Source organism: Canis lupus, chromosome 29 (assembly GCF_048164855.1).
Source record: "Canis lupus baileyi chromosome 29, mCanLup2.hap1, whole genome shotgun sequence".
In the NCBI taxonomy this organism is placed as follows: Eukaryota; Metazoa; Chordata; class Mammalia; order Carnivora; family Canidae; genus Canis; species Canis lupus.
The window spans coordinates 32,222,714-33,304,487 of NC_132866.1; the positions used below are offsets into that span (position 1 = coordinate 32,222,714).

Here is a 1,081,774-nt window from a genome sequence, read left to right on the forward strand (position 1 = left end):
TCCGCAGGGCACCCATATTGATCTGCTGTACAAAATAGGGCTCCCTGATCCCATTCTTAGGTTTCTAGCGAACAACACAAGCTCTTAAAGACGCTCACCCCCTCCATGGTTTAGGAATTTCCTTGAAGACCCTAAAATAATCCAATTAAGGGCATTTCAGATCCATTCAACCCATGTTCACCAAGTACTTGCCATGTGCTAGACTCCATGTTTGCAACGAGGGGAGGAAAACTGGTAAACATTGTCTTTGACTGCAGGGAACTCAGAATGAAATGTCAAGCATGTTGCCAGGTGACATATATCTAGAAGGCTGACTATCCCAATTCTCTGGAGAGACTTCAAGGGTCTTTTCTAGTCTGAGGGGCTAACAAGGGCAGAAAAGCTTCCTGGCACAGATGAAAACAGTAAAGGATTGGTTAACTCACTGATAGAAGGTTCCATACCAGGAAACATTCCTGAAGGCTTTCAAAAGAATTCTGAATCACATGGGTTCCATAATACATTGTTTGGATACTATGATGCCGTTTACATTAAAAAAAAAAAAAGATACATGGTATTCCTGGCTAAGAGTGATCACCTTAAAATAGTGAAATTCCTGATGGTTTTTGCTTTCTTCATTATGATTGGCTTTGCATATTAGATTTGAAAATAATTCTCTCGGGAGAAACATGCGGCTGTTTACTGCGAGACTGTTCTCAGGACCTCCACCTTCGCCCTCAGCCCTCAGCATTGCTCTACCAACACATCAACCAGGGGAAGCTATGGAGACACATCAAGCACAAGGACGAGAATAAGGACTAGTTCCTTGGAGACCCCTACCCACGCTGAAAGGACCAGATTCACGCACCAGAACCAGGTGCCTCAGCTTGGAGATGATGCTCAGGTTGCTCTTCATCAGTCACCTTTAGCTGTTGGCAGGAAATGGCTTCACCTGACAGACTCTAACTTCTGCCACATTTGAAGTATGTTGGAGTCATCAGCAAATAAATGTAAATTATCCTGAAAAAAATTTTTTTTCTCAGAACCCTACCTACAAAGGCTATACGTACTGTGAGATTCCAACTCTGGGGCGCTCAGAAAAGGCAGGACTATGCGGGAAAGATCAGTGGTTGCCAGGGCGTTGGGTGGAGGGAGGGAGGAGTGAGGAATGAGTAGGTGGAGCACAAGATTTTTAGGGCAGCGAAACTACTCTGCATGATATAGTAATGATGGATACATGTCATTATACGTTTGTTAAAACCTATAAAACGTACAACACAAAGAATGCCCCCTTATGTGAACTATGGACCTTAGTTTTTTTTTTTTTTTTTTTAAGATTTTTATTTACTTATTCATGAGAGACACACAGAAAGAGAAGCAGAGAGAGAAACAGGCTCCATGCACCGGGAGCCCGACGTGGGATTCGATCCCGGGTCTCCAGGATCGCGCCCTGGGCCAAAGGCAGGCGCTAAACCGCTGCGCCACCCAGGGATCCCCTGGACCTTACTTAGTTAATAGTAACGTACCAATATCAGTTCCACGGTAGCCAAGACACCACCTCAGACGAGGTGTTCCTAATGGGGCGCCTGTGTACGTGTTGGGAGAGGGCTGAGAATGTGTAGAGCTCCCTATACTTCCTGCTCAGTTTTTGTAAGCCTAAACTGGTCTACAAAATAAAGTCTGTTAACTCAAAAAGTAATAACCTATTCTACACATGCAGAAAAATACAGAGACTATAACGAGCACACATTTATTCACCACATAGATTTAATGTCTTAAGATTTTGACATGTTTTCTTTAGATCATTTTTCAAAGAAATTACAAATTATAGAACCAATCAAAGCCTCTTTACATCTGTCCCTAATTTCAACCTCTAACCTCCCTCTCCAAAGAAAATTCCTTCTATTTTATTTTCCTGGACCTTTTACATGTTTGTCAACATTAACAATATATAACATAAATGATATACGGTTATATTTGTGAATATTACCTTTTTATTAATCTTATATCAAGAATAATTTGTTTATATGGGCACCTGGGTGGCTTGGTCGGTTAAGCATCTGCCTTCAGCTCAGGTCATGATACCAGGGTCTTGGGACTGAGCTCCACATCTGGCTCCCTACTCAGTGGGGCATCCACTTCTCCCCTTCCCTCCGTCTGCCACTCCCCCCTGCTTATGCTTGCACTCTCTCTCTCTCTCTCTGTCAAATAAATAAAGTCTTTTAAAAATGAAAATAAAGGGGATCCTTGGGTGGCTCAGTGGTTTAGTGCCTGCCTTCGGCCCAGGGTGTGATCCTGGAGACCCGGGATCGAATCCCACATCAGGGTCCCTGCATGGAGTCTGTTTCTCCCTCTGCCTGTGTCTCTGCCTCTCTTTCTCTCTGTGTCTCTCATGAATAAATAAATAAAATCTTTAAAAAAAAGAAAAAATCTAAAAAAAGAACTATTTGTATATATGTGAAGTTCTAGGTTATCCATTTTAACTGCTGTATAGTATTCCATCATGTGAATGAATATGTCACAATAAGAGGTTTTAAAATAATGCTTGGGAATATATCTTAATAATAAAGGAAAGCACTCACGATATTAAGTGAGAAAAACAAGACAAAACATATTATTTACAGTCTAATACAAAACACATACATTCAAAATACAATGCTGCAATGACAAATATAAAAGTTAAACAGTGCTGTTTTTGGATTGTGGATTATGGATAATTTTTCATTTTCCTAACCTTATACAGTGAATAAGCATTGATTTTATATTTTTTTTTAAAAAAAGAAATAAGGCTAAAAACATGCTGCATTACTGAAACAGGAACATGAGCTGCATGTCCTCTGGAATCATTACCCCCTCCCACCTCTGGAGGCAGAGCCCCTGGTAATCTGTAAACCGCCCTGCCCTGTTTTCATCCATTCATCTCACAGGGCAGCAGCTGGCCCAGCAGCCCCCATCCCAATAGCCCTATCTCCCTGGACTCTGTAGCACATTTGGTTGTTTTTTGGTGTCTGATATCCGCATCGCAATTAGAGGATTGGCTATAATTATGCCTGCAGCGATATTATAGGATTGGATATAAATATACTTGCTACATCTGAAGAGATTTTATTTCTGCTCCCAGTTTACCATCTGGCTGCAGCACACCCTTTCCTAGCCGGGAGGGGGAGGAGCACTATTCAAGCCAGAGGTGAAACGGGAGTCTGATTTGAGGATTTAAATAATCAACTTCTGAAAACTCATCTCAAGGTACGTGGTGGGGCCGTAGTGTCAGGAATGACAGGAGGGAGGTGGCAGGTTTATACCAGGTCTATCCTGTTCTTTCTCTGCTCAGAGCCTGGAATGTAGTTCAGGTAGGGGGGTTCAGACCTTCCTAAGTCATGGTGATCCCTGCAGGTTTGTGGCCTTGCTCCTCACAGAGGCAGCCCTGTGTCCAGCTGGCCTTCACTACCCTCTGCAGCTCAAATCCCACATTTCTATTTGCCTACTGGATTGTTTCATCTTCCTGTCCTACTGTATCACCAAACTAAATTCAGATTTTTTTAAAAATGATTTTATTTATACATTCATGAGAGACAGGTGGGGCACCCAGGTGCCCCTAAATTCAGAATTTACTTCTCAGATGCCCAAGTTAGGTCTTCTGATTTCTCTGTTTCTCTTACCGGCACCATGATGATCCTCATCATCTAGGGGATCATCTTTGGTTGCTCTCTGTGTAGCAGACAGTCACTTGTATCCCAGCAGGTGACAAGTCTTGCCATATCTTCCTTTATGAGTTTGGTGACTAGATCTAGTACAGTATCTGGCTCTCAGTGATTAATAAATACTTGTTGATGAATGAATGAGTCAATGAATGAAGTGTCTCTTTCTTTCCATTCCCATGGTCACCTCCCTAGTTCTAGTTCTTATTACTTCAGAGCTGGACTATTGCAGTCACTTCCCATCTGTTGTTCTGTCTCTGGCCTTTCTTGGCACTAATTCATCTCACTGCTGCCACCAGATAGGTGGCACCATGCCACCTGTCTCACCACTCCCTTATTTAAAAATTTTTGGTGACTCCTCACTGGCTGTTAGATAAAATTGAAAATCACGGGGATGCCTGGGTGGCTCAGTGGTTAAGCATCTGCCTTCGGGTCAGGCTGTGATCCTGGAGTCCTGGGATCGAGTCCCACATTGGGCTCCCTGCATGGAGCCTGTTTCTCCCTCAGCCTATGTCTCTGCCTCTCTCTCTCTCTCTCTCTCTCTCTCTCTCTCTATCTGTCTGTCTTTCATGAATAAATAAATAAAATCTTTAAAATATTTGGAAATCATGAGCTTGGCTTTCAAGGCCACTGTGCTCTAGCCTTATGCCTAAAACTCCCATTCCTAGACCTCAGTTCTGTTCTCACACATCTCATACTCGACCATCTCTGGGATGATTCTCAGGCCCCTCTCTTGGTCCAGACTGAGATTCTCAATGTTACCTGTTCTCCAGAGGAGATAATATCTAAGCTAAGATCAGAAGCATGAGGAGGAGGAAGTAGAACTATCATTCTATTACTTAGCAAATACTGAATTTCCACTCTGCTGGGCACTGGAGCTGGCATATGTTGCTCCAGCCCTTGTTCTCAAGGAGAGAGTTAAACTACTTCAGATTATACACAGGTTCTCTGGAACCCTAGAATGGCCTCCCTGTGAGATTCCTTGGTCAGACTGAGTTTGGGGTGTTAACCTGTGCCCTTGGTTTTTTGGCCACCTTTGAGTTTTACCTGCTGACCCTGCAGGAGAAATGGGCCATTGTTTAGCTCTAATGGTTTCCTTGGAGTGAGCTGACTGGTGAGGCCTGTTGGACTCTCCTTGTCTGGAACCCTGTTCCTGCAGGACACCCCTGGTCTGGGATCAGACTTCATGTGACCTATATCCTTCCCCACTTCCCTGACCTCAACCATTCCAGCCAGTCCTTCCAAGGACTAAATGGGCTTCCAAAAAAACAGGGCAGCACTGGGGGCCTGGCCTTCCCAAGCAACTGTGGAGAAGGCCTTCTTAGAATAAGCAATTCCAACATATCACAATTTTTTTTAAGTAGGTTATATAGAACAGATATGTGTTACCTGTTTTTATTTTATTTTTTTTTTTAAAGAATTCTATGTGGAGAGAAATCTGGCAAGATATACATAAAATTTAATAGAAATTATTTATATTTTTAATTTTTGCTCATCAATAGTTTCTAAATTTTTCACAATGATCATATCTCACCAGTAGAATATTTAAGGGAAAATAAACTTGGTGGCACAAAGAATGATGGAATATTAAAAACATCACTCTATATTTTATGTTTTATAAATGTGAATTACTAACACAATACTTTTGTGATTTGCTCTCTTGGGAAGTTCATAATTATGTTCCCTGCTAATTACATCACCTGTTAGAAGGGGTGGTTTAGAAACACAGGTTAGTGTTTGCTTACAAAACTAAAAGTCCTCATTTCTCACATGTTGGCTGCCCAGACCTCTCTGTCATAGCCACCAGATCTTGGCATTTATCAAGCCCTGGGTACATGAAACCCTGGGTGAGGGAGTTCTCCTGGCCTGGCCTACAGAAGCTTAGACAAGAATTGCCACAGAAGCATCAAAACAATAGAATGTGATGTCGTGGGCATCCCAGGGGGGAAATGACAGTAGGTTGAAATGCATTTTTGCATCATTGATTTTTCCCTGCTGATTGAGCCCTGTTTATCTCATTTGGCAGATCAGCCTCAAAGTGCATGAACTATTTGTGCCTCATTAGTTTCCAATAGATTGATTTTGCTAGGATTGCGAATTGGCCATCTTGAATTGCAGGCTGCAGAAGCCAGCTCTGGCTCAGCCTCGGGGGCAGCACACCCAACACAGCAGCTGCTGTAGGCTCCCCCACCAGAGAAAGAGGCTGGAGAGCTGGTGTGAGGCTACAAAGCGAGCGGCCTCTTCAATTTTTCTCTGCAACCAGACAGGATAAAATATGGAGCTATAAGAAAGCAAACAAGAGTCTTGTCTGCTCTTTTTTCTTTTCCGCTCGTGTATCCTCCTTGACATTTCACTCCTCAAATGCTTCTCTCTCTCTCTGTCACCTCTGCACCCCCTTCAAAGGTAAGAAGAATAAAAGTAACATTTTAAAAAGAAAAACACAAAATAAATTTGAAGACTAGTTTATAAACCAATGAACACTGAGCTACTTATGATGACCAGAGAGAGAAGGAGAATATAAAATACAAAATATAGAATATATTAAACTGAACATACGACATGACACTGCTTCTTTAAAAAGCATACAGAGGAAAAAAGAAAAAGTTTAAAAGGAAAAAAGCCAAGTGGGAACAGTGGTAGCTTCAGGCTGTAGGGATATGGATGATTTTCATTTTTTTTTTCTTTTAAGCTTTTCTGTATTTTCAACATTGTCCGAAATGATTAGTAGTATCTTTACCCTCAGGAAAATCTTATAGAAATACGTAAAGCAGTAATACACACACAACTAAGTAACGTGGTCCATGCTTTTCACTCAGCAAGGTGTATTGGCCTCTGCCAGTTAAAATAGCAAAAACTTAATACAAGTTACTCCAGCAGTTCCTCAAAAAGTTCCCATATGGCCCAGCAATTCCACTTCTAGGTATATGCCTGAGAGAACTGAAAACATATGCCCACACAAAAATCTTCATTACGACATTATTCATAATAAACAAAAAGTGGAAACAACCTAAATGTCTCTCCACTGACGAAGGGGTAAACAAATTATGATAATACACGCAGTGGAATGTTATTCAGTTGTAAAAAGCAACAAAGTGCTGATACCGGCTATAGTAAGGATGAACCGTGAAAATATGATAACTAGGGGCCCCTGGGTGGCTCAGTGGTTGATCGTCTGCCTTCGGCTCAGGGCGTGATCCCAGGGTCCTGGAATTGAGTTCTGTATCAGGCTCCCTGTGGGGAGCCTCCTTCTCCCTCTGCCTATATTTCTGCCTCTCTCTGTGTCTCTCATGAATAAATAAACAAAATCTTAAAAAAAAACAAAAACAAAAACATGATGCTAAGTGAAAGGAGCCAGACACAAAAGGCCATATATTCTATGATTCCATGTGTATGAGATGTCTGCGACAGGCAAATCTATAGAGATAGAAAGCAGATTAGTGGTTGCCAGGGACTGAGGGGAGAGGGAAATGGGGATGGCCTGGGCAGTAGGGGGATGATTGCTGGTAGGTATAGGGTTTCTCCTTGTGGTGATAAAAATGTTCTGGGATTTGATTATGGTAATGGTTGTATAACCTTATGAATATGCTAAAAAAAAACCACCACTGGATCATATACTTTATTTTTTTATTTTTAAAGATTTTATTTATTTACTCATGAGAGGCAAAGAGAGAGAGAGGCAGAGACACAGGCAGAGGGAGAAGCAGGCTCCATGCAGGAAGCCCGACATGGGACTTTGATCCCGGGTCTCCAGGATCACGCCCTGGACTGAAGGTGGCACCAAACCGCTGAGCCACTTGGGCTGCCCTGGATCATATACTTTAAAAAGATAAATGCTCTGCTACATGGAGTCCATCTCAATTTTTAAAAAATTTTCTAGAATACTGTCTTGTAAATTTTTTTTAATTTAAAAATTTTCTAGAACACTGTCTAGTAATTGCCTGTGTATTTATTGGTCTCTCCCAGTAGCTTGTAGCATCTTGAGGATTATTCTCTGGTTTTTCAGCACTGAGTAGAGGGACTGGAACACAGTAGGCACATGATATTGGTTAACTGAATTATTTGAGAGTCCTCTTCCCACAATGCCAGGGCTACCTGATGGCTCAGCTCCCCACTCTCAAGGAATCACCTGGGGGTTAGAAGCTCTCATCCAAATATAGAATACTCTGGAACCAAAGAGTGGAGCAGCTTATCCCAGCAGTCTGAATACCAACTGGTGGTATCACATTGTTTAACTCCATTGAGCCTTGTCTTAGGGTCACTGAGTTCAATAATGGGGCTGGCACTGACCTCCCAGGGGTCCTTACTATCTTCTTATTGGAGGGTTCACCAGGAATAATAACTTCCTTCTTTGAAGGTGGCAGCTTGGGTTGTAACAGATTTTGGGAACCTCATTTTAGCATGCTTTCTGGTTCTGCTCTACTTCTAATCAGGGTCAAATGAAGGAGTCCTTGGTTCTTTCCGCCTAAGGGAGGAGATCGTTTTATCTGTCCACTTCTCTCTTGTATAAAGTACAGTTACCTTCAATCCCTTGGCTGTAGAACACAATTCTTTCAGATTATCTCCTTCTTACAGGGCCAGATAAGCAGGTAGGCCACATAAGCACCGCTGAGATAGCCAGTTTGAAGAGGGCTCCAGATATCCCTGGAAATAGATGACTTTCTGAGACTTCTTGTCACAAAGAGCTGTTGTATGCCTGGGTGAATCGCTTGGTTCTGCCTGATGGAGAAACAGATGGTAAGATCCCTAAGGGAATGGCACGATGACTAGAGGTGGTCACTAAACTGCTATTCACAAAAGTGGGTTGAGGTGACCCAGGTTTAGGAGACAGGGCAAACAAGTTTGGGGACAGAAGAGATTTGCTGAGGTCATGGAGAAGGGGCTGTTACCTGGTGGGCACACCCGCCATCTTTCCTCCTGCCCTTTCCCCACACAGCACTTGGCATCTCCCCTTGATAAATGCTGACAAAGAGTTATTAACCTTCCCAGGGCATCTATGTGACTCAATTTGGCCCTATGTAATGAGTTCCTTCAGTGAACTCTTCCAATCACCTCTGACAAGCTTCCAACAGCTTCCAGAATGTCAGTTATTCCCTTAACACCATTGTTGTTGATTTTTTAACCTTGTTAAGGTTATAGCAGTTTAGTGAGGCTAGTTGCCCTGTTTCTGAAATTGTGTATTTTTTTTTTTTTTTGGCCTCAGGACATTCAATGATCTCTCTTCGTCTTACTTGCCATCGCTCTTACTTTCTCTTGCTCTCCTTGAACCACCCTCTTTTTCCTCCTCCCTCCTTGTTCCTCCTTCTTGGCTTCCTCTGTTTCTCCAGCTTCAGTCAGAATGCCTGTCTCAGAGTTGGCAGCTGGATCCACCAACCTTAAAAGTGCTTTCCTCAAGGAAATACTTCATTGCCTAAATTACTTCAGAGTAGTAGAACTTCTAAAGTAAACCCAGCATATTCTAATCAATGAATCCCTTGCCCAGTCAGATGGCCCCTCTTCTTCTCCTCCAAAACTCCTGACCTAGTCAGGCCCTCCCATTAATTCAGTGACAGTGGACAGACATGTGTTTCTGTACTTCTGATTTCTCTCAAAGGTCCACCCAGGTCAATTGTTTGACATTTTAAATGTCTTATTTTGACTAATTGCAGAAAAAAATTCTCAAAACCAAACCATATGTACTTGGTCAAATACAATTGCATTGAATTAGAATTCTATTCTATTCCGTACACTTTTTTTTTTTTTTTTAAGGAGAAGCAGGCTCCATGCAGGGAGCCTGATGTGGGACTTGATCCTGGGACTCCAGGATCATGCCCTGGGCTGAAGGCAGACGCTAAACCGCTGAGCCACCCAGGTGTCCCCGTACACATGTTTTCATCCAAGAAACAACACAAGATATGCTGGAGCAAGTATTTTTATCTTCTATATTTTTTAAAGATTTATTTATTTATGGAGGGAGAGGGGCAGAGGGAATCTTCAAGTAGACTACCTGCTGAGTGTGGAGCTCCATCTCACAACCTGAGCTGAAACCAAGAGTTGCATGGATGTTCAACCTAATGAGCCACCCAGGTGCCCCAGAGCAAGTGTTTTTAGATTGATAAATGGAAGTCTGTCACTAGACTCTTGGGGTTACTGGTTCATGCTCATCTCAGTGCTGCTTTCTAAGTCATCACCATGGCTCCTCTCATTTCTGGTCCCATAGACTTCTGACCAACCTCCACCCATTTCATCAAACTTCCCTAAGGCAGTATCTGCCAGTCCTGACCTCCAAAGAATGTGGAATTCTTGGGTATGGCCTTCCCCTATCTTCAAGTCAGTTCTGTGCCCTTAGGCATGAGAGTGAAAACTCACTTTTTCTCAGTAATTAACCAGCAAGAAATAAGAGAATCTTTCTTTCTTTCTTTCTTTCTTTCTTTCTTTCTTTCTTTCTTTCTTTCTTTCTTTCTTTCTTTCTTTCTTTCTTCTTTCTTTCTTTCTTTCTCTCTTTCTTTCTTTCTCTTTCTTTCTTTTTTCTTTTCTTTTCTTTCTCAAATATTTTATTTATTTATTCATGAGAGACACACAGAGAGAGGCAGAAACACAGGCAGAAGGAGAAGCAGGCTCCCTCCCTCCTGATGTGGGACTCGATCCCAGGACCCCAGTATCACGACCTGAGCCAAAGGCAGACGCTCAACCACTGAGCCACACAGGTATCCCAAGAATCTGTTCTTTAAGAAAGTTTTGCTCTTTCCACTACTTGCTTCGCTTTCTTCAAGATGTTACAAAAGAAACTAGGTACAAATGGTCACCAGAGCTTTAGTGATATATCAGCTAAACTCTTTGATACATAATTCCCTTTCTCTTAGCCTATTTTCTTCTCCCCCATCCTGGCTTTCTCCAGCTGATATTTCTGAAAGTGATTATGGTTCAGCTTTTGGGTAACTGGGGAAACAAGTTAACAAAGCCAACACATTTTAGGAAAGCATCTCTCATGACTTGGCCTCCTAGTAATATTAGTAATAATATCCACTTACCGAGTGCTTATGCGTCAGGCAGTGTATAAGCACTTTATATGCATGCTTTCATCTACAGCTCACAAGTAAACCTTGGAGGGTTGTGTATTCCTCACGTTGCAGACGAGGGACCCAAGAGCTTACATGAGATTCCATATTAGGTGTTGGAACCAGGATTCCGTCCACAGGCTTAACCACCATGCTCACTGCCATCTCTAGATCGTCTTGTTTACTTCCCTCTCCTGCAGTCTGTGTGACCCTAAAGATGGAGGAAAGGCTGACAACTCTGGCATTTCCTCTGCAAAATTCTCTCTCTTCCCCTAATTCCTCACAGTTACGGCCTGCTTGGGGGATGCTTCCTACAGCATGTTTATGATGCCAGTTTGTGTGCTCAACTCTCCTGCCTGATACTGTTATTTCTCTCCAGCAGCGGAAGGACTGCTGGGAATAATCTGATGCACATGAAGAGAAAACGAGGAGTTACTAATAAGATTAAATTAAGTTTAAACACATTTTTAACAGTATGTAAAGCACAGTGCTAAGCACTGTTGGAGATGAGCAGACACAAGCCAGGACCTCATGGAATTTACAATCTGGTAGGTAGAGAGGATGAAGAATAGGACTATACACATATGTACGTGAGTTCATGCCAAATATGGTAAATTCCATGAGGAAGGAATAAGTGAAGGACTGTAGGACTGGAAGGCAAGAATGCTCACTTTCCCTGGGAACCAGGAATGAGCATGTGATATTAAGATATGGGATGAGATGGGGTGCCTGGGTGGTCCAGCGGTTGAGCATCTGCCTTTGCTTCAGGGTGTGATCCTGGAGTCCTGGGATCAAGTCCCACATCGGGTTCCCTGTGGGGAGCCTGCTTCTCCCTCTGCCTGTGTCTCTGCCTCTCTCTCTCTCTGTGTCTCTCATGAATGAATAAACAAAATCTTTAAAAAAAGAGAGAGAGAGATGGGACGAGAATGGAAAGCCCTGAGCTCCAGGCTTGGTTACTGATACACTGAGAACGGCTTGGTGTTTCTCCTTCCCAGGACAGGCCCCAGAATTTACAAGACACAGTACAAAATAAAAATGTGAGGCCCCTCACTTGACATGAGGCATTTCAAGATGGTTATAAACCAAGAGCGGGACCCTTCTCAGCACAGGGCGGACACCCACGGAGCTGGCCTTCCCTGCCGCTGCTTCCTCAGGGGTTACCTTTGGGAGGTAGGGAGTTGGGTCTCACCAGCCCAGCAGCACAGGGCCCGAGACTCAGATGAGTCAGTGAATGACTGGAGACAAGAATTAATTGACACAATTATGCCTGCTGATTTCTTGGGTGACTTTCAGTGTTAAGATGTTATTAGACCGTGACTCTGAATACTTTTTTGGAGGAGACATTTGAAATGAGCCTTGAAAGATAGTAGGATTTTTCTTTCTCTCTGTTTTCTGTTCTTCTCTTCCTCCTGTCCTTCCAGTATTTTTCCATTTATCTGAAAACATACAGGCTGGAACCAGCAGAGTTTGATATCTGAGGGATGACTCAAAGACTTAGACTTCACTTAAGATTCCTCAAGGCACTTTCCCACTTATAGCGATGGCCTTGTCTATATAGAGAATTTCCAGAGGTACAGTCCAGTTTTGCATTTTATAATTATTTTGTTTTATTTTAATTAAACAATTTGATAGATGTTTATGATGAAAAAACAGAGATGAGCAAAAAATAATTACTTGCAATCCCATAGAACTCTAATGGGATTGCAGTACTAAACTAGCTTTCAATCTACTTTCCTGTCCAATAAGGTATTTGGTACACCTTTACGGGTCAGGGTCATTTTTCATGGCTGTGTGGTAATCTGTCATATGGTTGTACTGAATACATATTCATATGCAACTAAAACTGGACATTTGAATTGCTTTGATTTTTTTTTTTCTATTCTGAATGGCGTTGCCCTGAATTTGTGAGCTAGGCAACTTATTTAGTTTCTCTACCTATTATTTTCCTCTTCCGTGGATAACCTCAGGATAACAATTGGACTCCATCCCCAGGGTTGCTGTGTGGTGTGAACTAATGCATGTAAAGCTCTCAGTGCAAGTATAGAATAGTGCCTAGCAGACTAGATGTGCTTGATTAAAAGTCATGTTATTACTTTACAGGCCCAGAAGGAACTGCCTTGTCTGGATGGTGGAGTAAGCCAATCGTGGAGCCTGGGAAGCCTGATTCCTGATCTAGTCTTCTTTGCAAAGCAGCAGGACAAGGTGAAAGTGGAAGGAGACATGGGCTGGGAGCTCCCTAGACTGAGTGGTTTCCTGGTGGCGTCTTGTCTCCTCAGCTGTACAATAAGCTCCCAGGTGGCTATGAGTGTTCTAACTTTTTTTTCTTTACACAGAAGAGGACAGCCGATGCTCAGCAAAAACTTGTCACCGTTCCTTGACATCTAAGAACCTTAGCAGATGTGTTTCCTATCAGCCCATGCAGTCATTAAGGCCTGTCTTTACCTCCCCACATACAGCTTGTTAACTGGGAATGTGCTTTGGCTGAAGATTCTTGTCAATGGCAGCTGACAAAAGTCAGTTTTGTTCAGCCCAAGGGATGACTGCTCTATCTTGGGGGATGTCTCAGGGATGCTAGAAGCTAGGCGTGGCTGCTTGCGGCCCTGAGACCTTGGGCAAGCAACTTCCCCTCTCTGATTCCTTTTCTGTAACACTGAGCGGGTATCGGAGGAGGTCAGGGTGTCCAGCAGTTAGCTCTGAATTCAACCTAACAAAGGACGCTTCTCTTCCTTGCATATTACCTTCTCTTATTCTATTCACTCAGTTTCACACTGTAGTGATTTTATTTTTTCACTTGCCTGTCTCCCTTACTAAAATGGAAGCCTCATGAAGGGAAACTTCACTGATTTTTGCTGTAACCCCAGGGCCTATCACATGCCTGTCATGGAGTCCCTAAACGTGTGTTGCCTGAATGAAATCTCCGCGCCTGGGTTCAAATCCCAATTGCGTTGCTTTCTCTGTAATCTTGAGCAAGCCATATAAACCTCAACGGTTTTTCCACTTGAAAATGGGGGTGTGTGTGTCTGGGTGTCTCAGTGGTTGAGCATCTGCCTTTGGCTCGAGTGGTTATCCCGGAGCCCCGGGATCGAGTCCCGCAACAGGCTCCCTGCACGGGGCCTGCGTCTCCCTCTGCCTATGTCTCTGCCTGTCTCTCTGTGTCTCTCATGAATAAATACGTAAGAAATCTTAAAAAAAAAAAAAAGAAAAGAAAATAGATTAGTGACAGTGCCTTTGTGATGAAGCTCTGATGACCAAATGAGAAAACATCCAGGAAGCATCAAGGACACTGGTACAGAGTATAATTATGACAGTAGCAAACATCTACGGCCAGGCACTATCTAAATGCTTGACGCAGGTTAAGCGTGTTCATCCTCACTGCATCCTACTGTTAGACCATTTTACAGATGAGCAAACTGGGCACAGGGGTTCAGTAGCACATGCGCTCAAGACAGGTTGGCTTTTGTCTTTATGCCCCGGGTTCCCTCCCAGCTGTCCGCGGCGGAGCCCTCGGAGGGGCAGAGGGCTCGCGGGGCCAGCCTCGGGGCTCGCCGACCGCCGGCCAGGACAGGAAGAGTCACCGAGCATCCGCGGGCCCGCGCCCTCCGCTCACGACGCCGCGGGGCCGGGCGGCCGGGCGCTTCCCCGCCTCCCACTGGCGCACACGCCCCTTCCTGTCACGGCCGGCCCGGCCCCGCCCCCGGCCCCGCCCCCGGCCCCGCCCCCGGCCCGGCCCCGCCCCCCGCCCGGGCGCCGCCGGAGTGGAGGGTTCCAGACGCATGCTAATGAGGGGGCGGCCGCCGCAGCCCATTGGCCGGCCGCGGAGTGTCGGTGAAGTCAGCGCCGAGTCCCAGAAAAACAGCGCGGGGCCAGCTGCGGCGTGTAGTGCGAGTGGGGCAGGACGCGCGCCGCCCGCCCGCCCGGAGACCCGCAAGGTAAGCCCGCGCCAGCCGCCCGCTCGCCCGCCCGCGCTCGCCCGATCGGCGGCCACGGCGCGGGGGGCGTGCGGCGGCCCGGCCCCCGCGGGCGGCGCCTTTGTTCCGCGCTCGGAGCTCGGAGCTCGGAGCTCGGAGGAGGCGCGTTTAAAGGGCCAGCTGTTGGAAGGACTTGGGGGACGCCCTCCCCCAGAGCATCCTCCGCGGTCACGGGGAGAGCCGTGGTTCCCCCTCGGCCGGACCTTCCTTCCTACGCGGTGGACCCCCTGTCTCTCCAGGAAAGTTCCCCAGGGTGCGGGGGGGGGGTCCCCGGGATTCAGGTTTTGTTTTATTTTCGGTGGGTGGGGGTTCGTACGATCATGGCCACTGCTAGGAGACAACGTCCGCCTGCTTCAGGCTGGCTGCAGTATGGGTGGGTGGAGGAGACATCCAAGCCCGGGTAGGTCTGCGCTGTAAAGTGAAACTACCGAGGAGGGGCTCCTCTGCAGCAGCCAGAGGAAGAAGCCGGGAGCGAGCGGCAGGATGGAGGCGTCCAGGTGTGTTCATTCATCGGCATCCCCCGGACCGGAGGGCGGCAGGAGGTGCGCCAGGACGATCCGTCTGGCCTACGACCCGCCTGAAGGAGCGGGGGTGTGTGGGTCCGGGGACTCGGTGCCATCCGCCCGAGCCGCTTCGTCCCCCGGAGTGACGGGCATCTTGCTAGGCAGCTCGCCACCGACAGGGACGGAAAAGCAACTCCTTTCCCCGAATTCCCGGGCCATCCCTGGCGCCCACCTGGCTGCTTTCCGATGTGGCTTCCTTGATGAGCGGTAGCGCCATTCAAGATTGGGGGATGAGGCTTGAAGTCATTGTGTACCTTCCATGGGGGAATGTACTGTCGAATCCTGCATCTCCCCTGTATCCGCTGCTGTAAGATGGCTTTGAAATTCACCAGCGCATGCTTCCTTTGGGCAGACAGAATTTATTACGCTATTACATTGCTACATAAAAGCAGAAGGGATCCCACTGAGTGTGGCTTCTTTTATCCAGACCTTGGGTTTGCCCAGCATGTTCTGGTTGAACCTTTGGATTTTTGTTTTAAAATGAGCGCTGGGATGCTCCTGTTGTCACAGGGCCGACCTGCTGAAATTGCCAGAATTGATTTCACTGCCAATAGGAGGGAGGTTCATTTAGAGATATCATGGAACCTATCTGGCAGTCAGGCCTCTGACATCACCCCCCCCCCCCAAACCTTCGCATCCTTTTTCCTCTCATAAGTGAAGGCCAGGGATGGCTTGTCTGTCTCCACTCTCCTTGGTTTTCAAGTTCCTCTATTTAGATTCAGTTTATTTATTTATTTATTTTGATTGGAAAGGCAGCTTGGTGGTGATTGAAGAGAAGGGGATGGTTTAAAAGTGGGGTGGGCAGCAGATGGGGACAGCAGCCTCAATGACAAAAAGCACATGCTGGACATTTGGAGACTCCAGATCTACAGCCCTTAGAGACACAGGTGAGATAGATGGCTGTCTACCCACTGAGAGGTGTGTGTGTGTGTGTGTGTGTGTGTGTGTGAGCGAGCGAGCTTGAGGGAGGGGTGGAGGAAGAGGATGCTGCCAGCAATTTTCTGCCCCACCCTCTTGATGCTGCCTTAAATAGCTCCTTGCCAGCCAGGCTCTGCTGTCTCAGGCTCTTGGCCTGAGGGGATGGCAGAGAAGGGTGGGTCTGTTGGCACTTTTGCTCTGGGCACTTTAGAGTGGACGGTTAGCAAAGGGGGTAGTTCTGGGGTCGTGGAGAGCTCATTTCTCAGCTGGAGGGCCCAGAGTTGAGTTGTCTCTGGTGACTTCCCCTCATGGAGTATACAACTGAAAAGAAATGCTTTCTACCCTATAGGGCAAAGATATGGAGGGTATTGTCATTTTCCCTTCGACCCTACCCCCTGTTGGCCCTGTCTTTTACCTGTTCTCTTTCATGGTAGTTGGAGAGTTTCTGTGAACTTTTTTTAAGGGATTGGGAATAATGGGGGAGGGGGGAGGTAGTGAGGTTGGAGTTCTGGGAAGGGATGAGCAGATGCTTCTTACTGGCAGAACAAAGAACTGTTCAGCCTCCTTAAAATAGGGTTCCATATAGATAGTGGAGTCTGGGGTTTTCTTTGCAGAGCATGAATAGGCAGGGTTCAGGAAAGAAGGCTTTTATTAGGCCACATTGGTCTGGTCATCCAAACTTAGCTCTGGACCCTTCTCTGGACATGGAAATAGATTTGCTGTATAGGGCACTCACTAGTCATTTGGGATTTAATCTGTCTGTAAAAGGAAATGGATGGTCCCAAAAAACTTTGGTGGAGGAGCTCTGGACCAAAGATAGGACAGCTGGCTTTGAGCCAGGGCCACCAACCTGCTTTGGGATAGTGGCTTCTACTCTCTGGTCTGTGTGCTTGTTGGAAAAAAGGTGGAAGGCTCTGGAGGGTTCCTGACAGCGTTACTGTTCTTGGATTCACAAGTCCAGTTTGTAAGAGCATTTTAAGATTGTTTTGTTTGTTAAACGATGTTAAATTCGTAGTACTGCTCAATGGCATGAAAGAAGTATTCCAGGACTCGGGCTTCTGGTGGCTTCAGACGTACCTTTTCTTTGATTAGTATGATTTATGAGGATTTACTGTACGTCCATAATTCAGAGCCAGAATGGCCTGGAGTGGGAGGCACAGACCTTCTGAGGTGCGGTGGGCTGGGGAGACTTGAATTGGCAGGATGCTAAGGAAAAGGAGCCTCTAGAATCCATTCTGTCTTCCTGTGTATGTTTAACTCCCTTCTTTATTTATGATTATACAGGTGAATGTTCAGGGATTTAGAGTATGAGCCTTGGAAGAAAACCCTGATTGCCAGGTTTCACATTCCCCTCCCCCCCACTGAGGAATTTGAGGGATTGGGGAAGTTTGGTGATTTGTCCAAAGTCACACAGGTAGCAAGATGCACAGCTGGGGCAGGAGGCCAGGCGGGGAGTTTCTAGGTCCTGTGTTCTAGATGTAGTTCTTATTCCCTCCTCCTCTGATGAGATTCTAAAATGGGATAGAGAAAGTGAGGAGGAAATGGGGCTGAGGAAGGGAGAGATTGGAGGCAGGTCAGGTGGAGAAGGGGAAAACACAGCCTCCAAACTTGGAGGAGGGAGGGATGGAGCTGAAATGGGGCTCTGCCAGCGGTGAAATCAGGTTTCGCCAGCTCTTGGAGTGAAGGAAGAGAGGAGAGGCTTGACTTAGAGGATGGAGTGGGTGGACCGAGAGGCCTGTCGGGGCTGGGGCTGATGTGGGGTCTCCTTAAGACCTCTCCCGTTGACCCTCCAACCGCTGAGTGTGGGAGAGGCTGCTTTGTTTTAGGGTCAGCTGAGCTGAGGCCTTTGGAGCCACTGGGGTACATGGAACCTGAACATGCGGGAAGTCAGGTGTGCTGCTGGTGATGCAGGAGAATGCTGAGGTGAGACCCAGTTATGCTGAAGTCCCAGGTTTTTTTTTGTTTTGTTTTGTTTTGTTTTGTTTTGTTTTGTAAATGCAACATGAAAGAAAGTTCTCTGTGGTATTTATTTTCAACTCAAGCAGTGTTTTCTCCTCTGTCATCGGTATTTTGCATGTTTTATGGGACCCTGCTTCCCATCCTCTCTTCAAAGGGCAGGCTTGGAGGTAGCTGATTCAGGAGGTGGCTGATTCACTGAGCTGTAGCTCACCTGCGGGGAGCTTCAGGCCTGGGACAGAGCTAAAGCCTGGGAATGTTTCAATGAGCAATTAAGGAGCTGTGAACAGTGGTTAACCTGATCAGTAACCATTCAAAGGCAAGGATGAAAGGTGCTAATACTTTGAAGTCTATAGCCCAAGCCAACAGCTGGCCTGTATGATGTAGTTTCCTTTGGCTGGATGTTTTTTTCATGCCTCGGAAGTGTCTGTGGATTCCTTGAGTTGTTCCCTCTTTTTGTACATGGAGAGGCATGCGTGTCTGTGTATCTCCCGTCTTCCCATTCTTGCTTTCCCATGGCTTCCTCCTCTCTACATTTCTTTCTCTCTCCTGCTCTTCTCTTTCTTCTTACCTTCCTCCCCACCTTCTTTCTTTACTTTCAATAATAGAGCTTTGTAATGTATTTTTTTGTAATGTATTTTAATGTATTTACTGTTATTAAAATTTAATCTTCTCTGTTCTTAATTTACAGTCAGTTGAGTTCACTCTCTTTCGATGTGTGGTTATGTGTTTCACACACAAAACAAACAACCCTAACCCAATTAAATTGCTTTTTACTTCTTTATGTGTGGCCCTCCATTGATTCTGCTCCCCACCCCCCCCGGCCCCTTTTCTTCTGGGGTTGGTAATAGCTCTTTATAGAAAAAGAAATTTCCAAAAAAAAAAAAAAAAAAGAAAAAGAAAAAGAAATTTCCCAGCTCACTGTCATGTGGATATTATTGTTTTTATAACAAAAACAGTTACAACAATAGAAAAAGTTTCCACCCCTGTATTGTGGACACAAGGGACACCCTCTCCCAAGAGATGTGCCCTATTTCTTGACTTCCTTCCATGGAAAGAGTGTCTGCGATGTATTCTCCAATAGAAGGCTGTACTGTAAAAGTTCGCGGTGCTGATGGTGAAGCTGGGGCTCTTGTCTGCATTCTCGTAATGCTTAGAGTCCAAGAGGGGGGTTGGCTTAGGACCAAGAGGGTACATTTAAGAATTCATTGTGATGGTTTTTCTTTGTTTTCCTAAACTGGGCTAACCCAACTGTCAGTGTAAAGATCCAGATCGCTTTGGAAAAGAATGAGGTGTTTCTCAACTTTCTGATTCATTTCGGTTGGGACCCAGGTTAGGCACAAGGAGGGTAGGTATCCACCCACAGGTTGCAGGTGTGAAGTCCCAGGTGCTTTGATGGATGCATGCATGTTGTAGTGCTTTAAAATTTTCTTCTGACTCAGATTAATTACAGAGAAGATTGAGTCTTGGTGCTCAGTAGTCAGCAGGTAGTTTAGCATCTACAGCTGGCCTTGCAAGCAAGTAGTCACCTTGAAATCTCTAGTTAATATGTTAAAAATTCACATGAGTTTTGTATTCTACTCTATAATATGTCAGTGCTGGGTTTAGTATAAAGGTATTTGAAATGCTTTACTGTTGGGGTGCCTGGGTGGCTCTTTCAGTTAAGCATTGACTTCGGCTCAGGCTGTGATCTTGAGGTCCTGGGATGGAGCCCCATTCCAGCCACCCACTTAGTGGGGAGTCTGCTTCTCCCTCTCCTTCTGCCCCTCTCCTTGCTAGTGCTCTCTCTCTCTCTCAAATGAATAAATCTTTTTTTTTTTAAAGATTTTATTTATTTATTCATGACAGACACACAGAGAGGGAGAGAGAGAGGCAGAGACACAGGCAGAGGGAGAAGCAGGCTCCATGCAGGGAGCCCGATGTGGGACTCGATCCCAGGTCTCCAGGATCCGGCCTTAGGCGGTGCTAAACCACTGAGCCACCCGGGCTGCCCTCAAATGAATAAATCTTAAAAAAAATATGTGCGTTACTATTGAGTACAAGTGATGATCCAGGAAAATGTTGTGTTTATATTGGGCTTTCAGTTGTCCATGTCCACTTTAATTATGCACAGCAGGTCCCAAACCCCAGCTGGAGAAGCCAGCAGTGGGGCAGGCATCAGACCTGGTGGTGTGGAGAGCTGCCCACTGCCGCCAGCTCTTCCAGAACCACTGAATATCCCAGTCGCTAAGACCTCATCCACGTCCCTAAAGACTAGGTTCTCCCTCCCACCAGGGCTTGTTCCCTCACCACCAGGCCTTTTTCTGCTTTGCTTGGGTGACTCCTCCTTCTCCTTTCAGACCCTCCTCACATATGAAAGAGGTGCTTTTCTTTCTATGTTCACCAGTAGCTGGTTCCCTGTCTCTCTTTTCTACCAGATTGTGAGACCTGGCAAGATAGAATCTGTGTTTTATGTCTTTTTAAATTCAATTTTAATTTACATCAAAGTCTTTATTTATATATATATGTCTATATATGCGTGTGGATATATACTCTTAAAAGTGTATTTATATATATATACACACACACACATAAGTATATATATGCGTGTGTCTATACTTTTAAAAGTCAAGTAACACTGCAAGGCTTATAAAGAAACGCTGTGTCACCCCTTCTCATTCCAGGGATTACTCCCCAGAGTCAGTCACTGAATGAGATTTTCTATTGCTGCAGTAACAAATTACCACCAGCATAGTGGCTTGAAGCAAAATACATTCATATTTTGGTTATGTAGGTTAGAAGTCAGAAAAGGTTCTCACTGGACTAAAATGAAGGTGGTAGCAGGGCTGTATTCCCTTCTCGGAAGAGTCTTTTTCCATGTTTGCATCTTCTAGCTTCTAGAGACTGCTTGCATTCCCTGGCTCCTGGCCCCCTTCCTCTGCCATCAGAGCTGCCAAAGGCTTGTTGAATTCCATCCCATTGCATCACTCTGACTTCTCACATAGTCTCTCATCTTCCTCTGCCTCACTTCTTTCTCCCTCTTCTGCTCTTATTTTATTATTTTTTAAAGATTTTATTTATTTATTCATGAGAGACCCAGAGAGAGAGAGGCAGAGACACAGGCAGAAGGAGAAGCAGGCTCCAGGCAGGGAGCCCGATGCGGGACTGGATCCCTGGCCTCCAGGATCATGTCCTGGGCCGAAGGCAAGCACTCAACTGCTGAGCCACCCAGGCGTCCCTTAAATATATATTTTTAAAGTTATCTCTACACTCAACATGGGGCTTGAACTTAGAACCCTAAGATGAGCATTACATGCTCTACCAACTGAGCCAGCCAGGCTCCCCCAGTTTATAATTTTAAAGTCATTTATTTCTTGTTTTTCATTTTATTTTTGTTTTACTTTTTGAGAGACCTCTTCAGCTTCATTCTTAGCCCTTTTGAATTTTCAAATTTATGTTTTCATGGTTTTGCATGAAACATGCTTACATGTTTACTTTCTAGAACTCCCTAGTTTGAAGCTCACTTTTTTTTTTTTTTTAATAGTATCTTGTTCTTGTTTCATGGGTGCAGTAAGTTCACTTAGGTTAGGTTTTTGTTTTTGTTTTTGGTGTTTTTCTGCTGTTTTCTGCTTTGTCTTTCTTTCCTCCCAGCCCCTTTTTTGGCTTGTTTCGGTTATTGAATTTCCCATTGGAGGTGTTCTTCCACTGATTCTTGACTGTCCATTTATATTTTAAGAGTGCCGATTGGTCATTTGTGTGACAAAGAAGAGGGCTTGATTTCATTGTAGGGGTCCAGGAGAGAGCCTACTTTATGTTTTATTTTTTAAAAGATTTTATTTATTTATTTATAGAGACACAGAGAGAGAATGAGAGGCAGAGACACAGGCAGAAGGAGAAGCAGGCTCTATGCAGAAAGCCTGACGTGGGACTCCATCCAGGGTCTCCAGAATCACACCCTGGGCTGCAGGCGGCGCTAAACTGCTGCACCACGGGGGCTGCCCGAGAGCCTACTTTAAACATCAGTGCCTATACATCTTTTCTCTGGGGTGTTGGGTTTTCATGGAGAAAAATGTGGCCTGGGGGTATAATAGCTCTATGCCTTGCATTCTGGGAGCCTTGATGGGGAAAGAGGCTGGGTACCCCATTTGGTATGCAGATTTTCACTGGGCTCTTTCCTGAGGTTGCCCCCTGCTCTCCCTTCTTATCTCTGCTGTGTCCCTCCCTCCACTGTGTCTGAATCAAGAGTCGCCCCGGTAGTTTGCCTAAACAGTGCATCTCTGCCTTCTTTTCCCTGGGCTGCAGTGGCTCATTCAACAAACTTTTAGCAGACTCTCTTTTTAGCCCCTGTCCCGTTGCCTCTTAGCCCTTGGTGCCTCCAATTCCTGAGGCTTCTTCTGTGTCTGTGGCTTAAGCCCCCACTTGTTTAGTGTTTTCCTTCCCTGCTTGCACTTAGCAGAGCAGAAACCTGAATCAGCTACTGCAGGGCAGTCAGCGGTCTGTCTTCCAGAGTTTTGTTGCTAGATCCCATCTGCCCTTGTCTTCTTTCCATCAAAAAATCAAAGCTTTCTCCTGTCCTTTCAGTGGGGTTCTAGGAGAGAGTAAGGATAAATACGGGTGTTTAAGCTTCTGATTTGACCAGAAGTTTCATCTCTTTATCCAAACCCTTTGTTACCTGATAGATGTAGTGTATATTTTGGAGAAACACATGTTCACATGTTTCTAAGATGGCATTCATACAGTTAGTCATGAGATTTCAAGAGAGTCCCAAGCATACAGTCTTACAAAAATAAATCCATTGTTTATTCTGAGATAGACGTAGTAACAGGCAGCGGAACCTGCCCTGCTGCCTGTGTGGTGTAGGATAACCACAGTGAGGCAGCGTTGTAGGCTGTTGGGCTGGAGAGTGACAAAGCTCAGGTGCTATCTCCAGCCCCATCACTCATGACCTGGGTCACCTTGAAAAGTCACTTAACCTATCTAGATCTCGGTTTCCCCAGCCTTAAAATGAGCTCTTGGTCAAGATTTGATTCAGTTCACTGCCATAAATACCTGTGGTGTCAAGGCCTGGTGCTAGGATTCTTCTGGGTGTCTCTTCTAAGGGAGTGAGGTCAGTTAGGGCATTTGTCACACTGAATGACTGTGGCTTGTCTGTCTTTCTCCTGATTGTAGTTCTGTGCCTTGCACAGTCAGTACTCTGCAGATTTGACCTCTCCAGACGGCAGGCTCCATATGAGGGCCACATTGCTGTCATCTTTGTATCTTTGCGTCTGACATAGCCCTTGGTACATAGGAGGTATATGGTTAATGGTAGGCTTTTCCACAAGGAAATATGAAAACGGGAGTTGCTCTGCCAGATTCCCCAGACCCTGCTGGAGAACAGAGGCCTTGCTCCTTGGGAGTCCAGCTTGCATACTCCTTGGCTCACTTACAGAGCTGGGGGCTCACATCTCAAATGACTTGATGGTAAAGTCAGCAGAGATGGTGGTTCTGTACCACAGCCCTGACATTAGAGGATTGTCTCCCCTAAACAGGTCACAGTCATGTATTTGTTTAACTAGCCTCATACTGTTACAAGTTAAGATCAGATTCATCTTAACTAAGAAAGTGAATTGTAGATATAATCCTGTGTTTATAGTGTTTACAAATGTTTAAGTGCCTTTTCATAATTTATTTTGGTTTTCCTAAACCTGTGAGCTAATGTGCCAAAACTAGTAAGTAGTAACTTCAGGGAGATAAATTTGGCTTCATAGAAGCACTTTTCATCGTGAGAGCCATTCCCTGCTGTACTGCATTTGGGAGGCCCCAAGCTCCTAGTCAAGCTGAGGTTAGATGTCCATTGGCCAGCGAGCCTGGGAAATCAATCCCGGAGTGGGAGATGCCGTCTCATTAGAGCATCTGAAAAGTCCTTTGCTTTTGATTTGTTCAACAAATAATTACTGAGCACCAACCATACACCAGGGTCTGTGCTGGGCTCTGGGAATATAGCAGTGAGCAAAGAGACTTGGCACTTGCTATCCTAGAATTTATACACTAGAGCTGAGCTTTCTAGTGTGGTAGACACTAGCCATATTCATTTTAAATTAGTTGAAGTGAAATACAGTTTGTCTTTTTAAAATATTTTATTTATTTATTTGAGAGAGACAGCAAGTGAGAACATGAGCAGGGGGAGAGGCAGATGGAAAAGAAGAGGCAAGAGTCCCCTGCTGAGGGGGCTCCATCCAGGGACCCTGGGATCTTGACCTGAGCCAAACGCAGATGCTTAACCGATTGAGCCACCCAGGTGACCTGAAATACAGTTTAAAATTCGGTCTCTTGGTCACACCATCCACATTTCCAGTGCTCATAGACACAAGTTCCTGTCATCTCAGGAAGTTCTCTTAGGCAGCCTGCGCTGGACTAGGGAGCTAAGCTTCTGTGTTCCTAGACCGGGCATCTGGGATTAGCCTTGTTTCACAGTGGAGGCAGCTGGTGCAGAGAAAAGCCATTTGTTTAAGGTCATGTCACTGGATGGTCCCGAGCTGGAACAGATCTCTTCTCATGGAGCTTGGCTCTTCTTGCTTGGAAGTGAGGCGGGGAGCAGAGTGACCGAGAATATGGTCTCTGCTCAGGCTGCTTGGGTCCAAATCCTGCACCTGCTGCTTCCTAGAGCAGGTTATACTCCACTGTGCCTCACAGGCTTCACCTGTCAACTGGAGGAAATAATGGTACCTACCGCACAGGATTATGGGTGGTCCGACCCAGATCCTGGGTACTTTGGTGGTTGGATCCTAGGCTTTTCTTTGAGGTTTCTGTTGCTCGATGATTTGCTCAGCCTTGCAAGCAGGTCCACCTGGTGGGGCGTGATGCACTCGAGGTGCCCTGTTTTGAGGAGGAAGAGAGCTCTGCTGTTAGCCCCTGGGCCAGGAGGGTGCCTTATTTGATAGGTGAATCCCTGCTTGCACATGGAACTTTAATTGAAGAAGTGCTTTAATAGCGATGGGTGCATTTCATCTTTTGAACAAGTGTTGCTCAATGTGTAGACATGGCCCCCACCCTCCTGGACTTTTTTCCTCCTTAACACTGAGAGTGCAGGGCTCTTGTCTTCCCCTTCAGGCATTTGGCAGTTTGTCGCAGGTTTTGAAGTAGGAAGGTTCTGGTTTGACAACGTGTGTGTGTGTGTGTGTGTGTGTGTGTGTGTGTGTGTTTGTGGGTGTAGGGGGGGCAGTGGCGGCCTTGGAGATGCATGTAACTGATACGGCATCTTGCTTCAGCCAAGTGAGGCACACAGGGCAGGTTCTGGAGTAGGGCCAGGGACAGACCTGAATCAGGTGTCTGCTGATGGTGGCCAGGGGGCTGAACTGGTGGAGGCCACTCCTGGCGACCTGGATTCCCATCATGCCATAACCATGCAGCCTGAGGACCCACGATCCGGAGGATTGAGCACTTGCGCGTTAACCTCTAACTGGCTTTGCCAATCTCGTTCTCGTTTGGGTCGTCACTTTCCAGCATTCATGGATGATGTGCTAGCTCGGAGCAGCTGCAACAGGCATGGGTGCTTAGAAGATCCCGGAATTGCCCACGTGTCTGTGCACAAACTCATTACTCATTTATATAATGCCTTGTGCATTGATTATTAACATTAGCCTGTAGGCCAACCTTTGAGTTGGCTTCCCAGTAGGGTCACTAGGACATATCTTTTGAAATCCAAATAGTTTCTCTTGTTGCCTGAAATTTCTGCGGAACCTGGCAGCCTATGAGCAGTTTCTTAGTGTGACATGTAAATGGGTAATTCATTCGCAGATTTCGCTTCTCCATTTAGTTTGTCTTTCTTGGGGGCAGATCCAGGCCTGGGTGACTGTTTCCTGTGAGCACAGAATGATGGTCAGGGGTTTTAGCTATTTATGTGAACTTGAGGGGGACAGGGTAAACATTTTCATGTTATGTCGATGTTCAGGAGTCTTTCCCAGGCTGCTGTAACATATACACTATTGGCTGTTCTGTGCCTGCGCCTCTTTTTATAGGCTGTACACATAGAAAGCTGGCCATAGGAGAGGATACCGCAGCTGGTGCGGGAGGTGAGGAGGGATGGGGGGTGGGGAGGTGAGACAGGCCCGAACTGGAGTTGGGAGATCTGTCACTGCCCCAGGGGCCTAGGCAGTGGGCTTGAGAGCAGGCCAGGGATCTGGATAGAGAAGCCAAGGCAAAGTGGGAACTGGGCCGCTCTAAGCAGGACACAATGAATAGAGTCTCCAAAGAAAGAAAAACCCCACCAGGGACAGAAAATAGAGTAGCTAGAGAAAGCTGGACTCCGGAGGCCTGAGGGCCGAAGCAGGGTTGGGTGCCGGCTGCTGACAGTCAGGTTGCCAGCCCCGTGAGCCTGGGCCAAGACAGTCTCAGGCCTTCTAGGACAGTTGTGTATTTGCTTTGTGGGGCCTTTATGTTGGGCATGGTGCATTAGTGAGCCAGGACTGGCAGGTGTGAGGGGGCGAGGTCCCCCAGGAACTGGGAAATGTTAGTCATGCCTGAGCACGGATAGAAGATACGGCTTCTCTTCAAAACAGCTGCCGCAGGGGGAGGCCTTGCAGCCCGCCAGCCTACGTTACAATCTACAGTCTTGGTTTTGTCTTGAATTATTAAGGTTGTGGGCTATTTCAGCACTCACCTGAAGCATCGTTATGAATAATTTTCCCTTCCTGGAGTCGAAGGAGCTCTGGTATAGAAGAGGTTTTGTGACCATGGTTCTGGATTCCCCAGGCTGCTCCCTCAAGGAACATACACCTGGCAACCAGGAAATCCAGAGGTTACCCTGGAGGGCAGGGTATGCGCCTCCTTGGGCCAGCTTGTAGGGTATTTTTGTGGGTGATCCTTTCGATTGTAGCAAGGAAGAAACAGTGCTGTTAGGAGATGTAAAATATTTAATACTCTCTTTAAAAAATTAAACTGCCCAGGAGCCTTTGATTGGTGGTGCCCATAGCAACATGCATGTTTTTTTTACCTAAGAAGGAGAGCCTTCTTAGGGCTTTTCAGCTTCTTAGGAGGGGTGTGGGACCTCACTCCTGGCAAGACCACCTGGGAGGCCTACAGCCCACTGCCTGCTTGGTCCAGAGGCCCAGCAGTATTAGGACTGAGCAACTCCTTTAGAAGTTGGAAGCTAGAGTCTGTTTTGGTAAGTAGTGGAGGAGTAAAGGGGAGGAGAACTTGCTATCCTTTTGGGGCTTGTTCATTCATTTTGTTTTATTGGCTTGTTAGTTCCTGGCATTCATGCTTCTCCACTCAGCTCCGGACTTTGGCCTGTATGGTTTCCTTAGTCTGGAGCATTCTTTCCTCTCTTTGCCTAGTTAGCTCTGCTCATCCTTCAGATGTCATCTGCAACACCATATCCCTGGGGAACCCTTCTCTGATCCTCTGGCCAGGTTAAAACCTCCTGTTTGAGGCTCTCATGATTCAGTGGTTCTGGACAGATCATTTTTCATAGCATCTGTCTCGACTGCTTTGTTACACTTGTTTGGGAAATCATTGTTTGTCTGCATCCCCCTCCACCAGTCTGTAGGATCCACGATGACAGTGGCCACATTCTGTCCCAGTGCCCAGCATGTGCCTGGCCCACAGAAAGGGTTGACTATCTGTGAGCAAATTAATTCATTTACTAAGTTTTGGCTTCTGTAGCAGCAGATTCTGGGAATATAAAGAGAACAAAACACCCCTGCTGTCCTCACGTTGTTCCTAATCTGGAGCAGTGGGTGAGCTCTCAAGAGATCGATTGAGTGGCAGGAAGAAAACATCAGTTAAAGTTCTATTTATTCTTTAATTCAAACATAAGTAGAATGTATCTTTCCTATTTATAGTAGCACAGATTTTATAATTAACTTAAAAGTAAATATGCTCAAAGCTATTTTATTAACAGGAAGGTATGATCGAAAAGTTTGGTGACCAGTGGTATGACGGGAGAGGTAGGCACATAAAAAGGTTTTTGGGCCCAGGTGTGATAAACACTAAGTCATTAGGGCAAATACCAGGGCCACCATGGAGGTGGGAGGGGGCTGGAAGAGGACCAGAGGAGAGTGTTCCTGATAAAACACAGGGGTGCCAGCATGAACAAAGGCAGGTGGCATGAGAAGGCTTTGTATTGAGAGGTCAATACTTTAACAGGGCTGGGAGTCTAAGGCCGTGGTGGTGGTGGTGGTGGTGGGGCGCTGCTAGATGCCCCTACTGGTTTGTGGAGGGATTGAGATTTGGGAATACCAAGATCGCTGAGACAGGGCCCCTGCTGGCAGGGTGGATGGCGGGGTGGATGTAGTCTAGTTGGGGAGAGAATTGGCACACACACCCTAAGGGGAAGACAGTGAGTGAGTGCCTGGATTCCGAAGAAGGTGGATATTTGGGTTGGAAGGTGGATCAGACTGGGCATGCTTTCAAAACTGTCCTTGCCCAACCACGCAGCCTTCTCTTTCGCAGAAAGGGAAGGGGGCAGGCTGGCCACTGATTTCAGGCCTCTTTCGAAGCCCATCTCTGGGTTAGCTCTCCACGAAACTCTCCATCTGTGCCTACCTGGTGAGATTTTTACCTTAATGTGACTTAGACACCTCCAGGGTTATTTTCTGGGTTACAAAATTGTATATGAACAGAAAAATGGCATATGGTATATAGAAATATGTGTATTTGATGTGTTCACTTACCTGTGTAATCATACTCCTTTCTCTCTCTTTCTTTCTTTCTTTCTTTCTTTCTTTCTTTCTTTCTTTCTTTCTTTCTTTCTTTCTTTCTTCTTTCTTTTCCTTAAGTCTCAAGGCTTGAAGTAATTATGTAATTAGAATCCACATAGAGTGTGGTTAGATAAGGTGTAATTAAAGAGGAAAGCCTAATTTTGGAAGAATGATAAGAGGTCATTTGATTCAGTCTGGGCCCAGATCCAATCGTGGAAGAACAGTAAGAGGTCGTTTGGATGTACGGAGCTTGGGGCCACCCAAGAACCCAGACTGGCTTGGGAATTGAGCAGATCCTGTTTCTTTCAGTTCATTGTGAAAGCTACTCATTGAGCATCTTCTTGGTATAGGGTATTGTAGGAGGCCCAGCCAGGGGTGAGGAAAGGAAAGTCTGGATCCAGGGAGGACGTGGGAGTAATGGGAAGATTGTCTGGGGAACAACCAGGAGGTCCTAAGGTAGAGAGATGAAGATTCCTCTGTGGGGGTGAGGGAGATGGTGGGGAGGTTGGGAAAGGATTCACAGAGCAGGTGGCATTTAAGATTTCTTGAAGGGTAGGAGGGTTTCAGGAGCAAGGACAAAGACAAAGAGTATTTGTGAAATGAATGCCAGGCTGAGGTTGGAGGTGGAAGGAAAATGACCAAGTTGCTGGGTGGCCATTTACAGTTTGGTGATGAGGTAAAGTTCATTCAGCTCAGGCAGGATGGGGACAGCATGAGACCTAGAGGATACCAGGCCTTTAACTACATAGTGGTGACTAAGTGCAGAGGAGTTAGAGATTGCTGTGGGCTATGGAGGTCAGGGGAGGTGTCCTCATGGAGGGGCCAACAGGATAGGAGGAAGAGGGGAACAGAGGACTTGGCAAAAGAGGGGAGTGACATGGGCAAAGGTCTAGGGAGGGAGCCAGGAGATCATCCAGGAGAGAGGCGAGGGGGCACATAGGGGAACAGGGCAAAACCAGGTGGGCTGGAGTAGGTGAACTAGATTCCCAAGCCATGGTGGGTTGTTGGACAGGAGAGTAGCATGGCAGCGGTATATTGAGGGAAGAGGAATCTGGCCCTGCTGTGTAGAATAGGCTTCTGGGAGTTCAGCCTAGGTTCTTTGTCATGAGGTGATGGGAACCAGGCAATGGGCTTGGGAGGGTGGGGCTGGCTGTCTGCAGGCCCTGATTACAGAGCGCTACTGGTCTTGGTAATAAGATGAGAGAAATAGGGCAGGGGAAGAAGCAGAGGTGACCATGGAGTTATTAAGTCCTAGACTTGGGGCAAAAGAAAGGGTCTGGACTGGAGATTTGCAAGGCCCTCCCTTTGGGGGTGGGAGGAGAAACCACATAATCTTCCTTGCCTTCCTGGAGTGAGTAGGCAGTGAGCAGTGGGAGGGACTCTGGGTGACCGAGTTGTAGGGGGAGAGGATGCTGTCCCGACTCATCCTGTCCATCTCAGGGTGGTTATGAGACTCTGGCGTAATGAGTATGTAAACTCCAGGCCTACACAGATGTTGTGGTCAGTGTTCCATTTTGGGGGTAGAGCAGGGGAGGGGTTAATCTTTCTGAATTCACTGAAAGGAAATTCTCAGGGCAGGGAACTTCTTCCCCTCCTCTCCTTCCCTCCCCAACCCAGTCTATGGGAAACTTATGGCCTTGGACCTTTAGAGACAGAGTCCATGCAGAGAAGGCTTCCTGGCAGAGGAGGACTTGGGCAGAGCCCTGGTAATGGAGAGAAGGAAAGACTTTCCAGAGGAGGAGGAGGATGGCATGGAGTTATTATACAATTTCGAATAGAGTCCAGAAAGGAAAAGATGGGTGTGTATACCAGCTCCGTACCAGGTGCTTGCATGATGTTTGTCTCATAATCTTTACACCATTTCTGCCTCTATTATTATCCCATTTTACAGATATGGCGACAGTATTAATTTGCTCAAGGTCTCAGTGGTCTGGCTGGATTTCATTTTGTTCAGACCTGACTCCAGTGGCAACAAATACCCACTAATATATTCTGTAAATACTATATTCTGCTGTCTCTTGGGACGTAGGGCAAAAGATACTGATTTGTCTTTGTGACCCTTCTGCCCACTTCACGCACTTACTTGAAATGTGGAGACAGCTGGTGTCCACACACAACACTCTGACACAGATGGCATCTTGGAGAATGGGAATGGGGGCTACTTAGAGCTCCTCATTGCACAGATTAGGAAACAGACCCAGCAAGGAGAAGGCGTATGCCAGAATCTGGGCAGAGTGGGGTAAGAACTAGAAGAGTCTGGAGGCTTCGAGACTTGTGGCTCTTTTAAGGCCTCCCTGTGGAAAAGTTTGTTTTTAGACAACAATGGAAACCTTTGTCTGGTGAGTTGGTCTGGGCAGGGTTGGATCTGAAAGGTTCTCTGTGTGTGTGTGTGTGTTCTTTCCTTCATTTTAACCTCAGATGCCTTTGAACCAGCAGGAAGGATTCCTTAAGACCAAAGGTTAAGAGCAAAGGCATTTAACAGGTGGAAAGGGCAGAGGAAGAAGGGGGAAGATCAGAAGCCCCAGAAATAGAAGACTACACTCTAGGTTTGACTAAAAGGAATTTCCCAAGCCCATACATAATCACTAACATTTACTGAATGTTAAATTCACTTTCCGTGCCGGGCAATCTTTACATTTCATGTTAGGTAACTGCCAGGGCCTCCCTATGAGGTAGCTGTTTTATTGCTCCCATTTTAAAGATGAAGGAACTGAGGCTCAGCGTGGCTAAGTGACCTACCTAAAGTAGCAGAGGTAATAAGACACAGAAAGGCAGGGCTCCAACCCAGGCCCACCCAATCCAAAGGGCAGTGTTATCCCCATGGGCCATTGGGCAACGTCTGGAGAGACCGTTTCTGTTGTCACAGTGTATAGGAATGCTACTGGCCTCTGGCGGGTGGGGGCCAGCGTGCTCCTGAACTTCTTACAATGCACAGGGCAGCCCACAACAAAAAAGTATCACATGCCACATGTCAGCGTGTTGAGATTGAGGAACTTTGCCCTTTGGGGACCTGGTTATGTTTTTACCTCAGAGCACAGGGCTAGTGGAAGGCCATTCGGAGAGTCCATCCAAAGAACTCAGGTTGGTCTCTTACCTTCAGGGACTTACGTTGTTGTACCTTAGTGGATGTTTGTAGTTTGGGCCCCCACCTACTGAGCCCTGAGAGGCTGGAATGGTGGTGATGGTGGATGGAGGCCAGGAAGAAAAGTTCCAGCGTGGCGTGGCAGGCCAGGGTGGCCCAGGGCTACAGATGAGCCACAGCAGGTGACAGGCAGGTGGGGCCCAGGCCCTGGCTGCTGAGAACCAATTTGGCTGTTTCTTTGCATGTAACGGAAATAACCAAGGTCCAGGGAATTGTGTCATTCAAAATGCCTTTATTAAATTATTACTAGGACTACTCAGCATCGGAACGGTCTGAGAAAGGGGTATCCATGTTGCACGTGTAAACTTGGGTACTACTGTGCTGCTTGCCAGACTCCTTTGTTACTGGTTACTGTATAATCTGGTCTGCCCGGTGCCACACAGGGCAGCGCAACAAACAAACTTGGAGAAGCCCCAGGACCCTTGGCCTTCACCTGAGCTTCTCCGAGCAGCTTCAGCTGAGCATTGCTGAATCCCAGTAGGCTGGCCAGAACGGCCCTGGCTCCTGAGGGGGCACTGCTTGGGCAGTCCTGTGGAAAGCCTGCTTGCTTCACCCCCAACTGCTCTTCCTTCAGGCTTCTCTGTCAGGTCAGACATGGAAAAGCTGTGTCTGTGTCCTGGGCTTAGATGGTATATACATCACCAGGTAAGATTCTCGCCTCCTGTTGTGACCCTGGTTCCTAACAGGCCCTCCCTGGCCAAGCTACCTCCCACAGTGCCTTTCTTCCTGCTGGCCTCGCTGACAGAAGCGGTCCCCCTACCACTTTCCAGCCCTGGGCCCCACCCCAAAGCTCTCTGGCCACTCCTGCTAGCAGGATCCCCTCCCTCCTCCAGATACCCTCTGCTCCAATGAGTCCTTTAGTCTTTTTCCAGTTGTTAAATTCTAGGTTTCATGTGTCATCTTTCCAGTGGTTCAGTCACTAGCTGTGTGACCTTGATGAGTCAGACAAGACATTCTCTGGTCCTGGTAGAGAAGGCTTGAGCCCAAGAAGGCGCAGTAGTGTTTGAAAGGAGACCTTTGGAGAAGCAGCATAGGACTGAACCAGGTCAGGTGACTTCAGTTTGCTTCCAGCATCAGTGTTGAATGAGAATCACAGCTGTAGGACCTGGGGTGTTTCTCTAAGGTTGTTGGCAGTTCAGGTTCCCCTTTGATCCCATGCAGATTCATGGAGGACTCAGAACTGCTTATTAAGAAACTATCTTCAGACCAACTAAGCAAGCTTCTTTAATATTAATTCTTTACTCAGCAAATGTTTGTTGAGTGTCAGCTATAATCAAGGGTCTGTGGTAGGTTCAGTAGGGCTGTAAGATGGGGCCTCTTGGGCTTTGTCCTCAAGGAGCTCACAGCCTTGTAGGGGCCAGGTATGTCTATATCATGACAGAGTAGACTTGCCAGCATATCACCCCCTGTCCATCCTTAGTACCAGTTATCACAATTGTACACACCCTCACTTTCCCCTGCCCACGAATTAAAGTTCTTTGGAGATTGAATATCTTCAGTCTTGTTCACTATGTACCTAACACAGAGTGAGCAGTCAGATTTCTGTTGAATGAGTACAGTAAAAAATGGTGCCATTGACTTGGGTTTTGAAGGAAGGGTGGGAGTTAGATCCACATAGATGGGGGAGGGGGTTATGGAACTGATGGGGGATAGATATCTGTGGGTTGGTGGCAGGAGAAGGAAATGTATAAGCAAATCACAGATGTAGCAAGGCCCAAGGCATGCTGGGTAACTTGCCAGTCCATTGTGACTGGACCCTGTGATATGATCAGTATCAAAAAGGCTAGAAAGGTAATTCAAGAGAGTCCTGAATTCAAGCTGTGTTAAAAAAAGGATTGGATTTATCTATCCTACAGTAGGATGACCTCATATTCCAGTTTCCCAGCGTGGCTTTGTCGGTTGTCCCCATGTCATTAGTAATAATGCCCCCTTTTGCTCGTAGGTGTCCCTGTTTGGATGATAAATTGTATGGCCCTGCAATCCTAAAAGCTATGTGGAGCCCCTGAAGGGTTCACAATGGGATGTGGTCCCGCTGGTGTGGGGAAGGTCAGTGCTTGGTGGCGCCTGGAGGCAGGAGACAAGACATTCTCTGGTCCTGGTAGAGAAGGCTTGAGCCCAAGAAGGCGCAGTAGTGTTTGAAAGGAGAGGGTTACAAAAGGACTAAGGCCAAAGTGATACCACCCATGGTCTCTAAGATGGCCCCAGAGTGGCTCTTCTGACGATAGATGCATTCTGAAGTTCAGACCTGCTGGATAAGTGGTATTCTAACTTGAAGTTATGACTGATAAGAAAAACATCTACATTGTGCCTGTTTCCTGAGCAATTAAGAGTCAGAGAAGCTTCTCCCCAGCCTCTCAAACGTTCTGGTGAAAACACACTGGTATTCACTTTCCTAAACCCCAGCATTGTTCCTTGGAATTTAAAATAGGTTATGAATGTGCTTGATGTCAGGAAAGATAAATCTGTGAGGAGGACTGTAGTCAATACATTTCCTTTTTAAGTAGAAACAATATAAAGAGCTTCATTCAGTCCCGAATCAATCTCACTTTGTTGCCATGATTGTGTAAAACCTGAACTGCTTTATGTCCGTCTCATGCTGTTTATATTCCCCTGATGTTCCCCATCTCAACTGGCCCTGCACGGAGTCAAAGCCTTTTTAGGCCATGCACAGCTCACTTCTCACAGGGCTGTTTTATTGCATGCTGCAAAAGGGCTATGCTCTGGGCAGTGAGTTCATTTTGTATCTAGGGGTGCTCTTCAGGGCGGCTATTCCGTTTTGCCCCCAAATGAGCTTCCTCTGTCTCAGAGTCGGAAGGCCAAATTCCTTGGTTCTTTAAATTCCCATTAAAAAGATGATTACATTTTAAGATTTTGTTTTATTTTTGAGTAAGTCCTACCCCCAGTGTGGGGCTTGAACTCACAACCCCGAGATCAAGAGTTGCACACTGCACTGACTGAGCCATGCCAGACACACCAAAAGATGGTTACATTTTAAAGTAGTTGATACATAACATGGTTCAGAAGTCAAAATACTAAATGTATGCATTGAGAATTTTCTTTGTTTTTAAGAGTTGAGAGAGAGCATGCATGTGCGAGGGAGTGGGGGGCAGAGGGAGAAGGAGAAGCAGACTCCCTGTTGAGCAAGGAGCCCGATGTGGGGACTTAATCCCAGGACCCCAGGGTCAAGACCTGAGCTGAAGGCAGATGTTTAACCGCCTGAGCCATCCAGGCTCCCCTGCATTGAGAATTTTTATTCTTACTCCTGTGATGTTCCACATCATTCCCTCCTCCAACTTGGCCCCTGGTAGGTGGGCTGAATGTAATATTCCAGTTTACTTATGACAGCCCTAGTTTGTGTTCTCTCCATCCCAGTGAATGATCAGTAACACCTGTTTTCACCCTAAAAAATGTCCCCGTTTAGGGGCACCTGGTGGCTCAGTGGTTGAGTGTCTGCGTTTGGCTCAGGTCGTGATCCCAGGGTCCAAGTCCCGCACCAGGCTCCCCATAGGGAGCCTGCTTCTTCCTCTGTCTGTGTCTCTTCCTTTCTCTCTGTGCCTCTCATGAAAAAAGTCCCAGTTTAGGTATTAAATGATATATTCCTCTACAGACAGGTAATTATTTTTATTAGTTTCTTAGATTTCCTTCCAGTATTTCTATATGCAGATATATATGTCAGGGGTGTGTGTGTGACTTACATTGCCTTTGTCACTGATTATCCTTGGAAAACTACCTATCAGTAGAATTGGGGTGTCCCCATTCTGCTGAAGTATCTTTGTGTTTGTAGAGACTAGTTAGGCAGTTAACTTCCCCTTATCAGTTTAATTGCTATGTAGGAGTTGCTTCTGTTTACTGAGAGAGAAACAAAAGACTGTGGGAAATGAAGCCAGCTTCCTTCCCTTAGGAAAGCCAGTTTAGGAGTAAACTCATCCAGGAAGATTTAAGGCACCAGCTTTCTGCCTAAGATGGTACCGGGCACTTTGAATGAGGTGGATCCTGCCTTTATCTCCACTTCTCTAAATGTTTCAAGATCCAACTCAGATACCTCAGCCCTACAGAAAGCCTTCCTCGAATTCTGGTCAGAATTCTTTGGCATCCCCATCCATCCACTCATCCGTCCACTCATCTGTCCATCATCTATCCATTCATCCATTTCAGTAACCAGCCTTCACTGAGTGCATCCTTGTGCCAGGATCCTTGCTAGAGAGGAACAGATGAGGGGCCCCTTGCTGTAGCAGACAGAGGCAGGTGTGTGAGCAGGCAGTTAGTTACAAGGCAGTGCTCAAGCTGTTGAGGAAGCACAGAGTGAAGGGTGCCCAAATCCTATTGAACTTGGGGAGGAACAGGGAGGTTTTCTGAAGACATTTCCCGTAATGGGACTTGCTTTTTACGTTCTTCTCTATTTACCTTATCTTCACTATTACACTGAGGTCCTTCATATCATCCTCAGCTCTGGCCCCTTCCCCTGTCACTGCACACCTGGTGTAGTCATTTGCATTTAATAGTCATTTAAATATTTATTGAGTAAAAAAGTCCAAATTAAGGAGACCTCGCCTCAAAAATCTTAATATCAAAAGAGCAGGTGAGATGTCCTCTGTTGCTGTTGTCCTTCATGGTTTATGTAGGTAACTGGTATCCTGCCAAAGCCCCTCTAACTTAATGCCTGCCCCCTCTTTGATCTCCTTCCCTCCATGCTAAGCGTCCACCCTCTGTCTGTTACCTTCGCGGCGGTAAGGAACCCGACTCTGACTAATGCTGACAAGAAAGAGCTGTGTGAATGGGAGCCCCAAGTCCCACCCTCCCTTTGGTCTTGGTTTTGCCCTTGGAATGAGGGGGGTAGGGCATGACCCCCAAGGACACTGAATGACACCTCTGACATTTCAAACACAATGATTTCAGGAATCCGCTGTGGCTCAGCCAGCTCCTTCTTTTATTCTAATAAATGCAGCTTCCCCTGCAGTTTCCTGGTGCCACAGGGGGTGATCAGTCCAGGATAAGAAATAGCCAGGCCAGGAAAATGACCTTTTAATAAAGTTGAAAGGGCCACTGGGAGAGAGCAGGGATGGCCAGACGTGTGGCCGCCAGCCACCGTGCTGTGTGCTGTGGTCTGCACTGAAAGAGTCCCAGGTAGTGACTCCGGCAGCTGCAGCTGCTGAGGAGGGAACAGTCAGGTTGTCACGGAAGAGCGTTTGGCTCTTAGGTTAGCAGATGTTTTTCTAAAAATGTGCAGAGCAGCCTTTTGCTGGAAGAGGTGAGATTTGTTTGACAACTTACACTCTTCCTTCTCTGTTGCCCTCATGTGCTCTTCCTGCAGTATCTTTACATAGGAAATAGGATGGTGGGATGGTGTTTCTCAGGTAAGTCCGCTTTGGACTGATGCTTAGTGTTGACTGCATGCCTGGCACTGCACTGGGCGTCTTCACATTCTGCTCCAGCAGTGGTTCTTAGACTTTGGGGAGCATCTGAATTCATCTGGGGTACTTGCTGAAAATGCATAGCACTCCCTGGTGAGGCGCAAGGACTTGAATTTTTAACATGTTCTCTAGGTCATGCAAGTTATCTCCGGAGGTTGTCAGCTGCGAATAACAAACTCCAGCTCAGACTGGCTAATAGCAAAACTCGTTTCTCAAATGGGAGGGGCACGTTGTATAACTCCAAGACCCACCAGTCCTGTGGGCTGTGGATTGCTCCCCCTGGAGTTGGCAGGAGGACGCTTCTGAATCTAGAGGTAGGTGGGCTTGTTTCAGTGGCTCAGTGACGTCAGCAAGGCCCCAGGTTCTTCCCATCTCTCCCATCTTTGGCGTTGGCTTCACCTGCAGAGAATAAGACGGCTGTAGCATTTCCAAACATCTTAGTTAGACAATCACAGCCAGAGGAAGAAGAGGGTTCTAGATGGACTTCTGGCTCTCTCCAGAGCCAGGAAGCTTCCCGAGGCCCCTCCAGCACTCTCCCATGATGCCCCCTTGGCTGGAGCTTTGTTTCACATCCACCCCTGAGTTCATCACTGTTGACCGGAAGGTGCTTACGCTTCTGGAGCCATCTGGAGGAGAGGCAGGTATCCGAACAAAATGGAGGCTCTGTGAGGAAGGACGGAGCAGGGGCTGGAGGTTGGGAAGGCAATTACCAGGGCCCAGCATGCAGGTGGCCCGAGGGACACCGCCTCCATCATCCTGAGCAGCCAGGCTGTGGGTAAGGTTATCTCTGTTGTGCAGATGAGGAAATGAGACTCCCTGAGCTGCAGTGCCTTGCAGATAACATGGCCATAGCATGTGGGGCTTGGCCGGGAGGGAGCTTGAGGTGTTTGTGAGTCCTTCTGAGCCCGAGGAGAGTAATCATACTTTTGTTTTTTGTTTTCTGATGCGTCAGAGCAGCCTCCTTCATTTCTGATTTCTCTTCGGTGAGTGCCATTATTCATGGCAGGGGGCCTTCCTCTCTTTTTCCTATGGGAAGATTTCTCAAGGTGTGAGGAAAAATCTATACTGTGCTTCCTTCACCTCCACTTTGGTTGTACCTGAAAGCAGTTGAGATCACGATTATCGACTCCCAATTTTGGGGGGAAAGGGGTGGCTTCCACATCAGCCCCTGTGCTAGATGTAGTGCTTTCATCATCTTAAGTCCTGGCAACAACCTATGAGGTTTTATTCTCCTCCATATTTTATGGATGGGGAAACTGAGGCTCAGGAAGGTGAGGCCGATTGTGGTGGGTTGCACAGTTCAGGGGCAGTGGAGTCAAGCCTGCCGGCTCCAACTCCATGCCTTTTCCCTGTTCCACACTGGGGCTTATCAGCGGCTGCCAGCCTTGTTTATGCCCCTGGAGGAAGGTTCTCAGGGAAAGGGGTTTTAGTGTCAAAAGAGTTCCTAGGGGCTGAATGTTTCCTATGGGAATAATTCTCAGGGCACCAGGAAAAAAATATCCTGAGCATAGTATACACAAGAAAGAAACAGGAAATCTGGTTTGCTATAAAGCAGCTAAAACGTGACTAGGAAAACCCTCAAAAAAGCCTAAAGTCCTGTTGGATGTGAAAATGGATGGCCTCGATTGAGAGGGTTGGAAACCCCCATGGGTTTGGGAAACTGATGAATGTGGACCATGTGGGAGCCAGAAGGAGTGCTGGGTGGAGAGTGAACACCTCGCTTTTTCCCCGGTTCAGCTTTCCACTGGGTGATCTCGGGCAAGTCACTGAGCCTTTCAGAGCAGCGTCCCGGCTGGCAGCCAGGCGGGCAGGGGGGCCAGAGACGTAAAGGGTGGAGCGGGCCTGGCCAGCCATGCAGGCTTTGCAGGGGTGAAGGAGTGTCAGGTGTATGCCACAGAGCTGACACCCCAGAGTGTTAGACTTAATGCAGCTCTCCCTGGTTGTGAGCTATTAGTTGCCGAGTGCGGGCATGACAGGGGCTGCTGAGTCTGGCTTCGGCTTCATCTCAAGGAGAAATCAGCCTTGCCTGGTGGGGGGAAGCCCCTTTTCAGCTCTGGACACTTGGAGTCCCGGCCTACGCCTTGGGGAGTATTGTCCACAGATGCCCAGGGGGAGATAACGATAGTACAAAGTGGGCCGAGATAAGTGCCCCATGCTCAGTACAGAAGGTACAGGCCATGACTGCTGTGGGAGGACCCTGGGGACTCAGGAAGTGCTGGACAAGCTGGAGGACGGAGCTAGCAAGGTATGTTGAGGATGGATCATGGGTGTGTGTGTGAGAGAGAGAGAGACAGGTGAGGCCGTTTCCAAGGGCAGCCAACATACCTCTCTGATTGTGGTGGTGCTCCAGACATAGTGACCTGACTTTTCAAATATGAGTGTAGGAAATAATAGGGAATCCCCGCACCCCCATGAAGCATATTTGCAGCTTCATAGGATTTTGAGTCTGCAGTAAGAGATTTAGCGTTAGTTTCTCCCTCCCAGCCTTCCTATCCTTCCCATTTATATGTGACAACTTCTGCATAGCAAGCTGAGCTTGGTGCTGAGGTTTCAAAGACCAAAATCATAGCCCTTGAGGAGGAGTCTTGTAGATAAATGGGATCGTTCCAAAACTGTGTGATAAGTGTTAACAGGTATGTACAGGGTCCTCTGGGAGAAGTAGGAGGGAACACCTGGTTGGGTCAGGTGAGGGAGGGCAGTTATTTCTCAGAGGAGGTGACACCTGAGCTGGGGCTTGAAGGCTGGGAGGGAAATGTGCCAGGTGGACCAGGCTTTTGGAAGGGAATCTAGGCAGAGGGTAGTAATAGCTTTCACCTGACAATAAAAGCAATTCCTGAAAGCCTGCTGTGTGACAGTGGTGAGGCAGAGTTGATGGGACTCTGTCCTGGCCCTGCAGGTGCTCACAGTCAGGGGTGAATTAGAAATGACAGTGCAGGTGACAGTGTGATTGGCATATGGACAGAGTCTGTGGAAACTGGGGCCCTGCTTAAGTCAGTTGTGATATTTGCTTATCGGCCTTTTTCCTAGGAGGCCCCTTTGCCGGTCTTTCATTGGTGAGAGGCTCTGTTGAGGGAGCTAGTTTGCTGAATGCTGCCCTAGGGTGGACTGTGTAATAATCCAATAATTTGAATTATTCTGTGAGACATGTATTCGTACAGTTTTTTTTTCCTTGTGGAGTCTGCGCTGGGCTTAGGAATTTGGACTTAGGCAAAACCCTTCACCGGTCTGGGCTTTTATTTTTTCCCACTTACGAAAGAAAGGCTGTTGGATCAGGTCAGTGTTTCTCAAACAGCAAGCCAGGGACCAGCTACTTTAGGATGGCAGAGGTGCTTGTGGAAATGCAGAGTCCTCTTGGAGTGGCACCTCCTCTCTGTTCATAACGCCATCCCTCCCTGTAAGGCCTGGGATGTTGCATTTGACAGACACTCCAGGTGATTCCTAGACATCTTAGAGTTCCGGGACACCTATACCACATGATTGCAACCTCTGATCCTTTCAGCCCTGATCTCCTCAGTCACATATATGTCCACAGGAACTGGGAAGACAAAATGTTAGCTTCCTTAATGTTTTATCCATACAGTAGATGCCTTCACCAAGCTGCTTCATAGTTGAGGTGTCCTGGCTGGACCTAATCCACAGGATGGTTTTGATCTTGCTGAAGAAGGAAAAGCCTTGCTAACCCACACCCGAATGTGACTGTCAGAATCTGTCCATGAATCATTACGATCACCAACACATCTTGGCTTTTCATCTTGGCTCTGAATGTTTGACCCACTTCCCTCTTCGGGGCCCTTCCCCCTCGGCCACCTGCATCCTTACAGGGTCACCTCTGCTTTGATTCCCTTCCGATCATTGCGAGGTTATTAAGGGAAGTTCACAATATTTTAATAACTGCCATGTATGAACTTATTTTTTGATATTGTACCTGAACACACAGTCTGTAACATTCAGAGTAAATAAGGGCTATATAGGGGCGCCTGGGTGGCTCAGCGGTTGGGCATCTGCCCAGAGTGTGATCCTGCAGACTCGGGATCGAGTCCCGCATCTGGCTTCCTGCATGGAGCCTGCTTCTCCCTCTGCCTCTGCCTATTCTCTGCCTCTCTCTGTGTGTGTCTCATGAATAAATAAATAAAATCTTTAAAAAAAAAATAAGGGCTGTACATAGCTGCCTGGGAATCTTCACCATATTCTTATCCAACCCTCCCATCCACCACGAAAGTCTAATAGCCCCTGAGATGCCACTGTGCTGGTCACTTTGAGAAGCTATTGCCTAAGACCATTCTCAGTCTGAGCCCCTTGTTGTATTCAGGTGTGAATGAAGTAGCCTTCGGTGAAGGCTGGACAAGGCACATTGCTGTAGTTTGGCCCATTGTAATGATGAAACCTAGGCACCTGGTATTCCAGACCTTAAAAATTGAGAACTTTCCTCTGGATCTTGGTTCAATTCTGGTTCTACTATTCTGTGTTATGGTTTTCCGTGTCAAAATCAATCCATAAACACAATTCTATACTAGTAAATTCTGACGAACGTTTCAGCATTACCCAGGTGGGAGAAATCCAAAGCTGGTTTTAAACAATGTAAGTGGTAGATGTAGGAATGCGTGCAAGCAGACAGGGCTGGCATGACGCTTCTCTGCCTTCCCTGGGGGGCTTGCCCAGTTCTCTGCCCATGGTGTATGCCTGGTGTGTGGCTGCTGGGAGGATGGATTTTTAAAGAATGATAGACTGGTGATTAAACTGGTGAAAGTATGGAATTCAGAGGGTGGACAGTATGATTTTGAATTTGCCCTTGGTTCTTAAGTTTAATTTTCATGGAAATATCATTAGATGCAACATTAGTTGCACTGCTGAATGGCAGCAAAGAGAAAAGGTAGACGTGGTGTGCATGTTAAGTACTTTGGTACATCTGTTAGTTGTTTATTATTTGCCAGTCATTAGATAATCCTCAGAGACTGACAAACCCCCTCATTTTGTGTCCTGGGAAACTGAGGCATGGGAACGAAGTAATTTGTGTAAATGTCCATAGTGAAAGAATTGGCAGACCAGTTGACTAATAATCAAGGAGATTTAGGGTACCATTCTACTAGAATACACAGGAATTAAAGTTTAGCTTTGCAAAAACTGTTAGGGGTGCAGGAGGTCACCTTAGAGTCTATTGTTGCTTTGTGGCATTTCTGTCACTTAGCTGTTTAGCTTTTGCTGGTGTGTCTCCAAGTACAAGGAGCTCACTCACTATTCACAGAGACAGTTCCTTATATTTTTTAATGCTTCTAATTATTAGAATTGTTTAATACGAGCTATCATCAACTTGTCTATTAATTTTCTCCTTTAGGACACATTTCTCACTATATTTGCACACCACGATTCATTCATTCAGGCATATGCCTTGAGCACAAGGTAGGTTTTATTTATTTATTTATTTATTAAAGATTTTTTTTATTTACTCATGAGAGGCACAGAGAGAGGCAGGGACACAGGCAGAGAGAGAAGCAGGCTCCATGCAGGGAGCCCGATGTGGGACTCGATCCGGGGATTCCAGGATCATGCCTTGAGCCAAAGGCAGATGCCCAACCGCTGAGCCACCAAGGTATCCCAAGGTAGGTTTTAGATTCAAAAGAAATAAGAGTAAATAAGATAGAGTTCTTGCCTCCTGGAGCTTGGAGTCTCCTGTTAGTATAGTGGAAGGAGTATTGAACTAAATGTCAGAAAATGAAGAAATTTACTTTAAAAGGAAGAAAGAAAAAAGCAAAGGTTTTTGTACTTGCAACCTGTGTGAACTTGGCTAAGACACTTGAGTACCACTTCATCTTACAGAGGACGTTATCCCCTCGGACCTTCTAAAGCCGTAAAAGTTCATTAGGTTGATGTATCTTACAGAGTATTAATTGATGATTATTACTAGGAGCAGTGGTAGCTGTTGCTTCTAGAGCAGTAGTTCTCAAAGCTGGGGTTGGGCAGATACCCAGGCCAGCAGCATCACCATCACCTGGGAGCCAGCTAGAAATGCAAATTCTGTAGTACCACCCCAGACTTGCTGGCCTAGAAACTCAGGGGGTGGGGTGGGTGCTGTAAATTGTTTTATCAAGGGCTCCAGGGTATTCTGATGCCTGCGTAGTTGGAGAATCATTAGACTGAACTGCGCCTTGGATTCATCGGGGAGCTTGATTTTTCAGCCTCTGGCTGCTGTGCCCTGAGGAGTTAGGTCAGAATCCGAAGGTAGAGCCATGTAGAAACTGCCTGGGAACTTCTCCTGCGCAGCCAGGCCTGGAGGAACCAGTGGTTATAGGGTAAGGAGCGCAGGTGGTGGAGTTACTTTGCTTTGAGTCCTGGTTCTGTGCATTATCAGCTCTGTGGCTTTTAGCAAGGAGACTCTGGGCTCAGTTTCCTTATCTGTATTACAAGGATAAAAATGCCCATCCCTTAGGGTTGTCTTAACAGTCAAGTGGGATGATGTCTGTGAGTCTCCGAGGATGTGTCTGGCATACTGGTAAGTGAACCAAGGACTGAAGTTACTGGTGGTAGCGTGGATCTTTGAAGTTGATGTTGCTTGTCTTTTCTCCCAGCCCTCTTTTCTCCACACTAAGCCTCTGTTCTTCCTTCTGGGGCATAGTTTCCTACTCCCTTCTTTTGGGAAACTCCATTTTGTCCATGACTGTCTTTAAAGGGCAGTGCCCCATTTGACAGTATGCATCACAATTACAGATGTCTCTGCTTTTTATAGTTTCTGTGCTCAGACTAGCAGAGGTGAGAAATGATGATGTATGTTGATTTCTTACACACTGGGGTAGCCAAAGACTGGCATAACCTAAACGTCAGTCCAGAATTTCCATGCAGTTGAATCCTGTGCAGCCCCAGGAAGAATGAACCTGCTCTTCTGACACAGGCAGGGAACTCTGTAGGATCGATTTTTTTTTTTTTTTTTAGGTGAAAGAAGCAGAACGGCATATATAGTATGCTACCATTTGTGCATTGAAAGGGGAGGACGATATATATTTATGTGCTTGTATATGCATGTAGTACCCATGGAAGGGGACAGAAAAAATCTGTAACATTGTCTCTGAGGAGGAGACTGGGTGGCTGCAGGATTGGGCAGATTGGGGACTTTTCACTGTAACTGTTGGGTGCCTTTTAAATTATGTGATTGTAACCCATTGAAAAGATCATTTGAAAAAAGTGTGGCGTCCTGAGCTGAGTCCTCCACTTGTGGCTGGACCGCTGCAGGGTACAGTAGGAATATAACTACTTTCTTGTGAATTGGAAGTGTCCTACTTTTGATGCCATTTAAGATTGCATTACTCTTGGTACTGTGGGCTTTGATGGACCTTGTTTAGCAACAGCACCTAGCTATGTTTTGTGTGAGTGGCTGCCAGGTCAGGTCCCTCAGACTGGAGGAAGTTTGGAACAGCCCCCAGTCTGTATTTTTGCACAACTGGCTTTGTATCTGGCCCAGGATGCTAGGCTGTTGGGATCGTTGAATCTAGATTTGGTTGCCTGTAGCATTAGCTCTTCTTCTCAGCTTTGTGCCATCTGGGGGTTTGATGAGCCTGCCTTCTGTGTCCATCTTTAGTCAAGTCATCATCAAGAAGACATTGGACAGGGTGTGGCTGAGAATTGAATACCATGTCATGCTGTCAGTGACCTTTCTCTAGCTTGTCATCAAGCCATTAAAGATGGCAGTGTTTACTCACTAAGTATTTAATGTGTGCCTGTATGTGCCAGGCACTATGCTGGTGCTGAGGGCATACAGAGGCTTGAGAGCACCTTCTTGCCTGAGAAGAGATCATCATTTGGTACAGATGCTAGATAACTTGTTTCTAAAGGGCCAGATAGTAAATATTTTTGGCTTTGTGGGTCATACAGTCTTTGTCATAAACTCTTAAGTGCCTTTGTGGCACTAACATAGCAACAGACAACAGGGGAACAAATAACATGGTTGTTCTAGTAAAATGTTAAGTGGCTGGCTGGATTTGGCCTGTGGGCTTGGTGTACTGACCCCTGGTCTAATAGGAAGGCAGACTACTATCAGCTTAGTTAAGTTTAATAAGTGCTATGAGAGGGGTATGGGTGTGTAAAAGAAGGACAGTGTGACCCAAACAAAGCAGGAGGGAGTGATGTATATTTTGTGGAGGTAGTTGCTCAGTAGGCTACATAGTCCTCCACTAACACAAGCTGCTTGACTCTATTTCCCTAACTTTGGTGAATCATGCAAGTTGAAGATGCTTTGCTGACATCATGATACATTTTATCTCACATTTTATCTGGCCTACCAATTTGGTTATCACAACAAGAAAACATTGATTGCTTTTTGGCACAACTCGATCATCTAGTACCCGTGTTCATATTCTTTTCTAACTGTCCTCATATCATTTTTTATATAATTTTGCCAGGAGTCATTATTGGTTTGTAGTCATCAGGGCTTATTTATTTGTAGGTGTCAAGATCACCTACTTTGCTACTTTGAAACAGGGACATTTGCCCATGTCACCTGCCATCAGACCCTTTTCTCCTTTGTGTGATTTTGAAGTTGACCAGTTGCAGTTCTAAGAAACTTTTATAGTCAAATATGTGTGAAAGAAATTATAGATTGTGTAAAGAAAATTTGGAACCACATCAAAAATGGAAGGAATGCTAAAATAAATCAGTTCTGGTGCACCACTCCAACTTGGCCCCTGGTAACATTTTGGTTCATTTCTGCCAACTATTTGAGAAATAATCAAAGCTTACAATCAGACTGCTTTGGAAGTGCTTTGGTTTGTAGGTCAGGGAGCCTGATGTATAAGCTTATTACTAAAATTTTAGAGGAGCATGGTTCAAGTGTGTTCAGAGGGTAGAAGCAAAGAGGAGCAAAGGGTCAGTTTCACCTGGGTAGGGAGATGGCTTAGAAAGGCTCCACTGAACAGGTGACTCTCAATAATCAAGCAAAAGCAGTAGTTGGAGGAACAGGAAACTGAAGTATATAAGCTACAGTCACAACCATGTGCTAAATGTATATATATATATATATTAAAAAAAAAAAACTCGCAAGGAAATGTCCCAAAATAATACTGTGGTAGGAATGTTGGCGAATGTGGTTTTATTTTCTCTGGTGTTCCAAATGGCAGTATATTGCCTCTTTGTTAGTTTTTTTCCTAATACTGCACACATGTGCCCCAGTCTTCAGTGAGTCAGGGTTGCAGAGCGTGGCTGCAGGCCTGCTGCAGGGGCAGGAGCTCGAGCCAGGCCGGCAGGGTTCGTGCAGCCCTGTCACTTTCATCTGCGGTACCTGAGGGTGAAGCTGAGAAGCTGATAATGCTCCAGTAGTCCAGATCCCTAGGAGTAGTCCAGTATTAGCTTTGACATTTGAAAGTTCTAAGCAATTCTTGGATGTCACTTGAGTAAAATGGCACAGGTTGCCTCTTTGCAACCCAGTCTGATTAGGTCAGACCTTGCTTTTCCATGCTGGAGTCATTTACATACCAAGAGTTACTTTCAAAATGTTCAAGTGCAAAAGCTTGAGATAATGGTTTGAGAGGTAAGTGACATTACTGGGGACATAAGATGTTTACATTCTCATTTCTCCCTCCATCCCCCCCACCCTTAAAAATCATGAAAACAACCAGGCATTTACTGCCACCATGCCTCATGATACTTCTGGCACCTAGATTTCTGGTCATCAACATTCATTTCCACCAGCCATGTCCATACACAGAAAAAAGACACCCAGAACTTGGGAAGGCTTTGCCACATGTGCTGCAGACCTTGAGTCCTGTCTCATCCCTCGCCTCCACTGGGGAGAAGAGAGTTGTTGGGTCGCCCTGGGGCCAGATTTGGCTTTGCCTTTTCCTTGCTGTGTGACTGTAGGCAAGGTGTTTGTGCTCGGTTTTCTCTCTCCATTAAATTGGGATGGTAAAAATTGACCTCACAGTTGTTGCAAGGATTGGACCAAGTAATGTACGTAAGCACTGGCCTAATGCCCAACCTATGAGCAGGTGCTCAATACATCATGGCAGCTGTTATTCATTATTACTATTTGATTGTTAATGCCAGCCTTGTAAATCGGCTCATGTGTGTCCTGGGGGCGGTTGTGCAGAAAGAGCTCTGGCCCTGCATTCATTATCAGTACTTTGCACTGATGATTCCGAATACTGACATGAAGTTGGTTGGGTGTGGGGTACTGATGGGAGTTGTCCACCTACGTAAAATAACATTTGGCGGAATTTAACTTGGAGAGATCATGTTTCATGAAAGACTTCCTACAAGACCCTTGAAGGCTGGATGTCAAAATGTAAGGTGCCATGTACAGTTGCATTATGTTGATGATCAAGTGGGGAAAAAAACGTAAATGTTAAGGCTTCAGGGCAGCCCTGGTGGCTCAGCAGTTTAGCGCCGCCTTCAGTCCAGGGCGTGATCCTGGAGACCCGGGATCGAGTTCCGTGTCGGGCTCCCTGCATGGAGCCTGCTTCTCCCTCTGCCTGTGTCTCTGCCTCTCTGTGTGTGTGTATGAATACACACACAGAATAAATAAATGAATAATAATAAATTATTATGAAAAAATAAAATCTTTTAAAATAATGAATAAATAAAATCTTAAAAATTTTTTTTTAATGTTAAGGCTTCAGATATGTGTTGATTGACTATAAAAACAAAAGGGAAATAATCAACAGGGGAAAAGAGAGAAAAGGTGGCCCTTCTGGGTTGGGTCTTGGGACCATGTGAAAGCTCCTCACCCTTCTTGTCCTTCTCTAACCTGTAGAGGGAGCTGGCTCTGAGCAACTGTCAGCCTCTTAAGATGAAAAAGCCCTCTTGGGGGCACCTGGGTGGCTGGCTCAGTTGGTTGAGCATCTGCCTTTGTTTTGCTCCTGTTGTGATCCCAGTGATCCTGGGGTCCTGGGATCGAGTCCTATATGGGGCTCCCCACACAGAGCCTCCTTCTCTCTCTGCCTCTCTCTCTCTCTCTCTGTGTGTCTCTCATGAATAAATAAATAAAATCAGAAAAAAAAAAAAAAAAAGAAGAAACCCCCTCTGAATTAGGGCTGACCTGTTCCTCCATTACATGGAGCACTGAGCTCTTGCTGTGTGCCGTGCACCTGGTGCTGTTAGCTATCAGCTGTAACTGGAGGCATGGTGTGACCTTCAGTCCTCTTCTTCCATTCTTACCCTTGGCACGGCTGTTTGGGGACTGGGAAGACAAGGAGTCAGGCAAAAATGGGACCTTAGCCCTGAGAGTTGGCATGCAATAGTGTTCATTAAACACTTCTGTCTTGGCATCTGGCACGGGTCTCATTTGTGGTAATGATGTTCGATTCAGGGCCCGATAGAACTAGAACCATCCTTTGGGTCTTTTTAATAGCTGAACAGGCAAGGAGATGTTATTCAGAGGACTCAGGTCAGTGTATCAAAACTACTTTAAATATCTTTGTGGAAATAACCGTGTTAACTCAGTTTCTAGAACGTGTAAATCTGTCGTTCTGAGTTTAGCTGTTCACATCCCTGTTTCCTGCTCTGTGGGACCAGATCTGTGGACTTGACAGCTGAGGTCTGTTCTCGATCTTCCTGCAAGTCCCTGCCAACCCCCCAGCATTTATGCCCAATCCTGGCAGTTTGCTCTTTCAAGTGTGCATGCGGTAACACTTGATGTTCATAAACCTTCACATTTTTACTTTTTAAATGTGTATTTTGTTATGTAAAGGGGTTGCCTGCGTATGTTTAGGCATTTATTTTTTTTTATTTTTTTTTATTTTTATTTTTTTTTTGTTTAGGCATTTAGAACTTATTTTAGGAGCTAGAAAATGTCTTCAAATTCTGTGTCTGATATCTGGGTGATGGGTCCACCCCAGCATTTGTCTGTTTGCTTTTCTTCTTTTGCAGGAGATTGGGTGCTCATGTAGTACAGTAGGGTTATCAGTTTGTTATGTCTGTGATGGTTGATGTTTAGGGGGGAATCGCAGACCTCCCTCCTCAGCAGCCTGGGTAAGTAGGGCCGAGGCAGCGACCAGGCTACCCAGACAGCGTTGGGGGCTGATGTGATCCTGGGCTTCCTCCAACCCCATTCTGTTTTTCCTGCTCTTGTCATGTGATTTTCCTTGTTTCTCTGGACTCCTGTGCCACTGAAGTATTTTGTATATGTTGCTAGATTCAGCACATTGAGGCTTGTGAAGAAGGGGGATGTTCTATCCCCACTCTGCTTTCTGCTGTTCATCCTAGTTCAGGCATTGTTTATTTACTTTAAAATATGTTTATTTGTTTAGCAATCTCTATACTGAATGTGGGACTCCAGCTTATGATGCCGAGGTCAAGAGTGGCATGCTCTTCCGACTGGGCCAGCTAGGTGCCCCACTCGGGCTTTATTTTGATGAACATTTTACAAAATGGCTTTGGTAATTTCCCCATGCCTTACTGTGCTTGTAGAAGTCTGTATGGATTTTGCAAAAGATGTGATGGCTCAGGGGTCAGCAACCTTCCCAAAAATGGATGTCAACTATTTGTGACTCCTATTTTGGTGCTAGGAGTGGCAGTGCTCACCCCTGGCAGGGACTGGAAGGAGGTGGTGACTTTCACAGGGGATGGTGGCCAGCACCAGGTTCTTTGGATCTTGCTGTGCCCGTTGCTGACTCTGCTTTTCAGCCCTTGGGTTTTGGCTTCTGAAGTGTCGTTTGTATTGGCCATCAGGTCTGTGCTGTTCCACAGCCTTTTCATCCTAGGAATTACACAACTTGAGCATTTTTGACCTTGTAAGGCTTGGTAGAGAGACTGTAAATCCCAGATCACTCTGTACAGCAATGCAGGGGCTGACACCAGGGAGAGATCATTGCTTGAATGGATGGCTTTGGCCTCTAAAGGCTGATCCTTCAGTTTGCCTTGGCTTATATGTTGAACACGTCCTAGAGCTGAGCTGGTACTCTATAGGTTGCTGGTGGGCATGAGCCCGAGGGAATTTAGGGATAGACACTTGCTTCTTTGACAGCAAAGGATATTTTTTCATTTTCTTGCTGTGGAAGGGAGGTTTGTGTTTAATGAAACATATGGTTTCTTTTATTGCTTATCCTTGGTTCAATCCAAGCCAGCTTTAGGGGGCCTTGTAGAAAAGTCAGTGACCTCTGTCCTTCCTTCCCAACCAGAAAGCGTAAGCTCTTTTGCTCTAGTCAACCTCCACTTTGGGGGGAGGGCTGAGCAGCCACATGGTGGGGTCCTTGGTGAGAGCCTAGCAGATATGATCAGTTTGATGGGCAGGTGTTTGGATGTGGCCAACAGCATTGGCTCTCTTCTTGTAATGCTCATTGGTCCTCTCTTCTATGTTACTGGGGAGGAAGCTTCTCTGGAATCCAGGGAGGTAAAATGACTTACTCTGGGTCTCATGATAGCAGAAGAACCCAGACTAGAATTGTCTGCTTTCTGCAGTGTGTTTATGCCATTACGTTGGCTCACCAAGGCCTGTATGTCCTTCACAGTCTGGAGAAACTTGCACCACATCAGCATGGGGATAGGTAGCTGAATATGACTAAGAGTAAACACTTTGCAATCTAATTTGGGTTCCAATTCTGGCTTTGCTGATTATTAACTATATGAGTGTGAGTATACTCCTAACCTCCTTGATTCCATTTCCTCATCTCTAGAATGGCAGCCATATCCCTGTCTCAGTTAGGTTTTGTGGATCACCCTGGACCGTTCCCTGGCGCATATAGACAATTATTACGTTGCAGCTAGCAGTAGCAATTTCCATGCCTTGGTTCCGAGTTCAGGCTGGGATGAGTGTGAAGTCTTCCCTCCACTTTAACGGATATTGAGGTAGGGAGAACTGGACTGGACTCCAAACCTGCCTGGACCCCTGCACCATCTTTGTGAGGGACTTGCCCTGGGAGCAGAGGAGGCTCTGGAGGATGTGTGCCCATTGGAAGAAGACGCTTGTGGGTTTCACAATCCTCCTTTACTGGCTGAGGGATATGGCAGAGGCAGATTGATTTTATTGGGGCAGAAAGAAAAGAGTTGCATGCTTCTCCAGGTAGGCCTGCATCTCAGACCACTGGCTTCTGAGTTATCTGCACATGTGAACAGCCAGCTGCACATGACCTCCTGTTCCCTGTACCCATCCCTGCCCAGCTGCCCTGGTATGATTCATTCTCTGAATGTTTGAGTACCTGCTGTGTTCAGGCGCAGGGCAAGACACACTGGTGAGCATAAGCAGACCTAGGCCTTGATTCCATGGGGCTTATGAGGTTGTGGGGAAGATAGATGTTAAGCGAATAATAAAGTTATTATAATTGTAAGGTTGTAAAGAAGTACTTTGGGGGCCTTTGGAGCATACACTATAGAAATTTGACCCAGTCTGAGAGGCCAAGGAAGATTCCCAAAGAAGTCACCATGGAACTAAGAGCTGGAAGATCAGAGGGGAGAGTAGTGGGTGACCAGCCACCTTCCTTCCTTTCCCTTTGTCTTTTAGGGAGGCTATCAGTCCTCCTCCAGTCAATCCTTTTATAATTTCAAATGTTTGCTGTTTTTTTTTTTTTTTTAATTGCATAGTTTTTAGGGCAAAAATATAGTATGGGTGCTACTTTAAGAGTTCAGCAAATGGCGGGATCCCTGGGTGGCGCAGCGGTTTGGTGCCTGCCTTTGGCCCAGGGCGCGATCCTGGAGACCCGGGATCGAATCCCATGTCGGGCTCCCGGTGCATGGAGCCTACTTCTCCCTCTGCCTGTGTCCCTGCCTCTCTCTCTCTCTCTCTGTGTGTGTGACTATCATAAATAAATAAAAATTAAAAAAAATTTTTTAAAAAGTTCAGCAAATGGTTATAGTTTATATTTTTACATGTCTATTATGTGGCAAGCACTGTACATACAATGTCATTTAATTTTTCTCAATAACCCTGCAAGGTGAGGATTCTGATTTCTAAATGAAGAAACTGAGGCTCAGAAAGGTGAAGGGACTTGAGCTTTGTCTTCTGTTGGTTAATGATGGGAAAATTGGGATCCCGTTTAGGCCACTGCCAAACCTACCTGTGCCTTCTGCCTCTCCCTCTTGCAGATAGAATTTTGTGGCTTGACCTGGAGATCCAACCACTATCTCCATATTGTGTCCATGGGGAAAATGCACTCAGTGCCAGCCCTCCAACTTATAAATGAACTTTTGGAGCATGGCCCATTTGTCCATTGAGGATTGTGTCTGTGTCAGGTCAGCACTGAGACTAAGTGGACGTGTCTCACAGTGGCTTTATTTTATTTTATTTATTTATTTTTTTTCACAGTGGCTTTAAAATCACTTTTTCAGTTCAAATCCAGCATTAATGGAGAATGGTCTTAGAAATGGTCACTTGAGATGAGTGACAGTGGGTCAAATAGAAGAAATGCCAATTTCATTCCCGCTGCCTGCAGTCTCCCTGTAGAACATGGGGAAAGAACTTGGTGTGGGCTGGTGATTTTTAATTACTTAGAGTTAGGTCTCCATCATTCTTCTGTGGCTTGTCAGTGAGTGGGCTCTGGGGGAGGGTAATGTGTGTCAGTCACTTCATCTCTCTGAGCCTCCATCTCTTTACCTATTAAATGAGATGGTAATGCTGCTTTATCTCTTCAGCATTGCTGTGAGATTCAAATGAATTATAGGACCTTAGGACTAGAAGAGGATATCTATAAGATAATGTTTAAACAAGCATGTTTTGTAGGCCTATGTGAATGGATGCCACTCTTGTTGATTTACCATTATGGTTCATATTATTAATAGCATAGCATGTTGCTTCTCAAACTTCAGCTGTATCAGAATCACCCAGAGGGCTCATTAAGCCACACATTGCTGGGCAGGTCCTCCAGAATTTCTGATCTATCAGCTCTAGAGTGGGGCCAGAGGATTTCTATTCTTTTTTTTTTTTTTTTTTTTAATTTCTTTATTAGAGAGCATGTGTGAGAATGAGTGTGAGCAGGGGGAGGGGCAGAGGGAGAGGGAGAGAATCTTCAAGCAGACTCCCTGCTGAACACGGAGCCTGACACTGGGCTTGATCTCACGACCCAGAGATCATGAACTGAGTTGAAACCAAGGGTCGGATGCTTAACTGACTATGCCACCCAGGTACCCCAGGATTTGTATTTCTAACATGTTCCCCTGTGATCTGATGCTGTTGGGCTGGTGTGGCCACACTTTGAGAACCACTGAAACACGCCAATTAGATCTGGAGCCCCTTGGTCCTGCCACTTCCCAGGCCTAGAGAGTGATTGGTGAAACCCATTGACTGTTGGAGGTGTGGTGGTATGTGTGGTGGTCCGTGCAGGCCCAGGTTGTAGCCACATGGAGCTGCATGGCATTGGTGACCCTAGCTCAGTGGCTGTGATGTCTAGAGTTAGGTGGGAATAGCTCAGTGTTTCTTTGAATCCCTGAGGACTTAGGATGGCTTTTGGTAGTTCCCACTACTCAGGGGCAGAAGGTATCTCTTGCAGGTTGCTTTGGGCCAAATTGGACAGTCCATCTGCCTTGGTGAACTCTTTCATTCTTTAGACTGGCCCAGATCCACCCTGGGATCCACCCATCCAGATCCACACTGGGCCAGTCTAAAGCTGAGAAAGCCCTCTTTGGTTCCAGTATACTGAAGCCCTCTTTGGTTCCACTAAAGGAATTACCTTTCTTATGATCTTCCATAGGTTGTAGTGGAGGGAGAGCATCCCTGCTAGGTGGGCTAAGTGGCTCATCTTCATATTCTCTTTCTTACCCTAAGAAACTTCCCACTAATTCCTCAACCACTTTCCTCCCTCTTTCCATGACATGTGTGGTTTCTACTTAAATCTCTTTCCTAATTGAGATACCCAGCCTTTCTCATAATTACCCCCATTTCAGAAGAAGACAGGCTAGCAGCAATTCTCACACTTTTGGGATCATAATGAGTGGCTTGCTTAAAAAATAGATTCCCTGGCTATACCATGAAAGACTGATTTCTTAGGTCTGGAGAGATTTTTAGGGATCTGAGACCTAGACTTAGGGAGACAATTAAAGATAAATTTATTTGGGGCACCTGGGTGGCTCATTCGGTTAGGTGTCGGCCTTCAGCTCAGGTTATGATCCCAGGGTCCTAGGATTTAGCCCCACATTGGGCTCCCTGCTCAGCAGAGTCTACCTCTCTCCCTTTCCATTTGCCCCTCCCCCTTCTCTCTCTCTCTCTCAAGATAATAAGCAAAATATTTTTTAAAAAATTAATTAATTTATTTACTCATGATAGAGAGGCAGAGACACAGGAGGAGGGAGAAAGAGAGAGAGAGAGAGGCAGAGAACACAGGAGGAGAGAGAAGCAGGCTCCTATGCCAGGAGCCTGACGCGGGACTCGATCCCAGGACTCCAGGATTGCACCCTGGGCCAAAGGCAGGCGCTAAACCGCTGAACCACCCAGGGATCCCCAATAAACAAATTTTTTTTTTAAAGATTTTATTTATTTATTCATGAGAGACACACACACACACAGAGAGAGAGGGACAGAGACACAGGCAGAGGTTCTGAGAAGCAGTCCATGCAGGAGCCCTCTGTGGGACTCAATCCCAGGTCTCCAGGATCACGCCCTGGGCCAAAGGCAGATGCTCAACCACTGAGCCACCTGGGTGTCCCCCACAATAAACAAAATCTTAAAAAAAAAAAAAAAGTTGACTTGCTTTTCAGTCTGACAACATGTGGTGGGCACTCTTACTCCAATCACCTAAGAGCCGCCGCTTGTATGTCCGTCCTCCTTTGAGGCTATATTCCATCCCTGAGAGAGATAGCTGTGGAACTGGGAGGGGAGAAGGTTTGCTTAATGTTGGGTTTCTTGGACCTGGCCATTGGTTCTCTGGGGAGAAGAAAGCCTCGGGTTTCTGTCTTGGCCTCTGAAGAGAGCTTTTTCCCTTCCATCATTCTACTTACACAAACTATGCCTACCCCAAGGCCCGGTGCAAAGTCTGGGTGACCTTTGTAGCTAACATTGATCCATCTCTTAAATTCTTGTGACTGGTAATGGGTTTTTAACTTCGTTTGTTTTGGTTTATATTGCTGTCTCACTAGCTCTCACTAGGCTGTTTTTATCTCTGAATTTCTATTATAAGTGTCAGGAAAGTTATAATGTCTACATGGCACTGGGCATATAAATCTCTAATCAGTGGTGGGATAGGTGGGTTTACTCTGACATTTCTGGGTTGGGATGGCCACTACTTGATGCCTGTCCAGATCTCACAATCATGGCAATGAGGGCCTAGAACTGGCTTGATTTCCAGTGTCTTAGATGGAAAGTCTTTTGTGTGCATGTATGTGTGTGTTCTTTTTAGTACAGGCCCTTTTGAGATTTACTGTCAAATAGTACTTCCAAGGAGGGAGCTCCAGGCAAGTCTGGGCCCTAAATGAAGCTTGAGGTTTTAACCACAAATAGACCAGCATCAGGAAGGGAGCTGGTCAGATAACTGTTTCACTGCATCAGTGGTTGGCAGAGGCTGCTGGCTACGACGGAGTTAGCTGGGCATCATCTATGGCAGTGGATTACTCATGAGGCTAGTTGAGTGTGTGTGTAGGAGAAAGAGAAAGAAAAGGTCCTTACTTCAAACAGCATTCTTCCTGTGTCTCCCAAGGATGTATTTTGTCCCTTCAAATGCTTCTTTTTTTCATTTTTTCTACATAATAGTCAGTGTTCGAGATTGTGGGGAAAATTTCAGGCAACAACCCAAAAACTCAATTTTCAAAAGTGCCTGGGCAAACCCTCAGCATTTTGCAAAGGGCTCTTTCTAGCCTAGATCCTCTGTGTGGTGGCATGCCAGGTCCCTCCGGCAAGATTGTCAGTTGCTTTGCCCATTTCTTTGCTGCTGGTCTAAAGTAACTTCTCAGTTCATTCTAGTTCTTTTTAATTTTCATGGCTTCTTGCATTTGGGTAACTAAATTTAAAGTGAGAGCATGGAATCCACAGACCCCAAGACTGTCAGAGTAGCAAGAGTTCTTCCCAGATGGTCCTGGCCGGCCTATAGAGATCCTGCAGCTGCTTGGGGCCACTGCCCTAAGCCCAGGAGTCCTGCGTCTGAATGGAATACTCTTCTCCTGCCCATGCTGCCATCGCAGAGATCCTGGTTCCTTCTACCCCGCCGCTTGGTCCAACTCAGGTGTGGCCAGTGGAGAACAAAGGGCTTCCAGGGCCAAGGGCCAATGGAACCACTTCTGTTCAAGGAGACTAATGAGGAAAGGGGTGGTGTTCAGATCGCATTTTAAAATGAGTTGGGAATAACACTGGCTGTAAAAACATGATCAGAAATCTGCAAAATCAACACTCTTTCTTCCTGGTAAACATGAAAGCCTGGCAGCTGCACCTCCCTCACACGTGTTTGGCCAAACTGTTGTTCAGGACATCATGCCTCCTGCAGTGGCGTCTGGGAGCTGACTGAAGCCAGGCTTGGCATTCCAGCTCTTTGCTGGGTGGGACAGGGCATTTCAATGCTCTCAAAAGCTGTACCAGTTCAGGTGGTTGTTGAACTTAACCTGGAGCACATATGCGCCCATCCGGGGTTACATGGACACTTGGAGATGGCTCCATGTCCTTGGTCGGCTTTGTCAAGTCAAGACCCAGTGCAGGTGGAAGAACGGACCTCACTTCTAGTCAGAGGTGATTTGTGAGTGATTTCTTTTCCGTCAGAATCCTCACCCTCCTAGTCACCCCTAACCTCTGTTAGACAAGAGAATTTTGTTTATTTCAGAGAATCAGCCCACACACAGGTTTGAAGCAAATCCAAAAGGAACATTTGCCACTGTATAAAAACGCGTCTCATCTTGCTGCTCTTTGATGAGAACTGGTCCATCCTTCTATTCACCCCTCCTTATTCCTTCCCCTAATCTTGCCTAAATCTTACGTAGAAACCTTACTGGTTTATTTCCCGTACCTGAAGCTAGTGCTTGACTTTCTTAAGGAAAGCAGAACCGCTTTGAGCTCTCATTTTTCTTTTTTTCCTGTAAGTTTTTATTTATCTTTGTGAGGAGATGGCTTGGGGACAGTTACGGAGGAGAACGCAGCAGTAAAGGACCAGTATTAATTCCAGGAGTACAAGCCTGTCAAACAGATCATATTCATTTTTAGGCTCTGGGATGTGCAGGAGATAACAGCACCATGTGTGTTGAAGCAGCTAATGGGAAGAAGCTCGTTAGTAGCCTATGGCTAAAATGGGAAATGAGGGCTGGGTGATAAAGCTGCAGGTAGATTCACTGCTGGCCAGATTACCACAACAGATTCGCGTTCTCTGTGGGAGACTGATTGTTGCAGACCTAGGATTGTGCCTGGGTCTGTCCTGGTTAGTGTTTTTCTCAGACACTTGGAGCTGTTGAGGGCAGCCATATGAAATGCACAGACCTCTTAGGGCTGGGAGAGAGTGCTTACATTTCAAAGAGTAACCAAATCCAAAAAGCTCTTTTAAGATATGTCCAGCATCTGGATTATAAAAAAATCTCACATGTGTAGGATGGGGGTGACCTGATTTTAAAAGAAGCTCTTGTGGGGAAAAAAGACTCATTTTGGAAGATCAGAAAAAGAGGCAGGTCCCTCTTAGAAGGATGGAGAGAGGAGTAGGTGGTTCTTTAGCTGGATGCCCTGACAGTTTTAGGTTTCCTTCTGGAGCTACTACTCCTACCCTCCGAGGTAAAGCTGGGCTGGGTACATGCCCCTTCTGCCTGCAGGCAACCCAGGTACAACGTGAGTTGGCTTTGACATTGGTCTTCCTCCCTGGCCTCTCAGAAACCACCACCTTGCCTACACAGAGCCTTTTACATGTTTGCACTGGCTTTTCCATGCAGGGGTCTGAGCTCTTATTTCTGAAGGTTTCCTCATCAGGCCCTAGGCTCTGGGGCTAACAGCTGCCTTTGTTTAAAAAAAAAAATACACACAAAAAAAACTGCAGCAGCATCTATAGAAAATGGATAAAGGGAATGCTTTGTATTTGTTTTAAACTTAAAGACAATCTGTTCTTCCAGTGCAAAAAACAATTAGAATATGTGTTCAGTTCCATAGTGCACCAGGTTAAGTAAGGGTGGAGGAGGAAGGTGCAGGTGTGTGAGAGGGGAATAAAACAGGAAGTGGGGGAGAATGTGGGGAAGACAGCTAGTGACAGGTAGGCTGGGAGAGAGAGAGAGAGGCAGAGAGACTTGCACAGAAGGAAACAAGACACAAAGAGTCAGAAAACAACACAATTTGAGATGAAAGCAATTTGCCTCTCCCTCCCTCCCCCCACATTGCTGCAATTTTATGTCTAGGAATTCTGAGGAAATCCCAACCACTGTCACAAAAGCATTTGTTTTTTCTTTGTTAATGTACCATGTAGTTAATAGGACAACTTGATCTGCCTGTCTTACAGAAAGAAATCTTTATTGATGGCTTAAGAAGCTAAGGCCCAATTTAATACTTTGGAAAATATTCTTTCTCCCTCAAAATAAAAGCCTTATCATTGGATGAATCCAGAGTTAATGAAATTTCTGTTTTTATTGATATATGTATATACATATGCACATATGTAAAAAGAAACTACTTCTAAACCATCTAGTGATTCTCTCTGGATGATGATAAGTATTTTTTTCTCCCTTTTTTGGAAGGGTATTATTTTCTAACTTTTTTTTTTCATTGAACAGTATTACTTTAATCAGGAAAAAAGTTATTAAAACATACTCTGGAAAATGAGAAATAATATCATTTAAAGTATTTTTCTCCCTCCCCAACCCTAAAATATATTTTTTAAAGATTTTATTTATTTATTTATTTATTTATTTATTTATTTGAGAGAGAGAGAGAGAGAACAAGCACAAGTGGGTGGAAGGATAGAGGAAGAGGCAGACTCCTTCCTCAGTAAACAGGGGGCCGATGGGGGGTTCGATCCCAGGACCCTGAGATCATGACCTAAGCTGAAGGCAGTTGCTTAACTGAGCCACCCAGGTGCCCCTAATGTATTATTTTTTTTTTATAAAAACATAAGTTGGGAAATAGATGCATCCAAGGTACCCTAACCTTCCCCCCCTTTTCTTTATTTTAAAATTTATAGTTCTTATCAAAGTTACACATGTGTATAGTTTCAAGAACCAAATAGTTCCACTGGATGCAGTTTCCTGTCCCCTCACCTCTACCCCAGTTCTCCAGTAGCACTCACTTAAAAATCTTAATGGATTCTTCTAGTATTTACTTCCACATTTTTCAGTAACTTGCATGTTTTGCTGCTTTGGGGCATTATCTATTAACTCCTCACCACAGAAGATGAGCATTTAGCTCTCTCCTCCCTCCTGTGCACTACTGCCTTTTGACTCTGAAGGGAGAAAAATCCTGTCCTCTCTAAAAGTCCTGAGTATCATGCCTTATCCCAGAGGGACAGTTTCCTTATGTGGAGTGACATGCACATTTTTTGGCTTTTCATGATCTTGCCAATGAGACTTTTAAAGTAAGTCCAAAATTCTAAGCTCTGGGTTTGAATTGAGCCATGTGTTGTTTCTAGCTCCATGGACCAACCAAAACCAAGAGTCTTTTGGAATCTGATTGAATTAGGGCATCTCTGGGATGTTGTTTTTTTGGACCAAATATTAACTTATTCTGTTATCCTTTGCTTTTCCATAAAAATAGAGTGTAGAGAAAAATCCAATATCCTAGTTAATGGTGGACCATTGTTGGCTAGACTTGGGGATCTTGGACACTCCCAAGGAGATAGCTTCTGTCTACATTTGGTGTCTGTCTACATTTGGTGATTACCAAGGTTTGTGAGATGGTGATAGGGTGTCTGGGAACCCTGAGGAATTTATATGAAGTCTTAAAAGTGCCACCTTTTTCAGAAAAGCTGCTACAGTCCAGGCTCTGGGTAGAGCATGTAGACTCTACTCTGAGTCTCTAAAGTTTCACTTTGTTCCCAGAGCCACTGACGGATAACTCTGAATTCTTTATCCAAACCTAGAGGGCATTCCTCTGGCCTTACTTGTTTTCTCTAGGCTGGTGAGAGACTTCTACCTCCTGTCATTCGTCTCTGTTTATGGCCCTTCTAAGTTCTGGAGAAGACTTCGCTAGGCTTACAGAAGTTGATCTTTTTCTTTTTTTAAAAGATTTTATTTATTCATGAGAGACACGGAGAGAGAGAGAGAGAGAGAGAGAGAGAGAGAGAGAGAGAGAGGCAGAGACACAGGCAGGGGGAGAAGCAGGCTCTATGCAGGGAGCCCGAAGCAGTACTCCATCCCGGGTCTCCAGGATCAGGCCCTGGGCAGGCGCTAAACTGCTGAGCCACTCGGGCTGCCCTGATCTTTTTCATTCATAAAGAATGAGGAGGGCAACAGGGCAGGACTTCCACTGTAAGAAATGAAGACTTTGAGTCTTAAAGTTGTGAGGAACCTTGGAAACAACAAGGTTTGTTCAGCTCTGTGTGCATACTTCCAGCAGTAAGGGGGCTACTCTTTCAAGAGGCTACCTCTTGCTTGCTTGCTTGCTTGCTTGCTTTCTCTTTCTTGCTTTCTTTTTTTCTTGCCTTTTTTTTTTTTTCCTTTTTAAAGATTTAGTTTATTTATTCATGAGAGACACAGAGATAGAGATACAGACAGGGGCAGAGGGAGAAGCAGACTCCCTGCTGGGAACCTGTTGTGGGACTTGATCCCAGGACCCTGGGATCACTCCCTGAGCTAAAGGCAGATGCTCAATCACTGAGCCACCCAGGTGTCCCAAGAGGCCACCTCTTTCAATGTGGGGTGCCTCTCTCATTGGGAAGTTCTTTCCTACCGGACTGATGACCTTGTTTGGGACTCCCACTAAATAGGTGAGGGCAACCTTGAAGGTACAGTTTGTTGAAAATAGTCAACAAATTATTCCTCCTATAACTCTAACATAAGCAGTATTAAAAAGGGTTTTAAGAGGCAGCTGTAAAAGATGCTGGTAAAAATTAATGTTTTCTAAGCACTGAGTTATTTTGCCAGAGAGGTTCAGTTTTGTTTTTCATTATGATTTTGATTTGAGTCCGATAGAATGGTATCAGTGGCATGAAGAATAATTACAGTATCTTTTGAAATTCTATCCTGGAACCCCATCAGGAACCGACCCAGATTCATGCCAAGGAACACTTCATAGGTTTAAGGTTTTTAAAAATGTGTTTTTAAAAATGCTTGTTTGAAATGCTAGACTTTCTGATACTTAAAGAACATTGTTTTAGAGGGTGTAGTTCTTTTTTGATCCTTTGACTTTAAATTTCTTAGTTCAGGGGTGGTGATAGTGAATAATCCTGTATTGTGAGTTTAAGAGGCCTCTCAGAAGTGAGACCTGTGTGTGTGTGTGTGTGTGTGTGTGTGTGTGTGTATGTGTATTTGTGCATGCTCGCCCACACGCATGACTATCTCCCTTTATCAACCAGGTCTAAATTTTCCTTGATTCCTACTGCTTTTACTAATTTTTCAGGGATTTTTGCCATCTTAGGAAAAGTGTGTATATTCTTCTACCTTTTTATTTTCTCAAGATTTTGTTTGTTTGTTTATTTGAGAGGGAGAAGCAAAATCCCTGCGGAGCAGGGAGCCTGACATGGGGCTTGATCCCAGGACCCTGGGATCTTGACCTGAACTGAAGGCAGATACTTAACCTACTGAGTCACCTAGGCACCCCATGTATAATTATTCTTTAAATAAAAATGACTTGCCAGAGGGATGCTTGGGTGGCTCAGTGGTTGAGTGTCTGTCTGCCTTTGGTTCAGGTTGTGATCCCTGGGTTCTGGGATCGAGTCCCACATTGGCCTCCCCACGAGGAGCCTGCTTCTCCCTCTGCCTATGTCTCTGCCTCTCGCTCTGTGTTTCTCCTGAATAAATAAATAATAAAAAAAAAATAGCTTGCCATAGAGACACTGGCAGCAATAAATTAACATGTTAACTTTGGTAGTTGGATCATTGTGTTTCCTTTGAGACTTCCTTTGTTTGCACAGCTTTCTATGATGAACGTATATTAATCTATATTAGAGAAAATTATTCGGGGTGGGAGGGAAAGCATGGTTGCTTTCAAAACTATTCCTAATCTGCCAATGAGGTACTAAGGTGGAGAATACAGGAGGGATAACAGATTGGAACCCAGGCACGTTGGGAGCCAGCGCTGCCATGGGAACTGTTGGCCTTTTTACCATAAAAGATGCCTCTCCTTTATTTTTATTCTTATTTGTCTTCTAAATGTCCCTGCTTTGAAAGATTTCATCTAACCCAACATTGTGTTTATTAACTAGTAATTCCCCCATGGTGGATCCCTCAAGGATAGACTAATTGCCTATAAGAGTTGCCTGGATTGCTTTATGGAGTTGATGCTATTCCAGTTGGGGATGAAGATATGATGTTTGGTGCTCCTATTAGGCACTCATCTATGTTCTCCACATTTTTTGCTGCCTTTGTGGGATTTTCCGAGCCAGGGACCCAAGATTCGGGTTTTGCAGTTAGAGCTCATATGTGTTCGGGCCCAGGACCCTGTATTCCCTCTAGTACTGGTATCTCTTCCATAAACCTGCCTTGATTTTGTTTCTAATGCAACAACATCGAAACAGCCCCAAACCAATACTGCAGTAAGGCTTTGTGACTGTGCTAAGCTTTGTCTGCCTCATCATTATCATACGATGCTAACAGTTGGCATTCAGTTGAGTGAGCACATACTGAGTACCAGATCCTGTGTTCAATGTCTACACGGATCTCATTTGATCTTCACAACTCCTCTGTGAAGCAAAGACTGCTCATTAGCCCCCATTTTATTTTTTTATTTTTATTTAAAACAATTTTTAAAAGATTTTATTTATTCATGATAGACATAGAAAGAGAGAGGCGGAGAAGCAGGCTCCATGCAGGGAGCCTGATGTGGGACTTGATCCCGGGTCTCCAGGATCAGGCCCTGGGCCAAAGGCAGGTGCTAAACTGCTGAGCCACCCAGGGATCCCTAGCCCCCGTTTTATTGATGGAGAAACAGGCTCTGAGAGGTTGAGTAACTTGTCCAAGGTCATGAAGCCAAAGAGCTGCAAAGCTAGAATTGAAATAGCTTCTTATCTCTCACACCTTCCATACCCTTCTCTTTAATCCCTTTCCTCTTTGATCAGCTCTTTCTAGATCAGGACCTCAGCTTCAGATTTTATTCACATCCCAACACATCACCTGCTCGTGGGTCTGGAGTCTGTGGGCTCTGTGTTTATGGGTTCTCAGCAGGAGGCATGTGGAAGGCGGACAGACCCCGACAGTGGGGTTGTGGGGCTGTGGCTGCTGCCTCTGAACCCTGACCAGCCAGGCCGGAGGGGGCTTATCCCCAAGTGTGTGAAATTGGAGTTGGGATTTAGTCTCTCCTTCTAATCTCCCACTTTTAGAATGGAGGCATTGCCCAGCCTCAGGAATGATGACTTTGTACCTTCAGTGCTGTTCATCGAAGTTCTTGCTTTTTTCTTCCCTCCAGGAGTACGGGGCATAGAAAGCCTCCAATCCCTTTCTTCTGGAAAGGTGAGGAAGCTAGGGGAGATAACATCTCTGCTCAGAGGATCATATAAGTTCCATTTCAAGGAGAAAATGTGAAACAGAGATTTTTTTTTTGTTGTGTCCCAGACCCCTTTGAGAATCTAATGAAAACTTTGGACTCCTCCCTAGAAAAACTAGAGTAATAATAACTAATGTTGTGTTATAAGCACTTAAGCACGTATTATTACCTCTTTTAATCTTCCTCTTAACCCAATGAGGTATGGATACTCTTGTTTTCCCTATTCTACAGTCAAGGAAACTGAGGCATTGGGATGTTAAATGGCTTGCCTGTGGACACATTTAGAAAGTGGTAGGGACTTGTCATAGGATATCAGTTGGACTCCAGGAGCTAGAGTGCCTCAGTTCTAGGGTACAAACCACCTCCTGCTTTGCTTACAGATGGAAGTGTGTATGTATAATAAGATAGCAGGTAGATACCTCCCCTCCCCCCCACAGTTGGTGATCAACCTGCTCAGTCAAGGTGGTGGAGGAAGGAAAGGCTGCTCTTGGCTCCCCTTCCAGAATCTTCCCCCATCCTCTTGGACCAGTTAGGTGCATCTGCGTGGGATTTTTAAGTGTCCCAGCTCTGTGGGGATCCCACACAGTTATCTAATTGGCATTTCATGGTGGGTGGGGAGTCAGACAATCTGGGCTTCTCTCCTGGTTTTGCCCCTCCAAGCTGTGTGGCTTCTGGAGTCACTCAGATGCTTCTGAGCCTGTCTGCTCACCTGCAAACCACAGAAGATGAACTCTGGCCTTCACTAGGATAAGGAAGGTCTTACCACCATGGGAAGAAGGCACTGCCCTTAAACAAATGGCCTGTGCCAAGTACAGTGTGCACATCGTTTTGTTAAGATTAGTGAGTCCAGAGACTGATCTGTGGTTGCTAACCATGTTTGACAATTGCAGCTTTAGAAGCTACAGCGAGTATTTTCCAAACCATGACAATGAGTGATCCTAACAAGATTTTGGAATAGTTTGTATTCTGTACTCTTCTTCGAGGCTGCCTTTCTATTCTCCACCAGTTTGTTCATGACCCCCACAGCAGGTTTCCCTAAAATCATAGATACTTGGAATGGGAGTGCTGGAAAGGAACTCCGATCACCTATGGCCAGTCTTCTTATTTTGCAGGAGTGGAAATAGGCTCACAGAGGTATAGGAACTTGCCCCAGGCCACACAGCTAATCCATGGCAGAGCCAGAACTTAGGTTAGCAATCTTTCAGTTATGTCATATGGCTGTCCCTGTGTCAAGCAGATACAACTCTTCATCAGTTTTTCCCTTATCCCTTCTACTTGCTTCCTTGAAAGTAGAAGCTGGGTCATTCTCATCATAGTTTTTCCCTCTTTCTTCTCACCGCCTCAGTGAGTGGCGAATGAAGGAACCAAGCCATCTGTGTAAGCAGAGCCTTCTCAGGAGACCTTTATGGTGCTAGGCCCACAAGTTCCACACATTCATATCCCTGTAACTTTTCCATGCACCTGGATGAATTTCTGCTGTTGACAGAGATCTGGGAGATACTCTACTCCATATGCTACATTATCCCCATTAATGTGATCGTGAATTTACCCAGCTGATGTGTTAGTGGAAGCTTTGGGAAGCCAAGCTTGGTTTATTAATGGCTGTGCTGGTACGCTGTATGCAACAGAGGTCTAATCTGAATATAAAGAGCATCTTTTCTGAAGCTGGACCAGCCGATCTGCATGGTTGACAGCACTACTGAGCATTAGCTTAGCTTGCACTGCCCCTTGCCACAGGTCACTGAATGTCCGTGGGCTTTCTCTTCTCTTTGCTAAACAGGTCACCCATTTACCCTACCTTCTTTGGAGAATTTTATCTTGGTTACCTCAGTTCTTGGGCCTTTTTCATCTAGAATCGGGGCAAGAAATAGAAGCAGAGGTGGAGGACCAGGTGCTGGGGGTGAGGTGTGTGTGTGTTTACGTGTGTAAGTGTAAGAAGGAGCTGTATTCATATCTGAGAAGGCCCAATGCTTGTGTCACAGAAGGCATGCAGGGTAAAGGAAAGGAGAGGGCGGGAGAGGTGTTTTATGGGGCTGAGGGTTGGGAAGAGTGGGGAGCAGAGGAGTCAACTCGGAAGAATAATTGCTGTCTGTGTAGAGGAGGAGAAAGAGAAAGAAAGAGAAAGAAAGGAGGAGAAAGTGATCTTTAAAAGATCACTCTCAGTGCATGAAGACTTTCATTCTCTCCCATTGAAGTTCAATAAAAGATGCAGTAACATTTTGAATTGTTACTGTGTTTAGACTGGGTTGTTCGCTTTCATGGCCACCAAGTGGACACCGGGCTACGTGGAGAGCAGGCTGTATTAATGTTCCTCTGGTGTTTTCTGTCTGGGAGATGGAGGCTGATTGTGGGGCACAAGCTTGTGAGAAGCAGACTCTAGAGCAGGCCGATCTGGGGGGAATGCCCTGTCGTGGGGTTGGGTGTGCTAGAGGCCGTGTGCAGATTATATTCCTGTCCTCTGAACAAACTCTAGATCATTTTCCTGCACTATAAATAAATATGTCAGAGTTCTCAGATTCAGTGGTTAATTGCTTTTGTACCATATTTGAAAAAAAAAAAATACAAGTCAGTTCAGACTGTGGAGAAAGAGTGCAGCAATTCATTCGGATTGTATTTTTTCCAGAGAGATCTGCCCTAAGAAAAACGACAATGTTGAGTTTCTTGGCTCTGTTTTACTGACAGAACTCTTATTGGGGAAGAATATTTAAATTTTTGTTCTTTGAGAAATTGCTCTCTTGTGCTGAGTTGAGAGGGAGATGGCTTAGCAAACAGGGTTTTTAAACCAAGGGAAGAAACAGTGACAAGTTCAGATAAAAGTTCTTTTTTCTGCCAGTGTGCCTCTAGGGGCCCAACTGATGTGTGAGCTCTGCTGTCCTGCCTTCACATTCAGTAAGACCCTTCTTCCAGCACCTGGAGGTCCTGGAGGAAACAGGCTGTTGGAACGTGCAGGTCTGTGTGTGAAGTCCTGGCCCCTTCCTGACCTCCAAGGAGAGCTGAGGAACGCTTCTAGAGAAGATCCCAAAGCATTGACCTGAATTCAGAGAGTTGAGGCAAGCATTGGTGTTTTTGGGTAGTAGGCAAGGGCAGAAAGAGGACCTGCCCTCGTTCCTCTCATGTGGCTTGGGGGGGGCGGGATGCTAAGTAGAACATTTTTTGTTGTTTCAGCTCAACTGCCAAGCTATTGGGGACCTTGAAATTATATTTTTTGATCCTCTTAAGGGGCTTTATGTGAGGGCAGGAAGTGTCAACTGCCTTCTGGTGTTTGAAACAATGTTCAGGGCACACGGTCATTTCCTACCTAGCCTTAAAAGATGTCAGGAAAGCAGCACTCTGCAGGGGAAAGGCCCAGCTCAGTTCCTGGCCTCTCCATGGGCCACACCTGCCTTGTTCAGGCTGGCCCAAATCACCGAGTTCAGGACTCTGATGTTGGTCACATGGATTTCTCAGAGGGACTCCTAGACCATGGGCATCAGAATACTCCATGGTTCTTGTAAGTAATGCATATACTAAGTAGACAGAGTTGGAGTCTCTGGGGGCCGGGGCTTCCTGGTGATTCTTTATACCCACTGAATGGAGAACCACTCTGCCATCTGTAGCCATTGTGTAGAATTGGACATTGTGGTTAGTAAATTTGATGCCAGGAGATCCTGGGTGCAGATTTTAGGGCCTTAAGGAAGCCGGAGAAGGAAGGGAAGTGTGCAGGAGTATCAGCTGTTGGAAGATGCAATGCCATTTTTATTTATACTCAACCCAGTGTGCTGGATGTTATGATGCTGTGTACAGGGGAGGAAACAGTATCAGTTTAGTAACTTGCTTAGGATTGTGCCCTTGAGTTGGTAGGTGGAGACCAGGCTTGTCCCAAAGTCCTCATTTTTTTCCATTATGGCTGTGATCCCCATGTTGGAATGTTGAGTGTGTTCTCGAATGTAGCTGTGAAATAGAAGTACAGTATGAGCCATATATGTTAAGATTTTCTAGTAGCCACATTGGAAATGTAAAAAGAAATAAGTAAACTTAATTTTAACTACGTATTTTCTTTAACCTAGTACATCCGAAATATTTCAGTATTTAAATATAAAAATGTCAACAAACTATTTTACTTTCTTTATTTCCATATCAAGTCTTAAATCCAGTGTGTATATTACCTTCACAGAACATCTCAAGCCACACTAGCCACATTTCAAGGGCTCAGTGGCAATGTGTGTCGAGTCTTTACCTTATGTAACAGCACAGCTCTAGCACCTCTGGACTGGAGAGGTGCTTCCTACCCTGCTGTCTCAGGTAGCAAGGGGTTTCTAAATTAATGGTTTACAAAGGCCGCAGGAGGACCCAATGCTGGGCAGTCTGCATGAGTGTCACCGGAGGAAGGGGATATTACAAGTCCTCCGTTTAGGGTCCCAGGTGATTCTTCTGTGTAACCTGATTGGAAACAGCCACACTAAATGCATTCCCTGGGCAATTTACCTGGGTTCTGTGGCTTTGCCCCGCCCCCTTTTCAGGGACACTTGCATTCCGAGCACGTTCTCTGCGGGTGGGGTGGTGGTGTGATGGGAAAGGTGGGGGAATGTGTGCCCTGAAGGCTCTTTTCCTCCCCTACCAAATAGAACTGCAGTTTCAATAGAAAAAAGGACTGCTTATTTATCTGGATGTGATCATGCATAAGGGGTGGGACCTTCCCTTTTGGTGGTGAGAGCAGGATCCTGTGTTCTGGGGAAAGGTAAGATGAAAAGAATAAAAATATTTAGGGGAGAAGGGGATACTGTGTATACTTAAACTGTGTTCTTTTCCAGTGGTTTGGTTTTTAAATATTTGCTGACTTAGTGGAAGAAGTCTGGTCCCAAAGAGTTACGGTCCTGGGGTCCAAACCTCAAATTCCTCCGAGGTCCAGCAGGTAACGAGTGATGAAGGGCAAGAGATTTCAACTCCTGTTTTAGGAATGTTCTTCACTTTCACAAAGATATTGTGGTCTCCCCTTTTTTCTGGAAATCCAAGACCCTCTTGGTCTGTCCTTACTGTTAATAGAGAAATATTTCTCTAAGGGAACAAGCAGTGCAAGCATCATGATACATGGCAGTGACACACACTTGGTGTTTAGGGAGACTGATCTAAGAGCCTCTAAGCTACTACCCAGCCTCATCTAGCTGTTGTCCTTGACACCTAGCGTTATCAGATCTTGTTATTTTAAGGAGAAGCCACACATCTAGAATATTTAAAAGGTAAAATCTTGGTCCTTCTTCTTTTTTTTTTTTAATTAGAAATACAGATGAATCTTGAGCAATAGAAATTTGCATGGATTTCCCTAAGCCAGATACATTTACAGTACTGTAAATGTATTTTTAATTTTTTTTGTATTTTTAATTTTTAATTCCTTAATTATTTTCTTAACATTTCCTTTTCTCTAGCTTTGTTGTAAGAATACAGTATATAATATATATAAATGTAAAATATGTGTTAATTGGTTATGTGATCAATAAGGTTTCTGGTTGGGCAGCCCGGGTGGCTCAGCAGTTTGGTGCTGCCTTCAGCCCAGGGTGTGATCTTGGAGACCGGGGATCGAGTCCCACATTGGGCTCCCTGCATGGAGCCTGCTTCTCCCTCTGCCTGTGTCTCTGCCTCTCTCTCAACCTCTCTCTCTCTCTCTCTGTCTCTCATGAATAAAGAAATAAAATCTTAAAAAAAAAAAATAAGGTTTTTGTTCAACAAGAGGCTATTGGTAGTTAAGTTTTGAGAGTCAAAGTTATACATGGATTTTTGAGTGAGGAGGTGGGTGCCCCTAACCCCTGTGTTATTCAAGGGTCAACTGTAGTTATAGGTTCACAGGAAGTTGTAAAAAACAAAATAAGTCCAGGGGTTCTTGTATGTCCTTCCCCCAGCTACCGCCAATGGGAAGACCTTACATAATTAAAGCACAGCATCAGAACCAGGAAATGGTTATGGTTGCAGTCTACAGGGCTTACGTGGGTTTCACTAGTTGAGTTTATATATGCACTCATTTGTGTGTGTGCGCATGCATGTGTATGTTCTACGTTAATTTTATCAAGTGCAGATTTGTGTCCCCTCCTCTACAGACAAAGTCTTTGGCTTTTCAGTTCTGCAGATATATCAAAAAGTCTGTTTAGGTCTAAAGCACATGCCCTAGGCCTGGTGGAGCCTGCTGAGCCTTCTGTTTTCAACCTCCGTTCTAGTCCCTCCCTCTCTCTCTCTCTTTTTTTTATTCACATAAAATTCATGTAACAGAATTCACTACTTTAATCCTTTTAAATTATCTAATTCAGTGTTTTTCAGTATGTTCATAATGTTGTACAACTGTTATTACTGCCTAATCCAGAACAACTTCATCACCCCCAAAAGAAATCTATGCCCATGAGTGTTTGCTCCTTCTCTCCCTCCCCTTATTCCCTGGCAACTGCGTATCTACTTTCTGCCTCTATGAATTTGTCTCTTCTGGACATTTCATACAAATGGAACCATAGTACTCTATGTACTGGTCTTCTGTGTCTGACTAGCCCTTTCATTTTGTAGAGAATGAGACTTGAAGCCAAAGAAGGAAAGTGGTGTGCCCACTAATATACTGCTAGTAAGTGGCCAAGGCTGGACTTGAACCAAGAAACAGTACTCTTGGTACCATACCTTTCTGCCTCTCACCATTCAGGTGTTTGTTTTGATATGATAAAACTACATTAATAAACATGCTAACAACAGAATGTCTTCTATTGTGCTGAGTGTTAAGGTTCTTTAGGGAGTCACTGTAGAAATGAAAACTGTCAAAGAGAAAATAAGATAATACAATTCAGTATGCTTTTACTGGGTACCTACTGTGTACCAGGTTCAGGGCCAAGAGGGGTGAGTTAGATTGGACCCTAACCAACAAAGAATAGTCAGTTGAGGGAAACAAAAGAAAGAATTTCAGGATATTAAGGTAAATATTATGACTGTGGAGTAGAGGGGAAGAGCACCAGGCCCAAAGTGGGGGGGCTTTGAGAGATGCAGGAAGCTAACAAATACTGAGGCAGCAGGAGAGGCCTGAGGAAAAATTTCAACTATAGGAATGGTAGGTGCACACACCTGAGCAGTAAGCTGATTAGTGGTGATGGGGATGGAAATGGGTAACTGGGGCATTGGAGGTATAGCTGGAAGAGTGGGCTTGGTTCAGAGTTCTGCAGGTCAGCTATCCCTGTGGATGCCTGAATTTTTCAAGCTCAGGATGGCTGGATGGAAGCAGAGTATGAGAAACCAAACTTGGGAGTTGAGTCTTTGGAGGAATACCCAAGTCTGAGCAGTTGGGGTAGGGGAATATATAGTGGTAGAGCTTCACAGGCAGAGAGAATAGCAAATGCAAAGACCCTAGAGGGAAGGAGCTTCTGGCCATCTGCAGGTGAGCACTCAGGGCTTTGTCAAGATTTTCTCAGGGGCCTCCAAATCAGAACAGGTATTTTGTGGAGGTATCCTGTCTTTGGGAGTGGAGGGGGAGGTGAGAGGGAATCTTTGTGAGGAAGAAAACCATATCCCAGTAGAAGAAAGTATGTAGTCATGCATACCTAAATGATTCACTTAAAGTAGGCGTGCTTTTTTTTTTTTTTTAAAGGGGAGCTAAAAATTATTTTGCTATTTTCCAACTAATTTTATTTTATTTTATGAGCTTTGTGTCGTTCACAGAACTTGGAAACCTTCATTCTGCTTCCTACTGAATCTGAAGTAGGTAGGAGGGCTTTAAAAAGTTCCTCCAAACTCACTTTCCTCTGCCAATGGGTGGAAAGGGAGGACGGCTGGGCAAGGGGACCAGAGGCAAGACCTGTTTGAGCTACCTTGGCATTGAGCATCTGGGCATGGTCCCAGTGGGATTTGTTCTGGGAAATAGCAAAGGCTTTCCTGGCCAAAACAGTTCACTTTGCATATATTAGAAAATCATCTTAAATAAAATGATAAACACTGCACAAAAGAAATAAAGATAATTATTTTGATTTGTTTCCTTCCCAAGTTGGTCAGCCTCAGGGCCAGTTGGGGATTTTCTTTAGTTCTAGACTAGGTTTCTGAACAGAGTTCTTCTGAGTCCACTAAATTAGTGAGCTAGTTAGCGGGTGCCTAGATTTCAGAGGCAAGAGGCAGAGGCAGGTTTGAGTAGTGGGGGGGTGGGTTGGCTTGATCATCCTTCAGCTGGGAGATATGAAATTTGAGGTGTATCTTGAAGGAACCTGGAGGATTTGAAGGCATTATATTCACATACAGTAATTAGCTGGGCAAACAAGCAAAAGACTCCTTAAAAGCAACAAAGTGGTAAGCATGAGTCAGTGCTTTGTGCTATGAAGGAGAGGTACATGGTGCTCTGAGGACCTATAACCTGAGAGGCTTCCATTGGACCAGACCTGTTCAGATGGTCTAGATTGGTAGTAATGAAGGTGGCTAATGTGACTTTCACAACATCTAGCATTGTTCTATATTCTTGGGGTAGGATAGAGAGGAGTATGTAAATGAGAGATAATGATTCAAGGTGTTTGGCTGGGCCTGGGGCAACTCTTGTGATTTCTTTTGGAGGGATAAGTCAAAGAGATGTCTTGTTTTAGGCAAGGAGAATGTTACTGCAGGAAACAATGGATCTCCTAAAAATTGATGACAGCCAGTAGGGGCAGATTAGTATCTTGAGTTTTTCCTAGACTTCCTGTCTCACCTATGTTCTCCCAAATTTGCATTATGGCTCAAGTGGAGGACCCTTAGGTTGAAGGGGATGTGTAAGTGTCCTTGTTCTGGTGAAGGATACTATGGATTGCTGCTGGGCCTTGGGATCAGGAAGGCTGACATTGGTCATCATATCACATGCCCTCCCCAGTGCCCATCACCCATACTCCCACCTACCTACTCTCTGCATGATGTGATGAACACTGAGTGTTGTGCACAACTGATGAATTGTTCAGCTCTACATCTGAAGCTAGTGATGTACTATATGTTGGCTAATTGAATTTTAATTATAAAATGAAAAAAAGGAAGGTTAATGTTGGTCATCCGTGGGTTTCTCTGGTGCTAGGCTGTCTGGAGGTCACCTGGTAACATCTGGTGATATCAGGAAAGAGCTTCTGTAGGTTGGCTGGAACCAGCTTAATACTGTCTGTCATCTTTGTGGCACACAGCATTTACTTTGCCCTTCTTGGCTTGAGATTGCTCAGGCCATCAGTTAACCACAAAATGGAAATCTAGAAAGAGAAGTGTTTAGCTGGCATGGGAGGTTTCTAGGCATTACATTGATCTTCAGCATCTTGCTCTTTGGTGAGCAGTAAGGACTTGTGGCAGAGTACTTTGTGCCTTAGAGCTGTTCCTCGAAGGCCGTCTTGATGACTGGATGCTCCCAGACCCTTTGCCCTACAGGGTGAGCCTGCATAAGTGTGAGGACTCCAATCTGTGGAGACTGGACAACTCCAGTAGTTTATCTGGAGGTGCTTGCATTGGGTCATGGTATAGAGCGACTGAGGCACAGGGAGCCCCCTTCACTGATTGCTGGCATTCTATGTTTATGTATTTAGAATGAAAGGAGTTAAGTGATGGCTCTCATAATTGATGTAGGGAGTGGGTAAACACACTAAGAATAAGAATATATAGTTCCCCCAAAAGCTTGGATCCTTGCATCCTGCCTGGAGGATTCTGAATTAATGAGCTTGAGGAGATTGTTCTGGGGCTCCTGAAGCACCTGAGTGAAAGTTTTTCTTTTTTTCCAAATGGGTAGGAGTCTGGGCATCAGAATCACCTGAACAATGCTTGGGTCTCCAAATCAGAGATTCTGACTTAATGAGTCTGTGGTCCAGAATTTTTTTTTTTTCTTGGTGATTCTAATTTTTAGCCATATTTGGGGTCTGCCCACCAGTTACAGATCCAGAGAAGCTCTTCTTCAGGTGAGGTGAATTTTGCCTCCTTGCTTGCTCAGTTTGGCTTGAACCCTGAGCAGCCCTAACCATGGCCACATCTTTACTCCTCTTTATGTCCCTTTCAAAATGTGTCTTTTGGGGGTGCTACCCCCTGGCTTTGCTTCAGCCTAGATTGGGACTGCTGTCTCATCCCTATCCCTTCCATGAAGAATGGAAGAACTCCACCTGGGAATTTTGATGGGCAGGTATTTGGAACCTTTTCTTAAAAAAAACTTCCTGCTGGAGGCTTGACTGTGTAGTATATTCTGGCAAGAGAAATCCAGGCCCTGAGGTAGATACAGGATGGTCTTGTGACTGGCACAGGACAAAAAAGCAAGCTATCAGCTGTCTTCTCGGAGACATCATGGAAGTGCTAAAAATACTAGAAAGGTCAGTATTTCTATGGCCATGTTTCTTGGGCCCTGCAGGCTCTGGAACAGCATTGGTTGCCCTGAGGGAGTCATAGGTGGGCATTGCCAAAAAGCAGGGCTGATTTGGTGGCATTCTTAATATGGGCACTTGAACAGATAAAGGTCCAAGAGTGTACATGACATCTCAGCAGATACTGGGTCAGGTGGCAGGGGCTTTTTTTTTTTTTTTTTTTTTTAAGATTTGTTTGTTTTAGAGCACAAGCTGGGGGCAGGAAAGGGGAGAGAGAGAACCTCAGGGAGACTTCCCATTGAGGGCAGAGCCTGACGTGGGGCTTGATTGCATGGCCCTGAGATCATGACCTGAGCCAAAACCAAGAGTTGGGCCCTCAACTGACTTAACCACACCCAGGTGTCTCCAGGTGGCAGGGGCTTTTACAACTGATGAGGTAACACGAAATCTGGATGAGACCGAATTGGAGGGGCTCTTCACTCCTTGCCTTTGCCCATGTTGCCCCGTGGCCTGTAATTCCCACCTTCTCTGTTGTCACCTGCCTGCTCCACTCTCGTCTCTGCTTTAGGATTTCCTCAGCGTCTGTCCGTGCTGGGCGGTGTCTGTTTACCTCAGCTGCTCCGGGAGCCCCAGCTCAGTGCTCCTATCTTTAGGTTTACCCATGTGTTAGAGCTCTTTGTGAGTGTCCCATCTGTGTTTTACCTTGACAGCAGCTTCAGGGCTAGGACTGGGTCTGGTTCATTGTTGTGATTCCATCACCTTGTACATGCCTGGTGTGTAATAGGGTTCAGTAAATATCTGTTGAGTGATCCGTGAATCAATACATTCTTTGAGGGGATGATATAAATATCTCCTACCAAGATCTTATACTTGAACATTATTATAGCCTAGTACCTCTATAAACTTATTTGTAGCCTTGTATTCAAAATGGATTTTTTTTAAGATTTTATTTTATTTATTCATAGAGACAGAGAGAGAGAGGCAGAGACACAGGCAGAGGGAGAAGCAGGCACCACACAGAGCGCCTGATGTGGGACTCGATCCCGGGTCTCCAGGATCACGCCCTGGGCTGCAGGCGGCGCTAAACCGCTGCGTCACCGGGGCTGCCCCAAAATGGATGTTAAGGGACATTTTTCTAGCATAAAGAGTATTTCAGATAGCTTGGGACATTGGGCACTTTTGAAGTAGAAGATGCATGCTATTTATGAGAAATTAATTAATTCTTAAAGGAGCAGTTTTCTTGAAGTGAACCCTTAGGGAACTTGATGGAATTGACCTTCATTTGTCAAAGAATAGAAGAGGGTGGCAAGCCTTTCAGTGGAGTGGGTTGGATACTTCAACGTAGCTCCTTGAATTTAGTATTAACTTTGAAAGACCCATACATACATGCATGTGTATATGAAATTATTTTTGTTTTTTGTTTTATTTTTAATTATTTATGAGAGACAGGCAGAGACACAGGCAGAGGGAGAAGCAGGCTCCTTGGGGGGAGCCCAATGCAGGACTCGATCCCAGGACCCTGGGATCATGTCCTGAGCCAAAGGCAGGTACTCAACCACTGAACCACCCAGGTGCCCCAAAATATTTTTTGTTTTATAATATAAGACTACTGTATGGTGGGGCATAGAGGAAGAGTCCTGGATTGGCAATCAAAAGACCTAGGTTCTAGAATTAGCTATACTTTTAACTGTGGGAATAGGCAAGTCAGTTTCCTGCTTACGCTTTTATAATATGGAAGTGTTGTCTTATTCAGGGATTGCGCATGTCTTCCAGAGTGGGAGTACTGACTTAAGTTGTCATTGGTGCTGTACCATTTCTTTTTTCCCTCTTGCAACTCTGCCCCTTTTTCTTTTAGGTTTCCACTTTTGTTGGGTAGAGGGAAATATTTCTGTATCATACACATACAAAAGACCAAAAAGCCCAGTAATATAAAGGCAATGATAACTATAGCTCTCTATATGGTGAGACATTAGGGAGTGGTAGGGACTGTGGCATTTTGGTGTAACCAAGCCTGCCTGTGAAAGGCAGCTGCTACTTAGCATAGCTGATCATTTTTAGACTGTATGAGGGCCATGTTGACTGATTTTTTTTGTTTTGTTTTTAACAGAACTTAGAAGTCTGGGTTTTTATGTGACCTGTCTGATTTTTAAGTTTTGGCTCAAATTTTCTAAATTTTCTATCCTTAAATCAATGTAATACTGTTACAGGCTAGATGTAACCCACTGGACTTTCAGTTTGTGATCCCTGTTTAGATGATCTCTAGAGCTTCTTTTTGCCCAAGGTCCATTGATTCCAATGACGGCCATTTCAACTGGTGAACTAAGGATTCTTGTTCTATTTGGGGAAGTCAGGGTGAGAAGGGAATGGGGCTAGAAGAGGAGGATGGGGGCTGAAGCCGAAACAGGATGCCTGCCAACTGGTTTTTTGGCTGGCCTCCTTGGGGAGAGGCCATAGGGTGCCTGATTCACACCAGATATTTTTTATGTGTGTCATTGCAGGAGCTGGCATTTGTTGGAGGAGTCTTTGAAACCTTCTCTCTGCCCAGAGCTCAGGACCAATGCATCCCACCACCTTAAACTGGTAAATACATGTTTTGTTTTGTTTCTTTTTCTCTTCTCTTCTCTTCTCTTCTCTTCTCTTCTCTCTTCTCTTCTCTCCTCTTCTTTCTCTTCTCTTCTCTTCTCTTCTCTTCTCTTCTCTTCTCTTCTCTTCTCTTCTCTTCTCTTCTCTTCTCTTCTCTTCTCTTCTCTTCTCTTCTCTTCTCGAGAGGGACAGCACGTGCACAAGCAGGAAAGGATCAAAGGGAGAGGGAGAATTCACTGAGTGTGTAACCTGACATGGGACTCGATCTCATGACCCTGAGATCATGACCTGAGCAGAAATCAAGAGTTCGATGTTTAACTGATGGAGCCACCCAGGCCACCAGCCACCCAGCCCCCGTTTTGTTTCTTTTGCTGTAACAAAAGGAAATATTTCTGGTGGACTGTAGAATGTGATTTTCAGGAAAACACACTGTCCTTACTGTTACAGAAGGAAGAACACTGGGCTGGGCCTAAGGCATATCTGGGTTCTGGTACCTACTTGGTTCTATCACTTCTCCTGTGGGATCTCAGGTGAATTGTTTGACCTCTCTGGGCCCCAGGCAGAGCAGTGAATCCTGCCCTGCTAAGAGAGGTTATGTATCTGAGAATGCTTCAAACAGAATAAAGTGCTGGACAAATGTAATCCTATTTAGCTTTGAGATGTAGAGCTGGGCACTTCTAAGCTAACAAATTAAAATGTGAACACATACATTGGAAACATGAATTTTAAATACCTGTTTTCTGAGTCTTCCAGAGTGGTCCTTTAAGACATTTACATTTTCCTTTTCTCCCCCTTCCCAGCACTGCTGTAACTGCCGTTGTCTTGAAAGATTGAATTAACTACATTTCACAATTACCTTCATTTTTATGTGAGATCAGATAATTTCAGTAACAGATGTTCTTCTTTTTTCCAAAAGAAACTTAATTACTCATCACAGCAGGTAAGCATCTTGCTTCTGTGGCAGTTGAAAGAGGCAAAGTTACGTCCTTTACAGTAATGTGCATCAGTGCTGAGCTGAGGATGCTCCAAGACACCCTGGCTAGTTGTTGAAGGTCTTGAGTGAGCTATTTGAGGGGAAGGACCACATGAGCCAAAGAAGCAGTAGGACCTGTGTGTCTTGATTCTCATCACTCTTTGTTGAGAAAAGCTGGTTTATTTGCTGACTGTTGGCTGGTCAGCTGCCACCCTGTGGACCAATGTGCTCATATGACCCAGTGAGACAAGTCCCAGTGGCATGGTGATGTGGGGAGCTTGCTGAGTGCTGGTGTTGGTACAGGAAGGACAGGCAGTTAGGATAGGCAGGCCCAGGGTTAAAGATCCAGCTCAGGCATGGGAGACTAACCAGATTGGTGTGTCTAAAACGACACAATGGACATTCTGGATCGCACAACCAGAGTCCCATCTGGTGGGCAAGAAGAGCTCCATGGTGGGGGTCCTCAGAGAAGCAAAAGGTCTCAGGTGTACAGGATACTACCCATTCAGCAAATATGCATTAATGCCTACTCTGTGCAAAGGCATTGCTCTGGGAACCGCAGATTCAGGGGTCTCTAGGCAGACTGTGCATATCTCTGGAGCTTAAATTCAAATAGGGTGGCAAATAAGAATGTGAGCTCCATGAGGGCAGGAATCTTTGCTTATCTTGTTCACTGGATATCCCCAGCCCTTAGAAGAGCACCTCTAGTGCAAACATGGTGGGTGCTCACTAAAAATTATTTTATGAACAAAGTAAATCACTAAATAATAATTTCAGGTAGTAATAAGTGCCATGTGGTGGGTGGAGAATGACAAAATGAAAGGCTAGAGGGACTGTTTTTGAAAGAGTGACCTGAGAAGACTTCTGTGCATGGGGGAGAGAGAGGAAGAAATTATGTGCAGAGATCTGAATGAAGTGAAGAAATCTGGGGGGAAGTGTGTAGGCAGAGGGAACAGCGAGCGAAAAGAGAAGCCTTTGACGTAAGCTGAGCTTGGTGTGATAGAGGAACAGGAGGGCAGCCAGTTTGGCTGGCCTTGAGCTGGGCGGTAGGTATGGGGAGAGTGATACGAAATGAGATCAGTGGCAGGTGGGAGCCAGATCTTGTTGGCCATGATAAGGAGAGTGTGATTGGATACCAGTGGAGAGTTTGAGCAGAACGGTGATCATCTTTGTGCTTTACAATTATTTCTCTGGGTCCTGAGTGGAGAACAGACTTTAGAGGCAAGAACAGAATCAGTATAAACTGAAGGGGTCCAGGCAGGAGATATGGGCGTGACCTGGATTAGTGTGGGGATCATAGAATGATGTGAACGGGTCAGGCTCAGGATATATTTTGAAGGTTGTCCCTGCTGGATTGGGTCTGGGGTGTGAGCAGAAAGAGTCAAGGGTGAGCCCAGTGTTTTAGGCTGGGTGAATGGTGTTGCTGTTTACTGAGATGGGTGACATCTGGGGCTGGAGATAGTACCTTTGAGAGTCATCAGCCTGTGGATGGTATTTAAAAGCTATGAGACTGAGATTACTTAGGTAGAGAAAGGAGGGCTGTGTCGGATTTGGACAGAAAACGAGGCAAAGGGTGGGTTTTTTTCCATATAAAATCCCTTAGAAGTGAGTGAAGACACATGCTAATGAATATGGTATGACTTCATGGAATATGAATATGAATTACTCAAATGAGATAATGATATAAAAGTAGTAAAGCCTCACCTTATATAAAAAAAAAAAACTTGAAATACCCGAATCAAGAGAATTAGTTTTAGTTACATAATTTTAAATCAGGTCAGCTGAGTGAATTATAAACTGCATTTATGCAATTGGCACATGGCTTGCCTTTGGCTGGCAAGCAGAAGGTTCCAGCATCTTTTGCCATTAATAGCCTGTAAACTACACTGTTCTTTATCTGTACTGGAATTTCTGCAAGCCATTTTGATGACTAAGTTTAATTCACTGTTAATACATTTTGGATTTTTCATCCTATAACCATACCATCCAAAAGTTTGTGGTTTTATTTTGGAGGGGCGATGTGGGGGGGTAGAGAGAGAGAGGGCGAGAGGGAGAGGGAGAGAGGGAAGCAGGGGGAGAGAGAAAGAGAGAGAGAGAGAGAGAGAAAATATCTTAAAAGCAAGTTCCACGCCCAGCACAGAGCCTGATGAGGGGCTTGATCTCACAACCCTGAGATCATGACCTGAGCCAAAACCAAGAGTCAGATGCTTAACTGACTGAGCCACCCAGATGCCCTAAAAGTTCATTAGATGAAGGCTCACTAAAGTGAAAAAGCATGAAGGTCATTTCTTGTGCAATCAAAGTTAGATGTGCTAACATTGTGTGAAAAGGCCAAATGCCTTTTTTTGGTTTGTAGAACCACCATGTAGAAAATATTTAGAATATCTCTGAAATATCAAGGGTAAATGTTATAAGATAAAAAAAAGCAGCAAAAATATACCATGATGAAAAAAAATATATATATATACACCATGATGGTTGTAGGATAGAGAGGTGTTTCAGGTAGTACCCATATCCCTCAACTGTTGTTGACTGATGGGAGGTAATCGGTTCTGAATCACATACATTTTTATCTATTTGTGGGCTTTGGTCACAAAATGCAGCTGCTTCATATTGTATTTGTCCTCTAAGAGAAATCACCCCATTGAGCTTCCTGTACATTCTCTTTGGGTTCTTTAGTTTTTCCATTTTTACGCCACCTGGTGAGTTTCTTTAGTCTTGTAATCTCCAGGCCCCATAGACCTTTTTAACCTTCTCGAAGTCACCAAAGTTGGCTGGCCACCTCCCTGTCAGCCTGGACTTCATCTCTGGCCTCCCTGGTAAACCTCCCAGCTAAGCCCTCCCCAGAGGCTTTTCAGGGTCTTTTAGGAATCCGTTCTTTCTGGACACTGTCATTTTTCCTCCAGACCTAGTCTTTTCATGCCTTTTGTGGACAAAAGAATAAGAAACCCATGCAGCTGTTGAGGGCAGTGTGATAAGCAACTAGGTTCTAGGATGTGCTGTTTCAAATTGCTTGGGCAGTGGGTAGCCCTAACTTGTATCTTTATTTATTTTATTTTAATTTAATTTTTTAAAAAGTTATTTATTTATTCATGAGAGACATAGAGAGGCAGAGACATAGGCAGACTGAGAAACGGGTTCCTTGTGGGGAGCCCAATGTGGACTCGATTCCCAGACCTGGGATCACAACCTGAGCCTAAGGCAGGTGCTCAACCGCTGAGCCACCCAGGCGTCCCAACCTGCATCTTTATGTATTTCAAAGCCCTCATACTTCACTGAAAATATTCTCAATGGGACTTCTGGAGCATTTAATAAGCATTGATTATGTAGCATTCTCTACTCATAACCAATGGTTTATGGGAAAATGAAGGTTTCAGTGGAATGGTATTCATGATGAATTGACACCAACCCAGGGTTTGTCTTTTCTCATAGAGTGGAACTTAAATATGATTAAAAAGAATGAAATTTACTGACAGTCATGGGAAGAGGATTTCTCCTTGCCTGATTCCTTCTTAGTAAGTGCTTTTAGAAATTAAAAAAAAAAAAAAAAAAAAAAAAAAGCAAGCACCTTATCATATTGCCTGGAGACTGAGTAGTCAGGCATTAGAAAATGGTGGTGTTCTCAAGTTGCAAAGCAGAATGGTGCTTCAGTGCTTGTATGGTAGACCATCTCAGGAGGACATGTGGGAGAGAAATAGCCTTGTGGGGAGGGCAGTGGTGTAAGAAGGATGCTTGCCTTTCACTCTATACCCTTTTATACTTTAAAAAAAAAAAAAGAAAAGAAAAGATCCAAAGTGGAGTCACTTGTGCTAAGGCCCATGTCAGCAAACCAAGACTTAATACCTAGCCTAATTATGTAATCTTTAAGAGTCAATCTGGAATTACCTGGTCAGCACTAGTGAGGGAGGTAATCTGCGGGATAGACCCCTCTACCTCCCCCCACCCTCCCGAGGAAGGCAACCTTGCCTGGAACAGTCCACTCTTTACTAGGATAACTTCATTGCCCCACCTCCTTCTGCCTATAAAAATCTTTCATTTTGTCTAGTTCCTCAGAGCTCTTTTCTGCTACATGGGGCACTGCCCAATCTGTGAATCATTGGATAAAACCAGTAAGATCTTTGAACGTTCTCTGTTTTATATTTTAGCAACTTATGATTTTTTTTTTGTATCCTGTTTATGTATTAGCTTTAAAAAGCATGGAAAGGATCCCTTTGAGCTTTTTTTTTTTTTCCTTTGAGCTTTTAATACATGATCTAGAAAGCTTAAAGTTCCTTCATTACTCAGTTTTCTAAGTACTTGTTCAACGTGTATTTTGATTGAAGACTCTGCCTGTTGAGTGTCCATTGCCTTTATTCATTCTGAGGTTCCATGTTCATCAATAGGTTGGGACTGGGCTTCTTGAACTTGAATTTCAAATTTTGCATATATTTTGCATAAAATCAGTCCAGTTGCTTTCTTCCCTCCTTCCTTCCCTTCTTTGTAGAAAGGATTTAAGGCTGTTTCTGACTAATATTTTATTCAGCAGCTTTAGACAAATGTGAATTTGAAATGCAGTGGACTTGCCATGAATAATTTGTGAGCTACAAATTATTGCTGCTTCACCCAGACATCTCTCTGCCGCCCTTTAGAGCAAAGTATTGTTGCACTATGGAATAAGACACAGGATTTGGAATCCAGTAATTGATAGTTTCTAACCCCAGAGCTCAGTCCAATTTAAAAGCAACCTAAACTCATATTCCTTAAGAATCTCAGCTACTAAAGGGATATGCTTGACATGGAGTTTGCATGAGTTGTCACCTTTCTTTAAGTGAAGGAATTCAGGATTGTAATACCAATGTTGCCGGTCCCTATGCCTCTGTTGATTTGTGTGAGCTCTTGGGGGGCAGCTTCTGCAGAGGTCACTGTCTAAAAGTATCTCTCTGGGCTTGCTGTATTGGTTTGTGTTACCAGACTTTCATATGGCCACGTTTAGGCCAAAGTTATCATGTCCTGCAAAGAATGCTATCCATTTCTGTCAGCAGCAACATTTTTGAGGTATTGGTATTTCTCCAGGAGATTTACACATTTGATTCTGTACTTTTCAAACAGGAAGTTTTATCACATTTGTCTGCCACATGTGAAAACAAGATATTTTCTCCTTTTCTAGCCAGTGATTACAAATAAAGAGTGAGTAACCTCTTTTGCCTTTCTTTTTCCTCCCTGTCTTGGGGAAGTAAACATTAGATCGTACTTGTGGCCGTCACTAAAACGGAGAGCCCATCATCATCTCCTGTGATTACTGAACATCATGGGAAGAAATGATTCTCATCCCTCCACTGAGTAATTTGGACAAGGCACCATCTGATACCTACCTCTCCGTGTGGTGCCCTCATCCTGCAGTCTCCTGATCAACGAGGAGGTGACTCACTCTGTTTTCCTCCCTCAGAGAGATCTTCTCTGGTTTGCTGATTATGGCAGTGATTAAATAAAAGATGGTTCCTGCAGAGGTACACTTAAAAAAAAAATGACTACATTATTTGTGCTCGAACTTGCACAATTGAACTTTCACTATTATAATCAGGTATTAGTTCTTAGACATTTTTGGAAGAGAGATCAAGAAACCCCTCTAAGGTACATATGCACATACCTAATTGGCATATGTCATATGTTCACATTTTTAGGAGGTGACACCCAGTTGTCCTGCCTTCTTACTTAGTCATACAAACCATTAGCATATCCTTATAAAAGTGGTTCTGAGTGGCAGGTTACCTGCTCTGCATGACATTTCTTTTTTTTTTTTTTTAAGATTTTATTCATTTATTCATAAGAGACACACACACAGAGAGAGAGGCAGGGACAGAGGCAGAGACATAGGCAGAAGGAGAAGCAAGCTCCCTGCAGAGAGCCTGATGTGGGACTTGATCCCAGGACCCCGGGATCACGACCTGAGTCAAAGACAGATGCTCAACCACTAAGCCATCCAGGTGCCCCTCTGCAAGACATTTCTATTAGAGAAAGATTAAGATGATAGCTCTGTTCAAACCAGTCTAACTTCATTGAAATTTGCAACTGCCAGATTTGTCCCAATGTGGACTCAAAAGCTGGAAATACTCTTGTATTATTTTAATAAAAAAAGGTAAGTGGCACCTTTATCTTTTTTACTTTCTGACAACTAATTTCATGTTTTTCTCAAGTTCATTTATTCCTTCTTTCTGCCTCCCTCTTCAAGAGAAGAGTTATTATGGAGGAATATAGATTTAAAAAAAAGTGTAGAGATCAACCTTCGTTTTCCAACAAAGTTTGGGTTTCTAGATGTTGCATTTGTTTCCTGAGTTAATTACATTTATGGCATCATATCTGTTGTGGTAGGTTGCAAATTAGCTGCCCACAAAACACCAGTTTTAAGTTTTTGAAGTAAGTGGCCAGAATTTTAAAAGTCAGGAGATTTCACATAATTTGATTTCTAAATCCTCTTGACAATTAGACTATGTTGTAATATCGAGCTGTATTCTTGCATGGGAGCACCATGGGTAGAGTGAGAACCAGGGACTGTCCTCTCCTTGGAGGAGTGCAGGGGGCGGGGGGCATTCAGGTCCTAGTTTGCCGTAGTCTTCACACCACCCACTTGTTACCTGGTTGGCCCTCTCAGACTTTTGGTTTTGTAACCCATGATTAAGAATATCAGTTTAAAGCCCTATCTTGAAAAATCAGAGGATCTTGAGATTCAGCGAAACATCATTTTGGTATCTTCCTTTCTGAATAATGGAAGCATAAATTTAAAATGATAGGGAGAAAAATATTTGGGGCAGTGGAGTAGTGAAACCAATATTTTTTCCTTAAAGAGATTTGTGTGTTTTTAAATGGGAGGAAGGAAAGAAAGCAATAATGTAATTTTTAGAGCATCCTTTACAAATACCAAGTCATTATATTAGTTTTGAAGCGTATCATGTACTCTGCATAATATGGTTTGCCTGTAAAATTACCATGTTGGGAACATTTGTACAAATCTAATTATGTTTTCTCTTAAATATTTGCCTTTTTCTTCTTTCAAATAGAACTGAATTAGTGACCTTGAAGGAGCTGAACATTTTTTAATTTTTTTTTTCCCTTTTCCCCTTTATATAATAAGAACAAAACCTAAAACTGGAAGACAGAAGTCACCATTTTCATAGAATACAGTTGTTAGTTTTTGAGCCCTGGTACCTTCCAAAGTAACTAGTAGGTTACAGGAAAGGAACTTCACACAAACATGATGAAGCAACAAGCCAACCTAAAACTTTAATAACCATGTGATTTTAATCTGAACCATTCTCATTTTATGAGCTTTGTGACAGGCAGTTTGTTTCTTCTAATAATGCCTTTTTTCCTCTTAAAATTATTCTTGTAACCTTCTGAAAACAAAATGCTATCCAGGATACAGTGTCTCTGTGTTTCAGCTTTCTGGTTTTAGAGTGTGAGCCCATCACTCCATCACAGAGGAGCCTGGTGTCCTCACCCTGGCCCCCTGCCGCTTACCTTAGAACCACCTCCCCTCCCTGGGCTTCATTTGTTTCTTGTATTAAATGAGATCGTATTTGGGTTTCTCTCAAAGGCTGTCTAGAATTCTCTTGCTCTGTCACATGTAGCACACTCTCAGTTCTGGGCATGAGTTTTGGGAAACTCTGGTGTACTGGCCACGTAATAGGTTCTGTGGGGCTTAGAAGAGCGGAGTCTCAGTGGAGAAGTGTTCCTCGTGTCATCATGAATTCCTCGTGGTTGCCTCTAATATCCATGGGAGAGCTAAGGGTAATGAAATCTGTACTCCGTAAGCTTGTGGCACGACCCCGCACTCACCACACTTGGAGAGAACTTGGTAGCTCTGCTTTGTGGATGGGGCAGAAATGAACTAAGAAGGAGGATTTTTGGGCAGCCCTGGTGGCTCAGTGGTTTAGCGCCGCCTTCAACCCAGGGCGTGATCCTGGAGACCCGGGATTGAGTCCCGCGTCGGGCTCCCTGCATGGAGCCTGCTTCTCCTTCTGCCTGTGTCTCTGCCTCTCTCTCAACCTCTCTCTCTCTCTCTGTCTCTCATGAACAAATAAAATCTTAAAAAAAAAAAAAAAAAGGATTTTTATCTTCTTGCCATTCTGTAGGATGTTTCTGATCATTGGTGCTCCCAGGTGTGTAAGTGGATCCATGTTCACTGGTTGGACTGTCACAACACTTGAATTGGACAGCCCTGGGTCATACTTTTCCTTTATGTCCTTGTGGCAGGTACATACCTCTTGGCCCCTGTGTGGCAAAACTCTTGACCAGAACAAAAAATAAATGCCCAGCAGAGAGGCTTTAACAGAATAAACGATACATGTTTTAGAACATGATCAACACAGGATGGTGCCACAGAGGCTGCTGTGTTTTTTGTTAGGCCTGTGTTCACAGTTGGCTGAGAGTGTGGTCTGCTTCTTTTTATTGGCTGACCACTTATAATGACACAAAGAGCATGGAAATATAAATATATATACATATATACACGTACAACATATGTGATATATATTAAACGTGTATGTATTTTATATTAAATATATTGGTGTATTTTAGGAAATTTCAGAAATAAATGGCACTTCAATGATTCTGTGCTGCTTAGGGGGGTGCTAAATGGGCTGTGTCTGTAGGGGCCCAGCAGGGACCAGAGTCTAGGCTTGCAAGGGCCTTGGGATTGTTTTAAAAGGCTCTTGGCAGATCCTAGGCTACATTCTTGGTTCACATGCCTGAAGGTACTGTGGATTTTGCACTCTTGAGATTGTCTCTTCAACATCAGATTTCTTTCTTCCTCTTTCTTTCTTTTCTTTTCTTTTCTTTTCTTTTCTTTTCTTTTCTTTTCTTTTCTTTTCTTTTCTTTTTTCTTTTCTTTTCTTTCTTTTCTTCTTTCATGAGAGATACACAGAGAGAGGCAGAGACATAAGCAGAGGGAGAAGCAGGCTCCCTGAAGGGAACCCAATGTGAGACTCGATCCTGGGCCTCCAGGATCACGCCTGAGCCAAAGGCAGACACTCAACCACCGAGCCACTCACATGTCCCAGACTCACTGATTTCTTTATTGGTTTATTCAGACAACAGCTCTGGAGTAGCTGATACTTATGTAATGTTGTTTGGCATATGGAGTGTATCTATGTACCTTATCCCACTTAGATGTGTTCATTTCAGAGTCCAATCAGATGCATGGGCAATAGCCTGCATTGGTTGATGACTGTGGTTTTTGTTTCTTAATAGAGTCTTTTTACTTTCTTTTGTTCTTGTGAGCAGATATACCCACAGCTTGGCCTGGGCTATTTAGAAAGGACATTGGGACAGGTGGACAGAAGGGTTGCTACATGAGCTGGGTTTGGACAGTCATGCCCAGGAACGGACGAGGTAGGAGTCTTCTGCTGAGCATGAGTGGGGTGGGTGGGATGCGCTTGTGGCTCTGAGGAAGATGGAAACTATTTGGAACAGCTGCCATGGGCTGGGCATTAGGGGCTGAGTGAGAGCTGGGAGCAAGGCCTGAGATGAGAGCGCCTGGGAGAAAGCCGTGGTGGATAGCAGGTGTGGCCTGGCTGTGTGACTCAGGGATAAAGGGAGAGGCTTGAGGTGGGGAGGGATTGGACTGTTGCTTGATGGTTGACCGGATATAGGCATACCCCAACCCTGAGACTGTGGCCATACTGGGAGCTGTAGAGGTAGAGAGCAGAGAAGTTGTGAGGGGACCTGGAGGTGCTGGGCAGTAGCTCTTCTTAGCATGGCATGTAAGGCCCTTTACCTCTACATTCCTCCCACTGTGCATGCCCTGTTGGGCCACTCCTGTGTGCTTTTATATATATTATACTCCCCGGCCAAATTCTTCCCTCCTCCAAGCACTGGCCCAGTCATCATTGCTAGGAAGCTGTTCCAGCTTGCACTCTGCTCCAGTCTCTGCTGGGTCAACTGACCCTTCGCCCTGTCCACATGTCTCTTCCATGGTGCTGTAGAGAGTTGTTTACAGGCTGCTGGGATCTGTGGATCGATTGGTTTCTTGAGTACAGGACTGTCCTAGTACCTAGACATACAAAATGCATTCCAAAAATGTTTGCTGAATGGAGGAACAACTGCTATGTTGCAAGATTAGTTTATAACCGAATATAGACCTGGAGGAAAACTATAAGATCAGCTTGTCCAACTTATTCTTATGGTTCATGGAGAACTGAAACCCAAAGAGGTTGAGTGCCTGAGCTGATGTCATCACTGCTTGCTCAAGGCAGAGCTAGGTAGGACTCAGACTCACCTCCTCTGACTCCAAATGCCGTCCGTGTTCTTTGCACTGCACCATGGCATTTTCCAAATGTGTCTGTGCATGACCTCTAAGCGCGTGAAGATGGCAGGCCTCTGCCGAGCGCGTGCTTACAGCCTCATGTCACTGTTCGTAGGGGTGTGTTATCTCATTTTTCTCCTAGGGAGGAAAACCGTGTCCTGACAACCCAAGGAACTTTTCCTCTGCATTGTGCCAGGTTTACAACAGCCCTTACCTCACTGCTTCCCCTTCCCTTTCCGGGTTTGTCCTGGTTTATCTTTGGCGAGGGCAAGCATCAGCAACTGTTTCTAAGTAAATAGAGGAATTGCAGATTCAGGGTTTGTGGTTTCCAGCTTTTGGTGCTTTCGCCTGTCCCCTCCTGGCTGCTGTCTTTGCTGCTTCTGTCTCCCAAGTTGCCCTGATTTAGCACATATCGAAGACTGGTAGGGCACAGTGGGAGTCTCCTCCTTGGAGCAGGCAGAACGGACAGAGCTCTGAAAAAGGAAAGCCTTCAGAGAATGAGAGTGGGCCTAGGTCTGAACCATTCTGTATCAGAAACCTAAGGTATCTGTTGGTTTCCAGACCCATCCTTGGAGAGTGGGATAAGTTTGGGGGTACCTAGAAATGTTTGTTGTATATTTTCCATCTCCAGAACTTATCTTTGAGCTTTTGGATCATATTTAATGTTTAGAATGTCCTGTCAAGGGTTAAAGTCTCAGTGTGACAGAGGGTGGGGTGTGGCTAGTTCTCTTACTGCCTATTCATGGATGACGCAGTTTTGTGAGGTTGGTTCCAGTTCACTGCAGATCATCTCAACTCCCTGCCCATCACCCTTGGTCTGAAGTACCTCAGGGTCAGTTGCAGGACTAGTAAGTCCACTCAGTCAGTGCTGGGGGTGGGGGTGACTGTTTTGAACCTTTGGGCTCCTCTGTAAATTGACCAAACAATATATGGCAACAATTGCCACTTTTGGGGAAAAATGCTTTGGAGACCAGGGTCTTCAGATTTTTAATTTTTTATATTTATTTAGGGAGCTCTGCAGTGTTGTTCTCCCTTAGCACTTCCATATTCCTCTTTTCTTTTTTTTCTTTTCTTCTCTCTTCTTTCTTCCTTCTTTCTTCCTTCTTCTCTTCTTCTCTTCTTCTCTTCTTCTCTTCTTCTCTTCTTCTCTTCTTCTCTTCTTCTCTTCTTTCTTCTTTCTTCTTTCTTCTTCCACTGCCCCCTTTAGCTCAGAAATCCTGTGGCTTGGAAACAAGTCCAGTGTCTTTGGTTTTATAGGGCTTCTGAAGCCACTGTGGACCTTCTTGGCTCCCAGCCACTAGGGGGCCTGTTTCTGATTCTCCCTGGGCTGGTCTTGAGTTCCAGGTATTTGAGCTGGAAGTACATGAGCCAAGGATTTGAATTGCATCAGGAAGTATTTTGATTTGCTGTATTTTCTGCTTGGCATCTACTCATTTCCTTCAGGGACATCCCCTTCCTTGGGAAAAATAACTCCAAAGATGCTTGTTTGACCAATGAGCTAATAAGAAGGCACTTCCCTTTAGGGAATCTTGGTTTGTCAGTCACAGGTCACTGGGTGAGAAGGGCACCAAATGTAGAATGCTCCTGACATCTGCTCCTCCTTGACCCACCCTGCCAGCAGTGGTTCATGTGCTGGCCAGTAAGTTTGAGAATGGCATTCCTGGGGCAGAACCAGCTTTGACTATAGCAGACCAGAAAGTATTTCTAAGGTGTCAGTCGTCACACTGCTGGTATCTCCTCAAGGTACCCTAAGTAGTGGCTTCTCTGAACCCCAACCCTGAGCTCTCATCCAGGTGTGTGTAATCTTTCTCTGTAGTTATGAATGAGAGCATTAGAAGGGGCTCTGCTGGGGTCCCAGAACTGTGTTGGGATCTCATCTGGAAGCTCTCTGAGGATCATCACAAGGACCCTCCTACGGTTAAACTTGACTGCTCTTCCCAAGAACCACTTCAGGCTCTAGGTTTGTGTGAAGCATGTGGTCAGCCGAAGTACTACCTTCTAGTCCTCCTCCCCAGTTTTCCCCCAGGAATAGGTAGGCTTCACAGGTATTCATCATAAATCTCATCTTGTTAGATTCGATTCATCTCACAACCTACAAGGAACTCTTCATAGCCAGCCTTTGTCCTGTAACAAGGTGACGAGCCCTCCCTCGTATATATTGCCTCTAGATACAAGTTGTTGACTCAAATGTACAAGACAAGACTGAGTCTGCATGTCTACAGACTGGTGGCTCATTCATCTCTATACTGATCTGCCTCATTACTCGTATTCACATTTGTAAAATATCCTTGAACTGTTAAAGCCTGGTTCAAGGAAAGTTATGCTCATCTGAACTATCAGCCTTATAAATCTAACAAACAAGGGAATTGGTCAATCTGATATTTACAGTGAACCTCTGTCTGTTTTTGGTGATTGTCACTCTTACGTGGGTATTCACCTGTTTAATACTCCAGGCTAGAATTTTGCTGGTCACTAATGCCAAGCCTCTTGGCATATACTTCTAGAAATATATATGTTCTTCCTTTTGTTAATTATTTAGTTCCCGATCTTTGAACACCATTCCTTTCTTTGACGCTTCTGAAGGACTCCTGACAGTGATTCATCTATGACATGTGTCCATACTTTGGCTGTCTGTGGATGTGATTCATCTGAGCCTAGAAACCTGACTTGACTTAAAGTGGTTCTGGCTTTCTCAGCTCCACACCTGTCTTCCGCTTTAGGGATTTCTTACCAGAGTATGAAGAACATTCCCTCAGCACAGGCGAGGAGCTGCCTTTCTTCCCTGCTCTCTGTAACATTACACTGGGCTGCTCCAAGCAGGCCTATACTTCTTTGCTTTCCTTGTCACTCCGATCGTAGCTTTGCAAACAAACCAACAAACAGAAATCTACCCCGATGGTTATTCACATTTCTCACATGTTTTAACTCATCCTGGACGTTAGCCTTTTGGACCTTCTTCTGACTGATAAATGCTACTGTCATTTGTTCAGCCTCAACTCTGTTCTCCTGTGGCCCAGACATGCAAATAGAGCATTCCATGCTAGGAGTGCTTTGCAGCCGTTTAAAGGACTTTCCAGGGCCGTCTGGCTGTGGTTCTCCCCGGCTTCTTCGGACTGGGAGAGTTTTTCTCCAAGTTCAGATAGCCTCTGCCTCTCTGTTTGCCTTCCCAAAACTTCTCACGTGACGTCGTGTTCTCTCTAATTTTAAATAGTGACTGGCTCCCTGGGCTGCCTGGTACATAACCACACAAGGCTGAGTTAGTCACTCAGGACCGGTGTCAGCCATGTTGACCGCCCAGAACTTGTATTCCCACCCTGACTCCCCAAGAGACCAGCCCTTCCAGAACTCCCACCCAGGGCAGGACTGGGCTGGGTCCACTGATGCGTCTGCCAGAGTTGAATTCTCAAGGAGCATGTGGGCCTCTCCCTGAGCTGAGGCAAAAGACCAAGGCTGCCCCAGCCCCTGGGTCAGAGAGCCAAAGGAAGGGAATAGTCCAGGGGTGGGCCAGCGGAGCAAACGGGCTGGCTGAGCTGTAGGAGGGACATCTGAGGGAAGCTGGAAAGTTTGCTTGATAACTATAACTATATAACTATATAACTATAACTCTGAGGACTCTAATCCAGGCGGGCAGGGGACAACAACAGGGCGTTCCACTTTTTTGTAAGAGGAACTCAGAATTGGGAGCATGCCCTCTGAGTTGCCATCCTATTTTGGGATGAGTAAGTCAAGGAGCAGCTCTATCCTGGAGCCTGGAAGTGCTTCACATTTCCTCGTTTTAGACTTGCCATTCCTATAGAGAAAAGCATCTTAACTTCATTACAGATTCTGGATCAGTAAGACTCAGGCTGGGTGGAAATTTATTTCTTTACTGTCTATGGACAAGGATTTACTGAGAAAAATCTCAGTTAAGGAATGTTGGTTTAGGGAGAGCTTTTTAGAGGACCCACTTTAGGAATGTGCATTTGCATACAAACAATGAAAGTGCTAATTAAAATGATTCTCACATAGTCATTTTTGCAGTGCAGGGACTGCTGCTTGGCAACACTTGTATAGTGGAAATGAGTGTACTTGGAAATAAAGTATTGCTCCTTTCATCCATCTAACCAACTAAGACATATTGAGCATCTTCTGTTTGCAGGGAACTGGGCTAGAACCAGGGGGTTGGGCATGGAAAGGTCAAGAGTACAAAACCTGATGTTTGTCCTCTAGGGTGACTGACCGACCAAGGGGTTTCCTGGGACATGAGACTATTAGCAAAGTCCAGGGAGAACTGGGGTGATCAGTGACACTACCTCAGAAGTTGAAAGATTAGTAGGAATTAACAAAGTACCTAAAATGTTCTATGTGTTGCTAGAGACCACACCTGTTCACACTGTTTTAAAAATTGTCTGTTTTCTGCCATTAGGGTTTTTCTCCGTCCAAATTGAGTATTCAGCTTCCCTTTTGAAACTACATACTAACGTTGAAAGTATTTCTGTCATCATCATCCTCCTTATTGGCATCAGCTATCACAGGGCACCTGCTGTGTGCAGGGCTCTGGGCTTTGCTGTGTAAGGTGGGGCTGCTTTAGCATTGAGGTGCTGTGAAAGCCAGCTCCTGAGGGGACACCACTACCAACTCCTTGCCTTTTTAAAAAAAAGTCTTAGGGCACAGAAGGTGCAGAGTAAATATTTATGGATCAAAGCTTATTAGCTTTGCGGTTAAGCGTGCAGAGTCTAGAGTCACATTGACTCAGTTTCAAATTCTGTCTGCCATGTACTCGCTTTATGATTTTGGCTTGCTTGCAACTTCACCTCTGAGCCTCACGGTTCTCATTTGTGGAATCGGAATTAATACAAGGGGTTTATTATAATATGTCATCATCATCATAACAAATACGATAGGCTGTGTAGTATAGCGTATGATAGAACATACTCTGGACTCAGACTGCCGAAGTTCAGATCCCACTCCATAATTATGTGACCACAGCAAGTTACTGAGCCTCTCTGGGCTTTAGTTTTCTTATCTATGCAATGGAGATAATCCTAGTACCTATATCGGTGGATTGTTAAAAGTTAAGACTTGCACGTGAGTCCGTGAATCTTCTAAGAGGGTAAGTTAGTATGACAGCATTCCAGGCAGCTCCTGCCTGCAGTTTTGGCAAAGTAAAGCCATTGTTTGGGTCTCAGCGTTCAGTGAAAATTCCGATGTAATCTCAGGCCTTATTTTTAACCCTGCCCGCCCTCATTTCCCCTATTCTGATACATGATCATGTATGTCTAAATGCTGTATCTACATGTGTATCTTAGAAAATGTACAGCTCATACACCACCTTGTGCCTGGCATGTCGTGTTACATAAACATTTGCTAAATTTTTTAAACTATTTTTATTTTTTTAGATTTTATTTCTTTATTTATGAGAGACAGAGGCAGAGACATAGGCAGAGGGAGAAGTAGGCTCCCTGCAGGGAGCCCCATGCAGGACTTGGTCCCAAGACCCCAGGACCACGCCCTGAACCAAAGGCAGATGCTCAACCATTGAGCCACCCTGGTGTCCCACGTTTGCTGAATTTTATAAACTATAAAACTTACTTTATTTTGGTTATTCTAGAATTGCTGTGAGTTTAGACAGCGCTGATGTTACTCCCTTGTTGTCTATTTGCTGTTACATTTGAGGGGCAGAAATGAGAATCTGGTGGGTTAAATGGTTTGCTGAAGGGAACCTGCCTAGTAAATGTTGAAAGTGAAAGTGGGCCTAAAATCCATGGTGTTTGCGATAAAAAGATACCAGTATACCCATGCACGTCAATCAAGAGCATATGGGTGTGCACAAAAACATTAAACGTGTGATATAGTAAACCTAATGATAAGTGGATAGTGTATTGACTTCTGTACCCACTGCTTTTGCTCAAATGTGCCACAATCCCCTGGCATTCTGCTGACTGATGCCTTCTGTGAATTACAGCATTGGGCTTGTACCCTCCGGTCGGGTTTCTGAAGATTACTAAGGTTGCCAGTTTAAACCTCATCCAGGGGCATCTGGGTGGCTCAGTGGTTGAGCGTCTGCCTTTGGCTCAGGTAGTGATCCCGGGGTCCTGGGATCGAGTCTCTCATCGGGCTCCCTGCAGGGAGCCTGCTTCTCCCTCTGTGTATGTGTCTGCCTCTCTCTGTGTGTCTCTCATGAATAAATAAAATCTTAAAAAAATAAAAATAAAAAATAAACCTCTTCCAGATTCTAACTGCCTACTCTGGTTGGACTCCCTTTGGAGACCAAAAGATCTTACTGTATTTAGGTACCTTATATCAGAGCCCCTTTGAGGAGTTGTTTCATTGAGGGGGAAGCCCAGGCTAAATAGGAACACCCTCCTCCCCCTGCCTTTGTATTTGATAGTGACATTCTTCACTTCTTATAAGAAACTGGATTATGAAAGGGATGTATCAAGGAATGGGAACATAGGCTTAAAACATTTGCATTTGCCAGTCTCTCCTCACTTAAGCAGATATCCTTAGGTTAAAATATGTTCACGTGTGTTCATGAACACGGACACTTAAAAAAAAAAGTGCTGCAGTGTCGGGTTAAAATATAAATATTCTATATGAGCAGTGAAAGGTGGTTTAGTACTTAAGTCCTATTTTTGAGCTCTGGAATTCAATTCCTTCCTGTTACCAGCTGAACCTGGGGCTGATGTATTAGATGAAAATATAGTCCTATCTTCAAACGTGGACAACAGGACATTCTGTCCTCCAAATTTCAGCTTTTGAATCGGGTGTTGCAGGAAACTTGGCACCCTCTCTTTCTTTTCAAAATAATAAACAGAGATGATGTGGCCTCAGGTTTCATCTGATGGGGCTTAGATGCTCTTGCCTCATAAAGGCTGATTCATAGACAAATGGGAACTAATTATAGTAACTTAAAAATAATGTCCCCATTTAAATTTGGCAAGACAAGATGCCTTGCATGTTTTGTAGGACATGAGAGACTCCGTTTCTTTAGTGGCATGGAGGTGACATACCCATTGCTATTTTAACCACACAGTGGTTGTGCTGGGTCACTACCTGTCTTCTTTATTTTTTTAGGGAGTTTTCATGCTCTCTCATGTACACCCCATGCACAAACATTGAAATACCTCTTACTACCATCTACACAGGAAATTCTTTCGTGCTGTTTATCCATTGCATTTTTTAAGAAGCAAGTGTCTGAATTGAAGAAAGTGGGATGGCATTTTTTTTTAAAGATTTTATTTATTTATGAGAGAGAGAGTACCAGCAAGGGGGGGAGGCAGAGGGAGAGGGGGAAGCAGGCTCTCCACTGGGAGCCTGACTTGAGCTTGATCCCAGAATCCTGGAATCATGACCTGAGCCGAAGGCAGACACCCAACTATCTGAGCCACCCAGGAACCCCTAGATGGCATTTTTTTTTCAAGATTTATTTATTTATGATAGACATAGAGAGAGAGAGGCAGAGACACAGGAGGAGGGAGAAGCAGGCTCCATGCCGGGAGCCCAACACGGGACTTGATCCCGGGACTCCAGGATCACGCCCTGGGCCAAAGGCAGGCACTAAACCGCTGAGCCACCCAGGGATCCCTGGATGGCATTTTTAATTTATTTTTTAGCTCTAACTATTTCAGAATTTCTATTATGAAAAATTATTTGGTGAAATGAATAGAGAATTGTCACAGGGTGTTCTGGTCACTTCTCACCCTCCAACTCAGAATTAGGTTGGAAGACCTTCTACAGCGATTTTCTTCAAATACTTTGTGTCTTTGAATTTGCTTTAAATAAGTAGGTAATACATGACCATGTTCAGAATTCAAAAATCAGAAAAATATTTGTGACAAAAAGTAAATCTTTCCCCTCTCTCTGTCTCTGTCTCGATTCCTGTATCCAGCCCTCTCTTCAGAAGCAATGCTGAGCACAGGTTTCTTATAAACTATGCTGGAGATTTTTCTCAGCCTCTGTAAATCTGTATGTCTATTTTCTTCATACAGATGACTTTATACTATTCATAGTGTTTTGAACTTTTCTATTTTACCATAATCTTAGAAATAATTCCATCTCTGGGCAGCCCCGGTGGCTCAGCGGTTTAGCACCGCCTTCAGCCCAGGGTGTGATCCTGGAGACCCAGGATCGGGTCCCACATTGGGCTTCCTGCGTGGAGCCTGCTTCTCCCTCTGCCTCTGTCTGTCCCCCCCGCCCCTCTGTTTCTCTCATGAATAAATAAATAAAATCTTAAAAAAAAAAAAAAAGAATTCCATCTCACATTTTGAGCTACCTCATGGTCTTTACCAATTTTGTTTATGGTGAGTAGATGTGTCAGAGCACATAAACAGTAGTCTGTGAGTAGTATTTAGTCTGTTTTCCTCTTTTGCTACTAAAATCATGGAATACTGACAATCTCATACATCTGCCATAGGATAGGCACTGCCTCTCAGTGGTTATTGAGGTGGGCTTTAGAGCCCAAGGGCCTGGGGTTAAGTCTTAGTTTCTCCATTTACTGTTGAACTCTATGGTCTTGGCCAGTTACTTCTTTCTGGGCCTCAGTTTCATCATTTCTAAGATAGATTTGTCTTTGTGGCAGGCTGTGATAATTAAAAAAACCTTAGTCTTACAGACAAGCTAATAGACAAGCTGATAGAAAGCTTATAGACAGTGCCAGGCATGCCAACAGATGTCTAGTGATATTATTTTACATGATGTGGAAACATCTGAATTGGAAGATGTACTTATCTCTGTATGTTTCTGAACCACTAGTAATACACAGTTTTTGATTGTGTGGGTTCTGTCTCCTAAATTTACTAAAAGGCCATGGTGTTCCTCCCCTTCCCCATTTCTTTGTGTACATCCTGGAGGAGAAAAGGAAAGATTGTATTTCTGGACTCTCTACTCATGTGTCCAGACCCCTTCAAAGGCATAAAATATATTGCCCATGGTGATAAAATTTCACCCATCCATAACTAGCTTAGAATTTTATGATACCAAAATATCATTTAAGCAAATACCTTGTGTGTGTGTATGTGTAGGACTCATTTATTTAATGATTTCACCATATTTGAAATTATAAATCTTTGGCAAAGACTGGAGAGTATACTGACCCTGGTTTAGTTAACGTCAGTGGAAGGTACAAGGTCTTATGTCACCTGTAAATCTTACGTCATAGAAGACCACCACTTCTGGATGCAGACAAACCAAAGCTAAAGTCCCCATGTTGGTGTCTGCCAGCTGTTTGATCTTCTCCTTGCAAGGCATTGTAAATGAAGACATCCATCCATCTCATAGGACTTTGAGGATGATAGGAGGGGTAGGTAAAGGACCCAATGGTGTATGGCACAGAGCAGGTGCTCACGAATCATCAGTACTTTCCCCTTACTGTCCTGCATCCCACTGCCTCCTGCCATCAGCACAGTGCCTTGGCAGTAGCCTCTTCCACCTAAACCCAGTGTTCTTCATCTCCACTCTCCTCCTGACTTGCTCTATGATGAACCAGTGTGCTTTCTTTGCTTCAGCTGGAAGGGCAGTTGATATCTCAGTGATTCTCAGTAGCATTTTACCTTATGTTAACTAGTTTTCAGTGAACACCAGCAAGTGAGTGAGTGAGAGTCAGGCTTGTCATTTACTGAGGTCATTACTGTTTGTTTGAAAGCAGTAGCTAGCAACAACATTGTGGGATTGCAATTAGGGGCCATGGTGAGTTATATGCTAGCTCCTGAAGTGATCATAGAGAATGGTATTTTCATTCTTGGCTATTTCTTTTGAGAAACGTTGCTATAGTCAACTTATAAAAATTGTTTACCTGGATCACTTTTTTGGGGGTGGGGGTACGTATCGGGGAGATGTCTTGAAAATGCTTCACTTCATCAAAGCTCCATTAGAAGGCACTTGCAGGAGGACTGTTTTAACTGTTTTATACCCACTTCCCAAGAAAAGCATGAGCCAGCTGGTTTATAGACTTAGTGACTAGCTTTGGTTGGCCCTTGGTTTAATGTTTTAGAGGTGGGCTGCTGGGGACCCAAGCAGGGGTAGTGAAGCTACCACTGGAAAGGGAGCAGAAGACCTTTGCTAGATCCTCCAAATCACTTCTTGGGAGGGGAGCTGCTTTCTTTTGCATGGAGTGTTTTGTCTAAATTTTTGAAATAGCAGTCACACCCATATTCAAATGTGAGAACCAGGGTGCTCTCCAAAGACATGCACAGCCAGGTCCCTTCCATTCTGCAAACAAATATTTGGATAATAGGAACCATTGTTGCCACTGGGAATGCTCTTCCCAATTATCTTTTTTTTTTTTTTTTTAAACCTACTCAGGCTTTCCTATCCTTTCACATCTAGGTAATTCCCACTGTCCAGTTTTTTAGTTTTTTGACTCTGGGCTGTTTGGCTATTTGTTAGTTGAACTGGTAGTTTATTAACCTTGTCGCTAGGCTCTTTCCTGTGTCGATGCCTTGGCTTCCCCGCCAGGTCTTCCCTCCTCAGGCAGCTCCTGTGCCACTGTAGATGGTGGGCAGAGCAGGGGTTCTCAAAACGGGCTTCCCTCCTATAACTGCAACCCCCACACACTCTTCGAAACACACACCAGACCCACCAAATGAGACAGTCCGTGGGCAGGGCTCAGCAGTCTGCCACTTAACAATCACTCCTGGCTATCCACTGGGATGAAGTTAGAGACCCTCTGGTACCGTGAGAAGGACTGGGGTTTGGGGGTCGGAGATGCCACCTCTTCTATTTACTAGCTGACCTTAGGGAAGGGAGATTTTCTGTTTCTCTTCTCCTGTTCCAGGGGTAGTTTGTAGAAATTTGTTCTGCAGGATGTTAATGGGTGCCCCGGAGGGAGGAGGGGTAAGCAAATAGTTCCATGGGCAAATATATTAACAGAATGCTGCTTTAGCCCATTTCAACAGGATTCCTCATGGCCAGACTTCTCAGATACCTAAATATTTCACTGAAGGTCACTGAGAGTCGCCATGGAAAGATGTTGTGAATGTGTCAGATTCTAGAACATCTTTTCTGCTGTATGTTAGCTTTTCTGGCAACAGGGTTTTGTGGAGCATGTTTTGGGAGTTGCTGGCCTACGTGATGTGGAAGGGTCCTATTAGCCTTGTGATTTTACAACCCTGTTAACAAATGTGAAACTCTGAAACTTCAAACATAGGGTAAATCAGACATGATGCCAGAATTTATAATTTGGGTAAACCAGACTTACACAACAACTTGAGCATTGGAACAAAATGGAAGTAGCTAAACATTGAAGAATAAAAGGTTATATATTTTTAAAGCAGTGAGTTTTTCTTAGATAGAAAACCATAAATACTAGGGGAGAAGAGGGGAAGACAAGGAAAATGTCACTTACTGAGCATATTTGGAGTCCTGGCAGGAATCCTATGGCACATTCAAATCAGGTAATTTAAGGAGATTTAAATAAAGCAACTATTTATAAAAGATGTAGGCAGAGTTTGGTTAAAGCAACAATGGTTGACGCAGGACTTATCCCTCTGTATATGCAAGGTTTTTCACCTATCCAGTCCTCATAATCACCCCAAAGTTAGGTTTTATTATTTCATGCTTTGTAGAAGAGGAAAGTGAAGTTCAAAGAGGCAGAGGAAGTCACCCTTGGATGTTAGCTGAGGAATGGAGGCACAGTTCTAACTGCTCTGTCAGATTCCCCACACTTTCCCCACACTTTTCTTTAGTGGAATATCCTCTTTCCCTCTATCTTTCTCTGTGTGATGAGGCTGAAAACACTGCTCTCCAGAAGCTCGTGTCCTGAACCAGATGTGTTGCTCTGAGCAATCCAAGACAGGAGAAGATAGTACATTAGACAAATACGTAAATTAACAGAAGTGTGCAGCCTCTGTAAATGAGGGAGAAAGAAAGGCGGTCAGCATGTAGTTCCCGTGTCCAGGTGGGTTGGGGCTGTGAAAATCTGTCATCCATCCTTTTTTAGGGGGCTCGGTCCCACTCTAGAAAATATTTTTGGAAGGATATAGGAGCCATTTGAAGGGCATGAATGAGGCAGCTTAGCTTGTTGGGGCTGGGACAAGGTAGAGGGAAACTTTTGAGACATATGGCACAACTTGGGAAGGCTTTGTTATGGGAGTAGCATGAGAGTGCTCTATTCCTAGGCGCCTCCACCAGATGGAAATGGTGCTGGTGGTAGGAGATGGGCAAGCATATGGGAGATGGAAGAGGTCATGGTGGGACCCTCAGGTGCTTCTGAGTCCACTTTTTATATTAGGGTCCCACTGGTCCAGTGAAGTCTCCTTTTTTTTTTATTTTTTTATTTATTCATTTATTCATGAAAGACAGAGAGGCAGAGGGAGAAGCAGGCTCCATGCAGGGAGCCCGATGTGGGACTCAATCCTGGGACTCCAGGATCATGCCCTGGGCCAAAGGCAGGTGCTAAACCGCTGAGCCACCCAGGGATCCCCCAGTGAAGTCTCCTTTAGCCCAAGACCCTTGTTAGAAAATGGTAAGGGTTGAATTTTGTAAGACCTGATTTTACCTTCTTCAGGAAGTTTCAGATATGAATGCTTCATTCCTCTTAGACCCTAAGAAAGAACATTTTAAAGTCCTGTTTTTGAGGAGGTTACTTTCCCCATGTCATTTTGAATTTGGGTTGGCTTTTACTGCTCAATTAGAAGGTATCTTATGGTCAAGCCCTCTTTATTCCAGAAAACAAAAACACCTCTCAAATACTGTGCACAAGCCCTGCCTTTGAAAACATCTGGTAAAAATAACAAGTCACTTGGAAAACTGTGATTCTCAGAGGCGACCCCTGCCTCTTTATTAGCAGGGAGTCAGTGGAGTAAACCTTTATTTCCTGTTGCTTCCACACAGCGGTCCTTCACGGAAATATTTTGCATGTTTCCTTAGGCAGCAGGGAACCTTGCAGGGCAAACAGAGTCTGGAGGCCCCAGATAGGAACAGAGATGCCGTCTTGGCCCAGCCATGCCTCGGAGGGGCCAGGAGAGCCTGCCTGGGCTTTGGAGCTTTGAAGCCGTGCCAGGCCTCTGCCCCAAACTGCTCAAAACTTCAGCTCCCCCCCCAGGCACCAGCAAGGCCTGACCTGCCACACCTCCAGCTCTTTTTACAAGAGAGGTGTTTTAAAATAGTCTTAAATGTCAGATGTATTTTTTTCCCCACAACATTCCTCAGACATCTCATAAATTATTCTGCAGTGAAACTTTAATGGGGACACTTAGAAAATGAGTTCTGTCAATGGAGGTTTTGGTAACTTAGTTGTTAACCCTAACCCCTCCTGCTTTCTCTACCCCAGAACTCATTGAAGATGATCATGAAGTAGAGACAATTTTCCTGAAACTGTGCTTGAGGCTGTCTTTGAGGTCTTATGTTCCCTCATGACATTGTATGTTAATTTGAGTCATGTGATAACCCAATATTTGACTCTTTTTGACCACTCTAAGGGCATTTGTTATGGTTCAACCTGATAATAGTAAAGAAAGTTGAGGAGTTTGGTCTTGGTGTTTTCTGGCTTCACATTAATATCATGAAAAAAAGGGGGGTTTGTCTTTTAAGAAGTCTGTTACCGACCTTCTTAGGAAAATAGGTGATTAAAGATTCTGGTTGTAGAATTTGCGTTGCTGCTCAATCTGTGTCTGCTGTCACATTGGCTCCACACTGGGGGCTTTTACAAATATGTAAAAGCCACCCAGGGATCCCCCATTGAAGTCTCCTTTAGCCCAAGACCCTTGTTAGAAAATGGTAAGGGTTGAATTTTGTAAGACCTGATTTTACCTTCTTTAGGAAGTTTCAGATATGAATGCTTCATTCCTCTTAGACCCTAAGAAAGAACATTTTAAAGTCCTGTTTTTGAGGAGGTTACTTTTTTTTTTAGTCTGTTTTGTTTAATGGTTATATTTACATAATGCTTACTGACTTTATTTGGTTACTAGTTTCTGGAAAACTGGAATTTGGTGGAGAATTTAAATTATTTATTGGTGCAAAGAGAAAATTTGAATTTGGAGCTGGCCTAATAGTTTTTAGTATGTGATACAATGCAGAATCATGGCCATTGATGCCCAGAGTCATGTTCTCTAGACACCTTTTGGTTCAGAGAAAGGTAAACTGCATTACGGATGCTAGGATATGTCATTTCATGTTATTTCTCATTTTTCAAAAATTGGACATTGTACTTAACCAGTGTCTTAGTCTTTTCAGGCCACTATAACAAAATACCACAGACTGGGTGGATTCAATACCATAGAAATCTATTTCTCACAGTATGGGGACATTCTAGGTCAAGGCACCCGCACGATTGTGTTCTGGTGAGGATCCTCTCTCATGCTGCAGACTTTTTGTCATTGCCTCACATGATAGGGAAGAGGGATCACTCTGGGGCCTCTTTTAGAAGGACACTAACCCCATTTATCAGGGCTGCACCATCATGAGCTAATCACCTCTCAAAGACCTCACCTTCTAGTATGATCACCTTGGATATTAGGTTTTCAACATATGAATTGGTTGGAGGGGCAAGCCTTTAGACTACGGCAACAACTTTATCTTCTAGAACATTCCATTCTTTATTTGTATATGGAAAGTTAGTATCTAGAAGAATTTTTCATAGGGTATATTTCTTCGCATCATGTGCCTTTTTATATAAAATCAAAATATACATTGCCTCTTTACTTAAATTCAAGGCACTGTATAAAAATTCAGAAAGACTAATTGTAGTAAAGAATTTTGTTCCTCTCGAAATATGATGTTAGCATGACATTCTCTGTACCATTTGGCCAACAGAAAAATGAGGCAACATCCTTTGGGGGAGGAAAGAGTGCTGAATTGGGAGTTAAAAGCCTTTGTTTTATTCCTGTCCAGGTCACAAGCTCACTCCAACCATGTGGGCAGGCCTCTCCTTTCTCACCTGGATTGCTTTCTCATCTTTACAGTGAATGTGTCAAGCTGGATTATTTCTAAGGTCTTTCATAACAAAATAAACCCAACATGATTCTTTTTTTAAGATATATTTATTCATGAGAGACACAGAGAGAGAAACAGAGACATAGGTAGAGGGAGAAGCAGGCTCCCACAGGGAGGACTTGATCCCAGATCCTAGGGTCCTACTCTAGGATCAGCCGAAGGCAGATGCTCAACCACTGAGCCACCCAGGTGTTCCCCAACACTGATTTTTATTGAATACTTCCCACTTTGTAAGTTACAAAGATAGTTCCAAATAAGTATGAGAGTCTTGTACTTCTGTGAGTTTTTAAAGGTTCCTCAGAGCTAGATAAACAGAAACAAAACCCCAGAACATTTATTGACCATCCCATAAAAGCAGACCACTGCAAAGAATAGAGTGAACATGTAGAATACTTCACCACCCTTCAGAGAACAATCCTTGTTTTTACAGAAGAGTGAACAATATGAGAGTCGACACATAAGTGGGGAAAAAAGTGGATGAGGCAGTGAGTGCCCTGAATCAAAGCTGTCATTAGTCAAGCACTGCACTGTGCCCAGCTTTGTGCCAGGTGCTTCCAAGTGTTTTACCAGTGTTACCCCAAGCCAAACCTCCGCATGAGAGGAATGCTGTGATTACTCAATTTACAGATGTAGAAACCGAGGTAACTTGCCTAAGTTCACAGTTAGTAACTGATGTGGGGGTATCATTGATACTGAACTACATTCTTAATCACCAGATCTCTGAGGGAAGGTGAGGGCATGGGGGGAGGGAAACAGCAGGCCTCTCTCACTGAAGGAAAGCATGGACTTGCCAAGGGTTAGTGATGGAAGAAGAGGACACTCATGACCATGAACCACCAACACAGACCCATTTTCTTTGGTACTCTCACCTAGGTCACCTTCCCTGCCTTGCTGGGTCACTGGGGAATACTGCCTCCCTGGTAAGGCTGTAGCCCACGTTTGGCCAAAACCACCCCTTTTAGCCTCCCCCCAGCACTCCTGCCAGAGCTAAAAAGAGCTGTGTGTGTTTACTGGAACTTGGGATATCTTTGCCACTTGAGTTGACAAGAGTCAAATCAAGGAAGTAAACAGCTGAACGTAAACAACTACATGGTATTGGAGAGTGACTCCGACAGCATAACTATAAAAAGTTTTTAAAGATTGTTTTCAAATTTTCCAAAACTCCATTTTACTTCAAACTAACATTTCCCTTTTAACATCTCCATTTGTAGAACCCCAAAATTCTACTTTTGGAATCTGCTGTGAAAGGCTAGTCCTTAACTAGTTCTCAGTTCATTCCATGGACCAGAGGGGTCACTTGTATCTGCTTGCAGGCGTTGGTCCAAGCTTCTGTTCTGTGTCACTCTCTCAGCAGCCAGCCACAGACTCTGTCTAGGATCACATGGCCTTCACAAAACAAAAAAACACCATCTCGCTTTCCAATACCCTCCACGGCGTGGATTGTAGGCCCCCCGAGGGCAATGGTGGCATTCATCTCTGTAGCCGGCGCTGAGCGATGTGTATGGCACTAAGCTGACACTTCATAAAGGCCGGGTATGTCTGTGGAATGATGGGTACAAAATGAGTGGGGGAAGTGGGAAGAAGAGAAATGCGATGCGATCCTAGTATGAGGTGGCCTTTAAGAGCCTGGGATTTAATGTCCCATCAGGTTTCATGTCACAGTTCCACAGCATACTGGTCATGTGACCCTGGAAGACATTGAACCATTGCCTCCTTCCTTTTTTTTTTTTTTTTTTTTCTAAAGGATTTATTTATTTATTTGAGAGGAGAGCAAGTGTGAGCACACATGGAGGGGAGAGAGAAACTCAAGCAGACTCTGTGCGGAGTGCAGAGGCCAATGCGAGCTCGATATCACAACCCTGAGATCATGACCTGAGCTGAAACCAAGAGTCAGACCCTCAACCAGTTGAGCCATCTACGTGCCCCAGTTGCCTCCTTTTTACACTGGTAGCAGCAATACATACATCATAAAGGTTATTAGTGTTAAATGAAATATCATATGTAACATGCTAAGCATAGTGCCTATGCTTAAAAGGGGAGCTCTTGATTGATGGTAGAAATAATTATATTTTATTTATTGCTAGGGGGACAAATCAGATTTGGCTACCTTTCAAAAGAAACAGGGAGCAGACCTGAGTATATGGCTCTCCAGCAACCCAAGTTAAAAAAAGTTTACATGTTGCAGAGTGGTGTAATTCTGAACACCTGGCAGGGGAGGAGTGGTATTTGTCAAAGTTTTGTCCTATAGATGAAGAGGTAGTGTTAGGGTGGTGGCAGTATGGATCTTTTTCTTTAATTTTCAAATGTTTAATTCTCTGCTTATATTTCTTTTATACTGTAAAAAAAATTAAAAACCCATTAGATCTAAAAAGAACTACTACTCTGAGATGAAAAAATTCTTCTAAAAAAGAGTTTAATGCTTAACCACTTTTTGAATTTTTTCAGTTTTAACTGCTTTTCTAGAAACAGTTTAGAAGATAGCAATCAAATCTAGAATAGAAATCTATCTAGAAATTTTTTTCAGTTTTAATGGCTTTCCTGTTGCTGAATAGTTAATAGAACTGTCTAGTGGAAACACACTGAGAAGTTAGGAGTTTGACTTGGGTAAAACATTTCCTTTATAATAATATGCTAAAGTATTAATGGACTTTTAGAAATCACAATCTATTTTTATTTTTAAAAAAGATTTTATGTTTTTATTCAAGAGAGACACAGAAAGAGGCAGAGACATAGGTAGAGGGAGAAACAGGCTCCCCTCAGGGAGCCCAATGTGGGACTTGATCCCAGGACTCTGGGATCATAAGCTGAGCCAAAGGCAGACACTCAACCACTGAGCCACCCAGGGGTCCCTCAAAGTCTGTTTAATTAAAAAAAAAAAAATTGCTCTTTAGATGGCATCAACAGATGTATCAAAGTATATCTTTTTTTTTTATTTTTTTTATTTTAGAGGATAGTCGTTTTATGGCTTATGGCATGAAACAGTCCTAAATTTGGGTTACATTTGATTTCTTGGCTTTCTCAATTATCCAGTTTAGGAATATTTAAGCTAATAGATGAGTGTACTCATAGTAAGTCTCTCATTTGGAAACCCTGTGCCAGACAGTGTGCAGATGGGGCAGCAATCATGCCTGGCAGGCCCTGAAAGTGGGATTGCATTTGCACATTGTCTTATGCGCTGCGAACATTTTGCAGGGAAAAAAGGAAAAACTGTCGCCTTGCTTAAATGAAATTCTGACACAATCGATGCAAATTATAAATTATATTTAATTTGATGCAACAAATTCATAGTCATTTCCAGCTTTGTGTCAAGTATGGTGGTGGAGCTGTTGGGCGTTTAATACTTGGTGCTACAGTAACTTGGTCATATTGACTGGTGTTTCTCAAAGTATGGCCTTAAACCCTATTTGCCAGAAATGCAGATTCTAGGGCCCCCCTGGAACTTCTCTATCCACATGTCTGGGGGCAGAACCTATAATCCACATTTTAAACAAGTGCTTCCTCCACATGATCAGTGTGCAGCAGTTTTTGCAGTCCTCTAATACAGAGGGAACATTTTTGCAAAGGTTATTTTGGTTGTAATTTGAATTGAGAATATTTTTAAATCCAGAGAATTCAAATTTATAATGAAAATTGAAGTACAAGTTAGAAATTTAGCTTAAGGGCATATTGTACAAATAATTTTTAAAATGTTCTTTTGCGAATTCGCTGATTTGTCAGAGTTGACTAGGAATAGCATCGCAAGTAGTACTTTAAGAAAACTTTTTCCGTATCCAAAAGAAAACTTACATTTGGGGAAATCAATGATGGTTAAGTCATTTTTTAACTTAACAGATATGATTTATTTGGTGGCAAAAGTAAAGACAATAGCCAGTTTTCTACAAAAAGACAATGATGGTTTCAATAGGCTCTTCCAACCACATAGCATTTTTGGCTTTTAAAGCAATGAAAGTAAAGTAATGAAAGTATCCATATTATGGATACAGCTTATAAGGAAAAACTAATCAGCACATGAGAGAAAAAAATCACGTTATTTTAAAATTTCTTTGACTTAAAAAATGACTTCATATAACATCCATATTTAAATATAATTTCTTACTGTCATTTGTTTAGATTTCAGTGATAGAAGAAATGAATAAGAGTTAAACAAAGGCTTTTTACTTTAGTGAAGAATTTTATATGTATTTATATAACTTTGATAATAATTCTTGTAAAGAATTGGTATTTTTTGTTGAAATATTGTTTGAGTTGGTCTGCTATTCATCGCTGTTTTACTGGTCTTTGGGGACTCCCTGCCCTTCCGCCTGTATCTTCCTCCATCTGTTCTCCCTCCCCGATTACAATGGACCCAGCACATTCTAAGAGAAGCCACACTTTATTTCCAGTAGGAGCAGAGCGGCACTCTAATGATGATTTCCCTATCTTTCATACGGTTGCCTGAAATCTGCTATCTAGCACTGTGATCTGTGAGCTCCCACGACCCAGGCAGTCCGTTTTCTTTGCTAGGAATTTCCAGAGCCATGGCTGGGTCACCCTTTGCCTTTTCTGGCAGCTGGTTTCACTCTGAATTTAATGAGGGAGCCAAGCCGAATGGCTAGAGGAGGGTTTCCCTGTCTGGCCCCTCATTGGAAGGACTCGGCCACTTGTCCATGTTCAATGAGTAAATGCCCACTGCTGTGCAATTCCAAGAATGGACCCTGCCAGCTGGTTTTTGTCTGGTCAGTGTCTGGGGCACCTTCCTGAGCCTGCCTGCTCCTCCCTCCTTTCTCTTTCGACTTTGGTGTAACTAGCAGTGAAGCAGGAGCAATGAGTATTTTAAATCACACCTATATGTAAATTTTGGCATCACTGGGATGTTCTGTCCTCATTCACTGGTTGGACATGACAATCTAGCAAAACCTGTTGGCAACCTTCGTGTAGTACTCCTGGGTTTCATACTCTCCAAGCCCTCACTGCACCTGATTCTCATATTTAGGTTTGCCAGTTCTTTTTTAGAGCTGTGATATTAGCAGGTGGGAATTTGAAATGCTTCATCACCATGCTGAGAGTTCAAGTATTTTTCATGTCTGTTTTTAAGAATTTTAAGCTCTTATTTTAGTTTCTTCCCCTTATAATTGAGTGTATTTACTTAGGTTTTACATTTTTACATAAGAAAAAACTTATTTTTGTGCTTTTATTATTAAACAGGAAGAAAGTCTATAATTATGTGCTTCTTAAACTGGATTTCCTCCAGAAGTGTAATATATTCAGAACTCCACAAATACTGTAGCTCTCTGGAAGAAGATTGGGAACCAACCCAAGAGTTCTAAAGTTACATTTTTATGACAGATTTTTGTTGCATACTTAAAGAGCAGGGGAGATTTTGTATGGGACATTTATCTTTCCTCCATCTCTGCAGTCTTCTTAAAATGCCCTCTGTTAGAATCTGGTGGTTTGACTTCCAAATACGTATGTAACAACATACTATAAGTTAAAATAGAAGAACCACTATTCATTCCTCACATTTAGTGAACTTTTATTGAATGAATTAATGGGTTCAGCCAGCACCAAAGGGCATTTGATTGTGTACTTGCCTTAAATTAATGATTTATTTTTTAAAAAGGAGAAATCCATGTATTCCCCAACTTTGTACTTGTTATATAAGATTTTAGATTTTCGTTTTAAAGACATTTGGACTTACTATAAATGTTATGAAACCTTAAAGTTTAATTTTCTAGTGCCTTTTTTTTCCTTTGAGGAAAGAGAATGCCATGATGAAAGTTTTAAAGATTTTATTTTTTTATTTATTCATGAGAGACATAAGCAGAGGGAGAAGCAGGCTCCCTGTGGGGAGCCCGATGTGGGACTCGATCCCAGGATCCCAGGATCATAACCTGAGCCAAAGGCAGACCCTCAACCACTGAGCCACCCAGGTGCCCCAATTTTTTTTTAAGATTTTATTATTATTTTTTATTTATTCAGATGAAGGTTTTAAAAGCCATTTAGAATACTTTAATGCCCTCATGACTTACAAACTCCTGTGATCACAGATGCTTGTCTTCAGGGAGCTTAGCTTCCAGAAAGCACAGCAGGACCACAAGCATAGGAGTTGTAACATCTATCGCTGACTTGCTTGGCTTTCCCCCACTCCTCATCTGGTTGGAAGAGCTTGTCAGGGTAGGGGTTCTATCTGTTTCAGAGAGGAGGTGTGTCCGGATTTGCTTTCTCATCTCAATGGATTGGTCAGTACTTCAAGTTCACAACATTTGGTAATTGTGCTCCTTTCCAACCCTGACATATTCTGATGTTCTGGGAGTCCTTTGGCCACATGAAACCTTCTTAGAGACAGACCACATTGCATTTTTTTCCTTTTTCTTTTTTTAATTGAACTCAATTATCTACCTTGTAGATAGCCAAGGGCACTGCTGTTCTATAATCTGCAAAGTTCTGTACAAATGTTGGGTGCTGGGTGGAACTGTCATAAGTTTTGTGTTTTTTGTCCAAGACCAAAAACCTTCATTCTTGGCAGTACCCCTGCCTCCTTCTAGCAGAATCCCAGTAAACTGTTGTTGTGGTAAAGCAATGACTAACTAGAGCCTTTTATTAACCAGCATTTCCACCCACATCCTACTCTCGTTTTTGGAGTTAGAATGAGACAAATGAGAAATAAACCAATTAATGTCAACACAGGATCGTTTGAGTTCTTACCATGTGCAAGTACTGTGCTACATGGATGATGCTTGGCCCCATCAAGCAGAGAAGTTAGTGCTATTTTAATCCGTGTTTTACGTGGAAGGGAAATGGAGGTTCATAGTGGTAGGATCACTCGCTGCCTAAACACCTAGAAGTATTTGCTGAAAGAGTTCAGTGTGAGGCATTTAACATTCTCTTAATCAGGATCTCAGAGTCATCACTTCCTCCTCCCCCCAAATCCCATATTAACTGTAGTTGGAGACATAGTTCTCTTCTTCCAGCATGTTTTGTCATATTTGTATGAGTAGTGAATTGTGAATACAAGGTCATTTTTGTTGAGAACTGTTCTCTTTAACATGAGTTTGAAAATGGTAACTGACTCTGTCATCTTTTATTCTGTTTTAGGTGTTGTTAATTGTAGTGTGTCTGGTTAGTGAGCTTCTATGAGTTATAAAGGATTTTGGACACCTTTTATTTTCTGATAATTTTATGTCAGCCACCAAGGCAGTTGGGCAAAAATAAAGGTTGGCTGTGGGCAAAAGTGGCAGAATGAGATTTAAGGAGTAAGCTCAGAAAAGCAAATTCTCTGTGAGCAGCAGTTTTTGCTGCAAATAAGACAAGACAAATGTAGAAATTCTCAGCTGTGGTTTCTGTAATCAATGCCTGTGTGGAGCTTTTCACAGCCAAAAAATGGGCAAAACAAGTTTGCTGGAAGCTGCTTTCCTGGGCAGAGAGGGTATACATGTGGTTGATGGAAATTGGAGGAGGAGATATGATAAAAAAAAATTGTAGAGGTCAATGCCCCTCCTTTGGCCTGGCCTCACCTCACACACTCCCTGCACCAGTGCCCCTACCTCTGTAGTTCATCCTACATGCCTCCCTCAAATTGATCTTGAATTAGGAGAGGTCTACAGAATTCGTCTTGGGTTCTGTGGCCTGATAGAAGCAAGCACAGATGCTGTTGCCTGGCATCTGAGGCCAATTGGTGGCCCATGCGCCCCATCTACCCAATGTGATTTCCACACACTCTTCAGTAAAAATCCTTTCTATCAGCTGGACTGGACATGGGTCTATTCTGAATACATTCCATGCTGTGGACCAAACTCCATCTATGTGGAACCTGCCTTGGAAAGCCCAGCTCAGGCACTTTTGTGAGAGCGGCTTGTGCCTCCCAAAGGACACAGAAGATGATAAATTTTATATGGGGGTCGAGTGATAGCCTGGAACGTCCATGAGAATGAACTGATCTGTGAAAGAAAAGGCCAGTCCCATGGTCTGTCTTTCCCCCTCCCTGTTGTTGAATATCTGCTCAGAGAAGCCAGCTCAGGAGGAAGTGGTTTTAAGCATCCCTATTAGATGCTGCTGCTGACGATCACGCTGCAAGCAGCTAACTTTTATTGAGCACTTTCTAGTCCTGTGATGGGCCCTCGACATGCTCGCTTTCATGGTTAATGCTCACCATAACCCTCTGAGACCAATGGCTGCTGTCATTCCCATTTTTAGTTGAGGAAACAGGTTTGCGAGTCTACCTGGAAAACCTCACATCAAGCCTCTAGTAAGTGGCAAGAGCAACAACTGAAATCCAACTGATTTTAAGAGATCTCTACACATGTTTTAAGGTGTGGGTGGAGGGCATGGGGTTTTGGTGGGTGTCACTGGTTCCTAAAGGCTGCTAGAAAACGTTCTGGTTATCACATTCAGTGTGGCCTCCCCTAATAAACACTTTCTAGAGAGAAGTTGATATGAGAACTGCAGGGTGTTCTGCACATTCAGAAAGGGGTGCTTTGGTCAGCACGTCCTGGTCTTTCCCAGTAAGTCCCGGAGCATCCTCTTAGCTTGTATATTTGTACAGCAGATGCCAATCCATAGGTCTTCTTCCATGCTGTCTTCAGCCATTCATCAAGGTTTCCAGGTGCTCAGTCTTCTCTCTCCAAGTAGAATGTAAAGTCTCTGAGGGCAGGAACTGTCTCTTGTTCTGGTTGATTAATTTGATTATTGCCACAGCTGGTTACAAATGTGCGTGAGATGATCATCTCTCTTTTTTGGTCATATGTTCTCTGAACAGCCTTCAGGTAGGAGTATCTTTCTTCAGGCAGGGACCATGTTCTGCCTCTCTGAGGCCACTTTGTGGAATGGAAATGGGATGGAAAGAGCACATACTTGGGAGCCAGCCAGCGCCAGAATCTGTATTCCATTTTCTTTCATTGCTTCTACAAGACTCTTTCACTTTCATTGAGGCTGAGTTTTTCTATTTGCCAAGTGGGTATGGAAACTTTACAAGGCACTCTCAAAATGAGAGATGACACATGTACAGTGGTTGGTTCATCTGTCTGCTCTGAAAGCATGAGCAAAGCATCTCGCCCAGAATGCATGCACAATAGATGGATCTGGGTAAGAATGGCTGGGTTCCTTGAGACCTGACCTTGAAGAGAGAGCAACCATGCAGTATCTTTAAAAACCACAAAGCCTTTATTGAGAGTGTCCTTCATTGCCTGACTTTGCAGAGGGAGGCAGAGCCAGGGATGAATTTCTTGGTTTTTAGATGCGACTTCAGTTTGTAAAGCTTAATGTTTTGTACAGGTAAGCATTGTCAAAGCAGTAGACAAAGGGTAGCAGGATTAGACCAGCACCTTCTTTGCTAGAACAGTTTGTCTTTTATAACACAACTTATAATGTTTCGTATATATTTTTAAATATAATCGTAGAAACCCCTTATGAAATTAGGCATTATCAATTTCCTTTTATAGGTGAGTAAAATGAGACTGAGACACTAAGGGATTTCCCAATTTGCACAGCCCTGGCAAGGTTTGGATTCAAACCCCATTCTTATCCTTGATTTTTGTTGTTTTCTTGCAACCACTAAACACATGTAGCAATTGTTAGCATGGTAAATTTTCTCTGTACATTTATTTTTAATCCATATGTGTCTTTGTAGTCAAAGTGGGTTTCTTAGAGACAACATACAGTTGGCTCTTGCTTTTTTTTTTTTCTTTTTTATCCATTCTGACAATCTGTCTTTTAATTGGTACATTTAGACCATTTACATTCAAAGTGATGATTGGTATAGTTGGATATACATAGAGCAACTGAAGTCAGAAATGTGCACGTGTATATGCATATATATACAATTTCTATTTAAATGAAAATACATAATAGATGCCAACCTATTTCTAAGTAGTCTAGTGTGAGAGTTGTCATATTTGAAAAAATACTTTTATTGAATGTTGGCGATGTTTAAGCATTTCCTTAAAATGCTACTATATTTTAGTGGTTATAGCTTAGTTTGAAGAAAACCCATTTTGGAAATTTGTACTGTATTCTCAAATGCTTAGATGCATTTGAGAGCTTTTATACTGATATATTGAAAATTTGCCTAAAATTAGTACAAAATAAAATGGTGAGAATAGAGAAAGGTAGCTTAAAAAATAATTACTGACTCTTCAATGATTAATGGAAGTCAGAGCCTCCCATTCATTACTAGTTGGGACCAACGATCTGATGAAGTCCTCAGCTTCCAAGACCTGAGTTAAAGCATCATTCATTCTGGGCCTGTCCATATGTGTTCCACCTCAGTTATTAAACAGATGCCACTAAGAAGAGATTTTCTCAGAAAAGATACTGTTTTCTGTGTTTCTTCTTGGCTCTTTGCTAAATTAATGTTACTTTCAGTAAAATTTCAAAACTCCTTAAGGAAAACAAGCAATTCCTGAATAAGCCAGTATTATGAATTGAAGTATTTAACTTATGTATTTGCAAAAGACCCAGAGTCTTTTTACTGAATAGAACTTCTGTTCCTTCATTCCTGAGCATGGTATGGGCCTATACCGCAGATGTCCATGTGATATATGATGTGGTACATAGTCTTAGGAGTTTTGTGGTTCAAAAGCCAAGTTGAGTGGGAACTATGGACTGTCTATAAGAGTGGACACCTCTCCTGCAATATCAAACCCACCCTTCTTTTCTACTCTCAGCTTCTAACAGACCTCTTTTCAGCCTTTTAGAATTTTTTTTTTTTTTTCAGCCACACACATTAACTTCTTAGTCTCCTTTTCCTGCATTGCAAACTCTGGTCTATCCTTGACTCTTCTGAAAATTTAGAATGCCCATGGCTGTGCTTTCCCTACAGGTAGGCATCGCTTAGTGATCTGTAGAAGAAAGGCATTGTCTGTATCCTGGACTTTGAGGTTATGAGTTTGCAATTAAAACTAGCTAAGATGTTTTCCTTTTATCTCGAGAATTTGGGAAATCTGCTCTTGTTTGAATTATCTAGATTGTCTCAGTGGAGAGTTCCAAATGTGCGGGATGCTGCAATTAGACATCTTTGTTTTGGTTCTGTAGACACAGCCATATTTGGGAAACACAAATGGGCCAGTTTTTGTATTTAAGACTTGTCTTGGTTAACAATGCATGTTTAAGAAACTTCGTGTGCCCAGAGTTGTACATATAAAGAGTTTGAGAAGGAGCTCAGGGCTCTGGAATGCCATGGAGTTGGGTTAGGGGCAGGGAATTGGCAGCAAGCAGGCCAAGGGAGCAATGGGGTACTGTGTGTGTTGTCACCTGGCAGCTCCTGCTGACTATTTTAAGATGAAACGTTTTGGTGCAATTGCTTCTTAGGAAATCTGGCTGAACATTCTAATCATTTTATTGCCCCACCTTGTCCTCATAAGGAACTACATGGGAGTAGTTTGGCTTCATTAAACAAAAGCTATCACTGGCGATTAATGATGGAATCCCACATTTGGGGCATTTGCTGGTAGTCCTGTAGAAGATTGCATCATGTGGGGCTGCATTCTAATGGACAAGATTGTTAGTGGCGTGTTTTTTTAGTTTGTCACCTAAATTTTCTCTTGATTGTTCTATCACATAATTGCATTTAAAATGCTAGTATGAGCTTAATAAAATTACTTTTCATTTAAAAAGTAATGTATTGGGATCCCTGGGTGGCGCAGCGGTTTGGCGCCTGCCTTTGGCCCAGGGCGCGATCCTGGAGACCCAGGATCGAGTCCCACGTCGGGCTCCCGGTGCGTGGAGCCTGCTTCTCCCTCTGCCTGTGTCTCTGCCTCTCTCTCTCTCTCACTGTGTACCTATCATAAAAAAAATAAATAAATAAAAATAAATAAAAAGTAATGTATTATAAACAATCTGGGGAATAGAAATAAAATTTAAAAGTTGTCTGTAATTCCACGCCACCAAATCATTATTAGAATTTGGTCATATTTTCGAGGAATTTTTTTTTTAATTTTTTTATTTATTTATAATAGTCACAGAGAGAGAGAGAGAGAGAGAGAGAGAGGCAGAGACACAGGCAGAGGGAGAAGCAGGCTTCATGCTCCGGGAGCCTGACGTGGGATTCGATCCCGGGTCTCCAGGATCGCGCCCTGGGCCAAAGGCAGGCGCCAAACCGCTGCGCCACCCAGGGATCCCTATTTTCTTTCAAATACATGTCTATGTCTTTTTGTTTGTTTTGAAGATTTATTTCAGAGAAAGTGCGCATGAGCCTAGGGGTAGGGGCAGAGGGTAAGGAAGAGAGAAACTAAGCAGACTCTGCGCTGAGCTTGGAGCCCAATGTGGGGCTTGATCTTACAACCTGAGATCACAACCTGAGCTGAAACCGAGTCAGATGCTTAACCGACTATGCCACCCAGGTGCCCCTGCATAGGTTTTATTTTTTATGTAACTATAATCACAAATGTCACACAGACCTATACCCTACTTTCCTCACCTGCCCTTACAAGAGGTGTCTTCCCATATTGTGTGGTCTACATGACCATTATTTTTATAACAGTTCAGTAGTCCACCCAGGGGTGTGTGTGGCGATATAATTGATCCCCTGTCACTGAACACCAGAGAATGTCCAGGTTTTCACTATTATTAGTAAAGCCATGGGAAACATCTCTCTGTAGCTTCATTGTTATTTGGGGTCCTTTCTTTGGGCTAGATTCCCTTGAAAGCACAAAGGGGTTGAGGTGTATAGCTCTTAATGTGTTGTTCTCAAAACAGGGATGACAATTTACAGTGTTAGTGGCCATGCAGGTAAATGCTAATGCCTTTGCTTTTGTCCACAGTGTTAGTATTTTTAAATATGTGGACTAATTTAAGAAGTGGAAAAAAATAGTTATTATTTGCATTAAAAAAACAAATCAGGTTAAGTGAACATTTTTCTGGTGGGTTTGTTTGAATTTTTTTCTGGGAATTATTTCTTCATGCCTTTAAAAATTTTTTTCTTGGCAATAAATATGAGCATACTGTAAGATAAGGATACTAATCTTCTCTATAATGTATACTGCAAACCATGTATTTTAATACATAGATAATGTAACGTATGATTACAAGTTACCCAAATTCTATTGTTTGAAGCTCAAATAATATTGCATTTATAAGCCTTGAAACTATTTGAGGGCTGTATTTTGCTTATAGGCAATTTTGTTGGCAGAATCAACTTTGTATGTTTATTTAAAGGCTCCATTTAAGTGTAAAAGATAGAACATGCAGCTAGGTAATTAGCTTTCCAGCTCTAGATCTGACCCGTCTCTGGGAAGGGTCTGGGATGAGAGTGTGATGATTTTAGTGGGAACTTGGGCATCAGATTTCTAAATTCTGAGATTGGAAATTAGTCTTACTGAAATGAGTTCCTTAGTAGCATGACTTCTAGTGGGGATTAAAAACAAAACTAAACCTCCCCAAAACCCTTTCCTTTTTGTTCGGCCAGTGCATTGGCCACCTAGGGTTGGCATTAAAGGTTGGGGAGGTGAGGGACTGGGTATTAGTGGGACAAAACCGCGAGATGAAAGATTGGAGAGGGGAACCCTTGGTCAAGGTGCAGCAGGGATGGCAGATCTGGCACTGTGGAGTTCAGGGCTCACTGAGTACATGGGGGAGACCAGCTGGAAGACTCAACTCACCGGGACCTTATCCTACACGGCCTTATGGTGTGCTCAGGAATCTGGACCTAAGTTTTCAGACCAGTATTTCCCAAAGTGCAATACCTGAAGTTAGCTGAGCAGTATGTCACTGAACATTTGAAAATGTTAGCATTCATTCCTTGATTCTCTGTCCCCTTGCAGAATGTATTTCTTCTCTCTGTGGTCTTGAACCTCTTAGTTCAGATTGCTGGCAGAAGGGCTACCTTCATGTTATATATTTCAGTGGGCCGTGCCTGTCACCCTCCAGCTCTGCAGTGACCTCAGAGACCGCAGCTGTGTGATTCATGCTGGTCTCCTCTGGGCAAAGCACCATCCTGGGTACATAGCAGGAGCGAGAGAAATACCATTTGAACCGTATCACCAGGCCTGTCCGTGCCTTAGCTACCATTATTCTTTTCTAGGAGTTTTTGTGCCCTTTTTTCGTTTTGCCCTGTACTGCCCAGCCAGCCCCTCTGAGCTCATAGGGGCTCTCTGGATTGTTGTTTTCCCTGTGAAAATTTGAAAATTAGCCCTAGGAAATCTTCCATGGCTAAAGTCACAATGTGGCGCTCCTGGGCGGTAGAGGGTGGTTCTGAGGCTCCTCAGGCCACTGTAATGGTCTAGGAATGAGGTGCTAGAATACATTGTGTGTGGGATTGGAAAGGCCGAGGTGGCTGAGGCACATGACTCATGAAGAAGGAAGAATTGACTAGACCAGGCAGCTTGTCAGGTGTGGGGTGAGAGGGGAGTGACAAGGGAAAGAGGAGAAAGCAGTGCATTCTGACGTGTGTGGGGGCAGTGATTCACTCCACGGTTAATTGGGTGCTTGCCAGGCACCATAGCAGACGTTGGGACACAGTGATGAGCAAGACCCTGCCTTGCTGGAAGGTGCTCACTGTTTGTGGGGCTCAGTGCATGAGGCCTGATTGGAGGGGCAGAGAGATTGGAAGGCAAGATGGGGGCAAGTTGGGTAACCATCTCTTGTAGCTGATTATCAGGACTTGGTGTTCAATGAACAATGGGGTGATGTTGAAAGGATCTAAAAAGGGAAATGGCCCTGGCCAGTCTGTGCATTAGCTGTGGAGGACTGATTCTCATCTGGAATTCTGTATCCATTGCCAAGAGGACAAAGGCTGTAGGTGGCCTGAGGAGGAAGAAGAGAGATAGGGGGTTTAGTAGAAGGAATAAAAAGCAAGATAAAGAGAAACTTTTTCTGAATCTCGGTTTTTGCACCTCAGTAAGGGTGTGGATTAGATTTCTGGTTTTTGAGCCTTTTTCTTTTTTTTTTTTTTTTATAGCCACAGGGCCCAATCATCCAAGGAAAACTCAGGAAATATAGGTGAATGAAATCAACAAAAGCACAGCTGCCTTGGTTGAAGTGAAAGGTGGGGAATGGGTGAGTGGGTTACCAGCAGTGTGGTACAAGGGGACTCATGGAACCTCCTTCCAAAACAGGCAGAAAACCAGAGAAATGGGTTGGGTGAACTGCATGGGTCCTTCTGGCTCTCGTATTCCAGAAAAAAATTCCCCAAGGAAATGAGCAGGAAGATAGGAATGAAGACCCAGTGTGCAGTCTTGTAGGTCTTTAAACTCCTAGAAGAACTGTGGAAGCCCTGATCCAGAAAGAAGATCCTCACGGCCTGATGTAAACCAGTCCACAGTGACACTTAGAAACAGGACCAAAAAGTATTTGTGGGAGGAAGAAGGAGTTAAGTGTTTTAAATTCATTGGAAAAGGTCAGTGAGGCCCTGACCAGTGCAGAAGCCAGTGTTGGGCTTGGCCGTGGGTGCACTGGAAATCTTTCTGAAGGCCATTTCAGATAATTGGTTAGAGCGGAAACCAGTTGGAGACACTCCAGGAGGAAATGAGAGGATGTGGGGGATGGCCTTTCTGATATGTTTTTCTATGGCTCCCTATCCAGAAGCATTGGTCTCTTCACAAAAACCTGGTTTTTGTGAAAACCACAACATTTTGAGCTCCCAGCTATGCCATGGGGTTCCATACCTAAGTTAATGTCAGGGCTGAGTATGTATTCTGTCGTCTTCTTGAAAAAAGGCAATGTCGCGACTCGATGTTTATCCTTTCTGGCTTTCTGAAGAACCTTCTGCACCCTCCTCAACAATGTAGAGAGTGCATTGGGAGGGAAATGACCATTAATAGAGATTGAGAAGAGGATGAGCTGTTGAGAAGTTGAAGAATTTTGACTTTGCTGTGTGGGTCAGCAAAGTGTAAAAAGCAATAAGGCCAAGCATTTATTCTGGGACTTTGTGAGCTATTACTGTTCTTTTCAAGCCATTGGAAGGAAGTAGCTACAGGTCTATATCAAATCAAGTCCCAGATTGGATTTCAAAGCCAGAGTATAACCAGAGTTTGGTTGGAATGGGGAGCTGGCTTGTTTTTAGGCAGCTACATTGGATTTAAGGAGGGTCCTGGTTATCTTGAAGTGAAGACTCCAAAATTTGTTCTAAAGGCTAAATAGAGACAGGACAGAGTTCATGACTGAGCACCCATTGAGTGCTTGGCCCTGAGGATGACACAGTTTCTCTCCTATGGAAACTTAAAAGTGTGTGTGTGTTGTGTATGTGTACATGTACACATGTCCTTAGTACGTATGTGGGAGAAGCAGTGGAAGCCAAACACAAAGGGCCCAGGAGAAGCTGGAGCACCTTTTGTGAGAGGTCTGTCCAAGATTCCTTCTTTTCCAAGAATATTTGCTGGACCTTGAATTCATTTTTACAGACAAACTCAATTCTTCCTTGGTCGTATATCCTTGAACCATCCATATAAGGAAGGATCTTCTTTCCTTCCCCAATAAACAGCCCATATTTAGTTATTGGATCCTATTTGAGCTGGAAGCATGAGTATAACTTTTGCTTTTTAGTAATTATTCACTTTGTGTCATCAAGACTTATCTCAGAATTATAGGGTCATGGAATTAGGGAGGGACCATGCAGAACCATTAATTATCCAGATGCATTCTTAACAAGCCTGGCTACTTCACATTTTGTTCTTCTGGTGGAATGTCTATGTTGATGCTGTGGCCCTTTACCCAAGTACGGTAGGTCCTGACTGCCCAAGCTTGATCCTTGCTGGCGCACCCCAGCTGTGACACTGGAGGCTCCTGCCATTTCCTGGGGGATAGCTGTCCATGTTTAACTGTGTGGTTTTGCCACGAGATGGCACTGTTCATCTCTTTGGCTTTTACCCAAAGTTGCCTGCCTCCTTTGGAGGCGATTTGTGGGAGAAATTCCAAAGACATGCCATCATATTCACAACCAAATCAAACCCTTTACAGCTTAGTTTTTAAGTAAATATTAAGTGTCAGGGGGTTTTATGTAAAATAAACTATCACATTCTACATATGATTTTAATAGCTTGCATTATCTCTGAATAAACTACGGAGACTAGATTAGGATGTTCAAGGCTTACGTCCTGCTGGTCAGACTCCATTTGTGCAGCTTCCTGAAACCATCCTCGCAATGCTGACTCTGAGCTCTCCAGGTTGAGAGACAAAACCCTTAGCTGAGTCACTTGGGATTCAGATCTGGTTGGCCTCACTTCAGGGGAGAGGAATGAAGATTCTCCTCTCAGAAAGAAACCTTTGGGACTCTTTCCTCCCCCTTATCTTGTGTCAGTCAAGATTCTTGGGTTGCAAATGACCAGAAACTACCTCTAGTTAACTCAAACCAAAAAGGGATATATTGGTAAGATCTTGGGTAGTTCAGAATTTGTGAGAGGCTGGAGAACTGCACTCAGAACAGAGGCAGGAATTCAGGAGGGTGAGTTAGATGCAGTGAGAGCTGAAATCAGGCCCTGCAATAATCTAGATAGGAGGTCATGGCCATAGCCACCACTGGTGAGGACTGGACACTGAGCACCCTCCTTGGCACAGCTGCCACTGCCACCCTTGCTGCAGATTTTATTTTAAACTGCCCCCTCCTTTGTGTCACCTGCTACAGATTTAGTCACCAAATGAGAGCATGCAACAGAACCTACTACCCAAAAAGTCTGTATCCAGAGCTCGTGCTCCCCTATGCATGGTCATTGTCACCTATCACTGTCATTCTAGTTCTGAAGGTATTAAAATGGTATCCTACCACCCTGGCTCCATTCTCCTTCTGTCTTATGATCTAGCCACTAACTAGTTAACACCTGGCATCGGGGTGAGGGGGCCTCCCAGAGAATGCTACAACTGGCAAGTTGCTGGGCACTTGCGGCAAAGTAATGGTACTTTGGTTATTTTCCCTGACCTGGATGTACATTAGATCAGTTTGTAAGCAAGAGTGGGGTTGACACTTAGAAATCACTAGTGTTTATTTGAAAAATATTGCATGTGCAAAGGGCTACCCACATATGACAGTGATACTGTGTGTGAGTTGAGGCATCTTTTTCGTCTGGTTCATGGGACATTTCCATTCATCTCTTTCCTAGCCTGAGAGGCATTTGTGCTATATACTTATTTTTAAAATTAAGATGAATTAAACTGTTCAGAGGGAATTGGTAAATGAATTATGGAAGGTTCATACAATAAAATATTATATAGCCATTAGAAGAATGGATATGATAGTAAAAATCCAGAAAAATGTTCTTGAAATCTTTGATTTAAAAATTAAAACACAAAGCTGTCTAGACATTACATTTATGACTGTGTAAATCCTCCACAGATAGAGGTCAGAAAGGACTGTAAAGAAAGAAAATACACATTCTGTTAAAATAGCTTCATGCTTAAGTCACTTCTTTAATCGCTTTAGAAGGTAAAGAAAACCTGGGATGCCTGGGTGGCTCAGCGGTTGAGCGTCTGCCTTTGGCTCAGGGTGTGATCCTGGAGTCCCAGGATCGAGTCCCGTTTTGGGCTCCCTGCATGGAGCCTGCTTTTCCCTCTGCCTGTGTCTCTGCCTCTCTCTTTGTGTCTCTCATGAATAAATAAATAAAATCTTAAAAGGAAAAAAAAAAGGTGAAGAAAACCTTAATGAAATTATTAAAATTATTTTAGAAATGAAAACATTTGGATGCTATCTTGATAGCCCTTTGGCCTTTCCTGGAAGCCAAAAACCTGGGTGCCCTGAAACCAGGATTGGAAGCCACTAGGGCATACAGAACACAGCGAGTTGTGTTCCTTAACGAAAAGAACAAATGTTTGCACAGGTTGGAGGCTATGGAAGGTCATGGATAGTCTCAGGTGTGTTTGGCGGAGACAAGCTACTGCTGATTTGGGCAGCAGAGGACTTGGAATGATTTCCTTTTTGCCCTTAGCATTCTACTCTGTTCCAAGGACAGTAAGCAAGGCAGCCATCCAGAAAGGAAGCCGGTGCCTGGCTTCAGTGTATTAAAAAGGAAACTCCTCACACAGACCCTCAGACCATACCTTGGCTGCCTTATTGCAGAATTCATGAACTACAGAGTTGATTTCCTCTCCCTCATTGATTCTCACATTTTAAAGTGCAGAGAGACCAGCTGGAGATCTTGTTAAAATGCAGATTCTGATTCAGTTGGTGCAGGGTCGAGTCTTGAGTTTCTGCATTCTTAATAAGCACCCAGCTGATGCCAGTGCGGCTGTTCTGTGGACCACACTTCAAATAGCAAGGTTCTGCGTATCCCAAAGTCTTGCTTTTCACATTGTCCTTCCAGTATGTTCCCCTAGGCCTTTTTATCCAAAATATGTGCAAGACCAATGCTTTGAAAATTACAGAATCTTGTGGAGAGAAATGAAAGACCTGCATAAAGGGACAGAGGGTCTACTCTCATGAATTAGAAAATTCAATGTTGGTAAATGTTAATTCCCCTCCAGATTGACACATAGATTCAACACGATCCCAATCAAAAGCCCAGCACGATTTTTGTTTTGTTTTTGGTAGAAGTTGGTAAGACTCTAAACTTTGTGAGAATGCAAAGGATCTAGAAGAGCCAAAAATGATTTTGAAAAAGATTGAAGTTGGAAGAGTCACACTACTGGATTTCAAGCTTAATGCTAAAGCTAAAGTAGTCAAGACAATGAGTTATGGGCTCAAGTCAGATCAGTGGAACAGAGTAAAGTCCAGAAATAGACCCACACACATACGGCCAGTTGCTGAATGGTGATATGCTAAGTGAGAGAAGCCAGTTGCAAGAGGTTCCATACACTCTGCTGCCATGTGTATAACGTTCTAGGAAAAGGGTTAGACTAAGGTGATAGAAAGTAGATCAGTAGTTACTTCAGACTTGGGATGCGACCATACTAAATGAGGGGGGTAATTATCTTTGTGGATAGATAGAATACATTCCTACCTCAGGCCAGTAGAGTATAGAACCTAACAGTGTGGCCTTGGAGGCAGTCTGTCTGGGTTCCAGTATCCCTCCCTGTACCTCAGTCTCCTTATCCATGTAAACTAATACAATGTCCGTGCTTACTCTGTAGGGTCACTGGGAGAATCAAATGAATATATTTAAAGCATTTAGAACATTTCCATATGCACAATAATATGTGTCTGTGTGTAACTTACTATCTTTTGATAATCATTTTGTGTTGTGATTTTACTTTTTCCTAAAATTTGGTTCTTTCTTTCCTTTACCTTCTCCTTGACCCATGTGCGTTCATGGAGCTTGAGGTTTTTAGTAGAATCTCAGAAGTAGATTTTAGTAGATTTTAGTAGAATCTTAGTAACCAAGGAGGAGACCTTGCTTAGTATCTCACTCAACCAAGTACGGGTGACAAAACCGAGGCCACAGAGGTTGAGTGCAGTACCCAAGGTCAACATCATGTTGTAGGTAGCCAACCAAGGACTAGAAGCCTGGCCAGGTGACTCCTGGTTCTATTCTGTTTTTATCAAGAGTTATATCCATGGGAATTTACTGTGACCCTGCATTCATCAGCTCTCTTGTGTTGTTGTTTGTTTTCCTGCAGAGCAGTTTGGAGCCCCAGTTGTAGAAGACTTGTCCTGTCACCACCATGAGCTCTGGTAAGTCGTTTTAAACCCTGTCTTTCGCTTCTGGACAAATCTGCACAACTGAGTAGTTTATCCAGGTTTCCCACTTATTCTTAAGGCCCCAACTGCATTTCATTTTTTATTTTTTGAAACCTGGGCAAGTGCCAGAGCTTCATCATAAGTTATCTTTGCTACCATCACCTTCATCATCAATGATTTAATGAGTGCCTACTATGTGCTAAGCAGCAGGCTCTACATTTCATGTGCATCATGTCCTAATTGTTTTTAATATCTCCCTTTCTCTAATTTTAGACAACTTTATTGAGATATACTTGGCTTACAGTGAACTGCAGAGATTTTCAGTGTACAGTTTGATAAATGTTGACCTGGGGGGCATTGTTTAATCTGGGTGATGGCAGCAAAAGTAAACAAATTGATAATTGCCCTGGGGTCCCAGCTAATAGAACACTTCCTGCATTGAAATTGGTGCAAAGAGAAGAAGAGCAGTTTGCTCACATTTTTGGTGTAGGCCTATGGTAGTGGAAATCAAGACCTAAAGAAATGACCGGTTTTGTGTGTTTTTAGTCTAGAGCTGGGGTAGAAAGCACATGGCTGGGAAAGTCAGAGAAGGAACAGGTCCCTGCTCATTGAGCAGCTGTCAGCTTTCCAGCCCAGAATTCAAGACAGAGAAGTTTCCATCTGGAGATTAAGGCCCACCTTGGCTCTGAGTGTGCCCAGGGGCCTCCTGAGGCCCACAGGCTGTGGGGGTGTTGGGCAGATGACCAAGTAGCAGCTCATTCAAGAATGGATCTCCTAATTCTGCATTATCTCTGGAGTGTGATCAGAGATCTCTGCAGATTAAAAACAAGCTTTTCCATTTATTTTTTTTTAAAGACTTTTACTTATTTATTAATGAGAGACACACACACACATAAAGAAAGGTGCAGAGACACAGGCAGAGGGAGAAGCAGGCTCCGTGCAAGGATCCCGATGTGGGACTCGATCCCGGGTCTCCAGGATCAGGCCCTGGGCTGAAGGCAGCGCTAAACCGCTGAGCCACCCAGGCTGCCCAGCCTTTCCGTTTATTGACATAGTGCCCTTTTAGCTGAATCCTAAATTGTGCCAGACACTGTATGCTTAGGACCAAGGAGGACTCCAGGTGGAACAGTGCAGGGCTTGGTTCAACTGGGCTTCCTTTCAGACCAACTGTGTGGCCTCTGGGCGGTGGGGAACACTTCTCTGCATTCTCCTCTGTGAAACAGACATCATGAAAGCACTGGCTTGTTAGGACTTTGTAAGGATTAAGTGACACAGTCCTTCTGAAGTACTAAGCCCACAGCATGGCCAGTGTTCCATTCTAGGCTATTAGCTCAGATTTCCTTCTTGCAAGGAGGGGGACGTGGCTTGTTCTGATTCCTTGAGCACTTTTGCTGCAGATGAAGAGGCTATATACCTTCTTTTTCCCTTCAAGCCAACTTGGGTACTGCCAGGAGCTCCTGCTTTGTAACTCATTATTTCTTTTTATTTGCTTGTTTTTTTTTTTTTTTTTGTTTTGTGGTCATTTAAAACAATCCAGGATGCTTTTCTTTTGTTTTTGTTTTTTTTTGAGATTTTATTTATTTATTCATGAGAGATACACAGAGGCAGAGACACAGGCAGAGGAAGAAGCAGGCTCCCTGTGGGGACCCCGATGTGGGATTCAATCCCAGGACCCCAGGATCTTGCCCCGAGACAAAGGCAGATGCTCAACCACTGAGCCACCCAGGTGCCCCCTCCAGGACGCCTTTTTTTTTTTTTTAAAGCTTCTGCTTCACAGCTTAAAATTTCTGGATCTTTTGTCAGAATTTGCCTAAGCTGGCATTGCCAATCCTGGCATGCTTAAGGGCAGAAGGAAGAAGAAGGGAAAGGCCCGGCAGAAGGGTGAGGGTGTGGACAGGCCTGTGGGACTTCTCCCAGGTTCACTCTCAGGCGTGGTGCTAGGAGGCATTTCATAGAAAGAGTCCAAAAAATCAAGACCCTTTGACCTGATAATCCTATTCTTGGGAATTTCTGTCTTAATTTGGAGTAAACAAACATCACCCACATGAAGGTGGGGAATGAGTCAGTTCATTATGTGTATTTACTTGATGGAATGTTATACCACCATTAAAAGTGATCATTAGAAAGAAAGCAGCTATATAGAAAACATTTGTGTTTTAAACTTTGGTGCAAAGAGAAGCATGAAAATGATGCATTCTTTTTATTTCACGTTTGGACTGGGCTGCCAGTCAGCAGGGGAAGTGCTTTGCTTGTGTTCTCTCATTCATTCTAGCAAACCCGCAAAGGCCAGCATGGTGTGTGCCCCTCCCACTCTGTAGATGGGGAATCTGAGGCCTGAGAGGTTGAGGATTTGTCTGGGCTAAGCAGCCAGTGTGTGGTGGCGCTGAGGCAAATCCAGGCTGTGGAGATCAACACGCTGTGCCACAGAGGTTTGAATTGGAGGTGCTGGAATTATTTGGCAAATTTTCTTCAAGTTTCTCTGTTTCATGAGAAAGAAGAAAGGAAAGGAAATGCTTGGGGCCAGGTTGTGTAGCAGCTTAGAGCCGACCCCAGTGCTAGCACGAGGGGCCCTGAAGCGAGGCTTAGAGCCCCAGAGAGGAGATAGTGAAGAGGAACTAGGGCAGGTGCAGGGAGAAGAGAGAGTTACGGAAAGAACAGATGGGATGATGGAACCTGTGATATTTCTTTCACTTGGATTTCTGGCCTTCTTGCCAACACTCTCCTTCCATCCACCCCTAAAATGTAGGTGCAAGGGAGATTTTGGCATCTGGGAGAATTAACCTTCATCTGGAGGTGGAAGGGAGCAGCGAGTAACACAGAACCTGTGGGGCCAGTGTTCGGAGGTCCAGGCTGCTGGTGGGGAGGGTCAGTGGCCCTGTTTGTGTCTGGATCCAGGAGCATCCGGGCTGGCCCATCAGTATGAGCTGTGTCAGGGAGGGTGACCTAGTCTCAGCCAAGAGGAGCGCCTGGGATTTGAGGAAATAGTATATAAGCTATTTCATATAGAATATATTTAGTTTGTGTTTATAGAATATATAGGAGCCGTGTTTTTATTTTAAAATTTTTAAAAATGTTTCTTCCTACTGGGGGCAAGATGCCCTGTGGGACGGAGCAGACCAGAATTCAGACCATAACTTAGGGATCTTGGACAAGCCTGGCATCCTCTCTGAACTTCAAATTTCTTATCTGTGAAAGAGGAGTTCCTAACTCCCAGCTCCAGGAGACCGGGTCTAAAGGATAAAAATAAGATGCTAATTATGGAATGTTAGCATGGATCCTCCGATCCAGGCAAATAGATGTTTAAGAAACCATAGCTGTTATGATTATATTTTTGGTTTGGTTGGTTCTTGGTTGTCGGTGGGGGCGGTTACTCTAAGCACACGGGTCACATGGCTCAGGGCAGCAGGTCCTGTCTGCCTACCCACTTGTCTTCCTGGGCCTGCCTGCATGGGTTCTGGGATGTGGAATGAGGTGGGACTTAGATGCTCTCTGAGCCTTTAGCTGAGCAGAACTCAGAAAGGTCTCAACTGACCTAGAGGAGGTGACATTCAAGGTAAGCAAGCCACGAGGAGAATCTCTCCAAGGTAAGGAAAGGGGAGGGAGGTGTTCCTGGCATGGGCCTTGCAGGGAACCAAACCTAAAGGTCTGGAAGTATCTGACAAGCTCAGGGCTTGGGAGGAGATGGGCATGACAGGCAGGGGAGGAGGGAAACATGGCAGGAAAATGCTAGGACCAATGGGTAGAAGAGCCCAGGATCCAGCATGAATCGCCAGGCTTTGTCCCCGGGAGAGCACCTGGCCACTGGGTCTTGTTTGTTTGCTTGCTCTTAATTATCAAGAAGATCCGGGACGCCTGGGTGGCTCAGTGGTTGAGCATCTGCCTTTGGCTCAGGTTGTGATCCTGGGGTCCTGGGATCAAGTCCCACATTGGGTTCCCCATAAGGAGGCTGCTTCTCCCTCTGCCTATGTCTCTGCCTCTCTGTGTCTCTCATGAAAAAATAAATAAAATCTTAAAAAAAAAATCTATCAAGAAGATCAGTTAAGTTAAATATAACCAGGTAAGCCAAGATAAAAGTCCTTCTACTTAATAAAAAATTTGTATTCCAAACAATCATTTGACCATTTTGGGGAACTCAGAATACATTTTTTCTTCATAGAAATAATATACGTGACTGAATTCCCAACAAAAGACCAATATTTTTATTTTCAAAACAGAAGTAAAATACCATCTACTTAAAGTAGAGTTGTTTTTAGAAGATCCTATTGCAGTGTCTTGTTTCACTTTCATCTGTCCTGCACCCTGTGGCTTTTTAACCCAGGGAGGGCCATGGTTAGATCAGGATCTAGAAACTGCTGTTTGGATGCAGACTGACAGTGTAGGAGAAACGAAGGGACAGAACGGAGTGGGGGGAGTGGTCAGGAAGCTATGTCATCTCTGGGACAGTGACATAAGAGCCTCAATGGGGGACAATGGACAGTGGGTGGGGGAAGAGAAGCCATGTCCAGAGATGTTCCAGGGGGCAGATAGTATGCCTCTGATGTGGGACAGGGGGTAAGACGGGGGAAAGGGGGATGTGCGTGGGATGAAGGGAGGTGTCAAAGATCCCGAGGTCTCTGTCGTCTAACAGCTCTCACTCTGGATGCCCCAGGATGCAGTTGAGTTGGCCTCTGAATGAGTAGATAAGCCTTTGTCATTCAGGAAGTACCACTTTGGGGGAATTAAGCAGATTTTTAAAAAAAATGTCAGAAATGAAGCCACAGCAAGGAGGCAGGAGAACTTAGGTCACCTATCGCATACCTTCCATCGCCAGACAGCTTTTGCATTCTCTCCTGGTTCAAGCCACAGAACATTCTCAGAATTTTCCTGTGGCACCTAAAGGGGCCCTCCTCAGGCATGAGAAAGCCAGCATGTCCCCAACATGTCCTCCCAGCAGGACTCAATAAATGTCGGGGAGTCATAATTATAAGCCTTATTCTCCTTGTGTGTCTTTCAGAATGTGATGTTGGTGCTTCTAAAGCTGTGGTCAACGGGTTGGCACCAGGCAGCAATGGGCAGGACAAAGGTAAGCTCTTGAAGGGAAGCCTGGCTGGTATTCAAAAGCAGTTCTAGATGGGACAGAGTATGTGGGGCCTGGCCGCTGACCTGGGACGAGCAGTCACTGGTCGCATTGGTCTGTGAACTGGAGACCTGTTTCTGATGCCGACTTTGAGACTGGGCACATGTTCTTGCATCTCACAGGTCCAAGGCCACTCTTTCCCGCTGTGGGGTCACATGTTGAAAACTGTCCCTCGCTCACAGGATATGAATAACAACAGGTCAAGTACACAGATGAGGCCTTTGCCAGGTGCGAGTGGCATTTATCAACCTGGAGTCTCCTTTCCCGGCATTTTACCTTCACTGGCAGTAAATAGTGACACGTTCACAGTCCTGACCCTGAGGCAAGAACCTCTGATTGCTGAAATAACTTATTTCCATGGCATTTGTTTCATGTGCATCCTCAATGTTTAGTTTTTAAAAGTTTTAGGACAAAAAAAAGATTTCACTGGGAAGTGAATGGTGGGTCAGATGACCTTTGAGGTCCTGTTTGCCCTGTGGTTTCTCATCCTCAGTGTCTCAGCATGGCTGCCCAAGTAGCCAGGCTTCAGGGCCCCTATGTCACTTCGGCAATGTGCCATGGGTGGAATGATGAGTCCTGGTTCTGCTCTCACAGACAGACATCTGGGGAGGTCCATTGTCTTTATGGGCATGAGTTCCCTTATCTAGAAAATCAAGGAATTAGATGTTCTGCAGTGCTTATTCCTGCTTCAAATTCTGGGTTTTAGTGATTCCATCCATGCTCATCTCACTAAATTTTATGGTATCAAAGAGAGGGAGTAAAAGTCCTGTCATTGGGCACGCAAGTCAAAATGCACCATCTCTCAAAGAATAACTTCAGAAAGTGACATGTGTGGCCTTTGTAATTTCCATCTGGTTCAGCCAGGTATTCCTCTTGAGACGAGGTAAAGCATAAAGTTGGGAAGAGCAGCCAGGAAGGGAAGGCATAGAACACATGAGGAGCTGGGGAATGGGGGACCCAGTGAGTTTGGGGGTCGGTTCCTCTGTGGCAGGAGGTATCTCCTGCTGCTTCTCTGTGCTTCTTGCCACCTTGCTCCCTCCCCAGCTACCCTTCTCCACTCATGGTGTGGGACCATGTTCTCAGGGCCTGGGACAATTTTACTCTTGGGAGTTTTGAAGGGCCATGTCTATTGAGAGGCCCCAGGGGCATGTTTAAGTATCTAGGGAGCGTGGGGAGGGCTTAGGGCTCTGATGCTTTTAAAACCTGTGAGGCCATTAACCCCATCCCTGTGAATTCATCCATAGAGGACACTTCAGGGCTGTGGGAGAAGGTGGCAAGTGGGGGTGGATTCCACTCTCAACTTGGGAAGACTCAACCCTCCTTTGGAAAGGAGGCAGCAGATGTAACCCTGAAGGTCATCATGGTGGCCTAGGGATGTCACTGAGCCAGGTGCCCAGACAGCTGAGCTCCAGCCTCTTCACCTAGGAGCTGGATGACTCTGAGTAGCTCTGAGCCTCTTGCTTCTTCCTCTGAAAATGGTGACATGAATCTCCCACCAGCCAGTCTCCCAGGTGGTCATAAGGAGCAGGCAATGGAATTGTGCAAGCATGTTTGTATCTCGATACATGCAGCCTTGTCATTGTCTACTTAGTCGTCAATGGCTTTATGCTATGTGACTGCCTTTTGAAGTGGCAGCATGATGGACTGGAAGGTGAACTCTCCATGGCTGACGGGCCTGCCTCCCACCTGTCCCCTTGACAGCTCACTGGCATGATTCTGATGTACTAGTGACAGTCTTGCTTCCCAAACAGCCCTTAGGCCCCAGTTATTGCATAGATGTGGGGCCATGAGACCTCTGAGTTTTGCCGTTGGGGTGACCCTGGTGCCATGGCACATGACCTCCCATCTCTATTTGCTGCCATTAGAGAAAGAGTGAGGGGAGGCTTCCCCACAGGCTATGAGAAGGAGAGTTTGGGATGTGCCCACCATGGAGGCTCCAGGGTCTGGGAAGGTGGGGGGCCCAGGGAGGCCTGCAGATGGAGAAGTAGGGGCACCCTATGAGGAGAGCAGCCGTGACCACGTCCCAGGAAGTTATGCTAGTTCTCTGACAGCCGGGCGTCAGGAATCCTGGGCTGTGTATTTGGGTGCAGCCCTGAGTCTTGAGTATGCACTGGATACCTGGCAACCTCTCGTCCTGGAAAGGCTGGGTTTAGGCAAGACCATCTGCTGCCCAACAGATGGAGGTTCTGATTTGCTCGGGGACAGAGGACCATCGTTGTCAGAACAGACACAGGAAGGACCCCAGAAGTTGTGATGGTGGGGAGGCAGCTGTGATGTCTGAGAGAACCGGGCAGTGCACCAGCTTGTTCTCTTCTGTCCCCCATTCCTCGCGGTCCTCTCCCCCGGCACAGACACCCCAGCATCCTCCCAGGAGCCCCTTGGACCCTGGGTGCTCTCCCCTTCCTCTATGTGCCAGGCCATCTGTGTGTCTGGAAATCTCCTCGTCCAGAGCTTTGGCACATTCCTGGTGTGTGTGACAGGAGACACAGATAAACGCTGACCCTGCGTATGGTGTCGGGGCTGGGGGTTTTGCCATCTTGGCATAGAACTCAGCAGGGAGAAAGCAGGCTATTTTAAATGACCACATCTACTGCTCTTCGTATTGTTCTTTTCGTGTGGGCGACTTCCTCCTATTGTCCCTGCCCAGTTCCTCAACTGCTCGAGTGTTTCCCAAATGTTCTGTCTGGATGCACCATTTATCCTTTTGTGTTTTCAGCAACTGCCGACCCTTTACGTGCACGCTCTGTTTCTGCTGTTAAAATAATTCCCGTGAAGACAGTGAAAAGCTCTTCAGGCCTGGTACTCCCTCCAGGTATCTCTCCTTGGGTTGGTTTCTCTTTTTCCTTTTTTTTTTTTTTAATTATTAGCAGATCATGCATGGTTTTCCTTTCTTCTAACAAAGACGTGGAGGTTTGATCCTTGCATGTTTAGGAGCTATTCCCTCTCACATCCTTAGCTGGTTTCCTTTCTTCCTGTGCATGTGTGCGTGTGTGTGTGTGTTCTGTGAGCCAGCAAGTCTGGGGAAGAACTGACAGATGCCTTGCCCCTCCTGTCTTTAGGAGAAGGGTCAGTCCAGAGGCTAAACACGGATGCTGCTGTGGGTCTCTGGTATGTCGGGTATGTGATACACAGAGGTGCGTGAGGTACATGGCTCTCCCTGGCAGCTTCCAGCTCCCAATACTTTATTTAAAACTTCAGAGTTAAAAACAAACAAGCAAACAAACAAACTTCAGACTTCCCTGAGAATAAATGTGTCTACACTGGGAACCGCTGAGTTGGGCTGAACTTGAGGCAGCTGCCTCAGATGCCGGTGGCTCACTGGGCCAATTCCCTCCCCAACCCCTGACTTCACCTGCGGTCACTTCCTGGCCCTCCTCTCCAAGGAGGGGGTTCCGTTCCATTGTCAGCTCTGGTGTACAGCTTCCTTCAGTGCGAAACGGCCTAAGTGAGGCCCAGGTAGCGCTTTATTCCCAGTGGTGCTTTCATGAGTTGGGCAACTCTGGCCAAGCATCCAGGAATCTAGGATGGGCTAGATTTGTCATTTGGCTGCTCGTCCTTTTTGAAGAGACCATGTATCAGTTTGCCCAGTACTTTTGTGACCTCAGTCACTTATCCTCTTGATAGGTTTGGACAAGTCACATGGTCACCAAGGGCACTGCCTGCCCTGCCATACATTGTGTTTTTGTGCTTCGCTTTCAGTGGGAAGAGGTGCTGATGGGGCAGATCTGTTCTCTTCTGTAACACCAGTGGTCATTCCGTCTGAATCAGAGAGGCTGCTGGCCTGGAAAAGGAGGAGAGGAGGCTGTGTTTCTCTCTGCCCTGGCACAGGGATGGGGAGGAGTTGACGTCTGAGCCTGCATCCTGCCCGTTGCCCGCCTTAAGCCTTACCCCCAAAATCCCAGCCTTGACAACTTTAGGTCAGAGATCCAGGCTGTGCTGTGAGCAATTTGAAAAAAAAAATGAGCTGTGGGATTCAGTTCAGCTGAGCTGTATAGAAGGAAACACAGGCCTTTTAGAACCGTGTGGTTCTACATTAGTTTCTTGACTCCTCATCACTGGTTTTCCTAGAGGAGGAGCATCCGGATCTTCTGAAGCCTATTTTGAAATCCTTCTCAGTGGAAATCTGAAAGATGACCTGAGTTTGCTATAAGCCATTGTGAAGTGTGGGAGAGGTCGGCCCAGGGAAGGCTCAGCTGGGGGCCTAAGGAACGCTGTTCACTGAAGGGTTTGGTATTTCTTGTCATTTTCTTTGGTGTGAATTTTCTTCATTAAGTTTGGAATGTGAGGCTCTCACCCATGATCTTTCTCCACAGGCAGCATATCCTGTCATCATTTTAAGGGTCTTGACTTACTGGTAGAAGCTCTTCTTTTCCTTTTTCCACTGGAGAACTGCAGGGAGCAGTGATTTTTTTCTTTTTCTTTTCCATAGAACAACTTGATTCCCAATGTTGCCAACTTGCTCTTTCATAAGAAGGATGGAACGGAAGCTTGAGAAATCTCTCATAAACTCTTCCTTGAATTGTGCCTTACTAATTGGTCAGAAGTCTGCTCACCAACCTAAGTCTCATCTAATAAAAGGAATTAACCTGCTTTCATTTTGAAATGTTTTCAGCTGATAATTATAACTCATACAGAACTCATTGTTGCCTCCATTTTCCCTGAACCTCATGATATGTGGTAAAACCTCTGAAACCAGGATTTATCTCTCTTCCACCCACAAATTAATTCTCATTGACCACCACATTGACCATAAGACTTTGCGTGGCTGTCAGCAGGTTCATCTCATTCCCCGGCTATAATGAGTTGCTAGCTGACTATTGCTTTAATCTTTCAAGAGCCTTGGATTCAGGCTTCTTTTTTGCATCTTTCCTTTTCAGACATGGATCCTACAAAAATCTGCACTGGGAAGGGAGCAGTGACTCTTCGGGCCTCATCTTCCTACAGGGAAATCCCGAGCAGCGGCCCCACGAGCCCTCAGGAGACCCCACAGCATGAAAGCAAACCAGGTATGTGACCTCTCCCTGGGAGAGGTGTTCACAGTCCCACTGGGAGGGAGCGAGGCTCTCGTGCTTTTGCTCGGAAGGGTGTGAATTCACCAGCTGCCTCCCATTATCCCAGAGGTCTCTAGAACACCAGCGCCTTGTTGCATCTATGATGGGTGGTGATCGGTGCCCTGAATTAACAGGTACTCACTTGCTTCAGACAGAGGAATGGCAGTAGCCACCATTTTGTCAGCTTTTGACCAGAGAGAGGGGGAGAAACCTCGTTACAGAACTGGTGGCTCTGCAGACTGCATTCCCAGGGACCAGAGGTGTCTTAAGGACATGGGAGGGGAGTGGTGAGATGGGCTAGAGATTAGGTTTGTCCGAGGCCATCCCTGCTTTTGGGAACAGGGCTGGGGCGGTAGAGGGAGAGAAACCAAGGGAGGTTAAGAAGTGCAGGTGCCTGACTGACCTAGCTCCGGGGGAAGGGGTGGGCAGGGGTGGGGCAGGGCTCAGGCCTGGGGAGGAGACCTGGCAGCTGAAACAGCAGGACCAGAAGAGCAATTCCAAGGCCGCTGCACACCAGGATCTACGGGAGACAAGCCCATCTGTAGCCCACCTCCCATTGTGATCCATTGTTCAGGGTGTCTAGAGAGTGGTGTTGAGACCTGGGACTTTGGAACCCAGTAGATCTATGTTCACATCCTGCTTCTACCACCTATGGCCATGCTGTTGTGGACAGGACATTCCCTGACTCAGCCCTAGTGGTCTCCTCTATAGAACAGGCTTGATAATTGTACCTGCCTCATAGCATTACTTGAGCATGGAGTGTGTACAGATTTTGCACCTGCTAGTGGCACGGAATAAGCATTAGATTTGAGCTACTTTTAGGTTATGATTGTGGTTATTTTGACCTCTCTACAGAGTGTTCCAGAGCTCCCCCACATGTTCTGGGGGTTGAGAAACACTAAGGTGTGACAGGGGCAGCTAGCTTAGGGTGGGGCAGTCCCGCCCCCCTCCCCACTAGTTCTCACACCTGAGCCGCATCAGAATCACCTGGAGTAAAAGGCCAGGGTGCTGGACCCCAGGCCAGGGCTTTAGGATTAGCAGTTATTCCCATTTACAGGTCTGAGGTATAGGGTCTAAGGGTTTGCATTTTTGACAAGTTCCCAGTCATGCTGATGGCCCAAGGATCACATCTGAGAGCTCCTGCTATAGGGAAGGGGGATTTTCATATCTTTCTTGAAGGAAATGAAGGGAGAAAGGAATGAGGGGTGAAGACTACTCCTTGGGACTGGAGACAAAAGGCAGTGGGGCACACAAACTCTGGTGCAGTGGGGAGCAGTGTGTTGTGATGAGATGGAATTCTGGGGAGGGGGATGGCCAGCACCCAGCATCCTAGAAACTGACTTCCTGTCTCAGCCACCTATAAGTAGCACCAAAGCAGATGCCTAAGGACGAAGTCAGGCTAGGGTTTGCACGTCAGCCCCATTCTGATAATGTTGTGCCCTGTGGAGGGCTTCTTTTTTCCTGGTCTCAGGGAAGGCATAAGTGGCCTCTAGCACTACAGGTTGAAAGTAGCTTCTTGGCCGTATATCCCGCATCCCATGCCTGACTTTTGCCCCACTGCAGTTGGCCACTCTAGCCTTCTAGAAAGTAGGCCAAGGAGTGAAGGCAAAATTTCTTCCTAAGGCTAGCTTAATCCCGCCTCTCCTGGCCTAACTAGGAAGATCCAGCTCTCCCAACGATGTTTGGGGAAGAGAGAATCCTAAGGGATAATTTGAAGGAAAAGACCATGGCTACAGCCCATGGCTCAATAAAATGACCTTATCAAGTGCAGGTCCCTTCCTCTGGTGGTGAAAGGTAGCACCAGTGGAAGGAGAGAGTCCTTGAGCTCCCCCTCCTGGTTGTAGGGTAGCACTAACATAGAACACTGGAGAGTAGCCTTCACCCAGCAGTCTGTGGGCTTGGGCTTACAGTGCCATGCAATGATTTGAGCACTTTGGGAAGCTCCCTAGTCTCTGAATAATTGTCTATCTTACAAATTCTGACAGCTAATTTGGGTGGAAAAAAAAATCTTGTTTTAAAATGAATACACTGAAGAATTAGGGGATAGCTGTCAGTCATGCACACCTCTACAGTGAATCAATTTTCATAGATTATTTTCTTCCTGGTAAGTGGAGATCATTGATTCCAAGTCAACAGACATTCATCTCTGTGCCAGGCACTAAGTAGTCACTGGGAATTGTGGTGAGAAAGAGAGAGAAGGGAGGGAAAAGGAGAGTAATTCTGGGTGCATTAGATGAGGACAGAAGTCCGGTTGCTTGCAATGGAAGAGTCAGGTGTGGGCTACTAGCCTACTACTGAGCTTTCTTACTGTGGGGAAGCCACACCTTTGAAGCCCATGTAAAGCATGACGGATCTAGGAAAGATGGTTTCCAAGGCTTTCTAGTTCCAAAATGCTCTGTGACCTTGGAAGTGTGCAAATTAACCTGACACAAATGGAATCCCATTCACTGAGGACAAATTCGAGATTACATCCCAGGGCATTTTGGGTGGAAGGAGCAAGCTGGATTTGAGCAGAGAGGAGTTCCAAAGAGGCTGGAATGAGTCAACACTGGAGTGAGGTTGAAAAGGGATGTCACTCTAGAGATGGGACCTTCCAGCCGGAGATCTTGTCTTCCTACCATACTGCTCATTGACCAGCAGTCTGCTGGCACTTGACTGGCTGTGTCTGCGTGGCTCCCCAGTTCCCCTCTCATCCCTCTCTGCTCCTTGCACCTGGGCCTCTGGATGACAACTTGCTTTCCCCCACCAGTCTCCAGTACTGTCATAGAGCCTGGGAGTCCATGGACCTTGATAGGCCTTATGAAAACAGGTTCCTACAGTATTTGTAGGCAGCCATGTCCAGCCTGGACCAGGAGCCCAAATATAAGGCAGCAGGTGTCTCTTGCCAATGAACGATTGGGCATGCTTCCTACTCCCAGTGCCTTCCCAAATAGCTAATGTTACAGAGTGTCCAGCTCCCTTCCTTATCCCCAGGGCCAACCTCTGTCCCCTAGCTGCTCTGTCTGCCTCCTCTCTGCCTTGCTCCCTGGCTTCACCACCACCTTCTTTCTCTGCAGGTCCACAAGTGGCTGATCAGTTGCCCAGACTGGAAGTTCCAGTCTTGTACTACTGCCCAGCACCTGTGTCCTGGTTTCTTCCCTTACATGACCCCTTGACACCCACATTTCAGAAGTGTCTCCTATTCCCACTCCTTGCTCCAACTTCCTCATCCTATGAGACGTGGTCTAGTTCTGCAAGGACACAGCCCCCCTGTCATGGCTCAGCTCTGCCTCTTCTGTCCTTGTGATGTGGGCAACTCATTCAGCCTTGGCAAGCTTCAGTTTCCTCATCTATAAAATGGGAATGACCTTGGGATTCAGTGAGCTCTTTCATACCAAGATTTAGCGCTGAGCCCGGGCACACAGCAGGTGTTCTTTGATGGCAACCTTTCTAGTTATGCACAGCCGGAGGCCCTGAAAGCCTTCCAGTAATTTCAGTTAGAGGCCACAAGGGCAGTGGAAATGAGAAACTGGGGCCAGGGTGAAAGTACATTTGGACGAGTGAAGTGAAGTGGCAGTGCTCGGTGCAGTGTGTTTGAGGAGCACTGAAGGGCGGGACTCCCTGCTGAGAAGGCGTTGTTTCCCCTGGTTGACCAGGAGAATGGTATAGTGTTCCTGGAGACTATGGCTTTCTGGAGGGAGAGAAAGGAATCTTGAATTCCATTGTTGGACATACTGAGTTTTGAGGCAAGGGCAGGACTTCTAGGAGGAAGTTATTTGTTGTTGTTTTAAAGATTTTATTTATCTATTCATGAGATGCAGAGACAGAGGGAAAGGGAGAAACAGGCTCCCCTGTAGGGAGCCTGATGTGGAACTGGATCCCAGGATCCCGGGATCACGACCTGATCAACCACTGAGCCACCCAGGTGCCCCTAGGAGGAAGTTTCTAATAGGCATTTGGAAATTTGGAGTTCAGAATGTGGATTTAAGAATCATATGCATCCAGACGAACACTGGGAGGATGGAGGTGCTCTCTGAGGCGGAGCGAGATGGAGCCCTTGGAGTTGCCCAGTTTAAACCTACCCTCCAGACTCCTGCCTACAAGTGGTACCTTGACTCTGGATCCCCAACCATGGCTTCCTGGCCAGCCTTCTAATCTCTCAGTGTGGACCTTGATTGTTGGATCAGAAGCATCTAGAAAGAGCTTGAGTAATCTTAGTGCTGACTCCCTTCCTCTGGGAGAGGTGTTACCTTATCCCTGCTTCCTGATATCATTTGCCTACCAGGTCTAGGTAGAAGAGACAGGGAGCCTAATGAACTGGTTGGTGTGATACTAAGCTTCCTTTCTGGCCTAGCCTGAAGGTTATCAGTCCCTGTGTTCTGACCCACAAGCCAAAATTCAGTTCATCCCTTACATTTGGTTAATCATGTGTCAGTTTGCTCCAGTCCTTCTTGGTTCTTGACTACCATATTAGCTTTGGAACTAAACCCATTTCCCTTGGTTTGACTTACAGGTTTGTGCTCTAGAAATGGTAGTAGCAAAAAGATACTATGAGAAAATTGACATGGAAGCAGTTAAAGATACTCTCTGCCCCCTAATAACTCAGAGTCCTCTTTATGAATGTGCCTGTACAAGAATTTGGGCTGAACAAAGAAGTTGGAAGGAAAAGTCTCCACAAGAGAACATCCTTACTTCTTTTTTTTTTTTAAAGATTTATGTATTTATGAGGGAAGGAGGGACAGAGGGAAGAGAGACAGAGAATCTCAAGCAGACTCTCCACTGAGCGCAGAGCCCCATATGGGGCCTGTTCTCACAACCCTGAGATCATGACCTGAGCCAAAATCAAGAGTTGGATACCTAACCACCTGAGCCACTCAGGCGCCCTGAGAACACTCTCACCTCTGATACCAAATGCTAGTTGAAGGGATTCCTAAAACTACCCTCAGGTTTTATAATTTGCTAGGACTCAACTCATTGAAAGTTATTATACTCGTAGTTATGGTTTATTCCAGGGAGAAGATACAGATTAATATCTGCCAAGAGAAGAAGCCCAATGTGGAGTCTAGGGAAGAACCAACCATGAGGCCTTTCATTGACCTCTCCTAGGGAGTCAGGATGTATTACTTCCCAGCATCGAGATGTGACAGTGTATTTAGACTGTTGTCAACCAGGAAATTCTCCTGAGCTGTTGTGTCCAGAGTTTTTATCCACTGTTCATGTGGCTGATCTCACTCTCCAGTCTATTTAGGAGATTGAGCTCTTGATGGCTCAAAGCTTCCATGCTAAATCATGTTACTGATCTGGCACACAGACCTCTCCCCCATTGGGATGACATTCCAAGGGTTTAGAGATTAATTCCCAGAAGCCAGAAGGCAAAGGCCAGACCTCTTTATGGGTAAGGTTAAATTCTTTACCACACAACTAGAATAAAAAAATAAACACAAATGAGATTTGAAACACCATTAGGCCCACTTTTAATACCTCATCTAATTCTTAGATACTCCACTAAAACACATCAGATCTGACTCAGTAAAAATTGTCCTAAGATCCCAAGAAGAACTGATCAGCAAAACAACTTTAAAGCAGACCAAAAGGAAATTAGCACAGAATGAGAGAAAAGAAAATATCAGGAGGCTGTGGCCCCAGCCGTATAAAAAAAGAGATAGAGGGAAAGATAAGATAAAACAAATTATACTTGTCCTGGAAAGGCTCAGTCTCTTAAAGGGCTGCGAAACCTATCTAGAATCCAACTTTCCTAGGTTCTCCTCCCCCTTTAGGAGCTTTGAGGTAACACTTATAGAAAGAAGCATTTTGACAGTCTTTTCTTTTCTTTTTTTTTTTTTTTTATTTAAAAAAAAATTTTTTTTTTTTAATTTATTTATGATAGTCACAGAGAGAGAAAGAGACATAGGCAGAGGGAGAAGCAGGCTCCATGCACCGGGAGCCCGATGTGGGACTCGATCCCGGGTCTCCAGGATCGCGCCCTGGGCAAAAGGCAGGCGCCAAACCGCTGCGCCACCCAGGGATCCCTTGACAGTCTTTTCAACCAAAAGTTAATAATTGATGATTATGTATGTAAAATCTCACCTGCCACACTCAGGTACAAATGGCTGTGGGCTGCTGCCAACCTTGAAGTTACAGAAGACTAGGTAGCAGAGGATGATATATGTTGGAAATTTACTTTCCTTCAATAAGGAAGAGAGGAATGCCTAGAGAGGTCCTGGGAACTGCCTTTTCTGGGGCAGGATGAGGGGAATGGTTTTAATGACTTGGAATGAGAAGAAAAAGAGGGTTGATCCCTAAGGATATTATGTTCTCAAAGCTATCTATCACACAGCAGATGTCGGCAGCTCTTACTTATTTCTGTGTTTGGGGAAACTTTTTCCATATTCTTTGGAGTCCAATTTTACTAAGCACATACTTCATGCCAGATATTCTCATTTAGTCCTCATGACTCAAAATAGGTAGATAACCCCTCGTTTCACAGGCAAAGCTGTCATTTGCTGCAGGATGTGCAGTTAGCAAGGTCTCAAACAAGGCAGTATGATGCCAAAGTGGTAGTCCCTTTATGACTAGTGCTTTGGAGAGACAGACTCCGCTCAACTGTCCATGACACATCTGTTAGTCAGTGCCACCTGAGATAGAAGCAACCCAACCAAGAACCAGAGAGCATGGAAAATAATGTGTCCCCATATCCACGTTGAAAGCTCACATCTTTCACTGGATGGCCTCTCAGAACCTCTTGAGATTCAGGATGTGTGTGTAGATATAATACATTTGACAAAGGTGGATAAGAAATAACTTAGGAAGACAAAGCAGAAGTTGATGGATGTAGGGGGGTGGGGTGGGGAGTCATTGTCACATTGTGTCACCTAGTGGTTGATGGCCTGCCAAGTGTAAGGAGACCTCTGAGCCAGGGATCTGGTCATTTTTAGGGTCCTTCACATGCCTGATCTCTAGATCTTCAGCAACCATGTGAGGTGTCCATAGAGTAAAGATCATATTTTATAGGTGAGAAAAAGGAAGTTCGGAGTGATTAGCAGCCTGCCATCAGCCACAGAAGCCAGTACATTGTAGTAATATGTGTAAAACTCAAGTCCTATAAATTCTCCAGCTATGTGATTGGAAAGAGAAGACAAATACCTAAGGATTATGTATAAGGGGATGGCAGAAATGTAACCAGCAACCCGCTAAAGGAGTATACAACTGAAACATGCTGTAAAAACTCTGCTTTAGAGGAGAAAAGAAAGCAAAAATGGATATGGGATAGTTAAAAGCTAATAGAAAACAGGTTCCAGAAAAAAGGATGTTTTTTGAGTATCCTTTTATCATGGGTTTCAAAGTGTGAACTGTGGACCAGAAACCTTACCATCACCTGGGAATCGTGTTAGACTTGTCAAATCTCAGGCTTTACCTCCTCCCGTCAACGGAGTTAGAAAGGCTGGGGGTGGGGCCCAACAGTCTGTTCTAACAAGCACTCCAGTGATTCTAATTCAGCCAAACTACTGTACTTGGATGCAAATCATTTGAAACCTTTACCTCTGTGCCTTGCCTTCTGTTTTAGCACCTTCTGGCTCCTACCACCTCCCCAGAACATCCGCGGCTGATGGTGGGGTTGGTGGCTGATGGTAGTAAGCAGAGTGCTGCACTGGATTCTGGAAACCTAGGCTACTTTGTGTTTCCTGGCTGTGTGATTTGTGGCAAGTCACATGGCCTCTGTTTCCTCATTGTTGAAGTCGAGTGATCACCTACCTCGCAGACTTGTTGTATACACTAAATTAAATACTAAATGGGTACAAAAGTGACTAACAGTGTCTGGCACTTAGATTGGTGGTCAGTGATATTGGTAAACTCAACTGGACACCTGGAAAGCCCACCCCCTGGTCCTTGCAGGCCCCACATTGAGATGGGGCTGGGGCTATGAGAGCTGCTGTGTTAATCCCTCTTCGTCTCTATCCAGTAAGATCAGAGTAGGTAAGGCACAAAGAAGGAAGTTAAGGGATTGGCTAGTTCAGGAGTTGGCAAACTGGACTGAAGGCCACATCTGGCTCATGCCTATTTTTGTACAGCTCATGAACTAAGAATATTTTTAGGAAGAAATGGTTAAAAGGAAAATCACAAGAGGAATGGTATTATATGCATATGAAAATTATATGAAATTCAAATTTCAGAGTCCATAAATAAAAGTTCTTTGGAACACAGCCATACTCATTCATTTACATGTTATATGTGGCTTCTTTTGTGCTAGGACAGCAGGGTTGAATAGTTGTTGGGACTGAGACTGTATGGCCCACAGTGCCCAAAATACTTATTGTCTGGACCTTTATAGAAAAAGTATGCTGACCTCTGGGCTAGGTGAAAGAGCATAGAGACGAGGTGATGCGGAAGATGATAAATAGCAAACATTTACTGAGCTCTGGCAGGCACTGTGCTAAGCATTTCTCATGCATTATGTCATTTAATCCTTATAGCAACACTTAGGAACATCATTATCCCCACTTTTCAGATGGGAAAACAGGCTTAGAACTTGTATGGGTCACAGAGCCCATTGGTGGTAGATCCAGGATTTGAGCTGAGGTCAAGCTGGTAACCGCTGTGCCCTGCTGGCTCTTGGTGCTAGGTGGGTCATGTTAGGAGAAGTTCTGGGCCTCTGAGATGGGCATGGCTGGGAAGGCAGGACGGTAGCCAGCTAAAGGGAGACAAGGGTGCCTTGTAGCATGATGAAAACTCAGGGTGATTAGATTTTGAATTGTTTATGTGGGTCATTTAATGGAAAGAAGAAAAGCAGGCAGGGAGAGAAAAGAAAAAAAGTCCTTATCACAGCAGATACCTCTGGGCTTAAATCATGCTCTCCCCCTAGCCCAGTGCCAGTCGCCACAGAAAAAGTGCTTATCAACTTCTCCTCTCCCGTGTCTGTTCATTAGCCCAGCCTGCTAATGAGGAGAGGTCATTCCAAAGCCCACATCAGGGTTGGAAAAGGGGAATGGGAGTTACTAGGAACCAGGAGGGGAGAGTTCTGTTGCCTTTTTGTCTGTAAAATAAGAATGTCAAGGAACAATTGTTTCTTCATTACTGTGAATGTGAGCCTTGTGTTTTCAAAGGTCAGCGCCTGTGAGCACATCATGGTTTAGAGTGGGTTCCTATGGTAATTAGGCCATCGTGACTGAGGGCATTTTGTGTCCGGTGACGGGTGCTGGATTTTCCTCTTTCTCTGTGGTACATGCTCGTTTGCTGCAAGTGTAACCATTTTTATTTGCCCCCCATTTCTTCTTGTTTTCATCCTTCTGCACCACACGTAGTTCTGGACTCAGAGACTCCCTCAACAGGTAGGGCTTCTCTTGCATTCTTTCTGCCTCTGCCTACCACCTGGGACTTAGATTAGAGGGGAACCAGGGAGTGTACCCTCTGAGTGAGGGGTTTCTCTCTTTCTTTTCCCCCCATCTCTCAGATGAGTGGAGGCTTTCTTCCAATGCCGATGCCAATGGAAACGCCCAGCCCTCCTCACTTGCTGCCAAAGGCTACAGAAGTGTGCATCCCAACCTTCCTTCCGACAAGTCCCAGGTAGGCATGTGCCCACGGGTGGGGTGGGGAATCTGTGAGTGGCACCTGTTCTTGAATCTACACTTGTGACTTCCTGCTTGCCCAGCTGAATAACAGACTAGATTCTGAGTCATGCTTTTGGACAGCTCTGGAAAAGCTCTCGAAGACCAGAGTGAGTGAAAAGTTGGGGGTCGAGAGTAGCAGAGGCATGGGATGAGGAGGGTCTATACCAGGGGATAGGAAATGTAAGCCCAGTGTTTTCTAGGGTTGAAACACATGTGGAAATGCTCTGAAAGAGTCCATTTAGCCCTGAGGAAGGGGGAAAAGGTCTGAGCCTACGTGTTAAAAATTCTGGATTATGATAGTCAAAAGAAGAATACATTCTTGTGTTTATTCTGTTAATTTGCTGTAAGGGTTCCAGCAACTCTAGCCATACAGATCATGATCAGGTAACTGTGGGCAGCCCTGAATCCAGCAGCCCAGAGCAGGCAGACGGAAGTCCGGCCGGCAGTGCAATACAGCCTCCACCACCCCGTGCTAGCCTGAGGAAGAAAACCCCTAAGCTTGTACAGCTTGCAGTAGGGATAATTTTGCTTCAGTCTATCCCCTAAGTTGTTTTCCTGATCTTTCTTCCTTTTCCTCCCTGTTGCTACTCTGCCATTTTGATGAACATAGTCCCTGTTTTAATTCAGGTGATACGTGAAGAGTGTTTTTTTACATAGGAGTCACATCTGTGGAACAGCAGTACTTTCTTTAAAAGCAAACTGTGCTGCTCAAAAAAGTGTGGGGAGACTATGTTCCTTGTGTGGCCCACTTCCCTGGGCCCGTCTTCTGTGAAGGTGCTCCCAGAACTCACAAAGAGTGTATGGATTCCGAAGGCCACTCTGGTTCCCACCCCACTTCTCCAGTGATCCTCTGGCTCCTGCTCCCGAGGGCAAAATTGCACAGAGTCAAAGATGATGTCTTCCTTCCTCTCCGCCGACCCTGTCTTTCCAGGCATACAGGTGTCTCTGAGCCGCTCCATTAAGCTTTCCCACCACTGCCATGCTCGTCTCCCCTAGGCACAGCCATGTGCGTGTGAGGCCAGAGCTGCAGGTGTGCTTGGCTTCCTGAAGCCCTCATTGGATGCAGTTGTCTAGTAAATGACTTGCCATAGTTGTTCCATTTCCAAGACCTTTCCTGGTGTGTAAGTGTGCTGCCAGGCTCCTATCTCTGCAGTCTCAGGAATGGGTACAGTTGGCTCTATATGAGTTAGGAAGTGGTGCTAATTAATTCAAGGCAAATTTGGAAGCCCATCCTCCTCCCCTATCAGTGACTTAGCCCAAAGGCTAATTCACTCATTCCTTTTGGCTTCTTAGAGAGCTCTTCTAAAAGAGAATTTTAAAAGCCTATTAAGTAAATAAAAATTCCTCTTAAATACATTTATTACTGCAGCTTTATTGAGCATTTGTGTGTTCAGACCATGATGTGAAATATTGCCGTCAAGGAGTTTATAAGGGTGAGCCTTATCATGAGGGTGAACATCCTGTAATATTGCCTACAAATCGTGTATTTTATCTTCTTTTTTTTAAGATTTATTTATTTTAGAATAAGAGGGGGAGGGTCAAAGGAGAGGGGGAGAGAGAGAATCCCAAGTAGACTCCTCACTGAGCCGGGAGCCCCATACAGGGCCGTGTCTCATGACCCTAAGATCACAACCTGAGCTAAAATCAAGAATCAAATGCTTAACCGACTATGCCACCCAAACCCCTACAAATAGCATATTTTCTTGTCTGTCACTATCCAGGATTTTTTTTTTTTACTGGGGTGTCTTAAAGGGAACCTGGCAAATTGCTGATACAGAGGTTTTATTCTGTATATTCAGTATAAAATTGACCACCATAAATAAATAAATAAACAAACAAACCACCCACCCACCCAACTTACAAGAACTTTAGATCATACATTATTTCTTGGATTTGTTTTCTGAAAGCAAAAATGGCTTCTTGTCCATATAGCCATCGCCAAAGCTGTTAAGTATACACTGGCTCAGACAAAACCAGTTGGGTTAGGCTAGTGACTGCCCTGGCTCAGTTTCAGATGAAGACAGCTCTTAGAGCTGGCCTGGCATCTCCTTATAAGGAATGAGTTGGGGTCCAGGACACCCAGGGGCCAGAGGGGAATCCTGTCTCCTGGAGCTAGCTCCCTTTTGCTATCTTTCCTCCTGCTCGTATGGAACTGCTGCCCTGCTCTCCTCATCTCCAAGAACAGGGAACCAGGGCTTCCCTCTCTCTGACAGCATCATGGTGATCTCCAGTGGAGGCAGAGATTGGTAGTTTCTGGAACTATATAAACGAGGAACATATCCAGTTCTTCAAGCAGCCCCATTTCTTCCCCTCCCCCACCTTCTACAAAGATAAATGGAATTTCATCAGTTGCCAGCTGATGGCAGGAATGGAAACAGTGTATGTAGTTCCTGCAACGTTTACAATAAATCAGAAAGTTCCTTCCCTGTAAGATGACAGTGTCTGTCCCCCTCCTTCTTTAAGACAGGAAGGCCTTTGGCTCTGAGTACATTGTCAACACTCTGGGGAAGCATTCTCTCTACAGGGCCAAAGCCCTGGGAGGGCTTGTGCCTGATGTAATGCAACCCTGGCACCTTATATGGCCGTAACCAAATTAAGTTAAAAACTCATTGAAACCGATTCCTATCTTTGGACAAGAAGGAATCACATGTGGGACACTGGAGCTCAAAATAGAGTAAATCTGAGCCAAAGTCAAAGTTATCTTTTGCTTACCTCCCTGACAACCATCACTCAACTTAGCCTATAGTCCCTTTGTTGCATGCTAGTTTGAGTGTTTATTATTTATAGAGAGTATTGTTCAGTCTGAAACTGCCGCAATCTCCAGTGCATTTCACCGAAACTAAGTCAGTCCCAACTGGAGGGTTTTAGCCCTACTAACTACTGATATGGGGCCACTTGTTTTTGTATTTTTGGCTGGTACGCATGGCCTCATTCCACTGGCACCATCATGGGCACCCTGTGGAAGGGATAGGCATCGAGTTAACCTAGCCTATCCAGCTCATTTCTTCTTGATCCAGGTTATTTGTAGCTAGAGAACAGAATTTGTTATGGGATAGGTTGCTCCCTGGTTCTGGGGTTGATATTCTAATCCAGACTCAAAAAGCTTGATTTCTTGCCTATTTACCCTTCGCCTTTCTACCTGCACTCCACAAAAAATAAAAAACAAACTTCAGATAGACCCCTACCCCTGTACTCTCCCAGTTTGGGGATATAACCCATATACCAGGTAGTGACCAAACTCTTAATAAACCTCATCTATGCAATTTAGAGGACATTCTGGTTTTCCTCTGGTACCTGGCTCAGTTTCAGATGAAGATAGCTCTTAGAGCCCCACAGGCCTGGCATCTTCTTATAAGAAATGAGTTGGGGTCCAGGAGACCCAGGGGCTAGAGGGGAATCCTGTCTCCTGGTGCTCCCTTTTGCTGTCTTTAAAGATAGGATAGGTACCTTTAAAAATAGGAACCAGTGAGGAAAAATCTAGGTGTCTTAGCTTGGGCTGCTATGACAAAATACCATAAATAGGTGTCTTAAACAACAGACATTTCTTTTTTTTCTTAAGATTTTATTTATTTGATGGAGCACACAAGCAGGGAAAACAGCAGGGAGAGGGAGAAGCAGATTCCCCAATGAGCAGAGACCCCGATGTGGGGCTTGATCCCAAGACCCCAGGATCACAACCTGAGCAAAGGCAGATGCTTAACCAACTGAGCCACCCTGGCACTCTCAGACATTTATTCTCACAGTTCTGGGGTCTGGGAAGTCCAAAGTCAAGGTGCCAATTGATATGGTTCCTAGTTAGGGCTCTCTTCCTGGCATATACTTTTTCACTGTGTCCTCACCTGATGGAAAGAATGAGCTCTCTTCTTCTTACAAGGACATTAATCCCATAATGGGACTTCACCTTCATAACCCCATCTCACCCTAATTATCCATCTCACCCTAATTATCTCCTATAGGCTCCATCTCAAAATACCATTACTTGGGGCTAGGGGTTCAATATATGAACTTTTGCGGGGACATGCACATTTAATCCATAACACTAGGAAATAAGCTGTTCTCATTATGGTCCAATTTCCAGTTGAGCCACCAGTTGACAATTCTCATTGAAATGAGCATTGTTCAGGAGATTTACCCCGTTTCCTGTACCCCACTGAGACCCAAGGAGGAGCTAGGAGCTGTGTTGAGGGAGAAGGAATAAGATGTGACCTACAGCTTCTTCTCAGTCTAGAACCGAGCTTTGGGCTGAAGCCAGGAGTGTGGGGCTGGTCACCCCACTGTGGGATTGTCTGTTTGGTGGTGCTCTGGATGGGAATGGGGCAAGCCCCACTGGACTTTGATGAACCAGGCACAGTCCAATTCGGTAGGCAAATCAAGTGCTTCGTTGTCTGGTCCCTTTGTTCTGTGTGCATCAAAATGGGAGACTACGTGCTTTTAATCTTATGCCTGTCTTCCTCCTAATAATTACTTCCATCAAATTGTTTCCTTTGAGAAAAGAGCACATGTGGATTCTAAATCCTTAGCATTCTCTTCTTGGTGAGCTTTAATTTGTTATGCTTATGGAATTGAGTGCTAAATCTCAGTGATTCAATTAAGACATCTGTCTCCTGTGAACACAAATAAGGATGCTTCTTCCAATTCTCTATTTCCTAAGGGAAGAGAATGAAAGACATTCAAGTGTTTCAGTGAACTTAAACTTTTAGTGCTAAGGGCATGGAGAAGGAAATCTTTGAGAAGAGTTTGAGAACACTGGGGGGCTCTTGGGGCCTCTTGCCCCAGCCTTGAGACCTTGGGCACCCATCAATCAGGAGGGCTGACGAAGGGTGCAGGTCAGCCAAGGATCGCCGTCAAACTGACTTAACACGTGGCCTCTCCTGGGCTGAGATGTGAGAGAGTCAGGCCTGCCTCTCCAGGTGAGTAGGACTCAGCCGTTGGCCTCATCCAGAGGAGAAATGTAGGGACCACAAGGAGTCTAAGCTCAGGGTTTGCTTAAAAACATATCAAGAATTATTTTTCTTCACATCATGTTATGCTGTTATTTCTAATGGTCATCCTTCTTTCCATTTCCTTCCTCTTTCTTTTTTCCCCATTTTGATACTATCTCTTGAAGATAATGCTAAAGGTTCTCTCCCCCCCTCGGCCTCCTCTCCCTAAAGAGGACCGCTTTGCATGGCAGTGCCCCACCACCCCCAGTCCCTCCAAGGACTCCCTCTACCTGAGCTCACCAAAGCCTTACGTCCCCCCCAGCACCCCCAGCCAGCAGAGACCCTCACGACCGCAGCCTGTCCCTGTCTCCCTGGCAGCCAGATCCACTCCCAAAGGTGTGCCGCACCCCAGGCCGTCGCTTCCAGGGTCCACGTTCTCCCGTGCTTCCTCCCAACCCTGGCACCACTGTGTGGCCACCAGGACAGTTGACAGTGAGAATGTGAGCTCTAACCCACGTCATGAGGCAGTTGGGAATAAAAAGGTCAGCAGCTTATATGTACCTTGTTTATCCAATAACATCTGCCGGGTGGCAGCGGAAAAGGCCTCTCAGGCCTCTCGTGTTGCACGTGACCCAGCCACGGGCACTCCCTCGGAAGCTGCAGGCACTCGAGCACCGGCTCCCGGCATTGTCCCCCGCACAGCCGGCACGGGAAAGCCACCCTCTGCTCCTCCTGACCCTCCCAAGCTATTCTCTGACATCCATAAAGATGCTGCTAACTGGGGTGCGAGTCCTTCCCTGTGTGCCCGGCCTCCGTTCCCAGCTGCGATGAGACCACCACCTGTGCTAGGGCCCCAGCTTTCCTCTGCTCCCGAAAACCGGAAGAGAAAAGAACCTTACCTTTTGCAGCCGTGTTATCCAGACAAGGCAAGGACTTAGGAATGTGTGTGTGTCTTCTACACCATCTCTCTTGAGATTTCATGCAAGCAGCTCGCTTGTTTTCTGGGCTGCCTCCCCTCCCTCTCCTTGTCAACATTGCTGCAGCTTGAGTCCCGAATTCTTCTCTCTAAACCCCTCGGCACAGTCCTCTCTGTCCCCTCCCTCTCTTTCCTGGTAGTATGTAAGTATGCTGGAGTGTGGGATCCATATACTAATAACTTGGTGAGATTCGGGGTGTCGGTGTTTTATCACAAGGTGCCAAAGAAATTGTATTTGCTCCCAAGCTTTCGGGCTCTGCAAGCAGTTTGGGGGTAAAACATAGCCTGCCTGCCTGTTCTGTTGTTCTTTTTCTCTCTCTCTAAAGTGTTAAAAGGAGTCAAAAATAGATGGATGGAAAGTAAACTTGGATGGGGTTCCCTCTGTGTCATGGAGTGTCAGGAGGCCAGCTGGCCAGCACCGGCTGTCTCATGTACTCTGAGGAGCGGGCACCGATTAAATAGTTCTCAGAGTACATCACTGCATGTCCAGTCTCTACTGTTTAAATATGGAATTCCTTCTTCCCTGCCATGCCCCTTTACATAACGAACCCCTTATTTCCTACAGGACGCCACTTTCTCCAGTTCAGCCCAGCCTGAGATAATAGTTGTCCCTCTCTACCTGGTTAATACTGACAGAGGGCAAGAAGGCACTGCCAGACCTCCAGCATCTCTGGGGCCTCTTGGCCCCCCAAGCCCGGCGACTGCCCCTGCCGCCCCACTTCTGACCTTCCCGACTCTAGATGATTTCATTCCCCCTCGTCTGCAGAGGCGATCCCACCACAGCCAGCCAGCCAGCGCTCCTGGCCCCCACTTCCCCGTTAGCCAGACACCACCATCCTTCTCACCACCTCCTCCGCTGGTGCCCCCGATACCGGAGGGCCTCCGCAGAGCCTCGGAGCCTGACCTCACGGGAGCTGTTTCAAGTACCGTAAGCTTGCCGGAACCCCCTCCTCACAGCTTTCCTGAATGTCTGCTCCTGGCAGTGAAAACCCCTTTGTCACTGAAGTACTAAGTCGTGAGGGAAGTGTCCACTGCCACTGTGCTCGTGTGGTGACTGGACCCCTGTTTGCTTTCCTCAGAGTGCATGCCTCCTGTGCGTGTGCGTGTCGTCTCCTTCAGCTGCTCACGAGCCCCTTGCGTGCCTCTGCCTGTCCTGTTTGGAATGCACATCTTCTGGAAGAACCCCGTTTTCCCTCTGAGAACCTCCGTGGCCTCTCCTTTGGCTCGTGATGCTCTTGAGAGGCCAAGCAAATGTGGCGTTGAGAGCCGAGGAAGGCTGAAGAGCTATGTAGGAAAGCCAATGGCAGCCTCTCCACCAGGGAGCAGTGAGCTTCTAGGGGAGGAAGATTCCCTCTTTTGTTGATTTAGCAAGTAAACTTTTATATATGCCAATGGCAGAGAATAGTTTAAAAAAAAAAAAAAGTTGAGTTTAATTGAGTAAATGGCTCTAAAAGCCTTGCACAAATGTTGGGACTGTTTTCTCCAAAGGCAAAAAAGTGCTGCGTCCCCCTGACTAGTGGCTCTCAGGGGCCTTTGCGGCAAAATGTTGCTTCAGGGGTCAAGTGAAGGTAAAGGGCCTTGATACGTCAGGTCCCATCCCTTGAGAGATGAGTCCCCATTGTAGGTGGGGAAAGTCCAAGTGCTTTACAGGAGAGGTTGAATCAGGGTCTTTATTTCTCCTCAGGAGCCCTGAGAATCAAGAGGATCTCAGAACCTCAGAGTGAATTGTAAAATGGGAATGTGTGGATCTACTCAGGGGCCTGTGGGGTGCAGTGGGACTGAGTCTGTTAGAGTTGCTAGGATGGTGCTTCCCACAGAAAGAGAGAATGCTCGATAACTGTTAGCTACATTGCTGAGGACTTGCCCTTGCAAATGGGGGCCAGAGTCCCTCAAAAATAAGTTATTGGCTAATTAACAATTAATGAGCTCCTACAATGTTCCAGGCATATTGCTAGATTCTGTAGGTACAGCTATGAACAAGGCACAGCCTTTGTTCTTGAAGGGTTTTTTTGGGTAGCATTTTGGCTCCGAAGCTTAGCATACATGGGATTATCTGAGAGTCAAGGAAGCTGGTTTACATCGTCAACTCCAGGTTATACTCCTAGAGTCCTAATTGAGTGGATATGCAGAGGGGCCTAGGGCTCTGATTTCATAACCCACATCCTGAGGATTCTGATGCTGAGGGTCCTTGGATCACATTTTGAGATATAGTGGGTCATGTAATTGGCTGATGCAGCTAAATGCTTAGTAACATCCCTTTGTGTAAAGGTGTATGTATGCCTACACCTATGCCAAACTGGCTCTCATGATTCATTGAGCTGAAGCCAGTCATGCAAAAAGCAGAGAAACTCCTTTTTGGCTTGTAGAAGAATTTGTAGCCAGATACCAGGCACACCAGAGCTGGGAATGGCTTCATTCTGGTCTGGGACCTCTTCTCAAATCTCTAGGTGCGACACAATGCAGTTAGGTCAGGACTCAGCCAAGCATGGTCCAGGGGCTTTGGATATCCTTCCAGCTTTGAGCTTTGCAGCTCAACCCTGTTGAAGGAAAATGCTAGATTGTTTCTAAGCACTCCCCTCACCCTAGCCCAGCTTGTAGGCATATTGAGAAGCTGCTCTTATTTCGGAGGGCACCCGAATAATCTGTAGATATTCTTCCCTTTGGCACAGGGTATTTCTCCAGAACAGTATATAAAGTGAGATGTTTTTAGTGCCATAGTATACGATTGTGAGTAGTTTTGTTGTATGCTGTATAATTTATCATCTGTATAGATCTAGATGTTCATACTGAGTTTTGTTTCAGGGGTGCCAGGACAGGTCAGTTAGGACAGTGTCCTCAGTTTCTCCAGCCTGACTGATCAGCCTGGTATAAACTTCCAGGGGGGACTTCAGCTGGTGACTTATTTGGTTTGGTCCCAAGTAACCGTAAGGTGAAAAAGGAAACTGTTTGGGATCCTTCACTCAATGAGACCTGTGAGGAAAAGCACGAGCCCCCGAGGGATGGTGGCCAAGCCACAAGTTGAGATTTGCTCCATCTGTAGCTATTTGAGAATAAGAGGGAAGAAGAAAATTCATGTGAATTGATCCAGATTCTTTTTGTCTGTAGCCATTTTTGTGATGTTCCAGAAATAAGACTTGGGCCACAGAATAAAATTTTGTAAAATACTTCATGTTCACATGATCTATCCAGACATCACAGTAGGCATTTATACCTTAGGGAGCCACATGCCTGATTTTTGTGTGTGTGTTTCTCAGGTGCATTATGGCAGTGTTTTCACGGGTGTATCATTTATCTTTATTAAATCACTTGGGAAGTAAATTAAGGCAAGTGTAATTTTTTTCTACTTTACAAATGAAAAAATGGAGATGAAGCACTTCTGAACAAGATCATATTATGCCTCTCAAGCCTTGGGGAAAGATTTTATTCACTAAATTGAGCTGTTGCTCATAACTAGCAGCTGCAACATTAGGGCACTTTCAGAATTGACTGAAGGCCCCTACTGTGCGTCAGGAGCTGTCCCTGGTTCTGATACGTTCTTTCTTTTATGGTCACATGTTTTCTTGCTGCAAAAGTTGTTCGGAAACACCTTTACAAATAGATGGCTCCAGTCATTCAAGTGATATTTATTTAACAAGCACCAACTGTCTGCAGAGTCTTATGCTAGGTGCAGGGGTCAAAAGGAGGAAGGGAGGCATGGCTTTCGTCTTCTCTGGAGCATACTAATTGCTTTGAGCCATACATTAATCTGGAGAGTAACAATCAAAGTCTTGCCTTTCAAACTCCTTAAGAATGACATTCTGGCTAGAGGTCCAGAATAGAAACTTTCTAAGAGTTACAAGTGTGATAGGTGAAACTGTGTATATATCCTTACTTACTACATATTGAGGTCTTGTTTTTCTGTCTTTAAAAAAGACTAGCATCATTCCCTTCATGCAGATTATAATGTTAATAGTAACAGTTCTATTGGTTTTTATAGCCGAGACCTTAGGTTTTTGAAGTCAGGATTTTCTTTTTTTTTTTTTTTTTTTAAGATTTTATTTTTTTATTCATGAGAGAGACAGAGAGGCAGAGACATAGGCAGAGGGAGAAACAGGCTCCTTGAGGGGAGCCCAATGTGGGACTTGATCCTGGGACTCTGGAACCACGCCCGAAGGCAGAGGCTCAACCATGAAGCCACCCAGGCATCCTGAAGTCAAGATTATTATAAGTCTTTACCATTTCAAAGATCTTTGTCATTCAATACTGGAGTGGGGGGGCGGGGGGACTCAGGATAGAACCGGGTAACACCCAAATCTCAGAATCAAGTGCTAGTAAGGTTGTTGAGTGATGCAAATAAATAAGAGTGGCTTTCTAGGAATACCAATATGTAACTTTTCCCTACTCACATCGATGGCTTCTTGTCCTCATGTTGTCTCATGTTTCTTTAGACAAGTATACTAAACTTTCCTGATTTTTCCCTTAAACCAGCTCTCATTCTCGGATCACGTTTGGAATTGCATGAGTCTTGCATGTTGTTCTATTTTGTTTTGAATTTCCTTTTTCAGTAACCGGATTGATCCACGGCTATTACCAGGCGAAAATAATGATGTTGCTGAGACTTCCAGTAACACTCACCTTCCCTCTCTACCCTTACTAACACCAACAAAGAGACTAAGCATTCCAGATTAAACTCCTAACTGGAATTAGTGACGTCTCATTGATTACATTTCTTTTTATAATTAAGGTCCTTGTAAAGCTATACATTTCTTCTTTTTTAAAAAGAACATTAGGTTTCACATACTTACAGTTGGTCACAGTGTTTGTTCACTTTTCAGGATTCAAGTCCTGTACTAAATGAAGTTTCTTCATCCCACGTTGGAACCGATTCCCAGATCGCTGCACCAGTTAGCAAGTCATCATCTGCCTACCCCTCTACGACAATTGTCAATCCTACTATTGTACTCTTGCAACACAATCGAGGTAAGGGAACTTCTCAGAGCGCCCCCCACTCACTGGCATCAACAAAGCTGTTCTGTGACTTCCAGGGGCAAGAATTCTCCCATTCCAGAGAAATTGTCACAAACCTCCTCCCTTCCTCGATACTGTCTGCCCCTGTTTACTCACTCCCATGACCCACAGAGTAGACCACAGCAGGGAGACCGGCCCCTGATATGAGATGATGTCAGATATCTGTGTAAGTAAGCTGGTGTAGCGCGTGTTCCGCACCTTGGGTGTTTACGGTTGTTTTCAGATGGTAGCACCAAAATAAGGAAAAGACAGAAGGGAAAAAGTCTGTGTACCTTAACTCCTCATCATGAGAATTTGAATCAGAGCTTTGCTGGGTAAATCTAGGTATAGCAATAATATCTCGTTTAATAAGTCATGTAGTTCTTTGACATCATGAATTTTCTAGAAAGCAAAATTTTGAGTACCCAATTTTTTTTTTAAAAAGCATAATGGGTGGAGACCTTTATAAAATATCAAACATGTTTTTGTGCCTCTAAAGCAGGCACTGGACTTTCTCTTAGTGACTCGCTGGCCTAGACTCTTGCCAGCATTTATCACACTGGGCTGTCATTCAGTGCACCCTTTTGGGACATGAGACTCACGTGGCTGTGTGTGTCCCGTATGCTGTGTGGCTGATAGAGCTCTGCTGAGGGTGTCCACATTTGTTTTCTATAGTTCTCTTACTGCTTCCGGCTGGTTCTTCCCTTCTCTGAAGGGGCATTTAGGTAAAGCGGAAGTGCTTTGAGGTAATAGTTGTCTATGTTGACCCTTCTGCTTTAAAATTTCAGAAGGTGATCTTAAGTCTCAGGTTTTTACTAGTTGGAATTCAGTAGAGAGAGAAACTTTTCCTTCACGAAAATCCTTTGCAGTGTAAAGTGTAAAATTGTCAAGCTGTTTCATAGAGCAGAAAGGGTTTTTTAGTCTGAGTTTCAAAAAAGCTAGGCACCAAACCTCTCCTTTTCTTGATGCGCCGTTTGCCTACTGCATAGCTCCCCCTGCCCCACCCCCACATTACTTGGATCAGAATGGAACTGGAGTCTATTTTTAATTGTTTTCCATATTAAATGGAGTTTTCTGTTTCCTGTTTCTAACTTGTAAAACAGATGAATGAAACATTTCCTCTCACTTAAAATCTTCCCACTTGAATCTTAGTTATTTTAGTAATTTTATTTTTTTTCCACTATGTATAGCCTCCATATTAACTGTCCTCCACGAATCTTGTTTTTTCAAAGATGATAAGGGTCCCAAGCCCCACACTAAACTATTTAAGACTCCATTCTCCTTTCAGCAGGGCCATACCCCTTACTGGCAAGAGCTTTCTCTGCCCAGTGTCCATAATGCAGGACAAAGTGAAATTTTGGTTCTCTATGAACTTCTTTATGACTTGTCTTTTAAAAAAAATCCAGAAACAATTTAGTTCAAAGAAGGAAAGGCAGTTTCTCTAAAAATGGGATTTATTCCCAAGGCAACTTGGTTTTTGGGAAATGCCAAGTGTAATGTCAGCTGCTTCCACCAGGTCCCTCTGGTGACACCTAGTGAGACATCTTTGGGCACAAAAATGCTTGTAGTTCTTTTTTGTTTCTTCCCTGGGCAAATGGATTCCTCTTACTTGCCTAAATGCCTTTGGTTCTTGCCTTTTTCTTTTGTGCAGTCCTGCCCTTTGGGTTTAAAGATCAGAATTGTGCTGCCTGAATCACACATCCTTCAGTAAAGGATACAAGTATATTAGTTTTTTGGAATCAAAAGTAGCTTTTCTTAAAGAGCAAACCATATGTTCCCTGTGGAGGTGGAGCAGGAAGAGAAGAGGAGAATGGAAGCGCCTTGCCACCTAGCCTTGGATTACTAGTTGTCACTGGGGTTTAGGTCATGTGTTTCTGGCCTTGCTTTGGAATTTACCCAACCTGACAGCAGTGCTCATAGAAAGTACCCGTAAAAACAATTTAACTATTGCAAAGTCTCCTGAGGGAATGATAACTTTACTCTACTTCTGGAAGTCTAGTTTAGTCATCCTAAAAAGGATTCCCTTTTTTTCTGGCCTAGATGGGCAGGGCACAGTGTGACAACAACCCTCTCTCTACAAGCTAGGTCCCCCAACTGTAGATAAATGAGGGGGTGCTATACATCTGCCCTGGCACTGATGAGTATGCACAACACAGCTCCTTGTCCCTCTTCTCATACCACGTATGTGAGGGCAGATGACTTACGATCAGTCTAGAAGGAGGATTTGAACCAGAAAACTCGGGACTGACGAGGTGCATGGGTCCCCTAGCTCAGAGCTTCTCAGTCTTTGGTGTATGTGGTCTTGGGAGTACATACTTGCAGATTTGGATTCAGGAGGTCTGAGGCAGGGCTGAGATTCTGCATTTTTTCAGCAATTTGCAGAACACATCAGTGCTTCTGGTCCATAGACCACACTGGAGAACAAGAGCTTAGTGGTTCCCAGACTCTGGATCTCACAGTCACATGAAACAGCCTGGAGCCTACCCTAGGGTTGCTAATTTCTAACTATAGTAAATCACACCTCTGAAAAACAACTACTGTTATCCATATCACATGTCATTCTCTGAAAGAAGGGCCATTTCCAATCTCAGAAGTAGGAACATAGTCTTTTAAGTTGAATAAATTTGCTTTTGCCTGGTGAGGAAGCCCTTGCATCTGGTTGGCAGACTGGACTCTGGAACCATAGATCCGTTGGGCATTTTGATCCGACAGATGAGGAAATTAAGGGAAGAGTTTACATGATTGGCCAACATGCTCTAGCAGGTTGCTGGCAGAGCTGAGCCAAGAGCTCAGCTGGGCTTATGTTATCCAGCTCGAGTGAACTTCGTCCACATCCAGAGGTGGACAGGCTGTTCTGGCTGGAAGCACCCCTGCTGCTCTGTTTACTTCTTGCCCACATGGATTCTGGAGGGAGGGTGGGGCCGCAGCCAAGGGGGATGATGACAGCACCCATGGGCTGGCAAGTGCTCTATTTTTATCTACGTAGCTGCTTTAAATTTAGCAGCTGTGGAAGGTAAAGGTCATTTTTGTGCTTATCCCAAAGCACGTACACACAGAACTTTCAAAAAGAGATAGTGGCCTCCGTCCGCGGGTGCCCAAGAGAGTGAGGAACTGATAGACCATCGTGTTGGGGAGCATGGTGGCCTGGAGATCAGGATTGGAAAGAATTCTGCACTAGGAGTTGGGGACCCAGGTTCTAGCTTCCCCCTCTGACGTTCAGTGTCATCATGGGTAGTTTGTGCTGCTTATCTGAGGTGTCTCAACCCACTAGATTTAAAGTGTTAACATGTGTGAAAGCTCTTAAAAACAATGTCTGCTGTTTGGTAAAGCTCTCAGGAGGTGGTAGCTGCCATGACAGTTATATTTCCTTCAAACTTAATGAGACTGGGGTCATTATAAGGTCCTGGTCCCTTAAAACGAGAGGAGATAGATAGATAGATAGATAAATAAATAAATAAATAAATAAATAAATAAATAAATAAACAAACAAACAAACAAACAAACAAACAAACCAACCAACCAACCAACCAACCAACCAAATAAACAAACAAACAAACCAACCAACCAACCAACCAGGGGAGTTGGGAGGGTCTCCTTCCATGATCAGATCACCTTGAAACCAGGTGTAAACAACAACCAAACAGTGACTGTTCCCTGAATCTTGGTACAGATGTAGGAGGGAGGCTTGGAGACACCACACCTGGGTAACGGAAGCCGCGTCAATGCCCCGATATCCAGCTGGGGGTGGTGGCTGCCACACAACATTTCAGCATCTAAGCCCAAGGGACAGTTAGGATGCCAGTTTGGGGTGCTAACAAGTTGTGGCAGGACTTCCTGGTCTTACCATGTCTGTGTGAATCTCACAATGTGTATCTTTTCTTTTATCACAGAACAGCAAAAACGACTCAGTAGCCTTTCAGGTAGGTGCCAAATATTTATTTATATGCTAACACCTTTGACGTGTGAGCCACAGTCTGAGGAGTTCCTCCAATGTGCTGGGGATTCTGTTGCTGGACCACAAGGACGGTGGAAGCATGATGGTCCTGCCTCCTTCCTGCAGTTTGAAGGGGTGCAGGAGGCACACCAGATCAGTAACCCCAACTAGCACACATGTCCTGGGCAGCTGTGATAAGTGCCTTGATGGGTAAGAACAGGACAATCTGAATAAAAAAGAACAAAAAGTTATACCTTAGGTGGAGCATTCGAGGCAGGCCTTACTAAAGAAGTCCCCTTTCTGTTGATTCCAATCCCTCTTCTAGGATTGAGTCAGTCAGGGTTAGGGAATGTAGGCAAGTTCTTTTCTTGTTGAGTGGCAAGCCCAGGTGCCAGTAAATGACCCTGCATGACAGACCCGGGTGAGAGCCTCTAGCTCAGCAGTGCCTGAAAGGAGGTGTGAGCAGGCATCAGAATCTCCTGGAAAGCTGGTCCAAAACCCAGATTCCACAGCTCCACATATTCAGATTTAACGTGTTGGTGAGAAAAATAATAATAATAATAATGTGTTGGTGAGAACTTACGTTTCTCCCCGGGTCCCCAGTGATGCTAATGCTGCCTGTGTACTGACCACCTTGAGGAGCGAGTCCCATCAAGAACTGGCAGTGGTGGGCATTGATCTGCTAGATAATCAGGTGTCAGGGTGCCCTCCCTAATAAAGTGTGGCTACACATGGCCAGAACTGTGGGGAAACCCAGGGATGGGAAGGTTTCACCGTGTCCTTACGGCTTTCTGTAGCCATTCTGCTTTGAGTCCTTCCCAATGGTTAGGGGCTGGCAGCCTTAGGCAGGCTGCTAATGATCTAAACCACAGGTCAGTTTTCTTATCTGCCAAATGGGAAACGCAGTAATGCCTCGGAGGTTCTGCTTATAAAGCAGCCTACACCGAGCATTGTCACTCACTAAGTGCTTGGTGGATGTGAGTTTCCATTATCAGCAGGCACCTCCATGGATTCATGCCTCATTTTATTGAGTGTCTACTCTGTATCAGGCCCTGAACCAGGCTCTGTATCCATATCCAGGAACTGTGCTGCCCTCCAGCAGCTCACAGTGTGGTATAATGGTTCATAACCATTTTTTGGTGATGGACTCATTTGGAGAATCTAATAAAGCCAGTAGATTCATTTATAGAAAAAGCCTCAAGGTCAAGTGTGCACCTGGTGGATTTACAGATACGTGTGAATCTGGAGCAAGAATCCCTTATCTGGTAGATACACAAGAGCCTGAGCTGCTTCACGATTTCTCTGTTACTTCATGTTTGCTGCCCTTGTGATTCATAGAGAGCCCTGTGGGGAGAACATGGGGTTCTCACACCCTCTCAGCTTTATCGGGACTTGGCCCCAGGGCCAGGAAGGCTGTGGTTGAACACAAGGTGCCCTTCACTGCCCCCTCCTGACTCTGCCACACCAAATCACTTCATTCCCTGGCCCCAGCCCGGGTTGCTGAGAACAGGGTGGCTCTGAAGCAAAGGTAGCTCCTGTGAACACCTTCCTGCCTTTGGGATTTGGAAAAGAGCCGTGGAACGGCTGAAACAGGTGCACAGACACAAGTTAGGAGGCACACAGTTGGGTCCTGGCTATCTCCTCTTATGACGTTGTTTATCCCCGGGTAAGTGACTTTACCTCTCTATGGCATAGTTTCCTCATGTGGGAAATGGGGATTGATAATCCTCATCCTTTCCTCAGAGCTGTGAGTATCGTGTGCGACAGGAAGCAGGGTATGCTTTGCACACTGGAAAGTGCTATGCAGTGTTAGGGCTTCTCCACCAGTCTGGCAGGCTCGGGCCACTTCCTTGGCTTCAGAATAAGCCTAATGTTTCTGTCTTCCTTGAGTTTTGGAACAGACCCATTAACGATATTTGATAGAGTGGGACGTAAAGTAAGTGCTCACTAGATGTTAGTTTTTGTTGAAAAAGAAGCAGCACTGTTCTGTTCAGAAGCTCTTGAAGGAGAGAGGGCTGGCTGGGCTCACTCCAGTCTGCTCCTGGCAGCAGTGGGGCTTTGCCCATCATACCTGTCATGATGGCACTTGATGGGCCAGCCACCTCCCTTGACACTCCCCCCCCCCCCGCCCCATCCCACCCCAATCTTAACAGGTTTTTATTGAGCCTTTATGGGGCTTTTTACTTTTCTTTTAAGATTGTATTTATTTATTCATGAGAAAAAGAGAGGCAGAGACATAGGCAGAAGTTGAAGTAGGCTCCCTGTGGGGAACCTGATGCGGGATTCAATCTAGGACCCAGGATCACAACCTGAGCCAAAGGCAGACACTCACCCACTGAGCTACCCAGGTGTCCTCTTTATGGGGCTTCTTGTTCAATGAGATTCATTCAGAATCGAGAGCCACATGGTGTTTGGCCACCTCAAGCTCATGGTTCCCTTGGGGAGATGGACAGAGAAACAAGTCAGGGCTGGGGCAGAGGGTCTAGCCTTCCTTAGGGAGGTGTCGGCATTTCTGTGGTCCTCAATCACCGAGCTTTGGGTGTGAAGGAAAGGAAGCTGCCCACAGGCACTGAGGCCCTGTGCCAGGTTGCCAACATTGTCACTTATGTAGTGGCCCTTTCCAGCACCTTCCTTGTAAAAGCTCAGTGTAAAACTGGAAGGAAATGCTCCAGGATGTCCTGTTGAGGTTTTGGTATTTGCCTCGTGAGCTATTTCTCACGAAATAGCTCACGAGGCCCTCATTGTCCTATACATGCCAAATGTAGTCCTGTCACCCTCATGGTATAAGACCTGTTGTGTGAGGTTTTCACTATATGTAAAACAAGAAACAACTTTCTTTCTTTGAGGCTGCAGTTCATCTCTCTGTACACTGAAATCCACTCAACCATGAGTCACATGATCACAGTCTTCCAAAGTAAAATAATTCAGGGCTAATTTTTGTAGAGCCGAAGAACTCTGATAGCTTTAGAACAAATCTATGAACTGTCAACTTGAGTTTTGTAGTTAAGTGATTGTTGTTGGAGCCACCTGCCCCAACAATTTAAAACATTTCTCTGGGTCTGGAAACCCTGAGAATGCCAAGTTTGTGATCTGTTACTTCTTAAGAGAGGATGCTGGAGTGAGGAGTGTCAGCGCCTCCAAGTACCAGGCGAGACAGCTTGAAATCAGCCTCCCCTGCTGCTTCCTGGTGACACTCAGGAAGACCTTCCCAGGCAGGAGGAGAATGCTCAGCAGAGCCATATTTAGGGTAGACTTCAGTAACTTGAAATCCCCTTGCACTTCCAGGCTTCCTGCCAAATCCTTGGCCTTCTGTGGGAATTGCCTAGGAACATGAGAACTCATCCCAAGAGTCCAGTCTGGTCTCAACATCCTTCAAAGCTCATGGCTATGATGCCAGGGATCCGGTTGTCTGAAGCATACCCTGAGCTAGGTCTTGCACAGAGGGTTTAGAAACCATTCTGCGGTCACAGAATGAGTACTTGTGTGGGAAGTCAGTTGGAAATCCAGGCAGGGTAATTCTACCAGCAGGGCCAGTGGTGAAGGTTGTCGTACCTGAGCATGTGGACGCACTGGTTCCCCACTTCCCCAGCCCCTCCTACACGCAGGGACATCTCTGACTTGGGCACAACCTCACATGTGCCCTCAGGCCCTTCCTTTTTTACCGGATTTTGGTCTCTACCCAGCACTCTGCACCCTTTCCTTTATCAAGGATGAGATGCTCTCCCTCAGTCAATGAACAGATCCCAACTGAGCACCACCTGATTGCCAGGGCGCCTCTTGGCCCTGTTCAGCCTCCCCACGGGAGCATCACCACCAGGACTTTGACTCCCCTGGCTTAGACCTTTTCGACCCCTAACCTCTCGACCTCTGTGGTTCCCACCTGCCATTGTCTGTGCTTGTGTGCTGACCCCCTCCCTAGATACCTCCCTACATCCTGCTCACATGTTCATCCCTTTCTCTGCGGTCTGGCATCCATCCCACTGCCCTCTGAACTTGAACTTGCTCCCCCCAGGGTGATCCCGTGACTCTTTTGCCTAATGGAATGGCCCTGTCTCTGCTTCAGTTTCCCTTCCTCCCCACTTTCCTCCCTCCCTCCCTCCCTCCCTCCCTTCCTTCCTTCCTTCCTTCCTTACATCCATCCATCCATCCATCCATCTATCCATCCATCCATGGGTGGAATCACTCACTTCTTGGAATCTTGTCCTCTCTGGCTTCAGTGAAGCCTCGCTATTCCTTTCTGGTTCATCCCCTCTCCCTCTGATAACTCCTGCATCCTTTGGGGGATCCCTTTTGCTCTCAAGCCTGTCACCGTAGCATCCCTCAGCATGTGACGTCAGCCCTTGATTCTGCTCACGTTTACTACTCCACGAACTCTTCCATCTATCTCCCTGACCTCTTCCATCACTTTTATGCTGATGGCTCAGGAATTGCACTCCTGCCTGGGCCCCTCACAAGGGCTCCGCTCCCCTATTTCTCCTAGGGCATTTTTACTTGGACGTCTCACTGAGTTACTGTGTTGGAATGGAAGCAGCCATCCCTCCCTGCCTTCCCAGCCTAGTCCCTTTACTAACTTTTGTTTGGATCAGGCCGGGCCTGAAGCCTTGGTGCCATCTTTGAGGGAGCTACGACAGGATATGGCTCAGAGAGAACCAGTGGAGTCAAGTGTCCCTAGTGCAAGGCCCAGCTTGAACACATGGCAGCCGTGTGACCTCAGGCAGGTCTTTACTGTTTTTAAAAATGGACAGGTAATGGTTTCTTCCTCATAGGATTATTGGGAGGAGAACTGAGATAATATATATGAAGAATTTAGCACAGTGCCTGGCACCTGGTAACCTCAGAATAGTTCAGAGGCTCCTTGCATTTGCTAATGCTCTTCCCTCTGCCAGGGGTACCCTTTACTTCCTGTTTGGCTCTGAAAGGTCAGCCCTGAACCTAAATTCCTCAGCTAAGTATGATGCGGACTCTACCCACCTCTGGTCATCTTGCATTCTCATAGCTACCTCTCTTGCCCTTTCTGTCCACTGGCCATTAGCTACTTGAAGGCTCGCACTCTGGGAGGTTTACCCTCATGGCCACAGGACATGTGCATGCATAGCCACAATGCCTTCCCATAGTAAGTGACAGGGTTTGGAATTACAGAGTATACAAAGTAGTTTTGTAATCTGTGGGCTACACCTGTTATGTTTATTAGCTCTCTGTAACCTCTAGTTCTGAATCAAATTTTATTTTATTTTATTTTATTCTATTTTATTTTATTTTATTTATTTTTATTTTTTTAAATTTTATTTTATTTATTTTTTATTTATTTATTTTATTTTTATTTCATTTCATTTCATTTTATTTTATTTTATAGATTTTATTTATTTATTCATGAGAATACACAGAGAGGAGAGAGAGAGAGGCAGAGACACAGGCAGAGGGAGAAGCAGGCTCCATGCAGGAAGCCTGACATGGGATTCGATCCTGGGTCTCCAGGATCAGGCCCTGGGCTGTAGGCGGCGCTAAACCACTGAGCTACTGGGGCTGCCCCTGAATCAAATTTTAATGTGCACTTAGCAGTTTAAAGGGTTAGATGATAAATATTTCAGTCTTCATGAGCCATAGTTTCATTTCTAGCTACTCAGCTCTGCCACTGTAACTTGAAAGCATACATAAATAGTACATAAACGAATGGATGTGGCTATGCCCCAATAAAACTTTACAAAAACAGGTGGCCAGGCCATAGTTTTCTGACCCATGCTCTAAGTGAAACTCATTCCAATTGGGAATTTGCAAACACACTTCCTCCAGCTGGATTGTTTGGGAGAATTTTGCTTCACAGCCACCAGAAGAACTTCAGCTAATGACTACTTCTCACTTCTAGATCCTGTGTCAGAAAGAAGAGTGGGAGAGCAGGACTTGGCACCAACCCAGGAGAAACCCACCTCCCCTGGAAGAGCTACTGAAAAAAAGGCAAAGGATGACAGCAGGCGGGTGGTTAAGAGCGCTCAGGACCTAAGCGATGTTTCCATGGATGAAGTGGGCATCCCACTCCGGGTATGAATACTGACCCATGAGTCCTACTTAGGCTTTTTCCTACGCCAGGGACATGTGTGTATCCAAGTACATGTGACCCCACTTGTGGCCCTCATGAGAAAATTCTCACCTCTGTCCACTCTCTAAACCCACTGAGGGCTGCAGAGCCTCCCCGAGCTGTGTGCCAGCATCCTGTCCCACCTTGGTCCTGGGCTCAGAGTGCAGCAGCTTTCTCCAAAGCATGTTAGGCACTAATGAGTCTCATGAGAAAAAGGTTTTGGGTTCAAGTGACACGAGGAAAAGCAGGGTGGAACACAGGTAGAGCAGTTTCTCTGCAGCAGCACTTCTGAGAAGCTTCAGGCTGGTGCATGTTCAAGGGGAGAATGTTGTGGGCAGTGTCTCCCAGTCTCTGGCTTTTGTCCTTGGAACATGCTCAGAAATTGCAGGTCCAGGAACCCTGGGGAGAATGTGGGGCTCAGGGTCTTTGTTTATGAGTTTATGAAGAAGTTCCCCCGAGTGGGAGATACCCCATCATTCAGGGTGAGCAACAGACTCTACAGAAGCCACAGAATGAATCCAGGCTGCCCCAGTTCTTACCCCCTGCACAGATGTGCCAGTGTTCGGCAGGCCCTATGGAATTCAAGGGAATTTGAAACTGGATTATGGTGAATCCCCTTTTATTCCATGGGCCCCTCAGAACACTAGCTACAATATGTTTCTCTCTGGTCTCCATGTAATGAATGGACTGTTTTTTGTGTCCCTTTGGAGGAGGAGTAGAAACAACAGTGGGCTAAGCCTTGAAAGAACTGTTGTTTGGTCCTAAGTAATACTAAGTATATAATAACAATAATAAGTAGAGAGGGAATTTTGATGGTAGAATGGTCATTGCCACTACCACTTGCTGACTGATGATCTTGTCATTGACTCTACAAGGTGGACACTGATGTAATTCCCATTTTAGAGATGAGGAAACAGGGACTCGGAGTGATTATGGTCCTTGTCCAGGATTGCACAACCTGTGAGTGATGGAGCAGTCTCTCTGACTCCCAAACTCGTACCCCTAACCATCATGCGAGGCGGCCTTCCCACTCACCTTCTTACCAGCTCTATGACTTTGGGCATCATTTTGACTTTGTACCTCATTTCCTCATCTGTAAAGTGGACGTGAAAATGCCTGATCTAACCACCGATCTGCACCTTTCCTTGTATTATTTTGGTCTTAAATCAACAACAGCCCAGCTTTGTGGTTAGGATGAAAACTCTCTGGCATTGGCATTGGCTGGCAGAGTGGGATACGTTTGAATGTATGTGTTCTAAATCTGGCCCTCTCCTAGGTAATATAGCTACACTTCTACAGAATAACCCGAAATGGGTAGGTGCATGCAAATATTCTTTGCCTCTTATGTTTCTAGGAGGCTTTACTTCCATTTAGTTGTCTCTCTAAAAAATGAGATTTTAGGGATGCCTGGGTGGTTCAGATAGTTAAGTATCTGCCTTTGGTCAGGTCATGATCTCTAGGTCCTGGGATTGAAGCCCATGTCAAGCTCCCAACTTAGCAGGGAGTGTCTCCCTCTGCCTTTGACTCTCCCCCTGCTTATGCTGTCCTGTTTCTCTCTCTCTTAAATGAAGAAATAAAAAATATTTTAAAAATGAAATTTTAAAAAATTGAACACATTTCAAGAGGATCTTTGTTTACTTTTTCAAAACCTTCATGCTTTTTGGCCAAATATTACTCTGCAGATTCAGATCTGAATCTCTCTGTTTAGCTTTTTTTTTTTTTTTTTAATGATTTTATTTATTTTAGAGAAAGAGAGAGTGCATGTACATGAGCAGAGGGAGGGGCAACGGGAAAGGAAGAAGGAGAGAAGCAGACTGCCCACTGAGTGTGGAGGTTACATGGGGCTCCATCTCACGATTCTGAGATCATGACCTGAGCTGAAATCAAGAGCCAGACACTTAATCAACTGAGCCACCCAGGCACCCATTGGTTTAACTATTCTTCCTCAAAAGTTTTGCATTTTTAATAAAGATTTAACTGTGGGATCACTAACATGTATAGAGTTATGTGAGTTTTGACCTCAGATGTCTCTTTCCAGTATGATTTTGTCATCATAGAAGTTCTGAAACGTGCTGACATTTCCATTGTATTTTACACTCTGCCTTTGTTTTTCTCTAGAATACCGAGAGATCAAAAGACTGGTACAAGACCATGTTTAAACAGATCCACAAACTAAACAGAGGTACTAATTTTGATTTCTAGAAGCTATGCTGTGTTCATATGTTGACTATCATAGTGAGGACTTAAACTTGGTTTGTTAGGATGTCGAGAGACTGGGCCTGACACTCAACTTATTGGGCACCAGCTTGCCTGAGCCCAGCCATACATCTGCAGAGCAGGGAGGAAACGCTTGTGCCCTGCCTTACATGGGGGATTTGAGGTCAGCTCTCCAGTCCTGCCTCCCAGACATTGTGGGAAGTGGCAGGTTGAGCCCAGCACTCTGCCTGTGCTCCAGCATCTGCCTGCCCGAGATGTGAGCAGCTCTGACTCCCATCTGCTTCCTGCTTTAGATGCAGCTCCCTGTGTCAGCCCATGACTGCCTTGTAGGCAGAGCAAGTCACTGAACTAGGAGTGAAGAAAACTGGCCTCACCTGGATTCAGTACCCCCAAGCACACCTGTGACCCTGGGCCAGTCATGTAGCTCCCTGCATTCAACCCCCCTCCCTTCCTCCAAGGGCTGTTGCAGGGTCCAAATGAGACCAAATTCTACCTTATAAAGTAGAATGTATGGTACACCTGTAAGGTGGTGGTAATATGAAAAATAATCTTCCCCACCTGGGAGCCAACACTTGGCAGGTAGCCCAGAGAGTCAGTCAAGAGCTGACACACCAAAGCCCGCACAAGCTTCAAGAGAAGCACTTCCAAATTGGGGGCAGGTGATCCAGCATGGTGGGAGAAGCCCAGGCCAGTGCTCGGGCAGCTCCTGACCCCACCAGCTCCCATCCGCCTGTGCTGCCAGTCAGCTGATAGGCAGGAATGCAGCTGCACCATGGGAAGGGCACCACTCTTCCCATGGGCAGAGCATCCTGTCGTTCCCTGTAACCAAATCCAGTCTGGCCGCCTGGCACAGATGACACATGGAGGCAAAGAAAAAGCATTCTGGTCAGTGTCGGCCTAAGCCGCAAAGAACTAGTCTCTCTGATTAGCTGCAGATACCAGCTAACATCACCGTTAATTAGCTCCTGCAATGTTCACAATGAACCTGGCCGTGCCTCTCTTCAAACTCTTTCAAAATACTGAGATGTTCGGTGTTTAGTGTCTCTAAACCAAGAGTAAATCCACTGTGGTTGGATGGATAAGCTCAGTCATGGTAGTGATGCCAAAAGCTGGGTCTCTGATTGGGTGACGTCAGTTCTATTGGTCACTTCCTTAAGCCCAAGTCCTTTTCCCCCAGCACTCTGTGACTCTGTCATCTTGAGACCTGGCTTTGGCAGCCCAAATGCCAAGCCACAGGTACATATGTGAACAGTATGTGATTCTGTCCCTGCAGGCAACATCATTTCTCTTCTGTTAAAGGGATTAACTCAACCTAAATTACATGTTCTAAACAAAACCAGCTGCCCTAATGGTAGATGGAGATATGTAAAAATTTAAGAATCTACTGTTTGTTTGGAAACTTGAAGCTTACTAGAGCCTGTATATATGTTATTCTTTGTCCAAGAGGAAAAATGATATTGTCTCTTTAGATGTGTCTCAGTAATTCAGGCAAAAGGACTGGATTTTGCAATCTGAATTCTTTCATATCGCTAGTGAAGCTTAGTATGTTCCAGAATTCAAGGAGCCTTAACTGTGTGTGAATCCCTATTCGTTCATTCTCTCCATTTGTATCTTCCTCTATTCTCTCTCCCAAACCTGCTCCTCTGCCTAGACACTCCTGAAGAAAACCCTTATTTCCCTACGTACCAATTCCCTGAACTTCCTGAAATCCAGCAAAATTCTGAAGGTACCACAACCTTAGACAGTGTATCTGTTGTCCTAGCCTTAAATTAATTCTTATAGTTCCATTATAGGAATAAGGTTTGGCTTTTAGATTTTAATAGTCCTTTTTGGTTGGTGGAAATTTTTTTTCACTCATTTGCATGATGTGCTGTATTAAAATAACTAAGACCTTTCTAATTCATTAATCTCATTTAAGTGTGATGCTGTGTGCTTTAATAACACTAAAATAGGTAATCGTTCAAAAGAATCAATTGCGGATTTGTCAGTTCCTCCACTTCATGGTGGGTAGTTTCAAAATCCACTGCTTTTCTCTGCTACAGAGGACAATCCTTACACTCCTACCTACCAGTTTCCAGCATCTACTCCTAGTCCTAAATCTGAAGGTAATTAAAGGAAAATCACGTGCCTCTCTTTGTATTGGTACTGTTACTTTCTTCTTCACCTTGGGGTTCTTTCTGATGACTAATGGGCTGTCTCCCAGTCATTTGCTTCTCCCAGCCTTGTGTTTTGTGGTGTAGTCTCACTCCTCGCTGACTGTATTACCTGAGTCTATCCAGATGAGTATTAGTACTGTTCTCTTGGAGTTTACATGATTAATGGGGTAACCAGTGTAGCTTATATGATTAATGGGGTAACCAGTGTAGCTTAGTTATAATGTTTTGAACATGTGGGGCTCTGGGAAAAGCTGCCAGTATTTGGGGTGGTCACATGGTGCTGATGGCTGGGCAGTGACTCAGGGAGGCAATCATGATGGCTGGTGCAGAGTGGGTAGGCATGCCTGCTGTCAACAATAGAATAATTACCCAGTTTCTATATGTGCAACAACCCGTCACTAGGCCCTCTTATCGTGGACCTTCAGGGCATATCTCCTTGGTAGGGAATTTCCAAAGAGGTATCCAGGTATGAATTTCATTCATGGCAGGAGATGATGTCTCTTAAAAATAAGGGTTTTTTGGCCAAGCTAGAAAATGTTTCATGGAAGAGCTGGCTAGGAATTTGAACCTGCTGGGAAAGATGGCCACACTTGTATCTAAGAGATACTCTTTTCTGAGGCAAAAAATCTGGGTATCAAAGAGGGTTCTAAAAGGTAAGTTAAAGGCACCATCCTGAGAATTACCCTAGTCCCAGGGATTATCTGATCTTTGGATGAGTGACCCGAAAAGAGGGAAGTAGAAGGGGTATGCAAGAGGAAATTTCATTAAATGCTCTCCTAGGATGAGATGTTGAGCACTCTGAACTTTACTTATTCGACTAGTACTGAACACTTGCAAGCCCCATGCATTGTTGTTGGAACTGAAAATAGTGCCATGAGTAAAGATATGTCCTCTGTTCTCTGCATATCTGGCAGGGAGTTGGACAAGGCCCTGCACTATGTCCAGTGTGGTGGCATTTGCAAGAGCATGTGTCCAGAAGGCCAGAGGAAAGCTGGTTGGTGCAAAAGAGATCCTCAGTATATACCTGGTGAATGTTGATGAGTGAGCCTTGGGACCATGGTACCACAGTTCTTTTTTAGGGATGAAGCCCTGTCTTGCCACCTCGGTATTTCTCTGCTCTAATTAGCTCAGCAAACCATTCTCCACAGTCCTTCTCATCACTGGTAAAGTCATGCATTCACTCTTTCACCAAATTCTTATTACCTCTCATATATGAAAGGATGCCTTGGGATGCATTAGAGATATGGTTTTAGTTAAAATACCAGATTCCATTTTGGTTCTCCCTTTGATGTGCTTGCTGGTCAGTGGTTTCCAACCATTTCATATCTGGTTTTGAATGAGAAGAAGTGTACCAAACAAACCCAGACTTCCAACTGGATGCTGATGATTTCATTGTAATCAGTGACCTCCTCTTCCAAAAAGAATGTGTTTAGCGTGCGATGACCTTGTCTTTTTATCCTGGGGTGCTGATTCTAGCCAGAAGCATTGCTTAAGGAACAACTGACTGAGCTGAATGGAGACTTTTGGGGGGGTAATTTTGACTAAATGTGATTTTTGACTGGTGCTTCATTTGCACTTGAGAATCCAGCAGCCCACTTCTAGAGTAGGACTCCCTTGTGGGGAAGATGACAAGTGCGTGGCAAGCCTGAAGGCAGAGTGTCCCACAGGCAGGGGAAGGCCACCTGGAGAAGTCCTGTGGAGAAATACAGTGACTCCGTCAAACTGGAAGAATGCCATAGGCCACCGTAGGTGGTGCCAGCAGCTTCCACAATCAGCCTGGCTATTGGTCTGAAGATGGTGTTTCATGGCTTCACACCCAGAGCTGCCATGCCACTAGCTGCTACACTTAGCAACCCTGGCTAACAATGACGTCTGCTTTTTGGTACACATCAAGTCAGGCACAAGAGGGAATTGGGGTTATTTTGCCTTGAGGCATAAACAGTAAGGGACGATACGATAACATTTCACCTATAATGTAAGAAGCAGATCTTCGTATTTTTTATTTTCAAAGACCAAAAAGGATGAAATTGTTATAAAAGATAAAAAGGAAAAAAGTTAGATTGAACATAAAAGATTAATAATAACCAAGATGATTAGGCTTTAACACAAGCATCGAAGAAGTTTTCTTCCCTGGAGATCTTTTAAAAATAGGGGAGATTTTATCTCACCCCTGCTCCTGCTGAAGATGACAGATCCAGACATAGGCCACATATGTATTCAGTTACATGAAGGCTTTTCACAAATGAGTGAAATGTTTGAGCTAGATCACTTTAAAGAATTGCTATTTTTCTTTTCTTTTTTTTCTTTTCTTTCTTTTTTTTTTTTTTTTTTTTTTTTTTTAAGTAATAAGAGATTCTCTGGTCCTTCTCAGCCCTGTGCTTCTGACAGGTGGCCCTGGGCTCTGCACACCGTTCTTAATGTGGGAAATATTTATGCCTATCAAAGAAAGGTGTTAAGGACAAATTAGCACCTAGCCGGGGTTCTACCCACACATTTTAATGAGCATTAAAAAGTAGACGGCTTTACTGAGAAATGTGAGCTGTCATTCCAGAGTCTTGTCTTCTGCCACAAGGCAACTCGTTGATGCTGGGTTTTTTGTTTTGCTTGAACTCAAAATTTAAAACTAGGATTATTTGCAGTAAACCTACCAAAACCTAGCATAAGGGCTGCCTCCTCTAAATTCTCGTTGTTCATACAGTATAAAAAAAGCTTTCTAAGTGTCTGAAAGCTGATCTTCCTAAATAGTAAAAGATTATAGGAAAGTATATTTATGCCGGCTTAGCAACCTTCCCCTTGCGCTCCCAACTATAATGAAAAAGCAAATTTGTCCAGACTTTCAGAAGATAAGTAGAATTTATCACATCTTAATCAGTGAAGTTTAAAATGTAGTTGAGAAGAAATCAGTAAACTCCCAACAGGGAGCAGTCCCAGCTAATCTCATGGTCTCACACCCATGAGACCCACCATGGGACAGGAGCAGATTGCTCTTTGTTTCATGAGGTAGTTGGGAGAAACTGGGGCTAGGGATTTGAGGAAGAGCAGAATGAATTCAGGAGACTGACTTCTTGAAATTTCATTGTGTACCCTGGTCACTTGAAAACTTATCAAAAATAACTTCCCAGAAATCCTTTGGGACTAACTTCCAAGTAGGGCTAAGCAAATGAGTTTTTTCTTTCTTTCCTAATCTTCCCTTGACCCACCCTCTCCTCCCCATCATTCCTTCCTCTGTGACCCAAAGCTGGTTGTCTGTGAATTCCATCCTGTTCTCTCTCTTCAAGGCAGAGAGATGTCCTTCTGTATCATCTGAGATGTCTGGTCAGAAGGATTGTGGGGGTGAAGAGTGTTGACAGCCACCCGAACCAGCCCCACCCACTGCCACACCCAGACGTGGAGGGGCTGCAGGGGTGGGTCTTCAGAGGCCCTGCCCATGATTTCCTCCTGGAGTGGGAGCAGGAGAGGGAGGATCGAGCTGTGGAGGAAAGGCCTTAGACAAGCTGCGGCTGCCTGTTCCCCTGCCTCCTGCTTTAAATAACAGCAGTGTGGTGGCTTGGACCTCAGCAGCCCACAGGCATAATAATATTAATAATAATAACAACAGCGTAACCACCACAGCGCCTTCCACGACTACTATTTATTTAGCCCTTACTGAATACAAGGCCTCACATGCCGAGTGCATCACAACTGTTACCTTGTTTCGTCCTCGCAGGGACCCCACGAGGTAAGTCCTCATTTCATCAGTAGAGGCTGTAAGGCTCTGGAAGGCTAAGTAATTTGTGCAAGATCACACAGTAAGTAGCAGAACCAGGTTTTAAACACAGATCTATAGGGACCCCAAACAGGACCACTTTCTTACTCTGTGCTGCTGCACTGCTAATTCCTTTACCTCTCCTTGCTGCACTCTGTATTCTTGATTAACTCCTCCAGCGAAGGGCTGTCTGACCCCTAACTCCAGCATCCAGCTTGCCCTGCTTCTAAATCAGTCGTGTTTCACTCAACTGAGCTGGGGTCTCCCACAGTGATGTCTAGGAGTGTGTAGTTAAGAAACGTCCCCAAGTGATCTAACACATGGCCAAGACTGAGAACTACTGGAATGAAGGAATACCACCCTTCCCCACACTCCAAGAAAGAGGGCATACTCGCCAGTGCAATCTGGGGGATTTGGATACAGAATTTGAGTGGAGACTACAGATTCAAAAGAGCTAGCCTTCCCACTCTGAACATGGCCAAATGATGTTGGCTCTCCTGATGTGCTTTGTGTCCACAAAATGGCAGAGCTTTTCAAATAACGCCTCCATATCAGCACAAAAACCGAGTATCTGGTGTGTTATTCCATGGTCCATGGCCTGTGAGAATACATTTGGCCTTGTCGGAGTGGAGGGCTGTCCTGTCAGCGAAGGTTGAAGTCCCAGAGACCAGCTTTTCCTCTTGCATTTGGATGCTGATGGCGACCACTGCCGCCTTCTGGTGAAGTGTCTCAAGGCATCCCCAGGTTGTGGTGACCTATCAAGCCATGGTGATCTGTCTCCTGGAGCTTTCTCCTCATTCCTAGATGAGGATGTACGGGGACAAGGAGTAAGGAGGCACGTCTATATTTGATTTTTCCCAGGCACATCTATATTTGAGGAAAGTAATCCTCTACTGGCCTTACAGGATTTCTAAGAATAGCCTTATTTCGCTTGAGTTCAAGCAAATAGTTCTATTGTGAAGATGCCTGGGCAGGATCTGTGCCTCCTGCCCATGGCTCCAGCTAGCACTGCCCAGGGGAGGCGGGGCCGGGGTGGTCACCTTTGCTCTCCTGGGGAGAGCAGAGCACCAGGGCTCCGCCTAGCAAGTGCCGAGTCCTGGCCAGTCTTGCAGGATAGTTGAGAGACAGTAGCAGCTACTCCCTCTCCACCTCCACGGGCCAGGAATGCCACTGGAGATGAGGACGGTGAGTCTCTTTCCAGCCCTCTGGTCCTCCCCAGGTCTTCCTCCTTTTACTTCTTTCCTTCTCCCATCATTCTCTTCTGCTTCAGAATCTTTTTTTTTTTTTTTCTAATTCCTTAAAATTTGCCTTTAACCAGAACATTAGGCAGCTTTGGGAATGCTTCCCCAGCTCCCTGGACTATTCCTTATTCCTGACCACCTTGCCACATTTCTCCTTTTGCTTATTCTTCCTCTCTGATCCCACCCAGACTTTGTCCTCACTTCTGCATACATCTTTTTCTTTGCATATTTTTGTGGGGTGAGTGTGTGTGTCTCTCTTGACCCCTTGATCCTTTCTCTTCCTAAGTGTATGAAGTAAAAGCAGGAGATGGAATTAATTTGAGCTATAGAAAGAGATTGTGTCAAAAATGAGCCCCTGACTTTAGAAAAGTAAGATTGTTATAAATTCTCAAAAAAGAAACCCCCCAAATCCGGAAAAAAAGTCTTTTTTTTTTAACGTTCATTTAAAGTCACTGTGATTAAAAAAGCAATTATGTACTTCCTGGCAGTTTTAGGAGTAGCTGATCCCCAAATTGAGCCTCCAAGGATAGATTGCCAAAACCTAGAGGGCAGTCATCAGTGTGTAAACATTGGAGCCCAGCAGGGGCCTTTGGGTTCCAGAAGTGGATTGTTCACCCTGAGTAAATCCCGCTGAGCATTAGAGCTTCCTGGAAGTTGTTGGCACCGGAAGTTCTGGTTGTTGCTGCCAAGGCTTAGTGTTTGCTGCTTGGGGATCCGAGGGGCATCGTCAACATGTAGTGCCACCACGAGCAGGAATCACAAGATCCCAGCTCAGCTGAGCCCCCTAAGGCACAGTTTTAAAGAACCCTTGGAAGAAACCATAAAGGCAGGATTTCAGACATAGACAATGTCTGTGTTCACAAACAACTTGAAAAACCTTTCATTTACTATGCCTTAACTGTACTTAAAAACATTCGCCTAACTCTGCAGAAATGCAGGAGAAATTATCTTTGTACCCAGTTTTCCCATTCATTGGTATTTTTAACATCCTATCTATCCATCTCCCCCAGTGTGGACTTAGCCTGCCAGGAGAAGGTAGCAAGAGAAGCAGCAAGTGGGTAGCAAGAGTGACTCAGTTTGGCCCATTGTCCCTGGAGACCAGCAGAAAAACCAAAAGTGGGTAACTCAGAAAACTTGCTTAAGCATAACCAGGGAGAGGATGATGCAGAAAAATAGAGCAAAGGCTTCAAGGGCTAGAAGTCAGTCTGGCCAACACCATAGTGTGTGACTTGAGTTTCAAAACAACACCCCCCCCCCACCTCTTCCACAATAAAAATTATAATGGAAGGGCCACAGCTTTTCCCAGGATTGGGTAGATGAGGCTAGGGGAGAAGTAGAACAAAGCACACATACCTGTCATAGGGCTTAGAGGCAGCACAGGGAAGTGTAGTTGGATAGAGCTTGAATTCATTCCATTTGTCTTTTTCTCACTGTGTGGCTAAGGGCACATTTTCTTAACTTCCCTGTGCCTCATTTCCTTGTCTGTGAGGTGAGAGATTTTATGTACTTCCAGGAGTGTTTGTGAGGGTTAAGTGAGAGATCATTAGGAAATTACCAGGTACTGTTCAGCACTTAATGGAAGCTGCTATTATATGTATTCATAAGCAGAGGTAAAATTTAAGTAAATTTTACATCCCCTGGAAGTTGCCCTAATTGCTTTGCTAGTGTTCTTTTGTATCCGTGAACTTCTGTTTGCCATCTTAAAAGTCAAACTGAAATCCAGATGTCAGACTCGGATCCCATGGACACAGAAATGAAGAGCTTGCTCACTCAGAAGTGCTCCTGCCCTGTGTTGGCCTTAGCTGGGTGGCATTTTTTTTCCACCCCCCACCAAATAAGTAGTAGTATTAAGAGTGTTCAGTCATTCGAATTCTCTTTGCCTTCACTCCTGTTTAATTTACTCCCCAAGCTGTGCTATTTTTTTTTCCATCTTGTAAGAAGTATTTACTTCCTTCCAACAAATCCTATAGAATTCTACATAAGGAAGCTCTAGGGAGAAAAACTTATAAAGAGCTTAAACTTTTTTAAAATCTAAATGCCATGTGTACCCCATGAAAACTTTGCTTCTTACCTCCAAGAACCAGGTAATAATTTTAAATTAACCCTGACCTTACTACCATCTATGGATAGGCTGTCATTCTGTGATTCAGAGAGATACAGGGTTTTGAGCTAAAATGCTAGGCTGGATTTTAAGCAGTACGTACACCCATTGGTTCGTAAGTAAGCTAATTTCTCATTTGGCAGCCACCGTTTTTCCAGTCAGATCTCTGTAGGCAGAGCTGATTTTTTGTTTTCTTTGACATCATGACGTTTTCAGTAGGATAATCAGAAGTTCTATTAAAAAATAGAGGGCACCAGTTTGGCTCAGTGGTTGAGCATCTGCCTTCAGCTCAGATCGTGATCCTGGGGTCCTGGGATCGAGTCCCATATCAAGCTCCCCATGAGAGGCTGCTTCTCCCTCTGCCTACGTCTCTGCCCCTCTCTCTCTCTCTCTCTCTCTCTCTCTCTCTCTCTCTCTCTCTCTCTTACTCTCTCTCTCTGTCTCATGAATAAATCAACAAAAACTTTTTTAAAAATAAAAAACAAAAACGAGCAAGACAAAATTCTTCAGAACAGTACTCCAGAAATACATTCCTGGATCTCATTTTACTTCTGCCCTATTCTCAATAGTTAATGTAAATCAGCTTGCACCCTGCATTTATAGCAGGGTAAGTCTTATCCAACTTTGGTATCAAGTTCTTATCCTTGAAGCAGAAGGATGGACAGAGGGAGGGAAAGATAACTTGGTACTATATACCTTTCCTTTAATTGGGCTGGGGAAGACCTGGGGCAGATAAAAATAAGGAGAGGAGAGGAGGGGGGAAGAAGGACTGCCAGAGAAGCCATCTTTGAATAATACTCAGAATAATAGCAGTGTTAATTTATACTTCACAAAACATCCCAGCCTTTCCTGCTCTGAAACTTAGAATGATTTGCAGAGAGATAGGACTTAAGACTTGGTCAGCATGTGACTTTGGATTCTTTGGCTTATGTTTGCAGGTGACTTCATGTTCTTCATTAAAGCTTTAAGGGAGGGAGTTTGGGTCTTCATTTCCTACTTAAGGATTCTGAATTCGGGTTGACAAGATACTAGAAAACGGGATAGGAAAAAATAATAAGAAATTAAAAAAAGAAAAAGAAAACGGAATAGGCTGATGGATGCAGCCTCACTCTTGTTTGAAAAGCGCTTGGGGAGAAGGGGTGATTATCAGGGGCTGTAGTGACTCAATATCCTACATCCTCAGGACAGTTCCAATTTAAAAATCCATTTCCGTAAACGTACATGCATTCTCACTTTGAGTTCAAGGCTGCCACTTCCCTGAGGGGCTCCGCTCCCGTCTCAATTCTGTAAGTGTCCATGTCCCGGAGTTCTCTGTATCAAGGGATGCTTGTCTCACCCTTGCAAGCAGTCCCCAAAACCGTGTGAGTTTGATTTGTTGCAGAGTCCCAGTGCAGACACTTAGCCTGAGCAGTACCTTTGCAGAGCAGACCTGCCAGGGTGTGCTGTGTTGCGAAGAAAGCAAGCTACTCCAGGAACTGGGTTGAGGTGGAATCAACACAAGTGATCAGGAGGGTCTTCTCAGCCCGTTTTCATAGCCGCAGCCCCTCTTTGGTAAATGGTGTTGTGTATGGGACTGCAGCACATAAGACAGGTCACAGCCAATGTGGGCAGCTGAAACCGCATCCCTGGGCCTCCCAGGCCTATCCAGTAGTGGGCCTGGCCGGCTCTGGAACTCAGCAGACTGGACCAGAGACTCAGCATGAGCTTTTGGGGGCCTGTCCCTGCTCCTGTTTCCGACCCTGCCTCTTTGTCCCTATGCTTCCTTGGTGTCAGGTGGCAGTCAGCCCCGTGTCATGAACGGACCTCCCAGAGTGCGGGTCGGCAGGCCCTGTTTGGGTGGGTGGGCTCTCGGGGGGCTAACGGTGGTGTAGCTTCTGGCCCTGGGCTCCCCCTCGGTCTTTCGGGTTCCCGGTGTGGCTGCGTGCCGGTGCAGGATGGTGCAAGCGGGGGACATGCCACTTGGTTCCCTTCCCTCAGCCGGATTCCTCCTGATTATGTTTTGTTCTGTTCACTAGATGATGATTCAGATCTGTACTCACCTCGGTACTCCTTTTCTGAAGACAGTAAGTGATGGAGAATTTTCTGCTTGTGGGGGAGAAAGAGGGGGTGGCAGGTGAGGGAAGACATCTTCCCATTTTTGCTTTTCTTCACTGTTGAAAGTCTTTTGTATCCACTTTTCTTCTCCAGCAAAATCTCCCCTTTCTGTGCCTCGCTCAAAAAGTGAGATGAGCTACATCGACAGTGAAAAGGTGGTTAAGAGATCGGCCACCCTTCCCCTCCCAGCCCGCTCTTCCTCACTAAAATCAAGCCCAGAAAGGTAAGTGCTCCTTCACCCACAATCAGCTTTGCCACCCCATCATAATCAAGCTACCAGTGAAGTACCCTCTCTCTGCTGGGTCAGGCAGCCTTAGAGGCAAGAGTCACACAGATCTGATTTTGAATCCCTGTGACTTATTCTGAGTCTCAGTATCCTCATCTGTTAAATGGGGATGTATATGGTATATGGCAAGGATAAAATGCCTAAAATGTTCCTAGTAGTGCCCGGCTCACAGTATGGGCTTAATTAACGTTGGCTATGATCATCATGACTTTTTACCCTTCTCACCAGAGAAATCTTAGCTATAAAATGTATCATGTGTTTTTATACTCTGTGCATACTGACAGGGCTCATACCAGAGAATATAATTTTAAAATGAAGCCATGCTTACTTTTTTTAAAGATTTTATTTATTTATGTTAAAGAGAGTGTGTGTGTGTGCACAAGTGAGCAGAGGAAGGACCAGAGGGAGAGGGAGAGAGAATCTCAAGCAGACTCTATGCTGAGCACAGAGCCTGATGCTTGAGCTCAAAAGCGATCTTGACATCATGACCTGAGCTGAAATCAAGAGTCGGTTGCTTAACTGACTGAGCTACCCAGGCACCCCAAAGCCATGCTTATTATTAATTATGCAACAAGAGTCATTGAAACATAAGGCTTGGAGTGGTTCTAATGATAGTGTTTGTCATCTCCTAATAGCTGTGCTGAATGACCCATTTTTCTTTATTGAGTTCTTTTGTGGCACCTTTTTATGCCATCTGGACTGATGTCCATGCATGTTCTGGCTCCCTCCTCACCACTTCCCAACAAGGCTCTGACCAAACTAATTTTTTTTTTTTCTAAATACACACTCAACTTCACATCTCCATATCTTTTCCATCTTGATAGACAAATGATAGGAATTTCATATATGCAAATGGCATCTGCCTAAAGGTTTTGATAGTCAATTTGAAAGGAAGGCTGGGTATACCCTTAGGTTCTTGTGGATACACACATAAGTGCATGCATCAGGCATCTTCTAGGTACATTCTGTATGCAGATTGAACCAGAAGCTGTGGGGGAATATAAGTATATATAAATCACTGACTCTGCCTTCAAGATGTTTATAGCTTTGCAGAGGGAAAGTAACTATACTCACAGTGCCAAATGCAATAATGTATGTGCATTAAAAATTAGTAAACAGCTTCCAAAGGTTCATGTATGCTCTGGAACCCACTGCTGGCTCAGGTTAAGTACCTGCACCCAAGGCTATGATTTGGGTGACTGCTGGGCCAGGGTGTAGAATAGGGAAGAACATGGTTATTAATAGCAAATCCCATTTATTCAGTGCTTACACCATGGGTCTGGTGCTCTGCTAAGTGATTTACGTGTACTGTCTCATTTAATCCCTACAATAGCTCCATTTTTCAGATGAGGAGACTAAAGTAGCCATGGGCAAGGTATGTGGCTCAGATCACCAGGCTAGCAAGTGGTGTAGCAGAGACTGGAGACTGGAACCACAGCAAACTGGCTTCAGGACCTCCATTCTCTCAGACTGCACTAGCAGGAGTAGGAGGTTCAGGCATGTTTGGGGATCGATAAGCTCCTGAGAGGAGGGCCAGCTTTGCTGCCACCGCTTCCCACCCTCCTCCTTGTGTTCTCTTGTCTGTGTGTCTGGTGCCCGGTTTTGAGCACGGGACACCTCCAGCCCTTTGTGAAACGAACACAGAGATGTAAGTGGTTATTTTGAGAAAGAAACCAGCACAACTAAATGCTTCGCACAGAGCCTGATTTTATGCTTCGGATATAAAAACTCCTTGATTAGACTGCAGTCAGCCAAAGTCAGACCATGTCGGATGCCAATTTTCATGAAAATAGCTCTAATAGGATTTTCCTTCTACAGAAACGACTGGGAGCCCCCAGATAAGAAAGTGGATACGAGAAAATACCGTGCAGAACCCAAAAGCATTTACGACTATCAGCCGGGCAAGTCTTCTGTTCTGACCAACGAAAAGATGGTAATGTGTATATTCAAGTTCTTTGTCTCCCCTGCCGTGTTCTCTAATCCAGATGCATTGTGCACTTGGATGACATTTTTCTCCCCTGAGATAGACTTGCTATGTTTAGAAGACAATGAAAAAATGAAGTATTTTTACCCTTTTCATTTCTGCAGGTGTCTATAAAATAAGTCCTGAGAGTCTGCTTTGAAAGAAGCCATATTGTGCTTTGTTGTTTTTTTGTGTGTGCATGATTTGAACTAATTTAAAATGTTCTACTAATGGAAGGATTGATTTTGCTGCTGTCTTTTTAAAAACATCTAACCATTAATTTATCAGGCTTATTACTAACTGGGCTAAAGTGAGGGGTTTTTTTTTGTGTGACTCTTATTTGAACGTGCATAAATTTTGTAGAAGTTACGAGCACATCATTAAAAGCTAAATAATGAATATGATGTTGTGACTTGGGAAGAAAAGACCTAGGCCGTTAGAATATGTCTTGTAGGTCTTCCTTTTCTGACAAGTGCAATATTGAAGATGAATTTCATATTCAGTCTGGTTTCTCATTCTCTACACACATTCACATTGCCAGGCAATTGGCAGTGGGGCAAATGGCCTATCTGGGCATAGAAGACCACCCTAGAAAAACGGCTTCTTCTGTGAAATGGGAAAGAATTTTTACAAACTGATTAGTTTCTTATCTGCCACTCACGCTTCCTTTTATTCACCCTTCATTAGGAAAGCTGGCTCAGAATTCTGATCATGGTTAAAGGGATTCTCCAAAGCTCTATAAATACTGCAGCCCTCCAGCCGTGCCAGCAGGATGGAATTATCATGCTGGAGATTGGTTTTTATTAAAATGCGGTTGCCACACTGAGAACAGATTAAGTAGGCCTCTGAAATGCAGGTTCAAATTATTTTCCCTCCACCTCTTCTGCTCTACATGGTTTAAGTGATAATTGATTTGACTTTTACTAAAATAAAAATGTGACATCTTTAAAAGCACAAAGGGATAAGTAATTTTAATTAGGAAGAAAGGTCAGCAGTTCACAGAAGTGCTTTAGAGTTGTCATTCTTTAGCATTTACTGTGCACCACAGTTATTTTAAGCAAAAAAAAGTTCAGAAAGGAGCAGAGAATTTTGCCTCTGGCTCTACCCTGCCCTAGGGGTTGTCTCCCTGTTAGATCATACACACAGGTGTGCCTAGAAAGATAGTCCTGTGTTTTAGGAACATTCCTGACACTTGAATAACAAGCCAGGCGTGCACCATCACATAGCCACACACTTAAATGATGTCGGAGACTCCAGAGCCCTTTGGATGCTTTTGTTTGGGTGATATTATTGTTCCTAGGTGGTCATTGCTCTAATGGAGGGCTTGCTACCTTTAATTTCTCCATTCCCCTCTCCTATCTTGGTTCCTTATAATTTGACCACTATTCAGCATTGAGAAAAAAACGAGTTTTGTTTTTCTCGTTGATACCACATTGGTTACAAACCCTGGAAAGTGAGAGTAGTGCCCCTGTGGGGAGCCTCTGGAGGGTTGTGGCGACCACGCTAGGGGACTACGAGGCACTATGCAGTGCTTCTAACACAGGAAGCTCCCCTGTGTTGTTCCAGCCCTGGGCCAGCCCAGTGACGAGATGGGAGGCTGGCGGGGGGGTGGGGGGGGGGGCACCAGGGCGGCCACTTAATTCCATGCCGTTGGCTCTTTAGTGCTGTTCTTCCCAAGAGAAGCCTTTCATTTTAGAGAGAAATTTCAACCAGCTCTGCATGTCATAGTCTCCTGTTCCCAGCAGTTGAATTAGTCCTTTATTCGCTTATTTTTTTCCTTGCTATTTTTGCCACGTGAACAGGAAAGTTGGAATGTGTCAGTGTGGCCTGCCTTTCTGCATCCAGTATCTGGTCTGCCAGAATTCGAGGACACCTCCCACCCCCACCCCAACCACCACATACACACACTTTTGTTTTGTCGTCAACTGTGGATAAGTGTGCTAACTAGTAACAGATACAGAATCTAAATTTGCTCTCAGAAACGCACAACTCCTTTTGAGGGGAAAACTGTTTTGTTTTTCCGATTTGAAGCACTCCTGTCCTGTTAGCCTACAAGTTAAATGATGATGTCACAGGCACATGTACCTGTTGTTTACAGGCAGGGTTGATGGTAGACAATAAAGGCCACCTAAGAGCTTGTCTTGTCCTTGGGACAAACCCAGACATCACAGCCAGAGGAAACATTGTGCTACCTTCAGGATCCCCCCCCAGTAGATTTACAGCCTTATGACCTCTTCAGCCACGTTGCAAACTCCTGTGACATTCTTCATAACTCCTGAGCTGCCTGTCATCGCAATTTGAGTCCATCGTCTTGTCCTCTGGCCTTGGGATTGGAGATCTAGTGGTCAGGCCCTGCTTTGTCCGAAATGGCCTCCTTTGGGCTTTATCTCTTTTACACTCCAAAGTTCCTTCTAGAACTTCAGCTCAATTCAACAGATATATATAGAATGACTTTTATGTGCCAAGCCCTGGGCTAGAGGTTGGAGATCCCTGCTGCACCCACAGGGTTATACTGGGAAGGAGAGACATTAAAATAGAACTTATGGACACGATACAGATTCAGATATATAAAACGAGCGGATTTACCCAACTTGGTTTTTCCCCAGTACATGGTCACTTGGAGTTCCTTCCTGGCTTTTCAAGTTTGTCGCTTACCCCTGTTTTAGCTTGGCATCCTCTGCAAACGCAGAGGGTCTACCTCCTTCTCAGGATGTTGAGAAGGGGATGTTATATACCGTAAAGAGCAGTGAGCTAGGAATTGGAAAATCTGAGTTCAAATTCTGCCTTCAGCTGTCTTGGGGCAAGTCCTTTAACTTTTCACAGTCTCAGGGTTTTCATCTGTAAAAAAGAAGTATTACTTAGTCTGCCACTGCTACTGAGTATTGAGCAGGATTGCATACTCATTGAAGTATCGAATGAGAGGACTAAGGTGTGGTAAAATGTATAAAATCTGTGAACATTATAATGGGCTGTGCAAAGGAACATACCACACTCAGATTGTTTAATTAAAAATTGAAGCTAGCCTCTGGCTCCCATCCAAGAAAAAAAAAAAAAAAAAACCGTCCTTGAGGAGAATCAGGCATTTTTCTGGCAGGACATCTGCCCTTTCCAAGGATTTTGCCAAGCTGGGGCAAACAGCCCACGGTAGCAGATAACTTAGCCTGGCATTGCGGAATCTGCTCTGCTTGACAGTACAGAGATCCTGCTCTGCGTGTAGAAGGAACGTTTCCTATTTGTCTGTTCTGTAATTGGATCTACAGCTGAGTTATAAATGACAAAATCAAATGCAGATGTTAGTGCTGTGTGGTATTACCTCTTTCACTTTCTCCCCAGGCAGCTGCTCTGGGCCCGAGCAGTTGACATACCTCTTGATTCAGTTCTCAGCACAGTGTTTAACCTCCACAGGGAAAACAATCCGCAAGCACCCTTCGGCAGTAAAATGGGCTAATTCTTTCAGGACACTCAGGCCATTTCCTGAAAGGGTTGGTACATTTTATCTAAAACAACAAAAACCTAACCTATTCACAGGGAGCAGTTTATAAAGCGTGTTTAAAAATAATAAACATGAGGTAGGTTTCATGAAGCTCCATCCTATAAGGATCTAGGATGTCCCAGTGTCTGAACTGTGCCTCCTGAAGAGCTGTGTCCTTATAGATATTGTACCTCATTTCACTGAATAAATAAAGAATCCATTTGGAATCCAATGTTTCACACTATTCCACACTATTTCACACCATTTCAGAACCCAGTGAAAAGGAGCACACCTTCTTCGAGATTTAAGCCCCTAGGTCCCTAAAGATAGTTAGAGGAGGTTTGAATCTGGATGCAAGAGGACAGACTCTGTTGCAGTAGACATTTCCCTCTGATTTCCAACTAACTTATGTTCAGTGAATTTCAGTTAAAGAAAGTTCTCTGTCATATCTTTGTCCTTTTAAAACAAAAGTAGAATTAATGGTAAAGACCCTTCTAAGGATTTTAGAAGAAGGGATTGGTGAAGGTCACAAAGAAAGCTTACAGCCTTTTCTACAAACTGCAAAAGGCCTGTTAACAGAACGTTGAGAGAAACATGTCCCTGAGGAGCTGCTCTGTGAAGCAGTGGCGTTGAAAGTGTGGCCAAGTGTGGCCAGGGGACTTGCAATTTCCTCCACGTGTTGTTGCCCTGGGGGAGTGAAGTTTCTTATGCATTGTTTCCAATCTAGGTGCAAAGTGTACATTCTGTATTTCATATGGTTGCCAGAAATTCACCATGTCTCTGTCCTTTAGTGACTGCCCAGGTATTTTGAAGTGGATATGCATATATGAATTTCGTGACGCCATGAGCCTCTAACGCTTTTTGTCTGATGTGAACTTGCATCTCCAGTTTATGAAAGGGAAACCTGATTTGCTTTCCAGGCATTCATTTCCAACTAATTATTTCCAGAAACACATGTTATTCCACAGAGCAAGGTATTAAGACTATAAATATCTGACTCAGTATGAAACCCCATGGAATCAAATTTTCAGCCTGTGTGAACTGCCTCCTCGAGTTCTATGAAGTTGAGATATCTGACTTATTTTTGTAACATAACCCAGAAGTTTTTTCCGCCCCCCCGTTCTGCTGTCTGTCTTGTTCAGCTTTTCCTTCACTTTATTTTTCCCAGTTCTTTCACATCTATTTGTGAAAACACGGAGTATATTCTGTCTATATTCCTCCCCTACGGATGCTCGTTTAAAATGTGTTTGCACTTGTGTCCTCTGTTTTGACTTACACCATCTTCCACTTTATTGTGTATGGGACATGATTTCTCACCTACTCATGTGCCATTAAAGATGCAGTATTAACAAATTGGCTTTGATAAAGTGTCGGTATTTGCATTTATTTTGAAAGCCTTAAGGCAGCTTTGTAAGTTAAGTACTAAAACTATACTAGCCAATAAAAATTATTTGCTCTACTCATCTGGCATAGATGGCTAAATGTTTGGTGTGCTCACCAGGTTATTTGCTCCTAACTAACAGTTCTTCGTAAAGAGGAAAAAGAGGGCTTTCTTTTCTCCAGATGCAGTTACTGAGGAATATGCCCATGTTCTGCTCTGTCCTGGAGGGCAGCAGTGCGGTGCAGAATTCTTCTTGTGTGGCCCATTAGCCTTCTGCCTTAGGGCTGAGAGTGATTCACTCACTGCTCCCTGCCTCCATTTTTCTGTTTTTATAAACTCATCCTCTCCCACCTGTTGTAGCTCCTTGTTTTTGCTGATGTCCGTAAAATGGATGATTGCTGCGATTGGATACAGTTGCTGTATATCCCTGGAAACCACTGCATCTCTACTGGCCTGTTCCTATGTAATCTCTGCATAATGTTATCCTTCTCTCTCTTCCATTTCCCTATCACCAACCCCTATAGAGTCGGGATATAAGCCCAGAAGAGATAGATTTAAAGAATGAACCTTGGTATAAATTCTTTTCGGAATTGGAGTTTGGGAAACCGGTAAGTTTAATAGCTTCAGTGGTTATAGACACCTTTTTAAATAATGCTGTTGATGCATTGCTGCTGCTAAAGAATCAGATCTATTTGTAAGGAATGCAGGAAGTGGGGAGCAGCCATTTCAGTGGGCAATAGTGGGATTGTCTCTTCTCACTACAACCTGTAAGCTTTTCCCTCACTTTGTTTCACCAAGAAATGAAAGTGAGCTCTGGGATTATTTCTTGTCAGAAAATCATGAGGAACATGACTAAATCATTGCTTGTCTTAGGACCTCCCATCACTAGCAACACATTTCACACACCTCGTAGATGGCATTATTTGCATTATTTGGGCCATTGGTTCAATTACTTACCCTAAGTCTTCATGGCAAGCTGAAGACAAGCTGGAAAATGCATTACATACTAAGAGGAGCAACATTGTTACTGCTTTACAAAGATTTAAGTACATTGCAAAGGAAGTGCCCAAAAGAACCACTGTGTGTAGATATGATCCAGGAATGCCTACCCATTATAGGGAATGATTTCTAGGAGTTAGGGTAACATTTTCTAAAACTTGAAATGGGACTTAGGCTGAATGCTGTATTTGCTAGAATTCCTGTTCTGCAGTTTCCCTGTGGTATTGCAGAGCTGGCCTTTGGCACTTAAGGAGGATTTTCTTCACCCTGCACCAGACGTTGTTATCAAACAGAAGGGAGAGTTCATTTTTCCACTGGAGAGAACTAGAAACTGACTCTAAACCTCCAGTGACTTTAACATCTTACTACAGCTGCAAAAAGAATTTACAGGTGGAGGAAGTAAATGTAAAAAATAGGATACTTTGTTAGATGTTTGCATAAAACTTTAACCATTGGAATCACTGCAGTTTGAAATGATAGTTTTATTTGCAGACAGGAGTTTATAGTTCAACAGAATGTTAAATTCGACGGTGTAAATTTTTCGTTAAGATGAAGACAAAGACAAATGAAGTGGGTGCTGTGGAATTGCTAGTTTGATTCAGCAGTGCTGAGCTTTGTTAGAAAGTTGAGGCAGCTTCTGAGTTAGGAGCGGCTGACTTGCAAGCATCCTGCTAGCGTCCTTGGTGTCCGGCCCCCACCCCACCCCACCCCACCCCACCCCCTCGCTGCAGGAAGGAGCTTTCCTCCTGCCTTGTGCTCTGCTGGACGCTGGCTCCTAGTGGCTGCGAAGCTGTCCTGATCAAACAGCACCACCTAGTGACCAGTGCAGAGGGAAGTGTCTAACCTGGAGTCTGCACCATTCTCTCCCCAAAGCTCTGGTGCATAGCTCATTTCTCCTTTCTCTCCCTTTTTCCTATTCACCATTCAGACATCAAAGAAGTCTACCTCGGGCAACCACCTCCACACTCAAATATTGAACAGTATCTTACCCCTTGTCTTTTTCTTAAAACTTGCTCAATTATCTCACACAGAAAGCTATTTTTGAATTGTGTTGTCCCTTCCCCCCTCTGCCAAACAAAGACCATGGCCAGAATATGTAATAATAATGCTATCCTTTCATCAGGGAAAGCAAAAACTATTAGCTTTAAATTATGTATAATAAAGAGTCTGTGACATTGATTTTGGAAAGCCCCCTCAGAATCTACACATTTCTAGCCATTTCTCATTTGCTGAATAACTTAGTTTTATATGAAATATTAACTTTTAAGGAAAGGTATGAAACAATCCTTATAATGTGATTAGTTTGTTTTACCTAATCTGTCATTGCAAATGATTCCATTTTTGTTAGCAAAGGGCAGTCTCTGAGTCCCGGCATACATTAAATCAACTCTATAAATAGCCTGGTAGATTAACACTGTTTCTGCCCGAAACCGTGGTCTGAGCACACACAGCCCATCTAAACAAATATTGAGAACATAGTCCATTTGTGTAGTGAGACCTTCCTAGAATTTGTAGCTCTACTCTGTTCTAGCTGCCTCTTAATTATTTAAATGATGCTTTTCTAAAATGCCATTTCTTCTGAAGCTATGATGTTCCTTGCAGAGACTTTAGAGTCCTTCTTAAATGGGACTTTTTGAGAGGGTCTTTTAAAGTAATAAAGGATAATATTGTTGAAGACTTGCCAAAATAACTCAATCAGTGCCCATATCCTGAAGAACAGTGCTGAGATGAACAGTTCCTTGTGGTCTGAAGCATCAAAGGGTGGGCTTATCATCCAGTTGAAACGACTTAATGCCTGGCTCTTACTCCCAGAGTTGAGGAAGAAGGTGTGGTAGGGAGAGATTTTTTCTTTACTTCTGTCCTACCTTCATCACTCTAGGCTGTAATAAAAGTAAGAGAGACAAAGTGGTGTAAACCATAGGAGTTGTTTTGGAAGGCTTTTTTCAGTCGTTTAGAAGCAGAATGAAATTAAAACTCCTACCGAATCACGTGGATCATCATTTCTACTTATTTTTTATTTCATACCAACTCAGGACCCACTTCCCCCAAGTGAAGCCTGCCAGAACTTAGACACTAAACATTTACCCTGAACTCCTTTCTTCCTCAACTCTTGCACTTAAAGCCCACCACCCAGAATGAGCTGAAATTTTAGCAAGATCCTGGCTATAGTCCCTTTTAGCTCTGATATGTTGCTATAGAATATCAAATAATTCAAGACTCTGAGGACCATTTTTGTAAGAATTTAAAACCAATTAGATTTGTAAGCACTGCCTTATTTATTTATTTATTTATTTATTTATTTATTTATTTATTTTGGTAGTAAAAGAAAGGAGTAGGTATCATCAGTAAACAGTCTGCTTCTCCAGGTGAACAGTCCAAGTGTACTAAGTGCTTAAAGATGAATGGTAATTGTTCATAGCACGCACTTTACAAAGTATACATCTGCAGAGATAGCATTACTGACCCGTCACTGTCAGTGATGAAAGTCTCTTGGATTCAGATTACTTTTCATTTGCAGATTCATTACTAAGAGTCTGAATGTTAGGTTTTTTTTTTTTTCCCTCCTTTAATTTCTGCAGAAATCCATGTGATTTCCAGAAGTAAGCTTAAGGCAAAATGTCACAATGTGAACCAGTGTAAATGCTTGCATAGAGTTAAAATGATATTTGCACAAAATGCCAGGAGCTACTAATGATCTCATTTTTTCAGGGATCATTATATAAGATGTATCAGGTCTAAATAGAACAAGAAGGTCTAGACGGTGGGGGAGAGGTTCCAGAATTACAAGTGACTTGTAATTTCCAGATGTCCTACCCTCTGAACCCTTCCCTTCTTAAGCTCACAGTTCTCCTGGCAGAGTTTTGTTTTAGGAATGCAGCTCTAATTTTAACTTACAGAGTTAAAGGAGAAAATGAACATAACCCTATAGTCTGCTGTTCAAATTCAAATTATAAATTGTTCTCTGAGGTAAATGGAAGCCATAGCTATACCACCAGCCATGTTATCAAAGTCTGGTTAAGCTGTAAAAGGAGACTGTAAGTGTTGTCTAGCAGAATTGTCTAGCTACACAGCACATTATTGAACACCTATTATGTACATGGGTTTTATTGCCACAAACCACAGAAAGCACATTTGTCTCAATTTATCCTCCCCTGGCCAAATCTCCAAAGTCACACATTTATTAAACATAATGAATTTTGCCATGGAGAAGACTGCTTCATAAACATAGGCTCTCAGTGTCAATCTCAGTTTGAAAACAAAGTGAGGATGTGTGTCAACTGTACTTCAATGTAAAAAAAGAAAAATAAGGAATTTTAAAGTTTTGGTTTTTGTTCAAATTGGTGGTAATGCTTTCTTTTTTTTTTTTTTCTATTTTCTTTATCTGTTTTTTATTTTTTTTTTTTTAAGTTTTCAATGTTTAGAATCCAATAATGACTTACTCTTGAGATGTAGACCTAGAAACTTCCCAGTTAATGTTTCCAGCTCCCAAGTTCTACAGAATCCCTCCCTGGGCAGCCTCCTCAGGAGGCAGAGTGCCCACTCCCTGTGCTTTTGAGTTCACTTTTCTGTGTTGATACAGTTCTAGCGTGCCCCTCTTTGTTTGAGCCAGTCTCCATGTTTGTCTTTATGTCTTTATGCTCATTTCTTCATTTCCTCCTCTGCTTCCCGTCAGCCTCCCAAAAAGATATGGGATTATACTCCTGGAGACTGCTCTATCCTTCCTAGAGAGGATAGAAAGGTAATTCTGCTGTGCCTCCTCCGTGGGCTGTGTGTGTGTTCTCTAGCCTGGTTAGTGTGAGTGTGTTGTGGGGTTTGTTTTTTTCTTTTCTTAAATCACTTTTTTTTTTAACTTGATAACTTTTTTTTTTTTTTTTTTGGCTTGGTGATAAACTATTTAACAAAGTCTCTACGACTTCTACTAATGTTGAGAGGTTTTTAAAGCAATGCCTTACTCTCCTGACCTATCCTATTTGTCACAGTCACTATACTCTGAAAAGAGAAAAAAAAAATAGGTCTTCTGCAAAAGGTAGGTTTTCGTGGTATTTGTAGTTCTCTCTAGCAAGTAGAATAGACTTTTGAAGCTCTGATAACTTCGGGATTTATATTTTCTCTGCCTAATGTTGCATTCTCTGTTTTCACGTCTTTACCTGATTTCTAGTGAGCTCTTGTGTTCAGTCATGCCATCTTTGCCTTATTAAAACATAGCACTAAACAAATTCATTTTTCACATTTAACCTGCCATTCTTTCTGCCTGTTCTCTAAAACGTTCTTTCCCATCTTTTCTTTCTTGAACCAGACTAATCTAAAAAAAGATCTCGACCTCTGCCCAGCAGAGTTAGAGGCACATTTAGAAAACACGGAGACACTTAATAAAGCACCCAGTGCAAACCTGTCCCAGGTATTTCCTAGTTTTTCTCACACTGTCCATTCCTCTTCCAGCTCGGTTTTGTTTTCTTCTCTGCTCTCTGGTTTCAATATAGTCGAGGCAATAAATGGTTATGCTGGTTCTTTATAAGCTGCATGGCTTTCTGACTCCTGTTTTTCGATTCCTTTCCCCCTAACCTAATTTTTGCTTGGATTTCTTTTGAGCTTGGGATCTTCCTTAAAGGGAGTTTTTCAAATATATGCAGGGTGGCTGGTGACTTAAACGATCCCACCCCCTTATCATTCTGTTTCTCTGCTCTCAGGAGGTGACCCTTTTAACTTCCCTTCCTTTGCCTCCATATTCTTTCTCCAAATTTTCAGGGAGCCATTTTTGGGGGCAATTTCCTTGTCTTTGCAGCCCTGGGAGATACCAACCTCAGAGATCATTTTCAAAAACATGGTGGCAGTGATTTGAGTGCCTCTTACATGCATGGTACTGGCAGAGTAGTTGTATTTGTCATTTGAAAGGTCAGAAAGTTCTCAGTGAAAAGATGCACTCCAGAGACCAGACAGCCTGACCACAAACAAGCATTTGAAACTCAACCTGTATTGACATTTTTAAAGGGGGCTATGTCAAAATGTGATTTATTAAAGGATGTGTCAGAGACTCAGTCCAAGGTAAACAGGTTTCCAAGGGGAAGAAAAATACCAAGTATTTGGAGAACCACCACCAGGGCTCCCTGACAAAACAAAAAAAGATTTTTACAAGGAAAGAATATCTTTACAGAAAATAAAAAAGGAAGGCAGACACTGCTAAAGAGGCTAGGAAGGTCCACAGACCAGCAGGAAAAGTGGAAAATGCTATGGGTTGTGTTATATTTAAGCAGAACTGAAACAAAGAGGGTCAGATCACCAAGCCTGAATGACTCGGGTTATGAAAAGTCTTGAATGCCAGACCCTCAAGCCAGGGAAGGAGAGAAGAACCCACGGGGTTATGCCAGCAGCTAAAGTGGGCTGAGATAAGGTCAGACGCTGAGGAACTGCAAGCAGATCAGGGAAGTTGGGGTTCGGAAATCCAAAGTCACGGAAGAATGAGAGCACCCAGGTCCCTCTTCAGAACTTGAGGGAGGCACAAAGGTGAGCCACAGTGTGTGCACAGTCAAGGCAGATAGATTGTGGAGCAGGGAAGATAGGGTGCTCAGTTTCAGCCAGGGTGGAGAATGGAACCAACTGTAGCCACTGTGGGATGGAAGGTCTGAGCTAGTTCAAGAGTGAGAACTAGGCAGGTAAGTCCTAAAGTGCTGCGGGATGGGAGGGGAGTGCTAAGATTACAGGTCATAAAAGGAATCAAGGGTCACTCTTCAGAGTAGTCTAAGAGCAGCTCTGTCACACATGCAAGGATGGAGGGCAGCTGGAGAATAACTGAGCATGTTGAGGCCTCTGTGAGGTTAGAGACAGCTTCTAGTGCCTGGACTCCTACCCGGGGCAAGGTGAGCACAGGGAAGGGTCCTCTTCACATTGGTTCAGTTACATGTTCCCCAGCAGTCCCTCATATGTATAGGACGTGCTGAGAGAGGCTCTGAATCAGCATGGAAACAACTCTGCCTTCAGGAACATGACAATGTAGGCACACGCAAATTAAAAATTCCCCGAGTACACAGCAGTGTCTGTGAAGAGCTGAAAGAATGGCATGGGCTCTAAGTGTCAGGAGGAACAGTGATCTTGTAGAAAAGTAAGGCAGACTTCTCAAAAAAGCCAGGACAGGATCCATACAGTGTAAGTAGGTACATGGTAGAAATGGGGAACATCCATGTGAGGCACAAAAAGAGCACAGAAGTGAACGTGTTTAGCATGTATTCAAGGAATAAAGTAGGGGTGCCTAGGTGGCTCAGTTGGTTAAGTGTCTGCCTTCATCTCAGGTAGTGATCTCAGGATCCTGGGATAGAGCCCCACATCGTGCTCTTTGCTCAGCAGGCAGTTTGCTTCTCCCTCTGTCCCCCCGCTCTCATGCTCTGCCTCTCTCAAATAAAATCTTTGAGGGGGAAATGGAATAAAGTAAAAGATTCAGCTGTAATAGAAAATTTGGGGTGGTAGTAGTGATAGGTGTGGCAAGAGGGTTGACCCTGGATTGTTCACAGCATCAGAAAATACAGTTCAGGAAATGATTTTGTCCACAGACCAGTGATGTAGTTCAGGAATTGTTTTAGAAAGGTCAGTGTCCTTACTCTAGAGAGGCCAAGTTAAAGGGAGAACCTCCAGTTGGAGGTGCAGAGAGCAAGGGGGCCACTGTGCTAGTCAGGCCATGGAGTGATATGAGCACATACTCCAGTGGCACCAGCATGAAGGGAGGGAAGGGGTAGGTGTGAGAGTGCTCACAGAGGACATTGCAGTGGGACATTTTAATTGGCATGAAGAACAAAGAATCCGGGGATGGAATGGGGATAGAGACAATGCTAAGGTTTTGGCCAGGAAGCTGGAAGGATGAAGACATCAGTATGTCACAAAAGAAAGATGAGGAGAAGAATCAGTGCAGAGGTAAGATGGAGTTATTTTTAGGTGATTTGTTTTTGAAGTGTTGATTGGGTGTCACCTAGGGGATATCCAGTAGACAGCTGGAAATAGAAGATTAGGTCTCCTGAGAGAATGGGGCCTACAAAGTCCATTGGAGTCACTTGAAGAGAAGTGATGGCTGAAGCCCCAGGAGCAGATGAAAGATTGAAGGACAGGAAGGACGAGAGCAACACCTACCCCCTGACATGGAACAGAAGGGGAGGATAGGAGGGTGAGCATCTCAGAGAAGTAGGAAGAAAAGTTGAGTGGTGAAACAAGAAAGTAAGACAACTACCTGGTGCTCCAGAGAGGTCCCTTGAAAGTAGACTCTGAGGAAAGGTTAGTGGATTTGATAACCAGGAGGTTTCTAAAAACCTTGGAGGCTCCTGGGTAAGTAGTTGCCAGGAGCTAGAGTGGGGAAGAACCCTGGGGATCCCCCAGGGGTACAGCACTGATTGAAAACATGTGATTGTGGAAGGAGGGAAGGAGGGACTTCCCAGAGGACTCTGCAGGGTCACACAGAAGTTTTTCTCAGATGGAGACCAAGGCATCATCCTCAAAGTGGATGAAGACCCAGAAGGGGAAGGGTGCCAAGGTGTGGGAGATGAGCAGAAGACACCAGTGTGGGCAAGAGGGCTGGAAGGATGGATATAGATATGGATGTACCTTCTCTGAAGAATAGTGGCAGGCGACTGGGGCTGCTGGAGGGCAGAGTCCTCATCCTAGGGCAGAGGTGCCCTCCAAAGTGAGAGGACCCCACAGGTTGAGGGTGGGTGTTCAGCAGGCACCGAGTGGGGGAGCTCCTGGTGAAGATGGCTTACCCTCCCATTCCTCTCTTCCCTCTTGGACAATCTACCTTTTCCTTCTGCTGTTTCTCTCCTTTCCCCCAATATCTCGTCTCCTCCAGATAGCATCTTTTCCTTGACGTGTTCAGTATTAGAGATAGGAGTGTCTTTAAAAGTTAACCTTTTCATGATTTATGCAACTACCACATTATTTTTTAAGAAATATATTGAGCCCTTTGCTCTTTTTTTTTTTTTTTTTTTTTTTTTTTTCTCCAAGACAGAAACCTTAACCTACTTGATTATGTTGCCTTTTCTCTGCATGTAACTCTTGGTTGGTTTCTTTCTTTTGCATAGTAGCCTGTAATTTTATAAAATGCTCCCCTACTCATAGGTTTTGTGCAACTGCATTTCTCCTCATTTCCACATTCTAAATCTACAGGAATGAACAAATGATCTAAATGCAGTGTGGTCTTTTCAGATGCATTTTTGTATTTTCTGTACCTAAGGTGTTGGGTGACCCTCTCTCTGGATATGGCATCTGGGGTGCATGAAGGAGTCTCTGGTGGGCTTGGCCAGGGGCTCGGAGGATTGGGGTTAAGCTGATGAAGATGATATTGTCCATGTCACTGATGCATGTTGGCCAGATGGTGGGCTATCCACTTCGTGGATCTATATTTATATGAAAGATAAGTCGAAGCCAGGGGACCATCTTCCACTGCACCCAGAGAGCGAGAGTGCCCGTTGGCCCAGAAATCCTCCAGCACCAAGACCTTTCCAGCCAAGGGCCCCATCCCCCAAAGGTCCTTGGCTGCATCAGGAAAGGAAAAGGGGCTGCTCTCTTTCCCCCTTGACTTGGAACATCTGACACAAAATAAATGATCTACATTTTTTGTTTGTTTGTTTGACATTTACAGAGTTCGGCAATCAGTCCCAGTCCGGAAATTTCTTCAGAGCTTCCTGGATAGTAAGTTGCCAGCACATATGTGGCTTAATGTATTAATGTCAGAAACGGGAAGAGGCTTATGTTTTGAATCCAAGAATGTTTTATTTGTATCAGTCTAGTAGCTTTGGTGATAAGTAGCAATTTAATCACAGCCTTGAAATTATTTTTCTTCTGTTTTCTCCTCCTCCTCCAAATTAATTTTGTGATGATTCCTATTGCCTTTGGTAAGCTTTTGCCTATGTTGGCATCTTTACCTTTAGAATGTGAGTTTGAATTTGGAATCAAAGCTCACATCATTTGCTGGTTCTTGGGTGGGATGTGTGACTTGAGGCTGCACTGGGTATAAAGGTGGGGGGATGGTGGGGTTGGGTCCTCAGGCGGCACCTGTCACAGGGAAAGATGGGCCCAGGAAGGGCCTAACTTGACTAATGCTGAAAGGTGTGGATTTATTTCCTCATACCAATCATAATTCTGCCTGGGTGATAACGTGCATACCCCCTCACTTCGTGGCATAGCCACCAGCCTCTTTTCCCCCTCTCCAAACCCCTGAGCCCTGTGCCAGATTACTTTTCTCAGTACTTTGCCATGTGGCCATCATCCCAGTTGAGAGGTCTCAGTGCTGTCCCCAACCCCTTCCCCATAGTACGTAGTAAGCACTAAGCTCCTATAAATAAGCCCTGAGCCTGTACCCAATTTAACGTAAGGCCTCTTATGGCACTTCTTCTGTCGCTGGATACCTGAATCGTACTCATGTATTTTTATGACTGCTGATAGACTCCCTGAAGGCAAGGGCTGCATCTCCACAGTACCTGGTACACCCAGTGGGTTTGGGAACTTGTTCTGATGGGAACAACTTCTCATCACCATCATATCTCTACCTCATTCTTTGAGGTATGATGAGGAGGAAAGGCACATCTGTTGCTTGTTGCTCCCCTGGGGTTGGTAAGCTCACAAGGAGCAAAATTCACCTCCTCAAATAGAAGCCTGGCTTGATCTGAATCAACCAGCTGGGATTAAGGTATTTCAGTGGAAAACTGGAAAAATCTTGTTTCTTTTAGCATAGTGACCAAATCTCTAACCAAATCCATTCTGTTCATTTTTCTTCTATAAATATGCGTTAATGATGATGATTAATTTGCCCCGGCATGGGAATTGAGAAGACATATTAGAACAGCAGCTAGAAGGGAAGTTACCTGCCTTAGGGTACAGTCCAATCTTGGAAAAATCTAGGCATAAAATCTTGTGCCTCCTGTGATACCGTGGGGTTGATCATCAGACCAGCAATGTGACAGACATTACAGCTCAGATACAGCATCTGAACACCCTTCCCGATCTCCCTCCACGCTGGGCTCTGAGGCTCGCTCTATTTAAGGAGCTAGTTGAAGGATGCCTTCTACAAGAATGACAGTCATGGGTCCTCTCGGTCCCCAGAGACGTGCTTTCAGAGGTGAAGTCCACCAGATGACCTTAGGCTACCTGCAGATAAAGCGCTTCTTCAAGGCCACGGCTCCCTGCAAACTCTCCTTGGTCTCTGAGGCTACCTGGTTGTCACTGGACAGTCCTGACTGCGCATTGACTGCTCCAGATCTCTCCCTGCCCCTACAATCCTGTTTTCAGGGTTGCCCAATGTTAACCTTTCTGCCTGGTATCCCCCCTCAAACTACTTTCCTTTCCCCATCTCCCCAGAGTGCACAGGACAGGAAAGGCCACTTCTGGTGGCTGGCTCAGTGAATCCCTTAGTCAGTTCCCTTAGTGAATTCTTACTAGATATAAGGCACTATGCTCAGTATTATCAGAGGAGCATAAGATACAGTCCCCTTAGTAGTTTTGGCAACAACACCCCCCCCCCAAAAAAAAATGTTGGTAAATGAGAAGGCAAAGTGGCAAATGAATGAAGGGGGCCAAGGATTAAAAGTATTCGGGGTTGGGCCCCCTGAGGTATAATCAATCAACATAATAAGTTAATAAATATAATAAATTATAATTAAATCATAAATGTATTCAGAAGAAAAAGCAGTGCCCACAGGCTGTCAAAGTTAGGAATGTAGGTCTTGAATGAAGTAATTCTAATGATTTATTGAACATTTACTATGTGCCAGGCCCTACAGTTAGCATTTTATGTACATTCCCCCATGTAATCCTTTCACCATTCCAGAATCGAGCATTATTTCAAACCCTACTTTATAGGTGAAGAAACAGGCACGTAACAGCGTGTGATGCCACAGCTGGTACCTGGCAGAGCTGTGGCTGGAGGTGGAACAATGATGTTCCAGGCCGAGGGATAGTGCTAGCAGTAAACTCTCCTCTGCACCATCCTGATTCAGAAGTGGGCAGTAAATTCACAGAAAGCATGCTGCAATTCACTGGTTTTGAATGATTAAAAAAAGAATATAAGTAACTATTTGTAATACTGTGTTAGTAGGATTGAGGGGGCCTAATGCAAACTGCTTCAAAGAGCAAATTGCTTTCAGACATTCTGAGTATTTGTGTACCTAAAGATACTGGCTGTGTTAATTCATCAAGCACTCTTATTTATGTCATTGAAACAGGTCTCCAAAGACCTCTGTGTTTCAGCCATAGCCTGGCTCTCATGAGCTACTTGGCAGGAATAGATGGGTTCTATCCTCCTGCTATTCTACCAGTTGAGGATTTTTCAGTAAGTCAGGTGGGGTTTTCCTCCAGTTTATTCAAATGAGTAAGGTTTTTCTGTATTTGGAATTGGTGGGGAGCCAGCCTCCATGCAGTGCCTGACACACAGGGAAGTGCAGAGCAAATGTTTGCTGAATAAACAAATGTGCTTGTGAGTCTTAATTCATGAACATCCAACTCGCTCAGCACCGAGGCCAGCAATTTGCGGACTGAATCCGGCCCCTCTCCCTGGATGGTTGGGAAGGATGTGTTGAAAGAAACATTGGCAAGACTTGACTTAACCCCAGGGATTGAAGGAGAAGACTCAGGACAGCCCAGGTTCAAAAACATTTATTTATAAAAAAAAAATAAAAAGTCACTGGAGAAGTTAAGTCCACTTTCATATCTTGGACAGACTTGCAGTTTAGAATTTTATTAATTAACACAATTACCTATCACAATGTTAAAAGAACATGGGTATAGAGAGGAAGAGATTTATAACTGCCAGTCCTTACTCTCAAAAAATATGTTTTTACACTTGCCATCAGAGTGTTCAATTTTGTATTTTATTTCCCTAGAGCTATCAGATCTTAAAGCAGTCCTGAAGATTATTCTTTTTTTTTTTTTTTTGTCTAACCAAAGAGCTTTCCTCTATTTGGCCAGCAAGTGGCACTAAAGAACAAGCTGCTTTTTTCCTCAAAAACAAAACAAAACAAAAAAACCTTCTTTCTCTTCACCTAATATCAAAACACAGATCATTACCTGAAGAACTAAATGAAACATTAGAGACTCCCCTGGGCCTTGAAAATGTAATTTTCATTTCTCAGAAATCTGCATGCAAGCATTTAATTTTATAGAATCATTTGTTCTACTAACATTTATTGAAAAGCAGTGCTGGGCACCAGGCATGCAAAGATTAATAAGATAAACCACTGTCCTCAAGGGGCTCAGAGTGTAACGGGGACACAGACTTGTAAATTGCAATTAGAATCCAGTGTGGTACATGCAGTGATGGGACCCAGGAGAGAAGGAATAACTATCACATAAATCTAAAAGATCATTTTTTTTTCATGCAGTATATAAAGGCTAAAGATGAAACTACCCTCCCCAGATTTCCTAGGCTCCCTCCCCCAAAGCCATAGTTAAAAGCAATTGTTGTTGTTTTCCCCCTTTCTGAAAACAACAAATGGTTTTGGACAGTGAATTCAGTGAAGCTAGAATTTTGTGTCTGTTTTGTTCCCTGTTGAAGCTCTGCCTAGGAGAGTAATTCACATCTAATAGGTGCTCAGTAAATATTTGAGTGAATAAACTGAGCAGTGGATTGACTTCACGAGATCTTTTCTAGAAATATCCCTAGCAGTGAGTTGACTCCAGATGACTGACTGGAGGGCTGAAGGTTCAGGAGTTGGGGGTATGCTTAATGGAGAAGCCTATGTGAGCAGTGGTGAGGTGGTGGCCAGGGAGGTCTGGGGAAGGCAAGGGATTGATGCCAGCTGTGTCAGGACTTGGTGACTACTTAGGCTTGGGGAGCAAGGAGAGGAAGAAAGGGGTTGCTCCCTGGCCTTTCTGGCTTGGCTAATGGGAGACAAGGATCTCATTTGGGGGGCGTGTGGGATTTAAGAAACCTGAGAAATACCCACATGAAGGTGTCTAGAAGGCAATTGAATGTATACGTCTGGAGCTCAAAAGAAAGGTCTATGTGATAATAGATTTGAAGGTGGATTTCTTGGACAGTCTTACCATACCTATTGGTTTTACAGATGCAAGAACTTGAGAAACAGATTGTTTCCAAGTGTTCAAATAGAGTGGGTTATCCTTAGTTCGTTGGAGTCAGACTGGAGTCCTCTAAAGCCCATCTGGTCACACGATTGCAAACAGTTGGCCCTAAGAGGATCACTCCATTCTCTCCCTTTATTCTTCCAGTGAGTGTGTTTTTTGTTGAATCCCCTTGAAACTCAGCCCCCTTTGCATCTTAGCCAGAGATGGAATTGATGAAGCTGTCTCCTTCTGGCCTGCTGTCTTTGAACTGGGAACTAGCTCAGCCCAGGCTGCTGAGAGCTGAGCTCCAGTGCTGAACTTGGCTTCTTCTGTTATGTGATTGGTAGCTGCCAATACTGATTAGGTCTTTCTCATCAACCCCATTGCTTTTCTCATCCTGTCTGATCTGTTTGAACACGGCAAAGACCCAACAGCTCTGTGACCTTCGGCCCTCTGGTCCTCAGTTTCTCCTTGCCACAGTGGGACAAATGAGATCTGTCTTTACACCATTAGGAGATCTGAAACCAAGGATACTTTTGAAAACATTGTTCCAGAGCCTGTAGATGTGTTTGTAACCAAGGAGGGCCTCAGTTGGGAAGTATTGCACATCTGGAAAAAGTGTGTTGGCTTTGGTATCAGAAAGAAAACAATTAGCTATAGCAAATCCATTCTGAGAGGTTTCCTGAGTGCTGGTCTGTCATTCTGGTGGGAAAGCAGGACAAAATGGTGATAATGGATGGAATAAAGCCAGAAACTAGAGTGGCTGCAGGTAGGGAGGGGATTTCTGATGAGTGGTGAAGTAGGGGAGATACCAAGTCAGGCAGCCTGGGTACACCCAAGAGTCATGACCAAATGAAGTTAGGCAGAGCTGGAGAAGGCTGCCATGGAAGTTATGACCAAGGCTGAGGCGCTTCAAAGGACAGCAGGATAGAAGCCTCTGGCGATCCCTCTCCAGAGCTGCGGGAGCTCTGGGGACCCCAAACCAAGGCCAGCAGGGCCTAAGAGACTGTCTCCTCACCAGAGCTATTGGCGGCATGGCTAAAGGATATCCGTACACAGATATTTTAGAAGTTGAGGTTGTATAAAAAGGAGTTAAACTGGGGTTAATTGAAGGACAGAATCAGAAAATGCAACCAAAGCAAGGATAGGCTTTAAAAGAGAAACTGTAATAAGGAACAGATTTATCTTTACTTACGAAATTCAAAGTTAGAGTCAGTTTAGATGAGCTTACATTGATTTAGGTTGGCATAAAGTGCCACATCCTTCCGAGTCACCTTTAACGGTCCTCCTGCCATCTAGCTGGTGTTGATGCTTTTATCAGTCAGAAGGCTGGAGGAGACATCTTCAAGCACCCCTATAGGTAGGAGTGGGAGAGCAAAAGCTGTGTGGGTGGCAGCCCTTGTCCCAAGGCCTGTGAGCCTGGCAAAGCCAAGCCTCCACCTCCAGGGGTGAGAGTGGGGACATTCAGTGAGAGGCTAGGACACCGGTAAGGCCAGCCAGCCTACACCTGGACCGTGCTCATTCCCTGTAGTCACTGTTCCCACCATTCTGATGGCTCCACAGTCACCCATGTCAGCAGCCAGGAGCTTAAGTGACTGTGATGAAATTCTCATAGAAAAATTTCTAGAAACATCTTAATCAGATCATGTGTGCCAATTTTACTTTCAGAAAATGTAACCTCATATTCATTGAACAGATATTTATTGCGTGTACTCATGGACCCTCTCGTGGGCCCCTGCAAATAAAAGCACGGCCTGGGGGAGACTTGCCCTATCATGCCCCTGACGGAGGTTTCTCCTCCCTGAGACACACCCTGGAGGCTACTCTGTTAACTTACTTCAGTCTGCATGCTTTTATGGTCTCGGCTTTGAGAGTTGATTTTCTTTTCCCTTAAATGTTCAGTAATGTTCTGTCTAGGCGGAGAAAAGGGAAAAAGCATTTGATCCCCTGACGTAAGCCAGAGAGAATGAAAAGAAGGGACTGGAGGGAACCCTGACCCCCGTCGGCAGGCTGCTGAGCATGGAAAGTCCTGAAAGCCAGTGTTGGGCACATGATAAGGGGCTAGGAAGTGGTGGCTACCTAGTGCCAGAAGCAGTGTATTGCTCAGGAAACTTACCTCCCCTGAGGTGGAGACATTACTTGTTGCACCAGAGTCACCCCTTTTTTTTATTTCTGACTTCTGGGCTCTGGGGCCTCTTGTCATGGCAGGGGACAATTGGCAGTGATGTGGAGCTCCAGCATCCTTAGGCCTTCTGTGGTGTGCAAGCCTGGGCTCCTGGAAGGCACCACCTCCTCATTCATAGGGAAATGTTCTATTTAAAACTGTTGTCGGGGCAGCTGTGCAGTGCCCTATGACTAGGCTCTGGTTCTAGCCCTGCCATTCCACGGACCTGCTTTGGCAAGTGCTTGGATCTCCTGGTGCCTCCTTTCCTCGTCCAGAAATGGGAAAAGAAGGATTGTTTGTGAGGATTAAAGAGAGAAGGATTGTCAAGCCTCCCACATAGGACATCTCACCAATTTGGATAGAGTCGTCATTGCCATTATCTGTGACCACAGGGACTGAGAGGTTGTGTGAAATTAAGAATAATTGCATCACTGATGGATGGGTAGAGGGAAAGAGATGGATGTGTGATACAGCAAATGCAGCCTAGTTCTGTGTAGAATCTAGGGGTCCAGGATATGTGAGGCTTCACTATTATAATTCCTTAAGCTTTTCTATACACTTGATAATGTTCATCATAAAATGCTGGGACAGAGAAATTCCATCAAGCTCTTTACATCTTCAGAGTTAAAAAAAAAAAAAAAATCAATATTGAGACCAGTCAGCTGAATTCCATAGGACTGAAAAGCAGCCAAGCAGAAGCCTGAGTACTTCTGTGGGAAGGGGGCCATTCACTCATCTGAGTGAGTGTGTATTCTGTGTGTCTCCATGTGTCCGTGGGCGAGGGCAAAGAAAACTAGGATCAGGAGAAGGGAGGGGCACAGTGAGTAAGCGCTCTTCATTTTTTCTGTGCCCTACCTCATTCCTAAAAGGATTTGTGGTAACTTGCAAAAATACCTAGAATTTCAACAAGGTAAAAATATATGAAAGATGTAAGTGAGCAATAGTTTATGCTCCTATTGTATGTCATAAGGCTCTGACTACAAATTTTGAAAGAAGCTGATAGAGAATGTGGCTGGGATGCTAACAGTGTATACAATCCCAGATTTCCCTTTCACTTGGTGGCTGACTTTCCTGGAGACCCAGAAAAATCATTAACGTCAGCCAAAGTGCTTGTGAAGAGTAATCCAGCAAGATAATCCAAGTGGTGAACTTGAAGTCACCAACTCTGGCTGGTGACACGTCAGAGGCTCCACTCATGTCCTGGGCTGCACCATCTTGTATGTAGCCACTGGGCCCCCAGCAGCCACCCCCGCCCCTCCTCCCCAGGTGAAGTTTCTCAGAGTTACTCTTTGGAAGCCCACATGCAGTCATCTCGATTAGCACTTTGCTGTTCTGGGCAGATTCCTGAGCATTGAGGGCCACCCTTGGCTAGACATCTTGTCTGAAGAATTCTATCTTAGGTAAGAATGCCCTTTAGAAAGAGCAGTGCTTGCCTAGGGTGCCAGAGAATGTGCTGCTTGTCCTCAGGTGGTAACATGCTTTTTAGAAAAATGTCAAAAATTCTAAGTCCCATTCTTTTTTTTTTTTTTTTTTTCCTCTCTTCTCTATTTTAAAATTACATTGTCTTTAGTCTATATTCTTCCAACTTCCATGCAGTGAAGAGGGAATCAGATGGGGCTCCTGGGGATCTTGCTAGTCTGGAGAACGAGAGGCAGATTTATAAAAGCGTCTTGGAAGGTGGAGACATCCCTCTCCAGGGCCTGAGTGGGCTCAAGCGACCCTCCAGCTCAGCCTCCATGAAAGGTAACTGGGTGAAGCCTGCGGGGCTCTGGCCCAGCCACATAGTGGTCCGGATGCCTCTTGCCCGTCAGTAGCGGGTGACTTCCAGCTACTGGGATATCCTTTGCCTTGTGTGGGTCCGTTTCCAGGCCTCTGAGCCCCTTCCCCCAGTGTTCACCGGCCATTTTTCTTTCTGGTAGTATTTTCCCTTCCTTTGAACCCCAACCTTGCTCTCCCTAAAGCATCTCTCTCTTTTTTGTTCTGATTCCCTTCTCTTAGAACTTAGCTGAGCCTTACTTAGCCTTTCATAACTCTAGCAGGGTGGCCATTTTTCGTTGCATCTTCGCACCTGCTTTGCAGCACAGATTATTTTGCTTCCGGACAGCGACTGGAAATTAAAACAACACACACATAAGAAAAAAAAAAAAAAACAAACAACCCTTATGATAAATAAGCATGTGACCTCTCCTTTTTTTTTTTTTTCTTTTTTTCTTTTTTTTTTTAAAGCAGCTTTCAGCTTTAACCTAATGGGTCTGTTTATTTTATTCTGCATGCTTTCCAGTGGATCGTAAAGGTGGGAATGCTCACATGATTTCTTCATCTTCAGTTCCTAGCCGAACAGTTAGCGCTAGCAGTGCATTAGGCCCCATGTGTAAGCACAAGAAACCCCTGTCCGCTGCCAAAGCCTGCATTTCGGAAATCCTTCCCTCCAAATTCAAACCCAGGCTCTCTGCTCCCAGCGCTCTTTTGCAGGAACAGAAGAGTATCTTATTGCCGGCAGAAAAGGCTCAAAGCTGTGAGAACCTTTGTGTTTCACTGTCTTTGAATGATTCCAAAAGAGGTCTCCCCCTCCGAGTTGGGGGGAGCATCGAGAACCTGCTCACGCGCTCGCGGAGGGATTGGGACAGCAAGTCGAGCAGCACCGTGAGCCTGCAGGAGTGCGGCACCAGCGCCAGGAGGCCCTGCCCTCTCTCCAGAAAGGCCGGGATGCAGTTCACCATGTTCTACCGGGACATGCACCAGATCAACCGTGCTGGCCTCTTCCTGGGCTCCATTTCCTCCTCCAGCGTGCGAGATCTTGCCTCCCACTTCGAAAGGAGCAGCCTGGCGTTGGCCAGGGGCGAACTGGGCCCCAGCCAGGAGGGCTCGGAGCACATCCCCAAGCACACTGTCTCCTCCCGCATCACCGCTTTCGAGCAGCTGATCCAGCGGTCCCGGTCCATGCCGTCCCTGGACCTGTCCGGGAGGCTGAGCAAGTCCCCCACGCCGGTGCTGTCCCGGAGTGGCCTGACCGCAGCCCGCTCGGCCGAGTCCCTCCTGGAGTCAACCAAGCTCCGGCCCCGGGAGATGGACGGTATGAACCCCGGGGGGCTCTATGCCTCCCGGACGTGTAGCAACGTGGCCGAACCCACCTTGGGCTTCAGGGGCCTCATGCCTTCTGAGCCCCTCTCTGCCTGCTCTGACGATCTCGACCACTGTTCAAACGTCTCCAGCGACAGCAGAGAGGGAAGCAGCAGCAGCGTCCACGGAGACTTTCCCAGGCACCGCCTCACCAAGTGCAAGGGCACCTGCCCGGCCTCGTACACCCGCTTCACCACCATCCGGAAGCACGAGCAGCAGCAGACGGCCAGACAGCCTGACTGGCGCCCAGATCCCAGGGGGGACAGGAGCACCCTCCTCAGGAACATCTACCTAATGAGCCCCCTCCCTTTCCGGTTGAAAAAGCCCCTGCAGTACCACCCCCGGCAGCCTCCCCCTGGTGACTTCTCAGCCCCCCCGGCAGGCCAGAAGCCAGACCTCCCCAGCCAGCCCCGTCAGGACGAGACCCCCTCTGGGGGGAAGCCCTCGGTTCCCAAACGCCTGTCTTCCCGACACACCATGGCGAGGCTGAGCCGGATCTCGGAGCCCCCTCAGGGGAGACCCGCAGTCCCAGAGGACTGCCTGAGGGCCTCTCATAATGGCAACTCCGTGCCGTACTCAGACCCTGGCCTGGACAGGAACAACAACCCACACAGTGAACTGGGAACGTCCCTCGGAGGTGGCATTTGTGTATTTGCCCAGTCTCACCTCCCCCGTCTCTCTACTCTGCTTGCTTTGTCCCTTCTTCCCCCTGTCCCCGTGGTGCTCATTTTCTGGTCTGTCCTTTGTTTTCTGTTTGTTTTGCTTGGCAATTAATCATGGCTCGTAGTGGCTGCACTTCTTTAAAAACAAAGCCCCCCATGTCATTCAGACTAACCACCAAACTCTGTTTCGAAAGAAAAATTGGCCGTTTAGCTCATCTGAGAAATTTGTCCATTTGAATTCTTGAACCCCATGGAATTCACACCAATCCTCAGTCACCCTGTGGTTTTTTGAGAGGCAGCCTCTTTCGGTGGCCCTGTGCGTGTGTGTGTGAGTGTATGGTGTGTCCCTGTAAGATCCTGCACGCCTCTTAGTAGGGACACTTTTCAAAGAAGGTCCTCTCTCTGCTCACTTTTTGCCTTCCAATTAGTTTTCTTTGTATTAAACTGGCTTTATAAGTAAATCCAAAAGCGGGGGGGGGGGGGGATTGGTTCTTCTTCAGAATTTGATTATTGGGCAATAATCCACGAACTGTAAAAACATGTCTAACAGATGCAGGGTGAAATCTCCCAATCTGTTTTCCCACTAAATCTTTGCATCTTTTAATTCTACTTTATTATTTTGAAGATTCAGAATCACCAAGACATTTTATACCTGCCGATTATTTGGAATCCACAGAAGAATTTATTCGGAGGCGTCATGATGATAAAGAGGTAAATGCCATCTTTAAAATCTTTAAGCTCTTAGAGAAAAATACGAGGAAACAAACATTCTAGACATCTGTCAGAGAGGTGACATGACCTAGCAACGGGAAGCAAAGCATTTTCACAAATGGCTTTTTATGTGGCATAAGCTCAGTTGTTCCACCAGTCCAAAAAGGAGGACTGATTTCCCCACAGGCAGTAGATTCTCAGTGCGAAGTCCCACTGGCCGGGTAGGGGCTGGGGGTGGAGGGAGGGTTCACCACTGCATTCAGTGCCATGTGAGGGGACTCTGAGTTGGCTCTACTCGCTCATCCCCTCCCCAACCCCGGCCTTATTATTCTCTAGGGAAACCCACCCGCATACTTCCCCAGTATTTCCCACTCTCCTGTTGGCACAAAGCACAGTTCCTATTGGGGAGGGTACAGCAGGAGAAAGGAAACTGAAAAATAATAACTAATGACCACTGCATGATACATTATAAAACAATTTGAAGAAGTTGCCTTTAACTCAGAAGAAGAGATACCCCCTTAGATGTTGGGAAACCCCCAAGAACTTGAGGACATGCACCTCTTCTAGCAGCTGCTGAAATGTCTACACTGCAGTGAAATCACTGACCAGGCTGGGGAAGGAGCACATTCTCTTGAGATTTCAGGAGAGACAGTTCTGCGGATCAGTTCCCTGGGCAAAATCACAAGCTTCTGCTGTAATAAAGTGGTGTTTTGAGGAATGCTTTCTGGATTTTGCATTTTAGGAGAAAGGGTCCTATAGATTAAACCAGTTCCAATGACCAGTTTTCCTGTATCAAGTTAGGAAGGTAGAAGAATTGCGTTGAACCTCCTGGAAGGAGGAGAGCGTGCCTGTGTGTACACAACTCTGTCCCTTGCCCTGTCAAGTCTGAAGCCCCCTTCCTATGTTCTGTTTTGTTGAGTGCTTTCAGGGTTGAGATGGATTTTCCTTAAGGAGTTAGCATAAAGGCTGACCCTGAGTGGGTCTGGATGATAGTCCTTGCTGCTGAGACAGAAAGACCATAGCTTTCCCCCTCTCCAGGCATAATACAGTCTTCATTAAGACTGTATCTGTCCAGGGAGAGAATAAGGAAGCAAGTGATGTGCAGACTTATTGGTAATAATGAGGCAACAAACTCCCAGTGAGTATCCATCAGGCCACAGACCGTTTCAGTTCTAGTCACTGTCACTGAGATACAAGGTTCCCACCAATGTAAGGTAAAAGAAGGTGACATTCCATGTCATTAGTATAAATAGGAGTATCCAGCATGGAAGCCTTTGTGATAGGATCATGCCTACCACACAGGAGGCAGGTTTTACTTAGTTGGTTTAACAATTACTATGTTACAAGGTGCTTTCAGAAGGTGGGAAGCCTGTTCCTTGAATAACACTGGCTCACAGATTCTTAAAAACATTGTGTCTTTATTCATGGTATTTAGCTTCCATGGTTAAACTGTGGGAACAATGGATTTGCTGAGGTCCAATTCAAGAACTGGGTTGGGATCTCCACTCCTGTTTGCTGTCCCTGATCTTCTGTATCCATGGCCCGAGCGCCAGGGGCATGGCTGCCTCAAACATCAGTCCATCCCCCTGCTACAGAAACAGCTCACACTTCCAGCTAACGGAGTGTCAGTCCTGACATTTTTCTTTGCAAATGCTTTGTTACTAATATTGACGGTGGTGGCATTTCAGAAAGTGAGTATGTGTCAGTCCTGGAAGGGACACTAGTAGTTCTCTGGCCAAGCCCCTTGTTTTAGCCAGGAAAGGACTCCAGTGGGGTAGTGACTTGCCCAAGGTCACGCAGCAAGTTAACTGACACCAGAGGCACAGTTAGAAACCAGGGCTCCAGATTCCTGGGCCAGTGCCCTTTTCATGGCACTGGGCTTTGCAAAGCACTTTCTCATGTCTTATTTAATCTTTACAACAACTTATCCGAGCACTGGACATCCCACAGCCATTTGAGAAGTTGGTTTTTGTCGGTTTTTTGGTTTTTTTTGTTTTTTTTTTTTTTTTTGTAAGATTTTATTTGTTTACTTGAAAGAGAGCAAACCAGAGAGAAAGCGCAAGCCGGTGCAGGCAGGGCAGAGGGAGAGGGAGAAGCAAAAACAGACTCAGCACTGATCAGGGAGCCTGACACGGGGGTCCATCCCAGGACCCTGAGATCGTGACCTGAGCGGAAGACAGAAGCTTAACCAACTGAGCCACCCAAGTGCTCCTGATTAAGTTGTTTCTTGAGTATTTGTAGCCCCTGGAGAAAAATGGAAAAAATCAGGCCCACTATCCTTTGAGGCTGGGTGTCACTTGAGGCATTTAACTGCCTGCTGGAAGAAGACTAATGCCTTACTGAAAATGCTAAGAATTACCAGTCCTAATTATTGCTTTTCTTCAAGGAATGTTAATCCCAGGAATGTATGATTGATATAGAATTAAAAAACACATTAAAATTCCGTTCCATAGGGTCACTTCAATAGGAAATGAGGACATTTGGTAAAATGCAACATTGTTTAATTATTGAGAAAGCCTTTAGAAATAGAAGTAGGTGACTATTTCCTTACTTTGGGAGAGCATATTTCTTCTAAACTGAGGTGTTATTATTCCGAGTTCATCTTTTATATTTATATTCTACATCACTCCTTTAAAGTCAGCCTCATTTCACCAAATGAAGAAAGAGTTACATAAAAAGTCCAGTAAGAAAGTAATTGATGTTGTCTCTCCGTCACATAGGCAGCCTTTGATGCGTGTACTAAGGCCTCCTAGACATTGTGCCCAGAGGAGGGGTTGGCCAGCCTCGGAGAAGGGTACCATAGTTTCTGAAATGGGCATCTCTACTCTCTGGAACATATTAGAGTAACAGACCTAGGAAGCACAAAAAAAATGACCTAGTTGCCATGGATCCTGCATAGTAAGAACCCGGATTTGGGTGGGAGGAATTGGCCAGCCCCGGCCCCACCATGGGAACACACTGGGAGCTCAACACTGCCTAAGCGAGGTGAGGTGGGCAATCCCAGCCTCCCACCTTCAGCCCAACATGTTTGTGGATGCCCTGGATATAGCCCCCCACCAGAGGGCCTGGACTTTGTGGCCATATATTGGGGGCTGGAGGCTTTGGCTGAGCCAGGGGATAGTTTTCCAGACGGTGTGACTGGAATTCATCCCTCCTCCGCGTCCCCCAGTGACATCCCCAAGTATCCCGTGCGCAGTGCTGTCTCCCTCCTCCGTAGAGCACGTGGGACGTGGCTACACAGGAGACGTGGTAGTGTGGCCAGAAAGCCCCTCCTCCACCTGACCCTTAGTGTTTCCTCCCTCTTCACCCAGCACCTTTTTCCTTAGTTGTTTTGTTGGCAGTTTTCCAGTACCCTGGACCAGATGATTCACTGCCCATTTTATGCAATTTCATGGCAGAAACTTTTAGCGGACCAGAGACGACTTAAGCGTGAGCAAGAAGAGGCCGATATTGCAGCTCGTCGCCACACGGGCGTCATTCCGACGCACCATCAGTTTATCACTAATGAGCGCTTTGGGGACCTCCTCAATATAGACGATACGGCCAAAAGGAAATCTGGGTCAGAGGTCTGTTTTGGTTGCCTCAATCTGCTGCTTGACCCAAAGCAATATCTGCCTCCCCTCAGCATTGCCTTCCGTAGGCCAAATTAGTTCTCCGAACGGCATCTGTCATCCTGGCTTCCCGTAGGCTTGCTTTGGCTCTTCTGTGGCTGGTCATGGACATGAGTCACATTATGTCCTGTGCTCTGTATGTTCAAGCATGCCTGGCTGTGGGACCGAATCTGCTGGCGCACTGCCCCCACCCCCCCATGCATGCTTTGAGAGCATCGGCTGCCTTCATGAATCCAGTCCTCTACATCCTGCATTTTATCATGACACCATGTTGCCTGTGCATTCTGCCTAGAAACCTTATACCTTAGTCCGTGTGTGTTAGTACCTATAGTGTGGGCAGTTACAAGATAATTCTTTGAAGAAACAGTTTTGTGAATCTCCTTATAAAAGTTAGCAAGCAGTGCGTTGTTTACGCCATTTACCCAGGTCCTGAAATGTCAGAGAATAATATTGCCACTCGGTATTGGATGAATTCATTGAATAAGGTGTTTAGTAGTGCTGAAGACTCACTGAAGAATTTTGAAACCCAAGGAGTCTTGCAGTTAGGATAAGTCCATGGAGGGTAAGAGAGCTCTTTGAGAGACATTTCATTTGTTCCCTTCATTTTGACATTTCTTAGCTGAGATGACAAAACTTAATATTATAAAAGACGCGAAGAAAGCACAAACCTTTGAAGTGATTTTATCCAGGCCTTGGCCTCCTGTCCCAACGGCCGTGTTGAAGTTCTTATGCCGGCCAAATGCTGCTGCTTGCGTCAGAGTATGTTTTGCCATGTGACCCCAACTGGTCCCCTAAGGGTTAGCTCCTTTTGGGGATGTGTGCATGTCTGGGGCTTGGGAGGTAAGGAACTAGGGGAGTGACACCAAAGCATATACAGCTTTATAATGTTTCAGTGTGATAGATTAGTATTCATGCTTCTGCCTTCTGAGTGACAGAGGCACTGGCTCTTCATCAAATGGTTTGGTTTTTATTTTGTTATTAAAGAAATGGAAGGTTTCTTTGACAAAGGAGAACCAGAATGAAAGAAAAGCAAGGAAGAAGGGGAAGGACACTAAGGTGATGGAGAAAAAAAAAATGTTATAAAGAAGAAGTTAGCAGGTGTTACTCAGATGCAAGGGAAAGACAGCCCTCAGCATCCCAGCTCCTCCAAACCACCCTATTCCAAAGCCTCTGGTGATAGATTATCCTTGTTCACACACCTGCCCGCTTGCAAGTGATAGAAAAGAAGAGAACATGCAGGGCACCATAGGGCTGCATAGTTACATGTATAGGTGACACGTGCACACAGAAATGCCACTGGGGTAGAACAGCCTTGGAGAAAAGCAGGCAAACTGCCTGACCCATCCCACCTCCTTTCCAGAGCTGTGATTCTCAAACCTGAGCACTCATCAGGATCTGCCAGGGACTTGTTAAAATACAGATTGCTGGGCCACATCCACAAATGTAATTCTGGGGTGGCACCCAAGGATTGCATTTCTAATTAGTTCCCAGGCGATGTTGATGATGCCAGTTTAGAGACCACACTTGGAGAATCACTGCCCTAGATGCTGAGTGACAGACATGGGAAAACAGGAACCACCAAGGCCCAGATGCACTTCACCCCTACTGAGTAGAATGTGGTGACCACTAATTCTGTGCAAGACCCTGTGCAGACATGGAAATTAGGGCCCAGCCTGTGCCCTTGGGAAGCTGGGAGACTAGTGGGGGAGGGCACCCTCATGATCTTTGTCTCTACTGGAGCCACGGGTGACATGGGCAGGGAAAGAGGGAGATGCTGCTTTGCACAGACAACGATGACTCATTGTCTGTCTCAACAGTGCCATGGAATCAGTGTTTCTTAGCTTTGAGTAACGTATGTTTCTGTTTAATGGAAAAAACAATTTTTTCACCAATCCACAGTATGGGCCTAAGCCAATTTACAAATTAAGTAGTTGATTTGTGTAAAACTTAACTAATTTAGCCAGTAGGTGATATCCTTTTGACTAAACTCAGTTGCCACTCAAAGTGGGAATATGGTGCTGTTTGGTATACATTTTGTAAAGTTCCCACAGCTCTACAGCTGGCTGTCCTTGGGTAACCACCACTTTTTAAAAATTTTTTTAAATTTTTATTTATCTTTTTTAAATATTTATTCATGAGAGGCAGAAAGAGAAGCAGGCTCCATGCAGGGAGCCTGATGTGGGACTCGATCTTGGGACTCCAGGATCAGGCCCTGGGCTGAAGGCAGAGCTCAACCACTGAGCCACCCAGGCGTCCCTTTTTTTTTAATTACTGTGAAATTTTTGTCCTCACAATGTTGGTTATCTGGCTTTCTCTTGTGAACTTGTCATTTATCACTAATTCCACATCCATTCTTTTTTTATTTACATTTATAGAGAGAGAGAGAGAGAGACAGATAGATGGAGACAAAACATTAACATGAAAATGTAAAAATAAATTCCTGTGGGGAATTCACCACCCTTAAGAAAATCCCTACAAGATCCCAGCTTGAGGAGCCTGCAAAAAGGGAACATATCACTGAGAGGTTTAGGACCTAAAACTAAGCTTGATGGAGCTTTTAAATACCACTCTTCTCTCACTGAGTCTCATTCCCACCCCCCCCCCCCTCCATTTTGTCCTCTAATGTTGAAGAGGAAGTGTGTGAAATTGGGGAGAAATCACTCAAAGACCTTAACCCACGTCAGGAATTGAAATTTGATCTGAGGGATACTTGAGAGCCTCTGCCAACTTCAAAGCAAGGAAGTGATGGACGGAAGTATTTGAGGAATGTTATTTGTGCTCCTGAGTAATAGTAGATGAAAGTGAAGAGAACATGAAGTCAAAGGAGGCTTTGTGTGTGTGGGAGCTCAAGTCAGACTTGAGTGTGCTTGTGGAGGGTTCTAGAGGAAGGGTTGGCATGACTTAGTGACAGACTTGAGTAGCTGGAGTCCGAGGAGGACTTCCAGGCCTGGAGTCCAGAAAGAGAGAGCTGCCCCAAAGGAAGGGAAGCTTTAGAGAAAGAGAAGGAAGTCAGGGCTCACTTTGGCTTTTGGGATATCTCATAGACCATGAGAAATTATATGGAGTCAAAGATGACGTGAGAGGTGAATCGGGGTTTCATCCACTTGCGGATCATAATTAAGTCAGTCGAACAGAAGATGTCCCCCCAAAGAGTAGGCATGTCTGAGAACTTTCTGGCTGACTGGTGTGTGTGTGTGTGTGTGTGTGTGTGTGTGTGTGTGTGTGTGTGTGTGCACATGCACACATTGTTTTTAATATCCATGATCAGCATTGGGGAGCCAGCCCTTCAGCTTTGGGACTTCTCAAAGCATCTCCTCCCTAAATCTGGCCCTCCTTAGGGATATTCTCATGCATGACATAGTTGATCAAACATTCATCTAATGTTCTGCTGAGATCAGATAAGTGGAATTTTGCCCAGATTTCTACACCAGAATGAACTAGTTAGAGTGAATTTTTCTGCTTTGCTTTCTAGAAGCTTATGAAAACGTGTCCTTTTCATTGTACATAAATTGTGGTTTTAAATTGTCACTGTTTCTTGTGTTTAGATGAGACCTGCTAGAGCCAAGTTTGACTTTAAAGCTCAGACCCTAAAGTAAGTACCACCAATTTTTGTTTTGTTTTTAACTGCCTCTTTGAAGCACAGCTCACTTGTGAAGAGATGGAGAAAAACAATGATTCAAAACAGTAATTTATAGAGTTTGCTACATGCCAAGCACCATTCAAGTTACTAACATATGGTAACCAATTCAGCTCTCACCAGAACCCTCTGGGGTTGGTGCTGTTATTATCTGCCTCACACTAATGGGGAAACCAAGAGGCTATGGGGTTAAGAAACTTGCCCAAGCTGGTCAGTGATAGAGGCAGGGGATTCAAACCTGGGTAGCCTGGTGCCAGAGTCTGGGCTCCTGCCACCTCCTATACAGGGACTCAGTTTGCTTGATGAAGTGGTGGCTTGATCTGACCCACTCTTTCTATGGAAGGAACTAGATCCAGGATCTAGGATGATAACTTTATCAGTTTTGCTACAACATCTTATGACATTCAAAATTCGTGGGAACCCACAGGAAACCAGTATGTTCCTCAAGAGGCTAGCTCTGTAAAACATTTCTCAAAAAGAGTCTTCCATCCTAGAAATGAATCTTCCATCCTAGGAACCACTGCACGCTATGTCTATACTTCCCCATGCCCCTTTCTCCCCAGAGAGACTTTGCTATTGGCATTGTAATGGCTCTAGAAGGCTTTCAATGAAGAAACTTGATTAGCTTGTTTAACCCAGTGTTATCTAAATTTAGATAACCAGGAAGCCTTTCTCTTCCATGGAATGAAATTTGGAAAAGCTACCAAAGACTGGGTTCTACAAGGAACCTGCTCACTTCCTATCTAATTATGGATTAAAGTGGACCATGAATTTCTGTTGGTAACAATAATCAGCCATCCCATTGCCCTGATGAGGAGAAGCCCTACCTCTCCATTCTTGATGATGAGAGGAGAAGCTCTCCATTCATTGGACACTGAGAAATGCCATGATGAGGCAACTCACCCATAATTCTGATCTCCTCTAACCAAAATGAGTGACCAGGCAACAATCTCCAGACTTGGCACAAATCTGGCATGTTGGATTTGTTTATAATCACTCCAGTCTCTTAGCTCATCAACTAACAAGAGGCTGCAGCCTAGTGTGCTGGAACGATGGGCTCTAGCATTAAGAAGTCCTGTGTTTGAGTTGTGACTGTGCCTACTATCTCTGTGACTACGAACAAGTCACCAACCTCCACCTCAAATTTCCTCATTTATAAAATGGACATAAAAATGCCACCTTGCAGGGCAGCTGAGGTAATATTTATAAAACATTTTGCATAATGTAGCAAAAGTCAGCATCTCCCCCTACCCCTTCTTTTTAACCAGAGAGAAGATAACAGAGTTACATAAATTAATTTTTAGCCTAATCAAGCAGTACCTTTTCCCTTTCCCCTTTTTTTCTTTGAATTAAGAAAGGTCCACAGAATCATTGAATGGTATTGTGATGATAATATATTTATGTAGGTTTCATTAAAAAGTCTTAGATCAATTTTCTTCTTAGAGCAACTTTGTCAGATATAACAGGGGAGAAGGCCGATTGAGAGGGAACTGTCACCATTTATCAACAGTGCTAATGATGGGTGCCTGGGTGGCTCAATCAGTTAAGAGTCCAACTCTTGATTTCAGCTCAGTCACGATCTCAGGGTCATGAGATCAAGCATGTCGGGCTCCGCACTGGATGTGGAGCCTGCTTAAGATTCTCTCTTTCCCTCTCCCTCTGCCCCTTCGTACCCAGTACATTCTCTCTGTCTCTAAAAAAATAAATAAAATAGTGCTAATGCTGGAGAGAAGAGTCCTTCCTCCTAACTCGGTGCTACTATTATCCCTTCCTCCCTCCCGGAAAAGTTAATAAAACTTTTTTTTTTTTAAGAGTAAATGACAGATCCATTGACTTGAGTCTTCTAAAAACCTTTAATCACTGGGTTCTACTTTTCTCTGTAGTGTGTTACTCAAAAAAGTGTTCTGTAGGAGCACTGGAGTCAACAAAGTTAAACAGGTTTCTTAACCTGCAGGACTTCTCTGAGCCTCTACCATGCTAATATACATGGTGACACTCCAGAAAAGATCTGAAGTATATCATATTGGTTCTCGAACCCTGTTACCACCAGACCTTAACATGTGGTTCTCTGGGAGATGGGTATGAGGTCCACAGTGCAGGAAGGATGGCAGCCCCAAGCACCCTATGGCACATCTCCTTTGGCCATGACTGCAGACCTCTCAGCACCCCCACAAGCTGTCCTCCTTGCTTACTTACCAGTGGGGCTGTGACACTCCCACCTGCCTCTACAACTGCAAGTCACTTAGTGTGGCAGAGTGGGGAGCGTACAGATCTGTAGCAGAGGTGGATATGCCGAGGGCCCTGCACATTCCATGTGCCCATGGTTGGGGGGTAAAGAGAGGAGGGAATTCAGAACACCCCCAAGGAGAACTATAGCAAAAAACTGGCCAGAGATATTCTTACAGAGACACATGCCCCAGATCCCCTTCATGGGCCTCCTCAGGATTAGAATCTTGGCTACCAGTGTGAGACCCACAAAGGCTGCCTTGTTCTTGCACTCAGAACAGTGCTGACTTTGTGTAAAGTCTTCCAGATGTGCCCCCATTGTTTAGCCAGCATCCCGCACATAACCGTGGGACTTCCTGGCACGCTGCAAAGTAGGCACATCCCCTCCAAATTGCAGTGGAGCTTTTCTTTCCATGCTGTTGGTTTGATGCAAATTGAAAAGATCTAGGTCAGTTTTTTTAAATAATTTTACTTATTTGAGAAAGAGAAAGAATGTGTGCACACACAAGCAAGGGGAAAGGCAGAGGGAGAGGGAGAAGTAGGCTCCCCGCTGAACAGGGAGCCCAAAGCTGGGCTCAGTCCCAGGACCCTAGGATCATGACCTGAGCCCAAGGCAGCCACTTAATCGACTGAACCACCCGGACGCCCCTAGGTCTTTTTTTTTTTTTAATTCAAAAAACTTTTCAAGGTGCAATTGTTATCTTCCTTTTAAGTTTCTATTTTGCTTATAATTTATCTTTTTAATCTTTCTTTTTAAAAAAAGGAGCCCTGGTTAGAGGTTAACAGCATTATTATTAAGGCAAACAAAGGGATGGAAGGAGATGGAAAAGCTGCAAAAATATGTGAAGAATATTTTAAGGAAAATCCATTTTTCTTTCCAAGGTTCCTCTCCCATGTTAAGGGGGATGTAATGAATTAACACTTACTGAGTACTAACCCTCTAATCACAGACACTGTGCTAGGTGTTTTTTTTGTTTGTTTATTTTGTTTTGTTTTGTTTTGTTTTGTTTGTACTGGGTGTTTTACTTGCAGTTTGTTGCTAGATTTTTTTCAACAACTTTGAGTTAGCTCTTATATTCAGATAAAGTATCTCAGAGAGATCAAGTATCTCACCCGATGTGTCAGAGCTAGTAAATGTTATACCTGGCCTTTAAGCCCAGATCTGCCTGATTTTAGAGCCTTTTGACTACATGATGTAGATAAATGGATGGATGCAGGGTGATGTGGAGGGTGGATGGCTGGCTGGCGGATGGAATAATATAAGGATGTCAGTATATCACAAGTAATTTGAGGGTAATATCAAAGAGGGCATAGAAGGAGGGTAGTGAGGCAGTGAAAGTATCCACAAGGAAACATTTGTCATCGTTCCCTGGACATCAGCTGAGTCTGCTGGGTGCATTGTTATGTGTTGCATTAACATTCTGAGCAGCAGACAGCATTCACAAAAAAATACATTGAGAAAACCCCAACAAACCCATAAGGCCTGTGAGCACTTTGGAGTGGGGTGTCCCTTTGAAAGTTAACATCCGTCCCACAGAAGACTGGAAAGATGCCAAAGGAGATGTAACTTCCTGAAGAGCGGACTCCACACTTCCAAACATGGAGCCCTCTCTTCTATCATTTGTCCCCTCTGACCTCACTCCGAGTCTCCTTTCGCTAAAAAATGGAGTGTCTTCATCTTACCCATTTTGAAAGCTCTGCTAAAATGCCTCCACCCTCTTGACAGGGAGCTTCCACTGCAGAAGGGGGACATCGTTTACATCTACAAGCAGATTGATCAGAACTGGTACGAAGGCGAGCACCACGGCCGGGTGGGCATCTTCCCGCGCACCTACATCGAGGTACTGTAGCTCCTCCTGTTCCCATGGGACAGCCCGCTCACGCCCGAAGCACCACTCATGTCCCAAGAGCCTGGGTCTCGTAGCCTCCCTTCCTCTCATCCCCTCACTTCCTTCTCTTTGCCTTTTCTGCCTCTCGCCCTTCCTCAGCTCCTTCCTCCTGCCGAGAAGGCTCAACCCAAGAAGTTGGCTCCAGTGCAGGTGTTGGATTATGGAGAAGCTGTTGCCAAGTTCAACTTTAATGGTGATACGCAAGTAGAAATGTCCTTCAGAAAGGTAAGCGCCCTCTCTTCCTGGCCCCTGGGGCTCCGTTGGATGGCCCTGTTGTTGTGGGGAAGTGGCGTTACCACGATGTACTAGTCTGGTGGCACTGTCGGAGGGCCTACGAGATGTGCCCCACTGAGGATTGCATTACAGGCAAGTGGAGAATCTTCCGAGGTGAGATATTTAAAAAATAAACCCTAGGCTTAGTCAGGGTTTAATAACATTAAGTTCACTGACTAGAGGCAGTATTTCTGGAGTCTGAGACCTCTTCAGCCAACATTTATTAAGCATCCAAAGATGTGATAAGTGTTCATGACTAGGTTTTATGACATATTAATATGGCCTACTGGAAAAGAGCAAGTCCTTTGATGACAGGAGAAGTTTGAAAAACTTTGAAGCCAAAAGTCACAGGTTATCAACCATGCAGCTTTTGGGGAGTTAAAGAATTTTTCCAAACCACTCTTTGCTCATATGTAAAAAGAAGACAAATGGCCTTCCCCTAGAGCTGTTTTAAGAGATTAAGTGAAACCACATCTGTGAACCCCACAGCATGGCGCATGGCATCCAGTCAGTACTCAGCGAACAGGCCTTGCCAGAGTTCTCATCGTTGCCCACAAGTAGCTCACCATGCTCGTTTTGCATATTAGTCAGGTGTGCAGGGATGCCATTCTTCCGTGGGACCAGACGCTCTCTTCTCGTGTCAAAACTCTCTGGCTTGCTAAAGTTATTAGTCACTAATTTTAGTGAGGATTAGGGAAATGAACACCTGCCTTAGAAAAAAGATGAACTACTTGATGGAAGAGAGAAGCCCTAGAAGTACCCTCAGTACCCACTACCAGGAGACCAGGAATTAAGTCATTAGATGTGTGTACAATAGAATAGCCTGCAGTGGGCCATGACGCTGTTGCTGCAATAGCATTAAAAATGTAGAATTCTATTTCTTGACAAAGAAGGAGGTTCACTCTACATTATAAAGTATGAAAAAGAAGGTTGGAAAGGGGGATGCAGTGCATACTCAGTTTTCATAAGAAAAAAAAATGTGCAAGTCTAATTCACTTGCCCAGAATTCAATCTAGGAAATACATACATCAAAATATTAACTGTGGTTACCCCGAGTGACAACCTTATGGGTAGTATTTGTTTTCTGCTTAATGTTTGTGTTTTAACATTTTTATAGCAGAAAAGATAAAGTTCTACAAAGGAAGAAAAAATGATAACCCTCAAAACCTTTGCTTTAGTGAAATTGGAAATCAGTTTTGTGATGGATGAGGCAAAAACCCTACCCTTGGCTGTTAGCTTGGAGGGGATGAATCTGACTTACTCCTGTGCTGCAATATTTAAAGACTAAGCTTGACTTCCCAGCTTCCAGGTAGCTCTCCTGCTGTTAGCATCTCCATCTCAGCAATACCAATCTTATCTGGGTCTAGCAAGGAAGGTTTTTCTGAACAAACGTGATAAATAATGAAGGATAGCATAGGGTGAGGTAAGGCCCTCAGACATGCCAAAGCATGAGGGATCAAGGACTCTTGTCTCCCATGTCTTGTAGGGTGAGAGGATCACACTGCTCCGACAAGTGGACGAGAACTGGTATGAAGGGAGGATCCCAGGGACATCCCGACAAGGCATCTTCCCTATCACCTATGTGGACGTAATCAAGCGGCCACTGGTGAAAAACCCCGTGGATTACATTGACTTGCCTCTCTCCTCCCCAAGTCGTAGTGCCACCGCGAGCCCACAGGTACCTAAGCTTCTCAACACCAGTTTTCATGCTCCTCACGACAAATCCACAGTGCTGATGGCACACAGCCCCTCTGGGTGCTTCTTTAGCACTGTGGTTAAGAACCATCTGCAGTAGTGCAGAATATACACACCAGGGTTTGTTTCCATGTGTACAAATGACATTTTTTGAGAACTTGGGAGGGAGAACTATTATCTTTGGGAAAAGAAAGAGCTTAAGGTGATTGTTCTGGGGATAAGATGATTAGGGCAAAAAAAAAAAAAAATGAGACTTTATCAGTTGGTCCAACACTCTGTGTGGGAGCATCCTACCTTGGGTGAAGCTGCTTGTCTGGGGACCACCAGGGTCCCAAACATACGATGACCCAGTGTGGTTCTCTTCATCATCTCATTAGTCAAGGCTGGCCTGCAGAAGGCAAAGATTGAGAGAATGTCATGTTCTCATCCTCACACTTATAGACCATATCTGGAGTATTCTTTGCAAGCAAGAACCAGACTATAAAGAAAGGTATAGCATCTCCATCTACACTGGGCCAAAAGGAAGTAGGCTTATAGGCATACTAAGATGTTCCTAAGATGTTTGCATCCCTAAACATTAATTATGAACAAACTTGTTTTAAAAAAATACAAATTTTTCCAAACCTATCCCCAAAGCCAAGAAAGAATTAGGATGTTGGGTTCAGAAGAGGTATGGTGGGGTGATTTCCTGTGAAGGACACTAAGCATACCACTCTGGTAAGTTGTAGGGAGAATGGCCAGAGGAGTGAGAATAGGACCTGGACCCAGGATGACACTTGGATGGTGTCTCTTTTCTGCCATCCTTTCATTATTTCCGCCCTCTTCCACCTGCGCATCACTGACCCCAGGGATGGTTCTTGGCAGAAAGCATTAGATGGGCTGGCTCAGGGCTTCCTGCACAGCGAGATCCGTCTTGTGAGATCTCATGGAGAGAGGGCGTGGGGTCGGTGCAGGTCATTCTGCTTTGTAGTAAGAAGAGGAACTCAGTGAGATTTTTTGCTTCACTGTAGCCAAGTACAACTCTAAAACAAGAGGACTCCACTGCTCGTACCCCTCCCTGGAAGGCTCTTTGCTGAGAACTCTAGAGAAAATAAAAGCCCAAAAAAGGGGCAGGGCAGTGGCAGGGCATCTTTTTCCCTTTGTGGTTGCTGGTCAGGGCTTCTTCGGTTGCAGAAGTGGTTGGGTGAGGTGGGGCGGAAATCTTTGAATGATCCCTCTGAAAGTGTGATTCTGCAAACCGGGCCAGTGCCATCTGTAACCTCCCTGATGCGCCCCTTTCTCCCATCTCCAGACCCCCTGCTTCACCCCTCCTTTACCACCTGCACACACCATGCACCCACACACATGCACCCACATCCCACTTTCTCTCCAATCTAACCAAACGATTTCATTTTGGGGGGCACCAGAGTGTCCTCGTCCTTTGCATTCCATTCCTCTTTTTGTACATCCCTTGTGATTATTTTCCTCTTTTCTTCTTTATGCTGACACTTGTACCTTTTGCTTCTTTCTTTGTTTTCCTCTCTCTCCTTTTCTTTTTAAGTTTGCCAGTCACAGCAAGCTCTTCATGCCAGCCCCCTCATCTCTACCCCATCCCCACCGAGCCCTGTCCCCCGAGATGCACGCTGTCACCTCTGAGTGGATCTCCCTGACTGTTGGGGTTCCAGGCAGGCGACCTCTGGCTCTGACGCCACCTCTGCCTCCACTACCGGAGACTTCTGTCTATGACACTGACCACCTCGCCTCGTGGGCGAGGCCTGGTTCCTCTCTCTCTCTCAGCCTTCCCCATTCAAGCTGGCCAGACCGTTCTGTCCCTCGCTCCATGGCTTCCCCACTGGCCCTGCCTCCCCCACACAAAGCCTCCTCCTTGGCGCCTGGTGCCCCGGCCTCCCTTCATGTCAACGGGGACAGTGGTGTCCACGTGCCACCCCCGGGTGTCCGCCAGGATAGCTTCTCGCAGCTGCTGCCGGGGAGCTCTGATAGGGTCATCTCGGAGCTCAGCAACGCCTTTAGCAGCCAGGGTAAGCGGCAGCCGAGGCGAGAAGAGCGCGGACAGTGTGACAGGAGAGCAGAGCGGGAGGCAGGTGAGAGATGGCCCGGAGCACCCAAGATTTCTAAGAAGAGCTGCTTGAGACCTTCAGACGTGGTCAGGTGCCTGAGCGCGGAACAGAGACTCCCAGATCTCCACACCCCCGAGGAGAGCCGGCCCAGCAAGCCCCTGGGTAGCCCTTTTCCGGGAAGGGAGGCTGAGCAGACAGAGCTGCATAGAGGTGGCGAGCAGGCTGAGAGGAGGGCCACTCGGAGTGCTGTGAGCCAGGTAGGCCTGCAGCATGACCACGTGTGCCTTGGCATCTCAGTTGGCAGGGTGGGCTGGACGTGTTGCCCGTGGCCCGTCTACCACGTCCCAGTGGATGCCGGTGAGAGCCCTTTGCTTGTCTTGGGGGCAGAAATATTACCCAGGAGGGAACGGAGGGGTCCTCGGCTGAGGTGTCAGTCTGGGGACAGTTGGAGACAAATGACAGTCTGCACTCTGGCCTCTGGAGGGGATTCTGGAGTTGCTCCCACTTTGGGTGCCTCCTGGCCTAGTGCAAAAGCCCCATGGGAAGGAAGGCCTTCCTCACGCCCACTCATGCCTTGGAGACTTTCATCCATTTGCTCTAACACAGCTGAGAACACCAGGCTTCAGTCTGGCTCCGTGTGGCTTGGTTTTGTGTGAGATGCACTTTGTTTCCGTAACCCATGGCGCTCTGCCAGTGTTCGGCTGTCAGGTCTTCGTCCTGTCTCGTGTTCGTGTGGGAGCACAGGGCTTTTGTTCACTGATGAACAAATGCATTTTGGTCCTAAGGAGGTGCATGCAGGCCCAGCGCTGGGGCCCTGGCAGGTATAGAGTCCTTGAATGGGCACACCAGGTTTTTGGGTAACTGTCCCATTTTCTCTCTAGGTCAGCTACCAAGATCTCAAGGACCCAAGTGGCCTTAGGGTGTTTTGAGGGCTAAAAAACTGGGGATGGAGATGAGGATGAACTTGGCAATTAGAGCATGATTCTAATTTTGGCTATGCTGTTTAATACCCCCAAAGTCAAAGACTTTGGGCAGCTTCTCCAAAGTAGCTGGGGTTGAGTGCCTGTTCACCTCTTACCATCTATACAGAGAGCTACTTCCCCTCTCTGAGCCTCATCTGTAAAACAGAGATGATAACCTGCCTCACAGTGTGGTTGAGAGGATTCCACGAAGTGATGTGTATGAATTGCCAAGGGCAGGCACTGGGAACAGAACGTGGTCAGCACTTTGGAAGCTCTCCATTTTGGGTGATCTAGAGCTGCTTCTGGCACTGAAAACATTCTAGAATGCCTTTAGTGTCAGATGGAATTTCTTGAAGAAGTCTCATTTGTCATTTACCGTGTACAATGCCCACAGTAGACTATGCTTGATCCTCAGACCCACAACCTTAGTTTTTCTCTAAAGTTTCATTTAGCCACTTGGCCGATATTTATTTGAGACCTGTAGACACCACTCTGTATCAGGGCAGGGTTACCAGGGTCAGTGCCTTCTCGCTGGAACACAGACACAGCAGCAGTATGACTGCAGTATCAGAGATTTGCTGAAGGCCACAGGGCCACAGAAGCTAGAGACACAGACGAGGTCAGACATCCAGCTCCAGCCTAATGGTTGGGAGCAGAAGGTTGCTCCCCACAGGAAGAGCAGTGTGGGATAGTGATAAGTAATCAGACTGTGAGCCATGGTTTTTTATGTGCAAAGTAGGAGTGGAGCGAAAGCGGTCTCTCCTTCATCGGGTGGTTGTAAGGATTAAATGAGGTAAGTGTGGTGCCTGGCATAGGAAGGCTCCATAAAATAGATGGTTTCCCAGCTCTGAGCGTGGGGCCGAGGGGCAATAGCAGAACCTGGGGAAGACCTTGCCTGTCCCAGAAGAAAAGAATGTGTCCAGTTAAGCAAAGAAGAGTTGGTTGTAGAGAGATGGTGAAGGGGCTAGTTGAAAAGAATTCAATGTCTCTGACATGGAAACAGTTCCGTAACCATTCTAAGTCAGCCCACAGTGCCTGGAGACCTCGTTATCATCAGCCATGAGTCATCAGCACAGCCTGATTCCAGGACCCAGCGTGTACAGGAAGTGCGCATAGGCCCGGAGCTCCGGGCGAGCTTAGAGGTATATACTTTCCACTTCCTAACAGAGGATGGAGGGGCAGTGGGGGGAGGTAGCCGGCAACATGGAAAGACAGGCCTGTTCAAAATTGGTTTTCCTTTCTTGGTGGGCCTCCAGAACTCAAGTGTACCACTTCCTGTCCCCTCCCTTCCTGCTGCTCTCCCAGCGCCAGCCCTTTCTCTGTGGGTGTGCCTAGCCCTGGCCCTGGTCTTGCTCCCTGGTGAGAGCTGGAAGGTTGTGTGGAAGGGACCCCTGCCCCATGTCTCCCGCCCAAGCCCTTTACTTTCCCCTCCTGTGACTGGGAATAGGAGCCAGCCACTCGCAAAAGGGGGACCTGCAGAAGCCCCCTGCCCCTTGAATGATGGAGCTAATAATGACGGGAAGGACTACAGGGACAGCTGTTCTTTGGTGGCCTGTCAGCTTGCCGTGGCCTCAGGCTGTATCACGTATTTGGGCAAATGCATTCCAAACCAGCGTGTCTGATCAGGAAGCTTGCCAGTCACCCTTCTCCTTGCTGTGGCGAACTGAACAGAAGTTCAATTTTAGCTGTTAGGAAGCTAGGTTGAACGACCAGTAGGTAGAGGGAATTTAGCTGAGTAAATGAAAAGACATTCTGAAATGCTATGATCATTCTTCCATGCTAATATATTGAGGGTGTCATGTGATCTGGCTATTTAGACAGCAAGCCAGTTGCACCTTCCAGAGCCTCCCTGCTGGTTTGCCTGGATCATTCCCACCTGTCCTTCACTTCTCCACTTAGGTGTTACTTCTTCCAGGAAGCCTCTCCTGCCAGCTTCCCCCTGCCCCTGCAGGACTGGATTAAGTACTCCAACTTTGTGCTTCCATGTCCCCTGCACCTGACTTGGGGGCAGGTGGGGGCACTTCTCAGCTCTATTGTCTTCTTACCTCTGCTTGTCTGTGTTGCCATTAGAGTGTTAGCATCCTAAGGTCAGGGACCATGACCCCTGATATATGGAAGGTACTCATAAATATTGTTGAGTGAAAAAAAATTAAAAAGTGACCCCAATTAAAGCTATGTATGCTCTCCATTGTGGGGTGAGGGGATATGATATATTCACAAATAATTATAATGCAGAGTCCAATAGTTCACTCTGGAAGTTCAAGATGAAGAGAAATAATAAGCGACATAGAAGATGGCAGTCTGGTAGACTTTGTAAGAAATGTAACATTTGACATGGGGCTTAAAGCACAGGGAGATTTCTAATCGAACAGCATGAGGGTATCATTTAAGGCAAACCAGTAACCCAGCCAAGACCCACAGGTGGGAATGCGAAAGGGAGTGTGGGGAATCATGAGCTTTGGGTGAGGCTTAGGGTGTCCACAGGTGGGTAGAAGGGGAGAATCTGGGAGCAGAGCTGGGAAGGGCTTCTTGGTACGGCACATAGACACTCACCAGCCCCTCCTAACACTGACCAGTCCCCTTCCTCACAGTCACATGCCCCTGGTGAATCACTTGTCAGACATCCCTGTTCAGTGCTAAGTCCCTGTGTAGCTGTTTCCTTCCCCCTTCATTACCTGTCCAGACCTCCAACTCTCTGCAGATGTATGAACACTTGTGAAAAGGTCTGGCTTTTCACTCCTTTGTAGACTCCCAAACTGAAATGACATTGGGTCAGTTGCCTGTGTTTCGGTGGGTGTTCTTCAGACAGTGGAAGGCGTGAATGATGTACAGGGGATGTTTAGAGGAACCACGATATAGTGGGGAGAGCACTGTGTTGGAAGTCAGGACCCCAGGCTCTGGCCCAGCTCTGCTGTTGGCCTGCCATGTGTCTTTGGATGAATCACTTCCCTTCTCTGGGAGCTTTCTCATCCATAAACAAAAGATGTAGACAAGGGAATTAAAGGTCTTTTTAGCATTGGTGTTCTATGATTAGCTAAAAATCCCATGTGAATAACAGAAAAAAAAAGGACAATTACAAAATTTTAAGTAAGGGGTTTACTGAAGACCTTTAGCTTTAGGACTTCACAACAGAAAAATGAAAAGTTTTCCCCTTGGTTTGGGGAGTGTAATAGGACAAAAACACACATACAAAATGCCCAAGAGTTCAGAATTATCAACAGAATCCTTGGATTTAAAAGAAAAAAAAAAAAGAATTCTTGGATTCTGTTGGGCATCATTTTGGCCAAGAAGATTTAGGGTGATCAAGACAGTGAAGGGGAAGATCATCTTACAAATCTCAGTCATTAGCATCATCATCAACTTACTGAGCTTTCCCAAGAGAGAGGCACTGTTTGCTGACTGGTATCCAGCCTTGGTTTTTAAGAGTTCCTAAAATTGGCATGGGAGATCTCATAGAATGTCTGAATTAAAAAAGCATCTTTGCAGATCATCTACTCCAGTGACTCATAGCCTTTTCTGGATCACAGAACCTTTGAGAATCTGAGGTCAGCTGAGGACTCTAGGCCAGTAGTCTGGGGACGACGAGGATAGCACACACCCAATTTTTCATCAAGTTTCAGGAGATCCACTCCTGAGTCCATCTGAGAGCTTCCCAGGAGTCTGTGCCCCCTACGTCAAGAGCCCCCAGCCTATTCTACTCTCATGATGAGATGAGAATAGTGACAAAACTTTTGTAGTATTTGTTTGGGTTCTAAAGGGAAGGAAGCACAATCAACAATAAAATCAGGGCAGCTCCGGTGGTGCAGCGGTTTGGTGCCGCCTGCAGCCTGGGGTGTGATCCTGGAGACCCGGGATCGAGTCCCACATCGGGCTCCCTGCATGGAGCCTGCTTCTCCCTCTGTCTGTCTCTGCCTCTCCTCTCTCTCTCTCTGCCTCTCCTCTCTCTCTCGCTCTCGCGCTCTCGCTCTCTCTCTCTGAATTTTTTAAAAAATCCTTATGAATGAATGAATAAATAAAATAAAATAAAATAAAATAAAATAAAATAAAATAAAATAAAATAAAATCAGTATTCAGGAAAGCCGTATATCCTCAAAGCATCTGAGAAGCACCAGAACAAACTACTGCATACCCGTAGAGAAAGATACTCAGAAAAAAAAAAAAAAAAAAAGATACTCAGGTGATGACAGAAACTGGCTTTGGGAGATTCAGAGGGAATATGCCTATGTGGAAGCTAGCTTTGTTCCCAAAAAAATCAGCACAAAGACAGAGGCCTGCTCTGGGCATGGAAATTAGAAATAGAAGGGAAAGCATGTGATGCAAGTTACAAGAACAAAAAGGAAATAAAAAGAGGTAAGATACCCAACTAAAAATGGGAAACATTTTCCTTTGACTCACTCAGAAGGGAAATCTCTAAATATGTACAGAGAGTGTTTAACAATTTACAGGATGGGGAGAGGGGTTGGCTACAGTTACAGAAATAACCAGCGGGTATTCTCTCAACACTTGAGGTACGGAAATAAGAGTTAAAGTTGGAAGTATCCACCCCTAAAAAGGTGTTAGGAGCAATGGTAGGTACCCAGAGCAACCTTGGTGCCAGCTACAAAGTACTTCCTGAGATGACCTCCTTCCTGATCAGTGACCCCTCTAGCTACTCTGATGTGTCCTTCAAGTACCACACAAGCACAGAGGAGAATCAGGGTATAGTGGGACACAGGACTTGGGGTCTGAGAGCCCAGGGTTCACATCCTGGCTCTTCAGTTCCCAACTCAGACATGTTGGGTCTTAGTTTTGTAAGGTGAGATAAATGTGGACCACCTTGTTGACTTACGAGGATGAAGTGAGAGAACATGGAGGCAAACACATCTAGCACAGAGCGTGTCACTGGGACTCAAAAAATACCTGTTGTGTGATATCCAGGTAATGGGGCAAAGCAGCGGAGGCAGTTTGCTTTATCCTCTTTACCCCATCCCACCTAAGAGGAGATGGGGATGGGGGGAGAGAAGAAAGTAGGAGAGAGAAGAATCCCTCCACTTTATGTGACACAAATCCAGAATCTAGAAAACTGTGAATTTGCCTTCTGTAGACGTAGTGCTTCTTCCTGTTCTCTCTCACCTTGAGTATGAAGGCATCCTTTTGGAAAGATTTCGGTTTCTTCATCTTTGGATATACGTTTGCCATTCCTTGTGTGGTTACTTTAGGGGAGGAAGCAGACCACATGCTACAGACCATGACAAGAAGGCTGAGCGTCTGAGTTTAGTGTTGCAATCAGATTCAAGTTACAACAAAGGCATGTGTTCTCTGTGGAGTGGTTGGCAAGGGGATTGTGTCTGGGCTAGGTGGGGAACACGTGAAGCAATTGGTTGTAATTTATTTTAGGGGTAATCTGGGATCTTAAGCTCAGGGAGAAGTTGGAGGGGTCCTGTTTTGAGGGTCCTATGGAAGTGTTCTAGAGCCGAAAGCCAGGAGCCCGAATCATTCAGGCCTCCAGCTCCTCTGGCCTAGTTTGCCTATGGTGTTCCAGGAGCTGCGACTCTGCCCCTCCCCCACCTCTGTCCACATCTGGAGGCTGCAGTCAGAGGCCCTCTTCCCAGTCCTCAGTGGGCCTCGAGTGAAGTGCCTCCATTCTTAAGCCAGGTCAGCCCCTCCCCCCACCTTGGTTCTCAATTCACAGGGACGCATGCACTCTGACCCATATGTTAGAACCTTGGAGCCAAAAAGGATATTTACATAACTCATGTCCAATCCTCTTATTTTACTAAGAATTTGAAATCCAGAGAAATTAAGCATTTTACTTGAAAGACAATGAATTAGTATCATAGCCTGGCCTGGACCTCAGATTTCCTTGCACCCAGTCTGATCTCCCCTGGGATGCCAGCGGAGGTCCCCAGAAAGAGGGGTGGGGTGGGCTCTGAGCAGATGACAAGATAGGGGTGTGCGGTGGGTTGAGGAATGCCATCTCTGAGCAACTTGGGGTGGGGGCATTAGGAGGGCAGAAGGGACCTGTGATGTTTCCCGGGGTGTGGGCCACACTGAGGTTGAGTTCCTTAATCTTGTTCACATCTCCAGGACTTCCTGCTGTTCTTTACACTGTGGATGGTTTATTTGGGGTTTCAAGGCTTTGGCACACGCCCAAAGCTGGGACAGAATGCGTACTAACTCCTTGGTAGCACCAGGTGTTTTGTGAATCCAGAGGGATGAATAGGGGGATCCCTGGGTGGCTCAACAGTTTGGCGCCTGCCTTCGGTCCGGGGCATGATTCTGGAGTCCGGGGATCGAGTCCCGTGTCGGACTCCCTGCATGGAGCCTGCTTCTACCTTTGCCTGTGTCACTGCCTCTCTCCCTCTCTCTCTCTCTCTCCCTCCCTCCCCCCCCTTTGTCTCTCATGAATAAATGAATAAAATCTTTAAAAAAAAAAAAAAAAGAAAGAAAGAAAAGAAAACAGGGATAAATAGTCCCAGGAAGGCCAGTGTGGAATTCTGGGGGGGGGTGTCTTCTGTGAACTGAACATAGAAGGGCAGCAGCCCAAGGATTCATGCAGGATTGCTTGCTGGGGGGTGGGGGGGGGGAATAAAACAAGCACTCCAGTCCAAGGGGTTGGTTTATGAGTGCATGTGCAAATATGGACTTAATGCAATTTCCGGATCAGCAGCTAAGCACCTAACCCCTGCTTACTGTTGGGCTGGGTGGGGGGCGGTGCATCGTGTGTGTGTGTGTGTGTGTGTGTGTGTGTGTGTGTGTGTGTGTGTGTTGGGCTGATGGCTAGTTTTCTAAACGTGGGGGAAAAAAACTGGGGTGTATTTCCAAAAGTCTAAAATATACTTGGTGTAAGATAATACTCTCTTTATTCTTAACCCTGGATGAAGTCATAGTTAGAATTTTGTCTACTATGAGGCTTAAGGAAGGGCAAGAGAGGGTTCAGAGCAGAGCAGCACTATCCAATAGGAATAGAACATGAGTCACGTATATAACTTAAACTTTTCTAGGGGCATCTGGGTGGCTCAGTGGGTTAAGCATCTGTCTTCAGCTCAGGTCATGGTCCCAGCATCCTGGGATCGAGCCCCATGTCAGGCTCTCTGCTCAGCATGGAGTCTGCTCCTCCCCCTCCCTCCTGCTCATGAACTTTCTCTCCCTCTCATTCTCTCTCTCTCTCTCAAATAGATAAAAATCTTTTTTAAAAATAAAAAGTAGGGATCCCTGGGTGGCGCAGCGGTTTAGCACCTGCCTTTGGCCCAGGGCGCGATCCTGGAGACCCGGGATCGAATCCCACGTCGGGCTCCCGGTGCATGGAGCCTGCTTCTCCCTCTGCCTGTGTCTCTGCCCCTCTCTCTCTCTCTCTCTCTCTCTCTCTCTCTCTCTCTCATAAATAAATAAAAAATTTATTTATTTTAATAAAAATTTTAAAAAATAAAATAAAAAGTAAATCTTAGGGAATGCATTTCAAACAAGGAGAAATTGACTCTTAGCTAATAGGATAAATGTTTATCTTGCCTTTGTCCTTCATTCCACAGACTGTGAGGAGTCAAACCATCCTTACCTCTCAGGGATGACTTAAATTTTACTAGATGTCAACTTTGTCTAGAAGGCTGTGATGATGATTATACTCTGATTGGATATGACCCCAGACCAAGGAAAGTATTAGCCGAGTCAGTATCCCTTCTAGTACAGTGAATCCTTGAGTTAAGGATTGGACCATATCCATTACCATACACTGTACCTTTTACATAAAGAAAAGGTATTCAGGAAGAAACGTGACAGCACCTGTTGTCTCAAATGGCAGAAAGTAGGTGTTGCTATGGTCATAGCTATCCCAACGGGACTGGAGAGGAAGGTGCTATATGTCCATTAGACACCGAGGACTCAGTACTCAGTGGCTTTGTCCCCTTGTGCAAATCTTCACACTTTCTTGAGCCCTAAAAGTCCTTTTCTACCCTCTCCAAGTCAAAGGATTAGTACAAAACAGATGAGGTAATGGACCTCTCTGTGCTTTTGAAAGCTGTTGTTATTTGTTTTTAAAATACTAGGTCCTTTTTACTATATCTGAGGTACCAAACCTCTCTTAAGCACCAGATATTTGCATGATGATCTAGTCACTCCTTTGAGATTAAGTTCATTAAAAGATGCTACAAGGCTTCAGTAAGCTATGGACAGAATGTGAAGAGGTTGTCTTGTCCACATCCTCTCTTTGATCTGCCTTTGACCTGTAGTCAGTAGACTACTAGCCAGAGTTTGGAAATATGTTGGTTATTATGAGAACTTTCATTTTCATGTGGTGTGACCCACACCGATCAGTCTTGGCACACTGTAGCCAAAGAATCTCAGTGAAAGATAATGAAGGTCCTCTACAGCCTTATTCCCCGAATTGGTGTGTGGACCTGCATCATGGACATTACCAATAGAAATGTAGAGTCTCGAGGGCATGTGATGTAATGAGCACTGGGTATTATATACAACTAGATGAATCTCTGAACTCTGCCTCTAAAATTAATAATATACTATATGCTAATTGAATTTAAATAAAATTTTAAAAGTAAAATGTAGGGTCTCAGGATGCATCCCATGTGTGTCAAGTCAGAGTCTGCATTTTAACAGGGTTTCTGAGTGATAACAGCATATACAAAAGGTTGAGAAGCAGTGCCCCACAGCATCCCATGGAGTGATAGCACAGCCTCAGTTTCACCAGCCACTGGGATAGGTAGCTCCCTCCCTCCCCAGGCAGCCTTTCTACTGGACAGCTCACGCTTTTAGAGTTTTCCCTCTTGTCAAAATCTGCCTATAGGTATCACCCAGAATATATTTCCTTCCTCTACTACATCAAAGCCCCATAGCCAGAACTTGGAAATGTCATTGCTTTCCTCTGTTACACAGAAGCCTTGATCCCGAGGCTGGATGGGTGGTGAGTGGGGCCACACAAGGTCACCTGGCAAAGGCCTGCAGATCCGGAGACATTGGAGAAAAACCAATGAAAAGGCTCCTTGCAGTTCCAAATCTTCCTTTACTCCTGTCAGACTCCCTGGTTTAAAGGATTGGAGTTTTGAAGAAGTTTAGAGAACTTGAAGAGGTTTCCCAAAAGGACAGGAGTATAGAAGTGATATCTGAGTTTGAAGTTGGTCCTGTAAGACATGCTAAAGGATGAGCCCCTTTACAGCAGAGACGACGGAGGGGATGGTGTGGTGGCATGCAAGAGGCAGCCCAGCAACTCGACCTCTTGCTAGCCGTGGGACATTAGGGCATGCACTAAGCCCCCTGAGCATCAGCTTCCTGGGTTTTAAAAGCAAATAGGGTGATAAACCCTATTCTGCCTATTTTCTGGGTTTCTGTGAGACTCATGGAAATACTATCAATGAGTACTCTTAATGATGTGGGAAATGGTCCAAGGATAAAAGAGAAGGTCCAGTGGAACAGTAGAAGAATCCAAAAAACAAATCTCCCACTGACTTGCTGTGTGACCTCAGGGGAGGCCCTGGGCCTCTCTGTGAATCAAGTGGGTCATGTATAAAAGATCTCTGAGTGCCCTTCTAGAAGGACCTGGAGTTACCATGATTTGTTGCTATTAGTACACATTACCTAGAGTGTTTCTCCAAGGAAGATGGCTCGTCAAATATTTATTTAGGGATATTTCTTAGAGCTTGGCATTGAATCCTTTCTCAGGGAAATGATTCCAAACACACTTCCTGACCTGTTGGGAGACCCAGTTTAAAAGTGGGTCTGCGGGATCCCTGGGTGGCGCAGCGGTTTAGCGCCTGCCTTTGGCCCAGGGCGCGATCCTGGAGATCCGGGATCAAATCCCACGTCAGGCTCCCGGTGCATGGAGCCTGCTTCTCCCTCTGCCTGTGTCTGCCTCTCTCTCTCTCTCTCTGTGACTATCATAAATAAATGGAAAAAAAAATAAAATAAAATAAAAGTGGGTCTGCTTGGCCATAATTGCACCTGTGTTTCCGTATCAGCCTATGGTACCTGAGCTGGTGAGTGAAGAGGGATGGTTTCATTTCTACGGCTGTGTCAGAACCCACAGTCCTATTTCTGGAAGCAAGCTCTGCCCTGTGAGATATCTGAACTCATACCTGGCTGGAGTGTGTCATGTGCAGATTTCTCCAGGGGAACAGTCTTGTTTGATACCTCAGATATTACCAAGGAGTTTTGCAGAAGCATTTCTGTTTGTTTTCATAAATACACAAATGTGGCATACCTGTTAGTGTTCTGAGGCTTCTTTGCCAAAGGAGGCTTCCAGTTAGTAAGATAACTGAAACCAGCTTTGGGTACAGCAGCCCTTCCAAAGTTGCTTACCAGGTGAGAGCAAAAGGACCAATGTCTGTGTTTCTGGAGGGTCATAACTGTTCCTTAAGGCAGCCCTTCTGTGTCTCTTTCCTGCCAATCTGGGGACCCTGTGTTCGTTTTCAACTCATGCACTCATATTCCTAACTTCCCATTTCATTGCCTGGATGCTTGCTTGTAATTCTGTGCATTGCGTTTTCTCCTGTGCACCCACCGTGTTGTCATGGAAACTCGATGGCCATAGGCCACGAGTATCTGGTGTCATTGAGTGTGATGGTGTGGTACGTGTATTTGCTCACACTTTTATTTTGAATCCATTCCAATGTGACATCTGCTAAAATGTCTCCCTTATAATTTGCTTGGTGATCACAGCCTTCTCATCATTCATTGAGAGCAGGACCTGATCTCACAGAATCTGAAAAGTGCTATGTGGTAAGATGCCTGTTGAATAAGACTGTAGCTTTTCTAAAGTGAATCCTTACTGACTTCTAGAGTCTCCATTGGAGTAATGCCTGGCTAACTCACAGAGGCATTATTTGCAAGAATTATATGACTATTGTCCTAGAGGGAAATGTTTGGCCACCCCCTTCCCTCTCAGAAAGCAGAGGAATTTTAGAGGCAATATTTGTACTCTGCCTACATTATGGGATTAAATTAATGGTTAGTGCATGACTGGGGATACCTACTTGCATTTCTATCCTGAAGTTATTCCATTTGTGGTAGTTACTCACTAATTACAGGCTTTTATGCTGCTGCCCTTTTTTTTTTTAATATTCATACTAAATTCCAAATTCTGTATCTTACCTGTTTTTTCCATGCTTACGCCTGGATCCCTCCTGCACTCCACTACTGGAATATCTATTTTTATAACCTGGATCTTCAACTCTGTTGTTTTCCTGGACTTATGTGCTTCGTCTGGAATGTTACATCTCTTCCTCTCTTTCTTTCTTTTTTTTTTTTGTTGTTTTTTGTTTTTGTCCCCACGTTGACTGTTTTATGGGGGTTTCTGGATATCTCGGGGCCACTCACAGGAAGCAGTTTGCAATGAGATCATAAACATTGCCGAAAAATCTGTTCATTACTGCAGCACTGTTTCTCATCCCCTTGACTTTCATCACAAAGTATCCCCTTCTGACAATAAATCATCTTTAATCATTTCTCAGCAACCTCAAGCCCAGCAGCGAAGAGTCACCCCAGACAGAAGTCAAACCTCACAAGATTTGTAAGTACACTTGGCGAGCTTCCCTTCTTACATTCTTAGTAGACTGTTGGTTTTAGAGAGTGGGTCATTGACCAAGTATGGGGGCGGCCATCTGGGGGGAATGAACAAGTCACCCCCAGCTTCTCTGAGGATTTCTAGTTGAGGCCATGTTTCCCATCAGCCAACATGAAAAGGTGGTGGGCAGGTGAATAAAGGAGATCACAGACTACTGAGAGTAGAGACCAGGAAAGAATGAACTGCCATCCAGGGGCAAATGAGGGCAGTGCTGACTGGCTTCAGTCCTAGTGTGGGAATATAGAGGAATGAGTCATTGGTTCTGCCTGGAAGAATAGAGTTGATCCACTCATTAAAAAACGACGACAAAAAAGCGACATTGGTTATCTCCTATATTTTAAGCATATAGAGGTAAATTCCATTCCCAGAAGAAGGGAGATTTGGAATGAGCATTGAAAGACAAGTTGAAGGGGCCCCTGACTGGCTCAGTCAGTAGAGCATACAACTCTTGATTTCACAGTCATGAGTTCAAGTCCCACATGGGTGTAGAGCTTAGTTAAGAAAGAAAGACAGAAAGACAAATTGGGTTTGAGAGCTAGAAAGGAAAGTAAAAGATCTTCCCAGCTGAGGAAACCACATATGCAAAGACCCAAGATAGACAGTGTGTTTGGTGAACTCGGAAAAGGTCCATGTGGGGAATGGACTCAATGGAACAGCACCCTGAGCAGCATGAGGCTCATCCAAAATTAGAGTTGATTGGGAGACCCAAGCAGCAAGGTTGTGGGATGTTGGCCCAGCAGTCTCAACTGTCTGGGAGTAAGGATAGAGAAGCAGGTATCAGGAGTTATTTCCCAGGGTTGAGGCTAGCAAGGCAGCCACAGTGAAAGTTAAGAGAAGGATAAGACATTCTAAGGAGTCCAAGTAGTTGTATGGAGACAGTAGGCAAATATGGAAATATCAAAAATATGTTTGCTTACCAACTGGTAATCTGTCTGCATCTCTTAATTCTTCATTGGAGACAGTTCCATCGACCAAATTATCAATAAATTTGGATAAATGTATAAAATTAAATGGTCCCTTTGTTTTAGCAGAGGAAAATGAACCTCTCATTCCTGGAGGCTGGCTCCTTTTACGTGTGTCTAGTCTCATTTGCCCACTCTCTGGAAATCACTGGCATCTACTGGAATTGGTACATGGTTGGCTCATTTGCCAAGTTTTGCCCTTTGTTGTGTTTTGAATAGTAAATACACAGAATTGTAAACTGGTCCACCATAGTTGCTCCTTAAGTATTTGTCAAAGGAATAAATGAAAGTTTTCCTTGGTGCCCAAGCACATATTGGATTTCACCACAAGTAGGCCAGGCTTCTCCAGTGGGCCGCTGTCAGGACAGACAGAGCAGCACAGATGCACTTGCCTTAGGCCAACTAACAAGTACATAAAAATCTGAATCGCAAACATCACTGGGACAGAAAGAAAGCAAAAAGCTTTCAAGAATTTCAGAAAAACGACATCATATTTAAAAACAATTAATGAGGAGCCCCTGCCTGGCTCAATCAGAAGAGCATGGGACTCTTGATCTGGGGGTTGTGAGTTTGAGCTTCACTTTGGTTGTAGAGATTATTTAAATTAATAAATAAATAAAATCTTAAAAAAAAATAGAAACCATTAACGTACTATGTATCAGCATACTAAGAAACTCAAGGTAAGCAATTGGAATGTACTTTTTACATCTTTTAAGTCAATACAGCAATTTTATATGTATACAGCAATTGCTTTATGCTCTCCAACTTATGTGACCAGAATATAGTGTTTATCTCTGGACCTAAGTAACTTCTGATTATCCTTGATAATCTCTATTCTCCTATGTTAAGAAAAAGTCTTGGTTAACTTTAAGGAGGAGACATCTAGACAAAATGCTTAGCTATGATAACCAAATGAAACTAAATAAAAGGACTGATCATAACCTTGCTTGTCAGAGGCTCCCCATCCGTCAGTCTTTATTTCCTTATTATATGCTGAGTGGATCTCCCCAAATGCTACAGTATTAAAGAAGTAACCAATAAAATAACTCTCATCCCACTGATGTGTACAAAAAAAGTGTTAATTTAGCTGAAATGGGCATTGAAAATTCATTATTTGATCCTATCAGTGTTTGACTCAATGTCTCTGATTTTTAGATTTAGCTACCAAGCATTATATAGCTATATACCACAGAATGATGATGAATTGGAACTCCGAGATGGAGATATTGTTGATGTCATGGAAAAATGTGATGACGGATGGTTTGTTGGTAAGTGATCTCCTCATGCTATTTTTTACTAGTTGTGTATTGAAGGAGTAACTAGGAATGATGAGCCACACAAAAGGCAATATTCTTTGCACAGAAAAAAGAGCATTCTCAGATCCTGTACTGCTGTCAGGAACACTGGGCCTCCCACTCTGTGCTTGTTCTGAAGACAATGTGGATGATGCTAATGATACTGGACCCAAAACCCAAATATGCCAACACAACTGCACAGAAGGGCAATTGTCAAATTCATTGAGTTCTGTTTGTATTTCTATTATGCATGTATCTGTTCTACATTAGAAAATTTAATTTCTTCAAAACTCTTATGAAACAACATGAGAAAATTTGAGCCATGATCTCAACTGTGAAACTCAAGTGTATGTATAGAGATTCTAAAGACCTCATTTACTGCAGGCTTCTAATAACTTTGATCAAAGCAACCTGCTTAATACAAAAGATTCACCATTATAGAACAGGAGAGGAGAGGTCAACATTTTTTGAGATTTTGTTACAAAGCAGAAACTTGCCCACCCCTACCCCCACCCCGCCCCGAGGGGTGGGCAGCCTCTCAGGCCTTCTTATCCTCTTCTTTTCCAGCCTCCCCCACTGCCAAACAAATGAACCCTCTGTGCCCAGCCCCTTCACAGTCATGAGACCAAGGAACCCAGCCCTGACACCCATCCTGTCCCCCTTCCAGATCTCCGCTCCACTCCCTCCCGGTCACACTAGGTGATCTCAGGGATCTGCTTAGCAGGCCCAGCCCTGAGAGCTGAGGCAGGCTCCTGAGAAGTCCACACTGGTAGGCTGAAGTCTTCAGTGACCTCCAGGTCCCCAGAATGGGAGAGATTGTGTACAAAAGCCCCAAGTGTTGCAAGGATTGGTATGTGAGATTCCCGAGTGCACAAGGCTCCAAATATGAGGTGCCTGGAAGAGAGTGTGTGTCCATGCAGTGGGCTGGCCCCCATGGCCCCAGACGTGTCTTGCATGCTGGTAGTCATCCCCAATTCCTGTCTCCCCTTACTCTGGCCCAGCCCCCAGCCCTATCCATCCTCACTGGACACCTACTCACAATTCCTGACAGGGGAAGGCAGCTGCAGGAATGTCCTAGGGGCTCAGTTAAAAGGAGAGTCTCAGACAGGTCTGGGAATCAGTCAGAAAGAAGCTCATGGAAGGTCTTGGGTCCCAGGCAGCCTGACAGCTGGTCTTGGGTATTGGGGGCAGGACAGAGAGATCACTCTACAACCACAGTTGTCCTTTAAAGGCTGCCATCTCCCACCCCTCGTCCCTGTGTGCTGTGAGCTCCCACAAGTTCCCTTCTGACCACTCAATACCCCTGCCCTCTAGCCAGTTTTTGGCTATCAACTGTCACAATATACATTGATAATAAACCCCCCCCCCCGCCAAAAAAAAAGCAGATACTTGTTTAATATACTTATTGAAGTTCTCAACAAACAGCCTATAAGACAAGAATTATCCTAAGTTCACAGACTCAAAACCGAAGCCCAAAGGTTACATAACTAGCCCAGGTCACCCAGGTAGCCAATAGCAGACCAATACTTGAACTCAAGTGTATCTGTCCCCAAGTCTCTATTCTTTCTCCTCAAGCATAAATACGCTATTGGGAGGCACTGACTGACTTTTTGCCTCTGTTCTCCTCTTCTGCAGATAGCTTTACCTTTATCTTCTTTCTAAGACTAGCTCTCTCCTGATGCCTCTAGAAAAATATTTGCTAAAGTGAAGTCCTATCAGGCCTGGGGTAGTAAGAATGGCAAGGCCACAGCATAAGTGGGAAACCAGAAGGATTTGCCTGGGCCTCACCAGCCTCTTAGAAAGCTGCCCCATCCTCCACAGGCTCCCAGAAGCCTGTGGCCCCTCACTACCTTGAACTGCTCCGATCAGAAGGAGGCCAGGTCTGGGGCACCTAGGTGGCTCAGGTGGCTCAGCAGTTGAGCGTTTGCCTTTAGCTCAGAGTCCCGGGATTGAGTCCCACATGGGGCTCCCATGGAGAGCCTGCGTCTCCCACTGCCTATATCTCTGCCTCTCTCTGTGTGTTTCTCATGAATAAGTAAAATCTTTAAAAAAAAAAAAAAAAAAAAGCCCGGTCTGAAAAGTCAGCAACACTCCAATGGAGTGCAGTCCAATGGAAACAGAATACAAGCCATGTGTGAAATTACAAATTTTCTGGCAGCCACATTGAAAGAAGTAAAATGAAAGCAGTGAAATTAATTTTAGCAATATATCTTATTAAAACCAATGCATTCAAATATTATCATTTGAACATGTAATCAGTATAAAAAATTGTTAGTACAGAAGGAAGAATGTAGAATATCTCACTAAGCCTTAGAAGTCTGGTGCATATTTTACAGTTACAGTGTAGCTGAGTTCAGACTAGCCCTGTTTCAAGTGCTCAGTAGCCTCCTGTGGCTATTGTGTTAGAGTACAGCTCTGGTATAGATTAGCTGTTAACCTCAGGGTGCCTGAGGCTCAGTCAGTTAATAAGCACCTACCTTCAGCTCAGGTCATGATCCCAGGTCCTGGGATCAAGTTCCACATCAGGCTCCCTGCTCAGTGGGGAGTCTGCTGCTTCCTCTCCCTCTGCCACTCCCCTTGCACACACATGCATGCTCTCTGTCTCTCTCAAATAAATAAATAGATTTTTTAAAGATTTTATTTATTCATGAGAGGGATCCCTGGGTGGCGCAGCGGTTTGGCGCCTGCCTTTGGCCCAGGGCGCGATCCTAGAGACCCGGGATCGAATCCCACGTCGGGCTCCCGGTGCATGGAGCCTGCTTCTCCCTCTGCCTGTGTCTCTGCCTCTCTCTCTCTCTGTGTGTGTGTGTGACTATCATAAATAAATAAAAATAAAAAATATAAAAAAAGATTTTATTTATTCATGAGAGACACAGAGAGGCAGAGACACAGGCGGAGGGAGAAGCAGGCTCCCTGAGGGGAGCCCAACATGGGCTCCAGCTTGATCCCAGGACCCCGGGATCATGACCTCAGCCTAAGGCAGACGCTCAACCACTGAGCCACCTAGGTGCCCTAAATAAAATTTCTAAAAAGTAAAAAAGATTAGCTGTTAAACTTTTTCAAAAGTAGTTATATTTTTTACAAGAACATGGGGTAGGGTGATGGCCACCAATTCTCTCCTGGAGGCATGCCTGGCAGCTAGGTAAAGGAAATATTCCTCAATCCCTCAAATGCTTCAAAACATAGCCTTGTGCTTAAAGTAAAATAAGAAACCCAATGGAGCTCATTTTTCTCGTCCATAAGGAAAGCTGCGAGTCTGCTGTAAGGAGCCCATCTCTAGCCCTCATCTCAGTTCTCTGCAGCCTCTTTGGCAGTTCTCCCTAGGGATTCAATAGTTCTTTTCAATGTCTTTAGCTTTGACGCTTTCTTTTAGCTTTGGGCAATGACTCCAATCTACTGGTAGTGACTGCTTGAAATGCTCTGTTCAGCAGGGTTTTGAAGCTGTACCCAAGCCAATTGGGAAAAGGATGCAGTCATCAAATTGTGATATCTGCCAGTGAGGGGAATAAGGATATGGCACATATCTGCCACCACCCCCATCCCCAGCTTTAGAGAGTCTGTTCCAAGGGAAGAAAGTAGGTCAGGGATTCGGCAATTGGGGATGTGGAGCAGCAAAGGAAGGGCTTTGTGCCCAGGTAGCTCAGTGCTCCTGGCTCAGCAGGAACCTTGACGAGGTTGGCAGCAAAGACAGGGAGTCGATCTGGGGCTTGGGCACAAGCTTCTGAGAGGAATTTCCTTTTCATGTGTGGTCATATCCAGTGGACTTTTAGAAATCCTACAGTTTGGAAATTCTAAATCGTTGGTATCTTGTGTTGAATGAATGTGCTCATTTTTCCAAAAAGGAGAAGTATCAGAAAGAGTAGTGGGCTGGGAGTCAGAAATCCTGGGTTCAGAGCCTGCTTCTGATGCTTGCTAAGCTGTGAGGCTTAAGCTCTCTGAGCTTTGCATTCCTCATCGGAAAAAGGGAGTATTGAGAATGCCTGCCTGGCTTATCACTCTTTTGCAGCCTAATTTTATCTCTATTTTGAGATAAGATAGAGAAAACCATACACTGTCCTTCATGCTGTAGGGTTGTTATCAAAAGGCTCTCTCCAGGGGCGCCTGGGTGGCTCAGTCAGTTGAGCATCCAAATCTTGACTTTGGCTTGGGTCATGGAGTCAGGATCATGAAATCGAGCCCCAAGTTGGGCTCTGCGCTCAATGGGGGAGTCTGCTTAGAATTCTCTCTCTCAGGGCACCTGGGTGACTCAGTGCTTAAGCATCTGCCTTTGGCTCAGGTCGTGGTCCTGGGATCAACTCCCACATCAGGCTCCCCCACAGGGAGCCTGCTTCTCCCTCTGCCTGTGTCTCTGCCTCTCTCTCTCTCTCTCTCTCTCTCTCTCTCTCTCGTAAATAAATAAAATCTTTTTTTAAAATAATTCTCTCTCCCTCCGCCCCTCCCCCTGCTCGCTCATGTGTGCACTCTCTTTCTCAAATAAATAATTTTTAAAAGGGGGGGGGGCTCTCTCTGAACTCACATGGATGCATCTGCTGATTTTGCTAATGTTTTGTTTTGTTTTTTTATAGGTACTTCAAGAAGAACAAGGCAATTTGGTACTTTTCCAGGCAACTATGTAAAGCCTTTGTATCTATAAGAAGATTGAAAACCAGAGATTATTTTTATTGGAGGATGAAGCATAATTCATGAACTGGTCTCTTTATTTAAATGTTGAGTCAGTAGGAAAACTAATGCAGTGGATAAAATGAGAAGCAAAAGAGAGGGACAGAGAAGTGTTGTGTCTGAAGCTGGAGCCTATCTACACTTCAGTGTATCAGGCAGGCCGAACTGAGGAAAAAGAAATGAGGCAAATCTGTATTTACTTAGCTGCTTCTGGGAGCCACTCCAAGCCTTCCCTGCCTCTCCCCGTCTTGGGTAATCTGACCTGTAACACAGTCCAGGATCAGTGAGGTCAGAGACACCTTTTGCTGCCCCAGCCTCGACCAGCTCTGGCTCAAAGCAGTCATTTAGCCTGAAGCAGCCCTCGGAGTGCCAGGCAGATAGATCCCCAGCCATTCTCCAAAGGCTCCACACCCCAGCTGCCCCGGAGCCCACCGATTTCCCAACATTGCTAGAGATCTGTGTGGGCTGCCGAGCCATCCCTGGACAGTGACGGAGGTCCCCAGGTGACCCGAGACCATGTGCCTTGCACCCGGGTACACGGGGAAATGGAAGCAGAACGTAGGTGCCCTGTACATTCAGCCTGCGTGCAGCATTGCCCTGATGCCCCAGGTGTTCAGACAGAAAAGCACATGAGGTTTGCCCATGGGAGTGGGGTGTATTTGTAAATTTGCATCGCCAAGTGACTAAGCGAAGACGTTCTGTAGCTGTCAAGGTCACTTGCAGTGTGATCCTTTCCTGTTATCACCGACTTTTAAAAGCGGTCACCTGTAGCACAGTTTGATTTATCAGAATGCCAATACTAACCTTTCTTTTCTGGATTGTTTTGGCCCGGGCAGTTTGAGGTTGATAGGCGTATTCTCACAAGAGAACCAAGGATGGCGTTCAGTGAATATTTAATATACACTGATGTATGCTGATGCCAGGGCCACTGACGAGCAGGACGTGGACTCACCGCGCCTTCATTTTTACTCCCCGCAGTAGTTCAGGGACAGCTCAGGGTCATGAATCCCATGCACCCTGGTGAGGCTCCTCATGGGAGCAGAAGGCACACACGCAGTGGCCCTGAGTGCGAGGCAGCATTTCTGCCACTCTTGGGACGTCTGTCCTTTGTGGGGCTACCTCTGAGGTGGGGGGGAACCTCCGTGTGACACCTGGAGTGCTTGGTCACAATTCCATCCAATTCAAGGATGTTTACCAGCCTCTCTGTTAGACCCCTTGAAGAAATAGAGAATGACCCACCCACCTGCCAGGAACTCCGAGGTGATTGGAGAGGCAGACATACAAAGATACTGGATTAAGAGAGACTGTGATACGTGCTAAGAAGGGTATGAGAGAGGAGGTGATTACCTTTCCCTGGAGAGACTCTAGAAAGCATTCTCGTATTTCTCCATTAGCTCACTCTTGAACAACTGGGCTGTGAGAAGAACCTTTATCTGAGGGTAGTTTATGGCTGGAAATTCTCGGAACTGTTTCCAGAGTCTTCAAACTCTCGTCCTCCCCACAAATACACATCCAAGGTCACAAATAGGAACAGCAGTTGTAGGTGGTAGGGTGTATACAGGAACCCTGGCCGTCTGCATATAGCTCATAATTGCCCCAGGACCATTGTCCCAAAGTCTGGAGTCTTTACAAGTAGGTGGAGAGTTTGTCTTCAGTGCCTCTGCCATCCATCTGCTACCCATCAGCTGTGCACCACCCCCACCCCACATCAGACAGCCTCATTCTCTCCCTGTCCTCCCTTCCAGTCCCAGTCTCAGGAAAGAAACTGCCACTGAGTCCTTGACACTGGGGTGGAAATGAGTGATAAGAGGAATGTGTTACTTCTTCCCAGAGACATTTGTTTTTTAACTAGGACAGAGCAGAGCCTTAACCTCAAAAAATGAGGCTGTGGAACTAACTGTGATAAGGGAGTGCAGGTGGCGGTGGAGGCGCTTCCTGGGTAGAAGGAGCCTTTTTGATAGTCTTTGACTAAGACTCATTGTTTTGGAAAGTCCACTTCACCATCCCAGGGCACTATTTGACTCTCCCTGAAGGAACATAGTGCAAGTGCATATGCACGTGCGTTTTGCACTACAGCATCTCACTCATTTTTGGAATGTAATTCCTATATTGGCTAACGTGTTTCCTGGTCTTTCTTAGATACAAACCATTAATAACGACTTTATCCTAATAGTTTTTTTGAGGGGTGCTTCTTAATTAGGTAATTTTGAACACCTCTTTAAATACAGCTAGAAAATAAAACCAATTTGTAAAGCCACATTTGCATATGATGCCAGCCTCATGCATTTGTAGATCTCCAGATACCCAGGTATGCCTCACCAATTTGCCCGTCTTTAACAAAATCATGTTAAAACTTGCATCAAACTTCAGCTTCCTATGTATGACAAAACAAGGAACAAAGGTTTCCAATTGCTCTTTTTGTCTTCAGACATTTAGTAATATAAAATACCTATTTTTATGCTGAAATATTTATACAAGTTTATTAATAGCAAGTGCAACTAACTGGCACCATGCCTTGCAACACATTTTGATATATTCGCCATGCTTCTGGGTAATAACAAGCCCCCAACTACTTATCTTTTGCAGTCTCTCTCGGATCAGTAAAAGAAAAAATCACATGCCTAAGAGGTAGGACTGTAAATATGTATATTTAACTTTGTATAGCCCATGTACCTACTTTGTATAGAAAAATAATTTTAAAAATTTGAACTGAAGGGGGGTAAAATAAGGAAGTCATGAAGTTTTTTGCATTTTTATTTAAATGAAGGAATTCCAAATAACTCACCTGCAGATTTTTAGCACAAAAATAGCCATTGTATTGTAAAGTGTTAAAATTTCAAATAATCATTCTGGGAGAGAAGGTAATTGTTATCTCAGTTATAGGGGGTTTTTTGTTTTTTATTTTTTTGGGGTTTTTTTTTTCAGTCCTATTTATCTACAGTAGGTATTAAGTTCTTTTGCTAGAATAGGTTACTACAAAGATGATTATATGCTGAAAGAAAAATAACATTATATATAAGCAGTTAAAGTGTTGCCATTTTACACACGGAGAGCATGTACTATGCCGACACAGATTGTTCTATTCATTTATTTTTCTTTATTGCCGTGGATTGATTTGATAAATGAAGGTGTTGAGTTACTACATTTGCTGTACATATTATTTAATAAACTTTATTCAGAATTGGGTGGCATATGTTTGTTCTTAACATTCTTGTTTCTTTCCTTCCTTCACCAAGTTTCTCAAGGGAGGCTTATATTCACTGCTTCAGTATCGCATCCTCTCCTTTTCCATTCTCAATCACATACCATCTGGCTTCCATCCTGCTCTTGGAAGACCCCGCTTCTTACCTTACTACTTTCTCAATAAGCTAACTCTGTGACCTTCTCTAAATTGACTGCTGTTGACCATCTCACCATTCTTTCTATTCTGATTACAAAAATAATGCATATGTCTTTAAAAGCAAAAGTGAAAAGATGTGTAATGGGTTTTGATTTGCTCCACAAGACATGGGCACAGGAGATGATATAGAATTTGGTTTAAAAAAAAAAAAAATTTGGTTTTTCTTTTTTTTTTTCTTTTTTTCTTTTTTTTTTTTTTTTTTTTTTTTTTTAGAGAGAGAGAGAGATTGAGAGGCAGAGACACAGGCAGAGGAAGAAGCAGGCTCCATGCTGGGAGCCTGATGCGGGACTCAATCCCCGGTCTCCAGGATCACACCCTGGGATGAAGGCAGGCGCTAAACCACTGGTTTTGCTAAATTGAGCTAAATTGGCTGTGAGCCTTCTCTTGCTGTGGTGGGTCAAAATGCAGTCTGTCCCCTCCCAAACCAAGTGTGTCAAGATGGTGGCATAGGCCTCCAGCCTCTCCTGGCATCCCAAGGCAAGGACCCCACCCATCTCAGTGTAGGGCAGGGCCTGCTGTGCATAAACCAAACCTCCACCTTCCCCTGGTTCTGTCCTCCATCTCTGTCAACTCAGAGCACTGCCACCTCTGGTGGTGACTCAGTGGCATCCCTTTTAGTAGGCTTAGGCCTCAAGTAGTAGAAGGGTTGTCTTCTCGGGGTCTGACAGCCCCAGGACTGAGCCTGGGAGCACAGGCACTACTTTCATGCTGTTCATCCCTTACAACAAATGCATCAGCTGTACTCTCAGAGTACATTTAGAATCCAATCATGACAAGTCATTTTCTTTCTGGATCCTTGCGCTCACTTTCTAACTCACCTTCCTGCTTCTCCCACCCACCACCCATCCCCTTGCTCCCTCTACTCTGGTCTTAACAGAGCAACCAGAGTGATCATTTGAAAGTGTATCCAAAATCCTCTAGTGGCTTCTCACATCACTAAGTAGTACCGTGTCCTCAGGTCCATTATTATGCTGTCCGACCCCTGTCCCTTACCTCTGGCTTCATTTCTCCTTGTTCCTTCCACCCACACAGTCCTTATGGCCTCAGAATCATCAAGCACATTTCAGGATCTTCTGTGTGTATCCAGAAGACCCTTTCTGCTGGAGCTGCATGGCTTTCTTCCTCCCTCCTTTTACATCTTTATGTTGCCTTCTCAACGAGGCTTTCTCTGACCACATTATATATAACAGAACCCTACTGTTCCATGCAGCATCCTCTCCCCCTTCTCTTCCTCTGGGCTTCATAACTCGTCAGCATCTGCTCTTTGTTTCACAATCCTATAGAACCCATGAGGATAATGATTCCATTTGGCTTTCATATACCCAGCACCAAGAGGCGTGCCTAACATAGATAGCACTCAGTCACTTGATTGAGTAAATGAGTAAATAAATGAATGAACCCCTGGGGCCGGAGATCTGAGAACTCACAATACTAATAGTGAAAGAAGGGATATGTTATTAGTCCTTTTCCTTACAGCAGCAGAAATAGAACAGCAATTAATCTCAAATTATTCTGGGCTCGTACAAATAGGTGAGAATTTTCTGTAATGACAGTCCCCTCCCCACATATTACTGTGGCTGACTACCCGCTATACCGTCCTCTGAGCTTACTTTGTACAGTAAGCACACACGTCTGTAAACAAATGCTTCACATAGTCTTACATTTTTTTCCCCTTAATAATAGAGCTTGGACATGATTCCATAATTTACTTAACCAATCCCCTATTGATGATGCAAATACTGCCAGCTTTTATTCCCCACAACAAACAATGCTGCATTGAATACAATCATTGGCTCAGAAAGCGATAACCTTTCAAATCTTGAGATACTGCCAAAATGCCTTCCAAAATAGATTGCACACCAATTTCTATTCCCGCCAGGCCCATGGGAGTGTCTGTTTCCACACCACCCAATTATCTGCTTCCGTGGAACGCATGGTTCGCCTGCCTTTTCACTGGCCAGCCCTCTCTCTAGATCTTCACTTGCATTTCCAGCCATCTGTTATTTTCTCCTAACACATCCTCCTTCAGGGAGATCCCTCACGATGTAATTTGGCAGAAAGAATCAGTTGTATGAAGGCTCCTGTCAATGATAAGTGGTAGAAACCTAACACTACTGGCCATTCTTGGGTGAAATCACCGGAAAGAAGGGAGTTGGAACCAGCCTTAGGCAGGAGTGAATCCAGATTCTCAAACTCTGGTATTTGTCTTATTCTTGGCACTGTTGGTCTTATTTGGCTACGTTTTCACCTACTGAGTGCAGCAATAGGAAACATGAGCTGTAGGCAGCTCTGGACTCATTCTTACAGATCTCTGACTCCTTTTTCCAGGCAAAAGGGCCTTCCTGTTGCGCTTCCCTGAAAACAATTCCAGACCCTGCCATGTCCAACTTGGATAGTTATCCTTCCTTTGATAATCACTTGCTAAAGCGGGTGCAGTGTGAATGTCAGCCTCACCAGCACCATGTGGACTGGGACAGAGTAGGAGGCCAGGGGAGGGGTGCTGCTCTAAGAAAAAAGAAGGCAGCTGGATCGATAACCCAGTGGTCCACACTGCAAGCTAGACTCTAACAAGCTTTGGTGACAAGCTTTGGAAAGTGGAATACTATAGCCTATCAATACAAATGTCAGTGAGCTCTATGTAGGCCACATACTGAGGCTCTGCTGGCCAAAGTCTTGAGAAGAACATGGCACAGGATGGCCACCCAGACAAGTGGTTTGATGTGATCATGAGGGCACAACACAACTGTATCACATGCTAAAAATATTAGCACTCTTCTGAAGGAAAAAGGATTAGCATCCCAAAAGTCATAAAGAATGTTCGTGTGAGTTGTACATAAGTATATTTGCTAAGTCTTTGCATGTAGAGATCAAACCTGTCTCAGGAACAGTTAGCTGAGGCCTTTAAGACAAATGAAAGAAGTTACTGCTTCTTACATCAAGTTACTGCTTGATACAAGTCATCTGTGGAATGGATTAGCCAGGCAGATGGTTCAGATTGAAAATATTCAAGAAAATTTAAGAGGAACCCAATAGATGGAAAAAGCCCTTGATGAGATATCTCATAACCGTGTAACACTGGTTTATGATGTCTGTCCTGGAGGACAACCACTCTGCTCCTCCAGCACTCTCACCCTGGTGTCATCAGAGGCAAAATACTGGGCAGATTAGGAGTCTGGCCCTCTGGCTTACTGGTTTTGAAGTGAGACTGACCAGGGCTCCTGGCTGGCTCAGTGGGTGGAACATGCGACTCCTGATCACATGAGTTCAAACCCTAAGTTGGGCGTAGAGATGACTTTTTTAAAAAATGAGACTGACAAACTTAGATGAATCTGCAAAAATGAGATAGAGCTGAGAATCATCTTTCAAAGAGTAGCAGAGGGATCCCTGGGTGGCGCAACGGTTTGGTGCCTGCCTTTGGCCCAGGGCGCCATCCTGGAGACCGGGGATCGAATCCCACGTCGGGCTCCCGGTGCATGGAGCCTGCTTCTCCCTCTGCCTGTGTCTCTGCCTCTCTCTCTCTCTGTGACTATCATAAATAAATAAAAAATTAAAAAAAAATAAAAAAAATAAAAATTAAAAAAATTAAAAATTAAAAAAAAAAACAAAAACAAAGAGTAGCAGAAAACAGGTAGATTGACATGAGCTTGTATCATCAAGGTCACCGAATCCCCAAGTATGGCCTGTGGACCTGTTGGAGTTCCCAGGCCCTTTCAGCAGCTTTAAAAGTCAAAACTGTCTTCACAATAATGTTAAGAGGCTGTGGTAACCAGCTTCCAAAAATGCCTTTGGCAAACCCCACCTCCCAGTATTCACACAATTCACATTGTCAGGGCTGATCGTGGAACCAGTAGAATGTGACAGAAGAAATGGTGTGTCACTCCTAAGACTAGATCATAAAAGCCATTGTGGCTGCTGTCTCTTGTTCATGGGGACAAGCGGACCACACTTTAGAAGTTCTAAAACCTAGTAATCTTACTGGATAAATGTGCTAATTCTTCCTGGAAGAAGAGGTATTAGAACAATGGGCTGAAAGTCAGAAGGCCTGGGTTCAAGTGCTGCCTCTGGTACTTAGGTTGTGAGACCTCAGAAACTCCACGTCAGCTCTCTGAGCTAGGGTGGAGGAGGAGATACCTGAACCAAGGTTGGTTCTGTTAAGAAGGAGGAAAACAATGTGATGTTTGAAAGGCAACCTGCAGTGCCCACCATGGAGCATTCCTGTCCCTCCAGTGTCTACCCCGTACCAGCATTTCTCATGCATTTTTTCATTAATTTCTCATGCTGACCCTACAAGGTAGGCATTCTGATCTCCAATAACAGGGGAGGCACCTGAGACGGAGGGGTTTGGCCCAAGGATACCCAGCAAGTAACTGGATCACACAGCACTGCCTCCAAGGGGCAGAGAGCAGAGAGGGATCTGCCAACCAGTACACCTCGGAACACCTAAACTTCACCTAGAGATTATAACGTCTCCAAGAATGATCTCATGGAATAATGACAATAGTGATCACCATTTGATGAACACTTACTGTGTGTTTAAACATTAAAAGTTCAAAAACAGGTTTGTTTCCTCAGTCTCCTGCCAGAGTCAAGATCGCAGCAAAGGCACAGAAGTCTTCAGGTATCCCTGCTGACTACATGTCATCATATCTCCTACCACTCACAAGCCTCTCAGAAGTGTGGTCCAGCCTCGTGGCCTGTACTTCCTCACCACACCAACCCTTTGTCACCTGCACAGTGGCTCCTGTATGTATCGTTTATAGATCTGCAAAGCTCAGAGGGGCCCCAGAACTTTGTACTCTCCCTATTATCTGCCAGTGAATGACTTCAAGCACAATAGCAGATGGCCCCCAAAAGTGACAGTTTATGGTAACAGATGTGTCTCATTATCTCACAGAAAAGAAGACAGGGGATCCCTGGGTGGCGCAGCGGTTTGGCGCCTGCCTTTGGCCCAGGGCGCGATCCTGGAGACCCGGGATCGAATCCCACGTCGGGCTCCCGGTGCATGGAGCCTGCTTCTCCCTCTGCCTGTGTCTCTGCCTCTCTCTCTCTCTCTGTGACTATCATAAATAAATAAAAATTAAAAAAAAAAAAAAGAAAAGAAGACAGGCTCTGGGTTAGTATATCTGACCCCCCCGGCCTTTCTCTCATGATTACAAGCTGGCCAGGTGGCAGCCCCAAGCATCACATCCCATACAACTGCATTTGAAGGCAGGAAACAGGAAGCAACACAGGACAGAGGTTTGGTCTGTTCACGCCTTCCTGGAGGAAGGAAAATCTTTTCCGAAAACCCCCAGTACATATTTTCCCACATCTCATTGGCTGGTGCTGATCCCATGGCTACTCCTACCTGTAAAGAAATTGCCAGAGGGCGATGGGCAAGGTGGAAGACAGTTGGGAATGACTTTGGGTAGCTAACCAGCAGTGAAGATCACAAGCAAGCCATTCCTGGCATTCACCTGGTCTTTGGCTTCCATCAGATCTTCCTGCCTTTCCCCTCACTGGTTCTTCAAATTCTTTCTCAGCTTTTCCTCCTCTACTCACTCCTTCAATATGGATGTTCCCCAAGCTTCTTCCCATAATCTGTTGCCTGGGCAATTTTATCTATTCTCCTAACTTTAACATTACCCCCTTTTTCTATGTTACTTTTTTCCTACTTTTTAAATTAAATAGTACAAAGTTATCAAAGCCAAACACTTACCATTACCACTGAGATATAACCTCCTGCGTTCTACACATATGTGTGTGTGTGTGTGTGTGTGTAACCTGCTCTTCTCACTTAACAAAAACACCTTTCTTGACAAGATATATTCACCCCTACACCTTAATTTAACTGGTACATGGTATTCCATGGTATAAATGTGCCATGATATACCTTGCAGTCCTCTATTATTGACACTTAGGATGTTTCCAATATTTTGCAATTATGGACAATTCTATGATGAACAACCCTTTACATACTCTTAGTACTTTGAATGCCTACTTTTTTTTTTCTAGGCAAATTCCTAGTAGTGGAATGGCTAGATCAAAGGGCACATCATGTTTAGGGCTTTCAACACATACACATTATCATATACAACTGTTGACAAGACCTGTCAGTTCTTCCTTGGCACTTCTCTTGGATTTGTCTTTACCTCTTAGTCATTAAGAATTCATCATCTTACACCCTCCCTCAACTGATACCACTTCCTGAAAACTTCTTGCTTTATACCCACAAAATGATCGTGGGTTTAGAAGTGCCCTCATCACCTTCAGCTTGGGAGTCCAATTGTAGATGAATGGCTTTAGTATTCTTGAAAATTTCCAAAGAATTAAAGTGGGGCTCCTTAACACAGAGCATTGGGATCAAGGCAAGCAGTCATAGTACAAGTGTTAGGACTTTGCTAGCCTACCAAAGCTCTTAGTCATTGAAATGACTTTAACAGCATTAATCCCATGGACGGTTCTCAATTCTCAACTCCTTGGACTTTCCCAACACACCAACACACCTGACTACTCCTTCTTCTTTGAAATACTCTCCCCTTGGCTCCCAGGACACCACGCTCTCTCTCTCTCAGTCTTGGTCCACCTCATAGCTGGATCCTTCCCCATCTGCATTGGCAGCTCCTCCTCATTACCCATTCCCCGGGCCAGCATTCACAGTTGGGGCTCCAATGCCCAATCCCCGGCCCTTGCTTCTTGCCCCCCTCCCCAATGCCTTGATCCACTCCTAGGTCTAAAATCCTCCCTGTGCCCATCTCTTGCCTGGGTCTCTCCCAGGCACCCCAGACTCCTACCTACAACTGCCTGTTCCACATCTCCATGGAAATCTCTACCAGGCAACTGATACTTAGATATGTCCAGAACCAAATTCCTCAGCACACCCTCAAAGCTGCTTCTCCCACAGGCTTCCCCATTTCAGTGAATGGCAATTCCATCCTTGTAGCTGCTGTTCAGGCCAGAACACATGAGCCATCCGTGACCCCCCCTCCTGTACTGCACTTCCCATCCATCAGCAAATGCTTTAAAATAGAGCCAGAATCCAAGCACCGCTCACAGACTCTGCTCCCACCCTGAGGCCCCGCCAATAAACACCTCTCGCCTAGATTATTGTAACAACCCACTTACTGGTCCCCTGCTGCTGCTCTTGCCTCCTCTTCCATTTGTTTCAGCACAGCAGGGTGAGGGAAATGAAAGGCAGATCATGTGAATCCACAGCACAAAGCTCTCAGACCTTCCTCTTGGCGGTTCTTAGACAGTTCTTAGCCCCACGCAGGAAGCGCACTGCCCAGCCAGGTGCCAGCATTCCTCTGACCTCACCTCTACACCTGCCTGCGCTCTGCTCCAGCCCCCTGCCACCTTGCCAGGCTGGTTCCCATTATCTTCGTGCTATTTCCTCCGCCTGGAATGCTCTTCCCCCACAGAGAGCTACATACTCACTCACCTGTTCAGGTCTTGACTCAGATCACTTTCCTGGAGAAATCCTCCCTCATCATTTTCATTATTAACATTTGCAATCCATACTTTTCTCCATAGAGTATAATACCTTTCCATAGAGTATAATACCATCTGTCATTCTATATGATTTCCTTTAAAAAAATTTATTTGGAGATCAGTTCAAGATCACAGAAAAGGGGACACCTGGGTGGTTCAGTGGTTGGGTGTCTGCCTTCGGCTCAGGGTGTGATCCTGGTCCATAGATCGAGTCCCAAGTCAGGCTCCCTGCATGGAGCCTGCTTCTCCCTCTTCCTATGTCTCTGTCTCTCTCTGTGTGTCTCTCATGAATAAATAAAATCTTTTAAAAAAGGATTACAGAAAAGTTCCAAGAATAAGGACAATACAAAGAATATCCATCTATCCTTTACCTGTCTCATTTGCACCCTCCCTCCCTTCACACAAACACACACACACACATAAGATGTACTCACACGCAACTTTTTCCTGAACTATTTGAGAATAAGTTACATACACATTGCCCTTTACCCCTAAATGCTTCAGTGTTCATTTCCTAAAGATAGGGATATTCTCTTACACAGCCATAATCTAGTTCTCTACCCATAAATTGAACACCGATACAATACTTTAATCTAACCTCCCACCTGTATCCATTTTTCCCCTCCAGTCCAGGTCAAGTGTCCTCCAAGATACATTGCATTTATATGGTCTGACTCTTTATTCTCCTTTAGTCTGGAATATTTCTAGAAACTTTGTCTTTATGACATTACCATTTTTGAAGAATATGGTTCCTCCCCCATCCCTTTAGATTTCAAAGGTGGTGGTATGATGTTTCCTTATGATTAGAGTTAGAGTATACATGGAATGTTACATGAATAATATCATGTCCTTCTCTGGATTCCATATTTGAGCCACACAATGTACTTTTGCCCCTTATCAGTGATGTTAATTTTGACCTTCTGGCAAGATGGTGTTAGATTTTGCCACCTGTTGTTATTTTTCCCTTTGCATCTAATAAGCAATCTGTTGGGGAGCTACTTTAAGATTATGCAGGGACACCTCAGTGGCACAGTCTATTAAGTGTTCAACTCTTGGTTTTAGGGTATGATCTCAGGGTTGTGGGATCGAGCCCCGTGTTGGGCTCCACGCTCAGTGCAGAGTCTGCTTGCAATTTTCTCTCTCTCTCCCTCTTTCTCTGCCCCTCCCTCCCATACTCTCTCTCTCTCTAAAATGAAGAAATAAATCTTAAAAAAAAAAGACTATGCAAATATCCTGCTTCTCATCACACTCTCATCCTCGATTTTGCCTTCAGCAATGATTTGTGCCCAAATTGATCTTTATTATGATAGCTTCACAATGATGATTCTCAAACTCTGTTACGCCCTCTACATTTACTGGTTGGAACTCAAAATTCTACTGTAAGTGAGAACCTTTCCTTCCCCTTCCTTCCTGCCTCCCTACCTGCCTTTTTCTGTCTGTCTAATCTCTCTAGCTATTTATCTACTGTATGGACTTTTAGATTCTTATTTTTCCCAATAGGCTAGAATGCCTTATTATTTAATAAATTGTCTCAGACTTGGCCAGGGAGAGCCCTTTCACAGGCTTCTGTGCGCCCTCCACGTTCTCACCCTTCCTTACAATATAACAATCTATCCCAGGTTAAACATGTAGCTCTCCTGCTGCAGCTCTAGAATTTCTTTGAGAAGTCCTGGATTCCTTTTATGGTATTTAGAAACCAAGATCAGGATGCCAGGTATGCTCATTGCTCTGGAGTATCTTTGTTTATAGGCCCTTTTGGCCGGAAAAAACATATGCATGTAAATACACATACATATACTTATTTAAATACATGTACACCTACATAAACATACGTACACAAAACATACCATATAGTTTACTTATTTTGTTTGTCCATTACACTAAAATGCAATAAGCTCCACAAGAGAGAAAGTCTGTGGCTGTTTAGTTTGCTGTTGATTTTCTAGCACATAGAACGGTGGTGGTGCGTAGCAAATGGGATAAATCGTTGTTAACTGAAAGAGAAGAGAGAAACAATAGGCTACATGACTTGTCAAATTGTCACAGCTGACAAATGGCAGAACTCTCTTTTCATGGTGCTTGGAGGACACAAAATAGAAGCTGAACATCTGACTAGGGGAGCAGTTATCTTCATTTTCTCACCTTAATTTTTTCTGTACTCTTCTACCTCCAGACTTCTGTCTGGAGATTTATAACTTCAGGTGGTCAACAGGTGGGAAGTGAAGGCAGAGGCTAGGTGGCTAGACTTGGGAGGAGAAGACCCCAGGCCCACATCACCCCATCACTGAGACCTCTCCTCAGCCTGGAATGTGGTCTAACACAGGGAGTAGGGTGACAGGTGGTGGCATTATCATCACTTGTTGGCCTCTTCCTCTGTTCTCACGTGGCACCATCCCTGATGCTGCCTAAGGAACGACTACGTGGAAGTAGAGAGCTAGAGGTTATAGAAAAGTAGATGGACCCAGAGCTGGTGGTGGGGACTCAGCAGGGAGGAAGCCACCCTGTAGGAGCCCTGGCGTCATGGAAACTGGCCCTGCCATTCCGTCTGTCCTCAAATACTATAAATAGTTGATTTCAGTATCAGCCACTGCCAGACCACGCCAGCAGCACAGGCCAGCCCTGAGAGGAAATGGATTTGGGGGAGGATATCACAGAGAGAGAGAGAGAGAATGGTTGGAATGAGATGAGGCTAAGGGAATGCCTTTGCCTGTCCCCATTACACAACACATCAGGTCACTGACATTCAGAGCCCTCCCCACAGAATTTTCCAGCCTGCCTGACATCCAATAACGTCACTCCAGCTGACTGTCTCCTGCCCCTCCTACTACCTTGTCCTGTTTCCGCCACTTGGTATGGACTCTCTACTTCCATATGTGTTCATACTTTTAAAGTTTATTGCAGGAGTACCTGAGTGGCTCAGCCGGTTAAGTGTCTGCCTTTGGCTTGGGTCATGATCCTGGAGTCCTGGGATGAACCCCCACATCAGGTTTCCTACTCACTGGGGAGTCTGCTTCTCTCTCTCTCTCTCTCTTTCTCTCTCTCTCTCTCTCAGTGCCCCTCCCCACTGCTCATTCTTTCCTTCTCTCTCTCTCAAATAATAAATAAAATCTTAAAAAAAAGAAAAGAAGAAAAAGCTTATTGCAATTTCCACTTCCTCCGTGGAGGAAGTCCAAAAAGCCATTCCTAAGGATCTAGTCTAGTTGATTTGCGGGCATTTGGGCTATGGGAGTCCTTGCTGGTAAAACAGGAAGATCTGGCCCTTCATGAATTCTGGGCCTGAGGCATCTTTCTGGGATCCTAGGAACCTCTGAATAGCCTCCTGCCCCTCCCTCTTCTAACACAAAGCCCTCAGACCCTATTGCTCCTCTCTACTTCTCCAGCCCAGACTCTGCCTTGTTACTTGGTTACTGAGTAATTTTAGGAAAGTCTCTTAACTTCTCTGGGCCTATTGTAGGCTGGGTTCACTGGTCCCAGAGACAGTGTGTAGCATGCAGGATATTTATTAAGAAGGGTCCTTATAGGGACACCTGGGTGGCTTAGCTGTTGAGCATCTGTCTTCAGCTCAGGGTGTGATCCCGGAGTCCCGAGATTGAATCCCACATTGGGCTCCTTGCACGAAGCCTGCTTTTTGATCTGCCTGTGTCTCTGCCTCTCTCTGTGTCTCTCATGAATAAATAAATAAAATCTTTTAAAAAAAAAGAAGAAGAAGCGTCCTTATATGTCTGTGGAAGAGAGTGGGGAGGAAACTGGATCGAGCAGACGGAGTATGAGCTGCCACCTAGACCTGACAGGCTCGACCTATTCCACAGGGAGCTCTGGGGCCAAATGATCCATCAGAGTTGTCCCATCTTGGGCCAAACGGTCACTTCATCAGCACCACCTAGATCAGTCACCAGACACAGGCTGCCTGGGGCTGGGCATGCCGTTGGGCAAGGCTGCTCTTGACAGTTGGAGGCAGTCCTTGACAGGGCTGGAGGCCTGAGGCCGCTCACCTCCCAGGAGCTGGAACAACAAGTCCTCCGATGAAGGGGGTCTGGGCAGTGGCCCAGTGCCTCTGCTTCCTCCCATAATAAGGGCATCAAGACACTTCTCTTGTCCTGATGAAATGAAAGGATGTATGTCAAGTTCTAGCGCACACTCTGACTCATAGTCACTGTTTAGTAACGAGGACAATGTTTATTGTCTGGGTATAGGGCTAGAGTCCGTTGGGTAACTCTGACCCCAAGCTACCTTTCCTCTTTGGCAAGGGGGAGGAGCAGAAAGGTGGCTCCAGGTGAGCTAAAGACTCAAATTCAGACAGGAAATTTGTCTAGATGAGGTTACATATAAAGCCACAGAAATACAGAACACAGCAATGAAATATGTTCATCACACATAAATGGGACCTATAAATTCAGGTCCCATTAGCAGATAAATTACATTATTAATCCATTAATTATCTTGTGAACAACACTATTACATGACATTGTCTTTTTGTTTTAACTTCTTCAATATAAGAATTTAATGTGAATCACCTATCTATGATCCAGTTTTGGAATTTCTTCTCTTTTTTAAGATTTTATTTACTTATTTGAGAGAGAGGGACAGAAATGGTGTGAGAGACAGGAGCTGGAAGGAGAAGGAGAAGCAGACTCCCTGCTGAACTGGGAGCCCAACGAGGGGCTCCATCCCAGGACCCTTGGATCCTGACCTGAGCAATGGCAGATGATGAAACCGACAGAGTCACCCAGGCGCCCCTGGAATTTCTTCTTTTACTATGCAGGGTTGCTCGAAAACTGGTAGTGGTCCAGGCATCTTCTCTGCCTTTGGCAACTTTTGTGCCACATGTCAAGGGAGCCAGGAGGCGGGTGGACAAAAGAGCTGCTCGTCTGCTCTGCGCAAGGCCAACCCCGACACCAGCCCATCTGTCTACACCCCCCAGGCCGCGGAGGCTGCCGCCGGGTGCTGCGGAGGTGTCCTTACGGCCCGAGGCGCCACGGAGCATGCTCAGAGCGGGCTGGAATCCCGGGGCGCCCAATCCCAAGCGGCCACTTCAGGGTTTCCCTCGGGGCTGCAGCAGGAAGTGGGAGAAGAGCGAGCGTTAGGAGCCGCTGGCCCAGCCGGGCGCCCTCCCCGCGGGTTCCCCGGGGTCCCGGAGCGCCCGGAGCGCGCATCCCAGGGAAAGGTCCCGCTGACCCTCGGAGCAGGGCTGGGGACTGAAGGAGACCGACTGCCGGGCTCGGACGGGGCAGGGAAAGCTGCCTTTGTCAAGCCCGTGAGCGGGGGTTTCGGATCTTTTGAAAGGACAGAGGAGCTAGTCGCGGGGATGTGGTTGACCAGGGAGCCCCAGGCAGCTGCCCCTGTCGGGGGACCCGGGAGCTGCTGCGTCCCCCTCGGCTGCCCCAGGCCGGGCCGGCCTCAGGTCCCCGCGCACGCTGCCCCTCCAGCCTGCAAGAACCGCTCGGCCCGGGGCGGGCCCGCGGCCACCCCAGGAACGGCAGCTCTGCATCCTCTGGCCAAGTACAGGACTTGTCCCGGAGGTTAAATAAAATCATCGTCTGTCAAGCCGAAGGGCACAGTCCTGGACTCCCAGTCCTTAAGACCTAGGGCTGTTGTTCCAGGAAGCAAAATCTCCGCAGAGCGGCTCTGGAGGGTCCTAGCAGGGGCACCCTGGATGGGGGGTGCTAGCTCTGCAGAAGGCAGCCGGGACCCCACGGCAGTGACCTTCCACCGGGTCCACATTGTAAAATTGAGAGCTGGGAAGGCCCACTGTCCCCCCGACTTCCTAGCCCACTTCTTCCTACCCTCCTTGCTTCCATTTCTCCTGAATTCTTCTGCAACCCTGCCGCCCCCCCCCCCCTCAGATATTTGATGGAGGCTCTTTAGGTCAACAAACGTTTATGGAATGCATAATAATAATAACAACCACCAGGCAACTGAATTTCAGAGATTGCTTAAGGCCATTCATTTAGTATTGGGCAGGAGTTAAGGGTCAGAGGGAACTAGAGGGTATAGATAAATAAGTAATAGTGTTGAAGTTAAGACAAGTTTGCTTGCATTTGGGGTCAGAGCTGTCAGTCTGTTAGGGGGTATTTTCTGAATACAAGCTGTGTGCCCAGCTCAGAGCTCCTTCTGGGGCACAGGAAGAAAGATCAAAAGAGCAGATGAAGTCCCTAGCCCCCACACAAAGATTAGATTAGCATTTAGTCTCCATCTAAGGACCTTGATTTTTATTTTGAAAACTTTACATCATCATTAGAGGAAATGATCTTTTAAACATTTCCCCAGTTCCACCCCCCAATACAAAGTTAGTTTTTGTACTTTCTCCTAATTTTTAACAACAGGTAGACATGGTTTTTATTTATTTTTATTTTTTAAAAAGATTTTATTTCTTTATTCATGAGAGACATAGAGAGAGAGGCAGAGACACAGGCAGAGGGAGAAGGAGGATCCCTGCGGGGAGTCTGATGCAGAACTCAATCCCAGGACCCCAGGATCACAACCCGAGCCAAAGGCAGATGCCCCCATGGATTTTATTTTTTAACATAAAATTTACAAATAATTTTGTTTATAAATCATAGTATTGGGTTTACAAGTAATTTTGTAAACTTTTTTTTTTTTTTTTTTTACCTATTTTGAAAGCACATTTCCTTGCCTGTGCATAGTCTTCACTGTTCTCATTTTCATGCTGTGTACTATTCTCTCATGGTAATACCATATTTAGCCACTTTCTGCTATTGCTTGATTCCAGTTTTTTGTCATTATAAATAATGTGGCTATAAATATCTTTGTACATATAGCTTTTTTTCTTCTTTTAAGTTATGTCCTGGGAATCAGTGCCCAGAAAGAGGATGAGTGGGTCAAAGGGTTGACGTTTATAGCTCTCACTATGGAAAGCCAGTCTGCAACTGAGAACATTTAACAGCTAAATGAAGCAACTTGACTCCCAAGTGCTCACAGAAGTACTAGTGCCCTATATTTGTAAAGAATATTATATAGAATAAGCACTTATTGGCACCTATGATGTATCAAGTTCGTGCTAGCATAATACCTGGGAATAAGAGGCAGCCCCCACCTTTGGGGAGCACAGAAGCTGTGGCTTTTCAACCTTCTTCTCCTCCTAGGATACAAAATATTCAAATTGGCTGCACATCTCAGGGCAGACTCAGAATTTAGGGATTCTCCAAAAGTCTGCACGGACTCAAAACACCAACATGTTTTCTAATCAATAGAATCCAATCAAAGAAGGTGTCTTTTTGGCTTTGACAAAGCAGGGGACTGGTTCCTGGCTGTACCTCCATTCCTTTTTCTCAGATTCAAGAAAGAATTCCAGGGTGCAAGGGAATGAGAGGGATGTGTAGATAACATAAATCCACTCTGATTTCTAAAAACAAGCAAACCACTCCCAGATATATGCATTTGTGCCATGACACAATTGGACAAGGGAGGTAATCCATTTATGTGTAAATCTGTGCACAGGACTCCTTGGCAGGTATGCCAGGATTACAGGGAGACACAAAATGCGTCGAGCGTGGGGTCTGTGCCAAGCATCGTGCTGGGGCCTGGGTGCCACTATGAATGAGTGCCAAGAAATCTATGAAGACCCTGGCCCCACAGAGGGCCAGTGATCATAAGGTTGGCCAGTGTATTGCATTCGTTAGATACTAGGTGTCAGGCACTATTCTAGACACTGGGATACAGCAGTGATCAAAACAGTTAAATACTGCTACCCTCACGGAAGTAATGCTTAGGGATGGGAATGGGACAAACAAGTAAAATATTAAATATGTCACGTGGTAATAAATACAGTGGAGAAAAATAATGTAGAGAAGGTGAGAGGGCAGTCTAGAGAGGTTTCAAATACAGTGCTCAGAAATGGCCTCACTGGTGTGATGACGTCTGAACAAAGAGAAAGCCATGGACGGCTGGGAGAAGAGCATTCCAGACAGAGGCCCTACTGGGAGGGCCACGGCCTGGAGGCAGGAGCCAGGCCAGTGTGGGGTGGGGGGCAGCAGGAGGATATGAGATCAGAGAGGGGGCTGGGCCATTCTGTGGGTGGCCCTATAAGCATTTTAAGGACTTCAGCTTTACTTGGAGTGGGGAGACCCAGGGGACAGCGGGGGGTCTGGTCTGGCTGGTCTGGTGTGGGGAATGCACTCAAGGGCCAGGATGGCAGGGAGCCCAGTTACAAGGCTGGTGGCAAGCTGGGAACTCAGGTTTTTGTCCTCAACCCAGGGGTCTTTCCATGCACTTAGCTTTTGGCCCACCCCAGACCCGAGGTCTGATTTGTTGGGAAGGTCAGAACCTACAGGGAACTCCAGCCCGGAGGGACAGTTTCTAGGAAAGTTTTGAAGTCCAGTTCCGACGGCGTGGGATGGTCTTATTAGCATTAGAAAAGTTCCAGGCTGAGGTTCTCCAGCACGCGGAGCCCCGGCAGTGGTAGGCCGCGGTACGGTTACATCCCGGACCAGCCGTGTGGCCCCGACCGACCAGTCTTCTAACTTGGCGGGCTCAGTTACTTCACCTGTAAAATGGGGCTAAACGCCCTGACTGCTACATCGCATCAAATGAGACCATTCCAAAGTACCTTTTAAACATCGTTGCCCCTTACAGGCAGCAAACGTGAAAATGCACTGGCCTCAGGGGGTCGCGCTGGCACGGCACTTCCCGGCTCCCTCCGGAGAGCGCCGAGCCGGGCCGGCGGGCTGTCCCCTAGCACCCGCGGCGGCGGCGGGGAGGGGAGGGGAGGGGAGGGGCGGCCGGGGGGGCGCCTGGGGCCGGGCCGCGGCGAACCCAGGACCCCCCACCCCACCCCGCCCCGCCCCGGGCGCGCCGGCTGCGGGAGGGCGGGAGGGCGGGCGGGGCGGCCGAGGCGGAGCCGCCCCCGCCCCCGCGCTCCCTCCTCCCGCCCGCCCAGGCTCCCCGGGCCCGCGCCGCGCGCTCCTGGTCCGACCGCTGCCGGGGAGCCCAGCGCAGCGCGTCCTGCCGCGTCGGTTCCCGCGGGTCGCCGCGCCATGGCCACCCAGCAGATCGTGCTCCAGGGCCCGGGGCCGTGGGGCTTCCGCCTCGTGGGGGGCAAAGACTTCGAACAACCCCTGGCCGTTTCCCGGGTAAGGGCGAGCGGGGCGCGCAGGGCGCGGGGCGCACCGGGCTGGGCGGCGGCGCGCGGGGGCGGCGGGGAGGCCGGGCGGAGGCGGCGGCGGCGCGCGTCCAGGTGCGCCTCGGCCCGAGCCCGCTCCCCGCTCCCCGCTCCCCGCTCCCCGCTCCCCGCCGCTGCGCTCGCTGGTTCGCCCCGGAAGCGCGGCCCGGGCTGTGGACGCGCCTCGTCAGCCGCGGGGCAGGAGGGTCCCCGCAGACCCCGCGCCCCCCTACCCGCCGCGCTTCTCCGCGAGTCGCCCGGTGGCGCGGGGCGGACTGGAAGCGGCTGGACAGCCCCGAAGCGGGTGGAGTGGGCGGGAAGGGGCCCGGGGCAGGTGGTGAATTCCCGAAACCACTGGTAAACGCTTAGCTCGCTCTGTGGCCAGATCTCACCTCCCTCATAGGTTTTGCAGAAAAGCCCAGATTTTTGAGACCAGCTCAGGTAAGCGCTCGGGCATTCCCCTCCTCCCGGGGAGGTGGCCGCGCCGCGTTCTGCCCGGCGTTCCCGGGTCGCAAGCGGAGAGCCGCCGTTCCCCGGAATACTGCGTGGGGAGGGGCTCCTACCCTGCCGCCCGAGGGGACCAGGGGACGGGTACCTGAAAACTTTTTTGGCCGGGCCCCCTTGCTTTGGGAGGGCCCAGGTTCCATCTGAGACCACCAGGCCCATTACCCCCCTCCATAAAGCAGAAACCCCAGGGAGACTCAGACTCAGGGTTTGGAGGCCCAGGCTTTGGTCACCTGGGCTGGACTAACTGTGCTGTCCAGGTGGGGTTGCCCTAATCACTGCCTGCGCCTACAAAGTGGCCAATAAATACTTTCCGACCTAAAGAAGAAGGACAGCAAAAAGCATTCTGTGGTGTTCACGCCCTGCCTAGAAGCCTCCTGTTCCATTCTTGGGGCCATCTGCTTGGTGAAGCTGACCCTAAACTTGCCTCCTCCGCTATCTGAACATCTCTTTATTCTTAGTAGGGAGGATGGAGTGGGAAGGGGAAGATCCATGTGGGGTTTTGTTTTGTTTTCTTTTTTGTTTTTTTACTTGAATCCCTGCCTCCAGTAGCTGAGGGAATATGGTGGGGGGTGCAGGAGGCAAAGACTTGGCTTCCCTGCCAGCCACAGTCCTGGCCACATTTCCTTCCAAGTGGGTCTAGCCCAGTAAGCAGGTCTTCTCTGACCATCCCATCCCCTAAGGGGCAGATGCCTGGGTTCTTAGGCCGTATTCCGCATCTCTTCCACCTGCTGTCCTGAGGAGACTTCTTTGATAATCCTTGCAGGTACATGCTGTCTGCTCAGCCACCAGGCGAATTATTCAAGCGTAGATACTGTGCCTTCCCCTTATCTAGACCCACCCCCTGCCCCCCAAGCCTGGCATAGAGCTGAACCTGGCAGTCCCCAGTAAACGCTGGCAGGCTTATTAATAAGTGTTGTCCAGGGAAGGCACATTTAAACTTGCTTACCTCATAGTCCATTTGTCCTTGCTCTTTGTGTCTATAATTAACCTGTCAGCCCTTTCCACTTCTGAATTTATATAGGACACGAAACCCTTTCTTAAGAGGAGGAGGATAGATTGCCAATCTGTTAAAAGGGCAGTTACCGCCTATCTTTTTAAGTGCTTTAAAAAGTCAGTGCGAGTGGCACTGTGCAATGGCGTGGAAAGCACAGCACTGAATTCATTGGTTTGTACCTTCATGTATTTCTTCATTTCTTTATGAGCACATGTTTAATGAGCATATACTGTGCAAAGCCAGGGGAGGGGTCCCCAGATATGAGAGGACACAGCTCCATTTTCAAGGTGTTCATGGGGAAGTGAGGGAAGCTAATCTTTATAATGCCCTTGGCAGTTGCTTTAATTAAAAAGTGAAAGTGACTCAGTGGAGGTGACACTCGTGCTCAAGGTAATTCACTTGTTTTTTCATCTCATTATTTCCACACGGAAGGAATGTGTGCCTCCTCACCTCTTGGGGACAGGAACGTTGTCATAGAGGGGCCTGTGGTGGTCGTCGGGATCTGATGGTGGTCTGCTTTCTGCTGCTTACTTGAGCCGTAGCTGGATGTGAGCATTCTACTAGCTGAGGCTTCCCCCCGCCCTAGGTCTCTGAAATGGGGATGACCCCAACCACTGGCTGTGAGTTAAACAAGATGAAAGTGCGTTGTTGTTGTTGTTGTTGTTGTTGTTGTTTGATGAAAGTGCTTTGGAAGCAACGGACAGGAGTGAGGAGGTGTGAGCAGTGACAAAGAGGTACACACACCTTTTGGTTGGTAGGTGTGCTACACTTATCATTGTGGGCAGATACACTTTGTTAGTATGGTATTATGTGTGTAGCCTGTGAGTCTCCACACCAAAGCAAATGCTAAAATTAGGGGAGGAAAGGAGTGCCTTTCATTTAGGTAACAATGTTTGCTTTCTCTTGCATGAATTATTCTGGTTCTGGCTCCAATCTTCTGTTAAACTGCTAAAGCTCCTGAATGTAACTGTAATCTTGTGTGTACTTGAGATTGTTTTCTTTTTCTTTTTTGAAATAAAAAAGTCATAAAATATAGCTGCATGGCAAACACTTGTAAATACCTGTATAATCTTCCACCCAGATCAAGAAATAGAACGTTGCCAGCACCCCAATAAGAAATAGAACAAGCACACCAGACATAATCCGATCCTGACTTACGGTAACCAACTTTCTTGTTTTTCTTTATAGTTTTACCACCTAAATATGCATCCTGAACACCATAGCTTAATTTTGACCTGTTTCTGAGCAGAATCCTATGGAGCATATGCTGTGTTTGTGAGAAGAGCTGCTTTCACTCATTGTTTTCATGTGTGCTATTGTGATAAGCTTAAAATTTCGATCCAGGTTTTCAACTTTAAATGGACATGAGCCAACTTTCTTCCTTTTCCCAGTTTTTCACTTGGGGCCCCTACCTTGGATTCCCTGATGATCGAGCCACACATTGTTTCTGTCCCCTGAGATTTTTTTTCTGTCGCTTCTTGCTCCAGATCTACAGTTGTCCATCTCCTTGAGGTTGTGTGTGGGTTTTTTTTTTTTTTTCCCCATATCAATTTCTTATTTCCTCTAGTTGCTTTCAAGGGAAGCCTTCAGAGAATCCACACCCAGGCCAAAATTGCTGCTCAGTTTATGTTGACTGTTTTTCTCTCTCGGCAACTGACAAAAGACAGGAAGGGGTGGGGCCAGAGATAAGGGGGTGCTCTTCGAGGGAGGAGCTGTCATTTGCCTCTTGAGTAAGCCTTTGCTAAGAGCAGTGTGGTTTTATGGGGGAATGCCTTACCCTTTGTTCTGGCATCCTAAGGGAAGCTCAATAATGGACACTTTGTAGCCAGAGGGTCTTTTCAGATTTTTAAGAGTGTTATTTTCATACTCAAGTAGACTTATGTCCTAAAGGTGGAAAGAGCGGGGCTTGTGTGTCAAATTGTGAAAGGCAAGACACGTCCATAAAGGCGGATTATGTATTAATAGCCCTTGCCCTGCACTTTTTCACCTGGGAAATATTAGCTGCTCCCGCTGATTGTGGTTGATCTATGAACAGAGGAGGAAGAGGGTCAATCAAAGGGAATAGCCCTTAAGTGCTTCCAAAGAATTTTTTTTTTTTTCAGTAATCTCTATGCCAAATGTAGTGGGTGCCCCTGGAATAGCACTTAAGTGAATACTTGAGCCTGCTGGCATGACATCCACCAAGCTGTGTTGGGACTTTGTGGACAAATACTCTCCTCTTACCCAACCTCCCAGATGTCAGGGTTTGTCTTTGAGGAGAGGGGAGAAAAATGGCTCTCCGGTATTATAGCAAGGCAGATGACCAAGAGGAGATTATCACCTAACTGCTGAGGTCACACTCTCCTCAGCTGATCAGGACTTGGGAGAGCACCGAACAGTTACTCTTGCGCACGGGGCAGGCTGGGACTGGCTTCCAAGTTGTGCTCATTGCCTACACCATCTCCTTACTCCTGGAGAGGAAAAGAGGGGAAGCTCGGTGCCCATAGGTTAGGAAATTTGCTTGAATTTACATAATTTTTCATTGACTGAACTACTTCCTTATAAAGGAAAGGGTAGAAATTGATTAAAAATGAGCAAAAGCAGCTATGTCAGAAAATTATTTTTTTTTAAAGATTTTTATTTATTTATTCATGAGACACACAGAGAGAGAGAGAGGCAGAGACACAGGCAGAGGGAGAAGCAGGCTCCACGCAGGGAGCCCGATGTGGGACTTGATCCTGGGACTCCAGGATCACACCCTGGGCCGAAGGCAGGCGCTAAACCGCTGAGCCACACAGGGATCCCCAGAAAATTAATTTTTAAAGGATGATTTGACTTCGGTGTGTCTCAGAGGAAAGCCTGGGGAAGCTGCCAGAACATCTGTAGGGTGCCTGGTAACGTGTCCAGGGCCAGGAGTCAAGCTGAGCTCCAGTCCAGTCCTAAGCACCACACCGGGTGACCCTGGGCAAGTCGCACACCTTCTTTAGGGGTCAGTTCTCTGTAAAGATAAAATAATAAACAAGCCCACTGGTTTTTACCCTTTGCATATGCGGGCTGATTCTTGTTAAAAAAATGTTCCAGCATATGGCATTGGTTGTGCCTTCAACTATTAAGAAGTTGATTAAGAAAACGTATTATGAATTCAGGAATGTTTTCAGATGGATTTACCTTACGTTACTCATCTGTGAATATCCGTGTTAAGATGACTCTTGTATTATGGGTGCCTGGGTGGCTCAGTCGGTTAAGTGTCTGCTTAGGCTCAGGTCATGATCCCAGGGTCCTGGGATTGAGTCCTGCATTGAGCTCCTTGCTCAGTGGGAGTCTGCTTCTGACACTCCCCCTCCTAGTGCTCACTCTCTCTGTCAAATAAGCAAAATCTTAAGAAAAAAAAAAAAAAAGATTCTCATGTTAATCACAAGAGTCTTGATTTATACTTGATTGTGTGAGAAATATTTTTTGACCAGCTTGTGATAATGACCATAGTTAAAATGGTCATAGTTAAAATATAGGACTTTTTATATGCCAGGCACTGTTCTGTGTGCTCAGTATATTCCCTTAGTGATCTTTACACATATCTTATGAAGCAGATATAATTATTAAGATACCCATTTTGCAGATGAGGAAACTGAAGGATGCAAGTGTTCAGTACTAGGCCTGCTTCATACAGTAGTAGGTGATGGAGCTGGAATTGGCTGACTGGTCTGGCTTCAAAACCCATGGCTTTAATCTCTATTTCATAATATTCTTTCTTTCTCTTTCTTTCTTTCTTTCTTTCTTTCTTTCTTTCTTTCTTTCTTTCTTTCTTTCTTTCTTTCTTTTCTTTCTTTTCTTTCTTTTCTTTCTTTCTTTTCTTTCTTTCTTTTCTTTCTTTTCTTTCTTTCTTTCTTCCTTTCTTCCTTTCTTCCTTTCTTCCTTTCTTTCCTTTCTTTCCTTTCTTTCTTTTCTTTCTTTCTCTTTCTTTCTTTATTAAGATTTTACTCATTTATTCATGAGAGACAGAGGCCGAGACACAGGGGGAGAAGCAGGTTCCTCACAGGGAGCCTGATGCGGGACTCGATCCCAGACTCCGGGATCATGCCCTGAGCCAAAGGCAGATGGTTAACCGCTGAGCCACCCAGGTTATCCCCGTAATAACCATTTTATTAGCGGCTAACATTTCTTGAATGCTCTCCCTGTGCTATGTGTGCACTCGCATTGTCTTCTGTGCTCCTCACAACCCATGACACAGATACACAGGGCAATCAGTAAATTGCCAAGCTGGGATTTGAAGTGAGACAGACTGGATCCCAGGCCAGCTTTAACCACTATATTCTGCCTCTTGACAACCCATAACTGTTGGTATTTCATTGGTGATATCTTGGCACACAGCTCTGCTCCAAGAAGTGCTAATGATGGTGCAGGTATAATATGAGAGGTAGAGAGGACTCTCTTGGGCTCCTCACCCCAGAGCCTGCTGTACCCATGAGGGTTAGCTGTGGTGGCCTTCCACCTGCTTTGTGGCCTCAGTCCTGGGGCTCCTGGAGCTCAGAGCATCTCAGAGAGTACCTCTGCTCCCCAATCCCCTGAAAAGCCAGAAGCCATTGCCTCACCTGCGAGAATTGACAGTCCAGCTGTGGGATTCCATGCCCACGTGGACAGTGGAGAACAGAAGTGCAGAGGATTGGAAGGATTAGAGAGAAGGCTGCCAGGGTGGGTAAGAGGGGATTTGGGGACAATTTTTGTGTCAAATGAAGATGACTAGGGATAGACAGATCCAGCCTGCCCAGCCAGTGGGCCTGGAAAGTTTCAGCCAAGCCAAAGTCAGAATGAAATATACCATGAACCCCTAAGGGAAAAGAAGGTAATTTCTGTATGGCACTTAGCACCCTGTGTGATTGTTGATATTGTTGTTAGCCTTATCGTGGGTGAGCTGGAACACTCCTCTGTACTGAGGCCTGCAGTGTACTTTCATGGGTGTTGTACACCGCCTTCTTGGTAAATGCGATAAACATTAAAAATGATTTCCTGAAGAACTCTAGTCTTGAAGGAGCCCGCGTACTTGACCATGGACTCAGGACCTAGTTCTTACAGATATAACTGCTCATATACCACATGAGATGATAAGGACATAGATATGACGTATAGAAGATAAAGATGTCTGAAAGGTAATCAGATGGATCAAATTCAGATGGTGCTACAATGATTTATATCCATTTCTTTTTTAAACAAATTATAAAAGATACTCATGCTCCTAAAGCTGAACATACCCATGCCCTAGGACCAACAATTCTGCTAAATACTCCATAGAAATGTGTCCACATGGGCACCAAAAGACATGGCAAGAATTTCCAAACCAGCACTATTCACAGTAGCCCCAAACTCAAATAATTTCAGTGTCTAACAACAGTAGAAGGGAAAAATAAATGGTAGTATAGTTATAGGGTATAAGACACCAACAGCAATTGCAGGAATTGCAACCATGCACAATGTCATGAATGAGACAGACACTGTGTTGAAAGAGGTCAAACATAAAAGGGTACATATTATGTGATTCCACTTGCATAAAATGAAACTGGCAAAATTAACCCATGTGTTAGAAGTCAGGGTCAGAGGTTAGTGAAGGGAAGAAAGCAGGAGGGGGCTTCGGAAGTTCAGTTTTTTTGCTTTTTTTTTTTTTTTTTCTTAAGATTTTATGTATTTATTCATGAGAGACACACAGAGGCAGAGACACAGGGAGAGGGAGAAGCAGGTTCCTGTGGGGAGCCTGATGCGGGACTTGATTCCAGGACCCTGAGGTCATGACCTGAGCTGAAGACAGACACCCAACTGACTGAACCACCCAGGCGCCCCTGTTTTGTACTTTCTGCCTTATTTTTACTGAAGCAAATCAAGAGTTAAAGATCTCTTGATGTCTTGGAGAAATGCAATCTCAGAATCAGCTTGCTCCGGGTTCAGATACTGTCTTGTCCATTTCTTAGCTCTGTGTTAGCACCCTCCCTTGTACGGTGGGGATAATAGTACTTGTTTTCAAAGGCTGTGGTGAGGACTAAGATGACGTATACGGAGAGCCTAGTGCTGTGGCTAACATCTAGAAGGCATCAGGATACAGTGGTATTATTAAAAAAAAACACCAGTGGCGATCTGTGCATTGAGTGCTTATTACATGCCAGACACTGTTCTAAATTCTTGACACCTATGATGTCACTTAATCCTCCCAACAACCTAATGGGGTTGATTCTAATTATGAATTTCATTTGATAAATGAAGAAACTGAAGTATAGAGTGCAACTTGCCCAAGGTTATGTGTTTGGTCAATGGTTGGGCTTTGGGTTATGGGTGCTAATTATTGGAGCAATTTAAAAACATGGGGTGGGGCACCTGGCTGACTTAGTTGGTAGAGCATGTGACTCGTGATCTCAGGGTTGTGAGTTTGAGTCCTATGTTGGGTATAGAGATTACTTAAAAATCTTAATAAATAAAAAACACATGGGTTCATAAGGGCTTGTTTTAGAGATTTGGTGATTTCTTGACAAATTAGGGTGTTCCATTTTTTTTAAAGTCATTTTTAATTATATTCCTACCTAAGAAATGATGTTTGATCTTTCAGACTAGGACAGCAGTCACTCTCAACTGCCACCATTCCTTAGTGTGAGTAGCTTCCTTTTACAGTGAGCTTCAGCAGGACTAAGGCACAGCTCATCTACAGGCACCTGATCCCTACTCTGTTACCCCTTTTTTTTTTGTTAATTAAATGGTTATAGAGTAACCAAGACTGTTTTGAAACATTCTTGGGGATTTTCAGGGGAACTTGTATAAACTTATACAGCTTCTGTGGCTATAATGTAGCTTCAAAGTCGGTGCCATAGCCTGGGCCCACAAACAAATTGAGCCAGAAGTCTGACTCAGGAGAGTTCAAATTCCATATCTAAATGGCATACTGCAGGGTTGGGTGCTGTGCTGTTGGCCAGCTCAGAATCTTTTAAATTTCTAAAAGAAATTTAGAAATTTATCTTCTACTTTGATACAGTCATTAAATCAATGGAGGTTGACCTTAAAGACACATGGCACTGAGATTGAATTTGAATTCCAATTTTCCTTATACCAGTCTTGTTTTATATAATGGTGAATTGTAGCAGTATTTATACTATTGCACCTAAGAGGAATTTAAGGTGATTTACAACACGTATTTACAATATTTCAACACAAAAACACACATAATAATATTTTTTAAAAGTTGGAACATAATAAAGGAAAGAAATGTGCCAGGACCTTTAAATCAGGTGGTTTCTGTAATTGCATGTTGAGCTGTTAGGTTCTAACCAAGGCAAAATAGCAACCATGTTGAGTGATTCAACATCTGGAATGAAATTGCTTTTTACACTTTGCAGTTTCTTTTTTTTTTTTTTTTAATTTTATTTATTTATTCATGAGAGACACAGAGAGAGAGGCAGAGACACAGGCAGAGGGAGAAGCAGGCCCCATGCAGGGACCCTGACGTGGGACTCGATCCAAGGTCTCTAGGATCACGCCCTGGACTGAAGGCAGAGCTAAACCACTGAGCCACTGGGGCTGCCCTACTTTGCAGTTTCTATATCACCTTCAAGGATATTGATCATATATATACACATGTGCATATATATATACACACACATGTATGTGTATGGGGCCATATACATACAACATATATATGTATATATAGGGGGCATATACACATAATATACATATATATTCATATATATATATGTCAGCCCCTATCATATTGTTCACACACACACACACACACACACATACACACACATATATATATATACTTTTTTTTTTTACTCTATTTTAGTAAGATACAGAAATACTATTCTAATGTTTCTTTCAAGGGCCTTCTACATCACTTAATAGGAGTGTAAGCCCTTGAGGTTGTTTCTGGAGGAGCTAAGATTTTAGAGTCTAAGTATTTTTATCTTACAACTTCATTCAGGGAGAGAGCTTCAGGGTAGTCACCATCCTTCTGAATGTTTCCAAACCTGGAGAGCTTCAGCATTTTCTGGGAAGCTTTACAAAATAGATAGGTTCCTGGCATCTGTGTAGAACCTCTTCAGCAGATTTGAGGTGGGATGGAGAGATCTATTTATATTTTTAAAAACTCCAGGGGATCTGATGACTGACCCGCTTGGGAACAGTTGCTTCATCCTTGCAAATATCAGAGTTCTCCTGAATTACTGGTGAGTTGGGTCCATTTCTAGCTTGAAGTGTAGAGGCCAATTCCAAGGGGGCAAGGTTAACAGTGTCCTGTGAACATTCAGGAAGTTGCCCTATATTCCTGTCCACGGGTAAAAACCTGAATAGAGATAATTTTTCCCTTAGGGAAAAAAGGCTCTGCACAAAACTGTTTAAACTATTTGACAAATAGTTGGCTAAAATCCCCTCTCTGTCAAAAGGGCCTATAATTCAGTTTATCATCCAGACTGGAAGATTGGTAAAAGTGAAATGGGGTGCCTTTCATAATGAAGCTGGGAAAATAGGTTAGTGTCCTGGGCATACCAGGATATCTCATGGTCCTAGTTATAAAACATTTCTCCATTTAATTTTGCTTTACATAATTTTAAAACTAAGCCAGTGGTCACAGGGACATTTGCATGAAGGGGTCAGAAAGCAATACAAATGAGTTTTGGCTGGAGGGTGAGGTCATAAGAAAATTAAATTAATAGCTGCAGGAGTGGTTAGTGGTTTCTGTAATTGCACACTACATCCAGCTGTGAATTTTCTGATGATCAATGCCAACTGGTACAACGTTCCCGTTCCCGTACTGTCAGGGGCAGTACAATGTGGTGGGGACTGTGCTAAATGAAGAGCCTATGCCTTACCTAAGAGGGCAGAGGCTCCTCAGCCTGTGCTGATTATTTGGGTGCAGAATTGCCTGATTTTTCACAAGAGGCTGAGAATGTAGGGGTTTCAGTGAAATTTACCAATATGTAAATATTGGCAAGTTTTCCATTGTTTGTCAAAGTACAATCTTGCAGAGTCCTTACAGCCTCATCCCTTCTCTCCCTTTACTTCCTGTGTTTTATCCACACGGGGCACACTATTCCCCACATCCTCTAGTGCCTTTACACGGTTTTAAGCAACACCTTCTCTTGGGAGTCTTCCCTGATTCTATCTTTAGGTTCCCACAGCCTCTTGCTTTTGCCATCACAGCACTTACCAGCCATGGTACATGCCTGTCTCCCCTAGGAGATTGTGCACACCTTGATGGTAGGCACCATCCTTTTCAGGCCTTTGTTTCAGTGCCTTGTGTGGTTCCCAGAATCTATAAACAGTAGCTTGTGTTTCTAGAGCTTGACATTGTACTCTGCCTGAATCATTTCATGTAATCCTCCTAACAGCCTTCCGATGCCAGGACTGTTATCACTCCTGTTTCCTAGATGAGAAGAGGTGAAACATCCTGCCCAGGGACACTTAGCTCACAACTGGCAGAGACAGGACTCGAACCCTGGCCGTCTGTCTCCAGAAGCCACATCTTTTTTAAAATAATTTTTTAAAATTTTTATTTATTCATAAGAGACACCGAGAGAGAGAGGCAGAGACACAGGCAGAGGGAGAAGCGGGCTCCATGCAGGGAGCCCGACCTGGGACTCAATCCCAGGACTCTAGGATCAAACCCCGGGCTGCAGGTGGCGCTAAACTGCTGAGCCGCCCGGGCTGCCCCAGAAGCCACATCTTAATCAACAAGCTACATTCTCTTTCAGAATGTACTTAAGGAATGGCTGGTAAATGAAAGAACAAGAAAGAGAAAATGAGGAAGAACAAGAAAGAACAGAGGAGGGATAAAATAGAAACCTGCCGTTATCACAGAGGAGCAAGAGTATCGGTTCACTTATGGCCAGAGGGTATGCAGTACATTCAGTTCTGCAGTACAGGGTGGTTGTCCAGGTTGGCCACTGAGCAAAGTGTCTGCCTTGGGGGCCTGGAAGGGCGAGAGAGACCTGAGTCAATTCTGCAGAAAATGGCAGGTTGTTCGTTAGTGGAAATTATCATGCCTAAACCCATTTTTTCTCACGCAGCAAGAGTTATGTTGTATGGTCTCTGGGGAATAGAGCCAAACGAGAGAGTTTTCAAGGATGTTCATTGATCTAATGGATCTATTTCTTTGGAGGGACATCCAGAACTGAAGCTGGCTCCATTATGAGCTGGTTCTAATGGCACTTGACGGTCGGGAGGACATTAAACCAGACAGTGTGGGATCCTGGGTTAAGTGGATGGAGCCCCCCAGCTGTGTAGCCTCATGCAGAGGGCTTTAACCTCTGCTGCTTCACTGCCTCATCTGTAATGATACAGGCCCTCGCCAGCACCGTGTGAGGAGTGGTAAGTGAAGCCTCGCCTTTAAATACTTAAACTGTGCCTGGCACGTAAGAAGCACTTTGTAACTGACAGCCGTGATTATGATTGATTATGATTATAACAGTTATATGTCATGAGGCTCAGAGCCCACTGTTCAGGATAGGGACTAACCAGTGTTGGAGAACCAGGGCTCTTCTCTTTCTTAGAGACCCTTCCAGGGTTGTGTTCTGATTTGGGTATTTTAGTAGGGTGGGGTTACTGGGCCCCGCCCTGTAGAGGCCAGTTGAGATGATTGTCCTGCTATGCGGAGACACCTAGCCAGCGGCAGGGGGTTGTGACGCCAGTTCCTCCAGTGGAAGGCCACAGCAGAGGAGACAGAGGTGTGGCTTTAAATTTGGATTTCTCTTTGGCTCTGTCAGTTAGATTGGGAGCATCTGCTTGGTAAACAGAAAGGGAAAGGGATTTGGAATGAGGGCATGTGGTTTCAAGTTCAGGCTCAAGTCTTTAGCTGTGAGCACTTGAACCAGTCACAGCTTCTCTGAATCTGTTTCCTTATCTGTGAAGTTATCTTATATGTTGGTGGTAAGGTCATCAAAATGAGATTGTATGGAAAAGAGCTTTAGGATTGTTTAAATTCATTTTTTCCCCCAATAGTAGATGGCTCAGAGAATGTGAACTTCATCTGTTTCTGTGTCATTCCATTTGAGTCCCAGCTGATGATATTGTCTTGTAACTTTCTGAGACTAACTTTGACTTCCCATCCTTTTGTCAAGAAAGAAAGAAAGGAAGGAAGGAAGGAAGGAAGGAAGGAAGAAAAAGAAAAGGAAGGAAGAAAGAAAAGAAAGAAAGAAAGAAAAAATCAGACCAAAAAATGGGATGGCCAGGCTTCGGTTACTCCAGCTTGGGACTCTTAAGGCTGGTTCTAGCTTGTCTAGGACATGTCAGGATGATGTACTTAACAGAATTGCGTCTCACACAAGACAGTTTGAATCAATGCTGGAAATTTCAGAGTTCTTAGCAGCTGAGCATATGAAAGGAAAAGAAACTTCTATTTTTATTTTTTCAAGCTTTTCCCTCCCCCACTACCCTTGTCTCATCATTTTAGTTTTGTGGGTGGTCACCTTCCAGGATAGTGATGTTGAGGGAAATGATTATTTGATTCCTTTTGAAATAGTCATTCCTGAAAGAGTATAATGAAGCAGCATGATAATATATTTAACAACACTAGATATTTTAGATTCAGTCATTCATTGGACAAATATTTATTGAGCATCTACTATCGATAACACAGTGCAAAGGGCAAAGTCCTGCCCTCCCACACCGTACTGTTTAGTAAATGGGCCCTGAGACATTAAATAAATAAACCCACAAAATAGATTTGTAAACATAATGTGACAAGTGTCATGAAGAAGAACAGTGTGTTAAAAGGAAGGCGAGGATCTACCTTGGATTGGAGGTCAGGAAAGGCCTGAGAATGGTCATTTACATGTGACCTGGAGGAAGAGTCAAGGTTAATGAGGCAGAAGTTATAGTAGGTGCTAAGACCCTGCAGTGGGAAAGAACTATGGAGGGCTATAGCTAGAGCTTTGTTAGAGGATGGGGAGGATGGTGGCATGAGGAAGGTGAGGAAGGAAGCATGGGCTTGTTAATGATTTTGGATTTTATCCTAAGGGGACTTTTTAATGCTATTAGATTTCATACTAATCGATTTCACACTATTAGATTTCATGATAGATGGATTCCATCAGGCTGCTGTCTCCGGAGACAGAATTTGCCAACAGAATTATTAAAGTCCCAGAGTAATGCTTCAAGGTCTTTTTAAAATTTTATTTATTTATATTTTATTTTATTATTATTTTTTTAAATAATTTTTTTAATTTTTATTTATTTATGATAGGCACACAGTGAGAGAGAGAGAGGCAGAGACATAGGCAGAGGGAGAAGCAGGCTCCATGCACCGGGAGCCCGACGTGGGATTTGATCCCGGGTCTCCAGGATCGCGCCCTGGGCCAAAGGCAGGCGCTAAACCGCTGCGCCACCCAGGGATCCCTATATTTTATTTTTTAAGTAAAGCTCTACGCCCAACATGGGGCTTGAACTCATGACCTTGAGATCAGGGCTTGCATGCTCTACCAACTGAGCCAGCCAGGTGCCCCATCTAGGACCATTTTTAAAACAAGAGGGTATATATGGTTCTTGATTTTTTTTTTGATTTTTTAAATTTATTTATGATAGTCACACAGAGAGAGAGAGAGAGAGAGAGAGAGAGAGGCAGAGACATAGGCAGAGGGAGAAGCAGGCTCCATGCACCGGGAGCCCGATGTGGGATTCGATCCTGGGTCTCCAGGATCGCGCCCTGGGCCAAAGGCAGGCGCCAAACCGCTGCGCCACCCAGGGATCCCTGGTTCTTGATTTTTAAAAAAGTGAAATAAACATGAAGTTGCACCAGATCAGTCTTCTCAGGAAGAGGGGCAGAAAATGAATTTGTTTTCAGGTTCATCCAGGGACCGACTCTGCCATATGGACTTGGGGAGAGCAGCCTGCCCTTGCCTAGATAGAAGAGCTTTTCCCCGTGGCTGGATGAGAAGAATGTCTGAACCTTGGATCAGGGGCTCTTGCTTTTTGTTTATATATTGTGTATTTTAAAGATTTTATTTTTTATTTTATTTTTAAGATTTTATTTATTTGAGGGAAAGAGAGCACAGGAGAGGGAAGGGGCAGAGGGGGAGGGAAAAGCAGACTCCCTGCTGAACATGGAGTCAGACACAAGGCTGGATCCCACGACCCTGGGATCATGACCTGAGCTGAAGGCAGACGCTTAACCAACTGAGCCACCCCAGCGCCTCTTTAAAGATTTCATTTTTAAGTAATCTCTACACCCAACGTGGGGCTTGAACTCACAGCCCTGAGATTAAGAGTCACATGTTCCACCAGCTGAGCCAGCCAGGCACCCCAAGGGCTTTTTGCAAAGACAGATCTCTGGTAAACAGATGATGGGAAAGCCAGAAAGGGAGGTTAGGAGGTCAAGATCTCTGCTCTGGCTTCCACATCCTGCTACATTCCAGAAGAATTTTGCCTGATAAAGTCATAGCATATGTGAACCGGAAGAGACCCCCAAGTATCAAGCCATCCACCCTTTACTTTATGGGGTCAAGGAGCTGGTGGTGGGGGAAGGGGGTATGGACCATGACAGCAGCATCACAGCAGCTGCCTCAGAAGGGGCCAGTCCCTGGAGATACCACAGCGCAAAGGGCAGACAAATTTTCAGATTCACAAGGGCTGATTAGAAACCATGGCTGCTGAAAACTGCATCAGATATGGAGGCCTAGGGTGTAAGACCTTGTGTTCTAGTTTGGTGCCTCAGGGGGCTTCTTACTCATGGTTCAGCCTTGTGGAGACACTCAGGTGTTCACAAGATCTTCTACAGTTGACTCCAGAGTGGAGGTGGGGGTGGGGTGGGGATAGGCATTGGGTGGGGATGTGGGGGTGTAGGGGCGGGGACTAGGACCCTGTGAGTGCTGGGGGTCTGTATGTGTGTGTTGCCACCATTCTGCACCTGGAGTTCTTGCAGTCCCATCAAGGAAGTTCTTTTTTTTTTTTTTTTTTAAGTTTTTTTTTTTTTTTAGATTTTATTTATTCATGAGAGACAGAGAGGCAGAGACATAGGCAGAGGAAGAAGCAGGCTCCCCATGAGGAGCCCTATGCAAGACTCGATCCCAGGATCATGCCCTGAGCTAAAGGCACAGATGCTCAACCCCTGAGCCACCCAGGCATCCCAAGGAAGGTCTTTTAATATCAAAGTCATGGACCAATACTGGGACAATAGTAGTATTTTTAGTATACCTTGGTTTAGAAAATACCTAGTCTCAAAATATTGCTCTGTGGTTAGTACTACTGCAGAATGAGTTTGTGCCTCATTCATTACAATATCCTCTGTAATTCACTTGAAAAATAGCTGCACATCTGTGTGTGAAGCATGATATTTATTCCATCCATGTGTCATGCTCAGCTGGCAGATGGATTTGATGGCTCACTGTAGTAATGGACTGGCTTTCCCCAAGCATTGGTAGCCCATAAATTTGGAATGGCTAGTTTGGAAGATTTGGCCTGCAGAAAACCAGCCACCTATAGGGGATGATCCTAGTCATAATCAACCTCTTGGGTGAGAGGAAATGGACCATATTACCACCTTTTAAAATATTCTTTATCGCTTTTTTTTTTTTAAGGAGGCTGCAGGCCCAGTGTGGAGGTCAACATGGGGCTTAAACTCATGACCCTGAGATCAAGAGTCAAAGGCTCAACTAACTGAGCCATCCAGGCATCCTTCTGTTCCTTTTTTTAATTACAAGAGTAATCCAAGATTATTGTAAAAAACAAAAACATTACAGAAATATATAACTGTGAACAGTTTGCAGTGTTCCAATTTTTTCTGTGCATAAATAATGTATTAAGATTTTTCTAGAAATAGGCTGTTGCTGTACATAATGTTCTCTATATGTATGTGTGTCTTTAATGTACTTGGTAACTTATTTTAAGGAAGCAGTGAAGTTCAGCCAGAAGAACTTTGGGTCTGGCTTCAGGGTTGGGTTCTGGCTCTGTAAATATACTAGTTGGATGGCTAGTAATACAGTGATGTACTAGTTGGATGATCCCAAGTACATCACAGATTTTTCTGAGCCTCAGTGTCCTAGTCTCTAATGTATGTGTCCTTTCTTAGAAGGTTGTCCTGAGGATCTGATGACAGGATATATAGACAGGGTATATGGGGCTCTGTGACCCATAATGATGTGGATGTAAAGGGTTGTTATTATTGAAAAGTATGATTTCAGCCCTCTTGTTTTTCAAATGCTCTGATCCACATGAGCGAATACTTCACCCAGTAGTGACTTCCTCAGTGGTTTCCTTGGTGGCAAAGAGGCACTAACCTGCTCTTTCGTTTTTTCTAGGTCACTCCCGGAAGCAAGGCTGCGGCAGCTAACTTATGTATCGGAGATGTAATCACAGCCATCGATGGGGAAAATACCAGTGGTATGACACACCTGGAAGCTCAGAACAAAATCAAGGGCTGCACGGACAACATGACCCTCACAGTCACCAGGTGAGGCCCATGGAAGTGCTCAGCCACCCGCTGGAGGCTGTGTATGGGCAAGGTTGCCACCCCCAGTCCAGTGCCATGTGTGCCTCGGACAGGCTGGCAGGTCTGTAGGAGTGGAATTTCCTCAGGTTGCTCATTTTCCTCTCACATTTTCCCAGTGCTGCTTCTAGTTGGACCAAGAGTGGGTGTCGTTCTCTAGGAGCTCTGCATTTTCACTTGCTTCAACACAACCAGCCAAAGCTTTGGGGAAGTAAAATCAGTTAAGTATTGTTAGGTGAGGGATGTGTGGGTGGCTCAGCAGTTGAGTGTCTGCCTTTGGCGAAGGACGTGATCCCGGGATCCTGGGATCGAGTCTTGCATCGGGCTCCTTGCTTCTCCTTCTGCCTATGTCTTTGCCTCTCTCTCTCTCTGTGTCTTTCATGAATAAATGAATAAAATCTTTTTTAAAAAGTATTAGCTTAAATAAATGAAAATTTCTTCCTGGAAACCATTGGGAATCTCCTGAGGGTGCTGCCTATGCCACCCCACACCAAGCAGGGGTACCATGCCAACAGGTTATAGTCGCAGAGAAAGATGTCAGCAACAGCTTACACAAAATGCTGCCTGTGAGCTTCTGTGTGCTACAGAGAGGGAGAGTTGGATGTTCTCAGGGGGTTGCCATGTGAGGAGAGGGCCCTGGGAATTGTGACGGGGTGAGGTCTTGGGAGGGGTCCTACACGGGCATGATTTCAGGAGAGCTTCGGTTTAACCCTTACTGGCTCCCTCTTTCCTGTTGAATCAAGTCCATACTCTTCATTCTGATCTTCTGTTAACCTGCTGTTTGGTTGTGGGTTTTTAAAAAAAGACTTTATTTATTTATTTAAGAGAAAGCCTGAGCAGGAGGAAGGGCAGAGAGAGAAGCAGATTCTCTGCTAAGGGGGAACCCAATGTGAGGTTTGATCCTAGGCCCCTGGGATCATGACCTGATGTGAAGGCAGATGCTCATCCAACTGAGCCATCTAAGAGTGCTGTTAACCTGCTGCTTAATGGCATTAACCTTAACTTCTACTGTTTGTTTTTTTTTTTAAAGATTTGTTTTTATTTATTTATGATAGACATAGAGAGAGAAAAAGAGGCAGAGACAGGCAGAGGGAAAAGCAGGCTCCATGCCGGGAACCCGATGCGGCACTCGATCCCGGGACCCCAGGATCGTGCCCTGGGCCAAAGGCAGGTGCGAAACTGCTGAGCCACCCAGGGATCCCTGCTTCTACTGTTCTTCATTGTGAACATTTGCTCAGGTTATCTATGAAATAGGTTTTATCGCTTTTTCTACCTTGTGCCACAGGACTGACAGGGAGACCAAATGTAGGGGAAGAGGTCAGGATATTTTGTATACTTCAGAGCCCTGGTCCCATAGAAGGTGCACCTTTTTTTTTTTTTTTTTTTTTAAATAAGTAGGCTCTACACCCAACATGGGACTTGAACTCATGACCCTGAGATCAAGAGTCACGTGCTCTACCTACTGAGCCAGCCAGTTGCCTTGCACCATTTTTTTCCTGTCCCCTCAAAAGCACATTTGTCCCTCATTCTCATCTCCCTTTCTACCTCAGTCCAAGTGCTTTCCAAGACATTCATTCATTCATTCTTTTTTTTTTCATTTGCCAGTGAATTCAACAGGTATATCTTGTATCGGTCCAGCACCGTGCTTGGCACTCTGACCATACAGGATAAATGTTCTTTTTCTCAGAGAGGAAAGAACTACACTATTGAAAGCCGGGACCAGACTAAGGTTGTTGCTGTGTGATCAGTACAAAAAAACCCTTTCCGGCTCAAGATGGGAGGCATTGCTTTTATTTGGGCCAGCGTGGTGACCTGTTATTCACAAATAAGTTGGTTATGTGGTATGGCTCAAGAACCCTGGGAGAGGTAGAGGAGAAGCTCGTTTCGTCCTGATAGAGGTGGGACGGCACGAGGCTGCCCAGGAGCAAGGCGGAGGGTAGTAAGAGCAGGTGAGCTGGGAGAGGTCCGGGCCACAGGGAAAGTCCTTGGGGGCTGGTGCGGGCCGCCGGGCAGCCGTCAGACGAGATGTCATCAGGTTGGTGCTTTGGAAAGACCTGCTGGGGGCGCGTGGAGGGGGGGCGGCCGAGTGCTGGTTTGGAGGCGGGGGTCAGGCAAGAGGGCACATTTTCTTGACTTCAGGATATGTTATTTAACATGGATGAAACAACCACGTTGTCAATCTGTCACAGATCTGAACAAAAAATCTGGTCTCCCCTGGTGACAGAGGAAGGGAAACGTCATCCGTACAAGATGAATTTGGCCTCGGAACCCCAAGTAAGTACTCGATCGCCCGCCCAGCCTGCCGTCTCCCCTTTGACACGGCTTAGCGCGCTCCCATGTCTCCTGTCCTGAAGGCCTGGGCGAGGCTGAGGCCCCGAGAGCCCCCCGCTGACGCCGCAGGGACCTGGCTCCGGTTCCCTCCCTTCTTCCCGTAAGGAGCGGGAGGATGGCGCTGGAAAGCCCCAGGGCAGTGACGCCTGAGTGTAGGAAGTGATACAGGAAGTGGGCCGAAGCCTTCCTGCGCCGAACAGGGTGGCAGGACAGCAGTGAAATAAAGGAGCTGGCTCGGCTCCCGGTGGGCTTCAGCGACCTGCCCATCATACCAGGGAGAAGACCAGGGTAGGTCCTGAGGCCTGCCTCTCCTCCCTGGGCCCCACTCTCTGGTTGTCCTGAGCCTTCCAGTGGACTCTCTCCTCTTTGTAGAAGCGAGACCCTAAAATCACAAAATAAAGTGGCAGTTCAGACTGACAATGCGGTAGGCAGTCAGTGTACGGCTTGTCAGCCAGATAGAATTTCTGAGCAAAGTAGACTATCTGAAGATCCCGTAAACAAATCTCAGTAGTTAGATCAAAAGTGATTTTCTTTCTTTCTTCCTTAATTGTATCTTCTACATTATCTACAACGAATGGGTATTCTTTTGAAATAAGGGGGAAAGAAACTTCAGAATGTTTAGAACATTTTTGCAAAATTCCTCATGTCTGACCTGTCTCCCTTTTACAAAGTGTGTCTTGGATACATGAATGAATTGTTAATGATAAGTCAATAAAGAGGAGAGCCTGGCTGACTCAGTCAGTGGAGCACTTGACTCTTGACCTCAGGGCTATGAGTTCAAGCCCCATGTTGGGTGTAGAGATTATTTAAAAACAGACAAACAAAAAGTTAAAGTTAAAGTTAATAAATTGATAAATTGGCTTTTAAAAACTACTCTTAGGGGCATGTGGGTGGCTCAGAGGTTGAGTGTCTGCCTTTGGCTCAGGTTGTGATCCCGGGGTCCTGGGATTGAGTCCTGCATCAGGCTCCTCTCTCTGTGTAATTACTCTATCTCATGAGTAAATACATAAAATCATAAAAAAACAAAAAACAGAAACTACTCTTAGGGTGGTTTGTGATTGTTGTTATACATTTAACCCCATTTGAAGATTTGAATTTTAACTTTTTTTTTCTAAATGTGGGATATGACTTTTTATGGTAAGTCAAGATAAAATAAAAAGATAACACATAGCTAGCTATCCTTTATACATGACGGAAACTTCTATGAAAATGAACTCATGGGCAGCCCGGGTGGCTCAGCGGTTTAGTGCCGCCTTCGGCCCAGGGCCTGATCCTGGAGACCCAGGATTGAGTCCCATGTCAGGCTCCCTGCATAGGGCCTGCTTCTCCCTCTGCCTGTCTCTCTGCCTTTCTTCTCTCTCTGTGTACCTCATGAATGAATAAATAAAATTTAAAAAAAAAATGAACTGATGGAAAAAAAGAAAACGAAATCATGGAGTGTATTGTGTGAATAAATTGAGTAGTTGTTTATAAGTCCAGTTTTCTCAAAGGTATCTGTTAAAATTTCTGAAATGTAGTTACACAACATTTTTTTCAGTAATACATAAAAGTCATACTCAGGAAATCCTAAGAGTTATATTAAGGACCATTTTGCATCTGGCATTTCAAAACTGGCATAAACATGTTTTTCCGTATAGCTCTGTAAGGAAAGCTGATAGAATGGCACTCAGCCTATAAACCAGCAGTTGTACAAACTAATTTTATTTTTTTATTATTTTTTGAAAGTTTATTTATTTTATAATAAGGTCTACACCCAACATGGGGCTCAAACTCACAACCCCGAGATCAAGAGTCACACACTTTTACAACTGAGCCAGCCAGGCACACCTCATGCAAACTGATTTTAAACATGTCACCATTAATTCCAATTTCCCAAGGAGTTCTTTCTTAGCTACTTCACTGAATTTACTGTAAATGTTAAGTTTTAATGTGTTATGTTCTCATACATTTTATAATACATAAGGAATGATTTTGTTTTAATTTGGTCTACCTAAAATCTTATCTTCGCTTAAATAAGGTAATACTTAATGTTTCAGTTAATACTTTTTATATGTCTTATGCTTGGGTTTTCATCATAAACATATAATCTGGTCCCTGTATTCATATTTTGAAAGGTATTTCCCTTCTTTAAAAAAAAAGAATTTAAAAAATTCTTTACAAATACTTTAGCATCTAACTTGAGTATATTTTTCTTTTGATTCCAGTAATTCTTCATTCCTATGAAAAACTTCCCACTCTCCTTTTTCCAAAACCTTCCACTTCCAGTCATTCTAAAATAAAGGAATGAGTAAGAGCAGAGTTCATCTATAATTAAAAGATCTGTTAGTTCATGTAATGCCAACCACCACCCCAGCTTATCTGAGGTCAGAGTAGTTACACACCTAGTTTATATTTCCTCATTATTGAGTTTCCTTGGAGACTGATAAATACAAAGCCCAAACAATTACATCATCCTTCCCAAAGGCAGGCCCTGAATTAACCGCCTGACTTCTGGACAGACCAGTATTCACATGGGGTTAGAGATATTCCTTTTATGTACAAAACAGATACATTCTCAGAAGATTCTCTATAAAGTGAAAACTCAGAATTTCCAACTGGGATAATTTTCTGTTGACGTCCGTTCTAATTGAAAAGGTGTTTCTAGGGAGGGAGAAGGGACCCAACACTGGTTGAATGTCTGCTACGTGCCAGTCACTGTGCTTGGTATGCTAGTATGTCACACCAAGTCCTTATGGACAAGGTTTTATTTACTTCATTGTAAAGATGAGAAATGGGTTCAGAGGGATCCCTGGGTGGCGCAGCGGTTTGGCGCCTGCCTTTGGCCCAGGGCGCGATCCTGGAGACCCGGGATCGAATCCCACATCAGGCTCCCGGTGCATGGAGCCTGCTTCTCCCTCTGCCTGTGTCTCTGCCTCTCTCTCTCTCTCTCTGTGACTATCATAAATAAATTTAAAAAATTAAAAAAAAAAAAAAAAAAAAAAGAAATGGGTTCAGAGAGCTAGAACTTGCCCAAAGCCAAACAGGAAGTGATGGGAAAATTGAGTGGAGACAGAAAAATAGGAATCTTCCTTGGAATCTTCCTTGGTGCTCAGCATCCTGCTCTGAGGAACTGCTGCAGAGAGAGAGAATAGAACTGCGACTATGGCTGTGTCTGTGTGTCTATCCCACGCTGCCCTGACGTGCATGCACCAAAGTCCCGAAGCCACCACCAATCTACAAATCCACCGCTGATCTACAAATCCCCTGCTGTTAATGACTATTCCTCAGGGGTTGTCATTCCGTAAAATTCACTTAACCATGCTTTGGTTACTGCTGAAGTTACTCTCCTAACTAATTAGACCTCCCCCTTTATGAAGGATCTGTGTGTACTTTGCTTTTGTCCAAGGTGGACAAAGTGAACTCAGCCTTCATTTCTACATTAAAACCTCACTGTTTCCAACTGGTTAAAAAGGAAGCCTATCTGACTAGTGAAAAAGAGATTGCAATCAAAATATTTTCTTGTGGTCTTTTATTTTAAATCAGTACATTGTGAAGTAGGCCATTACTTTTCATCATAGTGTTTTTAAGAAGGTACAAAAGACTTGAAGTTTTGGCAAAAAAGAGAGAGGGAAAAAAAAAGGAAGAGCAACAGAAGACCAGAACTCTTTGGGGGCCAGTTGTTATGGGCCTCGGTGTTAAGAAAGAGAACAGGGTTCAGGAAAGTTCTGTATCGGGGAACACAGAAAACATGGTGCATGTTGAGTTTAATAGCTGCACCGTCCGTGTAGTCGGGTTGGTCCAGAATATTTGTGCGGAAAAAGCATCTTTCCAGTTGGATTGTCAGAAAAGCCATGATTTTTAAGAACAGGAATGTTAGTTTAAAAAGTGTGTGTGTAAGTGTTTGCAAAGAAGCTCTGGGCTGTTGTAGTGGCAGGAATTACCCAGGGCTCCTGGCAGCCCGGGGAGGGGTGGAGGGCACCGGCTCACGTTCTGGGAGGGGCCGGGTGCAAGGAGCTCCTGGACGTGCCCCTCTAACCGGTAGCTCCAGCCTCTAGCTCCAGCCTCTGCCTGCCCAGCCGAGCCGTGGCCTTCTCCTGCAAGCAACCACAGACCCTGAGCTCCTTCTACCCCTTCCTGCCAGAGCACCAAGCCACCTCTGTCATCTCAGCAGCTGCTTTGCCCGGTGGCCTCACAGGCTTCTTATCTTGCTTGTCTGACCCACTGGATCCTAGCTAATTTGTTTCCACATTTTATCGTTTCCTGCTCCACACTGACCCAAGCGACTGCCTGTTCTTCTCCTCCTTGTACCGTAATCCCTCTGGAATGTGCCCTGAAAGGGTGTATCAGCTCCAGCTTGAATCATGACAGCCCAAGGCACCTGGGGGTGTCGTGCCCACGGGTGCCCAGCTGCAGATCAGGCCTGACTGGGCCCCAGGGAAAAAGGAGAAGCCGGAGCTGGTGTGCGACCCAGGGCCACTGTAGCTCATCAGAACACCTTTCTTTCTTTCTGCATTCAGCCTGCACTGTCCCTCGAGGGGTGTGCACCAAGCGCCTCCTTGATTTCTCTTCTGATCTCTGCCGACAGGAGGTCCTGCACATAGGAAGCGCCCACAACCGGAGTGCCATGCCCTTTACCGCCTCGCCGGCCTCCAGCTCTGCCCCCAGGGTCATCACAAACCAGTACAACAACCCAGCTGGCCTCTATTCCTCTGAAAACATATCCAACTTCAACAACGCCTTGGAGTCAAAGACAGCAGCCAGTGGGCAGGAGACAAATGGCAGAGCGTAAGTAGGCCCCTGAAATCCCCCACAGACCAGTCCTGGAAAAAGCTGTTCGCAGCAGGACCAGGTTTGTCCAGACAGATAAAGGGAGGTTGAGCCTTCCAGAGAGGAAAAAAAAAAAGTCTCCTTTAGTGCTGTTGTCTCTGCATTCATTTTCCTTATTTCTTTTATTTTTATTTTTTTTCATTTTCCTTATTTCTATAAAGGGGCAAATACCACTGCCTTGTAGGTCTGCTGTGAACGTAAGAAGTAATGTGTGAAAACACCTAGTACTGTGCCTGGCACGAACTAATCAGTTATTCACTGAGACCTGTGTTGTTCTTTTCTGGATTTCTCTGGTCATTACCATCTTCTCAGTGATCGTATTCCTTCTTTGACAGCCCTACTGATTTCTTGAAAATTCGTTAGTATTTATAGTTTGGGGCTTCTGCTTGTGTTCACCATCTGATCTGAGCAAGGGACAAGTACTTCATGATGCAGTTTTTGTGAACGAGTGTTTGCTTTCTTCTCCAGAGTGGCCCAGTGGAAACAATAGAAGAGAAGTTTGTGAGGATATAAATGTGTGTCAGTCGGAATGGGTTCTGATCTGGGGCAGAGGTGGGGTGGGGGGAGCTGCAGGTGGACAGGGTAGAGAGGTTTAAGGAAGTATCTTCCTCAGGGCTCGGGAGGCCTGTCCCCTCCTGTCACCAGCCATGTGGCCATAGTTGCCTCCGACTCTTTATCCGAAGTATCCTCTGGCTTCCCAGCAGAGAGGGCCCAGTGTCTGCTCCATCCCAGTCTCCACTCCATCCCAGTCTCTTTGGTTGGTTGTTTTTTGTTTGTTTGTTTGTTTTTATATTTTATTTATTCATGAGAGACACAGAGAGAGAGGCAAAGACATAGGTAGAGGTAGAAGCAGGCTCCCCGTGGGGAGCCGGATGCGGGACTCGGTCCTAGGTCCCCGGGATCACGCCCTGAGCCAAAGGGAGACGCTCAACCACTGAACCACCCAGGTGTCCTGGTTGGTTTGTTTTTTAAGTAGGCTCCACACCAAGCATGGAGCCCAGTGCGGGGCTTGAACCCACAACCCTGAGATCCAGACTTGAGCTGAGATGAAGAGTCAGGTACTTAACTGACTGAGCCACCCAGGCGCCCCTTCCCAGACTCTTTGAAAATGAACCCAGGAATACTGGGAATACCACAGCCCATAGCAAAAAATCTGGGCTTGAGGATGGAGAATAAATAGGAGGTGGGACCAGTTCTCTGTGAGTGAAAAGATGATGGACTAGGTCATGAGTTGCCCCCTCAGGTGCCCAAAGGTGAGAGGGAAGATAAGGACCTGAGGGCAGAGCTCAGAGTGCAGACAAGGGGGCACAGAGTGGCCTATAAGCAGCTGAACGTGCAACACGCCCAGAGTGGCTCCCGCAGCTCTGTTCAGTTAGTTTCTGCTGATTTAATTTCACTGAAACGGAAGCTAGAAAACCTTTTTTTTTTTTTTTTAATCTAAGACCTCCTAATTTTTAAATGTAGGTGACAGATTTGTTGGAAAATACCATGTGGTCCAAACCTTGTCTGATCTCTGTTCAAGGTTACTGACATTGTAGTAAGCGAGGCAGAATGGCTTACCTTGCTTTTGGGTGCTTCTTCCCCCAAATTCTGATTTCCGCAGGGCCTTAGTGGCTTAAGATGATGATACCCTTCGAGGTGACGTAGTACTTGAGAGAGAGCATCATGCTGCCCCCCACCCTGGGCTTTCCATGAACATGACCTGAAGGGAAGCTTTCTCTTAGGCAGCTCCGTTGGGGAGTCAAATGGCCAAAACTCCAAGGGCTATGATCCCTGTTCTTTGCTGCTTTGGGGCCAGGGGAAGCTGAGAACATGACCCTCTTTTACTGTCCCGCAGTGGAATGTTCCATGATCTGGGTTTAATAACCCAGGAAATGACACATCCTTAATTGAAAGAGCTGCTATGCATTGGGAGAAATATGAAGCTGGGGCGTACTTTAGTCTGGCTTTGGTGGCTATTCCTTTCTTAATGTCTTCTTTCTTCTCTCATGCTCCCCACCTGCTCCCCCCTTCCAATCTGAAACAATTAAGTCTGAAACTGTCTGAGCACTTGCAAGCCTTTCCTGTAGACCCTGTCCCCTCCTGTCATGGACTTTCTGGCTACAGCAGGCTCTGAGTCTTCTTGGTATCACGGCTTTCTTTCCAGATTTTCTCAGCACAGGGGGCCGAGCTTCTGCCTCATTCCAGACTCTGAGGATAAATCTAGAAACAGAATACCAGCAGCCCATGGCAGAGACAGAACCTGAAAGGGCCATGCTGCCCGTCGTGGGGCTCTGCTTACCAGCCCACTTTAGAGAGGCCACTGGTGTGTTCTCAGCAGAGAGAGACTCCTGCGCAGCCAGCAGCCCCTGGGTAGCTTGCTTGCTCAGTCAGCAGAAGTCCCAAGCGCTCACTCAACTCCCACTGTTTAGTCTGTAAAATTCACTGAGGTTCCAGAATTGGCTCACTTCATACTTTGCATCTGAGGTCATCACCGATTCCCTGGGGCTCACTCTGAGTTTCTTTGTCCCATACACTTCAAAGCAGCCTAGGGTGTGTGTGGCTCCCTGTCTCATTGGGCGTCCCCATGTGACAATACAGACAGCATTGCTGTTTCCAAATTAATTAAACTGGGATGGCAGGCAAGAGGGCACCATCTGTCGCCTGTCCTCCCAGCGCGCGGGCACGCTCGCGCGTGCGCGCGCACACACACACACACACACAGCTGAGTGGGAGGGCCTTGGGGGCAGTTCAGCTTAACAATCATCTATTGAGTACCTACTGTGTACCACGTGGCTGGAGGAAATATTGCTCTGGTCAGCCGAAAGCTTTTACCTGCCCTCTGACCTCTTTGAACTAACTGACTTTAAGGGCTCTAGTCATTTTCTGATAATTCAGGGCCTGGATTTCCTTGTAGATGTGATGCTGCTTTATACTATCCTAAAGGGACAGGCTTCGTAGACAGAGGGCAGGTGAATTCCGGGTAGGCCTCAGACCTGGAGCAGACCATGTAACTTCTCTGAGACTCAGCCTCCCCATCTCTGACATACACCTAATACTTTCTACCTCATCAGCAGGTCATTTAAGGAATGCAGTGAGGTGTGCAAAAAAAGCACCCAGCACAGCCCCTGGCCTCTGGCAGGTGCTCAGTGAATGCCGGTTATTACTGATTTCACTGCCTGTGAGGACTCCATACCCATCACTTCTGAGTACTGGGGGCTCTGGAAGGCTAGAAGCACGTAGATTAATGTTCTGGGGAAGATTTTGCTATGACTTATGGTAGACTGCCTTCTTTTCAGCATCGTAGCTTAAGTCCAGCTAACCAGCACAGTCTATCGCCTTCCTGATGGAGTGGTGGCCTCGCGTGGAAAGAGTGGGCTCCCTTCACCAACACAGTAGTCCAAGGATACCAGCTCTTCCGGCTTGTGTTCTCAGGCTGAACCCTCCCCCCTCCCCCATATACTCAGGAGGCATACTGCTAAGCAGGTGCAGTGGGAATAAAGGGATGCATTGTTCTCCATTCAAATGATACCAGAGAGATTATATTAACCCTGACTCATTCAGAGCTGGATCAGAAGAAAATCTCCATCATGATGGTGACTGTTTACCCCCTAGCTAAACTTGCTCACGGCCCCCAGAGAACTGGCTCTGGAGTCTGGGTGTTCCTCCCTCCTCTCCTGGTGCCCATAATCACTCCTCTGGTTTCTTATTACAGGTCCCTCATCTAGGCCTTTGAAGACTGAAATTTAGGGAGACTTCTAGCTAGGCTCCTTTCCCAAAAAGGATTAGCTAGGGTTTCTCAGTGCTGTGTGTTTTGGTGAACAATGGGGTAACCGTGTTGAGGCACCTCCAACATGAAGAGGTTTTCTGAGTCAGCCTGCATCCTTCATCCCCGCTGACCTAACAATCAAGGACCAAAATCTCTCCATTATTTCCAGTTAGCACTTAATGTCCCTCGTGTGGGGAAAAGATTTCTTAAGCTTAATCAAACTTTAAAAAGATTTTTATTTATTTATTTGACAGAGAGCAAGAGAGCATAAGCAGGGGGAGAAGCAGAAGGAGAAGCAGGCTCTTCACTGAGCAGGGAGCTCTCACATGGGGCTCCATCCCAGGACCCCCGGGATCATGACCTGAGCCGAAGGCAGACACTTAACTGACTGAGCCACCCAGACGCCCTAAACTTTTTATTTTAAAGTAATTGTAGATTTACGTGCAGCTGTAGGAAATAATAGAGGTCCCCCATGCCCTTTGCTCATGGTACCACCTTGAAAATTATAGCACAATATCAAAAGCAGAATACTGAGGTCAGTAAGGCCAAGACAGAGATTTCCTTCACCACAGGGGCCCTCATGTTGTCCTTTTATAGCCACACCCAACTCTCCCCATCCTCGCACCCACCTTAACCCCTGGCAGCCACTAATTTGCTCCTCATTTCTATAATTTTGTTATTTCAAGAATGTCCTATTAATGGAATCATACAAGAGTTGACCTTTTGGAATTGGCTTTTTTTTTACTCAGCATAATCCACTGGAAATTTGTTTGATTTATTCAGATTGTTTCATGTACCAATAGTTCCCTCTTTTTCCTGTTCTAAGGATATTTTTCATTGTGGTAAAAAATACTTAACATAAAATATGTGATCTTAACCATTTTTATTTATTTTTATTTTCTTAAAGATTTTATTTATTAGAGAGAGAGAGAGCTAGAGAGAAAGAGAGAACACAAATGGGGAGGGAGGGAGAGAGAGAAGCAGACTCCTGCTGAACAGGGAGCCCAATTCGGGATTCCATCCCAGGACCCTGGGATCATGACCTGAGCCGAAGGCAGACATTTAACCCCCTGAGCCACCCAGGTGCCCCATCTTAACCATTTTTAAGTGTACAGGACTGGTAACTATATGCACATCATTATGCAACAGATCTCTAGAACTTTTTCATCTTGCAAAACAGAAATTTTGTATCCACTGAACAGCTCCCCTTTGCCCTTCCCCTCTTTTTTTTTTTTTTCTTCTTAAGGGAGGGGGCAGAGGGAGAGGGAGAGAGAATCTTAAGGAGGCTCCTTACCCAGGGAGGAGCACAGTGTGGGCTCCATCTCACAACCCTGAGATCATGACCTGAGCTGAAATCAAGAGTCTGATGCTAACTGAGGCACCCAGGCACCCCTTCCACTCTGCTAGTAAGAGTGACCACTTTAGGTACCTCATATAGGTAGAATCATATGGTATTTGGTGTGTTGTGAAGGGTTTATTTCTCTTGGCATAATGTCATCGAGGTTCATCCACATTGCAGCATGTGACAAGATATTTTTTTTAAGGCTCAGCAATATTCCATCCTCTGTATGTACCACATTTTCTTTATCCTTTCATCTGTCAGTGGACATGTAGGCTGCTTCCACACCTCAGGTATTGTGACTAATACTGCGTTGAACATGAGTGTGCAAATATCTTTTTGAGATCCTGACTTAAATTATTCTGTGTAGATACCAAAAATGGGATTGCTGGATCACATAGTAACTTTATTTTTTATTTTTTGAAGAACCTTCATAGTGTTTTCTTTTTTTTTTTTTTTTTTTTTTTTTTCATAGTGTTTTCTATATATAGGGCAGCCCCCATGGCGCAGAGGTTTAGCGCCACCTGCAGCCTGGGGTGTGATCCTGGAGTCCCACGTCGGGCTCCCTGCATGGAGCCTGCTTCTCTATGTGTGTGTGTGTGTGTGTCTCTACGAATAAATAGATAAAATCTTAAAAAAAAAAAACCCAACATAGTGTTTTCTATAGCACTGTGCTATTTTACATTCCTACCAACAGTACACTGGGTTCCAATTTCTTCATCCTCACCAACATTTGTGGTTTATTGGTATTTTGTTTTGGTTTGGGGATTATTTATTTATTTGTCACAGGTGTTCTATATCCTTTCATATGGTTGCTGGCCAAATTGTGTCTTTTTGGAAAAATGTCTGTCCAAGTCCTTTGTCCATTTTTAAAATCAGGTTATTTGGATTTGGTTGTTTTTTTGTTTTTTTGTTTTTTTTTTTGTCCTGAAGTTGTAGGAATTCTTTATATACTCTGAATATTAACCCCTTATCAAATATATGTTTGTAAATATTTTTTCCTATTCCATAGATTGCCTCTTTACCCTGTTGTTTCTTTTGCTATGTAGAAGCTTTTTAGTTTGATATACTCCCATTTGTCTAATTTTGATTTTATTGCCTGTGCCTTTGGTATCATGTTCAAGAAATCATTACCAAGACTGATGTCACAAAGCTTTACCTCTGTTTTTTTCTAGCATTTTTATGGTTTCAGGTCTTATAGTAAGTCTTTAATCCATATTTTAATTGATTTTTGTATCCGATGAGATAAAGGTCCATTTTCATTATTTTATATACAGATACCCAGTTTTCTCAACACCATTTTGTGAAGAGACTATCCTTTCTGCATTGTGTATTTTTGGCATCCTTTTCAAAGGTCATTTGACTATATTTACCAGGTTTTTTTCTGGGCTCTGTATTTTCTTCCATGGTCTATATGCCTGTCTTTATGCAGGTACCACACCATTTTGGTTACTATAGCTTTGTAATATGTCTTGACATTAGAAAATATGATATCCCTAGTTTTGCTTTGCTTTCTCAAGATTGTTTTGGCTATTTGGGGTCCTTTAGAGATGTCATATGAATTTTAGGATGCTTTTTTCTATTTCTGCAAAAAGCACCATTGAGTTTTTGATAGGGATAGCATTGACTCTGGAGATGCTTTCAGTAATATATATATTTTAACATTATTATTTCTTCCAGTCTATAAACATGGATGTCTTTCCATTTATTTGTGTCTCTTTAATTTATTTCATTAGTGTTTTTTAGTTTTCATTGTACAGATTTTTCATCTCCTTGGTTAAGTTTATTCTCACAGATTTTACTCATTTGATGCTATTGTAAATGGGATTGTTAAAAAAAAAAGTAAATGGCATTGTTTTCATAATTTTCTTTGTGGATTGTTCATTGTCAATATATAGAAACACAATTGATTTTCATGTGTTGATATCAGAATTGATTCTGCAGCTTTGCTGAATCCCTTTATTCTAACAATTGTTTTGTTTGTGGATCTTTAGGATTTTCCACATATAAGATCATGCCATCTGTAAACAGAGATAAATTTACTTCTTCTTTTCCAATTTCGATGATTTTTATTCCGTTTCTTGCCTAATTGCATAGGCTAGGATTTCAATACTATGTTGAACAGAAGTAATGAGAGTGATCCTTGTCTTTTTCCTGAGCCTAGAGGGAAAGCTTTCAGATTTTCACTGTTAAGTATGATGTTAGCTGTGGTCTTGTCATGCATGACCTTTATTATGTTGAAATAATTTCCTTCTATTCCTGATTTGCTTAGGGTTTTTATCATGAGAGTGTGTTGAATTTTGTGGGATGTGTTTTCTTGATTAACTGAGATGATCTTGTGGTTTTTATCTTCCATTCTGCTAATGAAGTGTATTACATTAATTGATTTTTTTTTATGTTGAGTCATCTTTGCATTCTAGGAATAAATCCTACTTAGTCATGGTGTATAATCATTTTAATGTGATGTTGGATTCCATTTGCTGAGGATTTTTGCATCAATACTATTAGAGATACTGGTCTGTAGTTTTATATTCCTGTGGTATCTTTGCCTGGTTTTGTTATCAGGGTAATGTTGGCCTCTTAGAATGAGTTTGAAAGTATTCCCTCCTCTTCTGTTATTTTGAAGACTTTGAGAAGGATTGGTGTCAATTCCTTTTTAAAGATTTTTTGACGGGGGAGAGAGAGGGAGCATGAATGAGCATGGGGAAGGGAGAGGCAGAGGGAGAGGGAGGAGGAAGAGAGAGAATCCCAAGCAGATTCCCCACTGAATGGGGAGCCTGACACAGGGCTCAATCCCACAACCCTAAGATCATGACCTGAGCTGAAATGAAGAGTCAGACGCCCAACTGACTGAGCCACCCAGGTGCCCTGGTGTCAGTTCTTCTTTAATTGTTTGGTAGAATTCTCCAATAAAGCCATCTGGTCCTGGTGTTGTTGTTGTTGTTGTTGTTGTTGTTGTTGTTGGGAGACTTTTGATTACTGAGTCAATCTTGTTAATTATTATAGGTCTGTTCAGATTTTTTTCTTTCATAATTTGATTTTGGCAGGTTGTGTGTTTCTAGGGATTGATCTGTTTCTTCTAGATTATCCGATTTGTGTATATTGTTCATAATAATCTCTTTTGACTCTTTTTATTTCTGTCATCTCCACTATAATGTCTCTTCTTTCATTTCTGTTTTTTGTTATTTGGGTCTTCCCTCTTTTTCTTAGTCTAGCTAAGAGTTAATCAATTTTGTTGATCTTGAAAAAAAACTCTTAGTTTTGTTGATGGTTTCCTATTATTTTTCTCTTCACTATTTTATTTCTGCTCTGATCTTTTTTTTTTTTTTTAAGATTTTATTTATTTATTCATGAGAGACAGAGAGCGGCAGAGACAGAGGCAGAGGGAGAAGCAGGCCTCATGCAGGGAGCCTGAAGTGGGACTCAATCCCGGGACTCCAGGATCATGCCCTGGGCCAAAGGCAGGCGCTAAACTCCTGAGCCACCCAGGGATCCCCATTCTGCTCTGATCTTTATTACTTTCTTCCTTCTGCTAACTTTCGATGTAGTTCTTCTTTTTCTTTTCCCTTGAGGTATAAAATTTGCTTATTTGAGATCTCTCTTCTTTTTTAATTAGGTATTTATTGCTATAAAGTCCCCTCTTTGCTTTTGCCACATCCCGTAAGTCTTAGTATGTTGTTTTTTTCATTTTTATTGGTGTCAAAATATTTTGTAATTTCCCTTGTGATTCCTTCTTTGTCCCATTGTTTGTTCAGGAGTGCATTGTTTAATTTCTAATTTTTGTGAATTTTCCAGTTTTCTTTCTGCTGTTGATTTTTTGCTTCATTCCATTATGGCCAGAAAAGATACTTGGTGATTTTAGTCTTCATAAATTTAGGATTCTTTTGTGGCCTAACATGTAATCTGTCTTGGAGAATACTCCATATGCACTTGAGAAGAATGTATACTCTGCTGTTCTGAGGTATAGTGTTCTATATGTCCGTTAGATCCAATTGATCTGCAGTGTGGTTCAATACCTGTGTTTCCTTATTGATCTTCTGTCTAGCTGTTCTATCCCCATTTGTCTTTATTCCACGGTATGGATGTACCACAGTTTGTTTAACCATTCACCCACTGAAAGACATCTGGATTGTGTCTTGTTTTCAGCTTTTATAAATAAAGCTGCTATAAACATTTATGAATAGGTTTTTGTGCAACCATAAATTTTTATCTCTTTGGGATAAGTGCCCAGGAGTGCAATTGCTGGGTCATAAGATAGTTACATGTTCAATTTTGTAAAACTGCTAAACTGTTTTGCAGAGTGTACCATTTTACATTCCTACCACAGTGTCTGCATAATCAAGTTTTTCCATATCCTCTCTAACATTTGGTGTTGTCACTATTTTTTATTTTAACCATTCTTGTTATTATTATTTTTTTTTTTTTAATTTTTGTTTATTTATGATAGTCACACAGAGAGAGAGAGAGAGAGAGAGGCAGAGACACAGGCAGAGGGAGAAGCAGGCTCCATGCACCGGTAGCCCGATGTGGGATTCGATCCCGGGTCTCCAGGATCACGCCCTGGGCCAAAGGCAGGCGCCAAACCGCTGCGCCACCCAGGGATCCCCTATTTTAACCATTCTTGAATAGGAGTATAGTAATTATCTTATTTTGGTTTTCTTTTTCTTTTTTTTTTTTAATTTTTATTTATTTATGATAGTCACACAGAGAGAGAGAGAGGCAGAGACATAGGCAGAGGGAGAAGCAGGCTCCATGCACCGGGAGCCCGACGTGGGATTCGATCCCGGGTCTCCAGGATCGCGCCCTGGGCCAAAGGCAGGCGCCAAACCACTGCGCCACCCAGGGATCCCTTATTGTGGTTTTCATTTGCACTTCCCTAGTAGGTAAAGATGTCAAACATCTTCATGTGTTTATTTGTCATCGGCATATCTTCTAGTCCTTTTTTGAATATCTTGTTTCAGTTGTAGCTTCTCAGCCTCAGCTGCTTTTTCAGAAGCTGCCACTCTCTAGGGAAGAGAAACAGTAGGCCTGATGGGGCCAAAGAGCAAACGTCAGGGGGCGATGCAGTGTACCGATGCAGATGCAGATGGTAGGTTTGTGCCCAAGCACATGGTAATCTGTGGGCAACAGAGCTCTGTGCTGCCCAGCCCGCCAGGCCACCTCCCAGGTTTAAGGAGCAGGAGGCAGCGGCCCCAGCAGTCTTCCTCAGCAAGCCTAACTACTCTGTCTTTGGAGCTGAAGCCACTTTTACAAGTGCAAGTGAATTACGCCACTGACATTTACTCACTCGCTGCCCACCCACCCGCCCATTGTGTCATTTGTTCACGTTCCCTTTTAAAAAGAAAACAGGTATATGGATAATTATAGAGATAATTCTCCTCAGGTTACTTCTCCTTCTCTCTCTCTCTCTCTCTCTCTCTCTGTCTCTCTCTCTGTCTCTTTCCTGGTCAGCCTCCCTGGGAGACTTGGGGTACTCAGGTCCCAGCTGGAAGCAGAGTCAGCTGCATCAGTGAAAGCTCAAAGAGTGAAAATGCTATGCTGCTGCCAGGGAAGGTCAGATGGAAGTAGGGAGACTCATCAGCGGGTCACTCATGCTGGCTGCGGTGGGGGGAAGGGAAGCCAGCCACCAGCCCCATCCACTGCTGCTGGTTGGTCCCTGCCTTTGTCTCTCTCCCTCCTACCCACAGGGGCCTGTGGGAGCCCCCCCTCCCCCAGGCAGGTGATGGGCCACCTGGACGAGCGGTCTCCACCAAGGGCCATGGTCTTCCTCTTGGACCACCTGTTCAGCCCTGTTATTTGATTTGTATGTCTCTCTCTGTGGGTCCTGAGTTCTGAGCTTGCCCTATGTAAACATATTACATTCTTTTTGATAAATCATTTTTCCTATTACACTTAGAACTATTTTAAAATCAAGATCAGACCCTGGAATGTTCTTGGGAGAATTCTTCCCCTTCTTTGGTGTATGTTGTTATGTCTGGAAGCCACCAGGGGAACACTAAAAATGACAAAACTCAAACCACAAGGTCATCATGTACTCTTCCAACAAATAATCCTATAATATGTTTCTGTGATTAAAAAAAAAAAGGAAAACAATTTACTATTTATTTTGAAGTACTGATTATATTACTCTACCATTTGACAATTTATAAAGCACATTCAATATCCATTCCTTGGGCAACCTGGGTGGCTCAGTGGTGTGGCGCCACCTTCAGCCCAGGACCTGATCCTGGAGACCCAGGATCAAGTCCCACGTCAGGCTCCCTGCATGGAGCCTGCTTCTCCCTCTGCCTGTGTCTCTGCCTCCCTCTCTCTCTCTTTCTCTCTCTCTCGTGAATAAATAAAAAAAAATCTTTTAAAAAAATAGTATCATTAACAAAACAAAGAATAAAAAGGACAAACCAAAAAACTCATAACTTAGAAGGAACTGATGGTTACCAGAGGGGAGGAGGTGGGGGAGTGAGAGGATGGGGGAAACAAGTGATGGGGATTAAGGGGACACTTAAATATACTGGGATTAAAAAAAATCAATATCTTCTTTAAAAACAAAACAAAAATAAAAATAATATCCTGAATATGTTAAAAAGTAATTCCAGAACAAAACATGCCTAAGAAATGGAGGAAAAAGAAAATCATTCTCATTTTTCACATATGGTGAGAACAATGGAAGAAAGGATTCTAGTGATAAGGGTTCAAAAATATAATGGATGTGATTGAGTCACCAGGAAAAAAGGAGAGGGGGTCGCTGAAAGTTACCACATTCTTCTGAACTCAGTCTTCACCATTTTTAAAAAAGATTTTATTTATTCATGAGAGACACAAAGAGAGAGGCAGAGGGGGAAGCAGGCTCCTCAAGGGATGCCTGACATGAGACTTGATCCCGGGACCTCAGGGATCACAACCGGAGCTAAAGGCAGATGCTCAACCACTGAGCCACCCAGGCATCCCCAGTCTTCACCATTTAATAAGATACAAGCTTTTAATCAAACAAAACTCCTTCAAAAGACAGACAGCTCCAGGATGCCTGGGTGACTCAGACTCCTGGCTCTGGGACAGGATCCACACAACAACCCTGGGATGAAAATCCATTCCGTCGAAACAATGAGGTGGCCAGAATGGAGATGGGAGGGGCTCTTTAATTTTTCTAAAACTTGAGCCAGCACCTGTGCAGCAACTCGATGATGTGTCTATAAATCCCAACTAAGACAAGCAGGCCGTCCAGACTTCCACCCTCACCAGGCTGTGACCAGGATCATGAGGACCTGCCAGGGTGGCATCGGAAAAGGCCCAAGTTTCAGCCCTATGCAGCCGAGACGGAAAAATCCTGGTGGCCTGGGCAGCCCTGGTGGCTCAGCGGTTTAGCGTTGCCTTTAGCCCTGGATCTGATCCTGGGGACCTGAGATCGAGCCCCATGTTGGGCTCCCTGCATGGAGCCTGCTTTTTTTTTTTTTTTTTTTAAAGCTTTTTAAAAAGATTTTATTTATTTATTCATGAGAGACACAGAGAGAGAGAGAGAGGCAGAGACACAAGCAGAGGGAGAAGCAGGCTCCATGCAGGGACCCCGACGCGGGACTCGATCCCGGGTCTCCAGGATCACAACCTGGGCTGAAGGCGGCGCTAAACTGCTGAGCCACCCGGGCTGCCCATGGAGCCTGCTCCTCCCTCTGCCTGTGTCTCTGCCTCTCCCTCTCTCTTTGTGTCTCTCATGAATAAATAAATAAAATCTTGAAAAAGAAAAAGCCTGGTAGGAAGAGAGGACCCGGCCCACCACTGAGCAGTAACAAGGCTACCACTCAGCCCCAGCGACGGCGGTGGGGGCCACGTGGGCAGCCAGACCTCTCCCCCGTCCAGCGCTGAGGAGTAGCCTCGAGTAACCTCATGTGTCTCAGAGGCAGAGTGGGGACACTGGACTCTACTCGAGTCCACCTCAGACCGCTCGTCCGGGTGGCCCATCACCTGCCTGGGGGAGGGGGGGCTCCCACAGGCCCCTGTGGGTAGGAGGGAGAGAGACAAAGGCAGGGACCAACCAGCAGCAGTGGACGGGGCTGGTGGCTGGCTTCCCTTCCCCCCACCGCAGCCAGCATGAGTGACCCGCTGATGAGTCTCCCTACTTCCATCTGACCTTCCCTGGCAGCAGCATAGCATTTTCACTCTTTGAGCTTTCACTGATGCAGCTGACTCTGCTTCCAGCTGGGACCTGAGTACCCCAAGTCTCCCAGGGAGGCTGACCGGGAAAGAGACAGAGAGAGAGACAGAGAGAGAGAGAGAGAGAGAGAGAGAGAAGGAGAAGTAACCTGAGGAGAATTATCTCTATAATTATCCATATACCTGTTTTCTTTTTAAAAGGGAACGTGAACAAATGACACAATGGGCGGGTGGGTGGGCAGCGAGTGAGTAAATGTCAGTGGCGTAATTCACTTGCACTTGTAAAAGTGGCTTCAGCTCCAAAGACAGAGTAGTTAGGCTTGCTGAGGAAGACTGCTGTGGCCGCTGCCTCCTGCTCCTTAAACCTGGGAGGTGGCCTGGCGGGCTGGGCAGCACAGAGCTCTGTTGCCCACAGATTACCATGTGCTTGGGCACAAACCTACCATCTGCATCTGCATCGGTACACTGCATCGCCCCCTGACGTTTGCTCTTTGGCCCCATCAGGCCTACTGTTTCTCTTCCCTAGAGAGTGGCAGCTTCTGAAAAAGCAGCTGAGGCTGAGAAGCAGGAGGGATCTGGGCCCAGGAGGCCGGGCTGCCAATCCCCACCACCCTACCCTCCAGCCCCGGCATACCCCTAGGAGGTCCTGCTGCCCTATAGGCTCCCCTGTGATGCCATAGGAGTAGGGATAGGGTGGAGCAAATTGATATATTTGGCCTTTTCCCTTCACTCCCCTCGTACCTGCTAAGCCCTGGCCCTGTGCCAGGCACTGATCCAGGAATGGGACTGTGCTGGTGAACAAGACCAAGACCTGTCCTCATGGGGCTCACTGTGTGAAGGGAGAAAGGCAGTGAAGAAACCGTCAGATGCATGTAGAGTCAGTGGGACAGGGGTGAGAGACAACAGGGGAAGGTGCCATAGAGTGAGGGCAGGGGTGGGATGGGAAGGGGGGGCCTCTCTGAGGAGGGACATCTGAACAGAGATGGGGAGGGGAATGCGGCTGCCCTGGGGCAATCTGGAAAGAGAGCCCTCCAAGCACAAGGAGCAGTAAGTGCAGAGGCTCTGAGGCTGCCTGTGTTCTGGAAACAGCACAGAGGTTGATGTGACTAGAGCCAAGCAAGCAAGGGCTGGCAGGCCATGTGTTTGGAGAGGGAAGCAGAGCCACATTCTTCAGGGCCTTTCTACATTCTGTAATGAGTATTTACTCCAAAGGAGATGAAATTGATTAAACTTGCATTTTGTTATTAAAACTGTAAGTATTTGATTCTAAGTCAGATGAGAACCCTTGGAAGCCCATCACGACACTGTGCAATTCTTGTGTTTAATAGATCACTGTTTGGAAATAAGACTGTCTCGACGCTAAGAATGGCAGCTCAGGGACAGGTGACAAAGGTGGTCCGTTGTGTTGGTCAGCAGTAGCAGCTTGGCCACGTGGTGGAGGTGGTGGTGCTGAGCCCCGGGGGGTTCAGGACACACTGTGCAAGTAGTTGACTGGAGTCTCCTTCCCTTTTACCCCTTCTGAGAGCACGCAGCAGAGGCCCGTGGCCTGGAAAATGGGCTCTGGGGGCAAGTGGCCCTCGCTCGGCCTGCCTTGTCCTGGCCTGGGGTCTTGAGCTCAGGCCTCGGCCCCTCCCTTCCATCGGACAGCACTTACTGCTTCCGGGCACTTGTGTTTTTCATCCTTGCCGCCACCCTGGGAGCTGCTCTCTGAGTTGTCGGTGAGGTGCCCAGAGAGTTTCTGTGAGAGTTTGTGGAGATAGAAACCCACTGGTATCACGTCGAAACACGTTGATATCATCAGGAAGAAAGAACACTGATTTCTGCTCCGTGAGAAGAATGCGTGCGGCCCATACCGAGGGGACCCAGCCGAACTTTTAGTGGTCAGGTTGTGGCTAACATTTTTCCTCTTCTAAATCTTCTTTTGACGTAATGTTGTTTATGTAATTAAGAAAGAAGCACAGCATTCCCATTCCATGGGATTAGGCCAAAAAGTAATCAAATTACTGAAACTATTTGGGGAAAATGGCCTCTTACTACATTGAAGCAACAGCCAGCCCAGACTACGGACACCTCATAATAGTGGCAGGCGGTCTGTGGCTACGTTCAGAGAGGGCTTTGTCCAATGGGATCATTTCTAGCCCCCCCTTTGATTCAGGGGTGTCTTCATGGAAGGGGGTGAAATTTTTCTAACTTCTGACATGTCCTAATGAATTTCCAAACATTCTTTACAGCTTAGACCATTCTCAGCCTCCAAGTGGACTTGTCATCGACAAAGAATCTGAAGTTTACAAGATGCTTCAAGAGAAACAGGAGTTAAATGAGCCCCCCAAGCAATCCACTTCATTCCTGGTATTGCAGGAAATCTTAGAGTCTGAGGAGAAAGGTAATCAGCCCTGCATGCATGCATGAGGTCAGAGACTTGGGCAAGACCCAGGTCAGGGTCATTCGTAGCTGAAACAAAGGTGAATACAGTCCTGAGTGGGTGGAAGAAGCATGTTGGAAAGCATGGCTTTTAAAATGCTAAAGGCTCTGAGAGAGAGAGAGAGAGAGAGAGAGAGCATGAGCTTCCAAATACACCTGGCCAGCTGTTTCCTATTACATGAGTTTAGGAGGCTGACATCAGGGTGAGCTTGCCTATGGTGGGATTCTGTTTGTCTGTCTGTTGTCCATTGGTTTGATTTGAGCCCATACCCCATGATTCTGTGGTGGCTGATGTGTGTGACTGGGCGAAGGCCGTGGCCGTGGCAAGCAGAACGAAAAGGAATCAGCAACACAGTGAAGCTGCTGGGTGGTGCATTTGTTCTTGCTCTTGGGTAGATGGACTGATGAGAGCCAGAGAACCCCCATTTTGGCCACATCCTCCTTGTGTGACCTTTCTGGGCCTGTTTTCTCTTTGGTCAGTCAGGGGCAGAAGTACTGTCCTCTAAAGTTGGCATGAGGATCCAGGTCCTGCACAGCACCAACACCTGCCAGCGTGACCAGCACGCAGGAGGTGCTTCATGCCTCTGATTTTGTTTTCAGACCTTGTCAAGAGGCACTAGGCCAGCCTCAGCTTGTCCCAAGTGTGCACTCTGATGTACGGCTCTGCATGGCCCACAGCACCACCCTCCCCCCCGTGTCTCTGGCCTTCCCTGAGGCTCAGGTGCTTCCCCAGAGGCCTCCCTTCCCTGTTCTCTCCCCCTTTCCCAAGGCGTGCAGTGAAACCTGCTTCACCCCGCCCCAAGGAAAGGAGCAACTTGCTTGCTCTGAGCCGCCAGTGGGAGCCACAGCCCAGCACCCCCTGCCAGAGGAACCTCCTTCTCCCTGACCCCCAGCTCCAGGTTTGGCTTCCTGGGAGTTCTTCATGAGCTGAGAGTTCCCTACTGAACAAACCCAGACCCAGGCTTCCTCCCCACTTGGGTGGGTGTACCTTAGAAAAATTGGCAATTTATAAGCACAGGAAGTTACAGGAAAAGTTCTCTTTTTATGCTGAACGGATATTGTTTTACCAGCAATTTCCCCCCTTTGCTTGTTGTACCTGTGCATTTTGGAAGGAATGAGTCATAGTCTGTATTAAGTTCCAGTATTAGGGCTGTCAAGTGATTTCGGGACCAACCCTGGAGGATGACAGTTTTATCAAACATGAGAAACCACAACTTATTCTACTCTGATTCAGTGGGTGCAAAACCCTTCAATTAAGGGAGGAAAAGTCAGTCCATTCTAGCCCAAACTCAGACATAGACAGTGCAGAACACATCTAGTCAAATGCCCTCATATCGTAGAGAAGGACCTAAAGCCCAGACTCACCAAGCTGCCCTGATATGGCAGTTCCATGCTCATCAAGATCTGAACTCATTCCATCTTGTTCTCCATCTACCAAACCCATGGCTTCCATTCTCAAAATTATCTCACGGCCCTGGTTGGCAGCTGGTGCTCCAGCCATCATGACCACATCCAGGCACTGGGAAGGAAGAAGCTAAGCAGGGATTCCTCCTTTCAGACACGCCAGCTGCTTCTTTCCCAGAAGTCCCACACTAGCATTCCATTTCACATGACCAGAATTTGGTCACATGGCCACATCTAGTTGCAGGAGAGTCTGGGAATTATAGTTCTTTCCTCCTTGGGATGGATATCTTCTTGTTCCAAAGAAAATAAAAATTTTGCTAAAAAGAAAGGAGATAATGGATTTTATAGTCTCTTCCATATCTCTTAATATGTAGTTGCAGTAAAGTTTTACTGAATAGAACAGTATAAGTTCCAGTCCATACATCCATCACATACATGCAGAAGGCTCTCGGGGGAAGGAGCGCAAATGCCTATTTTTATTTGAGATGAAATGGTCGAAGTTCAGAGCAGTGTCTGGTCCGTAACAAAGCACTCAGTGAGGGCTACCGTATTTCAGGAAGGCCTCAGGTTCATGAAGCAGCAGTGCTCCAGCAGCACCGGCATCTGGTCTCTGCCTGTGACGTAGAGACCCCAAGCAGGCTGCCCATCTCTCTTAGCCCTAATTTCTGCACATGTCCCAGGAGGGAGGTTAATAAATGGCTACTTTACAGACAGTTTAGAGTGTTAAGGGAAATGGTGCATGGAAAGCGCCAGGCCCACTGTCAGTGAGGCCCACATGGGAGGCTTGGCTGCAGCAGGGTTTGCCAACAAACCTCCGAAAACGTGGGTCTTCTTATTTTGGGTGAAATTCAGCCTCTGGACTAGGTGAAAGGGCCCAAGGTTTCTCAAACTTTATCTTGCTCTGGATGAAATGCCAAATTTGCAGGGAACAAGGATACTTTTTTTTTCTTTAAATTGTGGTGACCTATAGCTAACATAAGATTGACTGTCTTGAACATATTTAAGTGTAAGTTTGGTGGCAGTAGTTACATCCATACCATTGTGCAGTCATGAGCACTGCCCACCCACAGAACTCTGTCTTGCAGAACTGAAGTTCTGTACCCATTGAACACTAGCTCCTCAGAGCCCCTACCCCCAGCCTGTGGAAACAACTATTCTACTTTGTTTCCATGAATTTGACTACTTCAGGCACTTCCTGGGAGTAGAATCTTATGGCATTTGCCTTTGATGACTGGCTTGTTTCACTAAGCATCATGTCCTGGAGGCTCATCCATGTGGTAACAGGTGTCAGCATTTCCTTCCTTTTGAAGGCTGAATATTCTACAATGTGCCTATAGCACATCTTGTTTATCATCCGTTCGTCCATTTAAGGGGACTTTTAACAAGAGGAAACTTAGAAGGAGGCATCAAGGACTGAGAAAACACAGTGGGCACCAGGGGCTCTGAGATGACATGCTCAGGAAGTATCAAGGTATCCAGGGCTGCAGGAGAATCCTCACATCCTGGAGTCCCATCCTGGAAGACCACCAGCTGCTTAAGGACCATGAATTGGGTTCTTTGATAATGTGGACCAACGGAAGGTGGTTGAGCAGTGAAGTGGATAGAGAAAAAGTGGATTAAAAAGGGGCTTTACTGAAGGCATTTTCACTTTTTTTTCCCAGAAAGCTTTGACGTGCAAATTTCCACAGAAAAAAGAGAAATTTGGAAATTTTTGTAGCTTCCCGGAGTCTAAAGGGGGCTAATATTTTTACTGTAAGCTTGTTCAGAAGGACAAAATGAAATTTCTTTGGGTTTGCAGTATTGTCTATAAGTGAGAAAAGAAAATGGAGCCAGCAGGTGGAGCTGCGGGGCTGAACACACTGCTGCTGGTTGGCTATGTCCTGCACACAGCTGCCTCTTCTCAAGCTGTGCCCAGTTTGTTTGTTTTTCTTTCTTTGTTAAAAAAACATATCTACACCTATCCTGGGGCTTAAACTCATGACCTGAGATCAAGAGTCTATGCTCTACTGACTGAGCCAACCAGGTGGCCCCCCACCACCACCACGCTCTGGCTCCGTTTTTTTTTGTGTGTGTGTCATTTTTAATTTTTTTTTCAAATATTTATTTATTTATTCAGAGAGAGAGAGGCAGAGACACAGGCAGAGGGAGAAACAGGCTCCTTGCAGGAAGCCCGACGTGGGACTCGATCCCAGGTCTCCAGGATCACACCCCGGGCTGCAGGTGGCATGGCGCTAAACCGCTGCGCCACCGGGGCTGCCCTCTGGCTCCGGTTTCGTCCAGTTACTTCTCTTTATTTGAAAAAGAGATATGGATTCTCCTACCAAGTTGGGCTCTCATATTCTTCCTTCCTTCTCTCCTGCCCTCTTGCAAATGCAACGCTTTTCTGGTAAATTTTCTGCTGATCAAATGAATTATGTGAAAAACAGCCCCATCATCTGAGACCACAACCTCACTGAGCTGGTTCCCTGGGCAGTCAGTTTCCCTTCCAAGCCATCTGGGTATGCAGAGATGCCACAGAGATGCTGCATTTCCTTCTTTCCCAGGGTAGGCAGCCCGGGTGGCTCCAGCAGCAGGAGCCCGCACATGAGGATGAGACTGTTTGGGATGCCTGAGTCATGATGTTGGCCACCCAGGCCTTTCTGAGATCCCTGTAGGGAGCCAGGATTAGGGTGACAAAGAGGGAGGCATTTGCCTTGGGTATAGAATTTAAGGAGTCACCAAAAACCTCAATAATCAAGACAAAAATGATACTTCAATGCAGTATTTTTTAAAATTACAACACAAAAAAGTCTGTAACAAAGTTGGGACTGTGGCCAAGGAAGGGAGGAAGGTTTGGGAAGGCAAAAACGTACTTGGACTTGGGGATTACCAAAGCACCAAAGGCACCTGACGGGGGGAGGCGGGATGGGGACTGGGCCCCAAGCCTAAGCCTAACTGTAGAGCTTCTGGCTGAAAACAATGGAAACTCTGGAGCCTCCTGACATCTGCCCATTCTCCTGTGTCTCCAGATGGACATCTGTGTCGATCAGTTTCTTGGCGCAGGATGCATCCCTGCATTAATGGGGGAACCCTGAGAGACCATGCCATCAACATCCATGATAGGACATTTAAAATGGGCTGCTTTTAAATATTCCCTCTTACCAGTCTCCATAAGGCATCAAAATATCCCCAGCCAGCTGTCAGCTTGCATTAGCCAGCAGTGGGCTGCAGGATGCATTTCTTGTTCATGTTCTATGGGGGCTGCCAATCGGGCTATGGATCGGCCCAGTTTGGCAAGGCTGGGCGTAGCTCCATGAGTCTTCCCATTCCAGGAGCCCAGCAGAGGGAGGTGTCACTCTTGGGGCCTTGCTGTTTTTAGGCAGAGGTTGGAAGCTACATGGGGACAGGACCAAACAAGGTTTCTCAGCTTGGTGCTATAGGCATTTGGGGCCACATAAGTCCTTGTTGTGGGGCTGTTCTGTGCATTTTAGGACATTGAGCAGCACCCCTGGCCTCCACCCAGTGGCCAGAAGCACTGCTCTCTAGTTGTGACAACCAAAACTTCCCTGAGGGGCAAAATCACCCCCAGTAGAGAATCACCGATCCTACTGGGATGTGTGGCAAGGGTAGGGACGGTATACGTAATTGTGGACAAAATATACAATTTACCATCTTAACTAATTATAAATGCCCCTTATTTGAATTCATATCAATTTTAGGTCAACATATGGGGACTTATTTTCTAAAAGAACAAGAGAACCAGACCCCTCATTTGTCAGCCCCAGGATTGCCCAGCCTGGCTGCAGCTACAGGATGACTTTCTTCACCCCCTCACCTTATACAGAAGACCATTTTCTTGCTCTTGTCCAGTGGTTCTCAATGTGTTTCCTGGGCCAGTAGCATCAGTGGCACCTGAGAACTTGTTAGAAATGCAAATTCATGGACCCTACCTCAGGCCCACTGAATTAGAAACTGGTGGGGAGGCCCAGCAAGCTGCAGGGCCTTGAGTCAGCCTTCCACATCATTCTGATGCACAGAATGAATTTTAGAACTGCTGCTTCAGTTTGAAGAAGTGGGTTTTAACCAGGGACATAGAGCAGGGTCTCCTGAGGCCCTGTACCTGGAGATGTGCCTTCTGCAGCGTTGGGGAAGAGCCTGGTCTCTGAATTTTAGGAAATCTTTCCTGGTGCCTGGCATGCTCACAGATGCCTGTTCAGAACCACTGGTGTAGAGACTTCTCTGGCTTCTGGGGCCACAGTATGTTGGACTAAGGTAGGGACCCTCAAGTATCTGTCACGGCATTTTACTGTTCATTTAGCCTCTATTATTCACTCATCAGTCTCATGCTAGGCTCTGTGCAGTATTATGAAGTATATAAAACAGGGTTCTGGTGTCCCGGGAATTAGCAGTCCAGTCACAGAGACGTGTAAATAGCTGACAACAGTACTGCTAACCAGCTGAATAAATACAATAATTTTAATAGCCTGCTGTTGTTAATAGCTACCATGATATAGGGCTCTGAAGACGTGCTGGACTGGGCTTTGGTTCAGCACCCAGCGACTAGGAGCTTATTTTATGCATACAAGGCTGATGGCAGGAAGGTTGCTTTCTCTACTGTGGAGCAGGGGAGTTTTATCTGGCTGCTTGTAGATGCTCAACTGTAATGATTTTGTACTTCTTGTGATATGGTTTCTTTCAGCATCTAAATACACTGTCATTTTTTTTTAATACATTGTCTTTTGATCATCAGAGAATTTATTTATTTATTCCAACTGTATAAGTCATTTTTAAGCTCCCAAATCTGTATGTGCGTGCATCTAATTAGAATGAAATGTAATTTGTGTTTTGAGGGCTGACTTTTTGCCAGGTACTGTGGGAGGGCTTTCTGTGTATTTTTTAATCTTTTTGTGCCACTGTGAAGGGAAAAATAATCTCCTCTATATAAAAGGAATCTGGGGACCAGAGAGGTTATGTAACTTTTTCAGGATCACGCAGCAGAGTCAGGTCTGTTGGATTCCAGGAACTTGCTGGAATATAGTATAAGTGACTCTGAAAAAGCTAAATGAAATTTGTGCAATCCCACCCTTCCTGGCCAACCCAAGTGTTTTCCTTGTTATAGGGGATCCCAACAAGCCATCAGGTTTCAGAAGTGTTAAGGCTCCGGTCACCAAAGTGGCTGCGTCTATTGGAAACGCCCAGAAGTTGCCCATGTGTGACAAATGTGGCACCGGCATTGTGTGAGTATCAGCCTCGCCCAGGCATTGGAGGCCCTGCAGGCTTGGTAAACCATGCTGATGTGGAAAGTGCCAGATGCTGTACATTTTGGGTGTGATGGGGAAGAGTTCCTGCCTGGAAAATGGAGCAGGGAGGCCACGTAGGCCCTCTGTCCAGAGCCAGGTGTGAAGGTTTTCCTTGGCCCTGGAACCTTAAGGGTTGAATGATGTGACGCCAGAATAAGGGCTGCTCCGTGGAAGCAGGAGGGCTTCGGGAGCAATGTCTGTGGAGCCCAGGAGTGAGCAGCTGCTTTGTGACTGGAGGCCGGGTCTGAGGCCCTGATCCACTTGTGGATGGGCCTCTTGGAAGGACCCCCACCCCGTGCCCCCAAGGCCATGATGCTTCTCGCAGGTGCTTGTCACTAACGGAGCCCTTTCCTGCCTCCCCCCTCCCCCCTGCAGCGGCGTGTTCGTGAAGCTCCGGGACCGCCACCGTCACCCTGAGTGTTATGTGTGCACTGACTGTGGCACAAATCTGAAACAGAAGGGCCACTTCTTCGTAGAGGATCAGATCTATTGTGAAAAGCACGCCCGGGAGCGGGTCACACCCCCTGAAGGCTACGACGTGGTCACAGTGTTCCCCAAGTGAACCGGCAGGCCCACACCTGTTGCAACTCGATCTCTAAATGCTCTGGCCCTCTCCTCTCTTGAAAGTTCTTGCTGACTCTGGTTTTATCCCTGCTCATTAAACACCACGTCTCCCTGCCTCTGCTAACTGACTCACTGGCTGTGTGACGCCTGCTTTTACAATTAACAGAGGATTGTTTTGTTCAGTGGCCCCCTTGCCAGCATCCCTGGGTCTTCTCTTTACCTCAGTTCATTTCTGCTGCAGATGGACATCAGCCACATTTGAACCAAACCGAACTGAATATGTTTGACATTGATTCGTTTTTACTCAATAAATTTATAGACTCCAAGGCGGTGTGGTGTCTCTGTCATTTCCCCATGCGTCCTCTTTCCTGTCTCAAGCCAGGTGAGATTCCCGAGGCCTCCCCTCTTGTTTTGGGTTCTGCGCTTCTCTGAGCCTCACAGGCCTTCTCCAGGTGTGAAAAGATTGTCATCTGAATGAGCCATATTCTCACCTTTCTTAGAAGCTTGCTCCAGATGATCTTTCTCTGGTGCTAACATAAGATCAACCTCATTATGTTTTAATGAAACAATGTCTTTTCTATCTGGTTGTTCTGGGACGGGAGTTTTACCAGCTGGCCTTAGAATGTTCCCTAATGAGGGGCACCTGGGTGGCTCAGCGGTTGAGCGTCTGCCTTGGGCTCAGGGTGTGATCCCTGGGTTCTGGGATCGAGTCCCACATCGGGCTGTCTGCCAGGAGCCTGCTTCTCCCTCTGCCTATGTCTCTCTCTGTGTTTCTCATGAGTGAATGAATAAAATATGTAAAAAAATATATATTCCCTAATGAGTCCCTCTCCAGGCTGGTTGCTGCCACCGTAGCCCCTCTCCTTTGTGAAGGGAAGCAAACTGAGGATGGATATCACCTACATGATACCAGACACCTCTTGGTAGTCCCTTGTGGCATTTTAATGGCAAATAGACAAGTTCAGCAGTCACAGCTTAAGGAGGACATGGGACCAGTGGTTAGGGACCTGCAAGGATGAGGCTCTGGGTCATACTGTCAAGTAAGCCTCAGACACACAGGCACGGGGTGAGGGTGAAGGGAATTTAGAATGTGTGATGGAAACTGGAGTTAACGAGCCTGAGTTATCAACTGTCTTAAGGGGCAGAGGCTGTATCTCAGTGACCTTCCTTTTCTAAGCTTCCCACAGGAGAAGCTGGCCCACCAGAACGTAGGCGGGGCTGCCTTCAGAAGTTGCATGACACTGAAAGTTGACACCTGCTGCATCACTCAGATACCATCTCAGAACCCAAGGACTCTGTTCTTGAGCTGCCAGGAGAGTTGCTGGCAGAGGGCACGTCCATCAGCCTTCTTCCAGAGTGTCTGAGCTGAAGAGGCTGTGCATATCGCCTTTCTCAGGTGGTCCAGTGCTTGGGGAAGCAGGCATATCTGGGCCTGGCCCCCTGCCCCAGCCCTGGAGAGCTTTGAAAGGGTCAGCTGAGGCCTTCATGCAGGCTGTATTGCTCATAGCCAACTTCTCCCCCTGCCCAATTCTACTTCCCTCCCTCCCCCACCCCCACCACCCCAGGTCGTGGTCCCAAGGGCACCCCTCCTAAACTTTCCTCACACTAACCACCAGGTCACAGTTTGCTTCCTAGGAAAATCAACTTGTGACAACCATGACAGAAACTTTGAATTTTTTTTTTCTTTGATGGGATTTATTTGGAGGTTTTTTTTTTCACAAGGACATACTTTAAACTGACCCATTCAAATGGCTGGTTTTATTCCATGTCAAAAACTCACCATCATGGGCAAGAGGGAAACAAACTAGGCCCAGACTACTGCCTTGGTCCAGGTGGGGAATGGAAAGACTGGCACAGGGTAGTGGAGGCGGGAGTGGGGAGAAATCACTGGATCTGAGGCAGATTTTTAACACAGAGCAGGCTGGCTCGGGCTGCCCTCCTCCTGTCTCCTTCCTCAGCCAGACAACAGAGAGCGTCTCCCTCTGCAGTGGGCCCCTAGAGCAGGAGACCTGTCAACTCTGCTAGCCCCACTCCTCTATGCCAGGAGTGCACAATGGCAGGAGGAAGTGTAGCAGGTGCAGCCTGGTGTCCCCCATCCCTCAGGCATGAGCTGAGTTCGCTCCCTCAGCTGCCCCATCATCCACCTCCGGGAGCGCTGCTCTAGAGGAAAGAGTAGCATCTAGAAATTACATCAGGTATGATGGTCCCTTATACTGATGGTACTTTACAAAATGCACTTATATTTGTTGTGTTGCTGTGAGAACATGATAAACCCTACTAACAGGCGATTTCATGGGTGGGGAACCAGGGACTCTGTGCAAATGAGAATTAGAATGTATTGAGTCATGAATGAGCATGTGCTGGAAGTTACAGCAAACGCTGAGGTTTCTGCTCTGGAAGAATGCCTGTGGCCAAGGACTGGGAGCTTCAGGGGATTTGTTGCGGTGGTTAGGTTGTGGCCCACTACCCTCCTCCCTCTAAATATTCTCTTGGTGCCATGTCATTGAATCAATTGGAAAAGAATTAGAGCTTTTCTAGCCAATGGGATTAAGCCGACAAGGAATTGAATTGCTGAAACAATTTGGCAGAAGACACCGCATTGAAGCAACAGCCAGTTCTGGTGATAAAAATACTTCAAAACCTTGGCAAAAACATCTGTTGAATTAAGAGAAAGTTTATTCCATTGTGGCTACATGTATATATCCTGAGATTTGTGTTTAATGTTTTCTGAAGGGAGATGCATGGTGAATTGTTTCTAACTTCTGACACATCATGAATTTCCATACACTCTTCACAGATGAAAGCATTACACTCTTGGCAACCTTGGTGTAGGCCAAGAATCTGAGGTTTGTGAGATGCTACAAGAGAAACAGGAGCTTAAAAAGTAGTCCACCGGGGGGAGGGGCAAGATGGCGGAAGAGTAGGGTCCCCAAATCACCTGTCTCCACCAAACTACCTAGAAAACCTTCAAATTATCCTGAAAATCTATGAATTCGGCCTGAGAATTAGAGACCAGCTGGAATGCTATAGTGAGAAGAGTTTGCGCTTCTATCAAGGTAGGAAGACGGGGAAAAAGAAAATAAAGAAACAAAGGCCTCCAAGGGGGAGGGGCCCGCGAGGAGCCGGGCTGAGGCCGGGGCGAGTGTCCCCAGGACAGGAGAGCCCCGTCCCGGAGACGCAGGAGCTGCACCGACCTTCCCGGGGGAAAGGGGCTCGCGGGGAGTTGGAGCAGGACCCAGGAGGGCGGGGATGCCCTCGGGCTCCCCGGGACAGTAACAGCAACTGCGCGCCCAGGAGAGTGCGCCGAGCTCCCTAAGGGCTGCAGCGCGCACGGCTGGACCCGGCGGGACCCGGAGCAGCTGAAGGGGCTCGGGGGCGGCTCCGCGGAGGGGGCTGCGCGGCCCCGGGAGCAGCTCGGAGGGGCTCGGGCAGAGGAAGAGGCTCCGTGCGGAGGGGGCTGCGCGGTTCCAGGAGCAGCTCGGGGGGCTCGGGCGGTGGCTCCGCGGAGGGGGCTGCGCGGCCCGGGAGCGCGAATCCAACAGCGCAGGCTCCGGAGCACAGGGCGCCGGGACACAGCCCAGGATCTGGCCTCCCCCGGGACAGGCAGAGGCCGGGAGGGCCCAGGACAGCAAGGACGCTCCTGCCCCAGCTGAGCAGATCAGCGGCCCCGCCCCGGGGCCTCCAGGCCCTGCAGACGGAGTTCCTGCCGGAGCTGAATCCAGGTTCCCAGAGCTGCCCCGCCACTGGGGCTGTTCCTCCTGCGGCCTCACGGGGCAAACAACCCCCACTGAGCCCTGCACCAGGCAGGGGCACAGCAGCTCCCCCAACTGCTAACACCTGAAAATCAGCACAACAGGCCCCTCCCCCAGAACACCAGCTAGACTGACTGACAACTTCCAGGAGAAGCCAAGGGACTTAAAGAACACAGAATCAGAAGATACTCCCCGGTGGTTCTTTTTTTGTTTGTTTGTTTTTGTTTTTGTTTTTGTTTTGTTTTGCTTTTTGATTTGTTTCCTTCCCCCACCCCCTTTTTTTCTCCTTTCTTTTTCTTTCTCTCTTTTTTTTTTTTTCGTTTTTTTTTCTTCTTTTTCTTCCCTTTTTTTTTTCTCTTTCTCTTTTCTTTCCTTCTTTCTCTCCTCTCTTTTTCTCTTTTTCCCAATACAACTTGCTTTGGCCACTCTGCACTGAGCAAAATGACTAGAAGGAAAACCTCACCTCAAAAGAAAGAATCAGAAACAGTCCTCTCTCCTACAGAGTTACAAAATCTGGATTACAATTCAATGTCAGAAAGCCAATTCAGAAGCACTATTATACAGCTACTGGTGGCTCTAGAAAAAAGTATAAAGGACTCAAGAGACTTCATGACTGCAGAATTTAGAGCTAATCAGGCAGAAATTAAAAATCAATTGAATGAGATGCAATCCAAACTAGAAGTCCTAACGACGAGGGTTAACGAGGTGGAAGAACGAGTGAGTGACCTAGAAGACAAGTTGATAGCAAAGAGGGAAACTGAGGAAAAAAGAGACAAACAATTAAAAGACCATGAAGATAGATTAAGGGAAATAAACGACAGCCTGAGGAAGAAAAACCTACGTTTAATTGGGGTTCCCGAGGGCGCCGAAAGGGACAGAGGGCCAGAATATGTATTTGAACAAATTCTAGCTGAAAACTTTCCTAATCTGGGAAGGGAAACAGGCATTCAGATCCAGGAAATAGAGAGATCCCCCCCTAAAATCAATAAAAACCGTTCAACACCTCGACATTTAATTGTGAAGCTTGCAAATTCCAAAGATAAGGAGAAGATCCTTAAAGCCGCAAGAGACAAGAAATCCCTGACTTTTATGGGGAGGAGTATTAGGGTAACAGCAGACCTCTCCACAGAGACCTGGCAGGCCAGAAAGGGCTGGCAGGATATATTCAGGGTCCTAAATGAAAAGAACATGCAACCAAGAATACTTTATCCAGCAAGGCTCTCATTCAAAATGGAAGGAGAGATAAAGAGCTTCCAAGACAGGCAGCAACTAAAAGAATATGTGACCTCCAAACCAGCTCTGCAAGAAATTTTAAGGGGGCCTCTTAAAATTCCCCTTTAAGAAGAAGTTCAGTGGAACAGTCCACAAAAACAAAGACTGAATAGATATCATGATGACACTAAACTCATATCTCTCAATAGCAACTCTGAATGTGAACGGGCTTAATGACCCCATCAAAAGGCGCAGGGTTTCAGACTGGATAAAAAAGCAGGACCCAGGGATCCCTGGGTGGCGCAGCGGTTTGGCGCCTGCCTTTGGCCCGGGGCATGATCCTGGAGACCCGGGATCGAATCCCACGTCGGGCTCCCGGTGCATGGAGCCTGCTTCTCCCTCTGCCTGTGTCTCTGCCTCTCTCTCTCTCTGTGACTATCATAAATAAATAAAAGTTAAAAAAAAAAAAAAAAGCAGGACCCATCTATTTGCTGTCTACAAGAGACTCATTTTAGACAGAAGGACACCTACAGCCTGAAAATAAAAGGTTGGAGAACCATTTACCATTCGAATGGTCCTCAAAAGAAAGCAGGGGTAGCCATCCTTATATCAGATAAACTAAAATTTACCCCAAAGACTGTAGTGAGAGATGAAGAGGGACACTATATCATACTTAAAGGATCTATTCAACAAGAGGACTTAACAATCCTCAATATATATGCTCCGAATGTGGGAGCTGCCAAATATATAAATCAATTATTAACCAAAGTGAAGAAATACTTAGATAATAATACACTTATACTTGGTGACTTCAATCTAGCTCTTTCTATACTCGATAGGTCTTCTAAGCAAAACATCTCCAAAGAAACGAGAGCTTTAAATGATACACTGGACCAGATGGATTTCACAGATATCTACAGAACTTTACATCCAAACTCAACTGAATACACATTCTTCTCAAGCACACATGGAACTTTCTCCAGAATAGACCACATATTGGGTCACAAATCGGGTCTGAACCGATACCAAAAGATTGGGATTGTCCCCTGCATATTCTCGGACCATAATGCCTTGAAATTAGAACTAAATCACAACAAGAAGTTTGGAAGGACCTCAAACACATGGAGGTTAAGGACCATCCTGCTAAAAGATAAAAGGGTCAACCAGGAAATTAAGGAAGAATTAAAAAGATTCATGGAAACTAATGAGAATGAAGATACAACCATTCAAAATCTTTGGGATGCAGCAAAAGCAGTCCTAAGGGGGAAATACATCGCAATACAAGCATCCATTCAAAAACTGGAAAGAACTCAAATACAAAAGCTAACCTTACACATAAAGGAGCTAGAGAAAAAACAGCAAATAGATCCTACACCCAAGAGAAGAAGGGAGTTAATAAAGATTCGAGCAGAACTCAACGAAATCGAGACCAGAAGAACTGTGGAACAGATCAACAGAACCAGGAGTTGGTTCTTTGAAAGAATTAATAAGATAGATAAACCATTAGCCAACCTTATTAAAAAGAAGAGAGAGAAGACTCAAATTAATAAAATCATGAATGAGAAAGGAGAGATCACTACCAACACCAAGGAAATACAAACGATTTTAAAAACATATTATGAACAGCTATACGCCAATAAATTAAGCAATCTAGAAGAAATGGACGCATTCCTGGAAAGCCACAAACTACCAAAACTGGAACAGGAAGAAATAGAAAACCTGAACAGGCCAATAACCAGGGAGGAAATTGAAGCAGTCATCAAAAACCTCCCAAGACACAAGAGTCCAGGGCCAGATGGCTTCCCAGGAGAATTTTATCAAATGTTTAAAGAAGAAATCATACCTATTCTCCTAAAGCTGTTTGGAAAGATAGAAAGAGATGGAGTACTTCCAAATTCGTTCTATGAAGCCAGCATCACCTTAATTCCAAAGCCAGACAAAGACCCCACCAAAAAGGAGAATTACAGACCAATATCCCTGATGAACACGGATGCAAAAATTCTCAACAAGATACTGGCCAATAGGATCCAACAGTACATTAAGAAAATTATTCACCATGACCAAGTAGGATTTATCCCTGGGACACAAGGCTGGTTCAACACCCGTAAAACAATCAATGTGATTCATCATATCAGCAAGAGAAAAACCAAGAACCATATGATCCTCTCATTGGATGCAGAGAAAGCATTTGACAAAATACAGCATCCATTCCTGATCAAAACTCTTCAGAGTGTAGGGATAGAGGGAACATTCCTCGACATCTTAAAAGCCATCTATGAAAAGCCCACAGCAAATATCATTCTCAATGGGGAAGCACTGGGAGCCTTTCCCCTAAGATCAGGAACAAGACAGGGATGTCCACTCTCACCACTGCTATTCAACATAGTACTGGAAGTCCTAGCCTCAGCAATCAGACAACAAAAAGACATTAAAGGCATTCAAATTGGCAAAGAAGAAGTCAAACTCTCCCTCTTCGCCAATGACATGATACTCTACATAGAAAACCCAAAAGTCTCCACCCCAAGATTGCTAGAACTCATACAGCAATTCGGTAGAGTGGCAGGATACAAAATCAATGCCCAGAAGTCAGTGGCATTTCTATACACTAACAATGAGACTGAAGAAAGAGAAATTAAGGAGTCAATCCCATTTACAATTGCACCCAAAAGCATAAGATACCTAGGAATAAACCTCACCAAAGATGTAAAGGATCTATACCCTCAAAACTATAGAACACTTCTGAAAGAAATTGAGGAAGACACAAAGAGATGGAAAAATATTCCATGCTCATGGATTGGCAGAATTAATATTGTGAAAATGTCAATGTTACCCAGGGCAATATACACGTTTAATGCAATCCCTATCAAAATACCATGGACTTTCTTCAGAGAGTTAGAACAAATTATTTTAAGATTTGTGTGGAATCAGAAAAGACCCCGAATAGCCAGGGGAATTTTAAAAAAGAAAACCATATCTGGGGGCATCACAATGCCAGATTTCAGGTTGTACTACAAAGCTGTGGTCATCAAGACAGTGTGGTACTGGCACAAAAACAGACACATAGATCAGTGGAACAGAATAGAGAATCCAGAAGTGGACCCTGAACTTTATGGGCAACTAATATTCGATAAAGGAGGAAAGACTATCCATTGGAAGAAAGACAGTCTCTTCAATAAATGGTGCTGGGAAAATTGGACATCCACATGCAGAAGAATGAAACTAGACCACTCTCTTTCACCATACACAAAGATAAACTCAAAATGGATGAAAGATCTAAATGTGAGACAAGATTCCATCAAAATCCTAGAGGAGAACACAGGCAACACCCTTTTTGAACTCGGCCATAGTAACTTCTTGCAAGATACATCCACGAAGGCAAAAGAAACAAAAGCAAAAATGAACTATTGGGACTTCATCAAGATAAGAAGCTTTTGCACAGCAAAGGATACAGTCAACAAAACTCAAAGACAACCTACAGAATGGGAGAAGATATTTGCAAATGACATATCAGATAAAGGGCTAGTTTCCAAGATCTATAAAGAACTTATTAAACTCAACACCAAAGAAACAAACAATCCAATCATGAAATGGGCAAAAGACATGAACAGAAATCTCACAGAGGAAGACATAGACATGGCCAACATGCATATGAGAAAATGCTCTGCATCACTTGCCATCAGGGAAATACAAATCAAAACTACAATGAGATACCACCTCACACCAGTGAGAATGGGGAAAATTAACAAGGCAGGAAACAACAAATGTTGGAGAGGATGCGGAGAAAAGGGAACCCTCTTACACTGTTGGTGGGAATGTGAACTGGTGCAGCCACTCTGGAAAACTGTGTGGAGGTTCCTCAAACAGTTAAAAATATACCTGCCCTACGACCCAGCAATTGCACTGTTGGGGATTTACCCCAAAGATACAAATGCAATGAAACGCCGGGACACCTGCACCCCGATGTTTCTAGCAGCAATGGCCACGATAGCCAAACTGTGGAAGGAGCCTCGGTGTCCAACGAAAGATGAATGGATAAAGAAGATGTGGTTTATGTATACAATGGAATATTACTCAGCTATTAGAAATGACAAATACCCACCATTTGCTTCAACGTGGATGGAACTGGAGGGTATTATGCTGAGTGAAGTAAGCCAGTCGGAGAAGGACAAACATTATATGTTCTCATTCATTTGGGGAATATAAATAATAGTGAAAGGGAATATAAGGGAAGGGAGAAGAAATGTGTGGGAAATATCAGAAAGGGAGACAGAACGTAAAGACTGCTAACTCTGGGAAACGAACTAGGGGTGGTAGAAGGGGAGGAGGGCAGGGGGTGGGAGTGAATGGGTGACGGGCACTGGGTGTTATTCTGTATGTTAGTAAATTGAACACCAATAAAAAAAAAAAAAAAAAAAAAAAAAAAAGTAGTCCACCTCATTCCAGCTTCTGCAGGAAGGCCTGGAGTCCAAGGAGAAAGGGCAACCAGTCTGCATGTGGTCGGAGGCTGCTGGTCAAGGCCTGGCGTGTGGGTCAGTCATTGCTGAAACACAGGTGGGCAAAGCCTAGCAGTGGGAAGGAAGAAAGCCATGTGGGCCATTAAACACTGATAAATAAAGTAATCTTGGTCTGTTCTTGCCTTGGCCTGTTACAGGAGCTGCACATCTGGCTGTTTCCTGTGGTGTGTGTACCATAAATTATGAGGTAAATTATTTTGTGGTGGGATTCTGTTGGTTTGTCCCTGAGGCCCTCTTTGATTGGATTTGAGCCTGTCTATCCTTCCTGCAGTAGTTGGTGGGTGCAGATAGCAAAGGCCAAGGGCAGTGGAGGGACTGAAGCACAGCGAGCCACCAGCAGAATGAATCCAGGCTGTAGGCTCCACCTTGTGGCTGAAAAGATGACGTGTTCTTTTTGTGCTCCAGTGTGTTGGGCACATTGGAGTCCTGTTTCTATTGCTCTCCCCTCTCCCACTATACCTGTTTGCCATGGGAGAGTCCTCCCTCCTGAGAGGGATCTGGAGACCTGGGGACTCATGGGGAGAGACCTGCCTCTGCCAGACTTTCACTCCCCTGGACTCACCCCACTCTGAAAGGAACCAAGCTTTTCTCCCAGGGTAACCAGTTCCACCACTCCTAGCTGTGAGAACTTAGCCAAGTCACTTACCCCTTCTTGACGTAGGGACCCTGTATTGTAATTTGTGTCTTCTGTCCTCTGGATCAGTCTTCTTTTTCGTTTCTATTTGACTTCTGTAGTCATCTTTATTATCTCCTTCTTTCTCTTTGCCTTGGGTTAGTAGGATCTTCTTTTTCCGGTTATTTTGAGGTAGACATTTAGGTCAGTGGTTTGAGACTTTTTTTCTTTCCTCACACAAGTGTTTAGTGGTATATATTTCCCTTTATGCACTCCTTTGGCTGCATGCCACAAATTTGATAGGCTGTGTTTTCATTTTCATTCATTTCAAAATAGTTTCCCAATTTCTCTTGTGATTTCTTCTCTGACCCCTGGAATATTTCTCTTGTGATTTCTTTTCTGACCTCTGGAATATTGTGTTTAATATCTAAATACTTGGTGGTTTTCTGTCTTTCTGTTACTGATATCGAATTCAATTCCACCGTGAATTGGAACTAAATCCTTTTCAGTTGATCAACTCTCAGTTTCTTTTATAGCCCAGATCATGCTTTAAACCGGTGACTGTTCTATGTGTACTTGAAGAGGATGTGTACTCTGCTATTTAGGATGAAGTGTTTTATAAACTACATTAATTAGGTCAAATTGGTTGATAGGTTCAGGGTAATTAGGCTCAAGTCTTCTATCTTCTTACTGATTTTCTGTCTACTCATTTAGTCATTTACTGAGAGGGGATACTGGAAATCTATAGCTATGATCATGTCTTTTGGTTCTGTCAGTTTTGTTTTATATCTTTTAAAGCTCTTTTTTAGGTGCATATACATTTAAGATTCTTCTATTTTGTAATGAGGTAACTGCTTTGTGCTTATGAGGTGAACATCTTTATCTCAGGTAGTATTCCCTCTTCTGAAATTACTTTGATATTAAAAAGCCGTCCCAGCTTTCTTTGATGAGTGTTTGAATATCACATCCTTTTAATTTTTCTAGTCTTTGTATTTAGAATTGATTTTCTGTAGAAAGCATTTGATTGAGTCTTGCTTTTTCATTCAGCCTGACGATCTCTACTTTTTAGTTTTGACTATTTTTATTTCATTTACTTTTTACTTTTTCTTTTTTTAAAGATTTTATTCATTTGAAAGAGAGAGAGAGAGCATTAGTAGGTTGGGGAGGCAGAGGGAGAGGGAGAAGCAGACTCCCTGCTGAGCCGGAAGCCCAATGTGGACTGATCCCAGGACGTTGAGATCTTAATCTGAGCCAAAGACAGATGCTTAACCATCTGAGCCCCCCAGGCACCCCTATTTCATTGAATTTTTTGATGTCATTGGGTAAATGTCATCTTGCTACTGATTTTCTCAGAGTCATTTTTGTTCTTTGTTTTCTTTTTTTAACCTGCATTTTTTGGATCAGTTGTTGATTTTTTATGGTTCCATTTTATCTCAATTATTTATAAGCTCCGTCTATTCTTTCTGTTGTTTTTATTGGCTTATAATTTATATCATCATACTCTATCAAGCATGGTATATAAACCTTACAGTAGCATAGTCATTTCTTGCCTCCCATCTTTTATATTGTTATATATTTTATTTCTACCTGTGTTTAAACCCAACAATAGTCTTTAAAAGAAATTTATTTATTTATTTTAATTTTTATTTATTTATGATAGTCACACACAGAGAGAGAGAGAGAGGGGCAGAGACACAGGCAGAGGGAGAAGCAGGCTCCATGCCGGGAGCCTGACGTGGGATTCGATCCCGGGTCTCCAGGATCGCGCCCTGGTCCAAAGGCAGGCGCTAAACCGCTGCGCCACCCAGGGATCCCTTTAAAAGAAATTTAAAAGTTAGTCTATAATACTCTAAACAATTTTATGTAAGTAATTCCTTCATGACCCTTTCCAGTGGTCTTCATTCCTTCCTACAGATCTATGCTTCCATCTGGGATCATTTTCCTTTAGCATGAACAATTTATTTTAGTCATAATCTTATGAGTGTGGTCTGCTGTGATGAATTTACTTCATTTTGGAATGTCTGAAAATCTTTTTATATAGCCATTTTTATTGAGGCATATTTTCGATATATAATTTTATGTAGTTTTAAAAAATCAATTGTGAATTGATTATAAACACCAAAATTATATAGGAGTGTAAGGAAATGTGAACTGGGTTATGAGGTTCATCCTTTTGTTCTTTCTGGTGTCATTGAGGTGAGTGGGCAAATATTACTACTTGAAAAGCATTCGTGGCAGCAGGGACCTCGTGCAGGGACTTACACTAAGCATCATGGGGGACTTTCAGTCTTGTAAGGGGAGAGAGAGAGAAAACATGGTCCTTGTTTGGTAAGTGGTAAAGGTGTAACTGAAGAAAGGCAGAATATATACATTCTTACATCTTGGATGAAATAATCGTCTTTTTTAAGGAGCAGCACACAAAAAATACCGTGTTCTAAGGTGAAGCTGTGATTGATGACTGACCAGAGTGCAATCATAGTGTACTTAAAAGAAATGATGGCAGAGTGGCACTGGGGTGGTGCGTTTGGTGAAACATCGGACTCTTGGTTGGCTCAGGTCGTGATCTTAGGTTTGTGAGATCAAGCCCCACATCAGGCTGTGTGCTCAGCTCGGAGTCTGCTTAGGATTCTCTTTCCCTCTGCTCTGTCTACTCCCCAAATAAATAAATAGATCTTAAAAGGAAATTAGGGATGGCATAAATAGGCCAGAAAGGATAAGGAAGGTAATTTCAGATGGGGTAAAGACAAGCTCAACTCTGGACAAGTGGACTGGGAAGGAGACTGGGTAGAGAGAAAGAGGGCTTTGGACTGACAAGGAATTGGAGTTTGGTATTTACGGTCTGACCTTAATACTGAGTTAGAAATTTTTAATTTGAGGGCAGCCCCGGTGGCACAGCGGTTTGGCGCCGCCTGCTGCCCAGGGTGTGATCCTGGAGACCTGGGATTGAGTCCCACATCGGGCTCCCTGCATGGAGCCTGCTTCTCCCTCTGCCTGTGTCTCTGCCTCTCTCTCTGTGTCTCTATGAATAAATAAATTTTTTAAAAAAATCTTTAAAAAAAAGAAATTTTTAATTTGATTAGATAGAAATTTGAGCAAGAGGGCAGCCCGGGTGGCTCAGTGGTTTAGCGCCACTTTCAGCCCAGGGCCTGATCCTGGAGACCCGGAATCAAGTCCCACGTCAGGTTCACTGCAGGGAGCCTGCTTCTCCCTCTCTCTCTCTCTCTCTCTCTCTCTGTGTGTGTGTGTGTGTGCGTCTAATGAATAAATAAATAAAATCTTAAAAAGAAATTTGAGCAAGAATAAAGATGTGCTTGCAGGTGATATTTGAGGGAAATTAAACAGGAGTTCCCTGAAGTGTTTGAGAATACATTGAGATGGGGTTCCTTGCTGAAGATCTCTAATTTCTAGACCTAGCATCTAAGAGTCTGGATAATCATTATAGCCATGGAAATACAGAGAAGTTTGATGATAAAGGAGTCAAAATTAACATGAAGATTGTCTCTCTGTGTTCTCATGGATCTAGGAAGATAATCATTTGGGCAGGTCTAAAGAAGCCAAAGGAAATGAAAAACATTTAAAAATCCGATTTTTAGTTAGGAAGGTGGACACCCAGGTGGCCTTTGGATGGGTAAAGAGAATTTTCTGGGAAGTCCTAATTAAAGAGAGCAGTTTAGAAGGAAGGAGACAGTGGGAGAAATTTCAGTAATGAGAGATGTTCTATCCGAGAAGTTAAACAGAAGTGGGAAAGAGCTGGATGACAGATTTAAATGTTGGTTGGGTCAGGTGGAAAGATTGCATAGGAAGGAAATAAAGACATAAGTTTGGGTGCAAAGTTTCCACTGAAGGGAAGATTCTAGAACACTTAGAGAAGTGGTACTCTCCGAGGACAAAAGGACACTTCTTCCTCTGAAATTATAGTTGCTTTAACCAACTACTTTTTGTAACACTGGGTGAAATGGAGAAATTGGTTAGTGGGCAGGACCTAGGACCCTAAATGGATAGAGTCAAGAAGATCAGAAGGAGTGACATTCAAGTAATTTTCTGTTGAATTTGGTCTGAACCACCAGTTTCATGAAGTCTGGACGAGGTGCAGTGATTTGGGTTAAGCATGTGGTTTCAGGAGCTGTAGGAAGAAACAAATTTCTTCCAGTATCCGCCCTTTTTTGTATCCCTAAGGAATGATTCCTAACCTTTTGGAGGCCATAGTTCTTTCTGGGAAGAATTTACTTGTATTTACCACTTATTTTTTGTAGACATTTCTATGGGTGTCATGGGTGCTATGAAGCCTCTGCACTACTCCCAGGGTAAGGAGGGCTCCAAGTCATCTGGAATCTGAATTACTAAGGTATCTTCCCAGTACTATATTTAAATAGAACTTCATTGTTTTAGGAAACATTATCTTATCTTGAGTCTAGCATAATTTTGATAGGCCAGGTGTAAGAACCACTGAATCTTCTGATGCATTTGAACAGATGGGTATATCCAGGGGGACCTTGTACTACTGTTTCTTTATATTGGGTCATATATTGGGCAATGATTTTGTTAAGTAATTGCATCTAGTCACACCAAGGAAGCACTAAATGCTAAAAACTTTAGCTATGACAACATGAAATGATTATATCTGACTTGTGCTGAGATAGAAATAAGGAACGTCATCCTGAGATACAGACACTTTCTTCTGTTGAAATATCCTAAGAGCACAGATTTGATTAAAAAAATAATAATAAAGGTGAATTTTTGGAATAGATTAGAATTAATAGAAGTTAGAAAGCCATGAGTAGTCTTTGCCTTGATTCTTTTTCTTTTTCTTTTTTTTTTTCTTGATTCTTTTTCTTAAAAAATTTTCATTATTATTTATATTGATGAGCCCATGGCCATCTTTTGTTCAGATTGCCTGGTGGGACTGGAGAGAGTAAATAACATCAAAAGGAGAATGTCAGAGAAAACTGGAGGGCAGAGCGGACAGGAGATGTGATCATTCTCTAAACCATGTTCAGAATCCCAGCCTTATAGTAGTGGTTTGGGGCAGGCACAGCCGGCTCAAATTGTCTTAGGTGGTTTTTTTTTTTTTTTTTTTTTTCCCCTAAGGTGGCCACTTTCTTGATGGGTGTGCATTTTTTCACAATTCATTCTTCATAGTGAAAATGTCCAGAATCATGTTCCAGCATTGGGAGTGGGAACATGGATACCCTACTTTTTTCTATTACTGAAGAATGAAAGAAATTCTGGAATTTTGTGAGAAATGGTCTCAGATGATTTTGCAGTCTGAGAAGCATTCTAAAAAGTTAGCTTCAGGAGAAGGGAATTGCTATGAAGGACAAAAGAGGTAGCTAAAGGAAACTTACTATTCCAGAAGAAAGCTATATCTAGAAGAGTAGCAAGTACAGAGAATATCTGAGTCAATATTTTTATTTAAAAAAAAAATTTAAACTGTGTGCCCAACGTGTGGGACGTGAACTCACAACGACCCCAAGATGAAGAGTAGCATGCTGTACCAACCAGGCATCCCTATCTATATAAGTTCACTTTTTTTGTAAGTGGGCCACACGCTGAGTGGATCCTCACGACCCTGTGATCAAGACCTGAGCTAAGATGAACAGACACTTAGCTGACTGAGCTACCCTGGTGCCCTGAGTCAATATTGTAATAATATATAAGTAAATCCTTTTTTTAAAAAAAGATTTTTATTTACTTATTCATGAGAGACACAGAGACATAGGTAGAAGGAGAAGCAGGCTCCCTGTGAAGAGCCTGATATGGGATTTGATCCCAGGACCCCAGGATCATGCCCTGAGCCAAAGGCAGACGCTCAATCACTGAGCCACCCAGAGGCCCTATAAGTAAATTCTTTATAAAAGTTCATCCTTGGGGATCCCTGGGTGGCTCAGTGGTTTCGCACCTGCCTTTGGCCCGGGGCACGATCCTGGAGTCCCGGGATCGAGTTCTGCATCGGGCTCCCGGCATGGAGCCTGCTTCTCCCTCTGCCTGTGTCTCTGCCTCTCTCTCTCTCTCTCTCTCTGCCTCTCTCTGTCTATCATAAATAAATAAAAAAATAAATCTTTAAAAAAAAAAAGTCCATCCTTGAGGGAATGCTGATGAAGTATGACAGGTTGATATATAAATCTGTATCTGCTCCTTCCAAAATCACACTAAGAAGACTCTAAGGGACTTGGAAACAAGTACCACTTTTCAAACAAAGGACTTAGAATGATTAGCCAATAAAAGATTTCAATCTAGGGGCATCTGGCTGGCTAAGTCAGTGGAGCCTGCAACTCTTGACCTCAAGGTTGTGAGTTCCAGCCCCATGTTGGGGGTAGAGATTACTTAAAAATAATGAGAAAATCTTTTATTTTTTTTTAAGATTTTATTTATTCATGAGAGACACAGAGAGAGAGCCAGAGACACAGGCAGAGGAAGAAGCAGGCTCTGTGCAGGGACCCTGATACGTGACTCGATCCTGAGACTCCGGGATCACACCCAGAGCCAAAGGCAAATGCTCAACTGCTGAGCCACCCAGGCATCCTGAGAAAATCTTTTAAAGAAAGATTTCAATCTATTTGTGAAAGACAAAAAAAAGCAGATGGAGGTTGAGGCACCTGGGTGGCTCAGTCAGTTAAGTGTCTGCCTTTGGCTCAAGTCATGATCTCAGGGTCCTGGGATCAAGCTCAGCAGGGAACCTGCTTCTCTCTCTCCCCTGCCCTGGCTCATGCTCTCTCTCCCTATCTCTCTCTCTCTCTCTCAAATTAAATAAATAAATAATCTTTTTTTTTTTTTTTTTTTCTTAAAGAAGTCATGATGACTTCTTTTAAAAAAAGCAGTTGGAGGAATGGTAACTTTTATTTTTGAATTTATTTTTGAATTTTTAATTTAATTTTATTTATTTGTCAGAGAAAGCATGCACAAGCAGGGGGATGGCAGGCAGAGGGAGAAGCAGGCTCCCCAGTGAACAGGGAGCCCAAAACGGAACCTGATTCCAGGATCATGGGATCATGACCTGAGCCCAAGCCAGACAGATGCTGAACCAGCTGAGCCACCCAGGTGCCCTGGAACCGTAAGTAATTTAGCAGAGTGAAGGAATTTACAACCCAAACCTCTCATGAAGTTTACCCATGAGAAAGAAGTCAAATTACCTATACAGAATCCTTCAGAGATTCAAGATTTGAAAGTGCCAGTTCTCAAGGAAGAAAGCATAGATGAAGCTAAAAGAGTACAGTGTATTAAGATTCTGTGTTCTGGGGCACCTTGGTGGCTCAGCGGTTGAGCTTCTGCCTTTGGCTCAGGGTGTGATCCTGGGGTTCTGGGATCGAGTCTCACATCAGGTTCCCCACAACGAGCCTGCTTCTTCCTCTGCCTGTGTCTCTGCCTCTCTAAGTGTCTCTCATGAATAAATAAATGAAATCTTAAAAAAAAAAAAAAAAGAAATTCTGCATTCATAGCTGTTGCTACCTCCATTTTTCCACTATCCTTTGCAATCACATCATGTTTGTTCCTATAGGATATAGGATGTTCACTCTCTAGAGTAGGGATTCTCTACCTCAGTACTTGATATTTTGGACAAATATCTGTAGTGGGGAGCTGTTTTGTGCATTGTACTATGTTTAGCAGCATTCCTGGCCTCTACCCTCCAGATGCCAAAATTAATGGCAACAAATAACATCTTAAGACATTGCCAAATTGTCCTTTGGGTTGGGGGTGGACAAAAATCACCCCAGGTTAAAACCTATTCTAGAGAAACTAAAACGAGACCCCCTGGACCTGGAACAGCTGGCATAGTGAAGTCAGAATGAGGTACAGGGATGAAAACCTGGGCATTGGACAATGGTTCACATATTGATTTCTGGGATCCCTAGGTCCTTCTTCCATTCTGCTCCCAGTAACCCAGCAGCCAGGTAACAGAAGACTATAGGATTCTTTTCTAGGGAAACTAAATATCCCCAGAGAAAAAACTTCCATATACTGATACCTAGATAGAAAGAGACTATAAAGCTCACAGCACAGTGAAAGAAAAATCTCAAGACACAACGATCATAAAACTTTTGATTGCTTAGATTAAATAAATCTTAAAAGCTCCCAGAGAGAGAAAGAGACATCCAATCATCTTTTTGGAGTCAGAGTGCTTTCAGAATGTATAATCATCACTGGGTATATCAACAGTGCAGCCATAGCTGCATAAAATTCCGAGAGAATAATGGTCAAACTAAATTAGGTATCTTTAAAAAAAAAAAAAAAAAAAAAAAAAAAATAAATTAGGTATCTTTGATGATAAATGTTAATACCTTGTATGTCCTGATCTGCACCTTGATTTTCCAGTTACTAGGATAACTTGGAAACTGTTTCACATCTGTTCACATAGATCTACCTCAGTCAGAGGCAGGATAGTATGGTGGTTAAGAGCTCAGACCCTGGAGCCAGTGCATCAGTTCAAATTCCAGCTCTGGGGCCTACTAACCATGTGATATTGGTATACTGGTTAGTATCTGGAATACCATGTTTTCATCTCTTCAAGGAAATGAATTATTACAGTATTTACTTCATTGGGAGTTTATGTGTCTAGAGTGAATCAGTGTGTCAACCTAAAGTCAGGTGATTGTCCATATTAACCACACCTCCAAAGTACCTTTACAGTAATATTAAATTAGTATTCAATTAAATAATTGAGTACTATAGCCTAGCCAAGTTGGTACACAATACTAACCATCACAATACACCTCTTATAAATTTGGCACCCATACACATCTCCTTAAATCATACGTAATCTCTAAATAAAGAAATAACAAAGTCATACTTCTATCTAACATGATACAACTATCCTGCATACTAAAACAAAACAAAACAAAACAAAAAACAAAAAACCCCAAAACCAAAAACTAACCCTTTAGACAAAAGAAGATGTCAAGTCCTTGGGTGATGTTTATTCTTCTCATTGATATCCTAACAAAGATCACACACACACACTTATAACAAAGTGTAGCTGTTCATAATAACTACAGTCCTTGATTCTGCAACTGGTCATTTGATTATAGCTAATTTCTTCCTTCCTTTCCTCTTTCCTTCCTTCCTCTTTTCTTCCTTCCTTCCTTCCCCTCTCCCTCCCTCCCTCCCTCAATCCCTCCTTCCTTTGTGGGACCCAGGAAATTTAACAAAAATCCCCTACCCCTGGACAAGCAGAGCAGGACTAACTCCATTTTGCGCTACACCCGCCACCTCCTGTATGACCCCCACATGACCTGCTTATTGCTTAAGGCGCTGCCCCACCCTAGTCAAGCCGCTGGGCACACCCTAATCGGAAATCGGCTCATAAAAATGTAACCCTGCCTTGTGCCCGCCAAAACTGCGCCCGATTCTGACCAAAGTAATAGGCCAGCTCAAGTGGATACTGTAGGGTAAGATGTAATTCAATTGGCCACCTGCGTGTGGACCGACATGACTGTGCATCTTTCTGCGTATCCCATGGGCCACTGGCCCCTATAAAGCTGCTAAGCCTCTTAGTCTCGGGGCCCAAGTCCCTGCTCCGCTGTGTCGGGTATACTTGGACCCAAGCTCGAGCTTGTAATAAACCCTCGTGTGTTTGCATCGGTGTCGGCTCCTTGGTGGTTTCTCGGATTCGCAATCTTAGGCACAACACCTTTCCTTCCTTGTGGTGAGAACACTTGAAATGAGATCTGTCTGCTCAAAATTTTAAGTGCACAATACAGTATTGTTAACTATAGGCACCATGTTGTACAGCAGATCTCTAGAACTTTACATCTTATGTAACTGAAACTCTTTGCTCATTGAATAGCAACTCCCTATTTCCTCTTCCCCCGAGCCCCTGGCAAAGACCATTCTACTCTGCTTCTAGGAGTTTTGACTATTTTATTTTATTTTATTTTATTTTTATTTTTATTTTTTTTTGAGTTTTGACTATTTTAGATATTTCATTTCAGTTAAATCATGCGGTACGTCCTTCCATGACTGGTTTATCTCACTTACCAAGGTCTGGCAGCAAGGATCAGGCCAACGAAGGGCTCGTTGGCTGTTGCAGGGCCCCTGGCTGTTGGTGTGCTGTCCCAGGGCTGCCCACTCTCCTACCAGGTGTGCACGCTGCAGTGAATGAAGCTGGGTGCACGGCTGGAGGGGCTAGCTACAGGTGCACATGGTGTTGCAGCCTGGGACGAGACAGGGCTGACCTGGGCAGCTGCAGAGGCCTTGGCTGTCAGCACGTGCCCACATGGCTTCATGCTCGGCCTTGGGAGGAGGGGGAGAGTTCTAAAGATTGCAAAGGGACAAACTTTTCTGAACTCTCCTTTTTATTTACCCACTGTGAAACTGTCAGCTCTGTAACTATTTAAACAAATGGTTTAATGTCAAAATCAGATTGCAAGATACATGGTATTTACTCGACAGATGTTTGGTAATTTAGTTGAAATACTTTCCAATGCAGAGTTCATAAAGTCATAGAGTTTGACCCTTGAACAACACAGGGGCAAGGGAGGTCAACCCCTGTATAGCTGGAAATCCACATATAACTTGACTTTGAGGGCAGGACACAGCTCTCAGAACGCTGACACTCCCTTCATTCTGTATTATCTTAAATATTTTATTTAAAACATCTAGAATTGTAGCCCCTTCCTTTTTAATAAAAAATAACTTAATTTCTTTAAGCTTTACTACCACATTATGAGTCAATATTTAGATTAAAAAAACTCCTCTGTCTCCCCATATCACTGTCTACAGTTGGTCTCTTCACATAGTAGTATCTGTTTGTCATTGTGATACTGGGATGGCCTTGGGTACAGGGGTCTCTCTTTTTGGTTTGTCATGCCTGAGGGCCCCTGGGAACTTTGAGTCTCATTTGTGAAGTTCCTGTGTCTAGGGCCGTCACCGATCTGCACAGCCAAGTTTGCACTTTCTTCCCTCTCACGTATCATATCAGCAATGAGATCCGACACTTGATGCGAGACCCAGGGAGAGGACTGAAGGTTCCCCAGCTGTACCAGTCTGGAGTGGCTATCTTGGTTCTCACTGTGCTGTCCCCTGTAGGGCTGGCAGCCACGTGAAGAGCTGAAGTTCCTAGCATCTCCTGATTAATTTAGACCCTTTTGTGTTTGCACTTCCCCTTGGAGCTCAGGAGCAATAAAGTACCTTATAGAATGAGAGCAGTGGACAAAGGTCCAGTTTCCCCTTTGTTTCTAAAGATGGAATGACTCAAAACTTCTCTTTCCCTTCCCCTAGTTTACAGTCTCCTTTGGGCCTAGGAGCCTCGTTCTCTCTCCATATGGGGCCTTCATTTGTGCAGTCAGCTTTCGGCTCCTTCTTTTTGAGACAGTGAAAACAAGGCCAGTTCTTTGGCCTCTGCCATGGGGACTGGGAGTGGGCCTTTGGGTTCCACTGCCTGGGGTCACTAGCTTACAGGACAATTCTACTCACTGGTCAGAGTTCAGGGGTCCTCAGCACCCAAACGGTATGGCTGAAAGTAGGAGGGATGGGGGTGGAGGGGAATTAGCTTGTCCTAGCTAGAAGGTGCTTTGAAGAAAAGATACATAGCTTTTGATGCAAAAGGAAAAGCCAGAAAATTACCATTGAACCTATTAATGGTTATTTCTTTTCCCTGCATTTCTGGAAAAACAAGCCTATTTTTATTTTTATTTATTTTTTTAATAGATTTTATTTATTTATTCATGAGAGACACAGAGAGATAGAGGCAGAGACAGGCAGAGGGAGAAGCAGGCTCCATGAAGGGAGCCTGATGTGGGACTAGATCCCAGGTCTCAGGATCAGCCCTAAGCCAAAGGCAGATGCTCAGCCACCGAGCTACCCAGGTGTGCCTCATATTTGAATTCTAGTTTGGCATAGAATAATAATTTTGAAAATCATTTCCTATTGAATCTTCAAAGACCTTACCGCACTGTAAACTGTCATGTAGAAGCATCATATATGGGAAGCCTTATTCTAAACTGAGTGTTATCCTTTATAACTTCTTTTCTGCTCCAGAATTTTTTTAGGGTTTTGTTTTTATTTCTTAATGTTCTAAGGTCTCAAAAGATTATGGGAACATGAGTCTTACTTTAATCCTGCTACCAACTTGGTGGATCCTTTGGATTTTTCACAAGTTTAGGAAATTTTTCCTTGATTTCCTTTGCTTATTTTTATATTTGACTATATTTTCTGTCCTTGAAACTCCTGTCATAAATTCACTTGTACTTCTAGAACTATTGTCCAACTTTGTTTATAGTTTTCATTATTATTATTTTGTACTCTATTCCTGGAAAACCCCTGGTTTCCCAATGTCTTTCTGCTAAGTAAATTGAACTGCAGCTAACTCTAGTTAGTTACTCAGCGTATTTATTTACTTGAAAAAATGTTTTTGAAATCATATTAATTCCAAGATCTTTTCTTTTTCTAATAACTTTTTCTTTTCTAATAACTATTTTATACTGCTAAATTTTATTTTATGATATTAATCTTATTTTTTTATTTCCAAAATTTATTTATTTAAATTGAAGTTAGTTAACATAGAGTGTAGTATATTGGTTTCAGGAGTAGAATTTAGTGATTCATCACTTACATATAACACCCAGTGCTCATCCTATCAAGTACTCTCCTTAATGCCCATCACTCATTTAGCCTATCCCTCCACCCACCTCCCTTCGAGCAACCCTATTTGTTCTCTATATTTAAGAGTCTCTTATGGTTTGCTTCCCTCCCTGTTTTTATTTTATTTTCCTTCCCTTCCCCTATGTTCATTTGTTTTGTTTCTTAAATGTTATGTATGAGTGAACTCATAATACTTGCCTTTCTCTAATTTCACTTAGCATAATACACTCTAGTTCCACCCACATTGTTGCAAATGGCAAGATTTCATTCTTTTGGACTGCTGAGTAATATTCCATTGTGTATATATATACCATATCTTCTTTATCTATTCATCGGGTGGTGGACATTTGGGCTCTTTCCATAATTTGGCTATTGCTGATAATACTGCTGTAAACATTGGGGTACATGTGCCCCTCCAAATCGGCATTTTTGTATCCTTTGGATAAATAGTAATGCAGTTGCTGAATTGTTGAGTAGCTCTATTTTTTGACTTTTTGAGAAACCTCTATACTGTTTTCCAGAGTGGCTGCACCAATTTGCATTCCCACCAACAGTGTAAGAGGGTTTCCCTTCTTTGCATCCTTGCCAACATCTATTGTTTCCTGAGTTAATATTAGCCATTCTGACAGATGTGAGGTGGTATTTCATAGTAGTTTTGATTTGTATTTCCCTGATGATGAGTGATGTTGAGCATCTTTTCATGTGTCTGTTAGCCATCTGGATATCTTCTTTGGAAAAGTGTCTATTCATGTCTTCTGCCCATTTCTTAACTGGATTATCTGGTTTTGGGGTGTTGAATTTGGTAAGTTCTTTATAGATTTTAGATACTAACCCTTTCTTTATCCAGTAAGTCATTTTCAAATATCTTTTCCCTTTCTGGTGGTTGCCTTTTAGTATTGTTGAGTGTTTCCTTACTTGCAGAAGCTTTTTCTCTTGATGAAGTCCCAATAGTTCATTTTTGCCATTGTTCCCCTTGCCTCTGGAGATGTGTCTACTGTGGCCAAAGTCAAAGAGGTTGCTGCCTTCTTTCTTCTCTAGGATTTTGATGGTTTCCTGTCTCACATTTAGGTATTTCATCCATTTTGAATTTATTTTTGTTTATGGTGGTCCAGTTTCATTCTTCTGCATGTGGCTGTCCAGTTTTTCCAACACCATTTGTTGTGGAGACTTTTTTTCCATTGGATATTCTTTCCTGCTTTGTTGAAGATTAATTGACCATAGAGTTGAGGGTCCATTTCTAGGTTCTCTATTCTGTTCCATTGATTTATGTATCTGTTTTTGTGCTGGTACCATACAGTCTTGATGATTATAGCTTTGTAATACAACTTGAAGTCCAGAATTGTGATTCCTCCCACTTTCCTTTTCTTTCTTTTTTTTTTTTTTTCCACTTTGCTTTTCTTTTCAACATTACTTTGGCTTTTTTTTAAGTGATTTATTTATTTATTTATTCATGAGAGACACAGAGAGAGAGAGGCAGAGACACAGGCAGGGGAAGAAGCAGGACTCGATCCCAGGACCCCGGGAACATGACCTGAGCCAAAGGCAGACACTCAACCACTGAGCCACCAAGGTGCTCTGATACCCTATTTTTTTTTTATTGGAACATTGAGTCCATTTACATTCCAAGTAATTATTGACAGGTATAAATTTAGTGCCATTGTATTACTGTAAAGTTGCTGTTCCTGTAGATTGTCTCTGTTCCTTTCCAGTCTTTGTTGCTTTTGATCTCTCTTTCCTGCTCAAAGGGTCCCATTTAGTATTTCTTGGAGAGCTGGTTTAGTGTTGATAAACTCCTTCAGTTTTCACTTGTCTTGGAAACTATCTCTCTTTCTATTCTGAATGATAGCCTTGCTGGATAAAGTATTCTTGGCTGCCTGTTTGTTTGTTTGTTTGTTTTTGTTAAGATTTTATTTACTTATTCATGAGAGACACAGAGAGAGAGAGAGAGGCAGAGACACAGGCAGAGGGAGAAGCAGGCTCCATGCAGGGAGCCCGATGTGGGACTCGATCCCGGGTCTCCACGGTCAGGCCCTGGACCGAAGGTGGTGCTAAACCACTGAGCCACCCGGGCCGCCCCCTTGGCTGCCTGTTTTTCCCATTTAGCACATTGAATATATCATGTCACTCTTTTCTGGCCTGCTAAGTTTCTGTAGACAGATCTGCTGCTAACCCTATGTGTCTACCCTTGTAGGTTAAGGACCATTGTCCTGTGCTGCTTTCAGAATTCTATCTTTGTGTTTTGTAAGTTTCACTCTGATATATCTTGGTGTTGATTTGTTTTTGTTGAATTTGAGGGGAGTTCTCTATACCTCTTGGACTTGAATATCTGTTTCCTTCCCTAGATTAGGGAAGTTTTCAGCTATAATGTGTTCAAATAAACCTTCTCCCCACCCTCCCCACCCGGGATTCCCATGATATGGCTACTATTGTGCTTTATGGAATTGCTAAGTTCCTTAAGTCTATATTCATGATCTAATAGTTTTCTTTCCCTCTTCAGCTTCATTATTTTCCATAATTTTATCTTCTCTATCACGTATTTGATCTTCTTCTTCCATCCTCATTGTGATTACATCTGGTCAGTTTTACATCTTAGTTATACCATTTTTTTAATTTCAGCCTGACTAGTTTTTAAGTCTTTTACCTCTGCAGCCAGGGTTTCTCTGGTGACTTTTGTGCTTCTTTCAAGCCCAGCTAGTATTCCTCCGACTATAGTTCTACATTTTTTTAAAATATTTTATTTATTCAGTTGAAACAGAAACACACACACACATACACAGAGCATGATCATGAGTAGGGGGAGAGGCAGAAGGAGAGGGAGAAGCAGACTCCCCACTGCGCAGGGAGCCCAATGTGGGTCTCGATCCCAGGACCCAGAGACCTTGACCTGAGCTGAAGGCAGATGCTTAACCATGTGAGCCGTCCAGATGCCCATGTAGTTCTAAATTTTTGGTCAGATATCTTGTTTATATCTGTTTTGAGCAAATCCTTAGCTGTGATTTTTTTCTTGATCTTATTTTTGGGGAGAATTCTTCCATCTTTTCATATGTCTAAGTTTCTGTCTTTTGTATATTAAGAAAGCTTATCATGGGGAATCCCTGGGTGGCTCAGTGGTTTAGTGCCACCTTTGGCTCAGGGCGTGATCCTGGAGTCCCGGGATCGAGTCCCACGTTGGGCTCCCTATAGGGAGCCTGCTTCTCCCTCTGCCTGTGTCTCTGCCTCTCTCTGTGTGTCTTTCATGAATAAATAAATAAAATCTTTAAAAAAAAAAAAAGAAAGAAAGCTTATCATGTTACCTGCTCCTGAGAGTAATACTGTGTTAAGAAGGAGTCATACACTGTCCGGGGCCTGGGGCTTCAGGAAGTGTTCTGGTATATGCTGTGTGCACCCCGTTGTTGTGTTTTAACGGCTTTTTCCCACAGTTCAGTCCTCCACAGTGTTCCTCCTTGTTTGCAGTGGGGAGGGTTTGGAACTTTAACTAGTTGTGCTTTGATTTGTTAAGATAAGCCTTGCATCTGCCACATCCTCTCCCTCCAATCATGTATATTTGTTTTCTTAATCCTCAGATCAATTCCCTAGTTGTTCAAACTGATTTGATGTTGATCTGTGTTTGAGGGATGAGGCAAGGTCAGGGCCCTTTTATACTCTGCCATCTTAACTCCTCCCTGAAGGCACAGTTTTAATACCTCCGATGTTAAAATTATTTTAATATTTTTTTCTGTTTTCTCAAAGTTAGCTTCTTCAGGAGTTAGTGTTCTGATTTCTAAGTGTGATGTTTGTTATGCCTCATTGGATTTTCTCAAATACTTTTTTGAGTCCTGAAGTTTTGTTCATATCTCTAAGTTTCTAGACACTTTCAAATATAGTATTGAACGCTAGAGTATATTTCCTTGCCTAACTGAGAACCAGCATTGTAGGCTCTGGTTATAGGACTCTCACTGGAAATGGATGTGCAGGGGGAAGGATGGATAATATCACCGAAGGGACTTGCCACTGTTTGAGTGATTTCTTTCCTTGACGTGGTAGATTTCTGTCTCCTATCTACCATCTGTGGATCCTGCAGCCCCTTTGGGAGTTAAGTGTCAAAACTCTTGACATACAGAAAAGGGCTCTGCCAAGAAAGTTGGGATATCTCTCCTTTTCTCTAGAAGAGACTACCTCACTATACCTTTCTTTTTTTTACCCTGCCTCCTCCTTTCTGTCTCTTAATTCTCATTTTTCCTGGATTTTCTGGGAAAAGGCACTAGGAGTGCTTCTTTCTTCTGCTCATGTAATGATAAATTTTGACGTAAGATATTCTTTCATCATTTGTCAAAATCATGAATTCCAGCCCTTTGAAAATCTGATAGCTTTCAATTTCACTATTAAAATATGACCATCTCTGAAGTGTTATTGTTTTAATTGAAATTACTACTGAAAACCTAGATATTTATCAACATTAAGATGACTGTTTTTGTTTTAATTTCTACCAATGGGTCAGAGTCCACTGAAGATAAAATAATTATTTACCCAAAAGTTCAAAGACTTTGTGCGTATTTGATAATCAACTTGAACTTAGTATTTATAAAATCTTTGGATTCCAAGCTTTCAACTGCATTTACACAAAGCACAGCAATGGATCTCTTCATAGTTCTGGTGATATGTCTTTCTTGTTTGATTTCTTTCTTTCTGTGGAATCAAAATCGTGCCAAAGGGAAGCTGCCACCTGGCCCCACTCCTCTCCCAATCATTGGAAATATTCTACAGATAAATACTAAGAATGTCAGCAAATCCCTAAGCAAGGTAGGTATGATACTTTCCTTCCAGTTGTTTGCAGTTACAGCCCAATATCTAAATAAAATATGATCCCAGACACCATGTTTTAAAGAAGTGGTTTGAAAGGGAAGTATCAGGATGTCTGGGTGGCTCAGTGGATGAGCATCTGCCTTTGGCGCAGGTCGTGATCCCAGGGTCCTGGGAGCTCATGAGGAGACTGTTTCTCCCTCTGCCTATGTCTCTGCCTCTCTCTGTGTGTCTCATGAATAAATAAGTAAAATCTTAAAAAAGAAAGAAAGAAAAAGAAATAAAGAGAAAGAAAGAAAGAAAGAAAGAAAGAAAGAAAGAAAGAAAGAAAGAAGAAAGAAAGAAAGGCAAGTGTCCATTGTATATTCAGATGTGACTTTAAGTGGTATACAGCTGGAAGGCTGCCAGAAAATAAATCCGTGAGATAATTGTTGAAATTTCCAAAAGAAGGAATTCCCTGTCTGTAATGTGACTAGTAATTATTATTTAATAATTATTCTTTGGTAAACTCTAATGGCAACGAAACTGCTTTCAGTTAAAAAAAAAAAAAAAACAAAGTTCTACTGATTTACAGAGTCACAACACTAAATTTTCCTAAAAGCGCACATTGATTTTTTTAAAGATTTTATTTATTTATTCATAAAAGACACACACAGAGAGGTAGAGACATAGGCAGAGGGAGAAGCAGGCTCCCACAAAGAGCCCAATGCAGTACTGAATCCCAGACTCTAGGATCACAACCTGAGCCGAAGGCAGATGCTCAACCATTAAGCCACCCAGGCATCCCTCAGCCCAGGTCTGATTTCAAGGTCGTGAGTTCAAACCCTGTGTTGTGCTCCACAGTGGGCTTGGAGCCTACTTAAAAAAAAAAAAAGAAAAAAAGAAGAATATTGGTCGTTAGCATTAGAGCAATGTGATGTCATCGACTCTCATGTTAGCATTTGCCTTGTGAAAATATCGCTCTGGTTGCTTTATAGAGAATGAATTGTAAGGTAAGTTGAAAAAGTATAGGTCCTACATCATTTAGTGTACCAAATAAGCTGCCATGTCAGAGAGATCCCAATAACACAATGGCTTTAAAGAAAACAGGAACTTATTTCTGTCTCACAGAATGATATAGAGGTGAGTGCCTCTCTTCCTTGAGGTCATTCAGAGAACCAGTTTTTCTCAGTCTTGTAGTTTACCATCCTGGGCGCCTAGGCTATTGTTCTCATGTGTATGGACACAGTGGAGCTATCTCCTTGCTGTCAAATTTCAGTCCATGGGTAGGGGGAGAAATGGAGGGCATGCATTTACCATTAAATGCATGCCCTACACCCAGTGTAGGATTTGCACACATCATTTCTGTTAATAGCGGTTCATGCAAACTTAGTCATATGGCCACATAGGGAAGCTGGGAAATGTCTATGACTATATTGTCAGATCCTTATGTATTATTATGTAGCAGTCTGTGTACTAAAAAGATGTGGAGAGGGGATAATGAGGGATGATTATGTGTCTACACAGGGGCAAGAGGAGGGATTTCCCTTAAACAGGACAAAAAATACATCATTTATTGTAACTATAGGAAGGAAGGAGAAATTTGATGCAGTTATAGGTTTGGCAGATAAAAGCTAATAAAATAGTATGAATAAAATCCATAATGTAGTCCCTGTCACATAGTAGAAGCTGAATAAAGGATAACTGTTGGTAATGATAATAATAATAGCAACATTCTAACAATATGATAATTACCACTTAATATGATTTATTAAATTACTATTTCTAGAAGTTGAAATCTTTTGTAATGGGTGAATGAATATTAAAATGCCTCTTTGGTAAGATTAAAGCTATTTCCCTCACTTATCTACATTTCTAATTTTGAAATTCTACTACTCTTGTACCTCCTATTCCTTTCCCAGCTAGCAGAGAATTATGGCCCTGTGTTCACTGTGTATTTTGGCATGAAGCCTACCGTGGTGTTGTACGGGTATGAAGCGGTGAAGGAAGCTCTAATTGATCGGAGTGAAGAGTTTTCAGGCAGAGGCCATTTCCCATTGTTGGACTGGACCATACAGGGATTAGGTATGTCTCAATTTGGGGAACGTATGTGGGTTTGTATGTCGCAAAGACTCTGAAACAGGCTAAGGGATTGAGACATTGTAAATATTTAGAGAAATTTATGAAAATGTCATAATTCCAACATTTTTCAGTAAAGGATCATTAATCCATATTTTAGATTATGAAGGGGACTCAAAGTCTCCGTGAAACAGTAGATGCAATGGAAGCAAATCATCTCACTGTTAGTGTTGTATGAATTTGTGTTCATTTTAAATTATGGCCAGTTAAGCTAATGTTAATTTCAGTTAAGATAATAAGAGACTGAGAGAAAAGAGAAGAGAGGGAAATGACTCAGTTATCCTAGTCACGAAACATTTTGCTTTCTGGCCTGAGTCATGGTGGCCAAGAGGCTATTTTAGGAAATTCATATAGTATGCATGGAGCCAACATAGGTTTAAGATATTTTCAGCTTTGCCTTCAATCTTTTATTTTTCTAAAAAAAGCATAAGATATATTTGAATCCAATAGAATACAATGCATAAAGTACAAATATGCTCTGAAAAGAGGTTTAGGGAAAACAGCATAGTGAGTACATATGGATTGCAAGTGATAATAGGAAAACCTTTTTAAATTAAAGTAATTGAACTGTCTTCCATTTGTTTTTGGAGCTGGCCTTATGCTGTCCGGCCCTCTGGTGGGTCACTGGGTTCTGCAAAAAGAGATAAGGCCTGAATGGGGTCACTTCCTCTTCCACATTGTTCTTTAAAATCTTTATGGACAAGTTTCCTATGAAAATTGTTTTTTCTCCTGATTTTGTCATGGCTCTGGAAGTCTGACTGAACTTCCATGGTATTAAGACCATATTTCATGGGGGCACCTGGGTGGCTCAGCAGTTGAGCATCTGCCTTTGGATCCTGGAATCCCGGGATAAAGTCCCACATCGGGCTCCCTGCATGGAGCCTGCTTCTCCCTCTGCCTATGTCTCTGTATCTCTCATGAATAAATAAATAAAATCTAAAAAAAAAAAAAAAAAGAAACCATATTTCATGAAAAAGACTTAACACAGAGAGAGGAAATGTGAAAATGAGGAGGAATATATTTTCATGAACTTCTTTCCAGTGCGTTCTCCCCTCCTCTTGAGAACTGACTCTTTTTGTTGCCTCGCCTACAATTCATTTACAACATACAGAAACCAGCCCTGAAAATTTTCCCTATGACTTGGATTCACAATGACCTGTGTGATCACAGAGCATTTTGTCTCCATGATCATCAGTAAAATGCAGACAAAACATTTGGTTCACAGTTATTCTGAGGTTTGAAGGAGCCAACAGATGAAGAAGGGTTGAGCAATATGTCAAACCCAGAGTCTTGACAGATCCTAGGCTGGGTTAACAGGAGGCTGGTAAAGCAGGGCTCATTGGAAAATCCTGTGGCTGGCACCACTGTATTTACATCCCTGTTTACGTGTGATTATTATTTGCTGAGATAAAGACTCTCAGCTGGAATTCATGGTAATGGAAGTCATTCTCTTTTAAAAATTTTTTTTTATTTTTTAAAATACTTATTTACTCATGAGATACACACAGAGAGAGGCAGGGACAAAGGCAGAGGGAGAAGCAGGCTCTCTGTGGGGAGCCTGATGCAGTACTCAATCCCAGGACCCCAGGATCATGACCTGAGCCAAAAGGAGACGCTAAACCACTGAGCTACTCAGGTGCCCACCCCCCCAATTTTTCTTCTGATAGGAATTGTTTTCAGCAACGGAGAAAAATGGAAGCAAACCCGGCGTTTTTCCCTGACAGTTTTGCGGAATATGGGGATGGGAAAGAAGACTGTTGAAGACAGAATTCAAGAAGAGGCCTTGTATCTAGTGGAAGCATTAAAAAAAACCAACGGTGTGTATTTCTTTATGTAGTTAACAGTAATAGTTTGGGAAGACTATATGCTGTTTCAGATAGGTTACAGAGCGACCTGACAGTTCAAGCACAAAAGAAGTTTCTATTTTGCTCCCATAGCAGTATTAAGAGGTGAAGTGGTTGGCATGATAGCCTTTTCAGGCACTAGCTTGATAAGAGACCTGATGTCTTTCTTCAACATGTGCATTCCAGTGTCATCCAGAATTTATCTCCTTGCATGGTAGCAGAAGAAGCAAAGACCCAAGAAAAGGGTAAATTGTGTTTTCAGTAGGCTAGGTATGGCCATGGGACACCAAACTCCATTCCCATCCCATGGGCTCTAACTCAGTCACAGGGCCACACCAACTCTAAGAGGAACTGGGAAATGTGGTTATCTGTGTGCATAGGACAATGAGGAGAACATGGATTTTGGTAATGAGCTAATAGTTTTTGCCACCACACCTTGCAAAATGAAGTAATTTCTCTAGTAAGTTCTCGGGAACATCACAAACATTTCACTATAGCTGTATGTCAGGTCATTATGCTGAGCACTGTAAACTTACTCAGGGCTGTCAATGTTACATTCGTAAAACTGGGGGAAAAAGAAAGCACTGGTGGTTCAGGGGTAGGATTCACGCCAAATCCAACTCAGTGCTTAGGGCTGCATTATAGCTCACCTGGAGGAGTGTGAGTGTGAATGGAGGGAGCTTCAGTAGCACGAGTTGGCTTGGTGCGTGCGTGCATGCGTGTGTGTGTGTGTGTGTGTGTGTGTATGCAGGAGTGTGAGAGGAGGTGCAACCAATTAGTGAGTGAGTTATCAATATTTTTAATTTTTTTTAAGATTTTATTTATTTATTCATGAGAGACATAGAGAGAGAGGTAGAGACACAGGCAGAGGGAGAGGCAAGCTCCATGCAGGGAGCCTGATGTGGGACTCGATTCCGGGTCTCCAGGATCACGCCCTGGGCTGCAGGTGGCGTTAAACCACTGAGCCACCCAGGCTGCCGTGGCTTGATGTTTTTATGGTGGTTAAGGGATGGGGTAGGGAATGAGAGTTTCTGTGTGCAAGTAAGTGGTTGTATAGTTTAAATGTCTTATTTCCAAAGGAAGGAACACTTGAGCTTTTTTATCAGTTTGTCCAGATGTGAGTAGAAGAAGAAAAGGTGTGGTTCAAAATTTATTGGCAGCCAAACATCAAAAAATGGAGTCATGTTGGGCAGCCCGGGTGGCCCAGCGGTTTAGCACAGCTTTCAGCCCAGGGCGTGATCCTGTAGACCGGGGATGGAGTCTCATGTCGGGCTCCCTGCAGGGAGCCTGCTTCTCCCTCTGCCTGTGTCTCTGCCTCTCTCTCTCTCTCTCTCTCTCTCTGTCCCTCATGAGTAAATAAATGAAATCTTAAAAAAAAAAAAAATGGAGTCATGTTTTGTATATAGGAAGCCAGGTTCCAATACTATATAACGTATTTCTTCAAATATCCAAATGGAACTCCAATTTCTCTAATTATTTTTCTCTTCCTCTTTCAGCTCTACAATGCTTTCCCTCTTTTAATACATTACCTTCCAGGAAGTCATCATGTGTTATTTAAAAACATTGCTAACCAATTTAAGTTTATTTCAGAAAAAAATAAAAGAACACGAAGAATCTCTAAACTTTAGTAACCCTCGGGACTTTATTGACTACTTCCTGATCTTCTCTTCTACAAGAAATGCACACCCAACTTTTTTCAACTATGTTTTATAAAATATGGTTTCAAGTATCTCCAGGCTCCTGATTTTCTTATTTGGTTGCTCAGCTTCCTCCAGGTATCATGAAGAAATATCCACACCAAAAGCTAAACTTTACAGCTTTCAAGATATTTTAAAGTGACTTCCTTTGAATTATCCAGTGGTTCTTATTTGGAGAATAACATAAATAGAACACTTGGAGAAAATTAATAAATGGGCTAGCTGGATTAGATAGCTTTGTTTGGGCAAACCATCAATTTTAGGCATGTTGAGTTTATGGCAATGATGACACATCCAGGTAATTCCGATATTTAAATGAATATCCAAAGTCAGCCCTTCTCCAATCATTTTAAACAATCAACTTGAGATTAATATTAAAATTGTGCTCTTTTAAATTATATTGTTTTAGCATCTCCCTGTGATCCTACTTTCCTTCTGGGCTGTGCTCCCTGCAATGTGATTTGCTCCATTATTTTCCAGAATCGTTTTGAGTATGATGATAAAGATTTTTTAACCTTGTTAGAGTATTTTCATGAAAACCTTCTAATTTCAAGCACCTCCTGGATACAGGTAAGGTCAAGATTCTCTTTAAATGGCAAATAAGGGGATCCCTGGGTGGCTCAGTGGTTTAGCGCCTGCCTTTGGCCCAGGGCATGATCATGATCCTGGAGTCCCGGGATCAAGTCCTGCATCAGGCTCCCTGCATGAAGCCTGCTTCTCCCTCTGCCTGTGTCTCTGCCTGTGTCTCTGCCCCTCTGTGTGTCTCTCTCTGTGTGTCTATCATGAATAAATAAATAAAATCTTTTAAAATAAATAAATAAATGGAAAATAATTTTCTAGCTAATCTGTTGCTCATGCTTACCTCATCCCTTTGTCCTGTTTCCAAATGGCTAAAATAATGTTTACCAGACTATCATTTGCAACCAATTAGTGAGTGAGTTATCAAATCAATTTAATGTATTGAAATGATATTTAAAACATGAAATATAGTGGGGCACCTGGGTGGCTCAAGTTAAGCATCTGACTGGTGATACTGGCTCAGGTCATAATCTCAAGGGTCATGGGATTGAGCCCTGGCATCAGGGTCCATGCTTAGCAGGGAGTCTGCTTGAGATTCTCCCTCCCACCTGATGCTCACTTGCTCTCTCACTCTCTAAAACAAATCTTTAAAAAATTATTTTAAAAACCATGAAATATAGTGATAGAGAAATGTAGTATAGTACATCAATTATAGCAAAGTGTTTTTTTGAGAAACCTTTTCTATATCCAATAGATGAAGAGGGTGATGATATGAAATGTGTTTCTTACTACAGTACAGTCTCAGAAAATGTTAGTAACTTATGTTACTAAGAACTAAAATTATGTGTGAACCATAAGGTCATGATGTGTTCCCCCTGGAAAGGACTCTAGAGAACAAAGAGTCTACTCATTTTTTGGAACAAGAAACTATCACTAAAATAGCCTAGCCAAGACAAGGAATGAGATAGACCTGGAATCTAGAGTTCTCAGTTCTCTACGTAGTTTGATACAAGCTACTGGAAAGAATAAATTGCTTCAGTGTCACCAAGAGCATTAACTCATGAGGTACTGTCTAAAGTAGAATCTGTAGGGATCCCTGGGTGGTGCAGCAGTTTAGCGCCTGCCTTTGGCCCAGGGCGCGATCCTGGAGACTCGGGATCGAATCCCACATCGGGCTCCTGGTGCATGGAGCCTGCTTCTTCTCCCTCTGCCTGTGTCTCTGCCTCTCTCTCTCTCTCTCTCTCTCTCTCTCTCTGTGTGACTATCATAAATAAATACAAATTAAATAAAAAAAAATAAAGTAGAATCTGTAAATTCTAGGACTGGCCATGGGCTGATGAATAAGGGCAGTGTGCATATTCCTGAGAGTATAAAATCCCTAAATAACTAAGTAATTTGGGCATTTCTTTAATCTCTCTGGTGCAGTTTCTTCATTACAAAAAAAAAGGTTGTAAGCCTTGTAAACTTTTTTAGGTGACTCTGTAGAAATACATGTAGGTAAACTGGGATGAACATTAGGTTCTAGCTCTATTACGAGATTGATGTCTCAGAAGGTTGACTGACCTTTCTGAACCTCAATATTCACCTTTGGGAAAAGATGGTATGCTCCTGGATTCCTTCACAGAGTTATGGCTAGGAAAGAAATTTAAATGGTTTTGAAATCACTTTGTGACTCGTGCATCCTGTAGGTCCAGAGATTGTGTCAGTTCCCTGTCCTTCAAACTCCAAGTACGTCATAGTACAGGAAGCATATCTTACTCCTCTTTATATCCTCAGCATAAACTAAGTGTCTGATTCATAACATAGGCCTGTAAAACTTTGCCGAGTGAATTAATGAATGATTCTTTCCTCTTTCAGCTCTACAATGCTTTCCCTCTTTTAATACATTACCTTCCAGGAAGTCATCATGTGTTATTTAAAAACATTGCTAACCAATTTAAGTTTATTTCGGAAAAAATAAAAGAACACGAAGAATCTCTAAACTTTAGTAACCCTCGGGACTTTATTGACTACTTCCTGATCAAAATAGAAAAGGTAAAATGTGACCCTTTATCTTTGTGGGTGGTGTGTGTGATTCATGGATTAGATTTGTTCTTCCCAGTGAAACTGCGATATTAAAACAAATGGTCCAAAAAAAAATAAATAAATAAAACAAATGGTCCTTCCGAAAGATGTATTAATTGCTTGTCTGACCTCTTGCTTGTGCAAACGATATTGGGTATCTTGAGATATAGCTAAATTCTCACTGAAAATGGCTTTGCAGGTTTTATATTTATCATGTTAAAGCTGGTTCTTTATTTGAGGGCAGATTGAAATATACACTCACACACTTCAAGATTAATGATACACAACACATCATCCTTCATTGAATAAGCTCAGCAACTGGAAGATGTAACCAGAGAGGGAACACAGGAATGGATAGGGATCTACAAAGGCTTACTTTGGAAAGGCAGTAGGAAATCTTCACAGATGAGGTAGGTTCTGAAGAAACTTTAGCTTAGATGAACAGAGACAACATAGTAGGTCCAGGGATCAATAAGCGCAGTGATCAAGTGTGTGGAATTTTCAGAGAGGTGATCTTAATTGTAACTGATGAATTGTCACGGGTTTAATGATTGATGAGTTGGGAATAACGATGCACTGGCGGGGTGAGTGGTTCAGATGGCTTGAATGGGAAAATTAGACATTATTAAATAGGCAATAGATGCTAAAAGTGACAACGAGTAGCAGTGAGGAGTTGATAAAAATTGTGTTTCAAAGAAATTGTAGAGCAACTGATCAATTCTAGGGGATGAGAAAGTGAAGAATCGGAAAGGACTTGTTGAAAGTTTATAACTCTGATTATATTTTAACTGTTGGAAGGAACCCTAACAACTTTCTAATTGACCTGCAGCTGTAGCACTCACACCAAATAACTATGTCATATTGAGTTAAGTCACCTCTGAGACTCTTTTATTTACCAAGTAATTGTAACACATTGTTTGTAGGAAAAACACAACAAACAGTCTGAATTTACCATGGACAACTTGATCATTACCATATGGGATGTGTTTAGTGCGGGAACAGAGACAACGAGCACCACCCTGAGATACGGACTATTGGTGCTATTAAAGCACCCAGATGTCACAGGTATGGTCACAAGTGTTGGGCAGGGTGCAATTCCACGTAGAAAGTGACAGGTGACACTGACAATTGTCCCACTCTTCACCTGCCTTGACAATACACACAAAAAATTTTCTATCTTTGGTACATCTTCCCATCATTGGATAAATCAATTCAAATTCGTTTATAGTACATAAAAGGAAATGAAATATTCAAGCAGCAGCAGAGATTTGAAGGGCACAGCTCACCATTTTCCCTGCTGTGGTGGAATGTCCCTGATTTACTTCCTAACAGATGCAAATAGCAGAGTTGTCTTAGGACCTGGAAGAATCAGTCTTCCACTTGCTCTAAGAAGATACCATTTGATTCACTTTGCATGGTCAGATAAGTATATTTTTGTCAGAAGATATTTCTACTCAAATTCACTTGCAATGTAAGGATTGACTCAACAAAAATTACAGTGTCTTTATCAAAGAGACTCACTCTCTAAAAAAAGTTATATACAAATAAATTATTTTCAAATATATCCTTTTGGGCAAATAAATTCTTCCTCACAAACATAACTTCTCTTGCAAATGCAACCTTTCCCCTTTTGCTTCTCTTTTTTATTGAGTACTCATTTTTTTTTTTTTTTTTTTTTTATTGAGTACTCATCTAAGGAGATATTTCCTTCCCTACTATATCATGTTCTGTGCTTTGGCACACCGAGACACTTTTTTAAAAAAAATTTATGTATTTATTCATGAGAGACACAGAGAGAGAGAGAGAGAGAGAGAGAGGCAGAGACACAGGCAGAGGGAGAAGCAGGCTCCATGCAGGGAGCCCGACATGGGACTCAATCCCGGGTCTCCAGGATCAGGCCCTGGGCTGAAGGCGGCGCTAAACCGCTGAGCCACCCGGGCTGCCCCGAGACACTTTAACACAGTTACATCTCAGGAGGCTTATCCCTGTGACATCGGCACCACATTACTCTCCTTTGTGTAAGGTCCTCCTGTCCTCCCAAGGTAAGTAAGAAGTGCTCTCCAAATGGTGCGATTTGGAAGCATAGCTTTGAAATTCCTTTGCTCTCACTCATGGGATATAATACTGTGTTTCCCTTAGGTGACACAGACTCTTTCAAGTCAAGTAACTTCCCTCTTATTAGATCCATGTTGATTATGACTACAAATACCGTATGACAGTTGTCTTTAGACCTTTACATCTTGTGTACATTGCAAAAGCCCGTTTTGTGTCCTAGCTCCCTATTGCTTCCATGTTCATTTCTTCTTGCATCATATCCATTTATATTTTTTCTTTCTTCCCATTTTCATCCCTCCCTTCGCCATTCTCTAAGCATTCTGATTTTATAAGTAGGTTCCAAACCACTTTACATAGTCACTCTCTTCTAGATGAAACTCCAGCTTCTCAATCCGAGAAGTTTAACACTTCTCTAGAATTCCTGTCTTCCTTATAGCTGTCAAACCACAGAGTTGTCACATGCTCCATTAATAAAGACATCTCTTCAGGTAGTAGATAAATACCATTTGACCAAATAGCAACATGATACTGGAGAAAATGGGTTCTAGACTGACTACAGTGACTTCAGATTCTGACTTTATTAGTAGGTAGCTATGTGATCTCTGACTCATGACTACTCTGCATATCTTGGTCTCTCATCTGTTTAGGGGAGATGATACATTCACAGAATCTTTCCCTCATAGGAGAAAGCTAATAAATGGTTAACTACTGAACAGTCCTAGTAAAAGAGCATATTTTGCAATATTTTGCAAATAAAGGAAAAATTGTAATTTGCTAACAAAATTACTTTCAGTAATCTTACTCAATTGCTAACATTGTGGGTTTGGGAATGAGAAAGACCACATAACACCTGGGTGGCCTTAAGGAATATATTTACTTGTATGAGTCTGTTCCCTTATTTTTGAGACACATAAGATAATACCCAACACACAGGACTGTTTTGAGGAATTATAAAGTAATGTAATACATTGTACAGCATGCCTGTCATATTTTGCATTCTAAATAAATGTTAACTTCCTATGTGCTGAGTCAAACATCTTAGTTGTTCTATTTATTAAACATTTATTGCACTGGGTAGTTCTTACCCTCTTGGAACTTACCTATTTAAAACAAAAACTGGCATATACAAAGTGGTTAAACAGTATGGTTTGTAGTGCGCTTTTAAGACCCAATATCCATAAGTTTATCAAACAAAAGTACACAAAATAGAGAAATCAGAGTTGGATCTCATGGTATAGTTTGTTTTATATGTACATTTATTTAATTCTCTAATGAGACTCCAATTTGCCCAGGAAACAGATTTCTTTTTCTCTCCCCTTTGGAAGTAGCCATATGTGATTTTTCCCCTTTCCCAATATCCTCCCACAATGTAACCATGATTAAGATCAAATCAAGGGGTGCCTGGGTGGCTCAGTCAGTTCAGTGTCTGACTCTTGGTTTCTGCTCAGCTCATGATTTCAGGGTCATGAGATTTGGTTTTCTGTCAGGCTCTGAACTGAGTACAGAGTCTGCTTGGGGTTCTCTCCTCCCTCTGCCCCTCCCCTCAAGTGCACATGAGCTCTCTCTCTCTCAAATAAATAAAATCTTTCAAAAAAAAAAAAAAACACAAAGGAAGACCAAATCAAAAGACATTTCCATTTCACATAAATTCTGATTCCTGTCTTGCCAGCTAAAGTCCAGGAAGAGATTCATCGTGTAGTTGGCAGACATCGGAGCCCCTGCATGCAAGATAGGAGCTGCATGCCCTACACAGATGCTGTGGTACATGAGATCCAGAGATACATTGATCTTGTCCCCAACAATCTGCCCCATTCAGTGACTCAGGACATCAAGTTTAGAGAATACCTTATTCCCAAGGTGAGAGATATTTCATTGCTACTACTTAAGGAATTGTTTTAAAAAATTAAAAATATGTATATATATATATATATATATATATATATATATATATATATATATATAGTTGAGAATGCAGACAGGGGGAGAGGGAGAATCTCCAGGCTCTACACCCAGCCTGGAGCGTGTCCAGGGGCTCAGTCTCACGACCATGAGATCATGACCTGAGCCAAATCAAGAGTTGGAGGCTTAAGCCACTGAGCCCCTCCAGGGCCCCCTCCTTAAGAATGTTAGGTTATCAAGTATCACAACAGTAGGATTATAGATTACCTAACCATGTACAGGTATGACATAGTCATAACCCAGGCATCTTACCCTCTGGCCACATGCTCCTTTCCTTTTACTTTCTTGATAAAATTTTATAAATAATAGTGCTTAGACTCCCACAGGATTTTCTTCATAATATTCATTAGCAAGACTGCTTACTACCTGTTTTCTTCTGAAAGTTTTGTGGTTTTAGGTCTTGTGTTCAATTATTTAATTCATTCTGAGTTAAGTTTTGAGTGTAAGATATGGTCCAGTTTTCCCAACACCATTTATTGAAGAGATTGTCTTTTCTTGATTGTATATCTTGGCTTTTTGTTAGTAATTAACTGACCATCTATGCATGGGGTTTATTCCTGGGTTCTCTATTCCTTTTCATTTATCTAATGTGTTTATTTTTATACCAATATCATGCTGTTTTAATGACTATAACTCTATAATATAATTGGAAATCAGGAAGTGTGATTCCTCCAGCTTTGTACTTCTTTCTTATGATTGCTTTAGCTATTTAGGATCTTTTGTGGTTCCATACAAATTTTAGAATTGTTTGTTCCATTTCTGTGAAAATGCCATAGGAATCTTCATAGGGATTGCATTGAATCTATAGATGGCTTTGGGTGGTATAGATATTTTAACAATATTAATTTTCCCAAACCATGCGCATAGAATATCTTTCCACTTATTATGTATTGTCTTCCATTTCTTTCATCAGTGTCTTATAGTTTTCAGTGTACAGATCTTTCACCTTAGTTAAATTTATCACTAGACTTTTTTATGCCGTTGTGAATGGGATTATTTTCTTAATTTCTCTTATGGTTTATTATTAATGTGTAGAAATGCAACAGATTTTTGTATATTGATTTTTATCCTGAATTCATTTATTCTAACAGTTTGGGTGCAGTCTTTTTTTTTTTTAATTTTTTTTTTAATTTATTTATGATAGTCACAGAGAGAGAGAGAGAGAGAGAGGCAGAGACACAGGCAGAGGGAGAAGCAGGCTCCATGCACCGGGAGCCTGATGTGGGATTCGATCCCGGGTCTCCAGGATCGCGCCCTGGGCCAAAGGCAGGCGCCAAACCGCTGCGCCACCCAGGGATCCCTGGGTGCAGTCTTTAAGGTTTTTTTATTTTTACTTTTTAAAGAAGATTTTATTTATTTATTCATGAGAAACACAAAGAGAGGCAGAAACATAAGCAGAGATAGAGGCAGGCTCCCTGTGGGGAGCCTGAGGCAGGACTCAATCCCAGGATCCCGGGACCACAACCTGAGTCAAAAGCAGACGTTCAACCACTGAACCACCCAGGTGCCCAGGGTTTTTTCAAATCTACAGTATCATGTCATCTTCATACAGTGGCAGTTCTACTTCCTTTCCTATTTGGATGCCTTTTCTTTCTTTTTCCTGACAAATTCTCAGACTAGGACTTTTAATACTATGTTGAATAAAAGTGGTGAGAGTAGGCATCCTTCTTTTGTTCCTGATCCTAGAGGAAAAGCTAAAGCTTTTCCCTACTGAGGATAATGTTAGCTGTGGTCTTATCATATATGGCCTTTATTATGTTGAGGTACATTCCCTCTATATCTACTTTGTTGAGCATTTCTTCAATGCTTTTTTTCTGCATCTACTGAGATCATATGATTTTTAGCCTTCATATCACAATGATTCGTGGATGTTGAACCATCCGTGCATCCCTGGAATCAATCCCACTTGATTACAGTATATGATCCTTTTATTGTACCATTCAATTTAGTTTGCTAAGATTTTGTTGAGAATTCTTTATTTATTTATTTTTTTTTTGAGAATTCTTTAAATGTTTGGTAGAATTCACCTGTGAAGCCATCTGGTCTGGGAATGGTGTCTGTTGAGAGAGTTTTGTTTATTCAATCTTAGTTATTGTTCTGTTTTTGTTTTTTGTTAATTTTGGATCACATTTCCTTCTTTTTCACATGTTTAATAAATTTTCGCATGTTTGTGGTACCTAGCTGGCTCAGTCAGAGGAGTGTGCAACTCTGATTTTAGGGTTGTGAGTTCAAGCCCCACATTAGGTTTGGAGCCTACTTAAAAAAAAAAAACCAATTTATTATATGCTGAACATTTTGAATGATGCCTTGTGGAGAATCTGATTATACTATCTTCCTTTAAAGGACATTGACTTATTTTGGCAGACAGCTAAATTACTGACAAAAGTTTTTCAGTCTGTTAAGCTTACTATAATTCTTTCATTGTGGGTTAGTTTCACTTTTGAATTTAGTTTTTATGCATGACCCTTAGTCCAGTGTGGGTTCTTTAACCTAACAATTTACAAGTTTGGGGGCTACCACAAAAAATCTGAGGTGCCAAGAAAGTTCTCTTCACCCTAGCTCGGTTGGAATCTCAACTCCCCCATCTCTGCATAACATCTGATATCCAGCTTCAGTTCTCAAGCAATCATACAGGGACAGGCTTCATGGAGTCCCCTCCTGTGTGTGTGTCACCCAACCTATAACCATGGACTTATAGAGAATAGTGGTAATCTTTTTTGAGTGAAAGCATGTGAGCAGTGGGGAGGGGCAGAGAGAGAGAGAGAATCTTTTTTTCTTTTTAAGGATTTTTTTAAATTAATTAATTAATTTATTTATTTATAGATGGCATAAGCAGGGGGAGGGACAGAGGGAGAGAGAATCTCAAGCAGACTCCATGTAAGTGCAGAGCCAGATTCAGAGCTCGATCTCATGACCCTGAGATCATGACCTAAGCCAAAATCAAGAGTAGGATGCCCAACTGACTGAGCTATCCAGGCACCCATAGCATGTGGTAAAATAATCTTTGTGCAAAAGTATTTCTTGTATTATCTCATTTTATGTGTGCAATGTATTATTTACTAGTGCAGATTTATTGTTTACATTTTACTAGTAATGAAAATGTGGCATGGAAATGTTAAACAAGTAACCTATAATCACAGAGCTTAATTTAATAGAAAGATTGGATTGATTTTGAAAACTAAACTCCAAATCGTTATGTTACACCGTATCTGTGAGCTTAAGAAAACCCTACTAGAAACCAGAAATGCTCTCATTTCAATAAAGATATGCAATAATTCAACTGAAAGAGCACAATGGGAGGAGGGGATATTTAACCATTTGTCATCTTTTTTTAAAAAAAAACTATTTTTAAGTAAGCTATGTACCCATGGTGGGGCTTGAAGCCACGAGCCCAAGAACAGGAATTGCATGCTCTATTGACTGAGCCAGCCAGACACCCTCAGTTTGTTATCCTTGAAAGTGAAGGGTTTTCAGGAATGACCACTCAAGTATGATTTTGAAGACCTCATACTTGGTTCCAAAGAGAAAGCTGATTTTCAGTGGCATGAGCACTTTTAGATAATACTGCAATTTATTTGTCAGGAACAATGCATTCTAGGGAGATCCCTTAATTTTCTTAAAAGAGCATGCTAGAGTCAGGCCACAAACTGAATAGAATGACTTTGGAATCAGTTAATAGTGCCTTGGATTAGCATTACAGGATTTAAAACCTGTTAGAGTTGGTCATTAGTTTGTTCTGTGACATGGAGTAAATAAGTTCTTTTTGTACCTCTCTCCTTATCTATAAAACAAAAGGATTTCAAGCTCCATGACCTTCATTATAATTCAGTTTATCTGTTTGTTTTTGTTTTTCATATCAGGGCACAACCATATTAACATCTCTGACTTCTGTCCTGCATGATGAGAAAGGATTCCCCAACCCAGATCAGTTTGATCCTGGCCACTTCCTGGATGAAAATGGCAGCTTTAAGAAGAGTGACTACTTCATGGCCTTCTCAGCAGGCAAGCAAGTTTCATTTTTATCTATGTATCGGGGTAGTGAGATGAGGAAGGGCTTTGCATGGCGGCTACTCTGGGCTAGATAAATTGTCATTTGCATGAGGCTAGAGGCATCACTCCCAATGCCCAGGTTACTTCTTGTTTGATTGGAGGCTGCGCTTGCCAAGTTTGGCTCCAGAACCCACCACTGAGGTTCCTAAGAAGAGGCAGTGGGTAGAGTAGATAGAAGGTAAGGGAAATTTGAGTATCTCCCTTTAATTTGTCAGAGTCCTGGGAAGAAACAGGTGGCATATTCAAAAGTTAATTAAAGAGAATTTAATCATGAGACTATTTTCAGAGGTATGGGCAGGATTAAGGTAGGTGACAAGGTGTGATAAAGCATTCAGGACCAGCATCAGCAGAAAGATGTTACCATCCTAGGTCAGAAAGGGTGAGAGGAGGGCATTACTGGAACCTAAATAGAACTTTAGGAAAGAAGGAGTGGATGCCTCAACAGGAAATGTATCTATAGCAGAGCAATATAGCCACTGCCTAAATTGTAGCCTGGCAGGGTGGGATAAGGGAATAAATACTCTGACCTTGTTAATATCTAATGCTCTGAATTTATTCAGAATCCAGAAGGGAACTAACTTTTCGGTTTATGCAGTCCATAGAAATCAGCTTCCTGAACAGAGTAGGCACAAAAGTTAAACACAAAATGGAGCTGGAAAGTGGGAGAAAGGAGAATATTCAGCACATTCCAAAGGAGAATAAAAGGGGGAGGGAGGAGGATAAAGGGCCTTTCCTGTAGAAGTAATTGAAACCAAGACAAAAACAGATTTCCTTTTGATTGAATATATAAAAAAAATAAGTGTCAAGCAACACTTGCACAAGATTATGAGCAATGCCCAGAGATGATCACAAAGCAAGGTACTATTATACTACTCCTTATCTTTCTTCCTATATTTTGGGCCCATTACTGTATAATGAAGAGAAACCTCAAGGAGTCTCAAGTCACAGGGCTTGTAGACCTGCGTTTGCCCTGACACTGTGGGTATTATTACAAGATCTGAGGCCTTACCTTAAGAGCTTAGGCTCCAGTATGTGAGACAGATGAATAATTATAATTTCATCTGAAAGGTGCTATTTTAGAAGCATTAACAAGTGTTGTAGAAAACAGAAAAGGGAGTTATATACTCTGAGCACATCAAATAAGTTTGGGTAGACGAAAGACATCTGAGCTGGATCTAGAAGGATATGGAAAATATCAACAGGCAGAGCAGAGAGGAAGGCTGGAGGACTGACTGGAATCCAGATAACATTAGAAACTGTCTGTTTGGAGATAAGTGATTAGTTAATATGCTTGTGGCTAATTTGTAATATTTCTTTTTTTCCTACCTCCTTAGTTAGGATGATGTATATACCTCATTTTGCCTGTCTTTGGAATTTCTAGGTCTGTGTATATTCTCTCTACATACGAAATTAAATTTGATTTTCTTCTGTTAATTTGTCTCATGTCAATTTGATTCTCAGTCCAGCTAAAAGGACCTTGAAAGGGACAGGGGATTCTTGCTCCCAACAATTGCTATGTCAGCTGGATACCTTAACTCTCTGGACACTGCTCACCCCATACACCTTCTGCTGACAGAATGTAAGATTTCCTACCATGTCAGTCTCTCAGAATATCTAGAGTCTGATGGAGCGAGAATGGTAAGAGTCCTATTTCTCTCTTTCTAAATTTAGATTAGCAGGAGAAAATTTTTGTGGAACTAGTTCCTTGGGCTTAGTGACTCTTGGTAAATTTGGTAGAGTCCTCTTTGGTAACTGATCTCTTTTCCTCCAAGAGACGCTCTTTGTTTTCCTTTGTGTCTTTTATGTTGTTTGTCATACAAACTTTAATATAGGTTAATGGGCCCATGAGGTAAAGCCTGTTGCTTAAGGACATCTTGGAAGCCAAAGCTGCAGAACTGGCAGACACAGATTGAACACTTAAAACTGCTAGAACTAGGACACCTGGCTGGCTTGGTTGGTGGAGCGTGTGACTCTTAATCTCGGAGTTGTGGGTTCGAGCCCCATTTTAGGTGTGGAGATTGCTTAAAAAATAAAATCTTAAAAAAAAAAAAGCTGTTAGAACACTCACCACCTCAAGAAGGCTCCAGTGATAGGATAAGTTGGTCAGAGAACATAAACTTGAAAAACATTTATCTTAGTTTCTATCTTTCTGAGTTTTTAGAGTGCCCAATCTTTATGAGCGCTTGCCTAGGATTGACAGGAGGTCACCTGCCAGCCTCAGGAAAACTTCTGGGCAGTAAGATATATTGTAAAACAACACATAATCCCCACAGCCGCAGTGGAGGGGGAGAGAGCAGGGAAGTGGCGGCTGGGAGGGCAAGTGGGCTTTTTAAGGGGTTGGTGTCTGCTGGGGTGACAGGTATTAGGCTTATTTATTACTGGTGAGATAGGCCAGGGGCGACTGCCCCTGCCCTTATATGGGGTCTGGGTAAAGTACGGTTCAGGCTTCCTGCATAGGTCCAGGCTCCCCTGATGACGTGTCCGGTGTCCTCCGGGCGGGTGGTGCTGCCCGGAAGGTTCTGAGGTGGGGGCCACAAGGTGGGGGGTCCGCCGCTGTCTTGTTGGTGCCCCCCCATTCCCCATCCCCCTTGATCCCACCCGCCCAACAGAGATAAACTTATGTTCAGTACTTAATGTCTCATTATTTTATCTTACTTGGAAATGATCTAGATATTCAATTAATTTAGCTTAACATTTAGCAAAACTTTAAACTTTTACAGAACTACCAAAATCTTTGGTAACCTGAATTTTTACCTACACATGATCTCAAAGTTGCAGGATCAGGCTCCTTTGTTGGGCTCCATGCTCAGTGTGGAGTCTGCTTCAGATTCTTTATCACCCTCCCTCCCCTGCTCTCTTGCTCTCTAAAAAGTAAATAAAATCTTTAGGGGATACCTGGGTGGCTCAGTTGGTTAAGCATCTATCTGCCTTGGGCTCAGGTCATAATCTCAGGGTCCTGGGATCGAGCCCTGTGTTGGGCTCCCTGCTTAGCCCCCTGCTCATGATCGCTCTCTCTCAAATGAATAAATAAAATCTTTGAAAATAATAATAAAAGTTTGCCTACAAACCTTTTTATCTTATCTACATCTAACTGACTTGTTCTGAACAGTTTAGACTACGTATAAAATATTTTGAGGCATCAAAGTCAACCATCATTTTTTTCTCATAAAGTTTGTGAGAGATAATATGAATTTATTTGACTTTTAGTAAACACGGGCAGGCTACAAGTTTTATATTTAATCCTGATAACTCTAAAGACACAGCTATTTTAATTAAACCAACAACTTTAAGTTAATTTTATTTTTATTTTTTAAGATTTTATTTATTTATTCATGAGAGACACAGAGAGAGGGAGGCAGAGACACAGGCAGAGGGAGAAGCAGGCCCCGTGCAGGGAGCCCGTGGGACTCGATTCCAGGTCTCCAGGATCACGCCCGGAGCCAAAGGCAGCCAAAGGCTCAACCGCTGAGCCACCCAGGCATCCCTTAAGTTAGTTTTAATACTGAGTATTTTCCCTGATCACATAAACTTGAAAAACATTTATCTTAGTTTCTATCTTTCTGAGTTCTTAGAATGCCCAATCCTTACGAGGGCTGCCTTCAACTAAATGGAACTCTTTTACAAATTCAATTTAGCAAATTGAAATGAGAGAAAATATCTCACATTTGCAACATGGGACACATACACACAAATAAGATTATATATATATATATCCCAGGTCCCCAGGATCACGCCCTGGGCTAGAGGCGGCGCTAAACCGCTGAGCCACCCGGGCTGCCCTAAAAATATTTTTATAGCTTAGGTTTTTACTAATATTTGTGGGGAGGACATCATAGGCCCAATTTTCAAATACCTCCCTCTTTTTCTTATTTCTAATTTCTGTTCTTTTATCTTGTCAATGGAGTCCCTGAGGCTAGCCATTAAACTAGGACAATTGAAAAAACAACAACAAACAAAAGTAGGACAATTGAGAGGTCTCTATTAAGAAAGTTTTTCTTGGGCAGCCCGGTGGGCTCAGTGGTTTAGCGCCTGCCTTCAGCCTGGGACATGATCCTGGAGTTCCGGGATCAAGTCCCACGTCAGGTTCCCCTCATGGAGCCTGCTTCTCCCTCTGCCTGTGTCTCTGCCTCTCTCTGTGTCTCTCATGAATAAATAAATAAAATCTTAAAAAAAAAAAAAAAAAGAGAGAGAGAGAGAGAAAGTTTTTCTTTTTTCAAACAGCCAATTTAAAGAATCCATGAGTGGGATCTGTTATGAGCAACTCAAACTAATAAGGCTTTTAATGCTTTAACCAAAGACACAAGAGGCATCCAGTGAGAGGGCATAGATGACGGAACCCTTATGATCCAAAAGATTTTTCTCATAATTTGTCTAAGAAAGCAGAGGCCTTCATTACTGGTCTCCAGTGAAATCATGAGATGCCTCTAGTCACAGACTCAGTAAATCTGCGACACCGGGCATGTGCTCCTGTAATGGAACTTTCCAGCACTAACAAAGATTGAGAACATAAAGGTTCCTATAGGCTGAGACCTCTCATGACAAATACCCTTGAGAGCTGGTGTGGTCAGAGAGAGAGAGAGAGAGAGAGAGACTCAGATCCCATTCTGTTTGGCTGGCCACCAAAGTGCACCCTGGCAAGTACATCCTCTGGATGGTGGAGACCAAAGAGAATATTCTCACTGGTCACAAAGCCAAGCTCTTGGGACATAGAACAAGACAAAAGGAAAAACTTTACCTAGTGTTTCTTTTGGCTAAACTTTGGGTCTCTTGGATCCACACTAATACCTAAGAGGGATGTGCCACAGGGTTAACAATTTACAGTGTGTTTTTACAGTGTGCCTCACTGCACACCTCATTTTCTTGGGTTGGTAAGTGATCAAGTGTCAATCTAACCTGTTCTGTGACCAACTTATTACAGGAGCCATCTTGAGGTGGTGAGTGCTATCATAGCTTTTATGTGTTCCACTCATGCCTATCAGTTGTGGAGCTTTGGTTTCCAAGATGTCCCTTGGCAACAATCCTTAACCTACAGCAAACTTTATCTAAACAGGTGCCAGTCTGATGAGAACCATGAACTCACCAGCCTGTGGGGCTGGCTCAAACAGCAGGCTTATAGGGCCTATGCCTACTTTCTGCACTATGGTAATTGCTTTTTATTACAAACAACATAAAAGACACAAAGGAAAACGAAGATCATCTCTAGTTAATCTGTTTCCCACAAAGAGGACTCTACCAAATTCACCAAGAGTTGCTAAACACAAGGAACTAGTTCCACAAGTATTTTCTCCTGGTAATCTAAATTCGGAAAGACATGGGCAGTCCCAGTGGCGCAGTGGTTTAGCGCCGCCTGCAGCCTGGGGTGTGATCCTGGAGACCTGGGATCGAGTCCCACATCGGGCTTCCAGCATGGAGCCTGCTTCTCTCCGCCTGTGTCTCTGCCTCTCTCTTCGCTCTCTCTGAATGAATGAATAAATAAATCTTTTAAATAAATAAATTCAGAAAGACAGAAAAAGGACTCTCGGCATTCTTGCTCCATCAGACTCCTCAGATTCCAGAAGACTGACATGGTAGGAAATCTTACCTTCTGCCAGTTGTATGTCAGATGTCCCAAGGATCTTCTGGCTGCAGCTGTGTCTGTGGCAAGCAGTGTCCAGTGTGTTAAAGTATACTACCAATTCTGCCAGCTTTCTAGGAAGAGGAATTTTCCTCTGCCTTTCAGGATTCTTCCCACTGGGACTAAAAATCAAATTGACATGAGCCAGATTAAGAGGAGAAAATCAAATTTAGTTTCACAGGTATAGGGAACCCGTAAAGACATGAAATTCCAAAGAGAGCAATATAGGCCTCTGGGACATTCTGAGCTAAGGAGAGTGGCAGGAGTCTGGGGATTCAAAGGGGAGGAAGCCATTAGCATGAAGGTGAGAGGAGAGGTTTCAAAAACAAAGGTTGCCCTGTTATACAGAGAAGTCTCTTAGATAAAGAATAATCTGTTAATTGCTCTCTTCCTGGTACAGACAGGCAGTTGAAGGAGAGGTAAGGAGCTTTTTTGAATTTGCTGGGTTTTAATTGCTTTTAATTTAAAATAATCTTTATGCCAAAGTGGCCCATCTAGGGGCAAGCTGCCCTTGCCTCTACACGTGCATACAAAAATACGTACTGAGGAAGTGAAGGAAGCCAAATTTCGGTGTAGATAAAAGAAGCCATGGATTAATTAGTCTATTAACATATTTATTTTCTCAGTCCATATTTATTTAAGCTTCCCTGTGTGCTAATTCAGAAACAGAATTAAATGAATATTGAATTTATATGTTGTTTTTAGGGAAGAGAGTTTGTGTTGGAGAAGGCCTGGCCCGCATGGAGCTGTTTTTGCTACTGACCAATATTTTACAGCATTTCACCTTGAAACCTCTGGTTGATCCAAAGGACATTGACACCACCCCAATTGCCAATGGGTTGGGTGCTACACCACCTTCCTATAAGCTCTGTTTTGTTCCAGTCTGAAGAAAGGCCAGGCCGCCAGATTGCAAAGCCACACTGACCTCACCTGAACAAGCCAGATGCTTTTCTGTCTTGTGTGTCAGCCACCATCCACCTCTCCTTTCACATCAGGAAGGACATTCCTGACCCTTTCTTTTCATTGTCTTTATCCTTTAAGATTCAGTTCAAATTTCCCTGTATGAAACAAAATTCTTTTTTGTAATCCAGTCCTAAGATTTCATGCTGTATCTCATATGCAGTGTATACCAATGTAAGGTACTTTATTGTCATATTTTCTTCCATTAAAAATTAAAAATTGGGACGCCTGGGTGGCTCAGCAGTTTAGAGCCTGCCTTCGGCCCCAGGGCCTGATCCTGGAGTCCTGGAATTAAGTCCCATATCGGGCTCCCTGCATGGAGCCTGCTTCTCCCTCTGCCTGTATCTCTGCCTCTCTCTGTGTGTGTGTCTCTCATGAATAAATAAAATCTTTAAAAACAAATTTTTTTTAAATGCATGAAATTCACTCATTTCTTCCTCTTATCTCTTGATAGTTTAGCATGTGTAATTTGTTTTTTCCCAGTGGTTATTAAAAAATAATTGTGATACACATTTGTATAGGTATGTATATATGAGTATGTCCATGCAGGTAGAAAACAGGGGAAGGTCATTCCAGGCAGGGGCAATAATGTGTGATAAAATATGAATTTGTTGCTCTGTCCAAGGATGCCCTTCCTGCTTCCCCCTACTGGTTAAACACACAATTGGAGACACATACATACATAGACATAGTAAGGCAAAGAAGAGGGGAGGATTATATGTATATATGATTATATTTGAATATACATATACAGAAATATGTGTTTTATGTATGTGTATATACCTATATATTTATATATCATATACCTATGATTTGGTGGTGAAATTTATATAATAACATTATAGGTATTTTTACAAGTGGTATAAATATAATACCCTGTTGCAATGGCTATAATAATTTTTTAAATTGGCTCCTTATTCAAGAATAGATTATTTTTGAACTTCTGTTAATATAAAAGTCCCATATGCATATATCTTTCATTATTCTTCAGGAATAGATATGAAGTGGCTGCACATATATGTGAACTTTATTTTTTATAGATACTGAAGCATAACAGAAGAAAAGTTATGGATCTGCTTACTTTTCTATCATGAGTGTAATAAAAAGACTATTTGACCAAACCTTTGTGTACACTGAGGATTGAATTCTTTGACAGATTTAGTAATTTTTAACTAAAAATTTAGATTTTCAAGTAGGAAATCTTATCATCTGTTAACATTTCATTGAAATAACCAGAACTTTCCAAATATAACATCTATACCTATGTCTGTGTCTCCTTCTGATTTATCACACAAATGTACATATATATATTTGTCAGCATGGGAAGGCAATGAAAGCTGTGAAGATTCGTGGGGACAAAATGACAGAGGGCTTGGGAAATCCATATTGGGAAGCCTGATATTTGTGTGATTTTACCATTGAGGTGATTACTGATTTGAAATCAGGTGCTGAGGGGATCCCTGGGTGGCTCAGCAGTTTAGCACCTGCCTTCGGCCCAGGGCATGACCCTGGAGTCCCTGGATTGAGTCCCACATCAGGCTCCCTGCATGGAGCCTGCTTTTCCCTCTGCCTGTGTCTCTGCCTCTCTCTCTCTCTGTGTGTGTCTTTCATGAATAAATACATAAAATCTTAAAAAAAAAAAAAAGAAATCAGGTGCTGAGAGGCTGAAAGGCTAACTATATAAAATATCATTTAGGAGCCTTAGAATCTGGAAAGAATTTTTGCAAATTCTCTGGGCTAAAAGAAAAAAAAATGAGGCGTTCAGAGCTGGCCAAATAAGAAGAACCAAGCAAACCCCTTGATTTGAAGGCCTGAAGGTCTTGATGACAGTCACCCAAGGATCAAGAATAAGCCTGAAGCTGAACAGACTGATTACTAGGAAATTGAATCCATAATCAAAAAATTCCCAATAGGGCAGCCTGGGTGGCTCAGCAATTTAGCGCCGCCTTCAGCCCGGGGTGTGATCCTAGAGACCCGGGATTGAGTCCCACATCGGGCTCCCTGCATGGAGCCTGCTTCTCCCTCTGCTTGTCTCTCTCTCTCTCTCTCTCATGAATAAATAAATAAAATCTTAAAAAACAAAAACAAACAAACAAAAAAAACACCTCCTCATAAACACAAGTCCAGGACCAGATAGCTTCATTGGTGAATTCTACCAAATATTTAAAGGAGAGTTAATACCTATTCTCAAACTACTCCTAAAAAATAGAAGGAAAACTCCCAAATTCAGTCTATGAGGCCAATGTTACCCTGTTTCCAAAGTCAAAGACACTAACAAAATACACAAAAACTATAGGCCAAAACCCCTGATGAACATAGATGTAAGAATCCTCAACAAAATACCAGCAAAATGCATTCAACAATACCTTGAAAAGATCATTCATGTGGCACCTGGGTGGTTCAGTGGTAGAGCATCTGCCTTCTGCTCAGGGCATGATCCCAGTGTCCTGGGATGGAGTCCCACATTGGGCTGACTGTAGGGAGTCTGCTTCTCTCTTTATGTCTCTGCCTCTCTCTGTGCATCTCAAATCAATCAATCAATCTGTCATCTTTTTTAAAAAAATCATTCACCACAATCAAGTGGGATTTATTCTGGGGGAGGCAAGGATGGTTCAATATCCAGAAATCAATCTGATACACTACATTAATAAAATGAAGGATTAAAAAAAGTCACATGGTCATCTCAATAAATTCAGAAAAAGCATTTGATGAAATTCAACATTCACTCATGATAAAAGCTCTCAACAAAGTGGGCTTAGGGAAGCCTGGGTGGCTCAGCAGTTTAGTGCCGCCTTCAGCCCAGGGTGTGATCCTGGAGACCCGGGATCGAGTCCCACGTCGGGCTCCCTGCATGGAGCCTGCTTCTTTCTCCCTCTGCCTGTGTCTCTGCCTGTGTCTCTGCCTCTCTCTCTCTCTCTGAATAAGTAAATAAATAAATCTTTAAAAAAATGAAATTTCAAAAAGAATTCCGTCTATCAATAGCATCAAAAATAATAGAAGATTTAGAAATAATTTAAGAAATGATTTGAAAGACACACAGGAAGCTGTAAGACATTGCAAAGATAAATTATAGAATAACTTTCAGCTTAATTTATAGAATAACTTTCAACTTAATTTCAACAGGCAAAATAAATTGAGATTTTTGTCCTATAATGTGGAAAGATTCCTTGAAATCATATTTAGAACCCCAAAGTTCAGCTATTTAAAAAAAATTTTTTTAAGTATGTCCAATGTGAGGCTTGAACTCACAACCTTGATATTAAGAGTCACATGCCCTACAGACTGAGCCAGCCAAGTGTCCCCCAAAGATCAGTTTTAATGGAGAAATCATGCCACCTTTTGTGGTTTTTTAGTATATTGCCATATATAATTGTTTTCAGTATACATTTCAGTACTATCTTTTGAGATTAACTTCCAGCTTACACTTTGAGAGGGCCTCCACTGATTTCATGTCACTTAACCAAGGCAAAGAAAAGTTTATGAAATGGGATGGTTAAAACTCATCAATAAAATGTATTTACTAAAAAATAATAAAATAAAATAAATAAAATAAAATAAAATAAAATAAAATAAAATAAAATAAAATAAAATATATTTACTGAGATGCCTGGGTGGCTCAGTGGTTGAACGCCTGCCTTCTGCCCAGGGCCTGATCCTGGGGTCCTGGGATCAAGTTCCACATCGGGCTCCCTGTGTGGAGCCTGCTTCCTCCTCTGCCTGTGTCTCTGTCTGTCTGTCTCTCTTTCTCTCTCTGTGTCTCTCATGAATAAATAAATAAAATCTTTTTAAAAAATAAAATAAAGTGTATTTACTGAACCACTACTATCAATAATAGGAAATCTTTTGAGTCAACTAACTCCTTTTTTTTTTTTTTTTAAGATTTTATTTATTCATTATGAGAGACAGAGAGAGAGAGAGAGAGGGGCAGAGACACAGGCAGAGGGAGAAGCAGGCTCCACACAGGGAGCCCGATGTGGAACTCGATCCCGGGTCTCCAGGATTAAGCCCTGAGCCAAAGGCAGGCGCTAAACCACTGAGCCACCCGGGCTGCCCGAGTCAACCAACTCCTAAAGAAAGTTCCTTTTCAAGTGAAATACTATACATTCTAAGTTTGGAGCAGAATTTTATATTCTTTGGAGAAAAAGACTAAAGTCACTAAGAAATGGTTTCCTTTCATTGTCAAGTGAAAAATTAAAGGCCTGAGAGACACTTCAGAAGCCAAGCTGACCATTAGAGCCACTCAGTGGCTCTAGTCCAAACTCAGCCCAGGCCAGTGAGAGATGGTCACAGGCACAGTAATCACAGAGGTCATGATGCTGGGAGGGGAGTTGGTGCAAAGAGCCAACTTAGCTGGAGGCCTAAACAGAGCGGTTGACCAGTTATACAGCTCCAATGCAATTTCTTTAAAAGAAATAAGACTTAAGGACAGATTCACAGAAGACAAAGTGAACAAAAATCAGGAAGTAATTAAAGTAGAAATCTGTCAAAAGACAGCACCAATCTCCATCACTCCCTAAAATTCGTAAAAGTAAAAGCTGGTAGTAGAGAATCATTCTGCTGTTGTTTGATATGCTCTGATTTTTAAAGAAATAAAAGCATATTGGATTGGTAACTTGAACTCTGACATGGAATTATCCTTCACAGATGGCTTGTAATAATTTATATTTAAAGACTTAGAGGTACCTGGGTGGCTTAGTCAGTTAAGCATCTGCCTTCAGCTCAGGTCATGATCCGAGAGTCCTGGAATTGAGCCTGCATCTGGCTCCCTGCTCAGCGGGGAACCTGCTTCTCCCTCTACCTCTGCCCTTGTTTGTGCTCTTTCGCTTGCTCACTCTCTCTCACAAATACATGAATGAAATCTTAACCAAAAAAAGAGAGATTTCGTGTAGATAACAACATCACCCATTGGATGATTATAACAGCTTGTAACTCAAGCTTCTTATCTCTCTGACAAAGGCTTTAAGTATTTTAAATTTGTTTTAAAAAAAGTATTTTAAATTTGGCTAAAACACTCTGTAGGCAAACAGATTCTCCCCATAGATATGCTCCCTTTGCTTCCTATAGCTCAGTGCAGCCAGGATTCTATGAAAAAAAAAAAAAAGCAACTTTTCCTCCATGTCTAACAGAACTCCAGGCACCCAGCTCAGGAGACAGTCCTCTCTGTAGATGGTGGCAAGGAGAGGCCAAATGACAGCAACATGCTACAGGGTCAGTCCTGTCTTGTCACTCCCTTCCCAGCAGCTCCCAATCTGGCTTCACTGCTTTCCTCTCAGGGAAACATTTTTGTTAGCAACAAAATGTTCAGAACGTACAAAGCCAAAAAGCATGTTGCAAACAAATGTGTAGACACCTTCCATTTTAAAGAAAAAGGGATTTTCCTCTAAGTTTTTAAAAGAAGTCACTGGGTGGTGAAATTATGTGTGATACTTTTCTTCTTTTTAAGTATCTGATGTTTTGACACTTTCAGCACAGAACATGTATTAGTTTAATATTTCTTTTAAGTAATTTTACACCCAATGTGGGGCTTGGATGTAAACTCTGAGATCAAGAGTTGCATACTCTATCTAGTGAGCTAGTCAGGTGCCCTTGGGACATGTATTAGTTTATTTGAAAAGAAAAAAATAGTGTAAGTTACTTGGAAAGAATGGCTTGATTTTTTAAAAGACTTTTTTAAAAAAGTTTCTGCATATGCACTTACCATCTTGTCTTAAATATTTTATTATTTGGCATCAGAAATCATGTTTATCAAGATTAATATTTTAACCACAATGCAAAGCTGAAGCCAAACTATATCTTGAAAGTAATACAAGCAGGCCAGGTCCAGAGACCCAGAGGGGGTCCAGTAGGACCAGACAAGAGGGTCCTTGGCTTCACTCAGGATGTAAGTCAAACATGAGGCAACAGGAGGTGAAAGCAGAGTTTATTGGCGATATAGAGAGAGCAGATACAAATTGAGTGTCTAGGAAACTCAGAAAGGAAAGGAAGGAGTCTTGTCCTTGTTTGGAGTCTGGAGTTTTTATTGGTGATTGTGATCTGGTGCACATGTCCTCTCAGGCATCCAAGAACCGCTCAGAACAAGGACAGGGTCCAGGAGTCCTTCCTATGTCACTTGTTCCTTGAAGCCAGGGGTTTTGCAGTCAAGGTGTTTGGAGTCAGTGGTCTTAGAGAACGTTTATGATGATCCTGTGTCATCACTCCTTAGATGTTACCTATTATGCCGGAAGACTCCAAGGAAATCATTAACTCCTTGATCTTTACAAGGAGGACACACATTAAGGCATGTGGAAGGTAGGGGTGCAGGTCTTAGCAAGAGTATAAGCAGGGAAAGCAGCTAAGAGGGAAAAATGGCTTTTTTTCATGGGGTCCCTTCAATTTCTGTGTCTCAAAGGACAAGTATAAACATAGGGTCAGACTAGATCAGAATAGATGTAAGAAATTAATTTCAAGGAATTGAAACACCTTCCCTTTTTGAAATAGCCTTAAACATTTTGCTTATTTTGGGGGGCCCTGGGGCCTTCTGATAAGAACTGATGTTACAGCCTAGTTTTCACAAACACCAACACCCAAGTAACCACATCCTATCGAGGTATAGAATAATCTTATCCCCCTGGAAAACTCCTTTCACATGTCTTCATGGCAATCCTCCTTCTCAGAAGCAAACACTGCTCTGGTTTCTAACTCTATTAAATTAGTTTGACCTCATTTAGAACTTCATAGTAGTAGAGATTCTTGAATGATGAAATTGGATCTTTGCAAACACCGTATTAGAGGTCTTTAAATTTTTTTTTATTTTTATTTATTATTTATGATAGTCACACAGAGAGAGAGAGAGAGAGGCAGAGACACAGGCAGAGGGAGAAGCAGGCTCCATGCACCTGGAGCCCGACGTGGGATTCGATCCCTGGTCTCCAGGATCGCGCCCTGGGCCAAAGGCAGGCGCCAAATCGCTGCGCCACCCAGGGATCCCTAAAATTGTTTTTAATAAAATTAAAAACGATTGAACGAAACCTTCTAGTTTTGGAAGTCTACCTAGATACTCTGATATTAGTCTCATGACTCAACCATCAAATGCTATTATATTCATATAACAGAAGAATAAGATATGGGTATCCTACATCTAATAAACTTAGGGAAAGTAATTACTGGGAAGTCTGGGTGTGATTTGCATCTGTTTCTTTTTAAAGAACAACTTCAAAAAAGATCAGTTTAGGGGATCCCTGGGTGGTTTAGTGGTTTAGGGCCTGCCTTCAACCCTGGGTGTGATCCCAGAGTCCCAGGATCGAGTCCCGCATCAGGCTCCCTGCATGGAGCCTGCTTCTCTCTCTGCCTGTGTCTCTGCCCCTCTCTGTCTCTCATGAATAAATAAATAAATAAAATCTTTTTTAAAAAATCAGTTTAAACAAGCCTTGTTAAAAAACAAAATCCAACTGAGGAAATTTGAGGATCTATCTAATTGGCTCTATTAAATGATTTTTTAAAAAAGAATTTAGGGGATCCCTGGGTGGCGCAGCGGTTTGGCGCCTGCCTTTGGCCCAGGGAGCGATCCTGGGGACCCAGGATTGAGTCCCACGTCGGGCTCCCGGTGCATGGAGCCTGCTTCTCCCTCTGCCTGTGTCTCTGCCTCTCTCTCTCTCTCTCTCTCTCTGTGCGACTATCATAAATAAATTTTTTTAAAAAATCAATCTAAAAAAATAAAAATAAAATAAATAAAAAGAATTTATTTATTTATTCATGAGAGACACAGAGAGAGAGGCAGAGACACAGGCAGAGGGAGAAGTAGGCTCCATGCAGGGAACCCGACGTGGGACTCGATCCCGGGTCTCTAGGATCACACCTTGGGCCAAAGATGGTGCTAAACCACTGCCCCTATTAAATGATTTATGAATCAAGCAGCATCCCATCTACCAAATAGGTGGCTCTCTAAAGACATACACAAAATAGAAGGTTTTCTTAGAAGCAGGGTGGGGGAAGAGAGCTACTAGCTGCAGAAAAGGATTGTTTCAACATGTGGCTACTTCCTAAAGGTAGAAAAGCAAGAAGTCTGACTATGCAGATGGATTCACTTTCTTTGAGGGGGGTGGAGAGGACCCCAGGTGGCAGACTCATTGCTGCTGATGGAAAAATTCTGGGTGACTAGTGAAGACTACATTTCTGAGGTTGAAACTGCAATTAGATTATGTATTTAGCCTCAGTTTGGGAATTTAGCCTAAGTGACACCATTTTGTGGCTGTGGTTTATTGTGTTTTGTTCTTTTTTAAACAGGCTTACTGAAATTTGGGTATTTTTCCTTATAGAAAAAAAATAATTAGGATATACAAAGACTTGGGACCCCTGGGTGGCTCAATGTTTGAGCATCTGCTTTCGGCCCAGGGTGTGATCCTGGAGACCTGGGATCAAGTCCTGCATCGGGCTCCCCTGCATGGAGCCTGCTTCTCCCTCTGCCTGTGTCTCTGCCTCTTTCTCTCTCTGTGTCTCTCATGAATAAATAAAATCTTAAAAAAAAAAAAAAAAGATATACGAGGACTTCTCACAGGAGTTGAGGGAACTTCTTATATCCTAATACCCTCTTTAAAGGTCTAAGCTTAGGGATCCCTGGGTGGTGCAGTGGTTTAGCGCCTGCCTTTGGCCCAGGGCGGGATCCTGGAGACCCGGGATCGAGTCCCACGTCGGGCTCCTGGTGCATGGAGCCTGCTTCTCCCTCTGCCTATGTCTCTGCCTCTCTCTCTCTGTATGACTATCATAAATAAATAAAAAATAAATAAATAAAGGTCTAAGCTTACTCTTTCATCTATGTTTATTCAGTAAATATTTACTGGACATTTTAACACCAGAGTCTGGGCTAGGAATTAAGGGAAATGTATCTTATATTTACCTGTCTAGATGTCTATGTTCTAATCCCCAGGACTTGTGATTATATACCTTAAAGGGTGAGAGGAACTGTGTAAATATGATTAAGTTCAGGAATTTTTTTTTAACTTTTTTTTTTTCTCAAGATTTTATTTACTTATTCATGAGAGACACAGAGACACAGAGAGAGAGGCAGAGACACAGGCAGAGGGAGAAGCAGGCTCCATGTAAGGAGCCCTATGCGGAACTCGATCCCGGGACCCCAGGATCACATCTGGAGCCAAGGCAGGCGCTAAACAGCTGAACCACCCAGGAATCCCCGAGTTCAGGATTTTAAAATAAGAAAGTTATCCTAAATTAGCCAGATGGACCAAATGTAATCACACCAATCCTTAGGAGAGGGAGGCAGGAAGATCAGAGTGAGGAGAAGACAAGCAAGAGGATGAGAGTGATGGGAGGAAGGAGTTATGAGCCAAGGAATGCTGGTCACATCTCAAAGCTAAAGGCAGGGCAATGGATTCTTCCCTAGAGTCTCAGAAGGAAGCAGCCCTGTCAGCACCTTGATTTTAGCCCAAGGTCACATATACTGGACTTTTGAACTCTAGAATTATAAGATAGTAAATCTGTGTTGTTTGGAGACACTCGGTGGTAATTTGTTATAGCACCATTAGGAAACACATACAAATATTATCCACCCCTTAGGTTTATGAGAAAGGTTAATTAACATGAAACATGCAAAGTGGCAAAAAATACCATAAGGAGCCTCAAAAGCTAAAAGAGAGGGAAAGTTATGATGGAGTAGAGTTTACAAGTTTACAATAATCTCAGGGCAGGGATGCCTGGATGGTGCAGTCATTTGAGCGTGCAATTCTTGATTTCCACTTGGCTCCGCTCATGATCTCTGGGTCATGGAATTGAGCCCATGCTGGGCTCCTGGTGAGTTCAGAGTTTGCTAAAGTTTCTCTCTCCCTCTGCTCTCCTCACCTCTGTCTCTCAAATAAATAAATTAATTAAAAAAAAAAATCTCAGGGTATAGGCTTCACAAAGAAGATAACTTTAGAACAATACACAAGACTGCTTAGTGGCACACACATTTGCTAATACTTCCATTAAATCTTTTTTTTTTTTTTAGATTTTAAGTACTTATTCATGAGAGACACACACACAGAGAGGCAGAGACACAGGCAGAGGGACACAGGCAGAGGGAGAAGCAGGCTCCAGCAGGGAGCCCGATGTGGGACTTGATCCCGGGTCTCCAGGATCACGCCCTGGGCTGAAGGCGGCGCTAAACCGCTGAGCCACCCAGGATGCCCACCATTAAATCTTTTCATTTACTAATCAAGGTTTAAAGGAATATAATGTAGTTTTAATTTGTACCTTTTATTTCTATTGCTTCTCAGCTTTTTGGCTAAGGTCAAGTGTACCTTTTGTTTCCCAGATATTTTCATCTACCTAGTCACCATTTCATTTCCTTTTCTGTAATTTGTCCATCCAAATCATTTGCCCATGTTTTTATCATTTAAAATTTTCCGTGGCAGGACACCTGGGTGGTTCAGCAGTTGAGCGTCTGCCTTTGGTTCAGGGTGTGATTCTGGAGTCACGGATCAAGTCCCACATCGGGCTCCCTGCATGGAGCCTGCTCCTCTCTCTGCCTGTGTCTCTGCCTCTCTCATTCTCTCTGTGTCTCTCATGAATAAATAAATAAAATAAAAAAAAATAAAGACTTTAGGATCATAGCATCACTCATGTGTTAGATATAAAACAATGTGGTGGAAGTGATGTCCCCCACCCACCGCCCCAGGGATTCTGTTCTAGGTCAGGGAGCAAAGAATGACACTTAGAAGATTTGATTAGCAATATGAAAGCATATGTTAATACTTAAATCTAAGTTTGAAACACAAACTAAGAAAATGTCAAATCTTTGGTGGTCATACTGGCCCAAAGCAGAGAAATGAATTCTACACTGATTATTTTTTCCTCCCTATCACTGATCTTCTCACTATTACCTGGCTCCTGGACACAACTTTTCTCACTTTCAAATCCAAGCTTAAGGAACTGTAGATGACACAAAGCCAAAAGAGCTTTCCTGCCCTTTCCCCCTTCCCCCTTTGCCCCTCTCTGTGCTTATCATCATGAGGACAGAGTGGCCTCTCTGGACTCTATTTTCTTCCATTTCTTACCAGTATTGTGCACAAAAGAAGGAAAGTCTAAGAACTGGCACAGCAAATGATAATGGTTTCCATTTAGAACATGCAGAGGACAAATGGCTCTGTGTTTGCTTATACTAATCATTTTGTTTCATTTCACAGGGATAACATAATAACAGCTCAATATTAGATAAGTATTAGCATATGTGGTGGCAAATACACGTGTAACAGAGTATAAAAAACAGTACAGCATTTGTGCAAAGAAATTCTGGAGACTTTCCTTTAATGGAGGTTGGATGTTCACTGGGAATGGAAGGAATGGGGAAATATGAGATAAGGTCGGGGAAAGCATCCCCAGTAGTGAGAGGGAGATGAATGATACCCCAGAGGAAGAGGATCTACAGACAATAGCACAACAGCAGGCAGGTGGTCTGCCTTTCCTCACACGGGAATGAAGCAGAGCTGGTAGGTGGGTGGGACATGGCCAAACCCACTGGTAAGTGGGGTGGTATCAATGTCCTTTGGATCGACCAGAGGTTTCAGGGTAAATTTTTGTAAAATGGTGGTCAGGAATAAAAACAGCTCCATGCGGGCCAGTCCTTCTCCCACACAAATTCGTTTTCCTGAAAATAACAAACACAAGGGATTTGTTTCTTGAATGCTATGTTTTGAACTGCCCCAAAAAGTATGTCACAAAAATTATCTGATGGATGACTATACTGATGGATAGCCGTAAGGAAGGTTAGAGGGACAGATGGATAGAAGGAGAGAAATGGTTGCTATTCACTGAGTATCTTCACGGGAACTCTTTATTCAACAAATATCTCTTGAGTATCAGGCCTATATCAAGCACTTCATTATGTATTCCCATATTATAATTGCTCTTTTCACATTTCCAGTTTCCACAAATTCTTGTAGAAATAATCCACCTGTCCAAGTGCATTGGAGGGAGGACTAAGAGAAGGGAACTCATATATCTGTGTTTCCCTTTCTACCTTGGGCATAAAATTTAGACAAAGATTTTTTCCCTTCATGTGATTTCATTTTTTAAGAAATATTGTATTTATTTATTCATGAGAGACACACAGAGAGAGAGAGAGAGGCAGAGACACAGGCAGAGGGAGAAGCAGGCTCCACACAGGGAGCCCGACGTGGGACTCGATCTCAGGTCTCCAGGATCACACCCTGGGCTGAAGGTGGCGCTAAACCGCTGAGCCACCTAGGCTGCCCTCCTTTTTTTTTTTTTTTTTAAGATTTTATTTATTTATTTATTTATTTATTTATTTATTTATTTAAGAGAGAGAGAGAGAGAGAGAGAGAGAGAGAGAGAGAGAAGCAAAGGGAGAACCAGGCTCCATGCAGGGAGCCTGACCTGGGACTCGATCCCGGGACTCCAGGATCACGCCCTGGGCCAAAGTTGGCGCTAAACCGCTGAGCCACCCAGGCTGCCCTCAAATTCCTTTTCTGCTGTTAGAATTCTGTTTATTCCACTTTATGCCTCACTGTAGAGTATGAATGAGCAGGAAGCAGGCAGCTTCCTCTTCTGGTCTCCTTTTTTTAAAATATTTTATTTATTATTCATGAGAGACACACAGAGAGAGGCAGAGACATAGGCAGAGAGAGAAGCAGGCTCCCTGCAGGGAGCCTGATGTGGGACTCGATCCTGGGACTCCAGGATCACACCCTGGGCGTGAAGGCAGATGCTCAACCACTGAGCCACCCAGGCGTCCCCCTCTTCTGGTCTCCTGAGCAGCCTGTGTTTTTCTCTCCCACAACACTAGTCTTACTAGATTTACTAATTTGCCTCCCTCACTAGAGTGTGAGCCTCTTTGGTGTCTGTTCTGTGCTTATGGATACTTATATATATTACATAACTGGGCAGTAAGGGATATCGCATAGAAGATATCTTTTTTAAAAGATTTTGTTTATTTATCTATTTATTTGAGAGAGAGAGAGAGAGAGAGAGAATGAGTGGTGGGGAAGGGCAGAGGGACAAGCAGATTCCCTACTGAGTGGGGAGCCCAAGGCAAGACTTAATCCCAGGACCCTGAGATCGTGACCTGAGCTGAAGTCAGACACAGACATCCCACATAGAAGATACTTAATTCAAAGTTGAGGAGTTATATATGGCCAGAGAGTAAAGTCTAAATGAGTTTCATCTGCTAAGAGGAGCTCTTGGTGGTTCAGTGATATATCTAGAGGCAGAATTCAATGAACTTAATTCTCTAGCTTTCTCACTTTGGAAGAACGGGGTCACCGAGCCAAAGTTCCAATAATGAGGATGTATGGTGAGTAGGGGAAAGTGCATTGGCATTGGGACTGATGCTTCTGATCGTGGACAAAGAACAATTCTATCCAGCCTTGAGCAGGTACCATGTAAGTTTCAACTGATTCCCCCAAAATATTTTCTCCCCTTCAGCACCTAAGGAAATTAATTCTTATTACCTGCTGAGAAAGCCATGAAGTAGTCACTCTTCTTGAAGTTGCCGCTATCATCCAGGAAGTGGGCAGGGTCAAATATCTCTGGTCTGGGGAATTCTTTTTCATCAGATAGCACAGAAGACAGTGATATTAATATAGTTGTGCCCTGGAATGAACAGACGAAGATAAGCTGGGTTATAAAGAAGGTGTGGAACTGGAAGAAATGTGGCAAATCACTTAGTTCCATATTTTTTTTTTTTAAAGAGGTGGTTTTTTTTTTCTTTAAATTTTTATTTATTTATGATAGTCACAGAGAGAGAGAGAGAGAGAGAGGCAGAGGGAGAAGCAGGCTCCATGCACCGGGAGCCCGACGTGGGATTCGATCCCGGGTCTCCAGGATCGCGCCCTGGGCCAAAGGCAGGCGCCAAACCGCTGCGCCACCCAGGGATCCCTTAGTTCCATATTTTGATCTATATGTGAGGAATCCCAGGTCCAAAGAAGAGCAATGGCATTTTCAGCTAGACAGACCAAGTAATAAACTGGGATGATATTAAGGCCATGCTAGTCAGGATGCTAAAATGGCCTCCAGTAGGGTCTGAAATACTGAGCACTTGGTTTCTTGGGCACCAGACCTCTGAATCACCTCCACTGATCACAATGTTTGGACACTTGTGTCTGTCCACTCACTGCTCTATTTCATCGCCTCAGTTTTCATGGACCTCATGTGGATTACGGTTTAAAATGGAAGTGTCTAGGGGTGCCTGGGTGGCTTAATTGGTTGAGTGTCCAACTCTTGGTTTCAGCTGAGATTGGGATCTCAAGGTCATAAGATCAAGCTCCAAGTTGGGCTCCAAGCTCAGCACAAATTTGGCTTGGGATTCTCTCTCTCCCTCTGCCTCTTCCTCTTCTCTTCCCCTTGCTCATGCTCTCTCTCTCTCAAATAAATAAATACAATGTTAAAAAATAAAAATAAATAAATAAAAAAGATTTTAAAATAAATACTAAATAAATAAATAAATAAATAAATAAATAAATAAATAAAACTGAAGCCTCTGTTGGCTCTTGAAAAGTCGGGAGTATTAGTAATCTGTTCATAGGACTTTTGAAAATAGAGGTCTTGGGCACCTGGGTGACTCAGTTGGTTGGGTGTCTATCCTCAGCTCAGGTCGTGGTCCTGGGACCCTTTCTCAGTGGGGAGCCTACTTCTCCCTATCTGTCTGCCTGCCACTCTCCCTGCTTGTGCTCTCTTTCTGTCAAATAAATAGATAAAATCCTTAAAAAAAAAAATTGAGGTCTGATCTGATTCGAAATGACTCTGGTGGAGCAACCTGGCTGGCTCAGGTGATACAGCATATGAGTCTTTTTTGTTGGTTTTGTTTTGTTTTGTTGTTGTTGTTAAAGATTTTATTTATTTATTCATGAGACAGAGAGAGAGAGAGAGAGAGAGGCGGAGACATGGGCAGAGGGAGAAGCAAGCTCCATACAGGGAGCCTGCCGAGATTCTATTTTTAAAATGTATTTACTGAGATGCCTGGGTGGCTCAGTGGTTGAATGCCTGCCTTCAGCCCAGGGTGTGATCCTGGGGACCTGCGATGGAGTCACGTTGGGCTCCCTGCATGGAGCCTGCTTCTCCCTCTGCCTGTGTCTCTTCTTCTCCCTCTCTCTCTCTCTCTCTCCCTCTGTGTCTCTCATGAATAAATAAATAAAATCTTTTTAAAAAAAGAAAAGAAAAATAGAATCTCAGCAGTAGAGAATTATGGCAGATACCTCCTTAATAAGTGATTGCCTTAGCATCACCAATAATGGTATAAATTGATATTACATGTCTCTAGCCAAAATGTGATGTAGTGGGACATATACATCATCTATGTAATTTTCTTCTCCAAAACACAGCTTTGGAATCTAATCTCAAAACAAAACCAAAACCACACCAAAATAGACTGAGGAATATTCTACATGACAACTGTCCTGGACTCTTCAAAACTGTTAAGCGTACTGAAATGAAACAAATAAAGGAAGAGGAACTGATCTTCACAAAAGGGGCCAAAAGGGACAGATAATCAAATTACATACTTATTCTTTGATTAGACAGAAGATGCCCCCACGAGAACCTGGGTGGCTCAGTGGTTGAGTGTCTGCCTTTGGCTCAGGTCGTGATCCTGGGGTCCTGGGATAAAGTCCCGTATCAGGCTCCCCACAGGGAGCCTGATTCTCCCTTTGCCTGTGTCTCTGCCTCTTACTCTCTGTGTCTCTCATGAATAAATAAATAAATCTTTAGGAAAAAAAAAAAGATACTAGATGCCCCCTCAAAAAAAGCTATAAACGATATTTTAGGATAATTGAAAAAAATATAATTATAGACTATATATTAGATAAAATTATTGTATAGATGATAAATCCTTAATTGTGAATGCTGTTATTACTCTGAAGGAAGCCCTTGTTCTTAGAAGGCACATACCGCAGTATTTAGGAATGAGAAAGATTGATGGACATAGGTAGATATGCACTTAAAATATAAATGTATACACATTTTCATATATATTATTTATATATACATAAGACATTACAGAGCCATTGTGTGTGTTTAAATGCTATTTATATTTTTTAATTTTTTAAACTAAAAATTAGAAGGAAATTCCATCTTCTAAGTTTCTCATATTTAAAATCTATAATTTTGTTTTCAAAATTATTGCTTTATATATCTTAAGACAAGTAATACGTAGAAGTGTTACTGTAAGATTTAAAAAGCAAGTATATTTTCAATAAATGATTCTGGGACAAGTTCTGGATATCCAGAAAAACAACAAAAAAATACAATTACCACTTTACACTATAAGTAAAAATGAACTGTAAATGGGTCACAGACCTAAATATAAAAACTGAAAGTATAAAACTCGTAGAAGAAAACATAAGGGCAAGTATTTGGGAACACATGTCAGCAACAAATTTTTAAGGTAGGACACAAAAGCACAAGTCAAAAGAGAAACAATTGATAAATTGGACTCTAACAAAATCCAAAACTTCTGCTCTTTGAAAGACATTCTTTGAACACATAAGGAAGAAAGAAAAAAAAAAAAAAACAACTCACAGGTTGAGAGTAAATGTTAGCAACACCTACATATAAGACTTACATATAAAATATATAAAGGATTGCAATAATTAAATAAGTAAATGACCTTACCTTATAGGAATATTACTTCAGCATTCTACCAAAAAATATATATGAATAGTCAATCAGCATATGAAAAGAAGCAAAACATCATTGTCCATCCAGAAAATAGAAGTAAAACAAAATGTGATACCACTACGCAAGCACTTTTAGTATCTAAAATGTAAAAACACCAACAATGGCAAGTGGTGGAGGGTGTCTAGAGCAATTGGAACTCTCTTCCTCTACACCTCTCCTTCCACTTGTGCTCTTTTGCTTTCTCTCTCCCTCAAATAAATCAATCTTTAAATAAAGTAAAATACTCCCAATAATGTAGTACCATATAATCAAACACATTGATATTCCCTTTTTTTTTTTAAGATTTTATTTTAAGTTATCTCTAAATGCAACATAGGGCTTGAATTTACAACCCCAAGATCAAGAGTCACATGCTTCACTAACTGAGCCAGCCAGGTGCCCCCACATTGATATTTCTTTAGCAAAACATGATATTTACACAAAGTGGCATCAACAAGAATATAAATAGATTCACTTCAGTTCAAGTTAGGTTTTGGTCCCTGGATGAAATTGCAGCAAACATATTTATTTTTAATTTTTTGAGTTTTTAGTATTGCAGAATTAAGGATGGTTTAAAAAAAAAAAAAGGATGGTTTTAAGATAAGATTTTAAGTATTACAGAAAAAAAAAAAAAACTTAGAACAATCCTGTCCAACACAGTGGCTGTGAGTGATCCATGGTTACTTATCTTTAAATTAAATCTAGGGCAGCCCTGGTGGCGCAGTGGTTTAGCGCCGCCTGCAGCTCAGGGCGTGATCCTGGAGACCCTGGAGATCCTGGAGTCCCACGTTGGGCTCCCTGCATGGAGCCTGCTCCTCCCTCTGCCTGTGTCTCTGCCTCTCTCTCTCTAGCTGTGTCTCTATGAATAAATAAAAATCTTAAAAAAAAAAATTAAATCTAATTGTAACTATATAAAATTTAAAGCTCAAATAGTAGTTATTAAAACAAATATTTTTTTAATTTTTATTTATTTATGATAGTCACACAGAGACAGAGAGAGGCAGAGACACAGGCAGAGGGAGAAGCAGGCTCCATGCACTGGGAGCCCGACATGGGATTCGATCCCGGGTCTCCAGGATCGCGCCCTGGGCTGAAGGCAGGCGCTAAACCGCTGCACCACCCAGGGATCCCTAAAACAAATATTAAACCACATCACAGAACTGTGTACATGGAAATTACAAATCCACAAATTATTAACAACGATAAGTGTATCTGGAAAGGTTGCTGATATAGGGCATTCAAAATAATAAAGCCAATTAAATAATAAAGACAATTAAGTCTAGTAATAAAGGTTGCTAGAGATAAGGCATTCAAAATAATAAAGTCAATTATATTTCCAAAAAAGTAGAATAGGCATTTAAAAAATTATACTATTTATAATAACATCAAAAATATCATTTATCTAGGAAAAACCTAATAGATGTACAAGCCACTGCACGGAAAATACTGAAAAAAATTAAAGAAAGCCCAAATAAATTGGAGAATATACCATATCCATGAATTGAAAGATTCAACATGTCAATTCTTTCCAAACTAATTTACTATCACCCTGATAAAAATCACTGCCAAGAGCTTTGATTAATTGATTAAACTGATACTAAAATTTATTTGGAAATGTAAACAGATAAGAGTAGCTAAAACAATATTAAAGAAATAGAACAAATTTGGAAAATTTACACAACCAGATACTGAAACCTGTCGTAAAAATTTATAGCCTGGGGCACCTGGGTGGCTTAGTGGTTGAGCGTCTGCCTTTGGCTCAGGTTGTGATGCTGGGGTTCTGGGATAAAGTCCCGCATCAGGCTACCTTTAGGGAGCCTGCTTCTCCCCCTGCCTATGTCTCTGCCTCTCTCTGTGTGTCTCTCATGAATAAATAAATAAAATATTAAAAAAAAATTTATAGTCTCAAACTGGAAACAGCACAAAAACCATCAAGCTGCCACAAGTATGATTTACACACTTTTCTCATAAATATTGGTAGAGGTTTGAAACCATACTGTGCATATGGGAACTTCATGAGCGCTGAAGTCAGGTGTAGGAGAAACACATCTTACCTTGGGGATGACATAGTTTCTAAATTTAACGTCACAGGTCACTGCATGAGGCAGGCTGTTTGGGACAAGGTCAATGTATCTCTGGATCTCATGCAGTACCGCATTCGTGTAGGGCATGCGACTCCTGTCCTGCATGCGAGGGCTCTGGTGTCTGCCAATTACACGGTCAATCTCTTCCTGGACTTTCACTGATAAAATACAAATGAGACTGATGAACGAAGAGACAAATGCATACATACGTTTACATGCCAATTCAGGTAATATGAACTCTTTGAAGGTATTCCAACATCATTATAAACATCAGTTTTATGCCTCAAAGCACACTCTGCCCACCATGCTGGCCATACCTGTGACTTCTGGATGTTTCAGCAGGAGCAGGAGACCATATCGTAGGGTTGTGCTTGTTGTCTCTGTCCCAGCTCCAAACAAATCAGTGGCAATAGTTTTCAAGTTTTCGAAAGTAAATTCCAATGGCTGGTTGTGCTTTTCCTAGGAATTATTTGACATAAGTATTTACTGGTTCACCAGGATATGTGATTACAACTAATCCAAAGTAACACATCGTTATAAAGTTAAGCAAACTTAGAAACTGCAGTGTTAAAATAACAACTGTGTGGTATGGAAAATTGTCTGGATTAGTTGACCCAATCTTTATTTCCTATTCCCTTATCCTTTGCTTTCCTACAAATTTCATTTCCTAGCCTCTTTTGCAGCTAAATTGGCCAAGCAATCCATTTCTTACCAATAGCCTATTGATGTCACTTTCTTTCCTTCCTTCTTCTTACTGCAGAGCTACACACACATATAGGTGGAGACAGTATAGATATCATCTGGAAACATGAACATGAAGCCTACATACTAAGAATGCTAAATAAAGGGGCATCTGGGTGGCTCAGTCAGTTAAGCATCTGTTTTTGGCTCAGGTCATGATCCCGGAGTCCTGGAATCAAGGCCTGAATGGGGATCCCTGCTCACCCGCAAGCCTGCTTCTCCCTTTCCTCCCCACTTTCTCTTGCGATCTCCTTCACTATCTCGGTCTCTGTCTCAAATAAGTAAATAAAATCTTAAAAAAAAAAAAAAAAAAGAAAAGAAAAAAAGAATGCTAAATAAAAATGGAAGAAAGCACCTGAGTCCATGATACTTCAGGACTACTGTACAAGTCCTGGACTGCTCAACATGATATCCTCTCTACATGAGGTAAATAAACCCACTATTTCTTTAAAACATTGTTAATTGGGTTTTCTCTTGTTGGTAGGCAAATGCAGTCTTAACTGATAGAAATGAGTAAATTAGAGCCATATCTTGAAAAATGGCATAAACCATGATCAAGAGTTTGCAATTCTCCTCTTCTGTTATAGAATTTCTATGGACTCTATATTGCCTAAAAACTCATTATATAGTTGAAAATATGCAAAAGCTAACATGGCAGCATATCCGAGAACAGATTATTGTGAGAATGGATTTACAAAGACAAAAGGGGGCCAGCTGCTATTGTATTCCAGATGTGAGGCAGGAGGCAATTTGGTTTAGGAAACAAGTGCAGGAATTAATGGGGATACAAATAGAATATTACAGACATGAAGACAGAAAATTTGAGCATTAACCACCCATAGTGGATGAAGGAGAGTGAGGCAGATGCTGAGGATAAGAGACTGACTACAAAGAGATCTCAGAAGTTTGGGGTCCCTGGGTGGCCCAGCGGTTTGGCGCCTGCCTTTGACCCAGGGCGCGATCCTAGAGACCCGGGATCGAATCCCACGTCGGGCTCCCGGTGCATGGAGCCTGCTTCTCCCTCTGCCTGTGTCTCTGCCTCTCTCTCTCTCTCTCTGTGTGCCTATCATAAATAAATAAAAATTAAAAAAAAAAGAGATCTCATAAATTTTAAGTGGAGTAAAAGCACCTCACAAGGACAACTGAAGTTGGTTTAAGATAAGGGTGACATGAAATTGACTACAACAATGTGGCCATTTGAAATATTGACTAAGAAAGTCACTAAAATACACACAAAAAAATTTCTTCCTATCCAGTCCTCTAGGCCAACATTAATAAAATTCTTACAATCCCCAAGACCTGCGGCATGCCTAACATGTCATCAACTCCATTAAGGCAGGCTTAACCTCAATGGCTCTACTGCTAGACCCATTGGTAACATCAACATCACACACTTTTCTAACCTTGCCAACCCCAAATTACTGAAGGCCAGGAAAAGGAATAGGTCAGTTATAAAACATTATTAGCATTTCCATCTGTTAAAGTAAATTTGAAGAATCAGTGCTTCCATACACATAGGTTATCAACTTTATGCCTAATTTTATGCCTAAGGAATGAAGTGAAAGAAGCTAGAACAAAAGACTATATACTGTATAAATCCATTACTGTGAAACATCCAGAATAGTAAATCTATAGAGACAGAAAGTAGAATAGTGAATCCTGAAGCTGGAAGGCTTTGAGAATAATGGAATGAGTACTCAATCTTATGGGGCTTCTTTTGAGGGTGATGAAAATGTTCGGTAATTGATTGTGGTGGTGGTTGCACAAATCTGAAAATACACAATTACTGAATTGTGCTTGAGATGTGGGAATGGTATGGTATGTGAATTATACTATGTGAAGATATTAACAACAACAAAAGGAATAATAAGCTAGAATCTAAATACTATCATGAAGTCCAGAGGAGCAATGCAGTTTTTAAATATAGTATTAAGGAAATACTGCTAATTGAAGTATGAGAGATGTCAGAAACTTCCTTAGCCTAGAATCAGTGGAGAGTCTTACTAGCATTAAGGAAATCCCTCAAAATATGTGCAAAATACAAAAACATGCACATAGGTACATTCTTCTGGGAAGGTGACCATACTTTTAATCAGATTCTCAAATCAGCTGATCGCTAGAAAGATAAAAATCATTGCCCTAATGGCAGAGAAAGCAGAGAGTGGAAGTTAATTCTCTTCACTCTTCTAGTTTCTTCAAACCACTTGACCAGTTTCTTCACTTCATTCTACCTAGAATATGTGATTTGAGCAGTCCAATTGAAATCCAGGGACAATTCTTTGACAATCATCTTCATCATTATCGTTGACATCTTGCCATGTTAGGCTACTCATTGGTTTCTCATTTCTGAGCAGAGCTACAAAGTGATTGGATAAAGTAATGATGGCCTCAGATGAAGGAACTTCCTTCTCTAGAATTAGCTCTTTACAACGCATTCTATGATGCTCAATCCAGATCTATGCATACATAAGTACCTAAAGTGATTGTCAAGCATTTCTTACCTGACAATTTAAATATCCTCAATAAGGAGAGAACAAATCAGTAAACCAAAAACCACAAGTAAACAAATAACTGATCTGCATTTTACCTGTTCCATTTTTATCAGGAAATAATCAATGAAATCCCGAGGATTGTTAACATCGAAGGATTCTTGGTGTTCTTTTATTTTCTCCAAAATGTAACTTTTTATGAAAGCAAAATTTTTAAATATTGTGTTATGGCTTCCTGGGAGATAATGAAGGAGAGCAGGGAAACTATTGTAGGCCTTAAAGATAAAAAAAAAATTAATAAAGTTAAAAAGTTTTGAAAGCATATATAAAACGTGCCAAGCCCTGGTTAAAAAATGAGATGAAGACAAAATGGTCTCTGTCTTCTGGGGGAGCATTTTGCATTGTGTGTATAAAGTAATCCTCTGTGCTCATAGAGAACCTGAGGGGAAACTCTGACCAGATGATGATACATGATATTCTCCTATACATCATACATCAACCCTATAGTATTAAAGCATCTTTACATCCATTCTCTCATTTTTTAATATTAATTCTTCCCTACAACCTTAAAATATAGAATGCCATGAATTACTATGATTCATATTTTATAGATGAAGACTGAAGTTGGGCAGCCCGGGTGGCTCAGCGGTTTAGCCCCTGCCTTCGGCCCAGGATGTGATCCTGGAGACCTGGGATCGAGTCCCACATCAGGCTCCCTGCATGGAGCCTGCTTCTCCCTCTGCCTGTGTCTCTGCCTCTCTCTCTCTTTCATGAATAAATAAATAAAATCTTAAAAAAAAAAAAAAGACTGAAGTTAAGGGAGTTTGGGCAAAACCTAATTCATAGCACAAGCTACTCCCTCATCAGTGTTCCCTGGTGGCATCCATGGTCCCAAAGGTTTTCTCTGCTTGAAGGAGATATGCTCCTCCTTCCTAAATTAACATATTTCTGTGAAGGAATATGATGAAGAGGTCACTAAGTGTGAGTGGAGGACAAACCTTGTGGGCAAAAGGAACCTTTCAGCAAGGACCTGAATGCCCATTAACTGCTGTGGGCATGTTTCTGACAGTTACCAAAACTGGGCCTTGGAAAGACCACTGGCCAGGGAGTCAATGGGCTTGAATTCCACCAGCTCCACATTTGGACATTTGTCTTCTTGTCTGTGAAATAAAGGTTTCAACTATCCTTCCCAGATGTACACTCCATGACACTTGCCCTGGGCAGGAGAGGAGTATGGTATTCAAAAATTCACTCCACTGAGTATGACCAGTGAAAATGTCAGAGTACACACCTTCAAAGGCAGGACTCTCAAAAAAACAAAAACAAAAACAAAAACAACAACAACAAAAAAAAACTCTTAAAAAGAAAAAAAAAGGCCGAAAAGTTTTAGCAAAAACCAGAATACCTGGGCAGTTCAGTGGTTAAGCGTCTGCCTTATGGCCCAGGGTGTGATCCTGGAGACCCTGGATCGAGTCCCACGTCAGGTTCCCTGCATGGAACCTGCTTCTCCCTCTGCCTGTGTCTCTACCTCTCTCTCTCTCTCTCTCTCTCTCTCTCTCTCTGTGTGTCTCTCATAATAAATAAATAAAATATTTTTTAAAAGTTTTAGCAAAAACCATAAGAATCAACTTGTCAGAACTCTAGAAAACAAAGGCTTATAGCCATCATGTGAATGCTGAATCAAGAAAAAGACAACTTGAAAATGGTGGGGAAGCTTGTGGAATATTTAATTTGCCCCTGTCCTACCTCCTTCCTCAGTTTAGCAGTGGTTTTAACAAGGGCAGCTCCTTGTGTGGGACTCTGGTTTCTAGTTCAAGAGACTAGAGCAGATTTTTACAAAATATTGTGTTTTTACTCTGTTGCAATTTCTCTGGGGCAATCTGAAGGACTGACACAGACTCTTGTCTTTGTTTCATCTAACCTAGAACTCAGGGTGGGAAAGCAACAGGCATGTCTCAAAACTTCTGTAAGGCAAATGAATAATCCACAGCCTCCTGAGGCAAAGATTATTTAAAATAGAGCACCAGATGCTGGGAAGAAAAGCTTGGGAGAGAATATCTTCTAGAAATCAGGGCATTCAAAAGTACCCATGTATACTGAGGAATTTAGACATTTTAAAATTCAGAAAACAGGACATAGGCTAAGAAAAGACCTCAAAAGACCTTAAGCTTTCACCTCTGGCTGATATTGGCTCAGTGTGTAAGCAACAGGATTGAGAAAGAATTGAAAACAGTCTGATAAAAGCACTGAAGGGAGTGCCCCAGCACAGAACCAATTTGGAAGAGTTCTTTAGTCTGTCCTTCCCTCCATCCTCCCTCCCTCCCTTTCTTCCTCCCTCCCTCTCCCTTCTCCTCTCTTTCTCCCCACACCCCCTCCTCCTCCCTTCTTTTCCACTTGTCCCATTCAAGGAAAACTCCATCAAAACACTACCTGAACACAAGTTAAAGAATCAAAGATTTCAGAGACCATATATGACAAAGAAGAGACTTAGCAAACCGGTTCAGAAAAGTCACTAAGTAAACATCTATAGCCTATAGAAAGCAAAAAGCAAAATAAACCCATAGCAAGCAAAACAAATAAAAAAAAAAAAAAACAAATCTCAGGGAGGATGAAGAATTTCATTTCCACAGTTACCACATTATAATATCCAAATGCCCAGTTTTCATTCACTTCACAGAATGATCCATACACAATTTTGGACTTGTCAGAGAAAAGAGAGGATCTTGACCTCACCTGGATCCATGGGGAGCTCAAAATCCTGAAGTTTTCATTAAGTTTTTCCAAGAAACCAATTAAAGTCTGATCTGTATAGTCAAAACGATTCTGGAAAATAATGGAGCAGATCACATTGCAGGAAGCACAGCCCAAGACAAAAGTGGGATCACATGGTAAGGCTAAAGAATAGGAAAAATTTATAAAATACCATTAAAACACGCATATAAAAGTCTTTATTGTTGATAATAGGTAATGACAATTTTTAGAATCTCTAAAGCAATATCTACCTAGCAATCCCCTTTATCAGCAAAAATTTCAGCATGCTTAAAATCAACACATCACTTTTCTCTTAAATGCAATGTCCATTCTATCCTAGTTTGTTTAATAATAGTTCTCCAAATACTCCAATTAGATCACTATCTTTGTTTACTTGATTCGGACCCAAGGTAACTATTATTTTGAAAAGCAAAAGAAAAACTTTAAGGAAGTCACTTTTAGGATCTCTGTGTGGCTCAGTGGTTTAGCGCCTGCCTTTGGCCCAGGGCGTGATCCTGGAGTCCCGGGATCAAGTCCCACGTCAGACTCCCTGCATGGAGCCTGTTTCTCCCTTTGCTTGTGTCTCTGTCTCTCTCTCTGTGTGTGTCTCTCATGAATGAATAAATAAATGAAATCTTTTTTAAAAAATAAAAAAAATAAGGATCCCTGGGTGGCGCAGTGGTTTGGCGCCTGCCTTTGGCCCAGGGCGCGATCCTGCAGACCCGGGATCGAATCCCACGTCAGGCTCCCGGTGCATGGAGCCTGCTTCTCCCTCTGCCTATGTCTCTGCCTCTCTCTCTCTGTGTGTGACTATCATAAATAAATAAAAATTTAAAAAAATAAAAATAAAAAATAAAATAAAATAAAAAAATAAAAAAAATAAAGAACCCACTTTCAATTATTATTTTTTTAAAGATTTTATTTATTCATTCATGAGAGACACAGAAAGAGGCAGAGGCAAAGGGAGAAGCAGGCTCCATGCAGGGAGCCCAATGCAGGACCCAATCCTAGGACCCTGGGATCACGACCTGAGCCAAAAGCAAATGCTCAACCACTGAACCACCCAGCTGCCCAGAAACCACTTTTGAAAACAGCTAAATGGGGATCCCTGGGTGGCGCAGCGGTTTGGCGCCTGCCTTTGGCCCGGGGCGCAATCCTGGAGATCCGGGATCGAATCCCACGTTGGGCTCCCTGCGTGGAGCCTGCTTCTCCCTCTGCCTGTGTCTCTGCCTCTCTGTCTCTCTCTGTGTAACTATCATGAATAAATAAATAAAATCTTTAAAAAAAAAAAAAATGAAAACAGCTAATGGGGGCACCTGGCTGGCTCAGTAGGTGAAGTGAGCACGTGACTCTTGATCTTGGAGTCAAGTGTTCAAGTCCTAATTTGGGTGTGGAGATTACTTAAAAATAATAATAAAAAGAAATTTAAAAAAAAAAAAAAAAAAACACCGGGGATGCCTGGGTGGCTCAGTGGTTGAGCATCTGCCTTCAGCTCAGGGTGTGATCCCGGGGGTAGAGATCAAATACCACATCCGGCTCCACGCAGGGAGCCTGCTTCTCCTTCTGCCTGTGTCTCTACCTCTCTCTCTGGTTCTCTCATGAATAAATAAATAAAACCTTTAAAAAAAAGCAACTAATAATTCAAGTTATCGATGCAGAATCACACCTGCCTGTTAAGCTTGTAGACTCAAGTAGGAAGAAAATAGCTAGTGACCTGGAAACCTTTTATATATAATGAATAGTTGAAGTGAACCATGTGTAAAACCAGCAGAGGAAAAGATCAAAGAAAGAAAGATCATGGAAAAATTCAGGTATTTTGATGAACAAAATAAACTTAAAAAAGCAAAAGCTATCCATGTTGCATGAGAAGAAAAACTAACACAAATGAATATAAATTATAGTACAGATTTGTTTGCCTAAAATAGAAATAAAACAAGAAATCTCCATGTCAAACTTAAATCACTACCAAGGCAAAAAGAAAAGAACAAATTGGTAAATAGAGTCCTTGGTTGCCTCTGGCTCAGTAGATAGAACATGTGATTCTTAATTTCATGGTCATAAGATCAAGCCTCACGTTCAGCATGGAATTTATTTAAAAGATAAAAAAATAAAAATAAATAAAAGGCAATAAACAGGGTCCTTGTATTTCTTTACTGCAATATAGAAAATAATAATAATTTTCTTCTCTAGGAAATAATGTCCATCATCACCAGTCAGGCCCCAGACTTATTTGGACAGCCTGCCCTCTTGTGGAATTCTGGAGTATTTCTATATATAAACATTAGAAGACCATAGTTCTAAATTTTTAACTGGACTATCATTTAGGTCAACTCTGCCATTTTACAGAGAAAGCAGAGGAAAGGTTTTGTTTTTAGTGAGAAGTATTTAAGTGAAATTTCTTTTAAAAAAATATTTTATTTATTTATTCATGAGAGACCCGAGGAGGCAGAGACATAGGCAGAGGGAGAAGCAGGCTCCATGCAGGGTCTCCGGGATCATGACTCGAGCCAAAGGCAGACGCTGAACCACTAAGCCACCCAGGCGTCCCAAGAAACAGGATTCTACCACAGGAGGCACATAAACACTTTCATGAGAGACTCAGAGAACATAAATAAGCAGGCAAACAACTATATAAAACTTAATAGTACAGAGACATAGGCAGAAGGAGAAGCAGACTCCCTGCAGGGAGCCCAATGTGGGACTTGATCCCAGGACCCTGGGATCACAACCTGAGCCAAAGGCAGATAGATGCTCTATCACTGAGCCACCCAGGTGCCCTTTCAATGAAATTTCTATAATCAAATGATCAATAAACTTTATCTGTAAAAGCCTTCGACTTCATATCATCAATGTAATTAAAGGTGACCAGAATAAAAAATGAGGAAGGAGAGGGAATTTTAGTTAGCTGTTATTCCAGACCCCTTGTTAGCTGAAACATGCAAGGACACTAAGCTTTCAGAAAAAATTATTTTAAGACCTTAGGGATAATTTGGGAAGATCTTGAGATTTCTGTGTGTGTGTGTGTGTGTGTGCATGCCTGTGAAATTCACAGCTAAAATCTGGTTTTAAAAAAAAATCTGGTTTTTAATCTTTCACTTCATTTGAGAGAAAGAATTTAAAAACAGAGTAATTTGTAATCCAGACTGACAGATTCATTGTGACAAGCACTTCATAGATCACAGATTTTTAACTGTAGAAAGCAAACTAATGGTTAGAAGGGAGGTGGGTGGGGGGATGAGTTAAGCAAGTGATAGGGATTATGAGGGCACTTGTGATGAGCACCAGGTGACATATGGAAGTGTTGAATCATTACATTGTACACCTGAAACTAATAAAAAAAAAACCTGTATGTTAAATAACTGGAATTTTAAATAAAAACTTAAAAAAAATAGTTGTTGGGTTACCTGGGTGGCTCAGTCCATTAAGCATCTGCCTTGGGCTCAGGTCATGACCCTGGTGTCCTGAAATTGAGCCCTGAATCAGGCTCCCTGCTCAGCAGGGAGCCTGCTTCTCCCTCTCCCTCGACCATTCCCCCTGCTTGTGCTCTCTGGCTCTGTCAAATAAATAAATAAAATCTTTTAAAAATAAGTAAATAAACAAAATAGTTGTTGACAGGGACATCAAAATTAATGAGGGCAGCAGTAAAGATGCCTAAGCAATTACAACCATAAAAAGTATCATTACTAGCCAGAAATGTAGACATAGACCTTAGAAAAAACCCTCAGAAGATCAATGAAGTTGACTAAACACATATAGACCAATTAAGTAAAAGCACATGTCACTGGTTTCATGAGCACCATAAGGGTGTGATGAGGTAGCTTCCACTGTGTCCACTTGACAAGTATACCCTGGTGACATGTTCTGAAATAGGTAACCCACATTTACAGTATAGGAAAAAATGCTGTTCTAACTCTGTAAAAAAAAAAAATGAGTCCATGGGATGCCTGGGTGGCTCAGCGGTTGAGCGTCTGCCTTTGGCTCAGAGGGTGATCCTCGGACCCCAGGATCGAGTCCCATATCGGGCTCCCCTCATGGAGCCTGCTTCTCCTTCTGCCTGTGTCTCTGCCTCTCTCATTCTCTGTGTCTCTCATGAATGAATAAATAAAATCTTAAAAAAAATTTTTTTTTAAATGAGTCCCCTAATGTTTTACATTTATGATGTAATGATTTGGAAATAAACACACTTAGGACAGAAAAGGATTAAATGAACTTTTATACCCACACTGTATGCACAAGTCATGAAAGGACACACACAGCAAGCCTAGATACATAGAAGCTCCTGTGGCTCTCTGCTACACCCGTTTCGCCATACGAGGCTGAAATGTTTCCAAGGACATCAGGAGACAAGAGAACAATCAGCCAAGGCCAGAGCTATAGAATCACTCACCATTGGTTTTTCTCAACTCTTCTACAAGGTAGCAGGCTTCCTCTTGAACTCGGCTCTCAAGGTCACTCTTCCCCATCCCCAAATTTCGCAGGGTCGTGAGGGCAAAGCGTCGCATCTCCTTCCATCTGTTTCCACTGGTGAAAATGATTCCTACCAAAGAGGGAACAGAAGCTGGAGGGAAGGCCATAGGCAAGGAGGAGGAAGCGGATACTTGGGCGACTCATGATGGGCCAAGTTCTGCTGAGTTCTTCAAATTCCTGTTTTCCATCCTTCCCAACCCTATAACCGGTGCTGAACACATGTGTACATGCACACCTACCGTGTCCTCCACTAACTTTTTCGGCTATTGGGAAACGTCCTCTTGCAGAAAACTCTTCTCCCAGATCAATCAGGGTTTCCTTCACTGCGTCATACCCATGCAGTACAACAGTGGGTTTCATGCCAAAATACAGAGTGAATACAGGGCCATAGGCTTTTGAGAGCTGAGAAATTCAAAGGAAAAATATATATTAGCAAAAGAAGTCACAATTTATATTTTGTGCATGATTTTTGTATGTGTGCATGATTAAGCCAGCCTGATATCATCATATTGTCGATGTTTTTATTCTGCACGTGGCTTCAATATTTCTGGATCTTATATATGAATAAGATTGTTACAGCTGACACATATAGAGGGCCTCTGATGTGACAGGCAATGGCCTGCGCAATTGGTACTCAGATTATTACAACTAATCATCACATCAACACCTTGAGCTAGGCTTATTTACCCTGTTATACAGATAAAGAGGTTGAAGCTCAAAGAATTTCCTGTATATTTCCAGTGTCTAATAACAGAACACTCAAATTTCAACCCTACTTAGGTTGGCCAACCTCTGATGTCTGAGCAACTTACGAGTCCCCAGTGCCTAGCTTTGGGACCAGTACCGAACTGTTTCAGGATCACCCGTAAAGCTCGTCCCCTGGAGATTATTTTTTTATTCTATTTTATTTTTTAAAGGATTTTATTTTTAAGTAATGTTCACACCCAACATGGAGCTTGAACTCGTAACTCCAACATCAAGAGTAACAAGCTCTATTGAGCCAGGAACCCCTAGCCCCCGGAGATTCTGATTCAGGAGCCTTATGATAGATATTAGAAATGTTTGTTTGTTTGTTTGTTTGTTTGTTTGTTTTAAATCATCCCAGATAGTGCTAATGCCCACTCCAGCTTGAGACCTGCTGGTATTACTAACATGAAAAGGCACACAGTATCTCATGGAAGAACAATTTCTTCTATTCTGCACCGTTCACAGGATATGGACAGCAGCTTTGTACAGAATTGGAGGATGCTGACCCTGATGATTTCCTGTTTTTCATTCATTCATGCTAGTTCTGAACCTAGAGTTCTCTCCTTGATATCAGGCACAATTGCTTCTCCAGACTTCAATTTCATGGCTATTGAACTAAACACACAGACTAGTAGATGACTTCTTGAATGAAATCTCTAATCACAAAACACCTCTCTTACCATTGATCTTCAGGCAGAAATCATAGCAAAAGGCTGTGAAACAAACAAAAAAAGGCAGAATTCCTGGCTTTTCTCTTTTAGACAGAGAAAGAGCATGAGTGGGAGTGGCAGAGGGGCATAGGGCAAAGGAGAGAATCTTGAGCTGTGCTGAGTTCGGTGCCCAATGACAGCTTGATCCCCGAGATCATGACCTGAGCAGAAACCAAGCAACTCTTTTTTTTTTTTATTTTTATAAAAATAGGCAGGCGCCAAACCGCTGCGCCACCCAGGGATCCTAATATTTTTAATATATTAATTTTAATAGACACATTTTATTTAAAAGTAGAGGTTGGGATCCCTGGGTGGCGCAGCGGTTTGGCGCCTGCCTTTGGCCCAGGGCGCGATCCTGGAGACCCGGGATCGAATCCCACGTCAGGCTCCCGGTGCATGGAGCCTGCTTCTGCCTCTGCCTGTGTCTCTGACTCTCTCTCTCTCATTCTGTGTGACTATCATAAATAAATAAAAAATAAAAAAAAAAATAAAATTTAAAAGTAGAGGTTAACATACATACCGTTTGCAAACTGCTGAAGGAGCATAAAACATACTTACATTACTTAAGGATTTGTTGATGTCCTTATCTAACTGTAGGATATTTCCAATAAAAGGGAGAGGTGTGGGGCCAGGTGGGAGCTTCCCCTTCCTCGAGCTCTGTTTCCAGAGTGAAAGGAGAAGGCAACAGGAGAGACAAAGCACCAGAACCACAACTGGATCCATGGAAGCTTTCTTGGACAACTGTGAGCTTGAAGTCTAAAGCTTTTGTAACACTCCCTGCAACATGTGACTCATAATCCATCAGCTGGATTTACTTTAATCTCTCTTTTGAAGGGACTTTGGCCCACTGATCAAGATAAAACTATGGTGTTCTTTTTTTTTTTTTTTTTGTTATGGTGTTCTTTTCTTTTGCTTCTATCTAATACTATGCCCGAGGTTCTGATCTAACAGGTCTGGGATGGAGTCCAGGTACTGGTAATGTTTTGGGTTTTGTTTGTTTGGGTTTTTTTTTTTTTTTTTTTTTAACACTTTAGGTGGTTCCAATTGAAAGCCGGTAAATTATTTGATCACAAGAACTGCAAAACAGGGCAGCCCGGGTGGCTCAGTGGTTTAGCACTACCTTCAGCCCAGGGTGTGATCCTGGAGTCCCGGGATCGAGTCCCACGTCGGGCTCCCTGCATGGAGCCTGCTTCTCCCTCTGCCTGTGTCTCTGCCTCTCTCTCTCTGTGTGTGTCTCTCATGAATAAATAAATAAAGTCTTTAAAAAAAAAAGAATTTTAAAACATTCTGGATTCTCAGATTAATGACCACTTGAGAATTCATGATTTGGGGGAAATCCTTATATACAAAAAAAGTTTATCCTTGGATGTTTTCTTGAACACCAGTATATTTTGTCCTAGAAAATGAAAGCCTTTTGAAATATTTTAGTGTATTGTACTAACATTAAGAATGAACTAGACGGGTGCCTGGGTGGCTCAGTTGGTTGTCTGCCTTCCGCTCAGGTCATGATCTCAGGGTCCTGGGATCAAGCATTGCATCAGGCTCCCTGCTCAGCAGGAAGTCTGTTTCTCCCTCTCCCTCTGCCCCACCCTCTGCGCCTGCTCTCTCTTAAATAAATAAATAAATAAATCTTAAAAAAAACAAAACAAAACCATAAGCTAGGTAATGTAACTCTTGAATGTCCAAAGATGTATCAAGTAATTAGCTAAGTAAGTTTATATATATCAAACTCTGGCATCCTCATCCCTCAACAGAGGGAAAAGGGATTTTTATTTTTATTTTACAAATGGAGAAAGGGAAATCTGGAGACAACAGGAGACTCAACCAGTGTTGCACAGTTTATAAATGACTAAAATGGGATTTGAACTTAGATCTTTTGATGCCCATTGTTATGCACTATGGCTTATATCACAGTTGCCTCAACAATTATAGGAAAACAAAATCAAACCCCCAAAACATTAGTTCCTCTAATGTATGTATACCTCACTGTTCACAAAATAACAGGCTTCACTAAGCAGAGTGAGTCTACAGATAAAAGGGCCGTAGGTTTTCAAGAGAAAAAAAATAAAAGATAGGGATTCTTCCCTTTCCATCACTGTGGAGTGAAACTTGCTCAGATAACAGAAGAGCCAATCTCCAATAATTTAGGAGGTTTGAGAAAATATTTCCTCCACCTCACAGTGACCTCTAGACATAGCACCTTCTGTTGATTTTTTTGGCCTGTCATTGTAAAAATAATGGAATGAAGTATGCACAGCAAAGGAGGGAAGATTTTATTTTTTTTTTAAGATTTATTTATTTATTTATTTATTTATTTATTTATTTATTCATTCAGAGAGAGAGAAAGAGAGGCAAAGACACAGGCAGAGGGGGAAAAGGGGAAAAGCAGGCTCCATGCCGGAAGCCTGACACGGGACTCGATCCCAGGTCCCCAGGATCACACCCCAGGCTGCAGGCGGCGCTAAACCGCTGCGCCACCCAGGGATCCCCCAAGAGGAAAGATTTTAAAATAAAAGCCAGAGAATGGAATTCAGGGAATTCATTAAATTGACCCACAAAACTGGGACATCTGGCTGGCTCAGTGGGTGGAGCATGGGACTCTTGATATTCAGGGTGTGAGTTTGAGCCCCACATTGGGTGTAAAGAGTATTTAAAAATCTTAAAAAAAAAAAAAAAAAAGTCCTCAGAAGCACTACAACATGAAGACCTGAATGGACGACATTCAGTGGTCCTGAAGGTCTAGATATCACTGGAATAATAGATGTGCATTATCAGATCACTAATGGTAATGCTTGTACAAAGTGATGTTCTGTAAATATATTTCCTCTAAATTGATTACTGCAGTTATTTCTAAGCTCTTTTACTAAACAAGTTTTATCAAGACCCCAGTTACGTTTTATCACTCATGATTACAGGGATATTGATAATTTACAGAATTTTCATACCTATCATCATATTTTTTTAAAGATTGTATTTATTTATTTGAGAGACAGAGAGACAGCACATGAGTGGAGGTGGTGGAGGGGTAGAGGGAGAAGCAGACTTTGTGCTGAGCAGGGAGTTGGATTCAGGGCTAGATTCCAGGACCTCAGGATCATGATCTGAGCCAACGGCAGATGCTTAGCCCACTGAGCCACCCAGGTGCCTCTTATCATCTCTCTTTTGATACTCAGTTACCTTTGCCTAAAATAATATTCCCATTTTAAGAATGAGGCAGCTGGGCCTCAGGGCTGTAGCACCTTTGCCAAGGACACACAGATTGCAGGTGGTAGAGTTCAGAGCTCACATGCCCTGAGCGGTGCATGCTTCCCAACAAGAAAAACATTCAGTTCAACTAAGTTTCTCCACATTTATTGAATGTACACTGAGTATGATTCACTATTCCATGAACTATCTTTGTCAGTGACTTTCAAATAAACATTTGAGTCAATAATGGCAGAATGCATTGATTAAAACAGGGGTCAGAAAAGATTTATAACCTTTAAAAGTTGAGTCCAGGGCTTGCTGAAATTTTGTAATTTACCAAAGACAAAAGAGAAGCATTAATTTGCTGACTCACTCACCTAGCCCTAGATCTACAAGAGCCACACTACTTAATGAACTCCATAGCCTTTCTTTCTTTCTTTTTTTTAAAAGTAGGCTCTGCACCCAATGTGGGGCTAGACCCACGACCCTGAGATGGAGAGTTGCATGTTCTACTGCCTGATGCAGCCAGGCACCCTTCCATGGCTCTCTTAATAGCAATCATTTTATTACTTGGGAGATGGGTGTCCCTGCTAGCTCCTCCTTCCTCTTGCTGAGGCTCCTGCCTGGCCCTTTCACTTTATAAAACAAAAGAGTGACAGATGATTCAAGATGGAAGGAATCAAATCCCTAGTGTCATCCCTACATTCATTTTTGGAGTGAGGAATTGGTGACTTGGTGAGGTGAATTGTCATCAATTCATCCAGTATAAGACCTTGTCTTAGAATTCAGCTTTTTAATTCCCAGTTTGGTAACATCACACACTGAAGGGATTTTCTATCACGGCCTGAATGGATGGTTGGGGTGGGGGTGGGGGTGGGGTATAGGTAGGGGGCTTCAGCAGGAAGCCCTCCACAGTGACAGAGTACTCTGGATATAATTGTTTCTTTGTAAATAAACCTTTCATTGAAGCATGATATATATAAAGTCTTAAAAGTTCTGCTCAGGGAGTTATCATTTGAACACACATACTGTGAAATCAGACCAAGAAAAATTTGCCAGGACCCCAGAAGCCTTTTTATGCCTATTTGGTAGCTTCTCCTCCTTAATGTATCCAGTATCATGTCAAAGGTTAGTTTTCCCTGCTTGTGGACTTTATATAAGCAAAATCCTACATTTAGTATCTAGTTTCTTCATTTCATGTTGCTGCAAATAGCATTAGTTATGTTTTCTTATAGTGTCTTTAAAGATTTTTTTTCAAGATTTTATTTATTTATTTGAGAGAGTGAGACAGCAGGGGGTGGTCAGAGGGAGAAGCAGACTTTGTGCTGAGCAGGGAGTTGGATTCAGGGCTTGATCCCAGGACCTCAGGATCATGACCTGAGCCGAAGGCAGATGCTTAGCCCACTGAGCCACCCAGGTGCCCCTAGTCACTTATTTTATAACTATTTCACTATTTTTTTTCATCATATTGTGATGGACATGTGGGTTGATTCTAGTTTGAGAATATTATGAAGTGTTACTCTTATAGATGGTTTTTGTATCCCAATGTATTGGATTTCTGCTCAGTATGTATCTACAAGTATAATTGCTGGAGATGTAGTGTTCTCTTTGCCAAATACTGACAAATAATTATCCAAATGCTTGATTAGTTTTACTGTGAGATTGGCAGTTGCTCTACTTTCTTGCCAACACTAAGTATATTCAGTTTTTCATTTTAACCATTCTGACAGATATGTAATACCTCACTGTAGTTTTAATTCACGTTTTCATGACACTTCATGATGCTGAGTGCTTTTTCTGATGTCCTTTGGCAATATCAATTTACAAAAACCCTTTACAAAAGGGTTTGTATAGTTTAGATATGAGCCCACTGCTGGCTTCATATATAAATATGTGTATTAAAGATAGGGATCCCTGGGTGGCGCAGCGGTTTGGCGCCTGCCTTTGGCCCAGGGCGCGATCCTGGAGACCTAGGATCGAATCCCACGTCGGGCTCTCGGTGCATGGAGCCTGCTTCTCCCTCTGCCTGTGTCTCTGCCTCTCTCTCTCTCCCTCTGTTACTATCATAAATAAATAAATTTTGAAAAAAAAAAAAAAAGATATTATTTATTCATGAGACAGAGGCAGAGACAGAGGCAGAGGGAGAAGCAGGCTCCCTGCAAGGATCCTGATGTGGGACTCGATCCCAGGACCCTGGGATCATGACCTGAGCCAAAGGCAGACACTCAACCACTGAGCTACCCAGGTGCCCCTACTGGCTTGATATGTGTATTTTTACATATTTTACTTTTAATAATCCTAAGTGTATAGATTAGTTCAAAGTCTGTACAAAGAATTTCCTTTACTTTGAACATCTGAGAGTAATTTACTGACCTGAAGTTCCAAAACCAAAATATTTTGATATGGTTATATGCAATTCTCCCATATAACCATAATACAACTTTCAAAATCAGGAAACTAAAATTGATGCATTGGGACCACCCAATCCTCATTTCTATTAATGTTTCACCAAAAGTCCCCATGATATCCTTCATATTCATTCAGAACGCATAATCACATGTTGCAAGTAGTGGTCATGTCTCCTTAATCTATTTCAGTCTAGAATAGTTCCTTAGCTTTCCCTGGACTTTCCCTTGACCCTGCCACTCTTGAAGATATATGCTGAGTATTTGTAAAATGTCTCTCAATTTGGGTTTGTCTGGTATTCCTCATGATTAGATTCAGTTTATGTACCTCTCCCGCCCCCAAAGATTTTAAGTAATTTCTACATCTAACTTGGGGCTTGAATTTACAACCCTGGGATCAAGAGTCACATGCTCCAACTGCAGCCAGGTGCCCTGAGGTTATGCATCTTTGACAGGAATATCAAAGAAGGCTTTTTCTTCTCTTTGTGTCCTATTAAGATGACAAACAACTACAATCTGCCCATTATGGGTGTCAACTTTGATTACTTAAGAGTGCCTGGTAGTCTCTTCCATAAAATTGTTTATTTTTATTTTTAAAATAAAAAAAAAAATTGGGCAGCCCGGGTGGCTCAGCGGTTTAGCGCCGCCTGCAGCCCAGGGCGTGATCCTGGAGACCTGGGATTGAGTCCCATGTCAGGCTTCCTGCATGGGGCCTGCTTCTCCCTCTGCTGTGTCTGTGCCTCTCTCGCTTTCTCTGTGTCTCTCATGAATAAATAAATAAAACCTTTAAATACAATAAAATAAAATAAATTTATTTATGTATTTGACAGAGTAAATACAAGCAGGAGGAGTGGGAGAGGGAAAAGCAGGCTCCCCGCTGAGCAGGGAGTTACATTTGGGGCTCAATCCCAGGACCCTGAAATCAAGACTTGAGCTGAAAGCAGATGCTTAACTGACTGAGCCACCCCCACCTGAGGCACCCCTACCATAAAACTATTTTAATAGCATTTGTAATTAAAAAATAATTGGAGGAGACACTTTGAAACTATGTAACTATTCATCAAGTTTTCTTTTTCTTTTTTTTTTTTTTTAAGATTTATTTATTTATTTATTCATGAGAGACACAGAGAGAAACAGAGGCAGAGACACAGGCAGAGGGAGAAGCAGGCTCCATGCAGGGAGCCCGACGTGGGACTCGATCCCAGGTCTCCAGGATCACGCCCTGGGCTGAAGGGGGCGCTAAACCGCACCCAGGCTGCCCCAAGTTTTCTTTTTCTTTTTTTCTTTTTGCCCCAAGTTTTCAATGGTATTTATGAATCATCATGGAATCAGGCATTCAGTTACTTTCCAATCCATTACATCATTGTTTTTCAACTTGTCTAATGACCGAATTCTTTGCCCTCTTCACATAACCCCATCAATCTTTGAACAACTCCTTATTTTCTAAAGGAACGATATATTCCAGTCTCATACATTCTACTGCCCTTCTCTCCAATTAGCTATTTCTTCAGAGAGTCCTGGTTCTTAATAGAAAATGTAGTTTAGGGGATCCCTGGGTGGCTCAGCGGTTTAGAGCCTGCCTTTGGCCCAGGGCGCGATCCTGGAGTCCTGGGATCGAGTCCCGGATCGAGTCCCGGATCGAGTCCCACGTGGGGCTCCCAGCATGGAGCCTGCTTCTCCCTCCTCCTGTGTCTCTGCCCCTCTCTCTCTCTGTCTATCATAAATAAATAAATACATAAATAAATAAATAAATAAATAAATCTTTAATAAAATGTAGTTTAGAGGGACTGCTGGGTGGTTTGGTTCATTGAGCGTCCAACTTTTAGTTCCTAATCAGGTCATGGTCTCAGGGTTCTAGGATCAAGCTCCATATCAGGCTCCAAGTTCTGTGGAGAGTCTGCTTGGTATTCTTTCTCTGTCCCTCCCCCTGCTCACATGCTTTCTCTGTCCCTCTCTCTCAAATAAATGGGTAAATCTTTAAAAAAAAAAAAAAAGTGGTTTAAAACATGTGTGTAGATGGGGATCCCTGGGTGGCTCAGCGGTTTGGCACCTGCCTTTGGCCCAGGGCATGATCCTGGAGCCCCGGGATCGAGTCCCACGTCAGGCTCCCGGCATGGAGCCTGCCTCTCCCTCCCTCTGCCTCTCACTCTCTCTGTCTATCATAAATAAATAAATCTTAAAAAAAAAAAAGTGTGTAGGGCAGCCCCGGTGGCGCAGCGGTTTAGCACCGCCTGCAGCCCAGGGTGTGATCCTGGAGACCCTGGATCAAGTCCCACGTCGGGCTCTCTGTATGATGCCTGCTTCTTTCTCTGCCTCTCTCTCTCTGTCTCTATGAATAAATAAATAAAATATTTTTAAAAATGTGTGTACTAGGTATGCTCACTGTTGTGGAGTGCAACAGCTCCCAGGACTTCTCAGTTTATAGAACTAGGGGATATATGCATTGTATACACATGCATAGACATAAAAATGTCCAATACATGCATACACTTATACCTCTATTTATTACACTACCTATATATAATGACTACAATGAATTCACACATATATTCTATTCTGATCCAACACCATAGGGTTTATCTCTGTTTTCTCCCTTTCTATATTTTTACCTCCCTTTGCTGACAGTGATAAACTTAGCTTCCCATTATTTTTAACATATATACTTATTTGATCAATTCCTCTGTATGAAACCAATCTGTTTCTGCCACCAAACCCTCCCTGGGCTAAAGATTTCTCCTTAATATGCTTGGGCTACAATTATTGTGCCAAGCCAACCCTTGTTGGGAATGCAGCGTTCACCCATGTAAGGCACTGATACTCCAACTGGGGACAGTCATTTGTGGGGAAGCCCTTCTTATCCTGCTGTGTTTCTGATCCCCATATCAAGGTGACATGCCCATGAAGACATTCTCATCAACATGAGTGGGCATTGGCTCCCCAAACAAGGCAGCTTCTATCCTGTCCTTGTAGGTGCCCTTCCTGCCTTACTTGGACTATGATCCCTATTCTGGCTGCCTCTCCATGGGGATGCAGGATGCCCTCTTCATACCACGACTCTAGGTCCCATTGCAAAGCAGCCCTATCTGTGTTAGTAACCTCCTTTCCTCAAACTCTGACATCTCAATGAATAAATAAGTAAATCTCAATAATACAAAGAAACTTAAAATGGGCAGGACTTGAAAAGACAATTGACAAATAAATTAAAGCACATGGAATGTGTGAAAAAGTGATAAGTATCCTCAGAGAAATACTAAAGAAAACCACAAGGAGATACCACTCACCACAAATGTATTGAAAAAGATTGAAAACAAGAATCAGTGAAGATGTAGAGAAATTAGAACTTTCATGCTCTGCCGGAGATTGTGAAGAGTTACACTCACTTTGCAAAGGTCATGCAAACAACATTCAGGTGATCTCTGCTGACTAGGGGTTAAAGTGACAGGTGCACCTGCCTCCCAGGCTAGTGTTAGCAGATCTGACCCACTGGAACACCCCAGGAGGGCAAGTTCAGAGGTTCATGGAAAACTAGTTCCTGGGATGCCTGGGTAGCTCAGAGGTTGAACATCTGCCTTTGGCTCAGGTCATGATCCCAAGGTTGGGAGATTGAGTCTTGCATCAAGTTCCCTGTAGGGAGCCTGCTTCTCCCCCTGGTCTCCCATGAGTAAATAAGTAAAACTTAAAACAACAAACAGTTCCCTCCTCTTCCCAGAGTGCTCTTCTCAGAAAATGAGTTGGACTCACATGACTCCCAAACCTCCCCGGAGCATGTGCTTTTCCACTAGGATCTTTTTTTTTTTTTTTTTTTTTTTTTTTTTAAGATTTTACTTATTTATTCGTGAGAGACAGAGAGAGAGGCAGAGACATAGGCAGAGGCAGAGAAGCAGGCTCCCTACAGGGAGCCCGATGTGGGACTCCATCCGATCCGGGACTCCAGGATCACACCCTGGGCCGAAGGGAGGTGCTCAACCGCTGAGCCACCAGGCGTCCTTCCACCAGGATCTTAAACTGTGCAGGGGAACTTCCTATAGAGACCACAGAATTCACTGGGCATCCAGAGAAGAAAAATAACCCAAGAAGCAGTTCTTACATTTTTGTATCAGAAATTCTGAAACTTCTGGGACGCCTGGGTGGCTCATTGGTTGAGCGTCTGCCTTAGGCTCAGGCGTTAATCCCGGTCCAGGGATCAAGTCTCGCATCGGGGGATCAAGTCTCGCATCGGGCTCCCGTTCGAGGAGCCTTTTTCTATCTCTATGTCTCTGCCCTCTCTCTGTGCCTCTCATGAATAAATAAGCAAAATCTCTTAAAAAAAAAAAATTAAGGGCAGCCCCGGTGGCTCAGCGGATTAGTGCCGCCATCGGCCCGGGGTGAGATCCTGGAGACCCGGAATCGGGTCCCACATCGGGCTCCCTGCATGGAGCCTGCTTCTCCCTCTGCCTGTGTCTCTGCCTCTCTGTGTGTGTGTGTCTCTCATGAATAAATACATAAAATCTTAAAAAAAAAAGTCTGCTTCATCAAACCATGAGGTTTTTAAAAAATAAAAAAAAATTAAAAACATTAAAAAAATAAAAAAATTCTGATTTCCAGAGCCTTAAAATATTTTATTCCAAAAATTTTTAACTTTTTTCAATTTATTTTTAAGCTACATTATTGTTCATTTTCACATGCTTTTCTTTTTTTTTAATTTTTATTTATTTATTTTATTTAGTCACACACAGAGAGAGAGAGAGAGAGAGAGAGGCAGAGACATACGCAGAGGGAGAAGCAGGCTCCATGCACCAGGAGCCTGACCTGGGAATCGATCCCAGGTCTCCAGGATCGTGCCCTGGGCCAAAGGCAGGCGCCAAACCGCTGAGCCACCCAGGGATCCCTTCACATGCTTTTCATACACACTCTTAAGTATTAGATGGCACTTTCTTCAGTGAATGTTGGCTCTAGTCTACAGTGAGTACCATTGCTAGTATTTTAAATTATAGCGCAATACTGTTTTGGGTGCCTTTTTTGAGCCAAAAGACTTAGGAGTTACGTTTCCAAGTAATTGCTCTATTTAAGTTCACATTTTGTTTTTAATTATCCTGAAATGGGATTATAGGAAATGATCTCCATTACAGTAATTTTTTTTTTAAAGATTGAGACTCTCTTATAGTCCAAAATGATGAATTTTGTTACATGGTCACCTGCTATTAATTAACATCTATCCAGATATTTACAATTACATCACTCCTCTATTCTTTTACAAGTAGGCTCCATGCTCAGTGTGGAACCCAGTGTGGGGCTTGAACTTACGACCCTGAGATGACCTGAGCTGAGAACCAGAATTGGATGCTTAACTGAGCCACCCAGGCACTTCTCTATTCTTTGTCTATAGGAGTTTCAAGCACCTACTGAATCAGCTGAACATTATGTGTGAATCTCCAGGGATGGTGAATAATGGATATAAATTTTAGGTTGTAATTTTTTTTCCTTCAATACGTTGATAATCTATCTCATGATCTTTTAATTAAAATAAGACGTGCCATCTACTGTACCTCTGTGCCTTTGTAAATGAGGTATCTAGCTTTAGAAGATTCTCTCTGGTGTTATCTACAATGCACCCTGGTATAGTTTCCCTTGTCTTTTCTGTTTAGCACCTGATAAACTAATCTAATAGAGGTCCTTCCTCTCTTTAATTTTAGGAGAGTCATTTTTTAATTTTTTTAAAGATTTATTTATTCATGAGAATCACACAGAGAGAGGCAGGGACACAGGCAGAGGGAGAAGCAGGCTCCCCAAAGGGAGCCTGATGTGGGACTCAATCCTGGATCCTAGGATCACGACCTGAGCCAAAGGCAGACGCTCAACCACTGAGCCCCTCAGGCATCCCCTGAGAGTCAATACTTTTTAATCCAGTGTGTTTACCTGGTTCTTCTCGGTAATTGTATTCTGGTTTCATGACTCCAACACGCTCTATTATACCGTGAACAAGACCTATACAGTACACGCTACCTCATGGAGATGAGGAGGCTGACAGATTGGGAAGTGAGTGAGATCCTTTGGGAGGAAGAAGGGATAGAGGGACATTCATTCAAAAGTGAATTGTGAGCTGAGACTTGAATGCAAGGGAATTAACCATGCAGATATCCGATTGAGGAACATGACTAAAGATCAAATCCAAATAATAATGAATTATGAATTTTTGATTACCTTTGGTACTTCCAATGCCTCTGTTAGAAAAGCAAAATAAATATAACAGACCTGTTTTCCCTGGGTTTTCTTACCATTTGTTTTATCTGTACTGGAAGAAGTGCTTTTTATTAATTTAATGTTTCCCAAGCTTCACTGATTCATGTACCTGACATAGATTTTTGCAGTGTAGAATTAGTTCAGGTGATAAAGATTATAAGAGTGGTTACAAGAGGGCAGCCCTGGTGGCTCAGCGGTTTAGCACCGCCTTTAGCCCAGGGCATGATCCTGGAGACCCCAGATCGAGTCCCGTCAGGCTCCCAGCATGGAGCCTGTTTCTCCCTCTGCCCCTGCCCCTGTCTCTGCCCCTGTCTCTGCCTCTCATGAATAAATAAATAAAATCTTAAAAAAAAAAAAAAAGTGGTTACAAGAGAGAGTTTAATTAGGAAGAACAGAAACTCCTGAGATGCTAGCAACAGTAGATCATAATCTAAATGACAGTTACACATAATCTAAATGTGCATACAACTGAGCACTGAAGATTCTGTACTTTTTTTTTTAATTTTATTTATTTATTCATGAGAGACAGAGAGAGAGAGACGCAGAGACACAGGCAGAGGGAGAAGCAGGCTCCATGCAAGGAGCCTGATGTGGGACTTGATCCCAGGACTCCAGAATCACACCCTGGGCCGAAGGCAGCGCTAAACCGCTGCACCACCTGGGCTGCCCCGATTCTGTACTCTCCTGAAGGTATATCCCCATAAGTAGAAAAAGATCTGATATTTTCTCTAAGGATTATGCTATATATATATATTTTTTTTTTTTTTTTAAGATTTTTATTCACGAGAGACACAGAGAGACGCAGAGACACAGGCAGAGGGAGAAGCAGGCTCCATGTAGGAGCCCAATGCAGGACCCGATTCCAGGACTCCAGGATCACAACCTGAGCTGAAGGCAGACACCTAACAGCTGAGCCACCCAGGCGTCCCTATTTTTATTTCATTAAAGAACTCTAAAGCTAAAAAGGAATTAAATCTTCATCTGACCACCTTAATTAGGTAGGTGGTGGCAGAGTACTGAGCATGAAGAGAGGCAGGCATACTTTATAAAAGTTCTGAAATACTCTAGAAAGAGGAGCAGAGCTCATGAGCTCATGTAACAACCCCCCTCCCCTCAATAGATGGTCATATTTAACCAAAATAGTGACGGATAGTTAAGTTAACAAGACTCCGGAAGAAGTAAACAAGACTCCAGAGGCATGACTTGGAGGGTCAATCTGTTGATTGATCTGGCTAAGACACAAAAGATTTGTGAAAGAGAGATCAGGAAAAATTATGGACAATTTATGCTTTAGGGCTTTCTCATAATGGTCTCTGTGGACATAGCCCAGGAATTTGAGCTTTTAATTATGTATTCATTTCAATCAAAATCTAAACAAAATGTACACAAGCACATTCTATTTTTTTTAAAGATTACTTTTAAAATTTATTTATTCATAGACAGAGAGAGAGAGAGGGAGAGAGGCAGAGGGAGAAGCAGGCTCCCTGCAAGGATCCCAATGTGGACTCGATTCCGGGTCTCCGGGATCATGCCCTGGACTGAAGGCAGCGCTGAACCGCTGAGCCACCAGGGCTGCCCTATAGAAGCACATTATAGATCACATGAATGACCAACCACTTTATAATCAAGTACAGTGGTCTATAACCTGGATTTAAATGCTTGTAGTTTCAAATTATGTTGGTACCACATAACACCTAGACAGCATTTATCATCTGGTAGCAGTGGTGTCTTTGCTTGGCACTACTGTCGAACTCCTATCCTAGTCACACACAACTGGACTGTATTATAACATGTAGTAATTTAAGCTTCGTTTGTCAACTATAAGCCAAACTTTTGTAAAATTCTAAGAAAATGTAAAAATATTTTTAATAATTTTAAAAAATAATTTTAAAATTTTTTATTTTTTATAATATTTTATTTATTTGACAGAGAGAATGAGCACAAGCAGGGGGAGTAGCAGAGGGAGAGGGAGAAGCAGACTCACTGAGTGGGGGGCTCAATTCCAGGACCCTGGGAGGTAACACACTAGAGGTGTATTATTCTAGGAAACGTTGCTTAAAGCAAACTGAGGTGACAGATACCAGTAAAAATTGTTCCAATGGAAAAACAGGGATGAAAATCTGACTGGAACAGGTTCAGAAAAAATAGAACAAACAACAACAACAACAAAAACAAATAAATAGGGACCTCTGGGTGACTCAGTTAATCATTTGCCTTCAGCTCCGGTCACAATCCCAGGGTCCTGGAATTGAGCCCCCCACTCAGTGAGTCTGCTTCTCCTTCTCCCTCTGCTACTCCCCCTGCTTGTGCTCATTCTCTCTGTCAAATAAATAAAATATTATAAAAAATAAAAAATTTTAAAATTATTTTTTAAAATTATTAAAAATATTTTTACATTTTCTTAGAATTTTACAAAAGTTTGGCTTATAGTTGACAAACGAAGCTTAAATTACTACATGTTATAATACAGTCCAGTTGTGTGTGACTAGGATAGGAGTTCGACAGCAGTGCCAAGCAAAGACACCACTGCTACCAGATGATAAATGCTGTCTAGGTGTTATGTGGTACCAACATAATTTGAAACTACAAGCATTTAAATCCAGGTTATAGACCACTGTACTTGATTATAAAGTGGTTGGTCATTCATGTGATCTATAATGTGCTTCTATAGGGCAGCCCTGGTGGCTCAGCGGTTCAGCGCTGCCTTCAGTCCAGGGCATGATCCCGGAGACCCGGAATCGAGTCCACATTGGGATCCTTGCAGGGAGCCTGCTTCTCCCTCTGCCTCTCTCCCTCTCTCTCTCTCTGTCTATGAATAAATAAATTTTAAAAGTAATCTTTAAAAAAAATAGAATGTGCTTGTGTACATTTTGTTTAGATTTTGATTGAAATGAATACATAATTAAAAGCTCAAATTCCTGGGCTATGTCCACAGAGACCATTATGAGAAAGCCCTAAAGCATAAATTGTCCATAATTTTTCCTGATCTCTCTTTCACAAATCTTTTGTGTCTTAGCCAGATCAATCAACAGATTGACCCTCCAAGTCATGCCTCTGGAGTCTTGTTTACTTCTTCCGGAGTCTTGTTAACTTAACTATCCGTCACTATTTTGGTTAAATATGACCATCTATTGAGGGGAGGGGGGTTGTTACATGAGCTCATGAGCTCTGCTCCTCTTTCTAGAGTATTTCAGAACTTTTATAAAGTATGCCTGCCTCTCTTCATGCTCAGTACTCTGCCACCACCTACCTAATTAAGGTGGTCAGATGAAGATTTAATTCCTTTTTAGCTTTAGAGTTCTTTAATGAAATAAAAATAGGGACGCCTGGGTGGCTCAGCTGTTAGGTGTCTGCCTTCAGCTCAGGTTGTGATCCTGGAGTCCTGGAATCGGGTCCTGCATTGGGCTCCTACATGGAGCCTGCTTCTCCCTCTGCCTGTGTCTCTGCGTCTCTCTGTGTCTCTCGTGAATAAAAATCTTAAAAAAAAAAAAAATATATATATATATATAGCATAATCCTTAGAGAAAATATCAGATCTTTTTCTACTTATGGGGATATACCTTCAGGAGAGTACAGAATCGGGGCAGCCCAGGTGGTGCAGCGGTTTAGCGCTGCCTTCGGCCCAGGGTGTGATTCTGGAGTCCTGGGATCAAGTCCCACATCAGGCTCCTTGCATGGAGCCTGCTTCTCCCTCTGCCTGTGTCTCTGCGTCTCTCTCTCTCTGTCTCTCATGAATAAATAAATAAAATTAAAAAAAAAAGTACAGAATCTTCAGTGCTCAGTTGTATGCACATTTAGATTATGTGTAACTGTCATTTAGATTATGATCTACTGTTGCTAGCATCTCAGGAGTTTCTGTTCTTCCTAATTAAACTCTCTCTTGTAACCACTTTTTTTTTTTTTTTAAGATTTTATTTATTTATTCATGAGAGGCAGAGACAGGGGCAGAGACAGGGGCAGGGGCAGAGGGAGAAACAGGCTCCATGCTGGGAGCCTGACGGGACTCGATCTGGGGTCTCCAGGATCATGCCCTGGGCTAAAGGCGGTGCTAAACCGCTGAGCCACCAGGGCTGCCCTCTTGTAACCACTCTTATAATCTTTATCACCTGAACTAATTCTACACTGCAAAAATCTATGTCAGGTACATGAATCAGTGAAGCTTGGGAAACATTAAATTAATAAAAAGCACTTCTTCCAGTACAGATAAAACAAATGGTAAGAAAACCCAGGGAAAACAGGTCTGTTATATTTATTTTGCTTTTCTAACAGAGGCATTGGAAGTACCAAAGGTAATCAAAAATTCATAATTCATTATTATTTGGATTTGATCTTTAGTCATGTTCCTCAATCGGATATCTGCATGGTTAATTCCCTTGCATTCAAGTCTCAGCTCACAATTCACTTTTGAATGAATGTCCCTCTATCCCTTCTTCCTCCCAAAGGATCTCACTCACTTCCCAATCTGTCAGCCTCCTCATCTCCATGAGGTAGCGTGTACTGTATAGGTCTTGTTCACGGTATAATAGAGCGTGTTGGAGTCATGAAACCAGAATACAATTACCGAGAAGAACCAGGTAAACACACTGGATTAAAAAGTATTGACTCTCAGGGGATGCCTGAGGGGCTCAGTGGTTGAGCGTCTGCCTTTGGCTCAGGTCGTGATCCTAGGATCCAGGATTGAGTCCCACATCAGGCTCCCTTTGGGGAGCCTGCTTCTCCCTCTGCCTGTGTCCCTGCCTCTCTCTGTGTGATTCTCATGAATAAATAAATCTTTAAAAAAATTAAAAAATGACTCTCCTAAAATTAAAGAGAGGAAGGACCTCTATTAGATTAGTTTATCAGGTGCTAAACAGAAAAGACAAGGGAAACTATACCAGGGTGCATTGTAGATAACACCAGAGAGAATCTTCTAAAGCTAGATACCTCATTTACAAAGGCACAGAGGTACAGTAGATGGCACGTCTTATTTTAATTAAAAGATCATGAGATAGATTATCAACGTATTGAAGGAAAAAAAATTACAACCTAAAATTTATATCCATTATTCACCATCCCTGGAGATTCACACATAATGTTCAGCTGATTCAGTAGGTGCTTGAAACTCCTATAGACAAAGAATAGAGAAGTGCCTGGGTGGCTCAGTTAAGCATCCAATTCTGGTTCTCAGCTCAGGTCATCTCAGGGTCGTAAGTTCAAGCCCCACACTGGGTTCCACACTGAGCATGGAGCCTACTTGTAAAAGAATAGAGGAGTGATGTAATTGTAAATATCTGGATAGATGTTAATTAATAGCAGGTGACCATGTAACAAAATTCATCATTTTGGACTACAAGAGAGTCTCAATCTTTAAAAAAAAAATTACTGTAATGGAGATCATTTCCTATAATCCCATTTCAGGATAATTAAAAACAAAATGTGAACTTAAATAGAGCAATTACTTGGAAACGTAACTCCTAAGTCTTTTGGCTCAAAAAAGGCACCCAAAACAGTATTGCGCTATAATTTAAAATACTAGCAATGGATGTACTCACTGTAGACTAGAGCCAACATTCACTGAAGAAAGTGCCATCTAAAACTTAAGAGTGTGTATGAAAAGCATGTGAAAATGAACAATAATGTAGCTTAAAAATAAATTAAAAAAAAGTTAAAAATTTTTGGAATAAAATATTTTAAGGCTCTGGAAATCAGAATTTTTTTATTTTTTTAAATGTTTTTAATTTTTTTATTTTTTAAAAACCTCACGGTTTAATGAAGCAGACTTTTTTTTTTTTAAAGATTTTATTTATTTATTTATTCTTAAGAGACACACGCTTCTCCCTCTGCCTGTTTCTCTTAGTAGAACTACTAAGCAACCAAGTTACAGGGATGATTGGTCAGCATGGGTGACTGGTAGACATTCCCACTTAAAACACACACCTCTCTGTAGTACCTCTCTGTAGTCTGTTCATCAGACTGAATATTCTCTCAAAATAGTTTTTCTTGAGTCCTATCTCAATTACACTATGGGAGAGATAACCTAATATACATTAAACATGTTTTCACAAGAGACAAAGAACCTACACAGAAATGGTTCAGAGAGCATTCAGGAACTCTGCCCCATAGTCTGATATACACACACACATACACACACATACTTGGCCTAAATTGTTCCCATTTTTGCCTTTATGTTCCTCTATCGTATACTATGAATTTTATTCTTCTCTCGGGTACTATTTACCCCCCCTCACCATACATTTTCAGGGTCTCTTCTTTCTTGTTCTATTCTTGTTTTGCATGATATACTACCACTTCCAATTTCCGGTCTTTTGTCATGACCCTGGAATTTTTTTGAGAGCCTGCTCTGCATTAACCAATGTCCAGATGAAATCTTTATATATGTGTATAGTACTAATGAATAAAATCAAGTCAACAATGCCAGTCAAGACTTTTGCTGTTATTTTTCTGAAAAAAATAATTTGATGAGACGGTATTAAGACAAACATTTATTTGGTAAGGTATTTTATAGAAATAGACCCTAAAATCAAACAATTTCTTATTTAAACAAGAGAAAGCATAATCCCAATCTTTCCCCCCATCAAAGCCTACTCCATAACTGAAGTACCCCAAACCCATGAACTGTATTGCTAAAAAGGGGGAAAAAGACATTAAACTTCCACAGGAAGACTGTATAAATCTGGCAGTGGTTAAGTACAAATCAGCCTGTACCCAAGAATATTATTGAGCCTGAAAAATTAACGGAAAACCTAAAGTTACTTTGAATACTTCTCTGTTCTTAATAAGGCTCATAAAATTACTATGTATTAATTATGCAATGGAACTAGTTTCATTATGTAAACTGATACAATCAAAAAAGTAAAGTGGATAATCTGGATTTTAAAACCAATACAGGTAAATCACTAGATGTAACCAAAAACTTTAAACTTTAAAAAGACAGTCTTTAGCTCCAATTTAAAACAAACATTCAGGACTGGAATCCTCAGAATTTTCTAGTATCTTGAATATCCCCATCTTCTCTTTAATCGGTCCTGAGGCATTCATTTGATCTAAGAAAAAAATATATAAACAAATATTTATTTATTTTTTAAAAAGTATAAGAACCCAAAAAAGAATCTTAAAAGAGATGTTCAATATGTTGTCATGAGAAGAGTCTGTCCACAATTTAAAAACCTACAGAAATGTGGGGCACTTTATTCCTTAATCATTTATAGTCAACATAGCAAAAGTGAGAAAGTGTACTCCTCTTATTACAATGAGAACTGACCTCTAAGGAACAAACATCAGTTTGCTAATCAAAATCACTTCTGCTGAATTTAAGATACACGAGTATAGAGCACCAATTCGAAATTGCATTTTCGGATATTTAAAAAAAAAATAAAAAGCCCAATCATGGTTAGTTTAAAAGCTGAGGCAAGATACCATGACAATTATCTTCATACACATCCCCCACGGCTAATATGTGGTCTTTTACATTTTTTTTAAAAAAAGATTTTATTAAAAAAAATATTTTATTTATTTATTCATGAGAGACATCGAGAAAGAGTCAGAGACATAGGCAGAGAGGGAGAAGCAAACTTCCTGTGGGGAGCCCAATGTGGCACTGGATCCCAGGACCCTGGGGGATCATGCCCTGAGCTGAAAGCAAACACTCAGCCACTGAGCCACCCAGGCATCCCGCTCTTTTACATTTTTGTGAATGATAGCTACGGAGTGAAATCTCTACTGATTTTGAATGGCATTACTCCAATTTCTTTGGCTGTTGAAACATCTTTGTATGTTCACTGGCCACTTCTTTCCTGGTAACCACTCAAGTTGTCCATTTTTCTTGCTTTTAGTTATCTGTATGTAATACATACTTCCTGCCCATTATGTGTTGCAAATATTTCTGTGGTTTGTCTCTAATCTCTGTTTATGATATCATCTGTTTTCATACAAGTCTTTAAAGCAATAAAATCTATTGATTTAATTTTGTACCTTAATTCTTTCCCTCAGACGCCTGGGTGGCTCCCTGCATGAAGCCTGCTTCTCCCTCTGCCTGTGTCTCTGCCTCTCATGAATAAAGAAATAAAATCTTAAAATAAACTTAAAAAAAAAAATTCTTTTCCTGTTTTAAAATCATACATATAGGGGATCCCCTGGCTGGCTCAGAGGTTTGATGCCTTCCTTCGGCCCAGGGCGTGATCCTGGAGGCCGGAGAGTCCCACATTGGGCTCCCTGCATGGGGCCCGCTTCTCCCTCTACCTGTGTTTCTGACTCTCTCTCTCCCTGTGTCTCTCATGAATGAATAAATAAAATCTTTAAAAAATAATAAAATAAAATCATACATATATATGCCTATTTTTAAAAAGTTTCGCTTTTAATATTTAGGTTTTGACCAGTTAGATTAATCTATGTAGAATTTGCTGAAAAAAAAAAAAAAAAAAAGAATTTGTTGAGTATGAGGTCTCTCAGATGTTGATTAGAAATGTCCTTATATCATGCATTTGAATAATAGGAATTCCCTCTCTCTAGTCTGAATTGCCATTTTTGTCATTTACTGATTTTCCATTCAAGTTTGGTTGACTTTCTGGATTCACCAAACCACTGGTCCACTTATCCTATCATATGCTAATTCTGGTCTTGATTATTATGACCTTTATTTATTTCAAGATTATATTAATTTATTCATGAGAGACAGAGACAGGCAGAGGGAGAAGCAGGCTCCATGCAGGGAGCCCGATGTGGGACTCGATCCCGGGACTCTGGGATCATGTCCTGAGCCAAAGGCAGATGGCTCAACCACTGAGCCACCCAGGTGTCCTTTTTTTTTTTTTTTTTAAGATTTTATATAGGAGCCTGCTTATCCGTCTGCCTGTGTCTCTGCCTGTCTCTCTCTCTCTCATGAATAAATAAAATCTTAAAAAAAAATTTATATATATATTTTAAATTTTATCTTAATACATGGTATGGAATATTTTGTTCTTCAAAATTGTCCTGGCTCTTTGGCCTTTACTAATCTTCCATATAAATTTTGAAAACTGCCTGTCATAGTTCTTTAAAGAGACATATTGGGGCTTTATTTTTTTTAAGATTTTATTTATTTATTCATTAGAGACACACACAGAGAGAGAGAGAGAGAGAGAGAGGCAGAGACACAGGCAGAGGGGAGAAGCAGGCTCCAATGCAAGGAGCCCGAAATGGGACTCGATCCCGGGACCCCGGGACCCCAGGACCATGCCCCGGGCCGAAAGCAGATGCCAAACTGCTGAGCCACCCAGAGATCCCCTATTGGGGTTTTAATTAGAAAATCATATAAAGACTATTAAGTTAGGGAAGAATGACTTATCCTTTAACATGTACATATTTACCTATATTCATAATTCACCTCCATTAATATAGTTAAATCATGTACATTTATTCAGTCCTTCTAGGCTTCATAATTTTGCCCATAATGGCCTTAAAGAAGCTATTGGAATCATCTTATTTTCTTTCCTTTTTTTTTTTTTTTAATATTCTATGAATCAATCAATCAGACACACACAGAAAGAGGCAGAGACATAGGCAGAGGGAAAAGCAGGCTCCTCATGCGAAGCCTGAAGCAGAGCTTGATCCTAGGACCCCAGGACCACAACCTGAGCCAAAGGCAGACACTCAACCACTGAGCCACCCAGGTGCCCCTGAAACATCTGATTTTCAAAATAATTATTGCTGATACACATACTATTAATTATTAGCAACCTTCTCAACTTCTATTTTTTTTTTTAATTTTTTTTAAAATTTATTTATGATAGTCACAGAGAGAGAGAGAGAGAGAGGCAGAGACACAGGCAGAGGGAGAAGCAGGCTCCATGCACCGGGAACCCGATGTGGGATTCGATCCCGGGTCTCCGGGATCGCGCCCTGGGCCAAAGGCAGGCGCCAAACCGCTGCACCACCCAGGGATCCCCTCAACTTCTATTTTAAAAATCTCTAAATTCCCTAACTTTCTATGGAGATGATTATATTGTCTGCAAATACTACACTAAAACCAATTACTACTCCCCTACCTATTTTATTTTATACCATTAGTTAGGACTTCCTTGTAAATTATACAATGTTGTATACTGTACAGTGGGAATGAGAGCTGTTATCCTTGATTGCTCTTGATTTTAGGAATTTACTGGATGAATGCATTTTACCAGATTAACAACATTCTTCTCCCTATCTTTTTTAAAAAAGATATTTATTTATTTATTCATGTGAGAGAGAGAGAGAGAGAGAGAGGGGCACAAAGACACAGGCAGAGGAAGAAGCAGGCCCCATGCAGGGAGCCTGATGTGGAACTAGATCCCGGGTCTCCAGGATCACGCCCTGGGCTGAAGGCAGCGCTAAACCGCTGAGCCACCCAGGCTGCCCATTATTCTCCATATCTAATTTAAGAAAAATGGAGGTGAAAGATTTAAATTTTTGTATAATCTCTATACCTAATGCAGGGTTTGAACCTACACCCCAAGATCAAGAGTTGCACACTTCACAGACTAAATCAGCTAGGGACCCCTATATGGCTGATTTTTATTTGATAATATATTTAAGATTTGGCCATAGGACTCATCTTTCTCTTAGTTTTTCAAACTAAACATGCAAAGAATTCAAAATAGCTAAAACTTATTTTGAAAAAGAACAAAATTGAAAAGAAAGAAAAAGAACAAAATTGGATTCACTCTTCAGTTTCAATATTGACCACAAAGCTATAATCAAGACAGTGTGCTAGTGGCATAGGACTGACAAACAGACGAAGGGGCCAGAATTCATAGTACACAATTAAACCTGAAGATTTATGATCAATTGACTTATAATAACAGTGTCAAGGCAATTCGATAGGGAAAGAATAGTCTTTTCAACAAATGGTGCAATATGCACAAGAAATTTAAACTTTTACCTCATACTCTACACAGAAACATTAACTCAGATCCAAGAACTAAAACTGTAATTCTTCAAAGAAAACACCATGACCTTCACCAGGCAAAGATTACTTACACATGACATCAAAATCATGAGTAGTAACAAAAAAAGATCTAGACTTTATCAAAATTAAACATTTTTGACCTTCAAAAGACACTAATTAAGAAAAGTACAAGACAAGGGGTGCCTGGCTGGCTCAGTAGGTAGAGCACGTGACTCTTGATCTCAGGGTCATAGGTTTGAGAACTACACTGGGTGCAGAATTTAGGGGGAAAAAAACAAAACAAAAAAACACGTATTGGATAAAGGATTTACATCTAGAATATATAAAAAGAAGAGGTATTTGAAACGAAGTTGAAGACACCATGAAACTAAACTCAGTAATGTGCTCATAAATGTTTAATAATCCACTTCCCTGATGCCCTGCCCACCAAAAGGCCCTGATTTGTAGTTTTTTTCCTATCTCTATGGTATTAAATATCCCTACCATCATCAATACCAAGCTACCACCATAACAGTGTTGAACTAGGGTTCGGAAAAGATATGCAGTAGTACACCATTATTTAGTATTTCTACTCTATAGATACAATACACACAATCGAGAGCATAGATATTAGTACTGTTATAAACTAATTAGGAAATGATGAGTTAAAAATATTTAGTATATTTGTTTTCAAGAGAATTTATGGTTACCATTGTAGGCATCAACTCATTATTCTAAAGATTGATAAATAAAAGAAACAATTTATCCTGTACAGAGTAACCAAAGAGTTGATAGGGAAAAATTCTTAACTAAAACCATCAGGTTAAATAGAACATAGAACTTTATAATAAGATCAGCCTGAATCAGCTGGCTAATCTTAGCTCACTAAAAAGGAGAAACTCAGATATATGTGCCTCCTGGGAGGATTTAAACTACGACAACAGTTCCTTTGTCTTGGCTGCTAAAATAGCATCCATGGGGATCCCTAGGTGGCTCTGCGGTTTAGTGGTTGCCTTCGGCCCAGGACGTGGTCCTGGAGACCCGGGATCGAGTCCTGCATCAGGCTCCCGGCACGGAGCCTGCTTCTCTCTCTGCCTGTGTCTCTGCCTCTCTCTCTCTCTCTCTCGAATAAATAAATAAATAAAATCTTAAAAAGTAAAATAAAATAGCATCCAGACTATGGAAGACCTGGAAATGTCAGGATGTGAACCACAACCAAAATGACAAGTACCAACAGCACCCAGAAGGCCAGGGTAATGCTGGTAGCATCAACGCAGGATCAACTTCAAAAAACATCACCCAGGTTACTTTGGGAAAGCTGGTATGGTGCATTACCACTTAAAGAGGAGTCGGACCTTCTGCACATCTGCCAACCTTTATTAGTGAGCAGACACTGGCAAATAAATGCAGGAAAAACAAGACTGAAACTGATTCTACCACTGACAAAATGCAATCAAGTCACAAAGTTCTGCAGAAGGGAAAGCTCCCAAATCAGCCTGTCATCACAGAAGGTTAAATTCTTTAGCAGAAGAGCTGAGAAGATTAATAGTGGTGGTAGTGGTGGGGGATGTCCTGGTAGCTTAAAGCCAAATGGAAGGAGACTCATTAAACTCTAACAAGTGGGCAGCCCCTGTGGCGCAGCAGTTTAGCGCCACCTGCAGCCCGGCGTGTGATCCTGGAGACCCAGAATCGAGTCCCACGTCGGGCTCCCTGCATGGATGGAGCCTGCTTCCCCTCTGCCTGTGTCTCTGACTCTCTCTCTCTCTCTCTCTCTCTCTCGGTCTCTCATGAATAAATAAATAAAACCTAAATAAATAAATAAATGCTAACAAGTGCTTTTCTCAAAGAGAGAAAGAACAAAGTATTCCTAAGAAATGGAACCTGGATCTAAGCTTGTATAGCTATGTACATAGCTATTACCACTTTTCAGAAAATAAGTAGACTGAGGAACAAATCAAAGAACAATACAAAAGGGGTAAACAAACAAAAAAACCCAGCCAATTCCAGAATGTAGGTCATTATATAAAACAAACAATTCAGTTTTTGTCAATGACATGGTAAAAGTGAGGAAGGTGTTACGGAAGAAAAGAGAGTCAACAGTGAAATCTGGATCCTGAATTTAAAGATTTGAGACCACTGGGGAAATCTTGACATGGCCTAGGTAGATGATATCAAAGGTTTAGTGTCAGTTTTCTTAAATGTAATAACGTAATTACGACATAGTGACCATGTTTAAAGACATGTTCTCAGTAAAAGATGCCTGAGTGAAAGAGTAAAATCTCATAATTTAAAGATTCTGACAAAATTTTCACAATGAAAAAAAATATGGACTAGTGGCTGAATGAATTACATATAAGAGTATAGTATTACTATTCTCTCTTCTTACATGACTGTTTCAGTTTCTGTTAAAGAAAATAAAAGCATGATACTTGCCAATGAGATCACTTCGATCTAGCAACAACTCCAGATCTTTATCACTAATGACCTTCTCTCTTGATCCCTTTACTTCCCTGTAAGGAAACAAAATATTCAAGTCCTTATGATAAATCAAAACTGAATTACATTTTTCTCAAGTTAAAAAAAAGGCTTACCTTTCATAATCTCTAGATTTTAATAATTCCATTAATTCCTTAGGGTCTAAGAAATTCTTAGATTGATTTAATCCAGACTGACCACCTTTGAAATGATCTAGAAAAAATTTTCAAGAAATTGAAAACACTGAAAATTACTTTTAAAGCCAAAATATACATTACAAACCAGTAAAGAATGGCTTATGTTAAAAACAACAAGCAAAGTCAAGTGTTAATAAGGAAGAAAAGCAACCACAACTCTCATACTCTGCTGGTAGAAGTATAAAATGGTATGCCCACTTGGGGAAAAGTTTAGCAATTTCCTATAGGTAAACATACACTCATTCAAAGACCAAGAACAAAGGCATATGTCCACAAACTCTTGAGCAAACAAGAGCACCTTACTCATAAAAAACAAAATCTAGAAAACAATTTAAACATTAATAAAGAATGGATAAACTATTAACTTCTAATACACACATCAACAAATCTTAAAATACTATGAACAAAAGTAGCTCCATACATACAAATGAATTCACATATGAGATTAGGAAAACTTCTCTATGTGGCAGAAACTGAAACAGTGATTGCCTTTTACTGAGAGACAAGGGAACATGGAAAATGATGCACAAGGAAATGCTTTTGGATGAACCAGAGCTTTGTTACCTTGATCTGGAGAATAGTTACAAGTGTATACATTTGTCAAAATCCATGAATCTGTACACTTACCATCAGTATTTTACTGTATGTATATTACCTCAACAAAGTCATTACTTAAAAAATTCCTTTCAAATTGTTTTTTGATATAAATTTTTCAAAATGCTGAAAACGGAATTGGGAAAAGAAAACTAGACATACACTTTACTGAATTTAAATTATAGTCCATAAAGAAAATTTATCTCATCACTAAAATTTCTAAATAAACACAGGTGAAAAAATTTTAATTTGCACAAAATCTTATTAGAAAAGTTCTTTTTTCCTCCAGTGTAAATTCCAAGTACAATCTAAATGTTCAGTCAAGTTAAACTGAAGATTTCTAAAAGCTAACCCACATTTCCTTCAGTCATATATGTGAGACAAAGTATTTAAGTAGAAAGCAGGTAGAAAAGTAGTAGAAAACAAACTGATAGTGATTTTCAACATTATCATGTTCCTATTTCTCTAGGCTTCACAACTTATAGATGTTTTCAACTTTTGTTAAGATAGCCATAGAGCCAATTTCTCCAAATAGAATTTGATATTACACAAATAAAAGTAGAATCTTAGGGAACAAAATATAAAACACCAATGCCTTACTTACTCTACTTCCCCTACTTCTCAGAATCTTTTCTAGTTTATAAACACTGTATTTGTGCCTGGGTGACTCCGTCGGTTAAGTATTCCTCTTGATTTCAGCCCGGGTCATGATCTCAGGGTTGTGAGACTAAGGCTTGCATTGGGTGGGGTCCATGCTGGGCATGGAGCCTGCTTGAGATTTTCTCTCTCCCTCCCTGTCTATCCCCGCAATCTTCTCTCCCCATCTTCAAAAATAAAAACACACTATTTAAAAAATACTAGGTTTAAAATGATGAAAAGAATGTTCTAGAGCCAAATATTTTTTGAAAAAGTGAGTTCAACCAAGTAAATACATTTTTAATAGCGCTACTTCAATGTATTTTTAGTATTTAGTATACTGGACTTGTAAGAAGTGGCTTGAAGTCTTCGTAAAGTCTTTTGGCAGGTAATCTCTTACCAAGAATAAGCATTAACATCATGCCAAATCCCCAGGACAGAGGTTAAGATATAGCACTTTGAAAGTGTCCTGGAGTTTTCTCTGCCCCCTCTGCTCCTTATCTAGATACTACCATTAGTTTTTTCTTCATTTCTGTTTATAGTCATACAAACCTAGTATAGGTCTTTACAGCTGTAAATTCCCCACTATTTATTTTTTTAAGTAGACTTCAGGCCCAGCATGGAACCAAATATGGGACTTTAACTCACGACCCTAAGATCAAGACCTGAGGTGAGATCGAGAGTCAGATGCTGACCTAACTGAGCGACCTCTTCACTAACTCTAAATCCTACACTAAGTTGTGCCAATTTCTATTACAAGAAAATAACAGTAATGAAATCTCACAATATACAACAGACAACTGAAATAAGAAAAGTACTACAAAGTATTATTTACTTTTGTGGATGATCAACTTTTCCAGTTTTCTTTTAGCAGCTGCTCTTTCCACAATTTTCTGATCGATAGTATTTGCTGTGACAAGACGATATACAACAACTGGCTTTGTCTGACCAATTCTATGACATCTATCTTGGGCCTGAAGATCCGACTGAGGATTCTTAAAGTGATAGAGAAAAATAATATTTAATAATATTTAACAGTTTATTTATTATTATTTTAAAGATTTTATTTATTTATTCATGAGAGACAGAGAGAGAGAGAGAGAGACAGAGACCTACAAAGAGGGAGAAGCAGGCTCCATGCAGGGAGCCTGATGCGGCACTCGATCCCGGGACTCCAGAAGCATGCCCTGAGTCAAAGGCAGATGTTCAACCGCTGAGCCACCCAGGGGTCCCAATATTTAACAGTTTAACATTAAAGTTATTTAAACTCCTACTAAATGGGTAAAGTCAAATGCATGATCCAATCGAATCTTTTAAAGTCTCCTAACTCATTTTAGATTTCTAGAATGGTTCCAATGATAAAATATGTTCAAGTCTTTACATACAGGGCACTTGGTAATGATTTTTGTCTTAAGATGGGATACCCTTTCAAAACAGATAAACAAAACTGCAAAGCATACAATGAAAGATAATAGATAAAACCGCAAAATGCACATTGAAAGATAAAAAGTTCAGAATGGAAATATAACAGTATATTGCCATACTTCCAACTTACCCAATCACTATCATAAATGATAACTGTATCTGCTGCAGTCAAATTAATGCCCAGGCCACCAGCTCGTGTACTCACTAAGAAGATAAATACATCTGGATCTGTGTTGAAGCTGTGCATCTAAAAGCAGAAAAAAAAAAAAAAAAAAAAGTAAAGAATAACCAGCATTCTTCAAACTAAGTATGAATTCTTCAGTATCTACAGCACTTTCAATATGGAGTAAATAAATACTGAAAAACCCAGAAGTCATGAAAGTTGAAAAAGACCAATTTGCTGAAAAAAAGAAAGTTATCAGACTCCCCTCCCATGAAATTAAAAAAAAAAAAAAATCGCTAAGCATACCTACTGCCCAGGTTAAGACAGTAAACCGGGGAAGCACTCTAATCAATTTGATCTTTAGAGGGCCTTGAGACTGGGTAACTCAGGCCAGTCACACAGATACATAATGCCTATGTGACTAACCTTCAATGGAAACCCTGCACACCAAGGCTCAATGAGCTTCTCTGGCTTACTTCACATGTGCAGTTACAAACTGCTGCTGGGACAATTAAATGCTGCCTATGTGACCTCACTGAAAACTCACATCTAGTTTCTCCTAGACTTCACCCTATGTGAGTCAACTTTTTGCTGATTTTTTTTTTTAAGATTTATTTATTTATTTATTCATGAAAGACAGAGAGGCAGAGACACAGGCAGAGAGAGGGAGAAGCAGGCTCTGTGCGGGGAGCCCGATGTTGGACTTAATCCCAGGACTCCAGAACCACATCCTAGGCTGAAGGTGGCGCTAAACCATTGAGCCACCCAAGCTGCCCCTTTTTGCTGATTTTAACCTGTATCCTTTCACTCTAATAAATCATAGCAATGAGCATTAGAAATAAAAACAGAACTAACGCTAACCAAAAGAACCAAAGAGGAAAATTATTTTGTTATAACAATTAAAAGGTGTATCCACTGGAGACTGAATCAATCATTCAGATCTAGCAAATAATTAGCTTATAAACATCTTTTGCTTAGGTTAATTTCATTTGTTTTCCAAGCCCCTCTTTTATTAAGGACATTTTTGTTGGGGCACTCGTGTGGCTTAGTTGGTCAAGTGTCTACTGGAGGCTCAGGTCATGATCTCTGACCCTGGGGTGGAGCCTCACATCTGGCTCCCTGTAGAGGGAGCCTGATTCTTATCCACCTCTCTGCGGCTCCCCCTGCTTATGTTCTCTTTCACTCTAATAAATAAATAAATAAATTCTTAAAAAGGGGGGGAAGGAGCAGCCCGGGTGGCTTGGTGGTTTGGTGCCGCCTTAGGCCCAGGGCATGATCCTGGAGACCCGGGATCGAGTCCCACATCGGGCTCCTTGCATGGGACCTGCTTCTCCCTCTGCCTGTGTCTCTGCCTCTTTGGGTCTCTCATGAATAAAAATAAATAAGTAAATAAGTAAGTAAATAAATAAATAAATAAATAAATAAAAGATATTTTTGTTAAAAAAGAAAACTCACACATCACAAGGGAAGTTTAAGGAAGAATATTTAATAATACTATTTTTTTTAAAGCTTAGGTCATCTTTTCTTAAGATATAAGGACTGAACAACAACAAAAACCCCAAGTGGTTTCCCAGGAGATGGGGTAGGCAGGTAGGTTGCCTGAGAGAACTTTCTGAGCTGATGTTAAGTTGTTGTACCTTGATAGGAGTTTGGGTCACACATATATACATTCATTAAAACTCAGAAAATAAACACTTTCCTTTATTCACCTCAGGATATGTAAAATTTACCCAAAAAGACAAAATATGCTGAAATAGAAGTATCATCTATAATTTATTTTGAAATATCCCCCAAAAGATAAAATGTTAAGTAGATACAGAAATGGACTGATTCTTGATCACATGTATGTGACAAAAAAGGAATAGGATAGGCTAACAGCAGGTTCTCGGTGGATTTACAGGTGGTTCCTGTAAAATTCTTCAACTGCTATAGAGTTTAAATTTCTAGTGAAATGTTGGAGTAGAGGGAAGAGCCAAACTCAGGAGAAAAAAAGATCTGGTGGGATCCCTGGGTGGCGCAGCGGTTTAGCGCCTGCCTTTGGCCCAGGGCGTGATCCTGGAGACCCAGGATCGAATCCCACGTCGGGCTCCTGGTGCATGGAGCCTGCTTCTCCCTCTGCCTGTGTCTCTGCCTCTCTCTCTCTGTGTGACTATCATAAATTAAAAAAAAAAAAAAAAAAAAAAGAAAAAAAGATCTGGTTATCTCAATATCCTTACAGTCACAGTGGTAGTGAAGTAGGATATTAAGTCAAGTTGGACCAGAAAATATACATAATTTAAGAAACATTAAGGCTTACTAAATAAAAATGCTTATATTTTTGACCCTGCTACAAGGTGTTTAGTCTACCAATTTGAGGGTCTACTCTGAACATTACATTAGAAATCAAGACAGTTACAAAAGAGAATTTGGTACGTATGATGTAAGCATTCTTACATTTTTTTCTCTCTCTGAATAAGACATGGATCCATCAAGCCTGCTAAAGTTGAAATTTCTGAAGTGGCAATAATCCATCAAAATGTCCAACATTCTTGTCATTTGTGAAAAAAGCAGCACCTGAAATTTAAATATATCATAGTATCTGTATCAATTAATAAGAGGTAATTAAGCAACCAAAAATCCAATCAAAAGTACCACCTTGTGACCTCTGGCTTTTAGTTCTGGCAGCATTCGATCCAAAATTAAGAATTTCCCAGAATTTGTTACCAATTCTTCATCAATCTTAAAAGCAGGCAAAGAAGAACAGAAAAATCAGTCACAATAATTACTAGTAATCTGTCTTTTATCAAAATAAAATCCAGGTAAATAGTTCATTTTCAATGACAAGTCCCCATTAAACTTTAAATTAAAAAAAAAAAAAATTGAGGGACGCCTGCCTGGGTGGCTCAGCAGTTTAGCGTCGGTCTTTGACTCAGGGTGTGATCCCGGGGTTCTAGGATCAAGTCCCACACACCAGGCTTCCTGCATGGAGCCTGCTTCTCCCTTTGTCTGTGTCTCTGCCTCTCTGTGTTTCATGAATAAATAAATAAAATCTTAAAGAAAAATTGACCTTATTATTTGATCTTTTTAAATCAGAAGATAGTTCTTTCTCAAGGAAAGACACACTCTAGAATTTAAAATTGAGGGCACCTGGATAGCTCAATCGGTTAAGCACCCAACTCTTGATTTCAGTTCAGGTCATGATCTCAGAATCATGAGATCAAGCCCCACATGGGGCTCCACACTGAGCATGGAGGCAGCTTAAGATTCTCTCTCCCTCTGCCCCTCTCCTGTTTACACACACATACTCCCTCAAAAAAATAAATGACTTCACAAAAATGGAAATCAAATGAAGTCCCCCCTTGATTTATCCTCCCCGCTCCTCTCCCAAATGCTTTATTTTTAAAAAAAATTTTATTTGGGCCACGTGGGTAGCTCAGTGGTGGAGTGTCTGCCTTCGCTCAGGTCGTGATCCCAGGGTCCTAGGACCAAGTCCCACATCAGGCTCCTCATAGGGAGTGTGCTTCTCCCTCTGCCTCTCTGTCTCTCATGAATAAATAAAATCTAAAAAATAAAAAGATTTTATTTATTTATTTGAGAGAGAGAGAGAGAACATGAGTGGGGGCAGAGGAGCAGAGAGAGAAGAGGAAGACTCCTCACTGAGCAGAGAGCCTGGCACTGGGCTCAATCCCAGGACGCCATGATCAGGACCTGAGCCAAAGGCAGATGCATCACCAACTGAGTCACCCAGGTGCCCCTGAAAGGGTATTTTATAATAGGAGAACTGTAAGTTTAAACTTACTGCACAGATGTCGGAGTTTATTCTTTTTTTAAAGATTTATTAATTTATTTGAGTTGAGGGAGAAAGGGAGGATGGTAGAGAGAGAGAGACGAAGAATGAATTACAGAAATCAGAACAGTACACTATTAAATGGTATTCACCTTAAACTCCTGTGTGACTGGGTCTATAGGGTATTCAATCAAATATGGATGATTACAACACTTACGAAGGAGCATCATTATATTCTGCAGTTTCAGATTAACTTCAGATTCCACAGGGATATTTGTTTCCACAACAGCTCTACCAAAAACATAATCCATGAATGTGAGAAAGACAAAAAGGATCAGTTTAAAGAATACTTAAATTTATTTTAAACTCACACCTTTCTCGGTCTACTTCTGGCTGCATTTGACTGATCAGTTTTTCCAATTCATTAGGGAAATCATCTATTTTGCTGTAATTTATTGACTTTCTGGCTCGCCGTCTTGGTCGTCCAGTGGGACTTAGCTCAACGGTTTCTTTCTAAAAGTGAATTTAAAAAGGAATGTATGTTTAAAAAGCTATACCCTTAAATTCTAAACATATACAAAGTGGGTTGTAATTTCTTTAATGTGCAAATGTTTTTAGACATAAGAAAAAAATAATTGTCTTTCATCATCAAGTTTAGTGATTTCCAAAGGCATAAAATCAAGGATCTATAAATTTTGGCCAACTGCAAATGTCATGTGAAGTCGAATTATTTTAATGCTTACGACAGTATCAGAGAATTAGGGTAAATGCTTTCATATATTCGCAGAAAAAATTAAGGATGATGTAACGGTTTTGAACTTATATAAAGAAATTTAATAACTTAGGGCTAAATTAAGGGACTCCACATATTTGCGTTAGAGAGTATTTCTTTGGCTTTAACACTGCAATGAAATTCCTCATATTAAGTAATGATTATAAAGTTCTAGTAGCTAAAAAGACATATCCTCCCTTTAATTATAATAAAAATTGGGGAAGAGAATAGTTGTACAAAACAGAAATGTATAGAGCCACTAATGTTTTGAAACATAATTTACATAAACATAATTTAAAGGTCTTCTAGGGCAGCCCCAGTGGCTCAGCGGTTTACTGCCGCCTTCGGTCCAGGTTGTGATCCTGGAGACCCGGAATCGAGTCCCACGTCAGGCTCCTTGCATGGAGCCTGCTTCTTCCTCTGCCTGTGTCTCTGCCTCTCTCTCTCTCTTTGTGTCTCTCATGAATAAATAAATAAAATCTTAAAAAAAAATAAAATAAAGGTCTTCTACACTTTAGTTATAATCACATTCCACTTTAATCTTTTATAATATGGTAGGTGACTAAAGAAGGTTGTTCTTTCAAATAAGGTATTCTATTAAATTTTTTGGAGATCAATCACTTCCTATAAAGGGATTATGTACGTGGAGGGGAGACTGGTCTAGCTGAGAAAACTCTTACTATGTGCTTGTTCAAATATAAGTCCAACCCCAAATAGCATGATCAGGGTTAATCTAGGACACAATAACAAATTTTAACAAACATTCCAGATAACTATAAAGCAATTAATGCATGAGCCATCAACTGAATTTTAGTAGGATCACAGAATTACTAGGTGACAATTTTTGTAATTCAACTTATGCTTTATATGCTAGTTAGAACTAGTTACCCTCTACAAGTCCTAAAAAGAGGTAATAAGCACTAAGATTAAAATCAACCACGAAATTTCCAATGCCAACTGTTATTTATAGTTTATTTCAAATCTACACTCTACCTCACTGCATCCAAACATGTTTGCAATTGTACGGTTCACAATGGCTGTATAAAAGATCTCTTGTTTCTTTGAAAGTGGTGCATAAACAACTACTTCTCGTTTAGGAGGAACTTCAAGAGCAACATCAGATTTTAGTCTTCTCAGTAAGAAAGGTGTTAGAATCTAAAATTTAAACATAAATAAAACATGTGAATGTTAAGCATTCTTATGCTTTCAGGGAATACTCTCTCCACATACCTCTTTGTCCCTTCTCTTTTTTCCTTTATAAATACTATTAAGTTTTGAAAGGAGAGATAAAATATCTTCTTGAAATTTCTTCAGACCAGACCACATGACAAACTCATAGTTTTTATCTAAAACATTTCAAAATTTACCAATTTTTCAGAAACTCTAATATATCTTGAATATTTGAAAAAATAGAAAGATGACATTAATGCCTCTTAGGATTAAAGTTACAGCCCACAGCATTTAAAGTGAGGTTTTGGACTAGTAGAAAACTAACACACCAGGATGCTTGGGGGACTCAGCAGTTGAGTGCCTGCCTTCGAATCAGGGCGTGATGCTGGTGTCCCGGGATCGGGTCCCGCATCAGGTTCCCTACATGGAACCTACTTCTCTGCCTCTCTCTCTGTGTGTGGGTCTCTTATGAATAAGTAAAATCTTTAAAAAACAAACAAACAAAAAACCTAACACATATGGATGTGTGAATGTAGAAATGGATGTAGAAATGAGTTTCCTTCCCGGGGTTCTTAAACTTCAGGGGTGCCTGGGTAGCTCAACTCCTTAAGCATCCGACTTTGATTTTAGCTCAGATCTTCATCTCAGGGTCTTGATTTCAAGCCCCATGTTGGGCTCCAAAATACAACAAACTAGAAGTTCTAAAACTTCAAGCTTAAAATTCCTTTTATTCATCTTACTGTTGTGTGAGGACATGTAATTTTCACATTTATAAACACAGAAACAAGAGTTCTTTTAATTGTATATCCTTTATAACCTTACCTTGAAATATGAATTGATAACTGACTTACATAAAGAAAATTCATTTTAGGGCTTTGTACTTAAATACTCCACAGGTATAGAGCCAAGCACAGAGAGACCTTACCAGTGACAGAGAGGAATTACTAGCAGTTTAAGAAAGAAAAAAAAATCTGTAAATAGGAGCCCAGAAACAAATACACCAATTATCAGGGAAAAAAATACAAATGATTTGGTAGGGAAAGTATGATTTGGGATTTTATTTTTACTTGCCATTTTTGTACTATTTCACATTTTTATCATGAATATGTAAACTTTAAAGAAAAAAATTATAATGGATTTTGAATACAACTGTCAAAGCACAATTGAGAAGTTTTTAGGCTCACATATGAAAATGACTAGATCTTTGTTGGATTATGTTTGTCTAAAGTCAAGAAGAAGGGATCCCTGGGTGGCGCAGCGGTTTGGCGCCTGCCTTTGGCCCAGGGTGCGATCCTGGAGACCCGGGATCGAATCCCACGTCGGGCTCCCGGTGCATGGAGCCTGCTTCTCCCTCTGCCTGTGTCTCTGCCTCTCTCTTTCTGTGTGTGACTATCATAAATAAATAAAAAATTAAAAAAATAAATAAATAAAGTCAAGAAGAAAAGAAGGATGGGTGAAGACTGCAGGAAAAAAATATGGATCATGCAAGGAAGTGAATTACTCAAATATTACTGGCAAACACTGGGTAAAAAACACTCATTTTTTGGCTGATAAACCTATGAATAACCACAGGGATAAAAGGCATCTACATGAAAAGGACAAAATTTTGAAAAGCACTTTGAGCTCTGTTATAAAGTGACTTCGGGGGTAGGGGAAAAGCAAGGGAGAAAGTAAATCTGAGAGGTTCATTAATCTAGGGGGTTCCTTTTTTATTCTAGGAGTCCACATTAAGAAGAGTAAGACAAAGTCATAACCTGGTGCAGCATATGCAATACATTCTGTTCTCTTTCTTTAGCAATAATATCTTCAGCAGTTTCAGAAAGACTAGTGATATCAAACCAAGATTCAAAGCTGTAAGACAAAAAAATGATTACAAGTTAACCTATCACATAAATCAATTATATTGACATATAATTGATGTCAATAGAACTTGCCAAAAAGCTATCATTTTAATCCAACAACCTAGAAGAAAGGAGGTAATTCTAACTAAGAGCACAGGTTTGAGTAGGTTAGAAAGAGGTATAGAAAATAGTTAAATAATTGGCTTACCTACCTTTTCAAGTCATCAAATACATCTGGCAACAAAAAGTTTAGCAATGACCAAAGTTCTGACAAATTGTTTTGCAAGGGAGTACCAGTCAAAAGAAGCTTGTTATCTGCATTGAATCGTTTTAACTCCCTGATTAGACGGCATTTCATGTTTTTAATCCTGTGTCCTTCATCTACTATTAAGTATTTCCAATAGCAGTGCTAGAAAAGGAATTTAGGGAAAAACTTTAAAATGATGATCTCACAATTTTTCCTAAAAACAATTCTAAAAATAAAACCAGGGATGGATGTTTAACTTTATCAAATAACATTTCTGTATCTACTGAGATGATCTTATTTTCCTCTGATCTATTAAAAGGATAAATAAATTCCCTAAAACTGATGTATACCTGTGTTTCTAAAATAGACCTCAGGAGATCCCTGGGTGGCTTAGTGGTTTAACGCCTGCCTTTGGCCCGAGGCGCGATCCTGGAGTCCCGGGATCCAGTCTCATATCAGGCTCCCTGCGCGTGGAGCCTGCTTCTCCCTTTGCATCTCTCATGAATAAATAAATAAAATCTTAAAAAAAAAATAGACCTCAGTTGGCTATGTCTAATTAATATCCATCTACTTTTAGATTATTTATTAAAAAATTTTTAATTCACATTCTTTAGTCAAAGAGGTCAAGTCTTCAGTTGGCCTGGGGGGTGCAGTTTGTTAAGTGTCCAATTTGATATTGGTTTAGATTGTGATCTCAGGGTCATGAGACTAAGCCACGCATTGGCCTTTGCACTCAAGTGTGGAGTCTGTTTGGGATTCTCTTTCCTTCTTACTCTATCCCTCCCACTTGTGCTCTCTCTCATTCTCTCTCAGAAAATAAATAAATCTTAAAAACAATGAAACAAAAAACAAAACCAGCAGTCTGAGTTTCCCCTGTGTAATGCTTTGTCAGGTTTTAATTAGTGTTATACTAAATTCCTAAAAAAGAACTAAAAACTTTTATATATTTATAGCATGTTCCACATGCTCTGAAAAATTAAGACAATTTTCATTCTTGAGGCCTACATCTGAAATTGACACTCTCAAGGTGTTCTCCATTTCTTACATAACTATTGGGTTAGTTTAGCATTTCCCTTTCATCTGGAGGCAGTTTTAGTAATTTCTATCCTCACAGAAAGCCACCCATCTATTTTCATTAAGATATCATAAAAATTATTTTAATTTTTAAAAAAGATTTTATTTATTTATCATGACAGAGAGAGAGAGAGAGAGAGAGAAAGGCAGAAACACAGGCAGAAGGAGAAGCAGACTCCATGCAGGGAGCCCAACGCGGGACTCGATCCTGGGTCTTCAGAATCAGGCCCTGGGCTGAAGGCAGCGCTAAACTGCTAAGTCACCTGGGCGGCCCAAAATTATTTTAATTTCTCATTTTTCAAAACCTGGTAAAAAAAAAAAGTAAAAACAACAAAACCACAATCTTATTCAGAGCATTATAATATCAAAGGAGAAAAAAAAAACCTGTAGAAAAAGCAAAAATGACAAAAAAATCTTATTTTTATTATCTGTACTTTCTCTTTTATCTTGATCAGGCAAGCATAAAGTTCATCTCCAAGTAGGTATCCTCGGAGAATAGGATTGGCAAATTAGGGGAAGAGTATGAAATGGGGCATTTTTTGCATTTCATTTTACTACATTTATAGCAGAACAAAAAAGCTTTTTTTTTTTTAACATAATACTGACTTTATTTTTTTTTAAACAAGTATGTAGAAAACATACTTGTCAACACTTCTTTCTTGTGTTCTTTATTTTTTATTTATTCAGAGGCAGAGAGAGAGAGAGAGGCAGGCAGAGAGGCAGAGACACAGGCAGAGGGAGAAGCAGGCTCCATGCAGGGAGCCCAATGTGGGACCTGATCCTGGGTCTCCAGGATCACACCCCAGGCTGCAGGCAGCGTTAAAACGCTGTGCCACCGGGGCTGCCCCTACTGACTTTTTAAAAAGAAAAACAACTTGAGATTTCTTTTGCCGGTAATACCAAATAACCTGAATAAACCTCTCACTATAACACATCTACCATAAAAAAGCCAAACAAATATAAATGAATATACGAATGCAAAGAGAAAACCCAATTCAACAGAAATGAGGGTTCTGAAAAATGATTTATTAACAGATATTTCTGCTGCCACTCAGCAATAAATAGGAGCCCTGCACCCTGAAAGTGAAGATCCTTAAAATGATATCCTAAGGGGCACATGGGTGGCTCAGCCAGTTAAGTATTTGCCTTTGGCTCAGGTCATGATCACAGGGTCCGGGGATTAAGCCCCATGTCGGGTTCCCTGCTAAGGGCGAAGTCTGCTTATCCCTCAACCTCTGCCATTCCTTGTGCTCTCTGGCTCTCTCTTATCTGTCAAATAAATAAATAAATAACATCTAAAAAAATGATATCCTAAGTTCAGTGAAAGGGAGAATTACAAAAATTCTAGCCACTAGCAAATGGAATTGATAAGAAAGTTATCTGTTCTAATATGGGTGAGGTAGGGAGGTCAAAATAATTATATCTTCATGTTATATTATTTAGCAGAAAGCTGAAGTTTCAAGACACAATGTATCAATTATATCTATATACTAATAAAAATATTTAATACAGCAGCAGCATTCTCAGAATTGCTTTGAAGTCTGTATGCTTTTTCCTACACGCAGTGTATACTGCTTTTACTATGAAATAACACAATTGCAATTCATATTCCAAATTTCCTCTGGCACACAAGTAAAATTTGATATACCAACCAGAGGAAGGAAAAAGAAATTAGTAAAGAACCTGTATGTGATATAGGTGGAGCAGTAATAGAAAAGTGCAAATATCAAAAAATGAACAGGGAAAAAGAAAAACAGAGAGGCAATGAGCAAAGGTTAACTTTCCAACTATTTTGTAATGTGGGCACTGATAAATAAGTAGCTATGGCACACACAAAAAACAGGTATGCCATATATCCAGAAGTAGTATAAAAATAACTTGTCTTCATATATTCTATTCTTACTTAATTAAAATTAAATGGACAAGTTCTATATACTTAAAACATAAGTCAGGTATCTGTAACATACTCAGATTAGATTTATGACAAGCTGATATTATAGCTATAGGTCAAGTGCCATCAACTTTTTAAATTCTTGTTAGAGACTACAATCTTCTCTCAATCTATTAATATAAACTTATGGTTTCTAGAAGAATCTGTAGAACACAATCTATTGCTTTCACCAGAAAAAAAAAAAATTACACAAATGCTTATTGGATGGTAAGAAAGTGCTATGAACTAAGAAAAATGTGGTTTGTGGATTACTAAGAGTTTAATAGAAACCAATCGTACCTGTAATGCATTTCGGTCTCTCATGGCTATTTCAAATGAAGTAATTACCACAGGATGAATCTGCAGTGTCCCTTTTCGCTTGTGAATATTCTTTACCAATTTTCGACGTTCCTGCTGGGTCCCATGATACAACATAGTAGGAATCTAAAAGATTTTATATTGATTTATAACAAACTTTAGAATAAAATGCAAATATCAAAAATTTGGAAAATATACAATTAATCATTTAGGAGGAAAAAAAAGATAATTTAATCTTAGCTCTGTCTATAGCAAAATGAGTCAATTCCCTCTAATATTCTACTACTGTAAGAGAAAACAAGCCATAAAAACAAATCAGGTGTAAGGCAAGGATATGGCTAAGATGATACGTATAAATGGAAGGAAAACACCATAGAAAGAGAAATAATTTCTCTTTAAGTTCAGTCTTAAGTGAATGAAATTATCCAATGCACTGAAAATGATCCAGGGATATATTTGGCAAATATTTGAGATTACTAATACCTATTCTTCCATATACACATAATGTGGATTTTGCTAAAATTTGAAAAATAACTCAAGTACAGGTGCCTGGCTGGCTCAGAGGAGCATGCAGCTCTTGATCTCGAGGTCATGACTTTAAGCCCCATCCTGAGTGTACAGATTACTTAAATAAACTTAAAAAATCCTCAAGATAGTGTTTCTGTAGTGCAGAAACCATATAATTATAGTAACAATTCTACAATTGAGGCAACAAAATAAAATATGTGAAACTATAATATAGTCAACAAAAGGAAACACAGCTTACATCTGGTGTAAACCTCTGGAATTCAGCCATCCAGTTAGGAAGTGTAGACAAAGGGCCACATACAAGAAAAGGTCCAGGTACTCCTCTCTGAATCATCAATGCGATTGTAGCAATGCATTGAACTGTCTTCCCCAATCCCATTTCATCTGCTAAAATGCCATTAATTCCATTTTCCCAAAGCATCTGGACAAAATAATACACAATGTATTTAAATTCTGATATAAACACCTGTTGGATTAGCAATAGTTTATTTCTTCTTTTTACTCAAAGATGGTAATTATGGTAAGACTGACATTCATTGTTATAATAACAATTGTGGGAAGTTGGTTATCAAAGCCATAAAAATGCTGGCAGACTTGAATAAAACACTTGAATAAAATTTAGTGTAGATAAATTAGAAAGTATCTACACACAAAAGTTTCACATTTAATAATGAAACTTGAGGGGTGCCTGGGTGGCTAAGTCAGTTAAGTGTCCGCCTTTGGCTCAGGTTATGATGCCGATCCTGGGATCAAGTGCCATGTTGGGCTCTCTGCTCCGCGGAGAGCCTACTTCTCCCTCTCTCTCTGCCTGCAGCTCCCCCTGCTTGTGCTCTGTCAAATAAGTAAATAAAATCTTAAAAAAAACGAAACTTGGAACAACTCAAGTTGTGGTACAGCACATTAATAGGTTATTATGGGGCAGGCCCGGTGGCTCAGCGGGTTAGCGCCGCCTTCAGCCCAGGGCGTGATCCTGGAGACCCAGGATCAAGTCCCACATCAGGCTCCCTGCGTGGAGCCTGCTTCTCCCTCTGCCTGTGCCTCTCTCTCTGTGTGTGTCTCTGATTAAATAAAATAAAAAATTAAAAAAAAATAGGTTATTATGTAGAATGAACCAGTATCTTGTATTAAAATTAAGAATTCATTACCCTAAGCCATTCCATGCCTTCCACTTGGTACCATCGCATCACTCCTCCTGTGAAGTGTTTTGGTTGCTGAAAGGGTACTGGCTGTCCATTACATTTCCGAACTGGGTCAAAAAAGAATTTAGTGTTCTGCCTAACTGTTTGAGACAATCTATCTTTAATTATACTATTTGAATCTTTGTTTTTCTGAAGGTCTTCTACACAGAGATTAGAAGAGGAGCTTTCTTTCTGTAAAGAAACAAGCTTAATTAGAAGTTTGATACATAATGCTGTTACCTTCTATTTATCAGAAAACTTAATCAAAATTTACCTAGTCCTATAATCCATTAATCAAATATGGAGAAATAAAACCATTTGTGGAAGAAAACCTAAGAGACAGTTACCCCCATTCTCTCATAAGTGTAAAGCCATTGGAAAAAAAATCTGACAATAACTCTTTCAGATTACAGGCACATGCTATTGAAATGACCTTTATAATTTTACCTCCCATCCAAACCTCTAAAATTAGCTACTCAAGAATTTACTAGGGATCCCTGGGTGGCGCAGCGGTTTGGCACCTGCCTTTGGCCCAGGGCGTGATCCTGGAGACCCGGGATCGAATCCCACATCGGGCTCCCGGTGAATGGAGCCTGCTTCTCTCTCTGCCTGTGTCTCTGCCTCTCTCTCTCTCTCTCTGTGTGACTATCATAAATAAATAAAAATTAAAAATAAAATAAAATAAAAAAAAGAATTTATTAAACTATTTTCTTAATAGTAAGTTCTTTCACCCAAAGCAAAGATAATGAATAATGTCTGTAAAAAACAGAAATGAGGGCAGCCCCGGTGGCGCAGCGGTTTAGCGCTGTCTGCAGCCCAGGGCGTGATCTGGAGACCCTGGATCGAGTCCCATGTCAGGCTCTCTGTATGGAACCTGCTTCTCCCTCTGCCTGTGTCTCTGCCTCTCTCTCTCTGCATCTCTATGAATAAATAAATGACATCTTAAAAAAAAAAAAAAAAGAAAAAAGAAAAAAATTTTCCTTTCAAGGAAACAGAAACATTTACTTCCATCTAAATAATTACTTAAAAAAAAATAAATTAAACAAACAAATAAATAAATAAATAATTACTTTCATTGCAGGAAAGGGGGAAATTAAGTAAAGTTTAAGAACTAACTACATCACACTTGAGTATCAACTTATCTGTAGGGACTCATTACCAACCTATGACCAATGACAGATTTTATTGGTTAGCGATGTCCACAGCCCTATATTAAGAATGTGAACATGAGGATTGAGTCAATTGAGATGGGAAAGTCTTATAAATGAGAAATACCAAAAATAATGCCACTAGATATTCAACTGGAAAATTACAAACCTGAGTTTCACTATTCCATACATAAAAGTAATCAGTGATGAGCATCCCAAACATCAGAACCAGAGCCGTAAAGCTTTTAGAAGAAAATAGAGGGCAGCCCCGGTGGCGCAGTGGTTTGGCGCCGCCTGCAGCCCGGGGTGTGATTCTGGAGACCCAGGATCGAGTCCCACGTCAGGCTCCCTGCATGGAGCCTGCTTCTCCCTCTGCCTGTGTGTCTGCCTCTCTCTGTGTGTGTGTGTCTCTCATGAATAAATAAATAAAATCTTAAAAAAAAATATATTGATAACCTCACGATAGGCAAAAATTTATTATAAAAGGCAAAAACGCTCTAACCACCAAAGTCCAGGGTGGGGGAATGATAAACTGAGCTACTATAAACCTTTAATGAAAGTTCTGGGGAGCCTGGGTGGCTCAGTGGGTTAAGTGACTCCTGGTGATCTGGGATCAAGCCTCACTTTGGGGCTCCCTGCTTAGCAGGGAGTATGTTTCTCCCTTTTCCTCTGCCCTTTTCTCTGCTACGCTCTCTCACTCACACTCTATCAAAACAAAAACAAAAAAAACAAACCAAACACCTAAAAGTTCTGCCTACTAGAAGATACCGTTAAGAAAATGAGTAGACAGGGATCCCTGGGTGGCGCAGCGGTTTAGCGCCTGCCTTTGGCCCAGGGCATGATCCTGGAGACCCGGGATCGAATCCCACGTCGGGCTTCTGGTGCATGGAGCCTGCTTCTCCCTCTGCCTCTGCCTCTCTCTCTCTCTCTGTGTGTGACTATCATAAATAAATAAAAATTAAAAAAAAAAAAAAAAAAGAAAATGAGTAGACAAGCCACAAACTGAAAGAAAGTACAGTACATAAATCTGACAAAAAACCTATACAGGACACCTGGGTGGCTCAGCGTGTGAGTGTCTGCCGTCAGCTCAGGGCATGATCCCGGAGTCCCGGGACGGAGTCCAACATTGGGCTCCCTGGATGGTGCCTGCTTCTCCCTCTGCCTATGTCTCTGCCTCTCTCTCTCTCTCTCTCTCTCTCTGTGTCTCTCACGAATAAATAAATAAAATCTTTGAAAAAAACATAAAAAGAACCTATACATTATATAAAGAACTCCTATATCAACAATAAAAGATATCAATAGAAACTTCTATAAACTGTATAAAAGAAAACACACAGCCATTAAGAGGATGAAAATATGCTTTACATCATTAGTAATTACGAAAACACAAAATAAAACCATACAAGATTCATTCACATTCAGTAAAAAGGCTAAATAAAAGACTAAGTGAAATGCTAGAAATAATATCAACAGAAACTTTTGCATATTGCTGTTAAAGAGTGAAATGCTGTGTTCAAGAAGAGATCCTTATTTTCTTATAAAGTTAAACAAACATTTATGATATGACCCAGCAATTCCATTCCTAGGTATACAACCAAGAACATGAAAGCATGTCCACACTGACTTGCACACAAATTATCATGGAAGTCTTATTCATAAGTCACAAACTGGAAACAACTCAAATACCTATCCAGAAAATGGATAAAGAAATTATAATATTCATTCAATGGGATTCTACTCAGCGATTAAAAAAAAAAACTAGTAGTTAACAATATAAATGAGTATCAACTATGTTGAGTAAAAAGTAATAGGAAATAAAAGACTACATATTTAGATTTTACTTGTATGAACTAGTCTGTAATAAAAGTTAAAAAATTGGGCAAAACTGGTCTGTGACAGAAGTCAAAAAGCAGTTGGCTTCTAGGTTTGGTGGTGGGAGAAATGACTGGCAAAGGATACAAGGGATCCCTCTACCATATGAAAACGTTCTAAATCTTGATTTGGGTGATAGTTACACAGATGTATATATTTATCAAAATTCATCAGAATTAACACAAGCATTGTATACATTTACTTACTGCATATTATAAAATGGTCAAAATTTCATAGCAAATCACGGGAAATGAGATTGAAGCTCTATCTTTAAAAAATACAACTGAATATTTTAAAAATACATGCTTAGGGACACCTGGGTGGCTCAGCAGTTGAGTGTCTGCCTTTGACTCAGTGTGATCCCAGGGTCTGGGATAGAGTCCCACATCAGGCTCTTGGAGAGTCTGCTTCTCCCTCTGCCTCTTTCTGTCTCTCATTAATAAATAAATGATATCTTTAAAAAAATATGCTTAATCTCATTTACATTTAATATTGTTGAGTTATAATTATCTGTTAATTATCATAAACTAATTCTTATACTGAACAAAGAATAAATATCAATGCACTTATATATAAGATGTAAATTTTGGTCAAAATTATGATGGGTAACCAGAGTATCTCTCATTTTATAATCATGTCATCAATTTTCCCAAAAGCCTATTATTAATCTTAGATAAGTAAGTTAATTGCTATATCCCCTGGTGAACATTTTCATGTTACAATTGTTTCTGCTTCCCAAAGAAATCTTGTAACTAAAGGGACTTGGATAGTGATTACTCAGGTAACAAGGAACTTCTCCACATAAAATGAGGGTGGGGTGAGAAGCCTTCCCAAAAAGATCCAAAGATAATATTTAATGTCAGAAACAAGATCAAGGCATCTTTCAGAGTTTCCACAAGCTGTGGAATATATACATATGGAATGCACATGGTTACAGGCACTTGCATTACCACTTAAACTCTCAAGGATCTATAAACTAGTATTTACACATTAAGAAACATGCAACAGGACACCTTAAGTTGATACATAAGGAAGAAATATGATAGGATAAAAAGTAAAAATTTTTAAGGTTAAGTAATAAAGTACCTGCCGAGAAAAAAATGTACACTAGTAGGGTGCGTGGGTGGCTCAGTCACCTTGGGTTCAGGTCATGATCCCAGGGTCCTGGGACTGAGCCCCATGTCTGGGGTCTCTGCTCAGTGGGGAATCTGCTTCTCCTTCACCCTCTCCCACCCCCTTGATCCTCGGCTCATGCACACACTGTCTCTCTCAAATAAAATCTTTAAAAGAAATAAATGTACCCTGGAGATTAAAGGAGCTAATAATCAGGGAAACAAACATGGCTCCTACATTTAATATCTCTCATAAATCTCTTACCTCATTCTCCTTTTTATTTTTTTTAGCCACAGACAAAATTTCCTAGAACATCAAGAAAACAGAAATAAAGTAACAATGTATGTAGTTCATTCATTTATTTACTAAATAAACATTTATTCTAACTTCATGCCAGGAAATGGGGATAAGGCTCTCAAGGTAATTAAAATACAGAGGACTCAAACTGGTGGATCTCAGGCAAAATTAAGGCTGTAGTGTCTTATAAAACTATGCATTAATTAGCAACACTTAAAAATTGGGATATTTCCTAAATGTTCCAGGTTTTTTTAATTTTTTAAGCCAAAGCTTATCTGAAGAGACTTAAGTCCAAATTCACACATAACAGTAATCCTCTACTACAGGGTTTGGCAAACTATAGCCTGTAGACCAACTCCAGGTGGCAGCCTGTTTTTGTAAATAAAAGTTTAAGTAGAACAAAGTTGAGCATATCTGCTTAATTTGTCTATGACTGCTCTCAGGCTACAACGGCAAAGTTCACCTTTGAGTAGTCACCCACTAAACTATTCAAAACAAAAAACTATCCAGCTCTGCACAGAAAAGGTTTTCTAACCCCGGCTCTAGAGTTAAGTTGTGGCTACTCCTGGTATTTAAGGAATCACTTCCAAATGTATTATAGTCTCAACTCTAGCCCACTTTACGCCTCTGCGGACAGACATCTGAATTTGCAATCTTGAGCAAAGCAAAAGGCAGAGACAAATAAATTAAAAACACAGAATAAAAAAACTCTGATTTTGAAGTACCTAATAAATCCTAAGGGTAGGAAGACAAGCAATACCTGAGTGCCACTTGATGAATTAGGCGAGTATTGTATCAAATTATCTGAAAAAGTTATCATTAGGGCATAATCATTAAAGATAGGGTATGTTTAAGGAGAGAATAGCACATGCAGAGGAGAAAGGGGATGAAATGGTAGATATTCAAAGTTTCTTGAATTTAAGATGCATAGAATAGAACACATCAGTTAAGTGGCTGACATACACATAATGTACATGCTTACATGTGTTTCATGTGTATATGTAAAGTACTTGTAGGTATATATATTCAAACCCTAAGGCTGAAGGGATACAAGGAACTGACAGGGGAGTGGTCTTTTAAACTAAGCAAAAATAAATGAATAGCTAAGCTCAACGTTTTTGAAAAACAATGTGTGGGACGCCTGGGTGGCTTAGCAGTTAAGCATCTGCCTTTGGCTCAGGGAGTGACCCTGGAGTCCCAGGATCGAGTCCTACATCAGGCTCCCTGCATTGAGCCTGCTTATCCCTCTGCCTGTCTCTGCCTTTCTCTCTCTCTGTGTCTCTCATAAATTTAAAAAAAAAAAAAAAAAAAACCATGTGTGAATGAATCAAAAGATAAAACATAATACCATCTATGAAGTACTGTTAAAAATTAAACCCTTTAACTAAACTCCTGACCTTGTTTACCTCTATAGTTTTCATTCTTCACCACCTTTTCATTTACAATACAAACTGGAAACAAAAATGTATTTTTAAGTTTTTTGAACTTGTCCGGATTTCTCCTGCCTCTGGACGTCTGTCAAAGAAGTCTTTTCTCTTCCTAGAACACTTCACTATTATCTTCCCTATATCTTACTATTTCCCTATTAACTCTCGCCAACCTTTAGATGATTTTGCTTTTCCCCTCAAGTCACAATTCAGATGCCACCTTCTAGATAAAAATTTTATGAACCTAGCGCCTGAGTTTAGAATCCTTTTATAGGCTTGACAGCATCCAATTTATAATGGACTATTTACTTACATAGATTTCTCACTGGATGGAAGTTAAGGAAAGACACTGTCTACTTTTCTTGATCAACTGATCTTCTGCATGTTAGGACAAAGTCTGCCGACAGCTGATATGCTACCAATATTTGATAAATTAACAGCTGGAGGACTGGCTAAATTTCAATAAATCTAAATAATACTTAAATAACAGTGTTTTTCAAATTGCATGCTGTTTCATATCCAATTAAATGGGTCCTGACCAACATTTTTAAATGAAAGAAGAAAAAAAAAAAGGAAAATATCAGAGTGCATCCTTAAAGTATTATGTGAAATTTCTTATTTTATACTTTATGAAGATTTTAACAGTTTGAATTTCAAGTTAAAGAAAAATGTAGTTAGAATTTTGTTAAATTTAAGAATGTAACATATTAAAATATGCTTGAAGAATATTTACGGTCTCGGGGCACCTGGGTGGTTCAGTGGTTGAGCATCTGCCTTTGGCTGAGGATGTGATCCCAGGGCCCTGGGATCAAGTCCCATATCAGGCTCAGCATGAGGAGCCTGCTTCTCCCTCTGCCTGCATCTCTTTCTCTGTGTCTCTCAAGAATAAATAAATAAAATCTTAAAAAAAATAATACTTAAGGTCTGTTATAACTGAACATGCTTTTTAATTTCCGTTTTATGAGTTATTAAGTAAGAAGGTAAAAAAGGATCTGTTTTTTTAAGTGACTATTATGGGAGTGACTGGGTGGCTCAGTCAGTTAAGCGTCTGCATTCAGCTCAGGTCATGATCCCAAAGTCCTGGGATTGAGCCTCAGGTCGGGCTCCTTCTACTTCTCCTCTCTCTAGCTTGTACTCTCTCAAATAAACAGAATCTTTAAAATATTTAAAATAAAAAGGACTATATGATTTCAGTTCCCTAAAGGTCCTCAACAAGGAACAAGAATAAAGTTCTCAATATAAGGTCTTTTTTTTTTTTTAAAAGATTTTATTTATTTATTCATGAGACACAGAGAGAGAGAGAGAGGGAAAGGCAGAGAGACACAGGCAGAGGAAGAAGCAGGCTCCATGCAGGGAGCCCAAGGTGGGACTCGATCCCAGGGCTCTAGGATCACGCCCTGGGCCGAAGGCAGGCGTCAAACCGCTGAGCCACCAGGAATCCCCTCAATATCAGGTATTGAAGTTTTAAGAAATTAAAATAATTTCTGATAATAACTATTTATCTTTTATTATAATAATTTCTAATTAGGCCAAGCTCATGTTCTCTTAACAGGAAGATGGTGCCATTTTCTTCCCTGAAATAAGCCCTTACAGACTGAAAAGCTGATTGACAGCAATTCACACAGTTTTAATACAGTTCAAAATCTTCAACAGGTTTTACTCAACAGTGAATCTTATGTGCTTACTCCACTTTATTTTTACCTCTTTTGACATGACCTCTGCAATATTGTAGGATTCATCTTCTCTTCCTCTCTTCTTTCTCATAACTATTAAAAAAAATTTTATTTTTAATAGCAATAAAAATAAATTATAAACATATTCTTCAAAAGTAGAACAAGGAAGTTTACCTGGATTTTCCTCACTAGCGCCAATGGAATTTTTACCCTATAAAACAAGAATTTAGGATATTATTTTTCTAAGGTCTTCTATGGTATTACGTATTAGAAGACACTAAGTAAATGTTAAAAGTTCCTTGCAGTTGAGCCACATCCACAACTCTTTACTATTATTCTTACCAACATGTCATCTTTTTTTCACATTTCCCCAGTAGAATTTGTTTATAACCATATTCCTTTCTCTGGATGACTACTTTCCTCAATTTTTTTTCTCATTTGAGATTTCCAAATTAAACATAGAAGACATTTTTATTCTGAAACTACCATGTGTTATCTTCTGTAACTGTAGGTTTATGCTGAAGATATTCAATGGGTATGGTATGGGACTACTCATTTTCAGTAAAATTTTTAAGTTAAATAAAACTGAAAGCAGAAATAAAAGAGAATACTGATTTAAAAATATTAGTGAGGGGAAATACAGGAAAGAGATGTTCAAAAACAGTTTCAAAATGAGAGTTGGAAAAGAAGCTCAAGAATAGGGAGAAAATATGTATGAGAAATCAAAACAACAGAAGTAAAATTTTTTTTTTTTAATGTAAATCCTACACCAACATATGGGGCTCAAACTCACAACCTGAAATCAAGAGTCATGTGCTCTACCAACTGACTAAACCAGCCAGGTGCCCCAAGAAGATAAATTTTAAAACAAAGTTAAAAGTTAGAGGATTAAAAATATAAAATAGCAAAAGGGACTGGTGAGACGGAATAGGCAGAACTTAATGGTTGACACTTTTAGAATATAGCAGGTGGGAAAAAACAAAACCCTGGTATAAAAAGTTAGCTAGACAAAAGTGAACAATGGATTAAACCTATAGGTTGAAAAGTAGGGAGTAAATGATTAAGCAAGTAAAATTATAAGTATATATTCTTCAAAAACCCAAAATAAGGGACACCTGGGTGGCTCAGTGGTTGAGCATCCGCCTTTGGCTCAGGTGGATCCTGGAGACCCCGGATCGAGTCCCACATGGGGCTCCCCACATGCAGCCTGCTTCTCCCTCTGCCTATGTCTCTGCCTCTGTGTGTCTCTCATGAATAAATAAAATCTTAAAAAAAAACAAAAATAAAAACCCAAAACAAGTCCCTGAAATTAACAACTGAGTCAAATATTAGCAGTTTTCAATAACTTTTTATTACAAAATTATCTACTTGTACTCTAATATCAACACTAAGCACTCTAAAGAATCAAGTGGACTTAAAGGTACTCTTGTTGGCATCTTGATATTACCTGATAAAGTCAGGTTAGTAAAGAAATGTAAGGTCAGAAACCAACTCAGCATTACTATTTATTGAATAAGTGACTTCCAGCAAGTTATAGTCAATTCTCACTCTGTTCTATATGATAACTAATACTGGATTAGTGAATACTGAATCACTGCTTCAAGGAGAAACACAAGCTTAGTTCCAGCAACCTCTTGGGCACTTCATCACTGATGAAGACATAACCCCATTTTATATGTGTTGTTACTTAAGGACATTTTATATACATGTTGATTAACACTGAACTCAGAGCTAACAGCCTGAAGGAAGCTTAGCTAACATTTTCTCCATAAGGCACATCACAGTCTCCTTCCATCAGAAACACTAGCTGACAATTCAGTACCATGTGGCCAAGGGTGGTTTTAACAGCAAAATCAACAATACCCACAAAAATGCAAAAATCATGACATTAAATAAACCATGAAAAGGGCATTTGTTTACAGTGTAACAGCTTAAGAAAAGCAGAGCACCACTTTAACCTTGGTTGGGAATGTGTGTTAGAGACTCAAATTTTTCCCATTCTGCACAAGGCGCATGCCTGTTGAGGGACCATGAAAACCCAAATACTGATTCTGGAACTGCAAATAAACTTCAGCAAGTAGGCTAAGAAAAAAATATGAAATCTGTGAATGATGAGGATGGATCATACTTTTTGCATCAGCTTTTTTATATGTAAAATAGGGATAAAAACATTACCTCTACCTAAAAGAGGTTTGAAAATTTACCTACCCAGGGCAGCCCAGGTGGCTCAGCCATTTGGCGCCTGCCTTCGGCCCAGGGTATGATCCTGGAAACCCAGGATCGAGTCCCACGTCAGGCTCCCTGCATGGAGCCTGCTTCTCCCTCTACCTGTGTCTGTGCCTCTCTCTCTCTGTGCTCTGTGTCTCTCTCATGAATAAAGAAAATCTTAAAAAAAAAAAAAAAAAAAAAAAAAAGGAAATTTACCCCCCCCAAAAAAGAAAAAAAATGTTGAGGCACCTGGCTAGCTCAGTCAGTAGAGCATGTGACTCTTGATCTCAGGGTCTTGAGTTCAAGCCCCACACCAGGTGTTGAGCTTACTTAAAAAAATAAAAAATAAACATAAAGCTTAGAATACATGACACAATAAGTACTCAATAAATGTTGCTTTTATTATTTCTCTTTTCAGTAGTACAACTGTTCCTGATACAGTTCCCATCGATATGACATTAAACAGCCTCATGTTAAAAATAAATTTACCCCAAAAGACCGTATGTATCTAAAATTCAGGGTATCCCTAAATGAATCCTCTATTATCTGAAATGTTATTAGGAGATATGCCTAATCCGCTCCAATTTTGGCTCCGCAGCTATTCACAAGACACAAATTTATATTATTATTGATCCAAGCTGACATGATGAAGTTGGAAGCATTAAGGAGGAAAGAATAATCATTATGAGCACCAAAAGAGCTGGCCACTTATAAGAGCAAAACTTTGTTATCATGAAAAATAGAATAAAAAACCAAAAGGGTTATACTTTAGCTCTCCTTTCCTATCTAAAAATACAGGGAAAGAGTTTACATGTTTCTACACAGCTTATAACAAAGATAGGTTTTCAGATAAAGGTTAAAATTAATTAGATGATCTATATGGGGATCCCTGGGTGGCTCAGCTGTTTAGAGCCTGCCTTTGGCCCAGGGCACAATCCTGGAGCCCCAGGATCAAGTCCCGCATCAGGCTCCTGGCATGGAGCCTGCTTCTCCCTCCTGTGTCTCTGCCTCTCTCTCTCTATGCCTTTCAAAGATAAATAAATAAATAAATAAATAAATAAATAAATAAATAAATAAATCTTAAAAAAAATTAATTAGATGATCTATAAAGTTAAAACTATAAAGTTTCTTTAATATTTAAGGTAACAGGATTTTTCTAGCTTACTATATTACCTTAGTAACTTTTAAAGTTTCCTTTTTTCTCTCCAGTTTCTCTTTTTTCTTCTGTTCCTGTAAGATAATTTTTTCAGAGTGTCATAAGTGGAAAGTGCAAAGTATAAAACATACATCTCGAATAACACGTGCACAATGAAAAGCTATATAAAGATTTAAAAACAAGGACGAGGGAACCCTGGGTGGCACAGCGGTTTAGCGCCTGCCTTTGGCCCAGGGCGTGATCCTGGAGACCCGGGATCGAATCCCACGTCGGGCTCCCGGTGCATGGAGCCTGCTTCTCCCTCTGCCTGTGTCTCTGCCTCTCTCTCTCTCTGTGACTATCATAAATAAATAAAAGTTAAAAAAAAATTAAAAAAAAATAAAAACAAGGACAAACTTGCACTTCAAAGCCTTTATGGAGCAACAGGAACAGACCCTCCTCTCTTAAGCAACTGAAACTCAAATAAAATATATTAAACAGTCCTTTTCAGACAATATGCAGCAAAGTAGAGTGAACACTGATAGAGGGAACCAATGGGGCCAATCCTGATTATTCAGTTTACTGCCCTAAAGGTAATTTCCAAATGCAAATAATGGAGAAAGAATCTTAACAGCTCAGTTTCCCGGAGTTGAAGAGACAAAAGTACAAAACAAACCAGCTAGCATACCTACGGTCAGGTACCAGAGAGGAGAGCCACACACAAAGAAAGCTCTCAATATATGCAGTTAAGTCTTCAGGCTGAGTATTGGTCAGTGACAGGACTGTAAGAAAACCAAGGCCATTAGAAAATAGCCAAGTAGAATAATCCGCGTGCTTACAGGGGATCAGGAACAGTTTGCACTCATCAGGCAAAGTGACAACATAGAGTACTCAGAAGAGGAGCCAAGTTACTACCAGACTAAAAGCTGGTGGTCCAGGGAAGCCTGGGTGGCTCAGTGGTTAAGTGCCTGCCTTCAGCTCAGGGTGTGATCCTGGAGTCCCCTGCATGGAGCCTGCTTCTCCCTCTGCCTGTTTCTCTGCCTCTCCCTATCTCTCTCTGTCTCTCATGAATAAATAAATAAAATCTTTAAATAAAAATAAAATAAACAAACAAATAAATAAATAAAGCTGGTCCATCTGCACCCTAACAAAGCTTTAAGACTAAAAGGGACTCAAACCATTCCCAAAAGGTGGTTAAAAGATATGCCTTATAACTCATTGTGACTTTTATTTTTCTTTACCTGTGTTTCATTTTATCACACAAAGGTTTAAAAGGGATTCAACAAAGGAAAAAATATTGATTCATAATTGTGAAATATGAATGATGGGGAACATAGGGAATTACTAGAGCCTTGAAATTTTCACAAGTTTTTAAATATATGTTCTAGTGGGCAATAAATAAATTTTTTTTTTTAAATCAAATTCTTTTTTTTTTAATTTTTTATTTATTTATGATAGTCACACAGAGAGAGAGAGAGAGAGAGAGAGAGAGAGAGAGGCAGAGACACAGGCAGAGGGAGAAGCAGGCTCCATGCACCGGGAGCCCGACGTGGGACTCGATCCCGGGTCTCCGGGATCGCGCCCTGGGCCAAAGGCAGGCGCTAAACCGCTGCACCACCCAGGGATCCCTATAAATAAATTATATAGTATCTTAGATACTAGCACAATGGGAAGAACAGAACAAGGTGAAGGGGATCAGGAGTGTGCGGGTGAAAAAGTGTCAGATAGCAATTTCACTTAAGGTTGTGAAAGCAGGCTTCATAGGAAAATGTTTACACCAAGGCTTAAAGGTGATGAAGTCATCTATGCAGATATCTATGAGAAGATGGTTCCAAGCACAAATAGTCAGTACAAAGGCACAAAGGCAGGAAACACTTAGAAGGAAGTCTTGAAGGTAATGGGATTGAGGGAGGAAGCTAGACTGTATAGTCTTTTTTTTTTTTTTTTTGACCATTTATAATCTTATAGACCAATCATTAAGATTTTGGGTTTGTTGGGGAACCTGGGTAGCTCAGTTGGTTAAGCATCTGCCTTTGGCTCAAGTTGTGATCCTGGGATTGAACCCTGTGTCATTCCCTCTGGGGAGCCTTCTTCTCTCTCTCTCCCTCTGCCCCTCCACATCCCTGGCTCCAGGCTCTCTCTCTCTCTCAAATAAATAAATAAAAATCTTAAAAAAAAAAAAAAAGATTTTGATTTTAATGTAAACTAGAAAACAGGGAAACATCATAGGGGTGGGGACACCCAGGCAGGAGAGCAGAAGCACTGAAGAAAAACAAATTTTACTCAATAAAAATCTTTCAAAAACAAAGACAAATGAAGACTTTTCCAGAAATATAAAAGCTAAAAGAACATATCACCAACAGAAAATGCAAAAGAATCTATTAATAATGGAAAGCAGGGCAGCCCCGGTGGCGCAGCGTTTTGGCGCCACCTGCAGCCCAGGTTGTGATCCTGGGGACCCACATCAGGCTCCTTGAGTGGAGCCTGCTTCTTCCTCTGCCTGTGTCTCTGCCCCTCTCTCTGTGTGTCTCTCATGAATAAATAAATAAAATCTTAAAAAAAAAAATAATAATGGAAAGCAAATCAGTGGCTATTTGGTGATGCAAACAGGAAGTGAAGGATGGGAGAAAATTTAAAAAGGAATTCAGCCATAAAAAAGAATGAACTCTTGCCATCTGAAACAACATGGGTGGACCTTGTGGGCATTATGCTAAGTAATAGGAGTCAGACTTAGACAAATACCATATAACCTAACTTGTGGATTTTTAACAAAACAAAACCAAACAAAACCACTCCAAACTCATAGATACAAAGATTAGACTGATGGTTTGGTGGTGGTGGGAATGAGTGACGAGTCCAAAGTATAAATATCTAGTTATGGGGCAGCCCGGGTGGCTCAGCGGTTTAGCGCCGCCTTCAGCCCAGGGCGTGATCCTAGAGACCCGGGATCGAGTTCCACGTCAGGCTCCCTGCGTGGAGCCTGCTTCTCCCTCTGCTTGTGTCTCTGCCTCTCTCTCTCTCTGTCTCTCATGAATAAATAAAAAAAAAACTTAAAAAAAAAATAATAAAAAATAAAAGTTGTTAAGGGAGTACAGCTTAAAATTTCTCATCATAAGAAAAATATTTCGTAACTATGTATAGTGACAGATGTTAACTAAACTTACTGTGATTTCACAATATATACAAATATTGAATGATCTGAAACTAATATTATGTTATATGTCAATTATCCTCAAAAAAAAAAAAAAGGGACGATTTTTTGAGTTGATGGTTATGTTCATGATCTTGACTGGTGGTTTCATGGGTGTATACACACCAAAACATACTAAATACGTGTGTTTTGTATATAACAATTACATTTCAAAAAAAAGCAATTAAAAAAAAGAGACAAAAAAAAAGAAAAAAAAAAGAGAGAGTATGCAACATTAAGTTCACAATTTCCAGCATCCAAAAACTATCACTAAATAGGATAAAAATCAGAAAAATAAACAGAGGGACGCCGGGGTGGCTCAGTGGTTGGGCGCCTGCCTTCAGCTCAGGTCGTGATCCCCAGATCCGGGACTGAGTCTCACATTGGGCTCCCTGTTAGGATCCTGCTTCTCCCTCTGCCTGTGTCTCTGCCTCTCTCTCTGTATCTCTCATAAATAAATAAGTAAATAAATCTGAAAAAAGAAAAAAAAAGGCAAAAGAAACAGAAAAATACATGGTTTATATTCATATAATAATGCTTCTCAAGAGTAAAGAGAATGAAACGGCCTACAGAATAAACATGAGCGAATCTCATATGCTGAGCTGAAGAGGCAAGACACAAAAAAGTGATTACTGCAGGGTTCCATTTATGTAATATTCTAGAAAAAAAGCAATACTAATCTATACTGACAGAAAACAGAAATGAGTGGTCTGGCGTCCAGGGATGGGGATCACTGAGAGAAGAAACTTCTTGAGGTAAAGGAAATGCTCTTCATCTTGACTGTGCTCGTCATAAGACATGTCTATACACTGGTCAAAACTCATCGAATAGTAAATTTAAAATGTGTACAGCTTACTGCATGTGATTTATATCTCAATAAAGTGGTTTTTAAAAAATTTAAGCTACTAGTTCTAATTCATTACATACACATACCTCTAGTTGCTGCTGTTCCATTTTAGTCAATAAAAATTTGGAGTAGATATTGCTTTTCTCAAGCAAATGTTGAAGTCTACGGTACCGAATGTCCACGGATTCCCTGTCCCAAGACATGCGAGCCTATCCAAAAGAAAATTACCATAATTATTAGTTTTCTGACACATGTGATGTTTTGAATAGGATGTTTTAAAAAAAGGCTAAATAAATGCTCTTTGGATTTAATACATTTCCTGTAATTAAAGGGGAAAAATATTTTTATATTATTAACTTTACTAACAATGGTTTATTTTCCAAACCAAAAACTAGAACAAATAGCTGAAAAAATCGGATTCCTGGGTTCAACATGCCATTTAGTATGATGCAGCTTTGATACGAAAATATTGAAATTCCAGACTCTGGACAGGTTTAGTGGCATCCACTGAATGGAGGGCCCATTTTTTAAACATATAAAACATTAGAAGTAAATATTTAATTCAAGCAGATTTAAGTTTTATTTTATTTTATTTTTTTAATTTTTATTTTATTTTAGATTTAAGTTTTTAAACAATCAATTGATTTCAGAATATATTTACGTACCAGTTTTATTTGAAAGACCATTAGAATTAAAAAATGACTGGCTAGGAACTAGAACTATTTTTAGAATTTTAAAACTGTATTGTCTGTCGGGGGACGCCTGGGTGGCTCAGTGGTTGAATGTCTGCCTTTGGCTCAAGTCATGATCCTGGGGTCTTGGGATGGAGTCCTGCATGGGGCTCCCCACAGGGAGTTTGCTTATACCTCAGGCCATGTCTCTGCCTCTCTCTGTGTGTTTCATGAATAAATAAATAAAATATTTTAAAAATAAATTTAAAAAAAAAACCTGTATTGTTGGGATGCCTGGCTGGCTCATAAATAGAATATGGGACTCTTGATCTCAAGGTCATGAGTTTGAGCCTCAGGTCTAGAGATTATTTTAGAAAACAAAAACACAAATCCAAACAAAACCACATTACCAAAGCATTTCAACATGCTAAACCTACTTATGAATATAAAGCTACTTCTTAGGGCACTTGGGTGGCTCCATGGTTGAAAGCCTGCATTTAGCTCAGGTCATGATCCCAGAATCCTGTCGTCCATTTCCTGTCCCCCCCACCCCACTGGGCTCCCAGCAGGGAGCCTGCTTCTCCCTCTGCCTCTCATGAATAAATAAATAAAAATCTTTAAAATCAATCTATCTACTTCTTCCTCCTCAGTATTGTGTCTCCAGAGTTTTGCCCTTCTTTTCAGGCTTCTTTTGCTTCTATTCTGAGCTCTTTCACTTCTGTACACCTTCAAATTACAAGCCTGCTTTCTGTATTATTTTCATACACCATTTATTTATTAAGTGATTTCTACGTCTACAATAGTCTAGTAACTGAGGAGAAATCCTCTCTCAGCTCACTGTTAAAGTAAAATATTTTAAGGGAATACCAGAGGACACAAGATGGAAAACATAAAAGCAACAAATAAATAGTATAGTTCAGTGACCCACAATTTTTTTAAGAGCCAAATTTTTTCTTATTTAACTATTTAAATACTTGAGCATATGGCTTATAAATACTCAATTCTGCCTTTTTGCACAAGAGCAGTAATAGACAATATATAAACAAATGAGCAAGGCCATGTTCCAATAGGACTTTATTTACCGAAACAGGAGCAATCCAGTTCATAATCTGTCAACTCAGTATAATCTGAATTTAAAAACAAAAAACCCCACAAGGCACACTAAGTGAGCTGAAGTGAATCCAGTTAATTTCACCTTTCAAAGCCAAATACATGCAAACCTTACCAACCAACAATTCTACTCCTGAGACAAAGTGTGTGTGCATAAGGGTTCATTCACACACACACACACACACACACACACACACACACCCATGCACAGAGGCTGAAACGGCATAACCAAGTTAACTTTAATGCTTAAGGCCTGACCTTTTAATTCAGAACCATTGTATATTGGCTTTTACTTCTTCCTAAATGTTCTATCCTCTCTCTAGCTTTTCTTTCAAAATAAATTTTTCTATTACAAAAGCAGTGACAGTAAAATCCCTAAAAATAAATCCAGTAACAATAAATGTACATTTTAGAAAAATTAAATATTTAAAAAACACTCATGAAGCAATCCTATCCATGCAGTTAATCTGTTAACATCTTACAAACTATTTTCAGTTCTTTTAGGACAGTCTTTTACTATTATCAATATGTTACTGTTATTTCAATAGTCCATGCATGAAATGGGCATTATAAATTGGAAGATGAAATTGCTTGGATTTTGGAAAAAAAATTTTTTTTGGTAAAAATTTACTTTTAAGTAACCTCTACACCCAACATGGGGGTATTTCACTCTACAAAATATGAACCATTTTCCTTTTGCCTAACACTTATCCCAACTCTTACCTTTCCCCTCCCCCACTACATACACATTAACGCTACTCCTAAGTCTTCTAGACTAACAATGACTTCTTTCAAAAGGAAATGCAGGTGAAAAGCCAAAGAAAACAACTGTAGCAAATGAACGTCAAAGCCATTCTCTACTCTTTATAAACTTTACAATCTCCTAAAGCAAAGTAAAAGCTTCTCATTAAGGAATTTAAGCAAGCTCTTCTTAAGTACTTCTAAATAGATGCCCATAAATACTGTATTTTTCCAAAAAAAAAAAAAAAGAAATCTATTTTTGTACAGGGAATTTTTTTGGCCTCCAAAGACATGTAGGGAGAAACTAATTCTTAGAATTTTCCCCATGGTTAAGTAAGGAACAACTTATAAGTTTATTTTTTATTTTTTTTTAAATTTTTATTTATTTATGATAGGCACACAGTGAGAGAGAGAGAGAGAGGCAGAGACACAGGCAGAGGGAGAAGCAGGCTCCATGCACCGGGAGCCCGACGTGGGATTCGATCCCGAGTCTCCAGGATCGTGCCCTGGGCCAAAGGCAGGTGCCAAACCGCTGTGCCACCCAGGGATCCCAACTTATAAGTTTAAAGTCCAAAACTTAATCTTTCAATACCGATGCATAAAAAAGCATAATAGGCCATAATACTACTAGTTTTGGCAAATCACTCTTGTGTGAGAATTGAAAAGAGCCATACAATTTATTCATGGAAGGATTGAAAATGGATAAAAAGTCCTACTTTAAGTTCTACGATGAATAACTGCTAAAGAAAAGCTAGCCTTTACCATACCTATCCCTCAAGAATAATAATTCTAAAAAATTTTCAGACTGATTACAAAATGTTTGTTCAATAGCTTAAAAATTTCACTGAAAGTTAAGTCATCTTGATTCCTAGTTTAATCAGCAAATATTTACGGTACTATAAATTTTGAGAGATCTTTCTAAAATGTGGAAATGGGGGCACCTAGCTGGCTTAGTTGGTGAACATTTACCTCTTGATCTTGGGGTTCTAAGTTCGAGCCCCACGTTGGGTGTAAAGATTACTTAAAGAAAACTTTTAAAAGAAAAATGTGAAAATGTTTCATCCACTGAATTTATATATTCTGGAAATATTTTCTTACTGTACCTCATAATTTTTCTTGAGATAGTACTTTTGTACCCAACGGTCTTCATGAGTCACAAAACCAAAGATATACTACTAAAAATGAAGGCTTTATTCTTACCACCTCTGAAGTTGATTCAATTCAAAATACTTGCCCCAGGATGCACCCCTTATAATTATCACCTTGTTACATGGCTAGTAAGTACATTTATTTTATTTATATAATCATATACATTGATATGTAATATATCATGAAATATTCTTTTTCCATAGTTTGAAATTCAATAAACTGTTTAGCGATTGCCTATTTGCTAGGTGCACAGCCTACAAAAATGAACAGGAGGTCAACCCTAGTGGCTCAGCAGTTTAGCGCTGCCTTCAGCCCAGGGCCTGATCCTGGAGACCTGAGTCCCACGTTGGGCTCCCTGCATGGAGCCTGCTTCTCCCTCTGCCTGTGTCTCTGCCTCTCTGTCTCTCATGAATAAATAAAATCTTTAAAAAAACAAAAAAACCCCAAAAAACAAAAAAACAAAAACGAACAGTAAAAGACATGTTCTCAACAAACAAAATGAGAATCAAGTAATGATAATACTGTGGAATAAAGTACAATGAAAGTAAGTGAAAAGTGGTTCATGGCTGACTTCTTGATTCTATTAAAATTTCTTAAGATTACCGTAACTGATTACGGTCAACTATGGATGGTAAATAATAATGAAACTAGTATTACTGGAGTGAAAGTACAGCATGATGGTTAGAAAGTGTGAATTCTGGAATCATATGGCCTACATTACAATATTGGCTCTACCACTTAAAGCTGTGGGATTTCCCCTCCCCCCACATCCTCTACACGCAAGTTTTCTCATCTGTAAAATGAAGTGAAAATAGAACTTATTTCACAGAATGCTTTAATAATAGTTTATACTAGTAATTAAACTAGTAAGTTTAATACTAGTAAAAATGAATAACATTATAACCTAGTTGAGGATTCAATTAGTTAAATACATGTACAACAATCAGAACAGTGTTGAAGGCGTGTTTACAGTACTGGCAAAAGAATCATTATTGTTGATATAAAATCAGGGAACCAACTGATTGTCTTTTGGGTGCATTATTTCCCAATTTAAGTAATTTTGTAATTACATGAATTAAACATTAATGTATATTTCCTTAGGTATAGGATTAAGGACAAGAATACAAAAGACAGTTCAAATTCGAGTTCACTGGTGTGTGACCCCCAACTGCTCCAGTTTCCTCATATGTAAATGGAGAGATACCAAAAGTCCCGATAGCATCACAGTATTGGAAGAGCTAAATAAATTATGACAGGGATCCCCAGGTGGCTCAGCGGTTTAGCGCCTGCATTCGGCCCAGGGCGAGATCCCGAATCCCGGAGACCCGGGAGTCCCACATCAGGCTCCCTGCATGGGGTCTGCTTCTCCCTCTGCCTGTGTTATCTGCCTCTCTCTCTGTGCGTCTGTCATGAATAAATAAATAAAATCTTTAAATAAATAAATAAATAATAACAAGAAAATCATTTAGCTGGCAATACATAAGTGCTAGTGGTTATCATTTCTTTTTCTTGCATATGCAATTATGCAACCAGGTGGGGCTTCATTAACGGAATGAAATACACGTAAAGGACTGAGTTTTCAAGTGGTTAAAAACTGCTTTTGGAGATGAATGGATAAAGAAGATGTAGTCTATGTATACAATGGAATATCCCTCAGCCATTAGAAATGACAAATACCCACCATTTGCTTGGACGTGGATGGACCTGGAGGGTATTATGCTGAGTGAAATAAGTCAGTCGGAGAAGGACAAACATTATACGGTCTCATTCATTTGGGGTATATAACAAATAGTGAAAGGGAATAAAGGGGAAAGAAAAAATGAGTGGGAAATATCAGATAGGGAGACAGAACAGGAGAGACTCCTAACTCTGGGAAATGAACAAGGGAGTGGAAGGGGGGGAGCGGGGGGTGGGGGTGACTGGGTGATGGGCACTGAGGGGGGCACTTAATGGGATGAGCACTGGGTGTTATGCTGTATGTTGGCAAACTGAACTCCAATTGAAAAAAAACTGCTTGGGGCAGCTCCAGTGGCGCAGCGGTTTAGCGACGCCTGCGGCCTGGGGCGTGATCCTGGAGACCTGGGATCGAGTCCCATGTCGGGCTCCCTGCACGGAGCCCGCTTCTCCCTCTGCCTCTGCCTCTGTCTCTGCCTCTCTCTCTCTGTGTCTCTATGAATAAATAAATAAGAAAAATCTTAAAAAAAAAAAAAAAAACTGCTTTCGGTAATCTACAAAATATGTACTCTGTACAAGAAAACCACCTATCACTGAAAAAGTACACCCCATTTTTATCTAAACAATCTTACTTAGCACTCGTTCAAGAAACCAAAGGAAAATGGAAAGCAAGTTTATCACGTAGGTGGCAAATGGCACTAAAATACCTAAGAAATTCACTACCCGTTTTGAAGAATAACTGGCCAAAGAAGCAACCTGAGATGCTCACAGACCGAGACTACGTCTCACAGAAGCATCTTTCAAAGTACGAGCGAAGGTGTGTCCCAGAGATAGCGTGAGTAAACAGACCAACAGACAAGTAACAAAGCCCGTTTGAAAGGGTCTGAACCAAGCTGGCGGAAGAACAAACCAAACCTCCGAGGAGTTTACCACTGGCTCTGAGGACGGTGAACCTGGTTCCTAAATTACCTTTTCGATCATCTTCCGCTCTCTCTCCAGCCCAGCAGCCTCAAGCTGTTCCTCCTCCTCCAGCATGGCTTGGGTAATCACGGCAGGCTCCGGTGGTTCAACCGTATCTGGAGCCAGGGACCCTAAGCGGGGTGAAAGTTCTTCAACTGCAGTTTTAAAACATCACCACTCCATTCCCGCATCAAACAGCATTACGCGGCATCTGGGGCAAAGCCGACCCATGGGGACTCCAGCATCAGCACCCCGAAGGCAGCCTGCCTGGATCTCCACATCGTCACCAAGCGGTCAGGACCTCAGTTTACCAGTCGGGATGCTCGCCCAAATGCAGCCCCTCTGTATAAAGCCTCCTATATCCCGCACATATGTGCGACTCCGGGCGCCCCCCGCTCACCCTCCACAGCCTCTTGCCCTCCCTTCCTCAGGCTCTGCCAGGAGGCAGCGCTCACCGACCAATCTCGGCTACAGCCTCCATGCTGCCCCCCCCCCCCGCGCCCCCAGCTCGGACTGTGCTCGGAGGGTCTCCTCACTCACCACCGCTGCTTGCGGGCTGCTGCGCCGGCATGGCTGGACACACACTCGGGAACCTGGTCCTCGCCTTTCAGCGTCCGCAACGCCGCGCGCCCAAGTCTCACAGCCGCTGCCTGCCCAGCCTCCTGACCAAATCCCCGGCAAGGGAAAAACGCGCGCTTCTCCTTCGCGGGAAAACGCTGTCATCTCGCGATACTTCGTGCTCCCCTCCCCGCCCCCGAATCCCGGAGGCGCGAGATTTGGCGCAACCTAGTTTTCATCAGAACTCACCTGGGCAACGGTGCGCGATTTCCTGAATGTTTTCTGGGGAAAACGGGGTTCTGCTGCAGAAGTTAGCTTTTAACGAGGTGTGTAACACTGGACGGGTGAGTCTGTGTACCGTGGAGAGCCCAATTTCCTCACGTATTGGATGATGGTTCAGAACTACACAATACTTTGGTTAGCAAGGCACCTTCAGACGCTGGCTGTTATGAGTAAATCCTGCCAACCGATGACCCCTTGGGCAGGAAATACGTATGCGTATTCAGGTGAGGAGGTCAAAAGCAAATACTGCCAATCTTGCCCACCGTCCTTAGTCCACGTTTTGGGTGAAAACTTAAAATGACCTAGAAGCTCTGAGCTCCCTTGTGAGAGAAAAATAGGAAGGTAAGAGAGTGGAAGAGTTCAAGAAAAGTGTTTCAGGATAAGGGAGAGCTGAATGTGGTGATAAAGCCAACAAAGTGGCCGTAGAAAAGACAGAAGATTCAGGAATAGATCAGGGGCTCAGTCAGGCGATTTTTTTTTTTTTTTAGAAGAAATTCTTCTTTTTTTTTTTATTTATGATAGTCACACACACACAGAGAGAGAGGCAGAGACATAGGCAGAGGGAGAAGCAGGCTCCATGCACCGGGAGCCTGACGTGGGATTCGATCCCGGGTCTGCAGGATCGTGCCCTGGGCCAAAGGCAGGAGCTAAACCGCTGCGCCACCCAGGGATCCCTCAGTCAGGCGATTGACTCTTGTTTCAGCTCCCTTTCTTGTCTGCAGTCCTGTTCAATAAATTCCTTGGCTCCCCTCCGCTTATGGGAATTTGATATACCTGCCCTGTTACCACCTGTTTCCTTAATTTCTGAATCAGGACAACTTTAATAATTGTACACAGTTAAGGGCTTGCAGCATATATCCATCATAAACACCTTCAACTTTCATAACACTCTGAGATTAGATTACTTTTATTCCTTTTTTTTTTTTTTTAAAGGTTTTACTTATTCATAAGAGACAGAGAGAGAGAGAGAGAGAGAGGCAGAGACACAGGCAGAGGGAGAAGCAGGCTCCATGCAGGGAGCCCGATGTGCGACTCCACCCCAGACCTCCAGGATCACACCCGGAGGGAAGGCAGGCACTAAACCGCTGAGCCACCCAGGGACCCCCAGATTACTTTTATTCCTATGTTGTAGGTGAGAAAACTGGTGCTCAGAAAGACTGACTTGCCTAGAGTCCTAGGATCATTTTGTAATAAAATGGGAGCCAAACCCAAGCCTTTTGACTCCTACTTCAGTATTATTTTAAGATAAAATATAGCCATGATTAATACTCTTGGGCAGCCTGGGTGGTTCAGCAGTTTAGCGCTGCCTTCAGTCCAGGGCCTGATCCCGGAGAGCCCGGGATCGAGTCCCACATCAGGCTCCCTGCATGGAGCCTGCTTCTCCCTCTGTGTCTCTGCCAATCTCAAATCAATCAATCAATCAATCAATCAATAAAATCTTTAAAAAATACTCTTAAACCCTACCTTCTTCTAACCTAAGGCAATAACTATTAATCTCACTTAACATTTTTTACTTTCTCAGCCTATCCCCTAAAATTTCCTTCTCCTTACTTCTGAAACACAGCTTTTCACAGGGTTTTCTTTAAGGGTTTTTTTTACAGATTTTTTTATTTATTCATGAGAGAGAGGCAGAGACATAGGCTGAGGGAGAAGGGAGCCTGATGCAGGACTCCATCCCAGGACCCCAGGAACAGGACCTGATCTGAAGGCAGATGCTCAACCACTGAGCGACCCAGATGCCCCTCCCCTAATGTATTGAAAATCTCCTTTTGAATTCAATTGTGGTCCAGCTCCCAAAATCTTTCCTCTATTTGTCGCTTTTGTCTATATACTTTGTACTTGTAGCAGCTGCTTTACTGGTTTCAATGATCAGCTTAAGGCTGACAACTAACTTTCTAATTCCTGAGAGAGAGAGTGGGTAAGATTTGTCTAAACACACATGAGATGGAGTTCAAGGCAATTTCATCTGATTGAAAGGAAAGACATCTAACATCTGGCCCTATACTTGTTAATATAAGTGCACTGGTGCATCTATTTCCTGACACATTTGCCATCATGCAGGCCTTCCCTGAGTGGCTAGTCAAAGCTTTGTTCACTCATTTTTATTTAAGGGCCTATTAAATGTCTCCTGGGTACTAGAAACATTTCCAGGAGCTGTACAGCAATGAATAAAACAAGATCCCTGTTGATACAGTTCTTACATTTTGGGAGTTAAGACAAGTAAGCATGTGTAGGAGGGTGTGTGTGAGGAGTACTCTGCAAAATATTAGAATAGAGTGGTGTAAGAGTAACTGGGTAGTTACTTTAGACTGGGTAGTCAGGTATCTGAGGAAGTGACTAACATTTAAGCTGAGAAGTGAATGTCAAACAGCCAGCTAGCCCAGGGGAAGATAGTTGTAGGGGAGGAACATTTTTCTCCTACCCTATTAGATTCTTTTGTCTGGTCTATTTATTAAGTTGACATATGACAGATTAACAGGAGAAACATAAATTTACTTACCTAATTAAATATGGGAGTCCCACAGAGTCAATGAGAGGCTCAGCTCAGTCAGGCAATTGAGGCTTATATACCATTCTAAGCTAAGAAGGAAAGGAAAACAATTCACAAGAAGATAAGAAGAGCAAATATTTGGTAAACAAATGTTTGCCATGCCATCCAAAGACAGAGAGAGACTGGGAGAACTTCTAACAAACAGGTCCCCAAAATTCTCCCCCATTTACCATCACACCTAGTCCTTAATCTCTGTAATTGTTTCTGGTGATAGCTCTCTTCTTAGCCTAGGCCCTCTGTAAATTCTTTTAAGCAGTTGAGGGGGGAGGTAAAACAACAACTTATTCTTGACTCTTGGGCCTTAATTGTCTTTAGCTTAAAATAATCAGCATGCCAAAATGGGTGTACTCTGGGGAAACTTGTTCTGAACCACTTGTCTGAAACTTTCCTGGAAGTTGCACATATTAAAAGCTAAGCTTAAAAAAAAAAAAAAAAAAAAAAAAAGCTGAGCTAGTGGCCATGGACAGAAGAATCAGGTGAGTAGCTGAGTGGTAAGACATCTGCAAAGGGAGAAAAAAAAACAAAGAATGAAGATGAACAAACAGAAAAGAACAAATCAAAGCACATTTCCCTACAACCCATTCAACCAGTCTCTCAACCCTGGGACTACATCAGTCCAATAAAATGGCTGTGCTTCATTTATCTGATGGAAAGTGTTAATCTTCTCTCCCTTCTTAAAACATTTTTTTTAAAGATTCATTTATTTATGATAGACCTAGAGACAGAGAGAGGCAGAGACACGGGAGGAGGGAGAAGCAGGCCCATGCCGGGAGCCTGATGTGGGACTCGATCCCAGGACTCCAAGATCGCGCCCTGGGCCAAAGGCAGACGCTAAACCGCTGAGCCACCCAGGGATTCCCCAAACATTTTTTTTTAATTGAGGTACAGTCCACATAACCTTTGCCACTTTAACCGTTTTAAGTAACCTCTACCCCTACCATGAGGATCAAACTCACGACCCTAAGATCAAGAGTCCCATGCTCTACCAACCCAGCCAGTCAGGCACCCCCTTCTCTTCCTTTTTTTTTTTTTTTTTTTTTTTTTAAGATTTTATTTATTTATTCATGAGAGACACAGAGAGAGAGAGAGAGAGAGGCAGAGACACAGGCAGAGGGAGAAGCAGGTTCCATGCAGGGAGCCTGATGTGGGACTTGATCCCGGGATTCCAGGATCACACCCTGGGCCGAAGGCAGGCACTAAACCTCTGAGCCACCCCGGGATCCCCTTCTCTTACTTTTTTTGAACATAAACTCAAGATTTTATTATTTTCAGGGGCGCCTGGGGGGTTCAGTCAAACATCTGACGTGTGAGTCCCCCATCCAGCTCTGCACTGAGTGCAGCTCTGCACTGAGTGCAGTTCTGTTCCTCTCCCTCTCATCCCCAACCCCTACACACATGCATACATATATGTGAGTACTCTCTCTCAAATAAATAAGATCTTTTTTTTTTTTTTTTAAAAAGATGTCCTCATAATAAAACAAGATATGAAGCTTAGAACTGTATCCCATGGCCTTTGCTCTTCCTGTCAGGTCAAATGTTTGCTTATTAGCCAGCATTCTCTTAGATCTGAGGTTGGGCTCAACACATTCAAGCCTCAGTACAACGTTTTTTGTAGTTTTAATCTTTTTTTCTAGAAAATTGGCTTAGTCTGCCCACCACAGCGACTCTGCTTCTTGTCATGCTGCTGCTTTCCCTGGGCCTATAGAGAATCTTTGTCCTTCTTGTACTATGTTACTTTGTGGGGTTGGTGCTTGCCACACTTCTGACAGAAAGTCCAGTGGGTTTTAGGAATGTTTACCATGTTTGTAAGAGCACTATTGACATGGAAAGAAAGGAATCAGGCAAGAAATAAAAGTATTAATATTCTTTTAATAGATATAAGTCAGTCACTATTTGTCCTGTCTCATTTACACAGAAGCAGCATTTTTCTTTTTTTTTTTTTTTCTTTTTAAGATTTTATTTATTTATTCATAGAGACATAGAGAGGCAGAGAGAGAAGCAGGCCCCATGCAGGGAACCCGATGTGGGACTCAATCCCGGGTCTCCAGGATCACACCCTGGGCTGCAGGCAGCTCTAAACCGCTGTGCCACCAGGGCTGCCCAGAAGCAGCATTTTTCACCAATGACTATATAAGCTCCTCTTCGTCGAGAGTCCTTGTGTCCAGAGCACATCAATTTTGGAGTACCACAGAGGCTAAGCTATTAACTTCTGATTGGAGTATTTTCAAAGTTTGCATGGTATATTGAACTCTTGTTCTATTACCATAGGGAGATTTAAGATCACCTTTTTCAAGTCATAAATGACAAAATTTGGGAATAAGGTCTTCAACATTGAAAAGAACTCGGGAGTGCCAATACATGAGTGGGTTCCCTGTGACTTCTTGCTTAGTATGTTTATGTGGCATACCCTTATGAACAAAGGAGCCCAAGTTTGCAATTTGGTTGGCATTTAAGATGGAGTATCTGGTGACAAAGGATGACAATGGTCCTGAGCATTTAAGTAGGAACCCTTTATAAATTTTGTTCCCACATAAGATAAAAAGGCCAGTGTGGTTCATAGACAAGGTCAGAGTGGAATATGTGATCTTCCAGATTTGGGACATCTTCTGCCCTGTACTGCTAGTACTGTTAGCATTCATACATCCTTACTTTCCATGTACTCCTGCCAGTTTGTAAGAGCAGAACAGGTTGCAAAATATCTGCTATAGGAGCCTGCAGTCTGGCTTTGGCAGCTATAAAGCTTGGTGGTGTCACCTGGCCAAGAGTTCAGCTTTTTGATCCACCTATATATAGTTTGTAACATTGGCCAGTCTAGTCAGGGGAGCAGCTAAGATACCCTGAGTTGTACAAGGATGGTCTGTGAACCATCCAAAACATTTGTCAAACATCTGTGCTGTAGAAGATAGTGCCAGAGTCACTTTTAATCTCCTTGACAGGTTTGAAGATAGCATTTGTGGAATCAAACCACAGGGTTTGATTGTAATACTGTTCTGGTATGCCATCCAGGAAAGGTCCAATGGCATCCTTTTTGGATACAAAGGTAAACTTTTTTGCCTATTTTATTTGGGCATGGACAAATCCTTGAAAAAAATTTTTTAAAGGTTTGAGAGAGAGAGGAGGAGTTTGAGCAGAGCAGAGGGAGGAGCAGAGAGGGAGGGAGAATGAGGGGGAACAAAGCCCAAGCAGACCCTGCACTGAGCATAGTGCCTAATGTGGAACTCAGTCTCATGACCCAGAGATCATGACCTGAACTGAAACCAAGAGTCAGACACTTAACCAACTGAGCCACTCAGGCACTCCAGTCCTTGAACTTCTATAGAGATTTTCCTGGGTCCAAATAACTCCCCAGAAGAGGCAAAGTGATGTTTTTCTAGTCATGGATACCTTACCCTGTCATACATCCATCTTCCATATTTAGTCCACCACATATTCACAGTGACAGGAATGAAAAATATTCAGGTTCTTTTGCACTATGTAGATGTTGGACATAATCAACAAACTGATTAGTTAACGTGGCCATGGTTTGGTAAACTGGCATAAGACTGTGTTTGGTCTGCCACCTACCTTTTTGGAAAAGTGAGTTTTATGAGACTATTGATCTTGGGGTCTTGAGTTCAAGTCCCACATTGGGCATAGAGCCTACTTGAATAATTGTTGGGGCACCTGGCTGGCTCAGTCAGTAAAGCATTTGACTCTTGATCTCAGGGTCATGAGTTTGAGCCCCACATTGAGGACAGAGATTACATTAATTCTTTTACAAAAATAAAATCATTTAAAAATTGTTACAATGACATAAGATGATAAAAGGGTTTGCCAAAGGAGCCAGTCATAAGTAGTTGTCATCATGTAGAGAGATGCTATGTCTTATGAACTTATAAGAGGGCAGACACGGTATGACATAGAGGTGAATGAGGTAGCCTAATGTAAGCCTACTGGCTTTATCAGTCAGCTGTTGCACACAAACATGGGGGCATACATGATGCCACAAGGTCTAACTGGCATGAGAAATATGCCATAGGATGTATCTGGAAGGCAAAAGATTGTTCTAGGACACCTGCAGCAATCTTGTTATTTTCATGGCAGTATAGATAAAAAAAGTTTGTCAAAATTAGGTAAACCAAGAACTAGGGGTATCGACTATGTTAATTTTAAAGCTTTAAAGGAGATTAGTGCCTTTGAAGGCTAGGACATGGTCTCTAGAGTGGTATGTGGGAAGAAAAGCAAGGGCAGCAAAATTAGGAATCCATTGGCAGCAGTAATCAGCTGGCCCGAGAAATTTACATCTCTTTTTTCATTTTCGGAAAAAGGATGGACAAAATTGACTCAAAGCATTTTGGGGTGATTTTTTAAGTTTTATTTAAATAATCTCTACACCCAACATGGGGCTTAGACTCATGACCTGGAGCTCAAGAGGTAGATGCTCCTCTCACCAGCCAGGTGCCCCTTGGATTGTGCTTTTGAGTGCCCTGACATATCTCACGTCCTAAGTAGGTAACAGTTGTTTGTACCCATTGAAATTTAGTTCTGGAGGCTCTATGACCTCGTTCAGCTAGTGCCTTTAGGGAATGAGAGCGCTCTATAAGAGCTCCCTGCCTTGTTTGATTACAAAGTAAAAGGTCATCAACATACTGAACAAGAGTGGAACCTTGAGTGAAGGCTACAGAATCCAAGTCAGCTTTAAGGACTTGGAAAACCACAGAGGGAGATTCACAATATCCCTGAGGTATGGAAGTCCACATTAACTCTCTCCTTCTAAAAGTAAAAGCCAAGAGAAGTTGTGAGTCAGTATGCATTGGGATTGAAAGGAAATCTGAGGAGAGGCCAATTACTAGAAACCAGCCTGCAGGAATTGAGGTGAAGAATAGTAGCTGGATTTTGGACTAGAGGGTTGTGAAGAATTATAAAAGTTTTTATGGCTCTTAGGTCTTATACAAAATGATGTTTGGTTCCTAAGTCAAATTTACCTTCTTTCTTTACTGGCAAGATAGGAGTCTTATGGGGTGAGGAAGTAAAAACAAGTATACCCTGCTGCAAAAGAGAGTCTATTATAGGTCCAGTTCCTCACTCTGCATCTCTGGGAAGAGGATGTTGGGCTAGTACTGATGGAAATGGTTTGTTTTCCAAGTAAGGTGCACAGGCTCTGTACTCAGTAAAAAGCAACTTTATTTGCATGTGTAGCCCAGAGATTAATTTGGACTGTACAGATGTATGTACGTACATATGTATGTATATATTTACTCAAACTCACAACCGCAAGATCGAGAGTCACATGCTCCACCAACTGAGCCAGCCAAACACCCCAACTGGGACATCTTTTAAACATTTATCCTCTTCAGAGGAACTTTAAATCGAGATTAAGTAGGAAATTCAGGGTTTGGTTTGAGGATAGGGGGAAAAAAAACACCTTTCTTATTATATTTTGTAGTGGCATTAAATTTATATAACAAACTTCCACCTAAAAGGTTTGCTGGTGAGGAGTTGAACACTAGAAGAGCATGATTGGGGGCATGTGGTTGGCTCAGTCAGTTAAGCATCTGCCTTCAGCTCAGGTCATGATCTCAGGGTCCTGGGATCGAGTGCCAAGTTGGGCTCCCTTCTCAGCAGGGAATCTGCTTCTCTCTCTCTTTTACCTCCCCCCCCCATTGCTCGTGCTCTCTCCCCACCCATCTCAAATAAATAAAATAATTAGAAAGAAAGAAAAGAGGGAGAAAGACAAAGACAGAAAGAAAAAGAAAGGAAAAGAAAGAAAGAAAGAAAGAAAGAAAGAAAGAAAGAAAGAAAGAAAGAAAGAAAGAAAGAGAAAGAAGAAAGGAAAAGAAAGAAGGAAGAAAAGCAAACAGGCAAGCAAACAAGCAAGCAAGCAAGCACGCATGATGGCTGTTAAGAGGGCCTAAGGATATTGGGTTGAGCTGGGATATGGCCAATGAAATATGTTGCCCAGGGACTACTACAGCTTGAATAGAATCAGAGGTGACAGGGCTCCCTGGGTGGCTCAGCGGTTTGGTGCCTGCCTTTGGCCCAGGGCATGATCCTGGAGTCCTGGGATCAAGTCCCATATGGGGCTCCTTGCATGGAGCCTGCATCTCCCTCTGCCTATGTTTCTGCGCCCCCCCCCACCTCTCTCTGTGACTCTCATGAATAAATAAATAAAATCTTCTAAAAAAATTTTTTTTTAAATAAACTGCTTAAAAAAAAAAAGATTCAGAGGTGACAGAGATAAATTCTCTGAGCAGAGTGTGGAGAAAGTTACACCAGTGTCAATTAAATCCAATTCCCAATCCTCTATTTTAGGCTTAATGGCAGACTCTGGGGTGCCAGTCTCACTTGCCCCTGTCATTTGAGGGGGAACTGTCCCACAGGAGGAGGAAAAACCTTCTGGAGGTGATAGAATCTAGGGAGATTGTTTATGTTCCTTAAATTTTCCTTTCTCTTACATGCAGGAGAATTTTTCTTCCAAAATTTCTTATTTTTTCAGTATCTGCAACTGTCTCGAGGCAAATGGGGAGGGCTCTAAGTAGATTCTGAGTTACTCTCAACACCATGCTTTTGCTTTTATAAAGATTCAAATTGCAAAGTAAGAATTATTATTTTTAATTTGTTTCCTCTTGTTTTTTTGTTTGTTTTTTTATTTTTATTTTTATTTTTATTTTTTTTAAGTTAGCTCTAGGGCAGCCCAGGTGGCTCAGTGGTTTAACACCGCCTTCAAGCCAGGGTGTGATCCTGGAGACTCGGAACGAGTCCCACGTTGGGCTCCCTGCATGGAGCCTGCTTCTCCCTCTGCCTGTGTCTCTGCCTCTCTCTGTCTCTCATGAATAAATAAAGTCTACAATAAATTTAAAAATATATAAAGTTAGCTCTATATCCAATATGGGGCTTGAACTCACAACCCCAAGACCAAGAGTCACATGGTCTACCAACTGAGCCAGCCAGGCACCCCTCCTCTTGTAATCCAATAAGCTATTTTCAAAGAATTGAGTAGCTGCCTGCCTGCCTGCCTTATGATGCTCAGAGATTTGCAGAACCACCATACTTTTTTTATGCTAGGGAGAAAATTTCCCACCAAAGCAAAATTAAAAGACTATGTCCTGGGTTTTCTGGGTTCAATGTAGTATGCTATTGGAAAGTCTGTATTATATTAGTAAATATATAAAAATATTATTTATATTACAAAACATTCGAGAAAGATCTTTGTTCTCCTTTCTGAGGGCAAAATTCAGTATTAGACCAGTTCACTCTAGGGTGAGGGGGCAGTCTCCAATATTGCTCCTATCAAACCTTGAATATGAACCTCCAGCTGAGCCATTTCCTAGTCATTTATAGGTGGGTCTGGGAGAAATTCTGGCCATCTGTTTTCTCTGTGTGTGGGGTTTTCCCCTGGCGGCTCTGTGGCTTGTCTGATAATTACAGTACAATCATGGGCAGGAAGAACACCCCTTAGTAGCCAATATAGCCATATAACAGCCATATAACCTGTGAGTGGGGTTGTTGATGACCACTAATATTTCCAACTCTTCTCTAAATTTGTTGAGATCTTCTGAAAGTAGAGGTAAAAAGCCTTTAAAATTCAGAAGATCTGCTGCTGTCCAGGGGACATTAATTCTTTGCAGTAGGGGTCCAGGATACATCTACAAAGTACACTTTATTTGAATGCCTGAAGCTGGCAGAGACTGGTTACAGAGATCTGGAAAATAGGAGGAGCTATTAGGAACAGCAAAGAGAGCCCTACTACCCTTCTTGGGTGCTTGTGCTAAGCTCACTTCCTGGCTTTTAGTATTTATGTGAGTAACCTATATACCCTGGGCCTAGAGATCAGGCCAGAGCACTCTTTGTAAATCTTGCAAATAAGGGGAAGGGAAAACAGGCAGTTGGCTATTTAAGGGACTTTCTGGAGAAACTGGAGAAGTTTTAGGATCTAAGAGAATTGGCTGAGGAGGTGGTGTAGGGCTTTAAGAGAAGGGGCTTGGACCCAGGGCCCAGAGATCCAGAAGATCTGAAGGACCAAGGACAGAAAATCAGATATAAAAGTGTATAAGAGGAAGGAGAAGAGGGTAGCCTGGGTGGCTCAGTGGTTTAGCGCTGACTTTGGCCCAGGTCCTGATCCTGGAGACTGGCAATTGAGTCCCACATTGGGCTCCCTGCATGGAGCCTGCTTCTCCCTCTGCCCGTGTCTCTGCCTCTCTCTCTCTCTTTCTGTGTGTCTCTCATGAATAAATAAAATCTTTAAAAAAAAAAAAAAAAGAGGAAGGAGAAGGGAGGACTTACATAAGATGTGGTTTTTAATTTTTGTTATTTGATTTCTGTTCTTTTCCTCTTATTAAGGGAATCCCTAAGGCTAGCCATTTACTTCTTTGTGTCTTCTTTTGGTCTTCTCATAGGCACCAGTGAAACAGTTGTTTAGGATAAGGGTTTTCTTTTTTAAAATATTTTGTTTATTTATTTGACAGAGAGAAAGAGCACACATGCACACACTAGCAAGGGGAGCAGTAGAGGGAGAGGGAGAAACAGGCTCACCACCAAGCAGGGAGCCCAATGCAAGGTTCAATCCCAGGACTCTGGGATCGCAACCTGAGCCAAAGGCAGATGCTTAATCAACAGAGCCACCCAGGTGCCCCTGGATGACAGCTTTCTAAAAACTTTTCAAATGTAAAAGTTTTTGCAGTTTGAGAAATCTATCATCTGGCCATTGACGAGTAAGACTTTCAATAGTATGTTTATTCTAAAGCAACTCAATTCAATAAGCCTTTTTGTGGAAAGACCCAGAGATAACTTTTGGGATCAAAATAAATCTTTACTATAAAAGTGGCATCCCTGGAGAGGGTGCAGAAGATGCAGCCCCATGATCCAAAAAGTTCACTGCAAAGATAGTCTAGGAAAGGAAAGCCCCTCATCACAGGGTTATAGGCATTAAGATGTAGTGAAAACAATCCCTAGGTGTCCCACAAGATGTGCCTCCAGTAATAGACCCACTAATGGAATGTGTTTTTTTTTCTTTTTCTTTTTTTTTTAATGTTTTTTTATTTTTTATTTTTATTTTTTTTAAAGATTTATTTATTTATTTATGATAGACATAGAGAGAGAGAGAGAGGCAGAAACACAGGAGGAGGGAGAAGCAGGCTCCATGCTGGGAGCCCGACGTGGGACTCGATCCCAGGACTCCAGGATCGCGCCCTGGGCCAAAGGCAGGCGCTAAACCACTGAGCCACCCAGGGATCCCCTTCTTTTTCTTTTTTGTTATTTTTTTTCCAGCACCAACAATAACAATGAAGATTGAGATGACAAAAGCCCCCTATGATAAGCTCCCCTGAAGCTGGCACAGTCAGATGAAGAGAATGCTGCTTGTGACTTTGTGACTGGGAAACGCAGTCTATTCAACTGGCTATCAAAATGCACACTGGTACACATACCTTCCAGTTGTCTAAGACCAGATATAATATTCTCACTAGTCATAAAGCCAAGCTTTTAAGGCCTAGAACACGACAGAAGGAAAACTTCCATATGGTTTTTCTCATATGCACATTACCAGCTTTAGCTAAATCCTTGGGTCTCTTGGAGCCAAACTAGTACCTCAGCAGGATGTGCTGCTGGGTTGGGGTTTGTGTGGTGTTTTACAGTGTACCTTGTTGCATGGGTATTTTCTTGAGGTTGGCAGGTGACCTTGGTGTCAATGCAACCCATTCAGTGACCGACTTATCCTAACACATGTGTCTTTGAGTTAAGTGGTAAGCTTCTAACAGTTCTTAAGTGCTCAATCCATGCGCACCAATTTTGTAGCTCTGGCTTCAAAGACGTCCCTTAGCAAGAATATTTACCTCATGTGCCCATTAGCCTACAACAGTTTGTCTACACAGATGCTGGTCTGGTGAGAACTGTGAACTCACTAGTCTATACGGCTGGCTTGAACAGCTGGCTTATAGGGCCTATGCCAGAGACAGATGGAGACAAAGAAAAACAGTAACTATTTCTGGGAGGAAAAAGATCAATAAAATCAAGAATAGTCATAGTAAATCTTTTTTTTTTTTTAAAGATGTATTTATTTATTCATTCAGAGAGAGTGAAGAGAGAGGCAGAGACACAGGTAGAGGGAGAAGCAGACTCCACGCAGGAAGCCCGATGTGGGACTCGATCCTGGGTCTCCAGGATCACACCCCAGGCTGCAGGCGGCACTAAACCGCTGCGCCACCGGGGCTGCCTGTGAATCATAGTAAATCTTTACCAGAGTTGCTATACCCAGGAACTAGTTCCACAAATATCTCTTCCTACTAATCTAAATTTAGAAAAGGAAAAGGGACACTTGCTTCCACCAGACCCCACAGGCAAAGACCCGGGAGATTAATGTAAGAATTCTTACCTTCTGCCAGCTTTTTTTCAGAGGTCCCAGGATCTCTCACCCGTAGCAGCCTCAGAGTGAGCACTGTCCAGCCAGTGAAGTTCTTCCCTTTGTGGCAGCCAACTGTAGAGGAAGAAAAATTTTTCCTCTACCACTCTAGGTTCTTTCATCTGGTCTATTAATCAAATTAACATATGACAGATTAACAAAAGAAAAAACAAATTTAATTACTTTCATACATACAGGAGCCCACAATGAAAAGGAGAGATTCCGTGACAGGCACTTGAGGCTTATATGCCATTTGAGCTACAAAGAAGGGGATGGGATCTGGAGCTTCAAAGAGAAGGAAGACAATTCACAAGTAGATGTGAAGAACAAACGTTTGGTAAACAAATGTTCACCATGCCATGCACAGGGAAAGGGACACAGAGAGAACTTTGAACAAACAGGCCCTTCCCAGCCTCCCATGTCTAGTCCATACTCTTTGTAACTATCTTTGGTGATTCTCTTCCTAGACTGGGCTCTCTATCTAAATTCTTTTAGTCAATTGAGGGGGGACCTAAAAAACTCTTCTTTTGGGCCTTAAATGTTCTTCAGTTCAAAATAATCAGTATGCAAAATTGGCATTCTGGGGAGACTTGTTTTGAACCCCTCATTGAAGTCTAAGCAGAAGCTATAGCTAGTGCAAAAAGACTAAAGCAAGAATAAGTTTGGGCATGTTTGAGTATTAGAAGGCGGCCAGTATGAATGAAGCAGAGTTGGCTTCAAGGTGGGATACAAAAGTCAGAGGTAGACTATCCAGATGAGGCACTAATATTTACTTCTAAGATGTTATGTCATTATTTTTCCCTACCCACATAAAATGTCTTCCTCTCCTAGAAATCCCTTTCATATTAATGGTTTCACCCATCTACCCAATCATAGAAGTGGGAACAAGAAAAACTCAAATAAAAAAAACAAAACCACGTTCCTTCTTGCTATACTAGATGGCCCCACTTCCTGCCTACCTCCCAAAGTAAACAATAGCTACAGAAAGAACTCCCCTTTCAGGTTCTCAACACATTTAAAAACTACCTTCATCTAAACACCTTTTCCAATTTCCCTAATGTCATGCTTTGCATCCATTTCCCTACAGTTTATTCAGGAATCTTAGATTACATATTATCCCATTCTCTCACTCTTTCTTAAACCTCTACTGAATATCTTCTATTAATATTTAAATAACTCACTCCCATCTTAAAAAAAGGAAAGGGGCAACCTCCTTTTTTCCTGCCAGCTATTTACTTTCTGCTTTCTCTTCCTCTTTACAGGTAACTTCAGAATTATCTATACTAGCAATCTTATTTTCTTGCTTCCCACTGATTCTTCAACCATTTGTCTGGATGCTACAGGCAAAATACACCAAACTAGAGAAATCAATAAGCTACACACTGCTAAATTTAATGGGCATGTCTCAGTCCTCATCTCAACCTCACCACCACCTGACACTATCATTCATTCCTTTATGGAAATATGCTTATCTCTTTTTTTCCTGACCCCAACACACTCCTGATATTCCTATTTCTGATATCTCTTAGTTCACTCTCTTCTCCTTAACCTTTAATTGCTGAACCTTCTTTCTGAATGAACCAGAAATATGACTTGGGCTTCTGGCTACATGCATCATCTAACAGATACATTTGAAATGAAAGGCAAGTTCACTGAGGACTGGCCTAAAATAAAAACAATCTATCCATCCATACCTATCATGACTAGTGCCAAGCACTACTTTGGGTACTACCCATTCAGTGGTAAACAATGACAATGTTGCTGACCTCAGAGTTTACACTGTAGTGGAGATAACAAACAAACATATAAAACAACGTCAAGGGATTCCTGGGTGGCACAGTGGTTTGGCGCCTGCCTTTGGCCCAGGGCGCGATCCTGGAGACCCGGGATCGAATCCCACGTCGGGCTCCCGGTGCATGGAGCCTGCTTCTCCCTCTGCCTATGTCTCTGCCTCTCTCTCTGTGTGACTATCATAAATAAATAAAATAAAAATCAGGAGGTTTGAGTCGTGTAACTATTCTCTTCTTTAAAAAAATAAATAAATAAATAAAACAACGTCAAGTAGTGATAAGTGGCAGACACTAGAGATACGAAACAGAGTAAGGTCATGAGAATGATAGAGGATGGATATTTACAGGAAGGTCTGTAACTCTGAGGAGGTGACATGAAGCAGGGACCTGAATCAAAAGAGTATATAAGCCATACAAAGACCCAGGTTAAGAGCATTTCAGAGGGAACAGCAAGAGTAAAAGCCCTTAGGAGATAGGAGGCTGGCAGATTGAAAAATGGCAAGAGATCTACTAGGTCTGCAGTAGAGTTGAGGTTAAGTGGTAGTTGGAATTGTAGAGATAAGCAGAGAGAACAGTTCAGATAGGACCTTGTAGAGCAGAGTCAAACAGTTTGGACTTTTGTTATTAAGAATGCCACTAGAGGGTCTTGAGCAAGGAAATGGTAGGATATGATTTACATTTTTTTTTTTTTTAATTTGAGAGACAACAAGAGAGAGAGAGAGCAAAGCCAGCATGAACATAGGGGAGGGACAGAGGGAGATGGAGAAGCAGACTCCTCACTGAGCGGTGAGCCCGAAGCAAAGCAAAACTCCATCCTAGGATCTGGGGGTTAAGGACCTCAGCTGAAGGCAGCGGCTTAACTGACTGAGCCACCTAGGCCCAACTGATTTGCATTTTTAAAAGAGTGTAAAACATTATTAAAACTTTGATGAGGGGATCCCTGGGTGGCGCAGCGGTTTGGCGCCTGCCTTTGGCCCAGGGCGCGATCCTGGAGACCCGGGATCGAATCCCACATCGGGCTCTCGGTGCATGGAGCCTGCTCCTCCCTCTGCCTGTGTCTCTGCCTCTCTCTCTCTCTCTATCTGTGACTATCATAAATAAATAAAAAAAAATTTAAAAAAAAAAAAAAAAAAAAAAAAAAAAAAAAAAAAAACTTTGATGAGAACTGTTTACTTTTCAAGGGCCCATATGAGTGGCTTTAAAAATCAAATCAGAAGAAATATTACAACAAAATAGAAATTCCCTTTCTACATTAAAATTTAGTTAAAAAATCACTTAGTAGGGGCAGCCCCGGTGGCTCAGCGGTTTGGCTCCGCCTTCAGCCCAGGGTGTGATCCTGGAGACCTGGGTTCAAATCCCACATCGGGTTCCCTGCATGGAGCCTGCTTCTCCCTCTGCCTGTGTGTCTCTGCCTCTCTCTCTGTGTCTCTCATGAATAAATAAATAAAATATTAGAAAAAAAATCACTTAGTATACTTTTAGGACAGAACAAACCCTATCATTCAAAACTTTCCAATTTGTTTTCTCACTTTCAAAGTCCAAACACAGGCACCCTACATATAATCTACAAGATTTTAATTCAGTCAATACTTCCCTTTCAAAGTTTCTTAATAATTTAGATATTAAAATTAAAAGCCTTGGGATTTATGTAATAATCAAAATACATCATTTACTTACAATATTGATTATCAATTTTGCCTACACTGGGAAAAAACAGGCTTCACTTTCTGCTTTTATAATACCATTATGTATAGTATTCTACCTGAAGATGAAAAATTAGAACATATATACACCATTGTTGTCAATTTTACATACTTTTTCAAATCTGTATTAGTTTACATTTACATATTACAAAAATGATTTTCCAAATACAATGCAATAGTACAAAAGTCATTTTACTTTACATAAAATCATGCAAGTACTGTTTATTTAAATGTTCAACAAATGCAACACGTTGTAATGCAATTTTTTTGAAAGTCAAAACTTCTTTCTGGTACTTATTAGAAAATAAACCTTTCCCACAGAATGAAATGCAAATAGTAAAACCTTATTAATTGAAACAGAGGGAAGATAAATATGAATGATTAGAATGTTTGGAAAGAAATGCAATTTTGCTAACTTCCCAAGCCTTGCAATTTTAGCCTATCAAAATATTAAGAGGCAGTGTTTAGCGGGGCTTAGCAAACATTCCTACTTTCATTCAAAATACCAAGTAGTTCACTTCTACTGCAATCACACTGTTTGTTTACTAACAATATTTTTAAAGGGCCAGGCTTTCTACTCTCTCTGAAGTGTAGTTTAGTTTCCCTAAAATCTTCTATTTTAATTTTTGTTTTTACATGTTGTGAAACAGCGAAGTTCTAATTAATGAAGTTTTACTACATTTGGGATTTGGGCACTGCTTTGACAACATCAAAATAATGAATTCAGTACAAAAATCACTTTTCCCCGGAGGTAAGACTTTTGTTTTCTGACCCTATATATGTCAACTAGTCATGGCAAATGAAAAGCTGATTTCCCAATGCTGTTTTGTCACATATTTTTTTGCCTCTTTTACACCCATCTCTCTATCTGAATGTGCTCATGGAATACAAAATAGTTTTATCCAATCAAAAATAAGAAAAATCAAAATAAACCATATGGCATTATGAATATAAATTATTCCATGATTATATACTTTAGAATTTATATCCTCCAACAGTATAGTCTCTAAAACATTGACTGCTTTAGGTAAAAAATAGCATTAATTCCTAAGATACAATGAAAACTGTTATTTTTTTTCAATATTTTATTTATTTGAGAGAGAGAGACAGACTTGAGCTGGGGCAGGTGAGGGAGGGGGTAAGCAGGCAGAAGGAGAGGGAGAAGATGCTATCTAACTTTTGTAAAGTCAAACAAATACACCCAGACCAATAATATTATATGAAGATCATCACTGCAAAAGAAATCAGTAAAAACTATGATTATATTCTATGACTTTTAGAAAAGGTCATACTAGGATCTTCTAAGTAGCATTTAAATAATACAATCTGTACCTGGGCTGAAAGGACAATGAATTGAGAAATTATCTATATATATTTATGTAAAAGAATAGACAAAGGAAACATATTATACATATTAAATTTCACATAATCTTAAAGATTTTAGGAAAACTTTTTAATTGAAATCAACTTTAACCAAAACGAAACAAAATTGTCATACACTGACCGTGTTGAATAACCCTATACTACCTGTATAGGAGGTTCAAAGGAAGATACAGGATAATATTTCAGCTGCCAGTACTGAGTCTCAAGAGGCTGAAGGACCAAAATATCCCTTCGAAGAGAAATTTGTCCAAAAAAAAAAGAAAAAATTTCCTTTTCCCTCCAAATGTGGTTAAATAAACCAGTTATCCCCAAAGTAATGAAGACTCATTTCAAGTAATTACTCTGCTTACAAGTTTTATTTACACAGTAGTTATTAATAGTGGTATTTAGTGAATTCCTTGTATTTACATTTTATATACACATTTATACTTGAAAAGTAAAGAAACTGTACAATAATAAAAATGAGAAAAAGAAATACTGGGAACAAATACACAAACATAAGATTAAATTTAGGCAGGTAGTATAACTTCAATGAGATTACTGCCAGGGGTTACATTCCCTCTTATCAGGGTCACCAATATCGAGGAAGTAGTTACCAGAGTTAAAATATCATTCTGAAACCTATTAAGACCCTGGGTACTCCCTCAATATTTATTACAATACTAGTTTCCACTAAGTAAGCTCCTAAGATAGGAGTTAACTTCTGAGGGTTCCACTAGTGGTCCCTAGGCTAGAATGACCCATGGGGTAAAAATATATGGACATCATCTGGTCCCATACTCCTGAAGAGGCAGTCACTGAACTAACAAGGTTCACAGGCTTGTTAGTTTGAAGACTATATACCACTAACAGAAATAGTATGCTCAAGTGTTGTTTTAAACTAAACTGCAAACATAAAAGCACACTGTAACATCTAATTATTAACCAAAGAGTATGTTATACAGATACCACTTATAATACTCAAGTGATTTATTTTAGGTTCAAGGATTAAACATATAATAATAAATTTCATGTTGATTTACCAATAATTTCTTTATCCACTATATCATCAAAGTTAGACTCATTAGAAAAAAGCTAATTTTATCTTTTTCTTTTAGTCTTATTTCCATTGATTAGAAAATTATGCACAGTGTTTTACAAGTCATAGACTTGGCTACATATTAAGATTTCAAATTTAAAACTGGAATTAAATTTTGTTTCTATAGACAGTGAAGGAATTTTAACTAAAAAATTTAAAGTCTTGCCAAGTAGCATGCTATTTCAGCTCTCAGAATTCCTATGTTTTACTTTTACCAGTGGAAAAATCTCATTTATATTTATGGACTTACTTCCAAAATCAAGTCTTCAGTCCACTAAAGTGCAAAGAACTTTCCTTCTACCAGTTAGCTCTCTTAAATTATTAGAATAACTCCTTAGACTAGAAACAGAAAAGCTAGAATTCTTTGACAGGAATTCTTTAAGAAACAATTTCCCTTCAAAAACAGACAGACATGATACTGTGGAAAAACACCTAAACAAACATGAAACAAGCTCCCACCAGTATTTCCAGTTCCCAGAAAACCCAAATTTGCCCCGACCTGTGAATGAAGGTAACAACTTCTGTGACTTAAATACTTTACAATCAAAGTTACTTTCTCATGGTCTCTAATATCTTCAAAAGGTCAGAACTGAAGATAATATTTGTATTAAGGTGTTTATTTCAAATAGTATTTTGGAAGTTAAAGTAATATTCAACAATTCTGCTCTGACTTCCAAAGTGCTTTTATGGTAATTGTTAAAAAAGAAAAGATGTAAAAATCTGAATAATCTCCAAAGCTGTTAAAAAAGTTTATTGCATTAAACTGTTCACTCCAAATTATGGAGTACTAACTAGCCATTTAAACTTTTCCTTTTGTAAAATGGCTCTCCCTACAAAATACTTTTTTATTAATACTGTCAATCAGTTACTCATTTCATTTACTTCAGCCATGGAATTCAAAATCAGCAGTTTCCCATGTCTTGATTCTTTTAAGTTTCTCCAACATTTTCTTCCATGTTTTTTACATAGGAAACAAAAAACTTTTATCAAAACAACATTATTTATGTTTCAATTAGTCTGTTAATTCTGAAGATTAGCTTTTCAGAGCAGGACTATTATTCTTGTCTCCTTCTTTAATATCCTTCATTACAGATGCAAAGACCTGGAAATTATATAAAGGAAAGATTAATCCTCAAAATTAACTACTGCATAGATTAAAGAGATTTAAGCAACTATAGTTCATTAATATGAAAAACTTTAGTATATTTACCTCTGCCCCTGAAAGACTGCCATTCTCAAATCCTCTTGTTCATTTCAACCCAAATTTATGGTATATAATTAGATTCCAGTTTTCACTTGCCAAATATTCTGAAATTACTATTGGTAACAGAACATCTTCTGGACCCATATTCTTACATTTCTTTTTCATAAGCAATAAAACTGTGAGCTTATGATGCCTATTGTCTATCATTCAAGGAGCAAGTGATTATTCTATCTTTTATGGTACTTAACTTAGATTGCCAACGTTTGCTTCCCTAACAGGACTAACCATCTAAAAAGCCAGTATCATACATTATATTCTTTCTATTGCAAATCCTTAGTATAAGGTAGGTGGTTTGTTTTTTAAGTATGTGCCACACCCAGTGTAAAGCCCAACATAGGGCCTGAACTCATCACCCTGAGATCAAGACCTGAACTGAGACCAAGAGTCAGACTCCTAACGGACTGAGCTACCCAGGGGTCCTGGGTCCCTACAGTAGGTGTTTGATACACTGTTGTCTATTTGAAATTTGAAGAAAGAAAGAAATGTGAAGAAAGAAATACCAAAGTTACATAAAAAGAAAAAAAAGCCACAGATTTGGAAAGAGAAGCAATCTGCTTTAAATTCTTGCCTTTTCAAAGTAAAAAAATTATTTTTTAAAAAACTTTTTAAATTATGCACTAACATTTGAGAAATAAATAGCTTTAAAAAAAAAAGATTTTATTTATTTATTCATAGGCACAGAGAGAGAGGGGCAGAGACACAGACAGAGGGAGAAGCAGGCTCCATGCAGGGAGCCGGACGTGGGACTCCATCCCGGGTCTCCAGGATCACACCCTAGGCTGCAGGCGGTGCCAAACCGCTGCGCCACCGGGGCTGCCCCGAGAAATAAATAGCTTTTATAAGAAGGCAACTAATTGTCTTAACACATCTTTTAGAATAAGTAGGAAAAAGTAACTCTACCTGAGTCCATTTTTTGGTGCTATTCTGCATCTGAATGGCTGCAATACAGCTGAACAGCTTTTCTGATGTGATATCTTCTGGTAATTTAGTTAGAAACTGTGCTATATGAATAAAGTCCATTTGTAGGAGAATATCTTCATATAATCGGAGGATTCCTAATCCAGTCCTAAATAAAAATTCCTCCCCATCTCTGCAAAATACATCCCAGACTCGACAGGCCAGGTCAAGTGGTAGTGATTTGCTATATAGTGTGAAGATCCTAAAATTAGGGAGAAAACAGTCATTGATACTTTTCATTCATTTATTCATTCACTCATTAATCATCTCTATATAAAAAGAACAGTGTTTAATTAGGGATTAGAGGGTAAATACGATACGATTCCTTCGTTCAAAGAACTTGAGTAGTGGGAAAGGAGTAAGTAATTTACAACCTCCCACAGAGACCTGGCCTAACACAAATTAGAGTGGCAAAACACCTAGTGGTTAGGGTTGTGGGCTCTGAAACCAGAATGTCTGAGTTTGGCATTAGGAGTGTTACCTTGAGGAAGATACATACCCTTGCTGTGCCTCAGTTTCCTCATTAGTAAACAAAGTATAATATTACCTCTCAGGATTGTTTTGAAAATTAAAGGAATAAATGCAAAGTATTCAGAACAGTGCCCGGCACATAAGAAATGTTCAATAAAAAAAAAAAAAGAAATGTTCAATAAAAGTTACTTATTATTTTATGAGGAACCCAAATATCATCTTTTAGTAACCTAAATACAAAATTGTAACATCTGACTTTTCTTTTTTCTCCTACCATAAACATATACTGGGTTGTTGTTTTTTTTTCCTTTACCAAACTTTACTTACTACTTCTTTTGGAGTATATATGGTTCCAACAGAATCACTAAAATGGTTTTGCCATCCTTTCTGACAATGTCTGATCATGTAATTCTCTATCAAGTGGTACTTTAAGGCAGCATTCTGGTTGGGGAAATAGGGAGAGCAGATGCTAGAGAACTTCTCTTGAAGCAGCCTTGGCAAAAGTTTTTTGGGTTTTTGTTTTTTTAGATTTTATTTGTAAGTAATCTCTACACCCAACATGGCGCTCAAACTTATAACCCTGAGATCAAGAGTTGCACACCCCACCAACTAAGCTAGCCGCCCCCAAAGTAAGACTTTTTTTTTTTTTTTTTCCAAAGACTGTGTTTATCTGAGGCAGTGCTGATGAAACTTGAGGGAGGGAACTAAAGGCTCTTCCCACCCCTACCCTTTAGCACTGCCACTTACTTATTTCTCTCTTTTCTTGCATGACTGATTCTGGAATATGTCCGCAGCAAGTTCAACAGAGGCAGTTAAACAAAAATCCATGTCTATTTCTTAATTATAAACACATATTTAACTGCATGGCAAAAGCACACCCCTGGTAGTACAGAGAATGGTAATTCATTGCTCAAAATGAGAGAGGGTACCAGCAGTGCCTAGGAAGTACACAGTACTATTAGTTACATCCTGCTCCCTATTATCAACTGTGATACTTGTTGGTCCTCAAGACGGACAATTGAATACTTTCCCCCCTCTCTACAGATTTAGTATTTGATCTTGGTCCTCTGGGTCTCATAACATAAAATCTTTCTTCTCCCCATTATCTTGGGTCCTTCCCAAAGGAGCTCTAATGTTCCTAGTGGGAACTGAAAAGAATACACTGAAAAATAAGTTTTTAAAAAAGCTTAAATAAACCAAAAACAACTGGGAATATAGCGTATTTGATCAAGGTCATTAATTATTTTTCTATATTAAAACTTAGTATCATTTATATGAAATCAACTGAATTTGATAATTGGGATTTTATGGCAATGTGGGGGAGGGGAGAGGGGAGGGGCCCCAGCCAGGAGCTTCTGAAGGGGGGGTGGGGGGGTTGGGCTGGGGGGTGTCAGGTGTCTCTAGTTGCAAAGGATGGTTGAATGGAGGCACTGGAGGCATGGCCATATGGAAGGTCTGAATGTTTCATATGTACTCTTTTTTTTCTTTTTTTTAAAGATTTTATTTATTCATGACAGACACAGAGAGAGAGGCAGAGACACAGGCAGAGGGAGAAGCAGGCTCCATGCAGGGAGCCCGACGCAACACAGGACTCCATCCCAGGTCTCCAGGATCACACCCTGGGCTGAAGGTGGCGCTAAACTGCTGAGCCACCCGGGCTGCCCCTTAACAACCTATCTTAAGATAACTGCTGCTCCCTTTGGCACAATTCACCACCCCACCATTCTGTATCAACTGGCAGCCTCATACAAGAGTCCTCGGCAAGCAAAACAAACAAAAAAAGAGTCCTTGGCAAGGAAGACGTATAACTGTAATGTTGGGAAAAAAGAGTGATCTCTTCTGTCAAAAAGCTGGATTTAAAAAAAAAAAAAAGGCTGGAGAAAGTCTTGAAAAAAACAAAGCCCTTAGTGAAAACAACAACAACCCACTATCATAACTATCGCAAGTTCTTATATGTTAAAAATGATAAAGACATGGCTCTTTCTGATACCACAGCATGTAGATATTGAAGGAGATAATAATCCATGTAGAACACTCTCACTACAACCCAAGATACAGGTATTATTCTGATTTTATAGATAAGAAACTAAAATACAAAAAAAAAAAAAAAAAAAAAAAGAAACTAAAATACAAACTGAGAGATTCTGATTTCAGCCCATAATCAAATGCCTCCCCACAAAAATGTGAGAGTTTCTCTATTTGTAAGGGAAGGAGTTTTTATCGTGTGCATGAGATTTATGCTAGTTCCTAAAATACACAAAAAAGTTATACTTTTTTTCTTTTAATTGTATTTTATTTGTTATGACTTACCAGTCTATCAAGTATATGTCTGGTGTAAGACTGTAAGATTTAAAATGAAGAAATAATTTGGAGAGATTTTCTTCAAAAAATACTTCAAATGTTGCAAAATATTTCAACATCTAAAGACAGAAATACCAATAAAGTTATTGAGAAGTATACTTTAGAAATAGAGAAATTAAATCCTTAATAATAAATTAAGAGAATATCTTGCTTAGCACTGCTTTCTGAGTCTTTTCATCAATGATTGGTAGGAGTTTTCAATGAAAAACTTATTTTAGATCAGATTATTTTGGTCTTCTAATTAATGTTTTTTACCCTGAGCATTCAGACTATAAAAACTGAATGTCAAAGGAAATCACAATTCATTCCAAATGTTCATACCATGTTGTGATCCACACGAAAAAAGGCCAACTGGCATGGCTTATTGAGGAGGTTTGCAAATGCAATGAAGGCATCTGCCTCTTCCAAATTGAGAATGAGAACTGCTGCTATGAAAGACATCCCTTGTACCTTCAAAGAGAAAAGAAATTAATCAAAATGTGCTTACAATAATAATTCTATACAGTTTATCTTATTGTATTCTTTTTAAAAATTTTTTTAAAAGATTTTATTCATCTATTCATGAAAGAGAGAGAGAGAGAGAGGTGTAGAGGTATTTTAAGAATACTCATTGTAGTCTTAAAAAATTATAAAGCGGGGCAGCCCCGGTGGCTCAGCAGTTTAGCGCCGCCTTTAGCCCAGGGCGTGATCCTGGAAACCCGGGATTGAGTCCCATGTCGGGCTCCCTGCATGGATCCTGCTTCTTTCTCCCTCTGCCTGTGTCTCTGCCTGTGTCTCTGCCTCTCTTTCTCTCTGTGTCTCTCATGAATACATAAAATCTTTAAAAAAAAAATTATAAAGTAATGTTAAAGTAGAATTAATCAAGATTTCTTTTTATATGTCAATGAAAGTAATAATATAGAGAACCTGCTAATAATTATGAAATCTCCCTAATCTTACATTTCTTGTTCATGTGTTATAATTTAAGAAGAATTAGGGAGGGCAGCCCAGGTGGCTCAGCGGTTTAGCGCCGCCTTCAGCCCAGAGTGTGATCCTGCATACCCGGGATCAAGTCCCACGTCAGGCTCCCTGCATGGAGCCTGCTTCTCCCCCTCTGCCTGTGTCTTTGCCTCCCTCTCTCTCTCTGTGTCTCTCATGAATAAATAAATAAAATCTTAAAAAAAAAAAAAAGAATTAGGGAAAATTTCTGAAAAAAATTCTTAAGAAAGTATCCGCTTTTACTTGCTACCAAAGCCTATCTCTGTGTACTAATCTCGCTTTCATTTTCTCTCGGTCTGAAGTCTTTCAAAGTAGAGGATAGAGAAAATCCGGTGATTGTCTTCATTGTCACAGCACATCTGTCTGAGGTAGAAAGTGAGGAACCAAGAATAAAAGAGATGTATGAGAAGTGCTGCTGATGTTCTAAGACAGTAGGGGTGGTGGGAGGGTGAACAGTAAGGCTAGGTTCCTGGAAAAGCAGGATGAAAAAATAAGAAAAAACATTCCAGGGAAGAAAAGAAATATAAGCAAAGACACATAGGACCAGCTCAGCTGGAGCACAATCTTTATATTGAGAGAACTTAAGTAGGATGCATTTACAAACAGTGAAAGCCTTGAGGAAAAAGTTCGGCCACACAGATGCTTGCTTGTGAGTTATGGAGAACTGCTGTACATTTTTTTTTATTTTTTATTTTTATTTTTTTTACTGCTGTACATTTTTTAGTAGGTTAGTGATATGGAGCCACTGCTCATTCTTTAACTAAAAAAACGTCATCAGGCACTTATTTCTGGTAGAGATGTGCATAACAGACTTACACAAAACAACACTAACAGTGTTTACAATGAAACCACTGTCTCGGGATCCCTGGGTGGCTCAGCGGTTTGGCGCCTGCCTTTGGCCCAGGGCGGGATCCTGGAGAACCGGGATCAAGTCCCACATCGGGCTCCTAGCATGGAGCCTGCTTCTCCCTCTGCCTATGTCTCTGCCTCTCTCTCTCTGTGTGTGTCTATCGTGAATAAATAAATAAAATCTTAAAAAAAAAAAAAAAAAAGAAAGAAAGAAACCACTGTCTCTTTTTCCCAATTTTTTTTTTTAAAAAGATTTTGTTTATTTATTCACGAAAGACACAGAGAGAGGGAGAGACACAGGCAGAGGGAGAAGCAGGCTCCATGCAGGGAGCCCGATGTAGGACTCGATATCCGGTCTCACGCCCCGGGCAGAAGGCAGGCGCTAAACCGCTGAGCCACCCGGGCTGCCCTCTTTTTCCCAAATTTTTTGAAGGTTTGCCTACAATCACTATGTCTCCTTTCTCAGTACACTTCAGTTTGGATTCCCACTCCGTTACTATACTATCTTGAAATTCCTCTTTCCAGGATGACCAATAACTTGTAAAATAGGTACTTTTCTACCCTCAGAATTCCCTTTGCTTCTGTGATCCGGTATTTCTTGTTCTCCTTCTACCTCTCTGGCTTCTTCTGAGTACTCTTTGCAAAATCTGCAGTAATTCCCTACTTGATTTTCTAGAGTATAAATTCCATGAGGATAGGACCTGTGGCAGGCAGAATAACATGCCCAGGATGATATCCACAACCTAATCCTTGTAACCCGTGAAAATGTTACCTTGCACGGCAGAAGGGACTTCGAAGATGTAATTAAATTAAGGATTTTGTGATGGTGAGATTACCCTGGATTATGCGGGTAGCCCAATGTAATCATCTCGTCCTTTTAAATGACGGAGGGAGGTAGGAGAGTCACAGAGAGATTTGAGGATGCTTTGAAGATGGAGGGTGGGGGTGGTCAGGAGTCAAGGAATGTAGGCAGCCTCCAGAAGCTGGTAAAGGCAAGGAAATAAATTCTTCTCCAGAGCCTCCAGAAGGAAAACAGCTCTGCTAATAAATCTTGACTTTCAGACTTCTAATCTCCAGAGCTGCCAGATAATAAATTTGTACTTTTTTTTTAAAGATTTATTTCTATGAGAAAGCAAGAGAGAGCACGCAAGCGCAAGTGAATAGAGACAGAAGGAGTAGCAGAGGGAGAAGCAGGCTCCTCCCTGAGCAGGGAGCCCAACATAGCTCAATCCCAGGACCCTGGGATCACCACCTAAGCCGAAGGCAGACACTTAACTGACTGAGCCACCCAGGTGCCCTGAAATTTGTATTGTTTAAAGCCACTACGTTTGTAGCAATTTGTTATGGCCATAATAGGAAACTAATACAATACAGAGACGAGACTGTGTCTGTTTGTTCACAATTATATTTTTAGTACCACAAAATCTGTTGAATGGATGCAAGGGGAAAGCTGTTAGCCATCTGTAATAGGCAGCAAAGAGAAGAAATTAATATATTTAATTGAATCTAAGATGCTGTTTAAGAAACATTATTTTATGTAACACTGAAAAAGGAAAATGCTGCCAATTAAACAATGACAATGCACAATGTGTGGCTTGAACTCACCAACCCAAAGATCAAGAGTTGCGTGCTCTACTGACTGAGCCAGCTAGGCACCCCTAAAATTTTACTTCTTAAACACCTTATGTATAGATCACTCAGCTTAAAAGGCTGGGCACAGAGCTTACTTAAAAAAATAAAACTTTAGCCATTTGAAGTACCTGTGTAACCCATCCACTTTCTGTTACTTGAAGTCTTTCTTTATTCCCCTATGCCTGCCTAGGTCATAGGAGGAGGTCATCTACTCAGATTCCCCATTCTTTATTACCCTTACATGCTGCACACAGATCTTTCTTGTTTTAGTTTTGCTGATAATCACTATAGACAAATGGAGAACTATAATGAAAAATCAATGTGGGAAAGTTACAAAGCTTACCAAGGTCTTAGAGTAAAATCCTTGTCTACAGTTTTTTACTCCTCCTGAGCTATTGGAAAATGTGTCTTCTCACTTCCACTTTTATGATTATGAGACATACCGACTTTCCAGCCCCACCACCGCACAAGCCCAGTTCACAGTAGACCCAGTCTAGGCAAAATAATAGCTACCTACTTCCTTGCTGCAAAGGAGAAAGCCTGTGTCAGAGGACCTTACAAACAATTGATACTCAAGACTAGAGTTTTATTCTACTCAGAAGGAACCTATAACCATTTCTTCAAAGCAGAAAACGAATACAATTCAACAATCTAGACACCAGTGGTCTTAAACTGGGAAGAATGGGCAGCCCTGGTGGCGCAGCGGTTTGGCGCCGCCTGCAGCCTGGGGTGTGATCCTGGAGACCCGGGATCGAGTCCCACATCGGGATCCCTGCATGGAGCCTGCTTCTCCCTCTGCCTGTGTCTCTGCCTCTCTCTCTCTCTGTGTCTATGAATAAATAAATAAAATCTTAAAAAAAAAAAAAAAACTGGGAAGAAGGTGCCCTGGAGACACATAAAGAACTTTCCAGAGAGTACATGGTACACCGTGATGGATTATTTTAGAGAAATCCATTCCCAGATCCTCCATTTACATGTTCGCTTTCTATACATGGTTTGCCTTAGAATATCATTACATTCACAGTACCAAGTGAAAGTCACGGTCCTCACCCATTCTCTAACTTATGATGATGAATCGCTCTGAACCATGAATGCGAAACAAAAGATAATTTGAAATACTGCTTGGAGGGAGCCCTATGGCTTCCTGTCACATATGTGAATAGAAATAGGACTGAATTTCAGTATATGTAGAATAGAGAGTAGTAGTAACAGCTTTCATTTGGTGACCTCACCTCTTCTATACCACTTTCTAAAAATGCACAGCGACTGAGGGAGAGAGTCCCAAGGAGAACAAATTAAAAAATAGTAATATAATATAGATTGGTGCGCCCTTGGTTCTTTTAAACATAACTGGAATATGAACCACCAATTTTTTTCAAGATATACTGAATAAATCCCAGAAATAAAACTTTTGTGTGGTTTACTGATAGATTCAGCATGTGAAATTAAATTAATTTAATGGAGCCTGCTTCTCCCTCCTCCTGTGTTTCTGCTTCTCTGTCTCTCTATGTCTATCATAAATAAATAAATAAATCTTAAAAAAATTTTTAAAAATAATAATTATATATATACTATCCACTTAAAGAAAAATATATGACCTATACAGCTGTCAAATAACTATGGTGTATACCTGAAACTAATACTATATGTTAACTGTACTTCAATTTAAAAAAAGAAAAATACAGGGGCACTTGAGTGGCTCAGTGGTTGAGCCTTACCTTCAGCTCAGGCTGTGATATTAAAAACCCATTCTGTCAAATCACAACATGAAATATATATTCTAACATAGTTTATACTATTATCTTATAAAATAAATCTGACTTGGCTAGTTTGCCATTAAGGCTTGGCATTACCACAGTTAGGTTATATTGTGTGGTCATTTTACATAAATTCAAAGAGAATCTGCATAATTTGTAAACTATTAATGTAGAGCTTGTTCATATATTTTTCTTTTCCTTTTTTTTTTTTTAACATTTTATTTATTTATTCATGAGCGACACAGAGAGAGAGGCAGAGACATAGGCAGAGGGAGAAGCAGGCTACCCACGGGAAGCCCAATGAGGGACTCTATCCCAGGACCCCAGGATCACAGCCTGAGCTGAAGGTAAGGCTCAACCACTGAGCCACTCAAGTGCCCCTGTATTTTTCTTTTTTTAAATTGAAGTACAGTTAACATATAGTATTAGTTTCAGGTATACACCATAGTTATTTGACAGCTGTATAGGTCATATATTTTTCTTTAAGTGGATAGTATATATATAATTATTATTTTTAAAAATTTTTTTAAGATTTATTTATTTATTTATGATAGACAGAGAGAGACAGAGAAGCAGAAACACAGGAGGAGGGAGAAGCAGGCTCCATGCCAGGAGCCTGAAGTGGGACTCGATCCCGGGACTCCAGGATCGTGCCCCGGGCCAAAGGCAGGCGCTAAACCGCTGAGCCACCCAGGGATCCCCATTATATTATTTAAATAGCTACACTTTTTAAAAAAGATTGAGTGTTATTTTATTTTATTTTTTTAAAAGATTTATTTATTTATTTATTTATTTATTTATTTATTTATTTATTTATTTATTTATGATTGACACAGAGAGAGGGAGAGAGAGAGAGAGGCAGAGACACAGGAGGAGGGAGAAACAGGCTCCATGCCAGGAGCCTGACGTGGGACTCGATCCCGGGACTCCAGGATCGCGCCCTGGGCCAAAGGCAGGCGCTAAACCGCTGAGCCACCCAGGGATCCCCCTGAGTGTTATTTTAAAATAACATTTAGCAAGTACTAAAAATTAAATCCTTTATAAACTCATGACGATAAAATTTGAATGTCAACTTAAAAATGTGAATGTTCAGGAGCAGCTGGTTGGCTCTGGGTAGAGCCTATAACTCTTGATCTCAGGTTGTAAGTTCAAGCCCCATGTTGGGCACAGATATGAACATTACATAATATTTTTACATTTTATGATGTAATAATACATGAGCAAGAGTTTAGACTCTGCATACAAGTTTCACTTTCTCCATTACGACTACTTAACCATCTTTTTTTTTTTTTTTTTGACCATCTTTAATCTAAAACCTGCCCCATACCCAAACTTGGCACTTCCCCCCTTTTTACTATGTCATATTTGTCCTGTAGCACTTATCACCTTTTTTTTTTTTTAAAGATTTATTTATTCATTCATTCAGAGAGAGCGAAGAGAGAGGCAGAGACACAGGCAGAGGGAGAAGCAGGCTCCATGCAGGAAGCCCGATGTGGGTCTCGATCCCGGGTCTCCAGGATCACACCCCAAGCTGCAGGTGGCGCTAAACCACTGCGCCACCGGGGCTGCCCACTTATCACCTTTTAATACAATATATGATTTGTTTGTTGTCTGTCTCCTCTTTCTACATTCTAAGTGTCAGAAGGAGAGGAATTTTTATTTTCTTCACTGAAGTACCTCAAAGTGCCTAGAACAACACCTGACCTATAGCAATGAGCACACAATAAATATTTGAGTGAATGAATGAACTAATGTACAAATGAACATGGAACAAAATAAAGTTGCACCAGACAATCCTATTCTCTTAAATTCTTCTATTTTAAGACAAAGGTGAGGAGTTTTTTTTTTTTTGAAGATGAGGTTTTATGACTTCCAATTAAACTTGGCAAACTGAACACTTACATTCTTCTATGTTCCCTCCAAAATCCAACTAAAATGACATTAAAGAAAAAGAAATACTAGGAGGGCAAAGAGAATGGAAAATAATATAAACAGTAAATAAAAATGTCACTAGCATTCTAGAAATTGTAACTAAATGGAGAATGTTAAAACTAAAATATTTGCAGAGGAGGAAGCCAATAAGCCAATAAGCCAATAAGCAGTACACCAATTCAGCCACAAATCTGGAAGGCTCAGAAACTGGTTATCAGGCCCTTCTGAAACTGGGGGTCTGGGGGAGAAGAAGGGGAGTTTAAGCTAAAACTAAGATTGAGGGATGCCTGGGTGGCTCAGTAGTTGAGCATCTGCCTTTGGAGTCCCAGGATCGAGTCCCACGTCCAGCTTCCTGTGGGGAGCCTGCTTCTCCCTCTGCCTGTGTCTCTGCCTCTCTCTCTGTCTCTCATGAATGAATATATAAAATCTTAAAAAAACAAAACAAAACTAAGATTGGTTGAAAATTTATAAAAGGAGAAAATCCCCTCCTCTATTCTATATGGACGGATGCCCATCTTTCCTTCAACCTGACATAATAGAAGAAGTTTATCTCTGGAGGCACAGTGAGAAGACAATAGGCACCACCCCAAGAGCAGTGGCAATTAATAAGAGTTTGCAGAGTGAATAATAAAATTCCCAGCAGTTCTTCCAGAAATCTGGCAGACCGTCTCAAGCCCCTGCAAAGATTTCTCTCTGGGTAGGTTGATGAACCCAAGAAAAACAAGACCTAGCGATTACATACATTTAGGAGCTAGTACAACATAAGATACTTTGATAACAGATAAGATGTTTATATTCAAAAACCAGATTGAAACAAATACTTACATAACCAACATCAGGTCTGTAACAGGTATATGCTCCTAAGATACTATGTAAGACATCATGATATGGGCCACCCTTAGGAGAGAAAACTGAAATGTCAAACTGTACAAATAATTGTCTCTAAGTTAATTCCCAAATAATTAATTTTTAAATAAACTTTAGCATTTCCTAAATGAGTAGTTTTAGTAAATTGTATCACTGTCAGAAATATTCTAAATACACTCTAAGATGTTTCCTCTAAAAAATTAATAAAAAAATATTTAATCCTGAACAATAAAAAGCCAAATAAATTCACTTGATGGATACAAGTTATATAGTCTATGTACCATTTTACAGTTTCTAAATTTGATACACTAAGATTATGATGAAAACAGACTGTTTCCTTTCACACAATGTAATTTTAGCAAAAAGAAATCATCAAACTATACCAAATTAAGTTTGTTAAGAATTTTAATCTTAGTGGTAAAAATTTTTATCTCATTTTATCAATCTAGAGAAATTCCATGTGTGAAATATAAAGTATACACAAATGTTACCATTTCTCAAATTAGAAGCAACTCATGACAGCCTCTGCACAAAATCATTTTTATGAACCATTTTTTCCTATTTCCATAGTAATTCTGGAAAACTAAGATTTGGGAAAACGTTTTTACATTTTAACAACTGACTAATAAGCAAAAATATTCGAATTCAAATATCTTACAGAATAAAAAGTAAAAGAAATTCACCTTAATGAAGTCATTATGGGCTATGCTAACTGTAATGCATTTAGTCAGTAAACAAAACAACAGAAATTCCTTTAGAATTTTCCTAATAGTTTCACATTTTTATATAAAGGTCTCCAACTTTTATAGTTTAGCCTTCTAAAAAATAATAGCTATGCATTTTATAATTTGTTGCCTAGGATTAAAAAAAAATTTTAAAGTAGTTCTAACTGGTTAGAAATCCTCACCTTTTGAAAGATGTAAAGGGATGGAAATGTGCGGGATATATCCAACTTAATTAATTCCAGACTGGCCTCCCGATCAGCAAGAGATACACCTGTATTTGCCAGGCAGATAAAATTAAGATGATTATTGGCTATAACCATTTCAATCTTGTACATACAGATTGATCGATCACACAGCATAGATATGTTACTTAAGGAAAGTTAAAAGCTGAATAATCAAGAAATTTAAAGAAATGCCACACAGCTTTTCCTCAAACTTAGAGCCTCTTACATGAAGAAAATATTTATATATTTGTCAGAAAGGTTTATGAAAGATTTCTACCTCTAGTTTTTTTAGGCAAGAGAAGAGCAGACTATCAGGGACACCTGGGTGGCTCAGCAGTTGGGCATCTGCCTTTGGCTCAGGGAGTGACCCCAGAGTTCCCAGATGGAGTCCTGCATTGAGCTCCCTGCAGGGAGCCTGCTTCTCCCTCTGACTATGTCTCTGCCTCTCTGTCTCTAATGAATAAATGAAAAAAATCTTAAAAAAGTAAAATTTAAAAAAGAGCAGACTATCACTCCCACAGTAACAACTGGGAAAAAACAAGTTTCAAATAGGACAAGTTTTTTTTTTTTTTTTAAAGATTTTATTTATTCATGAGAGACACAAAGAAAGAGAGAGAGAGAGAGAGAGGCAGAGACACAGGCAGAGGGAGAAGCAGGCTCCATGCAGGGAGCCCGATGTGGGACTCCATCCCAGGTCTCCAGGATCAGGCCCTGGGCTGAAGGTGGCGCTAAACTGCTGAGCTACCCGGGCTGCCCGCACAAGTTTTTTAAAAAGGTGTAAGAATGCTGTGGACATAGAGATATCTAAAAGATTTAAATCCCAGGAAGAGAAGAATTTTTCCAAGGTGGCCATTTTTCTTCCTAGAGGTATCTGCCAAGTCTAGGCATGAGTTCAGGACTGAGCTTGTCATAGACAAAGGTACTGTGCTTGGGAAGAGAGAAACCAAAAGAGCTTTTCATGGCCAAATAAGACTGCTGTGATAGAATCTGCAGGAGCCTGAATGTAGAACTGGTTTATCCCTAGGGGCTTTTGCTGATGCTAGTGTAGGGCAGAAGGCAGGGCTGGAAAGGTAGAAGGAAATTACTCAAAATCACAAGGCCTTTGGGAGAGTATTTCAGGAGAGGAAGAAGCTGAGAATAAAAATAGAACAGTTCTTCCTACCAAGATATTTGAAACCCACAATGAACTAAGTTCATCTAAAGCTGAAACCTTGGCCTAATGTAGCTCAGTTACTGATTAAGCTGAGGTGATAACGCAACTGCCTGACAGAAAAGAGAATACTTCGTCTGCAGGGGAAACCTCAACTTCAGTTTATATATATTCTTATACACAATGATTGATGTATAATAAAAACATTTTATGACATGCAAAGAAGCAGGAAAACATGACTGGCTTGTAATCAAGGGGAAAATGAGCCAACAGAAGCAGACCTAAAGATGACTCAGTACTGAAATTAACAAATAAGAATATTAACTGTTAAATGTTAAAGAAAATAGAGGAAAAGATGGGGGAAAATGTATGGGACGGAAAGATGAATAATTTCCACAGAGATATAATAGAGTCTACAAAAAGTACCAGGTAGACATTCTAGAATTACAAAATATCTGAAATTAAAGACACATTGGACAGATCTAATAGACTGGATATAGGAAAATAGAGGATTGGTGAAATTGATTACAGGTCAATAAAAATCATTTAAACCGAGTCACAGAAAGAAAAAAATACGTTTTTTAAGTGAAAGAGACTTGTAGGACACTGATAAATGGTCTAACACATATGTAATTGGAGTCCAAAAAAGAGGAGAATTGAGGCAGAATATTTAAAAAAAAATGGCCAAAAAAGTTAAATGACAACTGCAAATTATAAACACACAGGGAATAAGAAATCAATAATTTAGACAGAAGATGATTTCTAACTGGAACAATTCTTCATTTACATGCAATTAATTTCTACTAAAGTGCAACTTTTACCATGTAATCATGACAATGTCTCAAAAGTAAATGCTTATAATTTTAATTCTTATATTTTCAGTATTTCATAAAAATGAATTCAAAAAGAATTATGAAACAGCTAAGGTCCTGTCAGTATAAAGTGTCTTACATCTGCACCTTCCTTGCACTTTTACTTTCCCCACAAATAGCTGACATAGCTAACAGGTCTCAAGATGACACTTACGTGAACCCTTTTCAAATCAAGTCTCTCTAACACTGTTTACTTGATTTTCCCCACCCTACTGTTCATCCTTCTAAAATAGAACAGTATTCAAAGAAGTTAGCAGAGTCGTTTACAAACTAATAGAAAACCATTTCTCTATTCTAAACCACATTCATTTTTAGAGTTTTACTTACTGGCAAGAGAAGAGTGTTTGCTATCTATGAAGCAGAACAAATATAGAAAGGAAAGTGGCAGACAAATAGCTCTCCATATTCAAGGCCAAGGGATGGCTGAATAAATCTACCTATGTTTTTTTTTTTTAAGATTATTATTTATTCATGAGAGACACAGAGAGAGAGAGAGAGAGAGAGAGAGAGAGAGAGAGGCAGAGACACAGGCAGAGGGAGAAGCAGGCTCCATGCATGGAGCCTGACATGGGACTCAATCCCGGGTCTCCAGGATCAGGCCCTGGACCAAAGGCAGCACTAAACCGCTGAGCCACCTGGGCTGCCCTCTACCTATATATTTTTAATTTTTTAAAGATTTTATTTATTTATTCATGAGAGACACACACAGAGAGAGAGAGAGAGAGAGAGAGAGGCAGAAACATAGGCAGAGGCAGAAGCAGGCTCCATGCAGGAAGCCTGATGTGAGACTCGATCCCGGGTCTCCAGGATCGTGCCCTGGGCTGAAGGTGGCACTAAACCGCTAAGCCACCCCCCAGGCTGCCCTCTACCTATGTTTAAGAAATAATGACAACAGGAAAAAAGTGTTCCTATCTTCTCCAAAATGATTAGGAAAGAAAACTGATGAGAATGAAGGGAAAGATGACATCTATGAGTTAATTAAATGAACAAAAGCTAAGGCATGATAAGAATGATAAATAATGTATTAGGGAGTAAATGAAAGTCAGTGAGTGAGGAGATAGGAGGTCATAAGTGAGGAGCGAAGACCATCTATTTTTAAGTTAAAAGTTGGCTTAAAAATACTTCACTCCATCAGTCTTACTGTCGTGAACAAATCCTGGGTTCCCAGGTCCAAAAATCTGGGTTTACCTCACAACTTCATTGCTTACAAGTTAACTACTTTGAGTCTCCTCCTATACTTTTTGGGATAATATCACCTACTTAAAGGGCTATTAATGTTAAAGGAGATAATGTTGTAAAGCAATTACTACAGTTCCTGACCCATGGTAAAAAACCACACTGGTATCTGACTGGATTTTCACCCAGAAATTTTTACTAAAAATAAAAAATCATACCTTCCATATCATTCTCTGAACTTGTTTCACTGAAGCTTTTCCACCGTTCTTTTGCTCTTGAGAGGAAGATTTCATAAAGTTCTAGGGAAAACAAAATAAAAATTAGTAAGTAGTAGGAAAAATACATTCATATATTTTAACTTTTACTTTTTTTTTTCCCCTGGTCGTGGAAAGGTTCATTTGTAAACTTGGGGCTACACATGTAACAAGATAGTTTTGAGAATTAAGTGCTGTGAGAATTTCCCAACCCAGATGGGAAATAAAGGAAGGATTCTTAGAGGAAGTGATGAGCTGAGCTGTCCATAAAGAATAGATAGGAGTTTTATAAATGAACAAGGTGGAAGAAGGCATTCTAAGAATTCTCATCATGGGCAGAGTCACAGAGAAAAAAAGAGATCATGACTTATCTGGATGAATTACAAGAGATTTCAGTACTCTTATATTATAATGGGTGAGGGTGGAAGAGGAAATGAGGAGGTTGGATGACAGAGGCAAGCACTAGTTCCTGACAGGACAGGACTCAAATGGTATGCTAAGGCGGGTAGAGTTCATCCATAGGTGCAGGGGTATAGCACAGTCTGATTTATGTGATTTGTGTCAGTTATGCCAGCAGTAGTGTCATAGGTAGGTTGAAGCTGAAGTTTTGCTGAAGGAAAGTTAACAGTTTTATTGTAATAGCCCAAGCAAAAGATGATGAGGCTTGAACTTGAGTAGTGATAGTGCAGTTGGAGGGAAGGAATGAACACAAAAGATATTCAGAAAGTAGAAAAACCAGAACTTGTTAAGAGAGTGAGGGGAAGAAGGCAGAATCATTAGGACTCCCAGGTTTCTGGTTGGAGTAGCTGGGTAGATAATACTGCCAATGAGAGAATGAACACAGAAGAAGCAAATTTGTGATTTCTGGGATGGAGGAAGATGGTAAGTTCACTTTTAGATAAACTTGATTTGAAGGTGGCACATGTGGACTAGAGAAAGAGTTTGAGGGGCATCAGCATATAGGTGGTGATTAAAACCACTTTCATGTGTATTCAAGATTATATAGGGCAAGAAAAAATGAGAAATATGGATTTCCAGAAAAGACAAATACTGAAAGGGTAGACCCAGGAAGAGGCATATCCGAAGGAGAATAAGAAATGCACAAAGAAATAAAAGAGAACCAGTTGTCTTAGAAACCAAAGGAAAGAGCATTTCACTAAGTATACATAGGATAGGGAGTTGCTGTGTGGGAGTTGCTGTGTGACACTGGACAAGTTACTTAACCTCTTCTAGCCTCAGTTTTTCATTCATAAAGTTGAGATAGTACTAGTACTTAAAATCCTGAGGTTTCAGATATTAAATGAGATAATATATGTAAAATCTTGGAAGCATTTGGATGTAAGCTACAAAGAAGGAAGTGATCAACTGTCCAGTATCTTATAGCAAAAGTACACACTGGAATTTGTAGCACAGAGATCATAGGTGACCCTGGTGGGAGCAACATCTGAAGGTGGAGGGGGCAGAAGCCCAACTGCAGATATCTGAAGAACCTACAGAATATACCTCTAGCTAAGAGATTGGATATATGGGGGTAAATGAATTCTGATTTAACTTTTACTCTTAAAAGTAGAGAAAATAGAGAAAAATCTTATCACAGCTTCATATAGCAGGCATCAAAAGTGTGGCAAACTGAAGAACCTGATTTTACCAAAACTATTTACTACAATAACTGGAAAGATTCTGATAATTAACAAGATAATTTTCATAAAGCTCTTGATACCTTACAGACCCTCAATAAATGCTAGTATTTACTTTCCTTCTCTTTTCAAACCGGTTTCTCCATTATGATATTGCTATCTAAAGCTACCTAAACTTCAGATTTGGTCGGAGAGCCTGAATTCAAAAATCTCTACTCCTTTCAAGTGCCCAATCAACTTTTGAAACTACCACTTTATGCATCCAAACGCAGGATCTCAATACAATTTCAAGAAAAGAAACTAAATTTTTTTCAATTCTCAGATTTTAATTGTCTTTACTGCTAACCATTACTGAAATTCTAAATTACACAAAAACAGAACATTTCAATGACAGATGAACAGCAAAAAACATATCTTACCAAACACCAACATTTATATATTGCCCATAATACCAAGATCATTTTTGCTTCAGTTTGCCTTTTTTTTTTAAGTTTGTTTAAAGGCAATAGGATGAATATGATTTTTTAAAAATTCAAATAGTATAAAACAGTATAGAATGAAAAATAAATTTCTTTCCCTCAGATGTAACTATGCTGACCAGAAATCTAAAGATGGAAATATGTATGCACAAGTATATTCAGATCTATCTTCCTCTTGAAAAAAGTGTGGCAACATATTACAACAGTGACCTGCATCTTGCTTTATTATATTGGAAACGATCCCTTATTAGGAGAATAAAATTGCTTTAGTTTTCTTTTTTTAAACAACTGCACAGTATTCCAATGTATGACTGTACCATAATAATAAATATTCTCATATCGCTAAGAATCAAATCTTTATAAAAAAAAAAAAGCTGACTAGATATATTTCAAACAGACTCTTACTCTATTTGAGCTCTTCTCCCTTTTCACTTTTCATCACTCAAAGATTTAGAAAGAAAATTTTTTTAAAAAGTCAAAATTTCTATTATTTGAGTCCATCAACAATTTGATAGAAGAGGTGGATATAATTTTTTAATTCAGATATACAATTTTTTTTTTTTTGCAGTTATCAGATACCAAACTGAAGTTCACAATTTCTGATTTCAAATTGATTCCAAGCCACATCCAGTTTCACTATTCTACTCAAATTTTAAAGCTCCGAGAAGAATGGCCCACAGAATAAATCATCTTTGGGAGCCCCAAAATTGATCTAATAATAATGTGGTAATGCACTTTAAAAAATCAAAGGACAGGGATCCCTGGGTGGCGCAGCGGTTTGGCGCCTGCCTTTGGCCCAGGGCGCGATCCTGGAGACCCGGGATCGAATCCCACATCGGGCTCCCGGTGCATGGAGCCTGCTTCTCCCTCTGCCTGTGTCGCTGCCTCTCTCTCTCTCTCTCTCTCTGTGACTATCATGAATAAATAAATAAAATCTTTAAAAATAAAAAAAAATAAAAAAATAAAAAAAAATAAAAAATCAAAGGACATCTCTCCAGGGAAGATTTATGGTGCTTATTTACTATAAGAAGACCTGAAATCTCAGTTCAATTCCATGCTTGACTGACTCCACATATCTCATTTACGTTATTCTGAATCTACAAATGTAGAACCTGAAGCAGACTTAAAGATGTATCTTGGACTTGAATTACGAACTCTTTGAGATCAGTCTAGGTTTCACTTTCTCATTTTCTGACAATGATGATGTTGTATATACTCTCAGCAAATTTCACTTTCACTCTAATTTTATATTCATTACCACAAATAACTGTTAGAGCAATCCTTTGAGATAGCTTAATAATCTTACCTCCATTTACAGATGAAGAAAATGAATTCTCTTAGATGTTAAGTAATTTGCCCAAGGTCACAAACCTAATGTATAGTGGAACCAAGATTTGAACCACATTTGACTGACTTTAGAACCCTTACTCTTTTTCTCTATTCTACTTATTTTAATTCTACTATTCTATTCTAATTCTACAAACCCTTATTCTACTATTCTCTAAATGGTTATAAATGTCATGATTAAATAAGTAAAAATTCAAACTGTTAAGAATCATTAAAAGTAAACAAAATCATCAAAAGCACATTTACTTTGGGGGGCTGGGGTAGCTCAGTCGGTTGAGTGTCTGACATTTGAATTTGGCTCAAGTCATGACCTCAATCAAGGTTGTGAGATCAAGCCCTGCATTGGGCCCCATGCTCAGTGCACATGGAGTCTGCTTCAGATTCTCTGTCTGTCTCTCTCTCTCTCTCCCCAAGTCACGTTCTCTCTAAAATAAATAAAATTTGGGGGGTACCTGGGTGGCTCAGTCAGTTAAGCATCTACCTTTTGCTCAGGTCATGATCCCAGGATTCTCAGATCGAGCCCCACATCAGGCTCCTGGCTTAATGAGGAGCCTGCTTCTCCTTTTTCTCCCCCTGCTCATACTCTCTCTTCTCACTCTCTCTCTTTCTCTCAAATATATAAAATATTTTTTAAAAAATTAAATCTTAAAAAAATAAATTTGCTTCAATTGAAATTTAGCTTCCTTCCTACCATTAATAAAAAAGAATGATCACCTAATCCATTCCTGAATACACAACTATTTAGTAGAGAAAATATAAAATTACTTTCAAAATAAATAACTTGGTTATGTTACCAACTTCATAAATTTTGAGCTTGAAAAAGAACTTTTTGATTATAGTATCACAAAAGGTTAATACCAATTTAACCATTATTTTAATGTAGAAGTTATCAGGACACTTAAAATCCTAACTCCAAAGTTCTTTTTTTTTTCTTAATTTAAAATATTTATTTATGATAGTGAGAGGGAGAGAGAGAGAGAGAGAGGCAGAGACATAGGCAGAGGGAGAAGCAGGCTCCATGCACCGGGAGCCCAATGTGGGATTCGATCCCAGGTCTCCAGGATCGCTCCCTGGGCCAAAGGCAGGCGCAAACCGCTGCGCCACCCAGGGATCCCCTAACTCCAAAGTTCTGAACAAAACTGCAAATTTCAAATAGCCATCAATACTTTATCACCTCATCTGTCTGCAAAACCAATTTTTAAGGCTTTAAACAATTACAATATGTCCAATAGTCCTTAAAGTCAAGGATTTTATCTGAGAGTTCTAACTATTATATATATATATATATATATATTTACTTTTGTTTCAAACACAGAGGGCAAAACAAATCTCTGTTCTATTTGGAGGGAAGGGTTGAGTTAGGTAGACTCTAACCTTTTCTAAGCTAAATTAAAAACTTAATTCTTCCTTTATTTTTTAATTTATTTTTGTAAGGGATGCCTGGGTGGCTCAGCAGTTGAGCATCTGCCTTTGGCTCGGGGCATGAACCCAGAGTCCTGGGATTGAGTCCCACATCGGGCTTCCTGCATGGAGTCTGCTTCTCCCTCCACCTCTGTCTCTGCCTCTGTGTATCTCTCATGAATAAATAAATAAAATCTTAAAAAAAAAGATTTTTGTTAAAGTAAACTCCTACTCCCAACACGGAGCTTGAACTTACAACCCCAAGAACAAGAGTCACATGCTCTAGTGACTGAGCCAGCCAGGTACCTCATTCAATTCTTCCTTTCAATTATATTAAAAAAAAAAAAAAAAAGTCTAGTTTAAAGTAAAATGTTCATTATGATACTTGTGAAAATCAATGTTAAAAATCATTCATAGGGACACCTGGGTGACTCAGTTGGTTAAGTGTCTGATTCTTTTTTTTTTTTTTTTTTTTTTTAAATTTATGATAGTCACACAGAGAGAGAGGCAGAGACACAGGCAGAGGGAGAAGCAGGCTCCATGCACCGGGAGCCCGATGTGGGATTCGATCCCGGGTCTCCAGGATCGCGCCCTGGGCCAAAGGCAGGCGCTAAACCGCTGCGCCACCCAGGGATCCCAAATGTCTGACTCTTGATCTCAGCTCGGGTCATGATTTCAGAGTCCTGGGATTGAACCCTGCATCAGGCTCTCCACTCAGCAAGGAGTCTGCTTATCTTTCTCTCCCTCTGCCCCTCTCCCTGGCTTATGCTCTCTCTTTTAAATAAATCTTTAAAAAAATCATTCATAATCATGTTCAAAGTTGGCATCACTTTTAAGATTATTGTTATAATTCTATCCAGTTAATATAAAGCTGATTTGCTACAACGGGCATCCTTGTAGAAAAGATTTTGTACCCAATCCTGTTGATTTTCTTACTTTTAGAGCAAGAATATATAGGTCAAAGGTTATTTTTTAGGCCTTTGATAAAAATTTCTATATTATTATCAGTCATACCCTATGTGGGTGATTCTCATTTATTTTAATCACTTTTGAGAGGTAAAAAAACAGTACCTGTTGTTCTTTTAATATATATGTCATTGATTTGGCTATCACTAAGAAAAGGATTAAATAAATTATAGTACAGCCAAACTGTGGAATACAGTGCAGCTATAGTATACATAAGGTACATTTGTATGTAGAGATATGGAAGGATGTTCAAGACAGAGTATAGTTTGAAAAAAAAAAAAGCCACAAAATAAGCTTATGGCACACATTCCTTTATTTGGGGGGAGGGAGCCTTAAAAATTATCATACGTTGATGCACACTTTTTTAATGTGCGTAGGAAAAAGATCTAGAAGAACATACATTAAACTGCTAACTTATAGCAGGATCAAAAGCAGGAGTTTGAGTAGAAGAGGGAGAAGAAACATTGCTTGTTCCTTACTATTGTTTGTCTTTTAAAAAATTAGCATGTAATAACATTTTTTAAGTAACAGCAACAATCTATTATTCACATTACTATATACCAGAGTCCCTAAGTCTTTCTGTGGTGCAACTGTCTAGCACTGTCATTATCACTCAGACCTATTTATTAGCACCTTTTATTACTAACTACTTTACATTTTCCTCTATTTGATATTATCCTAATTTTATATAACCTTTCTTTTTTTATTGTACTGCCTCTAAACCACTCTACATTTTACTTTTATCCTTTAAGGTTTTAAAAAGCATAAGAAAAAAAACAGTTCTTGAGAGTCTTCTTTTTGTTTTTTAAATTTGAAAACTGTCAACTAAAAAAAATTCAAAAGGACTGGTTTGGATAGAGATGCAGGAAAAGAAACTTCTAGCCTTCCACCAATATTTATGTTGTTTTGAATAGACTAGACTATTTTACTTTTCCTTGTATATACATCCACTGCTACCTAGAATCCCAGAAGTTATCTGCAGTGAAGATATTTAGATGTCAATAATATTACTGATGGTTGTCAACTAAAGGAAAACCCATAAATCTCATTTATATAGTAACTTACTCATTAAATCATAAAGGTTTTAGAAGGAGTGGGAATGAAGCATGCTCTTAAAATGACATTATATATGGTAATGTCTTTTTAAATGGCCAATCTAGTAATCTGCTTTGTAACTCTGGAGATGGCTATTCACATGTGTGGGAGTAACTGAATATAGAATACAAACCAGGAGTGATATTTAGTTCATTTCCTACAGCTAGACTCCAAACTTTCCCACGAACACTAGGGGGCAATCCCTGCCACCACAATTCTCGAACTCTTCTTGTACTACGCCTAGAATTAAAGGGGGAGAAAAAAAAGGAAAGAGTTACTTTTTATACCAAAAACACTAGTTGCATGATGGTTTACCTAGTCTATGGCCAAGTGACTGAATGATTTTTAAGAACACAGTTAAATATGTGGTGATCCCTGGGTGGCTCGGTGGTTTAGCGCCTGCCTTTGGCCCAGGGCGTGATCCTGGAGCCCCGGGATTGAGTCCCGCGTCAGGCTCCTGGCATGGAGCCTGCCTCTCCCTTTCCCTCTGCCTGTGTCTCTGCCTCTCTCTCTCTCTCTCTCTATGTCTATCATAAATAAATAAAATCTTTAAAAAAAAAAAAAAAGAACACGGTTAAATATGTGATGCATTCTTTCCATGGGGTTCATGTTTGTAGGCAACAGAAACCTAAAGAATACATAGCACCCTATGGAAGACAATAGTAATTTAAAGGGAGCTGCCTTCAACAGCTGCCACTTATAGGGTACAGAGAATCAGAAATATGGGACAATCACAAAAAAAACAAGATAAAAGGAACATAAAAATTTGTCGTCAACTCAGTAACAAAAAGACAACCACAAGGTATTTACTATGGGTAAGGCCTTTGTCTTTGAGAGGCAGTGCAGTCTATTGAAAGTATAGGCTTTAGAGTCATAGAGACCTGAGTTCAAATCTAATTTAACTATTCATTAATTGTATAACCTTGGGCAAATTACTTAACCTTTCTGACCCTGAGCTTCTCTATAAGTGGGAGAAGATCAACAGAATCAAATGTGATTAATGTAAAGAGTCTAATTTGTTATCTATCACATAGTACCAATATTAACAAATTCCTCATGCGTATCCTACACTAGGCACTGCAGAATACATCTCCAACCCTCCAGTCTAGAGAGAAGATAAGGCATATACAAAAATATCAGAAAATAAACGACAAAGTAAAGCAAGTAGTACATTAGTCTCAAACTATTATGGGACATTATAGAAGGGAAAGGTCGTATATAGCAAATTTATGTTTATGAGAGAAGCATATTAAAAATCACTTTAATATTTAACATCTAATAAATGCATCTTACAATGAATGTATGTCTTTAATATTTTCTTTACAAAAACCTGCTATTACATCAATAGTGCATCTTGTGACAAAGGACATGTCAGAATTAAGAAAATATGGTAACAGGAAATTACCATTTCACAGATCAACTAGCATTCAGATGGATATCTTCAAAGGATAGGTAAGATTCTGACAGGCATAGAGGGTGGTCAGTTAGGGAAGTATGTATTAGAGACTGAGGGATTTATAAAATTAAAGGCACAGAAATAATCATGAAAATTTTCAGACACTGATTCACAGTTTCATTTAGCCAAAGCATAAGATACATGTTGGAAGTAATAAAAATAGAGTATTAGAAACATGAGATCTTTGGAGACAGACTGGAATTCAGGAAAAGTCTGCTTACTTACATTACTTCCCAATTGGGCAGTATTTCATTGATCCAAATTACCATTGCACTTGCGATATTTTCTTCCTGTTTAAATCGTTCTTTCATTATTTTTTTCCTTTTATAGGCTTCTTTAATTTCTGTTTTAAACAAGTAAAAATTAATTCAATACAAAAAAGTTAGGTCATATGCCCTTTTCTATCTAAGTCTAAAAAAGAGGTATTAAAAATGACATTAGGGGTAGCTGGGTGGCTCGGCTGGTTAAGCATCTGACTCTTGGTTTATGCTCAAGTCATGATCTCAGAGTCATGAAGTCAAGCCCTGCACTGGGCTCCATGCTCAGCAAGGAGAGATTCTCTCATTCCTTTTCCCTCTGCATCTCTCTTCCTGCTCATGCTCTCTAAAATAAATTTTTTAAATGATATTAAAAAGTAATTTTGCCAATGGTACTTTTATAATTTACCCTTTCTACTATGATGTCTCACTTTACTAATTAGATTGAAATTTAAAAAACCATTAACAAATACACAACACTCCTCTGAAAATCAGAAGTCACAATTCTGAAATAAGAGGTGCCTCAAAAAGAAAAGTGATAGGGGCACTTGGGTGGTTCAGTGGTTGAGCATCTGCCTTTGGCTCAGGTTGTGATCCCAGGTCCTGGGACTGAGTCCCACATCGGGCTACTCCCTCTGCCTATATCTCTTCCTTGCTCTCTGTGTTTCTCATGAATAAATAAAATCTTTTTTTAAAAAAGAGAGAAGTGATAGATATGTACATAAAAAATATAATTACATCATATTGTCAAATATAATACATTATATAATAATATATTTAAAATATAATTTTTAAAGATTTTATTTATTTATGAGAGACAGAGAGGCAGAGGCAGAGGGAGAAGCAGGTTCCATGCAGGGAACCCAATGTGGAACTCAATCCTGGTACTCTAGGATCACACCCTGAGCTGAAGGCAGACATGCTTAACCTCTGAGCCACTCAGGCATCCCATCTGTTTATACATAATTTAGAACCAATGGGGACTTCAATGGTCAGCTAGCCTAAATGTTTACTAACTGCGTTTCACAAATACCTCAGTAATCATTTTAAGGGGTAAGCAGGAGGTCAAGTAAGCAACTCCTCTTTCTTTAATTTGTTGTAAATATTAAAATCTATATAAGGTTTCTTTTTTTTTAAGATCTATTTTATGAGAGAAAGAGAGAGACAGAGACAGAGAGCAAGCAGGTGTTGGGGCAGGGGGTGCGGGACGCAAGGGAGAGGGAGAGAATCTCGAGCAGACTTCCCATTGAGCATAGAGCCTGACCTGGGGATCGATCCCACAACCCATGAGATCATGACCTGAGTCAAAACCAAGAGCTGGAAGCTCAACCAACTGAGCCACTTTGGCACTCCTATGTAACGTTTTGTTGGAGAGAGTTCCACTGCTTTTAAAATAAAAAAGTGTTATAAAATAATAAAATAAACCAAAAAAGTATAGACAGAATGGCTTGAAAGCCTAAATCTAGTCAACCTAACCACCCCCCCAAACTTCACAGTCTTGAGAAAACTAACATTAGGTTTATTTACATGCGGTGTCAAAGAAGATTAAAGTCATTACCTTCCGATTTCCCAATTTAATGTTATTTCTATCATATCATGTTGTTAGCATCACATACTTATCAATAACTATCTTAAACATTAATCAACTAGTAAAGTCAAAGTTCAGAGTCAATTAAAATTTGTTGGGTATGTTAGGAATATTTCAAATTTGAGACAGTAAAATAAATTCAACCAATGTTTAAATGATACAGCTTTTAGAAAGATATAACTGGCCTTATAGGTTTCTTATAACAGTTAAAAATTAACTTTATTTCCAAAATAAAGCCACAAGATAGAAATGTATACATTAGTATTCTATTAACTTAAGTCAAAGAAAAAAAATGAGTTAAAAGGCATGTGTCTAAAAATATATATAGCTGTATAATATTTTCTAAAAGTGTATCCTGAACTAACAATGGTTAGTAAATAAATACTGCTAAATTATCCTTACATTATACTTTTTGGTTGGAGGAGAGAATAAATAAATGTGTGAATTTTTACACCAGAATAGACATTTATGCGCCTGTCCAAATGACACTTCTGGGAATCTAGAGAGACTCCATTAAGTCACATTAGTAAACTCCAACTTCAAATCGTATTCTCACAGTCCTATAGGAAGTTACCTTAAAGTGTTAAAAGTATTAAATTATAATATTTAAAAGCTTAAAAACTGTACAAGTGAATTTCATGAAATAAATTCGTATCACTTTCATTCATAAGTTAAAATAATAGTAGTCCAAGGTTTATGACTGCAATTACAAGAACCCTCTTAGTCTACTGCCTTTCTCCTCATAATAGTTTTATAAAAGTACTTGCAGAAAAAAAAGTATGACATTTTATTTTTATTATTTTTAATTTTTTTGACATTTTTAATAACAGATTTAGTTAGAAAAATGAGAAATCAGCATTTATTTATTTATTTATTTATTTAACAGCATCATTTTAAAGATGGACTTAATTTCTCATCATCCTTCCTGTTGAAATTTAACCAACGGGTTAGATGCCTATTGACATTAGTAAATTAAATATACCAATCAGAGTTAAACTTTATACCTCGTTTTTTAGCCTCGGCCACCATCTCATCATATTCTTGTCGGTGACGTAAAGCTTCTTCCACAGATTTGGCAGGAAGATTTCTGGAAAAAAAATGTCTTAAGCCAATTTTTTAAAAACTAACTTTTAAATGTATAAATTTCTTCCTTTTAATAGCCAAATACAAAGAATTTCTATCCAAGCTTCTTGTTTCATACCTTAAGTAAAAGGTTGAAAAGAACTCTGCATTTTAGAAAATAATCAGAATCCAGGTTGCTAATATTTGTTATATAAACGTTACTATATTTATATTCTGATGTAGTATACTTGTTTATATATTATTTAAATGTGTCAGATTCAGCCAATATTTCTAGGTGGTTTGTTAAACCCACTTACTAGGTTTCTTTAGTCAACTTTTTGAGGTATAGTTTTCATACAATAAATGAACACATTTCAAGAATACAGTCTGACAAGTTTTAACAAATGTATATACTTGGTGCAACCAACATATTAATCAAGATATACAACAGTTCCTTCATTCTACAAAGTTTCCTTATGACTATGACCCCTTTGCACTCAATACTTACCCACCTCCTACCTTAGGCAATTAATTACAACTCTGATTTTCATCTCTATACATTAGTTGGTTGCCTTTTTTTTTTTTTTTAAGATTTCTTTATTTTAGAGAGAAAGACAGAGTAGTGGGGCAAGGAGAGGAGCAGAGATACCAAGAGAAATCCTGAAGCATACTCCCTCTTGAGTGTAGAGCCTGACATGGAGCTGGATCCTAAGACTCTGAAATCATGACCTGAGCGGAAGCTAAGAGCCAACACCTAAAAACTGAGCCATCCTGGCACTCACAGTTGGTTGCCTTTTAAAGAATTTCATATAGATTGTTTTGTGTCTAGCTTCTTTTGCTGAGCATACTTTTGAAATTCATCCACGTTATTCTGCATATTAGTAATGTATTTCTTTTAATTGGTGGGCAGTGCTCTATCCATGTGGATGAATATCTAGATTATTTCCAGTTTAGGGCCACTACAAATAAAGCTATTAAAAATATTCACCCCCAAGTCTTCATGCAGGTATATGTTTACTCCAGGGTACATTTCTCTAGGGTAAATACCTAGGAGTAGAATTCTTGGGTCATGTGGTAAGTGCAGGTATACTTTTATAGCAAATTGCTTCCCACTTTCACAGTGTTAAGATAACATTCTAACAACAAATTTGATAATCAGTTAATCACTTGCATATAATATATTTTGGCTTATAAAATTAATGGCTTTGGACACCTAGGTGGCTCAGCAGTTGGGCGTCTGTCTTTGGCTCAGGGTGTGATCCTGGGATCCAGGATCCAGTCTCACATTGGGCTACTTGCACAGAGCCTGCTTCTCCCTCTGCCTCTCTATCTCTCATGAATAAATAAATAAAATCTTAAAAAAATAAAATTAATAGCTTCACAGAACAGGTGATTTAGATATATGACTATGCGAAAGAAGGACATCTGAGTATTACCATATATTCAAATATATCATTATAATGTCAAGTTTGAGGGGTCAGGTTTTTTAATTTAAAAAAATTTTAAGGGGATCCCTGGGTGGCTCAGTGGTTTAGCGCCTGCCTTTGGCCCAGGGCGCAATCCTGGAGTCCCGGGATCAAGTCCCACGTCAGGCTCCCTGAATGGAGCCTGCTTCTCCCTCTGACTGTGTCTCTGCCTCTCTCTCTGTCTCTCATGAATAAGTAAGTTAAATCTTAAAAAAAAAAAAGGGGGGGGGGGGAGTCACATGCTATATGCCTGAGACACCTAGGTGACCCTGAGTGTTTTAAATTTTTTTCAACAGGCTAGGATGGGGAAAGGTAAGTGACAAACTTTCAAATGATACATTTTACCTCTCAAGGTAGATTCTTCTTCTCAACATAGATTCCTCATGTATGTTGTAACAAGGAGGAATGACTTAAGACTTCTTTAGACCATAATGGAATAAGAGGAAAAGGCTTACCCTCTGCTTGATTAATTAGAAAAATGAATATACTAAGCAATAATTCCTAGACAATGGACAATAGGCACCACAAGACAGTGATCCTTATGAGAAAGGAAACAAACATGGTAATGCTACAAATACAAAAGCCTGAGCATATAAAGACTGGGGCTTCCAAGTCTCAGTGCTAGAAGGAAGTACCCAGGGTTCATCAGTCTTGCTGAGTTGAGGAAACAGGGTTTGGAGTTGAAGAGGCTGAGACAGCTAGACTTTGCAGATCAGAGCACAGAGAAAGGGGATCTACAGTGGGGGACCCTCAAATTTCTGGCCGAGTACTATTTATGCATGTGTGTGATCAAATTACAGTAGCCAAGGAAAGAAATACCAGAAAAGGAAAAGGCAGAACATTCTCAAAGATCACACTGGTCCATCCAGAGTGGAAAGACCTCTTAATAGATAGGGTATCCAGTGAATAGATAGGATATTGCTTTAGTAGTAAGGATACTAGTCCTAAACTAAAGGCTCTTCTAGCATCACTCTAACAACAATTAGATTAAAAGGGTCAAACCAATTCCAAAGAACTTCATATGAGACTAAAGACAAACAACATTTAAAGGAACACAAAAAGCCCAGCATCCAATTATGTAAAGTCACAAAAGCTAGGGTCCAATAAAAATTGCTAAGGAAGCAAAGAAGCAGGAAAATACAATTTATTCTGAGGAAAAAATCAGCAGAGATAATGCAGAAATATCAGATAACAACATTATAACTCAAGGATGATAAACTGCTGTTGTAAATATACTCAAGAAAGTGGAAAACAGCAGGAACATGATATGAAATACTCAAGATCCAATCGCATCTCTACAGATGAAAAGTATAATTTCTTAACTGAAAAAACACAAAAGATGGGCCTGACAGATTACAAACTGCAGAAAATAAATGAGATTTAAGATATAATAGAAATCTCTACAAAATGAAAGACAAAGGAAAAAAAAAATCCCTTAACCCCCACCCCCAAAACAGCCTGAGTTGTGGGATATGAATCGTATTAAGCAACATAATATATGTTTAACTGACTCAGAAGAAAGGGGAGAGGAGGCAGACAAAAAAAATAGTTGAATAAAGCTACAATTTCTCCAAAGTTGATAAAAAATGATAAATGCAGACACATTGAAGTTCAATCAACCCTAAACAGAAGGAACACGAGGAAATCCACACCAAAGCCTATCATCAAATTCATGAAACTCAGAGATAAAAATCTTAAAAGCATTTCAAAGTAAAAGTATTCAGAGAGCAGATCAGCACTACAAAAAGTGTTAAAAAAACATTCAGTGGCCGCCTGGGTGGCTCAGTTGGTTAAGCCTCTGTCTTTGGCTCAGGTCATGATCCCAGGGTCCTGGGATTAATCCCCACATCAGTCTCTGCTCAGTGAAGAGCCTGTTTTTCCCTTTCCCTCTGCCTGCTGCTCCCCCTGCTTATTCTCTCTCTCTCTCTGAAAGAACGAAGGAAGAAATGTTCAGGAGGCACCTGGGTGGCTCATTTAGTTAAGCGTCTGCCTTCATCTCTGGGTCCTGGGATCAAGTCCCACATCAGACTTCCTGCTAGCAGGGAGTCTGTCTCTCTTCCTCTGCTCCTTCCTACCACACTTTTTTTTTTCTCTCTCTCTCAAATAAATAAAAATCTTAAGAAAAAAATTCAGTAGAAGGAAATAATAGCAGATAGAAATCTAGTTACACAGATTCTTAGAAGATAAAAAGTTTAAAGAAAAAATAACAAAAATGTATGGTAGATGTAATGATTAGTTTTGTGTGTCACTCTCTGTCCCACTCTTCCTGCCTGCCTTTGAGCTGGGACATGGGTCTTCTCCTGTGAACTTGGACTGGAAATTGCACTTTCAGCTTTCCTACTTCACAGCCTTGGGACTTGAACTGGAACATCAGCTCTTCTGGGTCCCCAGCTTGCTGACTGCAGATCTTTAGACTTCTCAGCCTCCAAATTCATGAAAGCCACTTCCTTCTAATAAATCTCTTACATATAGGATATATATAAAGAACAACCTTAATACATGGGATTTCTATTTCTCTGAAGAACCCTAATACATGGGCTTTACAACCTGTAAAGCAGAAGCATATTGCTATAGTCTTATATATTTAAAATGTATATCACTTGAAGGTAGCCCATGAAGAGTCAAGATATAAACTACAGAGAAATTACTAATAAAATATTAAAAATATAGGCAATTCACCAATAATAGATGAAATTAAAAAATACTTGAACAAAATATTTTATCCAAAAGAAGCCCAAAAAATAATTTTAAAAAAGAACCTTGATTGCCATCCTATAATAAAAGACCAATTTCTCCACCTCCTTAGCATCTAGCTTTGTTTTTTAAAGATCTTATTTATTTATTCATGAGAGACACAGAGAGAGGCAGAGACACAGGCAGAGGGAGAAGCAGGCTCCATCCATGCAGGATGCCTGACGTGGGACTCGATCCCAGGTCTCCAGGATCACGCCCCGGGCTGAAGGTGGCGCTAAACCACTGAGCCACTGGGGCTGCCCAACAGAAAATTATTTGATTGATAGCTATACTTCATCTACCTTTAGAAATCTGTATTTTACCAGCAGAGAAAACAGCTTAATTCAAATTTCATTTCTAGTTTTTGAATTATAAATCTACTCTTAAGACTTCTCATCAATTAATACTATTTTCTACCAAAAGGACCTGATCATTCGTTTCAGTTAGAATGCTGCCTGCTTCTCCTGGTGTGAATCTTAATGCTTTTGGCACTTTCATCCCTTCCTGTTTCTTTTCCACAAGTCTCAGCAAAAGAGTAGTCTAGACTTAAGAATACAATTTGGGGGATCTGGTCTTCTATTTATTAAGAAAGCAGAATTTATAGAACTAAATAGATCAATCTCTTCTCTGCACAGTCTCAGTCTCTTCTCATGGTCTAGACCAGTACTAAAACTTTCTGCAATGATAGAAATGTTCTTTTGTGCTGTTCAGAATGCAGCAGCCATTAGCCGTTATGAAGCCACCAGGCACCTGAAGTGTGGCTAGTATGCCTGAGGGAATGAATTTTACATTTAATTTAATTTTATTTTATTTTTGTTTTGTTTTTGCATTTTATTTAATTTTAATTAGACTTAAATTTAGATTGCCACATGTGACTAATTGTTACCATAATGGAGACTACAGGTCTAGACTCTAGAAAAAGGAGGAGCAGTAACTTGCTATCTAAATCCTCTATGTAAGAAAATAGAACTAAACTGTGAATAAGCACAAAGACCACAGATTTTATGTAATACAGAACCATGTCCCCAAACCATGGTTATAAAGGCCTAATTAATGAGAGAATACAGTCCCTTTATATACATGTTACTGTTTCACTGACCATTCACACCTTGATTTTTCCAGATAGTTCCCCAAACTATGTTGACCTAGTCCTGAAAGATTTTGAGAAAAGGCTAGCAGATAGCTTTATTTATATCTGTGGTAAGCACGCCAGTCTTAGCATGAAATGATTTACAGAAAGGAGTTAAACACCATTCAGGAAATAGAACTTTTCAGATAGTCCTATGTCACGTTTTTTTTATTGTGTTTTCAGTTTTTTTTAAGTGAGGACTTATATAATCTAAACAAAAACAGTACATAAATAATCATTGGCTTATTAATTATTCTAAGTATTGGCATCCCCTTCTTCAAATCATCATAAATGCAAAAACCTTGGTACATTGTACATATCCAATAATTATGCTCTAAAGGTGAATGGTTCATATGGTAGGCATCCTACTAATAGTTGACATTCTGAGGAAGCTCAGAGCTTTCAGCACCCTAAAGGTTAAGTAATTATAGGCTAGACAGTGAATGAATAAAACATAAAAACAAATACATATATTATTTTTGTGTTTTTATCTCCCCCCCACCCCCCCAAAAAAAAACCCACTGATTTTGCATTCATTTGCCTGGAGAAGTAAATTTTAAAAATAGGATTATTTAGTCTTAAAAATCAAAGCCTGGGATGCCTGGGTGGCCCAGTGGTTGAGTGTCTGCCTTTTTGGCTCAGGGCATGATCCCAGAATCCCGGGATCAAGTCCCACATTGGGCTCTCTGCATGGAGCCTGCTTCTCCTCCCTCTGCCTATGTCTCTGCCTCTCTCTCTCTGTGTCTCTCGTGAATAAATAAATAAAATCTTAAAAAAAAAGAAAGAAAAGAAAACCAAAGGCTGAGTGAATATAATCACTCAGGAAATACTAAGCACCTCACTCAGTACTCTTAGTCACTCTATGAAAAAAGATAAAGATTATTCTTGGGATCCCTGGGTGGCGCAGCGGTTTGGCACCTGCCTTTGGCCCAGGGCACGATCCTGGAAACCCGGGATCGAATCCCACGTCGGGCTCCCGGTGCATGGAGCCTGCTTCTCCCTCTGCCTGTGTCTCTGCCTCTCTCTCTCTGTGTGACTATCATAAATAAATAAATAATAAATAAATAAAAATTAAAAAAAAAGATTATTCTTATCTCATAAAAATGTAAATTAGTTATGTGGTCAAGAGAAGAAACCATCAATGAATATCTAAGGTAGGATATCATGCTAAAATACATGGTATGAACATTTGCTGCCTTTCAAAAGTATCACATAAAAACCTACACTTCACTTTGTCAGCCTTCACTTGTATCTTAAGGATTTCTCCATTTGGTTTGGTACTATGTATGCAGTAATTCAGTAAGGAAGCCAGAGGAGGGATCCCTGGGTGGCTCAGAGGTTTAACGCCTGCCTTTAGCCCAGGGCTCGATCTTGGAGTCCTGGGATCGAGTCCCACATTGGGCTCCCTGCATAAAGTCTGCTTCTCCCTCTGCCTGTGCCTCTGCCTCTCTCTCTGTCTCTCATGAATAAATAAATAAAATCTTAAAAAAAAAAATAGGGAAGCCAGAGGAGAAAGAGGAGGTACCTCTATCCACTGGTGGTTTTTAAAAAGTCCTATAAGCATCACTGATTTAAAACATAGAAGAGGCTCACAACAACACAGTCACCTTGTATGGATGTCCTTACCTTCCTGTCCAAGGCTAGCTTTATTGCAAGGTGGATTAAGATAGCAAAACATAAACAGAATATTAACAACCAAAGGATAAAATTACAGAAATTCCTACATTTGAAATCTTCTGAAACTTCAGATGATTAAATGCTATAGTTGCTTCATATGTAAAGAAGTTCTGACTATAAAGATCTATGCAGTAAATGACTCTGGATGTTTCTGCAAAATTACAGAGACTAAAAAAGGAAAAGTAGCACCAATTCACAAACTTCCTTTGCAAAGGGAAATTCCTCCTTTCCTCCTACTATCACTGTGACCTATGAAAGAGGAAGTTTCCAAAATCAATTTCACACTGAGGAAAAACCTCTTCCCCTTTCTTCAACCGCACCCAGATGCCACCTCATAGATAAAGTAGTAGTATTAACAGAACTTGGCTGCATCCAGAAACAGAACTACAGATTATACAAGGCTCTGCTCCAGCTTCTTAGCCCATGAAGGGATGGATGTGAATTGGCCCAAATCTGCTAAGAGGGTATTCTGAAGGAGATAAAGTAGGAAGTGCCATTTACTATTTATTTATCTTAAAAGTTTGTTTATTTTAGAGAGAGAGAGCGAGCATGAGCAGAAAGAGGGGCAGAGGGAGAGGTGAGAGAATTTCAAGCAGACTACTTGCTAAGTGTTGGACTCCAATGTGGAGCTTGATCTTACGACCCTCAGATCATGACCTGAGCTGAAATCAAGAGTCAGATGCTCAACCAACTGAGCCACCAAGGAACCCCAGAGTGCCATTTAATAAACAAGTTGCACCATGCCTTCTCATCTGGTCTTATCCTTAATAAAGTGAAAGTTTTCATTCTCACTGGTTCTCTAGATCTAGTATTCAACTGTTGAAGTAGAGGAGGGATGAGCGATCAGGTACTCCCATATTCTAACACCATGGAAAGCTTTCGTTTGTTAGCTTTAGTTACATAAATGTAAAGACCCCTCCAATTGTAGAAAGGTGAACAAAAATTTTAAATTACAGCCATCTCAGAACTGAGGGGAACAGTAGCTATCAAGTTGATCTCTATATTACAGATAAACAAAATTACAGAAACAGCATAGAAACTGTAACATTTATTATAATTACCATATTAATTTCAGATGGTAGCATGGAAAAGAAAGTCATTCTTTCAGTTGTTTATACATTTTCAGCACACTGAGATCTTCTTATAAATTCACTGTGTCTAGTGTACTATTTCAAGTTCCAATTTTGTGGAACTGCTTGTACAAGTTACAAGAAAAATTTAAGAGAAGCAGAGATCACTGAAGGTTGAAGTCAAAGACGTGACTGGATAGAAAAGATAAAGCCTAGTCATTAAAGGGTTAGGTAAATGAGAAGTGGATATAAGAATTGCACCTAAGTGAGGGCAATAAAGGAGCAAAGGCATGAAGGCAGGACTTAAAGAAACAGGTTTCACTGCAGAATAAAATATGGCATAAAGAAAAATATGTCCCAAATACTGTTTAGGACAGAACTTTTTGCATAGAATTTTTATGAACTCCTGGGAAGAAATGAACAGTCCTGGTAAAGAGCTTAATCCATTTTGGATGAATTTCAACCAGTTTAAGAAAACTCTTCTGGGAATTTAGTTATCTACCTGTTCAAGCTGACTACCTGGGAGAGTCGGAAGGTCTTTTAACCAGGCATTCTTTTCTCACTCATCTAACCACTATGAACTGGCCTGACAGTAAGACTGAAATAAAACTCTGACATGTTCTCATAACTAAATCTCTGAAAAGCTTTTTTTTTAACCAATGGAAAGGAGTGATGACTGTCTTGATCACAGTTCCTTAGTGTGAAGGAATGCAATAGGAATAAAAAAATAATAATATACTTATGTCCATACTTTCTTCTCTCACAATGTCTAAAAAATATTCAATTCAACCTCTGCCTATTTGGCTCTAGAGTCTTTTATTATGTTCCTCTTGATAATGGGTGGGAAAAGCTGCGGACCAGGAAAATGACAAAACAGGTTAGGAATTTTTATACTGGAAGGAAGAGAAGTCTAAGAGAAGAAAAAGAATATATCCAGAGAGCCCAAGAAGGGGAAAAGAGTTAAGAATCAAGACATCTTGGGGATCCCTGGGTGGCTCAGTGGTTTGGTGCCTGCCTTTGGCCCAGGGCGTGATCCTGGAGTCCCGGGATCGAATCCCATGTCGGGCACCCGGTGCATGGAGCCTGCTTCTCCCTCTGCCTGTGTCTCTGCCTCTCTCTCTCTCTCTCTCTCTCTCTCTCTCTATCATAAATAAATAAAAATTAAAAAAAAATAAAATAAAATCTTAGGGGGGAAAAATGTATTCTTTATAATAGTAAACCAAAGAGTTGATAGTCAGTAATTATTTATTTCCAGTTCCAATTTCAAAATTTGGAACTGGAATGGCAAGTTCTTGCCAAATGGCAAGAACACACGTGTCTTACGTACATACTAAATGTTAAGAAAGGAAAAATAATTGCCTTATCTTGTTAAGATAAAGCAGGAGGGTTGAAATAAGAATAGATATGAAAAAGCCAAGATTTTCTGTTTCACACATTGGTGCAGAGATACTTCAAGAAAATATGTATAAAGTCTGGACATCAGTAATATATTCTTCACTATAAGTTTTAGGATACATGACTGAGATTTTTAAAATTTTCCAAAATAATATTTCTCAATATATTTAAATTGAAATTTATATTGAAGTTTAAAATATAAACAGTGTGCCTGATGATAACCAGAATACTTACGATGGTCGATCCTCAAGAATCAGGGCAGTGGTAGAAAGTGGCTCAAATTCAAAATTCTTACGTCTTGAAGACTGAGGTGGTGGTTTACAGGTCCTCCCTGTTCGTGCTTCATACTCCTAGAGTAGATAAAAAATATATATACTTTATGCAGAATCTTTTCCAACTTTGCTTGCATCATTAAATCTGTATCATTAAGGATACACTATAATAAAAGACACATACAACTGATACATTAATTTGATAAAACTATCAGGCAGACCAAAAAAAGTCCCTTTTCCCTGAAGCAATCTAAATCATGAATTTATATTACATATAAAGTATCAAAGTATGTTAAGAGAGTGGGGAGATACAAATACACTAGGTTAATGAGGTAAGGTTTTAGGAAGAGGTTTCTGATTGCCTTCTATGGTATCAGCTATCCAAGTCCAGCTTTGAATAATCTACAAGCAGATAAATGTACTTTCCAACCCTTCAGACAGATCAATAATGGAAATGTTGACACAGGCATAATCCTACTGTGATGCCTTAAAGATCTCTCCCAAGATTAACACTGTAATCAAACGCTGGTTTTGAATTTTGACCTACTCTAAATCTAAATACTATACAACTACCTATTTAAAGGTAAACAATTCACCATCATTTCTTATCCAAAAATATGGCAAAAGATTGTGAAATGTACCACTAAAATCATGAAACTATTGTTACAGTATTTTTCTAATTCATCTGAACAGATAAACTTCTCAAAAGAAAGTGAATGTGACGTGGTATGTTCTTGGTAGATACCTTTAAATTTCTATAGATGAGCATTTTTTTCATAAATGTTCACAGACTTCTACTGAAATTATTTCCAGAATTTCAACAAAAATCAGTAAGAAGCTTACAGGCTTAGAATTTCCAGAACCAAAAAAAAAAAAAAAAAAAAAAAAAAAAAATTTCCAGAACCCACATCTTTCCCTTTCTTAAAAAAAAAAAAAGTAATAATAAATAAATAAATCTAGATTTGGCCATTCCAGGTAATGAGTATATTTTTTATGAAATTCTCAAAGGGGCACCTGGGTGGCTCAGTTAAGTGTCTGCTGACCCTTGGTTTTGGCTCAGGTTGTGATCTCCAGATCCCAGAAAGCCCTTCATTGAGCTCCGTGTGGGGCTCTGCACTCAGTGAGTGTCTGCTTGGGTTTCTCTCCCTTGCCCTCTCTTTCCCTATCCCCATTCACATGAGCTCTCTTTCTCCCAAATAAATAAATAAAGTCTTAAAAAGAAAAGAAATTCTTAAATATTATACAACAATTTCATGGGTAGATTTGCAAGTCTTTACTGGCAGCTAGAGAAGACATTAATTTAAATGAAGAAAATGAAATGCACTTAACATGATCAAGTGATCCACTTACTGGCTGCTTTCCTACCATGGCCTATAATTCTTTTTATATTATCTTTTTCCAAATCAAAGACTATTTCTCCCTACTGAATCAAACAGTTGTAAAATAATAAACTGATGGTTCTATCTCCCTTAGAAATTTGATGGTCTTGCTGAGGCTTAATCTTCCAATTTGCCATATTACTTTCTAAGAAATTTATGCTGCCTTAAACATCTTTAATAAACTCCAGCCTACTTTATAGTTACTGCCAGTGCTTATAAAGGTTTGTATTACTGTTTTATAATTCTTTAGTTCTGCCTCTCCCCTTCCATCTAGTAAAGCTATGCTGTTAATCGGAGAGCTCCTGGATAACTGCACAGGATTTTTAAAGACTTCTTTCTCAAGTTATTTAGGATTATGTATGTTCATTTATACTACCTCCCATCGCAAAGAACTACATAGCTTTTGAGAGTCAAAAGGTCACTCATTTCTTTTTCATAATTTTTTCTCCTAACATCTAGGATATATATATTTAATTAGGTTTCTTTTCTTTGTTACAAACTCAAATGTAACAAATCCCTTTTTCTGCTAGTATTTTTCTTATTAAAAATCAGATGCTAGACATAGATGAGGGTTTTCTTTAATCATTTAAATGGCACTTTGTGGGATCCCTGGGTGGCTCAGAAGTTTAGCGCCTGCCTTTGGCCCAGGGCGCGATCCTGGAGTCGCAGGATCGAGTCCCACGTCAGGCTCCCTGCATGGAGCCTGCTTCTCCCTCTGCCTGTGTCTCCACCTCTCTCTCTATGTGTCTATCATGAATAAATAAATAAATCTTTAAAATAAATAAATAAATAAATAAATAAATAAATAAATAAATGGCACTTTGTTTTCCTACAATGTGACCTGGTCTCACTGACAGACAGAATATAATGATTATTACTTAAAAAAACTTCCCAGGCAAAAAAAAAAAAAAAAAAAAATGCTAATGCACACAATAAAATAGCACTTCTAAATCAATATATTAACAATATTTACTGACACAATGTACCATGTTAAACATTTAACACATTTGATGCTTGAAAGAACCCTGTGAGGGAGGCACCTAAGCACAGTAGAGGAAAATAAGGCACAAAAAGATGCAGTCACTTGCTGAAGGTCATAAATGGCAGACAGTATAATTCCAGAGCCTGGCCTTTTAACAATCTATACTTTACTATATTAACAGTCAAGTAGCTGTCTATGACAATTTTAAAAAATGAGATAAAATCATTAAGTGAGAGAATAATGGGGATCTGTAAAATGGGTAGATCAGACTGACAATACACTGATTCAACTAAACATCACAAGAAAAGACCACCAGATGATGTTTCCTCTTATGGTGCACAGTATGAAGTACATACCACAATTCCTGAAATATTCTTGCCAAAAGAAAAAATCAAACTTCAATATGATTAAGCCTCTAGAATTGTGCTCTCCGATGTGGTAGTCAAAAGAAATGATAAACAAGTATGTCACATATGCTTAAATATATGTAGAAAAACAACGGGAATCTGAATGATTAAGAGGTTCTCCTCTTTAATTCCCTGTGTCTTATCATATCATAAAAATCCCCCATATAGTTCCTCAACAGAAGTTTAATAATGAGCTAAACACTGTGACCTGGTCCTTTATAACTTTACAATCTATAAAGCTATAAAGGAATTTTACAATATTAAAAAGCAACTGGAAATATCATAGTCCAAAGAAATCAGTAAATAATGCTAGCCATAGTACACTCACCATCTGAAAATACTCTAAGGTTCTGCTCCATTTTCTGCCAACAAAGCTGTTTTAACTGACCTATTTTATGAGTAGTTGGAATCTATCCACTAAATGTAAGAGAAGCAGCATTTAACATATGGAATGTATTTCTATGGGATGTTGTAATGAAGTCTATTTATTATTTTTGTAATTTATTCTTTCTTTTTCACTCAAAATATTCTGTCCTATAAACTATTTTTACTTTAATTGAGATAACTAGAATAGTATGTGAAACCAATGCTAAGGGCAGACAGGCAAACATCTGTAGAATAATTTATTCTGGAAAAAAAAAAAAAAAAGAATAATTTATTCTGCTACCGTAAAAAATATGCATCTAACAGGCAATCATTCTAGTCTGATCAAAATATGGTAGGCAGTTGTTGTCATCTCCTTAAGTGTAAGGTAGAAAAAATGTCTTACAATTCCAAGGTAAAGAGATATTCTATACATATAAAAAGAAAAGATATTTTTTCCCAAAATTATCTCTCAGAAAAGATGTAGCCCATTTGCTAATAGCATCTTTCATACTAGGTACTTTCTATTAATTTTGAACAGCAAATTATTAGAAGACACATATCTTGAAATTATCTCAATCAGTGTGGAAGGTCACTTGTTGATGAGCGGAATTTTTTATTGTTGTTTGCTTAACTGGAGTAGGAAAGGAAGAAATTAAACGTAAAATATTTATTTCTGGAGTTATAACCATCTGATTGCAAGCTATCATTAAGTCTTTAAATATATAAAATTATATTGTATCAAAAAATAACATAGTAAGAGACTTTGCTATAGTGATAATTTTATACCTATAGAACGAAAGAAAAAATGTAATACATTTGGAAATTTATGGCTTGAGACAAAATTTCTCATAGAAGATAGTACAAAGAATCAAAAAGCACTGTATCTTTGGGGTGCCTGGGTGGCTCAGTCATTTAAGTGTCTGACTCTTGATTTCAGTTCAGATCCTGATTTCAGGACCAAGAGTTAAGCCCCGTGTTGGGCACCACACTAGGCGTGCAGCCTACTTTAAAAAAAAAAAAAAAAAAAAAAAAAAAAAAGGGCACTGTATCTTCTACAGCTTGGACAAAAGTGAAAATAATGTGCTCCGGGGTTAGAGACCCCAAAACCAGTTACAGTGATCACAGTGATGCTAAACATTGATGTTGAAGATATAACACAGTTTTTTTTTTCTTTTTTAATAACACAGTTTTGAACAGGAAAGTACTAGTTCTTTTTTTTTTAATTTTTATTTATTTATGATAGTCAGAGAGAGAGAGAGAGAGGCAGAGACACAGGCAGAGGGAGAAGCAGGCTCCATGCACCGGGAGCCCGATGTGGGATTTGATCCTGGGTCTCCAGGATCGCGCCCTGGGTCAAAGGCAGGCGCCAAACCGCTGCGCCACCCAGGGATCCCCAGTACTAGTTCTTAATACATTATTTTATATACTATATCGTAATCGTTTGAATATGTAATTCAAAACTCAAAGAAGCATTTTATTTTCATCTACATTCCTAAAAATGACACACACGCATACACACATAAACACACTGGCTAATTCTTTACAAAGATAGGGTAAATTCCCACATGTGTACTGGGTAATTCATAGCACCTTTCTTGCTGAAAATAGCCTTTGTGATGATCCCTGACAAAGGGGAAACAAGATAAGCCTAGCTAGCATCACTCCACTGTGCATGAAGGCCACCCTGGACATCAGTACAGAAAGGGGAAATTCAAACAAAAACTGACCGTTAGTTTACAGTGGCTGAGGAGGGCCAAAATTTGTGTGCCAGAGTAGTGAAAAAGAAAGCATTCCACTGAGAAAGAGCTCCAGGAATCTGCATCGGAGTCCTGCTGAGTCTCAGCTGAACACTAACCTTCAACGTGTAAGGCAAAACACAAGACTAGGCAAAAACAGCACCTGGGATAAGAACAATTTTAATTACTGGGGAGCAGTAAGCGAAAGAGTCCCCAGAGCTCACTTAGAGATGAGAAGTATTCACATTCTTACCAACCAAAATGTAAAGTCATCACTGAATACATAGAACATTCAGGAGAGACCTGAACGTTCAGAACCATCTGAAACTATGCAAGTCAGAAAGAATGGAAAAAGCTTTAAAATGCTGAAAGAAAAAATAAAACAATGAGGGGGAAAAAACCTTGTTGACTTAGAATCCCATACCAAGAGAAAATATATTTCAAAAGCAAAAGCATAATAGTAATAGGAGTGCCTAGCTGGCTCAGTTGGTAAAGCATGCAAATCTTGATTTTTGTGTCATGAGTTTAAGGCCCATATTGGGCACAGAGTTTACTCAAAAAAACAAAAACCCAAAAGCATAGTAACATTTTTCAGACAAAAGCTGAAAGAATCTGTTGTCAGTAGACCTGAACTGTATTTAAATGAAAATTTTCAGGCAGAAGGACTGTATCATATGAAAAAAGGGGCTTATACAAAGAAATGAAAAGCATGAAAATAGTAAAATATGGAAAAATATAAAAAGACATTTTGGAAAAGACATAAAGGACAAAAATATAAAAGTCACTTAAACATTTTTCTTAAAAAGATTATTTATTTATTTATTTATTTATTTATTCATGAGAGACACAGAGAGGCAGAGACTTAGGCAGAGGGAGAAGCAGGTTCCCTGGGGGGGGAGGGGGGGGCTGATGCAGGACTTGATCCCAGGATCCTGGGATCACGACCTAAGCCAAAGGCAGATGCTCAACCGCGGAACCAACAGGTGCCCCTCACTTAAAGGATATTTTTAAAAGATACAGAGCTACTGAAAGCAAAAATATTATCACCGTATGAAGGGGTTTACAGCACAGAAATGAGAAGACAAAGAATGGCAATATGCTGTTGTAAGGTTATTACATCATACACAAAGTGACAAAACACTATTGAGGGTAGACTATGAGAAAGTATCATAAGCCCTACTGCAGCAGTTCTCAACAGTGTCCCAGAGATGCTTTTATTGGGCCTGCAAAGTCAAAACTATATTCATAGTTTGTCAGTGTATTAACATTAGCTCTCCTAGTGCTGAAGTAACATTAAAAAAACTTAACCTGTGGAATCTGACACTGACTCCAAGTAAATAGCGTCAGAAGTGAATTCAATTGTAGAACACCGCACTGCTGTCAAAAGAATTGGTCACCATGCGGGGGGGGGGGGGGGGGGGGCGGGGCGGGGGGGGGAATCCTACCCAGTTGGTGTCAGAAATATTAAGGAGAGAGAGAAAATAGTAGTTTTTCTCGTAAGGAACATGCTGGAAAACACCTGAAAAGTGTACCACTCAAAAGTGTCAAGGTCATAAAAACAAGGAAAAATCGAGAAATTGTCAAAGTCCACAGAGACAAAGAAACATGGTAACAAAATACAATATGGTATTTTATTTTGGATTGGATCCTGAAACAGTAAAAGGATATAAGTAGGAAAACTGGTGAAATCCAAATGAAATCTGGAGTTTAGTTATCAGCAATATACCAATATAAATTCCTTAGTTTTGACAAAGCCCAGAATAATGCTAGTAGAGTTACCATTAATGAAAAATGAATGAATATACAGGAACACTCTGTATTTTCTTCTCAACCTTTCTATAAATCTAAACTTATTCCAATATAATGTTTATTAAAACAAAAAATGATGAAGTGAAGTAACGATTTCAAGAAAAGCAACTGAATAATTATTGTCAATAATAAAAGTCAATCTTTCAAGGGAAATTGAAATTCAGCAAACTTATAAATGCCACCATATGTTTGACAGTTTTCAATAAATTTTTAGATGAAATCAGTGGTGATATTACTATAATTTTTAAATACTGTATAATAAAATATTACATTTAAATGATCTGCAATATGGTAAACCAGTATGTTCCAAATGATCAATGTATGATATTATGAAACCACATGGGGTAAAAACATCCAAAGTGCAGGAGAGAACAATGGATTTTAATATTGCAGAGTTATATATTTTCAGATTCCACAATATAACTTACCTTTAAGAGACTACCACTTGATAGTTTGAGTGTGACAAAGAATATCCACAAATAACTGAAAAGGCTTTTAAAATGTTCTTCCCTTTACAGAAAGAAAACCACAGGACCAAAATGGAATCATTTAGACCACACAGGGTTTGATAACTAACCTAACTGCAGTTTTAACCTGCCCGAGAAATGTAGTCTTAATCAGACAGGAATTTTCTGGTCATTACCAAATGGGGTAATCTGTCACATGGGCCCTCTCCATTCTTCCCACCTCCATTCCCCAAGGAAAATGAAGTAATAATCCTCATCATAAGACCCTACAAGGGGTCATCCCTAAAGAAAGGCAACTTGGCCTGAAATAATCCTTTCTTTTATTTTGCTAATAATGTCTTGTCCCACCTTTCTTCCTATAAAAAACTTCCATTTTGTAAAGCTCCTCAGAGCTCCTCGGAGCTATGCTGTGAAAGGGATGCTATGCGATTAATAAACTGCTTAATAAAGCCAATTAGACCTTCACAGTTACTCAACTGAATTTTGTTTTTAACACTATCTACATTATCTGTTTAAGGCCAGATTTTCTTCCCAGATATAAACCAAACAACATATAGCAAGAAATTGAAAGCAAGAATAGATATATAATCTAGCCTTTTATTAAGCCAGACTTCAAAGAAGGGGGAAAAAAGGTAAAACAATGCCACTCTTCCCACCAGTTTTTTTTTTTAACAGATTTTTAAAAATACAGTTAACATAAATGTTACTTATGTTAACATGTAATGATTTTACTATTATTATTTTTAAATGAATTAATAAATACTTATACATTTTTCAGTTTTAATTTTGGGTATAGTAATAACTGATAATCATCTTAAGCAAAAATTCTTTGAGGTCTCTAATCACTACAAATCCAAAGGATCTGTGAAACTTAAACACTTGAGAACTGTTGGTCAAATCAATCACTAAAAAACTAAAAGGCATATCTAATAAACTAATAATGGAAATAAAGTGGAGTACTGAAAATACTCACTTAATCCAAAAGAAGGCAGGAAAAGAGGAAAAAAGAAACAAAGGCCAGATGGGACAATTTGAAAAGAAATAGCAAGATGGTAAATTTAAAACAAGTCACATCAATTATGACATTAAATGACACTTATACATAAAAAGCTCAGCATATCAGACAGTATACAATAGATTCAAATACATGTTATATAAGAAACCCACTTTAAAGATGAGTAAAAAAGAATAGAAAAACAAGTATCATGCAACCACTAACTGAAAGCAAGCTTCAGTGGCTAAATTAAAGTCAGACAAAAACTTCATAGGTTGATTCATCAAGAAGACAAAAAAAGCTACATGTGTAGCAAAAGGAAAAACAGCAAAGTAGATTGTGGTGATTTTATTATTCCTCTTTCAGTAATTCACAGAATAAACAGAAAATCAGCAAATTATACAGGACTTGAAAAACACTATCTAGTAAGACCTAATTGACATTTATATAACTCACTGCCAAAATCTGCAGAATGCACAATCTTTTCAAGTGCAGAAGGAATATTCACTAAAACAAGCTCTGTCTGACACATAAAACAAGTCTCAAATTAAAAAAGACTGTAATTGCATAATGTATATTATATGACCGTAACAGAATTAAATTAGAAATCATTTACAGAAACTTATCTGGCAAATTGTGAAATATTAGAAAATTAAAATGATAAACTTCTAAATAATCATTAGTAAAAGAAATAAAGAAAAAGAGAAAACATTTGAAATGAAAATACTGAAACTTGTGGAATACAGCTAAAGCATGGCTAGAGGGAAATTTATACCTTAATAACATCTGTTGTTTCCTGATTTGTTAATTTTAGCCATTCTGACTGGTGTGAGGCAGTATCTCATTGTGGTTTTGATTTGTATTTCCCTGATGCAGAGTGATGTTGAACATTTTTTCATGTGTCTGTTGGTTGTTTGTATGTCTTCTTTGGAGAAATGTCTGTTCACGTATCTCTGCCCATTTTGATTGGATTATTTGTTCTTTGGGTATTGAGTTTGATAAGTTCTTCATAGATTTTGATTATTAACTGAAAGGAACTATTTTGAAATAACTAGAGCATCTGTTTTCCTTAAAAAGGTTCGTTCTCAGAAGAAACTATTTTATCAGAGAGTAATCTGTTGGGGTTTTATCAAAGCCTAATTTACCTGGGGGGAAGGAAACACCCAACTTCAGCCCACTCTAGCCATCCTCTCCCACCTAAGGGGAGATGGAGACTAAGACATACTGGTAAAGTTCACAATCCAAAGACACAAAATCATCAAAAGACTGAGGTTTAATCATAAGAGTATAGAACTTTCCCTCCCCAAGCCACCTTACTACTATATTACTAAGGGTCTATTTATCTATTTACTATAGTTCCTTTTACTCAGCACATTGTGTCCATCTTTCAATAAAAAGTTGTAAGGCATAATAAAAAGCAAAAAACAGTTTAAAGAAACTGAATGAGCATCAGAATCAGAGTCAGATATGGCAGGAATGTTAGAACTAGTAGACAAAGAATTTTTAAATACAATGATTGATATGTAAAGGTATTAATGAAAAAAGTAAACATGCAAGAACAGATGGACAATATAAGAGAAAGAGAAATCTTAAGAATGAAAAAATGTGAAAGATAAAAAAATAAACCTACAACAGAAATGAAGAGTGCATTTTCTTAAAGATTTTATTTATCCATTCATGAAAGAAACAGAGAGGCAGAGACATAAGCAGAGGGAGAAGCAGGCTCCCCATAAGGAACCTGATGTGGGACTCGATCACAGGACCCTGGGATCATGACCTGAGCCAAAGGAAGATGCTCAACCACTGAGCCACTCAGGTATCCCCGAAGAATGCTTTTAATAGGCTCATTAGTAGATAGGACTATCTACCAGCTGAGAAAAGAATCTCTGAGCTTAAAGATATCTCAATAGAAACCTCTAAAACTGACATAGAGAACAGACTAGGGGAAAAAAAAAAAAAAGAGTATCCAAGGACTATGGGACAACTACAAAAGTATTTATGTGTAATGGAATATTAAAAGGAGCAAATTTCCCCAAATTAATGTCAACCACCAAACTACAGATCATCAAACAGAATAAAGGCCCCCCCCTAAAAAAAAAAACTATGCTTAGGCAGATCATATTTAAATTGCAAAAAAACAAAGATAAAGAAAAAAATCTTGAAAGAAGCCACGGAAGGAAAAAATAATCTCTTTCCCTATAGAGAAGCCAAGATAAGAATTACATTCAACTTCTCAGAAACCATACAAGAAGAAACAAGAAACATTTAAAGTGTTGAAAGAAAAAAATGCAATGACCTGAAATTTTGTATTTTGTGAAATGATCCTTCAAAAGGAAATTATTATTATTATTATTATTATTTTAAAGATTTTATTTATTTATCCATGAGATACAGAGAGAGAGTCAGAGAGAGAAGCAGGCTCCTCCCAGGGAGCCCGATGTGGAACTAAATCCCAGGACAGGGATCATGCCCTGAGCCGAAGGCAGACGCTCAACCGCTGAGCCACCCAGGCATCCCTCAAAAGCAAATTAAATAAATATAAAAATAAAGATTAAAAGAAAATTGAAGGGATCTGCTACCTAGATCTGCCTTGCAAGAAATGTTAAAAGAAGCTCTTTAGAGAGGAGGAAAATCATATAGGTCAAAAACTTTTTTTGAATACAAAGAAAGGAAGAGCATCAGGAAGAAACATATAAAGGTAAAATAAAGGTTTTTATTTTTATTATTCTTAACTGATCTAATAGATAACAGTTGGTTCAAAATAATGATATATTCAATTACAAATGCATTTATATATATATGTGTGTGTGTGTGTGTGTGTGTATGTGTATATACATACATCCATAATTATACGTGCTTACATACAAGTGAAATGAATGACAGCAAGGATACAGGGGATGGAAGGGGGGAATTTGTGTCTTTAAAGATTTTTATTTGAGAGAGAGAAAGAGAGATGCACAGTGGGAAGGGGCAGAGGAAGACAGAGAAGCAGACTCCTAGTTGAGCAGGAAGCCTGATGCAGGGCTCAATCCCAGGACCCAGGGATCATAACCCAAGCCAAAATCAGATGCTTAACTGACTAAGCCACCTAGACACCCTGGGAATTTTTTACTATAAGGTACTCGCAGTTCCTGTGAAATAGTATAAGTTATTTGAAAATGAATTTGGATTAGCTGTAAATGAAATCATATTGCAAACTCTAGGACAAACACTAATGAAATTTTTAAAGGAAGTATAACTGATATGCTAAGACTAGAAATTAGAATAAATTTTTTTATTAAAACAACAAAGGGCAGCAAAAGATTAGAAGACAAAAAGAAGTATGAAGAACAAGATACTAATCCAAACAACATCGACAATCATTTCAAATATGAATGGTCTAAATATACCAAAAAAAGAAGTGGGATCGGGCAGCCTGGGTGGCTCAGCAGTTTAGCGTGGGGTTTAGCCCAAGGCATGATCCTCGGGACCCAGGATAGATTTCCCACGTCAGGCTCCCTGCATGGAGCCTGCTTCTCCCTCTGCCTGTGTCTCTGCCTCTCTCTCTCTCTCTCTGTCTCTCATGAATAAATAAAATCTTAAAAAAAATAAAGAAGTGGGATCAAAAAATAAGAGCTAACAATGTCTACAAGAAATCTACTTAAATATAAAGACATTTATAAATTAAATGTAAAGGGACAGAAAAAGACATACCATGCTAAGACATAAAGTAGAAATAGCTATATTAATTTCAGAAAGAGCAAACTTCAGAGAAAGAAAAGTTATCAGGGATATAAAAAAGAGGCATTATATAATGGTAAAGGGGTCAATATTCCAAGAAGACATAAAAATCCTTAATGTGTATGCACTGAACAATAGATATCAAAATTTTGAAGCAAAAAGTGAAAAAACTATAGGAGAAAACAGATGAATCCACTATTATATGTAGAGGCTCCAAACCCCACTATCAGAATTGACAGACCCAGGAGGCAGAAAAATCAATGAAGACACAGCTTCCAGTTAGGCTAAGAAAAAAGAAAAGAGAAAGAGACAAAAACTACAAATATCAGAAATCAAAGATGGAACATCACTACAGATCTGATGGTCATTAAAGGAATATTATGAACAACCAGATGCCCATAAATTTGGTAACTCAGATGTAATGGATCAATTTTTTAAAGATACAATCTGCTAAAACTCATAAGAAATAGATAATCTGAAAAGCTTATTATCTGTTTAAAAAAACTCAATCAGCCTAATAACTCTGGAAAGAAAAGAAAGAAGGAAAGGAAGGAGAAGCAAGAGAAAAGAAGGCAAGGAAAGAGAGAAGGAGGACTGAATCAGTAATTACCTTCCAAAACAGAAAGCACCTGGCTCAGATGGCTTCACTGGTGAATTCTACCAAACATATAAGGAAGAAATTATACCAATTTTCTAATCTCTTCCAGAAGACAGAAGAAGGAGTATTACTGGGATCCCTGGGTGGCGCAGTGGTTTAGCGCCTGCCTTTGGCCCAGGGCGCGATCCTGGAGACCCGGGATCGAATCCCACGTCGGGCTCCTGGTGCATGGAGCCTGCTTCTCCATCAGCCTATGTCTCTGCCTCTCTCTCTCTCTCTCTCTCTCTCTCTCTCTCTCTCTGTGACTATCATAAATAAATAAATTTTTTTTAAAAAAGGAGTATTACTTCCTAACTTAATCTATGAAGCCAGCATTATCCTAATATCAAAACATGCAAAAAGACACCATAAGAAAATTATAGACCAATAACTCACATGAATATTGATGCAAATATCCTCCATGAAATATTAGCAAATTGAATCCAACAATGTCTAAAAAGGATTATACACAACAACCAAGGGGAATTTATTTACCCCAGGTATGCAAGGCTGACTGACTCAACATTTTAGAGTCAATTAATATAATCCATCATATCAACAGGCTAAAGAGAAACCAAATGATCATATAAATACAGAAAAAGTATTTGACAAAATTCAACACGTTCCTAACAAAAACTCAGTAAACTAGGAATTAAAGGATACTTTCTCAACCTGATAAATAATATCTACTAAAAATCTGTAGCTAGTAATAGCACAGTGACAGGTGGTAGCTATACTATGGTGAGCACAGCATAACATAACTATCAATTCATTATGTTGAACACTTGAAACTAATGTAACATTGTGTCAACTATATTGCAATAAAAATAAATTTAAAAAATAAAATTTAAAAAGAAAAAAGTTATCCCAAAGAAATGATCAGAGATATAATGGAACAACACACACACACACACACACACACACACACACACACACACTTTTTAAATAATAGCAAAAAAAAAAAAATCTGGACCTAGTATATCTAATGGTGAGAAACTCAAAGTTTTGTTACTACAATCAAGAACACAAGTATATATCCCCTCCCACCATTGCCTGTCAACATTAAATAGAAGTCCTACTTCATGCAATAAAACAAGAAAAGGAAATAAAAAGTATACTGATAGAGAAGGAAAAAATAAAAACTCTCTTTGTTTGCAGATGCCATGATTATCATTGTAGAAAATCTGAACAAATCAACAAACTCCTGGAACTAACAAGAGATTATAGCAAGGTTGCAGGATATAAGGAAAGCCAATTGCTTTCCTATTTGTCAGCAATAAACATATGGAATTTGAAATTTAAAATGCATTTATACATAAGCATCCAAAAGAATGATATAGGCATAAATCTAACAAAATATGTACATGATCTACAAGTGGAAATCTATAAAACTCTGTTGAAAGATATCAAAAAGAACAAAATAAATGGGGAGATACGATATGTTTTTAGTCAGGAAGAGTCAGTATTGACAAGAGGTCAGTTCTTCTCAAATTTATTAATTCAACATAATCTCAATCAAAATACTAGGAAGTTATTTTGTGGGTATTAACAAAGTGATTCTAAAGTTTATAGATAGAGGCAAAAGACCCAGAATAGCAAACTTAATATTGAAGGAGACAAATAAAGGTAGAAGATTGATACTACCTGTCTTCAAGACTTACTATAAAACTGCAATAATCAAGATAGTGTGGTGCTGACAAAAGAAAAGACAAATATATCAATGGGACAGAACAGACAGCTTAGAAATAGACCCACATAAATACAGTCAACTAGTCTTTGACAAAAGAGCAAAGGCAACAAAATCAAACAAAGACAGTCTTGTCAACAAACGGTGAATAACTGGACATCCACATGCAAAAAAAATGAATTTAGATAAAGACTTTTATCATTCATAAAAATTAACTCAATAGGGAAGCCTGGGTGGCTCAGTGGTTGAGTGTCTGCCTTTGGCTCAGGGCAAAGGGTCCTGGAATCAAGTCCCACATCAGGTTCCTTGCAGGGAGCCCGCTCCTCCCTCTGCGTCTCTCATGAATAAATAAATTAAAATCTTAAAAAAAAAAAAAAAAAAACTCAATAGACGTTAAAAAAAAACAACAACAAAAAATACCCAACTATAAAACTCCTAGAAGACAGGAGAAAACCTAAATGACCTTGGTCATGATGATAATTTTTCTGTAACACCAAAAGAACAATCCATGAAAGAAATCAGTGAGAAACAGAACTTGATTAAAATGAAAAACTTCTGCTTTGTTAAAGATGCTATAAGAAAATGAGAAGACAAGCCACAAACTGGCAGGAAATACTTGCAAAAAATGTATCTGATACAGAACTATTAGACAAAATATACAAAAAACTCTTAAAAGTCTACTGAGTTCTGTTCTTCTTATACATATATATGAAAAATTTACCTATTTATAGAGAAAGTGTGAACAAGCAAGTGTGGGAGATGCAGAGGGAAAGGAAGAGAATCTCTAGTAGACTCCCTCCCTACTTATCAGCACAGAGCCCAACATAGGGCTCAATCTGACGAATGAGATGACCTGAGCCAAAATCAAAAGTTGGACACTTAATTGACTGAGCCACCGAGATGCCTTGTCCTTACTGTTATAAAATGAACAATCCAGTTAAAAAATGGCAAAAGATCTGAAGAGATACCTTATTAAAGAAGATATATAGTAAACATAAGATGCTCCACCTCATATGTTAATAGGGAATTGAAAGTTAAAACAACAATAGGATACTACTACATGCCTATTAGAATGCCCAAAATCCAAAACACTGACAACACCAAATGCCGATGAGGATGAGGAGCAATAGAATTCTCATTTACTGCTGATGGGAATGAAAAATGGTACATCCACTTTGGAATACAGTTTAGCTATTTATTATAAAACTAAACATATCTTTACAATATGATCCAGCAATCAGAATCCTTGGCATTTACCCAAATGAAATGAAAACTTATATCCATAAAAAAATTGCAGATGTTTATAGCAGCTTTATTCATTAATGAATAAAGTGAAATTATGATACTATAGTGTCATTATACATTTGTCAAACTCTTCAAATGTACACAACGCCAGGAGTATACCCTAATGTAAACTATGGACTTTGGATGATTATGATGTGTCAGTGTAGATTCACTGATTGTTAACAAAGGTACAAAACAGTGGTATAGGAAATCAACAGCATGGAAGTTTGTGCCTGTGTGGGACAGGAGGTATACAGAAATTCTCTATACTTTTTGCTCAATTTTGTTATGAATCCAAAAATACTCTAAAGAAGTTTATCAATTAGGGACACCTGGGTGGCTCAGTGGTTGAGCATCTGCCTTTGGCTCAGGGCATGATCCTGCGTCTGGGGATCGAGCCCCACATTGGGCTCCCTGCATGAAGCCTGCTTCTCTCTCTGCCTGTGTGTGTCTCTGACTCTCTCTCTCTCTAATGAATAAATAAATAAATCTTTAAAAAATATATATATGCAAATCAAATCCAGCAACATACAAAATGAATGATGACTTTGACTAATTGCGAGTTTATCCCAGGAATGAAAAGTTGATTTAATAATCAAAAACGGTTTTTTTTTTAAAAAATATTTTATTTATATATTCATGAGAGATAGAGAGAGAGGTACAGACACAGGCAGAGGGAGAAGCAGGCTCCATTCCATGCAGGGAGCCTGACATGGGACTTGATCCCAGATCTCCAGAACCACACCTTGAGCTGAAGGTGGCGCCAAACCGCTGAGCCACCCGGGCTGCCCCCAAAAATGTTTTCAACTTAATAAGAAAAATGGCCAAAACAGACGGCATCTGAGCTCTGCTCATCTTAAAGGAAGAAAAAACTAGATAGCTAGTACCATCAGGTACCTGAGAGACATAAATTAAAATCTCTCAAGGATGATAGCCTTCAAGTTGTTTTCTATATATATGTTCCAAATATTATATCCAATACCCAAGCAAAGGTAACTAGGCATGCAGAGATAAAGTAGCATCTAACAAAAACTAGCAGAGGGGCATCTGGGAGGCTCAGTTGGTTAGGCCCCCAACTCTTGAATTTAAGCTCAGGTCAACTCTTGATTTTAGCTCAGGTCATAAGTTGGGAGCCTCATGTGGAACTTGGCACCCGGAAAGGAGTCTGCTTGAGATTCTCTCTCCTTTTCCCTCTGCCCCTCCCCCTATTCATACCTGCTTTCTCTCTCTCTCTCTCTCTCTCTCTCTCTCTCGCACGCTCGCGCGAGTAAATTAATCTTAAAAAAAAAACTAGCAGAAATAATTTTCAATATAAACAGACCTACAGGGATCCCTGGGTGGCGCAGCAGTTTAGCGCCTGCCTTTGGCCCAGGGTGCGATCCTGGAGACCCGGGATCGAATCCCACATCGGGCTCCCGGTGCATGGAGCCTGCTTCTCCCTCTGCCTGTGTCTCTGCCTCTCTCTCTCTCTCTCTCTCTCTCTCTGTGTGTGACTATCATAAATAAATTTAAAAAAATAAAAAAAACAGACCTACAGAATTTGCAGACACTGGAGTTATCAGACACAGGCTATGAAACAACTATACTTACTATGTTTAAGGAGATAAAGGCCAAGCTTGAAATTTCAGCAGGGAACTGTAAACTGTAAAAAGTGATATAGCAGATTTGAAAAAGAGCCAACTAGAAACACAAGAATTGAAAAACACAAATCTGACATTAGGAACTCAATGTATGGGGCTGTATTTTTAACACATTCTCTAGGTAATCCACTGTATTTAGCAACCAGAATCATAGACTATTACAATAAATCTTAATATCCTTGTTTGCCAACCCACTCTTTTCTAATTTAGTTTATATAATACCTCCAGAATTACTTTTCTAATATATGAATTTGATGTCTCAGTACCTTATTTAAAAGTATTTTGGATAAAACCCAACTCTCTAATCTTGTGGCTAATGACCTTTCACCATCTATCCTATATCCCTGATATACTGGCCTACTAACTAAACAAATCTTGTTGATTCCTGCTTGCTTGTTCAATTTCCTCTTTCTGGAATGGCCTTCCCCATCATGTCTACCTTATAAACTCCTACTAGTTAGCATACTTCAGAAGACAATATGAAAGAATAGTACTTTCTTTCATATGTGTACTCTTCATACTTTGTTGACAAAGTACTACAGCACTCAAAATCATTAAAATTATATATAAAGCTTTGCCTTGCCTCATAGTTATACTAGAATAATTCAAAGACTAGGACTCATATTTATTTACATCCCAAGAACTCAAGCCATACCTATTATATAATACATGTCAATGTATGTTGAATTATGCATTTATTGAAACAAAAGCCAGACAATCTTAGAGAAGAATCTTAGAATCTGTTCAAGAATTTTATCCTTCAATTTCTGCTAGAGAAAAGGCTTAGAGTTTGCTAACATGAAGTCACATGGTGAGCTGGTAGCAGAATGGTATTCTGCGACACTTTGATGCTGTGGGCCCTGTAGCTAAAGATACCTACCAGAAAGAAGGTGACTAGGACGGCAATGTGAGAAAAGATCAGACTATGGGTTCAAAGGGAGGGTGGCCAGAGTCTTTGAATAGCTTCTTAAAGAAGTAAAATACTGAACTGGGGAGAAGAAAGAATAAAATAGGAGCTTCTCTTCCAAAGATAACATGAAAACCAAAAGAGCCTGACATAAACCTACTTGACTTTGAATTTCAATAGACAGTGAGAACACCTCTCCTAAAGGAGTTAATGTTAAAGCTGCATCAATAAGTAAACCCTCATATTTCTATATGCTATGAATAGTTTATAGATAGCCAGAATATTATTTCAGAAATGGAAGTAACTCCCCATGTAGACAGACCTCCCTACCACCTCAAGACCATGCCTGCCCAAGATAAAGAGGCTCTCTTACACAACTTGATCCAAAAGCCAGGGAAACCATCAAGCTTGGAGCAGAGAGGATAAAGCCAATTATGATGCCTTTACTGACTCTAAATTTTATTCCAGAGTCTGTGAATCAGGAGAAATAAAATCCATCGCATAACTAAACCTTAAATGATACCTTGGGACAAAACATTTCATGACCCTTTGGCATACAGGAATACCTTAGTAAACTTCATTTTGGTATAGTTATTAGAACAATTTTGTTTGTTTCATCTAATTTGATGCCTAATGTAATATTCAAGTCTAACATAAAGACAAAATAAAACTTTTAATATAACTTTGACACAAACTGAATTTACAGAATCAAATAACAAGTAGTCAGTATTTTCAGACTATAACCCTTTTCCAAGTCTCTGTCTCTGAGATCAAAAAAACTTTCCTCCAAATCCTGCACAGTTCAATTTGTGAGAATTTTCTGCTTTTATTCTTTTAGTTTTCTTCAACTAAAGTAAGCTTTCTCTTAAGGCTTATACTTTTCTCCTCTCCAAGAAGCACAGGCTGAGCTATTATGAATGCCTTTCTCAGACCATACAAATTAACTTCTATGAAATCAGTTTATTAACAATGAGGAAGAAAGACAATAATTTATCATTAACTATAAAACAAAGAACACACATGCAGCTGGAAAGGTAGTTACTGACTACCTTCTCAAGGTGACATTACCTAGGTAAACAAAAGTGAAAATGAAACACACAAGGGTGTAACAATTTTAAGGACTCTTCAAAAATAAATTCTGAACATAGTCTAGCCCCTCCACAATTTAACCACAAATAAGGAAGTAGGTACTTTTTGCACTACTCAAATTTTACACTGAAGGTACCTATATTTAAGCATAATTAAAGCCAACAAACTGTTTTCAAGTATTCTAATGCTGCACACACCAATCAAGTTATTAACCACAATATTAAACTCTAACACCTTCACAATGTTGTATATTTAAGTATTGCTCACAAAGCACACATATTCTAGTCCTTTTCATAATGTTATTGTTCCTGCAGTAAAACATTTCAAAGGCAATGGCTTAACTGAGGAAAGTGACCTACTCTTTTAGATTTTTAATACATTTTGAAGTGCTCAGATTAAGAGTTCAGTTAGTATCTTAAAACTTTTTTTCCCTTACCTGTCAAAAGCTTTGTGAAAGTGATTCAACCTCTCAACTGAAACTTCACTCAGAAAAAGGAGTGATGAAAAACTGGAAACATCATCTAAGTACTATAACCTCATTCGCTTATTTCAAGATGCCAATATAAAAACAGTATCCAGCAAAAAAAAATCTGTCAGTTTGACATAAATAGGGTATATTCAATCTAGATTGCAATCATGTTACAATTATACATAACATGGCTTATTTGTAATCATTCTTACTTGCAGTTTGGAGGTCATAAGACAATGTAGCTACACTCCAACTTTGGCCAATTAATTTAGAAAAACCAAAAACTTAGGTCAATTGAATACAATATAACTGAAATACTATTTATAATTAATAGATGCAATTCTTAATATGGCTCACCAACTGGTTCAAAAGGCCACAAGCAGGAATTTCACACCTGCAAGAGAACACATGTGATAATCCTCATAAAATAATATTATGAATATTCATATGATTTGGGAATTGATTCAAGTTAAATGCCAAACATAAGTTTGACTTTGCTGTTACCCTAAAATGATTTTTATGTTGCTTTATCCTAACATGAAAGCACTATAATTGATCAGAACTTTAATAAATTTACTATAATAAAAATTTAAAAAATAACCTACAAATATCTTCCACTTATGAACTTCATGTATCTCTGAAAAGCCAAGGGTGCAAAACATGTAAATATAAATAAAGCAAAAAAAATTATATAGAGTAATATCCTGTACTTAAAATTAATTATAAAAATATAGATAACACCACATATGTAAAAATATACACATACAATTATATGTGCTTCCACACAAAAAGTGAATTTTAAAAGGCCTAAAAATGTGAGGGGGAAGTGAAATGAAACATATCTTCCTATAATGTTTTATACTTTATAGAGAATGCAATCATGTGTTAATTGTGTAATTAATAATTTAGGAAAAAAGTTTATAAATAAAATCTTACTTTTCCATACAGTTACTTTATAATCTTATAGATCTTTCCACTAAAAAGAAAATTCTGGCCCAATAATATAATCATACTTAAGAATATATCAACTCCTTTCTGAATATCTGCTTTAAAAAATTATTATCCTATGAGATACTACTCCTCCTCTAATCTCTCAGTAAAACTTACTATTATGCCAATCAAAAAGCAAGTAAGGAATCCTTTTTTTTTTTTTTTTTTTTTTTGCAAGTAAGGAATCCTTAGAAAGCCCAGCAGAATGTACTTTTGTTTTGTACTTTTAGCACTGCCTCACTTTTTCAGGTACTTTTACACTGGAATTACTAAGCAACCTTCATTTTCTATAGCCTGAATAGCATAAAGCCCTGCCCTAAAACATGAAAGATGTGTTCTGAGGAGCCTGGGTGGCTCGGCCCATTAAGCATCTGCCTTCAGCTCAGGTCATGATCCCAGAGTTCTAGGATCAAATTCTGTGTTGGGCTCCCTGCCTAGTAGGGAATATGCTTCTCCCTCTCCCTCTGCTCCTCCCAGCACCCTCCCTCTCCCTGCTCCTGCTCTCTCTCTCTCAAATAAATAAATTAAATATTTTTTTAAAAAAAGAAAATAAAGACATGCCCTAACATTCCTCACGTCTTTACTGGTAATACTTTCACTTTTTATTTCTGACTCTGAACATATAGCATTCATTCAAAAGGAGTAAATGGTAAAGGATCTCAAATATACTTTTATATTCATTAATATTTTACAGTTTAAAAGTCAGGGCTGTGGAAACAACAGAGACACAAAGTTATAAATTTGCTGTTACTATTAAAAGAAAATCATGCCCACTTTGAAAATGACAACTGCAGGAAAAAGGGGAGCGAAGTCAGACAAATGAGGATGAGAGAACATACACAGAAATAGGGAAAGAAAAAGCAGACAGGGAGATGCAGAAATAGGTTCCATCCAAAGGGAGATTACATATTTTGAGGGTGGAAAAGGATCAGAAGAAAAAAGACTTCACTATCTACCAGACCTCCCAGCAAACAAACAATCATGGAAAAGGCACCAAAATACACACTAGTACCTCCACATTGCTGGAACATTCAAAAACTAAAAGTAGCAGGTAGGAGATAACATCATTTGTAAAAGGCCAGACAAAGGACTATAGAGGAGAGCAACTGCATTTAAACTCCACTCTCTCTTCCCACATAAAAATAAGAGTTGTTTTTTCCCTGAGCACTCATCAAATTTTCACACAATATATATGAAAAAGAAAGAATGTGGTCTTAACTTTCCAAAATGAAAACTAATTAAAACGTATACAGCATATAAGTAAACAGAAAATTATCCAACCAGTAATTTAGAGACCTATGGCAGAATGTTAGTTTACATAAAGATATAAAAGTATGCACATGCATATTTAACATAAACTATCATAAAGTCAAGAATACAAACCTTCAATAGCAAGACCACTGTTTTGCCTCTAGAGGGCGAACTTGGTCTTCTGAAAAACTCTAGACAAGAAAAGTTACTTTCAGACTTTATAAAAAAGTTAAAATTTAAGATGTTGAGATAGCAAAAATTCCTAGTTTCTTGGTTAACAGTACCCTTAGAGTACCAATAATTTTTTTCACAACTTCCCCTAAACCAACAGAAATGCCTAAATATTCTGTTTAATAAATAGTTATGTCCAACAATTTAATAAGGATTTCTGTCCTAACACTTAGTAGTCATTTGAAAAAATAATACATATAAATTGAAGGGAAAAAGGTTTTCATTCTTAAATAACCACAATTACTTATTAGGCATGTATGCTTGTGGTGCACTCTAATTTTACAAATCTTGAAATCAGACTGGACACGATCACGCTCATTTCCTGTTGAACATTGATCTTTGCATAGTATCTGATTTTCATCACAGCAATCTCAGAAAACCAGATTCACAAAGATATGCCAGAAAAAAAACATAATGCCATTTAATGTTGAAATTGTGTATAATCTGAAGATAATGGTCTGTGCTGTATCCCAACACACGTGGAATATCAATGAGTCTGCCACTGTTCCCCTCTGCATTAGCTGCAGCACATGGGGTACCTGGGCTCACAGGCTGCAAAACACAACACTACAGTTCTAAGTCCCAGCACCTTTATAAACTAGTCAATATTTTAATTGTAAATAAAATTAACTACAACAAAGTTTTTAAAGATCTAAAAATTTTCTTGTATTACTTGGGAAACCAGTTTCTCTTTAAGCAATAAGAGGCACTATTAAATCCTTAATGGAAGATTGAAAGATATTTTATCCAATTTGAATGATGATTATTGTCTTAATGTGATTATTTTTATACATGATGATTGTGTTGAATCTGAAAAACTCCGAATGGGAAGGAGAGAAACAGGAAATGCAGTACATACGTATCTCCTGAGCAACAACTTCTCAGAACTTAAAAATGCCTGTAAATTGATCCAGTCTCACTGATATCCTAGTACTAATGGAGTCAAGTTTTAAAGCCAAATATCTAAAATTCTTAAGAGCTTCAGAATATGGATATTAATACAGATAGTAGAAGAACTGGCTCCAAAATTACTAGAAACAGATTATATACCCACCCATCTCACAAAGTCCTTGGTTTAGGCAGAACACTAGAAAAGTGATCAAAAACAGAGTTCAACCTCAAAATTTACTCAGTTTTTGCTTTCTGTTTCATCAATTGACAATTCTGCACCACTGGCAACCATATGCCACTAGAAATCAAAGTATGTGGTAAGAGTGCTTAGCTAAGAAGAAGGAAACAAAAAAGCCAAAAAGCTCTGCAAGGAAAAACTAGGGTGAAAAAAACCAATGTTCTATCACTTTAGAGAATTTTCACAACCATAAAAGATAACTGAAAATATGTGCATGATTAAAAAAAAATTTACATTACTACAAATATCTAATAATCCCCCAATTTTTTATGTAGAAAAAGTATGAATGAAAGTGGAATATGATTAGTTATCAAAAAATATTTGAAACACTAAGACAAACCACATGACTATATTAGTACTTACCTGTTGAATGATTTTGGAAGTTTTCTGAAGATTCTCTCTGGGAGGGACTTTACCAAATAATTTCCAACCAGGAGCACTATGGACAACTGATTTGAGTTCCTTTGTCCTTTTTGGAAAAAGGTTTCTGAAACACAAAAAAGTTACATGAATTGTGTTTCTGGTAACCAGAGGACTACTTAATATTTTTTTTTAAAGATTTATTTATTTATTTATGATAGACATAGAGAGAGAGGGGCAGAGACACAGGAGGAGGGAGAAGCAGGCTCCATGCCGGGAGCCCAACGTGGGACTTGATCCTGGGACTCCAGGATCACACCCTGGGCCAAAGGCAGGCGCTAAACCGCTGAGACACCCAGGGATCCCCTACTTAATAATTTTTAAAGTATGTTTGTACTCAAGACAAATACAAAATACTTTTAAATTCTTTTTTTAAGATTTTTTTTATTAAGTAATCTCTACATGCAACATAGGTCTGTAACTCGCAACCTCAAGATCAAGAATTGCATGCTCCACCAAGTGAGCCAGGTACCCCTAAATAAAATTATTTCTATTACTTATACAACTGACTATTAGACTGACGAAACTCAGGGTGCCAGGGAGGCTCAGTGGGTTATGTGGCTGCCTTCAGCTCAGGTCACGATCCCAGGGTCCTGGGGATGGAGCCCCACATCAGGCTCCCTGCTCAGTAGGGAGCCTGCTTCTCCTTCTCCTTCTTCTTGTGCTCTCTCTCAAATAAGTAAGTAAAATATTACCAAAAAATGTGGGATAATCCATAATAGATTAAAGAGACACTCTCATTTCCTTGGGTGTGCAATGGAATTGAACTGATGTAGAGTAATTTCTACTTAGGAGGCCCTAGAAGTTTCATCTCAGGGATTATATAAATAGTACTCAATTTTCTACTTAATAAGATCTCTAGATTGGAGGTTTTTAATAATGATTATACTAAGGACTGATATTTTTATAACATAAAATTTCAACCCTCAAAGGATGGTCTATTAATTTAAATAACATCTGATATCATGTGTGTAATAACAGAATTTCTATGAGCATTTCTCCTTCAAAATGAACATGAAACTGTTAAATTTTCTTAATAGAGGGCAATGAAGAGACACTATAGGATAAAGAGCTTTCCTGCGAATTCTAGCTGCTGCAAGGTGGGTCAATGGCACGGGTGTGAGGACATTCAGTAGAAATTTAATCAGTCAAGTGCCGGGGACATGTAGTCCTTAAGCAAACTTGCAGCATCAGCAAACTCAGCCTGGAGATGGCTTTTCTGCAGCCCTCTTGATATGGAAACTATCACCCCAAAGGCTTCTTGCTGGCAGTGATATACTTGTTCCCTTGGTAAGCCCCACACAGCTCACTTGTACTCCCTGGGCAGTTCTTACCAAGCCATGTTATGCTGCCCCTACCAGGCTCTCTGTGGCCTGCCTATACTCCAAAGGTCTGCCATCCAGCCATGCTAAACACAGGAGTCACCATGGTTTATGCAAAAAATTTGAATATGACATCAAAGTCACGATAAAATATTTTTTAAATTTTTAAGATTTTGTTATTTGAGAGAGGGAATGTGCACGCTGCATGCACATAAGCAGGAGGAGGGGCAAAGGGAGAAGCAGACTTCATGCTCAGCAAGGAGCCTGATGTGGGGCTGGATTCTAGGACCCCAGGATCATGGCCTGAGCCAAAGGCAGATGCTTAACCATCTGAGCCACCCAGGCACCACTAAAATAAAAAATTGGTAAACTGGTCTTAATCAAATTTAAAACAAATTTAAATCAAATTTGTAGTTCAAAAGCATCACTGATGCAAAATGGAGAAACAGGAAGATCTAGAGCTCAGTTCCTCCCCCAAAGTAAAAATTGAGCTGTAAAGAGCAATTGTAATGAACCATTTTAGAAATCTAGAACCTTATCAAACTCTTGTAACAAACAGGTAAGTACATGAAGGAAGAGGATGTTGATCCTTCCTAAGTCTACAACACGTGTAAACAACCACCTTCCCTCAGTTCCTCAATCCTTCCCTCCACAGCATTGGGGATTAGGAGCCCATGTTTCTGAAGTTGATGCATCAGGAGGGATAGTTGGGATCACATCCTTCTAAAATTTGGAGTTATGGATTTTATTGGTCTGGCAGTGCCTTGAGGGACCAGCACAGACACCTAACTTATATCAGTTCAGTCATCTTGCAGCAGTGGTTTCTACTGATGGTGTCTACTGGAACATTAAAAAAGATAAAATTCTTTTCTGTCCGTCTTTCTGAGCCAGATATTTAAGGAAAAAATCTTTCTCAGGCTACCAACTGATTGCAGAAATAAGAACAGAAATTTGAGGGGCACCTGGGTGGCTCAGCAGTTGAGTGTCTGCCTTCGGCTCAGTGCATGATCCCAGGGTCCAGGATCAAGTCCCGCATCAGGTTCCTTGTGGGGAACCTGCTTCTCCCTCTGCCTATGTCTCTGTGCTTCTCTGTGTCTCTCATAAATAAATAAATAAAATCTTAAAAAAAAAAAAAAACAGAAACTTGTGATCCCACACAAAAAGAAGTATACACTTTGCAAAATAGTTTGGAAATATCACAAATGGATGACTCTAGCATTCAACAAGCAAAAATCAGCAATCACTGAAGTGTAACAGATTTAAATACCCATTATAGTAATAAGAATGTCCAGGTCTCAATAAAAAATTACACTGCACCCAAAAAGAGCAAAGTATGAATCATTCACAGGAAAAATAGGATTGGACTAAAACATCCTTGAGGAAGCCCAGAGAGTGGAATTACTACTCAAAGATGTTAAATTAACTGTCTCAAAAAACTAAAGGAAATTACAAAGAAATGGTGAGTGGGGAATGTATGAACAAAATAAGAATATCAATAAGGAAAAAATATTATAATAAGGAACCAAGCAAATTTTAGAGTTGAATACTAGCATAATTAAAATGAAAAAAAATTCACTAGTGCAGTTCAACATCAGATTACAGCAAGCAGAGGAAAAAAATCAGCAAATGGGAAGATAAGACCAATGAAATTATTCAGTCCTAGAAGAAGACAGAAAGAAGAATGAATAAAAATGAGCAGAGCCTAAGTAACCTGTAGGACAGTCTTAAGTATACCAACACATGTACCATAAGAGTCCTAGAAGGAGAAAAGAAAAACAGAGGAGCAGAAAAAAATATTTTAAGAAATATGGCTAAAAACTTCTCAAATATGATGAAAGGCATGAATATATATATATCCAAGAAGCTCAGCAAACTTCAAGCAGATAAACTTTGAGACACATTATAGTCATATTGCTAAAACCCAAGGACAAAGAGAAAATTTTGAAAACGGCAAGAGAAGCAAATACCGCAAACAAGAGATCTTCAATAGGATTAACTGATTTCTCATCAGAAACCATGGGGACCAGAACTAGTGGGATAACATATTTAAAGTTCTAAAAGAAAAAAAATAGCAATGAAAAATTGTATACGTGGCAAATCTCTTTCTCGAGAATGAAAGACAAATGAAGATATTTCCAGATAAACAAAAGTTGAAGGATTTCATTACCAATAGACCGGAACTGTAAGAAATGCTAAAGGGAGTTTTTCAGGCTTGAAACAAAAAGTAGCCAGAGAGAAACTCAAAGCCATGAGAAGAAATAAAGAACATCAGTAAAATTAATTAGATAGGTAAATGTCAAAGCCAGTATTATTGTATTTTTGGTTTGTAAAACTATTTTTTCCCTATATGGCTTGAAAGGCAAATGTATAAAGCAATATTTATAAATTTATGTTAATGGACACACAATGTATAAACATGTAATCTTTAACAATAAGAATATAAAGAAGGGACAAAGATGTTTAGTAGTGTGATCTATATACTAATGAAACTAATTTGGTATTATTCAAAATAGGTTGCTGTATGTTTAAGATGTTATCTGTAATCCTTAAAGTTACTACTAATGGCTTTAAAATATACAGAAAAAGAAGGGAATCAAAATAGTCCTACAAAAATTATATTAAAAAAGTGGTAATGGAGGAATTAATGAACAAAAACCATAAAAGACATATTGAAAACTAATAGCTAAATGGCAGGAATAAATCCTTCCTCACCAACAATTAGTTTAAATATAAGTCAATTAAACTCTCCACACGAGAGATATTGGCAGATTGAATGAAACACTGTCCATATGCTGTCTTCAAGAGACTTTTTTTTAATTGAAATAGTCAATTAGTCAACAGACAACAATAGTCAAATAGACAACAAGAGACTCATTTTATGTATTTATTTCTAGAGGGGGGAAGAGAGTAGAGGATTTGGGGTAAAGGGAGAGAGGGAGAGAGAGAATCTTAAGCAGGCTCCATGCTCAGCATGAGGTCTAATGCAGGGTTCGATCTAACTACCCTGAGATCATGATCTAAGCTGAAATCAGGAGTTGGATGTTTAACCAACTGAGCCACCCAGGCACCCCAAGCAACTTACTTTAGATAAAAAAGATACAAAGAAGATGAAAATAAAAGAATGGAAAATTATATTGAAAGCTCATACTAACCAAAGAAGACCTGGAGTGATTATATTATTGTCAGGCAAAATAGTTATTAATACAAAACAGGTTACAAGACACAAAAAAGATTATATGTTGAAAAAAGTTAATCCAATAAGATATAATAACTATTATAAACATATATGCACCTAACAACAGAGCCCTAAAATATGTGAAACAAAATTAACAATATTGAAAAGAGAAATAGTTCTACAATAATAACTGGAGACATCAGTGGCCTAGTCTCAATAATACATACAACAACCAGGCAGATCAAAAAGGAAAAGACTAAAACATTATATACCAATTAGACCTAACAGGCATACAAGTACACCCCATCTAACAGTAAAAATATACATTCTCAAGGGCACAGAGGACATCTTCCAGGATGAATTGTATGTTAACCCACAAAACAAGTCTTAATAACCTTAAAGAGACTGAAATCATGCAGTTTCTTTTTCAATCACAGTAAAATCAGAGTAGAAATCAGTAACAGAAAAAAACTGGAAAATTCACCAATATGTGGAAATTAAACAAAACAATCTTAAATGATCAGGAGGTCAAAGAAAAAAATCACAAGGTTACTTAGAAAATACCTCGGGGGAAGAAAGAAAACACCCTGAGATGAATTTAAACAAACACAACATACCAAAACTTATGGGATACAGCTAAGGGGGAAATTTATAGTTGTAAACACATACATTAAAAAAGAACCATCTCAGGATGCCTGGGTGGCTCAGTCAGTTAGGCATCTGCCTTTGGCTCAGGTCATGATCCAGAGTCCTGGGATCAGGCCCCGGATTGGCTCCCAACTCAGTGGGGCGTCTGCTTCTCCTTCTGCTCCTTCTCCCCACTTGCATGTTCTTTCCAGCTCTGCTCTCAAATAAATAAAATCTTAAATAATAAAAAAAAAAGAACCATCTCTTACTAATTACTTAACTGCATAGATGAAGAAATCAGAAGACCAAACTAAACCCAAAGCTGGCATAAGGAAAGAATAAAGTTTAGAGTGGATATAAATGAAAATAGAGAATAGAATAATAGAGAAAAAACATTTTAAAGCTGTTTTTTTTTTTTAAGATTTTATTTATTTATTCGAGAGAGACAGGCAGAGACACAGGCAGAGGGAGAAGCAGACTCCATGCAGGGAACCCGACGTGGGACTAGATCCCGGGTCTCCAGGATCATGCCCTGGGCCAAAGGCGGCACTAAACCGTTGAGCCACCCGGGCTCCCCAAAAGCTGTTTTTTTTTTTTAAAGATAAATAAAACTGATAAACCCTTAGCTAGATGACTAGGAAAATAGAGGTAAGATTCAAATCACTAAAAGCAGAAATAAAAATGGGACGTCACTACAATATGAACAACTGTTCATAAGTCTAGCATTGAGGAAAAGCAAATCATAAGCCACAATTAGGTACCAACCACACCCAGTAAGGATGGCTATTATTTATAAAACAACAAAAAAATAAGTTTGCAAGGATGTGGAAAAGCTGGGATGGCGGGCATGTAAAATGGTCCAAAGGCTTGGAAAACTGCTGGCAGGAATGTTAAGTGGTGCAGCCATTTTGGAAAACAATTTGGCAGTTTCTTTCATAAGTAAAACATAAATTACCATACAACCCAACAATTCTACTCCTAGATGCCTACCCAAGAGAAATGAAAACATAGGTCCATATGACGGCTTACACAGAAATGTTAACAGTAGTAGTATTCATAATAGCAAAAATGTGAAGACAGGTTAAATATCTAGCAAAAACGTGAAGACAGGTTAAATATCCAGCAACTATTGAATATACAAACAAAATGTATATACTCATATAATGAAATCCTAATCAGCAGTAAAAAGGCATGAGACAACTGATACATGCTACAACATGGATAAACTCAAAATATGCTCCATGAAAGAAGTCAGATGTATGAGACCATGTGTACAATCCTGTTTATATGAACCATGCAAAGAAGCCTATTCTATAGAGACAAAGTTAGATTAGTGGTTGCATGGGGGATGAAAATGGGTACAAAGGATCTCTGGTGTGGCAGAAATGCTCTGCAACTAGATTTCAATAATGGCTGTATAGCTATATAAATTTAATATCATTGAACTGTACTCTTATAATGGATGAATTTTATGGAATGTAAACTATACTTCAAGACAGGTGTTAATTAAAAGACTATTTAAACTAACAATCAGATACAGAGGGTAAACACTGCCAAAAGTTGGTCTTTTGTCAAGTTTAGTGAAATAGACAAAATTTCCCCCAGCAGTTATGGAAAAAGAATAGAAATAAATAAATTAGGAGTAAAGAGAAGCCCATAAAATCAGATGCAGCAAAATTTTTAAAGGGAAGAGAATCTATAAACAACTCTAGGCCAATTAATTTAGAACATTTCTCAAAATGGACAGAACCATGTAAAAATATAATTTATTGGGCAGCCTGGGTAGCTCAGCAGTTTAGCGCTTGCCTTTGGCCCAGAACATGATCCTGGAGACCCGGGATCGAATCCCACGTCGGGCTCCCTGCATGGAGCCTGCTTCTCTCTCTGCCTGTGTCTCTGCCTCTTTCTCTCTCTCTGTGTCTCTCATGAATAAATAAGTAAAATCTTAAAAAAAAAAAAAATATATATATATATATATATATAAAATTTTATCAAAACAGACTTAGAACAGAAAATATCAATCATCCCAAAATCATTTTAAAAACTGAAGTAAAAGTTAAAATTTCTCTCCCCCAAAATCAGGCATGTAAGTTTTATATGAGAGTTCTACCAAATTTTTCAAGATACAGATTGCATCAATATTGTATAAACATTTTATAGAATGAGAGTAATCTTTAATCATATCTTTAAGGCCAATATGAACTAACAAAACCAGACATGAACAGCTTAACAGAGTAAGATTATAGACCAATCTAACTCATGAACATAGAAGAAATATCCTAAAAAAATTAGCAAACGAAATATAATCTGTAAAGATAGATAAAAATATCATGACTAGGTTAGATTTGTCTCAGGAATGCAAAGGCAGTCAAACTTGGTAAGATCTTAAACGTTATTCAAAACATTAACAGGGGCAGCCCCGGTGGCGCAGTGGTTTAGCGCCGCCTGCAGCCCAGAGCGTGATCCTGGAAACCTTGGATCAAGTCCCACGTCAGGCTCTCAGCATGGAGCCTGCTTCTCCCTCTGCTTGTGTCTCTGCCTCTCATTCTCTGTCTGTGTTTCTATGAATAAATAAATAAAATCTTAAAAAAAAAAACATTAACAGAAAAAAGGAAAATAACTATGATAACCTCAATGCTGAAAAAAGATGGTGAAGTCAATGTGAACATTCCCATTGATGGAAACTATAAAAGATGACTAGAAGAGAACTTCCTTAAGAAAGGATACCGCCCACCTTTTCCATTTCTTTTTTTAAAGATTTTATTTATTTATTTGAGAGAGAGTGCGAGAGCACCCACGCGCATGCTGGGGGAGGGGCAGAAGGAGAGGAAGAAGCAGGCTCCCCCTGAGCAGGGTGCCCAACATAGAGCTAGATCCCAGGACCCCGGAATAATGACCTGAGCTGAAGGCGGACACTTAATTGACTGAGCCATTGTGGTGCCCCTCAACAAGGTTTTTGGAGAACTTGAAAAAACTCTAAAATTTATATTGAAGAATGGACCAAAAACAGCCAAAACACTTTGAGGAAAGGAAAAAAAGATATATTTAAGAACATTCAAGAAACTTACAAGAGATGAGCAGCCTGGGTGGCTCAGGTTTAGCGCCACCTTCAGCCCAGGGTATGGTCCTGGAGACCTGGGATCGAATCCCGCATCAGGCTCCCTGCATGGAGTCTGCTTCTCCCTCTGCCTGTGTCTGTGCCTCTCTCTCTCTCTCTCTCTCTGTGTCTCTCATGAATAAATAAATAAAATCTAAGAAAAGAAAGAAAGAAAGACTAACGTAAAAGAGCAAAAATCTTTAATAGTCCAAAAATCCACTGGCAGAAAAAGAATGGAAAACTTAAATTGTGGCATGTTATTAAATGCAACATTTTTCTTCAATGAACATGAACCAAAGCTATATCCATCAACACGGAAGAATCTTAAAAACAATGCTGAGTTTTTTAAAACAAAAAATCAAAATGCAGAAGAGTACACACAGTATACCATTTTTATGAAGCTCAAAATAATACAGTAAGAAAAATGTTATGGCAAAAACTATTGCTTAAATTACCAAATGAATTCAGGTCAGTTGTTACTTCTCAGGGGTGAAAAGGGTAGTAAGACAAAAAAAAAAAAAAAAGGGTAGTAAGACACAGGTATATCTTCAAAAGTATTGATAACATTCTATTTCTGAGACTAGGCAAAGGGTTCACCAATGTACACTGTGCCTCATAATTCACATATCTGTTACATGTTTTCTTTTGTATGTGTCAAAAAAAATACTAGTTTTTGCTGTTATTAACCTAGCTAATTCCAATTGTAACTCCCTAATAACTGGAGAGCATTATCTAAAATAGTTAAAAGACTGCATATTCTGAATCCACCATTGGGAAGCCATAAAGTCAGCCTTTTCCTACACAGTGCTAGGTATCCACTTTTGCCACAAGCTTAGGTATATTTATTTGGGCCAAAGCTGATAAGCATTTCAGATTTTAAGTACTCTTCTTAGGGTCAATTCACATCTCTATATAAATTTGTCTCAATCAGCATACTGATGTATGTAATTACTGGGTCAGAAGACCTCATGCTAAAAATTAGCTCTTGGGGGTAAAAAAGTGTACAATGAACAAGTTTTGTTGGTGTGTTTTTTACAACTACCACCAACTCTAATGACTGACCATAATTAGATCTTTCACTACAATTTTAATTGTTTCAAATCTAGGGACACCTGGGTGACTCAGTGGTTGAGCGTCTGCCTTTGGCCCAGGGCATGATCCTGCAGTCCCAGGATGGAGTCCAGAATCGGGCTCTCTGCAGGGAGCCTGCTTCTCCCTCTGCCCATGTCTCTGCCTCTCTCTCTCTCTCTCTCCCCCTCTCTCTTTCTCTCTCATGAATAAATAAATTAAAAAGTCTTTTAAAAAAATTGTTTCAAATCTAAAAGCCTATAAATCGTTTGTCTCTTCATAATATATAAAGAAGATAGTTTTATGAAGGGAAAAAATAGCATTTCATTCTCTGTACTAAAAATGTAGAATTATGTATATAATTACAGCAGGCTAACATAAAATAGAAGGGGTTATGCATTCTTTTTAAATGCAGTGAAACATAACTTCAAATAATATGACCTGGCTGAGAATAAGACAAAGCAGCAGAATGAGGAAACCACAAGCATAAGATACAGTTATACCAAGAGAGAGCAATAATCACAGATCAGAAAATTCCCCATGCATAAAGCTTTACAGAGAGCACCCCTTGGAGGGTGCTCATGTCTCTATATTTTTATCTACAGTGAGGGTACTGTAATCACTACCAAACCTCTAGTTTTCTCATATGAAAAAGTAGAGGCTATCCATATTAATACTGTGTATCAGACCTGTATAAGTTACAAAACTCTTCATAAATCACAGCCAAGATGCCAAATATACATGAGTCTTCTAGTAAAGACCATTAGAAATTATCCTGCATCACAAAAAGCCTGTTAAGATGTAAGATGTGTGTTTATGTTTGAAATTAATTTATAAGGATATTTTCGACTCCAAAATTAAAATCAAGGAATACTAACTTCTTAAACCAAACAATAGTAGGCCTTTCTATGGATGTAGTTTCTGAAGAATTTTGAAATGACTGGAAAGGATAAGAAGGAAAAAAGCAAGGGAAATGCATAACCTCCACAACAGAGTTTCAATATGGTTTCAATATGTTTTATATTATAATATTACAATGATAATAAGTTCATCATGAAGTTTAAATTTTCATTAAATTATACAAACAAACCAAAGCCAAATACCTTAAGTTTACATATCTGATAAACTTTGGTTACTAGAAGAAACTTCTGTAAAAGAAATAGGAGCCAACAGGTATCCAATTGCTAAGAAAGGCCACCAGATAATGTTCCACATTAATTTCTTATGCCACTAAGAAATTTTGGATTAGGTTTTCAGGTTACCCCCTGCCTCAAAAACTGGATATAATGTAACTAAAAGGCATACATCTGCAAAGCAATTTTAAGATATTATTACAAATATATGAGATTAATATAGATCAAATGGGTTCTAGCAGTGTAGGAAAAGAATATCACTCTAAAGTCTTAAGGGAAAACATAACGAAAAGGTTTATTAATAGTTCAAAAATATGTCATATTGCTGTCATTCTTCTTAGACCTCATCCATCATTCTCCAATCCACTATCAGGGAACTAGTGAAGCTGAGGTCTTAATGCAAATAAATGTATGGGACTAGGTTCCTCCGTATCACCTTTTGAAAACACACACACACACACACACACACACACACACTCTTCCATTTTTTTCTATCCCCCAAGATATTCAAATTTCTTAAACATAAGTCAACACTAATGGTTTTTAGCGGGCAGCACAGGTGGCTCAGCAGTTTAGCACCACCTTCTGCCCAGGGTGTGATCCTGGAGACCCAGGATCGAGTCCCAAGTCAGGCTCCCTGCATGGAGCCTGCGTCCCCCTCTGCCTGTTCTCTGCCTGCCTCTCTCTCTCTCTCTCTCTCATGGATAAATAAATTAAAATCTTAAAAAAAAAAAAAGTTCTTAGCAAAACAAACCAAATATGTTCAAGCACCCGCACACACAAAAAAGGACAGTTCTTCCTCTCTGGATTCCAGAGGTAGAGCTTGACTGTATGAATGAGATTTACATGGCAGTGTTGGGAGGAAAAGATCACTTCTACTCTGTATTCATCATGTTTCAAGGGGAGAGATGGACAGGAGGGACACTCCTGGCTTCTTTCTGCTCCTTCATTTATCTCCTCCACCTGAGGGGTTAAATTTTGGTGACAGACATTGCTGCCTACAGTAGAGAAGATACAGTTTGGTCTGCTTTCCTAATAATATGAGGTTGTTTCCTCTGTACCCCTCTGCCTCCAACCCCCTAAGGAAAGGTCTGCTGTGCTAGTGACTAGCTGGATATATGTAATCAGGTGAAGTATTTAGGAGGCAAACTGCAGCCAAAGGCATGTCTTTCAGTACAGGTTTCATCAACACAAAGCTGACGTTTTAAGGTCCCATTTATCAGTGTCCAATGTTTTTTTTTCTTACTGATTTCATACTCAGATTTGGTTTGGTTCTCCCCAAACTCTGTAAGTCAAGATTTTAGAAATTGAAAGGATCTTTCTGCTTCAGATACACTGGAGATATTAAAAACTATGTGTTTTCTAGTTTCGGTGTTCTGGTTTTGTTTTTTTTTTCCCCATCCTGTGACATCTTATCTAGAGAACAGGAAATGGTAATGGTAATCGATCTTTTCTCCATTAAATTCATTCTCTTACCCCCAATCAACACTATTGTTACACTACTGTCACACACACAAGTATCTACACACATAGACAAACACACCATCTCCCATTCTCTCCTCAAATCTATGTCCACTCTTTTTAGCAAAAAGAAAATGAGAAAATCTGTTGTACCAGTTAAGAAACAGTACTAGGTGAGAAGTAGCGGTTCAATGTTTCCATATTACTGAAAACATAAAAATGAAGAAAACACCAAGAAAAAAACTGATGTGGGGATTAGAAGAGAAAGAGAAAAAAATAAAAGACCTATCTTTTTTCTCAGTGGCTTTTATAATAAAGGTTGGTTAATGATTCTTGCTTATTAATATTAATATTTGCTTCACATATCTATGTGTTTCATTTTTCCAAGGTTTCATTTCTTTTACCACACAAAAAGAGTTACATATGATAAAACAATCAGACCACTTGCCTACTACACTGTATTAAAGGATAAAGCTAGCCAAAAAGGAGCAAAACTTACACAGTGATTTCTGAAGTAGCAGAATCTCCAGGGTTTGTCTTTAAGAATTGGCAAACCCATGTAAACATGACAAAACCATGTAAGTTCTGAGAAAAAAATCATGTAAATTCTATAGTTTCTCAGACTATGGAATTTGACACTTACATAAAAACTAGGACTGCCTAAATCATCAATCTTCTTACTAACCAACAATGTCAGCTCCAGGAAAAAACATCAGTTTTTGCCTAACATTTACACCTATATGACTATTTAAATTCTAATCATCACTCAAATGGGTTTAGAATGCTTTTTTGAGCAGTTAAGAATTCAACTTTAATCAAGAGTAAAAAAAAAATCAGGGGATCCCTGGGTGGCTCAGCGGTTTAGCGCCTGCCTTTGGCCCAGGGCACGATCCTGGAGTCCCGGGATCGAGTCCCACGTCAGGCTCCTGGCATGAAACCTGCTTCTCCCTCCTCCTCTGTGTCTCTGCCTCTCTCTCTCTCTCTCTATCACGAATAAATAAATAAATCTTAAAAAAAAAAAAAAAAGAAAGAAAAGAAAAAAGAAACTAAGAAGAGGGGACGCCTGGGTGGCTCACGGTTGGGCCTCTGCCATTGGCTCAGGACGTGATCCCGGGGTCTAGGCTCTTTGCGGGGAGCCTGCTTCTCCCTCTGCCTTGCGCTCTCTCTGTGTCTCTCATGAATAGATAAATAAAATATTAAAAAAAAAAAGAGTAAAAAAAATTAGTTAACAAAACTAAACTAGAAATCACGACCTGATCTTCAAACTGTCTCAGTAGAAACTGGACTGCTGAAAACACATCAACTTCCTGGACTTTGTACTTAAGTTTCCCCAAAGCAAAATAGAAGGCCAAAAAGAAAACATTATCCAGTGATCATGGAATGCCACAGTTGACTACATAATTGATTCAAAAAGTAAAAGTACTGTCTCTTTAAAATGCAGTACTTTGGCTATCCTTGAGTATCTTGGATTAAAGATCTGGCATGAAGATTACTTACATTCTTTCCAAACCTCAATCATTTTTCTTGAAAAAGACTTTCAGCTGACTATATACAAAAAAAGTACTTTTTCTGCCAGATAACTGAGGCTTTAATTCCAAGAATTTTCTTTTTCAGGCTGTTTCTGGATCTTCTCCTTGTTGTTATTACAAATTGTAAAAATCAAAAAAATACAAAATTTTTATTTTATACTTTTTTTTTTTTTTTAAGATTTTATTTATTTATGAGAGACACACACACACACAGAGAGAGAGGCAGAGACACAGGCAGAGGGAGAAGCAGGCTCCATGCAGGGAGCCTGACTTGGGACTCGATCCTGGGACTCCAGGATCATGCCCTGGGCCAAAAGGGGCAGGCACTAAACCACTGAGCCACCCAGGGATCCCCTTAATATATACTTCTAAACTAACCTATATTCTCAGAGATTGGAGCTATCAAAAAAGGAGAGAACTCAGTAAAATTTATTCTTTGTCAAAGAAATCCCACACAGAACGTAAAGCTGAAGGGAAGGTTAAATTTTTTTTTTTAAGTATTTTAGAGCCGCTAGGGATGACAGAGAGTAACTAGGTCAAAGGTTCTTCATCATAAATCAATGAATCTACATGAATGAGCTAGAGAATGTCCACAAGCCTCCTCAAACTGTATGCACAATTTAAAGTAAACAATATAAATTTTACGTAAATTTTTCTTAGGCAGTTGTAACTTCCATCGAATTTTCCGAGTATTGAATGTGCCACCCCAACCACCCAAAAAAGCCTATAAAATCACTTGTCAAAGTCACATCACTGGAGACCTGAGCCAGGTCTCTTGTTCCTTTTCTTTCTAACCACACTTGTTCGCATCCTTCACAGAATTAACATGTAAAAACTTCATAACTATTCCTATTCTCTTTCATTCTACACATTGCCAAAATCTTTTTTGATATTCATTTAAAGTTCAAAAATATAAATTATTTTCTTCTTCCTACGTTCATGTCAGCAAGTCATCTTATGGTATATCTTATTTCTTGTTTCAAACAAACATTTATTTTTTAAGTAATCTCTACACCCAACATGAGACACAAACTCATAACCTCAAGATCAAGAGTCACATGCTTGGGACGCCTGGGTGGCTCAATGGTTAAGTGCCTGCTTTTGGCCCAGGGTGTGTTCCTGGAGTCCCAGGATCAAGTCCCAAGCCTGCTTCTCCCTCTGCTCATGTCTCTGCCTCTCTCTCTCTCTGCGTCTCTCATGAATAAATAAATAAAATCTTAAAAAAAAAAAAAAAGAGTCACATGCTTTACTGATTGAGCCAGCCATAGTAAGTTTCAGGCACTGTCTTACTAATAGAGATCTTTTTATACTTTTGTTGCACGGAGAGAATAAAATGGAATACAATTAAGAGGAAAAGAATTAAAAAGAAAAAAAAGAGGAAAAGAATTTTTAAAATATTTTTGCTTTTGTGCTACATAGTAATTAAACCATGTCCCGAATGCTTTATAAAGAAAATCTCCATCATACACCCAATGTAGTATCTAAGACATTCAGAGGGAAGACAGAAACCACCAGAAGAAAAGAGGAAGAGTATAGGAAAGGACTTTTAGAACAAGAACATGAGTGGTAACAAGGAAAATATGAGCTGAAATATATGTGACTTTAGCACACCTGTGACCCACTCCCACTTTTTTGTGCATCTGCCCCAATCCTTACTGAAGCAGTAGCCCCATGTGGCTGCATTTGTATCTTATGGCCTTGTCCTTTGGAACAAATTAATTCATAGGCTGAGACAATCAGAGTCCCAAGATTTTTAAATAAGAGACTTAGAGACTGAGTCAGTTGAAGGCTGGTAGATGCTTAAACTGATAAATCAGGTAGAGGTGGGACACAGCGTTATAGGCCTTTTGCAGGTGGAAATCATGCACTGAAGAACTAGCAGAGAGAGAGATGAGAAAAACCGTCTCTTGAAAAGTGGAGAAACCACTGTTGCAGACACTCTATAGCCCAGGTATATTTTATTTTCTATTTTCAAAATATCCACAAGATGCCTATTACATGCCTACAATAAACCTTGCTTCATTTAAGGTAGCTTAGATGGGCTTCTGTTCCTTAAAATTACAAACACTAACCCTAACATATCAGCCAAACTCTATACTCTTTTCTACATATTCTGTACTTTCCTGCCTCTATGCTCTATATATCTTATATACACATTTTATTTCCCCTATTAAAGTATAAACTAAGTTGCTTGCACATACTTAGAACTGTAATATAGTCAGTCTAAAGATTTTGAGAGAGAGAATGCATGCACACCTAAGAGTAGGGGGAGGGGCAGAAGGAGAGGGAGACAGAAATCGCAAGCAGTCTCCATGCTGAGCATGAAGCTCACAACCCTGAAATCGTGACCTGAGCCAAAATCCAGAGTCAGAGGTTTAACTGAGCCATCCAGGTGCCCCAAATATAGCCAAGCTAAAAAGTTCTACTTTTGTGCATCATAAGTACTTTCTTTACTACCAAGAAAGTATAAAGACAAGCCATAGGAGAAAGTATTTCCAAATTATAGATCTAATAAAGGGCTGGTATTCAGAATATATAAAGAACTCATATAACCCAACAAAAATACAAACAGCCCAATCAAAAATGAGAAGTTCTGAATAAACATTTCTCCGAAAAAGATACACAAATAACCAACAAGCACATCAAAAAGATGCTTAACATCATTAGCCATTAGGGAAACTCAAATTAAGACCACAGTGAGGGACGCCTGGATGGCTCAGTGGTTGAGCGTCTGCCTTTGGCTCAGGGTACGATCCTGGGATCCAGGATTGTGTCCCACATCAGGCTTCTTGCATGGAGCTTGCTTTTCCCTCTGCCTATGTCTCTGCCTGTCTCTGTGGGTCTCTTATGAATAAATAATAAAATCTTAAAAAAAAAGACCACATGAGATACTACTCTATACCCACTAAGATGGCTTTAACTAGGGGGTAGGGGGAAGGAAAATTATAGGTGTTGAAGAGGATGTAGAAAAAGTGGAATCCTTGTACAATGCTGTGGGAATATAAAATGGTACAGACACTGTGGAAAACAACCGGTGGTTCCTTAATTAAGTTAAACATCATCATATGACCCAACAACTCCACTCCTAGGCATAACACCCAAAATAACTTGAGAAGTATTTTTTAAAAAAATTGTACACAAAATGTACATAGCAGCAGTATTCACAAGAACCAAAAGGTGAAAACAACCCAAATAAATGTCTGTCAATGGATAAATAAACAAAATGTGGTATATCCACACAATGGAATACTACTCAGTTATGAAAGGTAGAACTGGGTGGCCCGGGTGGCTCAGCAGTTTAGTGCCGCCTTCAGCCCAGGGCGTGATCCTGGGGACCCGGGATCGAGTCCTGCGTTGGGTTCCCTGCATGGAGCCTGCTTCTCCCTCTGCCTGGGTCTCTGTCTCTCTCTCTCATGAATAAATAAATAAAATCTTTAAAAAAAAAAAAAAGTAGAATTGTAGCATGTACTACAACATGGATGAACCTTGAAAACATTATGCTAAGTGAAAGAAGACACAAAAGGCCATGTAGTGTACGATTTCATTTACGCAAAATATCCAGAATATGAAAACCTACTAAGACAGGACACAGATAAGTGTTTGCCAGAGGCTTGTGGGGAGAAGGGAGTACAGTGACTACTAATGGGAATGGAGGTCCCTTTTGGAGTAATGAAATGCCTTGGACTATACAACACCATGAATGCCTTAAATGTCACTCACAGTAAATTTTATATGTATTTTACCATAATAAAAAATGTTAAGAGATCTAAAACTAAACTTCCAATTATCAGTTTTTAAAACCTGATCATCAGTTTAAGACTAAATCCACATCTCCCAGTATTAATAAATATGCCAAGCCAAAAACCATATCTAAACTACACAACTTTGTAAAGTAAGAACTATTTCAAGGAAATTCACTTTTCTTTTTTCTGGCAGTGTTTGGAATTAAATACATTATACAGAAAATTAATTCCATTGGTTAAGGCTTTTTAAACAAGATACAAAAATGCGTACTTGTATTTTAAAATGTTTATTCTACATGAGCTATTTTTAAGTTTTATCAATCTAAAATAAAGGCTAATATTTAAAATTATTAAAAAACTTGGGCAGCCCCGGTGGCGCAGCGGTTTGGCGCTTGCCTGCAGCCCAGGGCGTGATCCTGGAGACCCTGGATCGAGTCCCACGTCAGGCTCTCTGTATGATGCCTGCTTCTCCCTCTGCCTGTGTCTCTGCTTCTATGAATAAATAAATAAAATCTTTAAAAAAAAAAAAAAACTTTAGTGATGGTAAACAAGTGTTATTTAGTATGGATTTGTAAGAATGAATAAAATGACAAAAGATGAGTGTGTTTGCTATTAATAAAGGATCAAAAATATAAGGTAGGGTGCAAGAAAAAACCAGATACATCAACTTCTACTGAAATTGAGAATAATTTGTTTTGCTAATCAAAAAAGCTAAAGAAGAGGCTGAGTTGGTTAAGCATCCAACTCTTGATTTCCCCTCGGGTCATAATCTTAGAGTCATGAGAAAGAACCACATAGGTCTCTGGGCTGGGCATGGAACCATGTTCAAGTCTCCCTCTGCCCTTACCCCACTCTCACGGCTCTCTTTCTCTCTAAAAAAAAAAAAAAAAGGAAAAGAAAAGCTAAAGGATATGATTTATGTCACAAGTGGAAAAGGTATAAAGGATATTTCAAAACTTGCAACATCATTAAGGCAACATTTACCATACAGAGTTCAATATTTCTATTACATTAACACTGCCAGTTATAGATGCTGTATAATGGATTTCCCCAAAATCTATGTAATAGTTCTTTAGGGGTGCCTGGGTGGTGTAGTCCCTAAAGCTCAGGTCATGTTCTCAGGGTGGTGAGATCCAGACCTGTGTAGGGCTGAGCAAGAAGTCGGCTTGGGATTCTCTTTCCTCTCCCTCTGCTCCTCCCACTTGTGTGTGTACAAGCTTGCACTCTCGCTCTCTCTCATAATAAATCTTAAAAAAAAAAAAAGTCCTTTAAATATGGACTGTTTTGCAAACACAGTGATAACTAACAAAACAGTTTTAGGCTCCATCAAAATTAAGCTGATAGAGCCAGATCTACCCAAGAGGCCAAATCTAAGGGTGGCAGACCCAAAATCTTTAATCCTAAGAGGCCAAATCTAAGGGTGGCAGACCCGAAATCTTTAATCCTTTAAAAGAATATGAAGGTGAAGTCATTTATGTCAGTTTATACAAACCACAACTATTTACATATTATGTCTAACTATTTGCCTGGGGATAAATCTATTATACCTAGGATATTATTTAAAGTACTTTATTACAGTTAATGTACAACTAAACTTGCTTAGTTGGCTTCTAAATGTATTTCAGCTTTGACTCCCGTCCAACATTCAGTTCCTCAAGTCCTATCTTACATTGGCTCAACTGATTTCTCTCCTATAGAACAATCTCCCCAAAAACAAGCACCAAAATACTCTGAGAAATGATACTATTAAAGTAACAAGCAAGGACGCCTGGGTGGCTCAGTGGTTGGGCATCTACCTTTGGCTCAGGGTGTAATCCCGGAATCCCAGGATCGAGTCCCACGTTGGGCTCCCTGCATGGAGCCTGCTTCTCCCTCTGTCTGTGTCTCTGCCTCTCCCTGTTTCTCATGAATAAATAAAATCTTAAAACAAAAAACAAAAAAAACCCCAGCCTAACAGCTATTCTGGCTCTTTCCCCCCTCATCAAATTCCTTATAAAACATGGTAGACATAACTTCTCACACAACTCTCCATTTTCACGTTATCCCTCTTCTCTCAAAACAAAACTTAGATTCAAAGTTTTCTTCCATTAAAGCTTCACAAAAAGGCATCTGGTATAAGCATATGTCACTCAATTTGTTAGTGATTCCTTCTGACAAAGACTGAATTTAATGTTATTTATATCAACTACTAGATATCACATTTTAATAAAGAGACTGACAAGCACCCATATACTACCACAGTGTATCCAAACCCTGGTTTCACAAGTCACAAATCATCTGCCACAAGAGTCATTGTTCTAAAACACAACTCTGCAGGGTGCCTGGGTGGCTCAGTCAGTCAGGTATCTAACTCTTGATCTAAGTTCAAGTCTCGATCTCAGGGTCCCGAATTCAAGCCGCATGTTGGGCTCCATGCTGGGTGTGGAGCCTACTAAAAACTTTTTTAAAAAAAGCTATTCTGAGCATGCTGCCCTTGTTTTAAGAACCCGTCAGTGGCATCTAGGTGGCTCAGTCAGTTGAGTGTCGGCCTTCAGCTCAGGTCAAGATCCCAGAGTTCTGAGATAGGGCCCACCGTGGGGCTCTCTGCTCAACAGGGAATCTGCTTCTCCCTCCCATTCCCCTCCCTGCCCCCCCCCCACCACTTGTGCTTGCTTTCTCTCTCAAAATCTTAAAAAAAAAAAAAAAAAAAAAAGCCCATCAAAGGTCCCCTCGTGAAATCAATTCAATTTGCTTATTTCTGTCATCAAATACCCTCACAGTTCAGCTCCAACATTTTGCCTCAGATTTTGACACTGTACCCCACCTGCCCTAAGGGCAGTCATACTGAGTATCTATCTGCAGTCCCAAAAGCGCTGTGCTATTTCATGCATAAATTCTGCACATGTTATTGTGTGCCTGTACGGTCCTCAGTCAGCCTCATTCCAATCCCAACTGTTCTCATTAGTAAAAGACCAAACGTTCATTATTTCATCTACCGTGAAGAGTTCCCTAACTTCCTACCCACAAAGTTAATCACTCCTTCAGTGCTACTGATGCATCCTGTATCTTCTTTTATAACGCTAATCAGGTAATACTGTAGAAGTACTGATTTATGTGACTTCCCCATCTTAAGTTTAATATTGTTTAATTTCCATAGTGCCTCATATACATAATTGAGCTCAAAAGCTTTTGTTGAGGGCAGCCTGGGTGGCTTAGCGGTTTAGGGCTACCTTTGGCCAAGGGTGTGATCCTGGAGTCCCGGGATGGAGTCCCAGCTTGCTTCTCCCTCTGCCTGTGTCTCTGCGGGGGGGCCCCCCCCTCCCCCCGTGTCTCTGGTGAATAAATAAATAAAATCTTAAAAAAAAAAAAAAAAAAGGCGGCGGGGGGGGGGGGGGATCCCTGGGTGGTTCAGCGGTTTAGCACCTGCCTTCAGGCCAGGGCGTGATCCTGGAGTCCCAGGATTGAGTCCCACATCGGGGTCCCTACATGGAGCCTGCTTCTCCCTCTGCCTGTGTCTCTGCCTCTCTCTGTCTCTCATGAATAAATAAATAAAATCTTAAAAAAAAAAAAAAGCTTTCGTTGAATAAATAAATGATAAGAAAATTGCAAACTAACTCATAAGAACTATGTATGCTTAGGTCAGAGGGTCCAAAAACAAAAAAGAGGTTCAGAAGCAATCTTTAAATATCTTAATGGTGGTTATGTAAAAAAACTAATTTGGGCAGCCCAGGTGGCTCAGCGGTTTAGCGCTGCCTTGGGCCCAGGGCGGGATCCCTGCATGGAGCTTGCTTCTCCTTCTGTGTCTCTGCCTCTCTCTCACTCTCTCATGAATAAATAAATAAAATCTTAAAAAAACAAAAACAAAAAACTAATTTGTTCTTTGTGGCTCTAAGGGGCAAATTAGGACCAGAAACATTACAAAGAGATACACTGTCTTCACATAAAGAACCTTCTAACAATACCCTCAATAGGCTGTCTTGAGGAAATTGACCTCCTTGTTAGTAAAAGAATTCAAGCAGAGGCTAAACAATATCCATCAGGTGCCTAAACTCTGTAAGAATTAAGAGGCAAAAAACACACTTAGCTCTAGGGTGGTGGTGGTGGTTGTTGGTTTGTTTTGTTGACCTTTTGCTGAGGCCTGACCTTGAAGTACTTCTAGGACTGATGGTATGCAAGATAGTAAGATTTATCTTCCTTTAAAAAAAAATAGATCTTATTTATTTATTCATGAGAGAGACAGAGAGGCAGAGACATAGGCAGAGAGAAAAGCAGTCCCCGTGCAGGGAGCCCATTGTGGGATTCGATCCCAGAACTCCAGGATCATGCCCTGAGCCAAAAGCAGACTCTCAACCACTGAGCCACTCAGGAGTCCCAGAACTTATCTTCCAGTAGCATAGCTGAAATCCCTCTAGTGACCAAGGTAAGTGTCTCTTCTTTCTACATGGTGTTATGTTTCCTTTAAACAGACAACCAAATCAAAAGATTATATTTTGGTGGCCTCCTAGAGCAAAACAATCTTATCTCATTAAATATATGGCTAGTTATTATTTTATTTAGAAAAATGTAACAGTGGTTATCTTTTCTTTTTTTAAGATTTATTTATTTATTTATTTATCCATGAGAGACACACAGAGAGAAGCAGAGACACACACAGGCAGAGGGAGAAGCAGGCTCCATGCAGGGAGCCCAATGTGGGACTTGATCCCAGTACCCCAGGATCAAGCCCTGGGCCAAAGGGAGACACCCAACTGCTAAACCACCCAGGTGTCCCAATAGTGGTTAGCTTCTAAAATTGTTCCTTCCTGCAGTATAATTGTTACTTGTACTTCCAATTTTGAAAATTAATTGCTGTCCTAAGTATTCTTCACAGTATTAATGCATTTCTAGGAGAATATTACAAAGATGGCCATAGTTTCCTGGTTATATGTTCAATTATTGTGCTTGTTACCTTATATAATAATTATCTATCAAAAATTTTATTAGTCTTTGATAACAAATTTTGGTTCTCAACACCCAATTCTGAATCACAACAAATCCTCTGTTTTCCAAACACCCAGGATTTTAATCTCTTCAATCCTAGGTAGTACCAATAAATTAAAAAGTCAATCCAACAGGGGTGAGGTGAAGAGTGTCAAGGGCAATGTAAGGGGGGGGGGGGAAGAGCGTTACATTTTATCACTTACATTTTACAAACGTCTACTTCATCACTCTTCAGAAACACAGAAACTACTTAGTTGAGACCTTTTACTTATTTAAAACTTCAATAACTTAACTTCAGAACTTTAAAACTGGGACTCCTGGGTGGCTCAGCGGTTGAGCGCCTCCCTTCAGCCCAGGGCGTGATCCTGGAGTCCCAGGATGGAGTCCCATATCGGGCTCCCTGCCTGGAGCCTGCTTCTCCCTCTGCCTGTGTCTCTGCCTCTCCCTCTGTGTGTGTGTGTGTGTGTGTGTGTGTGTGTGTGTGTGTGTGTGTCTCATGAATAAATACAGAAAATCTTTAAAAAAAAAAAAAGAAAAAAAACTTTAAAACTTCATGGGACTCCTGGGTGACTCAGCAGTTGAGTGTCTGCCTTTGGCTCAGGGCATGATCCTGGACCCAGGATCAAGTCCTGCATCGGGCTTCTTGCAGGGAGCTGGCTTCTCCCTTTGCCTAGGTCTCTCTGTTTTTCTCATGAATGAATGAATGAATGAATGAATGAATAAATAAATAAATAAATAAATAAATAAAATCTTTTAAAAAAACAAATAAATAAAAAATAAAACTACACAATATATCTTCCTGCTAATGAGCAATTAATTTTCTCCTTACGGGTGAGAGGGATTTTCATTCTGTTTGCAAGCTGAACCGTGATATCTGTAGATAATTTTCCTTTTAACACTGAAACTCAAGGAAGAACACATTGAATAAAATAGTACTTTTTAATATTTGAATCTATCATACTAGCTCCTAAACTTTTAAAGCCTAAATTAAACCTACATATACATATGGATTATTTTACATTATATTACATCATATATACATAATATATACTCATGTACATATATAAAAGATGTATCAACCATATGTTTTTATTTATTTATTTACTTACTTATTTAAAGAGGAAGGCACAGTACATATCTTTAAGGAAAGAAGTTGCCAGAAACCTCTACAAAGGCGTTGAGGTAAGCAGGGTAGAAAAATAAATATGGGGATAATCTGTAGTAATATACTAAAGCCTAGCAGCCAAAGTATGAGCTAACTTCCAACTAACATATTTTCCTCAGCAATTTTTCTCTGTAGAAATCTCTTCAAGTTCATTCTTGTAACAGCTTTTCCTGTCTCTAACTGTAACTTCACACTCTCCAATTTTATCTTTTTCCTTACCACCTTAACTGGAATAGTATGGAAACAAAAGATTTATCCTTAGTAGTTTTATTTTATATTTCCTGTCCTGCTTTTCAAAAGCAAACAATATATGAGCATTTTCTAAAGACAAGGAAATGGACCCTCCCCTCAAGCTTCTAGAGAAGAATGGAGCCCTGCTGACACAGTGATTTTAGCCCATTGAGACTTGTTAGGCTTCTAACTAACCTACAGAACTATCATACATGAAATTTCTATTTTTTAAACCAAAAAAAGGATGAGCACTTTCTGTTTTACTTACAAAAAAATTAAATTTTAGTCTCTGAATACCTTTTTCTTGGGGGCAATAAAAGTATTTCCCCTATTTGACTAGAAGATGACCATCAACAGTCTAGATGAAAACCAGATTTGGAAACTGTAAACAATGCCCAATGTATGATGGGTAGTTATACATTACAGTATTTGGGAAAATATGAGAAAATAGCACATAATTTGATTTCAAAACTATCATGTTCTGTTCCAAACTCATAATGTTTTAATCTCTGTGGGGTTAGAAACAGGCAGATGGAAATATTTTCTAGCCAATAATGTATCCCAAAATAAAATTCAAATTAAAAAAAAGTGAAAAGCCAAATTCAAAGGTAAATTTAAACACATTACCAAGTTCACTCTCAAAGTAGCTCTAAACTAGGAGTATAACTTGTAACTTGGTTTCCTAAGGTAAACTTCTCTTAATTGCAGGAAAGAGCCTGCTGAAAACCCAGTCACATGGGGTTTCCCTCTTTCTTCTTTTGGCCACAGAAATAAGAAGTCCAAGAAGGGCTGAAGCAGCAAATCTAGAGGGGAATAAGCCATGTGCAGTCTGCAGGATTTTTTCTTAAAGACATGGAAAGGAGTTACAACTAGCGGCAGAAGGAAGGAAAATTAACACCTTTTTTGATAAGCTATAAATAGGGAGAGGTAAAGTTATGACTCTACATTGAAGAGATCTGAGTAAGGTTTTCAAAGTTAAAGCTTTTCACAGACCAGGCAAACATGGCTATCTGCACAACATAAAGTGAAAGTAAAAGACCCTTCCCACTAATAAAAAGGAAGCTAAGATTTAATCAGGCAGAGATAACCTTTCAACCTGTTGAAGGCTAGCAAAATACTTCTACATTTATATTTACCCCTGTTCTCTATTGTATCTGTACTTAAACTCACCAATTACAGAGGACCTACATATGACCCAATTTTAAATCAATAAGGTAATGAGTTATAAATGCATGTTGCACCTTCTTTCAGTTGTTATCTGAGGAGATCTACCTATCAATTATTTCAGTAATCATAGCCTGGGAATCACCTGCATCAGAATCACTAGGAAGCCCTTGTAAAATACTTGGTTTACTGCTGAGCCCCATCCAAGATCTAGTGAATCGAAAGGGTAAGTGGGGGGAGCTCAAGAAATCTGCATTCTTAACAACCTCCTTCCTCTAGGTAATTTTAAACACTAAAGTTTAAGAATTATTGTAGTAGGGTCCAAGCAACTATCAATCAGAACTACCTGGGGACAACTCAGCATAGATAGCAGAGTTCCTAGGAAGAAGCAAGCTGTCTTGAAAAGGACTGACTTTCCCCTTTCCAATATACTTGGAGAGATGGGTAACAGATGTGTCACCTCAAAATCTCCAAATGCTTCCACTCTTCCCAAAGCTTTCCCACCACAACATACTAAATATGAAATATATGAGTGAGCCAAGCTAAACATTTCATGAACTATAAAACTTGCTTTTGCCTGTCTATAAGTTCCTTAAAACAATAAAAGATACAAATATTTTAATCGTTCTCAACATTCCCTGCTTTCATTTCCTTCTCAGATTTGCTTTTTAGTCAAAGCTTCAAGACTTCTGGAAATTTTAGATCACAGCATCACACTCCATTTGAATCAAAGTCCATACAATCCCAAATACCAATTATATTTAAAAATCTATGGGATCCCTGGGTGGCGCAGCGGTTTAGCGCCTGCCTTTGGCCCAAGGCGCGATCCTGGAGACCCGGGATCGAGTCCCCCCACGTCAGGCTCCCGGTGCATGGAGCCTGTTTCTCCCTCTGCCTGTGTCTCTGCCTCTCTCTCTCTCTCTCTCTCTCTCTCTCTCTCTCTGTGACTATCATAAATAAATAAAAATAAATAAAAATTAAAAATAAAAAATAAATAAAAAAATAAAAATCTAGTACACAAATTATATAATGTTACTTCAGGTAGTATATAAAAAAATCCATTCATCTCTTCCTTTCTTTAAACCAATGGATTTCAATGATGAAGTTGGGGAAGGGGCTGCAGCTGTCTTGCTGAATGAAGTCCGAATAACAACATCTGAACCTTCATTATATGCCACATAAGAAATACAATGCTCTCAGAACATTATCTCATGGACAGTCTCATGAGGTAGGTATCACCAATTATCCTTACTTTATGAATGAGTTGCTAAGATCCAGAGGGGCCACATAACTAGTGCAGAATTATACAGCTAGGTAAGCTACTTCAAACCAAGCAGTCTAACTCTAGAACCAGTATTTTTAATACTACACTATCCTGTAGTTTGAATATGCCATCTGCCTAAAAGCAAGTCCCCTGAATCTGACAAAGGAGGGGTTGTGGATTCTGGAGAATCTCATTTCTTTAAACGTGCTTTTAGGTAATTTTGAAGTATAACAAAAAAGCTTGGACTTATTGTGTTAGGGTATTATTCGCCAAAGTAGAGCACTGGGAACCTCTGAGATATAAATCATGGTCTAGAAGTTAAGGTCTCAAGTTCTAGTACATTAACGAGAATTTACTTATCCTATTTTTCTTCCTATTCCAAAGATATTATAAGAAAAAAAATCTAGAATTTTCTAATTAGAGCCGCTGCTCTATACTATATACATATAAGAAACAAAACTGATTAACTGATGTTTAGCATGATTATTCTGGGTCAGAGTTAGTCCTTTACTAAAAGAAATGTGCAAGGTAGAGTTTTGTTTTTTGTTTTCCCATTGAGGCATTTTATTTTCACATATGTATTACTTCCCTAGAAAAAGAATCCCAAGATTTTCCCTACTGTGTGTTTTCATCCTGTTTCTTCATGGTCCATGATATGAACTGAGGTTGTCACTACTATGAAACCAAACTGGGGGTATGGGAGCTGATTATTCTGCCATTTTTCTAGATCTTTAAGTTTTACATCAAATCTGGGTCTGATTATTCCACACTTGTTTAGCCTGCCCATGAGGTTCACAACAATTTTCCAAGCTCTGTGATCAATGATCTCAAATTTACCAATGTAACCATGCTGCACCCTCACAGAGACTGGATGATGACTTTGGAGAATGGCATATAAGAATGTGGGGTTTGCCTTTCTTTTTCAGCACTGTTAATGCTCTTAAGAGCATCTGTCAGGACATTCATGCGCACCATTATGGAGGCATGGAAAAATAGTGGAAAGAGCTGCAAGGCAGAATTTAGAGTCAGAGATATTTCTATCTCTGGCAACATTCTCATTTTATAGATGAAACAAACATCCTGTTTTTTTATGTTTTTTGTTTTTTTAAGATTTTACTTATTTATTCATGAGAGACACATAGAGGCAGAGACATAGACAGAGGGAGAAGCAGGCTCCATGCTGGAAGCCCGATGTGGGACTCGATCCCGGGACTCTGGGATCATGCCCTGAGCCAAAGGCAGAGGCTCAACCGCTATGCCACCCAGCCGTCCCCAAACACCCTGTTTTTTTTTTTTTTACACCCTGTTTTTTAACTCAGTTCACATTTGTAATATTTAAGCTGGCAAAATTTTGAGGTCTACAATAGTACTGCAAAAATATTGTTTAATATAATCACAATATATTAAAGCTGAAAGGGACTCTGAATCTCCTAATTTCACAGATGAGACTGAAGTCTATAAATTTAGTTATTTGCCCAAGGTCATACAATTATTCAATGGCAGAAGCAGCTACCCAGGACAAAAGCCAAAAATCTTATCTCTCAAGCCAATGGTATTTTTACTACACCAAAAGCTATGTTTTTGTTTGTAAACTTCTCATGATTCATAGAAATCAGTATATTAGCTTCAAGCCCTAGGAATCAGATCGTTAGTCTGATTCTTTTATTCATTCACTATCTGACTATGGGCAAGTAATTGTAAAATAAAAATGAATCCTTTTGTAGGTCACACAGGAGTATTTCCTGAATTAGAAATTATCATTATAATTTTTTTTAAGATTTTATTTATTTATTCATGAGAGACACACACAGAGAGAGAGAGAGAGAGAGAGAGAAAGGCAGAGACACAGGCAGAGGGAGAAGCAGGCTCCATGCACCGGGAGCCCGATGTGGGATTCGATCCCAGGTCTCCAGGATCGCGCCCTGGACTAAAGGCAGGTGCCAAACCGCTGCGCCACCCAGGGATCCCACAATACTCTAAAATCTTAAAAAGTATCTTGTTTTTATTCTAGAGCAACGAATTACATTTTCTTTTCAGCTTCTCTAAAAATTTCAAACATTTTAATTATAATATACAAGTAATGTCCAAAGAAGTTTCATTAGTGACATAGAAAAAAAATATTTTCATGTTTTTATAATCTCTTATAATAGAAATTTAATATTTAAGTCAAGATATTCCTTCATTCTCCTTATAAATAATTACACCACACCTGTATTAAAGAAATCCTTGATCTGGAGAGCTATAAAAAGCTTTTTAAAACTTACCAGAAGTTTGATATTTTGCTTCTTCTTCACTAAAATGTTGAAAAAAGGAATTTTTGAAAAATAGGTTCTTATTTTAGTTAGCTGGAAGGAATATATACACTGTGCAACAAATAGGGGAGCCCTATATGACAGAGGGTTATGATGGTTCAGTTAGGTGAATCACGATCTTGCCAACTAAAGTAAATTCTAGGTGGAAAAAGAAATGTTGATTTTGCTGTTTCTGACAACCTTAAATAAAGAAAAATTGTACGGGGTTCCTGGGTGGTTCAGTTGATTAAGTATCTGAGTCTTGGCCTCACTCAGGTCTTAATCTCAGGGTGGTGAGTTCAAGCCTTGAATTGGGCTCCAGGCTGGGCATGAAGCCTACTTAAAAAAAGGCGGGGGGGAGGGGAAAGAAAAACTGTAATTGTAGGAATTTAAAATTCTCTATCATATTTAACAAAAAAATATACATTCTAAACATTTTTTATATTGGGGAGAATGGAGACTGTCTAGATATGAAAAGAAAGCACTAGGGGTACCTGGCTGGCTCAGTCAGTAGAGGTGGAACATGGGACTCTTGATCTCAAGGTCATAAGTTCAAGCCCCATGTTGGGTGTGGAGCCTATTTAATAAAAGTAAAAATTAAAAAAAAAAAAAAAAGAAATCACAAAAAGAGCCTTCAGTCTTCCTCATTCAACCTAACTGTAATAAAAAGAGTTCCATGAAAATAATTTTTTACCACAACATGTATTAAGTTTCAGACGTCAGTAACTATAGAAAAAGCAAGGTGGATCTGTATGTTTCATAATTTATAACGTCAATTCTCTTTTCAAAAGGAAGGGGGAAAAAAAAAGGAAGGAAAAAGGGCGCTTGGATGCCTGTCTGTTCAGTGTCTGCCTTTGGTTCAGGTCATGATGGCGGAGTCCCAGGATGGAACCCCACCCTACATCAGGCTCCCTGCTCAGCAGAGAGTCTGCTTCTCTATCTGTTCCTCACCCCCCTCTCTCCTTCTCAAATAAATAAGACCTTAAAAAAATATTTTTTTAATAAATAAAAGGAAAAATCTTCAATACTTCCTTCTCAACATTAGTTATGCCCTTTAAGGCCACCAGATTCTCATGATTCACATGAAGACTTTGTTAAAAAAAAAAAATTATCAGTACTACCTGGAGACACAGATACCTGTGTGTTTCTTTTTTTTTTTTTTTTTTTTTACCTGTGTGTTTCTAAATAACAGTAACTATGCCAGTACTATCTGAACAAAATTCAAAAGTGTTAAATGGCTCAAAAAAATACATCTATAAAGGGTGTACCTACCTAAAAAACAAACCAATCTAGTCTGAAAAAAAAACTAAGACATGAATTTGCTTGAAGGACCCTTAAAAATAATTTAAAATTATTTTTGAAATAAGCAGATCCTTGAAAAATGAAGGCTAGCCCAGAAACACAAGAGATTTTTTTTTTGAGATTTTTTTTTTAAGTTTTCATCTTCTTACTGCTAGTTGGTGATAGTAGGGGTAGTGCACCCACCTAGCATTTTTATTTTATTTAAGACTTATTTATTTGAGAGAGAGCGTGCATATATATGAGCAATAAAAGGGCAGAGGGGGAGGGAGAAGATCTCAAGCAACTCCCCACTGAGTGTGGAGCCGGACACAGGGCTGGATCTCACCACCCTGATATCATAACCTAAGCAGAAACCAAGAGTCAAGGCTCAAATGACTGAGCCATCTCAGGTGCTCCCCACCTAGCATTTTTTTTTTATTAAAGATTTTATTTATTCATGAAAGATAGAGACACAGGCAGAGGGAAAAGCAGGCTCCGTGCAGGGAGGCCAACGTGGAACTCGATCCCGGGTCTCCAGGATCAGGCCCTGGGCTGAAGGTGGCGCTAAATCCCTGAGCCACCTAGGCTGCCCTCCCCACCTAGCATTTTTAAACATTTATGAGCAGGAAAAGATCAAGGATCTGAGGGAATATTACTTCTGGAGCTCCCATCGTCAAGTCACCATTCACAGAGAGATGCACATTTGAAGCTGAGGGCAAGCCCCCGACGGGGACTGAATTAGAACTTCCCTCATCTGGAAGAGAAGGAAAATAGGAGATGGAGAGCAGTCCCATCCTGGACCAAATTCCTTTAGCTCCTATAGAATTTCTACTCTACTCAATGAAGCTTCCGCCAATGATGTGACTTAATTGAAGGTAACTTTGTAGTAACAGGTAAATCACTATAAAATGTTCCCCTATCTTTACTTTGGTTAAAACAAACATGAAACTATTACTTTTTTTTTTTTAAGATGTATTTATTCATGAGAGAGAGACAGACAGACAGACAGACAGACATAGGTAGAGGGAGAGAAGCAGGCTCCCCATAGGGAACCCAATGCAGGACTCAGTCCAGGATCATGCCCTGAGTCAAAGGCAGACACTCAACCGCTGAGCCACCCAGGCATCCCTGAAACTATTCCTTAAAAGTACTTGTTACAGGGAACCCTGGGTGGCGCAGCGGTTTGGCGCCTGCCTTTGGCCAGGGGCGCGATCCTGGAGACCCAGGATCGAATCCCATGTCAGGCTCCCGGTGCATGGAGCCTGCTTCTCCCTCTGCCTGTGTCTCTGCCTCTCTCTCTCTCTCTCTCTCTGTGTGACTATCATAAATAAATTAAAAAAAAAAAAAAAAAGTACTTGTTACAGGGCAGCCCCGGTGGCGTTACAGGGCAGCCGCGGTGGCGCAGCGGTTTAGCGCCGCCTGCAGCCCAGGGCGTGATCCTGGAAACCCTGGATCGAGTCCCAGTCAGGCTCTCTGTATGATGCCTGCTTCTCTCTCTGCCTCTCTGTCTCTATGAATAAATAAATAAAATCTTTAAAAAAAAGAAAAAAGTACTTGTTACAGATTTTTGCCAGGTTAAGAGAAAGAAAGGAAGGAGAAAGAAGGTAAAGATGGAGGATAAGCAGGTGAGAGAGTAAAAAGCCACAGGCTAATATAAATTGTGACTGAACGTAAACCTGGTCTGAAAAGAGGAATCCTGGTTTCTAATTCCAGTTCTGCCATTAGCTACCTAAACTTATGTAGACAATGAGTTTCTTCATCAAAAAATGAGGTGGCGGTAGGTAGGGGCTGCACTCAAGAACAAGAATACATCCTAGAACAAGATATCCCCAAGAGGATCCCTCATCTGAAGCTTCAGAGTTAAGAATGACAGTTGTACCCATGAACGGAGGGATAAAACCTCTTAAGTTGCCAAGGCAAAGGAAATTTCTGATCATTCTGCCTGGGAATAGAAGATTTCTTCAAAATTACTTGGGGCTCAGTTGGTTAAGCTTCCAACTTTTGATCTTAGCTCAGGTCTTGATCTCATCAAGGTCATGAGTTCAAGCCCTGAGCTGGGCTCTAGATGGAGCCTATGAACAAAAAACCAAAATTACACTACCTAGAGAATAGTAAAGAGGAAGAGTCCATAAAAGTTGCCAATTCAACATAAACTAAGCAAGGTTCTCAATACCAGTGCTAAGTAACTGTAGACTCAGAGATGAAGATCATGGTCTCTGCCTTTAAAGTGTTCAGAATCCAGTTAAGGTTTTAGTTAAATGCTAAAAGAAAGATTGTGCCTCTGTGTCCCTTCCCAAGAAAGTTATACAAAGAAGCAACTGACAGAGTAGATTGACATTCAGATCTAAATTAAGAAAAATGAGGCTTAGAGAAATTAACTTCCTGGTACCTATTTTCTGACTTCAAATCCAGTGCTCTGATACACATGATTAATGTGGCTGTATGAATGTAGTAATCAAGCCATATTAACTGAAATCCTATTAGTCTAGCCTATTAGACTAAAGAAAAAAATAATTATATCAAAATTTCTCCCTATTAATTTGCCTTGTTACTGTTCATAATTTGCAATCCATGTATGTGCATTTGTCTTCAAACTTAATACCTACTAGCCTGTACTCCACTGTCCAAATCATCTCTATTCACAAGGGTGGCACACAGCAGGCATTCTGGGTACAGTGGTTGAATTAGTGATTTCCAAAGCTGCTTCCAGGTCTAAAATTGCCTGATGCCTGAAATCAAAACAGGACCAATAAACACCCAAAGCTCACAAATGTATAAACTTTGCTCATCTTGCATGCTCTTAAAATATTGCCACTATAAGCTTTAACTACATTTTTTGTGTATTTTTGCAACTATAGACACAAATGCAAGTCTCACTACTATATATTTGTCCTACTAGTAACACAAAATCAGGATTTCCTAATCTTGATGTAAACAACTTTGTTTTTGTAAATCCACAGAAGCAGGAAAAACAAAGGATAAGACAGAAAAATAAATATTAGTTACAATGAGAAAATTGTGCCTGTGTCTACAAATATGCACACGGATTGCATAATTCTCTAAAACTAGAGCTGCATAACTTGTTTCTTTCATTTCTATCAAGATCCCTAAGAAGGAAACAAAAACACAGAAGATCTCTGAAAGGGAGAGTTTACAAGTTGGGAATACTTTCCTATTTGACTAGAGATTAAAAGAAAAAAAAAAAAAAGGGTATCAAGATACGACTCCAGGAAAATTGGCATTTCGTTAACGTGCAATAGGATGAGTGTTTTGTCCCTATCAAAACCCTATTCCGAAATCTGCAACATCCAGCACCATAACTTAATTTCAAGAACAGCAGGTCAAAACTCAAATACAATGGCGTCAGAAATTAAAAAGAAATTGCTGAGGAAAGTGTAGGCCTATTTGGCAGTAGAGAAGACGGATTTTCTAGATAAAGCGCCACAGCAATTTGGCTTTAAGGGCTTGGCTCACACTCTAAATTCCAAACTGACTGCATTTTAATAAAGGCCACTGAAACAGTTAAACACTATGAAACACAATCACTTCCAATTTCCAGAATTCCCAAGCCACTTGAATGGGTTTAGACTGCACGCAAATAGCCATCTCTGCAAAACGACTTCCTTTCTCTTTCACCACCACACCCGTACACACGCACCGCCGCGCCCACCCCCACTCCCCCAACCCTAATCCTCACAGGACAGTAAAAAATAAACTGAGAACGGAGCAGGCTGTCTACTTTTCCGGAGGAGGCAAAACTGCAGCCGCGGCAGGACCGGAATACGCGGAAACCAGGTGTGGCTGCTGGTATAGCCCCCGGCCCGCCAGGGCAACAGAACGATTCGCTCCCCACAAAGTCGGCAACTTCTCCCACAGGCAACACGATGCAGACCCAGTTCCTCTACCCGCGGTGACAAATCAAAGCCGAGTCCTGACGGCGGCGGGAGCCCGCCCGCAGGCCGCCCTCGAGCCGCTCTCCGCCGGACCCCGGCCTCGACCTCCGCCCCGGCCCCGAGCCCGCCCCGAGCCCCGGCGCAGCCTGCGCTGTACCTGGCGAAGAAGTCGGCCAAGCCGCCGCTCCGTCGAGCCCGGGCCGAGGTCCCCGCGGCGCCCTGCTCCGCGGCGGGCGCGGGCACCGGCGGACTGGCGGGGGGCAGGTGGTCGCGGCTCACCTCGAACGTGTTCCGAGAGTTCACGCGAACGTCCGGGACGCCGGGGCGAGGCTCAGCGCCGGCGCCCCCGCTAATCCTCTCGGCTCCCGCGGCGGCGGCGGCGGCGGCGGCGGCGGCGGCGGCGGACGGGCCCTCCTCGCAACCCCCGGCGCCGGCGCCGGCTCCCGGCCGCTCCGAGTCCCCGCTGCTCCCGCCGTCGCCGCCCGCGCCGCCCTCCGAGCCGCCGCCCGCGCCCTGGGGCTTGTCGGCGTCCGCCGCCGCCAGGCAGCAGCTCCGCAGCGGGTCCTCCAGCGGCGCGGCCCAGTCGGACGCGCTGCCCGAGCCGTCCGCGCCCTCGTCGCCAGGCCCCTGCGGGCGGAGGCGGCGGCGGCTCGGGTCCCGGCCGCCAGCGCGGGCTAGTCCGCGAGCCTCCTCCAGGTCCCGCGAGTCCTGGCCCGCCAGAAAGCCCGAGTCCCCGTTGGTCATGCCTCTGTGCCGCGGCGCGCGGACGTCCGCCGCCGCCGCGCCTCGCCGCTTGGAGCCCGAGTCCCGCGGGCAGGCGTCAGGGCGCGGGGCCGCCGGGGGCGGCGCGGCGCGGGGCTGGCGGGCGGGGAGTGGACGGGAGCACAGCGCCGACTCCAGCTGTCCCCCGCCGGCCGCCGCGAGATAGCGCCGGAGGAGCTGCTGAGGCGGCGTCTCCTCCTCCTCCTCCTCCTCTTCCTCCTCTGCCGGCGGCTCCACAGCGCCGACGCCTCCGCCGAAGCCGCCCGTGGCCCGGATCATCTTTCCGTCCTGGCCCACGGGCTCCAGCGCCGGCACCGGGAGCAACTTAGGGTTTCTTCCCGAGCAGGCTCCGGCATCCTCCGGACCCACCATCTAGGGCCGGGCGGGTGCCACCCGAGGAGGCGACGCCAAGAGTCCCCGGCACAGCCTGGGCCCGGAGGAACCCTGGGGGCTGGGGCCGCGGCGACGGCCGCCGCAACGTTCCCAGACCCGCCCCTCCCGCCCGGGGCTTCGGGCAGTTGCGGGAGGGCGGGCACGCGCAGGAGCTCGCGCACGCGCAAACGCCGGCCGGGCCAAACCCCGACCTGGAGATCCCGCGAACCATAGAGACGGGAGCTAGAGGGGCCGGCTCCCTAACACTCCCGCGGCCAATCTGGGGTCCGCCATCCGGACGGTGGAGTCCGGTTGGCTCGCTCCGAGCGTGACCGTGCTTACCGAGGCGCCGGCTTGCCTCCCTTAGCAAAAAGTCCCTCGACGTACTTAGTTTATGGGAGTAGAAGACAGGGTAGAAGATGTAAGTCCTTCCACCTCCCGTTGGTCACCCGTCGACTTTACGCTTTTTCATGCATCTTCTCTACCGCCATTGCCGCAATTTGGGGCTTCATCCTTCCACCCCAACACCCTCCCTTCCCCACGTCTTCTTCCACGATACTACCAAAGGAATCTTTTTTATCTAGCACCATGTTTCATCACATCGCGCTTCCTAGAGATTTCTATTATCACTTGAGGGAAAGAGTGGAGTCCGAGAGAGGCTGTGCGATGATGGATTAAACTGGGGTGGTAGCCACTGAGTGGAAATGAAAGGCATTTAAAGTAGAAATCATAAGACGTGATAACTGGTCAGCTATAAGAAGCGATTGAAGAGGGAGGAACTGGCAATTACTACAAAACTCTTGAGACCGAAACTAATGTGGTTTGAAGAAATAGAGATTTGGATCTGGGCGGAGTGGGGGGTGGGGGGACACTGATTAATAGAAATGTATCTGGTAAAGAAAAAGACTGGGAATATTCAGATATAGTTAGGGTTCTAAGACGGATTAGGGCTTAGATTTGGAGATACGGGTTGAACAGTCATCTGCATATTGCAGCAAGGTGAGTCATTAGTGACTTTGCCTGGGAAGAAAGAAAAAAGATGGAGGTGGGGCAGAGGCTCAAAGGTGTCATTATTTCAAGATGGGTAAAGAAGTTGTGTTGCAAAGGATTAAAGAGGAATTAGAAACAAAAATAAAATAAAATAAAGAGGAATTAGGGGTAGATAACATGAAGGGGGAAATATTGGCCACTCATTCTACAAGTATGTCAATGAAAGAGGACAAAAATAGGATGGGGTAGTGATGAGAGAAAGCAGCATTGCCAAGCCTTTTTATTTTCTTCTTATATATACAAGAGAGAATATAACCTATACATGAGTGACAGTAAAATGTGTAAATAAAATGGACACCCATGTGCGCAGCACCCAGTTTAAGAAACATCAAATGTCTTTTATAATGAGCATATTTGAAGACCTTAAGGAAGGACTAAGTGGCAAGGGCACAGTTAGCAATATATTTATTGTCAAGATCTTTCAGAAGAAATGACTTGAAGGACAGAGGTAGAAAAATTAATATAGGGGGCAGCCCTGGTGGCTCAGCGGTTTAGCGCCGCCTTCAGCCCAGGGCGTGATCCTGGAGGCCCGGGATCGAGTCCCACATCGGGCTCCCTGCATGGAGCCTGCCTCTCCCTCTGCCTCTGCCTGTGTCTCTGCTTCTCTCTCCTCTCTGTGTATTCTCATGAATAAATAAATAAAATCTTTTAAAAAAAAAAGAAAAATTAATATAGTAAGAGAAAAAATATTTGTAAATCATACGTTAAGCATCTAGTATCCAGAATAAAGAATTTTTAAACTTTTTAAAAGATTATTTATTTATGATAGACAGAAAGAGAGAGGCAGAGACTCAGGCAGAGGGAGAAGCAGGCTCCATGTGGGGAGCCCGATGTGGGACTCGATCCCAGGACTCCAGAATCATGCATGCCCTGGGCCGAAGGCAGGCGCCAAACCACTGAGCCACCCAGGGATCCCAAGGATTCTTTTTTTTAAAGATTTTATTTCTCTGCCTCTCTCTGTGTCTCTTATGAATAAATAAAATCTTTAGGCAGAGACATAGGCAGAGGGAGAAGCAGTTTCTTTGAAGGGAGCCGGATGTGGGACTCAATCCCGGGTCCCAGGATCACACGCTGAGCCGAAGGCAGATGCTCAAATGCTGAGCCACCCAGGCGTCCCTAAAGAACTCTTACAATTTAACAAGACAATCCAATTTTAAAGTGGGTAAAAGACTTGAACAGTCATTTCTCCAAAGAATATATGTTAATAGCTGTTGATAAGCATATAAAGTAGTGCTCAATATCATTAGTCAATAGGGAAATATAAATCAAAATCACAGTGACATGGCACTCAAACTGAGTAGAATTGATATATTCAAAAAGGTGGAAAGTAAGTGTTGTAGAGGATGTGGAAAAAAGTACAACCCTCAAACATTGCCAGTAGAAATATAAATGGTATGGCTGCTATGGAAAATGTTTGGTAGTTCCTAATGAGGTTAAACATTGAATTACCATATGACCTAGCAATTCCACTCCTAGATATATACCCAAAAGAAAACAGATGTTCATACAAAAACTTATACATGAACATTTCTTAGCAGCACAATTCATAAAAAAAAAAAGATAGGGACAACTCAAATGTCCATCGACAGAGGGATGAATAAACAGAATATGATATTTATACAATGGACTATTATTCGGCCATAAAAAGAAACGAAGTACTGATATATGATACAAGTAGATGAATCTCAAAAACATTAAGTGGAAGAAACGGGACACAAAAGGTTCACATTGTATAATTCATTTGTATGAACTATCCAGAATAGGTAAATCCATAGGGAAAGAAAACAGATTGGTGACTGCCAATGTCTCCTTGAGGGAGGGGGGGGAGAGGATAGAAATAGGGTTAGACTAATGGATATGGGATGATGAAAAATGTTTTGCAAGGAGATACAGGTGGTGGTTGCATGACATTGCGAATGAACTAAATAGCACTGAATTGTACATTTTTAAATAGCTGTATTTTATGTAAATTTTCACCTCAATAAAAAAATTTCATTAATTTAGGAGATAATCTAGACATAATTATAGTTATATAATGGTGAAGATAGCTGAGAGAGTCTAATCACAACCTTGTTTCATTTCAACTTTTTTTCTTTCCTTACTCTCCTAACTTCCTAACTTTTTAAGCCTTTTCTAACTTGCTAACTTACTACTTTCTAGGTACTGCTTTATTTCTCCCTCTATGAAACCACACTGCAATATTTTAAACTCCAGTTTCTCTAAATGGTTTATTTATTTCACCTCCTTCCTCTCCCCTGGTCAGTAGCAACAAAAATCTTATGAACCATAATAACCCATGGGATGCTACTGTTTTCTCAGTGAAGACTTCAAACTGAAATACAATTATGTTTTGTAACTTTGTCTACAATAATATGTATTCCATAATAAATTGTAGTCATTCTTAGCAGTTAGTGGTTATATTTTCCACTTTCAATGGTAAGTTTCTGTCTTATCTGATAAGTAATATATGCCATCTTGCAAATTTAAAAAAATCTCCTTTCAAGGTGTGGACTATCCTTTTTGTGGTCCTTAAGAGTTTGACATTAAACATTTTTTTTAGTTTTACTTATTTAAGTAATCTCTACACCAACTTGGAGCTTGATCTCATTACTCCAAGACTAAGAGTCATGTGCTCTTCCAACTGAGCCAACCAGGTCCCCTGATATTAAAATCTTTTGGTACCATATTATATTACTACAACTGTAGGCATAAATAAAATATCCTGGTACATTCCTATAAATCAGGTGAAACTGTTATCATGAGAAAGGATATTCTTTTTAAAATTGTTTTAATTTAAATTCAATTAATTAACATACAGTATTATTAGTTTCAGAGGTAGAATTCAGTGATTCATCAGTCTTATATAATACCCAGTGCTCATCACATCACGTCCTCTCCTTAATATCCATCACCAGTTACCCCATCCAGTGACCGTCCCCGCCCCCCCAGCAACCTTCAGTTTGTTTCCTATGATTATGAGTCTCTTATGGTTTGTCTTCCTCTTTGATTTCATCTTGTTTTACTTTTCCCTCCCTTCCCCTATGCTCCTGTTTTGTTTCTTAAATTCTACATATGAATGAAATCTTATGATAATTGTGTTTCTCTGATTGACTTATTTCACTTAGCATAAACCCTCTAGTTCCATCCACATCATTGCAAATGGAAAGATTTTTTGAAGGCTGAGCAATATTCCACTGTATATATATTACCATATCTTCTTTATCCATTCATCTGTCAATGGACGTCTGGGCTCTTTCCATAGTTTGGTTATTATGGCTATTGCTGCTATAAACATTGGAGTGCAGGTGCCCCTTTGAATCACTTCATTTGTATCTTTGGGGTGAATACCTAGTAGTGCAATTACTGGGTTGTAGGGTAGCTCTATTTTCAACTTTTTTTTTTTAAGATTTTATTTATTTATTCATAGACACAGAGAGAGAGGCAGAGACACAGGCAGAGGGAGAGGAAAAGGGAGAAGCAGGCTCCATGCAGGGAGCCCGACGTGGGACCCGATCCCAGGTCTCCAGGATCACACCCCAGGCTGTAGGCGGCACCAAGCCACCAGGGCTGCCCTCCATTTTCAACTTTTTGAGAAACCTCCATACTGTTTTCCAGAGTGGCTGTACCGGCTTGCAGTCCCACCAACAGTATAAGAGGGCTCCCCTTTTTCTGCACCCTTGCCAACTTCTACCATTTCCTGACTTGTTAATTTTAGCCATTCTGACTGGTGTGAGGTGGTATCTCATTGTGGTTTTGATATGTATTTCCCTGATGCCAAGCGATGTTGAACATTTTTTCATGTGTCTGTTAGCCATCTGGATGTCTTCTTTGGAAAAGTGTCTATTCATGTCTTCTGCCCATTTTTTGATTGGATTGGTTCCCTTGAGAAAAAAAATATCCTTTTTAAAAAAGATTTTATTTATTTATTCATAAAAGACACACAGAGAGAAGCAGAGACATCGGCAGAGGGAGAAGCAGGCTCCCTGTGGGGAGCCCAATGTGGGACTCAACCCCAGGACTCCAGAATCATGGCCTGAGCTGAAGGCAGATGCTCAACCAAGAAGCCACCCGGGCATCTAGAGATAGGATATTCATAATTGCTGTTACAAAATATTAATTAACAGTTAAAATATGGAAAACTATGAATATACTTTGTATTCTTGCATTTTCTAAGAACATTTGACTTTCACAGAATTCTCAAAATACAATTTGTCATATTCTACTTGTATGATCCTTTCCTCATTATTGAACAGTAAATATGGTCCCATTATCCCATAATATTATTTTGCTACAACTGTACTCAAGAAGAGTACAAAGGCCTCAAATAAAAGGCTTCTAGACTCTTTGTATCTTTCTTTAATCTTCAACCTTTTTCTTTTGAACTGGATTTCAAAAAGCTTTAAAACATATTTTAACTTCTATCATGTTAAATCACCACTATCATCACCCACATACTCTTCAAGCAATGTTTCTCAAACTCAGTTGTACATTAGTAACATTTAGGAAGTTTTAAAAATGCTTATGTCTGGTCACCACCCAAGACCAATTAAGTCAATATCTCTGGAAAGGAGCCTTACACTGGTATTAAAAGCTATTCAAGTACTTCTAATTTACAACCAATGTTGAGAAATACTGGCTTATAGCTACAACCTTATCTCTCTGCTTCCCTGAGCAAGCAAGCTTCTTTAAAAAGCTGTTTACACATTATGCACACACTTAGATGTGATACCCTGAAAAGGGCACAGTGTGGCTGAGAATGTATAAACTCAATCTAATCATACAAAAATCATCAAATTCAAAGTGAAGAAAATTCTATTTAAAAAATGAAATGGTGGGGGGGGGTGGTGCCTGGGTGGCTCAGTCCATTAAGTGTCTGCCTTTGGTTCAGGTTGTGATTCTGGGATCCTGGGATCAAGCTCCTTGCTCAGCAGGAAGTCTGCCTCTCCCTCTCCCTCTGCCCCTGACTCCATCTCTCTCTCTCAAATAAATAAATAAAATATTTAAAAAATACTAAAAATAGGGCAGCCCCTGTGGCGCAGCGGTTTAGCGCCACCTGCAGCCCGGGGCGTGATCCTGGAGACCCTGGATGGAGTCCCACGTCAGGCTCTCTGCATGGAGCCTGCTTCTCCCTCTGCCTGTGTCTCTGCCCACCCCCCCCCTCTCTCCCTCTCTCTCTGTGTGTGTCTCTATGAATAAATAAATAAAACCTTTTAAAAATACTAAAAATAATAATGAAATAGGGGACTCCTTTAAAAAATGCGAGTATCCTGAAAGACAAAAGCTGTGGCCATAGTTGAGATGAAAGAAGATTAAAACAAAATGACAATTACATGTAATACCTGCCCCTAAACTTCACTTTGTACTAGGTAGAGAAAAGGAAAACAGTCTATGAAGGACACTATTACATCAACCAACACAATTGTCATATGCACAGTGGGTTAAACAAAAGTGTCAATGTAAATATTGATAGTTACAATTACAATTTATATTTATAATTGGTATATCAGTTCTATAAGAAAATATTTCTATTCTTAGGAAATATACAGTGGAGTATTTAGGGTAAAGGGCTATGATATATGGGATTTACCTTCAAACGATTCAGAAAAAAATTATTCATGCATACACATACATACAGAGCACATGACAAAGACAAATGGGATAGAATGTTATCAGTGGGCATCTGGGAGGATATATGAATATTTTACTATCTTTATGTTTACAAGTTTTTCTTTTAAAAAAAGATTTTAGGGCAGCCCAGGTGGCCCAGCGGTTTAGCGCCGCCTTCAGCCCAGGGCGTGATCCTGGACACCCAGGATCGAGTCCCATGTCGGGCTCCCAGCATGGAGCCTGCTTCTCCCTCTGCCTGTGTCTCTGTGCCTCTCTCCTCTCTCTCTATGTGTCTCTCATGAATAAATAAATAAAATATTTTAAAATAATAAAAATTAAAATTTAAAAAATTTAAAAAAATATTTTAGGGATTCCTGAGTGGTTCAGTGATTGAGCATCTTCCTTCAGCTCAGGGCGTGATCCGGATGGAGTCCCACATGGACCTCCCTGTGGGAAGGCTGCTTCTCTCTTCTCTCTCCACCCATGTCTCTGCCTCTCTCTGTGTGTAACTCATGAATAAATAAATAAATAAATCTTTAAATAAATAAATAAATAGTAAATTGAAAAAGATTTTATTTGTTCATTTGAGACAGTGAGCAAGAGAAAGAGCACAAGCAGGAGGAGGAGCAGAGTGAGAAGCAGACTCCCTGCTGAGCAGAGAGCCTGACAAGGGACTTCAGGATCATGACCTGAGCCAAAGGCAGACACTTAACTGACTGAGCCACCCAGGTGCCCCTATGTTTGTAACTTTTTCTCTACATTTAAGGTTATTTAAGAAAAAAAAAAAAAAGAGAGAGAGCTATTTTAAAGATGTCTCCATTTTCTCACCTCCCATTTTTTTTTAAATTTTTATTTATTTATGATAGTCACACAGAGAGAGAGAGAGGCAGAGACACAGGCAGAGGGAGAAGCAGGCTCCATGCACCGGGAGCCCGACGTGGGACTCGATCTGGTCTCTAGGATCGCACCCTGGGCCAAAGGCAGGCGCCAAACCGCTGCACCACCCAGGGGTCCCCTCACCTCCCATTTATTCTACAATTCTTTACTCTCATTAATGACTTTACTATTCTTGATCCAATAGAAAGTTTTCAGTCTCCATCTTGCTCTATCTTTCAACAGCATTTACACTGTTGATCACTCCTTCCATGTTGAAACACTCCTTTCCCTGGCTTTTAACTTTTTAAAAGAAACACTCTTTTTCCTTAGTTTTCATTGCTGTATTGTTGCCATAGTCTCTCAGTTTTCCTCTTTACCTCTTTGGCCACCTCTTTTCAATTTCTTCCTAGGAAGGCAGGATTTCTTCCTCTTTAATGAAATTTCCTAGCGGAATAGGTCTGAAGCCTCTTCTCTTCTCACTCAACCCTCTGTACCCCAGGAAATCTCACTAATTCTCATGATTTAGATGATCACTTATAAACTGACGACTAGAATTTAACCTACCACTCCCACATTACAATCCAAATATATGACATTTCCAGATACTTCTAGGCATCACAAACATAACATGACTAAAATGAGTCTCTCCTGGTTTTCTTCCATTGTTCTCTATCTTAATACGGTCTCTTAATAGAGACCAACCACTTGGTCTTTCCAGATCTGACATGCCAACTGTCTACCCAACATTTCTGCTTGCCGGTCTCAAAGCCACCTAAAATCTAATGTGTACAAGTCTAAACTCATAATTGCCTCCTCTAAATCTATTCTTATTATAATATTCTATACCTTACTAAATAACAGTACTGTACATCTAGTTGCACAAACCTAAAACCCAAGAGTCATCCTTGATACCTCCCTCTTCCTTATCCCCTTAGCCAAGTGTAGTGGGTTGAATTGTCTCCTGCCAAGAGATATATCCAAGTTCTAACCTTTAGTACCTATGAACATGACTATTCAGAAAAGGATCTTTGCAGATGTAATTAAAGTAAGGCTCTTAACATGAGATCATCCTGGATTAGACATACTCCTTCTCCTCATAGAGGTAATAAATACATGTGATAGGTGTCCTTTAAAAGACAGAAAAAAAAAAAAAACCGACACATAGAGACACGGGGAAGAAGGTCATGTGAAGATGGAGGTAGAGATTGGAATGATATGTCTACCAGCCAAGGAACACAACACAAAAAGTTACTGACAGCTAGGATAGCTCAGTTCGTTGAGTGTCCAACTATTGATTTCGGCTCAGGTCATGATCTCAAGATCATGAGATAGAGCCCTGCATTGGGCTCCATGATCAGAGATGAGTCTGCTTGAATTTCCCTTTCCCTCTGCCTCTGCCCTTCCTCACTGTGCATCCTCTCTCTCTTCTCTCTCTGTCAAATAAATAAATCTTAAAAAAAAAAAAAAAAGAATTGCTGACAGTGACCATAAGTTAGGAGAGAGGCATGAAGTGAATTCTCCCTCAGAGCCTTAGAAAAAAAATCCACCCTGTCAATACCTTGATTTCATATTTCTGGTCTGCAGAACTGTGACAAAATAAATTTCTGTTGTTTTAAAGATACCTAAGTTTTGGTAATGTGTTATACAGCCCTAAGAAGCTAATACACAAAGTAGTTACTAAAGTCTGTCTGTTTTTTTTTTTTTTTACCTCCTACATATTTTGTATTTTTTTATATAAAATGTTTTTTCTTGTTATTTTAAAAAATATAATAATAGTGTTATTAACTATAGTCATCACGGTTTACATTAGAGCCTCTGAAATTGGATAGCTGAAAGATTCTTACCTACTTTCAGCTATAAAATGGATAAAGTCTGAGGATCTAATCTAAATATCTTTTAAATGCATTCACTTCACACTATATCACCCACCCAGACTAAATTGCCATCATCTTTTCCTGGGTGACAGAATTAACCTCCGGCTGGTTTTCCCACATTCACTTGTGGGCACATCCAAATGATTTTCCATGGCTGCAGCCAAGGTACTTTTTTTTTTTTTTTTTTTAAGATTTTATTTATTTGTTTATTTGACACAGAGAGAGAGAGCACAAGCAGGGGAAGCAGCAAGCAGAAAGAGAAGGAGAAGCAGGCAGGAAGCCTGATGTGAGAATCGATCCCAGGACCCTTGGACCATGACCTGAGCCACCCAGGCACCCTGCCAAAGTACTTTTTTTATGAACACAAATCTGATCATGTTACTGCCCTGCTTTTTTAGTCATCATCGTGTTAAACTTTCAAGACACAGAGACAGGCAGAGACATAGGCAGAGGGAGAAGCAGGCTCCACGAAGGGAGCCCAACATGGGACTTGATCCTGGGACTCCAGGATCACGCCCTGGGCCAAAGGCAGACGCTCAAACCACTGAGCCACCCAGGCATCCCACCTTTCAACCTTTTAAAAGAAACACTTTTCCCTAAGTTTTCATTACTCCATTGTCTCCATTTTTTTCTCCTACATTTTTGGCTATATTTTTCTGGGTACACTTGGGGAGGGTTCTTCTTCCTTAATCTAAATATAATGGCTTCCTATTCTCTTAAGACAAAAGACAAAATCTTTTCTCATGACCTACAAAGCTCTTCACAGTCTATGTACCTATCTAACCCCTTCTTCCTCTTCTTTTTTTTTTTTTTAAAGATTTTATTTATTTATTTATTTATTTATTTATTTATTTATTCATGAGAGACACAGAGAGAGGCAGGGACACGGCAGAGGGAGAAGCAGGCTCCATGCAGAGAGCCCAACATGGGATTTGATCCTGGGATCCTGGGATCATGACCCAAGCCGAAGGCAGATGCTCAACCACTGAGCCACCCAGGCATCTCCCCTTTTCCTCTTCTCTCCCCAGAACCCTAAACTTTAGTCATTTTGATATTCTTTTCATCTCAGATACTACAAAACTCCTTCTGTAAGCTTGTATATATCTAGGATGTTCTGCATAATGACCTGGGATTTTTGTTATACTTTTATCTGTCTCTTCAGCCTTATTTCTCCTTTCTCTTTTCCCCACTCATCATGTTTCAGACACATCTCCCTTTTCTCTGTTTCTGAAATTATGTGCAAAGCCCCTTTCCTCTAAGGGTATTCATGTATGTTGGTCCCCCTGCCTCGAGGGTTCTTCCCCACCTTGTAGGGCTAATTCCTACTCTTTGTTCAGGACACAGTGTATTTATTTATCTATTATTATTTTAAGTAGGCTCTATGCCCAGCATGGAGCCTAACATGGAGTTTGAACTCTGAATCTTGAGACCATGACCTGAGCTGAGATAAAGAGTAGGCAGTCAGCTGCTTAACTGACTGAACCACCCAGGTGCCCCCAAGACTCAGTGTTAATGTTACCTCCCCAGAGAAGACTTCTCTGACCTCCCCTCTAATTGATTAGACTCCAGTTACATGCTTTCAAAGCACCCTTTTTCTTTGTAGCCACTATCACAGCTCCAATCTTATGGCATTTTGGACTATCATTTGTATATACACATACACAGACTCACACACACACACACACACACACACACACTGTACACTGCAAGCTCTAGAGGAAGGAGATTGTGTCTGTTTTGTTCACTTTCTTAGCAATAATAACTAGTATAGTGCCAAGGACACAGTAGCTATTCAATAAACATTTATTAAAGGAATATAGAAATAAATGGATGAATAAAACTGCTATCAAAATACATATCTAGGGGCACCTGGGTGGCTCAGTCAGTTAAGCGTCTGACTTCAACTCAGGTCATAATCTCAGGGTCCTGGGGTCTGGCCCCATTTCAGGCTCTCTGCTCAGCGAGGAGTCTGTTTGTTCCCTCTCCCTCTGTCTCTCTCCCACTTCATTCTCTCTCTCTCAAATAAATAAGAAAAATCTTTAAAAAAACATATTTAGATCCCAGGAATTCCCAACTCAATAGACTAAATTTATCTATAATCCTCAAAGCCTTTGTTAAGAACTGCCTGAAACAGATTCCCATTTACACTCCTGAACACACAATTTCATCTCCCATGGATAAATGTTTAACCTAAAGATGACTTCTGTTGTATGAGTAGACACTAGTGAAACCTAAAATAAACATAGCTTGTCCTCACTATATACTGATGAGCTTATGAAGTTTGATGATGAACTGATTAAACAAAAATGTGGTCAATATGTCCATCTGGAAATTGGCTGACAAGACCTGGAATAAATTTGATATCAAAATCCAGAAGAAATTTCTGTAAAGCAATGGGAATGGGCAACCTTCTGTGGGACCATGTGACTTGGATTGCTACTGAAATCATCTTCAATGCTCACAAATGGTTTAGTGCCATACACGCTTGGTAAAGCCTCAGCTGGTAAGAGGGGGTGACTAAGTCTGAGATTCTGGATTACAGTTAGATAACAAGTATCGAAAGGATGTGCATTACAGATTAACTCAGCAGGGTGAGATATGTGTTGAAAATAAATGATAGTAAAATCACAAAGCAGATGCTGTTTGGTAAGCCACAGAGGGACAGCCACAAACCAAGAGACAGATGAAGTGCTTTAGAAATGCATACTGATCCTTTAGAGAAGCAAACTGATGCCACATATTAAGAGGCACTGTAATTCTACTCCTAGGAATCTGTCATAGGAAATCTTTCAAAAGAATAACATAAAAGCTATACAAAAATGCTAATAGCAAGATATTTAATAGTTAAAAATTTAAAACTACTGAAATTGTCAATAATATAGGAAGTATAGGAAAATCTAATATACCAGTGAAAGAGGAAGATGATTAAAATGATAAAAATGCAGAAATAGGGAGAAATTTTACAAAGTAATATTAAGTAAAAGGTAGAGATACAGTTATATATCATAATGACAATGATGTATAAAACTGCATGTCTAGTTTTATAAAGGCCACAAAGGACAGACATGAAAGAAGACTAATGGAGGTTTTAAAAATTTTTACATTCTTCCTTTTGATGAAATTTTAAAAATTGATTAAATGGTAATCCTCCACAAGAATTTGAAATCTTGGGCAGCCCAAGTGGCTCAGCGGTTTAGTGCTGCCTTCAGCCCATGGCCTGATCCTGGAGACCTAGGATTGAGTCCCATGTCAGGCTCCTGCATGGAGCCTGCTTCTCCCTCTACCTGTGTCTCTGCCTCTCTCTCTCTCTCTTTCTCTGTGTCTCTCATGAATAAATAAAATCTTAAAAAAAATTGAAATCTTGACATTTTTCCCATATACATGTCATAATTATGAGTTGTGACAAGAGTTGCAAATGTTTTTTATGCTGCAGGAGGGCATTCAGTTACATTTGGAAGAAAAAGCATCTATAAGCATCTATTAAAGGGCAGCGGGGTGGCTTAGTCAGTTAGGTGTGGGACTCATGATATCTGCTGGGGTTGTGGTCTTGGCGTTGGGAGATCAAACCCTGTATCAGCAGAGAGTATGCTTAAAATTCTGCTCGAGATTCCCTCTGCCCCTTCTCTCTCTCTCTTTAAGAAATAAAATATCAAAAACAAAAACTAAAAAAACAAAAACAATCTATTGACAGATTTGCAAAAATAGTGACAGTTTCTGCAAATAGCTGTTACTGTTATAATGAAGTGAGTTTTGCATAAATTTAGCATAAGGGGGACTAAATCTGTTCAGTGTTAGTATTTTCAGAAATGTTTGGGGCCAGACCTGGAGTAGATTAAATATTTCCCTTTTTATTTCAGTAAAGTCTTATTTTTATTATAAAAGTATAATAGGAAGGCATTTTATAATAGAAAAGAATATAGAAAACATTTTAGGTTTTTTTTTTTTAAATGATTTTATTTATTTATTCATGTGAGACACAGAGAGAGGCAGAGACATAGAGGAAGAAGCAGGCTCCTCACAGGGAGCTGCATGCTGGACTCAATCCCCAGACCTGGGATCAAGCCCTGAGTCGAAGGTAGACGCTCAAGCACTGAGCTACCCAGGTGTCCCAAATTTTAGGTATTTTTAAACTATTCTTAAGTATTTCAAATTACTTTGACTAGTAATTAAGGTGAACCTGTCCCACACCCCACCTCTCTCCCATATTAGCCACTTACGTGTTTTGTTTTGTTTTGTTTTTGAGACTAAGTCAAAAAGTTCTTTGGTCCAACTTGTTTTCAGTCCACTTAGTGACTAGAAATCCTAAGAAATATTTGTGAATTGAAAGGGGACCATGGAGGAGCATATAAATTATGAGCTGAAAGATAATCTTACAGTACTTTAAATATTTAGAGAAAGAAAACAGAAATCTCCTTTAGAAGACGATGATTATCTTTAGTGTATAAGTGTCTTGTGAATTCCTGAAGGGAATGTGGTAAACTAGCTTTGGGTCTAGACTCCTGGGGAAGAATAGAACTCTGGTGGTTTGCGCTCACTATGGGTATATGAAGGATAGAAGGTGTAAAAGAGAAAAAGAACTGAAGAATCCAGAATGCTCTGTTAGCAGTAGGGATGAAGTAAACATAGAACAGAAAATCTCTGGTAAATACAGCTATTCTGGAGACCCAGCAGGCATGACTTAGTTAAATCAAGTGAATATGTAATCTATGACCCAGCAATTCCATTCCTGGTTATACTCTTCAGATGAATTTTCTCACAGATCTCTAAGAGGATGTTAGAGGATGCTCATTAGGGCAGCCCCGGTGGCTTAGCGGTTTAGCGCTGCCTTCAGCCCAGGACGTGATCCTGGAGACCCAGGATCAAGTCCCACGTTGGGCTCCCTGCCAGGGAGCTCTGCCCCCCCCCCCCCGTCTCCAATAAATAAATAAAATCTAAACAAAAAAGAGAAGAGGACCCTCATTAAAGAGTGTGTGTATTGTTATTGTTGTTTGAGGTGGAAAGGAATTGAAGACAGTGCAGCTGTAGTAAATATATAATAAGTGGTAAATGAACCATGATAGAGAATGATGCAACAATTTGTAACGACAAATTAGATACACAGAGAAACCTGGATGAATATTAAAAAAAATAGTGGGGGTATCTTGAGTGGCTCAGTAAGTTAAGCGTCTGCCTTTGGCTCAGGTCATGATCCTGGAATCCCTAGATTGAGCCTCACATCAGGCTCCCTGCTCAGGAGGAGTCTGCTTCCCCCTCTCTTCTCTTGCTCACACATGCTCTCTCTCAAATAAATAACGTAAAACCAAAAAAAATAGTGTCAAGTGGAAAAGAACATAATGTAATTTACATAAATTAAAAATACCTATACACAAAACAGAAATGTCTCTTTTTACAAGAATAGAAATGCATTTTTAGAATCTACATTAAATGCATTAAAATAGTTGCCTATGGAAGAGAAGAGAAAGGAATTGTTGAAAAGAAATAAAACTGAATATAGTGCTAAATAAAAAATGCAACTGAGAGTCTTTGGCTGGATAAATGATGATACTGTGTTAAGAACTGAGGAAGTTGTTCATGATCCTTCCCATTCAAGGGGGAAAAAAAAGGAGGAAGGAGGAAATAAGGAGAAAGAAATTAAGCAGAAAACTCTATCTCCCTACTCACTCTCTTTCTCACTCTCTAAAATAAATGAATAAAATCTTAAAAAAAAAAAAAGAATAAGCCAAAATAATATTATGCACTAGAATCCTGAAGTTTTAAATCTAGATCCATGGGTCTCACATTGAAGCCTTTAAGAACCAATATGGCTGATGGATATTAGACAACAGGAAGTAGTGGAGAACAAGAGAATGCGTACTGAGTGTGTGCCCCACCTAAAGGCATTAGAAAATCGATTAAAAATATCACACACACAGGGGATCCCTGGGTGGCTCAGCGGTTTAGCGCCTGCCCTTGGCCCAGGGCGCGATCCTGGAGTCCCAGGATCAAGTCCCACATCGGACTCCCGGCATGGAGCCTGTCTCTGCCTCTCTCTCTCTCTCTCTCTCTCTCTCTCTCTCTCTCTCTCTATGCCTATCATAAATAAATAAATCTTTAAAAAAAATATCACACACACAGACCCACAGACGCACACTATTTTAACCAAACAGCAATGCCACTGACAGAATGTGGGCCATGGGCCTCAAAGGGTTTATGCCTCTGTCTGTGACTGCTCTAAATTCTAAAGAAAAGAGCTGACCATGTTAAAAAAATATATATGTGACAGAAAACACTATTCTAAACCATAGTAATCTAAATTTACAACAATCAAATGAAGTACGTGAGTCTATATTTAGGATTCATCTGTATTCATCAGTTAAATTTAATTCAACAAACCAGTAAATATTATTTGTAGATAAAAAATAATGATCCAGGTGTCAAGGGTTGCAAGATGGAATGAGTCACCATCTCTGTATGTCCTTCTCAGTTCAGATCCTACAAACGTTTCAAGAATGGGAAGTCACATGGTTATAAAATAACCTCTCTCCTCTGCTCAGGAGAAAATCAGTCCCTCATACTGTCCATGATTTACATCTCACCTCATGAACATTCGGCTTTAAACTATCACAGTCCTGTAACATCTTGTGTTCTAAAGTTGCCTCTTATCTACCTACACAAAACTTCCAATTTCTTTAGTCCTGAGTGACAGAAAAATACTTCGTGTTTGAATTCCAGTGTCCATCTAGGTTCCAATAAAGATGCTTAATAAATGTTCATTGAACCCAACACTGATTTCTTTTAAAGATGTGTTTATTTTAGTGAGAGAAAGCAAGAGCAGGAGCGGGGCAGGGGAGGTGGGGAGCAAAGGGAGAGACTCCCTACTGATCCCTCAATGAGCACAAAGCCAGACCTGGGGCTCCATCCCAGGACCCTGAGATCATGACCTGAGCCAAAATCAGGAGCCAGCCATTTAACCAACTGAGCCACCCAGGCACCCCAGCAACACTGATTATTTTTAAATGTGTCCATAAATGTTTTTGATACTTCTCCCTTTTAAAAGTGAACTCTCAAAAAAAAAAAAAAAAAAAGTGAACTCTCATTTCCCTATCAAGTGTGGTCTGAATTAAGTGACTCACTTTTAACAAGTTGAATAATGGAGGTGATGATTTCCAATACTATATCTTTTTATTTGTTTGTTTGTTTAAACAGATGAAGTCAGATTTCGGGATACTTAAAGCAGGGGCTCTTAACCTTGATGCACATTAAAATCACTGAAACAGCATTAAAAATGCTCTGATCCCCAGCTATATCCATTCCTATCAAATCAGAATTCTGAGGACTGGTCCTGTATTCGTTCACTAGGGCTGCCATAAAAAAAGTATCAGAGTCCGAGGAGCTCATGATTATTTATTACCTACAATTTACTTTCTCATGATTCTGGAGGCTAGAAGTCAGAGATCAAGGTGTCTGCAGGGTTAGTTTCTTCCAAAGCCTCTTGGCTAGTAAATGGTGTTTTTTTTTTCCTAGTGGTTCCTTTACATGGTCTTACCTCTGAACCTGTATTCTAATCTCTTCTAATAAGGACCCCTATTTGTATAAGGATTAGGGCCTACCTTAATGACCTCATTTGACCTCTTTAGAGATCCTATCTCTGAGTTTAATAACATTCTGAGGTACTGGGGTGGGATTTCAATACATGAATTGGGGGTCGTAGTGGTGGTACAATTCAATCCATAACAGGACCAAAGAACCAGTGTTTTCCATTCCCGCCCCCAAGTGATTCCAAGATACAGCTATATTTGAGAGTAAGTGCCCCACATAGGATTCTCAAACATGGCTGTATTAGAGTCATCTGAGTAGCTTAAAACGAGTAAAAAAGCACCAAAGCTTAGGCATCACCTTCAGAGATTTGATTTCAAATGTGTGGGATGGGGTACTGTTAGTTTCTGAAAGCTCCTAGGTGACTTAAATATAACCAGATTTGAACATTGCCATATGAATAGATTTTTTTTTAAAGATTTTTATTTATTTATCCATGAGAGACACACACACAGAGAGAGAGAGAGAGAGAGAGGCAGAGACACAGGCAGAGGGAGAATTAGGCTCCATGCAGGGAGCCCGATGTGGGACTCGATCCCGGGGCTCCAGGATCACACCCCGGGCCGAAGGCAGCGCTAAACTGCTGAGCCACCCGGGCTGCCCCATATGACTAGATCTTAAAAGGCATTAGAACTTTCCCCTTGCTCTCTCTTGGATAACTTGCTTTCGGGGAAGCCAGTTGCTATGTCATGAAGATACTCAAGCAGTCCTAAGGAGATGGGTACATGGTAAGTAACTGAAGCTTCCTGCCAACAGGCAGTAAGGGAACTGAGGCTTTTTGTCAAGAGACGTATGAGTGAGCCATCTTAGAAGTTAATCCTGAAGCCTCAGTGAAGTCTTCAGATGAGTGCAGCCTTAACCAATGCCTAGACTGCAACTTCCAGAACCAGAACCATTCTGCTGAGCTACTTCAAAATTGCAAGCCTACAGAAACTGTGTGAAATAATAAATGTTTATTGTTTTGAGTTGCTAAGTTTTAGGGCAATTTATTAAGCAGAAATAGATAACTCATATTCCCACTAAAGCTGTAATTCTATTATGATATACACATACCTCCTTACGTTATAGATCATGTTTAAAAACTAGCTATTTTGGAGCCTGTCCACTTACATCCTTCCACACCTTCACGTCCCATTTTTGCTACCTCCAGAAGCCACCAATTTCCTTTTTTCTGGATGTTAAAAGGTCGTAAATAGCATATTAAAAAGTCCCTTTGGACTAATGGGCCCAAGAGAGAGATTCTGTAGGGGAAGATCTTATCTTCTTTCTAGAGTGACAGCTGTAGGAGGAGATATTTTAGATCATCCAGACCTCTTATCATTCTATTCATAGATAGCCACTTATTTCACTTATGTATCCATTTATTCACCCAAGGGGGTTTTAATTATAATCAGCAGCAGTAACTTGGAAAATGAAGGAAAGCAATCCGAAACATAAATGCCATCTAAGTAGGTCTTCTGTGTGTATGTGGTAAGCCCATGTTATATTTCCAAAGTAGTAACCAGAGGGAGGACTTGAACTCTGGTAATAGGTGGAATAGAGAATATTAGGATAAGCAGGGCACCGTTGTGGGGGGTGTGAAATGATCTACATGTTAGTTTAGATGTTAATTTCAATCTATAGTCTCATCCCTGCTCAGCTATACTTCCCAGAAGCTTTAGAATAGAGGTCTAGAGACAATGTGTCCTTGTTTTACAGAACATTCTTTCATAGAGAGCTCCTAGCAGAGTCTGGTACAGGGAGGGGAGAGGAACTGTTGCTGCCAAGGGACTATCAGAAACTGTACATGACATTGTGCATGGAATCCACTTCCCCTTCCCTAGAGATTTTGGAGAGCAATGAATAAATAATGGGTCTGAACAACTAATACAAGAAAGAGGAAATGTCATGTCATAGAAATTCAATTTATTAACAAAAATCTTAAGTAGAAAAAAACTCCAGCTAGTGGAACTAGCATTTTATTACATTTCCCACCTAGTGAAATGCAGACTTTGTTAGAGTATATCTAATCCTCAAGTCAATAACTTTAATATGGAGCTAATATTTATCTCATAAGATTATTGAGGATAAAATGAAATAGTTTATACTTAGGGAAACATAAAAAATGCTTAGTAAGTGATAGCTGTATTAGGTTGGAGTCCCTGAATTGGATCCTGAGTCAACGTTGTATGAATTATGTGCCCCCCAAAAGATTATAAAATCTTGACCCACAGTACCTATGGATGTGACCTTATTTGGAAATAGGAGCTTTGCAGATGTAATCAAGTTGAGATGAGGTCATTAGCCTGATCCCATAATTCAGTATGAGGGGAAGACAGCCACGTGAAGACACAGACACAAGGGAGAATGCTATGTATGAATGGAAGCAGAGATGAGAATCTTGCACTCACAAGCTGAAGCATTCCTAGGACTTTCAGCTGTCACCAGAAACTAGGAGGGAAGTATGGAAGAGATTCTCCTTCAGAGTCCTAAAAAGGAGTCAACTGTGTCAACACCTTTATTTTTAACTTTCAGCCTCCAGAACTGTGAGAGAATAAACTTGTTGTCATGCTACTTGTGGTACTTTGTTATGGCAGCCCCAGGAAGAAATTAATACACAAGGATTTGAGGGCAAATGGTTTTTTTTTTTTTTTTAAAGATTTTATTTATTTATTCATGAGACACACAGAGAGGCAGAGACACAGGCAGAGGGAGAAACAAGCTCCATGCAAGGAGCCTGATGTGGGATTCCATCCCAGACTCCAGGATCACGCCCTGAGCTGAAGGCAGATGCTCAACCACTGAGTCACTCAGGCGTCCCGCAAATGGTTTATTTTCAAGAAGAGTCCAGAAACCATTGATAGAAGGGGTGGGGAAGTGAGACTGGGAAGAGGACAGTAAGAGAGTGGGCTGATGAGTAGGTTAGCTTTGTAGGTGGTGCACATGCCTTTCGTGGCTCTCTGGGAGACAATGTAGAGGATGCCTCAGAGTCATCCTACCTCTTAGGAACGAGAACATTGGCATACTGATTAGTATAAATATTGGTGTATTAGTTTTTGATGGCTATTGCGACAAATTGCTACAGATTTGGTGGTTGAAAACAACAGAAATTTACTTTAAAAAAAAGATTTTAAACTTTTTCTTAAGGAATCTCTATACCCAATGTGGGGCTGGAACCTCTAATTCTGAGATCAAGAGTTGCATGTTCTACCGACTGAGCCAGTCAGATGCCCATAGAAATTCATTCTCTCACAAGTTGAGGGATCAGAAATCAGAAATCATGATCACTGAAGTCAAGTTGTCAAGAGGGTTACACTCCCTCTGGAAGATCTAAGAGGAGAAATATGTCCCTTGCCCCTTCCCCTTTCTGGTGCTGGGACATTTCTTGACTTGTGGCTACATCACTACAATCTCTGCTCTGTAGTCACACTGTTTCTTCCTCTTCTGTATGAAATCTCCTTCCTCTTAGCTCATACAGACATGTGATTCCCTTCAGGGCCCACCTTGATAGTACAGGATAATCTCTCCATTTCAAGATCCTTAATCACACCTTTGACCAATATAAGGTAATATTCACAGGTTTCAGGGATTAGGGCCCAAGATCTTTGGAGTACATTTTCTAGCGTACCAAATTGGTATATTTATCCTTCAACTTCAATTTATCACTGGTTGGAGGCTGCTCTCAGGGGTAAAAATTCCTTGGCACTTCAGCCCTGCTTTGCAGGGTTTGTGAAAGTCTTCAAGTATAAAGTTGCAATCACTTGTGGAGGACTTTTTTCTGTGTGTGTAATAACTGCTGAGAGGATGTTGGTGTGTTATTATTTTTTGGCATTAATCTTTTGTTTACAAATTTTGTTTTTAAGATTTTTTATTTATTCATGAGACACACAGAGAGAGGCAGAGACATAGGCAGAGGGAGAAGCAGGCTCCATGCAAGGAGCACGATGTGGGACTTGATCCTGGAACTCCAGGATCATGCTCTGAACCCAAGGCAGACACTCAACTGCTGAGCCACCCAGGCGTCCCTTATTTATAATTTTAATTCCACAACTAATCATCAGTTGTAATGATGGTTATTAGCTATTTTAACCTAATTTCCTGATGGTCCACAATATAAATTATTTGCACTACCTGTGTAATCTTGCTCAGAAAATATTATCCCATCTATGTGAACTTATAGAACTTGTCCTTTCTGTAAGGGTCCATTTAAGTATACATTGCTCTGTCATTTCTTCCCAAGCTTTTCTTTATTTTTTAGCACCTATACAATCTCTTCAATTAATCTCTATTTGGTCATACATAATTATCTTTCTCAACTATACATACATTTTTTCTCAAGTATATTTTTACATAGCCAATGGAAGAAGAGGCCAATGGCATATACACATTTTCAAGTTCTTGATGTCTGAATTTTGGAGATTTATATTTATAATCTGGCACCATTTAGTAATTTCTCATTAGGAAATAATAACATACCTCCTTTGAGCCTATTATGTGTTTTTAGTTTCTTCAAGGTTCCTTGTTACAACTTCTACGAATTATCTTGTGGGACAGGAACACCAGAAGCCTTATTGTTCCACGCATACTTAGTGACATTTTTCAAATCAGTTTATTTATAGACCATGGCCAAGAAAGTCCTGGTTTGTGTTCCAACATTTCTGGAAATACCGGGATTCTAGCTGTGGGTAAAAGAATGAAATAGGGCATATTGGGAGAGGTACAAGTGAAGAAAATAGTTTGGTTCTGAACACGGTTATTTGAAGTTCCATGGTTACTATGTGAAGATGTCCAGAAGGAGGTAGCTATAACAAAGAAACCTGGAAGGAGAGGCATGGACTGGACAAAGGATTTGGAAATCTTTTTGCAATATGTAGATGGATGAGCTCACACTGGAAGAGCAAGTAGAATGAGAAGTAGAAAAGTGGGTCAAGACCAGAACCTTGAAAATCACCTACATTGAAGAGGCATGAAGAAGAAGGAATGGAGTTGGGACAAGAACTCAGGGAAGAGGTTGTTAAGAGGGCCAAGGACATTGAAAGCGTAATATAAAAAAGGAGAAATGTGTAGCATCAAATGAAGTGGAGAGATCTAGTGAGGTTAAAAAGAAATGATATAGCTTAGTGCACACTTAAAAAAGAAAAACAGTTTGGAGGTTCTTGGTGACTCTAATGAAAAGGACAATGGAATGTTATAGGCAGGTCCAGATGGGCTCTTAACAGACTGCTCAAAAGGGCTCATAGGAATCTCTGAGTACAATCCCTGTGAAGCTAGTTTGAGGTAGCCCAGTGATCTCTCTTAGCCCAAGCAAGCATTCAGGAAAACTCTGGAGGATCCAAGAGGCCCTAGAACCCAAACTGACTTTAGCTGTGGGTTGAGTTAATGGGAAATGATACAAAGCTGGAGACCAAAGAATTGAAAAACCATTAAGATTAAGCTAGTAGGAATCACATTAACTTCCATTTTTAAGTTTGTGTTCAAATGATAGATTGCTCAAATTCAAGATGGGAGGGAGTCAGCTTGGCAACAAGTGCTTAAAAATGATCTAAGGATTCAAGTTGATCATTAACTTAAAACGGGCCAAGCAAATGATTTAATTCCTCAAGAAGCTAGCACAAACTTGGGTTGTCATAATAGAAAAGAGGAAGTAGAGACACCAAAATACCAGCTTTTTGGAAAATGAAACAGCAATTAAAAGGAATTAGGGGCACCTGGGTGGTTCAGTCGGTGAAGTGTCTGCCTTTGCCTCAGGTCATGACCTCAGGGTCCTGGGAAGGAGCCACAAATCAGACTCCCTGTTCAGTGGGAGTCTGCCCCTCCCTCTCCTTCTGCCCTTCCCCTCTGCTCAGTCTCTCTCTCAAATTAAAAAAAAAGAAGATAGGGGCAGCCCGGGTGGCTCAGTGGTTTAGCACCACCTTCAGCCCAGGGCGTGATCCTGGAGACCCAGGATGGAGTCCTGCGTCGGGCTCCCTGCATGTAGCCTGCTTCTCCCTCTGTCTTGTCTCTGCCTCTCTCTCTCTCTGGGATAAATAAATTACATAAAAAAAAAAAAGAAAACAAATTATGGAATCAATTTGAATATACTAATAGGTTGAAAGGAAGAATCCATTGGAGAGGGAAAACAGGAAGGGGATAATTAGTAACGCAGCAGTCTGATGAAGTTGGGAGAAAATTGGTTTTGAATAGAAATGGGGATGCCTCACCCTTGGAGACTGGAGGTAAAGCTGGAAGGATGGGAGTGATGAGAGATAAATTACTATGTTTGGGAAGGGATTTGGGCACTTGGGAAGAGCACAGGCTGATGTTTTCAATTTTTTTTGATGAAGTAATACTCCAGGGGACAGGCTCTGCTGTTTCTGAGGGTTGTGTGTGGAAGGAGAGAGAGCACAACAGGGAAAAACCACCGAACTTGGGAGGGAAAGAATTCCATCCAGATAGAATGGGATTCTTGGTCTCTGAATTAGAACACAGAAATTGGGAGGTTTCTTCTCCGTCTTTTTAACGCTAACACCCACCAGGGAGCTCAGACTTCTGAGCCCCTCCTGGCTCTTCCCACCTGGCTTAGGACTGGAGGGGTCAGGACTCCAGTTGAGACATAGGCTCAAAAATCACTGACTTTATTTCTTTAAAATAAACTGAAATGGCATTCTTAAATTTATTCAGGGAAAAAAAAAGGCCTTTGGGGGACAAACATTTTGAAAAACACTTTCTTGCAAATTACATAAATCCTATTGAAATGAATGACTTTGGCGGATTAAGCAGACAGTAAAATTTACACAGGTCATCGTTGTAAAATATGGAAACGCAGGGTTTCACCGACATACTTCTTTTTATCAGACAACGGTTAAAACGAAGGCAAGAAATGTTTCAAAATAAAATACCAAGAATTCGAGGCTTTTGAGTTCCGGAAGGTCACGAGAAGTCATTCGCCATTCCACAACAACGTTCCCAGGGAGCCCGGGGGGTGGGGGAGGCCGCGGCCGGCATTCCACGAAAGGAAGAAGCCTTTGTCTGCCTCGCCTCCCAAGCCTCGACGGAGGAACACCAGCGGCCAGTCAGTATCTCTGACAGGAAGACGAGGTCAGCTGCGTGAAGAAAGGCACAACGGGCAGTAAGGTGACTGATAAAAATCAAGCCCTTTCGTTTTGAAAGGCGGAGCCCGACGTCTCCAAGACTTTTAAAGGAAATTGGGCGACAGGGCAAGAATCACAGACCTTGCGAAGCTCCCCGCCCGGGCCCGCCCGCATTCGTCCAGCGCCGACGCGTCTCCACGCGCGCTCTCGAGCGCCAGGGAAGCCATCTGCCCCGCGCCGCAAGAGGGCGCGCGGCCAGGCCCTTGTGCGGAAGTCCCGCCCCCACTTCCGGCGGCGGAGGATGGGGAGGAGCCAGCGGGGGCTTCCGCCTTGCGCGGTGTGGTACCTTGGGCGCGTGTGTTGCCCCCTCCGGATTCCTGCGTTACCTCTATTCCTGGTCTTGCCGTAGCGTCGGGACTCCCTTCGTATTTAAGGATGAAGGCGGTAGGTGTCTTGAGGAGCCTGGTCTCTGCGGCTTAGGACCCCTTTGGCTGACAGTCGCTGCCCGGTGTGGCTTTTCGGGGAGTTTTTGCGCTTGTATAGGAGGCGGTGGCTTGGAGTCGGGGCCGCCTCGCGGTTGTGTGCGCTGCCAGCCTCCTGGCACTTAGATCTGGAGCCTCTTGGACCGCACACCTTGCGCACACTTGGCTTCAGGGGGCCGCAGTGAGGCGAGCACGGAGTCTCGTGTCTGTAGGGTGGGAGACGTTAAAGGGTTCTTCGAGACTGTCTTTCGAACCTTTATTTTTCAAGTAGGTAACTGGGTACTGCTCTCAACGAGTTTATAATGTGAGTCAAGGGACTCCAGATAAGTCTGTTTTTCCCCCTAATGAGTAAAGAGATAGGAAGGTTAGTGATTTGCCCCTGTACTCACAGAAAAAAAGAGCTGGAATTTGGATTTCTGAATGAGGGGTTACCAGCAAGCATTGAAGTCCAAAGATACGAATTCTGTTTTGCCCCCCTCAGTTTAGGAGTCCTTGACAAGTCATATAAAATCAGCCTTAGCTTTCTCCTCAGTAATTTTGAGGTAACAGCAATCACTGCTTAACGGGGCTGTTGGAAATCAAGTATGTTGGAGAACTTTGCAAAGAGTAGGGCGATACATGAATGTCACTTATTCTAAAGACAACGTTTTGCTCTGAGTATGCAGTTTAAATTTCTGGGTATGCAGTGCTCCTCTTGTTTTCTAGAGAAGAAATAAAAAACAGATCCCAAGCTTTCGGAAGTTACTAAAAACTAGTAAAGTCAAACTTGAAAACAAGCTAAAAAATAAGCAATTTAAACAACAAAGCACTCTCAAGAAGTACCGAAAAGAACAGAGGAAACTAAGGCAAGCTGTAAAGGATGCTGTGTCTAAGAAACCGATCCCACTGGAGGACCCAAAGGAGAAAAGACCAGGTAACTGTGAAAGTGTTCATGTCTTACAGTTTCTATTGATTTGTTCTGAAATGCTCATGAAATAACTGCTTTCTAGTAGTTCCTCTTTTTAGATTTTCCCAAGAGTAGGTAAGGATAGTAGTCCTATCTGCTTTATCACAATCCATATGAGAAAACATTACAGTATTATAGTATTAATTGTGATAAAGAGCTAGCCTCTGCTCTTAGTTTGTCTAGAAAGCAGATCTGAAGATAGAATACTTGGGAAAACAAACTTAGAGTTGCCGTGTAAATAAATGATGGGGAGCATGCCAGCGCTGCCACTTTGCCATTCATTGGCAATTAGCTAAGGTAAGAACATCGCTTTTGTCTGGGGCATTCTTCATAGCGTTGCCAAAGTTCACTTAGTTTTCTAAACTTCTGGCTTTCTTTTCATGTGGAAACGTAGAGTGAAACAACTGTCAGGGTTATTCTTTTGTAAAACTATCCAAGAACTCCCAAGTACTCAAAACGGGTAAGGAAATATGACCATTCTGAGTCAGGCCAGTTCTTCTACAATGTTACTAGTACTTTCAGGGTATTCATATTTGATTGTACCTGACCGTTCAGTCTTTCCATGTATATCTCATTCTTTTAAACCTGATCTATTTAGTTTGATCCCTTGGCTACATTTTATTATGATGTATAAAAGGTCGTTGGACTGAAAGTCAGGTAACTTGGGTTTTTCTCTTTTGTTATTAGCAAAGTGGCCTTGGCTGGTCACTTACTCTCCAGGTACTTCATCTGTTTAGAAAAAAAAAAAAGTGTTGGTTGAGTTAGATGCTTTTTAAGATCTCTTTTAAATTTTAGTAGAATTTGAAAAATGTGATATGTTACTAATTATATATAAGAAGCAAAATATTCATTTTTACATGTTGAGCATATAAATGAAGTCTGTTAGGCAGTTTGGTGTAAAATTATAACGTTCAAATGAAATATCTTTTTTTCTTTTTTAAAGATTTTATTTATTTACTTATAAGAGACACACACAGAGAGAGAGGCAGAGACACAGGCAAAGGGAGAAGCAGGCTCCATGCAGGGAGCCCGATGTGGGACTTGATCCCAGGTCTCCAGGATCAGCCCCTGGACTGAAAGCGGCGCTAAACCGCTGAGCCACCAGGGTTGCCCTGAAATATCTGGGTTAGAGAGAATAGTTTTGGGAATTATCTACATATAGATGGTAATTGAAGCCTTAGACTTGGGTAAAATCAATGTGAAGAATGCATAGTGTGAGAACAGGAGAGCCAAGAAAGAATTTAAGGAATGGGTGGATGCATAAAACCTGTAAATGGGGTTTGAGGAGGAGCCAGAGAATTAGGAAGAAAATCAGAACTGTATCTTAGAAATCAGGAAAAGGGTGTTTAAAGAAAGAAGGAAACTTTTTTATGTTCCAACATGAAATAGTCTACAAAATCGTTAATTTTAAACAAAAAAGGTGAAAGCGTGTATTGATGCTTTCACTCACTTGAAATTATAGGCTATCACCATGTATGAGATGCTTATGCCATTTGAATAAATGGGGAAAAATATATTTATTTTTGAGAATTGAGAATATTGGCACGAGGGCGGTTGAAATGATAACTATGCAGTAGAAGCACCAAAGTGAGGATAGAAACACAATGAAAGAAGTGGAGTGGTTAGAGGATTGAAGGTCTATATATATGGTTACAGAAGTGCAGTGGAAGCAACTGAATGAGAGCTGGAAGGACAAACGGGAATGGGGGTGAACGGGGCGGGGGGGTGAAGGCCAGGGTTTGGGATGTGGCCCATGGAGGGGGTGGCTGAAGTGGAATGGAAGTGGGAGGAGTCATTAGGGATCTAGAAGTGAAGCGGCTAAATCATTGGTTCTCTCACATGCTCTGGAAGATCTTGCAGATTGCGTGGAGGCGTTTTATTTTTTTGGTTGTAGCAGTGACTTGGGAAGCTCCCTGGCATTTAGATGTCAGGATTTGGAGATGATAGCATTTCTGCCTAGCTCAGGATACCGCAGTGGAACAAAGAACTGTCTGGCCAATGTGTCATTAGTGCTTCCATTTAGAAACATTGGGCTAACGTACTAGAAAACCATAAACGTTTCCTCTTCTTCACACAAAAACACAGAGTTCTATACCTCTAATACATGTTTCTGATTTTGTTGTTGTTGGAACAGGTAAAAGAATTGAGAGGGAAGAGGAGGAAGAAGAGGAAGCGCTTCCTTTGGATATGATGGATGAAGATGACTTGCAGTTAATGAGAGAGTTAGGACAAAGAGCCTCTTTTCTAACGAGAGATCTTTCTTCTAGGTAATGCTTCATTTAGATTATAATCATTCATGTCCTTTCAGTGTTAAAAACTTGAATCTGAATTTTAGTTAGGTGATGAGTGCAAGATGTTCAGCTTGACTATAAGAGAATAAACCCTGTGACTCAGTTTATTTCCTAAATAAAGGAAGTTCATGAATAAAACTGATTTTATTTAGTGTACATCTTTATTTTTTTCGAGTCTGAAGAGTGAAGTAGAGTGTGCTAGGGAAGAATGCAGTTCTCTGTTTGGGGAGTTGGTGGAACGGTCCTGAGTTCTTAATGGCCATAACCTCAGCCGTTGTTACCCTGTTGGGGAGGTATTATTCCATTTACAGAGGAAACTGATGCTTCGTACAATCACAGGTAGTGGATCTGAAATTTAAACCTAGATCTCTTTAACTCCTAAGACTGTGCTATGGTCTGAGGGTTTTTGGGAAAGTAAAATAGGTGATAGGAATCTACTTGGGAATAGTAAGAAGGGTGATGTCACCCTTGGCTCTATGGAATAGTCTTCAAAAAGACTATTCTTCAAAAAGAATCTGCTGTAACTTTCACTTCTGTTTTGCATCTGAAGGGAAAACTAGATGTGGCTATAGTCTTTGTGGTAGACTACAGTTCTTTTATTCATTTACCATTTGAGTCCCTGCTATGTGCCTGATCTAGATACTACTATCTGTCTACCTGTTTCAGTTTGGCTAGCAGTTTACTTTTCTGTACTTTCTTAAAATGATAGATCTCTAGGTTCCTTTTTATTTATTTTAAGGATTTTATTTTATTTGAGATAGAGCGAGAGAGAGCAATGAGAACAAGCATGAGCAGGGGGGAAGGGCAGGCTCTCCACTGAGCAGGAGCCTGACATAGAGCTCCATCCCAGGACCCTGGGATCATGACCTGAGCCAAAGGCAGACACTTAACTGACTGAGCCAGCCAGGTGTCCTTAGATTCCTTTTTTTTTCCCCTCCCAAAGGTTTTATTTATTTATTCGTAAGAGACAGAGAGAGGCAGAGATGTAGGCAGAGGGAGAAGCAGGCTCCCTGAGGGGAACTTGATGTGGGACTCGATCCCAGGACCCTGGGATCACGACCTCAGCTGAAGGCAGACACTCAACCACTGAGCCACCCAGGCGTCTCTCGATTCCTTTTTAAATACATTAAAAATTGATTTTTTTTCCCTGCAGTGAACCTGTTCACGCCAAGAAACGAAAGTATGAGCGTGTTATAGATAAATATGAAAAAATACCAAGAACTCTGCAAACCGCACCAGAGAAGGAAATGATTCACTTGCTTCCCATCAAGGATAAAAGTGGTATAATCCCACAGACCAGGGAGAAGCCGGGTAAATCCTTTTTTTTTTTTTTTTTTAAGATTTTATTTATTTATTCATGAGACACACACACACAGAGAGGTAGAGACACAGGCAGAGGGAAAAGCAGGCTCCATGCAGGGAGCCCGACGTGGGACTCTATCCCTTGTCTCCAGGATCAGGCCCTGGGCTGAAGGTGGTGCTAAACCTCTGAGCCCCCCGGGCTAGAAGCCAGGTAAATCTAATCAGCCAGTGTATTAGTAAACATTTTAGCTCTTTACTAATACCATCATATTTTTTTTTCACTCAAGATTTAATTTTATTTTTCCTTTTACCTACAAAATAAGGGGTAGCTGCAATTAGTCATAGAGCAAGCTTGAGGATTTAGGCCAGAAATACAGATGGTTATCTCATGTCTGTGGTACCAGGAGTATAACTGAAGCTACAATGTTGAGGTGATTTTCTTTTCAGAATTTTTTGCACCAAATACTCTTGTTTTAAAATTAGAGCATGTTAGTTGTCCTTTTTTAGCACTTTTTTTTCTTGTATGTATCTTTTTCCTTAAAAGTTTAGTTTTTTCAAAAATAAAACACAGAAGTCTAGAAGTCAGAGTTGTGGTTTGAAGTTATTTATGTGGTTTATCAAGAAACACACCCATAAAGCTGCTATCTGGGCAGGAAATAAATGTTGCCAGCACCCAGAAACTTGTGCGCCCCTCAATCAGTAATTGCTCTCTCCTCACAAAAGTAACTACTTTCCAGAATTTTACGGTCATTACTTTCCTGCTTTTCTTTGTAGTTTTATCACTTATGTGTATTGACACATTTTTTAACGTACATGTTTTTCATATAGTTATTGACAATAACCAAGATGAAGAGGATCAAGAAGAGGTGGAACTTGAGGAAGGTATTGGGATGTATTTTATAGTTACTAAACTGTTAATTGAGAATAGTAAATGTGACTTAATTTTAGATAAAGTCAGGAATGTGCATTTCAGAGTGCTGGTCATTTCAAGGTCATTTTGAACATTTCCCCACATGTTGAAAGTCTCACCTTTGAAATTTGATTCTTTATTATGGAAAATTTTATGCAGTTATGTCTAGGTGTGCATGAACAGTCTTGTAAATTATTACCATTTTGAAATTTTTTTTGAAGATTTTATTTATTCATGAGAGAGAGAGAGAGACAGAGACAGAGACAGAGGGAGAAACAGGCTCTATGCAGAGAGCCTGGAGCCTGATGTGGGACCTGATCCCAGGCTCTGGGATCACACCCTGAGCCAAAGGCAGATACTAAACCGCTGAGCCACTCAGGCGTCCCTCCATTTTGAATTTTTAAAAAATTTTAAGTGAAATTCCTGCCTATTGCTAACTTTTAAAGCATTATTTACTTTTACTTTTTATTTTTAAGGGTTTTTATTTATTTATTAATTTATTTGAGAGAGAAATGGCACAAGGAGGGCGAGAGGGCGAAACAGAAGCAGACTCTTTGATAAGCAAGGATCCTGATGTTGGGCTCTATCCCAGGACCCTGGGCTTATGACCTGAGCCAAAGACAGATGCTTAACTGACTGAGCCACCCAGATGTTGTAGCTTTTTAGCTTTAAATTACAAAATGATTCTGTGATATGAAATCATTTCACTTATTAGAGCAGTTATACTTACAGATGTCTGTACATATCTGTTTTAGATAATTGAATGTGGGTTTCTAATAACTAAATTGCAATGAGAGTTAAACTCAAAACATGTTTTATGGTTTGAAATTATTTTTGTTTGAAATTTGCTATAGAACAGGCTGGTTACTTTTTACTATAGCTTAGCAAACCTCATTAATAGTGTAAATAAGATTACAGGTCAATTGTTTTCAGTCATCGTTCATAGACTCATTAGAGATTATGCTTGTGTGTTTATTAAATGTAGTTCCTTTTGAATTTCTTTTCTTTTCTTTTTTTTGTTTTTTTTAAATTTTTTATTTATTTATGATAGTCACAGAGAGAGAGACAGAGAGGCAGAGACATAGACATAGGTAGAGGGAGAAGCAGGCTCCATGCACCGGGAGCCCGATGTGGGATTCGATCCTGGGTCTCCAGGATCGCGCCCTGGGCCAAAGGCAGGCGCTAAACCGCTGCGCCACCCAGGGATCCCTTGAATTTCTTTTCTTAAAGTGGACATACTTTTGGTAGTGCAAAGGACAGTAACAAGGGAGAGTATTCTATACTTTTTTCCTTTTTTTATATACAGATTTTATTTTTTAAATTTTATTTGAATTAACATAAAATGTATTACTGGTTTCAGAGGTAGAGGTCAGTGATTCATCAGTCTTATAGTGCTCAGTGCTCATTACATCATGTGCCCTTATTAATTATTGTGTTCTTTTTAAAAAACTAAATCAGGTTGCTTTTTCCCTTAATTACTAGGAATTATTATAGGTTTATTAGCAGAGTAGTTAAGAATATGAGCTCTCGAGTCAGACTACCTGGGTTTGAGTTCCATTTCTGCTAGGTCTATGAATATAAACAAGTTATTCTCCCATGCCTCATTTTCTACGTACAAAATGGATATGATGATTGTACCTGCCTCATAGCATTTTTGAGAGGATTGATCATCTGTAGTAATCTTGGCCCATGGCAAGTGTTCTATAAAAGTTAGTTATCATTATTATTATTTATTATTATAAGAATTTTATTGTATTGATTAAGGTTCTTGTAAATACTTGTAAAGAAATGTTTAAGAGGAGAAATCTAACCTGTTTCAGAGATTGTTGAAGATCCCATTCGAGAACTGACATTAGAAGAACATTTAATTGAAAGAAGGAAGAAACTACAGGAGAAGAAAATGCATATTGCAACTTTGGCATCTGCCATATTATCAGACCCAGAAACTAATGTAAGTGGTACCAATTTCTTTGAGCTCTTCATTTTAGATATGGTGGAAATGTATACTATTTTAGGATTCCCTTATAACCTATAAGCACACGCAAAAAGGAAAAACATTAAAACACAATGACTGAGGGATCCCTGGGTGGCGCAGCGGTTTGGCGCCTGCCTTTGGCCCAGGGCGCGATCCTGGAGACCCAGGATCGAATCCCACATCGGGCTTCCGGTGCATGGAGCCTGCTTCTCCCTCTGCCTGTGTCTCTGCCTCTCTTTCTCTCTCTCTCTCTCTCTCTGTGACTATCATAAAAAAAAAAAAATTAGATTAAAAAAAAAAAAACACAATACTGAGCTAGAGTAAGAGTAGACAGAAGCTTAGCCTAGTCCTATATCTGAAATTAATTTTTAATCTTAGAAAAGTCACTTAAACACTTTGTCTTATTTTCCTCATCTGAGTCTTCTTTTCTTTTCTTTTTTTTTAATTTTAACGATTTTATTTATTTACTCATGAGAGACAGAGAGAGGCAGAGACACAGGCAGAGGGAGAAGCAGGCTCCATGCAGGGAGCCCGACGTGGGACTCGATCCCGGAACTCCAGGATTATGACCTGAGCCAAAGGCAGATGCTCAACCACTGAGTCACGCAGGTGCCCTTGAGTCTGATTTCCTCATCTCTAAATGAAGATACTGAGGGGTGCCCGGTGGCTCAGTCAGTTAAGCGTGACTCTCGATTTTAGCTTAGGTCATGACTCTGGCTCATGGATCTGTGATGGGTATGGAGCCTGCTTAAGATTCTCTCTTCCTCTCTCTCCACCTCCCTCCCCTGTCTCTCTTTAAAATAATAAAAATAAAAAAATAAAATAAAATAATAAAAATAAATGGAGATACTGGATTTAATGTAACTCTGAAAGTGGTAAGTGTAAAAACTAATTGGATGAGGGAGAAGGAACCCATTTGCAGATTTGCTTGACTGATTGACAGGATTTTTTTTTTATAATTTTATTTTTATTTTTATTTATTTATGATAGTCACACAGAGAATGAGAGAGAGAGAGAGAGAGAGAGAGAGGCAGAGACACAGGTAGAGGGAGAAGCAGGCCCCATGCCCCGGGAGCCTGACGTGGGATTTGATCCCGGGTCTCCAGGATCGCGCCCTGGGCCAAAGGCAGGCGCTAAACTGCTGTGCCACCCAGGGATCCCTTGACAGGATTTTTAATAAGGAAGATGCTACACAAAAGTCAGTGAGATTAGTTCAGGAGTACTTGCAAGTGGAAAATATGTTAAGTGAAATACATCAGAATTATAATGAATTATCAGTGGGCCATGGAAACAGTGGTGAAGATGGTCACGGTTACAACATGTGGATTCAAGAAAACTAGAGTACTACCTGTTAGATTTTGGATAAGTCCTTTTAGCCAAGACTCATTTTCTTCATCACTAAAAAGAGGATGGTACCTATTTTAAAACTTTGTTGTGAGGATTAAATAATCAAATATACATGAAGTCATATAAAATGGTACTATTATTACTGTTGGTGTTCCCATCATCGTACTGTGAATATATTTGTTTATTGAACAATAAAGTAGATTATTTACATTTGCAGAAAAAAAATTTCATCTAAACATGTTTTGGAGTAGTACTTGTTTTCTTGTTTTTTTTTTTTTCTTTTTTCTTTTTTTAAACAAAGGGGAAGATCTGGAACAGAATTGGGGGAAGTTGGTTGGAATATTTCTTTTTTTTTTTTTTTTTTTTTAATTTTTTTAATTTATTTATTTATGATAGTCACACACAGAGAGAGAGAGAGAGAGGCAGAGACACAGGCAGAGGGAGAAGCAGGCTCCATGCACCGGAAGCCCCACGTGGGATTCGATCCCGGGTCTCCAGGATCGCGCCCTGGGCCAAAGGCAGGCGCTAAACCGCTGCGCCACCCAGGGATCCCTGTTGGAATATTTCTTATCTGTATCATCTTATTTAATCATTATAAAACCATAAAGAAAAGAACTGTTAATCTTATTTTACAGTTGAATAACAGCCTTAAAAAATTCAAGTAAATTCATTATGATTTTAATAGCCACTGGATTGGAATCTGGGTCTTCCAGCTCTGGAGCCTCAAACAAGTTAGGGATAGCAGATAGGTGGTGACATATTTATCCTACCCCCTGCTGTGGCAAATGTTGCTAACCAACCAGAGTATTGCTTCTCTCAAGAGATCCAGCAGGCAATAGTAGTTCATTAAAGCAAGCACATTCATTGAAACCATTTTTTTTTTACTTCTGCATTACTTCATACAAATGATTTTTGTATTAAAAAAAAAACAAAAAAAAACCAAATGATTTTTGTATGAGTCTTGTAGTTAAAGTTAATAGATACATTATATTTAATTCCTGATTAATTCACAGATATGTGTGTATAACAATTTATTTCAAAAAGTGTTTTTAGGGAAACAGGACACATGCCTTAAGAAAACCCAATAGAAAGAATTTCAGTGAATAGGTAAATTAATAAATTTAAACTTTTTTTTAAAGTCTGTATCTCTTCTAACAAAAATATGGTTAGTTTTAGTGGTTTATCTTTTGGTAATGTGGGTAATATCTGGAGTTGTATATGGCTTGACTAGACTCTGAGTCATTATATGGATTCCACTTGTTCCAGATGTGAGGCTCTTGTCTTTTGTTCATAATTGTTTTACCATGGTTTCTCTGCCCTTATAAGCTATTTGTTTAACAGATTAAAAAATTAAAAGAACTGCGTTCTATGCTGATGGAACAGGATCCTGATGTGGCTGTTACTGTTCGAAAGCTGGTGATAGTTTCCTTGATGGAGTTATTTAAAGACATTACTCCTTCATATAAAATACGACCCCTCACAGAAGCAGAAAAATCCACCAAGGTAATGATACATACAATTACTACACAAAATAAACTGAACATTTTGGAGAGCTAGAGATGGGAGAAATAGTAGGAGTTGTTTGTTTTATAGGACTGGGTATATACTTGGCACTCATATTTTGTGCTAATTTAAGGATTTTGATATGTTTTTTTAAGTTTTTTTTTTTTTTTTAAGATTTTATTTATTCATGAGAAACACACAGAGAGAGGGAGAAGCAGGCTCCCTGTAGGGAGCCTGATGGACTTGATCCCAGGAGATTAGGATCATGCCCTGAGCAGAAGACACACCCAATGGCTGAGCCACTCAGGTGTTGCTGTTTTTTTTTAAGATTTTGTTTATTTAAGAGAGAGAGACAGAGACAAGTGGGAGGAGGGGCAGAGGAGAGAGAGAAGCAGGCTCCTGGCTGAGTAGGGAGCCTGATGTGGGGCTGAGATCATGACCTGAGCCAAAGACAGCTACTTAACTAACTGAGCCACCCAGGAGCCCCAGGATTTCGATATTTTGATTTTAAAAAATAATTGATCTTTTTTATTTTTTTTCAGATCCGCAAAGAAACCCAAAAATTAAGAGAATTTGAAGAAGGCCTGGTTAGCCAATATAAATTTTATTTGGAAAATCTGGAGCAAATGGTTAAAGGTATATTAAACATTTTTAAAATATATAACATACTTAGCTTTGGTCAGCAAGGGAGTTCTATGTTCTTTTTTTTTTTTTTTTTTTAAAGATTATTTATTTATTCATGAGACACAGAGAGAGAGAGAGAGGCAGGCAGAGACACAGGCAGAGGGGGAAGCAGGCTGCTTCAGGGAGCCTGCTATGGATCCTGGGACTCCAGGATCACGCCCTGGGCCGAAGACAGGCGCTAAACTGCTGAGCCACCCAGGGATCCCCAAGGGAGTTCTATATTCTGTGCTCTGTGGTGAGAGTCAGTATAGCATGTTGTCAAGAGCAGAGTCTACTGCTGGGTTCAAACTGCCTGGGTTCAAATCTGAGCTTTCTAACTTCTACCCATGTGGTGGGCAAATCAGTTAATCTCTCTGTGTCTCCATTCTTTTATAAATAAAAGTACTTATTTCATAAGATTGTTGTGAGAAATTAACTTCTAGATAAAGGTGCTTATAACTGTGGCTGGCCTGTACAGGCCCTATCCCTGTATTGATCAGCTGTTAGTATTTTTGTTGCTCCAGGCCTTTCCCTAGTAAGTAGATATATGTTTCTTTCTTTAGTTATGAATGGTTGAAAATTATTCTGCTGGTTTTTATTTGGGTAGGGTAATTAGGGGAGAAGTATGACTTGAAATGGATGAAATTAGTGCCTTGAAAATGGACTTAGAAGTCAGTCATAGTAGATGGATGATAAACTCTTCCATCAAACTTTTATTTTCTTTTTCTTTGTTCAGAAAAGAAGGACCTATGAAAATTAGAAGATGAATGGAGAAGAATTCAGTTGCCTAGGTCTCTGGTGCTTTCATTTAACTCATTTGGGCTCCTTTACTCAGTAATGAGCCTAAGGATCACCCAATTGCTATCTCAGCTGGAGCGGGACTACTGAATCCTGTTGGGCAGGAAGGAGATGGTGGGACTGAGTACTGTGGATGTTGCCTCTGTGCTCTGGCCTCCCAACTGGAGCCTACTTAGGAGCATACATACCAAGGCCTGGGAGCTTTGTGTAGACCAACACTGTCCAATAGAAATATAATGTGAGACACACATGTCATTTAAAAAATACGTAACCATACTAACTAAGAAAAAAAAGTAAAAAGTAATAAAATTACTATGTATGTTATTATTTCAACATGTAGTCAATTTTAAAAATTAGTGAGGTGTTTTACATTCCTTTTTTTTTTTTTTTTTTTGGTACTAAGTTACAGCACATCTGCATTTGGACTAGCCACAGGTCAACTACTCACTTGTCACATGTGGTTTGTGGCCTCTGTATTGTACCCTGCAGGTGTAGGCCTTTTCTAAGCGGATGGGACCGTTATGAAGTACTTTTTTCAAGTTAAAAAAAAATTATGCTATAAATAAATAAATAAAATCTTTAAAAAAAGGGGGGGGGCAGCCCCGGTGGCGCAGCAGTTTGGCGCCACCTGCAGCCCCGGGGCGTGATCCTGGAGACCCTGGATTGAGTCCCATGTCAGGCTCTCTGCATGGAGCCTGCTTCTCCCTCTGCCTGTGTCTCCGTCTCTCTCTGTGTCTCTATAAATAAATAAGTAAAATCTTTAAAAAATTATGGTAAAATATATGTAACATTAAATTGATCATTTTTGCAATTTTTAAAGTGTACACTTGTGTGGCATTAAGTAAATCCAGCATCATACACCCATCATCGCTATGCATCTGCAGCACTTTGGCATCTTCCCCAGCTGAAGTTCTGTATGTATTTTTTTTTTTTTTAAGATTTTATTTATTTATTCATGACAGAGAGAGAGAGAGAGAGGCAGAGACACAGGCAGAAGGAGAAGCAGGCTCCATGCAGGGAGCCCGACGCAGGACTTGATCCCGCGTCTCCAGGATCATGTCCTGGGCTGAAGGTGGCGCTAAAGCGCTGAGCCACCCGGGCTGCCCCAAGTTCTGTATGTATTAAACATGAACTCCCCATTCCCTTTTGCCCCCGGCCTATGGTAACCACCATTCTACTTTCTGATTTGAATTGAATATAGATCTGACTCTAGGAACCTCAACTTATATGTGGAATTATACAATATTTGTCCTTTTTATAACTGGCTTATTTCACTTAGCATAATGTCTTCAAGATTCTTCTAGCATGTGTCAAAATTTCCTCCCTTTTTAAGCCTGCAAAATATTCCATTACATATATGTACCACATTTTGTCTCTTCATCCATCCATTATGAAGTCTTGTCAGTTTTAAGTAAATGGAAGATACAGTTCTTATGATGAATATAGCCTGTTTGAGGAAAACTCATATACATGAGAAGCAAGCTTAAAACAAAGGCACTGTCATCTATATGTCTTTTTCATCTCTGGTTGTGTATGATGTGGAGGAAGTCTTGAACCTACTCTAGAAAAACCAGTGTTTTTTCATATTCAAGGTGCTGTGTTATGGTAGCAAAGTATGTGTGTAGAAATTCCTAGAAAAGTACTGTGAATCATTGGCTATTTTGAAGAAAAATTTAAATCTGGACCTCCTGGGTAAAGATCCCATAGAGAGCATTAGCAGGAAGTCAACGGAAATGTTGTTTTAGATTCTCCAGATCTGATTTTTGGAACATGGAAGAGATGAAGGCTCAGAGTCTGGAGCTTGCTCATATTCACTAGCTAATTAATGGACGACTACTAGGATTTGAACCCAGTCTTCTTGACTTGTGGTCTAGTGTTTTGGGGGAAAGCCTGTAGAGCAAGCCTAGGGATTCCTTAAGGTATCCAGCTCTCTGTCTCCCCCTGCCCCGATTTATTCCCTGAGACCCTTTTCTTCTAATAATACATCTTTTAAAATGTATGGAGAGCCAAAGTTCTTAACATGATGATTAGAGTCCATGTAGATGATGGCAGATAAATTTTATGATAGCGTTTGTACTTGTGTCAAAATGTGGACTCGACTCACTTAAGAATTTGCATAGGATATTATTGCATATTACTATAAAATAAAGCTAATTAGTTGAAGTTTTGATCAATAAGTAAAGTAACTACAGTTATCTTTTGATTAGACTGGAAGCAAAGGAAACTGAAGAAAAGTAATGTAGTTTCCTTAAAGGCCTACAAAGGACTGGCAGAAGTGGCTGTGAAGAGCCTGTGTGAGCTGTTGGTGTCACTACCTCATTTCAACTTTCACAACAACATCATCGTATTGATTGTCCCTCTCATGAATGACGTGTCAAAGTCGGTGGGTTGCTGTCATCCTGGATACAAAATTATAGAGTTTATGATTATTTTTTTCCTCAGAATTCTTCTGGAGCTATTATTTATTGCTAAAATAGTATCACTTTGTTAAACATTGCCTCTTTAAGAAAATTCTTTGAACATAAGTTTGGTGTAGTGGTTCTGAGCAGGAGGTGGTTTCACCCTCCAGGGAATGTGAGGCTGTGGCTGCACACAGTTTTGATTGTCACAACTGTAGTGGCTTCTACTAGCATCCTGTGGGTAAAGGCTCAGGGCTCCTCAACTTCCCACAATGCACAGGAGCACCCCCTGCCCCCTCTCCTCCCCCATGAAGAATTGTTTGGCTTAAAATGCCAGTGGTGCTGAGCTTGAGAAAACTGGCTGAGTGTAACATTTTATTTTTCAGATCTCTGAAATGTGTTGTGAGGCAGTAAAGAAATTGTTTAAGCAAGATAAATTAGGCCAAGCTTCCCTTGGTGTGATTAAAGTAATTTCTGGTTTTGTGAAGGGCAGAAATTATGAAGTTAGGCCAGAGGTAAGCCTTCCTATTTTGCATTTTATTTGTTTTTAAATTATAAAGTTAATTTTCAGTCATTACAAGGAATTTTATTCTTCGCAGAAGTGTATAAAGTAGGAAACTCCCTCAAGTATAGGTACTCTTAACAACTTAGTACATATTCTAGATGTTTATAGATATAGATGTGTATATTTGTTTATATATTTTAAAAATAATTTAATACATGCTTAGATTTTAGAATAGAAATGCATTTATTCTATGGACGTTGTTCTGGAGCTGTTTGCATTTTGTGTTGTATGGGATGATCTCATATCTCATTCTTTTTAATGTCTGCTGTAGTTTCCTTTAATTGTTATTACTTTTAAAGATTTTACTTATTTATTCATGAGAGACAGAGAGAGACATAGGCAGAGGGAGAAGTAGGATCATGACCCGAGCTGAAGGGAGATGCTCAACCACTGAGCCACCCAGGTGTCCCTGGATTAAATTTTTAAACTTTAGATGTTGGATCCAACAGTATACACATTCATAAATTTGAGAGGTAATGCCACATTGTCCTGCAAATACATTTTATCACTATGTTCTCACATTGAGAACAACCTACCAAATGCTAAATGTTTCTGCCATTTAGTCCTTGTTAGTCTGGTGGGTAAATAATTCTGTGTGTTTTCATATATATATTTTGTTTGTACGTCTTTATTGGTGAAGTTTTACTTCCATATACTTATTAGTCATTTGAATTTTTTTACCCATTTATATTGCTGCTAGTTTTTCTCCTCAGGTATTTGTTTTAATGACATAATGCTTTTTTTGATACTCCTTTCAATAAGTATCAGCTATGTACTAGGCACTCTTCTAGGTCCTGAGTATATAAAATAGTGAATAAAAGAAACAAAAGCTGGGTGTGTTTGTTGAGGTTACATTGCATATAAGGATAATAAGTTTTGGTTATGTAAGTCGCAAGTATTTGTTTGTTGCTCTACCATTTAATTTTGTATTGTCTTTTTTGTCTTAAAGAAGTTTTACATTTTAATTGACTGTAATTTTTTCCCCCTTTCTATATGAGATTATATTTTTGTCATTCATGGAAGGACTTCTTTAATCCTAGGATTATAGATTTTCTCCTTCTAGAAGAATGTTCATTTTTTATTTTTGAATAATCTATTTGACTTTTTGTGTGTGTTTATGGTATAATCGCATATACTTTGTATATGCATATACTTTTTGAAATGGATAGCCGGGATCCCTGGGTGGCTCAGTGGTTTAGCGCCTGCCTTCGGCCCAGGGCATGATCCCGGAGTCCCTGGATCAAGTCCTACGTCGGGCTCCCTTCATGGAGCCTGCTTCTCCCTCTGCCTGTGTCTCTGCCTCTCTCTCCTTCTCTCTGTGTATCTCATGAATAAATAAATAAAATCTTTAAAAAAAAAAAAAAAGGGAAAAAAATGAAATGGATAGCCAGTTACTCCAATACCATTTTCATTTTGCTGCTGATTTAAAATGCTGCCTTTATTTTATTTTAAATCCCTACACAGAATTTTATTTTGAACTCTTTCTGTTCTGTTGAGTCAGTTAATCCCCTGTAAGTAATACACTATTTTTTAAAAGATTTTATTTATTCATGAAAGACAGAAAGAGAGAGAGAGGGAGGGAGAGGCAAAGTGAGAAGGAGGCTACCCACAAGGAGCCCAGTGTGGCACTTGCTCCCAGACCCCGGGATCATGCCCTGAGCCAAAGGCAGGTTCTCAACCACTGAGCCACCAAGGCGTCCCAGTAATACACTATTTTTAATAACTGTAGCTGTATATCTATAATGTGTAGTATAGTACATCTATATAGTATACTTGGTAGGATGGTACTGATCAAAATGGGCGTTACTGATAAAAGACATTGGCCCCCTTTTTTTCCTCCAAAATATTTTAAATTACTTTTTATATATTACTTCAGATGGAATTTAGAATGAGATTTTTTTATTTGTCCTCTCAAAATAGTTCACATAGAGATTCTGATTGGAATTGATTCAAACTATAGATTAGATTGGGAGAATTATTTACAGAATTGACTTTTTTTTTCTTTTTTTAAGATTTTATTTATTTGAGAGATAATGAGAGAAAGAGCAGAAGCAGGGAAGGGGCAGAAGGAGAGGGAGAAGCAGATTCCCCACTGAGCAGGGAGCCCAGAAGGCGGCTCCATCCCAGGACCCTGAGATCATGAACTGAGCCGAAGGCAGATGCTTAACGAACTGAGCCACCCAGGCGCCCCAGAATTGACTTTTTTCTATTTGAGAATATGTATCTTAAACAAAACAAAACAAAACAAAACAAAACAAAACAAAACAAAACAAACAAAAAAACAAAACAAAACAAAAAAAACAACAAAAAGAGAATATATATCTTGCCATTATTTAAGCCTTCATTTATGTTCTTAAGTGAAATTTTATAATTGTCTTCATTTGGGTCTTACATATTTTTATGAATTTCATTTTTAGTCCTGTAGTTTTAATTGTGAAGCTGATGTTTTCTACGGTTTTATTTCCTAATTTCAAGTCTTTGTTTGCTATTAATTCTCTTTTGTTCCTTAAAGCTGATAATTTCAATAGGACAATGTTAAAAATATTGGGCTTAAAGAGAAAATACTTAGCGTCGTTAGTGAGAACTGTAGAGTGATCAGATAATATGGCTTATATGTGAAACTTGCACAGAGGGAAACACTTAATTTTAGTGATGTTAGAATATAAAGTACGTTCTTTAATGTGTTGGGTTTTTTTTTTGTTTTGTTTTATATTTAGGCTGTACAATGTGTTTTAAATTTATACAACATGATTATATATATACACACACATATATACACACACACACACACATTGTGAAATGATTACCACAGTCAAATTATCACCTCTCTATCACAAATCTATCACTTCTCACCTTTTTTCTGTGGTGAGAATCCTGAAGATTTACTCTTAGCATATTTCAGATTATACAATACAATTTTATTAACTAATTACTGTGCTATAAATTAGAACCCCCAGAGCTTATTTATCTTATAACTGAAAGTTTGTATCCTTTGACTGATATTTCTGATATTTCCCACATCCCCCAGCAACCACTGTTTTAGTATACATCTGACTTTTTCAGATTCCCCATGTAAGTGAGATTGTACAGTATTTGTTTGTCTCTCTTTAGCTTATTACACTTAGAATGTCCTCTGGGTTCATTTCTGATCACAGATGGTAGGATCCTTCTTTTTTAGTGGCTGAATAATATTCCATTGTATGTATATAACACAGGTTCTCTATTCATTGATCTTTTAATGGATACATAGGCTGTTTCCATATCTTTGTATTGTGAATAATGCTGCAATGAACGTGGAAGTGCACATATTTCTTTGAGATACTGATTTCATTTCCTTCGGATATATACCCAGAAAAGTGGGACTACTAGATCATATGATAATTCTGTTTTAATTTTCTGAAGTTTCTGTGCTGTTTTCCATAGCTGTACCAGTTTGCATTCCTACTAGCAGCATACAAGGGTTTCCTTTTCTTCATATCCTAATACTTATTTTCTCTTACCTTTTTTTAAAAGTATATTTATTTAAGTAATTTCTACACCCAGTGTTGTGCTTGAACTCATAACCCCAAAATCAAGAGTTGCTGTCTCCTCTGAATGAGTCAGCAAGGCGCCCCTATTATCTTTTTGATAACAGCCATTCTAACAGGTGTGAGTTGACTTTTCATTGTAGTTTTGGTTTACATTTCCCTGATGATTAGTGCTACTGAACACTGTTTTGTACATCTACTGGCCATTTGTTGTATGTCTTTTTTTGAAAAATGTCTATTCAGGTCTTTTGCTCATTTTTTGAATCAGGTTATTTGTTTTTTGCCATTGAGTTGTAGGAGTTCCTCATATATTTTGGATATTATCTTAGATATGTGGCTTGCAAATATTTTCTCCCATTTAGTAGTTGTCTTTTTATTTTGTTGATGGTTTCCTTTGCTGTGCAGGAACTGTTTAGTTTATTGTAGTCCCACTTGTTTATTTATTTATTAAAGATTTTATTTGAGAGAGAGAGAGAGAGAAGGAGCACAGCAGGGGGAGGGCAGAGAGAAACAGACTCCGCTGAGCAGGGAGCCCAATGCAAGACTGGATCCCAGGGTCCTGGGATCATGACCTGAGCCAACGGTAGACGCTTAACTGACTGAGCCACCCAGGTGTCCCAGTCCCATTTGTTTATTTTTGCTTTTGTTGCTTGTGCTTTTTGGTGTCCTATCCAAAAAATCATTGCTAAGACCAGTGCCAAGGAGCTTTTTCTCTATGTGTTGTTCTAGGAGTTTTATGGTTTCGGGTCTTATATTTATGTCTTTAATCCATTTCACTTTAATTTTTTGAGTGGTGTAACAGAAGGTCCAGTTTCATTCTTTTGCATGTGGATACCCAGTTTTCCCAGCACCATTTATTTGAAGAGACTGTCTTTTCTGCATTGTATTCTTGGTGCCCTTGACAAAGATTAGTTGACCATCTTTAATCTGGAGTTATTTTTTTATTTGGTGCATGATAGCTTATGAGCACATAGAATACCTACAGAATACTCATATTGCCCTTTCTGGTTCCTAGCAGACTTCCTGTTTGCTCTTCTGCTTTTAATTCTTTCTTGTTTCCATTCTGTGCTTTAAGCCCTGTAAACTGAAATATTCCACTTTCTCCCAAATATACATAATGGAGCATCAAAATAACACAAACCAATAGTTCTCACGTGTTTTTTTCCAAGAATGCTGCTGTGACTGAAGGAGGTCAGTAGAATGGTTTCTTCCAGAGAAAATTAGGATTTGAACCCCTTTTGTCTTTGTGTTTGGGTGATTGCTGTGGTACACAAAACACCAATTTCTACGTTAGTTTCTGGATTTTTTGAATGGCTTAAGGCAGTAGTTTCATTGTGTTCCTGGACCACCATCAGCTGGGAATTAGAAATACAAATTACAGGGCCCTACTCTAGACTAGTGAACCAGAAACTTGGTTTCTTGGTGAAGTTGGAGACGAATAACTTAAAGTTAACAACATTGGTCTACGTGTTTTTTTTTGTTTTGTTTTTTGTTTTTAATTGGGGGGGAAAAGATGAAGATTAGAACTCCTAACTGCAAAATAGAGGCTGGTTTGGTAAATTAAAGCTGGTTTAGAAATATCTGATTTACATCCTCTCCTCCCATACTGGTCCAAACCTTTTTCTGGCCTGTCCGCTCTTTGTAATTCTATCTACCGATGCCAGGTAATGTGTTATCTCGTCCTTGTACTCATTACACTGCAAAATAACATTATGTATATCTAGCCAAATACTAGTATTCTTTTCTAGACACAGATCACCAAATATGTTTAGCAATAAGATATGTTTAGCGTTGTGTGAAAGGTGATAAAAGATGTGTCATAGGTGTTTTTGTTTTGGTACAAAGGAAGAAAAACCTTTTTGAATGCTTTTTCTGTGTAAAGATTTTGAGGGAAATATGAATATTAAGCTCTTTATTGTGTTTTCTTCATATTAGATGTTAAAGACATTCTTGTGCTTAAGAATCAAGGAATTAGAAGTGAAAAAAGATACAGAGGACATTAATAAACCAAAAAAGTTCATGACTTTCAAGGAAAAGAGAAAAACTCTATCAAGAATGCAGAGAAAGGTTTGGTTGATTTCCTTTTTTGTTTGACTTGAAATTAAAACCATAGTATAAAAAAAATAAAAATAAAAAATAAAATCATAGTATAGGCACAGGCAGAGATATTTATTTTTAATATTTATTTTTTTTATAGTTTTTTTTTAAGATTTTTATTTATTCATGAGAGACACAGAGAGAGAGAGGCAGAGACACAGGCAGAGGGAGAAGCAGGCTCCATGCAGGGAGCCCAACGTGGGACTCGATCCCGGGACCCCAGGATCAGGCCCTGGGCTGACGGCGGTTTAGCGCTGCCGAGCCACCCGGGCTGCCCCCAGGCATAGATATTTAAATCATAAATACAAATATGTCAAAACCTGATATTTAGAAAATTTTATTTTTCCCAGTTATTGCAAAGAAGTGCTTTTTTTTTTTTTAAATTTATATCCTTCTTTTTATATATTTTTTAAATTTTTTATTTATTTATGATAGTCACAGAGAGAGAGAGAGGCAGAGACACAGGCAGAGGGAGAAGCAGGCTCCATGCACCGGGAGCCCGATGTGGGATTCGATCCTGGGTCTCCAGGATCGTGCCCTGGGCCAAAGGCAGGCGCCAAACCGCTGCGCCACCCAGGGATCCCAAGAAGTGCTTTATTAACTTAATTAAACTGACAATTCATTGGCAAAAAGAACAATTAAAAAATTTCTTTGAAGTGTTGGCTTTTTATTTATTTTTTTTTTGCTCTTCAGATTGTCTTAGATTCATTGTGATTCTGAGATCCCTTCCTTGACAGGAAGGCGATAATCATGTAAAGTTGGCAACAAAGTAGGTTTTTGTTAATGTTTCTGTTTTGGCTTTTATTTGAAACCTAGGTTGAAATTCCAGCCCTTGTTTATTTAGTATGAAACTTTGGTAACATTTTTTAATTTTGAGAAATGGAGCTAGTAACAGCACATACCTTGTGGGTCACTGTGCATTTTAATAAGATGATGTAGGTAAAGCATTTAGTAAGTGCATGACCCTGGGCATGCTTTATAAACATTAATGACTACCACCAGCATTGTTATTCTCAGAACATTTCTAAGTATTTAATTAGGGTTATCAAATTGCTTATAAAAACAAAACAAAAAATTTTCAGGGATATCCATCTTTGAATGTATCTAACAAATTTTGAAAAGGGGATAGAAATACCAAAGTAGACTTAATGATTGGAAACAAATGAAGGTAAATATTTTAATTATTTATAGATTGGGTATCCTAATATACCCAATATCCTAAAATAGATTGGGATATCCTGTTAGAAACAGCATGTACATAGCTGTGGTGTGGAAACAGAGGGCCCTCTAAGAACATGGCAGCTCCTTAACTTGCATGAGGGCAGGAAACCCTTTCTCAGTTGGTCCCTGCATGTCAGGCAGCTGAGTAACCATTATTTGCTGCTCATACAGCATAAGGATGTGGAAAAACTGATTACTTTGTTGAATTTCTCTCTAGTATCTGGTTTTATGCATTGTATATAAACGTGTTAAGGAAGTATCGTTGATGACTAATTTCCATGGTATAGATGATTTAACAATAAGGGCTCCATGTGTTCCTTTTTTTTTTTTTTCTTTTGAAAAAACTTAAATTAGAGAAAACTCCAGAGAATAAGTATCCCACGTATGTACCTTTCACAACGAGCAGATATTTGTAGACTTCCCTCAGTTCCATTCATGAGAAGAAACCATTGACGATAGTTAAGAGTCCCCGTGTCCCTCTCCCCAGTCTTGTTCTCACCGTCCTCCCTAGAGGCAGCGCTGTCCTCTCTGTGGTTGGGGTTAGCCACCTCTCCAGGTCTGTGTACATTTGACTTGTGTTTGTATTCACAGACATTTGTGGTGTGTATTTCGGGATACTTAGTATTCTGCCTCTGAAGCGTGCATTTTCACTCAGTGCTGTATGCTCTTACTCTCCTTTTCCCTGTCTCTTTACAGTGGAAGAAAGCAGAAGAGAAACTAGAGCGAGAGCTTCTGGAGGCAGAAGCTTCAGAGAGCACAGAGAGAAAACTTAAACTGGTAGGCAGTTCACATTCTCTCACGCTTTTAAAATGTTTTATGAAAGGGTTTTAACTAGAGGCTATTGTTGCAACTTGTGGTTGTAGAATCTGGGTTTAAGTCCTGAGGCTTTGATGTGATCATTGCTGGTCTCGTGACATCACAGGGCACATAGCTTCATCCTGTTCTGTTGGATTGTGGAGAGGGTGGGGAGGGGACAGAAGGTTGAGCTTTCACCATCCTTGTTGTGGAAACTCGGAAGAAAGGAGACGGGGTTATACTCACAAGTCATTTTGTCTGCTTCTTCTGCCAGCACACAGAGACTCTGAATATTGTGTTTGTAACCTACTTCAGAATATTGAAGAAGGCCCAGAGGTCACCTCTCCTGCCAGCAGTTCTAGAAGGCCTTGCCAAGTAAGGGCTGTGTAGGTTGACGCCTTTTAGACTCTTTCCAAATAAATAAAAAAACCCATGACTTTTAACGAAGGTTCACTCATGCTGACCCCGGGTCCTTTTCCATTTCTGTTTGTCACCAGCCTTTCCTTGAAACTCTTCATAACGCTGTCTTTTTAGTTTTCTCATCTCAAATCTTTTCTTTTTTAAATCTCCTTCAGTAACTCCTTCTGCTGACTATGTTTTAGGTTGCAGAGGTTTGTCTCAGACTGTTTTGTCTGCACTGTGGTCTGACCCACTGTCAGACTCTTGTGTGGTCCATGTAGGCGACTCCTGAGTCTTCTAATCCTGCTTGCACATCATTTCTCGAGTCCTGTGCAGTCTTTTCTTTTGTAAAGAGAAATCTCTCAGTGTGTTCTGGTGAGCCTGTTGGGGTGGTATAGTGAACTAGAATAATGGTGGTTGTGATAGTTTTCCAGATATTTGAGGTAGTATCCTGTAGGCTAGTGCAGTGGAACTATATTGTAAACCACTTCTGGAATTTAAAGTTTTCTGTTATCCACATTAAAAAGGTAAAAAAAAACTCGTGCAATTAATTTTAATGTATTTTAATATATTAAACTCAGTTTATCTAAAATATTTTGATGTACAGTCAGTACTTATTGAGATATTTGATGTTCTTTTTTTCATAAAAACTGATGAGAATATTTCACACTGACAGGGTATCTCAGTTGGACTAGCCCCATTTTAAATGCCTAATAGCTGCAAGTGCTAGTACCTGTCATTGTTGGATAGCACAGCTTTAGAAATAGGATATATGGTTGGAAGAGAGAAAAGGCAAGTTCTGTTTAGTATAAGAAATGTCTTCCTAATGATTGTAGCTATTTGGCAATGGGATTTTAAAGTAATTTGGCTGGGACACCTGCATGGGTCAGTGGTTGAGTGTCTGCCTTTGGCTCAGGGCATGATCCCGGAGTTCTAGGATCGAGTCTCGCATTGAGCACCCTGCATGGAGCCTGCTTCTCCCTCTGCCTATGTCTCTGCGTCTCTCTGTATGTCTCTCATGAATAAATAACTAAAATTTAAAAAAAAAGTAATTGGGCCTTGTTACTGAAAAGATTTGAAGAGAGATTGGTCAGACAAGGGACTATTCCTACATTGGATAGGACTTACTGTTTGTTTTTCAATGACCAATTCCTTTATTTTAAAAAGTTTTTAATTATACATTCTTACTTTAAAAATTCAGATGGTTCAAAAGAATATAAAATTAAAAATGACAAATTCTACTCCTAGATATGTACATGAGTCTGTCTTTTTGTCACACAGGTAGAATCATGCTCTGTATGCTGCTCTGTACTTTGTATTTTCCTTGTTGATAAAATGGTTACTTTGGGTAACTTTTCATGTTGGCATGATTATGTCCACTTTTTTTTTTTTTTTTTAACATTTGGGATATTCCATTTTATGGATCAATAATACTTTTATTTGGCCTGTGCCCTGTGCTGCACTGAAAATATCTTCATGCGCTTGTGTGCATATATTGTCGGCAGGTCAGAGGGTCTGCTCTTTTAAAATTTTGATAAATACTGCCCAGTTGCTTCACAAAAAAGCCATACTGGTACATGGAGAATATATCACTTTTAAGATTCTTTCTTGTTCTGAGATTTACATAGTGTCAAAGGCTCTTGCACTAATACTGAAAAATCTTTAAGTACTTCAATGCCTAGTATTTTATACGCTACAAAGTGCTCTCACCTTTAGTAGATCAGATTATTCTTCCTATAACTCTACTGAGTGATCTCAATTATTCCTAGAAACAGAGGCCCAGGACTGAAAAGGATCACATAGGCAAGTAATTGCAGAACTTGAATTAGACTGTATGTCCAATATTCTTTCCATTTTATTTTTAAAGCTTTAGTAAATATTTTTTCCATATTCCTGTAAAAGTCTCTCCTCCTTTCCCTTTTTCCTGCTTCCCGTTTTCCCAGAAGCTGATGCTTTTGGCCCTTTTATGAGTTAGAACAGCTCGGTAGCTGATAAACTTTCCTTGGGGCATTGTTCATTTTTAAGAACTTGTTTTGTAGGGCAGAAATATTCCTGAAATATTTTCAGTTTATTTAGTGCCTCTTATATATTCCTGCTGAGCATAGAGTATAGTGTCCAGGGATCCCTGGGTGGCGCAGCGGTTTGGCGCCTGCCTTTGGCCCGGGGCGCGATCCTGGAGACCCGGGATCGAATCCCACGTCGGGCTCCCGGTGCATGGAGCCTGCTTCTCCCTCTGCCTGTGTCTCTGCCTCTCTCTCTCTCTGTGACTATCATAAATAAATAAAAATTTACAAAAAAAAAAAAAAAAAAGAGTATAGTGTCCAGCTGTGGATGAATTGTCATAAAGACCATTTTCAATTAATAAAAAGTATCAATAATTACCAATATCTCCATTGGAACTAACATTGAAATAAGGAATATTACAAATATGCCTTTAAAGTCAAAATTAATTCCTAGCTGTTTTATTTCTGCTTTTAGGTCACCGATTAACTAGAATCTGTTTGATTCTAGGTTTGCTCACCTTATAAATGTGGAGTTTTTTGATGATTTATTAGTAGTACTTCATACTCTCATTGAGTCTGGTGTAAGTAACTCTATTAATGAATTACTTTTTAAGATACAAATGCTGATTATTATCCTTAATGTCCTTTTCTCTCTCTCTCTCTCTCTCTCTCTCTTTTTTTTTTTTTTTTGAAGGACCTAAGCTATCGAGAAAGCCTTCACTGTGTACAGACTGCTTTTCATATTCTTTCTGGGCAAGGTAAGATATTTTCTTAATCAAGTTTTGTTTGCTTTACCTGTGGAGGCTGTAACATACCTAATTGTTTGTTGTAATTTCAAAGGTGATGTTCTGAATATTGATCCGATGAAATTCTATACACATCTATATAAAACACTGTTTAAGTTACATGCAGGTATGTACATTTTGATAATGTGTCTTTTTTTTTTTTAGACACTTTATTTTATTTTATTTTATTTTATTTTATTTTATTTTATTTTATTTTATTTTATTTTTTTTTATTTATGATAGTCACAGAGAGAGAGAGAGAGAGAGGCAGAGACACAGGCAGAGGGAGAAGCAGGCTCCATGCACCGGGAGCCCGTTGTGGGATTCGATCCCGGGTCTCCAGGATCGCGCCCTGGGCCAAAGCAGGCGCCAAACCGCTGTGCCACCCAGGGATCCCATGATAATGTGTTTTTAATAAATACTTATCTTTTAAGAATATCTTGTGACTGGTATAACAATGAAAAATGAGAAATCAGAATTGGTGTGTTAAAATGTTGGCCTCTGAGGACCACACATCTATATTTAATGTTTCATAAGAATTGGAGAGAGAATTTCTGGAATTGACTGGAGCTGTAGTACAACCCTCTCTGTCTCATGAGTAGTATAGCACTACCTCATTGGTTAGGGAAATGATTTGGGACAGGTATGACAGTTCAGCTTGGGTTTATCTGGAGTGCAGTGAAGTTATGTAATGGAAAAGTAATAAAACTACGTATTACCCCCAAAGTACAAAGATAGTGATCCAGAGGGGCACCTGCAACCCAGTGTTTATAGCAGTAATACCCACAATAGCCAAACTGGAAAGAGCTGAGGTGTCCATTGCCAGATGAATGGATAAAAAAAGATGTGGTTATATATACAATGGAATACTACTCAGCCATCAGAAAGGTCGATTACCTACTGTTTATACTGATGTGGATGTAACTGGAGGGTATTATGCTTAGAATTGTCAGTAAGAGAAAGACAGTTATATGGTTTCACTCATGTAGAGTTTTTTTTTTTTTTAAGATTTTTATTTATTCATGAGAGACACACAGAAAGAGAGGCAGAGACACAGGCAGAGGGAGAAGCAGGTTCCATGCAGGATCCTGATGTGAGACTTGATCCCAGGACCCCAGGATCATGCCCTGGGCCAAAGGCAGACGCTCAACCACTGAACCACTCAGGCATCCCTCATTCAAGTGGAGTTTAAGAAACAAAGCAGAGGATCATAGGGGAAGGAGGGGAAAATGGAGTCGAAAGAAATCAGGGAGACAAACCATGAGAGACTCTTAACTATAGGAAACAAACTGAGGGTTGCTGGAGGGAATGTTGCGGGATGGAATGGGGTAATTGGGTGATGGGCATTAAGGAGGGCATGTGATGTGATGAGCATTGGGTATTACATGCAACCAATGAATTATTGAATTCTGTATCTGAAACTAATATGTTGCTAATTGAATTAAAAAAAAAAAAAAAACGCAATGAGAACAGCCCTGAAGGGTATATCCGCTGTTTTAGGTGCTACCAATGAAGATGTTGAGATTGTACTCCAGTGCCTTGATGTCATGCTAACTAAGCGCAGAAAGCAGGTTTCTCAGCAGAGAGCCCTTGCCTTCATCAAGCGTCTTTGTACCCTTGCTCTTCACGTTCTTCCAAATTCAAGCATTGGCATTTTAGCAACCAACAGAATATTAATGCACGTAAGTAATGATACAAAGGAGTATAGCTAAGTTCTGGTAATATAACAGTGCTGTCTTGTTTGCATCTTTTTTTCCCTATTTGTGTTATTACTGTGATTAACGGCAAAATCCAGAGAGAAAAGAAGTATATAAAATTACAAAAAGAAAGCATTCCTACCCCTGTTGACACTCTGCAGAGGTAACCATTTACCATTTGGGGAGTTTTCTTCTTCCAGCAGACTTTTTTTATTCACATATAAACACATACAGCACACATAGACAAGACAACTTTTTTTTTTTTTTTTTTAAAGATCTTATTTATTTATTCATGAGAGACACAGGCAGAGGGAAAAGCAGGTTCCATGCAGGGAGCCCAACGCGGGACTTGATTTCAGGTCTCCAGGATCCCACCCTGGGCTGAAGGCGGCGCTAAACTGCTGAGCCACCCGGGCAACAACACAATTTTTTTAAGATATACGTTATTCAACTTTTTTTTTAGTGTTACAATGTTGACGAACACATTTCTGTGTCAGTATAAATACAGCTATAAAGTACATGTGTTCATAGCTCTTTTTAAAAAATATTTTATTTTTTAAGTAGGCTCTATCCATACCCAATGTGGGGCTTGAATTCATGACCCCAAGATCAAGAGTCACTCCTCCACCCACTGAGCTTGCCAGGTGCCCCGCATATAGCTCTTCATATAAGCATAAAATCAAATTAAATTTATTTTAATTTTTTTTCAAATTAAATTTAAACAGAAATGAAAATACAGAACCTAATATTCTTTATGAATATGAATTTAATTCTTTTTATGTGGCATTTTTGCAGACTTTCCCAAAAACAGATCTATTACTTGACAACGAATCTCAGGGCAGTGGGGTTTTCCTTCCTGAGTTGGATGAGCCCGAGTACTGTAATGCTCAGAACACTGCGCTTTGGGAATTGCATGCACTGCAGGTAAGGATGACCTTTTTTCTGTGAGCAGTGTTTTTCAGTTTTTCCCCAAGTAGTTATTTCCCAGAATCCTCAATATAATTTTGTTCTGGGATGGCTTTTTGTAGAATTCTTGTTTTAATAGTCTACATTTCACTTTGGTCTTAAAGATGTTGAGGTACATTTTCTAGGAAAGTGGAAAATGGCAGTTTTGTGGGGTGAAGTTTAGAAAAATTATTGAAATCTTTCCCCAACACTATTCAGAATAGAAGATCTGCATATGGCCCCACCCAATGAGACAAGTTGCCTCTCAGTTTCAAGAGGGTGGCCTGTGTCCTTAAGGGAGACTTATAGCAGATATGTCTCAGGAAACCTGTTGTAAGCTAACTTTTTCCACTCTAAAAGAGAAATTGCTTTTAGATTACTCTTTTCATACTGTAAAAGCTAGACTAAGCTATGTCACTGGTAACTTGGTCATCAGATTAATGTAATCATGTGAGCAAAGAGTATTTTTTCTTTCGGTATGTGATTACTGTGAATTACATACGTATCTGTGATTTTAAGAAATAGTGTTTATTAAAGAATATCTTTGCTGTGGTTGGTCTTTTATAAATTACTGACGTGCAAAATGTGGTTGTCCTGTTTGTCCTTCAGAGACATTACCATCCCATTGTGCGGAGATTTGCGGCCCACCTGATGGCCGGAGCCCCCTCTGAAGGCTCGGCAGCGCTCAAGCCAGAGTTGAGCCGGAGGTAGTAGCCAGCCCCGCTGTGTCAGGCCTGCCATTGGTCACTATTTGCTCTGAGAAGTCTGCTTTAGGAAGCCCTAGGTTTGGAAATACAAAGTGCCAGTTGATCTAGATTTGGTCTTGATTTGTATTCCTGAATTGTTCTAAGGAGAAAACATGCTGACTGTGATTTTGTTAGTGTGTTTTTGATGATCACTTAATGTGTTTTTGGTTATAAAAAGTTTCACACATCCAGGTAAATTGAAAGAATAGTGAAAACACAAATGCCCGACATTTAGTAAGATAATGCTGTATTTGCTAGATGTGACGATTCACAAGTCCAGCCACAGTGAGAGTCCCGTGTCCCCTCCTCCCGATGGTCCTGCTGAAGCCAGCAGGGCAGAACTGAGAGAAGAGAAGTGCTTTGGAACACTGCCACTCAGAGAGGCCACAGTTTTCTCCATGGGCCTCGCAGTCCCCTTGGTGTAGTGTGGCCACATCTGCCCCCCAGCCTCCATTGGATGCTCCAGATTGGGAGTTAGGGTCCTGCTGGGAGAAGTTTCCTTTCCAACTTCTTACTTTGAAAAATTTCAAAAGTACCAAACAGTTGAAAGAATAATGACCTTTTTCCATGGAAAAGAAAATGACGTAAGAGACACCTTGTAATGTACTCACAGCTCAGAATTAATAGTTTGCTGTAGATTTCTCTCCTCACTTGCAGCCCCTGGTTTCTTGAATTTGGAGATCACAGACAAGTGACCATAGGCCAGCAGATATTCTGGCCTCTTCAAAGTTTAAACAAAAATTGAATTTTTTGCTATGTTTTAAATATTGGACAAATACACCTAAAAATAAAAGTTCCAGCTTCTCTTGAAGTACTGGGAGATTTGGCAAAGTAGCTGTATATTTCTACATGGCAGAAGAAGTCAGCTGCTTCCTCATTCTAAATGAGGCATAAACTCTAGTTTTCTGTGAACCCTTTTCCTTCTGGGCAGAATAGAGATAACTTTTGGCCTTATTAAATGCCATTTACTTTTTTCCCTCATACGTCCTATCTGTCCTCCAGCCTCGTTTTTTTAAAATGGAGAAGAAAACAATTACCCATCAGCTTTCTTATTCATGATCCTTTTCTGGCATTTTTTTTTTTTTTAAGATTTTATTTATTTATTCATGAGAGACAGACAGAGAGAGAGAGAGAGAGAGAGAGGCAGAGACACAGGCAGAGGGAGAAGCAGGCTCCATGCAGGAGCCTAACGTGGGACTCGATCCTGGGTCTCCAGGAACAGGCCCTGGGCTGAAGGCGGTGCTAAACTGGGCTGCCCATTAGAATAATGAGTCCTTCTCTTTGGGTACAGTCTAATTATTTTCTAGATATCCAGATAGAGTGATGTCTTTACATTCCTTCTGTGATTATAGATCTGCTGCAGAACTCTTTGAGACATACAGCATGGCTGCAATGACATTCAATCCTCCCGTTGAATCTTCAAGTTCCAAAAGAAAGGTGTGTGAGATTTTTTCATTATTTTTAAAAGATGAAATAAAAACTTATTAACTGATTCCAACTTCCTAATTGCATTACAGATTTTTTTTTCCCATGTTCAGGAATTGATGGTGGGCTGGATGTGTGGGATTGGGACTCTGGGAGATGGTCATGAGACCATTCTGTTCGGTGTAGGCATGTAGGATGTGTCCGGGTCCTGACCCAGTGCTTGTCACTATCAGGTGTCATGTGCTGGTTCAGGGTCCACTGTTGCCATTTTCAGTTTTGCTCATGGCTTGGCTTTTGCTTATGACAAAGAACTTTTAATATGAGTCACTTTTAACATTTTTTTTCAGAATGAAGTTTTACAAGGGGATTCATTTTTGAATGAAGATTTAAATCAACTAATCAAAAGACATTGCAGTGAAGCAGCTACTCACTTCCCTCTGGATTTCACCAAATATTTGAAAACATCACTACGGTAGAAGAGTGAAGTGTCAGTGGACTTTATTGTATATTTATGTTTGTTTAGGTGCACACAGAGACATACTAGTTTATTTAGGACATTCTCTTTTTATACAAGGGAAGCTTCCTAAGAAAATGCATAGAGGAGGTTAGAATTTCCCTTTGCACGGCACAGGGTTCTGCCCCAATTCTGAAATTGTAATTAAGAAAGGAGAATTGAAAGCCCTCCATTCCCATATTTTGAAGTTTTTTAATGACATTGCTTTTTAAGACTTAATATACATCTAAGGGCGCCTGGGTGGCTTGATTGAGCGTCTGACTCTGGATTTCAGCTCAGGTCATCATCTCAGGGTCATGAGATTGAGCCCCACATCGGGCTCTGCGCTGGGCGTGGAGTCTGCTTAAGATTCTCTCTCTCCCTCTACCCGAATTCCCTGTTCTCTCTCTTCCTCTCTAAAAAAAAAAAAGAAACCCCAAAAGCAATATACATCTTAAGTTATAGTTTAAAAAAGATCTTTGGAGTGAACTTAATTGAATTACAGTTGCTAGATTAGAATAAGGGCATAGAGTGCAGAAAAATCAAGACCACGAGATTGCTTTTTTTTTTTTTTTTTTTACCATTCAGCTACTCTTTATAACCAAACTCTCTCAAATGAAATAAGTACATTTTTATTGCAACACTATAGATGGAAATGAGACAAGTTCTATATATGAGTATATTTTCAGGAAAATTTTTGAGAAAAAAAATAGCTTGAAATTGGACGCCAAGTTCATTGGCTCTTGCTGAATGACACACTTTAAGAAGTAACCTAGTTTGATCTTATTTAAGAAAATGAGAGTGTTCATTATGGTTACTTTCAAAAAAAGTTTGAATGTGATCCTAGTCTCTTCAGAGTTCGTCGCATTTTCTTATGTGCTCTGGAGGGTGATGGGGGATGAACTCTGGGTGGGAAAGCCAAGTTGAAGACTTGACTCTGTTTTAAGGATAAATGATGCTGTTGAAGGGCTTTTTCTCTTTTCTTTCTCTTTCTCCTATTCCTCTTCCTTCTCTTCCTTCTTCCTTGTCTCTTTGTACAGATAAAGTCCTATTCTTATGAATATAATTAAAAAGCAATATTTTACCTAAGTTATTGTCATATTCTAGGAATGGCCTATGAAGTTAAGTTTTTGTAACAACAGGTTATAAATATCCTCTCCTGTGAATAACTGAATAAAACAGCTACTTTTTTTTGCCTTCTCTTCTTATGTAAGAATTAAAGAAGTCACAGCAGTCCCAACTAAATACATCTCTTATGTCTTCAAAACTAGGGATCCCTGGGTGGCGCAGCGGTTTGGCGCCTGCCTTTAGCCCAGGGCGCGATCCTGGAGACCCGGGATCGAATCCCACGTCAGGCTCCCGGTGCATGGAGCCTGCTTCTCCCTCTGCCTGTGTCTCTGCCTCTCTCTGCCTCTCTCTCTCTCTCTCTGATTATCATAAATAAATAAAAAAAAATTAAAAAAAAAAAAAACAAAAAAAACAAAACTATAGAAGCCAGTTCTTTTGGTCTAGAGCTTAAAGTCCCCCCTTTTTTTCCCTCATGAAGTAAATGAAAATAGAAAGTTCCTTTATTACTCCAGCTTAATGGAGAGTATCAGCTCAACATTGCATGTTGATCTTTTGGCATGTTCTTACATGTGATTTTAGGCTTAATTATTTTAATGAGAATGTACGATTTAACATACACATATTTGCTTTTAACCTACATTTCAGATATAAAACAGTCCAGAAATGTTATGAATAGTTTTTTGGATGGTCATAGGATCTTTCCCTGGGACCAATACACGTCACAAATCATTTATTCCTTCCTTCATTCATTTATTTATTTACTTACTTACTTACCAAACATATATAAATACATTTATCTTTCACTTTGGCAGCAAAAACTGTACTTTAGGTGAAAAATCCATTTTAAAATAGAAATTCATCAACTATTTCACACTTGTATTGTGCTTTTAACCTAGTTACACATATAGAGAATCACAGTGGGACCATTAATTTATACATCTAGTATCAACTACTCTTGGTTTGAGAATGATATCTATTTGTGCATAAACTTATATGGCCTGTTTGATGAGTTTCATTTTCAGAACTAAATATCATGGTCATTAACAGTAACATACACACACTCTGAGGCTATAACACACCACAGCCTTAATATTTTTTTTAAACTAGACAAATATCGAGCACCTACTGTGTGCTTAGCACTGTGCTAGGCACTTAAAAGTGAAGTGGGGGGTAATATGTATAAGACACAGCTTCAGTCTTCCCTGGACTGGGATAAGATCATTCACACAACATTTAAAAAACTGGAACTTTACCCAGTTCAGTGTCAGAGTGAATTATTTCAAAGTTCAGATACCTAGGAAAGGTTTCATAGACCTGCTTGAGCATGTCTATTCTGGAGACTATTTTGGAGATTTTATACATCTAAGAGATGTATATGAATAACTTGGGAATCATGGAGATTCAGTATTTCAGCGACATTTAGATCATCCCACGTCACAACCCTTAGCCGTCAGCCAAAGACTGATCCCTTAGGACGTTGACACTTAGAGATGGCCAAGAACATACAAATTGTTAACAACACACGGTATCACGGGGGTGCTGACCTAAGGGTGGACTTTGTGTAAGAGGCAATCTTCCTTTTCTGGTAACTTTCTGGAGGGTCCCCTCACTTCGCTGCTCATGTAAGAAGCAACTGCAAGGGGTCAGAGGCAGCCATCGAGAGAATTGTAGGCTGTAGGCTGTAGGCTGCCTCTCCCTCCACCAAGTAAGAGATGAGACCCCAGCCAGGAGAATCCTACTCTTCTCTTGGTGTGGTGGCAGTGAATTCGGTTTTACCAGGCAGAATGCAGGCTCTGTGACTTGTCAGAATTAAGCAAGGCCTGTGGGTATCTGGGCAGAGGGGACAGGTCTATGGAGTTAGAAGGAAAGAGAAGAGGAAGGGGAAGATGGCGTTTGAGAAAGGAGTATGTGTGGCAGGAGGGGGCCCTCGTCATCAGTGAGCCTCCAGTGTTTCCGAGCCATGGAGATGGGAGACCTTTGTATGAAAGCAAATTTAAGTAAAAACTCACTTCTGCTGAGTTGCACTTCCTGTCTACCCCCAACTGGAGAATTGCTAAGCAACTATTACTTGCTAAGGATGATATGAAAAGAGGTATTTCCTCAAGAGGGCATTTGCTGCCCAAATAGTATTGTTACTTCCTATCGATTTGCCCTCAAACTAACCCTCAATTCCTTAACTACCTCACGCAACCTATTACTTTGCAAAACAACCAATTCCAGATGAACAGGTGATCAAGGGGAAGTTAATCTCTTTCAGTGTCACAGACCATGTTGGATTCTTATCTAATCCTTTCTCACCAGCTATACACATTCTGTAAAGCTGGCATCACCTAACAGTAACAGAACTGCTCCTTTGTTTTTAGTGAAGTGTGTTAACATATTTTTCTCCAAAATCTTGTAATAAACCTTTGCATATTTAAGTTCTCTTCCATATCAACTTTACTGATAAAAGTTTGCTACCCAGATTTTTAGCAGTCTGGAAAGTATGATTTGGTAACTGGTTCAGTCTGAGTGGCTGTTTGATTCATTCAAAATAAAAGGATAATTTTTCATTTGGTATACCAACATAGCTATACAGTTCAGAGAAGCTACCAATAAAAATTTCATATATTTGGCAAACGCCAAGTTAGTGGACACTACATTTTGAGCAAAATGTGTCCCCAAGACTCTGGAAGGAAGTCCCCAAGACTCTGATACAATGGAGGATGTACTTTCACCTCTAAGTAGGATGAACAACCAAGTTGGGTTCGACATAGGGAATACATTCACTTGTAAAACCTAGTCTCACTTCTGTCCCAGAAGTTTCAGACTGTCCTGCCACGGAATCAACTATGTTACAGATGGCGGTGGGGCGGGGCAGGGCTGGAGCTTAGTGTCAAGGCCAAGGTCTAAACCTCCAGCGATGAGTCTTGCTTCTCGGCCTGTTTCTCTGCACAGTTTTCATTTAGAGTCTAGCCAGTGAGGCCAGTACCTCGGTTTTCAGTACACGGTAAACCGAAACAGAAAAAAATGCCAAATTAATAGAAGCATGAGAGTGTTTCTGGAATATTTTTTCCAACTGGGGCAGTATTGTGCATTTCTTCTAGACCGAGGACTTGAAGAGAAACCTGTAGCCTGGGCAAACCACATCAAACTGGAATAGCTTGAATTCTGGCGCCAGCAAATGGTGGCTGTTCTAGCTAGCATTAAGGCTTTGAGTCAGTAAGAACTTCCATTAATGTGAAAGCTGTCTGGTGTATTTTTTAACACTTCCAATTTTAGAATATGCAAAGAACTGCGGACTGTTTTATTCATGTTTATAATTGGTAATAAATAAATGAAACAAAACCAAACAGAACCAAAAACCCCAAAACTTTCCAAAGAAAAAGGATTTTTGGTGTGCTTTATAATTTGAAGAAAAAAATTTAATATCAGTAGAAAGATAAAATTTAGATTTTAGAGGAACACATTTCATTTTTAAAGTCATAATTTGCTTCATACCAAGAATGAGAAGAATCCTTTACACTTATGTGATAGTTTATACAGCAAGATTTTAAAGGTAATTACCTTAAATGGCAATTATGGCTTGGATCAATAGCTCTTCAGTTAATCAGAAATGAAAATAAAGCTTTTTTTTTTTTTTTTTTTTTTACATGAAATTCTGTTCCATGTCAGGTATTCAGAGAACACATATTTTTTCTTTTTAGGAGATTTGTCTTCAAATAGAACCACTGATGCTTCTAATCCATAAGCAATATCAAGAAAGCTATGTATAATAAATACAAAATAAATAAATTCGAACACCAACTCAGTCTACTTTTGCTTTAAGAAATGGTTAAATTTCTTGTTAAGATGTCACAACTCAGAAGATATTAATTTATACATCATTCTAAATTCAGTCTGTGAAAACCAAAAGTGGAATAATCTGTGAATACATAAGCAATAAACTTAAAAAAAATCCATCATTCTCTACATAAAAAGAAATGCCAAATAAGAGTCCACTAATGGTGCACAATATAGAAACTACATTTTACTTTTTAATGAATCTTACAGGTTATATTTACATTTGCAATGCCCCAAAGCTTCCGATTGTCAGTCATGAATGTGATGAAAGCTAGTTTGCTTGTGTTCAGACCACTGTGGCTCTTGTTCCCAGTTTTCTAAGTTGGGTCAGCAAACCATGGCCCTGGGCTAAATCCAGCCCACCACCAGTTTCTGTATGGCTCTTGAACTAAGCATAGTTTTACATTTTTAAATGCTTGAAAAAAAAACCCAAAGAGGATTTACTTGTGACATGAAAATTATATGAAATTGCAATTTCAGTGTCTGTAAATAGTTTTATTGGAACACAGCCACACTCATGTATAGATGGTCTATGGCTGCTTTTGCACTGTTAACAGCCAAGCTGAGTAGTTGCAGCGGAGATCATATGGCCCATAAAGCCTAAAATACTTATTGTCTGGCCCTTGATGGACAAAGTTTGCTGACCCTTACTCTAAGTCTGTTACTGCAAGCAGCTTAGCAATGTTCCAACTGCTGACATTTGTAAAATGGCAGTCTCCTGGGCTGCTTTGCTGCATTCATCAAGAAACTGGTTGGTAGGTAGCCCTGTGTCATTTTGCTTGACCTCAGCATGGACTTCACATCATGAGTGAAGAAGGCTTCAGTTCAGAAATCAATTTCCAGTTGAAGTGTAATGAAAGTAAGGAAATTATATTTGTTTCCACCATGTTCACTCTTGACTAACTTCTTACCAAAAGATCTTCACCTGTAAAGTGGTATACATAAGCCTGTTAGTATATTTAAAATGAAGGAGCAGAAACATCTGCAGTGTAGTACAGGTTTAGTGTTATTCAAGAGAAACCCACAGGTCTGGTGGCTGCTTTGGAAGAAGAGACTGCCATAAACTCGCAGTGTTATGACACGATGTTCCTGGGAGGTGGAACACGAGCCTATTTCTGCCCTGGAACACCACATCCTTTAGAAAGATTTTTTAAAAATCACAATCCAGTTTAATCACAATAAACTTCAACTTTTCTTAAAGGTGGAATTACTTCAACTCTGCCTTATTCCAGATAAAAGAGTAAGATAAAATAATTGTTCAGGAGTTCCTAAATTATTGAGGGGTAACTCTTAAAACTTCAGGGGTGAAAATTTGAGTAAGTAACATGAAACCTTATGTTCTCAGAAAGCAGTAAAAACACAAAACTGGCCTCATGAGTACAGAAAGTCCTCACAAGGATGCCTTTTTGAGGGCACCATCTGTACAAGAGTTCATAACATGATTCATACTCTGAAGGAGGGGGTTGTTCTGAAGGCATTTGTAGTATGGAGGACCATTTATTCAGGACTTTCTCCTTAAATTATAAACATGGGCTCGGTGTATTGGGCCTTCTTTTGTGCTCGTGTAAATCAGATTAGGTCCTGCCAAAAGGTATCAATGAATTCTTTAATTGCGAGCTTCTGTGATTTTATATAAGAAATTCCTGACTGTGATAAAGGCAGACGAAGCTCTGCAGTGTAAGCCGCAATGCCTTCGCTATGCTAGCAGTCTCTCAATTTTAGAACTACAATGGCACAGGTAAAGAGTGAGCTTTACTAATCCCTTGGGTTCATTAAGAAACTAAAGGAAAAAAAATCTATGCTTGGTTTCCTTATGTTTTTTGTTTTTGTTTGAGTTGGGGTTCCATATAATTTGTTTAAAGATGGAACAAAGTTTACTCTGTAGATACCTAGCAATGGGCAGGCAACCAAAGGCTGACTTTACTGCCGTTTCCAGATAGAGGCTGTTAGGCAATTTTGCTTTCTTTCTAACCATAAGATCTTGAATGCCAGATTTTTATTTTTTAATTGAGGCAGACCAAGGTGAGGTCATTGTGGCTAAATCAAACCTCAAAATGGACAGCATGAAACTAGAAATGCAAGGGCATGAGAGTTGAATGACCCACAACAGTCCTTCAAGAATATCTGTATTAGTGACAGATAATTAAGGCAGTTCCAGGTCTGAACAAAAATGAGGCTGATGTAGTTTGGGCAAGTTGTCCTCTCGGGGCCTTTGTTTAGTTATCTACAAGTGGTCTAAAATGATAAATGCTAAAAGTACATGGATCTTCAGAGCCCTTTTCCTGCTTTTTGGTACAATTCCCATCTGACTTCAGGGGACATCCTCCTCTGGGCCTGCTGCCTTGTACAGTAGTATAGATGGGCCCCTATTTCAAAATGGTGCAATGACTCAGTCTACCTGGGTAAAACATGCCAACCTTGGTTATTGTCGGGAGTCTGTGGTGTCACTGGAGGACAAGCTGCCCGTGGGCTTCTCCTCCTTGTTTTGGACACTTTCTGAGGCCAAGACCTGAGAAGATGTGAGTCCTCGGGGCTGTTTAGTTGATTTGGTGAACTTCTTGAATTCACTTGCGAAAGAAATGCCTTTTCTTTTATCTTCTCGGGATGCCTGTGGAAAAAAAAAAAACTTTCCATGGGTATAAGGTAAAAGCCAGGATCCTCAATCACCTAACAAGCTATCATGGAGCCCTTTCTTCTTCCTCTCTCAGGAGAGCTTTGGGAAGAAGTGCTGTGGGAATCCCGTCTCAGGACTGCTTAACCACAGCAGGGAGCACACATTTCTCTTCATGTAGTAAAAACAAAGCCAAACAGTTTTCTCCCAACAATATTCCTTGACTTTGAAACTTTCTCCTAGATTTCACGAGTTCCCAGATTTGATTACCACATAGTTATGAACATCAGATCCTTTGTGGAGAGAGCAAGAGAGCTTTGAACTTTACCTGCACCTGCTCCTTTAGCCTGAGGATGAATTTTCCAGCACCTTTCCACTTGCTCTGGGCTTGAAACACACACTCTTGGTCCAAAAGGACCCGCTGGGAGGACTTTGGGGTGGAGGACTTCTTGGTAGCATCTTTCACCACCTCTTCCAGAAGCACATAGTCACTCGGGTTGGGGTTACTCAGGATGCTATAGGAATATTTGGCTTTGCATAAGGTCTGAAAGATAAGTGATGGTCAACTGGATACTGACACATCATCTCCAGCACCTGCATCCATTCCAAATGAAACTCTAAGGTGGGAACATGTCACCAATTTTTAGAGAAGGAGGGGAACTTTCAGATTGTATCGTCCCATCCCTCATTTGACATTTGTGTGGTTGTTGCGTATAATATGCTTTCCCATGTTACCTGATGAAGCTTCACAACAGACCCTGATTTACATATTACCCCATTTTTGGACAAGAAAACTTAAATGTATGGAGGTTAAGCAGATTCCAGAGAATGCACAGCTACTGAGTAACAGAGTAAGGACTTCTACTGGACTTGCTACATGCACCAAGCCTCATGGACATGAAGGTCACAGAGACCATGAAGGACAGAGTCCTGACCCTTGGGAGCCTCTCTGTCCTAGCAAGCTGCCTCCTTGTCACAGGGTCTTGGATGTGGAAGGCATTTTTGTAATTTGCCTGGTCTCACTTCCCATTTAGTACAAGATCATCTTTCATTTATACATTTACTTGTTCATCAAATGTTTAGTGAGGGCCTTCTGTGTTCCAGATACGTACTATACTTTGGGAGATAAAGGAAACAAACAAACATGTCTAGTCTCTCTTAGAGTCAAACTCTATTAAGGAGGAAAATATTAACCACCTGATCATGTAGTAATAGCAAATAGCACTTAAATAGTGCTTACCAGGTGCTAGACATTGAACGCCTTATGTATATTTACTGATTTAATCTTCACATCAACTCTGTGTGGAAAGTACTGTTATACTATCTCCATGTTACCGATGCAGTAGCTTACCACCCAGTATATAATATAGTGTGCTGGAACCAACTTGAACAGGCCATAAAATCAGACATGCTGCAGTATCCATGCAACAGAAATTGGCAAATACTAGGGGCGCCTGGATGCCTCTGTCCATTGAGCGTCTGCCTTCAGCTCAGGTCCTGATCCTGGAGTCTCAGGATTGGCCACATCAAGCTCCCTGCTCAGCAGGGAGTCAGCTTCTCCCTCTCCCTCTGCATCCCCCTACCCCCCTCTCATGCTCAGGCTCTCTCTCTCCCTCTCTCAAATAAATAAAATCAAAAAAATAAAAAAAAAGAAAAAGAAAGAAAGAAAGAAAAAAAAGAAAGAAAGAAAGAAAAGAAGGAAGGAAGGAAGGAAGGAAGGAAGGAAGGAAGGAAGGAAGGAAGGAAGGAAGGGAAATTGGCAAAATACTAAAAATCAAATAGGGCTTTTTTTTTTTTTTTTTTTCTTTTTCTTTTTCTTTTTTCTTTTTCTTTAGGAGAGCTGGTTTCCCAGCACACCACTGTAACTGAGGCCCTAGGAAATAGAGCTGGGATTTGATCCTGGAGCTATCTGATCTAGAGTCTGTGCCATGAACCATTAGCTTTACTACTTCTCAAATGGGCATTTAATAAACACAAAGCATTACGAGGCTTGAAGAAAGGAGATACAGTTTTTTGAAACCATCTATGCCAAGAAGCATGACTTAGAGGAGCGAGAGGGCCAGAGAAGGCCTCCAGGATGTCCTCTGTAAGATCTTTAAGAAACAGTCACCAGGGCCTGGCTTAAGCATTTCTGAGATGATGAAATTACTACTCTGTGGAGTCCCCTCTTAAATCTGTTATCAACCCTTCCAAAGAGAGCCGGACTCCCAACAGATACTAGGCCAGTGTCTGTTAAAGGAATGAACTAGTATCCCAACCTAGAGACACACTCTCCCTTTTCATTTCTCCATTGTTCTAGAACTTCATTCATAAGACAAGCTGACGTCTGATTTGTCCCAGTGATTTACACTGATGAGCAGACTGAGACAAGCAAGGGGGAGGCTTTCACCTGTTGAATGACATCCTGAGCGGTGCTGACACGGGGCGCTTTGATGACCGTCCGAGGTTGCTCTGGAGAAACGTCATGCACTTGGACAAAGAAGCTCTCCTCCTCCGAGCTCAAGATCACCTCTTTCTCATCTTGAACAATGCTTCTCTCTTCTAGGTTCTGTGTTTAAAAAAGAAGAAAAGTATGAGTAAATGGTAAGAGGATGTACAGCAAGAAAGAAAAACCCACAGTGGAAACGTGAGCTGTATCTGGGCAATGTAGAAACCATTTCTCAGCTTTCTATTTCATATACTTTAATAGTTCATAAATGATTCCACAGGAATACCCATGTCTTCTGAGGGAAAGAAAGTAATGTAGGTATTTTTCTTTTTTTCTTAAAGATTTTATTTATTTATTCATAAGAGACAGAGAGAGAGGCAGAGACACAGGCAGAGGAAGAAGCAGGCTCCCCGTGGGAAACCCAATGCGGGACTCAATCCCAGGACCCTGGGATCACGACCTGAGCTGAAGGCAGAAGCTCAACCACTGAGCCACCCAGGGGTCCCAATGTAGGTATTTCTGCTGATGTTGACAGACTGCTAAGGTCTGGCTCACAATAAGCCAGTACACCTACTCCTACTACCTGTAGATTTTGGGTCCAAGTCAACTGGAGATATATTTGTAAAAGGACAATGTACCAAATTGCCAATTACCAAGAGCCAAATAAGAACAGAGTAAATTATATTTAAGAGAAAGCCCATCCATTCCCTACACATTTAAGAAATGCTAGATATCTGAACAATGAAACATGCAAACTGCCCCTCAGCCAGGCTGGAAGAAAAGAACCAGTGGTGAAAAGGCTGAAACAATGGCTGGAGGTAGGATACCCTGAAACGAATATTGACAAAATTCTCAATAATTAAGACAATTGATCATCAGGTTAATTGGCTTTGGTGAACTGGCTTTCAGTAAATTTTACACATGTAACTTTAAGTATATTTAGATGTATCTATAGACATGTACCTTATTAAAATTATTTCAAGCAGTATAGAAATATATTGATAAAAAGCCATACTTTCCCTATTATCAGCTTTTTCACTCCTCTCGTCTTCTCTACAAAAAAACCACTGTTGTTAGGTCATATATACTTCTAAACATCTGCTATGGATATATGTATTTCTGTGTATGTGAACACGTATATACAATGAAGCCCTGGAATTGTGTGAATTTAGATATAATATAATCACCAAATAGCTCCTGTTTGTTGTTAGCTCTAGTCTCAAATGAAGGGTAGGTTAGCTTCTGCAAGGGGGAGGTCTAAAGGAGGGAGGGACAACCCCATCTCCGGAAGTGAGCATTTAGCAGGAAGGTCCTTTGATCTTCAACAGTTTCCTAGCCTAATGTCCTCAGATCAAGCCACTGAAATGGTGCTAACAAACCAGAGAAATCCAAGAATTGCTGTCACTATTCTGGAGGTTCCAACCAGCCTTAGGGACCCAGAATTGTCCTCATGGATATAAAAGTCAGAATGGATATCGTCACCAGGTGGCGCCAAACCACAGCAAGGACCAGAAAGGACTGGTTCCTGGAGCTTGTCAATCAGCCCACAGGCTCACCCCAATCATTTCTTTAATCTTGCAGTCATGGTCTCTGCAGTTTTCATGACTGATGTTTCTGGACCCCATTTGTTATATTACTGGTGTTGGGGAGGGGGGAGTTACTGTCTATATTATATTAACTTCACATAATGTTCTGCAACTTGTTTTTTGTCCCTACTTAAAAGATTGTGGTGCTCATTTCGTGTCAGTTCCTAGAGACTTAGCTGTGTAATATGTCCCTGTGTTGATCATAATATATTTAATCAGTTGGAGAGTGGGGTTGGGTGGTAATTCATCTGACAATTTATAATCTGTATCTTGAAAACCACGAAGCAAGCAAGCATAAAAAAACCAAAAAAGGTTCTAATAGACACATAAAATACCTCAATAACTATGCAATAAGCATGACTTTCAAGAGAGCTCCTTGGAACCTCCCTCAGAACTTATTTGTTTGCAAGGAGTTCTCTGCCGCATTAGAAGGCACAGCTTCTATGGCCAGAACAACAGCCTTCTCTTGAAGCTCTTTAGGCTTACTAAACATTTTTCTACATATGGTCTATATGTTTGGCATGAGTCTCATGTTTATCTTTTTTAATCAGGTAAAGTAGTTTCTATTACAGATTTACAGGTTAGGGAACAGAGGTTTACAGAAGTTAAACAAGCTGTCAAGGCCATCTAATTTGTGGCAGAGCCAGGTCTGTCTGATTTCACATCCAGGAGGTGTCACAGGAGGGCATACTGACGGCAGGAAGATGTGATCCTGACCACCTGAGAGCCTAGGAGGCGAGACAACTATACAAGGCGGGCAGGCAGGCGGGCAGAAGAGATCAGAGGTCATAGCAGTTTGGGGACTTTGAATATGTGGGCAAACTACTTTTATCTCACGAGTTCCACAGAATGCAATAAGTGGAAATACTTATAGCTCAGACCTATCGACTATGCTAGTATCTGCTCATTCAATAACTGCTGAATTCATGTATTCAGTCAGCAAATATGTACCTGTGTGTGTCACTATGTACCAGGTCAACCTAAACACTTTATTTTTTTTTAAGATTTTATTTATTCAAGAGAGACACAGAGAGACAGAGTCAGAGACACAGGCAGACGGAGAAGCAGGCTCCATGCAGGGAAACCTGATGTGGGACTCGATCCCAGGACTCCGGGATCACACCCTGAGCTGAAGGCAGATGCTCAACGACTGAACCACCCAGGCGTCCCAACCTAAACACTTTAAATGTGATTTGTTATCTTAGCAGGAACATGTCAGTCACTTCAAAAACCTCCCCACGCCTGAATGGCTCAGTTGGATAAGTGCCTGCCTTTGGCTTAGGTCATGATCCTGAGGTCTTGGGATCAAGTCCCGAATCAGGCTCCCTGCTCAGTGGGGAGTCTGCTTTTCCCTCTGCCCCTTCCCCGACTCCTGTTCTCTCTCTCAAATAAATAAATAAATAAATAAATAAATAAATAAAATAAATAAAATAAATAAATAAAATCTTTAAAAAAATCCTCCCACAAAGGCAGGAGAGCTTACTGTATTTTCCCCATCAGAAAATGCTTGTTAGCCTTCCCTTCTAATTTATCCCCTGTATTCTTCAGAATGTTTCTCTTCCACCAGCCCTTATTAAATATTTATTCCTCAGGTCTCTACAGCCTGTTTTCATATACATTTTATTTATTAAAAAAAGAGATTCTATTTATTTATTTGGCAGAGAGTGAGTGAACACAAGCAGGGGGGCAGCTACAGGCAGATTGAGAGGGAGAAGCAGACTTTCTGCTGAGCAGGGTGCCTGACGTGTGGCTCCATCCCAAGACCCTGGGATCATGACCTGAGCTAAAGGCAGATGCTTAACTCACTGAGCCACCCAGAAACCCCTTTCATATACATTTCAAATATTTTAATTAATTATTTAATTAATTTATTTATTATAGAGAGAAAGAGAAAGGGAGAGAGAGAGTGCCAGCGGGGAGAGGGACAAGCAGACTCCATGCTCAGTGTGGAGCCCTATGTGGAGCTCGACTCCAGGACCCTGAGATCATGACAAGAACCAAAACCAAGAGTCAGAAGCTTAACCCAATGTACCTCAGGTGCCCCTTGTGCATTTTAAGTTGGAGATGGGCTTCCTAGCCTCCACAACCCTTTTGGCTATATGACACTCAAAACAGCCTGCCCATGTTCTCTCCTACTTGCTGCCTCCTGCTGCCCCCACAGTGCTGGGCACCAGTGCCCAAGAGTGTTGGCTCAGGAGCAGCATGGGGAGTGCAGGGTGGGGAACCGGAAAGCCAGAGATGTGAGTTCTATGTCTTACCTTATCATGATTTAACCTTGTGAACCTCCATTTCCTTATGTGTGAGATGGTTTCCATTCCCTCAATTGAAAGCAGTGAGTGAAAACTTTAAACACTGTAAATCATTACACAACTACATGGTTTGAAAATTCACTTACTGATATTATTACTTAGAGAATAGTTTTTTTTACACGTAGCTAGAGAATGAGGCAAGACAATGAAGAATAATAAGAAAAAATGTAGAGAGAAATTGAAGATGGCTTCCAAAGCCCAGGTAAGCCCTCTGATATTTTCTCATAAAGCTATAATTATTAGAACTGCTTGTTACCTGTCTTTACAATGTGAATGTCTGAGAGGGAGAGGAGGTTAGGGAGACAATTATATTTCTCTGCCTAAATGAAGTGTCCTTTTATGGTCTAGGGCAAGGTTAGGAAGAAAGGCAATGGTTGTGGCTCCCAGAGCAGGTGCTGTAGCTCCATGGAGGCTGTTAGGCCATGTTCATAATTAGGTACACAGTAAAAAAGTAGCATATGATGCTGAAAACTGCCTCATTATCATCTCCATTGTGTCCCAACATCATGGCCTCTGATGGTCGTTGTGCCAACCAAGCTCTATTACATGCCCCAAAGGAGCAATCGTGTGCCCAGAGGAGGGCTTGGCTCATATTAGGTGCTCAATAAATATTGTTTACTCTAATTGTTGAACTGACCCAACTCCTTCATTATTGACATATCATGAGGCATGACCGTCTACACTGAGGAAATGACTTTATACATCATTTTAAAAAATGGCAGTAAGCTAGTGGGCTCTCATCAGTTTATTCTGGAAAAAAAGTCCACGAAGTCCAACAAGAGCTAACAATGTTAGAATTGTTTCCTTTGTGGAAGTGACCACGGGAATGTTAGTGAACGTAATGTTAATTTTTACTAATTCTGGCTGAGGCTGAAAGATTATTCTTTTTCTGAAGTTATAGAATATTTTCAAGGAACTACTGTTGTTTTTACCTATAAGCACAGAACGTTTTATTAGCCAAAACTTTAGTACGCATGAAACCAATCTCTAAATGTAAAACACCAATGGGACTAGCGTGACACATTACCACGACCCTTCAGACAATGCCTCTTCGCACATAAATCAAATCCTGGACCCACCTACCCCGATGGCATGCAAAAGGAATCCTTTGAATTCCTGCTCCCTTTCTTACACAAAGGATAATTTTTAGACTGAATTTCTGTAACTTAGAACATTCTTGATACATGCAGAAGAATAAAATCATTTCTGCACATTTACTTAAGAGGAAGAACATAAAGCAACTTCAATTACAAGAAATTCCGAATTAAGAGGGTAGCTAGTGGTGAGGTGGTTAGTCACATACTGAGTTGTTATGGTGTAGGACACACTTACTTCCTGCTGGGTTTTTAAGACAATCCTGCCAACATATCCTTCCTCTGGAAACCAGCTGCTTAAAATCTGCATGATCTCTTCTTCTGGACCGATGACTCTCTGAAATGGTTGTTTCCTGCATTCATTCTTTTCTTTAGATATAAAATATTTTTCTTCCATCAAAAAATAGTCTGTGACAATAGGTTTGGTGTCTTGTTCAGTAGTTAGAATCTAAGGAAAAAGCAAAGGCAAAACTTTAATCCAAAAATAAGCCTGTTTTCTACAGAGAACAAACTGACGGTCACCAGAGGGGAGCTGGGCGGTGGGACGGGTGACATGGGTGAAGGGGGATTAACGGTGCATTTATCGTGGTGGTTACTGAGCACTGTAGAGAATTATTGAATCATTACATTGTTGTACCCCTGAAATCAATACAACACTGTATGTTAACTATACTTGAATAAATACACACACACAACCACACACACACAACCTCACAAGATAAGCCTATTTTCACAGTGTTTACATAGGTTTGATGTGCCATTTATAAGTGAGACCTACTCTGTAGTGTTGCCTAATTCTTCCTGGAAAACCTCAGAACTCTCTTATATTCAACAAGGATTGTTTATGTTCATTCTGGGCAACGACACAATTTATTCATAATCCCCAGAGAGCATAACTATTTTTCCCACAGCTGGAATGAGAGCTCCTACTGAATTAAGAACTTTAGGCTTCCCAATCTATGAATTTAGCTCTCTGTAATCTTAAAACACAGGACCACTGGCAAAGAACCTAGCACAGATTTTACCAACATCCTCTCTTTTTCTTGTGTTGGAAATACTTGTCTTCTAATCTCATCTGATCTAAGTTCCTGGGAATTCTCCTTTCAATTAACTCTTGACACTGTGCCTGCAAGCTTGTTTTCTTTGTTGGCTACTGACCCCAGGCGACCCAACAGAGTGGCTGAGATGAGGCTCTGGGGCCAGACAGACCCGGGCCTTGGGTTTGCCTTTAATACTTATTGGTTGTTGGGCGTTGGGCAGGAGACTCAGTTTCCCCATCCATAAAATGGTAATAGTAACATTCTCTTAATTTCATTTTACGATGGAGGCACTGGTTATGAAGCAGGACACAGACACATCGTGAGAACTTATTCAACACTAGCCAACATTAAGGCTCCTCTGGCTGATGCATTGCTTCACATTCGCCTCATACAGGTGAGGACAGAAGGCTGGACTCCAAGCGGGGATGGAGAAGGCTGCCGCCATCTGACTTGGGTTAGGCAGACACTTTGCTCCTTGCCTGCCAATGATGCAACTACCAGAGCCAACACTTGGCCCTGCTTTGTCTGGCTGGGAGGAAGAACAGAGTGAACTGAGGATGGTGGAGGCAGAAGATTCTCAGGAAGACACTGCTCCCTTCACCCCAGTCCTCAGTCTATAATTGATGCTGGGCTATGGATCCTGTGGGGGCAAGACAGCTACTACTACTGAGTAATTCAGGATGTGACGCTTCCGAGAGTAGGTCAGTCGGTACCTCACCCCAACGAGAGGGCAGCATCACCCCCTCCTCAGTTCTGCTTGATATCCATGGCATTATTCACACGGGGTGACAATAAAGTAATCGGCTTCTTTTTATGGGTGTTCTGTGGACATATTGCCATACTTAATGTTTTCATTATAGAGTCTCCAAATCCCCAACAATACTTTGTGAGAGTAGACACTGAAGTTCATGGCCTGATTGCTTTAAAAAACAAAAACAAGGGATGCCTGGGTGACTCAGTGGTTGAGCATCTGCCTTTGGCTCATGGTGTGATCCCAGGGTCCTGGGATCGAGTCCTGCTTCGGGGTCCCTGCTTCTCCCTCTGCCTATGTCTCTGCCTCTCTCTGTGTGTCTCTCATGAATAAATAAATTAAAAACAAAACAAAAACATGCCCCCCAAAACGAATATTGCCCCCGCCCCCCACTGCAAAGTCTTGGTAGAGCTTCTGTTAGTCTATGAAATCTGGCACTTAAGCTGTTTCCTCTGACTTTAGGTCAATTATAAAATGGGGCAGGGGATCCCTGGGTGGCGCAGCGGTTTAGCGCCTGCCTTTGGCCCAGGGCGCGCGATCCTGGAGACCCGGGATCGAATCCCACGTCGGGCTCCCGGTGCATGGAGCCTGCTTCTCCCTCTGCCTGTGTCTCTGCCTCTCTCTCTCTCTCTGACTATCATAAATAAATAAATTAAAAAATAAATAAATAAATAAAATGGGGCAAAATGTTGCCTGTTCATAGAGACCCCCTCTCAAAAACCAGAACTATTTCTCTTGTTCCTTATGGTTGTTTGATTGGTTTTTAATCTTGACCCCCTCCCACCCCATACATTCTATAATCCCAACTACATTTCATTATACACCCTAACTTCAGAGAGAGCCCAAGGGTCACTCCTTTTGGTCACTGCTCCCTTGGTCTACCTGCAAGGAGGAGAAGGGATTCTGAACTGGGTTAGTCTGCAAGGATGTTAGGTCACTGTGCCAAGCAGGGGTGGAGTTTCTAGTATGAAGAGAAAAGATATCACACATGGGTTTGGGTTTGCCTCTCCTTTTGAGGAGCTGCCTCCCTCTGGATGCTGCTTTGTTCCCAGCTTTCTCACTCTGACATGTCCTCCTGTGGGGCAGTGGCCCTGCCTACAGAAAGCCGCAGAGATCTCTGGGGGATCCCATGTAGAAGCAGTATCATGTAAGGGTACTCAGGCCAGTGCTGCTGCGGGCTTTGGGGAACAGCTTATCCTTTTGTGTTAGGCCCTGTTGGCATCTTTGCACTACCAGAGGGGTAGGATCTCAAGGGTTGAGATCAAGTGCCAGGGGAAGAGGGATAAGGGCAGTGCTCAACATGCAAACAAAGACCTAAATAAAGACTGAAGATGTCTTCTTGGCTATGTGCTCCAACCTGATGCTCTAAAAAGTTGATTCAACTCAAACAAATTCCATTCAGCTTGTGTGCAAATTCTGATTGATCAGTAAGCTCTTCATTAAAAAGGGAGATGGAGCCCAGGTCTAGGCTGAGAAGCAAAGACTACCACGTTTGGAGAGCCTCTCCTTCTGATCTTTACCCTTCCTGAGCCCCGTGTTTTTATGTGTTTGAAGAAAGGTTAAAAATTCTTTCCTAGGGAATCCTTGGGTGGCTCAGCGGTTTGGCGCCTGCCTTTGGCCCGGGGCCCGATCCTGGAGTCCGGGGATCGAGTCCTATGTCAGGCTCCTGGCGTGGAGCCTGCTTCTCCCTCTGCCTGTATCTCTGCCTCTCTCTCCAAGTCTATCATGAATAAATAAGTAAAACTTAAAAAAAAATTTCTTTTCTACAGGTTAGCTTATCTAGTGGTACTAAGTTCTCGCAGGTCATTCTTAGGGTGGATCTCAGTATTGAATCATACAAATAATCAAAAAGTAGATCACCAACATGGACGTTGTGTTTTATGTGTGTTTTTGTGTTTGCACATGTGTTTACACACATACACACACACCATATATATTAGATGCTGGACTCTCCTAACCATGGGCTTAGTGGACTCACCTGTTGGAGAAGCTGCTTTGCCTTCGTGCCTCCACTTATGGAGAAAACAGTAAAGGGCTCTGGACCTGGGACCCCATGCACTGTGACTCTGTGAGTCTGCAAACATTTTCTTTCTTCTGTATTAAACATCTGTCAAGGAAGATAGCATGGTTTCTCATTCATTCTCATTCTCATGTTATTTCTAAGCTATATTCAATACAGAAGTGCTAGTTCTTAGAAGTCTGTAGGGGACACATATATGCGAAAGAAAATCATTCTTCTATACCTGATGCGTATATTTGTGATTGAAAAGGTGATGCTGCATCTTCCTTAATAGTCTGGTGAGGATAGGGACACTTGGGTGGCTCAGTGATTGAGGGTCTGCCTTTGGCTCAGGACATGATCCCAAAGTCCCGGGATCAAGTCCCATATTGGGCTCCTTGCACGGAGCCTGCTTCTTCCTCTGCCTATGTCTCTGCCTCTCTCTCTGTGTCTCTCATGAATAAATTATTAAAATCTTAAAAAAATAGTCTAGTGAGGATATTAGCTGCATAACATTAAAATATTAATTTATTTTAAATAATAGGGACTCTTTCCATCATACTTAGGAGACTGATGATACTTGAAATGTATGTTAGTTCTTACTTATGAACTGACCTTCAACAGTGTCTATTAAGTTCTGTTTAGGATCCTGGGTTAGAATTTTGGTTGGTAAGATGATAAACAGAATATTATGGTCTTTGAGAGCTCACTGCTCAGGGACACAAACAATTATGAAAAGCTTTTCTGTTTTAGTAAGAGCTGAGAAGATGTGTAACTCATAACTTTCTGAGCATTTTGTATATTAAGATATACTCATTAATTCAAAATAAAAATTCATTGATGGAGAGCTGAATCAGACATTATGCCTGGCCCTGGAATTATTATCTTATTTTATTATTATTTCTGTCCCCAAAAAGGGGACAAAGCCTCCATAAGAACCCCTAAAAGATGGGGATTGAGAGCTTCTGGGTTGGTGAACACTTCGGGATGCTGAGTGGCTGGTGCACCCAGAGAGGGCAGGGAGGCTCTGTACCCTCTTTTCCATGTATCTCTTCCACTTGGCTGCTCCTGAGTTGTATCCTTAATAATAAATTGGTAATAGTAAAGCATGTTTCTGAGTTCTGTGAATGATTCTAGGAAATTCCTGAAACTGAGGAACAGGTTGTGGAAAACCTTGAACTTATAGCTGGTCAGTCTGCGGTACCAGCGACAGCCTGGGACTTGCCACTGGCATGCGAAGTGGGGACAGTCCTGTGGGACTGAGCCTTTAACTCTGGGATCTGTTGCTAACTCCAGGTAGACTGTGTCAGAATCAAATTGAAAGGTAGGACACCCAGCTGTCAGAGCTGAATAAGTGTCAGAAAAGACCCTGCATATCTGGTGTCAGAAGTGTTGTGAGGAACAATGATTCATTCATGGCATGTGTGGAATCTTCAGTGCTAACCGGTATGCAGGGTGATGGACTCAGAATATGGCACTAAGCCCTGCTTCAGCTTTGTGAAAGTGTCTGATTCTTGCCCTTAGGTACCAGGCAGCCCTGGCCCTGCTTCCCCGTCCTCTGCACATGTAGAGGCAGTGCTCCCTTCACCTTGGCCAAGGTGCTATTCTCGACCTTGGCCATACACTGAAGGGAAAAGGAAGAGAACCTAAGGAAATGAGGTCAGGACAGAGAGAGAGAGAAGATACTGATGAGGTGAGGGGAAGAGGAATAGAGAAGAAAGCTGGGGGATTTATAGGTGGCCATGGCAGTGGTCAAGCTAGTGCCATTTGTGAGCATACAGGACGCCTTTCCACAGGTTGTTAGCACTATGATGAAGTGTAAGATTGATGCAACAGCGAACAGGTTATCAAATATGTAAAGAGGTAATCAATGGGCACCATTTTAAATTCATTTCTAAAGGGCAAGACAATGGAATCAACCAGTTAATTAAAGCAGTGCTACTTGTTTAAGTAAACAACCTTGCATTACTGGGGTGAGTGCTGGTCCAATGGTTCTTGAACTTTAGTGGGCATAGAACTTACATGGGGAACTTATTAAAGCAGAGAATCTGCAATGGTGGCTCTTTCTGTGGTGTTCCCCTCCCATTTCCAAGAGGGTCGATTCTGCATCTCCCCCAAGCTTTGCTTAATTAGTGTCTTCCCCCTGGTGTTATTTTGGGCTCACCTCCTCAGCAGGCACTATCATGTACTCATTAGGAATATGGGCTCTGGCGCTAGAATAACTTGGGTTTACAGTTGTGTGACCTCAGATATACTTGGCTCTGACCTTCCTCACCTATAGAATGGAGATGGTATCAATAGCTACTTCTCAAAGTTACTGAGAGGATTAACCGAGTCAGTATAGATGTAAAGTGCACAGAAATCAACAAGTGCCAGATGTTATAGTTATTATTACTTCCATTATTACCTAATTAAGAACTCTAATGTCCCGGGTACTGTGCCACAAGAAAGCCTACCCCCAGCATAGCAATCCTTGAAAATAAACTGTGGAACTTCATTACCAAAGAGGCTGGCGTGGCACTGCTGGAGGAATTTTCTTCCATCCTTCTGCTGTTTATGAATAAACTAGAGATTTCCAAGACTTCATTGTGGAGGTTTCGCAGCTGAAGATGTCGATATCCTGGAATAATGCAGAATTGGAGAAGCTTGTTAGCCATGTACCCCAGAGCTCTGTGCAAAAGATACCCCAGGAAGGTCAATAAATGGCTAGCAGATATCAGGCCTTGAGATGGGCAGGGAGTGGCAGCAGGCATGCAGCCAACAGATGGCCTTTCATCAGCAGACTGCTGCCCCTGGGGATAGTTTTGGATCGCTTAGTGGTAACTAACTTGTCCATGTATTTCTGACTCAGACTCAAACTGAAAATCCTACACTCAAACAAAATATATTGGGAAGACCTGATCATTTCTGTATCAAGTCACCCATAGTCACTGTTTTACAAATATTCCTTTTAGAACATTTTTAGTGATAATATTCCAACAGGGGGCTGGCTAAGTAAATTATGGTGTGAATGTTTTAGTATGAAATGGAATAACATGTAGCCAGTAAAAGTGGTGATGAAGATGCATGGCAGTCAACATGAAAAGTTGTTCCCCCACCAAATCAGGAAGTGAGAACTAGTCAGGCTCAAAACACTGAGTGGTAAAAAAACAAAACAAAACAAAACAAAACAAAAAACAACCATTACATAATATGTATATGTATGTATATCATGTAAAGTATGTAAGAATGTTTTTTGCCTCTCTGTGCTTTCTCATATTTCTGCAATAGCTGTTATGAACTGAACTGTGTCCTCCCAAAATTCTTATGTTGAAGCTCTCACTCTCAGGACCTCAGAATGTGACTATATCTGGAGGTAAAGCTTTTAAAGGGGGTTAGGGCCTTTAAGGAAGTTAAAATGGGTCATTAGGGTAAGCCCTACACCAGCCTAATTGGTGTCCTTATAAAAAGAGGAGATTAGCACAAAGACAGAGAGACGCCAGGCGCCATGCACAGGGACCAAGGTATAGCCATGTGAGGACACAGCGAAAAGGTGGCTGTCTTACAAGCCAGGGAGAGAGGCCTTGGGAGATATCGATCCTGCAGAACTGTGAGAAAAGAAATGTTTGCTGTTTAAGCCTCTGGTCTGTTCTAGTAGCCTGAGCTGACGAAGGCAGTGCCCAAGTACTACTTGCACCATGGAGAAGAAAAAACAGGAAAAGAACAAAATGTAGGAGCCTGTAACATGTTTGTGGCAGTTGGAGTGTGGCTGTGGGAAGAATGTACTAGAACCTTCTACTCAAAGTAGACCAGCAGGGGCAGCATCCCAGGCACCTTGTTAGAAATGCAGAATCTCATGCCCCACCTCAGATCCTCTGAGTTAGAATCTGCATTTTATTACCAAGAGTCCCAGGAAACTCTGATACACTTCAAGCTGGAGGAGCAAATGCAGTGGTGCTGACTGGGGCAACTAGCTAAAGTTCCAGGAGTGCCACAGCAAAGCTGAACCACATCAGGCCACTGGCTCTGGCCTTTGCTCAGGACTCTCCACCTGCCCCTGCTCTGTCCCCAACACCCACCTCCAGCACCCCCCCCCCCCCCCCCCGCCCCATGGTGGGTCCAACTCCACCTTTGGCCGGCCTCTGTGATGAGTACACCCTGGGCCCCCCTCCTCTCAGGCTCTTCTCTGCCTGCTTAAACAAAAAAATTTTTTTCAAGTAAGCTCCAGACCCAACATAGGGCTTAAACTCAAGACCCTGAGAACAAGAGTCCTGTGCTTTACTGACCAAGCTACCAGGCGCCCCTTGGGCTCCTCTCCTAACATCAGTCCCTGCTTTAAACATGCCAAGATGCGGCGGGAGTTACTGGGAAGGAGTGTGTGGGAAAAGGAGCACAACCACTCCTCCCTGCATGAGCAGAAGGAGACGCTGCACTCTTACGGGATGTTGTCAACACCTCTGGTTGTAGGATAATGTAAAAGATAAATCTCTGTTGAGATGTGCTTAAACAGTGTTCAAATTTTTATCATTTCTTTGTGCCTCTTATTTTAACTTTGTACCATGGAAATTTTAAACATACACACAAGTTGAGAGAAGAGCATCAGGAACTCCAGGGCATCCATCAGTTAGCTGCAAGAATTATCACCATTTTGACAATTTTATTCTACCTCGTTTTAAAGCCTTGAGGGGGATGATTCTCTGAGCGGTTATGGCTGAGCTATTGTTTTCCACAACTGCAAAACGCAGGAATATGAGATCTTCAAAGTGAACCCGGAAGAGAAACTGTTCATTCCACATGGGGTTCAAAGTGTTCCGGTGGATGGGTTTTGTGCGGAAGTGGCAACTGTCCAGGGGCATGCCCAGCACGTCCACTTCGATACATGGGCTTCCCGTGCTGCTACTTGGGCACACGTTTTGACCAGAGACAATCTGAGTGGGGAGAAAAGGATCAAAGTCACTGAAGATGCAAAAGAAACAAAGCAACCTCTGTACCTCATTCCTTCCCTCCACCAAGAAAGAGAATACTCTGGAATGAAACGGGGTAAATGGTTAATAAAGTTGCTTAAAAAAAAGTGATTGTCATTAGGTAATCACATGACTGGAATAATGTGAAAGCCTATTTTGTCAACAGCATTCACTTGACTGTAACCTTTCAACTGTAAAAACGGTCAAAACCAAGCAGTTAGGGATCCCTGGGTGGCGCAGCGGTTTGGTGCCTGCCTTTGGCCCAGGGCGCGATCCTGGAGACCCAGGATCGAATCCCGCGTCGGGCTCCCGGTGCATGGAGCCTGCTTCTCTCTCTGCCTGTGTCTCAGCCTCTCTCCTCTCTCTGTGTGACTATCATAAATAAATAAAAATTATAAAAAAAAAAAACCAAGCAGTTAAGATAATAAAATTTCTCAAGAAGGCAAGAGAAAAGGGGACTGAAAGCAATGTCACTGAGAACTGGTTATTGACATTCTGCTCAAAATGTTTTAGGTGTCTATATTTGATATACCTCAAATTGTGTTCTTAAATAGTTTAGTTTTGGAACAGGTCACAGGGAATATTGTTAAAAATGATCCACCACCTTCTGTAAGTAGATGGAACTATGCTCAGTCCAGTTGAAATGGTCAAACAGAAAGGGGCTGCTGCCCTGGTCTTGGGGGCAGAGAAAAGCACTATAGGAGGAACAACTGTGAGCAGGTTTCCCCCCACCCCGCTGCTCCCCGTAGCCCTGGGGCTCTGAGGCGTCGTGAGCACAGGCTGTCCAGCAGTCTCTGCAGAGGGACAGACAAGATGTGAAGATGAAGAGAAAAGGTAACTTCGTCCTTCCCTGCCTTTCCTATCACCATCTGGTGGGTTTTTGTCTCTATCAGCTTATTGGGAGTGAAAGAGCAGTGAATAAGTGTGAGCTACCCGGGCTGAGCTGTTAGGGGGCAGCCTGTGGGGTTCTGATGGTTAGTAAATTAGGTAATAAAAGGAACAAGGAGGGGTGCAGGGCTGATAGAGGTTACACTGTAAGGAGAAAAAAATATTTATTTGATTTGTATATTGAGGCCTGTCTGATCTTGTAAGAACTTGTCAGAGTTTAAGATGCTCTAACCAGGAGCTTAATGTTTACGGGATCCCACTCGCAGTTACAAAGCTCGGGGGCTGGAGGATAGAATTAACATTATCAGCATGCAGGTGAAGCAAGGACCTCATAAGTCCACCTACTGGGCTCTGGCAAATATAGGGCCTGGTGACAGTGTACCTAAACCAGAGCCACTGCTTTCTTTCTTTTTTTTTTTAATTTTCACTTATTTATGATAGTCACACACACACACACAGAGAGAGAGAGAGAGAGAGAGAGAGGGGCAGAGACACAGGCAGAGGGAGAAGCAGGCTCCATGCACCGGGAGCCCGACGTGGGATTCGATCCCGGGTCTCCAGGATCGCGCCCTGGGCCAAAGGCAGGCGCCAAACCGCTGCGCCCCCCAGGGATCCCGAGCCACTGGTTTCTGAGAGGTAAAGAAATGCTTTTGGGAACTAAATCTGCCTGAACAAAATTGTGACATGAGACCTCTGTGACGCCTTGAAGTCAAAACCAGTTCGTGTTTAGGAAGGCTTACGGATCTTCCACAGCCCGCCAACGGAGGCCGTACTTACAGTTAAGGAATAGACGGCAGGCTCCATGTTGTCCAGGTCTCTTTCCAAGGGTGAAAACTTCTGGTACATGGGACAGTTCTTGTCCCACAGAACGGGGGGTTTCAAAACATAACCACAGCCACCGTTGGCCTCAAACATGGCAGCATTTAAATGTAAAGGGAGATCTGCAGAATAAAATCAGTATTTCTTGTTACTTGGTGGCTCACGCGTCATCTTACACATTCACTTTTAATTCAAAAGAACTTTGTATCAATTTTCCCCTAAGCATGAAGAAGAGATAAGCGCCTATTCATGGCTTAGACTCACTGCGTGCCAATTCTGTGCCAGGTTGTGTCACGCACCCGAGACACAGCTGCTGACATGACACAGACTCCATCTTCACGGAGCTCATGCTCCATCCCATGTTCTTCCACTTAAAAACTCTTGCAAATAAAAATTCACAACATCCATCCAGAAAAATATTTGAAAGACCTCATTTTATACTGAGGTTTAGAAAGGAATAATGGCATTTTTTTTTATCCCCAAGCAACAAACATTGCAGACAATTTTATGAACAATTCTTGCTTTTCCAGATATAAGATGAAATCTTAGTAATACAAGAAAGGCTAAGAGAATAGCCAGAAAACCATACTTTGTCTTTGAAATCTCCATTTCAACCCATAAATTGCAATACTTTTTTTTTATAATTGTAGTTCAATATGAAAACAAAATCATTATTACATGTGATTCACATCATGTCCACGATCTCCTCAATCATAAATGCCTGGAACTCTCACAACAGCTTTCAGAATTTGTGGCCAGATTTTATTTGGCATAGTTCTTTGATGAACAATTGGATCCCTGCACTGTTTTGGGGCTCTTACACACTCAAATACTCATCTGATGGTGCAAGTCTGTATAAAAGTTGCCCAAATGAGCAAAAAGTTTATGAGACACACCTGACAAATGTTTCCTCTGATAGATTCTTCCCATGTGCAGAGTAAACTTTGCTACATGGACCAACCTCAAGGAAAAGTGTAGTAAGCATCGTGGAGGAATGAGAAAGTTGGCTTTCACTTGTCTTGTGTATAAAATGTTTCCGTGTTTGTGGAGTTGGCTGAGGCCACATGCAGGAATTTTGGGGGGAAGATGTCTTAGACACAAGAGAGCTCCAGGGGTCCTTATCTACAAAATTAGCACACTGGACCCAACCTTTCAGGCCCATCCAGTCCCTTGCGACTGATCCATTAAGGCAACAGAGTGAAGCAAACTAGCCTATGCAGATGGTAAATGTGAAATGGATAGATACTACTAACAAAATTACAGCAACTCACTGCGCCCTTCCCATGCACCAGCCCCCGTTCTAAACACTTTGTGTGCATCAGTGCCTCCATAACCCATGAAATAGCTTATTTTAGTATTTTCATTTTTATAGATGAAGAAACCAAGGCACAAGAAATGAAAAAACTCAAGGCACATGGCTAGTGAGTGGTGGACATTAGAGTTCACACCCAGACAGACTGACTCATCTTGAATACCAAACCATGTAATATATATTATCTTAACTACCGAATCTTAACTGCTGAAGCCATATAATCTATATCTCACAAGGGTATCATAAAGATAAATAAGATGATGTGTGAAGGCCCCTACCCCAGCATGTGGCACATAGAAGGTGCTTGATAAAAGCAGCCATTAAATATGATTACGAAATCAACACCCATTTGGGTTTGAAGTCTGATTTTATTAGCAATGTGTCTATCCTTGTAGCTTTCCAGAACTTTAAAGCACTTTTCCTTACCTAAAATCTCATTGGTGATCGAATATGTGAAATAGATCCACGCAGAGCTGCTCATTTGGAATAAAGGTGAGACCTTAAATCTAGTCCTCCTACAGTCCTGCAGCTGGTTCCAAAACTTCATCTAGGGCTATAGTTTTAAAACCCTTGTTCTAGCCACGTGGACAGGATGTGCAGGAATCTGTGTAACCCCATCATCCCTCTCAGCCAATGCATCTAATGGCAGATCAAGCATAGCATTACCTTTATGGTCTTTCTTCTTTTTAAAAACTCTGTATTAAGTAGCCACCACTCTCATAATATTTATCTTTATGTTTGGGGGCTGGAAAAGTCATTAGAAAGAGTATGACAATCATTTAGGAAAGTATAAGTATTAATAGAAGCTTATCTTTTAACTAGGGCTAAATGTCTATACTTGTAGATCCTAGGACATGACGCAGAAATTGTTCTGCCCCAGATGGAAAGAGCTTTGAGGGACTATTGCCAGCAAAAACCAGTCTATCTGCACACCAAGCTCAGACAAGTTTCCCAACTCAAGAGTTGGTTTTACTGAGGAGACCTGGGCTACACCTGGTTCTAGATTACTGCAGACATTCAGGAGTTGAAGGAGCCATTAGAAATCTCTGGGTGGCTTAGCAGTTTAGCGCCTGCCTTTGGCGCAGTGATTCTGGAGTCCCGGGATCGAGTCCAATGTTGGGCTCCCTGCAAGGAGCCTGCTTCTCCCTCGGCCTGTGTCTCTCCCTCTCCCTCTGTGTCTTTCATGAATAAATAAATAAAATCTTAAAAAAAAAAAAAAAGAAATCCTGGGAAGAGATCACCCTAAGTCTGTGGACACCCCTTTGGTACATCAGGTTCCCTGAAATTCAGGAAGGGGTAAGGTAGATGATCCATAGAACATATCTGGAGGCTAAAGGGACCCTGGGGGGGTTCTGTTATTTGGTTGGGGTCATTTCATAGAATATCAAGCACTCCCTAACCTAGAAATCCTTTTCAAGAATTAAAAATAATGATTCCAATGTTGACTCATCAATACGGACTTGCAATTCACAAAGAAGTACCTAGGAGAGATCTGGACCAAAAATCATGAATCATAGGTTCAGACTGCAGTGGGGCTTATAGAGACAATCTGTTTTGGCTCAGTGCAGCACACATTTATTGAGCACCTACTGCATGCAAGGTCTTGACCTGGCTCTACCCCCCAGTTTGAGGAAAACTATTTTTACAGATAAACACCCTGAAACTGCATGTAGTTGTGGTTCGTCCAGCCTAGGCAGATGTTTATCATTGTTTGCCATATTGAAACCAAGAGAGGATATATGGCAGTACTCCCTTCTGGGAGTTGGAAGGTTTTGCAGAGAAATGTTAAGGATGAACCGCACGATACAACCATCTGCCTCTGCTGAGTGGGTAAGCTCCAACACGCTCTCTGGCTTGATTTGGGCCAGAGGAGAAACCTTCAGGGGTGTGTGGAGGCTGAGCTGCAGTCTCAGGGTGTGTTTCATATGGCGGGGTGGCTCAAGGAGGGATAATTCCCATGTTCCCCGTCACTGTAGCTCCCTTTGCCATCAGTAGAGCCAGGATGTCTGCAGCAGACTCGGCACTTCAGGAGAAAGGACACATACCAAACTAAATGCACTTCCATTTCCTGGAGAAAACCATTTTGCTGGTTACTTCAGTTTACTTAAAATATTTCAGTATCATGATAACCAAGGGGACCAGTGGACACAGGGCTAAGGATGGGGCCAGAGATATGAACCCACAAGCCACTCGGGACAGACTGAAAAGAAACTTTTACAACTTTGAAAATATTTCATTATTATTTCCATTTGAGAGTCCAAATCATACTGTTTTCATAACTTATCAAAAACACTTATGATAGTTAATGTTTGTGGAATGCTTTCTATGTGCCAGGCTGTATGTTGAGTATGGTACTTCACTTGCATTGACTTATTTAATATCAATTGAAAGAAACAAATATGAAAGGGCAAAAACACAGGACTGATATCTCTGACCATGTGTCTGCAGGGTCAGCCACAAATGAATACTGCTGGTGCTAGTGCCAGTTTGCTAGGTGGTCCCAGGACTAGCACTGTGGTTTGACATTGGCAGGAGAGAGGGCTGTGTTTTGGTTGATGGGTCAGCATGGTTAACTAGGATCTGATTCAGTGCACATGAGAGGATTGGGGAGGCCACTCGACTATTCAAAGGAAAGACTCTGGTTTTTGAATGAGCTTCTAGGAAACACTCCTCTTTTATTCTTTATCTTCTGTAGCTCCCTTCCCCCATAACCAAGTGGAAACAAATGCTTTATCCTCTAAACTCACAGAGTCCTTGAGTCTATTAATTATAATTCATTCTTGTTGAGCAAATTAATCTCTTTCTGCCTTGGTTTGCCCATCTAACAAACAGGGATTATACAAGTAAGCTACCTCATAGGGTTTGCGAACATTAAATGAGATAATAGGGGGTCAAGAATTCAGCTCAGTGCCTGGTGCACAGTAAGCATGCCATAAACAGTAGCTCTTACCTGAGGTTTAGGTCTCATCAGTTACCCTGTTATGAGAGTCTCATCCGCAGTAGAGAAACACGGACACTACTCTCACTGTTCATGTGGTTCATATACTGGTTTCCTTTGTGTTAGACAATCCTAGGGCAATGACCATCATTCTCTATTTCAATCTCAAAGGGAAGAGAAGAAGCTAAAATGATTTTACTTTGCCAAGTGTTTGGAGCCACACTAGTTTTTGATGGCAAGAACAAGAGCTTAGCAAGAGAATTTCTTAAGAGGCTTTAGGAAATCTCTACCCCCAAAGATCTTGAAAAACAAACTGGACACAACCCTATCAAGAGCAGTCATATGTCTAAAAAATGCTTTAAAAATGGGGCAGGAGCAGGAGATGATGAGGGACCCTTCATGGTTCCTATCTATTGCCTTAATCGAAACACCAAGGACCCAATTCCTTATCAAATTCACTTCTGTTGTTGGTCCTCTGTACTTTAACCCTCCTATATGGTATGCCCCATGTGGAATCTTGCTCCCTTTAAGCAATCTTGTTTGTTGTACTACATTTGCTGAAATAGAAGACACAGAGGAGAGAGGTGGAGAGGCACCCTGCTGGGTGAAGCAGGCCCATTACCATCTGTCTGGTAGTTGAGTGCCACGAGCTGTATCCCATGGAGCCAGAACAAGAGAGGATTGGGGTTGGAGGAGTCGATGCGTGTGGCAGCCGGGTAAGTCCTCAGCAGCTGACAGGCAGTGTGCTGGATCAGTTTCTGAGAATACCTGCGACACAGACGTTTGGCGGCATTTTCATTCAGCGATGAGATATGGTAACATTTGGGAGTTCTAATGATAGCGCTGAGGGATGTGGTTGGGTTGAGGGGGGAAGAAGATTCCTCCCACGCCTGTCGCATTCCTTCACAGGAACCTAAACCCCCCAAAAGATTAGCCTCAGATTAGTGCAGAAAACTTTAAATATTTTAGAAAGATAAACCTGAACATCCCAGTAGGCAATCATAACACATAACAGATTGGAATACATCTTGCCTGTTCCTTGTGAGTTAGTCTACTACCTTGAAACAAAATGATAGCTATTGTGTTTTAAGATGAGTGTAACAGGGATGCCTGGGTGGCTCAGCGGTTGGGTGCCTGCCTTTGGCGCGGGTTGTGATCCTGGGATCTGGGATCGAGTCCCACATCAGGGTCCCTGAGAGGAGCCTGCTTCTCCCTCTGCCTATGTCTCTGCTTCTCTCTCAGTCTGTGTCTCTCATGAATAAATAAATAAATCTTTTTTTTTTAAAGATGAGTATAACAACTCTAATTTAAATAAAAAGCCTGAAAGTCCTCTGCCTCAGTAGCTCATCTATTCTATGGATAAATTTGTACAAATACGACAACCATATGTGTCCAAGGGTGTTCACTCTAGCATTGCTTTTTTTTTTTTTAATTTAAATAACTAAAGAAAACCAAAACCAAAACTCCAAAACCACCCATTACCACCACCACCACCCAGGAAGCAACCAAAATGTTCTACCAGCAAGGAAGTGGTTTAATAAATGACAGTATACCCACACAGTGGAATACCATGCAGTAAGGTAGATATGTATAGAAAGCTATGAGGAGAGTTATAGAAGTATAAAAGTTATATATGTCTCCTGATTTTAAACTATACAACAAAGTTATAGTAATCAAAACAATATGGTACTGGAATAAAGTGAGACACATAGATCAGTGGAACAGAATAGAGGCCCTAGAAATAAACCTACTTATATATGGCCAATTGATTTATGACAACAGAGCCAAGAATACACATTAGGGAAAAGATTGTCTCTTCAATAAATGGTGTTGGGAAAACTGGTCAGCCACACGTAAAAGAATGAAACTAGAGTATCTTACACCATACAAAATAAATGAACTTGAAACCGTTTAAAGACTTGAATGTAAGACCTAAAACCACATAGCTCCCAGAAGAAAACAAAGGCAATAAGCTTCCTGTTGAATTTTTGGCTCCGACTCCAGAATCAAAGGCAACAAAAAGAAAAATAAACAAGTGGGACTACATCAGATTGAAATGCTTCTGCACAGTAAAGGAAATCATCAATAAAAAGAAAAGGCAATCTACGGGATGGGAGAAAATATTTGCAAGTCATATATCCGATAAGGGGTTAAATATTCAAAGTATATAAAGAACTCAAGTAACTCAGGAGCAAAAAAAACCCAATTTGATTACAAAAATGGGCAGATGATTTAAGCAGACATTTTCCCAAAGAAGATATAGAGATGGCCAATAGGCACATGAAAAGATGGACACCACCAGTGATCACCAGGGAAATGCAAGCTGAAACCACAATGAGATATCACCCGTTGGAATGTCTATTATAAAAAAACAAGAAATAACAATTGTGGGAGAGGATGTGGAGTAAAGGGAAACTCTGTACACTGTTCGGGGGGAATGCAAACTGGTGCAGTCACTATGGAAAACAGTATGGAGTTTCCTCAAAAGATTAAAGATTAAAAAAAAAGATTAAAGATAGAAATTCCATATGATCAGCTATATCACTTCTGGGTATTTATTTGAAGAAAATAAAAACACTAATTCAAAAACATACATGTACCCCAATGTTCACTGCAGCATTACTCACAATAGCCAGGATATGGGAACGACCTAAGTGTTCACTGAAGGGTGAATGGATAAGGAAGATGTGATTATCTATCTATCTATCTATCAATCTACACACAATAGAATACTACTCAGCCATAAAAATGAAGGAGAATCTGCCATGTGTAACAACATGGATGGATTTTGAGGGCATAATGCCAAGTGAAATCAGTCAGAGAAAGACAAATACCACATAATTTCACTCATATGTGAAATATAAAAAACAAAACAAACATATAAAACCAAACACGCCTCCTGGATACAGAGAATGGGTCAGTGGTTATCAGAGGGGGAGGGTGAAGGGGTGGGTGAAATGGGTGAAGGGGTTAAGTGTAGGATGATGGATGGCAACTTAAGTAGATTTATTGTGGGGATCACTTTGTAGTGCACACAAGGATCAAATTACTACGTTATACACCTGAAACTAGTATAATGTTATATACAAATTTTACCTCAAGAAAAAAAAGTTATCCAAGTATCTTCAGTTATATCCCGTTGTATTATCTTAAAAAGAATTTTATTTTTCTTGAAGAAAACACAATAAACCTAACACTGGTTGCCTCTGGGGAGTAGAACTGGGACATTGAGAGTGGAAAGGAATTTTAATAATAGTCTGAAATGTTTGAGTTTTTAACTATGAGAATTTATTACTTTTATAATACAAAGTAATTAGAAATAAAATGGATATATCTTCTGGAGTTATAAGGATGAAGAGTTATAAGGATGAGGAGTTCCAAAAACAACTAGAATGTTCCAAGGTGGCTCCAGCTTTTACTTTTGAGGCAAACATGTTTAGAACGTCTTCAGTGAAATGTTATTTTTTAGGAAGGTAAGAGTGTAAATTTGTAATTTTAAATATATTGGTACCACACTTAGATAACATAAACATTCATGAACATAAAAAAAAAAGAAATTAAAAGTTCAAGAGAAGTGCTTAGATGGTCAAGTATTGGAATCATCCAGCATGCAGAATCGGGCCAAAATATGGGAAGAAGGTGACTTTACTTTTTCCAGATGCTTTGTTAAACGATGCTGTCTCCCCAGGGCTCATTCTGCCCGGATTGTTGCCAAAAATGGACTTCCTGCTTTTCCTCTCTTTTCCTCTGTTAGAGCCAGATGCATTTAGAGTTGACAGCCCTGTTCCCATAAAATGAAAATAAATAAGCCAAAAACTACAAGCAAGGGAACTCAACATTTTCCATCCCTGTTACTGTTTATTTTGAAGTCCTACTACTCCCTTGCAGCCCTGGGACAGAAGATCTACTAGCATTTTTAACACAGTTAATAATAGCATTGCAGGCAGTGGTAGCAAAGTTTTTCTCTCTGGAGGCAAATAGGACAAGAACTGCATGATCATCACAAAATCACAATACATTCACTTGATTGTGCACCAGAAAGATTTTGAAAAACTGCATGAAAAGAAAGCTCCCCAAGTCAATATTTAATTATTAGAACCTAATTACTCAACTTGGAGCAATGAAAGATTGGGTAAAGTCTGAACTTCAGTGTCTCATTGTTTAGGTTCAGTTCTTGCCAGTATGAGGTTGGCATAACATCTACCTTATCCGTTCCTATCTCCTTATCTATGAAATGGGTGTGATGATAGGAACTCACTCACGGGGGTTAATCTGAGGGTTCGATGGGAAATACGTTATGATGATCATGATGTTTCGTGGCTTCTTTTGCTTCCTCCTAGTCCAACCACTGCCTGACCCTTCCCACCTGGCATAGTGCCTGCTGTGCAGCAGGAACTTAATAGCCTTTTGCTGAATGAGGAAATGAGTGCAGACCTGGCTCCAGTGCAGGAAGAGTCATTTAAGAGCACTAATCAAGCCAGAGGTGCTGCCTCCAAACCATTCTACTGTGTACAACTGTAGCACTAGAAAGTGTCTCCTTCAGCTGAAGCAGCATTCAGGAGGTCCTCTTGGAGATGAAAATACGCCTTCCAAGAACATCATCAGAGAAAACACAGGATTAGGCGGTGCTTAATAAGAGCGGAGACATTGGGGCTTAAACCCTGTTCCTAGCAGTGCAACCTCACATAAATTACTTAACCTCTCTGCATTACTCCCTCCTCATCTGTGAAAGGGTCATGGTTAGGGTTGAATGAGATCATGTGTATATACATACTTAGCAGAGTGTCTTGGTCAGAGAAAGTGTTCAGTTCATAGCAGCTGTGGGGCTTCTAAATATTTTTTTCCTCTTAAGTATCTGTAACCACAAAGATGCACAAACTTGGACTAGGAGGTTCTCATGCTTTATCTTAAAATTTTGTGTGAATTTTGCCCTCAGCACAGTGATATCACAGTAGGTTTTCTCTCAAGGGGCCAGAGTGAGGGAGCTGTTGATTCTGGGGTTTTTTGCACACATCCTGGCACACATCAAAGGGTATGTGGACTCCTTTGTGAAGAGCCTGGTTGTTCCCTTGGCTGGGTGATCAAGAAAAGGGAAGGAATCTGTTGATTCCTTTTGAATCACTGATACAGCAATAAACAACCTTCTTGTGCCCTGTTGGCCCTTTTATCAATGACAACAACCACCACTTCCAGAGAGCCAATTCTTTTCTAGATAGTGTGTTAATCACATTATAGACTTTATTGCTAATTTTTACAACCACCCTGCAAGTTATACTTTTTTTTTTTTTTTTTACAGATAAGGAATTGGAAGTGCAGAGAAGTTATGTAACTGACCCAGTCAAGGCCACGGAGGAGGTGTGCTCTGCCATTGAAGCAGGTTCATGATCTTTGGGTAATTAATTTCCTTCTGGGGAAGGTAATGCCACAGATCTTTGTGGTCTCACTGCTCTGAAGATTTTTTTTGCATGTGGCTCCTTAGAAGGGACTTGGAATTGTGGTGAGATGCATTGAAATTGATAATGTAGCAAAATCAAAGTCAATAGTGTAGCAAAATAAACATTTTATCTGCTTTCCCCATGAGCATTGAAACAAAGCATATAACAATAAATATTTAAAATCTATTAGAACAATGGTTCTGGTAGCACAGTTTTGTTAATTTTGAGAGGAAGTAAGTTTGGGGAGAGAAAACTGTAAGAAACCTCAGTTACTAAAAAAAACCTCCCCAAAACCTCAAACCAAATTAAATGTAGTATACCCATAAAGAACGTGTGCTATATAAACACTTTTAAGAATAGCATTCTTGCAATTTTAAACATAAGCCAAATGACCCCATGCTTATTAGCCTGTGTCTCAAGTCAGAAGTTGGACCCAATGACCTTTTTGCTCTCCCACAATTCTCTACTGGTACATAAACTTTCTTTCACAGTGACTTCAAATATCTTTGGGAATTTGTACTATTTAATCAGTGCTTGAGAAGAACAAAGTCCGTGGAATGGTTTGGGTGTGGTGTCCATTGAATTTATAAAGAACGAGCCATGCAGTGATTCTCGAATGTGAGCATGTGAGCCAGCACATGAGCATGTGAGAATGTGAGTGATTCTTGATCTGTGAATGCCGTGGACCTCACACTTGTTCCAGTCATAAAGGACATGCAAGCCACCAGGCTCCTTGACAGGAAAAGGATTTTATCCCATAAGGAGAATGATCTTCCAGCTGCAAATACGTTCATATCATACTTACGTTGACAGAAAGTCATGATCTGTGAGACTAAACCTAAATAGCTGGGTTCTTACATTTCTTTGAAGATTCTGATTGCTACTTATAAATTCATATCTTCCTCAACAAGATTTGCTATCAGATAAGCAGTAGCAGCTGCCAAATGTTTAAAAACAGTTTATGGGGGACGCCTGGGTAGCTCAGCGATTGAGTGTCTGCCTTCGCCTCAGGGTGTGATCCCAGAGTTCTGGGATCGAGTCCCACATGGGGCTCGCCTCAGGGAGCCTGCTTCTCCCTGCCTATGTCTCTGCCTCTCTCATGAATAAATAAATAAAATCTTAAAAAAAAAAAAAACAGCTTATGGGAAAAAACCTTAAATTGAGGAACTTCTATCTGTAATTTCTTCCATATGTGTGAAAGGACTGCTATTACCTATTTTTTTAATAGCCTAATACCTTTGTCCTGTTTGTAGGGCAGAGTATGAGAAGTGAGGCATAAGATATGCCTCTGGAGGCCAGGATCTGCATTCACATGCAGGGTTGAAATTTTAACACATCTCTTAGGCCAAGTTTATATACTTCATTTTCCAAAATTTAGATGAATCTCCTGTTTCCAGCTGCTTTTCTGTCCTTAGAAATTTTGTACAAGGGGATCCTTTTTCACAGTATAAGGAGATTAATTTTCCTGACTTTCCTATATTTATGGACTTTCCTGTTTGCCCTGCAGCCCCTGATGCCCCGTTTGTGGGACACGCAATTGGATAAATGCAGAGATCACACTCTAACAAGAGGGGCAGGATAGTGCAATGGTTAAGAGCAGGGCTTTGGAGATAGCCTTCAGAATCATAGCTCTACCTTTTATTAATTGAAATGCACATTTTTTTGGGCGGGAGGAATGGTTTATCATCATTAAGGTCATTGTACTTCTAGGAATAGCCACTTGGGGAAACCTACTCTCCCGCTGAAATCCCACCCTTGGTCCTGTGGTTTGGGTGGAGTCTTGCTACCCAGCTCAAAGATGGGGAATGTGCCACAAGCCCCAGATTGTCAATTGTCAGTCCTGGGGAATTAGTGGACTGGTTCAGGGATAGGCAAAGGACTCAATGGAAAACAATGAAACTGGTGCTGAAATTTCTGGGAAACTCTTAGACTGAGCTAATCTGAAACCATGTAGTGCTAGCCTGCTGCACCCGCCTTGCTATCACAAAGGGAATAGGCACAACCCAGAGGAGGCAGAGTGAGAAATGGGGAAAGAGAAGCCCTGGATCAACCTGTACCTGAAACTTGTATATCCCTTCATTTTTATGTTTTTATGTTTAACACATGAGCCAACACATTTCTTTTTTGCTTAAGTCAATTTCTATCACTTTCAAACAAAAGAGTCTTAGCTGATACATTGTGAAACCTTGAACCAGTTTGTCTTTCTCAGATTTCATTTCATTTAAAAATGGGAATAAATCCACCTACCTCACAGAATGTAACATGATTTATGCAAAGTCAGTAGTATGATGTATGTAAAATACTTAGCGCAAATCCTGGTACTGAAGGGCTTAATAAATTTTAGCTCTTAAGATGTTATGAATATTATTATTATCATTATTATTAACTATTACAAAAAGATATGATATCTGGAAAATAAACATTTTATGATATTTTTCCCCATGACCATCAAAGCTAATAATAATTATAAAAAATATTTAGAAGGTAGTGTAACAATGACTTTGATAACACAATTTAGTTATTTTGAAAGTATTTACAGTGTCCAATTAAATAAATGGCACATTTTTATCTTTTGGTATCTTTTCCTATAGATGATATTGTCTACTCTTACCCGGAAACTTTACCGCTTGGCAGTAGATGACAAGGTCAGAAAGCTCTGGTGCAATCTGTCTGCTTTCCTTTTTATTCTGAGGAAGATAAAATTCTTCTCCCAGTTCCATGTCATAAACCTATCAAGGGAAAAATGACACAAGTTTACATAGAAAGTGTATGCCCACCTACCTCTGAATCCCCAAAGGTCTTTATCTGTTCCTTTCTCATGCCATCAGTGTGTTTCACATTGCTCTCTATCTATCCACATACATGTCCCAACACCTTTCCCAGAGTCACAACTTTCTGAAAGTAAGTGATGGGCCTAACTCATCTTCATCTTCGCTGAGGGCACAGTCCAGTATCTTAAATGTGGAATAGTCAATGTATATTTGTTGAATGAGAGATGATTGAATATGCATCTTTTATGGCTCACATTTTTGACATACTTTATTATTGAGCTTTCTCACAATGTCACTGAAACTGTGTCTACAGATTTGCTCAGAGTCTACATAGTGTGAGGAGGCACTTGAAGGCAGGGTCTGGGTAGCTCATTTAGATCTCTATTCTCCATGTCACTCCTCTGTGAACATTTAACAATCCTGGCCCTGTTTATCTGGTTGGTCATCCCAAACACTTTAAAAATTCTAGAAATTCCTTGGATGTACCAGGCTGTTCTCTTGGCCTAAACGTTCTGTTTTTGTCTACTTGGCCAAATCTTTTCCAACACCATCCTCCCTGATGCTCTGATAACACTGTGTAGTCACAGGTCTTTGTACTCATCTACACATTGTACTCATTTACAAGCACTGTTTACATATTTGTCTCCATCACTAAACTACCTCCTGTGTCATCTCAGTGCCTGCCACACTGTATATCTTCTCTAGCTATTGTTTGGATGAACCAGTGGCTATCATTCTACAAATGGCATGAAGGTGTCCCATACATCACCATGTGGGCTTTGGCATCTAAGAGAAAGCAGGTGGAAATGGGAAGGGAAGGGACCAGGAGAGAGTGAAATTCTACCCACAACTGACAAGACTGCTGTGGCCCAACTGTAACTGAACAGAAGCCATTCACCCACCTTTCCTTTGTTGAAAGCAGAATTATCTGCTTTCTTTATCCTCTTGGGGATTTCTTCGTTATACTCAAACTGAAGCTTGTCATTACATGATTTATTTTCAGGTCTGTCTTCTAGAATGTTGTCTGAAAATAAGTTGGCAGGCTTCAGCAAACAAGAACCAAATGTTTCACTTGAGAGCTTTGTCTACATCATTACAAGGATATCCAGACACTTGTGCTTATCTACTAAGACTGAGGCTCTGGCTACATTTTGCCAAAACGATGGCTTGGAGTATAATTTTTAAAATTTGTTAAATTTGGTCAATGATGTATTTATTTTTAATTGAATTGCTTACCAGTAGTTTTGGTACCATATAGACATAATCTAAATGAGAAGGCTCAAGTCCATACAGATCACTGGGACTGTACAAACCTTATGTTAGACACCCTTGTGTCAGAAGCCTCAGCACACAAGTTTGGAGAGGACTTAGTAGTAGAAGCACTTTTAGATTGTGCATACAGGAGTTAATCACTCTCATTTTAAAATGAAGCTATTAGCATCTTTTACTTCTAGAAATGTCAAACCCTGGGAAAAAAGATACTGTTATTTGCAATGCAGTTTTCACAATTCTACTTAATTAAAAAGTAGAGTTTTCATAATTGTTTATGAATTTAATAAGCAAAACCTTGATGATAGAAATTAAAATATACCTAGGAATATCTAAAGCATGACAAATAATCTTACACTTTGCTCTTCTTCTGGTATTTCTATTCAAAATGACTTTAAAGCTGTTAGAAGCACATCACAGTTATGCTCTTTTATTTTTTTAAATTTACTTTTTAAAAAGATTTTATTAATTATTCATGAGAGACAGAGAGAGAGAGACAGAGACAGAGAGACAGAGAGACAGAGAGAGAGAGAGGCAGAGACATAGAGGAAGAAGCAAGCTCCTGGTGAGGAGCCCAATACAGAACTTGATCCCAGGACCCCGGGATCACGACCTGAGCCAAAGACAGAAGCTCAACCACTGACCCACCCAGGTGCCCCACAGTTATGCTCTTTTAAAATGAAAAACAAGAAAGCTCTCATTTCTCACCCAAGGTTCACTAACTCACCAGACCATAAATGCTTACACCAAAATATCCTTATACCAAACAAGGGCCAAGCAGGCTGTCAAGAAGTAAACAAGATCAATTACTTCATTACATTTTTACTCATGTAAGTATCACGATTTCATGCTAATCAGGGCTAAGAACCTGAACACGGAATGTCCACATTCATGCAGTTAAAATGCCCAGTTTAAACGGCTTTACCTTCCTGACTGTTAGGAGCAGGAGAAGCAGTAAGGACATCTGCTATAGAAAAACAGAATCAGAAAGAGGATAAAAGTAAGGAAAATTAAGACAAAAGCCAGATAAATTAAATTAAGGTATGAAGCAAAGCATAAATAACAATTGCTTAGATTGTGAGATAAATGAAACAAGAAATCCTCTATTGATTTAATATTTTGACTATTAGAGAGGCCAGGCCTAGCAATAAAAGAAATGCAAACATTGTTAATGTTAATCATGCTGCCATATTCACATTACATATTTTCAGTTACTGACTGTCATAACATTCCAGTAATGCATTATGTTAAATGGATAGAAATCGACTGAATTGTTAGAATCATGCAGTCACTGTCCTAGAATGTCTATGTTAAGTTGCAAATTCAAATCTATACTCTTTACTGCCTTTTCAAAGCTGGTCAAGATAAACAGCAAGGCTGGAAGAAAATTAATTTATATTTATTTAATGGAATTTAATAAAATAAATATTCATGAAGGACTTCTTAGCCAAAAGGCAGAGTAGGAATTCCTGAAACACATGGGCCTCATCTGCAACTTCCTTTAGATCTTCTGGAATTAACTGTGTGCTTAGGAATCGTCACATTTTTTATAGCCCAAAGGGGCTGTAAACTAATTCTCTCACTTTATAGACATGAAACTGAGGACCAGAGCTGTCACAGAGATAAACTGGCCACCCAGATTCTACAGATGAGCCCTTCCCCTGGGACGTCTGTGAGGGCCTCAGAAGGCCAGCCACCCTCCTGCAACCGTATGCAGAACTTTGAGAGCATGCCTAGTTCCCCGAGGGTGACAGGTCACAGCTTCTACATCTCCTCAAAAGGACTCATCATTACAAGAAGCTGAGAAATCTCTGAGGTCCCCAATGAAGCTCCAAATCATTCTACACAGAGCAGGCAGATTTCCATTCCCTTCTTATCTTAGTCAGAGGGTGTGAAGACGGTAGAGGGATCTGCACAGAGGTGCGTGAGGGAGGCACCACAGAAACCACACCAAGCCTGCAAGATTGACAGGGCATTTAACAGTAGCATGAGGTAGCCCCAACACAACCAGCTGAAACAAGTTATGGCAAAACTACAAGGCCTGTTTGGGAATCAGCCAGTCAGAGGAATCTGTCAATGAAATGGGAAATACCCATGTGGTGGCAGTGGCCTTCAGCTGTCATAGATCTTAGGTGTTAGTGCTAGAAGAAGGAGAACACCAGTCAACACTGAACAGAATCTTTTCATTACACATCTGAGGGTCATAAGGCCTAGAGTGGAGACAGGATATTGACCCGACATCTCATAGTTTATTGAAGCAGGACGTAATGAGGCCCCCTTTCCATGCGTACCCCCATCCAGCAAGGCAGGTTTTAAAAAAGCATGCAACTATCTTAGAAATTCAGCAGGGTACTTTGGGTTTACTCTCCTAACTGAAATAAATAAATATCTGATCATTTTGTTATTTGCATATCAAAAACTCCTATAATAATACTACTAATAATTAAGAAAAGCCCCTTCTTCCTGGGCTCAAAAGTACAGAAGAAACACAGGAGTAATTTATGATAGAGTGAATTTATCTTCCAGCGAACTAACTTCTCACAGAGGCAAATGACATCTGGATTGGTTGAGTTCTTAAGTGTGGTTTTGTTTCTTATTTGAATAAATTTGTTCCTCTGAGACAGCATCACCATAATTATAATAGGGATCCATGGGGAAGATTGTCAATATAAGAATACTCATATTCCCACAAGTTTTCAGGAATAGGATTCAAGAAATTATCTTGACTTCTTTTCATTTTCCCCCCTTTTTTCCCCATTAGAGATTATGGCCCTCACATTATCTGATGGATTTCAGGTCAAGTAAATTTGGCTTTTAGTTGATGGCATGGAGCAATAAACTATTACTAAGGGCAAATATTAAATAGACATAGATTAGTATCATATTTAGGAGGCAAAAGGAGACTGGGCTGTAAGTGCTGGCCCTGATGGAAGCTCATGGAACTGGACATAACTTGGGGGCAATCCTGGAGCATGAGCAGCAGATATTTGGAGGAGGGTAGCTTGGCTGTCTTCATGCCAATGGTAAATGGTTGCTGGTCTGGGCATATCTACATATTAGCAAAACAATGATCCTACATAGAAATAATATATTCTACACATGTAATGTTATTTGTGTAAATAGAAATTTTGGCAATTTTTTATTACACTACTTTTCAAAAGTTACTGAAACAGTTTACCATCAGCAATGGTACCTAGAAAACATTTTGCAATCTATAACCAATTTAGTACAAACGAACACACCTGAAATCTAATTCTCATGTAAGAGGGATCCTTCACCTATAATTTGTAGATAACTTCATTCATGTGACTTTTTTGTATTAGGCCATTAGCCATCAACCATATTTTGTCCCTTTGAAGGAGCCAGACAGAAACACCTTGTTGATTTAGTGATGTGAGAACCGAGGAGAGGGGGAAGTGAAATGCTGCTCTTTTAAAAAATATTTTCTATATTTCTTACAAAAAAACATATGTGAAGGTGGTGAGGAGGAGCAGAGAGCACAGAACCGCGATGCTGCCCCCTGCAGGTGGTGAGGAGTGAGAAGAGCCAGCAGCCACAATGACTGCCAAGAGCATTAGCTGCCTCAGAAACTGCAAGGGTGAGAATGGGGTCTCTCTGCTGCAATTCCACCTTTTCCTCCAGAAACCTCAGGAATAACCCCTGTGTTGCTTCCCACACCCTCCTTTTCTCTCTTTGAATGTTGGCTGTAGTGGCTAACAGAATCCCCTTCCTTGCTTGGTCCTCCTCACTAAGCAATGGGATTCAGGAACTCCTGGACAGTGATTACAATAATCTGCATGGTTGGCCTGTGAAGTGCCAGACTCATTTTTGTGTGTGTGTGTGGGGGGGGTGGGGGTGGGGGAGAAGACACAAAAAAACCACAACAGAAAATCATCCAGGCATTTCCCTGCACACAGCATAGGGTTGTGTTTATCTTACCATCAGACAGGGATTCATAGTCATAATCATATTCGTCCTCTTCATCTTCCTCTTCCTCGTTATTAGCAGGTGGAGGGTTGACATTTCCCCCATTATAAGCCTGAGCTTGCATGGATGCTAACTGATGAGCCTGGAAGATATCAGTAATTAAAAATTGCATATGCTAAGCTACTGAAGTTTCATTTATAGCCTTCAAAGTGACCACCTAAAAAGTGGCTTAACTTATTTTGATTCATTTGAGAGAGAAAATAAAAATCTAGATTCGCTGAGTGAAGTAAGTCAGTTGGAGAAGGACAAACATTATATGTTCTCATTCATTTGGGGAATATAAATAATAGTGGAAGGGAACAGAAGGGAAGGGAGAAGAAATGTGTGGGAAATATCAGAAAGGGAGACAGAACGTAAAGACTCCTAACTCTGGGAAACGAACTAGGGGTGGTAGAAGGGGAGGAGGGCGGGGGGTGGGGGTGAATGGGTGATGGGCACTGGGGGTTATTCTGTATGTTGGTAAATTGAACACCAATAAAAAATAAATTTAAAAAAAAGGAAAAAATCTAGATTCATCTAAAGTTCAGTATCAATACTTGGGAGAATGTTATCCCTATAAAAATAATCCAGGAGCCTTAAACAACAATCACAGGGAATCTGTATGTAGTGCCCAGCCACCCGAGTTCCCTGGGGCAAGCCCTACAGAACAAACCTTGGTGCTTGGGAGAACAACCATCACTCCCAAATGATGAAGTGAATCAGGCTATCTAAAAGCTTTTGGCAAGAAAAGCGTTGGAATCCTTATGGACAATGAGACTGAGTCGTTGTTTAAATAAAGTTTTTCAGCAGACTTTATCTGAATCATCAATCAGATTAATCAACTAGGCTCAGAAACTTCTGGAAATCTGATGGGTGCTATGAGGGAGATCATGTGCCTCTACATTTGACTAGAATTACTGCGAGGTGATAACACAGGACACAGGGCTAATAGAGGTCTGGGAACTTAGCATAGGAAATAAGCAGAAATGTGGGGATCCCTGGGTGGCTCAGCGGTTTAGAGCCTGCCTTTGGCCCAGGGCCTGATCCTGGAGACCAGGGATCGAGTCCCACATCAGGCTCCCTGCATGGAGCCTGCAGCCTGTTTCTCCCTCTGCCTGTGTCTCTGCCTCTCTCTCTCTCTCTCTCTCTCTCTCTCTCTCTGTGTCTCTCAGGAATAAATAAATAAAATCTTTAAAAAAAAAAAAGGATAAGCAGAAATGTAAGAAAAGTTTCTTGCATGAATTAAAAACAAGAAACAAACCTAAAATCCAACAATAGAAGAATGAGGCAATAAAATATGGTATGTCTGCTTGAAAAAAAATAAGACTTCAAGATTCTTGACCTACTGTGGTGCATAAATCCCTTAAGCAGTCTGGTGAGATAGGATCCTTTCTCAGAATGTTTTTTATTTTATTTTATTATTATTCTTTTTTAAAATAGGCTCCACACCCAGCACGGACCTCAGTGTGGGGCTTGAACTAACTCAAGACCCTGGGATTGAGATCTGTCTGAGCTGAGATGAAGAGCTGGACTCTCAACTGACTGAGCCACCCAGGCACTCCGACATTTTAAATGCATAAAACAAAGTACAAAAGATTACAAAAAATGTTGAATACAGTTATCAAATATTAAAAGAAAAAATTGTGGTGCTATAGGAATATGTTTATTAACACAAACAAAAATGTATAAGGGGTAGTTCAAGTGATATTTTTGAAATAGTGATTGGCATAAATTATTCCTGGAGGTATTGGAAACAACTGTGATGTAACAGACAAAAACTATAATTTCTATTGCTGATGAAGATCCAAATACTGCCAGTGTTACTGTGGTTTATTATTGGAGGAAATGCTAAATTTTAGCTGGAGGTCAGTGAAAATGGAGGGGTAATTTTTTTTTCATCTATATCATGCACCCTTGAATTCTCTCTGTGGATATATTATTAATATTAAGAACCCCTATAATATAGGTTGTATTTGATGTCAGAATTATGGATGTTTTATTTTATTTATTTTATTTATTTTATTTTTTTTAAAGATTTATTTATTTATTTATTCATGAGAGACACACAGAGAAAGAGAGGCAGCGACACAGGCAGAGGGAGAAGCAGCTAAACCGCTGTGCCACCCAGGGATCCCTATTTCCTAAATTTTCTATGTGGTTATATTACTTTTATAATTAAAATGTGTACCTAAGGAAGACATAATTTAGGCTGTGTCTTTATCCACATAAAATATTTTACAATACAGTCCACTTGAGACAACTGAACATTGTCTAGGCTGGGATTTCTCAAAGTGGGTTTTATGGAACACTAGCTCCATGGGTGTTGATAGCTAGTAGGTGAAAACTGACCATTACAGTAACCACAAAACACAATGGAAGGTTGGGAACAGCACTTAAACAAACTGAAACATTCCTGCTATGGGGTTTCACATAGTCTTCATTTAATATGCTAAAGGGTATGGTGATTCTTCAAAGATCTCCAGTACAGCATTTCCCACACTTTTTTATATTTTATTTTATTTTATTTTATTTTATTATTTTATTTTATTTTATTTTATTTTATTTTATTTTATAAGATTTTATTTATTTACTCATGAGAAACAGAGAGACAGAGAGGCAGAGACACAGGCGGAGGGAGAAGCAGGCTCCATGCAGGGAGCCTGACATGGGACTCGATCCTGGGTCTCCAGGATCAGGCCCTGGGCTGAAGGCAGTGCTAAACCGCTGAGCCACCCGGGCTGCCCTCTCACGCTTTTTTAACCAGGGATTGCCCCCCCCATTGCCCCCCCCCCCCCCGCCCCGCTTTTCTCAGCATGTTTCATAGCATTAGTGTTCTTTAAACTTTGGGAAATCTGCTCTAGGTTAAAGGAAGCCACAACAGCAAGTCTATTTGTCATGGATAAGAGAAGGGCTGTGACACAGCCAGCATTCAAGGTAGAGCCAAGGGCTGGGAATGATGATGCAAGGAGCCTGGTAGACCCACTGGCAGAAAAGTGTGGGAACCGTATGATGGGAGAGGTTCCATGCAAAGATTCGGGGACTGGCAATGTCAGAAAGCAGCATGCCAAGGTCCCTTAAACTCCCAAACACTTCCAGCAGTGTAGAAGTATGGAGAGGTGGCCAAAAGGATAACCAGGAGCTGACATCCTTATTCTTTGCAATATCCTACTTTGAGGCAGAAAGATAGCATCCTAGCCCTTGAATAAAAGTAATTCAGACATAGGTCAGGGGTTTGGAGCTGGGGGTCAGATGAGGAGACTGGCTCAGATGGGTCTAGGAAGGGCCATGTCTTGCTCTGCTCTGTTCCACTGGCACCTTGCATAGTCCCTGTCATCTCACATGCATTGTTTGTGTCTAGCAGGTTGAAGTGCTGGAGACCATGGAGAAAACTAGAGATCTGATGTGGTGTAGTTAGGGAGACTCAGTAAGAGCCTCAGCATGAGTCTGAGGCAGATGGAAGGCTTCAGAAATCCCCCTGGCTCTGAGGCAACCCACCCTTGCTGAGGGTGAGTTCCTGGTATGGCAATGACCCAGGTAGGTGAGGGGTTGGGTCTGAACATAGGAGCTTTAGGCATTCACTCACCCAGCTTGTGTGAGCTCAGATCACCAGATCTAAAGCCACAATCTGCCAGATGACTGAAAGACCTTGCAGGTATGATTGTTGGTATGGGAGGCTGGAAGTGGTCTTAAAAACTAGAAGTGGGATTATACTGTCCCATTTTTCCAAAAAGAGGAAGAGCTAAATTGTGAAAATTATATAGTGGGGAGCATCAAGGTGATACCTGACAAAGTTTCAGAATGGGTTATTAATTAGTTGGTGTGAGAACACGAAAAATAAAGAGGTGATTAGCAAGAGTTAGTATGGGCTTACTAATAATACATCTCCAGAACACTAAACTCTTTAGACTTTTTGGATAAGGTAACTCACTTTGTGGGAAATAAGAGATAAGTAGTATTTCCAAACTTCCAGGGTGATAAGAATTCTTTATTTTATTTTTTAATTTTTTTTAATTTTTATTTATTTATGATAGTCACACACACACACACACACAGAGAGAGAGAGAGAGAGAGAGAGAGAAGCAGAGACACAGGCAGAGGGAGAAGCAGGCTCCATGCACCGGGAGCCCGACGTGGGATTCGATCCCGGGTCTCCAGGATCGCGCCCTGGGCCAAAGGCAGGCGCCAAACCGCTGCGCCACCCAGGGATCCCAAATTCTTTTAAAATAAACAGATTACCCAGCTTTCCTCGTGAAAATTCTGATTTAGTTGGGCAGATATGGGACCTAAGAATCTATGTTTTTAATAGTGTTCCAGTGATTACCAATGCATTCTGACTTCTTTTTTTTTAAAGATTTTATTAATTTTAGAGACACAGAGAGAGTGTGTGTGAGTGAGGGGGAGGAGCAGGGAGAGAAGGACAAGCAGACTCCACGCTGAGCACGGAGTCCAATGTGCAGCTAAATCTCATGACACTGAGATCATGCCCTGAACTGAAACCAACAGTTGGATGCTTAACTGACTGAGCCACCCAGGAACCTCTGTATTCTGACTTCTTTGTTGCCTTTGAAAGAGTCTTTCCTAAAGACCTGAATCTGAATCCTAGCTCTGCTACTATGAGCTGGGTGGCTTTGAGAAAGTCACATAAATGGCTAGGCCTCAGTCTTCTATTCTACAAATAAAGAAGCTAAAGCAGATTCTGGAGAAATGTGGGCTGCAGGAGAGGAGAGCACTAGACAGGAGTGATAATCACCTAAACTCCAGGAAGGTTCTTTAAGAAGGACCACAGGCTAGGCTCTCTGCTTGCTGATCTGGCTCAAGGGCAACTTGGAATGAAGGCACAATAAGAAAAACTGCTAATAAATACACTGGATATCAGAAGTCAAAATTCACAAAGAACCTTTTATGAATGGTATACCAGAACCAAGAGGGACAAATTTAACAGAGATAAATGCGAGGCTCCTGCCCGTGAAAGATTAAAATTTACTGTAAACTTGAAAAAGTGGGGAGACTAGCCAAAGAGCAGTCCCTGTGAAAATAACTGAACTCTTTTTTGTTTTCCACAAACTCAACATGAACCCAATGTGAGCTGAAGAATTTTAAAAGCGAGAATAGTTCTAGGCTGTATTAACTAAGGCATAAAGTCTAAGTTAAGAGAGGTGATGGCTTTGCTGCCCTCCTTGTGCTATCAGACCCTATATGGAGTATTGACTTGTTCTGGAAATTACACCTTAAGATCGGCAAATTCAAGAAGATCCACAAATTAAAGAATATCCAAAACATCCTTAAAGGAAAGTAAAAGAGTCTGAGCAGCCATATCCTGTGAGAAACAGTTGACACAAGAATGTTTAGTTTGGAGAAGAGAAAAGCTGGTGGGAGACACATGCTAGCTCTCTAGATATGGAATTGGTCTGTGCAGCTGCAGAGCGAAGAAGTAGCGCCAAAGAGAAGGAGGAACAGGCAGGAAGATTTGGGCTCAACATAAAGAAGACTTCTGAAGTAGCATGATATATTCATTTGTGAATTGGAGGCCGCATAAGTAACTGCAAATGCCTGCAAAGAACGGGAAAGGCAACAAGCTACAACATTCCAACACATCTAGAAGACCACAGAGGTATACACAGGACAGCTGTGTCTGCCTGGCAGTCAGGAGTGGGCAGTAGTTGTTGAGTAAAGAAAACAAGTATAGAAGAAACAGCACCCCATGGTAGGTAGTCAGTTACTGATACAGCCTTTGTGGACGGCCAGGCCTTAGGGAAAACATGCTAATATTTTAGTTAAAATGACTTCCTAACAAAATCCATCAGCATAGATCTTGTGGTCTCTGGAATCCAAACAGATGCCAGGATTTCTGGAGCAGCTTTGAAGTCCAAAACTGGACACAGGCAGACCCAGCAGAGGGATCAAACTGGTGGTCCTCATGGCTGACTTCCCCTCCAGACCAGTCTGGTTTGGCTGGTGCAGTGTTTTAAAAATAATTTAGTTAAAGCTGTTTATTTACAAGGGCATGAGTGCCCCACTCCTGTCCTGACTGCTTCCAGCTGTCATACACCAAGGTGGCCCCTCACATTTATGTTTCTGCTTGACCCCTGAAGGTGGCCAGTTTTGCAACTCTTGGCCAAGAGCCACGTGTGATCTTCAAACTGTGTACCTCCAGCTACTTCTAAGACTTCCAGGGATGTGTGGCTTCATATATTTTTAATGGAATCTGTTTCTAGAGTCAAGATTTTCAAACTCTATGTGTACTCTTTAAAAAATAGGACTGCCTGAGAACAAGCTCACAGCTGGCTGGTTCTCTCTTCCCCACACTTTTGTCATAATTGTTCTTCTCTTGTTTAACGAAAGTGTAACTCTTGCTTACCAGTAAAAAAATCTGTGATGTGGGCAGCCCAGGTGGCTCAGCAGTTTAGCGCTGCGTTTAGCCCAGGGTGTGATCCTGGAGACCCGGGATCAAGTCCCACATCAGGCCCCCTGCATGGAGCCTGCTTCTCTCTCTGCCTGTGTCTCTGCCTCTCTCTGTCTGTGTGTGTCTCTCGTGAATAAATAAAATCTTTAAAAGAAAAAAAAAATCTGTGATGCATAAGATGAGGTGGAAACTACCCGAGGTAGCAAAGGGTCATTTGAGAATGCAGAGCTGAGCTCCTGAGAGTCTAGAAAAAGTACTGAGGGGAGCATCTTATTTCATACAGGCAACAAGTAAATTCAAGGTTCCATGCCTTTGTCTGTCTGTCTATCTATCCCTGTCTATATCTCTGTCTCTCTCTGTCTTCCCTCCCTTTCCTTCCTTTTGTCTGTCCATCCATGCATCTTAGAATTAATATTCAAAAGTCATATGGTCATTATAGGGATGATAATACAATGCTTAACTGAATTAAAAAAAATAAAATCAGACTCTTTTTGACCAAACATATTCTAGCTGACTGGGCTGATTTCTTTGACAATGATGATTGTTTTGTACATTATTATTGGTATATAATTTATTTTATCTATATTTATACATAAGGAATATTATGTTTGAAAATCTATCCTTTGTAACTAAACTTGTGATAAAAATTTTAATGTCAACTTAAATATGTATAAAAGAGGGAAAAACATGTGAGAAATACAGTTTTTCAAAAAAATTTTAAGAGATATTTGAGCAAAAAAAGTTCAATGACCATAGTTCTAGAGGATCCATGGTAATCCTAAGCCACTCCATTTAGGACAAACATGATCAGTAGGAATCTGCTGGCTGGATTGGTTTGGGGCCCTTTCTGTAAATATTAGTTTTTCTGTTCAGAAGGGTAAGTTTAAAGATAATGGAGCCTCTGACCTCACCTTCCTCCCCACCCCTGTGGACATCTGAAGTAATTGGGCATTTGGTGAATCATTGAATTTTTTAGCTGATATAATGTAAACCCCTAACTCAGCCTGGACTTTGGGCAGCCTGGAGTCCCACTACAGGTGGGGTGGACAATCTGGGAACTCCCAGCAGACGACAAGATTCTTTAAGGACCTCTCAGGGAAGTAGTAATGTTCTAAATGGCAAGAAATACTGGAAATAGAGACTGAGAAGTGGAACAATAAAATGTTTACAGAGTGGTCTGCAATTCTGACAGGGGTCCCATGATTCACTTTGGGAAAGATTTTGTGAGATGGTAGTGTCAGAAGGGTCCTATGAAGCTAGCTAGTTACCTTAGCATTCTCATTTTACAGAGAAAGAAATGGAGGCCTAGAAAGATTGACTGGCTCATGGTGACATGGCTGGTTTGTGATAGAGCCAGAGACTAGAAACTGGTATTTTAGCTCTGCACCTAATGCTCTTTCTCCTGTACCATATTATATACCACTTGACTTTAAGCTCAGGCCCTTCCCTGTAAGTTCTACAAACTAGGGCTTTCAGAAGATTTGATAATTGTTCCAAATTGACTACTCAACTAGGTAGAGGACACTGGACACTTGACTCAAGTTAGACTTGAGATTTTTTATTAATGACTTTGGATAAAGGGTCTAAATTTGTTGGGCACACAGAATCCTTTTGGTGACTTCTCTGTTCTCTGGAAGCCACTGAAGCAGGATCGGAGTAGGTCCTAGAGGCTTGGAGGTGATGGCATAGACAGAAATTAAGAGCCATCGGCCATGACCTAGATTGAGCTCTAGACTATCCCAGCTGCTGGAATGGCATCAGCGTACTGAGCTTTGGGTGGCAACTCCTGGCTGTTGTTAAGTTTTGAAAGTGGTGTTTTAGGGCCAATAATAAAGACAAAGCCCTAAATAAGACAAAGAACTTTGGCAGCTGTCATTCTGTGGGATAAGTGCAACCTGGCATATAAACTCAGTGGCTCTGGACCTAAACTTTTTCATGGATCCTTGGGCTGAAGGTTCTCTACATAAGCAGGTTTGTGGTCTCTGTGGATAAGGCGGGTATGGGAGTGCCCTGGAGTCCACATGCCACAGTGAAACATTGTGCCACAGGGCTGGGACCACAGGGCTGCTGGGATTGTGGTTCCACTACTGATTTCAGGAGTCACAGCCCTTTGTCCAAGTGCTCTCTTTATGGGTCTCTCCCTATGGGGGGGTGGTATCTCCCTATAGGGGGCTTTATCTAAAGGGGAACATAGCAACCACTGTGGGATTGACAGCTATGAAGTCCAGGTCCAGAAACAAGAGTCACATGTTATTCCTCTCAGAGTAAATTAATAATGAGGTACATGAGAAATTAACTTCATAAAATAAAATACTAGATGAATAGGAGGACAATACTTATCAGTCTATTAAAGGGAAAGCCAAAACTCAAATTTATCATTCCAGGAAACTCAATCATCAAAAACTGATTACCCTGCAGGTCATCTGAAAGGTCAGAATAACATTGATTTCTTTGTTCTGGGCACATCGCATACCCATAGCCTTTATAATGAGAGGAGAATACCTTTTGCTTTAAGATATCCACTGGTGTCTGGTGGGCTTTTAGCTTCTTATTTTTAAGAAGCACTTTCCTCCTAAGTTGGTCAGGTGAGGGAAGCATTGGATCATCTGAGAAATCGCTCTCAAACAGGAATTTAGCCACCAGTTTTTCTCCAAACACAGTCTATGAAGAATAAAGGAAAATGCATAATCAGTGCCTTTTACCCATGCTTGAATTATTCAACTAGCTATTTCAGCTCAGTTGAATTGTTCTACAAATCCTAGGAAGAGAAAGTATGAAAGAAGTGGTGTCTTTGCTCCCTGCCAACACTTTCTTACTGGAAGGAAGGGAGGTGGTTAGAAGGGCAGGAGGAGTGCTCTAGGCCATTCTCCGTGGGCGGGTGTGTGTGTGTGTGTGTGTGTGTGTGTGACCTCTAACTATTTGCAAAAATGTTCTAGGGTCTGATATCTAAAGAAGAAAAGGAGATTCATTTAGATTCTGTGGTTCATAGAATATGATCCATTCCAGGTGTGGGTAAGAAGTCAAAAAGATAGAAACCTTGAAGTAGCTAAGGAGTGGTGACAAAGATGAAAGATTATGAAGAGAATTTGCCACCATTTAGTATAAAAAACTGCACATACCCTTCTCACAAAGATTTTTTGAACACTGGCCTCCAAAGGGGAATGTGTATCCCTCAAGGAGGTGGGTCGTGGGAGTAGGCACAAGACAATCCATTGGGGTAAAGATAGAAAATATGGCAATTTCTATCTTTAGTTATTTTTTAATTTAAAAAATGGAAGCTTAATAGTGTTTCACCTATTTTTACCTCATTAATGGAATTGAGAAATGAGTACCATGATTTGGCAAGAGCAGCTAATGATAACTCCTTTCCGTCCGCATCCATGTTTCTCTGCAAGGTATCTTTAGTGGCTACGATAGCTGTTCAAATCAAATACTGATATACTAAACTAAACCTAAAGCCAGACATACAAGTTGCCAAATCATAAAAATTTCCAAAAATGAACATATTCAATCACATCACTCCCACTAAAAACTTAGGTAATAAATAATAAATTTACTATTAAAATGTTTTGTGAGAGCAAAAGAAATTTTGTACCATTAATAAATAATAGTATAAGGATTATTCTTTACTCTTTCTATGTTATTTCCTTTCATAGTCTGTTTTTGCATGTTTTAATTAATGTATAAAATATGTTAATAAGTAGGATATATATAATGCATGAATAAGCCAATAAACATACAATAAGAATACATACTACAGTATTTTACTGACAGAGCATACAATCAAAAAAGTTGAGACCATTATTCTAAATGATGGCAAAACAAAGGCAATATACAAAGCTGATTAGTTTAGTTGGCATAAGTATTTGGGGACATTTCCCTTTGGCCATGCCATTCCCTCCCCTTGAGAACCGTATTTCCATAAGTGCCTTACTCAGTGGAGAAGGGGGAAATATGATGGAGTATTTGACCCTAAATCTGTCTGCGTTATAGTTCACCTGTATAACGAAGGGCCAAGTGTTAACACAGCAACTGTTCTGGCCAGTCTAAGCTCTTTGCCAACTTGGATCCCCATATCTGTAGAGTTAGCCACAAGATTTGCTCTGAGATATTTTTAGCTTTTCCACATACAACAGACAGGTGCCATCCTAGCATCCCTGATCTGTAGGGAGATCTGTAGCCTTGGAGAGTCAGTCCCTCCTTATCTCCTATGGCTTTCTGGAAATGGTCAGGAGACCATACATCAATGCTTCATCACTTCAGCTGGAAAGATGGATCATTCAAGAGGAAGCCCAAGCTCTCAGGGCACCCTTATTTCTTAGGTCCGAGGGACCCTAAATGTAGGTGCTTCATGGCTGAGGTTCAGCTGTGATGTGGTCCATGGTGGCTCCATGTAAAAGCAACAGTGACAAGACCGAGATACCATTCTAAGTCTTAGCTAATAGCTTACCTTGAAAATTTCTGCCATTTTTCGTTGCTGAGGCAACGAGCAGTGGTTCTCAATCGATATGATGATGGGCAGGTCAGAGTTGATGAAGGCACTGCGGTCGATGGCTTCAACCACCTCCTGCGAGAGCCCAAACAGCTCATTAAAGTCCAGATGTCTGTTCAGGGCGACTGAAGAGGTACTTATAGCCACAGAAAGCACCTACACTGTTGTATGCAGAAGATTCTGGCCAAAATGTGTGTGTGGTTTTTTTTAAAGATTATTTTATTTATTTATTCAGAGAGAGAGAGAGAGAGAGAGAGAGGCAGAGACACAGGCAGAGGGAGAAGCAGGTCTCCATGCTGGGAGCCTGACGTGGGACTCGATCCCCGGTCGCCAGGATCATGCCCCGGGCTGCAGACAGCGCTAAACTGCTCGCCACTGGGGCTGCCCGCCAAAATGGTTTTTATCTTTTTTTTTTTATTTACGATAGTCACACTCAGAGAGAGAGAGAGAGAGAGGCAGAGACACAGGCAGAGAGAGAAGCAGGCTCCATGCACCGGGAGCCCGACGTGGGATTCAATCCCGGGTCTCCAGGATCGCGCCCTGGGCCAAAGGCAGACGCCAAACCGCTGCGCCACCCAGGGATCCCGGTTTTTATCTTTTAAAATGTATTTTCAAATTAAGTAAGATGACAGGCTGTTTCTAGAAACATGTTAAACTGTTCATATTGAGTTTTGTTCACATACTTTATAAGGAACAGTTGTTAGTGTGCCAAATTTAACAAGTCAATATGTATATTGATTACATTTTAGGTAAAAGGCACAGTTTGTTACAGCATCAAAAATAATGAGGCTTAAGATACTTTCCTACTTTCAAGGAATTTATAATCAATCTATTTGGGGCAATAAGACATATATACATATATTTATGTGTGCATGTAAACACAGTTATTAAATCTCCCCCCTTCAATACTGAGTACAAAAGTTTTAAGAGAGATGAATAGGAAAATGAGCTAAAGAGAAAATGCATTTTAGCTGTTTTCCTCAGCATCTAAGACAGAAAAACTAGCATTCCATCCCAGCTCAGCCTCAGTTTAGAGAAGAATGATTTTACACAGCTAAAATCATTCTGAAAGAGGATAGTAATTGCAAATGAACTAATAAACCATTTATAATTTGAAACAAGGGATGCCTGGGTGGCTCAGTGGTTGAGCATCTGCCTTTGGCTCAGGTGGTGATCCTGGGGTCCCGGGATCGAGTCCTACATCGGGCTCCCCGTGAGGAGTCTGTTTCTACCTTTGTCTGTGTCTCTGCCTCTCTCATGAATAAATAAATAAAATCTTTATTTTTTTAAAGATTTTATTTATTTATTAGAGACAGAGAAAGAGAGAGAGAGAGAGAGGCAGAGACACAGGTAGAGAGAGAAGCAGGCTCCATGCAGGGAGCCTGATGTAGGACTCGACCCCAGGACTCCAGGATCACGCTCTGGGCTGAAGGCAGGTGCTAAACCACTGAGCCACCCAGGGATGCCCTAAATAAAATCTTTAAAAAAAAAGAATTTGAAACAATAATCCAGTGAGACTAGTCTTCCTAGGTGACTGACCTCCTCAGGTGGAACTAATTCTCATTACTGTATAATATTAATTATTTAAGCATCTCCTAACACATGATGTTCATCTTTATCAGCAGGACACCAGGATAAATGACTTTTAATTCCTATAAGAAGAAAAAAGCCCCTACATTTTATATATCATCTTATGATGTAAAAATTGCAACAATGTTATTATAACTCATTTAAGGTAATGGTTATTAAACTCTGGTTAAATGAGAGTCTAATGAGAGTTCTATATCAACTCCCAGAAAAATGAACATGTGCACATCCCACACAATTTTGGGAAGTCCACAGACTCAATATCAGAACCCCAACCTCAGGTATAATTTGGAAAAGCCACTCATTTAAAAGACTAATGAAGATAATGACTGTGCTCTGATTTAAGGAACGTTATGAAGCATTACCTTGAAGGGGATCTTGGTTGTTAGTGTGTGTCCGTGATAGATGATGGGCATCCCGTCATCTCCATCCCAGCAGTCCAACTCTACACTTCTACAGCCTTGCAGGAGGACCTGTGTGATCAATGAATGGATCCACCTCAGATGAGCAAATGGACACAGAGCCTCAAACTAAACCCAACACATGCTTCTACATATCAGTGTTCGGATTCAGGGCTAAAACAGAAGGGCAGATGATCTAAAATAAATCCTGCATTTTGGCCAAAGGCCACAGTGAATTAGGGGAGAGAACAGATTGTGGTGGAAAGAATGTTTACCAGAGCTGAATACTATTGGAAGGTAAAATTTGATAGCAAAACTGTATGACTATTTCCCCAGGAGCTTTGGTCCCTCAAGGGGCCTACACATGGTACATCCTGAAATGAGGGAGCCAGGCTAGCACTCTAGCTGGGCAAATGGAGAGGAGGTGAAGGGGCTGATGATGCAGACCAAAGCAAATGAAGTCAATTGGCTAAACATTTGTATGAATCCAATCAGAATAAAATCTCCTCTATTTAGACCCCAATTCTGATACTAAGTTAATGCCTTTACTATGAACATATAGTGTAGAAGAAGAGTAGAAGCAAGCCAGTCATCAAGGATTTGTCTTGCTGTCTAATCTGATAACAGAGGCAAATAATCCATAAACTCCCCTCTCCCATATCCACAGCAGTCATCAGTAATCAATCACAATATATGTACCTCCTAAGCTTTCATATGTTATCTAACAGCCTCTTTAGGAAAGTGCTCCAGGAGGCACCACTGCTGAATTAGATGAGATAATACCTATTTGCTATCCTGGATGGAGAGCTGGAAGCAGAGCTCCTGACTCGTGTGCTTGGGTTGTAGGTCTATAATATTTGCTTGCAGGAACCTCTTCTTCCATAGACTCTGTGAACTATCTTAAAAGATTTCTAGTGTATTGGAAGGGTAAAGCAAACCAAAAGGCAGATATATCTGTGAATGGGCCAACTCACTGATTTAAAACTCCATATAACAGGGATCCCTGGGTGGCTCAGTGGTTAAGCACCTGCCTTTAGCCCAGGGTGTGATCCTGGAGACCTGGGAATCGAGTCCTACGTTGGGCTCCCTGCATGGAGCCTGCTTCTCTCACTGCCTGTCTCTGCCTCTCACTCTCTCTCTCTGTATCTCTTATGAATAAATAAAATCCTTTAAAAAATTAAAAAAAAAACTCCATATAACTATTTCCATGTGACAGCAATCCAATACTGTGGGTGAGCAGCCACTAGAGTTCTGCAACAGAACTCAGACAGTAGAATCCCTTATTTTAGTATTTTTTATGAACTCCTTTGCTAGATTCTTCCCATTGCATAGCATGTGGCACCCAGGCTTCCCAGGTGACCTGACCCATCTCCCAGATGGAACTGATTCTGTGGCCTGAACTCCCAAGGTTATCAGCTTCCTCTAGCAGCTAAAGTATCTAGAGGTATATTGCTCTGGGCTGAGAATTGTTGTGTCGTATGACAACAGAGCATGAGGATGCCTCATCTCTGTAGTAAGCCACACCAAGGAACGCTCACTGAGTGGTGCACATGAGATGGTTTTTCAGCATGAAAAGACTAAAGGTCTTTCCAAAGTCTTCATGACATTAAGACCTCCACAGAAAGCTAGAAAAAGAAAACCAGGGCTGGAAATTTCAGGGAGAACAGGGTTTTTTCTCACTTTCGATCTGTCCTGTGGAGTGAGGTGAGGAGGTGACTAGGAGGGCTGAGGGAAAGCAGAGAGTGGTGAGAAATAGGGGCGTCTGGGTGGCCCCACATCTGGGGGGGTCCCTGCTCAGCAGGAAGTCTGCTTCTCCCTCTGCCTCTCATCCCACTTGTGCTCTCGCTCTCTCTCAAATAAATAAATAAATAAATAAATAAATAAAATACTTAAAAACACAAATTAAAATCAATAAATAAATAAAAACGGAGTGGTAAGTAATATAGTACAAGGGATCTTCACACTGGATTTAACCACCCCTCCATTTGAGGGTTCTTGTGCCTCATTCAAAGGCTGTGACAATCTGTATTTGGAGTGTCATATTAAAGAGGTAGAAAAACCTCTTGGAGGTCAAACAGGGAAGTAAGATAGAAATTAAAGCTAGGACATTGGCCCCTGCTCACTTCCCTGGGAGAAATATATACAGACCCACCACATACACTGCATTTCTTTGCCCTAGAATTAGAACAGTGGATTTTAAACCCCTTTTTAGCCTTGGAATCCTCTGTGCAAATGGAGGGTCATATATAAAGCACAGAAGAATAGGACTTTAGCTACAGCAGGGGCAGAGGATGGGGCCTTCCCCTCTGCTGCTTGTTCCTCTCATTGTCCATAGCTGAGGTCCCTTGAGAGAACTTCTATTTTGAAAATCACTGCTCTAAGGACACATCTCCATCTCATAATAAAAGTCCTGTAGGGGCACCTGGGTGGCTCACTGGTTGAGCATTTGCCTTCAGCTCAGATTGTGATCCTGGGGTCCCTGGATCGAGTCCTGCATCAGGCTCCCTGCGAGAAGCCTGCTTCTCCCTCTGCCTGTGTCTCTGCCTCTTTCTCTGTGTCTCATGAATGAATGAATGAATGAATGAATGAATAAATAAATAAATAAATAAATCTTAAAAAAAATCCTTTAAAATTTAGAGTTTAAAATATAAATTCCATATTAGATAAGCTTTGGGCAGAAGTTTGACCCATACTTGAGGAATATCTGGGCTGATCTAGAGAACAAAGGAAACTCAGCTCTGCTGGGTTTGCATAAACAATGATAATTCTCATCCTTGAACATCCTCCTGCGTCACCCCTTAAAACCCCATTCTTATATTCTTTGGGCCTAGCCTACCTTCTTCCTGATTAAGTCTTCGTGTAGGAGGTCAGAAAACAGGCAGCGTAGATGAGAAAGTTACAGAAAATAAAACAGAAGCAACTGACAGGCAGATCATGGAGCGTTGGTGTTTAGGTCATAAGGATGTGCTTTTTCTAGTCCAAAGACCCTTACGAGTTTCCAAGGACATTCCCATGAATTTAACTGTGTGGAGACAATGTCTACAGTCTTTGTAGATTTTTGTTCCTTAAGTGAGTTACCATAGGGAAGGACTGACTGTCTAACAAATTGCAAATGAAAATAAACAATACTTTGGGAATAACTTCATAGAAAGTTGCATTTTCTATTATGCTTTCCCACTATATTGATTTATTTAGCATTTAGTGAAATGATTAATTTTCCCATGGGAAAATCTAACTTTAGTAGGAGTAGGTCAGACTAGGAAGGATTTAAAAGCTGAGTCTCAAACAAATACTTTTTTTTTTTTTGGTGCCTAGAATAAAGGTTAAGTATAGGAGGGAGAAAGAAAACAACTGTATGTGTAGGCAGTTTTCCCACACATTATGTTTTGTCACAAACATACAAACTATGTTCTTCGAAGGAGTTAGGGGGTCTGGGTTTTTTTACTTTGGGGGTTACATCAATAAGCTTTAGTGGAAATCACATGCCACACGAAGTTCTGTACCTGGCTATAGAGTTCTACCGATGACTCTCCTTTGAGCTGGTGGCCTGTGAGGTAGGTATTGTGTGAAGACTCAATGTAATAGTAGGAGAGAGGCAGCTGCAAATCTTTAATGTTCTCCTGTGACTCATCATTTTTGGAGGCAAAATTATCTTTATCCATCAGAAACCTAGAGGAAACACATTTTCTTAGGACTGCAGGGGGAAAACATGCTCTTAAATGATGGGCAAAAGATATTTTAAAAGTTACCTTGCAAATCCTTCAAAGGACAGTAGGCCCTGATGACACATACTAATGCTAGGCTCGAACTTCTGCAAGGGACACAAAAAGAGTGTTATTTAGGTAAAGGAAACCAAGGGGGGAGAAAACCCACCACATCATTTTTTAAAGCTGTTCTGTTTTCATCAGGAAACATCTAAACCAAATATTTGAACTAATTTAGTTATGTAGTGGTAAGACGTAGTGTTTTAGTCCCAAAGAAAACATTTATTATATGTGCGTTTATTATACAAAGTATATTTATTTAAGAGAAAAAGGGAGAGCGAAGGAAAAGGAGAAGGCTGATTCATATGAAAACAAATGGTTATCAGCGTATTCCAGGTGAACATGGGGATAAGCAGGCACCACAGAGTTGGTGAGAGGCAAAATGAGATGATTCATAGAGAGTACTTAGTGCAGTGCTCATACTCAATAATAGGAGAGTGAGCACCTGACTGTAGAATGATAATTGTACATCGTTGGCATTTCCAGTGATCAGCTGCCAGGCAGTGAATCCATGGATTCCCAATCGGTCAACAAGGGAGGTTGGAAACCTAGACTGATTCTGCTCCACGTGGTGGCCCTAACGAGCATCCCAGCCCATTTCCTGCCACCCTCTAGTGGAAGCCATCGTCATCATATCTTGCCTGGCTACTGGAACAGCTTCCCACTTGGTCTCTCTGGTTCCACTCCATCACCAGCACACTTCAATTCCCAATGGGGCCAGAGTGACCTCTTGAATACATAAGTGAGATCCTGTTATTCCCCTGCTCTAAAGTTTCCAATAGCTTCCCATGTCCAATGGACTAAAGCCAAACTCCTTACCATGGCCCAGAATGCCCAGATGATTCGGCCCCTGCCCGTCTGTCTGGAATCATGTCTACCACTGCACCTCTGGCTCATGGGGCTCCTATCACACCAGCTTTTTTGTTGTCTCACTCCCACCTCAGTCTCAGAGCTCCCTACTCCCTGTCTGGAATGTTCTTTCCTCAGACCTTCATGTGGTTTACTAATTTAGGGCCCAGTTCCACTGTCACCTCCTCAGCGTGGCCTGTGCTTCCTCCTCTCAGCCTCCCACATCACTAAGTCCCCTTACTCTGCTTGATTTTTTTTTTTCAGAATCTATCAATACCTGAAATTACATTCTATCTTTATTTGCTTATTGTCTGCCTCACCCACTAGGTAAAGATCAGAAGGTAATCTTATTTACTACTATATTTCCAGGTCCTGGAACAGAGCCAGGCCCCTAGTAGGAGCTAACAAATATTTGCTAAATGATCAAAGAGGCTGGAAATCTAGACTATTAATTTTATTACCTGTGCTAGAACAACAAGAAAGAATCATGTACTGATTCCTTATAATAGTCACTAGGAGAAGGCTTGTGATCTCTGTTAATTGTATGTTGGATAAGAATGCATATACTTGGCATTAAATAAAATCCTTCTGTTTCTGTCCCAGGCTTAAATGCTTTGGAAAGAAGTATAGAAACAATATGTCTAGCAGAAAACAATTAGAATAATCAGAGGCTTTCTACATACGTGCATATAAAATGGGTACAAACCTGGATGATGCTGAGGATTTCATCGTAAGTGCAGTGTTCTCCCTGGCAGTTGACTAGGAAGTCATTGAGCTGGAGTATGCCAACCCCAAAGATGCCCAAAGATGTGCTCTCGATCCCAGTGCCATTCGTCACGATACTTGCAGCAGCAATGGCATCAGAAATCTGCCTCTGGTTGTCTGACAGCTGCTGTTTACTCTTAATGAACAACCCCAAATCCGAGACGTTTCTGGTCAATAAATCTGAAACAGAACCACCCACAGAATGTGGACAAGTTAGCCAGAGCCTTTCACAAAGTTCATTTGGAGATAATGGTGTTGTGGATTAGTCTCAACACTGATCTAAACCAGCCATTAAACTCAGTGCTTATTCCTGGCTTCACATAGTTAAAGGAATAAAAAAAAATATGAATCAATGAATTAAAGAAACAAGAGAGAACTAGGTCAATGATGATGAAAGCCCATGTTGAAAGCCCATGAGCTCAGGGTATTAAATGAGAGCTAACTGGTACATTTAGTTGGGGACTTCAGGCTGAATTTGAACTTTGGTTTTGAGAATAACTACATGTTTACTTTTAAAGACAATGAAGATGTACTCTTAAAATTATAGTTGTTTTATACTTCAAAATTATAATCATAAGCATTTGTGTGCAGTTTTCGGTGTGAAAATAAATTTTCACCTTATTTGGGTAAATATCAAGGCATAAAATTGCTGGATTGTATGATAAGAGTATATTAAATTTTGTAAGAAACTGCCAAGCTCTTCCATGGTGGTTGTACCATTTTATCTTTCCACCAGTGATGCTTCAGGTGTCCCACATTGGCATGAACTTTGGTACGGCCAGTCATTTTAATTCTTGCCACTTTGGAAGAGAAGTTGGCAGTTTCCTACAGGGCTAAAGATAGGCTTACTCATATGATCCAGTAATTGCCTTCCCAGGTGTTTACCCAAAGGAGCTGAAAACTTATGTCCACACAAAACTTGCACACAAATATTTATAGTAGCTTTATCCATAACTGCTAAAACTTGGAAGGAACTGAGATGTTCTTCAAAAGGTGGATGGATAAACAAATGGTGATACATCAATGTGATGGAGTATTTTTCAGTGATAAAAAGAAATGAGCTACCAAACCATGAAAAAAACATAAGGGAACATTAAATATATATCGCTAAGAGAAAGAAGCCAATCTGAAGACTACATATGAACTGTATGATTCCAACTATACAACATTCTGGAAAAAAACAAACTAGGGAGATGGTAAAAAGGGATTCACAGTGAAGGTGGGAAGAATTAAAAGGCAGAGAATAGGGGAGTTTTTAAGAGATCAAAACTATTCTGTATGACACTGTAATGGTAGATACAGGTCATTATATTTTTGTCAAAACCCATAGCATGTACAACACAAACAGTGAATGCTAAACTATGAACTTCAGTTATAATCAATATATCAGCTCAACTGTCACAAATATACCAGGCTAATACTGCAAGATATTAATAATAGGAAAAATGCATGTGTGTGTGTGTGTGTGTGTGTGTGTGTGTGTGTAGGGTAAGGTCCACAATGATGAATTTCCTCACCTACGATACCAATAGTACCCATCCCTAAGACAACTTGAAATAATCCTCAGATTATAACTGAAAGGTCTCAAGAGGAAATATTAAATTGTTGCATAAACCTAGGTCAGGCTGAAGATCGCTGGTGTTTTCGTCTATTGTTAGGTTGGTGTAGAGCGGGGCCGACTCAGAGCCGGCCCGATTGCAGGGCACAGCGTAGATGTCAAAGAGATCCTTCAGGTCCTTGCGGCTCCTCACACTGGGCAGGGAATAGAAAACACTCAGGTTTGGTATTGTTACAAAAACGGGCCTGAGAAAGGGTACGAAGAAAGCATGCCATACCTGAATGATTTGAACAGCTCAACAAATTCAACAAAACTCATGTTACTGTCTGAAACCATGAAGCTCTGAAAACCCTTCATTCCTCCTTTGATCCTTCCATGCCAGCTGCTGCTGCTCCAAGCACTGCAACAAAGACATGGCCTTAACAGGCAAGCCAAGGCTAGAGGTGTCATTCTGCCCCAACAGATGCCCTCTGAGGAGCAATATGAGCAAAAAAGATGGATAGCAAGTCATTTAAGATTGAGGCTTTTTTCAGACTCTCTTTTCATTTCTCTCCAAATTAATCTATGTTGTGTCAGAGTAAATAAGACATATTACACAGTGAAACCACTTCATGTTTACAGCCTATGTAATAAGGCCACAAAGCTAAAATAGCCTTTTACTAATCAAAACAGTTCTTTGAAATCACAGGTCAATGGGGGGGAAAACCTTAAGTTCAATGTTTCTGAAGAAAAGTCATTTTTTTTCAAAAGTGCCCCAAAGTACTCGAGCATAACCTATGGAAAATTTTGCACATTCTTCCCTATATCCTAAATTACAGAAACACATTTAAAAAGAAAGTCCTGAACATATCAATGTCTTCTCTTTTTTCTTTCTTAACCAGTTATTAGATGAAAACAAGGAAGGACTTTTAATACTAATGGAAAATGTGAGTCACAAAAATAATTAAGAATGGAAAGCAGCCAATTCTGCCTAGAGCATATCTGCACCTGCCAAGGCTGTATATTTAATATAAAAATATCAGCCCACTTGGTCAAAAGCTCAGGCTAGCTATTTCACAACATTTTTATTTTCTATACTGGTTCTCTGAGAGGATAGTATAAGAAATATTTTGATTGGTTTTTAGTCAAATCAATAAATAGGATCTTTCTTTTTTTATTTTTGTTTTTTTGTGCTGTATTTTTTTACTTCTGAAATATTTCAAACATAGAAGAAAGCATAGAGAATATTTTAATGAATAGCCAGTTTATCCTCATTCTGCTAATAGTGTTTATTCATGGAAAATTATTTTGTGTTGATATCTGAAAGTCACCTCTGTGCATGGAAGAGAATTACAAAGGATAGATTGGTAGTTGTTTGTGGGCATGGGCTGTTGATCCCCAAAGTGTTGTTGGAAACAGAGGGTGGAGGTTCAGGAAGAGGGAAAACATCTGATAAAGTGGCTTATCATTTGCATTTAAGGGAGTACATTCTCTGTCTTCCTCCCTTCTGGTCCCAGGTCAGCCACTGTCTGCAGGTACCCTTCTCCCTTAGGCTTTAGGAAACTCTGTCCACTCTCTCCCCTTCTAGGTCTCAGGCTTGCTTTCTCCTCGAATAGCATTTGGGCTAATTCTTCTTTCCTTGTCTTATCTTTTGGGTTTAGCTTACTTGGTGGGCATGGACCCTGTCCTCAGGTGGGTGAGCCCTGTGACCCTGAATCTGGCATGATCTCTTTGAAAAGACTTTCCTCCCTTATTCTGTCCTTCTCTTTTCCACTCGTGAGTGATAGAAATAAAGGAAAAGCCCCTTTATCCAGGTTCTCTGGCTATTTTATTATTTACCCAGGATATTGTGTAGGCTGAAATAGAAAGAATTCTGATTCTTTGTAGCTTTCAATTTGGTCACAAACCTAAACTTGCAGAAAAGTTGCAAGAGTGGTATAAAGAATTCCCATGTACCTCTGACCCAGTTTCACCAAGCATAGAAATCTAAATGTATAAAGCATTATTTATGCTCATTATTCACATTGTGAATGATGCTTCCCTTTAAAAGATGATTTACTGTAGGATTCTTATCAGTAGCAAACTTCCTTGAGGGAGGGAAAGAGAGAGAGAGAGAGAGAGAGAGAGAAAGACTGTGTGTGTGTTGTGTGTCTGTGCCTCGCACACACGGGGGCACAGACACACACACACACACACACACACACACACACACACACACAGGAGTGTGTAATTAACGTTTCCAAAGCCAGTGACTGCACAGACCCATTTCTTCCTACCACTCCTCTGTTTGATAAAGTAAAGAGTGACTGTTTTATCTTGGTTCTGTCTGGAACCTCTGCATTTCTAAACTTTTTTGGGGGTTGAGGGAGATCGTGTAGCATTCTAATTCCTTTGGAAGGCTTTCACCTTAATATTATTTCTTCTGAGAGGGTAGATGTTGTCTGAAATCTGTAATTTGCATGGACTTTATAAAGTAATTTACTATAATACCAGCTTTAGAATTACCTTAATATACCCAAGTTGCTCTAATACATTTGTTTCCCCAGTCATTTCTATCTTGTCTCATATACAAGAGGAGTTTTAAATATATTTCACCTAACAGCAAAAGGTAAAGTAGCTTATGTTAAAACTTAATTTATTCCTCATTAGAGCAGTGCTATCTAATAGAATGATAGAAATGTTCTATATCTGCACTGTGCAATATAGTAGCCACAGACCACTTGTAGCTATAAAACACTTTTAATATGCATAGTATGACTGAGGAACTGAATTTCAAATTTTATTTAATGCATTTAAAATTGAATTTAAATAGCCATCTTCTTTGTCCCCCTGTGGCCAATGGCTACTACATTCGACAAGGCAGCTTTAGAAAATTATAGCTTGGGTTTTGGTTAGTCCTATTGACCTCTGAAGGACTGGTCTGTTAAATTATTAGGAGAGATTACAGTAATGCAAGAAGATAAGAGGGTAAAATTGGGAAAATTAGAAGCATTTAAAAATTTGGGGTTTTTCAGTTTTCAATGTAATTTTTAAGTTAAAATCAGAGATAGTCTTTCCACAGAGCACTGGAAGATGCCCTTCTACACAACTTGAATGATGTAAGGGTCCTTCTGTTTTATCATGTTAAGGCCCCACCTGGACGGGCTCTTGTTTGAAGAAGACAGCACAGGGGAGGACACTGGCCTGATGGGAGATGATGTCCCGGCAGACAAATTAGGGGACCCAGCTGTAGTCAAAGAGTGGGCTCTTCTGGAAGGCAGAGTGTTAGGAGGGCTCATGATGGCATTTGCCTCTGTGAGAGAGAAACAAAGAAACCAGACAATGACATCAGCTTACTCTTTCTCTAGTAATCAAAGAAAAACAAAAGCTGCTTCTGAATGTCTTAGCAAATAAGTCTATGCAGGCAATTTCTATAATGTGAAGTATCAAGATATTCTGATGAGTGGACTTGTGAGTTCTCAACCTTGGTTGTACATCAGAATCATCTCAGGAGCTTAAATACATAGAGATGTTCAGGTCCCAGCCAGAGTGTTAGACTCAGTTGGGCTGGGGTGCAGCCAGGGCACCCAGATATTTTTAAAAAATAATCTTAGCCGTGGTTGAGAATCCCTGATCTAATCTAATCTACCACATTGTATTTTGTATATCTCACATCCCCTGTCCATAAGGCCAAGTTAATTAATGAGTATTTTCTTCCAAGTATGCTGAGCTTGCAGAAGTACCTCTTGGGTACCACTATCTAGTTAAATACAAAGATAAGTATATTTAACAAGACAAAGAGTTTTGTTAAGAATGTCCACAATATGGGGCACCTGGGTGGCTCAGTCAGTTGGGTGTCTGCCTTCAGCTCAGATCATGATCCAAGGGTCCTGGGATTGAGCCCTGCATTGGGCTCCCTGCTCAGCAGAGAGTCTGCTTTTCCCTCTCCTTCTGCCTCTCCCCGCTGCTCATGCACTCTCTTTCTCTAACACATAAGATCTTAAATAAAGGGGGAGGGGGGCAACCCCAGTGGCCCAGCAGTTTAGCACTGCCTTCAGCCCGGTGTATGATCGTGGAGACCCGGGATCGAGTACCACGTCAGGCTCCCTCTATGGAGCCTGCTTTTCCCTTTGCCTGTGTCTCTGCCTTTCTCTCTCTGTGTCTCTCATGAATAAATAAATAAAGTCTTAAAAAAAAAAAAAAGAAAACATTAAAAAAAAGAATGTCCATAATACTTAAATCATAATCCAAAACCAAATGCATATTTTCCCTATAAAATAATAATAGTAATAAAAAATCTCAGGTGTTAGTATGCAGCTTTACCAGATTCTTCTTGCTCATTCATGTCTTGTGGGTCAGAACCACTCCGGCTGCGACACTCCCTGTGCATTTTGGCCTTCCGGGTGGCCATCTCATCGTCGGCTGCCTCTCCACTCTCACCCTGGGAACACACACATACCAATTCCCCTCGGAATGGGTTTCTCTTCCTCGGGGCCCTGCTGCCTCTCAGGTTGGTCCCCTTCTGACTGCCCCACCTTTAACACGATCCATTCTAAACCAGTATAGAGCTCTGTGTGAAGGCTGGCCCAGTGGTCTCACACTACCCTCTCTTACTTGTTCTTCCCTGTATAGCAGCATGCCGAGGCAAGGGGGCTGACAAGAGCAGGCACATCACCCCTGGCATCTCTGCATAGAGACCAAAGTATGAAGCAGACTAAGCTTGGCTGAGGCATCAATAGTCTCCCATACATAAAGCATGGGACTTTTTCTAGATAACCATGGAGAAAATACATTATCGCACTATAGTGATAATCTATATATCGTGTAATATAGAATATATAGTGGTAACTAACCAAATATTTTCTGCTGTGGTAAAAACCAGAAAGTCTACCACCTTAACCATTTTACGGCATAAAGAAGAATAGTGCTAACTCTATGTGCCTTGCTGTGCAATCAATTTCTAGAACTTTTTCCTCTTAGAAAACTGAAACTCTTTATACACAAGGAAAAGCGACTTCCCCTATGCCTCTCCTCTCAGTCCCTGGCAACCACCATCCTACTTTCTGTTTTCTAAGAGTTTGACCACTCTAGGTACCCCATATGAGTGGACTCATGCCACATTTGTCCTTTTGTGACTGGATTATTTCACTCAGGGTAATGTCCTCAAGGTTCACCCACATTGTAGCATGACAGGATTTCCTTCTTTCTAAAGGCTGGACACTATTCCATTATATGTATACATCACCTTTTCTTCGTCTTTCATTTGTGGATGGACATTTAGGTTGTTTCTCCTGATAATATATTTTCAGTTACGTTCTACATTCAGCATTTTGGCTCTTTAAGACCTTCTAAACCGGATCTCTGGTCTTCTTAGCCTTTGCTTGCCCACCACAGAGCCTGTACTCCAGCTTGGAGCATGAACCCAGAACTACATGTGCTTCCTTGAACAAGCCAAGTCTTTTGTGCCTCCCTGCTGCCTCCTCTGCCAGAAATGCTTTTCCCCTTTGTTGTCTGTCTGATAAATCCTATACATCCTTCAAGACCCATCTGTCCAATTCCCGGGAAGCTTCCTCTTCTGCCTGCATCCTAGCCCTGGATCTTCCTCATGTCTGCTCCCATGGCACTTTGTGGATGGCTTCACAATGTTTCTTACTGAGTCCTCACTGTTTTTGGCCCCTGACTTTTCCAGGTGTTGACATAATTCCTAATTGGTCCTGGCGCCAGGAGGTGCTTGGTAGGACTTGAATTTCATTTGTTTCATCTTGCCCCCAACCCAAATGTGCTAAGTAGTTTCTGCTGATGTGGACCATAAGACAGTCCTGGATGCCTGGGTCTGATGTGTAATAAATAACACTCTACCCTTATAAGGATTTTCTTCTTTTTCTTGGTGGTGCTTATGCCCAAGGTGTTGTTTCTCTGCACACTGGGCTTCTCAGCACTCTTTGCAGATGTCCCAGGGCTGGGATTGCGTGTACTCCATCGCCGGCCACCAAACAACTCCACAGCGTGAGCCAAAGTTGGGCCCTCATACCGTCCGTCCTCCTGTAAAACAATCACATTCTGAACGCACAACGCAACAGCAGACAATGGGGAAGTCACTACATGAATGGCTTCTAGTAAATTCCCAGAGGTGGAAGAGCACAGGCAGTTACAGAAGACTAGAGATCTGGCCACCCAAGTGGCTGTTTCCTACCCATCAGGACTCTTATGTCCTCTGTTGTCCTAGTCATATCCCTGCTGGGATGTGCTTTAAGGGGCCACTGTTCAAATGGGATTAAAACAAACTTCCTTTCCAGTTTCAGAGGTTACATTCCAGAATTACCACTGTAGGAATATTCAGGAAGATACATTTTGCAAATTAGGGCTTTGGAGGACTGACGGTGTGTGTGTGTGAATCTACTTAAGATCAAGTTCTATATGTATTGCATCATCCTAGGTTTTTGTTTTGTTGTTGTTTGGTTGGTTGGTTGTTTTTACCTAGTTTGATGCTTGGGACAATTTGACTTGAAATACAAAGTATGTGGCATATGAGAAATTTGCTTCAGAGGGTTCTGGGAAGAAAACCACAGAGAAAATATATTATTAAATAGTTGGTGTATACCTGAAGCTAATGTAACATTATATGTCAACAACTATACTCAGTAAAATAAATACATTTAAAAAAATGGGCTGCTGTCCTCTTGAGTGACTGATACCCAAGGAGAGAGAGCCCAGGGCATGCAGAACAGCATGCATATTATGATACTGTGAGCAGCAAAAAGATACTTAAGGGGCAGGCAGTGCTTCACAATAGTGGTTTCTCACAGGGTAACTCGGAGCAACATACACAGGAACAGCAGAGATTTACTTGTTAAACAACTGCCAACACTTCTCTAAGTCAGGAGGCCAGTTAATAAAACTATAAAATGTCACATGTGAATTAAAGACAATATGGATGATATATCGCAGGTTACATAACATGGACCTTTTAAAATTAATTCCCATAATTTACTATCTTTACTTTCTGCAAGATTTTAGGCCAGCCCTCCTTTGCAACTCCAAAGAAGTACTTACTGTAAATGGATTTTGCTTTGGTTGTAGACACTCTGTAAATAACAAAAGGGTCTTTGTGTGTGTGCTTGTTCCTTCACCCTAAAGTTCAATAGCTATGTGATTTTATGACTTGAGTTGTGACCTTCCACTTCCTGCATCCTGTTATGGATCTGAGGATGCTGAGTAATTTGGATGCTTGATGTGGGAAACCTTTTGGTGATCTCTGATGGATATCTGGGATTTATGCTTGTTCCTTAATCATTTCTTTTTCCTCTAACCATACCTCAATTTTACTTTATCTCTTTTCCACTGGATATAGTCTGAATCTATCAATCAAGGTGGAACATTCTTCCTTGACCAATGGTTAGAACAAGATCCAAATAAGCCAATCAGAATCTCCCTCCCTGGAAAATGAATCTTGAATACAGTGCTACTGAGAATAAAAATGGTTAGAGATCATTCCTTCCTGCGGCAGGCCGGCTCCCTGCTAACAAGTCACTACAATTGACTTCAAAGTGGAATAAACATTTCATGAAACAATCTCATAAATAAATTTTAACTACCTTATTGAATAACATATGCTGAAAGAAATTTTGTAAACACTTTACCTATGGATTTTAACTAACTCATTTTTAGAAATTTAATAGATTCTTTCATTAAGATTTCAAACTTCTGCTCTGGGAAAAACATTGTCAAGAGAATTAGAAGACAAGCCACAGACTGGGAGAAAATGTTTGCAAAAGAAACATCTGATAAAGAATGGTTATCTAAAATATACAACGAAAACTTAAAACTCAACAATAAGAAAACTAACAACCCAACTAAAAAAATAGTCCAAAGGCCTCAATAGATACTTGACTGAAGGCGAGATATTGATGGAAAGAAGCATATGAAAAGATGTTCCACATTGTAGATCATCAGGAAACTGCAAATTAAAGTAAGATACTACTATACACTTATTAGAATGGCAAAAATCCAGAACACTTACAACATCACATGCTGGTGGGGATGAGGAATAATGGGAATAAGGATTCGTTCTGGTAGGAAAGCAAAATGGCACAGCCACTTTGGCAGCTTCTTACAAAAGTAAGCATTCTTTTACCATACCATCCAGCAATCATGTTCCTTGGGAGTTACCCAAAAGTGTTGAAAACTTAAGTCTACACAAAAACCTGAACATGAATATTTACAAGAGCTTTATTAATAATACCAACACTTGGAAGCAATCAAGATGTCCTTTATTATTTTTTTATTTTTTTAAAGATTTTATTTATTTATTTATTTATTCATGAGAGACCCACAGAGACAGAGACAGAGAGAGAGAGAGAGAGAGAGAGAGAGAGAGAGAAAGGCAGGTAGAGACACAGGCAGAGAGAGAAGCAGGCTCCATGCAGGGAGCCCAACGTAGGACTCCATCCTGGAACTCCAGGATCACGCCCTGGGCTGAAGGCGGCGCTAAACTGCTGAGCCACCCGGGCTGCCCCAAGATGTCCTTTAGTAGGTAGATGGATAAATAAACTATGGTACATGTACACAATGGAGTATTATTCAGCAATAAAAGGGAATAAGCTATCAAGTTATGGGAAGACATGGAGGAATCTTAAATGCATAATACTAAGTAAAGAAACCAATCTGAAAAGGCTATATATTGTATGATTCCAACTATATGACATTTTGAAAAAGGCAGAGCTATGGAGACAGTAAAAAGATCACTGGTTGCAGGGGAGGAGGGGAGGGTGAGGTAGAGTGGGAATAAGAGATGAATAGGCAGGGCACAGAGAATTTTTAGGGCAGTTAAAATACTCCATGGGGGATATTATAATGATCAACATATGTCATTATATATTTGTGTAAGCCTACAGAATATACAGTGCTGAAAATGAACTCTAAGGTAAACTATAGACTTTAGGGGATTGTCATTTATCAATGTAGATTCATCCTTTGTTTAAAAAAAATGTACCATTCTGGTGAGTGATATAGACAGTGGGGGTCACTATTCATGCATGGGGGACAGAAGGTTGTTTATGGGAAATCTCTGTACATTCCTCTCAATTTTATTATGAACCTCAAACTGCTCTAAAAAACGAAAATCTTTAATAAAAAAATTTAATAGACCCATACCATGTATATAAAAGAACCAGCCTCTACTGCTTTGGTATTTCCAAATTCAGAACAACCTAATAAAGGTCAAGCTTTACTCTTTTTTTTTTTTTTTAAGATTTATTTATTTATTTATTTATTCATTCATTCATGATAGACAGAGAGAGAGAGAGAAAGAGAGAGAGAGAAGCAGAGACACAGGCAGAGGGAGAAGCAGGCTCCATGCCGGGAGCCTGACGCGGGACTCAATCCCAGGTCTCCAGGATCGCGCCCTGGGCCAAAGGCAGGCGCCAAACCACTGGGCCACCCAGGGATCCCAAGTTTTACTCTTAATAGAAATATTTTAGGCCTGGAAAAGGCATATGTCTTTGTTTAATCTTTAAAGGAGACTTTCTGGGAACTGAAATGTAGTTTGACTCTTTCTTCTATTATGTACAAAACAATAAACTTCATTGGGGTGGGTGAAGGATGTACCTTCTCTTTTTAATTTGGAAGACAGTCTATTGTAAGTGAAACTACATTCTCAGTTTTAGAAAACAGTTACTTTCAGATACAAGCATTTTATACTAGTAAACATAAATTGCTCTAATGGAAATAGTAACAGGAGATAAAGCAAAAGACAAGAAATTGTGACATTTGTAATGAAGCCTAGGAATATGGGAAACTAAAAGAAGTTCATATGGATATTAGGATCAGGAAACTGATTCCTTAAAAAGTATTCATGCACTTTTATCTGTTGGCATCATCTTTCCATATCATATTTTGAAGACAGTTTAATCTAATCCTTTAAATAAATTCTTTTTTTCCCCTCGAAGACACTTAGAATCTGTTCATGTTAGTTACAACAGAAGTTCACCTGAGAACCCTGTCTTGAATCTTTTCAGATTCCCAGAGATCTTTTCAAATACCCAATACTTTGGGTTTTCAGCTCTGCCCATGCAACCTCAAGCCAAAGCTTATGATACCAGTCTTTGTCCCATACCCCACATCAAATCTCTGGGGCTTACTTTCTTTTATTCTCCTGTATTCTTAGGCTTCATTACAAATGTTACTGTTTCTTCTTGTCTTTTGCTTTATTTCCTGTTTCTAGTTCCATTAGATCAAATACATTTACTAGTACTAAAATATTTGTATTTTAAAGCAACTTCATGTGGTGCCTGGGTGTCTCAGTAGGTTAAGGGTCTGCCTTTGGCTCAGGTGGTCCTGGGACTGAGCCCTGCATCAGGCTCCTGCTTAGTGGGGAGTCTGCTTCTCTCTCTTCCTCTGCACCCCTCATTCATGCTCTCTCTCATATAAAAAAAAATCTTTAAAAAAAAAAAGAGCAACTTCACATATATTCATCACACAAGAGGACTCCAGTCAGAGAGATTATATTTTCTTTTTCTTTTAAATATTTATTTATTTATTTTAGAGGGGAGGAGCAGAGGGAGAGGGAGAGAGTCTTATGCAGAACTGAGAACCCAGCTGAGGTTCCATGCTGAACATGGAGTCTGACATGGGGCTCAATTTCATGACCCTGAGATCATGACCTGAGCCAAAACTAAGAGTCAGTTATTCAACCAACTGAGCCACTCAGGTGCCCCAGAAAGATTATTTTCTGCATAAGCCCTTTCCAAACTGGGAATAAAGAAATACTCTTACAGGGCTCTTAACATAAGTTTAGAAGAACTCAAGACTGTTCATAAGTACTTTAATGTATAAATACATTTAAATTAATTTCTTTTGTACCTTAGGACTTCTCAGGAGCTAGTGTGCTAGTGTGCTAAGCAGTATTATAAGTCACCAAGAGGGGCATTTAACAGGTTGCCTATTTGACTTTTTGTTCTCCAAGTACCACATTGGTAGCATCTTTTTGATGTTCTCTGAGACAATTTAGGAGCTTGTCTACATAATGGGAAACTAATCATTCACTGACCTTTTCCACTTTTTTTTTTTTTTTTTTAATCTTGAGGATCTGTTTCTGAGACATGTTGCCTTGTCTTTCTGGGTGGCTCACGCAGAACAATGTTTAGATCGTTCAAAACGTCTGTGTTTTCAGAAGTGGCTGAGGTACAGGGAGCTGTTTTGCCTTTACATCATAACAGCTTGTTTCCAAGCAGTGGTGGAGGGATGGAGGCAGGGGGTTTGTAGCTATGTTTGCAACTGGGAGGGACTGGGTTGCCTCCAGGTCCCTTCCTTTGTCACTGACCTGCAGTGCCTTTTACCTTTTCTGCTATTCCTGGTTTCTGCTGGTGCCTCCTTCAGCAAAAACTGAAGGCTGCCAGGGTGAATGAGAAACCAAGTATGCCTTAGGTGTTGATTCAGTTACTTTATGCTATAAAATCGAAAAAGGGAATAAATGGAGCAAATAAACCATGTTGGGTTTATGACTGTGACTTTAACTGAGCTCTGAGACTTTGGTTTATGTCCAGGTTGAATGGATTTATAGGATTCTGGAAGGCTGAGAAATGATTATAACTAAAAATCAATATTTACAATAGCTCCTGAAGACCTTTTTTCCAAGCATCTGACCACACTGGAATCTCTCTGCAGAGTGGACAGGAAGCATGTGTTTTGGTTTCTGTTTTAAGATGAGTTAACTGAGGGCAGCCCCAGTGTCTCAGCGGTTTAGCGCCACCTTCAGCCCGGGGTGTGATCCCGGAGACCCGGATCGAGTCCCATGTCAGGCTCCCTGCATGGAGCCTGCTTCTCCCTCTGCCTGTGTCTCTGCTTCTCTCTCTCTCTCTCATGTGTGCCTCTCATGAATAAATAAATAAGATCTTTAAAAAAAAAAAAAAAGATGAGTTAACTGAAACAGGCTTTGTGCTGTGCAGTACTAGCATGATCGTGTCCATAGGCCTATGTGCTCATTAATCAATTACTAGTTAGTTACTCAGGATATGCTCTCATAAGTATTGCATGGGTGTGGGGAAAGGGGAAAGAGGAGCATTATATATATGTCCCTACTTACAGCCCAGGGGGGAGAAAATGTGTGAGAAATGTGAAAAGTACATGAAATCAGTCATTTGAGTAATATAAGTTATAGTTCTATTTGTTTTATGAGACTAGTAAAAAACCATAATTTTTTGCCCAAAAGATGGAAATGCATAACAGAGAAAAACTGAATATTTGGATACAACCCATTTGGCACTGCCACCAACAGTGCCCCCCCTCTGGTAGGGTTTCTGACTCACTTTCTCAGCAATCTGCCCTCTGATCTCTACAAGTATGCTACTCAGGTAATGCCTGTGTCTCTTCTCACATCTCACTCAGGCCAGTCCTGCTGCCACCCTTAGTGCTGAAATACTTGATAATTTTAGGGTTCATGAGAAACACACTCACTTTAAGCAGCTGGCTGTGAGAAACTGCCTCCTCAGGGCGGCTGCCAACAGAAACCCGGTGAGGCAGAACTCCATGTATGAGTTGTCCCACATTTGGGAGGGTTTCTTTTAAACTTAGAAGTTCTACAGTGAGGCAGCAATACACAGTAAATTAATGCTCTGAGAGTCATGTAGCATATTAAGTGATGAAGCTGGATTTCAGTTTCCAAAAGGAAGGCTTCCAATGTATCAGCTCATCCCTAATTAATAATAAAGACATTCCCACCATAATACTTCTGATGGAAACTGAGTAAGTGAAAATGCTTGTATTAACTAGTTTATTTCCTACGTGAGGAGTACAATGACCAGTCGCTGAGTTCATACAAAATACTAATAGGATCTACGACAAACCAGACACTATTCTTTATACACAGCAGCTGACATTATGGTTTTACACCTACTAACTCAGTTGGGCCCTATAACCATCCTATGACGGGGTATTGTTATCGCTCTCGTTTTATAGATTAGAAAGCCAGGCACAGAGAGGCGAAGACAAAGGTGCCCAGTATCACTCAGGTAGTAGGTGACCAAGTGTGAGAGCAAACCCTGGTAGTCCAAGTGTGGTTTTGCAAGATTAATATCTTGAGAATCAGGTACTGAGGAGAGGGGGAAGGCTGCGCCCTTACCTGATAGAGGCTAACATACTGTTTCCGCAGCCACTGCTGCCTCTGGTCAGGGAACTTTCTCATCTTCCTCACGGCCCTCGTGAGTTCTAGCAATCCACTGAAGAGCATCTTAGCAGTGTGTTTGGGTGCCACAAAGTGCAATAATCTATTGTCTGTGGTCTGGAGCCCGTAGAGCAGGGTCACGCCAGTCTCTGAGAGAAACATGCTACCGAGTTTGTTCTGGACACACACAGTGTGGATATCAATGCTAGGGTGTCCCATGTACACAGCCTTTGCTGAAAACAGATCCAGGACCCCCTCGGCCAGGCCGCTTAGTCCGGCACTGCCTGGTGACGGGAACTTGCCAGGCTCAGACGTGTTGCTCAGCACACCGAGTTTTGCTCTAGCACTGGCCGGGGAGGCAGCTGTGGGCTTTATCCATGTCAAGGTGCTATTGTCAGGCTGAAGCTGGAGGAAGCAGCGGGCAGAGAGGTGCGTGTCCTGGTCGTAGCGGAGGACGGTGGCGCCCTGTAGCAGGAACTGGTGCACATCTGCTCGGATGGACAGCACGTACCAAGGGATCAGCTCTGTCCCATGGTCAAAGGCTTTCTGAGGCTCTTCTGAGCTGGGAGAGTCCCATTCTTTGGATTGCTCAAAGATGTCATTTTCGGAATCCAACAAATCTCCGATTATAAATCTAGCGGAAAGAGAGAGAAATTTGGTCTGTCTTCTAATCAGAAGTAAGAACATAAAGCTTTTTAATGACACCAGGCATCATTTTTCACTTCACTCGAATTCAAATTAGCATAGGAAATATAAAAGGCTAAAGGTCAGAGTAGATTTTTGGTAGCTGCATTCTAAAAGCTTGTATTTAGCAATATGTCTGACCAAAGGCACAAGGAAAGGGACTGCTAGATAAGTTATTGAATTTTTTAAAAGATTTTACTTATTTATTTTATTTGAGAGAGAGAGATAGCAGGCAGGTGGGTTCTGTCCCTCCACCCCCTTCTCAAATAAAAATAAGTAAAGCTTAAAAAAAGGCATTCTTCTCAGGACTAATGCCCAAGATAAAACTGACAATTGTTGGTAACAAAGTAAGTTTACGTTGAGAAGGTAACTAGTAGCTTTGTCTTGTAGATCACATGGTGAATGTTATGCATTTCTGTGCCAGAGTCTTTCAGGAGACAAGTTTCTGTGGGTTTACAAGAAGGAGTAAGGCGGCACTTAAAGGGTTATTTAGGAACCAAATATCAAAAATGTGTTTACCAGCAAAGAAACTACCTTGTCAGGCTTAGGTTCTATGACTCAAGAAGATGACCAAGGAGTGAAAAAGAAGGAAAGTTTGTACTCCATCCCCCAAAGAAGTTCTGCAGTGTTGGTCAGTTAGAAACCATAAATTGACAGATAAATATTTTTCTAATGTTCTCCAAAGAAATTTTTTTAAAAGATTTTATTTATTTATTCATGAGAGACAGAGAGAGAGGCAGAGACACACACAGGCAGATGCGGAAGCAGGCTCTATTCAGGGAGCCTGACATGGGACTCGATCCCCGGTCTCCAGGATCACACCCCAGGCTGAAGGCAGTGCTAAGCCGCTGGGCCACTGGGGCTGCCCAACCTGAAGAAAATTTTATACAAGGGGACAAGCGGGCTATTAATCAATCTGGTTATGTATTTTCCTCATAACTGTTTATTACTTCCTACAAAGTTAATATGATTATAGGACCATAAAGATGATTGGGAGCCAGCCTGCCTGAGGTTAAATCCTGGCCCTGGGAGATATGAGATCCTGAGTCAAATGTAACTGTTGGAAGATTATATAGTTTAATATATGTGTTTAGGACAGTGTTTGTTCAAAAGTAGTCTCTCAATAAATAATGGAATGTTAAATGTTACTAATATTATTATCGTCTCGATTATACTTGCAAAGTCAATATTTCAAAGTGTAGCCACCCAAACATTGCTTTACTGTGGAAATGGTGTCCAAGTTTCAAGTCAGGATTCGAGTGATAAACTGGCTTCAATTCAACGTTGGGCAGACAGTGGGAAATGGCTTTCTTTGTTACAGGTCAGAGACATGGGATTGGTCATGGGTACTAGCCCAGGAAGAGAGAGAACAGGAGGGTCCCAACTACCCCCAGCAAAGCCAGCGGTGGTGTGGCAGAGACCATGTTAATTAAGGTCTGGGCTGGCCTGAAGCAGTCTGTGATCTAAAGGATGTTTTGAGCTGGGTGTTTGTAAGGTTGGGACTGGTCTGTCACCATCTTCTATGGAGAATACCTGGTTTCCTGTCCTTTTATTATTTTGGGCCTGCGTGTTGAATGTGTGTGTGTGTGTGTGCGTGTGAAATGGTAACTATGATTTTTTTCTCAGATACTGTACTTCTTTCTGCTCAGCTTTCTTATTTTCTATCTCTTTGGGATCAGATAATCTTCCAGGCAAGTCTCAAGGAGATTTTTGGAGTAAGAGGGCACAGAATTCAGCTCTCTTCAGTAAAGAGGGGGATCATGACTGAGGAGCGGTCCTAAAATGGTGACTGCTGCCAAATGCCACCTAAGTGCTCAGGCCCCCAGATGCCTTGGCTTGGCACCAAAGGGTGTGATGGCAGCCATTAACTACAGCAGCCCTATTTATGTGACACTTACAATGTAAACCTGCTTATCCCATCTAATCCTTACAACAACTCTATAATGCGTTATGGCCATTCCCATTTTACAATTCCCATTTTACAGACAAACAAAACTTCAGCTTAGTGAGATTAAGTCACCCACTCAGGTGACATAGAGTGCTGGCAATGTGTCCGCAAAGTTTGAGCTCTTAATCATTTCATGCAGCCTCCATTCTAAGGTTCTGTCTGAACTTGTTATCTACTTATATCCAATTTCTTCAAATGTGCATATCCTTCTTAAGCTGCATCATCTCAAAGAGGGACGACAATATTAAGAACTTGAAGCTCCTATGTGACCACACACTCTTTTCTACACATATTAATATTCTGAATCTCCATCTCCCTACAATGGCACCACACACTTCTTTTAAGCCTCCATGACTTTCACATACTCACCCAGGCAAAGCTGTTTATTCTCCATGCTGGCAAATTTTAAGTCATTATTAATGAGCTTTATAGGTCATACAGAGGGTAACTGAAGTGTTTCTGGAACTCAGATATTCCTAATCTACAGGAACTAGAAGTTAAAAGAAGCTGAGGGTTAGCCCCTCTATGGTGGTAAGAAATGCCTTGAACACTGCAGGAAAAAAGACTGTGTCCCGCACTGAATACGTGGCCGGGCTTAGCCCCAGCTCTGTAGGCATCCCATCTGTAGGCAAGTGACCTCACCTCTCTGGGCACCACTTCTTCATCCATACAGGGGAGCTGGACAGGTTGACCATATGATGCCACTGACATTTTGAGATTCTCTCAACCCTATTCCTTTACTGCAGAGGACTTGAACTTTTTACCATCACTTTCCTGGGGTTTCTGTGAGTGCTTCAAATGGATTTTTCTGGCAGAGGAGTGAAAGATTTGAGACAAATTATAAGAGAACCCTGCAGGCTGGGTGAAGGAAAGACTATGAGATTGTCACTTCTTTCTTTGGTGTAATTTCCACAGAGTAGGTGGCTGCCACATGAACAGGGCTGAAGGTTATTGTTTATAGAGTCTTTGTTTCAGCCAAATCAACAACAAAGCATGGTTCCTATGGGTCTTGGAATCTGGAAATCCCTTTGCTATATACAACCTTGTGCTGGAAATGATAACAGGGGGCTCTGATTCAGGAATGGATTCCCAAGACCTGGCAGATGGTCCCGGAAACAGTGCCCGCTGATCTAGTTTCAGTGAATTCTTTTAACACTCCCACCCCTATCTTTTGTGTTCAGTGGTTCTTTTCAGAGAAGTAGTCACTTGAGGTTAAAAAAAAAAAACTATGACTGGTACTGAGGGACATAGCTTTAATGTGATTTCAATATGGCTTCACAGGATATTTGCATTTTAAAATTTTTCCCCTTATTAGACTGCTTAAAATGGGAAGTGGAAGAGCAATGATCTTGGGATGCAGATGATAAAATGATTAAAAAGGGGACAGGCTGACGGGCACTGAGGGGGGCACTTGACGGGATGAGCACTGAGTGTTATTCTGTATGTTGGTAAATTGAACACCAATAAAAAATAAATTTATTAAAAAAAAGAGGACAGGGGATGAGCAGAAAATTGGAAATAAAAATTTCAGAAGTGATGGGATGAAATAAGGAATGTATCAGTGAAGGAACTCCCAAATTAAAAAAAATATAATGTTAAGGGAAACTCAGAGGCTAGGTCTTTAAGGCTCAATCAAAGGCAGCATTCCTAAAAGTACTTTAGAAAGGTTGACACAGGGCAGCCCAGGTGGCTCAGAGGTTTGGCGCCTGCCTTCAGCCCACGCAGGCTGAAGACCTGGAGACCCGGGGTAGAGTCCCACGTTGGGCTCCCTGCATGGAGCCTGCTTCTCCCTCTGCCTGTGTCTCTGCCTCTCTCTCTCTCTGTGTCTCTCATGAATAAATAAATAAAATCTTAAAAATAAAAAAGAAAGAAAGAAAGAAAGAAAGAAAGAAAGAAAGAAAGAAAGAAAGAAAGGTTGACACCTTTAAGTAACTTTAAGTAACACCCTGTACCCTGACACAGCCCCAAGAGAATGTTGTTATAAAGAAGAGCCATACGAAATTCATTACTTGATCTATTGAGGGATGATGTCTCCCTTCTAGCAGGATTTAACAAAGGGATTCAGTCAGGTCTCAATCTGGGGAAAAGGCATGCTTCTTCTCTAAATCACCTGTCTGATTTTTCTTACAAATACTGCAAAACTTATCATGGATCATGTTCTCTTTCCTTTGGTCACTAAGAATTCTCAGAACCAAATTTAGTCACTGTAGGAGATGGTATACATTTCAGTATGTTTTACTTTTTCCTCTCCTGTTTCCCTTTTTCCTTAATATCCTCAACTACTTATATTTATTCTTATAAGCATCTATGAAATCTTTTGTGGAAGGAGATAGGTATATACCTACATACCTATAAACATGGATAGGTAGATAGAGGTAGATATAGATTAAGGACAGAAATGGTTATGAGGCCCTTCCTGTGCAGACCTGTGTTTATTTGTTGATGGTCCTCTCTATGTATCTAGATTGCTAAGATCAGCCAACAGTTAGTGAGAAAACTTTCAAATAATCTTTGATTTGGGATAATCTTAAAAAGAACAACAACCAAAAAACTGATAGAAGCTACTTGTGAGATATTTGAACTTAAGGGTTAAGAAACTGTGGTAAGATGATTCTTTGAGCATCTGGGTCCTTTGGAGAAATCTGGAATATAGGTTTACCTCCCTCCTCAAAACAAAATGGCATTAGGTATTCAGACACAAGGCATTCATTTCTTTGTTCATAACAGATTCTAAAGATCTGGTGCTCCAACTGCAAAGAAATTATTTTCTAAAAACACTGTTGCCCTTCCCAGTGTAGGCTCACACATAGACAACCAGGAAAGCCTTTGTAAAACAAACCACAATGTCTTCTAAATGCATACAAGTGTGTATAAGGACTCCAAGACAACTGCAAGGTATGACTCATGATTACTGACTACAGATAAAAATCTTTCCTGCAAAGATGTCAAAGCCAGTAGACCTAATGGTTATGGAAGGCCCTAGAGGATTACTCCAGCTGGACCAGGCAGGCTCTGCCATTTGAGTTAGGTTTCACCGTGAGCAAATGGCCTTGAAGAGGCACAGCACATGCCCCAAGACTGCTGATTTCTGAGTTTCTCATTTGGTTGTGGGTATGCATGTCTAGTGGGGCAGCAATGCCCATGGATAAAGAGCATTTGAACCAACTGAACAATACAAAGCTACAGATGACACCTTGCAGACCTATGCTTCTGGAAGTGAGATCTTTAAATCACCTAATTTACAATCACCCAGAAGTTTAGGGGAGCTGCTAAAACTACTGGCTTCCGGGTATTACTCTAGCCCTCATAAATCAGTATATTTGACTTAAAAATATTTTAACACCTGTCCCTGTGTCCTGCCCAGTAATTAATAAAAACCAATTTTATAGAAGCTATGAAATAAATAAAATATCATGGTTCTAATCCTGAACTTTAATTTGCCGAATTTTAAGAAATGACAGGATAGCTCTAGTTGGTTCTTTTTAAAGAGATAATAGGTGGTAAGAAGTTAAATTATGAGCAATAATCCTAGAACAAAGCAGCCAAATTAGGAAGGTAAATTCTAATTCAGAATTGGTTAAGTTGGAACATAAAGCATGGCTTCCTAATAGAGGTGGTGGGTTTTTGTTAGGAGTCCACCCAAAACCAAACTGAAATAGGAAAAAGAAAAAACGAGCATCTCTCTTTTTAAAATGTGAAACTTACTGCCATCGGGCTTTGTCCCTTAAAGAATTTTTCCTAGAGCTGTTCCCTTCACTGGGGCTGTCCTCTTCCTCAGCCTCCAGACTTCGGCTGCAGCTCCTAATGATCTGAAAGATGCTGTTGACAGTGGACTCCTTCTCTGAATTCTTTAAGCCATTATGCCCCACTCGTTGTAAGAAATTATCTTGTCCACTGTAATCTGCTACAAACTACAGAAAAACATACCAAGAATTTGTTATTGCAAGTTTATGTGCTATGTCTAAATAACCTACTTGGGTAGGGAAATAAAATCAGAGTAGTCATAAATAATGGCATTTGTGCCTATTTTATTGAAAGAAGAAGACAGAGTCTCCAGGAAAAACATATTTTCGTTTCACCACGTGAACTTTCAGAACTCATTCTTGTTTCTGCTAAGACAACTTTAGTCCCCCTAGGAATCAACACTCCATTTTAAATTTACAACACAAAAAGCAATATTATTTCAAGGTTCCCTAGGGAGAAGATTAGCCACTTTACAGAAAAGGGGTAGGGTTGTTTTATCCTGGTAGTGAGAATTGAGAAAAACCATGACAAAAGTCTATTATTCTGTGGAACCAGATAAAATTCCTGGGGCCCAAGGAAAACACTGAGAAAGGATGACGTTTTGCTTTATTTCTCACATATCCGACGGTAGCACTGAGACTTCCTGGTGGTTTTAAAGATCTTACCGTGTGTATTCATGACCATTAAATGTAACAGCTCCTGCTGTGCCGCTGGATGTGGCATCCCCTGCTTTTAAGATGTGAGGGAGCTGGTGTGGGCATAGCTTGGGGGGCTTGCTTTAAGCTCTTTCCTCCATTTATTGCACTTTTATCTCCCCACTTAAGCCAGGGGATTGCAAGCTGGTAGTGTCTGTACCTACCAGAGGATCTTGTTTCCCTGACACCAGGTGATTCCCTGGTTCCCAGGTGGCACAGAAGAGGCTGAAGTTTTAGGAGTCATCCCATAGCCACCGAGAAGGGGTATATGTGAGTGTGAGTGTGTGTGTGTGTGTGTGTGTGTGTGGTCAGTAGTGATGCTGTTGCCAAGGTGAGAACAATCCTAGATTTGGGTTTGGAACCAACAGGTATGGGGAGGGGTGGGGAGTGGGGGGATGGGGTAACTAAGTGATGGGCATTAAGGAGGGCCTTCCATGTAATGAGCACTGGGTGTTATATACAACTGATGAATCACTAAACTCTACCTCTAAAACTTAAAAAAAAAAAAAATCTTGGTGAAGTTCTCCCCAATTTAGTCCCTTCTTTCATTTCTTTTTCCAGTTTCTCAAAGCCCCTTCTCTCCAATGCCTGATGCCCCGAGTCAGATTTCACACAGTCCTCTCTGTTCTCAGAGTCAGGAACAAGAGGCCATGGGCCTGGGAGAGCTGAGGCAGGGCCTGGAATCTGGAGCTTGTCTTTTGATGAGATGCCATCTTCTTCAGCATCCTCCCACAAAGGGGGAAAGCAAGGCAGCACTGACCTCCTGCCATGCTTTCTCCCTCTAATTCTGAAAAGCTAATACTCTTGCTTGACTTCTTTTATCCTCAGCATCCAGACATTCCCACCCAATGAGAGAAGAAAGCCTGTCATCCCTTAAAAAAATAAAATAAAATCAGAAAACAACCCCCATTTCCACTTGTACTTACACACTGCTCCTTTAAAGTTAATTTAACAAGATTAAGCCCCAGTGTTAACTGACATGCTTTTCTTTGGAACTTCCAAGGACCTAACTGTTGGACTTAACACAACAGTGACAACAGATAACCTAGATTCAGCAGGTTCTCTCTGCTGGCAGCAATGACTCTTCAGATTTTGAAAGGCCTCACCTCTAGAGTTTCTTCTTGGGAATTGTACCTCGGGCAAAGCTTCATGAGGCCAGAGGCTCCGTCCAGTACTTCACAGAGCTCCTTCAGAAACACTCCACAGAATGGAACCACTTTACAGCCAGGTATGTGCAGAGCCCTCGTTATCACCTTCCGATATTCGCAGGAAGATTCATGCTGAGCCATGGCGTCCTTCAGGCTCCTCATGGTCTCGAGGTCAGATTGGTCCATAAACTGCCACATTTTTAAAACTTTTCTTGACCTATTGCAAGTAAATGATGATTTTTTTAGACCAAAGGAGAAATAATAATACAGTTTACAGTATACACCCTAAATTCCACACAAATCCATTCTCTTTGCCTCAGTTTTCCTTATGTTTTAATATTTATTTAGGACTCCTATCTCTACCTACTTCCCCAAATGATGTATTACTTTTAGAAACCAAAACACAAAATTAAGTCAGGCAGATACAAATAACACATGTGTAAGGAGTTAATTCCAGAAGGTGGGCATTGAACCTAGGTTTGAGCTTTTCTGGCAGCTGTAGCCAAAAACTTAGTGGGTAATTTGGTTTGTACAGATATTTATGGAGGACTGTCTGCACAAAACATGGTCCATCCACTCTTGATCTTTTAAAGGTTATCCTTGAATTAGGTCAGTCCCTCAGTGATATACATAAACCCTGTTTCAGCTTCTTTTGTACAATTGTTTTTAACTAAATCCAGCTTTGACATTAAGCCACTGGCCCATCCTGAGGGACATTATCTTAAAATACTATTTGCATAACAGAATGTTAAATAGGACTCTTCCTATGATGAAACTGCTACGGAGACATAATTTGCCATCAGGGAAATACAATCAAAACCACAATGAGATACCACCTTACGCTAGTGAGAATGGGGAAAATTATCAAGACAGGAAACAACAAATGTTGGAGAGGATGTGGAGAAAGGGGAACCCTCTTGCACTGTTGGTGGGAATGTGAACTGGTGCAGCCACTCTGGAAAACGGTGTGGAGGTTCCTCAAAGAGTTAAAAATAGACCTGCCCTACGACTCAGCAATTGCACTGCTGGGGATTTACCCCAAAGATACAGATGCAGTGAAACACCGGGACACCTGCACCCCGATGTTTATAGCAGCAATGGCCACAATAGCCAAACTGGAAGGAGCCTCGGTGTCCACTGAAAGATGAATGGATAAAGAAGATGTGGTCTATGTATACAATGGAATATTCCTCAGCCATTAGAAACAACAAATACCCACCATTTGCTTCAACGTGGATGGAACTGGAGGGTATTATGCTGAGTGAAGTAAGTCAATCAGAGAAGGACAAACATTATATGGTTTCACTCATACAGGGAATATAAAAAATAGTGAAAGGGAATAAAGGGGAAAGGAGAGAAAATGAGTGGGAAAAATCAGAGAGCGTGACAGCACATGACAGTGACACCTAACTCTGGGAAATGAACAAGGGGCAGTGGAAAGGGAGGTGGGCGGGGGCATGGGGTGACTGGGTCACGGGCACTGAGGGGGGCAATTGATGGGATGAGCACTGGGTGTTATGCTGTATGTTGGCAAATTGAACTCCAATAAAAAATATACCATAAAAAAAAAAGAAAGAAAGAAAAAGAAAAGAAACTGCTGCGGAGAACAACAGGTGACATTGTGCCCCAACTCCTTACAGAGAGGCACCAGGATGTCACAAGGACACACAAACTGCTCTGCCATCTGTAGTCTACAACTGTCCATCAGCCAATGCAGAAGAATTGGATCTGAGCAGCTAGGTAGGGGGTATTTCTTTGGATAGAGTTGTCAGAGTACTTTATGTGAAAGGAGGAGGATCACCGCCAGGGCAGAGGCTTCAAGTGAACTCCATGGAGAGGTTGACCTATGTTCAGAGTTTGCTGATCCCATAGCTGATGTGTGACTCTTGCCTGGGAAAGTCTAAAGATGACAGGTTGCCTAGAGCTGCCTGAAGGCTCCAGTGAGCCTGTGTTGCATTTGCAAACTTTGGGAGGGCAAAGCACTGAGCATTTCCTGTAAGTCAGGAAGGGACCCCGGGATGAGCAGTTGCAGCTGAGCTGTCTCAAAAGGCCTCCTAGCCAAAGGAAGGGATGCTAGCAGAAAGAGTCTACGAGGGCAGGACCTCCAGAGCTGGATCCTGGGGATGAAGGCCACCCTGCCCCTTGCTGGCTAAAGGTGCAGTGGGAGGTACCTACAGGGCATCAGGTAGGGGGAGTGAGGAGGAGTAACTAGGAAGGAACCCTAAAAGCACATCACATCCCTCTCTGTGGGAGCACCTGGGTCAGATTACAACTGTCCCAATCAAGTGAGACCTTTGCTCCCTTTACCTCAACTCCCCCCCTCTTTCTTCTCTCACCCACTTTTTCTGTAGGGACCCTGAGCTGGAGAGAAGAAAAGTAAACCCCATCCTCCCATTCTACTGCAAGTTTCTGAGACTGGTTGAGCTGTGAAATGTGGGGAAAGGGTGAAGCTTTAAATCAAGTGAGAGACTGACATTTTGATTTATATCGAACTGGATTAAAAAGTGATTATGTCATATATCAGACATTCAGAGGACATAGAGAAGTACAACACGACAAACGCCCATGCACTAATCTCACAGTTTAGAATATAAAACATTAATAATGTGATTGAGGCCCTGGTGCTTTCCTCCATGAGCCCACACTCCTCCCTCCGTCACTAAACGGGACCACAACTGTATTTCAGTGTTCTCCGTCCCCTTACAATTCTTTATGTTTCCCCAACATACATATGTATCACTAAGCAGCATGCAGAATTGTGTGCTTTTAAACTTTATACAAGTGGTGTCGTACTGGAGGTACGCAGGCAACCTGCTTTTCTTGCACGGCTGTATGTTTCTGAGATTTATTGATGTTCAAGAGCATAAGAGAATGAGACAAGTTATTCACCAAATCAGTGACTGTGAAAGCTATAGGACCTCACAAGGTGTAACCCAGAGTCGGGGGAGGGAGGGCCTTATCAGGCAGGTCAGAAAGACAGAAAAATAAAATTGTTTCCTGATTTCACCGCACTGAGTCCAGTTTGTTCTACAAACTGGTTTCTTATTAAACTGGTGAGAATCCTTTTGGGGGCAGGAAATGGAAGTATAAATAAACAAAGTGAATACATGACATGAGTCTCATTATTGGATCATCCCTCTTTCTGTAGGTAATGGGGCCATCCTGGTACACTTGGGGTCAAAAGACCAAGCTCAGCAAGATCAGATCAAATGATTTTTTTTTTTTTTGTTAGATTGAGAATTGACATTATTTTAAAGCTCTTATTTCTTTTTATGTTTATAAAGGTACTAGATGCTCTTTGTAGAAAATCCGGAAAATACCCAAAATAAGGAAAATCCACCCATAGCGCTACTATCCACAGACAACTTTAGGCATATTTCCTTCCAGTATTTACTCTATTTGTAGATGTCTGGTCTGACTATTTTATAAATGTTGTTTAAATATTGCTGAAGTTATTAAGTAAAGACAGCCTTGTTCCCAGATATTTTTATGCATTATATATTGCTTATTTTCCAGTAACATTAAACATATTTCAAAAACATCATTTTTGGTTGCTAAATAATATTCCATTGTAAGGATGCATCATATTATTTCCTTCATTCCCCCACCGATGCTCATTTGGGTTATTTTAAAATGACAAATATTGATTAAATATTGTTCTATGTAAATCTTTTACTTATAATTGCTTCCTTCAATGATCCACACCTCCTGGTACGGTATAGATCCCCCTGACCCCATCAACCGTGCTTTGTCTTATATGATCACTACAATATGGTAGAAGTGACACTGTGTGATGTGTAAGGCTAGGTCATAAAGGGCACTGCAGCTCTTGCCTTGCTCTCTTGTTGCTCACTTTGGAGCAAGCTGGCCACCATGCTATGAGGACTGTCAGGTCCGGAAGAGAAGAAGCAAAGTCACCAGCCAGTAGGCAACACTAGCTTGCCAAGCAGAGAGGATAAGCATCAATAACATAGAACTATTTTATCAAAAAAAAAGAAAGAAAGAAAGAAAGAAAACGAAAAGAAAAAAAAAGAACTATTTTATCATAAGATGATTTTTTTTTTTTTTTAAGAAAAATAACACTGGTTCTTTGTAGAAAATTTATCACAAAGAAAATCCAGTCATCCAAATTATCTCCTGTTCTCCCAGTACTTTTTCTATTTTTCCCTTCTTTTGAGCCATACTGGATACGTTTGTATGGCCATTTTAAATGCCAGTGACAGGATCATTTGAGTTTATTCTTAGTTAAGAAAGTTCAAAAAGACAAAAAAAAAAAAAATCCAACTCTTGAGAATTTTCCTTTCCTCACCCAACCCAGAATCCCTTTGCAGGGATCTGGAGAATCAAAGAAAAATCTCAATAATGTTATGAGGAAAGACCTATTTATAGTGAGAACCCTCACTGGGAAGGTGAATCTCAGACACTAACAACAGGTTAACTCTATGGAGTCTTACTGTATGCCAAACACTTTATACTATCTCACTAAATCCTGTGTGAGGAGGTAGGTGTTTCTTATTATTATCATCCCCATTTTACAGATCAAGAAACTGGGGCTCACTGAGTTCAAGAAACTTACTCAGATCACGCAGTTATTCCACTGGGGAGCCAGGATTTGATTCCCTGTTATTCTGACCCAACAGACTTATACCCTTCTTCCCCATACTACCTTGCCTCCCACAAGAGTGAGGGGCAGTTACTTTATGCCAGGTGACTGCGGCTGAAAGGGAATAAGGCAGGAGACTTTATTGATAAAATGGTAATCTTATTATTAGCTTAGGGGAGAAGGCATAAGAGCAGGATTTGAGAGGTGAAGGGCAAGGGCTCTCAAATCAAGGTTGCCTGCATTCACATTCCACACATGCCAGGTGGCCGCAGGTGAATGACTTTTCCTAACTTTAGTTTCTTCATTTCTTCCTTCTTTCCCTCCTTTTCTTTTTTCCCTTCCTCCCTTCCTCCCTCCCTCCCTCCCTCCCTCCCTCCCTCCCTCCCTTCCTTCCTTCCTTCTTTCCTTCCTTCCTTCCTTCCTTCCTTCCTTCCTTCCTTCCTTCCTTCCTTCCTTCCTTCCTTCCTTCCTCTCTCTCTCTCTTTCCTTCCTTCCTTCCTTCCTTCCTTCCTTCCTTCCTTCCTTCCTTCCTTCCTTCCTCTCTCTCTCTCTCTCTTTCTGTATGATGTCAGGATAACAGTATCTACCAAGAAATTGTTCTCAGAATTAAAAGATTTAATGCATAGGAAATGCATAGTACAAAGCTTGATACATTGTTTAGTGTTCAATAAAAATATCAAGTGACATTATTGAATGCTTGTTATCAGTGTTAGCCATTCCCAGTCAGTGGCTGGGAGCCTACAGTGCTGAGGCAATTCCAGGCAGAGCTGAGAAAAGACAGATAATGGTGGAGTTTACTGGGCACAGAGAGCAAGTGGGGATCAGTGATGGGGTTGATGGAGTTATGCAACCAGATAATTTTCTCAAGCACAGCCAACAGCATGGGATCAGAGCAGACAGAACCAATTAGGATTGCCACTGGCCGCAGGCACTGAATTCTGCTGCATATCTGAGGGACAAGATTTGTGGTGTTAGCAAAGAATAATGTATTTCCCCCAAACAATCACTACCAATTGCCTGGTCTGGGTAAATGCGATTTCCAGGGCAATTAATTCAGTGCCATTCGGCTGGTATCCAGATAACCATCTTCTGCACTTCCATACCTGAGACCAGCCAAGAACTCCATGACAGCATTGTAGTTGCCCATGTTCCAGCAGCATTTGGCCACATGCACCAAATAGGAGAAGACTTCTCGCTTCTCCTCCATGGAGCCCGCCGTGAGGATCAGCCATGTCACCCAGGAGCTCACCTGGAAAATGCAGACAGGGTCATCCACTGAGCCTGCATCCTGCAAACTCAGTGAATATATTTAATTTGATTTATTTATTTGAGAGAGAGTGAGATCCAGAGAGATCATAGAGGGAAAGGGAGAAGGAGAGGGAGAAGCAGACTCATGCTGAGCAGGGAGCCTGACATGGGGCTCAATCCCAGGATCTTGGATCATGACCTGAGCCGAAGGCAGACACCTAACTGACTGAGCCACCCAGATGCCCCTCAATGAGTTTTGTTTTGTTTTGTTTTACAGGAAAACGTTTTCTTTTTAAAAAATCAGTTTAGTATTAGGAAATGAATGACCCAGCTGAGGGATTTGAGGTGAAGCTCTATCTAGACTGCATCACTGTTTTGCTATGGGATCCTAGGAAAGTTGCATAACCTCTCCCTATTCATCATCTTCCATCTTTAAAATAAGGAAGCTCAAAGGTAATTCGTAAACTCCCTCTTGAGCTATAAAATTCCATGAGATGGTAAGAATCTTAGGTAAGGCCTAAGGATAATATTGATTTAAATAAATTTAAATACATTTGACTGATGGACAGCAAGATTAAATGCAATCAATGCACTTAGTCCATCAATTAAAGAATATCTATCAAATAGTAAAATGCATAATATCAAATGAAAAAATGCCAAAAAACATATTTAAGCTATTCTTCACAAATGCATTATCTATTATGCCTCTCAACTGACAAAGTAATATTGGAAGAACAAATACTTAGCACTTACGAGTTGCCAGGAATTATTCTAAGTACTTTACACATGTCAACTTATCTCTCACAACAAACCTAAGAGTCAGGGATTATTATTATCCCCATTTTATAGATGAGGAAACTGAAGGACAGAGGGCTTAAGAAATTTGCTCAAGCCTTCCACTCAAAGCAGTAAAGCCTGACTTTGAATTTAGGTGTGTGTCCCAGAGGTGGCACTACTAACCACTCCCTAAACGCCTAATGTATATATACAAGCTCTGGGATGAGGGTTATTCTAATAGGATTAGTTTCTTCTACTATATGGACTAGTGTATAATATTTAATAATTACCCACTACTAAGTCCCTGCTTTATGATATGCAGCCTCAGAATCCTCTGCTTAATCTCCAAGGTTATTTGCTGCTACCTATACTTTGGTGCTAGGACACTAGTGTTCCTTTAAGTCACTTTCTCCATCTTGGCTAAAGTTGGGGCTGATAAACTCAGTTGTTAACAAACCAAAGCCTTGCTCTTAACCCCGTACAGCCCCAGTAGCTGTACGGGTTCAATAGCAGTGCTGAAACCTGGGGCCAGCTCATTTCCCTGGCCTGAGAGACAGTGAGGCCTAAACACTAGAGTTCATGGTCACCCATGGCAACTGCAGAAAAAAATTTAAGGTCCTTGGCTAGTCCACCTCCTCCCCACCCCCATCGAGAAAATGGTAGGAATGAATGACATTCAGTGCTGGCAGCAACCACAGAGGGCAGTCCAAACCCATTTTTTCCAGATTAAGAATCTATGGCTCATGGGAGAAGTGACTTTCTGAGGTCACAATTCTTGATGTCAAAATAAGGATTCCCAGTCGGGTGCTTTTTTATCTGATGAGGGGTGACAGTTTCTTTAAACTTGGCACCACTTAGGTTTTTCTAAGCACTCAGTTAAGAGCAGTACCTCTGAACACAGAGTTGGAATAAAAGGAGAAGATACCAAGAAGAGTACTAAAAAATGATGAAAGCATAGAAAAAAGCAGGACAGAAAAGATAGGTGCTGAACACCCCTTTCCTTTTCCTACACGGAAACAATGGGGAAATAGTGGCAACGGGGACCTTTGGTGATAAAACAGGGTCACGCTGTGGTACCAGCCAGCAATGCTGAATGTGGTGGACCACCTGCCACCCCTGAGCCCAGCCCAGGCCCAGTGGACTCTGAGCATGCATCTCTGTTCTCTACCTGCTCCAGACTTTGTGCAACATCAGGAGAACAGATCTGGAATCAGACTCCTAGGACAAGCCCTGGTCCAGATCATCCTGGAAGGAATTCAGAGCCTCTTGGGAAGAAGATAACCTAAGATAACTATTTGTTCTGATCTCCCGGAGCTGTTTTGAGCACACAGGAACCTTCTGGGAGCCAAACTCTCACCTGCAGCTATGAGCAATCCCTTGATCACTGTCTTGATGCCTGGTCTCCTCATCACCTGCTTACCCAGTCTGAAGTCACCTTTGTGAAACCCGGGCTCTCTAGAGCAAGAAACTGTTTTGTCAATAAAGATTGTCACTGGTGCTCTGGTGCAGTTCTTGCTTTTGTGTGATTTGCTTTTTTTTTTTTTGTATATTTTTTTAATTGGAATTCAATTTGCCAACATATAGCATAACACCCAGTGCTCAACTCGTCAAGTGCCCCCTTCAATGTGTGATTTGCTTTTGATGAGACTATCCTACTTGGGAAGCCATGAGAAAACACTTAGAATAATGGAATTACTGACTCTTTGAGCTAGAAATTCAAAACCATATCCTTACAAGTAAAAGTGAATCCCCAAAGTTAAAATGGTTCCTTAGACACTCATTGCATTAATTCTTGAGACCTCTGGCTATATTCTTTCTATGGCTTTAGCTTCTTCTTCTTTTTTTTTTTTTTTTTTTAGCTTCTTTTTTTTAAATTGAAATTGATGGCAAATCAGTGGCTCTGGAAAGTCACGACTCCTTCAGGCTATTCTGGTACCGTGCAGTGACTTCCTAGTCTAGCAGCCTGAAAAGGTTAATTCACCTTTCCTTGGAGAAGCCTGCTTCACGAGCAGGCGCAGGCCACCACGTGGTTTGTGTCTCAATCCTGATCATGCATCCAGATTTATTTCCTATCTGTCAAATCATTTTCCATATACTTTCCCACAATGCTAGGAAAAAAATAGCGATACGGTATTTCACATGGAAACTTAATTTAAACCAGCCGTTCCATCTCTGAGTGTGAGTCCCCAGGGTCTGGTTGTTGGGATTATGTAAGCACTGTTATCATAAACACACACACACACACACACACACACACATATACACCATCTGCTTACAGACATATCAGGGATAATTCTTATTGTGGCCTAATGTATTCATAATTTCATGGGCATTAAGTGATGAGAGTTTCAGTCCTAATTATGAAAAATAAATGTCACCAAAAGCCCCATGAGAATTTGGCAATGACTGAAAAATGTTACCCCAAAACAAACGGTGATCATATTTACTAAGTGGAAAATAGGATGTGTTGCAATCCAGAAAGAATTTCAGGACACTGAAATCACACAGAAAAACATAAAAATCCCATACATAGAAAGTACTATGACTCAAGCCTAGGGAGCATCCCTAGAAGTAGAAAGGTGTTGAATGTGGTAGATTATTTCGCCTTTTTGAATGGTCAGCACAGAAGAAAGACAGACTCTGACCCCCAGCCCATTTCCTCCACAGTTCCTCCAGAGGCTCTGTGCTTACCCCAAGGGCCTGACCCCCGGTTCATGCCTACAACTCTTTCACAACGGCTCTTCTCCTGATGTTTCTTTTCTTCTGCCCTTGCCTTTGTCAGTACTCTTAGGCCAAACCGAACAGCCTGCTCTCCTCACATCAAACACCTTGTTGGCATTGCACAAGCTCAGATTGGAAGGAATGTTCTTGCTCCATTCATGATTATCTTTCCCTGGCCCACCATGACTTGCCTACGGCCTTTGTAGAGCCAAATCCTTACCTTGGCTCCTGGGCCCCTGTTGGTTCTCCAACCTCACCGTGGCTCCCCCATACCTCTACTTTTAGGGAGATGACCAAGGCCTTTTCTTATTTCAGGGGTCTTCTATGGGAAGGCAGCCCCCCAATCCTTGATCTTTGGTTTAGCTAATGCCTACTTATCTTAGACAAAACTGCCCTCAGACTCTGCCATCAAGATTCTTGCCCTGGGCTCCATGATTTAGAAGGCCCATGTTGGGGTGGAAGGGAATGTCTCTGCCTAGAGGTTGTACATCCACTTACAGATCATTCACCCCTGTAGACCTGGGACCCTGTAGATCTGCAGACCCCAAATTCCCTGTCCAAAACAGCTCAATCCCACTTCTGGGCCCGTGAGAGCCTTTTATCTGGATCAGTCCTCCTGTGGGTAGATCATAACACTAGGCCCAAAGGCTGGCTGAGTGGCCGTGGGGTGAGGATGGAGTTTGAACCTGAGGTCTGAGGTATCCACACATAGTGGAATACCTCACACAAGGCAGCATGGAAGGAGAAGGTGGGCAGGTCACAGGCAGGGTCCTTCTCTGTGCTTGGTCCTTTGTCTTTCCTCCTGGCTCCCCTAAAGTCAGAGGCAGGGCTGCCTTTAGGAATCTGATGAAAACATCACTTTCTGGAGGAGGCCCACTCTGTTTCCTTTCTGGGCTACATCCACGTGCTGGGCCATTGTGGTGCCCCCACAATCCACACTGGTTCCCCAAAAGGCAGACATGGGGTCTGCCCCACCCACCCATGGCAATGCCTACCTAAGCACTCCCTGAGATCTGGCAAAGGAAAAAACGGACTTCCTCTAGGAAGGCTGTTCTCATGGCTCACCTCGCAACTCACATCCAGCTTCTTCCTGTTTCGCCTTGTCTTACGCTGGACCTTGAGACGAAACTTATATTTGCACTGGGACTCTCACTGCTGCAAGGACTTGCATATGTTTTATTTTTATTATATTTGTGTGCATGACTCTTTCACATGGGTCTGTTCTATCTCTGCCACTAGACCTTAAGTCCTCAAGGACAGAGACCATCTTTCCCACATCTCCAGCGTGGGGATGCTTGGTGCCTCTGACCAACAGGCAGGCCACCCAGAGTCCCAGGAGGCCTCGGGCAGAGAGGATTCTCAGCCTCCAATCGGTCAGAGATTATATTTGGGAAAAGGCTTGAACACTTCCTACTGCTGTTCCCAGGTCCAGAAAAAAAGAGACCAATGTTTTGGTGCCAAAAAGTTTTTTTTGAACATGTGGAGCAATTTTCATGGAAAGATGATCCTTTGAGGTGGGTATCTGGTCACCCTAACTGCAAGGGCTGGGTTCGAATAGTGGGGTCCATAGAAGACAATGAAAACCTGGACAAGCTGTTCTGAAGTAGTTTATGTGTGGTGCATGGTGCACCTGCCCTCCAGGAGCTTTCCTAAAATAACGCTTGAACTGTGGTCACATTGTCAGACACACACACACACACACACACACACACACACACACACACCTGCCTAGGCAGCACTCTTCAAAATGCGCACCACTGGCCTCAGAACCTCTAGTGGTAGTAGAAGGGTGTTTGTTCAAATGCAGATTCCAAGGTCTCACCCAGGCTCTCTGAGAGCAGGGCCCAGGAATCTGCATTTTAAGACAACTCCCCAGTGAATTTTATGCACATTTAGGTTGAGAACTGTCCCAGAGCAGAAGCGTCCTTGGTGTAGTACCAGTCCAATACTATGGATCATCATATCTGTAACCTACTTGAGCTGGAGGTGTAACTGTAACCCACCTGCAAGCAGGCAGGAGCAATCACAGGGAGGTGGAGAGTACTGTGGTGGAGAGCATGGCACTGGCCCAGTGGACCAGGTTCACTCCTGTTCCACTGCTTCCTTGTGTCTGGCCCTGAGGCAAGTCTCCTAGCTATCGGCCTCAATTTTCTCTTTAGTAAAATGAGAATGATAGTATTTACCTCATAGAGGGATTGTGAGGATGAGACTAGAGACTGTAGGTGAAGATCAGAACACCATGATGCTCAGTGTGTATGTAATTAGGGCCTCAGAAGTGTTTGCCCCGAGCACAAGCCTTTCCTAGAAGAAGGGTAACTCACATATTTCCTCTTCTCTGAAGGCTTCCCTGACTCCTCATGAGGAGTAAAGTGCTCCTTTTTTTCCTCTTTAACCTCCCAGTCCCATATATATGTGTGTGTATATATACACACACATATTTATGTACATATTCATATGCGTATATTTCTAGTGCTTTGTCTGAGACAATCTCCAGCTGTGAACTCCTTAAAGCAGAGGCCATGACATGGTCACACTGGGGGCTCAGTGATGAGGATGTAGAGGCCAGCAAGTTACATGTGCCCAGGCATCCTTCTGGATGCGAAGTGGCTGCAGGAGAGTCTCTTGAATTCCATGTCTGGCTTGGCATGTTTCCACTGGTGGTGACTCTTGGTTTAGGAGGGACACAGAGGGGAAAAGAGAGGCCTTTAATGGTGGCTTCTGGAGAGGCTCTAACTACATCTTGGATTATACTCTCTCCTCTTCTTCTCACATTGCATCATAGTTGTCTACAGAATGAATTCAAATCTTCTTTTTTTTTTTATTTTCAAACCTGGCACAGCATCTGATCTAAATTTACATCTTCAGCACTTAATTCCCACTGCTGCCCACCACTCATCTGTCGATATTTCAGCCCTACTATGTTTTATATCATCTCTTACTCTCTGCCTAGTCCTGTCTCTATGCGACTGTCTAATTTCCATGGGGTGTGAATATACAGGGGCTTTTGTTCATTTGGTTTGGCTGTCCAATGTCTCTAAATTGAAATCAGCTAGAATTCATGAGGTTGCTCCTCCCCAGCTTTTAGGCCTGGTCTCAGGGGCTTGTTCAAAGATGAGTATACGAGCCACGCCAGACCCCCCCCTTGACTGAGTTCTTCCCCAAAACGACCAGGAAAAGAGACACAATCTTTTTGTTATTATTGTAAACTGTAAAGATATGAGTTGGTTGTATTTGCCACAATATCAGGAGAGCCTACCTGGGAATGAAGACAACACAAAGTAAAAATGAAGATGGTGCGGGCGGAGCGGTGCACCTGGGTCGCTAGGTTGGTTGAATGTCTGACTCTTGGTTTTGGCTCAGGTCATGATCTCGGGGTCCTGGGACTGAGCCCCATGACAGGCTCTGCACTGAGCCTGGAGTCTGCTTGTCCCTTTCCCTCTGCCCCTTCTCCCACTCGCATGGGCACACATGCTCCTCTGTGTGTGTGTGTGTGTGTGTGTGTGTGCGCTCTCCCTCAAATAAATACATAAAATTTTTTTAAAAAATGAAGATTCCTGAGGCCCTTAGTTAGATTTCTAGATCAGCCATACTTGAAGCCCTATGAAGAGTCCATATACATAAACCAAAATATGCCCTTATTTTCTTTAAGCGGGTTTGAATTGGTGTTAACTTGCAACGGGGGGGGGGGGGGGGGGCGGGGGGGCGGGGGAAGCCTTGACAAATAAATCTGATGACCCTCCTTCTTTCAACAAATACTTAATGAGTATATTGAGTATTTACTATATCCTGTGTACCATGCTCGACACCAGTAAACACGACAGACATGGCACCTGCTCTTGGGGAGGCTGGAACCTCATGGGGGAAATAATATCTGTAAGTAATTAGGGAGTGGTGTAGTGGATACCTTGACTGGCTAAGTACTAGGCCAACTTGACCCATTTCTATGCTACTATGATTGGAGGTCAGTCTTTTTACCTTTCCTTGGTCCCCACTGCTGTCCCAAAGTACTGTATTCATATCTCTGTAACAGTGCTAATTCTTCCTATAAACTGTAACTGTGTGCCTGCGCATATGCCAGGAACTAGGCTAGGCATGGGGGCACAAGGAGTTGGAGCAAATATAAGAGAAAGAAGATATCATGTCCTGCCTTGCAATTAAGTCAGATGTATTTATATATATCCACCTTCTCTAAATTGTCAACTCCTTGAGGATAGAAACCATAGTATTCTGGCCATCCTTCTCTTGTTTGCAGAATGTTCTCTCCCTGGTTTGCAAAAAGATGTTTGTTCTCAAATTCTTTAACTAAAAATTCCTGAAATTCTAAATTCTAAATTTCTTAGAATTGTTTACTGTTTCTCTTAAAATGTTTTTTTCTTTATTTTGGTTCCATTTAACCGACAGTTTGTGTCAATAAACTACATGTAAATATTCTCAATGTGAATTCTACAGGTTTTGACAAGTGTTCAATTCCACAGGACATACTTAATTTAAACTGCCTTTCTGTACAAAGAATACATTTATTCTAAGTTTTGAAAATGTTTTGCTGTTCCGCTCTCTGTGACAGTGCACTCTTTTTTTAAGTTGAGGTATAACTGACATATAACATATTAGTTTCAGGCAAACAACATGATTCAATACATATCTATATTGCAAAATGATGGCTACAATTAAGTCTAGTTAACTCCCATCACCATGCATAGTTATAATTTTTTTTTCTTGTGATGAGGACTTCTACAATCTACTCTTAGTAACTTTCAGATATGCAATACATATTATTAATTGTGATTACCATGCTGTTCATCACATCCCCATGAGTCAATTATTATTTTTTACTTTTTTATTTTTAAAAAATTTTTATTTTTTTTTTCATGAGAGACACAGAGGCACAGACATAGGCAGAGGGAGAAGCAGGCTCCCCACTGAGGAGGGAGCCTGATATGGGACTCAATACCAGGACCCTGGGACCACAACCTGAGCTGAAGGCAGATGCTCAACCACTGAGCCACCCAGGTGCCCCCTCACCCAAGACTTAATTATTTTGTAATTGGAGGTTAGTACCTTTTGACCCTCTTCACCCATTTTCCCCACTCTGTAACCTCACTTCTGGCAACCACCAATCTCTATATCTATGAGCTTGGTTTGTTGTTGTTTTAATTCTGTATATAAGTAAGATCAGAGGTATTTATCTTTCCCTGTCTGACTTCTTTTACTTAGCTCATTCTCTCAGCCATCTATGTTGTCACAAATGGCAAGATTTCATTCTTTTTTATGGCTACTTAGTGTTTTAAAAGCTACTAGAGGAAACATTTTGACTTCAATATGCAAATGCCATTTCTAGTTAAATGGATTGCTGAGAACTGCCAAGGGCTATGCAGGATGTGTTATCCTCCACTCCCTTACCAAGCTCAATTGAAGGGATCATTCATTCTGAAACCAATTATTAAATGGTATTCAAGAGTGAGTCTCATTTCATTCATATTCTCTCCTCTGGTAAAGGTATTTTATTGATAGCCCTAGAATAGGGTCTTTGTTATTTCATTTCATTTCACTTTATTTATTTTATTTTTAAAAAGATTTTATTTATTTATTCATGAGAGACACAAAGAGAAAGAGGCAGAGACACAGGCAGAGGGAGAAGCAGACTCCATGCAGGGAGCCCGATGCAGGACTCGATTCCAGGACCCCAGGATCATGCCCTGAGCCCAAGGCAGCCGCTTAACCGCTGAGCCACCCAAACGTCACTCATTTCACTTTAACAATGGGATTAAAACCCATGCCTAGGAGTTTACAGAAAAAGTCTTGATACAAGTTAGCTCCAAACTATCCTGATAGGATCAGGGCCACTTATGACTCAATTTCTTCTTCTCTTTGTATGATTTTAATAATAATACTTAGAATAACTACAGCTTCCATGCAGTGGTCATTTACATGTGAAAGGGACATTGCTTATCCTTTTTAATCCTCAGCCTTACCTGCTAGTACTTATACTGTTCCCATTTTACAGATTAGTAAACTGAGGTTCAGAGTGGCAGAGCTAGTTTGTCAAGGTTACACAACCTATAAACAAGGAATGAGCCAAATGAAAATCCTCTGCTTTTAAACTACCATGCTTTACTACTTTCCATTTTCTCTTATGTGCATTAGACCAGAGTGAATTCATTATAGCTTTTAAAACTGTATTATAGCCGCAACAGCTACCCTGATCTAGTGAGCAAAGAAATGCCTTAACAACACTATAGTGAGCTCAGCTCAAAGAAGGAACATCCCCTTTAGAAACAGAATACTGGCATTCTGAAAGCTCAGAGAGGTGTAAGCATGTGCCAATTGTCTACAAATGTTCCTATTCTGTCACCTGTCTAAAATTCCATGTTTTCTATGACATGCAGAATAGGACAGGATCTCATGAATTAGAGAGTCTGGAAGGGAGAAGGTCTATGAGATTCTATCCTGCAGCTCACTTGCAGAAACAACTAGGTGTCCCAGACAGTCAAGAGATGCCCCCAAGAAACCTGTGCCCCAAATTGTGGCCACCACTGGAGTGGCCCACGTGCTTTCCCTGGTCCCTGCAGCTCCTTCATGGCAGCTGAGCTGCAAGACCTTCAGAAAATCTATACTCATTAAGCAAACGGAGAGCTCTTCTGTCCTTAAGGAGCTCATACACCACTCATTGGGCAGTGCTCTGGCCACTGGGGCATGCAGTGAGTAAGGCAGCCGCGACCCTTGCCCTCCCAGGAGATGGTGGCATCTGCACCACCCAGCATGATCCATTCCTTCCCATCCTGGTTGTGATCTGGCTCCCGTGTGGGCTCTCCTTCACTTACTCACTGAGGATCTCAACTGAGCCCTGCCAGTGGGCACGGAAAGGCCTGATTGTGTCACAGGCTCTTTTTCCTTTTGCCTTTTTCTGAAATCAGTGGAGGAATAATGCTATTAAATGCTCTTTTACCATCTACTTAAATAGACTGTTTTAAATGCTTTATTAATTAATATAATGCATTAAATTATTTAGTAAGATCAGCTAAATTAAGCTATTGGGCCCATACTCTGAAAATGTTGGTTTATATCCTTCCCGTACTACAACAACTCAATGAGGTATATGTCATTATCACCCCATTTTATAGATGAAATGGAAGCACAGAGAGGTATAATCACTTGCACAGGGTCACACACCCTGTGCAAGTAGTAAGTCGTGAAGGTGGGATCTCAACCGAGGCATCCCAGCCAGCCCCTGAGCCCATGCTCATAATATTATCCTCTGCTGGCACAAGTCAGTTCTTGAATGCTGGTATTTCTTGGGGGTTCTGCCCTTGGCTCTTATACTATCTCTTCTCCCTAGAGGAGTTCCTTCACTAACCTCGTTTTACACCTCCTGCCCCTGCTGCTATCTCTGAATATCTATCTCTTGTCCTGTATATCCAAGAGTTAACTGGGCATTTCTAGCTGGAGGGCCCAAAGGCTCTGTAAGCCCACCCTGACCCCAGTCCCTGACTTCTTCTCTCCCTACCATCCCCATATCTCACTGGTTGCCAAGTAAGCCCAGTTATCACCTCCTCCAGGAAGCCTTCCTTGAACCCTCACATTAATGCGTCCTCTGCCCTAACCTAACTTTATCACTGCACTGTGACCACTTCCCCCCTGGCTTCTGGCACTGGAGTTCAAGCTTCCTGAAAACAGGTATGGATTATCTCACTCATCTATTTCCTGGCACAGGGTCCAGCTCAAGTGGCAGGTGCTTAATGACCTCTTGTTCTGAGTCGTGCACAAGGCACAGCTGCCACAGCAGCCGACTCAACATCAGTGCTGCTGTTCTCAGAACAGTGTCCAAGACCTGAATGCCATGGTATCTGGGGGCTGCAGTAGGGGAAGTGAGGCTAACAGCCCCACCCCATCAGCTGGGTCTTCACCCAAGAAGCTCAAGAGGCCAGTGCTGGGTAAGGATACCCAGGGAGCAGTGACATGGAAGGCCTGTGGGTAATTTGGCCCATGACTGGAAGATTCTATTTTCCTTGAGATAATTAGGCATCAGAGAGTGAGGGTAATGGTGTCCTTCTCATCTACTCTGGAATTGGTGGGGCCCATTCAAGAAGCCATGAGTAATGCACAGGAAGTGGCCCCCCCAGGTTACTTATGTCCCCTGGATGGAGAAGTCACTGTGCATAGGTCATACTGCTTGGGAAAAGGAGAAGAGTGAAGGCTGTCTTTCAGGGTCACCAAGTAAGTCCAGAGGTTCTGAGACATGCTATAAATCACTATGGGCCCCGGGCAGGTGGATACCTGTCACAAGAAAGTAAAAATGAGCCCAGCAAGTCACTCTTTGACTTGTAGGGCCCAATATCAAATGTTTGCTGATTGCAGTGAGGATGGTGAGCAGGGAAGAGCAGACTAATAATGAAACCAACACTAATGATCAAGCAGGAAGGAGAGAATGCAAGGAAATAAAATGGTTTGCATGTTTTGGCATATGTTCCCCTGAAGATAAATCTGTGTGAAGAAAGAAAGGATATTGGCATCCTACCAAGATCAATTACATCCTGGCCAAGCTGGACACTGGTGCATATAATAGATCATTAAGGAGGTAATTCAATCTACTGTCGGTGCAGTACATGTGTGGAGGGGTGAGCTTCTGTGAATGAAACTTGTTAGGGAATAAATTTGATGAAAACCATAATTCAGTCTCTTCAACTTCCCTGTTCTAAAGGAGGGTGGGGGAGAGATGGGAACACAGGCTGGGCAGCCAGAGACATGGCAGGTTCATTTCTTGGCCCGGCTTTTTTATTATTTCTATGACCTTGAGACTCAACTGATTATCCATAAAATGGTAATGATAAACCTCCTATATTGTAAGAAGTATTTAAAAAGAGTCTTTTTTTTTTTTTTTTTTTTTTAAGACATATAGGTAAAGGGCTCTATTGCTTGGACAGAGAACATACTCAATAAATGTCAACTACTATTGATAATTTAAAAAAAATAACAACTTCTTTTTCAAGATCTAGTCTTTGTAGAAAACAATGTTGGCCTTTTTTATTACAGTGCTAGATTCTCTTCTCTTTAGCAGAGAGGAACTTCCTAAGGTTAAAAACCCTCAGAAAAGAATGAGCCTTCAGTTCTTTTAAAGAGGCCAGAAGGAGAAGCAGAGAAAAGGTGGAAAAGAGGCAAGAAAAGAAATTTAGGAAAAACGTATCAATAGAAAGTCTAAGGAATGTTTGCGGATGGAAAACAGGTAATGGGGAAAAGGGGTGTGGGCGGGGGCTTTGTGAGGAAGTGAGGACACAGAGATATGGCTTTGTTCCAGGGGAAGTGCTTGGAAAAATAATAGCTAATCACAAATAGATCCTAGAAAGGTGCCCTGGGAACCTTGGGCCCCCTGTCCGGGAAACATCAGGTACACGTCTGCAATGACACTTGATTCACTCCGGGATCAAACAACTGCATGAGATGTTGGCCATATCAATATCTTTCTTACTTTGGGAAAAGGAGGTCATCTCTTCTGGGGAAAGAACAGATTCTAATTCCAAATAAAACCCAATGGAGCAGTACGTGTAAGGTGAAAGTTCTAGGTTGGTCAGCACAGGATAATATTACTCAGTGTGCCTCACCAACCACTTAATCTTAAAAATAAACAGTGAATGTCCTGCTTTGATATCATGTAACTGGGAAAGGTAACTGCCTGGTAGAGCAAAGCAAAGAACTGGAGACTGACAGCTGAGAGCAGGGAAATTCAACTCGGAAGTCACACCACTGCCCTGTGGCCTGGCTCCAGTGCTCCCAAGTGGCACCTGACACTTCATTTGTCTTGTTTGTTGACTGGCATTCTTATTCCCGTGCCTGTCCCTCTGCAGCTTTAGATTTTGAAATCCTGGCTGCTAGACAGGTGACCTGCCAATTTTTAATTATTCCCATGTGCTCTGTATACAGAAGGTGTTCAATAAATACTCCAGTATCTCTAGTTATCCCTTTCTGCTCTGAAGACCCAGATAGAGATAGGTCAGGAATGTTTTGGGGCAATGCTTCCCAAACTCTGTTCCGGGGAAATATTCTACCAGATGTAAAAGTATTTTGTGAACAAAGTATCTAAGGCTCTATAAATTTGGAAAGTGCTAGGATAAATTAAGATTTCTTTACTGGCAGGATTTCTTGGAGCTTTAAATATGCTAATGCACATGGTGAATCTCCAAGAAGGAGCTAATATTTGGAGTTTCTCAAATTCTTCTGACCATGCAATTTTTTTTTTTCTTTCCCAAAGGAATACTTACATTTAGAAAGACCCTGGGATATTGGCACTGGGTCTCTCCAAACTCCTTTATCATGAAGTGAACATAGCCAGACAGGCTCATCTCCACTGGCAATTCTGGAGACCTCTCCTTGCATCTGTCCAACCTGAGAACACATTCTTTCATCTCTAGAAACTACATGGTATGAGTAGACTTCGAGAGGTAGAAATAGTCAGAAATGGCAGCATCTGATTTTATAACTGGTGTCATAAATTTGGAATCAATATATCACTGAAGGAATTTTAAAACCAAGACACAGGAAGATTTTTCTTATATTCCAAAATGAGATGAAGGCACCTTGGCAACTCTTATTTCATACCCAAGGCTGTCATGAGAACAGAGCTGAGCAGACATGTGGTTTTAGACATGTGGTTCTACTACAAAACGTGGCAGCTAATAAATCAAAAGACCTTAGCAGTTATTTATCCCATTTCTCTTATTTTTTAGATGAAGAACCCCAAGAAGTAGAGGGGTTAGGTGACTTGTCCAAGGTCACCCACCTAGTCATTGGCAGTGCCAAGGCTAGACCCCGGGTCTCCTTGCCCTCAGGACATACTGGGCTTCCATCATCTCTGTGAAGAGGATTTGTGAAAAGGCCCCTCCACCTGTGGTGCCTCAGAGAAGCAGGCTCACTTGAGTGAAGAAGTTGATGGTGAGGAAAAGGAGAGCTGGTAGCTTCAGGAATTGCTAATGATGCTGGCTCAGATGGCCTGAGGAATGGTGGCAGTGGGTCCTAGTTGGGCAAAACTCAAGGAACAAAAGGAAGAAGAGTCAGGGCTATGAAACCAGAGTGGCTAGCACAGGGTCTGCCATATCACAGCCCTCAACAGCAGCCACCTGCCTGTGGGATTTCAGACATGCTGCACCCTGAACTCTTCCCCTTCCAGCCACACATTCCAGCTGTGCCCTGCAGACCAGCTACAGAAGGGGAAAGGGCTAGGAGAGTGCAGATTTGGGGCAGAAGGAAAACAGGAGCAAGAACACATTAAAGTTGATGTGGTTGCTATGTGTCTACCAGGGATGGCAAGAGAGGTCAAAGGAGGAGACAAGAAACCTCCTCTGCTTCCTGAAGGAGAGGGGGTTGGCAGGAAGAACCTTTCCAGAAAAATCCTGCCAGGATCTGTTTCAGGAAGGGAAGAAGGTAGCTGCTCAGTGGTAGCAGCAGTGGTCATGGGTTGGGGACCCTGATTCACAGCTCAAGGGCACAAACCCCAGAATAGGAGCTGCAGAAACTCAAAACACTGGATGTGGGAAAGTTGACGTGAACTTCAGACGAGCAGAAGAGGGATTAGTTTAGCAAATGGGGGCTATGATGCTGGCAGGACTTGGGATTTCGCCCAGTGGGCTGAAGTTAGAGCCTGCTCCTTGTCATCAGGAGAGTCCGTAAAAGAAATCTGGGAGTGTTGACAGTTTTGGGGGTGTGTCGACAGTCTCTATAAAAGTGAACGACCTCTTTGGGGTTTGGTAATTTAAGGGGTACATAGAGCTGTGGCAAGATTGGGGGCGGCGGCCAAACACCAGCCTTACTTTTCCTCTCTAGAAGGGCTGACTGTTCACTCTGGATGGGTAAAGATGTGTTCCATTTCTGGCTTGAGAAATCTCTTTAGGGAAATATTTACTTGGAAAGTGCCAAGGGTGTTGATGACAGAAACTAAAAAGTAAAAAACACACTGTTCGAGTATTAGAAAGTGACCCGTATCATACCAAAAAAATCAAAGCAAGGCAAAAAAAATAAGATCATGTTTTGGGGGATCCCTGGGTGGTGCAGCGGTTTGGTGCCTGCCTTTGGCCCAGGGCGCGATCCTGGAGACCCGGGATCGAATCCCACGTTGGGCTCCCGGTGCATGGATCCTGCTTCTCCCTCTGCCTGTCTCTCTCTCTCTCTCTCTCTCTCTCTCTCTCTGTGACTATCATAAATAAATAAAAATTTTAAAAAAAAGATCATGTTTTGGGGATGTTGACTGGACAAATATTCTTTACTACATGCAGTGGGGGGCAGACCAAGCCTGTGTTTGAGGTCAGAGGTGCTGTTTTCAAGTCTAAGCTCTAACACTTAACTAACCGTGTGGTACGGCACCAGTTACATAGTCTCTCTTCTTCTGTACCTCAGTTTAAAGCAGGCCTATGAGCAACACCTGCCTTAGAATTGCAGGATTACAGGAGATAAAGCAGATAAGTGTTTTGTACATCTATAAGCCTATTGGAAAGGTTAGCCAATTTTACTAATATTATTGGGCACATATCCAATGATTTGGTTTTGTGTGGAACCTACATTTAATGTGGTTTTTCTCTGAAATTAGAAATTACAACTTTTAAAAATGTCTTATGTTTCCCTTGCTGTTCTCCTCTTTGGCCTCTCCCTGGCCTCTCTGTTCCATATCAGGATGGCGGAGCATCATGTCTTAGACCCCTGCAGAGAATATGCCTACAATACACCTAGCCTCACTCTTTAAATTCTGTATTTTTATATCTTTCCTGTGGCAGGGTAGAAATTAATCAGAGAAGGTGCTTTTTATATCCACAGATAAACTGAAAGATACTAATAAGAGAGTAAAGACATATTTTGGCATGAATTGTTGAGAATTCAGTGTATAATATAAAACTAAGAATATGTGAAAAATGAGATATTTTCACATAAGATTGACTAAGAGATTTCTATTTTCTCCTAATTTTCTAAGTGTTGGAAAATACAGTCAAAAACTTAAATGGTTTACTCAAATATTTTTTTGACACAAAATATTTGGCATGCACAAACTTTTAAAAACTCTAAATGAATAGACTACAGCCTTCTCTCAAATATATCCAACACCTATAGCATACAAACTTCTAAAAATTTCCTAAAAATGCTGGACATGTTTTAGTATTTTAATGATAAAACACAGATGTCTTGTTTTACATGCCCTAGAAGAAAAGAAACATACAACCTTACAAAGAACACTCACCATTTTAAATCTGATTAAACTTCTATGCCAAAGAAGGACTGGAAAGAATATGATGTTTGTACAAACAATCTTTTAAAAAGTATTTTTCAAATCCACTTAAATGTTCTGGAAAACTCCTGAAATGTGAACCAGCAATATTTATTTACATTCCACCCCTGCACTGGAGTATTAGTTTGGGGTCATGTCGTGGTACTTGGGGGCATCCTGGTGATTATTAGCTTGATTCTCCAGTCCATGTTTTGAGGTCCCTGTTCCAGTCACTTGTACATATGACAGACATCGCCAATCAGAGCCCAGTGGTTCTCCAAATGGCTCGATATCAGAACCATAAAAATATCCAATTGCAGACGTCACCATTTAGCATCCATTTAGCACCCTATTTCAGGGTATGGGGGAGGGAGGTAGGAAGCTGTCCTTTTAAATAAAAGTTCTCCTAGGTGATTCTGATAAAGCCTAGGAAGTGATCAAGGGCCCTGGCATTCTCAAACTTAAATATGTACAGGAAGTACTGGGGATTTTGTTAAAATGTAGTTCCTGATTCAGTCGGTGTGGAGTGTGGGTGCCTGGGGGTTGAGGGGAGGAGTCTGCATTCTCAACAAATTTCCAGATGGTGCTGATGTTGCTGGTCTGGGGACCCACACCTTGCATTTTGTTCTCAAGTCTGTTCAGTGTCTTCCAACCTGGAACTGTTGATGCATTCTTCTGTCTTTTGTGTCCTCTGCAGTTTCAAAGATGGCAGGCCTTTCATTCTGTAGGACAGCCCTCAACCTGGCTCCATGGGATATTTCCTCATGACCAGACTTAGCTTATGCTGTTTTGTCAGGAATGTTCCAGAACAAAGCTGGGCTTGGCTGGATGCCTCATATTAGAGAGCACAGGAGGATGTCAACACTGCACCACTTGGTCCTATGGATCTTGATCATGTGGCGAGTTTTTGCCAATGTAAAATCACCATTTATCTATTGATTGGTACTTTGTGGGGAGATAAATTGAGGATTGCACTGGAATCCTGCTCCTTATCAATCCTCTGTTCACCTGCCTTCTGCTGATGACTACCACCGGGATCAACCATCTACCTCTGTGACAGCTGTCAAATGGTGATTTATATTTCCACCATTCCTTCTATATTTACTAGCTGCATTCTTTGGTAAGAGTGAATTCACCCTTTCCCCCATTTATCTATTTATTTATTTATTCACTTATTTAAATCTGCATAGACTCATGGATGCAATTTTTTTTCACTATTTGGGAATCCATGACTATCATAATAAAATTCAAATTGTTCCAGTGGCTCATGAGTCCCTTTGATATGTCTCCATCATCATTGGAGCATTTCCTTGCTTTCTAGCATAACAAGATATTGTAGACTTATCTTAATTTTCTCTATCTCAGCTGTGGGATCACCCATTTCTCCAAAAAAGCCTCTGGATGGTATTTAGAATCTAGTATCTCTGTTCTAAATGTGCTCAATGCTACCAAAATGTCATTGTTTCTAGTCTCTAAGCACACAGAGCTGGAACACCCACACCCACACACATCCCTAAAACTATTCCTATAATCTATGTGTATATATGTAAAACACAAGTTCATAATGAAATCTACATTTCCATTTAATACCTCAAGGTTCTTTCTAGCCTTCTTCCTCTCTAGGATTGTAAGTATCTTTTCCAACAGTGATACACCTGGCTTCATAGATTTGCCCTAAATGTACTTACTTATTTACCTAATTATTTGCTCAAAGTAACCAATCTCCCTCCTTTTCTATTTACCACCTATGTGGCCCCTTAACTGTCCTGCATCCTAGGACACACCATTGATGTGCCTCTGTGTGGCTTCCAGCCCCTCACCTCATTGAGGTGGGCCTGCCCCAATTCCTTTGTGTTGGGAAAGAAAAGGAAGGCTATTCATCCTTTGTAAATGGTTCAACAGTGTCCTACAATTAAGCTACAATGGTTAGTGAATTCATAATTGTGAAAGAATATTTGGCCTTTTTAATTAAACATTTACTAATGAAAAATAAATATAAAAATACTTTAAACATTGTGTATTTGTGTGTGTGTCTGAGAGAGAGAAACATCTTTTAATGATAGAAAGATAAAGAACACTCAGTAGAATAACAGAGCAATAAGTGAATCAACTATAGCTACATACATCACTAAGAATATTAATTTCAACTGCCAGTAGCATGTCACACCGACCTCCTTACTGTTCCTTGAATGTGTTAGGTATGTGTTCCACCTCCACCCTATCTCCACAGGGCATTTGCACTTACTGTTCCGTCTGCCTGGACTGCTCTTCCTGCAGTCTCCAGATAGTTCACTCCTCAACTTCTTCTGGTCTTTACTCAGATACTAGGGTCTCAGTGAGTCTTCTCTCACCACCCTCCTTAAGCTTATAATAGCCACCCCTCCCTAATACTCCCCATACCTCTTCCCTGCTTTATTTTCTCCCTAACACTTATCGTTCCATACATTTTACTTATTTTTCTTATTATCTGTCTCCACCTAACTAGAATGTAACTTGTCAGTAGAGAATTTTGTTTTTTCACTGCAGGGATCTCCAAAGCCTAGAACAGTGCCTGGCATATAGTAGCACTCAAGAAGTATTTCTGGATGAATGACTGAAGAAACAAATTAAGGATATTCCAAGAATGGCCTCAAGAAGCAAACGAAAGCACTAGCTGAATGATAACAGGAGGAAGGGCTCATTCCCAGGTTTCCTGGATCAGAAGAGGCACTCCTGGCAGCCCACCTCTGACATATAACTCTGGTTGACAGATGAACCCATTTAGGAATCTGGGGGATGCATTTTGGGGCTGCTCATCCTGGAAGGGCCTGAGGATGCTGCCGTTTTCACAACAAAGTGTTTTAAAGAAGCCACAGTACATTTGCTTCCTAGTTGAAACAGCTTGGCCTCCAGACTCTCACTAGCCAGTGCTCTCTTCCATTTCTATTTATTTCATCATTCAACAAATATTTGTGGAGCAATGTCTAAGTGATAGGACCACACTAGGGCTTCATATGCTAAGCAGACCTTTTCAAATCTACTTGCATGTAACTGTGCTTTATTTTCATTCTTTCTCCCTCCCTCCTTTAAGTGAACCCGTGCCATCCCCTCCTCTGCATCCCCCCCCCACCCCTGAGAACTCCAAGGTCCCTGGTTTATTTATTGATTGATTGATTGATTGATTGGTCCCTGGTTTAATTGCTATTATTTTGAGCAAGTCATGTTTGTTGTAAAAAGAAAATCCAGTAATACAGCATTTTATATGGTAGAAGATGAAATTCCCTCCGTCCATAATAATAAAGTTTACTGGCCCTCTCTGCAGGTAGATGTCCCCAGAATCCCTGGGAAATAGGAAGGTGGGAGAAGTAGGAGAATGTTCACAAACATGAATTACTTTTGTATATGAAGGGACTTGCCAGGAATCTCAATTGTCAACCATCTGTAGCACATCACGCCTGTCAAAAGCTTGGCTGAGGCAAGTGGTATTTGAGAAAGACATTCTAAGGGTCAAAACAGGCCTTCATTCCTTAGATTTTCTAAGCTCTCCCCGCCAGCACCTGGATCAGATTATTTTAGCCCTCTCCACGGATATCTTTAGAGAGCTATGCATTTTAATGATGTCCTTTTATTGAGGGTCGATATAAAATATGGCCGGAGAAAGACTGTTTCCAATGTTTTTGTTCTGAAAGCTGCTCTTGAAGACTATCCATTTTCTATAGGACACATAAAACAATTCCTCCCAGAGTTTAGCTTGGCTTTTCTGACAATTTGGTATGCTGCTGCTTTTCCTCCCCTTTCTTCCTCTTCTTCCTTCTATTCCCTCCATTCCACACTCCTTTTTCAGATAACAAGAACAATATAGTCCATCACCTCTCTCTTTTTGTCTAGGCTATCTGGAAGCTTCTGACCAACTTTTGAATCAATGGTATCCATTTCTTTCTGCCTAGGCATTCTTGCCCACATCATTCCAACCTCGCTTGCGTGATCCTAGATTTTTTGCTGCACTGTTCTTAAAAGCCTCTTGAGGTCTTTTGTTTTGTTTTTTTCAAGGAGGAGGAGACATAAATGATACATTAACAAACAGTCCAGTGGTGACATTTTACAATTTACGGGTAAGGAAAATAAGGCCCAGAGATACTGACTTTACTAACAGCCACAAACAGCTGGTTAGGGGACACCTGGGTGGCTCAGTGGTTGAGTGTCTGCCTTTGGCTCAGGGCGTGATCCCGTGGTCCTGGGATCCAGTCCCGCCTCAGGTTCCCCACAGGGAGCCTGCTTCTCTCTCTGCCTGTGTCTCTGTCTCTCTCTCTGTGTCTCTCATGAATAAATAAATAAAATCTTAAAAAAAATTAAAAACAAATAGTTGATTAGGGAAGCTTTCAGACTAAAACCTAAGGGTTCCCACCCTTCCACCATCCTCTATTGTTTCAAATTAAACATGAGTATTTCTTTTCCCTTTACATGTGGATATTCGCTCAGTTTGATTTTCTTTGTGTTCTCTGATTTTGGAAAGAGAAGCCAAGGCTGTGGTCTGTGTGATCTTTTCTCTACTCATCGTGTCAATGCACAGGTTGACAGGATCCAGGGAGATACCTTCTCACATCTTTTCTGTTTACAGAGGACCACCTCCAGGAAAGAGTCTACCAAATTCACTTGGGACTTCAGACATAATAATGGGAACTTGGACAAAATACCTTTAGGAAACCAAGTATTGCCAAGTATGATATTTTTGTTGTGGAGTGTGGGGTCACCAGAAAGGACATAATGAATTTAATGCAAGCGGAAGAACTCTACATTTTGAAACTGAAAATATGGTAGTTTATACTCCCAAAGCAAATGTGATCAATTGGATTTAAAATACTAATTTCTGCCTAAAACATTCATATGAAGTAAAAAATCCTATTTGTACTTTGATGTTTCCTTGTATATGGAAAGATATGGCAAATCTCGAGATGGGTTTAAGAGTGTTAATTTGGATACATATTCAGGGTAGACAAACAGGTGTCCATAAGTGATATTCAGGAGGGGTAACAAGTCAGGGGGAGCAGAATGGGATGAGACCATGATTTGTCTGCATGCAGCTCTCCCATATGCCAGCTGGGTGCACTCAGACGTGTTTTCCAAGTTTGTTGAGCCAACAGTAACTATACTCTAGGGCTGTGCAAAAGATGAATGAAGCCACATGTCCACATGTATGGAGCACACAGCCTGGTGCCGACATTCATGCTCAGCTAATCGTGGCTATTGCCATGACCAGGTCAGGCTAGAGCCAGTCAGTAACAATTTTACTTAACCAACTATAAGCAAGAATCATACAGAAAAGCCTGAGAGGACACAGTAGTCCTGGCAGGAACTGAAGGACCTGGGTACATTTAGCTGAGGAAGACTTAACTCCCTGGGGTGGAGACAGCTGCACACATGACTGTTTTCAGACTGAAATTGTGACGAGCCAGACTTATGTTACAATAAATCAAATCAGCAAAGAAACTCCGTACCTGGTAATTGTCTAACTCTGCAGGACTTAGTGCATACTTGCAAATTTTCTTCACCTTGTCATCAAGTCCTAAATGGCCAGCTTAGCATATAATAAACCTAAGTGCCCCTGGAGAGTAATGGGGAGGGGGGCATTGTTCTAAGGTCAGGGCTCAAGGAGAAGAAAGCCTAGCAAACTGAGTGGTTGGCAGCCCTGAGTCTTGCTGGTGGGGGGAGGAGGGCAGGGGCGAGGAGCATCAGCTCTTTGGTGGTGGTGTTGGGGGCGCGGAGGGGGTGGGGGTGATGATACTAAAGTTCTTGGCTTCGTTTCATCACAGTGATTTGGATCTGAATGTAAAAACATCTTGCCAGAAACCTTCTGTTACAGGAAGCTCACTAGAAAGCAATGAAAGATGAAACCACTACATATATCCTTTAAAGGCATCAGTATTATCTTAGGGGAGAAAGGGGACTTGGGGCCAGGAATAAATTAAGTTGAAAAAAGGAATATAGGAATTTTCCTTTGGTATGATACATTTTAATTGATCCAGACAGTCTAGATGTTTGTAAGTGGACATATTCTCCATGCCATGGTCACATTGTAAAATATAGAGATCTGTAACATTTGTTAAGTTGATCTTATTTGTATGGTGCTCTTATTTGTTAATTTGAAAAGTGAAACTAAATAACATTTTAGAGAACAAACAAAAACCAAGCTGGATTTTGTTTTTAACTTGGCAGAAGGAGTGGCCTTTGATTTTGTGTCTGATAGTCTGAATGACTATCTGTTTAATTTTTATTTTTTACCAATTCCTTCTCCATCTTTCTTTAAGTTTTTAAAAGGAAATGCCCCCCAAATATCTATAGTCATCTTTTTTTGGGGTATCTCAATGAGCAACAATACAAAAAGTCATAATAGAAGTTTCATTTGAAACTCACACAATTTATGGAAAACAACCTCTGAAAGAATGTATCTTACTTAAAATTTCATCAAGATTGAACTGAAATTCCTCAGGGAATGTTTTCAGTGAGGTAAAGTGTTCTATATAAACAAATGAAATTTTAGGTCTTTCTAGTTCTTATTTTGTAAGGCAATAACTTCTTTTAAAGTAAGTTTTTATTTTAGAATATTTTTAGATTTCAGAAAATAATGAGGATAGTACAGAGGATTTCCATATATACAGCACCCAGTTTTCTCCTTTTATTAACATCTTAAGTTAATATAGTACATTTGTCACAATTAATAAAGCAAATTGGTATATTATTAACTAAATTCTATACTTTATTCATTTTTTTCTTAGTTTTTTACCTAATGTCTTTTTTCTGTTCCAGAATCCTGTCCAGAATATCATATTGTGTGTGTGTGTGTGTGTGTGTGTGTGTGTTTTAAGGTTTTATTTATTTATTCATGAGAGACAGAGAGAGAGAGAGGCAGAGACACAGGCAGAGGGAAAAGCAGGCTCCATGCAGGGAGCCTGATGTGGGACTCGATCCCAGAACTCCGAGATCACACCCTGAGCCAAAGACAGCTGCTCAACTGCTGAGTCACCCAGGCATCCCATATTATGTTTAATCATTGTGTTTCCTCAGGCTCCTCTTGACTGTGACTGCTTCTTCAGACTCTTATTTTTATTCCTTTTTTTTTTTTTTTTTTTTTTTTTTTTTTAGAGAGAGAGACAGACCTCACATGCATGCAGGGGTGGGAGGGATGGGGCAGGGCAGAGGGACAGGGTTAGAGAGAATCTTAAGTAGGCTCCACACCAGCATGGAGCCTGATGTGGGGCTTGATCTCACAACCCTGAGATCATGACCCAAGCTAAAACCACAAATTGGGTGCTTAACTGGCTGAACCATCCAGGCGTTCCTCAGACTCCTTATTTTTAATGACCTTGGTTATGAGAGGTATTGGCCAGGCATTTTGTAGAATGTCCTTAGTTGGGATCTGTCTGATGCTTTTTTCATGTTTAGACTGGTGTTACAGGTTTGTGGAAGGAAAACCACAGAAGCAAAATGCTTTTCTCATTATATCACAACAAGGGCACAGGTTATCAACATGACTTTTGCCTGTTGATGTTAACCTTGATAACCTGGCTGAGGTAGTGTTAGCTTGCTTCCCTCCCTGTAAAGTTACTCATTTTTCCTCCTTTTTCATACTGTACCTTTTGGAGGGAAGTCACTACATGCAGCTCATGCTGAAGGGGTAGGAGGTATGCCAAACCTCTCAGAGGGTGGAGTTTCTACAAATAGTTAATTGGAATTCTTTTGTATAGGAGATCTGTTTACAGTTGACATGAACAACACAGAGGTTAAGGCCACTGACCCCCCCCCCCCCCCCCCCCCCGCACAGTCAAAAATCCACATATAACTTTGGACTGCCTCAAAACTTAACTCCAAGAGCCTACTATTTTTTTTTAATTTTTTAAATTTTTATTTATTTATGATAGTCACACAGAGAGAGAGAGAGAGGCAGAGACACAGGCAGAGGGAGGAGCAGGCTCCATGCACCGGGAGCCCGATGTGGGATTTGATCCCAGGTCTCCAGGATCGCGCCCTGGGCCAAAGACAGGCGCTAAACTGCTGCGCCACCCAGGGATCCCCAAGAGCCTACTATTGACCAGAAGCCTTACTGATAACAGTTGATTAATACATATTTTGTATGATGTGACTTCCTGAAAGATCCTGCTCTTTCTGGTTTGAACTGAGTAATCTGGCTTTAGCACAGTAACCCCAAAGCATTGCTCTGTGGACCCTAACAAAGGCATGTGTCCCACATCCTGCTTCTCTCTCTGCCTGCAGCCTGCCTTGACTTCCCAGAGTGGCTCTTGTAGGCATGCCATGCTCTTCTTCCAGCACCTGTGAGTAGTAACCTTCTTTATTTCACTTTTCCTTGTGGTCTTTTGTTGAAATGTGGCTCACTTCCGGACACTCCAGGGTCCCACTTAACAAACAAACTAATGTTCATTTAACAAAATCACAACAGGCTATCACCTAATACTACTTCATTTTGTTCAAATTGCTTTAGCTTTGACTATTGGGACCTTTTTCAGTTGGTTCCTGGCCTCTTTGATATACCCCATTCATGGTGGGTTTTTGACTATTTCCTTATATACTAACAATACCAGATGCTCCAGGTTCATCTTAGTTATTTCCAGTTCCAGTCTTAGAATGAAGTATTTCTCTATGGAGCCCAGGTTCCTTTTTATTGGAAAAAAGGTATTAGATACCAAGGTCTGGGGATAAGATGTGCTTATTGCTACTGGGGTATCAGCTGCTACTAGGCCCTGTCAGATGACAGAACAAGAAAATGTACGTATGTACACTGACCAATGAATATATACATATCTCTAAATATTTCTACATGTAACCATCTGTAAAGTATGGTAAGTATTAGTTCACACTGAAGCCAAGGAGAAAAACTTTGCTTGTTTGTTTCCTATGCCTTTCTTGTTCTAACATGGAAATCAGTAAATTCCAACATTTGAAGAATGCTGAAGGGCTTTTATTGTCAGTTCTCCTACCCACCTCTCTCACCCCTAATGCAGTAGAACATTTTAGACAGCCAGTCCTTTCAGTTACTTTAGCCATCATAAATGCCTTGCCCTGGGGACACTGCCTGGCTAAGTCTGCATGTATTTCTCCCACAGCACGTCATACCGTCTGTCCTGCTGACTCCACTCCTGCTGACTTCCATCACATAGGGTCATTTTTCTTTACAAAGCTGACTCACACTTGATGATTTACATCTTGGTCATTTATCTGCTTCTGTGAAAAGTTCAAAAACTTCGAGCCAAAACAAACTCTAGAATGCATCTAAGGCAAACCTCTTGCTGCTTTAGACTTGCCATAACTCACTTTGTCTGCCAAGATGTAGAGGGAAAAATGAAACATTTGGCTCATGTGGGAAACACAATTTTATATATAAAGTGGGCATGATCACTCTCAGCAGCATTTACTCAGCTGTAGCACTTCACAGTTTACAAAGCACTTCCACTTATACAGTTTCACTTTTATTTCTATCTAACAGTCCTGTGATATTAAGGCAGTGTTTGCTGTTTCATTTACTGATGAAAAAACGAGTTTGTGATAAGAGGATATGGAGCAACTGGAATTGACACATATTGCTGGGAATGCCAAATGATTTAGACAATTTGTACATCACTTTACAAAATAGTTTAGTATTTACCCAAGAGATATGAAACCTATATTCACCTGAGAATATTTTTAGTGGCTTAATTCATAATCATGAAAAATCTTGAAAATAACCCAAATGTCTCTCAACTGATGGATAATAAACTATCATAGGGGATCCCTGGGTGGCTCAGCGGTTTAGTGCCTGCCTTCAGTCCAGGGTCTGATCCTGGAGTCCCGGGATCGAGTCCCACATCGGGCTCCCTGTATGGAGCCTGCCTGTGTCTCTGCCTCTCTCTCTCTCTGTCTCTCATGAATAAAAAAAAAAAAAAAAAAAAAAAAAAAGAAAGAACTATCATAGATATATATACAATGGAATACTACTCAGAAAAAATTACTGATGTATGCAATAACAATGATGAATTTCCAATGCATTCTGCTAAATGAAAAAAGCCAAGCTCAAAAGGCTATCCACCACTGTCAGATTCCATTTAAAGGATATTCTGGAAAAGGCAAAAGGATAAAGAGAGGAACCAGATCAATATTCCCAGAAGTTTGCAGTCAGGGGAAGAGACGGACTACAAAGGAGGAAAGGGAACTTTTGGAATGAGAGAAATATTCTCTATCTGGATTATGGTGGTCCATCACACAACTGTATGCATTTGTTAAAATTCAAATAGTACCAAAAAAAGGGTGAGTTCTATTGTAGGTAAATTATACTTCAATTAAAAAAAGGAAGGATGAAATATGAAAGGGGAAGGTGATGGAAAGGAAAGTTTAAAGAAGCTTAGTTACCTACCAAGCAAGTTGGTCACAGTCACCAAGCAGAACCAGAAATTGAACTTGGGTCTTCTACCTTCATGTCCAGAGCTTTTCTGAGAAAGGACACATTTCTAGAAAACAACTGATTTCCAGTCTTCTCTGCTTATGGATTAGAGTAGAAATCCTAAGTGCTGACCCCTCTCTTCTTGTTCACACTTGGAAGTAGAGCTCTCTCACTTTCCTTCCTAGGACACATATTCATCCTTAAGGACTTGGAATGACCATAGCCAATCTATGAAGGATGAGACTACATCTTAATGTCCTGCGTTTCATTGTCAGAAATGTTATGGGAAAAGATTTGAATGCAGGATTTCTCCAAAGAAGGTACACTAATATAAGCACATGAAAAAATGCTCAACACTATTAGCCTACTTAGGCAAATCGAATCAAAACCACAGTAAGCTGCCACTTCACACCTATTAGAATGGCTGTAAGACAAAATGAGAAGAGCAAGTGTTGACAAGGATGGGGAGAAACCAGAACCCTCATTTGTTGCTGGTGAGGGTGTAAAATAGGGCAGCTACCTTGCAACACAGTTTGGCAATTCCTCAGAATGCTGAGCAGTGAGTTGTCATATATACCAATTCCACTCCTAGGTATATACCCAAGAGAAATGAAAACATACATCCACACAAAAATATATGAAATGCTCATTAGAGCATTATTTATAATAGCCCAAAAGTGGAAGCAACTCTAATGTCAATCAACTGATGAATAAATAAAATGAGATATGCCATACAATGGAGTATTATTTGGCAATAAGAAAGAAATCAGTATTGATACATGCTGCAACATGGATGAAGCTTACAAACAATGTTGAGTGAAAGAAATCATGCACAAATGACCCCATCTTAAATGATTCCTTTTGAAATGTCCAGAATAGGCAAAACCATTGGAACAGAGAATAAATGAGTGGTTTTCAGGGGGTGAGGTTAGTGAGGAGTAAGGAGCAACTGCTAATAAGTATGGGTTTCTTTTTGGAGCAATGAACATGTTCTAAAGTTATAGTGAAAAAAAATAAAGTTATAGTGATAGTTATACAACCCTATGAATATACTAAAAAGTCACTTAAGTGTAGACTTTACTTTTTATTATAATTTTTTTCTTTTAAAAAATTTTAATTCTAATGTATAATACACAGTGTTACAGTGATTCAACAGTTCCATATATTACTCAGTGCTTACCTAAACTATATACTTTAAGTATATGTATGTATGGTGTATAGCACTTGGATTATATCTCAATGAAACTTTTATAATAAACCATACTGAAAACAACAAACAAACAAAAAAGCAGTGTTGTCAGGAATAGAGAAAATAGCCAGGAAGGTGGACGGGCATTCTGGGCTGGGCAGTTCCATCTCAGTAAACCTGAGTGGGACTTTTCTCCCTAAACTTCTCCCATAAAAAGCAGGTAATAGATCCTACCCTACCATTTTATTTTATTTTATTATTTTTTAAATTTTTATTTATTTATGATAGTCACAGAGAGAGAGAGAGAGAGGCAGAGACACAGACAGAGGGAGAAGCAGGCTCCATGCACCGGGAGCCCGACGTGGGATTCGATCCCGGGTCTCCAGGATCACGCCCTGGGCCAAAGGCAGGCGCTAAACCACTGAGCCACCCAGGGATCCCCTACCCTACCATTTTAAAAAGATTTCCTTCACTCAAGCTAGGAGTGCAGTTGCTTCTCCTTTAGGGGCTCTGCCCAGCTGTAATAATCAGGATAAAGATGAACTTGTTAGAAATCATCACCTCAAAGGAAGGAAGAAAACACTGCATGCTAAAATATATTGCAATAACAGAACCCTCAGTGTCACTCCAACCCCATAGAATGAAGCCCCCTGAGTCCACAGCTTTGACTGGCCCACTCAGTCCCTCCCTCTCTTTTCCCTGCAAATAGAGGTATAGGAAGTGAGTAGTACATATAGGATATTTTAGATTTAGTATTACATTCAATTCACCCTATACATTAAGCATCAGAGGATTATAATAACAATAGATGACATTTCTTGATCATAACAATCCTGTCAAATCCTTACTTGACAGGCAAAAGGAGGCTTAGAAAGATTTAGAAACCCAGGTCTTATAAATAATATAGCTGGGACTTAACTTGGGGAGGTCAGACTCCAGAGCTCAAGGTCTAAGGGGGTCCTGGAGATCATCTTGTCTAATCCCTTATCTTATGGTCAGAAAATGATGCACTCCGGCTAAAGGACTTATTCAATATGACATGGCCGGCTAGAAGCAAAGTGAAGATTCCAGACTCATGATCTTATTAAAAGTTGCCTTGATCTTTTTTAGATTCATGGTACAGATATGAAAGCAATTCCCTGAAGTCAGAGTCTCACATCTATAGTCCAGAGTTTTCTAACTTGGTTCCTAAAACCATCCCAAGTGGATGGTATGTATTGTTTTCTTAAGGGTTTCTAAGAAAGATGTTCTTAATATCTTTAGGGAGTTATACTGCTGTAGAATGTCCTCCCCCCCACCAATTTCATTTTCCCAACAGAAAGGGAATCATTGGATATGGTGTTCTCCTTCTCAGACATGTCATGTCATGTCCCTTCTCTTCCATAAATAAATAGATAGATAGATAGATAGATAGATAGATAGATGATAGATGATGATAGATAGATAGATAGATAGATAGATGATAGATAGATAGATAGATAGATAGATAGATAGATAGATAGATAGATAGATAAGGTCCCCAATTCTTAGGGTGACATTCTCAGGCCCAAACTTCTGTTCCCATCATCTCTCATTGTGTCCCTTTCCTGTTAGGAGAAGTTGGATCTCCAGAATTGGGACATTTAGTCCTTAAATCACAAAGCACAAGAAATAGAAGAGCCCTAGTGGAACTGGACTAGTCCACTATTCTTTCTCTTTGACTGTGATTCTCACCTTGGGGAGGTGGGTGAGGACAGTCCTGGCCAGGACAGGGGCAGCGCAGGTAGGGGAGAGGAGAACATGTAATGTTTGAAAAATGTATATTCAGTATTAGAAATGGTTTTATTCACGCTACTAATTAGATTTGGAAATTCCAAAATCACATTAAATGTAGATATGACAGGTCTTTTTTTTTTTTAACAGTTTGAAAGAAGATATGAGTTGAAAATGTTAGAAAACTTTACTTTAGATGCAGTTTCTCTGTTCTATGAATCCAGATAGACAGTGGAACTAACCCTAATATCAGCACCTGTATCTATTCAAGAGCCCGCTGAGGTGTGCTAAACTGTTGAATATGGGAATCATTTCCCCAAACTTTTTGAGAGCTTGTAAGTAGTGATCTTAAAATGTTATAGAATTGGAAGCAAGGAAAATTTCCTTACCTGTTCTAAAAGTAATCCAGAGTTATTAGTTTTCATCATCATATATAAGTAACTACTTATAGAATTCTTAAGTCTGGGTCAATCACTGTGGCAAATGTATTCCCCCCAAATTATCTCTTTTAATTCTTGAAATAACCCTATTTGTTAGGTGGGTGTCATTAGCACCATTTTACAGAGGAGTCTGAGGTATAAGGTATAGAGGTACAACGGGGATTCCAATTCAAGTCTCACAGCCAGTGGTCTCAGCCAAGCTGCTACTTTGTGCAGAATGTGAATGGTGACCTCTGGAATTGTGCAGTGTCTCCATTACTTCCTAGGGAGTACAACAGTAACTCACTGAGGCTGACAAATGTGAAAGGGGCATGCAGAGATCAATGGACAAGAAAACTGGACAGGTAGGTTGTAGAGCCCCTTGCATGTGGCTAAAATGTCTGCACTCTTTTTGCTTGGCAATAAAGAGCTCCTAAAGAATGAAGAGCACACACCTATCTCTTAGTAGTGTTAAGGGACAAGGAACACATGGGAAAATCAAATGGATGAATATAGCTTTTGTTCATAGTCACACAATTCCCCTGGGAATGGATGCAACCTTGTTAGCCAAAGTAGGATATTTAGTCCTGCGTGGGTTTTTATTAGCAGAATATCCCTCACAGGCATAGGTAACAGTTAATTTACATTGGGCTACATAATATGTATCTTGCCTTATTTGGAATAGGAACAGAAACTAAGTCCCTGTGTCTGGCTTGAAATGCTACTGAAATGACATTATGCCTCAAAGTAGTGTGAAGTAAACATTTTGATAACTGTTACAAGATGTTAATAAGGAAATCACACCGTAAGAAGCAATAAAAAAATGTACTTTAAAAAAAAAGATAGTTTCATACTACACTTTCCATAGATTTAGCCTGCTTATCTCATCCGTTGGTGGGGGACCAAGCTTTTGAGAGCCTAGCAGGGAAGCCCGCCTTATGTTTATTCTGCAGGAGAGAGAATTAGTTTCAACTCACTTGCAGAAGTGGATTTCAGAGGAAGGGATTTGACAAAGTTGTTAAACTCAGTGGAGGCAGAAGAGGAAAACTGGGCTGATTATGAATCTGAGCAGTGTCATTTTGAAATTCATTCTGGCCCCCAGAGTATAAATACACTTCAGTATTTTTGTTAGGATTGCCAGAAAATCAGCAAGTGTTCACTTTCTTTGGCCAACAAAAGCATGACTCTCTGTGCAAAAAATTTCTGCACATTTATAAACAAGAACATTTAGAAAATCCCCTCTTGCTGAGAGATATGACAACAGATATATTTAACTGTGCCGTAAAATAAAGCAGATACTAAGAATACCGGTAGGTTCATCAAGCACAGGAAAAGTTTTTATGTCTCGCTTCTGACACAAACGAATATACATCTTCCTATCACCCGACAAATACTTTCCCTGTTCTGTGCTGGTCTGATGAGCCATCAGCCAGGTTTTACCTTTGTGTTCTGTCAGACTTTTCAAATAAGTATTCCCAATCCAATATCTACATTTTCTCACCATTGTACCCAGGTTTTTCACCCCTGCAGGGGTCTCGAAGTGACCCCTGGCCTCCCACCCAAATTTAAGGCAAAAACTTTCCTCTCTCACAGAATCTCCAGTTGAAAAGAGGCCACTAGATGATCTCAAACCTTTTGGCAAGCTTGTCCTGTAAAGGGCCTGATGATAAATATTTTAGGCTTTGTGAGCCATTCAATCTTGCTGCAATACTCAGCCTTGCCATTACAGTGCCAAAGCAGCCACAGACAATATGTAAACTAATGAGTATGGCTGTGTTCCAATAACATTTTATTTAGGGACCCTAAAATTTGAATTGCATACATTTTCGCCTAATATTATTTCACAAAATATTATTCTTCCTTTAATTTTTAAAAATCATTTTTAAAAATGTAAAAACAATTCTGAGCTTACAAGCCATATAAAAACAGGTGGTAGAATGGATTTGCCCTTTGTGCCATGATTTGATCTAGGTCAACCTTCCAACCCAAACCAAGAGTTTCTTCCCAGCTTTGCAGCCCATCAGCCAGACTCTGTATGAAATTTCTCCAGTTATAAGAGATTCACTGCCTCAGAGGCAGCCTGCTCTAAAGCTGAGGTAAAATGACTAGACTTAGTTCTGCCTGCTAACATCACAAAGAATAAGTCAACTTCATCTTTGTGGTAACTCTTCAAATACTGAAAAGTACCTATTCTGACATCTTCGAAGTCTCCCATCGTGACAACAGTTCAGGCTTCCACTGCTGTTGCACGGCATTTTTAGTTTCCTCTCTGCTCTGGTCCGTAGAAATCCTTCTGCAAATCTGGCCCTGCACTACATTGGGGTGTGGCCCAGTTTAGGGGATAGGTTAGTAAGGCCATGTCATTCTCTGATCTGCTCACCATTGCGGCCTCTATAATGCACTTCTGAACTTCCCTGGCTCAGAACGTGATACTCATCTTTGAGATTCTTCCCCCTTGTCCTCATTACTCATGCTGCCTGATTTTCACGTGAAGCCCACATTCTCCTTCTCCTTGGATCCTTTTACCTGCCACAATGGTGGGTGTTACCAAAACTGGATCCTTACAATCTGTGATCTCTCTCACACCTGAGGTCTTAGAAAACAGATGAATTCTCATGGCGCAGCCATCCTTCTATAGGGATTATTCTCAAATTGTATCTGCAGCTTCAATCTCCTAGTATATGAGCTCTAGGTTCCTACCTTCCACACTCTTAAAAACCTTACTTTACTCTTATCCTAAGACCTTCATGCCTCAAAGCAAGTATAGCCTTATAAGATGATGATATAATAATGGTGATAACAGTAGCAATAATAGAAATAACAAGTAACATTTGTTGAGTACCTATAATTGTGCTAGGCACTATCCTGAGCTGAGGAGTAATTATCTTAACTTTTACAACAACCCATCAGGAAACTACCCTTAGCTCCCTTTTATCAGTGAGGAAATAGTCGCAGAGAAGCAAAATAATTTGGCCAAATCCATTGTGCTAATAAGTAACAGGGTTAGGATCTGAAACCTTGTATGTGTGAATCAGAGCATGTGCACTTGACCATCCTAGATGGACTTTGTTACTGTTCAGATGGTGTCACAGGTGCCTCACGTCTTCCAATGCCCTGCCCAGGAAGCTTAAAGTCAGTCTTGACCTTTCCCTGCATTCAGCCTTCCTACCCAACTTGTCACTATACTAGTAGGTTTCTTTTTCTAAACAACTGGGAGCCATTTTCTCCTTTTTTGCTCACCAGTATCCTATACCAGGGCTCTCGTCATCATCCCTTGTTGTTTACAGCAACTCTTCCTGATGGCTCTCTCTTCCTGGTATCATGGATGAGCCTGCCCAGAATATGTTTGATTAAGCTAGTTCTCTCATTTGAAAGATCCTCCCTGCCATCCACCTCTTTGCCATTCATTCACTTGGTCCACTGTGGAACTGTCCAGCCCTAACTAACCCAGAACCCTCATCCTAGGGAGGAAGGGAAGAGGGAATACTAGAATGTATTTCAACTGTCATGTAACTTAAATATTTCACATGTGTACTTCCTTTCCTGCTCCTTCTCCAGCTTTTGAGGGATCTGTGGCTAAGCTGCTTTTGGGAGGCTGAGGCATTAAGGTCCAGACCTACTTCCTCCCCTGTATGACAGACCCACCTATCTCCCCTACATGACAGGATTTCCCAAAGCATGTTCTATAATAGGTACCAGATACTCAGTATTCAAGTATGTTTGTCAAATACTGCATTCTGAGAGAGTCTCAATAAACATTAGCATAATAAATGACCTGAGAAGTCCTGCAATGACAAAAAAAATCCTACCTTCATTATCATTGTTTGCCCACCATGTAGCATATATGTTAGACCATTTTTCCACAGAATGCATATTTTTTTTTTAATTTTTATTTATTTATGATATTCACAGAGAGAGAAAGAGAGAGAGGCAGAGACACAGGCAGAGGGAGAAGCAGGCTCCATGCACCGGGAGCCCGATGTGGGACTCGATCCCGAGTCTCCAGGATCGCGCCCTGGGCCAAAGGCAGGCGCCAAACCGCTGTGCCACCCAGGGATCCCCCAGAATGCATATTGACATACCATATAACTCACTGTGGGAAATGCAATGCTGGTCTTACTTAGTTACCCCCCAGATCCCTCAAACAAACCGGCATTTTATTGCCCCATTTCTTTATTCATGGTATCTCATGACAAATGTTTATTGTGCAATTAGATGTGCAGTTCTATATATAAAGCAATATAACAAAGAGTTTGGGCTTTGGGGTTCATAAAAGCCCGAGTTTCATCAGGGCTTAGTCACTTCCCAGTAATGTCATATTGGGCAATTTATGTAACTTTTCTGAATCTCAATTTTCTTATTTGTAAAATAAAGCAGTGATTTCCATCTATCAGGATTGTATGAAAGCCAAATGTAATGTATGTATGTAAAGTATTTGGCAGAGTGCCCAGTGTAAGAATTCGCAGCAGCAAATTAATTTCTCTGTCGTCATCACCATGATCACCATGATTACCATCACAATCATCTCCATCATCACAATCACCACCATCATCATCATCACTACCATCATCATCACCATCACTACCACCTAAATAACTGGGAAAAAAGTTAAGACATCTTCAATTGGCTAACTGCCAAATTAACCACTCTTTTCTTTCCTCTTGAAAGGAAAATTTGACTTACATATCAAGGATGTGTCTTGGTTTTAGGAAGTTATTTCATGGAGTATCTCAAGTTATAAGAAGAGACAAAATGAGAAACCTCTGTTGGATGATTGCAGAGCTAAGGAAATTCATACCTAGCTTAAAAACACTCTGCAAAGAGGGGATTAATGGTGTAAGGCCAACCTGATGAGCACTCTAATGATGTACCATTGGGCTTCCTATTAATCCTTATTTGGTTTGACATTTTTATGTAACAAGCCTGAGTATGAAAAAAAATTGGAAGTGGTTAGCTAACTCAATAAATAACTGAATTAATAGTAAAAAACTTTTTGACAGGCCTTAATGCCCCCAAAAGATAAAATTTAGTAGACTTAAATATAAAGGATTATATCCATGAAAGAAAACAACAAACAAAAAAATCTTTGCACAAAGAAAAGATGAACTTAGCCATTTGCATGCTCAAAGTCGAAGGGGGGCTAATAATTAAACACAGCTTATAGAAAAAAAGTAATCAAATTAGCAGGCATTCAGAGCAGGATAATGACCCAAGTGCAAGAAGGGAGGTGTTCAGAACAGACTAGGGAGCTTCATTTTTAAGAGGGATATTGAAAAATGCTATGTTTTGACAATATGGGGAATGTCCAGCCTCAAGAGAACCAAACAAAGGAAGACAATTTCTATTATTCCCCCGGGAACGACAGGTGGAATTTATAAGGAGGCAGATTTCAGTTTGATTTAAGGAAGAATTTTAAAACAAATTGAATTCCATCAACATAACAGGCTCATTAAAATGAAGTGAACCCTGTCTTTGAAAGTTTTTAGCAAAAACTAGGTAAGAATTTACAATGGAGAGATTTCTACATTTGGTGGATGACAGGGGTATATATCATAACCTCTGAAACCTCATCAATGATAATGTTCATAGTTGTGTCTGGCAAAAGCCTTCCCAACCACTAAGGTTCTGAAGCCTTTGGTCATCCTTAAGGGCAATGTGCCTGGTGCTCTCTCCCTTCCTCTCATGGCAAACACAGACCTTGCTTCTCATGCATCATGGAATCAAACTAGTTACTATTGAGTATCTATTCTATGCTATTCTATTATCTTCCTTAAATGTCCCAACAACCATGTAAAGATAAAATTATCCCATTTTACAGGTAAGAAATATGAAGCTGAAATTAGTTTATGTCACTTACTTGCCCAGAGTTCTATAGTAAATAAGTTGTAGACCCGGACTCAAATCCAGATGTTAGGAATAGAATCATACTCTTTCCACTACCCCATGACAGTCCTCTCACCATGATCTCTCACATGATTGCTGATGCTTTACATTGCCTTTTTTTGGTATATATTTATTCCATATTTTAGGTCTTATATGCTTTGAACTAGATTATAAATTCCTTGAACAAAAGGGCTATGTCTTGCTTTTCTTTGTATTTCCAATAGCACTTATTTCAACAACTGTTAACATCAACTAGCATTATGCATTCATAAGTCCTTATTTATTGAGCATCTATTATATAACTGGCACTTTGCAAAGAACTAGACATATAGCAGTGAACAAGTTTTAAAAGTTTCTAAGGATGAAAAGCAAATGAGTCAATAGTTTTCCTGACTTTCAAGGTGAGACATGACTAAGAGAAGACAGAAGTTGGGTATGACCAGGGTAAGAAGGTCTTAGGCAGAGAGAACAGCAAGTGCAAAGGACATGTGGAGAAGACTAACTCTGTATGTCCAAGAACAGACTAAAGGTCAACGTGGTTGGAACGGAGTCAGAGAGAGGGGTGGCTGGTGTAAAGTTAGGGTGACGTAGATGGTCATAATCATGCATGGTCTTGGCATTTTGGATTTTATTCCAAATGCAAAGGGAAGCCATTGGGGGATTTTCAGCAGGGGGTGACCTTATCTGCTTTATGTTTATAAAAGATCACTCTGGGTGCTGGGTGGAAAATGAATTACAGGGTATGCAAGCATAAAAGTAGTACTGAAGGTGAGTGCAATGGTGGCCAGTGGGAGCAGGTGAAATACTAAGGAGTGGGCCAATTCAAATATATTTGTCAGTGAAGAAAATGGGACTTGCTGATAGTTTGGATTTTAAGGGTTTGGAAAAAGAGTAAAATCTAGGAGTCCTAGGTTGTTAGTCTGAGCACTTGGGTAGATGCTAAGATGAGGAAGAAAACGGGTGGTACATGAATGGAGGGGTGGAGATGTCAATACTATAGTTCTATTCTGATCACATTTGAGCTGCCTTTTAGACATTGTTAGAATGGAAGCTTTGTAAGGCCAATGGCTCTGTGTGTCTTGTTCTGTGCTGAACCCCCAGGCACAAATCAGCACCTAGTATATAAGATGGTACTCAATAAAATCTTGTTGAATGAAAAATGCCAAGGGGAGGCATTGAGAAGGCAACTGAAAAAAAAAAAAAAAAAAAGAGAGAAGGCAACTGGATTTATGAATGTTTAAATCTCTTGCGCAAATGTAGATTCTTGGCAAAGCATAATTACATTCCTCTTTGGCTCCTACATTTGCAGTAAAGATCTCTGAGAGAATGGTTTTTTAAAGAGTTGAATTAAATGTCCTAATAGGGTCATTTAATGCAGAACTGGAGAGAGGCTCAAAATCCTAGTCTCTGATTAAAGCCTACCTGGTCTTCCCCACAGTTTCAGTGTCATTGAAGTGATATATGTGATGGCAAAGAACAGTGTGCTTTGAATAGACACTGCCTCTCTGAGTCATGTTTACTATTTGTAATAATAATAATAATAACAATAATTAACAGCAACAGCAAGAAAAATACTTCTCACATACATTAAAATTCTTATTTGTGCATCTGTTAATTTCCATTGATTTTATTCTTATTTCTACAGGTCCCAAGCTTGAAGTACTGACTTGATGCCTGCTTTAAACAGAATAAAAGAGGCCTCCAATGGTCAACTGCAAGTTCTCATTTTGGGTTGGTTAAATCCTAGAGACATAATGGGAGCTTTAAGAAGTGTCACTAAGGGGACACCTGGGTGGCTCAGTGGTTGAACGTCTGCCTTCAGTTCAGGCATGATCCCAGAGTCCCAGGATCAAGTCCCATACAGGGCTCCCCTTGAGAAGAAGACTGTTTCTCCGAGAGGCTATGTCTCTGCCTCTCTCTCTGTCTCTCTCATGAATAAATGAATAGAATCTTTAAAAAAAAAGAAACTTAAAAAAAAAAAAAAAAAGAAGGGACACTAAGAATGAAAATATCCGGTCATAGTAACAAAACAGTTTAAATATTTAAGATTTCAAACCAAGTTCTCCACTGCAGCATAAGTACCAAAGAATGAAAAAAAAAAAAAATGCAGAAAGAAAAAAATAAGGAAGAGGAAAAATAAAAAGAAGACAAGCAAGTAAGCCACCGCATTTATTAAAACTTACTTTGGCCAATTCTCAACTAGCTGCAGTAATGGATGACCCCAAAGACAGGAATCAGTGTCGTCCTATTTGCTTTGGGACACAGCTTTGTTCTCTTTGAATTCCAGTGGGGCTAATGGTCTAGAGCAGTGATTCTCAACCATAGGTGGCATCAGAATTATCTTGTGGAGCTTTTGAAAAATACAGATCCCTGAGCCCACCACATATCCATGGAGTCAGAAACTCCTGGGGGGTAGGCTGCAGGCATGTGCATATTTTGAAAATAATTCTAATTCCTTGCCTTTATTTGACTGATCAGTGAAAAACCACTGTTCAAGGAAATTGCATTAGATATTTAAAGAATGAGTACAATTATCCATATGATCTCACTCATATGTGGAATTTAAGAGACAGAACAGAGGATCATAGGGGAAGAGAGGAAAAAATAAAACAAGGTGAAATCAGAGAGGTGACAAACTATAAGAGACTCCTAATCACAGGAAACAAACTGAGGGTCACTGGAGGGGAGGAGGGTGAGGGAATGGGGTAACTGAGTGATGGACATCAAAGAAGGCATGTAATGTAATGAACACTGGGTGTTATAGAAGACTGATGAATCACTGACTTCTACCTCTGAAACTAATAATACATTATATGTTAATAATTGAATTTAAATAAAATGAAAAAAGAAAGAATAAGCACAGGCATGGTGTGTGGCAGCCCTTGTCCACCACCTTCTCCTGCTGTCCCCGCACTGTGCACAGACTCCCTCCCCCCTGTTATTTTTGGAAGTACATACAGATAGGACCTAAGATTTTGAATTTCAAAAACCATCCCTGTTGGGGTATAGGTTTCATGCAATATAGAAGTAGGGAATGAAAAAGAAACATGACAGAGATGGTATGGTGAAGAGAGGAAGATAAAGAAATAAAGTAAAACCTGGATTTATTTTTTGCATACTACATTCTCAGGCATCTGATACCTCAAGGTCTTTAAAAGCCAAAGACCTAAAATCCCCCTTCTGTTTGATCCTGTGGAAATAACAAAGTATTCTAATGTTCTTCTGGGACAATATTCTTGGACACCTCAAGATAGGATTATCTTCTCCATGTCAAGGAGCACAGCCTTCGAATTCAAAGGAGATACCACATTTTCAATATCAGGAAGTGAGCACATGTATTAAAGTCAGCAAAAAGGTTAAATTCAACAAAGAGGTTAAATTCATTATATATGTTGAAATCATAAAGAATATTTTGAGTCCTCCTATGAAGAAAATGGCTTTTTTTCATATAAGAGAACTAAATTGAGGAAAAAAGGCTCCTTAGCTTTTGATTTAATAGCACCAGGTAGACGATCCAAGAACATTAGCTTCGGAAACCAGATCAGCTGGATTCAAATCCTAGTTCAAATTCACACGTCATTTAATTAGCTTCTCTGTGCTTTAGTTTTCTCATCTGTTAAATTGTGTGGGGCGGCGGGCGGGGGGAAAACAGTTATTATAATAAAAGAAATGGGATTCGTTATTACTCGTTATTTTAGTTTTAGGTTTGTTTGTTTTGTAACCAACATTGAACCATTTGTGTCTTAGGTCCTCATGCTTTACAACACACATTATCTCTCTGAACATTCATATAACCCAGATGAGGTAGGTACTTTTATTATTCCCATCTAGAGATGAGGGATTAGAGAGTTAGCTTGAGGTTCTGCAGCTGGGAATGGTGGATTAGACCCCAGGCAGGCCTATCCTAGAGCTGCAGCCTGAATGATGATGCACGGTGATGCTGCTCTTCATTCCCAGCCCTGTTGTTCATTGACCATTACTGTGAATGAGTAGAGTCCTGTGAGTGCTGATTGCCAAGAACTGCCAATCACAATTTGCTGTCAATCAGCTCCAGGACAGATTAGCCTCTACTAATAACACTACTCTTAGAATACTGCCCTACACAGCTGAGTCCTTGTGGTTTAACTGCCTACTCTATTTTTTGGTCCAGAAATTTCTGGACTAAAATTTCTGTTAACTCGGGAATGTGTGCTGAAATGTTCTGGAGAATGAATGTAGTATCTACTTTCAGAGGTGCCCCTAGGAAGATGTGCTTTCCCAAGGAGAAATCTGGTTTTCCACAGTGAGCTGAAATTTCCCTTACCCTGAGGGTGCTTCATTAGCAATGCACCCCAGGAGTATTCAGATATGAGGAAGAAGTTTGTATAGCAGCCCTAAACAGATGATTTACTTGGCTGTCTGCATAAAAGGAGGGGAGAAAAGCTTTGATAGGAATTTTTTCTAACATGATTGAATATACAGATTTAAAAAAAAAAAAAACAGTATTTTTTTCCAAAATATTTCAAATGAAGAATATATTTGGGCATGAGGACACTCCCCCACCCTATTCCCTGCCATTATCATATGTCATGCATTTTCCTTACTGTGCAGAAATGGTCTCTCCTTGGCTATGATGGAACATACTTTTAGATGTTGGAAAATGCCAAATTGATCACCACTTATGAAATATATAAAGGATTCTGGCTGAAAGGACCCAGGCCAAAACAGTTCTCTGGCCAGACGGTTTACTTATTCTTGTGATTCTCTCCCAGAGAGTTAAGCTGCACCTTGGCATTCTTCATAGAGGGGATGGCCTTTAAGCCATTGAACTGAAATCTAGTGAAACCTACCCAACAGAAGGAACAAGTAAGAAGTTAGTGTCACTTTGGGCTACCTGCATTCGTGTGGCTAAAGAAGCAAGTTGATGCCTGCTTAGGTTTACCAGGAAAAGGTCACCTGGGACAAAGAGCTAAGTGGAATCCCTCCAGGGTATTCTGGGGGCTTGGAACAACTGTGAGCTCATGGGCTCATGGCCTTCCCCTGGACCACCTGATCCAAAAGAGGAGCCCAGATGAATGCTCTTGCTAAAAACTACTCTGAGCAAAAACTATTCAGACCACAGGGAAAAGTGAACCTGCTAATTGCCTTTTGAGCTGAAAACCAGTCTCCAGTCAGCGAAATCAACTATCTATTACACAAAAGATCATCTGGCAATGGTGTGGGCAGTGGTGGTTATAGAGCCAAAAATTCACTTTTTTGGTAGGTCCTGAGGCCCAGCTGTAGAGGCAGCCCACGGCGAGTTCCAACTTCCAAGGCCATCAATGGGTGCACAAGAAATAAGACAAGAAGCAGAGGCCATATTAAAGATATTAAAGAGGCATAAGATTTGAGAACCAGTGACTCAGAAATTCAATCCCACAACACCACCCACCTGCCATGTTCCACCACCATCCCCAGGGGTGGTGGGGGAAGAAAGGCATGAGAACAAAGGAAGTAAGGATGATTTTCAATCTTTAATAGCTTCTAGTTATGTCTTAGCTCATGTGCTAAAGTATGCAATCACTTCAGGGAAGTTATCTACAAAAGCACACCTCTCTGTCTCCTCTAGAAAAGATAAATGGCTCTGGAATTTATTCTAAAAGAAATGAAAAACAAAAAAACCTGTAGGATCAAAAGGAATCTGCACTAAAGGCAGAGGCTGGATACTGGAAGAGAGTAGGGGGAAAACCCCCCAGGATGATTGGAGACTGTCAAAGTAAGAGACTTTGTGGGTGGTCAGGATGTAAGGTTGCTCAACCTGAAAAAAGAAAGAACGCTGGTGTTTCTCGGAGACTTATTAGATCAAGAGTATGAATGAAGAGAGACGTCCAGATCAAAAGGGTTCAGGAAGACCTGCCTTCCAAATCAAGCAAAGTAGGACTGAGTTTATCCAAATACACCCCCCAGCCCCACCTCTGCTATCCGACTACCACTGGCTTCAGGGCTGACCCCCAGCATCTTCCATTTAGTTGCAAGGATAAAGAGTTGACTGTTTTGAAGAGGTTACTCTGATGTGCACCAGTCCTGATGTTGTGCAGAATGGGGAACGGAGAGAAACACTGCTTTCCAACCCAGAATCTAAACTGATTTTGAATGATTTATCTCCTGGCCCTCCTTAATGTAAGCCATTTTCTTCAGTTATTTTTATGATTGTACTTTGAATTGCATTTTAACCATATTTTCCTAAGAACAAATGTTATGCAACATTGCCCAAAAGGCATCAGGGGTTTTCTTTCCTTTCCCCACATTACAGTTAAGTCATTGGGTAAAGAGTTGTTAGAATCTGGGAAACTTCTGGGTCAGAATAATATTCTATTGATGATCAGGAGCAAGCTTCCTCCCTACACAATAAGTCTTGCTCATAATATCAACTGGCTGTCTTCTTAGTCTGGAATATTCTCCCTTTCCTGTGATGTCCCCCCTCTATCCCAGCCATACCTCAAGGTCCAGCCCCAACCTCCAAAGCCGAGCAGAGAGGGCTCTGATCACCCACCTAGACACCTCAGCTCCCACATCTGTGCCACTCACACTGCACGGACTTTCTGCCTTTTTTGGTAGTGATTTGTGCCTGACTACAATTTAAGACTGGTAGCTTCTGGCAGCCGCAGACTGTTACTCATTTTCCTCAGTGCTTATCCACCATGGTGCCCTGTTTCTGAGAAGTGCTGAAAATATGTTAACTGAATAATTGAATGCATAAATAAATGCATTTACCTCTCCCCTAAGCAACTAGCACTCCTGCCATGGAGCTAATATTCTCTATCTTGTCTTTGAGATTCTCCAGCATTCCAAGCAATATATATATCTTCCTTCCACTGAGGAAAGTGCATTTATTTTGTGTATCCGATTTTGACAGAACCAAAGTATGGTCTTATAATGTTGTAGATTTTTTATCATATACTGATAATTTCTTAAACGAATATGTTTGACACAGTGAAAAAAAAGAGAAGGTTATAGCATAGGAGGTACTCAATAAATAAGTCTTAAATGATGAATGAATGAATGAATGAATGAATGATAAAGGAGATTAGATAAAAATAGAAACAGAAAGAGGAATAGAAAAAGAATAGACAGGCAGCCCCAGTGGCTCAGTGGTTTAGCGCTGCCTTCAGCTTGGGGCATGATCTTGGAGACCCGGAATCGAGTCCTGCATCGGGCTCCCTGCGTGGAGCCTGCTTCTCCCTCTGCCTGTGTCTCTGCCTCTCTCTCTCTCTCTGTCTCTCGTGAATAAATAAAAATCTTTAAAAATAAAGAAAAAAAGAAAAAGAATAGAATGTACAGGAGACTTAGAAAGGAAGTGGGAAGAGAGAAAAGAGAAAGGAGATTCAAGATTGATTAAATTCTCAATCAGCAATTCTGGTTTTACTACAAACTTGGGTAATTTAACAAGCAGAGAGGAGAGGCAAGGAAGTGTGTTAGAAGAGAGTAGACTGTGAAGACAGATATCTGGATTCTGACATTCACTTGGCCACTGTGTGACTTTGACCAAGTGACTTAACCTCTCTGAGATGCACTGGTATTTTTTTTTTTATTTTTTATTTTATTTTTTATTTATGATAGTCACAGAGAGAGAGAGAGAGAGAGAGAGAGAGAGAGAGGCAGAGACATAGGCAGAGGGAGAAGCAGGCTCCGTGCACCGGGAGCCTGACGTGGGATTCGATCCCGGGTCTCCAGGATCGCACCCTGGGCCAAAGGCAGGCGCCAAACCGCTGCGCCACCCAGGGATCCCGTTATTTTTTTTTTTTTTTTTACATTTTATTTTGAAGTAATTTTAGACTTACAGAAAAGTTGCAAAAATAGTAGAGTTCCTGTATACAGTTCACCCAGCTTCTCCTAATGTTAGCCTCTTTCATAGCCATAGTACCATTGTCAAGACAAGGAAATTAACATTGATCCTCTAATACAAAATAAACCATATGCCTTATGAGAATTTCACCAGTTGCCCCATTAATGTCTTTTTTTTCTAGCCCTGTATCCAGTAGGATCCCCCACTGCATTTTGTTGTCATGTCTCTTTGTCTCCTCTAGTCTTTGGTAGTTTTTCTCAGTCTGTACCTTTCATGACCTTGATACTCTTGAAGAGTAGAATATCCCTCAACCTGGGGTTGTTGGATGGTTTTTTCCCCCATGATTAGATTTAGGTTATGCCTTTTTCTTTTCTCTTTGTGTCAAGAACATCATAGAGATGATGTCACGGTCTTCTTAGTGCGCCACAGCAAGAGTTAACATGTCAATATGTCTTATTACTGGTTGTGTTAATCATGAGCACTTACTGAAGGTGGTGCCAACTGGGTTTTTCCACTGTTCTATTTTTCCTTTTGTAATTAATAAATATTTTATGGAGAGATACTTTGGCTTTTTATTTATTTTTTTGTTTCCTTAAGTAATCTCTACATCCAATGTGAGGCTTGAACTCATGACCCAGAGATCAACAATTAATTGCTCTACCAACTGAGTCAGCCAGGTGCCCCTTGTGGCTCTGAATCACATATCTTGTTTCTCATCATATTTTTGCCCAATAATATTAGCATTCATCAGTGGTTCTTGTATGTAACAATTTATTGCTGGTGGTCCTAAAAGCGATTTCCTATTTCTTTCATACCTCTACATTTAAATTTGATTCTTTTATAACTAAGAGTTTCCCCTCCCCTCCCCCTGATGAATTTATTCATTTATTTTTATCAGTATGGGACTCAAGAATACTTATTCTATGAACTATAATCCAATACTATCATTATCTGTTTTGTTACTAAGGTTTCACTTCCTTTGTCTGGGAATCAGGGATAATGGTAACAGCCTTACACAACTATCATGAGGATTAAATAGGATTTAAAAATGTGAAAATGGCCAGTCCAGAAGACTTAGTAAATAAATGCTAATTCCTTTCTTCTCTTTTCTTTATAGAAAGTAAAGCCACACTACTTTGAAGGCAAGACTCTTCTAAATAAACAAAAATCTTAAGAATTCTCTTTTAACGTAATGCAGCCTTTCTGCACTAAGGTATATAAAGCAATTAGTATTTAGCTAGCTCAGAGTTACCTACTAGAGGTCGTCTTGGATCTGCCTGTGACTATAAAAAACTGATTTTTAATCAGTATCCATAATTTGTATGAAAATAGATGCTTGAGAATACTTGAAAACAGACTGTTCTCTTAAGTAGTTTAAGTGTTTTCCCAGAAGTCTTGTTTATGTTCTGAAGCTGCTTAGCTAAACTATTTTCAGCGATAGTCCAAAGCATACCTCAACTCAGCTGTGCTTTTGTATCATCACTAACTCTGAATTAGTGAAATCACTGCTTCATCTTTGATTCCTGAGGTTATGGGAGTGAATAGAAGAAACTGAAATTTTCTTTCCGCAAAATTAATTTAAAATTAGATTTTAAAAGTTCAAGCAAGGCAAATTTCAGGTAGAATTTAAAATCACCACAACAATGGACAAGGGTAAGGTCCTAAGGCTGTGAGAGTGAGTAGATCTGGAAGTTTAAAGCAATACACAATATATGGTAAAATCCACAAAACACTCAATGTTCTGGAACTTCCATTTTCCATCCTGCTTTTATTAGTAGGGAAAATCAAGAAAATCAGATTTATTTTAAAAAGCAATGTAAGGGTAGTGTGGTTCACAGGCTCTCAAGTGGACTCCCAGAGAATCTGTCTTGCTCAGTTTGGAGTGGGATGAGATGCCAGCGTTTCACATGAGCCTGATAGTGGTAGAAGTATAGTAGTTTGCAGCCCAGGCTCTGGGTTCTGACTATGTAGGTCTGAATATCACTATTGCTACCTATCATCTATGTAACTTTGGGCAAATGACTTCATCTTCTCGTGCCCTAGTGTCTTTATTGGTAAGATGGGCTTAATGAGAGTATCTGTCTTCCAGGGTTATGAAGAACAAATAAATGGTACATGTAAAATGATGAGCATGACAATGCTAGATGGTATCAGCGATTCCTATGGATAACAGATCTTCCTTTGAGGAATGGTGTTTGGGGCATGTCTGGACACAGAACTGCTTGGGCTCAGCCTCTAAAACTTTTTGGATCCATTGGGCCTTATCAAGGTCACTGACATTTACTACCACCATTGTGCTCATGATCGGCAGGCTATGGAGGCTGCAGGGTGAGCTGCCATAGTTGGAAAGGGTCTAAGTAACAAACTGGATTGACCCTCCATCCATCTGAGATATTCAGAACACAGAACAGGAGCAACCTCAGCATTCTTGTAGTTTACTAGATGAATTGAAACTTGGAAACTATTATATTTGAGGAGTTAAACCAACCAACAAACACAGATGGAAATCTTGTGTTAAGCCTAAGAAATAGGCTTAAATTAAGAAATAAAATGTAGAACAGAAAACTCTTGGTGTGGGGTTATACTGTGGAAAGTGTTCTTTGAGTGCAAGAACGCAGTACCCCCTGACCCCAGTACTGGATGGAGACCTGCCTTTCTTTCCTGTCCCTCATCCTTGTTCCAGGGGCACACCATGCTAACCATTGGCTCTTTTCCTCCAGCCCCTAGACCTCTTATAGTGCCTTCCTCTCAAGTGCCTTCCCAGACTCTGGTCACAGCTCTCCTCTCCAGCATTGGCTTCTGGTAAGGTCTTGGAGGAACTTTCTGGGATTGAGGATCTTGATGGGATACAGGGAACAGGAATGGGGCAATTGATTGCCCCTCAAACCCACGTTCCTCCCCATGCTTCTGGCCCAGGTGCACTGGTTTTTAAATTTCTGCTGAGGAGCCCTGACAGTGGAAGAGGGGGTAGGTTAAACAGATCCCATGGCCAGGGATCACATTGTCAGAACTCAAAATTGAGACATTTGGTTTTAAAAGCACCTGTAGGAACAAGTTGGAAGAATACTGGAAAATGACTCCAGGGAGAATATTTTGACAGGGGGAGGGGAGAAGAGAGCAGGGACTGGTGGTCCAAAGGGAGAAGGCCCATGGACAGAGGTGAGGATAGGAAAGGTTAGGCCTAGTGCAGTTTGGAGTGAAGTGACAACAATGTGTTGTCTATCTCATTGCTTGGGAAGAAAGCAGCCATCATGAAAGTGGCAAGAACAACCAGTGGATGAGACACCGATAACACACAAACCTAAAAGGAGAAACGTATTTAAAAAATCACTTACTAGAGTTTCGATTACGAGTACATCTCCAAGTGGCTTCTTACCTCATTAAATCTCATCACAAGATCTTCCAGGGCATTGTGCTCTCCGTTCTGGGAGCTAAGAATTGAAGCTGAGATGGATGCTTTGAGGCAGGGCAGGGGTGTCTGGCATTCTGGAGTGCTCAAGTCCCGGGTCAAGAAGTAAAGATAGTCAACTGGTAAGACCCTTCGGTAAATGTTCTGTTCCTGCTCCATCAGGATGCTGGCGACTTCCTCTGGGAACTGAATGAGAGGCTGCAGGTCAATCAGCTCCTTGCTGATTCCAGCGGAACTTGAAGGGAGGGCACTGGAATTGGCCATGGAGGTGCCTGGCTGGCGTTCTAAAATAAAGCAACAAAAGTTGTGGTGACACCAAGGTTGATATCCCCACAACAGATATTTACTTGAGAACCATTTCAAATCTTACAGGTTTCTTAACCAAGTTTTTGCTTGGTGAATAGTTCTCTACTACCCTTCTTGTTTTGGAGACCCTTCAGATAACTGTCCTGCCTGTATGCTCCTGCCCCCTGGGGGGTGGGGAAAGGCTCAGTTCCCCATTTTCAGAAGGAGAATTGATCTCACACACCATGCTCTAACCAGTTCACTATGACACTTTGCAGAGCAGTAGAGAAGTCAAATGTACCATTTGTTTCCTCATCCTCCAATGCTAAGCATCAGAGTGAAGAGAAATGAAGGTGGGTGTGGGTACAGCAACTGAGATGGAAGAGGAAAGAAGGCTGTGGGTGGAGGATGTATGTGGACACATGTGCACATAGTGTGTAAACATCAGGAGATCCCTGGAACCCAATGTACACAAGGTCCAAAACTTCATGATCTACCTGCTGACATTCCACCCTCAAAGACTGATTCTGCTGAGAACCATTTGGGGTTTGCAGGGACAGAACCACCTATGAAAGTAAGGGAGGAACAGGTAATAAGGAGATGTGTCTAAACAAATAAATCTTATTTCCTACTCCAGTAGGAAATGGCAGTAGGGAGGCTGTGAGGGAGAGAGCACAGCAAGTGCACTAGACAGAAGTACCAAATGCATTCATAGGCTCCAAATTATTTGCTTGGCATAGATTCACATTATTTTGACCACTTCCCTGATCTGTCTCATTTCCTACCCACAAGCCATCCATTCATTCATCTGCTTAACCATCCATCCATCTGTTCAAAAAGCTTTGAAAATCTCTGATGAGCCCTACAACAAAATTTTCCAAAGTATGATCAGTTTTGTGGCTAAACTGGGGAAATGTCACGTATGTCATAAATCCTCCTTCTGGAAACACACAAGGCACATAGGTACATTGTTTAAGGCTCGAAGGGGTCTTGCAGTAAAGAAATCCATTTACGTTACTTAATCCAGTGTTCCCCAGAGCCCACTTTATAGCACACCTACTGGGCCACTCTGTGGGACTAGCGCTGCTTGGAGCCCTTCAGGAGATGCTGCCCTGAGGGCCAAGCTGCTTCCATTCCTTGTCCAGTTCCCACCTTTTCCTTCCCAGCAGTCCCTCTTTGGCCAGCCCCCCTTCATAGTGCTTCATGAGGTGACCACATTCTACTTCCCCAGAATCTTTCTTACATTCTTAATTTCTTAAAACATTCTCAGACCCTTTTGCAGAATAAAACCCTTTTGATGGTGTGGCATTCCTCACTGCCGACTGTCACCTGTCTTGGACACTGAACAACAGCACAGTTCATAAGGAAGACTTCATCGACGTTCAGATCTCAGCATCCTTGACTCTTTTTTAAATCTCTACTGCAGACAACCTTGGAATCGTCACTCCAAATGCTCCGTCTCTGTAATACTGAACTCTGAAGTTCTTGGCCTTGAATTTGACTGCCTTTTCCCTTCGACCCTTCTCCTAAACCTTCTCTGTCCTTGGTAGACTTCCATTCCCTTGGTCTTGGTTTGGATGCATGGTCAGCATTTTAACATGGCACCCACAGCAGCCAGGATGCCCTCCCAAGTCTCCCTGAACTTCTACAACATGTACTTTCCAATCTTCAGTCCTAAACTCAACCATTCGTCCTTGACTTCTGGGCTGCTGTAAGATGACACTGACATTGCTGCTACTCAATGATGGGATCCTTGCTAATTTGTGTTATCTCACTTCAGCTGGCCCTCAGGGCAGCTTCAGGCTTACATGAATTTATTTGTTTATTTTCCTCAATAACTCACTGTCTTCTTTATTTTGGCGGTGTAGCCTTTCTATTCTTTTCACACTCCCAAACCTATCTTTGTTTTCCTTACATTTGTTTAATCATTTCTTTTTTTAAAATTGTCTTTATTTGAGTGTAGTTGACATACAACATCATGTTAGTTTCAGGCATACGACAGTGATTTGGCAAGTTTAAACATGATGCTGTGCTCACCACAAATGTAGCTACCGTGTTTAATGCTTACCACATGTTTACTACACTATGATAACTGCCAGGTGTCAGGGACTCCTTCCATTAGTTTAGATGCCTCTATGTTTTTCATTTTCTCCTCCTGCTCTGAGAAAGGTGTGTGTCTCCTCTCCAATGCCCACCTAGGTTTGTGATTAAGCCTATTCAACTTGCCTCAATGGTTATCTACCCATCAGTCCTTCTCTCTGTGGACTTTTCTTTGCCTACCCAAGTGTTTGGTTACCCTTACCCTTAAAAACAAGCCCATGAAACTTCCCTTCTCTCTTAAACTCCAAATCTTCTTTAGCCTTCCTTTTACTGTGTTCCCTCTGTGGAGGGTAGTCTACATTCCTCTAGAAGTATGGTGACCATATCTTCTGATCCAAAAACTAGGCCATCCAATCTGCCCAAATTAAGAAACCAGTAACAATGTGGGAGAGAAAAACAGAACCTGGGAGCTCTTAGCTCTTAGACCACCCTGTTGACAGGGCATCTCTGTTGATAGTCTGAGCTCTGACATTCTTCCCTCACCCTATCCTCTCCCATGGAGCCCACCCATCACCTCTGAAGTATAGTTCAAGAAAATTTCTTGGTGATATTTGCTGTTTAATTGAGTTGTTCCCCTTTTTCAGAAATGCTCTCAGTGACAATCTAACAAAAATTATAAGAAGCAAACTGTAAAGTTTGAATAATACTTCTCTCCACTGATACAAACCTGATCCTATTTTAAATATATTCCAGTCAGAGCTTCCTGTTTTGTCTTCTGTATAAAAACTGTAGTATCCAAATTATTGTTTCTCTTTGATTCTAAAAGGTGAACAAGTGAGTAAAGAGCACAATGATTTATTGTAACCATTTTATCCATTTTTTTGGATCAAACAGTGGAAAGCAAGGACTACCAAGTCATATTGGTTCTCTCTAAGCTTTTATTTGAAAATAATTAAAATATGGCAAGTGCTCAAATCTACATCTACATGGCTCAAATCTACATGGCTTAAATCTATGTGGCCTTACTCTTTAACTTTCTGAATAGGTTAGAAAGTACTGGATTTCCTGAAAATTGACTCAGAATGTGGTTTGATGACAGGCAGACTGTAGCTTCTGGATACTGATAATTTATGTATAGTGGAATTAGCCCTATATGGGAAGTCTTCCCAGAAATAACCAACTCAGAAACATTATTTCAAAATACAGCACTCTCTGATGGAAATGAAAGTAAGTTCTAAATCTTGTGAAATTGCTTATCTAATATGTAAGAGAAGAGATAATTTAATAAAATATATAAATAACATAAGATAATATATTATAAACTGCAATATATCTTGAAATAAGACTCACATGCTGTTACAATGAATAAAGAGTCTAATGACTGGTGAGAAGCAGCAATAAAGGAGACCTTCAAAAATCGAATGAAAGAAGTAAAAAGAAATCTGGTCATTGTAACCTTAATAAATACCACAGCCCCATGTGTCTCAGGATAAGCATGACAGGGCACTCAAAGGAAACACAAATCTGATGTTAGAAACCTTGAAACATAATGTAGACCTTTCCCGTGGGTTTCCTTAAAGCAGAGGTACTCAGGGGTTTTATATCATGCACTATAATGAACATCCCAAAAATCTTGGGGCATAATTTTCTGTCCCATAAGTTCCACACTTTTTTTTTTTTTTAAAGATTGTATTTATTTATTCATGACAGACACACAGAGAAAAAGAGAGAGAGAGAGAGAGAGAGAGAGAGAGAGAGAGAAGCAGGCTTCATGCAGGGAGCCTGACATGGGACTCATGGGACTCGATCCCGGGACTCCAGGATCACACCCTGGGCCAAAGGCAGGCGCTAAACTGCTGAGCCACTCAGGGATCCCCAAGTTCCACACTTTAAAAACGTCCATTTTCTATCGTTCTTGCTTAATGCTCCTCATAATCTCCTTCTTCCCCTTCTCATGCTGCACGGCCCCAGCTCTACATCACTGTCACACCCTCCTTTCTGCAGGATGGACAACTCTACGATGGATAAGAGACCTAGTAGCAATATGACCCCCTGGCATTTCCTCATTAGTCGTGGAACAAAATTCATAAAACCCCGTTAGAAGCTGCAGTTCTTCTCTTGTGAAAAAGTTAGTAGAAAATTTATGGTGATACAATTACCCACCTCAATCACAGTCAATGTTTGCTCCCAACTCTATGTTCTTCAGTTAAACAGCTATTCTACAGTAGAAGAGGGCTATATCTCTAGGCAAGGTCACACCCTGGAAGTATTTACCATGAGACACAGTATATGTAAGTTCTGATTCTCTGCTCAAATATTAGCTTCCTGAACTAAGTATTTTATAAGGATTAATTCAAGAGGTATAGAGTATTATTATATGAGGCTCACAAGAAGTCACATGGAAGTAAGCTGGGAGCTGGGGTTTGAATCAGGGTCTATTGGACTTTAGGACTTATGTTCCTGATCACTCAGCATATGGCCTCATGGAACAACAGAATGCCACACTGACATTCTGGTTTTTAGAGGCAACTGGAGTGATAGTATAAATCAACTTCTTGTGCTTGGAATGATCTGATAAAATAAACTCTTCAAACTCCAAAGGTAAAGGATTTGACCCTGAAGGGTAAAACCATCATGTCCACCACCATAACCACACTTAAAGGTGCTCTTTCCTTTCCTTCTTATAACTTCAAAAGGACATTCCCATGCTTTAAAACAGTATTTCCCAAAGAGTATTATACTAAATTTCTGCAGAACATGGTTCCTTGGTTAATAATTTAGAGATCTACTGGGTTAAACAAATTTAAACAAGACTCTGGTTCCTCCCCTCCCAATTTTAACTGCAGGACTTCTCAGAGCCTTTAATAATTCCCACAAGGGGACTGTACTATCACAGCAGACAGTAGCTGTCCTCAACCTGTCCTCAGCTGTCTATATATCATTTACATGGAAATTCCAGTCCCTTCAGGACTTTTATCATCACACTCAGTGATTGTCAGTGGGGGAATAGGGCTTATGGTGTTTGTGAGGTTACTTAGTATCCAAGGAAGTTTAGACTGCCCTGTTGTTGGAACTCTGTGTAAAAGGTCAGTGGGTGAGAGGCACATTGGCTTATTTAGAAAACCGCAGGTTATTCCTTACAGGCTGCAGTGTATCTTAGAAGAGACAGAGGATCACTGTAGAAAATGAGGAATGAAGCTGTATTTTCCAGAAGGCACTAGAGAACAGGTGTGGCTCATGACAAAACCATGTGGGTAGTGGGAGGATCAAAACATCTACGTAAAAATACATCACCCTAGACTTTAGGGTCTCCAGTTGGATCCAGCCTCCTAGGGCTTCCTTTGAGTGGTATCTACCCCTGCCATTCCCAGAGGCCTTCATTCCTGGCTTCCTTTCTGGTAATCAGAAAGCGCCCAATTTTGATGATAAGCTGCTATTTCCAGGGGTTGTCCACATATTGTGCAGTCCAGATATATCCAGAAAAGCCTCTCAACTTGATGAGCACTTTTCCTTGATAACTGCCCACCCAATGACCTGGTGTACAGCCACTGGGGAACTTCTTCCTCAAGAAACCCAGCCCCTCCCTCAGGGTTAGCACTTGCTCAGAAATGCAAGTTTGGGTCCAAGCCCACGGAAGCGCCTTGGGCTTGGGCTCAAGCCCAGCATAACCTGCCACTTCCCATTTATTTCTCTTTTTGCTTTTTGGTCCCAATCAAAACTAAAAGCATTTGGTCTTTCTTCCTGTGCCGCCCAAGAAAACCTAGAGTTTACCAAGGAATGTCACATAATTTCTTGCATAACATGAGGATGTCTGGACAGGCAAGCATTGCTAATGTTGTTTTTTACAAAGCTTGAGTTAAGTTGCTATGTGATTTGCCCAAGAATACAGTTTGTGAGTGGTCAGCCCTGAAACTGGCAAAGGCTGAGCGGAAATCTGAAGATTCTGGCTCTTGGCCCAGTACTCTCCATCACCCCAAGCCAAGCCTGAGTTACCTTGGGTGTGATCTGTATCCCAAGGCCAGCCTCATTAGCTGCCAGTACATCTGAATTGGTTTAAGAAAGGCTTATGTAGAAACTCCATGCATCATTCATTCATTCATTCATTCATTCACTCATCGATTCATTTATTGAGTGCCTATTATGTGTTGGACTTTGTTTCAGGCTACACTGATGTTGGGATTTAGTGGACATGAAAAGATCACTGTTCATACACAACATTCTAAGAAAGGAGACAGATAAACAATATAATGCAAGGTGGGGAGGACAGAAATGGGGGGGTGGGGGAAGAAGGTGTAGTGTTACATGGTATGTATTAACTATACCATGTTAGCAATTTCATTAGGGGTTTTTGCAAAAGTTTTAAAAACTTTATTATCCAGGATACCCTTGGCTAATACCCTAATCCTTTTCTAGCTTCTGAACAACAGCTACTCACCTACCTCTTCCTCCTCATTTATTAGCTCTTTGCACCAAGAAACCCATTTCATTCCTACAAAGAACACTGTTTTAAGGCAACTGTGATTATCCTTATTCTATAGATGGCAAAACAGGAGTCAGAGATGTTCAGAAATTTGTCTAAAGACACTCTGCAATTGAGACAGAGATGGAATGAAAATTCAGCTCTGATTCCAAAGGTTGGCCCTTTGTTATCCTCATTTGAGGGATCTTTTGCAGGGAAGATGGAGTCCCTTGATTTCTTGCTGAGTCTCTTCCCCCCCAAAGATGAGGTAATCCAATCCTAATAAGACCCCCTACCATTTTCCCCAAGGGAAGACGATCTGGCCTGAAACAATCCATCTTTTCTTTTACAAATAACCTCTTGCCTCACTCATCTCCCTATTAAAACCTTCCCTTTAATACAATTCTACTTGCTAGATGGGGTGCTGTCTGATTTACAAATCAGTTGCTTAATAAAGCCACTAAAATCTTCAATTTACTCAGTTCAATTTTTATTGTTTCATGGCAGGATTATACCTTACAGGAATCTGACTTCAGTGAAAAATTGAGCATAGTACTTGTGTTATATTTTGATGGTAATTTAGCATTTGTTGATGTGTTTGTTTTTGAACCGAGGTAAAGCTTTGGGAGAACCTGCTTCTGAAACATGACTTTTTACTTTCATTCTCTGTGAGTGTTGGTAAAATGGGCATAAGCTTCCTGGGAAGGGCAAACCAAAATTTACATAGTGCACCTCTTGTTTTAGCAATTCCACTTCTAGGATTTTATCCAACAGAAATTCTTGCAAAAATACAAAGTGAGGTAAACTTATATGTACGGACACTGACATTTTTTTCATGATAAATTTAGGTAAAAAAACTCCACCACATTGGGAACAACAAAATATGATGCTGTTGGAGGAAAAATAATTTTACAAATGTAGGTATGTATTTGCGTATCTGTCCAGTACACACCACACTAATAGTGTTTATAGATTGCACATTTTGTTTTAACTTTTTTTCTACTGTACATATGACAGTGTTTAGAAAAATGTATCAAAATGATATCTGAAAAATTCTTCCAGAGAACAAAATTTCAATCTTCTCATGGATAAAAGCTGGTTTAACATCTGTGCTGTTTAGATTTTTTCCTAATAAATATCACAATATTGTTTTTGAAAAGTTTCTTCAAATTAAAATTAGGGAAGAAAGTAGAAAAATTTCTATCATATCTACCCATTTTTTGGATTAGATTAATTTTGTAGACAGCCTGTTTATTTTTTTAAGCTAAGCATTAGATTTATCAACTGCACATTTAATGGACTTTGAGTGGTACAATTCCAATTATAAAATAAGACAGGAGAGGAAGGATGTTGATTTTTTTTTTATAAAAGACTTAGAGGTGGTTTAGACACTAATCTCAGGCAGAATTAAAAATTGCTTTTTTAAAAAGAAATTGCTTTTTAACAGGGAAGTAAATGGGTTCAGAGAAAGGTTAGGTAATTGGTGATTCTCTCTCATTATCTGTTATTGGTTTTCAGAGTAACTAATCAATCTTGCAACAAATGTGTCTGGCTTGTCCTCAATACTACAATGAAAAAGATGAGTTCACAAAATCAATGTACCATATTATTTCTAAGTTGGTACTTAAAAAAAAAAGAGAGACAAAAAACCCAATATGCCTAGATTGAAAATTAAGCCACATTCTGATAAAACAACAGACTGAAAAGACTCAGAGAAGAAAAAAAAATCTGACACTTCTTATTAATAAAAAATAATTTCTGCACTCAGATTTCCAAAAACTATGAGCTCACTGTGAAAGTATAAAAAATGTAGAGAAGCATAAAGAGGAAAATTAAAATAATCAATAATCCCATACCTAGAGATAATCTGTTAATATTTCTCTTGCAACATTTCATGTGTTTGGGTTTTTTCTACAAATACACACAGTATTTACCAAATTAGAGAGCAGAGGAAACATACTTTTTTCTAACATTTTAAAAAACTTTACTTTCCAGTATTCATTTATCCAATTCTAAAATGAGCTTTCTAGTATTTTTAATGACTCTCTAGTAGTCAATGTTATGTTTATAATTTTTTCTCAATAAAAGACTGCCACTACAAGCCCTTAGTGGCAACCCTGTAGGGACCACCCTCACTTGAGAGTTTTCTCTGTATCTTGGCTCAATAAACTTCTCACTTTACTCACTCCTCCTGTGTCCTGGAGATTCATTCTTCGACTCCATGAGACAAGAATCGAGCTCTTCCGTATCACTAGTAGGCAAGGATGATTCTAGAACTGAGACCATGCAGGCCACCTGACCTTCAGAGTCTAATGTGGCTGGGCTATTGAAACATACACTAATTTTCCTTAAGGGATTTTGTGTCTCTATGTTATAATTATAACCATCAATAATAATAATCATAAATCAATTACTAATAACATAATAGTGACTACTTACTATGTTATTAAGAAATAGATAATACCTACATAGTATGTAGTATGTAGTATGTACTAGAACTTACAGAAATCTTACTCAGTGCTCACAACCTCTCTGTGCAGACGGCACAGCACGCTATGCTATCATTATCCCCATTTTAGCAGACAGGGGCAGAGGTTAAGGAATTTGCTGAGATTACGATGGAACCAGTATCACATCAGACTGACACCAAAGACCAGGCTCCCCAAATTACCACCTTACACTGACTTGATGATTATGTTCTTTAGTGTCTCTGTTACAAATGAATTTCACATTTTTCTGAGTGGACTCAGCCAGATTCTGGACTCAGCCCAGATGCTCAAGCTGGAAGGAACTACAGGGATAGTTGAGATGAATTTTCCACAATTCACAAATCAGGGAATATGCCTCTGAGAGGTCAAGTTCCTTACTCAAGGTCACAGAGCTGATGAGGACAAAGCTGGACTAGAATCAGGCCCTGGGCTCCCAATTCACAGTATTTTCTCTCTACACTGCTGCCTCCCAAATTCGTGTGGCTAGAATCTCAGGAACTATAAACTCTTGGGGGGATTTCTCCTCCAGAGGAAGGTGATGGCATAGTCCAGTGGTTATGAGTGAGGTCTTGAGATCACACAGGTATGGGGTTGCAGCCCAGCTCTGGCACTGACATGCTGTGTGATCTTGATTAAGTTTTCAACAACTAATGTCACAGTGATGATGGGGAAATTAAAATGAGAAAATGCATGTAAGAAGTTTAATATGTATTCAGTTCTCAGTAGTTAGTCATTTTTATCATCAAGTCATCATTTGAAAGAATAAGAAGGAATTCTGGGGCCTTTCATCTTAGAAGCCGAGGAAGAGACTGTCATGTATCAAATCATTTCAAGCTATGGAAACTTTTGCTTTATTTTTATAACCTGCAACTTGTACCCTTTGGTGTGGTGCCTACCATAATAAAAAAAAAATTTTTTTTAAGATCCCTAATGATACCTCATTTGTTCATATAATAAGAAATGTCTGTATCATCTTGCCATACATTGTACTAACAGATTACCTAATTTTAAAAAAGCCCCTCTATCAAACCCCTGCTGTTCCGAACTCTGTAGCTCCTCCCTCTGTAAAGTGAACATTCGTATCCCTTCTAACTCTCATTATCAGCAAACTCCATCTAGATGTCAGAGCAGTCTCAGAATTAAATCTTTTCATGCCAAAATACTGCTGAGCTATTTATGTCCATTCTTTCTTTTTAAATTAAGATATAATCCACATACCATAAAATTCATTTTTGAAAGTGTACAATTCAATGTTTTTTAGCATATTCATAGAATTATACAACTATCACCCTAGTCAAATTTGTTAAGTATTCTGCTTTTGATACTATTGTAAATGGAATTGTTTTCTTAACTTCACTTTCCAATTTTTCATGCCTAGTGTACAGAAATACAACTGAGCTTATACCCTACAACCTTGCTGAACTAATTTATTAGTTCTAATAGTGTTTCAGTGGATTCCTTAGGATTTTCATTTATTTTTATATGGCGGAATAATAATCCATTTTATGTATATAACAAATTTTGTTTATCTAATTCATTTGTTGATGGACAATCAGGCTGTGTCCACTTTTTGGCTACCACGAATAATGCGATTATGAACATTTGTGCAAAAACTTTTATGTGAATATTTCTTTATTTCTCATGGGTAGATACCCAGGAGTGGAATTATTAAGTCCTATGGTAACTTTAGCATTATTTTGAAGACTGCTCCAATTGTTTTCTACACTGGTTGTACCAATTTACATTCCCATCATTAGTGAATAGGGCTCCAATTTCTCCACCTCCAGATGAACATTTGTTTTCTTTTCTTTCTTTTTTTAAAATTATAGCCATCCTACTGGCTATGAAGTGGTATCTTATGGCCCTGATTTGCATTTCCCTAATGACTAATGATTGAGCATCTTTCCATGTGCTTATGGGTCATGTACGTATCTTCTTTTGAGAAATACCTATTTAAGTCCTTTCTTCATTTTTGAATTGGATTGTCTTTTTGCTGTTGAATTTTTTAATGAAATCTTTTTAAAAAAGATTTTATTTATTTATTTGAGAGAGACAGAGATAATGACAGAGACAGCACACGAACAGGGAGAAGAAGAATAAGTAGGTTCCCTGCCGAGCAGGGCACCTAGTGCAGGACTCCATCCCAGGACCCTAGATCATGACCTAAGCCAAAGGCAGATGCTTATCTGACTGAGCCCTCCAGGTGCCCTGTTGTTGAGTTTTATATATATTCTGGATACTAATTTCTTATATATGTAGTTTTCAAATATTTTAACTCATTCTGTGGGTTGACTTTTTACTCCACTGATAGTGTTCTTTGATGCACAAAAGCTTTTCATTTTGATGTAATCCAATTTATCTATTTTCTTCTTTTGTTGCTTGTGTCTTCAGTATCACGTCCAAGAAATCATTGCCAAATCCAGTGTCATGAAGCTTTTCCCCTGCTGTGTTTCATAATTTTAGGTCTTACATTTAGGTTTTTGATCCATTTTGAGTTAATTTCTGTACATAGTGGAAAATAAGTGTCCAACTTCATTTTTTTTACATGTAGATAATTCAGTTTTCTTAGCACTATTTGTAAAGACTGTTCTTTTCCCTATTGAATGATCTTGGCACCCTTCTTAAAAATAACTCGACCAGATATGCTAAGGTTTATTTCTAGGCTCTCTATTCTATTCCATTGATCTATATGTCTGTCATTATGCCAGTACCACATGTAATTGATTACCATATATTTGCAATAAGTTTAGAAATCAGAAGTATGAGTCCTTCAACTTAATTCTTCCTTTAAAAACTTATTTTGGCTCTTCTGGTTATCCTTGAAAGTCCATATGAATGTTAGAATCAGCTTGTTAATTTCTGCAAAAAAGGCAGCTGGAATTTTGACAGGGATGACACTGAATCAGTAGACTGCTTTGGGGAGTACTGTTATCTGAACAATATTAATCTTCTACTCCATGAACATAGAATGTCTTTCCATTTGTTTATGTCTTATACAATTTCTCTCAACAATGTTTTGTAGTTTTTAGTGTACAAGTCTTAGAATTCCTTTGTTAAATTTGTCCCTAATATTTTGTTTTTGATACTATTGCAAATGGAATTGTTTTAACTTCACTTTTCAATTTTTCATGCCTAGTGTACAGAATTACAACTGAGCTTATATCCTACAACCTTGCTGAACTAATTTATTAGTTCTAATGGTGTTTCAGTGGATTCCTTAGGATTTTCTATATATAAGGTCATGTTATCTGATAATAGAGATAGTCTAACTGCTTCCTTTCCAATCTGGATGCCCTTGTATTTATTTTCCTTGCCTAACTGCCCTGGCTAGAATCTCCAGTATGATGTTGAATAGAAGTGGTGAGAATAGATATCTTTGTCTGGTTCCTGATTTTAGGTGGAAAGCTTTCCGGCTTCTCCCATTATGCATTATGTTAACTGTGGATTTTTCATAGATGCACTTTGTCAGGTTGGGGATGTTCCCTTCTATTCCTATTTTGTTGGTTTTTTTTCATAAAAGGGGGCTAGATTTTGTCAAATGTTTTTTCTGCACCTATTGAGATGACCATGTGGTTGTTATCCATTAAGGCATTAATAGTGTATTACTTTGGTTTTCATATCTTTAAAATGTCCACTCAGTTTTACATTACATGTTTAAGAATATCTGAGAAGAACCTTGTACAAGACCACCAGATATTTATTGTCTATCTGCAATTCTAGCCCTAAATTGGACCTGACATTGGACAAGAACAGATGACAAACTGGGACGTGACTGTAACAATGACTTCACATCACAAACACTCTGATATTTTAAAAAATTGTATTTGTTTTAAAGGAAATATATATTTTTAAAATTCATGTTGGACATGCACTCTATAATATTGTTATTATAATCACAATGTGAATTTTTAACCCTTGACGATATGAGTATCAATTAAAACAGCTCTATGACTTAAAACTGGTGCATGTAATTTCTAATTTAGTACATATTACTGCAGAAATGACTTGGGCCAGACTTTAGGTACGTCAAAATCACTTAATAAGAAAAACACATATGGGCCTGGAAATTTTTTTTCCCTTAGGAGGCAATAATAATGGTACTAATAGTATTACTTGCTAACATTTTAATTATCACCATTAGCCCTGTCAGCACCTCTGTGGCCTATGTAAGATTAGTATTCCATTTATAGCCGAGGAAACTCAGAGAGGTTAAGTAACATGCCTAATTATTCACAGGTAGTATGTAGTGAGGCCAGGATTATGGCTCAGACCCATTTGACTCCAAAGTCCATCCTCTTTACCGTTTTTTTTTTTTTTTTTTTAACTTTGGGTACCTGAGGTTAATTTATGTACATATTCAAACTGTCTATTTCCCTTTTTCTTTTCTTTTAAATTTTTAAAATTTTAATTTATTTTATTTTATTTATTTATTTATTTTATTTCCCTTTTTCAACTGAAATGGCACCAAAACCTGGAAGGTCATAGGATTCACAGTGTCTCACTTATTGACCAAGTACTATTTCTTAAGTACTCATTAAGTACTTCCTATGGGAATTCAATTCAGTAGTGGGTGAGGCTATACAGGAACTGTTTTGTATTTAATTAGGCAGTTATTGGCTTTTTGACTACGTTTGACTATGTTTTATATAAATAGAAGCTATTTATTGACAAAATCAAACTCACCTTAACAGGAAAAAATAGCTATCTATGCCACTGTAGCTAACAATAGATTTGAGAATATTATGATTTGGTGCATTAACATCAACAGAGAGTTGTCATGTAGCACGAGTTTCATAATCTACAACTCTAAGCCCAACACCATGGACTTTCCTGAGTTCTGGCTCAGGGCATTACACTCTATTGGCTTTCCTCTTAACTCTCCAGCTATGGTAGTGGTTTCTGCCCCTTCTTGCAGCCCCTCAGTCTGAATGTACATGTCTCAGTTCTCTGCTTGTCTTTTTCTCTCTCTTCCAGAAAAGCTCACGTCAAGCTGTCACTATCACAGCCAAGCAGATGACCTGCAAATGTCTTTTTCTCTCTCCTCCAGAAAAGCTCACCTCAAGCTGTCACTATCACGGCCAAGCAGATGACCTGCAAATGTACAATTCTAGTTCTGACCTCTCACTCAGATTCAATGCTGGTGCTTTGGGAGCATCTCCTTGAACATTCCAACATCTCAAAGCAAGATATCCAATATGGATATACTTCTCACTTTCTTTTTATGGTACCACTTTCATCTTTCTGGGTCCAAAATCTTGGAGGTGTCTGTTATTCTTTAACATCCTGGGAAGAGTTCAAATCCATTCAACCACCAGTTGTCCCAAGAACAGGTCCCTTCCATCCTATTTTCTTTTTTTTTCTTTTTTCCTATTTTCATTGCTTTCTCTCAGCTACCACGTGGATGTCTGCAACAGCCTCCTGATTGTCCTTAGCTGTAAGACACCAAGAAGAATCCTTATAAAATTCTTCCTAGGCCAACATGTCAGGGGTTAGAAAGGCCATTTGGTCCTGTGAGGTGATGTTCACGATGGCAGTGGGAGGTGGGAGAAAGGTGGAAGCCAGCCCAATAAAATGTGTAAAGAAAACACACAGGTTTATACATATCCGAGAGAAACTTCACACTCCCTTCCTAAGGTTAGTTACTTTCTGACTTGGTATTAAACAGTCATAGGAACTAGAACAGCTGTTGACCTCTCTCCCATGAGTCTGAGCAGCAGAGACAAAAGAGGTGCTGGTGCCTACCGATGGACACAGACAGTCCAGGCCGACCAGCATCAGGTATCTATGACTTGCTGTTGGACTACGGCCAGCTCTCATCCTACAAACCAGGGCTGTAGACATAAGGGCTTTGGGCACGGCACCTTCATTCGTGTGCCTCTTACCAGAAGCATGGGGTAATAAGGAAGAACCATGGGCTTCAGATGCAACACAGGAAAATGCTCAGGTGCCAGGTCTCTGAAGTAGTATGGAACCAAGTTCAAATCCATGCTCCCCACCCTTGAATTGCTTAACCTTGTGATTAATCTTTCGGAGCAAACCAGGCCATCTGCTCATCTTCCTGTGAACTCCTAGCTAAGAAGGAGTAAAAACATCATCAAAGATAAGAAAAGATGGGGAAAATAAATTTTCCTAATCTCCTCACAAGTTAAATATCATACATGGAATGAATACTTTGACACACCTCTGAGGTGGGAAGGGGTGGGATTACCATGAGGTTCCTAAATGTCTTCTAAAACAGGGGCACCCAGTTAGCCCAAGCATAGAGGCTTGGGTTTGCGGACTGGGGTAGGCAAACTTGGGGCCAGAAGGGAATGGCTCAGGACAACAGAGTGTAAAGCCACTTGTGATCCTTCCCCTTCCCAATTTCTTAAGTATAATTTAAAGGGGCACCAGTTTATAGCCTTAAGTCTCAGTTTTCTCATCTTTAAAATGGGGATCAAGATCCCACCTCACCAGGTTGTTTCTAGAATTTCATAAGATGTACACAAAAACACTCAGCACAGTGGCTAGGCCATTAATAGAAGCCCTGCATGTTTCCATGTAAACTGTGAGCAGATTATCATATACACTGGGAGTGTGTTGATATTCACTTATTTAGAGGCATATGAGAGTTGGCAAAGGGGGAAATAGGTCTAAAATACACATAAGGCATGTGGCTCCTTCATTCTGTTAAAGGCCCAATTACTCACTGGTCTGTTATTTCTTTCAGGGTGACTTCCTTTTTGTCTACAGTTACAGATATAAATATAAATAATACAAGGAGATTATATTCTGACAGCTGGTGGGTCATATCTAATTACTCTGTAATTTCTTCACCTAAAGGGACCCAACTGGCCACTTCTGTTGTCTTTGAAGGAACAATCACAGACTGAGTGATTTCCCTCTGGCCTCTAAGTGAGTCTTAGAGTCACTGGCCACTAATCATGGGCATCAAAGAGAACTCCCAACATTTTTATCAAGGGTGATTATTTGAGGTCTTTTTAAGTTGATCTTGAAACCAAATGAGACCAAGGGACTGAGGATGGAAGGTAGGGGAGAAAAGATTAAAGTTGCAGGATTAATAGGTGGCATAGCTAGGACTTGAACTCATGTTTGTTTGTTTGTTTATTTTTAAAAGATTTTTAAAATTTATTTATTCATGAGAGACACAGAGAAAGGCAGAGACACAGGCAGAGGGAGAAGCAGGCTCCATGCAGGGAGCCTGATGTGGGACTTGATCCCAGGACTCCAGGATCATGCCCTGGGCCGAAGGCAGACTCTAAACCGTTGAGCCACCCAGGTGTCCCTGAACTCATGTTTTTACCTAGAATTCTATTTCTTAAAATAATGCAGATACTGGGGTGCCTAGGTGCCTCAGTTGGTTAAGTGTCTGCCTTCAGCTTAGGTCATGATCTCAGGGTCCTGGGATCGAGCCCCACATTGGGCTCTGCCCAGCACGAAGTCTGTTTCTCCCTCTTGCTCTGCTACTCCTCCTACTTGTGCTCTCTCTCTCAATCTCTCTATGTCAAATAAATAAAAATCTTAAAAAAAAATAATGCAGACTCTGCAGTCAGTTTTCTGTGATTTGCTCAGATCAGTGTCCCAGGGTTCAAAGACAGATTCAAGCAGAGTGGGTGAATGGACACCTCTTCTGAGCTGAGGATCAGACGTCAAGGTACTGTGTAATGAAAATTCAGGAGAACATAAAAAAAAAAATACTCTGCCTCCCAGATGTGGCAGCAAGCAAAGAGTGCTGCAGGAGGATGGGGTTTTTGCTCTGTGTAGCAGATGGCTATCTTGCTCCAGGACCAGATATAGACCTGGCAGGGAAGCTCCTGGCCTTCAAAAGGTGAGTTAGCTCTCCTCAAGCAAAGGTGGGAGACAAAGAAGCCATGAGACACAGAGAGGTTCCCTTGAGGAGGCTTTCAGGGAGAACCTTGAGTCTTGAGACTCAATATGAGGGAGGGCCTTGCCCAGCAACAACTGCACTGTAGGGAACCTCATAAACATTGAGGATCTCATCCCATCCCAGACCTAGTGAATCCAAGATTTCAGTAAGTTTCCCAGGGGACCCAGATGCACATTACAGTTTGAGAAGCTCAGCTCTGTCTGAAGGAGTTTCATTACGTGTCAACACAGAAGCATCCAGACATAGAGAGGTTGAGCTGGCTGGCTTTACAAACCTCACCCATGGCCACAACTACAGCCATTGTTTATCACCACAATTATTAATAGTAGTAGCAAAGGCAGTTTACATTTGTATAATTGTTTACAGTCAACAAATCAGATGCCTCTGCAATCCTTTGATTTATAGGACAAGCCTATTATTTCTACTTTGCAGATACAGAAAACTAAGGCTTGGAGAGACTGAATAATCAAATTTGAGGTCCCCCAGAGTGGCACTCTGAAACTACACTTCAAAAATCCATTTTCAACAAAGAAGCCTAAATCGAAGTTATTTTATTATACATTGATCACTTCATAAATACATGGCTTTCCATTAATTTGTACTGAGTAGTAGAAAAGATTAATACTAGTAACTTTTTTTTTTTTTAAGATTTTATTTTTTCATGGGAGACACAGAGAGAGAGAGAGAGAGGCAGAGGCATATGCAGAGGGAGAAGCAGGCACCCTGCAGGGAGGTTCTTTCTCAGTGCTGTGTTCAGAGTCATTGGCACTGGTGTTGGGCCTCCTACACCTTATTTTGCTGTCTCCAGCCCCTGGCAGAGTGCCCACAGAGAGGAGAGCTCAGTAACCATCACCAAATAAATACATGGAGAGATTGATAAGCACAAAGGAGTGTGACACAGCCTAAGATCAAAGAGATCCAAGACCTAGGGTCCTCTGTGAAGAGGTCAGAGGTTCTGGGAGGGACATGGCAGCCAAGTCTGCAGATCTTCCTCAGATAGCTAGTGTAATCTCTCCAAGTCCAGACATTCAGGGAAGAAGCAAGGATAGGAAGAAGAACAGGAAGTCCTACAAGTGGAATCCATCGTCAAGGTTGATCTGGGACCCACTTTTGATAAATAAGCTAGTAAGTCTGTGCTTTGCTGAACTTTGCTATTTTGATATAACCTTCCCTTACCCCTTCTGGTTCCATTTTCCTTCCTTTCTTTTCATCCATCTCTTTCCTCCTCCCTTCCTTCCATCCTTTCTCTCTTTTCCTTTTGAAAGGAAGCATTTGCATTAAAAATTCCAACTTTCTCATGCCTGAGCTAGAGAAGGAGAGGAACGGATTTATCTGTGTATCATTCCACTGTGCAAGCTAGGAAGATTAAAAAGACCTTCTGGGCAGGTGGAGGTGCTGTCTGTGGCTGATGTGGCTTGAAATCATGGGGAGGAGTAGGTATGGATGGGAGAAATGAGCTCTGAAAGCAAGAGTTAGGAAGGACTGTCATCCAGAGCCCTGTCTGCCCCCTCCCTGAGCCTCCTGCTCCAGACAAGCCTCCAGACCAGGGCGCTCCATTTCTCACAGTCCCCTCCATGTTCCCTTGCTCTGCTCCTGCCAAACCTGACCCCTCCTTCTTTGCTGGTCCCTGTCAGGGGACCATTCTACAGCTAAGCCCTTGTTCTCGGTGTTTCGGGAATGTCTTCTTTGTCCCATCTCCATCTTGTTAGCTCTGTTTTTTATTTTTGAGAGTGTGCTAATCACCTTATAGTCATTAGATTCATTTATGCTATACCAGTCTAATTCTCTGAGGCAATTATCTGCATTGTCCCCATTTTACGAGCAAGATGATGATGAAATTTAGGAACAGAGAAGGTAAGTAATCTGCCCTGGGTCACACAGCTTGTATGTGGGTTTAGGTCTGTCTGTCACCAAAGGACACACCAACCTTAGCCTCATATGTATCATGCTACAATGTAACCACAACGAAATCACTAACTCCCGGGGATTAAAAACACTGCCCTTTTTTCACTGTTTTTATCCGCAACTAGAACAAAGCCACAGCCAGAGCTCAAGAAATGTTTCCTATATTGTGCTATATTACAGTGTATTTCCTACAGGCAGACTGGAGACAGCTCTGGTCTAGCTTGAGAGTAGTTCAAATCATGCTTCTCTGGCCTCTGAATTTGTGACCATGGAGGGCTTGGTTCTTTATCTCTGTGCTTGGTTTCCTCACCCTTTGTCCACCTCCATGTTTAGTGGATCACGAATAACAGGGTATTAGGGGAACTGTTTGCTCTTCTTCAACCCCCTCCCCCTTGTCTGTCCCCAAACTGCCCCCAGCAGGCACTGAGGCGACTACTTAGTGAACGAATGAACATTTGTAATTCTCTCTGAATCTGCCTCCCCAGTTTTTAAAAAATCATCGGGATCAAAAAAAGAAAATAAGCCACTTCACAGTTCTGGGGAGTTAGATGTAAAGTTATATGATGCTATGCATATAGAAAACTAACTAAACTTATGCGGCTGGAAAGAGTGACAAAGGATATTGAAAATAGAAATCGAGGTTGGGAACTTAGCAAGACCCTGTCTATGGAAAATGTGAATGCTCTCTGGACCTTTTCCAACCGAGTTCCTGGATATATAACACACTTCCAGAAGATCTAACTTGGGCTTTAAAATCCCGCTAGCAAGGAAAAAAAAAATACTGTCTATGTGATAGGTTCAGAATACAATCCATTTGTGGATGTGCATGTGAGGTGTTAAAATGCTCCAGAAAAGGACAAAGACTTAAGTCTCATCAGACTGGAGCAGAGCAGCTGAAACAAGACCTAACCCCACTTGAAGACCCTTGAGGCTTCCAGCCTCTCTCCTTGGATAACTCTGAAAGGCATCCAGCAAGTTCCAATTTGGGCAGGGGTTTGTTTATTCTGCTTGGTTCAAATCAGGGCTACGGATCCCTAATGGTTTTCATGTCCCTAAAGGTTTTCCACATTTGGGCAAGATCTATGCTTTATGGAAGCCAGAGGAGGCCCTGCTCCCAGCCAGATGGGCTGGGCCAATACACCAAGAGCACTCAGATGCCCTGACTCCAGGAAAAGGTTAGCAGCCTCTCTCCATTGGCACGAGCCTGGAGATTTTCACAGCGGTGCTGTGTTGTAGTAAAAAATGCCTCCATTCTGAACCAACTGTAATTTTTATTACATTTCATCTTTCTCCCAGCGATGCTAAATTTTCAAGACTAGTCTTTTTCCTGTAACCACTGCACTGTGCCAATGAAACTACAAGGGCTAGCATCAGCTTCTGGCTCTTTATTCTGGGTGTGCCATTCCTAATCTGGGAATAATCATTTAGGCTTGTGTTTGTCTCTCTCCTTCCTACAGAGTGTGACTCTGCCTCCAGGCTCTTGACTCCAACATGCTGCTGTTGGCCTGACCTTCCTAATATTCAACCTTCTGACAGTCAATGACGGCTCTCTAATGCTTGAGGTCCAGATTTTCATCTTGCTCTCAGAACTGTAATCACATCTACCAAATGAATCTTATCTCTCGTACCCACTCACTAGATTGTTGCTGAGAATCATTTCCTCATTGTTTCCCAGATACTGCACTCATTCTGACCCTGGAACTTCATCTCATGTGCTTTTCCTGTCTAGAACAACTCCTATGCCTCCCAGGGAGATTCCCCACCCCCACCCCACCCCCACCACCAGAAGCCAGTTCAAAGTCAACCTGTTTGTGTTTACAACTCTTCTCCTCTTTGTCCAAACTTCTTGCCCAGCTTCCTAAACCCATGACCTGAAATCCTCCAGAGCCCGTGCATATCTCAGAATACAACCCAGGGGTCCCAAATGTAGATGCCTTTAAATATCTGGTACTGACCCACATGTTATTATAAACAAATTATAAGCATATGTTCTATAACTATTCTATTATGTCCTATAGCTGTTCTGATGGACAAGAATTTTCGTAGTTCATTTAAAATTCTTTAAAAGATTAAAGAATCCAAAACACTCAAAAGGATTGTTACATTTACTGCAAAAATCTCATTTAATTTTATGCATCTTCATAAATACATACCAATTTTCACCTGGGCATTAATTTCTGTACCAATCACAGATTTTAGACATGCCTCTTAATCCTGGGAATAAATGCTTCACATCTTTTCCTCTCTGAAGGGGAGAGAGATGATGCCAACAAAGAACGAAGTAGAAACAACAGAAGTTTGACAATGCAGGGGAGGGCTTGTTTTCCATGGTGAAATAGGGCTTCACATTTCTCCAGGCTTGTAAATGGTTTTAGAAACAGCCTTCACTTGAGATGGTATAGGAACTTCCCTCTGAGCCTCTACATCTTGTGCTTACTGCAACTATAACATTTATACCCCAAAACTGCATGTTTATCTGTCCATCTCCTCCAATAGCAAGTGAATTTCTTGAAAGTTAAGACTATATCTTATTCAATGTTTTGTCCTTGGGACCTAGCATAGTGCTTCAAACACAGTAAATGCTCAATAAATATTTGTTGAATACACAAATGAATGAATAAATGGCCTGATGCATGGGTCCTAAGGAAAACCTAACTGAAGACTTTACGTAGGGGTGGGCCCCCATGCTGCAAATACCTCCTTTCAAGTGTCCCTTAAGGTGCTACTGCTCTGGGTCTCCAGCCATGGAAACCTAGAGGGTGTCTTTCCTTCTGTGTGCATCTGTGACTGAGCTAAGAGCAGAGCACTTGAATTAAGAACAGTGGACGGCTGACATTCCAAGGTGGCAGCAATCATTACCACCACCATCATCCTCAGCATCAGCATCATTACATTTATTGTGCACATATTAGGTGCCAGCTACTAGGCTAAGTTCTTTATATACAGTATCTTATTTAATTCTCAAAACAACTTTGTGAAGTTGTGCTCTTATTTTCATTTTACAGATGTAGACATTGAAGCCTCGAGAAGGAAAGTCACCTATTCAAGATAACGCAGTGTTGAAATCAAGTCTCAAATCCAAGACAGAATGATGCTCGCATTGCATTTCTTTAAATCAGGAAGCAACTCAGAGGCTGACAATCCTATCAGAACAAAGAAGAGCCTGAAATCACACTAGTCTTACTCACTCTGAGACCCTCTCCCCACCCTACTTCAAAGAAGCCTCTGGTCCTCCCCTCTGTTTTCTCATTTGAATGAGAGCCCCAAATGGTCTTCAGTATGGCAGCTGGCAATAGTGGTACTAGAAATGAGGGGCTTGAATCCATCAGAATCCTCACATAGGCTCCAAAAGTCTCTTTTAAAACATGATCCATGTAGTATGGGCTCATGGAAATCAACATTTGAACAGTGCAGATGAGTAGAAATTGACAAGCAAAAGGCCTCTCTTGGAAGTAACCATTTTTGCTTGTTTCTGTATCTATTCTTGGGCAGTTATGTCCTTACACTAAAGAAAGTTTACATCCCTATTTATATATTCCCTTCCCTTGAAACAAGAATATATTCAATCATCTCAATGAAAGATAAGGAATTGGGACTTAGAAAAATCATCTATTAGGACTTATTCATTTAAAATATTCAGAGTTCAATTTTATTTGAATTTATATTGAATGAGTATTTAGGGGAAGGCTTGGAATTTAATTGCTGTTTTGTCTTTGGGTATAGAGTTTCAAATAACTATCTTCCAAATGAATTTCTGGAACATGGACCATTCTGAAATTCTGTAACTATGACCAGCTCAAATACAGAGACCCCAAGTGGTTACCTGGTGTTGTTGTCCTCACGAATCACCTTTCTTTTCTTTTCCCTTTTTTTTTTTTTTAAGATTTTATTTATTTATTCATTCATGAGAATACACAGAGAGGAGAGAGAGAGAGAGGCAGAGACACAGGCAGGGGGAGAAGCAGGCTCCATGCAGGGAGCCTGATGTGGGACTCGATCCTGGGTCTCCGGGATCACGCCCTGGGCTGTAGGCGGCGCTAAACCGCTGAGCCACCGAAGCTGCCCACCAATCAGCTTTCTGAATTCAAGAATTATGACTTTTTTTTTCATCATGAAGAATTTATTAGTTTCCTATTTTGGAGGTTTTAGCACTTATACTCAATAATTATTATTTAATGAATGCTTAACCTCCTGATTTCTTAAAGTGATGGTGGGTACAGGGTAAGAGTGGGCATATGATTCAACAATCCTATTGATTTTTAACCATTAATAACAAATTGGAAGGATATTTTTAGAGGTAAAATTAATGGTCATCTTAGGCTCAGCTGCCTTTATCTATACTATATCCATTCAATCTCCACATTCTATTAATTTTACCCCTTACATACACCTCTCTGCTGCTTTCTCAGGATTCAGACTTTTTGATACAGTGAAGTTTTTGCACTGCACAAAGGAGCTTACCTGAATGGAAAAGAGGTCTGAAATCCAGCCAGCATGCTGTGCACTAAATGATATGCATGGGTATGAGGCTGTATTACCCTACAGAGAATGGGGAGGGGGCCTTTTTGTAATTTTTACGTGGCTAAATGTGCCAGAAACACCCTACCAAGAAGAATGCCTTAGCAGTATCTTCCTAAGTGCTTCAATTCTCATTTTCCTTTCTCTCCACCCACCTTCCACACCAAGCACACTGACCTGTAGGATCAGAGACTCAGTAGGTTTGGGGGTAAAGCCCAGGAGGCTATACTTTGGACACTTATGCCGGGGTTAAGGATGACACACTATGCAGCCTCACCCCTTACTGTAGCCAGATGGATTTTTCTGAAAACACAATTTGATCAAATCACACCCTTCTTTACTAATCGTCAGCATTTCTTGTTACTTGCAAGGTGAAATTCAAGCTCTTTATCATTAAATACAGCCCCCTGGAGACCTATTTTCTCCCCTAGCCCCAGCCCCATGTCTTCCTACTTAGCCTCTGTACTTCCCAAGCTGCAGCCAGGACAGCCTGGTAGACCAGCAGTTACCTGAACACATTGTGTCTCTTCCTGTCTCATGTCTTTGCACCTGTGTGCCCCATTCCCTATGCCAGTTGCCATCAGCTCTTCCATCTGTCTCCAGCTCTCCCAAGGGAGTCTCCCTCATCAGTCAACACTCCAGAACTCTATTCTAATCCATGAGGGCATTTTGTTCACAAAGCCCAGCTGGGATCCACTACAGAAAGAAGAGGAAATGATGTTATTATGGAGCCATGAGTGAGGAGTGGATGGGCTGGTATAGTCAAGGTGGCTCTGGACCTCCAGAGGCAGTTGGTGCCTTGGAAGGAGAGGGGAGGAATTCAGACAAGAGTAAGGGGGAGCCCCAGAGATAGCCCTGCAACCATTCCAGGGCCCTGGTGCTTAGAATGGCTTGCTGAGACACTAGAAATGGCTTTTGTGCCAGCTCAAAAACTTCCTGAATATATTTGCATTTTTTGAAAGATTTTATTTATTTATTCATGAGAGACACACAGAGAGAGGCAGAGACATAAGCAGGGGGAGAAGCAGGCTCCTTGCAGGGAGCCTGATGTGGGACTCAATCCTGGGACTGGGATCACATCCTGAGCCAAAGGCAGATGCTCAACTGCTGAGCCACCCAGGCATCCCTGCATTTTTGTTTTGTATGAGTTTGATATGTCTCTATAACCTATAGCTTATGATATGTCTGTATAACCTACATATTTGATTCCAAAATTACCTCATTCAATTAAGTGTTATCAAATAGCAATGACATGTTCCTTGATTCTGTGAACACATCCACTACTCGATTCCATGAAAGTTTATGCCAGATGGGTCTTTCTAAAAACCCAATCTGATCAAATCACACCTTTCCTCAGAACCCTCCAGCATCTTTCATTACTGACAAGGTAAAATCTAAGCTTTTTATCATGAAATACAGCCCCCTGAAGACCTAATCTGTGCCTGGTCCTGTGCCAGGCAAAGTGTGTATGGGAGGAGGATGAACATCAGAGCTTATTACTGGAAAAACGTCCAAATAACTAAAACAAGGTGGAGATGTACATTGCCACTGGAGAGCTGCAAATATGTCTCCATCATAGCTGTGATCATGAACCTTAGAGAAGCTTGGTCTAGGTTGCCTGCACACACCAATGGTTGTGTGACATTGGGCAAGTCATTTAACCTCTCTGAGCTTCAGTTTTCTGGTGCTAATAATTTCCTCCTCACAGCATTATCAAAAGGATTGTCTTAGTTTTCTAGTGCTGCTGCAATAAGTTATCATAAATGGAATGGTTTGTAACAAGAGAAATTTATCTTCTCCTAGTTCTAGAGGCTAAACATCCAGAGTCAAGGTGTTAGCAGTGCCATGCCTCCTGTAAGACTCTGGTTGGAATCCTCCTTTGTCTCTTTCCAGCTTCCGGTGGTGGCTGGCAGTCTTTGACATTCCTTGGCTTATGGTTCCACCACTCCCATCTCTGCCTCCATCATCACATGGTGTTCACCACAATGTGGGTATGCTTCTATGTCTCTTCTCTTCCTCTAACAAGGAAAGCCAGTTGCTGGGTTTGGGGCTCACTTTCCCTGAAAATGAGCTCATCTTCACTTGAGCATATCTACAAAGACCCAAACGGGTCACATTCATAGGTACTAGGGAGTAGGACTTCAGCATATCTCTTTTCGGGGACACAAGTCAACCCACAATAAAGACTAATCTAAATAATGCACTAAAAGGACTTGATGCATTGCCTGGAACATGGTATGAGCTCAACAGGCTACCCAGATTCAAGTACTCACACTATCCTGACTACCTCTGTACCCAGGTGCAAGATTCTTAATGTCTCTGGGCCTCAGTTTCCTCATTAGTAAATAGTACCTCCTTCACTGGACCACTGAATAGTTTTCAATGAAATTATACATGCAAAACACTCAGAGCAATATCTGGCACTCAGCAAGAACTAAGAAAATGTAAACAAGTAGTAGTATCGTAATTCTACCTTACTCTAATCCATCGCTATGCCCAATTTTCTCTTTACAGAAGAGTTTAAAATTTCAGAGATAACAGTAATGGGGATGGCATCTTGAGAAAAACAAAACAAAAAACAAAAAACAAAAAAGAAGAAGGAAGAAGGAAGAAGAAGAAGGAAGAAGAAGAAGAAGAAGAAGTCATTCCTCTGCTCTACTCTTCTTCCCCTTCAAAATATCCATAATTGTTTTAGCTTTAGAAGCATCATGTCTCTACTACATTTGAGGTACATGACTTCATTCTTCCCTGGTACTTTGGAAGCATCCCTGGTTATAAGAAGGGGTACAGGGTCACAACCCTCACACCTGGCCATGAAGTGACTGACATGTGTGGGTCATGTGTGGTACTTTTTACTCTGAGGTTCTACCTAGGAGGGGAAATGCACTCCTCGGTCACATCTGAGCAAGTTTAGGTCACACCTAGACATGGAATCACATTCGTGGCTCACACTCAGGCACAGAGTCACAGTCCTGGATGACACCTGACTACTGTACACCGAAGGCATAGGGCCTTGTCCTATACCCACCAAACCTACCCCAGGAGCTACAGATCCTGCCATCAATTGTGTAGCCCAGCACTTCATGAATCTCTTGGCAGGTAGTAAGAGCTACTTCAGTAGACCTAATATTAAATTTTCTCTGGAGTGAGAAATTGAAGATTAGTTCAAGTTGAAGATTTCCAGATGTAATCCTTTGCATTCTTCCCAGAGGTGATATGGCACTTGGCCACGGTGAATGAATACTTTCTAGTTGATTAACTGGTATAGAAACATACCCCAAATTACATGAACACATACCAAGAAAATAATTTCAAGGCCACAAAACTAATAAGTCAGAGGATTTCTTTAAATAAATCTGGGAATGAGAAATATGCATATGCCTTCCTCTGTTTGGTAGGCATGGAAAGGGTAATTGTTTTGATTACGAGGAAGTCAACAAAGACAGTCTTTATAAATTAAATTATTTATGAGGTACAGCCACATAGTTCAAATGTGTGTGTGTACTCTTATTACAACTTCTTGTTTTTATCCTTGAAGATATTAATTTTAGAAAAATACACAAATAGAATATCCTTATTGCAATAAAAGAAAAATTTATTAGACCTTTCTATCAGAAATAAAATATTGTCTACTTTCAATAAGAATATTAAGTATATAAGGCATTTTTGTTTTCATATTAATATTCTATTTACACTCTATATATGACCAATAACTTTAATAGCTATTCTCTACATACACACATACTCAAACTGGTTAAAATGAACAATGGAGTTTTCTTTTCTACTACATAATTTAAATATGAATAACTAAGCATTGTCCTGGTTATATGTAAATACTTAATTCTTAAATTTACAAATTTACTTAGCAACAGTTTGGGAAGGAAAAAATGAGTTTAATGTACCAAATTTATTATATTGGCTGGTACAATATGCACATTGTACAATATGCACATTTGAAAACACTTAGCTGCCTTCTAATGAAAAATCCTTTCCCTTATCACTACTTTTTCTAATTTTACTATCAGCATTTTACATTAATATCAGTGATCTCACTTTTTTCTCTCCCTTGTTACTTTATCTTGCTTTTTGTAATTTTCAGTAGATAGTACATATAAAAAAATAGAAACAAAAGCAGGTAATGGGTTTAGAAAGCCTCCTGATTATTGACATCAATAATTCTTTTGGCTGTCATTGCTACAGGTGGTTGATCCTGAGATTCTAGCAAGGTTAATGGGGAGAGGGAGAAATGGACCTAGACCAGAAGTAGATGGTATAAATGCTCCATTTCCCATTTGGAGATAACACACCTTTGATATCCAGGGCATATTCTTGCTAATCAATGCTTCATATCAGAAAATGTTTCTTGTTATTTGGCAAATTTTTGACTTAATAGATCATCCTTAGTGATCCTGAAGGCAGGAAACCAGGAATGTTCGTCTCCTGACTGGTCTTTCTAGAGTCACCTGTATCATTGGAGGTGTGGAAGCTCAATGAGATGTTGAAGAGTTAGCAGAATCCTGTAGTCTGTGGTAAAGCTGCAGGGCTGCAGAACTCTGGCCAATCAAGCCTTGAGTCACCAGTTCCTGACTTGTGAATGCCTTGTGACTGGTGAACAACTGATTGGACATTTTCTCTTCCTATTTTCAACTACTGCAGGCTCCAAACCTCATCTTGTAATCACAACCATTCCAGAAGACAAGTTGACATGCTTCCACCTCACCCTGGATGTTCACATGAGAAGCTGTTTTCGTATTTCCTTTTTCCAGAACCTTGATTCTAACATCTTAATAAACCTGGGGACCAAAGACCTACATAACATCTTTGTCCTCTTTTTAAAATATTTTATTCTTTTTTGAGGGGGAGGAGAAGGAGGTTTAAATACATATAAAATGTAACATCGTAACCACTTTTAAGTGTATAATTCAGTGGTATTAGATACATTCATACTGTTGTATAGAACTCTTCATCTTGTAAAATGGAAACTCTATACTTAGTACCAATGACTCTTCATTCCCAGCCCTTGGTCTTTATGATGCTGACTGTTCTAAGTGCCTCATATAAATGGAATCAAACAGTACTTGTCTTTTTCTCTCCTTTTTCTCTACCTTTACCCAACCCATTTAATCTACTTCAAATATGACCTTTCTCATGGAAGAAGTCATTCTTTTTGAATCTATTCCTTAACGTTTTCCTCGGGGGTTAAGGGGGTGGGGAATTAAACCCTGCCCTGCCTCTCTTCTCTTTTTCATTCCATTTATAAGCCTCCATTTAAAAAGTGGGGAGAGTAAAGTCTTGGGATAATAATTTTCTGATTCTTATATATAGGTATGAGTTTTGAAATGTGATTAACCAAAAAGAGAACTAGATGCTAATATCTAAAATTTCTAAAATGGCCCAAAGTTCTTTTCAAAATCTTCATAGAAGTTTCAATTTAACTGTGTTCACCTGGACTAAATGTATTTCCCTTACACAAGAAGTTTCTTTCAACTCATTTGTATTGCTTTTTCTTTGGAGGCTGATTCTCAGTATTCCAGTACTAGTGTTACAAGAGAATAAAGAGAATACACTTCCATGGGAAGTCTATAGATTTCAACTGTGTTGTGGGTTAAAGAGGCTTTTGAGGACTAGAGTCAACCAAATCACAATGTTTAATACTGTGTCGCTAGTAAAGAATTCTAAGCTCCACACAGCTCCTGAGAAAAGAACTTCTGGAATACAAGTTATTTATAAAATGGGACGGAGTCTGTGTTATATACTTCCCAGAGATTTTCATTAGTAATACAGAGCTGAAAGCTGTCAGCCAACTCAATGCCACAGGACACACAATGAACAATAAAAGAATCAGACAACCAGGTTACAGTGCCAGTGTGTCCACCAGACCTCCTGCTGGAGTATATGGCCAACAGAGGTCAAGACTCAACTAGTCAGTATGCTGAACCTATAGATTCTATATTCATTCTATGATTCTGGGTCACCTGGGTGGCTCAGCGGCGCAGTGGTTAAGTGGTTAAGTGTCTGCCTTCGGCCCAGGGCATGATCCTGGGATCAAGTCCCACATCCGGCTCCCTGCATGGAGCCTGCTTCTCCCTCTACCTGTGACTGCCTCTCTCTCTCTCTGGTCTCTCATGAATGAATAAATAAAATCTTAAAAAAAAAATTCTATGATTCTGAATGCTGATGTGGTTTTTTGGATATATTTTCTTCCACTGCATGTTAAAGAAACATGTTTCACTATGGCATGTATAGACTCTGAGGACCCCACAGGAGAAGGTACAGAAGTTGTAAAAGTTTCCCAAGAAAACAAGTCAGAGCTACAAGTAAGCCTGGAACAGAAGCCAACCAGCTAATTGTATTATTCAGCAGAAGCTACTTACAGAGGGATACCAAAAACCATTAAAGAACTACAAAACAGAAAGTTAAAGAAACTCCCAACTCTTGTACAAATTGCCAATTTAAAGATAACACATTAGCAGATGGGCCAATGAATCTCTGAGCTAAGAATATTGATCAAAAAGTTCTGATCTGGGGGTGCCTGGGTGGCATCTGGCTCTCTGTTTCAGTTCAGGTTGTGATCCCAGGGTTGTGAGCTCAAGCCTGTGTCAGGCTCCACACTCAGTGCAGAGTCTGCTTGGGACTCTCTCTCCATCTCCCTCTAGCGCTCCCTCCCTCTTCTCTAAAATAAATAAACAAATCTTTTAAAAAAATGTTCTGATCTGAAGGGAGAAGTACAGATAGCAATTGAGGTCAAGTTACTATCAGGGCAACAGACATATTAACAAGCAGCCTCCTTTTTTCCTAGAGGTCTGTATAAAGCTGGAGGCAGCTGCCTTAGTTGGTGAGTCTGAGATCTGTCCCTTTGCAATTAACGGAGAAGAAAGAAAGTGGCTTTTACTGATGGTTGTTTGTTTGTTTGAGGTCTCATGTTTTGGGCCATGCCATTTGTCATAAAGAACATTAACTCCCTCTCTAAACTCTTTGAACTACTGGAGGCACTTTCACACTATTTAGCACTTAACTCTCTCTAGTCTTATATTATTCTTCGAATACTTGGTGCACACAACGCTGGCCTCCTCATTAGGATCATAAACAAGTTAAAGGCAAGTAAACTGACTTGTACGTCATTAGAATCTTCCATATACCTACATTGCTGGGCACAGATGGGGTATCTGAGAAACACAAGTTGATTAACTCACAGGATGAGGTCCCATAGAGTCACAAGCCTTGAAGCAACAATAACTCGGCATACCAATCTCAGCCCAACTTTCTAGGAAGAGCATGGATGGAGAATGGAAGTTTGGCAGTCATCAGGAGCTACAATAGAGTAGAGAAATCCTGAGTCCTGTGCATAGAGGAAACTGCTTACCATCTAGAGACTATAAAGCTCCATGGCAGCAGGAACTGTTTTTTCCCTACCCAGCACCAAGCACCTAGTAGGAACTCAAAAAACATATGAAACCCTTTGGTCACTTGGATTAGTGTTCCCACAACTTATGTTTTCCTTCGTTCATTATTTATAACCAAGCTGCAAAATTAAAATGGTTCCAGAAAACAAACCTACATGGTACCCACATGGTACACAGGGAGGTGTATACTTCCCCTTGAGCCTGCCCAGGTGTGTGTGGTGTGGGGTGGGAGGGTGGCCAAGAATTGAGGAGGAAGGCCACTGGCTTGCTAGCCATAGGTCTGGGGCTTGCTGTGGAGGGGCAGTAGCTGCTCTCCTTGAGAGAAATGGCCGGATGTCAGATCAAGCTCTTGGCAGCCCCCAGGCAGTGGAACGTAGCTTTGCATGGTCCCCGTCTGGATGGCAGCTTCCTGCCAGGGAAGACTGCCAAGCGGGTTGTGACAGCTGTGCAGTGCACAAATCTCCAAGGTTCTTTGGTACACTGCCATTTCTGACCTGCCTGTCTGCTACTCGTGGGAAGTAGCTGGGAAGTTCTGGTGCTGAAGCACCTCATTTTCCATTGGCTTTCATGTTTTAGCAGGATGCCTGACTATCCTTTTTTTAAAGATGGGAATCATTGGAAGATGGCCTTTAGCTTTTCTGGTCAACACGAACTTATTGATTCTGTGTAGAAAGGACTACATTTTGCTCTGTTCCATCTCAGTGTTGGTTTTCACTGTGACCACATGACCACACTTGTTTTTAAGCATCTTATCACATCTTATCACATCACATCTGTCATAGACCACCACTAGGAGAAACGCTTTGTCTGAATAGTTTCTTTTTGATTAAAGATAATCTTGTAATCAGTCATACTGCTTTTGAAAAAACAATCTCAAAATCTTAATGCTTATTGTTTGGAATGTTTATACCTTAAAGGATTTTGATAAAGGACTATCTTTTTTATAGCTTATGACAGTGGCAAACTTTATTTAAAATTGCCAAAAAGTAAACTCAATTTTCCATGAGGAGATGCATAAATGCTAACTTAGATTCCTTTCTGCACTGAAAGGGTGGAAAGTGAAAAGTAAATCTCAGACATTACCTTTTAGCATCATTCGTCCAGTGGATCCTCCAAAAGTACTGAGTAGGCCACTTCTCGCTCCTAAAGATGTGGTTGCTTCTAGGAGCGAACCCGTGATGTACTGAGATATGGACGTCCTCTGGAGGGTGGCACGATACTCACATATGGTGTCTCGGACACACTGCTTTAGGCATGGACCAACACTAATCCTTTCATGGGCTGTCTTGGAGGCTGGGAGCTTGGTAAAGTAATGGAGAAGAGATCCAATGGTATTTTCTATTTCTTCTTCCCTTCTCACTGCATTGTAGATCTGTGAATAGCACAGAGTACAGGAAGTATTAATCTAGTTTCTTAGAAAAGCAAATTAGTTTGTTGACAAAATGCCAAGATGACTTATTAAGAAAGAAGGCCCAGTTGCTCTAAGCACAAACACTCTTGAGCACTGGACTCATGCATTAACCTGAACATTCTACAGACACCATTTATTTGGAAAAGCTATGTGCAGTTATGAAATCGGCCATTCAAACAACTCTGCTATCAAACAGAACACTTACAAGTAGTTCCAACCAAAAATATATTCAGCTCCAATTTCTCCTCCTCCTCCTTGGCAGAGCAAAGCTCTTCTGCAGAGTGACAAAGTCAACCTTTCCTTTTTGTCCTTTTGAACTCTCCTGAGTGCCTGACTGCCACAGGTTTGTCTGCCTCCAAGGAACACTTGAGCCGGACATTCATGAGGAATCTTTTTCTCTCTGCTCAAAGTGCAGTGAGGATGAGAAGTTCAGGGGAAGTAGAAGTTCTATATTTCTCTCTTGGGCATAATCCTTCAGCCCATCAGCTTGGTTCAAAGTCTTGGAATCCTTTTTCCTCTTCATTTTGTCTCATCTTCCACATCCAATGAGTTGACAGATCCTACCCACTGTTCTTGCTCTGTCTCTATCACCATCCTGATTTCCTCTCCCTTTTATCATCTGAATTCACCAAGAATTATCTCACAGAGATTGTACAGTTAGGATAGGCTTCCAATCATAATTCCAATACAGTTGTTCAACATGCATTTATATAGATCCTGCTCTGTGTGAGGCAGTGAGCTGAAGGATGTGAGGCATGTACAAGAAGTAGCACATACCTCTTGTGCTGAAAAACTGCACAATCTAATTTAGAAGATGAGGCCTGAAAATTATGAGGTTCTACATTATTGAAGAGAGGTTCTGGGTTTTGTGAAGGTCTCTGGGAGGCCTGAGACTGCTGGGTAGTATATAAACAACAGGGAAGAAATAGTTAATTTAGTTTTCTGATAGTGGAGTAAAAGTGGACTATATTGGGTTATCTCCACCTTGAGCACCTTGCCTTGTCATCCATTCATCAAATCAACAAGTATTTTATATTTATATACCAGTTATGCATCAGGTCTAAGTAAATAAGACAGCTTTTCCCCTCAGAGAGTTCCAAGTCTAGTAAGAGAGACAGAGAGATAATCAAAGAGCTCATAGCAGAGTGAAAATGGAGGTCAATCCCCCTAGTGACATCAGTGAGTACCCAAGGAAGAGAAGACCCTCACATGTCCTCCGGGCTGTGCATGTGCCCCTGTCATGCACAAACCTCCAAACCTCACCTTAACCACAACCCACTGGTTCTCAAGAGGATGCCCACTGGGCTGTGCTAGGTCCTTAGCAGATCCTAGAATATTCCCAGAATACCTCTCATATTCAAACTGCACTGACTCTCAGTAGACTTCTACTCTGCCTTTTGCAGTCTACTAATATATACTTGCAAGGGCAAGTATGAATTCTTTCCTTTCTCTGTCATTAAATTTCTGGTGGCCAGTGTAGCCATGGAGATGGTGTGCTGAGACAGAAAAAGCCCAGACTTTTGGGTCAGGAATGTGGGGTTGTACTGCTGGTTCTGCCTTGACCAGCTAAAGAGAGGGCCATAAACATGAACAATCTGACTTGAATGTTTAGAGAATGCTTCCTCTTCTGTAAACTGGGGATACTAGTGCCCCTTCTTAGAGAAATTGGGGGATTCACCAAGACAATACATGTAAGTGCTCAACCTAGTATCTACAAATGGCACTGATTACTCTAAGCAAGAAGAGAATGAACTCTTCTATCCTCAGGGAATAGCAGCAGGTGGTTGCAGAACAACAGAGCATAGTCTATGAAATTCACTGTGATGGGGTTATACCCTTGTTCTTATGTGCTGCTGAATAATATCATCCTAACCTTATTTGGGTGTATTGTGAGGGTAAACGGGGGTTGAGAGTTGCACAGCTCAGGACATGCCTTTCTTCTCTCAGTTCCCAATCATATAGGCAATCTCCAACACACTAAGTCTCAAACGAATCCTTCAGAAATTTAAATGCTCTAGAAATTCAGAGAAAAAAACTGTGAGGTTTGATGGCTAAGGAAGGCTTCTGAGGAAAGCAGATTTGAGCTGTGCCTTGGAAAATAGGCACAGCTCTAATCGGAGCAGCTGGGGAAGGCAACTCACAAGGTAAGCAAGGGTAAAGAGGCTGGAAAACAGAAAATGCCCTAAGGACAGAGCGCAGAGCAGGGTATTTAGAACAGAGAATAAGTATAGGACATAACAGGGGAATCAGAAATGTCAGTTGGCCTGATAAAGGAGAACCTTGAATGTCAGGCAAAGAGGTTTAATCCATGAGAAGTTGGGGACCCCTTTATTTTTTTTGGTTTATTCATTTTTTTTAATAAGTTTTTTTTTAATTTATTTATTCAGAGAGAGAGAGACTGAGAGGCAGAGACACAGGCAGAGGGAGAAGCAGGCTCCATGCAGGGAGCCCGACGCGGGACTGGATCCTGGGTCTCCAGGATCAGACCCCAGGCTGCAGGCAGCGCTAAACCGCTGTGCCACCAGGGGTGCCCTGGTTTATTCATTTTTATCAGAGGAATGATGCTAAAAGGCTTTTATTTTACAAAGTTAAGATGCTGATGGTTCTTAGTTACTAATGGGTTTACCTACTTTTTTACATGCTAAGCTGCTCCACTGGCTTATCATGCCTCATTCATTACCTTATGCATTCCAGTTTCCATATCACTCCTCCAGAGAGCCCCAGTGGCTCACTCATTCAGTCCCTTATACAGCTTTCCTTAAATGTTTTCCCCAGGTCATTAGATCTAAAGGAACTGTATGAAATGACTTCTTGATCACTGAAACAGTACCTATTTCTCCTTTTGAAGATTTACATTGCATATTAGGATATTAAAGACAATGAAAAGGGTCAGAGTAAAGAAATTGATTTTCTGGAGGGTATTATGCTGAGTGAAGTAAGTCAGTTGGTGAAGGACAAACATTATATGTTCTCATTCATTTGGGGAATATAAATAATAGTGAAAGGGAATATAAGGGAAGGGAGAAGAAATGTGTGGGAAATATCAGAAAGGGAGACAGAACGTAAAGACTGCCAACTCTGGGAAACTAGGGGTGGTGGAAGGGGAGAAGGGCGGGGGGTGGGAGTGAATGGGTGACGGGCACTGGGGGTTATTCTGTATGTTAGTAAATTGAACACCAATAAAAAATAAATTAAAAAAAAAGAAATTGATTTTATTTTGTTTAACTGTTTGGAGTATTTCTCATGTTACTTGCCCATGGCTTGCTTTTTCTTTTCTTTTCTTTTCTTTTCTTTTCTTTTCTTTTCTTTTCTTTTCTTTTCTTTTCTTTTCTTTTCTTTCTTTTCTTTTCTTTCTTTTCTTCTCTTCTCTTCTTTTCTTTTCTTTCTCTCTTTCTTTTTTAAAAACACAGCCTGTGAATGCAGTGTTGTACCAAATAATCTACTTGAATCAAATGATCTTTTTTTATTTTCATTTCCTTGACCTCTGTGAAATCTCTGAAATAGACAATTTTCCATCTTTCTTGAAGTTCTGCCTCTCTTATTATCTCATTGCTCCATCTCTGCCTTATTCTGTGGTTCCCCTTCCTTCTTGGGCCTTTAGGACAGCTGTTATACAACAGAGATGCCAGTCAGCGCCTGATGTACGGGGTGACACATTGGCTGGCCATGGGTCAGATGTATCAAAAGATCTGTTTGATTTGACACATAGTGTTTTTTTTTTTATTTATTTATTCATGATAGATATATAGAGAGAGGCAGAGACACAGGAGGAGGGAGAAGCAGGCTCATGCAGGAAGCCCGACGTGGGACTCGATCCTAGGACTCCAGGATTGTGCCCTGAGCCAAAGGCAGGCGCTAAACCGCTGAGGCACCCAGGGATCCCCGACATAGTGTTTTAAACTCAGGAAAGTGGGGTGCCTGGCTGGCTCAGTTGGTAGAGCATGCAACTCTTGATCTCAGGGTTGTGAATTTGAGCCTCATGTTGGGTTGTAGAGATTATTTAATTAGTTAATTAATTTTTTATTTTTTAAAATATTTTACTTATTTATTCATGAGAGACACACACACAGAGAGAGAGAGAGAGAGAGGCAGACACACAGGCAGAGAGAGAAGCAGGCTCCATGCAGGGAGCTTGATGTGGGACTCGATCCTGGGACTCCAGGATCATGCCCTGGGCTGAAGGCAGGCACTAAACCACTGAGCCACCCAGGGATCCCAATTATTTAATATTTTAAAACATCATATCAAATCAGGAAATTTTACATACACATTTGAAGTTACAGCATTTCCTAAAAACTAGAACAATCTGGCAACACTAAACATTCCCGTGCGGTGTCAAATGGCTAGACCTTTCCCTGTTACCTGAGGCATGAGTTCTCCAGTTCTACCCCTCTCTAGTGATTACATGTTGCCAATATCTGGTCACTATTAGTATATAAGTGTGTGATCCCTTGCCTTAATGGGACATGAACTTGGTGTAACTATATACAATAAATATATACTGAGCTCCCGTAACATGTCCTCTGGGTGTTCTTCCCTTTGCTAGTTGCCAAGGAGACAAAGTCACAGTCTCTGCTTTCAAGGGGTATTGCATTTTACCATATATATATATATATATATATATGTTATGTATTTATTTATTAATCATTCAGCATCACCATAAGTCACTTGTTTCCAAATCCTCAAATTTCTCTGAAGAAATAAAGATGAAAAGTTCTAGAATAAACTCCACACCACTGCTAACACTCCAACCACTAAAAACAAAAAATAATCAGGTTCTACCAAGAACTGGACTAACACAGGTCAGCCATAACAATACTGGGTAAGCTTTAATAAGGTGTCTGTTGGAAGAAAGCTGAAACATGGATGAAGTGGTGACAGATATGACAATGCTCAGGGAACATGTTAAATTCAGGCTATAACCTCTTATTAGATCATCCACTTAAAAAAAGAAACAATCATGGAAAGTCCTACATATGTAGAGTGGGAAGAGGATGCAGTATAGAACAGTCATTATGAATATGGATTGAAACCAACATACCAACATATGAATGTTGGTTTGAATCCTTGCTCCCTTGCTTCCCAGTTGTGTGACGTTGGATCAGCTCCTTTGTCATTCTGTGTCTCTGTTTCCTTTTCTCCAATATGAGGATATAATAGTATCTGCCTCATAAGGTTGAGATAAGGATTACAAGCTTTTTATAAATACAATCAATTAGAATAGCACCTACCACTTAAAAAATACTCAAATATTGTTTTTTCTACAATGATGGTGACAATTCTGATCGTGTTAGACTGTAAAAATGGCCATAAATTATTTCTTTCACTGATTCTGAGCCAGCCTTGTGATTTGCTTTACCAATGGGAATTTAACAAATGTGATGCATGTAAAGTCTTGAAAAATACTTGTTCTTTGGACCTTGCCCTCTTGTTGCTTTTGGGAACTCTGTAACAACTGCTATGTGGAGAAGCCAGAACTAGTTTGCTGGAAGATGAGAGACCATGGCCCAGTTACTCCGGCCAGACACATGGCGAGGCCATCTTAGATCCTAGCTCATCCAATTGTCAGTCCAACTGTCATCATAGATACATGAGAGAGCCCAGCAGAGATTAGTCGATCCAGACTAGGTGAGCTATCCAGATAAATCACAGAAACACAGAGCTAAGTAAATGATTGTTGTTAAAAATCTCTACATTTTGGGAGTGCTTTGTTACAAAAGTTAACTGACACAATGATGGTGTGTTGGGTACAATGATAAGTATTTACTTACATGAGATTTGAATCTACACACTAAACCTGTGAGGTTGATTTATTTTGCAAATAGAAATAGTAAGCCTAGAGAGATGGAGAAATACAGCCAACTTCATCCAGTTAGTAAAAGGCTGAGCCAGGACTGAAATCTGGTTTGTCCAGCTCTGTGGTCTGGCTTTATCCATTGCACTAAACTTGGTTACACCAAAAGCCCAAACAGCGGGATTCAAGAAAATATTGTTATTTGGCAAGATATTTAAGTGGTGTTTATAATGCTGTTATTGTTTTGATTCATGATAATTCCTTTCATGGTCACCCTAAAACTACTTTTGAAAATAAGCAAGTTATTATGATTAATGAATGACCAAATATGCTTCCTTTATATGGAGATTTATAGTTTTAGAGTACAATGTAAAAAAAAATACATAAACTTTATCTCACTTGATTAATGTGATATTAAAGGTGCTGAAAACTAGACACCACCACCCTGTATAGGCCAATATCTTTTTTGAGATAAAATCAACATGTCACAACACAGCATCTGAGTTTGCCAAACAGGTATGTGTCCACTCATTCACTCAACAATTGATTTATATTTATTAAGCACATATGTTAAGTCAAGCCCAATTACTGGGTATCCAACAGTGAGCAGGAAGAGCTTCATCTTAGTGTGCAGACAATACATATGTGGGCCAAACAAGTTAATTAAATGCTGAAGACTGTTACAGTCAAGATATATTTTGAATATAGATTCCACAGGACATGCTGAAGTGTTGGGAATGAGGAAAGAAAAGGAGTCGAGGTTTTTACATTGGGTCATTGTTAAATTCTTAGAGATTTAAGATTTACATAGATAGCTATATAGATCAATGTTGCCAACAGCACCCCTCATGGCTCCGCGTGACAATGACTGCGGACTGTGAGTGGATTTTTTTTCATGGAGGTACACTATCCCCTTTATGCCAAGGTGCTACCTTTGAGCAGGATGACCTTGATATTATGAAGTTACTTGCAGAAAAGCAAGTAGTGCTTGGACAAACTTAAGAAAACATTTGCGCTCCTTATGACTCAAGAAAGAGATATACCTTGTAGAAACCAGCACTGGGACGCAGAGTTCAGAATTAAAACAAAATAAAAGAAACATCCAAGACTGAGGAGAGCTGGGGCAATTCAGATAAGACAAAGCCAAAGACTTTGGTGCATGGAAAGGCATGAAGAAGCCAGATATACCACATCCACAGCACTCACCCAGGAGAGCTCCTTCTTCTACATAGCTACCAAGAGCTTTGTCTCAATTTGACTTCTACTGGGATCAAAGAGGGTACTGGTCAAGGGGAGTAAATTTCATAACTTGCTCTGCTTTAAAAGCTATCTTTCTGGGGTCAGAGTTATGGAAAATTATGATGTTCCTAGATTTGATGGCATATCTTCTGAAATCTTTCAACAAGAAGAAGGCTTGTTACTTAGGTATCTATCGACCATCAGATAGTCGATATATCAGATAGATATATCTATCATATCTATCTATGTTGTAATCACAGCAACATTTACTGAGTGCTTAAAATGAAGTGGGTACTGAGCCTCGAGCCATGATTTCATTAAAACTTCAGAAGAGCTCTAGGAAGAGAGATTACCACGACTTAAAGAACCAGTATGCACAAAGCTAGGACTTAGCACTAGGATTCTCCATCAGTGCTACTAACCAGTTAGGGAATCCTATACTACAGTTGTCAAAGAAATCACTTTTAAGAGGGATCATTGTAGGATTCTGTTTATTGGCTGTCTCCTCCATCTGGAATATCAGCTTCATTAGGATTTTGCTTCTTTTTTTCATGGCTCTATTTCTAGTGCCTAGGAGTGTTTGGCATAATAGTTTCTCAATAAGTTCTTGATTAAATTAATAAATGTCTCTATTCCATATCTTCTCCAAGAACTTGGCTAGAATTCTCCAGTTTTTTGGTCATGAATCTAGTGGAGTCATCTGAACTACAGGAGACATTGTAATGTCACTCGTATTTGCTGAACATCAGACATGGAAATCACATGAAATGGCATCAAATGTTTACAAAGTATCCAGAACAGCTATACCCAAATGAGGCTCCTAATTGCTACTAACCAAATGTGGCCTGTTCTGAGATATTTGCCAATAGTTTAACATTATTCTTTTTTTTTATTTTTTTAATTTTTTTTATTTATGATAGTCACAGAGAGAGAAAGAGAGAGAGGCAGAGACATAGGCAGAGGGAGAAGCAGGCTCCATGCACCGAGCCCGATGTGGGATTCGATCCCGGGTCTCCAGGATCGCGCCCAGGGCCAAAGGCAGGCGCCAAACCACTGCGCCACCCAGGGATCCCCAGTTTAACATTATTCTATTATAATTTGCTGATTGAGAATGCTTAATCTGATCTATTTTCCATCCTGATTCTGCAGGAAAATGATGATTTGGAAATATTGGGGCTTAAAAAAACAGGATATACATTCATATCTTGACTCTCCTAGTTCAGCTTAATTCAAAGAATATTCTTCAACATAAAGGGTTAGCCAACAGTATCTTCAATTATCTTAGTGTTACTGTTCAGTGATCCATGCTTCCTAGCCTTCTTAAATGGGAGATGGAGGAGATTAACCTTAATTTTGATGACAATTTTGATCATTATTTTCTAATACAGTGTAGAGTTAGGGTCTTCTTTTTTTTTTTTTAAGGGTTTATTTATTTATTTGAGGGAGAGTGTGTATGGGGTGGGGAGGGGCAGCAGGGAGAGGGAAGCTGACTCCCTGCTGAGTGCAAAGGCCCACACTGGGCTTGATCTCATAACCTTGAAATCATGACCTGAGCAGAAACCAAGAGTTGGACACTTAACTGACTCAGGCACCCAGGTGCCCCTAGTTAGGATCTTCTGTTTCCCTCTATCTTATCAGTGTTCTTTAATATCAGTTGTCATTTGTCACTAGTGACAATTATGCACTTCTAATAGCACCTTATCTCCCCATAATGTGATTCTTAAAGTAGCCTGAGCCAGAAAACCAAATAATCACATTTATTTGAACTTTGTGTTAACTGTGAGTAAATAGGCTGGGTAACAATGCAGTTAGGAGCTGTGGTTTGGAAACCCCTTTTACTGGTCTCCTGGGCCCTTTTCCTAACTTCTGGAATCTAGAAGCAGTGTTTAAGAAGGTTGAAAATACTGGAAGTTTGAGGGGTATGTGTGTCTAAACAAAATGGAATGATGGAGGAACTGCCATATTTCCTGAAGAGTCAACAAAAGCAATGAGGCTGTTTTAGGGGATAAGGGCTGAAGCAACCTGCAGACCTAGTGGCAGGAACAGGGAGCAGGATATTGGTAGCAGGTGGTCGTTTCCTCTGCTCTTCATTCCACATTCCATTCAAGTGCCTGTGCGGAGAATTCCATTCTACTGAGAATATTCAGACCATGCAGGAGACGCTGACCAAACACAGCTTCAGGGAGCCAAAAATAAAGGCTTTGCTAAGGCCAGGCCAATTAACCAGAGCTCCGCCATTTGCTTCTATGGGAAGTAAGCTGAACCTTTATTATTGCAGGAAACATCTAAGAAGGAGTGTGAGAGGGTGTCCCAGGACATTTGATAAACTGGGAATTTAACATTTGGAAAAGCCCTTCCACATAACTTCTTTCAATCCACATTTTATCCTTGCATTCAGACTTTGCCTCCTCCATGCAGCCTTCTCCAGGCACTAGCAAGAAAAGACCATCTTCTTTTCTGTGCTCCAACTGCCCATTTGCAAAACTCTCTAAAGGCACGTCTGTGAGATATGGAAGTCACTGTTTTATTCCCCTCCCAGGCTGTGAGTTCCCAGAGAGGCCTGGGGCCATGTCTTATTTAACAGGCTATCTCCAGCACAGAGTGCACTGCTTAGCACCCTGCAGGCTGTAGAGAAAGGGAGCCAACAGAGAAATCACTGAAGGCTTAAAGCCAGTTTCCCAAAGTACAGTTCCCATAATGTCATCATTACCCGGGAACTGGTTAGAAATGCAAATTCTTGGGCCCTACACTAGGCCTAGTGAATCAGAAACCTTTGGGCTGGGGCCTGAAATGTGTTGTAACAAGTCCTCCAGGTGACCTTGATTACTGATAGTTTGAGAATCACTACCTAAGACTTTAAGTAGAACATGTTACTCTTTATCTCTGCACTTCTCATTATCTGTTCCATAAATACTCACATTCATGTCACCTTTCTTTCAGAATGGGAGCTCCTGAGTCAAGGGTGAAGTCCATATCTATATTCCCCAAAGCCCCAGCTTAGAGTCCAGCACAGAGTAAATTTTACAAATACTAGCTGAATGATGGGGCATCTATCACAGAAAGTCCTTGTGATTGGAACAGGCCTTTCTGAAATGATGCTTCTGGCTTAATATTACCAAGGATGAATCATGTCTGAGATACTAATTCTAATGGGAATTACCATACAGATGAATCATATCATAATGAGAAAACCTGGCTGCTAAGGACGCCTCTTGGAAAGAAAAAAAATCAATCAAATCAGGACAAATGGATTATGTTGTGAGGCTTGTGATGTCAAGCCATGAATTAGGCCGACAGAAGGGATTTAATGACCTGAACTACCAGGCTCCCTGCAGCTCTAAGGAGCAATGGGTCAATTAATGAATCACATGGGGACAAAGCCCCTGTAAGAAAAAAACAAACTCACAAATCCTGTGGACCATGATGCCTTGGCTCAGAGGCTCAGAAGCAACATTCTTGCTAAGCTATGCACATGTGAAGCTGTGAGGGGGGCAGAAAATTCCTGAAGTCCCATGGCTCCAGACTGCTGTGTGTCCACAACAGGTGGAGGGGACCAAGGCTGACCCAGAGGGCCAGGCTGCTTGCTTCTTGTGCCAACTGAATCCCCCCACTCACTCTGTCCTGGCCTCTTCTGCCCTGGACTGCCTGGAGTCATTGCTTCTGGACCAACCAACACTGCATTTCCTTCTTCTGCGCTTTGCCTGAAGACTGCCCGAGGCTGATCTCCCAGAACATACTGCTCTTACCACCAGAGATGGAATAGCAGAATAGAAGCCTGGTGGTAGAGAGGAAAGACCCTGATCTTTGGCTGATCGTGTTGGACTCTTTAATGCCACCATCTAGTAGCAGTGGGGAAGTAATCTGTGGTTTTTGTTTTCTTTTTTTCCCAGATTTTTATTTAAGTTCTAGTTAACATACATAGCAATATTGGTTTCTGGAACCCTCCTTAATCTCTGTCATTCATTTAGCCCATCCCCTACCCACCTCCCTCTATTCACTCTCAGTTTGTTCTCTGTCATTAAGAGTCTCTGATGGTTTGTATCTTTCTTTTCTTCCCCATCCCACATGTTCACCTGTTTTGTTTCTTAAATTCCACATATGAGTGAAGTATTTTGTCTTTCTCTGACTTATTTTGTCTTTCTCTGACTTATTTTGTTTAGCATAATACATCTAGTTCCATCCAATGTCACTGCAAATGGCAAGATTTCATTCTTTTTGATGGCTAAGTTATATTCTAGTATATATATATATAAAATATATAACATAATATGTATACTATATATTATATATATATATAAAAAATATATCTCCTGTGGAGATATCTTGGCATATATATATGTATCCCCTCTTGGTTCACATGGCAGTTAAAGCAGGCTTCTTTATTCCTATTTCTCTGTTTTCTTTCTGTCCAGGTTGCTCCTGGGATATTTTCTCCAACTTTCCCTGGATCCCCATGGTTTCTTCACTCTCAAATTTTTTTATTCCTCCCCAATTTCAAATCCCCTGATATTCCTATCTTCCTCATGCTCTTGCCTTGCCTTCCCTTTATTCCCATTGCCTGTGTCTCTCCTCAACCCCTCATTTCTTCTCACCACCTTTCTTTTTTTAAAAAAAGATTTTATTTATTTATTCATGAGACACACAGAGAGACAGAGATATAGGGAGAGGGAGAAGCAGGCTCCCTGCAGGGAGCCTCATGTGGGACTTGATCCCAGGATCCCGGGATTACACCCTGAGCTGAAGGCAGATACTCAACCACTAAGCCACCCAGGCGTCCCCTCCCACCATCTTTTGATGGGGGTTCTCTGAGCTTCATTTCTGAGGGCAAAGGAAGAAGGTAGGAATAAAGGAGTGTTGACTAGTAGGATCTGTAAGCAGAGACCCTCCTCTAATTGTCAGTAGATAGTTGTTTGTCATTATTGAATGTACTGTATTTCTTCTACTGGAAATCTGCAGTGGTTTAATCCTTGAAAGTCTCTCCTCTAATGGGGGCTAAATGAATGGTCACCAGAGAGGAGCTAGGGACATTCTTCCCCCTAATCTCAAAGGAATAGAAATTTGGTAGTGATCCAACATTAGACCGACCCTGAAACACAGCACCCTGTGTAAGTTGACTCCTGGCCTTAACTCATCAAGCTGGCTGCAGGCATGACAGCACCCACTTCAGAGCCTCATACTACCAGTAAGACTTGAGAGTTGTTTAGAACTAGCAGTATAGACTCTCAGGTTTCATCCAAAGTAGAATCAGGCTTAACAACTGGTTGATAACAACCACATGCCAACCAGTAAACATGCTTCAGGCAAAACAAATGGACTGGGCCATGATGAGTGAATGGAGAGCACCAGGTTTCCAGGAGACAGAGTGATCATCGAACTCAGATAGGTCAGGAAGACATGGAGCCTGGGAGAGGAACTGCTGAGTCTAGGAGAGAAAAGGCACCAGGAGCCTGGACAGGATGGAGAGTTGAGGTATGGTATAGGAAAGGGGTATAGCCCAGCTTGGGGGGAAATCCTAGGGACCCCCATGCAGAGAAGGGCAGCCTCTGACAGAACATAAGTAACAACCAGGTCCCAGGCAGGAGTACTCACTCAGGAATCCTTGGAGTGGCACAGATTGGCATGAAAGGTAGACATGGACAAAGTCTCTGGCTGCATCCTAATCTCTGAAGAGGAAGAAATCTATGCCTACGAATGTCTTCCTTGTTTGGACTCCATTCCTTCATTCACTTAACAAATATTTACTGAATGTGGATTTGTGCCAAACAGTGTGCCAGAATAAAATGATGAATAAAACAGTTTTTGTCTTCAAGAGAGTAACCAAGTATTTGGGGAGGTAGGCCAGAAAATGAGAAATTCTTTTATAGCATGTGATTCTGCAATGGTGTGACCACAGAGTACTTTGGTAACACAGAAGAGGGTTTTAGAAGGCCATGGAGGCGGGGGAGTGGAAAGCTTTTCCTAGGTTGTAACAACTAAACATAACCTAAAGACAGTAAGAGTTAGCCAGCCAAAAATGAGGGCAGAATCAGGTATGAGAGAAGAAAACATTCTAAACAGAAGGAACAGCAAGTACAGAGTGGCTCCCTGTGGTTGGAACTGAGAGTGAGTAATGAGCCTTGGGTGTAGACAAGGTCTTTCTGAGTTCTGATAAGCGAATGCAATTAGCCCAGAACTATTCCCTTTCACAAATATTTCCTAAGCTAACAACCATGGAAGTAACTTCAGTAGAAAAAAAAAAAAAGTTTATAGCTGGAGGATTCTATCTCCTTTGTCTGCGGACACCAATACCCTTCTAGGGGTAGCATGCTAAATGCTGAAGATGTAATATCAAATAAGATCCAGTCTCAGCTCTCAAGGAACCAATGGGATAGAGATGATCACTTCTTTTTTTTTTTTTTTTTTTAAGATTTTATTTATTTATTTCAGGAAGAGAGAGCAAGCATGAGTGGAGGAAGGGGCAGCGGGAGAGAGACAAGCAGACTCCCCCACTGAGCATGGAGTCCAACGCAGGGCTGATTCCAAGACCCTGAGATTATGACCTGAGCCCAAGTCAGACACAACGGACAGGAGTCACCCAAGTGCCCTAAGATGATCACTTCTAAGAGTTCTTACATTGTGATGGTTTCCTTGTTAACAAAAGCCAGTGGGAATGGACAAAGTGCTCAACATTATCTACCAGCCTGGAACAGGAGAGAGACTACTGACCTCATTCACACCTGCAGTGTAACAATGAGACAGGCATCTGACAAAGTGGGTAGCGATTGAGAACTTTCCCTGTCTAGCTGGATGTATAGAGCCAGAAAGAGATGAGAAAGACTGAAGGAAACACTGCCTTCCTCTCCATCTTGGGAATATAGAAGTGGAAATGTAAGCCTTCAAGAAGTTTCCAAAATAATGGAGAACTGTATGCAAGTTAATGAAGAAGAGTCAGGGACTCTCTCCCTGAGATAGAGGGCTTCTGTCTTGTTAGAGAGGCTCTTGGCTAACGTGTGTACATAAGCACATATGCTCAGGAATAGGATCATATGGAAAGATCGAAGGTCAAAGATAACATGCTCAGAGGTATGAGAAGTTATTACCTTCCACTTCATCTGTGCCTACTCTGTAGTCAGATACAAAAGATATAGTCACCATGAGGTGCATTCCAAAGAACTACACGGATATTATTAAAACAAAACAGCACCTAAAGTTCATCAAAACGGAGGACTACACTCATATTAAAAAAAAATAAAATAAAAGCTTCTAATTTACATTCCAAAAATAAGGCATTTTGGCCCTTACATTTTGTCATTTAAAAAGCCTGTTCTGTTGTCTCTGCTGAGCCTAAGGTTTTTCTTGGCTATCAAAACAAAGAGGTCTTTTGTTGACAGAAATAGGCGACAGTGTTTTGGTAAAAAGATTATATACAGAATAATGGTATGAAGCTCCATTGTGTAAAAAGAAAACTTAAGAGCTCTCTCCTTGTCTCCAGATTCTCTGGGTTGCAACAGTCTAAAATACCTTTGTCTTTCACTTGCAGAGACCCTGAATAACTGAATGCAGTCATTATTTTCTAAGAGCTTGTAAGGGATACTATACAGATGTGACTACATATAATTAAAGGCAATGTCAACAACAGTGTGTCTCCTGACAGGCATGACTGACCCCACTGGGATCAATCACTGGTGGGTGTCTCAAGGATTTTCTTTGCACCCGCCATGATCCAGTGATCAGCTGCATACAGTTGGAACTCATCATATATTCCCTGAATTGATTCAGCTAGCTCTTGGCATCATTACTGGACATTACCAGTAATGACAAAGGAAGGAGGCAAAGATAATGCAGAGAGCATCATCGCCTCCCTAGAGGGAGGCCAGGGCAGCTGAGGCTCACTGTCAGCAAAGCAGGTAGGAACTAAAGGAGGCCTAGTGCATGCAGTACTGAGCTGGAAGAAGGGGGTCTTCTGATTGGGCCATACTTCAGTGTAAATCCCAGTCATTTCTGTGGTTTCTTTGAACATCAGTGGGTGTCTTCTGGAGAAAAAATGAGGGTACAGCTAGAGGGTTCTATCATCAGGCTATCTTTTGTAACTGAGAAGCTCATTCCCTGTGCTCTTCCATTTCTCAAAATCTTGTGCCCTCACTATAAGAACCCCAATGGTGCTTAGCCATTTACTTCCTGTGAGTGAAGGAGAGAGGAAGGAGCTATATTTGTCTCATCATGGATGGAGAAGAAGCACATATGGGGACCTGGCATGGAGCCAAACTGATGGAGAGACCACAGATAACCCTCTTAACTGTTGCTGATTTGTGATATAGCAGTGACTATGATGTACTACAAAAAGGAGGTAGAGGCATTAGGAATAGAGAAGAAACAGGCTCCAGGAAGTCAGGGGTATAGAAGTTCTTTTCTTTTGATGCCCTCCCTCCACACTGCTACTTTTCCACTCTTCACCTGTCAGCCATGGAGAAAGCAGGAAGTAGGACATATTCTGTGTTAGGAAGGAGGGCATGGCTATCCTTGACTGGGCTAATTCTGTTTCCATCAGTTCCTCCAACAGGTTTCCTCATCCATGTTTTGCCCAGGACACATTTCTAAGAATTCTTAAGACAGACGGAGCAACCTTTTCCTATCAAGGCCATGAATCCTTTCTCTATTTCCAAAATCAATCAAAGGCCACTCACAAAGCGTTAAAAAAAATCATATCTAGTATTATTTTCAGACATGAGACATAAAAAGTAAGCAAAGCCAAGAAGTGTATGTATAGTGAATGTGAGGATAAATGAGATCCACTGTATGAGCAGTTAAGAATGGGAAAGAATTTGACAAGAAGAGAATCCTAGAAAGATGCAGTTTTGAAGCTCAGGATGGAAAGAGGGAGGTAGGGGCATGAAGAAGAACAGTGAGTCTCAGATAAGTCTGCTCTGGAGGCACCTGCTGTTTGCCTGGTTTTAGACATCAGAACAATTATCACCCTCCATCCTATGAAGCACCAACCTATGAAGTACTCACCCATTAATCAATGACTCACCCCTGCTTCATTGAGTGTCTCTTACATGACCAAAGGTGGCTGGAAGGCAGGTCAGGTAATAAGGAAAGTTAATGAACAGGATGTGACAGGAGATAATAAGTGAGAAGAGAAAGGTTCAGGCAAGTGGACAGGATGTGACAGGAGATAATAAGTGAGAAGAGAAAGGTTCAGGCAAGTGGAACAGGCTGACTTCATGGGGGAAGTGAGTAGCTACCACATCCCCCAAATCAGGCAAGGGCATGAGACAGGGTGTAATACATGAACCTATAGTAAGGCCGGTGGATGAAAAAATAAGGCAAGAGCAGCTGTACTGTGAATTCCTGATTATCTGGGTAACATGGAGATCTTAATAAAAAGCAAAGTTACCTGTAAGGTATGAGGAGCTATGAAGCTTGTTATAAATATCCAAGCAGGAGAGGAAGTCAGAACAGACAGCAATCTGAAGGAAAAACCTTCCTGAATGAACTAAGCTCTGAGATGGACAACACTGGGCTAGGAAGGTGCACAGGGATGAGTTTATGGGGATGAAAAGTTGCTGGCTCTGAATGCAGGTCTGGGTTGGAGATCAGACTGTCAGCCAAAGATGCTGGATGTCCTTCCCTCCTCTGCCCTTGTTAGCTGCATTACTGTTCATCCCTATCCATCCTGGTGGGAAGGGGGAGAAGGCTGGGAAGCCCAACTTGCTCCCGTCTTGAAGAGAGTGAGGGGGTCAAAGGAGAACAGTATTTTCCTTCCCCTTTGTATAGAGTTTGCCTTTTCGTCCAGGAGGTCTGATGCCAAATGTTCTGAGCATTCTGGGCTTGGGGAGAGCCCCTGGGCTGGGACTGTGGTATCATGGCAAAGAATTTAAGGTTCTAAGGCAGGTCCTTGGAGGCTCTGTAGTTCCCCCAGGTTGTTGTGACTTCTCTTTTGATGGCTACTCCAACCAGACGCCAGATCATGGGGTCAAGTGGGATGGCAGGTCCTATGGTGTGTCTTACCCGAGTACCAGGTAAGATGTAGATGACACTGGGTGGTGCTCCAGACAATACACTCATAGCTGCTGCTAAACAGACCCAGAGACACACACATCAGACAGAAACACATACCTGAGCATTGAGAATACATGGCCTTCTTAAGCCTCGGTTTGACTCAATCATCTCCAATGGTGACCACCCCATGGCATCTTGGGATGTAGTCATGACAGTGCCTCCATCATCTGTCCACCCTTCTGGACTCATTCTCAGTTACTACCCTCCAGGGATCCACTGCTCCTGCCAAACCAAGCTGCTTACCACCATCCCTCCGAACTCAGCACACCCAAGCTTTCCTTTGTCACCTATCAGAATCCTATCTGTTCTTCAAGGCAATCTTAAAGTCACTACTTGGCTGGTTGCATGACCTTGGGACAGTTACCTTCTATGTGCCTCATTTCACTAAGGAAAATGGGGATAAGACTGTGGTGATTATATGAATTATAAAAGTAAAACACTTAGGAGCCCTGGGACTGAGTCAGTTGTATGAAAGTTCTTGTTTCTTTCTCACCCATTGGATGTCCTAGGACATCTGCATGGCTCCTGGCCCATCTTCCTGTCTCATCACTCACATGCTATCTGGAATACAGGTGATAATTAAATGTCACCAATCAGGATTTACTTCATTTTGCTTTCAGAATTGTCCCCATTTTAAGTTCTGTCAATTTTGAAAGGAATGAGGGTATAGCACTGAGTTTCTCCTCTGCCAGTCCCAATTCAACTACTCAGTGTGAAGTCCTCCCAGTGAAGGATACTTGTGGCTTTTTTTTTTTAATAGCAGTTTTATTGAGATCTAATTCACAAGCCACACAATTCATCCATTTGAAGTGTACGGTCAATGGTTTTTGGTATATTCACTGAGTTGTGCGATCATCACCACAATCAATTTTATATCACTTTTATTATCCAATAAAAGAGTCCCATACCCATTAGCAGTCACTCCCCATTTTCTCCCCAACCTCCCCAGGCCTAGGTCACCACCAATCTACTTCCTATCTATATAGATTTGCCAGTTCTGGATATTTTATATAATCCTATGGCTTTTTCAAGGATCCATAGTCTTCTCCTTTTACTTATCACTAATCTGTTTCCCCCAAATACCCAGATCCATAGGTCCAGGCACATAGTTGGCACCCAATAAATGTGCTACTGAGTGAAAATGAAAATATGGGTTCAATCAAGTTAAGTATAAAATTTTTTCACATTTCATCCTTGGAACTTGGTTCAAAACAAGTTCAGAAAATAGATCAGGAGCAGAGTTGCTGTGTTTTTGTTTTCTAGGGCCTAAAAAAGCTTTGCTAAGACTCCTTAAAGTGGAATTTTAGTGCATGGTTCTCAAAGGTAACTGTACCTTAGTGTCACCCAGGGGACAGAAGGTAGTGAGGCATGAGCCTTTCCTCTTTCCTTCCTCCCCCCCAAGGCTCTGACTTATCATCCTGTAGTGGGGGCCATCAGTATCTTTGCCCAATTTTAAATGTGATTTTATGAACAGCCAGGGCTAAGAACTCTTGTTCCAATGGAAACACCACCTAAGCAAGAATAATTTGTTGAATTCCAGCCATGCCCAGAAGGATACACAGCCAAAGTTTTCAACTCTGTCTTCAGGAAAATGAATCTCTAAATTTTTAAGAAAGTAATGAAAAGCAGAATATTCATTTCACAAAAATTTTCTTTATAGCCAACATTACTATTAAACTGAATCGTACAAAATTGCTGATATCTGACCGTTTCTGAGCTATAAAATGGAAACTTCATATTATTCATACTAATTGAATGGACTTATTTCATGAAAGAGAAGATACACATAATATTCAACTGAGCCACCATCTTACTCATCCACCTATTCATCTTCCTGTGCTCTACACACTTTTTAAAAAGAACATTCAAACTTCATTAAATATACATTTCTAGTAGAGGATAGAAAATAAATTAGCCATTGAAGAAGACAAAAGCATGAAAATTCACAAACAGATAAAACAACACCAACCTTACAATCTTTACTTTGTGTCACATCGTTTCTGGAAATCGCGCCATAAAGTGGATTGTCATAAAGTATATTTTCCCAAATATATGTTTATTATTTGGGATTGTGTTCCTGACTAGACATTGTATAAATCAGAGATATGATCAAAAACAGGTCACAGAAACAAAGCTGCAACAGCTATGAACCTCTGTAAACATTTAAGATAATAAATTTAAATAATAAATTTATTATTTAAACACTATAAAATATTAAAATCATGTTTTACCCATTGATCATTATACTGTCATTTTGGAAGGTAATTTAGCACTGCATATCAAAACTCAAAAAGTGCACATTCTTTGATCATTCCTATAGGAAAACTGACTCTGTCTCTTCCTGTCCTCTCAGAACATGTGTAACGTCTCAATCTAGACCTGAGACCCTGCACCATCTCACTTCCACCTGGGTAGTGCCGTCAGGGCTCTTGCCCATTCAGCCAGCTCCCCCTGTGAGGCTCTGCTTCTTCCACCTGCCAGCTGTGTGTTGCCCCAGGTTCTGAGGACAATCCTGTTCTGAGTCAGGAGGAATTTAAGGAGCTTAGGTCTCTGGTGCAGGCTCCACCATGTCTAGTCAAGTGCGCTTCTGCTTTCATTCCCATCTCTGGCTGGGAAGTCAGGGGTCTACCTCCTTCTTGTGACCGGAACTGCTCATATTTCTGTTCTTTGGAGCCTTGCTGCTTGGCAGACTCCTTCCTCACTCCACCTCTGCCTGCAAGAGGCTGAAGACCTCTCCTTGAACCCTACCCTGGGGTTCTGCTACCTCCTGCCGTACTTTTTTAATGCCAAGCACCTCTCTGGCAAACAAGTGTTTCATGAACGAGAGAATTCCTAGCCCTCTCCATGCTGTGCACAACTGAACAGATACTGCTAGCTCTTGGTGCATGTCTCGGAGTCAGGTTGCTTCTGGACTGCCAGCCACCATGGCCTCTTTGTGAAAACAATGTACTGTGAACACTGTACCTGCTTCCCCTTGGAAGGGTCTCCAGGATTCCTCTCTCCCTCTCTCTGCCCCTTCTTCACTACACTGACCTGAGGTCTTACTAGCTCCAGGCTTAAGTCACTCACCAAAACCCCCTGGTACACACATTCTCCTTCCTGGTTCACCATCTCTCTGGTCCCTCTTACTTCACAGAGGAGTGGACATTTGGTAAAGTATCAGCACATGATCCTAGAACAGTGGTTCTCAGCCATTTTGCTCCCCTAGGGAATATTTGGCAATATGTGGAGACATTGCCAGACATTGTTGTCACAGTTGAAGACGTGCTACTAGCATCTAATGGGTAGAGGCCAATGGTACTGTTAAACATGCTAGAATGTCCAGGACCACTCCCACAAGTGAGAATTATCCAGCCTAGAAAACTGGCTGAGGTTGAGAAACTGTTCTAGAAAAATCAAAGAAAACTTTTATAGCACTACAAATCCAATCAAACTGAAAATCACCAACAAAAAAGGATAATGCTCCTATATTTAGCCCCCCAAATGTTTCCCATCCATTCCCCCTCATTACAGAAAAATTAGAAAATTAAGAAAAGCAAAAGACTGCCTGTGATACCACTGTCCTTATATTTTCACATGTAATAGTTGTGATTGTATTACACACCATTCATATTCTGCATTTTCTGTATAGCATGACAACCAAGTTTTCTCCACATTATTAAGACACTACTTTATTTGTTATGTAAAGCTGCTCCCTATGATTCAACCACAGAGTAATTAACCTTTCTCTTTGTAGAGTAAATTGTAGTTGTTCCAGGTCTTCAGCCTGCTGTGATATACATATTTGTGCATAAACTTTTTCTTCATGAGTGGTTATTTTCTGGACAAATCTTAAAAAGGGTCTATAATCCATGTACAATATTGAGAGGCAAACAGGATTTGTGAAATGATTCTATCTAACATCAAAACCCATGTGAAACATTCCCCTGGACTCTGGTTCTGCTCTAGTCTAAAAACATACTCCAAACTTGCAACTTAAAGTGTTTCCATTTGAGGAACATCAAAGGACCTAGGAAAAAAAAATTCATCCCACAACTTTCTGAATAGAGCACTGCAGTAGACCATGAGAACAAGAATGAAAGGCTTGTGATTTTTGGCACGAAGAGACCTAATATGCCCTTAAGATGGCAGGACTTGCTGGTTACAGAGGCAAATGATTTTATTTACAATGTCTTTCCTATAAGCATAAAGCCATTTTCTGTTCATTAAAGGAGTTTCACTATTTTATTTTTAAACATTTTGGGTTGCATTTTCTCTTTATCTCAGGTGTTTCGGCTTTTGGGAATGCAATGATTCTGACAAAAATCTTTTTTTTTTTTTTTCTGACAAAAATCTTAACAGCTGTTGATTGGGATCAATTTGGGAACATTAAAACAAGAATAAGGTCAAAGATAAAATTTTTTTCATTAACACCCAAACCAGTTCTTCCTTATGTTTTAGAAGCTTATTATAGGATAGCTACAGAGAAGCAGAAGTTAAACTGTGACTTTCTCTTCCTGCTCCCAGGTTCAAAGGGAAACCTGCAAGTATATATAAATCAATTCAAAGCAATATGTCTTGGTGTGTAACATGTCCCCAGCTTTGTCACTGACATCTGAAATGTTCAATTCAAAATAGGAAGACTATCAAATATGAATTAGTATATGAGTAGTTTTGGAGATACATACTTCTCTAAATGCAATAACAGCACAAAAAGGGTTGTTATTGGAGTGCCTGGGTGGCTCAGTCGGTTATGTGTCTTGTGTTTGGCTCAGGTCATGATCTCAGGGTTCTGGGATGGAGCCTGGGTTGGGCTCTGCACTCAGCAGGGAGTCTGCTTCTCTCTCTCCCTCTGCCCCTCCTCCTGGTTATGCACTTTCTCTCTTTCAAATAAATAAATAAAATCTTTTAAAAAAAAATAGAGTGTTGTTATTATGTATTCCCATGTATTGTGTGCTCTCCTTTATGATGTCAACCTAAATACTGTCAAGCACAGAAAAATCAGTCTGATCAGGCAAGCTGAAGAAATGGAAAGAAATAGGAAGAGGTCTGGGTGGAGAATTAGTGGTTCACAATCAGGTATCATGGCAGGAATCAAAAGTTCCTTCCAAGTCACAGGTCCAGGACCAGGATGTTGGCAATGATGAAAGGAGGCATAAAAATGACGTATCATCGCAGCAACCATGATCACTGAGGACAGTTGAGGGTATCCCTCATTATAAGCACTCTGCTAAAGTGTGTCATTTGCATTATCTCAGCTCATCCTTGCAACTGCCCCAGAGGAACCTATTAAAATAGACACATGACCAAGGTTAGGAGAAAAGTTCAGAGTATTGTACATCTTAGAGCTGCAAGATGGCCATGCAGAGATTTCAACCCCATCTTCTGACTCAGAGACCACCACAAAGGCCAGGCAAGAGGAGGCATTAAATAAGGAACTCAGAGGAGGCATGAACTTGAGTGAGGTGGACACCGAGGCCTCCCTGACTTGTCCTGGGGCACCCAGCGGGCAAAGCTCTCAGAGGCCCCCAGCTGCAGAGGAGCTCAGACCTTGCCTGGGGCATAGTGGGGTAGGGGCCAGGAAGTCTGATGAATAGACTGGGCTTGTTCTACCAGGACCAGGGAACAGTTCCTGCTGGCATACTTGCCCTCTCTTCCCTGCCCTCCCCCATGAACAGTCAGGGTCAGGAATGGACAAGGAGCCCAACAAACCCCAGCCTATGCTATGGAAGTGAGAGAAGCAACAGTGGAGCCTTGGTCTGCAGGTAAATCCACCACAGTGGGCTATACCCATGGTCCATTTAGCCCGGGGCTCATCTCCAACAATGAAATCAAAGAAACTAATGCAATGGCTTGTGGACTTTTTAAATAACAACAAAAAATGTATTTTCAAGAGAAATCTCAGGTAGAAGTCTAGAATTTACAAAAGATAAGTAGTAGAGAGACTGTGGTTTAAAGAGAGACGAAGGGGCGGCCCTGGTGGCGCAGCGGTTTAGCGCCGCCTGCAGTCCGGGGTGTGATCCCGGGGACCCGATCGAGTCCCACGTCGGGCTCCCTGCATGGAGCCTGCTTCTCCCTCTGCCTGTGTCTCTGCCTCTCTCTCTCTGTCGCTCATGAATAAATAAATAAAATCTTTAAAAAAAAATAAAGAGAGATGAAGGAATCTCAGAATGTCCTCTTTCCACCCATTTCCAATCTAGATACCTTCATGGACACTAGGGCCATAAGCAGCGTTGGATCCCTTGGCATCAACAAAAATGGCTAAGGACCCTAAGCAACCTATTACCATGCAGTTTTCTAAAACCTTTAAAAATAATCTATTTTCCCATCTGCACCACACTTCTGGTTATAGAGTCCACTGTTTACTTGCCACTTTGAGAAGTACTACTTACTACCTTTCTCTTGTACTAGACTGGCTCTGCTCTCACTTCAAGGGGTATCTTTTCTTCTTCCCAGTAGTTACACTAGAAATATTTATGACTTAAGAAACTTTGTTCATATCCTCCTCCTTTTTCCAGACAGAACATTCCTCATCTGTCTAGTCTGTTCTCCCTGGAGGACTGAAATGCAATAATGTATGTAAAGTACCAAGTAAGCTAGGAGAGTGGCACAAAGGAGGGGTTCAGCAAGCATTATGCCTTTATCCTTCCTCTTCCATGTCCTTCATCACTTAAAGGGCCCTTGCCTAGTTTTGCCTTCCACTGTAACTCTTTGTTCCTTTCTTAGTCATACTCACTGCTGTGCCCCAAATAAGGCTGAGCAAGATTAGGGGATCATCTTTCCCTACACAGTCAAAGAGTAATGCTGCAAGACTGTGAACCCCAATCTCAACTGGCACGAAGGGAAGTGGCATCACAGCCAGGAATACAGAGTTCACTCTTTTCTAAGTAGCTTCTAAGTTCTCTTGATAAGAAAATTGCAGCAAAGAACCCTTCTTCCCAGTGAGGATCCTATTATTTCTTTGCATAACTGAGAGAGGTCAACAGAGGGGCTGGGGAAGCACAAGCAAGAAGGACTGAGCAGGGGGGGAATCTGATCTAGCTGAGCCATGTGGGAGGAAGAAATGTATCCTCTGCAGAAAAGAGAGGCGTGAGAAGCAGAGAAGAGAAGTTCTCTGAGAGGATTGGAACTATTAGGAAAGGCACCAGTGTTCCCTTCCGGAACTCATTTGAAAAGGAAAAGAAAGTCACGGAGAACTTCAAGACAGTATGGGCAGGAGGATAAATTGGCACAAGTTCTTGAGAGGACCACTGATCAATATCCATCACAACTTTAAGAGATTCAGCAATCACATTTTTAGGAATAAAAATTTGCAGAAATATTAACATTGCACACATAGTTGTACAATGATGTTCAGTCCAGCATTGTTCCCTTAGGAACAACTAAGGGTTCAATGGGACTGATTAAATAAATGATAGTGCATCTATACAATGAATACTAGGCAATAGTTGAAAACAGTGAGGTAGTGATATATTACTAACATGAAAAGTTCTTAAAAATACACTAAGTGAAAAAGGCAAGTTGTAATATGAGTCAATTTTTGTTTTATAATAATATAAATACATCAATATGGAAAGATACACATGGATTGCCTCGATTTTCTTGGAGAGGTAGAGGATTGTCACTTTTTACTTTGGGTACTTCTAGATTGTTGATATCTGTAATTAAACATAAACAGGAAAGCTAGTTACAGCACAGTGGTCATGTGCACAGACTATGAAGCCATTCTACTGGGAGCTTGAATCCAGTTCTGCCTTTTCCTACAAGTGATAGGTAACTCCACTTCTCTGTGACTCAGTGTTCTCATTTGTAAAATGGTAATAATGACAGTACCAACCTTGTAGGGTTATTGTGCCAATTAAATGAGTTAATATACACTAAAGTTTTAGAAAAAGCCTGACATATTGTAAATGCTCAGTAAATTGTTGGCCAAGGAAAAGAATGATTTGGTTCTTTCTTTAATGGCCAGAAGATGGAAGGAGAAAAGTAAGAAAAGAGTAGTGCCAGATGCCTTGCACACCAGGCAAAACAGTGAGAACTAACTTATTCAATAGGAGATAAATATTCAACAAATATTTATTAAACACCTTCTATGTGTCAAGCACTGTTCTAGATGACTGGGACACATCAGTAAATGAAACAGATAAGAGCATTTTAGAAAAGGACCAAGGTAATCAAGACTGGCCTTTTGGGCATGTTGGTTATATGTCTTAAAAGTATTTTGTGTGTGCAGGTGGGGAGATGATCCAGAAGATTGGGGGCTGTCAGTCAGGAGGCCATTACATTGTTCAGGTAACCAGGGACAGATACATGAAGGGGATTCCAGGCAAGGTGCAGAAGAGGTACCCAAGGACAGAGATTACAGACTGGCAATCTCCAGTGTAGACAAGGCAGCTGAGGGGAGGGGCTAGGGAGGGAACTGTGGTGGCCAGAGAATCTCTTAGCACCAGCTTTTCAAAGCTCATCCCAGCATCGGCCAACTCAATTGGCTTGGACCTGGCTCTGGTCCCATGTCCACCACCTCTGATGTGAGGGGCCCCAGACTCAAGTTTCTCTGAGTCTCAGAATCCTTTTATAAAATGACAGGGTCACCTCTGATGATCTCCAGGGCCCCTTTTGGCTCCAACATTCTATAGTTTTCATGTCATTACAAAGTGGCAACTGAATGGGACTTCCTTTCCCATTACCAATATATTATACTAGAGTCAAAAGAGAAGTCATTGAAACATACGATTCAGATGTACAGGATAATGTAAGAGAAGATTGTTTACATTCATTTCCTTTTTGAGAAAGCACATACTGAATTTTAGGCCAAATGTATGTGTCAAGGTCTGAAAATGGGTTACTCAAATAATTTCCTTCCACACATGCAGCTGTTCTAAAGCATAAGCCACATTCACCCAGTAAAACCATCATCTGTTCCATAAAGAATATAAGCATTTATCTGGCCCTTATTTTTAGAGTGAGAGGTCAAATGTACAAGGGGTGAAATATAGTCAAGTCCACTGTGCCAGATGCAGACAGGGGCCTGAAGGCCAATTATAGACTGTAATATCTGAATTTGTGGGTATTTAGATGTCTTAAAAGATCAAAAGAAGGAAATCATGGAATAGCTGGGTGGCAGACAGAAGCTGCAAAAAGCCTGTTTCATTTGTTCATTCATTCATCAAATCTCTCTCACAAAGTAAACCACCAAAATCAAGACTCTGACTCATTTCCCATTGCTTGCTGGAGCTGGGTTCTCTCCCCACCCAGGGTCAGGAGATACATGAACTTCAGCCTTACTCTCTGCATGAGAAAAACCCTGCACGAAGATAATCAACTCGATGTTAGAAGAGATTGCAACTTTCCACTACCCACGGGAAACGGGCACAGAAGTCAAGTGACCTGAGCCCTGAGCCCAACCCTGCTGCTCACTACCCACGTGAAAGTTACGTACCTCCTCCTCTTCAGTCCTCCTCCCACAGGGTTGTGATGAGGATTTACTATTTCTACATTATTTTGAATAGTGCCTGCTACGCAGTAAGCACTGTCTATGTGTTTATAAGAGAAGTCTTAGTTGCTAGAGGCAACACAAGGCAGCTGAGAGCAGTTGCATATTGATCCTCTTAAAGGATACTTCCTCTCTGTTCATCCTACTCACTCACAAAAGTACCACAGAAAACCATACATTAGACAAGATAGGGATCGGCTGTTCTTCATTTGTACTTAGGAAGGACTAGGAAAAATTTACACTAAAAACCTCCTGCCAGGATTGCTGAAATCAAAATGACTCTTCTCTTTATAAAAGAGATACAAGTTTGTTGATAGAGATGAAATTAGAATGCCCTGGCATGGTGCCCACCAGCCTCAGAGTCTGTAATTTCAACCGTTTGCTTGAGTTATTTGAACCCATTTTATTCTTGGCCTTTCTGAATAAGGTGTGTGTGTGTGTGTGTCTCTGTGTGCGTGTGTGTGTGTGCACGCATGTTTGCGTGCACACATGTTTGCACAAATGCACGGCAGTGGGGAGGGAAACACCCCAGGAGACTTGATGCTTGAATGCCTGAGTCTGGGTCAGTTTGGCTCCAAAATGTAGAGTTGTCACCTGGAGCAAATTACCTAACTACTTCTTTTTTTTTTTTTTTTTTAAGGTTTTGTTTATTTATTCATGAGAGATACAGAGAGGGAGAAGCAGGTTCCACGCATGGAGCCCGATGTGGGACTCAATCCTGGGTCCCCAGGATCACACCCTGGGCTGAAGGCAGTGCTAAACTGCTAAGCCACCATCGCTGCCCAATTACCTAACTTCTTAAGCCTTAATTATTGGAATTGAAAAATGTTCTTGGGGGATCCTTGGGTGGCTCAGCGGTTTAGCGCCTGCCTTTGGCCCAGGACGCGATCCTGGAGTTCCAGGATCGAGTCCCGCGTCGGGCTCCCAGCATAGAGCCTGCTTCTCCCTCTGCCTGTGTCTCTGCCTCTCTCTCTCTCTCTCATAAACAAATAAATAAATAAATCTTAAAAAAAAAAGAAAAATGTTCTTGACAAATGGTCCTTTGGATGCTCTTTTTAGACCCATTCTTCAAAGTGGTTGGGATAATTTGTTTTCATAACAACTGCCCCCTCACAGGCCAGCCAGAGGGCTGCAGCCACTGCACCATTTAAGGGACTAGAGGGTGTCTGGTAACATAAATAATTAAGAGCACAAACCTTGAATTAAGAGTTCAAGCCCCAATTTTGCCACGTATTATCTTGTGACCTTGAAAAAAAGTGCTGACTCTCCCTAAGCCTGAGTTTGCCTAGCCATAAAATGGTGATAATGGTAATAACAGTATCTATCTTATCAGGTGGCTGTGAAGAATAAATAAGAGTACTCAAGAAGCACTTAGCATGACACCTGACAGTGCTCACGAAACAGGAGATTTCGCAGTAATGGCTGTTTTTGTCTCCGAGTGCTCCAGGGAGATCTTAGGTATATTCTTCTCTGGATTGTGATGGGCAGTTTATTAGCTGGTTTTTATAATAGCTTTTAAAATCTTCAGTAAGAACTCTTTTAAAACATGCCATCTGCCTCTTCTGCTGTTTTTCTACTTTGCATTTTTAAAAATTATTATTTCAAAACAAACCAGCTATTTTAAAGTGTGTCTGAGTGGTTGCCTATTACTCATCAGAAGAGATTCCAAAGCTTTTTGTAGGAAGGATTCCATGTCAAGATGCTTTGCTCAAAGAGCTGCCTATCTTGTACTTTCTTCCCCTGGGACAGCCCCTGGAATGAGGAGAGCTTCGAGTTCCTCTCCTCAAGGTGGCAGGTTGAGGGGTGCTGGAAGCTCAGCTATGGGGCAGAAGGCTGGTTAAGTCAGTCAGGAGACCCTACAGTGGAGTTCTGGCCTTGGCCATTCCAACAACTAGCTGTGTGACCTGAGACAGGCCACTTAACCTTTGCCAGACTGTATTGTATTCATTTGTGCCATGAGAGGGCCAGCAATGGGCAAAAACCAGGAAGACAATTCATTCACCTGGGAAGACAAACAGTAAATTTTGTTCCCTTCTCTAGTTGTCAAAAAAATGCAAATTATAGGACAGCCATAATGTTATTTATTAAATGAAGACATTATGTTTCAGTTTATTAAAGTATAAATGTGAATACAATGTCACTTTTCTACATTACTGGGAGCACTGGTAAATTGGCCTGTGTGGGACTGAAAACCACAATTCATATTGTGCCTCATGAAAGAAAAGGAGGTAAATGTGGTATGAATCCTCATCTTTTCAACTCACTACTTTTGAGGCCCAAACTTTTTGAGACTCCACTTCTGCAATGGAGGGGGAAAATGAATAAAATGGCAATAATAAAAATAATGCCCACTTGATGGGTTGCTGGAAGGTCTGGAAATAATGTAGGTAAAGGAGCTAGCCTAACATTTGACACCTACCAGATGCTTATTGTTACCAGGATAAAGACGATGATGATTCGCCCTGGTTCTATAATATTATAATGCTGCTGGAAAGAAAACCCATTCTCCTCTCTTCTCTAGGATTCTTTATCAGAACCTGGCTTCTTGGCAAGCAGAGCAGACAAGTTGCTCAGCTGCAGCCCCAAGCATCTAGCTTCCTAGGGGATTCTGTCCCTTGGCCTCAGAGGTCTCTAGGCAACACCAAGTACATGCCCCAAACAGACATCTACTACACACACACACACACACACACACACACACACCCCACTAGGCGTCAGACCTCCATCCTGCCCTGCCTGGCCTGGCCTGGCCTGCCGGCACTCACTCAGCTCTACAAATGGCCTTCTGGCTTCAAGAGCTAGACCCCTCCAGCGTCTGAGCACAGAGCGAAGGGTGACAACTTCCTTGTGCCCTTCGGCCTGCATCTTTCTACAAGCTAACACAATCCAGCCCCCTCCCCGCCCACAGAGCACATGCTCTTTGATATACATCACAAAAACACTGCCATCAAAACATTGCACATCTGTGCAGTTCCTGGTCATCATCTTTACTAAGTAACCCATTCCACCCTGGGGATGGCCCTCAGACACTGGTTTCCAAAGGCCCCTTTGCCTCTGAGGAGGGTTTTTCTTTTCTTCCTCTTTCTCCTGTGATTCAGCTCTTGTTTTTTGGTAATTCAAGCTCAGCACTGACTTGAATTGCCATGGAATCTTTATCTACTCAATATCAAAGATGTCTCTCCTTAACTGTTTTTTTTGAATTCTTTCTCAATACCAGGTTCTGTTTCTGTTCCCATTTTGCAACCTAATAAGGACTGAAATCTGTTTTCAGTAGTTACTTGATTTTTTTTTCTCAGCTTTAAAAATAATTTCAGAGAGCCATGGAACTGAGGAACTGAAAGGAGCTCATCCAGTGCCTGTTTCATTCATGAAAAAACTGAGGCCCCCAAAGGGGGAGCTTTGTGGTGGTCACACTGTGGTAAGGCACTCAGGAGAAGGAAAGCAGACCACACACACCTACGTTACTCGTACCTCTCACCCCACCATAGATCCTATTTCCTTGTTACACCAGGTCCAGGTTCTGCATGGCATGGCTTCTGACAATGACTGCACTTCCCTCTATGGGGAGATCTTCCGAGGGGCTGGTACATTTGCAGAAGTAGCTCCCTTCAGGTGTCCCAAATCCATCATGGACTTATTCTTTCTTCCTGACTTCCAGGCTTTTGTAAATGCCATTTCCTTTTCCTAATAACTTTGGCTATGTCACATTCATTCTCTAGGTGTTTTCTCCAGGAAGGCCACCTGAAGAAGAACCTTCCATTGGAAAGGAAGAGCCTCCAATTCCACAAAGGCAAGGGAGTCCTCCCATGTTTCCCCAGCAGTGAATTGTACACCTTCTCTCCAAGATGAGTTTTGCTCACCAGTCTTGCAACAGATCATTAACCTCCTTGTATCCGTCCTCCCTTAGAAGTCTGCCTGCAGCATGAGGGCAGAGCCAATGCAGTTGACTGACTCATACAAAACAAAGTGTTAGTGACCTTTAAAATCTCTCCTATCTGCAGAGATTCAGGCACCAAGCACTTGAAGAAAGGAAGAGTCCCAAGGGTAGTCAAAAGCTCACAGACAAATGATTTAACAACTTCAGACTGAGGGAGCTTCTTCTAAGTTTTTCAAGAAACCGGGGATAGACTTTTTACCCAAGCAAATACTGGGGGTGGGGGGCAGAGCAATTAACCAGGTCCAGAAAAGCATATCTAATCCCTCCTCTTGATTCACACCTTTTCTTATCCAGGGCCGTGTTTCTACCAAAAGGAATAAGCCTTTGAGAGCATCCTCCTGGTGCAACATCCCGGTGCTTTAGTCAGCTAGCCTTTGACCCAGGGTGACCCAGAGTCCTGGCTGCCCTTCAAGGAGTGAGGGGAGGGGAAGGCGAGGCCACAATAGAGGCAGGAAGCACCATATGGAGGCCAGAATGGAAAAAAACTCTGGGTCTTGACTTCTATGGATTCTTTCCCCACATGATATAATCCCCCCAAGCAGCCCTAAGATGTAAGTCCTTTATGATCTCCATTTTACCTAGGAAGAAATAATGGAATGCAAAGTTCAGTGACTCACTGAGATCACGGACAGACTGGTCAGAAGTTGTGTTGAGCTGCACCCAGAGCAGGCTCCTAACAACCGCCCCTTTCTCTAATTTCTTACAGACCCTCCTGAAAGGGGTCCAGGGTGTCTATGTGTGTTCTCTCTGACCATCTAAACACTCACTTGCACTAATAAGACACTAAGAAGTTTAAACTTCTAGTTTAAACTAAAAATAGTGTTCTTTTGAATACTATTTGTCTATCAAGTCTTCCTGCTTGGGCGGCTCTCCCCTCTTGCTTTACATCTTTATCTCCTATGATAGTCAAATCCAATCCCTGCTGGGGCCTACCTGCCTCCTCCCCTGCCATAAAGGCTTCAATCCAACTTAGAGATTCCTTTTTCCATGCTCCTAATACACCTGCAGATGGCTCTTCACAATGTAATAGTCCACAGCATTGTCCAACAACTGGTATAGTAATTTATTATTTTATAACAACTGTGAAAACAAATACTCTTGAGCATTTGCTACCTGCTGAGTATGTTTTTCTTGTTTAATTTTCACAATAGTTCCATAAAGTGGATATAATGTTTCCCTCCTCACATACAAGGGTACTGAATTTTGATAAACTTGGATGGGAAAAGTAATATATCCCAGCAGTTTGTGTAAGCTCCATATTAGTTTGCCTGTATTCAATCCCAGTACACTAAGTAGGTAAATGTGCACAAACTATTCCTCTAAACCTCAGTTTGGCCACCTTTAAAACGGATCATGAAGTTCTGAGGACACGATTGGCATGGAGCGAAGTGTGAGTACTTAATTCCACTAGGAAGAAGCAGAGCTTAGAGTCAGCTCCTGATCGTCTTACTCCAGGGCCCACACTTCCCACTTCTCATATAATCCTGAGGTAGGCAGAGTTTAATGTCCCTGTTTTAAAGATGAGGAATTAGGTTCAGAAAGATGAAGTGACTGGTTTGTAATCACACAGCTGTTGTTTTTTTTTTTTGTAATCACACAGCTGTTAAGTGTCATAGCTGAGGCTGGAGCCAAGTGCAGTTTAATTGACTTCTCAGCACTGCGCTGCCTTGTGTTAATCAGACTCTCTGATAGGAAGTTCTTCTCTGGGATTTACCTCCTGATGGAGTTTCTTTCACGCCTTTGTTCAACACACATGTATTAAGTTCCTACTGTGCACCAATTCAATTTGTCCCTCCCATTGCTGACACAATGGGAGGTACCTTCTGACAGGTGTTAAGTTATGCATCTTTTCAGTCTGCCTTATAAAGGCATAATCATCTTCTTTCCAACTGAGTGATAAGCTTCTCAGAGCCATGTGAAGGCAGTTCCCTATTCTCCACATTTCTCAAATGGCCTGGCACAGCATTACCCATGCTGTGTTCCCATTCTACCACTGGTAAAGCAAATACGGCTGCTCTTGCTCAGCCTGGTACCCAGCTTGCTCTTCAAAAACATAAGCAGCATTGGCCATGGTGATGGAGACTCTTGAGAGATACTTCCAGAGTCACCAACAATTGTATGCCCAGTGCACTTATAAGAAGTATAAGGGGAATTCAAGATGCTTTAAAAGAGAATGAATGTTCTATGGGAAAATTGCTCCATCTTCTTCAACACGTAAATCATGTCTGAAAAGAAAGGAATCTGTTACAGAGTAAAAGACTTAAGAGATATGTCATTCAAATGTAATATTTCTCATCTGATCTCTGATTCCAAAAATCAAATATTAAAAGCCATTTTGGGGACAATCAGGGAAATCTGAATAGAGGCTCATTATTAAATTGTAATTTAGAATTACTATTTGTTTGTTTAGATATGGATAATACTGTAGTTATGTTTCTATAAAAATCTTTCTAAGAATATATAATAAATGGGGATCCCTGGGTGGCACAGTGGTTTGGCGCCTGCCTTTGGCCCAGGGCGGGATCCTGGAGACCCGGGATCGAATCCCACATCGGGCTCCCAGTGCATGGAGCCTGCTTCTCCCTCTGCCTGTGTCTCTGCCTCTCTCTCTCTCTCTCTGTGACTATCATAAATAAATAAAAAAAAAAAAAAAAAAAGGAATATATAATAAATGGAACCCTGGGTGTCTCAACAGCTGAGTATCTGCCTTTGGCTCAGGGTGTGATCCTGGGGTCCTGGGATTGAGTCCCACATCGGGCTCCCTGCGTGGAGTCTGCTTCTTCCTCTGCCTACGTCTCTGCCTCTCTGTGTCTCTCATGAATAAATAAATAAAATTAAAAAAAGAATATATAATGAAGTATTTATGGATGAAATGATATAAATCTGGGGTCTATTTTAGATACTCCAGCAGGAGTGGCAAATACTCCTGGGAGGTGACCGATGAAACAACACTAGCAAATGTTGATAAATGGTGAAGCAAGGTGATGGGCCCAAGGGGATTCACTATACTATTCTCAATATTTTTCTGTTTGTTCAAAAACTTGCACAATAAGGTTTTTTGTTTGTTTAAAGAAAGAATGAATGGTGTGAGTCCCCAGAAATCTTGTTTTGTTCTGCAACTACTTTTTTTCCAAGAGAGCTCGGTTTCCTTGATGATATAAAGTTTCTCAAATGTACATTCAAGTGAGGTTAAGCATCTGTCGTGACCTGGACCATTCTGCCTCTCCTTCCACAAATAGGCTCACTGTCCCTGCTATCCCGGCTCTACCATTTCTACTCTCTCCTTCCACTCTTCTGGCTAGAAACCTCACCATCACCTTGGTCTCCCCCTTCATCCTCTATCCCAGGCAGCCAGTGATAATGCACACAAACTTGGTCTAGCCACCAAATGTCTCTGATCCTTGGTTTCATCATCTGTGAAACGTACTTGGTAGGATCCAAGTTATGATCAGTTATGATCTTCTTGGTACTTTCTTTCATTGAAGGAATTGTGCCCTATGCCTAATATGTTATGTTACCTAAGTGTTTGGAGAGCTTCCTCTTTATTATAGTTTCCAGCTGTTTGCCTGACAGGGCAATCAGACTCTGATATAAAGTTCCTCTCTGGGATTTACCTCCTGATGGAGTTTCTTTCACACCTTTGTTCAACACACATGTATTAAGTTCCTACTGTGCACCAATTCAATTTGTCACTCCCATTGCTGACACTGTACCTTCTGACAGGTGTTAAGTTATGCACCTTTTCAGTCTGCCTTTATAACCATTATGTTATTCCATACCCAGGGCAACCAGTAGAGACAACTGGGTAGAGTTTATGGTTGGCTGATAATTTCACAAATGAGTCAGCTGGATAACCAACAGACTCAAGACCAAAAAGCAAGTAAAAGGCAGGGGTATCTAGAATTTAGGTCTCCCAAATCCTGATCCTAGACTCTTGGGCATCATTGCATACTACCCATGGTAGCAGCAGGACAGAGGGGAGGGTGAAGAGAACCAAGGTCTGGCCTTGTGAAGACGTTTCAATAATGTTGAATGATCAGTGAACTGATGGTTCAAATAAGGGTGTATCTGGATCACAAGAAGCCCCCAAGAACAGCTGGAGATGATAACCTCACTTTTAGTCCTGGAGGTCATTCCAGTCCAGATCTGCCATGCAGCCTGAGAAGCCCCCCAACCAGTCTGTCCTCATGGTGTGGGATCTGGGCTCTAGCAAGGACCACTGGGTAGGTGGTCTCTCCAGAATATGGAAGTAGAAGGCACATGGGATCAGAGTCTAAAAGGTGGGTTCAGATCCCACCTGTAACCCTTAGTAGCTGTATGAAATTAGTCCTGCTACTCAGAGCGCCATACTTCCCCAATGTGTTCATTGTTGTATAGACCTGAGGCAGACCCAGCCCATGGCTCATAGCCCCTTTCCTGGTGGAAATAAAAACCAGTCTCTCTATAACAGCGTTGGTTCAAGAGGGAGGAATTTGAAAGGTGGTTAAAATGTATCCTTTGTAGTTCCTGAAAGAGTCTGTAGTCCCAGCAATGGAAAGCAATTCCTGGGGTAGCCTTGTGAGAAAAGGTTTTGCTGGGATTCCCTGGTGGCTCAGCTGTTTAGTGTCTGCCTTCGGACTGTGGCGTGATCCCGGGGTCCCAGGATCGAGTCCCACATCCGGCTCCCTGCGTGGAGCCTGCTTTACCCTCGCCTGTGTCTCTGCCTCTCTCTCTCTCTGTGTCTTTCATGAATAAATAAAATCTTTTAAAAAAAAAGAAGTTTATGCTAACAAGTTTTGAATCTGGCTCTAATTTGATTAGATTTGCTTATCAAACGTAGATACTAGAGCTGAAAGGGGCAATTAGAGTTTTATGGAAAAAACACCATTAGAGACCCATTTCTTACCCTATACTTTTAACAATGGGCTAAACATTTCTAAACCAATGTTGCTACTCATCCAGTGGCGGCTGCTTTGGTGTAATTGCAGCATCCAAACGTGTTAATCTGCTGGTGGACCCTGGGAGTAAAATGCTGCCTCTTGGGGATAAGGGGTGCACCAAAAAGAATATCCACCACCCACGAGTCACTACTCAACTGGCCAAGGGCTTCTTCTCTGTCTCCAGGCCTGGCTGTTCCCTCTGCCTGAAGGACATCCTTTCCTGACACTCCTCTTCCAAACTTGCCCTTGAGGATCACTCACTCCCTCTGTAGCTCTCATCTTAGTTATGAGTTGCTCCAGAAGCCTCCCCTGCCCACCAGGTCTGGGTTAAGAGGACCTACCAGGAGCTCCCATATTAATTGCCTGTTCTTTCTCCCTTCAGGCACTTATCATACCTTACCTCAGTGATTAACCACTACTGACAATTTTGCCTCTAGGGGACATTCAGCAGTATCTGGAGACATTTTTGGTTGTCACAATGGTGTGTGAGAGAGGATACTCCTAGAACCTAGTGGGTAGAGGCCAGGGATGCTGCTAAACATCCTGTAATGCACAGGACACCTATACAACAAAAAATTATCCAGCTCCAAATGCCCCTAGTGCGAGGTTGTGAAATCCTGCTCTAGTGTCATTATTTATCTTTCCCACTGTGGCTGTCTCATTCACATCTGTATCCCTGTATGATGCCTGGAATATTCCAGATGCTCAGAAAAGGCCCTTGAAATGGCCGAATGACCTTCACCTCAGCTCCCATCTCTTGTTTACTGCTGCTTGCTTTGCCCCTGACCAACTCCCTGTACTGGCCTCTCCATGTCACTCAGCACAAATTCTGTTCTGACTCTGGCCAGGGTCCTCATCCTAACTCCTGCTCTGTGCAGGCCATGGATGATAGAGAGTCAGGGCTGCCTGCAACAATTCTGAGAACAGGGTGTCTGGACTAGCAGTTGAGCAGGGCTAGACGAAGTCAAGGCCATGAGAAAGGGAAGAAGTCCTGAGCCAGCTGGGAGCAGGGCCAGACCACCGGGCAAATTGGGCAGCTGGACTGTGCACTTAGGGGCTCAGAAGCTGATTAGTTTTCAAATCCTCCACATGCCTTTTAGGTAATTAATGGACATTGAGCGTCCATTTCCGAGGCTGCAAGAATCTTCTCTCCCTTTAGCAAAGCAGCTCTGTATGATAAATATTTTCTCAAAACACTGAGTCACTGCCCATTTCTTTGTGCTTTTGCTACTGAGTTCACATGAACAATTATAAGCTTATTTTACATGATCCTAAGGGGCTGGGTAATTCTCAGCAATTTCAAGAATGAAATGTTCACAAAGACTTTCAAGACTGTGACACAACAGGGTTTGGCAATTCAAAATCACTGCTGTTTAAAACATATTTTCTTATTTGGTATATTGCATTTCATGTTTTACACATATATTATAATTTATGTTCAAATAATGTAGTGCAGAGAGAGGAGGCAAGCAATTTTATGAGACAAAGAAGGTTAGAGGATTGCTGGATTTTTGAAGCTAAAATTTAGATGCTTTGACCAACAGTCCCACGATTTCACCCCTGAATTCCTTCAGAACTCTTGGATGAATGCCAACCTGTCCCCGTGATTTATCCACACCCAATTTATCAACTAAGTCCAGAACATTCTGTGCATTGGCTACTATTTGATCTAGTACCTCTGCTTCTAAAGATACTTTAAGAATGATATTCATTTTGATATATTTCTCTGAAAATTTCAGGGCACATAATTTATTATGTCTGCTGGCTCTTTTTCCAAAATCCAAAGGAGTGTTCTGATCATTTATCTACAAAGGTTCTACCAGGTAGTTGGCTGGTTTCTTCATTTCAATTACTTTGAAAGATCCTCTTGTTTCTTTTCTTTTTTAATATCTGATTCTTATAAGATGCTCCTTAAATTTTTTTTTTTAAAGATTTTATTTATTTATTCATGATAGTCACACAGAGAGAGAGAGAGAGGCAGAGACATAGGCAGAGGGAGAAGCAGGCTCCATGCAGGGAGCCCGATGTGGGATTCGATCCCGGGTCTCCAGGATCGCGCCCTGGGCCAAAGGCAGGCGCCAAACCGCTGCGCCACCCAGGGATCCCAGATGCTCCTTAAATTATGTGGGATCCTTTCTGTGCATTTCCTGAGTGGGTTCCCCTAATTTTCCAACTGAATTAACTTTTTGTTTTTTCTGAAGATATCTCTTTCTTACGAACGTGCCTTTGTCTTCAGCAATCCTGTTTTGGCTGATTCTGTAAATCATGATTATTATCCCAACCTCCAGGGCTATGAGAGTCAAATGAAGTAAGGCCAGAGAGGGTTGTGCCTGATGCTTGGTACAAAGTAAGTGTTTAGCAAACTCTTTTTTATTCTTTCTGTGTTGGCCAAAGAAGGTAAAGTAGGAAAAAAGTTGGTTCTTTCCAAGCCCCCCCCAAAAAAAATGATTTCTCAAATTTTGTCATACTTTGTGCCTCCTAAAACACGTTTAGTAGTGTTTTCTAAAAATTAGCTGGCAAGATTCTTGAGGTTGATTGACATTTTGTTTATAATTCCTTTTCTATTACTGTACACATGCTTTTCTTCTCTTGTTACGTACATATTATCTTCATTTTCCGTTCTTACACCAGACTGTTCACCTTAAACTTATTAGAGTTATTAAATTACAGTAGTTACACACAGATACTCTCTGCACCTCCTATGGTGCTTCTCTTCCTTTTTTTCTGTAAAATCATTAGGACAGGAAATGATCATTTGTCCTAATTCATCCCAGGGAGATATTTTGCCAATTTGCAAGTGAGTAAACACTCTCATTATTACTAATTGGCCCGATTCTTTAGCTTAGCCAGTCCTATTGCAGTTCCCAGCTCAATCTCATTATCCTTGTCAGGTGGCTTATAACCCCTTTCTACTGCCATATTTTCATTACTGTTGGCTACTTCTACCCACTGGACATTTCCTGATGCCATTTTTATGCTGAGGCTCCTTGGATTTCTCCAGTGCTCTGACAATCTGTTTCATGATTCTGGTTTCTTACCCTCCTTTGACAGCTATCTCACAACTTTGATTCCTAACTAAAAAACACAATATCCCTATATCTGCTTTCACCAGGACCCTCAAATTCCACCTGTTTCCATCTGTGCTATGTGTGATAGCCATCAATGGACTACAGCCATATATATATATATATATATGGCTATAGCTCAGCAATGATCACAAAAAGTTCTGATCTTCAGCCTCTTTTTCAGCTTCCCAAATTAGCCTTCAGAACTCTATTATTTGCTCCCAGGTCATGCTACTGGGACTAAAGGAGAGAGTTGGGAATTTACCTTTGAGACATGCACAGGATAGTTTCCACCGTATTGATTTCCGACCTCTGCCTTCTCCATTTTCATCAGATTGTCCTTACCCAGCTAGTGCCAGCGTACAACTCCTTCTGCCAATTGTTACAAAGATGGAGTCCCTATTCTAGAATGCCCTAAGGCTTCCCCGTGTCCACACCTGCCTAAACTTGCAGTGGTTGCCACAGTTCTTTCCTCATGGTGCAATCTGTTGACCCCTTCCTGGATTCGTAAGCTAGATGGACTCCAGTGGAGAAATCACTCGACATACATAGCCTCTGGCAAAACCCCTCTCCACCCCACAACACACAAGTGCACCTGCTGTTTCTTTGTATGTCTCCATGTGGCAGGTGAGAATATGAAGGTTATTAGTATTAGATATCTAAGCCATTTGAATTCAAATGGCTTCTTGTGGCAAAGCATGGTAGGTGTGCAATGAGCACTAAATACAACATAGTAGGTTGTTTTAGCTTTTGGTTCTTCTTGCTGCAACAGCTCCTTTGGGAAGTGGCAGAAGAGGGTACCAGAAACAAGTAATTATATTTTATTATCCAATCCACATCACATTATCACCGAGAGTCCACAATATATGGGAAAGTTCTATGAAAATGAGACAGGGCTGGACAGTTGGGAGTTGTATCACCTGCCCCTGAATAGCAAATTTCTTGAGGGCAAGAACTATGTTTTACTTTCATGCGTGTCCCCTATAGTCCTAATGTTATGACTTGCATTGAGTAACTATTTAATTGAACTGAATATGACAGTTCAATTAAAGGGATCCATCCACCCAACCAGTCATTTACTGGAAGGGATCCATACACACAACCAGCCATTTACTAACCATATGCCTCATACATTATTATTCTCCCTTTCTCTCCCTCCTCCATCTCTGTGCTGGACTACTCATCTCCCTTTCTAAGAATCTCTACTATATCTGAAGCTTCATGGGCAGGGACCATGTCATCCACCTCCCTGCTGCATCCACATCCCTGGCAGTGTGTGGTGTACCAGGCCCCCACTAAACATTTTTTGACCCAGTAAATAAAGGAAAATAAACCTGTTTCCAATTTGGGCTGGTTTCATGGAAAACACTGCTCAGTACCACAGAGTGACCTGTGTTCACTTGTGTCAAACATATTCACGTATGCCATTTGCCATCAGACAGGAGATATGGTGGCACTTATAGGGAAGCAGAGGTGAAAGGGGACAGAGGCTGGGTCGTTTTCCCAGCACATACATAGATGTGTGTGTATACATATAATTATGCCAAATATTTTCAAAATTACAACCTGTAAGAAGATTTTTCATGGAGGTGGTGCTCACCTCAGTTGCTGGCACCATTTTAGGCTGTAATTGAGATGTGAATTTACAGTAGACCAACTGTAAGACAATGCCCTGTACCCAGTGTGTGTCCATCACACACAAGGCCTTAGCCCATCGCCACCCCCTCTCTCCAGCCAAATTCTATTTACAGATGTGTTTTATTTGTCACCACAGTTTTCTCCCAGTGGGTTACCAGGGCTGTTGATTTCAGCCATTCTGAAAAGTAGAGGAAAGAGGGTGGGAAATGGACACAGAAAAAGGAGGACTTCACTTTAAACCGGCACTGTTCAAAGTGTGATCCCACCAGATGGCATCAGCACCTGGGAAACCATGGAGAATGCAAATACTGGGATCCAATCTCCTTCTTCCAGAGTCAGAATCTCAGGGGCACAAGGGTGTAGGGGCATAGGGGGAGCCCAGGAAGCTGTGTTTTCACCAGCTCTGCAGGTGTTTGCCCTGGCATACCAAACTTGAGCAGCACAGGTCTAAAGTGCTGTTTACTCCTTTCCAGAATTCTTTCAGTTACCTAGAGGGGAAACGGGGTATCTGGAACCCATGGAAGAAGCTTTTCATTATTTACCCTTTTTGTACTTAAAAAAACTTTTTTTCAGTCATGTGACTATCTTGCTGTTTTAATAGAAATAAAAACAACAAATACACTGAATCTCTATCAAGAGCACACTGAAAAGGAAAGGATAACTCACAGCAACTACTCTAGGATGTTCCTAACAATCATTCCTCAACTGTTTAGCTGGACAATTTCCCCTCTCTCCTAAATGACAAGCAAGGAGGAAGAAGATAGAATGAGGATAAGGTAATACATTGGCAAAATTATATTTTGTTAACAAAACATATTTTGTTTGACATTTCTAAAAATATTAGAGGACTCCAGATGTCCCTTAAGAAGATATCAATGTGACAATGAGGAAAGCCAGGATGACATACCGTTTCCACACTATACAGCTTGATTTTTTTTTTTAAGCTCCATTAGGGAAAGCAGTTGTTACGATAGCTTGCCTAGATTCTTCAATAATCGGAAGAGAGTGTACACAGCCAATTAAGAGTCTGCATGTATGTTTTAACCCTTGGCCTGATTTTATTTTCCTAAAGATGATAGCTGCTCTCACACCTTGCATTAAGACTGCCTTATTTTTAGCCATCTTGCTAAAAGAAAAAACATAATGGCTAAAAAGCTAAGTTAAAGTAATACATGAGGCTAAGACTCTACTGTCAGTCTATTTCCAAAGGAAAAACCAGAGGACTTCATGAACTAAGGGCTCATCAAACAAAAATAGTAAGAACAACTGGATGCACAGACCCTACCCCCCTCACCCAAACAAAATTGAAGGCAGGGTCAGAGATCCCTACACTGAACAAAAACAGTTTACTTTCAGTAAATAAGAGGGATCACGAGTCCTTGCCTCTATCAATCACAACAGTCCAAGGAAGTCACTCATTGTAATGAGGGGGGCCAAATGCCCCCCTCTCCTCACTTTGGCAACTCTGCAATATGACAGACACTGGAGAACTGAATCTGTGTCAGAAAATGGACATGATTTTTCATGTTATTTTCTTAGAGTTGTTTTCCATCCCCCAAGGCTGCAGACTAGGAATGAAGACTCGGTGAAAAGTTGAATCTTCATACTCACAAAACATCCTCTGCTCTTGAAAAGAGTATAGAAATTCACAGATAGAATTGAGCAAACCATTTCAAGAGGAGTCCTCATAGCTTGAATTCCTTAAACACAGTACTTTGCAATGAAGTTAGCCAAATACAGAGAAACAAAACAGTTTTCAAGTTTTATTCTGGGTTATTTTTAACTCCAGAATTTTTTTTTTTTTTTAAGAAAAGGAACAGAATTTGGAATTAAGTTGGTGGTGAGCAGAAACTACTCTTCCAATGATCTCTTCTTGAGCTGATCTTATCAAAGGTCTAACTTGCTTTTACTGCTTGTAAATAATAGCTCAACCACACAGATAAGCTAAACTACCTTTCCCACCAGCCACAGATATTTACACTGAAAAAAAATTTTTTAATAAAGTACATCTGAAGCATCAAAAACATGTAGTTCATTTAAAACAGGGATCCTATAAAATATGATTGAATTGAACTCTCTAAGTATATACTTTTTCTTCTTAAAACTTAGCTATACTTAAAGATATTCCTTACGGGTACCATATGCACAAAAGCCAAAAGATTAAGAAAGAGAAAAAAACAAATCAAATCTGCAAAAAGAATATCAACTTATTTGAAGAATATAACGAATTACTCATCTTCATTACACTAGATGTTGATATATAACACACCACAGGTCATTATAAAAGGAAGGAAAACAAACATCTAGTACACCATCAAGATTCTTTTCAAAATCTAGCAGATTAAAATGCAAAGAAGTAATCTTAAAGCTGTGATTTCAAAGGAAAAAATTGCATCTCTATAGCTAACTATTTTGGGCTAAAACATTTTAGAAATTTTCTTAACTAAGAAAGAAACTTCCCTGATCTTCTCTGTGAAACGTCTCATAGGAATTGTGTTTTGGCTAACACTGCACAGCGGTGTGAGTGAAGAAACAGTCCCCAAGATTCCATGCATTAAGGAACTGGGGGATTTGTGGACAATGGGAGCCCTTACCTCGTCTTCCTTAAGCCTCCAGCATCCATATCCATCCTTTAAGAAAGGTAAAATTAGGTACTGCAGAGAGAGGGAAGAGCCAACCAAACCTCAAGGCAGGCTGAGAGCGTGCAAAGCCCCAGCTGACAGCCTGCTTCCCTCTCGCCAGGCTCTCTGCCTAAGAGGCTGCACAGAAACCAAGTCGGTGCCAAATCTTAATCCCTTTGCAGAATCTCACATGAAGCTGCCTCACCTCTTCCATTCCTGCAAAGCCTCTTCCTGCTACATTTCCTTCTGAAACTATCAGTCACTGCAACAACTCAGATCCACCAAATGAAGCCCAATCTCAAACTGTACTGAAAAATCCTGCAACACACAGGGTGATGAGTGTTTACATTAGCTGAAATAAAATGATGTAATATCCAGAATCAGGGGAGGGCCCTGATCCAGAGTCAGGACATTGTAAGAATTGTTGTGAAATACAACTTTTCTAGATGGAGAGAAAAAAATATATATATTCATCTTTGGATTTTATTAATCTGGCCTTGGCACATGGAGAGTTATTTGGATTGTTCTGGTCTCATCAAGAGTATATTTTCCAAAAAAGATATTCAGAACTTCTCAATTACCCATCGTTTTAGTCAAGAGAATAAAAGGTAGCAAACAGAACCCAAAGTGAATCTGTGTGCAAAAACCCTAGTATCGAGAGGGTAATTGGAAGGCACCAATCCAGGGATGTGGGAGCCTGCCGTGCTACAGGATATGAGAGGATCCTAAAGGTGCAGATGCCTTCAAAGTAAAGGTAACTCTCAGGAAAAGTGTTGTTTTAAGCCGGAAGTCCATTTTTCTTCCTATAACTTTTGATGAACAAGAAAGCCTAAGGGTTCTCAATACCATTCCCAACAGACAACTGCTATTGATTACTTTAGGATCTTACAGTCCCTGAAACAGATGGAATGGGAAGATGTGAGAAGGGTTTGAGGAGAGGGAAGAGGGGAAAGGCACTTGCTTGGGGGAGAGATCGACTAAGGTTTCATAACTGCTCACTGCCTGGCTTGAGACTGGTGGGGATGCTAGAGGCAGACGGTTTGGTTTCAGATGTATTATTGATCACAATGTGAAACTACAAAGTATTTATTATGTGCTAGGCATTGTGCTAACACCTTACTCACTGAGCCCTCACAACAATCCTGCAAGGTAGATACTATTATTGTTCCCATTCTACAGATGAAGGAACCCCCAAACACAGAGGAATGAAGTGGTGGTGAACTGGTAAGTAGTGGTACCAGATTTGTGTGGTGTGCTCCTTAACCATCAGCCTATTGCTCCTGCCAGCTTCACTAACCATCACCATCACCACTGCCACCATAGACATAATAATAACAATAGTAATAACAATATCATTCCCATTTATTGAGTTAGTGTACTATGCAATAGGCACTGTGCTAAGGACACTCTGTGAATATTGTCACTTGCCCTATAAAAGTCTCTATGAGGCAGTATTATCATCCCTATTCTGCAGATGCAGAAATGAAAACTCAGGGGAATGAATGCCTTATGGGGCCAGCCACACAGCTGGCTAAGGGGGTGAGTAGGGATTGAAGCCAGGCCCGAAAGATTCTAGAGCTCCATATACTATACTACAATACCTATTCTTCCAATGATAGTCTTGTCACTCAGAGAAATTCTGGAACACCTCTTTGGAAACGTCCTTTAGAGCCTGTCCATCCCATTTTAGTAAATACACATTTTTGAATATCTGTTCCATGTTTGGCACTGCAGAGAGTGTAACTATATGGTCCTGTTTTCCAAAGGTTCCCCACCTGGTAGGGCAAGTGGAAGCAGAACAAGGTTATTCTACCAAAAGGGAGCCTGGGCTAAGTGTTACTACAGAGCCACCAAGGGTGATGGGAGTTTGGGCAAGTGAGAAATTATTTCAAAAGTATCCAAATTACTACTAATATATTCAATGGTGGTAAATATCCATCGTAGGAGGGTGGATGTAATTTTGGCTCACAGGCAAGTCAATCAGAGCCAAGTCTGGGGAATAAAGTGGGTCATTAAGCTGGGCAAAACCATTTTTGGTCACAGCTAGGTGTGGCTATAAAATAGTGAGATGGATTTTCCTGTGTGGCCCAGACTAGCCCTGAAGGCGATTCCTAAAGGGCAGTTCCAAAAATGTTTTGAGCAATGATACCATCTCCAGATTAAAGGGAGAGTCAACCAAAGTGATTCCAAAAGACAAGGCTTCCCAAGCACAGCACTTGACTATACCAGGGGCAACAGGCTGCATAATCATTTGCAGTGAGCTCCCTATCAGCATGCCCCGATTACCTTGCTTGGTACTGTGCCCCCAGCACATGGAATGAAGCTTGGCACAGGGGAATGCTTTAATAGATATTTTTGGCTGAATGCGAGATACTTTTGAATGTGAAATGTTAAAAGTTGTGTTATTATTTGGTCATACCTGGATATCTGCATACTGACTGTGGACATATTCCCAGCTGAGTCCAAAGGCCAAAGTAAGGCTATACTTACCCAGTCTGTCTACGAGGCCAAGCCCTGGGTGCTCAGCCTGGCCATGACAACTTCCCATCCTGTCCCTACTCATGGCCAGTCTTGTATTCAGTGGGGAGAGGAGTGAGGACAGGCACTAGAGATGCCACCATGCAGGATCAGTTTAGGGCTTATGGCTGAATGGGCTGACAGGTTCCTCCATTAGTGCCAGATCTGGAGGTCAGGCAATACTGGGAAATGTTTCCACAACTCTGTTAGGGGTGGGCAGGGTTTGTGCCCCACAGCCAAGCTGGACTCCTAGTAAATCCAAGTATGAGGAAATGTGGGACATCCCAGGAACCATTCCCCAACCACAGCCTGACTCCATACACATTCCAAAAGAGATGAGCCGACATCTCTGAGACTCCACAGGGTTCCTCAAACAAATAGGCTCAATGGGAGTTCAGGATTGATCTTAGGAGAGTCAGAATCTAGACATTTCTCTTGTCTTTGGTGGTCATCATTTCTCCCCTTCCCATCCTCATGTTTATTCCTGGTTTTTGTTTGCTTGTGCTTGGCTTACTAATTATCCACATAAACAAGCCAACACCAGATGGGCCAAAGCCTCTCTCCCACTCAGAATCCCAGGGCCAAAGGAATTCCTTGGATCTAATGGGCCTGCCTGTCCACTAGCAGTGACAGAAAGGAGTGGTCTTTCATTAACTCATTCACTTGAGACTTTGTCCAGCTACTTAACCTTCTGGTATCTGACTTTCCTCACTTTTAAATAAAGAATGTAATAATACCCCCAAACACAAGGTGGTTGAATGAGAAAATACATATAAAAGACTTAGTGCCAGGTCCAGACCTCACACGTGTTGTTATTGTTTCACACTCACTGAGAGTTGTGAAAGATGGTGACAAATGAAGCCACTGATAGTGGGGGGACAGCATTTGTGTATTTCTGCATCTAGTCACTACGTCATTCTGTGTCAATGATTCATGCCCTGTTGAGTGCCACAGAAGGATTTGGTGTGGTTTCTGTATTATGGTACATAAAATCAAGCAACAATAATATTCAGCTCTGAGAAAAATTTCAAGCCCCAAGTTGTCTGAGGGAAGCCACTATTGTTGACCACTGTATTTAGCTCTTGAGCCTCTTGGCAAAGGAAGTAAGAAGAGAAACAAATGGAGGGGACAGCACAGATGTCATCCAATCCAAAAAAAAAAAAAAAAGTAAGGGTTCAAGCTGAGAAGCAAACTTTTTCCTGGCTCCAAATTTTGAGAGGAATTTATAAGCTGCGATATAGGGCACTGGGTAATATGAAGGACAATCCCTTCCCTGGGACTTGCATACAAGATACAGAGACATTTTTGCAAGGGCCCAGACTTACATAGCTCCTCCATAAAAGCTGAGGGCCCATGTTAAACTGCAGCTCCAAGGAAGCGTTTATGGTTTCACAGAATGTCAGCATCAGGAGGGCCCATAGTCCAGCTCCCTGGTTTTATGGAGGTGGAAAGAGTGCCAGGAGCTCCAGGGGTCGCTGCCTGAGGACCCAGGCTTGGTGCTCCCACTTCAGTGCTCATCCTCCACCCTGTACTCTCACCTCTCCCTCCTCTCTTCCCCCAACAAAAAAGAAGTTTCCCTTGGTCTCTTTCCCTGTGGGAAATGGCAAAGCCTAGGCAGCCTCCTTCACACTGTGGGAATCCCTATTCTTTAAGTTTGGTTAAAAATAATCTTGAAAATGTTTAAATTTTCAAAGTCGGGGATGGCAAGTGTCCAAGCAGCCTTTGCCATCTGCCACACAAAGCTGCTGTGAGCTCTGAACTGCCAGCTGTGTCTGCCTGTTGTCAGAATGCACTCCCTACCCCAATGTCCAGTTTTAAAAGGTGGTGTGTTTAGCTGCTACCATTCTTAAAAGCTTTCTAAGTGCCCCAAGGCATGTGAAGTGCCCTAAGTGATAGGCCTAGTTATTCTTTCCAAGACCAGTATGAAGAAGGTTCCATATTCAATCAGGATCTGAACTGGACTGGTTGACTTCAGAGTCCAGCGTCTTCACTACAAACTCTGTTACCTTTGCAGAATGAGAATCCTGTGAAGCAGGAAGTAAGCCTGGCAACTGTGCTCATGTCAAGGCTCCTGTCTGAGCAGTAACGTTTCTGAGTCCAGCACTTGGCAAAGGCTGTACAAACTGTAACTGCTTATCCTAAAGTTCTAGGAGATTCTCTGGAAAGATGATCTTAAAATTGGGGCGATTCTTTAACTGTGGTGTCCTGAGGACAAAATCAAAACAAGGCCCCCAGAGACCATCCAATACACCATAGCTAACAGGGAACATCACTCTTGGCCAATCACAGGAAACCAGTGTTTGCCCTCATTGGGCTGGAAATAAGTGGGAGCAACACAACAAGAAGGTTGAGTGCACAGGCAGCGTGGCTCCCGGGGGCAGGCTATTGTTCTTGACACTGTCACATCTCCTGTGTGACCCTAGACAAGTGGCTTAACTTCTCTAGGCCCCAGTGTCCTCTTCTGTAAAAGGAGAAAGTCAAAGCAGTGCCTCTTTTATACAGCTAAGGGCCTTACATGAGAGAACATCAGTGAAGCTGTTTGCAAAAGTGTTAGCACTCATAGTGGGCTCAATAAAAATCCGCTAACGACAACAGACACATTTTTAAGGCAGGTATCAGAATACAGATTAATGGCCGAATTCAGTAATCAATAAAAGGGTCCTATTAGATGCTGCTAAGCATTTGAGGCAATTTCCCATTTTCCACATACATCCTGATTTTTTTTCTATCTAATATACCGTTTCCCAACTCACAAAGTAATTATGGTATATTATAGATTCATCTAAGTTTCTAGCAATACCCTTTCTTGGCAACATGTAATATTTACCCTTCAGATTCTTAACCAAGAATGAAAAATCCCGATTCTCTGCTGTTCCTTCTTACCAGGAGCTTGGATGCAAAAAGTAACGATCAGAAAGAATTGCCAGAAGTATGTTTGGCCTATATATTTCTACTAAAATTTTATATTACAGTCTTTGATCAAATCAAATCATTGGAAAGCCACATACTTAAAATATCAGTATTTCTACTTCCCCTAAAATTGTTTTTAATAAATTTGCTCCAATAAATAAATAAATAAATAAATTTGCTCCAATGTCTTTTCAATAATGTTCTATAGTTCTCAGAGTACAAGTCTCAAAACTTTTGTTAAATTTATTCCTAAGCATTTTATTTTTTTGATGATATTATAAAAGGAATGTTTTTCTTAATTTCATTTTGAATTTGTTCATTGCTAGTGTAAAGAAATATAATTGATCTCTGCATATTGATCTTGTACCCAGCTATTGGCTTTTACTGACGGATGTTACAAAACATATTCATTCATTCAAAAAATATACCCTGAGCACCTACTATGTATCAGGCTCTGTGCTGGGCTCTGGTATATGATGAAGGATAAAACAGATATGGTGCTTGTTCCCTCAAGAGCTTGGGGTTGAGTAGAGGAACTGGGTACAGGTGATGTGTGCTTCCTGAGAAGACGCTGGTGAGCATTGCCGACATCTTCATACACGGTCCCTGTATGAGACCATGGCAGAAGTAGGAAATGCTATGTATGTCCTTAGCAACCATTCTATTTTGATCCCATGCTCACTATGAATTGTATAGTTGGACAGATTTTCTTTGCTTCAGTTGCTAGGATGCTCAGGTCTATGTTGTGGCCAAACTCTTGCAAATGACGCTAAAGCAAACATTAATTTTGCCATATTTATTTTTGCTTTTTTCCTGTTTTTCTCATTTTATTATTTTATTTTGCTTTGGGCAGATACGTGCAGGATGCCTCAAATCTTTTATGGATAGAGGCTGGGAGGGAAGGAAGAAAAGGAGGAAAAGAGAAAGAAAAGGAGAAAGGAAGGAAGGAAATTCCAGTTACTTGTTAATATTTCCGAGAATGTTAACTTACTATGAAGATCTACTTCTCCTTTCTAAAGTTCCACCAACATAGGACTTTTTATTTTTTTTTTAAACCTGCGTGAATGCTTACTCCAACTGGAATAAGACCTGTTCCATACTTACAAGGTTCTTTAATCTGCTTTTGGCAGGTCTAAATTAAACAAAGTCTGTGGGTTTTGTTCAGACACACTGGAAGTGCTTTTCTGGCATGACTTCAATAAAATCTCCTTTCCTCGTTATACATAGAGAATCCAGGCAAGAGTAGACAAGGTAGAAGGAATATCTTTTCCTCAAGTCATTCGTGACAAGAGGCAGTATAAGCAGTTCAACTTTGTAGTCACTCAGAGTTGGAATTGAATACTGACTCTGTTACTTATTTACTTACTAGCTGTGTGATTCTGGGAAGGTTATTCATCCTCTCCAAGTTTTGGTACCTTCATCTATAAAGTTGAAATAACACCTGCATTACTGACTATTACAGTAATCAAATTAAATGAGATGTAGTATAGGGCTGAGGACACATCAATTTAATACTGCACTGAAAGTCCTAGGCAGTGTGATAAGACAAGAAAAACAAACAGGAAGTATAAAGATGGCAAAGTTAAAAATACACCCAACTGTATGTGGCAGCTTGGTAGAAATCAACTCAAAAAAAAAAAAAAAAAAAAAAAAACCAACTCGATTTCTACTTAATAACAAAAATAAATTCCAGATGAATGAAAATTTAAAACGTGAAAAGCGAAACATTTAAAGACATTTTGAGAATATCTTTATAATCACAGGGCAGGGAATATAATACAAATACAAAAAACAGAAATCAAAGAGGAAAATGTTAATTGGATTGCATTCAAATCTAAAATTTCTATATAACACATGATATTTTGAACAGACACAAAAGAAATAAAAGTTATGGACTAGAAGAAGGTATTTGCAACACATATAAAGCAAAAGAATAATCCAACTACACAGGGAACTTTACAAATCAATGAGAAAAAGACAACCAAACACAAAAATGGCAAAAGATGCAAATAGACAATTTAAAGAAGCAACCCAAGTAGCCAATAAACTGAAAAATGTTTAACCTTACCAGTAATCAGAAAAATATAAATGAAAACAAGAGTGAGATAGTATTTCCCATCCATAAGGCTAGCTAAGATGTCAAATTTTCTATTTTCTTTCACTTCAAGATTTTCCAGGGACTACTCTGACAATTGTCCCCATAGTGGTTATCTCTGAGGAAGGAAGATAGAGAATAGGTCTCTTTAACATTTCATTTCATTAAAAAATCTGAGGCAAACAGGATTTGCAACTCTAGGCAGTAGATACATGACTATTTGTCATAAACTTCTCTGTGCTTTCCTATATGCTTGAAATAACAGTAATAAGTGAGCATAAGCAAACAAACTATATCTAAAACAATACTGTTGATATTGAGGAAGAATGACATAATAGAAAAATGCCTAAATAAGCCAGTTTTTGAACTTGTTGACTAGGTCCAGATGGGAGCTAGGATGCCTTGGAGAAGGATAGTGTAAAGGCTGGCAGGTGGGGGCAGCAGAAAGGACAGGTGAGTGACTAGAAGAAAGATGCACATTTTATTTTTTAAAAGATTTTATTTATTTACTCATGAGAGACACAGAGAGAGAGAGAGAGAGAGAGAGAGAGAGAGGCAGAGACACAGGCAGAGGGAGAAGCAGGCTCCATGCAGTCCCCCGATGTGGGACTCGATCTCGGGATTCCGGGATCAGGCTCTGGGCTGAAGGAGGCGCTAAACTGCTGGGCCATCCAGGCTGCCCAGAAAGATGCACATTTTAGAGAAAATGCTAGTCTAGAAAATAAAGTCTAAAAGCACAGGACCTACTTCTCTGGTAACACAGAGCAGTACAGGCCTTGCTTATCCACTCATTGCACAAATATTTATTGTACTGGAGTATTTTGCCTGGTCTCTGGCCTAATACCATGTCCAGTCTTATGGTAGAGACAGACTTATGAGATAATCAAAGTAATGTCTGGTCTTGGCAAGGGGAAGAGATATGATTTTAGAAAGCCTTCTCTGAGGACATGAACTGAAATTAACCACCAGATACAATGAGGTAGTAGGTAGAATTGTGCATCCTAGGCAGAGAAACCAGTATGTGCAAAGGCCCTGAAGCAGAAAGAAGCCTAGGGCTGTGTGGTGTTAGTGCAGTATAGAAACCTCTATGAAAGGTTCTGGGGTGCTGTGAGGATGGGCACTTTGATCTTTCTCAAGAATCAAAGAACCAGAGAGAAACCACCCAGGGTAAAGGATCAGGTGTAAAAAGTTGAAAGACATCTAAAAGCAATAATAAAAGCTGGGCAGGAAAAGGATTAACAGGAGAACTTAACTGGTCTGCATACAGTTCATACTGTGATACTGCCTTTCACCGATGTAAAATAAATGATAAATTTGAAAACAAGTCAGTAGGTTGAACTGCAGAGGACACCCTGGGAAAGGTGCATTGAGGAACAAGGATCTGCTGAGGAATGGGAACATTTCCTGCACACTGAGTTTTGGAGGAACTCCTAGAGCTAGAAGGCAGCAAAGCGGATTATGTCAGAGGCAGTTAGGAAAAAAAAACCAAAAAACAATCTAGGAGCATCCTTCTTGGATGCTACCTTAGCTGAAGCTGGTCACACACAAAAGATTCAAGAGTCAGAAATTCCAACTGGCCTGGGACAGGAATTTCTCCAGAGGGTTCTTGAATTGGCTCTGCTATAGAGAACAAAAGATAATATATTTTACACCTGCAATTTTCATAATGAAAAGTGACATCTTCTTGGGATTAAACCAAGAGAAATAAAACTGAAAGCTTTCCCCTAATATCATCTCAAATCCAGACTCCAGGGAAGACATTAGCATTTTCTCATTTCAAACAACGCTCGATACTGGAGTCCTCTGGTGGGAGAGTGTGTGACCTCAGATTTGCTCCAATGACTTTCTCTTAACATTGTGATGAAAATATCCACTAGACTCCAGTGACATTCACCTATTTGCCCTCAAGTCCAAGTGCAACTTCCTTGAGAGAAAAGGGAACTTGAAACTATTTTTTTTTGCTCAGAAAATTTTAATGGCCATCCATGTAGAAATACTAAAATTCTGCTCCACACAGGGGAAAATGAATTGGACTAAACTGGGGAGGGATGCAGCACACACTATTGAAGGCTTGGGTTCTGCTTCTTTTTGCCATATATGTTACTTTGCCTAAGTCATCAATTGCCGAAGCCCATTCCCTCAAGTATAAAGAAAGCTAAAAACACACCTCTTAGGGACACCATGGTAAAAGTCAGACTTGGTAATGTTTTGTTTTGTTTTTTAATTTATTTATTCTTGAGAGACACAGAGAGAGAGAGAGAGGCAGAGACACAGGCAGAGGGAGAAGCAGGTTCCCCACAGGAAGCCCGAGGTGGGACTCAATCCCAGGACCCCAGAACCACAACCTAAACCAAGGGCAGATGCTCAACCACTGAGCCCCACAGGTGCCCCCTGGTAATGTTTTTTAAGCATGAACCACAATAAGCAATTGTTGTAGTTATTGAAAATATTATAAATATACTCATAAATATCAAGGCAAAAAGTGCTTCTCAAGGTCATGCTTGCTGTTTTCTGATGGGCTAAGAACCACAAGGCACTGGCATTAATTATGACCTGAATACATGCAGCTCTTCTTGATACAACCAAATTACCATTAAAAGGAGGTTTTAGATGCTGAATACAAAACTATCATCAAAATCATCACTATCTGCTCATGAGGATTATAGGGTCTAAAGGCAGCACATCACTACAATATCAGAAAGTTTAGAAAACTTTGGGATTCAATTTTTTTTAAGATTAAAAAAAACCAATGAGGTACTTTTACTCTAACATTCCTATCAGAGACAGAGGCAGCATTCTATAATCACAAAGCATCTGAATATTCCCATTAAATAGAATAAATAAAGACTGTAACTAGCCTCATGCCAGTTCAAGTCAGGTTTTGCCACCAAATGAGCTTGCTAGGAGCTTAAGAAACAAGTTTTTGGTTTTAGATCTTTTACTTTTAAAATAAAATAAAATAAAGTTCCCATACTCAGACATTTTACTTTTCTGTCTTTATCTTGTAGAAACAAAATCTTGATGGGATAAGCACTGGGTGTTATACTATATGTTGGCAAATCGAACTTCAATAAAAACAAATAAAATGAAAAAAAAGAAAAAAAAAACAAAATCTCACAGTGCACAAAGATGTTAACAACATTTGCTAGGACATTTTAAGAGCAAAGGGTTGGAAACAGCCTTAGGGGACTGCTCCTAGGAAGACTGATTAGCACAGAATGGGAAATCCACACCATAGAATACTGTGCACCCACTATAAAGAGTGAGGCTCTCTAGAGAAGGGCTTCTTCAGGACACCTGGGTGGCTCAGTGGTTGAGCATCTGCCTTTGACTCAGGGGGTGATCCTGGAGTCCTGGGAGGACTGTATTGGGCTTCCTGCATGGAGCTTGCTTGTCCCTCTGCCTGTGTCTCTGCTTCTCTCTCTCTCTCTCTCTCTCTCTCTCTCTCTCTGTGTCTCTTATGAATGGATAAATAAAATATTAAGAGAGAGAGAGAGAGAGAAAGAAGGGCTTCTTCAAACCCAGTAGTATCGATATGGGGGGCTGGATCAATCTTTGTAGTGAGGGGCTGTCCTGTGTATCACTGGATGTTTATCAGCATCTCTGAGCTCTACTCACTAGATGCCAGGAGCACCTCCCTCTACCCTCAGTTATAACAACCAAAAATGCCTCTAGTCATTGCCAAGTAGGTGTGATGTATACGGGGAGGGGTGTGTGTGCAAAATTGCCCCAACTGAGAACCACTATTCTTCAGATAATCACTGCATGGACAGCTATACGCCACTGATGGCAAAGGCAAGATGCAGAATAATGCTTATTACAGGATTCTGGTTTTATATAAATGAGGATCTATCATAGTAGACATACAGAAAAATGTCTGGGTAGCTATGCCACAAACAGTTAGTGAATACTTTGAGGAGGTGAGGGGGACCATGAGTGGGAGACACCCCCCTTTTTTTTTTTAAAGATTTTTAATTTATTTTTTCATGAGAGACATGGAGAAAGGCAGAGACATAAGCAGAGGGAGAAGCAGGCCCCCTTGCAGAGAGTCCAATGCAGGACTCGATCCCAGGACTCCAGGACCACAACCTGAGCCAAAGGCAGATGCTCAGTCACTGAGCTGCCCACGCATCCCAGACTTTTGCCTTTTATTTGTTCATTTATGCACTTATGGTAAGTTTTTATGAAATGTGGTTTAAAAAAAAAAGATGATATACAAATTGAGAGCAAGTACGAAGGTTTAAAACTTGGAACAAAAGCCTTAGAAAAGGGTATGTGGCTGGGACAGGGGGAAAAAACCCTACTTGAAGTGGGATGTCCAGCAGTGCTCACAGGACACCCAAGATTGCCAGCAGTTGCTTCCAGCACCTGGCCTTGGTAGAGGCTCAACCCATTATCTTACCATCATGCTGGAAATACTCCAGTTTGACTGCAGAATGCCACCCCCTAACTGCACACTCCGAACTTCTCCTGAGGGCTTTTTTTTTTCCTGCTGTTCTTTTGAGGCAGAAATTAAAGGAATCCTGCTGGGATTCAGCTGGAAGAACAAGGGCTGGAAGATTCAGTTCTGTTTCCACCTACTGGCAGGAAAGAAGACAGCAAGACCCAGTTGAGGAGAGGCAGCCACAACTCTCAATTTGCACCAACCCCCTCCAGTCCTAACAGGGACCTTTGTTCTCTGAACTCCTACTGCAACGGACCAAAGTCTCAGAAATCACCTGGCAGTAATATTAACTCAAATGGATTCAAAAGATCACATTATTGATCAAATCAAGCACTGTACAGTTTCAAAACAGCTGGAAGCTCTCTCAAGAAAATAGAGAACATTGTCTTCATTAACTTCCCACTGAACACTCTAATAAGGATTCCCTGACCCATTCTATGTAGAGCTCTTTTATGAAACTCTCCAGATTTCCCACAGAGGCAGCTTAGCATAGAAGTAAAAGGAAACGCTTTATAGTTAGGAAGACCTGGATTCAAGCCACCGAGTTTCCCACTTTCTTGCAGCTGACCTTGAGCAAGTCACTGGGCTGCCAAGCTGCCATTTTCTCTCCAGTGAAGGGGGAATCCTAATGTTACCACTGTATAGGGCTGTTGTTAGGACTACATGAGCTCATGTATTCAGCACAGTCCTTGACTCATAGGAAGTAAACACTAGCTATTTTTATTACACAATAATTCCACTGACTTCCACCCATTTCTCACATGGAAAACTGAGGCAAAGGGTAATGCTCAAGAGGAAGGGAACTTTGAACATCAAGACACATTCTGAATGTACTCTCTCATCCAGGTCATGATGCAGGCCTCCCCACACTCCCTGCTTTTCCCATTGTACTCAGGAAGAGGATATCATCTGTTGTCCTGTTAGAAATGCCCACATATTTGTCTCATGACAGGCATGTTTCCAGTCATATGATCCAAATACATTCCCCTTCACTCAAACAAAGGTAGGCTCAGCTTGAGATAGACACCAACACCAATGCTTTCACCCCATGGCACTTTTATTGTAAAAAACAGAATGCCAGCAGTTTAGTCAGTAGAAAAACTACTCAGTCTTCCAATACTCCCGAAGTCCACATATATGTATTTGTCTTCTAATTTTATGTCAATTTTGCTTTCTCAGGTAAAACAGCACAAACTTTGATATCTTCAAACAAAATGAAAATTCTCCTAGGCTAGAAGGACATGAATCCAAAAGCCTGAGACCAGGACCTGAGCTGAGATCAAGAGTCATGTACTTAACTGACTGAGGCACCCTGGTGCCTCTACTAGCCTAGTATTTTTAAATGATGTCTTACTGTAACCAAAAATAAAGAATGCTTCTGGCCCCTACACTGTGTTGGGTAATGAGGAGGTGAGGTACTCAGTTGCCCTCAGAAAGCTCCCTGCGCAGCTGGAGAGGGGGGCATGTCCCCGGCTAACTAGCCATTCTGCTAATGGTGCAAATACAAAATGCTATGGAGCAGAGAAGAGGGACACTAAGTCTGATGGTGGATATGGAGATTCAAGAAAGATATCACAGGAAGATAATACTTGAGCCAGTTCTTGGAAGATAAGAATTAAATGGCAGGAGAAAGAGAAAAAGGTAAGCAATGAAGGGAATCCACAGAAGCCCAGACACTTAAAATCTTACTGTCTTTGTGGAAAACATGTGAGAGCTGTATTGTCCAGGCATAAGTGATCTATTTGATGAGAGAATTAGAATTTATCAATAAAGCTGTTCCACTTGGTATTATAAAAATTATTCTTAAGAAAATTAGTACCAAGTTCTGGGAAATGGATCAACGCAAAACTGAAATCTGAGAACAGTAACTATTAACATCAGTAACTAGACTGATGTTCTTTTCTAAAAGCAAATGGATTCAGGCATCAGTTAAAAGGGCTTTGGTGTATCACTATGAAATTTATATCCCAGACAAACAGTATCCTATAATTTGAACAATTATAGTAAAGTTGTTATAAATAGATATTTAGATTTTTAAATAAATTAGTCATAATACATTTCGATTTAGAGATAAAAGTCATTAAATGCAGGCCACGAATAGAAAAATGAATTTCATACTGCATGCCAATTCTAATCAACTGGTAGAAGTGTTTGGATGTTTCATCATGAAGGATTTTTAGGCCTTATCTGGACTTCTCCCCCACAAAAGTGTCATGGTGACTAGTAAGGTCTGCCCTGGATGTGGTGGGTAAACAGCAACATGTCTGCCCAGCATTATCATCCCTAACTTAAAATCAAAGAAAGTTGAGAGGAGGAGAAACAAATCATTCAATTGGAGTCTGTTTATTTAAACTATTAGGTAAAACTCTCTCAACATGTTTACTCCTCTCTTCTCTTTGCTCTCCCTTATGAGTTCTGCTTCTGTTTCTTCACTTCCTCATCTGAAACATCTCCCTTTCTGAACTCTTGCGTATCCCTCAAAATTTAACTTAAGACTCACTTTCCGTGAAACCATTCCTGATGATTTTTAGCCTTCACTAGCTCCATATGATTGTAGTTATACCAGTTACAAGTTTTTAAGTCAGTTATTTGGAATTCAGAACCTGTTCACCTATGAAAAGGTATATAAATTTGATTAGTATCCTGAGATAGCCTATAAAAATCTAAATAATGACACGGGGAAAAATGTATTTGCCAGAATGTTCATTTATAGGTAAATGTAGGGCAGCCCAGGTGGCTCAGCGGTTTAGCACCACCTTCAGCCCAGGGTCTGATCCTGGAGATCCTGGATCGGGTCCCACGTTGGGCTCCCTGCATGGAGCCTGCTTCTCCCTCTGCCTGTGTCTCTGCCTCTCTTTCTCTCTCTCTCTGTCTCTCATGAATAAATAAATAAAATCTTAAAAAAAAAAAAAGATAAATGTAGAGACTCCTAGGTGGCTCAGTGGTTGAGCATCTGTCTTTGGCTCAGGTCGTGATTCTGGGACCCCAGGATCAAGTCCTGCATTGGGCTCACTGCAGGGAGCCTGCTTCTCCCTCTGCCTATGTCTCTGCCTCTCTTTCTGTTCTTTCATGAATAAACAAATAAAATCTTAAAAAAAAAAAGATAAATGTAATAATCTGCTTGGGGCCAGTGGGTTACACTCCAAGAAAATGCCCAAAGCTTGAAGTGGTAAGTTGGGTAGGGAAGGATGAAGACGTGAGTATGGAGAGCTGGATGCTCTCTGGGGTGGGAGATGAGGGGCAGGGAGGAGAAAAAGAACTCCTGGCATCACCTTTGCAGTTGGAGATGCCAGAGAGGAAGTCGGAGTTGTTGCTGAGGGGAAAGTGATGTAAACCCTCTACTCAGTAAACCTCCACATCGCCAACCAATGCTTCTGAGTCTGGAGTGGTCGCTTCTGGGGAAACTCCACGACGAGCGCCACCTAATGACATCAGATGACATTAATTTAACCCTCATTATATGCGAAAATGAAAAGAGAAGCAACTGACCCAGTAATTGGGCAATCAGAGCCTGGACTGAGATAAAGAAAGAAAGAGAAGGAGCAAATTGAGAGACCAGAAGGAGAACAACCTGGCCTGGGCTGGAGGATCATTGTTCCTGGGGAAGGGAGGGTAACCAGCTCTTCCTTTTTAGGGTGAGGCTATTGACAGAGGGTGTGGGTACAGAGGAGGAGTCTCAGACATATGGATAGTCCTAACATTGATGTTCTTAACATGTTTGCTCAAAATTTACTTGTTGGACCAAGGACAAAGCTGATCTTCTATTAAGAAAATGTGCATCTCATTCTTTATGCTTAAAAGAGGGATGTATTACTTTCTGGCAAGTATTTTTTTGAAACCAGGAATCTTAACTGTTTATAATTTAGATAAGTATTACGTCATGCATTATTCAGTTTTAGAATTGGTCGGTGGCACCTGCTGATGACAACTGGCCATTGTCTGGATTGATGCTGATGCCAATGGCAGCAGTTACACTCTGCTCACTTTTTTAAAAAAGATTTTATTTATTTATTTTATTTGAGAGAGAGAAAAGAGTGCTCATATGAGCAGGGGGAGGGACAGAGGGAGAGGGAGAGAATCTCAAACAGACCTTGAGCTGAGCATGGAGCCCGATGTGGGACTCGATCTCACAACCCTGAGGTCATGACCTGAGCCAAAACCAAGAGTTGGATGTTTAATTGACTGGGCCACCCAGACACCCTATCTGCTCACTTTTTGAAGAGTGGCCAGCACTGGTGCGCATGCTTCAAAACAGTTTTTATTTGATGGAAAGAGACTTGCATGGGAAAAGACAAATTCCTCTTTCCCTAATCATTTTAGGAATTGACTATGGAAAAGCCGAGAAAAGTAGCATATCAATTCCAATATATTCTAGTGATATTTTAGTAACTCATTATAGAATTAGAGTCCCCAGATAGCCATCCTATAGAATTGACTTTGATCAAATCCTTCCCCATTCCTTGGAAGGCACATTCCTTAAATCATAGCTATTTTCTGTTTATTCAAGTTGTGGCTTCAAAAAGAGGCACAATGGGGTCAGATGCCTGTCCTCCAGTTCCAGAACTATGGTTCTTAAATTCCAACTCTTTGGATAGTAACTTGAATTCGGACTTAGAACTTTCTCCTTGTCCCATACCTCCATTACCACCCCTCCAGCACTAATTTATTATTCCTGAGTAATTTTTGCTTTGGGTCTTGACCTCAAATGGCACCCAATTTCCTTTGAGTTATCTGAGTTATGCTAGATCCATAAAATCCTAAGTGGTTTGCCATGTTTTTCTTTGGGAACAATTGTATCACATTAAAGTTTTGTATTCCTCTTGGAAGTAACCTGATAGTGGGTGGGGGGCATGGACTTTATCATCAAGCAGACCTGGATTGACATCATAGCATGGGCTATGCCAGTGAAAGTTATTTAGCTTCCCTGAGGTGCAGTCTTTTCAACTGTAAAGAGAAAATGTTTGCAAAAGATTTCTCTTCCTTCACCCTTCACTCATTCCTTCCACTCATCATCTATTAAGTAACTCCTATTTGCCAACTTCTATGCTAAGTACTGGGAGAAGGCGGGGGGAAGTGAAGAAAAAAAATAAATAAAACACCATCCTATCCTTGGTAAGTTAATAGTTTAGTAAAGGAAGACAGACATGTAAATAAATTAATGCAAGTCATATGGTACTGGTGCTGTGGGTTTCTATGGCAGAGTGATTAGTAGTTAGAGCCAGTTTCCCTGGTTTCAAATCCTGGCTTTGTGAATTATTAGCTAGGTAGTCTAGTGCAATTTTACTTAACCACTCTGTGTCTCAGTTTACTTGTCTGTAAAATGGGGATACTAAATTTTTATGAGGATTTAATCAGTTAACACATGCAAACTTCTCAGTACTTAGCAAATAGTAAGCACTCCCTACATGTTAACTATTATTATGATGATGGAATAAGTGTGAGGTATTATGGAAGCAAAAAGGAATGTGGCCAATTCTACTTGGTGAGGAGGGTAAAGGAAGTCTTCATAAAGATGGTGCCATTCAGGTTAGTTTTGCAGAAAGTTTGGCAGATGTTAGGTGGATAAGAATAGAGTGGGCATTCTAGGCAAAGTAGGTAATATGAGCAGATAGATACATGAGCAAAGGAGTAGCCTAAGACTGCTCCAGAGCCCCAGAAACCTACAGTGGTTTCTGGGAAGGACAGGAGGCAGGAAGGGACAGCCTGATAGACACTATATACCCATGAAGGTTTAGTTCCTAGCACTAGCTAGAAATACATGATAGGTAACTTCTATTTATGTACCCCACCTATCTCTCCTACTTTCCCAAATCCTACTCTTTTCCCTTCTCCACCATGTTCTATGCCCTGAAGTTGACAAATATAGACTGTGCCACTGGCTCTTTGCCTCATCCAATGGGGAATGCTGGCAAGAATTCAGAGGGATGCTGAATTTACTGCTGTAGGTTGGATGCACCTTTCCACTAAATGCAGCTCAAGTTAGGCAGCTCTCTCTCCCTAAATAAGTAACCACTCCCTCCCCTTACCCTTTCAGGGTTCCTGCTGTTAGCCCTGGGGTCCTGCAGAGCCCTCATTTAGGTCCCTCTCTCTGCCATACCTTTAAAATATGACCTTCAATAAAGTCTTCAAATTAGCCATTTTGAGTGTGTTATGTGCATCCTGCCTTGACCCTGACTTGTTAAAACAAAACAAAACAAAACAAAACAAAACAAAACAACTGCTAAAGTGCTTTTTACAGGGAATGATGTGAGTAAATTTGCACTTCAGAGAAGTCTTTCTGGCTCCTAAGTAGAGGATGATTTGGGGGCCACAAGAATAAAAGAAGGAAGGCTTCCCAACCCATGTATACCTGCTACAAATATAGATTCCAGCCCCCTACCCCACTGAAGACTCTGATTCAGTAGGCCTGGAAAAGGGTGCTTAAATCTACATAACTATGATGGACTCTCACAGTTTGTCTAGGAACACCAATCAGTATTGTGGGGAGGATCCAGAGAGAACCAGAGGAGGGGGGAGGATAGCTGATGGAACACCATCTGGTCCTAGAGGACCTGGACGGATGGGGAGAAAAATCAAAAGCAAAGGTAGGCTAATTTGTTTTGAGAAGGCCATAGGACACCTTTTCTTTTGAGGGCTGGCAAAACAGAATAAAGAGTTAAAGAAATTCTTGCCTCGTAACTTCCTTTTCCTATGGAAGCAGGAGGCAGAATCACACACTATAACTGATAGAGCAGGCAAAAGTGAGGGCCTAGAGTGATGTAGATTGAAATAAACATTGTGGGGTATCGAGTAGAGTGATGATAACATTTAAGACTTATTGGTAAAGCTTAATACAAGAGCACAAATTTGTGTGTCATCTGAGGGCTCAGTTTTGTCACTTCTCTCTGGCAGTATTTGGTAGTCCACATCTAGAAATGGCAAAGGCAGTAGTTGGATTGGTTCCAGTTGGGAGGGTGCAGAGTAGGTGTGATAGAAAGATAAGGGGCCCAGGATGTTGAATCACACACAAGCATGGGAGTAGCAGCACTAAAATGTGAGGGGGAGCGGCCACTGGATGCTGTCCTTGGTCCTGAACTATCACTGCACACCAAAGTATGGTCATTTCACTGTGAAGTTGGGGTTGGGTTGGTCTATGTGTCCCTGCTCCTCTGTAACACCCCACCATACAAGATTCATGGTGTCAAAGGACTGTGCTCCCAGACTTGTACTACCCTGACTGGTATGAATACAGGGCCTACAGTCTGGACATCATCATTTGTTGAAGACACAGTTCTAATATTTAAGGAATATTTAGGGAATTAATTCAATAAGTATTTATTGAGAAGTTCCCATATGCCAGGCAAGGGATAGACCAATAAAAAATACAGAGAAAGATTTTTCCCAGGTCAAATCTTTTATTTGCTTTTCTTAAAGAACACCAGAGAGGCTCATTCACTTCTTCTCTACTGTCTCCCAATTCCTTTTCACCTTTTAGCAGCTGCAGAGCTCTCTCTGCAACACGACCTCCCCACCCCCAAATTCACTCTTTCTCAACACAGACCTCTGTGATTTCTGAGTCCTCCTTCCCCTGGGTGTCCATTATTCTAGAAAGGAACCTAGCTTCTCTCTCAGCCACCCAGAATACTACCTCTTTTGGAAGAGACAGAAAATGCAACACTGAAAAAACAAACACAGACTTTATCTTTATCTTTAGCAGGCTGGAGGGGGCAGGGAACTTGTGAAAATCACTAGATGAACTTTTGTGCATGTTGGTATCTAGGAAGTCCTCTACAAGCAAAGAGGCCATGGCCCTGACTCTATCAACTGACCATGGAACCTTCCCCCAAATAATCTGAAGATGACAATGCTATCATAGCCCTGATGCCCTCTAGCAGCCAGTGGTCCTATGCACAAGAAGTGGAAATAGTGTGAACTTTCCTGATGGTGCAAGCAGACTGCAGCTTTTCTGGAAGAGTGACAATTTCCAATTAATTTTGGAACATCATTTATTATAGGTCTTCTTTTATTTTTCAGGGCCTGAGCTAAATTTTGGAACATAGAGATAATTAAGGACATTTGTGTCTTCAGAGATTTCATAATTTAACGGGGCAGGCAAATATGCTGCAATAAGTTTTACATCTGCAACCCGACCAAAGTACAGAAAGAATGAAGCATATGGAGGTAAATGCTGTTTTAGGTTATGTTGAACCAAAATTGGTGATGGGAACCCAAAGACCTGTCTCTTATGTAGGAGGAAATAAAGGCAGCAACAGTATAAGGTTTTACTCTAAGGAGTAAGGCCAAGAGAAGGTTGGACATGAGTCTGGGTCTAGGACTGGAAAACAGGGGTTAAGTTTCCTCAGATGGTAAGTATCTACACAGGCCAGCTTTGGCTCAGAGCCAGTAGGTCAAAGGAAGAGAAAGGAATGCATACATTGTATCCCATTTCCAGTGCAATCCAAGAGTATGAGACCAGATTAATGGATCATTGAAACAAAGACAACCAGATTTCAATGACTAGGACAGACAAAGGTACAGAACCCAGGTCAGGTAGAGGCAGCAGTTGAGTGAGTAGTTGGAGTGGTAGATATAAACAAGGGGAGTAACAGAGACAAGCTAGTAGAAGACCTAAGAACAGACAGTTTCCCTAAGGAGTACTGAGTGAGAATCAGAGGCCAACACTAAACATGGACATCAACTTACTCATATCTTTCCCTCGCATTCTTTCCTTTATAGCTGTTTCTTTTTTTTTAATTTATTTTTTATTGGTGTTCAATTTACCAACATACAGAATAACCCCCAGTGCCCGTCACCCATTCACTCCCACCGTCCACCCTCCTCTGCTTCTACCACCCCTAGTTCGTTTCCCAGAGTTAGGAGTCCTTATGTTCTGTCTCCCTTTCTGATATTTCCCACACATTTCTTCTCCCTTCCCTTATATTCCCTTTCACTATTATTTATATTCCCCAAATGAATGAGAACATATAATGTTTGTCCTTCTCCGATTGACTTACTTCACTCAGCATAATACCCTCCAGTTCCATCCACGTTGAAGCAAATGGTGGGTATTTGTCATTTCTAATGGCTGAGTAATATTCCATTGAATACATAAACCACATCTTCTTTATCCATTCATCTTTCGATGGACACCGAGGCTCCTTCCACAGTTTGGCTATTGTGGCCATTGCTGCTATAAACATCAGGGTGCAGGTGTCCCGGCGTTTCATTGCATCTGTATCTTTGGGGTAAATCCCCAACAGTGCAATTGCTGGGTCTTAGGGCAGGTCTATTTTTAACTCTTTGAGGAATCTCCACACAGTTGTCCAGAGTGGCTGCACCAGTTCACATTCCCACCAACAGTGTAAGAGGGTTCCCTTTTCTCCGCATCCTATCCAACATTTGTGGTTTCCTGCCTTGTTAATTTCCCCCACTCTCACTGGTGTGAGGTGGTATCTCATTGTGGTTTTGATTTGTATTTCCCTGATGGCAAGTGATGCAGAGCATTTTCTCATGTGCATGTTGGCCATGTCTATGTCTTCCTCTGTGAGATTTCTCTTCATGTCTTTTGCCCATTTCATGATTGGATTGCTTGTTTCTTTGGTGTTGAGTTTAATAAGTTCTTTATAGATCTTGGAAACTAGCCCTTTATCTGATATGTCATTTGCAACTATCTTCTCCCATTCTGTAGGTTGTCTTTTAGTTTTGTTAACTGTATCCTTTGCTGTGCAAAAGTTTCTTATCTTGACGAAGTCCCAATAGTTCATTTTTGCTTTTGTTTCTTTTGCCTTCGTGGATGTATCTTGCAAGAAGTTACTGTGGCCGAGTTCAAAAAGGGTGTTGCCTATGTTCTCCTCTAGGATTTTGATGGAATCTTGTCTCACATTTAGATCTTTCATCCATTTTGAGTTTATCTTTGTGTATGGTGAAAGGGAGTGGTCTAGTTTCATTCTTCTGCATGTGGGTGTCCTATTTTCCCAGCACCATTTATTGAAGAGACTGTCTTTCTTCCAATGGATAGTCTTTCCTCCTTTATCGAATATTAGGTGACCATAAAGTTCAGGGTCCACTTCTGGGTTCTCCATTCTGTTCCATTGATCTATGTGTCTGTTTTTGTGCCAGTACCACACTGTCTTGATGACCACAGCTTTGTAGCACAACCTGAAATCTGGCATTGTGATGCCCCCAGATATGGTTTTCTTTTTTAAAATTCCCCTGGCTATTCGGGGTCTTTTCTGATTCCACACAAATCTTAAAATAATTTGTTCTAACTCTCTGAAGAAAGTCCATGGTATTTTGATAGGGATTGCAATAAACGTGTATATTGTCCTGGGTAACATTGACATTTTCACAATATTAATTCTTCCAATCCATGAGCATGGAATATTTTTCCATCTCTTTGTGTCTTCCTCAATTTCTTTCAGATGTGTTCTATAGTTTTTAGCGTATAGATCCTTTACCTCTTTGGTTAGGTTTATTCCTAGGTATCTTATGCTTTTGGGTGCAATTGTAAATGGGATTGACTCCTTAATTTCTCTTTCTTCAGTCTCATTGTTAGTGTATAGAAATGCCACTGATTTCTGGGCATTGATTTTGTATCCTGCCCCGCTACCAAATTGCTGTATGAGTTCTAGCAATCTTGGGGTGGAGACTTTTGGGTTTTCTATGTAGAGTATCATGTCATCGGCGAAGAGAGAGAGTTTGACTTCTTCTTGGCCAATTTGAATGCCTTTAATGTCTTTTTGTTGTCTGATTGCTGAGGCTAGGACTTCCAGTACTATGTTGAATAGCAGTGATGAGAGTGGACATCCCTGTCTTGTTCCTGATCTTAGGGGAAAGGCTCCCAGTGCTTCCCCATTGAGAATGATATTTGCTGTGGGCTTTTCGTAGATGGCTTTTAAGATGTTGAGGAATGTTCCCTCTATCCCTACACTCTGAAGAGTTTTGATCAGAAATGGATGCTGTATTTTGTCAAATGCTTTCTCTGCATCTAATGAGAGGATCATATGGTTCCTGGTTTTTCTCTTGCTGATATGATGAATCACATTGATTGTTTTACGGGTGTTGAACCAGCTTTGTGTCCCGGGAAAAAATCCTACTGGGTCATGGTGAATAATTTTCTTAATGTACTATTGGATCCTATTGGTTAGTATCTTGTTGAGAATTTTTACATCCATGTTCATCAGGGATATTGGTCTGTAATTTTCCTTTTTGGTGGGGTCTTTGTCTGGTTTTGGAATTAAGGTGATGCTGGCCTCATAGAACGAATTTGGAAGTACTCCATCTCTTTCTATCTTTCCAAACAGCTTTAGGAGAATAGGTATGGTTTCTTCTTTAAACGTTTGATAGAATTCCCCTGGGAAGCCATCTGGCCCTGGACTTTTGTGTCTTGGGAGGTTTTTGATTACTGTTTCAATTTCCTCCCTGGTTATTGGCCTGTTCAGGTTTTCTATTTCTTCCTGTTCCAGTTTTGGTAGTTTGTGGCTTTCCAGGAATGCGTCCATTTCTTCTAGATTGCCTAATTTATTGGCGTATAGCTGTTCATAATACATTTCTAAAATCGTTTGTATTTCCTTGGTGTTGGTAGTGATCTCTCCTTTCTCATTCATGATTGTATTAATTTGAGTCTTCTCTCTCTTCTTTTTAATAAGGCTGGCTAATGGTTTATCTATCTTATTAATTCTTTCAAAGAACCAACTCCTGGTTCTGTTTATCTGTTCCACGGTTCTTCTGGTCTCGATTTCATTGAGTTCTGCTCGAATCTTTATTAACTCTCTTCTTCTGCTGGGTGTAGGATCTATTTGCTGTTTTTTCTCTAGCTCCTTTATGTGTAAGGTGAGCTTTTGTATTTGAGTTCTTTCCAGTTTTTGAATGGATGCTTGTATTGTGATGTATTTCCCCCTTAGGACTGCTTTTGCTGCATCCCAAAGATTTTGAACGGTTGTATCTTCATTCTCATTAGTTTCCATGAATCTTTTTAATTCTTCCTTAATTTCCTGGTTGACCCTTTCATCTTTTAGCAGGATGGTCCTTAACCTCCACGTGTTTGAGGTCCTTCCAACCTTCTTGTTGTGATCTAGTTCTAATTTCAAGGCATTATGGTCTGAGAATATGCAAGGGAGGATCCCAATCTTTTGGTATCGGTTCAGACCCGATTTGTGACCCAGTATGTGGTCTATTCTGGAGAAAGTTCCATGTGCACTTGAGAAGAATGTGTATTCAGTTGAGTTTGGATGTAAAGTTCTGTAGATATCTGTGAAGTCCATCTGGTCCAGTGTATCATTTAAAGCTCTCGTTTCTTTGGAGATGTTGTGCTTAGAAGACCTATCGAGTATAGAAAGAGCTAGATTGAAGTCACCAAGTATAAGTGTATTATTATCTAAGTATTTCTTCACTTTGGTTATTAATTGATTTAAATATTTGGCAGCTCCCACATTCGGGGCATATATATTGAGGATTGTTAAGTCCTCTTGTTGCATAGATCCTTTAAGGATGATATAGTGTCCCTCTTCATCTCTCACTACAGTCTTCGGGGTAAATTTTAGTTTATCTGATATAAGCATGGCTACCCCTGCTTTCTTTTGAGGACCATTCAAATGGTAGATGGTTCTCCAACCTTTTATTTTCAGGCTGTAGGTGTCCTTCTGTCTAAAATGAGTCTCTTGTAGACAGCAAATAGATGGGTCCTGCTCTTGTATCCAGTCTGAAACCCTGCGCCTTTTGATGGGGTCATTAAGCCCATTCACATTCAGAGTTACTATTGAGAGATAAGAGTTTAGTGTCACCATGATATCTATTCAGTCCTTGTTTTTGTGGATTATTCCACTGAACTTCTTCTTAAAGGGGAATTTTAAGAGTCCCCCTTAAAATTTCTTGCAGAGCTGGTTTGGAGGTCACATATTCTTTCAGTTCCTGCCTGTCTTGGAAGCTCTTTATCTCTCCTTCCATTTTGAATGAGAGCCTTGCTGGATAAAGTATTCTTGGTTGCATGTTCTTCTCATTTAGGACCCTGAATATATCCTGCCAGCCCTTTCTGGCCAGCCAGGTCTCTGTGGAGAGGTCTGCTGTTACCCTAATACTCCTCCCCATAAAAGTCAGGGATTTCTTGTCTCTTGCTGCTTTAAGGATTTTCTCTTTATCTTTGGAATTTGCAAGCTTCACTATTAGATGTCAAGGTGTTGAACGGTTTTTACTGATTTTAGGGTGGGATCTCTCTATTTCCTGGATCTGAATGCCTGTTTCCTTTCCCAGATTGGGAAAGTTTTCAGCTAGGATTTGTTTAAATACATATTCTGGCCCTCTGGCCCTTTTGGCGCCCTCGGGAACCCCAATTAAACATAGGTTTTTCTTCCTCAGGCTGTCGTTTATTTCCCTTAATCTATCTTCATGGTCTTTTAATTGTTTGTCTCTTTTTTCCTCAGTTTCCCTCTTTGCCATCAACTTGTCTTCTATGTCACTCACTCGTTCTTCCACCTCGTTAACCCTCGTTGTTGGGTCTTCTAGTTTGGATTGCATCTCATTCAATTGATTTTTAATTTCTGCCCGATTAGCTCTAAATTCTGCAGTCATGAAGTCTCTTGAGTCCTTTATGCTTTTTTCTAGAGCCACCAGTAGCTGTATAATAGTGTTTCTGAATTGGCTTTCTGACATTGAATTGTAATCCAGATTTTGTAACTCTGTGGGAGAGAGGACTGTTTCTGATTCTTTCTTTTGAGGTCTGGTTTTCCTTCTAGTCATTTTGCTCAGTGCAGAGTGGCCAAAAGCAAGTTGTATTGGGAAAAGGAGAAAAAGAGAGGAGAGAAAGAAGGAAAGAAAAGAGAGGAAGAAAAAAGAAAAAAGAGAAGAAAAGGAGAAAGAAAAAGAGAGGGAAAAAAAGGGTGGGGGAAGCAAACAGAAATCTAAAAGCAAAAACAAAACAAAACAAAACAAAAACCAAAAAACAAAAAAGCAAAACAAAACAAAAAAACCACGGGGAAGTATCTTCTGATAATGTGTACTTTAAGTCCCTTGACTTCCCCTGGAACTCGTCCGTCTAGCTGGTCTTCTGGGGGAGGGGCCTGTTGTGCTGATTTTCAGGTGTTAGCACTTGGGGGAGCTGCTCTGCCCCTGCCTGGTGCAGGGCTCAGTGGGGGTTGTTTACCCCGTGAGGCCCCAGGAGGAACAACCGCAGTGGCGGGGCCAGCTCTGGAGCCCTGGAGTCAGCCCCCGCAGTAGCTCCGGAGCTCTCCGTCTGCAGGGCCTGGAGGCTCCGGGCGGGGCCGCTGATCTGCTCAGCTCGGGGCAGGAGCGTCCTCGCTGTCCTGGGCCCTCCCGGCCTCTGCCTGTCCCGGGGGAGGCCGGATCCTGGGCTGTGTCCCGGCGCCCTGTGCTCCGGAGCTTGCGCTGTTGGATTCGCGCTCCCGCCCCGCAGCCCCCTCCGCGGAGCCGCCACCCGAGCCCCGCGAGCTGCTCCCGCCCGCAGCCCCCTCCGCGGAGCCGCCCCCGAGCCCCCCGAGCTGCTCTGGGTCCCGCCGTGCGCGCTGCAGCCCTTAGGGAGCTCGGCGCACTCTCCCGGGGCGCAGGTGTCTGTTAGTGTCCCCGGGAGCCCGAGGGCATCCCCGCCCTCCTGGGTCCTGCTCCACCTCCCCGCGAGCCCCTTTCCGCCCGGGAAGGTCGGTGCAGCTCCTGCTCCTCCGGGACGGGGCTCTCCTGTCCTGGGGACACTCGCCCCGGCCTCAGCCCGGCTCCTCGCTGGGCCCCTCTTTTCACTGTAGCATTCCAGCTGTTCTCTCTTTAAATGTCAGGCCAAATTCATAGATTTTCAGGATAATTTGAAGGTTATCTAGGTAATTTGGTGGGGACAGGTGATTTGGGGACCCTACTCTTTCGCCGTCTTGCCCCTCCTCCCCTTTATAGGTGTTTCATTCCTAACTGAAGATTTCAGATACTCTACAGTCTTCACTTATGGAAGCCTCACTTTCTTCGTGGGGAAGGAGGAGATCTGCCTTTCTCACTGCCCTGTGCTGGGAGTAGGCATTGAACTGTCACCTTCTCCCCAACTCTTACAGGATATTCATGTTGTCAGTCCTTGCCATAATATTGCCACATCTCATTTCCATAATCCCAGACTAAACATCTGGAACAGAGCCTGGTATATAGTAGGCATTCTTCTAATATATGTTGAGTGAACTGAATGAATTATTCTCCCTATGGAGTTTAATCAATTGGCACATTTTTTTGCTTTCCCTCACCCCATTTACTTATCACTAGTTATTCACCCACTTAATAGATATTTATAGAGCTGCTAGGAGTGCTTCACCAATCAGAGTGTGGTCTTCTCCTGAGACATGCCATTTAGTGAGAAGATACATTGCTTAAATTAATTAGAGTTGTATAGACATATGAAGAAAAAGTGCAGGGTTCTATGGGGTTTAACCTAGTGGGGAATGGGGTGGTTAGTAAGGGCTTTTGTAAAGAAGTGAGGTTCAGTTGTGTACTAGGAGGGGAAATAATAATTGGTTAGGTCAAGGTGGGTGAGAGAAGCAGGGAAGAGCGTTCCAGGCAGTGTGAATAAAATGTGCAAAAGCCCTGAGGTAGCAAGGAGCACAGCACACAATGGAGGTGCTGAGGAAAACCAGAGGTATGGGAGCAGGGGTGATGGGTGCAGACTGTGATAGGTGGGCAAGGGCCAAGCCTGGGGATTTAAGCAGTCATTTGGTAACACTTTAGATTCTGTAACATAATAGCCCTTAACTTTTTACATCATTGCCCTATATGTTCCTACACATTATATATTTTTATCCCTATAAAAGCAATTTGCCTTGTCGCCAATCCAGGGTGATCACAATGACCAGACTTGGAGAGACTTACCATAGTAAAGCAGGTTAGTTGGATGACTGAGAGCAATAGACTTGCAATCTGGCAGAACTGTGGTTCCGATCCTACCTAGCTTCATCACCTAGCTGGGTGATCTTGGACAACTTACTTAACCTCTCTGAGCTTAAATTCTCTCATCTGAAAACGAGCATGATAATCATTACCTTGTAGATTTGGTGAAGATTAAATAAATGAATGCAGTAAAAGCACTGAGCACAGAACTTGAGTCATATTAATTGTTCATTACATGGCCAGGCTTCTTGAAGGTTGAGGAACATTTAAAAACCCTTATGGGGCAGCCCTGGTGGCCCAGTGGTTTAGCGCCGCCTTCAGCCCCGGGGTGTGATCCTGGAGACCTGGGATGGAGTCCCACACCAGGATCCCTGCGTAGAGCCTGCTTCTCTCTCTGCCTGTGTCTCTGCCTCTCTCTCTCTCTCTCATGAATAAATAAATAAAATATTTTAAAAAATAAAATAAAAGCCCTTATGCTATAATAAATAGTAACCTATCCCTTTTCCTGCCTCTTCTTGACCTTTCTCAGCAGAGCCCTGAGCAATAACTGGGGTAAAAGTTCAGTGTTTTTGATATTTGTTCTGCATCTGTTTGTTTGTTTACAGTATGATCCAAAGACTTTTTTCTCATTCCTTTTTCTACTCTCAAGGGTAGACTATCTTTTTGTTCCCCATCGTACTCCCATTGGATAGGAGTGACAGTAGTGAGCAAGGCAGAGATACAGGATCTGCTCACAGCAGAGAGCAGGAGGAAAGATAGCAAGAAGTTAGTGGGTGGGAAAAGAGTCCAGGTAAGAAAAGGCTGCATGTGTTTGGTATTGGGCCAAAGGTAGCAGGAGGGGAGAAGGCATGGAGTGGTAGGTGTGAAACCAGGGCTGAGCCAGCAGAAGATGAAAGGAAGTAAGAATATCAGAGAAGGAGACTCATGAGATCTGCTAATAGAATCACATGTTTTTATGAAGTTCAGAAGAACAGAGTCGAGCATCCTGTGATGATTCACGTACTTTCCTGGAACCTGATGTATTGCCAAGATTGGCTATAGAACAGTGTGGTCTGGAAAGTTAATTCAGAAAGACAATAATTAACTCTGTTGTTTAGGCACCAACATAAAATCTGGGAAGGATCTTCCCGCAGTAGAGGGTAGAGATAAGCTCCCATAGTTGTCACCTTCAGATTTTCCAATTTTCTGCTTGAGGGCTAAAAATGGTATGTTTTAAAGACAACAAAGATATATTTTTTAAAAATCTACAATAGCTAACACTTATTGAGTGTTTGCTATATACTAGGCACTGTGTGAATGATAAAGTGCTTTGTAAACTTGTCACATCGTTCCTATAAAGTAGGTAACATTGGTATAATCATTTGACAAATATAAAGACTATGAGAAGTTAGGTAACACATCAAAGGTCAAGCTTCAGGCCATCTGAGTCCAGAACCCACACTCTTAACCACCAAGTTATCAAAATAATAATAGCTAACTCATACCTACTGCTTACTCTGTATGTCACATACTGTCCTTAATGTTTTACATTTATTACCTCTTTTCAATCCTTACAACCTGAGGTGGCTCCTGCTATCCTGCCATTTTAAATATGAGGAAATAGAGGCACAGAAAGGTCTAGAAACTTGCCTGAAGGTACACAGCTATGAAGAGGTGGAACCTGGATTCAATCTCAGGCAGTCTGGCTCAAGAGTCTTCACTCTTCATCATTATACTGGCTCCTCATGTGAGCAGTCCCTCCAAATGGCATCACTGGAGGCATGTAAAAACAAAGACTAACTTTTTTACTTGAGTTTTTATGGTGCTACAATTTAGATATTACGGGTTAAACTTTTACTCCCTTACTTGCCTGAACAAAAAATAGACAGAAAATCCTGGGGGATAATTTCCTGATTGTGTAAGCATAAAAGGCATTTTTTTCTTTGGCTAATGGCACACACATCATAAGAAATCCAACTATTCTTCTATGTGATGTTAATCCCTGCTTTTTGTTTGTCCTGGGTGCCTTGCTTAAAGGCCAGGTCCTTAGTACACTTTAATTCCCATCCACAGAAACACTGTGTTGGTTTTCTATGGTCTCTTCCATTTCCACAGACTCTGGAAGAACTACCACTTAGAGATTGGCTGCTCAAGCTAATCTTTTGACTTCCAATAAAGGAAGTTCATTTTCACCACAACTTGTTATAATCTTCCTACACAACCGGTTTCTCCAGCTTGTTTTGGTGAGAAACACGTTTTGTGGAAAGTTTTCTCAGACCAGAAAAAAACAAAACAGGTTTTGCTTGAAATTTGCCACGTGGAGCATCCAGTGCCCTTGTCCCACGGCTTCCTCCTCGCTATACCTTGGAGCCACATTTTCTGCCATTTCCTTAGTCTCATAACTGAGAAACACAGAAAGGGTTCATGAAATTTGGAAAAGGGCAGGAAAAAATTCTTAAGTCCAGTAATTGTGCCTGGGTTCATGCTAACATTAATGTATCACAGCTGCAAAAAATATTTCCTACTTTGCAATCAGAGAATCCAGAAGTTCAATATAAATACACTAATCCTTGTAATTTTCATGTAAGGCCAGCCACAAGAGTACTCATTTCTTCAAGGCGCAGGGAAGTTTTGCCAAGCTCACAAAACTAAGAAACAGACATCGAGAGAAAGGTAATCTTATTCTCATATTCTTCTTTATTTTTATATGTCTTTATTCTTTTCTATATAATTAAAATTTTAACTAGTTCTATCAGTGGTAGACCTCACACATTTCCATTGCTAGTGATAATGATGATAATAATAGTCCCTATTTATTGAGTACTTACCAGATGCCAGGTACTATGCTAAGCCTTAAATGTATCAACTCACTCCAGTCTTACAACCACATTAGGAAATAAGTAGTATGGTTATCTCCATTTTAGAGCAGAGAAATCTAGAGCCTAGTGAGAAAAAGTAACTTGATGGAGACCAGGCTTGTAGTAAGCCTGCATTTCAGAGCCACATGGTCTCTTGCACCACCTAAGCCCTGAGTTAGGGCTTCACATGCCATTAAAGCCATGAACATTAAGGAAGTCCCTATATGGATATTGTTTTTAGCTGCCTTTTTATTTTAAGAAGGCAAACAAAAATCACAAAGAATGCTTCCACTATAACCTGATGCAATTTAACAGTGTGCAAATTTATTTTTTTTTATTTTTTTTATTTTTATTTTTTTTATTTTTATTTTTTTATTTATTTATGATAGTCACAGAGAGAGAGAGAGAGAGAGGCAGAGACATAGGCAGAGGGAGAAGCAGGCTCCATGCACCTGGAGCCCGACGTGGGATTCGATCCAGGGTCTCCAGGATCGCGCCCTGGGCCAAAGGCAGGCGCTAAACCGCTGCGCCACCCAGGGATCCCAACAGTGTGCAAATTTAATCAAACACAGGCACTCACTCTTTCAAGGGCCATGATGGAAACAAACAGCAAAAGCCATCGGGAGCTGGAAGAGCATGCCCAGTATTTGAGTTGAAAAAAAGATCACTTATTAATTTCACAAAAGTATAAAGAAATAAAATGGAGCTTGAAAAGTAGTATAAGTGTCCAATATTTTGGAGCACTGTAATAAATTCACCTTCAAACAATGTAGAAGATATTTTAAATGGAGTACAAAGGTATCTTCCCACTGCAAAAGTACCTGAGCAAACAAGATTAGCATGGAACACAGATATTTCTGATAAGAGAAGCAACAGAGTTATTTTCTCTGTCATACTTCTCAACGTACTTGCCTGCCCTGCTTAGTGGCCAGCTCTATTGGGCTGCCTTGGTACCCTTCCAAATTTCAACATATCTAGTAAAAAGTGCCATTTTACTTCTGAGTCACCATTTCTGCTTACCCACCTTGTCAATACCAACAGTATCACTTCCTCTTTTGAGATCTCCACCCTGGAGTCACCACTGGTTCCTCCTTTTTCCCCAAGAGTCAGAGTTCATGAGTTACCATGTTCCAACAACCCTTCCTCCACATTGCTCTCGCCCTCACCCGGCACAGCCCCATCTCTGTCCAGCAGGTTGCTGCCGTGGCCTCAGTCCTTGTCTTGTAGCAATTCTCTCCTCTGATCTATCCTATGCATCACAGCCTGAGAAATTCAGCTAAACTGTATTTGTCATGATGTTATTTCTATACTCAGGAAGTACTGCCTATCAGCCCCACAACATTCAAGGCTCTCAATACATTCCTTTCCACATATCTATTATCTCGCTTTCCACCACAACTATCTCTGTTCAACCAAACTTCTCTCCCTTCCCCTTTCATTTTGTCACCACCCTGTGGGTCCAATATATGAGAGCACACCAAACTTATCATTTAGACAGATCACTGTAAGCTATGCTGATATGGGCACATGTTTATGCTAAGGGATATTCAAAAATTCATGAGGAAAGATTTCCATGATCCAACTGCTTCTCTGAGGGCCAGTAGATGACTTTAATATTTTGGTTTTGGTTTTAATTGTTTTATTTTCAGCAAAGCTGTGTTTACCAGAAGTTTTTCCTTTACACTTTTATAATAAATGATGGAATCCCATAATGTTAGAACAGAGACTTTAAAGTGTAATTAATCCCTCAATGCTCACTTTACCAAGTAAATAATAGGAAATAGTATCCCAGACAAGTTAGGTAATTTTTTCTAGATCCCCTGGTCATCACCCAAGTTTGAGAAAACCCACTGAGCTGTGCTTAACCTGATTAATGAAGAGAAAGAGAGGCATAAAGCAGCATTGCCTATAGCATGCTCATTCCACAGCCAAGGAAAATCTGATGTAGTAATTCAAACAAGCTCTTTACTGAAGAACTTTTCAAGTGTTCATGTGTACTATGACTTTGCAGAGGAGCACATAAGGGATTAGAAATAGGAAATGTATTTGTTCCCAAACTTGGCTATCATGGGATGCTTGGCTCAAAAATACTTTACAGAACACATTTGCAAAAAAAAAAAAAAAAAAAGGCCATCATAGTTTTTGACATCTTTCTCATTGATGTTTCTGATTCCAGAGACTAGCATAATTCTCAAAAAAGAAGAGTATTGAGAGACTGCACCAAGTTCCCCCCAAATTTACACACCAATAACAATAATACAGCTAATTTTATGTGGCACTTGAAATTTTAAAAAACACGTTGACACACAGTAACAAGCAAAAGCATAAATTCTCCACTGAGAAAATGTTTCTTTGTCATTGTTAATTGAAGTATACTTCTGAAAGGCTGTATTAGACCAGTTACAATTAGGTTTTTGTTGCAGAAAGATGGCCAAATAGATAACAATTGGTAAAATATTATAATTAGAAAGGTCTTAAAATTAATCTAGTCCACTGGTTCTCAAACTTGTACCTGCAGAACTGCTAAAAGTGAGTACCAGGGTATCTTCTCCTAATTCAAAGACAAAGAAAGTAATTTAATTAATAGAAAGTGTGAGAAGGAAATGAATTCTAACAACAACCAGTGAGCTTGGAAGAAGACCCCCGAGCCCCAAATGAGTATGGCAGCCCTGGCTAACACCTTAAGTTTAGCTAGGTAAAAACCTGAGCAGAGGATCCAGCCACACCACACCAGACATCTGCTCTACAGAAACTGAGATGATAAATTTGTGTTTCTTAAAGGCAAAGCACTTGTAGCATTTACTATGCAGCATGGAAAACTAACACAGATTTTTTAAAAGATTATTTATTTATTTATTAGAGACAAAGAGAGAGAGAGGCAGAGACACAGGCAGAGAGAGAAGCAGGCTCCATGCAGGGAGCCTAACATGGGACTCAATCCCGGGTCTTTAGGATCATGCCCTGGGCTGAAGGCAGTGCTAAACCCCTGAGCCACCTGGGTTGCCGTTTTTTCTTTCTTTCTTTTTTTTTTTTTTAAGATTTATTTATTTATTTATTTATTAGAGACAGAGAGAGAGACTAATACAGATTTTTGCTAGGTTCTTATTAGAAAAAATGGGCAAAGGACATGACAGAGCCATGCACACAGTTTGGTGAAAGCGTAGGTTGTTAATCCTTCTTAGAGGAAAATGTCACACTAAGTAATAAGGGTCTAAAATACGTTCATACCCTGGGATGCCTGGGTGGCTCAGTGGTTGAGCAGCTGCCTTTGGCTCAGGGCATGATCCTGGAGTTCCAGGATCAAGTCCCACATCGGGATCCCTGCATGGAACCTGCTTCTCCCTCTGCCTGTGTCTCTGCCTCTCTCTGTGTGTCTCTCATGAATAAATAAATAAAATCTTAAAAAAATACATATCCTTTGACCTAAACACTCTACTTCTAGGAATTTACTCTAAAAGGAAGAGGGATGGAGGCACTTCGCTGAGCTGGTGAAGCATGTGAGACTCTTGATCTTGGAGTCATGAGTTCAAGCCCCATGTTGGGTGTAGAGCCTACTAAACAATAAATAAATAAGTACATACATACATACATACACATACATACACACACACACAGTCACTGCATCATCATCATCCTCTTCAACAATGTCCAGCATTAGGAAAATAGTTGACTTAATTATTGTATAACCACAGGATGGAATATAGGTCAGCTATTAAAAATATTTGCAAAAATAATTTAGTGACACAAATGATTATGATAAAATGCTACATGAAAAAGCAGTCTATAAAACATTATGAAAATGGTGGGGATCCTTGGGTGGCTCAGCGGTTTGGCGCCTGCCTTTGGCCCAGGGCGAGATCCTGGAGACCCGGGATCGAATCCCACGTCGGGCTCCCGGTGCATGGAGCCTACTTCTCCCTCTTCCTGTGTCTCTGCCTCTCTCTCTCTCTCTCTCTCTCTCTCTCTGTGACTATCATAAATAAATAAAAATTAAAAAAAAAAAAAGAAAATGGTGAAGTCATTTTGGAAAACAGTTTGGTGATTTCTCAAAATTTTAAACATAGAATCACCACTTGACCCAGAATTTCTACTCCTAGGTATATACACAAAGGAACTAAAAACATGTCTACAGAACAATTTGTATACAAATATTCAGAGCAGCATTATTCATAATATCCAAAAGGTTTAAACAATCTAAATGTCTAAAAATTACTGAATGGATAAGTAAAAAGTATAATGAAATATTATTCAGCTAAAAAAGGAACAAAATAGTGACATACATGCTACACATAGAGGAACCTTGAAAATGCGGTGCTAAATGAAAAAAGCCAGTCACTAAAGGCCAATGTGTATTCTGCTTACTGTATGATTCTGCTTATACAAAATGTCCAGAATAAGTACAGAGAGAGAAAGGAGATGAATGGTTTCTACGGTTGGAGGGAGGAAGAATGGGGAGTAATTGGTAACAGATGGAGTTTCTCTTTGGAGTAATGAAAATGTTCTAAAATTGACTATGGTAATGGTTGTACAACTCCTCAAATACACCAAAAACCAGTGAATTACGTATTTTAACAGGGTGAATTTTACGTTATGTAAATCGCACCTTAATAAAACTTCTTTTTTAAAAAGGCTAAGAAAAAAACATTAAATAGGATAGGACTCACAATTTGAGGGGATAAAAAGTATATGCTACAAAGACTAGAAGGAAATTCACCAAATACTAATATTGGCCATTATTTGGTGGTTTAATTCAGATAACTTTTTTCCTTTTCTCTTTTTTGTATTCTCAATTTTGTAGCAAGATACGTAATTGTTAAAATTTGAAAAATCAATTACTTCATACATTTCTTATACTACCCATTACAGTCTATCCTATAATCTAAAATAAGAAGGTACTGGGATGCATAGGTAGCTCAACTGGTTAAGTGTCCAACTCTTGATTTTGGCTCAGGTCATGATCTCAGGGTTGTAAGACTGAGTACCCTGTTGGACTCCGCACTGGGTGTAGAGCCTGCTTGAGATTCTCTCTCTGCCTTGCTCACATGCTCTATAAAATAAATTAAAAAATAAAATAAAATAAGGTATTTAATATATAACAATATTCCTGATTATTTAATATTTCATAAAACAATTTCATGGTGTCTGACAAAGAGAATCATAAATTCTGGGTACTCTTTCAATCACATTAAAAACTGGTCCAACCCTCTCTCTCTTTTTTCCACTCTATTTAATCTTGATAAAAATCCAAGAGTAATAAGTATAAATTTAAGCATATGGTGCTGCTCTTTCATAATGAAGTCAAAAGAATGAATCTTAACTTTCAGAAAATTCTATCTTACTGAGGTATGAAAGAGTCTGCTAAAAAATATAATCATGCTGCACTGATATCCATAGAATAGCCATGCTACAGAAATCCACTGGATATAGACCTAGATCACTGCGCTGAGCTGCACAGCGCCTCACAATGGATTGAAAGGTCCTTTGACAATTCAAACTGATACAAGACCACAACAGTGAAACAGTCACTCATATTCACATGAAATCACATATGTAACACCTTGAATGGTTATTACTTCTGTGTGTATATCTTGCCTTCCTAATGATAGTAAGGTCTCTATGAGCAGAGTATGGAGGCTAACATAGTAATAGCTCAAGGAAAAGTTGCTCTAAAGCAGCTTGAAGAGAGAGAGGCCATTAACTCGTTATGCACTACATGTGGTACTGTAGAGGGAACCATAAATTGTCTCCTTACTCCTTACAATAATTCTATGAGGCATGTATTGTTAGCAGCCCTACTTACAGGTGGCGAAATTGAAGTTCAGAGAGGTTAAGTAACCTGTCCAGGTTACAATAAGAGGTAGAGTTGGGATCTGAACGCAGAAAGTATAACTCAAAAGTAAGACAACAAAAACAGTAAATGTTTATTACAATTCGGGCAATGTTTTATGTTTTATTAATTTATGTGTGTAATTATTAGCTTATTTACAATACAACACTTAGTCCTCGGAATAACCCTATGATACAGGACCAAATATTATCCCATTATACAGCCTCCTTCCATAATAAAATCACATCAGATCATAGTGCTCAAATTTCAGCTATTCAAAAGTGACTGTAATTTATTTAGGTTTGCTCTCATATTCTCTGACTGAGCAGGGCATTTTAATTTCACCTGAATAATCTGTGGGGTCATTTAATTTTCATCTGTTCGCTCTGATAGACTAAGAGCCTATGAGGGAATGTTATTAATGGCTAAGATGATTCTGACTGTTGTTAAGAGTTAAGTCCTGAACCTCTGAACCCTCAAAGGCTCCACAAAATAGTTCGTGTCCACACAGTTAGCTGTGAGCACTCAGCAGGAAGATTTCTACATGGTGATTCAGCAAGCAGACTCCTTGCCTTTTGCCCTCCACCTCTCCTGGGTCCCCAATCCTGCATCTCCAGCAGGTGGATGTGAAAAGAGAGCTGGCAAGAGGATCAACTAGGAAGTTTTGTTTATGGGCCCCATCTAGATGTGGTATACTTCTAACTCTGTCCATTCCACTGGCCAAAACTTGGGCACATGGGTGCATTTCAATGCGAGGGAGTCTAGAAATGTGGTCTGGCTGGGAGCTAAAAAGAAAAGGAAGACAGTTTTGGCAGAGAGCTAGCCAGTCTCCTTTATAGAACACATCTTCTGCTATTGTAAGAGACTGTGCAGAAATGAGGGTCTGTCCACCCTTCCATGTGACCTCTTGCTTCACCTAGTAGTGTGTCAGTAATTTCTATGACAGAACAAAGGTCCTATTAACCATAAGCTCCACCAAAGAAACTGGTTCTATCTTGTCTTATCCTTCATAGTATGCCAACAAACTTTTTAAGGGCCTACAGAAAATAACTAAGCCCTGAAGAAATAATTGGTTGGCTCAAATATGAAAGAAAAACTACAATATCAAAATTATAAATGAAATTTCTCCCCCAAAATAATATGTCCACTAACTACAAGTTCATTCTACATGGTCATGTAGAAACTTAACACACCTTAAATCACAGGAACCAAGCAAAGAATTTATTATTTTAAAAATTCAAAATAATGAAAAACCCTTCAAAAACCTAAAGCAAAAGCCATATTTAAAATGGTTTATATAAAAATAGTACCAGGAAGGGCTTCAAAAGTAAGAATGCCTCAAGGTGCCCTTGGATGGGCAGCCGTGTGCCTTCACCCTGAGCTCTGCCTCCTCTTTGTAACCTCAAGCTGGCTCCCAAGTCAGGGCTTCTGGGACAACCTGTCCTGGGTGTCTGTCTTTGCAAGGTTGAGGACCTACACTGTCCCTCAGGGTGCATTTATGTCCTGCCTGTTCTGGAAACTCCTGCCTTGATATCAGCCCCTCACTTCAGCCCACCCCACCCCACCCTGGTACAGCTCTGACCCAGGGTCTCTGCACTTTCACTGTCCCCATGGCCTGGGGGATGCTGCAAACAAACTGCTTATACTAGGAGGGGTTTGCCCCCTTGTGCCCTTGCTGGAGAACCCTCTACCAGAGGTGTGGCGTGGGGGTAGGTACACAGCTGGACAGGGGGAGAGTGATGTTTTGATGTTTTCTACAAATCAAATTTCTACATTCCAACTTTTATATCTTTTCTTGGACTCCATGTTCTATGATTCAATAATGATTTTATTATTTAAAAAAAGAATGCATCATGTGGCAAAGGGAGATGTAACCCAAAAATCCTCCTACAGAGAGCACTGGTCATGTGGAAAGTTTTAGTCAACATTATTGAATGCTGTTACATTATGTTTGAGAATGGCATTGAGGACATTTGGAGGTTCTTTTCTAAATTTTTAAAAAAGATTTTATTTATTTATTCATGAGAAACACAGAGAGCGGCAGAGACACAGGCAGAGGGAGAAGCAGGCTCCTCGAGGGGATTCTGATGTAGGACTCAATCCCGGGACTCCCAGGTCACACCCTGAGCTGAGGGCAGATACCCACCCAGGTGCCCCTTTTTCCTAAATTTGTAAAAAAATTATTTATTTATTTATTCATGATAGACACACAGAGAGAGAGAGAGAGGCAGAGACACAGGCAGAGGGAGAAGCAGGCTCCATGCCGGGAGCCCGACGTGGGACTCGATCCCAGGACTCCAGGATCGCGCCTGGAGCCAAAGGCAGGCGCTAAACCACCAAGCCACCCAGGGATCCCCTCTTTTTTCTAAATTTTTATTAAATTTTTGTTTTAAAAAATTATTTAATTTAAATTCAATTTAGTTAACATATAATGTATTACTAGTTTCAGGCATAGAATTTAGTGATTCAACAGTTGCATATAATACCCAGTGCTCATTGCATCAGGTGCCCCCCATAATGCCCATCACCCAATTATCCTATCTCCCACCCACCACCCCTCCAGCAGCCCTGTTTATTTCCTATAGTTGAGTCTCTTATGGCTTGCCTCCTCCCTCTCTGTTTTTACTGTATTTTATTTTTCCTTCCCTTCCACTACATTCATCTGTTTTGTTTCTTAAATTCCACGAGTGAAATCATATAGTACTTGCCTTTCTCTGACTGACTTATTTCGTTTAGTATAATACCCTCTAGTTCCATCCATGTCATTGCAAATGGCAAGATTTCATTCTTTCTGATGGCTGGGGAATATTCCATTGTGTGTATATATATACGTATACAATGGGTGTGTGTATATATGTATGTATGTACGTGTACACACACACACACACACACACACACACCTTTACTCATTCATCTGTTGATGGACATCTTAGCTCTTTTTGTGGCTATTGTGGACATGGCTGCTATAAACATTGGGATGCAGATGCCCCTTCAAATGGCTATGTTTGTATACTTTGGATAAATACCCAGTAGTACAATTGCTGGGTCGTAGGGTAGTTCTATTTCTAACTTTTTGAGGAACCTCCATACTGCTTTCCAGAGTGGCTGCACCAGCTTGCATTCCCACCAACAGTGTAAGATGGTTCCCTTTTCTCTGCATCCTCATCAACATCTATTGTTTCCTGAGTTGTTAATTTTAGCCATTCTGACTTGTGTGAGGTGGTATCTCATTGTGGGTTTGATTTGTATTTCCCTGATGTTGAGTGATGTTAAGCATTTTTTCATGTGTCTATTAGACACTTGTATGCCTTCTTTGGAGAAATGTCTGTTCATGTTTTCTGCCCCATTCTTGAGTGGATTTTTTGGGTTTTAGGTGTTAAGTTTGAGAAGTTCTTTATACATTTTGAATACTAGCCCTTTCTCTGATACGTCATTTGTCAATATCTTCTCCTATTCCACAGGTTGCCTTTTAGTTTTGTTAATTGTTTCCTTTGCTGTGGAAAAACTTTTTTTCCTGATGAAATCCCAAGGGTTCATTTTTGCTTTTGTTTCTCTTGCCTTTGGAGACGTGTCTAGCAAGTTGCTGTGGCTGAGGTCAAAGTGGTTGCTGACTGCATTCTCCTCTAGGATTCTGATGGATTCCCATTTCACATTTAGGTTTTTTCATCCATTTTGAGTTTATTTTATGTATGGTCCAAGGAAGTGGTCCAGTTTCATTCTTCTGCCGATGGATGTCCAATTTTCTCAACATGATTTGCTGAAAGAGACTTTTTTCCATTGGATATTCTTTCCTGCTTTGTCGAAGATTAGTTAACCATAGAGTTAAGGATCCATTTCCGGATTCTCTGTTCTGTACCATTGATCTATGTGTCTGCTTTTGTGCCAATAATACTGCCTTGTTTTTTTTTTTTTTGTTTGTTTGTTTGGGTTTTTTTTTTTTTTTTTTTTTTGCGTACTGCCTTGATTATTACAGCTTTGTAATACCACTTGAAGTCCAGAATTGTGATATCTCCAGCTTTGGTTGTTTTTTTCAATATTATTTGGCTATTTGGGGTCTTTTTTGGTTCCATACAAATTTTACAATTGTTTGTTCCAGCCCTGTGAAAAATGCTGATGGTATTTTGATAGGGATTGCATTAAATGTGTAGATTGCCTTGGGTAGCATAGACATTTTAACAATATTAGTTCTTCCAATTCATGAGCATGGAATGTTTTTCCATTTCTTTGTGTCTTCCTCCATTTCTTTCATAAGCTATGGTTTTCAGAGTACAGATATTTTACCTCTTTGGTTAAGTTTATTCCAAGGTATCTTATGGTTTTTGGTGTAATTGTAAATGGTATAGATTCCTTGATCTCTCTTTCTGTTGATTCTTTGTTAGTGTATAGATATGCAATAGACTTCGGTGTGTTGATTTTACATCCTGTGTCTTTGCTGGTGGATTCCTGCTATCAGTTCTAGCAATTCTTTGGGTGCAATTTTTGGGTTTTCTACATGCTGTATCATGATGTCTGTGAAGAGTGAAAGTTTGACCTCTTTGCTGATTTGGATGATTTTAATTTCTTTTTGTTGTCTGATTACTGAGACCGAATTTCCAGTACAATGTTGAACAACAGTGGTGAGAGTGGACATCCCTGTTGTGTTCCTGACCTTAGGGGAAAGCTCTGTTTTTCCCTGTTGCAGATGATATTCACTCTGAGCCTTTCATAAATGGCTTTTATGATGTTGAGGTATGTTCCCTCTATCCCTCTATTTATTCATTAGAGACATAGAAAGAGGCGGGGGGCAGAGACATAGGCAGAGGGAGAAGTAGGCTCCATGCAGGAAGCCCGATGTGGGATTCGATCCCGGGACTCCAGGATCACGCCCTGAGCCGAAGGCAGATGCTTAACTGCTGAGCCACTCAGGCTTCCCATGGAGGAGAGTTTTTATCAAGAAAGGATGGCATATTTCATCAAATGTTTTTTCTGCATCTATTGAGAGGCTCATATGATTCTTATGCTTTATTAATCTGATGTATTTATTGATTTGTGGATGTTGAACCACCTCTGCAGCCCAGGAATAAATCCCACTTGGTCATGGTGAATAATCCTTTCAATGTACTGTTAGGTCCCATTAACTAGTATCTGGGTGAGAATTTTTGCACCCTTTTCAACAGGAATATTAGTCCATAATTCACCTTTCTGGTAGGGTCTTTGGTTTTGGGATCAAACTAATGCTGGCCTCATAAAATGAGTTCAGAAGTTTTCCTTACATTTGTATTTTTTTGTAACAGTTTCAGAAGAATAGGTATTAATTCTTCTTTAAATGTTTAGTAGAATTCCCCTAGGAGACCATCCAACCCTGGACACTCGTTGGGAGTATTTTGGTTACTGATTCAATTTCTTCGCTGGTTATGGGTCTGCTCAGGTTTTCTATTTCTTCCTGTTTCAGTTTTGGTAGTTTATATGTTTCTAGGAATTTATCCATTTCTTCCAGATTGCCTATTTGTTGGCATATAATTGCTCATAATATTCTCTTATTATTGTTTGTATTTCTCTGGAGTTGGTTGTGATCTCTCCTCTTTCATTCATGATTTTATTTATTTGGGCCCTTTCTCTTTTCTTTTTGATAAATCTGGCTACGGGTTTATTAATCTTACTAATTCTTTCAAAGAACCAGCTCCTAGTTTTGTCAGTCTGTTCTACTGTTTTTTTTTCTTTTATTTCTATATCATTGATTTCTGCTCTAATCTTTATTATTTCTCTTCTGCTGTAGTTTGGCTTTATTTGCTGTTCTTTTTCCAGCTCTTTTAGGTGTAAGGTTAGGTTGTGTATTTGAGACTTTTCTTATTTCTTGAGGAAGGCCTATATTGCTGTATACTTCCCTCTTAGGACCATCTTTGCTACATCCCAAAGGTTTTGACTGTGGTGTTTTCATTTTCATTTGCTTCAATGTATTTTTTAAATTCTTCTCTAATTTCCTGGGTGACCCATTCATTCTTTAGTAGGATGCTCTTTAACGTCCATGTGTTTGTGGTCATTCTAAATTTCTTGGGGTTGACATCAAGCTTCATAGCACTGTGGTCTGAAAATATGCATGGTATGATTTCAATCTTTTTGTACTGGTTGAGACCTGGTTTGTAACCAAGTATGTGATCTATTCTGGAGAATATTACATGTGCACTTGAAAACAATATGTATTCTGCTGCTTTAGGATGAAATGCTCTGAATATATCTGTTAAGTCCATCTAATCCAGTGTGTCATTGAAAGCCCTTGTTTCCTTGATAATCTTCTGCTTATATGATCTCTTCATTATTGTGAGTGGGGTGTTAAAGTCTCTACTGTTATTGTATTATCATCAATGAGTTTCTTTAATTTTGTTATTAATTGATCTATATATTCAGCTGCTTCCAAGTTAGGGGCATAAATATTTATAGTTGTTAGATCTTCATCTCTTATTACAGTCTTTGTTTTAAAATCTAGTTTGTCTGATATAGTGATGGCTACTCCAGCTTGCTTTTGATGTCTATTAGCATGATAAATGTTTCTCCATCCCCTCACTTTCAATCTGGAGGTATCTTTGGGTCTAAAATGAGTCCCCTGTAAGGAGCATATCGATGGGATGGGTCTTGTTTTTTTTTTAACCATTCTGATACTCTGTGTCTTTTTTTGGGGGGGGGGTACTCTGTGTCTTTTGATTGGAGTAGTTAGTCCATTTACATTCAGAGTAATTATTGAAAGCTATGAATTTAGTGCTATTGTATTACCTGTAAAGTGCTGTTCCTATAGATTGTCTCTGTTCCTTTCTAGTCTTTGCTGCTTTTGGTCTCTCTCTCCACTCAAAGGGTCCCATTTAGCATTTCTTTTAGGGCTGGTTTAATGTTCACAAATTCCTTTAGTTTTTGTTTGTTCCAGAAACTCTTTATCTCTCCTTCTATTCTGAATGACAGCCTTGCTGGATAAATTATTCTTTGCTGCATATTTGGCACATTGAATATATCATGCTAGTTCTTTCTGGCCTGCCAGGTGTCTGTGGACATGTCTGCTGTCAGCCTTATGTGTCTACCCTTGTAGTTTAAAGGTCTTTTGACCTGAGCTGTTTTCAGGATTTTCTCTTTATCTTTGTAATTTGCAAGTTTCGTTATAATATGTCCAAGTGTTGACCTATTTTTGTTGTTTTTGTTTTTTTTAAAGATTTTATTTATTTATTCATGATAGACATAGGGGGAAAAAGAGGCAGAGACACAGGCAGAGGGAGAAGCAGGCTCCATGCAGGGAGCCTGATGTGGGACCTGATCCCGGGACTCCAGGATCGCGCCCTGGGCCAAAGGCAGGCGCTAAACCGCTGAGCCACCCAGGGATCCGCTATTTTTGTTGTTTTGAAGGGAGTTCTCTGTGTGTCTTGGACCTGAATGCTTGTTCCTTTCCCCAGATTAGGGAAGTTCTCAGCCATAATTTGTTCAAATAAACCTTCTGCCCTTGTTCCCACTCTTCTTATTCTGGGACTCCTATAATTCAGATATTATTCCACTTTACAGAATTGCTGAGTTCCCTACGTCTACCTTTGTGATCTAGTAGTTTTCTTTCCTTCTTCTTTTCAGCTTCATTTTTTCTCTGTAGTTTTATCTTTTGAATCACTGGTTTGCTCTTCTGCTTCGTTCATCTTCATTTTTATGACCTCCCCTTGGGACTGCATCTCAGTTCTAGCATTATTAATTTCAGCCTGACTAGATTTTAGTTTTTTATCTTTACAGTAAGGGATTCTCTATTGTCTTTGATGCTTTTTTCCAAGCCCAGGTAGTATCTTTATAATTGTTTTAAACTCTAGTTCAGACATCTTACTTATATCTGTATTGATTAAATCAATCCCTGGTTGGGAGTACTATCTCCTGTTCTTTCTTTTGGGGTGAATTTCTCTATCTAATCATTTTGTCCAGAAACAAAAAGAAAAAAGAAAAAAACCCGCACAAAACCAACAATAACAAGAATAGCAAAAACTTCAGGAAGTGTTTCTGGTATATGCTCTGTACACTCTGCTCTTATGTTATGGCTGCTCTTTCACGTTGCTCTGTCCTTTACAGAGGTCCTCCTTGCTTGTATTAGGGAGTATTTGGATCTTTAACTAGGGGTGCTTTGATTTGTTTGTTAAGATAAGCCTCTGTTGTGTTCTCTTCCTCCAACTGTACAGATTTTTTTTTAATCTTCAGATCATAATTCTAGGTGTTCAAAATAGTTGGATCCAGCTGTATTGGAGGGACAAGGCAAGCTCAGGGTTCCCCTATTATACCATCTTAACTCATCTCTGAGAAGATGAGTTTGGAGTTTTTAACTGAAATCCCAGAAAAGCAGAGATCTGAGGGGAGAAAGGAAATCAAAGATTTAGTGGAGATGAGTTGGAGGTGGAAGCACTGGCCAGCAGAGGAAAAAGGAATAATTTTGGATTTAACATGGTCTCTTTCTCCCCAAACACTTCCCGGAGCCCAGGGTTAGCAGGGAGGACCTGTAGCCTCTTTAATATAGACTGGACAGAGATTTTGCATTTTTTCATTTTACTTCGGTTTGATTTCATCCTTGTTGGCTGGAAAGATCAGCAAGGCCGACGTCATCCACAGTTAAAGCCTGTGGAGCTGACCATTCCCATCTCTCACATTATGAGACTTTCTCAATTATATCCTGAGACTCTCAGACTTGCATTTTTCCCTTGATGATTTTATCATTTGTATGGACACTCCTACCACCTGTTTCTTCAACCTGGACTCTGGCAACTTATGAATCTGAATTTCAAGTTGTATTCATTTACTTCTTGTAATTTAAAATATTTACTAAAATAAAAAAAAGGAAGAAAGAAAGAAACTAATCTGGCCATCCTGTAAAAGAGACTAACTTCTGCTTTCCAAATCTGCTCTACTTTTCAACTTTATTTAGAAACTGGAAGGCTGGCTCTTACTACAGTGACTAGCACCTTGGCAGCCCCAGTTCCTGGTTGGAATGCAAAAATCCTAAATCCCTATCCCTGGCCTTCATTCAACAATTATATATAAATATATAATATATTTCTAAGAGAGAGACTTTACTCTGGTGCAGGCTGGAACCCAGCTTCCACCTAGGATTTCCCAGTGCAATTCAAGAAACTCTTCTTGAGGGGTGCTGGGTGGCTCAGTCAGTTAAGCATCCAACTCTTGATTTATGCTCAAGTCATGCATGACCTGAAGGTTATGAGATTAAGCCCCATGTTGGGCTCCATGCTGGGTGTAGAGTCTGCTTAAGATTCTCTCTCCCTCTGCTCCTCACCTGCCTCCACCACCCATTCTCTCTCCTTCTCAAAAAAACCCAGAAAACAAAAACAAAAACAAAACAAAACAAAAAAAGACCCCACACAACAAAACACCCCTTCTTGAGGACCTGCTCAAAGCAAGCCATCCTGAGGGTCTACTGATAGATGCAAAAGCTAGTATATAGGAGCAGGTCAGGAGGGGTACAATCTAGGATGGGCAACAGGCTATAAATGACTGCCATCTAACAGGGTAAAAATGTCACATGCTACATAAGATAACAGTAACGCACACACTATTTGCTCAGGCACAGCATATTCCTCTACTATGGGGCTTCACAGTCCATTAGGAGTAGCAGTGACAGTCACAGAGAGGTCATAATCACAATTGCAGCTACTGAAATCTCTTGGGACAATTACCAAGTGCTATGTTTAGTGTTTTTTCAGATATCCAATCTTATGTCTCTGAATTAGGTGTTATTTCCACTGTTCTCATTTTACAGATGAGACAAACTAAGTCTTAAGGAGATCAAGTACGTTGCTGAAGGCTCCACCACCAGTTAATGGTGGAACAGAGCCTGCTTCCAGAGCCTCACTCTTAACTGCTCCCTCAGCTGCCTGTATAACACATTCCACTATTATGAAAACTCAGAGAAATGGAAGGCCTTCCAAAAATTTTCCCTTCGGAAAGCACTCCTCAAGACAGTACATCTCAGGTTCACCGGAAGGAATGAAAGGCATATCCATGGCCATTAATCAGAAGCAGCAAAGGGCTTATTATAGCCCAGACTTTTTCAGTTTGCAACTGCCAAAGAAACGTTTAGTCATGGGGTTGGAGGATAATAAAATTAAAATGAAACCTTGGGGAAATAATATGAATCACACCTTAAAACTACATATTTTTTAATCTTCTGAAGTCATGATTCTTTACATTTAAAGACAACTACTGGTTAACTAGAAATGAAACATCATGATCACTACCTTTATTCCCAAAGCAATAACTAATTTTTTAGTCCAGATAGGAAGAGATACTTTAGACTTTCTTTGGTTCATTTCCTTTTTTAATTAAAAAGGAAAAGAGAGAGGGAGGAAAAGAAAGAAAGAAAGAAAGAAAAAGAGTTCCCAGCCCTTTTGCTTGAGGAAATAAAATACAGTATGTTTAAATTGCACTGTGGAGTCTAGATGTGTTTTTACCAGCATAATTTCAACTTCCTCTGAAAACATCTGTAAAAGAAATTACCGATAAAAGCACCCCACAGCAAATTTTAGAGCCAGCCAGAACAAAGTTAGAGATTTATCTACTGCTAGGGCCCCTCTCCTGTCGTGCCCACCTCCTCCTTCCACAGGCTCTTCACTAAGAGGGAAGATGTGGGAAAGGAAATCACACATAGCTTTGAGAAAAGGTTTTGTTGATGATGTCTTCATGATTTTGTACTAAGGGGGAAGGAGGAAGTAGAAAAATAGCACCCAGAATGTTCCTTAAAAGGTTATTAGCAATATTTCTCGTCAAATGCAACTCTGAAAATATTGCACTTAGCTTCTCACAAGGCTCGAGATTTCCATTTGGGTATTTTCCTTCCTGAACTCTATTTTATCAATCACTAGTCAAATCAATCAATCAATATTTATGGAGAACCTGTTCTGTGCAAAGCACTCTTCCAGGTAGAAATGATTACAAAGTTAAACAAGAAGCTTAAAACCTAGATAGAATTCTTAGGAAAAGGTCTGGAACCAGAACAAACAGTTAATTTGGAGGCAAAATAGGGGTAGGGGAGATTGGAGAAGGAAGAATCACTTTTAAGATTTTATACACCATTTTTTCTTTATAAGAAGTATGTATTACCCTTTTAAAAAAAATTTAAGGCCTTAGTCAGGGAGATAATATATAAAAATACAAGGGGATTCAAGTAATGAGTCAGATGACCATAAGCCTACTGGTGTATAGGCGGTTTGCCTGTTACTGTTCAATTTTAGTCGTGTTGATGAGAATACTGGTGTGTTTGACATGCTGAGAGATCTTCAAGAACTATGGACTCCATTCAGTCCCAACACATTTCAATTTCTCTATCCAGGTTTATTTTACTAATGGTGACTTTAAGTTTCAATTTCAGTAGTTTCATGATGAAGAATATACTTTTATAATGCCCACCGGTCTCTAGCACTGCTCAATGTTTGACCACATAATCAGAAATTTCTGGCTTGCTCTGGGATGTATACGCTCATTGCCAAGATTTATGGAATGACATATCTTTCTGATGAATATAGTTGTTTTTCAGATGGATCAGGTTCTCTTATAATGAGCTACAATGATAGAGCTGAAGTTTGATCACCCAGACAAGCCAAGACAGCTGGCAAAATCTTAAAGTGTGATTCTTACTCATGAAAAACTGTGATTCTCTTTTGCAATTATGATTTCAACTTCTTCTAAGTAACTCTCCAAGTCTGTGAGCTTAGAAACCCTTAGAAATGTGAGAATTACATATTCTCCATATGACTCCTGATAAAATATCACCTAATCAGAGAATTATTCCCTCTCTTATTAAAATAGTACCTTTTTCTTCATCTTTATCCTCTATTTCTGTATGTTGATTTAACACATATCATCTGACTATATAATATTTGCTGTCTAATGTGTTTTTCCCTGTACTAGAATGTAGCAAAGACTACTAGTTCTCCAGTATACACTCTCCCATAGACATAATGCCCTTGAATTTATCTGTGTCTAAGATATTTCAGAATCAAGACTCTATTTCCCAGTTTTCTTTGGAATGAGGTAGTAATGATCATGTAACAAAATTCTGGCCAATGGCATGTTTTGGAAAGTGATGTAGACAACTTCTGGGGTGTGTCCTCTAAAAGGAATACACAAAAATAAAAAATAAAAGTAAAAATAAATAAAAGGAATACGCATGCCATCTTTTCCCCCTCTTCTTCTTCCTGTCATTGAGAACATGGATGAAATGCTGAGCCATCTGGACCATGTGGATAACAGAAATACACCAGAATGACCCTGAGTCCCTGGAGGATGTTTGTAGGGTAAAATTTCTAAATAACCACAGACCATTCTTAAGTGACAAAGAAACATGTCTATCTTATTTAAGCCACTTCTATTTTTGGTCATTGTTAAAGATAGAGAACCTATATCCCAACTACCATACTTCAACAGTGCAGAGATGCTTCTGTTTTTTTCACTGTTTCTCTAGCTCCTTAACAGTACTGGCACATAGTAGCAGGTGCTTGATAAATATTTGTTAAATAAATGAATTAATAAAAAAATGTTTAAGTGTCATGTCCAGTTTGAGTCTGAGCATCTTTACTTATTTTAACAAATATGCATTACATTGTTTTTGTTTGGTTTGGATTTTTTTTTTGCATCTTCTAATTAAGTTTATTCAGATCTTTGTCTCATTAGTAAAAAAAAAAAAAAAAAAAAAAGGATGCACTTCAAACCACTACTGCACAGAGCCTTTTGGTCCCCAAAGTCCCTAATCTGAAAAAACAGTTGAGGAAATCTTTTCAACAAGTTTCCATTACATAGCCATCTGACAGCATTAAAATCAACTAAGTATTAATAATCTGCTTCGACTTCTTCTAAGTATCCCATCCCATAAACTGGCAATAGTTAAGGGTAGAAGCGCATAAGTCATTAACAACTTCAGTCATTTTCTCCATTACATCATGCTATGAACCTGGCCTACACTTTCTCCTGAGAAGGATGAAATGGAAATTGGTTATCCCCATTATCTCTTTGACATACACAAAATCTTGGGAGCTTTGTACTCCATCCTTTCCTTGCATATGACTAAAGTGAACTCAATGTTTACATGTTTAGGAAAAATTTTTCCAATTCTTCCCTGGCAAGTGCTTAGATCTGATTAGTTCCTATCTGCTAGATATTAACTGCTTTGTAAAACTTTCTCATTTTCTCTTTCTCCTCTTCCTCCTCCTCTTTCTCCTGCAAAAAACCTTCCAAGTATTGCAGTTAGGGTTCAACTCATGAGCTACAAGGTTAGATGCCCTAACAGAGAATAGCTTGGTATACTGGGATGGAAAGATTCCCAAAACGGGTGGGCCTTACTTACCAAGGCTTTATAAAATGGCCAGAGTCTTAAGTAGCAGAGGGAATGGAAGAATAACAGGAAGAGGGAATCAGCTCAGGCAAGGGCTTGGAGGCTGGCAGGGTACAGAATAGTACTATTCACAATAGCTTCAAACTGAGAACAACTCAAATGACTATTAATAGTAGAGTAGATAAAGAGTAGGATAGTCATAAAATGGAATGGAATAGTACATAGCAAAGAGAATGCACAAACTACAACTACAGGGATGAACTGCACAATATAATGCTGGGGGAAAGCATACAAAATAGTACCTTCTATGAATTCATTTATATGAAGTTCAAAAATAGGCCAAATGAATGTATGGTGTTAGAAGACAAGACTGGTTACTTTTGGGGGACAGAGAGAGAGAGACTGGAAGATGATACAAGTAAGGCTTGTGGGGTGCTAATTTCCATTTGCTGATTTTGGTACCAGTTACATCACTGTGTTTCCCTTTGTACTGCTTGTATATTTCTCTGTAACTATGTGATGCTTCCGTCCTCAGTCATCGGTCATGATCATCATCATCATCATCATGATTGCAAAGAGTAAAGAGCCAAGAATAGTAAGGACACTTCTCAAAAGAAGTTGTTATACATCCTAATGTTATTGGCACAGTGATGGATAAACTAACCAAAGAGCTAGGTTAGGAGCTCAGAGAAGACTGGTGCATGTATGGAACTTTGATATATGACAAGAGGGGCATGTCAGATTACAGCTAGAAAATGGATACTGATATGAAAACAGATTAAAGTGAAATCCCTGCCTCATACCATATATAAAATCAAGGATTTAAACAGACTAGAGAATTAAATTGTCAAAAATAAAACTCATAGTAGAAAATACAAATGAATACTTTTAGCTTTCAGGTAGAGAAAGTTTTCTTAAAAACAAAAGGCATTGACCATAAAATAAAACTTTAATAAATTTGACTATTTAAATTAAAATTTTGTATATCTTATTGAGAGAAATTTTACCAAAAAAAATTTTAAACTGGGTAAAATATCAGCAATACACACAAATGAAAATGGATATCAGGAATATACAAAAACTACACATCAATCAGAAGCACAAGCAACCCAATAGAAAATGGGCAAAAGATCTAAGGCATTTCATAGAAAAAGAAACAATGATGGTGCCTTGGTGGCTCAGTTGGTTAAGTGTCCGACTCTTGATCTCAGGTTAGTTCTCAATCTATGGTCATGAGTTTAAGCCCCATGTTGGGCTCCATGCTGGGTGTGGAGCCTATTTTAAAACAAAACAAAACAACACACACACACAAACACAAATAAAAAAACAATGACAATGTGAAGATATGATTAATATTACTAGTGATCAGGAAATACCAAATGAACCTCAGAGAAAAGTTTTTAAACCTGCTTGACTGGCAAAAATAAGTTGGAATATACCAAGTATTAGAGAGGATACAGATTCATAGAATCTTCTATACATCACAGGGGATGGGGGAAGGGGCAGGGCATATTGTCTAAATTGGTGCAGCCACTTTAGGAAACAGTTTACCACTATCTTCTAAATTGAATACTCACATGCCCTATGTTCCAGCAATTCCACTCCTAGGTATACATCCAAGAGAAAATTTTAGACGTATATAACAAGCAACATAGACAAAAAAAAAAAAAAAAAAAAGGTCGTGGAAGAACTATTTAAAATAGCATAAACATAAAAACAACCTAAATGCATATCAACAGGAAAATGCCTGAGGAAGCTATGCTATATTTACACAGAGGAATATTATACAGCAATCAAAACAAACTAAAACATATAACAGTATAAATAAAACTTAGAAATATAATGCATGGGAATCCCTGGGTGGCTCAGCAGTTTGGCACCTGCCTTCAGGTCAGGGCATGATCCTGGAGTCCTGGGATAGAGTCCCACAACAGGCTACCTGCATGGAGCCTGCTTCTCCTCTATCCTGTCTCTGCCTCTCTCTATCTGTGTCTCTCATGAATAAATAACTTATTTTCTTTTAAAAAAGAAATATAATGCATAAAAATTTTAAAAATTACACATACTATGCCTTTATGAAAAGTTCAAAACAACTAAAACTAAAAATGCATATTTTTAAATTTAAAATTTATTTTATTTTATTATTTGTTATTTTTTAGTTTTTATTTAAATTCCTATTTGTTAGCATACAGTCTAATATTAGTTTCGGATGTACAATTTAGTGATTCAACACTTCCATACAACACCTGGTGCTCATCACAAGTGCACTCCCTAATTCCCATCACCTATTTCACCCATCCCCCATCCACCTCCTTTCTTCTAACCATCAGTTTGTTCTCCATTGTAAAAAGTCTGTTTTTTGGTTTGCTTCTCTCTTTTTCCTCCCATGACCATTTTTTATCTTTAAAAGTGCATAGTTTTTAATATTAAGGTGAAAATAATGTGACATACAACTAATTAACTTTTAAAGTATAAAATGCAGTGGAATTTAGTATTATTATATAGTTCTTAAGTATACACATACATGCAACAACCTTGCATACAAAAGAAAGTATAAGGGAATGACAGAAATGAGATTCAGGTAATGGTGCCTGGACAGATTAAAATTGGGAGAGCCAAGAGAGGAGGCTAACAGGCTAGGTGTAGGGTTTTCCTAGCCTCAGTTTTAGATGGTGAGTTAGATAGGTCCTCATTTCAATACCAAAAACCAACTATATGAACAAACAAACAGACCAGTCCTTTTTGCTTTACATCAACAGATGCTGCCAACAACCTTTGCAAAGTATAGAAGGCAATTTTCACAAGAGGTGCTTTGAAAACAAAACAGGGAGATTCCTATTCTGTTGAGAAAAATTATGTCACTTTAAATTTTATATGAAGCAATTTCCTTGGGGGAAAATGGCTAAGGCAAGATGCCAGAAGGCCTCTGAAATCAACATTACATTTGGAATAAACCAAATGTGGACTTCAGCAAGAAGAAAGATGGTCAATTTTCTTATGATGGAACACTTTGCCCACTGTAGGCAGAACAATCCTAACTCCTGACAGAAGCCAAATGATAGCCCACCTCCTCCAGGAAGCCTTCTCAGACTATACAAACCCCCCTGCCACTCTTACAGCACTTGGAGACTATCCCACAATTTAGAGTTATTCCCTCAGGGTTCCTAGAGAAAACTTTGTATTTGTAGGGAGATAATTCAGAATTTTCGTCAAAAATTGAGGCTTAAGAATCAAAAGGAAAATAACAGCAGTGTCAAGTACTGTTCTAAGTGCTTTAAAATTAATAACATTTTTATTAACATTTGTTAACATTTAACATAGAACAACCTGTTAATCTTACAACAATCCCAATAAGTAGGTTAAATTATAATCCCCACTTTAGAGGATAGGAAATAGAGGCACAGAGAAGTTAAGTAACTTTCATGAGGTCACAGTGCAAGTAAGTAGAGAGTCAGATTTGAACATAGGCCAGCTGGCTCCCAGCTTACTTAACCACTATGGAGCCTTATACCTCGAATAACTTATCTGTTATAATACAATCAATTCACTCCTTGCCTATGGGTCAGAAACAGTGTTTGGCATCTGGCACAGGGCAGGAGAGTTGGCTTGGGAGCAACCCAGATTCCAGGCCTGGCTGTGAAACTGATACCTGAGTGGACCTAGGCCTTCCTTTCAGCCTCAGTTTCCTTCTCTGTAAAATGAAGAGCTGGAGTTGACAGTCTCCAAGACGCTTCCAGTGCTAATGTTTTATGAGCCTGGGATTGCTGGCTCAATTACTTGAGCCCACTTTGGCCCTTCCTGCTGGGCTCAGTGTCTCTCACTGGCTCCACATCCCATAAATAAGAGAAAAAGAACACAGGAAAATATCCTCCTGAGAGACTGGGAGGGATCTCACGGCTGCTCCATATGCTTTGAAGACCTGGTCGTTAACCAGAGAGAGCTACCTGCCAAGTGAAGGATGGAAAGAAACTAGACGAAGGGGAGAAATGAACTCAACAAAACTTGGCTACATTCAAATTTAAAGGGCACCTCAGAGTACTTAAAGAACTGACAATGTTATTGCAATAAGATGAGCCAGCTTCTTAAAGAACTGAAGATAGGAAAAGCTGTGAAAACTGGAATGTACCAGAGAACACCGAAAAAAGGTGACTGAATATGCACCAACCATGATCATTTACAATCTGGGAAAACTGTGGAACAAATGAAAGATAAGGCATGTGGCCTCCACCATTATTTACCATGAGCTCTGCCAGGGCAGGTGACGTATCAGGAATCCATGTCTCTGGCTTTGGGGTTCAGAATCAGCTGACATTAATAGAGCACCTACTATGTGAAAGGCTGTATCATATATTTTCATCCTATTTTGAGAGATGAGGATCCGGATTCTAGTTCTGTGTCTTCCATTATTAGCTACGTGAATCTGGTTAAATAATTTCCACTGTGGAGGGACTTGTCTACTTTATCCATAAAATGAGGGAGTGAAAAAGGTTATAGAAGATGGGCCTCCCAGCTCGAGAATTCTACAGTTCATGAAGTTATCAAATACTTATTTTATATTTACCTAGAAAAGCATTTGCACTATTTGTTTATATTTCAGACCACTAGAACTTAACAACTCCACTGTGCTGAGCACATTATATATGAATCCAAGAAAAAATCCAATTGTAGCTTTGTTCTTCAGTAGCTCCTCTGATTGTCTTCCACATGGTATGGATCACCAGGATCACCTTGTATGGTTGAGCAGGTGCACCCTGTACAAGAGCACTTGGCCAAGAAGGCTTGTGGAGATGGGGCTAAATTTCATTCTCACCTGTGATATGAGCTTCGTGTACATGAGACTGAGTACAAGCCAAATGGGCATTGTGGGTTTGTGGGTATGTCCGAACTATCCATTGATACTGAGCAAGACTGTGAAGCAATGACCAAGTTTGTATACCAGTTCGTGTTGTATGCAGAACTTATAATTTTACCTTTACTCAAAACATTTCCAGATACCTCCTTTCACCTCTTGTCTGTTTATAAAGCCCCTAATAAAACCAATCCTGTCCTTCACAGTCCTATATCAAATTGAGCTAAATCACCTTTAGCTAGGATGCTTGAATGGACTGTTTCTAAAATGCCCATCCAAGCTCAAAGGATGAAGACATTTTGCATAATGGTAACATAAGTGGAAAATGGAGTCTGCCTTTCAAGGTGATTTCTTAGAAAGAGACAACCCTTATTTAGCTGAGCATATCTTAGTCTTTCAACGAAATCTATTTTACTACCTTTATACTTCCAAAGCACAGTAGCTACCAAGTACTTGGAAAAAATACAGAAAAACAAAAACTTTGAGAAAAATATTTGCTAGATTCTGTTCTGGGCTCCTAATGTGTTGTCTCTACAACACACTTAGTACCACTACCAAGTCATTCATTTTGAAGCTCCTCATTTTTCTTGCAACAAAGTAGATGTGCTCTAGTTCACTCACATTCTTTCTCCTTTGTATTGTGATCAACAGCAACTCCAAGACCAATCATTCTGGATTTCCTGAGTCAGTCTCAATTTCAAATATTCTACCCCTCTGTCCTCTCAACAAAAAGTTCCCAACTTTTTATTTGGAAAAGATGGTCGCCACAATAATGGCATTACCGTCACAAAATATTAGTCATGGCAGAGTCATACCCACACTACAGTGCCCTTATTTGGTATGTGGCCAACAAAAGAAGAACTTGCTGGTCCATCCAGGACATGAGACCATTTTCTTTGGCCCCATTAAAGAGAAAAATAATGAATCTGCTACTAAGCCAGTTTTGGATCACCAATTTAGAACTCAAATGAACATTTCTCTTATTCTAGAAGAGTTTTTCAAGGCTAAGAAATTACTATGTGATGGAAGGGTACATAATCTGGAAAAACTGAAGCCATGGGGTTTTCCAACTGCCAAACTCCCACATGCTGGCTCTCGAGACACATCCACATTCACTGTTAAAGTGTCACTGTTTATAATTTGATGCTAAATTTTCTGAAGCTAGGCTGCTCAACGTGGTATACAGATAAATTGATTCCTTGTTTTATTAAAACACAGGGATAAGATGAAGTAGGTGTTGGTGACAAAAATCACCTAATCTCAAGTTTAAAATGAAGTTATGAAAACTAGGCCAGCCTCACAATGAGGAAACCAAAGGGTCAGGTTTCAGTAAGCAGGTTCCCCTGGATGCTTACAGCGTTTATAGAAAGGAAACAGCTGACTCTGGCTTTGTTTTGCTGCCTCCAGAATAGTTTTGGAATCCCCTTTTCCCCCAGGTACCTCAAGCTGAAGCCTCAGAGCCTGGAGTAAGAAAAGAAAACTTATAATCCTGGGGTCATTTTGTAATGTTTGCCAAGCATCTGAATATACAACCAGCCTCATTTTTTTCCCTCCAACCTCACAACCCTGTGAAGGAGGTGAAAATGGTGGGACTACGGAAAGAAATGTTCCTGAGCAATGTTTTTCATACTTTGGGCAGTTGGTCAGAACCCTCAAAGATCACAGAAAACTTTAAATTAAAATGGAAAAATACTAAACTATGTTTGCACCAGTTTTGGTCATTCTAGCATGATCATGAATAAGCTATAGATTCTGAGTCAGATGTGTGCAGTTTGCTTTGGACTCTGTTCTTGCTTACTTACTTATAAAACTCTCAAAATGTACTTTTAAATTACAGCAATTCAGTGAAAAATTCAAACCTTCGGGCTTGGTTTCCTCCCCCTAGCAGGCTGAGTCATAAAAATAAATCTTAGCCATTTCAAGAGCCAACACACCCCTCACATTAAGAATTGGTATTGTTCCCCACATCTCCCATTTCATCCAAAGGTCACACCCAGATCACATTTGAAGACAGAGAAACAGCTTAAGGGCTCATCCAGCTCAAAGTTTGCACAGTTAATAAGGGAACAGAACCTCTTGCCAAGTTATAGGGATGAGTTACATCAGAATCTTCCAGAGGAACCTCTGAGGAGTGGTTATGAGAATGGGCTTTGGAGACAGCCCAACCAAGGCTGGAGTCCTAACACTGTGTGACCTTGGTCATGTCTGGAAAGCACAGTGCCTAGCATACAGTAAAAGCCCACCAAGTGCTTGCTTTTTTATTGCTATAGGCATTTCAGGGCTTAGCCATTGATGAAGAAACATCTCTCCTGCGCCCATTCACTACTGCAAGTGCTGGAGAGTGACTACAACGTTCTCTCCAAATCAAGCCTCTAGGAGGCAGTGCTGGGGGAGGTAGAATATTTACTCCACCATAAATCCAGAGTCAAGACTTAAATCAGGAAAATCACAGATTGTTGGGCTTTCAGAGATAAGATGAAATGTGTAACTTATAATGTATTAACATATGCAAATTTTATAGCACACAGCAGGCAGTGAATACATGTCTGCCCTCACTTTTTAAAAAAGTATTTATTTATTTATTTAGAGAGCATGAGCAGGGGAGAGGAACAGGCAGAGAGGGAGAGAAAGAATGTCTAGCAGACTCCACACTGAGCAAGGAGCCAGATGCAGGGCTGGATTCTATAACCCAAGATCATGGCCTGAGCCAAAATCAAGACTCAAACGCTTAACCCACTATGCCAACCAGGCACCCCTATCCTTACTTCGTTTTCAAAGGAACTAAAAATCTCAGCAGTGACCTGCTTAAGGTCATACAACCAGTTAATGGGAGAGCTGGAATTGATACTTAGGTCTTATTTTGGGTGTGTGGGGGAGGATGCTGCCTCAAGTTTATTCCTGATAGTACTGGGGGTCAGATGGTATGAAGAAACTGACCAAATACCTCCCCAACTTAAGAATGATCTCCTCAACACAGCATGCTGACCCTATCCCTTTACTACCAACCCCACCTCTGACCACCACTGAGAAACAGAAGCTAGATCCCCTCTGGTCCATGGTAGAAATCTGTGCCTGTACGGACTACAGGTTCCGAAGGACAGGGACAGAGCTCCAGGATCTTCAAGGAGGGGGCTTCTTTCCTCTGTGGCCCACTGCAGATAAACAGCAGTCTTAGATGCTCCCCTTGTAAACGCAAAACATATGGAAACTTTCCCAGGGGGTTTTGCAATTGAAATGGTCACAGACAAGGAGATCTACAAATGTCCCCTCTTTGTCTTTCAGGACAAGTCTGTGGAGGTAACAAGCATAGGTCTCTGGGTTCACAGGACTGAAAAAGGCCTTTCTGAATAGCAATGGGAAATTCTGATTCTGTCCTAGATATTGCTCAAAGAAAGTGTTTCCAAGCTCCGATGGTCAAAGGGAGGACAGCTTATAAGCCTGCACTGGGTCTGGGAAGGAGAGAAGGAGACATCAGCAGTGAGCGGAAACTGCTTTTCTTTACTTATAATTCAAGGAATCATTTGAGAAATACATATCAGCACTGGCTGAAACTCTGGACTGGGGTCCATGCTGGGGAGGGGTTCACAGGAAAGGACCACCAAGAGGATGTGAAACCTAAGCTCAGGACTAAAGGATGGGTAGAAACTAGCCAGGTAGAGAGGGATGTTCTAAACCAGGGGGAATTTTACTCTACAGGGCCAGATAATAAATATTCTAGTCTTTCCAAGACATATAGTCTCAATTAGCGCTCCCTGACTGTGCTGTTACAAGGAGAAAGCAGCTACAGAAAAATACATGAGTATTAAAAGGAATGAATGAGGCTGTGTTCTAATAATCTTCATTTGTGAACACTGAAATTTCAAATTCATATAATTTTTACATGGCATGAAATAGCATTCTTCTTTTGATTTTTTTGAATGCTTCAAAAATGAGGAACCATTCTTAGCTTGTATTTTAACAATATGTGCATTAAGGTATATGAGAGGGATTAGTCAAGGCCATTCCTGAGCTAAAAAGATGATAGGCGTTTCTAAACCACAGATTCTCTTAGATCCTCTACCCAGGTCTGGGACTAAAGTGAGAAAAGTGAGCTACCTAGGGCTCAAAATTTAAGGAAGCATTAGTTGATAAGTAGAGAGCTAGCACCAGCCAGATCCTGAGATTGAGTGCCTCCTTAAATGTTACCACTCAGGCACCCTGCTCGTCTCAGCCTAGTTTTGGTCCCACCACTTGTACATAATGAAGTACATTACTGTAAAGTGGTGACCTCCTTAATCAGCCTTGCCTTGGATGCATTCCATGTAATGCACAAGTTTGCAGATGACAATCTGCCATTGCTCTGGGGTGCAGAATTTAGATAATAAGAAAAATGGCCTATATAATACAAGCTCAGGCAGAAGAGGAGTGAGAAACTATGCAGACTGGAGTTCAGAAAGAATTTGGGGGAGAAGGAAGTCAAAAAAATTTGACTTAACCATTGTTGCTAGTAGGGCAAATTTGAAAAAGACGACTGAGAATGAGATCAATGTCCAAAGAAAATACTTAACAAGTTTCACTATGAATTAAAATTGTAAGCCTTCTTTGCTACTTTCTTGACTTGCATTCATTATATCCATGTCCATACCTGTACCTCTATACACACACACACACATACACACATACGTGAAAATAGACTTACATCCAGAAATATAAAGAATTCAATAATAAAAGAAATTTAAAAATAGGCAAAAGATTTGAATAGGCATTTCTCCAAAGATGTACAAATGGCCAATATGCAAAGGAAAATGTGTTCAACATCATTAGCTATCAGGAAAATACAAATCAAAACTACAATGCAATATTACCTCATATCCATTAGGATGGCTATAACCAAAAAGGCGGACACTAAGAAATGCTGGTCAAGATATAGAAATATTGGAACCCTCACACACTGCTAGTGGGAATGCAGAAAGGTGTGGCTGCTTTGGAAAATAGTCTGGCAGTTCTTCAGAAGGTTAAACACAGTTATAAAACTCAGTAATTCCACTCCTGGATATGTACCCAAGAGAAATGAAGACATATGTCCACACAAACACTTGCATATGGATGTTCACAGCAGTATTATTTATACCAGACAAGAAGTGGAAAGAATCTGATGTCTAACAACTGATGAATAGATAATTAAATGTCATATGTTCATACAATGGAGTATTATTCAGAGGTAAAAAAACAAAGTACCTACACATGCTACAGTAGAGATGTACCTTGAACCTTAAAAATATTATATTGTGTTCAGTACACTGGTATTAAAATTTAAAAATACATTATGCTAAGTGAAAGAAGCCTGTCACAAAAGAGTGCACATTCATATGATGGTCTAGAATAGGGAATAGGGAAACTTAGAGATCAGAAAGTAGATCAGTGGATGCTTCTGGGTGGGGGAGGGGAGACAGCATGAGGAGAATGGAGGCTGATAGCTAGAGGGTATGGGGTTTCCTTATGAAGTAATGAAATGTTCTAAAATTGTGGTGATGGCTGCACATATCTGTGACTAGGTCAAAAACCACTTAATAAAGCTATCAAAATAAAGAAGACTATCAATAAAGTTATCAAAAACAGAAGTAATCAATTTCTCCTTGCCTCCAAAGAGATCTGCTTTAGGGATTCAAAGTATGGGCTCTCCTTATCCTTGAAAGATAATGCAATCTCTGTATTGCTGAAGACTGTTTGAGGGGTGATGGCCTAAATGACTGGGATGGGGCAGGGGCTCAAGGGCTAAATATTGGCTAGGGTTTGGGATTTGGATGCCTGAGCTCTGCAGGACTCATATTTAATATCAGGCTCTGAATGTATCCAGGCCAGCTGCTAGAAAAAAGAACCAATGGATGGAAAACCATATTAGTGTCATAAAGGTCTTCAAGACCAGAAAATGACCCAGCACCACTGTCTGAGAAGAGCTTTTCAGGGAGGGCCCTCTCCTCATGAGTCATGAGTTAGTCTAGTCATGGAAGAATCAGGGGATAGTCACCCCTCACTCCCAATGATGCTTCAGTCCCTGATGCTGGATCCTGTGGTCACTGGAGAAGAAACCTCCACACTACTCCAGAAGGCCTATAAGCCCTCAAGGGGACTTATATTTGAATCAGCACCCAGGGAGGGGACCATGGGAAGAGGAACACTATTATCACACATGACTACAGGAGGTCATTCTATGGGCAGCCCAAATCCCTCCTGCGTAAAAATGCAAAGTGTGCATTAGATCAAGACTCCATCTGATAGTCTTATTCTGGCTTATGGGTTCTGATTCTTTTCAGGCCACATTTTAACCATGGTCCATATCCAGGGATGAGGCCTAATTCTCATTATGCAGGACATCTGGGGAAAAGGAAAAAAACAAGCCTAGTGCTGTTACTGTCCCAGGCTACTGTATGAGTAACAGTGGCCATGAATATATTCACCTTAAATTTAGTGTCCAGGGTCAGCATTTTTCATTGTCATTCCATTTTTTGCTGAATCCTAGCCAAAGAGCTGGTAGACAGAGATATGGAAGCAAATTTATCCTAAACTGCCCCCATGCAGCTAATACGAGAAAGCTGTCCAATCACCACAGTGTCAGCCTCTGACAGCCTGTCACATTTTCCACTGATGCACCAGACGTGACTAAACTGTGCAGGGGCTGTCCGTCCGGGATCTGGGTTCCCTTTCACTGTGCTCAGCAGGAAGGGGACAACATCGTCCTGTATCCATGTCACGAACTTGACGTGACCCTTAGAAATGGAAGAGGGGGCCTGGCATGCCACCAAGCCCAGGCTTTTAGTTTTGCCTGCACACCCTGTGAAATTTTAATTATTTCAAAGTCCACATTATACCCAATGTGTAGGGAGACCAAATTTCCAGAGGAGAAAATGAAACATATTGCTGTTTCAGCAGCCACCTACGACAACGCTGGACAGCAGAGCCCAGTGGATATCTGATCATCCCTAAAAGTTACAATTTGCAAGAATAATTTGTTATTGGTTGGTCCCTTGACACATAACTGAGAAAATATGGACTCAAAGACATTTATACTGACAAAGGTATTTATGTTAAGCCACTCAAAATTTTTTCATTGCCTCCTACGTTTAAATTTTCTCTGCAAAAGAGTAGAATAAAATGTGAAGAAGAAAGATATATTTTAGAAGGAAGAAAGGAGGATAAGAGCTAACAACACAGAAGCTGGTTTGACTTTCTAAGTTACAGTTTTTGTAGTCTGATTTTTAAAAAAATGAATAACACTTCATTTTTTCCTATTTTGACACCCATATCCTTTTACAATAAATCCTCTTGCAGATCACAGCAGAGAGATAAATTAAGTGATGGTATGGGAGCTGGTGGCCCGTCTGCCCTGGCCACCCTCCCCTCCTCCATGCTCCATTCTTCAGTGTACATGGAACTCCGCTTACATGAATGATTCCAGCACAGGCAGGAACTTCTGGTCCTTCATCTTCAGAATAACTCTTAAGTACCCTAAACTCCCCAAAATTCAGGCAGGGAGAGAGTTTTTTTTAGAAGGAAAAACACTCTTAGCCTACTTTCAACCTGGAGACTTGAGCCACACCTGCCAAAATATACCCTCTTACCCTCTTGTTAAGCCAATAAACGTAGAGCAGGAGAATAAGGAGTGTGGCTGTAACTGGATAAGAGATAGGATTTTCATTTCTCACAAGCAGGGGGAGGAGGATACCAATATGGTTAGTCAGTCAGCAAGCATTAATCCTCATTAACATCTTCCATTCTTCCTGCACAGCTGTGCAAACATAAATTAATTGGGTCATTTTGACGAAGCATACATGAAAAAAATTTCAGTGTGAGGCAGAGGAACTAACTGGACACAACACATTCTTTAAATGTGTAGGAAGGAAAAAAAAATGTGTAGGAAGGACTATACAAGCTACCACATCATAAACTGAGAGACATACATTCAAATTCACCTCACCATAAACTCCCCTATGGGAGAAGCTCCAAAGAACAGAAGGCGGTGGGCACGTGTTCATGACAAAGCATGTAATAAATTGCCAGAGTGAGAACAGTGGCTCCCACTCCTTGCCAGATACTGTGCTGTCAACTTCACATGGCCATTTCATTTAATCCCCTAATATTATGATTACTTCCAGTTTACATATAAGGTAATTAGAAACAAAGAGGTCAAATAACTTGCCTGAAATCACACCTGGCCATAAATGGTGAAGTCACTGTGGTCGACTTTCAGTTCAGGCAGGCTGACTCCAGAGACCATGTTCCTAAGATGACACTGTCCTGTTTTTCACATACTTGGCATTATGCTTGCATCATGGAGAGTAGGAAAATGGTATGGCCACTTCCTGTCCTTAATAAATTTATAATCTGATTGGGGAACCAGGATGGCTACATGTGAAATGATCAGGAACGGGAGCACTGTACTAGGGTCTGCTTTGTTCAGGTGAAGGAAGCTGCTTATAGGAGTTGGAGGAAGTGGCTATAATTTATCTGTGCAATTTTGAGAAAGATTTCTACCAGACTCTATGCTAAAAACTGAGATACTGAGAGAATACTATACTTTAGAAATTACGGAGTCATTCCTGCCATGGTATGGTTAGAATATTCAAAAAGGGCTCTCCCTTTCAGAACTCTCCCTTCAGAAAGGAGTGGACCATCAATCCATTCCCCAGCTTCATCTTAAGTGTTAATAAATTTGCCCACAGCCTCCTGCAAACCCGTCAGAAAGGAGAAAGGACTTCCTGGAGTTCACTCTGACTGAGGTGTGGCAACCTCTCCCAGCCTCCAGAGACTAAGGGAGGATGATTTGCATCATCTCTTTGGTTCTTTTCACTGGAAATTACCCATCCCAGGGCCTCTGGCTGACAGAAAGGGGCTGAGTGGAGCTAGGGATCCGTGAGCTTTCTCAGGAGAAGTGGCAATGCTCCAGAAAGTGGAGGAGTGAGTATGGTCACGCCAGAAATTATTCTGCAATTACTTACAGCAGGCTCATGACCCTTGTGCCTGAGTAAGGGGGAAGGGGTGGGACATGTGGCCTGTGATAACGGTTCTCAATCAATCAGCTTACATTCTCTTTGCTGCATTTAAATTTCTGTTGCATTCTTAACATTCAACTTCAGGTGTGCATGAATTTTTTAAATTCCTGCATTTTTAATTGGGAAGACACATTACTGTGATGAGCTCCTTTCTCTTTGTGTGGATAATTTAGCCAGAAGGGCTGGGGAGCCTGCGTGTCATTGACATCACCTTGCTTGTAACTCAGGTTTTATGAGGAATAAGGTGAAGTGGTAAAAACGAATCAGCCGACACTTGCTGGGTGAATGGTAGGTTCAATGCACAGAAAGAAGGGCTTGTCAGTCATCACTTTTCAGGCAGGCTTTCAGCTCAACCCTGCCACTCCTGAGAACCCAAGCAGTGTCAGGGACTTTAAGACAGTAAATATTCCCCAAATGTCCTGACCAAAGAGCAAAGAGCTCAGTTAAAGCTCCTGGACAGTGGTTCTCAACTCCATAGAATCATAGAATCACCAGGGAAACTCTGAAAAAACATTCATGTTGTACCCTACCCTACTGATTCTGATTCAGAGGGTCTAGAGTGGGGCCTGGACACTGTGGTTCTAGTACAGAACCAGGGTTAGAACTGCCACACTGAACACAGCTAAATCCATTAAGCATCAGTGAGTATGGCTACTCAATCAACAGACACTGAAATGAACATAATTCTTCTGTTCCTTTAAAAGCTTACTCTCAATTTTCTTTTTCTGGATCTTGAGAAACTAAGAGTCTAGGCTCCTTGGATTACAATCCTTAGTTATACCACTTAGCAGTTAACTAACCTTGGACAAGGTACGTCTCAGGGGAGACTCCATTTTCTTAGAAAAACAATGGGGTTAATACTCATACCAGTATCCGAGGATAGCTGAGAGGATTGCATCAATAATGTAAATTATGTAACCCAACGTCTGGCACATGTAAAATGCACAGTAAGTATTAATTACCATGACTGATGATGATGATAGTAAAAATATACCAGTTGTGTTCCAATAAAAATAATGTTTTTCTGAACTGGGTATTTATTCACAAGGCCAGGTTTCAAAGAATTGTGAAATGCTAAAATGTGAGAATTAGACATTTAGCATATCTTTCAATTATGAATATAGGCAACAAGCCTCAGCAGTAGGAATAGCATCTGTGATCTTGTCACCAATAGAAATCACAGATATTTCCATATATTACAGTCATGGTCAAATCCCTAAAAGAGTATTTATATTCAGGGTGACCAACTACCCTGGTCTGGCCAGGACTAAGGGGCTTCCCTGGATGCAGGATTTGCAGTGCTAAACTGGCAAAGCCCCAGGGAAACCATTCCCTACTGATATTCCTACTACTTTGAAATTACAGTAGTTATCGCCTTACTGAATGCCACTGTTTAATGTGTTAATAAGGAAGCACCTACCATATATCACAATTTCAAACAATATCTTGGTAAATGTACATATGGCCACATAATCTGTGTCCTCGCTAACATTTTATATTTCATTTGATGCATTTAAAAGCATTCTTCTGAGTCCAGAGGCTTCACTGAATTGCCAAAGGGGTCCATGGCACAAAAAAGACAAAAAGGGAAGAATGTGGGAATACTGGTTGGAAAATGGAGGAAACCAGATTTTTACTTCTTTTAGGCCCTGCAACCTAAAAACATAGGCATGTACCTCCAAAGGACATGACTAGATAATCAGTCAATGGAGCTTCTTTCCCACTATCAGGAGTCTGTCTTATAATCTTACATACAGTAACTAGGGAATCTCCCTAATTTCTGCACTCCTGATGACATATATATGTATATTTAGTTACTTAAATCGTTGCAAAGTTAACTCAATCTTAACAGCTATCAATTGGAGTATCTGTTAGGTCTATTAGTTTCCAGTAACTACAAATGCTTCCCCTAAGAATCACAATTTGACAGAACTTAAAACTTTCCATGAACTAAAACAATGGAAAATTGGATTTTTAAAGATCAAGTTTAAAGATGTGGTCAAAAAGAAACTTTAACTCTTACCCGATACCACTGGGCTTCTGACAGGCACTGGCTCCCATCTTGCCTAATTGCCACCACTGGCAGCTGTTCCAGAACTCTCCCACGGGGTAATAAGGGACCACTTCTCTTCTGATCGATGTAACTGTAAGCTTCCAGCCCAATGTGACCAGAAGGCAGAGTTCTCATGATTGCCCTTGTCCCAGTATACACAGATTTCTTTACTTCTCTGTCATTTTTACAAAATCTCCTCACTAACAAAGTGGATCTCTCCTTTTTGTTTTTTAAAAAATCTTCTACATCTTCACCATTATCAGGGAAGTCTTCAAAATGGCTCAGAAAGGTCTTGGCAGGTGGACTGTTAGTTAGGTCCTCCCTGCGAAAGCTGTCACTTGAACATACCACACTGTCCCTTTGGCAAGAATCTTCAAAGCACAAGTATTTGTCATCCAAGGCATCATAATCATCACACTGCAGCTGTCCATTCTCATTATCACAGTTTTCAGCCAATTCCATGAGTTTACAGGTATATGCCACGTAATTTTTCTTTTGCTCCCCGCCAAAACCAGATGACAGTGGCACACAGTTTCCACAGTCATCCAATATCAAGTCACCTGACAGGGTACAGAAAGTGTCAGACATCCTTCTGTCAACTTTATAATTAAAGATTTGAAATGCTGCTTTGTTGCTGTCAGGGTGCGCCTGGCCAGTATCTACAATGGCTGACTGACTTCCTAAGGTACTAAAGTCCATTAGGCCTGTAGGCCTAAAGTCCATGGGAGGTCTGTTGACTTCCAGTTGAATTCCAGGGAATACCTTTCTTTCCAGTGAGGATGAGATTCCAGTTTCTAAACATGGGTCTTCCTCCATGACAGAATTGCACGTGTCATAAGACTGGCTCTGAGGAAGGACGCACTGGCGGTTTGTCAGGATGTTGTTATGGTTAATGTTAAGGTTTTTCACAGAAACTGGTGTGCTTTCCGTCCAGCACTCTTCATTGCTGTTCTCATCACTTGCTATTTTCTCCCTTGCTATGGAGAGAATTTTGGGCAAGTTGCTTCCAGAAGATTCTTCTTTAAGCTTGTTCATCCACGGGATGGTAGAAGTCTGCTCACTCTGCTTGACACTATGTGCCTTTGGAACACTGATGTCTGAGACCTTTTCACTACTTTCATCTACAGCCGATGGAGCAAATGTCACTTTTCTTTGAGTCACAGGTGTGAGAACAGAAGCTGCCATTCCTTCAGAAGTCATCCTGACCCACACACACAGGTTTTAGCTATTGCTGTCTCTCCTCCCTGGCGATCATGTCAAGATTTTTATAAAACAACTTATTGTTAAAATAATCTCAGATATACAAGTCCTCTGAGAAGCACTGTGACAATTTCTTTGATTCGGGTGCATTAAGAGCCAAATATATTTCCCTAGTTGTCACTTCCTGTCATGTGCAATACGTTTTTCTAGACCAGGGTTTCAAGGTGGTAGTTCAACTTTCTTTACTCTGTTAGTTGAAGGAATTCTTTTTGAGATTTTTACTGGGGATTGCATTCTGTAAATTCTGATCACTGACTTACTAATGTTTTAAAAATCCAGTTTGAATGTTTCCTGTAAGAAAAAGACATGATGTCAAACACTGTGACATGAAATAAATTTTTAAAACTGAACTCATAATTCTAAGCTAACACAAAATATGAACTAATTTTGAGGAAGGAGCTTTGCAATCTTATAGTTACTTTTAATGTTTTAGGTATTTATTTTTCTGATTTAATATTTCAGAAATTCTGTTTCCAGACAAAGTGAAGTCATAACAGAGACCAGAATTATCCCCCCACCTTAAACAACTGAAAAAAATCATTAAAAAAAAGGTTTTTACATATTGAACAACAGGTAACACAGAATAGTGATTCCTGAAATAAGAAAAAAACAAAATGAGATGAGTCCTATAAATGCCCTAATTTACAGCTTGAGAGTTTTTAGTCTACAAGGGAGGAAAGGGGAACTCAGGTTGAACCCAACAGAGTGCTGATATAAAGAAAAAAATTAAGAGTTCAATAAGCCCATAAAAACTGGAGAAAGAAGACAAATTAAATGGAGAGAAGCAAAAATAAGAATGGCAGCAGGCTTCTCATGAGGAACAATGCCATGGGGAGAAAAGTGGGGTGGATGGGCGAAATAGGAAATGGGGATTGAAGAGTGTACTTATAATGATGAACAAATAAAATAAAATAAGAAACAATACAACCAGATGAGAGTGGAGTAAATCTTTAAAGTACTAAAAGAAAAAATACTGCCAACTTAGATTTCTATGCTCAGCAAAAATATCTTCTGAAAACAAAAATAAAATAAAAACTTTCTAGACATACAAAAGCTGAAAGAATTCATCACCAGCAAATTTGCCTATAAGAAATGGTAAAGGAGGGGCAGCTCCAGTGGCACAGCGGTTTAGCGCTGCCTGCAGCCTGGGGTGTGATCCTGGAGACCCGGGATCAAGTCCCACATTGGGCTCCCTGCATGGAGCCTGCTTCTCCCTCTGCCTGTCTCTCTCTTTCTCTGAATAAATAAAATTAAAAAAAAAAATGGCAAAGGAAGTACTTTAGGTAGAACAAAAATGATACCAGATAGAAATCTGGATCCATGCAAAAGAATAAAGAGTATGGAAAATGTTATTAAATATGTGTGTAAATACAATTTTTCTTATTGTAAACCACTTAAGACAGCTGATCTTTTAAAACAAAAATAATAATAATGTATTGTGGCGTTTCTAACAAATGCAGAAGAAAAATAAATGACAATAATAACACAAGGTCAAGAGAAGAGAAAAGAAAGTATATTGTTGTAAGATTATTTTCTACATTAATTGGTATAATTATACTTAAAAGCAAGCTGTTGTAAGTTAAAGATGTATATTGTAAGCCCCAACACAACCACTTTAAGAAAAAATACAGGTAATAAGTCAAAATATTAGAATCATAAAAAATTTCAAGTAATCAAAAGGTAGAAAAAAAGGAAAAGATGAACAAAGAATAATGTGGCAAATGTGACTGTGTACTCCCTCTGTTTCCTTTGAATAAGAAATTATTGGTGAATAATTATAAATTATTCTATAATTTATATATATTCTAATTTCTTTTTTTTTTTTTAAAGATTTTATTTATTTATTCACGATAGACATAGAGAGGCAGAGACACAGGCAGAGGGAGAAGCAGGCTCCATGCAGGGAGCCTGACATGGGACTCGATCCCGGGCCTTCAGGATCGTGCCCTGGGCCAAAGGCAGGCGCGCTAAACCGCTGAGCCACCCAGGGATCCCCTTCTAATTTCTTATAAGAAATTATAAGGTGAATATAAGTGGACATAAAAAAATTCAATAAATTCGATTTATGAAAAGCATTATGAAAAATGAATTCAGTTTATCTTTATTCTCCAAATTATTGAACCCTGTTCTATACTGGGAAATGTATAATGGGCTAGATATACAAGACCTGCTTGCAAGTCTATTGAGAGGGAGAACTGAACAAATGTCAATTCAGTATGGCAAGTGTAATTATCAAGGATATACAAGTCACTATGAGACTATGGTTGCACATCACAAGTATACTATTCCTTTGTAGATAAAGCTGTCCTTTCCAAGAAAATTGATGAGCATTCATGTTCTGCTGTTAACACCAGATTTGACCTATCTTTGCCCTTTGCCACACAGGTGTCCCTCCTCCCCTTGCTTCTCTCTTTTCCTGTTATCCCGAAGAAGTAGCAATCCCTCCTCCCTTACATATATGCCCCTCAAGTGCAATCACCTGCTCTAGCATATGCAGTCTTCACAACTATCTTAAAAAAAAAATCAGAGGTGGGCAGCCCAGGTGGCTCAGCGGTTTAGCGCTGCCTTCAGCCCAGAGCCTGATCCTGGAGACCCAGGATTGAGTCCCATGTCAGGCTCCCTGCATGGAGCCTGATTCTCCCTCTGCCTGAGACTCTGCCTGTCTCTCTCTGTGTCTCTCATGAATAAATAAATAAAATATTAAAAAAAAAATCAGAGGACACCAGATACTTCACAGGGAGTCAATCGGCCCACAGTGAGCAGCAATGTACTGATTCAACTTAAGCCTTCCACCTTTCACATCCTCCTCCCAGCTTGGTTTCTTTTTTATTTTCTTTGGGGAAAAAAAATGCCTCTATTATTTTTGGAGATATATGCTCAGTGTAAACCAACTCAAATGATGCAGAAAACACAAAGAAAAAAAATTTTCAACTTAACATAAATCCCACTATCCAGAGATAACCACTATTAATAGTTTGAGGAAATCCCTTTCAGAAGGCTCCCTATGCATCAACACACAGAGATATAGTATATAATTACACAAGCACCAGATCATGCTGTATATCCTGCTTTACACCTGTTTTTTTTTTTTTTTACAAATTCAATTCATGAACAGCTTTTCATGCCAAGAACTACATAGATAATTTTATTTTTTTTATTTTAAAGATTTTCATTTCATTTCATTCTCACTCAACCCTACAAGATAGCATGATGGTTTTAAAATATGTCCACAAATTCTCTGATACTCCTTTCAAAAAGTGGAGCCTAACTGTCTTCCCCTTGCAATGTGGGCTGTACGTAGTGACTTCCAACACACAGAATACATACATTTTGAGAATAGATCATAAAAAGTTATAAAATCATTGGGGTTTCCTCCTTGCTCTTCCTCTCATTTGCTCTGGGGGAAATCAGCTGCCATGTCAAAAGCAGAGTTCCAGGGGGCAAGAACCACTGGAGTGAGTCATCTTGGAAGGGGATCCTCCAACACCAGTCCAGGCTTCACATGACTGCAGCCATGGTCTACATGTCTACATATTGATTCTAACCTCATGAGCAAGCCTGAACCAGAAGCACTCAGCTCCCAAATTCCTGAACCACAGAAAATGTGAGATAATAAATGTTTATTGTTTCAAGGCACCGTTCTGAGGTAATTTGTTGCACAGCAAGCGAAAACTAATATGGATCAGTTCTATCGTTATCTACATTTGACAGATTAGAAACCAAAGCAGAAAGAAGCTAGGTCACTTGCTAAAGATCACCCTGCTGGAAAATGATGGAGCAGGATTCAAACCCAATAACCTGATTCCAGAATCTATGCTCTTTATTATAGTTAGGATGCTTTCTTGCTACCTAGTCTGAAACCTCATGGGTTTGAATTCCTAATGTCCACTGGCTGCAGAGATTCATGGCTTTTGGGAGGATCCTCTTTTATTTCAGTTTTGTCTCTGGAAGGCTGAGATCTTTGTTTTGCCTCCAGCTGTAATTAAGACCAAGGACTGAAGACTGCAGCTCAGGTCATTCTTTTATTAACCAAATTCCTATCAAGTACAAAAATAAATGAGGCAGAATCTGTCCTTGATCTCTTTATAAGCTAATAAATCATCAGGTAAAGTACAGTGCAAATAGGGCTATAATCTGGGTTAACACAGAGAAAAGAGCACCTAAATCAGATAGTGGGGACAAGGTGGAAGTTATTGCCAGGGAGGATTTCCTGGAGAAGATGATGATCTAGCTGAAAGATAAGAAGGAATTAGCTAGATAAAGAGGTGGGGTGGACTTTTTAGAAAAGAGCAAATGTGGATTCTCATAGAGAAAAACAGTAAGACATTGGCACCTGGCACTTCAGGCAAATATTTTAACTACTTTGGGTTTGGTTTGATTTCCTCTGCTGTAAGACAGAAATAAAATCAACTATTCCATCAGACTGTGAAGAAAATGCTTTGGAAACCAAAAGTTAAGGGCAAGTGTTTGTTATTCTATGCCTTGTAAAGTTTAGCGGCCCCACTGGTAACACGGTGTTCAATTTACTTTTGCCAGATTGCTCTCACTCCACTTACCAGGTTCACTCAAATTTAAATTTCAATTCTATAACTGAGTTGGACTCCCTGAATCCAGCTGCATGACTATGAGCAGGTTATATGATCGATCCCAAATTATACTTTCCATTTCTATGACATTAGAATAAAAATCTATGTATTTTATATGTCAATCAATAAATGTTAATTTTCTACCTACCACCTCTTGGCTTAGGCCTAGGCTATCTGTGAGAGACGATGTGTTAGGTTAAAGTTATAGTTAGCATTAGACAGTTGGCCAAAAAAACCCTGAAGCACTGAATAAAGATCGTAGTCTAACAGTTCTGAAGAAGAAAGAGGTGGAGAAAAAGATTCTTCTTTTCTTAATGTGGTTTGTAGGGAATACTAGAGAAGGACCAGCCTGGGAGAGACCAAAGGATATGTGGGTTAAGAATATGGAAGAACCAGAGGTAACTTGTCAAGGTAGCATTTCCAAGCTGGAGATGAGCTAGGATGGGTAATATGTCTAGGAAAATGATTGGCCATGAAGTATGGCTAAGGAGATGCAGGGAGTGCTGGAAATCCTAGCCAAAGTAGTAAGACAGGAAAAAAAAAAAAAAAAAGAAAAGAAAAGGTTTAAGAAGAATCAGAAGTGACATAGAGTAAGTTTTCACCTTCAGGATGGAGAAATAACAGTCACAAATAGCCTTGTTAATAAATTTCATGGGCTAAATCAGGCTGGCAAACTGCAGACCAAGGTCCAAATCTGACCTGCTGCTTTTGTAAATAAAATTTTATTGGAACACAGCCATAGCCATTCATTTATGTAACGTCTATGGTTTCTTTTGCATTATAATGATACAGTTGAGAAATTGTGACAGAAACCATAAGGCCTGCAAAGCCAGAAATATTCACCATCTAGTCCTTTATAAAAAAAGTTTGCCAAACTGTGTGCTAGGTAAATGAGTTAATAAAATGTCTAGTTAGAGCCAAAAAGCTAAGTAGAAGCCTTGACTGCCATCTTCATATATTTGAAGAGCAGAGATGAGAAAATAGGCTGGTTATTTTGTTTCATAAGGTAGGATCAGGGCCAAAACAAATGAATTATTGAGGAGGTATGCTTTGGCTTAGTGTGATAAAGTATTCCCTAACTTTTAGATCTGTTTAACAAAGGAGAAGCTATTCTGGATGGTAGTCTTCTCCCCATTGTTGATATAGAGATTTAAATAGAAAGAGGCACAGGGTACACCACAGCAAGTGTTCAATAGGTGTTGAAAAATAACAGAGTGAATGAATACTATCTATAATGGCTAATTATAAAACTAATGTCTCATAAGTATTTACTGAGCATGGAGTGTGTGTCAGGCATGTTCTAAGCACAGTGTACATAATATCTGATTATAATAACATTATCAGTAGAGTGGCAGAAACTAGTAATTGAACCCAAAATCTGTTCACATTTTTTTCAGTAATAGAACCTCTGAATTTTAGCCAACCATATGGCCATCCCTATATCAGCCTTATAGCCCTTATAGTTAGATATAGCCATACCACTAAGTTATTGCTAATTAGATATAAGCAGAAGTGGTTTGCTATTTCTGGGAGATGTCTTTGAACCACAAGGTGTGCCTTTCTCCTCCACTTTTCTCCTTTCTGCTGGCTGGAGGGAAGGCATGATGATTGGAGCTGAGGCAGCTATCTTAGACCACGAGGTAAACTAAGAATGGACGCCTTTCATAAAGAAATAAGATACAAACCTGGGTGGTTGTTTCCTGGATTTGAGGGAAAGAAAAATAAAATTTTATGCTGTTTAAGCCACCAGTATTTTAGGTTTTCTGTCACATCCAAACCTTTTCCTAATTAATAAAGGAATACTATTATCACCCCCATTTAATGGATGATGTTCAGAATATTTGAATGGCTTATCTAAAAGTAGAGATGTGATATAACAAAGAAACTATAGAGAGAATTCCTGCATTAGAAAGTTATAATCACTAATTTGCAGTATGTCTCCAATTTTATGTTTCTTTTTTTCAATTTTGTTTCTAAACCAGATGAAATCCTTTGTGCCATAAAGAACAATTAAATGAGAAAAATGTTAAATACAAGCACATTGTTTTTTATGATTATAAATGTCAGAAGGAGGTGGGATCTAACAACAACAAAAACTATCAGACAACTGTCAATTATTTATTAAGCATTCCAGAGTTCAGAAGCAAGGTTCAGAAGCAGGAGGTCAGTAAAGCTCTGATGGAGGGGGATTTAAGCTTGAACTTTACAGAGAGGTAGCAATTACTTATATGTATAATCAAAAAAGAGACCTTGGGTAAAAGGAACAGTGTACAGAAAGATAAAGAAGTAGGAAAATACAATGCATAACTATGAATTCATCTGAAGCTCTTAGGAAAACATTTAATTCAATCAAAGAAAGCAAAAGTAATTTCATCATCATAGAAAGAAATACTAGGACAACTGTCAGAGCTAGTAATGGGATGTAACAGTCCTATTTCATCTTTAAACTTAAAGGATTTTATAGATGCACTTACGGTATCACATATATGATAGATAAACAACCATGCCACAGTTATTTACTTATGCATTCTCTTCCCCAAAGCCCACTCTGCAAAGAGATTAAAGAAAATATTTTGCCTACACAATCCTTCCTCCCTCTCTCTCTACTGCAGGCACACCCACACCCAAACCCTACAGGATGAGTCAGTCTTCACTTTCTTCTCCACTGTCTGCTGCTCCACTCCCTCCTGACCTCCTTTCTCCAAACTATTATGATGGAAACTCCATAACTTACAAAGAAACAAAGCTTTTAAAACATTCTCCAAAGGCACTGGTGTACTATTTCTGGGTTCTTTTCCAAGGCCCAGACTTAACCTTTTATGACTTTCACCCCCTCTATCAGAAAAGTTTCAAAGTCTGGGATGCTATACTTGTGACCCAGAAAACCCAGAGATACCCCAATCTTTATATACTGAGTATATTAGATATCAGGAGTTAACTGATAGGTAGATGACAAAGATATACAAATATTTTTGAGCTAATACATTGATGAGGTCGCCAATATAGTAAAATGGAGGATTACAAAAAAGTTTGCTCATAACAGATTAATTCTCAATTGTAAAACTCACAAAGAAAGGAAATCCTCACTGCAAACACAGTCTCCATCAGCCTGCAAATGACCCCTCTCACCTTATTGCTCTCCCAGAAATACGGAGTCATAGACATTACTAGAACTTTAAGCCAAGAGTGGAAGCAGATAGGATTGCAATGTTGTGACACTTAACAGGATTCCCTCTCCTTTGCTGTAGTACAATCATGTCAAGAAATTCTGGAGTTCTGTGTATGCGCGTACACACACTCATGCACACAAAGATGCATGTTTTTGATAAGAGACGTAAAGGGAGAAAAGTGAGTAGCAGAAGGTGGCATTAGATCCTCCATGATTTAGTCCTAGTCTATTTTCTCCTGCTTCATCTCTAAATGATACCCCCAAGGAGAAGATCTCCTGTCATACTAGTCTTTTTTTCCATGTATGGAACTAGCCTAGCATTAATGCCTCCGTGCATTTTCCTTTCCATTGTTTTCTAACTCTGCTAAGACTCCTTAGCCCAGTGTAAATGGCATCTCCCGCCTGTAGCCCTCCCTGACGCTGACTGGACAGCATTAATTGCTCTCATCTGTTTCCCACAGTTCTCCCTACCTTTCACCAGTACAGCATGTCATGAAACACTATACCGTAGCTACCGATTATATAGGACTACTGCTTGGATTGAAAGCTTGTGAAGAGCAGAGACCTTGCATCCTTAGATTTAAGGGTTTTAGAAATACTCTGCACCCTACATTCCTGGCACAGTATCAAGGTATATAGTCCCAATAGACATTTTATTCTTTCTTTTCCATGGCTCTTTGAACCCACTCCTTGTCCATTAGTACCTGGATTCCTGAAGAGCTTTCAGTTTCCTAAATGTTAACCGCCTCCTATTTCAGTCCATCGCATATAATTTTCAGAAAAATATTCCCTCACTTCTCAGACTTTTGGCTAAGAGAAAGTGCAGAAAAATACTTCCCAAACATTATTCTCATCATATTGTCACTCCTTTACTTGAGAAAAAACATAGTGCCTTTTATCTAGTACAGTAAATCCACACCTTACCCCAATCTGGAGAATATCAATAAAAAAATTCCTATAGCAGTAGGGTCCACAACAGCCAGACTATGGAAAAAGCCCAGATGTCTGTCCATTGACAGATGAATGGATAAAGAAGATGTGATACACACACACACACACACACACACACAGAGGAATATCACTCAGTCATCAAAAAGAATGAAATCTTGCCATTTACGACATGGATGGAAGTAGGAAGTATTATGCTAAGTGAAATAAGTCCGTCAGAAAAAGACAAATACCATATGATTTCACTCATATGTAGAATGTAAGTAACAAAACAGATGAACATAGTGAAAGGAAAGGAGAAATAAAATACGATAAAAACAGAGAGGGAGGCAAACTGTAAGAGACTCTTAACTATAGGAAACAAACAGGGCTGCTGGAGGGGAGTTCAGTGAGGGGATAGAGTAATTGGGTGATGGGCATTAAGGAGGGCAGGTGATGTAATGAGCACTGGGTATTGTTATATGCAATTAATGAATCACTAAATTCTACCCCTGAAACTAATAATATACTATATTTTAACTAAACTGAATTTAAATTAAAACTTAAAAAAAACAAAAATCAAGAAAAAATAGAAACTATTTGAACTGAATGAAGATGTTAATATCAGAATTTGCTAAAGCAGTACATACATACATACAAATCAATGCCCTCTGCTTCTATCTTAAGAAACTAGAGAAATGGGCAGCCCAGGTGGCTCAGCGGTTTAGCACTGCCTTCAGCCCAGGGCGTGATCCTGGAGACCCGGGATTGAGTCCCACATCAGGCTCCGTGCATGGAGCCCACTTCTCCCTCTGCCTGTGTCTCTGCCTGTATCTCTGCCTCTCTCTGTGTGTCTCTCATGAAAAAATAAATAAAATCTTAAAAAAAAAAAAAAAGAAACTAGAGAAAGAACAACAAATGAAATCTGAAGAAAGAAAATAAATGATATAGAAAGATCAAAACATTTATGAAATAAAAAGCTGATCTTTAACAAGATCAATAAACTTAATAAAACTCCTATCATACTGATCAGGAAGAGAGAAGACACAGATGATCAATATTCAGGAATGAGAAAAGTAATATCACTATAGATTTTATAGATAATAAAAGGATAATTAAGGAATATTATGAACAGTGTTATACCTATAAATTTTCCACTCAAATGAAATAGACAAATTCCTTGAAAGTCACAAACTACCAAAACTTATTCAAGAAGAAACAGAAAAATTGAATGACTTTTAATTTATTAAAGAAATTGAATTTGCCGTTAAAATCTAACCTTAAAAAAATAAAATAAAATAAAAAAATAAAATAAAATCTAACCTTAAAATAAAACCCAAACAACAAAACTTCAGGCCAAGATGGTTTCACTGGTGAATTTTACCAAACATTTAAAGAAAACATAATACAAATTCTACCCAAACTTTTCCAGAAAATTGAAGAGGAGGGGATATTTTCCAACTCATTCTGTGAGGGCAAATCTCTGCCCTGAGATCAAAAGTAGACAAAGACATTACATGAAAAATACTATAGATCAATGTCCCTTGTGAGCATAGATGTAAAAATTCTAAAGAAATATTTAGAAATTAAATGTACCAATATATAAAAAGGTTAATACATTAGTACCAAGTGGGGTTTAATCCCTGGAATGAAAGTTTAACATTCAAAACTCAATATAAATTATATTAATAAACTAAAAAAAAGAAAAAATATTCCTGCAGGAACTTTGCTTGGGACTGGTAATGTAAATTAATGTATCAATTTGGAGGGAAATATCATTTTAAAAATATTGAGGTTTTTGTTTTATTAAGATTTTATTTATTAATATGACAGAGAGAGAGAGCAGGTGTGGTTGTAAGCACAAGCAGGGAGGCCGGGAGAAGCAGGCTAGCAGGGAGGCAGATGTGGGGATTGATCCTCCAACTCTGGGATCAAGGCCTGAGTCAAAGGCAGCGGCCCAAGTGACTGAGCCACCCAGGCGCCCCCAATATTGAGGTGTCTAATCCATAATCATGATATAGCTAGCTAACACTAGAGTTCTCTCTCTTTCTCTCCATATATATATATAATGAAGAATATACGTATGGGCATGCATATATATATGCACATAGATATAGTATCTATATATATACATATATATATATATATATCTTTTGCCATTTGCTAACTATTTTATTGTGACTTAAAAGCTTTCCATAAAACAATATCTGATATCCTCAGAGCTAATATTTAAGTTGAAATACCTTTATATTATAACTGCCATGGACATCTAATAGTATTTTAAAAATAAAATATTGGGAACAAGATGTGCCCTATAATTAAAGTGGCTTTTTTAAAAAGATTTTATTTATTTATTCGTGAGAGACAGAGAGGCAGAGACACAGGCAGAGGTAGAAGCAGGCTCCATGCAGGAAGCCCAATGTGGGACTCAATTCCAGGTCCACAGGATCACTCTCCCTGGGCTGAAGGTGGCGCTAAACTGCTGAGCCACCCAGGCTGCCCTTAAACTGACTTTAAACTGTGTTTAGGTGAATTAACTCCTGCATGTTTCTTGTTTTTATTAATAGGACATATTGTGTGATAGCTGGGCCTGGCAGCTGTCTCAGTTATGAGTGACACTATAAGAGCAAACTCAAAAAAAGAAAACTCTAGATCCTGGGGTAGTGGAGAGCCCTTCTTGACTATTTTCTGTATGTCATGGATGCAAGAGCTGCTGCATGGCCACACTGTTTATACAATGTGTGTGCTGTTTATGGAATGTCACACAGCTGAACTGCATTTGCTCAAAGGAGGCAGCAGCGGACAGTGGCTGAGTAAACTGGTTATGCTGTGTAGAGGTGGTGGCAGAGTCAACCACATAGCTCTGTGGAACCTACGCAGGAAAATCAAGTCATGCATGGTACTGTCTGAATATGAACTATTTTTTTTAAGATTTTATTTTATTTATTTGAGAGAGAAAGAAAGCATGAGAGAGAGAGCACGGGAGGGAGGGGGAGAGAGAGAGAGAGAGAGAGAGAGAGAGAGAGAGAATGAGCAGGAGGGAGGGTTAGAGGGAGAAGCAGACTCTGCTGAGCAGGTAGGAGCCCAATGCAGGACTTGATCCCAGCACCCTGGGATCATAGCCTGACCTGAAGGCAAACGTTCAACCGACAGAGCAACTCAAGCACCCTAAATATGAACTCTTAATAAATTATTAAAACAAAGGATTATTTCATGGTTCCTCAATAATTTTTGGTTCACAATTTTTGGTTCATCTGGAACTTTCATAAAGGTGCTAAAGAGCTACCAAGGCATTAGACCAAGGAAGCCCAGAGAAGAGAGTCTGACATTTGCTGCCACTTTGTTCCACAATGAATTTACTGCTTTGAAAATGATGGCTGAGAGGATGAGACACAGATTACTAGTTTATTGTAAAACTATAACTCAGGAACAGCCGGATGGTAGAGACGCATAGGGCAACGCATAGGACAATGTCAAGTAGCTTCCATGCCCTCTCCAAGCACACCACCTTCTCCAAATCTCCATGTGCTCACCAACAGAAATTTCCACGTATATTTTTAAAAAATTTATCTCAGTAATATTTTGTATTTATCTATAGAGGTCTTGAATATCTTTTGCTAAATTTGCTCCTATGATAGTGTTGCTATTATATGCAGAATTATTTTATGTTTCATTTTCCAGTTGTTTGCTGCTAGTATGCAGGAATACAACTGAATATTGTGTGTAAACAATACAACTTATACCCTTGCTAAATTCAATTATTACTTCCACAGATATTTTGTAGATGACTTAGAATTTTCTATACAAATACCATGTCATCTTCATATAAAGAAAGTTTTACTTATTTCTTTTCAAAATGCATACCTTTTATTCTTGCCTATTGCACTGGCTAGGATCTCCAATTATGATACCAATATAAGTATAAAGACCATACATCTTTGCCTTGTTCTCAGTCTTTGAGGGAGAGTATTTAATACATCACAATTTAATATTATGTTAACTGTGTCTTACAAATATCTTTTATTAAACTAAGAATGTGATATTGAACTCGAGTTGGAAGAGGCGAGTCCGGTCTCAAAATGGAGGTAAAACCGCCGCCCGGTCGCCCCCAGCCCGACTCCGGCCGTCGCCGCCGCCGCCGGGGGGAGGAGGGCCATGATCCAAAGGAACCCGAGCAGTTGAGAAAACTGTTTATTGGTGGTTTGAGCTTTGAAACTACGGATGATAGTTTAAGAGAACATTTTGAAAAATGGGGCACACTTACAGATTGTGTGGTAATGAGAGACCCCCAAACAAAACGTTCCAGGGGTTTTGGTTTTGTGACTTACTCTTGTGTTGAAGAGGTGGATGCAGCAATGTGTGCCCGACCACACAAGGTTGATGGGCGTGTAGTGGAACCAAAGAGAGCTGTTTCTAGAGAGGATTCTGTAAAGCCTGGTGCCCATCTAACAGTGAAGAAAATTTTTGTTGGTGGTATTAAAGAAGATACAGAAGAATATAATTTGAGAGACTACTTTGAAAAGTATGGCAAAATTGAAACCATAGAAGTTATGGAAGACCGGCAGAGTGGAAAAAAGAGAGGATTTGCTTTTGTAACTTTCGATGATCATGATACAGTTGATAAAATTGTTGTTCAGAAATACCACACTATTAATGGGCATAATTGTGAAGTGAAAAAGGCCCTTTCTAAACAAGAGATGCAGTCTGCTGGATCGCAAAGAGGTCGTGGAGGTGGATCTGGCAACTTCATGGGTCGTGGAGGAAACTTTGGAGGTGGTGGTAATTTTGGCCGTGGTGGAAACTTTGGGGGAAGAGGAGGCTATGGTGGTGGAGGTGGTGGCAGCAGAGGTAGTTATGGAGGAGGTGATGGTGGATATAATGGATTTGGAGGTGATGGTGGCAACTATGGTGGTGGTCCTGGTTATAGTAGTAGAGGAGGCTATGGTGGTGGTGGACCAGGATATGGAAACCAAGGAGGCGGATATGGTGGTGGTGGTGGAGGATACGATGGTTACAATGAAGGAGGAAATTTTGGAGGTGGTAACTATGGTGGTGGTGGGAACTATAATGATTTTGGAAATTATAGTGGACAACAGCAATCAAATTATGGACCCATGAAAGGGGGCAGTTTTGGTGGAAGAAGCTCGGGCAGTCCCTATGGTGGTGGTTATGGATCTGGTGGTGGAAGTGGTGGATATGGTAGCAGAAGGTTCTAAAAAAATTTCAGAAGAAAAGGGCTACAGTTCTTAGCAGGAGAGAGAGTGAGGAGTTGTCAGGAAAGCTGCAGGTTACTTTGAGACAGTCGTCCCAAATGCATTAGAGGAACTGTAAAAATCTGCCACAGGAGGAACGATGATCCATAGTCAGAAAAGTTACTGCAGCTTAAACAGGAAACCCTTCTTGTTCAGGACTGTCATAGCCACAGTTTGCAAAAAGTGCAGCTATTGATTAATGCAATGTAGTGTCAATTAGATGTACATTCCTGAGGTCTTTTATCTGTTGTAGCTTTGTCTTTTTCTTTTTCTTTTCATTACATCAGGTATATTGCCCTGTAAATTGTGGTAGTGGTACCAGGAATAAAAAATTAAGGAATTTTTAACTTTTCAATAAAAAAAAAAAATAAATAAACTAAGAATGTTTCCTTGCATCCTTCATTTGCTAGAAGTTTTTATTACAAATGAGTTTTTGCTTTTCCTCCACTTATTAAGATGACTGTATGAGTTATCTCCTTGGTAAACTATACTGATTGATCTTCAAATAATGAAACAATCTCACAAATTCATGTAAAATGTAAAGGACCTAGAGTAGCCAAAATAGTTAAAAGAACAAATTGGAGGAGCCGCCTGGGTGGCTCCCTGGTTTAGCACCACCTTCAGCGTGGGGCATGATCCCAGAGTCCCGGGATCAGATTGAGTTCCACATCCGGTTCCCTGCAAGAAGCCTGCTTCTCCCTCTGCCTGTGTCTCTGTCTCTGTCTCTGTCTCTCTCTCTCCCTCTGTGTCTCATCTTAAAAAAAAAAGAACAACAACAAAAAAAAAGAACAAAACACACACACACACACACACACACAAGAAGAACAAATTGGAGAACAAGTTACACAGTCTGATTTCAATACTACTACAAAGCCACAGTAATCTAAACAGTGTGTTACTGGCAAAAGGATAGAAATTTAGATCAATAAAATAGAATATCCAGAAATACACCTATACACAGTCAATTGGCTTTTGAACAACGATGCAAAGGTAATTCAGTGGGAAAAGGATAGTCAATAAATGGTACTGGATCCAAATAGAAAAATAATGAACATCAACCCCTATATCACACCATACACAGTAATTAATTCAAAACAGATTATAAAGCTAAAACCAAAATCTAAAAGTGTAAAACATTTAGAAGAAAACAGGAAAAATCTTCATAACTTCGGGATGCTGAAAAATTTCTTAGGACACAAAGGGCACTAACCACAAAGAAAAAAAAGTAAAATGGACTTAATCAAAAGTTTTTAAAAAATTTGTAAACTTCTGTTCTTCAAGAAAGAAAGAAAAGGAAGGAAGGAAGGAAGGGAGGAAAGGAGGGAGGAAGGGAGGAAAGAAGAATGAAAAGCCCCAGAGTGGGAGAAAATATTCACAAAACATACATGTGAAAAAAAACAAAAAACAAAAAACAAAACATACATGTGAAAAAATTCCTGTATCCAGAATATACATAAAACTCTTATAACTCAGTAATAAGCACTTAACACAATTTTTAAAAAATGAGCAAGAGACTTGAACAGATACTTCATAAAATAACATACACGAATATTTCTATATGAAAAAAATAAGATGCTCAATCCCTTCCTCACACCACACACAAAAGTTAACTCAAAATGGATCACAAAATGGATTCTAAGTGTAAAAGTCAAAATTATAAAACTTCTAATAGGACACATAGGAGAAAATTTTTACAACTACTGGAGTAAGCAGAAATTTCTTAGAATGAACACAAAGTACAAATCACAAAAGAAAAACAATTGATAAACTGCAACACAATTAAAAACATCTGCTCTGCAAAGGCAAGCCATTATTGTATGGCAGAAAATATTTGTAAGATAAATATCTAATAAAGGATATGCATCCAGAACACATAAAAAACTCTTATAACTCAGTAATAAGTAGACAGACAACACTATTTTTTAAAAAGGGCAAAAGTTTGAATAAGCACTTTATAAAAGAATACAATTGGCCTACAAGCACACAAAATGATGTGCAATGTTATTAGTCATCAGGGAAATACCAATTAAAATCACAATGAGATAGAACTTCATTCCCACTAGCATTGCTAACATTAAAATGGCTGGCCATACTAAAGTTGGTACAAACTTGGAGAGACTGGATATTGTGGTGGGAATATAAATTGGTATAGCCACTTTTGAAAATAGTTTGGCAGCTTCTTATAAAGTTAAATATACATTTACCAGATGACCCAAAAATTCCACTGGTAGAAGAAAAATAAAAGCATACATCCACAAATAGACTCGTATGCAAATGTCTTTAGCAGTTTTATTCATAACAGCCCAAACTGGGAAAAAACCTAAAAGCCTATCAACAGATAAATAAACCACCTGTGGTATAGTCATACAATCAAAGACTGCTCAACAATAAAAAGAATGATCCCCTAATTATGTAACATATGTGGATGAATCTTAAAAACATTAGGTTGTATCAAAGAAGCTATGCACTGAATGATTCCATTTATTTGAACCTTTAGACCTGTGCTAATGTAGTAGCTTCTAGCCATATGTGGCCATCTGAGTTTAAGTAAAAACTTAATTTAAATTAAGGAGAATTAAAAATTCAGCTCCAAAGCTGCACTAGCCACATTTCAAGTGCTCAATAGTCATATGTGACTCATTGCAACTGTAGAAAACAGCACAGATAAGATGATAAAATGGCACAAAGGAGTAGTAGCTGCACAGGTGTACACTCCTCCAACTGTATACTTTACCTCCTATCAGCTTTTCAAGTGGACTGCAGGCTGCATTTCAATACCACTTGTGCTCTCGGCCAGGCACCTCCAAGCACTGAACAACCTGCTCAACTGCATAATATGGTGCTGACATAGCACCAGGGCAGTGGAATCATTCAATCTGAGTTTGGATCCCATCTCCATTTAACTTTGCTAAGGCTTAGTTCTTATATTTGTGACATGGGAGGAAATAATAGTTTCTCATATAACCCTCACAATAATCCTATAAAGTGGTAATCTGTCAAAAAATAGTACCCTTTATTCTTATCATTATATCCAGTGTCATCACATATTTCTTCCTGATGTAGAACCATGTTTATTTCTTTTAAATCACTTCCCAGGACTACAATAATAAAGGCTCAATAAGTATTTGCTCATATATTGTTTTGTATAGAATATTACTTGTACGCAAAAAGGTGATTTTTTTTTTTATCTCATCCAGTGGAAGCAGCTAAATTAGTTTTTAAGCTTAGCTCTACAAATATACTGGGTGTTGGCACATGTGCAAGGGACTACATGGCTCCACAAGAAGAAAAAGACACAATCCCTGCCTACAGCAAAATCCTTCACTATTACAGAGCCATAAAGAAAAAACTTAGGATATGAGCTAATATCATAAAATACTGAATAACCCAGGCAGTTAAAAAGTCAAAGAATTGGCCGCCGCCACAGAGATCAGATGGCTGGGAGACTCGCCACCTTCCTCAAGGATGCCTGGGCCAAATTGCCGGTGCTGCTCGCATCCTTCACCATCGGAGGCCTCGCTGTGATTCTGCCCACCCTCAGTCCCTTCACCAAATATGCCACCATGATCAACCAGGCCATGCCCTACAACTATCCAGTGCCCCTCTGAGATGATGGGAACATGCCTGACGTGCCCAGCCACCTCCAGGACCCCCAGGGCCCCAGCCTGGAGTGGCTGAAGAAATTGTGAGCATCTCCGGTGACATGGAGGCAGCCCCTCCCCTGTAGCCAATAAAAGGCATAGAGTAACCCCAGGGGGGGAAATAGTGAGAGAATCATTCAATAGTGTGTGTACTAATTGTGCAACTGATAAAAAGTGAAGATAAAAAATAACAGGAACTCAAGTCTTTTTTTTTTTTTAAGATTTACTCATTTATTTATGATAGACATAGAGAGAGAGAGAGAGAGAGGCAGAGACACAGGAGGAGGGAGAAGCAGGCTCCATGCACCGGGAGCCCAACGCGGGACTCGATCCCGGGTCTCCAGGATCACGCCCTGGGACAAAGGCAAGCGCCAAACCGCTGAGCCACCCAGGGATCCCAGGAACTCAAGTCTTAACAGCAAAGACTTCCCAGAGAATATCATAGTCCTTTAATAAAGGACTCTGGCCTGGGAAGTGAGGCCGGGGAGAAAATGGAGGAGAGAAGGAGTTTTGGCCATGTTTGGAGATGGGATGGAAGGTTGCAGGTTGACTGGCATGTGGAGGTTACTCTACCCTTGCTAAGCCTAATGGCAGCAGCAGGAGTAGAACCATCCTGGAGAGGTGCTGGAAAGTTCTCATATTAGGTCAAGGCAACATTGGAAGTCTTGCAATGAAGGGGAAGAAAAAAATGAGAAGAACCCAGAGCTGCTTTCTCAAAGCCCTTGTATTATCCATCCTATGCATTAAAAATATAACGGGCTTCCCCAAGCAGCCAACCGCCAGCCACCATTCAGCATGCTCATATTACAAGCAAGTTTTAGTTAATTGACAGTTCACAATATCAACACATCCATTCACTAAATGTTCTTTTCAAACTGGTATTCTGTAAGTCATTCCTCAATTAATGTAATTGTCTTTCCAAAGAATTAAAAATACATGTGATGAAAACTAACTCACTCTGGATGAGATAAACATAAAAGAACTGCTCTACTACCTAACACATTCTCACATTACAGTCTCTCAGTAAAATGATCCTGATTTAATCAAAATAGGATATGATTCAGCTCCTGCAAACTCTTTTCTTCATGGCTATGCTTCTTGAGCTCCCTCCTACCTGGCTCCCCCACATCTGATACCTAGCCTACATTTCATCATCTCACAGAGTAAAACATTTTCCAGACTAAATAACTCTCCAGTTTCAGAGAGGCTCTCCCATAAAGCCTTAACAGATGGAAAGCATTTTGAATCCACATACCTAACACATAAGATAACCATTTCTAGCCATTTTCTTTTTTATATTTGCATTATATTTAACATTATATTTAGTACCAAGAAGGTCTTCAGAGGTCCTCTGGTCAACAAGCTTAAAAATAATTCCTGTTCCTTATGAATGTCCACCAATGACATCAAATTCTGGGTGGAAGCCCAAGCCAACAGCTGAGGAGCTGATACTATTCTAATGGCTTATGTAAATGGAATACCTCATTAAAACTCAAAGTTCAGGGGCACCTGTATGGCTCAGTCAGTTGAGCATTTGCCTTCGGCTCCGGTCATGATCCCAGGGTCCTGTTCAGCGGAGAGTCTGCTTCTCCCTTTGCCCCTCCTCCCTACTGTGTGCTCTCTGACTCAAATAAATAAAATCTTAAAAAAAAAAAAAAAAAGAAAACCCTCCAAAAACCCTCTCAAAGTTCATTTTAGCTGTGCCTCTGATCTATCACTAAGAAGTCATCCAAAAGGGAGAAGAAATATTACTTATACTTTTTTGTATTTGAAAAAAAATGAAGCACATAAGTTTTGGGGGTTTTGTTGTTGTCATTTTAAATTTTTTAGTCTGTAGGCAAATACCTTGGCACTTTTGCTATTTTTCAGGGTAGTGTAACTCAAGTACAGAGCTGTTTGCAGAGTCCACAATCTGAAGCAAGCAGGGTGGCTCTGATCTGCATTGCCAGCTTTCAGGACACTCATGAGCCTCTTAAAGGTGATGGAGGGCAAAGGGTATCCAGGGAGGGTGAGGATATGCAGGTGGAAGCAAGGAGCCATGGGATGGCCAATCTCGGGACCTAGATCGTATAAGCTCCTCAGTAAATCAATAATGTCACATGACACTTGGTAAGGTATAGTTCATTTTTGTTACCACTATATCATTATTCCAAATATCAGTTATGACTTTTATGAGTTCTAGGGCTAAAAAAAACAAAGCAAGTTTTGGCAAGAGTGTTGTACCGCATTCTATACTGTTTAACAAATAACATATGTTATATTTTTCTGATTATGAAAGTAGATTTACTGCAGAAAATTTGAAAAAAGTCTAATAAGCATAAAGTATAAAGATAAGGTAAGATCATTAGGTAAGTCCTAATTTTCTTACAGCTTGCTTCCAGTTTTCCCCCATGAACATACATCTATACAGAACTAAAATTATATCCTGCTTCGTTTGTTTAATATTAATATTATATTGTCCAAAGGAATAACTTTTGAACACAATGGAATCTATACAAACATCAACAATGTTCCTTTCCCAATGTTCTAAATATTATTTTAAAAAGGAGGAGATCATGGAAAATGCTCCCCTGAAGTCATGCCTAATCTTACTTGTTTGATATATTTGTAATACGGTCCTATCCTTGGAGTACAATAACTTCTAGATCGCTCAATCTTTCCTGCAAGGGCTGGTCAGCCAAAGGGTATATTTATTCACTTATTCAACAAAAAAGTTTTGAACGCCTAACTATGTGCCAAATCCTATGCTAAGCACTAAGTACAAATGGTCCATAAAACTACTGATTCTAATTGAAATTTATCAAAGAGACATATTCAGGTGATATTTTATATTAAACTAGGCCAAATAGAGCCCAGTTTGAAGGTGATCTAATCAAAACCACTCTCCAACCCACCAGTTTGACACACCTCAGCTAGCATGGTCTGGTCTGCTACTCCCTGAACCTGCATTCACCTCCACTTTTGTGTCCTGTTTATCACTCCTTAGCCCCCTCTACATTCCTTTCTGCAGAGCTACATTCTACTGAGGAAACTTCTTTGACAAGTGACTATGAGACTCACTTTCAAACTACTCTTGCATCAGCCACCCAGAACATTCTTTAAGCAAGCTTTAATTGCCCTTGTTCAAAAATGGGGTGTTGGTAAGTATCAGGGACAAATACCAGAGCCTCATTTTCTTATTTCCCACAGCTAAGTACTACATGCATTACTACTCATCACCTAACCATCCTCTGAGGAATTTCTCCACACAAATCCATCTCTGAAAATATTTTTCAAGAATACTATACCCTATCAATCGCTGCAGGCATATCTATATATTTCCTATCCTAAATAAAACTTTGGTTCCTTTCCTGCAGTGGGATGACAGAGAAAGATGAAACACTTTTGAAATCATACATTTTGATCCACTTTGCCCATAACTCCTCAAGAAAACAGAACCACCCTGTGTACAGTAATCTCCTGGGTCACTTCGCCACCTCTAGGCCACATCAAGACCTGAGAACGGGGGGATCCCTGGGTGGCACAGCGGTTTGGAGCCTGCCTTTGGCCCAGGGCGCGATCCTGGAGTCCCAGGATCGAATCCCACATCGGGCTCCCGGTGCATGGAGCCTGCTTCTCCCTCTGCCTGTGTCTCTGCCTCTCTCTCTCTCTCTGTGACTGTCATAAATAAAAAAAAAAAAAAAAAAAAAGACCTGAGAACGTCCATGCGAGGCACCCATCTGAGCACCTCATGTCTTACTCAATCATCACAGCAACTCTGGTGAGATACATACTAAGACCACAATTTCCAATTTAGAGATAAGAAAACAGGTTTAGAGATTAAACAACTTGCCCAGAATTATTCAGCTAGCCACTGGGGAAGGCAGGTATTCAAATGCAGGTAGCTACTTCCCCATAGCAAGCCCTTTATGCCCTCACTAATATTCTTCTTCATGTGCTCTTCCCATTAGGCTGAAACTAGTGATTCTCATATTTAGGTCAGCATTATAATCATGTGAGAGACTTAGTACAAATACACAGGTTTGGGTGAGAGGTTCTGATTCAGGAAGGACAGAGGAGATCTAAATTTCAGCAGGCACTTCCCCTTCTTCTCCCTGCCAACCAGGTGACTCTAGTGCCAGCTATGTTCAGACTGCTACATCGATGACACTGCATTAAACACAAGGAGGACAAACTCACTGGAGGGTGCAGGTGGTGGTGAGCTTTTGTAAAATGGCATTCGTTTCATTACCTGTGATCCACCAGAGCTTTAAAAAAGGTGGCAGGGGGCAGCCCCGGTGGCTCAGGGGTTTAGCGCCGCCTTCAGCCCAGGGCGTGATCCTGGAGACCCGGGATCGAGTCCCACGTTGGGCTTCCTGCATGGAGCCTGCTTCTCCCTCTGCCTGTGTCTCTGCCTCTCTCTCTCTCTGTTTGTGTCTCTCATGAATAAATAAATAAAATCTTTTAAAAAAATAAAAAAGGTGGCAGGGAGTTAGTGCTGAACGGGTACAGAGTGTCAGTTTGTGATGATGAACTAGTTCTGATGATGGCTGGTATTGGTGGCTGCACAAGAATGGACTGCACTTAATACCACTAAACTTTACACTTAAAAATGGTTAAAATGGCCAGTTTTATGTTATGTATACGTTATCACAATAAAAAAAAACAAACAGGGCAGGATTATAACCTGCATTGTAGAGGAGTTTGTGATACCCCTTCCTGCTGATCTGGAAAGAGGTGAGGTTTACTCTTAAGGGATCCCTTGTGAAATGGACCTACTGAGAGACAAATGATGAAGAAATTTGGCCCCTGGGTGACCCCTCTTCAAATATGGACTGCCGTGTACTTTCTAAGGATAGCTGACAGGGCCATACTTGGTGAGAGTTCCTGACATGTGTTAGCATGCCTCATCCACTTCTTGCCCATAGCTTGTTACCCCAACATACTCATGGGTGTACCTGGACATGGTAGAGAAGAAAGAGAAGGGCTTAAGGAACATCGGGGAATGAGCTTGCTTCACAGCTTCAGGGCCAGCTCCACCCTGGGACTTTCAGCAAGTCACTCCACTTCCCTCAGACACCATCTAGCCAGTTGCTTCTCACCTTTCAGATTTCAGCTCAAATGTCATCACCTCAGAAAGGCTCTGCAAGCTCTAAAGTGGCCTTCTCCCCTCCCACCCATTGCTTTCCATCCTATTCCACTGCCTGATTGTTTTCTGAGCATCTACCACCACTGGAAATTAAATGTATTACTTATTTGTATACTAGCTACTGGTTGGCATCCTGCAACTAGGACCAGAGCTTCCTGAGAGCTGCAAAAGTAGTCTTGTCTACTACCATGTTCCCAAAGCAGAGACACAGTAGGAACTCAATAAATATTTGTAGAATAAATAAATGAATTGGCCTCACTTGTTAAATTATGCATACACGGGTTCCGTCTACCTCCCAAGATGATTTACAGGAAAAGACACAAGAAATCAGCTGTGGCCAAGGTGCTTTGTAAAAGGAAAGACTCCACACGATAGGTGGGGTTATTGTAGCGGGTTGGGGGGAAAGGCAGTTCATGACACCCTGACCTTGACACAATGATGTGGCTCCTCCTTACTTCTGCACTCTTCGTAGGCAGAGATTTGTCTGGAATCTAAAAATGATGATGCTCCACCCTGCAAACCACCCAAACTGAATGCAACACAATTATTTATTATAAGGCAAGGACTCTCAATGTGTTTCCTCACTAATAAGGCATTATTTCTCAAATAATAAGATGTTACTTAGGAAGTCAGGGATCTGTCAGGTAGGCAAACCTGGAAGAACCACAAAGATAATCCCTGCCCCAGGTCATCTGAGTTCAACAAGCATAAACTGAGTGTCCAGTATATATTCCAGGTCCTGGGGCAGAGAGGTGACTCAGACTGTCATCCTGGAGTGGAAGACACAGATACTAAACAAAAAACTCAAGGTCAGTGACATGAATATGGTATTAGATGTGTGTGTGTGTGTGTGTGTGTGTGCGTGTGTGTGTGTGTGTGCGTGTGTTGGGGAAGGCTTTCTAGAATGACACCTAAACTTAAAGTACAGAAGAAAGATGGATGGGGAAAAGTGAGCAGCCCAAGGTAAGACACAGAATGGGAAGACCATGTGTTATATTTAGGGAGCTCCAAGTAGTGAAAGCATTAGGCATCTGCTGCTGGGGTGTTCAGGGTGCCAGGAGATAGGTGGGGATCAGAGGGACAAAGGGGGCTGGGACATGTACCCAAAGAAGTGGATACCAACCACTTTTCTGCAAGTAGCAGATGAGAGCTGTGCTTCAGACATATCCCTGTGGAAGCCATGTGGAGATGAGCCCATTCAGTGTCCAGCGGCCCTGAGGGCCAGTTTGGCTTGGCTAGGAGTAGAAACAGGTAAAATGAAAAGGATCCCCCAGTCTTCACTGTGCTACAAGCAGAGGACTCAAGTTGGGAGGGGCCTGGCTTGGGGAATTGGAGAGATCCCAAGAAATTTCCAAGCCAAACTTGTCACACATGCTAGAGGACACGGCTGCCTAGGTCATTGATTCAGGACTGCCGTGAAGCCCTTGCTCTTGGCAGTCTTGCTCTGGGATGGTGCAGCTTCCTGACCTCCTGGCAGAGCCTCCCAGCTGCCGAGCCAGTGCTGAACAGAGGGAAGAGGAGAAAGAAGGACCAGCATGATTCCCTGCATTTTAGCCCAAAGTGGAATGAACCTTCTCTGAGTCCTGAGTGAAGAAGGCAGCAGAAATGAAGAAAAGGAAAATTAGGGCCCTGGCGTTGTTGCATAAAACACCTATGCCCCAAACTTGCTCACTAAATGTGGTACAATCGATTCAGAGCATTAAAGGCAGGAAAAGCAGAGAAAGAGGAAAAAGGAAAAGAATGGTTGGGTTGAGATAAAACAGTTACAGAAGGGGTTCTTCTTCCTTTCCCTTTTTTTTTTTTTAAGATTTTATTTATTTATTGTTGAGAGACAGAGAAAGAGGCAGAGACATAGGCAGAGGGAGAAGCAGGCCCCATCTATGCAGGGAGCCTGATGTGGGACTCTGATCCCAGGACTCCGGGATCACAACCTGAGCCAAAGGCAGACGCTCAATCACTGAGTCACCCAGGTGCTCCTTCTCCCTTTCCTTCTGCTGCTGTCCTTACACTGGAGCTGCCTCAATCATATGTACTCAAGAGAAAAGAGAACAATGAACCAGTTTCTCACAGGTGGATATACCCTCAGAAGCTCTCAAGTGTGAACTTAAAGTTTTGTATATTCATTTTGATTATGTTTGTGATAAGAAAAACGTTCTCAAACCCACTCTACTCCCCCACAATCAATTACTATAACTTCGTTTGGCTTGAACCTGGGGATAGAGGTGGAAGCCCCATCTCATTAGTATAGGCTAATCCTTTCCCTTTCTTCCTGCTACTTCCAGGTCCTCTAGCTTAAGGCGCTGAGAAGGCTCTGGCATGGCTGAACACAGCAAGTGGCTGAGGCTGACAAAGAAATTTTCTGTCATAAGGTTAACAGCATATTCATAGTTGACCCCTGGAAGATGTGCTTCTCATCAACCCCAACACTTGCAAAACCCTAGCTTACTATTTACCAACATACCTAGTATCTACTGGGCAGTCTCCTACACAGTACAAGCAATAAATATCTGTAGGATGGACAGATGCAAAAGTTGAAAACATGGTATATTCCATCAATAAGGAAATGATTAAATAAAACAGTATATTCATACCCAGGAAAACAGATTTTTTATTTGTTTTTATGACTCAGATCTAAATAAATTTACTTGGAAAGAGTTTCAGAGCATATTGTTTCATTTTTTAAAGTAAAAATTGGGGTACCTGGGTTGCTCAGTTGGTTAAGTGTTGGACTCTCGATTTTGGTTCCAGTCACGATCTCAGGGTTGTGGAATTGACAGCCAACTCAGGGGCCTCTGCTTGGGATTCTCTCCCTCTCCCTCTGCCCTTCCCCCTACTATCTCTCTCTCAAATGAATAAATATTTAAAAATAAATAAATGAAAATAAAAATTAAAGAACATTTTATGAACTCACTTATATAAAACCAAACCATACGCACAAAACCAAAAGTGTATCTTTATGTGTATATATGAGTACAACTATATAAATGCATAAAAAAATTTGTAAGAACACCCACTGAACTTGTAACAGTGATTACTTCCGAAAAAAAAGTAAAATTGGACAAGGGTTAATGTTAATGGGGACTTTTACTTTATCTGTGTTTATACAGTATTTACATTCTTTCCAATCAAGAAGGTATTACTTGCATAACTAAAAATAAACCATAATATACAAATCAAAGATATTATTTTTTTAAATCTGATATTATTTTATGTGTTTTTTTTCATCCTGTAAAACTGCTTGAATGAGTTAAAGAACCTGAGGAAGGCAGTAGAACTAGTTCCCACTTGGGGAAGGGTTTGTTTATCCTGCTTATCTTAAGTTAGAGCCAACAACGCTAATGATTCTGAATAGCACCGGCCACTCCTTGGCCATCTCATCCCCTCCCACCCACAACTTCAACTATCACCTCTATGTGGATGACTCCCAAATGCCTCTTTCCAGACACAGCCTCTCTCCCATAAGCTACAGTCCTGACTTTCCAACTTCCTGTTGGGTAGAGCCAATACCCCGTGTACAAAACCAGACTCCTGCCTTCCTCCTCTCCCTAATTCAATTCTTTTGCCTAACTTCCTGCTTCCTAGTAACTGGCACCTTCTTTTTCCCAGGAACCAAGAAAGGAAACTTCTCTTTCATCTCTGGCCGTCTTTATCCACATATTCACCCAGTTAGCTGCTATATTCTAGTGATTCTTCAAAAAAGTTCTCCCAACTGTTAACTCTCTTCTGTTGTCACTGATATCACCCAGTTCAGGTCCTTTCCATCTCTGACCTGGACGAGTGGAATCATCTTCCAACTGGTCTCCTTGCTCCTGACTGCTTGGATCCATCTGCTAGATGCCTGACTTCCCATGTCAGCCTGTTGATGTCATTTTGAGCCTCCATTCCATCACCTATTATATCAGCTATTTCAACACTGAGTTCTCTGCGAATTTAGGAAATCAGGCTTCATTAAAGTATCTGACAAAAATGTTAAACTGAGCTGAGCCAAAGACAAGCCTCTGGATCATACATCTCCTTCCAACGGAACCCAGAGCTTATCACTGGAAGAAAGAGAGCAACTTAAAAAAAAAACAAAAAACAAAAACAAAACCCAAAAGAACAAATTAGTGTCAGACACTTTTCATATACGATTTTACTTATTAATAATACCTTGTACCTTGTCAGATACTTTTCATATACTATCTCAGTTATTAATATTACCTGTACCTTACAACAATTCCTGGTACAAGGTATTATTGTCCTAATTTTAGAGTTTTTTTTTTCTTTAAGATTTTATTTATTTGAGAGAACATGTGTGTGTGCACGAGCAGGGGGAAGGGCAGAGGGAGAGGGTGAAAAAGACTCTCCACTAAGCAGAGTGCCCGATGCAGTGCTCAATCCCAGGATCCTGGGATCATGACCTGAGCCGAAGGCAGGCACTTACCCATTGAGCCACCCAGAAGACCCTCAATTTTGGAGGTTTTAAAACTAAGGTTGAGAATGGCTAAGAAACTTGTGAAAAGCCTCACAGCTATTAAGTCGTAGAGTTCTGATCTGAACCTATATCTGTTGATTCCAGAGCTCATGGTTTTTCCACTGCATCGTTGGAAACTTTCATGATCTTCATCTTCTGAAAGATAAAGCATACACCTCTTAACCTGTATTGAAGACCTTCAATGTTCTAGCTTCCAACCTAACTTTGTAACAGTATAGAGTATGCACCTGTCAAAAACACTAATAATGTTTCATGTGCTCTATTTCATTTAATCTACCACAAATCTATGAGATAGGTACTAGGATAATATTCATTTTACGGATCCAGGAACTCAGATTAAAAGTAGCTTAATCTGTAAATCAAAAAAATTATCTCAAAATAAAATTTTAAAAATATCAACATTAGCCAGCTTATAAACAGCAAAGTTGGATTTCAAACTGAGGTCTGCTTAACTAGAGAAATATTTAGAAGGCAGGACAAACAGAAATTCAATTCACACAGTCAATCAATCAATATCTGTCAGGCTCAATAGTGCTGGGACTGGAGATAAAAGAAATGAACACCGACAGTAGTCCCTGCCCCTGGCTTCATGGAGCATATACTCTACTGGGGAAAACAGACATTGAAATGGGGAAAAGCCCCCAGTGCTAAAAGACCATGGGCTCCAAAGGGATAGCCTTGGAGAGTTGAGGTTTCTGGTCTCGGTAAGTAGGTCGATATAAGTGTTCTATTCACCACATTAAGGAACACAGGAGAAAGAGGTTTGGGAAAAGGTTGAGTTCAATTGGTGACACAAGTTTTGGGAAGATGTCACACAGGCATTTGTACGGGCAGATCTGGAGCTGAAGAGTAAAGAGTGGACCACAAAAAGATCTGGAACCATTGATGTAAAGATGAAAACTCATGGAGGTGGATTTACCTTATGGAGCTCCAACATTTATGCAGGGCAAACAGGGAAAAAGAGAGCCTCGAAGGAGACCCTGCCCACCTGGGCTGTGCTCTCCTGTGAACAAGCCTTCTGAGACTACTTCATCTTTTCCCAAGCAGGAACACCGTTCTATTCCATCAAGCCATACCCTGCCTCAGTCAAGCCCTCACTCTGTGCCAGAAAATCCAAGCCAGAGCTCCCTCTCCTGGACTCAAGACATTTAACAAATGGCCTGAGACTCATTTCTTCACAAGGACACTGAAAATTTTAACTATTTGTGCCCTGTCTCCCTAGCTGGACTAAAAGATCTTTGACGGCAAATTTTGGGTATAAAATTAGGAATATAGTCAACATCTTCTTTACAGAATCAACCAGCAGCAGTCTATTTCAAGAAGCGTATGTAATAAAGTAGTAAATCAACAGACGAGCATTTATGTAAACTAGTTACTCCGGAAGGACCTGAATGCCTTCCTCAGGACAACAGAAACCAACATCCTGGACGTTCTCCCAAGCTTTCCCCTGAGCCTCTGCACAGAACAGAGCCAGTCACGAGGTGACCACTTGCCTCCTCTTCTTGTGCATTCTAACCTATTCCTTGGAACTGGCCATGTTCTTCATCCTAGCGGCCCTTGCTTCCAGAATTCTTCAAGTTGAAAAGAAATGTCTTCAAAAGGGAACACATGGGGCAGCCCAGGTGGCTCAGTGGTTTAGCGCCGCCTTCAGCCTAGGGTGTGATCCTTGAGACCTGGGATCGAGTCCCACGTCAGGCTCCCTGCATGGAGCCTGCTTCTCCCTCTGTCTGTGTCTCTGCCTCTCTCTCCCTCTGTGTCTCTCATGAATAAATAAATAAAATATTTTTTTTTTAAAAAGGGGAACACATGAAGATGAAAATGTTTTGCTCAAGAAAACACCAAGTAGCAGTACAAGAAGCCTCTTTCTGGGATCCCTGGGTGGCGCAGCGGTTTGGCGCCTGCCTTTGGCCCAGGGCGCGATCCTGGAGACCCAGGATCAAATCCCACGTCAGGCTCCTGGTGCATGGAGTCTGCTTCTCCCTCTCCCTGTGTCTCTGCCTCTCTCTCTCTCTCTCTCTCTCTCTCTGTGACTATCATCAATAAATAAAAAAAATATTAAAAAAAAAAAAGAAGCCTCTTTCTTGTGAGGCGAGCTGCAGTTTTCACCAAGCCCCTTTGACAAAATATGTTCGTATTTTATGGCTTGTAACTGATTCCTCATCTGTGATGTTTTATACTACCCTTTCATAAATAAATAAATGTCTGAGATAGAAAGGGAGAGAGTAACACCTTGTTTCACAAATCCCAGAAATTGTCAGGCTCTCACCTACATTACTGCTGGCTCAGTAAGTCCAGGTAGGCAGTAGCTGTGGGGGTCCTGCTCATCTTACCAGCCACCACAGTGCCTGACACACTGGAATGACTCAAAATGACCTCTGTGTATATTAGCGGTGAATGGATGAAAAAAGAAGGTTGGGAAAAAACAAAATTGTAGGAAAAAATGAGGACACAGGGAATGAGGGGTAACATATAAGTAGCAAGTGTGTGAAGAAGGCGAAGGTGAAGAGACAACCAACCACCTCCCTACATTTGAAGTTCATATGATCTTCAGTTTCTCCACAAAGACACCCATACAATAACTACATTTTGGGGTCAGCTTCTCAATCCTATAGCGGACAAACTGCACACATATAGTATTCTCCATTTAATATTCTTAAGTTTTGTAACTGCTTTCTTTCTTCCTTTTTATGTGCCTTAGGAACACTTTTTTTTTTTTAAGATTTTATTTATTTAGTTGAGAGAGAGAGAGAGAACACAAGCAAGAGCTGGGGGGGAGCAGCAGAGGGAGAGAAGAAGCAGATTCCCCACTGAGCAGGGAGCCCAACACTGGGCTTGATCCCAGGACCCTGAGATCATGACCTGAGCCAAACACAGACATTTTACTGACTGAGCCATCCAGGCACCCCAGGAACATATATATATATTTATAACCTTTCACCTAAACTAAGCCTTGACACTGAATTTAAAAACTGCTAGGTTCTTAGGCGATGATGCAGCTCATGCCTGTCCTGTGGATTTGCTGCAGTGCTACTCAACATCCCACTGCTCCAGAAAAGGAGGTCTGCATTCAGTGTCTGGAATCCTCTAACAGCAGAATTCCAATTATGCCCATCTTATGAGAGACATAAAGAGGTAAGGGCATCCAGGTTAAAAAAAAACAAAGGTACTGATTGCATTTTTAGGACACTGAAAAAGCCTCAGTTAATCAGTCTCTGATAAATACTTTATCCTCCTTACTCTCCACGACACAAACAGCGACTCCAGCTCCTTACCACATGGGAATCTGCCCCTGTCACTCTCAGGAAGGCACAGGGGTCTCTTGGAATCCAATCTATGCATAGACAGGAGAAGCAAGCTAATTTTAACACCAGGCTTTGATGACCAAAGCTAAAATAAAGCTAGCTAAAAAAAAATCCAAAGTAAAATCTAAATTGGTTCCAGATTAATCTCTATCTTAGTTAATGTTAACTCATTAACACCATGATAATAAAGTGTCACCACATGACTGCAGCATGGTGTAACAATAGGAAATTTGTTAATAAAACACACCAGTAGTCAAACGTGAAAAAATGCATATAATCACCTCAAAGATTACCTTTTTGGCATGTGACATAATTCTTTTCTCTTTTATTTCTTATTTAAATCTGTGAATATGAAACTACTTTCTCAAAGTGATTTAAACTTTTTAAAACCAAAAGACAACATTGTATTTCCTAGTGAATATGAAAAGCATTTCCATTAAAAGCAGGATTAAATAAAAAGGTCTATTATCCTTATTCTTTGTTATTAAGGTTCTGGGATCTCTGATTCAAAGGGGAAATAATCCTTACTTGAAGATAATACAATTCTTTACCTAAAAAGCTCAGGAGAATCAACTAAAAAATTAAGTTGATTAAATAAAAAATACAAAACATTTTTTTAAATAAGAAAACTAAAAAAAAAAAACCCTAAAAAATAAGAAAACTATGATTAATATGAAGATCACTACAAAATTTAATGAGGGATATAAATATATTTGAGTAGATTAAGAAACATACTGAAAGGATAAAGAAGATGTGAGATGTGATACACACACACACACACACACACACACACACTAAAATGGAGTATTACGCACCCATAAAGAAGAATGAAATCTGGCCATCAAGCATGGATGGATCTAAGAGGTTATTACACTAAGTGAAATGAGTCAGACAAAGAAAGACAAATACCATATGATTTCACTTATATATGGAATCTAAAAAATAAAACAAATGAACAAACAAAACAAACAAACCTTTAAATACAGAAAACTGGTGGTTGCCAGAGAGGAGGTGGGGGAGGGGGAATCACAGCATAAGGAATATAGTTAATAACACTGTAATAACTTTATACAGTGACAGCTGGTGATTGTACTTATTGTGGTGAGCACTGAGTAATGTAATAGGACTGTCAAGTCAATATGTTGCACATATGAAACTAACACGCATCAATAATAATTTTTCAAGAAAAGGAAATATAGTAGTATATAAAGACTAAATATTATAAACATATTCATTCTTCCTGAATTAATACATAGGTTTCTTATAATCCCATTCAGAATTTCAGTGGATTTTTGAGATCTCACAAAATATCTCAAAATTTAATTGGCAAGAATAAGCAAAAAAGTAATAATAAAGAAAATTTGAATAATTACGAGAGAGAACTGCCTCTATGTGACACTAATATACATTATAAGGCTAACATAACTAAACAGTAAGGTACTCAAGCATTTGTGGATAGATTATTTTAGGCTTAAGGCTGACTTTAGAATATACGAAATAAGATTAGGTATTGCCTAGGATTATCCAATAGATATATTATTCAAGGAAATTATATAAGGAATGTAAATATATAAATATATATATATATGAGGAAATAAGTATATTTTAAGGAAAACTAAGTATTTAGAAAATAGGTTAGGTCTTCAACTCATAAAATGGACAAAAAACTGATTCCAAATGAAAAGCTCAATGTAAATAAGAGCCTGAAAATCTAAAAAATATAACTAATCATAGGAAATAGATAAAGACTACAAATTTAAAGGCCATGGAAATAATTATCAGGGAAAACATAGATCTATGACCATATAGATACTAAAATTTTCTGTACATTAAAAAACATGCTAAACATTTCAAAAATATGGTATTTCATTAATATTTTTATATAGTATCCCATAGCAGGGATAAGCACAATCTGCTTAATTATGATTGACATAGTTACGTGAAAACGTATAAAACATGAAAATATGATCTCAATTTGGAGAAATAAAAAAACACAAGGAAAAAACCCCTAGAAAGCCATGAACCAAATGTTCTAATTACTCTAGATGGTAGAATTGTGGGTGATATTTGGACTTTTTCTTTATTGAGCTTTTCTATTTTCCAAGTTATCCAAAATAAACTTGTATTATATTGCAATCAGGAAAAAAATGCTAGTTAAGAAAAACAGCATCAAGTGACAAAGATAGGAAAATACTTGCAAAAATACAGAATGCAGGGATGTTACATTCTTAATTCATTAAGAAATCTTAAGTTTAAAAAAAAAAGGCAAATGGGGACACCTGGGTGGCTCAGTGGTTGAGCATCTGCCTTTGGCTCAGGGTGTGATCCCAGCATCTGGGATTGGGTCTGGAATCAGGCTCCTTGCAGGAAGCCTGCTTCTCCCTCTGCCTGAGTCTCTGCCTCTCTCTCTCATGAATAAATAAAGAAAATCTTTAAAAAAAAATATTAAAAAATAAAAGACAAATGGACAAAACTATTAAATAACCAAGAGAAAGCACAATGATGATATATATATTATATATATATATTATATATTATATATATAATCATTTTATTTCCAGTAATCAAAGAAATGTACGTTCAAACTATGAAATACCAAGTCTGGTATCTTTCACTTACATCCACTGGAAAGACTAGGGTAACATTAGTAGAAGTGCAAATTGGTACAACCTTTTTGGAGAGCATTTTGGCAGGATGTACTCGAAGTCTCTAAAAAAGTTCTACACTTTAGGGCACCTGGGTGGCTCAGCAGTTGAGCATCTGCCTTCGGCTCACCGGGTGTGATCCTGGAGTCCCGGGTGGAGTCCCACATCGTCTCCCTGCATGGAGCCTGCTTCTCCCTCTGCCTGTGTCTCTGCCTCTCTCTGTGTGTCTCTCATGAATAAATAAATAATTTTTTTTTTAAAAAGTTCTACACTTTGATCTGGTAATTTCACTTCTAGGGCCTCTGCTAAAGAAAGAATTAGAGATCTGAGCAATGGAGAGGTATTTAAATAGAAAAAAATTGGGGATCAACAGCTAAGTGTCCAGCAATAGGGGGATTCTAACCCCCTCCACGAGACAGAATGAGACCCAGCCACTGAAATCAAGGTTTGAAAATACTGAATGATATGAAAACATCTTAATGATGAAATGAATGTCAGACAAAGAATCCAGGATTCAAAATTATGTATTATGTATCTACAGTATGGTCATAATTCTATTTGAAACAAAGGTCTCAGTTTTGCTATTCCCCAACTAGTTGGCTTTGGTCAAATCCTGAGTCTCTCAAGAGACCAGTTCTTTAAACTTTAAAAGTGAGGTGGGATGGCGCCTGGATGACTCAGTCAGTTGAGCCTCTGCCTTCAGCTCAGGTCATAATCCTGGGGTCCTAGGATGGAGTTCCACATTGGGCTCCCTGCTCAGCCAGGAGCCTATTTCTTTCTTTCTTTTTTTTTTTTTAAGATTTTATTTATTTATTCATGAGAGACACACAGAGAGAGGCAAAGACATAGGCAGAGGAAGAAGCAGGCTCCTCTAGGGCAGCCTGATGTGGGACTCGATCCCAGGACTCCAGGATCACCCCCTGAGCTGAAGCCAGACGCTTAACCACTGAACCACCCAGGCATCCTCAGGAGCCTACCTCTACCTCTCCCTCTGTTGCAGCTCCCCCTGCTTGTGCTCTCTCATTAGTGCTCACTCTCTCTCTTTAATAAATAAAATCTTGCAAAAAAAAAAAAAAAGTGAGAAGAGGAAACTTGGATTCCTCCTTTCTAGCCCTCAATTTTCATTGTTGGATGACACAGCATAGAATAAATAAGTAATAAACAAATCATAAAATGAATATATAATGTCCATTAATAATTAAAAGATAAAATTTTAGTTAAAATTGTTTGGATTAAAGATTCTTTTTTTTTTTAACTAGTATCTCCTAAATAGGTGACATATTTTAGATGTGACTGCTTAGATAGTGATAATTCATTAGAACTATACAGTGCAGCTAGAAATAAGCACACTCTCTTATCCTCTGTAACTAATTTGATCTGGGCCTGCCTGCCTGGGTTGGGAACACACTTCACCTGTTGTCAGCCATCCCATGACTTGGCATTGGTGAGGCCCAGCCTATTCTCAGTCAGCAAAGGGTAGTCAAAGTCCTAGATCCAAGAGCTGTCATGGAAGAACCTTCAGGGCTGTCTGACTACTATGTTGCATTGATGGTACATGAAGGTCACCTTTTAGGGTTCTTTTTGTAAATTTCTATAGCTCCTATATAAAATAGCTAAAGAAGTTCTTAACCTTCCTCTGTTAGATTCAAACATTAATTGAGCATATTTCTTTCACAACTGCCTGGAGCTTTACCAATCCCTCCCACTGTGAATTTTAAAGCCATGCCGAGGCATGATGAAAAAATAAATCTCAAGCACAGTAATCCAGGCTGAGTTAGGGACTATTGAGCCTGCTGAGCGGCAAAGAAGTGAATCTGAATCTGCTCATACTCCATCAGTTAACAAACTACACACAGAGTGAGATTTATGCTTTGCTCTGTCATCCAAATTCATTCTGCTTTTAGGGGGAAAAGGGAATACAATTTCATGCCAAAAGTATTTAACTTCTGTGAATTGTATCCACCTCTCTGAGATTGACAAACCAGACTACCAGAGAGGGCTTCAATTCTTTTAGGCAAACATAACATAGGTGAAAATATGTTCATCAATGAAATGTGAGTTCATGTCATTAATAATAACAAATGAATAAAGACTTCTTTAGAAATGACAGTAACTTGAACCAATTCCAGTGATATCCAAATTAAACTGTGTTATATGATATTTTAATCCCAGATGTGTATAGTATGCACTTGGTCACATGTGTTTTTTCCAATGATTTTTTTTCCATTCCCTGGATTTTCCATAGTCGGTGATATTATATAGTTTAAACATAAAATGAAGTCATCAAAACAGTCTTTCCTTGCTTCTGCCTCTTCCTTAATTCTGAATATTGCAGCCTTACTGTTTTATTATTATAATGTAGCTGTTCCAAAAAGGCATTAAAAATTTATAGATTATCATCATGTTTTGTTATACCTCTGGACTTGTGAGCACACATCATCAGCCCCCTCAGAAGGAGACTTTCCAGTATTTTTATAAATGGAGCACATTTGTCAGGGCCACCACGTAGCAGATCATGCCATAGAGTACACAGCAATGCTACCACTGAGCACATATGGCACTGACCACTGCCTGACCAATAACCCTGTCAAGCTTAACCACCCTGTTTATGTTTACATTTTGTTAAGTCCTAAGGGTAGAGGGGAAAGGGTTCAATAGTATTCAGTCTGTATTATAAATCAAAATGCCTTGGAAAAGAAGCAGGGAAAAGACCGGGGTTTCATTCTACCTCTCCCATCCCAGTCCCTGCATCTGGCAGGCAGGGGAAAAAAGAAGAAATGTCCTACAAATCCTAAAAGTAGCAGAGACCCTGCTTCTTGGCAGAAGCAGAGAGGCCTCAGAGACCCTGAGGAGTGTGGCTGCTGCGCCCCTGAGAGGCAGCCTTCTGTCACTGTACCTGAAGTCATCTATAGTCAGGGATGAGGGAAATTTCAGGAGCAACTTGGCAGAGAAAGAAGGAACAAGAGACCCCCCCGCTTCCCCAGCTGCAGCAGCACAGGAGATCAGAATCCCGTGAAGACACGAGGCTGCCTGCTTCTTCTGCAACAGCATTGGGAGACTGGGTAATAACAAAAAGGATCCTGGGAGCTAGGGTTAGTTGAAATCTTATTGTGTATCGGGCACTGATCTAAGCCCTGTACATGAATTATCTCATTTATTACATAGGTTCTACTATTGCCCCTCCCATTACATACATAAGGAAGTTTGGGCTCCCAGAGGCCAAGTTTTGCACAAGGTTGTGCAGATTGTATATAAATAGTGGAGGCAGGATGTAAACAAAGCTAAGCAACATGCATCCAGACCCCAAATTTGCAAAATGCAATTAGAGAAAACACAGATTTCTGTGTCTTGCACACCCCAGTCTCTGGGCTGAAGAAATAGAGTGCCTTAACATGCAGTTTTGTTCCTCTCAAACGTCTCTGTCTCTAGCAGTTAGAACTGCCTTTCCACGACAAAGCTAAGACAGAACCTCAATAGAGAAGTAAAATTAGTAAGAGCGGGCTACAAAAGCAGGGTGAAGGGCTGAGGTCTTCCCCACCACACCCCTCACCTGGTAGGGGCCCCACATACTCCTGGAACACAGTTTGAAATCCACTGGTCCCAACTAATACCGCTCCAAATTATGTGCTTGAGAGACCAAAGAAGCACAGCTAGAAAACTAACAGCAGCCACATAAACCAAAGGAAAAAGGCAAAAATAACCTCCCCCTGCAACCTTAGCAGTCACAAAGGTCCCTCACAATCCAGTCCCTGACGCTAACCATCTCAGTCTGAGCATTTGAGGGGCCAGAGGGAGGTGGAATTCAGGGCTGGAGCAGAGAGTCAGGAATGAGGCAAATCCAATAAACAGGCAGAGGTGGGAAGCAGAGCCAACAGGACGCCTGGGCCAGCGGTCTGTGGTGAGTGAGGGAGGCTGCTCTAAGAAGAGAGGTGGGAGCATGAGAGGAGAGGGTGGCCAGCACAGGAACTGCTCCCAGAGCCAGCGTTCTCTAGCTCTGGGCTGTCCACACATATCATAGGAGATAGCAATGGCAAAAACTTACCAAGCATTTCAATATCAGGCTTTTTTTTTTTTTTTTTTTTTTTTTGGAAGGGGGAGGTGGTGTTAGGGGGACTACATTGCCCTCCTTCTCACCAATTCAAATATTCTTTTCATTCCAGACAGTCCCATACCATTCAGTGGCCGATGCTGTCAGACCTAAGAGACAGAAATGCTTGCTTTGGGGAGCAGTATGGGTAGCACTTAGTGCCAGACTACTTGGATTCATATCCTAGCTCCACCACTACTAGTTGTGTAGCCTCTGGCAAATTACCCAGCTTCTTAGAGCCTCTGTTTCCTCTTCTCTGATATATAGATAACAAAAGTACCTATCTCAGAAGGTGGTCATGAGGATGACGGGTTAATACATATAGAGCACTTAGAAACGTACCCAGCAAGGTCTGCACTACATGTTGGCTGTTCTCATTCCCTCATTGGAGAGCTTTTGTTTAACTCCCAACCACCTTCTTGTTTCTCTTCTGTGCCATATTAGTTTCTTATTGCTGCTGTGATAAAATTGACACAGTCTTTGTAGCTTTAAACAACACAAATTCGTTATCTCAGTTTTCGAGGTCAGAAGTCTAAAATGGGTTGGTAGGGCTGCATTCCTTCTGGAGGCTCTAGGGAAGAAGCCATTTTCTTGCTTTTTCCAGCTTCTGGGCAGCCTTGCATTCCTTGGCTCAGTACCCCTATCTCCTACTAGGGACTCTGATCCTTTTGCCTCCCTTTTATAAAGACCCTTTTGATCAGACTGGGCCCATCCAGATAATTTCCTCATCTCAAAATCTTTAATCACTTCTGCTGAGTCCCTTTGTTATGTAAAGCAACATATTTATAGGTTCCAGGAATGAAGACTTAGACACCTTTAGGAGGCTATTGGCATTATTCAGCCTACCATACACACCCCTCCAAAGCCTAAAATTGCAGACTAGCAAGACAGGCCCAGAGGGCAAGAATAAGAATCTTAGTAGCTAACTTTGTGAGCACTCACTACTTACCGGGTATTATGCAAAGTGCTGTAAGTGAATTATCTTGCTTAGGTCTCACAGCAACCCTGTAAAATCACTATCCTACAGAAAGGTTAATTGCTTATACAACTAGTAGGTGGTAAAGCCTATGTAAACTAGGTAAGTTTGATTCTAGTGTCTTTGTATTTCACCAATCGAGTGTTGTGTCCCTACAGCTTAAGTCATTATAACTTGGGGGCGGGGGGAGGGTTGTACCATGACTATTAGGGACCTTGGTGACTGCGTTATAAAAGGCAAAATGCAAAAAAAAAATAAATAAATAAGTAAATAAAAAATAAAATAAAATAAAAGGCAAAATGCTCCCTGGACACAGACAGAGGTTCTGTGGAGCCCATACTAAAAGATCCACACAGACAGTGGAACACTCAGAACATTTTCTTATACTCAAAGGAGAACGTTGGGGGTAATTAAGAATTTCTTCAAATGTGGGTGCCTGGGTGACTCAGTCTGTAAGTGTCCCACTCTTAATCTCAGCTCAGTCATGATCTCAGGGTTCTGGGATCGAGCCCCACATCTAGTTCCCTGCTGAGCTGCTTATCTTTCTCCCTCTATCCCTCACCCTGGACACGCTCTCTGTTGTCCTCTTCAAATGAATAAATAAAAATTTTTAAATAAAAAGAATTTCTTCAAATGTTGTCAAGAAAGGACCACCTATTCCTGCCACCACTTGGGGAGGAAAAGTGAAAAGTCCATTCCCGACCCAAGGCCAGGTCTGTAGTTCTAGTCAACCTCCAAAAAGAAGAGAGGAACTTAGTCTCCCTGGAGAGACTTCCAAATGAGTCAGATGGATCCAGATCCTCTGAAACCATCCCAGGAAGTCTCAGAACCCCTGCAAGCCCCAGAATGGCCTCATCAGTGCTCAGCAGTCAGTAGATACCAGGACCAAACCATCTCCTGCCTCCTACCTCATAACAATCATGAGTATATAAACCCCCATGTGCCACTGGTTTCAACAAGGGCCATTGGCATTTAGCTTTACCAATACCACAATCCTCTTTTGCTATTGGTTCTCATAGAGCAAATGGCTCAAAATAAATTGCGATTGGCACGAGGTAGAAAGGGGCAAGCTAACAATCACTAAGCGTGCCTATTACAGCAGTTTAACTATCCATAGCATTTCAATCTCAACTGCTTAACAATTTAGCCAGAGCTCTACCTGAAGCTTTCTAATGAGCTGAATTAAAGCCATCTGGCTTCACCCAGCCAAAAAAGTGGCCAGTCATTTGTTCTGGGTGATGAGACCAGAGGCAGGATAGCAGTAGTCAAGGGAATGGATTCTGAAGCCAGCCTGTTCCGACAGACTCCTGGCTCTGGCACTTTCTTGCTATGATTCCACACAAGTTGCTTAACCTTTTAGTTCCTCAGTTTTCCTTTCTTCAAAATGGGCATGATAATGTTGGCCCATACTCCTTTATCCAAAATCAGAAGGCTTTTTTTTTTTTGGTTTTTATAATGGTAAGACAGTACCATAGACCATATATTACATAACACTCTTGATAGGATCCACAGCAAACATGTTCATTCTTTCTGAAATAAAAATGTATGAATAATTCTCACCAGGTCAGAAAAATAAAGACTATAATAATCCCATGTCAAAAAAAAAAAATAATCTCATGTCAACTCAGATTAAGTTTTGTAGCCAAACTTAAGAAAACCAGTTTTCAGGGATCCCTGGGTGGCATAGCGGTTTAGCGCCTGCCTTTGGCCCAGGGCGTGATCCTGGAGACCCGGGATCGAATCCCACGTCGGGCTCCCGGTACATGGAGCCTGCTTCTCCCTCTGCCTGTGTTTCTGCCTCTCTCTCTCTCTCTCTCTCCCCGTGACTATCATAAAAAAAGAAAACCAGTTTTCAGAGCTTGTTTTGATTTTGGAATTGCAGGTAACGGACAACAGGTCTCTGGCACTTGCTGCCTCATGTTAGAATGAAATGAGTTAATAGATGTAGAATTCTTAGAACACTGCCTGGCATGCAGTAAGCACTACAAAAGCGTTACCAACAACTGCTACAATTACTTGCATTTAAATAGATTTGCTAGAGGATTATAAACAGGAACATTTTAATTTATGACTGAAAAAAAAATTTATGACTGAATTGGGTTCTGACATCAATATCTTGGGGATTAACAGGCATGAACCCGGGACCTAGGTAGCTCAGTCGGTTACAGGTCTGCTTTCGGCTCAGGCCATGATCCCTGCTTCTTCCTCTCTCCCCAACCCCCGCCCACTGCTCTCACTCTCTCTCTTAAATGAATAAGTAAAATCTTAAGAAAAAAAAAATAGGCATGAGTCCTTTAGAACAATATTCTAGGATGGGGTTTCTGAAATGATGGAAATGTTCTACATCTTTATCGTCCAGTAGGGTAGCAACTGGCCACACGTAACTACTGAGCACTTGAAAGGTAGCCCATTAATTTCATTTAATTCTAATTTAAATTTAAAGCAAATAACCATACATGGCTTGTGGTTACCATACTGATAGCATAGCTATAGAGGGCTAGGTTCCAATCTGGCCCATGAAAACCTATTTAAGCCATAACACAGATGAACTGTAGCTTTAATAAAAATAAGTCTGCATTCTGCACCTGAAAGCAAAGAAGACCACACGAAGCTGAAGAGTTTTCTCTTCCTTTTTAGGCTCCATGGTTGGCCCACGGCAAAGTACATCTTTGATATTATGTTTACTCCCCACTTCTCCATCTCCAACTTCCTTTTTGGGGACCCCTCCTAACTGGGCCACATTAATACCTCCCAGCCTTTCTGCCAGAGTGCCATGCTCCCCATCACCTGCCTTCCTCTTCCCAACTGAATTCCCACTTGCTCAATGCCAAGATCTTGACCAAATGTCAGCAGGAAAGCAAATTGATGAACCAAGCTGCTACTGCTTTTTCTAGCTTTTCTCCTACTTTTCCTTCTAATCCAGAAGCTCTAAATTGTTGTATTCCCTGGGAGTCCCCCTCTCCCCCCACTCACCCCCAGTAGAGGTAGGCCCAGGCAGAGAGAGACAGAGTCTGGACTGAAGCAGCTGTTGTCCTACCTAGGCTGCTTGCCAGCCAGGTGTGGGGAAGACTGGGAATGCCAACACACACACGTGCAGAGCAGCCTTGCTCTGTGCAAATATCTCCTCTTGTCCAAGCATGGGAAACATTCCCTGCTCTCTGCTTTACAAAACATCATGCACAACTCTTTTCAATTATCCTTTATTCATTTAGAAATGTATAACAAGTTACACATCAAATTCATGTTTTAAAGTATACAACAAAAGCCCAGAAGGGACTGTAACTAACCACAGTTGCAAACAGAAAAAGAAAACCAAGCACCTTCACTGGAATCTAGCTTCACCACAACACACTTGAGCATGGAATTTTTAATGACACAGGTCAACCTTGGAGCACATCCAAGGAGCTTATGTTACTAGAAGGACTGGAAGAACGTCCCTCAGCTCAATCTCACCTCTCACTTGGTCCCAAAGCATGGATCAAAGATAATTATTATGCATGGCTCCTAGGTACAAAGAAAAAGTTCCTCTGTGGGCCTGTAAATGGTAAATATTATGTTTTTCAACAAATTATACTTTCAATTATATTATCTCCTCCAAAATAAGATTGGTGTTGAAGAACCGAAGTCTTAACATTTATTAGCAGCCCACAATTATTTCCAAGGGTCTTATGGCTAAAAGCACTGTGCTTGGAAAGCCACAGTTAATGCCTTCAGTAGGGAAAAGGAGACCTGCACACAAATAACTCTCAAAGAAAGAGAATGGAGGAAGGTCTGGAACCTAAAATGCTGCAGGAATCCCAGCAGGGGACAGTTGACTATTTGAGGCTGGGGTTATCGGGGAGGGCCTCACAGCAGCAATAAAATTCATCTGGATGGATGGTTAGGGTTTAGAGTGGTGAAATGGGTGGGGAAGGGCATTCAAGAAGAGGAAAATGGAAAGGATGTTCTAGATGACAGCATCTTCAGGCATTCTTTAGAAAATATCTGTGAGGACATGGCTGCATACAGTATCCAGCGATAGTTCCGCTCCCCTTCTCCGCCGTGACGGTATCCATGGGGTCACCTGCGTCCACCTCCCAAGACAGGCTCTCAACAACTCTCCCTGGTGGGTCAAGCGTTCTTGGCGGCAGTGGCCTCACCCTACACCGCCGGGGGTTCCGACAAGAAACACAAGGAAATGCGCCTAATCTTGCAGGAATCTAAAGGACCTACCAGCAAATTCTGCAAAGTGCAACCACCATTATGAACGGTGTGCAATGAAGTGAATGCCCCATAACATCTATTCAGGGAGCTCACTATTGAAAAGGACGCTGATGTAGAATCTTTCTTACACGGAACAATTTAGTTGAGTCTGTTGCACCAACCGTCCCGGGGCTGAAATACTAGACACGGGGAGGGGCGGGGAACCCACACATTTGCACTGTGCATTTAATATTAGCCACGACGGAGGACTTCGGGCTCTAGGCTATTCCTTATCATAGCACCAGAGCGCCTTAAAAAAGACGGGGCCATTCCTGTAGTCATTAAAGTGAGCCCGGGTCCAACGCGGTCTTTCCTAGGACTTGCTGTGGACCGGTCTCTCCAGGAACAATGCCGTAGGCACCTTCCTCGAGGTGCAGCTGCCAGGTGCCGCCTCCCCGAGAGCTTGGGTTTTCCGCGTCCGCAAGTGCACAGACCAGGCGGCGGGGAGGAGGCGAGGCGCGCGGGAGCGAAGCCCGCACCCAGGGGCCCCGCAGCGGGAGCGGCCTGCGCGCCCCGGGCCCGGCCTCCGTCCGCCGGGGGGGGGGGGGGGGGGGGACCCGCGCCAGGTGCCGGCCCGCGGCCGCCCCCGCGGAAAGAGCCCACGTCCCCTGCGCCACCCTCGGGCCGCGAGCCACGCAGTCGTCTCCTCACCTCTCCTCTCCGGGCCCGTCGCGCCGGAGTCCCCAAGGGCAGCGTCCGTCTGGGACGCGCCTGCGGCCGGCGGCGTCGGGGTCCCCGCTCCCGAGTGTCCGCGGCGGAGCGGGGCCAGCAGCGCGCCGCAGCCAGGCGAGTGCCCGGGAGGCAGGGCCCGGGGCGCGCCGCCCCCGCCCCCCCGCCCCCGCCCGCCGCGCTAGCCTGTGCGCCCCGGGGGCGCCGCTCTCTCGCTCCGCCCGCGCTGCGGGTACGGGACGGCGCGGGCGGCAGCGGGCCCCCGCCCTGGGCAGGCCTTTCCCAGAACTCGCCCGCCCCGGGTGAGAGGCCGAGAGCGCCGCCGCGGGCCCCCGGGCGGCGGGGGGAGCGGCCTGAGGCGGGCCCGCCCCCGGCTCGGGCCGCGCGGAGCGGGCGGGGGCGAGGGGCGGACCCGGCTGCCGCCCGCGCCCCGGGCCCGCCGCGCGCCCCCCGCTCGGCCTCGGCCTCTGCCCCGGCGGGAGCGGGCGCCGGGCCCCGGGGAGGCGGCAGCCCTGGGCCGCTCGGGCCGCGGGGACCGCAGCCCACACCTCCTCCCGGGAGCGCCCCTGCCTGGCACTGCTGGAAACTGAGGCTCGTGGCGCATGGACCCGTGACCGCGGTCACCCTGGGAAAGGCCGCGCTGGCTCTCGGACCCGTTCGGTCAGTCGTTAACTGAACAAATTTTACTGAGCGCCGTACGGTGCCTGGCGCTGTGCCAAGCACTCCTCTCGCTTCAGGGCCGCGGACTCCAAACCCAGGGCCCTGTCATTGCCGAAGCCAACCCCGGGATGTTGGTTCACCCACCGCCGACGCTGCAGGCCCTGCGGGGTCGCCCCTCGGCGCCGGGGGGTTTGACCGCCTGTCGACAGTCAGGAGATCCGGGGACCTGAAGAAAAGTCAGATTATCATCCCTTCCCCTCTCCCCTAAACCTGTTCTTCTTTACCTACTTTGATAGACACATGACCTTTCCATAGGTCTGACATCTGGTACCTTCAATCGGGATTAATTCCTGAGGCCCATCACCCCTCTCCTCTGTCCTCTTCTTGGATCCACAGTCATAGGGTTTTCCCTCTTCTACAACTTTAATCTGTGCAGAAACCTTCAGAGGCTCCCCACTGCCTTCCAAACTGACTCCCCACGACTGGAGGAACCCGCCTCATCCTGGTTACTATGGACCACCCAGCATATGTCTCCCACTCCAACTCTATACGTGTGTTTAGGCTGAGCCTCTAACTAGAACATCCCCACCTCCTCCCACACTTTCCTCCTGCTCAAGTTTTCTTTTTTTCTTTCTTTCTTTTTTTTTTTTTTTTTTTCTGATTGATCTTAAAAGTGACTTCCCCTACTTTGAGCCTCCAGGGCACAGGAGAGGTTGGAGCAAGAATGCACCAGAGGACACCAAAGAATTTCTGCCTGTAAGAGAAATCTGCCAGCCTGGTCCTTAACTGTTTTTTTTTTTTTTTTTTTTGCTATTTTCTCATCACTAGGATTTTAATGAAAATTAACATCACTGCCTCCCTTGAGAGCTGGTTTTGGAAGGGTCTCTGCAGAGGACACTGAGGAAACTCTTTGTTCAGTAAGCGCTTGAGATCTCAGCACTAGAGCAATAGGGAGTGGTCAGTCACTGCAATACCTGAGTCCACGCTGGACAGGTGAATGGAGGAGCCAGGAAAAAAGGAACCACTGCTGACAGTAAACAAGATTAATGAATTAATTAAATAATTAATTAAATAAAATAAAACAAGATTAATGAATCTCATAATGTCAAATATCATCAGTCACCTGGAGCCCCCAAAGACTTGCGTTGTCTTTAAAAAAAAAAAAAAGAAATAGGCACATGGGAATTAGATTGCTACAAACTGGTGGATGCACAAGCAGTTAACATTGAATCCTCCAAATGAGTCATTGCACTGTTAGTAACCAAGGCAAATCTAGGTCCACTGAACGGGAAGGTTACCTGAGTGTGATAATCAACCATCCCATCCATGCCTGGGAAATAGCACCTTCCTCAAATCTTTGCAAAGAGAGCCCGTCCAAATCAATGTCCTTTGCTCGCCCCCTCGCTCCCTCTCTAAATGAGACTGGAGGGAGCCGCGTCCCTGAGGCTGCCTCACCGCATTGGAATGTCTGAGCTAACAGTGCTTCCAGAGGGTTCATTGCTCCTCTGAACAGCACTGCCCAGACTTTCTGGAGATTTTAATTCACTTCCCAACCTCGCCAACAGTTGCACACAAGGTGCCTTTTTTACACCCTGCTCTCTGTTCAGTGAAACATGCAGACCATCTCAGGGGAACAATGGCTCCATTCAAGACTTTTTCAAAAGTGCAGCATATAACCTCCATGCTGTGGGTTGCTGCCAGCCATTATCTGGAGGAAGAAAGACTGTCAGATAAAGTGGGGGGAATTGAGGGAGCACTGAATAATTTCCATGGAAAATTCAGCTTCAATGAAGTTATGCATCTTTGTATACAAGATGATTCTGCATCTTCAAAAGCAATAAAAGCAAACCCCCAGGAAATAATGCTGTGGAAACTTTATTTAAATATAGTGTGTCTGTGTTTGAAATTTCAGAAGAAAGCACACTTATTTTCTGAACTTGTTACATAATGGTCTCCATTTGATAGAAATTGATTTAAATAAGTTATAAATGTTGGGACTAGGGAATTTAAGTCATAAAACCATTTTAAGAAATGGAATCATCTCCCTATTTTCTTCCTCTCCCATCCTGTAATTTTTCAGGTTGGTGGCGGGGGGGGAGGGTGTCTCTGACTTCATGGTTGTTGCTGCCAACAGGAGGCCCCACACTCCCTACTGCACATATTACAGAAAAAAGATTGGCCCTTTGCCACACTCAACAAGACAGCCATCAGTTAACCCATTTATAAACAAGCCCCAAGGTCTGCACGGGCATAGCTGACAAATTTATTGGTCTCTGCTAAACAGTAGCTTATTGCCAGGCAGAGGTATTTGCCAACAGACATCTTGGTAGCCTTGAAGACCAAGAATGGAAGGAACAAGCCAGCTTTTAGTTTGAGAATCACCATCTTCTCTCCTTTGAAGTCCATGCATCAGATTGTACTGGGTCTACCAGCTCTCTGCAAGTAGGCTAGGAAGTTCAGACAGTGGAGTGAGCACCATTAACAAGGTTTTTAGAGTTCTGTCATATGTGAAGGTGAAGTACCAAGGCAGTTTGAGGTTGTTGGGAAAAAAACCTTGTTTGTTAAAGTAGTAGGTAGCTCTACTTCTCTAAGGTGCTTAGGAGTGAGGGTAGAGGAGATCTATTGAGAACAGTGGGCAAAGCCAGGAGAGGCAGTCCTAAATGTTATCTCTCAGCATAGCCAGTATTAGGGGCATAGACTAGTATGGGACCGCTTGAGTTGAAATCCTCAATCTGTCTCCCTGGTGTAGGCCCTCAGGCTAGTTACCTACCTGTCTCTGCCTCATTTTCCTCTTCGGTAAACTATACCTATTCCTAAGTGTTGTTATGAGAATTGAATGAGTTAATCTATGTGAAGCACCTAGAACATAGAAGGAAGGGTTCCATCTGATGGTCCCAGACAGGATCCTAGCTGACCACCAGCATTAACCCTAGACCTGTGAGTGAGTGCGACTTCATGGGGTTTCCAGACCTAGCCTTCAAGCCACCCTAGCTCTAGCCAGGGGAGCAGACAAAAGCTATCCTTGCAAATCCCTGCCCAAATTGTAGTTTTGTGAGTAAAATAAATGTTTTCAGTCTTTTAAGCCACAAGTTTTTGGATAACTTTGCTCTGTAGCTTTAGCAACTAGAAAAATAGATATGGATGTTGGGAGGTAGGTAGAGTTTTTAGAAGCTTCTGAAAGTTTTCTACTGATTGCTTCTATGTTCTCAATGAAATGGCAAACAATGTCCTCAGGTAAGAGGTGCAAAAAATTTGAGAGAGAAGGTGTAAAATACTCATTTAGGAAAGTGAGAGAGCGAATGTAATAATGAAATATAATGCCAGGCATTAAGAGTTCAATTGTGGTCATAAATGTAAAGGGAGCCCAGTCATGGGGGCAGTACATTTTTCTTCAGAGGTTTAGCCACATGGATACAATGGAAGAAAACATGTACCTCCTGAAAAAGAAGAGGTAAAATTATGATTATCTGCAGAAAAAATGTGATTATGTTTCTAGGTAATAGAAACTACAAAATACAAAATACTTGGAATTAATGAGAACTTACTAGAGTCACTGGATATATGTGAAACATTAAAAAAATCAACAGCTTTCCTACATAACATTAATAACTACTTAGTGATATATTGGGGGTGATCTCATTCATGATAGCAACAAGAGCATTAAAATATGGAAATCAGGGATAATCATAATGATATACATACATCTGTATACATGTGTGCACACACACATGTCTAATTATTTTGGAGACATTAGAGAGATTTGAATAAATAAAGAGAGACATGCTATTCATTCATGAGAAGACTTAAAGATTTAAAAATATCAATTTCTACTAAGTTAATACTTAACATGTAACAAAATCCCTCCAGAATTTTTTTTGAAAAATTTGCCAGAAAATGCTGATTTGCTGAAACTGAGGTGATCATCACATTGAATTTCATTATAATATTCTCCCTCCTTTTCCTTTTGTTTAATATTTTCCATATTGAGAAGTTTTAAAAAACTTGACTGAACATTTCAACAAATCGTTAAAAAAAAAATAAATGATTAGCTAAAAGGATGTTGTAAAAGAAAGACATTAGGAAGAGAGCAAAGGTGACATTTCAGCATCAATAGTGACTGTCCACAGGTAGAGGTCATGTGGTAGCAGTGAATGTCCAGTGGAGAAACACCAGCAACTTGTCCTACTCTGGCTGCTCCTGTCATATGAGTGTGGCTATGTCTTTTATTTCTTGATTCCAGCCTTTTTCTGAGCCTGATTCTCCAGGCTTCCCAGTTATTCTGGTATATTCCTTTTATACTTAAGCTAGCAAGAGTTTGTTTTTGTTGTTTGCAACCAGGAAGTTTGGCTTGAACAATTTAGAAAAGAAAAAACATATTTCTAAGTAATTAATAGGCTAAAGAAAAAATCATAACAAATTCTGAAATATTTAGAACTGAATGATAATTTTTTAAAAATAACAAACTATATACCTAAACTTGTTGGCTGTACCTAAAGCAGTACTGAAGGGAAATTTATAGCTCTCAAATGCATTTATTAGAGGGGCTCCTGGGTGCCTCAGTCTGAGCATCCAACTCTTGATTTCAGCTCAGGTCATGATTTCAGGGTCCTGGGATCAAGTCCTGTGTCAGACTCTGACTCAACAGGGTGTCTGCTTGAGGATTCTCTCTCTGCCCCTCCCCACTGCTTGTGCACTCTCTCTCTCAAAAAATAAATAAATCTTTTAAAAAGCATTTATTAGAAAAGAAGAAAGGTGTATATTAAACTGTGTAAGCATTCAACACAAGAAACTAGTCAGAGAACAACAGATTAAAGCCTAAAAGAAAAGTAATACATTATTTAAGTAGAAAACCAAAAAAAAAAAAGCTGCAAATTTAAAAACACTAATAAGCTAGGTAAGCTTTTAGCAAGAATAATTAAGGTAAAAGAAAAATACATAAATAGTGTGAGAATGGTTGTAAACTTTATTGAAAGGTGACTTAGTGTCAGAGGAAGTATTTGACATGACTCATTTAATCCTTACAATCGGCCTATGAAATAAATGTTCTTATAATTCTGGTTTACATAATAGGAAACTGAGGCACAGAGGAGTTAAGTAGTTTGCTAAAGTTTCATGGCCAGTTGCCAAAGACCGTAGGCAGTCTGGCTCCAAAGAAGTTGGACATAACTAGAATTATAGTAGAGAGTAAAAGATCACGTGACAATTGTATGAAAAATCTTATGCCATTAATTTTAAAAAGAATTAAATGGACAATTTTAAGTGTGTTAGGTTATTAGTTTGTTTTTTTTTTAAGATTTATTTATTTGGAAAAGAGGCAGAGAGAGCACAAGCATGTGGGGGGAGGGGCCAAGGGAGAGGGAAGAGACAATCCCAAGCAGATTCCACACTGAATGTGGAGCCCAATGGGGGGTTCTATCCTAGGACCCTGAGGTCAGGACCTGAGCTGAAACCAAGAGTGTGATGCTTAATCAACAATGCCACCCAGGCACCCTGGTTCTTTGTTACTCTTTAAAACAAATTTATTGGAGCGCCTGGGTGGCTCAGTTGGTTAAGCGACTGCTTTCGGCTGAGGTCATGATCCCAGGGTCCTGGGATCAAGTCCTGCATCAGACTCCCTGCTTGGCAGAGAATCTGCTTCTTCCTCTGCCCCTCCCTGCTGTTGCTTGTGTGCACACACACTCTCTCTCTCTTTCTCTCTTCCCCACCCCTCCCACACTCACACAAATAAAATCTTTCAAAAACATAAATAAAAATAAAACAAATTTATTTACTTAATAGCTATCACAGGCAGTGTGATTCCTTTGACTTTGTTCTTTTTCGAGGTTGTTTTTGCTATTCTGGGTCCCTTACATTTCCATATGAATTTTAAGATTGGCTTGGCAATTTCTGCCAAAAAAGTCAGCTGGGATTTTGGTAGGGATTGAATCTGTAGATCAATTTGAATCAGTTTATATCTGTAGATTAAGGAACATGGACAAATTTTCAAAAGGTGCAAAAAGTGAATTTCTCTCTCTGCATTTCCCTCACCCTCACAAAACCACTTAGATATCCTTCTAGGGCTGTTCTATGCAGATTCAAATATTTATTTGTACCTTTTTTCAAAAAAGTGTCAATAACCCACGATGTTTTATGTACCTTGATTTTTTCACCTAATAGGATGCTGTAGAGATGTTCCCATAATAGTACAGAGTACTGTTTCCTTTTTAAACTAACAGTTGCACCCCAGTATATAGCCATCTCATTATTTACTTATCCAGTCCTCCCTTGATGGACATCTAAGTTGTTGTCTAATCTAAGTAATTGACATCCTTTTGTAATTACAAAAAGGGCTGCAATGAATAGCCTTGTATGCACATCATTTTACTCATGTATGAGCAGTATTTCTATAGGAGACATTGCTGTAAGTTGAAGTGCTAGGTTTCAAAGTTTTCAAAAGTTTTAAATTTAAAAACTGCAGGATTGACCATGATAGGGGTTGTAGCACTTTCTATTTCCACTGACAATGTATGTGAGTACTTGTTTTCTTGCCTCCTCCAATAAATTGCTTCTCAAACTTCTTTAGGCTCTTCCAACATGGAATTATAGGATTTCCCTTCAGGGTGTGTCATTTTCTTTGGCATCTTGCCTCTTTTGTGGGATGTTTGCAGCCTTGGGTGTCTTCTTTAGGGACCTTCCCACACCTGTTTAGCTTCTCTGCATTCAGCATCCTTTCTGCATTTATTTAAGAAATGTCTGAGGCCAATCTCACCTTTTTTTTTTTTATTTTTTAGGTAATGTGATCTCTTACCTTGGTACCAAAAGGACTGTTATGTTTTCTTTGGCATCTGACACAGAAGAGCCAGGATGACTCTGTGATAGTGGATAAAGAATGAGATATACCCTCTCAAATATAAAAACTTTATAACTTTTAGAAAAGAATATAGGATAAAGATCTGCAGTCCCAGGGTAGAAAGGCAGTTTTTTGATGAATGCCTTTAAAAGCTAAATAATAAGAGACAATTGGTAAATTTGGTGTTTACTATATAACCTGTATAAGCATAGGCATCGTTAACAAAGTTAAAATCCAAAGAATGAAAGAAGAAAATTGCAACATCATAACAAAAAGCTTTAGAATCCTTTAAAGAATGTCTTGAAATCAGTGGGAAAACTAGAAAATGGGCAAATGATATGAACAGGTAATTGATAGGAAAAAATAAAAGGACAGTAACATGAAAACATGCTAAACCTCATTTATAATCTTGGAAAAACTAATATATTTTAAAGTGAGATTTTTTTTTTACACCAGCTTTTTGGCAACAAAAAATACAGTTTGGCAAGAACAAATGTTAGAATTACAGAATGTAGTAATATATATACTGTTGCTGGGACAATAAATTGGTACAAACACTTAGAAGAGCAGTTAGGCAGTATATGGTGAAGTTGAAGATATCCTTATGCTTCAAATCCAGTTTCACATCTAGGTATATACACAGAGGAATTTCTGCATATATACATGAAGAAACATACTATACTTTCTTTGCAGCCTTGTTGTTAATTACCCAAAGACAGAGAGAGAGAGAGAGAGAGAGAGAACGGAAATTAATTAATTAATTAATTAATTAAAACAAGCCTGAATGTTTGAATGTACATCTATGGGATAATGTATTAACACATCTGCTTTTGTTTACTCATGTAACAGAATGCTATGCAATAATTTAAGTAAATGCATTAGATTCATAAGTATCAAGCTATATCTTAAAAAATAGGCTGAGTGAAAAACAAAAAATGCAGAATGACATGTACAGTAGGATACCATTGCTGTAATTTTTAAAAACAAACAAAATGGGCAGCCTGGGTGGCTCAGCGCCCTGACTTCAGCCCAGGGCGTGAACCTGGAGGGCCAAGATCGAGTCCCACGTCGGGCTCCCTGCATGGAGCCTGCTTCTCCCTCTGCCTGTGTCTCTGCCTCTCTCTCTCTGTGTGTGTCTCTCATGAATAAATAAACAAATAAATCTTTAAAAAAAAATAAAAAATAAAAACAAAATAAGATTATATCTGGCTCATGGGCATACAAGATACGCAAGTGTAAAAACATGAATAGGATGTGTGAACAAAAAAGAAAAAAAGGATGTGTGAACAGAAAACCCTTTTTGTGAATGACAGTAATTTGCCTCTAGACAGGCAAGGGAATGAAAGGGAAGGATATAAATATCACTTTAATTATATCTGTAATGCTTTTGGTCTTTAAAAATATCTGAAACTGGACTTCATTAAAATTAAAAACCTCTGCTCTGTGAAAGACAGTCAAGAGAATGAGAAGGTAAGTCACAGACTGGGAGAAAACATTTACAAAAGACACATCTGATAAAGGACTATTATCCAAAGTATAAAAGTAACTATAACTCAACAATAAGAAAATGAACAAACCAATTTTTAAAATGGCAAAAGACCTGAACATCTCACCAAAGAAGATAGACAGATGGCAGGTAAGCATGTGAAAAGATGTTCAACATCATATGTCATTAGGGAATTACAAATTTTTTAAAAAATGAGGTATCATTACATACCTATTAGAATAGTTAAAATCCCAAACATTGATAATACAAATGCTGACAAGGATATGGAGCAATAGGAACTCTCATATGTTGCTAGAGGGAATGCAAAATGGTAAAGTTACCATGAAAGGTAATTTGGCAATTTCTTATAAAACTGAACATATTCTTTACATGTAATCCAGCATATTAGTATATACTAAAATTAATAGAAAATTTATGTTCACATAAAATCCTGCACACAAATGTTTATAGCAGATTTGTTTATAGTTGCGAGGACTTGGAAGCTACCAAGCTATCCTTCAGTATGTGAGTAAATAAATAAACTGTGGTATAATCAGACAATGGAATATTATTCAGTGATAAGCAGAACTGTAATAGTAAAGCATGAGAAGACATTGAGGAATCTTAAATGTATATTACTAAGTGAAGGAAGCCAATCTGAAAAGACTACATACTGTATAATTCCAACTATTATGACATTCAGAAAAAGCAAAGCTATAGAGACAGTAAGATCAGTGTTTGCCAGAGGTTAGGTAAGAGGGACGGATGAGTGCTAGGTGCACCTAAACTATCTTAAAGCAGCTGAACTATGCTGCATGTCATTATTCATTTGTCAAAACCCATAGGATATATAACACCAAAGCTGAACCCTAATTTAAGCTATGGACTTTAGATAATAATGATGTATCAGTGCAGATTCATCAGTTGTAACAAATGTACCACTCTGGATGGCTCAGTCCTAGGCTGCTTTCTGCAGGTCATGATCCCAAGTTGGGCTCCCCACTAAGCAGGGAGTCTGCTTCTCCCTCTCCTCCTCCCGCCCTGTTTCTGCTCATGATCTCTCTCACTCTCTCAGCTCTCTCGTTCTCTCTCTCTCTCAAATAATTAAAATCTTAAAAAAAAAAAAGTACCATTCTGGGGCAGGATCTTGATAATGGAAGAGGCTATACATATGCGGAAACAGGAGGTTTCTGTTCAATTTTGCTATCACCCTAAAATTGTTCTAAAAATTAAAGTTTGTAAACTAAAAATATCTGAAACAAATATAATAACATTTGTTCATTCTGAGGGGTGGATACATAATTTTTATTAGTTTCTGTACATTTTTATGTTTGAAAATGTTCTCAATTCTGCAAAAGAAAAATATATGTAATATGATCACAAGACTGAACTGAACAAAATAATAGAAAAGATGGTATGAAAATAACCCAAATACACACACACACATATATAATATATCTGGGTTTAATAAATGATAAATATGACACATTAACGGGAAAAGGATGAATTATTAAACAGTGGTATTAAAAATTTGGCTATTTGGCAAAATATGAAGTGAGAACCTTGCCTCACACACATATCAAATAAATTTCAGAAGAATGAATAACTAAATGTTAAAATGAAACTATTAACATAAAAAAGTAAAATAAAGTGAAGATGAATATTTCCTTTGTCCAATTTTGGGGAGGGGCTTTCTAAGTCTTAAAAGCAATAGAAGAAACTTGAGTGAATATTTAAAAACATAAATATTTAAAACAGCATGTTAAAGTATCAAAAACAATTAAAAATACAAAAACCAAACTGCCTAGTGAGCAAGTATGATTACCATGGTCTGAAAATAAAAGCAAACTGAAGCCATGCAATAATTCTGAAGGTATCCCCAGTTAGCTTTCTCCTGACTCCTCATCCAATTCATGTCACTGCAGAATTTTCCCTGATCACCAGACTTAAAATCAGGAATCTTTAGCTGCTCAGAACTTTTCTCTACAATTCCATCAATACATTGGCAAAAATATTTTGAGCACTTACCGAGTATGTGCTATGTATCAAGCACTCTTCAGGTGCTTTTCATAGTTTATCTTATTTCCCACTCTACAGCACCAGCATTATTTCCTTTTCATAGATGAGGTACCTAAAGTTCAGAGATAAGAATTTTTCTTAGTTCAACTGTGGGCTTCAACTCATTAATAGGTCATGAGGTCAATTTAGTGGCCATGGCTAGCAGCTTTGAAAAATGAAATAAAATAGCAGAAAAAATATCAAAATACACCATGCTGTAAGGGTAAGAACTGTTTCATTAACCTTTGATTCAGGAGTTGTGTGGTGTGGTGTGTGTGTGTGTGTGTGTGTCCTGGAACACAATGTAAAACATCGTTTATACTGTGTGTCATATTCAGAAAAGTTTGAATGCCATTGGCTTACTTAATATGAGAGCCAGTATTCATATCCAGGGCCTGGGCCTCTAGAGCCTATCACCTGGCGTGTTACTGCTTCCTATTCAACCTGACATTTGAGGCCCTCCATTACCTTCCCCTTCCTATCTTTTCAGCCTTATTCTCCACTTCTTTCACTCAGCCATAGATTACCATTTTTCTACATTTTCTCAGGATGTTCTATGGTTAAGCCTTGTATCAAACTGTTTCTGCCATTGGTAACCTGCCACATCTCCAGAGAATTATCCTCTCATCTTTTACATGAGCCATACAATCAAATACTTTTCCATTTTGATTTTAGAGAAGGGGGATCCATTTTTATAAATAAGATTTATAAAATACATGCCTTTATGGGAGATTGCACTTTGGTGGAAAGGTAGGCATCCTTTGACACTTTCAGGTCACTATGTTATTGAGTAAATTTGTGATAAAGGACCAAAAGTAGCTAACATTTACTTACTATGAGTCAGGCTCGAGCTAAACCCTTAATAGCCATTACCTCAGTGAATCATTGGCCCCATTTTATAGATGAGAAATCTGAAAGTTAAATTTGTCCAAGTTTGCATAGCTGATAAGTGGAAGATCTGGTTTTCCAAGCCAGGCTGTGTTTTTCCAGAACCTGTTTGGTTAACCCCTATTATTATACTGCCTTTAGGCTAATGTCTCTGAAAAAACTCTCTGCTTAGTTTTCAAGCTCACGACAATGGAGTAGGGAAAGCTTGAGGGGTGGGGGGTTGTTCACATGGGTAGTGCCTGAGGAAAAGCTGCTTCAAAGGGTTGAAGTGAACTTGGAGGCTGGTTGATCTGATCTGATGTGAGGCAGCAGCACAGCTGGCATGGATGGAGAACAAGAATTATTGTTGGAAGATCTAGGGCCACTGATGGGAAAGTGATCCTGAATGTCGAATCTAAAATTAAAGACAAGAATCAAGGGCAGCCTAGGTAGCTCAGTGGTTTAGTGCCGCCTTCAGCCCAGGGCCTGATCCTGGAGACCCAGGATCCAGTCCTACGTCCGGCTCCTTGCATGGAGCCTGCTTCTCCCTCTGCCTGTGTCTCTGCCTCTCTCTCTCTCTGTCTCTCATGAATAAATAAATAAAATCTTTAAAAAAAAAAAAGGCAAGAATCAAAATGGAACAGTGAGCAGTTGGGAGAAGGTGGTTTGGAACTAAGGCAGCAAACAAACTCAGACAAGGGACTTGAAGATTGTCAGAAGTCATGGAGTGCTGTCTCCCCTGTGCCTCACTGGGGAATAGCAGCTTGGTTTCTACCAAACAGATACCCTGGGATCAAGCAGGTGACAGTGTGCAGGAATATTCCTCTGAAGAAGGAATGTTGCTGTTGTCATTGCTGTGGGCACCCAACATGGGACACAGATGACCTTTCCAGTCACAATTCTCTAACCATGAAGACTTGGAATAGACCATTGCCTAAGTGAAACCAACTGCTGTGTATTTGTAACTTCCACTTGCCCGGTGAACTCAGAACACCATGGAGGGCTGAACATTGACAAATAATGAATAATAATAATACCTATTTACTGTGTGTCTCATGTGTGAAGATCTTTTAACACATTCTCATCTTTTGCCCTAGAAAGAACAAACAAGTTCATCTTCAAACTTACAGGGGAAACACACTCCAGCTTCTACCTATGAGCTATGCCAAAGCTTCATAGATAGAAAGGCATTTCTCGAGACATCTTCCCATACTTGGGAGGTAATCATTCCACAGGGTGATCAGTAGTGAGTTTTTAAAGCTTATTTCAATTTTATCACATCACTTTATTTTAGTTTCTACATAGCTTTTTTTTTTTAGCTGTTTTTTTTTAATAGCCTGAAATAGAAAATATTTTTCTATTTATTTTTTTTATTGTCTGACTCCACTCATTATCATTTCCCAGCTTCTATGCTATAGGTGGTACTAAATAGCATCTCAGTGGATACCGGTCGAAAGGATGAATGTGTAAATAAGCAAAAACCAGAAGTTAGAGCTATAGTTTAAGATACTGCTTATAAAGATATGCTTCCAATTAAACAAAATCATTTGAAAAGGAGTCACTGTAGTTTTTTTTTTTTTAAGATCTTATTCATTTATTTATGAGAAACACACAGAGAGAGGCAGAGACACAGGCAGAGGGAGAAGCAGGCTCCTCACAGAGAGCCCAATGTGGGACTGGATCCCCGGTCTCTGGGATCATACCCTGAGCCAAAGGCAGAGGCTCAACTGCTGAGCTACCCAGGCGTCCGGTAGGGTATTTTTAAATAGTCTCACTGATACCTAAAAACATGACTAAAGTACAGAAATGACTTATTTCACAAGGGATTGGTGTATGCTCTCTTTTTCACGGAATACAGCTACTGTATAAACTATAACTCCTTTGAATATATTATCTAGAAAAAATCCTTCACTATATGATCCAATTAATGTAAGTAAAACAAGCACCACCCAAGTGACTGAAGTGGCCAGAAACATGAACCAGACAGGGCATTAGTACTTGCAGAAAACTGCCTGGGACAATTTACAGGAGAGATTTGGGAGCATACTCTGTGTTATCAGGAAGTATCATCCCAGAGGTAATATGGAAGTACTGATACCTCATTGAGTGGTGAAGACTATTCATTTCCTATTGCTGATGTAACAAATTATACAAATTTAGTGGCTTAGAATAACACAAGTTTATTATGTTATAGTTCTAGAGGTTGGAAGTCCAAATCAGTCTCAATGGGCTACAACCAAAGTATCAGCAGGGCTGGTTCTTCAGGAGGCTCTAGGGAGGATCTTTCTTACCTTTTCCAGCTTCCAAGAGTTGCCAGTCTCCCTTAGCTTGTGACCTCCATCTTGGCTTCTGCTGTGGCATGTCCTTCTCTGATGTCCTATCTCCCTCTTCTAAGGATCCTTGTGATGATCTTGGATCACCCCAATAATCCAGGATAATCTTCCCATCCCAAGACCCTTAATCACAGCCACAAAATCTCTTTTGCCATGTAATGTAATATATTCATAGGTTCTTGGGATTAGAATGTGGATGCTTTTGGGGTAGATCTTAACTAGAGAGAATTAGCCCTAGGGCTTCACCTTGTAAAATACCAGGTTCTTTTCAATTTGATCTCTTGGTAGCTGTCCTAACTTATCTTTGTTCTTCATTTAGCTATGATTTTATCATATCATAACATAATATACCAGCCACTATTTTATGTACATCATACATTTTAACTCATTTAGTGTCAATACAGAAATATTAAGTAAATTAAGTAGCAGAATCAGGATTTGAACCAAGGCAGTTGCTCCCTACAGTTAGTAATGACGCTCCCTACAGTTAGTAATGACTCTCTCTTGATCTTCAATGACCCACCTTCCTCCTGAGCACCCTGTTGCTGAATGTGGTATCTCTCTTGAGCCATTTGACATCTCATGACATCTTTCTTAGACTTTGGCTCCCACAAGGGTACACCAACAATCTCTGCTCTGGGCCATATGCATCCTCAGGCAGGTCAGGAGCCTCCTTTAGGAAACTCTGGGTCAACAACCAGATGAAATCCCTGGCTCTACAAGACTAAGGACCAGCCCTTGGTGATGGTAACTCCGTAGAGGATCAGTCATTGAGATCCAGCCAGATACATTCCTGCAGCCTTTACTACAGTATTGAAAAAGTGTGACTTTTGGAATTGGGAATGTGACTCATGCTTTTATTTTTTATTGAATACATGGAAGCAACAGTTAATGCAATTTGGTCTGAACTCTGAGCATAATTTCACTGTTGAAGGAGCAGGCATGCTCAAATTTATTAGAGGCTGGAGGCTCTGCCATAGTTCATTAAAGTTTTTCATTTTTCATCTATATTAAGCTACATGCTTTCTGGTAAGTCAAACAACATAGAGCTATTGCTCTGCTTAGATACTTTCCTTAGACCAGGAACTCCTAATCTGAGACCTTGGACACTTCAAGTAGCCTGCAGATGCACATGTTGGTCAGCGATTGGTTTCTGGGAGTCAAGAGCCACCAGGAAACCAGTAATGAAGCTCAATTATGTGCTGTAAAGTTGGTGTTCCTTTCTCACAACCTCCAGTGCCTGGACCCACTATTGTCTTTCACCTGCACATCTGTCAGCAGCCTCCTCTCTGGTCTGTCTGCTTCTGCTCTTGCCACCTACCATCTAGTTTCCTCACCACAGCCAGAATAATTCCTTCAAAGTGTGAGTCAATCCCAATCACACCACTCTTCTACTTGCAACCCCCTAGTGGCTTCCATCTCATTCACAAGTCTTTCCTCAGCCCACAAGGCTCTACATGACCTGGTCTCCTGACATCTCTCTCACCTCTTCCCTTTTGTTTTTCCTCTTCATTATATTTAGCTTCTGGCTGTTTTTAACATGTTGGGCATGTATCTACTTTGGGGAAGGTGAGTGAATAGGTTCTCAATAAGCAGATACAGACTCATGGCTAAGATGCTGCCTAGACTTAGACGACCATGGCCCAAATCCTGTTCCCCTCTTACTTATGATAATAGTATTTACCTTCTAGTATGGCAGTGAGAAGTAGATGAGCTGATAATTAAATGCCAGGAAGACAGCCTGATATATAGGAGGTACTTGATAAACATTAACATAATTTGTTGAATGAGCCAATTCATAAGTGTGGCATAGTTCTAGACAGTTCTCCCTAACACCTACTTCAGAATATTAGAATCCAGTTAGTTAATTCAACACTCTTGTCACCAAAGACTTGTATCTGTAGATTTTAAGTATTGTGAGGGAGTCAAATGGCCAGGACTTCTGAGTGAGATGGCCTGGCTTAAGCAAGTGTTTGCTAGCATCAAATCACTTTGATTGGTCTAGCTGGGACCTTCCCCTGGTCACATCCCCTACTATAGCTTTAGCAACTGTTTTCTCAGGGACAAATAAGACTGCACCCTCTATCTTCCTTCCCTTTCTGACCACTTGGTTATTAGAAAAATGTAAAATCTTCATGACAAGTGTATGGAGGGAGAGTTCAAAGTATAGCTACTGTTATAATCTACCTGTGAGTGTGGGCACTTACAGGTGAGGAGTAGGTGAGTCTATGAAATCCTAGAAATGTCATGCAGATGAATTTCTCTGCAAAAGTTTTCCAGCTTTTTTTCAGATTTTCAAAATGGCCCAGACCCAATAGCATTTCAGAACTACTGAATTAATATCTCAGAACGTCAGGTTCTTACCTTTAAAATGGGCATAATAATCAGAGAGTGTGAAAAGGAAATTAGGTTATGTATGTAGGACACCTAGTATACTTCCTAGTAAGTGGTAAGTTCTTGGCTAATTAATATGGCCAAGAGTTAAGCTTAGGCCTCAAAACATCTAACATAACTCTATCTGAAAATATCTGAAAAATAAGTAGTCTAAATTTACCTCAAAGATATAAATTAATATATAAATAGACAAAACACACTATATGCACAAAGTTATCCATCATAAAATTATTTGTAATTCTCAAATTTAAAATTTTGAATAAAACCTAAGTCCTATTTAGGAGGCTGGTTGAATAAATTATGGCACATTCATATAACAGAATACCATGTGGACATAATAAAGAATGTTAAATATTTCTAATAAGTATTGAGTGATTTCTAGGATGTATTAAGTTAAAAAAAAAGTATTTTTCAAAAAGTGGTGTTGGACAATTGGATATCCATATACAAAAAAAAAAAAAGAACCTCAATTCATGTCTTGTACTACTTAAAAAAATGGTACACATATCTAAATTCAAAACCTAAAATAAAAAACTTACTGGAGAAAATGTCTGTGACTTTGGATTAGCAAAGATTTTTTTTTTGCTTTTTGGTTTTTTTTTAGATACAGCACTTAATATTTGATCCATATAAGAAAAAAACTGATAATTGGACTTCAATGAAATTAAGAAATTCTACTCTTCTAAAGACACTGTGAAGGAATGAAAAGATAAGCTGAAGACCGGGAGAAAATATTTGGAAATTATACATCTGATAAAGGACTTGAATATAAAATATATAAAGAACTCTGAAAACACTATAAGAGAACAAAGAACCCAATTTTAAAAATGGTCAAAAGATTTGTATGGATTTTTCCAAAGAAGATATTTGAATGGCAAATTATTGCATGAATATCATTAGTTATGTTAGTTAATTAAAATTGCAATGAAATAACCATACAAATCTAATGAAATGGCTAAAGTCAAAAAAATTGATAATGCAAGTGTTGTAGTTTATTGGTAAAGATATGAAACGGTTGAAACATATATTACTGGTAGAATGAAAAATGGCATATAAACTCTAGCAGGGTTTTTTTTTTAAGATTTATGTATTTATTTTAGAGAGAGAGAGCATGAGTGGAAGGGGCAAAGGGAGAGAGAATCTCAGCAGACACCAGGCTGAACTCAGAGCCTGATGAAGGGCTTGATCTCAAGACCATGAGATTATGACTTGAGTGGAAACCAAGAGTTGGAGGCTTTACCAACTGCACCGCCCAGGCTCCCTAAACTCTTGCCATTAACATATACACCTAATATGACTCAGCAATCTCTCTTTTAAGTGTTTACCCAAGAGAAAGGAAAGCAAATATCCATACAAAGACTTTACATGAGTGGTCATAAGAGCTTTATTTGTGATTTGTAATAGCACAAACTGATGTTTGTGTCCTTTTCCTATGCCTATGTTGGAGCACTAACCTTAATGTAACAGTATTTGGAGGTGGAGCCTTTGGGAGGTAATTAAGTTTAGTTGGGATCATGAGAGTAAGGCCTCCATAATGGGCTTAGTGTCCTTAAAAGAAGAGGAAGAGAACCAGAGCTTACTCTACCTTGTGAGGACGCATGAGAAAGTGGCTGTCTGCAAGCCAGGAGGAAGACCTTCATCAGGAGGTGAATCAGCCGACACCTTGATCTTGGACTTCCCGTCCCCAGAACTATGAGAAATAAATGTTTGTTGTTTAGGCCACTCAGTCTATAGTATTTTGCAATTAGTAGCCTTAGCAGACTAAGAGAAGTCCCAAACTGGAAAAAAAAAAAAAATACTCATCAACAGATGAACAGGAAAACAAATTGTGATATATCCTTACAATGAAATACTGCTCAGTAATAAAAAGGAATAAACTGTTGGTACATACAACAATATGAATGAATTTCAAAATAATTATGCTAAGTGAAAGAAGCCACGCAAAAAACAATATGAAAAGCAGTATATGTAGTATTATTCATTTCTGTGTAATTCTTTAAAAAGTAAGCCAACCTATAGTGACAGAATCAGCACGATAGTGATAAATCAGTGGTTGCCTGGAACAAGGTTGGGGTGGGGCAGGAGGGAAAGATTACAAAGAGACAGGAGGAAACTTTGAGGGTGATGGACCTGTTTATTATCCAACAGTACTATTGGTTCAAGTGGGAAATACAAATTGTGGGTGTTCTCACTTATTTTTGAAAACACACAATTAAAATGGTTTCTTAAGGGGGAAAGAGAGAATGGGATGAGAAAGAAAGGATGAGATGGCAGATTAAGGTGGCCACAGATTTTTTGACATCTTTCCATCAAGAGGTGGGGTCTATGTTCCTATTCCTTGCATATAGGTAGATTCTGTGATAGCTTTGGCTAACAGAATTCAAATGGAAGTAATACTGTGTCAGTGTACGTGCTTGGACCTTAAGAGAAAGAGAGCTTGCTCTGGTCTCTTGGAACACTCACTCATGGAGCCCTGAAATGCTCTGTAAGAAGCAACTATGCGGTTGCCATATTGCTAAGGAGCCTTAGTCATGTGGATGGCTGTGTGTGTGTGTGTGTGTGTGTGTGAAGAGAGAGAGACAGAGAGGTGTGTCCTAACAGCTTCCCAGCTATTCTAGCCTGTAGCATTTAGATCAACCTAGCTGAAGCCTCAGATATTGTAGAGCAGAGTCAAGGCTTCCTTGATATACCTTTCCTTGATTCTTGAACCACTAAAGAGTGAGATATAATAATAACAAATTATTTTAAGCCTGTAAGTTTTGGGGTAATTTTTTGTGCAAAAATATACAAATGGAATAGATGGGATTGAGACTTCTCTGTGAATATCTTTTGTTTTGTTATCTATTACAGTGCAACACGCCAAACTTAGTGGCTGAAAACAATAGTAATCTGTAATTTCTCACGATTCTGGAAGGGTTCTTTTGCTTCACATGGTGTCAGGTAGAATCACTCATATGGCTGCCTTAAGCTAGAAGTTCAGCTGGGGTGCTTCAGTTCTCTTCCTGGGTCTTTCTACCTGGTCTCTGTTTCTAGCAAGAGAGCCTGTATTTCTTACAGTTTGGTGGCTGAGTTCAAAGAATGTTCCCAGACGACAAGTCTCAATGTAAGATTTAATCAAACCTCTCCTTGATCATACGTGTTTGTCATCTGGCCAAATCCCATGTCAGTGTGAGAGAAGACTACACAGGACACTAACACCAGATACTATAGTTCATTGAGGGCTACCAATAGAACAGCCTATCATATTTTGTATATAGTTTTAACCTTAGAGCCACATAAAATATTCTGTATTTTCAAAAGTAAATTCAAATAAAAATGATGAAAAAAGCAAACTATAAGATTCAATATAAGTAGATACCAAACTGATAATATACCCACACATAAGAATAAATTAATCTAAGAAAATTTTTAGCATAATATTCTAATGGTACACCCATATGAGATATAGTTAAAGGACAAACCAACAAGAAAAAATCTTCAAGATCTTGAATTTCACTTTGTAGTTTTTATTTTGGTAGTGATATTGACATAGTAATTCAGAAACTATTTTTTCATGTTGTGTAATAGAGCAATATGTTGATATATTGGGGAACCAGAATTTTCACTATGGTAGAAGGGAAATACAAATGTGGAGTAGGGGAAGGTGAGGAAGAATCTTGTGATGATATGTTTGAATTGGAGGTATCAGTGTGAAATCATGATTTCAAATAGATACATGCACATACATATACACATATGTTAAGCCTTTCCACAGACAGGGCCTAGAAATAGTGACACCCCAGTAGCAATGAGCACAAGTACCCCCCAGATCTTGGTTACTACATACCACTTCCCCCTAAAAGGAACCAGGTTTCCTTAGAGAAATTACTTATCCCAAGTCTGGGACAATAAGAGTACAAGGTGAGCCTATAATGTCTTTTTGTGCCGAAATTCAAAGAAGAGCTGAAAAACCAGTGGGAACATGTCAAAAGGACACAGGAGTTAGCTTGAGAAGCTCTTATCCAGTCCCAGTTTGGGACAGTTTGAGCTTCAAAATCACTAGCAATACGATGAACTTTAACATTGCATTGAAAAAAGAATTAATGAGTTCACACTAGTATTTTAAAAGAGTTGTAGCTCATTTTTATATAAGAATATCAGTTAATATGTAAAAAGGAAGAATTGAGTTAGGAATCATCATTTTGTAGCCACTAATGTAGTAACTAATTAGGAAGCATTGTCAGGAGATCCCAAACACTCTGAGTGAAATGTTGGAGAACATGATATTCACAGAGTCTTGAGTATCAGAGGGAGGGAAAAAGTGCTTTTACAACAGACAGTACAGTTATGAAACTTAGCATAAGCAATAATTGTACAACCTGGTATAATGTGCTTCCTGATGAGATGCAATGGGAAGTACACACATCATCAAATGTGTAGTGTTCTTGACCAAAATGTTTGACTTGAATTTAATCATGAAGAATACAATATGGCAAATCCAGAACGTGGAATATACTCTGAAACAGTTGGTAAGGACTGTTAAAAAAACAAAAACAAAACAAAAACAAAAACGACAAAAAAAGCCTCTGAAACAGTTGAAAGTATGACAGGGCACTTTTCTAGACAGCTAACAGATGTGACAAACAAATGTAATGTACGAACCTTGACTAAATCCTGGATTTTAAAAAGCAGCTTTTTAAAAAAATATATTTTATTTATTTATTCATAAGAGACATAGAGAGAGGCAGAGACACAGGCAGAGGGAGAAGCAAGCTCCATGCAGGGAGCCTGATGTGGGACTCAATCCCGGGACTCTGGGGTCACGACCTGAGCCAAAGGCAGATGTTCAACCGCTGAGCCGTGTAGGCATCCCAAGAAGCAGCTTGAAAAGGCATTTTGTGGGGCACCTATGAGGGTTCAGCTGGTTAAACATCCAACTCTTGATTTCAGCCCAGCTCTTGATCTTAGGGTTGTGAGTTCAAGCCCCACTTTGGGCTCTGTGCTGGGAATGGAGCCTACTTAGAAAAAAAAAAAAAAAAGATATTTTGTAATTATTGAGGAATTGGCTTCTATACTATATATTAGACACTAACTTGTATCACAGTTACATTTACTGTGAATGATAATGGTATTATGTAGGAAACACATGATGGAGTGTTTAGGAATAGAATATCATGATGTCTACAGTTTTCAAATGGTTCAGCAAATAAATTGTGTGTGTGTGTGTGCATATGTTGAGAAAGGAGGAGAAAAAGAAAATGTGGCAAAATATTGACAATAAGTGAATATAGGTAAAGGGAATATGAGATTCACTATATTTTTCTTTCAACCTCTGTAAGGTTAAACATTTTCAAAATAAAATGGATAAAATAGCAATAGAAAAATAAACAGCTCAAGAAAAACAAATCCCATTTTATGCCTATTAAACCAGTTCCTCCCACTTCACTGTGCTTTGTTTTTTAAAATAATATCCAGTACTGCCAAAGTGGTAAGAAACTATAGTCGAACTTCCAAGGGCATGACCATAGGCTCAGCCCATGTGGACTAGAATGGAGCAGTGCTTACTAAGCACTGAAACATTTATAATGATGGAGGCAATCATTGCCCTGAGGATTCATTTCCAGAAATTAGGTTGACAAAAGCAAAATGCTGGGCTTGACAATTGGAAGTAGAAATTACTTTAATGTCTAACAATAAGTGTTAGCTTTAGGAAACTATGCCCGGCCACTAGATGGAATATTATGCAAGCATGAAACATCGGTTTTAAGACTTCCTAAAATGAAAACCAAACTATTAATGGTAAGCATTTAGTTCTTAAAAAAAAAAGAAAGAAAGAACATTGTGATTCCAACTTTGGGGAAAAAAGTATGTATGCATATGCAGCAAGACTAACAGGTAATATGTAAACATTAAATTTATTGTATTACAGTGTCAGAATTATGGGTGATTTTTTTTTCTTTAAAGTCATTTAAAACTGTTGCATTTTATGCAATAATAATCTCAACAAAGTTAAATTTATTTCTATAAAAGCTTTCATGGCATGGTGGATAAAGGTCCCATATTTTAGTGTACCCTGTGGGTATTCTAAAGATCAAGTGACAAATTAGTTAATCTTGTAAAAACTATGTATGTGAAGGGTATGGACTGGAAGGAAATTTGAAACTAGGTGCCACTGTGGTAGAATCCTGAATATTATGATTTCTCTTGATGCTATTATTTTATCAGTACATTCAAAAGTTATTTAAACAAGAAACAAAGAATGAAACTCATAGCTACCATTCATTCCGCACTTGCTTTACATATTTTATCTCTTTAAAGCTGTAGACACACTCTTTAATATAGGCACTTTAAAGTAGGTTGGCTATAGGGGTTGCTTTTCTCTCATCTGTCAACTCGCTGGCTTCTATACCTTCATTGGTAGACCTCTGTTCTGTTTTTTTATTTTTGTTTTTGTTTTCCTTTCTCCCTCCACTGGTAATAGCGCCTCCAGTCTTGCTTTGGAGAAATTATTCCTCTCTGCATGTTAGCCACATGCTTTTCTTGGTGGAACTAATTCTATACGTTGCTCTTTAACCAATAATATGTGGTGGAAGTGACTTTCTGAGTCTTCCAAAACAAGCTCATAAGAAGCCTTACAGCTTTTGCTTGGTTCTCTTGGAATACTCGCTCTTTAGAGCTGCCATGTGTGAAGTCCAGCTATCCTGCTGGAAAGATCATATGGAGAGTCCCTGAGACTACATGGGAGAGAGAAAGGTCTAACCTTCCAACTGTCCCCATTAGGGTGCTAGGCATATGAGTAAAGCCATCATAAACGCCCCCAGACCAATCCAGCTATAAGTAAAATACCACCTAGCGATTGTATTAGATGCCATAAGAAGCTGAAAAATCACCCAACAGAGACCTCTCCATGCCTCAGACTCTTCCAGTGATTGTAGAGCTACGATGGTTAGGGTTTGTTTGTTGTTTAGTTGGTTGGTTGGTCTTGAGCAACAGAATCCAGCTTTGCCTAGCCTATGCCATATTTTAGTTCCCTATTTCTGTTGTAATAGCTGACTTAGTGGCTTAAAACAATACAATTTTATTATCTTATAATTCTGAAAGTAAGAACCAAAAGTTCAGACATCCAAAATAGGTCTCACTGAGCTAAAAATAAGGTGTTGGCAGTTTTGCATCCCTTCTCAAAGCTCTAGGGTTTCTAGAGGCTGTCTACCTTCCTTTACTCATGGCTCCTTCCTCCATCTTCAGAGCCAGCCATGCTGCATCTTCAGATCTCTCTGACTCTGCTTCGTGATCACATCTCTTCTCTGGCCTACCCAGAGAATCCAAGACTACCTCCCTATGTTCAACTCCTTAATTTAATCATATCTGCAAAGTCCCTTTTAGTAGATAAGGTTCATTAGGTTCCAGGGATTAGAACTTGGGTATATTTATTTGGGTGACTATTATTCCTCTTACCAGATGCCATAAAGGAATATTTTGGAAGGACACTGCATTATCTCATGAAAATCAAGAAGAATTTGAACCACTGAGGTTTAGAGAGGGAAGGAGGCTTGTTATCTTCAATTAATTGATAACAGCATTAATAAATAGTCATAATTAGGGATCCCTGGGTGGCGCAGCGGTTTGGCGCCTGCCTTTGGCCCAGGGCGCGATCCTGGAGACCCGGGATCGAATCCCACATCAGGCTCCCGGTGCATGGAGCCTGCTTCTCCCTCTGCCTGTGTCTCTGCCTCTCTCTCTCTCTCTCTCTGTGACTATCATAAATAAATAAAAATTAAAAAATATAAAATAAATAAATAAATAAATAAATAGTCATAATTAAAAAGCTCTTACTATGCATCGGGCACTCCTAAGTATTCCATGTGTATTAACTCACTCAATCCTTATATCAGTTGTGTGTGGTAGATATGTTATCTGCTTCATTTTACACATGGGGAAACTGTGGCAGACCTTCTCACTAGTGCTATGCCGTTGATATGAAGAGGCTCCAAGGGCTTTCTAGACTCTGTCTTTCAGTTCACAGTTTCAAATTCTCAGGAAAGATCAGCCAGCGTGGGTCATGAAACAACTTTGGACTGTGGCTGCTGAGAGGGTCTGGTGGCCCTGACATAGCTATTGGGTGCCACTCTCAGAGGAAGGATTTGTATGAGTCCTACAGCCATCTCCAAAAATGTCCATGGCAAGAGTAAAGATGTGCTCCTGAGACCTTGGGTAATAAAGAAAAACATGTATGAACAATCTAAGTTAAATTTGACACATAAAGTGGTCCGCAGAAATCTGTAGACAAATAAGGTTTTCATTACCTTCAGTACTACATAATTTGATTTAGCAATTGGCCAATTAATGAGTAAGAGATTAGGGATTAAATGTTACTTTAAAACTGGTGGAATGATTTTTTATTACATTGTAAATTGAGCAATAGTTTCCAAATACTGGAGAGCAAAGATTTCTGTGGTTAGAAAGTTTGGGAAATGTAACATCTCCCTCAGAGATTTACATCTCATTTTAGTATATTAAAGATTAAGTGAAAGAAGCCTGGTTTACTCTATTTATTGGTTAAACCAACAAACCAATTTTCTTAGCACAACTGCTAACATATTGTCCCTTGCAATATTTTCATCTTAATACCAATTTGGGTAGCCCCAAGGTGGTGCACATATAAACCAAAATATCGGGATGCGTGGCTGGCTCAGCAGTTAAGCATCTGCCTTTGGCTCAGGATTTGATCTTCAAGTCCTAGGATCGAGTCCCACATTGGGCTCCCTGCATGGAGCCTGCTTCTCCCTCTGCCTATGTTTCTGCCTCTCTCTCTCTCTTTCTGTGTATCTCTCATGAATAAATAAATACAATCTTTAAAAATAAATAAACCAAAACATTTATGAAATTTCAGCTTTTCCTGTCATGTCATGGCAGCTGAAATTTAAATTTCATTCAAATACAATTTCTTTGCTAATAAGATACTGATGTTTATTTTTTTTTTTAAAGATCTATTTATTTATTTATTTATGAGAGAGAGAGAGAGAGAGAGAGAGAGAGGCAGAGACACAGGAGGAGGGAGAAGCAGGCTCCATGCCCGGAGCCCAACGTGCTACTCGATCCCGGGTCTCCAGGATCGCACCCTGGGCCAAAGGCAGGCGCTAAACCGCTGAGACACCCAGGGATCCCAAGATACTGATGTTTAAATGCACAGAAGCAATAATTCATAAGGTGTGTTCCTAAGACCAGCAGCATCAGCATGACTGGGGAACTTGTTAAAAATACAAATTCTCAAAAAAAAAAAAAAAAAATTCTCAGGCTCCACCTCAGACCTACTGATTTGGAAACTCTGGGGGTGGAGCCCAGCAATCTGTTTTAACAAGCCCTCCAGGTGCTTCTGATGTAGACTCTTGGGTGAGAGCTGCTATAGAGTCTTCAGTGGCCATGTTTGATAATACTGAACTCAAACAGTCCTCATAAAGGCCATGAATCCTAGAGCAAAACAGTTGGCTGAGAGTAACCAACCGTCCTGGTTTGCCTGAAACTAATACATTTTCTAGGATATAGAACTTTCAGCTAAAACTAGGCAGTCCCAGACGAGCTGATATGGCTGATCACCCTCTTCCAATCTGTATCTCCCATTTTACGGATGAGGAAACAGAGGTTAAGGGACTCATCTAAAGTTGTAGAACTGAGACATTATAGAGGTAAGACCCATATGTAGGAAGTTTAGTTCAGAGACTGGGCTTTTATCATCATGCTACGCTGCCTACTAAATGGGTCAGAACCATAGCTGCTCACTGCTCAGTGGCATAGTGGCAGTCAGCTGGAGCTGGCTTTTCAGAGCCCAGACCCAGAGTTGGCCTCCATCTGAGGGTTGAAAAGAAGTTCCATTCACAGAGATCAGAAAAAAACTGACCTCTCTTTCATCTCCCACCGATTATAATATAGTATAGTGATGATGGCCTGACTTTTATTTCTAGCTGCACTTATTAGCCCTGTGGCCTTAGGCAAACTATAACCTCTACACCTCAGTTTCCTTATTTATAGAATGGAGATAAAGATGGTACCAAAGGAGTAAGTGTGTGAATGCACATGAAGTCCTAGACACTGTGCTTGGCACACAGTGAGCAGTCAATACATGTAAACAAAAATAACAAGGGAGATCACTCTTGTCTCTTCCATTCACACCTTGATACCCAACACCCCTGGCAAGCTCTCTTTCCCACTGCACTGCAAAAGATGGCACAGAACCAAGGGATGGGAGACTGTTCATTCAGCAAGCACTGTATGCTGATTAGCTGCAGCACCCTACGCAGTACTAGCACACAATACATCTCCAATACATGTTTTTGAGTGAATGAAATGCCTGATATAAGCCAAGTGTGATATCAGGTCTTGAGGACACAGGGATAAGCATGGTAAGCCAGACTCTGTAGAAGCAATCAAATAGGGGATATTTTTAAAGGAAAGGTAATAACAGAGTACAATAGTCATCATGAGAAGAGGATGCAGAATGGGATTGGGTGGATATTAGAGGAGCACTGAGGAAGGAGCTAACCAGGACTACAGACGAGGGGGATCAGGAAAGACTTCCAAGGAGGACAGTATAAGCCAAATCTAGGAGACTGTCTTGAAAGAAGTGAGGTGTGGTTGTCCTAGTAGAGCAATAGTGTGGACCAAGGACAGAGACATGAAACCACTATGGCTTTGTGAAACAAATAGAAAGTGAGTATCTCTTTGTTTGTATCGAAGTACTGTTGACATACAATGTTATATTAGTTTAAGGCATACATTCCCACCAGGGTTCCCTTTGTTCCACATCCTCACCAACACTTGTTATTTCTTGTCTTTCTGATAGTATCCCTTCCTAGTGGTATGAGGTGATATCTCATTGTGATTTTGGTTTGCATGTCCCCGATGATTAGTGAGATTGAGCCTCTCTTTATGTGTCTTTTGGGGAAGATAAACATCTATTAACGGTTGGTTGTGAGAGAGACCATTAAACCCACCATATCCAGGGTGCGTAGGGAAGGAGTGTATGTCGTCCCTCCTCCTGTCATGCATGTGCACTGGGTTTTCTGATCCAGATGTGGCTGATTGTCAGAAAAATTAGGAGAGTGAAGCCCCCTGTTCTCAGCTTCAGAGAAAATTTGTTCTTTATTCATTGTTTTCCTCTAGAGCCAAGTTCAAGCTTCTGCAAAGACTGGGTGTTCCCCCAAATGCTTCAACAGACTGGCAGAGCAGTGACACGGGCAGCCAAAATTGAACAGGCACCCCAATTGTTCTAGGGACTTGCTGTTCTCTGGTCCTTCACCCTGAGGGGCCCTGGAAGCTGGGATGTGCAGGCCTGGTATTATCCCCATTGACAGAAATAGACTCCCATGAATGGAAAGAAAGCACACAAAGGGAGATACATACCCAGCTATGTGGGTGTGTACCTCGAGATGTGTTTTTACCCCTAAAGTAGAGACTGGATATTTCTGACTCTTCTACAAAGCTGAACTTGGACAAAACTGCATGTAAACAAATCCATTTCTCCAAATCACTGTCTTTCATCATTTCCCAATTAGATTGCAGTTTATTGGTTTCTAGAATTAGATTAAAGCAGTCGGTAGGCAAAACTCTTACTAAAATAATATCTGCCAAATGAAAGGCTCCAAGTTGGTTTGAATTCCAAATGAATCAAAATATATCCACATCTTCTCTCTGATGTCTCTTTTATAATCCTATTGAACTCTGAATTTTGTATAAGGTTTATTTGTCCTGTTCAGTAGCTTAGTAGACTAAAATGGAATTACAATACTTAAGACATATGGCTCCAAAGGGGACTAAAACTTGTTTTCTTCCTTAGATTTATAAGACAGTCAGTTCCAGCTCAATTGACTTAACTTCAATAACCATTTTTTCCCCCTCCTGGGGAGGTCAAGTGGGTTTCAGTTGCAAAGAAGCATACTGATCTCTTTTATTAAGAAAGCACAACGTTAACAAAATTAAAGCAAGCCACGTAGGAGTAAATTGCCCTTTCAGAACAAAACAATGCCATTTCTAAATGACTACAGCAATTTACATGTAGTTGTTTTAACCCTCTTCCCCGTCTACAATAGCAAACAAATATAATAACTTGAAGAAATAAACCAGGCATAAATATGTCTACAAAAGGGAGGCAGAATGGTTTAACAGGCTCTAATCTCAACTCTAGCATCTTCAGAAAAGCTTAAGAAAGCCACCAAAATTTCTAGATCTCCTTGTCTTACCTTCCAATGAAGAATGTAAGAACTGAAAGTAGATTTGGTTGTTTTGTGCTGGGGCCAAGAGGAAATAAGGAGAGACTTCTAATGGGGATGGGGTTGCTCTTTTGGGATGATGGAATGTTCTGGAACTAGACAGTGGTCATGATTGCACACCTTGTGAATATACTAAAAACCACTGTATGCTTTAGTGAATATTATTGTATGTTTGTTATATCTCAGTTTTAAAAGAAAATACACATGCTACTTCATGTTTATCATTAGGAAGCCGAGGGAGCATATGCATAAAACCTCTGTAAATTATAGTGTCATTTTTAGTTAGGATCAGTTGTATTAGTTGGGAGGTTTTTTTTTTGTTGTTTGTTTGTTTTGGTTCTGTGTTTGATAGAAATCTAACTTGAGACTTAACTGATTCATATAACCAAACTACAAGCCCTAAAATTAGAGATTTGAAGTAGGCTACATTCTCTCTACCTCTCATCTTGGCTTTTTAGAACATCACCTTCATTCCCTTGGTTGTGGCAGAGGAATAGGTATCTGTGGCTGCCAGATAAGCAACTTCCATTTTATCACCAGAGAAGTCTCAGAATCTTTGGTTCTATGGCCTGAAGTCCAAAACTATTGCACAATTACTCCAGTTGACTCACTTTGGGTAAATATTCAACCTTAGACCAATCACAGTGGCCTGGGAGATGACTTCTATAGGAAGATTGGCAGCTCCCATTAAAATCACACACTCCCAAAAAAGGTGGACAGAAGGCTGCCTTCACCAGACAGCACAACAAATGTCCCACAGTAGACCAATGACTCAGGCTTCCCATGTTGGAGTCAGAATGGATCTCAGACATCTTAGAGTACATCTCATCCAACCTCCTTATTTCATAGAGGAGAACTGTACAAGAGAACTAGTTAGCAGAACTAAGACTAGCTCTTTTAACTGCCGATTTAGTGAATGAAGCTAGATTGATGATTCTCAAATCCATATCACAGCATAAACTGGGGACCTTATTAAAAATATAGACTACAAGGCTCTCACCTGAGACCTAAGTAAGAATTGGGGGACTGGGGTGTATGTGAGTCTGAATTCAATTACAAGGGCCCCAGGTTATTCTGATGTTTGGGCTTTACCACTTAGGAAAGAAAACCTGATACCTAGATCTCTACCCTGAGAAGCTCATGTGCTGAGCTGAGCTGTGGGGGTCCCTCATGTGCAGCTGAGTTTGAGAATCACTAACAATGTGACGTACATTAGAATCACTGGGGAGGCTTCATTAATACTTCAAGTGCCAGAGCCCAACCTTTAGAGGGTTAATTGGTCTGGGTCTCAGGGCACTGATATTTTTCAAAATCTCACCAGGTAACTCTGAGGTTTGGTTAAGGTTGAGAACCATCATCTCAGATCTCACTGCCTTCCTTGCCCAGGGTTTGTGAGATATGGATATGGTAAGTTATTTTCAATGAATGTGTTGCAAAGTGTGATGATGACAATGATGAAGATGTTTCTTGAGTGCTTACTATGTAACAGGTAGTATCCTAAGCATTTTATGAGCAAAATCTCATTTAATCTTTATTAAATTGACATTAACAACATTAGTGTTAATAACTAATTTAATTAATTATTAACATTAGCCTGCCAGTGTTATTTTCCCTTTCCCTTGGTTGTGACATGTCACCAGTGGAAGACTGTATTTCTTAATAGTTATTAGAGAGTGTCTGTTGTTACTTAACAAGAAAATATGGAGATTTCATCAGTCCTCCAGTGACTAAGGTTTGCTTTACTTAGAATAAATGTAAATGTAGAGTTACTTAAGATGAAATGCAAATAAACACATGCAGTGCTACCAAATGCAAAGTGATATGAACTGAACAGATACCTTTATGGAAATTTCGAAGTTCTCCTACACTCACAAATGACATTTATCTCCCATACTGGGCCCGGAAGCTGGAAAATTTATTTAGACACATCCCATCTCAGGAGTAGTAAAATATAGGAGGAAATGTATATCTTAGAGTCATGGAAATACAGTACTATCCCTATTTTCAGATGAGGTTCTAGAAGATTAAATGACTAACCCAAAGTAATGTAGTTCATTTATGGCCAAGCCAGAAATACAACTTAGCTAGAGTTCTCCAGAAACTTCCCTATGAACAAACTTTCCATTTACAAATTTTCCTTGACAAGAGCAAAGCAGTTTGCCAGAAGAAAATCTTGTCAACTCTGCCTGCAACCAGCAATTGGAATTAGGAGTCCTCTGGGGCTTGCTAATGGACACAGTCCAGGACCTAACTGATCCTGGACATAGTGGTGGGCTTTTAAGACCTAACTCACCCCAACGGTGGAGTTGGTATGTCTTTCATGAAATATAGGAACTTCCTTTAAAGTATTTTAAAGCAGGTACAATTTTAAATATTTTAAATTGAAAATTTGGAGCCCAAAAGATGGAAATGCACTTATCGAGAACAACAGTTTGAAAAGTCAAGACAATTAAAAAAGGAAAATAGAATGAGACTATAAGAATGGGGATGAAAATAATCAGTTGCATCAGTTTTATGCTATGAGCATATCATTGTCAAATTGTTAGCCTGACCAAATTTATCTGACATTGTATGGTTCTCTTCCTTCTTTTAAAATTATTATTTAGTTATAAGGAAATATAATGTTCATTAAAAAAAGAAAGCAATAAAGTACAATCCAGAAATAAAAAGAGTAAACATTATTCTTCCTCCCCGCTCTTTTAAGAGTTCATCAGTTTGGTATATATTTTTCCAGAATATACATATCGACATTGATTTTTTTTTCTTGGATCAACAGTATGCAGTTCGTGACTTGCTTTTTTTCATTTGACAATATGTAGTGACCACCTTACATCATTTTAACCCGAAGGTAAATTAAACAACTCACTGTAACCATATTGAATTGCTTATGTGGTGCCAAACGTTTGTTTGACATTGCAGAAATGTCCCTAAATGCAGTCCAACTCTCTCAGCTTTATTAAAACTCTATGAATCAAATCCAAAGTTACTGGACAAAATGGCACATTCTTCGTTCTTCTCTGACTTTCAACATTTGTAAAGTAGCAAAACCCCATCCTTAATTCCTCAGACTGACAGGAAATGTGCTGGCAAACTAGCTCTGGGTGGGGAGGGAACCCTGATTTGTAGCAGGTTTCTTGATTTCCATGTTGTAAATACTCCCCCTGTAGTTTGAAGTACCAACAGTTTAACAATTGGCTCCCCAAATTCCTGAATATTTAACATTCAGCTCTGAGCTGCTGGAGCACACCGGTGTCCAGCCACTCAATGATCAATTATGGCACCTACAGGACACTTTTATCTTGATAGAACACTATTGCATGCTGATTTCCTACATAGTCACCTAAAAGAAAGGTGGGTATAATGGAACAAATGACCAAAAACCAAAAATGGGAGGGAAAAAAATGAATTAGGGAAATACCCCTCTCACATTTCTTTATTTCCTTGGAATCTCTAGAATAAAACCTTGAAATATAATGAGGTTCTTGTGGTATAGGTATAACTATTATTATGCTAACATTTTTTTCTTTTCCCAGATAAAAAGTAGCCCATAAGTCTGGTTTTATGTCCTATTAGAGGCTCTTTGCAATTTTTTCTTTCCCAGATGTCTAATAGCTTTTTCCCAGATGTTAAATAGTATTTTTTCCTGCGTAGTGATTTTTATGGAAGCAAATATAGTAAGCATTTTAAAGTCTTACCAGTTGTAACAATAAAATAATAGGACTTTGAAAATCTAACCATGCATTTGGAAAGATAGGAAAACCATACATTTATTTCTTAGGAAAACACATGTTTATCCTGGTGAGGATGACATTGCTTAAAATGTTTTGGAAATCCTCTTTTTGAATTGTCTTTAGCCCAAGATTATCCTAGTGTGTATTAAAATTAGTTAAGTTGCCCCATACTACTGCTTCATATATTTTAAATTAAAAACAGCATCTCTGATATGGAGTAAAAAGCAATGGATTTGGAATCAGATCTGGATTCAAGTCCAGCCTCTGTTTTGCAATTCTGCACATCTTTTAACTGCTTCAAACTTACTTTCCTCCTCTACAACTAGAGAATAATAGTGCCTACTCCAGGGGTTGTCCTGGAGATTAAATGAAACAAGGCATTGTTATAGCATCTCGTGAAATGAAAAGCTCTATCCAAATGTAGGTTATGATTGGCTCAGCTTAATTCTAATTGAATCGGCTCGGCTATTCCAAAATTCAGATGCAACCACTGAAAGCATAAATGTTCCATCACTGAAAAAAATTCAAATGAATATGGAAGAGGCTCTGATAATGCAGGTCAGTTTGTGGAACCCCAGTGAGAAATCAACTGGGGTCCAGATAAATCATATCCTGTGCAAAAGCCTTCCTTACTCTCCAGGCCCTAAGCATTCTCATTTCCTCCTGCTTCTCTCCTTCCCAGTGCCTACTCCATTGGATCAAAGTAGGACGGACACCTGGGTGGCTCAGTTGTTGAGCGTCTGCCTCTGGTTCAAGATCCCGGGGTCCTGGGATCAAGTCCCTGCATTGGGCTCCCGGTGGGGAGCCTGCTTCTCCCTCTGCCTGTGTCTCTGCCTCTGTGTGTGTGTGTGTGTGTCTCATGAATAAATAAATAAATTTTTTAAAAAATTAATTAATTAATTAATTTTTTAAAAAGTGGGAAATGCTGCCTAAATGCAGGACATTTATAACAACGAAATTTGAAAGGATCCTTGCTGGGCTTTTGACAAGAACGTCTTCATCTCTCTCACACCCAGCAGCCTAAGCCAGCCAGCCCTCCTCCTTTTTAAAGATTGGCTCCAGTCCTGCTCCTTATCTTGCCATTTTAAGATAGCCTTGACCTGAGGGGTGAGACCACAAGTTCTACAGTGGAGCACAGGGCATAAGCAGGATGTTCTGTAGAGTCTGAAGCAATGGGGGAGAAATTAACCCCAAGCCTTGGCCAAGCCACAGTCACCAGCACTGCTAAGCAAATCCCAGCCATCTGACCCCCAACCTCCTTGATCACGTGAGTGAAATATTTAGCCAGGTTACCCCAAGTTTCTTGCTGTAAAACTAATCCTTTGAGGTCTGCTGGAGCCATTACTGAATCTGTCATCTGCAATACTCCTTTCAGTACTCTTCAAGTATCTTCTCTTTTTGTATTTCGTGTTAACCAAAACAATAAACAGCCATCACTTAGGTATTCCAACAATACCTTACCACATATATTCTGCAAAATAGAACAATAGACAAATATCCATTTATGGTATTCTGTATCTTTTTTTTTAATGTGTTTAAAGTGTGCTTTCTGTATAAGCAAGTTAAGAGGGGAAACTGCTTACCATTCTGATAGGGTAAAGAAAACCTCTCACATTTGGCTATAATGTTTTCATTTATGGAGGTGACTTGTCCTGCATCACAACAACCTTATTAACGGAGGTTTGCTGTGGCCACCCTCTGTAGACTCCACTGTCTGTAGGTGTAGGGCTTTGTAGGTAGTGCAAGTGGAGTATGAAGTGCCTTAAAAAAAAAGAATTTTTTAAAAATAGGCAAACACAAATCTAATAATATTTGAAATAATTTACAAGATACAACTGTTCCATTAGTAGATTAAACACAATAAATACTCTGACCCAAGGTTTAGTAATCCTTGATTAGAGCCACTACAGATTATTAAAAGCAAAAACAAAAACCTCAGCTTTTTTTTAAGGAATCCTTTGAGGTGGAGGAATCTTGATGTGACGCCTCTAATAGTATTCTGTAATCATCAACTTAGAAACTGAGTATTTGATGTTTGAAGGTAAATTAGATATTGAAAAAGCAGACCAGATGTTCAAATGTTCTCATCCAGCAGTAATCACTACCTCAGGCCTGTTTGGTAAAGCATTTAGTTATATATCTTCTTATTTCCTGTTGCTGTCTGCAAGCATTTGCAAAATGTGCATAACTGCTCCTGTCTCTTAGTCCCATCAATTATTAGTTTCTCAAACTCAAACTGAATCTTCGCAGTCTTGGTATGAATGTTAAACTACTTCATTGGGAAATATTTAAGCAATGATGATATTAAGCATTCCTTTTTTTTCCCCCACTGGAGATTCAATAGGTCTTCCCAATGAGAATTTTTAAAATATGCATTTTTAACTGTAAAAGTAGTTCCTGTTCACTGTTGAAAAATACAAAAATTGAGATTAAAAAATAAAGAAAAAAGGCACCCGTAGTTTCACTACCAAAAGAACAACTTAACACTTTTGTTGTGTGCCCTTTGAGAAATATTTTATTTCAACTGGAAATATTTTTAATGAGTGTTTAATATATGCCCAGAACTGTTTTGGATGCTGAGAGAAAAAGAGATGAATGAGGTAGGGTTCTTTTTTCCCTAGAACTCACAAAGAGGGCATTTGAGTTATTGATCAGGAGCTAGTTTGTTTGTAGAAGGACTAGTTGACATTTTGTAATTTTCCAAGTTTTGAATATTTATATTTTTAATCCTGATTAAAGACAGTTTTAAACCCCTAAAGTCCAGGCTATGCCCAAACTAACTAAACTAGACTCTATTGGCGGAGTCCTGGCATTGACCTATTCAAGATTCCAGGTGATTCCAGTGTGCCGCCATGGTTGAAAACTGCTTAGAGAAACAGGACCTTTTTTTTTTTAAGAGTCTGTACTTACCCAATTAGAAGATGGCATCACCACCAAGTCCAATGACCTGGTGTCCTCACTTGGAGGTATTGCTGGAAGTAGAGGTCTGTCTTATTGGCTAATGCCCACTTTTTGACCTCTGGGACTCTGGATTCCAGCCTTTAGACTCCTAGTTCCTGCCTGCTCAGGTGTCCATGGACATCTTGGGTATTTGCCCATTTTCCTCCAGGCCAGCTCTATGCTATGAAATTATTCTGATTGGCTGCCAGGTCCCTGCCATGTGGCCAACACCCAGTGAAAACAAGACTTTGGCCCTTGGGCTGTATAGTCTATATCCTGAACTTTTTCAAACCATCCCACTTCCCACTGTGTTTCCAGACCTTTTTAAATCCTAGCTCCTGGTCTCTTGCCTCATTCTTGAACACAGTCTCAAATTGACCTCTTGGATCTGGCAGCTGTTATTGCTCCTTTGGCTCCAGTCCTTGGCTCCAAAAGCTGCTGTGCCCCATGCCTCTATCATAGCAGTCTCCTCTACCCTTGAGGTACCAGCCCCTTCCAAAGCAAACCAGGACCCCTCTCCAGTATCAGCTGTATGAGCCTCAGCTTGTGAAAGGGGAAAGGGCAGTTTTACCCTCAACTGTACCTGGCCTCACCTAAATGTGCAGTTTGGGCATGACCACTCTCACTTGACTGGTCTGACCCTTTGACCCAGCCTGGCCATCTTTATTTTGTTGGACATCACAAAGAATTGGAATTAAATCAGAGAAAATGCCCGGACATGCATTAGGCTGAAGACATTATATCAGATTTCTGTGCTTTGGAGGGGCTGGTGTCTGCCCTGCATTCCATTCCACTGACCATGTGGTGCATTCTCAGTGCAGGCGGCTGGATGAAGTGCGTATCAGAAAATACAGCTGCTCACCCCTCAGAGCTCTAAGTGTCCTCTCTTGTCATCTGCCTTCCTCAGCTCCAGCCTGCCCCTTCCTGGCCTAGACCATAGCTTTGGTCCAGGGTTTATCCTCATGTGTCTATTCATGGCTTGTATTTGTCCCTAGCCCCAAACCTGTGTCACAGATCCCTCCAAGGGGACAGTAAGGCCAAATTCTTGACATTGGGTTCACGGACATTTGTTGTTTTTGCCTGCCCAGCTTCCTCTCTCTTCTTCTGGTAACAGCACCCAACTTTTGCTTGGGGGGGTTCTATGGTCACCTCTAATCAGAAATAATATAGATCCACTGTACATGAGCAGTCTCCTTCCCTTGGCCAAAGCAGGGCAGAAATTCTAAACTAAATCGTTCAGATGCTCTCTCTCTGAAACATTACAGTGGCCCTAAACAGTTAAACCTACTGAACAGGAAGATGATGTTTCTTTGTTTCTACTACCTAAAACTTTCTAGTTCATTCCTATTTCTAAGCTTCATTCTATTGCTTTTACTTCAATTTCCAGAGTTTATTTTATTATTTTACAATACCAAGAGCTGTTTCTATCATTTATGACCAGTAGATACAACTAATTTACAGCCAACATTTTTTTCCTTTTTTTTTTTTACAATTTTACAGAATTATTTGGAAAGTGTGATTGGTTGATTTTAAAGATTTTATTTATTGTTTTGAGAGAGAGAGAGTGAGTGAGCAGGGGGAGGGGCAGAGGGAGAGGGAGAGATTCCTCATTGAGCACAGAGCCTGATGTGGGGCTCGATCCCAGGACCCTGGGATCATGACCTGAGCTTAAATCAAGAGTCAGCTGCTTAACTGAGCCACTCAGGTGCCCTGCCAGCATGATTTATATCCCAGGATCACATTAAAGGGCTGTAGAGCAGAACTAAGTTGCAGATCTTCCCATATAGCCCTCATATCCTGCAAATAAGGAAATTGACATCTTAGGAATTGAGGTAACATGTAGTGTCCTGGTCATCTAGTTACTGAGTTCACTTTAGGGGAGGTATCTATTAACGACTTCTGATATATGGGGAGGGAACCCGCCCCCCATACAAAATTTGAATAATATATTCACCTAAATTTTCTTGCAAACAGCACTTCAGAGCTTCCAAAGTTCACTACAGACTTTTCCTTTTAGAGAGGTGCCTTATGATTTATCTTTGGTGATTTAAAATAAAGGAATTGGTCAGATTTTTCAGTTTTTCATAAAACTCTCCAGTTACAGGATAAAATATCCTCCTTTTTTAAGAAAAAGAATTGTAATTATTAACACCTATTATCTCCAATACATATTGTTCACTTCATATGCAAATATAACATTCTAGATCCATCAGTGAATGTGAAAGATGTGTTTGGAGTGGTATTTACAGGGTGAAAGAGTGTCCAATCTTTGGGGGCCCATAGACTTTGTCCATGACTTGTATAATCCTCACAAAGGTAAGCTTTTTACATCTTAGAGCCTCAGCTGTCCTCATTTATGAAACAAAGTATGCCAGTGATACCTGTCTCATGGAGACCCAATGCAGAGTGTGGATGAAAAAATGTTAACCACCTCCTGCTTGCAGGCTAGGACATCATAGGCAATTAAACGTTTGTTGAATGAAGCATTTACATATTACCTCCCAAGTCCACTTCACTCTCCCAAGACACTTTCTTAACATTATGCAGTGGGCAGGGACACCTTGGTGGCTCAGTGGTTGGGCATCTGCCTTCGGCTCAGGGTGTGGTCCCAGGGTTCTGGAATCAGTCCCACATCAGGCTCCCTGCAGGGAGCCTACTTCTCCCTTTGCCTATGTCTCTGCCTCTCTCTCTCTCTCTCTCTGTGTCTCTCATGAATAAATTAATTAATTTTAAAAATGCAGTAGGCAGATGTTGAAAAATTGTTCCTGGAACTTAATCATAGCAAATATTTCAGACAAAGTACATTTTGGGGTATTTGGTCCAAAAACATAGCCAGTGATTTTGCAAGTGTATCTCTCCAGCAAAAATAAGGCCTTTGGACAATAGGACATCTTATTATCTTATCACCTTGGCTTTTTGTCTGTTTTGAATTGTTCTTGTTCTTTTTTTTTTTTTTCTTTTTTCTGCAAGGATTGTTCTTCTTCTACAGATAGTCATGTTCAGCCTGAAAGAGCCTGGGGTCTAAAGTCTAAACCCACAATCTTACTAATGAGGAAACCAAAGTACAAGGGAACAATGTGTGGCTTATTCACAGACACGATGTCAATAGGAGTAGAAAAGGCTTTATTATTTTTTTTAAAGATTTTATTTATTCATGAGAGACACAGAGAGAGAGGCAGAGACCTATGCAGAGGGAGAAGCAGGCTCCCTGCGGGGACCCCAGTGTGGGATTTGATCCCAGAACCCCGGGATCACGACCTGAGCCAAAGGCAGACACTCAATTGCTAAGCCAAACAGGCATCCCGAAAAGGCCTTTTTTTAAAAATATTTTATTTATTATTTTAGAGAGAGAGCATCCCGGCATGTGCAAGCAGGGAAGGGGCAAAGGAAAACATGAGAGAGAGAAACTCAAGCAGATTCCCTGCTGAGCATGGAGCCCAATGGGCTTCATCCCGGACCCTGAGATCAGACCTGAACTGAAATCAAAAGTTGGATGCTTGAGCCACCCAAGCACCTCTAGAAAAAGGCTTTTGACTCTCTAACTCCTTCTGCCCGCCAACATTTGAGGAAGTATGCTAAGTCAAGCCATAAACTGCCTGGATAAAGAAATGATAGAGAAATTTGTCTCATTTCAGGCAATGCTTCAGTCTGTGACCATCATGAAAACGACAATAAGAGGTAGGGTGAACACTAGTTTTCCACAGAGCAAAAGCTATGGCCAATCAGTCTGCAGAGGTTTTTGCACCACACCCCACTTACCACTCTATTTCTGATAATGAGTATGTTTTAGAAAAACTGGAAGACACTAAAATAAATAATAATAAACTTATGTTGATGTTGATATTTTTCAGCTTTCCAGTTTCTGCCTATGTCTTAGAAACTTAAAAGAGTTAAGAGATAGCATTCATTTTTTAGAGCCCAACTTAGCTGTAGTTGATACGCACACACAAAAAAAAAAAAAAGAAAAAAAGAAAAAAAGAAAAAAAATTAAATCAGCAAGGGTGTAATTCCCCTCCACGTAGATTATGATTGTCAATAGGCCAAATAAGGCACCTGCGTGCTGTCTGACTCATGAAGGCACTTAATAAATATTTGTTGAATGAGTGAGTGAATGAATGATAAACACTTGCATGAGCAAATCAAGTCAATTGTTAATTTTTATGTTGGATCATGGAATATGGAGCTACAGGGTGTCAGGAACACTGGTCCAATCCTGACATTTTATAGAGGAGGAGCCGGGACCACAACGTGGTTGTTTGACTAAGGCACGGGCTGATAGCTCTAAAAATTTTCTTCCTTCCCTGTAAGCTATCATTCCAAACCTCTTGACAAAGTAACCTGTAATGTGTACACAATCAACTTGCTGATTTAATAGATTTTCCTCCCTTCAGTTTGCCCTAATGATACTAGCACTCTTTCATTCATGCAGTGTACATGTATTGCTGGCTACCATGTGCCAGTACTAGTCTAAGCAGTGAACAAAACAGACCAAAAATCATCTTCAGGGAGCGTATATTCTGGCAGGAAAAGAGCAGGCAAAAGAAAAGAAAGTGAGTAAATATATATCAGATAGTAAAAAATGCTCAAAATAAAGTAGGATAAAAATAATAGAGATCTACTACTAGGTATATACCTATATACTAGGTCCTGCCTCTCTGTGTCTCTCACGAATAAATAAATAAAATAAAATAAAATAAAAGAACTTGTTGGCTGAAGAAGTTTCTCTCTGAGTGAGAAGGGCCACTGGATGCTTTTGAGCAGAGGCGTGACATTGTTTTTAGACAAATCACTCTGCTACCCTTCTAGTAGACCAGAAAATTAACTGGTTTCATAATAGAATTCAAATAAACTTCTGGCTTCACTTTCAGACTTTTTTTTTAAGATTTTATTTATTTATTCATGAGAGACACACAGTTTCAGACTTTCTTTTTTTTTAAGATTTTATTTATTTATTCATGAGAGACACACAGAGACATAGGCAGAGCCCGATGTGGGACTCGATCCCGGGACTCTGGGATCACACCCCGACCCAAAGGCAGATGCTCAACCACTGAGCTACCCAGGCATTCTAAAGACTTAACACAAATTCAGAACATAAATGGAACCAGGTCAGGGGTCTCCCATTCCCAGGTCTGCTGAGAACATCGCTCATTCTTCACTGTTGGAACCAGAGGCTAGGGAGGAGCTTGGAGCTCTGAGGCCAGATCTGACATAATTTCATCTGGTTTTAGAAGGACTTTTTTTTTTTTTTTTTTTTTTTTTAAAGATTTTATTTATTTATTTATGATAGTCACAGAGAGAGAGAGAGAGAGAGGCAGAGACATAGGCAGAGGGAGAAGCAGGCTCCATGCACCGGGAGCCTGACGTGGGATTCGATCCCGCGTCTCCAGGATCGCGCCCTGGGCCAAAGGCAGGCGCCAAACCGCTGCGCCACCCAGGGATCCCTAGAAGGACTTTCTTTAGGAAAGGAGGCAGCCATCAGATTAACCAGCAATTGTATTTGACAATAAGAATGCCAGGCCTTAAAAGGATTATCTGATATAACTGGAAGGCCAAGAATAGGGATGAGCAGTGGAAGCTGACTTCTGAGTCCTTGCCTAAATTAAAGATTGGCTGAAGGAAGATAAAATTACTGAGTTCACAGACTTTAGAATCCACTTATCTATCTTTAACTTCCGCTCTCTGTGTGCTCTTTACCAAGAGACACTGCAGAATCAATGGGGGCCAGAAGCTGTGGTGGGAGGAAGGAAATGATGAGATGTATTTACTTTACTGATGACTTATAATTCCTAATGGTTTTTCAGAACTATTTTTTATATTTTTTCTTCCTCCACATTTTACAGTAAACTATTTTTTTAATGTGTATATTTGAAAGCATCCTATTTCTGTGAGTAAAATTTAAGGAATAGATTTTGTTTTCCTCTAAGATTTTTATCCTGCTTATCTAATTTCACTATTAACAACTTGAATTTATTTAAATAAAAGAAATAATAGGGCTGCATATAAGATATTTTGACAGAATGGCTAGTGCTGTGAATACTAGAGAATTATGTTTTAGGGGGTGAGAAAAGGCCCTTTTGAATTAGTCATTCTCAATATCTCGGATGGCAATGGTGCTAAACAGAAAATCAGGAAATGCTGATTTTATAAAGAGCTAGGCATGTATTTTTTTCTCCACTCCTAAAAATGAGCCATCCAAAATGTAGTCAATAAAACCATGCACACTCTCAAAAAAGCACTGGATAATTAAGATGCATAACCTATCATAGGGATATTTCTACCTGGAGTGTGCTCATTATTCTTGAGGAGATTCAGACATGTTTGGTGAAAGAAGATCCTGTAGTTGATTTTATCAGGGTGGCCCAGGGGTTGGATCCGAGGCATAAGGGATCCAGCTGAATAGACTAGAGAGAAGTTCCAGAGGCTTGTGGACATAGGCCAAGGAGGTGTAGCGTTTGCACAATGAGGATGTAAGAGGAGTTCAGGCACTAGGGTTGGGCGCGTGGAGAGTGGTATGAGGAGGAGTCAGCATTAGGCTTTTCCTTTCCTATCTTCCAGGACATTTGTCTCTCTCATTCCTTCTCTGTTCCTCTTTCCTTCTCTCTCTTGGCCTTTTTTTGCCATCCCATTTTATCCATCTCCCTCCATGGATACTATTATACACGCTGAAGGCTGTTTTATGGATTGTTGTATTTACTGAATAAAGTTTTATGTTGTTTGTTTATTTTTTCATTCATCCTCTTGCAGGTTGCCTGAGAAAGGAAAACAAAACAAAGCAACAACCAAACAAAACAAAGAACACTCAGCCAGATGCTTCCTTTTAAAAGTGAACAACTTAAAAAATTTTTTAATAAATAGATGTCTTCTTTTTCGTGGGTCAATGGCTTTTCATAGGGGGGAAAATAAAACCCTCCCCATTAACTCCAAATCTACACAAAAGTGTTCAAAAAGATTCCTTTGGTCAAGAAGAAAAGTGGTGAATTAGAAAAGTAGGGGAGGTCATCCTATTTCTGTGTGTTATATAATAGGCAGAAATTGATTTTTGATAAGGAAGTAAGCAACTGCAAATGCTGAAGTTCAGCTTTCGTGAGAAATGGTTGCTCTATTTTAGGGTTCTTGCCAAAGCTGAAACAGGTGGTGACTTTTTTTCTTTTTTTAATACTCATAGCTCACGGGGGCTTAGCTGGTTGGAAGGAGGCCCCCACTCAGTGGACCTGTGCCCAAATGGGATGTTGTTCAGGCAGCACAATATGCTCCAACCAGCTTGAAGCTCTGATACAATTCCCAAAGCCCTTCTTGAATAGTTGGCTGGGTGGACTCCCACCCATAATAAAATTAGCATCACACCTGCCACATCCAGCATGTGTTAAGTTTCTGAAAATACTGGAGAAGAAAATGGCAAAAATATTCATACCAATGTCTTTAAAGAGATGGTAGCTCTGGGACATTGTGGGTGGGGGTGCGGTAAGGGAGCAGGCATCATCAATGACTTTGTTTCTCAAGTCTTTAAATGAATGGGAATCCTTTGAGCCAAATTGTGGTAAAACATTTGTTTATGCCTCTTTTTTTTTTTTTTTACAGTTTTCAAGCATTAGCTTAGTTTTGCCAAACTCTGAGTGCCTGATACTTATTTTTAAAACATTGTGAAATTTTACTGAGAACAGAATACAATGCAGAAAGTACAAACAGGAAGGTGAAGGTGCTAAGTGGGTTTTCAGAGGTAACTGAGTAAAATTCGCAGTCCACATATGATGCCACGAGCTCAAATCCTTACAGAGTTTGCAGGTCATGTAAAGGAGAGACTTGGTCCCGGGGTAACAAAACTGGGAGTAGGTGGCTGTGGTAAAATGAAGAGGACGTGAGGCCTGTGAGGCCACTTAGCTCCACCAGCTGTGCCTGTGTGACAACATGGCTCATGGCTGCCAGATCTTCTGAGTATTCAAGAGAAGCTGGAAATCTGAATGCCATATAGGATTTTTTCATTCTTAAAACATTGAGGAGGTCTTGGGGTACCTGGGTGGCTCAGTCATTTAAGTGTCAGACTCTTGGTTTTGGCTCAGGTCATGATCTCAGGATTGTGAGATCAAGCTCCATATTGGGCTCTGCACTCTCTGCTTGAGATTCTCTCCACCCCTCCTCCCTAAAATAAATAAATCTTTAAAACACTGGGGAGGTCAAACAAAACATATCTGCCAGCTTATGTAGCCTGGGGCTTCTGATTAGTGACCACTGCCCTCCACAACTCGGTGCCCCCATACCATCTGCTGCTCACCAAGTCTCCTTCTGCACCAGTGTGAATCATTGGTTCCAGTATGGCCTGGCTTTGCCCCATTCTGCCAGCCACCCCATTCTTCTCAGGTCCAGAGTGTGGTCCCCATCCTTTCTCATTAAGTTTTAGCCTTCACTTTCCCTCCCACTTTTTCTGATGTCTTTTTTGGGCATCCTCAGTCCATTCTTTCATTTAATACATGCTTACTGGTGCTCTATTATGGGCCAGGCACTCTTTTAGGCATGGAGTCATATCAGTGTAGGATAGGCAAAAAGCCGTATCCTCGTTGATGTCACATTCTAATCTCTCTTGAGCTCTGTTTGCCCTTAAACCCACAGAACTCACAGGGAACTCAAAATTTCACCACATCTCTGGCACCTAGGGGCTAGATCAGATTCCTGGTGAATGTCTCTAGTGTGTAAATTCTCTCCTGACTGAAATGAGAACTTTTGACAGCAGAGACCATAGTTTCTACTTCTGGAAATCTCATAGGACTCCCCCAAATGTCTAAAATTGTCCACTGTTTGATTAATTGAACTGATTTTATCATAACTGGTGGATTGTAGCATATTAGAGCAGGTAATCACATTTTATCACTGTCCTTTTGTTTTGTTTTGTTTTTTTAGAGAGAGAGAGAGAGAGAGCAGGAGGGAAAGGCAGAGGGAGAGGGAGAGAGAGAATCTTAAGCATGCTCCATGCCTAGCATGGAGCCTAACATGGGACTCAATCTCACAACCCTGAGATCATGACCTGAGATGAAATTAAGAGTCAGATGCATAACCAGCTGACCTACCTAAGTACCTCTTATCACTGTTCTTTAAAGAAGAGATTTAGTGGAACTTTCTTTCCTTTAATTTTCAAATTACAGCATTTTATTTTGAAGCATAGTGGATTAACCTCCGAGGATAAATAGCTTGGGCTTTGGAGATTCACTGTGGGGACTTTGTAGTGTCCAGCTGATCATTTTGTACCACAAGGCTCATAGAGAAGCTAATCAAAAGGGACCAGGGGAGAAGGGAGAACCTGGCTGCACTTCTTATCTCAGTGATAATGTTCCAAGAGCCTGCATGGCTTTGTGTTTTGAAACTTTTAAGGCTGCTCATTCCACAAGGCATGTAGGTACACTTGAGAACACAAGTCTCATATCTGCCCATCAGCATTTTTCATCCTCTCTGACTACTCAAGTCAGTTCAGTGAGATTTAGTAGTGGAAGAATATGGAATAGTTGGACAGAAATATCCTTATTTCTGCTGAATTAGAGAGCTGTATGGGGCTACCATATGGAGAGTCAGCTTAAGAAAGAGAGTAGAAGAAACAGAGGAAAATGTATTTACAACATAGGAAAAATAAGGCAAAGGGAGAGAATGAGAGCAAGAAAGAGAGAAAGTCCAGATCTTAAGGATATTGATTGAGCCCCTGGATCCAGATATGCCCGAAGCAAATATACCTTCTGACTTTATAGTTAAATATACTGACTTCCTTTATAGTTAAATGTACTTCCTTCACCTAAGCATTTTGAACAGGATATCTTACAGATCAAAGAGTCCTGATCAGACTTTCTCATTTAATTTAAGCGTTTAATAAACATATGTTGAGCATCTATTATGTTCCCAAGGTTAGGCTAGGGGAGTCCTGGGGATACAGAGTTGAGGAAGACAATTTCTTTATAAATTAAAATTTTGAAAACTTAGCCTTTTATTAGCAATTTGATACATTTGTCTTTCTCTCTCTGTCTTAAACACACACACATGTTTTTCTTTTTTTCTAAAGAAACATTTAAGAGTAAGCTAAAGAGAATAAGACCCTTTACTGCTAATGGGTATCTCCTTAGAATTATAACTATTTCTTTTTGTGTGTGTTTATTTATTGTTTTGTTTTTTAGGTTCCACATATGAGTGAAATCATATGGTATTTATCTTTCTCTGACTGACTTATTTCACTTAACATAATACCCTCTAGGTTCACCCATGTCACCAATGGCTAGATATCATCCTTTTTTATGGCTATGTAAATATTCCTCTGTGTGTGTGTGTGTGTGTGTGTGCACCACGTCTTCATTACCCATTCATGTACTAATGGACCCTTAGGTCGCTTCCAAATCTTGGCTATTATAAATAATGATGTAATAAACATAGGGGTTCATATATCTTTTTTTGGATATATCTTTTTGAATTAGTGTTTTCATTTTCTTTGAGTAAATACCCATTTGTGGAATTGTTGGATCGTATAGTATTTCTATTTTTAGTTTTTGAGGATCTTCCATACCATTTCCACAATGGCTACATCAGCTTACATTCCCACCAACAGTACACAAGGTTCCTTTTTCTCCATATCTTCTCTAACATTTCTTATTTCTTCTTATTAAAAAAAAAAGATTTATCTATTTGAGAGCTAGAGAGAAAGCAGGGAGAAAGGGAGAGGGAGAAAGAATATCAAGCAAACTCCATACCGAGTGTGGATCCCAACACTGGGGCTCCATCCCAGGACCCCAGGACCATGACCTGGGCCAAAACCCAGGGTGAGCTGCTCAACCAACTGAGCTACCCAGCACCCTCTTCTTTGATACTAGCCATTCTGACAGGTATACAGTGAGCTCTCATTGTGGTTTTGATTTGCATTTACCTGATGATTAATGATGTTGAGCATCTTTTTATGTATCTATTGACCATCAGTATGTCTTCTTTGGAAAAATGTGTCTTCAGATATTTGCCCATTTTTTAATTGGATTTTCTTGGGACGGGGGAGGATGTTGAATTGTACAAGTTCTTTATATATGTTGGATATTAACTCCTTGTCAGATATGTCACTTGCAAATATCTCCTCCCATTCAGTAGATTACCTTTTTGTTTTATGGGTGGTTTCTTTCACTATGCAAAAGCTTTTTATTTGGATGTAGTCCCAATGGTTAATTTTTGCTTTTGTTTCCTTTGACTCAGAAGGCATATCTAGCAACATATCTAGAAAAATGTTGCTATATCTGATGTCAAAGAAACTACTGCCTTTGTTCTCATCTATGATTTTTATGGTTTTAGGTCTCACCTTTCGGTTTCCAATCCATTTTGAGTTTATGTGTGTAGAGTTAGAAAGCGGTCCAGTTTCATTCTTTTGCCTATAACTGTCCAGTTTTCCCAGCATCATTTATTGAAGAGACTATCTTTTCCACATTCTATATTCTTATCTCTTTTGTCATAGATTAACTGACCGTATGAGTGTGTTTATTTCTGAACTCTATTCTATTCTGTTGATCTGTGTATCTATTTTTGTGCCGGTACCATACTGTTTTAATTATTACAGCTTTGTAGTACATCTTGAAATCTGGAATTGTGATACCTCCAGTTTGTTCTTCTTTCTTAAGATTCTTTTGGCTATTAGGATCATTTGCGGTTCCTTAGGACAGTCTGTTATTATCAAATTTAGGAAAATTACATTGATCCAATAAATATTATTATCTAAAATACAGTTTCTATCAAATTTTGCTGACAGTCTCAATATTGAATATAACAATACTTTTCTTCACTAATCCAGGATTTAACTCAGGACCACACACACATTCCATTTAGCTGCCACATCTCTTTAGTGTTTTTCAATCTGCAATGGCTTGTCAGCCTTTCATTGTTTTTCATGACACTAACATTTTTACAGAGTACTTGCCTATTGCTTTATAAAATGTCCCTCACTTGAAGTGTGTCTGAGTGCCTCTGTGACTTCATTATGAGGATGTGTTCTTGGCAGGAATACAACATGGTAAACTCTTTCAGTGCATCAGGGCAGATATCACCTCATGTTCCTTCATCCCACCTTGGTGATGTTAATTTTGATCACTTGGCTACAGTAGTATTTACAATATTTTTGTAAAGGTACCATTTCTTCTTCTATAATTAATAAGTAATCTTTAAGAAGATGCTTTGAGTCTGTATACATATTCTAGTCCCCAACAAATTTTTTAAAGATTTTATTTATTTATTTATTTATTTATTTATTTATTTATTTATTTTATTGGAGTTCAATTTGCAACATATAGCATAATACCCAGTGCTCATCCCACCAAGTGCCCCCCTCAGTGCCCGTCACCCAGTCACCCCAACCCCCTGCCCACCTCCCTTTCCACTACCCCTGTTCATTTCCCAGAGTTAGGTGTCTCTCATGTTTTGTCATCCTCACTGATATTTTCACTCATTTTCTCTCCTTTCCCCTTTATTCCCTTTCCCCAACAAATTTTTGACCAATAATGTTAGCATCCATTGGTGATTCTTGCCTGAATCAATTAATAACACAGTAGTTCAAAATGCTGATTCAAAAAACTATTGTACCTCATACATTTTGCATTTGACATTTTTCTGTAAATAGAAACTTTCTCTTTCCCCTTACTCCTTTATTTATGTCTGTTTATTTTTAGGAGAAATGTGGACTTACAGAATCTTTTTTTTTCTTTTTGAAATAAATTCAAACTTAAAGAAAAGTTGCAAATATAGAACAAAGAGTTCCCCATCACCCAACCATCTGAGGAAAAGTTGAAGACATAATGTCCATTACCCCTGAATACTTTAGAATTCTTTTAAACAAGGACATGCTCCTACAAAACCACAATACAACCTTTAAAATCAGAAAATTAACATTGATGATTACTATCTAATCTACAGACCCAATGCATGTTTCTTCTTTGTTCCATGGACGTCCTTTGTCACAAAAAGATCCAACCCAGGAATACATATTGCAATTAATTGCCATACCTGTTTATCTTTCCTTGACTTTTAGGACTTTGACACTCTTAAAGTTGTTATTTTGTGGAATGTCCCTCAATTTGACTGCTCTATGTTTTTTGTGATTAGTTTCAAGTTTTATGTTTTGGGAGGGATATCTCAAAAGTGATCCTGTGTATCTTCAATATATCCTATGAGGTAGCATACAATTTCAGTTTTCCTATCATGGTGATGTTAACCTTCATTACTTGATTAAAGTGGTATCTGCTGCAAGGTTTCTCTACTATAGTTACTTTCTCTCACCTTATACTCAAAAAATATTTTATATAGTTATTTTCTGATGATGTAAGTATTCTGTTCCTCATTAAATATTCACCCACTAATTTCAACATTCACTGATATTTCTTGGCTGAATTTATTACTATATTGGTGGCCAACTAGCAATTTAGTGATTTTCTAATTCTATCGTTCTATCCACATTTATCGATTGATTTTCCAGTATAAGTAGGTTTTCTGTCTATCTCTATCTATCTATCTATCTATCTATCTATCTATCTATCTATCTATCATCTATCCATCCTCTATCTATCCTTTATTTAATCAGTATGGGCTCATGGATTCTTATTTTGTTTAACATGTTATAATATGTTACTAATGATATTTATTTATTGCTCAAATTGTCCCTGACTTGAACATGAAACTTTTGACATGTCCTCATATTTTTTGAACTCTTCTTTACACAACAAGGTAATTCTTTTGTGTTTTCCATGGCACAGTGCTACAATCAGCCATTTTTTCCAACAAGCTCTGGTTTTCATTAGTGGGGAATGAATTTAGAAACCAAGATCTGGGCACTTAGTGTGCTTATTGCTTCTGGGTTGTGATTTCTTGTAGACCTTTTCAGCCAATATAAATAGTAAATCTATACCTATGTATTTTTAAATCGTTACTTTATGATTCCTCTGATACCAGCCCAGCAGCACAGAGTTCTTCATATCCATGCCCCATTTATATTTACACATTTGTTTTCCAACAGCAAAGCTCTGATCTCCAAAAACTTCAATATGAGGTTGTTTGTTCTATCCTATGATATTTATAAAATACTCCGAGAGTACACTCATACTGCTGCCACTAACAAACTTACTAAGCAAAAGTTAAAATTTGTTTCTGGTTCTTTTTGTCTTTAGAGTATGTTTATATGTTCAGAGTCCTAAATTAGTTTCCCCATGCAATTATATTATCCATTTGATATACAGCTTGATATATTTGGTTTTGTTTGCATTCAATTTTAGTTTTCATGTTAACTTGTTGATTTAATTTTTTTGAATATGTAAAAACATTAGCATGGTTCCAAAAGTCAAAATAATACACAAAAGTTTACCCAGAGAAGTGACAATATCTCTTCTTCCTCTCCCACCACTTTTCCACTTTTCCTTTATAGGGGACATTATCATTAATATCTGGTTTATCCTTCTTGTGATTCTTTTTGCTAAAATAAGCTGCCGTATGCATATTTTTATTTACCTTGTTTCTTACACATATATTATAAATTTGCACGTTTGTTTTTGTTTTTGTTTTGTTTTTTGGTTAGCTTTATCTTAGAAATCATACTGTGAGGTATTCAAGAGTTCTTCCTTATTTTTTTAGTAACAACTTTATTGAGATATAGCTCTCATACAATATGGTTCACCCATTTGAAGTATACAATTTAATAACTTTAGTATATTCACAGAGTTGTTTGACATTTTCATCACCCTAGTACCCATTAGCAGTTACTGACCATTTCCCCCAAATCCACCAACCTAAAAAACCACCAATCTATTTTCTGTCTCTCTAGCTTTGCTTATTCTAACCTTTCATGTAAATGGAATCATACAATGTGTAGTCTGTTGTGTCTGGCCTGTTTCATTCATCACAATGTTTTCAAGATTCATCCATGTTGTGTCATCTATCAGTACTTTGTTTCCTTTCTTTTTTTTTTTTTTCCCCAGCTCTCCATTGTATAGATATGCCACATTTTGTTCCTCCATTCTCCATGTTTCTCCATATTCTTGCCAACACTTGCTGTTATCAACTTTTTGACTAGAGGATGTGAAGTGGTATCTCCTTGTCTCTTTAGTTTTCATATCCCTGAGGCCTGATGGCTCCTTATTCTCTTTGACTGCAGCATGGTACTTTTTTGTGTGATGTAACATAATGAGCAAGGCAATTTCTTGAGTCTTGCGCCCTCTTGGGAATTCACTGACCAGTAGGAGAATCAGACTGTTAATTTAATCCTTAAAACACATTGCTAGTACAATTATTTAAGCAAGAGCAGCGCACCCAGGAGTAGAAAAGAGGGAGAAACGCATCCCAACTGGGAAGTGAAAATCATAAAAGATGGTGAGCCTGGAAGGATACAATGGAGGTGGGAGGATAGCCTTTGAAAAGGCAGAGAAATTTCAAAGAGCTGCTGAAGGAGACATCTTTCCTCCTTGAGTTTCACTGATCTTACTACATCACACATAAGCTACTTATGAAAATGAATCTTTTTTTCCCCCTGTATAGCTCATTTTAATTTTTCCTAATAATACAGAAGGTCAGTGAAGTACTGGCAGGAACTTAGCATTTTCTGTGGTCATGTTGGCATGTCAATAAATAAAGGCATAATGAAACAAACCATTGAATGCCATGATATGTCTAAATTAAATACTTTGCAATACATGCCAAATCGTTCCCTTCATGCATATAAATACATAATGATAATCTAGATTTATTTTGCTGGCATCTGACCATAATAAAATGAATTTGGATTGCTTTCATTTCCTTAATCAGCTTCCAAATTCCTGCTAGGTAAGTTACATATTGGCTAGCCTGTCTATGGGAAGGAGAGTAGAGTTCTGACTTATTCTAATTTACTTGTGACTGCCTTGGCTAAGAGAATACTGCATCTCACCAGGTGGACTCTCTTCTTTTTTCTTCAGGGATCTGTCTGGGTGCCAGGACCAGAACATTTAAGATCAAGTTTATTCTGTCACCATCCTAGGTGCCTGGTTGTGACAGGAAGAGATCTGGTATCTAACCTAGTTTCCAAGCCTTGTTCTTTGGACCAACTATGGACATATGTCCAGTTTATGATGGTCCTCTGCTTGGCTCTACCCGGAACCTTGGGATGGGTGAGGTAAGAGATAAACAGGAAAGACAACCCTAGTCCCTCTGCTGGCTCTGCTGGCCCTTTTGACCCTTATCTGCCCATTTATTCCAGAATTCCATTTTCAAATTCTGCTAGGACAATGTTTGCTAATTCCTGATGCTGACACTGTCCTTAACCAGAAGAACACAGAATCCTTTTGTTTCCTTTGGTTCACCAAATCCTGACCTCAGACTTTACAAATGCTTGGACAAGATTGTCCTATTGAAATCCATTTCCAATGGAGGTGACCCCAAAAGACCTCAAAACCAATAGTTGGAGCAAGAGACCAGGACTGCAGGTATTTGGGGATAGGAAACATAATGCTTAACTTCTCTGTAGTATGTATTTTGTTTTTCTTTACCAGCTATACGTATTACTTTCATGAAAAAGAAGACAAAATAAATTCACTGTGAATTCTAGCCTGGAAGCGATTTTTTCCCTTCAGATCACATTGGCATCATAGCACTTCTGGGCAGCTTTCCTCAGAGGCCTGCAGCAAGAGTCTTTTCTCTGCTAACATTTGCCTTTTCTTGTACTGAACTTTAACACTTTCTCTCCATTTTCCAGATGTCAGGAAAGAAGAAAAATAGATTTAATGAAGGGCATCTCCCTGCTAGGAACAGACACTGTGAGATCATGCAGTGAAGTGGTTAAGAACACCATGTGTAAGAGGTGCCTGGATGGCTCAATCTGCTAAGCGTCTGCCTTTGGCTCAGGTCATGATCCCAGGGTCCTGGAACCAAGCCTCATGTCGGGCTCCCTACTCAGTGGAGAGTCTGTTTCTCCCTCTGCCCTTTCCCCCTTCCCCTGCTTATGCTCTCTCTCTAAAATAAATAAATAAAATCTTAAAAAAAAAAAAAAAAAAAAAGGAACACCATGTGGGAGGGTTACACAGGTGAGACAACTGATGAGCTACTTGTTGCTCAGCAAGGCCTCAGAGAAGAACATCCTTCAATTTGGCTCTTGGTGGCTTTTGCTTCTCCTTTGTTTAAAAGAATAATAATCCTTAAAGGTTATTCAGTATTAGGTATTATGCTAAACTCTATTGTGATCCTATGTAATCCTTGCAACATCCCTGTTACTTAGGGACTAATAAACCCATTACACAGATGAAGTTTAGGAAGGTGATGTTACTTGCTAAAGATCATCTAGCTAGTGATGAGGCTAGGATTCAAATCTAGGTTCATCAGTCTCCAGAGCTGGAACCATGAGCTACCATGCTTTACTGTTCTTTTGGTATAACACACTTTTCAGGTGTGTATTGTAACATTATGAGATGTTCAACAAAGCCATTTTGAAAATATAAAGATAGTTTCTGTGTCATTGAAGCATTTACTTAAAATTTTAAAACAATCACATTTTGTTTTATAGATTGCATAAAAGAATGTTGTGTTTAAAATTTCACCCCTGCAATTTTGTCTACATTGTAAGATTGGTACAATTGTGTTCCGCATTGCCAGATTAAGCTTAGGTAGCTCAATTTGAAGCTATTTGAATTTCCTGTTTTGAATAAGATTTGTTTTTTGTTTTGTTTTTTTTTTAATAAATTTATTTTTTATTGGTGTTCAATTTACCAACATACAGAATAACACCCAGTGCTCATCCCGTCAAGTGCCCCCCTCAGTGCCCGTCACCCATTCACCCCCACCTCCCACCCGCCTCCCCTTCCACCACCCCTAGTTCGTTTCCCAGAGTTAGGAGTCTTTATGTTCTGTCTCCCTTTCTGATATTTCCCACACATTTCTTCTCCCTTCCCTTATATTCCCTTTCACTATTATTTATATTCCCCAAATGAATGAGAACATATAATGTTTGTCCTTCTCCGACTGACTTACTTCACTCAGCATAATACCCTCCAGTTCCATCCACGTTGAAGCAAATGGTGGGTATTTGTCGTTTCTAATGGCTGAGTAATATTCCATTGTATACATAAACCACATCTTCTTTATCCATTCATCTTTCGATGGACACCGAGGCTCCTTCCACAGTTTGGCTGTTGTGGACATTGCTGCTAGAAACATCGGGGTGCAGGTGTCCCGGCGTTTCATTGCATCTGTATCTTTGGGGTAAATCCCCAACAGTGCAATTGCTGGGTCGTAGGGCAGGTCTATTTTTAACTCTTTGAGGAACCTCCACACAGTTTTCCAGAGTGGCTGCACCAGTTCACATTCCCACCAACAGTGTAAGAGGGTTGGTTCCCTTTTCTCCGCATCCTCATTTGTGGTGTCCTGCCTTGTTAATTTTCCCCATTCTCACTGGTGAGAGGTGGTATCTCATTGTGGTTTTGATGTGTATTTCCCTGATGGCAAGTGATGCAGAGCATTTTCTCATGTGCTTGTTGGCCATGTCTATGTCTTCCTCTATGAGATTTCTCTTCATGTCTTTTGCCCATTTCATGATTGGATTGTTTGTTTCTTTGGTGTTGAGTTTAAGAAGTTCTTTATAGATCATGGAAACTAGCCCTTTATCTGATATGTCATTTGCAAATATCTTCTCCCATTCTGTAGGTTGTCTTTTAGTTTTGTTGACTGTATCCTTTGCTGTGCAAAAGCTTCTTATCTTGATGAAGTCCCAATAGTTCATTTTTGCTTTTGTTTCTTTTGCCTTCGTGGATGTATCTTGCAAGAAGTTACTGTGGCCGAGTTCAAAAAGGGTGTTGCCTGTGTTCTCCTCTAGGATTTTAATGGAATCTTGTCTCACATTTAGATCTTTCATCCATTTTGAGTTTATCTTTGTGTATGGTACAAGAGAGTGGTCTAGTTTCATTCTTCTGCATGTGGATGTCCTATTTTCCCAGCACCGTTTATTGAAGAGACTGTCTTTCTTCCAATGGATAGTCTTTCCTCCTTTATCGAATATTAGTTGACCATAAAGTTCAGGGTCCACTTCTGGGTTCTCCATTCTGTTCCATGGATCTATGTGTCTGTTTTTGTGCCAGTACCACACTGTCTTGATGACCACAGCTTTGTAGTACAACCTGAAATCTGGCATTGTGATGCCCCCAGACATGGTTTTCTTTTTTAAAATTCCCCTGGCTATTCGGGGTCTTTTCTGGTTCCACACAAATCTTAAAATAATTTGTTCTAACTCTCTGAAGAAAGTCCATGGTATTTTGATAGGGATTGCATTAAACGTGTATATTGCCCTGGGTAACATTGACATTTTCACAATATTAATTCTGCCAATCCATGAGCATGGAATATTTTTCCATCTCTTTGTGTCTTCCTCAATTTCTTTCAGAAGTGTTCTATAGTTTTTAGGGTATAGATCCTTTACCTCTTTGGTTAGGTTTATTCCTAGGTATCTGATGCTTTTGGGTGCAATTGTAAATGGGATTGACTCCTTAATTTCTCTTTCTTCAGTCTCATTGTTAGTGTATAGAAATGCCACTGATTTCTGGGCATTGATTTTGTATCCTGCCCCGCTACCAAATTGCTGTATGAGTTCTAGCAATCTTGGGGTGGAGACTTTTGGGTTTTCTATGCAGAGTATCACGTCATCGGTGAAGAGGGAGAGTTTGACTTCTTCTTTGTCAATTTGAATGCCTTTAATGTCTTTTTGTTGTCTGATTGCTGAGGCAGGACTTCCAGTACTATGTTGAATAGCAGTGGTGAGAGTGGACATCCCTGTCTTGTTCCTGATCTTAGGGGAAAGGCTCCCAGTGCTTCCCCATTGAGAATGATATTTGCTGTGGGCTTTTCGTAGATGGCTTTTAAGATGTTGAGGAATGTTCCCTCTATCCCTACACTCTGAAGAGTTTTGATCAGAAATGGATGCTGTATTTTGTCAAATGCTTTCTCTGCATCTAATGAGAGGATCATATGGTTCTTGATTTTTCTCTTGCTGATATGATGAATCACATTGATTGTTTTACGGGTGTTGAACCAGCCTTGTGTCCTGGGGATAAATCCTACTTGGTCATGGTGAATAATTTTCTTAATGTATTGTTGGATCCTATTGGCCAGTATCTTGTTGAGAATTTTTGCATCCATGTTCATCAGGGATATTGGTCTGTAATTCTCCTTTTTGGTGGGGTCTTTGTTGGTTTTGGAATTAAGGTGATGCTGCCTCATAGAACGAATTTGGAAGTACTCCATCTCTTTCTATCTTTCCAAACAGCTTTAGGAGAATAGGTATGGTTTCTTCTTTAAACATTTGATAGAATTCCCCTGGGAAGCCATCTGGCCCTGGACTTTTGTGTCTTGGGAGGTTTTTGATGACTGCTTCAATTTCCTCACTGGTTATTGGCCTGTTCAGGTTTTCTATTTCTTCCTGTTCCAGTTTTGGTAGTTTGTGGCTTTCCAGGAATGCGTCCATTTCTTCTAGATTGCCTAATTTATTGGCGTATAGCTGTTCATAATATGTTTTTAAAATCATCTGTATTTCCTTGGTGTTGGTAGTGATCTCTCCTTTCTCATTCGTGATTTTATTAATTTGAGTCTTCTCTCTCTTCTTTTTAATAAGGCTGGCTTATTAATTCTTTCAAAGAACCAACTCCTGGTTCTGTTTATCTGTTCCACAGTTCTTCTGGTCTCAATTTCGTTGAGTTCTGCTCGAATCTTTATTAACTCTCTTCTTTTGCTGGGTGTAGGATCTATTTGCTGTTTTTTCTCTAGCTCCTTTATGTGTAAGGTTAGCGTTTGTATTTGAGTTCTTTCCAGTTTTTGAATGGATGCTTATATTGTGATGTATTTCCCCCTTAGGACTGCTTTTGCTGCATCCCAAAGATTTTGAACTGTTGTATCTTCATTCTCATTAGTTTCCATTAATCTTTTTAATTCTTCCTTAATTTCCTGGTTGACCCTTTCATCTTTTAGCAGGATGGTCCTTAACTTCCACGTGTGTGAGGTCCTTCCAAACTTCTTGTTGTGATTTAGTTCTAATTTCAAGGCATTATGGTCCGAGAATATGCAGGGGACGATCCCAATCTTTTGGTATCGGTTCAGACCCGATTTGTGACCCAGTATGTGGTCTATTCTGGAGAAACTTCCATGTGCACTTGAGAAGAATGTGTATTCAGTTGAGTTTGGATGTAAAGTTCTGTAGATATCTGTGAAATCCATCTGGTCCAGTGTATCATTTCTTTGGAGATGTTGTGCTTAGAAGACCTATCGAGTATAGAAAGAGCTAGATTGAAGTCACCAAGTATAAGTGTATTATTATCTAAGTATTTCTTCACTTTGGTTATTAATTGATTTAAATATTTGGCAGCTCCCACATTTGGGGCATATATATTGAGGATTGTTAAGTCCTCTTGTTGCATAGATCCTTTAAGGATGATATAGTGTCCCTCTTCATCTCTCACTACAGTCTTCGGGGTAAGTTTTAGTTTATCTGATATGAGGATGGCTACCCCTGCTTTCTTTTGAGGACCATTCGAATGGTAAATGGTTCTCCAACCTTTTATTTTCAGGCTGTAGGTGTCTTTCTGTCTAAACTGAGTCTCTTGTAGACAGCAAATAGATGGGTCCTGCTCTTGTATCCAGTCTGAAACCCTGCGCCTTTTGATGGGGTCATTAAGCCCTTTCACATTCAGAGTTACTATTGAGAGATAGGAGTTTAGTGTCACCATGATATCTATTCAGTCCTTGTTTTTGTGGATTGTTCCACTGAACTTCTTCTTAAAGGGGAATTTTAAGAGTCCCCCAAAAAATTTCTTGCAGAGCTGGTTTGGAGGTCACATATTCTTTCAGTTCCTGCCTGTCTTGGAAGCTCTTTATCTCTCCTTCCATTCTGAATGAGAGCCTTGCTGGATAAAGTATTCTTGGTTGCATGTTCTTCTCATTTAGGACCCTGAATATATCCTGCCAGCCCTTTCTGGCCTGCCAGGTCTCTGTGGAGAGGTCTGCTGTTACCCTAATACTCCTCCCCATAAAAGTCAGGGATTTCTTGTCTCTTGCGGCTTTAAGGATCTTCTCTTTATCTTTGGAATTTGCAAGCTTCACTATTAGATGTCGAGGTGTTGAACAGTTTTTATTGATTTTAGGGGGGAATCTCTCTATTTCCTGGATCTGAATGCCTATTTCCCTTTCCAGATTAGGAAAGTTTTCAGCTAGGATTTGTTTAAATACATATTCTGGCCCACTGGCCCTGTCAGCGTCCTTGGGAACCCCAATTAAACGTAGGTTTTTCTTCCTCAGGCTGTCGTTATTTACCTTAATGTGTCTTCATGGTCTTTTAATTGTTTGTCTCTTTTTCCCTCAGTTTCTCTCTTTGCCATCAACTTGTCTTCTATGTCACTCACTCGTTCATCCACCTCGTTAACCCTCGTCGTTAGGACTTCTAGTTTGGATTGCATCTCATTCAATTGATTTTTAATTTCTGCCTGATTAGCTCTAAATTCTGCAGTCATGAAGTCTCTTGAGTCCTTTATGCTTTTTTCTAGAGCCACCAGTAGCTGTATAATAGTGCTTCTGAATTGGCTTTCTGACATTGAATTGTAATCCAGATTTTGTAACTCTGTGGGAGAGAGGACTGTTTCTAATTCTTTCTTTTGAGGTGAGGTTTTCCTTCTAGTCATTTTGCTCAGTGCAGAGTGGCCAAAAGCAAGTTGTATGGGAAAAGGAGAAAAAGAGGAGAGAAAGAAGGAACGAAAAGAGAAAAAGAAAAAAGAAAAAAGGAAAAAAAGAAAAAAGAGAAGAAAAAGAGAAAGAAAAAGAAGAAAGGGGAAAAAAGAGTGGGGGAAGCAAACAGAAATCAAAAAGCAAAAAAAAAAAAAAAAACACGGGGGAGTATCTTCTGATTTTTTTTTAAATGGTATTATTTTGATATCAATTTTTAAATTACTTTTTAGTTTTATTAAGTAATTTTATTTTTTTATTTATTTATGATAGTCACAGTGAGAGAGAGAGAGGCAGAGACACAGGCAGAGGGAGAAGCAGGCTCCATGCACCAGGAGCCCGACGTGGGATTCGATCCCGGGTCTCCAGGATCGCGCCCTGGGCCAAAGGCAGGCGCCAAACCGCTGCGCCACCCAGGGATCCCTCTTCTGATTCTGTATACTGTAAGTCCCTTGACTTCCCCTGTATAAGTCCCTTGACTTCCCCTGGAACTTGTCCGTCTAGCTGGTCTTCTGCGGGTGGGGCCTGTTGTGCTGATTTTCAGGTGTTAGCACTTGGGGGAGCTGCTCTGCCCCTGCCTGGTGCAGGGCTCAGTGGGGGTTGTTTACCCCGTGAGGCCGCAGGAGGAACAGCCCCAGTGGCGGGGCCAGCTCTGCAGCCGTGGAGTCAGCCCCCGCAGTTACTCCGGAGCTCTCGGTCTGCGGGGCCTGGAGGCTCCGGGCGGGGCCGCTGATCTGCTCAGCTGGGGCAGGAGCGTCCTCGCTGTCCTGGGCCCTCCCGGCCTCTGCCTGTCCCGGGGGAGGCCGGATCCCGGGCTGTGTCCCGGCGCCCTGTGCTCCGGTGTCTGCGCTGTTGGACTCGCGCTCCCGCCCCGCAGCCCCCTCCGCGGAGCCGCCCCCGAGCCCCCCCCCCCCGAGCTGCTCCCGCCCCGCAGCCCCATCCGCGGAGCCACCCCCCGAGCCCCCCCGAGCTGCTTCCGCCCCGCAGCCCCCTCCGCGGAGCCGCCCCCGAGCCCCCCTGGAGCTGCTCCGCCCCCCGCAGCCCCCTCCGCGGAGCCACCCCCCGAGCCCCCCGAGCTGCTCCCGCCCCGCAGCCCCCTCCGCGGAGCCACCCCCCGAGCCCCCCGAGCTGCTCCCGCCCCGCAGCCCCCTCCGCGGAGCCACCCCCCGAGCCCTCCGAGCTGCTCCCGCCCCGCAGCCCCCTCCGCGGAGCCATCCCCGAGCCCCCCGAGCTGCTCCCGCCCCGCAGCCCCCTCCGCGGAGCCACCCCCCGAGCCCCCCGAGCTGCTCCCGCCCCGCAGCCCCCTCCGCGGAGCCACCCCCCGAGCCCCCCGAGCTGCTCCCGCCCCGCAGCCCCCTCCGCGGAGCCATCCCCGAGCCCCCCGAGCTGCTCCCGCCCCGCAGCCCCCTCCGCGGAGCCACCCCCCGAGCCCTCCGAGCTGCTCCCGCCCCGCAGCCCCCTCCGCGGAGCCATCCCCGAGCCCCCCGAGCTGCTCCCGCCCCGCAGCCCCCTCCGCGGAGCCATCCCCGAGCCCCCCGAGCTGCTCCCGCCCCGCAGCCCCCTCCGCGGAGCCACCCCCCGAGCCCCCCGAGCTGCTCCCGCCCCGCAGCCCCCTCCGCGGAGCCATCCCCGAGCCCCCCGAGCTGCTCCCGCCCCGCAGCCCCCTCCGCGGAGCCACCCCCCGAGCCCCCCGAGCTGCTCCCGCCCCGCAGCCCCCTCCGCGGAGCCATCCCCGAGACCCCCGAGCTGCTCCCGCCCCGCAGCCCCCTCCGCGGAGCCGCCCCCGAGCCCCCCTGGAGCTGCTCCGCCCCCCGCAGCCCCCTCCGCGGAGCCGCCCCCGAGGCCCCCCCCCCCCCCCCCCCCCCCCCCCCGAGCTGCTCCGGGTCCCGCCGTGCGCGCTGCAGCCCTTAGGGAGCTCGGCGCACTCTCCCGGGGCGCAGGTGCCTGTTAGTGTCCCCGGGAGCCCGAGGGCATCCCCGCCCTCCTGGGTCCTGCTCCACCTCCCCGCGAGCCCCTTTCCGCCCGGGAAGGTCGGTGCAGCTCCTGCTCCTCCGGGACGGGGCTCTCCTGTCCTGGGGACACTCGCCCCGGCCTCAGCCCGGCTCCTCGCGGGCCCCTCCCCCTCGGAGGCCTTTGTTTCTTTATTTCTTTTTCCCCGTCTTCCTACCTTGATAGTAGCGCGAACTCTTCTCACTGTAGCATTCCAGCTGGTCTCTCTTTAAATCTCAGGCCGAATTCGTAGATTTTCAGGTGAGTTGAAGGTTATCTAGGTAATTTGGTGGGGACAGGTGACTTGGGGACCCTACTCCTCCGCCGTCTTGCCCCTCCTCCTGAATAAGATTTGTTAAGTAATTATACATCTCTATCTATCTATCTATCTATCTATCCATCATATATCTATCAGTTGACTTTTAGTTCTTAGGTTACTTATTTCAAAAATATAATAACATTTATAGTTAAAAGCTAAGCCATATGTGTCTAAAACTTATAAATATTATAAGTATTGTTGATTGGACAGGCAGGACACCAAAATTGTAAGAGCTAAATCTATGTATAATACAGTATAGTTATGATAAAACATCTGATGTGTTCTCTTGCTACTGCACAGTTTAGAATTATGACCTTATGAGCACCTGCACAAAACAGATGGGCCTGAACTTTGTCCGACATTTATTAGAGAACAGCTCCCTGGGGCTGGAGGCATGCGTCCTTGGGCAGTTACATGTGAGTGGTCTTGAACAGCCCCTGAATTTTTTTTTTGAACAGTGAAGAACTTCAACCTCCAAAAGTAGTTTAGAGGAAGTTCAAATAATCTCTCCATGGCAGAAGCTTCATTCCACATCGTTCACAATTTAAGCTACTGATTCAAATGAACATGTTATGGATTTTTAATACATATAAATTTGTTTTTAGTACAGTTTTCAAATGAGTGAGGTACATCTTTATATGGTGACATGGAAAATGCCCATGATAGAATGTCTGGACAGAAATTACAGGGCAGAGTGTAAAATATAATTCTATTTTTGTGAAGATCAATCAAACAAATCTATATACGTAAGAAAGAATCACTGTATTACTTAGCCCTTAGGGAGGTAAACTGGGGATTTGAGCCTTCCATTTATATTTTACACATCCGTGTTGTTGAATTTCTAAAGTATAATTTTTAAAAGAGTGAGGAAGAAAACATATACCTTGTTTTAAATAAAAATATTTAAAAATATGTTCCCCAGGGGGGAAAATTATATATATATATATATATATTCCCCAGGACATTTGAAAGCCACTAGATTCCACCTCTTTGCCACCTGGGACCAAACCACAAGGGGGTGCTGTTGGACTTTGGATGAGTCCCTTCCCAGGCACCTCAGTTTCTTGCTCTGTAAAATGAAGATAACACCCACCTATCACCAGGGTGGGGAGCATGGAAAATGTAGCCTTGAAAGTTATTTGATGTGCCTTGGAAGCCTGCATTTAATTTTCCTAAATCTGAATGAGAGTTGAGGGAAAATGAGAATAAAGAATCCTTCTGCTAACCCAAGATATTTATAAAACCAGAACAAAGAATTGAATGCTTGATATCTTCCTTTCACTTAAGTCTCTTCTCACACTCATTATCAGCGTGCTGGAGTGGAAAGAAGCTTGGAAGTCAGCTAAAAGTCTCCTGTAAGAATCTGATGAAAGTTAGGCACTGGAATCCCAGAAAATTGCATGGAAGACTGAATTTTGGATACAATTTCTGGGGATTTCCGGGCCCAGATTATGGATGCTTTATTGATTTAATTTAATTATTTTATTGTACCCAGGAGAAGAACAGAGTCAGGAAAAATCCTATCTAGCTGATAGGGAGAGCTCAACCCCATGTCCTTGCTCCTGCTCTGCCCATCCTCACCCTCACCCCATATCTGTAAGCAGTAGGAAGGCAGGTGACCAAAGCTTGTGGAAACAATGGATGGTGCCCACACCAGGGGAAGGGGTGCTCTCTAAACTGAGCTTCCATGTCACATAATTAAATTTAGATGTGGTCTTTGAAAATCAGTTAGCTAGTTGGGTGCCTGGGTGGCTCAGTCCATTAAGCTGCTGACTCTTGGTTTCAGCTCAGGTCATGATCTCAGGGTCCTAGGATCAAGTTCTTCCTTGGGCTCTGCGCTCAGCGCAGTCTGCTTGTCCCGCCCCCCCCCCCCCCTTCTCCCGTGCTCTCACATGCACTCTCTCCCTCTCAAATAATCTTTAAAAAAGAGAAAGAGAGAGAGAAAAAAAATCAGTAGCTAGTTAACATTAAGAATATAAAAAGCTATGTTCTTTGAAACACCTGGGTGGCTCAGCGGTGGAGCATCTGCCTTTGGCTCAGGTTGTAATCCCAGGGTCCTGGGATTGAGTCCAGCATCGGGCTCCCTGCAAGGAGCCTGCTTCTCCCTCTGCCTGTGTCTCTGCCTCTCTTTGTGTGTCTCTCATGAATAAACAAATAAAATCTTAAAAAAAAAAAAAAAAAAAAAAAAGCTATGTTCCTTGATGGTTCTTATAGGGCCACACAGTGGTGTCATTTAATGCTCATAATGGCTTAGTTGTGGCTACATGGCTTCGTTGACACAACAGGACCAGTGCAGATCTTATCTACTGTTGCACCCTGTGCCCTGCTGCTTTGAACTTGGCTGTTCATGATTCTACCCTTCTCTCCCCAGCCCCCAACCCCAGAACAGCTTGGAGAAGGGAATCACCTGTAACACTAAGGTATAGTTTCTGTTCCAGTGCACTCCCAGGATCAGTAAGAAAGAGACTTTACCTAAAACCACATCCTTGCCTCTTTCTCTCCCCAGTCTTTTCCTCTCAGCTTTCACAGGCTGTTCCTGAAGAGCACACCCTAGCAAATCATATAAACCCAAATCCCTGTCTCAAGCTCTGCTTCTAGGGAATCTGAGCTAATACAAGTACTAAGTGTCACTGATACCATGTCATGGTTCAGAAATTAATGACTTGAGTGATGACAATACATTGGTAAGGTACTGAACTGCTCTCTTCGCTTTGTGGAATCATACTTAGAGCCTCAGAGCGCCTCTAGTTATTTTACAAGACGACGTGGATGTATATATACATATATGTACATATGTACTTTATATGTATTATACATATATTTGCTTATACATCTTTATTCTGATTTTTCCATTTAATGTCACATCACAATTATTTTCCTTTAGTTTTGTCTTTATAAACATAATTGTAAAAGGATGCTTAGGATCCTAATCTATGGATGTAGTTTTAAAAAAAACTAATATATTCAAATAGGAGTATAGTTCTTTATATTTTATTATTATAAATTATACAAAAAGATTATCTTTATGTAAAGGTTTTTTTTTTTTTCCTGCATTCAGACTGTTGTCTTAGGAAAAAGTCCTAGAAATGGAATTCCTGGGCCACAGGATATGACATATATTACAAATTTATTTTCAGAAAGATTTTATAGTTTACACTGCCAACCACAGTGCCATCTGGCAATTTGCACCCTCTTGCCAATATTGAGTATTATTAAAACAAAAACAAAGATTCTTACTTAAAGTGAAAAGAACTCATTGTTGTATTAATGTACTTTGTCAAAAAGTTGAAATTTTTTCATATATTCGTTAGCCATTTGTGTTTCCTGTTTGGGGAATTCTCATCCTCTGTAGGGCTTTAAAAACCAGTTTATACACTTTTTGAAGGCTTCTCTGAAAAAAGGTACTGGGTTATGGACTTGGTTATTAGATCGTCAGTTAAGAGATTTTTATCTTTAATTTCTCCACGGCAGCATTTTCTACCTGCTCTGAAGCAAAGTGTATGAGGGAAGATTTGAGTCTGAAGAAATTACATTAGTAATTAACACTCAAACAGATTTACCGCCCTTGCTAGAAGCAGGATGGAATGTCTCAAAGAGATTTCTAAACATAAAATGCAATGAGATAATTTTTTTTTAAGATTTTATTTATTCATTCATGAGGGACACCGAGAGAGAGAGAGAGGCAGAGACACAGGCAGAGGGAGAAGCAGGTTCCATGTAGGGAGCCCGATGTGGGACTCGATCGGGGGACCCCAGGATCAGGCCCTGAGCCAAAAGCAGAGCTCAACTGCTGAGACATCCAGGCATCCCTGCAATGTGATAATTTAACAAACTATTTTAAGTGGAATGAAGGCAGAAATGAAAACATTCTGGTGGAGCCAGGAAATGTGTACACGGTTAGGAAGAAACACAAGGCAGGCAGATGACATTGTTCAAAAGGTAAGATTTAGGGCAATACAACCCATGTGCCTTGAAGGTACTAGCAAACGCAGATGTTTGTTTTACAATTTCAACTTGGGGTTTGAAGCCATTTCTTACTTGGTTGTTTCCTTACTTCAGAACTGAGATGACTTAAGAAAAAAAAGTTAAATAGATAATCAAGGGTAGCCCCGGTGGCTCAGCGGTTTAGCGCTGCCTTTAGCCCAGGGCGTGATCCTGGAGACCGGGGATTGAGTCCCACATCGGGCTCCCTATATGGAGCCTGCTTCTCCCTCTACCTGTGTCCCTGCCCCTCTCTCTCTCTCTCTCTTTCTCTCTGTGTGTGTCTCTCATGAATAAATAAATAAAATCTAAAAAAAAAAAAAAGACGAGGCAGCCCGGGTGGCTCAGCGGTTTAGCGCGCCCAGGGCCTGATCCTGGAGACCGGGGATCAACTCCCATGTCGGGCTCCCTGCATGGAGCCTGCTTCTCCCTCTGCCTGTGTCTCTGCACCTCTCTCACTGTCTCTCATGAATGAATAAATAAAACCTTTAAAAAAAAAAAAAAAAGATAGTCAACTCTGAGAGTCGAGTAAGCATTTCAAAGAAGTCTCCTCCTCCATAAGGTAATATTATCAATTATCTATTTTTGTGATAAAAAATTTAAGTGCTGACAAATTTTCAAAAGAGAAGAGTAGAGGGGCGTCTGGGTGGCTCAGTTGGTTAAGTATCTGCCGTTGGCTCAGGTCATGATCCTGGGGTCCTGGGATGAGAGTCTGCTTCTCTCCCTCTGCCTCTCCCTCCACTTATACTCACTCACTCAAATAAATAAATGGGGTCTTTGAAAGGAAAGTGTAAAGCAGTACCAACTCTTTTTTAAAAAAGCGAGAGAGACAAGACTAGATTAGAAAATAAGCTCAACTAATTCTAAGAAGTGGAAAGAAAGATCCTGAAATACCCTTCTTTTCTCCAGACATATTATTTAACCTAACACATTCCTCATAGCAGCTGCTCTAAATCTTTTCAACTTTCCCCGAACCTTCCTAAGCTATGTGGAGAAGACAGAGACTGGGTGACCTTCCTCATTCAAGTCCCTCCTCATTTCCAGACACCCCTCCCCACACTTCTGCCACTCAATTATAAATTCTAAGGGCACTCGGCTTCTTTCCTTTACATTTCTCTTCTAGCACAAAGCAGAGTACCTCTTTCATAGGCATGATTCAGTTAATTAAGATTTTTAAAACGAATGGGGTAAAATGAACTTAAGGTTGAGTCTACATGTAATCTATGGTCAGACTCTGCCTAGAGCCTGTTACCTGGGAATAATAACCTAAGAGAGCCTGGCAGAGTGCTTCTTCCAGGGATGGGTTTGGATCTGGTTCTACCATTCGTTAACCGGGTGGTACTAGACAAGTTGCTTGACCTCTAACTCCCCACCAGCTATTTTTCAGATATTTCATCTATAAAAGTTAGGACAATAAAAATTCCTGCCTTATGAGGTTTTGAGAGGATTGAATCAGATAAAGGACTTGGCAGAGTGAGCTCCTTAGCAAGAGTTCAAAATGGATATAATGCATATTCTCGTATGAAATCAGTAGCAAACCTCTGAATAATTCTAAACTTTCCCTAATCTCTGTGTTTTATGCAGGCAAACCTCAGTTTAAAAAAAGATGGTGGGTGTTGAAGGAAAACTAGTGGGAATTGTTTCTTGGCTCTTTCTCCCAGATTTTAGAACTTGCCTTTCTCTGGTGCCAGGAAGATCTGTCTCTTTCCTATCTCTTGGATGGAGGACAAAACAAGTGGCCTATGCTTCACTTTCCCATGGAACTCGACATATCACATCTTGCTCTTTAGTGTAAAACTGAGCTCAGTGTGGAGCAGCATCTTATCTAGCAAGTGGGACAAGGAAGTTATGAGTGGATTATTTCAGGCAAAGTTACTTTCCCTTAGGGCAAGCCCAGAGGCCTTATTATGCAAATGACCTCACTAGTGGGATCAAGAAATTCCAGACTGATTGGTTTTAAAATTCCACTCCTACCGAGGCTGAAACTGCAGTTAGGTTACATGTTAAGTCTTGGTGGGGTTTAGCAGAAGTGGCTCCAATTTTTGTTTTGTTTCTTTTTATCACTTCCCTTCTAGGTTCTTTGGCTGGCCAAATAAATTAACATACAACAGATTAACAATAGAAAAATTTAATTTAAAATGTAATGTACCTATGGGAAACCTATAAAAATATGACACTCAAAGGGCAACTAGGTAGTTGAAACATAACATCTTGAGCTAAGGGGAAGGGTAGGAATCTAGGGGTACAGAGGGAAGGAAGGCCATTCACAGGAAGGGCAAGGAGATGTTCAGGGAACAAAGGTTGCCCCGTGTTACAGATAAGTTTCTTAGGTAAAAAGGTATCTCTGATAATAGCTCTTCCTGTAATGTTATGTAAATTTAGGCATTTGAAAGAAAGGTAAAGAGCTTTTCCTGAATCTACAATTTCTTAACAATAATCAGCCTAAAATAGTCTTTATGCCAAAGAGCCACATTTTAGGGTGACAAATTTTCCTCCTCTTCACCTATCAGAGCATAACTCAATTATAAAAATTTCCAGGTAGAATAATTAATATACATTGATTATTCATTAATTCACTCAACAAATGATTATTAGATGCCTACTGTGTTTTCTTAAAATGAAGAGTACATGTTTAGATATAGAAGAGTAAGAGTTAGTTTGCTCTCCCCCCGCCTCCCCCCATATCCTTTGAACACAAATGAGGTCACCTTTTTGTGTTGTTCTAAAATAATGCCTGACTATAGCGACATCTTCTGGTAAAATTGAGCTCTAAACCAAGGGCGGCCTGAGCCTATTGTGTCTATGGTATCTTGAGGATTCTTTTTTTCCCTAAAGTGTAGTCCAGACACATGTCCAAATCAGCATTCTGTGATAATGGTAACTTTTAAACCATTTCATTGAAGTCACTGTCCTGGGGTCTCCTAGGTGGTTTAGTCGGTTAGGCCTCTGCCTTCAGCTCAGGTCATGATCCCAGGGTCCTGGGATTGAGCCCCAAGTCTGGCTCCCTGCTTAGTGAGAGTCTGCTACTCCCTCTCCCTCTGCCTCCCCATCTCTGCTCATGCTCGCTCTCACTCTGTCGTTCAAATAAATAAATAAATAGATAATCTTTAGAAAAAAATGAAGGACCACTTTCCTGGAAATGATTTCTGAATTTTAAAAGCTTTCTTTTTGAAATACTATCACTGTCTTTGCTGAAAAATCATAGCCTAAGCCTCTGGGTAGCCTTTGAAAGGACCATTTTAGGGGTATGATGGTTGATTAATGTGTCAACTTGGCTAGGCTATGCTGCTCAGTTGTTTGGTCAAACATCCATCTGGATATTGGTGTGAAGATATTTTCGGATGTGACTAACATTTAATTTTTTTTAAAGATTTATTTATTGGGCATCCCGGGTGGCCCAGTGGTTTGGCACCACCTTTGGCCCCGGGGTGTGATCCTGGAAACCCGGATCGAGTCCCACATCAGGATCCCTGCATGGAGCCTGCTTCTCTCTCTGCCTGTGTCTCTGCCTCTCTCTCTCTCTCACTCTCTCTTTCTCTATGCTGTCATGAATAAATAAATAAAAGCTTAAAAAATTAAAAAAAAAAATAAAGATTTATTTATTTATTTTAGAGAGAAAGAGGAAGGGGAGAGGGAGAGAGAGGATTCAAGCAGATGCCCTGCTGAGCACAGAGCCTGACATGGGGCTCAATCTCAGGACCCTAAGATCATAACCTGAGCTGAAATTAAGAGTGGTATGCTTAACTGACTGAGCCACCCAGGCACCCCAATGTGATCAACATTTAAATCAATAGACTTTGAGTAAACCAGATTATCATCTGTAATGTGGATGGGCCTTACCCAAGCATTTGAAGTCCTCAAGAGGAAAGATTTAGGCTTCCCAAAGGAGAAGGAATTCTCAAGACTGCAACATAGAAAGCCTATCTAAATTTCCAGCCTGCTTGCCTGAAGAATTCAGTTTCAAGACAATATCAATATCAACTCTCACCTAAATTTCCGGGCTACCAGCCTGCTGTACAAATTTCAGACTTGCCAGCCCCTACAATCACATAAAATAATTCTTTCTCAAGATTTGAATATATGTCTTCTATTAGTTTGTTTCTCTGGAGAATCTTGAATAACACAAGACCTATATGGCATCATGTGTATAACTTACTCTTAAATGTTCATTCACTCTTGGGGAATCTGGGTAAAAGGTAATGGGAATTTATATAATTCTTACAATGTTTCTGTAATTCTGAAATTAAGTCAAAATAAAAAGATAAAAAAAAAATACTTACTTGAAAACCAGTTTGGAACATGGCTTTTCTCTTATACATAAACATCTAACATGTAATAGAACCAAAATCCTGGGCCCTCCCAAAGTGATTTAATAGGAAGAAGGCAGTACCATTTTCACAATAATTCAACCAGAAGAAAAAACTTTAGAACTGAATAACAGATTTTAATTAATCTTTATTCTGGTGGAGAAGCTATTGATCATTGTTGAATATTCAAGTGCCAGTGTGAAAAATTAGGGGGAACAGCTGCGAGATTGAGGAAAGAATGGTAGTTAAAGAAGAAATAGATATCGGATGTATTTAGAGGGGAGGGAAAGAAAGTTTAGGGAAGATTCCATTTAATTTGATTTAATTGGAAGAAATGTGAGCATATTTATGGGCTAAAGTCATGGACCTCTAGAGAGGTAGAGGGAGTAGTTAAAATTAGGAGAAGCAAAAATCTAGTATGGGCTAAAGTCATGGACCTCTAGAGAGGTAGAGGGAGTAGTTAAAATTAGGAGAAGCAAAAATCTAGTATGTATGAGAGAGGATAGAATCTTAACCCGTGATTTTTAAAACTTTACCTACCACTAAGAATTTTTCTTAAATAATAAAACTGAAGGACCAAATAAAGTTGACAACTTCTATGTTTGCTAAGTAAAGATATTAAAAAAAAAAGACAGACAAAGCCATCCAAACAATGGTTATACACTATTGCCATCCTTTCATAAATAAAAAGTATTTAAACTCTAAATATAGAAGAAGCATAATGTAAGCATGTGGCAAATTCAGCATGATGTTCTCATTTCACTGAGTTCTGTTTAGATGAGCTCTAGCTTTTGGGATCAGTCCTTGCTGAGCATGAGTAATAAGCAGGTGTGTCTGCCCTGATAGCCCACATGGATCTCACCACCACATGTATTCTCCCAACACACCTTGGATGATTGCACACTCCCATCTCCTTTCCCATCTTTGGAGACCTTGGGTCTCCCTCTGACTTGCTTCCCAGCCAATCTGGGTAACCCCTGACCTGGCTCCAGGGCTCTGGTTTCTCCTCCTCCCAAGGGTAAGCTACCAGGTGGGACCTATGGCACTCACTTCCACTCACTTTATGGAAATTGCATGTTTATCTGCCAGGGTTATGACTGTCTTGTATCATCAACTCTGCCCTTTGTTAATGTTCAAACTCATTTATCTCTTTCCGGTTAGTGTAAACATTTCTCTTGTTTTCACCTTGCTGATCTCCTCACCATTGCTTCTCATGGGTGTTTTTGGCTGGGGAAATCAATTAGCCCCTTATCCCTGCTCTTCTCAGTTCCATAGCAGGTGTCTCCTGCCTTCACAGGGAGCAGCTGGTTTGGTACACATCTTACTGGTGGTATGAGTATTGTTCCCCTGGACTATGTTTAGGCTCTGCCCTGCTTCTCAACCTGTAGGATAAAGTCCAGACCAATTAAACTTTTTGTATTATAAATGGGAAGCATGAGATCAATTAGAAACTGCTTCAAGTCAAATAGACCCATGTGTGGCCTGCTCTACCTCTGTCCTTTGCTGGCTGTGTGACTTTACAGAGGTCTCTTAAACATGCTGAGTCTTATCTTTCTTATCTATAAAAGAGGGAAAAGAACATCGATCTCATAAGGTTATTCCAAGGAAAAATTGAGAGGAAATTTTAAGAGCTTTGACCTGCATTATGCTTCTACTGGACTGTGCTATTATTGTAAAATCTTGACTTTTGTCTGTGAAATAGAAAAGGTTGACAAAGTATTGTCTGAGATTTTTCTTTAGAGATCACTCCTGGATATGATTCTATTGCCCACATGATACCCTTGTTGAGGATATCATGTTGTCTTTATCACTTATTTGGCCTTAGACATCCACTTTATATTTTTAATTGCTTTTTTTTCATAGAAATTTCATGTTCATAGAAACTCAAGGACATTTCTAAGAAATTTCATGTTCATAGAAATTCAAAGATGGCTTGCAATGAGATAAAGTGGTGTCACCTGAAAAAGATTGGTCAGACACTGCATCAGATCCCCAAGGGGAGGCACCACCTCAGTGAAATTATAGTTCAGGGCTGAGTCATGAGGGAGTGAGAATTTGGTTGGTCAGCATATAGATAGCAAATATTATCTATTTGGGGTACAAGTAACAGAAACTGTTACTTTACAGTTTCTACTTTAGTTGTGAATAGGGGATTAATTGGAATGATAGTGGTGAGCTCACAGACTTGACTAAAGAATTGGACACCTCTTGGCAGCCAGCACCCAAGGCCCACCTCACTGAACACTGCTGTCAGACAACTCAACTATGTCCCTTCTTCTGCTCTGGTGACTCTGCTTAATGTTCAAATGATCAGGAGAGAGAAACTTGACTTTGTTGCATTCAGGTCATAGGCCCACCCACTCCTTAGGCCATTATTGTTGATGAGATTCTGTATTGCCAGTTCCACTAGAACTATATGGAATTAGGTTTGGGTGGTTCTCCAAAGGGATGGGGTTGCAGTACAGATACTGTTATATGTTCACCAAGTTCTATTTTCTTTTCCTCTTCCTGGAACCAGATGAAAACCTTATTTCCTACCTTCCTTTTCAGTTAGGTTAAGGTCAGTAAGATTTAGGTGTAAGTGATGTTCCGCATATGCAAGTTCATGTGGTAATGAAATCTGCAGCAAGCTTAGAGGTTACATGTTTAAGAAGTTAGGACTTTAGGATGGCAGGAGCCTGGAAGCCTGAGTCACTGCTTAAAGGAGAAACTACAGAGAGCTTATAACTTGTAACTTAATCAGATTGTGATATAATTAAGAAATAAAACTCTATTGGCACATACCTGAGATTTGGGGGTTGTTATATGAGCTAGCATAATTACCCTGTGTAATATAGGAGTAATAGCTTAGAAGAAAAGGGATGAGGGATGCTGGGAATAGCAATATATCCCTCTGGGAAGAGTCACAATGACTAAGTATATGGAGACCAATAAGTGGAACAATGCCAATTTTACTAGTATACAATGAGAAATACAACAGTTTAGGGAACCAAGGGCTTAATCTTTTGCTTAATCCATTATCCTCTGCATTTAAAGTATATGAGAAGCCAAATTATAATTGCATAGATACTGATAACATGGATATAGAAAGAATAAGGGTTGTGATTTTATAGTTCTAGTTTTCAGTAGCATGAGGACTTAACTGCATAATCATTGGCCATGTTTCCTAAAATAGAGTTGAAGAGTCCCTTGAGCTACTCTACAGTGTGCCAGGGGGCACATAAAACTTGGGATTTTTTTTTTTTTTTTTTAAGCATGGCTTCAGGCTTAGGGTGAGCGGTAGAGGAGCAGAGTCCAGAATGTAAACTTGGAGTTTAACAGACCAGGGTTTTAAGACCCAAGTTCCAACTCTTATTAGCAAGTAGACAAGTCACTTAACTTGGACATGTCATGTAACTTCTTCAAGCCTCTATTTCCTCCAGGATGAAATGAAGACAATAAAAAGCCTTCCTTATAGAGTTGCAAGGACTTAATGATCCTGAGTACAAAAAGCAGTTAGGAGAGTAGTTGATACATGAAGGATACAATAAAGGGTAGTGATTATTGTTATTGCATTGTGATTGTGGTGATACCTCTGTGATTATGCCTCTAGACCCTTCTTAGCTACTGGGAGCACTTTAAGGAGAAAAACTAGGAACTCACCATCTTGGTGCAGCCCATCTCTACAATGGGAACATACCTGATGTAACCACCCTTCTTTCCTGTTTCCAAGCCTGGCCAACCCTTATTCCAATTGGTACATTATATCTTTAGAAATGTTTTTAGTACATCTAGGTAAATTATGGCTAAATGTGGCTGACCCAAAATTCAATTCTGTATCTTTAGGTGACCTTTGTTCTTTGTTTTTCCTTGATTTGTCACCTTAGGAGACTATCTTATTTCGAGGTTCTCATTGCAGCACATATGTATGGATTATTATAGTGTGTGTATGTCATGTTTGCATCCAGTTTTGAACATTTTGAAAGCAATACTTGACAATATTTGATGTTTCCCTGCTTTGATTGTGATTGTATATGGCTACTGCTCAATAAATATTGATAGATTGAAAGAAATAAAACTAAAATATAAGCAGTGTTGTCACCTTCTATTCTTTCACATTCAGCTCTTGCTACATGCATGGGAAAGGAGAGACGAAGAGGGCATACATATCTTCAAATCCCAAAGTCAAGAAACAATCTTTTCACCACAGTGACAAATGCTACAGTGACTCCCTAGTGTGCATTCTATGCCAGCTAGGGAGGTGACATGGGGAATTGGAAAGATCAAATCTTTGTGGTCAGGCAGACCTAGGGTAGTGGCCAACTTCACCATTTACAAGTGAGAGCACTAGACTTTACTAGGTAGGTTGACCCTATTCAATTTCTTTGAACTTCAGTTTTCTATTCAGCCCATCTCCCAGAGTTGGCAAGGACTGAATGAGACAGAAATCAAGAAGCTCCTGGCCTGGATGGGACATATTTAGTAAATGTTAGTTTCCTTTCCCTGTAAAAATGGTTCTGGTGCTATGGAAAGATAGATATTTGGCTCAGGGCTGGGCAATGCTTTCTGGGATCTTGGAAGATAGATTTTATTAAGCTGAAATTCAGGTTTTCCTTTTATATTTTCTTCAGTCATGGAGCATGTGGGAATTTAATTCGTGGGCTGAATGAGGCAAAAGGAAGTCAGTAATGGTGAACCACAGTGATGGCTCAGATTAAAGCAGTAAACATTTCTCTATGCATATGTATATGGATATCTCTATTATCTCTATTTTACCCCTTCCTTTCTTTTCTCCCTTCCTTTCTACAAGTCATTTTTTGTTGTTGTTTCACCAGTTTATATTTTATTTTGTTTTTTGACTAGGTCACATATATACATGGTTCAGAATTTCAAAGGTATAAAAGGGAATTTAATTAAAAGTCTCCTTTCCACTCGTTCAGCCACTAAATTCTTTTCCCTAAAGGCAACCAATGTTACTGGTTCCTTGTATATCCTCTTGGAATATCCTGTTTACCCTCTTTTTACATAAATGAATACATACTATGCTGTATTACTATCTGGATCTGGCTTTTTTACTTAATAATCTTGAAGATTACTCCACACTCATACGAAGAAAGCTTCCTTGCTCTTCCTTAATTTATTTTTATTGTGTATTTCATTTTATGTATGTATCGTAAGGACCAAGGGCAGTCCACCCCAAATATGTCACTTTGGCATATCAAATATTTTAAATAAAAGTTACTTAAGACACAGCCTGTGCAAGAACATTCAGGCCCTTTTCTGTCCCCCTGAAAGCAGTAAAGAAATCTCCCAAGTGAAAGGTGCTCTCCCTGTATGAAGAAGTAGAGATATCTTTATCACCAGAGATGGAAATTTAGAGCCAAGAAGGCTGTATAAATAACTCTTGTTACTTTTTACTGATTTATTAAGCCCAAATACTGTTTAGAATTTTTTAATTACTGAAGCTCCCAAAGTTATTTTTGTCCTGTCAATTCCTCATAGATTCATTGTCTCTTTGTCTAAAAAGTATTAAAACTGCCTGCCTTGGTCATTTCTTTAGGTCTCAATTTCATTATTGGACTCTGTGCACATGTAATAAAACTTTGTGAGGTTTTTTTTCTTCCATTAATCTATCTTATGTAAATTTAGTTATTAGTCCAGCTAGAAGAACCTTGGACAGAGGAAAATTTCTTCCTCCCTTTCAGTACCATTACTTGTTTAGTCATTTAACTCATTACCATTACCATCAGACTAGCTCTATTTTTTTGTATTACAAGTAATGCTGCAATGAATAAACTTGTACATTTTATTTTACAATAAGTATATATATATGATACTATATATATATATATATATGTATGATAAATTCTTGAAATGGAATTATGGAATTTCTGGGTGAAAAAGTATGTTCATTTGTAAATTGATAGATACTGCCAAATTGCCCTTCATAGAAGTTGTACCAATATACATACTTACCTGCCAAGTATCAAAGTCTTCTGACTTTTCTAAAATGCTTGTACAAAGGAGCTAAGACACATACATAGGAAGCAACAAAGACAACTTGATATGACCCTATGAGCATAGGCCACTTGGATTTCTTGTTGTTCCTTTGCTCTCTGTCGGGTAGATAATTTGGATCTCTTATGTAGATTTAGGGTTGTGTAACTCATAATTCTAAAATGGAACATCACATTAAAAATGTTTCTAATTTAGAAATTGTTATTTACCTGCCTTTCAAACTGTCAGGTTTGAAATGAAAAAGTTGATAGATTTGATAGTGGGCTCAATCATTGCTTTTAAGTTTTCAAATTTGAGAATTCTATACATTAAATCTGCAGCTTGGGAACTTTTTGGTTTTGTATTCCTTTACTTTCTTAAATATTATTGAGAACTCCAAAGAGCTTCTGTTAAGTGGGTTATATATAGATATTTAGATTTGAAAGCAAAACAAAAAAAATGTATTAAAATGTTACATAATGTTAACATAAATAATAGTTATGAAAAATAACTATTTAAAAATATAGTGAGAATATCATTCTTTTATATTGTTAAAAATCTGGCTTAAAAGATGATAGCTAGCATGGTACCTGATGCAACCCAGTGGAATATTTCTTGTGGACTGGACTTCTATGATGCAACATTTTCTGCCCTGCCTTGACATTAGATATGTCTTCTCCTTACCCTCCTTCTTTCTATAAAGCCTCACCCCAATTTCTAGAAGACAGGCAGCACCAGTTTTCACAGGCTGTCTGTGAATTGGTTTTCCAAATCCAGCTTCTCCAAACCTTGTGTTCAAATAGGCTAAAACTTGGATAGGTCTTTGTGGATCAGAGAGTCCCTGTTAGGGCAGCCTGAAGAATTCTAAGTGAATTCTTAGACCAAAGAGACCATATGATGGTGTGCTTGGGGTAGTGCCCAGGCTTCATGTGCCCAACCTACACCCTAAGAATCAAATCCTATGCCCAGTACTGACCACAGCTCCATACACCTACATCAGAGGCCAATATGTTACATAAAGACATCTGGCTCTTACCACCAGATTACCCTTAAGAGACTAATTGTGCTTACTGAGTGAACAGATAAGGGCTAAAAAAGCCATACTGAGTACAGAGAGTAGTGCATGGGAAACACAAAAAATCAGGATCATTCCCCAGCCAGATTCAAGTATAATACACAGGATTAGAGCCAAAGCCAGAACTTTTGGAAAAGTGGCAACACCTATGCATAAGACTGGTGACCCTTGGTACCCATGTGGGCAGATCAGCCAGGAACTTAACAGTGGAATTGTGTTCTGGCAGGAAGAAGTCAAATGAGGTTTGAAATCCTTTAGACGATTCCTGCAGTCCTCGCGAAACTGCTCAGAACGAAGGACCCAGAACTGGACATAATTTTTAAGAGGAGAATGTTAACCTCTAACTGCAGTTTGATACGGTAGTGTTATCTTCCTTTGTGGTCTGCAAGTCCTTCTGTGGCACTCCTTTGGAACATGGGTTGGCAAGTAATATTCTATTTAACAAATGAGGACAGGCTGAGATACATTGTGACTAAGTCATCTGGAAAGTGACACAACCACACTCTTATCTTTAGACTCCTTCCTATTCCAGTGCCGTATCCACTCTGTCAGAGTGGGCAAGTGTGGGTGGCAGAAGCTGGAAGCAGCAGAAGAAACAAAATCTCAAGCTGAGCCTTTGGAGGCTAGGAGGTTTATTTATTATTTATTATTTATTTATTTATTTATTCATTCATTCATTCATTCATTCATTCATTCATTCATAGAGACACACAGAGAAAGAGAGAGGCAGGCTCCATGCAGGGAGCCCCACGCGGGGAGCCCCACGCGGGGAGTCCCATGCAGGACTCTATCCCGGATTTCCAGGATCACACCCCAGCCTGCAGGCGGCGCTAAACCGCCACGCCACCAGGGCTGCCCTGGAGGCTAGGAGGTTTAGAGGACAAAGAGAAGGCAAAGGTAGCAGGGGAGACATAGGAAGGAATCCCTTGGCAAATGTGGGAGTCCGTGGAAAGATTGATGAGAGTATGGATTTGTGTTGGGACATGGGAAATCAGGTTGGAAAATCTGGAGTAGGGCCAGAAAAATAATTTGGATGAGATGTGGTACGTGATATGGCATCATTCTGGTTTTATGAGAACCAAAGTTAACAATGAGAGCAGGGCTTTAGGAAGGTCCATCTGGCAGTGAGACAAGGATCTGAGTGGAAGAGAGTCAAGCAGTAGGTAACCCATTAGAATATTGTTATAATTGTTATAATTCAGCCATGAGGTGGTCAGTCTTGGACTAAGATGGTAGCAGTGGAAATGGCAAGGAAAGAATGAATCCATGAGACAATAAGAAGACAGACACTCCAGGACTTAGTGACATATTAGCTATGGAAATAAAAGTATGGGTTCAAAGCTACTCCAAGCTCTGGGAGTCCACAATGATGAAGGCCTTACTGGAAAGGAAGGTTAGGGTCTTTATTTTAGAGATATTAGATTGGATATAACAGTACCAAGGAAACAAAAAAACAGATTGAAATTTGAGATTACATCACAGCTGAATAGTCATTCAGAGATCAATATCCTTTATAAAATGAATTTTGAAGCACATGGATGAAAAAGGAAATAAGTCAGTGAGCACATTTACTATAATCATAAAAACCAACATGTAGCCTTCTTCGATATTAACTTTATTAGTATTTAAATAATAAAAACAATTTACAAAAATATTTTCAAGATATAAACTACAATCTTTGTAAAATATACACTTATAATTGTTACAATACACATCCTTGTATATACCTTGGACATTATATAAAAGTGTTTAAGAATGACACCCTGTAAAAGTTGAGAGAAGAAACATTTTCTCCAACCTTGGTCATATATTGTGACATTCAAGTACTTAAACCACACTGTTGAAATAAAACATGTCTCTAGTGTACAGGCCCAAAGGGATTTAACTCTCAATGTTCCATAGGTTCTTTTATTGTGCAAGGTAAAGAACCAGGAGAGGGTTCCCTGAGTTAATTTACCTTAGGTAGCTTAAGCAGTCATTTACTTTCCATACTTTATCGTGGAAGTAAGGGAGAGGAGAAGGCCATGGAAACCCATCTTGGGCAGATCCCCTCCCCAGCATCCCTATCCATGCAGTGCGGTTCCTACAAGAGGATTTCTAACCTTTGAGCTCTAAAATGCTCTGGTCTTGTAACTATCTAATATCCTTGTAAAATGATGCTTCTGCAACTCTAAATCCAAAAATTGTGGGTTAGGCTAAAATTATAATGATAGTGTGACTCCCTTAAGTAGATTTCATTTAGGATTTGTCAGGTGGGAAACATTTGGGAAAATCAGCAAGCTAAAAATTTCCTCTTGAAACTACTAGAAAAGATCCTTTCTCACCAAGGCATAAACCTCAGAAGCCAAGTTCGTTCTTTCTTTGAAGAATTATGATGAAAGGGAGAGAAAGCCTATAATCTTTCCAATATACAGGCTTAAGATAATAACAGTTGCTAGGTTGGACAGTAAGAGTTGGAAACCATCATAGCTTCACCAATAAAGGGTTTATTGTGAAAAAGAATCATTTGTGTGTACTCTCTACTTCCCGATCAACCTCCCAAGCTTTCTTAAATATTATATTCTCTCTTTAACTGCAGAGTATTGGCCTGATGAAGTTCCAGATATAAAATGTTGTTTGAATTCATGAAGTTAGTGTCATGGTGCAGCATTGACATTTAATAACATACTGATATACTAGAACTTAACAGTGATTTTTTTTTTTTTTTTCCTAATCAAGCAACTACAAAAGTCAATCAACCATGGATTCACAGGTCTTTACATTTAACAAATAACATGAAACACTATTATATATAATTCCATAAGGGAAAAAGACTATAAAAATAAGTTTAAGAGGATCACCGTATTTTTTAAAAAGTTGTTTTAAAAAAATATATGCCACAGTGTTCTAAATATTTGGTGTAAAGAAGGTAAGGGAGGTATCTATTAGGGTGAACCATAAGAAACTATGGTTTTTGTTAGTTAAAATGGTAAAATTTCAGCAATTTCATATGGTTCAACCTAATAAAATCCTGAGAAAATTTTATTTGGCATCATACTATAAATTCAAAGAGAAGTTATAGAAAATCACATTTCTAGTGAGGGGAAAATACTTCAGGATGGAAATGTGCACACTGGTTATGCCAAGATTTCTCTTGTGGTTTAAAGACCTGAAATCTTAGAAAGTGAAGAAAAATGTAGTGCAGTTTCAAAAAAACAGAGGACAACTTAAAATTACAGAATGACAGAGCTACTACCATCATGAATGCCACTGAAACAGAAAACCAGTCAAACGGGGTGATCAAAAATGTTTTTTAACTTTACATATAAAAAATTCTGGCATCAAAATGAAAAGGCACTCATATGGGTTAAAAGAATAATAATCATTATAAAAGCCTTGAAAATAAGGCTGATTTGTATTATTAACACCATTAAGTAGGCACCTTTTCCAAGTTTCAGCTTTGGCCTCCTAAGTGGAATTAGGTTTCAAATGAATTTCCAACATAATAATACCAATTATAGCAGCATTATTATCCATAAGTTTCTTAGCCTCTACACTGGTTAAAAGAGGTTCTAAAATTTTCTCCCACCTCTATCAGTACCATCAGTACCAAAAATATGCTTCAAAGAAATTACATACACCAGTCATAAAACATTTTGCAGGGCTTTTTGCAACAAATGATCTGTCCTCTTACCGACGCCACCCCAAGAACAATAAAAAACCCAAACCCAAACCAACACATCATTGAGGGAAAAAAAAAAAAAGAAAGAAAATCGCTAGACCACACGGACTGGCTAATTCTTAGCTCATTAAAGACATCCCATATTCAGAAATGGCACTTTAATTATGAAACTTATTAAGTATGATCAGTGAGGGAAATGCTGCTTCTGGCGTGCGCACGCGTGGGGTGTGCGGGACGCGAGCTCACGCTGCGCACGCCCGGCCCCGCCGAGCCTCACTGCGCGCCGTGGCACCACTTCCGAATCGCGGCGCCCGAGCTGCTGGCGATGACACACAGCGCCCCGCCCACCGTCCACCACGTGGGCACATCGTTAAAGAAGATAATCTGCAAGATGAAAGCAAAGACCACATCCATAGTCTTCATTATTGCCACCGGCCCTGCCTTTTCTATCTGGATGGCTTTCGCGAGAAACACTTGACCCCCCAAACCAAACAGGCCGATGAGGATGAGAAACAGCCTGTCCAAGCCGCAGTAGGGCAAACTCCACTCCCCTAGGATGAAGAGGACCACGACGCACTCCAGCAGCCCGAGGATGACGTAATACCAGATGCTCAGGAAGTAGTCCACGGACTTGCCCATCCTGCGGAGGATGACCAGAGTCAGGGCGGCGAAGACGGCGTGCGCGACCGCGGCGACCGTGCCCTTCAGGTGGACGGAGTAGTCCCCGTCCCCGCTCGCCGCGCTGGCGCCGGCGCCGAACAGGAACGGGGGCCGCACGATAAGGATCACGCCGGTGATGGTGAAGACGGTGAAGAGGGCATCCCAAGGGCTGTATTTCTCCTTGAGAAATATCCAAGCAAAGATAGACGTGAACACGGGCGTGCTAAAGGTGATAACCGTGGCGTCGGCGAGGGATGTGGCCTGGAAAGCGTAGTACAATAGGATCATGGCCGTGGAGCCCAGAACTCCTCGGAGAAAGAGGAAAATGCGCTGACCTTTGGGGCCTATAAACCCAGTTCTGCAAATTCAAACGGAGGAACGCACATTAAACCAACTTGCCATTTGTTTTTTGATATTGCAGTTCTTACTTAAGCATTATTTTTGAAGTCCTAACTGTCAAAAAATAAGGGAATAGTAAATTAATTATAATAGTGCCCACACCTTTAAACCTATAAACCACACCTTTAAATACTGGTTTCTAAGTATAGCTAAAAACATGGAAGTGTTCACAGTATAAGCAAAAATAGCAAAAGAGAACTCCATAAATAGTACAATAATTCAGCAAATAGAATTTTTTCCCTATGTTTATACGCTTGCATAAAAGACAAAAAAGGTACTGAAATGTTAATTGTGGGCAAACCTTAAAAATGGACTCATATGTAATTTTTCTTCTTTATTTTCCCCTGATTTTCTACACTGACAACATGGAATTTTTATAATCAATGTAATTTCAAGACTGAGCTGTCCTACATAAGAAAATTTGGTCATGGCTGGTATGTGTTGCCAAACTTAGGCGTTTTTCCATAAAAGTGGAAGCAATGCTAAAATTTATTTTTGCCATTGAATGTGAGACAACTTTTCATTGTTCTCTGCAGGAAGAGTTAAGCTACTAAATTTTTTTTTTAAACTTAAATATTTACCAAGCAAAGTGATGGGTACGTGTCAGACTAGGTGCAGCCTGCTGACCTATGCCAGCACTGAACATCTATCTGTAGGGTAGCCTGTAGGCCTGACATGAGGACCCCTGGATATCTGGAGTTAGAAATGTAAGTATGGGTCACCTTTGACTCACACTTTGAAAATGCTTGGAATACCATATCATCTTCCATTATAATGAAACATAAAATGGGTCAGAACAGATTGGTGCTTAAGATTTAAAAAAATTCTTTGCCTTTCACTGCCAATTCTTTTATTATAGGGAAGAAAATTGTGTTAGCATCAGTGGTCTGTTGCAACCTTAGAAATTTCTGAAGTCTTACCATCATTTCCTAAAATACTGTGACTTGTCCACACTTACACAGAAATTTCTGACAATATAAATCTTAGTAAGTTTTCTTTGACCTTTTTCATCAAATCCTCAGGATACGGAATGAAACTCTTTGAAATGAATCTGTACTGTGTTATAGATACAAGGAGACTGGTGGCATGTGACTGAAGCATTTAGTTTAGGGTTTAAGCATTTTTTTGCCCAAAGAGTGAAAGAGCCAGACATCCACAAGGGACCCAACTGGTCTCTCCTCCAGGGGTTCTAAGTACAAGGAGTGGGCAGAGGTTATAATGGGGTGAGAGAGGCATAATTTTAACCTGGGAAAGGGAAGGGAAGGGATTCTATATGGAAGGGGAAGAGGTGCTGTGTGGGGAGAGAACAGTAAGGATGGGGAACATAGTTTTCATATACTGTTACATTCTATACAAAGAGCTCTGATCTATAATAAATTTTATTTGGCCCTTGCAACAAAGGTGTATATAATTCCCTCAGTTCACAGATGAGGACACTAAATATGAAACAATTTTAAAAGGCCTTGCTCAAAATTACCTTCTTCCTTTCCCACATCACCCTAGGGGTAGACCTAGATATTATTACAGTAACCTTCTGTATGCCCTGATAACAGAGCAGCCCATTCTACTGAAAGAAACCCTGGTATGAGGAGACACCACCACTTCTCCTCATTTACTTTTTTCTTCTAAATACTAGTATGCCAAGGGAAAGAAGGAAGGGTGGTAAAAGATGGAGGGAATTGTACAAGGAAAGCTTTGTTCTCAAAATGGAGAGTGCAGGACAACAATCTCTTTCCCCTCCTTTGCTGGGCATGTGGTATGTGCTTATGAGAGCATATTCTGTGGGTGGGTCCTTGAGACTTTTTATTAATCAGAGCCAAAGGATGTAGGAACCTGGTAAATCTATGGGAGGGATAAAGCAGACACTATAGAATAAATAAGCAGGTCAAAAGATTCACAAACATTTGTTAATACCTTCTACTTTGCAGGTAAGAAATACTTACTTTCTGTATATTAAGCAAGGGATAACGACTAGCATTTGGAACACACATCGGAATGCACTAATTTCTACAGCATGGACGTCTTGCACTTTTTTAACAAATAAAGAGCCCACTGAGAAAAGGAAGGCAGACAATAATGTATAAAACAAGCCAAGTCCAGGACAGGGTGCTTTCTTCTTGGCTTCTGAAAAAGATTAAGTTCTGGTTAGTCCTTGCTTCCAAGTGTATGTTTTATTATTTTCACTTAGGAATTGAGAAAAATGGAACAGTGTTAATAGCTAACAGGCTACAAATACTGTCTCCTAAGCATATCCATTCTCTGGACCCAAGCCATTTCCCCACCAAGAATGAAGAATCATTGATGAAAGCAACAATTTAAACCTGTAACTTTGAAATGCAGTTTTACCCCATAAAATGGATTTTCCTTTGGCTCAAGAATCATCCCTCACTTGTAAGTCAAAAAGAAGTAAAAATGCTTGCCAAAACAATGAGAGAAATCTTTAAGAAACGCTTGTCAAGGGATCCCTAGGTGGCGCAGCGGTTTAGCGCCTGCCTTTGGCCCAGGGCGCGATCCTGGAGACCTGGGATCGAATCCCACGTCGGGCTCCCGGTGCGTGGAGCCTGCTTCTCCTTCTGCCTATGTCTTTGCCTCTCTCTCTCTGTGTGTGACTATCATAAATAAAAAGATAAATAAAATAAAAAAAAATAAAGAAACGCTTGTCAAGATGGCTAGAGAAAAATGCTTCCGAGTGATAATTTATATCATCTCACTGGTGAATCGGGCCTTATGAAGAACACATTCTTTCTGGACAACAGTTTATAGCGGTGTCATATGGCTACTTGTTGATTATCTTACTTCCCCCACAAGCTTGTGGACTCTTCCAGGCTGGGACCTCACTGTCTTGTTTATGCTGGCACACAGAAGACCTTGATTAAATACTTGCTGAATGAAAGAATATGAGAGAACTTCATGGAAAGACGCCAAGTCTAACACCACTGGCGACAGCATAATCTGGGAAGGCTCTGTTTTGTGATTTTGAACTGTTAATCAAATATTTTATTTTTCATGGTTTATGATTTTGTTTCCGTTTAGAACACAAACTCTTTGAGGGCAGGGGCTAGGATATCTACCACCTCTCTGACCTCAAAGTGCTTTAAAATATAGTTTTAAAAGTTAGAACTGCCATTAAGCACTAACTTCTTGGCTAGATCTGAACCAGGAAACTTCTTTCTCTAGGGCATCATATATTCAATCCATTAATGACTTACTGTATGAGCATTAAACATTTGTTTAGCCACTTCCTCTATCTTAGTTACCTACGACAAGAACCTATTTTCAATCTCATACCCTCCCCAACCTTGTCATTCAAAGGGGAGCAAAAAAGGGACAGAGTAAGCAGAGAACTCCCTAAAAGAGAGGTGAGAGGTGACACACCAAGGAATATATTAGTTTTTTTTTTTCTTTTCTTTTTTGAAATTAAAAACAAGGGGAGAATAAGAAGGAAACACTATTTATTGGTCCTTATCAGTTAGGAGCACAGCAAAACGGAAGGGTGTATTGTTTGGGCACTGCCATTTGTAGTAAAACTAGGACTGTCATTCCAGGCTGGGGATTTATAACATGTCACTCAGCTATAGAAACAATATTGCATAATCATGTTTATGAAAAACGCCCTTCTCTGATAAATGCAGACACCAGGTAATACATTTCAGCATCTTTATATTAGCTGGATACCTTTGCCCACAAGTGACAAACACTTGTGAATTGGGACCAAAGTATGATGATGCACTATCTTCCCAGGGGCATATGCTACAGCATGACCTCTGTAGTAAAAGATGCGGGTATGCTCAGAGGCCTCTACCTCTTCCTGTTGCAGGTACATGTGCTCAGAGGCCTCTACCTCTTCTTCAAAGAACAGATTTTCTTTAGTCAAAGAAAATCATTTAAAGCTACCAGTTGTCATGTCAAGGGTTATATGTTTTTAAGTGCCAGAATCCTCCACATTCTGTTCAATACCTAGGTGCTCAGATACCACAGAAACAAACTGCACATACTCAGCCCACGAGAAGGAAACTTTAGAAGACTTCTAAGTTAAGTGCCACAAAATACATGCCTTGGCTGTGGTCAGCCTCGGAGTTCAGCTTCTGAAATTTCAGAGTTCAGGTCCAAATAAAATAAGTTAAAAGTTTCTTAAAAGAAATCCAACTCATACATAGAACCTGCAACCTCAGACAGAACAGGAAGATCCAGGACAGAAAACATCTCCCTGGTCTATATTTCAAGGATCTTCTCCAACCTAAACTTTTAAATTTTTCTCCAGGAATATTGTAACTTCACATGATATTTAACCTTTTAAAAACTTAACTTTATACCCCTGGTTCTAATTTTCTTTTGTCTCTTAAAACACTGCCACACTCACATATTTTCTTGCCTATAAACACGTTAAGGCCCATGATCGCTGACCGGGACATGGCTGTTGTTACAAGGCATGGCTGAGCTTGATTATTTGTTATGAGGGTGGCCTGGTTCTACTCAGGCAGACCCGTCTCTTACTGAATAATTTCCTTTCTGCCAGTGGAGATGAACAAGAAAGTAGCATAATTCAAAGAGGTATCTGCTTATGTAATGTGCTTCTATGATCATATTCCACTACAAGCATAGCTAATAATTTGGCAACTCTAAATTCAAATTAAGTAAGTGGCCACAGTGTAATTTCCTGAGTTAGAAGAAAATTGAAAAATTGCTCCATTTCTCTATCCTCTGCTTTAAGCTGGTGATTCACAGCCCTGGCTGGGAATGAGAATCAACTGAGTAACTTTTTAAACTTCAGTTCCTGAGCCCACTGGTACAGAATCTCTGCAACTGTAAAAAGCTCTACCAGCTTGAGAACCAGTGCTACACTAGAGAACTCTTTTCAGGAGCAGAAGAGGCACAAATCTAGAACTTCTTGCCTCAGTCTAAGATCCACACTGTACCTTAAAAAAATAAATAGATGTCTTAAGATAGCTGTATGATGTCTGGGAAGTTTATCCAAGAAGGCAGAAAAACAGATAAGGGTCTCAACCTGAATCTGAAAATGAGCTTTCCTGAGATAACCATGATTAAGCCGTTAAAATGATACCATCACAAAGTTCAATGACAACAAACAGTACAGTGATTTAAAGTGTTAAAGCAATTCTGTTTTCAGAATATTATCTCATAATCTCACAATCACTATTACTAAGTCTTACTGTTATTCCTTGAAGTTAAATGCTTTCTTTTAAGTTAAAATACCCCACAAGATTCTTAAGTGCAGTTGCTTAAGACAGGGTTATCACATTGCCATGTGCTGCCTGAGTGCACAGTATTCCTCTTTGGCTCATAAACAGCGGAAACATTTAAGAGTCTGTATGGACTGACTCAGCATTTCACCAAATGACAGCCATAAAAACTGATAAGGTGAGAAATTCACCCCTTCATGGGCTGCACATCTGGTCAACACAGCTTGGAGTGACCCCTGCTCTGGAGGTACCAGTCATGCATAAATAACCAGAAGTCTGGTCATTTGTTAGTATTTAGGACAAAAATGGAGCAAGAAGGCAGAAAAACAGATAAGGGTCTCAACCTGAATCTGAAAATGAGCTTTCCTGAGATAACCATGATTAAGCCGTTAAAATGATACCATCACAAAGTTCAATGACAACAAACAGTACAGTGATTTAAAGTGTTAAAGCAATTCTGTTTTCAGAATATTATCTCATAATCTCACAATCACTATTACTAAGTCTTACTGTTATTCCTTGAAGTTAAATGCTTTCTTTTAAGTTAAAATACCCCGCAAGATTCTTAAGTGCAGTTGCTTAAGACAGGGTTATCACATTGCCATGTGCTGCCTGAGTGCACAGTATTCCTCTTTGGCTCATAAACAGCGGAAACATTTAAGAGTCTGTATGGACTGACTCAGCATTTCACCAAATGACAGCCATAAAAACTGATAAGGTGAGAAATTCACCTCTTCATGGGCTGCACATCTGGTCAACACAGCTTGGAGTGACCCCTGCTCTGGAGGTACCAGTCATGCATAAATAACCAGAAGTCTGGTCATTTGTTAGTATTTAGGACAAAAATGGAGCAAGAATCATCCTCTGGGGTTCGTCTCCCTATATTACGGGAAGTTCATAATCAATAGGGAGAAGGAGCAAATGGGGTTGTGTTGGAGGTGTAGAAATCTGGGGTCACACTTAGAGGAGGTACTCAGAGAATGAGATGATGCAGACGGTGTAACTTTGTCTTGCAACAGGAGATCTATTTCCTCTTCTTTCAGGAAGATGCTCCAGGTGGATGGTGCAGTTTAAGGAGGAATATGCTTAAAGGAGCACTGTGGTCAGCAGAAAGGGCCTTGGCCTGGGTCTCTGGCATGCTGAGAGCATGAACTTTGTTGTAGCACCCACCTGTGCTGTGTCTCACTCATACTTACTTGCCAGATCTAGGGGAAAACAAAGCAACCCCCTTCGCCCTCCCCCCACCCCCAAGCCCTCACCTTCCTCATTTGTGGAAGGAAGAGGCTGAACAGGATCAGGGCGTTTCTACGCAGGGACCTGGCTTTTGAGACAGGTCTGAACCTCCTAACAATGTATGTAATATTGTGCCTCTGCCTTGTTTAGCCAACTAATCCTAATCAGCAACTAATGCTAATCCTAGTCCTCCCATGTTTGTTTCAGGTCTATAATATAATGATTCAAATTTTTAAAAATAGAGGGCAGCCGGGGTGGCTCAGCGGTTTAGCGCCGTCTTCAGCCCAGGGCATGACCCTGGAGACCCGGGATCGAGTCCCACGTCAGGCTCCCTGCATGGAGCCTGCTTCTCCCTCTGCCTGTGTCTCTGCCTCTCTCTCTCTCTCTCTCTGTTTCTCGTGAATAAATACATAAATAAAATATTTTTTAAAAAAATAGAAAAAAAATCACAAAATATTCGTTATATTATGAATGGACTTTTGGCTTAGCTCAGTGTGAGGTGTTATGAATAAAGATACTGTAAAAATCACAAAAACAAAAAAGTCCTAACACCGAAAGTTCAAGACCCAGGTGGTTTCCCACTCAACTCTGCCTTCCCAAGAGTCTCAGACTTTAAAGGCAAGCATTTTCTAGACTCTATGCTTTTTTTTTTAATCAAGTAGGCTCCATGGCTTGAACTCAGGACCCTGAGATGGAGAACCGGGCGGAGATCGAGAGCCCCACGCTCAACCGACCGAGCCCCCAGGCGCCCCCGCTCTGTGCTTTCCGACTTCCCGTGGCAGGACCCGGCCCGCCGCCCGCACCGCCGCTCGGCGCCGCTCCCTCCCAGCCGCGGCCGGCTCGGTGGCCTCTCGGGACCCCGCGCCTCCGGCCTCCGGCCTCCGACCTCCGGCAGGGCGCGCACGCTGCAACCTGGCCCCGCGGTGCCCCCGCAACGCCTTACTTCCACGCCAGTTCCGGAGTCCCCAGGGGCTCCAAACACAACCAGAAACTTTCTCCGGGGTTCGGCTCCGCAGACCCCAAGGGGAGGGCTCGAGCGTCTCCCCGGGGAGCCGGGGAGGGACGCGGCGCGGTCCTCCCTGCGCCCCCCGCCCGCGGCTGCGGGGACCCCCCCCGCCCGGCGAGACCCGAGACCCGAGACCCGCGCCCGGGTCTGCACCCACTCACCCGGCGGCGCGCACCAGCCGCACGGCGAGGAGCCGCACAGCCAGCGGCGGCCGGGGCCGGGCGTCCCCGCTGCCTCGGCCGCCGCGGGCTCCTCCGCCGCTCCCCGCGGCGCGTCGTCCGCCGGCCGCAGCCCGGGCTCGGGCACCTCGGCGGCCCCGGCGCCGTCCAGGGGCCGCATCGCGCGGCGGGCGCTCTCCCCTGCGCCGTGGCGCCCGGCGTGGCGAGCAGCGGCTCGGCGGCCCGGCTCTTCCGGCCGGCGCGGGGCGGGGCGGGGCGCATGCGCGCGGCCTCCTCCCCGCCGGGACCGCGCCGCTCCCCCGCCGTCCTCGTACCTCGGGCGCCGGTCGCCTCCCGCGCGGCCGCCCGGACCCCCGGGTCTGCGCCGGCGCCCCCCGCGGGCCGCGGGCGTCCTCCCCTCGGCTCTGGTCTAGCTCCGCCGGCCGGCAGCTCGCAGTCCTCCTTCCCCAGGCGCCGCAGAGCCCTTCCTGCCGTTGCAGGGAGAGGGAGGGACGCCTGGGAGCCCTGTGGCCTCCTCCGGGGGCAGGCACCGGAGGGCAGGACCGTGTGCGTGTAGTGAATGGTGTGGCGGCGGCCTCAGCACCTCTCGGATGCCCTGGACCCCTTGCAAACACTGCCTGCCTTTGTCTCCTTGCCAGTTATCCAAGGAAGGTAGAATTTTACTGGCTTTAGGTTAAAAAAAAAAAAAAAGGTTAGCACATAACCATAGGGAAAATACATCTGTAAGACTGGGGCAGGACCCATTTATGTGTTCTTAGTAGGCATTCATTATTGATTTTTTTCTTGTTTTCTTTTTTTTGTTGTTGTTGTTGTTGTTGTTGTTAACTGAGACATCCTAATTTGGTTAGATGTAAGATTGCAATAACCTGATGTAATTGCACCCAGTAAAGTAAAAAACATAGGTCATTTGGCCCCAGGATCCCTAGGATTCACTAATGGGCTCTTTATGTAAGTCTTCTTTCATCTCTGCTTGCTTTAAATGTGAAAGGACAGTGTCTTGGAAGGGATGAACCTGCCTAAAATGTTCTAAGTCCAAGTGCAAGCGGATTTACCAACCAGGAGAGTGAAGTTTGTCTTTACTCAGATATTTGTGGAATGGTCGACAGCCAAAAAATACTGGACTTGAAGTCAGGAATCCTGGGTTCTGCCTCTGATTCTGTCCTTAAGTATGTGACCTCAGACGGTCACCACCTACTACTTGAAGTCTTGGTTACTTCATTTAATGAACAGAGATAAAATATTTCCCTTCCTGTTTTGCAGAGTTGTGTTGATCGAGTCCAATGATGTGGGCAAAAGCACAGTGTCACCTGAAAAGCACTTTATTGGAAAATCAAGGTGTATTTTTAATAAAGTGAACATATAATTTATCCTCTAAACTGGAAACCCCCCCCCCTTTTTAAGGGTAAAAGGAGCTCTTTCAAAAATAATGCAGGGCACTAGGCATAAACTGGGATTATTGTAGGCAAACTGGAACAGATAGCCACCTCAATTCTGACTTGGTTAACATATACTTTTGCCTTGCATTAAAAAGAATTTAAAGCTGCTTATAAAAATATATGAAACTGATTTTGTTGTTGTTGTTGTTGGTGGTGGTGGTGGTGGTGGTGGTGATATTTTAGTGGGTAAATTGTAGAGAAGTGTGGTGAGGGTCATAGACCATGATTATGAAACAAGAACCAAAAAGCTTCTCCAAACATCTAGACATCAAGTGCAGTTTCACAACTACATTTATTTGTAAGATTTAGATGTGCTGGGGATGCCTGGGTGGCTCAGCAGTTTGGTGCCTGCCTTCGGCCCAGGGCGTGATCCTGGAGACCTGGGATCAAGTCCCACATCAGGCTCCCCTGCATGGAGCCTGCTTCTCCCTTTGCCTGTGTCTCTGCCTCTCTCTCTCTCTCTCTGTGTGTGTGTCTTTCATGAATAAATAAATAAAATCTTTAAAAAAAAAAAGATTTAGATGTGCAGAGTGTTTGAAGAGTTCCTGCAATATTGTGATTTACAGGAAATATATATTTGGTCATTCACATATTTATTTGCTCTTCATCCATGGTTCTGGGCTCACAGCTCTCAAAACCCTTGGAATTTCCTGAGTGACAAGAGCAATGGGAGCAATTTTTGTCATAATAGTTGGTCTCTTGTCCTTAGTTCCTAAAATAGCTTCAGAGCCATAAAGGTGTAATAAGGATCTTGTTGTGTGTGTGTGTGTGTGTGTGTGTGTGTGTGTGTGTGTGTGTTTAAAGATTCTATTTATTTATTCATGAGAGACACAGAGAGGGGCAGAGACACAGGCAGAGGGAGAAGCAGGTTCCATGCCAGGAGCCTAATATGAGATTTGATCCCAGGACTCCAGGATGACACCCTGAGCCAAAGGCAGAAGCTCAACCGCTGAGCCACCCAGGCATCCCAGCATCTTGTTATTCATAACACACCTCTCTCTACCACAACTGGGTTTATGTTAATGAAGTGACTTTCGGAAAATACCTAAGGATAGAGATTCATTGCCAGGGGAACCAACCAGTGGTTAGAGGGTTGGCACTTGCAGTTGCACTCAACACCTGTGGGGAGAGGGAAGGCACAGGGATTGAGTTCCATCATTAATGGCTAGTTAGTAATTTAATCAGTCATACCTATATAATGAATCCTCCATAAAAACCTCCAAAGGATGGAGTTCGGAGAACTTCCTATTGGTGACCACGTGAAGGTACTGGGAGAGTGGCTCTCCTAGAGAGCACATGGAAGGAAGCCTTGCATTCTTTCCCCATCCATTGCCCTGTGGATCTCTTCCATCTGGCTATTCCTAAGTTGTATCTTTATATAGTAAACTGATGATCTAGTGAGTAAAATGTTTCTTAGTTCTATGAGTTGCTCTAGTAAATTCATTAAACCTGAGGCAAGGGTCTTGGGAACCCCCAACCTATAGCTGGTAGGTCAGAAGCACAAGCAATAACCTGGACTTGCGATTGGCATCTGAAGGGGTTAGGGGCAGGCTTGGAGGACTGATCCCTAATCTGTGGGGTCTGATGCTATCTCGAGGTAAACAGTATCAGAATTGAGTTGAATCGTAGGACACTCAGTTGGTATCTGGAAAATTGTTGATGTGGGGAAACCTCCTACCACCCACCCACCCCACCCCCAAGTGGAATTGGGTCCAGGGACTCTGTTAGTTTTCCTTTTCAAATAGTAAAGATAGTGGTTAGGAAGTGTAAGGAAGAATCAGATGGTTTGATCAAGAAGTGCCTTGACTACTTCACGTTCAATGCCATCCACAAAAAGGGAGAAGAAAATGGGTACCATATCAGTATTGACTAGGGTGACGACAGATGATGGGATGCTTTGGATGAAGGATAATTGGAAGAAAGGTAGGCAAGGACAAGGCTGCCCCCTCCAAGAGGAAACCACCCTCAAAAGGGTTTTACAGCACCCTGGAAGGAGACCTCCAGCCTTTTCCATGTGATAGATGACAAAAGCCTGATTGGATGACAGACGCAGGGAGGGTTAATCAAATTAAAACATCCCTCCAGCAAAGCCATAAAAACCCCTAGATTTAGAAACCTCAATGGCAACCGTCTCAGGGTCCCGCCCGTCTTGGGGAGCTTTGTACTATCACTTTGCTATTGCTCAATAACCCTGGCTTTGCTGCCCACCACTCCGCCTGGTCTATCTCTTCATTCTTTGAAGCAGCATGACTAAAAACTGCAGACTCAAAGGAAAAAAATCCTGCAAAATTTGGGCCTTGCACTTTTATTCCCTTTAAATTCCTTCCCCTTTGCTGCTGACATCGATATGTGAAAGATAGCAGTCACTGTAGTTTTTCTTGTTTGCTAAATAAGCAAGAGCCATAGAAACATAAAAAGCAACTGATAAGAAAAGTGTGGACCAGACTCAGTTCACAAGACATGGCTCCCAAGTTGCCTCTCCACCCAGCAGAGGCATGGAGTAACTAAGTTTTGCTTTGAGCATTATTATTTCGAGACTCTGGTGACAATGACTTCAAGCTGGGGAGAGATGGGCTTCCCCACAGGGAAATTCTGATTTGGGGGAAATCAGCTCACAGCCCACTGCAGTAGCTGTCCCGTGAAAAAATGAGAGTGCAAGAGCTCATCATCGCAGTGGTGGCAGGTGGAGACCTCTGGCTACTGCAGGGGAGGAGTTGGACTTCCGATTTCTGCGACCATTTATATGTCAGGGATATTCCTGAGTGAGACATTTGTAAATCAGAAGCTCTCTTCTGGTATGTCTACCTGATTCATATCAGACTGGTATCTTGGTACTGATTTGAAAGACTGCTCCCCATTCCTCAACTCCAAAAAAAAGTTCATCTCTTACTCTTTTAACTAATGTATTTTCATGATTTGGAAAAGGCAGTTTGCTCCAAGGAATGAGGTCCAATGTTTGTGTTTTGGGGAATATCAGTACTGTGGAACGTAAGATCATAATTCTGAATACCATGATAAATGAAAGAGGGAATAAGCAAAAGAGAGGTAGTTTAGTATAAATGTAGGATAGTACATTGGAGAGCCAAAAATAAGCTGTTTGAATAGATGCTAAAAACTGATTCTGGAAATATAACAGGGAAAAAAGCCAGAGTCAGTTCCTAAGAAAAATTTCAACCTAGAATTTACCTTATGATCTAGTAATTCCATTTCTAGTTATATACTCAGAAGAACTGAAAGCAGGGAATCTAACAGATAATATGTACAACAATGTTTATAGCAGCATTATTTACAGTAGCCAAAAGGTGGAAAGATCCCAAATGTCTACTAACAGATGAATGGATAAACAAAATGTGGTATATACATATAATGGAATATTATTCAGCCTTAAAAGGAAGGGAATTTTGACACATACTCCAACATGGATGAACCTTGAAAAACATTACACAAAGTGAAATAAGCCAAATAAGCCAAACCTAAAAGGACACATCCCGTCTGATTCCAATTATATGAGAGACCTAGAATAGTCAAATGCATAGAGATAGAAGACAAATGAATGGTGGTTGTCGGGAGCCAAGAGGAGGAGGAAAAGGGGTGTTAGTGTTTAACAGGTACAGAGTGTCAATCTGTGATGATGGACATTGTGCGGGTGGGTAATGGTGACTGATGGTTGTACAACGATGTGAACTGAGTGCCCCTTAGTTCACATTGCTGTACTAAGTGCCCCTGAACTGGTGCACTTAAAAATGATTAAACTGGTAAATTTTATGTTGTTTGTATTTTACCACAATAAAAAAAAGTTAAAAAAGAAATGCCAGGGGAAAATCTTACTTTCTGAGGGTATGCAACTGACATCCAATAAGCCAGCAACATAGATCCAAAGTTGAAGTAAACCTGAGTCTGCATACAAACCCAAGAGTGCAAGATATTTTCCCCAGCACTAGCCATGCTCTCCTTTTTTCAGTTCTCCTTCATAATTGTAGACAGATAATAATACATTAAAAAGTTACATAGTAGAAGGAAAAGAGGTAACAAGGTATAGTGTGTTCTGGGCTTCTGAAACTTTTCCATCCAAGTATCCCTAACAGCTAAAAAAGTGTGAACACTTGGAACTGTAAACTTTAATTTCTGGAGACGGAGTTTATTTTTTTATATTTTTTAAATTTATTTATTTATGATTTATGATAGACATAGAGAGAGAGAGGCAGAGACACAGGAGGAGGGAGAAGCAGGCTTCATGCCAGGAGCCCGACGCGAAACTCAATCCCGGAACCCCAGGATCATGCCCTGGGCCAAAGGCAGGCGCCAAACCACTGAACCACCCAGGGGTCCCCTGGAGACGGAGTTTAAAGCCCTCTTCAGAAATGGGAAATTTCTTTAAAGTCCTTTGTCCTGTCTTAGACATGTATGCCACTTTTCTATTCTATTCCCCAATATATTTATGTTTATCTTAATGCCATTTTCACGTAACTCATTCAACTAATGTTTGAGTGCCTGCACTGGATTACTTCCAGTTCCTAGCAGGGATACAGTGGGGGCACGGTACAAGGCTAGAGTCCTCTCTAGGGTGGGGTGAGGGATGATGGAGGAACAAAAGAGGATGTGAGCATTACCTAGTATGCAGAACCCATGCTGTGTGCATCTTGCTTAGCTTCCTGTCCCTGCCAGGTTGACCCACTGGCAAGGAATCAAGACACTGGGTTCCGTGCAGTTGTGCAGATCCGGATACATCCACTTGGCCCTTTTGGCTCTCTCCATCTCTATTTTTTAAAAATATTTTATTTATTTATTTGAGAGAGAGAGAGAGAGAGAGCACAAGTGGGGGGAAGCACAGAGGAAGAAGGAGAAGCAGGCTCCCTGCTAAGCAGATTCCCCAATGTGGGGCTCCATCCCAGGACCCTGAGATCATGACCTGAATTGAAGGCAGCTGCTTAACTGACTGAGCCACCCAGGTGCCCCTCCATTTCTATTTCTTAAGCTCAGAAGTCACAAGTGGGATCCCAAGCGGTCAAAGGGAGCACCCGGCTGGTCTTGATAACACCAGGACTTTCTCCAGTGACTTGTTTTCCTGCTCTCATCTGTTTTTCCCTGTGAAAGGTAGCTCCAGTAAAAATGATTCATGGCCCCTGCCCTGCCCTGCCTCTGGGGAACCTGTACCCTCCTGTGGGAACTTGCTTTCTGCTTACAAATCTCCTGAGAATGAGGATGGATGTCTGTACTTTAGGCTTTGCCCTAGATGATAAAAGTATAACACAATCCACTTTAACCCCAAATTTATTATAGTTTGGGATTTGGATTCTACCCAGATCTCATTATAATAATTGTTCTTAATTAAATGCTCAAAGTATGCCAACCACTATTAAATGCATTTCATTTAATCCTCAGGTGAACTTTATCATACATTTTAGTGTAATGATTAACGGAAGGGCTCTTGTCTAACTGCTGGGGCACCAGCTGCCTTACTTACTAGCTGTGTGATTTCAAACAAGTAACTTAGCCTCTCTAGGAGCCTCTATTTTCACATCTATAAAATGGGATAATAACCCAACTAATACAAAAATACAGATTTGAAGGGGTATGGGCATGTGATGTTTCTAGCAGCATTATCAACAATATCCAGACAGTGAAAAGAGCCCAGATATTTATTGACTGATGAATAAATAAAGAATAGTGGTGTGTGTGTGTGTGTGTATGTTATATATGTACCATATATATGTTATATATGTATATATATTATATATACATGTATTATATTACTCAGCCATCAAAAAGAATGAAATCTTGCCATTTGCAGCAATGTGGAGGAAGCTTGAGTGTATTATGCTAAGCAAAAGGAGTTAGAGAAAGACAATATGTGATTTCACTCATATGTGGAATTTAGGAAACAAAACAGATGAATGTATGGGAAGGGGATAAAAAGAGAAGGGAGGAGACAATCCTAAGAGACTTTTAAAAATAGAGAACAAACTAAGGTTTGCTGGAGGAGAAATGGGTGGGGGGTGGGCTAAATGAGAGATAGGTATTAGGAGGGCACTTGTTAGCACTGGGTATTGTATGTAGGTAATGCATCACTGAATTCTACTCCTGAAACCAATATTACACAATATGTTAACTAACTAGTATTTAAGTAAAAATTTGAAAAAAAGAAACCTTGTTAACTAAGAATCATAACTTAGCTTTATTTTATTTTACTTATTTTTTTAAAGATTTTATTTCTTTATTTGAGGGAGAGAGAGAGAGTGCACAAGTGGAGGGAGGGCAGAGAGAGAGAGAGAAACAGACTCTCCACTGAACAGAGAGCCTGATATGGGGCTGGATCTCAGGACCCTGGGATCATGACCTGAGCCAAAGCCAGATGCTTAATGGACTGAGCCACCCAGGTGCTCCTACATGGCTTTACTTTAATAGTTGGACTACCTAGTATATAGTTTGCTTCATGAAATACACAAATTTTTAAAAAATTTTATTTGTTTTGAACTGCAAGGTATAATTTTATGAAATATAATAATAAACATACAAAAATGTTTAAAAATAAAAATAAATGAAATGGGATAATACTATACACTGCTATGAGAATGAAATGAAGTAATACATGTAGAATGCCAGATAGTAAGTACTTTAAAAAAAAAAGTGTGCATTTTATTATCCCAATTTTACAGATAAGAAAATTAAGGCTCAGAGATGTTAAACACTTGTCAAAAAGGCACACTGATAGGGAAGAGCAGACAAAGGATTGGAATACAAGACTGTCAGGAGTCAAAGTCCATAGTCCCAACAACTTTACTTATCCAGGGGTCTTGATTGCCAGGATTGCTGGTTTCTGAAAGGACCTCATTAGGGCACAGTCCCTTTCACATTATATCCTGGCTTCAGCTTTGAGGCCAGTACTTTCACAACATTCCATGACTATGTTCTATACCACAGTGATGCTGTGTGGTTTGTGTTAGGCTTATGTTATGTATCTAGCATCTTAACTTTCTTGGAGTAAATGCTATGAAACAAAGAAAAAAAGCAATTTTTATAATAACAATAATAATAGAAACCAATCTACTTTCTCATCTGCTACGAGAACAAACATGCTCCAGTGTCCACAACTCTGATCTCTTTCTATCTCATTTATGTTGTCCAAAGCTGATCTTGGCTAGGACCCACAGGGCTGGGGTGGAATGAGAGTTCATAGGCAATTTGCAAAGTGAATAGATACCCACGAGCAATGCAGACCTGATTTTAGTTATTTTCTGCATCCATTGTCTCTCCAGTGCGCTCTACTATTTTTCCTGCACTCCAGGTGTCTGCTTTATTTCTATTTTCTCATTACTGGATTTTTTCCCAACTTTTCATGCTATCAACCAAAAGGAAAAATATGAATTTAGTAAAAATAGTAATTAATTTTAGTAATAGGAAGAAGGCATAACCAAAGTGTCAGCAGAAGATTCTGATATTAAACAATAAAGCATTTACTTTCCAGACAAATGGAGGTGCACAGGTTTGCATGCATGTGTGAGCATAACACACACACACACACACACACACACACACACACACAGAGTTCTTGTTTGCCACAGCCTGATGGAAGCCAGTACCAGTCTTCTGAAATGGCAAGCAGTTTCACCTTCAGTGGTGGTGAGGATGGGAAGCACTTAAGAGAGTCCATTTTTATACAAATTCAGGTATATTTGTTTAACATTTCTACTTGCCCCAGATGTACTTTATAGAACTAGGTTTTGAAGTTCTATGTAATATTTAATGAGTGATGAAATTTTTAACAGTATAAAAGGGTATACTATGAATAATAAAACCTTTTCTTTCTTCCCTACAATCCCACTTATCAGAGACAATCACTGTAAACAATTTCTGTTTTTAACTCTTCTACGGGTTGCCATTAGACTCATACATTCCTAAGTCTCTAATTACGTTAGATGATTTCTTGTATTTCTCTTTGGAAGATTGTAGTGCCACTTGCCACCTCCTGCTTTCCCTAGTTCCTGTCATATCTTTTTGATCAACCACTATCCAAACAAGTTGATATCTGGCAAGGTGGGGACACATTTGATTTTAGTGCAGTAATAGTTGTTGTTTGTCAGGTCCTTGTTTTTTTTTTTTCCAAAGATTTTACTCATTTATTCATGAGGGACACACAGAGAGAGGCAGAGACATAGGCGGAGGGAGAAACAGGCTTCCTGAGGGGAGCCTGATGTGGGACTCGATCTCAGGACCCTGGGATCACGACCTGTGCTGAAGGCAGATGCTCAACCACTGAGCCACCCAGGTGCCCCCGTCAGGTCCTTGTTATTGTCAGCCAGGCGATGTGCTAACACTCTATCTATGGTAATTTAATTAATCTTCACACCCATGCTAGTAATAGGCACTACTTGCATTATACAGATAAGGAAATTGAGGTTTGGGCAAGTTATGTAACCTGCTCAGCATCTGATAGTTAATAACTGGTAGAGTTAAACTTAACCTGTACTCTCTAATACCCACTCTGAATCTTAACCATTACTGCCCTAGAACAACAGATTCTCTAAGGCCAGTCTGATTCTGCCACAGTGAATATTTCCTTCATCCTGCGAGTTGTATACGTGTGCATGTGCCTGTGTGCACATGCATATATATTCACATTTCTACTGTGTAGAAATAAAGTGTATGACGATTATGACAATGATATCTTAATGAACAGGACAAGGGAAATGGAATATTAGAAGGTTCTTCACATGGAGATACATTGGTTTTTATTTTGTTCAAGAAAGTCAGTTATCTTTTAAAGAGATTAAAAATTAGGAGAGAAACCTTTTAGATATATTCAAATATTTACCATTTCCAGCACTTTTCATTCCTTCATACCAATCTAAGTTTTTACATGATGTCATTTTTTTGCAGTCTGAGGAACTTTGAAAAACATTTCTTGTAAAGCAGATATGCTGGCACATAATTCTTTGTCTGAAACATGCCTTTATATCTCTTTTGTGTTTAAGAGATGTTTTTGTTGGAAGCACAATTATAGGTTGACGGTTTTTCCTTTCAATCCTTTAAAGATCTTGGTCCATTTTCTTCTGGCTTGAATTGAATATTCTTATCTCTGTTGCCCTACTTTCTCTGGCAACTTTTTAATCATTGATTTTCATTAGTATGCATTGATGTAATTTGTAGTTTTCTCTTCAGGGGTCATTGAGCTTCTTGGCTCTCTGGGTTAATATTTTTCATTAAATGTAGAAAATTAACAGCTATGATTTCCTCAAATATTTTCTCTCTTGGCCTGCCCTACTACTCTACCCTCCTAATTTTTGAGACTCTGAGTATGTAAATGTTAGACTGTTCTTGTTTCATAGATCACTGAGGCTATTCATTTTTTAATCCTCTTTTTTCTCTGTGGTTTGGTTTAAATAGTTTCTGCCTCATGTCTTCAAATTGCTTGTCTTTTTCTGTAGTATTTACATTTATATCAGGCCAATCTAATTAATTTTTCATTTCAGGTGTTATGTCTTTCAACTCTAGAAATTACTATTGTTAAGATTTTTTTTTAATTTACTTATTCATGATAGACACAGAGAGGGAGAGAGAAAGAGAGAGAAAGAGAGAGAGAGGCAGAGACACAGGCAGAGGGAGAAGCAGGCCCCATCCCGGGATCCCGATGCGGGACTCGATCCCGGGACTCCAGGATTGCGCCCTGGGCCAAAGGCAGGTGCTAAACCGCTGAGCCACCCAGGGATCCCCCTAGAAATTACTATTTGGATCTTCTTAATAGTTTCCATTTCTTGCCTTAATGTGTTTATGTTTTCCTTTAAGTTATATTTACAATAATAGTTTTAAAGTCCTCATCTGCTAATTCCATCATCTCTGTCATTTCTGGGTCTCCATACTGACTAACTTTTCTCCTAGTTATAGATTACATATTCCTACTTCTTTGCAGGTCAGTGTTATTTTGTTTGTTTTGTTTTGTTTTTATTGATTAGGATAGAGTCTAGATTTTGTTGTCTTCCTTTAAGAACTATTGAGCTTTGGGATGCGTGGCTGGCTCAGTGGTTAAGTGTCTACCTTCAACCAGGGCATGATACTGGAGTCCTGGGATCAGGTCCCACATCAGGCTCCCAGCATGGAGCCTGCTTCTCTCTCTGCCTGTGTCTCTGCCTCTGTGTGTGTGTGTGTGTGTGTGTGTCTCATGAATAAATAAATGAAATCTTAAAAACAGAAAAACAAAACAAAACAAAACAAAAAGAGAACTGTTGAGCTTTGTTCTGCCCTGCAGTTAATTTATTGTGGCTCAGCTTGATACTTTCAAAGTTTGACTTTTTACTCCACTAGAATGGATTCATGGTAGCTTTAACTCTACAGCTAGATTATTTTTACTCATAAGACCTGGGCTTTCTGGCATCCCTCATGAATGTCCTAGATGTTTAATGAGATCTTTCCACTGTGATTAATCAGAATAGAAAGGTCTCCCCAAATTTTGTGAAATTCAGGGTTGTTCAGCTCCTAGCTCTCTGGAAGTTTTTCTTTCTTCAATAGTTGTCTTCCCCACCCGACCCCCACCCCCCAACTGTATGCAGATTTCTGGAAGTTTTTTTTCTCTGCATAGTATCCTCCTCTCACACATTTACTGTGCAAATTCCAGGTATCTTTTTTTTTTTTTTTAAATTTATTTTATGATAGTCACAGAGAGAGAGAGAGAGAGAGAGAGAGAGAGGCAGAGACACAGGCAGAGGGAGAAGCAGGCTCCATGCACCGGGAGCCCGACGTGGGATTCGATCCCGGGTCTCCAGGATCGTGCCCTGGGCCAAAGGCAGGCGCCAAACCGCTGCGCCACCCAGGGATCCCAAATTCCAGGTATCTTAATCTCAACAAACTAGAATCTCTGTCTCCTCAACTGAGTAAGGCTATTATGCTTTGGGTTCCTCCTCTCTGTGTCAGAATCTAAGTGCCTTTAAGCCTGAAGCTGAGACAATTTGAAGGACTTCCCTCATTTGTTCCCCTTCTCTGAGAGATTATACTCTTGTATAGAGTGTTGTTCACTGTCTAAAAATAGATTTGTTTCATATTTATCTGTACTTTATTTACAGCGGGGGGGGTGGGGTCCAGGGCGGCTAGGATAATACCAGTTACTCCATTACAGCCTGAGTGGAAGTCCTTTATTCTCAGAGTTTTGATCTAATGGAATGAAGTGTCCTTTGGTGAGAGTTGTACTAAATGATCAGAAATTGAGATGGCCTTATCAAACAGCAAGGCCACTTTGGGTTTTTTTTTTTTTTTTAAGATTTTTATTTATTTATTGAGAGGCAGAGAGAGAGAGAGACAGAAGCAGGTTCCATGTGGGGAGCCTGACGTGGGACTCAATCCGGGGTCTCCAGGATCAGGCCCTGGGCTGAAGGCGGGGCTAAACCGGGGAGCCATCCACGGTTTGTGTTTTGATCCCACGCAGATATGTAGTTATCAGCAACCACTTGGGGCTTTAGCTAATAAACCAACGAAGTCTCCCACACCTGAAACCCACTGGCTTCATTCTTTTTTCTCTCTTTTCTTATTAGTTGATTACTGTAGGTTCAATTACTTGCCTAAAGCTTTATTCTTCATCACTTGTAGGAATTATTTTTTCATGTTATTAGTTATCATGTAGTATCATGTATCAGAATTATTTGTGTAAAGCAATATTCTATTGAAGTCTAGCGATCGTACAGAAAAATGCAAGTAATAAGTTTACAGTGCAATGAAGGATCACAAATTTAATGTACTCATGGAAAAAAAAAAAAACACCTAGATCAAAAAATAGAACATAACCAGTTCTGCAAAAGTCTTCCTTGTGCCTCTTCCTCATCACTACCCCACCTCCAAAGATAACTCTCCAGACTTCTAAAACTTATGCAATACATTTGTTTGTTTATGAACTTCATATGATTGGAATTCTACATATGTACTTGTTTTTGTGTGGTATCTTTCATTCAATATCATATCTGTGAAATTCATCCTTGTTACAGGTAGTTTCAGTTGATTTATTCTCTTTACTATGTGACATTTTATGACTATATCATGCATCATTATCAATGTTGACTATTCTGAAGGGCACCACCATATTTAGAACTATAGTATATCGTGCCAATTTAACATATTTCCATTGGAAAGACTACTGAAACTGAGTTATACTCTGAATATATTGAACTTTAAAACTCAAATTCATAGTAATTCACAAATATTTATCAACTGTGTGCTATGTGTCAGGTACTATGCTAGACACCAATGCTGTCTAGCATTGAGGATTTTACAGTCCAGTGAGAAGGGATAGACATATGAGTAGATAATCATAATAAATAGTAGTAATATGTTAGCAAGAGCCATAACTATGACTTTGTTAAAATTACTTCAAGTGATATGCTCTTTAAACATTCATTTTTCATAAAAAGTATCCGGCTGTATTAGGGGACCAGTCTTCTGGAATTTCCCAGAGGTGCCTTTACAGATAATTCAGACAGATTTAGAAAGATTAAAGAGAGTCATTCTTTTCAACGGATATCTGTTCAGTCAGTTGAGAAATCCTATTATGCATCAAAGAAATGCCAATGTTATTCCCAAAGGCTTTCCTTCCTCTATGTTCCCCTTAAATGACCTTGGACCTTTTCTTCTTTCACTTACGTCCTCTCTCAACCAACTCATCCATTCCCAGGGCTTTAACTACTGCTTGTATCTGTCCATGACACCCCCACTCCCCATCTTTACGCCTATTCCAGTCTTCTCTCTGAACCCATACCCTGAATCTCTACCCTGGGTTTCAACTGCCTTTCAGGTACTCCCACTAGCACATCAGTTCAACAGGTCCCTGATAACTGACTCCTGTCTTCACAATCCTCTCATTCCTCTCCCTCTTATTCCAGTGGAACAGTAACATTCGACCCAGGTGGGGAGCCATATCAGCCTCTTTCTCTCCCTTCATCCTCCACTTCTAATCAATCAGTAAGGTTGGTTAATTCTACCTTGTGGAAGTCACTTGTAACTATACCTTGAAACTATCCCCTCTTTTTATTTCCATGGCCACTATTATGATGTAAGCTCTTATTATTTTTCTGGGTTGTTGCCGTTAACTCCTTCTAGATCTTTCTGACTTCAATTTTAGTCTTCATACTCCTTTATTTTCCAAATCTTTTCTTCTTCTTCTTCTTTTTTTTTTTTTTTTTTTTTAGATTTTATTTACTTATTTGAGAGAACAAGGCGAGGGGCAGAGGCAGAGGGGGAAACAGACACCCCACTAAGCAGGGAGCCCATTATGGAGCTTGATCCTGGAACCCCAGGATCATGACCTGAGCTGAAAGCATATGCTTAACTGACTGAGTCACCCAGGCACGCCTATTTTCCAAATCTTATATTATTTCCTAGCTTAAAAATCTTCAGTGTTACTTCATTACTCATAGGAGAGCTTCCCAAAACATGTGCCTCAATTGTGTGTGGATTAAGAATGCCAGGGGTGAACAAGTTTGGGCCAGATGTGTTGTCAATCACTAGAAGCGTCAACTTTTTATTCCAGTATGCTATAAGTGTTTTCATTTTCCATGTATGGCATGAATGGAAAGATTAGGTCTAAACTCCAGATACTTGTTGACTTTTCTAGTTCCGTCTCCAGTGCTCATCACTTTACATCTTATTATCTAATGATCGCCATTTGCTGCCATATGCCCAGCTGTTTCATGCCTATATCATTGCATAGAACACAAGCTCTTCTATAAACCTTCAGTGAATCTCTCCCTTTCACTAGCTTTTATACATCTTTTAAAATGTAATTCAGGGGAGCCTGAGTGGCTTAGTCGTTTAAGCGTCTGCCTTCTCAGGTCATGATATCAGGGTTCTGGGATCAAACCAAGCATTGGGCTCCCTGTTCAGTGGGGAGTCTGCTTCTACCTCTCCCATTCCCCCTGCTTGTGTTCTCCCCCTGCCCCACTCTCTGTGTCAAATAAATAATTAAAATCTTAAAAAAAATAAAAATAAAATGTAATTCATTCTTGGCTGTCTTGGGTAGGTAGCCTTCTCTGAGTTTCCAGGGTGGAATTGGCCATCCTAGCGTTTATGCTTCCCCTATGCTCATAATCTACCTCCATTAGAGCATCATCACACAGAAGAGCACTTTTAGGTTAACATGTTTATCTCTCTTGCTAATCTGTAAGCTGCTTATGGCCTTTCATCTTTGCTTCCCCAGTACCTGGCACCAAGGAGGCTGAAGAAAAGATTAGGTGAAATAAATGCAGTATAATAGTTTGTATCAGTCAGGATGGGGTATATGCTATTATTGCAACAAATGGCAGAATAGTAAAAGTTTCTTTCTTAGTCGTGCTGTAATCATTCAGATTGATATATATTCCCTATCAACTCATGTTTGCTCTGGGGAATTATATATGCCGTTCATATGCACACACACACACACACACACATTCATTTTTAAAAATTGTGATATAACACACGTTATACAAAATTTATTATCTTAACTAATGTGTACAATTTAGTGGCAGTAAGTATATTCACAATGTTTTGAAACCATCACTACTATCTAGTTCCATAACATTATTATCACCCCAAATAGAAATCCCACACCCATTAAGCACATTCCCTACCCCCACCCCTCACCCCCAACTCTAGGCAATTGCTAATCTGCTTTCTTTACTTGTCTGTTCTGGATATTTCATATGAGTGGAACACCTGGGTGGCTCAGGGGTTGAGTGTCTACCTTCAGTTCAGGGTGATCCCAGTGTCCTGGGATCAAGTCCCGCATTGGGCTCCCCACAGGGAGTCTGCTTCTCCCTCTGCCTAGGTCTCTGCCTCTCTCTCTGCGTCTCTCATGAATAAATAAATAGAATCTTAAATAAATAAATAAATAAATAAATAAATAAATAAATAAATAAATAAATAGAATCATATAATTTGTGGCCTTTTACATATGGTACCTTTCACTCAGCATCTTGTTTCCTAGCTTCATTTCTGTTTTAGCACATATCAATATCTCCTTCCTATTTATGGCTGAATAATATCCCATTATGTGTGTATGCCACATTTTGTTTATTTTTCAATTGATAGACATTTGGGTTGTTTCCACCTTTGACAATTTTGAATATAGCTGCTATGAAAACTCAGGTACAAGTTTTGTTTAAATATCTGTTTTCAGGGTATCCAGGTGGCTTACTCAATTAAGTGTCTGACTTTGGCTCAGGTCATGATCTCACGGTTGTGGGGATCTTGGGGTTGTGGGATAAAGCCCAAGTCAAACCCCCCATGGGGCTCCATGCTCAGTGGGAAGTCTGCTTGTTCTTTTCCCCCTGCTTGTGCTTTCTCTCTCTCTCTCTCTCTCAAATGGATACATAAAATCTTAAAAAAAAAAAAAATCTGTTTTCAGTTCTTTTGAGTATATACCTAGGAGCAGAATCACTGGGTCATATGGTAATTCTATGTTCAATTTATTGAGAAACTGTTTTCCACAACAGTAACACTATTTTTATGTTTCTTGTAGCAATATATGAGGGCTCCAGTTTCTCCAAATTTTTGTCCAAACTTGTAATTTTCCATTATTATTGCCTTACATGCTTTTAATTCATTCACATCACTCTGCTCATATTCTACTGGACAAAGCAGGTCACGTGATCACGCCTAGCTTCAAGATGGGTGAGAGGTGCAGTCCTGCCATGTGCCAGAAACAGAAGTGCCAAGATATTTGTGAGAGCCCTAATGACTATCAATCACACAGTTAATATCAAGAGAGATGAGAAATTGAAAAAAATAAATCCATTGTCTCTGAGAGTTCATATGTCCAAACCAAGCCATTATCTCTTACTTAAATGTTATAAAGTTTCCAGGAGGGAAATGATCAGAGACTTAACTGGATAGATGTGAGCCAAAAGAAGAGGAGGGGGGAATAAAGGCCAGAAGGAAAGAAGAGCAGAAATAAACAAAAAACTTCTAAAGTAGAATGCCATATTTTGTTAATGAATTATGAATACAATGTCAATCTAAAAAAAATTCCATCTCTTCTTTTTTAGTACAAAATATAGTGTATCCAAATAGCACTCAAGTTCTGGTAATTAAGCTTTCAGCCTGAAGTTGGTTCACCTCTCAATGGCTTCTCACGAGTAAATGCTGCAGTATGTTTTGTGAAATAGAGTACCCAAATAATCATTTTCTGATGAAGCTATAAAATCAATCTGAAAATTGTGGAAATAAAAATCTGCATGGAAAGAGTTTCCTGAAAAGGAGTGCTGCATGTCAGCAAGCTTCTCCTGTTACCCAGCAACCACTCCTCTGGAGTTCCCTTTAATGGGGTAATTTCAGCTGGCAGCTGTTGCAACCTTGAAATGATCCTGTTTATTTTCCTGCTTCCCAATATGTAGAGGTCACTGCTGATAATAACGTGGCTGCTGTTCATTATTATCTGGAGTGTGATAACATGACAGAATTGCCTCAAAATGTTTTTTCTATATCTTGACATTAACTCCACATATCCAGTGTAGTCACACTAGATGCTCATTTCAAGGCCTACAGGTATTAGCATTTTAGGAATAAGAATGACCAGTAGGGGTGTTGTTGGAGGGATAACCATTGTTGTGCTTTGTCCAGTTTGTAGCTGTTCCATCAATAAATAAGCAATTATTATTCAAACTGCCCAGGTTTGAATCTCAGCTCCACCACTACTAACTGTATGTTCTTAGATGTGCTTATTAATCTTTCTATGATGGACCTGAATCATCTATAAAATGGAGCTAATAAAAGTATTCACCATATAAACTTGTGAGGATTATATGATCTCATACACACAAAGTGCTTAGAACAATGTCTGAAGCCTAACAGATGAATGTAATCAATGACTTTGATTGGGTATTGTGTTCCCTCTTGACAAATCACTCTTCCTCTTCCACCCCTACCTGACTGGATTAGGTACCCCCTGCCATGTGTCTTTCTAGCATGCTGTACTTCTCCTTGGCTAAACAATATTTAAATAGAATTATAATTTTGTGTTTAATTCCAGCTAGAAGCTAGAAGCTCTGGGTGGGTAGGTATCTGGTCTGTCTTGTTCACCATTGCATCCCAATGTGTTAGACAACTTATTCATATGATATGCCTTGAGCAAGTTAGTGTGAAGTTGCAGAAGCAGTCACCCTAACCTACTGGGGAACAGGGAGAGGGCAGCAGTTGGCTGAGATTTACCAGGACTTCGCAGGGACTCTGAGAAGAAAACTGCTGAGTCATAGGCAAGCATTTAGAGCAGGGAATAATTTTATTTTGAGGTCTTGCAACATTACTGTTTAGGCATGTAACAGGTACTGACTGTCCCACCAGAAAATGAAGACACACAAATAATCACTATCTTTGAACTCTTTCTTGCAAGTAATGGGATTTACTTGAACTAGCTTCACAAAAGACAAGTGGAGATGGGGGATTATGTATGTAAGGAGATACAGGGTGTGTCTCAGAAGCCAAAGGTGAGAATGCAGCTGGATCTCCTACAGGATTGCCCTCAGAAGTAAAGCACCCTCTCTCAGACTCTTCTCTCTTTGTGGAACAGATGATTCCATGATGCGATCTCCCTGCCCATCTGCCTTTTTCTTCTCTTTCTTCACTTCTCTGTTCAGTGAAAGAAAAGTCAGCTTTTGGGGTTATTGTGTCCCTCAGTTCCAGCTGCATACTGAGAATAACAAGCTGTTGCTTAGCCACCAAACTTAATTTCCAGAAGAGAATCTGATTGGTTCAGATGGAGCCAGATGTCTCCCTCAATCTGATTTATAATTGCCCAGGATCATCTATTACAAACAAGGTTGCCAGGAGTCCACTTTCACGGAAGAGCAATTCACTGTGAACAGGGTCACTGAGAAATGGCAGATACTCCAGTAGATTTCCACTAAAACAATGTAGTTCAAAATGGTCCCCAATGTTATGCAAAGTTGGGTAAGGGAACTAACATCATGGAATGTACAATATATCTCAGGTAACCAGAAACCACTGGATTTTGGTAACTTTTGAGGCTTGTCCCTTTAATGGTATATAAAATATACAAACAAAAATTATTTTACATGAGACATTACTCAAAATGAACTACTACACAGTTCTCTGAAAACAGGAGGGCACACTGCTCCTCCTGTTGCCTGGAACTCTCTCTCTCATGTTTCATTATTCCCTAATCCCTACCCATCTTCCACATTTCCACTTGACACATTCCCTAGGTGGAGAGTATGTCTTTTTTTCCCTCCAAGGAATTTATTTGAGCAGACCTGGGAATTGGAAGGGCCCTGTATCTAAAAGAGGGTGTTGGAAAAATAGAAATAAATAAAAATAATAATAAAAGATGATGTTGGGCCTCTTAGGGGTGAGGTATAGCATTTATTGTCCACATTGGACCTGGTGAGACACCAGGACCTTGATCTTGAAATCTGCTTGACCACTGTTCAGTGGCACTTGCTGGCAGCAGTCTCTTCCGCCTTCATGAACTGAATCAAATGGCCCTGGGCTTGATACTGGGAGTCCATGTCCTGGTATCACAGGGTGATGGCACCTGAGGTAATCAGGTCCCAGTACTCCCCATACATCTGCAAACTATTTTACCAAAATCCAGGCAGATAATATGTTTGTACAAATTCAGGTATGAAAAATATGAGCACTTAGTTTTCTATAAGTGAGCTTGATTTCTTTCTTTTTTCTTTTTTTAAAGATTATTTATTTATTTATTCATGAGAGACACAGAGAGAGAGAGAGAGAGAGGCAGAGATACAGGCAGGGAGAAGCAGGCTCCAGGCAGGAGCCTGATGTGGGAATGGATCCCAGGTCTCCAGGATCATGCCCTGGGCCAAAGGCGGTGCTAAACCACTGAGCCACCCGGGCTGCCCCCCCCCCCTTTTTTTTTTTAAAGATTTTGTTTATTTGCCAGAGGGAGAGAGAGAGAGTGCACAAACAGGGGGCGTGACAGGCAGAGGGAGAAGTAGGTTCCTGCTGAGCAGGGAGCCGGATGTGGGGCTTGATCCCAGGACCCTGGGATCATGACCTGAGCCAAAGGCAGATGCTTAATTGACTTAGCCACCCAGGAGCCCCATAAATCAGCTTGATTTCTGTTCTGAGTTCCCACTCTTATTTGAGTGGTAGCCCTTAAATTCTTAGTCAATCTTTCAACAAAGTTCTAGTATTTTATGTTAAAGTACAAGAGGGAGGGGCATGTGGAATGTTTGGCCACTGCTGAGAAGTCTTCATTCTCACCTGGTCTTTAGTAAATCCACACAGGTTCCACTTGAGTCATCCCTCCTTAGGGCTGGGTCCTTCTCTTAGGTCTGGTGTTCTCTCAGCTCACTGGGTGCCTTCTCCAGGAGCATGGGGTTCCTGGTGTTGCTCATCAAACCAGGCCCAAAGGAATCTTGTTGGATGGTTGCTACTATGCCTGGGATGTATTAAGGGGAATCATTTCCTGTATCCATACTTAGTGTGGTATGGGGGTCTCCAGTGAAGATTTCTCAAGCCCTTCTGCCCAGGCCACCACAGCCATTTCTAGCCTGAGGTCTTGCCCCCAGTCCCCACTGAGCTCAAAACCCCAAACCTATTCCCAGTTTCTGCTATTTTGCCCCTCCCAGATTCTACTGGAGAGAAGCAATTTAGATCCCCCTGCTTTTAGAACTCCAAAACCAATCTCAGATTTCTGTTCTGTACCTCTTGCATGTCCAGAGGAGAATCAGGATGAAATATTCCTCTTAGAACCATGTGGAGGGATCCCTGAGTGGCTCAGCGGTTTGGCGCCCGCCTTTGGCCCAGGGTGTGATCCTGGAGTCCTGGGATCAAGTCCCACATGGGCTCCTTGCATGGAGTCTGCTTCTCCCTTTGCCTGTGTCTTTGCCTCTCTCTCTCTTAAAAGAAAAGAAAAGCGGAGTCAATTTCCTCACTAGTCAAGGCCAAAGAATCCTCATCTAATCTGGGGATGGCAGGTAGAAAGGGAAGTGAGATGAGAGAAGGAAGGAAACAGGAATAAACAAGAAATAAATGCAGAAATGAACAAAATTCAGTTTTAAATGGCTTTCTATGCCTTCTTTATTCATGGCAAAAGTTTAGAAAGTTCTATTTGGTGAATCTTTTACCCACTTGGGAAAGCAATGGTCATTGTGTATCAGCAGGAATTTACTAGCTAAGTTAATCCTACTCACTTTTTGATGATTTACAAAGCTGGATGATCAAGCAATGCTGGAGACAGTGTTGCTGGATTTCAGCAAGGCAGGTGGGAAAGCAGTGGTCACTGGGAGTCAGCAAGAATCCTTGATATTATAAGGTACTTTTATATGTGTTATTTCATTTTAACCCTAAAAATAACCCAAAGAGTGGAAGAAAATTAAATATACACTGAAAGTTGGTTACAAGTTTGTATAGCTAAAGAAACTGAATTGTGAGCAGATAATACAGCTCCTCTAAGGTTATATGGCTGGTGTATTAGCTAAAGACCTTTCAACTGCAAATGATACCTGAATCCTACTCAGTGTTTTAACTATCTATTGCTGTGTAATACACAACTCCATGACTGAGAAGCTTAAAACAACAACCATTTTATGTATTTGCACTGTGGATAGAACTCAGTGGGGAAAGCTTATCAACTGGAACTGGAGCATCCACTTCTAAGAGGGCTCACTCACATGGCTGACAAGTTGTGCTGGCTTTCAGCTGGGAGCTTCAGTTCTTGCTGATAGCTGGTGTGATAGTTAATTTTATGTGCCAATATTTACCAGGCTAAGAGACGCCCAGGTAACTTAAAAATGTTATTTCTGGGTGTGTCTGAGAGGGTGTTTTTGGAAGAGATTAGCATTCAAATTGGTAGACTGAGTAAAGAAGATCACCTTTGACAATTTGGTGGAGAATCACCCATCCATGGAGGGGCTGAATAGAATAAAGAAGCATAGGAAGGGCAAATTTGCTTTCTCTACTTGAGCTGGGTTACTTGTCTTCTCCTGCCCTTGGATATCAGCACTCTTGGTTGGACCTTCAGACTTGGACTGGGACTTACATATTGGTTCCCTTGGTTCTCAAGCCCCTGGGTTGAAACTGGAACTACACTTCCAGCTTTCCTGGGTATTCAGCTTACAGATGGCAAATCATGGGACTTCTCAGCTTACATTATGAGCCAATCCCTGATAATATATCTCTTGCTGTATATATCTACATATCCTATTAGTTCTGTTTTTCTGGAGGACCCTGACTAATACAGCTAGATTCCTCAGTTCTCTTGCATATGGTTAGTTTGGACTTCCTCACAGCACAACTATCTAAGGGTAGTGGACTTCTAGAGTGGCTGATTTCCGAAAGTGCAGTGGCTCAAATCCTAAGGTTTAGACCTAGCACTTGCACAATGTCATTTTCATCATAGTTTATTGGCTAAAATAAGACAGAGGGCCAGCCCAGATTCAAGGAGAGAGACTGCAAAAGGTATGAATATTGTGAAACATGGTATATTGCAGGTTTTTAAAGCAATATGCTAGCCATATTGGTCTAGGGATTTTATTAGCTCACATTACTGGCAAGTTTAAGAAATATAGCTGGCTTAGGGGGGACCTGGGTGGCTCAGTCAGTTAAGCATCCAACTCTTGATTTTGGCTCAGGTCATGATCTCAGGGTTGTGAGATCAAGCCCAGCTTTAGGTTCTGTGCAGGGCATGGAGGCCTAGGATTCTCTCTCCTTCTCCCTATGCCCACCGCCCACCCACCTCCCTTCACCCCTCCCCCGACCAGAAGAAAAGTATGGCTGGCTTAGGCATGACAGTAGCAAGGCACTCAAATGAGGTCAACTGGAATATGCTTCTCTGCCTCTCACTCTGCTTCCTCTGTGTCAACACCATTCACAGGCAGACTCCTTATTAATGGTGGCAAATGGCCACAGTATTTCTGACTTTTGAGGAGCCATGCAGGACCATGTATCCATCCATCCATGCACCCATCCTGTGATTGAGAGGATGGAATATGCTAATTCGCTAGTCTGGGTCATGTGCTTACCTATGGCACATGCTATTGATTAACTACCTACCCAACTATTATTTCTCTGTCATCTTCTCCATTGCCTGAGAGTCTGAAAAAGCCAAATACTCAATTTCTCAGCTTTCCTTCTAGCTAGGTGTGTTCATGCTATTGAGTTTGGCCAGTGAAGTGAAAAAGGGGGTTGAGCTAAGCTACTCTGGGATTGCTTCCTCAGCATCTATTTTCTTTGGTCAAATGAACTCTAGAGACCTTAAACTAACATTAGCCTCCTCATGCAAGCTCATACCCTAGATAATAGCCTACAGAGTCCTAAGTAAGTGTAAATTTCTGATATGACTTTTGAAATTGCCTTTGTGATAAACAATTTCCCCCAACTCCCAGGGCCTTACCCTTGTACCCTTCCTCTTAGGTAAAACCTCTGGGAAACTTATCAAAAACCCTGCTCTTTTTGGTTTAAATTGATGAAATCTGGCTTGGGATTCCCCAAAGCAATTCACCTATAGACCCTCATTAATACATGTGCCCCAGGTCCTGCCTGTCTCTCTGCCTGAGCCCTGCCTTGACTTCCCTGTGTGGTCTCTCAAGGCATGCATTATACTTCCTCTAGTACCTGTGAGTAATAAACCTCTCTATTTCAATTCTTTGTGGTCTTTTGTTGAATTCCAGCTCACTGTCCAGCATCCTGTAGGTTTGTTTACTAATTATTAATATGATAAAGTCATAACAATTTTCTCCCCTGATTGAAAGAGAAACCAGTTTTCTATATGTGTACCCCACATCCCACCCAGTAACTTCCTGCTCTGCCACTGATGCATGAGAATGAAAAGACTGGAGTGTGACAATGAGAAGGCCAAGAGAATCTCAGAGATGTGGAGTTAGAGTTGACATTGTTCAACCACTACTCCAAACCAGAAACCTCTTACACTTATACAGTCTTTATAATTTAAAGTCATTTATAATTGAGCAGTCCCTTGCTGAACTGTATAGACTGAGAATGTAGGAGGGGTGGCTCAAAAGAAATTTGAATTGTTACCAGAAGCAGGCAAGAGAGTAAAAGCTCAGCAGGTGAAAGATGTCCCTTGTAGCTGGTGAGTCCAGGATCTAGGAACAGATAGATCTTGGATTAGTCTGCCCACAGAGCCCCCACAAAGTCAGCATTATTATACTCAATTTGTACATGAAGAAACTGAAGCTGAAGGAGATTGGGAGATTTTCTCATTGTCACTCAACCAGTTAGTGGCAAATCTGGGACTACCACCCAGTTTCATGGATTTTGATGTTATTGTTTCTTCCATGAAGTAGGACGAAGCAAGAGGGATAACTTAGTATCTTGAAAGAGAATTAAACTCTCAAAGGATTTTGATAGGATGGAACAATGAGCCAAGTCTTAATAGAATGTGAGAGAAAAAGACTGAGGAATATTAATTGACAGTAAAATCAACATGAATCAACAGGGCAATCTGAGAGCTAAAATAGTCAATGTGAAGAATGTTGTTAATCTTAAAAATAAAACTGCCAGCTGTTTGATTGGCAAGAGATAGGTCTATTCAGGAATTGCTGAGAATTACAATCTGGAACAACCAAAAGATGAGGAAACCACAGCCAAGTCTAGAGAACAAAAGAGAGGAATGGCTCTTTCATAGAGCAAAGAGGGGAGTTAGAAGTGGCTGTTTTTAACTAAATCCATTAGAGTAAACTAGGAGCTGGAAGTACAGTAGCTTTTCATTGGCTGAGCTGTGACTCTCATTGGCTGGTCTCTTGCCAGGGAAGGAAAAAATCCTCCTTCCTCCTGCTGGGTTAGTAAAATAGTATATAGACTTACAAAGTCTGTCTCTTCTTGTGGGATCTACGACTGATGAGTGGCAGGGTGTGAGAGCTTCTTCCCTTGGCAGCCTTCTGACTCCATTCTAAAAGATGTTTCCATTTATTAATTTTCAGATGGATGTTAAATTGTTATATTTTGGCTATTATATTAATTGTTTATAACTGTGTAACCAATTTTCTCAAAACTCAGCAGCTTAAAACATATACTTATTATCTTACAGTTTCTGTGGGTTAGGAACTAAGGACTGGTTTTCTGGGTATTTCTGGCTCAGATCTCATGAAGTTGCAACAGAAATTTGCCCAGGGCTGTGGCCATTTGAAGTCTTGACTGAGGATCTGCTTCCAACATTTCTCACAAGACTGTTAGCCAGAGACCTCCATTTCTCACATGTGGGCATCTTAATTGGACCTTTGAGCTTTCTCATGATGGAAGCTGACTTTCCCTTCATGAGAGAAAGAGCAAGCAAGAAACTGCAGTGCCTTTTATGAGCTAGTCTCTGAAGTGGCATCCTGTCACTTCTGCTTTTTTCCTGTTGGTCCAGTGAATACTCAAGGGGAGGGTTGCACCTTTTGAAGGCAATGTCAAGGAATTTGTGTACCTATTTAAATCACCCATCATTATTGCTGGCAAGACCATACATGAAGCATTTTACATGATGCTGGCCACCAAAAATTACGATAATTAATTAGTGTAGTTTTTCTTTATAGTATCTATCATGGTTGCAATATTTTTGTGTGAATATATAGCATTTGTCTCTCCTAGACTGTAAGCTCCATTAGGATAGGGATGTAATCTGTTTTTCTCATCATCTTATTCTCAAGATCCAATTTACTGCTTGGTACAAAGCAAGTGCATAAATAAACATTTGTTGAGTGTTGAAAGAATTCACTCCAAGGAGACTTAATTTCTATGCCACATGAGAAATAGTTGGAGTAAATTGGTACTTAGCCTGAGAAGAAGAGACTCACTGGGGAAAATGAGAGAACCTGCAGAATGGAAGAGATTCATTTTGGACACCTCCAACAGAGGAAGTTGCCACTGACTGGTGGAAATTCTAAGGTGGCAAATTTTACCTGACTATAAGGAACACCTTTGTAACAACTAGGAACATTTTATAATGGATACAGTGCTTAAGGAGGAAGTAAATTGTTTGGGTTCCTGTTGGGAGATAACTTGCTGGGAATATTATGGAAATAATGAATACATTAGGTAGGATGTGGGATCAGATGACTTTTACGGAACTCTGAGATCATGTAATTCTGCAATCTTACATGTATGCCATTTACCAAAGTTTAAAATGTTTAAACAAATGGCTATCAGCCTGTCCCTTATGGTTTGCATTAGTTGCTTTGTTTATCAAGCATGTGTTCCTATTCTTTCTCAAAATATACCCCGCCTTTGTTTTGAGGGACTGCTCCAACTGCCAACCCGGTGATTTAGTGGGCACTGCTAATCAGAGTCCTCTGCCTCTTCTCTCCAACTAAAATAGAGACCCTAATAGATTGATTAGGGTTCCCTGGGAGTTTTCTAATTGGAACTAAGGAAGCAAATGCTCTCATCTCTGATGTGGGGAGCATGTGAACCTGGGAGATGCTGGCAGAAGTACTCTCCCTTCATGAATGAAGGGAACCCAGAGAAAAGAAACAGATGCTGATGGAAAGTGAAATGAACTTCGAGTTCCTGTGCCAAATGTTCTTGAGACTCCATGTTATTCCTGCTCTTTCCACAGTTTGGTTTCATGAGCCAAGAGTCTCTATTTTGCCATAGAAGTTCAAATTGCATTTCTGTTACTTGTGATAAAAATCCTGACCAGCTGCCTCTACCTTTCCTTGACTTCTCTATTTCTGTTACTGATACTCTTAGTTAGTTAAGCTGTGAAATCTCCAGGACTTCTTTCCCTTGCCTCTGCAAGTACTGTCAATACCGTGTCCTGTGAATTCATCCTTCACCTTGCCATGAACTAAATGTCTAAAAACATTGCTTTGGAGAATTACTTGTTACTTGTTCTCAGACCTCCAGGAATATATACTTTAGTTAAATTCTGCTCAGACTATGGAATGATAGAGTGAAAATGTTCACAGATGTCATCTGATTGTTTTTTCCTCACCCTTCCTTCAAAGTTGAAATTAAGTCCCACCTTTATGAAGCTTTCCTGAGCATCCAAATACAAGTCGAAGTCTCTCCTCTCTCTGCAGTTTTGGAACATTTTGTCTCCTCCAGTCATTTGTTAATTATATACAAATCTTCTGGTTGAGTCTTCTGGTTGGCTCAGTAGGTTAAGCAGCTGCCTTCGGCTCAGGTCATGATCTCAGGATCCTGGGACCCTTGCTCAACAGGGAGTCTGCTTCTCCCTCCCTCTACCTCTCCCCCTCCCTCTGCCCCTCCCAAGGGTGGGGGAGGGAGGCTCATGATCTCTCTCTCTCAAATAAATAAAACATTAAAAATTTTAAAAGTTTAAAAATTATATGCAAATCTTTTACTATTGTCTTTTGTCTGTATGTCCTATTTGTCTAATTACATGGAGAGCTTCAAACATGATGTGGTGTCATATATATCCCCTGTACCACTCACAACTGCTCATACAGCACTACTTGCTCACAATAAGTTTATTCATTCATTTAGCAAATATTGCTAAGTGTCAGAAACTATTTTCAGCTCTCGAGATACAACTATAAATAAGACAGATGGGAAAATTCTACCCTTGGCAAGCTTATATTCTAGTAGAATAGAAACAAAATAAGTGAACATGAATAATTATATTTAAAAATATAACTTTATTAAGCTATAATAAGTATTATAACATACACATAAATCAACGTAATAAATAACTAAAGCATACGATATGTTAAATAATGGTAAGTGCTGTGGAGACAGAGCAGGGGTTGGGGGGGAGTGGTGAGTGGCATCTATCAATTGACCTTTCCTCTCATATTTCTTTTTCTGTTAAGATCTTTTTTTGAGATTTTATTTATTTATTCATAAGAGACACACAGAGACAGGCAGAGAGAGATACAGGCAGAGGGAGATGCAGGATCCCTATAGGGAGCCTAATGCAGGACTTGATCCCAGGACCCCGGGATCTTGACCTGAGTCAAAGGCCGGCATTCAACCACTAAGCCACTCAGGTGCCCTTTTTTTGTTAAGACTTTATTTATTTATTTGAAAGAGAGAAAGCATGAATGGGGGTTGGGGGTGGGAAGGTAGGGGTGAAGACAGAGGGAGACAGAGAAGCAGACTCCCTGCTGAGCAGGGAGCCTGACCTGAGGCTGGATCCCAGGACTGTGAGATCATGACCTTAGCTGAAGGCAGCCACTCAGGCACCCCAATTTCTTTAAATTATTTTACCAACCTTGCATATGTTTAATGAAGTCAAACCTCCTTTTCCATAGCACTCATGGAATCTTCATTTTCATTTTCAAGTATTTCCTCTACTCATTTAAAAATTATCTTTTAGAGGTCCCTGTGTGGCTCAGTTGGTTAAATGCCCAACCCTTGATTTTGGCTTAGGTCATGGTCTCGGGATTGAGCAATCAACACTTGAGTCAGGCTCTGGGCTCAGCACAGAGTCTGCTTGAGATTCTCTCTCCCTCTCCATATACCTCTCCCCCTCCCACACTCTCTGTCTCAAATAAACAAACAAACAAGCAAACAAATAAATAAATAAAATATTTTAAAGAAAACATTAAAATTGTATTTTTAAAGCTATAATTAGGAGCACCTGGCTGACTCAGTAGGTTAAGCATCTGCCTTCAGTTCAGGTCATGACCTCGGGGTCCTGGGATGTGCCCTACAAGGAGCTTCCTGCTAGGTGAGAAGTCTGCTTCTCCTTCTCCCTCTGCCCCCCACTCATGCTTATTCTCTCTCTCTCAAATAAATAAATAAAATATTTAATTAAAAAAATAAAGCTAAAGTTAATCATGTTTTGACATTTTACTAAGTGTATGTTTAAAGATGGCCTCCAGGGATCCCTGGGTGGCACAGCAGTTTGGCGCCCGCCTTTGGCCCAGGGCGCGATCCTGGAGACCCGGGATCGAATCCCACGTCGGGCTCCCTCATGGAGCCTGCTTCTCCTTCTGCCTGTGTCTCTGCCTCTTTCACTCTCTCTCTCTCTCTCTCTCTCTGTGACTATCATAAATAAATAAAAAAAATTAAAAAAATAAAAAATAAAAATAAAGATGGCCTCCAAATCCCAAAGAGAAAGAATTGCAAACTTAAATGCTCGTAGGGCTTGGCTGTAGGGGAACAAGAAGTGGAGAACCTTATTTTCTTGCCAGGCAGGACTACAGGCCTAATGATGTCAGATTTTTCAAGTAAAACCAGAAATTAGATGTTTAAATCTGCTAACTAAACACGTTTGAAAATATATCATGCAGGCCAAACTGGGCAAGTCTGATCTGAATCTGGCCTACAGGCTTTCTATCTGCAACTTTTACCATACAGAATTTGCCTATTCTCACCACCTCAACATCCCTCATTCCTGTTTGTTTGTTTTTTGTTGTTGTTGTTGTTGTTGTTTTGTTCTTTTTTTTGGAGATACTTGCCTTAATCAAAAGACTAAGATGTCATTGACATTATTATACACAAATCTGGCATTAACTTTCAATAGCTCATGTATGGACATATTGGTTATAATAACCTAGCCAACTTGTGTTTTCTATTAACACATTTCATATTAGTCAGTCCAAGTTTCCTTTTCATGGAATTGAAGAATCAGAAGGGAGCTTGCAGGGGTGGGATTGGGGGTTGGGGTCAAGAGTGGGAGGGTCTTCTCTTTCAACAGCTCACCCCTTGGCATCTGATGGTCATTTGGGCTATCCTGAGCATTGCCACAGGCAGGCAACTCGGTCTGCAGCAACCTCCAACAACAGGCCCTCCCTGAACCTACATCTCTGTGTAACATTTGCAATTTACGTGCAGTGATTCTGAGCTTATTCTACTCAAGAGTACAAAATAAATCCACTCTGAGGCAAAATCATAAAGACAAAAAATAAAATGGTCATTGCCAAGAACTGGAAGAGCAAGGAATGAGGAGTTAGTGTTTAACAGTACAGATTCAGTTTAGGAAAGAAAAAGTTCTGGAGATAGGTGGTGGTGATTGCTGCACAACAGTGTGAATGTACTTAATGCCATGGAACTGTGCACTCAAAAATGGTTAAAATGGTAATTTTTATGTTATTTGTGTTATACCATAATAAAGACAAATAGTTTTTATGAATGAACAGAATAGGCTCCTATCCATGTGATGATAAAGTTGAGCAATGCTTATTTTTATATTTATTTTTATATATTTTTTATATATATTTTTAAGATTTTAAAAATGTATTTGATAGAAAGAGAGCATAAGCATCAGCAGGCAGAGGGAAAAGGAGAAGCAGGACCCCCAGAGAGCAGGAAGCTTGATGCAGGGCTCAATCCCAGAACCCTGGGATCATTGCCTGAGCTGAAGGCAGCTGCTTAACCAACTGAGCAATCCAGGTGCCCCATTTTTTATGTTTATTTTATATTTGTTTTTATCTAAGGTTTGCCCTATTATAATGCCAGTACTCATACAATAAAATATTGTACACTTGCCATGATGGTCTATAAACAATTGATGCCTGGGAAATTAGTTTGTAGTGGTGCCCTGTTCCAGATGCAAGTGGGTAGGATAGGAAAAGGAGAAGCATGGACTAGAGGAAGGAGAAAAGAAGAAAGAAGTGAAATGACTACGAATGGGAAATGTTAGGGGAATGGAACCCTGACAAAGGGGAAAAATGGCTTATATGAGTTCCATTGGGCAAAGCTTAAGAGCCAAGGATACAAGATAAAGGGAGAGGACAAAGAAGCTGGACTTCTTCTTAGAAAGACTAGACCAAGGATTGAGACCAAGATTAAGCAGGACAGCCTTGGAGAAATGCAAGTTGCAACTATGAAAATCAGAATTTATAAAGGAAAGTATGTCAGGCTGTACTTGTGTAAGCCACGTAACTGTAATTCTCTCCTGCATACCTTATGAGGCCAAGTCTCCCTTATTCTACAGGAAAGTTGTGCATATGCCGATAGATCATGCCTTTATGAGAAGCTGGGTTAGGGACTCCTGGGTGGCTCAGCAGTTGAGCGTCTGCATTCAGCTCAGGGTGTGATCCTGGGGTCTCGGGATCGAGTACCACATTGGGCCCCTTGCATGGAGCCTGCTTCTCCCTCTGCCTGTGTCTCTGCCTCTCTCTCTCTCTCTCTCTCTGTGTCTCTCATAAATAAATAATAAAATCTTAAAAACAAAAAACAAAAAACCGAGAAGCTGGGATACTAGAAAGATGGGGGGGGGGGGGGGTTGGGGGCAAAAGGTAGACCAGGAGCCAGACTGTTGGGTTTGAATGCTGGCACCACCACCAGTAATAGTGATATGGTCTTATCAAGTGGTTTATCTTCTCCAAGATATGGCAGATACAGCTGGCTGGTTGGTTCGATAGTCATTCTCAACTCCCTTCTCCTTTGCAGCCTGCTGCAATAGATCAGGAAAAGTTAGATACTCACTTTCCCACACTTTTTTTAGCCGGGAGTGACAAGAGACACCGATCTGGTCAATGGAACATAAGCAGTAGAAGTTAATGGGAAAGATTCTGGGAATGCTTTGCTTTTCTTATAAAAGAACAAATGGAACTAATGCCCTCGGGTTCCTTCTCTATCTCTGTTCTTGCTGAACAGACATGATGCCTGGAACTGGGCAATCATCTTGTGATCCTGACACGGAGAAACCTAAATAATCTCCCAGACACTAGCCCTGGCATCATCTAGCCAGTGCCAGCTGGCACTTTACCTCTGGACTGGTTGTTAAGGGAGAGATGGGCTGAGGGTGGGGAGAGAGCAGAGAGAGCCGTGGTGGGAGGGGAACTTTATTAAGTCATTGTTAGTTTTCAGTTAATTTTTTAAAAAGATTTTATTTATTTATTCATGAGAGACACACACACACACTCCCAGAGGCAGAGACACAGGCAGAGGGAGAAGCAGGCCTCCCGCAAGGAGCCCGATGTGAGACTCGATCCCAGATCCTGGAATCCTGCCCTGAACCAAAGGCAGATGCCCAACCGAGGAGCCACCCAGGCATCCCAGTGTTCAGTTATTTGAAGTGAAAGCATTTCCAACTCATACACTAAGCCTCAGTTCCCTCAGTATTTATTTTAGAGTCTCATTGTAAAGGTGAAGTAAGGTAAGAATAACATTCTTTATAGCACTTGAGTTGTACTAGGCATTGTTTTGAGCACTTTACATATGCAAACTTTTTAAAACCTCACCAGAACTCTATGTGATAGGCATTATTGTTGATTCCATTTTAGAGATAAGGAAGAGAGATTAAGTCATCTGACCAGAGGGATATCTTATAAACACCAGAGCCATATTGGGATCCAGGCAGCCCGACTCCAGGCTCTGTGCACTTATAAAGCATTTAGCACAGTAGCACAGGATGAGCTTCCAAACAATAATAATGTGGATGATCAGGCGCCACATGGATGCTCAGACAAGGATGCAGGAGCACTTCTGTTTGGTAGCTTGGAGGGTGATTCTTTTCCAAAGTCTAGTTTGAAGGCAGAATTGTGCACCTGTAGTAAAGTCACTTAGAACACCAAGTGAAAAACTCAAGGAGAGGAAGGGCTTAAGTTGGGCAAGCCAGGAGTTCTGGGGTCAACTAATTGATGACTTTTCAGAAGCTACTCTGTGATTCTTTTCCTTAGGTGTTTTTTCACAGTTGCATTTCTCTTTCCCAGTGGTCACACTCTTACCCACCTAGAACCAGGATTTCCCCCTCTTCTCCAAATTTCTCCCTCCAAGAACCAGGAACATTTCTTCTTGGTCAAAGCATGGCAAGCATTTAATATCAAATTTGGCCAGTAGGTGTCAGCATCTATCAAAAAATCAAGGATGGCTTAAACTCTTCATTGAAACTCAGATTGCAATTATGTAAAACAAATTAGTTTCCTACTTTTTTAATGTCTAGAAAGCTGTAATTCCATTTTCAAGCTTCTCTTTTGTTGAATATATGCACAGAGATTACATTTTAAACATTTTAAAAATAGGGAAGAGTTTGAGGATAGAAGCTGCCTTCTTGATGCAAAGATTAAGAAAATAATTTTCATATAGAATCATTCAGTCATTGATGCATAATGACTATTTATTGACTACCTTACTTTGTGTACTCAGCAATAAAGAAGTCAAGAGTTGTAGGAGAGGATCCTGCATGTCATAGGATATTGAAGTTTAAAATGATGTATTTTGGCTCACTGGTTTCTTTTGGGAGACATTTGTCTTAATTTTGGTGTTTCTTTTTTTTTTTTAATTTTATTTATTTATTCATAGAGACACAGAGAGAGAGAGAAGGAGAGAGAGAGACAGGCAGAGGGAGAAGCAGACTCCACGCAGGGAGCCCCGCCCGACTTGGGACTCGATCCTGGATCTCCAGGATCATACCCTGGGCTGCAGGTGGCGCCAAACCGCTGCGCCACTGGGGCTACCCAATTTTGGTGTTTCCTCCCACCTTAATCTATACATATTCCGCACAACATACAAATGTGCCCTCCACCCTTGTTTTAAGAAAATAGAGTGTGTGAATGTACTAGACAGCTTAGTGTCATTGAACTAAAATCCACTAAACACCTATTTTTTGTTTCTTAATGACATCTTTTTTTTTTTTTTTTAAGGTTTTATTTATTTATTCATGAGAGACACACAGAGAGAGAGGCAGAGACACAGGCAGAGGGAGAAGCAGGCTCCATGCAGGGAGCCCGACGTGGGACACGATCCTGGGTCTCCCGGATCACGCCCTGGGACGAAGCCTGTGCTAAAACGCTGAGCCACCCGGGCTTCCCTCTTAATGACATCTTGGGCAGATCTCAAAGCTTCCTGGCCACACTCATGTTTTAAAAAGTCCAGCCTAGTCCAGCACAATGAGAAGCTTCAGTTTCACATCCAACTCAATGCTCTTTCCTTCCTCCCCAACTTGGGTATGACCAAGGGCCCCGGCACTGGGGAAGATACAGTCCATTCCCATTTTTTTCCATTCTGCTTCTGTAGCCACCAGGATTGGAGAGGCAGAGGAGGGACTAAAGAGAGAAAAATAAAACCTTTGCAGGGAAGGAGGCCCTGCAGGATCTCTGTACTGCATAGATGCTGTATATCTCATCAGCCAGAACCAAACACATCTAGATGGAGGGACATAGGAAATGTACCCAAGGCAAGGTGACCTCTTCCAACATAACCTTTTCTGACTATCGCCCCCAGCCCCTTCTGGGCTGGTGCCCTCTCATGAGCAAGCAGCTGCCTATTCAGGGTTCCAGTGAGAAGTCTCAAGCTCTACTATTTTATATGGAGTCAGTTTTCACAGAAAATGCAAATATCCTTGCTCGGGAAGACTCTACACCCTTCTAAGGTAGTCCTACTACTCTGGGAATATTTCTGCTCTTGATTTAGGCTGTAGGAAATGATGACAGAATGATAGCAGGACCTCTTGAGTTCCTCTTCATCCTCTGAATGTTCTTAGCACCTATTTTCCTCAGCTTTAGGGCTTTGTTTATTTAAATATTTTATTTATTTATTTGAGAGAGAGAGTGCAGGTGAGTAAGCATAAGAAGGGGAGGGACAGAGGGACAGGGACAAGCAGACCCCCCACTAAGCAGGGAACCCAATGTGGAACTTTAGATCCCAGGATCCTGAGATCATGACCTGAGCTGACAGCAGACACTTAACCTACTGAGCCACCCAGGTGCCCCTCAAAGTTCTATTCCTTTCTTTCTTTCTTTCTTTCTTTCTTTCTTTCTTTCTTTCTTTCTTTCTTTCTTTCTTTCTTTCTTTCTTCTTTCTTTCTTCTTTCTTTCTTTCTTTCTTTCTTCTTTCTTTCTTCTTTCTTTCTTTCTTTCTTTCTTTCTTTCTTTCTTTCTTTTTCTTTCTTTTTAAGAATAGTTTGTTTAGACCCTTTTTTATTATTATTTTTTATTCATTCATTCATGATAGACATAGAGGCAGAGACACAGGCAGAGGGAGAAGCAGGCTCCATGCAGGGAGCCCAGTGCGGGACTCAATCCTGGGTCTCCAGGATTGCGCCCTGGGCCAAAGGCAGGCACCAAACCGCTGAGCCACCCAGGGATCCCCAAAGTTCTATTTCTTATGTACGGTCTGGCCATTGTTCATATATTCAGTCTCTCAGTAGCAAGCAATAAACTTGTTTTTTTCAACTATGACACATTTATATTATGTTTTACAAGTTATAAAGTACATTGAGATATATCTCCAAGTCTAGTAAGTATTAAAATCCTGGAGGACATTATTATCTTCATTGTAAAGTTGGGAAATAGGCTCAGAGAGGTCAAAGGTCAAATGACTTCCTACTGTCACAAAACTGCTAAGGAACCATGTGGGATGATGACGACTCATTCTGATTTTCCTAAGAAAATTTTGAAGTGGGCAAGGGAGGTTCTTGTCTCACAGGGTCAAGGAATGAATCTTATAGACAAAGGAGAGTGAGTAAAGGTGATAGAGTTTTATTAAGCAAGGATACAGAAAAACCTGTCAGGAGTGAGAAGGGTTCCAAAAAGGTTGCCAATGTGGGTCTCTACTGACAGTCTTTTATTTTTATTTATATGTTCCACTGACCAGGGAGCTTGTGGCCTTATCATTCTTGTAGTGTCTCGGTTTGAATAAGGACTGATGATAACATCTTTAATGGCTTAGTTCTTTTTTGGGGTCTGGTCACAATGTGACTGCCATTAAAAGACCCCACCTCTGACCTCAGATCAGGGTGGCCTGGATTGTTGCCTTATTACTGATTTCATTATGCGTTAGAGTAATCAGTGTAATCAGCATTTCTGGGATTTCTGTGAGCCTGTTTGTGTAGCCCCCTACCTACTTCTCCCTACTTAGCTCCACCTGTCCCTTACTCAATGAGACCCTTCAATGTATATAGTTGGGTCATATACTTGGAGGATGATTGCCAAATGTATAGGGGGGGGGGTAGAGATAAAGGAAGTTTCCAAAAGATTTTTTTATTTATCTAAGTAGATTTACAGGATCTTGGGGGTTGGGCTAAGATTGCCTTTTGCCCTTAGCAAAATAACATCTAGGCAGTTGAATTGCTAGGGGATGTCACTTTGCCTGTTTTGAGGACTTGTCAATGGGCTGTAGATAGGAAATTCAATAATTTTTCTTCTTTGTTTCCCACATCAATTTCTGTTCTTTTATCCTGGTCTGCCATCCAGTTAAAAACCCCTGTTACTGTTAGGAGTTAGTTAGATAGTTAGGTAGTTAGGGCCAGGATCCCCAGTAAGAAACTGCAGAGTCAGGACAGCTAAAAAACAGCACCAACATCCTGTTTTGCAGCTTAGACAGGGCTGCACTAGCATTCTGCTTTGCAGCCTTTGCAGAAATGACTTCTGCAAAATGTCCCAAAATAAGGCAATTAACCACAAAACATTTCTCAATATCACAAGCAAGAGGCAGTTAAGACATAAGCCCCCAGATGTCAGCAAAAAAGACCATCAGCACACTGACATTAACCTAACAGGTAGACAGGTATATGACCAAAGCCTTGATTGGCATGACTCAGTACACCCTCCTTGCTTAAGATCGTCCCGCAAAAGAGATCATAAAAACCTATAAACTTAGAAACTCCAGGGCAACCCTCTTGGGCTCCCACCCCTCTCTGGGAGCTTTGTGCTATATATATCAATAAACTTTGCTGCCCACCACTTTTTGTCTGGCTACCTCTTCATTCTTTGAAGCGACGTGACCAAGAACCACAAGCAGTAAAGGCAGAGAAATCCTGCAACATTACTGTCAGATGTGCCCTGGTTTGAACAATAATTCATTTGGTCATTTTATCCTACACAGCTGGGACTTGAACCTATGACTTCTGGGTTCCAAGACCATTGCTCTGTTTACTGAGTTTTACTAACCTCAGCCTCCCTAGTCACTGTCTTTCCCACCTCCAGGCTTTGCCAACGCCTGCTGCTTAGTGCACTCTAGTCCAGTGATGTGTTTAAATGAAAATTCTTTTTGAAATCTGTCTCTTTGTTAACTGGTTGATGAGGGTCAATCAGGTTTTGGTTAAGTGCTAGTTAGCAAAATGAAAATAGAAATGTGAAAATAGGTCTTGACATTTAATATAGCCTAATATCCCTTAAGGAATTAGTAGCGGTAGCTTGAATGTTTGTAATAAACACTATGGAAAGATGATGTACATGAGTGTCAATGTTTAACATCTTGCCCAGGGCAAATTTTACTGAACCTAGGACCCTAAACTGTAAAAGCTCACTGAATCCTTTTAAAAAACCAAAAATTGTGTAAGTGAACCAGTTACAAACCCATTCAAAATTATTTCCCTTCAAAAGTACTTGGAGCAGAATATCAGCTTATTTTCTGCAATTAATTCAGGCTTTCTTAAGCAGAATGTCTGATTGCCTTAAGCAACCCTACAGAGAGGCTTTTTGTTCTAGAACAAAAAGGTGTCTGTATAGTTTATGTTAATGCAAACCCGCAGGTGGCAAATGACTACTCTTTGGAATGAAGGCAAATGGCTACTCTGAGACTACTGAGATGGGATACCGCACGTGATTTGAGAAAAAGGAAATTGCAGCAAGAAATAAATTGGTCACCCCTGGTCTCTTTGTGAACCTTGGAGTCTCAGGCCCAACCATCCTTAAAGCCCTCAACCCACTGCCTATTCTCCTCTCTGTTGTGATCCTTGAATTAGTAAACTCCTTCCCAGAGAGGGAAGGAGGATCCTTTGGTGTCAAACCACTCCCAGTCCTAAAACTTTCCATAATTCATTTAGTGCAGGAATTCTTCACAGCAGGAAATGAGCCTCTTGGAGTTCAGCTTTAATTTTACATTATTGTTAGAACTTCAAGAGACAATCTGATCCACTCTCCTAATTTCTGGTAAGGAAGGTATTAAAGTTGGCATGCCAATTTTACTGAATTAGCCGAGTGGCCACGCTGGGGATAGTACCCCAGCCTCCTAGGGCAGTGATTGTTCCACGGCAACCCCTTTGCCACTAGCTAGAGGCTGTAAAGTCAGGCCATACTCTGCCTGCAAATAGCATTACATTCTGAAACTGCATTTGTATGTCGCTTGTTTGGAACTTGGGACACATACTTGTTTATATCTTGACTAGGTTCTCTGGCCAGCTCAAAACCCATTTTAACTCATATTACTGTTTCAATCTCTGAAGCAGCCTGAGCCCTCCAAAAACATTTGTCCCTAAACCTTTCTGAAAGCTAAGCTTTGAGTTAGTGGGGAACCCCAAATGGGCCAGGGTGAAGGGAAAGAGAACAAGGCTGATGGAGGTGATGTTGCTTCCACCAGGCAGACTTTCTCTCAGGAGGTTCCTGGATATGTGAACTGAAAGGCTAAGGCTCTGCCGTCTTGGGATCCCAAAAGTGGGATCTGGGCTAATCTGAATCTGGCTAATCTGGGCTCTGCTCCCAGGATTTCCCACAGTTTTGGTTGCAATCTAGAACATACAGACATCATGGCAGTAGGGGACTTGCCAAGGCATCTTGGACTTTATAAGACCCATTTTCAATGCTGATGCCCTCGGAAGCCATAGCCTGCTGGATTCACCACTCTGGTGGGTTTTAACATGTAACTTTTATTATTATTCAAGAATAGTGAGACTAACAGATTGGGAAACAATTGCCAACAAAGAGAGTTATTCATAGTTCCCGAGAGAAGGGAGCATGCCACACCACAGTGGGGGATGGGGGGCATAAAGAGAAGCAACAAGATTGTTCAGAGGCAAAAGGAACTCAGGAAAAATGTGGGCAAGTATGTTTATTGTGGTTTCTGTGGAAAGAAACAGGTGAGGCATGTAAGCAGGCTGAGGATTAGCTAGTCTGAATAATTTCAGTGAGCTCTGGGGTATAGGTCTGTCTCTAGTTGTCTGGTACCTGGCCCTGAGATGGTTAGGGCAGGGGAAGAGTGGCCCTCTGTGAGAAGCTGATAGAGGAGGTGGTGGGGATATGGGCTCTGGACTGGTTAGTTTGCATAGGAAAAGAGAAATCTAAGCAAATCTACTCTCTCTAGGCTAACCCTGGAAGACACAGTCTATCTACAGTTAGCAAGGCCCCAAATTGTCAAAGCATTGGAAATGAAGAAAATAAAAAGGCACACTCAATACAGGTACTCCCTGCTAGAGCAGAGATGAAGGAAATTGGACTGAATTCCTCTTTGGCTGAGGTGAGACGCCCCCATCCCTACTCACTACTCTTCCCCCATGGTTCTTGTACAATTCAAGATAGGAAACATTGCTTTCTGCTAGTAAGGCAGATTGGGCCTCAAGCAGAGATGTGATCATGTTTGATCTCTGAATTTGTGCAGTATTCCATTCCAGTGATAATAATGAGACCTCAGATGATTATAATCTTTTAGGGAGAACAATTTTTTCCCCTCTATCCTTCATGATACTTTGGCTGGTCTAATCAACAACTTACAGAGTAGTAGAAGAAAAACAAGTTTAATTACATACATATGTGGTGCCTATAAGACTATGAGACCCAAGGATAAGTCCAGCAATTGAGGTTTATATGCCATTATGAACTAAGGAATGGGATAGGGGCTGGGGGCTTTACAGGGGAGGAGTGTAATTCATAGGACAATATGAAGAGCAGGTGTTTGCTACTTATATGTTTGCCTTGCCATTCAGGTAAAAGCTATCTCTGGTAATAGCATGCTCTCTCTCTCTCTCTCTCTCTCTGTGCCAGGGCACCTATCTAATTCTTCTGGGCAGTTAAGGGATAGGTGAAAGCTTTTCTTGTGGGGTGTTGGGGGGCTTAGCCAGTTAAGCACCTGGCTCCTGATTTTGGCTTTGATCATGATCTTGGGGTCCTGGAATCACCTTGTGTCACTGTCTTCGTGGGGCTCCCAACTTATCAGAGAGTCTGCTTGTCTCCCTCTCCCTCTCTCTCTCTCTCTCTCTCTCTCTTTCTCTGCCCCTTCCACCACTTGCACCTGTGCATGTGCTTTCTCTTGCTCTCGCAAATAAATCTTAAAAAAAAAAAAAAAGTTTTTCTTGGGTCATCTGGGTCTTTATTACCTTCAGCTCAAAATAATTCACGTGTTCAAGGGACTTATTTTGGGGTTACATATTCTGCTCCCCTTCAGCTCAAATATGCATTAAGAGTTTTTTTTTTTTTTTTTTAAGATTCTAATGTATTTATTCATGCGAGATACAGAGAGAGGCAGAAACATAAGCAGAGGGAGAAGCAGGCTCCTCACAGAGAGCCCGATGTGGGACTTGATCCCCAGACCTGGGATCACGCCCTGAGCCGAAGGCAGATACTCAACCACTGAGTAACCCTGGTGTCCTATACAGGAGGAATTTTAAAGCATTTTCATTTCAAAACTTCTCTGCAACTTTATTATCCAATTAAGGTGAAAGAAAAAGGGAAATGGGCGAATCTTTAAGTTGGTTTAAAATGAATTAACCTGGGCAAACATTTTGAACTTGGGATAATTCTTCAAATGCTGCAAACTTTCAGACAATTACAATTTGACAGGAATCAAACCCCTCAATAAACATATGAAGGGTACCACAATATCTATCTGCAAATATGTCTCTTCGGTATATGTATTCTTTTGTGCTAAAAGACCATTGAGAACCAGCAAGCACAAGAAAAGCTCTTTACCTCCCCCTAACTACTGAAAAATAAAGTATAAATTTCTCCTTTTGCAAAGGAAATTTGCACTTATAAAGGAAATTTTCATATAAAGATGTCTCCATATCAGGAAGAGAGCTGCTCTCAGAGATAATCTTTATCTTCTGAGAGGCTTTTATCAGAGTAACATGACAATCCTTATTTGTCATAAATTTCTTCCCCTCCCCTTCCCATATCTTGGCTTTCCTGACTGGAAGCCCCAAAACTCCTTTGTTTGGCTTATGATGGGATATAAGCCTCAACCATGGGGCTGCTTCCTTGAGCTATATTTTTTTGAACTCCCTTGCATGGATATGTAATCAAAACTGTTTTTTCTCTTATTACTCTTTTATTAGTTTGGTTAATGGGTCAGACATTAAATCCAGGAAAGTAGAGGGAAAAAGATTTTTCTTCTCCCTTATTCTGTGCATGTGAAGCTATGAAATTATTCTTTAACCTAATTCTCATCTTCTTTCCTCAAAGAATTTCTGTGCAATGCCTCCTGAGATGCTGTCCTCCAATATCTGTTTTATCATTGCATAAATGTTACATTATTGAGTGAGAAAGGGTTAACACAGTGGTTTCAATAATGGATAAGCTATAAGCCTTGTTCTCAAGGAGCTTTTAGACTAGGGATGAATGATTATAGATGTTTTCTGGGTCACAGATCCCTGATCATCCCTGTAAAGGTCCATGAACTGGAGATTAAGAACTTTGGTTTATCAGGGAAGGCAGAAAGGTAAATTATACTAGAAGGTGTTTGATACCACAGAAGTCTGTATAACAATGTTTTTCAATCTTGGCTGCATAGAGAAACATCTAGGGACTTTTTAAAAACATCCATCCTGGTCCCATATCCAGAGGTTATGATTTAGTTGCTCTGTTGCCACCTGGGTATCAGGAGTATTAAATTGCTTCCTGGGAGGACTCTAATTCCAACTATAGACAAGGTTCTGCAGAGGCGCAATGAGGGAGTGATTAGCTCTAGCTCTCCCCAGAGCTAAAGGAGTTCTCCACCCCCAGCCCCATGAGAACACGGAGACATATAGCTGAATAGGAAAAAACAAACAAACAAACAAACAAAAAACCCCAAAACACCCCAAGAATCAAATGTGAAGGGAAATGCAAGCCAGATCTTGGAGAACAGTCTGGGGTAGGTTGGGGAAGCAGTTCAGAACTCCATATCTGGATGGAGAGGGGTTGCTGAAATGCTGTTTTCAGATAGCATTTAGGACATGCTCTTAGAATGGTGGTTGATAGTGGCTCAGTAGCACTACATGTGACTAAACCCTTCAAAAGCTTCTAGAAAAATGACATATTAACAATGTGTGGTAATAGCAAGTTTTAAGTTACTAAAAACGAATGTTCTTATGTTCAGACATTTATAAGCACAGGAAGCCTAAAGATCAAGGCCTGGTAGGACCAGGCTGGAGGGAATTAACAGTAGGAATAATCCCATCAGAATATTTATTGAGGGCTCACTACACTTCACACATTATTTCATTTAATCCTTACACCTATCCCTAGGAAGTAGTTATGATGATCTTTTAACAGGTGGAGAAACTGAGGCTTAAAAGTATGAAAGACAAAATGCACTGGACAATTAAGGAGCTAGTTTTATTCAGGCTATTGTGCTAGGGAGAAGGTTCATTAACTAGGACTATCTCAGTGAAAGGGAAGGGGGTCTGGGGTTTTATAGAAACAGATAAACAAGTGAATGGATCTAGGGGAGTTCTGGGAAGGGTGGAGACAGGTCTTATCTTGGAATCTGGGGAGGTCAGAGTTGTCCTTTGTGAGATTAGCTGTTCCTAGAATATAAAAAAATAAAGGGATTTTGATGTACGAAAGGGTGGGGGGACTTCTTAACCCTCAATGTTTTCTTGGGACTCAAGATTCAGTATTGTCAAAAGGTTGAAACACATGTTCAAAGTCAATTAGCCAGTTAAGTGGCCCAGCTGGATCCAGACCCAGTCTGACCAGGGCAATCTGTTCTGGATTTGCAGTCAGAACATCAGTTTCTATAAAAGGAGAGATTGAGTGCCATTTGACCAGGAAAAGCCAAGGCCAGGGAAGATTCCAGAGAACATGGTTCAGATTCAGTTATCCCATGAGCATGCATGGAATTAGAGTTGGGTTCTAGTTAAATGGTTCTAGGATCAACCTTTGAGGAATCCAACAACCCAAGATCCACGCTGAGGGTCCCCAGCTGGGAAGGTCCCAGGCTCCCTATAGGCAAGGAGAACTACCAGGAACTTTCAGAGATCCTGAGGTAGAAGCTGTCTCATCTCTCTTTCCACTCTCAATACCCCTCTGGGCTTGCACGGACAGCTGGGCACACAATCGGGGAGCCAGAGAGAGGCCTGTTCCACGCCCAAGGGGCTCTTCAGGTGATCCTAGGAGCTAATTTGGCAGAGCAACTAGTTGCTTCACGTTGATTACCTGTCATTCTCATGAACTCATTAAGGAAGTTCAAGGACCTTTACTGCTTTGTGGACTAAAGGGTAAAATCAGAATGAGTTTTTTACACTTCTGCAGCTTAATAATTAAAAGGTAGTTAGTTCTGTGCTTTCTAACTTGTGTGGCCTCATAAGTTCTCCTTTAGGCGGCTAATGTGAATATCCTCTCATTTAATATATTGATTGAGCACCCACGATGTGCTAACCACTGACATAGCCTATTTAGTGAATAAAACAGATAAATGTCCTTCCTCTTCGGAGGCTTACAAGTGGAGTAAAGAGATAATGAACACAGTAAATAAGTATATTATGGAGAATGAGAAAACATGATGGGCGCTTTAGAAAAAAAAAGAGCTCACAGTAAAGGAAACTTGGAAGTGCTAGGAGGAAGGGTTTGCATTTTAGATAGGGTGGTCAGTTGAGTAAAGATTTGAAGGTGAGAGAATGAGACTTGCCGATGTAGAAGGAAGAAACCTTGGACAGAGGTTGAAGCCAGTGCAAAGACCCCGGGGTGGTTGTGTGGGGTGGTTGTGTGCCTGATATATTCAAGGAGCAGCAAAAAGGTCTGCCTAGAGCAGAAGAAAAAGGAATAACATGATAGAGAGATCAGAGAAATGATGGAGGCAGCTGATATAGCACCTTGGATGCCTTTAGAAGGGCTTTCACTTTTACTCTGAATGAAATGGGAACTTGAACATTTTTTTTTTGAACATTTGTTATTACCATATTACTAGCACTATTGTTCTTTTTTGCCTACTCTACTCTTGGGAGAAGAGGCTTGGGTCCTTTTAGAGTTACAGGGGATGCAGGATACCAACCAGAAATAAGAATGCTAAAGTCTGGATGTTAGTCCAGGGCATCAGAGAATGTGGAATCAGAAGCAAAGACATCAATGTGATGGTGAACTTGGGGGAAAAAAAAAAACAGAAGAAGCCAGAATTGTAGGACTTAGTCCAACTAATTCCACCTCTGGGAGGTCTTCACTGACTTGTCTCCCAGTGAAAGATGAGGACCCTTTCTTTGGATTCCCATGGCACCTAGGACTTGCCTCATAATCGGTTCAATCCATTCTGTTGTATTTGTCTGTCTGTCCGTCTGTCTATAAATCTTCCCTCATAAAACTCAGTTTTTAAGGTTAAGGTTCCTGTCTTATTTATTATCTTTCCATAGTGTCAAATTCAGTTCTGGCATATGGCAGATGCTCAGTGAATGATTCATGAATGAATGCTCACTGTGAATTTTTGAGTGATAAGTGCTGGGTACCATCTATGCATTTTATGTGCATTAACCCATTTAGTTCTCCCAGTAACTCTCATAAATAAAGACTATTCCTTTTTATTTTTTTTTAAGATTTTATTTATTTATCTATTTATTCATGAGAGACACAGAGAGAGGCAGAGACACAGGCAGAGGGAGAAGCAGGCTCCATGTGGGGAGCCTGATGCGGGACTCGATCCCGGGACCCCAGGATCATGCCCTGGGCCAAAGGCAGACGCTCAACCGCTGAGCCACCCAGGCGTCCCTAAGGACTATTCCTATTCCACTCTACTGATAAGTAAATTGAGGTTCAGAGAAGTTAAGTAACTTGTTCAAAGTTACTTTGTAGGTGAAGAAGCCACAATTTCAACCTAGGCAATTGGAGTTCAGAGCTATGCTATAAACAGTTACAAGATGGATAGGTGGACAGATGGTTGGATGGATGGATAGGACACATCAGAATTATGATGCAAATTTTTTTTAAGATTTTATTTATTTATTCATTTGAGACGGGGTGGGCGGGTGGGGGAGCAGAGACACAGGCAGAGGGAGAAGCAGGCTCCATGCAGGGAGCCCGATGAGGGACTTGATCCCGGGACTCGATCCTGATCCCGGGACTCCAGGATGATGCCCTGGGCTGAAGGCAGGCGCTAAACTGCTGAGCCACCCAGGGATCCCTGTGATGCTAAATTTGAATCCCAAAACTTAACAAGGATGGAGGACATATTAAAATTAATAATTCAATAGTGAACAGAAGCCCAGAAAGCTGTAATTATCTGTCTACTGTTGAAAGGAAAAAGGAGGGGGAATGTGGAATGTAGAAATGGCAAAAAAGATAATAATCCACCCGGATTGCTACCAGATGCACTAATGCCCCTCCCTTTGGCTCCTTGGCTCTCTAGGAAGCTCGCCCCCAGATGCTGGAACTGCCTGCCAGTGTTGATGGCCATTCCTGCTGAGACGCGGGACAAAGATGAGGTTGTGCCAGGAATACTCTCAGAGGAAATGAAGCCTTTTCCTTTTACTTTGTGTGTGTGTGTGTCTGTGTGTGTGAGGTATAATTTACCTACAGTGATATGCACCAATCTTAATGGTTACTATTCAATGGGTTTTGACAGATAAGGTGAAATTTTGGTGACTCAAAACTTCCAAATTTTGAGTCTTAGAAGAATGAACAGCAGGCTAAAGGTCAGGAGTGCCTAGGCGCAAAAGCATACAGAGCTAAAAAGAGCATTAAGGCCCTTGTGGCAGTTGTTTGCCCCAAGAACAACATGCCCTTTGCGTGTGACCAGTAAATAAGTGTCAGAGGTAGAGACTCATCCACACATTTGCATCTCAGAGATAGAAAACTAGTTTATAATGTGGAGTTTGGTTGCGGTTTGCGTATAAAACCTAAATTCCTGATAGCAACACCTCTGTCTTTTGCTTTCTCTTTGGAAGTCTTTAATTACTTCCGTTTCATCTTTACTTATGCATAGTACTATTCCACATCCAAACAGCCTCAGGCTTGCTGCTTACCTGTCACTAGTCCAAGCTACCGTGTTAACCCTTACGTATCCAGTCAGCTGGCTTTTCAGCCAATTTCAGAGAATGTAGAGACGTTTATTCTTGAGGATGTGGATATGTACATCAGCTGCATTTGGGATTGCTGTTTATAAGCTATTGATAAGGACACTATTCAAGAGTTATGAGAAGGGACAAACCATCTATAGTGTAAACACATCAGTGCCCAAAAGGAGAAGACATCCCAAATACAGTGAGAGCTGAGCAATCATTTGACTGTGGTTCAGAGCACCTGAGTGCTCGCTATCTACCTGACATGCTCCCCTTCCTTCCCATCTTTACTTAAATGACATCTTTTCTCCTTGAGACCTTTTCTGGCTATGCTGACTCCACTATAGCCCTCACCCATACACAGATTTTCTATGGACATTTTTCTGGTTAGCTTTCTTCTTAGCATCCATCACATTCTACCAGAGTACTTAAAAAAAAAAAAAAGATTTATTTGTTTATAAGAGACAGAGAGAGAGAGAGAGAGAGAGGCAGAGACTTAGGTAGAGGGAGAAGCAGACTCTCCATAGGGAACCCAATGCAGGACTCTATCCAGGATTCCAGGATCACGCCCTGAGCCAAAGGCAGACACTCAACCACTGAGCCACCCAGGCGGCCCTCTACCAGAGTACTTATTTTACTTATTTATCTTATTTATTGTTTGTCTTTGTCACTAAAATGCAAGCTCCAAGAAGGCAGATGTCTTTGTTTACTGTTGTTTCTGCAGTTTCTAGATCATAGCAGGCAACACTTGAATGAATGAATTATGCTAGGTTCTTACAAACACTTGAATGAATGAATTATGCTAGGTTCTGCTGGGAACACAGAGGCTCTGAACTAGAGGCACATTATCTACGATGGACATAGACCCATAACTCAGCATTAGAAGGAAGTGAATGGAAAATGAATTAATGAAGCCAGAAGTTTCAAAATCAAAATAGAAGCCCAAATAGCCTGTTTTAAGCTAATCAACCATCTTATAAATTTGACAACCTTAACCAAATTCCCGAACATCTCTTTAAAAGGCACAGATAATGTACCTGCCTCCTTTTTAAAAGCAAGGCATAATTATAAATACTTAGACTTCAGCAGGGTAAAGGATTTACAGGCTCTATTTGTCTATTTTTAGAAAAACTGTGCTCTTTGCAGATCTGAAGAAATGAACTTTTGTGACATTTAAAATATAGGAGAATTACACCCAGAGCTGCAGATAACACAAATTTTGACTATTATAATCTTACATATTGGGAAGTGGTGTGCAGACTTCATTAATATGTGAGAGCTTTTAATATTCTTCTTCCTGTTTTTCTATCCTTGATTGAACTCTGAGTTCTTGGTGATTAATTGAATTTGATTCTTCTCCACCTACATTTTGACAAATACTCCATTGCCAGCTTGTGGCAAGTTTTATTTAGTGTTAATATAAGTTTTTATTCATTAAAAAGACTCAGTTAAGTCTGTTTTTTCTTTTCTGAGATAAAATAAAAATTAAGTCAAACACACCCATCTGCCTAAAGTTTTTTTCATGCTAAAGGTTTTTAAATGTAATGTTCGTGAGTAATTATTACCTTTCAATGCTTGGATTTATGTCGGATATAGACTGATTTGCTGATTTTCTCTTAAATGTCAAATCAGAAAACCCTGTGTTAGAACTTGAGAAAGATTCTGCAAGTTCTCAACTTCTGTCTTTTTCTTCATTGACATTGTCAGTGACTTTTCAAATGTAGTTCAGAATTTGCAAAGTAGTCCACATGGATTCTGAGGAACAGTGCAAGTTATGGGCCCCTGTGGCACTGATGCGTCTATCATTATAGCATTTATACTTATGTTTCTGGTATGGATTAACAAATATTCATGATGTTTAATGAAAAAAATGTCAATTCACTTGTTCATTCAATACCTATTTTATTGAGTACTTACTAAATGCTAGGAATAATGTTAGGCAGGGGATTGTAGCTGTGAACTAAACAGAGATAGACTCAGTCCCCATGGAATTTACACTCTAGTGAGGGCAAAGATAACAAACAAGAATATAAGTAAATGAGTAACATAATTTTAAATATGAGTAGTACTCCAAATAAAATAAAGTGGAGTGACATGATGGGGTAGCAGGGAGGGAGTGATTTTTAGAATGGGTGCTTAGGGATGACCTCTCTGAGGAGGTGACATGTGAGCTAAGACTTGAATGACAAGAACAAAATGAGTCTAGAAAGATATGCTGAGAAGATAAACTATAGCTCTTAGCATCCCATGGCTGGCAAACTACTGTCAGTTATCTAATCTGATTTTTATTCTTCCCCAACATGCATCTGCTGCTCTAACCAAGTGTGTACAGAGAATGACAACCCTCACCTCACCCCTCCATGGAGGTGACATATTCTTCATCAGCCTCAAATCACTTTTCACAAACCCCAAATATATAGATGCCTCTTACCCATGTATCCCAATGTTCTTCACATGATAAAATAGATATGGGGAGAGGCAAGTTTTGTGGCATTGTTTGATATCTGAGGAAAACCACTCCTTCATCCCACCCACCATCCTGTGGGGAAGAGAGTAGAGTTTTGTGTGAGGAGAACTTTGCCAAAGATATAAAATGGGAGCTTTTGGACCTCGGTGCCCAGTCAATTGGGGCACCAGTCTGTGA

The 1,081,774-nt window shown here is 41.4% G+C and overlaps 10 protein-coding genes, 5 long non-coding RNA genes and 2 pseudogenes across 86 annotated transcripts; 9 read left to right on the top strand and 8 right to left on the bottom strand.

Annotated features, from left to right (window-relative positions):
* The first annotated feature begins 14,486 nt into the window (after positions 1–14,486).
* On the top strand, positions 14,487–243,258 carry SORBS1 (sorbin and SH3 domain containing 1). Of its 50 annotated transcripts, none has more exons than XM_072806027.1 (35): positions 14,487–14,640; positions 76,522–76,603; positions 123,220–123,274; positions 128,274–128,342; positions 131,113–131,208; positions 133,274–133,402; positions 142,726–142,752; positions 142,875–142,987; positions 148,139–148,879; positions 149,495–149,857; positions 153,744–153,888; positions 157,806–157,835; positions 163,713–163,885; positions 166,041–166,104; positions 167,791–167,865; positions 168,182–168,244; positions 177,398–177,445; positions 177,570–177,699; positions 179,581–179,695; positions 185,103–185,186; positions 189,251–189,316; positions 189,875–189,976; positions 194,192–194,241; positions 202,341–202,513; positions 205,178–205,263; positions 208,662–208,829; positions 212,420–212,466; positions 216,464–216,578; positions 216,726–216,851; positions 218,386–218,577; positions 220,135–220,908; positions 232,258–232,317; positions 232,917–233,107; positions 235,279–235,391; positions 239,984–243,258. In XM_072806027.1, the coding sequence occupies exons 3-35, from the start codon at positions 123,265–123,267 to the stop codon at positions 240,049–240,051; spliced, it is 4,806 nt and encodes a 1,601-aa protein (XP_072662128.1). In that variant the 5' UTR covers positions 14,487–14,640; positions 76,522–76,603; positions 123,220–123,264; the 3' UTR covers positions 240,052–243,258. The 50 variants fall into 50 exon arrangements, with proteins under 50 accessions (XP_072662128.1, XP_072662135.1, XP_072662145.1 ...); XM_072806031.1 differs by having other exon boundaries at positions 14,488–14,640; positions 233,049–233,107; XM_072806034.1 differs by lacking the exon at positions 208,662–208,829.
* On the bottom strand, positions 185,444–221,926 carry LOC140621126 (uncharacterized). 2 transcript variants are annotated; one of them, XR_012020854.1, is made up of 3 exons: positions 221,794–221,926; positions 218,889–218,982; positions 185,444–187,457 (listed from the first exon to the last, which is right to left on the bottom strand). It is a non-coding gene; the product is annotated as an uncharacterized lncRNA (long non-coding RNA). The 2 variants fall into 2 exon arrangements; XR_012020853.1 differs by lacking the exon at positions 185,444–187,457 and adding an exon at positions 188,124–208,115.
* A 9,522-nt stretch (positions 243,259–252,780) lies between the features above and the next one.
* Positions 252,781–256,526, bottom strand: LOC140621096 (uncharacterized). The gene is made up of 3 exons (XR_012020827.1): positions 255,638–256,526; positions 254,940–255,044; positions 252,781–252,941 (listed from the first exon to the last, which is right to left on the bottom strand). It is a non-coding gene; the product is annotated as an uncharacterized lncRNA (long non-coding RNA).
* Positions 256,527–259,823: 3,297 nt separating this feature from the next.
* PDLIM1 (PDZ and LIM domain 1) lies at positions 259,824–307,350 on the top strand. 4 transcript variants are annotated; one of them, XM_072805974.1, is made up of 8 exons: positions 260,455–260,506; positions 262,648–262,725; positions 276,803–276,954; positions 279,180–279,264; positions 283,886–284,085; positions 299,588–299,739; positions 306,280–306,397; positions 306,836–307,350. In XM_072805974.1, exons 3-8 carry the CDS (start codon positions 276,887–276,889, stop codon positions 307,020–307,022), a joined length of 810 nt encoding a protein of 269 aa, XP_072662075.1. In that variant the 5' UTR covers positions 260,455–260,506; positions 262,648–262,725; positions 276,803–276,886; the 3' UTR covers positions 307,023–307,350. The 4 variants fall into 4 exon arrangements, with proteins under 4 accessions (XP_072662072.1, XP_072662074.1, XP_072662075.1 ...); XM_072805971.1 differs by lacking the exons at positions 260,455–260,506; positions 262,648–262,725 and adding an exon at positions 259,824–260,036; XM_072805973.1 differs by lacking the exon at positions 262,648–262,725 and having other exon boundaries at positions 260,145–260,506.
* A 16,678-nt stretch (positions 307,351–324,028) lies between these two features.
* On the top strand, positions 324,029–357,752 carry LOC140621099 (cytochrome P450 2C21). Of its 2 annotated transcripts, XM_072805976.1 has the most exons (10): positions 324,029–324,166; positions 334,382–334,470; positions 336,372–336,534; positions 338,256–338,405; positions 340,539–340,699; positions 342,506–342,682; positions 343,636–343,777; positions 346,437–346,624; positions 350,587–350,728; positions 357,096–357,752. In XM_072805976.1, exons 3-10 carry the CDS (start codon positions 336,414–336,416, stop codon positions 357,275–357,277), a joined length of 1,263 nt encoding a protein of 420 aa, XP_072662077.1. In that variant the 5' UTR covers positions 324,029–324,166; positions 334,382–334,470; positions 336,372–336,413; the 3' UTR covers positions 357,278–357,752. The 2 variants fall into 2 exon arrangements, with proteins under 2 accessions (XP_072662077.1, XP_072662076.1); XM_072805975.1 differs by lacking the exon at positions 324,029–324,166 and having other exon boundaries at positions 334,244–334,470.
* On the top strand, positions 327,049–328,154 carry LOC140620633 (succinate dehydrogenase cytochrome b560 subunit, mitochondrial pseudogene; annotated as a pseudogene).
* A 10,844-nt stretch (positions 357,753–368,596) lies between the features above and the next one.
* On the bottom strand, positions 368,597–388,748 carry LOC140620590 (cytochrome P450 2C41). Its single transcript, XM_072804734.1, has 9 exons — positions 388,539–388,748; positions 386,763–386,925; positions 386,444–386,593; positions 382,039–382,199; positions 379,404–379,580; positions 376,393–376,534; positions 376,046–376,233; positions 370,790–370,931; positions 368,597–368,967 (listed from the first exon to the last, which is right to left on the bottom strand). The coding sequence occupies exons 1-9, from the start codon at positions 388,701–388,703 to the stop codon at positions 368,786–368,788; spliced, it is 1,470 nt and encodes a 489-aa protein (XP_072660835.1). The 5' UTR covers positions 388,704–388,748; the 3' UTR covers positions 368,597–368,785.
* Positions 388,749–406,259: 17,511 nt separating this feature from the next.
* Positions 406,260–450,920, bottom strand: HELLS (helicase, lymphoid specific). Of its 3 annotated transcripts, XM_072805989.1 has the most exons (22): positions 450,760–450,920; positions 450,229–450,350; positions 444,001–444,123; positions 439,916–439,972; positions 436,709–436,745; positions 436,563–436,627; positions 433,402–433,443; positions 428,972–429,196; positions 428,065–428,247; positions 427,281–427,424; positions 423,942–424,138; positions 423,643–423,739; positions 421,712–421,873; positions 420,320–420,459; positions 420,099–420,237; positions 418,815–418,898; positions 418,614–418,733; positions 416,148–416,264; positions 415,428–415,587; positions 413,282–413,378; positions 413,124–413,200; positions 406,260–406,833 (listed from the first exon to the last, which is right to left on the bottom strand). In XM_072805989.1, exons 1-22 carry the CDS (start codon positions 450,788–450,790, stop codon positions 406,739–406,741), a joined length of 2,514 nt encoding a protein of 837 aa, XP_072662090.1. In that variant the 5' UTR covers positions 450,791–450,920; the 3' UTR covers positions 406,260–406,738. The 3 variants fall into 3 exon arrangements, with proteins under 3 accessions (XP_072662090.1, XP_072662092.1, XP_072662091.1); XM_072805991.1 differs by lacking the exon at positions 423,942–424,138 and having other exon boundaries at positions 450,760–450,917; XM_072805990.1 differs by lacking the exons at positions 444,001–444,123; positions 450,229–450,350; positions 450,760–450,920 and adding an exon at positions 440,566–440,586.
* Positions 450,921–450,926: 6 nt separating this feature from the next.
* On the bottom strand, positions 450,927–466,702 carry LOC140621107 (uncharacterized). The gene is made up of 3 exons (XR_012020831.1): positions 463,959–466,702; positions 453,560–453,639; positions 450,927–451,253 (listed from the first exon to the last, which is right to left on the bottom strand). It is a non-coding gene; the product is annotated as an uncharacterized lncRNA (long non-coding RNA).
* Positions 450,982–474,765, top strand: LOC140621106 (uncharacterized). Of its 2 annotated transcripts, none has more exons than XR_012020828.1 (3): positions 450,982–451,121; positions 468,129–468,229; positions 474,129–474,765. It is a non-coding gene; the product is annotated as an uncharacterized lncRNA (long non-coding RNA). The 2 variants fall into 2 exon arrangements; XR_012020830.1 differs by having other exon boundaries at positions 450,988–451,283.
* TBC1D12 (TBC1 domain family member 12) lies at positions 469,199–590,879 on the bottom strand. 6 transcript variants are annotated; one of them, XM_072805997.1, is made up of 16 exons: positions 590,742–590,879; positions 590,409–590,612; positions 531,976–532,099; positions 528,369–528,405; positions 525,497–525,548; positions 508,401–508,516; positions 498,639–498,721; positions 496,015–496,132; positions 494,467–494,573; positions 487,373–487,453; positions 483,915–484,003; positions 482,966–483,037; positions 475,314–475,442; positions 474,942–475,051; positions 472,104–472,362; positions 469,199–471,041 (listed from the first exon to the last, which is right to left on the bottom strand). In XM_072805997.1, exons 7-16 carry the CDS (start codon positions 498,661–498,663, stop codon positions 470,973–470,975), a joined length of 1,059 nt encoding a protein of 352 aa, XP_072662098.1. In that variant the 5' UTR covers positions 498,664–498,721; positions 508,401–508,516; positions 525,497–525,548; positions 528,369–528,405; positions 531,976–532,099; positions 590,409–590,612; positions 590,742–590,879; the 3' UTR covers positions 469,199–470,972. The 6 variants fall into 6 exon arrangements, with proteins under 6 accessions (XP_072662098.1, XP_072662097.1, XP_072662096.1 ...); XM_072805996.1 differs by lacking the exon at positions 525,497–525,548; XM_072805995.1 differs by lacking the exons at positions 525,497–525,548; positions 528,369–528,405.
* Positions 590,149–626,777, top strand: NOC3L (NOC3 like DNA replication regulator). 2 transcript variants are annotated; one of them, XM_072805993.1, is made up of 22 exons: positions 590,149–591,044; positions 591,788–591,995; positions 594,163–594,295; positions 595,473–595,630; positions 596,450–596,503; positions 598,352–598,482; positions 601,195–601,356; positions 601,899–601,992; positions 605,025–605,200; positions 605,603–605,731; positions 611,244–611,375; positions 613,323–613,403; positions 613,696–613,796; positions 616,332–616,404; positions 616,518–616,581; positions 616,664–616,735; positions 618,109–618,290; positions 619,101–619,229; positions 619,860–619,957; positions 621,349–621,433; positions 621,769–621,908; positions 626,669–626,777. In XM_072805993.1, exons 1-21 carry the CDS (start codon positions 591,036–591,038, stop codon positions 621,895–621,897), a joined length of 2,400 nt encoding a protein of 799 aa, XP_072662094.1. In that variant the 5' UTR covers positions 590,149–591,035; the 3' UTR covers positions 621,898–621,908; positions 626,669–626,777. The 2 variants fall into 2 exon arrangements, with proteins under 2 accessions (XP_072662094.1, XP_072662093.1); XM_072805992.1 differs by lacking the exon at positions 626,669–626,777 and having other exon boundaries at positions 621,769–623,105.
* On the bottom strand, positions 623,712–944,908 carry PLCE1 (phospholipase C epsilon 1). 8 transcript variants are annotated; one of them, XM_072805984.1, is made up of 34 exons: positions 944,758–944,908; positions 900,388–901,968; positions 791,639–791,927; positions 759,536–759,852; positions 711,825–711,970; positions 706,077–706,335; positions 704,237–704,442; positions 697,858–698,533; positions 690,600–690,782; positions 689,064–689,181; positions 687,945–688,053; positions 685,060–685,182; positions 684,840–684,976; positions 683,166–683,404; positions 681,596–681,657; positions 681,350–681,515; positions 677,811–677,918; positions 675,817–675,933; positions 673,869–674,027; positions 664,937–665,066; positions 661,923–661,964; positions 660,631–660,752; positions 659,569–659,686; positions 655,172–655,303; positions 652,145–652,435; positions 647,231–647,394; positions 645,268–645,529; positions 643,124–643,242; positions 640,602–640,730; positions 637,071–637,280; positions 631,805–631,963; positions 629,744–629,959; positions 629,222–629,412; positions 623,712–627,729 (listed from the first exon to the last, which is right to left on the bottom strand). In XM_072805984.1, exons 2-33 carry the CDS (start codon positions 901,615–901,617, stop codon positions 629,227–629,229), a joined length of 6,924 nt encoding a protein of 2,307 aa, XP_072662085.1. In that variant the 5' UTR covers positions 901,618–901,968; positions 944,758–944,908; the 3' UTR covers positions 623,712–627,729; positions 629,222–629,226. The 8 variants fall into 8 exon arrangements, with proteins under 8 accessions (XP_072662085.1, XP_072662083.1, XP_072662081.1 ...); XM_072805982.1 differs by having other exon boundaries at positions 661,923–661,961; positions 687,897–688,053; XM_072805980.1 differs by having other exon boundaries at positions 687,897–688,053.
* On the top strand, positions 914,397–915,987 carry LOC140621100 (heterogeneous nuclear ribonucleoprotein A3). Of its 2 annotated transcripts, XM_072805979.1 has the most exons (2): positions 914,397–914,444; positions 914,511–915,987. In XM_072805979.1, the coding sequence occupies exons 1-2, from the start codon at positions 914,439–914,441 to the stop codon at positions 915,573–915,575; spliced, it is 1,071 nt and encodes a 356-aa protein (XP_072662080.1). In that variant the 5' UTR covers positions 914,397–914,438; the 3' UTR covers positions 915,576–915,987. The 2 variants fall into 2 exon arrangements, with proteins under 2 accessions (XP_072662080.1, XP_072662079.1); XM_072805978.1 differs by having other exon boundaries at positions 914,403–915,987.
* On the top strand, positions 919,046–919,300 carry LOC140620698 (NADH dehydrogenase [ubiquinone] 1 alpha subcomplex subunit 3-like; annotated as a pseudogene).
* Positions 944,909–945,231: 323 nt separating the features above from the next.
* On the top strand, positions 945,232–947,297 carry LOC140620591 (uncharacterized). The gene is made up of 2 exons (XR_012020337.1): positions 945,232–945,435; positions 946,264–947,297. It is a non-coding gene; the product is annotated as an uncharacterized lncRNA (long non-coding RNA).
* Positions 947,298–1,022,257: 74,960 nt separating this feature from the next.
* SLC35G1 (solute carrier family 35 member G1) lies at positions 1,022,258–1,033,168 on the bottom strand. The gene is made up of 3 exons (XM_072806000.1): positions 1,032,985–1,033,168; positions 1,027,327–1,027,507; positions 1,022,258–1,025,342 (listed from the first exon to the last, which is right to left on the bottom strand). The coding sequence occupies exons 1-3, from the start codon at positions 1,033,160–1,033,162 to the stop codon at positions 1,024,598–1,024,600; spliced, it is 1,104 nt and encodes a 367-aa protein (XP_072662101.1). The 5' UTR covers positions 1,033,163–1,033,168; the 3' UTR covers positions 1,022,258–1,024,597.
* Positions 1,033,169–1,081,774: the final 48,606 nt, after the last annotated feature.

What these genes read in the sequence shown, in the direction of transcription:
- SORBS1 (XM_072806027.1), top strand. An exon ending in AGGCCTGGTACTCCCTCCAG is followed by an intron (nt 131,209 to 133,273) that starts GTATCTCTCCTT and finishes TTTCCTTTTCAG; the next exon opens with ACATGGATCCTACAAAAATC. An exon ending in AGCCGTGTTATCCAGACAAG is followed by an intron (nt 148,880 to 149,494) that starts GCAAGGACTTAG and finishes TATTTCCTACAG; the next exon opens with GACGCCACTTTCTCCAGTTC.
- PDLIM1 (XM_072805971.1), top strand. Translation starts at nt 259,941, where the DNA reads ATGGCCACCCAGCAGATCGTGCTCCAGGGCCCGGGGCCGTGGGGCTTC. An exon ending in ATGACCCTCACAGTCACCAG is followed by an intron (nt 276,955 to 279,179) that starts GTGAGGCCCATG and finishes AATCTGTCACAG; the next exon opens with ATCTGAACAAAAAATCTGGT. An exon ending in CTTAGAGTCTGAGGAGAAAG is followed by an intron (nt 299,740 to 306,279) that starts GTAATCAGCCCT and finishes TCCTTGTTATAG; the next exon opens with GGGATCCCAACAAGCCATCA.
- LOC140621099 (XM_072805975.1), top strand. Translation starts at nt 334,303, where the DNA reads ATGGATCTCTTCATAGTTCTGGTGATATGTCTTTCTTGTTTGATTTCT. An exon ending in AGCATTAAAAAAAACCAACG is followed by an intron (nt 338,406 to 340,538) that starts GTGTGTATTTCT and finishes ATATTGTTTTAG; the next exon opens with CATCTCCCTGTGATCCTACT. An exon ending in CTTCATGGCCTTCTCAGCAG is followed by an intron (nt 350,729 to 357,095) that starts GCAAGCAAGTTT and finishes TGTTGTTTTTAG; the next exon opens with GGAAGAGAGTTTGTGTTGGA.
- LOC140620590 (XM_072804734.1), bottom strand. Translation starts at nt 388,703, where the DNA reads ATGGATCCAGTTGTGGTTCTGGTGCTTTGTCTCTCCTGTTGCCTTCTC. An exon ending in TCAACAAATCCTTAAGTAAT is followed by an intron (nt 386,926 to 388,538) that starts GTAAGTATGTTT and finishes TGAATTTCTCAG; the next exon opens with CTCTCAAAAGCCTATGGCCC. An exon ending in GAAACTATGTCATCCCCAAG is followed by an intron (nt 370,932 to 376,045) that starts GTAAGATGTGTT and finishes TGTTCATTCCAG; the next exon opens with GGCACAACTATATTAATATC.
- HELLS (XM_072805989.1), bottom strand. Translation starts at nt 450,790, where the DNA reads ATGCCGGCGCAGCAGCCCGCAAGCAGCGGTG. An exon ending in GAGACCGAAATGCATTACAG is followed by an intron (nt 424,139 to 427,280) that starts GTACGATTGGTT and finishes TTCCTTTTCTAG; the next exon opens with CACTGCTATTGGAAATACTT. An exon ending in TAAAAGCCAGAGGTCACAAG is followed by an intron (nt 418,734 to 418,814) that starts GTGGTACTTTTG and finishes TTTAAATTTCAG; the next exon opens with GTGCTGCTTTTTTCACAAAT.
- TBC1D12 (XM_072805994.1), bottom strand. Translation starts at nt 566,569, where the DNA reads ATGGTGGGTCCGGAGGATGCCGGAGCCTGCTCGGGAAGAAACCCTAAG. An exon ending in TTGGCCGACTTCTTCGCCAG is followed by an intron (nt 532,100 to 565,592) that starts GTACAGCGCAGG and finishes TTTGTGTTTCAG; the next exon opens with AAACCTTTTTCCAAAAAGGA. An exon ending in CTTCCAAAATCATTCAACAG is followed by an intron (nt 508,517 to 531,975) that starts GTAAGTACTAAT and finishes TATCTACTCTAG; the next exon opens with GAGTATGAAGCACGAACAGG.
- NOC3L (XM_072805993.1), top strand. An exon ending in TATCAGACCCAGAAACTAAT is followed by an intron (nt 598,483 to 601,194) that starts GTAAGTGGTACC and finishes TTTGTTTAACAG; the next exon opens with ATTAAAAAATTAAAAGAACT. An exon ending in CAGAGAGAAAACTTAAACTG is followed by an intron (nt 613,404 to 613,695) that starts GTAGGCAGTTCA and finishes TTCTTCTGCCAG; the next exon opens with CACACAGAGACTCTGAATAT.
- PLCE1 (XM_072805980.1), bottom strand. Translation starts at nt 901,617, where the DNA reads ATGACTTCTGAAGGAATGGCAGCTTCTGTTCTCACACCTGTGACTCAA. An exon ending in TTGTGATGAGATTTAATGAG is followed by an intron (nt 711,971 to 759,535) that starts GTAAGAAGCCAC and finishes TGCATTTTCCAG; the next exon opens with GTGAGCTCCTGGGTGACATG. An exon ending in TCAAACAAGAGCCCGTCCAG is followed by an intron (nt 685,183 to 687,896) that starts GTGGGGCCTTAA and finishes TCTTTGTTGCAG; the next exon opens with TGCTTGGAGCAGCAGCAGCT.
- LOC140621100 (XM_072805978.1), top strand. Translation starts at nt 914,439, where the DNA reads ATGGAGGTAAAACCGCCGCCCGGTCGCCCCCAGCCCGACTCCGGCCGT.
- SLC35G1 (XM_072806000.1), bottom strand. Translation starts at nt 1,033,162, where the DNA reads ATGCGGCCCCTGGACGGCGCCGGGGCCGCCGAGGTGCCCGAGCCCGGG. An exon ending in CGGCTGGTGCGCGCCGCCGG is followed by an intron (nt 1,027,508 to 1,032,984) that starts GTGAGTGGGTGC and finishes AATCTTTTTCAG; the next exon opens with AAGCCAAGAAGAAAGCACCC. An exon ending in CCTTGCTTAATATACAGAAA is followed by an intron (nt 1,025,343 to 1,027,326) that starts GTAAGTATTTCT and finishes TTGAATTTGCAG; the next exon opens with AACTGGGTTTATAGGCCCCA.